Below are 1,133,589 nucleotides of genomic sequence, written 5' to 3'. Positions count from 1 at the left end.
GACTCTTGCTTCTTTTCTATTTAGAGAAGACCCTTCAATATTTCTTTTGGGGTAGGTTAAGTATTGCTGAATTCTTTTAGTTTTTGCTTCTCTGAGAAATTATTTCTTTCTCCTTCTATTCTAAATGATAATCTTGCTGGGTAGAGTACCGTAGGTTGCAGGTTTTTCTCTTTCAGGACTTTAAATATATAATGCCACTCCCTCCTGGCCTATAAAGTTCCTGCAGAGGAATCAGCTGATAGCCTTATGGGGATTCCCTTTTAACTGACTCTTTGTTTTTCTCTTGCTGCCTTTATAATCCTCTCTATCTTTAACTTTTGACATTTTAATCATGATATGTCTTAGTGTGAGTCTGTTTAGGTACATCTGTTTTGGGGCCCTCTGTGCTTCCTATACCTAGATATCTGTTTCCTTCTTCTTTAAGTTTGGGAAGTTTTCAGCTATAATTTCTTCAAATACATTTTCAATCCCCTTCTCTCTCTCTTTTCCTTCTGAAACCCCTATTATGCGTAGGTTGGAATGCTTTATATTATCCCATAGATCTTGTATGTTACTTTCTTCTTTTTTTTTTTTTTAATTTGTCTTTCTGTGTACTGTTTGGATTGGGTGATTTCCATTATTCTGTCTTCCAGATCACTTGTTAGTTCTCCAGTGTCATTTAGTCTGCTACTTATTGCTTCTCTATTGGTTTTTATCATGACAATTGAATTGTCTGTTTTTGATTGGTTCATTTTTTTGGTTTCTAATTCCTTGTTAAAGTGATCTGCATTTCCATTGAAAATCTTTTAAATTCATTTAGAATTTTTATTACCTCATTTTTGAACTCAGGGTCTAGTAGACTGGTGAGGTCTGTTTCATTCATTGTTTTTTCAGGAGATTTCTCTTATTCTTTTAATTGGGAGTAGTTCCTCTGCCTTTTCATTTTACTTAACTTTTTCTGTCTCTGAATTTAAGAGAACCAGTTATCTACTCTGGTCTTGAAGGGGTGTTTTTATGTGGGGCCATCCCTATGTAGACTGTGTGTGTCCAGTATTTTTTGTGTGAGGGCTGGTTTTGTTATGGATGCCGTGCAGAATGGGTGTGGTTGGTGTTAGGGGATTTAAACCTTGTGCAGGAATGAGGCAGGGCTTCCTCTGTGCTCTGTTGCTATCACAGCCCTGTCAGGGGCAAGTTCTGCTCCCCAGTTTTTGGAATAGAAGCCCTGAGGCTCAGGTTCTATCAGGCTCCATTGCCCTTGAGTGCAAGGCCTGCCACAAAGGATGTGATTGCTGAAGGAAGTGAAGCCCATATGATCACAGAGGACCTATGTGCCACCTGTGTAGCATCTGTGGTTCCACTCAGAAGCAGCCGAATGTTGCATCTCTTTTTCTCTTGTGTTCATCCCAGATCTAGTGCAAGGCTGTGGTTTGGAGTAGCATTGTGACTACACAGGGCACAGAGGTTCAGGGCATTGTGACTGCAGGAATTAAGGTGGCTCTGCTGCCCCGAGATCTGGGCTGCCTCTGCGGCAGACTTCTCCCAGGACTTGTCTGCTCCAGATCTATTGTAAGCTGTGGTATGGAGTGGGCAGGGCCTAAGTGCCCTCACTGGAAAACAAACCATTGAGTACTCCTGCCCATGGCTTGTCTGCCCAAGATGCAGAGCTTAGCCACTGTGCCCTCTTGTGGTACTGCCCTGTGCATACACTGAAGATGTTCAGGGCAGCCCCTCCCCACCTTGTGCACATGCTGACAATGGGCTCCAAGGTTCACCTGGATCACACCTCAGGTGCCCTAATATGTCTCCACATAGCTAGACAAAATCTTTGCCCAGATCTTTTGCCAGGCTGTGGTGTGGAGTGAGCAGGGCCAGAGTGTTGTGCCTTGGAATTGATAAGTGCAGCGAAGCAGCAGCTGCCAATGCAATGCTCTTTCTGCCCTGATTGTTAACAAGCCAGCATGTGTGCACTCCTCACAAATAAAAACCAGGCTTCTCCAGCCCTTCTGTCTGTCTCAGCAGATTTCCCAGCAGGCAAGAGGCCTTGCAGGCAAGACCCTAGGACTGGGATGCTCAGATTGTGGGTTGACCTGCTCACTTCCCAGAATGAGGGTCCCCCTGTGTGGACCTTCTCTTCCTTACAGATCCCTCCCAGGGGCTTAGGTCCAACCTGATGCCTTTTTTTCATCCTATCCAATTATGTGGCAATCTTTCCTGCAGCTTTTGTTGTATAGGAGTTCTGTCAGTTTTTCCAGTTAGTTTTCCATGAGAATTGTTACACATGTAGATGTATTTTTGCTGTGTTTGTAGGGGGGAGGTGAGCTCCATGACCTCCTACTATGCCATCTTGATCCCCCTAATTCCTGAAGTCATTTTTATGAAAAGTAAATGGGAACTTTCCAAGTGTAATCTGTATTTAAGTTCATCTCAAAGCCCATATTTTAAAAGCCTTATTTGAATACAATGGAATATTATTCAGCCATAAAAAGAAATACTGCCATTTGCAACAACATGAATGAAATTCAAGGGCATTATGATAACTGAAGTAAGTCAGACAGAGAAAGACAAACTTTGCATGGTCTTAAAATAATTCCACTATGTGGAATCTAAAAAAGTTGAACTAACTCATAGAAACAGAGTAGAATGGTTGTTACCAGGTGCTGGGGGAAATGGGGAGATGTTGGTCAAAGAGTACAAACTTTCAGTTATAAGATGAATAAGTTCTGGGGATATAATGTACAGCAAGGTGACAAGTTACCAATACTTTATTGTAAACTTAAAATCTGCTAAGAGAGTAGATCTTAAATGTTCTCACCACCCACAAAAAATGGTAACTATGTGAGGTGATGGATGTGTTAACTAACCTTAATGTGGCAGTCGTTTCACAATATATACATATATCAAATCATCGCATTGTATGCTTTACTCATACAAACTTCTTTGTTAATTATATCTCTGTAAAGCTGGGAGAAAACCCTTATTTTAAAAGATCTTGGGACTTCACTGGTGGTCCAGTGGTTAAAATTCCATGCTTCCAATGCAGGGGGCCCAGGTTCGATCCCTGGTCAGGGAACTAAGATCCCACAGGCCGCACAGCAAGGCCAAAATATTAAAAAAAAAATTTTTAAGTAAAAGATCTTGTTTGTAGGGTCTACTAAATATATACTATTGCCACTACTATTGTCTGAATCTTTTTTCCTGAGATAGTCCAACCTCTGAAATAATTAGTTAAGCATCGGTGAAAAGGAAACAGACGTGGGGTTGAACCAAAAAAAATTTTTTTTAAATAAGGGAACCAAAAAATCATCTGAAGAAATTTAAAGTATGTAATTAACCATAACTATACCTTATTGTTTAGTTACATGGTTTTAAATACCATCCATAGGCTGACAACTCCCAAATTTTTAACTCCAATACTGGTGTCCCCAGAGCTCCAGATTCATATATCTAACTGCTTACTTGACATTTCCATGAGGAAATCTTAAAGGCATCTCAAAAGTGGCCCAAACAAAACTCTTTGTTTCCCCATTTCCTACTCTTTTCCCATTCACTCCCATCCCAGTATAGAGAACCTCAATCAGTTCTCAAGCTAAGAATCCTCCTTTTCTCTTATCCTCCCCATTCAATCCAATAGCCAGTCTTTTTCCATTTCCAAAATATATCTTAAATTCACTAAATTTTCTCTATGTCCACCACTGAAGGCCAAACCACTAAAATCTCTAGTCTAGACCACTGCAGTAGACTCCCGTATCTTCTTACATATTCTATTCTTGCTTCTGTACAGTTAATGCCAAAATGCCTATGAAATAAGGCCACTCTCCTGCTTACAAGCCTCCAATGCTGCCTGTTATATTTAGAATAAAGTTTAGCCTCCTCACTCTGGTTTACAATACTCCTGCCTGTCTCTTCAACTTGCACATGGTACTCTTCTTTCTATTTCTCAAATTCCAAGCCTGTCTTATTTCCTCTGCCTGGAAAAATCTGCCTCCAGATTATTGGAGCATAATCTCAGCATAGTCTCAGGTCCAATGTCACATATTCAGACAAGACTTCCCTGACATAAATTAATCCATTGTCTCCCAGTCTCTCTCTATCAAATTGATTGATTATATTTTTACCATAGAAATTTTTTATGGGCTGAATTGTGTTCCCTCCAAATTTATATGTTAAAGTCAAACAGGACCAAGAAGGCAGGGCCATCACCCTGGTAAACCAGGAAGGCAGGGCCACCCTGGCTGGCCTAAAGAACAAAGCATCAAGCCAAAGAGGATTATTCTCAAGCCTTAAAGTATAATGAAATTTTCCCCTGCTAGTTTTTGATTTGCTGGGACTTACTTGTGATGCCTTTTTTCTCTCCAGTTTATTCCTTTTGGAATGGAGAATGTCTGTCCTATGCCTGCCCACCACTTGTTCAGTTTGGTTTTTTTTTTTAACATCTTTATTGGAGTATAATTGCTTTGCAATGGTGTGTTAGCTTCTGCTGTAAAACAAAGTGAATCAGCTATACATATACATACATCCCCATATCTCCTCCCTCTTGCGTCTCCCTCCCACCCTCTCTACACTTGTTCAGTTTTACAGGTTCACAACTAGAGAGGAATTTTGCCTCAGGATGAGTCATACCCCAAATCTCACCCATACATTATTAAGATAATATCTAGATGAGATTTTTGGACTTAGAGTTGATGCTGGAATGGGTTAAGACTTTTGAAGCTGGTGGGATAGGGCAAATATATTTTGCATGTGAGGACATGAATTTGGGGGTGGGCAGAGTGGAGAGTGTTTGGGGCTGAATTGTGTCCCACCAAAATACATATGGTGGAAGTCCTAATGCTTAGTACCTCAGAATGTGACTATATTTGGAGATAAGATCTTTCAAAGATAATAAAACAAAGTAATTAGGGTAGGCCCTAATCCAATATGACTGGTGACCTTTTAAGAAGGAAGAAAAGGTGAGGATACAGGGAGAAGATGACCATCTGCAAGCCAAGGAGAAGGCTTCAGAAGAAACCAACCCTGCTGACACCTTGAATTTGTACTTCCAGCCTCCAGAACTGTGAAAAAATAAATTTCTGTTATTTAAGCCACCTAGTGTGGTACCTTGTTATGGCAAACCAAGCAAACTAATTCAGAAATTAGCTAAAATTGTCTTGTTTATTTAACTTAGTGTTCCCCTGCCCACAAAGCGAGTCTTGCCCTTCTAGTAGGAACAGCCCCATAAGTGCCTTGATAATCATGTTAGAGCTCAACAAAGAGGTTAAACCATAGAGCATTCAGGTACCCCCCTCCAGAAAGTTTTTTAAATCTCTTCATACATATCTTCTACAAATTTTAATGTATTAATCTCAATTCCCCTCTCACAACCTTTTTCTTTCTTCACTCTCCTGCACTGATTCTCAGCACCCATTCCTTTAGCCATACCAGGTTACTTGAAGTTCATGAAACATGCCATGCCGTTTTGCATGGCTATGCCTTTGCACATGCTTTCCCTTTGTCTAGAATAACCCTCGATATCTGCTTAGGCTAGCTAGTGCCTTCTTATACTTCAAAACTCAGCTCAGGGGTTCCTTCCTCAGGGAAATGTTTTTAAAGCCTCCCTGTTTTATATTTATTTTCTATTTCATTAACTTTTGTTCCAATCTATATTGTTTTTTCCTTCTACATTTTTTGGGTTTATTCTTCTATATCCCTGACTTCTTAAGTTGTATGCTAAGCCCATTAATTTTGAGCTGAATCTCACAAGTTGATGATATTTTTGCTATCGTTCAATTCTAAGTGTTTTCCAGCTTCCATTATGATTTCTTCTATTTCTTCTATGAGTTAAAACATTCCTTGATTTCCAAGCATAATAAGCTATTTTTAAGTTATTTTTCTGTAATTGAGTCTTAATTTAATTGCTTAATTAATGATTATGTAGCCTATAGGTTACCAAAACTTTGAAATTTGCCAAGACTAGCTTTAAGACCTACTACATAGTCAGTTTTCATAAATATTTCACGTGTGTTTAAAATAATGTGTATTCTCTAATATTCTAATGTCTATTAGACCAAACATTAATGGTGCTCTTCAAATATTGCATCTCCTACTGATTTTTTGTCTGTTTGATCTATCAATTATTGAAACATTTGTTAAACCAGTGACTTTCAAAATGTGGTTCCTAAACCAGAAACATCAGTAGCACTTGATAACTTTTTAGAAGTGGAAATTCTCAAACTTTACCCTCAGCCTACTGAATCAGGAGCTCTAGAGGTGGGCCCAGCAATCTGTGTTCTAACAAGGCTTCCATGGTTTCTGATGTATGTATACTAAAATTTGAACCAGTGCGTTAAACAATCCCTCTATAATGGGAGCTTTATCAGTTTCTCCTTGTAGATTTGCCAATCTTTACTTTGGATGTTTTTAATTTTTGTTACCAGGTACGTAGTAATTTTAAATTGTTATATATCTCTAGTGAGTTAAATATTTTATCATTATGACATGGTACTCTTTATCTATAGTAATAACTTTTTATATTAAAGTCAGTTTTTCCTGATACTAATATAGTCTCTCCAGCTTCCTTTTGGTTAGTATTGGCCTGGCATTTTTTTTCCATTTTTTGCTTTTCAATATGTCTGCATAATAATGACGTTTATACATCTCTTGAAATAACATATAGCTGGATTTTGTTTTGTCTTTCAATCTGACAATCTTTGTCATTTCATTGGAATTTAGTCTATTTACATATAGAGTGATTACCAGAATATTTGGATTTATTCAGACCAAATTATTATGTGGTTTCAACTTGTCTCAAAGTGTCATGAGACACTTTTTTTTCCTCTTTCTTGCCTTCTTTTGGATTGGCTATGTTTTTTCTCCTTTACTTATTTGGAAGTTATATACTCTACACTTATTCTTTTATGGTTGTCCTAGCTATTCTAACATGCAAAGTTAACAAAGTTTAAAATTAATCAGTTTTTATCCTCTTCCCAAACAATACAAGAAAATTAGAGTACTCTAATAACTCCTCCAATTTTTATGATATTGTCTAGTAATTTAATTCTAGCTTGCTTTTTCTCCCTCACAAGTAGATAAATTTATTATTGTTTCACAGACTTATTGATTAGCATCATATTTATGGGTCTGTGACATGTGCAGTCACATAGGGCCCACTGCTCAGAAGGGCCCCATGCTTGATTTCATGTTCTGCTGTTACCATCTTGAAATCCTTAATTTTTTAACAAGGAGCTCTGCATTTTCAGAATCCTTCACTGAGACACCAAAATTATGTGGCCAGATCTTCCATCAAGAATTTATTTTCTTGGGCTTCCCTGGTGGCACAGTGGTTGAGAGTCCGCCTGCCGATGCGGGGGATGCAGGCTCGTGCCCTGGTCTGGGAGGATTCCACATGCCGCGGAGCGGCTGGGCCCATGGGCCATGGCCGCTGAGCCTGCGCGTCCGGAGCCTGTGCTCCGCAGCGGGAGAGGCCACAACAGTGAGAGGCCCGCGTACCGCAGAAAAAAAAAAAAAAAAAAAGAATTTATTTTCTTTCTACTTGAGTTATATCTTTAGAACTTCCTTTAGAGGGTGGCTTTGATGGTAAAATCTCTCTATTATTGCTTGTCTGAAAATAACTTTATTTTACCCTCTTTGTTTTGAAGATAGTTTTGATGGGTATGGAAGTTTAATTGACTAATATTTTCTCTCACCACTTTGAATATATTTTCCTGTCTTCACTGTTGCAATTGAGAGCCAGCCAACCATCTAATTTACCTTTTCTTTGTAGGTGATCTGATTTTTTTCTTGTTACTTTTTACTACCTTTTCTTTTTCCCTGGGGTTGTGCATTTCATTATGATGTATCTAGATGTAGATTATTTTGCTTGGGATTTGTTTGGCTTTGTTGGGCTTCCTGGACCTGAAAATACTTTTTAATAATTAATTTTTTTCTGCATTATCTCTTTGGATATTGCCCTTTCCCTATTTATTATCTTCTTCAGAAACTCCTTCTAAATGTAGATCAGACTTTCTTATTCTCTCCTCCAAATCTCTTCATTTCTTTCATATTTTCCATATCCTTGTCTCTGAAGTTATTCTGGATAATTACTTCAAATCTATCCTCAAGAATGTTAATTCTCTTTTTAATTGCATGTGATTGTGGTTTAAACCAATTTTGAGATTTTCATATCAATTATTTCTAGAGGTTATTATGCAAATCGATTTGTTTCCTCCTCATATATTCAAGCTTCCCTCATTTTTTAAAAACACATTAAATAAAGTTATTTTACATTCTGCCTTAAAATCCCCAAAGCTGGAATTTTATAGGTGAATGCCTGCTGTTCATTGCTTCTATTATTTCTCATTAATGGTGCCTGATTTCTTTTAAACTGTTCTAGTCTTCAGAATATTATCTGTGAATTTTTAAAAATATTTATTTATTTGGTTGCACTGGCTCTTAGTTGCAGCAGGTGGGCTCCTTAGTTGTGACTAGCCGGCTCCTTAGTTGTGACATGTGAACTCTTAGTTGCGGCATGCATGTGAGATCTAGTTCCCTGACCAGATATCAAACCCAGGCTCCCTGCATTGGGAGCACGGAGTCTTATCCACTGCACCACCAGGGAAGTCCCTATCTGTGAATATTTTGATATCTAGATTAGAGCTGAATTCCCTCGAAGATGAGTTACTTCTACCTGGGGGAGCTACCAGACTAGGACCATTTTAAATTAAATTCCACACTGGAGGTTTTTTGAGTCACACACAGGTAGCATGAATTCAAATTGCAAAACTCATATTGGCTAGCTTGTGTTATGAATCTTTGAATGCTATTTTTCATCTCCACCAAGTTTCAAACAGGCAACTCTCTTTGCTGATCTCTTCTGCATAATGAGATTTATTTTTTTATTCACATTTACACTTCAAATATAGATCTCTGAGCCTCCAGCTTTACTCAGAAGGTTTATGACTGGGTCCTGTCAACAAAAATAAGAAGAGTTTAGTGACTTCCCTGGCAGTCCAGTGGTGAAGACTTTGCCTACCAATGCAAGGGGTGTGGGTTTGATCCCTGGTCAGAGAGCTAAGATCCCACATGCCTTGTGGCCAAAAAAACTAAAACATAAACAATATTGTAACAAATTCAATAAAGACTTTAAAAATGGTCCACATCAAAAAAATCTTTAAAAAAAAGAGTTATTTGGGGTCTTAAGAATTGCAATTTGCATGGAAAAGACTCTGACAAGTACAGATTTCTGGTAACTGACTATACTGCTGAACTGAATGAGTAACCATTTTCAGAACTCTAATGGAAAACTGATGAATTCATAAAAGTGCTAACAAAAGATCAAGATGAAAAAAATGAATTACATGGGACTGAGTGAACTGATGAGGATGATTATAATTTTTGTGACTTTCTGTTGAATAAAAAAAAAATCCCCAGAATAAAACCAAACAAACAAAAAAAAGAATTGCAATTTGAAGGACTTCCCAGGTGGTGCAGTAGTTAAGACATTGTGCTCCCAATGCAGGGGTCCCAGGTTCAATCTCTGCGCGGGGAACTAGATCTGCCCAGATGCATGCCACAACTAAGAGTTCACATGTCACAGCTAAGGAGCCCATGTGCCACAACTAAGACCCAGAGCAACCAAATAAATAAATAAATATTTTAAAATAAAGAAGAATTGCAATTTGAGAGACACAAATTCAGGTAACCCTGAATTACTGCTCCAAGGAAGAGAAAGAGAAGCTTAAAAAGATAAAAAGCCATGGGAATTCCCTGGTGGTCCAGTGGTTAGGGCTCTGAGCTTCCACTGCAGGGGGCATGTGATAGAACCCTGGTCGGGAAACGGAAATCCCACAAACCCGCATAGTCAAAAAAAAAAAAAAAAAAAAGATAAAAAGCAACAGCGTTGTTAAAAGTTGCCTGACAAGAACTGTGATTGACTCTGATGCAAGCTAGAAAATATTTGTCCTTAAGAACTCAGGAGCTGTTTTAGAGTAGGGGTCTGATAAATAGGTAAACTATTACAAGTTATATTAGTGTAAGGGTCCAATAAGTATCTTGAGTTTCTGGCAGGTGCTCTGGATGACTTCATCAGGTCAAAATGTCAGATTCCATCCAAACTGAGATGAGCAGTGCATAAGTCCACTTCCTTAATGGCTTCCTGGTTCCATTTTAGAGACACTCTTAGCAATACTGACTCCATTTTGATTTTCCTTTCAGAGACCCTCACCTTAAGCATGCCCTGAACTTTAACTTTTACACTTAAAGAAGTAGCACAAAGAAGTCTTCAAAGCAGAGGCTCACATTCTTTAAGAGTTAGCAGAAACCTTCAGGGCAAAAACTGGCTTTAGCACATTATTAGTTCACAGGATATCTGAGTTCACTTCATTTGGAGTTCTCTGCAGAGTTGCTACTTTCCTACTAGCTCAGCAATGGATTTTTAAAAAATTTAATTGAAATATAGTTGATTTACAGTGTTGTGTCAATCTCTGCTTTACAGCAAAGTGACTCAGTTATACACCTATAGGCATTCTTCTTTTAATATTCTTTTCCATTATGGTTTATCACAGGATATTGAATATAGTTCCCTGTGCTATACAGTAGGACCTTGTTGTTTATCTATCCTATATAAATTTTCATGTGCTAATCCCAAACTCCCAGTATTTCCCTCCCCCACCCCTCTCCCCCTTGGCAACCACAAGTCTGTTCTCTATGTCTGTGAGTCTGTTTTGTAGATAGGTTTATTTGTGCCATAATTTAGATTCTACATATAAGTGATATCATATGGTATTTGTCTTTCTCACTTACTTCCCTTAGTATGATAATCTCTAGGCACATCCATGTTGCTGCAAATGGCATTATTTCACTCTTTTTTATGACTGAGTAGTATTCCACTGTATATATATATATATATATATACATCTTCATTATCCATTCATCTGTCGGTGGACATTTAGGTTGTTTCCACATTTTGGCTATTGTGAATAGTGCTTTAAGTAGCAAGAGTTTTATTAAGCAAAGCAAAAGTACACTCCCAAGAAAGAAATGAGAGTGAGCTGTCTGGAAACCAGAAGCAGCCCCGCAATGGGTGTAGGGTTGGGTTGTTTAGAGTGGTGGTCCCTCACTGTGTCCTGTGTCATTTGACTGAGAAGTCGATTGACAGCTTTAGGTTATATAAGTTTTCTCCTAGTGTGCAGGCACATATCCATAAGCACCCAAGAAAAACCCATGGGGGAGAGGGGGAGGCAAAAAATGCAATGCCAATTTATTCCAAATACAGCATAATGAACCCCGGGTTACTTTGAGTCACGTTTTAGGTCTTGGTGCACCTGTGCCAACCTGTGGGGGTGGTTTTATTTTGCTTGGTCCTGATAAGACTGGAAACTTAGTGGTGGTCCTTGACTAGAAGAGGGAAGATCTCTGGGCATTCTCTAATTACCTGTATAATTAGGTGGGGGAGGGAAAGATGACCCCATCCAGGATGGGGTGGAGACCCATTCATGTCTGACTAGCTACCTAACAAATCAGTTAGCAATGGATTTTAAATGACTTCGTATTCTTCATGTTTTATTTGTTTAGTTTGGAGGGTCATTCACAGTCTAACTGACAACATGCCTGAAATGTAATTCTGCATTTATTTAATCTATAATATAAAAGTTTTGAATCATTAAAATAATTTAAGAAAAAAAAGTAGCGACAGACTGGGAGAAGATATTTATAATACATATCTGACAAAAGACTCAAATCCACAATACATAAAAAAAATTCCTACAAATCAAGAAGAAAAAGACAAACCAAATAAAAAGTGGGCAAAATATTTTTACAGGCACTTCACAAAATAGGATATCCAAATGGCCAATAACTATAAGATACTCACCATTACTAGTCATCAAGGAAATGCAATGACATTCCAATGACACAGAAAGGAAGGGGGCAGGGCACAACCTTTAAAAGAATGACATAGCCATAGGACAGGACAAAAACTGGTTAGAACCAACTAGGTCCAAGATGGCAAAGATTTGACTTTCAGTGGACCTTGAGCTTAATTATATGCTTCATTGTAATATATTAGCATAAGCTAAGAAGTGTCACACCCACCAGTGCCATGACAGTTCCAAAGCCGACCATCAAAGATCAAAAAGTGGGCTGTGACTCAGTTCCTGGAAATCTCACCCTTTCCCCAAAATACTTGGAATAATCCTCATGCTCATTAGCCTATGAAATTACCTAGCCAATAAAAATTAACCACCCCATATTTCGGAACCTCTTGCCTTCTGAGATGGCCCACATTCTGTCTGTGGAGAGTGTTTCTCTCTAAATAAATCCACTTCTTACTTACCACTCTGTCTCTCACTGAATTCTTCCTGCAATGAGACATCAAGAACCTGAGCTTCATTATGTTCTGAGACCAGGTGTGTGATCTCAATTAAAAGACCGTGGGTGGGGTAAGGCAGGAATAAAGACGCAGACCTCCTAGAGAACGGACTTGAGGTTATGGGGAGGGGGAAGGGTGAGCTGTGACAGGGCGAGAGAGAGTCATGGACATATACACACTAACAAACGTAGTAAGGTAGATAGCTAGTTGGAAGCAGCCGCATGGCACAGAGATGTTGGCTTGGTGCTTTGTGACAGCCTGGAGGGGTGGGATAGGGAGGGTGGGAGGGAGGGAGACGCAAGAGGGAAGAGATATGGGAACATATGTTTATGTATAACTGATTCACTTTGTTATAAAGCAGAAACTAACACACCATTGTAAAGCAATTATACCCCAATAAAGATGTTAAAAAAAAAAAAAAAAAAAAGACCGTGGGTTCATGTACCAATCTGGGTTTTGGCTGGGTTCGAGTCCAAGTGTGTGCATTCAAGTCCCAATCTGAGTTGCACAGTTTCACCACTATACACCCAACAGAACTTCTAAATTCTTAAAATGACAATGCCAAATATTGATGAGGCTATATAACTACTAGAACTCTCATACACTCTTGGTGGTAATATAAATAAGTATGACCACTTTAGAAAACTGTATACCAGCTAAAGCTGAACATATGCATACCACATGACCCTAATATCCCACTGACAAGTGTATACCCATGAGAAAATTAATACATATTTCCATCAATGACATATACAAAAATGTTCATAGCATCTTAATAATACCTCTGTGTTATTGTGATATAATAAGAAATACATATTTGTTCTTCATCCCCAGTTCCTGTCACAGAGTTCCTAAAAGGCTTGGAATTTCCTGAGTGATAGGGGTAAGAGGAACATTTTTGTCATTCATAATAAGCCCCTTTCAACCATATCTGAGTTTATGCTAATGTGATGACTCTCAGAAGATACAGTCTTGTTGCCAGAGAAACCAGCCATGTGGCTAGAAAGTTGGAACTTGAAGCCCCACCCCTGACCTCTGGGGAGGAGAAAGAAGCTGGAAGTTTAGTTAATCATGAATGGCCAGTGAATGAATCAACCATGCCTACATAATGGAACCTTCATAAAAACACTAAACAGTGAGGTTCACAGAGTTTCCAGTTTGGTGAAAACAAGGAGTGCTGGGAGGGTGGTGCACCCAGACAGAGAATGGAAGCTCTGTGCCCACCCACCCACCTCCCACATCTTGCCCTATGCATCTCCTCCACTTGGCTGTTGTTGATAATCCTTTATCCTTTTCTAATAAATTTTATTTATTATATCCTTTATAATACATATAATATATACTTTATAATAAATTGATAATAGTAAATAAACTATTTTCCTGAGTCCTATGAGCCCTTCTGGTAAACTATCACACCTAAGGAGGGGTCATGGGAATCCCCTGACTTTGTAGCTGACTATGCAGAAGTATGCGAGGCCCAGACTTGCAATTGGCCTCTGAAGTGGAAAGTTTCTTGTGGGACTGATCCCTTAACCTGTGAAGTCTGTGCTCACTCCATATAGTTAGTGTCAGTGTTGAATTGAGCTACAGAACACCCAGATGGTGTCTGGAGAGTGGGAGAATTGATTGTTAATGTGGAAAATCCACATATTTGGAGTCAAAAATGTTCTGTGGGTAAAAACAGATTCTAGTAATCCGTGTTGACAAAAATTAATCAATAGTCACTCTAAGAAAGAAATGGGAAATTTTATTCAAGCCAACTAGAGGACTATAATCCAGGAGACAGTCTTTCAGAAAGCTCTGAGGACTGTTCTACCCTTAGAGGTCAAAGCACAGTTACATATGTTTTTGAGACAAACAGTTATATGTCAAATGACATACTGACAGTTTACACAATCCAGATCAGCACATACAAGGTGAATAGTGGGTCATCATGACCCTCTTACAAGATTGAAAATGAAGGTTATATCCTAAGGAGTTATCAAATAGTGGATCATCATGACCTTTTACAAGATTAAGAAGGCATATTATCTCCTAAGGAGGTCTAGTTAATGCAGATGCACAATACACACTAAAGGGGAGGGCAGAGGCCCAAATGGCCAGAGAAAATATGTTTAAATTTTCTTGTCTTGCCATAAAATATGGATTTTATTTCATCAATTTCCCCCTTTTGATCATTAATCTTTTGAAAGAAAGCAGTAAGAGACCAAATATTTGGTCCCTTGATGCCACGATGGTTGATTACCTGCCCTGCGTCCATCATGTTCCTCACTGTCAGGTCTTAATAGCCCAGTGCTTTCTTTTCTTTCAGGGGATTGTACCAATAAGATGTTTGGCAAGGACTAGCAGTCAATTCCAAGTTGTCCAATAGGACTTATGCTAATTTTACCTTGCATGTGCATTGTGCATGTTCACTGATGTATAGAGTACTACAGATGTGATCAATAGTTTCAAGTTGTTTAGATATTGTCTTGGGAGGAGTAGGTGATATACAGTGTGTAAGGCAAGAATCTATGACTTTATAAGTTACATAAACAATAATCAAAATTGCCAATAAGAGTAACAATGTCACTAATAAAGGTTTAAGCCAAGATCCTCCTAAACCAAACCAATTTTCTAGTATTTCACCTAAACTGGGAAGAGGATCATTTAGAGTGGAAATTGATTCTTCATATGTGGCATAAGATGAGTTACATCAGAAGATATATCAGGTATAAAACCCAACATTCAGCATGGATTATAGCACAAGTTTCCCCTTGGGAAATAGAATATCAAAGGCCATGTGATTCTGTAGGATCACTTTTTCATCATGGAAACTTCCAAACTGAGCAAGCTGATAACTTGATTACTATCATTCAAAGCTGGCTGAGTACATTTTGTTAAAGCTTCTATGTGAGTAATAATATCTTCTCTTCCAAGTGAAGGAAAAATATATCATGGCCAAATGATCATAGCATTGGAAAACTGATCAAACCCAGTGCACTTGCATTAAAGTCAGATTGGAGGCCTACCCCTAGGTGACCTTGAGACCAAGGGGAACCAATTGTTCATCTTCCTAACCAACCTGGGGAGAGCCAAGGCCAAAATTTGTTCCATAAGTCCTGGGTCCTGTTAAGAGCCATCCAATATTTAACATCTAGTGAAAAGGAGTATTTATGGCCAGGTTCAGAACATGTGCCATTAACTGGCCAGGTAAGAGGGTCTCACTTAGTGATACTGGTGGCAGCAGTATCTTACAGAGTACTAGAGTTTCTTTCTTCTAAAATAAAATCTGTAAGGGCAATCCAATTAGAGCCTTGAAGAAGAGAAATCCACAAGTAACCAGTAACCCAGGAGTACTGTATGTGGCCCATCTCATCTGATCTTGGAGGCCAAACAGAATCGTGCCTGATTAGTACCTGTATGGGAGACTACCTGGGAACACAGGGTGCTGGATGTAGGCAATTGGCCACAAACCCAGCAACTGGATTGATTTTTGAAACTCACCTATGATTTCTTCCAAGGAAGAAATACATTTGGTTCATAAGCAAAAGTGTGAGCAATTATCAAAGTAATTAGTGTACAGGCCTGATCTGGGATCTTGTGTCAGCTGTCTATTTCAGACGTCCTGGTCTGGTAGTGTTGGTCTTAGTTAGTGGAAGTTGGGTGTCAGAAAAAGGAGCTGCAGTTCAGGAAAGGAGACCTGATATGGCTCCTTCCAATGTCTGTACAGAGTTCTTTATCTGATATGTTTTCCAGTTTGCATAATCTCCTATCTGCAGGTCATGAGGCATCTGATATTCATCCAAAGATAGATTGCTGTGATAAGCTTTAGAAACAAACTTAGACTATCCTTTTAATAATTCAATTAAACTTTACAACAATGTAACGTAGTAACAAGGAGCCAACTGGGAAGTGAGTCTTAGGCAGTAAATACAAGAAACCTCAAAGACAGCAACAGTAGAACTTAATGTCCACTGAAACGTTCACTTTTTTATCTCTAAAATACCCTAATTTCTACCAAATATGGCCAAATTAAGACTAATTTGTGGACTTCCCTGATGGCACAGTGGTTAAGAATCCACCTGCCAATGCAGAGGACATAGGTTCAAGCCCTGGTCTGGGAAGATCCCATGTACCGCAGAGCAACTAAGCCCGTGCACCACAACTACTGAGCCTATGATCTCTAGAGCCCACGAGCCACAACTACTGAGCCCATGCGCCACAACTACTGAAGCCCCCGTGCCTAGAGCCCATGCTCTGCAACAACAGAAGCCACCACTATGAGAAGCCCGTGCACTACAAATAGTAGCCCTCGCTCGCCGCAACTAGGGAAAACACGCGTGCAGCAACGAAGACCCAACACAGCCATAAATAAATAAATAAGTAAATGAAAGTACATTTGTTAAAATCTTTAGGGGTTTCCCTGGTGGCGCAGTGGTTGGGATGCGGGGGACGCGGGTTCGTGCCCCGGTCCGGGAAGATCCCGCGTGCCGTGGAGCGGCTGGGCCCATGGGCTATGGCCGCTGGGCCTGTGCGTCCGGAGCCTGTGCTCCGCAATGGGAGAGGCCGCGGCGGTGGGAGGCCCGCATATCGCAAAAAAAAAAAAAAAAAAAAAGACTAATTTGTTTGAAAAATATTCCTGACTTCAATAAACTTGGTCTGATTATTTACATAAGTTGATCCTACAGGCTCTTTTATATTGGCTGCACTGCATGAAAAGACACTCACCATCACTAATTATTAGAGAAATGTAAATCAAAGCAACAATGAGGTACCACCTCACACCAGTCAGAATGGCCATCATTAAAAAGTCTACAAATAAGAAATGCAGGAGAGAGTGTGGAGAAAAGGGAACCTTCTTACACTGTTGGTGGCAATGTAAATTGGTGCAGCCACTATGGAAATTAGTATAGAGGTTCCTCAAGAAACTAAAAATAAAGTTGCCATACGATCCAGCAATTCCACTCCTGGGCATATACCCAGACAAAACTATAATTCAAAAAGATACATGCGCGGGTGGGGCGGGGCCGAGGGCGGGGCAACTCAGGCGCTGCGTCACTCGGTGCAGTCGATGGTGCATGTGGGGGGTGGGGCGGGGGATTGCCTGGCCGCGTCCCCAGGGTCACGTGGTGTGCAGCACGCAGAGTCCTTCAGTCGGTTGGACCCGGAGCGGAGCAGCCGGAGCGGGGCTGTGAGTAGAATAAAGGCAGCCTCCATTGATGACTGAAAATGACAAAGCATCCACCTAACAGACGAGGAATCAGCTTTGAAGTGGGAGGCCAGTTGGAAGCCTGGGACCAATTAAAAAACTGGTATCCAGCTCACATAGAAGATATTGATTATGAAGAAGGAAAAGTACTCATCCATTTCAAGCGTTGGAACCATCATTCTGATGAATGGTTCTGCTGGGAAAGTCCTTATTTACGCCCTTTAGAGAAAATACAGCTGAGGAAAGCAGGCTTACATGAAGAGGAAAGATCATCTGAATTTCAAATAAATGAGCAGGTCCCTTGCTTGCTGGTCTGATTGTCGTTTTTACCCAGCCAAAATCACTGCTGTTAACAAGGATGGACAATTTTTATTAAAATGGTGACTGATCTCACTTAATATGGGGAAAATCAAGTCAAACTCATAGAAGAAAAAGCTACAAGGATATACTGTAGAGCACAGGTACCTACACTGTGAAATTTTATGATGGAGTAGTTCAGACTGTCAAACATATTCATGTCAAAGCTTTTTCGAAAGATCAGAATATTGTGGATAATGCTAGGCCTAAAGAAACAGAACATAAAAAGTCTTTCATCATCTCCTGATAAAAGACAGAAGTTTAAAGAGCAGAGAAAAGCCACAGCCAATGTGAAGAAAGACAAAGAGGACAAAGCCTTAAAGACAGACAAGAGACCCAAACAACCTGATAAAGAAGGAAAGTTAATCTGTTCTGAAAAGGGGAAGGTGTCAGAGGAGCCTTCTCAAGAACAAGAAGGAAGATAAGGAGAACATTTCAGAAAATGACAGAGAGTATTCTGGAGATGCTCAAGTGGATAAGAAACCTGAAAATGATATTGTGAAGAGTCCACAAGAAAACTTGAGAGAGCCAAAAAGAAAGCGAGGCAGACTCCCTTCCATAGCTCCTACTGCTGTGGATTCAAACTCTCAAACTTTGCAACCAATAACATTGGAATTGAGAAGACGGAAGATATCAAAAAGAAGTGAAGTCCCATTAAAACGTCCTCGGCTTGACAAAAATTCATCCCAGGAAAAGTAAAAAAACTACTCGGAAAACACTGACAAAGACCTATCAAGGAGACGGTCCTCCAGGCTGTCCACTAATGGGACCCACGAGATCCTAGATCCTGACTTGGTTGTATCAGATTTGGTTAATACGGTTACTACTGATCCTTTGCAAAACACATCATCCGGTACCAAGGAGTCTGAAGAAGAAGAAGCCGGGAACATCCTGATCTGCAGCTGTGGTGTCAGCCTTGGAAACAGCATCTGGCGGAGGGGAGATCTCATTCCAAACACATCCATGTCACTGAAGCCAAGAGCAGGGAGGAAGCCCCAAGCTATAGAACTTTGAACGAGGCAGTGGAGAAGCCTCTGCCCCTGCCCTTGCAGAAGCCCCGCACCTACTACCCTGCTGTGGAACAGAAGCTGGTGGTGGAGACCAGGTGCTCTGCCCTTGACGATGCAGTCAACCCCCTCCACGAGAATGGTGACGATTCCCACTCTCTGCGCCTGCGCTGGCCTCTAGAAAAAGACAGGAGCAGAGGGGACAGTGACCCCAAACCCAGCTCCAGAAAGGTCCTACCTGAGGAAGACCCCGCTCGGAAGCTGCTGGACAGAGGCAGAGAGGGGTTGCTGAGCTCCCAGCACCAGTGGCAGTTTAACCTGCTGACGCATGTGGAGTCTCTTCAGGACGAAGTTATGCATAGGATGGACTCCATTGAGAAGGAGCTGGACGTGTTGGAGAGCTGGCTGGACTACACTGGGGAGCTGGAGCCCCCGGAGCCTCTGGCCAGCCTTCCGCAGCTCAAGCATTGCATCAAGCAGCTGCTGATGGACCTGGGCAAGGTGCAACAGATCGCACTCTGTTGCTCAACATGAAACTGGGCACCCCCACACTAATGGGGGAACAATCCTGGGGCACCTGCAGGAGGAGCTTCACGTATTTAAATAAATAAACCTAGCATGCCAAATGCACGTGACACTGACTGACTTCAGGGATCTGGGCAGGGGTGTGATGGACTTGGACAAAGAGGCCGTTTTGGCTGCTGGAAGGGAGGGCACTCTGATCTTGAAGCCTACCAAGAAGGTAGCAAATAGACTCTTGGAATTCCCTTCTTCTGTGCACATTGTTGAATGGAGAGTGAGTCTTTTTGCACAAACTTCACTTGAAATCGTGCCACTGATGGTAAATGGAATGAGAGCCAAAAATGTTTAGTCGGAAACAGTTGTAAATTCAACTTGCAGCTTATTTAATTGACTTTTCTGTCAGGTTGGGGCACATGCCAAGCCTTCTGGTTTTCTGCCTGGCATGGATTTAGGCAGCAGGCATCATTTTCATTTTTCCAGCTTCGTGGGAAAGTCGTGACTTCACCATTCTGTGGAGGTTGGGAAGGAGCAGAGGCCTTGGCCACCCTGCCTTCTTAGAACTCTTCACTTTCTCACTACCTCTGTTGCATGACTTCATGGTACGGGGACAAGTTTTGTATGCTTTCACCCCAGAATTGGCTGGGTTTTGTCTTTTGTAGCAGAACCCATACAGCCCGTGGAAGAAATAGAATCTCACTGTAATAAGAATCTAGGAGGAATTCCAAACTGAAGCAGGCAGGGTCTGGAACCCAAAGGACAGCACTTTCTACCCATTTCTTGACAGCTTACCAGTTCTATTTAATGTCCAACAAATGGTTCCCCCAAATTTGAACTCTCACTGTAAATATTTGTTACAAAGAATGTGGTTTGGGGAATTACCTTACTTTGTATTGTTGTAAACAAACCAGATTCTACATCTGCTGCCGCTTTTCTCCTTCCCCGAAGGGTATATGTTCAGTAGTTGGCATTTTCAGAATTGTTTTAATATACTTTAACACTTTAAATTTCCTGTTCATATTATTTTGTGAGATCAAGGTGATTATGCTGCTTAAGGTCCAGGTACAGTTTGTACCTTTTGCGACAATATTTGTTACTCTTCCAGATTACGGTTCCACATGTAATTGTTTTGTTTTTCCTTACTAGGCAAAGTTAAAGAAAATGTTCCATGCTTTGAGGAGTGACCCGTTTTACCATTTAGTTTTCCTATCACTAAAGGCAAAAATCAAAGCACATCTATCCATTAACACTCACAAGTTAATTATGGGTTTATGAATCTGTAATGTTATATGCTGCAAATATTTACTATGTAAATGTGAAGTAGCCAATATCTCAATAAGCAATGAGAGTATCTCCGGTGACCTTTGGGATGGTTAGGCTTTAAGGTACAGGTCATTGCGGTCACAAAGCCCTCTGTACCAAGATCTGTTTCAGGGTATGCTTTGTCTAGTAATTTAACTCACCATTTGATATAAAATGAATTTAGGACAAGTTAACCTGCTGTAGCTCATCCATCAGAGGGAATACATGTGGCTATGACATCTGTAATAAAGCTGACACAATTCCTCTGTAAGAGGTTGTTTCCCATTGCTGATATTGGTGTTTCTGGTGTGGGAAGAAACGCTCAAGGAGTATGCATGGCATCTATGTTTAGCATAATTTATCAGACGGCCACATTATAAGAACTGTGTGAAGCTTGTCTGAAAGGGGAAGAAACAGGATGATTTTCTGTAGCCACAACTGTGAGGTACGGTGACTTATTAGATTACTGATTTTTCTTTCCTGAAAACACATTTGAGCATAACTTCTGGGGAAGCTGTAACTTTAAGGGAGTCAATCTCATGTCTTTTTCAAGATGAAAGAAGAAACTGAGTTACCCTAATTTTGCCAAGTGGCCATTATTGAGTTTACTGTATGCTTTTTGTAAAGGAAATAATCCCATTTCACTCATTGTGACCTTTGTCCTTAGGGAAGCAGGGGGTGACTCCAAGTTCTGATAACCCCCATGTGCTTCCCTAATTTAAAGCTATGTTGAGGGGCTCCATCCCCAATTCCTGGGTCAAGTTGAATTAACCCCAGGCTGGAGCACTGGAAACTGTTATTTGCAAATATTACTGTTAATTAATGTTACCATTTAGAAATATGTACACTACCTAAGTTTTCTTTTGAGAAAAACTATCCACCTATTTAAAAAATTGCCTTGGGCTTCCCTGGTGGCGCAGTGGTTGAGAGTTCGCCTGCCGATGCAGGGGACACAGGTTCGTGCCCCGGTCCAGGAAGATCCCACATGCCGCAGAGCGGCTGGGCCCATGAGCCATGGCCGCTGAGCCTGCGCATCCGGAGCCTGTGCTCTGCAACGGGAGAGGCCACAACAGTGAGAGGCCCGCGTACCGCAAAAAAAAAAAAATTACCTTGACAAAAGAAAGAAAAAAAAAGATACATGCACCCCTATGTTCATAGCAGCACTATTCACAATAGCCAAGACATGGAAACAACCTAAATGTCCATCTACAGATTAATGGATAAAGAAAATGTGGTATATATATATATATATATATATATACACACATATACATACAATGGAATATTACTCAGCCATAAAAAAGAATGAAATAATGCCATTTGCAGCAACATAGATGGACCTAGAGATTATCATACTAAGCGAAGTAAGTCAGAAAGAGAAAGACAAATAACGCATGATATCATTTATATGTGGAATCTAAAATATGACACAAATGAACATATGTACAAAACAAAACAAACAAAAAGAAGATTCACAGATATAGAGAACAGACCTGTGGTTGCCAAGGGGAAGAGGAGAGAAAGGATTGGGAGTTTGGGATTAGCAGCTGTAAACTATTATATATAGGATGGATAAACAACAAGGTCTTGCTGTATAGCACAGGGAACTATATTCAATATCCTGTGATAAACCAAAAAGGAAAAGAATATGAAAATAAATATATGTGTGTGCGTGCGTGTGTGTGTGTGTGTGTGTGTGTGTAAACTGAGTCACTTTGCTATATGGCAGAAATTAAACATGACACTGTAAATCAACTATACTTCAATATAATAAAAAAAAATTGGCTGTGCTGGACCTTTTTATAAGGAATCTCAAATTGCAATTTTAAAGAAAGAGAGAGACAAATACTGTATGCTAACACATATATGGAATTTAATTTTAAAAAATGTCATGAAGAACCTAGGGATAAAACAGGAATAAAGACACAGACCTACTAGAGAATGGACTTGAAGATATGGGGAGGGGGAAGGGTAAGCTGTGACAAAGCGAGAGAGAGGCATGGACATATATACACTACAAAACGTAAGGTAGATAGCTAATGGGAAGCAGCCGCATAGCACGGGAGATCAGCTCGGTGCTTTGTGACCGCCTGGAGGGGTGGGATAGGGAGGGTGGGAGGGAGAGAGACGCAAGAGGGAAGACATATGGGAACATATGTATATATATAACTGATTCATTTTGTTGTAAAGCAGAAACTAACACACCATTGTAAAACAATTATACTCCAATAAAGGTGTTAAAAAAAAAAAGTCTCTCAAGACCAGGAAAGCCACACCAAGGGCTTGCCATCAGATTCCACCTGTGAAATCTATAGATTTTGGTGGATTCCTCTGCTTGAGGTCCCCAAAATATCTTAAGATTCCTGCAGCTGCTAGGAGGTAGCATTTTTTATTCATCTGATAAGGCTGCTGTTCCCAGAAACCTAAGAGTTTCCAATTTCTGAAGGAATCAGGTAGAAAGAAAAGATAAATGTTTCAGTTCTACTTACAAAGATATAATTTACCAAATTGCTGTAAGTCATAATAGCTTGAGGGGAATGGTTTCCTTATATCTGGAAAACACATATTAAAATGTCATATTTCAGACAAAATGAAAAAATTATAACCATATTTATCAGTTCACTCAGTTTTATGTGACTAGTCCTTGATTTTTATCCTTTGTTAACAGCTTCATGAATCCATCAGATTTTCTACTAGAATTCTTTAATTTCTTACCCAGTTCAGTGGTATGATCTGAAAGTTATCAGAAACCTGTACTTGTCAAAAAGTCCTTTCTATGAATCTTCTTAAAGATGAAACATTTTTTGCAAAAGCATCAAAGTAAAGCAGTAACTGTCTGTGAATGACAAAAGACTTTCTGATTACAATGCAGTTGACAAAGAAACTTGGTAATTGCTGTGGCATACAATATTTTAAGATAATAACTAGAATCAGTAGCATTTTACCAGGACTTATTCAATTTTAGAAATTTTATATAATTTCTAGAACATCTATATTAATGACATTTACCCATATCTTAAGAAGGTTTATCACCACACACTTGACAATGCTTACCATGTAATTTAATGTACCAAATAAGGTTTATCTTTCTTTGATAAGAAGAAAAAACCCAATTCTCTTGAGGTGTTCCAGGAGTCTTTGGAAAAACCTCGAAGTTAGCTAGAGGTCAAATGAACTTCAGTTAGAATTTGATTTTGGGGAAGTTTGTCAAAAATATCAAAAAAGTTTCAGAACACTTGGTTGAATAAGATGATAGATAACTGTGGAACAATATTCACTTAACCAAAGTGACAATAAAAGATTTCAAAACAAATACAGAAAGTTAAAACAGATTACTTAGAAGCTAAAGAAATTTTACAATCTGTTATCAAAAGCAGATTAATACTCTAAGAAAACTTTGTCCTCTTAACAGACAGAAAACCAAATTCAGGCTTTATACCACTTTACCTTTAATATTAAATTTTATTTACTCAATTAAATTTATTCTAATCTTAGTCCTGACCACACATAGGATTCCTTTTTAAAGTTTCTTTTTTTTTTTCTCATAAACCTAGAACTTTGTAGAACAACTTTGTATATCCATATAAATTTGGCCCTTATTTTCTTTCCCATTTAGAAATAACCAGATTTAGGACAAAATTACTTTATTTTCCCTTGAAAAAATGTATTTCTGTTCCTTATACCTTCTTTTTCCTTGCATACAAAGATGTTTTACTTATTAATTTTAATAGTTTTAATTACATATTTTAATTAGAATTCTTAACCTTAAAACTGAGGTTTTGGGCTTCCCTGGTGGCGCAGTGGTTGAGAGTCCGCCTGCCGATGCAGGGGACACGGGTTCGTGCCCCGGTCCGGGAAGATCCCACATGCCACAGAGTGGCTAGGCCCGTGAGCCATGGCTGAGCCTGCACGTCCAGAGCCAGTGCTCCGCAACGGGAGAGGCCACAACAGTGAGAGGCCCACATACAGCAAAAAACAAAAAACAACAACAAAAAAAAACAACTGAGGTTTTAAGTTTAATTTTCTAGTGAAAACTGAGAAGCAAATAATTATAAACTGTCATACCAGCATTTCTTGACTGGCAAACCTATGAACATATTCTGTAACATAATTTCTTTCTTCAGTGGGGTACAAGACGTGTCCAATGAACACAAACATCTTTAGTTTTTCTCTAGTAAGCAAAAGCAGGTAAACTTAGTCTTGCTTAGCAATTAATGTTCCAGTATCCTATTTGGAAATGATCTGGATATCCAATGAATTCTCATCATTTAACTTAATTTAGCAGTTTCAACTTACCAAAAATCTGGAGAAACTATTTTAAGTAGACAGTCCTAAAACATAATTATTCCCAAAGTGTTCACCTAAAATGTCTTATCTCATTTACATTTAATTTACTTAAAAGTTTCATCATATCAAGTTATTTTTCTTAATGACAAATTTTGTGCCAGGAATAATAAGATCTTATTTCACTTCTAGTAAAACTAGGTACAATAAAATATTATAATTTATTATATTATTATATATTATACTGTATAATATTATACAAATATTATACTTTTGATGACTCTAAAGACATGTCTGTATTAATTAAACCAACAAACTTAAAGTTGTTTTCATTCAATAAAACTTAATCCTAGATCATATGATCCTGAAATTCATTTGGGTTAATTTCTTTTGTATTTCTGAGTATTTATATAAATGCTTAATTTCCTTTAAGATCAATTAAATAGAGTTCTTTTACAAATTAATTTTGACAATACTACACACACACACACACACACACACACACACACACACACACACACACTGACACCATAGTTCCCATTGCAAAACTTCAGCCATGAATCAGGTACAATAATACAAAATCCATTAGTTACAAGTAGGTTGAGTTCAAATTGGGTTTCTGGCAGATGGAACAAATCAAAGTCACCTGTTTAGATGGCTAAACCATTTTTTACTAATATTTATGGAGAAGACACTTAAGATTTGTCCTAGTCCAAATTACCTTCCCCCCACCTTTTTTTTTTTTTTTTTTTTTTTTTTGCGTTGGGTCTTCGTTGCTGCGCGCAGGCTTTTCTCTAGTTGTGGCAAGCGGGGGCCACTCTTCGTTGCAGTGCTCGGGCTTCTCATTACGGTGGCTTCTCTTGTTGCAGAGCACAGGCTCTAGGGGTGCGGGCTTCAGTAGTTGCAGCACACAGGCTCAGTAGTTGTGGCCCGCAGGCTCTAGAGCATAGGCTCAGTAGTTGTGGTGCACGGGCTTAGTTGCTCCGCAGAAGGTAGGATCTTCCCAGACCAGGGATCAAACCTGTGTCCCCTGCATTGGCAGGTGGATTCTTAACAACTGCACATGCCAGGAAGTCCCACATTTTCTCCCTTTTATTTTTTCTTTTGATAAGAGTTACTTTCCTGAAATTTGCATTTTAAAAAGATGACCTAGATGAGAGTTCCTGGAGAAGACCAGGTAGAACATTTGCATTTCAAAGGCATAGGGAGAGAAATGCAAGTTCCTCCTAGGAAGAACTTTTGTTCTCTTAAGGCCAGATTTATTTTTCAATACTTATAAGCCTCTTAAGATAAATAGGGGAGGTTTGGGGAGTGGTAAAAGGATTGTTGGGCTTTGGATTGTTTCTGGAGCCACCCCTCTTGTCCTGTAAAGACTAGATTTGTAGAACCAAGGCAACTGTTTTTAATTCCTCAAAGAATCAGGTGGCCACCTCAGTGACATCAAAGGACCAACATACCCATCCACCTACACTGAAATTTTTTTTCCCCACTCATTTAGCCTAGGGGAGGCCAAAAAAAAAAAAAATCCTATCAGGCTCTGAATTTCAGGTGTGGTTAGGAGTTAAGTCAGACCAGTATCTTCCTACCTTGGTAATCCAATTACAAAAATTTTTGAGGATCCTCCCTGGGTTTAAGAAATACTTTAACTATTCTTTACCTATGGCCTTTGATCTGAAGAAGCTAGCTTACAGCTTCAGGTGGTCTCATTTCTAAAGGTAACTGTTTGAAAGTCTCTTCAGAGTGGAAGGGCAACTCAGAGAGGATCACTAGAATGAGTACTCAAGTAAAGGAGGATAGAGTGGAGCAGGAGTTATGTCAGTCTTAAAGCTTTTTGTTTGTTTTAGGTATCTTTTATATTATTAATCCTTCATTAGCCTGCTACAATAAATCCTTCAATGAAGCTATTTTGGAATTTTGAAGCCTTTGGGGGCTTCTGCATACAAATTAAAATAGGTACAATAGTTTAACTTGAGAGCTCTCTAAATTTTAACAATTTAGATGTCTTTCCAAGTCAAAGAGTTCAAGAAGCTAGCCTTACAAATATTTTTTCCTGTTAATCTAATTTTAGAAAAGAGAAAAAGAACTCTTACCACTCTTGTTTCCAGTAGACAATGCAGGCAGAGATCCAGGAGATTGACTGACATGGTAAGAACTTAACCTTCTGCTTTAATTGTGCACATAAAAATCAGTTTGGGAATGCCAAAAAAAGCCCCACCTTGACTATTTCAAGGCAGGATTACCTTTAATTCCCAATTAAGTAGGCACTTGCAAGCATACATAAACAGCTGGTATCCCCATAGGTGTCCGTCCATCAGTGGACTGTTTGGCTTTTTTTATTTTTTTAATTTATTTTTATATTTTTTTTTTTTTTTTTTTTTTTTTTTTTGGCTGTGTTGGGTCTTCGTTTCTGTGCGAGGGCTTTCTCTAGTTGCGGCAAGAAGGGGCCACTCTTCATCGCAGTGAGCGGGCCTCTTCACTATCTCGGCCTCTCTTGTTGCGGAGCACAGGCTCCAGACGCGCAGGCTCAGTAGTTGTGGCTCACGGGCCTAGTTGCTCCGCGGCATGTGGGATCTTCCCAGACCAGGGCTCGAACCTGTGTCCCCTGCACTATCAGGCACATTCTCAACCACTGCGCCACCAGGGAAGCCCAGACTGTTTGGCTTTGAGGCACAATTTCCCATTATTTGTAGTCTAATTCAGATATGAAATATGATCTGAACAACTTTCTGAGATCAGGGTAGTGTGCTGCTTCTGATTCTAGCTCCCCAAGGAGTTAGCCTTAAGTCAGTTTGATTCTTTTATGTGTCTCAGTTTCTCCCTCTCATAGTCTGAAACCGCTGTGGGTGCCCAGAGGACGGGATGATCAGTCCTTATCTCAGGCATCCTCAGAAAAGCAGTATTTGGGACTTCCCTGGCGGTCCAGTGGTTAAGACACCACACTTCCACTGCAGGTGGCACAGGTTTGATCCCTGGTCAGGGAACTAAGATCCCACTTGCCACACAGCACGGCCAAAAAATATGAAAAAAGAAAAAAGAAGAAGAAGAAAAAGAAAATCAGTATTTACTTAATGGTTGTAGTGGGGTTCTTCTGTAGGACAGCTACACATCACAAGGAATAATCATCAGAAAATCCACTAGGTCCTTAGTTGCCTAAGGGCATCCTGTAGCTAGAAGGAGCAAATGTCCCTTGTTCATCAGAGCTGAATATTCAGTCTCTCACTTCACTAGCAAAAGTTCTATTCAAACCACATGTCAACTTAGTTATTTTTTTCAATTTAAACCAAATTTCACAAAAAAATCTGCCACCTATATTTCCCTGGGCCTCCTGCCCAGATCCCCCTAAGTCCCTGCTTAGGAAATGCACCTGTGCCCCTTAAGACTCCAAGTCTTAAGTGAAAACAGCTCTAATAAAAATTTTTTGGATCATCACTTAAAAGTAATGAGATCCAGATATCAGGAGAATTCATCAGAACACCTGATGTGTACCAAGAAACCATTGGGTTTCAATGGGCCTGTGCTGGTACTGAGTGCTAGTTTGGGGAAGACTCCAGGTATCCTCTGGTGGGTATCTCTGATATTCTGCCAGCTACACAATGCTAATGGTGGCAAAAATTAATCAACAGCCAAACTAAGAAACAAATGGAAAATTTTATTCAAGCCAACCTGACAATTATAACCCCAGAGACAGTCTTTCAGAAAGCTCTGAGGACTGTCTGTCCTCAGAGGTCAAAGCACAGTTATATAAGTTTTTGAGAAAAAAGGTTATACAACAAATGATGTATTGACAGTTTACATGATCCAGATCTCAAGTATTGGTCATCATGACCCCTTACAAGATTAAGAAGGAAGGGTATCAATCTTGAGAAAGAACAGAGCTGGAGGAATCACACTCCCTGACTTTAGACTATACAGACTACAAAGATTCAGTAATCAAAACAGTATGGTATTGGCACAAAAGCAGACACATAGATCAATCAAACAGAACAGAAAGCCAGAAATAAACACAAATACTTATAGCCAATTAATCTATGACAAAGGAAGTAAGAATATACAATGGAGAAAAGACTGTCTCTTCAATAAATGGTGCTGGGAAAATTGGACAGCTACATGTAAAAGAATGAAATTAGAACATTCTCTAACACTATATACAAAAATAAACTCAAAATGGATTAAAGACCTAAATGTAAGACCTGATACTATAAAACTACTAGAGGAAAACATAGGCAGGACACTCTTTGACATAAATCGTAGCAATATTTTTTTTGGATCTGTTCCCTAAAACAAAGGAAATAAAAGCAAAAATAAACAAAAGGGACCTAATTAAACTTAAAAGCTTTTTGCACAGCAAAGGAAACTGCTGACAAAACAAAAGGACAACATACTGAATGGGAGAAAACATTTGCAAATGATGTGACCAATAAGGAGTTAATATCCAAAATATATAAACAGCTCATACAACTCAACATCAAAAAAAAAACCCAAACAGCCCAATTTAAAAATGAGCAGAAGACCTGATAGACTTTTTTCCAAAGAAGATGTACAGATGGCCAGCAGGCACATGAAAATATGTTCAACCTCATTAACTGAGAAATGCAAATTAAAACCACCTCAGATATCACCTCACATCTGTTAGAATGGCTATCATTGAAAAGAACACAAATAAGAAATGCTGGTAAGAAAATGGAACCCTAGTACAGTGTTGGTGGGAAAGTAAATTGGTGCAGCCACTAGGGAAAACAATATGGAGGTTTCTCAAAAAACTTAAAATCAAACTATCATATGACCCACCAATTCCACTACAGGGTATCTATCCAAAAAATAAAAACAAATCAAAAAGATATATGCATCCCAATGTTCATTGCAGCATTATTTACAATCGCCAAGGTATGGAAGCAACCTAAGTGTCCATCAACAGATGAATGGATAAAAAAGATGTGGTATATATATACAATGGAATACTACTCAGCCATTAAAAAGAACAAAAATTTGCCATTTGTAACAACATGGATGGACTTGAAGGGTATTATACTAAGTGAAATAAGTCAGATAGAGAAAGACTTATACCACAAATATCACTGCATGATACCACTTATATGTGGAATCTAAAGAATACAATAAACTAGTGAATAGTTTTTAAAAAGGGACTTCCCTGGTGGTCCAGTGATTAAGACTTCCCCTTCCAATGCAGGGGGTGAGTGTTCGATCTCTGGTCAGAGAGCTAAGATCCCACATGCCTCGCGGTCAAAAAAACAAAACATAAAACAGAAGCAATATTGTAACAAATTCAATAAAGACTTTAAAAAAAAAAAGAGGAAGACTCACAGATATAGGGAACAAAACAGTGGTTACCAGCAGGAAGAAGGAAGTGGGGGAGGAGCAAGATAGGGGTAGGGGATTAAGAGGTACAAACTCCTATGTATAAAACAAATAAGGTATAAGGATATATTGTACAGCACAGGGAATATAGCCTATACTTTATAATAACTATAAATGGAGTATAAATTTTAAAAATGTGAATCACTATGTTGTGCATCAAAACTTATATAATATTGTACATCAACTATACCTCCAAAAAGTATTTAAAAAGATTTTTTAAACTACTGAAGAAAAAGAAGGAAGGTTATCTCCTAAGAAAGTCTAGTTAATGCAATGCACAATACACAGCAAAGAGGAGGGAGAAGGCCCCAACAGGCAGAGAAAAAATATTGTTTAACTTTTTTATTCTCTTGTCATAAAATACAAATTTTATTTCATCACCCCAAACTGGAAAACACATAAATGTCCATCAATAATAGAGGAGATAAATTTCTACAATGGAATACTATAGTGCATCAATTAAAAAAACCAAAGTACTGATACATGAAATAACATGGGATGAATCTTACAGATGTATATTAAGTGAAAAAAAGCCAGAATTACTGTATGCTTCCATTTATATTAATTTCAAGAAGTTCAAAAAACTGAAACGAACCTTTTAGGATTGGAATCTTAATAGTGGTTACTTTTGGTGTTATGGGTTGAATTGTGTCCCCTAAAAAGATATGTTGAAGTCTTAACTCCAGCACCTGTGAATGTGACCTTATTTGGAAATGGGGTCTTTAAAGATGTAATCAAGTAGGAAGAGATCATACTGGATTAGGGTGGACCCTAATTCAGTGACTGATGTCCTTATAAGAAGTGGGAAATTTGGACACAGAGACATAGAGACAAAGAGAAAGAATGCCATGTGATGAGGAAGGCAGAGATTGGAGTGATACAGCTGTAGGACAAAGACCTTCAAGGATTGCTGGAAACCAGCAGAAGCTGGGAGAGAGACATAGAACAGATTCTCCTTAAGAGCCTCTAGAACAGAGAAAGAATAAATTTCTATTTTTTAAGCCACCTAATTTGTGGTAATCTGTTATGGCAGCTCTAGAAAACTAATATGCTATGGGGGGATATAAACTAGGAGAGAACTTGAAGGAAACTTCTGGGGTACTAAAAATGTTTTGTATCTTGATCTGGGTAGTGGTTATGATATATATATATGTAAAAATCCATTGGACTACACTTTTATATGCACTTAAATTTATACCTAATTTAAAATTAAATAAATAAGAAATTAACAGAAAAAAATGCATAAAGTAAAATGAGGTTTCTGAAAGATATCTTTTATATGCCTCTAGACCTAAACATTCTTGAAAAGAGCTTTTGTTTTAGTAGAGAACACAAATCATAAAGGGAGCCACAGAATGACATCACTGTGGTGGGGCAAGAGTACTTCAGGTCCAGACCCTCAGCTCTGCTGATCCAGAAGCTTCATCTGGTAATAAATCCTGAGGTGACACAGCACAGAGATATGTCTCATTCTAATTTTTTCAGTCAGGGTCCAGTTGCAGAAAACAGCAACGAGGAACTATTTTAAACATAAAACAATATAAACCAGGGAATTAGGTGCTTACAAAAAACCCTTTGGAATGCCTGGAGAAGCTGACTCTAGTCTACTCTCCAGAGATGATTTCTAGATAGAACAGAATCACAAAACTAGCCCACCCGAGGAGTTTCAGCCTCTGCAACAGGCAGGAAGGTGGAGAATCAGAGGCTGTGTCTAAAACACAATGTAGAAGCTCCAATTCACAGATCAGGAAGTCACTGCTGCCACAAATGGTGATTCTGAGCTCACTCCATGCCTGCCAGGTGTTCCATGCCTTGTCTCTTGCTACCAGCAAAGCTAGAAACTGGACACTGATGTCCTTATAAGAATAAAACATCTTTCTTTCTTTCTTTCTTTCTTTCTTTCTTTCTTTCTTTCTTTCTTCTTTCTTTCTTTCTTTCCTTCCTTCCTTCCTTCCTTCCTTCCTTTCTTTCTTTCTTTCTTTCTTTCTTTCTTTCTTTCTTTCTTTCTTTCTTTCTTTCTTTCTTTCCTTCCTTCCTTCCTTCCTTCCTTCCTTCCTTTAGACAATGAATCATCCCAAATTGAGGAGGTGGTCTCAGAGAGCAACATTTATGATTTTTTCCCCTTTACCTCTTTTTGTGAGGGTGTATGTGTATGTTTCTGTGTAAGATTTTGTCTGTATAGCTTTGCTTCCAACATTTGTCCTAAGGTTCTATCCGTCCCTTTTTATTTTTCTAAAAAATTATTTTTCAATACAATCACTTTATTATACTTTATTTTATTTTACTGTATCTTCTTTCTGTCTTTTTTTTCCTTCCTTCCCTCCTTCCTTCCTTCCTTCCTCCCTCCCTCCCTCCTTTCTTTCCTTCTTGCCTTCTTTCCTTCTTTCTTTCTTTCTTTCTTTCTTTCTTTCTTTCTTTCTTTCTTTCTTTCTTTCTTCATACTTCTACTAATTCTCTCTACTTTTTCTCCCTTTTATTCTGAGCCGTGTGGATCAAAGGCTCTTGGTGCTCCAGCCAGCAGTCAGGACTCTGCCTCTGAGGTAGGAGAGCCAACTTCAGGACACTGGTCAACAAGAGACCTCCCAGCTCCACATAATATCAAAGGGCAAAAATCTCCCAGAGACCTCCATCTTAACACCAGCACCCAGCTTCTCTCAACGACCAGCAAGCTACAGTCCTGGACAACCTATGCCAAACAACTAGCAATACAGGAACACAACCCCACCCATTAGCAGAGAGGCTGCTAAAATCATAATAAGGCCACAGACACCACAAAACACACCACCAGACGTGAACCTGCCCACTAGAGAGACAAGATCCAGCCTCATCCACCACAACACAGGCACTAGTCCCCTCCACCAAGAAGCCTACACAACCCACTGAACCAACCTTAGCCACTGGAGACAGACATCAAAAACAGTGAGAACTACGAACCTGCAGTCTGCAAAAAGGAGACCCCAAACACAGTAAGATAAGCAAAATGAGAAGACAGAAAAACACACAGCAGATAAAGAAGCAAGATAAAAATGCACCAGACCTAACAAATGAAGAGGAAATAGCCAGTCTACCTGAAAAAGAATTCAGAATAATGATAGTAAGGATGATCAAAAATCTTGGAAATAGAATGGACAAAATGCAAGAAACAGTTAACAAGGACCTAGAAGAAATAAAGATGAAACAAGCAATGATGAACAACACAATAAATGAAATTAAAAGTACTCTAGATGGGATCAATAGCAGAATAACTGAGGCAGAAGAACAGATAAGTGACCTGGAAGATAAAATAGTGGAAATAACTACTGCAGAGCAGAATAAAGAAAAAAGAATGAAAAGAACTGAGGACAGTCTCAGAGACCTCTGGGACAACATTAAAAACACCAACATTTGAATTGTAGGGGTTCCAGAAGAAGAAGAGAAAAAGAAAGGGACTGAGAAAATATTTGAAGAGATTATAGTTGAAAACTTCCCTAATATGGGAAAGGTAATAGTTAATCAAGTCCAAGATGCACAGAGAGTCCCATACAGGATAAATCCAAGGAGAAATATGCCAAGACACATATTAATCAAACTGTCAAAAATTAAATACAAAGAAAGCATATTAAAAGCAGCAAGGGAAAAACAACAAATAACACACAAGGGAATCCCCATAAGGATAACAGCTGATCTCTCAGCAGAAACCCTACAAGCCAGAAGGGAGTGGCAGGACATACTGAAAGTGATGAAGGAGAAAAACCTGCAGCCAAGACTACTCTACCCAGCAAGGATCTCATTCAGATTTGATGGAGAAATTAAAACCTTTACAGACAAGCAAAAGCTGAGAGAGTTCAGCACCACCAAACCAGCTTTACAACAACTGCTAAAGGAACTTCTCTAGACAAGAAACACAAGAGAAGGAAAAGACCTATAATAACGAACCCAAAACAATTTAGAAAATGGGAATAGGAACATATATATCGATAATTACCTTAAATGTAAATGGACTAAATGCTCCCACCAAAAGACACAGATTAGCTGAATGGATACCAAAATAAGACCCTTATATATGGTGTCTACAAGAGACCCACTTCAGACCTAGAGACACATACAGACTGAAAGTAAGGGGATGGAAAAAGATATTCCATGCAAATGGAAACCAAAAGAAAGCTGCAGTAGCGATTCTCATATCAGACAAAATAGACTTTAAAATAAGGACTATTAAAAGAGTCAAAGAAGGACACTACATAATGATCAAGGGATCGATCCAAGAAGAAGATATAACAATTGTAAATATTTATGCACCCAACATAGGAGCACATCAATACATAAGGCAAATACTAACAGCCATAAAAGGGGAAATCGACAGTAACACATTCATAGTAGGGGACCTTAACACCCCGCTTTCACCCATGGACAGATCATCCAAAATGAAAATAAATAAGGAAACACAAGCTTTAAATGATACATTAAACAAGATGGACTTAATTGATATTTATAGGACATTCTATCCAAAAACAACAGAATACACATTTTTCTCAAGTGCTCATGCAACATTCTCCAGAATAGATCATAACTTGGGTCAAAAATCAAGCCTTGGTAAATTTAAGAAAATCGAAATTGTATCAAGTATCTTTTCTGACCACAACGCTATGAGACTAGATATCAATTACAGGAAAAGATCTGTAAAAAATACAAACACATGGAGGCTAAACAATACACTACTTAATAATGAAGTGATCACTGAAGAAATCAAAGAGGAAATTAAAAAATACATAGAAACAAATGACAATGGAGACACAATGACCCAAAACCTATGGAATGCAGCAAAAGCCATTCTAAGGGGGAAGTATATAGCAATAGAAGCCCACCTTAAGGAGCAGGAAACATCTCGAATAAACAACCTAACCTTGCACCTCAAGCAATTAGAGAAAGAAGAACAAAAAAACCCCAAAGCTAGCAGAAGGAAAGAAATCATAAAAATCAGATCAGAAATAAATGAAAAAGAAATGAAGGAAACAATAGCAAAGATAAATAAAACTAAAAGCTGGTTCTTTGAGAAGATAAACAAAATAGATAAACCACTAGCCAGACTCATCAAGAAGAAAAGGGAGAAGACTCAAATCAATAGAATTAGAAATGAAAAAGGAGAGGTAACAACTGACACTGCAGAAATAAAAAGGATCATGAGAGATTACTCAGGCAACTCTATGCCAATAAAATGGACAATCTGGAAGAAATGGACAAATTCTTAGAAATGCACAACCTACCAAGACTGAATCAGGAAGAAATAGAAAATATGAACAGACCAATCACAAGCACTGAAATTGAAACTGTGATTAAAAATCTTCCAAAAAACAAAAGCCCAGGACCAGATGGCTTCACAGGCGAATTCTATCAAATATTTAGAGAATAGCTAACACCTATCCTTCTCAAACTCTTCCAAAATATAGCAGAGGGAGGAACACTACCAAATTCCTTCTATGAGGCCACCATCACCTTGATACCAAAACCAGACAAGGATGTCACAAAGAAAGAAAACTACAGGCCAATATCACTGATGAACATAGATGCAAAAATCCTCAACAAAATACTAGCAAACAGAATCCAACAGCACATTAAACGGATCATACACCATGATCAAGTGGGGTTTATTCCAGGAGTGCAAGGATTCTTCAATATACGCAAATCTATCAATGTGATAAACCATATTAACAAATTGAAGGAGAAAAACCATATGATCCTCTCAATAGAGGCAGAGAAAGCTTTTGACAAAATTCAACACCATTTATGATAAAAACCCTGCAGAAAGTAGGCATAGAGGGAACTTTCCTCAACATAATAAAGGCCATATATGACAAGCCCACAGCAAACATCATCCTCAATGGTGAAAAACTGAAAGCATTTCCACTAAGATCAGGAACAAGACAAGGTTGCCCACTCTCACCACTCTTATTCAACATAGTTTTGAAAGTTTTAGCCACAGCAATCAGAGAAGAAAAGGAAGTAAAAGGAATCCAAATCAGAAAAGAAGAAGTAAAGCTGTCACTGTTTGCAGATGACAGGATACTATACATAGAGAATCCTAAAGATGCTACCAGAAAACTACTAGAGCTAATCAATGAATTTGGTAAAGTAGCAGGATACAAAATTAATGCATGGAAATCTCTGGCTTTCCTATATACTAATGATGAAAAATCTGAAAGTGAAATCAAGAAAACACTCCCATTTACCACTGCAACAAATAGAATAAAATATCTAGGAATAAACCTACCTAAGGAGACAAAAGAGCTGTATGCAGAAAATTATAAGACACTGATGAAAGAAATTAAAGATGATACAAATAGATGGAGAGATATACCATGTTCTTGGATTAGAAGAATCAACATTGTGAAAATGACTCTACTACCCAAAGCAATCTATAGATTCAAAGCAATCCCTATCAAACTACCACTGCCATTTTTCACAGAACTAGAATAAAAAAATTTCGCAATTTGTATGGAAACACAAAAGATCCTGAATAGCCAAAGCAATCTTGAGAACGAAAAACAAAGCTGGAGGAATCAGACTCCCTGACTTCAGACTATACTACAAAGCTACAGTAATCAAGACAGTATGGTACTGGCACAATAACAGAAAGATAGATCAATGGAACAGGATAGAAAGCCCAGAGATAAACCCATGCACATATGGACACCTTATCTTTGATAAAGGTGGCAGGAATGTACAGTGGAGAAAGGACAGCCTCTTCAATAAGTGGTGCTGGGAAAACTGGACAGATACATGTAAAAGTATGAGATTAGATCACTCCCTAACACCATACAAAAAAAATAAGCTCAAAATGGATTAAAGACCTAAATGTAAGGCCACAAACTATCAAACTCTTAGAGGAAAACATAGGCAGAACACTCTGTGACATAAATCACAGGAAGATCCTTTCTGATCCACCTCCTAGAGTAATGGAAATAAAAACAAAAATAAACAAATGGGACCTAATGAAACTTCAAAGCTTTTGCACAGCAAAGGAAACCATAAACAAGACCAAAAGACAACCCTCAGAATGGGAGAAAATATTTGCAAAGGAAGCAACTGACAAAGGATTAATCTCCAAAATTTACAAGCAGCTCATGCAGCTCAATAACAGAAAAACAAACAACCCAATCCTAAAATGGGCAGAAGACCTAAACAGACATTTCTCCAAAGAAGATATACAGACTGCCAACAAACACATGAAAGAATGCTCAACATCATTCATCATTAGAGAAATGCAAATCAAAACTGCAATGAGATATCATCTCACACCAGTCAGAATGGCCATCATCAAAAAATCTAGAAACAATGAATGCTGGAGAGGGTATAGAGAAAAGGGAACACTCTTGCACTGCTGGTTGGAATGTGAATTGGTTCAGCCACTATGGAGAACAGTATGGAGGTTCCTTAAAAAACTACAAATAGAACTACCATATGACCCAGCAATCCCACTACTGGGCATATACCCTGAGAAAACCGAAATTCAAAAAGAGTCATGTACCAAAATGTTCATTGCAGCTCTATTTACAATAGCCCGGAGATGGAAACAACCTAAGTGCCCATCATCGGATGAATGGATAAAGAAGATGTGGCACATATATACAATGGAATATTACTCAGCCATAAAAAGAAACGAAATTGAGTTATTTGTAATGAGGTGCATAGACCTAGAGTCTGTCATACAGAGTGAAGTAAGTCAGAAAGAAAAAGACAAATACCGTATGCTAACACATATATATGGAATTTAAGAAAAAAAATGTCTTGAAGAACCTAGGGGTAAGGCAGGAATAAAGACGCAGACCTCCTAGAGAACGGACTTGAGGTTATGGGGAGGGGGAAGGGTGAGCTGTGACAGGGCGAGAGAGAGTCATGGGCATATACACACTAACAAACGTAGTAAGGTAGGTAGCTAGTGGGAAGCAGCCGCATGGCACAGGGATATTGGCTCGGTGCTTTGTGACAGCCTGGAGGGGTGGGATGGGGAGGGTGGGAGGGAGGGAGACGCAAGTGGGAAGACATATGGGAACATATGTTTATGTATGACTGATTCACTTTGTTATAAAGCAGAAACTAACACACCATTGTAAAGCAATTATACTCCAATAAAGATGTTTTAAAAAATAAATAAATAAAACAACATCCCCATGACTATACTTGGTAGAGCAAAATACTAGTGAGGCCTTTGCCTCACTTCCACCTTTAAATCATAATAAATGCATCTAATTTGTGGAACTTATATCACAACAATGATCATAAATACAAGAGAGTCCTAAAGTGCAGTTTATAGATTTTCAGACTCAAAGTATAGGAAGAGAAAGTAGAAGGAGTTGGAAATGGATGCTGAATTATTAATTGTTTCCCATAATTCAGCTCTTTGGCTACTCAATATCCATGCACACTTCTACTTCTGCTTAAACTTCTAAACAATATCAAGAGCAAAACCAGCCTGCTCCTGTCTAACGTAATGCAATTATCCTTACTAATAAAAAGACATGCAAAATCTCTCACAAGAAAAGTACATCCAAATTCTCAAGAATCACTGCATCCATTCCTGGGTGATGTTCATTCCTCTTCTTGTTTAGTCACAATCCTGCCATCATATACTATAACCAGTGGACTAAATTATGAAGTTAACCACCAACAACACACCCTACAAAGAGAACAGAAGAGGGGAAGATGAAGGAAATTGGTTCAAGTACTTAAATATAATACCCAAGACAAGGACTTGAGTGCCCATATTTATTTGGGAGGTGACCCCACAAAGGAGGAATAAAAGAATGGGGTGATTTAGACAGGAAAGAAAGACAACAAAACCTCTATTACTGAGCCGGCACAGTTATCACTGTAGGCAACTGGAGCTGATCTCACTGGGAATCCTGAGGAAGAGATTGAATGCAATTATGAATTGCTCCTCAAGGATGGAGGTTGGCATTGATCCAACAACATCAATCCCTGATGGTAGAGAATTGCTCCTGGGCAGTAACTCCTCTTCGTTTCTAGGCTGCCCTCTGCCTGGGATGAACAGATCCCCACAACTTCAGAGAAAGCCCTGAGCAGGAAAACAGAGAAACCCTTGAAGTCAGACACAGCATGCAAAGGAATCGTCCGTCAGGGGAACTACTCAAAATAACTGCAACTAAAATCAGATTCAGCACCAAAGATGTCTGCTATAATATATAACACAGACAGGAGAAATATCTGAGTTGTTACTGCAGGTCTCATTTCTGCTACTAGTCATAAAACCATATTGATATTTATAATTTCCTTCTTCATTACACATTCTATGTTCCCTTTGCTCTCAGTTAGCACCTTAACTGATTTGGATTTTACCTGATAGGATGATCCGAACTAAGAACTAGTAAAATGCAGTTATTACGAGCATGGCTCTGGAATTATGTTATCTGGGTTTGAAGCCCAGCTCTGCCACTTATTAACTCTGTGAACTTTGGTCAAGTTATTTTAATCTCTCTGTGCCTCAGCACGCTCATCTATAAAACAGAGATAATGAAAGTGTCCACATCATAGGATTATTGTGAGAATTAGATGAGTTGATATACGTGAAATGTGAAATGCTTAGAACAGTATATGACACATAGTTGATACTATGTAAGCACAAGCTGTTGTTTACTTCCCGAGAAGTCCTGCCTGTACTGGGTAGCTGAGTTTTCCATTAACCTTTGTCACTGGCTTGGCACATAAGAGGCAACCCAGAGGATACCTTAGATTCCAGAAAAACTCTTTTTTTTTTTTTTTTTGTCTCCTTGTACAGCAGCAGTGCGATTTCTCCTTGATGATTGAGATCAATCATTCCAGTAATGTAGTGACGTTTTATTTGCCAATAGTGAACAACTGGATACTGGATTGCTGTGAAGATAAACCCAGTCTTCACTGCTCATGCCTAACAGCAGAAGAAACAGACATATGGCCTCTACCTCACCTCTACCTCTCAAATCTTGACCACACACATCTTGCAAGAACCAAGCTGTTTTTGATGTTTTGTTAAATGTACTTATCAGTTAGCAATGACTTCTGAAATGTTTACAGGTACAAATATGTGATATCTTAGTTTTTTTTTTTAATTTCAACAACAAAAAAAAGTGGAAGGGAATAGGTGAAACAAGACTGGCAAAATGCTGGTAATTTTTGAAGCTGAATGATGGATAGGTATGCGTGGTTCACTCTACTTGTCTTTCTATTTTTGTAAATGTTTTAAAATGTCCATACAAAAAGTTTTATTTTAAACACATAGCCACAAAAAAAGCCTGAGAAATCTAATGTTTACCTTTCCAGCCTTTGCAAACCAGGAAGATACACTGGGAGGAAATCAAGTGTTAGGAAGGATGGAGATCAAGTGCTAAGCCATGCATGATGTTACCACATAAGTGAAACAAAAAAGAGTTGATACATAAATTAGAAAGCCCTTGTCCCACAATAGATTCCATCTGTCCAGTAACTGGAGGAATTATATCTGTGAAATAAATACAATGTCTCTCTACCTTGGATAGTGCTTAAGGTTATAACTTTTCCAGCACTAGCACAGTGTTTATTAGTAATAAACACAGGTGGCATCCATTGCAGGAGTTAAATTAAGCATTGATTCTTCTTGGTTTTGCTTTCAAAACCAATAAACTTTGGGAATGCCTTACTGTAGCCCTCTTTATATTAACCTCACTCTCATTGAGGAATAATAAGGAGTCTGTATTGAAAATGTCAAAAGGAAAAAATTAAGGGGAAAATTGCATAAGGAAGCTAGGTTTATTACCTACAATTGTTCCATGTAAAATCTACATTGTAGATTATTGCATTATTGTTCAAATACTGAAGTGCTTTTGAAAATTCTCCAAGCAGAAGTAAAAACAGAAGAGGTTGGACATTTAGGATGTAATGGACATCATTTAAAAGTGCTGTTGCTAAAAAGTAAGTAGATAAGTTCTTGAGAAATTTGAGCATATAGCATTGAGTGAATATAAAGATGATATTCTAAGCTAAAGAATGAATTAAAAGTCTCACTGAACTGCTGGCAGTTTTGAAAAATATTGAAAAACTGTAGTAGCACAAAGACTTAAAAAGACAATTGATACACTATCATCCTGTATCACACTGCATAAGCACTGTACCCTAATGTTTCTTACAACTATCCTCAGAGGCGCAACCCACTCGTCAGCAAAAATTAAATGGCAGAGTTATGGTGATATTATTACTGCTGCCTAGTTTTACAAAACACTCTTCAAGACATTTACTAATGCACTACCATGTGTTTTTATAAATAATTAAAAATCAAATAAATTCAGAACAGCTAAATAATTTAAACACTTGTCAAAATAAATCAGCTAAGAATATTCTGAGGTTTAATATATTTGATTTTCATACTTTGATTTATTTGTGTTCTCACTAAATCAGATAAAATAAAATAAAAAACAGTTAAACTTTCCATTCATATGTGCCAAATAACATTGCCTTTACTGTCCTGCAAAATGTATTTTTTGGAAAACCAATTTAAATGCATCAACAAAAAGGACTTTTAAAATTTGAAATTTGGGTATATTTATAAAAATTTTATATTTTTCCATAAGTCTTGAGTGCCCCAAATTCAAATAGCAGCCCTATCTCTCCATTAGTACTGTCACATTTTCACAGACCATATGTCCTAATTTTGTCCTTGGAATCAAGATGTTAATATATGTATTAATACATATATGTATCCTTGGCATCAAGAAATTTGCAATTTATTGGAAAAACAAAGCATGCACATTAAAAGTTAAGCTCCAGGCTCAATCAGAAAAGACTTCCTGAAGAAAAAAAAAACCTCTTTTTCTGAGCTTTAAATTATGGTTAGGACTTTGGATAGGTGATGAGTAAGAGAGCATTTGGAATCAAGGTAAAAAATGGAGTATTATGTATAATCATGGAAGAATAAGCAGAAGGCCTTGCTGAAAGAGGGGATTTCATGATAAGGAACAGGATAAGAAAAGGAAAAAAAGGTAGGTTGGGACCAAACTGTGAAGGGCCTTGAATTTAAGTCAAGTAGTTTCAGTTTCATTCTATAGACAGTTATTAAGAGGCTTTTTGAGCAGTAGGTTACCAAGAAGACTGCTCATGTAAGAATCCATTAGAAAGAAAGAAAGGATTCTGAATGTAGGAGAGCCATTAGAAGGTAATTATTGTAGCACCACATTCAGTAACAAGCTCCACTTGAGTAGTGGTGGAAAGAATACAAAAGAAGGAACCAAAACAAGGCTCATGTCTAAAGAATCTATAGAACTTGGTGATTGCTTAGCAAGGAAGAGGAAGAGATAAAAGATGACCTGAAGGTTCTGAGAATGACTGAGAATGATGGTACTATTGACAGAGAAAGAGAAATCTGGACAAGTCAGTTTGTGAAGTAGACAATGAGTTTGATTTTCAAGCATGTTGTACTTCAAGGAACAGCTAAGCTTCCAGGAAATCATATCTAGGCTGTTTAAGATACACAGAAAAGACAATACTAGAGAAATATTCTTATGCCTAGAAGTGGTAGCTGAAACAATTAAGCTAAATGAAATTCCCTGAAGATGACAATGTATATAGAGAAAAACAGAACTAACCTAGCAAATGCCCTCACTTAGGGGATGGAAAGAGGGAGAGAGGTCATGTGTGGAGACCATTTGTGACATTTAATGGATGTCAGTGCGCGAAACCAAAATATGTAACATAAATGAGGATAATGATTAGTATTTTGGAAGTTCATCTCAGTATTATTCAAGCAAATATAAGATATTGAAAATGTACTAAAGAATAATAAAAAGGCAAGAATGACACCAAAGCTCATTTTCATAAACATTGCCAATAGAAATTATATCGAGACAAATATTGCAATGTTTTCAAATTAAATGTATATTGCTTTTTTTTTTGATTACTATTCTTTTTAATTTTTATTTTATATTAGAGTACAGTTAATTAACAATGTTGTGTTAGTTTGGTGTACAGCAAAGTGATTCAGTTATACGTACACATGCATCTATTGTTTTTCAAATTCTTTTCCCATTTAGGTTTTTAGGTTATTACAGAATATTGAGCAGAGTTCCCTGTGCTATACAGTAGGTCCTTGTTGGCTATCTATTTTTTTTTTTTAATCTTTATTGGGGTATAATTGCTTGACAATGGTGTGTTAGTTTCTGCTTTATAACAAAGTGAATCAGTCATACATAAACATATGTTCCCATATGTCTTCCCTCTTGCGTCTCCCTCCCTCCCACCCTCCCCATCCCACCCCTCCAGGCTGTCACAAAGCACCGAGCCAATATCCCTGTGCCATGCGGCTGCTTCCCACTAGCTATCTACCTTACTATGTTTGTTAGTGTGTATATGTCCATGACTCTCTCTCGCCCTGTCACAGCTCACCCTTCCCCCTCCCCATAACCTCAAGTCCGTTCTCCAGTAGGTCTGTGTCTTTATTCCTGCCTTACCCCTAGGTTCTTCATGACATTTTTTTTCTTAAATTCCATATATATGTGTTAGCATACAGTATTTGTCTTTTTCTTTCTGACTTACTTCACTCTGTATGACAGACTCTAGGTCTATCCACCTCATTACAAATAGCTCAATTTCGTTTCTTTTTATGGCTGAGTAATATTCCATTGTATATATGTGCCACATCTTCTTTATCCATTCATCCGATGATGGGCACTTAGGTTGCTTCCATCTCCGGGCTATTGTAAATAGAGCTGCAATGAACATTTTGGTACATGACTCTTTTTGAATTTTGGTTTTCTCAGGGTATATGCCCAGTAGTGGGATTGCTGGGTCATATGGTAGTTCTATTTGTAGTTTTTTAAGGAACCTCCATACTGTACTCCATAGTGGCTGAACCAATTCACATTCCAAACAGCAGTGCAACAGTGTTCCCTTTTCTCCACACCCTCTCCAGCATTTCTTGTTTCTAGATTTTTTGATGATGGCCATTCTGACTGGTGTGAGATGATATCTCATTGCAGTTTTGATTTGCATTTCTCTAATGATGAATGATGTTGAGCTTTCTTTCATGTGTTTGTTGGCAGTCTGTATATCTTCTTTGGAGAAATGTCTGTTTAGGTCTTCTGCCCATTTTAGGATTGGGTTGTTTGTTTTTCTGTTATTGAGCTGCATGAGCTGCTTGTAAATTTTGGAGATTAATCCTTTGTCAGTTGCTTCCTTTGCAAATATTTTCTCCCATTCTGAGGGTTGTCTTTTGGTCTTGTTTATGGTTTCCTTTGCTGTGCAAAAGCTTTGAAGTTTCATTAGGTCCCATTTGTTTATTTTTGTTTTTATTTCCATTACTCTAGGAGGTGGTCAGAAAGGATCTTCCTGTGATTTATGTCACAGAGTGTTCTGCCTATGTTTTCCTCTAAGAGTTTGATAGTTTGTGGCCTTACATTTAGGTCTTTAATCCATTTTGAGCCTATTTTTGTGTCTGGTGTTAGGGAGTGATCTAATCTCATACTTTTACATGTATCTGTCCAGTTTTCCCAGCACCACTTATTGAAGAGGCTGTCCTTTCTCCACTGTACATCCCTGCCACCTTTATCAAAGATAAGGTGTCCATATGTGCGTGGGTTTATCTCTGGGCTTTCTATCCTGTTCCATTGATCTATCTTTCTGTTTTTGTGCCAGTACCATACCGTCTTGATAACTGTAGCTTTGTAGTATAGTCTGAAGTCAGGGAGCCTGATTCCTCCAGTTCCTTTTTTCGTTCTCAAGATTGCTTTGGCTATTCAGGGTCTTTTGTGTTTCCATACAAATTGTGAAATTTTTTGTTCTAGTTCTGTGAAAAATGCGAGTGGTAGTTTGATAGGGATTGCATTGAATCTATAGATTGCTTTGGGTAGTAGAGTCATTTTCACAATGTTGATTCTTCTAATCCAAGAACATGGTATATCTCTCCATCTATTTGTATCATCTTTAATTTCTTTCATCAATGTCTTATAATTTTCTGCATACAGCTCTTTTGTCTCCTTAGGTAGGTTTATTCCTAGATATTTTATTCTATTTGTTGCAGTGGTAAATGGGAGTGTTTTCTTGATTTCACTTTCAGATTTTTCATCATTACTGTATTGGAATGCAAGAGATTTCTGTGCATTAATTTTGTACCCTGCCACCTTACCAAATTCATTGATTAGCTCTAGTAGTTTTCTGGTAGCATCTTTAGGATTCTCTATGTATAGTATCCTGTCATCTGCGAACAGTGACAGCTTTACTTCTTCTTTTCTGATTTGGATTCCTTTTATTTCCTTTTCTTCTCTGATTGCTGTGGCTAGAACTTTCAAAACTATGTTGAATAAGAGTGGTGAGAGTGGGCAACCTTGTCTTGTTCCTGATCTTAGTGGAAATGCTTTCAGTTTTTCACCATTGAGGACGATGTTGGCTGTGGGCTTGTCATATATGGCCTTTATTATGTTGAGGAAAGTTCCCTCTATGCCTACTTTCTGCAGGGTTTTTATCATAAATGGGTGTTGAATTTTGTCAAAAGCTTTCTCTGCCTCTATTGAGATGATCATATGGTTTTTCTCCTTCAATTTGTTAATATGGTTTATCACATTGACAGATTTCCGTATATTGAAGAATCCTTGCATTCCTGGAATAAACCCCACTTGATCATGGTGTATGATCCTTTTAATGTGCTGTTGGATTCTGTTTGCTAGTATTTTGTTGAGGATTTTTGCATCTTTGTTCATCAGTGATATTGGCCTGTAGTTTTCTTTCTTTGTGACATCCTTGTCTGGTTTTGGTATCAAGGTGATGGTGTCCTTGTAGAAGGAGTTTGGGAGTGTGCCTCTCTCTGCTATATTTTGGAAGAGTTTGAGAAGGATAGGTGTTAGCTATTCTCTAAATGTTTGATAGAATTCGCCTGTGAAGCCATCTGGTCCTGGGCTTTTGTTTTTTGGAAGATTTTTAATCACAGTTTCAATTTCAGTGCTTGTGATTGGTCTGTTCATATTTTCTATTTCTTCCTGATTCAGTCTTGGTAGGTTGTGCATTTCTAAGAATTTGTCCATTTCTTCCAGATTGTCCATTTTATTGGCATAGAGTTGCCTGAGTAATCTCTCATGATCTTTTTTATTTCTGAAGTGTCAGTTGTTACCTCTCCTTTTTCATTTCTAATTCTATTGATTTGAGTCTTCTCCCTTTTCTTCTTGATGAGTCTGGCTAGTGGTTTATCTATTTTGTTTTATCTTCTCAAAGAACCAGCTTTTAGTTTTATTGATCTTTGCTATTGTTTCCTTCATTTCTTTTTCATTTATTTCTGATCTGATTTTTATGATTTCTTTCCTTCTGCTAGCTTTGGGGTTTTTTTGTTCTTCTTTCTCTAATTGCTTGAGGTGCAAGGTTAGGTTGTTTATTCGAGATGTTTCCTGCTTCTTAAGGTGGGCTTGTGTCGCTATAAACTTCCCTCTTAGAACTGCTTTTGCTGCATCCCACAGGTTTTGGGTCATTGTGTCTCCATTGTCATTTGTTTCTAGGTATTTTTTGATTTCCTCTTTGATTTCTTCAGTGATCACTTCATTATTAAGTAGTGTATTGTTTAGCCTCCATGTGTTTGTATTTTTTACAGATCTTTTCCTGTAATTGATATCTAGTCTCATGGCGTTGTGGTCAGAAAAGATACTTGATACAATTTCGATTTTCTTAAATTTACCAAGGCTTGATTTGTGACCCAAGATATGATCTATCCTGGAGAATGTTGCATGAGCACTTGAGAAAAATGTGTATTCTGTTGTTTTTGGATAGAGTGTCCTATAAATATCAATTAAGTCCATCTTGTTTAATGTATCATTTAAAGTTTGTGTTTCCTTATTTATTTTCATTTTGGATGATCTGTCCATGGGTGAAAGTGGGGTGTTTAACTCCCCTACTATGAATGTGTTACTGTCAATTTCCCCTTTTATGGCTGTTAGTATTTGCCTTATGTATTGATGTGCTCCTATGTTGGGTGCATAAATATTTACAATTGTTATATCTTCTTCTTGGTTCGATCCCTTGATCATTATGCAGTGTCCTTCTTTGACTCTTTTAATAGTCCTTATTTTAAAGTCTATTTTGTCTGATATGAGAATTGCTACTCCAGCTTTCTTTTGGTTTCCATTTGCATGGAATATCTTTTTCCATCCCCTTACTTTCAGTCTGTATGTGTCTCTAGGTCTGAAGTGGGTCTCTTGTAGACACCATATATAAGGGTCTTGTTTTTGTATCCATTCAGCTAATCTGTGTCTTTTGGTGGGAGCATTTAGTCCATTTACATTTAAGGTAATTATCGATATGTATGTTCCTATTCCCATTTTCTAAATTGTTTTGGGTTCGTTATTATAGGTCTTTTCCTTCTCTTGTGTTTCTTGCCTAGAGAAGTTCCTTTAGCATTTGTTGTAAAGCTGGTTTGGTGGTGCTGAACTCTCTCAGCTTTTGCTTGTCTGTAAAGGTTTTAATTTCTCCATCAAATCTGAATGAGATCCTTGCTGGGTAGAGTAGTCTTGGCTGCAGGTTTTTCTCCTTCATCACTTTCAGTATGTCCTGCCACTCCCTTCTGGCTTGTAGGGTTTCTGCTGAGAGATCAGCTGTTATCCTTATGGGGATTCCCTTGTGTGTTATTTGTTGTTTTTCCCTTGCTGCTTTTAATATGCTTTCTTTGTATTTAATTTTTGACAGTTTGATTAATATGTGTCCTGGCGTATTTCTCCTTGGATTTATCCTGTATGGGACTCTCTGTGCTTCCTGGACTTGATTAACTATTTCCTTTCCCATATTAGGGAAGTTTTCAACTATAATCTCTTCAAATATTTTCTCAGTCCCTTCTTTTTCTCTTCTTCTTCTGGAACCCCTACAATTCGAATGTTGGTGTGTTTAATGTTGTCCCAGAGGTCTCTGAGACTGTCCTCAGTTCTTTTCATTCTTTTTTCTTTATTCTGCTCTGCAGTAGTTATTTCCACTATTTTATCTTCCAGGTCACTTATCTGTTCTTCTGCCTCAGTTATTCTGTTATTGATCCCATCTAGAGTACTTTTAATTTCATTTATTATGTTGTTCATCATTGCTTGTTTCATCTTTATTTCTTCTAGGTCCTTGTTGACTGTTTCTTGCATTTTGTCCATTCTGTTTCCAAGATTTTTGATCATCCTTACTATCATTATTCTGAATTCTTTTTCAGGTAGACTGGCTATTTCCTCTTCATTTGTTAGGTCTGGTGCATTTTTATCTTGCTCCTTTATCTGCTGTGTGTTTTTCTGTCTTCTCATTTTGCTTATCTTACTGTGTTTGGGGTCTCCTTTTTGCAGACTGCAGGTTCGTAGTTCCCGCTGTTTTTGATGTCTGTCTCCAGTGGGTAAGGTTGGTTCAGTGGGTTGTGTAGGCTTCCTGGTGGAGAGGACTAGTGCCTGTGTTGTGGTGGATGAGGCTGGATCTTGTCTCTCTAGTGGGCAGGTTCACGTCTGGTGGTGTGTTTTGGGGTGTCTGTGGCCTTATTATAATTTTAGGCAGCCTCTCTGTTAATGGGTGGGGTTGTGTTCCTGTTTTGCTAGTTGTTTGGCATAGGTTGTCCAGCACTGTGGCTTGCTGGTCGTTGAGTGAAGCTGGGTGCTGGTGTTAAGATGGAGGTCTCTGGGAGATTTTTGCCGTTTGATATTATGTGGAGCTGGGAGGTCTCTTGACCAGTGTCCTGAAGTTGGCTCTCCTACCTCAGAGGCAGAGCCCTGACTCCTGGCTGGAGCACCAAGAGCCTTTGATCCACACGGCTCAGAATAAAAGGGAGAAAAAGTAGAGGCAATTAGTAGAAGTAAGAGGAAAGAAAGAAGGAAAGGAGGGAAGGAAGGAAGAAAGAAAGAAGGCAAGAAGGAAAGAAAGAAAGAAAGAAAGAAAGAAGGTAAAGTATAATAACGTTATTAAAATTAAAATTGATTATTAAGAAAAAAATTTTTTAAAGAAACCATGGATGGATAGAACCCTAGGACAAATGGTGGAAGCAAGACTATACAGACAAGATCTCACACAGAAGCATACACATACACATTCACAAAAAGAGGAATAGGGAAAAAAATCATAGATCCTGCTCCTAAAGTCCACTTACTTAATTTGGGATGATTGGTTGTCTATTCAGGTATTCCACAGATGCAAGGTATATCAAGTTGATTGTGGAGCTTTAATCCGTTGCTTCTGAGGCTGCTGGGAGAGATTTCCCTTTCTCTTCTTTTTTCTCACAGCTCACAGGGGCTCAGCTTTGGATTTGGCCCTGCCTCTGCGTGTAGGTCGCTGGAGGGCGTCTGTTTTTTGCTCAGACAGGACGGGGTTAAAGGAGCCGCTGATTCGGGGGCTCTGGCGCACTCAGGCCGGTGGGGAGGGAGGGGCACGGAGTGCGGGGCGGGCCTGCGGCGGCAAAGTCCGCGTGACTTTGCACCAGCCTGAGGCCAGCGGTGCGTTCTCCCGGGGAAGTTGTCCCTGGATCCGGGAACCTGGCAGTGGCGGGCTGCACAGGCTCCGCGGAAGAGGGGTGTGGAGAGTGACCTGTGCTCGCACACAGGCCCCTTGGTGGCGGCAGCAGCAGCCTTAGCGTCTCCCGCCCGTCTCTGGGGTCCGCGCTTTTAGCCGCGGCTTGCACCCGTCTCTGGGGTCCGCGCTTTTAGCCGCGACTCGCGCCCGTCTCTGGAGTTCCTTTAAGCAGCGTTCTTAAACCCCTCTCCTCACGCACCAGGAAACAAAGAGGGAAGAAAAAGTCTCTTGCCTCTTCGGCAGGTGCAGACTTTTCCCCGGACTCCCTCCCGGCTAGCCGTGGTGCACTAACCCCTTCAGGCTATGTTCAAGCCGCCAACCCAAGTCCTCTCCCTGCGCTCCTTCCGAAACCGAAACCCGAGCCTCAGAGCCTCAGCTCGCAGCCCCGCCCGCCCCGGCGGGTGAGCAGACAAGCCTCTCGGGCTGGTGAGTGCCGGTCGGCACCGATCCTCTGTGCGGGAATCTCCCCGCTTTGCCCTCCGCACCCGTTGCCGTGCACTCCTCCGCGGCTTCGAAGCTCCCCCCTCCGCCTCCCGCAGTCTCCGCCCGCGAAGGGGCTTCCTAGTGTGTGGAAACTTTTCCTCCTTCACAGCTCCCTCCCACTGGTGCAGGTGCCGTCCCTATTCTTTTGTCTCTGTTTTTTCTTTTGCCCTACCCAGGTACGTGGGGAGTTTCTTGCCTTTTGGGAGGTCTGAGGTCTTCTGCCAGCCTTCAGTAGGTGTTCTGTAGGAGTTGTTCCACGTGTAAATGTATTTCTGGTGTATCTGTGGGGAGGAAGGTGATCTCCGCGTCTTACTCTTCCGCCATCTTCAAGGTCCCCCTATATTGCTTATTTAAGTGAGGTGAAGGCTAATAACGTATTTGTATACAAATATTGAATAAATAAAATAATGAATACAAAATTTCTAGAAAGGAAAAGATGAAATTACCCATAGTAATGACATATCGATGTTTAGGAAATAAATCACCTGTACTAGCCACTTGAGTCAATTAACTAATTGGGTTTTTTAAAAAATAAATTGACCAAGTTGATTGAATTCATATATTTGGCTAATTGTTCTAGAATCATGTGGTCTGGAGGTGGAGTCAAGGTGGCGGTGTAGGAAGACATGGATTTAACGTCTCCCCACAACTAGGGCGCCTGCTGGGCACTGGTGGGGGACTCTGATGTCCAAGGGGACGGGAGGAACCCCAAAGTGAACCAGTAGGATGTAGGGGGACTGAGGGGGGCGGAGAAGTGGAAGCCAGACAGGATTGGCGCCCCTGAGGCCAGGGAGATCAGGAGCAACAGGCGGGAGGGACTCTTTGGGAAGAGCAGGAGAGGAGCAGAGGACAATCGCCTGGCCCACTTGGGCTGGGAAGCCTGCTGAACTCCCAAGCCAGTTACTCCCCTCCAAAGCCCCATCCAGGCCACATGGGTCCTGGGGGCATAGGAGGGAGGTTGGAGAGATTGGGAGAGGCAGGCAGGAGGAGCCATGCAGGAGGAGCAGGAGAGGAGAGGAGGGATCCCAGGTGAGGTGCCCTGCCCAATGAGACCAGGGGTAGGGGGCACACCTGGGTTGCTTCTGTTCCTTGAGCCTAAGTCCCACCCCCCACAACCCCCAGGACCCTTTCAAGAACTGTGGGTCCTGAGCATTGGCCCCACCCACCACCCAAACCTCACCCTCGCTTAAGCCCCGTCCTCCACAGCCAAGGCCTCCGCCCCCCTTTTTTTACTATTGCTATACTAATGTACATTCCGGTTGTTGGTTCGTCTATATTTTTATTTTTATATTCTTCCTAACATATCTGTTAGTTTCCTAGTCTAATTTTATTTTTTACTGTGTTATTGTTCTTTTTTTTTCTTTCTTTTTTTGCCACCACAGGCAGTTTGTGGGATCTTGATTCATGAGCCAGGGGTCAGGCAGAAGCTCCTGCAGTGGGAGCTCACAGTCCGAACCACTGGACTAACAGAGAACCTCAGACCCCAGGGAATATTCATCAGAGTAGGATCTCACAGAGTTCCTCATCTCAGCACCAAGACCCAACTCTACCCAGTAGCCTACAAACTCCAGTGTTAGAAGCCTCAGACCAAACAACCAGTAAGACAGAAACACAATCCCACTCATAAAAATAAAAAGAGAAATGGGATACACCATATTAACAAACTGAAGGAGAAAAATCATATGATCATCTCAATAGATGCAGAGAAAGCTTTTGACAAAATTCAATACCCATTTACCATAAAAACCCTGCAGAAAGTAGGCGTAGAGGGAACTTTCCACAACGTAATAAAGACCATATATGACAAACCCACAGCCAACATCGTCCTCAATGGTGAAAAACTGAAAGCATTTCCACTAAGATCAGGAACAAGACAAGGCTGCCCACTGTCACCACTCTTATTCAACATAGTTTTGGAAGTTTTAGCCACAGCAATCAGAGAAGAAAAGGAAATAAAAGGAATCCAAATCGGAAAAGAAGAAGTAAAGCTGTCACTGTTTGCAGATGACAGGATACTATACATAGAGAATCCTAAAGATGCTACCAGAAAACTACTAGAGCTAATCAATGAATTTGGTAAGGTGGCAGGGTACAAAATTAATGCACAGAAATCTCTGGCATTCTTATACACTAATGATGAAAAATCTGAAAGTGAAATCAAGAAAACACTCCCATTTACCAATGCAACAAAAAGAATAAAATATCTAGGAATAAACCTACCTAAGGAGACAAAAGAGCTGTATGCAGAAAATTATAAGACACTGATGAAAGAAATTAAAGATGATACAAATAGATGGAGAAATATACCATGTTCTTGGATTGGAAGAATCAACATTGTGAAAATGACTCTACTACCCAAAGCAATCTATAGATTCAATGCAATCCCTATCAAACTACCACTCGCATTTTTCACAGAACTAGAATAAAAAAATTTCACAATTTATATGGAAACACAAAAGACCCTGAATCGCCAAAGCAATCTTGAGAATGAAAAACGGAGCTGGAGGAATCAGGCTCCCTGACTTCAGACTATACTACAAAGCTACAGTAATCAAGACAGTATAGTACTGGCACAATAACAGAAAGATAGATCAATGGAACAGGATAGAAAGCCCAGAGATAAACCCATGCACATATGGCCACCTTATCTTTGATAAAGGAGGCAGGAATGTACAGTGGAGAAAGGACAGCCTCTTCAATAAGTGGTGCTGGGAAAACTGGACAGGTACATGTAAAAGTATGAGATTAGATCACTCCCTAACACCAGACACAAAAATAGGCTCAAAGTGGATTAAAGACCTAAATGTAAGGCCACAAACTATCAAACTCTTAGAGGAAAACATAGGCAGAACACTCTGTGACATAAATCACAGCAAGATCCTTTTTGACCCACCTCCTAGAGAAATGGAAATAAAACCAAAAATAAACAAATGGGACCTAATGAAACTTCAAAGCTTTTGCACAGCAAAGGAAACCATAAACAAGACCAAAAGACAACCCTCAGAATGGGAGAAAATATTTGCAAAGGAAGCAACTGACAAAGGATTAATCTCCAAAATTTATATGCAGCTCAATACCAAAAAATCAAACAACCCAATCCAAAAATGGGCAGAAGACCTAAATAGACATTTCTCCAAAGAAGATATACAGACTGCCAACAAACACAGGAAAAATGCTCAACATCATTAATCATTAGAGAAATGCAAATCTAAACTACAATGAGATATCATCTCACACCAGTCAGAATGGCCATCATCAAAAAATCTAGAAACAATAAATGCTGGAGAGGGTGTGGAGACAACCCTCAGAATGGAACAAAATATTTGCAAATGAAACAACAGACAAAGGATTATACTCCAAAATATACAAACAGCTCATGGAGCTCAATATCAAAAAAACAAGCAATCCAGTTAAAAAATGGGCATAAGGCCTGAATAGACATTTCACCAAGGAAGACATACAGATGGCCAAGAGGCACATGAAAAGATGCTCAATATCACTGATTATTAGAGAAATGCAAATCAAAACTAAAATGAAGTATCACCTCACAGTTGCAGAATGGCCGTTATCAAAAAATCTAGAAACAATAAATGCTGGAAAGGGTGTGGTGAAAAGTGAACCCTCTTGCACTCTTGGTGGGAATGTAAATTGTTACAAGCACTATGGAAAACAGTATGGAGGTTCCTTAAAAAACTAAAAATAGAACTAACCATATGACTCAGCAAACCCACTATTGGGCATATACCCTGAGAAAACCATAATTCAAGAAGAGACATGTACTACAGTGTTCATTGCAGCACTATTTAGATTAGCCAGGACATGGAACCAACCTAAATGTCCATCGACAGATGAATGGATAAAGAAGATGTGGCACATATATACAATGGAATATTACTCAGCCATAAAAAGAAACGAAATTGAGTTATTTGTAGTGAGTTGGATGGACATAGAGTCTGTCATACAGAGTGAAGTAAGTCAGAAAGAGAAAAACAAATACTGTATGCTAATGGATATATATGGAATCTAAAAAACAAAGAAAAAATGGTACTGATGAACCTAGTTGCAGGGCAGGAATAAAGAGGTAAACATAGAAAATGGACTTGAGGACATGGGGTGTGAGGGCAAAGCTAGGGTGAAGTGAGAATAGCATTGACATATATACACTACCAAATGTAAAATAATTGGCTGGTGGGAAGCAGCAGCATAGCACAGGGAGATCAGCTTGGTGCTTTGTGACCACTTAGAGGTGTGGGATAGACAGGATGGAAGGGAGGCTCAAGAAGGAGAGGTTATGGGCACATGTGTATGCATATGGCTGATTCACTTTGTTATGCAACAGAAACTAACCCAGTATTGTGAAGAAATTATACTCCAATAAAAATCTATTTAAAAAAAATGAATCGTGAGGTCCTGTGGACAAAGTCAAATATATTCAAATAAATGTTTAAATCCTAATTATTCACTGACACTTTAGAGATAATCCTCAAACCTACTCAGCTGTGGGTCCCTGAATTCCAACTGGGTTGATCTTATTTATACTTTATGTTAAGCAATAAAGTAATGTTAAGAAATAATTACCTTATAAAAGCATAAGACTATTGTTGATAAATTTTTATGGAAGCACCAAATTATTGGAAGAATTTAGAGAGGTTGATATTAAAACCAGGAAGCAGTTTGGCAAAATTGTATGAATTTAGGAGTCAGGCAAACTTAGACCCAGACAGAGTATTTGGAGGATTATGTGAATAGGTATACTTACATTAAAAGTGCTTAGTGTTACTGAACTCAGGTCCAGCTGCTCACCACTCAAAAATCAATACTTGAGAGGCAAGTGTTCGTAGAAACAGAAAACATTGCTTTTAATCAGAGAGCCAACAACCTGGGGAGAAGGTAGACTTGTCCCCGAAACCAACTCCGAAGATTCTGCTCGGCTATGTAAGTTTTTAAAGGGGAAAGAGGAAGTAATCTCAGTTAATCACTGAGATAGTGAATCAGACTGGTCACTATCTCCCACTGTGTGCAGGCTTGCCAACTCTTTGTGATCTTTCTTAGATGCTGTCTTGTTCACACAGTTTGTTCACAAGATTACTGAAGGGGAAGCTGGGGAAGAGATCTATTCAAATGCTAATTACTTATTCTTCATTTCTATTTCTTTGATCTAAGGAAAGAAACAACAGGTTAGGTAAGGTATTATGTGATCAAAAGATTTGAGAGGTATGCTTAGGCCGGAGATGAATAGTGCGTGGCAGTGCCTGATTTAAGGTTACTTACAATACAGCTTTGTTAAAGTGACAAGACAAAAGGGGCATCCTGCAAAGAGCTCTTTCCTACCAAAAGCTGCTTACATTATTGAATGATCAGTTAAGGAAATTCTGACTTCAGATGCTCATAGGCAACAGAAGATACCAGATATATAAATCACCAATTAAAATAAAGTAAAATAAGTGATTACCATGTGTCAGAAACTGAGACCTAGAGAGGTATATAAATTTCCCAGTATCACACAGTTAACAAGTGATACACTCAAACCCAGATTTGCTGACTCCAGAATTTGAGCTCTTAAGGATAGATGTATACAGTCTCAAGATAGACTTGAATGGTGTTATAGAAGTAGAAAGGAAAAGGTTCTCAATGTAGGAAGGCAAGAGACCACACTACGAGGGTGAAAAGGGATTGGGAATGACATTATTACAAAGAAGGTGATATAGGCAGCTTTTTAAAAAGTAAGAGTAGTCAAACAAGGAAATGGGGAGGACATTACAGGCAAAAAAAGAAGACAAACTGTGAACACACAAGGTGTGCCTAGCTCATAGAAGGCATGTGGAGACCCCAAGTCAAAAATGTCTAACACCTCTCATGAACCATCAACTTGGAGAAGGGTTTGTCTTCCCTAACTTTTAATTAATTTATTTAATAGTTAAAGACTGAGTGCTTACTCTGTGCCAGGCACTTTCTAGTTATTGCATGTAAACAGCATGGAAGATGGAGTGGGGAAGTGAATAAATAAATAAATAAATTAGTTAATTAATAATACATAGGAAGAATATCAGACAGTTATAAGTGCAAGAAGTAGGAGAGAAGAAATGGGAAAGCAGGAATTGGTAATAACCTTAAACCTGAAATCAGAACTAAGTGTTAGCTTGGCTTTGCCACAGACTTGTGTTTTGTTCTTGGCTAAGCTACTCTCTCCTCCGGATCTTAGCTCTCATCAAATGAAAGTCATTTTAAAACATAGTGTATTGAACATATATGTTTTTTCTTGTTCTTCTTCAAAACTTCAGTGAGTGATATAGTAAAGAGGTTAACCACAAAAACAATGAAAAAACTTAAACCCACAAAGACAAAGAAAACAGAAGAAAAGACAACAGCAGACAAGGCTGCCAACCAAATATTTCAAGAAAAAAGTATTTCAACAAGTGGTAACTGACTTAACAGAATTCAGGAAGCTGCAAACTCAGTGTGGAAAGTCAGAGACCAAAATAAGTCACCAGGGAAAATAAAATGAAGGCAAAGGAAACAGACTAAGCAGAGACCAAAAGAAAACTTTAAAAATAATAATGTCATCATAAAGATAATGAAATAATACATTCATAAAACAAGAACAGTATGCTGTAAAAAGGAAATAATCAGAAAGCAACAATAGCAAAAACCTCTTGGAAATTGAAGTATGAAAGCAAAATTTTTTAATTCAATAGAAAGACTGAAATATAAAGTTGAAGAAATCTACAAGATGTAAAACCAAAATACACATCTCTGCAGCTGGCTGCACATTCTCCCTAGGTGCAGTTTCGGGTAATCTTTCCTGGTCATGTTCTCCCTTGTTCTGGGGGCTTCTCCTGAGGGAGATTTCTCTGAGGATTGGCTTGACCAGCACTGGAGTGGGGGTTTGGTTCCTAAGGTGGTAGTCTCGCTGTGGAAGTCTTTGCTGATAGCTGGTCTAGGTACCATCTGATGTGTCTCAAGGGGGCCTGGTGTATTTCACAGGTATAATGCACAGCACTAGCAAGCAGTAGGGTCACCTGGCCTTCCTGTGGTTCGTGGGTTACTTGCCCTTTTGTGACATTTCTCTTCACCCTCACCACTTCCCCCCTAGATAGACAACAAAATACTTTTGCCTGGGTACTTGTAATAGCCTTCTAATAGCTATTCCTATTTCCATTTTGACTCCTGGTTTAGTCTCAACATAGTATGGCTCTAATAGACTTTAGTTTTTAGAGCACTATTAGATTTACAGAAAAATTAAGTAGAGGGAATTCCCAGTGGTTAGGAATCTGTGCTTCCCTTGCAGAGGCACGGGTTTGATCCCAGGTCAGGGAGCTAGGATCCCACAAGGTGCATGGTGTGGCCAAAAAACAAAAAAGCAAATCCACAAAATACAAAGAGATAGAAAATGGGAGATAAAAAATAAGAAATTCAGAAGATATACCCAAAAGATCTTACATCCAACCTATATGCATTTCAGGAAGAGAACAAAGAAATGGCGTAAAGGAAATTCTCAAAGAAAAAACAATTACAAAAAAAAATCCTACCATTGAAAAGTGAGTATTCATAATGAAAGAGCCCACAGTGAAAGAAAAAGTCACATCACTGTAAAGTTTTATGAAATCAGACATAAAGAAAGGATCTGAAAACCTTCAGACAGGAAAAAAGCAAGTAGTTTCAAGACAAACAGTTAGGAATGAAAATGGCTTTAGACTTCTCAACTACAACTCTGGAATCTAGGAGACGATGCAAAAGTGTTTTCAAAATTCTGATGGAAAATTATTTCCAGCCATAAAGCACAATATCCAGGCAAACTATTAAGTAAATGTGAGGGTAAAATAAAAGCGTTTTTAGACTTGAAAGTTCTCAAAAATTTTTCTTGCTTTGCATCCTTTTTTGGGAAGCTGTTGGAGATTGTGATCCACCAAATCAAAAAGTTTATCAAGAAAGAAATAGAGGGACTTCCCTGGTGGCCCAGTCGTTAAGACTCTCCACTCCCAATGCAAGCGGCCCGGGTTCAATCCCTGGCCAGGGAAATAAATCCCGCATCCCACAACTAAGAGCCCCCCTGCCGCAGCCAAAAGAGCCCACACGCTGCAACGAAGATCCCGTCTGCCACAACTAAGACCTGGCACAGCCAAATAAATAAATAAATATAAAACAAACAAATAAGTAAACAATAGCATCACAACCAATAAGAATTTAGAGAAAAATAGCAGCTCTCAGTTGCCTTAAAAAGAAAAAACAAAAGAGAAAGAAAGAGAGATATGGTATGGCTGACACAGTCGATTGGCTCACTAAATAACTTTTACAACCTCTTCCTAGTGTGCCTCTCTGGTTATATAGAAGTTGGAAAGCTAAAAATTACATTTACCCAATTCTCTTATAGCTAAGACTTCGGTTTTGTTCATCAGATGTATGCACAAAAGACTTGAATTTAGATCTGAGGGGAGAATAAGTATATAATATGTATGGCATCTGTTTTCGCTCGTGTGGATGTAGCAAGAGAGACAAGACTCTGAAGCCAACAGTTGTGGTGGCAGCAGCATCCTGATTCCTGGGTCGAAGCTAAGAATGTATGTTCCTGGGGACAACAGTTGTAGCGTGGCTTTCTGATTCCCCAGCATCTTGATTAGGACAGAATTGGCAGCACTCCAGTAGCCATCTTGTTCTGTGAGACATCCCTTGGAAGCCCCACCTAGAGCTTGCTCCTCTAGCCCTCCGGGCAATTATTTTCACCACTGAATTCCTGCATTAAATCATTTTCTGCTTAAAATAGCTGAGTGATTTCCATTACCTACCTGTACCCAAAAATACTGTAGGCAATAGACATTCAAGGATAGGAATCTGGGATCATATGACCTGAATTTATTTGAAAGGTGTTGGGGATGTGTTACAATTTGAAGATAGGATACTGAAAATCCAATCAGTGGCATGTTACTTAAATGATCACCTGTTGAACTGAAAGGAAGTATTTTTTGTAAGCACAGGAATGAGTCGCAAAAGCTATAACACAGTGTGATGTACATAATGAATACAAGAACTGAGAGGTTCAGGTTATTTTTGCTTCCCTGGGTCCCTTTAAATCCACTCTGTGGCACTAATTTTCGCCCCCGCAACTCTAGGTAAAACTCAGGCCAGTGCTTGGACTTTTCAGGCCATTCTTAGGTAATAAGAAGTCATTTTAGTCCCTTCAAGTCATACAACAACACTCAATTCAATAATAAAAATCTCCTGTCCCATGATTCAAAATTGTGACTTCTCCCCTACCCCCACCTCTGGCCTGTTGCCATGAGAAGCCTGCAACTAGGGAAGAGAGAAAGGTAGTTTCTTCTCTCTACCTTACCTAATGTTTCTCCTCTTCTCTCATCTTGCCAAGCCTGGTTTTGGGTCACTCTAGGGTGTGAGGAAGAGGAATGGGAAACAGAAAAATTCATACCATTCTGTCATGGTGATGTGGTGTCACACTCCTTGGTCTCAGAGAAGGTCTTAAACCAACTCTTTTCTTCCTGGCACTTTGGTAGATTTTGGGGGTTCTTCATAAATCCCATATCACTAGAAAACTCACTTACAAGCCTTGTCATGGCTGCATGCACCTGTATTCTGACTGGTTGTTTGCTATTCCTTCTGTAGTCCACAGGCATCCAGTGGTACACATCCAAGGAGTCCTCTTGGATGGAATCTAAGACACTTCCATGCTGACCCTCGCATATGCATGATTTCCTTCTTCTGGTCCATAGATAATTCATCCTTTTCCCCAGTGAAGTAGAGAAATGCAGGTTAGTCCCAACATATGAGCAACCTCTCCTTCACTCCTTCATTGGAACAGATAGCCAGCAAGGCTTTCACTCTTTAGATTTCTCATGTGGAGTTAAACATCTCTCTAAACTGTTAGGGGCACATAATGAACTCTATGAGTGGTCCTGCTCAGGCTCTTTCACTTGAGATGAGAGGCAGGCCTCCTTGGGGAGGGAAGAAGGAACTCACAGAATACTACCAGCTGTCCCCAAAATTCTGCTCTCAACTCCAGCAACCTATGACTTTTTGTGTTCTCTCTATAAGCAGAGGTTTATGAGTTGAACAACCAGTTTTGGGGGGTCTCTCAATTGAAATTTTTGTATTTTGGTCTGATGACTTACTTTGGAATATGTTCTCTGTTATACAGGGAACTCATTTGAAACTTCCATCGTATCTTGTTATACTTTGGCAAAAATAAAAATTTAAATGATGGGCTTTCACTAGACTAGATAATTCTTAAGGTCTCTTTTGGCTCTAAAAACTGTATTTGTGTGGGTGGTGGGAGGAATATTTGAAGAGAAGAAGGAAATGCTAATGGGGATGGCACTGAGAAGAGGGGGAAAGGTGTGGTGCGATGTGGTCAGAGATGGGTGTAGCAACAGTATTTCCTGTTGACTCTCTCTAGAAGCCTTGGAGGACGAGGCTGAAAGGATGACCACATAAGAACAGTAGTTCAAAGAACTACTGGCCAGACACCATCAACTGAAGGGACCTGAAGAAGATGGTTTAGAAAGAGAAAAACCTTTCTTCTCCATTTTGAGATCCGTACAATGTTACGGTAATACCGTTCAATATATTTTACTCTAGAGAGGATTATAATAGTGACTTTTTAATAATATAACAGATTTCTCTATCTTTAATAAAACTAAATGAGCACTCTTTTGCAGTAATTCCATGAGTGTATTATTGAAGAATGCAGGCTACATTCAGGTTGCATATTCCTAATGAAATGTTGCTTGATAGAAAATGTAGTAAAAGCTATATAATGTCTTAAGGAATAATCAAAGCCAAAGCATTTAGCTCTGATGAGGTGAATAGATCCTGAACACTCTTTGGTAGACTTCCAATCAGAAATAACTGACATCTGAAAAGGCTTAGACTTGGAAGAGAGCCAATTATTTCTCCTTCTTCTCCCTCAATAATATTGAGTTCTGAGCATCGTAAAGCAAAATTTTCTAAATGCTTTAGGCTTGGGATTAGAGGAAAACATACTTCTATTTCCACAGTTCAGAAATTCCAATCAAATTGCTTTCTTTAATGATCTTGAAATTCTTTGTGATGATTTATGCCCTGATATTTGGGTCATTTAATTTCCAGTGATGGGAAAAGTGAGGCAAGGAAAAACTAGACTGATCGATCATCAAGTTAGTCACTCTCAGCAAAATTGTCAATTTGAAGTTAAAATTGCATATCATTAATTTATTTTTTAAAATTTTTTATTTATTTATTTTTGGCTGCTTTGGGTCTCTGTTGCTGTGTGCGGGCCGTCTCTAGTTGCTGAGAGCGGGGGGCTAGTCTTTGTTGCAGTGCACGGGCTTCTCATTGCAGCAGCTTCTTTTGACGTGGAGCACGGGCTCTAGGTGCATGGGCTTCGGTAGTTGTGGAACATGGGCTCAGTAGTTGTGGCACACAGGCTTAGTTGTTCTGCAGCGTGTGGGATCTTCCCAGACGAGGGTGTGAACCCGTGTCCCCTGCATTGGCAGGCGAATTCTTAACCACTGCACCACCAGGGAAGTCCGCATATCACTGATTTAATTTGCAACTCTTTGACTGCGAGTGAGGTTGGGTATTTTTTCAGTGCTTAACAACCATTTATATCTCTTCATTTTTGAATTACCCATTCATTGGTAGAACTGGTCTTTTGATAAATCAGATAACAATTTCCAGTAGACAGCTATGTTCCTGTCCCTCTCTTTTTTTAATTTGTACTTTAATGATATACTGCTCTTGGATGAATAGATTATAGGCCCCTAGCCGTAAAACAAAACAAAACAAAAAGCTAACCTTCATCTTAAATGTGAATCACTTTTAACTGTTTCTGATGTAACTGTTCTCTCTATTTTCAGACAAGAAATTCTTCTAAAAAGTCAACTGTTGTAAAAATATATTCTTACCTTTAAAAGACAGATGTCAGTGTTTTACTTGCTTATCAATTATAAACTTATACAAGTTAACTCATTGGATTGCCTCCATGTATATTCACTTTGAAAGGCTGAGAGAGGCGTTTAGTTTCATTTGATTTAAAATTTTTTTCAGGTTAAGTTCCTAAAGTCATGCTCCATTATACTGAACTTTGGGGCCTTGAAGACCCTGTCATCTATGTGCTAGAGTGAATTCCAAACTACTTCCTGAGGAGAATCTAGGCTCTATCCAAGAGTATTCCCCTGGTTTACCTCCATGCCTTCTAAGACTTTTCTGCCTTCAAAAGAGGTTGTCAATCCTATTTCCAGCCCAGTTGACTGTTAATATTTATGGCTCTAACTTTAACTACATCTTAGGTACCTGGTATTGAGAATAACACTGAATTCACAATACTTTTCCAAAGTGAGAACAAATAATATTTATGGAAGATTGACTGAATTGTCTATTCCTCTAGTTTATGCTAAGATCTACCCCTAGGAAAGACCAAACTAGAAGAGAGCTGGATCTCAGCCTCTCATCATCTGTTCTTGCTGAATTAAGCTCAGACATGATGTCATTGGCCTACACCGAGAGTATTTATGTAAAATAATCAAACTCACTGGCCTCTCAGTTCCTTGACCTCCTCATCTCCATTGACATTTTTCATCCACACCATCACCTGAGGTACCACTTTCCAAAGTCACACCCCCGGATGTCATCACAAGAAACTGTACCACTTCCAAATTCACAAATTGAACATCTCAACCTCTTTGCTGTCCACCTAGCTCCTTTACTCAAGTAGCACACCACCACACTTTTCATCTCCTTAAGAGCAGTTATACATTGACACCACCACCACCACCACCATTTTCAATCTATCAAGGTTTTCTTGTCTTCACTTTCTTCCTTATGCACCTTAGGTACCATGGCCTAGGTTTATAATCACTCGTGTAATTTAAAAACACAAGGGTACATCTTTCTTTAGCTATAGCTTGATGCTGGAGATCAAACAATGACAAAAGAACTGTGTGCTTTCTGGGTTTAAGAGTCTCTGCTTCCTCCAGGTTTGTTCTACTCTCAGGCAGACTCTCTACTCATTATGGCAAGGAGGCTGTACTCATTAGCTTCAAAACTCCAAATCTAACTGAAAAAGAGATTCTCTTTATTAATAGCTTTCACTAAAGTCCTGGGATTCACTAAGATTCAGTCAGAGGATGCACATTCCACCCCTCCCTCTTCTGGCTTGCTACAATTTGGATATGATGGCTGGTGCTTAAGCCATTTTGGAGGTTAAAGCCAAATGTAGAGCATGGCAGTATAGCAATATAGACAGAATCTGGGTCCTTACTTTTGTAAAGCTGCTCTAATAGTCCTGGGCAGCCCAACTATATACTTCTTTTACACAAAAGAGAAATAAATTTCCACCATATTTAAGTCATTGTTATTTTGTTATTTTTCTTTCTTATGTCACTCACAGACTAATCTAATCCTCATCCATGCAAAGTGTATGGTGTTGAAATAGACCATGGCATTTTAGGAGCCACATATAGTATAATAATGTAAGAGCAAATACAAAGAAGTAGGAAGTGAAGGACAATCCAATGGTGATCAAAGTATGTATTTTATATCATCCAAATAAATTTTAAGTTTATTCTTTAAACAGTGTGTGTGTGTGTGTGTGTGTGTGTGTGTGTACATACAGAGGGGATATGAAATAGTTTGAGCTAGGCATAATATGATTAGATTATTGTATATGTTAGAAAGATTCTTTAAGTGATATGATGGACATTTTGGACATGGGCAAGATCAGAGGAATAGAACTTGTAGCAACTCTAGTGAGAGATAAGGATCAAACTCGGGGTAACAACATTGAGGATGGCAAAGAGGAGACAGATTTGAAAAATATATACAAGGCAGAATTGACCAAATTTGGTCAACCTGAATGACTTCTGAAGCATTAAAGGCAAATAAGCACTATTATAAGACTACAACCAGCTGATATAAGAGGTTCAAAATGAGCATTCCAGAGACATGGCATGAAAAAAAGCAGCTCTTCATGTAGATTTTTCATTCGCCTCTCATGTATTTACTACTCACAAAAGTCCTGAGATTCACATGCATGTTGTGTCTGAATGAATGTGCCTAGTTTATTGAAGTGCACACATATTTAAATCACTATTACATGTCAGTTATTATTTGGATCAGTTCTTCCTCTTTTAGCAGAAAAGATGCCTTCAGTCTACTGCCTCAGGCATGCAAATGAACGATAACTTTGTCTTTCTACAACTCAACTTAGTCTTTATCTTGAGCTCCCATTCCACCTAATAGCCTAATGTAGTTATTTAGGATTTTTTTCCCCAGCCATTACAGATTTAAACTCTTGTCAATTCAGGATTTTTTTCTCCCTCCCCATTTTAGTTGAGGTCATTTAAACTCCTGGAGGTTTATATGAGCTCTTTGTATTGTAGGTGGGGATTGGAATTGGTCATTGGTCTAACTGAGAGACAACAAAGGTCTTCACTAATGCAATGACTGTAGTCTGATCTTTTAAGTATAAAGTAGTACATAGAGGAAATTCTACCACTCGGATGCCCTTCACTGCAAATATAACAAAATTAAAATAATGCCAAAAGCTAGAAAATTATTATTTTCTAAAAGTTAGAAAATTATGATTACATTTTAAAAGTGTAAATTGACTTCTGATTCACTTTATTTATTATTTATTTATTTATTTATTTTTGGCTGCGTTGAGTCTTCGTTGCTGCGCGGTGGGTTTCTCTAGCTGCGGCCAGCGGAGGCTACTCTTCATTGCGGTGCCTGGGCTTCTCATTGCGGTGGCTTCTCTTGTTGCAGAGCACGGGTTCTAGGCATGAAGGCTTCGGTGGTTGTGGCTTGCGGGCTCTAGGGCGCGGGCTCAGTAGTTGTGGTGCACGGGCTTAGTTGTTCGGCAGCACGTGGGATCTTCCCAGCCCAGGGCTCGAACCCGTGTCACCTGCATTGGCAGGCGGATTCTTAACCACTGCGCCACCAGGGAAGCCCCCTAATTCACTTTAGATGGACTGTCTTATTCAGAAAATAATTGTAAAGACAAAATAATTTTTTTAAAGTGTTGAGAATGGCAGGAACATACTTTCCAAGGTGACTTCTAATTTTATGCAATTATTCCTATCCACTCTATTCATATTCTGGAAAAGCTCTATTTGACTCAAGCAGTCTCTTTAGATAGTTAAAGGAGAGTTAAATGAGACTAGTTAACCAGTTCAAATCAGAACTTTAGTTCCAGTTTAATCAGTCCCTGATTGGGAGGATCAGGATATTGAGGATACTGAAGATCTTAATCACTTCATATGTACTCCTCAGTAGTCTATCTCATGACTTCCTAGTGGAACCACTAGGAAAATATCAAGTTTTGACATCAAATTTAATCATTTATCAAATTAATCCTTGGTAGGAAAAGATTATGAAACATTCAATTCATAAATACAAAATTGTAACTGGTAACACTCTGTCTCTACTCTCCATATCTAGAACTTTTTTCTTTAATTCCCATCCAAAGCCTTCTATCTTCATGTCTGAAATCAAATATCATTATCTATTTAAAGGTCCTTTTCAGTTATCCTGATTTTTTCATTTTGAAACCTTAAATTTATTAACAGGTATTTATCAACTGTCTACTATATTCATGGTACTGTGCCAGGCACTGGGATACTGCTGTGAATAAAACAACCCCCACCCCCAAAATCCCCATACTCATGGAGCTTGCATTCTTTTGTGAGACACAGACAAGATAAATAATTCCATATTATGTTACAAGGTGATAAGTACTATGGAGAAAAATAAAGCAGACAGGTAGTTTTACGTATTGGAGGGAAGGAAAGCTTCATGGAAATATTTCAGTGAAAATTGAATGAAGTAAAGGAGCAAGCCATTCAAGGCAAAGGCGAAGAGCTGTTCCAGAGGGAATAGCAAGTGCAAAGACTCTGAGGTGGCAGCCTGCCTTGCGTGTTTGAGAAATACCAAGGAAGCCAGTATGTTTGTTGTGGAGGTATTAAAAGGATGGTAGAAGATAAGGGCTAAGAGGTAAGGAAAGACCAAGGACTTCGACTTTTGCTGTGAGTTAAGAAGCCATTTAGAGGTTCTTGAGCAAAGAAGTTACATGATCTGACTTAAATTTTTACAAGATCATTCTAGCTGCTAGGTTGAAAATAGGCATGGCAAGGCCTAGTTAGACACTATTATAATAATCCAGACAAGTTATAATGGTAGTTTGGATCATGGTGGCAGAAGTGGAGGTGGTGAGAGATGGTTAGAATCTGAATATATTTTGAATATACAGCCTATCGAATTTGCTAGTGGAATACCTATGGGGGAAATAAGAAAGAGTGGAATCAGACTGAGATTTTTGAACTGAGCAACTAAAAGAATGATGCTTCCATTTACTTAGGTGGTGAAGACTGAGGGAGGAACAAAATTTTTGTTGTTGTTTTCTCACTTGTAAATCATAGCACCCATATATAGGTTTAATGTAGCAAACACAAAGACTGCATGGAGAATTTCTGAGCATTTTAAGAGAATCTTGAAGCCAGAAGATGATTAAAGATCACCTAGCTTTTGAAATTTTTTACTTTGATCCAAAAGAAATAAATTTTACATCTTGACCCAGCGCACACAAGTATGAACACACACACACACACACACACACACACATCACTGAAAGTAAATTTCATGAAACAAACATCCTTAATATGTATGATGTACTCTGGTGTTTTGTTTTGTTTTAAATTCTGGTAGTTTCCCACCAAATTGATTTTACAACCCCTAGTTTGAAAAACACTGATGCAGCTCAACCCTTCTAGTGTCCAGATGAGGAAAGAGAGACCCAGAGAGACTAAGTGATTTATAAAAAGTCCCCCAAAATTAGTGGCAACACTGGGACCAGAACACAGGTCTCTTGACTCCTGGTTAATAAGCAACAGAGTGCCTCCTTTCCAGCACTTCCCATATTCTCTCTTTAAAAAAATATATATATATAAGCAGAATGTCCTGAGTAGCAACTTAAGCAGCTTTCTTAAACTAAATGTGCCCTACCTACCTGTCTTATTTTCTAAGCTTAAACTTCTACAAATATAAACATAACAAAGTATTTTTATTAAAGTATTAAATTATTTGTATTCAGCTTACATAATTCAAATATGCTTGAAATTAAAGTTATTCAGGGATTATTCAAAGGCAAATTTTAGTAATGATAAAATTAATCAATTCTAGTTCATCATGAAGCTCATCAGATTGTGTGCACACTACATATGTATAGAAGTTCAAGTTCATGAGAATTATGGTTAACAATTAATTTTCACTCAATGAGCATTTATAGAGTACTACTATGTGCTAGTTGTGTGGGTGCTGGGGAAATAACAATGAATTAATAAGTCCCTCTGGTCTTAAGGAACTTACAATCTAGCAAGAAATAGTCAAACCAATAGCCATAATTCAATGAGATATTTTATAGAAGATATGAGATATCATACAAGTACAGAGTATGCTTTGTGTACCTGCTTTAGGAACACAGATGAGAAAGAAACTGATTCTCTTGAAGGCATAAAAGGTTTAGAAAGACTACAAAGGTGCCTTGCTCTGGGCCTTGGAAGATAAATAGAAATTTGCTGAACATATTTTCATGTAGTGAAAAAAGATATAAGGAGAGGAGACAATAGCATGAAAAAAAACCAACTAGTATAACATGAATAGCATGTCATGTAGAGATTATGATTGTTCATACATGACATGATTAGGTATTTAGACTTTATCCTAGGATGAATGAGTCATCGAAGGTGTTTAATACAGTAATTTTGGAAGCAATGTAGACACAAAATAGGAGACTGCTGTGGGTTGAATTGTATCCGCCCCCCCAAAAGATAAGTTGTGAAGTCCTAACTTCCAGTACTTTAGAAGTGCCTTATTTGAAAGCAGTCTTTGCAGATGATCAAATTAAGATGAGGCCATTCAGGTGGGCTCTAATTCAATATGACTAGTGTCCTCATAAAAAAGGAGAAATTTGGACACAGGCACAGACATGTACAGAGGGAAGACTATGTGAAGAGACACAGGAAAAATGCCATGTGAAGGTGGAGAACTGGAGTGATACATCTATAGTCCAAGTAACTCCAAGGATTGCCAGTAAACCACCAGAAGCTAAGAAAGAAGCATGGAACACAGTCTTGCTCACAGACCTCAGAAGGAACCAACCCTACTGATACCTTGATTTTGGACTTCTAGCCTCCAGAACTATAAGCCAATAAATTTCTGTTATTTTAGGCCACTCCTTTTGTGGTACATTTTTACAGCAGGCCTAGGAAACTAATACAGAGGCTATTGAGTAGTATAGTCTAAAGTGATAAGAGAATGAATGAAGACAGTGATAGTGGGAAGTTCAGAAATGTCATAAATCTACAAGATATTGTTGAAGTAAAAGCCACAAGATTTAATGATTGGCAGAATACGCCAAAGGGGAAGGAAGAGTCCAAGCTGGATGAAGCTTTTATTGGGTCTTTTTTTTTAAATTTATTTATTTAATTTATTTATTTTTGGTTGCGTTGGGTCTTCGTTGCTGCGCACGGGCTTTCTCTAGTTGCGGCGAGCGGGGGCTACTGTTTGTTGTGGTGCGCAGGCTTCTCATTGCGGTGGCTTCTCTTGTTGCAGCGCATGGGCTCTAGGTGCACAGGCTTCAGTAGTTGCGGCTCACAGGCTCTAGAGCCCAGGCTCAGTGGTTGTGGCACACGGGCTTAGTTGCTCTGCGGCATGTGGGATCTTCCCGGACCAGGGTTCGAACCCATGTCCCCTGCATTGGCAGACAGATTCTCAACCACTGCGCCACCAGGGAAGCCCTTTTACTGGGTCTTAATCAACTGAATGTAGTGTCTAAACTTCCTTAGTGTCCTCATTAGATCTCTCCTGAGGTCAGGGACCTTATAAAAAGTCCCATGCCTTTTCCCTTGGCTAATGATATCTAACCAAGCCTTACTTCTGACCTCTCATTCACATCTTTCTTTGGGATGGATTCCCCAGTTTTCATTCTCTTACCTTATAGCTATATCTGCTCCTCTACTCATTTCTTTTAAGAGGCTTCAGTTGACCTTCCTAAGTTCTTTTCCATTTTAGTTTTGCTCTGGATACTATCTCTTAGATTATCATTAGTTCTCTATTCTGCCACCTTTAGACCAATTCCACCTCTCCCCTTTATACAACACAACCCCCAGCCTCCAGATTCAGCACCACAAGCTTTCACATGTCTAAGGAACTGTGATAGATACTAATGCCATTAACCAAACTATAAAACACAGGGAAAGAAAATGGCAAGAAAGCCACTGAGTTCACCTCTACTCAGTACTCTATAATGCCCTATAAGGGAAAAGAATCCAAAAAAGAGTGGATATGTGTATATGTATAACTGACTCACTTTGCTATACACCTGAAACTAACAGCATTGTAAATCAACTATACTCCAATAAAAAAAATTTTTTTAATTAAAAAAAAAAAGCCACTGAGGGACTTCCCTGGCAGTCCAGTGGTTAAGACTTCACTTTCCAGTGCAGGGGTTGCAGGTTCAATCCCTGGCCAGGGAGCTAAGATCCCACATGCCTCACCGCCAAAAAACCAAAACATAAAACAGAAGCAATATTGTAACAAATTCAATAAAGACTTTAAAAATGGTCCACATCAAAAAAAAAAAGCCACTGAGCTCATTATTGGACATTATAAAGAATATATTTTTGACACAAAGGGAAGCCATTGACCCATCTTTTCTCCAGGACTGCTAATATCCCACATGCCCCATCCAAAACGATTGACCTGCTGCATGTTCCTGTTCCCCTGGCCATATGTCTTTGGTATGAACACCTTTTCTGAACTGGATCAAATAAATTGTTGTCTACAGAAAAATGGAAATTGGTTTCCATATGTGTCTAGATATCTAACTTGGAAACTGAAGCAACTATAGTCTTCCATATGGACTAAGCAGCAGGGAAAGCTGGTTTGCAGAGAGAAAATGACTAAGCAGATGTCAGAAAGAAAGAAATATGAGAGAGACAGAGACACATGCTGCCTGGGTTCCTTAGAGCTTTCCCTTTCCCAGTTCCAGCTGATAACAGCTGCATCCCAGCCTGTGGATTCTGTGAAAATACCTCTGTATCCTTATGATAAGTGCACTCATCTTTTACATCACCCTAACTAAAGCTTTTTTCAAAGAATCCTAACCAACACAGTTGTGTTGAGTCTGAAATGTGTATCTAACACCTAAGAGGAGAGGTAGTTGGAAATATGAGTTTGAATACAGAGCAAACTCAAATTTACCCAAATTTACCCAAATCATATGGATGGAGGACATATGATTTGGGTAAGGGAGTAACTGGAGTAGACAAGGTCATGAGAAACAGCTCACAGTGAAGGAAAAGAAGGCGAGAGTTACGAATCTCTTAAGAACTTTAATATATAAGATATGGATCACAGGAAGAGAAGTCAGTGAAGAAAGTTAAAAAGAACAGGAAAATAGGAGAGAATGCTTTTGTAGAAACTAAGAAATAAAAGTATTTAGGTTATACTTATAGAAAATTCCATCACCAGTGACTTAAGCAGGTACTGATTTACTTGCCTCAAACAACAAGATGTCCAGAGCTGGTACCACAGATCAAGTCCATCAGGGACTCGGGTTGTTCCTCTCTCTCCTATCACCATCTTTAGCATCTAGTCTTCACCTCTATGGTCACAAGATGGTTGTTACACCATCCAGGTAGGAAGGAAAAAGAAAGGAGACAAGGTGATGGGCAATAAGAGAGCCGGTCACTTATCAGAAAAACAGAAGCTTCACTAGAAGCACTACTTCTAGTAATGCTTCTGACCAACTCTAGTAGAGTTGGTGAGAAGTCTGTCATTTGGCCGTTCCTAACTGGAGGAGGACTGGAAGAAAGAGGACTGTGGTTTTAAGAGTTGGGTCAGCTAATCAGCTTTCATCCAAAGAGTTTAATCAACAAAAGCTACTGAGAGGTCAAGAAGAATAACTAAAGATAGATGATGGGGTAGGGAAGGAGCAGATTTGGTAGTTAGAAAGTCCCTGGCAACATTATCAAAAGCAATGTCAGGGGTGTATTAGGCATGGAGAGGGCTGAAGACTAACTGGTGGGTTAGAAATGAGAATAGAGGGTTCTTTTTTAATGTTTGAAAAGGAAAATAATGGAAAAAGCAAAAATCTAAAGGAGAGGCATAATGGAGAGATGTTTTGCTTAGTTTCAGGATTGTGGTTACTCGAGTATGTCCACTGGCTGAGCAGTACAAACTATTAGCAAGGAGGAGATTTGAGGTATGAATGTTATGAAATAAAGATCACTGTTAGAAAAAAGTTTTAAAAAGATGGGTGTCAGGGGATTAAACACATCCTTCAAAACAATACCTCTTCCCCCAAAACAAGAAAGGAAGTAAGGATGAATAACAAAAGTGTAAGTTTGCATGTGGGCATGAAAAAAAGTGGAATTGTTAAAATTCTACTTTGGCAAAAACACACTTTAAAACTGTTTAACTTTTTTTTTTTTTCTTTTTTTTTGCGGTGCGCGAGCCTCTCACTGTTGTGGCCTTTCCCGTTGCAGAGCACAGGCTCCGAACGCGCAAGCTCAGCGGCCATGGCTCACGGGCCCAGCCGCTCCGTGGCATGTAGGATCTTACCGGACCGGGGCACGAACCCATGTCCCCTGCATCGGCAGGCGGAACTCTCAACCACTGCGCCACCAGAGAAGCCCAAAACTGTTTAACTTTTAAAAGACAAATCTTGAACTCACTATTAACCAGTCAGAAGAGAGGCATGAGACAGGAGTCGATCTCGCCAAAATTCAACTGTGCTTTATTCAGATCCCTGACCAGGCATAAGCTAAGGAGAGACCGCTTCAGGATTTTTCCGGCATGTATAACGGAGACGGAAGCTCCCATTCTTCCGAGAAGAAAGGGAGGTTTTATGAACATCTCAACATTTCATTTCCTTTCCTCTCCTTCCCCTCGCTGAAGGGCCCTAGAGACAATGGCGGCGATTGGCATTTTTCTCACTCTTCCGTAGTACTGAAAGCTGTGAGGAAGAAATGGTGGTGGCAGGAGCAATGGCCAAAGCCCTTGCTAGAAGCATCCAGAACTTTCTCTGCAAATTTATTTCTATTCTGCTCTCAACTCCTTCACATTAGAACGCCTTGGAGGTGGCAATCAACAAGGCTAGAGAGCAGAAAGCCGCCAACAGAAATCTGGTTAAAGAACGGTGGTCACAGAACTGGTCAAATCTTTAAAAGAGGAAACCACACAGTGACCCAGGTTACGGCCCCCGCGTTTTCCAAAATTAGAGCCGGAATCGGACAAGCCCGCCCTGACGCCCGTAAGAAAATGATTCTCACTTTTCATTGGCTGACCCTCCAAGAGTTGAGACCTTGCTTCACTTTCATTGGTTGCTGCTGCTGTCACGTCCTTTCACCACACCCACTTTCCCGTCGGCGCCCAGTGAGCTTTGGGGGAAAGTGATTTACAGAGGTCGGGGGCGGGAGTCCGCAAGCAACTAGACTATTTCCCCCCACCCCTCACCACGGCCCCTGCTCCGCCCACTGGCCCGAGGGCCCGCCCCTGGTCCTGCCGGGCCCCGCCTCTCCCTCCAGAGAGGGCGGGGTCCAGGCGGCGGCCGAAGCCGCAGGAATATGCTGGAAGCCGGCAGGCGAGCGCCCGGGAGGTGCTGAAGGGACAGTTCCCGCCGCCTTACTTGCCCCGCAGCGGGTGGGTGGGTGGGGCGGCCCTAGAGCCAGCTGGGCACGTGAGCGATGGAGACCATCTGGATCTACCAGTTCCGCCTCATCGTGATCGGGGACTCCACAGTGGGCAAGTCGTGCCTCCTGCACCGCTTCACTCAGGGCCGCTTTCCCGGGCTGCGCTCCCCAGCCTGCGACCCCACTGTCGGCGTGGACTTCTTCTCCCGCCTGCTGGAGATCGAGCCGGGCAAGAGGATCAAGCTGCAGCTCTGGGACACGGCGGGACAGGAGCGGTTCAGGTAGGGCCGCCGGCGCCGGGACCCCAGGGACCGCGCCGCCCCCTCCATCCGCCTGGGGCACCTTCCCCAAGCGTCGGCCGCACAGGCCAGTGTCGGGAGAAGCTCTGGCCCTTCCCTCTCGAAAGTGCAAACACTCCATTCTCACTTCCCCTTTGCCCCTCCTCTTCCAGGGACGACTTCCTCCTCCGCAGTTTCTCACTTCTTTCTTTGGCTCCCATTTCCTGCGTCCCCTTTCTGTCTTTCCTTTTCCCGCCTGAGCCCAGGTCACCCTCACCAGCCCCCTCTTCCGCAGCCCTCTACCCCTGCTAGTATTTTTATCCCCAACTCTTCGGCTCCCCTGCTGCCTTCTCCCCAAACTCAGTGTCCCTCGCTGTACACACCCTGACCTGACCACCCTCCTCCAAGCTCCCGTTTTCCTCCCCTGACGGAGCAGCTTCCCATCTACGCGGCCCAGGAGAACTGCATAGAAGCGTTCCCAGATTCGTGATTGATCCATTTAGCTTCACAGCAAGCAGTGCTCCAACCCAGATTACTGCATGAGCTCATTGGGCATCGTTCAGAGGGAGATGATGAATGCGGTAATGGTCTGAACACCTCACAGCACCGAATGTGGTCATCAGAAATACTGGGCCAGGACCCGTGGGAATGTGTCATGTACAGCAACTAGATGTAACATCAGGGACACAGGCACAGCAGAGGAGTTTTTTGTTGTTTTTAAGGGTTGAGTTGTCTTTAGAAGTTTGTCATCATTGGTGCTTTGGTGAAGAAAAGAGAGATGTACATACTGAGATTTGTTAGGAACTTTTCCTTTATTTTATTTATAATAGGTACTTAATGTTCCAGAGTGATAATAGATCAGAAAATACTTTTCTGCATAGAGAAGGAGGGATCCAAAACTAAACGTAACTTGTACGCATTTCCTAGATATTTAAGATTTAACCAGATATGAAGCACATTTTAAATTTCTAGGATTCAAGGAATTTAGAGGAAAGTAGGGACCTGATATATTGTAGTGTTTGGGGCTTTTTTAAGGTTGCATTATCAACTGGAACTCATTAAAGCAAGCATTTTGTAGTCTTCAGCAAGTAGTCTGTTTGTGAAATAGAGTACTTACTGACCGGATTTCCCAAACATGGCTTCCCCTCACCCCAGCCAGCATCCATTCTGAATGAGATGAGTCTACTTCTGTGAGAATGTTCCAACACTTTCAAGTTTTGGCTTCCATTCCCAGCTATGACACTGATTCATAGAGATAAGTGAACTGCTTAGCTTGCTTATACCATAGTTTTACAATGTGTAAAGTGGAAAGATAGTAAGGCCAGCCCTTTAGAGAAGTGTTAAAGGTTATTGATTTGAATTGTACAATACCTAGAATTCCATGAAGAAGATTTTTTTTCAAGAAGCCTCCTTTAAAATAATTTTTCAGGGCTTCCCTGGTGGCGCAGTGGTTGAGAGTCCGCCTGCCGATGCAGGGGACACGGGTTCGTGCCCCGGTCGGGGAGGATCCCACATGCCGCGGAGCGGCTGCGCCCATGAGCCATGGCCGCTGAGCCTGCACGTCAGGAGCCTGTGCTCCGCAACGGGAGAGGCCGCAACAGTGAGAGGCCCACGTACCAAAAAAAAAAAAAAAAAAAATTTTTTCAAACTCTGATTCCTCATCTGTAAAACGGAGTCATTATGATCTCTAAGATTCATTGCAGTTTTACCATTATAAGGTAGACTGCAAATTCATTCACTTGTGATCTCAATCAGAGATGAACTTTAAGATATTTCATGGTCAGAAAAAAACATTTACTAATAGCTCTTGCTATACCCTCTAAAGTGAAAATAATAAAAACGTGTTCTTTATACCTTAAACTTCTAGCAACTACTGATAATTGCAGCTACAAGAAACATAGGTAGTAAAATCTTGTGTCTAAAATTCTTTCCTTAAAAACTTATTGACAAGAAAGTAAGGATGATTAATTTGTTAGATTTTAATGGCCTTTTCTGTTAAATACATCATTTTTTTATTGCCTTTAAGAAGAATGTAAATTGATTTTATATACACTATTAAAACCAGACAGTAACTCTCTCATAATAATGCAAGGACATTTAGGGAATGTTTACTGACAATGAGTCATACTTTATTTTGCTTGGCTCTTTACCAAAGATGTATTCCTAAATACATACATATTTCAGTAGCTGCCTCCAAATACTTGCTTTTCTCTCATTTAGCAGAATGTTTCTCCATAAAATTGCATTTAAAACAATTAATGTTAAATCATTCTGTACCTTCCTCTAAGAAAATACAGATACTTATTTTGAGTAAGCACGTTTGTTTCATAGAAAGGTACTATATAGTTCATGAATATATAGTTCTGTCATTAGTTATAATTATACCATTAGGAATTTGAGGAAAACATTCCATTTGGAGGTTTATTGGTGATTAGATATAAACTAACAAAAAGAAACCTACTTTAGACAGTTCAGGATATAGCTTAAAAGCATAAACAAATATGTTACAGAACAACAAAATAGTGAGCTGATGATTATGGCCATAAGTAGCCTTAGTTATCTTTTTTTTACCCAGCTTTATTGAGGTATAATTGACAAATAAAGCCTTAGCTTTCGAAGTTCAGATAATACATGCTAGTAGTCAATAACTACTTACAAAAAATAAAAAGGAACAAAATCAAAGTGAAGAAGGTTTAGAAAAATGATGAATATGTGAGCATCTGTAAATTGTAACTTAACACTCAATTGTTAGGTTTTTATTATTAACACTATGTTTTAGTCAGGATAAATGTTAAATTGCTGTATTAAGGATACTTAAAATTACAGTGCCTTCATTAACAATAGTTTATTTCTCTCTTGTGTAACAGTCTCAAGGTAAGTAGTACAAGTTGTTGGAGTGGCCTGCTCCAGGCCATCATTCAAGTACCTTCTCTCTTAGTTTTCTGCCATCCCTAGGACATTATCTTCTTCTGTGTGAACAAAGCTGGGTTGCAGGCACACTGTGTGCCACTTCCAGGGGAGGGGAAAGTAAAGATCTAAATCAAGTAATGTTTCTTCTAAGCAAATGAGGCCAATGTGGTGCAGATCACTTCAGCTCTCAATTCAGTGAAGAGAAATTAGTTACAAGGCCACACTTACACGGGGCTACCATGTGCCTAGGAAAAAGGGAAGATGGATTTGGCACTGGGGGGAAACTAGCTGTCACCACTTTTATTTTTTAATCATCATAGTGGAAGAAGTTTAGCAGGAAAGGAAACAAGAATATTGCTTAACAGCATTAATAAGATAAATAAGTGCAAATAAGGCTAGAAGTATAGAGAGCAAATGTAAGAATGTAAGAATATAAAATTTGAATTTTTCCCATGAAAAGCACTTAAAGCAATATGAAGATAAAATGAGATAAAGAAAAAGCAACATTAGCTATAGGGATAGAAAACCTGAAGCTTCAAGCCAGATTGGGCCTTTTATTTCGTGTTGTCTGGCCTTGGGGGTATTACAGTTACAGCCACTGGTTGTAAAGTTCAGAGAATAATGTCCTCCTAGTGTAGTTCTTCTCAAAGCGTGTTCTGCAGAGCACTCATACCTTCTGATTCTTTTTAAAGGATGGGTTCTGTAATCAAATAAGCTTGGAAATCCCTATATTCCATTTCTCTCTTAGAAATTCATATCAAAGACTCCAAGAAGTATTGAGCAAAGAAACCTGTTTAACTTTGATTAAACTAGCATTTCCACCATTTATTTGAGGGGCTATTCTTAAAACATGAAAATCTATGATAACTAGTGTTCTTAGTAGTATAATTTGGGGAAAGCTCCCTTGATGAGTTGCTTTAGTCACATTCTTTGAGCAGAACCAACTAAACTTTTGAAGTTTGGAGCAATGGAAAACGTGCAGACATTAGTTAACCAGCTAATGGGCTGGTTACAGCTAAAGGGCTGTAAGCAGTAATTGCTATAAAAGGGACAGCCTCCCCTGCCCCCCTAAAAATCTGAAGGTGACCTGTAACTAATACCACTTAACATCCTGGGCCTCTCCCTAACTCTCTGCCTGCCTCTTCATCTCTTTTCCTCTAGCTCCTCTTCTACTGTGTATCTTTCTCTTCCTTATGTGTCTTACCCTTCCTTAAACTTCTTTATATTTTTCCTTTATCCCTTTCATCTATCAGTCCCTACTCATAGTTTCCTCCCACCTTCTGTCTTTTCCTCTACTTCCTTTTTTTTTTTTTTTTTTTTTTTTTTTTGCGGTACATGGGCCTCTCACTGTTGTGGCCTCTCTCGTTGCGGAGCACGGGCTCCGGACTCGCAGACTCAGCGGCCATGGCTCACGGGCCCAGCCGCTCCGCGGCATGTGGGATCTTCCCGGACCAGGGCACGAACCCGTGTCCCCTAACATCGGCAGGCGGACTCTCAACGACTGCGCCACCAGAGAAGCCCCTCTCCTTCCTTTTTATTTTAATGTGTCTTGTATGCTCTCATTTCTTTTTAACTTATTCTCCTTATTTACCCTCTGCCTCCCTTTTGTCTCTGTTTTCTTCTCTTCCCCTTCAAAACATTCATATGAAGTAAATGTTTAAAACTGGTTTAATTTATGTTCTCCGTTCATAATTTTAGAAGTAAGCAACATGAACATTTTATATTTCTCCTTAAGGTATCTTTTAAGATTCCTAAACTAAATAGGTTTTGTTTTTTGTTTTTTTTAAAAGGACCCTTACTTGATCCCCACTCTCCTTACTGTGGTTCATGATCTTCAATAGAAAAAGATTTTCTGATAGTGGATTGGTGGGTTCATATTGCATAGGTAACAGAGCAGAGATTGTCCACAACTAAGTCCCATAATCATTGCAGTCTACTGTAGTTCCAAGTTATTAGAAACAATAGAAAGCTAGACTATATTTGTATTGAGTAATCTGATAATATACTGTCTTGGTTAAAATTATTTGTGTTTTAAGTAACAGAAATATAACCAAATTAGTTTGGATATAAGGCATAAATTATAAATGATACAGGTCTCATGAGAGACAAAAATCTCACTGAACATACAAGTGTCTGAAAATATGGAAGCTCTAATAACAAGAGTTTGTGGATTTTCTCTCTAGTCTATTTCCATTATCCAATGCTGTCAGCTCCCAACTGTCTCAGTCTCTGAGCCTCTTATTCAAATTCTTGAAAGAAAAATTCTCATTGGCTATTTGATTGGCCAGTGAATCAGCTCCCCCAGGGTCCAGTTATTAAGATAATGTATACGTAAAACACAAAGGGATTATAATACAAATATCCCAGGTATGCATTATGGGTCATCCAATGCAAATGAATCTGTAAGGGTCTACTTTTTGGGAAAGAGAAATTCACAGAAGAAGGAAGTGAGCAGTCACCCCAAAAAGTGTCTACTTTATGGAGTTTCAGAGTAAAACTGTATGTAAGAAGGAGCCAGCATCATTTCTAACAAGTGTAGCAGAATGTGGAAAAATGACCTGTGTAGCCAAATGTATTTTTATATGATAAAAGTTATTTTCACTGTCCACTCAGAGCATTCAGACCATTTTGAGTGATTGTATAGTCAGTACAGTTAAGAAGCTAGCCAGTAATTTCAAAAACCTGTGACTATTTTTCTTAATTTCTTTTTTCTTCAATGAATCAATTGATTTCGCATGTATAGCCACAGCCTCAATGACATATTGCTATATGAAGGTGATTATACATTCTGACAATTTAGTAACTAAATATTGTAAATATAGTAGACTAAATATTGTACTCCAATGTTTGAAGGCCCTAGGCCAGCAGCAGGCAAAATTGTAAAGTAGGTAAAACTCATTCTTGGGGACTTTGGGGCTTTCCTACTTTTCTTTCCTTCTGTTTTTGGATAGTAGGACCTTGACCTATCCTTCACTTCTATTTTCCCTCACATCTCAGTCGAAAAGCCATCCCTTACTACTCCATCTTAGCTTCAGAGAGAGAAGTAGCTAGATGACCAAGAGACACAAAATTATTAAAACTTAATAAGGGTTCTGACAGGAGTATTTCTATTCTAAAAGAGGATGACCACCTAGGAGGTAACACCTCATCTTGAAGTAACATTTCCCTGTTGGCAGAGTTATGGATCTATGGCTGATGGGTGTCGGAGTTTCCTCTCATCATGCTGCATTGATGACCACCTATTCTGACACATTGGCTCCACATTTAGCTTTCAAAGAAAGGGCTAGAAAAAAAAATTAGAGATAATGTTGCTAGTACATGAATCACTCAGTAAAGTTTTCACATGAAGAAAAGTGCTTCGCTCAGTCTGAGAGAAAGAGAGAGAAGAAATTTCTAGCCATTGTCAGTCAGTTTGGTTAGCATACAAAGATTTCTTAACAACTTAGCCTCCATAGCCATGTTAAAGTTTAAAGAGCAACTTCTTGGAATGATCTGAGAATGTTTATCTTGGTGTTTTAAGAGCCAGTTATTCTTATCCTAGCTGAGTTAGAAGGGAATCTGCATTCTATCAGTCTGCTCTGTCAAGCAGTGAAAAAGAAAGGTGGGGCTTCCCTGGTGGCGCAGTGGTTGAGAGTCCGCCTGCCGATGCAGAACCCCGGTCCGGGAAGATCCCACATGCCGCGTACCGCAAAAAAAAAAAAAAAAAAAAAGAAAGGTGAACCACTCAACTAATACTGAGGTATACACACACACACACACACCAGAGAACATCAGATTTTACTTTTTAAGATATTTTCATTCTTTCTAAAGTGAAATACCTACAAAGCCTGTACTTTATGATACTAATATATCTGCCTCCAAATGTCAGTAACTTTTAATCAATTCTGACAATATATAATTCAGGGAAGTTCATTTAAAAATTATTACCCCACACAATCTACCTAGCTTATCAAGAAACAAATATTATTAAAACCCATTGTTTTCTGGAAAGAATCACTTTGTGTAATGAAGTACTGTTCTGACCTGTAGGAGTTCCAGAACAGAGGTCCAATATGTTTTAAATTTAAAAGTATATGTTTAGTTTAAGCTGTGAAAGAGTTTCAAAATACAGATAGTAGTTCTGTGTACAAGCATGACTGAGTAAATGTCGATGGCTAGCTGGCATATGATTTTATTTTGGTTTAGAATCTTAGTGTTCTTTTAAACATTCTTAAAACGTACTGAAGTTTTTTTCTATTTCCTTCCTATGGTGATAATTCATTTTTCATTTAGGAACAATATGCTAAATAAAATTATTTTATTACTGGCAGTAAGTCCTTAAGACCATCCACTGATATCAATAGCTAGGATATAAAGAAACCATCAAAAATATCTCAGTGCCAAAAAAATGTTGAGGTAAGGGAACAGAGACTTCTCTCGTAGGTTTATTTCTACTTCACTGGTATAGTGAGTGCATCAGAGTCACCTGAGAAAGGTCTTTATCAAGCCACGCCCCAAAATTCATCAGTGACTTTTCTTGGGAAAATGTTATCCTTCTCTATGCCTATTCTTTCCTCTGCTTTTTGTATAATTGGTCAAAATCTCTGCTTAAATTATCTTCCTGTACTAGGAATGTTAAAAGTGGTTTTTCTTCTGATTCTTTAGGCTTTCCAAATGTATTTCCATCTCGTAGGACTTAGTGGGATATGGCTTCAAATGGATAAGGCTGAAGAACAGCCTTAATCACAGACTCCTGCCTCAGAAATACAAAAGAATAGTGTGTGGCCCAAACTGAACCCTCTTCTCTAAGAAGAGATCAAGAGAGAATACTGCAAATGGGAGTTAGATATTAAGAACTTCCTGGCTATAACAGAAGTCATTATAAAGAAAGATTATAGATTCTCAAATTCTAGGCATTGCCCATCATTTTTCTTCAAAGTAGCATTTTTCAAAGTAATAGGTGTAATTTGAGTAAAAGTTTCCTTGATCAAATAGTTTTGGAAGTGCTGGGTTGTCGCCATATTTCTCAGAGCTCTTAATATACTAATATCCTAATATACTTTGTAAACACCCAAGACAGATATGGTATTTCCCAACCCAGAGTCCTTTAACATAGAGTGTTTTAGGAACCAACAGATGGAAAGATTAGAGCACTTTAGGAGCCAATACTTCAAAGAAAAATTGTAGGCAATTCCTTAAATTTTAGGAGTATATTTGAGAACCTCTCATGGTTTCTTCTCTCATATGATTCTCTGTCTCTTTTGCTGGTGCTTCTGAATGACTCCGTCAGGTCTCCCTTTTAAAACACTTGGTTACTATATTTTAGAGCAAGATCTAATCAGATCAATAGACTCTAGAGAATCCCTTGGTTTTTGTCCCCTCATTCAAAATTAAAAGGTTTCTCCTCTTGCCTAACTTCTAGGCACTTGTCACAGTTTTACACAGATCATGCAATATCATTAGTACTTGTTTTAAGGGCTACAGAAAGGCTATGGGATGAGGAAATCAAAAGTTAATGAAGCAAATATGAGGTGAAGTTTAAGACATATATGATAGGACAGATGGACAGACTCTAAAAAGAGAATTAAAAGTGGAAGAGAAGGTATAACTAATTGTATAGGAGAGGACTATTGGAGGCGAGGAAAATTAGTGAGAGATGAATTGAAAACAGAATCCAAGAAAGCGAGGGGGGAGAAGACACATGAAAGAAGCTACAGAGATCAACATTCTGGCCATTTTGGTACAACCATAGGACTGGGAAGAAACAGATGGATGGATCTGGTACAACAGTCCCCCTTTTTTTAAAAAAAAAATGTATTTATTTATTTATTTACTTTGGCTGCACTGGGTCTTAGTTGCGGCACACAGGATCTTCGTTGGGGCATGTGGGCTTCTTAGTTTCGGCATGCGGACTCCTATTTGCAGGATGCGGACTTCTTAGTTGTAGTGTGCGGGCTTCATAGTTGTGGCATGTGGACTTCTTAGTTGCAGCATGCGGACTTCTTAGTTGCAGCATGTGGATCTTAGTTGTCACATGCAGACTTCTTAGTTGCAGCAATGCAAACTCTTAGTTGCAGCATGCGAATTCTTAGTTGCGGCATGCATGCAGGATCTAGTTCCCTGACCAGAGATTGAACCCCAGCCCCCTGCATTGGGAGCATGGAGTCTTTTTTTTTTTAATAAATTTATTTATTTGTTTTATACTTGGCTGTGCTGGGTCTTCATTGCTGCATGTGGGCGTTCTCTAGTTGCGGTGATGGGGGCTATTCTTTGTTGTGGTGTGTGGGCTTCTTATTGCAGTGGCTTCTCTTGTTGCAGAGCACAGGCTCTAGGCACGAGGGCTTCAGTAGTTGTGGCACGCAGGCTCAGTAGTTGCGGCTCACGCGCTCTAGAGTGCAGGCTCTATAGTTGTGACGCACAGGCTTAGTTACTCGGCAGCATGTGGGATCTTCCCGGACCAGGGCTTGAACTTGTATCCCCTACATTGGCAGGCAGATTCTTAACCACTGTGCCTCCAGGGAAGTCCGGGAGCTTGCAGTCTTACCCACTGGACCACCAGGGAAGTCCCAACAGTCTCATTTGTAAAATGATAGAATTAATGTCCAGAGAGTCTTTGACTTGCCCCAGGCCTTATCATTTGTTAGTGGTTTGCATAAGAGCCTAATTCTCTTAACTCCTCTGTTCAGTGCTCTTTCTGCTGCATCAGGCCTCCTGGCATGGTTGAAAAGAGTTTTACTGGCACATTGTGTAGTTTCTATCCTGAAAAATATTCTGTTTGCATACAACCCCACCCCCACTCCCATCTCTGTAGATCCAAATTAATTACTGTGTCTGCTCAAACCATTATTTTTCGGCTATATTCAGAAACAAAAGGAGAAATAGCTTTACACAATAGAAGCAGTACTGATAACTGACAGCAAACACTTGTGGCTGCAATGACAATCAATTCTCCCCTCCATGCAGTACTCAGTGACTACACTGCTACACTTAGTAACAGGAATGAACCCAGCCCGCTGCAGTGGAGAAATTTATATGAAGTCTTTTGCCTTGTTAGACAAGGAGAGATGTTGGGTATTAGGCAAAGCTACAAGCAAATACTGCCTATGGTGTCGTAAAGTTACAAAAGAACTGTGAAGTAGTTTTCCTTTTTTTCCTAGAGAAACTGAAATCAATCAGGATTATGATTTATGTGTGGAAATCTATGCATTTGTTTAGATTAACTGTATACCAGGCACTAGATGCAAAAATAGATATAAAAATAAATATGATATAGTCTCACATTCAAGGTCCATGCTGTCTCTATACTGGGTAGAGTACAGACTATATTGCTATAACAGAGACTGACCAAATATATTACCTTAAATAATACAGAACTTTGTTTCTCTCTCCCCATGTTAATAGTCCAGAGTGAGCAGTTCTGGACTATCCAGGTGGCTGTGCCTCAACATCAGTTTCCAGGGTTTTCTAGTCATTGCCATTTCCTAACAAGCAAGAAGGAGAAAGAGGAAGCCTAGGGCAAATGGCGTCTTCAAGCAGATGAACGTCAGACTGCACACATAACTTATCATGTCCCATCGATCCAAACTTAGTGATATGCCAAAACTAACTGTAAGAAAGCTGGGGAATATAGTTTCTATATGAGTTGCTATGTACAAGCTAAAACTCATGGAGTTCTATTACTAAAGGAAGACAGGGAGAATAGACACTGGGGGACAATTAGAGATCTTTCTCACAGACTCACAGCAAAGAAAGATAATAAATAATTGGAATAAAGGCTAGTAAGTACTAAAATAAGTTCTGGTGGCAGAACAAAGGGAGGAATTGTCATCTGTGTGTAGGGTTAGGGCTAGTTTCAGAGGATGTATCAGAAAGAACGTGGTCCTTGATGCTGGGACATGAAGGATATGTCAGTAGTAAGAGAAATAACAATAGGAAATAATAACAATTAAAAAAGAAGTAACTTCCAGTAATGATAGCAGATTGAACACCTTTGCCTATTTTAGCTTTTTTTCCTGAAACCTCACTAAAGTGACAATAGTTTTGTTTTTTAACCATAAATCCTAGCAAGGAGAATAGGTAAGGAGACAATAGCAAAAGAATTTTGGAAGTAAGAAAGCAGATGGAGGAATGGTAAATGAATTAGCAGATTAAAGAAAATGGGCTTCTAAGCTAGGGGTGGAAAAAGCTAAAGACCAAACCAGTATATATCATTGAATCCCCTAAAGATTCAGGAAATGGTGACACCAGATACTTCTGAAGTGGGAATGCTAAAATAAGGATCATTGATTGTCAGTCTGTTTAAGAAAGACTGGATCCTCACATCCCCTCCACCATTCCACACACCAGGTGACTTCCTCTCCCCCCACATTAGCAAAAAACTAGAAATTTATTCTTTGAAAAGAGTTAAACATAGAGTCTCTTACTGGAAGCATCAGGCATAATTGAGGTTGGGGTCCCTTATTAAAAGTAAGGGCTTTAAGTGAATGTATGCATGTTGTATGCTAAGACTGTCTAGCCCTCTTCCCCATCTTAGCTCCCAGAATGCTAGTAATCAGACCTTCACCCTTCAAACAGGACATTGGTGAAATCATTTCTGACAAATCTGACCAGGCCAAGAAGAAAGACTTAAGAGGCCAACATTAGAGTTTCCTCAACTAAATGATCCAGCCTGATCATCTTATGAGTGAGGCTTTTAGTCTCAATGAAAGATTACAAGAAATACTAGGAAATCTGTAACATGAAACCTAGAGACCAAAATAAACAGAAACCAAAAGCAACCAGAAAAACAAAGTTAATAAGGGAGAAGGGAATGTTTAAAAAAACAACCCCCCCCAAAAAACCCTGTCCTTAATCTTCTCAGAGGGATAGTGGGCAAGTATTTAAATCATAAAAGAAGAACAAGATACTATTTTTTCAAAAGAATATTCTGAGAACAAAAGAGCTTTTGGAAACACAATAGAAAAAAATAAAACAATATAAAGTTGGGGAAATCTCTCAAAAAGTAGGACAAAAAGACAAAGACTTAGAAAATAGGAAATATATATATATTTTTTAAATTAGAGGACTAGTCCAAAAGGTTCAGTAAAAAAGTAACAGGCATTCTAGAAAAATGGAGCAGAAAAAACAGAGGGGAGAAATCATCAGTGAAGCAATTCAAAAAAATTTCCTAGATGTAGGGAGGGACCTGAGTTTTCAGATTGGAAGGGTCCAGCACAATAGATGAAAGTAGACACATTCTAAGGGACATCGTCGTGGAATTCTAAACACTGGGGCCACAGAGAAGTTCCTACAAACTTCTGGGGTGGGGTGGGGGAGGGACATGTATAAAAGGTCACATAAAAAAGATCTGGAATCAGATTGACTTCAGCCTTCCCGAAAACAACAGTTGAAGCTAGAAGGCAATGGAGAGACTTCAAAATTCTGAAAGGATTTTATATCTGACCAAACTGTCATTCAACTGTGAAAGCAGAATAAAAACATGCAAGACTTCAAAATATTACCTCATGCATCTTTTGTTTTCCCTCATGAATCTTTTTTAGGAAGCTACTTGAGGATGTGCTCTATATACACACACACAGACACAGACAAACACATAATGTGCATAAAAGAATAAACCAAGAATGAAGACATGGGCTCTGAGGAACAGGAGATTTACCCCTGAAGAAAAGCAAAGGAAATGCCCAAGAAAATGGTGAAGGGAGATCATAGGATGCTCTCTCTGCCACAGATACCAAGGACAACCAGGCCCGATTGGAGCAGGGCAGAAGATTGTAAGAGAGACCTCCTCAGGAAGATGAAATTGACAGAAAAGCTAACAGGAATGAACTTTTTAAAAAATGGCAACTGGCAGAGTTTGGGGTTAGGTTATTAAGGACTACTTGGAAAATTCAGCAAAAAGAAAAAGAAAGGAATAAAAAGATGTGGTAGAGAGTGCTAACTCATATCTGATGCTTCTTTTCTTCTGGACACACGGGAGGAATATATTTCCCTTCCCTCTTGACTAAGAATCATTTGACTAATTCTAACTAGTGAATTTGAGCAGAACCCACATGTGGTAGTTTTAAAATACAGCCCAGGTTTTTTAACGTTCTTCCTATCAAGAGGTGGGTTGTTTCTTACTATAGCATGGCCTGGCCTATCTTGATTAATATGCAAGATAATTATTAACTCTAAGGAAAAGAAATCAGTTTATTCCAGGGCTCAGCATTGAAAAGTATACATGGTCAGAATAACACAAATGCCAAGAAATGATCTTCCTAAAATTATGATATAACAGTACAGTTTTGGCAAGTTTGGGGAATAGGAAAAATAAGAATGTGTGGTAAGTGCACAGGTAACTTTGATGAAAACACAAACTTAGAAAAAGAATGAAAAAGAAGGACAGTCTATTCAAATGACTTGAAAATAAAAGCTGCATAATTTCAGACATAGAATGAAATGAGAAAAGGATAAACACCAATATAAATTATAAATGTGGAGAGATATACAAATCACATGAAATGAAGCAATATTGAGAAAGTTGTATGGAAACATAAGTCACAAAAATGGTAGGAGGATTATAACCCAAGAAAAAATGTTCTTTAATTATGTTAAATCACATAATATATTATGTTGTATGGAAAATAAAATAATCATGAGAAGCTGGTCATCATCTCATTTTTGTTCTGCAAAAGGATGCCAGAAAGTGTCAGAATAAGTGCTAAAATCTTTTATACATTTTCTGGTACCATACCAAATAGCAAATAAGCATCCTTCATTATCATCTTACAGACAAATAGTGAAGCTAGAAACATTTCTCATTAATTTCTAAATTATTTGGATTTTCACATTAACTTGTTCTGCCTTCCAGAATCCACTACAAAATACAATTTGAATTACTACCAATTTAAATACAGTAGTTCTTTAGAAAAAGTGGATGGTTTCACCTTTATATTTACAGTGTGCACTGTTATTCAGCCCACTTCTCTTTTTGTTATTTAGCCCATTTCATGAATCCCTACTATAAATATCCAAAGGAGATAAGCTTTTTTGTATTTCCCTCTGTTATTCTCCCATTTGCTTAGCATTTGCATGCTGCCTGGGTACAGTCTTACAGAGTCTGAACTTATTAATTCAGTTGTTTATTTATTTACAACTCTCAGTAGGCCTCATGCATGCCCAATTCTGTTTTAGACACTAGGGATACAGCGTTCCGAAAAAAGTGACAAAAATTCTTGCTCTCATGGAGCTTATCTTCTAATGGGGGGAGATGGGCTATAACCAAATAAGTTGGAAAAATTATATAGGACGTTAGAATGTGTTAACTATAGAGGAAAATAGAAGATAAAAGGTGAATAGAGCATGCTGGGGGTGATAACAAGGCCTCACTATCATATAATGATGACCTGTGGTAAAAGAAAAATAAAAGATGGTCACAGGGGAATTGATTCACGTATTCAAAGACAGAATACGGCCATTAGGTCCTGTCAGTATTACATATAGCCTCCACAACCACAGACTTGATTTTTGATGGAAAGACCCTGGAATTACACATAGAGAATTTTAATGTTTGTATGTATGAAAAAAGATATTCTAAGTTATAAGCCCCAAGTTTTAGAAGGCAAAGGCAGGGACTGTTAGAGTCAGTAATAATACAAGGAGCGGGGAGACTTGTGTTTTAGTTTCTCGAAAGCAGTTCTAAGGGCCCGGATTACAAGGCAAGTGAAGCAGGTAAATAAAGCATCAACACAGTGACTATTCCCAGAAGGGCAGTAGGAATGTAATGTCATGGTGAAAAAAGGCACTCATAAGGCTAATGCATTCATAGGCTGCTTGCTACCAGCAGCCTTTGTCATCAAAGTACTTCCATCTTCTAAATACCTATTTGGCAATTGGCAAAGCCACAAGAAGGGCATTTCCAGTGGACCATCTGGCTCATTTTACCCAGGTAAGTCAGCAAGTTCTCTATGTTTTGTTGCTTTTTTAAGAGAGCAGTGCACATCCTATAAAGTTCATAATAATAACATCTAAGATCTCATTCACATTTTTTGGTTGCATTGCCCATATATTAAGTAATTCTTTATAAAATGTAAGCCAATTCAGTGCTCTCAATTTCACTTGTCTATATATTATTTCAGGAAAAAAAATTAGAAAAATTAAACAGTTTAAAATGTTTACATAAACAAGGCAACCATTTTTCTTTTCTATTCTAAAGCGAATATACATGTAAGAATAAACTTTGAGATGAATGGATAAAGAAAATGTGTTATATACATACAGTTGAAAATTATTCAGCCATAAAAAAAGAAGGAAATCCTGTCATATGCTACAACATGGATGAATCTTGGGGATGTTATGCTAAGTGAAATTGAGACAGGAGGGAAGTGGGCACACACTTTAAAGATCACAACCTTTAAAAGAATGACATTGACTATACAACATAAACTGGCTAGATCCAACCTAGGCCCAAGATGGCAGAAGATTTGACTTCCAGTAGACCTTGAGCCTCATTATATGCTCATTGTAATGCCTTAGCATGCTAAACAACACACCCACAGGTGCCATGACAGTTCCGAGGCTGACCATAAAAGGCCAAAAAGTGGGCAGTGGTCCAATTCTTGGAAATCCCTGCCGCTTCCCCAAAAGAGTTGGAATAATCCTACCACTCGTTAGGCTATGCAATTACCCAACCCATAAAAACTAACCACTCCATATTTCAGGGCCTTGTGCCTTTTGAGATGGCCCATACTCTGCCTATATAGTGTGTATCTCCCAGAATAAACTTGCTTTCACTTTACTATGGCTCGCTCTTGAATTCTTTCCTGCACAAAGCCAAGGACCCTTACGTGGTGGCCTGTCCCAGGGACTCACCTGAGACCTGGGACAGGACTGTCCTCTCGCTCCCCATTTTCCTGCAACAAAATAAGCCGATCACAGAGGGGCAAATACTGCATGATTTCACTTATATGAGGTAACTACAGTAGTCAGACTCAGAAGCAGAAAGTAGAATGGTGGCTGCTTGGGGCTGGGGGGAGGGTAGGAAATGAGTTGCTGATCAATGGGAATGGGAGTATCAGTCATGCAGAATGAAAAAGTTCTAGAGATCTGTGGTACAACATTGTGCTTATAGTTAATAATACTGTATACTTAAAAATTGTTCAGAGGGTAAATTTCATCTGTTTTTTACCACAATTTTTTTAAATGAAGGAATTTTGGCTTCATAAAGCTATGTTGAAATTTATAAAATGTTTGCGACTTTGTTTTGTATCATTCTTTTCCTACAAAATATCTGTAGCCTCTATCAATCAGGTCTTTGGTTGCCAGCAACAAAACCAACTTGAGGACATTAATCAAAAACGAAAGTTACTGGAAGCATGTCTGCGTGCCAGAGACTTGACAGGATAGCTGGAGGGACCAGGCATGAAATGAACCAAAAGATCCCAGAAGTTCTGGGCAGCAAGGACTGCAGGAGGCCAGTGTGGTCCCCATTGATACTGTTGCCCCTTTTTTGCCTGTTCACCCACTGCCATAAGAAGCCCCAAATGGACAATTGGCAGTCTCAGCTACTAATTCAATAGAAGCATCACGAGGTTCTCTAGTGAAAGCATTTCTCCCTTGGATACTAAAACCTTTATATCAGCAGAGTCACAGGAATTAGAAGCAACAAAAAATTTTAGTGACTCATTAAGTGTAATTGCAAGAGGTACCATCACCCCACTTTTACCCTTTGTTTCCCATACCAGAGCATCTATTCATGGGGAAAAAAACACCACCTACTGTATTACTCACTAGCTTAGAACGTATACATCCTGAAGAATCATGCTAAAATCTTACAGGGTGTCAACTCCTGGACATGAGCATAACTAAATCTTTTTTTTTTAATTGAAGTATAGTTGATTTACAATGTTGTGTTAGTTTCAGGAGTACAGCAAGGTGTTTCAGTTTTATATATATGTATATATTCTTTTTCAGATTCTTTTCCATTAGAGGTTATTGTAATACATATTGAATATAGTTCCCTGTGCTATACAGTAGGTCCTTGTTGTTTATATATTATATATATGTGTGTGTGTGTGTATCTGTTAACATGACTGAATCTTAATAACCCTTTCCACAGTTTTATAGGTATATGCCTCTAGGTGATAGTGACATAAGATCAACAAATCCTATGGCATCAGCCCATTTCTTCCTCTGTTAACTGAAACCTTTGGTCTATAGCAAAGTGTGGGATACCATGACTTTGTATAAGGTATTCCATAAGTTCATGGATGGTGGTGCTAGCATGGCTTGAGTCCACGTTAAATGTCTATTACAGTGAGGACATATCAGTGTCTCCTCTGTGATGGTTTTCCCAGAGTAAGGTACCATATCCAAGGTGTCAGTAACTGCTGGAAAATTGGGTATTAAGCAGTGACGGTTGAGGCAAGAGAAAGTCTCTGCTCAGCCCAGTCCCAGCCTCCTACCATGATTACTGTGAGTCCAAACTGGGATAAAAATACTGACTGATGACTATAGAACAGAACATTTTGTTTCACCAATTATTAGGAACTCTTTCAAACAGGGGGCTTTTGGTGAGTATTCACATAGGATACAGTATTTGCATACTCAAGACCCACCTACACATGCCAAACCTCCTTAGTATCAGTCTTCTGATTTTGTTTTTTCCAACATTCCAAACCCTTAGCCTCTGCTCGTGTATTGGTGTAGATCCTTAACCTTCATCTCGCCATCTCTTCCTCTGGAAAAAGTACCACTAAAAGTTCCACAAATGGAAGGATTTCTCTTTTCCACTATTGAGTGGAGTAGACTGATGCCAGCATATTATTTAGAGCCATCTGTAAGGCAGACTTGAATTTTTTTTCCCCTTTAACTATAGGGAAATCCACATAAGGCCATAGGTTGTGAGGGTGCTGCAGAAGTAGATATGCTGGGTGTGTGAGCCTTGTTACTCTGGGTCCCCTCAGGTCCCACCCCTATTCCTGCCTATATATATGACTTCTGCTTGATGACAAAGTTCCCGCCTGGTGAATCAGAGAACATATTTCTTGATGAGCACTCAGATGATGTTCAGGTGTCTAGTCTCAAAGCCAGGTTTTAAGCCAAGAACCATTTCTCAACAGTGTAGTAGCTCATGACAAAGAGGACATGTCTGTATTCTAAAATGTCACACCTGTAATTGTCCAGTGGAACTTTTCCCAGGCTTTCTTTAAATCATTTATTCATTCAGTGAGACTTTCAAAGCCCAGAAGGAAATAGATATAAAATAACATGCAAAAGATGTTGTTGCTTATAAAGAATTGTTACTCATCATTCTTTGCAACTCTTGGATTCTTTACAGGGAGGCCTATCTACCTTGTTCTTTTAGGGTCTGTTCCCTGCCTCCTTAAAATACCTTCAAGACCTTCTGAAGACCTAAGTGTCTCGACCCAAGAGAGGAAGTTCCAGAGAAAGATAGATGTTCCCTCATCATCTCTGTAAGACCTGCCTTTCAAGTTCCATTTTTCAGTCTTGAAGGCCTGTCTCTTCCCCTAAATAACTGACAGCAGGGATGCCCAGTTGTTTTAGGGGAAACCCTGCCTTTTAGGACAACTAATTATGAATCTGAAGGCTAACCATTATCAGAATTCTAAATCTAATATCCAGACACAAACTGGAGATCAAATTATTATATAGAAAAAGGCAGATGTCCTATTAAGACCTTTTATTCCGATTAATTATTAATAAGGGCTGTTTTATAGAATATGTTACATATACTTTGCTATAATTTTATTCTATAGAATGATTTGGCAACTGTGTTCCAAATATGTTTTCAAAATTAAATACAAAGTGCTAGAAAATATGGTATTTCCTACATGCCTCTGCCTAATAGACAAACATTTCAATGTTGAATTTTTAAACACAAAAGCATGTTGTTTTAAATTATACTAATGGTAAATTAATTGCAGGGGGTGGGTGGTAATGCAGACTTGGTGCTGAGTAAATGAAAGCTTTCAGTCTAATAACAGCCTTAATTAGGTTTCTCTTAAGACACTGCACATCTGTCTAAATTCACACATATATAGATGAGTAGCAAAACAATAACAAATCAATTATCCCTCAAAATTAAAAAAACAGCAACAACTTAAATGAACTGCATTATTTGTAGCCTGCCAGTGATAGTGGGAGATTTTTTCTTACTGTCAACAACTGTACGGTACAGTAGTCCTTGAGAGAGGTTGTTTTTTTAAGTAGTCGCTTGAGAACCTCTCTACCATGAATTCTGAGGAGAAGGGGAAGCAGGAGATATGGAAACTTTCTTCAACAAGTAGTACTTGTGGTATCAGGTCACTAAACTGAGCTGTGATTTCAGCAATAAGGATAAAGAAGGTATGTAAAAGTTGGAGAGTACCAAATAACACACTGGCCCTACACAAAGATCTTTGGTGCCTCAGGCAAGTAACAGATGAACTTGCTTAAGGATGATCTCAATGCTTAAGATCACTGACAACTTGGGATAATTCCCTGGCGGTCCACTGGTTAGGACTCTGCAATTCCACTGCAGGGGGCCCCGGGTTTGATCCCTGGTCAGGAAACTAAGACCCCGCAAGCCACGCGGCGTGACCAAAAAAAACAAGATCACTGACAACTTGGAAGCTGAGACACATATGTGATTTCTGGCTAATACAACATTTAACACTTTCCCTCTCTGATAAGATTAATTAATCCAATATAGCAAATATTAAATTACATCCATCATTTGCCAGGAAGTTCTTAGATACATAGAATATGTTTAACCCTAAAGGAGCTTTGAATTGAGTAGGAGACATACCAACAAACCCAATCAGCACATTATGAAAATTGATATAATGGCGGTATGCCAAAGGTTCAATGGAATTATAAGAGAGAGAAGTGCCTAAGAGAGGTAGAGGGGGAGAAGACAGTGACAGGGAAGGCTTCTTATATGACAGGATTTTTGAACTGACTCAAAGAAGAAATAGGAGTTTGCTGGCAAAAAAAAAGGGTAGAAGACATTCTAGGTAGAGAAGACAACATATGTAAAGGCAAAAATATAAAACAGTATAGCCTTGGCCCCTTGCCTCATGATTCAGTCAGGAAACAAATGGCACACTTGAAAGGTTAACTGAAAAGAGTTTAATGTAGTGACTTTCCAGAAATGCGGGCAAGGTCAAGGGCACCAATAAAGGATGGTGATGCATTCAGTAATAGCAACAGTGGGAAGCCATTAACGACCTGGCCAGATGGGGCAAGGAAAGGAAATGAGATTGCCAGAACCTGGTGAAAGCCATAGCCATGGGAGAGGGGCTACCCAACAGGAACCTTGATCAGAAGAGCCTAGATCGGTAGAGGCAAACAATCATAAGTACGCACATCTCAGATTCATATCCCACGTCTGAACAATTTCCTGTTTCTTGAATAGGTATAGCCCAGGACGAAACCTGTAACTGATATAACAAGTTTGCCCTTGTTTCTTCTTCCTTAACTGACATAAAGAGGAGCCTGTTGATTTAAATGATAGAGAGAGATTCTTAAGATCTGGTCTGCTGTGTAACCTCTGCCCCACACCAAATCTTTTTGTGTGCCTACTTTTAACCACAGTAATGTAATAATTATTCTATCAGATATTTTAAAATAAAAACAAGTAATTCTGAGTGTGAGATGACATGTAAGTGCTTATTTGTCTATTTTTAAATATCTAATGTCAGTGGATGAAACTGGCTTGCATATTAGTTTCATAGAATTTTTTTGTTCACTTTGACACTTCATATTTGACTTATAAACTCTAGTTAAATCACATTAATTACAACCTTTTTTTCTATTTATTTTTCAGATCAATAACTCGATCTTATTACCGCAACTCGGTTGGTGGATTTTTAGTATTTGACATTACTAACCGACGATCTTTTGAACATGTGAAAGATTGGCTAGAAGAAGCAAAAATGCGTGTACATCCATTTCAGATTGTATTTCTGCTAGTGGGACATAAATGTGATTTAGCTTCACAACGTCAAGTTACAAGGGAAGAAGCTGAAAGACTGTCAGCAGACTGTGGTATGAAGTATATAGAAACCTCAGCAAAAGATGCTACAAATGTTGAGGAATCCTTCACTATCTTGACAAGAGACATATATGAGCTTATTAAAAGGGGAGAAATTTGTATTCAGGATGGCTGGGAAGGGGTTAGAAGTGGTTTCGTTCCAAATACTGTGCATTCTTCTGAGGAAGCAGTAAAACCCAGGAAAGAGTGCTTCTGCTGACTTCATACATGCCAAAGAACTAAGAACAGATTGGGTGTCATTTCAGGATAAATACCGACATTAACAACAGAATGATGTGATGAAAGCATTTTAAAAAGTTATAAACCCATGCTAACACTATTTTGTAAGGTATTTGATTCAGAGCAATATGGTTACTTGTTAAACTACCAGATTGGTATTTTGCTAAATTATCAAGCAAAGCAGACGACTTTTTCTGGAAACTGGAGTATCTACATAATTGCCTCCATTCTCACTTTGTTAGCATATAACTGACCATAATATCCAAATATGTCAATATTACTCATTTTTCTTGACAGTTTGAAATGGATGTTTTGTGCATATATAATCTGATTGAAAAGATTTTACCAGGAATTACATTCTCTAGTGTTAATTAATTAATATTAAATAGTAAAGTGGATTTAAAAGTGTACTGTTTACTTACAAAGTAAACAATCACAGAGTTAGTAACTAGGCCTAAAATAACAATTCCTTGTTTAAGGTACCAGGTTTTTAACCATTCTCTGAAATATTTATTCTCCCTTAATTTTGCCTGAACATGAGAAGATAAGTTTTATATTAATTTTTGTTCTCTGATTTATTGCTCCTGAAAATTTTATGTTTTATAATGATATCTAAGGATCCAAGCAAAAGGTTTTATTGCAAATATTTGTGAAAATAAAAACGAAGGATCACTATCAGCAAATGTTTTGTTGTTATAGTATACTGTCCTTATTTAGACAAGAAAAACTTAGCCATTTTGTCCAGATTTTCAAATGTGTTGGTATAAAGCTAGCATAGTATTCTTTTGTAATTAAAAAAAAAATTCTCTCTGTTTTATAGCTAGTCCCATCTCTATCATATTTGCCAAATACTGCTTATTTTACTGGTCTTTCTAAAAGAACGTTTTGGTTTTATTTGTCAAGTTTACTGCTTTTCTCCTCTATTTTTGACTTTTCTCTTGATTAATTTTGTCCTTCCACTCTTTTGGATTTACCTTGTTCTTTTTCTATGTCTACTGTCCATTTCCTGTAGCTTCAAGAGCCATTTTCAACAATTCAACGAGCTCTGCTGGTTGTGTCATGGTCACTTCATCATATGCCGTTAAAACTTAATCTCATACACTGGGTGAAGACTCAGCAGTCTTATTTTGCTTTCAAAATTGTTCTATGGCCTTAGATCCTTCTTCTTCTCTAAATTACCACTATCATCAGGGAAAATTCTACTGGGCCTCATGCTGCTTATAAGGCTTGCCTTTCCTGCAGTTTCATAATAAAAGAAAAAACATTTCCACCGTTTTTTTTGATGTTGATCGAAAATTTAGCAACACTTCTTTGCACTGTATTCAAATCCCGAAATATAAGCAAGCCTTCATGCATACGGGCCCACTGAAATGTCATAATTTTAAACTATGTATGACCTTGAACAATGTCCTTTCCAAATACTCTATGCTCCCCCTTTCTTCCTAGGTGTTCAGACTTTTTCATTCCTACAACATCTTTTACACATGGTCAATTTGTGTCATAAGCTCTTCCTCCCTTCCACTTCTGAGTATATATCCAAAGGAAACATCATCATTATTTGAAGAGATATCTGTACTCCCATGTTCATTGTAGCATTATTCACAAGAGCCAAGGTATGGAAACAATCTAAGTGTCCATAGTAGATTATTGGATAAGGAAAATATGGTATATATATGCAATGGAATATTCTTCAACCTTAAAAAAGAAGAAAATCCTATCATTTAAGACAACATGGATAAAACTGGAGGACAGTATGCTAAGTGAAATAAGACAAAGACAAATAGTGCATGATGTCACTTATATGTGGACTCTAAAAAAATAACTAAATAAATCAACTCTTCTTCCCTGGACATTTTCCTCAGCAGAAGCTAGCAGCCTCTACTATGAGTCTCATCTTTTTTTTATTGTTTGTACAAGATCACAACCCCAGGGAACCTATGTATTTACGGATGTATATCTAGATTATAGTGTACTGTTGTTCGTTTTCTTTGCAATTCATTCCTTCCACTTCTGGCATCAGAACCTCATTTTTCCTTTGGAGAAGTCCTTGTGATTCAGGTAGGCGGTGTGTCTCCTCCCAAGGCTGTGTGACTTGGGCCTGGCTAGACACAGTGTTTTACATATACTCCATATGTCTTATGTACTTATTTCTCTATTTTCCATGCTTTTCCCTCAAAATTTTAGTGTATTTTTTAATTGACATTTGTAATACTTTATTTTGTTTGACTAAGGTACTGTTAAACTTATCTTCTGAGTGCTTAATTTCAGCTTTTTTAATTCTAGAATTTTCCTTTGGTTGCATTTCACAGATAATTTTTGCTTAAATTGCATATGTTGTCCTTTTTGAATACATTAATCATAATTTTAAATAATAGTTTCATTGAGATATAATTTACTTTCCATATTATTTAAAGTGTACAATTTAATGTGTTATGCATCTACCACCACAATCAATTGTAAAACTTTCATCCACCCCCCCCAAAGAAAAAGAATCTATTATAAGTCACTCACTCCCCCACTTCTCCAAACCCTAGGCAGCCACTAATATACTTTGTCTCTACAGATTTGCCTAATCTGGACATTGCATACAAATGGAATCATACAATTACTTAGCATGTTTTCAAGGTTCATCCATGTTGTAGCATGTATCAGTACTTGATTTCTTTTTATGGCTGAATAATATTCCATGGTGTGGATATTACTGTGTTTCATTTATCCATTCACAGTAAATGGCCATTTGGGTTAGTTCCACTTTGGGGCTCTTAAGAATAATGCTGCTGTGGTTGGATTTACGTGCAAGTTTTGTATGCAGGTCTAGATTTGTTTTTTAAATTTACAGACTATTTTGGAGCAGTTTCTGGTTTACAGAAAAATTAAGAAGAAAGGAGAGAGTTCTCATACCTCCTTACCTCTCTACCCAGTTTCCCCTATTACTAACATCTTAAATTAGCTTAATATATTTGTTATAGTTAATGAACCAATATTGATACATTATTACTAACTAATGTCCATGCTTTACTTTAGACTTCACTCTTTGTTTCGTACATTATGTGATTTTTGACAAATGTTCAATAACCTGTATCTACCATTACAGAACCACACACAGGAATTTCTCTGCCATTAAAATTCTGGGCTTCCCCATCCTTTTCTCCCTCCCCACAACCTCTGGCAACCACTGATCTTTTGATTGTCTCCACACTTTGCCTTTTCCTAAATTTCAAATAGCTGCAGTCATATAATATGCACGTAGCCTTTGCAGATTGGCTTTTTTTCACTTAGCAATATGCATTTAAGCTTCTTCCATGTCTTTTCATGGCTTCATAGCCTTTTCTTTTTATTGCTGAATGCTCTTCCTTTGTACAGATATACCATAGTTTGTTTATCCATTCACCTACTGAAAAACATCTTGGTTGATTTCAAGTTTTGGCAATTATGCAAGAAACTGTTATAAACATCCATGTGCAGGTTTTTATGCGGACATAACTTTTCAGTTCCTATGGGTAAATACCAAAGAGCATGATTACTAGATCACTGTATGGTAAAAGTACGTTTAGTTTTGTAAGAAAGTGCCAAGTATCCCGCTAGCTACAAATGAGAATTCCAATTGTTCTGCATCATCACCAACTTCGATATTTCAGTTTTTGGAGTTTAGCCATTTGAATAGGTGTGTAGTGGTATCTCATTATTGTTCTAATTTAAAATTCACTGATGACATGGAATGTGTAGCATCTTTTCATACGCTTGTTTGCCATGTGTATATTTTCTTTGTTTAATCATAGTTGTTTTGTTGTTTTTTAGTTTTGTTTTGTTTTTTGTTTTTTTGCGATACTCGGGCCTCTCACTTGTGGCCTCTCCCATTGCGGAGCACAGGCTCCAGACGCGCAGGCTCAGCGGCCATGGCTCACGGGCCTAGCCGCTCCGCGGCATGTGGGATATCTTCCTGGATCGGGGCACGAACTCGTGTCCCCTGCATCGGCAGGCAGACTCTCAACCACTGTGCCACCAGGGAAGCCCTTGTTGTTTTTTTAACCAAGGCCTGCTAACTCTTGTCCTCCTGTGTCTATTTATATTGTCTTTTTTCTTTCTTTTTTTTTTTTTTGAGCTTTTGATCATTTCGTCTTTTTTCTGGTATGTCAAATTATTTTTTATATTAAAATTGGGTTCAACTTATTTTAGGAAACTATAAAGATACCTCCACATTCTGGATGTTGTTATCTTTCTCTTTAAAAGATTTACTTTTGCCCATGGCAGACAGTTACTATAGGGACTGGTAACCTTAGTCCATTCTCAGTTTGAGCTCTTTCAAAGCTGTTTTTCAGTCTGTGTGAAGGTTGGTCTATTTCTGTCTTGTCCTTCCTCTACGGGTGTTGCCCTTTGGGATTACCATGTGAACGTTTGGATTCTCCCTATTCCCAGCTACCCTTGTATTTGTTAGGCTTTAAATGTAATGGTTCCTGCAGCCCTTTGAGACTAAAGATACACTTAGCTTGTCATTTCATTAGTTGTTGCCTTTAGCTTGAGCTCTTGCCGTTTGGCTTCTGTGGTTAGTCTTTTGATCTCCTTGGCTTTTCAGCTCCTAGGCTGTAAGACTTGAATCAGCAAATGCCCCAAGGAGAAAAGCTGCACCAAATGTCTAGCTTGCGTTTGTGTTTCCCTTCTGTCCAGAACTTGGCCCACATGTCTTGGTGTCTCTCTAACATTCTGATGCCAGTGAACAGGTGTTTTCTTACTTTATCCAGGTTTTCTAAAATTTCTTTAGACTTCAACTGATCTTATGTTATTACTGAACTATCATCTCAATTACCCCTAGGAAGAAAATTTACAATTTTATGTTTTATTCTTTTATTTTCTATATTACCTCAGTTTCTGTAGAGACCTTTTACCTGATTGTTCAGTCTAGTTCTTGTGTTACCAGTAAGATGGAGATAAGGTGGAGGCTAAGAATATTGGCAACAAATCACTGATAAATGGTATGTCTCATCCTTTTTGTTTTTCCTCTCCTTATTTACTTTGGCAGCCTACATTTGCCTTTCTTCATTTGACCCAGTTGCCCAAATAAGGAACCCACTCTGGCAAAGACCTGACTTTACTCTCATAAATGTCTGCATATGAGGATTAGCTAGATGATGAACACCATGCCAAAGTTCTTTGTGTGAGACTTTTGCAAACTTTTGTTAGCCCTTTAGTTTGCCTCTTGCCAACACTGCTCAGATTATTAAGGTTTTCTAAGTTTCTGTAGGTCAAACCTCTCTTCCTGCATACCAGATGAGCCCTTCTCTCTTTCCTGAGCTCATTTGTGGAAGGTTAGCCCTCGGTTTTTCTTTTTCCCCATCCAATCATAATTGTTCATGAATTCCAAAAAGCCCTCAAAGTACCTGTCGTCCCTTTCTCTCTTCTCTTTTTTATCAACACTGTTAAGTATTAACCATATATTTGCATACCTCTTTCTTACTTACAATGGAATATTGGAAGGCTCGATCATTAAGTGTGAGCCCCACCGAACTAGGACTCATACAACACTCTCCTCCAGGCCTAAACTTATGATATCCACTGTTTTTTTTAATAATATCTTATATGTATCTAAATTTGTAATGATTTAGTTAATTCCTGAGTTATGTGACAATAAGGAATCAGTCAAATTAGCATGACAGAAGTGCAGCTTAGCTCTAGGGACCAGAATCAAGGACCACAAAAACCTGTTAACCAATAAGTTTCACTTATACTTTATGTTTAACAAGTGCTGAGGGTGAATGGGAAGTGAGGGAAAAGGAGTTTAACTCCATATCACAGAAACTTGCACTAAAATGAAGAGGAAAATGACTGAGTTCCTGGTTAAAGTCACTATAATGAGCTTAAATAAACAGTAACAGCACATAAGAAAAACAAACACTATATGATAGGAACAATGGATAATTAATTACCAGATCAGGGAGGACAGATTACACTTGCTATGGGATTTCATTAAAGAAGGATTCCAAAAAGCACTGGCTTCTTCTGAGAAGACTTCTTAGAACATGTAGCATTTAAATTGAGTCTTGAACAAGTATATAGGAAGGAGAGCAGAGGGTAGGGAACAGGCCTTCCGGGCAGGGAACAGGCACAGTGTCAGGAATGGCGCAGAGGGCTTATGGAATAGGGAACAAAACTGGCTGAACACAAGAGTGCTACGTGTTGGGGAATATGGGGGAAAGGCTGGCTGAGGTGGGTTAAATGAAACATAATTTGACAGAAGAGAAAGTAGGTGGAAAGACACATGGAAGAATGTGGAAAGCCCCTGAAGATGGAGGTCAGCATAATAATATTAAGAAATCAGTGGTTCTTTGACACTATATGAATGTCTAGGTTTAAAAAATCAGGATAAACTACTGATATAATGATAGAATAAAAGAATAAACTACTGATATAATGATATGTGCCCAAATGCCAGATACCAAAGAATACACACTGTGTGTTTCCATGTATGTCATATATGGTGATAGAGGTCAGTTTCGGTGTTGCCCTGGGGGAGTATGGAACAGAAAGAAGTAACAGAGAACATTGTAGGGTGTTAGAAATATTTTATAATATCTTGACCTGGTGTTGGATACATAGGTGCATAGAGATGTAAAAATTCAGTTATTAGCAATGCAATTGGTGTTTATTGTTTGTATGCATACATTAAAAAAACCCTCCAGTACTTTAATTAGGCTGTCAGTTTTATGAAGTAAATTTTGGTCAAGGAATAGCCAAGGTAGTAATGCAGTAATAAGTTATAAATGTGCTCACTGTGCTCTAGAATGTCACGATTGGAATACAAGAAATATGTGTAGGAAAAAAGACAAATATTCAATATTGTTGGTTGAATGAGCTGAATAAATTAGATGACTCGCCTTTCAGTTTAAGAAGTTTGCCAGTGTTTGGATACCTTTGAACAAAGAAAAAATGGAAATAAAAATTTTATTAAGCATATGCTATGTATCAATTCCTGACTTATATTTTGACACATATAAACATGGGAAATATTGCACCTTGTAACTGAGACAATGAAGATGAGCGAGGTACCTGGTTTTGACAATAGAGGCTGAGAAAACAATCAGCTCATAATCGTAAGAAGTTTGAAGTCAGAGGAAAAGAATCAAGAGGAAATAGTGGTAAGTGCCAGGAGCTCCTGGAAACTACATAAGAGATGAAGACCCCAGAATTGTTGAGCTTTCTAAGAGGCCCAATGACTCAAGTAAAAACAGAAGGCTTAAAACTGAAACCTGGGGATATATGTATACATATAGCTGATTCACTTTGTTATACAGCAAAAACTAACACAACACTATAAAGCAATTATACTCCAGTAAAGATGTAAAAAAGAAAAACAAAAACTGAATCCTGCGAAGTAACAATTGTTAGGACAAATGGTAAAGAATTATAAGAAAAATAATCACATGCCTGTCCCAACACAGAAATATCCTAAGCTCCATCTCAGCATTTCTCCGATTGGCCTTTCACAAAATACAGTCCCATCAGCTGAATATAGGTTTGTCAAGTAAGTGTGACTAAGACTGAATTAAAAAAATTAAATCAATTCCTTCCTCCAAAACTTTTCAGAGTATATAATGTAACAAAGTGAAACTTCAATTTCATGTCGGGATATAGAGTACAGCTCTTCCCAAATGCTTTTGTCTTGTAACTACATTAACATCATCTAAAACCAGTGTTCCTCAGGACAGAGATTGTGAAACACTGCTCTCATCATGTAAGATAACAAGTCTTTCTCAAAATCCATTCTTCCTTCTGCCCTTTCTCATGTTGTCCCTGCTACCTGGAAGGTCCTCCTAAGCTCCACCTGCCAAAACCCTACCCATCTTTTAGGATCCAAGAGATAATAAAAGGCTTACATTACTAAAAGGCAGAGAAAGAAATCCCTTCCTAGCGATCTACATTTCCTTCCTAGGGAAAAGAAAAATTGTAAAGTATACCACAGTGACCTTAAATCTATGAATGTAACTGTGCTGTGTTACTTTGAGTTCTGTAAAAGTCAATGTGCTACAATATATATGTATATGAATGTTTGATCTCTTACAAGTAGAACTTGCTGATTACTTTCATCATGAGGGAGGTTAATGATTAAGGGAGCCATCATGTGTGGCTCAGCCCTTATACACAGGGAATATTAAAATTGGAAAGGTCCCTAGATATTAGCAAATCTATCCATCTCATATTCTAAGTAAGGAAACTGAGACCTTCATAGATTGGATATTTATATTAACAAAGAATAAGGAAATAAGATATTGGCAGATCTATCTTTTAGATTAAGAATTTTGAGATTTTTGTAGAATACTAGGACATTATGTCCACTGATATTGAGACAATGTGTTTCTTAGTCATCATTTTCTATTGCAGTGACCAAGCGAGGTGGTAGTAAGTAGTTGTACAAGGGCAAAAAGAAAACTTTAGAAACTCCCAATTTATATACACAAGGAAACCCATCATTCATGTTATTTAAGCTAACTGGATGCAGTTTATCAGCTACATTGAGGAATGGTGAAGTGAAGTGTCTATACAATTAACATGTTAGTTTGTGTCATGAGCTCCCTGTTGTTCAAGTGAGTTAATGGTTAGCACTCAACTAGGCACTTAGAGTCCATTATAAAACTGGACTAAATGTTTATCTGTGGCATCTTTATTCTTCTCTGGTGCCCTTAGGCAGAATTAGCTCTCTTATGTTTTGATAAATTCAAGTATTAAACAGGGCTAAGGTTTCACAAGTTCTTTTGCCTAGACATGGGGGGAAGGAGGACCAATGAGCTGGAGTACTTCTAGATTTAAGAATGGTCAAATTGAGGAAGAAGAGTCTTATGCCAGAGGTGAAAGAAGACTAATTATAATTACCTATTTTTAAAAATTCCAACCCTTTTCAATGTTCTAAAATGATCATGAAGTACATGGGTATGCTAGGAAGTAAGGGAGTCAACCAAGAATATTCTGTAAGAGTTTGTGGATGGCAATAAAGTGGCAAGGAAGATAGAGAACATACTAGAAAAGGTTTCGGTTGGCCATAATAATGAAGTCAGAAGAAGAAGAATGACAGATGCAATGGGAAAGAGAAAGCAAGAATAGAGAAGCAAAAGAGAAAGTAGAAAAATGAGACAAATTTGGAGAAGGAAATGAGGGAGAAAACTGGGTGAAAGAAAGAGGGAAGCACTGATGGTAGACCAGATGACACTCAAAAATTAACATGATGCACATTTAAGATGTGCCAACAATGGCCACGGTCATTACCCTCAAATAATTGACAGTATGTGTTTCAAAGACATTTATAAATAGAAAATGTTATTAAACTAAGTGCCAGTGTAAAAGTATTCATGGAATTGTATGGGAGAATAAAACATCCCCCGTCAAAGAACCAAGGGCAAATCTTGAAGCACCCAGTAAAAGCCAATTCAAACAAAAAAGCTTTTCCACTTAAACTTGAAAAAGTTAAGTTCCCAAGAGACCCCCTACATCAAACACCGAAGCTTATTTGGCAGTAAAAACAATAACATTCACCGAACAACAAGAAATCTAGGGCTTCCCTGGTGGCACAGTGGTTGAGAGTCCACCTGCCGATGCAGGGGACATGGGTTCGTGCCCCGGTCCGGGAAGATCCCACATGCCGCGGAGCAACTAGGCCCATGAGCCATGACCACTGAGCCTGCGCGTCCGGCGCCTGTGCTGCACAACGGGAGAGGCCACAACAGTGAGAGGCCTGTGTACCACCAAAAAAAAAAAAAAAAAAAAAAAAAAGAAATCTAAAACAACAGTTGTTTTACCAAAAAAAAAAAAAAAGCAGCTAATTAGTGTCTTTTCTGTTTGAAAGAAGCGGGTGGGAAGTGGGCAGAAGACGTGATAGGACAGATAAAAAGAAAAGGAAAAGGAAAATAAAGGTTTCCAGCTTGACAATCAAGCTGTCTTCTGCATCCATTTCATCTCAAGACCACCAAGCCAATGTGGAGGCTTTTTCCTCCTTTCCTTTTCTTTTCATGAGACTGATCACAACCAGCATTGCAGTGTCCATAGAATTAAGGAATGCTGTTGCCTACATGTGTGAATGAGCTGTGAGTAAAGTACTGAAGTAGAGGAGACCTAAATGGAAATGTCCTCATGAATGTCCATGTGGCTGAGCAGGAAGGTAACCTGTCATAGATGTGCTAAAGAATAGTTGGGTTTTATTTTATTTACTTTTCTCTGGACTGTGTTGAATGACTATCATCTACAAGTTCAGGCTACTTTCTGCTGAGGATTAATGCACTGGGAGAGCTGTGAGAAAAATGAATAATAGAGCTGTCTTTTTCTTGCCTAGTTCACCTTACTTTCCCAAACTCAAAGTTTTTCCCTAACTCTTTCTCCTTTTTATTGTAGTAAAATGAACATAACACAAAATTCACAATTTTGATCATTTTACAACTCACTGTACCATTCAGTAAAATTTAGTACTGTCACAATGTTGTGCAACTATCACCACTGCCTGGTTGCAAAACATTTTCATCACCCCAAAAGGAAACCTACACCCATTTTAAGCAGTCATTCCCTATTTCCCTCTCTTCCAAACCCCTGGCAACCACTAATATATAATATTTTCTGTTTCTATGGATTTGCCACTGCTGGAGATTTCATACAAATGGAACCATACAATATGAGGCCTTTCGTGTCTGACTTCTTTCACTTACTTGCATCCACGATGTAGCATGTATCAGTAATCCATTCACTTTTATGGCTGAATTCCCTGATCCTGTTTTCTTCATACTGTTTGAATACAAACTTAAAAATATGTTGAGAATGAAGCTCTGTTTTAACGGCACATCTATTAGGCCAATTCTTTACAGAAAGTGAAAATGGAGATATTGTTGTGAAATGATAGTCGTTGAGAAGCCTCAGCCAATTTGATAATGGAAAGTTTGGGAAATGTTGCAAAAAATTATCTGCTTTATATTAAAAGCCTTTTAAACCAGGATTCAGGAGGTCGTCTTTTTCTTGCAGGTAATGTAAATGAGTCAGAAGAAAATAACTGCCCTTTAAAACAGATTTTGAAAGGATTCTATTTATTCTTAATAGACAAATGGGAGTACAGGTTGTTCATATCCAATATGGACTCCCTGTCCAAACACTGCTTCTCATTCTAGCCACCACTATCGAATTATATTTCTTGAGAGTAATGCAGCTTAATTCCTGCATATTACTTTTTAAAATTCATCTATTAAATCCATTAATACAGTATAAACAAGAGAAGTTCATGTTTCAGTGCAGTTCAAATATCAGGTATCAGGAACCCCCCAGTAAGAAAAAGAATCCTATATTTCTTGCCAGAATGTGGTCAGCTCTGGGGTGCTTTGCTAGCTGAAAAACACTTTTATTGTTAAAAGGATAGAGCTTGTTTAAGAGGGATGAGAGCCAAAACATTTTAAGTACTTGTATGTGTGTAGAACAGTGCTAGGCTATCTCACACACTGTATCAGTCAAGGCTCACTATTTTACATATCTGAAAAGCGAAGTTAAAAGTGTTGTAGTAACTTACTAAAAGGCACAGAACCAGTAAATTCGAGCAAGAATTCAATCCCCAAACTGTCACACTGAACTTTGAGCTAATACTTGAGATTAATAAAAATAGCACTAAATTAAAAGTTCAGAGATATTTTTTATTTCATACTCTTTCACTAACGCTCTTTGGAGATCAATCATTTCACAATGATTGATTTCACAATCATTTCACAATTAGTTTTCACAACTATAATAGTTGGAAGCTTGACTAGATGATCTCTACGTAGTCTTCCAGTTCTAAAATGTTCCACTAACTTGGATTCCTAAAATAATTGCCCTTGCAATATATGCATGCTGCCACCAAGTAACGGAAGAGAGTACTAGTTTCCCTTTTATCCCTAATGGGGAGTGCATTTTGACATCAGACATCCGTCAATCGTACAGCCTGTTATTATAACTATAAAATAACAAAATAATCTGGTATTATTTCCTGTAAAGCAGAAGCTTTACATTGTGTCTGTGAATCGTATCAGAATCACCTGTAGGTTTTTAAACATAGAGGAAATGCAGAACCCATTGAAAGACAATCTTCAGAGACGGGACTTGGGCTTCTGGATTTTTGGGCTCTCATCATTTGTGTATTTTATTTTTTGCCTATGTACAATATTTGTCACATCCTCTTGAATCTTTAACAATTTCTTTTTGTCTTAAAATTTTAGAATATTCCATAATCTTCATGGACGTTTCATAAGGCATTATCTGTTATGTTTATTCAGTCTTGTGCTTCTCCTGGTTAAGACTTCTTATTTTCTTTCTTTCTTTCTTTCTTTCTTTTTGGGCCCTGCCTCATGGCTTGCAGCTTCTTAGTTCCTGACCGGGGATTGAACCCCAGGCCCCAAGCAGTGAAAGCGCCGAGTCCTAACCACTGAACCACCAGGGAATTCCCAAGACTTCTTTTTTAAATGACTTTTTTTCCCATTCTAATTCATTCCTGGGATCACTTTCATGTTTGAGCATTAAGCCAACCTTGCATTACTAGAATACAGCCACTTTGATTGTGATATATTACTCTTTTGCATACCATGGATACAGTTTGTGCTTTTGTTTACACATTTTGCATGCATGTTCAAAGGAGAAACTGGCCTGTGATTCTATTCTTGTAATATTCTTTTTAGTTTTCATCTGAAGCTTATGTTGGGCTTATAAAAATTTGGAGCAATATATTCTTTTCTGTTTCCCGGAAGATTTTTATGTAAGATTACCGCTATTTCTTCCCTAAATATTTGGAAGAACTTAATTGGAGAGCCATTTATCCCTGGAAATCATTTTATGTAAAAGTACTTAAGTATACAAACAATTTTCTGAGTAGATATAGATTTTTTAGATATTTTTTCTTCTTGGGTTAGTCTTGTTAGGTTGCATGTTTTAAGAATGTGTAATTTTGGATAAATTTTCAAATTTATAAATATAAAATTATCATAATTTTAACAGCTTTATTGGGATGTAATTTACATACCATAATTTCAACACTTTAATGTATACAATTCAGTGGTTCTTAGTGTAACCACTAAAAGACGTGTGTAACCATCACAACAATCCAATTGTAGATTTTTGTCCCCCCACAAAAAAATCCACTAAACATTAACAAGGTTTTTTCATTCTCCTCAACCCTCTCAGCCCTAGGCAACCACTCATCTCCTTTCTGTCTCTACAGATTTGCTATTCTGGGCATTTCATATAAATGGGACCATATAATATGTGATCTTTTGTGAGTGGCTGCTTTTACTTTACATAATGCTTTCATGGTTCATCCATGTTGTAACATGGATCAATATTTCATTCCTTTTTATAGCTGAATGCTATTCTATTGTACGGTATTCCACATTTCGTTTATTCATTTGTCAGATTGACATTTGAATTTTTTCCACCTTTTGTTTTTAGAAATATGCTTCTGTAAGCATTCACGTACAAGCCTTTGTGCAGACAGAAGTTTTTATTTCTCTTAGGTATATATTTAGTAGTGAAACTGCTGGGTCATAGGGTAACTATGTGTAACACTTGGAGGGACTGTCAAGCTGTTTTGTAAAATGGCCACACCATTTGATATTCCCACCAGCAATGTATGTGGGTTTCAATCTCTTGTCTTATAGCCTAGCATGTCATCTATGCTGGAAAACGTTTCACATGTAGTTGAGAAGGATGAGTATTTTACTGTTCGGTTGAGTGCTCTGTAGACATTTATTAGGTCTTGATAATTCATAGCGTTGTCCAATTCTTCTAAATCCTTATTGATCTTCTGCCTAATTGTTCTATCCATAATTGACCGTGGAGCACTGAAGCCTCTACCTAATGTGGAATTATCTATTTCTTCCTTCAATTCTTCATGTATTTGGTATTTTCTTCTTCATGTATTTTGGTTTTATCTTATTCAGGGCACATATAATTTTTGTGTCTTCCCTTTTTTATCATAAAATGTCCCTTTTCATATCTAGTAATTTTTTGTTTGTTTTAAAGTCTATTTTTTCTGGTATTTGTAGAGCCACTTCAGCATTCTTATGGTTGCTATTTGCATGATGTATGTTTTTTCATCCTTTTACTTTGTTCACATTAGACCTTTGAATCCAAGGAGTGTCTCCTGTAGAAAACATTTTTTTAAACCCAGTTTGACAATATATGCCTTTTGATTGTATTGTTTATTACATTTAGTTTTTATTATTGATATGGTAGAATTTATTTATGTCTAACATTTTACCTTTGGTTTTCTACATGTCTCATTTTTTTTTGTTACTCTTGTTGTTCCTCCATTTTCCTTTTATATTAAGTGGATATTTTCTACTGTAACATTTAATTCCTTTAATGATTTTTAACCACATTTTCTGAGTAATGGCTGCTCTAGGGATTATGTAATACATCTTCTCACAATCTCTTCAGCTTTATACTAGCTTTATTCCAGTGAGAAACAGAAACTGTACTTTTATAGAGCTGTATTACTTTCCCTCTTTTTTGTTTTTATTACATTTATATATGTTACATACTTAACAAAATATTATTATAATTATTACTTCACACAAGCTTATCTTTTAAAGGAGCTTAGAGAAGAAAGTAGAGCAAATAACTATTCATAGAGTTTGTTGGGTTAATCTATTTATTTACCATTTATGGCTCTCTTTCTGTCTTTCTGCGGATTCAGGTTATCATGCAGTGTCATTTTTATTCTAATACAGCTTTGTTCTCACTGCCTTCTTTGTGCCATATCATCAAATATATGATATTTCTTTATGTTATATACAGGGCAATCCAAATATAGTCATATTGTTTATGCACTTACTTTTTAAATTAGTTAAGAGGAGAAAGGAGAAGAAATTTGAAATTACATTATCTTTTATAATTCCCTACACAACTGCTCTAGTCAGCATTGTTTTGTTTTTATGGCTTGAGTTACTGCTTGCTATCGTTTGAAGAACTTCCACTAGTATTTCTTGTGATGCCCATCTGCTAACAATGAATTCATTCAGTTTCTGTTTCTGTTTCTGTGTTATGGTACAGTATTGATAATAAGTTGTGGACTGGTAGGAAAAACTAAAATGTGATGTACTGTATGATGTATGTTTTACTGAGGTGGCTTTGTCAAATTCTAATGATTTATGATAGAAATCACCTAAAGCTAGCATCACAATTCTCCAGGAATGTTCTGTAGAATGCTGATGCTAATGATGAATATGTGAATCCTAAATCTTTCATTTGTATTGACCTTATCATCATTAACTCTTCTCCCAACAATGCCATAACTACAGTTGACTTCTAAAGTGTACCTTCCTCTTTTCCCATAGAAATTGTCCCACAATTTCAAAAAGTGCTCAAAGGTGAAAAAGTGCACACAACGTTTATCACGTTTGCAAATGCCAATGAAAATGCTAAGGTAACACTGTCCAAAATGCAATATTCTTCTGTGAGAGCACCCAACTTTAAACAAATACACATATTCTAAATACAACTTAGATCTGTGACATGTTTTGACCAATGAAGTCTGAGCAGACATGATGGCCTTAAATGAGCAGCAAAGGGCTTAAATGGGCTTGTGCGGTTGGGCTCACCTCTTATGTTTCACTGAATTTTGTGAGAAGACAGGGCCTGGGAGTTGTGGCCTCACAGTTGGGCTCCAGAGGAAGATGTGTGGGACAGACCTCAAACTGACCCAAAACACAGAGCAAAAGCAGCCATCTAGAGGTCTAAAAGAGAGCCACTGCAGCTAGCCCATAGGTCTAAGAAAAACAAATTCTTGTTTATGTAACTGAGTTTTGGGGCAATTTGTTCCAAAGCATTATCACAGCAAGAGCTGACTAATACAACATCCTCCAAAGCTTTGTTATGTACATGGCTGCCACCATGCCTACATGTAAGGCAACTGTGTACTCAAATTTTGAGAATTATTGAACTGTTGGTGCCTCTCCAACACAATGTACATGGCTAAAGTTTCCCCAAATAACGTCACTAATATACCACAAAGATCTCTCTAAACTTTTATTAAATGTAATGCAAAGTTCTTTCTATTCATTTTCTGCTTCTACGTAGTTAAAATGCTTTTTATGAATCTAAAGGGTGGAAAATTCGAACGAAACATCTTTGTGGATAGCTGTTATTCACAAAGGAAAATTAAAAACAAAATAGGCATTTCACTGAGTATAGAGCACTGATGCCCCTAGTTCCTCTAAATGTCAAGTGGACAAAGGCACTTAATAAATATTGAATCCTGCTCTCTCCACTTGAGAGGGAGAGCAAGCTATTCTAAAGTGGTGGAAGGATGCTCTTAGCAGCTATTTGCAACACTCTTTGAGCTTGGACACTGTGTAGCTACGAAGAAACCTTTTGTCTAAGGAAACTAACTAAAGAAACTTGAAAGTGGAAAGAGAAAGAATGAGAGAATAAATACCCTTCTCATGGTGACTCATTCACTTATTCATTCATTTACCAAACATTTACTATGTGTATAACACTGTGCTAAGAACTGCACAGAACACAGAGATGTACCCCTGTTCTCAGGGAGGTTAGATACCACAGAGGGAGATAAGATGTAGATGCCTTATGGCAGTTCCACATACGTCTTGTTAAACTGTTTACAAGTTAAGGGGAGAGAAGGGATCCATATCTTGCTTGGATTCTCAGTGAAGTTTTCCCAGAGAAAACTGGGAAGATAGATTGACTAGGGAAAAAAAACTAACGTCATAGGTAGATATGAAAGGGAGCAAAGATGCAGAGACAATTAGACCCAGTTATTTCCTAAAAAGTCTAGAAAGTGAAAATAAAGCCAAATTATGGAGGGACTTGAAGGTCAATCTTAAGAGTCTGGCTGTATTGTGATGACAATGGGTGTCATGGACGGTTTGGAAGAGGGCAATGGCATAATCCAAGAACCTTGGGAGGTGTAATAGAGGTTGTAGGGAGGAACATAGGAAGACATGCTATTCTCCGAAGCAATCATCGTAACCCAGGTGTAAAATAATAAATGGTAGAATCGGAGTAATGGCAACACAGATTGAAGGGAGGAGTAAAGAGACACTATAAAGAAAAACTGTCAGGACTTGGTCATTGACTGGATACATTCATTTCTCCATTTAACAAAGGTTATCAGTAACTTTGCTAGCCGCTGGGGATGCAAGAGTAAGCAAAACAGACATGATCTCTTTCTTACGGACCATATGGTAAACACCTATCTAAAACTGAATGGGAAATGTAATGAAGGCTATAAGCGAGAGGTACCTGGTGTTATGTGAGCTATGGTAGGGGGATGTGATGAGTTGAGTAGGTAAGGGGATACTTTTTTGACAAAGTGACACAGGAGAAGAGATGAGAAGGATGAGGAGGCATTAATCAGTTGCAAACTAAACAGAAGGACATTTCACGCAGAGAGCCAGCATGGGCAATGTGCCGTTGTAAGTATGCAGGCCTGAAAGGAGGCCACTGTGGGCTGGATGATTGAGGAAGGACGTGTAAGACAAGGCTGCAGAGATCATGCTCCATCATGCCGAGGGGATGCCCTGCCCTGCAGACTAGCGCACCCAGAGTGCCAGTGCACAACAAGATAAGAAGCTTGCTCTAGAATGCAAGTCAACACCCTGCTTCGTTCATCAAGAAAGTCTTGCCTGTTAAACCAAACAGTATATCTAGTGGACATATGATTTACATTGTGAAGCAACCACCTTATCTTACAGAATGGCAACAGTTCTCCACCGGCAGCCAGGCTGTGACTCCACATTTTAGACCACTGTAAAGAGGTGTGTCTTTATCCTAAGAGCAATGGACAGTCACAGAAGGATTTGAAGAGGAGGTGGTGGTGCCTGCGTCATGGAACATGGATTGGAAGGCAGCCAGAGTCAGCAGAAAGATGACGAAGAAGTGTGTGTCTGAACCCTTACTTTCCTGGTGAAAGAAGAGGTATCCTCTTCAGGTGAGAGAGCAAGGACACAGAACAGAGTCTAGTGGGACATGAAAAGAGTGGAGAAAGAGTCATTCTTAACAGCCATAAGTAAGGGAGTAGAAAAAAGAAATGGTCACCACATGTCAGTTAAAATAAGACAGGCTATGTTGTTGACATAGCTCTGTGACTGCATCTAACAAAACGCATTGCTCTGAAAGCACGTCCAGAGAAGACGAATGTTAGAGGTGAGCAAAAAACATCTCCACTGAGGTTCCATGGGAAGGTAAAATGGCTTGGCAGTCTAGGTATAATGTTGTCATGATGGACCAGCAGTCAAGTACAGGGAATCAGAGGTAAAATGATAAACTGTATTCTAGTCAAACTTACACTCACCAGAGCCTGGAAGGAGGAGAGCCCGTGTCTTGTACTGCCCAATAGCCATGTCCCTCCCAGGCCAGGTACCTGCAGCAAAGCCCAGGCATCTTGTCTTGGGCTGGGCATGCACCTGGCTTGTCAGAGGGTCCCAGAGGTGCTGTGGGGAGGCAGCTTTTGCTCACCATGTTCAGGGAAGCTAGAACACACCAGATAATGAAAGGAGAACCAAAGCCACTATTAAGACATAATTCAATGTAAGGAGGGAAGAGATGATCAGGCAAGCCTTGAGTGCCAGACAGAAAATAGGGAAGCTCGAGGAAAGCACATTTTAAGTTAATCTGTTACATGATTAATTAATATGATAAAGCTTCCCTGAGCTTCATCTGTGGGCAGTAGCCACAAGGTGCTAGTAATGACTTATATGGAGAATAGACGAGAAAGTTCCAGGAGTCATTAATCAGCACTTCCTCTGTACCAACACTGTGCTAGGCATAGGGAATATAAGGATGATTGAGACACGGTGCCTGCCTTCAAAAGGCTTAGAGTCTATGGAAGGAAAACTATCTAAAAGGATGCTTATCATTGGGGACACTAAGTATTATGATACAGGGATGTCAGGGAGCAGAGTAGTGAGGCACTAAAGAAGCAGCAGAGGGGCTTCCCTGGTGGCGCAGTGGTTGAGAGTCCGCCTGCCAATGCAGGGGACACGGGTTCGTGCCCCGGTCCGGGAAGATCCCACATGCCGCGGAGCGGCTGGGCCCGTGAGCCATGGCCGCTGAGCCTGCGCATCCGGAGCCTGTGCTCCGCAACAGGAGAGGCCACAACAGTGAGAGGCCCGCGTACCGCAAAAAAAAAAAAAAGAAGCAGGGGAGGAGAGATGAGGGTTAGGGAAAGAAGGGCTCCTAGGGAAGCTGGCCCCCAACCTGAGACTGGGAAAGAAGCAGATGTCAGCTTACTGAAGAGCAAGCAGAAGAGGAGGGTCTTAAGTAAAGAAGCAGCATCTGTAAAGGCCCAGGCAGGAATGATGGAACATCAAAAACTACAAGCTGGTCCACATGTCTAGAGAAGACATTCAGGAAGGAATGCAGCCAGAAGGCAGACAAAAGAGGTAGTCCAATCGTGAAGGAGCTCATATGCCAAGCTGAGGAACACAGATCTGACGCTGAGGACAATGAGAAATATGCAGCTTTCCAGGAGGCAGTTTGATGTATGGAGACAGCTATCTTTTTTAGAAGACATCACCCTGGAGGCGGGAAGTTAAGCCTGAACAGGAAATAAGATCACCCAGAGAAACTGTGAAATGTCCGAAGGGGTGGACGCTGAGGATGGGAAACTAAAGAACACCTACATTGAAACTGGGTAAGCAAGAGACACCCAAGAGTGAGACTGAGAAGAAGGAAGTAGAGAGGGATAAAAACAGTAACTTACTTGATGGAAAACACAGAAGAGGGAGCTTTAAGAAGACAGGAGACAACTACATTAAGTGATGCTGGAGACTAAAACAAATGGATATAGCAACACAGAAATCATACTCAGAAGGATTACCACTCTCACCACTTACATTCAACATAGTTTTGGAGGTCCTAGCTGCAGCAATCAGAGAAGAAAAAGAAATAAAAGGAATCCAAATTGGAAAGGAAGAAGTAAAACTGTCCCTATTTGCAGATGACATGATACTACACAAAGAAAATCCCAAAGAGCCACCAGAAAACTACTAGAGCTCATCAATGAATTTGGTAAAGTTGCAGAATACAAAATTAATACTTAGAAATCTGTTGAATTTCTATACACTAACAATGAACTATCAGAAAGAGAAATTAAGGAAACAATCCCACTTACCATTGCATCAAAAACAATAAAACACCTAGGAATAAACCTACCTAAGGAGGCAAAAGACCTGAACTCCAAAAACTATAAGACACTAATAAAAGAAATTGAAGGTAACACAAACAGATGGAAAGATATTCCATGTTCTTGGATTGGAAGAATCAATATTGTTAACATGACCGTACTTCCCAAGGCAATCTATAGATTCAATGCAATCCTTATCAAAATGCCAATGGCGGGGCTTCCCTCGTGGCGCAGTGGTTGAGAGTCCGCCTGCCGATTCAGGGGACACGGGTTTGTGTCCCGGTCCAGGAAGATCCCACATGCCGCGGAGCGGCTGGGCCCATGAGCCATGGCTGCTGGGCCTGCGCGTCCGGAGCCTGTGCTCTGCAATGGGAGAGGCCACAGCGGTGAGAGGCCCGCGTACCGCAAAAAAAAAAAAAAAAAAAAATGCCAATGGCATTTTTCACAGAACTAGAACAAAAAATTTTTTGAATTTGTATGGAAGCACCAAAGACCCCGAATAGCCAAAACAATCTTGAGAAAGAAGAACAGAGCTGGAGGAACCATGCTCTGATTTCAGACTATACTACAAAGTTACAGTTATCAAAACAGTATGGTCCTGGCACAAAAACAGACATATAGATCAATGGAACAGGATAGAAAACCCAGAAATAAACCCACACACTTATGCCAATATACGACAAAGAGGGCAAAGTTATGCAATGAAGAAAAGACAGTTTCTTCAATAAGTGGTGCTGGGAAAACTGGACAGCTACACGTACAAGAATGAAATTAGAACATTCTCTAACACCATATACAAAAATAAACTCAAAATGGATTAAAGAGCTAAACGTAGGACTGGGTACGATAAAACTCCTAGAAGATAACATAGGCAGAACACTCTTTGATATAAATCACAGCAATATTTTTTTGGATCCATCTCCTCAAGTAAAGGAAATGAAAGCAAAAATAAACAAATGGGACCTAATTAAAGTTAAAAGCTTTTGCAAGCAAAGGAAATTATAAACAAAATGAAAAGACAACCTACTGAATGGGAGAAAATATTTGCAATGGATAGGATCAATAAGGGATTAATATCCAACATATATAAACAGCTCATAAAACTCAACATCAAAAAAACTAACAACCCGATTAAAAAATGGGCAGAAGAACTGAATCGACATTTTTCCAAAGAGGAAATGCAGATGGCCAATGGGCACATGAAAAGATGCTCAACACTGCTAATCATCAGGGAAATGTAAATCAAAACTACACTGAGGTATCACCTCACTCCTGTCAGAATGGCTATCATCAAGAAGAGCACAAACAACAAATGTGGGCAAGGATGTAGAGAAAAGGGAACCCTGGTACAGTGTTGGTAGGAATGTAAGTTGGTGTAGCCACTGTGGAAAACAGTATGGAGGGTTCTCAAAAAACTAAAAATAGAACTACCACATGACCCCGCAAGTCCACTCCTGGGTATATATCCGAAAAAAACAAAAACACTCATTTGAAAAGATACGTGCACCCCAATGTTCGCAGCAGCAGTATTTACAATTGTCAAGATATGGAAGCAACCTAAGTTTCATCAAGAGATGAACAGATAAAGAAAATGTGGTACATATAACCAATGGCATACTACGCAGCCATAAAAAAGAATGAAATTTTGCCACTTGCAGCGACATAGACGGACTTGGAAGGCATTATGCTAAGTGAAATAAGTCAAAGAAAAACAAATACTGTAGGATATCACCTATATATGGAATCTAAAAAATACAACAAACTACTGAATATAATAAAAAAGGAGACTCACAGATATAGACAACAAACTAATGGTTGCCAGTGTGGAGGGGGAGGAGGGGGCAATACAGGGGTGGGGAAGTGAGAGATGTAAACTACTGGGTATATGATAGGCTCAAGGATGTATTGTAGAACACAGGGAATATAGCCAAAATTTTGCAATAAATGTAAAGTAACCTTTAAAAATTATATAAAATTTTTTTCAAACAGAAATCATACTGATAATTGGAAACAATTTAAATGTCCATCAACAGGAAAATACACATATAAATTATTGTATTTCCCTACATGGGAATCCTACATAGCAAGGAAAGTACATGAACTACACAGATCTTTACGTGTCAGCATGGATGAACCGAGCAAAGATAACACTAAATAAAGCAAGTAACAAGAGAAAACGTAGTACAATACTATATGCTGTTTAAGAATACTTAAAAATGTTGCCTAAATATAAAGACATCCATGGCAGTGATGGAGACCAAGTTCAGAAGAGTGGTTACCCAGGGTCAGCTGGGGAGTAGCTGTGTTTGGGAAAGTTGTCACACCAGGCTCTTCAACAGGAATGGTAATGGTTCACTTCACACGCTGACTGGAGGACGGAGGAGTGTCTGCGATATTATAATGTGACCACGCTGCATGTAAAAGCCATTGCTGACCACATCTAGGGGATCTGATGCGGGGGAGCTGGTAGTGGGTGGAGGCATCCAGAAGGTGGCGGTAGAAGAGGAACGTTGTACACGTAACGCCTAAGGCCTGACCAGAGGACGACCACTGTTCTAGAAACTGGATACAAGTCCAACTTCTACGGCCAATGTTAAAAGACAAACTGAGGCATATTTAAAATTTTAAGTGTTTATTTGAGCAAAAATAGATTCAATTCAGGCACCACCAAAGCGGAAGTGGTGAGGAGCACTCCAGCCACAGGAGCTGCAGAGATTTTTATTTTAAAAGGGCAGAAGCAAAGCAAGGAAATTACTGACTTGCTATAGCTTTAAAGCCTAGTTGGTGGTTTGTGACTGGTTGTCCTCAGCGGTGTTCCTCACCCTGAGGCGTTGACAGGCTTAGATTTTGGTTGGTTTACGTAGGTGGCTGCATCACTGGAGCTACCACAGGCTAACGGCCTCCTTGCAGGGTTAATTTACTAACACCAGTCGTCTGAGTCCTTCCTCTTACTCAGTCACTTCACTTCCTATGCCTCAGTTTCTCTTCTGTAAAGTGGATATTCAGTAGTAAATTCTCTGTGGAGGTGTCAGTACAAAACAAAGTGATTATTAGTAACCACGATCATGTCCTGAATGCATGGAACATGTCACCGTTTGCCAACCACCGTGTCAAGTCAGTAGAAACTACAGAAATTAAGAGCTCTCCGCAGAAATTCACACAGCCGTGCACCAGGTAACGGACCACAGGCAGACGTTCATTCAACTTTTCACGTGTCCCTCACAGAGTGCACGCTCTCTCCTGGGCGGGGGCGAGCACAGACACTTATCGGGAGTTTAACTACTTTTAAAATGCGCTGATACAACCATGTCTCACTTTTGTTTGGATGAGTCAGCAAACGCTTTTTGGAAACCCCAAATTCTCCACACCTCCTACCTGTCGCACCGCCCTAGTCTCGGAGCTCCCGCCCCTGCTCCTCAGGCCGCGTCCCCTTGGGAGGCGGGGCTGCGTGGTGACGCACGGCGAGTTCGCTGACGTCCTCGAGCCCCGCCCCCACGGGGCCGCACGCCGGCTTCAATTTCAGCCCGGCGGCGTGGAGGCAGTTGAGGGCTGGAGGCGGAGCTGGAGCGCGGCATCAAGGGGCGGGCCTAGCTGGAGCCGGTGGAACTGCGTCTTCTGGCTGCGACGCCGTTCCTGCGCATGCTGCTGGGCCGCAGCCGCCGGGCGGTGGGCGCCCAAGGGGCTGGGAGGCGAGCCGTGGCCCCCAGGCAGATGTGGGCATCGTATCCGCAGCCAGGCCGCGTTCGGGCCATGATCACTCGGTGAAGCTGCGCCGCGACAGAGCGGCCAACTTCTTCTGGCGTTGTGAGGACCTGTGCGCGTTGCAGGATTCGGTGCCTCTGCCCGCCGTGCGCGCCTCCCTGCGGGAGAGCCTGCTGGACTTTAACGCAGACAGCCTCCGCGGGGTTGACTGGGCGCCGCTCCTGAGCACCGTCTGCCCCTGATCTGTATCCACAGCTTCTTCCAGCCACGGCTTGGCGAGACAGGTTTGTAGTTCCCGCTTCCGTGGTCTCTCGTGTGGGCGCTGTGAAGCGGGGTTTTAGATGGTGCAAGGTGGAGGGTGGGCACTAGAACCGGCAACCAGTGCCCGGGTTTGCGTGCACTAGACGGGGCGTGCGGCCTAGGACTCCTACCAGCTCCGTGACCCCGGCCGAGTGCCCTAAAGCTTCTAGGTCTCAGTGTTGTCATCTGTATCATGGGCTTAACAGGACCCGCTCTCTGTGGCGGTTGCATGGACTCACTGTTAATGCTTGTAGACTCTACAATGTAGAACACTTAGCACAGTTTGGAGCATCGTTAATTGTTCCACAGATGTTACCTGGTCTGTTGAATGACTTTGTCTGGTACAGACCAAAGCGATTAGGAAATTGATATATCCCAGCTTCATTTCCTTTCCGTTAAAACAGGGCTCGGGAAAAAAAATCTTTTTTTCAATAGTCGTTTCATATAGTGGAAAGAGCACCGGTGTGAAGGCAGCTTAGGGTTTAAATTCCAGGGTTTATGCTCTCTGTGGCCTGGGCAGGTTACTTTTGCACTACAATCCCCACACTTGTAAAATGACATTAAAAACCACTCTTTCTGTGGGTTCTTAGAATTAATTAAGCAGGTTATGTGTGTAAAGTATCCTGGCACTTGAATGAGTTGTCAGAACCAAGGGCTGCTGGAGACGATGCTTCTGCCCTAGGTAATCTCCCCTTCTACTGGGCGGCAAGTAAACACAAGCACAGTAGTCAGTACTCTGGAAGAAGTGGGTTCTGGTGCTACAGAACACAGAATCTTTTTTTTTTTAATTTAATTTTTATTTTATTTTGGAGTATAGTTGATTTACAATATTGTGTTAGTTTCAGGTGTACAGAAAAGTGATTCACTTATACATATATCCATTCTTTTTTTTTTTTTTTTTGCTGTACACGGGCCTCTCACTGTTGTGGCCTCTCCCGTTGCGGAGCACAGGCTCCGGACGCACAGGCCCAGCGGCCATGGCTCACGGGCCCAGCTGCTCCGCAGCATGTGGGATCCTCCCGGACCGGGGCACAAACCCGCGTCCCTTGCATCGGCAGGCAGACTCTCAACCACTGCGCCACCAGGGAAGCCCCTATATCCATTCTTTTTCAGATTCTTTTCCCATACAGGTTGTTACAGGATACGCAGTAGAGTTCCCTGTGTTATGCAGTAGGTCCTTGTTGATTATCTATTTTATATATAGTCGTGTGTATATGTTAATCCCAAACTCCTAATTTATCCCTCCCCCCCCCCACCTTTCCCCTTTGCAGAGCACAGAATCTTGGAAGGGAAAGTTCAGGGTAGGCTTCCTGGAGGAGGTGCCATCCTTTCTAAGGATATGTAGAAGCTCCTGGGGTGGCAGGAGGGAGCAGTGTGTGTCAGAGTTTGAGAACTTGTAAGAAAATATGGCAAAACTGAGGTACAGAACTGGAACTCAGGTTTTTGGGAAAGAAATGAGAGTTGATACTGGAAACCTAGTGGGGACAAACAGAAAGGGGCCTTCTTTGTCATGTCAGAACTTTGGATGTTTATCCTGAAGGCTGTGGGAAACACCAAAGAACAGTGAAATGGGATTCTGGTTTAGAGGCTCACTCGGACCTCCATGTGCAAGGCAGTTGATTGGGTGCAGGGTGAATTGTAATCTAAGTGTCACACTTAAGTTATAAAAGGTGGGACTGGATTTTGCACATCTGAGAGAGAATGGGTGAGGCCTGGTGACCAGTTAGAAAAGGGAGGGCAGCAAGCGTGGGTGACAGTTTACAGCTGCATCTTTTTGTGAGATACAGAGCACAGTAGAAAGGGAATGGAGGTGGCGAGAGGATCTTACTTAATCTTCAGTGCTTTAGAGGGGCCTGATAGACAGGTCTGGACCCAAGGTACAGACCTGGGCTTTTGGTGGGGACAGGTGTTTGAAGGCATGGTAGAGACTTAGGTTATCCACAAGAAGGTCCAAAGAATCATAGGTCTGAGAGTTTTTTAAGTGGGTATATTTGAGGATGTTTATAAGGTGAGAGAAAGTAGCCAGCAGAGGAAGGTTGTGAAGATCTAGGAGAGGAAACGATTGTTCATTTGTTTTCAAAAAGCTGAATACTTATCGTGTGCCTGGCCCTTTTCTAGGATCTGGGGTTCACATCATCTGTTATCTCTTCTGCAAGGACAGTTCAACTCATCCCCTGGTGAAGAGAAGTCAGATTATTCTTTGCATCCCATTCAGGTGTAAGAACTGTTCTGTATCTCTGAAGGGACTTTACTTAACCAGAGTAATAAGTTAGAAATCAAAAGAAATTAGAGCTGGAAGGGACCTTAAAGGCCACTGTACTTAATTTTGCCTAATGTTTTACATTGAATGTAAGAAAAATTTATTGCAGAGCCCATTCTCTTCAGAGTTCCTTCACTGAACCTTCTTTATGTCTTGCATCCAGTGGGTCTAGCTTGTGATTTTGACCTCCTCCTAAATTTGCTTCTTCATCCATATTACATTTTGCCTGGCAGAAACTATGGCAGAAGCTCCTGGGTGGTTTCACAGCTCCTGGGCTCAGTTCCTCTAAGTTCATCTGCCTACTCGGGTTGAGTGATCTGCTAACATGAAAAGATACGCCTAAAATAATGCTGCTAATGGCTTGTCCACACAGAGTTAGTGTATACTAGCCGCCCAGCGTGTGCTCTGCACGGAGGCATGAGTCTGAACTGTGCTTGGCCCAGCCTCATGGGGCTCTTTGGCCCTGAGGAAGGGGAGCTTTTTGTGATCACTCCCTTTATCTAATTGGTCCTTCAGCAGCGGGGCACCTTTTTCTAATCAGCGGAGGCACCCTTACTCAGCCAGTGGTAGCCCCAGGCCTCATCACCTGTGGGATACAAGCCATGCTCTCTCCCAGGCTTGCTTCGGCCAACACCTCTATTTTCATTTATGTCTCTTCTCACACTGGGACCCCTGGCCTTTAGTCATCCCCACCTGCAGTATTTACAGTGTGCAGCAGTTGTTAGGCTTGAGTGTCTTTGCACAGGTGCTCCCTCTGCAGTTAAGGCACTTCCTCCTCCAACTCTGCGTAGTCTCATCTTTCTAGATTGTACTTCAGGGTTATCATGAAGCCGTCACTTAATATAACTTTTTACCTCCATAGGAACCTCTGTGCATAAAGGTTATGGTTCTTTATCTCATGTGATTGAAATTTTTAGTTTATACATGTCCCTCCTTAATGAAGGCGTTAAGGGCAGGAGTCGTTTCTAATCCTTAGCAGAGCAGATGCTTTTTTTTTTTTAGATGCTTTTTAATGATGATAAAATGTATGGTTTAAATCACTCATTTTACAATAATTTTGCTTTAGGTTCTGGCAGAAATAAAGTTTACAGAAGTCGTGTTCCTGCGATAAGAAATAAAGATGTGACCTTCCAGTTGTGTAAAGCTCTTAAATGTTGTGTAAGTGTGTCGGGTGCGCTAAGGAACCTGGAGCTAAGTGGGCTAGTTCTGAGAGAGAGAGAGACTTAACTATGTTAACAAAGGTAAGCCTTCACTGTGTCCTGCCAACATTTGATAGTTGCTTTTGGGGCAAACTAAACCAGTAAAATTTTAAACTCTTCCTCCACATTAAAGGGATTGAATAGATTGGCCACTTTGGTGCACCTGTGTCCTGCGAATTGTCCAATTGGAGTTGGAGGTTTAGAAAGTGAGGTTCAATCTTGTTTAAGTCTCTTCCCATCAGGCTGGTTTCATGATTTCCTACACACCATGTTACTTCCTGTCTACCTTTTCTTGGTGTTGTTCATTCCTACACACCATGTTACTTCCTGTCTACCTTTTCTTGGTGTTGTTCATGCCTGGATTGTCTCCTATACCTGCTCAAACCTTGGTCCATTCTCACTTGTACCATGAAAGTTTGTCATGCTGGATACTGTCACAACTAATTTTACTTAAGTTTGTGTTAAGCCACAAACCGCACATTTTGTATATTTTCTGTTTTTTTGTGTTCGTCTATATTTTTATGGTTTCTCTTCAAGAAGTATTATGGGAAGGGAAATAGCAAGATGTAAAGAGCAAAAAAGTCATCATTCTCTTTAAATTGTTAGAACATCTATCTGCAATCATAATTATGATGCACTGTGGTATGTGTTAAAATAGGAAATATATGTAACGTCCCATAGGAGCAGCATACTCAGTGGTGTTAGTAGGGGTGTGTCATGGAAGTAATCACAAAGCAGGTGACTGTTGGTTGGGGTCCTGAAACATTAGTGTGTGTTCCCTGTGTCCAGTAGCAGTCTGGAGGGGTCAGGAAGCCTGCCTTTCAATTTGAGGGAACAGAGGGTTTGAGGTCCTCTCTCTTATATTGCTCTAGTATACTGCATAGCACCTAATAAAATACTGGGTTTATAGTTGACGTTTAAATCGCTGATTGATAATCAAGATTGGGGTGTATCTTTAGAAATGAAAATAGGAAGAATCTTATGCTTTTTCTTTTTTTCTTTTTTTTCCTATATCTGAAAAGGTATGTAGTACTTTGCTGAGTGGTTGGGAATAAAGTTTGCAGTATTCAGTGTATTCAGTTTTAGTATCTAAATAGAATTAATCTGTTGCTGTAAACTGGAATAACACTTTGTTACTGACAAGTTTTAGAATGCATCTGTTCGTCAATTACCTGTTTGGGAAGATTGTAATTAATGATTTTAAGAATGTGGCTATAAACCTCCAATTGAAGAAAAGCAAATAAGTTAAGATTGACAGATGTATAGGCTCTTCATCTTATTGTGTGTGTGGTTTTTTTTTTTTCCCTTTAGTTATTTGTCAAGGTATAAAGAATTCTATCACACTTAAGTTAAGTAAACTTCACTGGGTGTAATCTGACATGGCAAGGAGCAGATCACATGGCCTAGATCTTAAAGGTGATTTTATGTTTAAACTTTCATGAAAACATGTGATTGAAGCACATTAATATATTGATATAGATGGCAGTTAATTTTTGTCTTTTGATACATGTGAGTGCAGCTTTCATTTTGCTAAAAGAATATGACCAGTTTTCAGTTTTGGATTCTACCATTTAGTAAAGACAGTCCACTTAATTTTAGAAATAAGAGATTTAATATATAATACATAATAATACTTTTATGTATTTTTAGTTACTGAAAACATTTATTGTAATACTGTGAAGAAACTATGCCATTATAGTCTTCAAGACTTAAATGAATCAAGTGTTTATTAGCTGCTGTAGTTTTTAAACTAATAAAAATCAGTACATCAGCAACTTGTAAATATAGTTTTTAAAATAATGCCTTAACAACTTTACAGTGGTTATAATTACTATATTTCAGCCTAACGTTATTTAATAATTTGACATGAAGCCTTTTTAATAGTTCGCTGGTGCAGATCAGAGATAGGTAAACTATGGCTGGTGGGCCAGATCTAGCCCGTCACCTGGTTTTGTAAAGAAAGTTTTTTTGGAACATAGTCACACCCATTGTTTACATGGTAGTTATGGCTACTTTCACCCTACGCCGGTGGGGTAGAGTAGTTGCAACAGAAACTGTAAAGCCCACAAATCTGGAAATGTTTAAATTTAGATTTTAAAAATTGAAAAATTCTTTGAACCTATACAGGGCAAGTCTATTGACCCCTGAGGTAGAAAACAGTCAAGAACTTGGGTGCCGAAGCCAAATGGCCTAGGTTCAAATTCCCTTTCTCCCATTTCATAGCTAGTGACCATGGGCAAATCACTTAACCTCTATGCCTCATTATGAGGTTTAAATGAACTCATTTGTATAAATAGTGCTTGGCACATACTAAGCACTGTGTAAGTGATTGCTGTTGATTCTGCTTGGAGCTTTTATAAGTTATTGTTAATAGAAAAATGACACTAATGATTTTCCTTTTAGAGTGTCAAAGGCACTTTGAGTCTTTTATTTTTTCAAGAATGTAATAAGACTTTTTTCATTTACAGTCAGTGTTCCCTGTTACCAAAATTTACTTTATGAATATAAAGAATTGAATGTCTTTAAGACAGTACTTGTGCTTAGATGTCAAACCATTATCTTCCCAAGGCACATCAAACTGGCTCTGCATAGTCCAGGCCTCTAAAGCTTGTGTGCATACCCTAGGTATCATGTGTATCCATTTTGTAAATATAGTTTTTAAAATAATGCTTGGGACTTCCCTGGCGGTCCAGCAGTTAAGACTATGCACTCCCAATGCAGGGGGCTTGGGTTCGATCCCTGCTCAAGGAACTAGATGCCACATGCATGCCGTAACTAAGAGCCCACATGCCACAACTAAAAGGTCTGGCATGCAGCAACTAAAGACCCGGCACAGCCAAACAAACAAACAAACAAATAAATAAATAAATAATTTTTTTAAAAAATAAGTAAAATAAAATAATGCCTTAGGAGTTAGGAAAAGAAAATATTAGAACGTTTTTACCTTTGTATTATTTTTTAAAAATCTGTGTAGTTTATAATGTACATAAATTATATGTATGGAACTTTGTGTATATGATTTGTTAATAAATAAGATGCATATTAAAAAGTTTTCTTATGGTTTGCGCAGTCAGGTGTTTGGAGGCCATTGGAGGACAGAATGGTGAAATCAGCAAAGATAGAATTTAGAACCAATTCCCTGACTTAGAACATAATGAAAATAATTCATAGACTGTAATTGAGTTGTCCAACTTTACATAAGTGTTCAAAAACAGGACATCCAGTGGCTAGAATCTAATCACTGACCGACTAGAATCTGGGTCACTGGACTCGAAAAACCAGAACTGACTGTTTAATTTCTCAGGTTGATGCTCCTGGCATATATGCTTGATATGTGTGTGTGTAAATCTCTGACATAATAAGCCATACTCAGTAGGCACACCCTGTTTCCTTATTCAAGCATCTTAATTTCATCCCATTAAATCTTTGAAATATCAGACTATCAGAAGGCACGAAGAAACCTGGGCTGAGAGTCTTCTTTCCAGGAGACCTTGACTCTATGGCTGGTTTGAGGCGCATCACTCTGAACTGCAACACACTCATTGGTGACCTGGGTGCCAGTGCTTTGGCAGAATCTCTTAGTGAGGATTTATGGCTTAGAGGTAAATTCTAAAATTGAAAATATTGAATTTTTAATATGATATATGCTTAGCTTTTGGCATGATACTGTTGTGATAGGAATTTTTTTAAGCCTCATTTTTCTGATAGCTTTTATGTTGCTTTTAAACTTTCTCTAAGAGTTGCATATATTCTTTACAGAAAATACAGAGTAACAAGAGAACAATTACCTATAATCTTAATACCCAGACATAATCACTGTTCATTTTGGTGTATATACTTTCAGTCTTTTTTTTTCTATAAATATATTTGTACACTTAGGGATTACAAAAATAGAATTGTAGTATACTTGCTATTTCATATTCCTGCTTTTTTCACTTAATGATGTATCATGTAGTATTCCATCGTATTGATGTCCCATAGTTTAATCAATTCTTTGCAATTAGATTTAGACAGTTTATTTTTCCCTGTCAGAAACAATGTGAATACATTGTATATACATCTCTGTGTCCATCGGGATTACTTCTGTAGAATAAGGTACTAGAAGTGGAATGACTAAGTGTGACATATTTTTAAGACTTTTCATACACATTGCCAAATTACCACCCAGAAATGCTATGCCAATTTGTAGTCCACCCCAACAGTGGATGTGAAGCCTGCCTCTCACAAACACTGGCTTGTAGCACTTTTAAAAACTGTAAAACTACAAAAATGAGTACCTCTCCCTTTTTTATGCAAGTAGGATTACTCCAAATTTTGTAACTTTTTTCAGTTAATTTAGTATGAGCATCTTAGCAAGTCAGTAAATTTGCATCTACTGCATCATTTTTTGTGACTGTTCAGTGTTCCATTATATGAATATGCCACCGTACACATAGCTTATCCATTCTTGTATATAAGCTATGTCCAGTTTTTCAGTTACAAATAGTACTCTGATATATATCCTTACCTATATCTCTATTTCTTTTGGTTAAATTCTTAGAAAGAGAGTTGTTGGATCAAAAGGGTATAGACTTTTTTTTTTTTTTGGTATGTGGGCCTCTCACCGCTGTGGCCTCTCCCGTTGCGAAGCACAGGCTCCGGACGCGCAGGCTCAGCGGCCATGGCCCACGGGCCCAGCCGCTCCACGGTATGTGGGATCTTCCCGGATCGGGGCACGAACCCGCGTCCCCTGCATCGGCAGGCGGATTCTCAACCACTGCGCCACCAGGGAAGCCCGGGTATAGACTTTTTAAAGGCTTTTATTACAGAGTCTTGGCTTAATCTGATAGGAGAATAACCACATGTTGTTTTATTTTGTATTCCTTTGATTTACTGGTGAGGTTTACTGGCTGTTTGTATTAATTTGGCTAGTTGGTTAATTATACCCTGTGTCCATTCTTCTGTAGTGAGAGTTTGTAAGGGTTGTATCATATCCTGTCAGATCCATATGTCTGACTTTCTATTTCCGTGTGTCGTGGGGTGTTGAAAGACTCCAGTTATTTTAATGTGATGGTCCACACAACACTTAAAAAAAAAAACTCATGGTAGTTTCCTTTCATGTAATATTTTTTAACATTTTTTAACATTTGTGATGATCCCTTTTGTTTAAATGAGTGTTGCTCAGCCCCAGAACGACTAGAATTCATGATCATTTGTTCTGATTTTTGTCTGACCTTTTACGGAGAGAGTTCTTGACCATCATACTTTCATGATAGGTTTTTAGTATGTATTCTCTATTCACACATTCTTCGAATTTATTATTATTTGTATCCTCTTAGACTTGTCTTTTTTGTTCTAAAACTAACAGTTATTACATTTCTTCTATTTTTGTTTTCCCCTTTTAACTAGTTTCATGTGTGATTTGGAGCTCAAGATCACGATCAAAAGAATGCAGTGCATTTCTGAGCTCCACCAGTTTTTGCTTGTAAGGTTTACACTGCCACTGCCGCCGTTGCTAATTATGAACTGAGATTCATTTTGTGATGTTTTTTGCTCATAGGTTATATACAGTAATTCTTCAGTTCTGTAATTGTAAAATATGTTGGATGATTTATTGGTACTAAAGGCAGGGTTATCATTGCACATCCAAGAAGAGGTTTTTAAATTGGATTATGCATTATGTGTGTGCATATATGTTTCTGTTTTTTTCCATACCCAAAATTACAAACCTGCCATGACTTGTCTTGTGCAGGACTCTTCCACACGTGAGAAAATGAGAGTTGTCTCTATGTTAAATCTGTATAGAGTTAGCAAGTGACCTTTTGTCTTTTATCAACAGCACTTGATCTGCAGCAGTGTGGCCTCACCAATGAAGGAGCGAAGGCTTTACTAAAGACCCTTGAAACCAAATAGAGCTCTGCTCATTCTGGATATAAGAAAAAATCCACTTGTTGGTATGCGGTCACTTTTTTTAATTGATAAACACATAGCAAAACAAAAAGAATTTGTTCACATATTGACAATTTTTAAAACTTAATGTGTTTAACTTTCCTCATCGTATACAATTGTCCCAATTGTCCCTTGAACAACTTGGGGGTTAGGGGTGCAGACCCCTACGCAGTTGAAAATCTGGGTATAAGTTTATCGTCAGTGGTTCCACATCTGTGGATTCAACCAACGGTGGATCGTGTAGGACTATAGTACATATTTACTAAAAAATATCCATGTGTCAGTGGACCCGCGAGGGTCAAACCCATGTTGTCAAGCATCAACTGTACTTTTCTAATGTTGCACTCCCTTATGTTTTTAGCAGATAATGTACTAATTAAAGTGAGTTATACTTGTAAATTGTTCTTATCTCTACTCTGAATAGAGGTGAACCTAGATACTAAGCCTGCTTCCACCAAGAGCATTATTTCCTTCTTGTGCAACCTCTGAATTTTTGCAAGGAATACTTTATTCATTTGTCAGTTTCACAAGTAATTTTTTTTTTTTTTTTTTTTTTTTTTTTTTTTTTTTTTGCGGTACGCGGGCCTTTCACTGTTGTGGCCTCTCCAGTTGCAGAGCACAGTCATCCAGACGCACAGGCTCAGCGGCCATGGCTCACGGGCCCAGCCGCTCCGCGGCATGTGGGATCTTCCCGGACCGGGGCACGAACCCACGTCCCCTGCATCGGCAGGCGGACTCCCAACCACTGCACCACCAGGGAAGCCCACAAGTAATTTTTTTAATACCTTCTGTGTGCCAGATACGGGTTTAGGCACTAGGGATAAAGCAGTGAACCAGACAGACAAAAGTCTTGCCCTCATGGAGCTTACATTCTAATGAAGTAGTTCAGATAGAAATGAGTAAAGAGATAAGTAATATAATTTTAGACAGTAGGAAGTGGAAAAATACCTTAATGTAAGGAGAGTGGGGGGTGGCAGGTAGGACTCCATTGGATAAGTTTGTTAGGGCACAGCTTCACTGGAGAAGTGGCATTTGAATGGAGACCTGAATGAAGAGAGGAGCAAGCCATGGAAGAACTGGAGTAAGCACATTCCAGGACAAGGCGGCAATGCATATGCAGTCATGTAGGTGGGTGGAGTATTTAAGGGAAAGCAAGGAGGCCAACATGGCCAGAGTACTGAGTGAAGAAGAGTGTGGTATGACATGAGGTCAAGGAGCTAGCCAGGGGTCTGCTTTTGTAAAGTCTTGAAGGCTGGAGTAAAGATGTGGATTATTCTAAACGAGTAGAAGGTTTTGAAGTGGAAAAAGGCATGATCCAAATAGTATCTCAATAAGGTGACCTGGTATAGAGAATAGACTTGGGGGGATAAAGAAGAGAAGCAGGGAGACCAGTTAGGAGACTCTCACAGTGGTCCAAATAAAGAGATGTTTATGGACTAGCTTAGGTTGGAAGTTTGGACCAAGTGAAAAGCAGTTTAATTCAGGTTGTGTTTTGAGGGTGTAGCTAACAAGACTTGCAGATAGATTAGATGTGGGGTATGAAGGAAATAGTAACAAGGAGACAAATCGTTGATGATTATGTGTGCAACTGGGTGGTATCACTTAGAAGAAGGGGGCTGATGGGGAGCAGCTTTTGAGGGAATATCAGGACTTTGGTTTGTTATCTTGGATGCCCTTTAGGTATCTAAGTGTCTGGACAGTGCTCAGACTATACTTTCTATCCAAAGGTGTCCAAAGCCTCTTTAGATGCAAAATGTTTAAAGTTGACCTTTGCTGCTGCCAAAATAGTAGCCACTGGGGCAGTCTGCAAGGTGGCATCTTAGGTTTCTGAGGAAGAAATTAGAATACACAAAGGGGGAAATAAGTGTATAATTACATAATATAGATTTCATATTTAATTTTATGGGAAAAGCAGTAATTAGTTGGCTTTTGGTTTTAAATGGAAATAGCCACTCATTGGGAAATAATTACTCTAACTTCAATTTATTTTATCTAGATCATTCTGTGATAAAAGCAGTTATCAAAAAAGTCCTCCAGATGGAAGGAGTGCCAAGTCAGAGGTATATAACATGTTTTAGTTCTTTCGGAAGAATTTCTCTTTAATGGCTTGTTTTTTTTCTTTCTTAAAAGAATATTATCAAGGTACTTTCTGCCATCTTAAAACTAAGTTTTTAGTCACATGAAATGGCTTTTCTGTTTTTGAAAATGTTGTGTGATGCTTTAATTTAGGTTCCCAGAAATGCAGATTGAAAACCTTTATTAACTTAAAGTATCTTAATTTCCAATGAAGATCAAACCCTCATAGATTACCTGTGACTTAAATGGCATATTTATTATTTCTCTCTCAGTACCGGTGGATAACTTCTCCATCGGTGAAGGAACCATCTAAAGCTGCTAGACAGAAAAAGAGAACTATAATTTTGGGAAGTGGTCGAAAAAAAGCTACTATTAGAATTGATAACTTTTTCTTTTTTTTAATGCTACTAGAACTTATACCCCTTATGTTTTCCGATGTGCTAAAATTAAAATAGCCTTAACAGTTAATTATTTCCTTAATGGTAGCTGTTAATATTATTTGTGGTTCTTATGGAACACATCTAGGATGTTCCTGACACATAGTGTTTAATATGCATTAGATATTAATGATATTAATTTTAATATGATAAAGCTGTTGAAGTGATCAAATCCATATCTGAGGTCACCTTTTCTCACTTTCATGGGGATCCAGGCCTTAGGAAAGAGAGGGAAGTATGTGATGTGTCTAGTGACAACCCCAAAATAAAATAAAATATGCAGAGCCCTTGGCGCTTTACAGATATTAATACATTTTATTATCTTCACAACCCTGTGAACAGACAGTGTTTTACAGCAGCGCAGACAGGTTAGGGTCATGTGCAGCAGGGAAGTGGGATCAGGCAGGATAAGAACATGGGGAGAGTCGGGGGACTGGTTCCAGAGCCTTTAGTAAGGAGACAATAAAAATCACAGATGATAATGACTGTTTTTTCAAAATGCAGGAATCAGTGGAAAAACTAGAAATGATCATGTTCAGAATTGTGATCGGTTATGTCTAAATATGTAAAAGTCAGTTACTTTCCCATTCTCCAGAAATAACAATAAAAAAGAAGGAAAGATCCCATACGCAGTAGTCACAAAAATTAGTAAATATCTAGAAGTCAGTTCAGTGTTCGCCTGAAAAAGTTAGTGCAGAAGGATAGATGAAACATTTTAAACATATATGTTAACATTAATAAAATGTAATGTTAACATATGAACTATCAACATATAAAGCCACTGGCAGGGGGAAAGACAGATTGGTGGAAAAGTCCAGCAACTGGTCCATGTTTACTTGAGAATTGCATTTTAAATTAGACAATTTTAAAGTCTGACCTGACTTTTTGTCTAATTGACTGATTGAAGCATTGATAATTCATTTAAACAGAAATTAGATATTTGCATCACAGCATACACAGACCCTCCGCAGTCTGCAGTCCTGCCCCCAGCCAGGCACCCAGCACCCCAGATACTGCAGAGAACTTGCTGGGGTCCCCCATGCCTTGGCAGAGACAGTTCTCTGCCAGATGCCCTTCCTTCGTCTCCCCTGTCCTGACCCCTCCCACCTCCCTTCCTCTGAAACCTTCAACCTTCTCTCCGTCAGAGTTACTTGCTCAGTTCTGTGCTTCCACAGCGCTTGTCCTGTGGAATTTGAATTCCCTCCACAGCCGTCTTGCTAGGTTGGGAGCAGCCAATTCCCCTTCATCTTTTTCTTCCTTCCCTCAGCCCCACACCAGGGACACTCTCGGGCACCATGCAAATTTAATCTTCAGTTTCTACTTGTTACGACATTGTTGCTGTCATGGTACCACCTAAGTTCACAGTAGTATGGATAAATGTGGGGGGGACGACTGTAAATACAGATTCTTTGTAAATCCAGGTTTCTAATTCTTCCCCTTTTTAATATTTTTCCCCTTAAATCACGTGTCCGTTTTGCTGCTCCAGCTCTATAATTGGACTGCCGCCTGGGGAACCTGAGGCAGCAGAATATCAAAGAGGGTAGACACTAAATTTTTAATGTAAATGTCAACCAGGATACCTACTACCTGTGCAAAGGGGGTCCCAGAATTCAGGCTCAAAGCCTATTACCAGATACTTGGTTTCCCTGCTTGTGTCTCGTCTGTCTGTCAATGTGCACTTGACTCCTATCAACTTTACCAGGAATTATGTGTGTGCCCTGAGGGACGAGCATAGCTTTTAATGGGGACTTCCTCACACTGCTTTTCTTTGTTGTTTACTTTTAATGAATCCCACCCTGTAGAAGTGGAAGAATAAAACAAGATGTGCTTGAGAAAATGGAGAGAGTTATTACATATTTTCCTTGTAATCCAGAATAGCATGTCAGCTCTTCTTCTGTTTGTCTCCTTTGGTTGTCAGTGGAAGATAATTTTGGCTTACTTTCCAAATCAGAAACTGAAGTCCAATACTAACGTATCCTAGATGAAACTTGACCCATTCATTTTTGAGAGTCTGTATGAGCCCTGTGCAAGGTGCTGAGAATAAAAAGACAAATTTATTGACTTCAGTAGATATTTACATAGCATTGAATGTGTTCCAGATGCTGTTCTGAATTTTATCAGTTATCTACTTTTGCATCATAGAACACTTCAAGACAGTGACTTAAAACCACAGCCATTTCTTTTGCTCAGGATTCTTTTCAGTCAGCAGGTCAGGCTGGGCTCAGTGGGGTGGTTTTTTCTGCTGGTCTCATCTGAGATCACTTATTCAACCAAAGTCATCTGGTGATCCACCTAGAGTCTAAATGGCCCCCCTCATCTGTCTGGCAGCTGGTGCTGGCTGTGGGCTGGGCCTGTTATTTCCAGCAGGCTAGCTCGGGCTTGCTTACATGGCAGTGATGTTTTAAGAGGGCAGGTATAGAAGCTGCATACCCCTTGAGGCCTCAGCTTGGAAGTTGCACAGCGTCACTCTTGTTGCAGTCTCTTGGTCAAAGCAAGTCCACAAGGCCAGCCCAGATTCAAAAGGTGTGGAGCACTACAACCCACCTCTTGCTGGGAGGGCTGCAGAGAATTTGTGGCCATTTAGTCCTCATATCAGAGAGGCACAACAGAGAGATTTAGTAACCTGTTCAAGGTCACACAGCTTGGGACAGTACAGTGTTTTAAGTGCTTTGAAAGCTGCTGCTCATTATTTTTAAATCTTACAGCCACTATTTGGACCAACTTATTTTTTTTCTCTGCAGCCTTGTAGAGAAAAGGCCTCATTCACATTGCTGTGTGGCTGCCATGGGTTGGAAGTTTCATATATGTTGTACCACTGAACTGTCATGACTAGTATGAAATGGAGATATTATTATTATTCCCAATATTCAGATGAGGAAACTGAGACTTTTGGAAATTAAGTATGAGTCATATAAGAGGATGTTAACTCACTGTTCTATATGCAAGAGTAGTCTCCCTAAGTAAATTATAAATGTCCTGGCACAGATCTTTTTTTTAATCTCTTGTTTGCGTCTAGAAAATGGTTTTTAAAACTTTTGTGTTGCTTTGTTAATGGCAGTTGCACATTGCAGAAAAATAGCTGGAACAAAAGACATGTTTTTCAGATGTCCAGTGGAGCCCCCAATAGAAGCAGGATGAATATTCCATTCCGCATTGGCAACACCAAAGGAGATAATGCTTTAGAAAAAAGATTTCTCGACAAAGCTCTTGAACTCAATATCATCTCCCAGAAAGGGCATAGGTGGTGAGTACTTGTCCCATCCAGAAGCTTGTCAGAGAATTGGTTTAGTTTTCAGACACTGAAGGAAACACATCTAGGAGCCTGCCCATCCTGGAGTAGCAGTTATTGTAACTAGTTGGGAAAGACCATTTGTTATGGGAGTTCTCCTGCTGCTGCTTACAGACCCCTTAGCACGATTCCACGGCTGAGAGCATGGTGGGGCCACACCTTCTAGGAGCTTTGGTCAAAATTTCCTTTGAAAATCTGCTCTGACAGCACAAAGGGTGCCATCCCAGCTCTGGTGCAGCTGGCACAGCCTGTTCAGTGTAAGAACAGACACTGTTGCTCCCCCGAACGTCAGAGAGAGTAGTTAATTCTGTCAGCTCCATGAAAGATGTACGTTCTCACGCATGAGAATAGCTGCCTGCTCCCTGCCCCCTGCACAGCAGGCTCATCGAAGGGTTGAGCTAACCTAGGTTCCATGTGAGCGTGACGGTCCTTCACTGCGTTGGAAAGGAATTTTCTAATGACTGAGATGTGTGATGCTCCTGGCCACCTGCGGGGGCTTTCAGGTGGGAGGGTGGACACGATGGCCTCAGGTGCCGTGACTCTCGCAGGAACTGGTGACGGGAAGGAGGGTCACCTTGATGCTCAACCAGATGCTTCTGTTCTTAACGGCTGCATTGGTGGTTCTTCTGGGTCCGTGGGAGTCATTTGGGCCTCTCTGTATAATGCTGTCACCATCGAAGATGTCCAGAAGCTGGCAGCCTTCATGAAGCATTTTTTGGAGATGCACCAGCTATGAGCACATCCTAACCAATATACACTCTGCCCTTGAACAATGTACAAAATTGAAAGTCACTTGGGCATGGCTAAAAAAACTAAAGAAACACAGTATTTTTCTCGAATGAACATGCTTATGATAGATTTTCTTCTTTTTTCAGAGAACAGCAAAACATCCACAGCTATCCCAAGCTGTTGAAACTTAACCTTAATTCTGACTTGAACTGGAAGCTTTTAAAAAGTCTTCTCTTGCTTTTCTACCAAATTCCAGCTACTGTAGTCTTTGCTGCTACTTTTTCTGCCTAGATCTCATATTCAAAGCTGCCTATGGGTTTAATTATATGCAAATTGCAGGTTATTATTTTTAGAGACACACAGACACACAGCATGGAGGGTGGGTGGGGTCCTCTAGGTGCTGAATTTTGATCCTTTGCAAGATGACAGCAGTGGGGTCTTCTGAATTCTTTCTTTATACGGTTATTCTCATAAAGCGATAAAAGTGACATATTATATGTTTATCTAGCAAGGTCTGTTTTTAACACCAAATACTTTATATCTGTATGCATTTATATCTCTGTGCCTTTATATTTCTAATAATACGGTTCTTGTTGGTATATGTTGAGACTTTGAGAATTTGTTAGGATCCCTGACCTTGTGCATTAGAGTGTTACGTTCTCAACTATTGTGTGCCTCCCCTTCCCCCTCCCTTTTCCCTTTTTAAGCTGCTTCACAAGATTTGGAAGCTCCCTGATTCACCACTACTTTCCTTTCAGTGGGTAGAAGAACGGTTGATTGATTGGTTGGTTGGTTTTGTTTTTCAGTTATGCTGTTAAACTAAAAATCTGTGTTAACTTCCCTTACCGTTTGTTCACGTGACTGTTCTCTTTATGGTGTTTGACCAGTGATGCTGTGAGTTCGGGAAGATCTTTGCTGAAGAGTCTTTTCCTCTATTGCTCATCCACTGTCAGTGTTTTATGTTGACCGTGTGAAGGACATTAAAGTCCTAAAACATCTAAACCTTTGTCAGTGAATTTCTTTTCATGCTTTTTAGACAGATTGTTCTTTTAAAAACTTTATTTTGGGAAAACTTGAGTCTAAAAATAGCATCTGTGAAGGGTATTTTGTTCAAAAAGGTGTAAGACTTGAGTCCTGTACATCCATGTTTTTAATGATTCAGCATACTGGTAGCTTTCTGTTGGCTTTTGGAATGGCCGTTATCAACAAACCACCTTACAACACAGCTCACGATATAAAGTTGTATGAACTTTGTCCCACTTAGGCTGGAAACATGCCGCTAGGACAGTTTTGAGCTATCTTCGTGTTTCGTTGGATTGTGCAATGAGGACTATACTGATCTTTCGTCCCAGCTCTGCACCAATTAGTTGAGTTAGTTGGGTTTCCTGCTTAGGGCTAAGCCTTGCCAGTCTTGGTTCTCTCATCTGTAAAAAGGAGGATTGAAATAACTCCCCCACTTATCTCAGGGATGTTTGAAGAGCTTAAAACGAGGGCTCAATGCAGGATGTGACTGTTTAAACACAGTAAATTTTTTTTTGTTTTTTGGGTTTTTTTTTTTTTGCGGTACGCGGGCCTCTCACTGTTGTGGCCTCTCCCGTTGCGGAGCACAGGCTCCGGACGCGCAGGCTTAGCGGCCATGGCTCACGGGCCCAGCCGCTCTGCAGCATGTGGGATCTTCCCGGACCGGGGCACGAACCCGTGTCCCCTGCATCGGCAGGCGGACTCTCAACCACTGCGCCACCAGGGAAGCCCTCACGGTAAATGTTTAAACAGCAAAAGCCGGCCAGTCCATAGACGCCATCCAAGTGTTCACATATAATAGTGCTCAGAGTCTATTTTGCCTCCTTCCTCATCCATTCATAGGATGGTTACAAGTCCCTGTGGTTTGTACCGGCCCCAAATCTCTTGAATCTCCACTTATTTCCATTCCCGTTGCCACAGCCAGCTCTGTCAGCCCTCAGTGGATCATTTCAGCAGCCTCATCTGCCCCCACCTTCCCCTACCAGCACAGCCAGCTGGACGATCACTTCCCCTTCATGCTCCTCCTTGGTTCATAAAAAAGCCCAGGCTTCTTAGCCCAATGGTCACAGCTTTGTGGTGTCTGGTCTGGCTTCTTCTTTCTTGTGTTTCTGGTTCTTGGAATGTGGCATGCATATATTCCCATGCTATGTCTGGTAAGCCTGGAGTTCCTGCCCCCGCTCAGCAAGACTGACGTTTCTTCAAGACACCTGCCAACCTCCTGACCTTGTTTGTGTCTCCTTCATTGGAAGGATGCGCTTTTCCTTTGTTCTTACAAGCGTGACCCGTTTATCCCATCACAGCACCTCCATTCTGTGTTTTCCTGTGCTGAGGGTGTCTGCTTACGTGCCTTCCCCATCAGAGCAAGGAACAAGCCCTGTTTCTCCACCTCCATCACCTTGCATCCTGCCTTGCCCTTAGGAGGAGCTCAACGACTATCTGTTTAATGAATGGAAAGGCAGGGCTTCCTGAATTTCACAAACAGCCTGCAGTAAAGGCAGAGGTACAATCTCACATATGTGGATGTTTTAACTTTTCAAAAGCTTACTATGTAATTTCATTTTTTACTAAACTTTAAAATCTTGGAGGGCTCCCAGACTCTTCTTTGCTTATGTGTGAAAGTGTTTGGAAAACAGTGAGCAACTGTGTTCATACCAGGACAAAGGGTAGTCACTGTTGTCTGGAGCACAGATTGCTGGAAGATACTCATTGAGCGAAAACCTTGACCTTTGAACGTCTCAAGTGAGTGAACGGACGCCAGTCTGCTGACCACGTGGAGAGAGGGGAAGGGGAGATAAGGATGCAGGCCCCGGGTCAACAGGCTGCGGCAGCCACGACTGGCCAGTCTTTAAGGTTAAAAGCAAGGTGGACAGACAGTTGTCTTTCAGCCCTTGGGAAATCTGTGTAAAGCTTGGTGACCTCATGTTCCTTTATATCCTCCAGAGTGTCCTTCTCTCAAGCTGATTTTGACTATTTTTCTCTTTCAAAATTTGACAACACATAATCATGTTAATAACACCTAAGTGAGAAAAAAGAGATTTGTTCCCACGTTGCTTATGTTTACCTCCACACACTGCTTCATCCCCAACACTGCAGCTCTGTTCTTTGCCTGCACAAGAAACAAAATTGTTCTGTTCCGCGGTAGTCTTTGTTTATCTAAATATCTAATGCTGTCTTGTCACAACTTAGCAGATGCTGGAAGGTTTGGCAAGCCCTTAGGTGAACTATGTGATGTAACAAATAATTAGTCCCTTTTTTCCCTTTAGAGCTTAAGGAGCCACTAAGACCCCATAAAATGGACAAGACCCACTGATAGATGTCCAGCCCTGCCGAAGGCCCTTGCAGGTCTGGCCTTGTATCACTCTGGGATTAACGTTTGTTGTATCGTGTTCTTTGGAAGGAAAATAAAATGAGGAAGAATTTTCTCACATTTGATCAGACTGAACATAATTAAAAAGTGAAATGCTACTGAGTCTGCAAAGAAGTCAGTCGCTTTAATTACAAAGAAGATTCCCTGCCTCTGTTAGTAATTGGGCTCTTGGTAATTTAGAATCAGAATCCATGATAGGTTGTGATAAATTGGCTCCTTTTGGGCTAAAGAAGGTAAGTTCTAATTACCCCTGGATTATTCCAGAGTGGGTGGAAAAGCTTGATCAAGGAGATATTGGGAGAGAGCTGGGAAAGCTAGCAGTGAGCAAAGATTTCTTGAATTTCTTTTTAAGAAGCTTAAGAATAAAATAGTTCATTTGTTGTGACAAAAACAAGAAACTGTGGTATTTGAAATCCCAGAGCAAATTGGATTTTCTAAGAAAATAGGGAACTGGGCATATTAGAAAAAAGTCCTATAGTTACATTACAGAAATTGGCCTTGCTTACTTGTTAGCATACGAGAATATTGACCGCCTTGGGCCTCACTTGGGGAAAAGTATGGAATTCATACTTTGAGTGTTTAAATGTATAAGTAATTGGCACTAAGTTTAAGGCAGTCCAAAATGTTTATTCAAATGAAAGCATAATTTAAGTTAGTAGAAATGTACTCAGGGTCCTAATGAATGAATATACTGACCCAATCCCTGTTGGTATCCTAGCCTTTGTCTCTCTTCAGATTGCCTAACAATACCTGAAGAATAGGCTGGATTTTAGGCTAATGCACTTATTTTGAATGGTGTGTGTTGATTTTATATATCTATATAGATGTAGATATATAGTTATAGATATAATTTCAAACTTAAAAGCTGTAAGATTAGTACAAAGAACTCTTGTATATGCTTTACCTAGATTCACCAATTATTAATATTTAGCTTTATTTGCTTTGGCATTCACTGTCTCTCCATATACACATGTTTTTTTCTCCTGAACCCCTTAAGGGTAAGGAGACCTTGTGCCCTTTTCCCTGTAAATAGTGATTACTTCCTAAGTGAAACAACATTTTCTTACCAAACCACAGCACAGTGGTCTAAGACAAATTTAACAATGATACTGTTGACTGATCTACTGTCCATATTCAAATTTTGCCACTTATTCCAGTAACATCCTTAATGGCTAATTTTTTCAGCCCAGGAACCTGTCTACAATCATGCGTTGCACTTAGTTCTCGTGTCACTTTGGTCTAAATATGAAATAACTCTTCAGCCTCTTTGTTCTTCATATTATTGAGAGTTTGTGAAGAGTATAGGCTGGTTGTTGTGTAGAATGATCCTCGGTCTGGGTTTGTCCTCTGTTTCCTCATGGTTGTTTCATGTTATGTGCTTTTGATGGGGTTCCACAGAGGTGACGGTGTGTCTTTCTGTGCATCCTTACAGGAGCCACCTAATGGTCATCTGTCTCATTAGTATCTTGGTTAAGGTGGTGCCCACGAAGTTTCTCCACTGTCAAGTTATTTGTCCCTTTGTAGTTAATAAGTAATTTATGGAGAGATATTTTGAGACTCAAAGTATTCTGTTCTTCATCAAACATTTGAATTACATATCTGGTTCATAGAAACGGTAATTCAGGTGGATTTATTTGATGGAGAAGGTGAAGTGATTCTTAATGCTTATTTTCCACTAGTATTTTTACAAGCCATTCTTCTCTCTCCCAAAGGAAAAAAAAAATCCTAAAATATAAGCAGCAGAGGTGTGCAGAACAGTTCATTAAGAAGTTAAAAGGCAACCGTTAGAGGATATATATTCCAGGAGCCCTGAGAGTAACAAACATATTTTGAGAATGTGAACAGTATGGGCAAGCATGCTTTATGGTGAACCAGGGAAGGAGGATAAGAATCCCCTGATCCGTATATAGCGACCAACTTGTAGACTTTTCCTTCCCTGTCTAGTCAACTTTGTTTATTTCTCAATAGTTTTAGAAGTACAGCCCTTTGGCCACACAGACCTTTAATCTAATAACCAGATCATGAACTACAGAGCCTGATTATGCTTTGAAAGATGTGATATATATATAACAACCTAAAGTTAAAGTTGCTTCTAATGATTCTAGCCTAGCAGAATAGCCCCCAAGAGAAAAGTAAAATCTTGGCTTCCATCTAGCCAGGTGAAAAGCCATAGGCATCCCGAGAAATGAAACTTGAAGTTGAAACGTAAGAAATGTAGGAAGTTACAGGTCATTCTGGGGGAAAAAAATAATGATCTTATCCAGCACAGTAAAAAGCAGCCAGAGGCTGAATCATTCTTTCCTGTTCCCTTCCCCCAGTTTAAAACCATAGTTTCTTTAGGTTGAAAGTCCAGGGGTTGAAGCAGAAATCTTTAGGAGTTCTTAGGAAATGACAGGTGAGCAGGTGAATAACCTCAGGTAGCACCTATTCTGCTGTAAAACACACCAGGGAAAATGCTCCTGAATTTCTGATGCATTTAAATCTAGGTCAGTCTAACATTTTTTAAAGAACTATATTCAAATTAAGGCTCCAGCTGATGTTACCCAGTCGCCTCCCCCATTAAGCCATCCCCAGTTCTCCCAATGGCATATTGTTCAAGATATGGTGTCTTCCATGAGCATGTTTCTTGTGGATACAGGGGCAAGACATATCAGTTAGGATTTTGTTGGTCACAATAGATAGAAAACTTGGTCCAAACTGGCTAAAGCAAATATATATATATATATATATATATATATTGGTTGATGTAACTGAAAAGTGCAAAGACAAGGGCCAGCCCAGGTCTGGTTTACTCCAGAGGCCCATGGTGTGTATTCTTTGGAGCCACCTTCCTAGGACTCTGTGCCTTTGTCCTCCTTCATGTCATGCTTCATGATAACCACATTGGTGACATTGCGTCTTCAGAACAGGTCCGTAGCTCTGCTTTCCCCACCAGAGTGTCCAGCCTCACTCTGCTTGGGCTGCCTTAGGTCAGGTTCTCATTCCTGTGCCAATGAGTAGGACCCAGAGGAAGGGACCTGCTACCTGGCTGGAATGCAGCTCAAACCTGCTACCTGCTACCTGTATTGCTGGAATACAATACATGCTTGGAGCTGGGTAGGTGGCCAATCCCACCTAAACCCTATGGAAGCCTGTGCAGTTTGCCAGATAAGTTCTGCTTTCTGTTGCCCTTATGGAGCTTACAGCTTAATCAGGGAGGCAGACAAACAAATAAGCAAATGGATACAAGATATGAAGTAAAGAACAGAGCTGTGAGACTGTCAAGGGGACACAGTCCAGACAGAGAAGTGGGAAGTGACATTTGAGTTGAGATCCGAATGGTCGAGCAGGAGTTAATCAAGAAAAGAGGTTAGGGAAAGACAAAAGGCAAGTGAGCATTTGGGGGGACATTTATCCCTTTACTTTCTCTTAGGAGAGTTGGTGTGTGATGCTCAAAATATTGAACAACTAGTATGGTACCCTAGAGAGGGCAAAATTACAAGTGGCCAAAGGAGGATGACTACAGGAAAGCACCAGCTCACCGTAGGTGGCCACAGATGAGTGGCCCACTGCTGGGGTCTGAGGCCCACAGGGCTAGGGCTGGGGCAAAGACTGTTAACCAACTAGGATGGAAGTAGTAGATAAGTATATAAATAACTGGTATGGCTTGTACCTGCTGGTGCTGGATTTCAAGCCTGAGTGTACCCCGTTCTTCTGGGCCTTCTTTCCACTATTTACTGACCACCAAACCTTCCCTATGCGATATTCAATAAACGTTGACTAAACATATAGATGACTATATTGATAGCATGGGAAAATTATCTACATTCATGCCTGATTGATAATTGATAGAAGATTTCGCCGCAGAGCAAATTAGCAAATACTTCCCTAGATTCCGCAGAGCATCTCAGACATTGATTTTCAACTAGAGGCTTCTGGGATTTGAATCAGCATCTGCCTAAGGTTTGCAAGTTGAGGGGAATCTCAGCCTGGAGACACATGTTGATTCCACAGTGGAGTGTTGGAAGCCCGCACAGAGTAATAAACTTACAGTTGTGTTTTGTTTGAACCACTTAATACTTATTAACTTAATGGGCACGTTAAAAAAAAATCATGAGATGAAGCACTAACATCTTGATTCCTGTCTTTCCTTGAAGGGGGAGAAAATTTGGGCCTGCATATCAGCATGGAGGTTTGTCTGCAGCCAGTAGAGGCTGCCTCTTTAGATGGTATGCTCTAATTTGCCTTTCTTCCACCTTTCTCACTTTTTTCATATTTGTTACATACTTGCCCTTGGGTACTGGGTCTGAAAATAGCAAGATTTAAGCTTTCTGTTAGGAAACCATCGCAAGGTAAAAAGAGTACGATGATCCTTGGCATCACCCTTCTGGCCTTTTCCACTGTTTTAACCCCAGCAGCAGGAGCATAAACTTTCCAGCTGTGTGAAGGACTCAGAACTGAGTCAGAGCAGTCCCCAAACCAACTGAAGTTAGTCTGTTAGCTTTGTGCAGGCTCAAAGCTTTAAATAATCATTTCCAGTTGTACCTTCTTGTCATTTCCCTTTAGTGTACAGTTCCCACTTCCAAATTCTTCTCTTACACCCTGAGAGCCTGGCCCAGACCTAACCTAGGAGGCTCCACTTGGGTGAGTAATTGTCATTAGCCTCCTTTTAGCTTCTTAAGCATCTCTCCTGTTTAGGGCTGAAGTCTAGTTCTATATGATTTCAAGTAAAAACTCCCATCCGCAAGTCACTGATCCATTCATCCAACCTTACCTATTTATTTAGCAAAATGGGGAATCATATTGACAAAATCATTATCCTTAAGCAATTTGGAGCCTAGTAGGGAAATTAAAATGTCAACATGCAATTGTCATACTCTGGGACAAGGGCCTATCAGGTAGAGTTGCAGATAAAATACAGGACACCTGGTTAAACTTGGCATGGTTTATTTGTTAAATCTGATAACCCTACCACCGGGGAAAGTGGTGGGTGCAAGGGAACACACGTGAGGAGGACCAGGGAAGTCTTCCTAGAAGCACTGCCTTTGAGGCCAACACGAGAGGGGTTAAGTCAGAAGAGGTGGAGGATAGGGGAGGGCTCTGTGAAGACAGAGAATAGCATGTGTGAAGGCCTTGACTTGAGAGCCGCCCCAGGAAATTCAGAGGCCTGAGGCTCAGGATGTGGGAATGTGGAGGGTGGAGGAGTATGTCAGGGGAGCGGAGACTGGAGACGCGATGAAGTCCTGCCATGGAATGTGGACTGGATCCTAAGTACAACAGGCCAGCCATTGTAGGACTTGAAGCGGCAGAGTGACGTAAGATACGCATTTGAGAAAAACCTTCTGGCTGGAGTGTAGTGACTGATTAGAAGAGGGAGTCTGGAGACAGGAGAAGGCAGAGCGGTGCTTGCTGCAGTAACGATAGTGGGTGATGGCGGTGGCTGTGAGGAAGAGAGAGGAATGGATGAGCTACTTAGAGGATGGATGGGTAGATGTGGGAGATGAGGGAAGAGAAAGGTCGTGTATGAAGATGGTTCCACTCAGTGGGACAGGAGAGGTAGGGAGAAGTGGGTACTGCAGTGCCATTTGCCTGTTTGCCTCAGACTGGCTCCCTGCCTTTCCACTGCTCTGCTCCGTGTCACAGGGCTGATCCTGCAAACCCCATCGCCCAGACTTCCTCGCCAACTCTTTTCCAGGTAGGTTCAGCCAGTGGAAAGCATTGGCCGGAGGTTGGAGGGCAGGGGGATGGGAGAAGCCAACGTATTTTTCCCTCGCCCTCTGCTCTCTGTTCGGGCAGCTGCAGCAGGACTGGTGGCCGCTTTGCTCTGAGTCTCTGCCCCACCAGGAAGCCACTCCCTCTGTGCTTCCAGCTCCTGCCTGGCAGCTGTGGCAACACCACTTCCTTCTTTGCCCCCCAGCCCAGCAGTGGGGTGGGTGTGGTTTCCTCTGCTGTGACTCTCTGGGATGTCTCACCATCCCATTTGGCCTTTTAGCTTTTTCATCACCATATGAAATTTGTCGTATTGAACTGCCTGTCACGGGCTGTTTTTCTGAGTGGACATTCAGTAATACGGACGTGTTGGATTTGAGGTGCCTTATGAGACATTTAAATAGAGACGTTTAACAGGAAGTCGTATATAGATTGAAAGGTGCAGAGAGTGGTCTTAGATGGAGACAGACTTAGCTGGTAATGGAAACTAGGGGAGAGGATGAGGTCCTTCAGGGAGATGGCCTAGAGGATGAAGAGCAGAGAGCCTAATACAGAGCCCTGAGAAATACCCCAAGGAAGATCAGCTCAGCAAGAGACTGGGAGGGTGCTGAGAGACAGAAAACTGTCAGGAGGGTTGGGTGGCGCAGAAACCAAGGGAGGAGATTTTCAAGACAGAGACATTTGTTTATAAGATGTAACTTACAAGATATAAGATATAACATATCTTATATAAGTTATATCTTATAACAAGTTATAAGATATAACTCGGCTTGGCAGTCACATAGATAAGGATTGAGAAGTAGTCCCCTGGACTTGTCAATGGAGAAATCATCGGGGGCTTCAAGGAGATCAGTTTCATGAGAGTAGTGGGGCAGAAACCAGATCGCAGTGTAGATGGGAGGGGAGCAATGGGGGGGCAAGTCAAGAAATTGATGGCAAAGGGAAAGAAGGGAGGGGTGGATAGAAGGACAGGAGAATAGAATGGAGGAGGGCATTTCCTTGTGGCTCTTTAACTCTGGCTGGGAGGAGCCAACAGAGAAGGAGAGTGTGAAGATGTAGGAAGAGAGGATGGCATCCCGAGCCCAAGGAGGACTGGCCGCTGTCTTCAGCTCCCACCAGCTGGACGTTCCCTTTCTCTAGCTTTACACGTAGGCTGTGGAAGTTGCCCCTTGCCTCCTTGGATCAGCTGCCCTTGATTCGTTCATCATTTTCTTATTTCTCAGCACATCTGGGTCATACATTATGTGAAGACAAACAAATCACTACTGATGGTTAAATTTCTTGAAAAATCCCCCAGGCAGGTACCATTTTGGAGAACTACATATTGTTTCTCAAAAAGCCGAAGTAGGGGCTTCCCTGGTGGCGCAGTGGTTGAGAGTCCGCCTGCCGATGCAGGGGACACGGGTTCGTGCCCCGGTCCGGGAAGATCCCACATGCCGCGGAGCGGCTGGGCCTGTGAGCCATGGCTGCCAAGCCTGCGCGTCCGGAGCCTGTGCTCCGTAGTAGGAGGGGCCACAACAGTGAGAGGCCCGCGTACCACAAAAAAAAAAAAAAAGCCGAATTAGCCCATTTTTCCTCTCTCATTGGGAGAGATTGCTGTTTCTTGGAGAATCCGATGAAGAGGGTGACTCGCACTTAGGAATAATGTTGCTTGAAAAGTGCAAAAGGTGAGGTGGTTTGGCTGTGAGGGGCCTCTGAGGCCTGAGAGATGACAGACTCACAGCTCCCATTTCCCTCTAACCCTGGGCTATGAGCTCATCAAATGAGATGGTAAATAAAGTCACTGACATGGTTTAAATGATAATTTTGTTCTCTTTTTCATTCAGAGCAAATTTAATGGAATTTGTATACAACATATGGATGAAATATCCATACGATGGGGCTTGACTATATCCTCATAATTCCCCTTTCCTTTTCTATATCTGGCCCCTTTAGCTCTGCAGACTTAACCCCACACCATCAATCCACCCAGTCGGTCCGCTGAGCATCTCTTCCTCCTTCGCATCTGGTCGTTGTCGTCACCTTGCTCTCCACTACCGCCTCCTGCAGTAGCTGTTAGGTCCAGGGAGGTTGGTTCACGGTGAGCAAGTAACTGTCGACTCCATGGACAGGTGGAAGTGACTTGGCAGCCGGAATGAGCCCACCCTGAGTTAATTATACCAGTGAGGATCAAGGAGAATGGGGATGCAGCTGGTCTGCAGAGCCCCGGCAGTTCTGAGACACATGCTCCTGGATCCACACGTTGCTCCATATCCAGCCTTGCCTTTCTTTGTTCTCTCTTGATTCCATCCAGGTTTCTGCTCTCCTTGTCCCTTTGGGGAGGGAGGTCAGTACCAGCCCAGGTGTAGTCCCCAAATGCTTCCTGCTTCCAGTCCCTGCGTAGGCTTGTATATCCACTTGCTTGGGTTGCTCTGGCATTCATGATAACAAGTTGAGTGGTTTCTGCCCTAGGCTATCTTTTCTGGCATCCTTCCTTGCTGAAATGTCAGAGGAGGCCATTGAGAGGGCGTGACCACCAGTTGACCTGAGAGCTGGATCCGGGCAATCAGACTCCTCACCCCCTCCCCTGACCTTGGAATGTGCATTCTGCCCACCATTCCCACAGTGGAAACCATTTTCAAGAACGCAGCCTTGAGAGAGTAATGTGTTATTGAGACCATGTGGACAGTATATGTGACTGAACCCTGTTAAGGTCTCTGTGTAAACTCAAGATTCTGGGGGGTGGGTGCTGAGATCTATTCGTCTTTCAGCTGACCAAGGCAAACCTTGTAAGCAGGTTCCCTTGCTTGTTAAAACTGCCACTAACTAGTCTAGAGTGGGCTGCCTCTTTCTTCAGTCTCTCGTTGCCCTCTGTGTATAGGGGCCAGTTTTCACACCAGCAGATAATCTTAATCATTTGTTTTCTTCCAAGTATGTACAAATCAAATAATGCTTTTGTGATGAAAATTATACAACATTATACAGAAAACCAAACATATACTTTCTATTACATCTTTGATGTACTAGTTAGTGTTAAATTGACATGTTTTTTCACCCGTGTTCTTTGGACTGTTTTTTTTCGTTCATGTCTGTTTTTCTTCAGATGACTTTCTAGTAATTTATACAAATATGTGAATCTGGATAAACTAATATATTTTACTCTCAATTTCAGGTTGCATCCTTTGCTCTCCAACAATCACTGGAGTGCTGTTTTCAATATGTCCACCCAGGGATTCAAAATAACAAAAATGCTTTTGAAAAATAATGTCATAGGTTGACAGAGTGGTTTATAAATTATAGCATACGCTTATGCTCTTAATTCTTCCTCAAAACCCTGCTTATCATGGCTGGAATTGCTGCTACACCTGTGGGGTCAGCTGGGGGCTGGCTGTAGCCGGGCCAGGGGCCTGACTGGGCCACTTGCCTCTTATGCCCCAGCTAGTAACTGGGGCTTGTGCTCATGGAGGTAGCAGGGCTCCAAGAGGGAGAGTAGAAGCATCGTGGGACCTAGCTCTGAACTGGCACACCATCGTTTCTGCTGCCATCTATTGGCCATGGCAAGTCACCTAACTTCAAGGGTGGGGAAATCAACTCTCCCTCTTGATAGGATAAGTTGGAATGTCACATTGCAAAGAGTGAGGACACAAGGAGTCAACCTGGAGCCAATTTTTGCAATTTGGGATGACGCTTGGTGCCTTCCTCAAGGAGGTCGTCCAAAACCATTTTTCAAACATCCCAGGTTCCTATAAATCTCCACCTCTGGTTTGGCGGCCCCTAAAAATTCCCTGTCAGTTTTGGTGAGGGGACACTTGGTGACAGTGTTGTCTTTTGAAATGAGTAGTTCTGTTATCGACATTACATTGCTCCCCATACATTATTTGTAAGGTTTCCCTGTTTGTATGTGCAAAATATTTCTGTGTATATTTTGAAAAATAAATTGTACAGGCCTCTTTTATTCTTTCACACACCCTAGAGATGTTATAGAGGCAGTAAAAGTGTCCAAATTTTTGAGAAATTAGAACAATCAAGAGTTACCTGTATGGAATGCTGTTAGCGATGGCAATTCCCGCTACAGTACCTTTCATCTGAGACACTTAGGGTGTGTTAACAGATTAAAAGAGTAAAAGACGCTGATGGAGTGAATTTTCATTATCTTGTGCTCTGAAAACGTGGATCTTCATTGGTTTGAATGGGCCTGAAAATGCATTTTTATTACTAGGGGCATAGAAGCCTCTAGCAGTATTCTTAATAAAGCAAGGTGAGTAAACAATCATCTGATGAGGGTAAATGTACCACACTCCATTTTAAGAAAAATACAATATAAAAGTCTTATCATGGAAGAAAATCTTTATATGATCTCTTTTTTGTTACATCTTTATTAGAGTATAATTGCTTTACAATGGTGTGTTAGTTTCTGCTTTATAACAAAGTGAATCAGTTATACATATACATATGTTCCCATATCTTTTCCCTCTTGCGTCTCCCTCCCTCCCACCCTCCCTATCACACCCCTCTAGGTGGTCACAAAGCACGGAGCTGATCTCCCTGTGCTATGCAGCTGCTTCCTACTAGCTATCTACCTTACATTTAGTAGTGTATATATGTCCATGCCTCTCTCTCGCTTTGTCACAGCTTACCCTTCCCCTTCCCCATATCCTCAAGTCCATTCTCTATTAGGTCTGTGTCTTTATTCCTGTCTTGCCCATAGGTTCTTCATGACACTTTTTTTTCTTAAATTCCATATATACATGTTAGCATACGGTATTTGTCTTTCTCTTTCTGACTTACTTCACTCTGTATGACAGATTCTAGGTGCATTCACCTCACTACAAATATCTCAATTTCGTTTCTTTTTATGGCTGAGTAATATTCCATTGTATATATGTGCCACATCTTTTTTATCCATTCATCCGATGATGGACACTTAGGTTGCTTCCATGTCCTGGCTATTGTAAATAGAGCTGCAATGAACATTTTGGTACATGATTCTTTTTGAATTATGGTTTTCTCAGGATATATGCCAAGTAGTGGGATTGCTGGGTCTGGGAAAACTGGACAGTTACATGTAAAAGTATGAAATTAGAACACTCCCTAACACCATACACAAAAATAAACTCAAAATGGATTAAAGACCTAAATGTAAGGCCAGACACTATCAAACTCTTAGAGGAAAACATAGGCAGAACACTCTATGATATAAATCACAGCAAGATCCTTTTTGACCCACCTCCTAGAGAAATGGAAATAAGAATAAACAAATGGGACCTAATGAAACTTCAAAGCTTTTGCACAGCAAAGGAAACCATAAACAAGGCCAAAAGACAATCCTCAGAATGGGAGAAAATATTTGCAAATGAAGCATCTGTGGCCTTTTTAGAACCTAAGCTTCTAGGGCACAGAGAACTTCATCTTGATGTAGGACTGAGCAAATGCATGGAGAGGTTCTCAAAAATAGGCATTAAATTCTAAGTCCAGAAGGGGCCTTGAGGTGCCCTCTCTCTACTCCTTGGTAGAACTGTTTTAGCCAGCCCAAGAAAAGATTTTTTTCTTTAAATCTCAAAACTCAGAGATTCCACACTAAGAACTTACTTCTCATATTGCCTTGTGGCTGCCGTGGGCATCTGTCAAATGGTGTAAACTCTGCGTGGGAACCCTCCAGGCCCACGGTTTGGGCTGCTGTGGTGCCATGCTGTGCTCAGGGGCCTTCTTCTTTGGAGGTCTGGGCTTCAGTGAGCCTTGGTCATGTTCTTTTATGGAACCTTGGGTGCTTGACCACTCTGACCCTCAGTCCCATTTGCAGGTTCTGGGGAGGATTAAATGAGCTCATGTGATGTCCAAGTGACTGAGACAGAGTAGGCTCGGGATGAATCTTTGCTTCATTTTAATTAGCTACGGAGAAGAGGATGACCCTAGGGATGAGCTACTTGGACTCCAGCTTGGTGCCTCTCCAACTTTAATATGGGTATGCCTCTCCTGTGGATCTTGTTAAATGCAGGCTGGTATTCAGTAGTTCTGGGTGGGGCCTGGATTCTGTGCTTGTAACAAGCTCCTAGGTGACGGTGACGCTGAGAGCAAGGGTCCAGCTCCTGCCTTTCCCCCTTCTTTCTGGAAGAGCAGGACGTTGGCTCTCCAGTGGGAGAAAACATCCGCAACATGACTACTAGTAACCAGCTTCCCTCACAGGCAAGGGACCTGTACCACTGCTCCCAACCATTTTGTCTGAGGCGCAGCAAGCCAAAACCTCCAAAGAGGAGGTTTATTCACAAGGCAGCCAAGCGAGGAAGTGACGTGAGAATAGGTCTCAAATCCGCCTCCCCAAAGGGGGTTGGGGTACCTATGGGATAAAGAATAAAGAAGCAGCGCAGTATGAGGCATGGGGAGCATGAGGAAAGGTGATTGGAAAAAGGTGTGCTCATCATTATTCTGAGCTGGCGTAACTAGGCTACAGGGCTCAGCACATTCTCAGGCTGGAGTTTTCGGCCCTCTGATGGCAGAAGGTGGTTCTCTCCAGTCTTAACCAGCTCAGCCTAACTAGACACAGCTGATTCCAAGTTCCTGGACAATACCGGGGCAAACATCTTATTGCTTATGCTACATATTACTTGGAGGACGTGCAAGTGTTCAAGCTACCTTGATGAGTGAAGACAGGATTTGACTAATCATTACACATGGTTTCACCTCCAGACCAACAGAAGAGACCTGTAGGCTGAGTCTGGCTCCTGGCACCTGGAATTGGAGGCAGATGGTTTAAAAACGGGCTCTTCCACCCTCTGTGTGATCTTGGGTAGATAGACTATTGAATCTTCCTGTGTCTATTTCTCCACCAGCAGCATGGGGACACTCAGAGTCCCTCTCTTTGGGGCTGTTATGGGGGTTCAGTGAGATATAGATGCATGCACAGGCACATGGGAGACACCCAGTGTATGTTACCTTCGTGCTTATCTTTATTAGGAGACCAGTATTGTTAGAAGATTTCTGGTTTGGACAACAAATTAGATAGGTGGTCATTACCCCTGTGTGTCACTGAAAGGGGGACATCTGTAGTGTTAAGTTTAAGTGGATTTTTCTCTTGCTCACCATTGGTAGGTTAAAAATCAACCATAGTTTAGTTTGCTTCATGTTTATGTCAGTATAGCCTTTTGTCCTCTGGAGTTCAATTTCCTTCTCTTCCTCTCCCTCCTCCCTTCCAACAGTGCCTAATACATAGTAAGTACAATATGCCTCAAGGTGTTTTTAAGCTCTCAATCACACAGTCAATAGAAGCCTCTCCAATATAGACTAGCTGCTCTCTGCACTGAATCCCCTATTACCTTCCTTCTTGGTTTATTGCCTCATTTTGCTCGATTATTTCTATAAATAGCTTAAGATGTAGCACAGGAGGTAAATTTTTCAAATTTCTTTCTGTACAAAATATCTTATTCAGCCTCCGCTTATGACTGATAGTTTCGCTGGATACAAAACCCTAGGGTGAAAATTATGTGCTGGAAAAACGTTGGAGGTATCTTTCTAATGCCTTCCAGCATCCATGGTGCTGATGACAACTATGATAAAGTCAGATTTTAACTTTTTTTTTTTTTAGGTGAACAGTATTTTTCTCTCTGGAATAGATGTATCCTCTCAGTATTTTATTCTATTTTATTTTATTTTTTCAGTATTTTAAAACTTCACAATGAAGGGTGCCTAGGTATGAGTCTGTTTTTGTTCATCTTGCTCAAAACTTGAGTAACTATTTTAAATCTGAGGCCTGATGTCTACTTTCAGCTGTGGGGAATTTTCTTGCCCTTTGACAGCTTCCCTCCATTTTTTGTCTGCGTCTGGAGTTTCTAATAGTAACATGTTGGATCTCCCAGATGCAGCCTCTCTAACATATTTCTATCACATTTTCCATTGTGTCTTTCTTTTTTATATACTGAGAAATTTTTAAATTCCTACTGAATTTATTTCAGCAACCATATTTTCATTTCCAGGAGACCTCTCTTGCTTTCTGACCATTCTCTTTTTAATTAACACCCTAGTCTTATTTTATAGTTGCTAGCTCTTTTTAAACCTCTCTCAGGATACTAATTAGGGTTTTTTTCTTAAATTATTTTGTACCCTAAATTGTCTCTAGTCCTACTAGGATATGTTTTCACTCTTTTTCCCCCTCTCTCATGTTGTAAGCTTTTACTCAAGTATCAGGCAAATGACAGTTATTTTCTATTTAAGAATGAGCGCAGAAAGCTCCCTGAAGTCAACAATTGATTGGTTTCTTATGCAGGAAGAAGCGGGGAGTAACTGTAATAGGATCCCCCCGCCAACACTCTTTTCTAGGGTGTAAAAACTCACATTAACTGCCCTAGTTCTCCCCAGTTTCATTGTTTTCAAAATGAAATCATCTCATTTCAGGAGCGTGAGGGCGCGGCTGGGAGTCCACTCCTCTAAACACAACCCTTCAATGAGCTCCCCTATTTCAGTCACACTTTTAACTAACTCCACCCTCTCTCCTACATGCACATCTGAGCATGGGAATATTTCTGCAGGTGGAGTCAGAATCCTCCTCAGTTGCAGGTGGTCCCTGTGCATATTCTAGGTGATGCTTTTCCTCTGTTCTACTGCTTCAGTTTCACTCTCTTCCACTTGTCTCCGTCTTTCAAAACTATGTTGAAATCTCTTGATTGTTGTGGGCTTATATACTTAAACACTTTGATACCATCATTGTAGTGTATTGTCAAAACAGAGAAGAGCTGCAAGGGTTCTCAGTGCATTCTGAATCTGCTATTCTGTGGTCCCAGTGTTTAAACTTCTTGGTCTTCCCCAGTGTCTATCACTGGTTTTAGAAATACAATCTCCTGGTCTCCTTGTGAAGGAAATGAATACAACACATCTAAAGTGACAAGGAATGGGGGTTAGATGCTCTGGGGTCTTGTCGTACTCTGCTACTTACCAATAAACCACTTACGTACTACAAATTGGAGATGCTCATTTACAAAACGAAAGGGGGTAACTCGAACTATAGATTTCTCCTACTCTAACATTTCATAATTTTCTAAGTTCTTTTCTTAAAATTTCTCTATATTATCATTAATTTTAATTAAAAAAATAAAAATTTCTCTTTTGAAAATCAAATAGTAATTTCCATAATCCTACAATAATGGGGTAATTAGTTCTGAAACCTGTCACGTTTCATGCTTCATACGAAAAGAAAATCATATTGAATAATTTTAAAATATTAAACATGGACTTTGTAGCACAAAGACAAGGTCCCCCCAAATGGTGTTCCCTTATTTACTAGAAATGTTCAGCTCTGCTTTAAAGTTGAAATAAAATAAATATATTATTTTTGAGGTGCAAAAATTTCTTATGAAAATCAATTTTTCTTTTCTGTCCATACAAACAAAAGTATGGAATGACATTAGAGGTCAGGTTTATTTGGTAATGTAATGTAGCTTCTTGATATTTTTTATTTTCGGAAAGGAGAATATCAATATCAAAACTTTTTTCAACTTTTATTTAAAATGAGGCCCTATTTTCCTCTTATAAAAAGAGAGTTCAACTAGAACTGTCAATTTTCTCATCTGTAAAACAAGAGCACTGAATCAGCTGACTATATTCATTCAGAACTCAATTTCTTTACCTTATGATCACTAAGGTTCTCCCTAAATCTAATATACTAAGGTTCTAAGGAAAGGAAAATATATTATTACCGACATGTTTTGATTTTTATTTCTTAGAGTTCAAATGTCCACCATTCACCTTGGTCTAAGCTTAAGGAACCATTCGACGGGATACAATGCAGATGGAAGGAGAAAACAGAACCCTCACACAAGCTGTGCAGGTTTTCAATCAGGCTTCCATTTGAAAAATAATCTTCTCTATAGCTTTAAAGTGATACCTTTGTGCCGGCAATGCTTCTTGTTTCAAACTGATTTTCTCTGGCTCTTCCTGAACACTTTCTGAGGAATCATCGACCTCTTTGATTTCTGAGGAGGAAGCACTCTCTACTGTCACAGTCACAGGAAATTCAGGTGGACCTGAGTGTCTCAAGAAGAAGATAGGAAACCACAGAGTTGTTACACTAAAGTGCAAAGAAAGAAGACAAGATTGTACAAAAGATAACACAAGCCAGATACCAAATATCCAAATATTAGAGGACGTTTAACAAAAGTGATCTGAGGTATCATTATTTATAAATGTCTCTCACTGCTCCTTAGTCTAAAACAGGCAATGACTAAGTAAAATTACAGCAACTTATTTATGCTATGGTCTACTGTACAGACCTCTGTTGTACATGGTTAGGATTAGTAATGGGAATTGCCCATATTATTTTATGAAGTTTCTTTCACAGAAGCCAAGTGAAGATCCAAGGTAAACATTTTTTCTCAGATCAACTTTATACTGCAAATGAAAAATTTACTTTTCACCATCAGACAAAAACAGTCTGGAAGAAAATGTAGTTTTTCGGAGGAAAATACATCAGTAAAGGGACTGATGAATAAGCAGAAAGTCAACATATCTAAGCTGTGAATAATAGACGTTAGAATTTTTAAAAATAAATAACATACACATACACAACTAAAACTGACCCATCAAAAATTTCATCTTCTCATCACCCTTAAGCCAAAACTAGGGTAACAGTAATACAATTCTCCCGTCAAGCTTCACTGCCACTGCAATGTTGTTCCATAGGACATTTCCAGACATTTAAAACCTGGCCTGGCCACAAACCCATAAAAGTCTACAGATCATAAAGAAGTGCGCTGGGATTATATAACCACGCAGAAGACAAGTCACTAGGACATCATTTTGACAACAAACAGCAAACCCTGCAGCAAGGGAAATTCTAGCAGGAGAACGAGGCGCACACCCCTCCCTCTGGGCATGCAAGGGCAGGACTGACACCCAAGATGCTCTTCTCTGAATCTCAGCAGTGGTGCCTTTCACAGAGCAACTATGCAGTCTCCCAAAACCATTGCGGGGCTTCCCTGGTGGCGCAGTGGTTGGGAATCCGCCTGCTAGTGCAGGGGACACGGATTCGTGCCCTGGTCCGGGGGGGATCCCACATGCCGCGGAGTTGCTGGGCCCGTGCGCCACAGCTGCTGAGCCTGAGCTCTAGGGCTTTCGGGCCACAGCTACTGAAGCCCGCGTGCCTGGAGCCCGTGTTCCGCGGCAGGAGGCCACGGCAGTGAGAAGCCTGCACACAGCAACGAAGACCCAACGCAGCCATAAATAAATTAATTAATTTTTTAAAAAGTCAAATTAATATGGGATTTGTTACTCTTCTAAATAATAAAGAACACTGACAAGAAATATCACAGTGCTGATTGCTATTATCATCTTTTCACTTTCCATTATAGTTGTTTATATTATTTTCATGGGATTTCACTGAAGTTATCAAGGTTTTTTAATAGTCAAATTAAAAAACAAAATCCCGGGCTTCCCTGGTGGCGCAGTGATTGAGAGTCCACCTGCCGATGCAGGGGACACGGGTTCGTGCCCTGGTCCAGGAAGATCCCACATGCCGCAGAGCGGCTAGGCCCATAAGCCATGGCCGCTGAGCCAGCATGTCCGGAGCCTGTGCTCCGCAACGAGAGAGGCCACGACAGTGAGAGGCCCACATAACGCAAAAAAAAAAAAAAAAAAAAAAAAAAAAATCCCTTGAAATGCCAATACAAAGAAAAATGAGTCAGAACATGAAAAATGTTTTAGACAAGTTGACAACATACATTCTTTGCTCATTTCTCTTTTTGAGACAAGTTCCATCTTATTCACAGCCACATGTACAAACACTGAATAAAATACAACTCCATCACTCTATGGTGATCAAAAAGAAAAGACAAGCTGGTTCCAGAAAATTCCTCTATTTATTCCTAGTATCTTGTTGCATCTGGCAAAAAAAGCATTTTGAAATATTCTCTAAATTTTGTATTTTATTTTATAATAATTTGCTTGTTTATCTCAATCTAAATATTAAAAATGCATGAGTAACATTTGGCTTTTGACTATCCCTATCTATTTCCTTTGCCTCCTATGCTGATCTTTTAGGATATACTGCACATACCACTCTCATACTCCCCAGAATCTACAGCCTCATACACATGCAAAATAGCTTGTGGGGATGTGTTAACATACACTTGGTTGAGGCAGGAAGGCTGTAGAATACATAGTTTTTACACCTCAACATTTTAAGTGTTTTTGGAAAGTAACCCTAGTTTGAGTGCAAGTTCCATCGATTTATCAAATGCATTTCAGGTATACCTAGGTATGTCCAGTAAAATGGTAAGGCTATATTACTGGGACTACTTACAAGAGCAAGTGAAAAGAAATCAGTGAAAGAATGTATTAAAACCAAGAGTCACATATAATAGGTCAATCAAATAGAATGGGGATCCCAGAAACATATCGACACATACAAGGACAACTGACTTTTCAACAGAGGTGCAAAGCCAATTTAGAGGAGAAAGGATAGTCTTCTTGACAAATGGTGCTGGAAGCATGTAGTACACGGATATTGTGCCTAGATAGCCATATGCAAAAGTATGAACTTTGATCCCTACTTCACACCATATAAAGAATTAACTAAATATAGATCAAAACATAAATCTCTAAAACTTGGACAAAATTTTTTGACCTTGGCTTAAGCAAAGATTTCCTAGAGATGACATCAAAAACAAGATCCATAAAAGAAAAAAAGTGATAAATTGGGTTTCATCATTGGAAGCCATTATTAATAAAAGAAAAGCCACAGGTTGGAAGAAAATATTTACAAGTTATATACCTGAAAAGACTTGTGTCTATAACACATATAGAACTCTCAAAACTCAGTAATTAGAAAATTTTAAAAAATTAACAACATGGGTAAAAATATTTTAAAAGAGATCCTGCCAAGGAGGTGTATGGATGCAAATAAGCACATGAAGTTCCTCAAGGTAATCCATTATTAGGTAAATGATAATTAAAGCCGCAGGAGATACCACTACACAACTATTGAATGGCTAAAATTAGAAAAGTCCAACCACACCAAGTATTGGTGAGGCAGTGTAGGAACTGGAAGTCTTTTACACTGCTAGTGGGAAGGAAAATGGTACAGTCACTTCAGAAAACAGTTTGGCTGTTTCTTTATAAGTTGAACATACACCGACCGTATGATCCAGCCTTTCTGCACCTAGATATTTATGCAAGAAGAATGAAAGCATATGTTCATACAAAGACTTGTACATGGATCATCATAGCATGTTTATTTTTAATAGACAGAATTGTAACAACCTCGAGCACCCATCAACAGGCGAATGAATAAACATACTGTGGTATACTCATACAGTGAAACACTACTAAGCAAAACGAAGTAATAAACTATTGATACCCACAGAAATATGAATTACTCTCAAAATAATTACGTTGAGTGAAAGAAGCCAGACAAAAGAGTCCTCACTGTGTGAATCCATTTATATAAATTTCTAGAAAGATGCAAACACATCTATAACTATAGAAAGCATATCAGTGGTCACCTGGGTATGTGGAGGGGTTGAATGTGAGGGGAAAAGAAGGGGCTTTATGAATGAGGCATAAAAACACTTGCAAGTAATGGATATGTTCCTTTTCTTGATTGTGTTGGCAGTTCTATGGGTATATGCATATTTCAGAACTTAAGTTGTGTTCTTTAAGTATGTGCAGTTTACTGTGTGTCAGTTATATTTTAAGAGAGACGTTATTAAAAGGCTAAGAACAGACGTTTGTCTCAACAAATAAATGTAGCAAAGAACAGAAAAGTCAAGTACAGTATGATATCTGTCCGTTGAATTTTATTTCCCTCAAAAAATATATCCCAGTTCTTAAAAGAGATGGGATTCAATAAAAGGTAAAAAAACCCAGCAAAGCCATCAGCAGGGTGAGCTCCAGCCAATTTTCAGTTGTGAGACACTAGGTAGACGGTGCAGACATGCTAGGATGTTTGTTCTTCCTGCCCAATATTTTAGAGAGGATATTAAACACCCCCATTAAATGCCTGCAAGTGATGGCCAGAGAGGAGTTTGGAGAATGATGGCTGTGATCTTTAATATGGTTGTGCCTTTGTAAAGAGTCTCACTCAGAATTTCCAGGGTAATTTTGGAGTCAACTTTTTTTTGTTTTTTGGATGATATATATGTCTAACTCACCTCAAGAATATATCCACGTACACTTAAAGTTAGGCACCAACTGGTGCAAATTTCTGTGGTAATTTCCTGACCTAACCTTTTAGTTTCTTTTTGTTCCTTGATTGTAGTTAAGCTTCATCTTGCCTCAGGGCCGTTGTATTTGCTGTTCCCATGTTTTGGAAATATTATTTCCAGAAAATTTTTCCATAAGTGATTCCTTTCTATTCTTTGGCATTCATCTCTTAAAGATATTTTTTCCTTGATTGTCCTGCTAGCCTAACTTAGTCCCAATTTATCAGATTACCTTACTTCTTTCACAGAAAAATAATAAAAACAAATATTATCTTTGGTGTCTCTTTGTATTTAGATGAACTTCTTCCAGAAGAACTGAAGCCCCACAGTGACAGAGGTTGTTACCTTTCTTATCCCTTATTCTGTGTCTTAGAACTGTGTCTGGCATGTAGTAATCACTCAAGGTCTGTTGATTGTGTAAAGAATATATGAGTAGATGAACAGATTTGGAGTTATTTGAGGTCGCTCTTAATGATGGCTGGTGTTGGTGATTAAATTAAAATTGTAGGTTTTAGAGTTGGAAGTGATGTTGCTGAGCCTCACAGCTACGGCAAAACTCTGCTTACTGTAGCATCCCTGACAGAAGATCAAGTCTGAGCTTGAATAACTGTATATGAAAGACCCTAACCAGGGCACCCTCCTAGCTTTCTTCCAGCAGATCACAACCTTCCATGGGAGTTTGCTCCCTATTATTCAGCTGTAATTAGGAGAAAATGGTTTGATTTACCCAGAATCATCTTCTCTCAGTCTCCTTGTTTTAGTTCCTAGAGAATAGACAGGACAAAGTTTCCTCTAAATTACATCCTTTGGGTTTGCATTCCTTCTTGTAACAAAATAAGCACCATGCTATGGCAAAATTCCCCTTGACTGTCTGCCACTTGTTGCTACATTCCTTGTTAGTGTTTAGAAATAATTTGTCTTAATGTTCCACATTATAATTGATGGAATACAGAAATAAAAGAGATCTCGGGGTTATGTCAGAAGCAATCAGACAGATATTTTAACTTACCCTTTTAATGTATTTCATGCTAACACTGTGAGGAATTGAGCAGTATAGTCACCACGTTATTGCCATTGCTGAAAAAATGTATTCATGGTGAAATTTATGTTAACTTTGAAAGCTTTAGCTCATGGAGGAATTGTAAGCTACATCTTAGAGCTCTGAGCATTTCTCAAAAAGTTGTGATACCAAACACCTCTGCCTTTTCTTGTATTTCTGTTATGTTTAACTACTTCACAAAAAGCATTCGTCATATTCCTGAAATAATGATGGGCTTAGTTGAGATTCTTTTGGGTCTTAAGTGACCAACATGTGTGCATAATAGTGTCGAGTTACACAGAGCCTGGATGTTTGGCTACAGACTGAAAGCCTCATGGAGTCGTTTTTTCACATCTGTTCACAAGTGTGTATGAATGGGAGAAAACCAAAGTTCTCGTTTGCTCGAACAAGGGGAGCCACACTCCTTTTACTTTTGCTGTGACAAACAAGTAAAGACGTGTAAAATATCTGAAAAGAGCCTCTTAGGGTTTGGTAGAACAAGCCTCTTAGGGGTTGGTAGAACGCTTAAGTGGGATGTAGAGAATATACAAGAAAAAGAAAAGCAAGTGAGTACTGCTGGCAAACATTTTCAAGGACAGCTAACAAAATAATAATAGTAGTAACAACAAGAGTAAGATTGATTTTAAAAGACTGAAGAGTGGCATGGATTCCTAACCACTCTACATGTATTAACTCCAGGCCACAGCTCTGTAAAATGGGTGAGGTTATTAACCCCTTGTTTTTCAAAGAGGAAGTGAAACACAAAGAAGTAACACTCCTGAAGTCCCACCACTAATAAGTGGTGGAGCTGGGGAAAAAAGATACAGGCAAATTAATTTTAGAGTTAGTGCTCTTAACCAGTAGGTTATGTACCACAGGTAATATTTGCACATTTTGAAATCACTTTACAAATACTATTTTTACCCCTAAAGTACACAGGGAATACCCAGGGAAATTGGCATTATAATTATTTTTATATCTTTGCAATAATCTGTTAACTTTTGGCAGTTCAGTATCCTTCCCCAACTTCTTAAAAATTCAGCCGACAATCCAAAAAATAAGGGCTAGTGAAAATAAATGTCTTGTAAATCCAGTTCAAGAGAGCCACTAAAAACTAAGGCCCCCAAGGATGTAAAAGAGAAAGCAAGGGCTTCCCTGGTGTCGCGGTCATTGGGGGTCCACCTGCCAATGCAGGGGACGCGGGTTTGTGCCCCGGTCCGGGAGGATCCCACGTGCCGCGGAGCGGCTGGGCCGTGAGCCATGGCCGCTGGGCCTGCACGTCTGGAGCCTGTGCTCCGCAATGGGAGAGGCCGCAGCGGTGGGAGGCCCGCGTACCGCAAAAAAAAAAAAAAAGAGAGAGAAAGCAAAAGAAGAGACAAGAAGCCCAAACCCTATGATTAAGCTCCACGTTGTTAGGTAAAGGGACATTTAATTAATGCTTCTTTAATACCTTGTGCACAGAGGCATGGCTCTACAGAAGCCAAGGAGTCTCCCTTTCATCACTGATTCATGGTATGCTTCTGGCAGGGTCACTTCCTTCTTTGAGGCTCAAAGCTTTTCATCAGTACAGTGAGGGAATTGGAACAAGGTTAGCTCTCACTACCCAGCTCTCATGTTCTTTGTGAGTCTAGGTTAATGCCGAATGTCTTTAACATGACAGATTATTTTTTTCTTAACCATTTCTCTTCTCCTGATTTTTACGAAATTTCTAATTCATAGTAGAGTAGTAGAAAAGAAAAAATACCACACTGAAAAGTAACTGATACACTAACTTTCCATTCTCATTTCACTGCCAATTCAGCCAAAAGCCTTCTGTAGAATTCTGATGCAGACCATGAACACACACTGTAAATGTTCCAAAGTCTTTTCCATATTTCGTAGTCCTGTGATTTCCATTGGCAGAACTATCTTGGACTGTCATCTGAAAAATCTATCAAAAAGAAATTAGTAATAGGAACTCATATCAAAGGTATTGGAGAAAGAAATCCTTGAACTTATCTTACTGTGTGAACCTTCACCCATGTACAAAATCAACAAAGGTTAAACTTTAAAGGCAACATATTCCCATGAATAGAAGGGAGAACATAACACAAATAATATACAATGCTAATATTATGTACATACACATATATACAAGTGGTCTTGAAATATATTCCCAGATATTAATTGGATTAAAGTTTGGGGCAATAAAGCATTTTTTCTCATAGAGAACATTATTCTTTAAGGCACATATAGAGACACATATCTGCCCTGCTGGCCTCTCACAGTTTTAGTTGATTCCAGTCATGTCCCCAGTTCATTTCCCCATATATTTATTCTTGGATTAATGATTTTTTTTTTTTTTTTTTTTGCGGTACGCGGGCCTCTCACTGTTGCGGCCTCTCCCGTTGCGGAGCACAGGCTCCGGACGCACAGGCCCAGCGGCCGTGGCTCACGGGCCCACCCACTCCGCGGCATGTGGGATCTTCCCGGACCGGGGCACGAACCCGTGTCCCCTGCATCGGCAGGCGGACTCTCAACCACTGAGCCACCAGGGAAGCCCGGATTAATGATTTTTGAACAGGTGTTCATCTCTTTAGAAATACCTGTGCCATGACCGCAGAGCACTCAGATTTCATTTTGGCATTTGGTGCCATATCATGGGGAAAGTGACGAGTTGCATGACAGGAGAGGTATAAGGTGAACCTTAGAGTAAGTAAGACTTTATGCATAGTTCTTAATCCCAAAAGGAAAAGTGAAGGATAGCAGCGAAAGTCATTGGAATAAAGGACCTCTCAGATGAATCAGCATTAGGATAATTCATTGGTTACTGACTGTCCAGTCGGTTTAGGTTATAAAGTATTCCTGAGTGACTGCATCACTTTATGAAAGTATCTACCTAACTATGGCTTTCTTTTGCTGAAATTAGTTTATATGGCAATAATATGCATAGAGAATGGCAATTGTGAAATCCTGTCTTCCGCAAATTGAAGACACTCGTTAAGGTACAAGTTTCCCCAAGACTGCAAATGATTTATCCATAATATACTAACTAAGACTGTGTCTTACCGTTCTTGTTTGTTAAAGGAGATAACAAGGCTAACTTTGGGTAGAGTAATAGCAGGATACTTAGAAAATACTTTCAGATTAAGTTTTGTAAACAAAGTTCAGTGTTTACCCACCAAAAGCAAATCAGCTCATTTAGTGTTGCAGGAAATGCCTTCATACTTTTTCATTGCCACTAAAGGAATTTAAAACACCTGTTGGATACATTCCCTCCTAGAATGCCATTTGTACACTTATTCCTAATAGGACCTGTTATTTTAAATGCAAACTCATAAGGCTCAGAATTGATACTCAGTATTTTTAGTGATCACATGGTTTAGGGTTCTCAGATTTGGGCTCAGACTTGCATTTCAAGCATTGCAATCTGGCCTTGTTAAATGATTTCCTTGCAACCAGGAAAAATTGTTTATCTGAATCTAAAGTCCAATTAAAGAAATGTGATAGTGGTGATAGTGGTTGATGAAGCAGACTAGCATAGCAGCTAGGGCAATTATAGACAAGTTACATTTAACCTCTCTGTGCCTCAGTGTCTTCGTCTGAAACTGAGTTTCTTCATCAATGGTGATAAATACTGGTACCAATCTGACAGAGTTATTTTAAGAAATGAAGGAGTTCACAAATTTCCTAAAGGCTAATGTTTGGCTTGTTGTTACTAAATGCTGGTAATTATTAGTAAAACAATATCCCTCTATTATTTATTATATCAAAATAATAATGATAAGGGCCTGTTATTTTAGTTCTATTGTTTGGTCACATAGTTTAGACTAACTCATATTGTTTAAATGTGAAACCAAGAAGAAAAACAGTTTTGTTTTGTTTTTTAACCTGGTCAAGGAACCCAAATCACCTAATTCAGAAATGTTTCTAACTTGGCATCTGTCACAGCCAGAGAAAGTTTATTATCTCAGAAAGTGACAGCCTTGTATTTGTGTAGCATAAAAAGAAGATACATGCTAGATAAGATATATACCCCTTATCATAGTCATGCCACATATAGTGCAAAACTATTCCTGCTGGGTTCAAACATTGTGATCCAGAGCCTGCCATTGCCTATTATCAGGAGCAGGAAAGCATTAAGAATCGTATGTGTTTGCCCTTAAGTTGGTCTGCAACACAGATACTGTCAATCAGCGTCTGATAGTACCCTCCCCGTGGACAACCTTCTGTGCTCTTCTAAGCATGCTCAGATGGAGTCGACCATCAGTGCGGTGGGAGTTCACTTCGCTTCAAGTGTGTCCAAGTTGAAGGGTGAAATTAACAAATACTAACCAAATTTGTGGCTGTCCAAACTAGGAAAATAGTTAAAGAATCAGGACACGAAGAATCAGGCAGGGCTTCCCTGGTGGCACAGTGGTTGAGAGTCTGCCTGCCGATGCAGGGAACACGGGTTCGTGCCCTGGTCCGGGAGGATCCCACGTGCCGCGGAGCGGCTGGGCCCATGAGCCATGGCCCGTGAGCCATGGCCGCTGGGCCTGCGCATCCGGAGCCTGTGCTCCGCAACGGGAGAGGTCACAACAGTGAGAGGCCCGCGTACCACAGAAAAAAAAAAAAAGAATCAGGCAAATACTCATTTGGCGTCAACCCAATAAAAAAGCTTCTTGGTGAGAAAAAAGTTGCCAAAGATGAAAGCCCAGAATAGTGCTACTTCAGCCTAACCACAGTGTCAAAGCAAATAACACACATACACACAAACGCAAAAGGAAGCTCTCTTCACACTAATGTCCCAAAGTCCTTTATGGGTCTTCAAATTGAGCAGAGTAGGTAGGTTGATGGTTGTCATTTATGGACTGGGTCCATCTAACAAGACTCATTACTAACAGAATATCTCTGTTTTGTCATTTAATAGACATCCCAAACTTAACATACCTTGCAATCAAATACACACATAGTCACTCATGCTTTTCCTGTAGACTTTCCAAAACAGAAAAGGGCAGCTCCATTCTTCCTGGTGCTCACTTACAAAATGTGATTCATCTTTGACTTTTTTCTTTCTCTCTCTTTTCACATCCAATACAGAAGCAAAATGTGTCAGCCCTATCTTTGAGATAGAACCAGAATTTGACAGTTTCTCGATTTTTCCACTATTACCACTCAGGATTAAGATTTCGTTGTCTATCATCTTAATTATTATCCCTCTGAACTGTATCCTTAACACAGTGGTCGGAGAACCCTTTGAGAATCTAAGTCAGAAGAATTATGTGACTTCAGTGTCTTCCCCTTCATCATAGTTGAAGCTGAAGTTCTTAAAATGCTGGAAAGTTGCTACATGATTACCCTCTACATTATATATTTGATCTCATCTCTTCCACCTCTACTCCTTGCTCACTCTTTTCCAAACACCTTATACTCTTTAGTCCTTGATGTTCAACAAGTATAGTAGGCAGACATTTTCACTGGCTGTTCCCTTTACCTGAATTGCTGTTCTGTTTACTATCTACAGTACTCATCCACTCACTTTTTTAGGTCTTTTCTCAAATATCACCGTCTCCATTATGATGCCTTGCTTGGATTCCCTGTAATAACCTGCAGCCCCACTAATACACCCTACCTCCTTAGAAGCCTCCCTTCTGCTGTAGAATCTGTTGAATGAATGAATGGAGTGAGCTATGTCTAGTTTCCAAAAAAATAAACATCAACCATAAACACTTGTTGAGAGACGGGTTCAGGGTATAAAGAATAAAAGAAGTGTAAATTCAGGCCTTACCATTCACCATCCATTCCCTCAGGGTTCTGCTATGGTGTATCTTTGAATAAAAAGCACAATTTGATAAGACTAATTAATAGCTTAAATTCTTTAGAATCCCAAACCTTTTATAGTAGAAATGTGATAAAAATTGTGTCAGAGATTCTCCACAAAATGTTAGCAAATTGAAGCCAAAAAAGTATAAAAACAATTATATATCATGACCAAACGGGATTTGTGTCAGGTATGTAAGGCTGGTTCAACATTTGAAAATTAATTAATATAATCCATCCAAGACAAAAAAGGAAAAAAAAACATATAAATTCATGCGGAAGAAGCATTTGACAAAATCCAGCGTGCACTCATGAGAAAAACTCTCAGTAAACTAGGAATAGAGAGACACTTTCTTAACTTGATAAATACAATCTACAAAAAAAACAATAGCTAACATCAAACTTACTGGAGAGAAACTCAATGCTTTCCCATTAAGATTAAGTACAAGGCAAGGATGTCCTCCTTTATTATAACTTTTCAATATTGTGCTGCAAGTCCTTGCTAATGCATTAAGGCAAGAAAAGGAAATAAAAGGTGTACAGATTGAGAAGGAAGACATAAAGCTGTCTTTGTTCACAGGTGACATGATCATCTATGTAGAAAATCTTAAGGAGTTGACCCAAAACTCCTGTAACTAATAAGTGATTATAGCAAGGTTGAAGGATCCAAGGTTAATATACAAAAGGCAATTGCTTTCCTATATACCAATAATGAACAAGTGTAATAGGTTAAAAAAAACCCAGACTATTTACAAAAGCACTGTCAAAAAGGTAATACTTCAGTGTAAATCTAATAAAATAAGTACAACCTCTATAGGAGGAAAACTACAAAACCATGATGAATGAAGTCAAAGAATAACTAAATAAATGGAGAGATATTGCATGTTCATGAATAGGAAGACTCGGTATTATCAAAATGTCAGTTCTTTCTGACTTAATCTGTAGAAATTCAGTGCAATCTCAATCAAAATCCCAGCAAGTTATTTTATGGATATTGGCAAACTGATTCTAAAGTCCATATGAAGAGACAAGAGACCCAGAATAGCTGTCATCTCATTGAAGAAGGACAAAGTTGAAGGAATGACACTACCCAGCTTGAAGACTTATTATGAAGGTGCAGTAATCAAGACAGGGTGGTATTGGTGAAAGAACAAATAGATCAATGGAACAGAATAAAGAGCCCCAAAATAGGCCCACATAAATATAGTCAACTGATCTTTGGCAAAAGAACAAAGGCAATACATGGAGCAAATATAGTCTTTTCATCAAATAGTGCTGAAACAACTGGATGTCCATCATAAAACAAACAAACAAACACAGACTTTATATCCTTCATAAAAATTAACTCAGAATGAACCACAGACCTAAATGTAAAACACAAAACTGTAAAACTCCCAGAAGATAACATAGGAGAAAACCTAGATGACCTTGGGTATGGCAATAACTTTTAAAATATAACACCAAAGACACAATCCATGAAAGAAAGAATTGATAAGCTCGACTTCATTAAAATAGGAAATTTCTGCTCTGTGAAAATCACTGTCAAGATAATGAAAAGACAAGCCACAGAGTGGAAGAAAATATTTGTAAAAGATGCATCTTGTTAGGATAAAGTGGCAACTTTCAAGCTTCTTACATGTGCAACTGGTGTAATTTATTTTGGTATGTAGTGTGAGGTACAGACTTTAGTTTTAAATGGGTGTGCGGTTTTCTAGACATCAATTTTAAAGATGATAACTTAACTTTATCACAAACTTCCCAGACATACTTAGAACTATTTGTGGATATTCTTTTCTGTTTAATTTGTGTATGTGTTCATTCATGTAGTAATGCTACAATGTTTGAATTGTAGTGGCTTTATAGTAAGTTATATAGCTGCCTGATAATTAACAGATACTTAACTTCTAATAAAATTTATTACTTGTACTTGAATGCCTCCAGATTATGATCTTCATTCAGACTCTTTACTATTCACTCAATATAAATTCAGAGCTGATATACATTTAAAACTGAACTAAAGCGGCTAACATTTTTTAGTTTTCATCTATATTCCTAGATTTAAAATATGAGAAAGTAATAGAATGCAACATTTTTTTTTTTTTTGCAGTACGCAGGCCTCTCACTATTGTGGCTTCTCTCGCTGCGGAGCACAGATCCGGACACGCAAACTCAGCGTCCATGGCTCACAGGCCCAGCCGCTCCACGGCACGTGGGATTCTCCCGGACCGGGGCACGAACCCGTGTCCCCTGCATCGGCAGGCGGACTTGCAACCACTGCGCCACCAGGGAAACCCAGAATGTAACATTTTTTAAAACCTCTAATGACTCACATTTTCTATCTGTAATTAAAACAGAATACCCTGTGGAATATCTTTGCATGATTTACCCGGTTTCATTAATTCTGGTTACTGAAGTTAATTTAAATTCACTCTTGTAAAATGAGAGCTCAGTATAAGCCTTTAGCATACTCAGTGAGACTTACAAATAGTCATCTGCTAGGTGGTAAACAGTAAACAGTCTTGTTTATTGCAAATAATCTTAGCCAATAAATGTTATTTATGCTCCATTTAAGAATAAAAATGTTAATCTGAGATCACAGAACGATCTTTTTGTGAAAGCTAAAAGCAATTCTGCTTTGATTAGTTGCAAATGCAAATATTATCCAACTTCTTTCTCCTTTGATAGTTGTATAGAAATAAAACTAAATAGAAGAATGTAAGCCAAACCCACTACAAATGAAACTGCACTACAGGCCCTGTATCTTCAGTGATTTCTACATGATTTCTATGCTCAAACCTTCATTCTATCCTCTCTTCCTAAACAGAATTGTTCTGTTGTTTTTTTTGGGTTTTGAATAACTTTTATTACACAAGGGATTCATATTCTTTATAGACAAATCATGTAATCAAATAAACCAAAAATAGATTTAAAAACAGCCATAATTCCACCTCTCAGATTTATTATCACTGTATCTATTTTATAGTAGAGTTTTCATATATATTTTTTAACATCTTTATTGGAGTATAATTGCTTTACAATGTTGTGTTAGTTTCTTCTGTATAACAAAGTGAATCAGCTCTATGTATATATATATATATATATCCTCATATCCCCTCCCTCTTGCGTCTCCTTCCCACCCTCCCTATCCCACCCCTCTAGGTGGTCACAAATCTCCCTGCACTATGTGGCTGCTTCCCACTAGCTATCTATTTTACATTTGGTAGTGTATATATGTCCATGCCACTCTCTCACTTCGTCCCAGCTTATCCTTCCCCCTCCCCGTGTTCCTAAACAGAATTTTAAGAAGTTAGCCAAGATAAATGAGCAACTGATTTAGACCTAGGTCCCAAATTTACAGTTTCAATGATTTAGGAAAATTCCTTGACAGCTATACCTAGCCTCAGTTTTCACATTTGTAAAAGGGTGAGGATTAAAAAAACTGATACTTCTGGACATGCCTATTATTCTGATTGGATATTTTTTAAATGTTGACTGAAATTTAAATGGATAAATTATAAAAAGAAGATGACAAAAAAGCCTATTATCATTTTATTACCCAGATAAACCCTGGTGGTCCACTGATAGGAGAAGGGACTTCTCTAAGTAGTTTTCTTCATCCTGATTTCTGGACACTCCCTTCTTTAATCTGCTTTTGGAGGCAGGGGGTGACATTTTGGCAAGTTTTATTCAATTTCTTTATGCCTTGATTTTAGGAAAGAAGAATAGTAGCTGTGCTGAGCTCTGCCAGGTCAGATAGAATTTTGGAGTATTCTCTTTCTCTCTCTTGTAGACAGCCACTGTCATTTGGTAAGCCATAAGCCTTCCTTTGCTTTGACTGTGGTTAGTGTGTTTGCTGGATTTCTAAAGTATAATTTTAGTGTTTACTTGTTTAGATTGAAAAGATTGGGCTATATTTTTAAAAGTTTATCCCTGGGCTTCCCTGGTGGCACAGTGGTTGGGAGTCCGCCTGCCGATGCAGGGGACGAGGGTTCGGGCCCCGGTCCGGGAGGATCCCACGTGCCGCGGAGCGGCTGGGCCCGTGGGCCGTGGCCGCTGGGCCTGTGCGTCTGGAGCCTGTGCTCCGCGGCGGGGGAGGCCGCAGCGGTGAGGGGCCCGCATACCGCAAAAAAAAAAAAAAAAAAAGAAAAATGTTTATCCCTTCATTTTGGAAGGCCTTTTAAGTTGTGATATTGCATGCAAGAGAGCTAACGGAATTCTGGACTCCATATTTTCGTTTTTACCTTTTTTTTCTCAGACTTTGAACCAACAATGGCTACAATGAAAGGAACTCAGACCCAAATATTTTTTCCCTTGTCAAGCACAGAGAATATGGGGAAAAAATGAAATTGGGAAATTGTTTTGCTCCTCTTCCTCCTCCTTTTTGGTCAGTTACCTCAGTCATCCAGCTCACTCTGTATTTCTAGCCTGGCTTCAGAAAGACCTGAATTTAATGAACTACACACTGTTGGAGTAGTAGATTGCTAGAAGGAACCAAGATCCAGACAACCTTAAATGGCGGCTTCGTGGAATTATGTTCAATAAGGATGGTCCAGCCAATTTCCTCACTTCCATTATGAAAGGAGCTCCCTATTCCTAAGAAAATGGACCTATGTCCGAAGGACACAGAAGATGGAGATTTATCCCAGTGCATTTATATATGTATATATATTAAAATTATATATATAATGCCTAATGGAAATATCTCAGATGGTCTATTTTGTGTTTTTTCTTTAATTTTACTTATAAAATTGTGACCATTTTTTAACTCAAAAGAGGAGAACCTTAAAAATTAATTAAAAAGACATTCTCAGTAGTCTAAGGTTCAGTGACTTGGCAGAGAAAATTGCTGAATTGTTAGATAACAGTGCTGGTATGCTTGGCTGTTGTAACACTTTACATTTGAGTTTCTCTTCCTTGAAATTACAAGAACTATATGACTCAAGAGAAAGATTGATAATTAGGAATATTCTGCTTGCTTTTTATATAGCCTATTGAAGAACATTTTGATTAATTATTTGGAGGTCATAGGAAGGAACCTTCATGATCTAACTTTTGAACAAGTAGTCTTGCAACACAAAGCTATGACTTAAAATTAAGAAGGAAATTTGAAATGACCTATTTCTTTTGGCATCTCAATCCAGATATCTGTCAGTAAAATGAGTCACTTTTCAGTCAAATGGGTGGTCAGCAATATAATTTTTTATTGGGAATCTGAAAGACACCATTGCCAAACAGAGCATCTGCAGTGTTGACATCTATATTTGAGCATCTTTCGTTTTCCCAAGGGGTGCAGATGAGAAGAAGGAAGGCAGAGAAATGCACTTGAATAAATCTTTTCAGGATGGATAGAACAGAGAGCATTCCCAGAGGCAGGTCAAATTCAACCCAAGAACAACTCTCTCAGTGCTTTCACAACTAGTTAAAATACAAGACCAGTAGTAACTCAGCTCTCAAATCAGTGCTGAAATCAAGCAGAAGGTTGTTAATATTGATATGGTTAACATACATCAAATAGGATTACTGAATTTTCTGAATCCAAAAGTTCTCCACAGTGTTGACATTTCCTTACTGAACTCCCAGGATTGTTTGGTTTCAAAGACTGTTGGGCTCAAGACGCATTTTGTTTTAAATAATCCTTCATAAAAAGTTCAGCTTTCAGTCTAATATGATTAAAACCCAGCTTGAGTGTGTTTTATAATGCACTGAACTGGAAACACTATGGGCATTCAATTATTCAAAACATGGTAGGCGAAGGAGTGATATGAGGGGAGGAGGTGATCAAATAAATCAGTGACACTTGATATGTCTTTTTATCTCATTTTATTTACCTTTTAGAACTCTTCCAAATATTAGAGGAAAGAAATCAATATCAATTGTCACCTGTCACGTTCCACACTTCAATTATTAATGAATGTCAAATCTGACCACAGTTTTCTGTACCACCTGCTCTGCAATAATATTTCTGAGCCTTTATTAAAAATGTAAAATTGTCATTGAATTTACAAATATGATTCTGCAGTGGCTAATTCAGCTTGTTTTATTAATAAGCAAGTTCTGATGAGTAATACTAATTTAATACGCCTGCATGTAAGGTTAAAGTGTATATTATTCTTGCCGAAGGTGATGAGATATGACTGCGAGGTGGTGGTAGGGCACTCACCTTCCTGAACGAACCCTGCAAGCACACAGTTCTCGGGAGAAACCAGTACTTCATATAGTAGCAAATCTGATATTATTTTGCATGTCTCCTGTAGCAGTGGAATGCACACACACACACACACACACACACACACAAACATGATCATGGGTGAAAAAACACACATGTGCACCTTAGATGCTTACATTAATTTCTGAATATAGTTCTCCGGAAAGAAAAAGCTTTACTGATGATTTGTATTTTTATAGTTTATTATTTTATCCATACTAAAACACTTCATGAAATCACTTACTGTTTTGTTGTCCATGAAATCCTTTCAATTTTGAGATGCTAAATATAAATCGAAATAATGATTATAGTCCTTGGCCATGAAAGACTAAGTTACAGAAAACCAGGTGACTGGAGGTCAGAGCTGCCATGGAATTATTCTCTGCTCCAGAGACCATTAGAATATCACTGTGTACCCACTTAAAGATAGAATGCTGCTATTGAGAAACTAGCTCTCTTTTATTTATACTAAAATGAGAGAACAGTAGGGGACCTTGGCTGCCTGAGTGTATGAGACTTTCTCTGTTTTGTACAATAAGCCAAAAACAATACATGAAATAGCCCTGGGCCTTTTGTCTTTTGTACCCAGCTCTTTCCTGTATTGCTCCTGATCAATTACACTTAAATCAACAGAGTTGCTTGAACATTTTGATAGTTATGTTCCCCATACCCTGAAGCATTTTTAAAGGGTTACTGAGATAAAGCTATTTCAAAAAATACTCCCTCCAAATTTTTCAGGGTGGCATCAATGAAAGTAACTTAGAGGAAAATAACTCCACCTTGAGTTCCTGACCTACCACTCTAAGGCCAGGCAAGCATAATCCTTCATAGCAAACCTAAGTTTGCTCCCAGTTGAGAATTTGGTTTCCATGGTCTTATATAAAAAGTATATGGAGACTTTAATTCCCCATAAGCCCTTTCCAAAGAGTAAATACAGTTCATCATTCGTAAGAGATGATGAAATTACAATTTTGTTGAATAGGTGGAATATATATTATATATAATATATATATTTATTTTTATATATATATAAAATATATAAAGTTACTATTCAGAGTCCTAAAACATGGATTTTTCTTACTTACCAAGAATGAACAGTAACTTGATCTCTAAACACAATAAAGCACCTGGTCATAGCAGAATCATAACAAATATTTTATATCAGAATGAATTCACTGTTCAGGTGGAAAGAGGGAATACCTTCAGTTTTCCTCTTTCTTGCACCCAATTATTGCATCCTGGAGAGAGGGGATTTTCTTGATTTTAGTCTAAAGGAGAAATGTTCACGTTTGTTAAGATGGAAATTGACAACCTCAGTAGGCAGAGGCACTGTTTTTATTTGGCTGAATTCATGTTTCTAGTGATAATTCAAGGTTTAATAGGGTTTTCTCTGCCACTCCAAAAATCTGAAAATGATAAGCATCTCACCAGAGTTTCAGGACGGTCCATTACCTATTCTGTGGAAAGGATATTCAAAATACCATGCTTCATCAATGTCTTCTTTGACTTATTAATCAATGAACAACTACTGAGTTAAGACAGTGTCTTATCCTTGCTTCAAAAAAAAAAAAGAAAGAAAAGAAAACCACAAAAAAGCTGTTAACAATGAAAACTTATTATTCCAGGCCTTAGTATGGCCTGACTTGGAAATTTAGTTTCAGGGGCTTTTGTGAATATACCAAGGAAAGAAGACCTAGTTGTATTTTATTCCCACAGGCTGCCAATAAATATTTGCTTAACAGAGAAAAAATTAATATATAGTATAGGAGAGAACCTGACAGATGCTTAACATTATTGAGTGATAGCAATGCCCAAACTCATCTGTGATCAAACACTATGAAGTATCCTCCTAAGGATAAACTTATTACAAATAAGAAGTGAAAATTCAATTAGGGAGATACTTTCAGTTTCAGCTCTGACATGCAAAAAGCTTGGAAGTTGTCACTGTATCTTGTCCTTACAAGATAATGCTGTACAAAATGAAAATCAATGACTTTTCTCAGACGTGATTAATAAAACATGTAACTACGAAAGAATTTTAAAACTGTAATTATGTATGTGTATATATGTGTCTCTGAAAAATCTGTGTCAAAGAAAACTGAGGCTATCAGTATAAACTCATTTAATTTCTATCTCTTATTACCTTTATTTCCTCTCAACTCGAAGGATACATGTGATTTTTATATACTGTGCAAGGTTTTTTTTTCTTATTCATATGTCCATGTTTCCCCAATTCTCTAAATTATTATCTACATCTTCAGGATCTCCTTTATCAGTTCCTTCATTTCAACATATAAAATATAAGTCCTTCTCATTCTAAAAAATTCTTTTTTGCTAATTATTTTCTCTTTTCATCCAAACTCCTTCAGAGCGGCCTGTTGCCACTGTCTTCACTAGCCCCGCCTGGCCCCGACAGGCAGCCCTATGCCCTCAATTTATTGCAATCTGGCTTTCTTGTCCACCACTTCACTGAACTGCTCTAAGGTCACTGGGGACCTAACTGCCCAAATCCAATGGACACTTACATTCTCTGAAGGATGACACTGTCATCTACTTCCTCCTTCTTGAAACTCTATCACCTCTCTCCTTCCCAGAATTCTTTCTCTGCTTATTACTTAAACGTTATCAGTATTCACAATTCTCTGAAATCTCATCCATTTTCATGATTTTAATGACTGCTAATATGTGCTGATGGCATTCAAATTTTTATCTTTCCATGTCTTCACATGCATGTCCAGTTATCTACCAGTCTGTCTCCTGAATTCTACAGGTGCTTTAAAATTCTACATGTGCAGAACTAAAGTCTTTTTTCCCAATTCAGTTCTTTATCCCCTATTTCCAAACTCAATGATACCACCACCCAACCTTAGTCACACAGATGGGGGTTCAGCCTCCGCCTCCTACTTCTTCCTTATTTCCCAAGATCAAGTCTTGCTTGTAATTTCCTAAATAAAATTAGAACTTATTTCCTCCCTTCATCTATACCTTATTTCAGACCCCTTTCTATTACCTGGCCTAGAAGTTACCAAATTGCTGTTTGGTGGAACCAGTTGTTAGACACTTCTACTAAAAAAGGACTCTAGAGTCAAATAGATTTGAGAATGGCTGTGTACCATATGCCTGCTGTGACGATCCAGAATGGACATTAGCCTACAGCAGCCCCGAGAAGCTGTACAGTAAAGAAACCTGATTAACTTTACTTAAGCCAGGTTCTCCCTTCTGCCAGCCTATAAACCTTTCAGTAGGGACAGGAGAGGAGATGGCAGCATGAAAGTCCCACTCGAAAATAGAAAACACTGCTCCTCAGAAGAGTGGGGCATAATTATCTCCAGGCTTCTTCAGCTTCCTCATCCATACTGACGTCAGTGGTCTAAAATGCCACCTGAACTTGTCCTTTCCATTCTTAGCTATTTTCTGGGGAAACCAGCTCCACACACATGGATGGTTAAGGCCCGCTCTCCTCCTCCTCGCTGCCTCCTTTAGGGGCATTTGCCACTGCCTGGGGACACTTCACTGATCCTCCAGAGCCTGTGCCTGTGGCTCCGTAACACACCCCTCGCACACTCACGACTCTGGACTTCTGCTGTCCTCTCTGCCTTGAGTGTCCTTGCCCTTCACCGGCTGACTCACCAGTTTCTCACGAGTCCTGTAAGACTTAGCTTAGGGACTACCTCTTTCGATGACTTTTTTTTCCCTCACAGCTCCCCCTCTTCTTCCACAAACACTGACTAAACGCCCTGAATATGCCCATCACAGCATGTCACGTGCAGGATGAGACATCTGCTGTGTGTCTTCCCCTCTCACTCGACTGCTAAAGGGCCAATGCTACATCTTCCTCATCGTTTCACTCCTCTAACACCCAATCCATGACTAATGAACTAACTAGTACTGTAGTAGTCCTCTTAGTAACAATCAGGCAGGACCTTTTAGAAGAAATCTGACACTCCAGCTTTTCTCTGATCTCACCTTTCAGTCTGATTGAACTAAAGACTTAGCTGTGCATGTTTTACTAGGGAGACATAATTTAATCCAGAGATGTGTCATCACATACTCTGCCGTTTAAAAATTCTGCTTAGATGGGGGAAGGAGACAGATGAGTTTTCTGACAGCCCCACGGTTTTGCACTTCTAGTGCTCACTGCTCACTGGCTTCTCTCTCGGTGCCTTCCTTAAACCCTTCTTCTCTTAACAAGGAAACAGGATAACAAAGTAATTAAGAGCCTGGGTTCTGCCTATCTGTGAAACAGAAACATAACCAAGGACATAGAGAATAGACTGGTGGTTGCCAAGGGGGAGGGGGTGGGAGAGGGTTGGATTGGGAGTTTAGGAGTAGCAGATGCAAACTGGTGTATATACGGGATGGGTAAACAAAAAGGTCCTACGTGGGACTTCCCTGGTGGTGCAGTGGTTAAGAATATGCCTGCCAATGCAGGGGACATGGTTTCGAGCCCTGGTCCAGGAAGATCCCACATGCCGCGGAGCAGCTAAGCCCGTGCGCCACAACTACTGAGCCTGCGCTCTAGACCTTGCAAGTCACAACTACTGAAGCCCGTGTACCACAACTACTGAAGTCCATGCACCTAGAGCCCGTGCTCCGCAACAAGAGAAGCCACCACAATGAGAATCCCGCGCACCACAAAGAAGAGTAGCTCCCGCTCACCGCAGCTAGAGAAAGCCCGCGTGTAGCAACGAAGACCCAACACAGCCAAAAATAAAAAAATAAATAAATACATTTATTTTTTAAAAAGTGGATGTATTTAAAAAAAAACCAAAAAGGTCCTACTGTATAGCACAGGGAAATATATTCAATATCCTGTGATAAACTGTAATGGAAAAGAATATGAAAAAGAATGTATATAAATGTATAACTGAGTCACTTTCCTGTAGAGCAGTAATTAACACAACACTGTAATTCTACTATATGTCAATAAAAAATAAAAATTTTAAAAACTGCCATAAAAATAATCACATAAGGGAGACTTCCCTGGTGGTCCAGTGGTTAAGACTTCACTTTCCAATGGAGGGGGTGAGGGTTCGATCCCTGGTCAGGGAGCTAGGATCCCACATGCTTGTGGCCAAAAAACCAAAACATAAAACAGAAGCAATACTGTAACAAATTCAATAAAACTTTAAAAATAGTTGACATCAAAAAAAATCTTTAAAAAAATCACATAAATCAGAAACAAATGAAACATAATAAAGTCCACACATTAAAAAAAAAAAAAAAAGCATGGGTTCTGGTCACATCCCAGCTTCCCACTTACTTACAGCTGTGTAATTCTGGGCAACTCACATACTGTCTCCTCAGACTCCTCATCTATAAATGGGGATGGTAATAGTTCCCTACCTCATAGTGTTGCTATAATCCATAAACAAAGTTAAGTGCCTTGGTAAATGTTTGATGCTCTCTGGTTATTGTGAATTAAAATATGTCAATGGCTTCTGGCAATATGATTTATAATAGTTTGACATTTAACCAAATGGTAAAACTATTCCATTTATTATTTCCATCTCTTTTTACCCCTTACCCTGTTTTGTTGTTTATGTTTTCTCTCACCACAGAGTGTTAGTTCCAGGAGAGTAAAGGCTTTACATTGTTCACTGCTGAAAGCAATAGCACCCAGAAAAGTACAGTACATATGAAACCCTCAGTAAACACTAGCTGAATGAATGGTGCAAAGTGCCACAAGGAAAAATACACCAAAACTTTCATTATAATAAAAAAGTATAGATAAATCTTTCTCTAATGGCTTCCAGTCAAGTATTTTAAAACACCATATGCTATAATAAAAACATAAGTAATTTATTAAAATTTGAAGGCAAAAGCATAATTTTAAAAGATTTTAAAAGATTTAGACCTATGTTAGGCATGATGGAGTATGGATGCTTTCTTGAAATTCACAGTCAGATCCAAGAGTATCACTTTCAGAATGTTCTAGTAGACTGAGTTTACTTTTAGTTGTCTTTGATGAAACAGTCACTATTCTACTCTCTTTCTTAACAGAAGTGTGTTTTTTCTAAGACTCACTTCTAATTGGTTCATTAAGCAAAGACTTATTTTGCCCAATTCCTTTGCTTTTCTGCTTTACAGGTGAGTCAGAGCAGGAATGCAGGTCCTTCCCAGGTTGTTTCTTAGCAGAGTATGTTTTGGTATATTCACCTGCTTTGGTCATTTTCTCTGAAGAAGACCTGCTATTTCTAGATAATTCCTCTTCTTTTCTTTGACTTCCAGTTCCAGAAATGACGTCTGCTGAAGGAGAACATGTTCTAGCAATGAAATCTTCAAAAGACTCCTGCCGCTGCTCTGTGACTGGGACCCCCAGGTTGTCTTTGGAAGTTTCTAAGGCCTCCTGAGTAGAGACTGGGACATGGAAGGAGTCAAGAAGCAAAGGAATCCCAGCATCACCTGTAATTTTCTGAAACTGGAGGGAAAGACAAAAGACAAGGCAAAAATTCAGTGATGAACAAAGACAACCATTAAAAAGTAGAGTTCAAAACTTCAATGTTACTCTGTGATCTTATTATTAACACAGTCAACTGATTATTCAGAAGACTTCAGAGACATTTTTTTTCTAATTATATCTTGCCAAGTGATTCTCAACTTAACCTAGCTATATCCAAGGCTATGTCAGCTACATTTTCAGACTTTGGTGATTGGGGTAGTTATTACCCATTTCCTTTCCCTCACTAAGAATGAAACCCTACTCTGTAAGAAAAATTAATTTCTTTTCTATCCTCCAGGCACATGTAAACAATATATAGTTTGTGACCAGACTGTGTTCTCAAGCTGTCAGTTCCCAAGACCAGTCTGAGATTGGCTGCGGTGGGCAAAGGGGGCTCCAAGTAAGGTGGAGGAAAAGCTGACAGGTTTCCCCTCCCATTCCCATGACCCGGTGAGTCACTATAATATCTTACATATTAGCTATGTCAAGATTACCTTTTAAAAAAATTATATCAGTATGTGTACCTTCATTAGTGTTCCTTCATTGTATGCTGACTGCATACAAATAGAAACCTAGATAAAATATGAACAGAATAGACATTTATACAATTTAAAATTTGGAATATTTTCTGTAATGTTTTCTTTCTTCATTAAGGAGAGTTTGCTTTAACTCATAAATTTTCTAAAGAACTTCCAGTTTTCTTATGTACAACAATACAGTATCATGAAATGGGCCCACATTTACTGATCTCAGATTTGGAGAGGATTCCAGAGTCTTCTAGCTCCCGAGCATGTGAACTATTAGAGACTGACCATTATTATTTTCTCTCTGACTTGGTCATTTCCTTTTTGCTAATCACTCTTAGAATTATTAAGTGCTGTCCTGTCCACTTACTTGGAGATTTTGCGTTTGTACTGGGGCACTCTGTTTGATTCTGATTTTTCTTCTTCAAGTGCCTTCTTTTCTTCTTTAGGTGGACTACTAACAGTAGAATTCATCTGGGGACGACCTAGTAAATGAAAATCTGACTGATCTATACCAGCCATTGTGGCCAGCTGCCCAAGCCTGCACCAAAGGAGGAAAGGAGAAAAGACAAAGGTTATTATAATCACATAAGAGCAGTTTAGATTTCCCCAGACCTACCATCATGAAATACTTCTAAAATCTTAAAAGCCAACATCCTACTCCAGACTACAAGCCTCTCTCTCCCCCAAATTCTCAGCCCTTTCCAGATTCATCATCTAGGAGACATCCCACTGTCTCACTAGCAGCTTCAACATGTACCATGCACCCCGTCCACTGCCTGTCACACCTCCATTCCCACACTTCTTTACCACCTTTCCTCCAGTTTCCAAGAATGTGTTTGTTCCTTCCTTACCAACACAAATTCATTCACTGACAAAACACCACTCCATCAACTACCAATCTCCACTTCCCTCTTTCAGCAAAAGTGCTCCTGGTTGAGAACCACTGACCTATATCTTCCCTGCAGATTAATAATAATTTTTATGTTTAAGACAAAAATAACTTTAATTCAAACTTATCAAACAAGCAAAATAAATGAAAGATAGGAAAATTCTTATCCATTCCCGAATATTTTCAATGAAAACTGCCTTCAATTTAGTCTTTACAAAAAACTATACCCACTAATTACTCTGTCTACAGGTTACTCTTTTATAATGGGCTCCCCACTCTACCAAAGCAGGCTCCCCTATTTGCATTTCTTAAAAAAATTAATTCCTCATTTTAAAATGTCAACTATATTACCTATAATTACACTAAATTTGGCTAAATATGGCTACATAAGTGATGAAAATTGCTCCAGTTCCTCAGCAAACTACCATTATATCACAAAGAGAAGAATGCCATGAAGAGAAATGAACTAACCCAGCATCTTTAAGGATATCTAAGAAAGCATGCAACTTCTGAAAAGAATTCTCAATGCTGCCCAAAGCACCTTCATCATCCAGGATCATGCTTGTCAATGAGTGGGCATGAAGGGCTTCAGACAAAGAGAAATTTATATTTCTTAACTGGGCATTTTCATGTTCCAGCTATAAAAGAAGACTGAAAATGTCTGACATGATTTTTTCTCATTGTCATCAAAAGTAGTCTTGTCTAGTTTCAAGGAACAAAACTAAAACACTCAAAATGTAATTAATCTGTAATTAACCTAACTCTCCACCAGGAAAGACAGAGACCATATCACATAATAACCAAAACCCCCAGGCACCCAACAAAGTTTCCTATATAACACTTAGGTGGTATATAAATAAAAGTTATCATTTTATTAATGATCTTTCACAAAAGATCACATTTCTAACTGGTTAAATTCATAATGGAGCCTCATTCCACATCAGAAAATTACCTGCTTTAAGTTTCCCTTAAATTAGAAAGTGAATTATAGAATCTGATTTGAACAAAACATATTACAACTCTGCTGAATGTTAAGAATTAACTTTAGTGAGCAAAATATCTAATGCTTACGTTTAAAAGTCCTAAATCATACCCAACCCAATTTATTAAATGTACGATCACCAATATTTTTTTAGGATTCTTGAAAATATTCACTCGCGTGCACTCTTCCCCTTCCACTCATCACCTATGCACTTAAAACCCCCCTATAAGCTCAACTCTAGTATTTCTCAGAAAAGCTGTTATGTTCATGATGCCCCTTTTGCCTTATATAAGCAGGTGCTCAACATTTATTGAATGAGTGTCCGCCAATCCAATGGATGCACTTTGGAAAATTCCTCCCTACGCTCAACCTATGATAAAGTATATTTATATAGAACTTTTTAGATTATGCCCTGCTTTCATGCACATTACCTAATGTAATTCTTATAGTATATAGTTTTATCTTTCATTGCATTTTTACAAGTTTTCCAATATCTTAAATTTATTTAAATGATTCACTTTCCTAATTCACTGCCAGGAGAGTCTCATCATGCCTTTTATGCTACTGTATATACAGTATATGCACAAAAAGTGCTTTCTTTAATCAAAGAATCATGAACAGAAAATAAGCTAATGTCATATGAAAGCACACACACACACACACACACAAAACGAGATTTTCACATTTTTAAAAACATGCTTTCTGGAATATAGATCATATGATCACTAAATACCAGTAAATGCAAAAGTCCATATGACACAACCAATTTGCAACATATTACAGTTTTAAAGTTTACAAACTATGTGTATATGGCTTAAAATCAAATCAAAATAAAACCAAAACACTCTCAAAAGTATAAGAAATTGTTTGCCTCATTGACTCATTTATCAGCCTTAAGTCTTATTACTCTTTCCTCCTTTAACTGCTTTAGGCACTCCTCCAGTTTTTCCTAAACAGAGTAAATATTATAACTAATTCGTAGTATAATATCTAAAAGCCTTTCCAGCTATAGGTCTTATCAGGATTTAGGGGCAGAGCCAGAAGTGAACTCAGATTTTAGTCTGCTACTGGTAATATCATACCATGCTAGTGAAATGAATTATCAAAATCTATCAAATTAGCATAGTAAAGATTTATTTAAATTCCACTTTTTCCAACATAAATTTGTGGCAACCTACCATAAAAGGCATATGCGTATAACATAGCAAGTCAGAAATAAATAGTTAAGGCCAAGAAAGAAAAATTCTATTTTTATTTGTGGGTCTCTTTATAGTAGGAAGTCCTATTAATGAACATGCTTAACATACCTGAATTGCATAATTGCAGATTCAAAAGCATTTTTTTTTAAAGTAATCACTTTTAAAGCAATTTACAGTCGAGCTCTGTTCTTGGAGTTCCCTGGGCATTAAATAGTCTAATCATCAAAACCCTAAGAGGGGGCTTCCCTGGTGTCGCAGTGGTTAAGATCTGCCTGCCAGTGCAGGGAACACGGGTTCGAGCCCTGGTCCGGGAAGATCCCACGTGCCCGGAGCAACTAAGCCCGTGTGCCACGACTACTGAACCTACGCTCTAGAGCCCCTGTGTCACAACCACTGAGCCCACGTGCCACAACTACTGAGCCTACGTGCCACAACTACTGAAGCCTGCGCGCCTAGAGCCTGTGCTCTGCAACAAGAGAAACCACTTCAATAAGAAGCCCGCACACCACTACGAAGAGTAGCCCCTGCTCGACGCAACTAGAGAAAGCCCGTGAGCAGCATCAAACACCCAGCGCAGCCAAAAATAAATAAATAGGGCTTCCCTGGTGGCGCAGTGGTTGAGAGTCCGCCTGCCGATGCAGGGGACACGGGTTCGTGCCCCGGTCCGGGAAGATCCCACATGCTGCGGAGTGGCTGGGCCCGTGAGCCATGGCCGCTAAGCCTGCATGTCCGGAGCCTGTGCTCTGCAACGGGAGAGGCCACAACAGTGAGAGGCCCGTTTACTGAAAATAAATAAATAAATAAATAAATAAAATTAATTTATTTAAAAAACAAAAAACCTTACGAGGAAAGAACAATCACTAACTCCATGTTATTTTACAGATGAGGGAAACAGAGGCAGAGAAGTAGAGTAAGTAGAGCAGCACAGCCAAGGTCACACCACTAAGTAGCAGAGCCACACTGTGGACTCAGGAAGCTGGGTGCCATTCCTGTTCACAGAGGTGGTAGTCTTCCCATTCACCAAGATCAATAAAATAAAATGAACACTGATAAACTCTCTCAGGAGTTTTAGGAACTAAGACACTTCAGTCCTTGAAGTGGGGACACTGCTTGCAATGGGCAGAATTCTAACAGAGCCCCTAAGACTCCTACTTACTGAAGTACACAAACCTTCCACTTATCCAATCAAACCCTAAATCTGGGTGCTGCAGTGAAGGGATTTTGCAGATGGAATTAAGATTCGAAATCAGTTGATTTTTTAAGATAGGGAGATTATTCTAGGTGGATGTGACCTACTCAGGCACCCCATGAAAAGGACCTGAACTCTTCCTGAATTGAAGTACAAAAGGGAGGGAGACTCTCCATTGCTGGCTCTGAAGAAGTCCAATGCTGTGGCAGGGAAGGCAAGCGAGAGGCCTCTAGGACCTGAGACTGCCCCCCGACTGACAGCCAGCAAGGAAATGGGGACCTCTCTCCTGCAACTGCAGAATCTGAATTATGCCAACAAGCCAAAGAAGCTTGGAGGCATTCTTTCCCAGAGCCTCTGGATGCTAACACAGCCAGACTGACATCTTGATTTCAGCTCTGTGACCCACACAAACTATGGTGAACATCCAACATTTGGGGCTCAATGTTTACACTTAAATTTCACGTGCTTTAACACTCTCAGGAGGGAACCACGTGTTTCAGTGTGTATCTGAGCAGGAAACCCAGTCACGCTGTGCCTGGACTTCTGACCTGCAGAACTGTGAGCTAGTCAAGTAGGTATTGTTTTCAGTCAGTAAGAGTGTAGTAAAAGAATTAATATTCTACTCAACCTCCAGGTTCATGAACAAAATAAATGATTGTCATTGTTTTAGGCCGCTGTTTCGGGGTGGTTTCTTATGCAGCAATAAACAATCAGAATACCTATACTTATGAAAACAGTACGGTATATTTATACATTTTAACTGCTTTGAACAATCACTTAAAGAATGAGGAACTCTGTTATATGCCATCATTGGGATAGGAGCTGGTATCACTTTCTGGAGAGTAGCTTTTGGTACCTAACAACAATCCTACATCAGGGGTTTACCCTAAGGAAATCAAAGATGTGGGCAAAGATTTATCTACCAACATGATGTCATAAGATTGTTTATAACCAAACCCTAGAAGAAAGCTAAGAGCCTCCAAATTGGGATTGTTTAAACAAAAATAGCTCACCATATGAAGGAATGCGCTATGAAGCCACTAAGAAAAGAATGACAACAGGTCTCAACCAGAGTTAATGAATGGGCTTCAGGAGTTCTACATTCAAAATATATCTGTGCATTCTTCCTGGGAGATGATGCATAAGCTTAATCAAATTCTTTGATGTAGAAGAGTATTTAGTGACATGGCAAAATATTTTTGATACTTTTTTAAGACAAAAGAGCAGATTAGGTGTGTGTACATGCAGAGGTGGCTTTTATTTCCTTCAAGAAGTTGTTCATTGTTTTCAAACATTTGCTCAATGAACATATATTTTTATATTCAGAACATGTTTAAAAAATTGAGAGTCTAAGAACTTCAAATTCTTTAATGTTTCATTACTAAAGCCAGTCAAGTTTTCAATGGGGAAAAGGGGAAAAAAATTGCAAAATTCCTCTACTTTTAATATAATGATTTAATCAATCTTCTAAAACAGATTTCAAAGAAATTCTAAACAAATAAGCAAACAAACAAAAAGCCCTCACCACAGTCAGAGGAAAGTAGACTAAAATTCCTGACTGGTTCTAAATAGCACATCAAAGTGCAGTTACATGAAATAGTTTCTCCCTCTAATGGAGGGAATTAGAACACAGTGTTAAATTTTTGTGAGAAAGTGTACCCTCTTCCTACAAAGTATTAATAATTCATGTCCCTTACATGGAAATATGGCACCAAAAAAGTTAGAAAGTAAAATTGCTTGATATTCTATTACTTAAGTAAGACTAATGATAAGGCTTTGGAATAATTTTCCTTCCTGTCATCTGCTCTCCTTCCTCCCTCTGTACACTGGCTAGGGTGATTTTTCTGGGACAAAGCTCCCATTATATTGGATATCAAATTTTATGTTCACCTTTTCTCCATTTAACATTGAAATCAATTATTTGTCATAATCAAGGGATTCATAACCTTGATTTTGTGTGTGTGTGTGGGCTACAAAATATTCCACTGAGTGGGTTTACTGGTTAACCATGTTACGCATTTAAATTCTTTCCAACTTTTCAATATTATAAGACAAAATAACCGTTTTTATGCATGAAGGTTTTTTTCCATATTGAGAATAACGTTCTTACAATAAATCTATAAAAATGAGTTTGAGGTCAAAGCAAATGAACATTTTTAAGGCTCTGAGGTACCTATCTCCAAACTTCTTTCCAAAAGATTTCTGAGATTTTATACTGCCATCAGCGATGTATCACTTGATATATAACCTCTACTATAACTGTTGGCTTACTTCCTCATTTAGAGTGCAAGTTATTTGAAGATAGGCGGTGTATTTTATTAAGTGTTTATCCCCAGCACCTGTGCCTAGCACAACGTAGATGGTCAATAAATAATTGCTTAATAAGGAAAATCCCTGCCAATACAAGAAGTACGTGTGTGAAAGACAGACTGTGTGTTTTTCTCTAACTGGATAGATGAAAACATGTCATCTTCTTTAATGTGCAATTTTTTGCTTATAATTAGTAATTACATTTCTCTTTTAGATTATATTGTAAAAATTCAGATTCTCTGAGGTAAATGAGTCTGGCACTACCCATTAGCTATATAACCTTGGACAAGTTCTATAACTCTAGGCCTCAACTTCCTCATCTATAAAATGGAGATAAGCTTCCATATCACAGAGCTCTTGTGAGGATTACGTGAGTTAAAACACATATAAAATTAGAAGAGTGCTTGGTGCACAGCATATGTTCAATTAATGCTGAATGAATGAACATGTGAACGCAAGCAGTAGTGAAGGGCTTAAAATGAAATAGTCCCATCCCACTCCCACATCCAGCACTCAAGAAGCAACCGATTCTTTACTTAGTTTTTTTTTGGTTTTTTTTTTTGCGGTATGCGGGGCCTCTCACTGTTGCGGCCTCTCCCGTTGCGAAGCACAGGCTCCGGACGCAGGCTCAGCGGCCATGGCCCACGGGCCCAGCCGCTCCGCGGCATGTGGGATCCTCCCGGACCGGGGCACGAACCCGTGTCCCCTGCATTGGCAGGTGGACTCTCAACCACTGCACCACCAGGTAAGCCCTACTCAGGTTTTTAATTGTAAAATACAATATGCGTACTGAGAAGTGCATAGAACAAAACTGTCAATGTAACAACTAAAAAGAGAATACTTACTTAACCAATACTCGAATCTGAAAGTATTGATACTTGTCAGCATCTCAAAAACCCCCCATATCCTTTTCTCTTCACAATCTCCTTCCCTCTTCCCGGTTAAACACCATCCTCATTTCTCCACAATCATTTCCTTTAACCTGCATGCATGCCTAACAAAAGAGTTCAGTTTTGTCAACATCTAACTTTATGTAGAGAATCATAGTTTATGAAGTCTTTTCTATCTTATTTCTTTCACTCAACATTCATTTAAAAAATTCATCCACATTGCTGCCTGTTGCTCTAGTTCATTCAATTTTATTGCTTGATAGTTTTCCCACTGTACGAATACACATAATTTATTTAATTTTTGACTCTTGATGGACATCTGGTTTGTTTTCGGTTTGTGCTAATGCAAATCATGGACAGGAATCCTGCTGTACCGGTTATTCTGGTGCATTTACACAGGGCGGGGGTGAGGGCTGCTGGGTCACAGGCTATTTATGTACCTTCAGTTGATGGAGAGTGCTAAATGCTTTCCAAAGTAGTTGTGTCGATTTATACTCCAGTATAAGCAGGGTAGAAGATTCCCATAGTACTCCAGGTCTACAATACCTGATACTACCAGACTTTAGGTATTTGTCAATCTGATTGGCATGTAGTTTCGTTGGTTTGGACTCACTTTTCTCTTATTACATAATGAAGTTGTACACTTTTCTGTGTTTACTGGCTGTTTGGATTTCCTTTTTTATGAGGTTTACGTCAATTATTGGTATTTTTTATTCTTATTTTATTATTCTTATTTATTTTTGGCCGTTTTGGGTCTTCATTGCTGTGTGCAGGCTTTCTCTAGTTGCAGCGAGTGGGGGCTACTCTTCATTGCAGTGGCTTCTCATGTCGTGGAGCACAGGATCTAGGCACACGGGCTTCAGTAGTTGTGGCACGTGGGCTCAGTAGTTGTGGCTCGCAGGCTCTAGAGCACAGGCTCCGTAGTTGTGGCGCATGGGCTTCGTTGCTCCACGGCATGTGGGATCATCCCGGACCAGGGCTCGAACCCGTGTCCCCTGCCTTGGCAGGCAGATTCTTAACCACTGCACCACCAGGGAGGTCCAACTATTGTTAGTTTGAATTCTTCCCCATTTCCAGGTGATACTCTTATAGGACTATTTTCTGACTAAATTTGAGGCATTATCTGTTCACTTTCTAATTTACTAAGTAAGGGTTTAGTTCCTTTACACTCTTTCCTATGTCCACACTACTCAGTAAAGTTATGTCATCATTAGTTATTCCACTGCTCATGATCTCTTTGACTTGTAGTGATATACTTAAAAACTTAAATTGTTGATCAACTATAAACTCTCTCAATGTCATGCTTTGTAAAATGAGGACATTCATACCATTTTGCCTTTTTTCTACCTCTTGTCTACCTTCCAAACCTAGCTTTTACGTTGTCAAAGCTGAAATTTATATTCTGTTCTATGTGCAGTTAAGTCTTCTGTTATTTGAGAGTCAGTAGGGAGTAAGGTTTAAGAGAACAGGCAGAGAGCCTAAACTCAAAGCCTCAATCCAACCCTAAATTACGTACAGCCTGGGCAAGTTCCTTCTCTGTCTTAGCTTCCTTTTCTCAAAAGTGGGAATGATATTAGCACCAACCTCATAAGGCTATTCAGAGGGTTAAATGAGTTAATATATGCAAAAACACTTAGAGCCTAATATATACTTAGTACATACTGGTACACAATGCATTTCAGTACATACCAAGTTAATGCAAATACATACTAAGTATAGTTTATGTTAGTTATTTGCTATTACATGCAAGTTGACAATAAAAGCTGCAAACCAAGACAGTATTGCCATTATTACAATTAAATTAATATTGCCCACTGCAGATGTACTGTGTCTCTGTGTATAAACTACACCTCGTTCCATACTGTGTCAGTGTCACTGCCCTTGTGCAGGGTGACCACATACCCTAAGCCTCCTTGGGCTGTTCCAGTTTATACATGTTGTCCTGATGTTACAGCATTAGAGCGCCTCCTTATACTATTGAAGTGTAAGGAGTTTGGACAAGTTCTGGTTTGGACAACAAATTAGATAGGTGGTCATTACCCCTGTGTGTCACTGAAAAGGGGGACATCTATAGAGTCAAGTTCAAGTGGATTCTCCTCTTCCTCATCAATAGTAGGTTAAAAATCAACCATAGTTTAGTTTGCTTCATGTTTATGTCAGTATAGCCTTTTCTCCTCTGGAGTTCAAGTTCCTTCTCCTCTTCCTCTCCCTCCTCCCTTCCAACTGTGCCTAGTACCTAGTAAGTACAATATGCCTCAAGGTGTTTTTAAGCTCTCAATCACACAGTCAATAGAAGCCTCTCCAATATAGACTAGCTGCTCTCTGCACTGAGTCCCCTATTACCTTCCTTCTTGGTTTATTGCCTCATTTTGCTCGATTATTTCTATAAATAGCTTAAGATGTAGCACAGGAGGTAAATTTTTCAAATTTCTTTCTGTACAAAATATCTTATTCAGCCTCCGCTTATGACTGATAGTTTCGCTGGATACAAAACCCTAGGGTGAAAATTATGTGCTGGAAAAACGTTGGAGGTATCTTTCTAACGCCTTCCAGGATTCATGGTGCTGATGACAACTATGATAAAGTCAGATTTTAACTCTTTTTTTAGGTGACCAGTATTTTTCTCTCTGGAATGGATGTATCCTCTCAGTATTTTATTCGATTTTAATTTATTTTTTCAGTATTTTAAAGTTTCACAATGAAGGGTGCCTAGGTATGTCTATTCTTGTTCACCTTGCTCAAAACTTGAGTAACTATTTTAAATCTGAGGCCTGATGTCCACTTTCAGCTGTGGGGAATTTTCTTGCCCTTTGACAGCTTCCCTCCATTTTTTTTTTCTGGGTCTGGAGTTTCTAATAGTAACATGTTGGATCTCCCAGATGCAGCCTCTCTAACATATTTCTATCATATTTTCCATTGTGTCTTTCTTTTTTATATACTGAGAAATTTTTAATATTCCTACTGAATTTATTTCAGCAACCATATTTTCATTTCCAAGAGACCTCTCTTGTTTCTGACCATTCTCTTTTTAATTAACACCCTAGTCTTATTTTATAGTTGCTAGCTCTTTTAAACCTCTCTCAGGATACTAATTAAGGTATTTTCTTAAATTATTTTGTTCCCAAAATTGTCCCCGGTCCTACCAGGATATGTTTTCACTCTTTTTCCCCTCTCTCATGTTGTAAGCTTTACTCAACTATCAGGCAAATGACAGTTATTTCCTATTTAAGAATGAGCACAGAAAGCTCCCTGAAGTCAACGATTGATTGGCTTCTTATGCAGGAAGAAGCAGGGAGTAACTGTAATAGGATCCCCCCAAACACAATTTTCTAGGGTGTAAAAACTCATACTAGCTGCCCTAGTTCTCGCCAGTTTCACTGTTTTCAAAATGAAATCATCTCGGGCTTCCCTGGTGGGACAGTGGTTGAGAGTCCGCCTGCCGATGCAGGGGACACGGGTTTGTGCCCCGGTCCGGGAAGATCCCACATGCCGCGGAGCGGCTGGGCCCGTGAGCCATGGCCGCTGAGCCTGCGCGTCCGGAGCCTGTGCCCCGCAACAGGAGAGGCCACAACAGTGAGAGGCCCGCGTACCGGGGAAAAAAAAAAAAAAAAAAAGAAATCATCTCATTTCAGGAGAGTGAGGGCGGGGCTGGGAGTCCACTCCTCTAAACACAACCCTTCAATGAGCTCCCCTATTTCAGTCACACTTTTAACTAACTCCACCCTCTCTCCTACATGCACATCTGAGCATGGGGATACTTCTGCAGGTGGGATCAGAATCCTCCTCAGTTGCAGGTGGTCCCTGTGCATAATTCTAGGTGATGCTTTTCCTCTGTTCTACTGCTTCAGTTTCACTCTCTTCCACTTGTCTCCATCTTTCAAAACTATGTTGAAATCTCTTGATTGTTGTGGGCTTATATACTTAAACACTTTGATACCATCATTGTAGTGTATTGTCAAAACAGAGAAGAGCTGCAAGGGTTCTCAGTGCATTCTGAATCTGCTATTCTGTGGTCCCAGTGTTTAAACTTCTTAGTCTTCCCCAGTGTATATCATTGTTTTTAGAAATACAATCTCCTGGTCTACTTGTGAAGGAAATGAATACAACGCATCTAAAATGACAAGGAATGCAGGTTAGATGCTCTAGGGTCTTGTCGTACTCTGCCATTTACTAATAAACCACTTATGTGCTACAAATTGTAGGTGCTCATTTATAAAATGAAAGGGGGTAACTCTACATGAACTATAGATTTCTCCTACTCTAACATTTCATAATTTTCTAAGTTTTTTCTTAAAATTTCTCTATATTATCATTAATTTTAATTAAAAAAATAAAAATCTAACTTTCTCTTTTGAACATCAAAGAGTAATTCCCATAGTCCTACAATAATGGGATAATTAGTTCTGAAACCTGTCACGTTTCATGTTTCATACGAAAATAAAATCATGTTAAATAATTTTTAAAAATTAAACATGGACTTTGTAGCACAAAGACAAGGTCCCTCCCAAATGGTGTTCCTTTATTTACTAGAAATATTCAGCTCTGCTTTAAAGTTGAAATAAAATAAATATATTATTTTTGAGGTGCAAAAATTTCTTATGAAAATCAATTTTTCTTTTCTGTCCATACAAACAAAAGTATGGAATGACATTAGAGGTCAGGTTTATTTGGTAATGTAATGTAGCTTCTTGATATTTTTTATTTTAGGAAAGGAGAATATCAACATCGAAACTTTTTTCAACTTTACTTTTTTTTAAAATGAGGCCCTTTTTTCCTCTTATAAAAAGAGAGTTCAACTAGAACTGTCAATTTTCTCATCTGTAAAACAAGAGCACTGAATCAGCTGACCATTCAGAACTCAATATTCATTCAGAACTCAATTTCTTTACCTTATGATCACTAAGGTTCTCCCTAAATCTAATATACTAAGGTTCTAAGGAAAGGAAAATATATTATTACCGACATGTTTTGATTTTTATTTCTTAGAGTTCAAATGTCCACCATTCACCTTGGTCTAAGCTTTAGGGAACCATTCAAGGGGATACAATGCAGATGGGAGGAGAAAACAGAACCCTCACACAAGCTGTGCTGTGTTGCAATCAGGCTTCCGTTTGAAAAATAATCTTCTCTATAGCTTTAAAGTGATAACTTTGTACCGGCAGTGCTTCTTGTTTCAAACTGATTTTCTCTGGCTCTTCCTGAACACTTTCTGAGGAATCATTGACCGCTTTGATTTCTGAGGAGGAAGGACTCTCTACTGTCACAATCACAGGAAATTCTGACGGACCTGAGTGTCTGAAGAAGAAGATAGGAAATCACAAAGTTGTTACACTAAAGTGCAAAGAAAGAAGACAAGATTGTACAAAAGATAACACAAGCCAGATACCAAATATCCAAATATTAGAGGACGTTTAATAAAAGTGATCTGAGGTATCATTATTCATAAATGTCTCTCACTGCTCCTTAGTCTAAAACAGGCAATGAGTAAGTAAAAGTACAGTAACTTATTTTTGCTATGTTACTGTACAGACCTCTGTTGTACATGGTTAGGATTAGTAATGGGAATTGCCCATATTATTTTATGAAGTTTCTTTCACAGAAGCCAAGTGAAGATCCAAGGTAAACATTTTTTCTCAGTATACTGCAAATGAAAATTTTATTTTTCACTATCAGGCAAAAACTGGAAGAAAATGTAGTTTTTTGGAAGAAAATACATCAGTAAAGGAATAAAGAATAAGATAAAGAATAAGAAGAATAATCAGAAAGTCAATATATCTAAGCTGTGTATAACAGATGTTAGAATTTAAAAAAATAAATCACATAACCATGACAAATAACATACAAGGGAACTCCCATAAGGTTAACAGCTGATTTTTCAGCAGAAATTCTACAAGCCAGAAGGGAGTGGCATGATATACTTAAAGTGATGAAAGGGAAGAACCTACAACCAAGATTACCCTACCTGGCAAGGATCTCATTCAGATTTGATGGAGAAATCAAAAGCTTTACAGACAAGCAAAAGCTAAGAGAATTCAGCACCACCAAAGCAGCTCTGCAACAAATGCTAAAGGAACTTCTCTAAGTGGAAAACACAAGAGAAGAAAAGGACCTACAAAAACAAACCCAAAACAATTAAGAAAATGGTCATAGGAACATACATATCGATAATTACCTTAAACATGAATGGATTAAATGCTCCAACCAAAAGTTGCAGGCTTGCTGAATGGATACAAAAACAAGATCCATATATATGTTGTCTACAAGAGACCCACTTCAGACCTAGGGACACATACAGACTGAAAGTGAGGGGATGGAAAAAGATATTCCATGCAAATCGAAATCATAAGAAAACTGGAGTAGCAATACTCATATCAGATAAAATAGACTTTAAAATAAAGAATGTTGGGCTTCCCTGGTAGTGAAGTGGTTGAGAGTCCACCTGCTGATGCAGGGTACATTGGTTCGTGCCCCGGTCTGGGAAGATCCCACATGCCATGGAGTGGCTAGGCCCGTGAGCCATGGCCGCTGATCCTGTGCGTCCGGAGCCTGTGCTCCGCAATGGGAGAGGCCACAACAGTGAGAGGCCCACCAACTGCAAAAAAAAAAAAAAAAAAAAAAAAATAGAATGTTACAAGAGACAAGGAAGGACACTACATAATGATCAAGGGATCAATCCAAGAAGAAGACATAACAATTATAAATATATATTCACCCAACATAGGAGCACCTCAATACATAAGACAACTGCTAACAGCTATAAAGGAGGAAACCGACAGTAACACAGTAATAGCGGGGGACTTTAACACCTCACTTACACCAATGGACAAATCATCCAAAATGAAAATAAATAAGGAAACAGAAGCTTTAAATGACACAATGGACCAGATAGATTTAATTGATATTTATAGGACATTCCATCCAAAAACAGCAGATTACACTTTCTTCTCAAGTGCACAGGGAACATTATCCAGGATAGATCACATCTTGGGTCACAAATCAAGCCTCAGTAAATTTAAGAAAATTGAAATCATATCAAGCATCTTTTCTAACCACAACGCTACGAGATTAGAAATGAATTGCAGGGAAAAAAACGTAAAAAATACAAACACATGGAGGCTAAACAATACGTTACTAAATAAACAAGAGATCACTGAAGAAATCAAAGAGGAAATCAAAAAATAACTAGAGACAAATGACAATGAAAACACAGCGATCCAAAACCTATGGGATGCAGCAAAAGAAGTTCTAAGAGGGCACTTTATAGCTATACAAGCCTACCTCAAGAAACAAGAAAAATCTCAAATAAACAATTTAACCTTACACCTAAAGGAACTAGAGAAAGAAGAACAAACAAAACCCAAAGTTAGAAGAAGGAAAGAAATCATAAAGATCAGAGCAGAAATAAGTGAAATAGAAACAAAGAAAACAATCCCAAAGATCAATAAAACTAAAAGCTGATACTTTGAGAAGATAAACAAAATTGATAAACCATTAGCCAGACTCATCAAGAAAAAGAGGGAGAGGACTCAAATCGATAAAATTAGAAATGAAAAAGGAGAAGTTACAACTGACACCACAGAAATACAAAGCATCTTAAGAGACTACTACAAGCAACTCTATGCCAAAAAAATGGACAACCTGGAAGAAATGGACAAATTCTTAGAAAGGTATAACCTTCCAAGACTGAACCAAGAAGAAATAGAAAATATGAACAGACCAATCACAAGTAATGAAATTGAAACGGTGATTAAAAATCTTCCAACAAACAAAAGTCCAGGACCAGATGGCTTCAAGGTGAATTCTATCAAACATTTAGAGAACAGTTAACACCCATCCTTCTCAGACTCTTCCAGAAAATTTCAGAGGAAGGAACACTCCTAAACTCATTCTATGAGGCCACCATCACCCTGACACCAAAACCAGACAAAGATACTACAAAAAAAGAAAATTACAACAGATTGCCAACAAACACACAAAAGAATGCTCAACATCATTAATCATTAGAGAAATGCAACTCAAAACTACAATGTGATATCATCTCACACCGGTCAGAATGGCCATCAAAAAAATCTAGAAACAATAAATGCTGGAGAGGGTGTGGAGAAATGGGAACCCTCATACACTGTTGGTGGGAACATAAATTGATAAAACCACTATGGAGAACAGTATGGAGGTTCCTTAAAAAACTAAAAATAGAACTACCATACAACTCAGCAATCCCACTACAGGGCATATACCCTGAGAAAACCATAATTCAAAAAGAGTCACGTACCACAATGTTCATTGCAGCTCTATCTACAATAGCCAGGACAAGAAAGCAACCTAAGTGTCCATCGACAGATGAATGGATAAAAAAGATGCGGCACATATATATACAATGGAATATTACTCAGCCATAAAAAGAAACGAAATTGAGTTATTTTTTGTGAGGTGGATGGACCTAGAGTGTGTCAAACAGAGCGAAGTAAGTCAGAAAGAGAAAAACAAATACCACACCCTAACACATATATATGGAATCTAAAAAAAAAAAAAATGGTCATGAAGAACCTAGGGACAAGATGGGAATAAAGACGCAGACCTACTAGAGAATGAACTTGAGGACACAGGGAGGGAGAAGGGTAAGCTGGGACAAAGTGTGGGAGTGGTACTGTAAATATGGACATATATACACTGCCAAATGTAAAATAGATAGCTAGTGGGAAGCAGCCGCATAACACATGGAGATCAGCTCGGTGCTTTGTGACCAGCTAGAAGGGTGGGATAGGGAGGGTGGGAGGGAGGGAGATGCAAGAAAGAAGAGATACTGGGATATATGTATATGTATAACTGATTCACTTTGTTATAAAGCAGAAACTAACACACCATTGTAAAGCAATTATACTCCAATAAAAAAGTTAAAAAAAAAAAAAGAAAAATACAGACCAATATCACTGATGAATATAGATGCAAAAATCCTCAACAAAATACTAGCAAACAGAATCCAACAACACATTAAAAGGATCATACACCATGATCAAGTGGGATTTATCCCAGGGATGCAAGGATTCTTCAATATACACAAATCAATCAATGTGATATGCCATATTAACATATTGAAGAATAAAAACCATATGATCATCTCAGTAGATGCAGAAAAAGCTTTTGACAAAATTCAACACAAATTTATCATAAAAGCTCTCCAGAAAGTGGACATAGAGGGAACCTAGCTCAACGTAATAAACGCCATATATGACAAACCCACAGCAAACATCATTCTCAATGGTGAAAAACTGAAACCATTTCCTCTAAGATCAGGAACAAGACAAGAACGTCGGGCTTCCCTGGTGGTGCAGTCATTGAGAGTCCGCCTGCTGATGCAGGGGACGTGGGTTCGTGCCCCAGTCCGGGAAGATCTCACATGCTGCAGAGCGGCTGGGCCCGTGAGCCATGGTTGCTGAGCCTGTGCGTCCGGAGCCTGTGCTCCGCAATGGGAGAGGCCACAACAGTAAGAGGCCCGCGCAAAAAAAAAAAAAAAAAAGACAAGGACATCCACTCTCACCACTATTATTCAACATAGTTTTGGAAGTCCTAGCCACGGCATCAGAGAAGAAAAAGAAATAAAAGGAATAAAAATTGGAAAAGAAGAAGTAAAACTGTCACTGTTTGCAGATGACATGATACTATACATAGAGAATCCTAAAGATGCCACCAGAAAACTACTAGAGCTAATCAATGAATTTGGTAAAGTTGCAGGATACAAAATTAATGCACAGAAATCTCTGGCATTCCTATACACTAATGATGAAAAATCTGAAAGAGAAATTAAGGAAACACTCCCATTTACCACTGCAACAACAAGAATAAAATACCTAGGAAGAAACCTACCTAGGGAGACAAAAGACCTGTATGCAGAAAACTATAAGACACTGTTGAAAGAAATTAAAGATGATACCAACAGAAGGAGAGATATACCATGTTCTTGGATTGGAAGAATCAGTATTGTGAAAGTGACTATACTACCCAAAGCCATCTACAGATTCAGTGCAATCCCTATCAAATTACCAATGGCATTTTTTACAGAACTAGAACAAAAAATCTTAAAATTTGTATGGAAACACAAAAGACCCCAAATAGCCAAAGCAGTCTTGAGGGAAAAAAAACAGAACTGGAGGAATCAGACTCCCTGACTTCAGACTATACTACAAAGCTACAGTCATCAAGACAATATGGTATTGGCACAAAAACAGAAACATAGATCAATGGAACAAGATAGAAAGCCCAGAGATAAACCCACGCACCTATGGTCAGCTAATCTATGACAAAGGAGGCAAGGATATACAATGGAGAAAAGACAGTCTCTTCAATAAGTGGTGCTGGGAAAACTGGACAGCTACATGTAAAAGAATGAAATTAGAGCACTCCCTAACACCATACACAAAAATAAACTCAAAATGGATTTGAAACCTAAATGTAAGACGGGACACTATAAAACTCTTAGAGGAAAACATAGGAAGAACACTCTTTGACATAAATCACAGCAAGATCTTTTTGATCCACCTCCTAGAGTAATGGAAATAGAAACAAAAATAAACAAATGGGACCTAATGAAACTTAAGAGCTTTTGCACAGCAAAGGAAACCATAAACAAGAAGAAAAGACAACCCTCAGAATGGGAGAAAATATTTGCAAATGAATCAACGGACAAAAGATTAATCTTCAAACTATATAAACAGCTCATGCAGCTCAGTATTAAAGAAACAAACAACCTAATCCAAAAATGGGCAGAAGACCTAAATAGACATTTCTCCAAAGAAGACATACAGATGGCCAAGAAGCATATGAAAAGCTGCACAACATCACTAATTATTAGAGAAATGCAAATCAAAACTACAGTGAGGTATCACCTCACACCAGTTAGAATGGGCATCATCCAAAAATCTACAAACAGCAAATGCTGGAGAGGGTGTGGAGAAAAGGGAACCATCTTGCACTGTTGGTGGGAATGTAATTTGATACAGCCACTATGGAGAACAGTATGGAGGTTCCTTAAAAAACTAAAAATAGAATTACCATATGGTCCAGCAATCCCACTACTGGGCATATACCCAAAGAAAACCATAATTCAAAAAGACACATGCACCCCATTGTTCATTGCAGCACTATTTACAATGGCCAGGTCATGGAAGCCACTTAAATGCTCATTGACAGATGAATGGATAAAGAAGATGTGGTACATATATACAATGGAATATTACTCAGCCATAAAAAGGAATGAAATTGGGTCATTTGTGGAGACGTGGTTTGATCTAGAGACTGTCATACAGAGTGAAGTAAGTCAGAAAGAGAAAAACAAATATCGTATATTAACTCATGTATGTGGATCCTAGAAAAATGGTCCAGATGAACCAGTTTGCAGGGCAGAAGTTGAGACACAGATGTAGAGGAGAAACATATGGACACCAAGAGGGGAAAGCCATGGGGAGTGGGGATGGTGGTGTGCTGAATTGGGCGATTGGGTTTGACATGTATACACTGATATGTATAAAATTGATGACTAATAAGAACCTGCTGTATAAAAAAATTAATTAAATTAAATTAAAAATTTAAAAAAAAAAGGAATTCTTCAGTCTGGCAATCCTCCAAGTGCTGTAAGATCCACACATCCTGCCTAACTCTTTTCAGGCCTACACACATATATTGTACGTGTGAGTTCAGGATTTACAGCCTGAACATTGTTAAAAAAAAAAAAAAAGATGAAACATGAGGGGAGGGGGCAGGGCACAACATTTAAAAGAATGACATACCCTGAGGACAAGACATAAACTGATTAGAATCAAATAGGTCCAAGATGGTGGACAAGTCGACTTCCACTAGACCTTAAGCCTCAGTATACCTCATCGTAACACATCAGCAAGCTAAATGACATTTCCAAAGCCAACCAAAAAGTGGGCAGTGACCCAATTTCTGGAAATCCCCACCTGTTCCCCACAACAGTTAGCATACTCCTCCCTCTCATTAGCCTATGAAATTACCCACTCCTATAAAAACTGACAACCCCATACCCTGGTGCCTTTCTCACCTTCTGAGATGGTCCACACTCTGTCTGTGGAGTGTTTCTCTCTAAATAAATCCGTTTCTTACCTATCACCTTGTCTCTCACTGACTTTTTTCTGAAATGAGACATCAGCAACCTGGGCTTCATTAAGTCCCAAAACCAGGCGTGTGATCTCAGTTAAAAGACCATGGGCTTTGGACGGGTTTGAGGCCTGGCCGCATGGGTTGCAATCCCAACCTGGTTTAGGCTGGGTTTGAGTTCCGGCACGTGAGTTTGGGTCCCAATCTGAGGTTCATGGCTTCAAGTTACTAACGAAAAGTACAGCAGGACCCATTTATTGTACTGTAATTACTAGGTTGCTTTGGCACAGCAGGAATCCTATGACAATTCTCTTCATATATAATTCAATCAAAGAATTGAGTTTCAGGTAGAAGGTACCTTTTAAATTTGATTACTAAAATATTACTTTCATAGTCCATCCTTATCTTGTAAATTGTCTAAACTGAGAATTTAAAAACAAGGATTTTAGGGCTTCCCTGGTGGTGCAGTGGTTGAGAGTCCGCCTGCCGATGCAGGGGACACAGGTTCGTGCCCTGGTCCGGGAAGATCCCACATGCCGTGGAGCGGCTGGGACCGTGAGCCATGGCCGCTGAGCCTGTGCGTCCGGAGCCTGTGCTCCGCAATGGGAGAGGCCACAACAGTGAGAGGCCCGCGTACTGCAAATAAATAATAATAATAAAAAAATAAAAACAAGGATTTTAAAAGATAGTTCCTTAAATTAAAAGTATTATATAATTTAAAAATAAAATTGTAATTAGACAAGTCAGAGTCAAGATGGCAGAGTAGGAGGACGTGGAGTTTTTGTCTCCTCTCAGCTAGGGCACCAACCAGGTGTTGGTGAGGGACCTCAGGTACCAAAGGAGACGGGAGGAATCCCTGCACAACGAGGTAGGATGTGGGGGGAAAGGGGAGGGAGGAAAAGTGGAGGTGGGATGGGACGAGCACCCCCGAGGGGTTGCTGGGAGAGGGGAGGGATTCTCATGATTGGAGGTGCTAATGCACTGCGAGGGGATCAGCGGGGATGGGGAAAGACCTTTGGTGTATTTGGGGATCAGAGGGGAATGTGGTAAGTGTCTCCCCTGGCCGCTCAAGCCCTGGTGAGGCTGCTGGGGCACTGGGTCTGATCCTCAGCCCTCCAGGACCCCCTCCAGCCATGCGGGTCCTGAACCTAAGCTTCCCTCACCCCCATGCCCCAAGCCCAACTGCCACCCACCCCACCCACACCCTACCTCCCCTGAGCCTAAGCCCCAGCCCCCCAGGGCCTTTTCCATCCTGAACCTAAGCCCTGCCCCTCCCTAGCAGGGCCTTTTTCAGCTCACACAGATCCTGGGCCTAAGCCACTCCCCAGATCCTCTTCCAGCCTCGAGGGTCCCGAGGGTCTCAGGCCTGAGACCCGCCCCCCCACCCCTGCCAAGGCCTTTTCCAGCTTTTTTTTTCTTTCTTTATTTTTTTTTCTGCTGTTGTGGTTCTGCTTTGCTTTGTTGTTGTTCTTACATCTTTATCTTTTCTAATATATTTTTTATTTTTCTAATTTTATTTTATTTTTTATTCTTTGTTATTGTTCTGCTCCTTTTTGTTTGTTGCCTTGTTTTTTTTTTTTTGGCCATGCTGCATGGCTTGATGAGTCTTGGTCCCCAGGCTGGGGTCAGGCCTGAGCTCCTGTTGTGGGAGTGCCAACTCCAAACCAGGGAACCTCAGACCCCAGGGAATATTAATAAGTGTTAGCTCTCCTGGAGGGCTTCATCTCAGCACCAAGACCAGGTTCCACCCAACAGTCCGCAAACTCCAGTGCTGGACACCTCAGGCCAAACAACCAGCAAAACAGGAACACAGCCCCAATGATCAAAAAAAATGAGATGACAAAAAAATATGGTACAGACGAAGGAGCAAAGTAAAAACCTACAAGACCAAATAAATGAAGAGGAAATAAGCAACCTACCTGAAAGAGAATACAGAGTACTGGTAGTAAAGATGATCCAAAATCTTGGAAATAGAATGGAGGCACGGATCAAAAAAATACAAGAAATGGTTAACAAGGACCTAGAAGAATTAAGGAACTAACAGAGATGAACAACACAATAACTGAAATGAAGAATACACTAAAAGGAATCAATAGCAGAATAACTGAAGCAGAAGAACAAATAAGTAAGCTGGAAGATAGAATGGTGGAAATGATAGCTGAGGAGCAGAATAAAGAAAAAAGAATAAAAAGAAATGAGGACAGCCTCAGAGACCTCTGGGACAACATTAAACGCACCAACATTTGAATTGTAGGGGTCTCAGAAAAAGAAGAGAAAGAGAGGACTTCCCTGGCTGTCCAGTGGCTAAGACTATGTGCTCCCAATGCAGGGGTCCTGGGTTTGATTCTTGGTCAGGGAACTAGATTCCACATGCCACAACTAAGAGTTCACATGCCACAACTAAAGAACCTGCGTGCCGCAATGAAGATCCTGCACATGGCAACGAAGATCCCACGTGCTGCAACTAAGACCTGGCAGAGCCAAATAAGTAAATAAATAAATGTTTTTTTAAAAAAACCGACAGGGCTTCCCTGGTGGTGCAGTGGTTGAGAGTCCGCCTGCCGATGCAGGGGACATGGGCTCGTGCCCCGGTCCGGGATGATTCCACATGCCGCGGAGCAGCTGGGCCTGTGAGCCATGGCTGCTGAGCCTGCGTGTCCGGAGCCTGTGCTCGGCAACGGGAGAGGCCACAACAGTGAGATGCCCGAGTACCGCAAAAAAAAAAAAAAAAAAAAAAAAAAAGGAAGACAAAGGTTCTGAGAAAATATTTAAAGAGATTATAGTGGAAAACTTCCCTAAACTGGGAAAGGAAATAGCCACCCAGGTCCAGGAAGTGCAGAGAGTCCATACAGGATAAACCCAAGAAGAAACATGCCGAGACACATATTAATCAAACTAACAAAAATTAAATACAAAGAAAAAAATATTAAAAGCAGCAAGGGAAAAGCAATAACATACAAGGGAATCCCCATAAGGTTATCAGCTGATTTTCAGCAGAAATTCTGCAGGCCAGAAGGGAGTGGCAGGATATATTTAAAGTGATGAAAAGGAAAAACCTACAACCAAGATTACTCTACCCAGCAAGGATCTCATTCGGATTTGATGGAGAAATCAAAAGCTTTACAGACAAGCAAAAGTTAAGAGAATTCAGCACCATAAAACCAGCTTTACAACAAATGCTAAAGGAACTTTTCTAAGCAGGAAATACAAGAAAAGAAAAAGACCCACAAAAACAAACCCAAAACAATCAAGAAAATGGTCATATGAACATACATATCGATAATTACCTTGAATGTAAATGGATTAAATTCTCCAACCAAAAGACACACTGGCTGAATGGATACAAAAACAAGACTCATATATATGCTGTCTACAAGAGACCCACTTTAGACCTAGGGACACATACAGAATGAAAGTGAGGTGATCGAAGAAAGCTGGAGTAGCAATACTCATATCAGATTTAAAAAAGTCTAAAGTCTTAAAAATAAAGACTGTTACAAGAGACAAGGAAGGTCACTACATAATGATCAAGGGATCAATCCAAGAAAAAGATTATAAATAATTATGCACCCAACATAGGAGCACCACCGTACATAAGGCAAATGCTAAAAGGGGAAATCAACAGTAACACCATAATAGTGGGGGACTTTGACGCCCCACTTACACCAATGGACAGATCATCCAGACAGAAAGTAAATAAGGAGGGACTTCCCTGGTGGCACAGTGGTTAAGAATTTGCCTGCCAATGCAGAGGACATGGGTTCAATCCCTGGTTTGGGAAGATCCCACATACCATGGAGCAACTAAGCCCATGTACAACAACTACTGACCCTGCGCCACTCTACAGCGTGTAAGCCACAACTACTGAGGCCGTGTGCTGCAACTACTGAAGCCCACACACCTAGAGCCCATGCTCCACAACAAGAGAAACCACTGCAATGAGAAAGAAGCCCGCACACCGAAACGAAGTGTAGCCCCCACTTGCCTCAACTAGAGAAAGCCTGTGTGAGCAGCAACAAAGACCCAATGCAGCCAAAAAAAAAAAAAGTAAATAAGGAAACACAAGCTTTAAATGACACAATACACCATATAGACTTAACTGATATTTATAGGACATTCCACATGAAAGTGACAGAATACAAGTTCTTCTCAAGTGCACATGGAACATTCTCCAGGATAGATCACATCTTGGGCCAAAAATCAAGTCTCAGGAAATTTAAGAAGATATAAATTTTATCAAGCATCTTTTCCTACCACAATGCTATGAGATTAGAAATCAATCACAGGAAAAAGCTATAAAAAACACAAACATGGGCTTCCCTGGTGGCGTAGTGGTTGAGAATCTGCCTGCTAATGCAGGGGACATGGGTTTGAGCCCTGGTCTGGGAAGATGCCACACGCCATGGAGCAACTAGGCCCGTGAGCCACAACTACTGAGCCTGCGCGTCTGGAGCCCGTGCTCTGCAAGAAGAGAGGCCGCGATAGTGAGAGGCCCGCGCACCGTGATGAAAAGTGGCCCCCGCTTGCCACAGCTAGAGAAAAGCCCTTGCACAGAAACAAAGACCCAACACAGCCAAAAATAAATAAATAAATTAATTAATTAAAATGTGAAAAAAAAAAACCCCACAAACACATGGAGGCTAAACAATACACTACTAAATAACTAAGAGATCACTGAAGAAATCAAAGAGGAAATCAAAAAATACCTAGAAACAAATGACAATGAAAACACAATGACCCAAAACCTATGCGATGCAGCAAAAACAGTTCTAAGAGGGAAGTTTATAGCAATTCAATCTCACCTCAAGAAACAGGAAAAATCTCAAATAAACAATCTAACCCTGCACCTAAAGCAACTAGAGAAAGAAGAACAAAGAAAACCCAAAGTCAGCAGAAGGAAAGAAATCATAAAGATCAGACCAGAAATAAATGAAATAGAAACAAAGAAAACAATAGCAGACATCAATAAAACTAAAAGTTGGTTCTTTGAGAAGATAAACAAAATTGATAAACCTTTAGCCAGACTCATTAAGAAAACAGGGAGAGGATTCAAATCAATAAAATTAGAAATGACAAAGGAGAAATTACAACTGACACTGCAGAAATACAAAGGATCATAAGAGATTATTACAGGCAACTATATGCCAATTACATGGACAACCTGGAAGAAATGGACAAATTCTTAGAAAGGTACAACCTTCCAAGTCTGAACCAGGAAGAAATAGAAAATATGAACAGACCAATCACAGGTAATGAAACTGAAACTGTAATTAAAAATCTTCCAACAAACAAAAGTCCAGGACCAGATGGCTTCATGGGCAAAGTCTATCAAACATTTAGAGAAGAGTTAATACCTATCCTTCTCAAACTCTTCCAAAAAATTGCAGAGGGAGGAACACTCCCAAGTTTGTTCTACAAGGCCACCATCACCCTGATACCAAAACCAGACAAAGATATCCCCAAAAAAGAAAATTACAGACCAGTATCACCTTAACACCACACACAAAAAACCTCAACAAAATATTAGCAAACAGAATAAAACAACACATTAAAAGGACCATACATCATGATTACGTGGGATTTATCCCAGGGATGCAAGGATTCTTCAATATGTGCAAATCAATCAATGTGATACTCCATATTAACAAATTGAAGAATAAAAACCATATGATCATCTCAGTAGATGCAGAAAAGCTTTTGACAAAATTCAACACCCATTTATGATAAAAACTCTCCAGAAAGTGGGCATAGAGGGAACCTACCTCAACATAATAAAGGCCATACACTACAAACCCACAGCAAAAATCATTCTCAATGGTGAAAAACTGAAACCGTTTCCTCTAGGTCAGGTAAAAGACTAGGATGTCCACTCTCACCACTATCATTGAAAATAGTTTTGGAAGTCCTAGCCACAGCAATCAGAGAAGAAAAAGAAATAGAAGGAATACAAATTGGATAAGAAGAAATAAAATTGTCATCATACTATACATAGAAAATCCTAAAGATGCACCAAAAAACTACTAGAGCTAATCAATGAATTTAGTAAAGTTGCAGGATACAAAATTAATACACAGAAATCTCTTGCATTCCTATACACTAACAATGAAAAATCAGAAAGAGAAATTAAGGTAACGCTCCCATTTACCATTGCAACAAAAAGAATAAAATACCTAGAAATAAACCTACCTAAGGAGGCAAAAGATCTGTACTCAGAAAACTATAAAACACTGATGAAAGAAATCAAAGATTACACAAACAGATGGAGAGATACACAATGTTCTCAGATCGGAAGGCTCAATATTGTGAAAATGACTATACTAACCAAAGCAGTCTAGATTCAATACAATCCCTATCAAATTACCAATGGCATTTTTCACAGAACTAGAACAAAAACTTTTACAATTTGTATGGAAACACAAAAGACCCCAAATAGCCAAAGCAATCTTGAGAAAGAAAAACGGAGTTGGGGGAATTAGGCTCCTCAACTTCAGGAGATACTACAAAGCTACACTAATCAAGACAGTATGGTACTGGCACAAAAACAGAAATATAGATCAATGGTATGGGATAGAAAGCCCAGAGATAAACCCACACACCTATGGCAACCTAATCTATGACAAAGAGGGGAAGAATATACAATGGAGAAAAAACAGCCTCTTCAATAAGTGGTGCGGGGAAAACTGGACAGCTACATTTAAAACAATGAAATTAGAACACCCCTTAACACCACACACAAAAATAAACTCAAAATGGATTAAAGACCTACATGTAACACCAGACACTCTAAAAGTCTTAGAGGAAAACATAGGAAAATCACTCTTTGACATAAATCACATCAAGATCTTTTTTGACCCACCTCCTAGAGTAATGAAAATAAAGACAAAAATAAACAAATGGGACCTAATTAAACGTAAAAGCTTCTGCACCGCAAAGGAAACCATAAACAAGACAAAAAAACAACCCTCAGAATGAGAGAAAATATTTGCAAATGAAGCAACTGACAGAGAATTAATCTCCAAAATATATAAGCAGCTCATGCAGCTCAATATCAAAACAACAAACAACCCAATCAAAAAAATGGGCGGGGCTTCCCTTGGTGGCGCAGTGGTTGAGAGTCCGCCTGCCGATGCAGGGGACGTGGGTTTGTGCCCTGGTCTGGGATATCCCACATGCCGTGGAGCGGCTGGGCCTGTGAGCCATGGCCACTGGGCCTGCACATCCGGATCCTGTGGGCCGCAACGGGAGAGGCCACAACAGTGAGAGGCCCACGTACCGCAAAGAAAAAAAAGAAAAAAAAAAAATGGGTGGAAGACTTAAATAGACATTTCTCCAGAGAAGATATACAGATTGCCAACAGACATATGAAAGGATGCTCAACATCACTAATCATTAGAGAAATGCAAATCAAAACTGTAGTGAGGTATCACCTCACACCAGTCAGAATGTCCATCATCAAAAGATCTACAAACAATAAATGCTAGAGATGTTGTTGAGAAAAGGGAACCCTCTTGCACTGCTGTTGGGAATGTAAGTTGATACAGCCACTATGGAGAACAGTATGGAGGTTCCTTAAAAAACTAAAACTAGAACTACCATATGACCCAGCAATCCTGCTACTGGGCATATACCCTGAGAAAACCATAACTCAAAAAGTTACATGTACCCCAATGTTCATTGCAGCACTATTTACAATAGCCAGGTCATGGAAGCAACCTAAATGTCCATCAACAGAGTAATGTATAAATAAGATGTGGTACATATATACAATGGAATATTATTCAGCCATAAAAAAGTAACAAAATTGGGTTATTTGTAGAGATGTGGATGGCCCTAGAGTCTGTCATACAGGGTGAAGTAAGTCAGAAAGAGAAAAACAATATCGTATATTAACACATGTATATGGAATCTAAAAAAATGGTACAGATGGGCCTATTTGTAGGGCAGAAATAGAGACACAGATGTAGAGAACAGACATGCGGACACAGGGTGGGGAAGGGGAGGGTGGGATGAATTGGGAGATTAGCATTGACATATATACACTACCAGGAGTAAAATAGGTAACTAGTGGGAAGCTGCTGTACAGTACAAGGAGCTCAGCTCGGTGCTCTGTAATGACCTAGATGGGTGGGATTGGGGGAGGGAAGTGGGAGGGATGTCCAAGAGGTAGGGGATATATGTGTACATATAGCTGATTCATTTTGGTGTACAGCAGAAACTAACAGAACATTGTAAAGCAATTATACTCCAATAAAAAAATTCTAATTAGATGAAGTCTCCAAGTGATAGCATGAATAAAGTTTTATACCTGGCCAAAAACTAATTTTTGTTCTACTTAGCACTTGATTAGGCAAGGTGAAGTTTTTTCCTGGTATTGGGAAAGTGAATAATTGTGTAATGATAGATAATGAAACAAGTATTAGAAGTGATTACGTGCCTGTACATGTTTCTTTCAGGGTCTTTTACCTCCCCCTTAAGCCAAAAAGTCAATGTGACCTCAGATGGTAGCTCCTGCCACTGTAGCTAACTGACATGCCACATGGGGGGAGCTAGTGAGATGCTGTTTTGAACACTTTCCATCACAGCTGCCGCAAGACCAACGGTGGTCGCTGGAGGGCTCCAGAATGCAAGGTTAAGGATCCTGGAGTTAAAACCTCTGACTTGTCTTCTCTCTTCATGAAGAAGTGTTTCCAACTGCTGGCGAATCTACTTACTGGGAGAGTAAGAGAGAAAGGATGAGCTTGATTTGGGCACTGGAGCAAAGAGGTCCAGAGGATATGCAAATGGGTCTAGCAAAAAAGTCCAAAAATCTGCAGTCATCTCTGGTTTAATCCCTCCTCTCCTATGTGAAGAGAGTTGGGGTACATCATGAGAGTAACGCAGGGGAGATTCACTGCTGTGGACAGGGGGCAAGAGGAACTAGAGTTTGAGTTTTCAGTGAGGCAGCCTCAGAGGAGATAAGAATCAGGTCCAGGAGTGTAAGTTCAGCCTCACAGAACAAGCAAAACGTGCCTTGAGTATTTGTCTGTTTTGTTTTTTTCTGAAACCATCCTTAAGACAAGAAAAACATTAAATCACAAATCTGAAGACTTGAATCTAGTCCCAGTTCTGTCAATCAACAAAACTAGCTGATATTGTGGAATATAATTTGACCCACAGGATAGAAGTTGGTCAACCCCACACGTTGGTTAAAATATCTATTTGTTCCAGAAATCACGTACCTAATCACTGGTTTTTCAAGAATTGATAATCGTGGGGACTTACAGTATTGTTTTGCAATATTTTTTTTTGTTTGTTTGTTTGTTTTGTTTTTTTTTGCGGTACGCTGGGCCTCTCACTGTTTTGGCCTCTCCCGTTGCGGAGCACAGGCTCCGGACGCGCAGGCTCAGCGGCCATGGCTCACGGGCCCAGCCGCTCCGCGGCATGTGGGATCTTCCCGGACCGGGGCACGAACCCGTGTCCCCTGCATCGGCAGGTGGACTCTCAGCCACTGCGCCACCAGGGAAGCCCTGCAATATTTTTAACCTTTGGACACTTCTGCTATTTTTTGGCTTTTGGGGGATTTTCTGTAATACAAATAGAATATCATAAGCCCATATTATTTAATTCATCCTTGTCTAGAAAATATAATTGAGGCATAAGCTTCAGGCATTAGTTAACAATTGTTAATGAAAGATCTTAAAAGGACAGGTGACTATTCACCAGTTGCTTTGAGAAGACTAGCCACAAACTAGTTATTAAAATTTGTTCTCCAGGGAATTCCCTGGCAGTCCAATGGTTAAGACATCGCACTTCCAAAGCAGGGCGGGGCATGGGTTTGATCCCTGGTCAGGGAACTAAGATCCCACAAGCCTTGTGGCATGACCAAAAAAATTTTTTTTTGTTCTCCAGAATTCTCAGTACCTCAGATAAGCCCATGTCTCTCCCCGGTTCCCTGCCCCCTCTAGTAAAGGTCAAGAGAATTCCCAAGAACCCTGTGGATTTGAGTGAAGTAGAAGCGGCCCTTCCCAGCTTCTGCACTTTCAACTGCAGCAGAGAAGGGGACCCTAGAGCTCTGTGTGTTTCTGGCAAGGTCCCTACCCTTCCCTACTGCCTGACACACCCCTATTATCTGCCCTTCCACCATTAAAACCAATCTCATTATGCCTTTAGCTTTGTTATGTCAGTCTCCACAAGGAGCCCCAACATCTAGGGTTACCCCTTATCCAGATACACCTCAGCACTTACCCTTCTGATTCCATCTCCCCTTTGCCCAACCTGCAAGCCTCTGGACAGGCAGTAAAATCCTCCGTAGCCTCAAACTTTTCTCTTAATAGTCTTTTACTTTCTTATTCTAAGTGAAACTTGATTCTCCTCTGAAGTCAGTGCTTCTCCTGCATCTCTCTCAAGTTATGGCTGACCTACCACTGAGTCTGAGCTCGTGTGCTGGTCTTCTTTTCTCCCCATTGCCACTTCCAAATCATCCTCCTCCCCTCCTCCCTAAAAGCACTCAGCTTCGAGTCTGGTGTCAATGGACTATCCATCCATTAACCCTCTTTGTCACAATCATGTGCTGAACCCCGCCCCCAGGTCATACTCCCTCATTCCTTAATTTAGGTCCTGACTCACTATCATTCTCTCCAACATGACTCCTGTCATAATTTTTAGTGATTTCAATATTCACAGAAGATTATGAGTACCCTGATGTTTCAGTAAGTTTTCTCCTGAAAGTACACCCTGAAACAAGGGCTTTGGATACAAGTGGTTTATTTGGGAGGTAACCCAGGAAGCAGGAAGCAGGGAGCAAGGAGAGTAAGATATAGGGAAAGAGGAAAAGCCTCTGTAAAGGTGTGGCATCAAGGTCACCACTATGAAAAATAAGGGGGGGGAAGGTAGTCAAGTCCAGTAAGACCTCCAGGAAGCATCCTGAGTGTCTCACAAAATTGTCTGTCAAAGGACCAGAGGCTGGGGCACTTGTTCACTGACTTCTGACTCTACTGGCTGAGGGTTGTTCCCTGAAGCATATCTTCCTCATACTAGCTGTACTTTGTTCTTGCCTGTAAACCTAGCAGGCTCCTGGGCTTTCAGAGAAGACCTTGAGGTGAAAGCAGAAGAGGTGCCCTTTTCAGGTGGGAAGATGTCAGGGGGAGTCTGAAATGTCTTCTACCATAGCTGTTGCTGAAACCAGAAGTAGGTCAAGGAGATATGACTAGGACATCAAAAGCATCTGGAATGCCTGGCTTCTCAGTTCTCTTACCTCTTGTTTTCTAGTGATCCTGTCCTCTGCCCTACCTCAACTATTCTCCCCCTTGATCATAATTTAGCCATTGTCATTACCAATTTCACCCTCCAGATGCTTCCTTCTATCTCTCAACTTGGTCCCTCTTGTATCTTTTTTTTTTTTTTGGTATTTTTAAAATATTTTATTTTTATTTTTTTAATAAATTTATTTATCTATTTATTTATTTATTTATGTCTGCATTGGGTCTTCGTTGCTGTGCATGGCTTTCTCTAGTTGCAGTGAGTGGGGGCTACTCTTCATTGTGGTGCATGGGCACGGGCTGTGGGCGTGCGGGCTACAGTTGTGGCTCGAGGGCTCTAGAGCACAGTAGTTGTGGCTCAAGGGCTCTAGAGCGCAGGCTTAGTAGTTGTGGCACAAGGGCTTAGTTGCTCCGCGGCATGTGGGATCTTCCCAGACCAGGGCTCAAACCTGTGTCTCCTGAATTGGCAGGCGGATTCTTAACCACTGCGCCACTAGGGAAGTCCCCCCTCTTGTATCTTGACTCCAACAATCCTTAGACTCTTACCCAGACATACAGTACTTTGATCCTATTATCTTACACTGTTCTTCACCCTCCAAATTCAACTTTAATCCTATGGTCAATCATCATACTCACTCTTTTACATCTATGATCACCTCCCTCAGCAAAATGCCAACCTAGGTTACATTCTATTCTATACCTATTCAGTGTTTGTGCCTGAGCAGCTGAATGTGGTTTTAGAACCAAATAGGTTTTGCCACTCATGAGCTGTGAGACCTTAGGCACATTACTTAACTCTGCTGAATCTTAGTTTCCTTAGCTATGCTGAGTAGTCTCAAAAAAAATTCAGGATCACTAGTCTCAAGTGGGTCCTTGGGCTGCCTAGGAATCATAATGCATTTCCTTAGTCCCTTCACTCTCCCTCCATCAAAAATATCTTCTTCTTTTTTCCTTTCTTCTTAAACCTCACAACATCCTAACTATCAGCTAGCTTCCAACTTCAGCCAGAGAAGAGGAGCAATCAGAAGAGAACTTTCACTTCCAACAGCCCATCTGCTGCACTGTAGCCATTCCACTTCTATGTGTGATTGTCCATGCTCCTAGCAAAGGCCAACCCCTCTCCATTTGTGCAGTAGGTGCCATCACCTTTCTTTATCAAGAAAACGATTCTGGAAAATTTCCCCCTTCTATCTTCTGCATCATCATTTTTTTCCTTTTAGTGTATCACTCCTATTGGCCACTTTTGACTCCTCCTTTTCTAAGATGTAAAGTTTAAATGGTACTTAAGGTCTCCACAAGGAGGGATTTAATTCCAGCACTAAATGTGCATAGAACAGTGCATAGAACAGTGCCTGACATACAGTAAGCATTATATAGAACAATGCCTGACATACAGTAAGTGTTATATAGAACAGTGCCTGACATACAGTAAGCGTTATATAAGTATTAGGTCTTATTACATTTATTGAGTGCTTTCATGTGTAATGCATTATACTATATTATATTTTACATGTATTATCATATTTAATCCCTACAATAACTATGATGCAGATGCTACTATTTCTATCCTAATTTTACAGGTAAGGAAACTAAGACCCAGCAGGTTAGTAATGCACCCAAAGTCTCTGACAGCTTGTATATGGCAGGACTTGCTGGGTTCTAAAGCTCATGCTCTTAAGGGTTCTCAATCATTAATACATATAAAAATCACCTGGGATACTTGGAATAGGCAGATTTGGGACCTAATTCCTGACCTGTGAAATCAGAATCTTCACAGGTTGGAGCCTGGAAGTCTGCCTTTTTAATAAACACTCTAGGTTATTTTAATGTAACTAATATATCCACCACATTTGAGAAACTCCTTCATATATCCTTTAATGTATACACAGAAAACAGAGGAGAATAAAGCAAACTGTTAACAGTGGATTTCTAGGAGGTGGCAGAGAGGAGAACATAAAGAACTTTCATTTTCTAATGTATGATTTAACATGATGTTTAGATTTTCTTCAATGAGCAGGTGAGTTTTAAAATATTTTAAATGAATAAAAAGTAAAAATTATCCCTTTTTCTACCCAACGCATTCAAGCACCGATAACATTTTGAAGATTTTCTTCCAGTTTTTTCCCCTACTCAGAGTAGGAGATAAAATTATAATTTTTTTTTCAAAGTTAGAATTTTAGTACATATGTGGAATTTTGCATCTTCTATTTTCATGTATTATATTCTGAGCATTCTCCCGTGTAATTAGCCTTATATGAGTTTTAATAACTTAAAAATTGTCATATATCTGTAAGAATTATTTGACGATTGCTGTGCTGTTATATTTTTATGTTGTTTATACTTTCTGCTCTTATTGATAATGCTAGGATGAAAGTGCTCATACCAAAATTTGAGGATTTATTAAGATAAATGGTTATGAACATTTTTAAGAAACTTGAACCCACAGATTAAAATGCTTTTTATTGACATTAATGTTCCTTTGCTCCTATCCTACCTCTTCATACTTGTGTGGCTTTGAACCTGAGCACTAGATTTTATTTTCTTTCCTTACTAGATATTGTCACATTAGCTCATTATTACAGCCAGGTGAGATATTTTGGATTCTGATTCTTTTCTTCAGACATATTAGATATCTTTACCAGCTTCATATCATCTGGAAGTTAATATATGAACAAAAATTCAAGAAAGAGTGGAGTCCCAACTCCTAAATGAGACCGCAATCAGACTGACATTGATTGGACATCCATTATGTTTAACAGAAAATGTTCGTAGAAAATTCTACTTTTGGGATTTCCCCGGTGGTGCAGTGGTTAACACTCCATGCTCCCAATGCAGGGGGCCTGGGTTCAATCCCTGATCAGGGAACTAGATCCCACATGCATGCTGCAACTAAGAGTTTGCAGGCCGCAACTAAGGAGCCCACCTGCTGCAACAAATACCGAGAGCAACCAAATAAAAATTTTTTTTTTTAAAGAAAATTCTACTTTTTTCCTTAATATTCAGCATGCTGGAAAACACTTTCCATACCTAAAGCAGAGAATAATTATTTTATTATTCCCCTATATACATTTCATAGAATCTTAATATTATAGTAATAAAGTGCTAGTACATTTACTCTTAGTAAATAGGTCATAAAAATTTTCAACAAGGTTGTGGTTCCCGAGATTTGAAGATGGCAGAATAAGAAGTCCCAGCACTCACCTCCACCCATAGGCACAAGAAAATTACAACTATTTACCAAGCAACTAATGATGAGAAAAACTGGAAGGCTATCAGAAAATATCTTCTATAACTAAAGATATAAAGAAGGAACCACAAGATCGGTAGGAAGATGGAGAGGCGTTATAGTCAAAACCTATACCCCTGGGTAGGCAATCCACAAATGGGAAGAAAATTACAACTGCAGAGGTTCTCCCCAAGGAGTGAGGGGTCTAAACCCCACATTGGGCTCCTCAGCCTGGGAGTCCTGCACCAAGAAGATGAGTCCTCAGAACGTTTGGGTTTGAAGGGCAGCAGGATTTACTTTCAGGAGAGCTAGAGGGCTGTGGGCAATGAGACTCTACTCTTAAAGGGTACACACAAAATCTCACATGCTTTGGGAACCAGGGCAGAAGCAGTTATTTGAAAGGAGCCTAGGTCAGACCCACTTGCTGATCTTGGAGAGTCTCCTGAAAGGGCAGGAGGCAACTAGAGCTCAACCTGGGGCCACAGACACTGGTGGCAGCCAATTTTGGGGAGCTCATTCTACCACAAGAACACCGGTGCTGGCAAGGGCGATTTAGGAATCCTCCCTGGAGCTTATTAGCACTGAGACCTGACCCAACCCACCAGTGTGTCAGCACCAGTACTGGGATGCCTCAGGCCAAGCAACTAGCTGGGCAGTAACACAGCTTCACCTACCAACAGGACTACTACCTTAAGACCCCCTGAGACCACAGCCACCTCAGACCAGCCCTGTCCACCAGAAGGCTCAGGACCTGGCCCCACACACCAGGGCACTGGCACTAGCAGTGGGGTCCCTCAGGCCATGCAGCCAGAGACCCTGGGCCCAGATCCAACTGCCAGTGGGCCAGCACTAGCCCCAGGACCAGCCTCATGCACCAGTAGGTAGACACCAGCCACAGGAGTCCCTGGACCCTGGTCCCATCCACCATCTACCAAAACACCAAATCCAGGATGCCAGGGTCCTACAGCCAGAGACCTCAGGTCCCAGCTCCACCCACCAGTAGACCAGCACTAGCCCCAGGACTTGACCTCACTCATCAGTGGGCAGACAACAGTCCCAGAATCACTTGGGGTCCAGCCTTGCCCACCAGCAGGCCACCACCAGGTCCAGGACTCCCAAGGCCCTGCAGGCAGATACCCGGGAACCTGGCTCCACCTACCAGCAGGCCAGTAGCAGCTCTAACATACTTTGGCCCCCTCAGCCAGCTGCCCCAGGATGCAGCCACACTCACCAAAACCTGCCAAGAACCAGCTTTGGGGCACCTTGGACCCTGCAGCCAGTCAGGAACTTGCCACATCTATCAGCAGGCCGACACTAGATTCTGGACCCCTACCCAACTACCGCCCACTCCAGAAACCAGCTCTGCACACCACTGGGCCAGCTGTAGCCCTTGGGCCCCTCAAGTCCCCTTAGCCAGCAGCCTTGTGACTCGGGCCCTCCAACCAGTGACCAGCAGGCTCTGTACAAAGCAGGACCTGGCAACCAACTGGATCAGGGCCAGCCATAATTACCAGACTGCCCACAGTAGCCAGCCCACCACAACAGAAGGACCCATGGAGCCCAAATATGAGGCACCCCTATAGTATATAGCTCTGGTAACCAGAGAGAGTGCATTGCTGGAACCATAGGACATCTCCAAGGACTCAAAGGCCACTTCTCTAAGGTAGGGAAATGTAACCAACCTACTAGAAATAAAAACAACGAATAGGGGGCTTCCCTGGTGGCACAGTGGTTGAGAGTCCGCCTGCCGATGCAGGGGACATGGGTTCGTGCCCCGGTCCGGGAAGATCCCACATGCCGCGGAGTGGCTGGGCCCATGAGCCATGGCCGCTGAGCCTGCACGTCGGAGCCTGTGCTCCACAACGGGAGAGGCCACAACAGTGAGAGGCCCAAGTACTGCAAAAACAAACAAACAAAACCCAACAAATAGGCAAATTGAGGCAACAGAGGAATATCTTCCAAACAAAGAAACAGGAAAAAAGCCCAGAAGAATTGTGAAGTAGAGATAGGCAACCTACCCTATAGAGAGTTCAAGGAAATGATTGTAACTCAGGAGAGGAATGGATGAACAGAATGAGAAGTTAGAAGTTTTGTTTGTTTGTTTGTTTTTTAATCTTCAGTAGTTTTTATTCCTTTACACTATATTTTGAATATTTTCCCAACTTTGAAAGTATTTTAATGTTTTTCATTCAATTTTTATTTTTATTTATAAATTTATTTATTTATTTTTGGCCACATTGGGTCTTCGTTGCTGCACATGGGCTTTCTCTACTTGCGGTGAGCAGGGGCTACTCTTCGTTGCAGTGCGTGGGCTTCTCATTGCAGTGGCTTCTCTTGTTGCAGAGCACAGGCTCTAGGCACATGGGTTTCAGTAGCTGTGGCACTCGGCTCAGTAGTTGTGGCTCGCGGGCTGTAGAGTGCAGGCTCAGTAGTTGCGGTGCACGGGCTTAGTTGCTCCCCAGTATGTGGGATCTTCCCAGACCAGGGATTGTACCCATGTCCCCTGCGTTGGCAGGTGGATTCTTAACCACTGTGCCACCAGGTAAGTCCTCATTCAATTTTTAAAAATCATACAAGTGAAGACATACAGATGGCCAAGATGCACATGAAAAGCTGCTCAACATCACCAATTATTAGAGAAATGCAAATCAAAACTACAATGAGGTATCACCTCACACCGGTTAGAATGGGCATCATCAGAAAATCTACAAACAACAAATGCTGGAGAGGGTGTGGAGAAAAGGGAACCCTCTTGCACTGTTGGTGGGAATGAAAATTGATACAGCCACTATGGAGAACAGTATGGAGGTTCCTTAAAAAATTAAAAATAGAATTACCATATGGTCCAGCAATCCCACTACTGGGCATATACCCTGAGAAAACCATAATTCAAAAAGACACATGCACCCCAATGTTCATTGCAGCACTATTTACAATAGCCAGGTCATGGAAGCAACCTAAATGCCCATTGACAGACAAATGGATAAAGATGTGGTACATATATACAATGGAATATCTCTCAGCCATAAAAAGGAATGAAATTGGGTCATTTGTAGAGACGTGGATGCATCTAGAGACTGTCATACAGAGTGAAGTAAGTCAGAAAGAGAAAAACAAATATCGTATATTAATGCATATGTGTGGGACCTAGAAAAATGGTACAGATGAACCAGTTTGCAGGGCGGAAATAGAGATACAGATGTAGAGAACAAACGTATGACACTAAGGGGGGAAGTGGCAGGGGGGTGGTGGTGGTGGGATGAACTGGGAGATTGGGATTGACATATATACACTAATATGTATAAAAGAGATAACTAATAAGAACCTGCTGTATAAAAAAGTAAATTAAATAAAATTCAAAAAAAAATCATATAGCTGGCTGTAGCAGCCAGTAGATTAAATAACACAGAGGAACGGATCAGTGAGCTGAAGACAGAGGTAGTGGAAATCACTGATGCTGAACAGACAAAAGAATAAAAAAGAAATGAGGACAGTTTAAAAGACCTCTGAGAGAACATCAAGTGTACTTACATTCACATTATAGGGGTCCTAGAAGGAGAAAAGAAAGAGAGAACAGGGACAGAGAGCATATTTGAAGATTTCAGAGCTAAAATCTTCCCTAATCTGGGGAAGGAAACAGATATCCAGGTCCAGGTAGCATAAAGAGTTTCAAACAGGATCAACCAAAAGAGGACCACAAGACACATTGTAATTAAAGTGGCAAAAATTAAAGGTAAAGAGAAAATTAAAAGCAGCAAGGGAAAAGCAACAAGTTACCTTCAAGGGAACTCCCATAAGGCTATCAGCTCTCTTTTCAGCAGAAACTCTGCAGGCCATAACGGAGTGGCACAATATACTTAAAGTGATGAAAGGGAAAAACCTACAACCAAGAATACTCTACCTGGCAATGCTTTCATTCAGATTTGACAGAGAGATCAAAAGTTTTACAGACAAGCAAAAGCTAAAAGTATTCAGCACCATCAAACCAGCTTCAAACGAAATGCTAGAGTTCTCTCAGCAAAAAAGAAAAGGCTACAAATAGAAACATAAAAATTATGAAAAGGGACTTCCCTGGTGTTGCAGTGGTTAAGAATCCACCTACCAATGCAGGGGACACAGGTTTGAGCCCTGGTCCAGGAAGATCTCACATGCAACTAAGCGTGCCACAACTACTGAGCCTGCACTCTAGAGCCCATGAGCCACAGCTACTGAGCCCGCGTGCCACAACTTCTGAAGCCCACATGCCCAGAGCCCTTGCTCTGCAACAAGAGAAGGCATCACAATGAGAAGCCTGCACACCGCAACAAAGAGTAGCCCGTGCTCGCCACAACTAGAGAAAGCCCGTGTGTAGCAATGAAGACACAATGCAGCCAAAAATTACAAAAGGATGGGCTTCCCTGGCAGTCCAATGGTTAGGACTCTGCGTTTCCAATGCAGGAGACTCAGGTTCGATCCCTGGTCAGGGAACTAAGATCCCACATGCGGTGTGATGTGGCCAAAAAAAAAAAAAAAAGTATAAAAATTATAAAAGGAAAAGTCTCATTGGTAAAGGCAAATATATAGTAAAGGTAGTACATCAGCCGTGTATAAAGCTAGTGGGAAGATTAAAAGACCAAAGTAGTAAAATTATCTATACCTACAATAAGTAGTTAAGGGATACACAAAACCAAAAGATGTAAAATATGATGTCAAAAACAATAAATGGTGGGCAGGGTGGAGTGGGGAGTGAAAAATGCAATATTGTTAAAATGCATCTGAACTTAAGAGAGAAGCAACTTAAAATAATCACATATTGCTATGTACAGTGTGGGGGATATAGTAAATAACTATGTAATATCTTCTTATTGGGACATATAAACTTATTGAGGGGATCGTTTAAAAATGTATAGAAATACCAAATTGTGCAATAGGGACTAACATAACTCATATAAAAATATACCAGGGACTTCCCTGGTGATGTGTGCCACAACTACTGAGCCCACGAGCCACAACTACTGAGCCCACATGCCACAACTACTGAAGCCCGCATGCCTAGAGCCCATGTTCCACAACAAGAGAAGCCACTGCAGTGAGAAGCCCGCGTACCACACTGAAGAGCAGCCCCCGTTCACTGCAAGCTATGCAGCAATGAAGACCCAATGCAGCCAAAAATAGATAAATAAATAAGAAAAATATATCAGATTTGTGTTTACCAGAGGCAAGGTGTTAGGGTAGTGGGAATTGGATGAAGGTGGTCGAAAGGCACAAACTTCCAGTTAATAGATGAATAAGTTCTAGGGATGTAAAGTACAACATGATAAATATAATTAACCCTGCTGTATGTTGTATATGAAAGGTGTTGAGAGTAAATCCTGAGTTCTCATCACAAGAAAAACATTTGTTTTCTATTTCTTTAATTTTGTATCTATGTGAGATGATGGATGTTCACTAAACTTACTGTGATAATCATTTCATGGTGTATGTAAGTCAAATCATTATGCTGTACACCTTAAACTTATACAATGCTGTATGTCAATTATATCTCAATAAAACTGGAAGAAAAAAAATTTCAACAATGTTGTGAATTATCCTTTCTCTGAAACTTAAAACTAACTCCTCACTGATCGAAAGGATTGTCCAGTACTTTAGACACCCCAAAAAGATATTTGTGAACTTCTTTTCTCTGCTGAATAAAAATGAGATTCAATAATGATTAAAAAAAAAAAGGAAATTAGCAAAGTGCTAACTGATTCATACGATTTACAAAGGAGGCAGGATAATGGAGATAAACATTTTTCTCACAAGGAATATATAGAATTTTATTTTAAAATAATAAAGTAATTATTGGAAAGAATAATCTTTTAGTACCCCAAATTAAGTATAATTTGGTAGCCTTACAACATATCAGATGGTCACTAATTCTTCCCTCTGCTCCGATCCACATCTACTACATAGAGAATGAATTAGAGAAGCGTATTTAGGGATCTGTTTAAGTTATCCTGGCTTGTAATAAGGTGATGGCAGTGGTTATAGAGTGAAAATGGACAGATTCAAATTATGTTTTGGAAACAGAATCAAGAGGATTTGCTGATGCATTGGTTGTAGGGGATAGGGAAAAGGAGGAATGATGATGCCAAGGTTTTGGGCCTGAACAACTTGGTGGAGGGTGGTTGTTTAAACTGAGATGAGGACGCCTTGGGGAGGTGAGAGAGAAACTCTTTTGGACGAGCAAAAGGCATGGAAATGGCTGTTAAAGGAGAGAGAAGATCGGAAGTTATGTTTTGCATATTGTCGAAGGTAAAAATGTTACTGAGTCCAAGCTTGCTCTGCTTGCAGCACGACAGGCCAATAAATCAGGAGACGAGGTGTTGAGGCAAAGAATAAGATTTTATTCAGAAAGTTGGAAGACCGAGAAGATGGCAGAGTAATGTCTCTAAAAAACCATCTTATTGGGGCTTGGATGCCAGTTTCTTTTATAGAACAGAGAGGGGGAGGAGGTGGGGAACTAAAGTAAAAAGGCCATAACTCTTGCAAATATCTCTTAGAATGGACAGCCTCGGGGAGGGGATGTGTTAATTTCTTCTTTCTTGCAGCCATCCACAGGTGGACAGGGTCAGGATACTTCCCTGAACAAAGGCACTTCGGTTTAACATTCAAGCAGAGGGGCAGGGTTCCCTGAGGCAGGCCATTATGTATGATTATAATAACAAAAGCAACTAAAAGCAAAGGTTAAAGTCAAAGAACAGATCCAACATGGAGTCAAAATTGGCTCTTCCCTGTTACAGGGTGATTTTGTAACTGAACAGAACCCTATGAGGCCTTCCCAGAACAGACCCCTCCCCCATATCCTCTGCTTTAGCTCTTCTCTGAAGTGTCTAGATAATAGTATCTGATGTACATTTCCAGAGTTGTTTTACAGATGCTAAAACCCTCACCAAATGGAAAAAGTTAACTACTTGACGACATGAGCATGTAGCCCCCAGGCCTACTGCCGGCTACCGATCGATAATATTAACCCTTGTGACACCACCCTGTTACCATCAACCAATCAGAGAATTGTGCCTGAGCTGATCACTTACCCTGGGACACCCCTCCCTCACCTTGCCTTTAAAATGCTTTGCTGAAACTCATCCAGGAGTTCGGGCTTTTTGAGCACTAGCTGTCCCTAACTCCTTGCTTGGTGCCCTGAAATAAATGCTGTGATTTCTTCATCACAACCTAGTAGATTGGTTTTACTGCTGCAGGTGAGCAGACCCAAGTTTGGTTCTGTAACAGTTTTACTGTTGGGGTTGTTTTTATAATCAGGGAATCTCTATGTCTAAAGATTAGTTCAGCTAATCATTTATGAGACCAAGAATGTGAATTTGGAGGGTCTGTGTCTGGCCTTATCACAGGTAAATGATAGAGTCACTTGTGAGTGACTCTTCAGGGAGTCATGAGAAAGAATGGACAATCTAAGTCATATGGAGAAGGGTCTTTCTTTGTAGTAAGCTGTTTCTGGAAAACAAAGTTTGGTAAGGGGGATTACCTGTCACTGTTTTCTAGGAGCACAGGGCTCATGTAAAGTCAACACTGTCAGTATGTTATACTTGAGATATTTGTGAGATCCCAAATAGAGATGGCAAGCAGGTAGTTGGATATATGAGTCAGGAATCTGGGAGAGAGGTCCAAGGCTGGAAATATATATTTGAAAGTTCTCAACATTATAGGTGATATTTAACACTATGGGACTTGGTATGATCACTAAAGGAGAAATTGTATATAGAGAAAAGAGGGTCTAAGATAGAGCTCCAAGGAACTATAACCATAAACGTTAAGTAGAGGAGAAGGGCACAATATGAGAGAGATATAACCATGATGTGGGAAACAGGAGAGTTCGGTGTCATGGAGGCCAAGAGAGGAGAGCCTTTCAGGAAAGGGAAAGTGGAGAAGTGCACTGAAAGATGTGGAGAATTAAAATCAGGGCAGTGACCATTAAAACTGATGAGGAAATTAAAGGAAGGATTCTTTTCTTTTAAGATGAAAGATGCTTCTGAACATGTTTTTTATGCTGATGGGAATAAAATAGGAGAGAGGGTAAAAAAACTGATGATACAAAAGAGGTGGGTGATGGCTAGTTCTTGAGATGGGATCCAGAATATAAGTAGAAGTACTGGGCTAGAGGAGGGGCCTGGCCAATAATATAGTAAGAGAAAGGGATTAAAAGATGGAAGGACAGAAGTCTGAAGATTTCATGGGAGAAGAAAGGAAAGATGCCATTTATTTTTGCAATGAAGTATGGATGGAGGTAATCCACTATGGAGGAGGAAGGGGAGTAAGAGGTTATGAAATGAAACAAGTGTACAAGGGAATGCAATGGAAGAGCAAGCCCAACAGAGAAAAATAGGACAGGATTGTTGGGTAGTGTTAAGTTCCCATTTGAGGTCTGAGTTTGAGTTTAAAGAGAAACCACTCAACCTGGTTTTGGGCTTTTGTCCAGCAGTGTTCAGCTACTTGGGTGTAGGCATGAAGAAGACTGAGAGGGTTTATTAAAGGTTGTGATTTTATTACTTAATGTACAACAGAGGAAAAGGGGCTAGGTTGTTGTAGATATTTTCAAGAAAGTGATTACATAACGTGTGTATCCTGACCTTGTCCTATGGGTGGAAAGCTTAGGATGGTTTTCTTCAGTTTCATAAGTTGCTAGTGGGGATTTCACTTCCTTATCTCCCCATCCCCCAGTCACCCATCTTGTCCAGGGTCCCACTTTCTGGAGATGGAAGTGGAGCTTAGGAGTGTTTGGGGCCATGGAAGAGGAAGTCATCCAAATATAGTCCCATGGGCTGAGCAGACTTAAGGTGATTGCTTTTATGCAATATGGAGAAGGCAGCTGCCTCTAAGATATCCTCTCCCAAGAAAGGCAAGTAATACACCCGTCATCACTGGCAAGGTGTGGCATCCTCTGTCACAGCAAAGTAGGATCTTCTGGATTAGGAATAAGGATAGAAATTGATATAGGGATACAGTTCAATTCCAGTTACAGTTAGGCTTAGGGTTGGGTTTAGGGCTGGATTTGTGGGTCTTCCTGGTGCCAGGCAATGGTACAGTCTTTCGAGGTGAACTCTTCTTTTTCTCCATGTAGTACCCAAAGGTCTAGGAAGCCCCACTAGCCATCTTCCTCCCTCTCCCACTCCAAAATCTTGAAAACCCTTGATGCCCCATCTAGTTTTTCACCAGTTCTTTGTTTATTGATTAAACTTTACATACTACCTTTATATGCACAAAGCTTTGTTTTTGCTTCTTACAAATGAAAAGCTTTGACTTTATAGCTATTGTGTCAAAAATGGACTTCAAGAGCCTATTTTGGAAGTAACAATCCCAAACATCCTGGAAGCAACAGGTGCTTTAGGGTCTGCTAGTCTTGTTTGGATTTCTATAATGAAGTGTGAAAAAATAAGCACAAACATATTTTTCAGAGATTTATATCATTACAGCTGAGTGGGGAAAAAAAGATGTTAAAGAGTATGTTTTTTTGTTTGTTTTACCGGTACGCGGGCCTCTCACTGCTATGGTCTCTCCCGTTGCGGAGCACAGGCTCCGGACGCGCAGGCTCAGCAGCCATGGCTCACGGGCCCAGCCGCTCCGCGGCATGTGGGATCTTCCCAGACCGGGGCACGAACCCGTGTCCCCTGCATCGGCAGGCGGACTCTCAACCACTGCGCCACCAGGGAAGCCCTGTTTTTTTTTTAATGTTTTAATTCACAAGAAATTTATTATAATTGTGGTTGTCTCTGAGTAAGGGAGAATGGATGCCTGAGGGACTGTGGAGGAAGGGGGCCTATTAAAATAAATTTCCTACAACACTTCATTATGAAAAATTTCAAACATATAGACAAGCTGAAAGATTTTACATAGAGAACACTAGTAAACCCACCCCCAGATTCTGTCATTAACATTTTTGCTACACTTGCTTTGTCCCCTTTCTATGCAACCATCAATCCATCTTATTAGGACCTCCCAGGTGGTCCAGCCGTTAAGACTCCGCACTCCCAATGCAGGGGGCTCAGGTTCAATCCCTGGTCAGGGAACTAGCCTGCATGCCGCATCTAAAGATCCTGCGTGCCACAACTAAAGCTCTAGCCTGCATGCCACAACTAAAGATCCTGCGTGCTGCAACTAAGACCCGGCTCAGCCAAATAAATAAAATAATTAAATATTTTAAAAAATCCATCTTTTTTGGATACATTTCAAAGCAAATAGTAAACATAAGTTATCCCTAAATTCTTCAGCATGAATATCATTAACTAAACTCAAATTTTGTTTACTCTTTTTTCTTTTGAATGAGATGCAAAAATCTTAAGGGTACACTGGCTGAGTTCTGACAAACGCATACACTTGAGTAACCCAAATACCTACCACAACACAGAACATTAAATTACCCCAGGAAGAGGAAGGAGGCTTACTTTTAACTGTATTCCTTTTAGCACCTTCTGAATTTTATATTATGTGCTTCTGTTCTCTATCTTTAAATAAATTAAATATTTAAGCATTTAAAATATTTAAACATTTTAATAATGATGGTTTATAGAGTCTAAACTGGATGAGGAAGAAAGTGAAGACAGGAGGGGATGATAGGTAACAAGGAAGTGGTGGGGTAAATGGAAAGAAGAACTCATTTGAGATTAGACTTTTGTAGCCGTGGTGTTTCAAGAACAAGCGAATTGGGAGAAAGAAATGTCTTGTTAGACAGTGGGATATTTGAAACTGTTATCAAAAGTAGTCATAAGTTCAGAGCGTGATCATAGGAATAGTACTGTCATAGGATAGTAGCCCCCTCCAAACCATATGCTCTGAACTGCACATTGTATTTTACCCTTGCAGTATTTACCACAACTCCAATTAAGCAACATTTGGTTTGTATAACTATGCTTAATATCTAGCTCCCTTATTAGACTATAAACTCCAAGAGGGCAGAGGTCTTGTCTGTCTCATTTAATCCTATATTTCCAGTGCCTAGTACATAATAGGTACTCAAACAAGTATTAAATACTTAATTGGATTCTTTAAGCAGGGTCATTAATTTATGAATTAATTCAATTGTTATAGCACAGTTTGTCACCTAACTTTTTTTTTATGGTACATAAAGTTGGTTATAATTCAATCAACTTACACTTTAAATTAAGCAGTAGAGTTGGACTAGGGTTGAAGACAACCCAGTTTCACTGGAAAAGGGAACCATAATTATATAAAGTTTATTCCGGACTAGGCCTTTTCTCTGACCCAGCTGTGACCTTGACCAGAGAGAAGCCTCCATTTTCCCATCTGTAGAACAAAGATGACCTCTAAGAGTCATCCCTATGTTGACAATCTGGCAGGACATTACAGGCCTAGTGGCTCTGAATCCTTGTTCTACCACGTAGTCATTGTTTAATCATGCCTAGATTACTCTCTAATATAATCACTGTAAAATGTGGGGTAACTAGGTGGCATGATTGTGCTGATTTAATGAGATAGTACAAAAGTTTTCTAAATTACCCTTCTCCTTCTATTCACTACACAGTAGTCAGAATGATCATGTTGGAATGGGAGTTTGATCATACCACTCCCTCTTCACAAGCCTGCAATGAGAAGCCTGCAATGATTGCCCATCTCACTCAGAATAAAAGCCTGTCTTTACTGTGGTCCACGAGGCCCTATAAGCCCTTATGCTCTTCTTACTCTCTGCTCTGAACATACCAAACTTCTTACTGTTCCTCTGACACTCTGGGCAACTTGCCACCTGTGTTTCCCCCTATTTGGAATGCTCTTCTCCTGCATATGTCCTGGTCTTCTCCCTTATCTCTTTCAAGTCTTTTTGCTCAAATGCCATCTTCTCAGTGAGACCTACTTGGATCCCTCTATTTAAAACTGCAAACTAGGGACTTCCCTAGTGGTGCGGTGGTTAAGAATCCGCCTGCCATTGCAACGGACATGGTTTGATCCCTGGTCCGGGAAGATCCCACATGCCTTGGAGCAACTAAGCCCATGTGCCACAACTACTGAGCCTGTGCTCTAGAGCCCTCGGGCCACAACTACTGAAGCCCACGTGCCTAGAGCGCGTGCTCTGCAACAAGAGGAGCCACTGCAATGAGAAACCCGCGCACCACAATGAAAAGTAGTCCCTGCTCGCCGCAACTAGAGAAAGACCGCGCGCAGCAACGAAGACCCAATGCAGCCAAAAAAAAAAAAAAAAAAAAAAAACACTGCAAACGTCATTACTTTTGCCTGCTTTATTTTACCCTATAGCTCTTATTTATCTCTGTACTTCTCTTACTTATTTCTAATATATTATGTGTCAATGAACACAGTTTGGAAACGTGTATAATACTAGATATATTCTATATCTATATAGGTTCTATATAGAGAGTATATTCTCTTTCTTCTCCTAGTGGTTTGAGGTCTGAAGGGATAAAGCTTAGGGGTTTATGGCTTAGGATATTCTAGGATAATGTGCCTTCAGGTAATCCAAGATTTATATTCATTACCTGAATAACCTCTTATAGATTATTTCACTGCCAGGCACTCTTGAGTAGAAATATTAATAGTTAACACTTTCGTGCATGCATTCATTCATTCATGCAAACAAATATTTAGTGGGTGCCTTCTATGTGCCCTTTCTTCTTGAAGACAGCTAGTACAAGCATTTCATTCGGGAATCCCCCGAGGCGGGGGATGAGGGAATACGTCTAGTCCCGCCAGCAGAGGGCGTGCTTTCGCACTCTCCGCAGCCTCCCGGCCCACGAGGCTTTCAGGCTCCCACGCTCGCTCCCTAGCGCGGCCCCGCCCGCCGCATCACGTGACTCGGCCACCGAACCAGAGCTGCAGGGCCCAAGCCGGGCTAAGTTCGTTGCCGGTGGCCTCTGCGGGTGCAACCACAAAGGGTAATCCGAAGGAGTGGGGGGGCTCGCGAAGTCGATGCTGCCTCTTCCAATTCAGGTCGGCTCCCGTTACCTTCTCACCATTCGCCGTTGCTATCTTCCTGAGCGTTTGCATGAGCTCTTTCGTCTGGGGAGGCTCCGGTGACCATGTAGGGGGGAAAAGTGAGGAAGCTCCAGGTGCCTGGGACTAGGTCACCGCTGTTGGCACGCCGCCCCGGCTCCCCCCACATCTCCATTGCGGGCCGGTGGCCCTGTCAGCCCAGGTGGAAACTCCGGCCTGCAGTTGTGGCCTGGCAAGGAGCGCCACGAAATCTCGCGCCCTCTCGCGAGAGTCTAAGTTGAAGGAACATGGCGACGTCTAATCTGTTAAAGGTAAGACCCTCAGTCCTGCTTGGTTTTTACCCTGGGGGCGCTGGGTTCAGCTCTTAGAGAATGGCTCGGCCCAGGTTCAGCGGCAAAATGTGGGAGTGTTCAGGGGTTGCCTACCGGAAGGGAAGCCAGGGAGGCTGCCGCCGAGGACCGGAACGCGGGTGTCCGGCCTTGGGGTGGAGAGGCTCTGGTTGTCCCTCTTGCCGGTTGACCGGTGTGTGAAAGGCCCTGCCGAGGGCTGGAGGGGAGCAGTGCTTTCAAGGGACCAGCTCTGGCCTGGGGCCGCAGAAGAAGGGTGGTGCCGGGTCCTGAAAGATAGGGCAGTTAGTATTCTTGGCGTCTCAGTTTCTTCTGAAGCGAGAGCCTAAGGCGCAAAGAAGGAAAATCCAAGAAAATGTTCCATAACAGGTTTTAATGACTGGACCCCCACCTCCTCAATTTCTGTTCTCATTCTGCCTGCATGAAACTACAAGTCAGACAGCAGTGCCTGTCACCTCACTCCCTCCCTTATCTGCATGCTACTCCTTCCCTCCTATCCTCCCTTTCTTAAGTTCATATTTTACCCTTTTTTCCTTAGGAAACTGTTCCTCAACCCCATTACAGCACACAACCAGATGATTACTGTGGAAGCACTACCATCGTTTTATGGGTTAGGATAGTTGCCTTATCAAAGAAAACGGTTAAATTTAGTTTTATGTATTTGGGATAGCAAGGGAGATGTAGGCCCAGAGAGGCAGATTCTCTACCATCAGTTAAAAAGTTTGGAGGAGAAGAAGGAAGACATGGCACTAGTTTCTGCTATGCTGTCTTTGTAATAGGAACCTTTTGCCTTAAAAGTATTGACTGAAATGGGGGTAGTGATTAGCTCAGGGAACACAAACACAAAGGATGAACTACTCCTCCCTCAAACCCATCATTAGGCCTTCAGACAGTGTGGATTGATAATAGAAAATAATAGAACAGAAAATATATTAAAATTTACTGTAACCTCACTCATATCTTCTTTAGACTACTACACTGTTAGCTACACTGTTAACTGTTTAATACATGGGACTGTCTCCTAAAATGTAGACCTAATTTTACTAATTTAAGAGGCAATATATCTTTTAAAAGGGGAAGGACCTAGAACTTGACTGAATTTCTGCCACTTAGAAGCTGTATGACTTTGGGCAAGTTTCTAAACCTCTCCGTGCCTGAGCTTCTTCATCAATACAGTGGCATTATCAATAGCACCTATTTCATAGGAGCATTGTGAAGATTGAGTTAATATATGTAAAATCTTAAAACAGTGACTGGAACTTAATTAGCACCCAATAAACATAAATTGCTAGAGTTACTATTTCTGCTGCTTCTCTAAGAAAACAAATTCATGGGAATTGAGTAACCCACTCTCTACTCTTCTTTTATAACAGTATAGCAAAGCTCTAATGTGTTAATTCAGAAAGAAAACTTTAACTTGTTAATTCAGAAAGACTCCTGTTAATGCATCTGTGTATTTACATAAGCAGTAGTGTATGTTATTAATTGAAATGTGTTTAAGAAGTAATTGAATTCCTTATTCTTTGTGAATTTTTGACTTGTTGATTACCTGGATATAAAGCAAGGTCTTTTTTCCTCCCAGATTTCTCTCTCAGAAAAGAGTGAGTCACTTTATTCTACTCCATACAAAGCCTTACAAAGGATTGTTTGGAGGAGATATAAGTCTGAAGCTACTTCAGTCAATACTAGTAAGTGGTTACCTAGTAGAGATTGTGAATCGACATCTATAGCACACACCTACCTATAGAATGAAAAAACTGCCTGAATGTCTAGAAATCGGCACTTAGGACTTAGGTTAAAAAGATCGTAATTCAAGCAGTTCTGTAACTCAAATAACTTTTATAAATGAAAGGAAAGTGATAACGCTTTGACAAACTGGTAAAAGACTCAGTCTCTTTAGTGAACATGAAGAGATGCCAAAGATACACTGGAAAATTTTCAGCAAAATTATTTAATGAAGTGTTAAAAAGGGGGAAAAAGAATTTCTAAATATTTTATATAGTATGTGATTTTAAATATGTACGACTAACATAATAAAATGGATATTATAAGTAGACATTTGATTCTTTTATCTGTATCACCAAAAGTTTATGTATTCAAGGTGGCCAGAAAACCTTTTGTATTTCTTTTTTCTCTCCTCATTGCGGGGGTGGGAGGCTGGAGGGGAATTGCCTTGTGTTTATACATTTAGAAGTAGTTAATTAAAAAGTGGGGAAGTTTGTCTTCTTGGAGAAATGCAGTAAGATCCTAACAGAATTCATAGGATCATTTAAATTCAAGTCTGGAGGAGGGTGTGTGAGAGGAATGGAGTGGGAGTTTGGGGTTAGCAGATGCAAACTAGTATATAGAGAATGGATAAACAGCAAGGTGCTACTATATAGCACAGGAAACTATTCAATATCCTATGATAAACCATAATGGAAAAGAATATGAAAAAGAATGTGTGTGTGTGTATGTGTCTGTGTCTGTGTCTGTGTGTATATATATATATATATATATATATATATATATATATATATATATATAAAAGTGAATCACTGCTGTACAGTAGAAATGAACACATTGTAAATCAACTGTACTTCAATTTAAATAAATAAATAAATTCAAGTCTGGTAGTACCTTGAATAGAGATAGAGCTGGCTGGGGAGTGGCCAACTTAGCCTCATTTCCTTTTTTGACAGGATTAATAGGTTAGTTCATTAGACAAATGCCTTAGACATTGCGCGGTTAGATTTCATCAGAGCATATTTGACAGAATTATCATGTCTTATGGTCAAAATGGAGGGATGTGGGCTAGATGAGAATACAGTTTGAATTTGATTATCAGGTAAACAGCTGTACCTGAAGAATGATGAGTAATAAATCATCAACCCTGAAGGGAGGCCTTTAGTGTCCTGCTGAAAAAATATGTCCTCTTCCTGTGTACCAGTAACCTGGTTGGAGTTAAGTTTATTGAATTTGTGGATGAAGAGTTCGAAGGGATAGCTAATAAGTTTATGAAAGATAACAAGGTTCAGAACTTTGCTGTGAAACTTGAAAGTCAGAACACAATGCGATAAAAACCACCTACTTATTTCATATTGGAATTTGATTGTAATAATAATTATATTTACTAACGTAAGTGGGCTATTGCTGGGTTTTGGAAATCTTTTGGATATACAAATATTTGTGTTGTACAATTTTACATATACAGTTATCAGTTGCTTGGGGGTTTATATCTCCCCAAACCTTTCAATATTACTACTTTAAGTTTGCTGTTTTAACATATAATTCTCCTTGTTCCTTTACTTTTGCCGTTACCACCTAGGCCTTCAGTGCACATTTTCTTCATTTCCAAGTGATTATCCTATTCCAAATAGCTGTTGTTGAAATCTTATTTTGTTAAACCTAACCCTGTTTAATTCTTAGCACATTACTTTATCCAGCTGTTTGAATGCCCTTAACTTTCTTGGTCAATAATACCACAACCTTTTCTAGTTTCCCCTATATTCTCCTCTTTTCCAAGGCACCTGTTACATTGCCTGCTTCCACTTGTTCTTGTTCAGCCTTCTTTTTCCCCCCAGGACTTAGCAGCATGTCTCCTGTTATTTTGTTTCAGTCTCCTTTATTCTCACTTTTATGAGGATAAGAAAGTTCACCTATCCCCCTCATATAAACTTAACCTGTACTCTGCTTTGGCTTCAAACCTCTGCCCTTTTCTCTCTTTCCATTCACTGTCATAGTTCTTAGAAAAGCAGCCCCCAATTGCTTCTTTTATAATTCTTCACCTTTTTCCTTAATTTATTATGACTTGGCTCTCCCCGTACCCCCACCCAATTATATTAAAACTGTCAGTCTCAGGATCACTAGCAACCTCCTGATTGCCAAAGGAGATTCTCCCTGGATACATTCATCCTCTATTCTGATGTTGTTGCTTGCTTGCTACTTAATGCTTCCCTTTTGGTTTTATGCCATTCTCTACTTGGTTTCCTATCTCTCAAATCTCATGTGTTTTTCACCTCTCCTCCCCAGTATAATTATTTCTCAGGATTTAATCTTCATCCTTTTTCTGTCTTTGTACTTTTTTTTTTCTGGGTCAGTCTTAACTCCCATGATTTCACTATTTTTATCTCTTAACTCTGATCTGAGGACTAGACCAAAACACAATGCTGACCATATCACTTTCCAGCTCATTTTTTAAAAAACTACTTATCTATTTGGTTGCGCCGGGTCTAAATTGCAGCAGGCAGGCTTGCTCCTTAGTTGCGGCTCCAGGGCTCCTTAATTGCAGCTTGCCAGCTTTTTAGTTGCAGCACGTGGGCTCCTTAGTTGTGGCATGCATGTGGGATCTAGTTCCCTGACCAGGGATCGAACCTGGGCCCCCTGCATTCGGAGTGGATTCTTATCCACTGCACCACCAGGGAAGTCCTGCTCATATACCTTTGATAGTTCAAGTTCTTTGAGATCTTTCTAGCTGTGTCTTCTCCCTAATACCTCTCTCCTCCCTCTCCCCCACTCCTCTCTCTCTCTTTCTCTCTCTCTCTCTCTCTCTCTCTCTCTCTCTCTCTCTCTCTCTCACACACACACACACACACACACACACACACACACACACACGCTCGCGCACACACACGCACACACGCACACACACACCCTTACCCCTCCCTCTACCTGGCTAGTTACTTCTTGATTTACTGCATACCAGAGTCTTCAAGACTTTTTGTTTGTTGTTTCGTTGTTTTTTTTTTTTTTAATATTTATTTATGGGCACATGGGCTTTCCTCTAGTTGCGGTGTGTCAGTTTTCTCTCTCTAATTGTGGTGCATGGGCTCCAGGGCACGTAGGCTCTGTAGTTGTGGCACGCAAGCTCTCTTGTGTGAGCTCAGTAGTTGTGGTGTGTGGGCTTAGTCGCCCTGTGGCATGTGGGATCTTAGTTCCCCGACCAGGTATCGAACCTGTGTCCCCTGCATTGGAAGGCAGATTCTTTATCACTGGACCACCAGGGAAGTCCCTCTTTGCTGTTTCTCCTGTCAGGAATCCCCCCCCTCAGTATTACCCTGTCAAAATCCTATTTAGTCATCAAGACCCAGCCTAGATACCTCCTTTCTTCGTCTTTTTTTTTTTAATTTTTAAAATATGTATTTATTTATTTGGCTGTGCCGGGTCTTAGTTGTGGCATACAGAATCTCCGTTGCCGTGTGCAAGATCTTTAGTGTCAGCATGCGGGATCTAGTTCCCTGGGCACCTTGCATTGGGAGCGCAGAGTCTTAACTGCTGAACCACCAGGGAAGTCCCCCTCCTTTCTTTTTAGTGTTCTCATTTGGAATTTAATTGTTGCTTACTCTGCACAGGCATAGCACTACATCAATCTATTCTAGCACTTAACATTTTTTAAAATTTAATTAATTAATTTATTTATGGCTGTGTTGGGTCTTCGTTTCTGTACGAGGGCTTTCTCTAGCTGTGGCAAGCGGGGGCCACTCTTCATCGCGATGCGCGGGCCTCTCACTGTTGCGGCCTCTCTCGTTGCAGAGCACAAGCTCCAGACGCGTAGGCTCAGTAGTGTAGCACTTAACATTTTGCCTTCTGTATTAGTTACAGGATATGTTTACATATATATATAACTCCCTTTCTAGATTGTAAGCAGTATTAGTTTAGGGACTTTATAATCTGTTGATGCTTTAACCATTTAGCACAGTGATTACTCGTGGTAGGTGCTCCATAAATGAGTGATAGTTGATTGAAAAGAGAAGTCTAGTGCATGCATTGTAGATGCTCAGTAAATGAGTGTTGATTGGTTAAAGGGAGGAATTTTCTGCCTTTATTCCCTTCTAAGTAGATCTAGAGAGGGGGAGAGAGGGGAGTAGAGGTATAAAACCAACCCACAAGGCAATCCAAACTTAAAACTGAAATATGGAGGACACTACTTTTTTCAGTGGAAACTTTTTTACCCTTTGAGAGGAAAGAAAATGGAAATACAAAGAAGTAGTTCAAAGTGTGTGTAGAATTTATTTTTTATTTAAATAATTTTATAGACACATGTGCAAGGCACCGGGATGCAAAGATAATGCAGAACAATGTCCATGGCCTTTGGGAATTATACTACTACAGATACTAAAGGAGATAAAGTATTAATGATTTGTTTAAAGGCAAGAACTTTAGGAGTGCTATGAGTTGTATTGGTCCCTCATAGACATAGGAGATCACTGCTGGTGGGATGATCAAGGAAAGTTTTATGGAGAAAGCATTAGAGCTGGATTTTGAAGAATGGGTAGACTTTTTGTAGGTGATGATTAGGGGAAAATTTGGTAGAACATGCTTGGCAAAGAATATGGATGTGATACCAAGATTTGAATAGTGTCAGTGAATGTGGTTAAGATACACAACTGGATAATTCTTTTTAATGTCTATTTAAACATAAATGAGAGCCTTATTTAGAACGCAACTTTTCATTGGGTTGATGGAAATTGCCCTTTTGAATGGACATCTAAGAGGAATGTGATCCTTAGGGCCACCTTCCTTCACTCCACTGGCCTGTCCTAGAGACCTGGTTACATTTGACACTCACAGCCGAGGGAGAAAACCAATTCGAGGGTGTGTAGATTGGCCATCACTAGAGGTGGGAGTGGGAATAGAGGACTAAATCATCACTTACTATAAAACTGTGATAAATATAAATGTGAAAATCTTTCATGTTCTGTGAAAATATAAATGAGTGAGCAGTTACCATAATCTGGAGGTGATATATGTAAATTAAAGCTACTAACAGGAAGTGGCAGTTTAAGGTACACTTTAGAGATCAGTCATTTATCAATGGATTAGAAGAGAGGAATTTCAGAGTGCAGGAGGTTTTCAAGAGGGCACTAGGCATCCATCTGGTGGACAGAGAAGAAGGGTGGAAAAGAGAGACAGACAGGTGTTTCTTATTAGGTATTTTGTTAGGGTCCTAGTGAACCTAAGTTGTATCACAGAAAGTCATGACTCTTGCCTTGGTATAGTGATAGAGTAAATTGGTGCCTTATAGGCTCTGTAAACAAGTAAACAAGTTACAGCTCAGGTTAAAACGTTGGTCATTATACATGGAGTACATAGAGGTAAGTAACATCAAGGATATTTGATCTGTATAACTGGGCTTGTTCATTCCACAGATAAATTAGTATCCACTCTGTGCTGAATCCTATTCTAAGTGTCAGTGATACAGCAGTGAATAAGACAGACAAGGTCCCTAGTGTTTGGAGCTTATATGCTAATGCATAAGTACTAACACCAGAGAAATAAGTTAACACATTGGGAAGTTTTTATAGTAATGAGGTCTGTGATGAAAACAGTATAATCAAGAGTGCTCAGAAGATGGTGCCACTATTTTACTTACTTATTTACAGCAGAAAATAATTTTTTCCCCTAAATACAGCTTTCAATTATGTTCTGTTGAATTTTCCTTCCCTGCTATTTGATGACATTTCAGCCAGATCCCATAGTTTTCCGTTTTTTTTTTTTAAGTACTGTTTAGGGAATTTCCTGGAGGTCCAGAGGTTAGGACTCCATACTTCCACTGCGGGGGGGCTCGGGTTCGATCCCTGTCTGGGGAACTAAGATCCTGCAAGCCGAGCGGTGCAGCCAAAAATTTAAAAAAGTACTGTTTAGTCTGAATTAAAATTTCATTCTCATAGCCAATCAAAGTAACTGTCCTACCTGCTCAAGACCTTGGCTCTGGATCTGCAGAAAGGAAAAGGGAATGACATTCTTCTTAAGTTGACTTGGGAAGGCTTCTCTGAGGTGACAGTAACACTGAGACCCAAATGATTTGCTTTCTAGGCAAAGGTCTGAGGTGCAGTGGTGAGCTTGGCATATTTGAGCAACACCTTTAAAAGGGTGGTGTGGCTGGAACATATTGAGAATTGCCAGTATTCGAATATATACTGTAGTTTTGTGGTTCTTTTGTTTAATGGGGATTGCAAATGTGGTTTTTGTTTTTTGTTTTTTGTGGTACACGGGCCTCTCACTGTTGTGGCCTCTCCTGTTGCGGAGCACAGGCTCCGGACGCGCAGGCTCAGCGACCATGGCTCACGGGCCCAGCCGCTCCACGGCATGTGGGATCCTCCTGGACCGGGGCATGAACCCATGTCCCCTGCATCAGCAGGCGGACCCTCAACCACTGCGCCACCAGGGAAGCCCTCTATTACTTTTAAAACATTTTGCAAGCCAGTAGGGTTTTCTGTTTCTCATGTGTTTATTTAAGCACTCCTATTTTTTAACATAGTACCAAATTTTATATTTATACATAAGCAGTTATACCTCTATTCTTTCTTGGGATCAGGTAACATGGAATTGTTGTAGATGAATTCATTGCTTGAAAAAGCAGTTTTGAATTTCAGTGGGAGGTGTGCAGATTTTTGAATCAATGATATATTCTAGAAAGATCTATATAGCATCTTTCATTACTGGCCTATAACACCTCCCTCCACTCCAATATATTACAAAAAATTATTTTTTTTCTGTAATTTACCTTCTTCCTAGTGCACGTTTGTTTATCTTTGAAACAACCACCAGGGCTATAAATAAGAGATTGTGGGACTTTACTGTCAAAATTGTTTTAGAACTGATACTTCTACTAGGGAATATTTTTCAGGTAAAGCTGAATGTAGTTTATTTGGGTCTGGGCAACCAACATGTTATATTAAGAGATCCTGATTTCTTTGTACTGATTAGAGCAGGGAAAGGGAGCTGAACCTTTGTTCACCTGTTTTTCTTTTCATTTTTCTTTACCGTTTTTATCCTCTCCTAATTGTTTGTGAGAAACTTTACACTGATTTTTTTTTTAATATTTATTTATTTATTTTGGCTTCGCTGGGTCTTAATTGTGTCTCGTGGGATCTTCGTCGTGGCATGCAGGATCTTTTTAGTTGTGGCACGTGGACTCTTAGTTGCAGCATGCATGTGGGGTCTAGTTCCCTGACCAGGGATCAAGCCCAGGCCCCCTGCATGGGGAGCTTAGAGTCTTAACCACTGGACCACCAGGGAAGTTCCTACACTTTTTTTTTTCCCCTCAGCCCTCGGGGTTTTACATTAAGTAAAAAGCAATTCAGTAGTAGGTAAGCGTTTATCTTATTTAAAATAAGGAAAGAAGAAGGGAGAACGCAGGGAAAAAGAAATGAACCCCAAGAGTTACAACTTCAACATTTGCTTTTATTGGACAGTACATCCAAAATGCATCACCTCTTATAAACCATCCAACTCAAATGCATTATTCCCCTGGCATTTTTTTTCTATGGTCAGTGATTCCACCAGCCATTCATTCAAGTCAAATCTGAGAGCCATGTTGTATTATCCAACAGGCAGAGCAAGCACGTGTCCATTATCCACAATTTAAGAAATACTGTACTGGAAAGTGAATTACTTGAGGACCTTTCATTTATGTGTCCCAGTGACTAGCATAATTCTTCATGTACAGCAGGTAGTCAGATGTTTGTTGAATGAATAAGTGTAGTAATGAATGATTAAGAATCCCACCCCCAAAATAAGTTCAAACTCTTTCATTAGTAGTTATTTTTTGTCCTTAAAATTAGTTGTTTGGGTTTTTAAAAGTACAAGCATTGTCAGAATTTGTTAAAAAATTTTTTTTACCTCTATAAAAGAATTCTAAAAGCTTTTTTTTTTGACTCATTTATGGGTCAAAAGAAACCTAAAAGTTTTAAAGGGAAGTGGAATGTGAAATTTTTCATTGCAGTGGAAAAATATGTCCTCCCACTCCCCCACTATGTTTAAAGAGAAATATGTCTTTTATGTAGTGATGCTTCCACCTTATGGCTTCTAGATAATTGCCACTAAATTTTTATAATCATAGATTTTTTTTTTCCTTCAGTTTATAAGCCTGATGAGGTGAAGCCAAGGGCTGGATCTGGCCCATAGGTTAGAAGTCCTACCATTCCTCTTCCAGGAAAGGTCCAGGGAGTATTTAAGAATGTGGCTGTAACAGAACTAAACTGCTTGGATTTGACCCCTTGCCCTGCCACTTACTGCTTGTAACCTTAGGGAAGTAACCTAACCTAATTACAGTGTACAGTTTTTTCACCTCTTAAATGATAATAATGTCACCTAACACATAGGGTAGTTGTAAAGATTAAATAAATTAATATTTGTAGGTATATATTTAGAATAGAACCTGACACATAATTGGCAATCAGATGTTATAAGGTAAAACGATAAAAGTGATGGAGTGATCTATACTGAAGTTAAATAATAGAGGGTATAAATAGCTGAACTCATTTTATCACAGATCTCAAATGTTTGAACTACCCTTGGAAATGTAAAGGAAACTATTTAAAGATAAAAGGAAATGCTCTTTTGTACCACATTTATCACATGTACAAAATTTATTGGTTTCTATAACCCCGAATTAGCCAAATGCCATATATTTGTAATGAAAGAAATAGTAGAAAGTCTTGCAGTGGAATAATTAAGCAAAAATGTAATCAGAAATTTTTTATCATTCCAGTTTCAAGCATCCTACTCTGATTACCCTCTCCTGTTTTTCTAACTCATTCTAGTGCTTTTATTCTGATCATCCAGCTCCACTATGGTCTCCAACTCATTGATTCTGCCTCATTGTTTAATGTCTGAAATCTCTGGGTTTATAGTTTTCATCAAATTAGGAAACATTTTAGCCTTTATTTCTTCAAATATTCTCTGAATCCCAAGATTCCGGTTATATGTAGATGAGGTCATTTGAGGTTGTCTCACAGCTCACTGATATTCTTTTTATTTTTAGTTTTATTTATTTATTTATTGACATATAGTTGATTTGTAATGTTGCTTTAGTTTCAGGTGTACAGCACAATGATTCAGTTATATATATTCTTTTCCAGATTCTTTTCCCTTATAGGTTATTACAAAATATGGAGTATAGTTACCTGTACTATAAAGTAGGTCTTTGTTGGTTATCTGTTTTATTTATAGTAGTGTGTATGTGTTAATCCCGAACTCCTAATTTATCCCTCCCTAATACTTGTTTTTAAACAACTTTTGTTTCTGTGATGTTCATGCTTTCTGCTATTTTCTTAAATGTGTGGAGTGTATTCATAATAGCTAGTTTAACATCATTGTCTACTAAAACTATCATCCACGTCATTTCTGGGTCAGTTTCCTTTGTTTGGTTTTTCTCTTGATGGTGAGTTTATATTTTCCTGCTTCTTTGCCTGCTTGATAAGTTTTGATTGGATGCCAGACGTGTGTTTTATGTTTTAGGGGCTGGATTTTTAAAATTTCCTTTAAATATTTTGGCTGTGACACAGTTAAGTTACTTGGAATCAGTTTGATCCTTCTGAAGCTTGCTTTTAAAGTTAGAGTGGGTCCAAACAGCACCGAAGGTACGGCTACTTTGGTGTCATTATAGATGCAATACCTTTCTGAAGACTGCCAGATGCCTAGCATATTAAGGAGTGTTTCCACTCTGGCTGGCAGAACGTGAACTATTACTAGCCCTGTGTGGACTCTGGTGATTGTTTTGTCTACTTCTTTCAAATGATTATTTCCCCAGTCTCTGATAGTTTTCTCACTCACATGTATAGGTCAATATTTAATAGTCAGAGGCTTGAGTGGAGTCCTCTACATATCTCCAGAGCTCCCTGTGTGTGCAGTTCCCTTTTTTCTGATACTCTGTGCCACGCATTTTCATCACCTTGGCCTCCCCAAACTCTGAACTCTTGTCTCCTAAACTTAGTGAAACCACCAGGCTGTTTGGGGTCCTTCTGCTTATGCTCAGTCCTGGAAACTCTAGGCAGTATGCTTGGGCATTTGTAGGGCTCATCTCATTTGTTTATCTTTTCTCAGGAAACACTGTCCTGTACTCCCCTTTGGTTTTCCAGTTGTTCAAGCAGGAGGAGAAATCTGGCACCTGTTATTCTATCCTGGTTGGAAGCAGAGGGCTCTGTCTTTCATCATCCTGTTGTCCTTTCTCTTCCCCTTACCCAGCATAAATTCTCTGTTCAATCATTGTAATCTCTTCCTGGAATACACTTTTGACTCCTTTGCTCCTCTCTTGTTTCACTGGGGAAAACCACAACCCTGGATCCACCTCTTCACCTTTTAGTGCCATCTATGCAGTTGAATGTTGCAGGAGAAAAAGATACACACATGCTATTTTCACTTTAAATTCATGACCACAAACTATAATTGAGCCCATAGTCATTTATTCTTCCACTTTCCTAGATGTCTGTTTCACATCTTTTCTCTCAAAATTTTGGCACCTCCTCCCCCATCTTCCACGGCATTTTCCTTATTTCCATATCACTAAGAAGCTGAAGCAATCAAAAAGGAACTTCTCACAGTGGTGTGGTGCCACATCTACCCTCCTACCCACATCTGCACGTACCATGTACTTTGCCTTCTCTTAGCATATAGTCACTTCCTCCATCTGTGCATTAGATTCCATTCCCTTTTGCCTGTCCAGGGCATTTAAAATTCTCCAACAATTTCCTTCTTTTCTCCTACATCATCAGTATTATATCTTGGAACATACTTATCAGTATACAAACATACTGTATTCCATCTAGATGGGTGGGATGGGGGGAGGGAGGTCCAAGAGGGAGGGGATATATGTATACATATAGCTGATTCACTTCACTGTACAGCAGAAAATAACACAACATTGTAAAGCAATTATACTCCAATAAAAAAAATTTTTTTTTTGATTCCCTCTTACCCTATCAGTTATCATGCTGTTTCTGTGCTCCTTTTTTTTTTTTTTTTTTGCAGTACGGGGGCCTCTCACTGTTGTGGCCTCTTCCGTTGCGGAGCACAGGCTCCAGACGCGCAGGCCCAGCGGCCATGGCTCACGGGCCCAGCCGCTCTGCGGCACGCGGGATCCTCCCGGATCGGGGCACGAACCCGTGTCCCCTGCATCGGCAGGCGGACTCCCAACCACTGCGCCACCAGGGAAGCCCAGGGAGCTACTCTTCATTGCGGTGCGTGGGCTTCTCATTGCGGTGGCTTCTTTTATTGCGGAGCACGGGCTCGAGGCACGCGGGCTCAGTAGTTGTGGCACATGGGCTTAATTGCTCCGTGGCATGTGGGATCTTCCCGGACCAGGGCTCAAACACGTGTCCCCTGCATTGGCAGGCGGATTCTTAACCACTGCGCCGCCAGGGAAGTCCGAGCGAGTTTTATATATAGAATGTTAGAAGAGGCAATACAGAAATAAGGCATGATTGGCTAGGAGGTCAGGGATTTCCTTATAAGGTAAGCAGGTCCTATTTTTTAGGTAACGTTAGCTAGCTAAAACTGAGTTAGAGGATTGTGATTGGTGTTATGTTTCCTTGACAGTGAGGTGTTTCCCATATGTGCAGGCTGATTTAAGTTTAGATTTTTGATGTGGGCTGAGCCAATGGGGTGGCCTCTGTTTTGCTGTTCCAATATACAAATTAACTTTACTAGACAAAAACCTTAGAGTCAGGCTTTATTCCTTTCTCTCATCCCAGATGCCTGCTGTCAGGAAATCTTGTTAGCACTACCTTTAAAACATATAAAATCTAATTACTACTCACTACCACCCTGGTCCATGTCACTATTATTTCTAACCTTGCCTCCTACACTCAGGTTTAACACTTGCCCCTTTAATGTATTCTCAGCATAGCAATCAGGAAGATTTAAAAATATAAGTCAGATCGTGTCACTTCTTGCTCAGAATTTTTTAATGGTTCCCTATCTCACTTATGGTAGAAGCCAAACTTTTTACAATGGCAAGGCCCTACAAGATCCGGCCCTACGTTGCTTCCCTGACCTCATCCACTCTCTCCTCTGTCCTTATTTTGCTCTACTTTGAATACATCAGGCATGCTTCTACTGTAGGGTCTTTGCAATGGCTGCTTCCTCTGCCTGGAATAGTCTTCTCCCAGTTATCCCCCATGGTCAATCTCCCATCAGCTTCCCCACGGCCCATCTGTGTGTTTGAGAAGAAGAGTGCCTCTGAGGGAATTAGTTGTGCTGTAAAAAGTGAAGGATAGAGGGACAAGGATATGGCAAATGTTGAAACCCTATTGGTGAAAGAGAGCCAGTGGGTGAGATAATCTTAGACTTATTAGCTATTCTGAGTGGTAATGAAAGACTTAAGCAGAAGAGACTTGTAGCACATCAGTAAAGATGAGGCAGCCGTTAGTTAGCCATTGGAAAAATTCATAAATCAGGGTTTGTAATTTGAAGGTGTCTTCGCCTATTAATATCTTTTGTAGATAGTAGGTTTGGTGTCCTGCTGCTTAGTTTTGATTTAATTATATGCTTTTCATTTTAACAGAGAATAGGTCAAAGAACTGCTTGAACATCGTTTCTGGAATCTATTATAAAAGCTTAATAGGAAAAATTCAATTATTTAGTTTCTCCTTTAACTGAGTATTAGAGGAAAATGTTTCTGTAGTTAATCTTGTATGTTTCATCAAATAAGAGACAGTGTTTCCTGTCATTTTACCATAGCTGATAGATTTCAGAGCCTAACCAGTATTTATCTCATACCTGTTTAGTCTTCTGTACCTTTTTGATTATTTATTTATTTATTTAGGTCTCTCACTGTTGCGGCCTCTCCCATTGCGGAGCACAGGCTCTGGACGCGTAGGCTCAGCGGCCATGGCTCACGGGCCTAGCCGCTCCGTGGCATTTGGGATCTTCCCAGACCAGGGCATGAACCCGTGTCCCCTGCATCAGCAGGCGGACTCTCAACCACTGCGCCACCAGGGAAGCCCCTATTTTTTATTTTTTTAAAAATAAATTTATTTATTTATTTTTGGCAGTGCTGGGTCTTTGTTGCTGTGCGAGGGCTTTCTCTAGTTGCAGCAAGTGGGGGCTACTCTTCGTTGTGGCACGCGGGCTTCTCATTGTGGTGACCTCTCTTGCTGCGGAGGATGGGGTCTAGGCGTGTGGGCTTGCTTCAGTAGTCGTGGCTCACAGGCTTTAGAACGCAGGCTCAGTAGTTGTGGCGCACGGGCTTAGTTGCTCTGCGGCATGTGGGATCTTCCCGGACCAGGGCTTGAACCTATGTCCCTTGCATTGGCAGGCAGATTCTTAACCACTGTGCCACCAGGGAAGCCCCGTTTTTTATTTTTAATTGCAGGATTTACACTAAGTTTAATTTTGTAAGTTGCCAGAATCACTTATGGAAGTAGACCTATTTGACATTATAAAATATTCTCTTATTAAGAAGGTATTATGTTTCTCCATGTCATAGTCAAGAAAAGATTTGCATGTCCTTTCTGTGGTTCTTCCATATTTGTTTCTTTGCACACCCTTTTCTCAGAGGGAAGAGTAAATGAAGAAATGATGGTTATAGGAAGATATTAACAGAAAAAGTGTAGCCAGCCATGATTAGTACACGAAGTATATACCATGGAATCTCAAATCTGACTGAATTCTCTTTAGCCAGCGCTAAGGAAAGCAAAGTTACCTACATGATTCACTTAAGTTCATAAGGTAAAAACAAACTAGTTTTTCAAGGGAGAAGCACAGTTAATCCCAGTACTAAATTTTGAGTATCTCCCATGGGTCCCTATAATAAGAATACTTTGTGATAAAAGTAGGTACCTGGGGCAAGAAAGTACAGTAACTTTTAGGATCAGCTGTGTTTGTAGATGTAAGAAGTATCATTTGCTTTCACAAGAGTTTAATGTTAGTCAGTGGTTCTTAACCTTTTTGGGGTCATAGACCCTGTAACATTTTTATGTAGTTTTATTGTGAATTTGCTAAACATATAAATTCTGGATTCATCTCAAGAGATTCTGATCCAGCCAGCGTGTGGTAGGTTTTATAAAGGTATGTGTAAGCACCATCCTAGGTGATCCTGACGTAGGTTCTTGTTAGACCATATGTTTAGAAACTGCTTCTGGAATATAATTTCAGGGAGTTCGAACATTACATCAGTACATGGATCTTATCTCATACGAGTGAACAACATTCTCAACAATTGTATGGTGAAAACAATAATGTGATTCATAGGGGTGTTTGGTGCTGCTGTATTAGAAAATTAACGATTTTTGTTGAAATTTATTGATCAAAGCAAGTCACATGGCCATACCTAACTTGAAAAGGAACAGTACTCATGAGTAACACATGTGGGGTGCCCCCCTTCTCTTTTTAGTAATGAATTGATTTTTTCCCCTTAATATCGAATCACTTTCACATCACTGAAATAAACATGCATGATTATGAGGTATTATTTGTTTAATTTACTAATATTTTTTAAAACTTTTGCATCTATATGTTCTAATTAGATTGGTCTACAGTTACCATTTCTTGTTCTCTCCTCACCAGTTTGGTATCAGGGTTTTGTTAGCATTATAAAATGAGATGAGTATCTTTCTGGTTTTTTTTCTTCCTCAACTTTCAGAGTTTATATGGATTTTTGATATACTTTTTGTGAAGAGTTTAGGGCACAGTCTCTACACACAAGATCACCCTCACTTCTGACATCAGCTGCAAATTTGGGAGGTTCCCAAAACCCTGAGGTTCAATAATTTGTTAGAAATATTCATAGATCTTAACTGAAAAACTGCTTTGCTCATGGTTATGGTTTATTAAGGGAAAGGATACAGATTAAGATCAGCTAAAGGAAGAAACAGTGTCCAGGAGGGTCAAACACAGAGCTTCCCTTGTCCTCTCTGGTGTTGTCAGGTCACCATTTCTCTCCTTTCCTCATTAAATGACAGGGCACATAAGTACTGCCAGCCAGGGAAGCTCACACAACCTTTGGTGTCCAGAATTTTTATTAAGGCTTCATCATGTAGGCATTGCTCATGTGGATAATCTCAATCTCCAGGTTGATTGACCCAAACCCCTTACCCTAAGTCATACTGTTGCTATTTCTGGATTGGCCTGCTCCGTAAGACTATATGAGTTTGCCAGTCCCCTCCCTGAATCACATTGTTAGGTTATCCAGTATGACCCAAGGCCCCAGGCTAACAAAGACTCTCTTATCAGATATAACATTCTTAGGGCCCAAGGATATTACCTACTAGAAGCCAAGGGTAAAGGGCAGACCGCTCTTTGGACAAGACCAAATTCTTTGCTACACACTTTCACATAACTGTCTTTTTTCTTTTATGGTTGTCTTCCTGTGATTCTTCGATACCAGATTAAGTTATAGGGATTCCTTGATGGAAAATTGGTTCTTTTGAATTTCTTTAGTTGTCTCTTAGGAGATAAAAATAACAGACGCTTATTTAACTGCACTTAAATTACTTTTTTTTTTTTTTTTTTAAGAATAAAGGTTCTCTTCAGTTTGAAGACAAATGGGACTTCATGCGTCCAATTGTTTTGAAGCTTTTACGCCAGGAATCTGTTACAAAACAGCAGTGGTTTGATCTGTTTTCGTAAGTAATCCATTCATTCTACCTTTTTGATAACATAAAGGAAAATTTGGTGGCTATATTCAAATGGAATATTGGCTCCAGATTGGACTGTTTACCTGTTTGAAATTATTACTGATTGTGTTGGGGGTCCCCAAGACCACCCCTAGGTTCAGTGGTTTGCCCGGAGGACTCGTAGGACTGAACATAAAGTCATACTCACAGCTATGATTTATTACAGCTAAAGGATACAAAGCAAAATTAGCAAAGAGAAAGGTATATGGGGTCAAGTCTGGGGAACAGGCACAAACTTCCAAGAGTATTCTCCCAGTCGAGTCACACAGGATGCATTTAATTTCCCCAGCAACAAGATTGACAACATATGTGATATGCTGTCACCAAGAAGCTCTTTGGAGACTCAGTACCCAGGGTTTTTATTGGGGGCTGCTCACATAGGCAGCCTCTGCCTGGCATGTACCAAAATTCTAGACTCTCAGAAAGAGCGGTGTTCAGTGTAAACCATGTTGTTTGTACAAACAGGTTAGGCACAGTGAGCCATTCTCATCATTTCAGGAAAATTTTCTATCAGTGTAGGAAACTGTCAAACATTCAAGTTCTCAGATCCCAGCCAAACAGGCTTTTCTAAGGAATACAGTCTCAGATCTGTTATGTTAACTCTTAGCCTTTGGCCAGAATGTCTTTACAGCAAAACTATTACCAGTAGGACACCACCCCTGCCCCCATCCCCACCCCCATGTGCAGCAAGGTAAGACCAACTTGTAGTATTGATCTCAGTTATGCCTTTTAGAGGGCCTAAATTTAGTTAGTTAAAATAAATCCCGCCAACCATGAGGTTTATCTTAGAAAAGCAGGTGGCTTTCTCCTTCAGTTTCTGTATGGACCTTTTACATGGCCTGAGGCATCAATTCAGGCACAGCACAACTATGGCCATACAGTTGAATTCGACCTGAAAATTTTCCAGGGTTGAAGCAGTGTCATGATGGGGTACATACAAAAAGAAGTATAATTTCAGAGGACCCACATGGTACCCCTGGAAACAAAGAGTTTGCACTTTTTTAGGGTACTCCAAGCAAGGCATAAATTAGATAGTATGGGTTAACAGGGCCCTCACTGTGTCCTCCCATGGGGCCTTTCACTTTAGAGTTCTCAGTCTAGTTCATTTAATTCAGTTCAGGCCTTGTTTTCAGACGGACTACCTGAAGCCAATTAGTTCCAAACAGTTTGTTTATCCACGACACCATTTCATTTGCTTCATAGTGTGGATGACATTTAGAGGTGTTCTTTGTGGAAGGTGTAGGAATTGGGGCTGCTTGCAGCCGTCTCAGAGTACTGCTAGGTGTGATTGAAGTTCAGCATTCAGTTTGAATTCAAAGCACTAACAACAGCATGGAAAGCCAACACCAGGAGCTGGGAAAGCTTTCAAGAATACTTATGAAATACAAAAATCATTCATGTCCTTCTCCCTGGTGCCTCACCAGGTGCTGAGTTTTATTTTTTCTCCCTTATAAAATCAGTGTGTCCCATTCAGTAATGAAAGCTTTTCATTTTTTTCCCAATCACCCAGACCTGGAGGAGGAACAAAAACATTTTTACAGAAAAACGTTTTTATACAACTTAACTAGAAAGACATATGTTTAGGAATTGGTCTGGATGAAATCCCAAATTTTCAAAAATTTTCATAATAAGTTTACATCACACCCCCACCCACCCCTTTTGTCCTGACCATTTACCTAGTGAGCAGCCTGGAAAAGATCAATTCCTTTCTGGAGATAGCTGTGTTTAATAATGAAGTTGCCTTACTAAGGTGTGTGTGCAAGGAAGGGTGATGCGAAGGTGAGGGAAAAAAAATCAGGTTATTAATTCATTGTTGAAAACTGCAACTAATCCGGAAAGCTGGACACAAGTCCGTAGCAGTGAAATATCACCGAGAGGGGATCATGAATCCAGTCTGTAAGGAGCGAGTATGCTTTCTCCCAACTTGCAGCTTTTAGCAGTAACCACAAGTTAGGAATGCACTTTAGGTCTGTATATCTGATACAGAGGCTATCAGCAGCTTGATTTCAGATGGCCCCGTCAGCGAATGAGTCCTTTTCTGTGGGCATCTGCAAGTGATTTAGATCTTCCAGCCAGAATCCATGACGTTTTCAGTTTATGGCTTCACAGAGGGTGTCTTAAATCTTCAACAGTCCACAAGTCAATGTCCTGTTCGCTGAGCATATGCCTGCTTTAGTTCAGCACAGCTTGTGTTGGGGTTTAAATAGCCCAATGTCAGACAATATCAGGTTTCAGCTTAGAGTTAGATCCAAGCAATTAGGATTTGTGAATTCAGGATTCCAAAAAAGCCAGTGACTTTTCTCGAGCAGTGGCAAAGCCAAGATGCTGCAGACCAGTCGTGTTCTAAGTCCAAGTGACAAGACTTTTCTAATCCACTTTTATTTTGTCAGTCTTAGAGTTTAGATTAATCCACTCAGTAATATGCACATCATGCTGGAAAATCATCAGCCTTTCAGGGTCAGACATCTGATTTCACAAGAGCTCAGTAGCAACTAAAAACTGCTTTTTAAAACTCCAGAAGTGTATATCTATTTGGAAATTTCTTATGTTTTCATGTTGTCTCCCTTTTCTCTGAGATGGTAATAAGTAGAAATAATAGTATCCATTATGGAGATTTATTTATTCTGTTTCCAATACTCAAACAGTTCAAATTCTAATCCTTTCACCAGCAGTAAAAAGCAAGGAAATTGTGTCTCAGTAACTTTTTTAAAAAAATTTATTTATTTACATTTTATTTTTGGCTGCGTTGGGTCTTCATTGAGGCGAGCGGGGGCTACTCTTCATTGTGGTGTGCGGGCTTCTCCTTTTAGTGGCTTCTCTTGTTGCGGAGCTTGGGCTCTAGGCGTGCAGGCTTCAGTAGTTGTGGCTCTCAGGCTCTAGAGCGCAGGCTCAGTAGTTGTGGCGCATGGGCTTAGTTGCTCTGCAGCATGTGGAATCTTCCCGAATCAGGGCTGAAACCCGTGTCCCCTGCATTGGCAGGTGGATTCTTAACCACTGCGCCACCAGGGAAGTCTGTCACTAACTTTCTATTTTGCAACTTTTCCTGATTGATGTGATCCCTCTAGCATTTATGAAAGTACAAGCATATAATATTTTATATCTTTATTTATCATACATCCAGGTACAATAGCCAAAGAATACAAAGCCATCTTTAAAACTTTCCCTGCCTCTTTTTTCTTATTACAGATTTATTCAAACTCCTAGCAATAAATTTAGCATTTGCAATATTAACATTACAGTTGCTGGGAGATCCTGACCGGAATGTGGGAGGCATGGAGAGGTTGCTGAAGCAGCAGTAGTTAGGCTGAAGAAACACCTGGAATAGTTTCTTCTCCCTTGGTTATCTAAAACTTTCTCCAGCCCTGCGACCTAATGTAACTATTAATTCCTCCTGCTTGGAGGAGAGACCAGCAGAAACATTTAACATTTTTGGTCCACCCGAAAGCTTATGTTTGAGAACTTTTGGGCCTTTTCTCCTCTTATTTGGAGGCAAGAACAAAAACCAAAGTCTTCATCCGTACTGGGCTTTTTCTCTCCTCACTTGGGTCAGCATGGCCAAAGCAGCTAGAAGATATAATGAGCCAACTCTCTTGGGGTTAGATCTGTCATTTTCAAATTTCATAGGTAACTTTTACCTTTCTCACAGCAGATAGCAACTCAGCTGCTGATTCATACCACGGTTGATTTCATAGCCATGCAAGTAGCAGAGGTTCATCATACTACCACTTAATCCTTCCTTTTCTCAAACAGTGCTTTCACCATGTTTAATGAATCCCACGTCTGACACCAACCATGTCAGTGGTCTTAAGACCACCCCCAGGTTCAGTGATTGTTAGGAAGACTCATAGGACTCAGCATATAGTTGTATTCATGACTATCATTTATTACAGTGAAGGGTACAAAGCAAAATGCAACAAAGGTGCATGTGGTAAAGTCCAGGGGAAACCAGGTACAAGTTTCCAAGCATCTTCTCCCAGTGGAACATATCCACTTAATTCCTCCAACAACTAATTGGGACAACACATGTGAAATGCTGTCTACCAGGGAAGCTTCTTTTTTTGTTGTTGTTAATATTTATTTATTTGGTTACACCCAGTTTTAGTTGCAGCTTGCAGCCTCCTTAGTTGTGGCAGGCAGGCTCCTTGGTTGTGGCACGCTGGCTCCTTAGTTTTGGCATGCAACTCTTAGTTGCGGCATGCATGTGGGATCTAGCTCCCTGATCAGGGATCGAACCTGGGCCCCCTGCCTTGGGAGCGTGGAGTCTTATTCACTGCACCACCAGGGAAGTCCCCAGGGAAGCTTCTTAAAGACTCAGTACCCAGGGTTTTTACTGAGAGAGCTGGTCACAAAGGCAGCTTCTGCCTGACGTGAACCAAAATTCCACATCCTAGACAAAAAGCAAGTGTTGAACATAAATCAGATTTTTTACATAACAGTTGAGGCACAGTGAGCCATTCTTATCAGGAAATGGTGAGAACTCTCACAAAACCCAAGTTCCTATATGTCAGCCAAGGGCCAACCTTGCAACCATGTCTTCCTAAGGACAGTAGTTTCAGACTTAGTATAATTTCTGTGTGTGTGTGTGCACTAGTAAAATACTATATCAATGAGTTGAAGATGTATGACTGAATAATCTATACACATTAGGCTGCTGTGCTCATTTTTTTTCTTTATCACGGAAGAAAATAGTCTAATCCTAAATAACATAGAACTTGTTGCATAATATTAACTTATATCCATGATTCTGCCTTTTGAGAAATTAGAATTCAATAAGAAGCAGCTGAGACCTTTTAAAAATTTCATAGCATTCATGTATATGTATATATTTCTTAAATTATTTGATTAAATGTATTTTATGAACAACGTATTGAATGTGGTGGTTTTTTTTGTTTTGTTTTTGCCAGTTTGTGTTAATAATATGGTTTATCATGTAGAGTAATGCTTATTCTCTGTGCATTCCTGACTGGAAAAAGGAGCATAGTGTGATGGTGTTTCCTGCTTAAAGTATACTTCTAAGCAGAAATAGTACTTGCTACAGTTAGTGGCCTCAGCACATCGTTTTTCAAAATGCTTGATCTCCTTGGAGTTACCCAAGGCTGCTCAATATGTAATCCTTTTAAGTTAAAGGATTCCTTATGTCTTATCATGCCACACCAAAATTATAAGACCTACATTAATTAAAATCTTTCCAAACTTTAGCCTATTTAGCCATATTAATTAATAACCTTTAGGTTAGTTATATCTTTCTAAATCTAAGGTACTAAAATAATGTTATGGTATTAAACTACATTTACTATTTGTTGCCCTTTTCTCATAACCTGTATCATTATTTTTTAGCAGGGGTACTGTTGGTGTTATGGGTGGTTATGAGATTGTTCTGCATACTGTGGCATGTTTATCACCTCTGGCCTTTACCCTCATAAACTCTAGTAGTGGATACTTTCTGTGTACTCCTCTCCCTACCCCTCATTACTGAAAGAAAAAAAGCTCTCACTTCCAAATGCCTGAGGCAGTACCTCCCTCAGTTGAGAACTGCTGCTTTAGATACGTGTTGTTTGGTTTGACTCTGGTTTGTGAAATTGGCTAAAATTTAAAAATAAATTATTTTCAACTTGTGAGACTTTATTTTTAAGAAAATTCATCTTTACTACAAATAATTTTTTTAATGTTTTTCTTGTTCTTAAGCTGGTTTTTAGGATACCACTTTCTCCTGTTTTTTCTCCTATCTCTTGTCTACCTCATCTCAGTCATCTAAGCTGATCCATCCCTTTTGTGCCCGTTAAGTGTTGGTTTCCTTCAGAGTTCTGTTTTTTTCATATTCTTTTACCTGAGTTCTCATCTATTTAAGCAATCCAGATTATTCTCCAAACTTCCATACCCATGTGACCTATTGTTTCCTGCATACTTAAGTTCCATAAGTACTCCATATTTAGAGTGATGAAAATCTGTTATTTATAGTCTCAAACCAAAAATCTGGAAGCTACCATCAACCTCCTGTTTTTTTACTCCTTCATATCCGCTTGATTACTAGATTTCATAGACTTTTAAGTACCTCTTGAATTTCTTTCCATCCCATCTGTCTTTCCCCCCCACTCTCTTGCCTGAATGATTACAGTAGTCCCGTACTTTCTTTGTTGTATTTCTAGTTATCTATTGCCACACAACAAATTACCCTGAAGATTACCAGCTTAAAACAACAAACATTTATTATCTTACAGTTTCTGAAGGTCTGGAATCTGGTTGCAGCTTAATTGGGTCTTTCTAGCTCAGTATCTCTTAAGAAGTTGCAGTCAAGCTCTAGGCAAAAGAACTAGGCCTATATTCAACTAGGAGTGAATGATCTTCAAAGCTTACTCATGTGATTGTTGGCAGGCCTCAGTTCTTCACTAGCTACTCAGTTCCTCACTGTGTAGAACTCTCCATAAAGCTGTTTACTGTGTGGCAGCTTGCTTTCCCCAGAGCAAGAGAGAGTGTTCCCAAGACAGAAGTCATGGTGTTTTATAACATAATTTTGGAAGTTACAAACCATTATTTCTTTTCTTTTTTTTTTAATTGGAGTATAGTTTATTTACAATGTTGTGTTAGTTTCAGGTGTACAGCAAAGTGAACCAGTTATACATATATCGATTTTTTTTAAAGATTCTTTTCCCATATAGACCATTTTAGAGTATTGAGTAGAGTTCCCTGTACTATACAGCAGGTTCTTATTAGTTATCTATCTTATATATAGACCTTCATTTCTTCTGTATGCTGTTGATCACACAGACAAATGCTTTGTACACTGTAGGAGGGAACTATACATGGGTATGAATGCCATCCAGGAGACGAGGATCATTAGGGGCCATCCTAGAGACTGTACCTTCAGAGGAAATAGATGATGCAAGGTTTAGAAGATAGCTCAAAAAGCATTCCAGTTATATCATTAGAGAGGAATAAAATGAAAGAGACTACTTTGAAAATGAAATAGTCAAAATAAGGACCTTTGAAATAAAAGAGCTAAATAAAAAAAGATTGAATTAGTAATACAAAAAATAAAACCAAAGAGTCCTCCCTGAATGTAGAGCAAAGTATGGAAAATTAAATAAAAATGAAGACATATTTAGGACAGCTTTAGAATTGGGCTAACTTATACTTAAAAGGGGTTCCAGAAGGAGAGGACAGAAAGTAGAGGAGAGAATATAGCCCCAAAGGATAAGAAGAAAATTTCCCAGGGCTGAAATCTTGTATCTCTCCCCCCAACCCTCCAGATCTTCATATTGAAAGTGCTAAAAACCATGCCTACACATGTCCTTAATTTCAGAATTCCAAGGATAAAGAAAATAATCTAATTGTTGGAGGGAAAATTACCTTTCAAGTGAAACAGACTGGCCACACTCTTTTCATTGGCCAAATTGAATGCAGGAGGCTGACGCAGTTTTCTTTAAATATTTAAAGGGAAATTATTTTGAACTTAGTATGCTGTACCTAGTCAAGTTTTCAATCATGTTTAAGGCGAGATGAACATGTTTTCAGACAAGTAAGTATTTAGAAGATTTAAGGATCCTGCAGAAATGAAACAGATACCCTTTCCTCCACTATTACCAACACTGACCATTAAAGAAATTGAACTTTACTGAACTAAACTGAAGGAGGTACTCTTGAACTGGGAATCCTGACCATGAAATGAATATGAATAGAAAAAAGCAGACACCATCTATCCAAAACCATAAAAAAGTACAAATTGAAACATTTTAGCTTATAAAAATTGTCCCACAGAAACCAACTATGAAGTAGAAAACAAATACAGCACTCCGAACTGAGTTCAGTATCCTCACACAACCATGTGGGGTTATAAAACAAACTTGAATGGAAAATTCAAAAGCTAAGGAGAGAAATCAGCAAAAGTGGAGGAAATAATGAAATGAAAATTGAACTCAGAAAACAAATAGAACAAGACAAAATCTTATCTGAAATCGATCATCTCAGTAGATGAAGAAAAAACAGAGATAATCTTTCCAAAATAAAACAGAAAAATGAAAATATTCTTTAAACTGAGAAAGATCACCTGTAAGTAATCTAGCAGCAATATCCCAGTAATAGTATGTTGGAAGCATTCCATTTAAATTGGGAATAAGAGCCCAGTCTCCCAGCCTCTCTTGGGAGAATGAGGCAGCTTGAGGGCTGTGGCTGAGTTGCAGTTGCTGGGTGACAAGTCGGAGCCGGGACAGGCATAATGGCAGAAACTGCTTCTCCACTGAAGCACTTCGTGCTGGCTAAGAAGGCAATTACAGCAGTCTTTGACCAGTTACTGGAGTTTGTTACAGAAGGATCACATTTTGTTGAAGCAACGTACAAGAATTCAGAACTTGACCGAGTAGCTACTGAGGATGATCTGATAGAAATACAGAGGTATAAAAATAAGCTTTCCATCATTGGTGAGGAGACATGAAAGTGGCATTTTTTTTTTTTTTTGCGGTATGCGGGCCTTCTCACTGTTGTGGCCTCTTCCGTTGCGGAGCACAGGCTCTGGATGCGCAAAGTCAGCGGCCATGGCCCACGGGCCCAGCCGCTCCACGGCATGTGGGATCCTCCCGGACCGGGGCACGAACCCGTGTCCCCTGCATCGGCAGGCGGACTCTCAACCACTGTGCCACTAGGGAAGCCCCGAAAGTGGCATTTTTTGGCAGGACAAGCAGTGGGAAGAGCTCTGTTATCATTGCCATGTTGTGGGATAAAGTCCTCCCTAGTGGAATTGGACATACAACCAGTTGCTTCCTGAGTGTTGAAGAGACGGATGGAGATAAAGCCTGTCTCATGACAGAAGGGTCACATGAAAAAAAGAATGTGAAGACAGTTAATCAGCTGGCCCATGCCCTTCATATGAACAAAGACTTGAAAGCTGGCTGTCTTGTACATGTGTTTTGGCCAAAGGCAAAATGTGCCCTCTTGAGAGATGACCTGGTTTTAGTGGATAGTCCAGGTACAGATGTCACTACAGAGCTGGATAGCTGGATTGGTAAGTTTTGCTTAGATGCTGATGTCTTCGTTTTGGTTGTAAACTCCAAATCAACTCTAATGAACACTTAAAAACAGTTTTTTCACAAGGTAAATGAACGACTTTCCAAGCCTAATATTTTTATTCTGAATAATCGTTGGGATGCCTCTGCATCAGAGCCAGAATATATGGAAGATGTATGCAGACAGCTCATGGAAAGATGCCTACATTTCTTGGTGGAGGAGCTCAAAGTTGTGGATCCTTTAGAATCATGGAATCGTAACTTTTTTGTTTCTGCAGAGCAAGTTCTTAGTGCTAGAAAGCACAAAGCCCAGGGGATGCCAGAAGGTGGTGGGGCACTTGCAGAAGGATTTCAGGCAAAATTAGAGGAGTTTCAGAATTTTGAACAAATCTTTGAGGAGTGTATCTTGCAGTCAGCAGTGAAAACAAAGTTTGAACAGCACACTATCAGAGCTAAACAGATACTAGAAACTGTGAAAAACATAATGGATTCAATAAACGTGGCAGCAGCAGAGAAAAGGGTTTATTCAGTAGAAGAGAGGGAAGACCAAATTGGTAGACTGGACTTTCTCCGAAACCAGATGAACCTTTTAACATTGGATGTTAAGAAAATAATCAGGGAGGTTTCAGAGGAGGTTGCAAATAAGGTTTCATGTACAATGACAGATGAAATTTGTTGACTCTGTTTTTGTTGATGAATTTTGTTCTGAGTTTCATCCTACTCCAAGTGTATTGAAAGTATATAAAAATGAGTTAAATAAGCACATAGAAGATGGAATGGGAAGAAATTTGGCTGATCAGTGCACCAATGAAGTCAATGCTTCAATGCTTCAATCCCAGCAAGAAATTATTGGAAATCTGAAGCCATTACTTCCAGCTGGTATGCAGAACAAACTACATACACTGATTCCTTGCAAGAAATTTGATCTCAGTTATGACCTAAATTGCCACAAGTTATGTTCAGATTTTCAAGAGGGTATTGTATTTCATTTTTCCTTGGGCTGGTCTTCCCTTATCCATTGTTTCTTGGGCCCTACAAATGCTCAGCGGGTGCTTCTAGGATTATCAGAGCCTATCTTTCAGCTTCCCAGATCTTTAGCTTCTACTCCCACTGCTCCTACCAATCCAGCGTCACAGGAAGAACTCATGGTTACCTTAATAACAGCATTAGCTTCTCTTACGTCTAGAACTTCTATGGGCATCATTGTTGTTGGAGGAGTGATTTGGAAAACTGTAGGCTGGAAACTCATATCTGTTTCATTAAGTATGTATGGAGCTTTGTATCTTTATGAAAGGCTGACTTGGACCACCCGTGCCAAGGAGAGAGCCTTTAAACAGCAATTTCTGAATTACGAAACTGAAAAACTGCAAATGATTGTTAGCTTCACAAGTGCCAACTGCAGCCATCAAGTACAACAGGAAATGGCGACCACTTTTGCTTGCCTGTGCCAACAAGTTGATACTACACAAAGACATCTAGAAGAGGAAATTGCTAGATTTTCCAAAGAAATAGATCAATTGGAGAAAATATAAAACAATTCGAAGTGCTTAAGAAATAAAGCTGTTCAACTTGAAAACAAGCAGGAGAATTTTACTAAGCAGTTTCTACATTCAGGCAATGAAGAAGAATCTTAACAATAGAGATTGCTTTGGTGATCATGATAGGAGAAAATGGAACTTGGAAGATTGGGACAGTTATTTTTATGAAGTGACTTTAAATATGAATTCTACTAACTATACCTAAATAGCAAATCCTTGAGTAGATCCTGGTATTGATCTATCTCAGGATGTTTGCATTTCTGAAAAGTGTTGTGATGTCTCTTTTAGTTTTAATTTTGGATAAAGAAAAATCCTTTGATACGTGAAAATGATGAATTAGTTTAAAGCAAAAGAACCAACTCTGTGACCCCTGAGGGGTGGGGCCTTTCTCTTAATTAGGGCTCTCTTTGTTTTTGATTCTGAAAAACTCTGCTTCCTGGCATCCAGTAGTTAGAGAATGCTCCTTTCATCTTCTTTCTCAAAACGAATTTTTGATGCCTACTTCAACGGGAATAGTCACATTTTTGTTTTATAAACTGCATTGCTCTAACCACAAAGGAGTGTGGAAATGTTCTTGAGTGTATTATTTATGCAGGGTACAATCACTTTTGCCATCCTGGCAGACGTGTAAACCACTAATAATACTGTTTTTACTCTCTTATTCCCTTTAAAACTGATGTAAAACAGTAAAAGAAATAAAAATAAAATGAATAAGACAAAGTATCTGCACACTTCATTTTAATTTCCTCTAGGTTTAGAAATTTGTTGCCATAGAATTGTAAGTAGTATGCTTATATTTTATATGTGGTCATATCTCATTTTTTAAATCCCTAATCCTACATATTTTCTTTAATATCCATATTAAGGAGTTGATCCACTTTATAGGTCTTTTCACATAATCAAGCTATAAAAATTACTTTGATATGATACATCAAAACGTATTGGATCCAACTGTGCAGTGCTTAAATGCTAAGGAGTTCATAGCCTTTGATGCGTATATTAGACAAAAAAAGCTAAAAGTGCATGGTCTAAGTAAACCTGAAGAAATTAAAAGGAGGAAAGACAAAAGACAAAATTAATGAAATACAAAATAATTGTGAATAGAGAAAAGAAAAAAGGTAAAAATTTGTTATTTGGAAAGAGTAATATTTATTCCATTTTTGTTTATTATTATGTTTATAATTTGCTTCCTTATTAGTGTTTTCTTCCTGGTTTCTTCGATTTATTTTGTCCTTTGATTTCTTAGTTCTTTTATTGAATTCTTAATTTTAAAATTCTTTTTAATATTTTTCTTTACAATGAAAGCTTTCAAGCTACACATTTTTTCCTTAATATTGCTTTTATTGTCACCATAGTTTCTGTGGTATTCAGGGTTTTCCTTTTTATTTCTTTCTTACAGATTCTATTTTTAAAAAATTTTACTTTAGTTTTTGGCTGCGTTGGGTCTTTGTTGCTGTGCATGGGTTATCTCTAGTTGTGGCGAGCATGGGCTACTCTTCGTTGTGGTGCATGGGCTTCTCATTGGCGTGATGTCTCTTGTTACAGTGGCTTCTCTTGTTGTGGAGCATAGCTCTAGGCATGCAGGCTCAGTAGTTGCAGCACGTGGGCCCCAGAGTGTGCAGGCTTCCGTAGTTGTGGCACATGGGCTCTAGGGTGCGCGGGCTTCAGTAGTTGTATCACGCGGGCTCAGTAGTTCTGGCTCTTACGCTTTAGAGCACAGGCTCAGTAGTTGTGGTACACGGGCTTAGTTACTCCATGGCATGTGGGATCTTCCCGGATCAGGGCTTGAACCCGTGTCCCCTGCATTGGCAGGAGGATTCTTAACCACTGCGCCACTAGGGAAGCCCCTTTATTTCTTTCTTGATTGTTAGTGATTTTTCTTTTTGTTTTCCTTTAATCCATGCATTATCTAGGAGCTTAAATTTCTAGATAGTGAAATTTTTAATTATTTATGGATTATAATCAGAGAAATAGCCTATAAAATTATCTTCTTAAAATTTTGTATGTATGCATGTGCTCTTAGGAAAAAATTATATTTTTGTGAGTTGCAAGAATCTCTACCTAATAAATCATAGCCATTAATTGTATTTTTTTTGGCTGTGCCATACGGCTTGTGGGATCTAAGTTTCCCGACCAGGGATTGAACCTGCGTCTCCTGCGCTGGAAGGCAGATTCTTTACCACTGGACCAGCAGAGAAGTCCCCAGAATACCTATTTTTTGCACCAGGGTCACACTATTTCTCTTTTACTCCCTGTTTAACTTGAGGAAGTTGAAATACTTTGGAATATTTCTTACCTCCTCTTCTCTCATCCCTTCTGTCTGTCTTCTTGAAACCTTTAAAAAGTTTTTACTTCATCATTCTCCCACTCCCCAACCACTTGATTTTTCTAATATAGTTAAGTATTTAAAAAGAATTCCCTGGGGGACTTCCCTGCTGGCGCAGTTGTTAAGAATCTGCCTGCCAATGCAGGGTACACGGATTTGAGCCCTGTTCCGGGAAGATCCCACGTGCTGTGGAGCAACTGAGCCTGTGTGCCACAACTACTGAGCATGCACTCTAGAGCCTGTGTGCCACAACTACTGAAGCTGTGCGCCTAGAGCCTGTGCTCCACAACAGGAGAAGCCACTGCAACAAGAAGCCTGTGTGCAGCAACGAAGACCCAACGCAGCCAAAATAAATAAATAAACAAATAAACAAAATATTTTAAAAATAAATAAATAAAATAAAAAGAATTCCCTGGGACTTCCCTGGTGGTCCAGTGGTTAAGATTCCATGCTCCCAATTCAGGGGGCCTGGGTTTGAACCCTGGTCAGGGAACTAGATCCCACATGCCACATCGAAGATCCTGCACATGGCAATGACGATCCAGTGTGCTGCAACTAAGACCTGGTGCAGCCAAATAAATAAATACATAAATAAATATTAAAAATAAATAAAAAGAATTTCCCTTAACAGCATGTCTCTTTTTAAAAACACTTAGTTATGGGCTTCCCTGGTGGCGCAGTGGTTAAGAATCCGCTTGCCAATGCAAGGGACACAGGTTCGAGCCCTGGTCCGGGAAGATCCCACATGCCGCGGAGCAACTGAGACCGTGTGCCATAACTACTGAGCCTGTGCTCTAGAGCCCGTGAACCACAACTACTGAAGCCCACGCACCTAGACCCCGTGCTCAGCAACAAAGAGAAGCCACTGCAATGAGAAACCCGCGCACTGCAACAAAGAGTAGCCCCCACTCACCGCAACTAGAGAAAGCCCGTGCGCAGCAACGAAGAGCCTACACAGCCAAAAATAAATAAATAAATAAATCTTAAAAAAAAAAAGATAAAGTGCATCAACGAGAAGTACATCCAACTATATGAGTAAATAGTAGAAACGTGTTGAGTAAAAAAATTATTTGAAAAAATTATTTGATATAATTTCTATAACGTTCAGAAACCCTCATAGTATGTTGTAAAACTTGAAAATAAAATGACAGTTTCAGGCTTAGTTACTTCTGGGGATGGATGAGAGAGTAGGATTAGGGAGAGGAACATAGAGGTCTTTAAGGGTATTATCATCATACAGTCCTCAAGTATATTACAGTACCTTCCTCAAAATGTGTATGAAAATTGACCAGGAGACTTGACATGTTCTATTGTGTGGTGGTGAGAAGTATTGTGTTTCAAATAAGAATGTATTGAAGATATTCTTCCATGATGTAACAACATATAGGAGCACCTGGAGGTTGAGGAAAGGGAGCTGGAGAAGATGTATTGATCACAAGTTTGACTCTTTCCTGGGTACCCAACTCAACACCATTCCCTCTTGCCTTATGAGACTCAAGTCACGTTTGAGCCCTTCTGACATGTACCTGCAGTGGGTATGAGTAGGCAGGGATACTAAGGTAATCCTATTTTGGGGAGGTATGGAACTCCTTTGATGGGTGACTTTTGCTCTAAAACTCTTAAATAGCTTTACCAAACTTTCTTAGAACTGCTGTGTAGTCTAAGACTCTTGCTACCCAACCTTCATCCTTCCTACTCTTCCCTACAGGGATCAGACCAGCATTGTGAGCTTATGTTTTGCCCAGCTTCTTGTAGCTCACTTCCCATTGTCCCTCACAGGCATTACCCTCAATCAATCTCTCTTGCATGTCTGATCCCATCTCTTTTTTGGGAAACCTAAACCACTGCATGGGTCAATATGTGTGAAGTGCTTGGTACATCGTAAGCAGTCAATACATGCTAGTTTGTGTTATAGTAAATTAGGTAAGAGATGATGGTAATTTTGACTGTGGTAGTGGTGATGGATGGAAATGTCCAAATTGGAGAGACATTTAGCTGATGGATACAATAGGACTGTGATTGAATTATAAAAGGGTTAGTTTGCCCAGTTTCTTGCTTATCACTCCCCACTTCACACTTGACAGCCAAGCCACACTGATTTGTTAATAGTTCACTGCATACACCCTAGTGATCTATAGTTCTTTACTCACATTGTGACTTCATAAAATATCCTTCCCCCACCCTCTTTTGCCTGGCAAAATCCTACTTGTTCATTGAGATAAGCTTAGGAATCAGCTCTTCCAGGGAGTCTTCCCTTTTTCTCTTTACCAGTCACTTCCATCCTTTCCTTCTCCTTGGGTTCCTAAACCGTCTTACGTTTATAGGCTTAGTAGTCGTAAACATTGAAATATAATCAATCTATTTTTGTATCAGTTTCTTCTTTTAGACTCTAGATTTCTTTAGCCATGAGGTGAGATTGCAGAGGTATTACAGGGGTCAATTAACCATTTTGTACTTTATTCAAAGAGCAATGGGAAACCGTTGGAGGACTTGAAATATAGAGGCAGTAAGATGTAATTTGAGTGTTATGATGATCACTTTAGCTACTGTTGGATGGATTAGAGGGGTGCAAGAGTAAATTAAGGGAAATGGTTTGATGTGGGCTCTAGAGCCCAATTGCCCGTGTAATTGCCATATACTAGCTGGGTAATCTTGGGAATGTTACTTAACCTTTCTTTGCTTCAGTTTCCCCATCTGTAAAATGGCAATAAAATAGTACTACTTCAGGGTTGCTGTGAAGGTTAAGTGAGTTAAAACAGCTTAGAATAGTATTTGGCATATAGTAAGCAGTTAGCTGTTACCTATTATCTTGTTGTTTAACAGATATTTGTGTGCTTACTACATCTGCTCTGGTCCAGATACCACTATTAAGCCGAATTTAACAAATGATGAAAGCAAGTTCAAATTAATATGCAGACAGAACTTTAGATTATAATTATGTCCCTAAGAATCTGAATGTAAAACAGACTATTTGGCCATTGTTATAATGTTACAATTCTAGAGATATTTTTTGGTTTTTTTGACATTTTTTATGGTAGGAGCTCTATAAAGTACTGGGGAACATTTTTTGAATAAAAGAATCCCCAGTATAAGACTCTATCCTTTTGTTATATTTCCCTGCTCTACAATATAGTAATTAAAAAATTCTCTCTGTGAACATGTATTAATATTAAATATATTTCTATAATGAATGATCTTTGGGTAAAATATGTCAGATTTATAGTTTAAAGAGCTTTTGTTTCTGTTTATTTTAAATAAAGGAGGCACAGTGGTAATTGATGTGTAAATGTGATGAATGTATGGGGGAAACTAGGAATTTTGCTGTAATGGTATTTAAATTACAAATTTTCTAAAAAAGGATAGTTTATATATATTGTGTTATATATTAAAGGATTTATACTTGTCTTTGCACAAGAAAATATTGATAGTATTTAACTTTGGGAATCTGATTGGGAGATCCTTTTATAATTTAAAAATTTAATCAGTAAGTGGCAAAGATTTAAGGAAAGCAATGACAAAGAAAATAGAAGCAAATGTTTATATATGAGATGGCTTACAAAGAATGCTTGGTTCATGTGAATGGATTCAAGCACCCTTGAATGGTCCATGGAAGGGTGTCCATGGTCCATGGAAACTGTATTGAAACAGAACAGAGTTCTTTGTTCTTTTTCCAGTGTTAATGTTTGTTTACCTGCTTTATTTTTACAGGGATGTACATGCAGTCTGTCTCTGGGATGATAAAGGCCCAGCAAAAATTCATCAGGCTTTAAAAGAAGATATTCTTGAGTTTATTAAGCAAGCACAGGCAGTAAGTTTTGCATCTATATATTATTTAAGACTTTACTCAGAGAATATCATATTTTCTGATTTTGAATGTAGGGCTTCCTGAAGTAATTTTAAAATATCACATTAACTTTTTTTTTTTTCACATTAACTTTTGACACACTTGGCTAAATAAATTTTTTAATGAAATGATTGTCATTTGTTGTTTTTCCCCCCCTCCCTCACTGACATTTCTTTCAAAAGAATATATTATTATCCTCAATTAAAATGTGCTATAAAAAGAATTTCATTTTTAATACATTCTTTAGAAATCCCCACCACCATTACTTTTTGGCCACACATCAGTTCACATAAATTATTTTTTTCCTCACAATTAATACTTACTCTTTTCAAGCTGACAGCAATTTTCTTCAATTCTAAATACTTCTCCGACTGTAATTCTTGGACTGTCCTTTGCATTGCTGCTGCTGAGCTGAAATTCAGCACTCTTGAGTTGATGATATGTATAAGTGTTTAATATTATTGAAATGAACATACAGTTCATTTAGGCATTAGGTCAGTTATGCAAGAGCTAGTTTGTTTTTATTAACACCTTTGTTTTTTGGGAAAAATTAATGCAGAGGTAAAGTATTATTTCAGATCAACTCTGGCATCACTAATGCATCCTTTACCACTTTGGAGAAGGGCCTAAAGACATGAGATTATTTTCCTTTCTATAAAATGAAGTTTGAAAACTAGAGAGCTAGAATTTGTTATTCTTTATTTGAAATTTTACATCATTGTCTTGTACAACATTAGTAAAAGTCTGTTAGAAATCTTGTTAATATTAATAAGTGTTAGCAGTTGGAAATTAAAAATGAATATATAACTTAAAGGAAGATACTGAAATTGAATATATGATTGGTATATATTTAATTGTTAGTAGCCACTACCATGATAAAATAAGAATGATGTCACATTGGATGTTACTTACAAAATGAAATGTTTTATTGATGACACCATTAATCTGTTAATGTCTGTTAATGTCTGTTAATGTCTGTTAATGTCATTAATCTGTTAAAATGTTTTATTGATGACACCATTAGTCTTGATAAATGATTGTTTAAAAATTAGAGTTTTATAAGGAAATTTTTTTTTTAGGAAATTATCTTTTAATGAAAATAAATCATCAGGTTTGCTTAGAAAAATTAAATGTTTCAATATCACAGTTTAATCAAAACATACATTTTTCTAGAACTGATTTAGGAAAACAGTTTCTGCTTGCATTGGAAAGCATATCAGCTTATCTGTTTATGACTTTTAGTGAAGATAAATTATGTTTATTTCAAATTGATAGAGCATTATTCCTTAGTTTCTGGAAATGGGCTCACAAAGAATCATCTTAGAAATATACTTCACACTAGAAAACAAAGTATGTTCAGGGTTTGGAATGATGTTTGGAACGATCCAGAAAAGTTTGGAATGTAGACCTTAGCAAAAACTCGAGGATGGGATTTAGTGCCACTAATTCAGAGCAGTTAAATTCCAGGACTGGCAGTGCCAGACATGGGTGTATAATTTTAAAACATTTAAAAACTTTTAAGAAGATCTAGCTTTGTGAGTTTACTAGTCAATTACTAGACTAATTTTGTTTATCCTGTTAGGAAGGACCAAATCTCCCAAATAGGACAGTGAGCATTAAAATGTTTATTATAGCATTATTGAAAATGACGAAGAGAAATAAAAATAAATATGCAATGCTTGGAAAGTTATTAGGATATTGAATTTTTTCTTGTTTTGTTTGTTTTGTTTTTAAGATTAACGTAACCCTTCTATTTGTATTGGATTGGCCAAAAAGTTCGTTCGGGTTTCCTGTAACGACATATGGAAAAACCTGAACAAACTTTTTGGCCAACCCAATACATAATTCTGTGGCTTAGCAGTTTGGGCTAGGCTCACCTGATTTTGCCTGAGCTTATTAATATGGCAGCAGTAAGGCTCTTCAGGGACTGGATGGTCTAAGAGAGCTTTTCTCATATTCCTGGTGTTTGGTACCATCCTGGCTTCCCTCTGGGGCTTTTTCCCCCTCACATGGTTTCTTGTTCTCAAGGAAACAGTCTTTGAGGTGTGATAGTGTAATCTTGCAAATCTCTTCAGGTCTTGGCTCAGAAGTCTCACAATGTCACATCTACAGCATTTTGTTGGTCACAGTTAGTCACAGGACCAGCTAAAGTCCAGTGGTGGAGAAATAGACTAGGATCTTTAAAAAAAAAAAAATTGAAATATAATTTACATACCAGATTTCACGCTTTTAATAAGTGTATAATTGTGTGTGTTTTAGTATATTCATAAAGTTGTACAACCATCACCCACTAATTTTAGAACATTTTCATCAGCCCATATAGAAACTTTGTACCCATTAGCAGTTACTTCCGCATGACCCCCCCCCCCCCACTTTGGCGAACACTAGTCTACTTTCTGTCCCTATGGATTTGTTTATTCTGGACATTTCCTATAAATGGAATCCTACAATATGTGGCCTTTTATGACTGACTTCTTTCACTTGGGATAATGTTTTCAAGGTTCATCTATATTGTAGCATTTAGCACTATTTCATTCCTTCTTATGGCAGAATAATATTCCGTTGTATGACTGTGCTGTATTTTGTTTACCTGTTTGTCATTGATAGACATTGGGTTCTCACTATTTTTTGTCTGTTTTGAATAATGCTGCTGTGAACATTTGTGCACAAGTTTTGTTTTAGGTATAATGACACATAACATGATACTAGTTTCAGGTGTATGACATAATGATTCAATATTTGTATGTATTGCAAAATGATCACCACAGTAAGTCTACTTTCACATCCGTCACCATATGTAGTTACAAATTTTTTTTCTTGTGATGAGAACTTCTGAGATTTACTCTTCTTAGCAGCTTTCAAATGTGTACTACAATATTTTTTTTTTTTTTTCGGTACGCGGGCCTCTCACCACTGTGGCCTCTCCCGTTGCAGAGCACAGGCTCCAGACACGCAGGCCCAGTGGCCACGGCTCACGGGCCCAGCTGCTCCGCGGCATGTGGGATCCTCCCTGACTGGGGCACGAACCCGCGTCCCCCGCATCGGCAGGTGGACTCTCAACCACTGCGCCACCAGGGAAGCCCATACTACAATAATATTAACTGTAGTCACCATGCTGTACATTACACCTCTGTGACTTTTTAATTTTTTAAATTTATTATTTATTTTTGGCTGCATTGGGTCTTCATTGCTGCACGTGGGCTTTTCTCTAGTTGCGGAGAGCAGGGGCTACTCTTTGTTGTGGTGCATGGGCTTCTCATTGCGGTAGCTTCTCTTGTTGTAGAGTACAGACACTAGGCACGCGTGCTTCAGTAATTGTGGCATGCATGCTCAGTAGTTGTGGCTTGTGGGCTCTAGAGCACAGGCTCAGTAGTTGTGGCTCATGGGCTTAGTTACTCCGGGGCATGTGGGATCTTCCCAGACCAGGGCTCGAACCTGTGTCTCCTGCATTGGCGGGTGGATTCTTAACCACTGTGCCACCAGGGAAGTCCCCCTAATTTATTTTTATAACTGGAAATTTGTACCTTTTGACCCCCTTCACCCATTTTGATCCCTCTCCTCCCCATCCCTCTGCCTGGCAATCACCAATCTGTTCTCTGTATCTGTGAGCTTGGGGGGGGGGTTGTTGGGTTTTTTGGGTTTTGGGGGGTTTGTTTTTTGATTCCACGTGTAAGTGAGATCATAATGTATTTATTTGTCTTTGTCTGACTTATTTCACTAAGCGTAATGCTCTCAAGGTATCCATGTTGTCACAGATGGCAAGATTTCATTCTCTTGTATGGCTAAATGATATTCTATTGTGTCTATATACCACATTTTCTTTATCAGTTCATCCATTGTTGGACATTTAGATTGTTTCCATGTCTTGGCTGTTGTAGATAATGCTGAAGTGAACATGGGGGTACATATATCATTTTGAATTAGTGTTTTTGTTTTCTTTGGATAGATACCAAGAAGTGGAATTGCTGGAAAATATGATAATTCTATTTTTAATTTTTTGAGGAATCCCATGCTGTTTTCCGTAGTGGCTGCACCAATTTACATTCCCACCAACAATGTACAAGGGTTTCCTTTCTCCACATCCTCAACAACACTTATTTGTTGTCTTTTTGATAATAACCATTCTAACAGGGATGGGGTGATGTCTTATTGTGGTTTTGACTTGCATTTTTCTAGTGATTAGTGATGTTGAGCATCTTTTCATGTACCTGTTGGCCATCTCTGTGTCTTTGGGAAAATGTCTATTCAGATCCTCTGCTCATTTTTTAAAAAATTAGTTTATTTATTTATTTATTTTGGCTGCATCTTCGTTTTGGCTGTGTCTTCGTTGCTGAGTGCAGGCTTTCTCTAGATGTGGTGAGCAGGGGCTACTTTTCGCTGTGGTGCTGGGGCTTCTCATTGCAGTGGCTTCTCTTGGTGTGGAGCATCGGCTCAGTTGTGGCTTACGGGCTCTAGAGTGCAGGCTCAGTAGTTGTGGCACAGGGGCTTAGTTGCTCCATGGCATGTAGGTTCTTCCCAGACCAAGGATCAAACCCACGTCCCCTGCATTGGCAGGTGGATTCTTAACCACTGTGCCACTAGGGAAGTCCCTCTGTTCATTTTTAATCAGAATTTTTTTGTTTTTTTTTTTTTTTTGCTATTGAGTTGTGTGAGTTCTTTATATATACTTTGCATATTAACCCCACATCAGATATATGATTTGCAAATATTTTCTCCCATAGGTTGCCTTTTGTTTTGTTAATGGTTTCGTTTGATGTGCAGAAGCTTTTTAGTTTGATGTAGTCCCATTTGTTTAGTTTTGCTTTTGTACCTTTGCTTTTGGTGTCAAATCCAAAAGATCATCACCAAGACTGGTGTCAAGGAATTTGCTACCTATGTTTTCTTTTAGAAGTTTTATGGTTTCAGGTCTTATGTTCAAGTCTTTAACTCATTTTGAGTTAATTTTTGTAAGATAGTTGTCTAATTTCATTCTTTTGCATGTGGCTGTCCAGTTTTCCTAACACCATTTATTGAAGAGACTGTTCTTTCCCCACATATATTTTGACTCCTCTGTCATAAACTAATTGACCAACTATGCGTGGGTTTATTTCTGAGCTTTCTGTTTTGTTCCGTTGATCTGTGTGGTCTGTTTTTATGCCAATACCATACTGTTTGGATTACTAGCTTTGTAATGTAATTTGAAATCAGAAAGCATGATGCCTCCAGCTTTGTTCTTATTTCTCAAGACTGCTTTGGCTATGTGGGGTCTTTTATGGTTCCATACAAATTTTAGGATTCTTGGCTCTATTTCTGTGAAAAATGTCATTGGAATTTTGATAGGGATTGCACTGAATCTGTACTACTTTGAGTAGTGTGGACATTTTATTTATTTATTTATTTTTATTTATTTTGGCTGCCCTGCATCTTAGTTTTGGCATGCAGGATCTTCATTGTGACGTGTGGACTTCTTAGTTGTGGCATGCAAACTCTTAATTGTGGCATACATGTGGGATCTAGTTCCCCGACCAGGGATCGAACCTGGGCCCCCTGCATTGGGAGTGTGGAGTCTTACCCACTGGACCACCAGGGAAGTCTCAGTGTGGACATTTTAACAATAGCATTGTAACAGTCTGTGAGCACAGAATATCTTTTCATTTATTTGTGTCTTATTCAGTTTCTTTCATCAGTGTTTCAGTGTAGGTCTTTCACCTCTATAGTTAAATTTATTCTTAGGTATTTTATTCTTTTTGATGTGATTTTAAACAGGATTCTTTCCCCCTAATTTCTCTTTTTTGGTAGTTTGTTATTAGTGTATAGAAACTCAACAGATTTTTGTATGTTGATTTTTCTATCCTGCAACTTCACTTAATTCATTTGTTATTTTTTGGTGGAGTCTTTAGTGTTTTTCTGTATATAATATCATGTCATCTGCAAATAGTGAGAGTTTTATTCCTTTCTTTCCAATTTGGGTGCATTTTATTTCTTTTTCTTGCCTAATTGCTCTGGACAAGATTTCAAGTACTGCTTTGAATAGGAGTGGTGAGCGTAGGCATCCATGTCTTATTTCCAGATCTTAGAAGAAAAGATTTCAGCTTTTCACCATTGAATATGATGTTAGCTGTGAGCTTGTCATATATGGCCATTATTACATTGGGGTGCATTCCCTCTATACGTTTTTGAGAGTTCTTAATCATAAATAGATATTGCATTTTGTCAAATCCTTTTTCTGCATCTATTGAGATGATTGTATGAGTTTTAGTCATTCTGTTAATGTGGTGTATCACACTGATTAATTAGTGAATGTTGACCCATCCTTGCATCCCTGGAGTAAATCCCACTTGATCGTGGTGTATGATCCTTTTAATGTGCTGTAGAATTTGGCTTGCTAGTATTTTTTTTTTCAGAATTTTTACATCTGCATTTATTAGGGATTCTGGCTTGTAATTTTCTTTTTTTGTGGCATCTTTGTCTGATTTTGGTATCAGGGTAATACTAACCTTATAAAATGAGTTTGGAAGTGTTCCCTGGTTTTTGGAAGAGTTTAAGAAGGATTGGTATTAGTTCTGGTTTAAATGTTTGGTAAGATTCACCAGTAAAGCCATCTGATCCTGGACTTTCATTTGTTGGGAATTTTTTGATTATGAATTCAGTCTTGATAACTTACCAGTAATCTACCAGATTTTTTTTCCCTCACCATTGAGCTTTTTTGATTATATGTTTCCAGGAATTTATCCATTTCTTATAGGTTGTCAGATTTGTTGGTGTTTAATTGTTTGTAATAGTCTCTCATGATCCTTTGTATATCTGTGGTATCAGTTGTAACGTCTCCTCTTTCATCTTTGATTTTAGTTATTTGTGTCCCCTTCTTGGTGAGTGTGCACAAGTTTTTTGTGGTTTTTTTTTTTTTTTGGTACACAGATGTTTATAGCAGCATTATTCATTATAGCCAAAGGTGGAAATGACCCAAATGTTCATCAGTGGACAAACAGATAAAAAAAGTGTGGTATGTCCATAAAATGGAATAGTATTCAGCAGTAAAACAGAATAAAGTACTGACATATACTACAACTTGGACAAGCCCTGAAAAACTATGCCATATAAAAGGAGTCAGTCATCAAAGTCTACATATTATATAATCTCATTCATATGAAAGTCCAGAATAGGCAAATACATAGACACAGAAAACAGATTAGTGGTTGCTTAGGGCTGGGCGGGGAGCGGGGGAACTAGGAAGGGAGGAAGGTAGGAAGGTAATAGCTAAAGGATATAGGGGGTTTTTAATTGAAGTATAATCGACATATAACATTTTATTGGTTTCAGGTGTACAACATGATTCGATATATGTATATATTGTGAAATGTTCATTACAGTAAGGCTATGTGAACAAGTTTTAATTTCTCTTTGATATATATATATATATATATGTTTTAATTTCTTTTGGGTATAATATAGGTTATACAGTAAATAAAATATTTTAAATTTATGGCATGAATGTGTTCCATTATTCTTTAAAGCTCCTGTATTTATTTAAAATTGGTATGATTCTTTGTTTTCAGCGAGTACTGAGCCATCAAGATGATACAGCTTTGCTAAAAGCTTATATTGTTGAATGGCGAAAATTCTTCACACAGTGTGATATTTTACCGAAGCCTTTCTGTCAACTAGAGATTACTTTAATGGGTAAACAGGGCAGCAATAAAAAATCAAATGTAGAAGACAGTATTGTTCGAAAGGTAAGTTAGTTTTCCCATTTTTCCCTAATGTTCTTCAGAAATAGGGTGAGTTGAAGACTTTTGAAAGAAATTTACACTGAAATGAGTTTTTCTACTTCCCATATAAGTTCCTTTTCAGCTTTTGCCAGGTTTTATTGAATAATATTAGTTTTCTTTCGTCTTTTTTTAGCTTCAGTTCTCTTTCATCTTTTATGTGGTCTTAAGCTGTAAATCTGTGTCTTCAAACATTACCTCATTTGCTTTTCCTTTTCTCCTTTTCCTAGTTTTATCTTCATAATTTTATTTCATTATTCTTTCTCTGTACTTTTACCTTTCTATAAATTCAATTTTTTTCTGTTCAAAAAGTCTTTCCTTATTAGGTTACCTTCTGGTATCTTTGTGTTTAATTGTGGCTAAACTGCTGTCATCTTTATCATTTTTTTACTTAATTCTAGTTATTATAAACTCAGAACGTACCATGTTTATTTTCATATTTTGCCTAGTTTCTAGTTAAAAGCTCTGTGCCCAGTAACAACTCATGAATTAATGGAAAGAACTCAGCTCTGAAATTGAAGAGTCCCAGGTTTCCCTTTCAATTCTTCGGTCAATAATGTCCTAAGCTTGCTGTCCTCATTTTTCATATTTATAAGTACACACACACACACACACACACACACACACAGACACACACACACATTTCTACTTGTGAGAATCAAATGGAACCACAGATTTGAATAGTAAAAAATGCCATTTGAACTTTGAACAACTCACTGCTTGCTGTGATGGTTCTAGCAATCAGCTCAGGCATTTCAATAGTGTCTTGGACCTTGTTGCCCCTTCCCAGCCTTAAAATTTGTACTAATGCTGACAGCATACTCATGAATACGTATATGCCATTTTCATCATTTAAACAGAACATCCATAGGGTGGATTTGTATATTCTTTTCTTTTTGAGATTCATTATCAAACATATTTTCATTTGGTACTTTTCACATTTATCATGTATTTGTACAAACATTCATATGACCATCCCAAACACATATCAGTATCTCTGAAATACAGCCTTGGAACTATAGGGAAGGTGACATTTTCCATGTATTACCATATTAATTTTTACAACAACCACTTGAAATTTGTACTGTTATTTTCACTATTTTACAGAAGAGAAAGCAGGCAAATAAGTAACAGCTGGAATTCAAATCCAGTTGTGTTTGATTCTGAAACACTTGTTCTTTTGTCAGTATTTACCACATGATAGTTACCAAATTTAAATATACTGCTTTCCTGTGACTTCCTTGGTGGCGCAGTACTTACAAATCCACCTGCCAGTGCAGGGGACATTGGTTGATCCCTGGTCCGGGAAAATCCCACCTGCCGCAGAGCAGCTAAGCCCTTGCACCACGACTACTGAGACTGCACTCTAGAGCCCACAAGCCATAGCTACTGAGTCTGTGTCCCACAACTACTGAAGCCCGTGCACCCTAGAACTCACGTGCCGCAACTGCTGAGCCCATGCACCGCAACTACTGAAGCCCTTGTGCTCTAGGGCCTGAGTGCCGCAACTACTGAGCCCACATACTGCAACTACTGAAGCCCAGTGCGCCCAGCCTGTGCTCCGCAACAAGAGAAGCCACCACGATGAGAAGCCCACACACCGCAATGAAGAGTAACATCCGCTCACCACAACTAGAGAAAGCCTGCGCGTGGCAACGAAGACCCAAAGCAGCCAAAAATAAAAATAAATAAATAAATATGTTGCTTTCCTGTAGTATTCAAGTGAATGTAGGTCTAAGAATTTTATTTCCTTTTTTAGCATTTGTACTTAAAATTTTTTGTGTGTATTTATGGTACTTGGTATATTAATAATTGAAATGATGGCATATTTTCTTCTTTTTTTCCTAGCTCATGCTTGATACATGGAATGAGTCAATCTTTTCAAATATAAAAAACAGACTTCAAGATAGTGCAATGAAGCTGGTACATGCTGAAAGATTAGGAGAAGCTTTTGATTCTCAGCTTGTCATTGGAGTAAGAGAATCCTATGGTATGTTCTGAACCTTTATGATCAAATTTCTTTTTCATGGAAATTAAGACAATTATAGAATAGTAGTCTCAAAGTTATGTTTATTAGAATATAGTCACATCTACTTTTAGTGCCACATGAAATTAAGAGTATATAAAAGATATTCTGTTTTAATGAAAGCTACAAAAGTTTATATTCGTGTGGTTAATATTTATTTTCTCCATTTCACTCATTTCTTGGCTAGTGAATCTTTAGCAACCTATATTAGAGAAATGTAGATTCGAGTCTCTAGCTTATGAAAGGTAACTGGTTTTGCACTTATATTTTTAGGACATCAGTTTATTCCATGTATACGTTCTGGAATTTCTAAACTTTTTAGTGTCTGATAGTGATACTCTCATTTTTCGTTCAATCAAATGTACTGTTTCCTCTGACCAGAATACTTTTCTTCCTCTTTTATTTGCTAACTCATCCTCATTCTCTGTTTCCTCGTGGAGGCCTTTCCTAATTCCCAGAGTAGGTTAGGTGCTTCATAGTACCTGTGCTTCTCTGTCGTAATACTTCAGTGTATTTAACTGTGTTCTTGACACTATATCTTTACTGAACATAGAATGCCTGATGCAAAATAGTTGTCGACAAGAAAGTTTTATATAAATGAACCTTTATTTATCTTTGACTTGCTTTCTCCATTGCCATTGTGTTTCTTTAGGTATCAAGTCTAGATTTCCATTAGCCATGTCCCTGAAATTTATTTCTTTTTATTTCAACTGCCACCAGTTAAGACTTCTTTGAATTCTACTTCTAGACTTTTCAAACAGTCTTCTTATGGTGATGTTATTGCTATCATTTAGCCCTTATACTTTACAAGATTAATTTTTAAGTATAATTTTATTGGTGTTTTTATTACCCATTTAGTGGTAGGCCATGCTAAATTCAGGTTACTTAGCCAGAGATTTGAGGTTCTCCATAACCATTCCTAACTTACTATTCTACCTTACCTTCTATTAACCTTACAATCCACGCAGACAACCTCGTTGTTATACCTCGATTTGATCTTGTGTTGTTCTACTTCTGAATATTTACTTCCTTTACTAATCAGTGTAAATCCTACTTTGTTCCTAAAGGCTCAAACTCAAATCCCATCTTTTCTGTGAATGGTTTCTTGATCATCCAGTTTGAAGTCAGTCTCTTTCTTATTCAAAAATAAAATAGTTCATGTTATCTATACTATTTGTCACTTTACTACTCTATACTGTTATCTTTTTAAGTTTCTCATAAAGAAGGATTTTGTCTTTCATGGCTTTATGTTCTCTTGAGCATTGTCACAGTTCCTTGAACATGACTCCTCAATATTTGTTATTTCATTTATTGTACTCAAAATACTGATTTGAATCATAATTAGAGTAAAATTTTATTTTCTGTTTTTCAGTTAACCTTTGTTCTAATCCAGAGGATAAGCTTCAAATTTATAGGGACAATTTTGAGAAGGCATACTTGGATTCAACAGAGAGATTTTATAGAACACAGGCACCTTCGTATTTACAACAAAATGGTGTACAGAATTATATGAAATATGTAAGTGAGAACTTAGTATGTGTGGTAATTTGAGCTATTTTCTTGATTTTCTTAAAATGATTGCTATTTTGCTTCTGGACAGGCAGATGCTAAATTAAAAGAAGAAGAAAAACGAGCCCTACGTTATTTAGAAACAAGGCGAGAATGTAACTCTGTTGAAGCAGTAAGTAATTTTGTAATTGTTTATTCTTTGAGATTACTTGAAGTACAGTAGCCCAGGGGTGGTATATACATGAAACAAGTAACATTATTTATCCTTTCTCACTTCTGTGACCAATATTACTAATTGATTTTGGTACTCGTTCCCAGTACAACTTGAGAAGGCACGTTACTCAGAACTCATTGTTCTTCAGAGCTAATGTGCAAGATAAAATCTGTTTGCCATCCCTGCTCTAGACTTTTCTAACTTTAATGTACTTAATTTTTAATCAATCTCCTTCTATTATGTTTTGTGCCTACCTAAAGTTAACCATATTAGGGATTTTCAGGTATCAAGTAAAGTATGCTCCTGAGAGATACAGTTGATTCTCAGTATTGATGGTAATTACATTCTGTAAAATAGTGGCTGCGAATACTGAATGAATGAGCACCAAACCGTTACTACTAGGGGATATTTCTTCTTTTTATGTGAGGGTGTTTTCAAACTTTTCTTGTCATGAGATAAAATATTAATTACTTGATAAGAGAACATCAGTCTTTTAAATAGTTTTTATTTATTTTATGTTGTAAGTTCCTCATTAAAAGAAAGAAATGATCAGAGGTAGTAGCCATGCTACAGTGTCTATTCTGGTGTTTTCTTTTACATGGATGATGACCTTAGTGTGCTTTGTTAAGGAATTTAAGAATCAAGTTTGGATAGAGTCTTAGAAATTGCTCAAATATAGCAATAATATTTCTTCCAGTTCCTTTCAGTCTTTGGAGCCTACAAACTAGATTTAGATTCACAGTCAAAGAAGTAACATTCCAGTTTGCTTACAACCAGACATTTTTCAACTATGGATGGGATTTCTTTTTTCCTTACTTTTGATTTTTCTTTGGCTTCTTCCATCTTGAGTGATAGTCATGTTTATTTGTTCAGATATTGGACTGAGTTGGATCGTTTTTCCCTTTTTTGTTTGTTTTGCTTTTTATTATGTACAGTATATATCCTCTTTCATATAACTCTGATATTGGCCAGGGAAGGGGGCAGATTTAGTGGTTGCTTATAGAAGTTCTCTATAGAGATTTAAAGCCAGGCTTGAACTTCATTCAGAAGGTAGGGAGGCCATTGAATATTTTTTAAACAAATAATGCTATGCTCAAACTTAATCCGTCAGAAAAATTAATCTAGTGTCAGTATGAAAGATTAATTGGAGTGGGGGGGACTTCCCTGGTGGTCCAGTGGCTAAGACTCTGTGCTCGCAGTGCATGGGGCCTGGGTTCGATCCCTGGTCAGGGAACTAGGTCACGCATGCCACAACTGAAGATCCTGTGTGCTGCAACTAAGACCAGCACAGCCAAATAAATAAATTTTTAAAAATTGGAGTGGAGAATAGCTTGGAATAGGAAGTGGGAGGCTTTTGCAATAATTCAAGCAAGGTATTAGGAGTGCCAGGTAGGGTTATAGCAATGGGAATGGAAAGAAAGAGGGTAGAGACAGACTTCCCAGAGGTGGAACATTGTAATATGAATGGGGCTGATATTGGAGAGAACTGAGTTAACAGTGTTTCTAAGGTTTTGGCTTGGGAGAATTGTGCTGCTGCGGGAAGATCAGGTATAAGAATAAATCTTCGTTGTGAGGGAAAAAAGATGAGTTTAATTAGAGGGATTTGAATATTTTGAATTGATTGGTGGGCCTATACCTCCTGGATGGGGATGTTGTAAGTTTGTAAGATAGAGTTGTTCTTCTATTCTTGTACTCTATTTTATACATCTTAGTTGTATCATATTTATAGTAAACTTAAAGAAGTTCAACTATAGAGGTCCAACTAATACAGTGAATAAGAGAGAGCAAGAAAAAGAGAATGAGAAAGGTAGAGATAAATAAATACACATGAAAACTTGTATAGAACAGTTAAGTCTCCCTTTCTACTTTAAAATACACACACACATTTTGGGAAAAACTTGAAATAGAAGATGTGAATTTGTGCTTCCATGGATACCAAGTGTGAACATCTTACCAAGCTGAATGATTCTAGAGTTTAAAGATAAGTTTTTGTTTTGTTTCAACAAAGACCCTAAGTGCAATATAATGTGCTTGCAAAGAAATTGTGCCTTATTGGGGAAGTAAGAGGTCTGTTTGTATGGTTTGTTTTGATTTTCTGCTTATTTTTCTTAAATCAACTATTTTGATTGATACAGAAAAGTTACAAAAGTTACAAAAATCTCAAGTGTAAGTGAGTTATCACAAAGTGAACATACCTGTGAAATTACCAGAAAAAGAATTATCAGCAAGTAAGAAACATTCCATCATGCTCCCTCCACAGTATTATTACCATCTTTTTTTCCCAAAGGTTATCACTTTCCTATCTCTTAAGAACATAGATTAATATTAATCAGTGACCACTATATAGTCTGTACAGGAAAATTTGGTGCAGAGAAGACATTAAGCACGAAAAATATAGAATTAATTGTAACATTGGGAATTTAAGGTTTAATGCAGATACACTACTGTATTATATACCTTACTGAGCTAAGGCCATTATACTATATACATAATATTTGTTATATATTTGTTAATTTACAGTTTCTGTTTCCAAAGAGAAATGGTGTGTTAAAGTGAAGTATGTTGTAATGGAAGGAACAGTAAACCAAAAAATCACCAAGTCCGGGGTTCTAATTTAATATGCATAAAGTATGAACAGTATTATTTGAATAGTTACTAAGAAAAGTGACTTCCATAATTGAAAATTATTCGGAGCAGACTTACTGCCCTAAATTCTGTCTTACAGGAATTATCAGCCATTAGAACATGCTATGCTATATCTTAATGCTTTATTGATAATAGTTTTCATCTCTCCTTACCTATTAGGCTATTACTAGTGGAAGACAATTACCTATCAGCTCATATGGGGCTACACAGTGTTGCACACCAGAATTTAATATTAAAGTATGTACATTTTCGACATTTGTGTTTTCTCTGAAAATTAGGAAATTATTATGATTTATCACTTACCTTTTTTGAATGTTGTAAGTCTTGATCTTAATCTTCTAAACCTGATTACTTTTCAATATCCTAGGAAAACAAATTCCTGGACCAGTGTTCTGTATAATAGAGCAAGTCTCACCTAAGTAGTACCCAGTTGTGAGGCCAGGCCTAATACAGGCCAAATATACATTTCAAGTAACGTTCATATAGTGCTTAGCAGCTTACTGAATTCCCTTCCTTGTTTATAAGAGTTTTATTTTGTTCTTTTGGGTATTCTAAACATCTGATTATATCTTTGTAACATTAATATCTCTTATTTCCTTCAGTTGATTAAATCTGTTAATGATTTATTTTAGGAAAATGTTAATAATATTGGGGATCCTTGTCTTCTTTCAATGTTTGATAGGAGTGCTTCTAAATGGTGCTTCTAAAGCACCATTAAGCATGATGCTTCTTTCTAGCATGATGTATGCATTTTATGATGCTAAGAAAGTACTTATTTTTCTTTTATTAAGAATATTATCAGGAATTATCTACCTTAGCCCTAAAGCCATCTTATTTTATGGAGAATCATTAGAGGCATTTCCATGAAGATAATAAACAAGGCAAGGACACCCACTATTTCTACTTCTATTGAACAGCGCATTAGAAGTATTAGCCCATGCAGTTAAACTACAGAAATCAATTAGAGGCATAGAATGGGTAAGCCAAAAGGAAAACTGTCTCATTTTAGAGATGATATGATAGTACTTTGTCTGGAAAACTCCACAGTTGATGATAAAACTCAAACAGTAAAGTAATTCAGGGAAGTGGCAGGATATAAAATTAACATACAAATATCAGTCTTCATATACACAAATAATAAACAGAAGATATAAGGTTAGGGCAAACCTTACTTATAGTAGCAACAAAGAAAATTAAATACTTGGGAAAAGTCTAGTAAGAAATGTGTGAAACCTGTAAGAGGAAACGTTTTAGACACTCCAAAGACACGGATGTAGACTTGAAAAAATGGAGAGATATCTCTTATTCTTAAATTCTATGACTTGAAATGGTACAGATATCAGTTCTTCTCTAAATTAATTTATATATTTCCTGTAATTCCAATAAAAATACCAACAACTATTTATTGAAATTAGACAAGTTGAAAAAAAGTTCATGTGGAAAAATAAACATGTAAGAATGGCCAGGAAAACACTGGAAAATAAAAACTTAGAAGAGAACTAGCCCTACCAGACATAAAACATACTATATAAAGTCTCTGTAATTAAGTGGTGTGGTATAACAATAGAAGAAACAAAAAGAAGATGAAATGAACAGAGAAGAACTACAAAAACAACTGGAAAACAGGTAATAAAAGGGCCTAAGTAAACACATACCAATAATTACTCTATATGTCAGTGGACTAAATGCACTGATCAAAAGACATAGGGAGGGATGGGATTTCCCTGGTGGCGTAGTGGTTAATAATCAGCCTGCTGGTGCAAGGGACATGGGTTTGAGCTCTGGTCCAGTAGGATCCCACATGCTATGGAGCAACTAAGCCCATGTGCCACAACTACTGAGGCTGTGAGCCACAACAATTGAGCCCACCTGCCACAACTACTGAAACCTGTATGCCTAGAGCCCATGCTCTGCAACAAGAGAAGCCACTGCAATGAGAAGCCTGCACACTGCAACAAAGAGTAGCCCCTGCTCACTGCAACTAGAGAAAGCCCGTGTGCAGCAACTAAGACCCAACACAGCCATAAATAAATTTAAAAAAAAATAGGCTAATTGTATTACAAAACAAGACCCTTCAGTATGCTGGCTACAAGAGACTCCCTTTAGGATGAAGGGCACACAAACTGAAAGTAGGTATGGGATAAGTTATTTCATGCAAACAGAAACGATAAGAAAGCAGGGGTAGCAATACTCATTTCAGAAAAAATTAAAACAAAGATCGTGATGAATCACAAAGAAGGGCAGTATATGATGATAAAGGAATTGATACAAGAAGAGGATATTATACTTGTTAACATATGTGCACCCAATCCAGGAACATCTAAGTATAAAGTAAATACTAACAGATATAAAGGGATAGATTGACAGTTAATACAGTAATAGTAGGACCCCACTGACATCAGTGGACACGTCATCCAGACAAACAATACGGCAGCAAAGATCCTGAATGACAGAATAGATGAGTTGGATTTAATTGTTGTCAACAGGACATTCCATCAAAAAAAAAAGGGCAGAATAAACATTCTTTTCAAGTGCACATGGAACACTTTCTAGGATAGGTCACATACTAGGTCACAAAACAAGACTTAACAAATTTAAGAGGATAGAAATTATATCAAGAGTTTTTTCTAATCACAACAGTGTGAAACTAGAAATCAACCATAGAAAGAAAAGTGGGAAAATAACAAACATGTGGAGACTAAACAACCTGCTGCTAAAAATCCAGTGAGTCAATGATGAAACTCAAAGAGGAAATCAGAAAATACATCTGGACAAATGAAAATGGAAACACTGCTTTCCAAAATCTATCTGATGCAGCAAAGCAGTTCTAAGAGGGACATTCATAGCAACTTCAGGCCTTCCTCAAGAAACAAGAAAAATCTCAAAGAACGTAACCTAATACCTAAAAGAAATAGAAAAAGAAGAGCAAACAAAGCCTAAAGTCAGGAGAAGGAAAGAAATAATAAAGATCATAGAGAAAAAAAATAAAGATTAAAAAAACCAAAAGAAAAGATTATTAAAACCAAGAGCTGTTTTTTTGAAAAGATAAACAAAATTGATAAATCTTCATCTAGGCTCACAAAGAAGAAACCGATAGGATCCGAATAAACAAAATAAGAAGTGAAAGAGAAAGAACAACTGATACCACAGAGATAAAAAAATAAATCAATTGAAGAGGAGGGAACACTCTCAGATTGATTCTATGAGGCCTAATACCAATAGCAAACAAAGACACTACAAGAATAGAAAATTAGAGGCCAATATCTTTCATGAATACAAATGCAAAAATCCTCAACAAAATATTAGCAAATCGAATACAACAATGTGTAAAAAGGATCATACACCATGATCAAATTGGATTCATTTCCGTGTCACAAGGATGGTTCGGCATATGCAAATCAGTGTGATACACCACATTAAAGAAAGGAAAGATAAAAATCACAGTATCATCTCAGTAGATGCAGAAAAAACATTTGAAAAAATTCAACATCTGTTCATAGTAAAAACTCTTATCAAAGTGGGTGTAGAGGGAACATAACAAAGGCCATTTACAGCTAACCCTCAGTCAGCATAGTACTCCATGGTGAAAAGCTGCAAGGTTACCAACTAAATTCAGGAACAAGATAAGGATGCCCATTCTAGCTGCTTCTATTTAACCTAGTTGGAAGTCCTAGCCACAGCAGTAAGACAAGAAAAAGAAAAGGTATCCAAATTTAAAGGGAAGAGGTAAAGTTGTCACTGTTTGCAGATGACATGATACTCTGTATAGAGAACCATAATGTCTCCGCCCCAGAACTGTTAGAACTAAGAAATGAATTCAGCAAGGTTGCAGAATACAAGATTAATGTATTTCTATTTCTGTTGAATTTCTATACACTAATAATGAAATATCAGAGAATTTAAAAACCAATCTCATTTAAAATTACATCAAAAAATGTAAATACCTAGGAATAAACTTAACCAAGGAGATTAAAGGCATATACTCTGAGAACTATAAACCATTGATGAAGGAAATTGAAGATGATTCGAAGAAGTGGAATGATATCCCATGCTTGCTTGGATTGGAAGAATTAATATTTTGAAAATGGCCATACTACCCAAAGCAATCTACAGATTTACTGCAATCCTTATTCAAAATACCTGTGACATTTTTCACAGAACTAGTACAAATAATCCTAAAATTTACATGGGACCACAAAAGACCCCGAATTGCCAAAGCAATCCGACACTGTCTTCAACAAGTGGTGTCTGGGGAAACTATATAGCTATGTGTAAAACAATGAGATTAGAACATTCCCTCACACGTATACAAAAATAAGTTCAAAGTAATTTAAAAACATAAATGTAAGACCTGAAACCATAAAACTCCTAGAAGAGAATATATTCAGGACACTTTGTCATAAATCGTAACAATATTTTCTTGGATGAGTCTCCCAAGGCAGAAGAAATGAAAGCAAAAATAAACAAATGGGGCCTAATTAAACTTAAAAGCTTTTGCACAGCAAAGGAAACTATCAAGAAAACAAAAACAATCTGGGAGAAAATATTTACAAATGATGCAGCCGACAGGGATTAACAAGGATTTGTTAATATCCAAAATGTAGGAACAGTTCATAAAACTCAATATCAGAAAAAGAAACAACCCAATCAAAAAATGGGCAGAAGACCTGAATAGATATTTCTCCAAAGAAGGCATAGAGATGGCTAAAAGGCATATGAAAAGATGTTCAACATTGCTAATTATTAGAGAAATGCAAATCAAAATTACACTGATGTACCACCTCACACCTGTCAGAATGGCTATCATCAAAAAGTTCACAAATAACAACTGTTGGGGAGGATGTGGAGAAAAGGGTACTCATGTACACTGTTGTTGGGAATGCAAGTTGGTGCAGCCACTATGGAGAACAGTATGGAGGTTCCTTAAAAAACTGAAAATAGAGTTACTATACTATCCAGCAATCCCACTCCTGGTTATGTATCCGGAAAAGATGAAAACTATTAATTCGAAAGGTTACATGCACCCCAATGTTCATAGCAGTGCTATTTGTAATAGCCAAGACATGGAAGCCACCCAGGTACCCGTCAACAGATGATTGGATTAAGATGTGGGGTGTATGTGTACACACACACACAAACACACACACAATGGAATATTAGCCATAAAAAAGAATGAAATATTGCCATTTGCAGCAACATGGATGGACCTAGAGATCATTATGCTTAATGAAATAAATCAGACAGAGAAAGACATGCACAGTATGGCATCACATGTGGAATCTAAACGATACAAATATGCAAAACAGAAACAGAGTCACAGATATAGAAAGCAAACTTGTGGTTACCAAAGGGGCAAGGGAAGAGGGGAGAGATAAATTAGGGGTATGGGATTAACAGATACAAACTACTGTATATAAAATAGATAAGCGGGCTTCCCTGGTGGCGCAGTGGTTGAGAGTCCGCCTGCCGATGCAGGGGATGTGGGTTCGTGCCCCAGTCCGGGAAGATCCCACATGCCGTGGAGTGGCTGGACCTGTGAGCCATGGCCGCTGAGCCTGTGCTCCACAACGGGAGAGGCCACAACTGTGAGAGGCCCGTGTACCGCAAAAAAAAAAAAAAAAAAAAAAAAAAAAAAGCAGCAAGGATATACTGTATAGTGCAGGAAATTTTATCTATTACCTTATAATAACTATAATGGAGTATAGTCTGCAAAAATACTGAATCACTATGCTGTATACCTAACTAACTGTACACCTATCTGAAAGTAGTACAATATTTTAAATCAACTATGAATTGGTTTCAATAAAAATACATAAATTAAAAAAAATAGTGTGATATTGACCCATGAATAGATAGTAGACTAGTGGAATGGTATAGAAAGTGCAGAATTATATATGACAAAGGTTGCATGTCAAATCAGTGGCGGTAAAGATGGACTTTTTAAAAAATGGTGATGGGATGACTCAGCAGATACTTGGAAAAAGATCTTTAGATCTGTATTTTACACCATTCAGAAAAATAAACCCCAAATAGATCAGGGATCTACATGTTAAAAATGGAATCATACAAGTACTAGAAGAATTCCTCTTTAACTTTGGCGTAGAGAGAGGGTTTTTTTTATGACTCAGAGTTCAGAGTCAGTAAAAGACAAGACTGACAAATGTGACTATACAGTAAAAAATTTGCAATCTTAAAAGTTCTCATAAGAAAATAAAATTTTTAACTACGTAGTTATGTATGTATGTTAACTGGACTTAATTGTGGTGACTTAATTCACAGTGTATACAATTATCTATTATGTTGCACACCTTAAACTAATGTTATATGGCAATTATACCTCAATAAAAATAAATTAAAATAATTTTAAAAATTAAAAAGTATGTAATTGCAAAAAGCACAATCAGCAAAGTTAAAAATCAGCTCACAACCTGGGAAAAAGTATTTGAAATATATGTCACAGACAAAAGCCCAATATCCCTACTATATAAAGTTCTACTATACAAAGAACTTTTAAAAATTGGGGAACAAAAAATGATAAATATCTGGTAGAAAAACGTTGGAAAAAAGATGCAGATATATACTTAATACTGGCCATCATACATGAAAAATGTTCAGAGTTTTAGAGAAGAATTCTCTAAAAATGTGGAGGGAAATTGACGATCACTATTAGGTACGATCACACTAATAGTTGTTGCAGACAAGCTCCACTAATGGACACTAAAATCAGTGGCCAAAGGTTTGAGGTAGAATTGACAGTTTCAGAGTATCTTCCTCAAGATACTTGGTAAGGGAAAAATAGTTACTACGATGGAGAAACCCAAAAAACACTTATCTTAATCAAGTGATCAAGGTTAACATAACCAGTAATGGGACATATTGATATTATGTACCCCTTCATATGATACACTAAGAAGAGTACAAAATCATTTCTGTTGTATTCTTGTCAAAAATCAGTACTCTTATTCTAATGAGAAAATTTTAGAGAATCCCTATTTTTGGGGCAGTGTACAAAATAACTGGCTACTATTCTTTAAAAGTGTCAAGATCCTACGTAAGGAGGCAAAAGACCTGTATGCAGAAAACTGTAGGATACTGATGAAAGAAACCAAAATGACACAAACAGATGGCGAGATACACCAAGTTCTTGGATTGGAAGAATTAATATTGTGAAAATGACTATACTGCCCAAAGCAATCTACAGATTCAGTGCAATCCCTATCAAATTACCAATGGCATTTTTCACAGAACTAGAACAAAAAATTTTACAATTTGTGTGGAAACACAAAAGACCCTGAATAGCCAAAGCAGTCTTGAGAAAGAAAAACGGAGCTGGAGGAATCAGGCTCCCTGACCTCAGACTATACTACAAAGCTACAGTGATCAAGACAGTATGTTACTGGCCCAAAAACAGAAATATAGATCCACGGAGCAGGATATAAAGCCCAGATATAAACCCACGCACCTATGGTCACCTAATCTATGACAAAGGAGGCAAAAATATATAATACAATGGAGAAAAGACAGCCTCTTCAATAAGTGGTGCTGGGAAAACTGGACATGTAAAGGAATGAAATTAGAACATTCCCTAACACCACACACAAAAATAAACTCAAAATTGATTAAAGACCTAAATGTAAAGCCAGACACTATAAAACTCTTAAAGGAAAACATAGGCAGAACACTCTGACATAAATTGAAGTGAGATCTTTTTTGACCCACCTCCTAGAGTAATGGAAATAAAAACAAAAAATAAACAAATGGAACCTAATTAAAAGCTTTTGCACAACAAAGGAAACCATAAACAAGACAAAGAGACAACCCTCAGAATGGGAGAAAATATTTGCAAACAAAGCAGCTTACAAAGGATTAATCTCCAAAATATACAGGCAGCTCATGAAGCTCAATATCAAAAAAACGACCTAATCAAAAAATGGGTGGAAGACCTAAATAGAAATTTCTCCAAAAAACATACAGATGGCATGTGGAAAGATGCTCAACATCATGAATTAGTAGAGAAATGCAAATCAAAGCTATAATGAGGTATCACCTCATACGGGTCAGAATGGCCATCATCAAAAAATCTACAAACAAATGCTGGAGAGCATGTGGAGAGAAGGGACCCCTCATGCACTGTTGGTAGGAATGTAAATTGATACAGCCATGTAAATGGAAAACAGTATGGAGTTTCCTTAAAAAACTAAAAATAAAACTAGCATATGACCCAGCAATCCCGCTACTGGGCATATACCCAGGGAAAACCATAATTCAAAAAGACACATGCACCCCTATGTTCTCAGCAGCACTATTTACAATAGCCAGGACATGGAAGCAAACCTAAATGTCCATCAACAGAGGAACGGGTAAAGAAGATATGGTACGTGTATACAATGGAATATTACTCAGCCGTAAAAAGGAATGAAATTGGGTCATTTGTAGAGATGTGAATGGACCTAGAGACTGTCATACAGAGTGAAGTCAGAAAAACAAATATCGTATATTAACGTACGTATGTGGAATCTAGAAAAATGGTGTAGATGAAATCTGTTTGCAAAGCAGAAATAGAGACACAGAGGTAGAGAACTAATGTATGGATACCAAGAGGGAAAGAGGAGGATGGGAGGAACTGGGAGATTGGGTTTGACATATACCCTATTGATACTGTGTATAAAATAAATAACTAATGAGAACATATTGTACAGCACAGGGAACTCTACTTAATGCACTGTGGTGACCTAAATGGGAAGGAAATCCAAAAAAAGAGGGAATATATGTATATGTATAGCTGGTTCATTTTGCTGTATAGTAGAAACTAACAGAACATTGTAAAGCAACTATATGCCAATAAAAATTAAATGTGTCCGGATCATAGCACACACACACGGACCAAGAAATTGTCACAGATTGGAGGAGACTAGGAAAACTAACGACAAAATGTAATCTGGGTTTGTAGATAGCATCCTGGAATAGGAAAGACTGGTGAATTTCTAATAAGGTCTGTAGTTAAATAATATTGTACTAATATTATTTTCCTGGTTTTGATAGTTGTGCTGTAGTTATGTAAAAAGTTACCATTATGGGAAATAGGGTGATGGATGTATAGGTACTCTCTGCTATTTTTACAACTTTTATGTAAGGCTAAAATCAAAATAAAATGTAAAAAAATAAAGAATATTGTGAAGAATGCCTTTATTATTTGGGAAGCATCAGTGGAGATGATCATGTGGCATTTTCCTCCGTTGAACTAATTCAGGAAATCACATTAACAGAGTTCCTAACATAATAGCATTCTTTCATTTTAGGATAGAACAGAAAGTCCCCCTGTCTTTTTTTTTTGGCCACACTGTGCAGCATGTGGGATCCTAGTTCCCTAACCAGGGATTGAACCCGTGCCCCCTGCAATGGAAGTGTGGAGTCTTAACAACTGGACCTCCAGGGAAGTCCCAAAGTCCCATTTTTAATGGATAAAAATTTATACCCCAAAGGGATTTTGACATATACTATATATAGCCAATAAAAGTTACTCTCAAGATATTTCTGTTTTTTATATATAAAATGTTTAAATGTTTGGTTTAGCATGTAATAACAATATTTTTAGGATCCTTTTATAGATTTATCCTAATTCAACTTTCATTTGGATTTGCTTGTTGTCAATACAGCAGATTCTAATAGAGATGAATTGAAGAAAAGTGAGTTATGCTGTTTGGATAGGGTAATATATTGATATTTTGAACTGAAATCTCTAGGCCAGAGATTTTCAATGAAGATAGTATCTACCTCCAGAGAGTGTTATTGAAATTTGTGGAGGCTTTTTTTTTTTGGTTGTCACAATGATTGATTTTTAGTGAATGGAGTCCAGGAATGCTACATGTCTCACAGTGCTCAGACTGTCCCACATAAATAAGAATTAGCCCATATCCCAAAAATAATATTCAGTGCTCCCGTAGCCACTCATGTAAATGAAAATCTTGTTTACACTTAGATATCTGAGTCTAGAATTTAATTTCATTTTACTTTTAAACCAGAACATTTTTGCATGATATTAGTAATACACTTCATTTTCTAGGTATGTTGTTGTGTAAATTGAGCAATGAAAATATATTTTTTGTTTGGAATCTTAAATTTTTTTCACTGTTGGAAATTTATATCATCTATAGTGATACTGCTCATGGTATCTGTGTCACCAATGAACCTGTGTTAAATTGAGGTCAGGACCATGAATGCTGCCAGTTTGTCCCTCCAGTTTGTGACCTGAGAGGAGTCTTGTTCCACCGGTTTTAATTAGCCTAGCTCTAATTGGCCTAGCTTGGGTTGAGTGCCCAAACTTGGATCAAATGCTTTGTGTGTGTGTCTTTGTACACATGTGCAAGCATGCTTGAGTTGTCAATGTGTTTGTAGTAGGTATGATATAGTAATACTTGACTCATCCAGAAGATAACCCTTTTAGCAACTTTAGCTACTTGCAGTTCAGTGGAGAACTTAAACAGTAAGTTAGGCCAAGAGTTCTGAGCAGCTGCATTGCATTAGGTGTCTGACAGGCCCAGTCTTCAACTTTTGCTTATAGGAGAACAACTTAGCCCCACCCAGATCCAGCTTAGCCCCAACACAATTCTAATGAGCTTGATTATCACTGGATGGGCCTCTAGCAAATGAGCACCGTATATTAGTAAAACCAGGTAAGAGGCTTCAGAGCTGTGCTGCTTGAAGAGGCATTATTGACAGAAAAGTGACACGTAACAGTAAGAAAAGAATGAGAAAAAATATTTTTAAAAATTACTTAAAATTTTTTTTCTGTGGCTATTAGTATTTTAGGTGATAGTCCTGTATAGCTTGGTTTTACCTGAAGGCAGTCATTTATTGTGCACCTAAACTATGTCAGGCCTTGTGCTAGTGGGGATAAGAACGTAGAACGGGTTCCTATCTTCAAAGTAACACTAGAATAAAATGGATTGTTTATACAGTGGAATAATGGAATAGAGAGTGAAATGGTGATGGCAGGTCTTCATTTCTTCTCATTGACCAGAGCTCTGATAGGGAAGCAGTGTATTACACTGGTTAGGGACATACATGTTGGAAGAAGATGAGGATTTGAATTCCATTGTCATTTTACCAGCTGTGTGCCCTTTGTCAATTTCTTCAACCTTTGTAATCCTTGTTTTCCTAACTGTAAAGTGGGGTGATACCCACTTGTGTTTAATGAACTACTATATCAAAACATTAAGTGCTGTGCCTGGCATGGTAGTTTTTACTGTTAGGGCTGTGGTTTACAGACGTTGCTTACTGATTCTCAGAGAGATAGACACTATTTTGCTACCTGTGCAAAATATTGATAAAAAATGGAATTAGCAACAAGGTCACAAGTCATAAGTTGTTAACATTAAAGTAAGTAAAGTACTTGTTAACCTTCAGTATTTAAGTATATTAAGGGTGGTATTTAAAAAGTCAGGGTGAGTCTAACTGACTGCATTGGTCTATGTAGAGAGTTACTTGTATAACTAGTTGAGAAGTGAAGCAAGAAACACTGGTTATAAAGGTTTAAAAAAACCTTTTTAAAAAAAAAGAAGTTAATTTTGAGAATAGCCTACCACACATGGAATAAATGAATTCTTGAATACATAACCATATCCATGTATGGTTAGAGACCTGATAATGATAAAGTAGAATCTTAAGGTGGAGTAATCTAGGATGATTTTTAATTCAACTCCTCTATTTTATAGCTAAGGCAAAAGCAAATTATAACTTACAGGGAATTACATAACTAACAAAAATCAGAACTGTTCCTATTGTTTTTATTAAACTTCAGTGAAGTAGCATTGTGCAAATTGAATATCACTAAAAAAAGACTCTAGTACATCAGTTAGCCTACCTATCCCACCTTTCTCATCTTCACAGAGCTATGCATTCATTCATTCAACAAATACTGAGTGCCTGCTGTGTTTTATGGCAGGCATCATCTTTGAAGAGTTTTGCTATAAAGGAAGGTAAAACATCAAGCACATTGATAGTTAAAGTGTTTCACCTTGCAGACCTCTGGGGAGATTGCTATGGATTTAGAAGTTGTGCTCATCTCAGGCAAAATACAGGAGTTGATGACATATGGCAAAAAGTTTTTTTCTTCACGGAAGCTAGCAAAAGGAGACAGAAAGGGAATACAAGGTGAGAGAGATGGTTTATCACTATCCTTTCCATTCAAGACGTATTTTTCAAATAACAAGTATATACTCAGGGTTGACTCTGTATGTAGAACTTTGGTAAATGATGGGGAGAAAAATACAAAAGAGGAATAACATGGTCCCTGCCCTCAAGAAACTGACCCTCTTGTTAAGACAAGACTCTTTGGAGATAAGGAGACAACTCTATCAAGCAACCTCCCTTTCTTCTTTTTGCCTACATAAAATAGTTTTCTAAAGGATTTTCAATACACAGGGATCTATACCATGATTCTTCTCTTTATTTTTATTTATTTATTTATTTATTTTTTGCGGTACGCGGGCCTCTCACTGTTGTGGCCTCTCCGTTGCGGAGCACAGGCTCCGGACGCGCAGGCTCAGCGGCCATGGCTCACGGGCCCAGCCGCTCCGCGGCATATGGGATCTTCCCAGACCGGGGCACGAACCCGTGTCCCCTGCATCGGCAGGCAGACTCTCAACCACTGTGCCACCAGGGAAGCCCTTCTCTTTATTTTTTAAAAAAATATTTGTTATGAAACTTTTCAAATATTTTCAGAAGTAGAGAAAATAGTATAATGAACCCCACCCTCCAAACCTAGCCAGCAACAATGATCATCATTTTGTCATACTTGCTTGGTTGATCCTTTTTTTCTTTTCTTTCCTTTTTCCCCTTTCCTCCTTTCCTATCCTTTCTTTTCCTTCCCTTCCCTTTCCTTCTTTTCTTTATTTTTTTTAAATTAAAAAAAAAAAATTTTTTTTTTGGCCAGGCTGTGCAACTTGCAGGATCTTAGTTCCCTGATTAGGGATTGAACCTGGGCCCTGGCAGTGAAAATGTCAAGTCCTAACCACTGGACTTTCAGGGAATTCCATCTTTTCTTTCTTTTCTCTCTTTCTTCCTTTCCTCTAGCATTTAAAGAAGTTATGATGTACATTTTTACTCTAAACACTTCTATATTATAACATTACTTTTATTGCCTGTATATATTTTATCATATATATGTACTATAATATACCTAACTACTTCTCTAATGATGGGAATTTTCATTATTATTTGTTATTATTATGGTTTTTTTTTAATAAATAGTACTTCCTGGAATGTATTTACATGTTTATATCTTATATCCTGATATATTTTTAAAATCTTTATGTATACATCTTTCTTACATGTGGCATTCTATTAGAATGGAATTTCCTGGAAATGAGATTGCTGAAGCAAAGGGTATGCACCTTTTACAGATTGCTATATAAGACCAAACTGATTTTCAGAAATGTTGTTGTAATTCTGATTCCCATTAACAATATACGTGTTTATCTTTGCTGATCTGGGTTTTTTCAGTCTATTAATTTTGCCAATTTCCCAGTGTCATAGATTTTAAAATATTTTTTAACGTGCATTTAAAAATTACTAGGGGACTTCCTGGCAGTCCAGTGGTTAAGACTCTGCGCTTCCAATGCATGGGGCGCGGGTTCGATCGCTGGTTGGGGAACTAAGATCCCACATGCTGCATGGTGCAGCCCCCCCCCAAAAATGCTAATGAGGCTGGGTATCTTTATTTTTTTAGGATTGACATTAATTGTTTAATTCAAGGGAATATCCATCTGCTAGTTCCTATCATTAAGAACATTGGATTTTCCACTACTTTATTCTTATTATGGACCATTTGTATTTCTTCTTTTGTGAGTTGAGGCTACTCTTTCATTATTTTACTTCTTTATTCAAAAAACCATAGTATCTTGATTTCCTATCTCTGATTTTCAAGGCCCTTCATAATTTGGCCATAACTTATTTTTCTAACTTAATACTGTCCAGTAGGAGTCATTCTACCCAATAAGGAATATTTTCTTATTCATATACCTCATTCTATTCGTTTTTTTCTTGGATTCATTCTTTTTAAGTAATGTTTTACATTTCTTTTCTGCCTATTCAAATCCTTCAGAATTCTTAAAGCCCATCTTGCGAGTCTCCCCAAATACTCTAGCCTTCATCCATTTCCTGTTATTTGAATTCCCACTGTACCAATTGTTTCTACAACTTGATTTAGTAGCAAATTATAGGCTACTTTGTTGTGTTATTTATCAAGCACCAAATGTGTTGAGTCCATGAATATATAGCTGGATGGAACACAGTCTCTGTCCTTGTGAAGTTTATTTATAGTGTAGTAATAATGTGTTTATTTCCATCTCTTTGCTTTATTGGTGAAATTGAACTTTTCATATACCTCTGTTATGTATGAAGTATGCACACATTTTAGATACACTATAGTTACATATCCCAAACTGGATTGTAAGAGCATTGAGTGTATAAACCATGTTTTATCTTCTCTATTCCTTACAACACTTAACTCATTTCTGAGCACATAGCCATTACTAAGTATATACTTGCTCTCTTAATGTAGTATCAAAAGTTGTAGGCTTGGAGTCACATACCTGGCCTCATATTACAGCTCAAGACCTTATGAACTAATTGTGTAACGTTTGTAAGTTACTTAGCCTCTGTAAGCTTGTTTCCTCATATGTTAAATATCTGCTTCATAAGGTTTTCATGAGTTAAATGACATATGGGTTAATCAGATAATGTATGTAAAGCATTTACAGAGTAGGTACTCATTAAAAGATATTTGTTATTATAATAACTTGTTTAACCTTTCAAGCTAGAAAGTGTTTCAGTAACCTTTATATCCCTAACTCCTTTCATCTAAGCAGTTACCAAATTCTGCTCAGTTTACTTCAACTATCTTGTCAATTTAGCCTCTCGTTTATGTTATGTTATGTTATGTTATGTAATGTTATGTTATGTTATGTTATTTTTTTGGTCGCACCACGTGGCTTGCAGGATCTTGGTTCTCTGACCAGGGATTGAACCGAGACCCATGGCAGTGAGAGCCCGAGTCCTAACCACTGGACACCTAGCCTCCTTGGTCTCTCCTTTAAATCCTCATTGTAACCCACAATAAGAAATACATTTTTTATTGTGACTTAGTATATGCTTTGTTTATTTGCTCATATCTGAAACAATGTTATGAAATAATATTGTTTTTGTATGTGATGCACTCTGATTTTTTTTTTGTTCTGTTCTATATTAAAAAAAAAAAACAAGCTGTTTCACAACAGTTTGAAACACATGACACATGATTTTTGGAGTCTGCAAAATTTGGACTACTCCTGAACTAGATTATGTTCAAGTGTAAATTTTCAGTGAAACAGAAAACAGAGATTATTTTAGAAAACAGAAAATAGAGCTTATTTTAGAAAACAGAGCTTAATCTGATTACACTTTGTTTCTTCTTCATTAGTTGTATATAGTTAGATTTACCTATTCTCTGTCGAAGGTGGGAGTGTTCCATTGTGCATATTCCAGGGCTGGTATAGAATGAGATTACTCAGTAATTGGGGCAGAGCTTCCCACCCTGGCAGAAATTTCTCAACCATTTCATATGTATGTTGTTCTTAGGACAGAAATTGACATACATGGACTTTAAAGTCATTAGTGTAATTCTCATAGAGGGAGGGATCTGAAAAAATTCCTTTTATTGTGGAAATTTTTTTAACATTTTAAAAAGTGGAAACAGTGATATAATGAATCTCCATTACATAAATTTAACTTCAGTAATATAACAACATTATGTCAATTCCAAGAGGAATTTTTAGCAAAGAACTTTTAAGGCACACACAATTCCCTTCCTTAATACAGACAAATGATCTGTTTTTCAGAAGAGAGGTATCAGCCTTAATGTACCTTGTGTTAGTAATCACAACCTGTTCATTTTGATACCTGCAAGAAGAATAAATATATGACACGAAGGAGCAGTGGTGGAGTGGAGCCAGCCAGAACATTAGACCCTGACCATCTTAACTTGCAATCTTTCAACAGCCATGTTTGCCAGTCTCCCCACCACCACTCAGTACCACCTACCTTGCTGACATTAGACTGACCTTTTAAAAATGACTTGGTGGGGGAATAGAAGCTCATTACATTTATCTTCTGTTTAAAACCTTCCCTACCTATAGAGTAAAATCCCAAACCATAGGTTTTCATTCATAATCTGGCTCCAGTCTACCTTTCTCTCCCACTCTCTTCATATTCAGCTTTTTTTTCTTAGAATACCCAATCCATTTTAAGATTTGTACTTTTCAATATCCAATTTAGATTTCTTCTTGTGGATGAGACCTTTTTAACTACCCAGAAAAAAATAGTAGTTCCTTTGTTTGTTTCTGTTTGTGTGTGTGTGTGTTTTGCCACTTAACTGAGTTGTATTTATTAAAGTTTGCTTCCCTCCCCACCCTCAATAAGACAGTGATCTTCTCCAAAGCAGAGGGTATAGCTTATTCTTTGTATCCTAACACTTCTTTGGTGCTCACAGCAATGAAACCTACTATGTGTTGAATGGATGTTCATACTTCTAGCATTTTAGAATCTAATTCCAACACAGGTTCTCTCCAGATGAGAGTTCATTAAAGTTTAGTTTTTCAGTTTGTTTTGTAGATTAAAAAGTTTTTTCTCCTCCCCTTGTTGGGGACTTTCATTAAAATTTCTAAAGAGAACCTAAGTGCTATAGCCTTTTCCTTAGGGGGAAGTATGCTTTGGTAAACTAAAATAGAGTATCCATCTTCAGTAATCCTCTAGTAAAGGTAAGTAAAATCTACTTTCAGTATTCTTAGTTTTTTGCTGTTGTTGAACATTGTGGTTTTGTGGGACTATGAAGCAAAATGGAGTGGAATAGATCTGTGCCTTATTGTTGCTTATAATAGCCTTGACCAATTTTTGATGTATTTCAGCTCATGGAATGCTGTGTAAATGCCCTGGTGACATCCTTTAAAGAGACTATCTTAGCAGAGTGCCAAGGCATGATCAAGAGAAATGAAACTGAAAGTAGGTAAAACATCACATAAAGTTCTCATACTCTTTTAAGAGGATATCTTTGAAGCACATCACTTTTAATAAATTGCTGTTAGATCATTCTTTTATACATAGGTATTTTTGTTATGGCAAACTGCATAAAGAAAATGATAAAAATATTTAGCATAGTTAGAAACACTGTAAAGAAAATCTTCTTTATAAACTTATATTTTAAGCATTTCTCCCCGTTATGTATCAGTATGTTTGTGTGCGTTCACATGCGAATTTCAATTTGTTCCCAAAAGTAGGACGCTACTTTTAAAGGCTAATTTAAATGGTAAACGTATGGTATAGGATAGAACTAGGTATTTTGACTTTTGTGTGGAACCTTGTGGCAAATATTTTTAAAAAGTAATAAAACACTCTATGTTGGTAATCTTCATCCCTCTCCCCCAAAATATCTTATAATTTAAGATTTCTGAAGTGTATTTTTTATTACTTAAATGTTATTTTTTTATTACTTAAATATGATAAAATTCTGTTTTGGGAGGTAACAAGTACATTAATACCAAAAAGCATACAGTAAAAATTACCCATATACTTACTACTCAGAGACAACCACTTTTAACATTTTGATGTATTACTCTCTAGATTTCATTGCATAAAATTGCAAGGTCCTATTTAATCTCTAGTTGTCTTTCAAGTACGTTTTTCAGTTCACTTAAGTCTTACGCTCTTCAGAAGTATTTTGGAGTAAAAGCAAGTTTCTCATTTGGCATAAATGAAATATTTGAATTTCTGTATGCCAAACTAAGTAGAGTTATGTCTGATCCAAGGTGGACTCACTTCAGAAGGATTTATTTAGTGGTAACCATTCTGTGAGGTAAGATTATTGTGAAGGTCAATTAAATGGGTTAATAGGAGAAAGTGCTTTTTGCAAACTGAAAAATTCTTTATGAATACAGTTGTATATTACCTTGTTACTCTGAACAATCTGAGGACATTATTTTACCCCTTAGTGATGTGACTGTGTATTGTGTGTTTAACATTGCATCTACTTTATGAAATGTAACTAATTTTCTGTGTAGACTTTTGTATTTCTTAGAATAAATATATTCCATTGCATTGAAGGTCAAATGACTCACCTTTTAAGAGGAGTTGGGTTTTGCAGTGTGTGATCACTTTAATTAGAGTTTCTTTTAAAAATAATTTTTGTCAGACTGATATGGTAGATCAGGAAGTTATAGTACTTAACGATAACAAGTCCTAAACTAGTCTGCACCCACAGAATACTATTAAAGCTATCAACTTCCAGCTAATATTTCCCCACACTCTTATTATCATAGGCATTCTAGATCCATGATACAAATCAAAGAGAAAGTCTGTTCTGATGGATGAAATGATTACATGGGTGTGTTCTATCGTTTCAGAATTACATTTGATGTTTTCATTAATGGACAAAGTTCCTAATGGGATAGAGCCAATGTTGAAAGACTTGGAGGAACATATCATCAGTGCAGGCCTGGCAGATATGGTAGCAGCTGCTGAAACTATTACTACTGTAAGTTCTCCTCAATGACAATGATAGATATATATCAAAGTTATTTTGTAAATGCAGGATAAGGTATTTAAAATCGGGTATTTTAAATTGATGGTAAAACAGTAATGCTGGAACACCTTTCTTAATAAGAAAAAAATATTTCAGAAAAGTTACCAAATTTTAAAGCTATAGTGTGTTATGAGAATTATGTTTATATTTTCTCATTTTTTGTATTTTATTTTTAAACTCAACTTAATATACAACACTTTATTTTTAGGACTCTGAGAAATATGTTGAGCAGTTACTTACACTGTTTAATAGATTTAGTAGACTTGTCAAAGAAGCTTTTCAAGATGATCCACGATTTCTTACTGCAAGAGACAAGGTATATATTCCTGTATGTTAACACTTGTCATAATTTAATTTTAATAAGAAACTTGCATCATGATGCTATTAAATTACAAACTAAAAAACCTAGCAACTCTGATTTTTCATCAGTGGAGGGCAACCATATTATATTTGGTTTCTTATATGCTTTTGTAAGCATTGGGTATGCTTGTGAACCAGAATTTAGCTAGAAAGTTGCTTTCTTAATTTTTCAAGAATGTCTTCCTGTTTTTGAATATTATTGATTATTGAATTCTTATTCATCCTTCCTTTAAGACTCAGCTCAAAGTATACTTCTCCTGGAATTTCCTTGATACTCTGCCTCCCCCCACATCCTATCCCAAGCAGAATTGATTTCTCTGTCCTGTTTCCTTTCATAGGGCTCTTGTGAGAGTTGTATCACATTTATTCTTGCTTTCCATACCTTCTTTCCCATCATTATAGTCTAGGATAATGATAATGAAACAGTATTATCCTTAGCGTCATTATCTTTTTATTATTTTAAAATAAATTTATTTATTTTATTATATTATTTATTTATTTAATTTTGGCTGCGTTGGGTCTTCATTGCTTCACGTGGGCTTTCTCTAGTTGCGGTGAGCGGGGGCTACTCTTCGTTGTGGTGCACTGGCTTCTCCTTGAGGTGGCTTCTCTTGTTGCGGAGCATGGGCTCTAGGTGTGCGGGCTTCAGTAGTTGTGGCGCGAGGGCTCAGTAGTTGTGGCTCACGGGCTATAGAGCACAGGCTCAGTAGTTGTGGTGCCCAGGCTTAGTTGCTCCGCGGCATGTGAGATCTTCCCAGAGCAGGGCTCGAACCCATGTTCCCTGCATTGGCAGGTGGATTCTTGACCACTGCACCACCAGGGAAGCCCCGTATCTTTTTAAATATCATAAACCTATCACTAGAATTACCATTAGTTTTTCCCCCTCTTCAACTACCTTTCCTTACTTCCCAAGTGAAATTATTTTCTAGACTCTAAAAACACAATCAACTTCCTCCAGTAGCATTTTTTAAAAATTACTGTCTACCTTTAGATAAATATTTGGGTAGAAAGAAAGGTAGATAGGTAGGTACCTAGGTAGATAAAGTAGGAAAAGGGTTAAGGGAGTATGGAGGTAATGAGATCATTTGAAATATTAAATTGAGTGGCCTGCAAAGGGCTTTATATGAGGTGACATTCAAATCAAGATTGAAGTTGATTAAGGAATATGTCATGTGGCTCTCTGAGGGAATAATACTCTAGTCTGAGGGGAGAGCAAATGCAGAGGCTCTAAGGCAGGATTATACCTGTCATGTTCCAGAACCAGAGAAGAAAGAGATCATTGTGGCCAGAGTGGATTGAGTGAGGGGGAGAATAGTAGGAAATCAGAGATAAGTAGTCAGAGATAACAGGAGGCCAGATCATGTAAGACTGAGCCATGGTAAGGAGTTTCATTTGTACTCTGAGTAGGATAGAAAGTCATAGAAATATCTTGAACCAAATGACAGGATCTGACTTACATTTTTATCAGGATCACCTGCCTGCTGCAAAAAGAATAGACTGAAGGGGGCAAGAGAGGAAGCAAGGAAATGGGTTAAGAATCGATTTAAGTAATTCAGTTAAGTAATGATGGAAGCTCTGCTCAGAACGATAGTAGGTGAAGGTAGTCAAAAGTGGTTGGATTTTGATTATATTGTAAAAATAGGCTATACAGGACTTGCTAATGGAATCAGATGTGGAATGTGATAGAAAGATATCAGTCAAGGATGACACTCAGATTTTTGTTCTGATCCATTAGAAGTATATGCTTGCTGAGATGAGGGAAGATGAAGACTTTGTGAGAAGCAGGTTTTGGGGAGATGGTTGAAGAGAGATTAGGAACTCAGTTCTGGACAAGTTAACTTTGAAATGCTTGTTAAACATCCATATGGCAACATCAAATCTGGAGCTTAAGGGAGGGGACGGGCCTGCAAAAATAAATCTGGGAGCTTCAGCATATAGATGGTTTTTAAAGCACTGACAGTGGCTATGATCTCCAGAGTAAGAGTGAAGATAGCAAAGAGAAGAGATCCAAGGACTGGTCTGGGGCATTTTAAAATTAGTTATCATAACGATAAGGAACCAGCCATCTTTCCTGAGGAGAGAGGCGAATGAGTGGAATGACCAGGAGAGTGCTGTGCTAGAAAACAAGTGGAAAAAGCACTTTCCAGGAGGAGGGCAGGATCTGCTGTTTTAAAATGCTGCTGATAGGTCAGATAAGATGGGGATTAACCATTGTCTTCAGCAACATGGAGGTTGACAAGAATGATTAGTTGGAGTAGTAGTGTGAAAGCCTGTTTAGAACAGTTTCAGATAAGAATGGTAGTAGAGAAATTAGCGACAGTGAGTTAGATAATTCTTCTAGGAGTTTAGCTTAGAGAGAGAGAAATATGGGGAAGTAGCTGAAGGTGGACAAAGCCAAGAGAGAGTTTTTAAGATTTAAAGAATAATATGTATGCATATTGAGGCTGTAGAAATAATGGAGGGGGGAAAAATTGATGATACAGGAGAAAAAGGAGGGAATTCTGATTACTTTGGTTTTCTCAGTGAATTAGGAAGCCACATCATCAGCTGAGAGTATGCATGGGAGAGGAAATACTGGAGGTTTGAAGAGAAAGGAAGTGGTATGAAAATGTTTTCTAGGAGAATGTGTGGACAAGAGAAAATGTTATGGTTGTCAGGCAGCATTAATACCTCACTTGAGAATAATGATAATCATGACATGAGAAAGAGCATGTTGAAATCATTGACTTGGCCAGATACATCATTAAAAATAAAAACTAATTTGTATTTTATGTATTTTTAGAATTATAATTATCTATTTTAAGTATTAAAAATAATGTTCGTATCTTATTTTATATTATTTGTAGGCATATAAAGCAGTTGTTAATGATGCTACCATATTTAAACTTGAATTACCTTTGAAGCAGAAAGGGTAAGTCTTTTAAATCATATGTTTAAAATTTTACCATTAAAATTCTTAAATTTTTTGGAGTGTATTATATGTTATTGGATATGCAAAGTGCCCTGTTTCCCTAATCCTGTCAGGTTTGTTTTTCATTTTTTTAACTTTTATGATTTTTGCCGCCTTTGATTATTAAAAATTCTGTCTTGATTTTAAATTTTATATTATCTCCTCTATGACCAAAGAATGTTGACCTTATTTTTTTGAGTAAAAAACGTTTTGTTCTTAATCTTTTTGAATCTCTTCTTGATTTTTCCCTCCTCGTTATTCACCAAAGTTATTTTATAACCTACAAAAGCATAGAATATGACTCTATTCACCATACTGATTTTAAGGGAAATCAATTTTAACGTAAATTTTTATATATTTTTTTTAGTTGATCTCTCATTGGTGAGATCTCAATCTCAAGTAAGATAGATTTATTTGTGCTACTATTACAGAAAATCTGAAAATGAAAAGTTAATGAAATATTAATTAATCTGAGCTAGTTATAGTATCTTCAGAGTTGTACTAAGTAGTGCTAAAGGTTAATTGGAAAAACTTCTTTCTTAATCTTAAATAAATTTTATACACAATGCTAAAATATTCAAAAATAGCATTTCTCAAGAAGGAAAAGTAATTGTTCAGGGCTTTGTTGTTTTTTTTTAAAAATCATTTTCATTTTGTATTTTTTTGAACCGTGTAAGTTATTTGAGTGCCATCACAGTGGAAGACACCTACCTGGGTCATACAGTTTTATTGGCATTGTTTAGAAGGGCATTTATTGTGTTCTCTTTATAAATATGAAACATATAACACCACATCTTGGAGATCTCTTCATGTGAATACATAAAGGTCTTACTTATTCTCCACTACTCCCAGCATTTTTTAATGAAAATATTCAAACTGAAGAGTAAAGTCACTCTGTTGCTTTATTTATATGTATATGTATCTTTATATGTATATTTATATATATATGTATATTTATTTATATGTATCTCCCTATACATCCATCAGTCAACTTTTAAATGCATTTCAAAAGAAGTTGCAAGCATCAGTAAACTTTGCTCCCTAAACACTTTAGCATGCAGTCATTAATTGAATTTTGTGTTTGTTTTGAGGTAAAATTTACCTACAGTCATATCCATAAATCATATCTTAGGTGTATAATTTTGTCAGATTTGACAAATGCCTACATCCCTATTAAGATACACAATATCTTCATCATCCTTGAGAATTACCTTATGTCCATTCCCAATCAGTTCCACCTCCTTCCAGAAGGCAACTATTGTTCTGATTATTTCAACATAGGTTAGTTTTGCCTGATCTAGGACTACATATAAATGGAATTCATACAATATGTACTTTTTGTGTACAGCTTTTTTCAACTCAGCATAGTGTTTTTAAGATTTATCCATGTTTTTTTGTATCACAGTGGTTTGCTTTCCAAAGTGGTTGTACTGTTTTACACTCCCACCAGCAAAGTATAAGAATACCACTTAATCCGTGTTCTCGCCAGTGTTTAGTGTTGTCATTTTAATTTTAGTCATTCTGGATGTATGTAGTATTATCTCAGTATAGTTTTGATTCCCATTTCCCTCATGTCTATTGATATTGAACACTTTTTTGGTATTTTTGGTACTCTTATTTTCTTTAAAAAGTGTTCAGATTTTTTGCCTGTTTTTTTTCTATTGGGTTGTTCCTTTTTAGTAGTGAGCTGTGAGTCCTTATATATTCTGTATGTAGGTCCTTTATAAGATATATGCTTTTCTTTTGTGGATTTTGCTTTCTATGTTTTGTCTAGGAAACCTTTGTCTACCTCTGACACTAGGACAAGATAACCTTCTGTTTTCTTCTAGAAGCTTTATAATTTTTAGCTTTCATATTTACATTTAAGAGCCACCTTAAATTGATATTTGCATATAGTGTAAGTTAGGGATTAACTTTCATTTTTTTCTTTTCTGTATGGATAGCAAGTGGTTTCATCACCATTTGTTGGAAATACTTCCCATTCCCTACTGGGTTGCTTTAGTGTCTTATGTGAAAAATCAAGTGACTTAAAAATATGTATGTTTTTCTGGACTTTCTATTCTATTCCACTGAATTAAATGGGTATCCTTTGGCCATTACAAACAGCCATGATTAATATAGTTCTGCAGTAAGTCTTTAAGTCAGCTGGTATAACTTTGTTCTTTTTTTTCCTTGAGTGCTTTTGGTATTCTGGTATTTTGCTAGTATATAAAAATATGGTTGATTTTTGTATATTGATCTTACCTCCTGTTACCTTATTAAAGTTATTAGTTCTAGTAGTTCTTTTTTAGATTTCTTGAGATTTTCTATGTAAAAAATCATGTAATCTTTGAATAAGGCAGCTTTATTTCTTCCTTTCTCATCTTTATACCAGTTATTTCTTTTTCTGGATTGATGCACTGGCTAGGATCATAAGTACAGTATTGAACAGAAGTAGTGAGAGTGGACATCCTTGCCTTTTTTGGCAAGCTTAGGGGAAAAGCCTTAATATTTTGTCATTAAGTACAAAGTTAGGTGAGGGTTTTTCATAGATGCCTTTAATTGGGTTTTTTTTAATTCCTAATTTGCTGAAAGTTTGATAATGAATGGGTGTTGACTTATTAAATGCTTTTTCTGTCTTAAAATGACCAGAAGGTTTTTCTTCCTTATTCTTTTGATGTGGTGAAATACATTGATTTGGGGGAGGGGTGTGGGGAGATAGAAGAGAGATTTATTTAAAGGAATTGGCTTATGTAATTGTGGGGGCTGGCAAATCCAAAGTTTGTAGGGCAGGCTAGCAGCCTGGAAATTCTTGGGCAGGAATTATTATACATCTTTGGGCAGAATTTCTTCTCAGAAAGAAACCTGAGGGAAACATCAGTTCTGCTTTTTAATTTTTATTTTATATTGGAGTATAGTTGATTTACAATGTTGTGTTAGTTTCAGGTGTACAGCAAAGTGATTAAGTTATACATATACATATATCCATTCTTTTTCAGACTTTTTTCCCATTTAGGTTATTACAGAATATTGAGTAGAGTTCCCTGTGCTATAGAGTGGGTCCTGTTGATTATTTATATATATGTATGTGTGTGTGTATATATATATATATATATATATATACACACCATATATATATGGTAGTGTGTATATGTTAATCCTAGACACCTGATTTATTCCCCCCCCCACACACATTTCCCCTTTCATAACCGTAAGTGTTTTTGAAGTCTGTGAGTCTCTTTGTTTTATAAATAAGTTTGATTAATTTTTTTTAGATTTCACATGTAAGTGATATCATATAATATTTGTCTGACTTACTTCACTTAATATGATAATTTCTAGGTCCATCCATGTTGCTGCAAATGGCATTATTTCATTCTTTGTTATGGCTGAGTAATATTCCATTGTATATATATACCACATCTTCTTTATCCATTCCTCTTTTGATGGACATTTAGGTTTCTTCCATGTCCTGGCTATTGTAAATAGTGCTGCAGTGAACATTGGGGTCCATGTATCTTTTCAAATTATGGTTTTCTCTGGACATATGCCCAAGAGTGGGATTGCTGGGTCATGTGGTAGCTCTATTTTTAGTTTTTCAAGGAGCCTCCATACTGTTCTCCATAGTGGTTGTATCAATTTACATTCCCACCAACAGTGCAAGAGGGTTCCCTTTTCTCCACACCCTCTCCAGTATTTATTGTTTGTAGACTTTTTGATGATGGCCATTCTGACTGGTGACATTGTATTTTTGATTTGCATTTCTCTAATAATTAGCAATGTTGAGCATTTTTTCATGTGTTTTTTGGCCATCTGTATGTCTTTTTTGGAGAAATGTCTGTTTAGATCTTCTGCCCATTTTTTGATTGGGTTGTTTGTTTTTTTTGATATTGAGCTTCATGAGCTGTTTGTATATTTTAGAGATTAATCCCTTGTCAAGTCACTTCATTTGCAAATATTTTCTCCCATTCTGTGGATTGTCTTTTCGTTTTGTTTATGGTTTCCTTTGCTATGTAAAAGTTTTTAAGTTTAATTAGGTCCCATTTGTTTATTTTTGTTTTTATTTTCATTACTCTAGAAGGTAGATCCAAAAAAGATATTGCTGCAATTTATGTCAAACAGTGTTCTGCCTGTGTTTTCCTCTAAGAGTTTTATAGTGTCCAGTCTTACATTTAGGTCTTTAATCCATTTGGAGTTTATTTTTGTGTATGGTGTTAGAGAGTGTTCTAATTTCATTTTTTTACATGTAGCTGTCCAGTTTTCCCAGCACCATTTATTGAAGAGACTGTCTTTCCTCCATTGTATATTCTTGCCTCCTTTGTCATAGATTAATTGACCATAGGTGCATGGGTTTATTTCTGGGCTTTCTATCCTGCTCCATGGATCTATATTTCTGTTTTCGTGCCAGTACCAGACTGTTTTGATGACTGTAGCTTTGTAATATAGTCTGAAGTCAGGGAGCCTGATTCCTTCAGTTCCGTTTTTCTTCTTCAGGATACATTGATTTTTTTTAAGAAAACATTTAACCAAGGTTGAATTCTTGGGATAAATTCTACTTGGTCGTGCTGTATTATTCTCTTTATATATTTCTGGATTTAATTTGCCAGTGTTTTGTTAAATATTTTTTGTCTATATTTGTGGATTTACCATTTTCTTTCTGGCCTTTGTGCCTTGTACAATTTTCATTTTTTTGATATTTGTCCTTTTCTGGTTTCAGGATTATGCTGGCTTCAAAAAGTATTGAGAGTTATTCCCTCCTTTTGTATGTTTTAAAAGAATTAGTTTAATTGACATTACTTCTTCCTTAAATGTTTGGTAGAATTCATTAGTAAAACCATTTGGGTCGGGAGTTTTCTCTGTGGGCAGGTACTGATCACAAGTTCGATTTCTTTAATAGATACAGGCTTTTCAAAATTTTAAATTTAATCTAGTTGTAGTTTTAGTGAAGTGGTGCTTTACAAGGAATCTTTTCTTCTCAGTTGTCGAAATAACGTACATATAGTTGTAAGTTTATTATCCTTTTCTCTTTGGAAATACATTAAAACTTTTTTTTCTGGAACCATTTGAGAGTAAGTTGCTCATTATTCCAAGTACACTAGTGTATATTTTCTACAAATATAATCACAATACAACTATCAAAGTCAGAAAATTGTCTTTGATGCATAATAACCATCTACTCCTCAGATCCCTTTAAATTTATTGATAATGTTGTATTTTTTATAGCAGAAGGATCCATCGCAGAATCATGTGTTGCATTTAGTTCTTATATTCCTATTTCTTTGGTGTGGAACTGTCTCTCTTCTGACTCTCATTATCTTGACATTTTGAAGATTACAGTCCAATTATTTTGTAGGATGTCCCTTAGTGTGAGTTAATCTGATGTTTTTTATGATTAGATTCAGGTTTGCATCTTTGGCAGAAGTGAAAGTTTATTATTCTCATTGAATCTTTTTTTTGGCCACGCCACATGGCTTGCTGGATCCTAGTTCTCTGACCAGGGATTGAACCTGGGCCCTCAGCAGTGATAGCATGGAGTCATAACCCCTGGACCACCAGGGACTTCCGTCATTGCATCTTATGTGAGGGAGGGTGCATGATTTTGATTTATCCCAGTACTGATTTAGTTTAGTTTGATTACCTAATTAAGTTGGTATATGCCAGACTTATCCACTCATTCTTTTTCTTTTTGTAATTAAGTATTTTTTGACAGGTACTTTAAAACTGTAAAGATCCCATCATTGCTCATTAAATTTTCAATTTGTACATTGATTTATCATCTCAGTATGAACTCATAGTTTACTATTTTTATTCAATGGGTTATAATTTACTTTTTTTTTTGGTGGGGGTGGTGGGTTGCTGTGCTGCATGGATTACAGGATCTCAGTTCCCTGACCAGGGATTGAACCCAGGCCACAGCAGTGAAACCACCAAATCCTAACCACTAGACCACCAGGGAACTCCCATAATTTACTTTTATTCTTTGTTTTGAGTTTTAGATTATCCTAGATTTCACTAATGGGAGCTGGTTTCTGGGTCCTTTTAAAGTAAATTCTTCTTTCTTTTTGGGATGTGAAGATTTCCAGATTCATTTTGTACTTTCCCTTGCCTTAGCCTCAGGGTTAGCCATTTTTTCACAGAGCTCTAGTTGCTTTTAGTGGACGTTGGTATTTAGTGGACAAAATCTGTTGCTAGGTGTATTAATTGCTATTGTGGTGTCACTGCTCCTAGAGCCTCTCAGTGGACAAGCTAAAGGTACACATATGCATTTGCAACTACAGTACCTGGCCTTGTTTCTTTGTGGATGCATTCCTCACCCTGCTGAGGCTCTGACTCCCCAGACTGGGCCACCCCCTACATGAATGCCTTCCTCATCCAACTGGAGCCTTAATGCCTCCCGTTGTACCTTCTCCTTGCATGGACACCCTCCTTACCTATTTGGTCTCTTCTCTCATACTCCATACATGGCCACTCCTTCATGTCAACACACCCCTTAACTGTTTGGTCTTTGATGCCTGGATGCTAGGCCTTTCTAGTGGCTCTGACACCTCATGCAAAGTTGCAGACCTGCAAGGATGGCTCTTTTACTCTGCTTGGGCTTTCATGTCCTTGGTTAAGTTTATTTCTAGGTATGTTTTTCTTTTGGATGTTATTATAAATGAAATTGTTTATATAATTTCCTTTTGGATTGTTCATTGCTGGCGTATGAAAACGCAACTGATTCTTGTGTGTTGATCTTGTACCCTGCAACTTTGCTAATAAATTCAGTCATTGGCTCTAGTAGCTTTTCTGTGGATTCTTTAATACTTTATATATAGAAGCTCATGACATCTGTGAATAGAGATACTTTTACTTCTTTCTTTCCAATTTGGATGTCTTTATTTTTCTTGCCTAATTGCTCTAACTAGAACTTCTAGCTCTAGATAGAACTTCTAGCACAGTGATGAACAGCAGTGGTGAATGTTGACATCCTTGTCTTATTCCTGATTAGTATGTTAGCTGTAGTTTTTTTCATAACTTCGTTATTCTTAATAGCAGCATGGTGTTATGTCTGGTACATATAGCATAGTTTATTTAATTGATCCTTTATTTCTACACTAAGTATTTTCTGATACTTTGCTATTACTAATAATAGTGCTCCAGTGAATAATATTGTACAGTTGCCATTTTATATGTTTCTACAGTCTAAATTCCCAGAAGTGGGGATTACTTTCTCTTTATTTTTTTTATTCTAAGGTGACCAGATCCTGTCTTTAGCTCCAGATTAAGTAGAAAATTTCTGTGGAATAAAATGAGTATTATTAGATGATTCAGGCAGCAGAACATGAGTGTTGTAGCTATTGGAGGTGGTAGAGGTAATGTTCTAGAAGAATAAAGCTGCTAGTATCATCCAGGTTATTTGGGAGAGTCACTTCTGAGGAGGAATATAGTAGTTCATGGTGAGCCAGTGCTTCCACTGAGAACAATCAGGGAAATCAGGTAAATTTAGGAAATAGTCATTTTAATATTATCAAAGAGCTACAGAAGCAACTAGAACAAAATAATGAAAGTTATAGAAATGAGAGAGAACCTTCAGAAGTTAGCTGATGCTTTGTAGCTGTGTTTCCCTGAAAAAAAGTAACTGAGAATCTAGGTTTCACTCAGGCTGAGCAGTACTGCTGGGGGACAGTAGAGCTTTTGGTGGTCACACAGGACTGGAATGACAAAACTCAACTAGGATCTCAAGTGAAAGCCCAGGAGGGACATTCCTTAGATTCAGTGGGTAACCAGAGGTAGACTGATTCTTACCAAAACTACAACCCATCCTTGAACCAAAATAGTTTGATTGGATTAAAGTGATCAGCCTCTGCCATAGCAGAACAAAGGGTGAACACACATTCTTAATGGAAGATAAACTAGTCTGGTGCCTCTGTGATTCTTTTTTTTTTTTTTTAATTGAAGTACAGTTAATTTACAATGTTCTGTTAATTTCAGGTATACAGCAAAGTGATTAAGTTATACATTTATATTTTTTTCAGATTCTTTTTTCCTGTAGGTTATTACAAAATATTGAGTATAGTTCCCTGTGCTATGTAGTAGATCCTTGTTGGTTATCTGTTTTATATATAATAATGTGTATGTGTTAATCCTAAACTCCTAATTTATCCCTCTCCCCCTTCATGATTCTTTTATATGCAGTGCGTAGTATTCAGTACATTACTAGTCCTGTGATGGCAGAGAAATTTATGGTCAACTAAGAGAAAAATAATTTCAGAAGCAGACTCTCAGGTGATCCCACTATTGGAGTTAGTAGATAAGGACTTTAAAATAATTAAGATTAATAATTTAACCACAGTGATATATCACTCACGCCCACTAGGATGGCTAAAATTAAAAAGACATTAACAAGTGTTGGTGAAGATGCGGAGAGAGATTGGGATCATTATAGTTGGTACACAGCTACTGTGGTAACACTTTTGTAGTTTCTCAAGAAGTTTAACATAAAGTTAACATGTGACCCATCAGCTCCACTCCTGGGTATATACCCAAAAGAAGTGAAAACATATATCTACTCAAAAACTTGTACATAAATGTTCATAGCAGCATTATTCTTAATAGCCAAAAAATGGAAACAACCCAAATGTCCATTATCTGATGATGGATAAGCAAAATGCGGTATATCTATGCGATGGAATTTTATTTAGTCATAAAAGGAAAGAAATTCTGATACATGCTACAACTTGAGTGAAACCTTGAGACGTGAAATAAGCCAGACACAAAAGGACAAATTTTTTATGATTACATTTATATGAAGTATCTAGGATAGGCAAATTTATTGATACAGAAAAGTAGAATAGACGTTACCAGGAACTGGGGATAGGAGGGAATGGAAGGTTATTGTTTAATGAGTACAGGGTTTCTGTTTAGGATAATGAATAAGTTCTGGACATAGATAGTGATGATATTTGCAGAACATTGTGAATGTACTTAAGGCCACTGAATTGTACACTTAAAATGGCTAATATGCTAAATCTTTTGACCATGATAAAAGGATAATTTTTTGAAGGAATGAATGGATATGTGCTATGATCTGGATGAATCATAAAAACATTATGCTAAGTAAGAGATACCAGTCACAAAAGGTCACATATTGTATGCTTCCATTTATATGAGATGTCCAGAATAAGGAAATCCATAGAGACAGAAAGTCGATTAGTTATAACTAGGGACTGGGAGGGAGGGATAGCTGGAAAATGAGATTTGACTACTAATGAGTATGGGGTTTGTTTTTGGGGTAATGAAAATGTTTAAAATTTTATTTTGATGATAGTTGTACAACCTTGTGAATATACTTTAAAGAAACATTGAATTACACACTTCAGATGGATAAATTGTATGGTATGTGAATTATATCTCAGTAATCTTAAATAGGTCATGAATAATAATGAGTAAGTAATACATATTAATAGACAAATAGGTGGAAATTGTTACCTGAGAAAAGGTAAAATATCTATAGCGATATGTAATTGGAATCATAGAGAAAGGAAAAGGAGGCATGAGCTATTGACCAAAATTTTTCCAAATTGCCAAAAGATGCCAACTTGTATTCAAGCAACTCTTTGAATCTCAAGCATGATAACTACAAATTAAACCATTCCTAGGTACATCATAGTAAAACAGCTAAAAACTGGAAAAAAACAAAACACAAAAAGCCAGAGATCGGGGGAATGACACAATACCAAAGAAACAACAATAAAAGACTGAAAACTGTCTTCTCAACCTGTTGAATTGGAGGAAGGGAGATAGACTACTGCAGTTATTACAGCAGTTCATATAGAAGCTAGCTAGGTATTGGCAATGTGAATAGATTGGAGGAGATGGATAGATTCTTATGAAGTAAGTTAGTGGTCTTTAGACTTGCTATATCTACCTCGAGGGATACAGAAAGAATTCCCAAGAGTATGCCAGTGTAGCTACTTTTAAGGAAATCACTTTCTAAATCCTCAATTTCCACATCTACTTTTTTCTGAAATTGAACTCTCTGGTGGAAGTATTGCAGTTTCTCCTTTCACTTCTCCTTTCCAGAATTACTCTTCCCTATTTTGTAAAGAAAGGCATATCTCTCTTCATTCTTACTATGGTATGTGCCTTGAATTGTAAAATGCCTCCAAGTCGTTTAAGAAAGGAATATTTTGAAATATTGGTATTGTTGTACAGAAAATGAATTTCTAATGACTAGATGTTATATCCTTTTGTAAAATGGTTTCTAATTATTTGCTTTCAACACAATTGATGGCTAATTTGATCCATTATTAAAAAATAACTTTTTTTGTTAGATCAGTATATGTTTTTTTAGCAAATAACTCAGGAGGTGCTCAATGAATTGAGTAACATTATAAGAAAAACTTCTTCTAGTCCTATCTATAAATATGAATAAGATTTTTTAGGTAAAAGACATAAATTTATAAATACAAAAAGTAGAAGTAAAATTGATGATTTCCTGCATTCATAATTGGGAGGGGAAAAAAGTTTCATCCACTTCATAGACAAAATTTTGCATATGCATATGGTTTATACACACACAATATAATTATGTTGTTTTGTTAAGTCGTGTACTTATAATTTGGACAACTCATTTCTGATAACAGTTGAATTTTATATATAAGGAGTTTTAAAATGTTGAATTTAAATTTATTTACATATATAGTTTAGAGAAGTGTGATAAAGAATAAATGAAAGACTTTCAAACATAAAATATGATACACTCGTTTTAAAGTTTTGTTAAGAAAGTGAAATAGAGATGTAAGTTCATTGTTTAAGGAAAGTTTGTTTACAGTTGTTTTTAATGAAGGATGATATATATCATATCACTGTGAAATTTAGGTTACATTGGATATGTCTCAAAGAGTGAAGTAACAGTTTTAACATAAATTGATTGATGTTCTGAATCAGATCGTGAAAAACAGGGGAGAATGCTACCTGTGTGACATCTTGCAAATAAATCGAACACTGAGTGCTTTAAAAAAAAAGTTTTAAATGTTAACTTATAAATATGCAAGGATTTACACAGTTTTTCAAAACTATTTTAGAAGCATCTTAATAAAATCTTTTAAAGATCATTGACAAAGCTGCCACTAGAGTGAGGCAAGGTGGCACATAGGTTACAAAATACAAGGAGGTCTCACTCTCAGTGTTCTCCAAGTGCACTTATGGGAACCTAAGAGTGAGTGCCTCCTTAAACTATGCACCCTAGATGTAGACTTGCTTACCCTAGTCCCATTGGATCTATACAACATAAGAAATCTGTGAAAAATTGGCTTTAGAAAAAATATTTGCAGATTCAGTCATTTTCATCAACTGCTTTTAATTTCTTTTTTAGGGTGGGATTAAAAACTCAGCCTGAATCAAAATGCCCTGAGCTGCTTGCCAATTACTGTGACATGTTGCTAAGAAAAACGCCATTAAGCAAAAAACTAACCTCTGAAGAGATTGAAGCAAAGCTTAAAGAAGTGGTACATAAAATTTTTTTAACTTGAAATTTTTGAATTATCTTTGAATTTGTGTTTTGCTTATAAGGCTTTCTGTGATAGCCTCAGTTTTTTTTTTTAACGTATATCTCTAAGCAACTAATATTATGAAATTTTACCAGTGCAAGATCTCTATAGAGCAGTTATTTTTCTTACTGAAAATTTTTATTCTGTAGCTGCCAGAAAGGGAAATAGTTTTTAATTCTTCCCCTTTCTTGATTATTTTTAAAAGTCAGTTAAATTCTAGCTTGTATTAAAGGACAAAAAAAGGGAAAATGGAGCTAGCTGGTAGTATTTGGAATGATATTTGAGAGACCAGGAGTTTTTCACTTCTTTTTTTTTGTGAGAGCCCAAAATAGATAGCCAGGGATAAATGAATGTAGATAAAAAGTTAGTTGCTTTCATATTTATTTGTCTCTGCTTGTTATTGTAATATGATATAAGCCAAGGACATCATATCAAAGAGGAAAAAATTAGTAAGTAAAGATATAGAGAAAGTATAGACAAAGAGGGTTAGGGGGGGAGTTCCATGGCAGTCCAGTGGTTAAGACTGCTTTCACTGCTGGGCCCAGGTTCAATCCCTGGTCAGGGAACTAAGATCCCATAAGCTGCATGGTGCAGCCAGCAAAGCGGGGGGGGTGGAGTGGGGGGTGGTTAGAGAGAAGATTAGCATTAGAATAAAGTGAAGAAGAAATGTAGAAGAAAAAAATGGGGAAGAACCATTGATTTTCATGTAAAGTTTTATCACACTTTATATTAAATCTCAAAACTTAATGTTTCTAAGAACTAAAAGGTTATTTGGTTACAGTCTCAAATTTGCTAACTTTTGAAGTATTAAAGTATTGTAGTATTTCAGGACTGGTTATTTTTCAGAGATGGGCAATTTACTAAACCTCTCTCTGTATTTGATTATATAAATTTCTGAATTTTGACAATTGGGGATGTAGAAAGGTCTAAATGAGAGGGATGGATAAGAATGTATGTAAATTGAAAGTAACTTTTTTTTCTGTACAGCTCTTGGTACTTAAATATGTACAAAACAAAGACGTTTTTATGAGATATCACAAAGCTCATTTGACACGACGTCTTATATTAGACATCTCTGCTGATAGTGAAATTGAAGAGAATATGGTAGAGTGGCTAAGAGTAAGTAAAATTTTAAAAAATATTTGGTTTTCTTAAAATAGCACGTTTCATATGTGTGCTTAAGTAATGCATTTTGTTGATATTGTTAATATTGAAGAAATACGGAACATTTTAGAAGAATATAGCATCAATTATATAAAATAAAGTATATTTTCTTAATGAAGACTTCTGGTGAAGCACCTTTGCTCTTGCTTTGCTTCTGTTGTTTCACTCTTTTGTATCTCTGCTCTCATTTGAACTGACCTTAACTAACGGACAAATCGTTTCATTTTTAAGCTGTTTTTAGTACTAAATATTTAACCATAGAGATGTTTGTAAATAAATACATCTATTAAGGAAAAAGAACAAATAGGTAAAAGTTGATGGCTTATTTAGGTTAATTAACGCTAATTATGGCTAAATTCCCATGTTAAAATATTTTACGTCTGTTCCTTTCAGTCCATTTTAATGGAATTTGAGTTATATCAGTATAGCATAAATGAATGTCTTTCATTTATACATATGGTGTTATATATAATATTACATTAATATATGATAATAAAACATCTATTATAATGTGTATAATTATATGTATTTTATATATATTTTTTTCATTTATATGTGTATTTCAAATTAAAGATTTGCAGATAGCCCTGTTTTGCCTGGTAGTGTGGGATAGTAAAAATTACTGTTCAGGTGATCTTAATATTAACAATCACTGGGAAAAATTACTGCTTTGTGACTTCGAAATTTTTGTCAAAATATTAAAAATCTCATATTATCTAAGTATATAGGAGAAAGAAAAAATTAGTAAAATTAATATGTATTTAGTACACTGTAATTTAAAACAAACTTTCAGATTTAAAGTGTATTTCTTTGAAAAAAGTGCTATTGCAATTCACATGTCTGATATTGTATCTAGAATATATAAAGAACTCTTACAACTCAACAGTAAAGACAACTCAGTTAAAAATGGGCAAAGAGGGGCTTCCCTGGTGGCGTAGTGGTTGAGAGTCCGCCTGCCGATGCAGGGGACACGGGTTCATGCCCCGGTCCGGGAAGATCCCACATGCCGCAGAGCGGCTGGGCCCGTGAGCCATGGCCGCTGAGCCTGTGCGTCCGGAGCATGTGCTCCACAACGGGAGAGGCCACAGCAGTGAGATGCCCGTGTACCCAAAAAAAAAAAAAAAAAAAAAAGGGCAAAGAATTCGAATAGACATTTCTTCACAAAAGATATATAAATGTCCAATAAGTGTATGCAAAGATGCTCAACATCATTAGTTATTAGGAAAATGCAAATTAAAACCACTGGGATAGCTGAAAATTCAGACAATAACAGATGTTGGTGAGGAAGAGGAGAAATTGGAACCCTCATGCATTGCTGGTAGGAATATAAAATGGTGCAGCCACTTTGGAAAACTGACGGTTCCTCAAAAAGTTAAACATAAAGTTGACCCAGCAGTTCTACTCCTAGGTAATTCCACTCAAGAGAAGTGAAAACATAATGAGCACACAAAAAATTGTACATGAATGTTCACAGCAGCATTATTCATAATAGCCTAATAGTGAAAATAACCCAGAAGATCAGTCAGCTGATAGATAAAATATGGTTTATTCTTATAATGGAGTGTTTTTGGTAATAAAAATAAATGAAGTGCTGATATATGCAACCATATAGATGTACTTTGAAAATATTATGCTAATAAGCAAAGAAGCCAGTTAGACCACATACTATATGATTCCCTAATACAAAGTGTCCACAGTAGCCAAATCTGTAGAGACAAAAAATAAATGAATGGTTTTCAGGTATGGAGGAGTGGGGGAACATGGGGAGTGACTGCTAGTAAGTATGGAGTTTCTTTTGGGGATGATGAAAATGTTCTAAAGTTAGATAGTGGTGATGGTTGCATAACTCTGTAAATATACTGAAACCTGATTAATTGTACACTTTAAAAGGGCAAATTTTGAGGTACGTGATTTATATCTCAACATTGTTACTAAAATGAAGAGTAGTTTGACTAGTACTTGCCTTCTTGTCATGTAACTTACAAGTTACTTAGTGAGCACCTTTTGTATACTTTGAAGAGTTCTCATGCTCTGTAAGTTTGGATCAGCTTCCAAACTTTTGTCTTTTGGTCTTTCAAAGTCGTCAAAGTTTTTGCTGGCATCACTTCCTCTTCTTAATTTTTTTGTCACTACCACTTTTCTCATTTATGTTGATAATTTGCCTTCATTAAGTTCCTTGTACCTGCATGTTTAGACTCTTCAGCATTGGCATTATCAACAAACATTACAACCACAGTTAGCTCTTTCTTCAGAAACTCCATTTATGTTCTATTTTATTTTCATTTCCAACATTATTCCCTTCCTTCCTTCCTTCCTGCCTCCCTCCCTCCCTTCCTTTTCTTTCCTTTCCTTTTCTTCTTCTTCTTCTTTTTTTTTTTGGTGTACTTTTATCATCTTTCTTGACCAATACCCTTTCAGTCATCCGTTTTTGTAAAATGTCATGTGGATTTATCAGTGAAAGACATGAATGCAACAAAGCTACATGCTTTGCTGTCTGTGGGTGAACTGAATAAACAGATGACTAACAGATTTTGAAAGAAATATTGTGATTGGTCAGTGATATGATGTGCTTTGTTAGTGATTTGTAGATTGAGGAGCTAGAAGTGAAATTTGTGCTTTATGCATAACTCACGTTTAATATATAATGGTAATTGAAAGTTGAACAGTGTTGTTGGGGTACTGGTGTTCTTTTAACTGTACTGTGGTAACTGAAATTCATGCATATTGGAATCATGCACAGAAAGCCAGGATTGCCTGTATATTCTGTTTAGGTTCTAAGAATCAAATTTAATAGGTATTAGATTATAAACATTCTATAAATATAAGAGAGAAGAAGAATTTTGTATTAAAGCATCTAAAACTTAGTTTTCCATTAAAATTTTTCCTAATAGTATATCAGATTATTTATTATTTATTACTTCTTCTGTCTTTGGTTTTCATAGGAAGTTGGTATGCCAGCAGATTATGTAAACAAGCTTGCTAGAATGTTTCAGGACATTAAAGTATCTGAAGATTTGAACCAAGCTTTTAAGGAAATGCACAAAAATAATAAATTGGCTTTACCAGGTATTATTTTATAATTACATACATTTTTTTAAACATTTTACAAAAGAATATCTTTGTTTTCTAGTAAATTAAAAATAAAACTAAGCAGTAATAGAGACAAAGATGTTAAAAAGTCCACATTCCTTGAAAATATCCTACAAAGCAGAATTTAGATTTACTAACTCTTATTTTGAAACAGAAAGACACTTTTAACAAAATCTTTAGAGTCTTATTTTTCACCAAAGCTTATCCTCTGTGTATGTATTTTACCCATTGTCAAGATTATTTGCTTTATATTTTCTGATATACTTTCCTATAGCTGATTCAGTTAATATAAAAATTCTGAATGCTGGTGCTTGGTCAAGAAGCTCTGAAAAAGTCTTTGTCTCACTTCCTACTGAACTGGAGGATTTGATACCCGAAGTAGAAGAATTCTACAAAAAAAACCATAGTGGTAGAAAATTACATTGGCATCATCTCATGTCAAATGGAATTGTAAGTAGATGGTGTGTTAGTTCAGATATTGGTTTGGCTGAAAGTAGCAGGACTCCAAATAAGACTTGTTTAAACAAGATAGATCTTTCCTTCTCTCACAAGTGAAAGTTTGAGCGGGTATAGTAGATCTGTTCCATGAAGTTGTTAGGGACATAGACTTCTGGTTACAGCACCATCCTTAAGGTATTCCCTTGCCTGCAGAATCCAGTATGATCCTCTCACTATGTCTGTCTTCCAGCCCAACAGGAAGGGAAAGATGTGAGGGTATAGCTTCCTTGAACGGCAACTTCTAGAAGTTTTCCCCATTATTTCCACTCAAATCTCATTGGCCAGAACTTAGTTACATGGCCACATTTTTGCTCAGGAAAGCTGGGAGGTGAGCCTTTATTCTGGACAGTCATTAAAGTCTGCTAAAATTTTTATTACCATGTAAGAAAGGAAGAATGGATATTGAAAGACAACTCGCAGTCTTTTTGTATATAATCTCATATAAGAGATATTATAGTAGATAGATGGTAATCATCATGAAGAGATTCTTATTTTTTTAACTATTTTATCTATTATAGATAACGTTTAAGAATGAAGTAGGTCAATATGATTTGGAGGTAACAACATTTCAGCTGGCTGTATTGTTTGCATGGAACCAAAGACCCAGAGAGAAAATCAGCTTTGAAAATCTAAAACTTGCAACTGAACTCCCTGATGCTGAGCTTAGAAGAACTTTATGGGTTGGTTTGTTTTTATGTTTTTTGTTTTTAACATTGCATCCTCTCACATAGCAGGAAACATGTGTTGGCTTGTGTTATAATAAATTTATGAATTCATAACACTCAAATGACTTTTAGGCAAGAAAAATACACTAGTGAGGTATTTATGGAAAAAAAAATTGAAAATAAGCAAGTTACTAAGACAGAGAATGGCAAGAGAGAGAGAAAGAAAGAGATTGAGTTGGTGTTTAAATTTTGCCTGTGAAGAGCATGACCAAAGATTTCATATTGAAAATGTGTTCAAAGTTTTTTATGATAACCAAAATTCTAAGAATAAGAAGACTTTGGTCCTTTTGAGGCCCTGTAAAATGTACTTATTAGCCTTCTCTTCAAAACTACATTTTACCCCCTACTCCATATGCCTGTTAAAAGTTCCAAAATAAACTATTACCTAGAGAGAAACAGCTGGTTTATAACCGGCAATGATGTTTGCTGTGGTCATATATGACCAATCCCTCTAGTTTGTCGTTGTTGTGTTTTTTTTCATTGTCTTATTGTAAAGAGAGCATTTATTGCTTCCTCATAACCAACTCTTTTCTCCTCATTATCTTTCCTCATTATGCATTTACATTGTTATATTCATGGAAGTACCAAATAAAATTTTGAATTATGAATTTGTGCTCATAATTTTTTCTCATCTTTATTGGTCATGTTGTAAAATTGATCTTGGTATTCTATAGTGTTTATAGAAGCTAATTGTTTTCTCTTTATTCTTCATAGTCTTTAGTAGCTTTCCCAAAGCTCAAACGGCAAGTTTTATTGTATGAACCTCAAGTCAACTCACCCAAAGACTTTACAGAAGGTACCCTCTTCTCAGTGAACCAGGAGTTCAGTTTAATGTAAGGTTTATGTTGATTGATCTAAAATAAAAATACCTTGTTTGAATTTTAATATTTTATTTTTAGCAAAATAATTTTCCTTACATGATATTTAAAACATCTGTATGCTGTCATCACTTTAGATTTATGCCATTTAGTTGTTTATTAAACATATTAATGAACTAGAGATGTTTATTATTTCTTTACATATTTTTCATGGATACGTTTTGGTGTCTGACATACTATATTGCTTTTCATCTTTAAAGTAAACATCCTTTTGCACTCTAAAGCAGCTTTATCCACACGGAGTACTGTTTCCTTTAGATCCAATTAGAAGATAATGTTGAATTACAACCCACATATCTTCAATTATCTGATCACTTTCATGGCAATATAAATTATATTAACTTTGTTATTACAGGGAGCATAGTCACACTTATTAACAGAGCTTTTATCATGTTTGAGGGAAATCATAGGGTTCATTTTAATAAAGCTACATGTTGGTTATTTGTTATTTTTCCCTTAAACAGTGTTGGATATTAATTTTTAGACTATTTCTAAATATTTTCTTTTAGACATTGCTGCTATAATATGATATTTAAAAAGCCTTTCACTGTAAAATATTTGATTTAATGTTTTTTATAGAAAAAATGCAAAAGTTCAGAAAAGGGGTAAAATCAACTTGATTGGACGCTTGCAGCTCACTACAGAAAGGATGAGAGAAGAAGAGAATGAAGGAATAGTTCAACTAAGAATACTGAGAACCCAGGTTTGTAATATTAAGACACAATGTCTAAATTTTGAAAAATGTTGTTTTTTTAATCTTCAAATCTTTTTTTAAAATTAAAGGAATGTAGGTACTCACACTTTTCGTGCAGAAGAGCTAATTTTCAATTTACTGAAATATAAAAATTGTATTAGTAACATTCTCTTAGTTGTGCAAAGAGATGTCTATATGAGTTGGTGGTCTCTGGTAGGTTCTGTTGGTTGGGCAGAAATCTTGGTTTTAGGTTATGCTTCTCTGACTGCATGTCAAAGAGAATAAATGTATATCAGCAACAAGTACGATTCTAGGATTGAGTATTTAAAATTTAATTTTAACACTTCTAATTCCATTGTAATGGGAAATTAGGGACACTTTAAAAAACGTATTTTAAAACTAGGCTTATACCTTCTGAACATGATAAGGAATACCTATTGCAAACTAATGTATGACTGTTTTAACTTTAGAAATAGTCTTATTAAAACCAAGTAGTCCTACTTTTACTGTTTTCATTTAATATTGTTTGAAACTATTGGCCAATGCAGTCAAGCATGAAACAAAAAAGAAGAAAAGATTAAAATTTTTCATGTCTTGTAGATCATATAATATGATAAAGGAACAGAGAAAAGATAAATAAAAATCAAATACTTTTCTATTTATCAATAAACAAATAAATAAATAAATTTAAGAAAATAAAAGAAGAAACCATAGAATTCACAGGCATTTCTTTAAAAAGCAGTGTGTTGGACCTGTATGAAGAGAGGGGCCTTCGCCTGAGAGATTCAAAAGGAGATTTGAATAAATAGAAAGATCATGTTCCTTTTTTTCTTACTAAATTTTTTAATTGAGGTATAACTTACATATAATAGAATACATATTTCATAGTTTTCAGTGTGTTTTGCTAAATGTGTATACCTGTGTGACCATCACCTCAATTAAGATACAGAACATTTCTATCACTCCAGTAATTTCTCCATGTTTCCATTCAGCCAGTCTCCCCCTTCAACCCACCTGATTCCTATCACCATTGCTTTGTTTTGCCTGTTCTTGGTCTTCATATACATGGAATCAGACAGTGTACTCTTTGTATCTGGCTTCTTTTTAACATGAAATACCATTTGTTGTTGTTGTTTTTTTTTTTGGCTGCTTTGGGTCTTCGTTGCTGCGTGCGGTCTTTCTCTAGTTGCGGAGAGCAGGGGCTACTCTTTGTTGCAGGGCGCAGGCTTCTCATTGTGGTGGCTTCTCTTGTTGTGGAGCACAGGCTTTAGGCACACAGGCTTCAGTAGCTGCAGCACACGGGCTCAGTAGTTGCGGCACATGGGTCCTAGAGCGCACGAGCTTCAGTAGTTGTGGCACATGGGCTCAGTAGTTGTGGCTCACAGGCTCTAGAGCGCAGGCTCAGTAGTTGTGGTGCACAGTCTTTGTTGCTCTGTGGCATGTGGGATCTTCCCAGACCAGGGATCGAACCTGTGTCCCCTGCATTGGCAGATGGATTCTTAGCCACTGTGCCACAAGGGAAGTCCGAAATACCATATTTTTTAATGATAAGGCTGAATAACTTCCCATACTAGTAACAAGTCTACTGAATTTCATATAAAAATTCAACTAGGAATATTTTTGGAATTTTAAAAATTGATTCTCAGTTTTATCAGAAAGAACAAATAGATGAGAGTAATTGAGAACCTTAAAAAAATAAGGTGTTAATGGTAGTGGAACTTGCCTTGCCAAATATTAAAACTTATTAAAATATCTACAAAAATAAAATAGCATAACATACAGATTAATAGAAGAAAATAGCTCAGAATTAAACCTCCTATATAAGTGTAGATGAACTTTGCAGTAAAGGAAATCATTTCCATGGCCCATGAAAAGAGAATGTATTATTCAGTAAGAGATTTTGGAAAATTTTACTTCTGGGAGGAAAAAGCATGATATAGTCTTAGTTTATGGCTACACCAGGATAAATACAGATGGATTAGAGTTGAGATATGAAGTGGAATGGGCAGGTATAGTCATACTATAAGATGTGCAAAGAAAATGAAGTTTTTTTGTTTTATCTAAAACTGATTCATAATAATGCTCAATGTGCTAATCCAAGCTATCCCTTTAGGTAATGCTCAGACTTATTTCTCCCTGATTCTACTCCACCCATCCTTGTTCTTTGCTGTTTTCACAGATGGCATCTGCATGTATTGAGGTTGAGAGAAATTCACTTGACTTCATAGTGACAGTGAAGGGATTGTCCTATCTGTACAGTTGTAACAGTGTTCTAGGTTTTTGGTCTTGTCAGCTCTAGAGTGCTTTATCTGTCAGCTCTAGAGTGCTTTATCTGTCACCTATGGGAATTTGACTTTCTATTGCTATCTATTGCTGATGTCTGTAGCAGATGAACTATGGTTTATTCTTTTTCCAGTTGGTAAGGACCACGTGGCCTCTTTCCTGTTCTGGCTGCCTGTCCTCTGCTCTTACTGAGCTCTTGAGCCCTCTGAGCCTCTGCTACATCTTCTTTGTGGCCGTTGGCCTACATGGCACACTGTTATCATCTGCTGTTACAGGATCACCCTCTCCTGACACTGAAGGCCCTGTGGCAGGTCCATTGGCTCTAAACTCTAATCATATGGGAACTGAGAGAAATTCAGGAGTGCAAATTACTTCCATCATATTATGCCACTTTTCAAGTGACCTCCAACCTATTAAATGGGACCAGGGCCAGAACCCCTCTGTTTTTCTCTTAACATCTCTAACACAGCCATCTTCACCTCTACCGAAGCTAGAATAGGAGAAATTGGAATATTTACAGTTGTTCATCTCCTACTTACTGGTTTCTGTAATGTACAAGTGCCTGTAGGGGGACAGACTTTTTCCATCTTCTTTCTTTCTCTCTGGACCCTTGACATAAACCCCTGTGATCAAGAGCCTGGATCTGGACATACTGACATTGGGAGTAATTCACCTGACCTCCTAGTGGCAGTGTAGGAATCCTCATATCTGTACAGGGGAAGTTGAAGGTATACTTTTCTCACACTGAGTAGTGCCTGACTCCCAAGCCTATTGCCTTGTAGCCAAACTCCATTTTCAATGTTAAAAAGCAAATATTGATTCCTTTTTTTGTTTTCACATTTCTTTTATAATGAATTCTAACCTCCACTAAGGCAGATGAATGCCTTTTGTTGACTAAGCAGACACCTTGTACTGGAAAAGGCAAAAGAGAAAATATGTTGTAATTTTCTAATTTTCCTTATTAAAAATAATAATAATTAAAGAAATTATTAAGGAAGCTATTGATAAAATTGATTTAGATGAAAAGTGCTTACTCCTACAGAAAGTTAAACCGTTTAATTGAGTCAGTACAAACTGAAGATACTTATAACAAGTACAGTTTATTATCTGATAAATTTATAAAGAATAGGAATTATCAATTTTTGAAACAGACAGCAACTGGCCTCTACTGCTATACAAAGAAGTAACTGTGAATACAAGGGAAAAAGTATGTGTAAGGGGTTTGTTGTATCTTAGTTGATAGTTGATTCTTAACACAATATCAGGTTATATACATATTGTGTTCACAGGTAAAATAAACTTTTTAAATGTACATAGTGTGGATACGAAGGAATGAAAGGAAATACACCAAAACCTTAGGTGTGATTTTCTTTTCATCAGAGAAGTTATGGGTAATTTTGTTTTTCCTCATTTTTTAAAATCTCCATAATATGCAGATTTTATTTTTCAGAGTGAAAAAAAGATAACTGGTCTCAAGATTGATCTAGTGATTGCTAATCATTTGGATAGGTATTGGATAGAGGATAAAATACATTAAAAGTCATTTTTTGTTTTGTTTTACTTAAAATAATTTAATATTTTATTTTTTCTTTTAGGAAGCTATCATACAAATAATGAAGATGAGAAAGAAAATTAGTAATGCTCAGCTGCAGACTGAATTAGTAGAAATTTTGAAAAACATGTTCTTGCCACAAAAGAAAATGATAAAAGAGCAAATAGAATGGCTAATAGAGCACAAATACATCAGAAGAGATGAATCTGATATCAACACTTTCATATATATGGCATAATTTTGAATATCATGGACAGTATTAAGAACCAAAATTTTGGAGTGCTTGGGCAGAAAGTTCTTGCAGTTTGTGCTAGAGGAAGGTTTATTTGGACTTTGATTACATAAATATTAAAATCTCTGCCTTACCTAACAAAACAACTATATTTTGCCAATCACATTAGTTAGCATGGTGGCATTCCCTTCATGTTGCACACTCTGTTTTAACAGCATGCCGTTTTGTGGAGAAACTTGCATTCATGAAGAGCCCATAATGAACTTTTAAAAATCTGATTTATACCCACCGGAAGAAATACAGTTGGGAAGGGTGAAAGTGGGGTTCTTGTTGCTTTTTTTTTTTCTTTTTTTTTTCTTTTTTTCCTCTCTTACAAAAATGTACTTGCACAAGGAAGGATCTTCAGATGTTTGTGTGCTGAAAAATGCTGTTACGTTTTGTTTTGAACAATGCAATTAAAACTAGAAATAGCACTCTTGGTTTCTTTTGATCAAAAGAGTGAGCTGGTCTACACAACATTGGGACAGGGCAGATATAGGTGAAAAGATAAGTTTATAATAGTATCAAATTATATGTTCAAACACTGCTTCAGTATAGCAGCTGGATTTTAGTGGTGACTTAAAAATGGTATTAAATTTTTCCAACTAAAAAATGTTGGCTTTCTTTAAGCAGGAGACTACTGTCTTAGTTGTTTATTGTTAAATGATGAAGAGTTTTTTAAATCTTACATGGCTAAGAGCTTGTTTTGAAAAAGTGAAGCTCATATTAATTATTATTTTAATTGTTTAAAAAAATGTATGGAGATAGGTTGGTCGACTGCAGAGTCAAAACAGCAAAATAAGCATTTTAAGTGTTTACTAAGACACTTAATATTTATATACTTAATATTTATTATGCCATATTCAAATTTATTAAAAACAAGACAGAAATCTCCTGCTTTAATATAATACAGTTATGTAACTGACCTCTTAATCTGTAGCATAGAAATATTTTGAAATTTTAAAGTCTCATGATTAGGGATTTATAACCTCAGGTTTCTGGAAAGGAAGACATTCTGTTTTAAAAAGTAATAATTAGGTATCAGTCACCTAGGAGGAAGAGAAAAACCACAACATAGACCTGAAAAGCATAAGCAAAATTGTTGCAATCTTAATATGAGCAGTAAACTTGCCAAATATATGTATATATATATTTATATATTTTAAAAATAAGCATTTAAAAAATGTTCAGAAGGCAACACTTACCTTGTTCCTTTTAGTCAATCCAAAGTAGCAACTTACTAGTTGCTGGCAACTGAATACCCAGAGTAATGGAGATTTTAGGACTTGAGGACATGAACAACTTAAAAGAGAAAAACTTACTCCCCTTTGGGAAAGAATGGCTCAACATGGATTTTATTCATTGTGGTGCACATTTCAAATTTTCTTGCAAATTATTTTATATTTTATTTGATATTAAGTAATATTTTAAATTATTTTGATGATAGTAGGAAATGGAGTGCCAGAGTGTTGAAAGGCGTACAGTATTATTACAGAGTGCTTTCAAGAGCATTTCATGGAATCTGTCCCCAATCCCAAGAGACTTTGTGAGCTGCCTGCTGAAAGGAAGGACAGCAAATTTAAAACATTTTAAAGGTTTTGCTGGCTATAGTCAAAGGCCTATTCTGAAACTCATAAGAAATTGGAATTTTGTTTCTAATTTAAAATCTTACATTTGAGCTCTAAGGTAGCATATGTCAGTTATTAGACCAAGCATATTGTGAAGATTAAACTAAATTAGCACTCACTGTTTTCTCTAATTAGATGACTGTTAACAATGGATAAATTCAAAATTTTTAAAAACTGATAATTTGGTAATAATTGTGGCCCTTATGTTTAATAAATAGTTTGGTATTGGCATATTTGCTTATCTGATAAAGGAGCGCCAAAGGAGGAAGCAATGGAAAGAAAAATTACAGGCCATTTCTTAAAGTTTAAGATTTGTTGTTGTTTTAAACCAGAATAGTTCTCAGAACTTTTTTTGGAATTTCTAATCTTTTTTTAGTCATTTAAGAATGAGAGCCATGATGTTTTGATTTACAAAGGCAAATTTAATGCAAAAGTGGGTAACTCTAAATCCATAGCAAAGTTTTCTAATAATTTTATAAATTTTTAAATTGCTAATTATGTCCTAATTGTATTTTGGGGAATAGAACAGCAACAAATACTGTAGACTTACAGTTTTCATCATTTTGTTCATTATGTATACAAAAGTATATCTGACTACTTTTTGGTGTTTATGAAAACCGTTTAGTTGACAAGGTGCCTATACCATTGTTGAATTTTCTTTAAATATATTTTGACAACAGATTTGCTAATTAAAAAAAAAAAAGGATCTGGAAAAAAAACTACCAGCAATTTGCTAAAGATACAGAATCACAGTTAGTATCCTTTATTACTAAGTCCCTTTTCTCTAATGTGCACTTAAAATTAGTGATATCTGAGCAGGGATGAACTCTGATATAGTTAAGGGGAAAAATATATACATATATGTGCATATATTTTTTTCATGAGCAGTATGGCAATAGGACACTTCAGAGGTTAAGATTTGAACATTGATCTTCTAATATAAAGGTGGAGCCATCTTGAAAATGTTAACCTTTATTGCCATCTCATTGCCAGAGTAAGTAGATATGAAACAAAACTTACAAAGTGAAAATACAGAACAATTTTAATGCTTACAATGAGTTAAATATTTAGAGTATTACTGTTCTAATGATTTAATGAGTATCCTGAAATAAATTCTGAAGTCTTCCAATTTTTACATTTATTGGAGGGGTCCCTGCATTCTGGCAAACTTTATTTAAGTCTCTTTCTCTTATTTTGTGCATAAATGTTAAAATTTCCAAAAATGAAATGTTAGCTTTCTTATTTTTACCTTTTATTAAATTTAATACAAACTATGACCGGAGTAGTTTAAAAGTATTTTGTATTATTTGCAGTAGGATGTCATTGGCCCTGCTCAAAGGGCAAATTTTAAAAATTCAATTTGGGTGAAAGTTTTGCTAGTTTTCCAGAAAGATTTGCTATCTTAAACTCAAGCTTGTTTTTTCTATTTTCATGTAAATGACTGGGATGCTATCTTATAAACTCTTCCAATGTCATGTTTGTGAAATAAACATTACAATGAGAGCTTTCCTGTCATCTACACTATATATGTTGTCTGGAGTGTTGAACAAATTTGAGTTCCTAAGTTGTAATCTATCCTCGTATATACAATTTTGAATGTGTGCCACTACATACTGAGATGATAATGCTGTACAATTTTAAATGGTAGCAGTTTCTGTATGCAGTAGGCTGAAATATTTTGATGAACTGCTTAATTTTTGGATTTTATTTTTTAAGTTGTATAATTTATTTTCTTGCAAAATAAAAATGTAATATAAAAGCTTTCACCTATCAAGAAAATGTTGATGTTCTACTGTAAAATAGTTTCTAAGAGTTTAGTTAAAATTTTTATAATAGGTATATTTATATATTTAATTGTGAAATAGTAAATCTTAGCCAGCCTTAGGAATCAGAAATATGAAAAGTAACCCACTTATTTCTTTTAAATTTCAAAATCTAGTTCAAAATGAAAGCTAACAGGAATGTAGCTTTTCCATTGATGATGGCATAGGGCTATCATGCCTGGAAGAGGTCAAAATTTCAAACCTGAAAGTGATTAATGCATTCATTCATCCGTTTAGATAGGTCATGTCATAACCAAAATTTAAATTTTATATCAGACAAAAGTAAAAAATATATCACAAATTATTTCATGTTTTGTATATTTTTGGAAGTTTGTGAATATTTAAATTTCAAAGCTAGAGATAGTTGTAATAAGGTTACGAAGATGGACTGTGTCTTAGTCTTGGTGGTTGTAACAAAGTACCATAGACTGCATGACTTATAAACCAACAGAAATTTATTTCTCATAGTTCTGCAGGCTCAAAGTCTGAGATCAGAGTGCCAGCATGGTTGGTTCTGGTGAGGAACCTCTTTCAGGTTGCTGCTGACTTCTGTGTCCTCACATGGCAGAAAGAGGGTTTAGAGAGCTCTGGGTCTCCTTTATAAAGGCACTAATCCCATTCACAAGGGCTCCACTCTCATGACCTAATTACCTCCCAAAGTAAATGCCCCACCTACCAATAACGTCACATTGGGGATTAGGTTTCAACATAGGATTTTTGGAGAGAGACAGACATTCAGTCTTTAGCACTTCATAATGACCCTAAAATCAACCTTGGACTTTCTGGGATTTGGAGGTGGGGGGAAATTGACTTGGAAATGAAGGTAGAGAAAAGTGTGGCCTCAGTTTAAGATTCCCCAGAACGTAGAAACAGGTTAGGCATAGAAATAGGCAGAAGCTTCTGGGCCCCTTACTTGCCCATGTCTCCCAAGGCACTAGGAGGGACCCTAAGAGTTTTGTATTTGTGATTTATATTATTTTTCTCAAAGAGAATCCCCTAAATATCCAAGGTTGAATCCAGTCCTGCTAAAACTGAATGCAAAAAGAAACGTGTCTGGCACACAGAAGGCATTCAAGTGCGGATTGAATGAATGAGGTGTGTGTGCCTGAGAACAGAGTAGAGTTTAATACTTTGTTTTAAATGGGAAGAGTTTATTTTCTAATTGCCTATTCTAGACTGTAAAATCAAATACGGACTTTGCATGTCACTAAACTTCTATTTTAACCAATGGACAGTATGGAACAGGGGTCTTAGACTGTTGAGGAGTTACAGACTTTTATGAGCGTCTGATTAAAGAAAAAGACATGCATATAAAGATACGGACAATTCTGTTTATAAATTTTAAGTATTCCAACACTCAAGATTAAAAATCTTTGATAATGAGATCCCACAGTGAGTAAAGAGAGTAAGTAGCAGCCTGCTCTCTGAATTGGTAACAGCTTAATGTCACAAGTGCTGATTCAAACTTAGATCTATACTAGTTGTTGTCTGTTTTTATCTAAAGAATGACAGGAGACTTCCCTGGGTGTTATTGGGGTTTGCTATTTTCATTAATGATAAATGCAGTATTTTATTATTGTGGTTGCTGAAGCAGACTGATACTACTTACATGTTTCTTTGACACTGGTTGATGGTTGAAGGGTAGCAGTGGGAACCAGGAAGGCAGAGAGGAAAGCCAACTTTGCAACAAGCCAGGTTTGAAAATTAACACTCCTGTTAAGAGACCACAATTATCATACCTCTAAGAAGGGGTGGGGCTTGGGACTACCTTTACAAGGCCCTTTTCCTAGGGCTGCTAAGTGTGTAATTTTCTTGCCCCCTACTCTACCTTACCTCCTCCATTCTCAGCAGATGACCTTACTTTGGGAATATAAGCAGAGAAAATAAAATAAGGCTTTCAGGCATGCACTTTCATAACTTGCTTTCTCTACCTCTAAACTTTACCTCTAACAGTGCCCATTTTCATCTGCCTACCTATCTCAGAGGAAGGGCTGCCTCACTTCTTACTCGAGGCCAACTGTTTTTTTTATCTTTTCCTGAATTCCTTCTGCTTCTGTGTTTTGCTCCAGAATACCTACATTTCCTGTATCTTCCAAACATCTTTTTATTAGTTATTTCCTCTTTAGCCTCCTACAGGGGTTCTCAAAGTTTTGGTCCACAGACCAGCAGCATTATCATCACTCAAGAACTTGTTGGAAATGCAAGTTTTTGAGCTCCACCCCAGACCTACTGATTCAGAAAGTCTTTGTGGGGGGGCGGTGTCTGAGCGATCTGAATTTTAATAAGCCTTCCAGGTGATGCTGATGCACTAAAGTTTGAGAACCACTGTCTTACAAACATTCAAGTATCCGCCATCCTTAAAAAAAATGCCTTCCCCTACCTTGGTCAAGTTATGACCCTTGTTTTCCTCCTTCCTCCATTTTCTGCTAAACATCTTGAAAGAATAGTCCACAATCTGTCTCTATTTCTTCTACTTAGTACTCATTGGCTTATGTCCTCACTGGTCCTCTTGCCAAGGTCATCAGTGACCTCCTATTGCTTAATCAGAAGCTCATTTTCAATCTTTCTCTAACTTGACCTCCTTACAGCATTTGCACCTTGTACACTCCTGGTTATTGAATTTTGTTCATCTCTTGACTTCAAAGATACCATTCTTTCCTGGTCCCACATTTATCTCTCAGTTTTCTCAGTCTCATTCTCTGGCTCTTCCTCTGCCTGCACATCCCAGAATTTCATCTCCATTTCTACTCTTGCTGAGCTACATACTCTTCCTGGGTAATTTTATCTACCTCTGTGGCTTCAACCACCGTCTGCATGTTGATGCTTCAGACTGTCTGCAACTGCTTGCAAGATCGACATGTATTTCCAGGTATTTCTTGAATATCTCATCATCCATCACAGACTTGCTCCACTTAATAACTATCTCCATCTTCCAGGTTAGCAACCTTCATTTGACTGTCTATTGACCCCCTCCCCACACCACATTATTGATTCTAGTTATGTATTATCTCTAGAATCTGACCTTTGTTCGCCTTTACTTCTGTGTTCACTGAATGAATAAGAACATTTCATAGTATGCTTATACTAGGTGAACAGCTTATACTAGCTGTTGGGTTGCTTCTTAGCCTACGTTTGGAAGTAGACTAAGTGTACTGAGTGATAAGTAGTGGTCAGTAAGATTATGTTTGCTTTAAATCTGTGGCATTTCTGGACCACTGGCCTAGCTCTAATTTTTCTCTTAATTGAGCTCATACCTCAATGTCTGAGGCCTAAGACAGCAGCAGATGTAAATTGGGTCATTCCTTTTAGCCTGTGGCTGAGGAGCCACTCCAAATCTAAAACATAAAAGCAGGAAAAGGACTTTCATCATTTAAAAAATTTCCCACATTTTTTAGTGCAGTTCCTTGCTCAATTAGGGGCCCACTACTTGTAAAATTGAATTGAAAGGCTTGGGAGCCACTGTTGAGCAGACCTCCTAAAGGTAGAGGAACATGTAACAAGCCCAAAAGTCATTCTTGGGACAAGTAGGACTTCTGTCTTACACTTACTAAGAACTTCCTAAAATATCTTCTTTTGTATCTTTTTGTTCTAAACCCCAAGATAAATCATATGAAAGTTATTTTTAGGAACTCTCTTCTGTTGCGCCATCTTCCTATTGTAATCATTTTCTTGTTGAATACCTGTTGTCAAATGACAAAAATAGGACAATTTAATAACGAGTTTGATATCTGTTATTCAAGGGAAAACTTGTACTCCCCATGGATTTGGGGGAGTACAGTGCCTCACAAGCAGCGGAGTACTCTTCCTGAGGGATTTGGGGCAAGAGCGAGTTTTATAGACCTTTAGAAGTGGCAAAGTGGAAACAGCATGATTGGCTTGGAGGTCAAGGATTTCCTTATAAGGCTAGCAGGTCAATCAGGGAATAAGGAAAGAGTATTTGGCTTAGTTAATTGTCTGAGTTTGCATATCTGACCTTACTTAGAACAAAGAAGTTATTACAAATTCTTGGCAGTTGGGGGTTGGCTGGTTTGATATACTCTATTTCTGCTCAAGTGAAGCATTTACAGGGACATGAAAATTATCTAAGTTTCAGTTTGCTGACATGGCACCCTAGGCAGGAGGAGCTTCACCCTGGGCTTGGAAAATTATTTCAACAATGGGGTACAAACATTTCTAGATATCTGCTAAAGAAGCTCTTGACACTGTCCTTCCCAGGATTTCAAGAAAGGAGATGTTTTGTGGGGTATATAATTAGGAAACATAAGGAAGTGACATGTAATTTGACTCAGGATGAGTATATTAGTTTCCTATGGCTGCCATAACAAAATACCACAAACAAATTTATTTTCTCACAGTTCTGGAGGCTAGAAGTTTGAAATCCAGGTGTTGGCAGGGTTGGTACCTTCTGTAGGGTCTAAGGGAGAATCTATTCCATGCTTCTCTCCTAGCTTCTGGTGGTTGCTGGTATTCCTTGGTGGTTCATTTTTTGTAGGTGCATCACTCCAGTCTCTGCCTCCTCCACATGGCCCTCTCACTGTGTGTGTCCTTTCTTGTTATAAGGACACCAGTCATTGTATTTAGTTTAGGGCCCACCCTAATTCAGTATGACCTCATCTTAACTTGATTACATCTGCAAAAACCCTATTTCCAAATAAAGTCATTCACAGGCAGTATTTGTGGGGGACACTAGTCAAGCTAGTACAACGAGTTATTCCAACAGACTAACTATGATAGAAGTTACTTGCTATAGAAGAATTTAATTCGAAGTGAATAACAAATATCCTTGTATTGTGAATTGAATACATGCATTTTTTCTAAACTCTTAAGAAAATTGTTTATTTTCCACTTTGTTCTCTGCTATGAAAATATTATTCTAATGTTCCTAAAACTAACTTATACTTTTAGAAAAGCACTCTGGGGCTTATGACTATAGTTACGGACATTTATAAAGAGGAAGAGGCCAAAAAGTTTATTTTATCAATACTGATAGTATACTTTCCAGGACATAAGACTCCACTTACACTTATTGGCTAGATCTCTAACAAATGTAGTTAACTTAGAATCCAAGATGAGGTACATTTCGAAAGATGTAGTCTTTATTAACGACTCTATGTCCAGACACTGTGTTATCTAATGTGATAGGAATGATAACTTGAAGCTACAAATTCAGATATGCAAAAAAAAAAAAAGCTTTAAATTCTCTCTAAACTGGACTTAATTTTTTTTTTTATTCAAACACTTCATTTCTATCTCATGGAAGAAATTTTAATCTAGTCATTTTCACCTAAACTCAGTCAAATTCAGTTATCTTTTCATAAATTTTAAGTTAAAGGTTTGTCACTTTCAGGATTGTTCCCTTCACCCCTTCTATCTTGGGTATGATATCGTCCTGGTCTGCCTCATATCCAGCCTGGTAACGCCTGTATGACTTGTATGGTGAGGCCCTGTTTCCCAACAGTGGAGCCTCTTGAGGATCACCAGCTCCAGTTCAGCTAACTTCTGTACTCTTCACAGCTATAACAGGAAAATCACCCATTTAGCTGTATGGGGGGGCTCTTTGGGTCATGGGGACTTTCTGTGAGGCTACCTTAGGCTCCTCATATCCAAGCACCCTAAGCAATCTTCCATTTAACCTCAAGTGCTCATGTGGGCTACCTTTTCAGACAAGCTGGTTTGAATCAGGGAACTGAGATCTACTCTCCGTCATACCACTGAATTTATTCTGTGTGTGTGTGTGTGTATAGAGGGGATGATTCTAATGTCACATTCCCCTGTGGCTGGGCTGCAGGAGGAGACAGAGATCAGGGACACTCCTCAGAGGCTGATCCTCTGGCTTCCTCTCCAGCTCTAGCCTTTCTCCCCTGAGTTCTACTTAACTAGTATTGGATAGGGGTAGGAAAAATGGATTTCAAATACTTGTTGTCTTCTACCTGAACTGTGACTTTAGAATTCTGGAATAAAAAGTTTAGTGTCCTGTTGTCTGTTTGCTTTGGTTCTGCTTCCCCTCAGGGTGGTTGTGGCTTCACATCCGGGGTGTGAATGGGGATTATCACAGATGTATAAAGAAGTGGAGGTGGAGGGTGCAGCGTGACACAGCTCACAGCATAATCTGATTCTCTGCTACCTTTCTTTTTATAATTCTTGCTCCATCTACTTTGGTGAGTCCTCTTCCTCCACCTAAATGCAGGTGTTCCCCAAGTTTCTTTCTCTGTAGACTCTTTGGGTAATTTCATCTATTTAATACCGTCAACAATTACCTCTTTGCCCTAACTCCCAATTCTATGCTTTGAATGGATTCCTAATTAAATTTTTTTGATAAACGTAAATAAAGATCAGAATTAGATTTTATTTATTTAGGAGTCTAAGTGTAAGCCACTCAAGTGCTACAATTATTCTTGTTGCAGTGAATTTCCCTATTTTCTTTAAAAAAAAATTTGACTTTCCAAATTCCTAGATTCTTAAATGAAATTATTAACTACATTTTGGCTGCCTTATTTTTCTGAATTTTAGTTTGAAGGGAAGCTATCTGCTGTAGCTCAGGAGTAAATTTGCTCTCCTTCTCTCCCAACTGCCCCTAAGTCTCTTTGAACTTCTCTAGAAGTCATCCTGTCCAACATAGTGGCAATATTTCCTGATAGTGCTTTTGACAGCAGAATTGTCCAAAGCTGACCCCTGTGCTTCTAAGGCAAGTCTCTCGTAAGGCAAAACTAGTGTAGAGGTTAAGAGCCTAGTTCTGGCAACCAGACAGCCTGGGTTCAAATTGTAGCTCTGTCACTAATTACTTGCTCTGTGACCTTGGACAATTTATGGAATCTAAGTTTCCTCACCTATAAAATGAGTAACAAAGCTCCTTAATTCATTGGGTTTTTGTGAGGATTAAAGAATTAAACAGTGAAAGAAGTGCCCCATACTAAGAACTATGTAAGGAGCTATTATTATAACCAGTCATCTTTTGCTGTTTGTTCACCTAGTGTAATTATTAGCCTTGGCCTCTGTTTATTAGGCCAGACTAGCTGTTTAATTTTCTCAGTTATTTCTTTAAAATTCAACTTTTTCAGATAAAGATGTGATATATCTTGTACATTTCACACACATGCACAAACACACACACACACAAACACAATTTCAGCACTGGTACACATTGTAATGATTTCCTTTCATAGCCATTAAAGCCGTAGGTACGAAAAAGTTTGTGCTTGGCCTACAGTAGGGTCAGCAAGAGAGAAGGCTTGAGCGTGACATTCAAAGGAAGTAGGCAGGACTTGGTGACTTATTGATTATAGAGGATCTGGTAGGTGAAGGTATTACACACCACTCTAAGGGACCAACCTAGGGTGATTGGGAAAGTAAAGATAGGGGTGCTGTATTTATCTATTGCTATGTAAAAATGACCCCAAAACATAGTGGCTTAAAACAACAATAGCTATTTATTTTCTCTCGTTTCTGTGGATCATGAATTCAGACAGGGCACAGGAAGGGATGGCTAGTCTCCGCTCCATGATGTCTGGGGTCTCAGCTGGAAGGTTGAAGGCTGGGACTGGAAGTCATCAGAGAGCTTTTTTAATCCATATTTCTGGCTAGACCTAGCCTGGGAGGTCACATACCTCACTTCTGTGATACTCCGTGGTCAGGGCAGTCAGTATTCCCTCCCCAGATTCAAGGGGAGGGAACACCGACCCCACCTCTGGTTGGAGGAGTGAGCATGAGTCATATTGAAAGAAGAGCTTGTAGGGTAGGCTAATTGTATGATTAGGCCACCCAAGATGGCTGTTCTCTTGCTCTCTGTACATCCCTCAACCAGACCCTGCTTCACCTATACCCTACTCACCTGACTGACCTTCCCTCTTAATCATAGAGCCTGATCAGTAAATGCCTACCTACTTGCCCTGACCCCAGCTAGTGAGTGTTGTAATCTTTAAATCAGAACAGCTCCACAAAGATGGTTTATCAAAGGGGCAGTGAGGGTTGTCTCCTCTGCTGGTTTCCCTGGTAACTGATGAGGCAACCTGATATCAATTCCCCCGTAACAATTCCCTCTTCTTCCGGTAGGGAAGACTGTTGCCACTGCCAGCCTGCCATCTGCTGCCAACAATGGTGTGTCTCTCCAGGACCCTCTTGCTTTGGGTGTAAGTAAGATCCCCTATCCAATAAACCATTGATGTCTCTGTCGCTAACTCTGGATTCTTTCCATCTTGAGGCTGGGCAATTACAAGCTTTGAAGTCCTGCTGGGGTGCAGCCCAACACTAACTTTTGGTGTGGCCAACTTTGAAAAATACAATCTCCCACTTGTTACAAAACATAATTAAGGGTGGGGATTTTACTTTAGGAAAAACCTGGGTTTGGCTTGGAGTAAGTAGGGTTAAAGTGCTCACTTTGTATGTTGTCACTCCTATCTTCTGTATAAAGTAAGTACAGGGAATTCCCTGGTGGTCCAATGGTTAGGACTCTGCACTTTCACTGCTGTGGGCCTGGGTTCAATATCTGTTGGGGAACAAAATCCCACAAGCCACTTGGGCAAAAAAAAGCCAAAACAACAACAAGCAAAATTAAAGAAATAGAAAAAAATTAAATAAATAAATAAAATAAATATAAACGAAAACAATGTTACAAAGTCACAAAAATTTGCTGTCTCCAGCTGAAGATCCAAAATTAAGCAGTGGGTTCCCAAAACGTGAGAACATCATACCTAACACATCATTCTCTGGAAATAGGTACAGGAAAGCAATGCCATGTAATGCTATCAGTTCAGACCCCAGCTGTACCACTTTCCAGGCCATCATGGAAAAATAAGTTAATTTCTTTGTAGCTCAGTTATCTCATTAGTTAAGGGTGGATAATAATAGCATCTAATTCATGGAGTTTTTGTGAAGGTTAATATAATTTTATTAATTGTTCAAAGTTAGGCATTAATGTTTCCTATTCCTCTTCTTCCTCCTACTAAGAAACAATTGCAAAATTATCTCAGAAATGAAAAGCTAACTGGATTGCTTGAAAATATTTTCATGAATTTCCTTTGTGCTTTGTGGGTATTAAGTGAGAGAAGCAGGCCCAGTGAACAGAAAAGGCCCAGGTTACACATAAACCACTGGTCTCAGAAGGTCAGAAGTAGTGGAAAGGGGACCTGGCACCTTATCAGCAGACTTCTAAGCCAGCGCTTCCTGCCACGCGCCGCTCGGGCGTCCCAGCGCCAGGCTCCGTCCCTCCCCTCCTATGCTGCCGGCCAATGGCCGCCGGCCGTCGCGGCCCGAGGCTGCTATTGGAGGAGGCGGCCGGGTCGGCGGTTGAAGCGGGGTCGGGGACCCGCCGCTTGCGATCACATCTCTCCGCTGGTATCTGTCCGCTCGGCGCTCGGCCACCATGGCTGTGCTGGCGGCGCTTCTGCGTGGTGGCGCCCGTGGGCGCAGCCCCCTGCTTCGGAGGCAGATGCAGGTGAGAGGGACTGGGACTCGGGTCTCGCCTCGGAAGTCTTCTGCGTGCGGCCTCGCGGCCGGAAGGAGCCGTAAGTGCAGGCCTGAGGAAGCCCCCGGAGGGACCCACGCCCCGAAAGCCACGCGCTCAGACTTGCCGGCTCGCACAGGGCGTTTCCATTCTCAGGGGGGCTCTCCCGGATCGTGATAATTGCTTTCTGGTGTGTCAGGTGGGGCAGGTATTTTGACAGGCAGAAAGGCGCGGGCTTGGTTCTGACCTTGCCCGACGGGTAGGGAAGGCCCGTAAAGCTGTTTTCGAGCTTTTCTTTAAAACATGTTTGTGAGCGTTATTGTCAAGAGATTTTGATTTCCTGCAATAGGTAATCATTATGGGCTTACAGGGTGATAATAAAAAGATGTACCGACTCGGAGCAACTTCAAACCTATAAGGGAAAATAAATGGCTACTCACTTTCTTGATGAGTAATGCTTACGTATTAAGGGCGTCCAGAGCCGTGTTTGTCCTCTGGCTGTTGTGTTTAGGGAACACAGGAGCGACAGCCTTGAAAGAATCTACTGTTTTCTGTACATCAAAGCAAGCTAGCTTGCACCACATGTTTAGGGTCTGGCAAAAGCTAAAGAGTAGGTAGAGAAGTTCAGGGTGTGGTTGGTGAAGCTTGACTTTTCCAGTTTGGTTGGAGCAATAAAGTTTGAAATCCAGTCATATTGTAAGAGTTTGGATTTGACTTAAAGTCAGTGAGGACCGTTGATATTTTTGCTCTTGTCATAATTAGAGGTATAGGAGCATTGAAGTGGGGAAAAAACTATTGTCTGTTAGGTGTGATGTAACTTGAACGGGTGTGTTGGCAGTAGGAGCTGAAAGGGAGGAGCACTATGCAAGAGATTGTGAAAGAATAAGTGTAGAACTTGACAAATGCAGAGTGAGGGTGGGAGCCAAGGGAAAAGGAAGAGTCTAAAATTAATCCTGGGTGACTGAGGTAATAGAAAAGTCAGGAGGAGTGGGTTTCCAGGAAACATGAGTTCTTAGCATATTTGTTAGTATGTTGGAAATCACAAAAATGTACTTGGGTCATCCTGAGTTTCAACCAACATTTATTGGTGAATTAGGTGAAATAAGTACTCTAATTTTGTAAAAAACAAAACAAAACATAAACCAAATGGAGAACCCTCTTAATTTATAGTTTAACTGGGAGCTTAAAATCAAACACAATTGTTGCTGATGAGAAAAATGAAGTTGTAGGTTATGTAGCATATGATTTGTGGTGTTCATTTAATTGAACTCTAGGAATTAGTTGTATTGGTTGTTACTTGAATTAAGTGGTCATTTAATGAACCATGGAAATCCATTTGTCTTAACAGGTTTTCAATATTCAGTGCCATTTTGTGGAATGGAACTTGATCTCTAACCCATTAAACTGGCTTTTTCTCTTTTGCCTTCAGATACACACAGCTCTCCCTTACGGTCAAGAAACCTTTATGGACTTTATCAGAGCTTGTTGGTTTCCAGCTGGAATTGCTTTTTTCTTATGGTCAAAAGAGTAGTCCTCCTCGTCACCTTCGTTTACATCCATTTCTCCTTAAACCTCTGCAGTTAGATTTCTGTACTGCTCAACAGAAGAATACCAGTGATTTTCTTTTCCTGTAATTTTTCTTCTTCTTCTTGACTTTTCTTTGTACTATATTTGACACTTTTGACCATTCCCTCCTTTAAAGTCCTGTCTTGCTATTTTGAACCAAGATAATTTTCCTTTAATACTCAGACTTAAAAAAAAAAACAAATCCTGCATTGTGCCAGTCCTGAGCCTATTTGTTCCCAGATTCATCTTCTCTTCTCTTTCTGTATTGCTGTGAGGCCGACCCTTGCAGGTGCCAGCATCATCTGGCTTCTGTCTGGGTTCAGAAACTGGTGGAAGATTGGGAGATAAGGGAGAAGTCAGGATAATTATTTTTTTCCTCTCTCTGCCTTAGATTGTGTTTCTGACAATGTCTGCCAGTCCTTTGGTTCTTGTTTCTGCCAGGTGACCCTGACCCCTTGGCTTTGGTAACCCTGCTTCTTCCCTTTGTCTTAACAGCCTGAGCATGCTAGTGCCTTCCTGTTGCTAATCTCTGTGCTGCTGTCTCCTGTTCTCAGCTCTTCTGTCACCTGTACATTTATTTATTTTAAAATTTATTTATTTATTTATGGCTGTGTTGGGTCCTTGTTGCTGCGTGTGGGCTTTCTCTAGTTGTGTAGAGAGGAGGCTACTCTTCGTTGCAGTGTGTGGGCTTCTCATTGCAGTGGCTTCTCTTGTTGAGGAGAACGGGCTCCAGGCGTGCGGGCTTCAGTAGTTGTGGGTCGCGGGCTTAGTTGCTCCGCGGCATGTAGGATCTTCCCAGACCAGGGATCCAGCCTGTGTCCCCTGCATTGGTAGGTGGATTCTTAACCACTGTGCCACCAGGGAAGTCCCTCACCTGTGCATTTAATTCTCTGCATTAAATTCTGTTTCACATAGAATGGTTTTTATTTTCCTGGTTGAAGCCTGATGGATACTCATGGTTTTTGCATTCCCTTCCCATTCCCTTTCACCATGTGGAGTTTTGAACCTCAGTTCTCAGCCTTATACAGAAAAAAAGAACAGAATGTTTTGGTAAGCAAGTAAGTGGTGATAGTGATCTGATTGGCAGTAAACACCGAGAGAAATGGATAGATTCAAGAGATAGCATGGAGATAGAATCTGTTGAACTTAATGACTGATTGGCTGTGAATGGCTGAGAGAGGAGTTCCACAGGCCTTGATGAGCCCAGCTACAGCAAGTGTGTAGACAGAGGAGAGAAGAGGGCTTTGTACAGGGCCTTTGGGAGACACTATTTCAGGACAGGCAGAACAAGTGGGAACCCGTGAAGGTGAATGAAAAGAGAGGATGGTGTTGTGGAAGAAAACCAGAGGAATGTAGTGTCACCTGAAAGCCAAGGGAGGGGAGATTTCCAAGAAGGAGGGTGTATTAGTTTCCTTAGGCCATTGTAAGAAAATACCACATATCGGGCAGCTTAAAACAACAGATATGTTGCACAGTTCTGGAGGCTAGAAAGTCTGAAATCAAGTGCCTCTTCTGAGCTTCTTGTGGTTTGCTGGCAATCTGAGTTCCTTGGTTTGTAGATGCATCACTCCAGTCCTCTATCTGCACATGGCAATCTCCCTGTGTCTTCACTTCCCTTCCCTGCAAATGTCTCTGTGTTCAAATTTCCCCTTCTTATAAGGACATCAGTCATATTGGATTAAGGCCCACCCTAATGAACTTATTTTGACTTGATTATTTCTGTAAGGACCACATTTACAAATAAAGTTACATTCTAAGGTCCTGGGGATTAGGACTTCTTTTGGGTGGGGCACACAATTCAACCCATAACAGAGGGAGCATTCAACAATGTAAAAATTTAATATAAGTGTTTATATAAGATTTTAACAAAGGAATTATATAAATGAAATACATAAAATGAACATATACATAAAATGGAAAGCGTTGATTGAAATTAGCATAACTGTTTAATACTTGGAGAACTTTATAAAGGCCTGAAGAAATACAGATTTGGGATATCAGTTTTATGTAAGGGAACTTTGCTTCCCCATACAGACAGTAATATGCATAAACACAAGGTATTTTGAGTACTAACTGCTAAATCCTCTAAGAAGTTGAAAAATTTTTTAAATGATTAATCTGTTTTCTCAAAATGTTTCCTTGATAATGGCTCAATTTCTAATTCATTTTACTGATTTTTTACAGTTATTTTGGCATATGGATAGTTCTCATGAATTTGTCTCCTGTGAACAGAAATAATGAAAAATTAGTATCACTGATGACACGCTTGATTAGTGAAGAATATCATAAGCAAATCATTAATTACTCAAAAATAGTGCAGTACTTTGGAAAGAGCAGTTGCCTCAGCTTCCTAAATTTTATTACTATTTTAAATAAAATATATAATATGTATAACAAATATATAATATGCATAATACAATATGTATATATGTATAATATGTAAACTATATGTATAATAGAGTGAGAGTGTTTGGATTTGAAATCCCAGGTCTGCCCCATATTGGCTCTGTGACTCTGGGCAGGTTACTTGACCTGCCTGTGCTTTAGTTTCCTTACTTGTAAAATAAGAATACTAATACCCACCCATTGGCTGGTTCTATATCTAAAACATATTCCATATACATCTGTTTGTATCCACCCCTCTTGTGACCTCCTTAGCACTAGCCACATGAGCTCTTGCCTGGTCTCCTTCCCTTTTTCTACTCCTGCTCCTACAATCAGCTCTCTATACTTCAGCCAGAGTGTTGTTTTTATAGTAGAAAAGCCTTCAGTGGCTTCTCATTGCACAGACTAGAATCCAGAGTCCTTCTCATGGCCTCTTTGGTCCCTGCTTGTTTCTTTAGTCTCAGCTCAGACTGTGTTCTCCTGAGTATGTGGCTCCCACTATACTGTTCCACTTTCTATACTTAGCATGCGCCAAGTTTGTTTCTAATTCAAGGCCTTTGTCCTAGTTCTTCCCAATGCATCAAATGCTGTTTTCCCTAGATCTTCCCCAGGCTGACTCTTTTTTTTAATTTATTTATTTTGGTTGTGTTGGGTCTTCGTGGCTGCGCCTGGGCTTTCTCTAGTTGCAGCAAGCGGGGGCCACTCTTCATTGCGGTGTGTGGGCTTCTTATTGCTGTAGTTTCTCTTGTTGTGGAGCATGGGCTCTAGGCACGTGGGCTTCAGTAGTTGCAGCGTGTGTGTTCAGTTAGTTGTGGCTCGTGGGCTCTAGAGCGCAGGCTCAGTAGTTGTGGCACATGGGCTTAGTAGCTCCGCGGCATGTGGAATCTTCTTGGACCAGGAATTGAACCCATGTCCCCTGCATTGGCAGGCGGATTCTTAACCACTGCGCCACCAGGGAAGTCCCCCCAGGCTGACTCTTTAATATTCAGTTTCTCAGCTCCAGTGACATCTCCAGAGAGCCCTCTGTGGAACATCCCATGTAAAGTAGGCCCTCACTCTGTAGCTCATTATCCCATTTTGTTTGCTTCAAAATATATTTACCCTACTTGAAATGTTTTTTTGTTGTTGTTGTTTTTTGTTTTTTGTTTTTTTGCGGTACGCGGGCCTCTCACTGTTGTGGCCTCTCCCGTTGCGGAGCACAGGCTCCGGACGCACAGGCTCAGCGGCCATGGCTCACGGGCCCAGCCGCTCCGCGGCATGTGGGATCCTCCCGGACTGGGGCACGAAGCCGTGTCCCCCGCATCGGCAGGCGGACTCTCAACCACTGCGCCACCAGAGAAGCCCCTCAAATGTTTTTCAGAGCTGCTAGTAAGCACCAGACTTTGTTCATTTGTTTAGCGTTTCTTGCCATCATTGGGATAAAAAATAAAATCAGTCTCTTCTTGAAACTTACAGTCTAGTGGGGAGACAGGCCAGTGAGGGTTACAGAATTATGTGTTTGGGACAAATAGAGTGTGCACAGGGTGTGCAGAAGCTAAGACTGGAGTGTCTACGTCTGCCTGCATTGTCAAGGGTGGTCTCTAGAGTTCTTGGGGCAGCTGAGCTGTCCTTGAAAGATGATTGTGATATGCAAATAAAACTTAACTAGTTGTGTTCATTTATCACATATTTATCACACATTATGTTCAGTGTCTTGATCCTACTATAATTTTGTCATTCCTGGGATATTTAATGAGCTCTAGGCACTATGCCAAGTGACAAGGATGTAGCAGTGAACGAGAAAGGAGGAGGAAGGGAAGGGGGAAAGACAGGACTGCTCTCAGAAGCTTGCATTAATTATACGGGGAGAGAGAGATTAAATATGTGAACCCTGTATTTACACAGTGTGAGAGGTGCTTTGAAGGAAATAATCATGTTGAAATAGAAGCCAACTTTAAATAGTCAGGGAGAAGCACTCTGGGGTTGTATCATTTGAGCTGAGACTTGAAGAACAAAAATGAATCAGCCAAGGCAAGCTGGGGAAAGACTGTTACTGGCAGAGGCACACTGCAAAGAGCTTGAGGTGGGAATGGGTTCAGAACAAAGAGGAGGCTGGTGTGGCTGGCACAGAGCAAGAGTGGCATGAGTTTGGAAAGAACATTAGAAAAGAAGACCAAAAGAAAAAGGAAAGAACATTAGGAGCCAGATCATACCATACCATCCAGATCATCAGGAGCTCCAGTTCCAGGAGCCAGGAACTTGTAGGATAAGGGTGAGACTGTGGATATCATTCCAAGAACAATGGAAAGCCATCAAAGGATTTTTTTTTTTTTTGCTGTACGCGGGCCTCTCACTGTTGTGGCCTCTCCCGCTGCGGAGCACAGGCTCCGGACGCGCAGGCACAGCGACCATGGCTCACGGGCTCAGCTGCTCCACGGCATGTGGGATCTTCTCGGACCGGGGCACGAACCTGTGTCCCCTGCATCGGCAGGTGGACTCTCAACCACTGCGCCACCAGGGAAGCCCCATCAAAGGATTTTAATCAGGGGAGCGATGTGATCTGATTTACATTTGTGTGTGTATGTGGGGAGGGGGGGTTGTTTTTGTTTTTTTGTGTTTTTTTTGGCCACGCCACACAGCTTGTGGGATCTCAGTCCCCCGGGATCTCAGTTCCCCACCAAGGATTAAACCTGGGCCACTGCAGTGAAAGCACCAAATCCTAACCATCGGACCACCAGGGAACTCCCTGATTTACGTTTTAAAAACCGGATGGACTGAAGAAGGGAAGCTGGGGATGCAGGAAATGAAGTAAAAGGCTGTTACAGTAGCAAGAGATCGTGGCTGGGACTAGGTGGCAGTAGTGCAGATGAAGCGAAGTGGAAGAATTTAGGTATATTTTAGACAGTATTGACAGTACCTGTGATAGAGTATCTCTAGGTATTAGGCACAGATGGAGGGTGAGTCCTAAGATTTTGGCTTAGCACCTGGACAGATTGTGATGTGATATCTTGAGGAGGGAAATGCTGGAAAGAAACTAGTGTTCTACTTTTCCGGTTATCACGGCGTGAGGCACCATGAGCAGTAAAGTCTCCCGTGACACCCTCTATGAGGCGGTACGGGAAGTCCTGCATGGGAGCCAGCGCAAGTCCCAGAAGTTTTTGGAGATGGTGGAGCTTCAGATCAGCCTGAACAACTGTGACCCTCAGAAGGACAAATGCTTCTTGGGCACTGCCAGGTTGGCACCATTCTCATCCCACCCAGCCCTCAGTGTCCCTGTGCCCGTCTCCTCCCTTCAGGCTCTGGTTGAGGCTGAGATGGCCTGGCACATGTGGCACTGAAGTGCCTGGGTAGTTCAGACCCCCTGCTCCAGGCAGGTGTGGCTGGACAGACCCCCACACTGGGTCTTAAAACAAGAGGGGAGGGACTTCCCTGGTGGCACAGTGGTTAAGAATCCGCCTGCCAACGCAGGGGACACTGGTTTGAGCCCTGGTCCTGGAAGATCCCACATGCTGCAGAGCAACTAAGCCCGTGTGCCACAACTACTGAAGCCTGTGTGCCTAGAGCTTGTGCTCCACAACAAGAGAAGCCACCGCAATGAGAAGCACGTGCAACGCAACGCAAGAGTAGCCCCTGCTCGCTGCAACTAGAGAAAGCCCGCGCACAGCAATGAAGACCCAACGCAGCCAAGAAATAATAAATTAAAAAACAAACAAACAACAACAACAAAAAAAACAAGAGGGGAGGTGTGGGGAGGCCTTGGCTGAGCCTGCCGGCTAGTTTGGGAAGCCAGACTAGCTGTTGGTGAATGTGGATGCTCTGGGCTTAAGTCCACTCCCTGCCCCAAGTTCTCCATATGTGTTCTGGGGGACCAGCAGCATTGTGATGAGGCCAAGGCTGTGGATATACCCCACATGGGCATCAAGGTGCTAAGGAAACTCAACAAGAATAAGAAACTGGTCAAGAAGCTGGCCAAGAAGTATGATGCCTTTTTGGCTTCAGAGTCTCTGATCAAGAAGATCCCACGAATCCTGGACCCATGCCTGAATAAGGCTGGCAAGTTCCTTCCGTGATGACCCACAATGAGAACATCGTGGCCAAAGTTGATGACGTGAAGTCCACGATCAAGTTCCAGATGAAGAAGGTGCTGTGTCTGGCAGTGGCTGTTGGCCACATGCAGATGACAGATGATGAGCTGTGTACAACATCCACTTAGCTGTCAACTTCCCGGTGTCATTGCTCAAGAAAATTGGCAGGGGATTTCCCTGGTGGCCTAGTGGTTAATAATACACCTGCCAGTGAAGGGGACACGGGTTTGATCTCTGGTCTGGGAAGATCCCACATGCCACAGAGCAACTAAGCCTATGCGCCACAACTACTGAGCCGGCGCTCTAGAGCCCGCGAGCCACAGCTACTGAGCCCACGTGCCACAACTACTGAGGCTTATGCGCCTAGAGCCCGTACTCCACAACAAGAGAAGCCACCACAAGGAGAAGCCCACATCCTGCAACGAAGGGTAGCCCCCGCTCGACACAACTAGAGAAAACCCGTGTGCAGCAACCAAGACCCAATGCAGCCAAAAATAAATAAATAAATTTATTTAAAAAAAAAAAGAAAAAAATTGGCAGAACATTTTGTACATTAAAAGCACCATGGGCAAACCTCAGAGCCTGTACTAAGGCACAGCTTAATAAACCACACTCCCACCATTTAAAAAAAAAAAAAAAGCAACTAGTGTTCTAGGGTGGAAATTGAGAGACATGAGTTGGACATTAAATTCAGGCTATCAAGTTGGCACTTGGATATATGAGTCTGGAGGTCAAGGCTGGAGATAGAAATTTTGAAATCACCAGGACATAATTGCTGTTTAAAGCTATAGGGCTAGATATGATTAAGGAGACAGTGAAGATGGAAAATTAAAAGGGGCCTGGAACAAAGCCCTGGGACATTCCAGCACTTAGAGGTTGGGAAGGGGAGGATGAAACAGCAAAGAAGACTGAGAAAAATAACTAGAGAGATAGGAGGGAGACTATAAGATTGTGTTAAAATGGAAGCCAAGAAATTGGAGGGTTTGTGTAGTGGTTTACACATATTACCTCATTTGATTCTCACAACAACATGTGGGGAGTATTTTAGAAAACTTAATGCTCAAGAATACTCAGCTAGTAAGCCTAGGCTCTTAACCACTGTGCATGTTTCCCCAGGGAGAAAAGTGAGTCCCAGGTTGCTGAATGGATGAGATGAGTATAGTGAAGTCTTTATTGGATTTTGCTATCCAGACATTGTTGATCTTGGTCAGAGCCAACAAAAGGATAGATAAAAGCCAGATTGGGTGGGGTTGAACAGTAAATAGGAGGTGAGGACAAGGAAGCAAATTGTAGGTAACTTGTTGGAGAACTTCTCATGTACAGAGGAACTAAGAAATGAGGTGAAAGCTCAATGGGAGTCTGGGTTAAGAGGTTTGTTTTTAATTCTTTCAGGTGGGAGGAAGCCTATTACTATGCTTACAGAATAATCCAGGAGTAAAGGGGATGAATGATACTGGGGAGAGGGAAGGGATAACGGAAGATGTGGCATCTTTGAAAAGGCAACTGGAATGGGATCCAGGGCAAAGTGGAGAAACCAGGGAACCTTCAACTAAACAGAACCAGAGACTTTAAAGTGGTTTAGAAAAGGCCCTTTGATTGCAAGGAACAATATCCCATTTCACACTAGCTAAGTAGAAAGGGACTTTTTTGAAGATATACAATAGGCAAGCTCTTTGGACATCCAAGGTTAGGAAATAAAGTAAAGCTGGCCTTGCTGGAACCCTAACTAGAAAATCACTAACTATGTTATCTTCTTTTGTCTCTTGTAGTGTGGCATGGTCTTTTCTTCCTTTTCTGAGTGTATATGTTCCATTCCTTTGCTTCTCTGCTTACTTGTGGCTTTTCTCTTTGCTGTAACCTCTGCTTTTACATGGTGTTGCTGACTAACTCCAGCCCCTTGGGCCTTTCACTTCAAGTGCCCATCATCATTCAGTTGATTGGGTCTCTGAGAGTGCTAGCTTGGTTCAAAGTCCATTCCATTTTTGGTCCTGTCAGCTCTGGCCAGTGGGAGGACGATGGGAATCACCTTGTACTTAGGACTGTCCCTTCCAGACCCTTTGGAGAAAGGGGTGTAGCTGGAGAGGCAATGACTGGCATGTTTACTACAAGTAGGAAATTTAAATTCAGAGTTGGGTCACAGATAATATGCTAGAATCCTTCAGTGTAAGTAGGTTATATAAGCAGCAGCCCAATTTGGGCTTACTTAATTTAGAACTTAGATTTAACTTAAAATTACATTTTATAAAGTTTATACTTAAAAAGGCTTAGAAATTTTAAGATGATAAATTCATCATAAGTTAAAACATACATTTCCAATGAACAGTTAATCAGACGAGAATATTACAAAAGTAATTTTAAAAATTGTAACAGTGATATATGTGAACAGGAAAATTTGGAAATTAAAGTATAATGCAGCAAAAAGAAATAACCATAATCCCATTACTGAGAAGTACAAAGTGATGTAGGTTAATATTTTTTACATCATAACAAATATTTATATTACAGGAAATAAGATACGTGGAACGAAGTTATGTATCAAAACCCACTTTGAATGTAAGTATAAATTTAAATTGTGCTTTAAAATTTCAAGAATTTAAAGGAAATGTAGTCTATTAAAAATGCATATTCTAAAGCATGTATAGATGAGGGTCAGCTTGGGATGATTCAGTGGTTAGGAATAGCTAATTATTGAAATATTAAGTCAGACTCCCAAATTACCCTAAAAAATTTCAGTCTAGCACCCTGCATAATTTCTGCTTCTTCCCCAGTCATTGTCTATGGTAAACAACCTTCTCTAAAACTAGGCAGTGTTCTTCCTTTACTTTTGGGAACCCCCATTATATTGTGTTGGTTGGTACATTGCAGAGGCCACATGGAAGATACTAGAAGAAAGGGGCTGAAGGAGATTGGGGATTAGACAGGAAGGACCATCACCTGGTCACCTAGTGCTTCCTGAGGGGTCCTCCTTTTGTTTCATAACGGTTTCTAAAAAGACTTAGTAATAGCCTTCGACCAGAATCTAGGGTATGGTTCTCTTATTATCTATGAGAATTTATGCATGTATGTATGTATGTATTTATCTAAGAGCATGTAGAAGGCAAGCGTAAGGAGAGAATTGTTAAAATAGTGTTTTGCAATATTTAAGAGAGCTTTTATCTTTTTCTTAAATTTTATATTGTCTTATTAATAGTTTAAGAAGTATGGCTCTGGCTGTGTCCTAGTTAAGTGGTATGCCCCCACTAACATACAGGTCTTGACCCTAGACCAGAGTTTGCCTTCAGTAAGGAAGCCCTTTAATTAGGGCTTTTTATGCAGTTAACAAGGGTAAACTGATCATTTCTTAAATTTTGACTAAGGAATAGAATTGAACCTTAAGCTTCTGGTCTATGCCTATTTTAGAAATGGTTTTTCTTAGGTTTTCTATTAGGTCTTAAATCATAAAGTACCAGAATTGAACTGATTTTAGGGCTGTTCTAATATTATTTTCATCTTTGATGGGTAATTAGTCATTCATAAAAAGTCTGTTTTTTGGCTAATATATCTATGAATTGTTTATTTATGAAAGATGATGTGGGTAAAATATTTAAATATAATAATTTTTACCATCTTCTGTCTTGCCAGGAAGTGGTCATAGTAAGTGCTGCAAGAACACCCATTGGATCCTTTCTAGGCAGCCTTTCCTCTCTGCCAGCCACTAAACTTGGTTCCATTGCAATTCAGGGAGCCATTGAAAAGGCAGGTTAGTAGTGCTTTACTTTTTGTGTTGAGGGGTAGTGATTCAATGGAACAAATGTTTATTTTGCACTTAACTATATACGTAACACTTAGAAACGAATTAATGTCTACACTTCTGAATTCCCTTGAAAAGAAATCCTTGTACTAGAGTGTTATGAATGAAGCTCAAAACTGACAAGAAAAAGAAACCATTCCTGCTATATAATGTCACATACTTTACTAGGTAATTACTAAATTGAATAAAATATGGAAATGTCTTTTTGATTTTTTTAAAAAAGGGATTCCAAAAGAAGAAGTGAAAGAAGCATACATGGGTAATGTTCTACAAGGAGGTGAAGGACAAGCCCCTACAAGGCAAGCAGTACTGGGTGCAGGTATTAGGACTACATTTTTGCTTTTATACTTAAATGTTTGACATGGCAAAATGGAGGTCATTTCAGCTTAAATAAAATGTTAAATGCATAATAGACTTATATCGGCAGAAGAAATGTTGCAGATTATAGTTTAACATGCTCTATTTTATTACAGTTTATTTGAAGAATATCTTTGTTCTTCAAAAGTATGATTTATATTGGTTTTAGGCTTACCTATTTCTACTCCATGTACCACTGTAAACAAAGTTTGTGCCTCAGGAATGAAAGCCATCATGATGGCCTCTCAGAATCTTATGTGTGGACATCAGGTAAGAAGTACCTTCTTTTCCATTTTATAACTAAAATAATATGCAGTGCTAAAAAACACTAAAAATCTAAGCATATTCATACTCTAGAAGTGAGATTCTTTCTCATAAGTGCAGTTGCTCTGTTGTTTCAGACACTCAGGAGTGTCTGGATTTGCCAATTCCATTTGAAGTAGAGGTCAAAATGATAGCTCAAGTGTCTGGTATTAAAAAGTAGTTTTCAGCCAGGACATTTTTGTCTTTGGGTGCCCCTTTACTTAGGATTCTGGTTGATTTAAGACACCGTAAATTTTATCTGTGCTAGAATGAGAAGGGTTTTTATCATAAATGAGAATAAGGTGCTGACCCTGGGAATCAAATCGTTGATTGAGCCCAAAATTGATGACTAATTTATAGCTCCTTATGTTCAGGTTCAGCTGTAAAATTGTGCAGGCTTTCTATTGGCCTTGATGATTTTGATCTTGTCTTTACCAGAGCAAGAGATAGGCTGCTCAGCAAACATATGCTGGATGTTAGGAGGCTAGACCTGGACTCGTAGACCTAAGAGTTTATCAGATCCAAGCCTTTTTTTCAGTTGAGGAAAGAGGTTGAGAGGACTACAAACACAGTTACAGGGGTAAAATTAGAAAACAGGTGTCCCTATCCCTGTCTAGTGCATTCCAGCCTATCAGGGTATAACACACCAAGGTAAAAATCAGTTGTGAGGTGTTTGCAGATTATTTCTTACATGTACAAGAATCATAATTATGCATACCCTTGCTGTTACTCCTCCCTTGCTTTGTTTCCAGTTGTAAGGCAAGCCAAAGAGAAAAAAAAGAGTGATACCTGATACACATGCTAAAAACTGAGATGGTATAGAAAAGTATAAAATGAAAAATCTTCTTTCTTCTTGCCCCACTTTGAATCTCTGACTTATTCATCACTTTTTTGTGTATTCTGCCACCGAAAAGCAGAGAAACTTTGGGGAAGTTTCTTAAACTCAGTGCCCCATGTAATGTCTTGGAGGTCATTCTGTATCAGCACATAAGATAGTACTCTATTGACCTGAACAACTATAATATACTTATGGGTCCTTATTGAATGGACATCTAGGTTGTCTCCAGTTCTTCACTATTTTAAATAATGCTGCAGAGAGTACCCCTATATATATCTTTGTGTAATTATAAATACTTAAATCAGTTCTTGTTAATTCACTGTACTAAGCAGTATAGTGTAGTGGTTAAGAACAAAAAGTCTGGAGCCAGACTAATTTCAAATCCTGGTTTTGCTCATCATTAGCTGAGGATCTACTATGTGGACATTCACTGGAGATTGGTGAACAAAACGTTAAAAAACCTCATCATGTGCAAGTCTGTCTTTTGGAAAAATTCCTAAGAGGAGAATTTCGGAGTCAGAGATTTAAAAATTTTGATATTTTCAAATGCTTTCCATGAAAGTTAAACCAGTTACATATTTTCCATAGCTTATGAGAGCTTGTTTGCCTATACACAAGGTAACACTGACATCAGGTATTACCAAACCCTTGTCAAACGGTCATGAAATTGTTTAGATGTTTCAGAATGGTTTGAATGACAAGGAAAATTTTGTCTCAGTTGATTTTTTTGTGGTTCTCTAGCAAATGCTTTCAGTTAGTGTTCTTTGATTCATTTGTGCATGTATAAAATTATCTGACTTAGAGGAATACTAGGAATTGCCTTATTTTGAATGGTCACTTATATTATATTCTGTAGAATAATTGATAACTTAATTTCTGTCACTTATTATTGCCATCATCCCCAGAAAATACTCAGTATTTCAGGTTAGCAGAATAAAACTTATATGAGAACTATTTGAGACTCTCCATATTTGAAAACAGGCAAAATATTTAGGTTTCTTTGGTACAGAACTTCTGTTTGTCTTTATTCTTTTTTTTTTTTTTTTTTGTGGTACGCGGGCCTCTCACTGTTGTGGCCTCTCCCATTGCGGAGCACAGGCTCCGGATGCGCAGGCTCAGCGGCCATGGCTCACGGGCCCAGCCACTCTGCGGCATGTGGGATCTTAGTACCCCGACCAGGGATTGAACCTGTGCCCCCTGCAGTGGAAGTGCAGGGTCTTAACCACTGGACCACCAGGGAAATCTCTGAAGATATTTAAACAGTTCTGTATGACCTCAGGTGTAGGTCCAGGCATGAGACTGGAAAGGGAATGAGAAGTCAGATTGTAAAGGGCCTTATGTGCTATGCTGGTGAGTCCTGTAAGGAGTGGAATGACCAGACTTACAGTCTAGCCAGAATGACTCAGATGAGTGTAGATGACACTTGGGTGGAAGGACAGGCTGCATATCAGATGATCAAGTAGAAAATTACTATAGCTGTCTGGGAAGAGCTGATTGGGAGGATCACAATCAAGGAAGTCGGATTATTTCCGAGAACTGAGATTACGTTTTTGGCAGTGTCAGTGAAATGAAGGGTTAGAAGAATTTCAGAAGATGGTTCTACATTGAAGATTCCTGGCATTCTTATTAATGTCTGATTCTGATCTTAATTATCATTACACGTTTCAGACCATTTCCTTTTACCAGTGTCAAGAGGGTACTTCCTATAGTGACTGTATAGCAAATGTTTAATAAAGTCCATGTAGAATACTTGTTTGTTGTAGCTGTGTAAAGGGTATAATGGGTTTGCAACTACAGTTGACCCTTAAACATGGATTTGAACTGCCTGGGTCCACTTAATGTGCAAATTTTTTTCAATAAACATGTACTACAGTTGAATCTGTGGATGTAGAACCATGGATAGGGAGGGCCGACCGTGAAGTTATACACAGATTTTCAAGTGTGTGGAGCGTTGACGTTCCTAATCCTGGTGTTGTTCAGAAGTCAACAGTACTACTTGAATTGACATTGGGTTTTTGTGTGTTGCTGAGCAGGATGTGATGGTGGCAGGTGGGATGGAGAGCATGTCCAATGTTCCCTATGTAATGAACAGAGGAGCAACACCATATGGTGGCATAAAGCTTGAAGATTTGATTGTAAAAGATGGGCTAACTGATGTCTACAATAAAATTCATATGGTAATTATTGCTTTTTAATGGAGAAATGCCATGTATATAAAATACTGCTTGATTTAAAAAATATATATATATACTTTAATTTTTATTTATTTATTTTTGGCTGCATTGGGTCTTTGTTGCTGCATGTTGGCTTTCTCTAGTTGTGGTGAGCGGGGGCTACTCTTCATTGCAGTGTGCGTGCTTCTCATTGCGGTGGCTTCTCTTGTTGTGGAGCACAGGCTCTAGGTCCACGGGCTTCAGTAGTTGTGGCTCGCGGGCTCTAGGGCACAGGCTCAGTAGTTGTGGTGCACGGGCTTAGTTGCTCCACAGCATGTGGGATCTTCCTGGGCCAGGGATCAAACCCATGTCCCCTGCATTGGCAGGTAGATTCGTAACCACTAAAGTCCAATATATATATCTCAGAAACTGAACTGAAGGATATAAATGTTGATTGAGCCATTCATTTTAGGAAAATGTTTTTCTAAGCTCATTGCATCAACTTGGCTCAACTGTTGAATAAATTGCCCCACACTGAAATAGGACATTTTCTGACATTTAATAATGGATTCCATAGGTGTTTATTTGTCTTCAAAATAGCAACTTCTGGGCTAATTCAAGTATTTGAGGATGAGACATGAGTAAAAAAATTACCTAGTACAGAAAGAAGTATATTTTAAGAAACTAAATTTAACTACTAACCACTATTTTATGTTATGCAAAGTTAATTAGTTTTTTAAAACTTCCAACTTCTATCAGGGCAACTGTGCTGAAAATACTTCAAAGAAGCTGAATATTGCACGAGATGAACAGGATACTTATGCTATTAACTCCTATACCAGAAGTAAAGCAGCATGGGAAGCTGGAAAATTTGGAAATGAAGTTGTTCCTGTCACAATTACAGTAAAAGGTTGAAGAATAAATAGATTTTAATTTTTAGTAGACTTTGTGTGTTGCTAAATATTTTATGTTTGAGTTTTAGTACATTTTTATCTTTGTTAATTTCAACTGAGGACGCTGACACTGCTGCTTATGGTTATTAAAGGGAAATGTTGCTAATTCAGAGGTAAATTTAATTTCTAATATAATTTAATTTAATTTCTAATATAATTGTTCCTAATATAAGCAACAGACAACACACTAAGTTAAGTGAAAAGGGGGGGATTTATTAGAAGGCCACTTGGGGATTCGTCCCAGAACTGAAAGATGTATGGCAGCAACCAGTCAGCTCTGGGAACTTCAGGAATTGGAAGTGGGTAGTCAGTACCATTAGGACATGCTGTCTTGGCTTTTCCGTGCTGCTTTTGTTCTTTATTGTCTCAGCTTTTCTGTGGTGCTGCCTCCATCTCCAGGGTCACATCTGTAGGGCTCTCAGTCACAAAGGAAAGAGACCTCCTCACCAATTGCAGCAGAATAAATCCACAGTAAAGACTCAATTAACTTGGTTTAGGTTACATTTCGATTCTAGAAATAATTACTGTGATGAGAATGATGGAGTACCAAAACTTATCCAGCCTAGGTTGGACATCTACCCCTGGGGTTAGAAGAATGAGGTCTGTGATCATAGAAGGAGGCTGAGAGAAGAGAATGGGATGTGGCTAAATAGAAGATTTAAATTGCATCAGGCTACTTAATAAACTCTTCTTTGAGACACTAACAGAAATTATTGATGGTAGATTCTTGAGTGGAATTTACTTGGGATGGTTTAAGGTATGTGGGCATACAGGGAAGCACAGACTACCAGGCACCTTGTGTACCATTTCTTACTGAGCAACTAATTATTATCTTCACTGCTAAGATTACTTAATTTAAAAGATTTTTGTTTTAGGTAAACCAGATGTAGTGGTGAAAGAAGATGAAGAATATAAACGTGTTGATTTTAGTAGAGTTCCAAAGCTGAAGACGGTTTTCCAAAAAGAAAATGGTTAGTATTAAGAAATGAAGCATAAGAAAAAAGAGTCAGTGTACCATATCTCGTCTTAGAACTGCCTGAGGATTTAAAAAAATTCTAGAAAACAACTAGATGGTATTTAACATTTTCAATGTATCAGGCTCAAGTGAAGGTAACAAAACGTATGATATTTATCCAAAGTATATTTAAAATTGCTTAACAGTTAATATTTTCTTTGCGTGTCTGTGTGTGTTTGAACTTGTTTTTTATTATTAATTTTTATTGGAGTGTAGTTGATTTACAATGTTGTTAGTTTCTGCAGTACAGCAAAGTGAATCAGTTATGCATATACATATATCCACTGGTTTTTAGATTCTATTCCCATATAGGTCATTACAGAGTATTGAGGTAGAGTTCCCTGTACTATACAGTATGTTTTTTATTAGTTATTTATTTTATATAAACAGTTAATACTTTCAATATATAAAGCCTCTGGAACAGGTTGTAGAATGATGTAGAACAGTTTTTCATATGCACTTCATCTTGAAAGTTTTTCATGATATGAAAGTCAAGTTTACATATTATGTTAAATATCTGTAAGCCTCTGGAGGACTAAGCTGATAGATGTTTTTCATTTTTGTATCTCTAGTGCCTGGTTCTCAACAAATAAATGTTGAATGTTTGTTAGTGTAAGTGGGATCCCAGGTTACTAAATCCTTTTAGGAGAAAAGGTCAGTTCTGCTTTTAAAATTGGCTGTATACAGCTGCGATAATAATCTGAAATAACTTTTTTCCCTTTTTTGATTGAATTTCTCAATACTAACTATAGGAGTGGATTAATCTTTTTTATTAAAGCATCATATAAAAATTTATATTGCAGGGAATTCACCGATGGTCCAGTGGTTAGGACTCTGTGCTTCCGCAGCAGGGGCACGGGTTTGATCCCTAGTCGGGGAACTAAGATCCCACAAGCCTCACAGCTTGGCCAAAAAAAGAAAAAAAAAATTATATTGCAAAAGTATATTTTTATAATTTTAGCAGCAGTCTATTTTAGGGTCTTCATTGGTATTTAAAAGAAAACAACAGCTTAATTGACATATAATTTGCATACCATAAAATTCTCCTGTTTAAAATGTACAGTTTAGTGACTTTTATTATTCATTTAACTTCAAGTGATTGTAGAGAAGAAGAAATACCTGATTTTGACACTGATTTGAAAAATATATAATGAGTGCCCGCTCTACTGTGAATAAGCAAAGACTTAGTGTTTGTTAGGAAAAATATGAAGTGGTCCTTATCTTTGAGGAATTATGAACCAGCATTTACCCAGTGCCATCACACATGCCTTTTGAGGTAGCTTTGAATAAACTGTTACAAAAAACTAACGTAAGGGGACTTCCCTGGTGGTCCAGTGTTAAGACTCCACGCTCCCAATGCAGGGGGCCCGGGTTCGATCCCTGGTCTGGGAACTAGATCCCACATGCCACAACGAAGATCCCACACAGGGCAGCAACTAAGACCCGGTGAAGCCAAATAAATAAATAAATAAATATATATTTAAAAAAATCTAACGTAAAAAGGCATACTGACATTAATTGTGTTATATACATACACATTTAATTATGTGTATTTTCCTGAGGGCAGGAATTATCTCCATCCATATCTTCATGCATCTAGCAACCCAGGCAGTATTCTGCAGAAATTTGTTAAATTGATCCAAACGAATTCAATGTGAAAGGATGTTCTGATGTCATGCTCATTGATACTTTCAGGTACAGTAACAGCTGCCAATGCCAGCACACTGAATGATGGAGCAGCTGCTATGGTTCTGATGACTGCAGATGCAGCCAAGAGGCTCAGTGTTAAACCACTGGCAAGAATAGCAGGTAGAAAATGTTCTGAACTTGTTTATTCCTAAACCGCTATATTCTTCCTGAAATTGAGGTTCTTTGCCAGTAATATTATACGTAATATTGAAGTTGGCTGTTTCTGTCTGTAGGTTGTACTTTGTGACAGAATTTAACTAGTACATGTTTTAATTGAGATAGAACCTCCTTCAATATTTTCGTTAGTATTTGATTTGTATAAGAGAAAGCTTTTAAAAATCTTTCCCTATCCTGGATGATGTGTGGGAGACTACAGGGTACATGTTTTCCCCTGGCACTGTGGGGAAAGGTAGCCAGGTAGAGTAAAAAGAATATGGGCTTAGGAGTATAGAGATACAAAAAATTTAATTGTACTGGCATTAATTATTAACTGTGTGGTCTTGGCATGTCCTCAGTCTCCTTAAGACTTTTTAGCTGTAAAATCTGCCTTGCCTTCTTCATAAGGAGTTAAACAGATACCATTTTGTTTAGATCATGGTTTCTTAACCTCAGCACCATTGACATTTCACAAGAAATAATTGTGTTGTAGGAGCTATTCTATGCATTCTAAGATGTTTAGCAGCTTGGCTTCTACCCATTAGATACTACAATAAGTGGCATTCCACCTGTGCAACAACCAAAAATATCTCTAGATAATGTCAGTGTCCCTGGAGGCAGTTTCCCCTAACTCCCTATCTGTGAAAGTCAATGGCTTAGATGACTGGTATAATCTTGTAAAGTGTAGAATCTTAGAAAAGGCACAAATACATTTAAATACACTATAATGTTTAGGAAACTTGCATTTTTGCATATTATATGAGTTGTTAGATATAGCTTTGGGTGCTTATAAAAAGATTTTAACGACGTATTTTTTTTTAATGAAGCATTTGCTGATGCTGCTGTAGAACCTATTGATTTTCCAGTTGCACCTGCATATGCTGTACCTAAGGTGAGAACAAAATAACAGACCATAACTTATTGTGCCAATTTCTGTTTTTGCTTATACCAAGGTTGCATGTTTTAGATTTTACATGTTACTCATCCACCAAAGCATAGAGGTAGCTTAGTTTCAAATCTTCTCACTTCTCCTGAAAACAATTAAAGAGCAACAAGGATAACAACAACAAAAGTAAAGGGGCAGCCCACAAACTATATTTTCAGTGGAGCAGATAAAAACTACATGATTGAATTCCTTGTGTGGAACTCACATACCTGGAATGGCAACCGCAAAGTGGGAGGTTGGTGCAGCAGAGAAAAGAAGGGAATGCTGAGGGTCCAGGGTTCTAGAATTCAAAGCAAATATTCATTACTAGAAGGAGCAGTCTTCATCCTGAAAGGGAACCTCATGGGAGCTGGTCTCAGAGTAAAACTGGAGATGGAGAGGACCTATCTGCTCCAATTGTCAGTCTGAGTCTTTGTGGGAAGTTACTAAGGGGTCCCAGGAAAGGAGACAGTGTTGTGTTGGTTTAGGGGTTAAGGGATCTCAGAAGACTCCAGCAAATGTTCCCTTTCAGAAGTAGAGGGCCTCACCCTGAAAGAAAATGTCTGAGGGTGGCACCCAGATTAGAAAAAAAAAAAAAAAAATCAGTGGGGAATAAGGATAGAGAAGGATCAGAAACAACAGGGAGTGCTGATCTGTCCAGAGGTGGCAGATCTCAGAAAGCAACACAGTTATACAGCTTCTGAAAGTGAATGTGCATCACATTGGAAAGGAAGGGTGATAAACACTTCTCAGCTAGATTCTGAGAGCTAGAAAAGTGGCTACACTTAGGTAGGTACCATGTTTTGTCTCATGGTGTTGGAACTAGAGGAAGCTGTTTGAGCTGTACAGCTTAGAAAGCTACCTGAGCCTGCTGGAGGAAGAGAGCAAGGAGGAACAGAAGTTTCACGTTAATATTATTGTTGCTCAGAACAAAAAAATTTCTAAAGATAAACACCCTCCTGCAATAGCTGAGGAACTATCAAAACAAGAGATCATATAATAAGACTTTAAATAAATCATTTACAGTGAAAATACGATAGCTCTGAATAACTGTGCCCCAGATAACCCCACAGCAACTTTTATAAAGCAGAAACTCTAGGGGATGCAATGAAAAATTAGTAGAGAGTAGTATACCTCTTTCATTTGACAGATAAAAAATCTAGAACTAAGCAACATATAATCAGTAAAGTAGATCTTAAGAATATGTATCAACTGTGTACCCCTAAATAAAGAGTATTCAGTTATCCATGGAATGATCAAGAAAATGAAGTTTTCTCTCTCCAAAATAATAGAAATACGATAATGCAAACAAGTCTTTGATTACAATGCAATAAGATGAGAAATTAGGGCATTCCCTGGCAGTCCAGTGGTTAGGATTCCACACTTCCACTGCAGGGGGCATGGGTTCAATCCTTGGTCAGGGAACTAAGATCCTGCATGCTGTGCAGCACCCCACCCCCCGCAAAAAAAAACAAAAACAAAAACAAAAGATGAGAAATTAAAATCAGAAAATAAAAGGGCCCTTCCTCCTGGAAACTAAGAAACTCCATATTTATGTATTACATCAAAGGGAAATATAAACGAAAATTGCAGAATTTCAAGAAGATAATGAAAATAAGTTTTGACTTAATTATCTGAACATAATCTATATTTTTAAAAAATTTAGGTTCTTAAAGATACAGGATTGAAAAAAGAAGATATTACAATGTGGGAAATAAACGAAGCCTTTAGTGTGGTCGTACTAGCAAACATTAAAATGCTAGAGATTGATCCCCAAAAAGTGAATATCAATGGAGGAGCTGTTTCTCTTGGACATCCAATTGGGTAGGTAAAATTATAAAGAAAAATATACCTAGGTTAATGGCTGCCTTTGTATATTCCTATCAAAACTTAAACTGCTTCATGATAATTCTTGTTACTCTTGGTTTAACAGTTTTTCTTCCCACACATCCTTCATAGGGCAAATACCATTTCTGATAGGATCCCCATTGAACACAGATCTATCACATCTGTTCCTTGAAAACTAATATTGTTTTATGTTGAAGAAGATAATTTAAGAGTAAAATCTATGCTTGGGCTTTTCAAAAAGCTGTAACCATTCTTGGGGCTTCCCTGGTGGTCCAGTGCTTAGGACTCCACGCTTCCACTGCAGGGGGCATGGGTTCGATCCCTGGTTGGGAAACTAAGGTCCTGCGTGCTGCTCAGTGCAGCCAAAAAAAAAAAAGCTGTAACCCTTCTTGAAACAAGTCTCCCAAGTTAAAATAAAGTAGTTAAATTCAGCTATAAGTAATGGCTAATTTGGTTATTCATACAGTCTATAAACCATTAAAGTACCAAAATGCTTTCTTAATCCTAGGATGTCTGGAGCCAGGATTGTCGTCCATTTGGCTCATGCCTTGAAGCAAGGAGAATATGGTCTTGCCAGTATTTGCAACGGAGGAGGAGGTGCTTCTGCCATGCTGATCCAAAAGCTGTAGACAACTTCTGTTGTCTAAGGCAACAACCCTATGTAGCCAGAAAGGCCTGCTGTAATCAGGGTGACTGATTACCCTGGGTCAGCTTGTATGAAAATAATCTGTTTCACTTTTTATTATTTTCAACTCTTTTTAAAAAAATAAGATAAAAAATCAAATCCCCAAACCTTTTGAGATTACACAGTAATTTTTTCTTCTAATTTACATTGTTTCTAATCTTGAGCACATTTTTGTTATAAGGCTGTACTGTTTAAAATACCACTGTGCAATATTAGTGACTTATAAGTAGCTAGAAGCTTCCATTTTAGAGAATAAATCTTAATTTACATTTTTGAAGACTGTTAAAGATTAAGTGAATGTTATCTATCACTAATTTAGATTTAATAGACCCTTCAAAGTAAGAGCAGTTATTCTGTGCAAACTAGGAATGCCTCATATCATTAGTCAAGAAGCCAAAGACTGTAGTGTTGCTAGAAACAGGAGGAACCCGTGTGCTCAGGTCTGAAGTGGGTGCAATTTTTCATAACCTCATCATTCAGAATTTGTTTGGGCGTGGGGGTTAGGGTTTTTGCTCTGAATTACTACAGTAGCACAAAGAGTGGGAAAGAAGGTGGAAACTAAACTGCTCAACTGAATGGATTTCTGAAGGGAAGAGATCGTCACTTTCATTATGCCACAATGCCTGTTCTTAAGCAGAAGAAAATGCAGCACAAGTATCTTGAGTTGCATCTCATCTAGAAAAAAAACACACTGTAGGCAGGGGCTATGCACACCAACCTCAGCTGCAGTTCTGAGAAGGGAAACCTGTTTAAGTTGATGTTGACAATAGTTGGGGAGTAGAGAGGACAGAAAAGTGGTATTACATCTATCTCATGGCAAATAATTCAGTGAATTATTCAGTGAATACTTATCGTTGAAGGAAAAAAAAAAGATAGATAACATGGAAAAAAATTGTTCTTAAGATTCAAAGACTACTTTCAAAAATATCTGTATAGTAAATACAGCTCCCTTTTGCAGCTCATTATGTGCTAAGTAGTGTCCTAGAGTCTTTATTTGTATTAACTCCTTTAATCCTCACAAAAACTCGATAGGGTAGGTACCATTATTATCCCTCCTATAAAAATAAGGAAATTGAGGCGTGGAGTGGTAAAATAAATTCTCAAGGTCAAATACCTCGTGAGTAGCTGAGATGGATTCAGTTCCAGGCAGTCTTACTCCAGAGCCCAAGTTCTTAACTCAGTATGTTTGGCTTCTCAGTCTCAGATAAGTAGCTGCCCTACTGTAAGAGGAACTGGGTAAAATACATGGGAAAAAAAAAATCCAACCCAAAATATTTAGAATACTTCATTGAAGATAAGCAGAATTAACAACGAATCCAAAAGTCAGTCATCTGGAAAACTTAAATCTGGGAGTAAATGAAGAGAGAAAAAGAAAAGACATAGAACCAGCAAGTAAATGGTATTTATTAAAAAGGAAAAAGAAAGGTACTCTGAAGCAATAATTACAATGTAAGAGAAAAACTCAGATTTTTACTAAGTGTGCAGATTTAGAAGGCCTTATTTCATTAACAGAATTAACAGAATCACACTAATGTTCTATGGAAAAGACAGTAAGAAAAAAATTCTTCAAACAGCTAGGTAGAAAAATTGGTAACCTTAGTCCTTATTTCTATAACTGTCAGAAGACAAGTGACCAACATCTACATATTTTTAATGGAGTAAGAGTGATAAAGATACTAGAAGGAGTGTCTAGGCATGCAAAAGCTTAGAAAATGTAGCACTGTGATGTTTCCTCCAAAAATGACAAAGGTTTATCAGCACATGGAAAGAATAATCAAGAATTTGGGAGTGTGAAAGTTAAATTTTTAAAAAATGATTAAGGATTGACTAGGGAGCAAGGGAAGATAGGGGTGAAACAAGGGTTAAAATATATATATATATATATATATATATATGCTAAATAAAGGGAAATGCCATTGGAATGTAAAAAGGAGTTCCACATTTTAAATTACTATAGAAGATAAAAGCTGAAAAACCCAATTACAAAGTAAAAGATGGCTGGTGTATATCACAAATTATTAGACATCAAGGCAGAAAGTGTTAAAATAGGACAAGAACTATTCCATGTAAAGAAGATTACTCAAAATGAAGTTATGGAGAATCCAAAGAGGGTCATAGAAGAAGTGGCTTTTATGAAGGATGACATGAGAATTTAGCATGCATTTAGGAGCTGATTGGCATCCTCCCTGGAGACTGGGGAAGCCAGCAGATACCACCTCTATGTTCTCACTTGAGCCTAGTACACATCTGGTGCAGTACACATTGCTTTTGCAGCTGCCACTGAAGGGAGAGGCCCCTGGATCACCTGGCTCTGATAGCCAGCAGGTTTTATACTTATGGGTGCCACAGAACTGTAGCAAAGAATCAGTCATTAATGGGTATAGCAGCCCTGCCCACACCTCCCAAGGGTATACACCTGGGCCCAGTGCAGAGGCAACATGCAAAAAAGCCCATCTCCCAGTTTTCTCCATGAGAGGGCCCTAACTACATACTTTCCCAGTTGCTGCCTACAAGTACAGCTTTCAATCAACTTGCATCTAGGTACAGACTGTAGTCTTCCCCTTTGGGAGCCACTAAGAACAAAGAAGGCAGCATGGAAAATCAAAAATGTTTAAGAGATAAAGAGCTCTGGTCAGGCTGATGTATAAGGTTCTCTTACCTAAGATCACTTTGTCAAGACTGAGAGAGGTGGCTCTTTTATCTAAGGTACAGAAACCAACACAGTCAAGGAAGATGAAGAAATGGGAATATGTTTCAAACAAAAGAATGAGATAAAACTTTAGAAACAGATCTCAATGAAACAGAGATAAGTGATTTACCTAATAAAGAATTAAAAATAATGGTCATAAAGATGCTCACAGATCAGGAGAACAATGTTTAAACAAAGTGAGAATTTCAAAGAAGGTAGAAAATATAAGAAAGTACCAAACAGAAATCAGAGAGCTGAAGAATACACTAACCGAATTGAAAATTCAATAGAGGAGTTAAGCAGCAGACAAGTAGAAGAAAGGATCAGTGAACTCAAAGACAGGGCAGTGAAATTTATCCAATCAGAGGAGCAAAGAAAAAAAGTAAAGACAGCTTAAAGGACTTATGAGACAACATCAAGTGAGCAAAAAAGTATATGCATTATAGGGGGTCCCAGAAGTAGAAGAGAAAGGGGCAGAAATCTTATAAAAAATATCAGCTGAAAACTTTCCTAACCTGGAGAAAGAAACAGACCAGATTCAGGAAGCACAGAGAAATCCAAAAAAGATAAATCCAAAGAGCCCTCACATGGAGACACATTATAATTAAATTGTGAAAAGTTAAAGACAGAGAATCTTAAAAGCAGCAAGAGAAAAACTTGTCATGAACAAAGGAACCCCCATAAGACTATCAGCAGATTTTTCAGCAGAAACATTATAGGCCAGAGGGGAGTGGTATGATATATTCAAAAGGGCTGAAAGAAAAAACAAACTGCCAATCAAGAATACTTTATCCAGGAAAGCTGTCCTTCAGAATTGAGAGTTTCCCAGACAAGCAAGAGCTGGAGGAGTTCATTACCACTAGACCAGCCTTATTAAAATGTTAAAGGGACTTCAACCTGAATCAAAGGATGCTAATTAGTGACAAACCTTTGAAAGTATGTCTCACTGGTAAAGATAAATATATAGTTAAATTCAAAATACTTTATTGTAATGGTGGTGGGTAAATCCTTATAACTCTGGTGTGAAGGTTAAGACAAGATGATTAAAAATAAGCATAGGGCTTCCCTGGTGGCGCAGTGGTTGGGGTTCCGCCTGCTGATGCAGGGGGCGTGAGTTTGTGCCCCTGTCTGGGAGGATCCCACATGCCGCGGAGTGGCTGGGCCCGTGAGCCGTGGCCGCTGGGCCTGTGCGTCCGGAGCCTGTGCTCCGCAACGGGAGAGGCCACAGCAGTGAGAGGCCCGCGTACAGAAAAAAAAAAAAAAAAAAAAAGCATAACTTCAAAAATTTTTAATGGATACATAAGGTAAAAATATGTAAACTGTAACATCAAAAACATAAAATGGAGGGGGGAGTAGAGTGTAGAACTTAAGTATTTGAAATTAAGTTGTTATAGCTTAAAATATACTGTTATAAATACGAGATGTTTTATATAAGCCTCATGGTAACCACAAAGCAAAGACCTATAGTAGATGCACAAAAGATAAAGGAGTCTATGCACACCCCTACAAAAAAAAATCATCAAACCACAAAAGAAGAAAGCAAGACATGAAGGAACAAAGGAATTACAGCCAGAGAACAATGAACGAAATGGCAATAGTAAGTCCATATCTATCAATAGTAACCTTAAATGACTGAAAGGAAAAAAAAAAAAAAGACCCAATTATATGCTGCATACATGAGAATCACTTCAGGTTTAAGGACACATAGAGACTGAAAGTGAAGGAATGGAAAAATATCTCATGAATGGAAACCAAAAGAAAGCAGGGTAGCTATATTTATATTGGACAAAATAGACTTTAAGACACAGACGTAGGAAGATAAAAGGTCATTATATTATGATAAAGGGGTCAATCCAACAAGAGAATAAAAAATTGTAAATATTTATCCACCCAACATTGCAGCACCTAAATATATAAAGCATTTATTAACAGACCTGAGGGTACTCCCTGGCAGTCCAGTGGTTAAGACTTGGTGCTTTCACGGCTGGGGTCTGGGTTCAATCCCTGGTTGAGGAACTAAGATCCTGCAAGCTGCACAGCGTGGCCAGTGGTGGTGGGGGGATGGGAAACGAGACCTAAGGGAGGAAGAGACAGTAATCCAATAATAGGGGACTTCAATACCACACTTTCAACAATAGATATTTCATCCAGATTGAAAATCAATGAGGAAACACTGGACTTAAATGATACGTTAGACCAGATGGACTTAGATACATTATGACGTTCTATCCAAGGGCAGCAGAATACATATTCTCAAGTACACATGTATCATTCTCCAAAATAGAGCATATGTTAGGCCACAAAAGAGGTCTTAAGATTAAGGAGACTGAAATTGCATCAAGCATCTTTTCTGGTCACAATGCTATGAAACTAGAAATCAATTATAAGAAGAAAAGTGGAAAATTCACAAATATGTGGAGATTAAAAACCATGCTACTGAACAACCAATGGGTCAAAAAAGAAAACCAAACAGAAATAAAAAAATATTCTGACACAAATGAAAATAGAAATGCAACACACCAAGACATGTGATGGAGCAAAAGCAGTTCTAATAGGGAACTTTATACTGCACTAAGAATCAAGAAAGATCTCAAACAACCTAACTTTACACCTCAAGGAACTAGGAAAAGAACAAACTAAGCCCAAAGTTAGCTGAAGGCAGGGAAATAAAGATCAGAGCAGAAAGAAATGAAATACAGGCTAAAAAGATAATAGAAAACATTAAAAAAAATGAAGAGCTGATTTTTTAAAAAAGAAACAAATGACAAATCATTTGCTAAACTTAAAAAAAGAGAAGCCTCAAATAAATAAAATTATAAATGAAACAGGAGATATTACAACTAGTACCACACAATGAATCATAAGCGAGTATGCTGAACAATTATACACCAATGAACTGCACAAACTAGAAGAGATGGAAAAAGTCCTAGAACCATATAACCTACAAGACTGAAGCATGAAAAAATAGAAAATCTGAACATACTAATTACTAGTGAGGAGACTGAATCAGTAATGAAAAACCTCCAAAATAAGAAAAGTCCAGGACCAGACAGCTTCATCGGTGAATTCCACCAAGCATTTAAAGAATTAATACTAATCCTTCTCAAGCTCTTCCAACAAATAGAAGTGGGAATCCTTCCAAACAAATTTTATGAGGACATCATTACCCTGATACCAAAACCAAAAAAGGACACTACAAGAACAGAAAACTACAGGCCAATATCTCTGATGAAAGTAGATACAAATCTACAGCACATTAAAAGCACATTAAAAGAATCATGCACCATAATTAAGTGGAATTTATTCCAGGGATGTAAGCATAGTTTAGTATCCATAAGTCAATGTTATAAACCAAGTAACAAAATGAAGGATAAAAATCATATGATCATCTCAAGATGCAGAAAAAGCATTTGATAAAATTCAACATCCATTCTTGTTAAAAACTCCCAATATAGGGGGTGTAGAAAGAATGTACTTCAACATAATAAAGGCTATATATGACAAGCCCACAGCTAACATCATACTCGATGAAAAGCTGAAAGGTTTTCCTCTAAGATCAGGAACAAGACAAGGATGCCTACTCTTACCAATTTTATTCAACATATTACTAGACATCCTAAGCAGAACAATTAAAATAGCAAGCAAGGAAAAGACATAAAAAGCTTCCACAAAAGGAAGAAGTAGATGAAATGCAGATGATATATTATATATAGACTACCCTAAAAACTCTACCAAAGAACTGTTATAATAAATGAATATAATAAAGTTGTAGGATACAAAGTCAATATACAGGCATACCTCATTTTATTGCACTTTGTAGATACTGTGGTTTTTTTTGTTTTGCTTTATTTTTTTAAACAAATTGAAGGTTTGTGGCAATCCTGTGTTGTCAGATGATGGTTAGCATATTTTAGCAATAAAATTAAGGTATACATAATGTTTTTTAAGACATAATACTAATGCACACTGAATAGACTATAGTGTAAACATAACTTATATGCACTGGGAAACAAATTTGCGTGACTTGTGATTTGCTTTATTGCAGTGGTCTAGAACTGAACCTGCAATATCTCCGAGATATGCCTGTATTTTTTTGTTTTTCAACAAATTGAAGCTTTATGGCAACCTTGCATTGTGTATCAAGCAAGTCTATCAGCACCATTTTTCCAATAGCATTTGTTCACTTTGTGTCTCTATGTCACATTTTGGTAATTCTCACAATATTTCAAACTTTTCATTATTATTATATTTGTTATGGTGATCTGTGACCAGTGATCTCTGATGTTACTATTGTAATTGTTTTGGGGCACAATGAACTGCACTCATATCAAGATGGTGAACTTGATAAATATTGTGTCTTCTGACTGCTCCACCAACTGTCAACTTCCCCATCTCTCTCCTTCTCCCTGAGGGGAGGGAACAGGCCTCCTTACTCCCTGAGACACAACAATATTGAATGTAGGCCAATTAATAACCCTACGTGACCTCTAAGTGTTAAAGTGAAAGGAAGAGTCACATGTCTTTCACTTTAAATCAAAAGCTAGCAACGATTAAGCTTAGTGAGGAAGGCATGTACAAAGCCGAGATAGTCTGAAAGCTAGGCCTTTTGTGCCAGTTACCAAGTGCTACTCCAGTGAACCCAGGGATGTTAAGAAAGTGAAACAGCCTCATTGCTAATACAGTAAGTCTCATACATATGAACAAGTTCTGTTGTGAGAGCGAGTTCATAAGTCCAATTTGTTCGTAAGTCCAATGCCTAGGTACCCAACTAACACAATCGGCTATATAGTACTGTACTGTAATCGGTTTATAATAGTTTTCACACAAATACATAAAAAACAAACACAAAAAATAAAGAAAACATTTTAGGTGTTACAGTACAGCACCTTGAAAAGTATAGTAGTACAGTACAACAGGTGGCATACAGGGGCTGGCATCAAGTGAACAGGTGACTGACTGGAGGATGGAGAAGAGGTGGGAGATGGTAGAGCTGAAGGATTGTCAGCAATAGGAGATGGAGGGTCTGGACAAAAGCACAACCACTTGTAGAGGATGCACGCAATGTGACAATATACACCAGACATGTGAACTAACATGTGACTGGACATGCAAACGCATGTTCGCATCTTTGAAAGTTCACAACTTGAAGGTTTGTATGTGGGGGACTCACTGTAAGCAGAAAGTTTTATTAGTCTGGCTAGAAGATCAAACCAGCCATAACATTCCCTTAAGCCAAATCTCAATCCAGAGCAAGCCTCTGGCTCTCTCAAATTCTGTGAAGGCTGAGACAGGTCAGGAAGCTGCAGAAGAAAAGTTTGAAGCTACCAGAGATTGGTCCTTGAGGTTTAAGGTAAGAAGCCAGCTCCATAACATCAAAGTGCAAGATTCAGCAAGTGCTGATGTAGAAGGTGCAGCAAGTTATCCAAAGATCTAGCTAAGATAATTCATGAAGGTGGCTCCACTAAACAACAAATATTCAACATAGATGAAACAGCTATTGAAACATCTATTGAAAGAAGATGCCATCCAGGACTTTCATAGCTAGAGTGGAGAAGTCAATGCCTGGATTCAAAGCTTCAAAGGACAGGCTAACTAACTCTCTTGTTAGGGGCCAGTGCAGCTGGTGAGTTTAACTTGAAGTCATTGCTCATCTACCACTCTGAAAATCCTAAGGCCCTTAAGAATTATGCTAAATCTATTCTGCCTGTGCTTTATAAATGGAAAAACAAAGTCTGGATGACAGCACATCTGCTCACAACATGGTTAACCAAATATTTTAAGCCCAGTATTGAGAACTGTTCCTCAGGAAAACAAAATTTCTTTCAAAATATTACTGCTCATTGACAATACACTTGGTCACCCAAAAGCTCTGATCGAGATGTACAGTGAGCTTAACATGGTTTTAAATTCTGCTAAAATGGCATCCATTCTGCAGTCCATGGATCAAGGAGTAATTTCAACTTTTAAGTCTTCTTATTTAAGAAATATATTTTGTAAAGCTATAGCTGCCATAGTGATTCCTCTGACGAATCTGGGCAAAGTCAATTGAAAACCTGAAAAGCATTCACCATTCTAGATGCCATTAACAGCATTCATGGAAACCATAAAAAGAATGAAAAGACAACCCTCAAAATGGGAGAAAATATTTGCAAACGAAGCAACTGACAAAATGTTAACCTCCAAAATATACAGGCAGCTCATGCAGCTCAATATCGAAAAAACAAACAACCCAATCCAAAAATGGACAGAAGACCTAAATAGACATTTCTCCAAAGAAGATATACAGATTGCCAACAAACACCTGAAAGTATGCTCAACACCACTAATCATTAGAGAAATGCAAATCAAAGCTACAATGAGGTATCACCTCACACCAGTCAGAATGGCCATCATCAAAAAATCTACAAACAATAAATACTGAAGAGGGTGTGGAGAAAAGGGAACCCTCTTGCACTGTTGGTGGGAATGTAAACTGATACAGCCACTGTGGAGAACAGTATGCAGGTTCCTTAAAAAACTAAAAATAGAACTACCCAGCAATCCCACTACTGGGCATATACCCTGAGAAAACCATAATTCAAAGAGTCATGTACCATAATGTTCATTGCAGCTCTATTTACAATAGCCAGGACATGGAAGCAACCTAAGTGTCCATTGACAGATGAATGGATAGAGAAGATGTGGCACATATATACAATGGAATATTAGCCATAAAATGAAAGGAAATTGACTTATTTATAGTGAGGTGGATGGACCTAGAGTCTGTCATACAGAGTGAAGTAAGAAAGAGAAAAACAAATACCATATGCTAACACATATATATGGAATCTAAAAAAAGAAAAATGGACTGAGGACATGGGGAGGAGGAAGGGTAAGCTGAGATGAAGTGAGAGAGTGGCGTGGACATATATACACTACCAAATGTGAAATAGATAGCTAGAGGGAAGCAGCTGCATAGCACAGGGAGATCAGCTCAATGCTTTGTGACCACCTAGATGTGTGGGATAGGGAGGGTGGGAAGGAGACCCAAGAGGGAGGAGATATGGGGATGTGTGTATATGTATAGCTGATTCACTTTGTTATACAGCAGAAACTTAACACACCATTGTAAAGCAATTATACTGCAATAAAGATGTTAAAAAAAAAAGAGTATTCATGATTCATGCCTTTAGGTCAAAACATCAACATTAACAGGAGTTTTGGAAGAAGTTGTTTCCAACCTCATGGATAACTTGAGTGGTTCAAGATGTCAGGGGAGGAAGTAATTGCAGATGTGGTGGAAACAGCAAGAAAACTAGAATTATAATTGGGGCTTAAGATGTGACTGAATTGCTGCAATCTCGTCATAAAACTTGAATGAATGAGGATTTGCTTCTTAGGGATGAGCAAAGAAAGTGGTTTCTTGAGATGGAATCTAATCCTGGTAAAGATGCTGTAAAGACTTGAAATACAACTAAAGATTTAGAATATAACATAAACTTAGTTGATAAAGGAGTGGCAGGGTTTTGAGAGGACTGACTCCAATTTTGAAAGAAGTTCTACTGTGGGTAAAATGCTATAAAACAGCTACAGAGAAATTGTTCATGAAAGGAAGAGTCAATTGATGCAGGAAACTTCATTGTTGCCTTAGAAACTGCCAAAGCCACCCCAACCTTGAGCAACCATCATTCTGATCAGCCAGCAGCAGTCAACATTGAGGTAAGACCCTCCACCAGCAAAGGCTGAAGGCTCAGATGATGCTTAGCATTTTTTTTTTAGCAATAAAGTGTTTAAATTTTTTAAAAAATTTATTCTTATTATTTATTTAATTTTAGTTTATTGGAGCTACCTTTTTCTTTTCTTTTGTTTTTTTTTTTTGGCCACATTGCACAGCTTCCAGGATCTCAGTTCTCTGACTAGGGATTGAACCTGGGCCATGGCAGTGAAAGACTGGAATCCTAACCACTAGGTCACGAGGGAACTCCCAGCAATAGAGGATTTTTAAATTAAGGTATGTATATTTTTTTTAGACATGGTGCTATCTCACACTTTAAATAGACTACAGTATATTCTGAACATAACTTTCATATGCACTGGGAAACCAAAAAATTTGTGCAACTTGTGATATTTGCTTAATTGTGGTCATCTGTAACTGAATCTGCAATATCTCCAAGGTATGCCTGGTACAAAAATCTTTTGCATTTATATACACTAACAATGAACTATCAGAGAAATTAAGAAAATAATCCCATTTACAGCTGCATCAAAAATAATAAAGATACCCTAGGAATAAATTTAACCAGGGAGTAACAGATCTGGACACTGAAAAGTATAAGACACTGATGAAAGAAATTGAAAACATAAATAAATGGAAAGATATTTCATGCTCATGGACTGGAAGAGTATTATTAAAATGTTCATACTACCCAAAGTCATCTACAGATTCATTGCAATCTGTACCAAAATTCCAATGGCAAATTTTCAAAGAAACAGAAGAGCAATTCTAAAACTTGTAGGAAACCACTAAAGACCCCAAATAGCTAAAGCAAACTTGAGAAAGAACAAAGCTGGAGAAATCATATTCGTGATTTCAAACTATATTATAAAGCTATAGTAATTAAAACAGTATGGTATAGGCATAAAAATAAACACATAAATCAGTGGAATAGAGAGCCCAGAAATAAATCTATGCATATATGGTCAATTAATTTACAACAAAGGAGCCAAGAATATACAGTGGGGAAAGAACAGTCTCTTCAGTAAGTGGTGCTGGAAAAACTGGACAGCCATTTGCAAAAGAATGAAATTGGACCACTATCTTACACCATATACAAAAATCAATTCAAAATGGATTAAAGCCTGAAATTCAAGACCTGAAACTGTGAAACTCCCAGAAGAATACACAGGAGATAAGCTCCTTGACATGGGTCTTGAGAATTTTTTTTTTCTTTCTGTATTTCACACCAAAAGCAAAAATAAACAGGTGGGACTAGATCAAACTTAAAAGCTTCTACACAGCCAAGGAAATCATAAACAAAATGAAAAGGCAACCTATGGAGTGGGAAAAAATATTTGCAAACCATCTATTTGACAAGAGGTTAATGTCCAAAGTATATACAGAACTGACACAATTCAATAGCAAAAAAGCAAATCAATTAGAAATGGGCAGAGGATGTGAATAGACATTTTTCCAAGGAAGACATACAAATGACCAGCAGGTACACGAAAAGATGTTCAACATCAGTAGTCACCAAAACCACAATGAGATTTCACCTCACATGTATTAGAATGGCTATCATCAAAATGACAAAAGATAAGTGTTGTTGAGGATGTGAAGAAAAGAGAATCCTTGTGCACTGTTGGTGGGAATGTAAATTGGTGCAAGTATGGAAAACAGTATGGAGATATCTCAAAAATTTAAAAATGAAAAAAATATGATCCAGCAATCCCAGTTCTGGGTATATATCCAAGGGAAATGAACACAGGATACACACACACACACACACACACACACGTGTGTGTGTATTGTGTACGTGTGTGTGTGTGTGTGTGTGTGTGTGTGTGTATATATATATATATATATATATATATATATATATATAAATCTACATTCCCATGTTCATTGCAGCATTATTTGCAATAGCCAAGGTAAGGAAACACCTAAGTGGCAGTTAACAGATGAATGAGTAAAAGATGTGGTAAATACAATGGCATATTATTCCACCATGAGAAGGAAATCTTGCCACTTGTGACAACATGGATGGATCTTGAGGGAATTATGCTAAGTGAAATAAGCCAGAGAGAAAGACAAATACTGCATGGTATGATTTACATGTGGAATCTGGAAGAAAAAAAAAAGAAAAAAGAAACAAAAAACTGGAACAGTAGGAAAGCAGTTGCTAGAGGTTGGGGGTATAGAGGAAAATAGGGAGAGGTCAAAGAGTACAAAATTTCAGGTATAACATGAATAAAGTCTGAGGGTCTAATGTATAACCTGGTGACTAGAGATGACAATGCTGTATTATATAATTGAAATTGAAATTTGCTGAGAGAACTCAACTATTATCACACACACACACACAAAACTGGATAAATATGTGAGGTGATGGACATGATAATTAACTAGAGGGGACTTTCACAATGTATATGTAGATCAAATCATGATGTACAGTACATTTTAAATATCTTACAATTTTGCCTATTATATCTCAATAAAGGTAAAAAAAAAGTTATGTAAGTTACAGACTATCACTGAGTAATAATACCAAACAATCGAAGTAAAAACTACGTCCAAGATAGTTATAATGGGAAATTAAATGTTTATGCCAAGTATTAAAAACAAAGTTAGATGGGATTTGATAAGATTAAATAAATATCAAACCTTATACCTTTATAAACATAACACCTGTCTTTAAGCACCCATGCAACACTTACAGAAAATTTAACCTATCTTTTGACCACAATAATAAAAATACTGTAAATTTTTAAATTAAAAAGCATGCTAGGGGACTTCCTTGGTGGCGCAGTGGTTAAGAATACGCTTGCCAATGCAGGGGACGTGGGTTTAAGCCCTGGTCTGGGAAGCTCCCACATGCCGTGGAGTAACTAAGCCCATGCACCACAACTACTGAGACTGTGCTCTAGAGCCTGCGAGCCACAACTACTGAGGCCTGCGTGCCTAGGGCCTGTGCTCCGCACCAAGAGAAGCCACCGCAATGAGAAGCCTGTGCACCGCAACAAAGAGTAGCCCCCGCTCACTGCAACTAGAGAAAGTGTGTGTGCAGCAACCAAGACCCAACGCAGACAAAAAAATAAGCAAATAAATAAATTAATATACATATAAAAAACATGCTACCTTATTCTAAGTAAAGATATTAAAAAAAAACCAAGAAAATGAAAGTCTTACCCCATCTTTCAAAGTCTGATGTCTAAAATTGAAATCAGAACTAAGTTCTTTTTTTTTTTTTTTTTTTTTTTGCGGTACACGGTCCTCTCACTGTTGTGGCATCTCCCGTTGCGGAGCACAGGCTCCGGACGCGCAGGCTCAGCGGCCATGGCTCACGGGCATCGCTGCTCCGCGGCATGTGGGATCTTCCCAGACCGGGGCACGAACCCGTGTCTCCTGCATCGGCAGGCGGACTCTCAACCACTGCGCCACCAGGGAAGCCCAGAACTAAGTTCTTAGTGTTAATTAAATGCTTAGGAAAAAAATCAAAACTCTTCAATTTAAGAAGTTGAATATGAAAAAAGAACTCTGAGAACAGGAGACAAAGAATAAGAAATCAGTGAATCAGAAAAGTATACAGTTGTTAAATGTAAGAGGTGATTTTGTCAGAAAAAAATCAGTCACATCTAATTTAAAGAGAACACAAGCAAAAATTACAGAGAAAAATATAATTTAATTCAGTAAAAAGACTCGTAAGTCTGACAAGATTGGAAGAAAATCAGGGAGAAAAACCTGAACTTCTTCTGCAAAAGCCTTCAGGCTTAGATGATTTATTGGTGATTTTAGTTTGAAGGAACACATATCCCACTCTACTGAATAAATAAACTTGCCCCAAGACATGGGAGCAACCTAAATGTCCATCTACAGATGAATGGATAAAGAAGGCATGATATATAATGGAATATTACTCAGTAATAAAAAAGAATGAAATAATGCCATTTGCAGCAACATGGATGGACTTAGAAATTATCATACTAAGTGAAGTAAGCCAGAGAAAGACAAATATCATATGATATTGCTTATATGTGAAATTAAAAAAAATATGCTAATGAACTTATATACAAAATAGAAGTAGATCCACAGACATAGAAAACAAACTTATGGTTACCACAGGGGAAAGGGGGAGAGAGATAAATTAGGAGTTTAGGATTAATGTATACACACAACTATATATAAAACAGATAACCAACAAGGACCTATATACCTACTATATAGCACTGTGAACTATACTCAGTATTTATATATATAAGACTGAATCACTTTGCTGTACATCTGAAACTAACACAACATTGTAAACAAGCTATACGTCAATTAAAAAAAAAACTGTTGCAGAAAATAAGAATAAAAATCAGCATCAGCTAGAGTAGCAGCTAGATGTTAAAGCGCTTATTATGTTCCAGTGACCTAAATGCTTTACATATATTACCTTATTTAAATATCACATTAATTTAAAAGTAGGCACCCTTTATTATTCCAATATTCAGATACACTAGAAAGAGACAAAGTTTCAAGTTCATTTAAAAAATTGGAATAAGCTTGAAACCAATCTCACTAGAAGTAAACATTTAAATAAAAAGTGGACAAATCAAATTTAATTATATTTAAAGAATCATTAAGATTGCAAAGTACACAATATTAGGGTTATTAATATAAAAAGAAATTCATGGATTTAATGAAAACAGTTTAATTGATGTTAAAAGAGCATCCAATTAGGTTGAACAAATACTCCTGATATAAATTTTCTTTTTACTTTTTTTTTTTTGGCTGTGCTGCACGGCTTGCAGAATCTCAGTTCTCTGACCAGGGATTGAACCCGGGCCATGGCAGTGAAAGTCCAAAATCCTAACCAGTAGGACACTAGGGAACGCCCCCCTGATATAAATACTTAAAACACTACAAACAAAAGCCAAAATTATACTTAACATCTCTATTAAAATAAAGAATAAGATGAGAAAGCCTATCTTGATCATTATTAGTTTTACTGGAAATACTATGAGTATAGTAAGAAGAAACTGGAAAATAATTATTTCAAGATGATATATCTTTAGTAAATAAAAAATAAGCATCAGGAAAGTCATTAGCTCTAATAAAGTCCATTCAGTAAGGGGCCTAATTAGAAAATAAAACATAAAATATATTTCCTATAGTACTTAAGATGTTGTGTTACTGGCACATCTTTAGAAAAATAGATCAATGGAACAGATCGGGAGTCCAGAAGCAAACCCACACATATTCAGTTTACCAGCTTATGACAGCGGTAACAGTGGAACGTATTTGGGAACGGATAGTCTTTCTCAATAAATGGTGCTGAGTTAATTGGACATTCAGATAGAAAATCCAATACAGATGGATAATTGATCAAAATACAGAAGGCTGAACAAAAAAACTTCTAGAAGAAAAAATGGTAAAATATTCAGATATTAGATATCCATCCGAGAAAGAACTTAAATCTAGAATACAGAAAGACCAGCAACATATCAGTAAGAAAAAGGCAGACAACCCAATACAAAAATGGGCAAAGAGATAAACAGATACTACACCAAAGGAGACAACCTGAATGGCCAAAAAGCATTTGAAATGGTTTTCAACTTTATCAGGAAAAAGCAAATCAAAACCACAATGTGATACCAAAATGGCTATAACAAAAATACCAAGTACTAACAATGATGTAGAACAATTGGAACTCTCCTTACACTGTTGATAGTCATATGATTTGGTACAGCCACTCTGGAAAACTGAAAAATCTGAATAAGGTTGGGTATATGAAACCCGATGACCCAGCCACTCCATTCCTAAATATATATCCAAGTGAAAAGTGTAATACATTCACCAAAAAACATGTACAAGAATATTCAACTGTAAAATAGATTAACTGTGGTACAATAAATTGTGGATAAATACAATGAAAAAACACAACACTGAGAATGACAACTGAATTACATACAACATGAATGGTTTTCATAATTTTGTGCAAAAGAAGTTAAAAAAAGACTATATACTGCATAAATCTATTTATGCAAAGTTACAAAAGGCTGAAACTATGGCTCTAGAGGTCAGAATAATTATCCTTGGGATTAGCAGTTAGTTACTAGAAGGAAGCATGAGGGGATTCTAGGGTACCAATTGTAGTCTTGATCTGGGTGATTAAGTGGATTTGTGTACCTTTAGAAAATTCATTGAACTGTATAATAAGTTTCTGCACTTCTTCTGCTTTATCCTTCCATAAAAATTTTACATTAACAAAAAAGCAATAATCAGTTAAAACAAAGGAATGCAGACTTCCCTAATAATAGCAACAAACAACAAAATACCCAGTTTAATAAGACATTTGTGAGGATAGGGATAACTACAAAATTATGGATATATACCATGTTACCATTAGCTTTTCAGTACCAGTTAACTCATAGGGTTAATGTACTTCAAAATGGATATTCCAATAAAATTTTAACTTGGAAAAAATACAAGTGATTCTAAAGTAAATCCAGAAGCTTAAAAGAGACAAATACCTGAAAAAAATCAGAAAAGTTATAATGGACATAAAGCTACAACACTTTCATCAATGGCACAAAATAATCTATACACTGTACTATGTAGTGCATGTATATGTGTATAAATTTAATATAGGTCCAAAACCTTTGATTTCATACCTCTCTGGTTAGCTGGGTTTCATAGTTCAGAATATTTAGGATTTTTAAAAAGTAACAGAATGTATATATCATATACCCCAGTTGAATCTGAAACGGTACACTAATTAAGCACATTGCTATTTTTCCAGCAAAATATGAATATTCATACCAAATGAGATAAAGACTAATGTAGCCTCATGTCAAATCAGGCCACGTTTTGCCTTGAAATGAGTTTTGATGCTCAACTTAAGGGAAAAAATTGCTTGTGAACATTTTGGATTTTAGAATTGTAAATAAAAAAGATTACGAATCAGTAGAGGATAAGAGAGACATTATACATAAATGTGTGTGAGGAGAGAAACCTTATTTTAAGCAGTTTTATGAGTCAAGTGGTTAAATATTTAGGGAAAAAATGTACTGATTCTTTCTTCACATCAGGTATCAAACTAAATTATATATGGATTAGGAGCTTATCCTAATTTCAACAAATCAAGAAATAAAAAACCAATAGAAACCAGTAATGATACAGTTGAATATATCTCTGGTAAGGTATAAGCATATACTATGGAAGAAACGACAATTTCCTGGCAGGAATATTAATTAAAGTAATTTCCCGGAAGAAATTTGGCAAAATGTATTGAGGTCCTTAAAAAAATGTACACTAAATTTTGACTTGGTAATTCTACTCTCTAAAGCATCTCCTATGGAAATAACTGACAACATAAATAAGTATTTATTTACAAACATGTTCACTGCTAGTTTTTTAAAAATAATAGCTAAAAACTGGATAGTGCCTGATATTATCTGAAGTAAAAAAAGCATTAGGAAGTTATATTTACAGTTTAAGTTCAATTATATAGAAAAAATAATTTAGGGAAAAAAGACTAGTAAAGTATGCAAAAATGTTAACCAATATTTATAAAAATAGGAAAGTCTATTAAAAGAGAATGCATACTACTAGGGTCAAAATTTGATATATAATTTCAATAAGTTAAGCCCGAGGCTGAAAGATGGTGGCTTGAAAAATGATGAATGTAGAATATATAGCACCATGCTTTTGAAATTACTCCTTATCAAAGCTTAATCTTGGTATTCCTAATAGTCATGACATCTAGCCTTTGGCTGAATGCTGATGGATGCTTTACTCATGTAAAATTTCAACATACTTACTAAAGGGTTCCAACAATATCCAGGGCTAAACTAATCAAATATTTTAATTACAAGACTTCTCAAATTTGGCATACAACTGAGTACACTAAGTCAGGGGTCCCCAACCCCCGGGCCCTGGACTAGTACCAATCCATGGCCTGTTAGGAACCGGGCCGCCCAGCAGGAGGTGAGCAGTGGGCGAGTGAACGAAGCTTCATGGGCCGCTCCCCATCGCTCACATTACCGCCTGAACCCTGAACCATCCTCGCCCCTTCTGTGGAAAAATTGCCTTCAGTGAAACTGGTCCCTAGTGCCAAAATGGTTGGGGACTGCTGCACTAAGTAATGTCCAAAAATAAACAGTGCATGGATCCTTACATGTAGTTACAGAAGTAGCCACAACTTGTCTGTGGTATACTTTAACCCTGAAATGTAGTCAACTGGGCATCTGACTGTTAAAATAGATTACCGGGTACAATAATTAAGTCTAGCACATTGGGACTTTTAGGATAAAATGGGGACTATGGTTTTATTCTTGAACATAAATGAAAGCTCCAAATACAAGTTGTCTTTGGACTCTATCTAGTGGCTCCTGGCTAGTGAACTAAGAATTCTGAAGAAAGTGAACTTATTTTATTTGTATATGAATTCTTAGCACATACAAATTAACTGAATGAGAAGAAAATCTATAATTTTCAGCATTATGTAAACTTCTGAAAACAAGAATTGACTTGCAAAGGAATTTCTTCAAAGTATCTAAAAGAGAATGATTGCCAATATGAAGGAATTCAAACTTTTGAAGTTAATGAAAATATTTATTCAAACCTAACTGTAGTACAGTATCAAGCTGAGTTAAATAAACATTAACTGTACTAATTCCTGGTTCCTTAGGAACAGACCACTGCCACATCATAAAAATTTATTACAACACAAATTTCTGCAGTAAGGTTCAGCTAGTAAGACGTGATTTCCAAATTGAGAAATGTAGTGATGGATTTAGTTTTTTAAAGGCCCAGTATTAAAAAAAAAAATGGTTGAGGAAAATGACTCATAAATATATACACCTGCAGAAAAAACCCTTAGTATACTGATATTTAACAAAACAGAAAGCACTTAAGAGAACATACTTTAATATCTAGGCACAATTGGTACGAATTATAATTTCTGTACTCATTTAAAGGTTTAAACCAGTTCTTCAACTTGACTGATGTGTGTGAGTCTAATACAGAGAAGGCACCTCTTTCATTCTCCTTAAGGACTTTCTGAGAGAAACTCTATAATACTTTAAGGGGTACAGAGACAACGTACTATATCCAAGTGTAACACAGCCCATTTTAGGAGAAACTAAATTAAAATAGAAAACTATGATTTCTCTTTTTACATCTTATGATGGACATGGCTTTCTAAAAGGACAAAAGATAATCCTGCATACAAGCTTTAACATACAACACAAGATTTAAATTAAATGTGCATTGGTCTCTACTATGTAAAAAGTTCTATGAATTAGTGCAGTTCTTTAAATCCCCAGTATTTAGGGGAAAAGTATATACATACCAAGAAATCTCAACTACTACATAACCAAACTTTTTATGGCTCAACAGTCTAAACGCTTAAAGTTATGTAAAAGATCTTAAAAGTTATAAACAAAAGATCAGAACACTCAAATGGTTTACAAAATTCTCTCTTTAAAACAAAGAGACCAGAACAACCAGAAGAAATAAAGTGTACAATTTTAGGAACATTATCTTTACTGCAATTATAAGAAGGGGCGGCAAAGTATTCACTCTAGAAAAAACCCCAAATTGTTAATTTCTGGTTACTTTATTACCATTTGAATTCATTATCACTCTTGTACTAATTAGTGGCTATGTCTTCAGATATCTTGTGGGACAATTACTGAAGGCAATTTATAAGGAAAAGTATACTTTTCCCACTCAAAGTGAGAAACTATTCCAGATGAATAAGCCTCAGAATTAGAGATCATAAGAAGCCAAAAAATACAATGTAAGAACATTAGGTTGATTTAAGCTCTATTTCAACAAGATTTACACAGTATTTACAATATACAATTGTCAAAGATATACAGTTTTGCAGATTGGCTTTACTCACATTTCTGCAAATGTTTTTTCCACAATAAAAATATACCAAGGTAAAGCTATTTACAAACTAGGAAGCTGCTTTAGAAACAGCATGATTTAGAAATAAAGTGAAATTTCAGTACAATGAAAGTGCAGGTCATGCTTTCAGATTCTGTCAGTATCTCATTCCCTACACTCATAGTTTAAGGAATAGTAGTTTTAAATAGCTACTGTTCTTATATGTTCAGAATATTTACTCATCATAATGCAATGATAACAAAAATTTGTCCACATCCATTCCAGCTGGAAATGAACTGGGTAGCTTCTTTTTCTGTCAAAAAAAAAAAAAAGAAAGAAAAGAAAGAAAGAAAGAAAAAATAAACCTAAGTTAACATATTGAACTCAAACAAGGCCAAAAAGCTAGCTTTCTTATTAAGTCACATAGACCCTCATATCAGGTACTTTCATATACTACCAAAATTTTTGCCAAAACAGTTTAGTTCATTAGCATTTTAGTTATACAGAGAAGTAGAGACAATTTTTATAAATCCAAGGTTAATAAAATATACTTCAATGATATTTCATTATTTTAGAGCACAAGACATTATACAAATTCAGAGTGTATGAATGTTGAATGAGACAAGAGAGAACATGCTTTTTATAAGGTGGTCATTATTGCTAAACTGTAAACTTTAGAAAGCTTTACTAAGATTTTAAGAGTTAACAGGTACTTTTCTAGTTCCAAACATTTAACATACTCTAGGCACTTTACAAACACTGCATTTAGTCCTCACAGCCATTGGGTAAGATGTGTGGTAACCTCATGTCAAATGATGCAGCTCAGACTCATGTTATTGGGTTAACAATAGTCAAGAACCAATAAGCAGGAGATGCAGGATTCAACCTAGGCTTGCAAGGCAGCAGAGCCAAGATTCTTTCCCTGACAATACTTCCTCTATGACATTTTAAACCTTTCTATTCAATCCACTTACTAAATGGCTAAACAGATTTAGGAAAAATGGCTTTAACTTATCAGTGATAATCCTACATTACTTTCCTACAGATAACCGTGGTTAAAGAAGAAACAGGTAAATTTAATTTTTATACTGCTCCAACACATTAACTTACATTAGAATCTATGGAAGAGCTGGTAGGACATGTGGAACAAACCTAAGATGGAGGAGTTGCAAAGCAGTTTTCACTTGGTAATTCCATACACAATAATGGCTTCCCAATTTTTCATGTGTTATGTCATTCTCCCCACCAAACCTTGGGTCCTACCATGACAGAAACAAAAACCTCCTTTTCCCAAGGAAGATGTTTATAAATACATGCCTTAGCAACTGTTTTGAAAATGCTACGTTTCATCTAGATAACTTCTGAGTACCACACTGGCTGAGAGATACTGCTAGAGAATTTTTTTTTTTTTTGCGGTACGTGGGCCTCTCACTGTTGTGGCCTCTCCCATTGCGGAGCACAGGCTCACGGGCCCAGCAGCTCTGTGGCATGTGGGATCTTCCCGGACCGGGGCATGAACCCGTGTCCCCTGCATCGGAAGGCGGACTCTCAACCACTGCGCCACCAGGGAAGCCCTAGAGAATGTATTTTGTCAATCAAAATTCAAAGCTATCTTGACCAAAATGTTCAGTTAGGTAGCTATGGCAAAAAATGATGAGATCTTTAATCTGAGCACTGAAGGAAGGGAAAGGTGTGGTTTTGAAATTAAGACTTTCAAACTTGCCTTAATTTTCTTCTTTTTCATTGGTATTGATGAATTTGCAAGACTTTTATTAGAAGTACGGGAGTGTCGTTCACGCTCATCTAATTCCTCGATCTTCCGCTTTTTTGTGGTGCTCCTTGAAGATGCTCTAAATTGTTGTGTATTGTCTTTTAGAGGAGTAGCTGAAGTAGTCCTAGAGATGGCTGCTCTGGAGAGAATCATTAATGTATGGGCAGCCATGTTTACACTGTTTTCACTCCCTGTTTCACTGGCAGGGCTGCAGGCGGGCAAGTCTGGGGTGACAGGAGGGACCATTACTTTGGGTGTGCTACTCTCTTCACCATAACGCCTACTAGAAGGGACCTTGATAACATCTGTAGGTTCTTCTTTATGTTTTTCCCCTGCTCCTGAGCCAGATGTCCGGGGTACAGATAAGTCAGTACTATCAGCGAGTCTATTTACTGGGCTATGCCACTGAATATCTTGTAACATTTCTGTGGTATGCTTGGTGAGTGGGTTAATCAAAGAACTGGCAGACTTGGTTTGTTCTTGTTTTAAATCCTTCACAGGTGCACCTACTGAAATGACATTTTTACTGTTTGAGGATGTGCCTTGTTTTCTGGTTAGCTCTTGCAGTGAAGCTATAGTTTTCTCATTCCGTACACCCCCAGTTTGCTGCCCATTAGACAGTTTTGAAGTTTCTGGATTTTTCTGCCTTTCCACATCACTGCATAGTTCATTCTCCTTATTAGCTGTTGCTTTATGGAAAGATTCAAGTATAGTTTCTGTGGGTGAAACTTTCTTTTCTGACTGAGTTTCTTTTATGGTATGTCGGCTAATGGCAGTTTCTGATTTAGATAAAATCTTAGGCACAGGAGGTTTCTCTCTCTCTCTTTTGAGAGCGTTATTAGAAGGGGGTTTTAAGGTGGAGGAAACAATGGGTGAGTCAAGATTAGAAAATGAAATGTCATTCCTTTCTTTGTTTTGGGACACCGTCTTATGATTTGTCCCCTGTGTATTCGCCACAGGAGAAGCAGTGCTATCAAAACAGAGCACACGCCTGTGGCTTTCAAAGGTTTTGCTAGTTGGAACTATACTTTCTACTGAGAAGGGAACTGTTATTTCTTCCAATTTTTTCCCAAGATCTGTGGCCATATTCTTGTCAGGAACTTCAGTTCTACAAGAAAAAAAAATTTTTCTTAGCAACATAAAGAAATTCTTTATGCTTTTAACTTGAGCATTCAAATACGCTATGATAGAAACTACTTTTATGCTCACCGTTGTACATGACATCCAACTAAGTGACTTGATGAATCCACCAAATTATTTACCTGTTTTCCTGGAATTATAAGTTAAGTTAATTAGAAAAGAAAAACATTCCTGAAAGTATATTTCTCTGAAAGAAAACAGAACAGACCACAGTATCAGACACCATGAGAAAAATTTAAGCTATAGCTAATGTACAAATGAAATACTTTCACATACTGGGTCTAAAAAAGCAGCTTTGTAATATACACGAGACGATCACTCATTCATGTTACTGAGGAAATATAAATATGGAGCAAATGACTTGCTTTAACTTCAGGGAAATATGAATCCAGTCTTTTGATTTACAAATTAGTATGCTCAGTATAGCATTTAAGGGTACTACTTAGATCCAAAAAGTTACTTAAAGAAAACACTATATTATACCTATTTAAAAATTCTGCCCATTTAAATGTCATGTTTGTAAGCCTATGTCACTCAGAGCACATGCTCTGGAGTTTTAATAGACATATTTTATTTTATTATTATTATTATTATTATTATTTAATAGCCATATTTTAATTTCCATGGACTTATATGAGTTTATGTGGAAGGGCAGCAAGATATGAAGCCAGAAATGAAAGCAAAGATGATATCGTGTAGGACCTTGGGTATTATGCAAAAGGTTTTATAGAGAATCCTTAAGAGTTTTAAATAGGGACGATGCATGAATAGATTTGTTTTAGGAAGTCATTCTGGCAGCAGTGTAGAAGATGAACTAGAGAAGAAAGAAAACTGGAAACAGAAATTCTAGTTAGATTGCTATAAATATTCAAGGTAGGAGATGATGAAGGTCTTAGAGACAGTAATGGGCATTCGCATGGACATGAACAGTAAATGAGGAATAAATGGTGACATTAACCAAGAGGGAAAGGTAGGCAGAAGCGGTTTTTGAGGAAGAAGAGGTGAGACTTAGATATGTAGAGTATGTGGATCTTAAGTTACATAAAATTAGAATGGGAGGAGCACAGTAGTTCTAGAAGCCACCAATAGTATTAACTGTTAGAGGGAAGTAAAGTAAGGTAAGACTGGAAAACGTCCAATGCATATGGCAGCATTAGGAGGCCACTGGTGACTTTAAACAGTTTTAGTGGAAACATGAGAAAGGACAATAATATGGATGAAGAAGTAATGGGAAATAAGAGGGGTCGGGGATAAAGGGCTGGCAGATGTGAAAAACCTAAAGGAATGATGGGAATGATCCTTGTATCCATAGTTGGACAGCCACAGAGTGAAGAAGCCAAAAAAGAAAAGCTGAAGATACAGAGAAGAGAGAAGGTACCCTGCATTAACCTTAGAAAGAATGACATAATCATTCCTCTAAGAAGGGAAAAGGGAAGAATGATTTTAGATGAACATGTACATATTAAATGGGAGTAATGTGAGAAAATGGAGTTTACTACCCATAAAAATCAAAATCATTGGCCTAGAGTGAGGAAAGTGCTGACTGATAGATCTGAGAAGACCTGTGGAAGTCTGAAATAGTATTAAGGAGGAATGGGAGAGAAAGAAGATAGGCAGACATTTAAAATAATTGCTAAGTGGCAGTGAGGGTGAGAAAGTTTTAAGTGTTATTGAATGGAATCACTCCTAAAGCAATGCTAAGAAGCCCAGGTGTAAAGGCAGAGAAATGGTTGGCTGGATAGATCCAGGGCTAGAGGGTATTAAGTGGATATGGTAGAAGAATGTGAATATGAAGGTGTATAAGAGTACTGGGAAAAGTGGCTGATGTGGTGGGTTGTGGGGTTTAGCCTGGATAGGGAAGGAAATGAATGCAGAAAGGAAGTGAAAATTCAGGTAAAGGTAAGGATTCAAGTAATAGGAGCTCTCATTGGTTGAAGAGAGATTCAATGGATATACAGAAATGCAAGTATTTTGAGAGAGTTTATTGACCATTATAAATTATATAGGTCTAATAACAAGTAGTGAAAAAATTAAAGGTAAAGCTATGGGACAGGTTGGCTGAAGTGAAGATTAAAGACTCAGAAATGAAAGGGGTCAACAATTCTGAGGGTTAGGGTGTTGTTAGGTTAACAACATGGGCATTTTGTCACCCATGAAGATGGAGAAGTCTGGTAGAGAAGTTTGAGAACTCACCACAACATTCATCAATATTTTCATTCATGAGTGAAAATCTCGTGTTACTTTGTATATGTTGTCTTTTACTGAACTAAATCTTTAATTTTGGAGTAGTCAGCATTATCAAATTTTTTCATTTTTCAAAAGCAATCTTTTATCTCAGCATCATCTTGATATTCTCCTACATTTTCTTTCATTATTTGTTTTGCTTTTCACTTTCAGGTGTTAATCATCTTGGAGTTCATACCTTTATATATGTTGTGAGGAAGAAATCTATTTTTTCCCTGTAATATATATAATAGCCAATAGATTTCATTTACTAAACAAACCATCCTATCCCTTCTGACTTCTGACATTACCTCTACTATGTACAAGTTGCTATAAATACACGGTCTTTTTCTAAACTCTATTTTGTTCCATTTGTCTTTTTCTTTTTTTTTTTTAATCACTGCAAAAAACTTTAAGCAAAGGTTGGACAACCACCTGTTAGGAAAGTTATTAGTATTCCAAAAAATAAAAAAAAAATACCGTCATATTGCTGCAAACAAAGGAGTACACACACATAAAGCTGACATGAATGAACTTAAAAATGTACCTGTACAAGGCTTGTTTCTTAGTCCCTGAGTCTTCAGAGATTTTGGAGGGATAGGGAATTGAGGGATACTTCTATTGCAAACAGGTGCTGCCAAAGGCATATGAAGGACCTGGAGGAGAAGCCATTAATTATACTTTGTTTGAAAAGCAGCACCGAGCCATTTTCAGTTCATAAATCTCACCTGCCGAGGAGGAGCAGAAAAGGTATTTCCATTCTGTCCAACCACAGATACAGGGATCATTCCCACCATTCCCTGAAGTACAGGTTGGACTGGAGAAGCAATTATAATGGCAGATCCTAAAAAAAAAAACAACCAACAATTCTCAATAAAATGGAATAAACACAAGACACCAAAGTAATTATTATTATTTTTAAAGGTTTTGTGTTTTTTTAAAATAAATAAATTTATTTATTTGTTGATTTATTTATTTATGTCTGCTTGGGTCTTTGTTGCTGCGTGCAGGCTTTTCTCTAGTTGCAGCAAGCGGGGGCTATTCTTCGTTGCAGTGCATGGGCTTCTCATTGCAGTGGCTTCTCTTGTTGTGGAGCACGGGCCCTAGAGCATGCAGGCTTCAGTAGTTGTGGCATGTGGGCTCAGGAGTTGTGGCGCATGGGCTTAGTTGCTCCGCAGCATGTGGGATCTTCCTGGACCAGGGCTCGGACCCATGTCTCATGTATTGGCAGGCGGATTCTTAACCACTGCGCCACCAGGGAAGCCCCAGTAATTATTAATTTGAAATAAATCCTATATAATTATAATCAGTTTTTCATATAACCTACTCTCCTTTAAAAAAATTAATTTAGGGACAACAACAAGGCTAACAAATTAAGAAAAAGTCAATCTGAATATTATTCTTATGGCAATTAGTCAAAGTAAACATCATGAATGAGCATAAGACTCTATAGCCCGGAGATCATATTTTAGTTGTACCTTGATTCCTCTAGAAAGAATAGTGAAATTGATCAAAAAATTGGTAGTGCAGGTTTCAAGTCTGAATCTTTTACCAGAAAATAACGGTCCAAACTGAATACTGACAGTCTAAGACTTACTCACAACCCCAAACTATAATACAATCTCAATGGTATTTGTCAGAAAGGGTCCAGATAAGTGAGCAACCAGTAAAAACTGTGGGAGAAAATACAATGTTTACATGGTCAACAATATAGTCTATGGCTATCATAATTTAACCCTGCCCTGTAAATGAATCTTTTCCTAATAAATTCATTAACCTCTCCTGTAAGGCTGATTTCCTCACTTTCCTGAACACCTACCTCAGTCTCTCAAATACCTACCTATCCTTGTACTGCTTAAGATTCCCTTCCTTTTACTCCAAATACTACCTTATTTATCTAAGCTTCAGCTCAAGTTCCACCTTTTCTACCAATTCTGATCCCTCCTTTATCTTATTTTAAACAGCACTTGAAATAGATCCATCAGGCTTAATACTTAATTGCTGATATTTAATCTGATTTAATTGTATGCCTAAATGTAAAAAAAGAAAGAGGGGAAAGGAGCTTGGGAATCAATATCTAAGGAAGTGTAGATGAATGTGCCATAAACTCCACCTTCAAGGAACATACAGTCAAGAATGACCACTATGACAGGCATGTCAGTCACTAACTACACATAAAATGGCATGTAATAAATGCCACAAGTGCTCCTATAAACAAAGAATTCTAAAGACAGGGATCAATTTTCAAATGTGGAAGATAGTGAGAAGATAGTGTGGCATGTAATAAATGCCACAAGTGCTCCTATAAACAAAGAATTCTAAAGACAGGGATCAATTTTCAAATGTGGAAGATAGTGAGAAATTACAAAGGGTATTATTCAGGGAGAAATTCAAGTTGTGTCTTGAAAGTCTTTCCAAATAGGTAATAAATTCCTTGAAAACTAAGACTATAATAACTATTTAAGAAAAATCTCCCACAACACTGGGTTTTAGTAGGTATATGGCTATTTGATGAATTAGTCTTCCCCCCCTGTCTTTTTCTTGTATTGATAGCTTAGCCATGGATTGAGAACTATGGAAAGAAAAAGAAACAAAAAATGAAACCACTGAATTCCATAGCTTAGCAGATTAAAAAAAATTTTGATTGAATTAATTCTGTAAAGAGAAGCCATAATCACAAATTTCTGAATCTTTTCTTATACTCTCATCCATGATTTATTACCTTCTAGTCAATAACAGCACACACAAGAGAAATTAGATCCCATTCCAGAGAAATGAACTTCAATATGTTCTAAAGTTACCTTGTGAAAAGCTGGGTGACATAGCTTGGTTGACAGCAAATACACTGTTTGACCTTGGGGGTGTCTGTAACTGAGGTGGTGGTTGAGCAGTCACAGGTGCAGAATTTCCCGGCAACACCACCACATTTGACTGACTGACAGTTGTTCCTAAGGCTGTTGGATCAGTTACACAAGTAGCTATCAGAATGTTATTTGAATTGCCAAAAGTTGTGCTTGTAGCTGGCATTAACTGTATGTATCCTCCATCCTTGGAAACACATGGTGTAACATTGGCTGAAAAAGCAATGCTCTCTTCATTCTGAGCGTTGTTTACTGTAGAGTCTTCAGGTTTGAGTGCTAAAAGGCTCTGTTCCATTGAGGCTGAATCCCCAATTCCTTCAGCAGATGAAATAGCATCTGTGGTTTCTTCTGAAGACAGGCATTTAACTAATTCTGCATTTCTGGCAGGTGATTTAGAAGGAGAAGACAAAATTATAGTTGGCAAGTTTTCTCCACTGATACTAGAAACAGCACTGTTAAGTTCAGAATCTGAGGAAACAAATGGATCATCACTGATGATAATTTTGAGAGAGACTATATTTGATGCATCTATCTCTGCTGACTTGTTGCCAGCAGGTTTATCACTAGTATTCTGGGACTCAGGGTGAGAATCCCTCATTGAAGAACACACAGATTCTGAAGGAAGAGAACGTATATCTTCTATAGGATTAGCTTCTGGGGATATCAATGTAACTTCCTCACAGTTATTTTCACCTAAAGATAGAAAAATACTATCTCCATCTTCTTTTACAGAAGATGAAGGCTCTTGTGAACCCAAAGCAACTTTCTCAGACGTGGAGGGCTGAGGTTCATGATCTGTATGATTTAACTTAACAGATGATGAATCATTAGATGGTTGTTTAATTGAAGATACTGAATCTCCAAGGTGAATTTCTACTTTTTGTTCAGATATAGTTAAACCCGAACCTTCAACAGACACAGGTAATATTTTACTTTGAAGCGAAGAATTATCTTGGCAATCTGAAAGTTGCTGTGATGCAACTGGTAACACATTATTAATTTCAATTTTACTCTGGTGAATTTCTCTAGAATCTGGTGACTTGGAACCATGGAAATTAGTTGTAAGTCTTCTTGTATCGTCAGAACTTTCACAAAATTGACCTTTTTTAGATGGCTTTCCAGTTAATGGAATATTTTGGGATAAAAGCTGAGAAGTTTTTCCAGAGAGAATTAAGTTCGCATTGTTAGTTTCACCACCAAGGGAAACAAATGAAGTTATTGGTATATCAGACTGATCAGGCTGTAATCGAGATTCATTCTGCACACTTGGAGACAAAGAATTCTTTTCAACTTCCATAGCCAATTCAGTTTCAGTAGACATCTGACTGGTGTATAATTCAGCACAATGCTGATTACATTCAGCATCAGAGTTTACTCTTTGGTTAAAGTCATTCAAATTAGGCACAGACTCAAAGGTGATATCAAGGTTATACTTCTGTTCAGTAGATACTACTGTTTTAAAGGCCTTTTTCTGGATGCTAGAGTCTATCTGGGAAAAATGTTCCTGGGCTTCCTGTCTAAGCTCATCATGGTTGCTGCCATTCTTCAAAACATTTGATGTGTCTTCATTTTGATAGGATGTACAATATGGGGGTTGACCAGATTGATCATCTGCAAAATATTAGGATGGCAGAAAGATATGGTGAGTATGTAACAGCTTTTAAGGTAGTCAGTCATCTTTACTATAAAACCTGTTTTGCCAAGGAAGTAACTAATCTTTGACATACCAGCAAGTGGAAGTCTGATAAACTCACTCTCTCATTTTTTGAGTATCAAAACACTTACAGGTACTTTTCTTATTACTGATGCCTTTTTTAACAAGTGCCAAATTGTTTTTCAAGCTTTTTAGAAAACAGATGACACAATGAAGGAAAAAGTATATATGTTTAAGAACATTTAATATGTACTAATATATAAAAAAAACTGGCTACAAACATAGTTTTTTCAAAACAACTGACTTTTCAACTTCTACCATTTCTACTGACCATACTTCATCTGATATATTCTTGAAGGTGAAATGGGGCCAATTACATTTTGCATGATCAACATTTGATGTTATTGTATACACTTTAACATTTATTACACATTTACTGAAGATCAACCACATGACCAGTACTGGGATACAAAGATGAATGACCCAGTCTCCACCCTTGGTGATATCAGTCTAAGGGAGGCAGACATAGGACAGAAAGTCATAATGAAACATGCCAAAAACCATAGCAGTATAGGAACAAAAGGCACCTCTTCTGGCCTATGGGATGTGAGAAAGTGTTATTGTACGAGGAGATCTTGACAAATAAAAGTGTTAATAGTTGGAAAAAGAAGAAAGGGCATTTGAGAAAATACTGATATACTGTGTCATACATCATTCACAGTTTAGGACAGAAAATAATAACAATTAACAATATGAAAAATATTGGGAAAAATCCAGAAAAATGTATATCAACTATCATAAAATTCTGTTAATGTGACACTGGTAAAATAATAGTGGGTATGGAGCACATGTGAATCCTTATTGTGGGGAAACCAGTGGAAATTATATACAGGCCACATAAATTCAGGGGTAGTCAGTTTCAACGAAGTGGGAAGAGACTTTCTGAGAAAATAGGATTTCAAATTTCATTTTGTGCAGGGTAGAGCTTATCTGAAGCACAATCTTCCACACATAATATATATGAGAAAGACACGCCCTCCTACAATTCAGCCTAAGAAGAAATGGAGGATTGGGTTTGGGTACAGGCAAAGGACTCAAAATAGGAATATAGTCTGAGATATTCCAAAACTGGTTTTTGGAAGGCGTGATGTGAAACTTGGAAGCCATGAAGTCTTTTGAGGGAGCTGGAAGGGGTCATGGAATTTAAGAATAGATGAACAGAAAAGATTATTGTGGCATAGCTTGGCATAGACAGAAATGGATAGAGGTGGTACCAAAGAGGCATAAAGTTTAGCAAGTGTGAGATGCCAGGATAATGTGAGAGAAGCCAGGATAATGGTTATCTTCGAGGAACAGGGATGAAAGGAGTAGTGACTGCGAAGAGATACGAAGAGATGTTTTTGTGGTGCTGGCGGTATTCTATTTTTTGACTTTAGAGATGGTTATGTGGGTATTTGCTTGATTATAATTCAATGAGCTAAAGTACACTTTTATTGTGCACTTCTGCATGTTATGTTTCACAAAAATGAAATTTTAAAAAACTTGGCCAATATTTAAAACCTCTAGGATAGACATATTCACTGCCCTCCCTCATTCATAAGTAGTTATTGTGGGACAATTATGTGCCATACTGGTACTCTGTGGGAGGCAGAAACATAAAGAACTGACTAGTAGACACATAGGAATATAACCTAAAACCTCATAAAACCCATAATTCAGGACTATCAGCAAGTATACAATTTCCTCTAAATAAGTGAGATATTGATACTGAGCACTCAGCTAAGCTTGCTTACGAGGCTGGATGATTAATACCACAAACCAACCTTACACATTAGGGATTTGAATATGTGTCTCAAAAAAATTATGTTAAATGTTACAGACAGGTTGAACTGGTCAACACTATTAACACCAATTTGTGCGTGTCTACTGCATCATGAAGGAATGAGTACTAAAAATCCACCTTTTAATCAAAGTACTAAAGGCGTGGGAATAATTTTTTCTTTTTAAATGAAGAGAAAACTTAGAAACACAAAAATGATCTATGTGGTAATTTGAACAACTTTCAAATTAAACAACATTTTCTGCCTTTGAGATTTTGAGACTGATATTAGGATTTAGATTGATATTAACAAAATCAAATTCTTACCAGATTCTCCTGTTTCAAAAGAACCTTTAACTGCTAGATTAGTTTCACCTGCTAAGACTACATTGAGATTGGTTTCCATATGCTGACTGGAAATGCCTTGTGATATATTTTTATTATTCTTTGTTTTACCTGTTAAAAAGGGAATAGGGAAACAATTGGTTAAATGACCAAAATAAAAATAAGCATCAATTAATACAGCTTGACAGTGGTCAAGCAAATGTTAAAGTTTGGTCTTAATTATAGTCCTTTAATTATAGTTTTTTTTTTTTTTTTTAATTTTTTTTTTTTTTTAATTATAGTTTTTAACATGTTGCCTTATATATCATTGACAAGTATGATTTTTCCACTAGACCAGTGCATTTTTAACATGTTCTCAGACAATGCTGGTCTGCTGGTTTGGAGACTACACTTTGAGAACTACTGCACTAGGCCATAAGATGGAGGGCAATAGACAAATCTTTTTATTCCTCTTGTATTATCCAACTGTGTTTAGTATAATATATGTATAGGAGTAGACCTCAACACATTTTTGATGACTGGCAAAACTGCCCACAACTAACCCCCCCTCACCCCCAAAACTGTTCTTTATTTTTACAGCTAAAGTATCTTTAAGAAAAAACTAAAACAAAAAAGCAACAAAAAAACTCTTTCATATCCATATGTTTGCTTTAATGAAAATAGGAACTTTCTTCCAGATGCTCTGGGAAATGTTGTTTTACTCTGTTTAAGCTGTTTCTCCAGAGAAATTGGAGAAACTTTTTTCTCCTAACTGCTTTGATAGAAATGTTCTACTTACCATAGTCAAATAGATCAAAGAGTGCCTGAAATGCTGGATCGGATTCTGTCTGTTCCAATATATCCTGTATAGCTTCTTCAGACATGTGGATTTCACTCTGCAAAAACAAAAAACAAACAAAAAGTGATCCTAATTGAATTAGTATGGTTTAATACCAGCAAAGTAATTAGAGGATATCTGATATTTTGTACCTTTTATGTAGTATTCCCTTCCAAGAAAATTTCTTCTGATTGTAACACTATTCACTTAAAACAAATTAAAACAGGAAGACTAGAAAATAGAAAGTGAATGCTCCCTAATACCACTAATTAATCACTTTGGTGACTATATCCCCAAACATTAAAATAAAATATAGAATAAAACCATGCTATAATGTTCTTTATTACTTGACACACACCACTGTGTAAGTTTAAGGTGTACAGCATAATGACCTGACCTACATACATTGTGAAATAATACCAAAATAAGCTTAGTTAATATCCATCATCTCATATACATATTTTAAAAAGAGAGAAAAAGAAAAAAATATTTTTTTCCTTGTGAGAACTCTTAGGATATGCTATTTTTATTGTTTTTAAAAATTTATTTATTTTTGGCTGTGTTGGGTCTTCGTTGCTGTGCGTGGGCCTTCTCTAGTTGCGGTGTGGGCTTCTCATTGTGCTGGCTTCTCTTGTTGCGGAGCACAGGCTCTAGAGGACAGGCTCAGTAGTTGTGGTGCCCAGGCCTAGTTGCTCTGCGGCATGGGGGATCCTCCCGGACCAGGGCTTGAACCGTGTCCCCTACATGAGCAGGTGGACTCCCAACCACTTCGCCACCAGGGAAGCCCCAGGATATGCTGCTCTCTTAATTTTCAAATACTGTTGACACTTGAACAACATAGGTTTGAACTGTGCAGGTCCGTCCACTCATATGCAGAACTTTTTCAATAAATATGTATTACAGCACTACAAGATCCAAGGTTGGTTGAATCTGCACTTGCAGAACAGGATACATGGAGGGCTGACTGTAAACCTTTAAGTGGGTTTTCTAAAAAAATTTATTTTTACTGGAGTATAGTTGCTTTACTATATTGTTAGTTTATACTGTACAGCAAAGTGAATCAGCTATATGTATACATATATCCCCTCTTTTTTGGATTTCCTTCCCATTTAGGTCACCACAGAGCACTGAGTAGAGTTCCCTGTGCTACACAGTAGGTCCTCATTAGTTATCTATTTTATACATAGTATCAATAGTGTATATATGTCAATCCCAATCTCCCAGTTTATCCCACCCCCCCTTCCCCCTTGGTTTAAGTGGGTTTTTGACTGCATGTGGAGTCAGCACCCCTAACCCCAAGTTGTTCAAGGGTTAACTGTATACCATACAGCAGTGTTAACTATAGTCATTATGTTGTACACTGCATCCCCTGTACTTATTTACTTTATAACTGGAAGTTTGTGCCTTTTGACCACCTTTATCCAATTCCTCCACCTCTGACCTCTTTTTCTATGAGATTGGTTTAATAATGTTGTTTAACCTGCTTTCTTCACATAAGTTTGTGGTACACTGCTTTCTAGGGCCTTCAATATAGATCTACCTCACTCTTTTTATCTGTTTTGGTTTCTTCATTTTATTATTTTTAAAATTTTAAAGTTTTGGCTGTGCCGCACGGCATGGGGGATCTTAGTTCCCCAACCAGGGATAGAAGCCGCACCCCCTGCAATGGAAGCACAGAGTCTTAACCACTGGACCACCAGGGAAGTCCCTGTCTCTTCATTTTAAATACTTCTTTCAAATGTTGGACAATCCTTGTTTATGTGCTCACACTTAAAAGGAGCATGCCAAAAGCTGTCTTTAAACCCTGTGCCAATAAGGAGGCAGGGACCTTGTCAACTATAGTCTAAGCTATAGAATAATTACAGAACCATCTGTATTTTTAGTTTTTCTTATTTGAGTGAGTTAGATTTCTTGCTGGGACAGTTTATGGCTGAAGTAGTGTTTCTGAGGAACAGTGTGAATGGGGAAAAGATATCGAGTTTAACTATATACTTCCTAAACTTTACAACTTATCATCCTGTTTGTAGCCCTATCTTTACGTTTACTTTCAGAGGTACTAGAGTCAAGTCTTTTGTAAAGTGGCTTTTACCTGAACTTTGCCTTTACTGGCTTAGAATCCTGGGTCTGCTAAGTCAGGTACCACCTGTCCATTTCAAATTCTAAAAAATTCTTTCTCTGTCCTTTCCTCTTCTCTGTCCTTGTGGGTTTATGCTTTTTTCTTTTTTTAAATTTATTTTTGGCTGTGTTGGGTCTTCGTTGCTGTGCTCGGGCTTTCTCTAGTTGCGGCGAGCAGGGGTTACTCTTCACTGTGGTGTGCAGGCTTCTCATTGCAGTGGCTTCTCTTGTTGCAGAGCACGGGCTCTAGGCATGCAGGCTTCAGTAGTTGTGGCACGTGAGCTCAGCAATTGTGGCTCACGGGCTCTAGAGTGTAGGCTCAGTAGTTGTGGCGCACGGGCTTAGCTGCTCCACGGCATGTGGGATCTTCCCAGACCAGGGCTTGAATCCGTGTTCCCTGCACTGGCAGGTGGATTCTTAACCACTGCACCACCAGGGAAGCCCCTGTGGGTTTATGCTTTTTAAAAATTCCCTATACTGTCTTTTTCGTAGGGTACAAAACTAAACGTTTAACCCACTATCCTTCTAAAGGGAAAGAACTCTTTTGTTTACATAACTCTGCCACATTTAGCCAATTCTCACTTTTGTACATTTGCATTTTTTCTAATTTTCAGTTATGGTAAATAATACGTGAAAATCTTTATCCAAGCATTTGTTCATTCTTTGGGATTAATTTTATCAGTGAAATTACTAGGTCAAACAATATATACATTTAAAATTTTGAGAAATCCTGTCAAGAAGTCTTGCAGAAAAGTTGTATAAGAATGCTTGTTCTAACGTATGGACACCAAGGGGGGAAAGCGGGGAGGGGGGTGGGGGTAGGAGGTGGGGGGGTGGTGGTGGGATGAATTGGGAGATTGGGATTGACATATATACAGTAATACGTATAAAATAGGTAACTAATAAGAACCTGCTGTATAAAAATAAATTAAATTAAAAAAAATAATTTATGTATATATAAACTGAAAGGATAGGTAATACTAATTATCAGTTTTATTGGTAAATAGCAATGAATAAAATGGTATCACCATCAAAAATAAAAAGGAATGCTTGTTCTGTTCTATGTAACAATGTACATGCTCTTACCTATAATGGGCAATATCAATTTTTAAGCATTATCAGTCTAAGACATAAAAGTAATCTGTTGTCTTAATTTGTATTTCTTTACTATTGAATTCATTTCCATGTTTATGAACATTTGAACTTTTTTGGAGATCAATATGATTTAAATGGAATGACAAACTTATCTGTAAATCCTTCTGCAATGCTATATTTTCTTCAATTTTGGTGAAGCATACATTTGGATCCCAAGGGATAGAAAATTCATGTGGAGCAAGAAGTAAGGTGGAACTCTCATGAAGTGATTAAAAACTTGGATTTTTAAAGTAAAAATGGCCATAAAATGAAAAGAGAAACTTGAAGTTAAAGAACCAGTTAACCTTGACAACGAAGATATACAGAGAACATCAATAATTCTTCATGAAATGTGATTTAGGAGAAAGCCAGGAGCTTGAACAAATTATTTCTGTATCGATGGACTTAAAAATTTACAGTAATATAAATAATGTCAAGAGTCAACAATCCAATGTTAATCAAACTATGAACTGGTGCATACCCTCTTACAAAAGTTACTGCTGAAGAAACACATTTTTCTAGTAAATTTCTTATTAGAGTCTAAACTTTAAAAATCAGAATTGAAGGAATCTTGGAATACATGTTGGTGGTTTGCCTTTTAATTTTAATGATGCTTTTAACAAGCGGATATTTTGAATTTTACAGAAGTCTTAAAAAAAAAACACAGCGATTTGTGTAGCCAAAGAGATCTTGCCTACCCCAAGGACACAAAGATGCGTAAAAACATTTTAAAAATTCACCTATTTGTACAACTGGCTCTGTTCTCTTAGTGAAGCTTATGTATATACTACTCCATTGGGCATTATGTATTGCTGTACTTTCAAAGTTATTGAAATCTGAATTTTTAACTTTTCCCCAATATACAATATTATGAACACCATGAACACAGTGTTGTGTCTTCACTTTCTTATAATCTCTCACAGTATCTAATAGAGTGTCTTGATTATGGTAAGTACCTAATTATTTTGTGGAGAAAATATAAGGAATTGAAGGTTATAAAATTTAGAACAGGGGATATGTTGAACATTAAGACAGGAGAAGTTTTTTAAAGAAGACTGCTAAATAATTTAAAGGTTGCTTTCAAAAGCTTGTCATGTTTTCTTAAATTTACTGAATTTCACTTTGGGAAAATGTATCCAAAAAAAATTTTTTTATAGTATTCTGAAGGAACTGACAAAAAGAAAAAAAACCTCAGTGGTTTCACCCAGAATTCATCATCTGAAAGAAAACTACTACCATAAATTCATTATAATGAATTCATTTTGTGGCACAGCAACAAAACTGAATGTATTATCTGAGAGTCCAAGCAAAAGGCTATGCAATAGCCAAAATCTCAGCTGTTCTTCAAAAAGGTATTTGCACCTGGACAAATCTTAAAACTCATATTGTTAAATTCTTCTTTTACCAGCTCACCCTCTTTCATCTTCACTCTCACTGAATAGCAAGTGACTATAGCCCCTATCTTCTTTCTCTTAGCAATAAATCTCACAGACAATTATTCATTTAGTTAGTATCCTTTCTTTTTTTAAAGTATCTTGTTCATTTTATTTTGTTCAATATTACTTGGATTCATCACATATCTTTAACATATTATTTCATTGTTTCTTTATATTTTTATACAGTTTGTAGCAGGTGCAGAAGAAATGTAATTTATTTTGTATACACTGTACAGTACTGCTTACTGCACAAAAATATAGCCACTAATGAATTTTTAATTATTAAATACTAAGAAATACATGACATTGTTGTATGGATACAGGAAAAGTGTTTTATTGATATACGGAAGAGTTGGTTAGTTATTAGATGGTTAGGAATGTCTTATTACATTTACCATCTAAATAACACAATTTGAATATATGTAAATCAAATCATCATATTGTATGCCTTAAACTTATACAGTGAGAGATATCAATTATTTTTCAATAAAATTGGAATAAAACCGCAATTTTTTTTTAACATCTTTATTGGGGTATAATTGCTTTACAATGGTGTGTTAGTTTCTGCTTTATAACAAAGTGAATCAGTTATACATATACATATGTTCCCATATCTCTTCCCTCTTGCGTCTCCCTCCCTCCCACCCTGTCTATCCCACCCCTCCAGGTGGTCACAAAGCACTGAGCTGATATCCCTGTGCTATGCGACTACTTCCCACTAGCTATCTACCTTACGTAAAACCGCAATTTTGACCTTGAAAATTCACTAACACATTTTCAGGAACAGATTACATTTGGATAATGAAGGAAATTTATATTTTAATTATTATTTTAAATCATTTTATATATCTGTTAGTAATGGTTTTGAAATGAAACAAGAATATCATCAGTTTTAACTATGAATATATGTACTACACACACACAAACACACACACACCCTTACCCATACCTGAAGTCCCAGGAGTTCATCAATTGAAGTCTCTGGTTCACTAGGGTTGCTATCTGTTTGCTTAGGTACTTGAGCAATATTGTTGTCACTGTTAATACAGAAAGGAAAATTTTTAGCATAGTTCTCAATTAGGCAAAAACAATCAGATATTTTCAACACAAACAGCTTACCTAGTCAAAAATTTATTAATGTTTTCTGCAAGTTTTTCTTGAAGAGATTTGTTGCTTAATATTTTTTCTCGAGCATTTTCAATAACCATTTGCTGGAAAACAAAGTCAATATTAGCAAAAGCATAGGATAGAGTATTATGTTATTTATTTAAAAAGAATCAATGGAAGCTGGATAGTTTTAATAAATCTAGGTGGAAACTCAAAAAGTTATGGTGGCTCCTTCGATATTAACACCTGACTAGTATACATTAACCACTTACAAGGGTTTTCACAGATCCTTCACCAACTCTTTCTTCACTGACTACAAAATACAGTTCCAAACTCTTTAGCTTTTCACACAAGATTTTTAATAACCTGTCTCTATTCTAGGAAAAATGCCCTATTATATTGCATAATCCAGCAACAATGATGTATTTACAGTTTCGTAAACACACTTCTGTTTCTTACCTGGTGTATTTGCACACGTTATCTATTCTGACTGGACTATCTGCTACTGTTAAATTTCACTACAGTCTATCCCAAGGCAATTCTATCGCAGTATTTTTTCTGGCCATGCTGCATGGCTTGCAAGATCTTAGTTCCCCAACTAGTGATTGAACCCCTACAGTGGAAGCACGGAGTCCTAACCACTGGACCGCCAGGGAACTCCCTCTACTGAAGTCTTACAGAAATACTGTATTTTACACACACACACAAACACACACATAATCTAAATATACATACATACATACATATATATATATATATATATATATATATTTGTGTATGTATCAATAGTTATAAACTCAGGAATATCTTAAGTTGCAAAGTTTGGGAAGGTCACTTACTTTTTCTACTGCAAATGTATTTGGATCCTGGAAATTCCGTATTGTTGAATGAGGTCCAGACAAAGTGATACTTTTCCTTTGAGATTCACTGAAACACATTTTAAAAGCCTGTCTTTTAACTAGTATGAATAACCAACTCAATGATAATTACATGTAAAGACTAATCTTAAGATCATGGTGGAAAAGATATTTTCTCTATTTGTGGTAGGAACAAAGGGCAGTTGAGTTGAAAAGCATTAATAGACTTGAATTAAGAAATGAATTTGAGGCTTAGCTTTATTACTTATTAGCTATATGGTCTGTAGCAAGGTACCCTCTGACCCACTCTATAATGGGATAAAACCAACTGCATTATTGGGTTTATGAAAGAATTCAATAAAGTATATGTAAAGACTTTATAAAAAGGTCAAGGTTCTTATAAATGTTAGATACTATTATAGTAGTTCTATTGTTTTAGGTGGTTAAGTGAGAAACCTTGCCATAAAGGAGGATGAGGTCAGACTTGAATAAGAGACAATCAACAGTAAAAATTCCAACAAAAATACCCATGGCATGGCAGTTGAGAAAACAGAAAAAACATTTTAAACTATTATCTCTCTTTTATGAAATATCCTTCAAACAAAGACACATGGGCTAAATAGGACAGAAAGAAACTTTTCTCAGAGAATGTCCCTGAGAAGAGTTTTTAACCATCGATTTAGAACTTTAAATGTGTGTTTGTAGACCTTAAAACATGCAGATATTATTTATATTTGTTTAAAAGAATGCTTATTTCAAAAAATTTGAGTTAACATCAATTTTAAGATATACCTTTCTATATACCACTATAGAAAAAAAATATTTCTAATGAAACAGTGAATAGGTCAGTGATTATAAAACACAACCTGTTTTCAGGGAGGATAGACTGTGGGAAAAAAAAAGTGTTTTGAAATGGATATAATAGTAAATAGTCTCAAGTACTTAATGCAATCTTGTTACCTTATTCACAATGTAAATATCCTGGTGTAATTTTTTTTTTTGGAAGGTTATTGGAAACTTGTCCTTCTAAAAGGCATTTACCTTTTGCGTCTACCAGGAGACATTAAACTGGCATGAGTTTTCCTTTCCTGAGGACCAGGAATGATATTTAAAGCCTCTCCAGCTGTATTTCAAGAGAATAAAGCAGTAAGTCAAGGAAACTGAATAGTTTTCTATACTTGCATTAATGAAATAAATAGCACTACAAAGTGATTATTATTTTATATTAAATTCAGTTAGTATACACTGAGTGCCTACTCTGTGCAAGGCACGGTAGAAGATATTAAGATATATAAAACATAGTCTCTGTGACTTAAGGTTTTATGATAAAATACAAAGTACAGTATACAGAATAGTCTCAACAAAAAATATCATGGCAGAACAGAATAATTATAAGAAGTATAAACTAAGTGTACTGGGTAAGTGTTTTTACCCAGAGGTGTTAAAGAGGATGGAGAAAAGATGGAAATAAGGGAGAACATAGTGGATGTCAATACATTTTACCTGTGCAGAAGAGAAAAGAGATTGGTCTAAGAACTGAGAGGTGGCACCTCAGTTCTAACCCCAACTCTGTTATTAACTAGACTTTTGCCCCTTAATATCATGTGTTTATAATAATTTCAAGTTTATAAGAAGCAAGAAGTATCAGATGATCCTAAGTTTATCCCTAGCTCTAAGATTCAGCCAGGAATATACAGGATTTTCAACAGGTAGAGCTGGAAAAACATTCCTCATTCCAGCAGGACAGACTACCATGAACAAAGATAAGAAGGTGGTGAAATATAATGCACATTCCTTTTAAAATCAAATAACAGGGTCTTTTCTATTAATGAAGAGAATTGAGAACTAGAACAGAGTTCAAGGTTGGACTTCAGTTAGAACAGACATAAGAAGAATCCTAGATTAAAATGTTTCATAGATTTAATAATACGCATATTTAATGGCAGATTTACCTAATGTCTATTCTACTTCTAGCCTCTTATCTACTTTTTGCTATAATTTTATACCATGAATATAAAGACATTAGCACATCATCTCATTTATACAGTTTGATTAAAAACAAAATTTAAGAGTGCAGAATGTAAACTTACGGGTCATAGTGTCTTGTGACTGTGAATGGCTGACCACTACAAAATTTGACCTCAAAGGAGTTGAAATCTGGCCAGTTGGCCGAACAACTTGTGTAGCTGTCAAAGGAGAATTAGTAAATTGCCCTGAAAGATACGGTAAAGTCAGCAACTCTGAACTGACAGGAGCTGCTTGAGATGCAAGCCTTCTCTGCCGTTTGATTTCCGCAATTCCACTTCTTGTTCGGGCTGAAACACATGAGCATTTAAAAAAATTAACTCAATGTCAGAGTATTTTGGGAATTTTAAGAAGTTTACATGATATGTGTTCTGCTACATGTTTAACATGGTGGATCTACGGACTGAAAAACAGCCCTTAAAAATATCAACTAAGTTTACATGATAATTTCAAAAGAAACAAACTAAAATTGAGTACATTCAAACTTTAAAAATCCAAGAATACATTTCTTCTGTAATAATTCACACTGATAACATCTCCACAAATTAGGAAACAGACTTATGGAATGAGAATTAAAAGATGTGAATACATGAGAGTCAATGAGAAAAATAAGGAATATTTAAAATGCATATTTTTACAATAAATGAAAATATTATTTCCTAATATGGTAACAGTACTTAGAAAAGCAGTAGTTTAAACAAAATATAAACTTAGCATACATGTATTGTTAACTAAAATGTTCATCTGACAGTAAGTTTGAGTTTAAAGTAATTCTGAACATTATTTATAGTTTAAAGTTGAATACCAACCTCTCTGACTGGCAGCAAAGCCTGGGGAACTTTGCATGCTCCTAATAAACAAAAGTAGTTTGACATTAAAAAACTTCTGTTGCCGAATACATTCTGATTTAGTTACAGTCAGACTTTAAGTAAATTATGAGTCAAAAGGCAAGAAATCTCTCTCAGACAAAAAAGATAAGCACTTTTTCTAGGTAACCAAATCTTATTTGCTTTAGGAGAAAAACAATGGCATATAAACATACACACATACATAATTTTAATAACCAAGTTTCTATCCAGTGTAATAAGCATTAGAGAGCCTTGACATCCCACTATGAGTACAATTTGACTTGAATTTAGGAACTCAATATATTTAAGAAAGCTATATATAATATTTTACAATTATCAATTATCTTTTATAACTATAGAGATGCCTTCCCAGAGAAATTCTGATTTTACATATAACTCCATACATAAATACTTCAGAATCCAAGTTGATTTCAAAGGAGATCCTGCTTTCATCAAATTTATGACTATGACATTACTTCATGGAAGCTCTAAAGAAGGAACAAAGCAAACAGATAAGAAAATTCACAATACAAGCTGATTCTCCTTTTACTATGAACTGAAGTTACCCATGTATTGATATTTTGTAAACAGTAAGACACTGTGCCATTGTCCTCAAAAATCTGTCAAATAAATCTCTACCAACAAGAGCCACGAAACTTACCAAATCGAATAAGCACTTTTTTTTTTTTTTTTTTGCCACACCCCATGGCATGAGGGACCTTAGTTCCCCGACCAGGGATGGAACCGACGTCCCCTGCATTGGAAGGCAAAGTCTTAACTACTGGACCACCGGGGAAGTCCTGAATAAGCAGTTGTTTTTTTTTTGTTTTTTTTTTTTTTGCGGTACGCGGGCCTCTCACTGCTGTGGCCTCTCCCGTTGCGGAGCACAGGCTCCGGACGTGCAGGCTCAGCGGCTATGGCTCACCGGCCGAGCCGCTCCACGGCATGTGGTATCTTCCCGGACCGGGGCACGAACCCGTGTCCCCTGCATGAACCAATCTTGGAGAACACCTGGCTAAGAACCTTCTTCTTTTATGTAATACCTTGTCAATAAAATATTGCAGTAACTTATAAATAATCATAGGTGTTAATTAAACTATGAATGTCTTTGAGGATGTTTGCAAGGCGAGGAAAGATGAGGGTCAGGAAAGGGGAATAAGAGTAAAGACTACTGGGCCTTCCCTGGAGGCACAGTGGTTAGGAATCTGCCTGCCAATGCAGGGGACACAGGTTAGACCCTTGGTCCGGGAAGATCCCACATGCCATGGAGCAACTAAGCCCGTGCGCCACAATGAAGCCCACAAGCCCTAGAGCCCACACACTGCAACTACTGAGCTGGCGTGCTGCAACTACAGAAGCCCATGCTCCTAGAGCTGGTGCTCCACAACAAGAGAAGCCACCTCTGGATGGACCTAGAGTCTGTCATACAGAGTGAAGTAAGTCAGAAAGAGAAAAACAAATACCGTATGCTAACACATATATATGGGATCTAAAAAAAAAAACCAAAAAGAAGGTTCTGAAGAACCTAGAGGCAGGACAGGAATAAAGACGCAGACGTAGAGAATGGACTTGAGGACACAGGGAGGGGGAGGGTAAAGCTAGGACGAAGTGAGAGAGTGGCATGGACATGTATACACTACCAAATGTAAAACAGATAGCTAGTGGGAAGCAGCCGCATAGCACAGGGAGATCAGGTCGGTGATTTGTGACCACCTAGAGGGGTGGGATAGGGAGGGTGGGAGGGAGACGCAAGAGGGAGGAGATATGGGGATATATGTATAGCTGATTCACTTGTTATAAAGCAGAAACTAACACCCCATTGTAAAGCAATTATACTCCAATAAAGATGTTAAAAGAAAAAAAAGAGAAGCCACCTCAGTGAGAAGCCCATGCACCGCAACAAAGAGTAGCCCCTGCTCGCCGCAACTAGAGAAAGCCTGCGCGCAGCAACAAAGACCCAACGCAGCCAAAAAAAAAAAAAAAAAAAAAGTAAGACTACCAAATAAGATGTGGTACAGAGTTACACAGACAGCATTTGGAGCCATTCTAGCAGTTTAAACTGAGGAAAGAAACAAGGCCCCTCCTTAAGTGGGGTATTCACTTGTAGCTGTTGGAGAAGGGTAAGAAACTATGGTTTTCATACTAGACTCTAGTTAAATAAGATACATTCTAAAATTGATACCTATTCTAAGGCTGGTGAAACTGGCATTCCAAGGCCCTGACATATGTAGAAGGCAGATTAGTCCCATGTGATAATTCTAAAAGCAGAAGATTCAGAAGTATTACTATTCAAGTTTGTTTCTTTATAAGGGAAGAACAAAGGAGGCATGGATTCCACATATCAATTTTCTGCATGTGTAATGAAGATACAACTGTATAAGGGAAGTCACATGGGGCCCACGTTAGGAGATTTGCATTCACCAAGACTGGGACTAGATTTGTATTCAGCCAGAGATCTGCCTCTAAATTGTTATGGGAACCCGGGAGTGCCATTAATTTCCTCATTTTTAAACATTTTATTAAAATACACAACTTAATTTCAAATTATTTCAATCAAAGACAAAGAAATATCAATAACCTATAATTTCAAAATTAGATCAGTGTTATATAAATGCACAATGTAGGTCATAAGATTTATATGTGAAGTGATTCTTACACGCGCTTGCATTCCAAAATCATTACGCACATTCTGATAAGCTTATTGTATAAGCTTTTTATTACCTGATCTGAGAAAGTGTATGGTCTAACTTCTTCCACAGAGATGACAAAATTGCTGGGACATCATTTGATGTTTCTAAATCATAAGAGGAAACATTTCATAATAAATACATTTGGAGAAAATTCATCATTTAATTTGAACAGACACAGAAAATCAATAAGGAAAACTTATCTCTCAGCTGTTGACGTTTTGTTGGGAACTGAGAAATAAGCCTATCTTGTAAAAGACCTGCAAAGCTACAACGAGGCTGCTTTCTTTGCTCAAGCCATTGAGAATCAGATACAATACGATGGAAGAGGAAACTTGTGAAAACTATGCAGGTTTTTTAGATCAATAATTTTATATTTTCTTTGAAATAAAAAAGACAAACTATTTTAAATCTTTCTTCTATTTATCATATGACATTTGAAAGTAAATTAAAATAATTTGATTTATAAATTAAATTTATAAAATTATACAAACCCCCGTGGAGTGTGGAAATTAGTTTTCTACATCCAATGTTTTCATGTACAAATCACCATGACTGCTCAGCAACTACTCTACTTAGAATTACAGGTAAAATTCCTCAGGACTAATTAGTCTTTTTCAGGATGTGTTCTAAAGCCACAATGATAGGAAATTCATAAGGTATTTAAATTCTTTACTATATACTTATAAAAGCTCAAACCAGAGAAAGCTACCCAACATAAAAGTGGGATATAAACCTTTGTATTGCAATAACATATTGTTTCTGAGGTCATTTACACATTAAACATTCCTGTAAGATAGTGAAAATAGTTTGGGAAAAGAAAATCTTCAGGCCCTGAACTTGAAGGCTTATCACTCTCTACAGTTTCTAGTTTTGTGATCTTGGAAGTTATCTGGCTTCTCTAATCCTCAATTTTCTGATACTTAAGAACAGGTCTAAACAATCGACAACTCTCACTGGATTATTTTAAGGACTGAGATAAAACCTATGAAAGCACATAGCACAATGCTGCAATAGACAGTACTCAATAAATGTTAAGCTTTTTAAAAAAAATGTTATCATTTACACTAATTCTTTACTGCTGAGTCTTTTCTTAACATGTTGTAAACTACAGAAATAACCAATATGAGAGAATAAATCTAACTTTCTCCTTAAGACACGAATTTAGGAAAGTTTTATTTTATACTTATCACTCAATAAAAATGAACTATTTAATTAGATATTTCACAGTAAATTTTATCTCATCATAGTTGACACAAGTTTTCTTATGGCTTTTAAGAAGTATTAATATCCTTTAAAAATTATTTCTAATTAAAAATATTAGCTAAATGCTGTATAAAACTAACAAAAAAATCCCTGAACCTGAATTCTTACCTTTTGCTTTCATAGCTACATATTCATTCAAAATTGTTGTCAAATTTTTTCCAAATAAAGACTGAAAAGAAAAAGATCAAGCATTACCAAAACCAAATAATACTACCAATAATTTCCCACTACAAAATATTTCACCATAAAAATTAATAAAAGATCTGGATTACAGAGTAGATGATAAAGAAATGGTGAAGAGCAGGTCATCAAAATGGAAACAGTCGCTTGTCAGGGGGTGAATCAAATCTTTTAAGGGTAAAGAACCTTGTCTGAATAAGATACTGTGACTGTTTCTTTAGCTAAGATAGTACAATGGCAGGAATGCAGTTTTCAGTTGGGAGGTAGGGATCCAGTCACACAAATGAGGACCCACTCCTAGTCTGCCCTTTCTATCCTGAATGCCATGTGGAACCTGCCAAAGAACAAAGTAAAAAAAATTGAGTGTAAGAGATATCGTTCCCAAGAATCAGTACCTTGCTATTTTCACTTCTACCATCTCATAAAGTCATTCCCCACTGCCCCCATTCCTATCAGTAATTAAAGGGCAGGCTTTTATTACCTCAAGTTTGAGGTCATATAATAGAACAGGGAAAAGCCAAGGATTTTTAGAGCAGACAGTTCTGGTTTTAAGTTCAACATTTACTGAATGTGTGAAAAATCACCCAGATTTTCTAAGGCTTACTTTCATATATAAAAATGACTTCCTAATGACTTAAGACATATGACTTCTTAATTAATACAATCTTTTGTGGTGAAGATTGATGATAAATGTAACATATCTAAGACAATGTCTAACACATAGGTGATTACTTCCCTTTCCCCTCCTGAACTTTCATAGCAGATCCCTATTTTATTCTTCTGTGTCATTAAAAATTTTTTTTTTAAATTTTATAATAGAGTATAGTTGATTAACAATGTTGTGTTAGTTTCCCTCCTCCCCCCCTCTCCACCCTGGTAACCGTAAGTTTGTTCTCTAAGTCTGTTTCTGTATTGTAAAAAAGTTCATTTATATCATTTTTTAAAAGATTCCTCATATAAGTGATATATTTGTCTTTCTCCGTCTGACTTCACTTAGTATGATAATCTCCAGGTCCATCCACGCTGCTGCAAATGGCATTATTTCATTTGCTTTAATGGCTAATATTCCATAGTATACATGTACCACATCTTCTTTATCCATTCATCTGCTGATGGACATTTAGGTTGCTTCCATGCCTTGCCTATTGTAAAAAGCGCTGAAATGAACATTGGGGTGCATGTATCCTTCCACGTTTTTCTCCATATACATATCCAGGAGTGGGATTGCTGGATCATATGGTAGCTCTGTTTTTAGTTTTTTAAGGAACCTCCATACTGTTCTCCATAGTGGCTGTACAAATTTACCTTCCCACCAACAGCGTAGGAGGGTTCCTTTTTCACACTCTCTCCAGCATTTGTTTGTAGACTTTCTGACGATGGCCATTCTGACTGGTGTGAAGTGATATCTCATTGTAGTTTTGATTTGCATTTCTCTAATAATCAGCGATGTTGAGCATCTTTTCATGTGCCTCTTATCAATCTGTATGTCTTCTTTGGAGAAATGTCTATTTAGGGCTTCTGCCCATTTTTTGATTGCATTGTTTGTTCTTTTGATATTGAGCTGCATGAGCTGTTTGTAAATTTTGGAGATTAATCCCTTGTTGGTTGCATCATTTGCAAATATTTTCTCCCATTCTGTGGATTGTCTTTTCATTTTCTTTATGGTTTTCTTTGCTGTGAAAAAGCTTTTGGGTTTAATTAGGTCCCATTTGTCTATTACTATTTTTACTTCCATAACTCTAGGAGATGGATACAAAATAACATTGTTGCAATTTATATCAAAGAGTGTTCTGCCTATGTTTTCCTCTAGGAGTTTTATAGTATCCCGCCTTACATTTAGGTCTTTAATCCATTTTGAGTTTATTTTTTGGTATGGTATTAGAGAGTGTTCTAATTTCACTCTTTTACATGTAGCTGTCCAGTTTTCCCAGCACCACTTATTGAAGAGACTGTCTTTCCTCCATTGTATAATCTTGCCTCCTCTGTCATAAATTAATAGACCATAAGTGTGTGGGTTTATTTCTGGGCTTTCTATCCTGTTCCACATTTCTGTATTTGTGCCAGTACCATACTGTTTTGATGACTCTAGCTTTGTAATATAGTTTAAAGCCAGGGAGCCTGATTCCTCCAGCTCCGTTTTTCTTTTTCAAGATTGCTTTGGCTATTTGGGGTCTTTTGTGTCTCCATACAAATTAAAACATTTTTTTTTTCCAGTTCTGTGAAAAATGCCATTGGTAATTTGATAGGGATTAAATTGAACTTGTAGATGGCCTTGGGTAGTATAGTCATTTTGACAATACTCATTCTTCCAATCCAAGAACATGGTATATCTTTCCATCTGTTCATGTCATCTTTGATTTACTTTCATCAGCATCTTATAGATTTTGGAGTACAGGTCTTTTGCCTCCTTAGGTAGGTTTATTCTTAGGTATTTTATTCTTTTTGATGCAATGGTAAATGGGATTGTTTCTTTAATTTCTCTTTCTGATCTTTTGTTGTTAGTGTACAGGAATGCAAGAGATTTCTATGTACTAATTTTGTATCCTGCAACTTTACTGAATTCATTGATGAGTTTAGTTTTCTGGTAGCATCTTTAGGATTTTCTACGTATAGTGTCATCATCTGCAAACAGTGAGTTTTATTTCTTCTTTTCCAATTTGGATTCCTTTTATTTCTTTTTCTTCTCTGACTGCTGTGGGTAGGGCTTCCAAAACTATGTTGAATAAAAGTGGCAAGAGTGGACATCCTTGTTTTTGTTCCTGATCTGAGAGGAAATGCTTTCAGCTTTTCATCTCTGAGTATGATGTTAGCTGTAGTTTTGTCAGATACTGCCTTTATTATGTTGAAGTAGGTTGCCTCTATTCCCACTTTCTGGAGAGTTTTTATCATAAATTGGTGTTGAATTTTGTTAAAAGCTGTTTCTGCATCTATTGAGATGATCACATGGTTTTTATTCTTTAATTTTTTGATGTGGTATATCACACTAATTGATTTGTGTATACTGAAAAATCCTTGCATCCCTGGGATAAATCTCACTTGATCATGGTGTGTGATCCCTTTTACTGTATTGTTGGATTTGGTTTGCTAGTATTTTGTTGAGAATTTTTGCGTTTATGTTCATCAGTGACACTGGCCTGTAATTTTCTTTTTCTTGTGGTATCTTTGTCTGGTTTTGGTATCGGGGTGATAGTGGCCTCACAGAATGAGTTTGGGAATGTTCCCTCCTCTGCAATTTTTTGGAATAGTTTCAGGATAGGTAACTCTTCTCTAAATGTTTGACAGAATTCACCCGTGAAGCCATCTTGTCCTGGACTTTTGTTTGCTGGGAGTTTTTTAGTCAGTTTCAATTTCACTACTTGTGATTGGTCTGCTCATATTTTCTATTTCCTCCTAGTTTAGTCTTGGGAGATTGTACCTTTCTAAGAATTCATCCCTTTCTTCTAGGTTGTCCATTTTAGTGACATAGAGTTGCTTGTGGTACAGTGGCTTCTGTGTTATTTAAAGTCTGAGAAGTTAAGGGATACACCTAATACTAACTGGATCATTATACCTTGCTTTATTTTTAGTAGCTAAAAAAACAATTGCTGAATGAATGCTATATAATGAATTATGTCCACATAAATTCATGTGAGGTCACATCAAGAAGGTGGTTGTTTATAAGCCAGGAAGACAGCCTTCACCAGGATCGGAAACAGGGGCACTTGATCTTAGTCTTTCCAACCTCCAGAACCATGAGAAGTAAGAATCTGGGTGGTAGATTTGCTTGTAGTTACTAGGGTATTACTGCAGCTAGGCCCCCACAGCACACAGAGCTACACACACAGATATGCTAATCCACATATACAAAAAATCTGGGGCTTCCCTGGTGGCACAGTGGTTGAGAGTCTGCCTGCCGATGCAGGGGACACGGGTTCATGCCCCGGTCCGGGAAGATCCCTCATGCCATGGAGCGGCTAGGCCCGTGGGCCATGGCTGCTGAGCCTGCGCGTCCGGAGCCTGTGCTCTGCAATGGGAGAGGCCACAACAGTGAGAGGCCTGTGTACCGCAAAAAAAAAAAAAAAAAAAAAAAATCTGTATTTCTGTATATAACTATACATATATTAAAATAAACTTCATAACTGATATCTCTGACTATATAATTTAATGCTACAGGTCTTATTTTTATGCTTATTTGTACTTTCTCTCTCACAGAGTGAGAAACCTGGCTCCCATTATCTATATTAATTTACTTGTTAAAGTTGCTAATTTAGAAGAATTCAGAAGAATTTAAGATCCATTCATGTTATTATATGAATCAATAGTGCTGATTTTTACTGCTTACTAGTAGGAATGTACCAGTTTGTTTATTCATTCACTTGCTGAAAGACATCTTGGTTATTTTCAGTTTTTGACCACCACAGATAAACATCAGCATGTAAGTTTTTGTGTGAATATAAGTTTTTCAATTTACTTGGGTAAATATCTGGTTGTATGAATGCTGGGTCACGTGCGGCCCAGTTGTTTAACTTCATAAACAACTGCCAATCTGTTTTGCAAAGCGGCTGTATGATTTTGCATTGTCATCAGCAATGAATAAGAGTTTTTGTTGCTCTGCATCTTTGCCACCAAGAATCTGACAAACTTTAAAAATTGTTTTTTATAGTAGTCATTCTAATATGTATGTATCAGTATCTGACTGGGGTATTAATTTTCATTTTCCTAATGACTAATAATGTGGAGTATTTTTTTCACATGCTTATTGCCATTCCTGTATTTTCTTTGGGGAAGGGTCTTCAGATCTCTTGCCCACTAAAGAAAAAATTCAGTTAAAAAAAAAAGTTTCCTATATATTCTGGGCACAATCCTTTTTTCAGAGCTGCAAATACTTTCTCCTAGCTTATGGCCTGTCATTCTTTTAATACTGCCTCTTATAGAGCAAAAATTTAAAATTTTTATAACGTTGAATTTATCAAGTTTCCATTTTTCAGTCAGCGCTTTTGGCTTCATGTCTAAAAATTCATTACCAAAACCAAGATTGCACAGTTTCTCCTATGTTTTCTTCTGAAACTCCTATAGTTCTATGTTCTACATTTTGATCTATTATCCACTGTTGGTTAATTTTTTGTATGAGGTATGTGTAAAGGTTTTTCTTTTTCTTTTTTTTAAAAAAAATCTGGATGTCTAATTGTTCTATCACCACTTGTGGTTAAGATTATCCTTTCTCTAGCGAATTGCCTTTGTGCATTTGTCAAAAAAATCACATTTGGACTCTCTATTTTGTTCCACTGATCTTATACCTATTTCCTAATGCCACTCAATCCTGATTACTATTGCTGGTTAGTAAGTCTTAAGGTCGAGTAGTGTGAGTCCTTGAACATATCCTTTTTAAGAACTGTTTGGGTTATTCTGCCACAACACTACTTAAGTGGTACTTGTGCTCCTACTCCAAGAGGCCAGCACTGTGCATCAGCAAGCTGGCAGCAGTAGTGGCTAGATCTCAGACCCCCAGTTTGAAGGACAGCCCTGCCCACCAGCACACCCACAGCAGCTGTGGCCCAACCACAACAGGAAGCTGCACACAGCCCACACAGTGGATACCCCTGGAGCACCTGGCTCTGGTGACAGGGGGATTCTACCACTGAGCCCACCGGACACCTTCTACATAAAGCCACTCTTTCAAGACCAGGATAATACATAGAAACAAATACAGAGAGCTAGGCAAAATGGAGAGACAAAAGAATACCTTACAAACAAAATAAGATAAAACCCCAGAAAAAGAACTAAACAAAACAGAGATTAGCAATTTACCAGCTAAAGAGTTTAAAGTAATAGTCATAAAGATGCTCACTGAACTTGGGAGAAGAATTGATGAACTCAGGTGAGAACTTCAACAAAGAGAAAATACAAAAAAGAACCAATGAGAACTGAAGAATACAATAACCGAAGTGAAAATAACTACAGACAATCAACAGGTTAGAGAATGCAAAAGAATGGATCAGCAATCTGGAAGACAAGGTAGCAGAAATCACCCAATTAAAACAGAAAAGATTGAAAAAAAATGAGGATAGTTTAAGGGATCTCTGGGACAACGTCATGCACACTAACTTTCCCATAATAGGGATTCCAGAAGGAGAAGAGTGAGAGAGAAAAGAATAGAAAACCTATCTGAAGAAATAATGGCTGAAAACTTCCCTAACTTGTCAAAGGAAAAGACATCCAAATACAGAAAGCATAGAGTCCCATACAAAATGAACCGAAAGAGACCCACACCAAGACACATTATAATTTAAATGTCAAAAGTTAAAGAGAAACAGAGAATCTTAAAAGCAGCAAGTGAAAAACAACTAGTCACATACAAGAGAACCCCTATAAGATGATCAGAGGATTTTTCAGCAGAAACTTCAAATGCCAGAAGCGACTGGCACAACATGTTGAAAGTGCTGGAAAAAATAACTGAACAACCAAGAATACTCTACCTGGCAAGATTATAATTCAGAAGTGAAGGATACAGTTTCCCAGATGAACAAAGCCAAAGGAGTTCATCACCACTAAACTGACCCTATAAATAATGTTTAAAGGGACTTTAAATGGAAAAGAAAAGGCCAAAACTAGAAATAAGAAAATTATGAAAGAAAAATATCTCACTGGTAGAGTCAAATACATAGTAAAGGTAGTGGATCACCCACTATAAAGCTAGTATGAAGGTTATATACGGTCTACAAGAGACTCGGTTGTTCAAATCTAAAGACACACAAAGAGTAAAAATGAAGAGATGGAAAAATATTCCATGCAAATGGAAATGAAAAGAAAGCTGGGGTAGCAATACTTGTATCAGATAAAACAGACTTTAAAACAAAAACAAAGAAAGGCATTTCATAATGATAAAGTGATCAATGATATTTTAAGTGGGTGCTACTTTAACAAAAATCAGCTATTGTCAATAAACCAATTCAACACAAGCAAATCTGATACTGGACTGCAAGTTAATGTTAAGAATGTGATTCCAGGTTTCCCTGGTGGTGCAGTGGTTGAGAGTCCGCCTGCCGATGCGGGGGACGTGGGTTCGTGCCCCGGTCCGGGGGGATCCCACGTGCTGCGGAGCGGCTGGGCCCGTGGGCCATGGCCGCTGGGCCTGCGCGTCCGGAGCCTGTGCTCCGCAACGGGAGAGGCCACAGTGGAGGGAGGCCCGCGTACCGCAAAAAAAAAAAAGTCTAATAAAAAGTTTATTGAGTACTTTTCTCTGAATACCCTCATTCTTTAAAATTATTGTCATTAAATAAATGAAGAGCCCAACAGTATCAAATCATTTGCAGTGAAGATCCAAAATCCTTGAAACTGTTGGGATCATATGGGTTATTTAATTTTTAAAAGCAGTTTAATGTTCACAAGAAAATTGAGAGGAAGGTACAGAGATTCTCCATAAACTCCTGCTCCAACAAATGCAATGCCCCACCTATTATCAGCCTCACTCCCAAATGTGTATTAAATTTTAGTTTTTTTCAGATTTTGAGATAATGCCTATTATACCTGGACATAAACTGTGTATTATGTAATAACGCCTGTGGGGTTGGGGCAGCATCCCACAATCTAAAATTAACATTTCTACAACTAAGTGGATAAATAGTTAGAGAGTGGGATTTTTAAAACTATAAATATCAGTTCAGATTAGGTCCTGCTGCCAAAAGAGTTGTGGATCTGGATCACTCTTGTAAAATGTTATCATCAATTTGCTGATGCTGAGTGTGCACCTGGTAGATATTCAGTAAATTAGGAAAATCACTTCCTAATTCGTATCATAGTGAAAGCTGATTACAGTAAGTCCCTTATATATGAATGAGTCCCATTCCAAGAGCGCATTCGTTAAGTCCAACAAAGTTAGCCTAGGTACCCAACTAACACAATCAGCTATATAGTACTGTATTGTAATAGGTCTATAATACTTTTCACACAAATAATACATAAAAAACAAACACAAAAAATAAAGAAAACATTTTTAATCTTACAGTACAGTACCTTGAAAAGTACAGTAGTACAGTACAATAGCTGGCACACAGGGCTGGCTTGAGTCAAAAGGCAAGAAGAGTTACTGACTGGAGGAGGGAGAGGAGATGGGAGATGGTTGAGCTGAAGGATCATCAGCAATAGGAGACAGAGGGCAAACTACAATTTCACTCACGCCTGACGTTGATGGCACAGGTTCTGGTTCCTTGCTGGATTCAATTCCATCTATCCTCTTGAAAAAACGATCCAGTGATGTCTGGGTAGTAGCATTTCGCATCTTGGAAAGTTTGCAATTTGAAGGTTCCTATGTAGGGGACTTACTCTATTTCCCCTAGGCAGACACAGGGCTTTCTGTGTCACATCGTTAGCCATCCCCCTTAAATGAATGGATTAGATGTAGTTTCTGTTTATTCTTGAAAAAACTATGTGAACAACAATAGGATGTAAATAGTACCTTGCAGATCAGACATAGTCAGTAAATGGCCATTTCAAAACAAAAACAAACAAAAAACTTGTTGGGATTTTGACTGTAATGAATGTATAGATCAAAATTTGGAGAATGGACATTTAACAATATTGAGTTGCTCATTCCATGAACACAGTGTATCTTTCTTTCTATTCAAGTCTTTTGATTTCTTTCATGTAGATTTTAGCATACAGATTTTACGCATATTTTGTTAGATATATTAACTAAGTATTTTATTTTTGTTTGTTTATTGGGTGCTACTATAAATGGTATTTTTTTTTAAATTCCACTTCCAATGGCTCATTGTAGGTATAAAGAAATATGATGGACTTTCGTACACTTTGTATCCTGTGACCTTGCTAAACTCCAGCAGTTTTGAATGTTTTTTTAGGTTTCCTCCGTAGATAATCATGTTGTCTGTGACAGCTGAAATGAATCTAAAGACCCATGTTTAAAATAAAATGACAGGGCTTCCCTGGCGGCGCAGTGGTTGAGAGTCCGCCTGCCGACGCATGGGACACGGGTTTGTGCCCTGGTCCGGGAAGATCCCACATGCCGTGGAGCGGCTGGGCCCGTGAGCCATGGCCGCTAAGCCTGCGCGTCCAGAGCCTGTGCTCCGCAACGGGAGAGGCCACAACAGTGAGAGGCCCGTGTACCGCAAAATAAAATAAAATAAAATAAAATGACAAAATACCATTTCAAATAATGTAGTTCTAGCATATACCCATTAAATACCAAACAATGCTCTACTGGTCTAGTGATATTTAAAAAAGAGGTGACAACAAGATATCAAAATATGTTTCATATTTGTCTGAAGTAAGCAACTATAGGAAAAGCAAATATAGGAAAGATTGGACTGCTATATAATGCCATAGACCAGGTGGCTTGTTTCTCATTGTTCTGCAAGCTGGGAAATCCAAGATCAAGTTGGCAGATGATTTGGTTCCTGGTGAGGACCTATTTCCTGGCTTGTAGACATCCCCCTTCTTGATGTGTGTGCACGTGGAAATTTCTCTGTCTTTCACTTTTTAAATCCCATCATGAGGGTCCCAACTTCATATTCTAATCTAAACCTATTTACTTTCCAAAGGCCTTACCTCTAAATACCATCACACTGAGGGGTGGGGTTTCAATATACGAATTTTGGAGGGATATAAATATTTAGTCCATAACAGGCAGTAAACAAGTAAGCCCCAAAACAAGCAGTAGTGAAACTAATTAGAAATGAGGGTGTCATTTTGAAACTGACTCTCAAAGTTGGAATTCACTTCCCAGCTTAGACATAAATGTATGAAAAAAAGAGCTGGCCTTCTTTAGGTCTTTCCACCGATGCATGAATACAAACTATCAAAATTTCTGCCCATTTTGATTTTGCTAATGGGCTGATTTTTAAGACCATGTTTATAGTGTCTTATGTGGGTCAATGATGAAATATTTCCTTAAAGAACAAATCACTCACCAGTAAGCAGGCTGGGATAAAACCTTCATCTGTACAGTGTTCTGCATATTCTTTTAAATTTGAACTTTCCAAAATAAAAGCCTGGCAGGTAGAAGTAAGGTTCTCTTGTTGTAAGTAACCTAAAGGAAAAATAAAATGTAACTCAGTAATTTCAGTAAATGCTGAACTTTCAATTAAAACTGCTGTTGAAAATACTACAGCAGTTTCACATCATAAATGTAACTTCAGGTGAACATGACGGGATTCTACAGCCTTGCCTGAAACACCAGTTTGTGCTGCAGTACAAAGCAGAATTCATAAAACAACTGTTCGAAAAGAAAAACTCTAGCTAATATGCTATAAAGCCATAGTAAACAAAACAGTATGGTACTGGCATAAAAACAGACAAATAGATCAGGAGAACAGAATTGAGAGCCTAGAAAAAATCCACAGCATAAACGGTCAACTAAATTTGACAAGGAAGCCAAGAATACTCAATGGAGAAAAAAACCATCTGTTCAACAAATGGTGCTAGAAAAATTGGATATTCACATGTAAAAGAGTGAAACTAGACCCTTATCTTACACCACTCACAAAAATTAACTTGAAATGGATTAAAGACTTAAACATAAGACCTGAAAGCAAGAAACTCCTAGAAGAAAACAGGAAAAAAGCCCTTTGACATGGGTCTTGGCAGTGATTTTCTGGATTTGACACCTAATGCACAAGTTACAAAATAAAAAATAAACAAGTTGGAATATATCAAATTAAAAAGCTTCTGCACAGCAAAAGAAACCCATCAACAAAATGAAAAAACAACCTATGGAATGGGAAAAATATTTCCACATATCTATCTGATAAGGGGTTAATAACCCACATAAATAAAGAACTCATAAAATTCAAGAACAAGAAACCAAGTTATCCAATTCAACCTTGTGTACTGTTGGTGAGATTGAAAACTGATACAGCCACTACGGAAAACAGTATGGAGGATTCTCAAAAAATTAAAAATAGAACTACCATGTGATCCAGCAATTCCACTTCTGGGAATATATCCAAAGGAAAGAAAAAACACTATCTTGAAAAGATATCTGTGCCCCCTGTGTTCATAGCAGCATTATTTACAATAGCCAAGGCATGGAAACAACCTAAGTGTCCACTGATGAATGTATGGATAAATAAGTTGTGGTGTATATATACACACAATGGAGTATTATTCAGCCATTAATAAAAAAAAATGAAATCTTGGCATTTGGGACAACATGGATGGAACTTGAGAGTATTATGGTAAGTGAAATAACTTAGGCCAAGACAGACAAATGCTATATGATCTCACTCATATGTGGAATCTTAAAAACAAAAACAAAAAAACCCAACTGAACTCACAGAAAAAGAGACCAGATTTGTGGTTACCAGAGGCAGGGGATGGAAGGAGGGGCAATCAGAAAACGGTGGTCAGAAGGTACAAATTTCCAGTTACAAGATAAATACAGTTGACCCTTGAACAATGCTGGGGCTAAGGGCATCGACCCGCCACACAGTCGAAAAATCCATGTATAACTATAGTTGGCCCTCCAAATCCGAGGTCCACATACGCAGATTCAACCAACTATGGATTGTGTAGTACTGTAGTGTGTGTTTGTTGAAAAAAAAATCCACATGTAAGTGGACCCGCACAGTTCAAATCTGTGTTGTTTAAGGGTCAACTGTAAATACTAGGTACTGTAAGTACACTGCAATATATTAAGTGATTATACTTAACACTGCTGTATGATATATATGAAAATTGTTAGGAGATTTAATCGATCCTAAGAGTTCTCATCACAAGGAAAAAAAAATTTGTTTTTTTGCTTTCTCTTTTTATTGTAATTATGTGAGATGATAGAGGCGAACTGAACTTACTGCAGCAATCATTTCACAATATATATGTCAAGCCATTATGCTGTACACCTTAAACTTATACAGTGATGCACATCAATTACATCTCAATAAAACTGGAAAAAACCAAAACTCCCAGAAACTCTAGCTAACCCAGAAAAATAAGGTGTTTGATAAAGCGCAATTACTGCACAGTAATGCTTACAGGAGAAACAATAAAGTAACAATAAATAACAAGAGAACCAATAAGTGATAAATGTTCTACTCCATAGCCTCCACATTAACTAGGTGAGTAGATGCTATAAATTAACTTATTGGATTATGAAAAAAATTACATTCTCTCAACATTGCAATTTACCTGTATATTTCACTTATTTGCCTAATGGTTTAAAAAAAAAATTGAAGAGAAGACCTACTTCGTATGAAATGTAAGAAAGGCACTCCTTTGCTTTTTAATTTCTGCCCTTTGGGAATCAAAGCATTAACTATTTCAACCAGAACTTTAATATTCACACCTAACTGACATTTATGAAACAATATCATGTACCAGTGCTTTGTACTTTCATATATATGAACACTGTCTTGACTAGCATCCTATCCTTGTTTACTTATTTCTTAGCATCACTGGGGTTCAACTAACCAACTCTATAAGCAGTAGTACAGCAGAAAAAGAACACTAGATAGGATATCAGGAGACCAGGTTCTTATTCTATCGTGTTAAAATAAGCATTGTGGCTTTGGGGAAAAAAAGCACTTAAATTATTCCAGAGTAAGATACTTCATCTATAAGGCATCACACCCGCCTTGACTTGTGAATCAAATCTGCTTAAGTTATTTCCTTGTGTAAAGCTGAAGGGCTCACATCATTTCCCACAGCTCTCAGGTTAAACTTCTAAATCCTGAGCAGTTTCAGCAGGAATGGAAGAGTAAGGACCTCCAAAAGTCCTCTCTTCTATAAAAGCAATGAGAACACTGGCACAAATTATTAAACTTTTACAGAACTCTGAAAATAATCATTGTCTTGCAAAAAAATCTGTGAGCATTTATTAAGAAAAATGGCTGAATGTCAGTAAGGACAATGAACACTGTGGCATTTTAACTTCCTCTATTCTCATGCTCATCTCTCCAACTGAGTGGTATACTTGAAAATCAACAGCCTGCAAATGCAGTGAAAACCAGCAGCCCAGTAGAAAACGGACAGATCAGATGAAGCTGGAATCTTTCCCAAGTCCCATTCCCAGAAACTGTCATTATTTGATTTGTGTGACAACTTCATGTAAAACCTCACTTGCATGGCTTGTCTTTGAATTGAATCAAAGTTCACCCTCTGTAAACCTTCTCCTTGGAGGTGTTTTTGTTAAATCAATCAGCAGAAACTGGTTAACACTACAGCTGCCTATGACAGAGATAATGGTTGGGACAAACAACAAGCTAAACAAACAAACAAACTCAAAAAGAAAAGCTGGGGAATGAGAAGTCTGTAGGGGGATTTTAAAGGCTCTGACATACTCCTGGGACACTAGAAGGCCATGTGCAAACGTAGGGTAGCATGTGTATTCAGAAAAGATCTGACAACCCTAAGCACTCACCTCTGGCTGACCATAAGCCTCTGACAAGCAGGAAGTGAAGGCTAAGGCAAAGCTGTCAAATGCTTAGCTGAATGTTGAAGCATACCCCAATGTACACACAGCCCCCTAGCAAACAGTGGGAGATTTACTGACTCCAAGCATTTAAGAAAATCATTGTCCAATCATAGAATATAAACTCAAAGAATATAGACTTTACATAATTAGTTCAGGAGACTAATCGTTAAAAAAAAAACTGCTAAACAACAACAAGGAGCAATAACAAACATGAAGGAGGGAGGTGAATCAGATTACAAGAGTTGTCACATTCTACCACTATACCAATTGAAAACTTTTAAAGTTCTCAATTTTCAGTAAAGAAATTATGAGACATGCAGAAAAACAAGAAAGTATGGCTAATAAACAAGGGGGAAAATGTACGGTCAGTAGAAACTGTCACTAAGGAAGCCAAGGCACTAGACTTAAAACTTCCAGCTTTTTAAAATAAGGTCAGAGAACTAAAGAAAACTATACCTAAATAGCTAAACAAAATTATGAGAACATCTATGAAAAAGAAATAAAAGAGAAAGAAATTAAAAGAAAAAAACCATGTAGAAATTCTAGAGTTGAAAACAAAAAACATAATAACTGAAGTACAAAATTTGCCAATAAATAGCAGATTTGAGGAGAAAGATCAAAGAATCAGTGCACTTGAACATAGATCAAATGAGATTATCTAGTATGAGGAACACAAACAAAAAAAGAATGACGAAAGTGAACAGTCTCAGAGACCTGTGAAACTTTTTCAAATGTACCAACATAAGCATATGTTCTGGGGGTCCCAGAAGGAACTGAGAGACAGAAAAGGGTAGAAAGAATATTTGAAGAAATATTGGGCTGAGAACACCCCAAATTTTAGGAAACTATAATCAATCTACTTATTCAGGAAACCCAAAAAACTACAAGTAAGATAAACTCAAAGAGATCCATAGCTAGATATATCGTAAATTGCCAAAAGAGAGAATCTTGAAAGTGGAAAGAGAAATGGCTTATAACATACAAGGGATCCTCTATAAGATTAACAGCTGAGTTCTCATTAGAAATCATGAAGGCCAGAGGCAGTGAGATGACATATTAAAAGTGCTGACAGGAAAAAGTCAACCAAGAATTCTATTATCTAGCATGACTTCTTCAAAATTAAGAAACTAAGATAGTCCCAGATTAAAAACACTGAAATAATCTGCTGCTAACAGACTTGCCCTATATGAAATATTAAAGGGAGTCCTTCAGACTAAAATGAAAGTCAAATCCACACTAAAATATTAACGAGAAATGGTAAAGGTAACTACACAGGCAAGAATAAAATAGTATAAATGATATTTGTTTGTAATCCTTTTTCTCCTCTCTGCTTTAAAAGACAACTGCAGGAACTTCCCTGGCGCTCCAGTGGTTAAGACTCTGTGCTTCCAATGCAGGGGGCGTGGGTTCCATCCCTGGTTGGGGAACTAAGATCCCACACGCTATGTGGCCAAATAAAAAATAAATTAATTAATTAAAAAGGGGGAAAATGTTCAAAAAAAAAACCAAACAACTGCATACAGCAACAATTATAAATCTGTCTTGATGGGCCTACAATATATGAAGATGTAATTTATATTACTTTAACAGCAAAAAGAAGGGGAAAGGGAATGGAATTATAAAGGTGCAAAATTTTTAATATACTATTGAAACTAAGTTGATATTAATCCAAATAGAATTGTTTTAAGTTAACTGTAATCTCTAAGCAATCATGAAGAAAATAACTTAAACATAAAAAATAAAAAGGAAACAATGAAATTAGAATGTTAAACTGGATCTACTCAATACAAAAAAGGCAGTACTAGAGGAATAGCAGAACAAAAAAAAGTAAGATGTATAGACTACAAATAATTAAATGGCAGACAAAATCCACATCTAATCAGTAATTACATTTAATGGCAATGGATTAAGCACCTAATTAAAAGGCAGAGACTCACAGAATGAATAAAAATATGATCCAACTATATGTTCTTGACAATAGACATACTTTAGATTAAAGACACAAATTAGTTGAAAATAAAAGGATGGAAAAAGATACACCATCCAGACAGTAACCTAATGACAGCTGGAGAGGCTACACCAGTATTAGACAAAGTGGACATTAAGACAAGTGAACGTCATATTCAATGATGAAAGACTCAAAGCTTTCCCCACAAGATCAAGGACAAGACAAAGATGCCTGCTCTTGCCACTTCTATGCAACACTGTACTGAAAGTTCTAGCCTGGTCAAGACATCATCTAATCTGAAAACAGAGATATTTGACTCCTGCCTTTCCAATCTGGATGCTTGTTATTTCAATTTCTCTCCTAATTGCCCAGTCTTTAATAAATGAAAAAAGACTGAAATCATACTGAGTATGGAATTAAATGAGAAATCAGAAACAATGGGAAATTCACAAATATGTGGAAATCAAACACTCTCCTAAATAATCAAAGGGTCAGAGAATATATAAATAAGTAGAAAATATTTTAAGATAAATGCAAACAAAAATACAATATACCAAAACTTATCAGCTAAAGCATTGCTTATTTGTATACTTATAGCTATAAATACCTGTATTAAAAAGATGAAAGACCTCAAATCCATAACCTATCCTTGCACTTTAAGAAACTAGAAATAGAGCAAACTAAACCCAAAGGAAGCAGAGGGAAGGAAATAATGGATATTAGAGGAAAAAAAAAAAAAAAGGAATAGAGAGTTAAAAAATAGAGAAAAATCAATGAAACCAAAAGTCAGTTCTGTTTCCAGAAGAGATGATGTCACATATAGAAAATTTTAAATGACTTCAGCAAGGCTGTGGGATACAAGATGCCTATACAGAAATCAACTGTATATCTATACACTTGCAATGAACAATCCAAAAATGAAATTAAGAAAACAATTCTATTTAAAATAACATTAAAAAGAATACTTAGAAATAAGTTTAACAAAATAAGAGTACACTAAAACTAGAAAACATTAAAAGACGTTAAATAAGACTAAATAAATGGGAAGATATCTTGGGTTCATGGACCCGAAGAATATCAATACTCCCAAAGTTGACCTACACACACAACACAATCCCTACCAAAACCCCACCTGCCTTTTTTGCAGAAATTAATAAACTGATCCTAAAATTTGTAAGGAAATACAAGGGACACAGAGTAGCAAAACAATCTCGAAAACAAAACAACTGGAGGACTCACATTTACCTATTTCAAAACATATTACAAAGCTATAGTAATCAAGATAACTGTGTACTGGCATAAGGATAGATATGTAGGTCAGTTGAACAGAATTAACAGTCTAAGCTTTTATGGTCAATTGAGTTTTTAGAAAAGTACCACATCACTTCAATGGGGGAAAGAATAGTCTTTTCACAGCTGGTGCTGGGACAACTGGATAGCCACCAGTTGTCAAACTGAAGTTGGACCCTTTCTTCATGCTAAATACAAAAAGTAACTCAAAATGAATCAAAGACCTAAATATAAGAGCTAAAACTATAACTTTTAGAAAAAAGTCACAGGTGTAAATTTTTTTGACCTTAGATTAGATAATGGTTTCTTACATATGGCATCTAAAGAATAAGCAACCAAAGAAAAAAATAAACTGAACTTTATCAAAATTAAAAACTTTTGTACTTCCAAAGATACTATCAAGAAAGTGAAAAGACAACCAACAAAACGGAAGAAAATATTTGCAAATCATATATCTGATAAGGGACCAGAATACAGAATATATTAAAAAAACTCTTGCAAGACAATAATAACAAGACAAATAACCCAATTAAAAAATGCACAAAAGATCTGAACAGACCTTTCTCCAAAGAAGATACACAAACTGCTAATAAGCACACGAAAAGAGGCTCAACTTCGTTGGTCATTAGGAAAATGTAAAAGCAAAAGCACAATGAGATATACTAATTCATACCCATTAGGATACCTAGAATTAAAAGACAGACAGTAGTTAGTATTGGCAAAAATGTGGAGAAATTGGAAACCTCATATATTGCTGGTAGGAACATAAAATGGTACAGACACTTTTGAAAACCATATGTTAAGTTCTCAAAAATAGTAAACATAGAATTACCATACAATCAAGCTAATCCACTCCTAGGAATATATCTAAGAGAACTGAAATCATATGCCCAAACAAAACTTGTACACAAATGTTCACAGCAGCATTTTTAATAATAGCCCCAAAGTGGAAACAAGCTACTGTTCATCAATGGACAAACAAAATGTGGTATATCCATACAACAGAATATTATTCATCCATAAGAAGGAATTATCTATACTTGTTGAAACATTGATGAATCTTGAAAACACTGGTAAATTCAAGAAGTCAGACATAAAAGGCCACATACTGTATAATCATATTTACATGAAATGTCCAGAACAGGCAAATCTATAGACAGAAAGTAAATTACTAGTTGCCAGAAGATGTGAAAAGGGAGAAATTGGGAGTGACTGTTAACGAGTATGGGGTTTCTTTCCGGGGTGATAAAATGTTCTGGAATTAAGATAATGGTGATGGTAGCACAACACGTACTAAAAACTACTGAAATTTACACCCTGTGGTATGTGAATTATATCTCAATGAGAAAAAATCCTATATTCTTAATATGTCATATGAGGCTCTACTTGTTTTATATCCTAATTTCCTCTTTAGCCTTATGTCTTGTCATTCCGTCTTTCCTAGCCAAACCGGTCTTTCAATTTCATGAATACATGAATGCTTTTTTTAAAAACTGAAATATAGTTGATTTACAATATTGTGTTAATTTCTGCTGTACAGCAAAGTGATTCAGTTATACATAAATAAATACACACACACACACACACACACACATTTAAAACATTCTTTTCCATTATGGTTATCACAGGATATTGAATATAGTTCCCTATGCTGTATGGTAGCACCTTGTTGTTTATACAACAATCTCTCAATCCATCCTCTCCTCCCCCCTGCAACCACAAGTCTGTTCTCTATGTCTGAGAGTATTTCTGTTCTGTAAATAGGTTCATTTGTGTCATACTTTAGATTCCACATATAAGTGATATCATATGGTATTTGTCTTTCTCTTTTTTACTTACTTTACTTAGTATGATAATCTCCAAGTCCATCCATGTTGCTGCAAACGGCATTATTTCATTCTTTCTTATGGCTGAGTAGTATTCCATTGTATACACGTACCACATCTTTATCCAGTCATCTGTTGATGGACATTTAGGTTGTTTCCATGTCTTGGCTATTGTGAATAGTGCTGCTATGAACATACAGGTATATGTATCTTTTTGAATTATCGTTTTGTCTGTTTATATGCCCTGGAGTGGGAGACTGCTGGATCATATGGCAACTTTAATTTTAGTTGAGGAACCTCCATACTGTTTTCCATAGTGGCTGCACCAACTTATTATATTCTCACCAACAGTGTAGGAGGGTTCCCTTTTTTCCACACCCTCTCCAACATTTGTTATTTGTAGACTTTTTAATATGACTATCCTGACTGCTGTGAAGTGGTACTTCATTGTAGTTTTGATTTCTATTTAATAATTACTGATGTTGAGCATGTTTTCAATACATAAATGCTCTTATTTCAAGGCTACTGTATACTTTATTGCCTTTGCTTGGGCAGCTTATCTTTTCTTAGCCTAGCTACTTCCAACTCATTCTTTTTTTTTTTTTTCCTTTTCTTTTTTTTCCAACTCATTCTTCAGGTCTACTGTAATTATCACTTCCTCAGAGAATCTTTTTTTGAATTCCCTATGTACCGAAATCCTATTACTGGATACTAGATTCCCTTTGTAGTATATTTACCTTGGTGTTGGTATAATAGTTAATAACTACTAAGGCAATTATTACTAAGGTCTTTCCCAACTTTAAAATTATAAAGGTCTACCCTCTTCACCTGGAATGATATCTTCAACCAGGCCCTTCAAGTCAAAAAATTGAGAGGGCCTACAAAGTTATTATATACGAGCATTATAAAAAGAAAAGGGCAAGGAAATTGTCATCCTATTTTAGGGAATGCCCTACCTGGGATTTGGGAACCAATTCACCAGTTTGTACTCATAGTTGATGAATCAGTTTTCCAACCTCTTGCTAATCAATGCTACAGGGAGAAACAAACATACAAAAAAAACAACCAAAGACATTGTCGTTTGGAGTGTGAGAAAGCATTTAGAAATCAGAAGAAACCTTTCACTTCAGATACTACCACTTCAATATCCCCTTCACTGAAAATATAAAATCACTTTCAATGTGGATCAAAGATAGACTGCTATTTTCCTTGGTTTTTCATTTTTCACAAATAAACAACCCAATATAAACCCCAATAAAACTATAGCCAGCTGAAAAGAAATCATTTTTTATGACTGGCTTTCTAACAGTTACATTATTTGGAATAAGTAAGTCAGCTGCCACTAGGATTTCATGAAGTTAGAATTTTAAATGTCTATAAATCACTAGAATCATTCATGGAATCAGGGCAGTTGGAGCTTTTTCTTTACATGCTTCAAGACTTAAATTGAAGACCCCAAACAGTTTCTTTTCATGGTAGAAAGTTTCAAAAGTACTAATCACCCCAGACATTGACAATCACTTGGGACTTCTAACAGCTGGTGCTATGAAATCTAATTCCTTAAAGTAGATTTGCTTTTTTCTAGACCAAGTATTCTCAAAACGCATGACATAGTCCCAAGGGGGTGAAAATTGGTACTGGGGAGGAAGGGGAATGAATAAAATATAACTCTTTTTATGCATAAATCACAGATATACATACAATATATAAACAGTGTATTTGTAACATTAAAATCTCATGCAAGGGGCAATTAGGGGAAAAAAAAGTCTAAAAATACTTCCTAAGGGTATGATAACGAAATAGAGGTTGAGAAATGCTGCCCAAGACAGAATATAGTGATATACAGTTAACCTTTCTAGAAAAATATGGTGGTAATTCCCTGGTGGTCCAGTGGCTAGGACTCCGTGCTTTCACTGCCGAGGGTCAGGGAATTAGCGGCGCAGCCAAAAAAAAAAAAGGAATCAATGAAGACCAGATAGTTTTTGGCTTCTTGTAAGATATTATACTTTTGTATAGTATACATTTGAGAAAAGCCTTTGTTAAAAGGCTAGATTGCTTCTACAACAGTGTTTAAAAGTTATGATACATTTTTAAATAGCAATATCTGATATAACTCTTCTGCTCTTCAAAAAACTTCCCACCTTTGGGCTATCCAGAATTCCCATTTTGGATTAGACTTGATGTATTCTGCTTTACTTTAGTCTGGGAAGTTCCAAAATAATGTGGTAAAGCAACAGTTGATTGCTTTCATGCTCATTTATTATTACACTTACAGTTAACCAGTTATTTGCCTACGAAAAGCTTATTTATCATCATTAAGTACCTGATTGTAACCAATTCTCAATCAGAATAATGGGGGAAATTTTAGGTACAAATTATTCTAAATCTAAAATGTTACAATGAAAATACACAATAGGGGCCAATTATCTTTTATTACAATAATACAAATAGTTACTCTTCAATCAAAATTAGTTTAATTTGTTTCTCCTTTTTATTCCTTAAAAAAATCTTTAGGGCTTCCCTGGCGGTGCAGTGGTTGAGAGTCCGCCTGACGATGCAGGGGACGCGGGTTCGTGCCCCGGTCTGGGGGGATCCCACGTGCCGCGGAGCGGCTGGGCCCGTGAGCCGTGGCCGCTGAGCGTGCGCGTCCGGAGCCTGTGCTCCACAACGGGAGAGGCCACAGCAGTGAGAGGCCCGCGTACCACAAAAAAAAAAAAAAAAAAAAAAAAAAAACTTTAAAATAACTACATCTTTTGTGTAAACTTACTGAACAATGTTCAAATAGGTAATTTGAATGTCTTTTTTTCTTAATATTGTCTTCTGCCTGCTTTTCAGTGGCGGTAGTAATGAGTAACAAATAGACTGAAGGGAAAACATAATTGAAAAAGAGAAGGAAAGACAAAATCCTAGCTATATCTAGGGTTTTTGAATTTTAGGACCTAGGATGCCAACAGTCTGCCCTCTCTTCTTCCTATTTATAGAGAGGGAAAGATAAAGAGAGATACACCTGATGAAGAAAGCAAGAGACAGCAAACCTCCCTACCTGAAAATATTTCCTTCACATATTCTAATAATTTCCCCCAAATATCAGTAGTTTAAGATCTTTAAAAAATGTAAATAATTCTTGGGAAGACTTAACTTGCAGTGCTTTATACTTAACTTACAGTGCTTTATATTACTAGATCCACAAATAACAAAGAAAATCTCTCTATAAAGAAGCTATAATCTACAAGGACCCAAAAGATATACATGCAAATAACTGTAATATAAGGAAAGGTGGTAAGACAATTGGAGTTACTTCATAGGGGCTAGAGAAAGTATTAACAGACTGGGGAATACTATGCATGTTTCAAGGAAGAGACAAATAGTGAAGGACAGTAGGGGAATCCCAACGAAGCTGATGGAAAGCACATATGGAGCATGTTTGAAGAACATGCCTGTTTTGGATGAAGAACTAGGTATATGATGGAGAACAGCTGGAAATACAGCTGAAAAGACAGAATGGGTAAGGACCATAAAATGTTGTAAATGTCAGCAATGACATATTATTATGAATAAATAACAGAATCTGAATAAACAGAATCTGAAAAAAATGACAGATATTATTCAGTACAAAGGGGAAGGTCATGATCACAGCTACACTTTTGTAAATATTTATTAAATATCTACGTCTTAGTGATATAAAGGTGAATAGAACCAGTGGCTCTTCAACTTTCAGAGGTATGGCAGTCCTGGTTGTTTGCCTTCAAATCTACTCTTCCTGTTTCCCCTGCTCTGCCCTGTAGGACAGGAAACCTGAGCCCCTGCAGGCAATTTCCTGGGCTCCATGTCAGCTAGCTTCTGGTTGGGTTCAATCAATGGGAAGCACCAGTTGGAGATTGGAGGGCAGTTGGAAGCAGCCATGTTTTTTTCCTCCATTTCCTCTTTGCCATGGTAGAATCTCCTCTACTACTGCTCCCACACCAGACAAGTCTACCTTCCAGCTTCCACAGTGAAACCAGCCTCTGGGTTTCATCTCTCCTTGTCTTACTGATTATCAGAGTGGTTTCCTGCTGTTGCTACTCTCTGAGCTGGCTCATGTAAGCAGCTTGTCTTAGCTTTTCTATCACCAGTGTAACCAATTCCCTCATTAAATCCCTCCATGTTAAATACTCAGATTACTTTCAGTTTTCCTGAATGGATGCTGACTCACACAGGAAGGAACAAACATATTTGGGAATCTAAATAAGGTTCTGGATACTTTACCCATAAAAAAAATGCCCCACCTATACATTAAGTTTTATAGATAGTCTGGGGGCTCACAGAACTCTTGAAGCCTGTCCATTAATCCCAGATTAAGAATACTACATAGGACAAAAAAGTAAGTTTCATTTTGGTAAGGTGAGGTTCTATAGGTGAATGATGGTGATGGTTACAGAACAATGTGATTGTACTTAATGTCCCAGAACTGTAAAAATGGCTAAAATGGTTAAATTTTGTTATGTTTTATTTTACCAAAAAAAAAAAAAGTAAGTAAACACAAAGCTACAATAAAACATGGTAAGAGTATGACAGAAGTAATCCACAATGCCATGAGAGCATGTAAGGAGAAAGTACTAACTGTACCTGCTGGAAAAAGTTTGAGAGATTACAATTGACCTGAACCTTGAATACAAGTGTACTAGGGGAGAAAAACATTGCAGGCAGAGAGAACAAAATACATAAGAAGAGTATCTGCAGAAACTGCAAGTCGTTTGGTATGCCTGGAGCATAGGGCCTATGTCGAAAAGTTGAGATCAAGCAAGAGAGATGGGTAGGATCAGTTCCACAGAGCACCTTGTATGACATACTAATAAAACCAAAACTGGTGGCCCAGAGGCAACAAACAACACTTTGATGTAGTTTGGCCTGTACAATATTTAAAGAAATTCCAGCAAGGAAATAGCTGGATGTAGCAGAGTAGCAAGGGCTATTTAAGTGGAGTAGTGAGGTACGAAAGCACAGTATGTTGAAGAATGAAAGCTAAGTGAGGAAATAGAGCAACTAAGTAGAGCTTATTCTTTGAATAAATCTGACTTGTGAAAGGATGACATAGATAGAGCATTAGATAGAATGTGAGGTGGGGTCTAGGAAAATGTTTTGGTGTGTGTGGGTAAGGGTAAAAAACCCAATTATGTAAACTCTAAGGGAAGAACTCTATTTTTAGCATTTGGCACAGTGCCTGGAACATACTACCACCCAAAGATTTGCTGAAAGGACATAATGAAGAAAAGGGGCCAACAATGAGAGGGGCTGAAGGAGTACTGAGAGGGAGGGAGTACTGACAGGAGGAGAAACATGAGCAAATAATAAAACTGTTAATATTTTAAGCCACTAAGTTGTGTGATCACAGATCTCCATGTTGATATGATAATGCTAAATGAAAAAAGCAAGAGTGGTGAGTGTGGGGAGATTTGCTTTTTTTGGTATTATTCTTTTGCACAACTTGAAATTTTTTAAGTGCACAACTCTTTCAACTTTCAGAATTGGAGGTGTAGTGTGAATGCTTTAGGCAGATTTTTGTAACAGTAAATAAGATGAATTGCAGGACCATATGAGAAGCCATGACAACAGTCCAAAAGAGAAGTAATGGGATGCATACTGCTAGGATTGGTGGCAATGAAAATGGAATGTGAATGACAAATAAGAATTTTAGGGTAAGAAACAATCTCTGTAGTTTTTATCCATTTAAAAAAAAGGAGGAAGTCTAGGAGAGTAGCTGGTTTGTGGAGAATAAATACAAGTTTGGTGTAAATTATTCCAGTTAGAAAATCGTACTGCTTTCTTAAGACCAGTGGTTCGTGCCCTCCAGGAAACATACTGGCAATATCTGGACACTTTTTTTATTCTCACGACTGGGTGGGGGTGGGGACTGGGTCCTGCTGGCATCTAATGGATAGAAGCCAGGGATGCTGATAAACATCCCACAATGCACAAGACAGCTACCCATAATAAAGTATGTCAATGTTATTGTGAACTTTGTGAAAGTCTACTTTGGATCTGTTTACATATAAGCCTAATTAATATAACAATTACAAGATAGCTAGCTTTTTCCTTAGATGATGTAGGTTAACTGTTGATATTCAGTTCTGATAAAGTGCACAAAAGATTAACCAAACATTAACAAAATATTAGTTTAAACTTAAGTCATTATTTTCTCCAAAAACATATGGTAGAACCATTACCTTCTAATGTTTTCTGCAAAATGTGCTCATCGAGAACCTGTGCACAAAAGCCGTTTTTTTTGGACAGGGCTGAGTACTTAAAATGGAATACGAAATGGATTTTTTTGGCAATAAAATAATGGTAGTAATGGCCGTGGATGCCAGGGGAAGTTTTATCACAGATGTTTACCATTTACCATTCATATATGATGTCTGTAAATCACTGGCTCTGGTTTTGAGATTTATGTGGCTCTCATTCCCAGCAGTACAATCCTCTTTATTCTTTCAGGGGAAAAACAACAAAACCCGTTTCCCACACAGACAATACAGTCTGACAACAGGCAGTGTTACTAATTCTTTTCAAATTGAGGAAAAACTAACTAGGACTAGAAATGTTTAAATGTTTAAATGTTAAAATGTTTAAATGGAAGGCATTTCCCCTGTGAAAATTCTTGCTAATCAAAAGAACAGGAATTGCTGCTGTCTTAAAGTATGCAACTGGCATTTCAAACCTCTACACTCTACGACTTCTTGCGGGAGGGTGGGGGATAGAGAAGGAAGATCACCCCATTTGTCCCAAATTCGTAGTTCTAAGGGCTAGTTATGAGAAGGTCGTCAAGAAGGTTCTTCTACAAAGCTGGGTGGCTGGGGAAGTTCTTATTTTTCCTAATTCGGTCCCAGCTCTGACACGGGAAAGTGAGCCCAAGGCTGAAAAACGCAGTCCATCCATCACATAGGCAACTCCCCTTGCAGGGATCCTAATTAAGTGTGCAGGCCTGATTTTCCCACCGGATCCGGGCCTCAGGTGTTTCACCCCGAGCTTCTCTTCAGCCTCCCCTCGCCACGGAGCCTCGGAAGAGAGGAGCATCCACACACAAAGAAGCTTAAACCATCCGAGCCTCCGACTGAAGAAGATTCACCTCCAGTTTGAATTTGCAGGCGGGGAGGCAAAGCCCCAAAGCTTCCCCACCCAAGGAAAACCTTTGGCCCCAAAGGTCCTTCCGTCCTGCTTAGCCTGGTTCAATACCCCTCCCTCCAGCGTCGGCGCTTACCCAATACCAGTCGGGCTACGTCCGAAGGTAACAGCATGATCGAAGCCGCAGAAGGAACCACAATAAGAGACGAGACCCAGGTAAAAGCCAACACAGCGACAGCTTCTGCGCCGCATCTCCCGGTTCCAGTGGCGGCACTAAACCCGCGGCGATTTGTCCCGCCTCTTTAGCTCCTCGCCAGCCAATCGCTTCCGCCGGAGAAAGAAAGGCGCCGAAATGAAACCCGCCTGGTTCTCCTTCGAACTGTCGTCATATCCGTCCTCATATTTGGAGGGGTGAGGCTGAAGGGGGCGAGGAGGCGGGACGAGTGAGCCGGAGCCCGAGCTAGCGGGCGAGCGGCGAAGGCAGGGTCGCACGCCATTGGCGGGCAGTGCGAGCGGCGAACGCAGCGGTCGTTTTGGGGGTGCGAGTGCTGGGAGCTGAAGCTTGTAGCGTTTGGCGCGCATGGGCAGACAGTGTCCGGGCGCCCGTCTGCCTTACTGCTTCCGACGGAGACGCACGCTGCGTGGTCACGCCAGGTTTGATCCGGAAGCCGAAATAGTGCGTGGACAGAAGGCTGGGCTCGTGAGGGAGGCGAGTTGAGCGGGATTCTAGGCTTCGGCCATCGCCGCTTCCAGAGATTCCGCCTTGGATATCCGAGTCCAGCGGTAGGGGCGCGGAAGCAGCGCAGTGGCTTCTGCGTTGGGGAGTTCAGTCGTATCTGAGCCGTTCAGCCCTGGCCTTCAGACTCACTCCTTCTCTTCACCTCATCTTGCCCAGCCCACTGCCCTTATCGCTCTCGTCCGCCCACCCTTCCTGCTCCAGCCGACATAGCCTTGAAGCTGCTTCTTAATGCCCAGAATTGAACCTTCGTGCGCGTACCCTTCCCGTGTCCAGATGTAACTAGATGGCTTGAGTAATCATCTTTTTCTCTCCTCTCATAATTAGTAGTTTTAATCAGCGAGCAATTTGTTTGGGCTTAAACTACAGTCTCGTGATTAAGAGCGTGGGCTTTGGTATCACACTCCCGGAGTTCGAGTCAGCTAGCTGTGTGACCTCGCTGTACTGTCTTCCTTGTGATAATCCTGTCCTGTGGTGAGCACTCAAGAGCGTTGGTGGCTGCTTTTATCAGGTACGGATAAGTAACAAGACTATTAGTATTAAGAATGAAAATGTGATAGAAGAGGATTGTGGTGGTAGAGGAGTGGATGAGGTTCTGTAGAAACGTAGCCTGGGAGAATCAATTCTGTTTGCGGTGAGACCTTGCAGTGTTAAATTGTCCTGGAGGGTGATAGGAACCTTCTAGACAGAAGGGAAAACGCATATAAAGGCACAACGTGTAAAAGGTTCCTGAAGCTCAAGAGTGAGGTCCTGCACTGAATGAAATAGATGTGGGCATTTTTCACGTGTTGAAGTCATAGGAATGGATGAGATCCTACTGTGAGAACATACAGTGAGAAGTAAGGAGACAAGGATGTTCTTTCAGGTGTGGGTGGAAAAAGAACCATCAAAAGAGACTTGTGAAACAGAAAGGGAATAATGATAACTGCTAACATTTATTGAGCAACTTCTGTGTCCCAGGCAGTGTTAAACATGGACACGAATCCTTACAATAAGTAACTCTTTGAAGATCTAGTTCAGTTCTAGTATTGTTTTTCATTTTATCATTGAGAAGACGGAGGTTTAGAGAGATTAGCTAACATGCCCAAGGTTATACAGCTTGTAAGTGGCAGGACCAGGTTATGAACTAGTACAATCTGACCACAGACTCCACACTCTTACCGTTAGAAAAGAATGGCATGCTACAGGTAGAATTAGATCTAGGAAGCTGGTATATAAGCATCATTGTCAAATTCTGCAAAGGGACCAACTTGGTTGAGATCCGAAAAGGAACAACGGATTTTCCAGTTCAGAAGCTGTTACCTAGGAAACATGTACCATGCCAGTTGCATGGTTGGGAGTAGAACCTTAATTGTTGTGGATTAATGTATTAATTGAATTCAGCTTTATCTGGTGACACTCTTACTCTGCCTGTCTACTCTCTAGTTCCTTTGGCCATCTTTCAGTTCCTCCAACATACTTTGCATTTTTTCATCTTGGGACCCTTTGGCTGTGCTAGTTTCCTTCTCTAAGATGTTGGTCCTTTAACTCTTTCTGTGATTGGCACCAGTTCATTCAGATCTTGGCTTTATTGTAACTTCCTCTGATACATTTTCCTTGATAGTTTATAAAAAATGATCCATTCCATTGCTAATGTATATTTGCTCCCTTTGAGTCATATATCACAATTTGGAATTATGCATTGATTTATCAGTGTACTTGTTTATTGTCATTCTTCCCCACTAGTCATGACTCCATGAGGGTAGGATTTGTGTCTATTTAGTTCATTATGTGTCTTAACTACCCCTAACATAGCACCTCACACATAGTAGTTGCCCAGTAAATATTGTTGCTTGTCGCAGTGAATGAACATTTCCTGTTTATGTAGATAATACTGAACTGTTTTGTTTTCTTGAAAGTAATCAATCTCTGAGAATTGGATAAGGGGAAAAGCAAGTTCAGAAAAGCCACAGCTTAAAAAAAAAGTTTAGGGCTGTCACTTCTTGGAAGTGTCACATGTTCAGTAAACATGCATTTTTTTTCACACTACAAATAACATTAAGAATATAGGTGCCTGGGCTTCACTGGTGGTGCAGTGGTTGAGAGTCCGCCTGCCGATGCAGGGGACATGGGTTCGTGCCCCGGTCCGGGAAGATCCCACGTGCTGCGAAGCGGCTGGTCTCGTGAGCCATGGCCGCTGAGCTTGTGCGTCTGGAGCCTGTGCTCCGCAACGGGAGAGGCCACAACAGTGAGAGGCCTGCATACCGCTTAAAAAAAAAAAAAAAAAAGAATATAGGTGCCTGCCTTTACGGTTCTTTGGATATTGCTAAGGTGTTTTCATTGGTTAGAATCCCAATTTTATTTTCCTTATTGACTCAGGAAGCCTTTAAACTAAGATTGAGCAAGAAGGGAGAGGAGTTCTAGATACAACTATAAGGAATGGAAAAGTAAAAACGACAGTCCTTGTCTTCAAGAGGTATACAATCAAATGAAAAAGGCAATCAAATAAATAATGACCTGTATTCTACAGCATAGAAAAGGAGGTTGTTATAGGGGTAAAAGAATCAGAACGACTTATGGATATAAATGGAGAAGAGAATTAGAGCTATCTGCCAATAAAATAGGTAGTGTTACTAGGAAGTTTGTTCTAAGTGAGAGTGTTTAAAGAGAGGTCAATAATTTTGTTGGAGAGATTTCTTCCTTTGTAGGAAGATTGGACATGGTCTCTCAGTTCGTTCCAATTTTAAGATTCTGTGAGATTAAGCAGGGGCAGAGTAATATACTTGATCTTGAAAGATTGAGTAGAATTTATGTGGATGGATGGGGAAAGGACTTTGCCCACCTTTTTTTCCTCTTGAGATATATATGTAGTGTAGATATAATAGACAGACGTACATTTTTTCCTTGTTTATAAACATAGTAACAAAAGTGAAGCTTCTTTGTAAAAAGGCTCAGAAATACTAAAACAATGCTTTTCTTGAAAGATTTTTAAGTTTATCAAAGGAAGGTTTGATTATATCAGAAAATCTAAAAGGAGGAGGTCTACTGCAATGGCATTAAGATATATAAAATATAGTTGACCTTTGACATTTGCAAGGTATATCACTATAGCATATAATTTCCTTCGTTTCCTTTTATAACAATAATATCATTTTTCTTCTACTTTTATGTATTAAATGAGAACCATAAAGCCAGTTGAGATGTAAGTGCTAGGCAAGGCTTACTAGCTCTGATAACCTCTTACATATCCATTCCAAAGCATAAGCAATTTAAGCTTTTGGCTCAGGAAAGTGGCAAGTCACTACGTATAAGAAAGGGTCCTTTTGGGCTTCCCTGGTGGCGCAGTGGTTGAGAGTCTGCCTGCCAATGCAGGGGACACGGGTTCGAGCCCTGGTCTGGGAAGATCCCACATGCCGCGGAGCGACTAGGCCCGTGAGCCACAACTACTGAGCCTGCGCATCTGGAGCTTGTGCTCCGCAACAAGCGAGGCCGCGACAGTGAGAGGCCCGCGCACAGCAATGAAGAGTGGCCCCCGCTCGCCACAACTAGAGAAAGCCCACGCACAGAAAAGACCCAGCACAGCCAAAAATAAATAAATAAATGAAATTTTAAAAAAGAAAAAAAAAGAAAGCGTCCTTTTAAATCGTTCAGACAGTGTTAAATCCTTAAGTGCTATTTTCCTTACTCTTTGCCTGGCTGCCTTTTTTTCATCTTTTATATTTCAATTTAAATGTCATGTTTCTTAGAAGAAGAAAAGGTCTCTCCTCTAAGAGATCCTCTTCTTAGAAGAGGTCTCAGAAAAATAAAGTAAATTATACCTTACTTATTTTTATCCTGCTACACATTCAACGCACATTTGCATGTTAAGGCTTTGTTTTGATATATTCTAAGAAAATCTCATTTAAATATGGAAGTATTAAGAAAAATCATTGTGCATTATAGTATGCCTCTAGCTATACAGTTAGATCTAACTATATATTAATACCACAGTCTGAAATAATTTTACATATGTATTTTTTTTTTTTACAGATGATGTGTTTTCTGAAATTCTGAATCATGAGTCTAGCACTTAATGATCTGCTTATTTGCTGCCGTCAACTAGAACATGATAGACCTACAGAACGAAGGGTAGTAAATTACTTAAATTTAATCTTTCCTTGAAACAGATGTGTGATTGGTAACTCATTTTGTTCTTTTTTCATTTTCAGAAAGAGGTTGAGAAATTTAAGCGCCTGATTCAGGATCCTGAAACCGTTCAACATTTAGATCAGCATTCAGATTCCAAACAAGGGAAATATTTGAATTGGGATGCTGTTTTTAGGTATTCCATTATTTTTTTACTGTCTTTATTTTTCTTTTTCATTTTTATTTCTCTTGTGATTCTTTTTGTTTATGTAGGTCTAATTTATCTTTGCTCCCTTTGTACCCTTGTGCCTTGCATAGGAAATTGGTGCTCAATATTTATCTGAAATATAATTTTTAAAGGATGTTCATATAGAAAAAGTTAAAATTTTTGAATCATTTGTTCAATAAAATGTCTTAGACATATTTCACTCAAGATTAGAGAGAATTTCATTCATACCAGTTCATTCATAAGACTTTATTTCAAATTAGAGCATAAAATTAAGTTATATCAAGTCCTTTATTGTTACTTTGACATATTTAAATATTTCTCTAAGTAACTGCCATATGTTAAACTATAATAAAAAAGTAAAAAGGAATTTTAGAAAAACTCTATATGAATGCAGTTAACAAACACAAAACTCTGGCATTGGAAAGACACAATTCATTGCTGAACTGGAGTGGCAAACAGAATTGATGCTTTTTACATTAAGACATAATTTTCAATTACGAAGTCCATTTATAACTAGAAATAGATTGTAAGACTTAGGAAAGATGAATAAAATATTTTAAATTAATATAGAATACTGATAAACTTGAAAGAACATTTTTAGTCAAGGCGAAATATGAGTATTGTTCTTGAACGTTTAGAACAGATAATCTATTTTATTTTTTAGCTCTTATTTGGTACTAGATAGACTATTGCAAATATCATTGTAGATAACATGAAAAATATATACTTCTTTTCCTCTGGTTACTTACTTTATTTCAAATACCACAAATATAGTTATCTAAAGATGAATACTGTTTTGCATAAGCTGATCATGTAGGCCAAATATGCACCTGACGTACCCAGCTGATCATGAATATCTTATAGGCAGGCTTCATTTAAAGGCTAGAGACATTACCAACTGCCTAGGAAAGAGATAGGTCATGTACAGAGTAACAGAGTTGAGAAAGAATTGAGAGCCCCTAATAGCATTGCAAGCTTTTAGTGATAAAATGAGAAAGCAGGCAAGAAAGCAATAGAAAATCCTGGAGGTTACAGATTAAGAGCTTTGCAGGCCAGACTTTAAATTGGTGTTGAGGGCTTAGGCCTTAAAAAAGAAATGTAATTGTTTTGTTTAGCTGGTACATTGATTGAAGCAATGTGGTTTAAACAATGCTCTTTATGATGGCATGAAGGACTTTTTGAAACTATTATAATAATTTAAGTATTTAATGAGTTTCTGAAATTACATTGCACTTTCTTGAAGAGTTTTACAGAAATATATTCAGAAAGAAACGGAATGTCTGAGAACAGCAAAACCAAATGTATCAACCTCAACACAAGCCACCAGGCAGAAAAAGATGCAAGAAATCAGTAGCTTAGTCAAATACTTCATCAAATGTGCAAATAAAAGTAAGTGCTGTTACTTGGCTTAATAGATTATTGTTACATGAGTTTGGTCTGAATATGGTGAGATAAAAGTTCAGTGCTAACTCTTAATTTCTAGTACATATACTGATTTTTAATACTATAGGTTCAAATATTTGGAGGAATTTATACAAGCATGGAATGATAGAATCTCAGGGTTTAGAAGGATTAAAAAATATTATTTCATCTACCCATTTTTCTTGGATCCCATCTATATGTCCCTGGCACTTAGGTAGCCTTAATGATAAAACATGCCTTTTGAGGCTTTCTTTTCTGTTTTAGTAGTTTTCATAGTAGTGAAAACCTGTCTCCTTTTGTTACTGCTTCTGTTTGCTGAGATAATACAGAAAAATACTAACTCAGTTTTTTCAATATCCTTTTTTCAAATATCCTTTGAGATATTTGAAGTTACCCATGATATTTCCCCTGAGTCCTCTTCTCTAAGCTAAACAGACCTACTTCCTGTTGCTCATACGAGCTAGTTTTTGTGTCACTTCTGAATATTCTTCAGTTTAATTCCCTGTCTCTTAAAGTGTGGGACTCAATCTTATAGGCATATTCTTATTTGTATGGAGTGGAGCAGGACTTCCATATCTTTTATTCTATACTTCTACTGATTCATTCCAAGATCACATTAGCTTTCTTGGCAGTCAGAACCACACTCTTTAACTAATAGCATGCTTACTGTTGATTAAAAAAAACCCCAAGTTCTTTTTTGCTCCTGATGAGCCACATATCTCCCATTTTGAACTTATACAGTTTTGAAAAGCCAAATTTTTGAACCAAAATGCAGAATCCTAGTAGGCTTATGTAAGGAAATGGTTTTCATACAATGCTGAAAAGCTAGTGGCGGAAATGTTTGTTTAGGGACTTGGACTCAAACTTCGTTTGTTTTTCACAGATAAGAAAGTGGCTTTGTGATGCCAGGTTTAGTTTAAGAATCAGAAAAGCCCAATGTTGGTAAACATTATTAAGTAGAAGGATATAGATTGTTAGTGAATGATGTTTCAGAATGGTGGTATGAGACTTGAGTCTAAAAGACAGTGGCTTTAGCAAAAATTTAGTTTTTTGGCTCCTCTGAGATGCCATTTTGTGTGGGTAGCTGCAAGTCCTGAGCAGGGACTCCAGCATAGACAGAAGAAAGCTACACCGAAATATTTTTGCACCTGCTTTTGCTCTGCATCCATTAAAATTTGTATTCCTAGCTACTAATGCTGGGCTCTTAATAGATCTTAATATGGTCTGACAGAATTTGTGAGTGAGTGAGAGAAAGATATTTGTAGCCTATTTGTAGCCCATCAGAAAAGTTTGCAGCTTAGAATTTTGCTTTAAAGTGAAAAAAACCTTCTATTGCAAAATTAACAATGGAGATCACATTTTCATTTTATTTATTTCTGGCTGCGTTGGGTCTTTGTTGCTGAGCATGGGCTTTCTCCAGTTGCGGCGAGCTGGGGCTACTCTTCGTTGTGGTGTGCGGGCTTCTCGTTGCGGTGGCTTTTCTTGTTGCGGAGCATGGGCTCTAGGCACGTGGGCTTCCGTAGTTGTGGCTCACGGGCTCTAGAGTGCAGGCTCAGTTGTTGTGGCGCACGGGCTTAGTTGCTTCACGGCATGTGGGATCTTCCCAGACCAGGGGTCGAACCTGGAATCCACCAGGAATACACCCTGCGTTGGCAGGTGGATTCTCAACCACTGCACCCCCAGGGAAGCCCGTGATCACATTTAAAAATGTATGAAAGTATCAATATGTTGGTTTATAGGAATAAATGGATGAAATTTTCAGTGTAAGATTATTCAAATGGTTGAAAAATGATATTTTTATTCAAGGCTTTTTTTTCTTTCAAGTTTTACCTTGTAACTTAAACATCTTTAATCTCGGAGCAAAACCAGGAGCTACTATCGTGTCATCTCACTTATTCAGTTTTTTTTTTAAAGGGTTGGAGGGTTGATGAGAATTTAAACACATGTCCAGACTTTGCCAGACTTGCTTAACATTGGTACCCAAGGTATGATGAAAGAAACAGAGATCAGAAAAAAAGAGGTAGATGGGAAGGAACCAGTAAGCAAATATTGTTCAACTATAACAGATGTTATAGTTAAGAAAATGTTAGGAAGACTATAAGAGAGAAATGCACAGGGTGTTACAGCAGAGGATATTATGATTGTGCATTTCATCATTAGCCAGATGCCTAAAATTATAAGCCATAAGTAAAAATGATTTTTTAAACTAATAAGAACAGAAACTACACTTGATCTTAGCCAAAAGGCCAAGAAGCGATGATTTTTTGTTATACCCGTGTATATTTATTTATCATACTTCTAAATAACTAGTCTCATCATAAAAAATCCTAAACTAGAATATATTCAAATATACATAATGACTTGCACCCTGCTCGTAACTTACAACAAAAAATTTATATGCAATTTTAAGATTGTTAATATTGAAATACGAAAAATTTCAGCTGTGACAGCAATACGATTTACTGAAAGTAACAAATAACTTTTAAATGTACTTTTGTTACCTTTCAGAATATATCCAGGGCTTCCTTGGTGGTGCAGTGGTTAAGAATCTGTCTGCCAATGCAGGGGACGTGGGTTTGAGCCCTGGTCAGGGAAGATCCCATATGCCGTGGAGCAGCTAAACCCACGTGCCACAACTACTGAGCCTGTGCTCTAGGGCCCGCGAGCCACAACTACTGAGTCCACGCACCACAACTACTGAAACCCGAGTACCTAGAGCCCATGCTCTGCAACAAGAGAAGCCACCGCAGTAAGCCCGCACACTGCAACGAAGAGTAGCCCCCACTCACCGCAACTAGAGAAAGCCTGCGTACAGTAACAAAGACCCAACACAGTCAAAAATAAATAAATAAATTAAATAAATTAAAAAATATATATATATCCAGGGACTTCCCTAGTAGCACAATGGTTAAGAATCCGCCTGCCAATGCAGGGGACACGGGTTTGAGCCCTGGTCTGGGAAGATCCCACATGCCGCGGAGCAACTACACCCGTGTGCCACAAATACTGAGCCTGTGCTCTAGAGCCCGCAAGCCACAGCTACTGAGTCTGCGTGCCACAACTAATGAAGTGCGCGAGCATAGAGCCCGTTGCTCTGCAACAGGAGAAGCCACCGCAGTGAGAAGCCCGTGTACCGCAACGAAGAGTAGCCCCTGCTTGCCTCAACTAGAGAAAGCCTGTGCACAGCAAAGACCCAATGCAGCCAGAAATAAATAAATTAAAAGAAAAAGAGTTCCATTAAAAAATATATATATCCATTAATTCTGAATTTTCAGGACCTCTAATAATTAAATAAAACTAAAAATTATAGCCTTACATATGTATATATAATAAATGCTATTATAGGACTTGGAAGTAATTTTGCTTTTCAAAGGAAATAGTATTCTCTTTATAATCTTATTCTAATCAGGTTTTTATAAAAAATACCAGGAAACTTTGGGTCACTCAAGGTCTAATGTCAGAAATTGTGAATTATTAAGGTAGAATGAATGATTGTTTTTGCTATATAATCCTATAGGATTGGCAAATTTTTTTTGTAAAGTAACCAGATCGTAAATGTTTTTGACTTTGCAGGCTATGTAGTCTCTGTCTCAACAACTCAACTTTGCCATTTTAGCATGAAAGTAGCCATATACAATATGTAAATGAATAGACATGTTTATGGTCCAAAAAACTTTATTTCCAAAAACAGGTGGTTGGCTGAATTTTGCCCCTGGGCCATAGTTTGCTAATCCGTGTTTTATGAGAAGGAGGTTAGTTAATAGTAAGTTCCCAAATGGAATTATTTATACAATTGCCATTCCAAGCATCCTTAACTTACTTTTCTTAAGATTTATATGTTTTTGTTTGTTTGTTTTATTTTTAAATAGGAGCACCCAGGCTAAAATGTCAAGAACTCTTGAATTATATCATGGAGACAGTGAAAGATTCATCTAATGGTGCCATTTATGGAGCTGATTGTAGCAACATATTGCTGAAGGACATTCTTTCAGTGAGAAAGTACTGGTGTGAAATATCTCAGCAACAGTGGACAGGTATGTTTTGAAGTTTGTTATTTGTGAATTTTTCCTTGTGAAATGAAATTTCACCAAAAGAGCATTCAGAGTCTATTTATATCCCCCAAATGACCTCACAGTTTAACAGTACCTTAGTGAAATTAAATGATTATAGAATCTGACACTTTTCATGTATTATGTACTTCTTAAATTGTCACTAATAATGTATTTGGTGCCTGCTATCAGAACTAAAATTACAGAATTGAAAGATGCCATACCTGTCCTCAAAGACTTGACAGTCCAATGACAGAAAAAACCAAGTAAACCAAAAGTTATAATGCAGTGAGTTCACAGATCAGTGACACCTAAATGCAACAATGATTAAAGTAGAAAGAAGAAAACCAAGAGAGATGTCATAAAGGGAAAGCAAGAGAATTTCAAGTTGGAAGGGGTGTGACATTTAAAGTGTTGTAGAAATAATAAGATGTGGAAGTATCCATTAGGACTAGGCAGTTTGCAGGTCACTGGTAAGGTAATTGAAATGAAATATTAGAATAGAATATGTAGGACCCAGTGACTTACAAGATAAGTAGAGTGGGGTACCATGGAGGTATTGTTGACAGTTTGTAGGTGAGAGGTACTAAGAGACCACAAAGGAAGTTTGGTCAGAGGCTGAAATTTTTGAGTTTATTGATTTCAAAAGTGGAGTATTTCTGGCTCTGGGTGGCTTAATGGGTGAAAATGGTATTTGGCTTTAATGAGGTGACTTTAAGCCAGATGTCAAAGTCTTCTAATACAGCCACCTCTGAAAATTTAGAAACTCAGTATTTTTCATTGAGAAGTATTCAAGATAAATTGTGCTAACTTAAAAGACATTTATCTATATTTTTTACCATCAGTTTATCATTTCAAAATAAGATGTTTGTGGACCATAAACCCATGACCTAATCAGTGGTCTACATTGTATTCCACCGTTCCCACATGAATAAAGGCCTTCTTAGCTATTGCTTAATTTCTTATCTGGGGCCTTTGCTGTTGCTCTGAACACAAAGGAGGCTTTGTTCCAAACAGAGCCCTCAGTAAGCCTAGTGGCAGCCTTTAGAGAATAGGCCAGTGATATCTAGGGTACACCGACACGTCTGTCACCAAAATGGTTCAGCCTAAATATTTAGAATATTTGTACATTTTAGATTATTACTTGTAACTATGGGTCTCTGAAACAAAGGCAGTCGTTCCTGTAGTCTCTTTACTCTGATTCCATCATCTGGCATGTTCTCTGAAATTCTCTATTTTTAAGCAAACTACTTTCACTTCTGATAGTCAGTCTTTTTGTTGAATTTTTTTTTTAGTTAGTTACCGTCTCTGAAATTTACTTCTCTAATGAAGCCTGCTCAAGAAGTGAAGTTTACATTCAAAATATATTTGGTAGAGGTGGTGATTGAAGCCATGGTTATGGATTAGATTGTCTAGGGAGAGAGTTTAGAGTGAGATGAGAAGATGGCCTTAGTCTTCTAAACCAACATTTCCATATAAATTTTGGAATCAGCTTGTTGATTTCTACAAAAAATCCTGCTGGGATTTTATTGGTATCACGTTGGACCTATTGAACTAAGGAGCAATAGACATCTTAACATAGACTCTTCCAGTCCATGAACATGGTATATCTCTCCATTTATTTACGTCTTTTTTGATTTATCAGCATATAGAATTTGTATATTTTTGTTAGATTTATACTGCAGTAGTTTGTAAATTTTACTGTCTCTTTAAAACATTTTCTCTTCCATGTTGTTCAGAAGTACTGTTGACTTTTGTATACCATATTGATCTGGGACCTTGCTAAAATTGCTTATTAGATCTAGGAGCTCTTTTGTTCATTCTGGGGAATTTTCTATTTAGACAGTTGTGTCATCTGCAAGTAGAGAGTTTTTTGTTCCTTCATTTCTGAGCCATGTGGCCTTATTTCTTTGTTCTACCTTATATTGACTAGGACCTCAGTATGATTTTTTTTTTAATGGTAAGATGGACATAACATAAAATTTACCATTTTAACCATTTTTGCATATACAATTCAGTGGCATTAAGTATATTCACATTGTTATGCAACCATCACAACTCATTTCCAGAACTTTTTTCATCTTCCAAGCTGAAACTCTGTACCCATTAAACGGGAACTTCCCCTGCTCCCCACCTCCAGCTCTTGGCAGCCATTCTACTTTCTGTCTCTGAATTTGACTACCCTAGTACCTTCTGTAAGTGAAATTGTACAGTGTTTGTCCTTTTCTGAATGGCTTATTTCACTTAGCATAATGTATAAGGTTCATCCATGTTGTAGTATATGTCAGAGTTTTCTTCCTTTTTAAGTCTGAATAATATTCCATTGTATGTGTATACTACATTTTGTTTATCCATTCATCTGTCATTGGACCCTTGGATTGTTTCTACATTTGGATATTGTGAATAACTCTACTATGAACATGGTATACACATAGCTCTTTGAGTCCTTGCTTTCAATTGGGTATATATTCAGAAGTGGAATTACTGCATCGTACGGTAACTCTGTGTTTAATTTTTTGAGTACCCACCATACTGTTTTCCACAAGGGCTACACCATTTTACATTTTCATCAGCAATGCACAAGTGTTCCAAGTTCTCCACACCTTCACCAATGCTTTTTTTTTTTTTTAAAGCCACTGGTATTACTTTATCACAAAGAATTCAGATCTTTCCCTGAATTTTCACAAGCACACCATAATCTAGTAATAAAGCACCTCCCCATCCCCAGTTTTGCTTATTTCCCAAACTGATTTTGGCTGATAGCTTCCTCTCTAATACGGTTATCACTTAAAAAACACAAACATTCAAAACTAAAGATACAGTGGATTACTAACTGTAACCTTAGCAAGCCTACATGGATTGTTTGCTACCAAATATTACAGTAATTTTACAGTGATCACAAAAAGTCATTAGGTTCTCCTTATTACAATGACGACGAAAAGTAAAAACTCTTGCTGTTTCTAATACTTATCACAAAGAAGAGATGTGCTTTTAAGGCAGGAAGTAACACAAAATTCCTTTAGAAGTCATTGCATTTTCACTTTGCTCAAGTTTTCAACTGCAAAACCTCAGTGAAAACCCAGAAGAGTACATCTCACCATCTTAAGTGCACTCCAAAATCTCAAGCTTACTTTAAAAGCCCACAATATGGGTATTTAAAGTCTTTTCGAAGACCTCTCCCAAATACCACACATCTTCAGATAAACCACGTAAGGAGCTTGAAAGCAGTGAAGGATGTTAACCTGCTGATGCAAATTTCTGACACCAATCTTTCAAGCCACCAATAACCAGGTCTTAGTTACCTTTTCAGTCCTCCCCATCTTGCAGCAAAGCAATTTTGCTTTTTCCCCTGCACTTAGCAGAGTTCTAAGCATTTTAGAAAGTTTCCAAGTGACTTTTTTTTTGCTTCCAAGCGATAATTTAACTAGCATTAACAATTTACTATTAACCAGTATTTTCTTGGCCCATGAGCTCTATATAATTCCCCAGAGCTCTGCCTACTGATCTTTTCAGAGAATTCCCTTCAACCCACATTCCCTACCACTCCCACCCTCTACAACCCACACCTAACCACAACCCTCCCCCCTTCTCCCTTTCTTCACGCCCACCCCTCCCAGCACCTGTGGTAGGCTTTTCCCTCCCCACCACCCCTCACCTCAGGGTCCTCCCATTTGAACACTAAAATTACTCTGAAATCTGATCAAGTAAAATCGAAGTTAAAAAACACATAGAGCAAGATGAATCAAAGATCACTATCGGTACCCTGACCACTCCCTTCTTAGTAGGAATGCCCAAACTAGACCTGCCATTTCTATCATAATTGGGGCATGACCAACTCGTATCTCCAGCACAGTACAATGACCCCCCTCAATTTGCCAGTTGGCTCATTTAAGTATTTGCCTAAGGCATTTCCATCTTGAACACTTTCCCAACACACAGATTATATCATCACACTAAGAATTCCTCCGACCAATGCACAGGAAGGCGGGCAGGTAGATGAGAGGGTCACTGGGATGCATCTGCAAGCTCCATCTACAAGGCAGCACTCTGTGTTGTGGCATCGTGTTAAAATGTTCTACAGCTTACGAGTCCTCTGGGAGCAAGGTTCGTAGCACAAAACTAGTACAACAGAAGGCTGAATTTAGAAGATGCAGCATCTGAAAACCTCCACCCCAGAACAGGACAGGTGCCTGGTGGCATTCACGTGCCCAGAGATCGCTGCTCCCGGATTACACACTCAAAGCAACGCATCTGCTGAAGGCCCCGGATGCATCTGCTTTGGACTTTTAAAGATTGCCCCCTCATAAGCTCATCTGAAAACGTTAAAGGATGGTCTCCTGAATGAATACAGGGCTTCCTGAGCAAGGCCTGGAAACAGGACAATGGGGAACTCCTCCTCCTAAGCCTCTGGAAATTCAATCTGTAGACATCAATTTAGGCGGGCTCTCTCCTCCTCCAGGGTCTCCCCTCCTGCACTGCTACGACTCACACTGGACAGGGGCTCCATTTCTCCTGCTGCCATCAGCTTGCCATGATGAACACAGATTACCAGAAGCAATGTTTTAAGTGAAGGGGTAACCTCGAGAGAGTTAAGAGGGAGGAGGAGGGGCAGAGTGAGGTCACAGAAGAGGTAAGCATGGAACCTAGAGGAAAAGTCTAAAGGGGTGCACTGCCACCGCCCTGGGCCAGAACTGTCAGCCCCGCGAAGCTAATTTCAGTTTCCACAACACCAGGCCTCATCCCCAGGCGGGTTCACAATGCTCTGTACAGGAGCGGCGCCCTCCTAGAGGTCAGGCTCCCCTTCTCCAGCAAGCAGCTGCGACAGCCAGGCCTGGGTGTTGTCCTCCCCCCGGGTTACTGTGGGCACTTCTGACGCAGCTCTTCCCAGCACAGTTCCCCCAACATCTAGTCTCCCCTTCAACCTTCCTTCTCCTGGCACCCTCACCCCCCCAGTCCCATCTAACTCTGCCATCTCCCCCACCTGTCCCCTGAGACCCTAAACTGGCCACCTCCTCCCCCAGAACAAAGCACAGGCCCCCTGCCCTCCCTGTCGCTAACTCCTCAACACTTCTTTTTCTTTCTCTCTTTTTTTGATAATAGCCATCCTAATGTAAATGTGTATGAAGTGGTGTCTCATTGTGATTTTGATTTGCATTTCCTTAATGACTGGTGATGTTGAACTTTTCATGTGCTTATTGTCCATTTGTATATCATCTTTGGACAAAAGTCTATTCAAATCTTTTGCCCAGTTTTTAATCGGGTTGTTTGTTTTTTGTTGGATTGTAGGAGTTCTTTATGTATTCTATATTAATTCCTTATCAGATACATGGTTTGGAAATATTTTCTCCCATTCCACGGGATGCCTTTACCTCTGATGATAGTGTCCTTTGATGCACAAAAGGTTTTGCTTTGATGAATACAGTCTATCTATTTTTTTGTTGTTGTTGCCTGTGCTTTTGGGGTCATTTCCAACAAATCATTGCCAATCCAATGTTATGAAACTTTCCCCCTGTGTTTTCTTCTAAGAGATTTATAGTTTTTCCTCCAATATGATTTTGATTAGGAGTAGTGAGAAGAGACATCCTTCCTTGTCCTGTTCCTGGTTTTAGGGGGAAATATTCAGTGTTTGATCATTAGCATATTAGCTATTTTTAAATAATTAATTAATTAATTTTGGGCTGCGTTGGGTCTTCATTGCTGCACATGGGCTTTCTCTAGTTGCAGCGAGCGGGGGTTACTCTTTGCTCCAGTGTGCGGGTTTCTCATTGTGGTGGCTTCTCTTGTTGTGGAGCACGGGCTGCAGGCGAATGGGCTTCAGTAATTGTGGCTTGTGGGCTCAGTAGTTGTGGCTCACGGGCTCTAGAGCACAGGCTCAGTAGTTACGGCACATGGGCTTAGTTGCTGCATGGCATGTGGGATCTTCCCGGACCAGGGCTCGAACCCATGACCCCTGCATTGGCAGGTGGATTCTTATATGCTGTGCCACCAGGGAAGTTCAGCATATTAGCTGTTAATACAGGTTGAGGACATTCCCTTCTATTCTGGTTGCTCATGGTTTTTTATCATGAATGGATATTGAATGGATATGAATTGAATTTTTTTCTGTATATATTGAGATAATCATGTTTTTTTTTGGTTTTTTTTGTTTTTTTTTTTTTTTTTTGCGGTACACGGGCCTCTCACTGCTGTGGCCTCTCCCGTTGCGGAGCACAGGCTCCGGACGCGCAGGCTCAGCGGCCATGGCTCACGGGCCTAGCCGCTCCGCAGCATGTGGGATCTTCCCGGACCGGGACACGAACCCGTGTCGCCTGCATCGGCAGGCGGACTCTCAACCACTGCGCCACCAGGGAAGCCCAATCATGGGTTTTTTTGTCTTTAGTTTATTGGTATGGTGAATTATGTTGATCAGTTTTTCACAGGTTGAGTCAACCTTGTGTTTCTGGGATATACCCTATTAGGGCATGATGTATTATCCATTTTGTATGTTACTGGATTGAATTTGGAGGTGGTGGTGGTTGTAAGGTTTTTAATTATGAATTCAATTTCTTTAATAGATGCAGGATTATTTAGGTTACATATTTTCAGTGACCTTTGGAATTTGTTTCTTTAAGAATTTGTTCATTTCATATAAGTTGTTGAACGTATGAGTGTAAAGTTGTTCTTGAACATTATTGTCTCATTATCCTTTTAATGTGCTTAGGCTCTGTAGTGGTATTGCCTCTTTCATTACTGAGTCTGATCTTATAATTATTAGTTCCTTACTTCTGATTGTTTTGGATTTCATTTCTTTGGTTTCTTAAGCTTAGATCATTGATTTGAGAGCTTCTTTCCAAATATGTGCATTTAATGTAATAAGTTTTTCTCTAAACACTACTTTAGTCACATCTCACAAATGTTGACAATGTTGTTTTTTCTTTTTCTTCAGTTCAAAATATGTTCTAGGTTTTTTTGAGGGTTTCCCTTTGACCCTGGATTATTTGGAAGTATGTTGTTTAATTCCCATTCATTTGGGGTAATTCTCCTGTTTTGTTTTCCTTTTGTGGTTTAATGTTATGGTCAGAGACCATGCTTTTTATAACCAAAATTATTTATAACTGTTATGATTTCTTTTATGATCAAGGATAAGGTCTAACTTGGTGAGTGTTCCATATGCATTTGAAAAGAATGTGTATCTGCTATTGTTGGATGAATTATTCTATACATGGCAGTTAGAGTCAGTTGGTTGATGGTGTTCAGTTGTATAACAAACTGGTGTGAAAGCATGAGTGACAAGTGAGAAAATGGATTAACAAATACAACATTTTCAAAAGTTTTGGTTACAAGGGGAAGGGAAAGGGGGGTCCTATTAAAGAAGAGAGTGATTGAAGTATATATACATGTAATCAGAAGGATTCAGTGAAGAGAGAGTAGTTGAATACACAGGAAAATTGCTCATGTATGTTTTCTGAGAAGAAGGGATTCCAAAGCAAGAGCCCTAAGATTGTCCTAAGGAAGAAAATAGTTTTTCTAATTAGGTAGAAAGGAAGAAAAGTTAAAAACCTTCAGTTGCTTTCTTGTATAACTAATATAAGATATGGACTTCCCTTCAGGTCTTGGAAGTGCTACGTAGTTTTGCTTCTGCCTATCTCTCTGACCTTAAAGCCCACCCCATCCTTCTAATTTCTATGCTCTTGCTACAGTGGCCTTTATTCAGATTCTCTAACCCAGTGATTTTCAAACTTTTTTTTAATAGACTTTATTTTTTTAGAGCAGTTTTAGATTCACAGCAGAATTGGGCAGAAAGTACAGAGTTCCCATATATCCCCTGACCTCACACGTACACAGCAACATCCAGCACCAAAGCGGTACATTTGTTTCCGTCAGTGAACCTACGCTGACACCTCATATCACTCAAAGTCCATAGTTTACACTGTCACTCTTGGTGTTGTACATTCTGTAGCTTTTGAGAAATGTATAATGATATGTGTCCACCATTATTGTATCATAGAGAATAGTTTCACTGCCCTGAAAATCCTCTGTGCTCTGCCTATTTATTCCTCTCTCCACCTTGATCCCTAGCAACCACTGATCTTTTTAACTGTCTCTATAGTTTTGCCTTTTCCAAAATGTCATATAGTATGACATCATACAGTATATAGTATTTTCAGAGGGGCTTCTTTCATTTAGTAATTTGCATTTAAAGTTCTTCCATGTCTTTTCATGGCTCGATAGCTCATTTCTTTTTAGCACTGAATAATATTTCACTGTCTGGATTTACCACAGTTTAATTATCCATTCACTTACTGAAAGACATGTTGATTGCTTGCAAGTTTTGGAGATTATGAATGAAAATGCTATAAACATCTGTGTACAGATAAGTTTTCAACTCATTTGGGTAAATGCTGAGGAGCGTGATTGCTGGATCATATGGTAAAAGTATGTTTAGTTTTTTAAGAAACTGCCAAACTGTCTTCCAGAGTGGCCATTGTCGATTTCTATATTAAAAATCAGTAAAGCATAATTTTTGTAATTAGTTTTAATTAAAAAATAGGAGCGCTAATATTTTCTTCTGACATAGCTATGGATCATCTCACACACTCCTGTTTAGAAGGTATAAGCTCTTTCTTACCTGTGGCATTTGTTCTTTTTTCAGAGGCTACCCTTTGTATGGCCTGTTTTTTCTTGTCCTTCAAGTCTCAGTTTACATGTCACGGCCATTTTCTGATTGTTTTTCCTAATTTCTTCCTCTCTTTTTATTTTCTACTGTGGTACTCTTTCCTTCATAGTACTTTTGTGAAAATAAATGACACGCTTCTAAATAATTCATGGGTGGAAAGAAAATTCTCAAGGCATGTTTAAAACTGAATGAAAATGAAAATTACAACATATCAAAATTTGTGGAATGTAGCTAAAGTTATGTCGAGAGGGTAATTTATAGCATTAAATGCCTACATTAGAAAAGAGGAAAGATATCAAATTAATAATCTTAGCCTCCATCTCAAGAAACTAGAAAAACAAACAAATCCAAAGACTTCAAGCAGAAGATAAGAACAGAAATCGATGAAAACAAAACAGTAAAGGAAAATTATTGAAACAAAAAGCTGATTCTTTGAAAACATCAAAATCTAGACCCTCTAGCAAGAGTGAGTAAGGTAAAGAAAGACACAAATTATTGATATTAGGAATTAAATGGGATATAATTGCAGATTCCACAGATACTGAAAGAATAGTAAGGGAATGCTATAAACAAGTCTACACACATAAATTTGATGACTGAAAATAAATGGAACAATTCCTTAAAACCACACACTATCAAAACTCACCCAGTATGAAATAGGTAATCTGTATACTTCTGTAACGAGTAAAGAAATCAAATCTGTAATTTAAAACTTTTCATTAAAAAATTGGGAACAAGACAAGGGTATTCACTGTCACCACTCCTATTCAACATTGTACTGGAGGTCCTAGCTAGGGCAGTTAGGCAAGAAAAGGATAATTGGCATACAGATTGGAAAGGAAGAAATAAAACTTCACATTTGTAGATGATATGGCTGTCTATGTGTAAAATTCCAAGGAATCTACATTTAATGATGTCTTTTGGGGTTTTATTTTATTTTAACTCCAGAAACTCCTTTTAAAAGAAAATTTATTGAAGAATAGTTGATTTACAATGTTGTGTTAATTTCTGCTATACAGCAAAGTGACTTGGTCGTACATATATACATTCTTTTTCATATTCTTTGCGTTATGGTTTATCACAGGATATTGAACATAGTTCCCTGTGCTATACAGTAGGACCTTGTTGTTTATCCATCCTATATATAAAAGTTTGCATCTGCTAATCTCAAACTCCCAATACTTCCCTCCCCTACACCTCCCTCCACTTTGACAACCACAGGTGTGTTCTTTATGTCTGTGAGTCTGCAGAAACTGCTTTTTAATATCATGCTGTTTTGCTATCTGCTCTTTGAGCTTTTTTTGTTGTTGAATTCATGGAGAAAGGGAATTCATTTGGAGGCATGCACTGCCGCCGTTTTTGGAGAAGTAGGACTCTTTTGTTGAATGTCTTATACTAGCTTTTTTTTTTACCCACTTACTAGAGGAATATGTTGGATTCTGTGAGAACTGGGATAATTTCCCCAAGTAAAATAAAAGCCCTGAAAGTTGAGATTTAATCAGAGACAGAGAGTTGCATTGTTGGCTTTTCCTGTTTCAGCACTTTGCTCTTGCCAAGTAATAAGAAGGAAATGCTAAAGATAACGCCTCCTGTTTTTCTGTCTCCAAATTTGTGTGTGTTAATTCATGTTTTTACCATTATTTAGGTATTGCATGTAGTGAAAAAACTTTGGGAAGCACTTGTGTAGAGTTCTATAAAGTCAGATATGATAGGAATCATTTTTCTTACTACTTGATGTTTGAGGTTTTTATATTGTCCTTATTCTTTTGAATTTAACATTTCTGACTTTAAGCTATTTCTGCAGAATTATTTGACATATACAGTTGAAATTATTCTTAAGTCACTTTGCTAACTGAGGACTTCCTAATTATCTCTTTATGGGAAGAAAATCCTGCCTTAGCAACTTTGCTTTTCATTGTGTTGGGAGATAATTCTCAATGCATTTCACGTTTCTGCATGTCATGTCAAAGACATGACACTGACTATTCTTTTCCAGACTGTTTTTTAAAGTATGTACAGTGAGCCTTGGAAGATAGAGATGACAGAGATGATGGCCTCCTCCAGAACAAAGGAAGGTTTGCTTGCAGCTCATTGCTTGGGATATCTCTCCTGTATGGTAGCTCATCATTTGAACTGTGTCACTTGTCCCTCTTCACATTGCTTTTGAGATTGAGGAATTTATGCAAAAATGAAGGTACTCTGGCTACTCTCATTGCTGTGAGAAATAAATTGTCCTCTTTCTCTGATCAGGAATTTCATGTCTTCTGCCAACATCCGTGAAACTGGCATTCTAATTTGTTGGGTTACAAATAGCGTAAAGTCTCAGATTTTTCACAGTTCTTGACACACTTTACACACATTATTAATCAAATAGCACTAAGACAAAACAAAACAAAACTGTGGAGAGTACACTGTCAAGTGCTTTGTTAGGCCTAGCTGAAGGAATTTAGGAATAGAGAAGTTAAGTAGCTTATCTGAGATCTGGCTCTTAAACTGGTGTTCACATACTCTGCTGCCTGTAGTTCCTGTCTTGAAGGCAGTTTAATTTATAAAAATAAATATTGATGGAATGCTCTTACTGTAGTAAGTATAAATTAATATAATTTTTAATCTTTTGTCTGTGGGATTATTGAAATTTAAATTGAATTTTGACATCTAAGTTAAATGTTTCGATAGTTTTCTTTTTAAAAACATAACTAACATTTTTTTTTTTTTTTTTTTTAAGAATTGTTCTCTGTGTACTTCCAGCTGTATCTTAAACCTTCACAAGACATTAATAGAGTTTTGGTGGCTAGAATAATTGAAGCTGTGACCAAAGGATGCTGTTCGCAGACTGATGGATTAAATTCCAAATTTTTGGATTTTTTTTCTAAGGCTATTCAGCATGCAAGGTAATCTAATCTGTTTTTGTTTTGTATTGGAAATCCATTTGATCTTTTTACAAGACTGTGTTTTAGATTGAGTAACTAAATTTTACCAACTTGAAAACATCATTGGCCGATTATAGTAGAACTAGTGGATTCCCAAGGAAAGTGTTAGGTCCAGCACTTCCTGAATATCCAATATGCAGAACATGTAATGATGTTCTAGATCTGTCTTGCTTTTTTAATAACAGGAAAAGCTATATGGCCTCTAAATATTTTTATTTTCCTGAATTTTGAAGATAGTTGTAATGTGCTAAGAATAAAATGAAATAGGAATATATTTTGGAAATATCAGTATCTTATATTTGTGTGGCATTACCCAATTTATAATGTGAAATATTTTATAAATGGTAGGTATTACAAATTAGTTTTATATAATTTTAGACAGTGTTTCAGCAGCAGGGAGAGCTAACAGAGTGATCTCCCAATGCCGAATAGGAACTATTTTTTGTTGTTGCTAAGTAGTGCTGCTGTGATTTTTCTGAATAATTCTGAAAGTAAGGCTACTATTATTTGAAAATCAGAACTTTTTTTCTTTCAGCACGCAACTTCATTACTGTCTTCAGTTTCTGCATTTTCCCCTGTTATATTAAGTCTGTTTATTTTCTGTTACAGACAAGAAAAGAGCTCTGCAGGTCTAAATCATATCTTAGCAGCATTTATTATCTTCCTCAAAACTTTGGCTGTTAACTTTCGAATTCGAGTATGTGAATTAGGAGATGAAATTCTTCCTACCTTACTTTATATCTGGACTCAACATAGACTTAATGATTCCTTAAAAGAAGTAATTATTGAGTTATTTCAACTACAAATTTATATCCATCATCCAAAGGGAGCCAAAACTCAAGAAAAAGGTATAAAGAAAGTTTTTGCTATTTTGAATTTGCTTCTTCATTGAAATATAGAGGGTTAAGTATGAAATCTGTATGTTATAGGAGGTTATGACCTTCCTCTGGATTGCTTTGCTTGGTAATAGTGTCAGTCATGAGGATATTTTTCACACTTTTTTTTTTTAATTTGAAGCTATGGTAGGTAGCAAATCATATCATGCCTTACCATTTGTTTAGTACAATGCTACGTTTTGTGAGGAATACAAACAAATATGAGACACTATTCCCTCTAGGAGCTGATTATGCAGCAATAATTAGGTGCTAAGAGGTGTGACGCAGACTGTAGGAGTAAAAGAATTTAGAGAAGACAGGATCTTGTTTATCTACATATTGCTTTTATTAGAAAATAAAATAGATAAATGTGGATTGAACCAGCCAGATTAGTCAGTTCCCAAGGAAGATAAATACATATTTGCTAGGGAAACCAGAAATGAATGACTTATCCTCCCTTCATTCATTTATGTTTGTCTTTCACCAAAAGGGTATTGCATGGATGATGTAGCTCCATTCAGTAGACAGGAACTTTACTGGGTGGAACTAGAATTGAATGAGTTCTCTCATGCTTAGGCTATGTTTTGAATCTGGCTTGTACTAGCCTTTGGACCAATTCATCATGGCTAGTGTAATGACCTTATTAAGGACATTAATTGAATAGTAGCTAAAATAGAGGAAAACTGTTTGTAGCCACTTTTTATCAAAAGCAGCTGTGTATGTTTCATGGGCTCTTCTAGTATGTATAGTTAGATGTATTTGTAGCCCATGAAACCACTGGAGGTGAAAGAATGGTGGCTTTCCTTAGTTTTTCATCTTTCACATAGCTCTCACCAGAATGAAAATCAGGCTTATTAAGAGATGGTGAGACATGTTTAGGGTTTTAGTTAAGTGCATGTTTAGGATCAATTGAAAATTGGCAGATGATGAGGCTGTCAGAAACACGCATATAGTTTTAGTATACATTAATAGACTTTATTAGGTTCTTTAATAGATTAATTAAATTCATTAATAGATTTTAAATAGGTTCTTCGTTTTGTGGGAGGAAACAGCCCCATTGTTCCCCATACTTGTTAGATCGTGGTTGGGAATATTATGCTTACCAGAGTTTGTAGAGTCATCATTTTAAGAGGGACATAAGTTGACTGGAGTGTGTCTAGGGAAAGATGACTGGGATGATGATAAGTCTGGATAACATGTTATTTGTACACTCGTTGAAGGAACTGGTAGTGTTTTTCTCTTAAAGACATACAGAGAAGTTGGTCCTTATGTATAAGAGGGACAGTATTAATTTGCTTTGGGGGAGAGAAGAAATTAAAGAAAGTTTGATTGAGATTTTGATTGAATTGGTTAGAGATAGATGAGAATATGGAAGAATTTTATAAGAAATACAGTTAACTGAGTGTGAAATGTGTGAAATGGACATCATTATGAAGTAGAGCTTGTAAGGATATTGTCAGAAGAGCCATTAGTACTAAATAGGCTGGACCAGATGTCTTCTAATGTTTCCACCTTAACAGCTGAATAGTTTTGTGGGAGTTGGCGGTGCAAATGGATTGTATGTATAAATTATATTTTAATTTAATTAATTATTTTTTAAAATTACAGGTGCCTATGCATCAAGAAAGTGGAAGAGTATCTTATACAATGTATATGATCTGCTAGTTAATGAAATAAGTCATATAGGAAGCAGAGGGAAATATTCTTCAGGATCTCGTAATATTGCTGTCAAGGAAAACTTGATTGAATTGATGGCAGATATTTGTCACCAGGTATAGTAGATCTTGTCACATTTTGAAATTTCTCATTCTCCTTTTATTGGCCTGTAAAAAGCGTGTAAAATTACTCGGTACATGTAACTATTCCTTTCTAAACACCATAAATATTTAGCATTGCCCTTCTAACTTAAGAGGTAACTATCTTGCAAATATAAACTTAGGGAAAACTGATGATGAACTTTTCCATTCTTAAGAAAACTGTCTACAAGCAATAAGATTATCCTAACCCTATGTGTTTTCTTTCTTTGTTTTTTTTCCTGATTTAGAAATCACATGACATAAAATTCATTATTTTAAAGGGTGTAATTCAGTGGTTTTTAGCATTTTCACTCTGTTGTGCAACCATCACCACTAATTCCAGAGCATTTCCATCACTGCCAAAACAAACTTTGTACCTATTAGCAGTCAGCCTCAATTCCCTGCTTCCAGTTCCTAGCAACCAGCCACTAATCTACTTTCTGCCTCTGTGGATTTGCCTGTTTTGGACATTTCATATAAATTGAATCATACGATGTGTGGTCTTTTGTGTCTGGCTTCTTTCACTAAGCATAATGTTTTCAAGGTTCTTCCATGTCGTACCATGAATAAGTATTTCATTCTTTTTTATCGCTGAGTAATATTCAGTTGTAGGGATATATTACATTTTGTTTACCCATTCATCAGTTGATGGCTTAATGTTTCTTTTTTTTTCTCCATAGAAGAAATTTTAAAATTTATGCAATTTTTAAAGGTTATACTCCATTTACAGTTATTGCAAAATATTGTCTATATTCCCCGTGTTGTACAATACATCCTTACAATAAACTCCCACTCATAGTTTGTTACCCCCCATCCCCCACTGGTAACCACTGGTTTGTTCTCTGTATCTGTGAGTCTGCATCTTTTTTGTTATATTCACTAATTTGTTGTGTTTTTTAGATTCCACATGTAAGTGATATCATACAGTATTTGTCTTTCTCTGTCTGACTTATTTCACTTAGCATAACGCCCTCCAAGTCTATCCGTGTTGCTGCAAATGGCAGAACTTCTTTCTTTTTTTATGGCTGAGTAGTAGTCTTTTGTGTGTGTGTGTATGTGTATATATATACATATGTATATACACTCACCAATCTTTATCCATTCATCTCTTGATGGACACTGAAGTTGCTTCCATATCTTGGCAATTGATGCTGCTGTGAACATTGGGTGCATGTACCTTTTTGAATTAGTGGTTTTGGTTTTTTTGGATATATACGCAGGAGAATTTTACTGGGTCATATGGTAATTTTAATTTTTGAGAAACCTCCATAGTGTTTTCCACATTAGCTGCACCAATTTACAGTCCCCCCAACAGTGTATGAGGGATCCCTTTTCTCCGCATCCTTGCCACTGTTTTTTATTTGTGTTCTTTTTGATGATAATCATGATAACCATTCTGACAGGTGTGAAGTGATATTATGGTTTTGATTTGCATTTTCCTGATGATTAGCATGTTGAGCATTCTTTCATGTGCCTGTTGGTCATCTTCGTTTCCTCTTTGGAAAAAATGTATGTTCGGGTCTTCTGCCCATTTTTTAATAATGTTGTTTGTTTGTTTGTTTGTTTTGATGTTGAGCTGTATGAGCTGTTTATATGTGTGACTATTAACCCCTTATAAGTCATATTATTTGCCAACATTTTCTCCCATTCAGTAGGTTGTCTTTTCATTCACTGGATAGTTTCTTTTGCTGTGCAAAAGCTTGTGAGTTTAATTGGGTCCCATTTGCTTATTTTTGCTTTTATTTCCTTTTCTTTAGGATATGAATCCAAAAAAGTATTGCTATGACTTACGTCAGAGGGTGTTCTGCCTGTGTTTTCATCTAGGAGTTTTACAGTATTCAGTCTTACATTTATGTCTTTAATTCATTTTATTTTTGTATATGGTATAAGAGGACATTCTAATTTCATTCTTTTACATGTAGCTGTCCAGTTTTCCCAGCAACACTTATTGAAGAGACTGTCTTCTCTCCATTGTATATTCTTGCCTCCTTTGTCATAAATTAATTGACCATAAGTGCATGCGTTTATTTCTGGACTCTCTATCCTGTTCCATTGATCTATGTGTCTGTTTTTGTGCCAGTACCACACTGTTTTGATTACTGTAGCTTTGTAGTCTTTATAGTCTGAAGTCAGGGAGTGTGATTCTTCCAGCTCTGTTCTTCTTTCTCAAGACTGTTTTGGCTATTTGGGGTCTTTTGTGTTTCCATACAAATTTTAAAGTTATTTGTTCTGGTTCTGTGAAAAATGCCATTCGTATTTTGATAGGGATTGCATTGAATCTGTAGATTGCCTTAAGTAATATGGTCATTTTAACAATGTTGATTCTTCCAATCCAAGAACACAGTATATCTTTCCATCTGTTTGTGTCGTCTTCAGTTTCTTTCATCACAGTCTTACGGTTTTCCAAGGACAGGTCTTTTGTCTCCTGTAGGCAAAAGGTTTATTCTAGGTATTTTATTCTTTTTAATGCAAGGTAAATGGGATTGTTTCCTTAATTTCTCTTTCTGGTAGCTCATTAGTGTGTAGAATTGCAACAGATTTCTGTATATTAATTTTGTATCCTGCGACTTTACTTAGTTCATTGATGAGCTCTAGTAGTTTTCTGGTAGCATCTTTAGGGTTTTCTATGTATAGTATCATGTCATCTGCAAACAGTGACAGTTTTATTTCTTCTTTTCCAATTTGGATTCCTTTTATTTCTTTTTCTTCTCTGATTGCTGTGGCTAGGACTTCCAAAACTGTTGAAGAAAAGTGGCAAGAGTGGACATCCTTGTCTTGTTCCTGATCTTAGAGGAAATACGTTCAGCTTTTCACCATTAAGTATGATGTTAGCTGTGGGTTTGTTATATATGGACTTTATTATGCTGAGGTATATTCCCTCTGTGCTTGCTTTCTGGAAAGTTTTTATTATAAATGGATGTTGAATTTTATCAAAAACTTTTTTGTATCTATTGAGATGATCATTTGGTTTTTATTTTTCAGTTTGTTAATGTGCTATATCATATTGATTGATTTGCGAATATTGAGAAATCCTTGCATCCCTGGGATAAATCCCACATGATCCTACTTTTTTAATATAAATTTATTTTTATTTATTTATTTGTTTATGGCTGTGTTGGGTCTTCGTTGCTGCGTGCAGGCTTTCTCTAGTTACGGAGAACGGGGGCTACTCTGCGTTGCAGTGCGTGGGCTTCTCATTGTGGTCGCTTCTCTTGTTGCGGAGCACAGGTTCTAGGCGCACGGGCTTCAGTAGTTTTCACTCACAAGCTCTAGAGCACAGGCTCGGTAGTTGTGGCACATGGGCTTAGTTGCTCCGCAGCACGTGGGATCTTCCCGGACCAGGGCTTGAACCTGTGTCCCCTGCATTGGCAGGTGGATTCTTAACCACTGCGCAACCAGGGAAGTCCCAGGTATGATCCTTTTACTGTATTGTTGGATTCGTTTTGCTAATATTTTGTTGAGGATGTTTTCATCTATGTTCATCAGTGATATTGGCCTATAATTTTCTTTTTTTGTGATATCTTTGTCTGGTTTTGATATCAGGGTGATGCTGGCCTCATAGTTCAGAATTGTTCCTTCCTCTGCAGTTTTGTGGAATAGTTTGAGGATAGGTGTTAAGTCTCTAAATGTTTGTAAAGTTTACCTGTGAAGCCATCTGTTGCTGGACTTTTGTTTGTTGGGAGTTTTAAAATTACTGATTCAATTTCATTACTGGTTATTGGTCTGTTCACATTTTCTATTTCTTCCTGGTTCAGTCTTGGGAGATTGTACCTTTCTAAGAATTTGTCTGTTTCTTCTAGGTTGTCCACTTTATTGGCATATAGCTGTTTGTTGTAGTCTCTTATGATCCTTTGTAGTTCTGTGGTGTCAGTTTTAACTTCTTTTTCGTTTCTGATTATATTGATTTGGACCCTCTCCCTTTTTTTTCTTGATGAGTCTGCCTAAAGGCTTATCAATTTTGTTTATCTTTTCGAAGAACCAGCTTTTAGTTTCATTGATCTTTTCTATTATTTTTTCAGTCTCTATTTCATTTGTCTAAAACCTATGCGACACATCAAAAGCAGTTCTAAGAGGGAAGTTTGACTTCAGAAAACAAGAAAAATCTCAAATAAACAACCTAACCTTACATCTAAAGGAGGTAGAGAAAGAACAAATGAAACCCAAAGTTAGTAGAAGGAAAGAAATCATAAAGATCAGAGCAGAAGTAAATGAAATAGAGACAATGTTTCTTAAGTAAAACTTTTCCCCAGAGATTTGGTTACCATCCATTTCACATGTGAAATATTTTCTTAACACTAAGGTTATGATTTAATATCTTTGAAAATAGAGGTTTTTGCTTTACTTTTAGATGTTTTGGTGCTTTTAGTAAAGTTTCTCAGGAACTAAAACTAATAACTTACTTGGTAATATCTGCTTTCTAGAGAGCCATTATTGTCTGCAAAATGTTTGTCACCATATTTTCATATTCATATATTTCTGTAGTTTATTACTCTTGCTTTATGACTAACCTGTATCTTCATCTAAGAAGGAACATTTTTTCCTAATGAACTATTAGAAACAATAGCAGTATTAAAAAAATAGATTTTCCTTTTGTTGTTTTACAGGTTTTTAATGAAGATACTAGATCTTTGGAGATTTCTCAGTCTTACACAACCACACAAAGAGAATTTAGTGATTACAATGCACCTTGCAAAAAGAAGAAAATAGAATTAGGCTGGGAAGTAATAAAAGATCATCTTCAGAAGTCACAGAATGATTTTAACATTGTGCCTTGGTAAAATATTGTTTTTTTCTCTTTCAATATCATTTTAGTCTCATTAATTTTTCTCACAAGACCCCGGTATATTCCTTTACCTCATTGGCCTGGCCAGAACTAGGTCACTCCCAAAGCAATGACTGACAAAGGGGAAGGTGATTACTAGGACATGTGAGATCAACCACTGTGGTTTATCTGCTGGAAGCCAGGAATAGGGCACCTTTCCTAAGCATATTGCCATAGCAAGGAAGAAGGAGAATGGCTGCTTGGTAGGCGATCGGTACTGTGTGCCTCGTGGAATTCACTGAGTTGTATACCTCAACACAAAGAAATTTTACCATGCTTGGCACCTTCTAATAGAATTAGATTAGGAAGAAATTAAAGATAGTATTCAGAAATCACAGAATAATTTGGACCTTATGCCATGATAAAGGTTATTTTTTACTATTTGCTCTGTTCTTTTTTTAAAATTTATTTGTTTTTGGTTGTGTTGGGTCTTTGTTGCTGCGCACAGGGTTTTCTCTAGTTGCAGCGAGCGGGGGCTACCCTTCTTTGTGGTGCGTGGGATTCTCATTGCAGTGGCTTCTCTTGTTGTGGAACATGGGCTCTAGGTGCATGGGCTTCAGTAGTTGTGGCACGTGGGCTCAGTAATTGTCGCTCACGGGCTATAGAGCGCAGGCTCAGTAGTTGAGGCACACGGGCTTAGTTGCTCCGTGGCATGTGGGAATCTTCCCAGACTAGGGCTCGAGCCCGTGTCATCTGCGTTGGCAGGCGGATTCTTAACCACTACGCCACCCGGGAAGTTCCATTTGCTCTGTTCTTTAGTCTCATATAGCATTTGCAGTTATTTAAGTAATTAAATAAATTGTGGAATTCTTTGGAATCACAAAATATTAGGTCTGTTAGGAATCTGTAGAATTCATGCAGCTCAGCCTTTTTGCTTTATCAAAAAGACAACTGCAACTGAGAAAGGTTAAGCAGCTTGCGTAAGGACAGTTAGAAATTTGTAGATTACAGTCATACTTTTGTTAACAGTGCTCTTTGATTTTTCCTCTGTTGATGTAATGTTTAAATATAATTGAGTTGTGGAAGGAAATCGTATTGATTTAGATACCTATTGCTAAATTTTCTATAGTTGATGTTGCCAATTTCATATTCTTTAATTTGTCCACTTAGTGAAGTCATTTATTGAACACCTACTATGTGCCAAGCATAAGGGATAGAGGGTGAACAAGATATAGTTCCTATTCTTGAGTAGCACTCATTTTAGAGAACTCGCAGCAAATACTTACTGAATTAACTGAATTAACGTCAAGGGAAAACAGTTTTTGGGGTTTTTTGTTTGTTTTACTGTTCTAGAGGAATATTATTGGTGGCCGAAGAGCAGGGATGTGTGTGATAAGTAAGAAGTAGAATGTTGGTAATTTAGTTATTTAAAGTTACTGTGTAAGCAAAATATGATAGCTTACCCAGCTAGCCTAAATGTTTTCAATCTTCTTGCCACTTTAGGAAGTAGGGCCTAATAAATATTAAGAGCCAGTTTATTATGAGAGTAGTCTGGAAAATGATGATGATAATATTCTAATTAGGATATTATAAGAGTACTATGTCTATATATTTTCTTTTAGCCTCTTAATGGATTTGAATAATTTTCAAATTATTTATACTTTTTTTAGGTTACAGATTGCAACTCAATTAATATCAAAATATCCTTCAAGTTTACCTAACTGTGAGTTGTCACCATTACTAATGATACTACACCAGCTTCTACCTCAACAACGACATGGGGAACGCACACCATATGTGTTACGATGCCTTATGGAAGTTGCATTGTGTCAAGGCAAGAAATCAAACCTAGAAAGCTCTCAAAAGTCAGATTTATTGAAACTCTGGATTAAAATTTGGTCTATTACTTTTCGTGGTATAAGTTCTGAACAAATACAAGCTGAAAACTTTGGCTTACTTGGAGCCATAATTCAAGGCAGTTTAGTTGAAGTTGACAGAGAATTCTGGAAGTTATTTACTGGGTCAGCCTGCAGACCTTCATGGTAAGTTGACTATGGATTGTATTCTATTTTGCAACATATATATATATATATATATTTTTTTTTTTTTTTTCCCCCCTGAGTTTTGTAATTTCTAACTTCAGTTAAAGATACGTTAAATTCTGTTTCAGATGCTTTTGTTGCTTGTCCGGGAAGTCTTAATAAATAAATAAGTGTAATTTAGTTTCAAATGTGAAGAGATTACTAAGGCCAGTTTTAAAGAATTAAGTGTTTATATTTCTTTTATTTGTAATTGACAATTATTTTTTGCTCAATCTTCATAAACTTTATTTTTTTTTAGTACTACATACTGTTACAATAAGAGATAGTTCTTAATCAAGAATTTTCTCAAATGTAGTCAGACTTTTTAGAATTTTTTTGTGTTCATTTAGTCCATAGAAGTTTACTAAATGTCTACAGCATGCCAGGCACTGCCCTAAGCATTGGAGGCACAGTGATAAATAAGATAGACAAGGTCGCTGTCCCTGAAAGAGCTTACTTTTTTTTAAATTGAAGTATAGTTGATTTACAATGTTGTGTTAGTTTCTGGTGTACAGCAAAGTGATTCAGTTTTATATATATGTGTGTGTGTGTCTGTGTATATATACACACACTCACACACATATATATATTCTTTTTCATATTCTTTTGCATTATTGTTTATTACAGGATATTGATTACAGTTCCCTGTGCTATACAATAGGACCTTGTTGTTTATCTATTTTACATATAATAGGTTTTTTTTAACATCTTTATTGGAGTATAATTGCTTTACAATGGTGTGTTAGTCTCTGCTTTATAGCGAAGTGAATCAGCTGTACATATACATATATCCCCATATCTCCTCCCTGTTGCGTCTCCCTCCCACCCTCCCTATCCACCCCTCCAGGTGGTCACAAAGCACGGAGCTGATCTCTGTGTGCTATGTGGCTGTTTCCCACTAGCTATCTATTTTACATTGGGTAGTATATATAAGTCCATGCCTCTTTCTCACTTCGTCGCAGCTTACCCTTCCCACTCCCTGTGTCCTCAAGTCCATTCTCTATGTCTGTGTCTTTATTCCTGTCCTGCTCCTAGGTTCTTCATAACCTTTTTTTTTTAGATTCCATATGTATATGTTAGCATATGGTATTTGTTTTTCTCTTTCTGACTTACTTCACTCTGTATGACAGACTCTAGGTCCATCCACCTCACTACAAATAACTCAGTTTGTTTCTTTTTATGGCTGAGTAATATTCCATTGTATATAAGTGCCACATCTTCTTTTATCTATTCATCTGTCAGTGGACACTTAGGTTGCTTCCATGTCCTGGCTATTGAAAATAGAGCTGCAGTGAACATTGTGGTACATGACTGTTTTTGAGTTACATATAATAGTTTGTATCTGCTAATCCCAAACTCCTAATTTATCCCTCCCCCACCTCCTTTCCCCTTTGATAACCATAAGTTTGTTTTCTATGCAAAGAGCTTACTTTTAATATTAATTGTCCTTTGTTTTGCTGTAGTCCTGCAGTATGCTGTTTGACTTTGGCACTGACCATCTGTGTAGTTCCAGAAACAGTAAAAACAGGAATGGAGAAGAATATATATGATGTAAACAGAAATTTTTCTTTAAAGGAATTGATAATGAAATGGCTCTTATTCCATCAGTTAGAGGATGACTTTGAAGACAGTGCAGAGCTGCCTCCAATTCTTCACAGGTAATTTGAGTTCAGTTAGCATGCTGCTGGCTTTTGTTTTGTTTTATAAGGTGCCCTCCATTTCTTGTTTGATATTAGATGGCTTTATTTTACAGTGATCATACAGGATTTCCCAGAATTAGTCCTAGAGATTAAACAGTCCCTTTGTTTTTATAGTGTTCTGTATCTTTGTGCCTGGATCTTTGTCCAAGTTCTTTTACTTTGTTTTCTCTCTGCCTAGACAGTGAGAATAAGGGGGATGTGCATGAAAAATATGTATATATTTCTTTGAGCACTTATATGTTCCTTTGTGATCGTCTGTAAATAGGTCCATCTGAACATATATCCAACTCATGTATATCCTGGAATCATAATGAGAGTATCTTCTAGGTGAAATATTTTAATGAGGGGAAGAAATGAGAAAAAGTCAAAATGGGACTTAAGCACTAGGATGGGAGCAGTTTGCCCACTTAACCTATCCACAGTCAGTAAATGGAACTGAGTGATTGGAGGACAGACCTCTGGATCCTAGTGATTTTACTTTAATGCCTTTTTTAAAAAAAATTTTTATTTTTAAAATTTTTTTATTTTTTGGCTGTGTTGGGTCTTTGTTGCTGCGTGTGGGCTTTCTCTAGTTACAGCGAGCAGGGGCTGCTCTTTGTTGTGGTGCATGGGCTTCTCATTGCAGTGGCTTCTCTTTGTGGAGCACAGGCTCTAGGCATGTGGGCTTCAGTAGTTGTAGTATGCGGGCTGTAGAGTGTGCAGGCTTCAGTAGTTGCAGCGCATGGGCTCTAGGGCACATGGGCTTCAGGAGTTGTGGCATGTGGGCTCAGTAGTTGTGGCTCGTGGGCTCTAGAGCGCAGGCTCAGTAGTTGTGGCACACGAGCTTAGTTGCTCTGCAGCACATGGGATCTTCCTGGACCAGGGTTTGAACCCATGTCCCCTGCATTGGCAGGCGGATTCTTAACCACTGCACCACCAGGGAAGTCCTACTTTTATTTCATAATTGTTTATGCTCTTTAAAAATTCAGTATGAGCCTGCTTCTAGGAAGTGTTGAAAATGATAGTAACGTGAAATGTATGCTCTTTAAGACCTGTTTTCAGATGTTAAATTCAGTAGAGATGAAAGTAGTTTTAATTTTGGATCCAAATTTTAGAGGTCAATATTTATAGCTAAACCTGGGTGTTTAAGTTTAAGAATGCTTTAAATGGCTTTTGGTCTTCTAAGTAAAGATTTTTATTTTACTTTATAGTAATTTTCCTCATCTTGCCCTGGAGAAAATTCTTGTGAGTCTCACTATGAAAAACTGTAAAGCTGCAATGAATTTTTTCCAAAGTGTGCCAGAATGGTATGTTATCTAATAGAGTTCTGTGTTATTTTAAGATACGGCTTTAATTAACAAAGATAATATTTTAGCAGAGTAGTAGCTACATCTTAAAAATTATGAACTGAATTGGTCAATTAAAAAAATCATAACTGTTAGCAAGGGAAAAGTTTCTTTTAATTCAATAATTATACTTTATATCCTATAGTTTATATTTATGCTGGGATATTAAGAACATAAACATCATGTGGAAATGAGTTCTTTAAAGATGTGACCCATTTTTATATGTCAAATAAAATCTGACTCTTCGCTAAAAACTAATGATAATTGAGGATAAGGGAAACAAGAATAAATCTGAAAACCTCATTTTAGTTGATTGACTCAAGAGGCTTATGTTTATCACTGTGACTGAAAATGATTCACTGCCATGAAGATTCCTATTCTTCCTCCAGAGGGCATAAGATGAAAAAAGATCTATATTTTGGAGAAATCGAAGGTGAAAAAAGGGAACTGCTTTCAGATAATGTTATTCTTAGTGTTTATATCTGTTGTTAATTTTTTTTAATACTTTCTGAATTTGCCTTTGAAACTGTAACTTTTATTTTTTTGTTTATTAGTAAAATTTGCTACTGAATAATGAAATTCTATACAAGTAATTATTAAAATCCAAAGAAGAGAAGCATTTAAAAGAATAATTCACTAATTGTATAAGCAGTCTTTGAATAATATAGATGCTATTAATGTTTTTATTTGTAATAGATTGCTGCTATATGAAGGTGAAATAATAGATAATTTGATTTTACAAATTAAGAATCTTATTTCTTTGAAGTGAGCAACACCAAAAAGATACAGAAGAACCTTCATTCTCAGAAGTTGAAGAACTATTTCTTCAGACAACTTTTGACAAGATGGATTTTTTAACCATTGTGAAAGAACATACTGCAGAAAAGCACCAATCCAGTGTAGGCTTTTCTGTCCACCAAAATCTCAAGCAATCACTGGATCGCTATCTTCTGGGATTGTCAGAACAGCTTCTAAATAATTACTCATCTGAGGTGAGATTTTCAAAACAAACTAAAGCCTATATTTGATTCTACTTTGGTAGACTGTTAGGAAGCTTAATTTTAAAAGCAAAGTAGTAGCACATGGCTATATATAGGGAAAATTCAGCATGAAAAAAAGGAAAACTGAAGAAAAACAATTTGACTATTTTCTTTTACCAGGAATTCTCATAGACATTAAAGAAGTAGAATTCTTTGTGTGAGTTGATGAGTAGTAATAAAGGTTTTGAGCATAGTGATTGTTTGATGAAAAAGAACCTCAATACAGAGGAGGGAAATATTACAATAACAGAAAATGACATAATATAAACTGATCTAATAGATTTTGGTTGCACTTGAAGAGGGAGAAGTCATTAATAAATGAACTAGCAGTCACCCATATTTTAGAGGTCCTTTAGTAATGTCTCACATATCATTTCCTTTGTCCTCTTAAAATCACAAATTCTCTTCGTGTGTGCTGTTCTCTTGCCAAAACTCCTGTGTCTTTCTACCCATTTCTATGTGTTCAGATAATCCATATGTCAAAATCCTTGCTAAAGCCTTTCTTAGATAATCTCAGCCATACATCTTTTAATTTTAATAGTACTTAATATTTCTTTTTCTTTTCTTTTTTTTTTTTTTTGTGGTATGCGGGCCTCTCACTGTTGTGGCCTCTCCCATTGCGGAGCACAGGCTCCGGACGCGCAGGCTCAGCGGCCATGGCTCATGGGCCCAGCCACTCTGCGGCATGTGGGATCTTCCCAGACCGGGGCACGAACCCATGTCCCCTGCATCGGCAGGCGGACTCTCAACCACTGCGCCACCAGGGAAGCCCAATATTTCTATTTTTAAATGACACTTAGCATCTTCTTTGTACCATATACACAAATATCTCTTAAACTATGCTAGAAGCTCATTAAAAGGCATATATAATTTTTATTAATCTTTGTATCTTCTGCAGTGCTTAGTTATATGATAAATGATAAAATATTTGTTGACTAAAATAAAACCTACAAGCTACTCAAAGGGGTTGATTCAGTAGCCATAATTAATGATACAAACAGCCAGAGAAGAGACAGTGTGCCTATTTGCTCTATCTTGCCCCTATTACTGACTGACTTCTGGATTATAGTTGTAACCATTTTCATTACAAAGTAATGAGATCTTCCGTGTTTTCCCCTAAAATGATATTTCATACAATATAGGAACAGAAAAATCTGAAAATTTTATTTTTCTGTGTAACCTTTGCACATTCTTACATAATTCTATAAAATTGGTTAAGCAGTATCTACTGGCAAAAATGCCTTGTGCTAGTCTGTGGAGTGTAAAAAGCTGAATAAATCAAGGTTCTTATCTCTTAGAAGCTCAAAACGTCATTTTAATGTCTCTTATTATGAATCTAACTTCTACTCATGTTCTAAGAGTTACAGACATTTATTTGCCTATCAGTTTTTTTTCTTTCTTTTCTCCTTACCTCAGATATTTAAGGGCTTGTGTGTGTAGTACATTAAGCCACTTTAAGAAGAGATATATTACTTGGCCATTAGGACATACTACTTCTGTTTTTCCTGAGAACCCTGGTTATCACAACTCTGCAGGGATCCCTCAGATGGTTTTAGAGATGATCAGAATTATGCCACTATTAATTCAATTAACTGAACTTTTGTTTTTTAATATGTACATAAAATTTGCTCTTACAAAAGATAATAGTACTCGAAATGATTTACAAAATATAAAAATTTTTTATTTGGGTTTTACTTTAAGACTTCAAATTCAGAAACGCTTGTCCGGTGTTCAAGTCTTTTGGTGGGTGTTCTCGGCTGCTATTGTTATGTGGGTGTAATAGCTGAAGAGGAAGCATACAAATCAGAATTATTCCAGAAAGCCAAGGTAGGAAGATTTATGTCAATAATGTTTTGGATTAATTTGAATGAAATATATTCCTGGGAAAACTGGTATATTTGTTTGGAAAACAAATTTTTATGTAGGTTAGCTCTTTCTTTTTCATTTATGCAGTCTGAGAAGAAATGATAGTTGTATCTCCTTCCTTAAATTTGAAATTATTTTAAGCCAGCTATAAATACAGTAATTGAAATTATATCACATTAAAATTTAATCTCATTAACAAAAGTACTGGTGTTTATCTGTACTTTAAAATTTTTTTCCCGGATCAGTTATCCTAAAGAATTTTTAACCAGGAGTGTTAATCTAGTAGGCCCTAACCATGAAACTGACTTTTATCTCTGGGTGCTGTTCTGTCAGTTGTGTGATTTGTAAGGATAACAGATATAAGATTTGTTGTTTTTAAAAATTTGTTCATTTTTAATTATATTTTATAACCAAGTATAACTTCTTAAAATGATTACTTTTACTTCTTAAGTAAAACAAAAAAGCAATCAATCAGCTATGATTTTAACTGAAATTTGGATTTTTCCTCCTTTTTTTTAATAGTCTCTAATGCAATATGCAGGAGAAAGTATCACTTTGTTTAAAAATAAGACAAATGAAGAATCTAGAATTGTTTCACTGAGAAATATGATGCATCTATGTACATGTTGCTTACATAACTGTACCAAGGTAAGATGTTCCTACTTGACAGCATAGCCTACCTAGGAGGATGATAACTGGTTGGTGCTGTTACTATTTTTTGGGTCCATTCATAAGTTGATACACTGATTTTAAATTAAATTGGTAAATTAAGATAGTATCCAGAGGAAAAAAGCAACAGGTAATATGAGTTTCTCATGAAACTAACTGCACGAAACTAACCTTCTCAGGAAGGTTTCTGAGATTATTTTACCCCTTTAATATACAACTGATTGGTGACTCTTTTATTGCCAGTGTATTTTCATTTATTTAGTAAAATCTTGTTGACTACTAAGTATGTGATGTGCATACCAGTACACGAGGGCTAGTGGGCACTGCAAAGATAAACAGTTCTAGCACATACATTACTCTCTTTTGCCCAGGTAGTCTTACATAGCATTTGGTAGAAAGGGTGCTACTGTGTGTAATCTTTGTTTTGATTTGGAGCAGGCCTGAGGGGTAGCTGAGCCAAACCAGAGTATTGATAATAACTAGAAACACTTTTTAAAGCTAATGTTAAGTACATGGCCATATATCAATATTATCAGCATGTATTTTTGGATTTTTAATGTGTTTTTTTGTGTTTTGGTATAAATGGGGAAGGAGAGAGTGGATGAATAAACTCTAAGCTATGATTATTGCTTGCTTATGTTTAGGGGCAGTAGCTGGTATTTTACTTCAATGTTATTTATGCTCAATGAAAGATATTTGCTATAGTTATTATTACTTTAAGAAAAGAGGTTTGTATGTTTGAAGCAAGTCATATCTTGCTCCTAATAGTAAACTCTTTATCCATGCTTATTCTGATAATTTCCAGTGTAAAATAAAATCTGCATTTCATTCAAGATAGAGAAAATATTATCTGCAAAGAATAATTGTTTGTTTTTATTTCTTTGTTTGCTTGGTGTTTTGTTTGTCTTAATTACAGCACTGTCCAAATAAGATTGCATCTGGCTTCTTCCTGCGATTATTAACATCAAAGCTAATGAATGATATTGCAGATATTTGTACAAGTTTAGTAAGTATGCTTCCTATTTTACTACCATATTTCATTGATTCTAAGATGCTTTTTATAACTTTGAAATCTCTCTTGAAAAGGGATGCACCTCACAGAATATGGTATGTTATATTTTTAAAATGTGGAAATTAAATAAAGTTATTTGGTTTGCAGGGGGGAATGTATTTGATTGCTTCTTAATATCAATACCTAGCATAGTGCTTGGCTGTTAATTTCTCAATAAATAATAATAGACCAAGTGATTGGGAACTAATCATCCGGACTCAGTACCTTTTTCTATATGACATTGTACCAAAATTCAAAATAATTCTCTATTCTTAAAAATAAAAACAAAAACCTTGCCAGACAAGCAACATATTCTTATCGTAATATTTATATTTCTTTTTCCATATAAATGGGCTTACATACTTTTTTGTCTGGAACAGTGCCTGGCACATAGTAGATATTCAAATATTTAATGAGTGAAAGAATGTTCTGTAACTTGAGTGTTTTCATTTAATAATAAATCTTGGTCATTTTTCCATGTTGCTACTACATAGGGGTATACCTATGTAGACTTTTTTTTGGGGGGCAGTACCATGGTATTTCATTATATATGGGAATAGTATATATGTATTTTAACCCAACTAATCTTAATTAAAATTTTAAATTTTTTTTTTTTAACAAAGAATTCTGCAGTAAATTTCTTATACTTTCATCTCCTTCTATTTGTGCCTATGAAGGATGTAGGATAAATTCTAGAAGTGAAATTGCTTGTTCAAAAGGAATGTAAATTTTACTTTTCGATGGATAATGTTATTGTCCTCCAAAATAGTCTTACCAATTTATAATTTTACCTACACCCTCATCAATTTGGGGTAGTATGAAACTTCTTAATATAAGAAATCATTTGTAAAGATTGTGTATTATTCTGCTGTGTAGACAATACAGTTTATATATCTGTTTTCCTGTTGCAGGACATTTAATAGAAATAATACTGCAGGGTTTCATACACTTGAATCTTGAATTGTTTGATTAGGTCAGTTTTAACAACAGCATGCTTCTGAAAGAAGCCAACTTGGAACGTCTTTCTTTCTCTGATTTGAAGGTATCCATTATCAAAAAGCCATTTGACTTTGGAGAAGTAGAATCAGTGGAAGATGGTACTGATGAAAATCTAATGGAGATGGAGGATCAGTCATCCATGAATCTATTTAATGATTACCCGGCTAGTAGTGTTATTGATGCAAATGAATCTGGAGAGAGCCAAATTACTATTGGTAAATATATTTTTACTGCATGGGATTTTTTTTTACCTCTTTACATTGATTTGGTATTATGAAAGGCCTCATAGATACTAATTTTATGCGCATTTTATTTCCTTTTTGTATAGTCTATTGAGATTGTTCACCTCTATACATTTTAGAATTCCCTGATTTTTAATTGAATTTATTAGTTTCCTATTTTATTCTTCATGGGGGAATTTAAAATAATTATTAAATAAATAAAAACATATAATAGGTTATTTGGAAAATAGAAAGCAGGATAGTGCAAGAGCACCCATAATGCCATCATTGTTTACCTTTTTCTGTTATTCTACATAGACCCTTTCAAAATTATAATCAGCATTAACATTCAAATGCCTTTTTATACCTTGTCTATTTTCTTTCAACATTAACTGTAAGCATTTTTTTCATTTAGGTACTTGTGATATTGATAATCATACTTTTTAATGGCTCTATAATATCCCAATTAACATACATACCATAATTTACTAGAGCACTTTTTTTTTTAACTTATTTATTTTTTATTTTTTGGCTGGGTTTGGTCATAGTTGCAGCACGCGGGATCTTTGTTGCGGCATATGGGATCTTTCATTGTGGTGTGGGCTCTTCTTTTTTTTTTTTTTTTTTTTTGCCGTACGCGGGACACAGGCTCTGGACGCACAGGCTCAGTGGCCATGGCTCACGGGCCCAGCCGCTCTGCGGCATATGGGATCCTCCCGGACCGGGGCACGAACCCGTGTCCCCTGCATCAGCAGGCGGACTCTCAACCACTGTGCCACCAGGGAAGCCCCATGGTGCGGGCTCTTTGTTGCGGCGCGCGGGCTTCTCTCTAGTTATGCAAGAGCTCCAGAGCGTGTGGGCTCTGTAGTTTTGACGTGTGGGCTCCAGAGCATGTGGGCTCTGTAGTTTGCGGCACGTGGGCTCTCTAGTTGAGATGTGTGGGCTTAGTTGCCCCATGGCATGTGGGATCTTAGTTCCCCGACCAGGGATCGAACTGGCTTCCCCTGAATTGGAAGGTGGATTCTTAACCACTGGACCACTTTTTTATTGTCAGAAATTTAGATTCCTTTCTAACAGTATTGCAGTGAATATTTGTCTATATAGATTTTTCCATAGATTATTTATTGATGACAGAATCCTAGGGTAACCTTTTATGAAGAATTTTGAAGCTTTTAGTGTGTAATCAATTTCATCATAATTTTGCTTTCCATATATTTTTATCTCTTTTTGTTGTTCAAGGGGAAGATATTTATGTTAATAGTCAATGTATGTATTTGTTGCACACCTCTGTTAGTCTTAATAAGTGCTTTTTATTTTTAGGTGCCATGAATCCTTTAGCTGAAGAACATCTGTCAAAGCAAGATCTACTTTTTTTAGACATGCTCAAGTTCTTGTGTATGTGTGTAACCACTGCTCAGACCAATACTGTATCATTTAGAGCAGCTGACATTCGAAGGAAATTGTTAATGTTAATTGATTCTAGCATGCTAGACCTTACCAAATCTCTCCATCTACACATGGTGAGTTCAGTGAAATGAAGAAGTGCTTCATTTGTGTCTGATGTTGCTAGCTAAATGTAATGGACTGACATATTAGAATCTTATAGTACCTTTGAAGACTTGAAATTGCTTCCTTGAGAAATGAATCTGAGACTAGTTATAAAATACACTTTTCTTCTAATTGTGAAAAAAATTTAAGTGGATACTGAAACATTAAAACTTGGATGGACTTGGATAGATTTATTCTCTTTGGGTGTAATTATTATTATTTTAAACTAGGCCAAGAGCCACAGACTCTGAATGTAAAAATAATACTCATATAACATTGTTGTTGAAGTCTGAATCTTGCCTTGACCTTGGTTTATATGCTTTAAAATTTTTAAATGTAATTTCAAAGTGACTGTAAAGTTAAAATACTACAAAACTCCCATATTTCCTTCATAAGCCTCTGTAGTTAACATTTTACCACATTTGACTTATCATTCTCTCTCTTTGCACACTACACACACACAAACACACACAAGCACACACTTTTTTTCTGAACTATTTCAAGATTAAATATTCAGACGTGATGCCCCTTTACTTCAGTGTGTATTTCCTAAAAACAGTGATACTCTCCTGTATAACCATAGTATAATCATCAGGAAATCAACATTGTATCATTGAATTTACTTGTCAGGTCTGTTCAGTTTTTTTCAGTGTGGAACAGTTCCTTTGTCTTTCCTTATCTTTCACGACCTTCATATTTTTGAATAGTACAGCCACTTGCTGTATGGAATCCGTCGCTTTGAGTTTATCTCATGTTTCCTCGTGATTAGATTTAGACTTAACAAAAGTAATCTCTCTCCTTCCCTTCTCTCATCACTTTACTCATCTACTGATAGATATCTCCAATTCCAATCTAACATCATAGGATTTATTTTCTGTGTCCATATTTGTAGCTCCCTTTTCCAACAGTAAGAAACCAGGCTTCCTACTTAACCTCAGTGCATTTACTTGTTTACTCAATATTATTACATGTAACTTATCTCCCAACCATGTGGGCCATACCCTTAGCCCCAGTGCTGGTGAACATGTGGGGAGAGCTCCTGTCTCAGCAGATATCCTGGATGAGTCCATGGTCATATCTTAGTCCCAGCAAATTGGCAAACATGGCAAGTGATTTCCCCAGCCCTGGGAAACATGCCAAGTTATTCCCTAATTAGAACCTCTTGGAAACATTCAGGTTGAGTCCCTGGTAGAATTCCTTGTCATGTTCTAGCTGTGGTGAACGTTCTGGTTGATCCCCTAGCCCCGGCAAATATGCTTATTTGAGCCCTGTTTGATTCCCTGGTTTCAACCCTGGCAAATACTCTAGTCAAGTCTCTAGCCCCAACCAGTGGGGAGGGCTGTATGCTTTTCTTGGGACTTTGATGTTCAAAGTCACTTCAAGACACTTAGTAACATCACACATGGCAAATATTTAAAATGGTCCAATTTAATATTCTTTTATAGTATCAGAAGGAGTAAGAAACAATTTTCTACATACAGATGATAGGAAAAAAATGCCTTCTGATTCTTAATACAGCTAGAAAATTATTTGTCAGCTGTCAGAAACTGGCTGCCTCGTTATAACTACCAACTATAACAACCGGTAGTTGCTGAGTAGCCCTTTATATCCATCGTTCCATAGAGAGCCTTACAAGGTTGCCTTATAGGAAGATAAGTCAGGGTATTTGGATTCTTCACTGCCCATAATTATCTCTGCTTTCCAGAATTCATTAATAGAATAGTGTTTAACCATTGAAGTTATCCCCAAGCATTGTTTTCGGAGGGTGGTGACATAATATAGTTTCAGACTCTTGCTCAGGCACTTAACTCCAACAGTGATAACACTGTCACTTACTGAATTCCTACAATAAATGCTAGACCTTTACATTCATTTCCTTTAATCTTCACAGTAATCTGGCCAGGTAAGTGCTATATCCTCATTTTAAAGCTGGGAGTACAAAGACTCAGATGACAAGGCAAGTTTTTAAAGCACTCAAGTAGTAACAGGTTATGGTACGGGGATTTGAATCCAGCTCTGTTTGACTTCAAAACACCCCTGCCTCCCCCTTTTTTAAAATTATATTGCTTCATAAAAATTCACTGCTCGTGTGTGTGTGTGTATGCACATGTGTTTATATATGAATTTATGGTTACATATATGTACTTATTTAAATAAATGATATATGAAAAAACAAGAACAACAACTAATTTCCCCCACCCAACTATCTTAGTATCTAGTGCTTTTAAAGGACCTTCCTGGAGAAGAATATCCCTTGCCAATGGAAGATGTTGTTGAACTTCTAAAACCGCTATCGTAAGACATTAAAACCATATAAAATATTCACTCTAAATTTGTAGATTAAACTGGTGTGTTCTGTTATGCTGATAAAGTTAAATTTTTTTCCATCACAGCAATGTGTGTTCTTTGTATCGCCGTGACCAAGATGTTTGTAAAACCATTTTAAACCATGTCCTTCACATAGTGACGAACCTATGTCAAGGAAATATGGATGCTGAGAACACAAGGGATGCTCAAGGACAGTTTCTAACAGTGATTGAAGCATTTTGGTGGGTATAGACATTTTGTGGAGTTACTTTTCTTTTGCCACTTCTGCATACAAATGCAAACTTTGCATTTCTTCTAATCCTCGAATGTAACTATATACATCTTTTAACAATAGTGACATGTAATTTGTGTTTCCCTCCTTAATTGCTTGAAGAACTGAATTGTTTTCTGCTTAAGACTTGGCTTCCTAAAGTGGTTTTAGTGTATTTCCCTGCGAATTTTGAATCTCTTAATAGTTTGACATATATGATGAATAAAGCAAAGTGCAACAAGTCTAAATCAATTGAGTAGTTTATATTCCTAAAGTGGACAAATTGGCCTTGTCATTCTCTGGTTATTTCATGCATATAGTCATAGTGTGAGTTAATACCAAGACACCTATAGAGGAGCACATATATGTAATTTAGAGCCCTCCTACCATTTGGTGGGCAAGGACTTCTGAGTCAGTATAGAATGTCGTTTTTAAGTCTTTGATATAACAACACAGCAACTTTAAAAATGTTTTCCTTTTAAAGCAAGTTTTCTATAACATGGTTAGCTGAAGTGGAATAGCCCCAAAATGAGGCATAATCATGTGACACAAATAACATACATTAAAATGAACTTTTCAAACCAATTTATTTTAGCTGGAATTTTTGGAAGGTGAGAATATTGGCATATGCCACATAGTGAGAATTAAATTTAGCATGGAAAGAAATTTTGGAAGCAGCCTAGAATAACCTTAATGTCCAGTGATTTTTTTTTTTTACTGTGCTTTTATTGGAATAATTACTTGATATTAAGACACATACTTTATTTCAGGCACTTAACAAAGGAGGGAAAATGCGCATTCTCTGTAAGAGTGGCACTAGTAAAATGCCTTAAAACTTTGCTTGAGGTGAGTTATTCTACTTCAGTTATTAGTATGGTCTCCATTGGCATTTTTAAAGCAGTCTTTGTTTCTGTTTGTTAATGGGTGATTTTTCTCTTAGTATTTCACATTTAACCTCAGTTGTTCTTTTCCCATAGGCTGATCCTTATTCAAAATGGGCTATTCTGAATGTAATGGGAAAAGACTTTCCTGTAAATGAAGTATTTCCACAGTTTCTTGCTGATAATCATCACCAAGTTCGCATGTTGGCTGCACAGTCAATCAATAGGTAATGGGTCAAGTATTCATGAAGTGTCTGGAGTGCTGCAGATAGCAATTCAATGTGCAGGACAGTCATAGTTCACTAGTTGTGATATTAAAAATAGTTAACGTTTACTGAGCATATATTGTATGCCTGGCATTTATGTTTTCTCTTAATTCTGACAACTGTATCACTTTGATACTATTATTTTCTCCAATTTATTAATGAAAACTGTGGCTTAGACAGATAAAGTAATTTGCTCAGTGCCATACAGCTAGTAAGTGGTTGAGTTGAATTAGGTGTGTCTACTCCCACTTACAAGAGATATAGGATGTTTGGATATTACTGAGATTTTATATGAGTTTGTAAAATGAAAATTAGCACATTTTACATTGTGCTAATTACAATCATATTTATTCAAGTGAACATAGAGTTAGACATTGGAGTGTTTCTCTCACAGGGATGTGTTTTATGTTTGAGTACCTGAAGAAGCAAATATTAATTTTTCAACAACTGCATGTTTATCAGGTTATCAACTTGATTTTAAAACTCGAAATTATAACCTACCTCTGCCTCTCCTACCTCACACTCCTGTAAATAAAGCACCTCTCTGCTTTATTTTTCTCTGTAGCATTTATCACCAGTTGAAATAATTGTATTTTAGCACATTTACCTAGGATATAAGCTCCTAGAGGGCATTGATTTTTCTCTTTTCTTGTATATTTAGTACCTAGAATAATACTTGGAATGTGCCAGTTGTTTAATAATTTGTAAAATCAATGAACATTTGAAAAAAAATTACATTATGCTTTAAAAACATCAAAGCTGAAAATCATTTAAGTAATTTTACTGTTCAAATGTAAGTGACCAATAATTAAAGAATGCTATAAAGAACTTGCCCAGCAGTCACATAAATACATGTGTTAGATGTGTCCAAAATTTGGATATGCTGACAATATTTTTTTTTAACATCTTCATTGGAGTATAATTGCTTTACAATGTTGTGTTAGTTTCTGACAACAATGTTTTCATAAGTTAGTCGTGTCTGGTAAAGTAAGCTCAGGCTTAGGACTGTTTTTAATAAAAACCATAGAGCATTGTAAGGTTTGCTAATGAATGTGTGCTTACTTCAAGTGCTTAAAAAAGATAGAAAATATATACTAAAGTTAAAGATCTGGGGTTACAGAGGATCATAAGTTGAATATAATAAAGCAAGGTAGTGGTGGCATTAAAAAAATCTCTTAAGATTCAAAAATGTATAAATTCATGAGTGACATGAGCATAGCATTTATTTATTGGTTGTTTACTTGTTAGATATCTAATATTAGACTATTTAAGAGAGATTAGAGAAACTGAAGGAGTCAGAGGAACACCAAAAAAGTTGATACTTCCATAAATTTTGATTAGTAAAAAAGGGTAAAGGACAAAATTGGTTAAAGAGTTGTCCTTAAATATGATTGTACATTGTGCAAAAAGCTGATCAGCTTTTCCCTATCACATAAAATTTTTGTAATGGAATATCAAGATAGTAAAGCTATCCACTTTTAAGTTGTGATTAAATATTAGAGCAGGTTGATGTAAGAGTCTGTGGCTGCTTCTAATTGATATTTGACCAGAGGACAATTTTTCTTTTCTGGTTAGTTAGAGTTAAGGGATATTCAGGTTTGGGCAATAATCTAAAAGGTCTGTTGAGACCCTTTTCAGTTCTAGGAGAAAATGGAGTATATGGTAAAGACCCTAATATTAAGCAGTAGATTTGAACCTCTTTAAATAGACTCACATTTCCTTGGTCTTTTGAAAGAAAATCTAATATGTTAGTATGTCTCACAGAGTGATTTATTTTTGCCCTGTAAATATGCTTTGGAAAGTATGGTTTATATTTCACTTTTTGCTTTTTTTTTTTTTTTAAGATTATTTCAGCATATGAAAAAAGGAGGTCCTTCCACATTATTGAAAGCACTTCCTTTGAAGCTTCAGCAAGCAGCATTTGAAAATTCATACTTGAAAGCTCAGGAAGGAATGAGAGAAGTGGTAATTTTAGTAATGCTTATTTGCTGTTATCATATGCTTTCTATAAATATGCCACATATTACTTTACCAAGTTTGGCCTAAGACAGTATATATCCAGTAGTTCACAATATAAATTTAGACTAGAACAGCTATATGAATTTATTGAAATTACTTTATTTATAGGTCAGAATTGGTTGAATAATGACAGTTTCTTTTGGTTCAACTTATATGCAGCATTTTTGTAGGAAAAACAGAATTTACTGAGTTTTTATAGGAGTATAAATGGCTTATTTTTTAATTAAAAACTATATTTTGGTAAGATCTGATTAAAAGCTAATTCACAGAACAGGTGACAAGAGGAAGAAATGGATTGAGGAAAAAATGTTCTAATTGGGAAGATCAAATTATCTTTGTGCTCCTTAATGAACCTTATGATTTTCATATTTTTCTGTAGATAATATTTTTCTTAAAATGGCAAAAATTGTCTTAGTGGTAGAATTTATTCATTTATCTATGCCTTGATTTGTTTATTAAAAGTGTGTGAAGCAGTTAGTCAAATGACTATATATTCTGTGACAGCACCAAACTGAAAAGGAAAGTTGCATGAAAGAATGTGAATTTAGAAAAAGGTTTCAATAGATTGGAAAAATGAGTGTAAATAATACTCATTTAAAATTTACTAGAAATAACATATTATATATTTTAAAATCAGCCTGTCATGTGCAAAAAGGGAGAATACTGACCTGACAGCAGTTAATTTGGAGAAAGATGTAAGAAGTTTTACATCTTGAGAGCATAATATGAATCAACATTGTTATCAAAAAAAAGCAAATTCTGTCTTAGATGTCATTAATAGAAGCAGACTGTAATGAACAAGTTTATAGAAAGAACTTGAATCTTGTATTCATTTTTTTTTAACATCTTTATTGGAGTATAATTGCTTTACAATGGTGTGTTAGTTTCTGCTGCATAACAAAGTGAATCAGCTTTACATATACATATATCCCCATATCTCCTCCCTCTTGATAGCATGTTGGGTTTAGTTCCCAGTAAAACTGAATTTTTAACTATTGCTAGAATGTTAGAGAGTCTGAATATTAGAGAGTCTGTAGATCTGTCTTTTATAAGGAATAGGTAAAGGAGTTGACTTAGTGGGAACCTCATAGCTATTTTCAAACATGTCAGTGATTGCCATTTAGTAAAGGAATTAGGTCCTTCCTTTTTTTTGTACCAAAAATAGCAATAGGATCAGTGACTGGCAGTTTTTTCCAAATGTGAAGAGAAACTTCTACCAAGTATAGCAAGTCAAAAAATGTACATGTCTATTGGAAAAATGATTGGTTGTTAAACTAGAAGCATATATCATTCTATCTAGTTGCATGAATTTATTGGTCTTTTTAGTAATATATATGATAATTTTAAAGAATAAAGAGCTATAATTAAGTTATAATGGTAAACATCTTAGGAGGTAATACTTGGTAGTTGAAGAGCTTTTAGTCTCTCACTTTCCTGCAATTTCTTTCTTTCTCTTTTTTTTTCTTTAAAGTGCTTTATACCCATTGAAATGTTTGGCAATTCTTTCTATAAGATCTTATCAAAAGCAGTCTTTCTCTCTGTAGAAACTGTGGTCCTTTCTGATAATATCTCTTCTTAGCTCCATCACTATAGGATTTAAAACTGTTCACGGGCTGCTTAGATGTTGTCGTGGTGTACTCTGGTTTTAGTCTGGTTGGTTTATTTGGAATATTTAAATATTAACATTGCATATTGTTTTTAAAATTATTCCCAAGTCCCACAGAGCTGAAAACTCTGAAATTTTGGATGAGCTTTGTAATAGAAAGGCCATTTTACTGATGATGATAGCTGTGGTGTTATACTATAGCCCTGTATGTGAAAAACAGGCTTTATTCGCCCTATGCAAGTCTGTGAAAGAGAATGGATTAGAGCCTCACCTCATTAAAAAGGTAACTGTGGATTAATATTTTTTATTATAATCTTCCTTGGGTAACTTTTAAACAATTAAGGTTAAAGCTAGATTTTTAATGTGGCATTTATTAAAGACTTAGAGGCAGTTTTATTTTTTAGATTTGGAATATTAGAAAGCAGTAACTTTTAAAATAGTGTATTTATTTGTATACAGTGTCATTTTTTACATTAAGTTTAAGAGCATTTTACAAGGCAGTTATTGAACTAACGAGAGTAAGTGACCTATCATATGCAGACCAGGCCCTCTGGAATAGTATTTATTGGGGGAAGCGGAGAAAAAAGGAGTAGTACGTGTTTTGCCTAGTGGATTCTGGAGCAGGACATTGGGATCTAGCGGGGCCAGGAGTCAAATTTTAGAGCTATAAAGCTTTTAAGTTGCATGATTAGGAAGACCAGGGTCCAACACAGTGTTGTAGAATGCTTACTCCTGCCCCTGTTCCAACACCTCAGCATTAATGGTTTGGGAGGTTCCAAGCCTTTACATCCTAGATTTTTACATGATGAACCAGTGATAGATCATGGCTTGATATAACTAGCATGGTTTCCAGTGGCGCTTTACAATAGGCCAACCTATAAGTAATCAGTCTAGATAGTTAAACTTTTACCTTTCAGTATTAAAGTAAGAGGTTACTTTAAAAAAAAATTATACAGTTACACTACCTAATTATTATTGTACGTGGAATATAGTGTTTGGATTTTTCTCATTTGGGTTTAGGACTGAGAAGAATTGTTTTACTTTATAATGAAATATAATCAAATCTTGAAAATTGAAACATTTTTCTGTTTTTATTCATTTAACATTTATTGAGGGTTTGCTGTGTACCAGGCACCGAGTAATTACATTAAATACATTTTTCTTGTTGAATTTTGCTGAAGTGGGTTCTTTATTATCTCCATTTCATAGATGAGTGAATCAAGGAATAGAAAAGTTAAATGAATACTTAAAGTCATACTGTAAATAAATATTAAGGATTTAAATGATTTATTATTTCATTATTTTCTTAAAACATTGACTTCTTTTTTGATTTGTATAGGTTTTACAGAAAGTTTCTGAAACTTTTGGATATAGACATTTAGAAGACTTCATGGCTTCTCATTTGGATTATCTGGTACTGCAATGGCTAAATCTTCAAGATACTGAATACAGCTTATCTTCTTTTCCTTTTACTTTATTAAACTACACAAACATTGAAGATTTCTACAGGTAGGTTTACATCTGTCACATGTGAAATATATTTAATTTAAAATTAGGTATTAATCATAATGTGAGTGTTGCAGCGTTTTTTAATGGAAATGTATTGAAGTGGACTTAGGATCTGGTCCTAGCTGTGTCAGTAGCCAGCTACATGACTTCAGGCAAGCCACATGAACACCCTCTGGGACTTGATTTCTTAATCTTTTTCTTTTTTTTTTTTTTTTGCGGTACACGGGCCTCTCACTGTTGTGGCCTCTCCCGTTGCGGAGCACAGGCTCCGGACGCGCAGGCTCAGCGGCCATGGCTCACGGGCCCAGCCGCTCCGTGGCTTGTGGGATCTGCCCGGACCGGGGCACGAACCTGTGTCCCCTGCATCGGCAGGCGGACTCTCAACCACTGCACCACCAGGGAAGCCCGGTTTCTTAATCTTTAAAGTAAGGGAGTTACATATAGAGATCATTAAGGTCTCTTTCAGCTTTAATATTTAATAATCTTCCCTATGAAAAATCAAAGGTAAATTATTAGTGGCTGATTATTTCAGCCTTATTTTTCTTATTTGTTGTTTAACTGTGGGCCATTTAGTCATTATTTCTGTTTGATTTAAAGTTTAATGTACAAGTATTTATTTTGCTAACTCCAAGTCTGGAGAAGAAAATTTTGAAAATGGAGAGATTTGAAACAACTAAATAATAATGTTTAGGTATCAGGATGATGGGAAGGCAATTCGTAATTGTTTAGTGGTCCTTACTGTTTGTTCATTTTGGCAATAATAATATTTACATTTATTCTTCGAATTTATTAATTGCTTTCACTTTACAATAATTTTGCATAAATTGATTATGTGGAATAAATAAATTCAATTTTCACTTGTTTTTGATCACACTATTAGGGTGATCTCTTTTTTTTAGTGTGACTATTTAGAATTCACTTCACTTCTCCATTTATAAAATTAGAGTAAGGGTGCTTAATGATCTAGATACAGTGATGCTCTAATGCTTATTAAACCATTTTATTTTTTTATTTTTATTTTTATTTTTTTTTGGCTGTGCCACACAGCTTGAGGGATCTTAATTCCCTGACCAGGGATCAAATCCATGGTGGAAACATGGAGTCCTAACCACTGGACTGCCAGGGAATTCCCAAAACCAGTTTATTATTTTAAGGACTATATTATAAAATTTTACTTTGAAACATTATATTTTAATGTATATTAAAAATGTATATACTTTAATATACATTGTTATTTTTATATTTTTAGGTCTTGTTATAAAGTTTTGATTCCACATCTGGTGATTAGAAGTCATTTTGATGAGGTAAAGTCCATTGCTAATCAGATTCAAAAGGATTGGAAAAGTCTTTTGACAGACTGCTTTCCAAAGATTATTGTAAATATTCTTCCATACTTCGCTTATGAGGATACAGGAGACAGTGGGATGGCACAGCAAAGAAAGATTGCTACCAAAGTCTATGATATGCTTAAAGATGAAAACTTATTAGGAAAACAGGTATGACTTCAACATCTGCTGTACTTTTTATCCCCTAATTGATCTGAGGTGTAACTTTAAAACTTTAAGGCTATTTATTCATCATTTATGCAATTAAATTTAATACTATGTGATAATCACTATCTAACATAGGCAGTCCATTAATTTTTTGTTATTGTTGTACAATGTTCTCTCCTTTTGATTAGCTTTGAAATGAAATGTTTTTAATCAGAAATTTTTTTAAAAGTTTGGAATAATTTTATCACTTTTTCTTTTAAAATTTTGTTTTAATTGGCAGTAATACATTAATGCAAGCTGGTTGTTAAATTCAAACAATACTGAACAAGGTATAGAAAATCTTTTTCACTTCCTCTTTAATCTCATTAAGCCCTTCACTTTTCATGGAAAAGTACAATCCCAAGTTACCATATCCTGTTTTTTTCCATGACATTTACTACCTTCTAACATATGATGTAACTTACTTATGAATTATGTTCATTGGTTTTTATCAATCTTCTCCACTATAAGTACTGTGAAGGTAGGATTTTTTTCTTTCTTCTTTTTTGCAGTTGTATCCCAACTATCTAGTATATATTGAGTTCTCATTATTTGATGAAAGATGGAGTAAAGTTAAAAAGGAACTAACAATTTCTGTTTATTTTTATTTTTGGTTGTGTTGGCTCTTCTTATCTGTGCATGGGCTTTCTCTAGTTGCGGCAAGCGGGGGCCACTCTTCATTGTGGTGCGCGGGCCTCTCACTGTTACAGCCTCTCATTGCGGAGCCCAAGCTCCAGACGCGCAGGCTCAGTAGTTGTGGCTCACGGGCCTAGTTGCTCCGCGGCATGTGGGATCCTCCCAGACCAGGGCTCGAACCCGTGTCCCCAGCATTGGCAGGCGGATTCTCAACCGCTGCACTACTAGGGAAGCCCTTCTGTTTGTTTTGTAGTAATTTATATATATATAAAATTATTTGAGGCAACTTATATTAAAATACATATGGAAACTTTTTAAGGTAAAAGAGGATTGGTCACTCCAATTTTTTTTTTAATGTGAGTAAGGGATGACTAACCAAGCTTGGTCAACATTAGTATTACAATTGGATAAACTTCAAGAGACTCTTTTTTTGTTGCCCAGTTATCTGTGTTGAACCAAGAAGTGGAACAGCAAGACTCTCAGTTGCTTAGGTGGGCCATTCCCAGTCAGAACTGGTTTTAAGTCTGTAATCTGGAGGCAGATGGTGAGTAGAGGTACTCCTTGCCCAAAAGGCAGTTGGAACAGAATGTTGGCATGCCAGGGGGTATGGACGTTACGAAAGACACTCTGCCTCTAGGCCCTTTTACTCAATCTCCCAGCTTAGACTTCTGAGCAAGCCTACTCTTACTATTCTTCTTTATGTGTTCAAACCAAAAGAGCAGTTTTGAGTCAGAATAAGTCTAGAAGGGAAGCGTGATTACATTAAACCCTGATTAAAACACCAGTCTCAAGCATGAAGAGAGGTAAAAATTAAAAATAATTTCTTAGCTTCTTGGTTAAAGACATAAATCTAATTTTTATTAGTCTCAATTTCATTTAGCGTCGTCATTATAAGTTAATTTTTTCTTTCTCTAATATGCAGTTTCTCTGAAACAATCAAGATTCTTTTTCTGTGGATAAGTGTTGGTACCACTATTATCAGTCTTTGAGTCTTCTAAAACTGTCCGTTGTTGAATGCTTAGAATATTTACAGTTATAAGATTGTTTAGCTATACCTAGATATCTGAATAATTTATATGTACCTTAGGTAAACATTACAGATCTGGCTTAGAGAATCATGAAATTAATGAAGTCAGCTGTCATCTGTGTGCGTGGAAACTCACTAATTTTTCCTCTGATATTAATCAGATTTGGCCAGTTTGTCCTTACTTATTCCAGATATACTGAAAATGGGGGTAGATTTTTTTTTAAGTATTTAATTAATTAATTTATTTTTGACTGCATTGGGTCTTCATTGCTGCACGCAGGCTTTCTCTTGCTGTGGTGAGTGGGGGCTACTCTTCGTTGTGGTGCATGGGCTTCTCATTGTGGTGGCTTCTCTTGTTGCGGAGCATGGGCTCTAGATGCGCAGGCTTCAATAGTTGTGTCGGGTGGGTTCAGTAGTTGTGGCTTGCGGGCTCTAGAGCGCAGCCTCAGTAGTTGTGGCACATGGGCTTAGTTGCTCTGCGGCATGTGGGATCTTCCCAGACCAGTGCTCGAACCCATGTCCCCTGCATTGGCAGGTGGATTCTGAACCACGGAGCCACCAGGGAAGCCTCGGGGCTGGATTTTTAAAAGGGCTTAAACCTTGGAAATGATGACATGACAACTAATGTGTAAGCCCAGGGAAAGGCTAGTATCGTTAGATTTCTTTAGTGTCACATTCCAGAATATTTTTGTTATATTAGGAAGTGTTTCCAAACCTCTGTGTGGAAGAGGTAAAGATAGTAGAGATAATAAATCAGCCATTTGCCTTTTGGTTTAAAGCACTGTAATTCCTTATTTGGAGAGCTAACAAATCCACCTTTAAGACTTCACAGTTCTCATTCATTCGGCTGAGGTGTAATGTAGTACACCCATTCTTTATATTTAGAGAACTTAATGCCTTTTGTGAGGCTACCTGTGGCAGGAAGTGGATGATGAAGGGTCTGTTCCTGTCCAGGAGTATTTAGCCTACTATTGATGACAGGGCATGTGGGTAGCAGAATTTGGGATATCAACCAAGTAGAAATCTGGGGAAAAGTTATGCAGGGAACAAAGGGATGATTATTGCCAGTCACCGAGAATTCTTACTAGTAAAGTTCTTTAAGTGAGGTAGTGTTCTCAAATAAGAGTAAAATGTAGATTGATGAGCAGTATAGATCAGTGGGGAATTTGGTTGGCAGGAAAATGATTAGGTTGAAGAATTTTAGGCTAGACCTGAAGCCTTACTCATTAAAATGGTTCATTTTATTTTATTTTTTAAACATCTTTATTGGAGTATAATTGCTTTACAATGGTGTGTTAGTTTCTGCTTTATAACAAAGTGAATCAGCTCTACATATACATATATCCCCATATCTTAAAATGATTCTTTAAAATTAAACGAAAGAGTTGGATTAAGAGAATCTTGTTTGGTATGATTTCCCTATTTTCCTTTCAGTCTGTAGGTTGGCTGCATAACAGAAAAAAGTGGAGTTAGCTGTATGTCTTGCAGATCTTAGATCTTTGGTCACTTTGAATAATTTTGGAAATGAGGCAGTAACATGAGCCCCTTAAGCTGTCTTAAAGATCACAGACACGAAAACTTAAATATATTTTAATTTTGTATCCTTGCAGATTGATCATTTATTCATTAGTAATTTACCAGAGATTGTGGTGGAGTTATTAATGACGTTACATGAACCAGCAACTTCTGGTGCCAGCCAAAGCACTGACCCCTGTGACTTTTCAGGGTATGGGTATTTTTAACTTAGAGAATTAGCTGCAATTTCAGAACCTTGAGAAGTTTATTGGTTAACACATTCAAATGTCCATTTCAGTTGTTAGGCATGTACTCTGCTTTTAAATTCTGTTTCTTTAAAAATAATTACCTTTGAACTGAAGTATCTGCTCTACTGTAGCCTCTCCACAGTAATTGATCTTTTAATTGACCACCTTATTCTCAAATTCAGTGACCTTTTTCTCCTCAATCTTTTTGTAATATTTGAGCATTCTGCCATCTCCTGTCTCATGAAATTTTCTTCTTCATGACATTATTCTTTGTTCGCTTCTTATCTATGACTCGGCTTTCTGTATCACCTTTGCTTTATCATGCTCCTTTGCTAGGGGAATCTTACTGTACTATAATTTCATTTGGATGTGAAACCCACTTGGTTGTATATGAATGTTAAAATTATTTTCTCAGCTTGATTGTAAGCTACTTGAAAATGCCCTTAACTTCTTTTATATGCTCTACAATGCTAAGCGTATACAATAGTAATAATATCTACTAAAATACTTTTACATATGTAATTTCATTTGATGTAGTATTTGATTGCTGTGTCTTAAGATATTATTGTGTTTATAGTACTACCATAGAGCTTTAATTCATAACTGAAGTGAATTGGTATTAAGTCTCATTTGTGGAATTCCATTAACTTTATAAAAGATTTTTTAAGCAAATTATTTAAAATTGACTAAGTCCTAGAAAGTTAAAGTATTTAGGTGTTCTGATTGATGTATATAGTCTGTGATATGTCATTTGTGATTTCATTAAAAGTCTAGTTTTCAGTAGAAAATAATTTCAAAATTTGGGGTTACTGTAATCTAAATTTTCTTTTTGGATTTTCACTTGTCTATTAAGAAAATGTTTTTTCTTGATAATTTTTTTCTGAAAATGACTGTATTTTTTTCTGTAACTCTTAGGGATTTGGATCCTGCTCCTAATCCACCTCATTTTCCATCACATGTGATTAAAGCGACATTTGCCTATATCAGCAATTGCCACAAAACCAAGCTTAAAAGCATTTTAGAAATTCTTTCCAAAAGCCCTGTAAGTATACATTACTAGTATAATAACTGAAGGGAGAATTCCTTCTTTTTCAGTTAGAAAATCTGTATATCTTAAAGAGAAAAAAAAGTAAACAAATGGAAAATTTATCTGAATAAATTAAGAAAAACACTCATTTACAAGTTTATATCTTGGTATTTTACTTGTCAGTATTAATTGAAAGATGTCACATACGAGGGCTGAATTTCATGACATTTTAGTCATGTTGGCTCAGGGAATATATACATATATATAATGTATATTTTAAGGATATACTATTATTGTTTACTCTCTGAAAACTAAGTAAATTGACAGTAGTTTTTTAGGTTTAAGATAGTAATTTTCTTAATTAATATTTTGCATTTGATATCAAAACCCAAAACAAAATTCTATAATTTAGAATTCTGTATTTTGAATAAAAAATGTATGTATTATGGGCTGAGTATATGTGATTAGGCAAGTTTTTACTAAATGTATCTTTATTTTCTAGGATTCCTATCAGAAAATTCTTCTGGCCATATGTGAGCAAGCAGTTGAGACAAATAATGTTTATAAAAAACATAGAATTCTTAAAATATATCACCTGTTTGTTAGTTTATTAATGGACGATATAAAGAGTGGCTTAGGAGGAGCTTGGGCCTTTGTTCTTCGAGACGTTATTTATACTTTGATTCACTATATCAACCAAAGGTAAATAATATATTTAGACCAATATGTAAGTAGTTTTTCTACCCTTTTATCTTAATTGAAAATTTATATACTTCTACAAGGTAGAAGCCAGAGTATTGTTTTCTGAATTTTGCCTTTTTAATATATATTATATCTACCTATTATATTTTACAAAGTGCATCACTACTTCTCCAACTCTAGAAATCTTTAAGTATTAAGGGTCTTCAACATTTTAAATATTCTAATTTTAGATGGCCATAAATGCATATATTACCATAGCAGTTCTGGTCACCACTTACAGTGTGTGTGGTAGGGGGCAGAGAGGGGTTCCCTGTACACATCCAGGGAATTATCCAGACATCAGCGGATACCTAGCTGTAGATAGTGTTAGATCCCACAGGTTAAGAGCTCAAGTTCTGCAAGATTGTCCTTTCCAACCTCATCAGACACCATTTGAAAGCCCAGGTTATCAGTGGCTACAGATTTCAGTGACCCCTTTCTTAGGTTTGATTAATTTGCTAGAGTGGCTCACAGAACTCAAGAAACCTGTTTACTCACTAGATTGCCGGTTTATTACAAAAAGAAATAACTCAGGAATAGCCAGATGGAAGAGATGCATAGGGCAAGGTATGGGGAAGGGGCATGGAGCTCCCATGCCCTCTCCAGGCATTTCACTCTCTCCATACCGGCAAGTGTTCACCAACCCAGAAGCTCCCTAAACCCCATCATTTTGGGTGTTAATGGAAGCCTCATTAAATAGGCATGACTGATGAAATCATCACAGTCATTGGTGATTGAATCAGCTTCCATCTCCCTATGCCCTTCTTGGAGGTCAGAGAGGTGGGACCGAAAGTTCCAACCCTCTAATCACAGGGTTGGTACTCCTGGCAACCAGCCCCCATTCTTAGGTGCTTCCCCAAATTTACTCATTAACATAAAAAAAGACTCCTTTATTGTTCTTGTCACAGGAAATTCCAAGAGTTTTAGGAACTCTGTGCCAGAAATGGGGACCAAATATATATTTCTTATTATAAATCACAACATCACAGTTACTATAGATTTGGGGATGTATGTTCTTTTTAGCATCTCTATTCCTTTCCATTGACTTTAATGATGTTTCTATTATTTGTTTTCTTATTAGTAGATAACATAGCCATCAAATAAATTTAAGTCCTTCAAAGCACATGAAGGTACCTATTTCCATTTTGTTTTCTCATATTTTTCTTTTTTGGCTTTTAAAAAATATTTTATAATTTTTATTTTAATTTAAGTCACATGTTTGTATAGTCATTCAGTCTTTTTCCAGCACTAATTTTTTTTTTAGGTTTTATTATTTTGGTAAAATATATAACATAAAATTTGTCAGTTTTAACCATTTTTTTAAGTGTCCAATTCAGTGATATTAATTATGTTCACAGTTTCGTGTTTCCATCGCCACTGTTTCCAAAACTTTTTCATTACCTCAGATAGAACCTCTGTACCCATTAAGCAATAATTCCACATTACCACTTCCCTGTAAGCCCCTGATAACCTCTAATATACTTCCTGTCTCTATGAATTTGCCTGTTACAGATATTTCATATAAATAGAATCATAACTTATTTTTCCTTTTCTGTCTGGCTTGTTTCACTTAGCATGTCTTCAGGGTTCATCCAGCATCATACTTTTTTATCACTAAGTAATATTCCATTGGATATATGTACCACATTTTGTTTATCCATTCATCTGCTGATGAACACTTGGGTTGTTTCATGGGTATGAAGTGGCATCTCACTGGGGTTTTGATTTTACATTTTCCTACGGACTAATGATATTGAACGTCTTTTCATGAGCTTAGTGACCATTTGTATATCTGTTTTGGAGAAATGTCTGTTTAAGTCCTTTGCCCATTTTTTAAAATTAGATTGTCTTTTTGTTGAGCCGTAGGAGTTCTTTATATATTCTTGGTGTTGAACTCTTAATATATGATTTGCAAATATATTCTGGATATTGAATTCATATATGATTTGAAAGTAGTTTCTCCCATCCTATAAAATTTTCATTTTCCTGATAATGTCTTTTGATGCGCAGATCTTTTTAATTTTGATAAAGTCTGATTTATCTTGTTTGGTTTTTTTTTTGTTTCACGTGGTTTTGGTATTATATGTAAGAATTCATTGTCAAATCTAAGGTCACAAAGATTTATCCTTAGAGTTTATTCTAAGAGTTTTATGCTTTTAGCTCTTATATTTAGGTTGTTTATTCATTTTAATTTTTATATGTGGTGTGAGTTAGGGGTTCAATGTCATTCTTTTGCATGTAGAAATCTAATTGTTCCAGCGTGTTGTTAAAGAGAATGTTCTTTCCCCTTTGAAGGGACTTGGCATCCTTGCCAAAAATCAGTTACCCATTGGTGTATGGGTTTATTTCTGAATTCTCAATTCTATTCCATTGGTCTTTACTTGTGCCATACCATGCTGTGTTGATTACTACAGCTTTATAGTAACTTTTGAAATCAGGAAGTGTGAGTCGTCTAGTGTTGTTCTTCTTTTTCAAGATTGTTTTGGTTGTTTGCAGTCCCTTGCAATTCCATGTGAGTTTATGCAAAAAAGTCTGTTGGAATTTAGAGGGAGATTGCATTGAATATGTGACTATTTAGATAGTATTAACATCTCAACAATTTGCCTTCCAATCCATGAACACAGGATGTCTTTCCATTTAGTTGAACTTATTTAATCTCTTTCATCCATGCTATATAGTTTTCAGTGCACAGGCCTTTCACATCCTTGGTTAGATTTATTCCCAGGTATTTAATTCTTTTAGATGCTCTTGTAAATGGAGTTTTTTTTGTTTGGTTGGTTGGTTTTTTGCGGTATATGGGCCTCTCACTGTCATGGCCTCTCCCATTGCAGAGCACAGGCTCTGGACGCGCAGGCTCAGCGGCCATGGCTCACGGGCCCAGCCGCTCCGCAGCATGTGGGATCTTCCCGGACCGGGGCACAAACCCATGTCCCCTGCATCGGCAGGCGGACTCTCAACCACTGTGCCACCAGGGAAGCCCTGTAAATGGAGTTTTTTAATCAATTTCCATTTTAGATTGTCAACTGCTATTGTATAGAAACAAATAATTTTGTACGTTGATTTTGTGACTTGTAACTTTGCTAAATTTGTTTGTTACTTCTAGTAGATTTATTGTGGATTCTTTTGGGAGTTTCTATATATATAGAATCATGTCATCTGGATTTAGTTTTACTTCTTCCTTTCTGATTTGGATGCCCTTTATTTCTTTTTCTTTTTTAATTGCTCTGGCTGGAAGTTCAGTACAATGTTGTATATCAGTGGTGAAAGTGGGCATCCTTGTCTTATTCCTGATCTTAGTGGGAAAGCTTTCAGTTTTTCAACATTATGTTGTTAGCTTTGGGTTTTCATAGGTTACCATTATTTTGTTGAGAAAGTTTCTCTCTATTCTGATGTTTTTCTGAGTGTTTTTCTCATGAAAGGATGTTAGATTTTGTCAAATGCCTTTTCTATTTGTTGAGATGGTCATGTGTTGTATTCTTTCATTCTATCAATGTGGTATATTACATGGATTGACTTTCCTATACTGATCCACTCTTACATTCCTGGGATAAATCCCACTTGCTCATGATATATATCCTTTTTTTTTTTAATAGGTCTTTATTGGAGTATAATTGCTTCACAATACCGTGTTAGTTTCTTTTTTTATATAAATTACTTTAAACAAATTACTTTGTTACTGCATGTGGGCTTTTCTCTAGTTGTGGCGAGCAGGGGCTACTCTTTGTTGCGGTGCGCAGGCTTCTCATTGTGGTGGCTTCTATTGTTGCGGAGCCTGTGGCTCTAGGCACGCAGGCTTCAGTAGTTGTGGCTTGCGGGCTCCAGAGTGCAGGCCCAGTAGTTCCGGCACATGAACTTAGTTGCTCCATGGCATGTGAGATCTTCCTGGACCAGGGCTCCAACCCATGTCCCTTGCATTAGCAAGCGGATTCTCAACCACTGCGTCACCAGGGAAGCCCCCATGTTAGTTTCTGTTGCACAACAAAGCGAATCAGCCATATGCATACACATGTCCCCCCATATCCCATCCCTCTTGAGCCTCCTTCCCATCCTCTCTATCCCACCCTTCTAGGTCATCGCAAAGCACTGAGCTGATCTCCCTGTACTATGCTGCTGCTTCCCACCAGCCAACTATTTTACATTTGGTAGTGTATATATGTCAATGCTACTCTCACTTCGCCCCAGCTTCGTCCTCCCACCCCATGTCCTCAAGTCGATTTTCTATGTCTACCTCTTTATTCCTGCTCTGCAACTAGGTCATGAGTACCATTTTTTTGTTGTTTTTTAGATTCCATATATATGCGTTAGTATATAGTATTTGTTTTTCTCTTTCTGACTTACTTCACTCTGTATGACAGACTCTAGGTCCATCCACCTCACTGCAAATAACTCAATTTCGTTTCTTTTTATGGCTGAGTTTGTATACATTGTATATATGTGCCACATCTTCTTTTCCATTCATCTGTCGATGGACATTTAGGTTCCATGTCCTGGCTATTGGTGGCTACTAAATAGTGCTGCAGTGAACATTGTGGTGCATGTCTCATTTTGAATTATGGTTTTCTCAGGGTATATGCCCAGTAGTGGGATTGCTGGGTCATATGGTAGTTCTATTTTTAGTTTTTTAAGGAACCTCCATACTGTTTTCCATAGTGGTTGTATCAATTTACATTCCCACCAACTGTGCAGGAGGGTTCCCTTTTCACCACACCCTTTCCAGCATTTATTGTTTCTAGCTTTTTTGATAATGCCCATTCTGACCAGCGTGAGGTGATACCTCATTGTGGTTTTGATTTGCATTTCTCTAATAATTAGTGATGTTGAGCATCTTTTCATGTGCCTCTTGGCCCTCTGTATGTGTTCCTTGGTGAAATGTCTATTTAGGTCTTCTGTCCATTTTTTAACTGGATTGTTTTTTTTTTTTGATATTGAGCTCCATGAGCTGTTTGTATATTTTGGAGTATAATCCTTTGTCTGTTGTTTCATTTCAAGTTTAATTCAGTCCCATTTGTTTATTTTTGTTTTTATTTCTGTTACTCTAGGAGGTGGGTCAAAAAAGATGTTGCTGTGGTTTATGTCAAAAAGTGTTTTTCCTATGTTTTCCTCTAAGAGTTTTATAGTGTCTGGTCTTACATTTAAGTCTTTAATCCATTTGGAGTTTATTTTTGTGTATGGTGTTAGGCAGTGTTCTAATTTCATTCTTTTACATGTAGCTGTCCAGTTTTCCCAGCACCACTTATTGAAGAGGCTGTCTTTTCTCCATTGTATGTTCTTGCCTCCTTTGTCATAAATTAGGTGCCCATATGTGCGTGGCTTTATCTCTGGGCATTCTATCATGTACCATTGATCTATATTTCTGGTTTTGTGCCAATACCATACTGTCTTAATTACTGTAGTTTTGTGGTATAGTTTGAAGTCGGGGAGCCTGATTCCTCCAATTCCGTTTTTCTTTCTCAAGATTGCTTTGGCTATTCGGGGTCCTTTCTGTTTCCATACGAATTGTAAGATTTTTTGTTCTAATTCTGTGAAAAATGCTGTTGATAGTTTGATAGGGATTGTGTTGAATCTGTAGATTGCTTTGGGTAGTGTAGTCATTTTCACAATGTTGATTCTTCCAGTCCAAGAACATGGTATATTTCTCCATCTGTTTATGTCGTCTTTGATTTCTTTCATCAGTGTTTTATAGTTTTCTGAGTACAAGTCTTTCGCCTCTTTAGGCAGGTTTATTCCTAGGTATTTTATTCTTTTTGTTGCAGTGGTAAATGGGAGCGTTCCCTTAATTTCTCTTTCTGATTTTTCGTTGTTAGTGTATAGGAATGCCAGAGATTTCTGTGCATTAATTTTGTATCGTGCAACCTTACCAAATTCATTGATTAGTCCTAGTAGTTTTCTGGTGGCATCTTTAAGATTTTCTATGTATAGTATCGTGTCATCGGCAAATAGTGACAGTTTTACTTCTTCTTTTCCAATTTGTATTCCTTTTATTTCTTTTTCTTCTCTGATTGCTGTGGCTAGGACTTCCAAAACTATGTTGAATAAGAGTGGCGAGAGTGGACATCCTTGTCTTCTTCTTGATCCTAGTGGAAATGCTTTCAGTTTTTCAACATTGAGTATGATGCTTGCTGTAGGTTTGCCATATTTAGCCTTTATTATGTTGAGGTTGGTTCCCTCTATGCCCATTTTGTGGAGAGTTTTTATCATAAATGGGCGTTGAATTTTGTCAAAAGCTTTTTCTGCATCTATTGAGATAATCGTGTGGCTTTTATTCCTTAATTTGTTAATGTAGTGTATCACATTGATTGATATAGAAGAATCCTTGTATCCCTGGGATAAATCCCGCTTGATCATAGTGTATGATCCTTTTAATGTGCTGTTGGATTGTGTTTGCTAGTATTTTGTTCAGGATTTTTGCATCTACGTTCATCAATGGTATTGGTCTATAATTTTCTTTTTTTGTGATATCTTTGTCTGGTTTTGGTATCAGGGTGATGGTGGCTTCGTAGAATGAGTTTGGGAGTGTTTCTCCCTGTGCAATTTTTTGGAAGAGTTTGAGAAGTATTGGTGTTAGCTCTTCTCTAAATGTTTGATAGAATTTGCCTCTGAAGCCATATGGTCCTGGACTTTTGTTTGTTGGAAGATTTTAAAGTATGGTTTCAATTTCATTACTCATGACAGGTCTGTTTATATTTTCTAATTCTTTCTCGTTCAGTCTTGGCAAATTGTACCTTTCCAAGATTTTGTCCATTTCTTCATGGTTGTCCATTTTATTGGCATACAGTTGTTGGTAGTAGTCTCTTATAATCCTTTGTATTTCTGCAGTGTCAGTTGTGATTTCTCCTTTTCACTTCTAATTTTATTGATTTGTGTCCTCTCCCTTTTTCTCCTGATGAGTCTGGCTAAGGGTTTATCAATTTTGTTTATCTTCTCAAAGAACCAGCTTTTAGTTTTATTGATCTTTGCTGTTGTTTCTTTCGTTTCCATTTCATTTGTTTCTGCTCTGATCTTTATGATTTCTTTCCTTCTACTGACTTTGGGTTTTCTTTGTTCTTCTTTCTCTAGTTGTTTTAAGTGTAGGGTTAGATAGTTTATTTGAGATTTTTCTTGTTTCTTGAGGTGAGATTGAATTGCTATAAACTTCCCTCTTAGAACTGCTCTTGCTGCGTCCCATAGGTTTTGGGTCGTCGTGTTTTCATTGTCGTTTGTTTCTGTGTATTTATTTCTTTGATTTCTTCAGTGATCTCTTGGTTATTTAGTAGTGCACTTTTTAACCTTCATGTATTTTGTTTTTTACATCTTTTTTCCTGTAATTGATTTCCAGTTTCATAGTGTTGTGGTTAGAAAAGATGCCTGTTACGATTTCAGTTTTCTTAAATTTTCCGAGGCTTGACTTGTGACCCAAGATGTGATGTATCCTGGAGGATGTTCCATGTGCACTTGAGAAGAAAGTGTATTCTGCCACTTTTGGATAGAATATTCTGTAAATATAAAGTAGATCTGTCTGGTATGTTGTGTCATTTAAAGCTTGTGTTTCCTTATTTATTTTCTGTTTGGATGATCTGTCCATTGGCGTAAGTGGGGTGTTAAAGTCCCCTACTATTATTGTGTTACTGTCAATTTTTCCTTTCATGGTTGTTAGCATTTGCCTTATGTATAGAGGTGTTCCTATGTTGAGTGCATAAATGTTTATAATTGTTATATCTTCTTCTTGGATTTATCTTTTAATAATTATGTAGTGTCCCTCCTTATCTCTTGTAACAGTCTTTATTTTAAAGTCTTATTTTATGTGATCCGAGTATTGCTACTCCAGCTTTCTTTTGATTTCCATTTGCATGGAATATCTTTTTCCATCCCTTCACTCTTAGTCTGTATGGTCCCTAGGTCTGAAGTGGGTCTCTTGTAGACAGCATATATATGGGTCTGGTTTTTATATCCATTCAGCCAGTCTGTGTCTTTTGGTTGGGGCCTTTAATCCATTTACATTCAAGGTTATTATCGATATGTATGTTCCTATTACCATTTTCTTAATTGTTTTGGGTTTGTTTTTGTGGGTCTTTTTCTTCTCTTGTGTTTCCTGCTTAGAGAAGTTTCTTTAGCATTTGTTGTAAAGCTGGTTTGGTGATGCTGAATTCTCTTAGCTTTTGCTTGTCTGAAAAGCTTTTGTCTTCTCCATTGAGTCTGAATGAGGTCCTTGCTGGGTAGAGTAATCTTGGTTGTAGGTTTTTCTCTTTCATCACTTTAATTACATCCTGCCACTCCCTTCTGGCCTGCAGAGTTTCTGCTGAAAAATCAGCTGATAATCTTATGGTATGTTATTTTTTGTTTTTCCCTCGCTGCTTTTAATATTTTTTCTTTGAATTTAATTTTTGTTAGTTTGATTAATATATGTGTTGGTGTGTTTTTCCTAAGGGTTATCCTGCATGGGACTCTCTGTGCTTCCTGGACTTGCGTGACTTTACTTTCCCATGTTATGGAAGTTTTCAACTATGATCTCTTCAAATATTTTCTCAGACCCTTTTTTTTTCTTTTCTTTTCTGGGACCCTTATAATTCTAATGTTGGTGTGTTTATTGTTATCCCAGAGGTCTTTGAGATTGTCTTCAATTCTTTTCATTCCTTTTTCTTTATTCTGCTCCTTGGCAGTTATTTCCACCATTTTGTCTTCCAGCTCACTTATTCGTTCTTCTGCCTCTGTTATTCTGCTACTGATTCCTTCTAGTATATTTTTCATTTTAGTTATTGTGTTGTTCATCTCTGTTTGTTTGTTCTTTAGTTCTTCTAGATCTTTGTTAAACATTTCTTGTATTTTCTCATTCTGTGCTTCCATTCTGTTTCCGAGATTCTGGATCATCTTTGCTATCATTACTCTGAATTCTTTTTCAGGTAGATTGCCTATTTCCTCTTCATTTATTTGGTCTTGTAGGTTTTTACTTTGTTCCTTCATCTGTGACGTATTTTTTTGCCATCTAATTTTTTTTTTTTTATGAGTAGGACTGTGTTCCTGGTTTACTGGTTGTTTGGCCTGAGGCTTGTAACACTTGAGTTTGTAGGCTATTGGGTAGAGCTGGGTCTTGGTGCTGAGATGAGGAGCTCTGTGAGACCTCACTCCAATGAATATTCCCTGGGGTCTGAGGTTCTCTGTTAGTCCAGTGTTTCAGACTTGGAACCCCACCACAGGAGCTTCCACCCAACCCCGGGCTCACCAGTCAAGATCCCACAAGCCCCGTGGGGTGGCAGGAAGAAAAAAGAAAGAGCAATAACAAAGTAAAAAATAAAATTATACTAGGAAACTAACAGATATGTTAGAAAGAATGTAAAAATAAAAATATAGATGAATCAACCACAAGAAGGTACATCAGTACCACCATAGTAAAAAAGAGGAGGAGGGAAAAGGAGAAAAAAAAAAAAGGTGGGGCTTCCCTGGTGGTGCAGTGGTTGAGAGTCCGCCTGCCAATGCAGGGGACACAGGTTCATGCCCCGGTCCGGGAAGATCCCACATGCCGCTGAGCGGCTCTGCCCGTGAGCCATGGCCGCTGAGCCTGCGCGTCTGGAGCCTGTTGCTCCGCAACGGGAGAGGCCACAACAGTGAGAGGCCCGCGTATGGCAGAAAAAAAAAAAAAAAGGTGGAGGGCGGGAGGGGGAAGGCATTGGCTGTGGAGAGTGGGCCCTAAGCAAGGGGGAGGTTTGGGTGGTGGGCAGGGCCAATGCTCAGGACCCACAGCACTGGAAAAAGCCTTGGGGGCTGTGGGGGGTGGGGCTTAGGCTCAAGGAACTGAAGGGCCCCAGGTGTGCCCCCCACCCCTTGTCTCAGACGGCAGGGGATTATCTGGGAGCCCAGCAGGCTTCCTGGGCTTGAGTGGGCGGGTCAAACACCCTCCTCTCCTCTCCTGCTCCTCTGGTCTGGGGTCTGGGAGGGCCCCTACCGCCTCTGTCTCCTGATCTCCCCGGCGTCCCTCCTATGCCCGCAGGACCAATGCAGCCGGGCAGGGGTGTGAAGGGGTGCCTTGTAGGGCAGGGGACTGGCCTGGGAGCTCAGGAGCCTCCCAGTGCCCGAGTGAGGCCATTGCCCACCACTCCTCTCCCTCTCCTCCCCAAGGGCCCCTCCCACCTGCCACTCCTGATCTCCCTGGCCTCCCTCCTGTGCCCCCAGGATGCACGTGGCCTGGTTGGGCTTTGGAGGGGGGAAACCAGCTTGGGAGCTCAGCAGGCCCCCCGGCCCGAGTGGGCCAGGCAGTTGCCCTATGCTCCTCGCTTGCTCTTCCCAGAGAGTCCCTCCCACCTGCCTCTCCTGATCTCCCCAGCCTCAGGGGCGCCGATCTTGTCTCGCCTCCGCTTCTCCCCACCTCGGTCCCCCTATGTTCTGCCGGTTCACTCTGGGGTTCCTCTTGTCTCCTTGGGGTTCAGAGTCCCCCAGCAGCAGCCAGCAGGCACCCTAGTTGTTGGGAGACACTAACTCCGCGTCTTCCCACACCGCCATCTTGACTCCTGCCCTGATGTGTATCCTTTTAATGCACTGTTAGATTCAGTTTGCTGGTATTTTGTTGAGGAGTTTTGCATATATATATATGTGTGTATATATATATTCATCAGAGTATTAGAGACTATAATTTTCCTGTGGTGTCTTTATCATACTTTTGTATCAGAGAAATGCTGGCCTCATAAAATGTGTTAGGAAGTATTCCCTCCTGTTCCCTTTTCTGGAAGAGTTTGAGGTGTTAATTCTTAAGTGTTTGTAGTGTTCTTCAAGTCTTTCTTCTTTTTTAATGTAGCTGTTTACTGTAACATAGTTTCCTCTCAGCACTGCCCTTGCTGAATCCCATTAGTTTTGGTATGCTGTATCTTCATTTTCATTTGTCTTTAAGCTCTTTTAGCATGTTTAAGACAGTTGTTTGACAATGTCTTTGTCTAATAATTCCAGTCTGACCTTCCTTGGGAACTGTTTTAGTCAATGTATTTTATTCCTTTGAAGGGTCCATACTTTCCTATTTCTTTGAATGCCTTGTGATTTTTTTGTTGAAACTGGACATTTTACTATTATGATATATTACCTGTGGAAATCAGATTTTCCCCTTCCCCAAGGTTTGACTTTTTTTTTTTTTGAATTGTTGAAGGCTGTAGTGGTACATTTGTTTCATGAATTTACTCAACTGTTTTTCTAGAGAGCGTATTCCTTGCCATTGTAGTCACTGAAGACTGTTGCTTAACTTGCGTTCAGGTAGCGTTTTGACAGAGATTTCCTTGAATACCAAGAGCCAAAGAGAGAGAAAGAGAGAGAGAAAGCTTTCCTAGTCTTTGCAGATTGGCTCTGTGTTAAGACTCTCCTTCAGCATTTAGCTCGGCTTGCACTGAGCCTAAGGTTAAGCCCAAAGTGAAAGATTATGGTCTTAGGTAGTTTTTGAGCAAGCTCCTTACCCTGGGCAGGTGTGTGACTTTATAAATTCTCTGAAAATGTGAGTAAATTTTTTTTTTAATTTATTTTTGGCTGTGTTGGGTCTTCGTTGCTGCATGTGGGCTTTCTCTAGTTGTGGCGAGCAGGGGCTACTCTTCGTTGCGGTGCATGGGCTTCTCATTGGGGTGCCTTCTCTTGTGGAGCACAGGCTCTAGGTACGTGGGCTTCGGTAGTTGTGGCACGTGGGCTCAGTAATTGTGGCTCGTGGGCTCTAGAGTGCAGGCTCGGTAGTTGTGGCACACAGGCTTAGTTGCTCCGTGGCATATGGGATCTTCCCAGACCAGGGCTCGAACCCATGTCCCCTGCATTGGCAGGCGGATTCTTAACCACTGCTCCACCAGGGAAGCTCAATGTGAGTGAATGTGAGTGTTCTAACTTTACAAGGAAACTCTCTCTCTAGCTTTTCATCCTAGGCATTAGGCAGTCTGTTATCCCAGGCAGCTGTGGGTTGTTGGTTAGCCTTAACAAGCAGTGTTTTCAAGCAGTGCCCTCAGCTTTTCCAGCCTGTAGAAGACCCAAGTTAGGAAAAACAAGAGCCAAGCACCTTACATTAGTCCTTCAGGTAGCTCCCAGACAGGTTAAGAACAGATATACACTATCATTTGTGAATCAAATATGCTCTGCTCCCTTCAGAACTAAGGACCAGGATCCCACATTGGAAATGGGGACTGCAATTTTCATGACTATTGCCAGGCTGGGGGCGTCATGGGGCAAGGGCAAGTAAAATCACCACAAAGCTTTCCTAGTTTTTAAGTTTCCTTTTTCTTGATATCAACGATTGCTTGATTGCTGTAAACTTTTGACTGTTTTACAGAATTCTAACAAAGCTCTTACAGTTTGCTTGTTTTTCAGTGTTTCTGTCAGGGGAGCTTGGAGCTTCCTACTGTGTCATTTTGCTGATGTCACTTCTCTTTTTGGGTTTTAAACTACTAAGGACTTAGATGTGAAAGTGACTTTTATGTCAAGCCACATCAGAATTAGAGCTGTTGAATAAAAGTGACTTTTGAATGAGTTTATGTCAAAGTAGTGTCCTAGAACTTACTGTTTTTTTTTCCCTGTGTTAGGCCTTCTCATTTCATGGATGTGTCATTACGTAGCTTCTCCCTTTGTTGTGACCTGTTAAGCCGGGTTTGCCACACAGCAGTAACTTACTGTAAGGATGCTTTAGAAAGTCATCTCCATGTTATTGTTGGTACACTTATACCCCTTGTGGATGATCAGATGGAGGTTCAGGAACAGGTAATTTCCCAAATCATATTCAAAATGATATTTGAAATACATTGATAAAGTATTGTTGGAAGGAGCTGAGTGTTTTATGTTTACTTGGTGTAATCAGTAATTTTAGTGGAAATATTCTTTGAAAAATGGTGGGGAAAACATTCTCAGTGAATTAATCCTTGTAATCATTTAATTACAGAGCACCTAGTAATTTTGATCTAATAAATAACCTGATTTCTATCTCTTACTTATGCTGAAGTGTAGAGGTAGTCAAAACTAAGGATGTAGTTCACTCCACTATGATGGTGTGTGAGGTATTACTTATATAAAATGTTTCAGTAGTATTGACAACTGTATACCTCAGTGTCCATCCTGTAATAAAGGCCTTACATATTTGTTGAATTATTTGAAAGCACAGAAACGGTAGTAGCTGGGTGCCTTAGAAGTGATTTTATCTGAACAAGTAGAGTTTTTATCATTTATTACAATGGCTTTGCTTGTTTTACTTTAAAATATAATTAATCCATTTCTCCTCATGATTTTTTCTTTTTTAATTATGTTTAGGTATTGGACTTGTTGAAATACTTAGTGATTGATAACAAGGATAATGAAAATCTCTATATCACGATTAAACTTTTAGATCCTTTTCCTGACCATGTTGTCTTTAGAGATTTGCGTATTACTCAGCAGAAAATCAAATACAGTAGAGGACCCTTTTCACTTTTGGAGGTAATAATTATTCCATAATATTGCTATTTTGTATTAGAGAGGTTGTACCTCTAATGCTCTGAAAGTAAACCAGTCTTTTTTAAAAATTGTGATTAAAGAAAACATAACATGAAATCTGTCCTCTTAGCAGATAAAAAACTGAATCTTAATACATACTCTTGCATTGCAGTAAAAGTGTAAATTCAAAATTTCTTGAAAAAGATCTGAATTTAAGTATTGAAGAAATATGATATAAAATATGCTTGATTTTCATACACATAAGATTCATTAATATCTCAAAATTACCATCTGACCCTCTGTCGGACAATATAATGTTTGAATTAGAAAAGATATGTAACTTTCTGAAGAGTTTTTCAAGTTTTAATCTTGTTTTAACCTTTATAAACTTCAAAACTATGTTCAGATAGATTTTTCTTTATAAATCTTATTATAATTTTAAAATTATACTCTACATTTGACTATAATCAGTATGAAAATGTGGTTAAATATATTAAGATAAAACTAGAGTTGCAATACTAAATAAATAGAAATTTAAGCTTTTCCCTCTGAGTATGCTATAACAATCTTAAACTCTGAATACTGTATCATGAGAGAGTCTATTGCAATTTAAATGTTTAAAACATTGTAGGAAAAAAAAAAAAACATTGTAGGATTTGAAGTGAAATAAGTAATTTATTTCTACCTTGTTTTGTAGTAACAGTATTATGAATCAGTATCTGTAGAAGGCACTAATTTAAAAAAATTTTTGAGTTTTATTTTACAGACTCAACCAATACATGTCAAAAGCAAGTTACATTTTTAGCTGATTTTCTCTTTTAGGAAATTAACCATTTTCTCTCAGTAAATGTTTATGATGCACTTCCATTGACAAGGCTTGAAGGATTGAAGGATCTTCGAAGACAACTAGAGCAACATAAAGATCAGATGATGGATCTTATGAGAGCATCTCAGGGTACTAATTTTAATGACTTGGGTTATTTGTACCCATTTCTTTTTGAAAGAATCTTTTATAAATTCTTGCTCTTGGTTTAGTTGCCACAGATTTAGTTCATTTCAGACCCCCATCAGTTCTCATTTAGTTATGAAAGACTTCCTAAGTGGTCTCCTCACCTTGAACTACTCCCATTTTATCCGTTCTCTGCACCTCTGCCAGAATGATTTCTCTAAGTCCAAATCATATTATTTTACTGCTTAAAAAATGTTAACAATTTGCCACTGCCTAAAAGAAAAATTTGAATTCCTTAGAGCAGGCATGCAAGGTAATTTGTCTCTGCCTACTACCCCAATTTATTTAAATAAAAGAAATGTTATTTTTCATTTTATTTTAAACATCTTAGCCATGTATGTGTTTTGTGTGTATGTATATATGTGTGCGTTTTGTATATATACACATATTTATATGTGTTTCTAGGTTTTTGGTTTTTTTACTTAAAAATCCATTTTATTTTGATTTGATTTGAGTTTAGATTATTATAGTACTGCACTTGGTGGAAACTCTTTCTGCTTATGTTTTGATTTTCATCTTCCTGAGCTCATTGACTTCATGTTTCTATTGTGATATTTTTATCCTCAGTACTTTTAAAAATTAATTTTGTTTCGACCATCCGAAATCTGAGTTTCTAGTATATTTGTTCTTGAGATAGGTGTATATATATATATATATACATATATATATATATATATATATAAAAACATGAACCCCTCTTTCTATCTCCTGTTCTTGTGTGTTTGGGTATTTTATTGATCCAGACCAATATAGCCAATAGATGTTTATAGCTATTTAAATTTAAATGAATTAAAATTCAATAAAATATAAAGTTAAATTTCTTTGTTGTATTAGCACATGTCAAATTCTCTGTAGTAACATGTGGCTCGTGGCTGTCTTTGGACAGCACAGATTATAGACCATTTTCATCATTGCAGAAAGTTCTGTTGGACAGTGCTGGTCTATTCTATATGCAAGAGGCTAAAAAACCAGGCATGCTCCCAAGGTTCCTTCTAGTTTAATGTTGAATGATTATGTGTTTCTAACTGTGATTTGGCTAAGGTATTGATTTCTCTGCACAACGTAAGATATTTTTCTCTCTCTGTCTGCCAAATATTGCTGATAATTTTTACATGATTCTCTTTAAGAAGAAAGTTCAGATACATTCATTCACCTCATATTTTTGAAATGCTCACAATTGAAAATCTTTTTTAAAAACTTTGTAAAAGTTTTCTAGTCACACAATTTAATATATGAGCATAGTATAAAGAAAAGTGTTGTCTTCACTGTGGCTTAAACTAATATTTTCAAAACTGCTTCTAGATAACCCTCCAGATGGCGTAATGGTGAAGCTAGTTGTCAGCTTGTTGCAGTTATCCAAGATGGCAGTAAACCACACTGGTGAAAGAGAAGTTTTAGGTAAACTGTTTGGCTGAGTGAATATGAGTTTTTTTGTTTGGATGGTCATCTTCATAGCATTTTAAAAATCAGTAAAAGTTTGTTACTTGGAATATTGGGGAAATGTGAGAGGCTTTTTATATTTCTGTTTAGTTCAAGTCTCCCTAAGCAGCCCTCCTTTCATATTTTCCTCCCTTAGACATTCATATAAAGTAAAAAGTTAGTGATTAACACATGTGCATAACTATTAATTTGAAAATGCCTTGTGAATATTTAGGAAAGTCAGAAAAACCTATTTGTAGCATTAAGTTGCAAATAAATTGACTTCTGATACATTTTATAGATTGACTGGTACTTAATATCTTTTTTATATAACAGAAAGAATGAGGACTTGGAGGGCTATATTAAGCTCAGATATTAAAACCATATTCAAGTCCTTTTCTGCCACCATTTGGGGGTAACCTAATGTAAGATAAATAGCCAGCATCATACCCGGTATAGGTGTTTTATATTTGGTGATCACAGGATGGAAAACATCACATGATTAAAGTCAGCTTGAAGTTGTCATGAAATAATTGCTTCAAATAAGAAAAGTGGGGGGCTTCCCTGGTGGCGTAGTGGTTGGGAGTCCACCTGCCGATGCAGGGGACATGGGTTCGTGCCCCGGTCCGGGAAGATCCCACATGCCGCGGAACGGCTGGGCCCGTGAGCCATGCTAAGCCTGCATGTCCGGAGCCTGTGCTCCGCAACGGGAGAGGCCACAGCAGTGAGAGGCCCGCGTACTGCAAAAAAAAAAAAAAAAAAAAAAAAGAAAGAAAAGTGGGAGAAGTAAGAGATGCTTCACAGATTCTACTGTCTTTCAACAGAGTCTTTCTTAACTTCTCAGTGGAGGTCTAGTGTCTAGGGTACTTCTTTTCTTGTAAATTTTTTATAGAAATATATCTTACATATAGAAAAGTCGCAAGTGTATAACTTGAAGAATTTTTTGCAAAGAGAACACACCTGTGCATCTAGCACCCAGACCAAGAAACAGAACCTTATCAGTACTCTAGAACTTTCCTTTGACCAAGGAATTTACCCTTTGTCCATAGTAGCACTGCTTCTGGGGACAAATGTCACTTGCTACAGGAGGCCTAAGTGGCTTTCCTACATAGCATAAAATCTTAGTGATTAGTACCCACAGCTAATGTCATATTTAATGGTGAAAGACTGAATATCTTCCTCAGATCAGTAATGAGCCAAAGTTGCCCACTGCTATTCACCATTGTACTGGAAGTTATAGCCAGAGCAATTGAACAAAAACTGGAAAGCAAAGAAGTAAAAACTATCTCTATTCACAGATGACATTACTGTATATATATATAGAAAGTCCCAGAAAATCTATAGGAAAGTTACTATAAGAGAGGTAATAAATGAATTCAGCCAAGTTGCAGGATACAAGATCAACACACAAAATTCATTTGTGTTTCTGTACACCAGCAATGAACAATCTAAGAAGAAAATTCCATTCCATTTACAATTCCATTTATAATAGCATCTAAGAGAATTAAATACCTGGGATAATTTTAGTTAAGGAGGTGAAAGACTTGTGCACATTCTGTTTTTTAGAAGTAAGACACTAAGTACAGCCCACACTCAAGGGAAGAATTAGGCTCCACCTTTTGAAAGGAGGACTATCAAATAATTTTTTAACATGTTTTATTAAATTCCATCATGACTGGGAAAGAACATGAGGGGGCCCTCTGGCATCTTGAAAACATCTATCTTCATCTGGGTAGTGATAATACAGGTGGGAAAGAAATTGTGTTTTCCTGCATGTATGTGTATGTGTGTGTGTGTGAATTTTCACTGATCTGAGTATTTAAGATTTGTGGTCTTTATGTAATACCCCCCAGAAAATTGATACTCGCATACAGCTGCTATATTTAGACTTTCCTTAAAAACTACATTCTACTAGTTAATCTATCTCTTGGATATGATTTTATAGGGGAAAATATTGCCGACATGGATGATATGTAAAGGAAATGATACAGTATTTTGTAGCTTCTTTAATCTATTCAACATCTTTGAGAAAACACTTAAATCTTAACGGATGACAAAACATATTTTTGAAATTAGAAAATTTCTGTTTTATGTATGATCTCTTAGCTATAACTTTACTGAAATGGAATTTCTATATATAGAGGCTGTTGGAAGCTGCTTGGGAGAAGTGGGTCCTATAGATTTCTCTACAATAGCTATACAATATAGTAAAGATACATCTTATACCAAGGCCCTTGAGTTATTTGAAGATAAAGAACTTCAGTGGACCTTCATAATGCTGACCTACCTGAATAATACACTGGTAGAAGATTGGTGAGTATTTAATGATACCTTGTACCTGATAGCACTTAATCTGACATTCAAGATTGATACCTCATATGAATTAGCATTTCCAATAACTAAAGCATTCTCCTTTTAGTTGCCATACTTTCAGTCTTAAATATTTAATGAATATCATTGTATTTTTATTAATTCACATAATTACTAAAACCCTACTGCTATATGCCAGGTAACTTGGTATAGTGATAGATATACCAGACAAGATCCATGTTAAATTTTAGTGAGAGTAGACTAGACAAACAATATGAAAACTACCAAGTGGTTCCACACAAAACATTAAGATAGGGGAATGTAAATGGGGTTATTTTGTGCACTTGTCAGAATCAAAGGTGCCACTCTCCTCCTGGTTAGACATTTTGATCCTTTTAAAATAAGTCATAGAGCAGAAATTTTTTAACTCCAAAAGTCTTAAGCTAATCAGACAGGGCTTTCTTTTGCCCATTAATACATAAAATGCAAAACAAAATTGCAACAGATAGTATAATTTCAGCTTGCTGATTATGAGATTACTTTTTCTCCGTCTTCCACTCCCCATTTATCTGTTTATTTGCAGTTATCTATTTATTATTTACAGATCCTTGAACAATGTGGGGGTTGGGATGCTTGACCCTTTGCTCAGTGGAAAATTCATGTATAATTATAGTTGGCCCTCCCTATCCGTGTTTCTTCATCCGAGGAGTCAACCAACTGCAGATTGTGTAGTACTGTAGTATTTACTGTTGAAAAAAATCCATGTATAAGTGGACCTGTACAGTTCAAATCCTCGTTGTTCAAGGTCCAGATGTATTTATTTTGATATATTTGAGCACCTTATCACCACCATTTTTGGAGATTGGGTTCAAAGGATTTTTGCCCACAATTGGGCATCATTTTAAGTAAATAGGTATTTTGCATCCGTTTCCCTATAACACCCCCCGCTTCTCTTGGGGAATAAATGATTGGCAATAATGTCTACCTGCTCTGTTTTAATTGTTGATTTAATTTACATGTATCTTTCACTCTTTTGTTGTTGTTGTTACAGTAAAAAGGCTGGTATGATTTCCTTCCCAACTTTTTATTACAAAAATTTTCAAGCCTACAGCAAAATTGAAAGAATTTTACAGTAAATACCCATATACTCACCACCTAGAGTCTTCCTAGATTCTACTATTATTATCCTTGCTTTATCACATTTAGCCATCGTCCTATCCATTTATTAATCTATCTCATTTTTAAAAATGTATTTCAAATTATATCTAGCACAGCTTTTGAAGAGATTTTCCACAGAAAATTTGCAAGCAGTGTTTCATTTGTTACACAGTAATTTGCAATTGGTTTTTCTGAAGAAGGTGCACAGAAATATTAGTGTGACTTAAACTTGAGAACCACAGGGATAGGTACAATTTGTTTTTCATGTCTTTTTTGTAAGAGGAAGAAAATCATTACATGTTTGAGGGGCCTCAGGTATACAAAGGGAATGTTGACAAAGGAATTCCCAGAATCATGGAAGACTTCTCTGAGGAAGTGTCATCTAGCTGATCTGAGTGACCAGGAATCAGCTAGAAGTTGGTTAGGGATAAAATATTGCATACAGGGAATAGCTAGAATGGAAATAAGCTTCATGTGTTTGAGGATCAGAAAAAGCCTGGTATGGAAGAAGATGGTATGAAATGAAATTAGAAAGGTAGGACTAATTCTGATTAAAAAATTTGGATTTTATTTGAAATATATAGTGAAGCCATGGAGTTTTAAGCAGAATAGTGCCATGATGCAACTTACATTTTGACTCTGACATATATGGCAAATGGCTTGTGATAGGGCAAAAATGGAAACAGAAAGCTGATTATGAAACTATTGCAGTAGTCCAGAGGAGAAATCATGGTGACTTGGATAAGGGTGGCGGTAATGGAGATGAGATGGGACACGGATGGAACTAGGGTATGTTTTTAACATAGAGGCAGCAGGACGTGCTGATGAATTGGATGTGGAGGAGGGAAGGAAAGAAAGAGGAATGAGAGATGAATCCAAGTTTAGGGTTTATGCTTCTATGTCTTAAATTGAGACATAGAATTAAGCCTTTACTTGACAGCTCATCATCATTTATAGTATCAGGCTTTATAACATTTTTTGTCAGTTGTCATATTTTCAGTACTCTTGTATTGCAGCCCTCCTTTACTTAATTTTTTGCAAAAGAGAAGGACGTTCAATTTTTTATTAGAGGTTTTAGATGCCTTACCTAATGATTTCAACTAGCTCCTGGTCAGAATAAGTACATACTTACTGTTTGTTTAAAATTGTCCTAGACAATAATTTTATCATTTGTAGAGAAATTCCATTCTGTGTTACCCCAAATTATTTGTACCTCTTAGAGAAAATGGTATCAAAATATTTTTTTCTTGGGTGAATTAGTATTCCGTCATTCTTATTACTCATTCTTATTAGTCAATGTTATTCTGAAGTATTTCTTTTTATGAGTTTTTAATTTATAGTAGTCATAATATAAACTTTATTATATTGAATGAAGGGAATTGCTGTTACAGTGAGTAGTAACTCATGTTTACTCTAGGAATATTAAAAATCCTTTGATAATTTTTGCTTTGACGTTATAGAATTTTATAGATGTAAAATTTCCTAATAAACGTAAACATTTCCTAATATAAATTTAAAATTTTAGATTTTAATTTTTTCATTGGGAGTTGCTTAACATTCATCAAGATTAATAGTTGATATACTTTGTGGCATTTGAATTATATGTGTTTTTCAGTGTCAAAGTGCGATCAGCAGCTGTTACCTGTTTGAAAAGCATTTTAGCCACAAAAACTGGACATAGTTTCTGGGAGATTTATAAGATGACAAGTGATCCCATGCTGATCTATCTACAGCCTTTTCGAACATCAAGGAAAAAGGTCTCTCAAATAATGAATGTTTATTGAATATCCACTATATCTAGAACAGTTCTATTTGCTGTGGGATATGAATATCATATTGCTTACTTACACTAACATTTAACCTTTCTTGGAAATAATTCTAGCTGTGCTTTTTGAATCGAAGGGATTTGTATTTTTAGTTATGGCAGTGTGGAAAAGCTGAGATAGGTAGCCTAAAGAAATAATGGTTGATTTGGGGGGATAGGAGGAGTTCTTTTTTATTTATCTATTTTTAATAGATCTTTATTGGAGTATAATTGCTTCACAATACTGTGTTAGTTTCTGTTGCACAACAAAGCGAATCAGCCATATGCATACACATGTTCCCATATTCCCTGGTAGGAGTTCTTAATGACAGGCTTTTTTTCTTTAGGAGTGGAAAACCCTTACTTTGATCCCATGAAAGCCGTTTATAGATATTGTGATCAACAAGCAAGTGTTTATTTCCATAGCAAGTTAAAGTATCACAACCCTCTAGTGAAATTTAAGATGGCCTATAGATTTCTCCCTTTTCCATTGTTGATATCATAACAAGGTTCCACTAAAGGTACTCTATGAAAGATACTTAAGAACTCTTACTTCTCCTTTATTTTGTTTAATATTTTCTTTTCATAAAGCAACTGAGAAATATGCTGTTAAGTTTTCACCAATTTAACTTCAGGGCTTACACCCATCGTTGAAATGATACTTTTAATGTATCGTAATATAATTTTGGTCTCAGTGAAATTATTGACAATATAAGCTATTAATAAAACTAATAGTATAACCTGTAAAACACTGTAGTTTTAACATTTTAAAATTTCATTTCATTCCAAAATCAACTCTGTATGGTAGATTTAGACTGGATTCATACATGAGACGGATGAGGCAGAGAATCTGTGATTTATTTAACATACCGCTAGTGAGCTAAGAGTAGAAGTTAAGTTTCCTGGTGTTTAGATCAGTAATTTTTCACCAGATGACTCTGCCTCTCATAAACATAAATGTATTTTAATTTTAAAAGGTAACTGATGCCTCAAGATTTAGTTTTAAGCATATTTAGTTTTATTTGGAAACAGATTTGTTTATTCCTAGATATTTGTTTGGCATAGGAAAGGTAAAATGTATTTCTGGTTACCTTATTTACGTTTTCTCATCACTTTTTTCTAGTTTTTAGAAGTACCTAGACTTGACAAAGAAAGTCCTTTAGAAGGCTTGGATGATACAAGCCTGTGGATTCCTCAAAGTGAAAATCATGACATTTGGTTAAAGACACTGACTTGTGCTTTTTTGAATAGTGGAGGCACAAAAAGTGAAGTTCTTCAGTTATTAAAGCCAATGTGTGAGGTAAGAAGATTAATTAGTCTGACTTATTCCCTTTCTAACTTTGTTTTTTTCATTTGTGCTTTCTCATAATAATTTTCTTTGATGGTCTCATTCCATTTCTCTTTTGTGTGAATGTTCATGGCCTATATATAAAAAGAGTGCTTTGTACTGCACATCATCTTCATGCAGCGTCACCTATACTCAGCTGTTGTGAATCCATCCAACAGGGTGTCTTTATTTAGCCAGAACTTTATGCAGTAGGTTTCAGCTGCGGGGTAGCTACATATTGGATGCTGTGTTAGTTTCTGCTGTAGAGCAAAGTGAATCAGTTATACATATACATATATCCGCTCTTTTTCCCTGTGCTATACAGTAGGTCCTTACTAGTTATCTATTTTATATATAGTAGTGTGTGTATGTTAATCCCAGTCTCCCAGTTTATGCCCCCCTCACTGTCTACCCTGGTAACCATAAGTTTGTTTTCTACATCTGTGACTGTATTTCTGTTTTGTAAATAAGACCATTTGTACCATATTATTAGGTTCCACATATAAGTGATATATGTTATTTGTCTTTCTCTGACTGACTTCACTCAATATGACAATCTCTAGGTCCATCCATGTTGCTACTACAAATGGCATTATTTCGTTCTTTTTTATGGCTGAGAGTAATATTCCATTGTATATATGTACGACATCTTTTTTTATCCATTCCTCTGTTGATGGAAATTTAGGTTGCTTCCATGTCCTGGCTATTGTAAATAATGCTGCAGTGAACATTGGGGTGCATGAATTGTTTCAGATTATGGTTTTCTCTGGATATATGCCCAGGAGTGGGATTGCAGAATCATATGGTAGCTCTATTTTTAGTTTTTTAAGGAATCTCCATACTGTTCTCCATAGTGGTTGTACCAATTTACATTCCCACCAGTAGTGTAAGAGGGTTCCCTTTTCTCCACACCCTCTCCAGCACTTATTGTTTGTACATTTTTTGATGATGGCCGTTCTGACTGTTGTGAAGTGATACCTCATTGTAGTTTTAATTTGCATTTCTCTGATACTTAGTGATGTTAAGCATCTTTTCATATGCTTTTTGGCCATCTGTATGTCTTCTTTGGAGAAATGTCTATTTTGATATTTTGCTCATTTGTTTTGATTGAGTTGTTTGTTTTTTTGATATTGAGCTGTATGGCCTATTTGTATATTTTGGAGCATAATCCCTTGTCTGTTGCTTCATTTGCAAATATTTTCTCCCATTCTGTGGGTTGTCTTTTCATTTGTTTATGGTTTCTTTTGCTGTGCAAAAGCTAAAAGTTTAATTAGGTCCCATTTGTTTATTTTTGTTTTTATTTTCATTGCTCTAAGAAGTGGATCAAAAAAGATCTTGCTGTGATTTATGTCAGAGAGTGTTCTGCCTGTGTTTTCCTCTAAGAGTTTTATAGTATCTGGCCTTAACATTTAGGTCTTTAATCCATTTTGAGCTTATTTTTGTCTATGGTGTTAGAGAGTGTTTTAATTTCATTCTTTTACATGTAGCTGTCCAGTTTTCCCAGCACCACTTATTGAAGAGACTGTCTTCTCCATTGTATATTCTTGCCTCCCTTGTCATAGATTAGGTTACCATAGGTGTGTGGGTTTATCTCTGGACTTTCTATCCTGTTCCAGTGATCTCTATTCCTGTTTTTGTGCCAGTACCATGCTATTTTGATTACTGTAGCTTTGTAGTTTCATCTGAACTCAGGGAGCCTGATTTCTCCAGCTCTGTTTTTCATTCTCAAGATTGCTTTGGCTATTTGTGGTCTTTTGTGTTTCCATACAAATCGTAAAATTCTTTGTTCTAAATCTGTGAAAAATGCCGTTGGTAATTTGATAGAGATTGCACTGAATCTGTAGATTGCTTTTGGTAGTATAGTCATTTTGACAATATTGATTCTTCCAATCCAAGAGCATGGTATATCTCTCCATCTGTTTGTGTCATCTTTGATTTCTTTCATCAGTGTCTTATAGTTTTCTGAGTACAGGCCTTTTGCCTCCTTAGGTAGATTTATTCCTAGGTGTTTTGTTCTTTTTGATGCGATGGTAAATGGGATTGTTTCCTTGATTTTTCTTTCTGATCTTTTTGTTGTTAGTGTATAGGAATGCAAGGGATTTCTGTGTATTAATTTTGTACCCTGCAACTTTAACAAATTCATTGATTAGCTCTAGTAATTTTCTGATAGCATCTTTAGAGTTTTCTGTGTATAGTAGTGTCATGTCATCTGCAAACAGTGACAGTTTACTTTTTCTTTTCCAATTTGGATTCCTTTTATTTCTTTTTCCTCTCTGATTGCCGTGGCTAGAACTTCCAGTACTGTGTTGAATAAGAGTGGTGAGAGTGGATATCCTTGTCTTGTTCCTGATCTTAAAGGAAATGCTTTCAGTTTTTCACCATTGAGAAAGATGTTTGCTGTGGGTTTGTCATATATGCCCTTTATTATGTTGAGGTAGGTTCCCTCTCCCTCTGGAGAGTTTTTATCCTAAATGGGTGTTGCATTTTGTCGAAAGCTTTTTCTGCTTGAATTCTGTGACATGCTTTCTTGAGTGAGAAAAGAGGTGTGGTTGCAGTTAGCATTGCTTTTTTATTTTGGGGGGTACACTACCATTTATTTCATTAGAGAGTAATGGTACCTGCCAAGGTCAAACAAAAAGTTTATACGCTTTTATCAAATGTATCATCTAAAACAACACAATGTGATGATGCTCTAAGACTTTAAAAGCTAACCTAATTTATAATACTGTCAAGCATGATTCAACAGAAGTATGAAAACAAAATATCTGACTAGTTAAACATCTACCAATTAAAAATAACTGATAAAGAAGTGAATATTTTGGTAAAGTACCCTATTGAAAGCAGTTTGTAAAGCAGTCTTTGTTTCGACAGAGAAAATGTTAACAGTGAATAAATCATCACACTCTGCAGTACTACACTGCGTTCGTAGCAGTTCAGAGGACTTATTCCCTCAGCTGCTGCAAGTGCTACCAGCTAGAACACCCTTCAGAATTGCCTTGATAATAGAGAGTTGCTTCACCCCAAATCATACCCTATTCCCAGGGCAACCTGCATTCAATGACTGGTTGACCTTAGAGTATAAAAGCTCTGTACCATTACCACAACTCAAGACGGCTCTGAAGGTCCATCTCAGCTTCTGAGCTCCCCACAGGGTTGGTGGAGGCCTTTGTTGCTGCCGCACCATACCCCAGCTTTTCCCTCACTCCAGTCCTGCTTCTTCCTTCCCTTCCTTCTACAGACATTGATCCCAAGAGCACTCCCTAGTAAACCTTCTGCACTGCATGCTGATCCTGCCTCTGTCTGGCATACTGGCATAGAGTTAAGCACCCTAACATGTGTTTGATATAATAAATAACATCTTCTGAAAAAAAAAGTGAGTGATACCCTGGATACACACACAACTCATTTCTCATTAATGAATAAACCTAAGATTTTTTAAACACTTTTTTAAAAAATAAATTTATTTTATTTTATTATTTTTTTAATTTTTGGCTGTGTTGGGTCTTTGTTGCTGTGCACGGACCCTCTCCAGCTGTGGCGAGCAGAGGCCACTCGTGGTCGCAGTGCGTGGGCTTCTCATTGTGGTGGCCTCTCCCTTTGCGGAGCATGGGCTCCAGGCATGTGGGCTTCAGCAGCTGCGGCACACAGGCTCAGCAGCTGTGGCTCATGGACTCCAGAGCGAAGCTGCATAGTTGTGGCACACAGGCTTAGTTGCTCAGTGGCATGTGGGATCCTCCCGGACCAAGGCTCGAACCGTGTCCCCTGCATTGGCAGGTGGAGTCTTAACCGCTGCGCCACTGGGGAAGCCCGTAAGATTTTTAGAACATTCTGACTTTGGGCCAAAAGATAAAATGTTCCGAATATACATTCACACACACACACACACACACACACACAATTCTTAGTTACTTAACTTCTGTATTTCCAAAACTGGCTTTTTTTTTTTTTTTTTTTTTTTGTGGTACCGCGGGCCTCTCACTGTTGTGGCCTTTCCCGTTGTGGAGCACAGGCTCCGGACGCGCAGGCTCAGCTGCCATGGCTCACGGGCCTAGCCGCTCTGTGGCATGCGGGATCTTCCTGGACTGGGGCACGAACCCGTGTCCCCTGCATTGGCAGGCAGACTCTCAACCACTGCACCCCCAGGGAAGCCCCAAAACTGGCTTTTTGGTTTGTCTTTAGTTTGAAAGGGAAAAAGTGTACAATTGGTAATCCATAATCTGTTTCATGATGATGTCTTGGCAAAAATAAAGTTGAGTACTGTTTTAATGTATCACATATATTAAAGTAGTTTTCTATACTTTGGAGTATACCACAAATAAGTACCCTAATTTTATGCCCAGAAATTGGGGTTTATTAAAAAGTAAACATTTTAACATGACTGTTGTAGCTCTTCACTGAATGTAGAAAATGTTCAAAAATCAAATTTTCAGCTTTTCTCTTAAATTTTGATCCCCATTTTCCCTTTTATCAAATTAGAAAACTGCTTCTGTTATTAGTAACACTTTTCAACTGTGAAATTTTTTTTACAGTAGTGACATAATTTCATTTGTCAACAATGTCCTATTTTATTATATGCAAGTGGCCTAGACTGAAAATGAACACTTGCAGTGTAATGTATAGGTTTGATTTAGATATTCTAGGTTAGTTTGATTTTTTTTTAACACTACCTAGTACACATGTTTTTTGTATGTTTTTTAGTAGTACATAGAGTTCATGACAGATTCATCTGTCATTTTTTAAAAAAGCTTAATATGTCAGTAACAGGGAATGAAAATTTTAAGTAAAATATTTTTACTGAAAACTATTGACTGGATGTATTTGTATATTCTAGGTGAAAACTGACTTTTGTCAGACTGTGCTTCCATACTTGATCCATGACATTTTAATCCAAGATACAAATGAATCATGGAGAAATCTGCTTTCTACACACATTCAGGGATTTTTCACTAACTGTTTCAGACACTGCTCAGAAACAAGCCGATCCACAACTCCTGCAAATTTGGATTCAGGTATTCTGTTAAATTTCTCAAATTTATACTGTTAACATCTCAGTTCTAGGGAAAAATAGTTTGAATCCCATCAAGGCCCTTGTAGGCTTAATTCCATAACCTCTAATCATCTGTTCTCTTATCTGTATAATGGAGATAAAAGTTGTAGCAAGTTTTTGATGAGGTAATGTATGTAAAACAACTAGTATACTTGATGCATAGTATCCCTTCAGGAAATATTGACTACTATTAATGGAGCAACTAATTGAGCATTCAGTGTATGTCAAGCACCATGCTTGGCACTGGCAGTGAGGATGTGAGCAAGACATAGCCCTACATTCTTGTAACTGAAACAGCAGACAAATGAATGCAACCACATATTATAGGTACTGTGCTGGAGATGTGATGGAATTTTATATTAGAGCTATGGCCAACTCATTTTTTAAAAGCAACTTTTTTTTTAATAAAATCATATTTATTGTGGGAAATACAGAAAAATTGGCATAAATTAAACAAATTAAATTACCCATAATTCTGTCATCTAGGATAACTACAATTAACATTTGGTATATATACATCAGTTTTTGTTGTTGTTGTTGTTGTTGTTTTTGCGGTACACGGGCCTCTCACTGCTGTGGCCTCTCCCGTTGCAGAGTACAGGTTCCGGACGCACAGGCCCAGTGGCCATGGCTCACGGGCCCAGCCGCTCCGCGGCATGTGGGATCCTCCCGGACCGGGGCACGAACCTGTGTCCCCTGCATCAGCAGGCGGACTCTCAACCACTGCGCCACCAGGGAAGCCCTATACATCAGTTTTTTAAAACAAAAATTGGATTATGCTTTACTTACTTTTATAACCTACTTTCCTTCCATGCTATATAAGAAGTATTTCCCATGCTAAGAGCTTATTGCAGGAAAAATTCAATGAGGAATTGGGTACACATAATACATATATACATAGTTGAGGGCTCATCATGGGTCAGATTTTCAAACCTAAATTTGAAAAAAGGAAAATGTTTACAGATTTGTAATGTTAACTTACTGTCTTTAATATTGATGCATATTACTAATGTATTTTATGTACAAACATAAAACTAGGTACAAATTCACTTACTGTACTTCAAGACCAACATAATTATAAGAATAGTATTGAGTTAATGTGATATTTTGCTGCAGCTAAATTATTCTTCCCAACTTTGACTATGGTTCCAGTCGCTTTGACATAGGTTGTGATTACTCGATTCTCCCGATTACTTCCTTTTACTTTCACTACCACAGCCTTTATATGACATGACCGTGTTGCCATTTAAACTTTACTTTGCTCTGTTTTATTATTTATGTATGTTCCTTTTTATTGGCTAACAGCATCCGGAGCCTGTGCTCCGCAACGGGAGAGGCCGCAACAGTGAGGGGCCCGTGTACCGCAAAAAAAAAAAAAAAGTTTCTTAGGCTAGTTGGTGAGTTCTGTGTGGTCACAAATAGTCTTTGTTATATGGTTGTATATTGAGCCCCTAGTACACTGAAAAATCCTAGGTAAATAGTTTTTGAATCAATGAATTAGTCCTCTTCAGAAATAAAATATAAATTACTATTAAATTCTCAGTTTTTTTAAGCTCAATAGTTTCTTTTAAAAGAAAAAGAAATGCCATTAAATTCCATTTATTGAAAACCAATTTTGTGCTAGAACCTTATAGTGTAGAGGAAGACAGATACACAAACAAAAGGGAGAAAGTGCTTAAGCAAGTCTGCCTGGGACTGAGAGGACATAATCTTTGTTTTTCAGAGTCAGAGCACTTTTTCCGATGCCATTTGGATAAAAAATCACAAAGAACAATGCTTGCTGTTGTGGACTACATGAGGAGACAAAAGAGGTAATGTAACTATTGGTTCTTGAGTTGGGGATTTAGAAGTGTAACTTGTTATTGCTGGCTGAATTTTAACATGATTCTTTGAGGTAATGCTACTGCAAGTTGCTGTATTTAATATGTGTGATGCTTATATCTCCTTGTAATAATCCATATTTAGGGTGGCACTTTGGTGAAATCAATGTCAGGAACCCTGAATTCTTTTTCTTTTTCATGGAAGTATAGTTGATTTACAATATTGTGTTAGTTTCAGGTGTTCAGCAAAGTGATTCAGTTATATATATGTGGTTTTTTTCAGATTATTTTCCATTATGGGTTATTATGAAATAAATTACAAGATATTGAATACTATAGGAACTCTGACCCCCAACTGTAATAGTAACAATGTTATCTTTGCTAAATCATTCACTCTTTGGGGGCTTTAGTTTATTTCATTTACAGTGAAGGAAAGGAGTAAGTGATTTTCCAGGTTACTTTTAGTTGCATTACTCCTCTTTTAACGTTTCTCTTTACATTTTGTCTCAGAAGTAGCTAGAGTTATGTAAAACCTCCTGCATGTATCTTTATTATGAAACATAAGTTTCTTTACTGTGTACCATGGTCTTCAAAATCTGTGGTTCTGTATAGTGATGCTGTGCTATAGCAGTGTTTATTTTCTCGATTGCTTTATAATATAGTATTTTTGTTCCTATTATTTCTCTTGAGATTTTTAACAGTGAGTGCAGGAATTTCTAGAGAGGATGGTCTGACTGATCTGTACTGCTCCAGAGTTGACCAGAACTTTGAAGAAATAATGTAGTAGGTCTAAATAATGTAATAGGTAGTCATTGATGTCTCATTAGTTTGTTTGGTGGTAGTGGCAGTGGTTGATAAAAATGGGAGGGAATGGTAGGGGAAAACTGAAAAATTGTTTAACCTAAATGCATTTACATCTTAAAAATTAATTCCTCTATATCCCCCTCATTCCTTTCCATCCCATTCTTAGAAAAAGAAGTGTTAGACCTTTCAGGGTTTGTGTTTCTGGTTAGAAAGTTACTGATTCACCATATTGTTTTGTATTGAATCCTCTTGTGAGAAAGCCCATAAGAAGCTTTGACTATAGCTGGAAACATGTCTTTTCTCAGTGTTGGGAGGCAGTTTCTGAATCATTCATTTTTTATTTATCATTGAGTTAGAGTGGTATTGACATTAGTTGGCCTTGGAGAAGATAACGTTTCTCAACATTAATTATTCCAAATACAACCTTGAGGAAGATTCCTTGAGAGAATATGACTGGGACATAGAATAAAGGGTAAGGACCTGAGTTCAGGTTCACATTTCTCAGAACAGCTACAATTAAGCCTTGGCTATGTGATAGGCACTTTATTCACCAGCTTTGTAAGCATTATTTACTCATTACAACTATTCTCTGAGGTATATATTGTTTCTGCGTTTTACAAATGAAGAAATTGAGCCTTAAGAAGTTAAGTTGCCAAAATTCATACCGCTTGTAGTAGGTGAACCAGCTGGATTTGAACCTAGCTAGAGTATCCTACGCTAATACCAGTGCTCTTAACCACTACCATGTCACATCTCTATAATGTTTGTTTTGAAAAAGATAATATCACGGTCCCTTCCAGTTATGGCCTATTGTTATCACAGTGGAAGATTTTTTTAAAATAACCTCAACCTAGGCAACTAAGAAGAAAATTAACAGCAATAGGAAAGACATGTAAATGTGTCTTAAAAGAAACAATATTTTCATTGAATTGGCCATTTAAAAACACTCGTGTATGTGTTATTAGTTATTCTGTATAGCCTATTCTTAGCCTATGATCGATGGATCCCTCAGTGGAGTCCGTATATGAACCCCAAATTTGTATGGGATGATGGTTCATAGCTTTCATCAGACTTTCTAAGAGGTGTGTGATCCAAAAAGAGTGACAGAGCTCTTCAGCTATGTTATGTTAGATGTTCATAGTTATATATTGGGGGTATGTTGTTTTTGGTTATTTAAATGTCATTTTCTTTCTAACTAGCATTTGCTACCATTGGATTCTATATCAACATACTTTTCTTTTGGCATTTAAGTTAAAGAAATGGACATGACTAGATATTTAAATTTTTTTCTTTAGACCTTCTTCAGGAACAGTTTTTGATGATGCTTTCTGGCTGGAATTGAATTATCTAGAGGTTGCCAAGGTAGCTCAGTCTTGTGCTGCTCATTTTACAGCATTGCTCTATGCAGAAATCTATGCAGATAAGAAGAATATGGATGATCAAGAGAAAAGGTAATGGAATTTGGAAGTTTTTGTTTGTAAAATTGGTGTTGACATTGTTTCATTAAAGGTATATATTAAACATTTGTTTACTGCCACTCCCATTTAAAAGATATTTTAGATAGACGGTGTCTACCTTTTAAAGAGAAATGATAATAAAAATTTTTTAAAGAAATAAGCAATTCTCCTCTGAAATAGAGATGTTTATTACTTAAGAATTACAAAAATTATACACATAGCAAGCTCCTGGTGGACAGAGATCATCCTTATTTTCCTCTGTATTCCCCATAGTAACTAGCATTGGGAACTTAATATGTGATCAATAATTATTTTTCAAATGGTTGAGTGATTCTCTAACTTAAGTTAAATTGTTTACCACTATTCCCTCAGTTTATTGAAGATCCATTTTACTTATTGACTAGAAGTAATGTAACTGATTGCTTTCTGTGACTAAATCACTTTCATTATTTTATCTACCCGTATCTCTACTACTTTAATTTGCTTTTCCTCTGAGTTAGAACTTTCATAAAAGTCTAACAAGTATCTTAGATAATAGGGAAAAGCAAAAAATAGCCAGGAAAGTCGAAGAGTAAAAAATATACAGTTTATTGTCCCAACTGCCCTTCTCAAGTCTTTATTTCAAATAGCTTAGTGTTTATTTTTATAGTTATCCTCACTTTTCCACCACAAAATCACTCATATTACAAAATTAGCAAAGAGGTGTTATATTGATGCATTTCTTATGCTTGCTACTTATAATTTCTACTTTGGATTGTCATTAAGCTAGAAGCAGTATGGTTTTTGGACTGTGAAAAACCGGGAACCGGAATTCAGAGCCTAGTTCAAATATAATTAACTTAGTAGGCTTGGACTGATTTCTTAACTCTCTGGTTTGTTTTAATTTCTACTTTTCAATTGAAAACAATTAAAAATCTACAATATGTAGATCATTTGTATAATGTAAGTGATATGTTTGTGATCACTTAGACTTTGTACAAAGACAAGTATTGATATGTTGTCCTTTAAGTATGAAATGAGTAAGAAATTGATTTTTGCCTACTCTTGATCTTAAAAATTTGGCAAAAATCCTGCATACTTAGTAGTAGTAGTTTTAATCTGAATGTGCCTCGGTATCTTGGTTCCATAGAATAATATTTTTTTTACTAATCAGGAGTGAATAACTGAGCTCTTATTTGAGTATAAATAAAAGCTCTTTTAATTTGAGGATAGGTGATCATATAGAATGTGGGACATTTTTGCAAAATTGCTTGTTTAACAAGCAGGAGTGCCTGGATTTTATTTTTGTTAACTTTAGGGGAAAAGTGCTTGACAAATGGGGCTTGCTGTTTGCTTTGACAGTCTGATTTTGATTTTTTTTGTTTTCAGATGCCTGATGGGAAGGGGAGGGCAAACAGACATAAGGTGTATAGAGAGGGCAGGGAATGCTAATTTTCTTCAGTGACTCAGGTGAACTGAGACTTTTATAAATCTAAAGTGATCAGGAAAAGTATAAAAGCAAAATACAGATCAACAGTTTACAAACACTGTTAGGTCAGAAAACTGAATTGCTCTCTTAGGTTTTCTATTCGAGTTAGTTAATAGCAAAGTGCCTTATACTAGGTATTCAGGAATACATACAGAGTTTTATTTGTTAACTTGCTCCTGAGAAAGTATGAGCCTTCAAAGTTAGTATCCATAATTTTTTTTAGAAAGAAATCAAAACTCCTTCAAACAGGATTTAGACAACCGGTCGTAGTTCACACCTCAGTCATTTTAGTATTCCTAATACCTAAGGCAATGCCTGACAGAAGTCCTGGCAACTCTGTTTTTTGCCTAGATGAATTATAGCTCTAGACTCAAAATCATAGACTCTAATACTGTTGTTCCTACTTTCCAAGTTTCTCCTCTAAAAACTTTTTTCTGCATAACTTACCAATAAGGAAAATATATGTAATATTTACATATAAAGGTTATAAAGCAAAATAGAATGTTGTCAGTGCCATTTTGTCAGTGGGTCTCCTCTATCCCACCTCTCTGTGCTCCTCCAAGAAGTAAATGTTATCTCATGTTTTGTGTTGCTCATTTGTTTGGATGATACTGTTTTCATGTGAGTAGAAACCCATAAATATAGTTTAGTTTCCTTATTTTTGAGCTTCCTAAGAAGTTATATGTGTGCTTTCCTACAACTTGTTTTTTTCCCTCAGTTTTTTGGTAAGATTTGTCTATGTTGTGTGTTGCTGTGGTTCATTAATTTGTCACTGCCACATAATATACCAGTGGGAGAATATGCCACAATTCATTTAACCATTCCCCTGTTAATGATAGGTGTAGAATTATTGGGTTGCAGGGTATACAAATTTTCAGTCTTATAAGATAGTGCCAAATTGGTTTTTAAAGTGGTTATACCAACTCAGAAATGTAGTTCACGAAGAAGTGGCTCAGTAGGAAGCTTCACATTTAAAGAAGGGATTCAAACTACCACTATTTCTAGTTTGAGTAAAAAAAGTAAAGAAGAAACTGAAATAAGTATAGGTAAATAATAGAGATAACATCACTTATGATAGTATTTATTTTATACATTGGATTATTATTGTCATAAACATTGTATAGCTGGCATGGTTTTAGAATTGAAATTATTTATAGGATTGAGTATCATATGCATATGTAAAGCTGAGGCCTTGGAGTAGAGAAATTGAATTCTAATTCTGACTATCACTTACTAGTGTTATTACCTTGGTTGTTACTGATCCACTTCCTTTTTAACACTTAATATTATCAGACTTCTTAATTTTTGCCAAATTATCAAGTGTTAAGTGGTGTCTCAAGTACGGTCTTAATTTTGTGTGCCTGTGTTTATTAATGAGGTTAAACTTCAGGTAAAACCACTGACAGAACATTTAGGAATTGAACTCAGGGACTTCTCTATTTTTAAGCTCTGTAAATAAGCATATTTTGGCATATAGCCTTCCCATAAACGAGACTGTCATTCAAATGTAATTCTCATTCAAAGAATTAATACTAACAAATTCCTTTTCTATTCTAGGTCTAACTGGTATTGTTTTTAAATATAAATGGTTCATTATATTTTATTTGTAATCTTTGTTAGTTTTTTCTGTCAAAGTGTATGGTATATGTATTAGCAAGCTTAAAAATAGTATATTCCCATTAAAAGAGGTGCTCTTGTGACAAACAGAAGTCTTACGTTTGAAGAAGGAAGCCAGAGTACAACTATTTCCAGTTTGAGTGAAAAAAGTAAGGAAGAAACTGGAATAAGTTTACAGGTAAATATTATTGACCTTATTATAAGTGATAATATTTGTTTTATACTTTGGACTATTATTTTGTTATAGAGACTGTATAGATTTGATTTGTCATTTGATTTTCAAACTGAAGTTACCTTTTTGGACTGTCATATACATAAATTCATGGTTTGAGGCTTAGGCCTTGGAGTAGACAAACTGGAGTTATAACCCTGACTCAACCACTTAGTTGTGTAATCTTGCACAAATGACTTAACCTTTCCAACCTTGAGTTCCTTTATCTGAAAGATGGAAGTAAAACCACCTATCTCATAGGGTGAATTTATACCATGTATTTTCTCCTACAGTACTCTGTTCATTTTCTTTGTAGCACTTAACATTTATAATTATATTTTTATTTGTTTACTTGTTTATTGTATGTCACATCTCAGGGCAGATTGCTTCTTCTGTAAATTTTTTAATGTTTACTCTTAAATTGACCCATTCTTACTGAATTTCTTTGGTCACCTAATTCCTCTAAAATGAGTTTCATCTTCTTCAGTTTGCTTAAACCTCTGATGTTCTCTTCTCTGTCTTTTGTTTGTCTCTCCTCCTACTTCTTGGAAAAAATAGGGGACATTATAGGAAGTCCCACCACATCCCACTGTCAAACATAGAAATCTCCCTGCATCTGCTGCCATTGTAATCTTTCCTCTTGTTAAAGCAGAGAAAGTTTCTCCTTCTGTCCTTCTTTCTGTGCTTTGTTTTTCATCAACTCTTTCTCAGGAACATTTTTTTTATTGTGCCGTGCTCCTCAACATATTCAAATTTTCAAACTTATTAAAAACATTCTCCTTCAAACGGACACAAAATCATTTCCCTTTTCCCTATGTTCTCTTAAAGGTGACATCGTTTTTTTCTCCCTTTCCATCACAGCCAAACCTTGTGAAAAAGTTGTCTGTATTTCCTGTCTCCATTTCCTTCCTTTTACTCTCTCCACTGAATAGCACTTGCTAATGTCAGTCATAAACTTCATGTTACTAAGTCTAGCGGTCACCTTTCATTCAACTTCTTCCTTAATGTTTCATCAACACTTAACACCATCAACCATGCCTTACTTGAAATATGTTCTATCTACCTTTTTGATACCATTCTCCTGATTTTTCTCTTTCCTTTTTTTGCTTCTTTATAGTCTTAGCCTCTTTTCTGAGTTTCTGGAGTATCTCCTGTGCTTCAGGCACTGTGCTAGGCTTTTGAACTGAATGTTCCAATACTGAGGGCTTGATTTCACGTTTATGAATAGAAACAGTTTGATTTACTAGAATTATGCCAATATCAATTTGTGTTTAGAAAGTATTTCCTGGAGCAAGTACCATTAAGATAATTAAATTGCTTGATCAATTTTCTCTGCAATGCAGTTTCTAATTTTCTGTTTTCTTTTTTGATTTCTTTTTCCTTTTTTTCTTTCTGTTTTGTTTGCTATTTTAATTTTTATTTTACTGAGATTATTTTAAGCAGAATCAATTCTTTCCTGAGTGAATTTTATAACAGAGTTTTGAGTCATCAAACCAATTCTTTATCCATATCACATTTTACCAATTATAACATAGTGCAACTTTGAATTTTCTCTCATAGAAAACCTTTACAGCTTGTATTTTTACCAAACTCAGTTTTCAAGAGTCAGACTTTGCAGGACTTCGTTTTCCCATGTCAGTTTTAGCTGTTGATGGGATTGTTTGCTTTTTTTTTTTTTTTTGCTTTTGTTTTTATGATTATTTTTGCATGTGTTAGAAGCCTGTTAGGTTGGGATTTATTTCTTATCTAATTCACTAAATCGTGAGCAATTCTTGTCAGGTAGTCCACAGTCATTCTGTTGTGTGGGATCAGTTTGTTGTGTTGCTGATCAGTATCTTTAGTATATATTTAAATATCATTATATTTTACTTTTATAACATAACATGTAGAGTTGGGAGTTACATGATGGTAATGATATAATTTCAAATTTGCTGAATTCATAAACTGATAGTTTTCCCCTCCAATTTTTGTTGTTTCCACGTTTTTAGGATCTGCTCTTAGAAATCTACAGAAGTATAGGAGAGCCAGATAGTCTTTATGGTTGTGGTGGAGGGAAAATATTACAACCCCTTACTAGGTAAATTGCTTTTTTATAGATAATGCTATAGTCATTCTGTTATGAAAGAAGTTACATGTATGTAAAACTCAAAAGCATTTAAAAACTCTTTTCTTACAGACTGCGAACATATGAACATGAAGCAATGTGGGGGAAAGCCCTAGTAACATATGACCTTGAGACAGCAATCTCCTCCTCAACTCGCCAGGCAGGAATAATCCAGGTACTTTTTTTTCTGCTTTGGTAAAGCACTACTAGTGTAGTGCTCAGATTATTTCAGTATGTCAGTGGAATATTTACACAACCAGATAAACTGTAGAGGTAAGACTGAAGGTTCTTTTTTAGGCACTGGGATTAAAACTCAGAGGGATACACAGGTAAATTGGAAAAGTCACTGACCTGAAAGATAGTGTAGATTTGTTGGTCATAATCTTCTTAGCTAACAGTAGAAGACATTTCTTGACTGTGTACAATGTGCCCGGTAGTGAATTAAGTCCTTTGTATGGAAAACCTCATGTAAACTATTTCTCATAGCTTGCACTAGAGTTTGTCCCAGGAGTTGTCATTTCTGTTACTGGCTAATATTCCTTAGCCACTCTTTTATCCAATATCAGAACCCTTTGAGCTCTATCTTTGTGTTTTAGGTTGGCATTTTAAGTGATGTTGTGAACTACTAAAATTGTGAAAGTTACCTTTTTTTTTTTTTAAAGAAGATGTTGGGGGTAGGAGTTTATTTTTTATTTTTTTGCTGTGTTGGGTCTTCGTTTCTGTGCGAGGGCTTTCTCCAGTTGTGGCAAGCAGGGGCCACTCTTCATCGCGGTGTGCGGGCCTCTCACTATCGCGGCCTCTCTTGTTGCGGAGCACAGGCTCCAGACACTCAGGCTCAGTAGTTGTGGCTCACGGGCCCAGTTGCTCCGCGGCATGTGGGATCCTCCCAGACCAGGGCTCAAACCCATGTCCCCTGCACTAGCAGGCAGACTCTCAACCGCTGTGCCACCAGGGAAGCCCGAAAGTTACTTTTTATGTTTGCTGTTTTTTGTATCTCTAGTATTCTTGTTATTTTTTATTCCTTTTTTTTTTTTAACTCCTGCATAGGCCTTGCAGAATTTGGGACTCTGCCATATCCTTTCCGTCTATTTAAGGGGATTAGATCATGAAAATAAAGAGTGGTGTGCTGAACTACAGGAACTTCATTACCAAGTAGCATGGAGGAATATGCAGTGGGACCACTGCATTTCTGTCAAGTAAGAAGAATTCAGACATTTTTAATTGCCATTTCTCTAGCTATGAATAATGAACTGTTTTTATCTTGCTCTATGAATGTAGCAGGTGTTATGTTTTCATGTTTTGTAGATGCTGTAAGCTAAATGCTTAAATAATACAGCAGTATGCAGTAAGTGTACGTAAGGCTGAATTTCACTCTCTTCTTATATTAGGGCACCTCCACCCTCAAGATATTTTTGAAAATAGAAATATAAAAATTATTTTCTCATGAGAATCTTATTCACTTATTGTTTATAAATCCAAAGAGAAATATAGGCGTTTCCCTTCTCACTTCCTGCTGCAAACATTTTATTTAGTTAGATGGCACTTTTATTGGCTGGATGGTACACGAAAGACTGTTTATCTTTATTTGTGAAATATTTTCTTTTATTAAAAAAAACACTGCTAAATCACTAGCACGGGAAGAAAACGTTTATAACCTACATATACCATCACCATGTGTTCTGAATGAAAAGCCAAACACCTAATCTAATAAAAGATTGTGTATTTATGTAAAAAGTCTTTTGATGATATAAGCAAAAAAATTAAATCATATTCATTGTATGTTTAATCACTTTCATAGAAAAAAATTTCATTAATTAGAATGTCTTTCAGATTTCAAACTGTTAGATTGCTGTAAAATTAGAGATATGCACTCATATTTTAAAAACATTTTACTCTGTGAGCTGATTCCTACTTGTCTCTGTGAATCTCCATATTCTGTTTTTCCCCTTGCATACTATATTTCAGCCACATAGCACTTCTCCCATGTTTTTTTCCATCAAGCCAGGCTGTTTTTATATCTTCTTTTTCCCCTGTTACTGTGAAGGTGGCTACTTGTCATTCAGACTGTAGTTTAATAATGTGACATATTCAGATACATCTTTTCTGACTGTCCATTCTAAAATAGCCACCCAGTCATTCTGTTTTGTTACCCTATTTTACTTTCCTATATGTCCTTTGTCACTGTCTGGTATTTTTCTTATTTATTGTCCATCTGCAAACCAGAACATAAACTCCATGAGAATGGGGACCTGATCTGACTTGTCCACTAATGGATTCCCTGCATCTAGAACCTGGTGACTAGTGCCTGGCACGTAATAGGTGTTCATCAAATAAATAAATGAGAATATAACATGTTTAGAGCCAGGAAAAATATCTGAGAAATTCACTTTTTTCTGCTTGAAGAATTTAAATGATCCACAAAATTCTTTGTAATTCTTACCAAGTTTTCTAGAAATGCATTTTTTAAAATGGAGATATCTTAATTTTAGTTTAAAATTTTGCCTTTTGGTGAAGCTGTTTATGCATACATATCTTAGGAGTCTCTATTTTTAAATGTCTTTTTCTTTTATTTTTAAAATTATTTCACAGCAAAGGAATAGAAGGAACCAGTTACCATGAATCATTGTATAATGCTCTGCAGTCTCTAAGAGATGGGGAATTCTCCACTTTTTATGAAAGTCTCAAATATGCCAGGTATTATAAAAAGAAAGAGTTACTGTATTTTAATATTTAATGTCATGGCTTCTTTTCTGAAAACTTGAAGAATAATTTCAACACAAGGATTTGCACTGGTGAAGGAGTAAGACCTGGTGGCTGTGGTCAAGTTGTTTCCTTGTCATTCCCTTTTCCTCCTTTAAAAAAATTCCCTGTGTAATTAATAATTCATACTAGTCAGTGTTGAAACTCAAAGTAGTGCAAAAGTGGGAGGAAATATTCAACAATTAAGAATTTCATAGCTTTTACATATCTGAGAAATGAGTGCTCAGATGAATTTTATCTGTTGCAAGCATGTTTTCATAAGAATTATGAGTATTCTTGTCTTAATAATTGTATTCTGTACTTCATATTTTAAATTTTGTACAAAAGAATTCTTTAATACACACTTGATATGTATATGTACACATATATATACACACAAATGTTTATATATATATAACCAATGTTACGTTTTAAGTTTTTGTTTTAGATGTAAGAGCATGCTCATATGTTAGGTACTTACATAAAGTGTAAGTTATTTTTTTCTTATGTAATAACTTTTTCTTTGCTTATGTGGTTCAGATATATTCTACCTTTAAAAATAAAATTCCCTTTGGGAGCCCTGATCAATTATTTACGCAGAACACTGAAGAAGGTCTTCTTGTTTCCCATTCCTTTGTTTTCTTCCGGGACCAGTGTACTGAGAATTTTAATCTTTTCTCCTCTAGTAGTTATGTGTCATTTACCTCTTTTAACGTTTAGTGTCCTTTTTATAAAATGGTGACTAATGGTCAATTCTTAAAGGCTTGTTATGAGGTACAAATGAGATAATACACAACAAAGAACTTAACTCTAACAGGCTAAACAAATGTAACACATTTTTTGTTTAACAGTATTTGTGATCTAATAAATCCTGTACTTTATTACAGAAGTAATACTTGCTACCATTTAAGTGCTTATCATGTGGTGGCCACTTTGTTAGGCTTTTTCTGTATGTATTCTTTAATTTTCAACTGGAAGTGAAAAAACTGGGTTCAGAGGAATCCAGTAATGTGCCCAAAGCTATTCAGCTATTACTGGCAAAACTGGGATTTAGATTAGGTCTGTACAATTCCAAGGCTTACTTTGTTTCCACTACCTTATGCTTGTGCTTGTGAGTGTTAGTATTATTAGATCGACACCAAGGCCTATAATGGGAAGTCAACTTTTATCTTCCTGCAAACCTCTTCTTAGTTTTTAAGTGTCTTGTCTTTTCTGCCACTAGAGTTAAAGAAGTGGAAGAGTTGTGTAAGGGCAGTCTTGAGTCTGTGTATTCCCTCTACCCTACACTTAGCAGATTGCAGGCCATCGGAGAGCTCGAAAACATTGGGGAGCTTTTCTCAAGGTATGTGATTGAAATGACTGTGTATTCCAAAGTATAACCTTTCTGTTACCAATAGGGACTTTAAAAAATAAAAACTATATAGAGATCAGCTATAGGTTTATTTCAATATCTTTTATCAAGATATAAGTAAATTAACCTAATGAACTGTGATCTTGTTAAAATAAACATTTTCAAAAATATTCATTGTAAAAATTCAGGTTATTAAAATTTAACTTATTGTGTTTTTCTCTTTACAACTTTTTCCCTGTTCAACCCTAGATGAAATTGTTTCCTCATGTTTTTTACCATAGCACATTATACTCCATTCTGTTTTAGTATCACATTGCATTGGTGTCATTTTATGTATACTCTGCCATGCTGTACTAGAAGCTCCCTAAAAATAGGGCTTATTTATTCTTGAATCCTTTGTATCCCTAGTGCTTTTTCCTGGTGACCAATTCTTAGTAAACAGTCAATGTTAATGAATATGGAGTGTTTAGGGGAGATTGCCTCTTATAATGGTGAAAAGGAAGTGATCTCACTTTCCAGTGTTCCTGGATCTTTCTCTGCTAGGGAGTTATAAGGAAGAAAGGGAAAGTTTGATGAGCTGGTACCAAATACCTATGCTCTAGGACAGCAGTTCGCAAAGTGTGGTGTAGAGATCCTGGTTTTCCCAAGATCCATTCAGGAGTTCATGAAATCAAAACTGTTCTTACAAAATGTTATCTGGTATTTTTGCTCTCATTCTCTCATGAGGTATAGTGAAGTTTTGGTGAGGTATCAGAGAATAGCCACAATTATCTGAAGACTATGAAAATACTCCTCCCTTTTCCAACTATGTATCTGTATGAAGCTAGATTTTCTTCATATACTTCAGCCAAACATCATAGCACAGCAAACCAAATGCAGAAGCAAAGATGAGAATTTAACTGTCTCCATTAAGCCAGACATCAAAGAGGTTTGCATAAATGTGAAACAGTGCTCTTCTCACTAAATTTGTTTTGTTTTGGGAAGGATAGTTATTTTTTTATAAAAAATGTTATTTATGATATATGATATATAGTCGATTTACTATTGTTATTTTAAAATAAATTAATACATGTTAGATTTTTCTCAGTTTTAGTTTCTAATAAGGTAAATATTAATAGGTATAATCCAATAAACAAAAGCTCTTTGGGGGTCTTCAATAATTTGTAAGAGTGTAAAGCATTCCTGAGATTAGAAAATTTGAGACCTGCTGCTCTAGGATCATTTTGGGAGGAATTAAAGTTTTGGTTCCTGTGAATTTATGTTACTGTTTCCTTCTTTATCAAGCAACTAAAAGAGCTTTCATTTCCTAGTCATCACCTTATCATCTTAGTCTCCTTGCTTCATCTTAATTTCTCTTCATATAGTAGGCCTAAAGGATTGGACAGTATTGCTTAGTTGAACATCTGGGAAGCACTCTGTTCATATAAACTAATTGTACAATATGCATTTTCTCTTCCTTTAATAAATAGTATCGGTATATGAAACCTTTACCAGGTGCCAGCATTTCCTTCATTGGATTGTTCTTTCTTTAACAGCTGCTATTTTGCATAGAGTCATGCCCTGTGCGTGGCAGGCACAGTAGATAATGAGTTTATTACATTTCCTTGCTGACTGTCCTTTTTACCACAGGGAACATTGGAGCTGGACAAGAGGTATAGATGTTCTGAATGACAGGCCTGATGAATGTGTTCTCATTTCAGAAGAATGTTAGTTTAGAAGTGTTGCTTTTTGTGAGGTTGAAGAGTATTTTTAAGAAAATCTTGAAAGTATCATCTATAAAAATATTAAATCACTATGCTGTATACCTGAAACTAACATAAACAATACTCCAATTTAAACAAAGAAAGGAAAAAATCTTTAAGTGTTCATCATGTGTTGGGTTCTCTGCTGACTGACCCTCAGAGGTCTGACCATATTGTAGGTTTCTAAACTATGGTCCTTATTTTGGATTATTTTAGAAGTTCCAGTCATGTTACTGCAAAAATTCCTTTGTGTCCTGCCCCCCAGGGGTGCTTTGTGACCACCTAGAGGGGTGGGATAGGGAGGATGGGAGGGAGATGTAAGAGGGAGGAGGTATGGGGATATATGTATATGTGTAGCTGATTCACTTTGTTATAAAGCAGAAACTAACACAACATTGTAAAGCAATTATACTCCAATAAAGATGTTAAAAAAAAAAGAGAAAATGTTGGACCAGGTCAAGGGTAGGTAAACTATAGCCCACGGGCCAAATCCGGCCCACTGCCTGTATTTGTCAATTAAAAAAAAAAAAAATTCCTTTGTGTTTATTAAATCTTAAGTTTCAGAACCTGCATATTAGCAGGGTTTTTTGTGGTTTTTTTTCATTTCTCTTATGTGAATTCTGTGATTTGGCTTTTCAGATCAATAACAGATAGGCAGCCCTCTGAAGTATACATTAAGTGGTGGAAACATTCCCAGCTTCTCAAAGACAGTGATTTTAGTTTTCAGGAGCCTATAATGGCTCTACGCACAGTCATTTTGGAGATCTTGATGGAAAAGGAAATGGAAGACTCGCAAAGAGAGTGTCTTAAGGATATTCTCACCAAGCATCTTGTAGAACTATCTGTATTAGCCCGAACTTTCAAGAACACTCAGGTAATCAGATTTAAGACTATGTCATCTCACCTCTTGACCTTGCCTTTTATTACCCAGAAAATAGAAAGCATAAGTAAAAAAGAAATGTCATTGAGAGACAGAGATTGCTATTAAAACATTGTATAGCATAATTGTTTAAGATTTCCCATTTTGGAATTAGACCTGAGTTTGAGCCTTGAACAAGGTACTCACCGTCTCTAAACCTCAATTGCCTGGTTAAAAAAATGAGAAGCTACCTAACTTACTCATTGTATTTATAACAAGTCAGCAATTTTATATACTGTGTATAAACACACATAATTAGATAGATGTCTTTATATAAAGAGAAAAACAGATAGGCCGACATCGGGCCTGGGGAAGGCAATCAGAGATGCACTTAAGACAGTCCTGACAAATAGTCAAGTCCTCAGTGAATGGTAATAACTGCTTTTATTAGTAATAGTAGTGGTAGTATTAGTAATAGTAAAAGTATTTATTCTTATTTGTCATTTTCATTTCAGCTTCCTGAAAGGGCAATATTTCAAATTAAACAGTATAATTCAGCTAGTTGTGGAGTCTCTGAGTGGCAGCTGGAGGAAGCACAAGTATTCTGGGCAAAAAAGGAACAGAGTCTTGCCCTGAGTATTCTCAAGCAAATGATCAAGAAGCTGGGTGCCAGCTGTACAGAGGTTCACTTTTTTTCTATTGGCTAAATTCGTATTTTACTGTTATAAGAAAAATGACTGTGCATTAAAATATTTAAAATAAAATTTAAAGTAATTACCAATTTTATTAAAACTTTTATTAAAGCTTTGACCCATGAACAAGAAATTGTTAAAAGGAGTCTTGAAAATTAATATTTGTAAAAGAAGTTTAGAAAGTATTCATTTTTCCTATTTATAGCATTTCTATCAGTCCATCTTGTTGTCGGTTAATCTATCCCAGTGATAAGCCTCAGTTTTTTAAACTTTCTACAGTATGTGGGAAACAGAGATGAAATAGATACTATAAATTTGAAATGACAAAAAAAATGGAAGAGGAAATGCATAAGAGAACAAAACTTTTAGAAAAAAGCAAGTTGGAATAATTGGGTTGCTAATCCAAATACCTTGAAAACATCATGTCTAATATTTTATCTAACATTACCTATATTAGTTATTGTAAACTTGGTTGCTTCTTCAACTCTATCTCCAGCATATGATGGGCAAAGTAGCAGCATTTGTAGGAATCATGAAGTGTTTTAAAGGTTTGGACACAATGATGTCCCTCTGACATAAACCTACTTGGTGAATATCAACTTTTTGTACTTTTGGATAATGGAAACTTATATTACATCCTCCATCACTAGAGAATTCATCATTATACCAAAGCCCTGGGAACTCATATGATATGTTGTTTAAATATTGCTTAACAATGTGGACTCCAGGGAGTTACCTACTCTCTTTGACCTCAGTTGTAGTTTTCTAATTAAGGATAACAATAGTACTTATTTCATAGGGTTCTTTTAAGGATTAAATGAGTTACTATACATAAAGCTGGTAGAAATGCCTAGCATATGAAAGTACTCAATAAATGTGAGTTGCTCTGATAATAGTAATAATAATAAACAGTAGAGAATGATTATTTTATAAACCTACATATTTGGAATTATTAAAATAGTTGTAAGGTAAAAGCAAATGAGGAAAGACATTTTTAACCTGCTTTTTTCCCCCTACGTGGATGATTCTTTTATATAGTCATGATAATGAATTACATTTTAAGATTTTGCTTTCATATACAGAATGATCCCAACCTAAAACTAATATACACAGAATGTCTGAGGGTTTGTGGCACCTGGTTAGCAGAAACTTGCTTAGAAAATCCTGCAGTCATCATGCAGACCTATCTAGAAAAGGTAAGATTTTTGAGCAGCCCTTAAGAGAGTTGTTTAGCTTGAACACATTTGATGTTTTTATTGGGATCAGATGTATTTCAAAGGCAAATAAAAGCATGACTTCACTTTTCTAAATATTATTACTGTTGTAGCTCTGTATACTCTTCAGGGCAGAATGAAACAATGTTACAAAAGAAGGAGCATGTTTGGAAAGTAAGCCCAAATGTGTCTTCTCTTTACCCCCATCACCAGCTACTCTTTAAACTACTCTGGTTCTAAGCTAAGTTTCTGATAATTTCTCCACTTAACTTATTTGTAAAAATAGGTGATTAAGTAATATGCAAGTCAACCTTTATTATTCATTTGTAGCCCAACACTACAAGTAGGACTGGGACTCCAGTGCTACTACTGCTTTTGACCTTCCTGTTTCTCCCTCTTATTTAGTTTAGCTAATTTTAGAAATAGCTACTTCACTAAATAAATGAACATGAAAAGCATAATATGATTTTTTTTTTTTTTTTTTTTTTTTTTTTTTTGCGGTACACGGGCCTCTCACTGTTGTGGCCTCTCCCGTTGCAGAGCACAGGCTCCAATGCGCAGGCTCAACGACCATGGCTCACGGGCCCAGCCGCTCCGTAGCATGTGGGATCTCCCAGACCGGGGCACGAACCCGTGTCCCCCTGTATCGGCAGGCGGACTCTCAACCACTGCGCCACCAGGGAAGCCCCCCATAATATGATTTTTAAAAACTTTTATAGAGCTTTTTGTTTTTGCACTGTTCTTTGCAAATATTAGCTATTTTGGTTATTTCTGCCATGTCAAAGTTGTTTTGCAAAGTCAAGAAAATACTGTACTTCATATAATTTAGCTTATATACATATATATAAATTAAACTTTAGTGTGGATATTTCTTTGATCTGAGTAATTCTTTAGATGTATTTAGTATCTGTAAATATATAAATGTATTGTTTTTTCTTGAAGGCAGTGGAAGTTGCTGGAAATTATGATGGAGAAAGCAATGATGGGCTCAGAAATGGAAAAATGAAGGCATTTCTCTCATTAGCACGGTTCTCAGATACTCAGTACCAAAGAATTGAAAACTACATGAAATCGTCAGAATTTGAAAACAAGCAAGCTCTCCTGAAAAGAGCTAAAGAGGAAGTTGGCCTTCTTAGGGAACATAAAATTCAGACCAACAGGTAACTAGGGGTCTACAAGTGACACGATATACAGATATACAGTATATATACAGGTATAGAGAACCAGATAAGAATTCATGCTCTGGTTCTAAGCTAATTGTAAAGTATATTGATGTTAGCTTCTTGTTTTGCTTTTTTTAGTTTGTTTGTTGGTATCACAGTTGAAGAAGAGATAGGTGTTGAAATTAAATAGGAGTTACCTATTTTGATGTCATTAAATCCTTTATTCAAACCTGCTTTTGGTCTATATATTTTAGTGTAAGTAGAGAATAACATTCACGAAATACCTTGGATAGAGTCCACTTTGTCTTTGGTTGCCTAAGATAGCTTTTGAGTTGCACAAACTTACTTTAAGACAAAACTAAGTTTGTTCCCCTTTATAATTCTTAGAATTTTGCTTTTTCTCCTAAGGTGGACACCAGATTTTTTATTTACTTTGTATATCTTATATGATGTTGTAGTTCTATAAAATTTGATGGCTTTTGTGTTTTGCTTTAATTATCCAATGTAAGGTACACAGTAAAGGTTCAGCGAGAGCTGGAGTTGGATGAATGTGCACTCCATGCATTGAAAGAAGATCGTAAACGTTTCTTATGTAAGGCAGTTGAAAATTACATCAATTGCTTATTAAGTGGAGAAGGGCATGATACGTGGATATTCCGTCTTTGTTCCCTCTGGCTTGAAAATTCTGGAGTTTCTGAAGTCAATGGCATGATGAAGGCAAGTGTTCTTTTTCAACCCAATATTCTAGCCTGTGCTTTAAAAGTTTAGACATAAGCCCCTCAATGTCATGGATTTTGTATACTTTGTATCCTTGGCACTTGGTTCAGGGCTCTACACGTAGGTACTTAATTAGCTCTAATGATGTAGGTTTATGTGGCTATGAGAGAATTTAGGTCAGTCTTTTCCTATATCTTTGCAATCACCATAGGAAAGTACTCAGAATGCTAGACTGGGAGATTTAGAAAGCAATTAAAAATGATGTGATCACAGGTTGGGTATTTTTCCCCTGCTTTAATTCTTTTCTGGGATTTTTTATGGTAAATTATTTTTGTAAATGGAAAAAAAGATTTTAAGAAAACATTAAAATGGCAGTATTTTGTAAATTTTTATTTAAAAAATCTTAGGTTTTATTGATGACACCTAATATTAAAGTTATGTTGGCAAGGTATATATTGGCAATCAGTTTGAAGCTTAGAAGTAAAATGGTTCTTCTGGCTGAAGAGAATGATACAACCAACCTCTGCTACTAATGTACATTAAATCCTGTTACTTTTAGCATGTAGGGAAAAATAGTTATTCCCTGTTATTCACACTGACTTCTCAGGAGTCAAGATTACAATAGTCCTTAGATCCACATTTGTTCTCCTTGGATTCACTGGAATATGAGCAGTGCCAAGTATTCCAGTTCTGAATACAGTTTGATTTAGGTTCAAATATTATGACTGACCAGTGAATCAATCTAGACTTTAAGATAAATGATAAGTAAAAATATGTGATTAGTGAAATTTTATTTAATATCTGCTAGATGATTATACTAGTAGAGGAGCATTTTCTTAGAATAATTTATTTGCTTAGTTGTGAGACTATTTGACATGCATTGTTTTTTTAATTTTGTGTTCTTTTTAATGGTAGAGAGATGGAATGAAGATTCCATCATATAAATTTTTGCCTCTTATGTACCAATTGGCTGCTAGAATGGGGACTAAGATGATGGGAGGCCTAGGATTTCATGAAGTCCTCAATAATGTAAGTAAACCTGAAAATCAAACCACAGTTGCTTTTCTTTTATATTATTATATACTACTGTTCCACTCCAGGAAGTGGCAATACAAAAAAAGTTTAGTCACTCATATTTATTATGCTATATATATATATATATATGAGGGCAAGAATAAAGATTCCCTTTTGTCTCCTCTCATGCTCCACATAAGTTACTCAATTTCTTTCTCTTTCTTATTCCTCATGTACTTCTGTCTCTCTCTCTCTCATACATACCCATACTCACACAGTCCACCCACGGCAGCATCTAGTACAGTAACACATATCTTAATGTTAAGCAAAATTTAAAAGGATTTTCTTTTTTTTTGGTTTCCATAAAACTAACAGTTCTTAATTTTATGACAGCTCATCTCTAGAATTTCAATGGATCACCCTCATCATACTTTGTTTATTATACTGGCTTTAGCAAATGCAAACAAAGATGAATTTTTGACCAAACCAGAGGCAGCAAGAAGGAGTAGAATAACTAAAAATGCACCTAAACAAAGCTCTCAGCTTGATGAGGTATCTGGATTGAACATGCATACCTTTTTGAATTGTAATATTCATTTTTTCCCAAAATATTCCTTTCTTAAGTCTCAGGAATTCTAGGAGTGTGTGTTCTTGACAGTATTCAGATTGTAAATCCTTTGTTATTGTGATGCTACCTAAAATTGGTTGAAAACTCCTGAATATTTCTCAAAGCATAAGAAATACCAAAAGTATTTTTACCTTTTTTCCTCAGAGCAATGAGCAAAGAAAAAATAAATTTTACAAGGCACCCAAGTCATTTACTCTTGAGATTATTATATCTTTGATGTATTTCATTCATAATAAGATGACTTGGTCTCTGAGGGATTATAGTCCTTCCATTGTCTAGCTTTGTGCATAAATTACTTTTCCTTTTGTTATTATAACTCTGAAAAGTTTAAGTCTTGGGTATTTGCTTATGTAATATTTTTTGTTTGTTTTTTATTAATAGGATCGAACCGAGGCTGCAAACAAAATAATACGTACTATGAGAAGCAGGAGACCTCAGATGGTCAGAAGTGTTGAGGCACTTTGTGATGCTTACATTATACTAGCAAATTTAGATGCCACTCAGTGGAAGGCTCAGAGAAGTATGCAGTTTGAAAGAATGAGTGTTGCCTTCTTGCTGTGTTATTCTCTGTAGGGATGTATTAATTATAGAGCTTAATAATGTAAATCTGTTCAACTCACACACATTAATTATAGATGTGAATGTCCTGATGATTACAACTTACACATGATTCAAAACTTAATTTTTGTATAATAGCTTCAACACCCCTCCAGTCACTTTTTTACTTAATATCTTTTTGTGGAACTGATAATAGGTGACTGCACTCTAGGACTTAAAAATGGGAAGACCTTATCATTTTCTCCATCATTCTTCTTGCTGTGTCTATTTAAATAATTATAAGCTGCTATAATATTTGGTTATTTGTATCTCTCTCCCCATACTTTAATAATTGTATTCTTTTTTCTGTTCAGAATCATATCTTCACATTTAAATTTGTATTATTTTAAAATAAGAATGAGGCTTCTCATAGTGTTCCTCTCTAAGCAAACAAAGACTATTGTCATGTCCTTTAGTCAGATTTAATAGTAATATGACAGGAGTACATTATCTATGTGCTATTTACACTGTATATAATTATCTTAAGTTGCTCGATTTGACCCCTCAGGTAAATCTGGTCTAGTTACCAGCGCCAGGTAACCTGCAAATTCATTTGTAAGCCATGTTAACCATTGTTATGCCCTGACCCTGAGTGGCATTGTGTCCTGAGCCCTTGGTCTTCATTTCTAAATCAGGGCCTGAACCACAGATTAGCCACAGTTTGGGTTTATGGTACATGCTGAATTCTCCTGCTTTACCTTCAGTACTATTCCTCAATTTGCAGTTGTCACTGAAACCTCTTTATTTTAAATACAGAAGGCATAAGTATTCCGGCAGACCAGCCCATTATCAAACTTAAAAATTTAGAAGATGTTGTTGTTCCTACTATGGAAATTAAGGTAATCTACCATTAACTGTTTTGATTATTTTTTAATTAAATAATTTATTTATTTTTTGACTGTGTTGGGTCTTCGTTTCTGTGCGAGGGCTTTCTCTAGTTGCGGCAAGTGGGGGCCACTCTTCATCGCGGTGCGCGGGCCTCTCACTATCGCGGCCTCTCTTGTTGCGGAGCACAGGCTCCAGATGCGCAGGCTCAGTAATTGTGGCTCACGGGCCTAGTTGCTCCGCGGCACGTGGAATCCTCCCAGACCAGGGCTCGAACCCGTGTCCCCTGCATTGGCAGGCAGACCCTCAACCACTGTGCCACCAGGGAAGCCCCTGATTTTTTAATCAAGCTAAATTACTCTTTAGTAGGTTAAACCATTTGAAATAGCCTTTTTTTGTAGGTCAAAATTGGTTAAATATTGGCAGTTTCACTTGTTTCAACCTATAGTTTGTTCTATTTTTAATATTTATTTATTTGGTTGCATCAGGTCTTAGTTGTGGCATGCGGGATCTTTCTTTGTGGCACGCAGGCTCTTAATTGCGGAGTGTGGGCTTCTCTCTAGTCCCGGTGCACAGGCTCTCTAGTTGTGGCACGCAGACTCTAGAGTGTGCGGGCTTAGTTGCCCCATGGCATGTGGGATCTTAGTTCCTCAATCAAGGATCGAACCCACATCCCCTGCATTGGAAGGTGGATTCTCAGCCACTGGACCACAGGGGAGTCCTCAGCCTATAGTTTTTTTTCTTTATTGGATTCCCTTTGCCCAAGAATTAAAATATATAAAGTCCTCTCCTGCTTTCTTTTCTTTTGCCTTCATTTTTACAGCTTTCATCTTTCTTATGAAGAAGTCTATAGACTTATTTTTATTGGCCAGAAGAAGGAAAGATTTCATGTGTTTATGCCAAAATTAAGTTTTAACTGAGCAAGAAAGTCCCTAATTGTTTTATACTGGTTTTTAAAATTGTGTATGCATTAGAATGTATTGACTGTGATGTATTACGGTATTAAATAATACAATATGTATTACAATATTAAATTGACTATAATATACATGACACTTTCAGCTATGTCCTGATGGTCTTTTATTGTTAGAAGTACGGTGTTGCCAGGGATATATGTAATGATAAAGGTTACAGTTTAGAAAATGATCATTTTAACTACATTGTAAAATCTCTCCTTTGAGTTTGTAGTTTAGTGTTTAATATCTGTAGTTGTTTGATTTGCAATGTAGCTTCATCATGTGGATTAACCTATCAGCAAATTATTTAGCTGAATATTTCCTGAAAATGCCAGATTTAGCAATTACAACCAAGAAAACTCCTCTCCATATTTTTCTAAAATGTACCTTGTTTTTGTGAGGAGATGACTTAATTTATACAGATGACTTAACATATACAGGTCAGTGGCAAGACCTGAACCAGGGTTTTTCAGTAGTTTTTCAGTAACACTATTCTAACTTTGTATGCCCTACTTTTATTAAGAGATGTTTAGGGAGGTAAATTTTATCTATGTCAGTTTTTAAAGCCTTTCCAATGTCAGATCTTCTTTCTTTCATTTATAAAGTTACCACTTCAGTTCTTAACCAACAGCACATTGTCATTCATTCCTCTGTTTAATATTAAAATTGTCATTTATAATTCATTTTTCTTTAAATGCAAATTGTGTATCTGAGCTATTGTCATATTTATACATTTTATTAGGTGGACCCCACGGGGGAATATGGAAATCTGGTGACTATACAGTCATTTAAAGCAGAATTTCGTTTAGCAGGAGGTTTAAATTTACCAAAAATAATAGATTGTTTGGGTTCTGATGGCAAGGAAAGGAGACAGCTTGTCAAGGTGAGATTTTCCTTTTGTTGTTAATGAAAAAAGTCAAATAGAAAACTTTAGTTGATATTTTCTTCCTACTTTGGGTCTTTATTTTTTTATTGTTTTTTGCGGTACGCGGGCCTCTCACCGCTGCAGCCCCTCCCATTGTGGAGCACAGGCTCCGGGCGCGCAGGCCCAGTGGCCATGGCCCACGGGTCCAGCCACTCCGAGGCACGTGGGATCCTCCCGGACCGGGGCACGAACCCATGTCCCCTGCATCGGCAGGCGGACTCTCAACCACTGCACCACCAGGGAAGCCCTGGGTCTTTATTTTTATTCTGAATAAGGAAAACATAAACTAGAAATATATTGTTTTCTAGAAGCAGAATGCTTTTCCTCATTTTTTTGTCTCTCTGAAAGACCAGCCTTATTATAATAGTTGGTTGAAGTAAAAGAATACTTTTAACATGTACAGACATGATGAGATTAACAATCAACCTGCTTGTTATGGGAAAAAAGATTTCTGGTGAGTGTAGCTTATTTTTTTGAATAGTTCAAGCTGAAGGCCCTTGCCTCAATATCCTGAGTCTGGCACTGTGCTAAGTGCTATTAAATGTATCAGAAAGCAACAGCATTCCTCCCTTACTCTGCTCTTAAGCTCTTTGGGCCTTGCTGGGAAGTAGTAGAGGAACAACAGTGCTCTTCTACACTTGTATTTTACAGTGTGCCCTCAAGTGGAGGGATTCCAATTATTTTAATTACAAAAGCAGCAAGTGGGGGGAAACTTCTTATTTCTAAATTGGTCTGCCTACCCAGTGGTATAGCTTATTCTAAATGAAAGAATAGTATTAGGTCTTAATTATTTAAGAGACTATTATGAGGAGCACAATCCTCGGATTGATTTCTAAGTTCCCTTTGGCTGTCCTCAGATGACTCTTCGTGTGATTTTATAATAAAGAAAATGAACTACACTTAGTTATTTGTGTTTTGATTATTCTGAAGGGCCGCGATGACCTGAGACAAGATGCTGTCATGCAGCAGGTTTTCCAGATGTGTAATACATTGCTGCAGAGAAATACTGAAACCAGGAAGAGGAAGTTGACTATCTGTACATATAAGGTAACTAGTTTATACTTCTGCTTCATTAAGGACATGTAAAAGACACCATTATTCGGGCAGGGGTCAGCAAGTGTTTTCTGTAAATTTTGGAGATTAATCCTTTGTCAGTTGCTTCATTTGCAAATATTTTCTCCCATTCTGAGGGTTGTCTTTTGGTCTTGTTTATGGTTTCCTTTGCTGTGCAAAAGCTTCTAAGTTTCATTAGGTCCCATTGTTTATTTTTGTTTTTATTTCCATTTCTCTAGGAGGTGAGTCAAAAAGGATATTGCTGTGATTTATGTCATAGTGTTCTGCCTATGTTTTCCTCTAAGAGTCTGATAGTTTCTGGCCTTACATTTAGGTCTTTAATCCATTTTGAGCTTATTTTTGTCTATGGTGTTAGGGAGTGTTCTAATCTCATACTTTTACATGTACCTGTCCAGTTTTCCCAGCACCACTTATTGAAGAGGCTGTCCTTTCTCCACTGTACATTCCTGCCTCCTTTATCAAAGATAAGGTGACCATATGTGCGTGGGTTTATCTCTGGGCTTTCTATCCTGATCCATTGATCTATCTTTCTGTTTTTGTGCCAGTACCATACTGTCTTGATTACTGTAGCTTTGTAGTATAGTCTGAGGTCAGGGAGCCTGATTCCTCCAGCTCCATTTTTCGTTCTCAAGATTGCTTTAGCTATTCGGAGTCCTTTGTGTTTCCATACAAATTGTGAAATTTTTTGTTCTAGTTCTGTGAAAAATGCCAGTGATAGTTTGATAGGGATTGCATTGAATCTGTAGATTGCTTTGGGTAGTAGAGTCATTTTCACAATGTTGATTCTTCCAATCCAAGAACATGGTATGTCTCTCCATCTAGTTATATCATCTTTAATTTCTTTCATCAGTGTCTTATAATTTTCTGCATACAGGTCTTTTGTCTCCTTAGGTAGATTTATTCCTAGATATTGTATTCTTTTTGTTGCAAATGGGAGTGTTTTCTTGATTTCACTTTCAGATTTTTCATCATTAGTGTATAGGAATGCCAGAGATTTCTGTGCATTAATTTTGTATCCTGCTACTTTACCAAATTCATTGATTAGCTCTAGTAGTTTTCTGGTAGCATCTTTAGGATTCTCTATGTATAGTATCATGTCATCTGCAAACAGTGACAGCTTTACTTCTTCTTTTCCGATTTGGATTCCTTTTCTTCTCTGATTGCTGTGGCTAAAACTTCCAAAACTATGTTGAATAAGAGTGGTGAGAGTGGGCAACCTTGTCTTCTTCCTGATCTTAGTGGGAATGCTTTCAGTTATTCACCATTGAGGATGATGTTGGCTGTGGGTTTGTCATATATGGCCTTTATTATGTTGAGGAAAGTTCCCTCTATGCCTACTTTCTGCAGGATTTTTATCATAAATGGGTGTTGAATTTTCTTGAAAGCTTTCTCTGCATCTATTCAGATGATCATATGGTTTTTCTCCTTCAGTTTCTTAATATTGTTTATCACATTGATTGATTTGCGTATATTGAAGAATCCTTGCATTCCTGGAATAAACCCCACTTAATCATGGTGTAGGATCCTTTTAATGTGCTGTTGGATTCTGTTTGCTAGTATTTTGTGGAGGATTTTTGCATCTATGTTCATCAGTATATTGGCCTGTAGTTTTCTTTCTTTGTGACATCTTTGTCTGGTTTTGGTGTCAGGGTGATGGTGGTCTCGTAGAATGAGTTTGGGAGTGTTCCTCCCTCTGCTATACTTTGGAAGAGTTTGAGAAGGATAGGTGTTAGCTCTTCTCTAAATGTTTGATAGAATTCGCCTGTGAAGCCATCTGGTCCTGGGCTTTTGTTTGTTGGAAAATTTTTAATCACAGTTTCAATTTCAGTGCTTGTGATTGGTCTGTTTATATTTTCTATTTCTTCCTGATTCAGTCTCGGCAGGTTGTGCATTTCTAAGAATTTGTCCCTTTCTTCCAGGTTGTCCATTTTATTGGCATAGAGTTGCTTGTATTAATCTCTCATGATCCTTTGTATTTTTGCAGTGTCAATTGTTACTTCTCCTTTTTCATTTCTAATTCTATTGATTTGAGTCTTCTCCCTTTTTTTTTGTTGAGTCTGGCTAATGGTTTATCAATTTTGTTTACCTTCTCAAGGAACCATCTTTTAGTTTTATTGATCTTTGCTCTCGTTTCCTTCATTTCCTTTTCATTTATTTCTGATCTGACCTTTATGATTTCTTTCCTTCTGCTAACTTTGGGATGTTTTTGTTCTTCTTTATCTAATTGCTTTAGGTGCAAGGTTAGGTGTTTATTCGAGATGTTTCCTGTTTCTTAAGGTAGGATTGTATTGCTATAAACTTCCCTCTTAGAACTGCTTTTGCTGCATCCCATAGGTTTTGGGTCGTCATGTCTCCATTGTCATTTGTTTCTAGGTATTTTTTGATTTCCTCTTTGATTTCTGCAGTGATCACTTCATAATTAAGTATGTATTGTTTAGCGTCCATGTGTTCGTGTTTTTTACAGATCTTTTCCTGTAATTGATATCTAGTCTCATAGCGTTCTGGTCAGAAAAGATACTTGATACAATTTCAATTTTCTTAAATTTACCAAGGCTTGATTTGTGACTCAAGATATGATCTATCCTGGAGAATGTTCCATGAGCACTTGAGAAAAATGTGTATTCTGTTTTTCTGGGATGGAATGTCCTATAAATACCAAACATCAAACAAGTCCATCTTGTTTAATGTATCATTTAAAGCTTGTGTTTCCTTATTTATTTTCATTTTGGATGATCTGTCTATTGGTGAAAGTGGGGTGTTAAAGTCCCCTACTATGAATGTGTTACTGTCAATTTCCCCTTTACTGGCTGTTAGTATTTGCCTTATGTATTGAGGTGCTCCTATGTTGGGTGCATAAATATTTACAATTGTTATATCTTCTTCTTGGATCGATCCCTTGATCATTATGTAGTGTCCTTCTTTGTCTCTTCTAATAGTCTTTATTTTAAAGTCTATTTTGTCTGATATGAGAATTGCTATGCCAGCTTTCTTTTGGTTTCCATTTGCATGGAATATCTTTTTCCATCCCCTTACTTTCAGTCTGTATGTGTCTCTAGGTCTGAAGTGGGTCTCTTGTAGACAGCATATATACGGGTCTTGTTTTCGTATCCATTCAGCCAGTCTGTGTCTTTTGGTGGGAGCATTTAATCCATTTACATTTAAGGTAATTATCGATATGTATGTTCCTATTCCCATTTCTTAATTGTTTTGGGTTTGTTATTGTAGGTCTTTTCCTTCTCTTGTGTTTCTTGCCTAGAGAAGTTCCTTTAGCATTTGTTGTAAAGCTGGTTTGGTGGTGCTGAACTCTCTCAGCTTTTGCTTGTCTCTAAAGATTGTAATTTCTCCATCAAATCTGAATGAGATCCTTGCTGGGTAGAGTAATCTTGGTTGTAGGTTTTTCTCCTTCATCACTTTCAATATGTCCTGCCAGTTCCTTCTGGCTTGCAGAGTTTCTGCTGAAAGATCAGCTGTTAACCTTATGGGGATTCCCTTGTGTGTTATTTGTTGTTTTTCCCTTGCTGCTTTTAATATGTTTTCTTTGTATTTAATTTTTGACAGTTTGATTAATATGTGTCTTGGCGTGTTTCTCCTTGGATTTATCCTGTTTGGGACTCTCTGTGCTTTTTGGACTTAATTAACTATTTCCTTTCCCATATTAGGGAAGTTTTCAACTATAATATCTTCAAATATTTTCTCAGTCCCTTTCTTTTTCCCTTCTTCTTCTGGGACCCCTAAATTTGAATGTTGGTGCGTTTAATGTTGTCCCAGAGGTCTCTGAGACTGTCTTAGTTCTTTTGATTCTTTTTCTTTATTACGCTATGCAGTAGTTATTTCCACTATTTTATCTTCCAGGTCATTTATCCGTTCTTCTACCTCAGTTATTCTGCTATTGATCCCTTCTAGAGTATTTTTAATTTCACTTATTGTGTAGTTCATCATTACTTGTTTACTCTTTAGTTCTTCTAGGTCCTTGTTAAATGTTTCTTGCATTTTCTCTATTCTGTTTCCAAGATTTTGGATCACCTTTACTATCATTTTTCTGAATTCTTTTTCAGGTAGACTGCCTATTTCCTCTTCATTTGTTAGGTCTGGTGGGTTTTTATCTTGCTCCTTCATCTGCCGTGTGTTTTTCTGTCTTCTCATTTTGCTTACCTTACTGTGTTTGGGGTCTCCTTTTCGCAGGCTGCAGGTTTGTCGTTCCTGTTGTTTTTGGTGTCTGTCCCCAGTGGCTAAAGTTGGTTCAGTGGGTTGTGTAGACTTCCTGGTAGAGGTGACTAGTGCCTGTGTTCTGGTGGATGAGGCTGGATCTTGTCTTTCTAGTGGGCAGGTGCATGTCTGGTGGTGTGTTTTGGGGTGTGTGTGGCCTTATTATGATTTTAGGCAGCCTTTCTGCTAATGGGTGGGGTTGTGTTCCTGTCTTGCTATTTATTTGGCACAGGGTGTCCAGCAATGTAGGTTGCTGTTCGTTGAGTGAAGCTGGGTGTTGGTGTTGAGATGGAGATCTCTGGGAGATTTTCGCCATTTGATATTATGTGTAGCTGGGAGGTCTTCTGTGGACTAGTGACCTGAACTTGGCTCTTCCACCTCAGGCACAGCACTGACTCCTGGCTGCAGCTCCAAGAGCCTTTCACCTACATGGCTCAGAATAAAAGGGAGTAAAAGTAGAAAGGAGGGAAGGAGGGAGGAAGGAAGGAAGAAAGAAGGAAAGAAAATAAGAAAGAAAGAAAATAAGAAAGAAAGAGGATAAAATAAAATAAAGTAAGATAAAATAAAGTTATTAAAATAAAAAATAATTATTAAGAAAAAAAATTTTTTTAAGTCAAAAAAAAATGGATAGACAGAACCCTAGGACAAATGGTGAAACAAAGCTGTACAGACAAAATCTCACACAGAAGCATACACATACACACTCACAAAAAGAGGAAAAGGGCAAAAAATAATAAATCTTGCTCTCAAAGTCCACCTCCTCAATTTGGGATGATTCATTGTCTATTCAGGTATTCCACCGATGCAGGGTACATCAAGTTGATTGCAGAGATTTAATCGGCTGCTTCTGAGGCTGCTGGGAGAGATTTCCCTTTCTCTTCTTTGTTGGCACAGCTCCTGGGGCTCAGTTTTGGATTAGGCCCTGCCTCTGTGTGTAGGTCCCCGGAGGGCATCTGTTCTTCGCTCAGAAAGGACGGGGTTAAAGGAGCTGCTGAGTCGGGGGCTCTGGCTCACTCAGGCCGGGGGGAGGGAGGGGCATGGAGTGCGGGGCGAGCCTGCGGCTGCAGAGGCCAGCAGGACGTTGCACCAGCCTGAGGCGCGTCGTGCGTTCTCCCGGGGAAGTTGTCCCTGGATCCCGGGACCCTGGCAGTGGCGGGCTGCACAGGCTCCTCAGAAGGGAGGTGTGGATAGTGACCTGTGCTTGAACACAGGCTTCTTGGTGGCGGCGGCAGCAGCAGCCTTAGTGTCTCATGCTCATCTCTGGGGTCCGCGCTGATAGCCGCGGCTCCTGCGGGTCTCTGGTGCTCCTTTAAGCAGTGCTCTTAATCCCCTCTCCCTGCGCACCAGGAAACAAAGAGGGAAGAAAAAGTCTCTTGCCTCTTTGGCAGGTCCAGACTTTTCCCCGGACTCCCTCCCGGATAGCCGTGGTGCACTAACCCCTTCAGGCTGTGTTCTCGCCGCCAGTCGTCTCCCTGCGATCCAACTGAAGCCTGAGCCTCAGCTCCCAGCCCCCACCCGCCCTGGCGGGTGAGCATACAAGCCTCTCGGGCTGGTGAGTGCTGGTCGGCCCCGATCCTCTTACAGGAATCTCTCCACTTTACCCTCCGCACCCCTGTTGCTGCGCTCTCCTTCGTGGCTCTGAAGCTTCCCCCCTCTGCCACCCGCAGTCTCCGCCCGCAAAGGGGCTTCCGTGTGGACACCTTTCCTCCTTCACAGCTCCCTCCCACTGGTGCAGGTCTCATCCCTATTCTTTTGTCTCAGTTTTTTCTTTTGCCCTACCCAGGTACGTGGAGAGTTTCTTGCCTTTTGGGAGGTCTGAGGTCTTCTGCCAGCGTTCAGTAGGTGTTCTGTAGGAGTTGTTCCACGTGTAAAAGTATTTCTGATGTATCTGTGGGGAGGAAAGTGATCTCCGCATCTTACTCTTCCGCCATCTTCCCCCTTTCCCCCAAAGGGCCTGTTTTTTGTAGGTGTTCCTTTCTGGTTTCATTCCTGTATCTCCTATTTGCTTTTTATTCTTATGTTACTGCTGTAACAAGGCTTATTTATTTATTCGTTGTTTCTATTTCTGTGAAGATATAAATAAAGATAATTACTATATAGCAGAGAAGCAACCTTTCAGAGACACTTTTATGATAGTCCCATATCTGTTTCTTAAACCTGCAAAATGGTATATACCACAAGTGTTTATTTTCTCTAGTGAGTTAACCCTACTTAACCTCGAGGTATCCCAACCATCAACTAAGACTAGTTTAAAAATATAATAGAAAAAAGTCCCTTTCACAATAATATAATGTATATAATGTGAATAAACTGCCTAGGATTAATGTTAATAAGAAACATGCAAGACTGTATAAAATAAAATTACAAAACTAATGCAAGAAAGAATAAAGGAAAACTAGGATAAGGGAGAAGTCCCATGTCTTAAATGGGAAGGCAGTGAAAAATGTCAGCTCATTTCTAATTAATGCATAGACAATGAAATTCCAGTAAAAATTTTTATATCATGGAAACATGATTTAAAAGTTTATCTTGAAAAATATATCGGTGAGAATGACTGAAATGTCTTTGATAAAGGCAACAGGTGAAAGTGGACTCTGTCTAATCATATGAAAGCGAATGGTAAAGCTTTAGTAATGAAGATGATATAGTTCATGACATAAAAATAGATTAATAGCCTTGAAATGGATGTTTATATATACATTTATAAGAAATCAGTATATAGCTTTGACTTTTAGGAAGTTCCTGAATAAGCCTAAAAATGCTATTAACTCTGGGTATGATGAGATTATGGGTAATACCTGCTTTTTAGTATATTTTGAATTGCCCTAAATGAACATTTTTTTAAATTATAAAAATAATTGTTAAACTAAAAACACCAAATAGTTAGGGGAGTAGGGAAAAAGAAATTAGATCTACCCTCCAAAATTCTGATTGAGTCAGGCTATTGTAATTGAAAACTGAACTTTTTTAGAGCTTCTTAATTGCCTACAGAAATAGAAATATAAAACTCACTTGTTAGTTGGGTGAGGTTGAGGGGTGGGAAAGCATGAAGAAAAGCACACTTTTTCATAATACCTTCAAGTTTGTGAGAAATTTGTCATGTGAAACTTTGTAGGATATTAACTAATATAATTGATGCTTTCTATTAGCAGTTAACAAAAAAACAAGTTCTTATGGAATGCTAAGAGCAAAAGTTTAAAAAAGATCTGTGAGATCTATTCTGCAGAAGGACTTCTTTGGTGTGGTTTAGATCAGTGCTGTTCAAATTTAGCAGGCATCGTAATCCCTGGAAGGGTTTGTTAGAACACAGATGCTGGGCTTCCCTGGTGGCGCAGTGGTTGAGAGTCCGCCTGCCAATGTAGGGGACACGGGTTCGTGCCCCGGTCCGGGAAGATCCCACATGCCGCGGAGCGGCTGGGCCCGTGAGCCATGGCCGCTGAGCCTGCGCGTCCGGAGCCTGTGCTCCGCAACAGGAGAGGCCACAACAGTGAGAGGCCCACGTACCGGGAAAAGAAAAAAAAACAACACAGATGCTGAGCCCCTAGAATTTCTAATTCTAGGATGGAGCCTGAAAATATGCATTTCTAGCCAGGTATCAAGTGATGCTGATGCAGCAGTGTTTCAGGAACCGTACTTTTAGACTCACCAGTCTAATTACTTTGCTGTCATTTGATCTAGCTCAATTATAGGACAAAGTTGATGAGCTGTTAACTGTCCAGGTACTTTAATGTGGCAGGTACTTTAACGATTGCTGAGAAGTTTTTAGAGGGCAGATATTCAGTAACATGAATGAAAGAAAATTTTTATGCTCTAAATGCCAGACTTTTAGATAGCATAGATGATGACTGAAGAACTGGGATACAGTGTGTTGCAAAAAGTTTGGGCTCTAAGATCCCCTGTTTTTTTCAGAAAGCCACTCAGGTTTCCAAGCAAGTAACACAGTTTAGCTTCCAAAGTTCATTGCTATAAAGCATGAGAGAGAGAACGCCCTAATCTAAAATATTTTGAAGGCAGAAACGACTAAACTCTATTTCTACTTTATGACTTTTTCAATATCTGAGTTTTACAGAGAACTATTTTACCGATTAAATAGTGGAGTTATTTAATGTTACACATCTGAATATTAAAAAATAATCACTTAATATGAGAGTTTAGGTTTGACTTTATTGTTTAGAATTATAATACTGGGCCAATAGATATATGTTATTTTGAGATTACTCCAAGAATGTGAAAGTTATGTTATAACTATATTGCTAGTTGTTCTTGATTTCAGTTAATGTTCCTGGAAGTTCTATAGTGTATGTAGGGAAGCAGTCTGCCTAGTCCAGGTCTTCTGTGGAGTCATTCCCAATCTGGCATTCAGGTGTCCTGTGATCATTGTGTCAACAAGAAGGGTCATTGACTTCCTGAAATTAGCTCTTGGTACCCAAATGTCAGTATACAACCTCAAAAGGAGAGACCTGTATATTGAGGCACACCAGATACCTTTCATCAGAGAGAATCACATGGAGATGAAGGAAGACAAAGTTCTTATTGTATATGCTGACGCTGAGACATAGCCCTCTGATAACTAGAATTCATGTGACTGGACTAATTTATCTCTACCAAAACTACATTTTTAGAAAGTATATTGAACAACTATTCTAAAGTCTTAGATATGAGAGGATTCACTTTTTAAAATCAAAGTCTTATATAAACAATATTTACGTGCAGAAAGAAGCTTCGTACTTAATTCTTCATTATGCCTTATGCCAATAAATAATTTTTCTTCTTTGTGATATATCTTCCTTCTCAGTCAGGATTCTGGGAGAGAAGTTGTAATTCCCTAAGGCATTCACTGTATTTAATGAATTAACTTCATTTCTATGTACCTAGGATGGTACTAGCTATGTACCTTGAGGTAATTTGAGAAAATAGTCATTAATCATTTTTTGTGATGCCCAGGCAAAATACTCAGATACTCAGATGAAATAGGCTATTCCAGGGAATCTTAGTACCTGAGGAAACACTGCCATTTGCCTTTTGAAACTTGAATTCAACTGTTTTTACATTAACCAACATCACAGTTGAATTCTGAAATGAGATAGAAAAAAACCAACCGGGTCCTTTCTAGATCAGTCTCTTAACAAAAGGCAAGGGTTTGATTTTTTTCCCCATAACTAGATATTAATAGAGAGTAATTTTGGAAAAGGTATCTTTGATGGAATATACTAGGAGGCAAGAATGTTAATGTGATCAAGCATTAGGGGTCACAGCTAGCTCAAAGATAGGGCTGGGTTTTCTGGAAGGAAGGCATTTAGAGCTACTTCAGCAGGAAGGAAAATCGGTTAGAAAGGCTATGAGATCTGTTCATTCATTTGTTCAATAATTGTTTATTTACACACCTAGTGTTGTGTTAGGTACTCTAGTAGGTGCTGGGGATATAAAAGTAATAAAACATAGTCCTAGTTCTTAAGGAGCTCACCAGGGGAAACAGACACACAATTATAATGCAAAGTGTTAAGTACATTTTTAGAGAATGAAAAAAGCTAAAGATAGAGGAATAATGCTTATCTTTAACACCACTGGGGAAGGCCCAGGCTGAGGGCAGGAAGAAGCTCCAGTGCCACCAGGGCACAGAACAGGGAGAGGCTTGGGCACCAACTCCCAGTGGCCCCTCAACACAAGGCCGTCACCCACAGGGTCACTGTGACTTATTGGAGCAAGCAGAGTCTTCTGGGCCAGGGTTCTTCTAGCTTGTTTTTCACTGTACCCAATTAGGAGGCCTCACTGCATTAACAGGCAGCCAGAACCTGTTTAGTGGTTGCTTACTAAAATGCCTGTAATCCAGCACTGCTCCTCAGATTATGGCCCTGCTTCTAAAGAAAGGGCTCCATTTTGGGAGCCTCTTGGCCCTGAGAGTGAGCAGAGGCTCAGGAAGGATACACAGCGTGAGATTCACAGCCACTGTCCTTCTTCCGCTGCTGGAGACAATTTAACATCCGAGGGAGTTTGAGAGGAAAGGAGGGACCAGCCCTCTCTGCCCTGCCTCATCTGCCTCTGACTGTGCTCCTATAAGAAAATTGATAAGTAGCCTGAAACCCATGGTACCAGGGCCTACCCTGTGTCCATGATCCTTGGCAAGCCCTTCCACTCACCCCCTTAATCAGAGTGGGTGGACACAGAGCAGAAGGAAGCCTGAAAAAGGCTTTAAAGCACAAGCCTTTTGCAGGGGCCCCTCTCAGTAACTTCAGGGCATGGCTTCTGTTCTACAGCCTCCAGGACCTGGGCCTGTGAACATCCAGGAATTAGCCTTAGGATCTGAGCAGCAGTATGTTCCTAAGGCTGAGCCCCACCAGCTAGCTCATCCAGAACTAGCCTCATTTTGGCATCTTGGAGACAGGGTGCTGGCCCTGAGCCTACTCATCTAGAGAGGACAGTCGTAAAGGGTTCAAGACCCAGACACTGTAAAAGCTGGGGTAGAGCCCCCATGAGAGAAACATGAGCCCTGCTCTGGAATCACAGCTGTAGAGGACCATTTCAGGGGAAGGGCAGAGTGGGCAGAAGAGAGTAGGGGTATGTGTGCAGGCAAGGAGGTGGGGGGAGTGGTGACTTAAGACAGAAGCATCTTATTCCCTATATCCTAATTTTGTTTCACTTCAGGGCTTTTCACTTCCCTCTGCCTGGAATACTGTTCCCTCAGATCTTTGCATGAATTATTATTCTTTTAGGTTTTTCTCTTAACGTTACCTCTTCAGAGGCGCCTTCTCTGACCATGTCTCTATTACTCACTTTTTTAAATGTATGTTTTGTTCTATTATAATACTTGTTACCTGGCATCATTAAATGTCTATTAGTGTATACGTCTGACACCAGAATGAAGCTTTATGAGGGCATGGTCTTCATCTGCCTCGTTGCCACTCTATTCTCAGTGCCCTAGCACCATGTGTAACACATAATAGACTCTCAACAAATACAGTTAATAAATTAATGAAAGACCTCCTTCATGTTAAGACACAGAATATAAAACAGTAAAACATATTTGAGTACATTAAAATTAAAAATATAGAATTAAAGATACTGTAAAGACAGGTGGCTGAGAAAATGAATTTTAAAAAATTTATTAAACATAAAAAGGATTGTTATAATACTACTAACAACAAGAAATTTATATATAGAATATGTAAATAGCTCTTACAGACTAGTAATAAAAAGACAAGCAGGTAAGAAAAAAGGTAAAGAATACAAACAGCCAGTTCACAAGAAGAAAACATTTGAATAGCCAATAAGTCTTATCAGATTATACTCTACTGGGAATCTGGAAAATACAAATGAAAACCACAGTGAGATACTATTACACACCTCTTAGATTGACAAAGTATAGAAGTCTGACAATACATTGGGAGGTTATAGAATAAACTCTGCTAATGGGTATATAAATTGGTACAACTACTTTGTATAGTTACTTGGCAATATATGGTTAACTAAGTTGAAGATGCGTATCCCGAATGACCGACCCAGCTCTTCAATTTCCAGGTATGTGTATACCCTAGAGAAACTGAAATATATTCATTAGTAGATTAATTAATTGCAGCAGTGTTTCAGGGAAATCTGGAAATAATGTAAATGTTAATCAATATTCCGATTGTATAAATTGGATAATTGTGGCATATTTATACAAAGTACAGTTGTTAAAACGAATGACTTAGGATTAAATGTACTAACACAGTTAAGGTAAAACAGTGTTGAGTGAGAAAAAAACAAATTGCAGAAACATACATATAGTGTAAATACTCTTTATTTAAAGCTTACAATTACTTATGTATGTATAGCTTTGAAATAAAAATACTGTATACCCAAAAATACAGGAACATGATAAGCAAGTTAGCAGTCATCTTGTTGGTAGGGAGGGGCATAAGGTCAGTGAAGGGTACAAAGAGAGCTTTGTCTCTTTCCCAGCAAATATGAATAATCTTAGATTTGATAAAGCTGTTTAGTAGGTAAAAGGGTGTTTGTTTATATTATTTTCTACATTTTATGTATATTTATAAAATGTCATAATTTTTAATCTTCCCAGTAAAATTGCTTTTATGTTTAGGAATACATTTCCTCTTGGTGAAGCTAACGAGACTCCGAAGCAAGAATGCATACACTTTCAATTATTAAAGTATACTAAAATTGACACTACATTTGATATTTTCCAAAGTGAAATTCTTTGAATTTGACATTAAAAGTATAGGAAAGCAAAGTTAATTCCTCTGCTAAATGGAACAAACTAAGTATGGCTCAGTCACAGGTGATGAGTATAATTAACAGGATTGACCTCTCAGGGATCATGGAGATTGAGAGAAGAGCAGGTTCTCAGAAGTCTATGCAGCAGACTAGAAAATCTTATTCTTTGAGCTTGTTTATTTTCAGTTGCTTTCTTCCTATGGACAGAAAAATAATAGTATAACTTGAAAAAATGCTTCACACTGACTCTGATAGTTGAATAATCATCACATGCTCTTTAATGCCTTTCCATAATCAAAACATACTTAATCTGTAACTTCAGGTGGTTCCCCTTTCTCAGCGAAGTGGTGTTCTTGAATGGTGCACAGGAACTGTCCCTATTGGTGAATTTCTTGTTAACAATGAGAGTGGTGCTCATAAAAGATACAGGCCAAAGGATTTCAGTGCCTATCAGTGTCAAAAGAAAATGATGGTGAGTAACACTCAAAAATATAAGTTATTGCAAGATTATCTAATAGCTTATTAAAACTGATACCAAATGTTATGGAATGTAAAAAGTTTTAATTTCATCAGGTAATTGTTAATGACAGTAAGTATAAGAAAGTAAGCTCACCAGAATGAAAGTGTGTGTGAGTGAAAAAGGAAGGTTTTTAAACTATGATAAGTGTCAACCCTTGTCCTATGAGAACTTAACATTATTCAGTGTATGCAAATTTGCTTCCAGTTTGGGGTAAGCTAATTCTTAACAAAACAAACAAAACACTAACTAAAACCAAAAAAAAAAAAATTATGAAATAGAGACATTCAAAGACATTTGCCACATCACACTGGCCATCTGGTCTGACATTCATTCACCCAATCAGTGACATTTATTGAATGTGTCCTCTCTACCAGATACTATGCTGAGACTTCACAAATATGACTAATCACCATCATACTTATCCCATTTTAAGATGAGAAGAAGTTCTGAAAATTTTGCTTACTCCAGGTCAATGAGCTAATAAATAGTGGAGCAAGGATTTAAACCTTGTCTGTCCAACTCTAAAATCCATTTACTTTTTCTTTTGTTGTGCTTTCTGTTATATGTTTTTTAAAACGTATGGTAAAGTACTATAGGGATTGTGATGGAAAGGTACTGTGTAGGCACAGAGGAGGACGTGATCAGTTCTACCTGGGACAGGGAGGAGTGGAGAGAATCAGATTCAAGAAAGACTTCATAGAGGAGATGGTATTTGAGCTGAGTTTTATAAATGAATTGGTTTTCCAAGCAGAGGAACATACAAACAAAAAGGAAGGAGGCATGAACAGGCAGGTATAGATAGCATAGGCTTAGGTTTTGAGGAGGAATAGATGAGATTGAAGCAGTAGTCGTTAGTCAAAAAATGGAATGTTATGAAATGTTAAGAAATTTTCACTCTATCCTGTAGGCAATAGAGAACCCTTGAGAAGGATAGTAATATCAGATTGGCATTTTAGAAAACTCTGACAACACTTATATTTTTGAGGGTTATATTTTTGAGAAAGCTGACTAGAGGCATGAGGCGGAGTCTGAACTAAGAGTAATAGCAGTAGGAATGGAGAACAGGCAGTTCATATAAGAAATATTAAAGAGGCAAAACTTAGATGATTTGGTTGCTGTTTAGAAGTGGGGTTGATGAAAAAAGAGTATCAGTGGCACCCAGTTTCCTGGTTGGTATGATGGAGTAGGTGGAGAAGCTATTTACCGTGTTGGTGAATAGAGGAAGTGGCTGGGTTTTGCCAAAGATGAGAAGGTGAATTAGTTTGGATTTGGAAATGATCCAAGTGAAGATGTTGAGTGGGAATTTGGAGAGGCACATCAGGCTGGAGCTTATTAAAGATACCTGAGCCAAAGATACAGATTTGGAAGTATCAGTCCATAGATGAAGATTGAGCCTTTTGAAGTAGATGTGCTTTGCTTCAGGAAATTATTATATAGTAAGGAAATGTTGAAGGACAGATCTGAGATGTGTCAGCTGCTTTGCCATCCATCCGGGATTGATTTTTCCATTCTTTCTCTTTTTCCTGTTTCCTATCACACCCCTAGTGCTGGGATATACCTAAGACTATCTGGAGCTACCTTTGGCATTTTTGTGTTTACTTCCACATAGCTTACAGAATCATTCAAATTAGAATTGAATTAAAACAGATAACAGTCACTGTTGGTATGCCACCTTCCCCTAAAATTAACATGAAAACCCTAAAGGGATTATAGCTTGTTATTAATTGCTTCCCTGACCAGACTTTTAGCTTCTTGTGGGTAGAGATAATATCTTGTTCATCTTTTTATTGCCTTTATTTCTATCATACTATTTTCCTATTGAAACTCCTAGTAGACTTCAGTTAAATTAGTTGAACAGAATATTCAGAAAATAATTTTATATTTTATCTATTAAAGGATGTACAAAAAAAGTCTTTTGAAGAGAAATATGAAACCTTCATGGAGATTTGCCAAAATTTTCAACCAGTTTTCCGCTACTTCTGCATGGAAAAATTCTTGGATCCAGCTGTTTGGTTTGAGAAACGATTGGCTTATACTCGGAGTGTTGCTACTTCTTCTATTGGTAACCTTCTTATACATTTTAGTAGATTCAGCACTTCCTACATTCTGAGTTACAGGGGGATGGTGGTGGTGTTGGTGTTTGTTAATCAGACCATCTTCATCATTAGATCATTGTGTTTCTTTTTCATCCTGATTCTTAGCTTCTAAATGTAGCTCTTAGCTTTGGCAGGAGAGAATTTCTTTTTTCCAGGTAGGGAAATAAAGACTGGTTATTTTTCTTCATTGCTTAATAGTGAATATGGCTTATTTTCTTTCCCCTCAATGTATTATTTTCTGGGATTTTCTTTGGAAAATAATAAAACTCGTGATAATTCCATTTAAGTTATTTTCTTTAATTATTATTGTTCTTGCATACAGCCTCTATAATACCATGATATTAACACCCAAAGATTGATTCTGTTTAATAGAATTTTGGTTTTGGAATAGGAATAATGATATATATTTAAATATTCTGTGTACAATATATATTTTGGCTTTTTTTATTTCTGAGAGATTGGAATAGTTAGATAGGGCAGTTAACAAAATCTTAGAGTATGAGAACTAACAGGAATACCAGTGATCTATTGTTTTTTAATTAAAGACCACTCTTTTCATCACTTAGGTACAATACACCAGGCAGGACATGTATATTTTGAAAATTTTCTAGGTAATAATGAAACCCTCTTTTTTTCTACAATGAGAATCATTAATCTGATTCAACTAATTTAGTTTACAAACGAGAAAGTAGGCCCAGTTAATGACAGAGCTAGCCATGCACCCCAGGCATCCTGACACCCTTTCCACTATTTTTTTGTAACACCTTATAGTGTGTTTCATTAGGTTAAAAGCAGTTTTAAAACATGTTATCATCTGTGTTAAAAACAGAAATGTAGTTTTTCCTGGATATATACCTGATGAATTATTGACTAATTTGTGTTAAATATAATTCATCAAGCAGAAGAAAGTTTCACTGAAGAATGAAGAATTTACCCATAGGCGCCTCAGTTTAAAAGTATACTCAATAAATATTTGAGTGTATATAGTGCACTGCTTTGGCCCTGGTAAATAATGGGTCTCAATTTTAACCACACTCAATTTTGAAGTATTAATATTTTAATATATGTGCTTATTAGTAAATGGAAAACTTTTTTAGCAAATCATCTAGGATTTGTAAAATGCAGTATAAATGAAAATGGCTGGCAAGATTTGACTTAAACTGAAAATGGCCAGTTATGTACATAATTTCCTTCAAGTAGGCAAAAAAGCCTAAGCTACTTAAAAATTATATAGAGTCAGTGGTATTAGTTGAAATTATGGCTAATTGTGTTATAGAAATAGATGATATCAGTAATTTCAGATTGTTTTTTTTCTAGTTGGTTACATACTTGGACTTGGTGATAGACATGTACAGAATATCTTGATAAATGAGCAGTCAGCAGAACTTGTACATATAGATTTAGGTAAGTAACAAAAGATATGTTTCTTTGTTCAGTAAATATTTGGTCATCAAGAAATGTTGTTTGCCTGCCAGGATATTGCAAGTATGAGAGAGAGATCAAAACAATAAATATTGTTTAAAAAAAAGCATAAACACAATGATGCTGGAGGGAGTAGCTAATTCTGCCTTGGATAATGAGTGACATTTAAGCCAGATCTCAAAGAAAGAAAGGATAATCTAGAGAGAGGATAGAGCAGATATGAAGGGAGGAATAATGAAGTTGTAGCATGTTTTAGGAATGGTGAGACATTAAATGTGGCTGAGTGAAGTTTGCATGTAGTTGAGTAGCTTGAGGTATAGATTGGTACTAGATTATAAAAAGCCAGGCCAAGAAGTTTCAACTTTAATCTGTTAAACAATGGGAAGTAAATGAAGATACATTTAATCAGGACATAATCTTATTTGATTATTGGAAAGATAATTTGGGGAACAGTATCTGTGCAGTAGGAAAACAAATTAGGATATGTTATAATAGTTTAGACGAGATAATGAAAGAAATGATTTGGACTAAAGTTGTATGAAACAGGAGTTGGATTTGGGGGACATTTTTGTAGTAATTTTGCACCAGTGATATTAGATGTGGAAATAGTGGGAGAGGGAACTCCAAGATAACTGAAGTTTCTAGCTAAGGAAAACAGCAGGTTTTGTAGAGAATAAGAAACTGATGAGTTTAGTTTTGTATGTTGTTTTGAGGTATTATTGGGATTTCCAGGGGAAGTAGACAGTTTAATATATAGGAAAGCAAAGATGTTGAACATAGTAAGAGATGTAGAACTTTTCAGCAAATAGATTTTAGTTGAAGTCATTGGACTAGAGGAGGTTCTAATCTTGTACATCATCCTTGATGACGAGAACTAAGGATGGAATTGTAAGGAATCTCAGCATTAAAAAGGCTGAGTCTTGGGAATTGCCTGGTGGTCCAGTGGTTAGGACTCGGCACTTTCATTGCTGAGGGCCCAGGTTCAATCCCTGGTTGGGGAACTAAGTTCCCACAAGCTGCACAGCGAGGCCAAAAAAAAGGCTGAGTCAGAAAAGAAAAAAAAAAATGAGGAATAACCAACAAGTCATAGAAAGTAGAGGTAGGGATATCTTGGAAGACAAGAGAGGATAAATTTTCATGGAGGAAGAAGTGCTGTGCTCAGTAGTATCTGATACAGAAAGGTCAAATAAGATGAATGCTGAAAATAGACCTTTGAATTTAACAATTAATCTTAGTAAACTTTGGATAGAATGGAGGAAGTAAGATTGTGAAAAGGCAAGGATTAAATGGAAGTTAAGGATGTGTAGGCTAAGAATCTGGAACTGTTCTTCAAGAAATTTAGAAGTAAGGGAAGAATGAAGAGAAATTTGCTGCAGAGATGGGAGACACACATTTGGTCCCCTCCCCCCACTTCTTTTGGTTTTGAGGGTTTTTTGTTCTTGTTCATTTGCTTTCTTAAGATGGGAGATACTTATAGGAGAGAGACAAAGATAATTGAAATAGCAAGGGAAATCATGAAGTATGTGAAGGTGTAGCGTTGGCTTTACACTGGAAGCGTGTTAGCTTTTCCTCCAAGAGAAGAAAGGATGAGTGCTAATAGGAAAGTCTTCAGCTAGAGGGGAAAGAATTTGAGGGAAATTATATTTGCTATTCTGTTTTCTCTGAGAACTGGAAAGCATGTTTATTTGCTAATAATTGGAGGGATGGTAATTGGCCTTAAAAGAACAATAAAATTTTAAAAGTGGGTACCATGGAAATGAGACCAACGGCTGGCTAGAAAGGCATAAATAAAAAAGACATGCCAAGAATTTTAAGGGGCATTTTAGGGTGATAATCCCAAATTTGTAGTGTCATCATATGGTTTCTTCCAAGCACCCTCAGCATCCCTGGAATTTAAGTTCTAGTTTGAAGTGGTAAGTGTGGAGGAACAAGGGGCCAAGAAGATTTGAGTTACTAGTGAGAGTAATCAACTTTGCAGGCTATACCCTGAGCTGAGTAGGGAAGGAAGAGAGACTAAAAGACTAGAAATCTCAGTGAGTTTGAAGATTATTTAACACGAATAAAGGGGTAGAAGGAGAAGAGGTTTTAAGTAAAATGTAGAATTTAAGATTTCTTAGAAAGTACAGTTTTAGGAGATTATAAGTTCTATAGTATAAGTTTTTGCTAAGTGGTTTGCTAACAGAGAGTAAATTGAATTTCATTAGAACAGAGAAGATCAAGAATATTATATGGTTTTCCCCAGAATGAATTCCAGAGTTAGGACAGAGAGGAAGATTGTGAGCTAGGTCCACACCAACATTCAATGAATTTGATAGGAAATCTTAGATGTTGGGTTATAATAAATATGAGGATGAGTGGAGTTGTTAGAGCCAGAATGTGGGAACTCAGTAGAGGAGTGAAATTTTGCATGAGAACAAAAGGGCAGTGCAATGGAAGCTGCAAAGTAGAGATAAGAGTATGCCAACCGATGTCCAGGCCATGCTAAACACATCTATAAATGAGAAAGGTAAATTGGTATAACCAGTTTGGAATACTGTTTGGCATTATCTGCTAAAGCTGGGAATTGTGACCCAGCAATTCCACTGCAGTAAAAATGCACGCATGTGTATAAGAATGTTCATAGTAGTACTATTCATAATAGCCCCAAATTAGAAAGAGCCCCAACCCCCATCACAAATAGAATGGATGAACAGTCTACAGCCATACCACCCTGAACGCACCTGATCTTGTTAGATCTTGGAAGCTAAGCAGTGTCAGGCCTGGTGAGTACTTGGATGGGAGAATGGATGAATGAATTTTATTGTATTCATAAAATGAAGTACTATATAACAATGAGATTGAATGAACTATAGCCACACTCAACATGGAAGACTCACAAATACAATCTTAAGTGAAAGAATCTAGATACAATAGAATATATACTGTATAATTCCATTTATGTAAAATATAAAACTGATAAAATTAATCTATAGTGTTGGAAGTCAGGATAGTGGTAAGCCTTTGAAGAGGTGTTTCGTGATTCATAGAGAGATGAGGCGGGGCTTCTGGAATGCTGGTTACATGGGTTTGTTCATTTTAAAAATCTCAATTAGCCACACACTTGAATGACTTTGATGATTTGTACACTTTTCTGTGTATCTCTTTGATTATCTGTTGCTGCATAAGAAACCACCCCAAATTTAGTAGCTTAAAACCACTATTACTATATCTTATAGTCTATGCGTTGACTGGTCTCAGCTGGAAAATTCTCACTTATGATCTTTCACACAGCTGTAGTCAGCACCTGGGGCTGAATTTACCTTAGGATTCAACTGGGCCAGTGTCCAAGATGGCTTCTTACACATTTGATGCTTCATTGCTCCTCCATGTGGCCTCTCTGTCTAGCAGAGTAACCTGAACTTCTTACAAAGCATCTCAGAGCTCCGAGAGGAAGGAAGTAGAAGTTAAGGGTTAGCTTGCAACTGGCACAGTGTCACTTCTGCTATATTCTCTTAGAGTAGTGTCATACGACCAATCCAGATTCTTCCCTCTCTTTCTGGGACTCCAATAACAACATTAGACTATCTCACTGTATCACTTATGCCAAACCTTGTTTTTCCTTCAGCTCACCCATGGTGTCAGTGGAAACCATGTGGGGAGCCTGGACTTCCCGTGTCACCAATCTGTAGCAAGGAGCCCCCTTTCCTCTTGGATGTCAGAGGAGGCCAAGTGGGGAACCTGGTCTTCTACCACGACTTAGCAGTAAATAAGGTGGTTACTCCCAAAGCCAGCAAAAATAGAAGTGTAGATAAGATCCAGAGTCTCATAATGTAATATTTAAAAAGGTCAAAATTTCAATTGAAAATCATTTGTCAGGAAAATTGCAGTTTGAATGAAAAACAATAGACGTCAGCACTGAGGTGACAAAGATGTTAGAATTATCTGACAAAGATTTTAAAGCAGCCATCATAAAAATACTTCAAGAAGCAATTACAAACATGTTTGAAACAAGTGAAAAGGTGCTAAGTCTCAGCACAGAAATAGTTTCAACATAGAAATAGGAGATATAAAAGAGAACCAGGTGAAAATTTTATTTTCCATTTTTTGGATGATTCTCTAGAGAACTATGTTGAGTGAAAAAAGCTAATCCTCAAAGGTTACATACTGTTTGACTCCATTGATATACTTGAAATTACAAAATTATAAAAATGGAAAACAGATTAGTTATTACTGGAAGAGCAGGGGGTAGGGGTAGGCCTTGGGAGTAAGTAGGTGTGGCTAATATAGCATGAGGGATCCTTGTGTTGATGGAAATATTCTATATCTTGATTGTATCAGTGTCAACATCCTGGTTATGATATTGTACTGTAGTTTTGCAAGATGTTGCCATTGGGGAAAAGTGGATAAAAGATATAGATATAGATATAGATATAGATATAGATATAGATACACACACACACACACACACACATATATATATATATATATATATCTTCTGCATTTTAAATTCTACCCTTCACTACCTCATATTTAAAAGTCACCCTTTAACATAGAATTCTCTAATTACATCAATAAATAATTTTTTTAACTTGATTTTTTAAAATTGGAGGTGGATCTCCTCGAGAATGCTGGAGATGAAGAAGGCAGGCAGAGCAGAAACAGAATAAATGACTGTGTGTTTTAGTACTGATTGAATATTGGTGACAAATTATTTAGTGCCTCTGCAAAGTTCACATACCAGTTGAGGAAAGTAAATTAGCTATGGGACCTCCTAACCTCACTGTATTTTTTACTTCAGGAGTTGCTTTTGAACAGGGTAAAATCCTTCCTACTCCTGAAACAGTTCCCTTTAGACTCACCAGAGATATTGTGGATGGGATGGGCATTACTGGTGTAGAAGGTGTCTTCAGAAGGTAAGTCAAATAGGGTAAGGTAAGGCAGATGATTTTTGGTGTTGAAATTATTTGGATTATTGATTTCTATAGGTTATAGAGTTCACCCTTACTAGAATTATTATACATTCCAGTGCTTTACCAGTACTAAGGAAAAGACCTTGGGTAAAAGCAGTAATTATTTCCCCTTCCTTCAGACCACCTGGGACCTCACCCAATATGACACACATACTGTCCTCCCTTACTGCCTCTGGAAGCAGCCCGCCTTTAATTTTCACACCTTTGTCCTCGCTAACTCTTTGTTTACTGATCAGAACTTCTCTTGTGTGCTCATTCTTGGGTATATAAATTATCTTAAAGGAGCTTATGATCTGGTACCAATTTCTGCTAAAAGAACTTTGCAGTTCCCTGTAGTTTTCCCAGCATAGGCCTACATACTCAACTTTCTTTCTTTTTTAAGTCTACATACTCATCTTTTAACAGGGCAGATTCTAGTCAAAGTAAACTGTAATTACCATAATAATCAACTGAAAGACATGTTTCATAGTAGTATTGTGTTATTCTTATAAATGCTAAGTTCATATTCACAAATATATTTGTATTCATTTTAGAAACATCTACTGAAAACCCACTCTGCCAAGTACTATGCTCTTTGAGATATTAATTTGGGAATTATTAACAAGAATAGTCTCAGCATACTAAACATGAGTATATAGGAGGTAAAGATATGTTGAAAATGTTGGTGTATAATAAGATTCATATTTATAATGTGTTTGTAGATGCTGTGAGAAAACCATGGAGGTTATGAGAAACTCTCAGGAAACCCTGTTAACCATTGTAGAGGTAAAGTATATTATAAGGAAATCTTTATTTCTCTGCCCGATAGACTGTGTATCTTGTTAGGAAGGCACTGATTGGAAGATCAGTGCTTTGTTTTAATGAGGTGGGATGATGCTGGGCAGCAGGAGAGTAAATAGTGGCTTAGAAACTTGAGGCCTTCAGCCCCCTCAAGTTTCTTGGAATGTTACAGCACTATAAGTAACTATAACTATAACTATAACTATAACTATAACTGTATAACTATAACTATATAACTATAACTATATAACTATAACTATATATAACTATAACTATAACTATAAGTCTTTAATACATACATCAGCATTTTGACATCTTAGGTACCTTGTATGGTATTATTTTCAGAATGGTTTCCTTTGGAATTTGAAGAAAAATCAATAAGTTGTATCTCCTTTTCCCATGCCCAGGTTCAGAACCATGTAGTGAGACAGATGGAGATCAAAGTGTCAGCATTGTTACTGTAGGAACATGACTGAGCAGTGAGGGCCAAACTGGCTTGCTGCTGGTGCCACCTCAGTGCCTCTTTGCTGTCTTAACCTGGGAACAGCCCACTGAGTGGGGTTTGGGCCTACAGGGCATAAACACTCCATCAAGATCACTGCCTCATGTTGATCAGGGCAGAAAGGGAAGGAAGTCCAGCAAATTTCCAGTGCTTATGACGTTAATTCTACCCAAGTGAGAACTGGGTACCCAAGGCAGTCATTCTCTATCCTAGTAAAGGGTATGTGGGGCAAGAGATCAGGAGAGTGTCCTCCACAGGGAAGCTTGGAAGTAGAGTTGAAGCATGCCTCCCTTACATTCTTTCAGCTTTTTGTTCCTTTAACTGGTGGTGCTGGACCTGGCTGCACTTTACTATCACCTGTATTTTTTTTTTTTTTTTTTTGCGGTACGCAGGCCTCTCACTGCCATGGCCCCTCCCATTGCGGAGCACAGGCTCCGGACACGCAGGCTTAGCAGCCATGGCTCACGGGCCCAGCCGCTCCGCGGCATGTGGGATCCTCCCGGACCAGGGCATGAACCCGTGTCCCCTGCATCAGCAGGCGAACTCTCAGCCACTGCGCCACCAGGGAAGCCCGACCTGTATTGCTTTTAAACAACATTGATGTTGACCAAATTTGAACTAAACTTCTAGGGATGAGGCAAGAACATTTGTATTTTTTAAAAGCTTCATTGGCATTAACCATTAAGCCTGTGATCAACAAGGTGGAACTATATCCCAAGGAGGGTGAAATTTATAGTTTATTAGGGTGGTCCTGTGTCTACTACATTTATGAACCAAAGTCCTCTTTATGGCCCCTTTGGACTGCTGGTGGCGATATGGATTTTTGGTACAAAGAGAGTTAAAATGGGTCCCAATAGTGTGTTGATAAAGTTAACTCTTTATCAACTTGCTGTTCCCAAGGCTGGAAAAGCTTTCCCTTTTCCCCATATACATATTGTCATTTGTTTGCCATTGGTGCTGCAGCAAGAATAAATGATAACATGGATGCCTCAGTAATGCAGAAATCAAGGTCTAAAATCAAATTATCTTGCTTTTTTTGCATTTAAGACCAAAAAATCCAGACTTTTCAAATTAATTTAAGATCCCAAGAAGTTTAATGTATTCCCCAGTATTTTACTCTGTTCAGTCTCAGTCAAAAGGATTTTTGTGTCTGGGTAGATGTGGGGGTTCCTTCAGTACCGATGTCCTGAGTTAACACTTGCTAGAAGAGGGTAGTTCGTTCAAGGCTTCAGAAGTTTTATTAGTTGAATGCCAAATTGCTCGTGAGCCTCATTCTTTAAAGAGTGGTAGGAGATAAAGTTAGAGAGGTCATAGTGGGCAGATTATTTAGGGGTTTCTAACTTAGTGTGAGGATTTTAGACTTTACTGAGTAAGATGGAAACTGTTGGGGAGTTTCAGGCCACTGCATCTCCACCTGCAATAATGGTGTCACTTATAAGCTTTTATAAGCTTTGTGTGTTTTACACTGATTTGCTTAATCTTCCCTCTGTAAATCTGTCTGAATTTCCTGAAATAATTTAGTGTGGTTGTCCCAACCTTCCCAGCTGACCTCACTGTGGACTTTGTGCCTTCAGCTTTAGCAGGGTACTTCTCAGGAGTTTTGTTGGATCCCAATCCTCTGGAATGTCATTTCAGTCTCCTTTTTTGTAGTCATTACGTTTGCTCTGTTAGATTTCATTGAGCCACAGTCACTGTTTCTGATATAATAACAATTAAAACTTCTCGCTTCCTAACCCTCTTTAAGAACACTGTGACTTGGCTGCATTTCCCTTTCCTTCTCAGTACATTTGTCTCTACTGGCCTTCAAGATCTCATTTTCTTTTTCATAGTAGACCATCCTGTCTTCTAAGATTTTATCCATTCTACTAAGGTAATCTCTCCTTTTAACTCAACGGTTCTTAGCCAAGTGCAGTTTTGCTCTCTAAAGGACAGTTGGCAATGTCTGGAGACATTTTTGATTGTCATAATTGGGGCTGGGGGAGATGTGAAGGTACTATTCACATCTAGTGGGTAGAGGCAAGAGATGCCACAAAACATCCTATACACACAGCCCTCACACCAAAGAAATATCCAGCTAAAAAATGTCAGTAGTGCCAAGATTGAGAAACCCTGCTTTAACTTAATCTATATTCCTTTCTTGTTTTTTGTTCAACCAGTCCTGTTCTGATAATAAACCTAAAGTATATTTTTTTAATTACTCCAGTTCCTCCTTGATTCCAGAATTTGCAAATATGATTCCTAACACAAGCCCTTGGGTTTGAAATAATTCAATTGTGTTGTTTCTCTGTTTCAACCAAAGAAGACCATATAGTCTGTTTATAATAGAGGCCCCTATTTCTTTTCATTAGTTGGTTAATAAAATATATGTCCCTTTGGGGAGTGAAACTGGTTTGGATCCCTGAAGTCTAAACCCATGTCAGTGCCCAATTTGAAGTCCCATAGAAACCCTTAAATTTATGGACAAACCACATATATTCAGAGTCAGTCCCTCTGTACTTTTTAATAGTCCTGGAGGATGCTCAGAACAGCATAAACAGATGACCAGTTTTTGGTACTGCTGATCTAGTATTTGTCCTGGAATTAAACGTGTAATGCTAAGGGCATTTTATAGTATCAGACTGCAGACCTACCTAGAAACACAAAAAAGGCAGCAGCAAGAAAGTATTCCAACTTTGTAATGCTGGAATATCCTGCAAAATCAGGCATTCCTGGAGTTGAGTCTTCATTTATTATTAAGACTTGTATGGTAAGCATTTGCTGAGGCCTATTTAAAAAAAATTATGTGCTTATAAACACCAGGGGCAGTTAGCTGTTCTGTATTGCCGAGGTCAAAAATCCCTGTGACCGGGCTTCCCTGGTGGCGCAGTGGTTGGAAGTCCGCCTGCCGATGCAGGGGACACGGGTTTGTGCCCCGGTCCGGGAGGGTCCCGCGTGCCGTGGAGCGGCTGGGCCCGTGGGTCAGGGCCGCTGAGCCTGCACGTCCGGAGCCTGTGCTCCGTAGCGGGAGGGGCCACGGCAGTGAGAGGCCCGCGTACCGCAAAAAAAAAAAAAAAAGATCCCTGTGACCTCACTTACTAAAATTAAGACTTAGAATCACTTGCTCTGGCCATGCCAGTTATTTTAGTATTCAGATTCTACTCCATATGTAGATTTCAAGATGCCAACCATAGCACTAGACCTTGGGTTTTGAGGAGTTTTCAATAAATTATACCTTTTTTTCTCCACCCAAATTTGGAACTAATTGAGTGGAAAAGAAAGAGCCTTAAGAAGCCATAGAGATCAAAATGTCAGGTTTATTACTGATACAACTGTTGGAGAATATGGCTTAGGAGTAAGGTCCAAATAGGCTTGCTACTGCTGTCCAGCTCCCACAATCTAATATATCCCTTGGTACAGCTCACCTGAGGGAGAGTTGGGGCCTGCAGAGAGTTGGGGCCTGCAGAGAGTTGGGGCTTTGGCAAATGTTCTTACCGAAGAACTGATCAAGAGGAGAGGGAGAAGGAAAGAGTAACTAGTGCTTGTCTGCTTTTAATTGATTAGTTTCACCCAATCAGGAAACATGGGTCAAAGGATGTCACAGCCCCCAAAATGGAGAAAGAATGAATGCAGATGGGAGAAAAATCCGAGAACATCATGTTAGTATAGTTTCCTCCACAAGGAAACATGAAGCACGTGTGATAAGTTTGCCCCTCCATCCCAGTCAACTACCATGTGACTGGCCTGTATTATTTTTATAATACTGGTTCTACTGTTTCTAAATACATCATCAAAATACACATTGTTCTTCTAATACATATGTCCTCTCTATCTAGGTCCTCCTGTATGATCCTCTCTTTGACTGGACAATGAATCCTTTGAAAGCTCTGTATTTACAGCAGAGGCCAGAGGATGAAAGTGAGCTCCACTCCACTCCAAATGCAGATGACCAGGAATGCAAACGAAATCTCAGGTGAGCAGTTTTTGGGGAAGGATCTGTTGTCAATTGTTCAGATTCTCCTATTCCCAAGGCCCTTTAAACTGTTCCACCTCATTAACCTTTGTGTTTTTTTCATTAGTGATATTGACCACAGTTTCAACAAAGTAGCTGAACGTGTCTTGATGAGACTGCAAGAGAAACTAAAAGGAGTGGAGGAAGGAACCGTGCTCAGTGTTGGTGGACAGGTGAATTTGCTCATACAACAGGCCATGGACCCCAAAAATCTCAGCCGACTTTTCCCAGGCTGGAAAGCTTGGGTGTGATATTAAACATGTGATTGCCTTTGAATTCAGCCTTTAGAAATTGTATTTTGGCCTTCATTTTTAACCCACCCACATACTTCAAATAGGTATTAATATTGAACTAAGTAAACTAATGTGTTTTTTAAAAAACGTTTAATGCTTGCTTCATTTACCTAAAGATGCTTTGATAGTCTCAAGGAACAGTTTTCTCACACTTTAGAAATAGTCAGTCAGTCATGCTCTACTTCTAAGGTAAATGTTTATTTTTTCTTCTCAAGTGCATACTTGTATCATTTTCAGTAGAATCACTGACTTTTGCTTTAGCTGAAAATGCAAGCAGCATGAGTATAGCAGCAGCGCTGGCAGATTTTTCTTTAGTAGGAGTTAGAACAAATAAATATACTGCTAGTTTTGATATAGCTTTAATTAAAACTTGTTTCCCGGATATTATATATGAATGATAAAATATTAATATATAAAAGGAAGAAAATAACTTTAAAATTGTAACCATCTGTATACCATGGTAAATATGTTTGGATTTTCAGTAGTAAGATCACTCAATGTTACTCAGTAATGAAGGTGTTATGATATGGAGAACAAATTTCACAGACACAGTATGGTTACTATTTTTTAGAAATGTATATTAGACCTTCTCATTCTGTTCTCTTTATCTTTTAAGCCCTCTGTGTTTCCAGTACTTTATCTTTCTATGATGCCTTCATATCTGTCTTCTAGTTCATGAATTCTCTTGTCTCTATGTAATCTCCTTTTTAAACTATTCATTGGGTTTCTCCTTTCAAAAATTGTTTTCCATTTCTAGGTATGTATCATTCTTAAGATTTGCCTATTATTTGTTTCATGATGTCTAGTTGGGTTTTTTTTTTTTAACTTTAAGTTTCTGTTGTTTGTATATGTTGGTTTTTGTAATTGGTGGGCTGTTTATCCATGTATTTTGTGACTTTAGAAGGTGAGCTTATTTTCAGTAGGACCTTCTCATGGGAATCTTGAGTGACCTGGGCTAAGAATAATTCCTTCCAGAAAAGTTTTATGTCTGGTTATGTCATAGTTCCAGGGCTATCACTGACAGAGGACCACTCTTTCTTTAATTTCTTGGCTTCAGGGTTTCCTGACCTGAAGAGTACTATAAATTTACTGAGAGAAGACTCCCAGGCCAAGACAGACATTCTTCCACATTATCTCCCTGTGCTAGTCAGCAGAATGTTTTACCGATGACCCCCCTTTCACTGAGAGTGTAAGCCTGAATGTGTCCCAACCTTATGGACATGAGGGGAGGTGCATTTAATTACTACCCACTGCCTTTTTAAAGTCCTCTTACAAATGTTATAGCTGAAATTCATAGGTTAATGAGATTGGCAAGTTTGCCAGGATAGCTAGAATATCAGCTCACACATCTACCTCTCTGGTTTTTAGTTTCCTTCTGAAACTGAAAATTTTTGGCCATAAGGATTTCCCCTTTCTTACAACTTCTGCTATGTGTTTAAAAAATATTTCTTATACCTTACCTAGCATTTCTGTGTGTATTGTTGGAAGGAAAGGGTTTAGGTATCAAGTTTGATATATAGCTAGAAATGGAACTCTTCTGTCCCCATAGTGTCATTAGATAAACAAATAAAACTATTGACTTGTCTATTGGTGAATATAATCCTTCCTCCATCCTTAGGAAACTGTTCATCTCAGCTGCAGAGATTAAGAAATGGGTGATTGAACCTTGATGAATGAATAGGATGAATGAATAGGAAACCTATTTTTATTACCAAAGTGAATCAAGGGAATGTAGCAAACTTAGAATGTCTTTATTTAAGAAAGCCTTGAAATCTTCATGGGTGGAATAAGAAATTATCAGCTAGATGATAGTATAGGTAAGTGAATTTGTAGCTAATTCTTGCTAGTTGATGTATGTTATTCAAAGAGCTTTGAATAACATCATTAATCTACTCTTCAGCATTGAATGGTGTGCTGTAAAGCTCCTGTCCTATTCAGATTCTAAAGATTATGACAAGATGGAACAATGTCTGGAAATGAATAAGATAGAAATCTGGGAACAAATGAGGAATGTTTAGGTTTTTAAAATATTTATGATAAAATATTTGTTGTATGCTGAGTACCTGACATACATTATATGCAGTGTCTTTTGCAAGATTAGTGATGTTATTCCAGTTTACAGGTGGGGAAAGTGAAATTTGGAAAAATAAAATAACTTGTCCAAGGGCAAAATATAATATGTTGAAGGTACAAGTTTAATATGGACAATCTCTAACTTGGAAATCTTTCAAGTGAAAAGAATCTAGGCTTTACCAGTCAGTTGCTCATAAGGTCAGTGGAAACCAAGGAGAGAAGCTACTAGAAAAGCAGATAAATTACAGACTGTTTGAACAGTTGTGTTCAGATTAAGGGAGATACTATTCGTTCCACTATTCTCTGTGCTGATCATACCACCTAATTAGTAGGTAAATAAATCCATGGCCATGATAGTATATACTTAAAATATATGCACTTAGAAATGCTAAAAATTTAAATATGGCCTAAAGCAAATAAAAGCAAAGAGGAAAACCTTTGATCTTCTTAAAGATTAAAGTAGGCTAGTGTTTAAATACATAGAAAGCTAGTGTACTGGCTTGAAATATGGAGATATGTGCCACTTCAAATATTTTGGTTGTACCTTAATGAAATTATATATTTCATGTAGATTTTTTTTAGTACTATTGAATGTATTTCTTTATTACACTGTTACCTGTTTTAAAATAAATCTTAAAGAAAATGTATGCTAAGACTCATTCATTTTATTTAAATATTTGAGTGTTCTGTGCGCCAAGCATGGTGCTGGGTATACAGCAATTTACAATGCAGTGTGAACTGAGAAGCCTGCTACACAGGACCAGACCAGTATGGTTCATCTCACTCTAAATAATCTAGTAGTTTTTCTTGATTACCCTGTGACAAAAAGCCAAATGAATGTTCTTTTTTGGGGGTGCCTAGAGAGTGATCTGGTCGACATTTCTAGAGTCTAAAAAATATATACTGGAAATGACAAAGATCCTAATATTCTAAATTTGAAGTTTGCATTCCACATATTTTTGTTTTTTAAAAAATCAGTAACTTCAGTCTTTAGAGTTTCAGGCTTTTTTGTCCAGTTTCTGAAAAAGTGAATTTTGCATAAATACAGTACAAAGTTTTCACAGAGATTAGGTTCAGAATTTGGTGTGTAAGGTGAAAATCTAATGAAAATTATTCCCTGAAAAATCCCTTACTTTGCCCATAATGTACAACATGCATAATTTTTTTAATGTACAACAATATGTAAAAATATATACTTTTACACTAATATACAATGTATGATTCTAAAGCAGTGGTTCTCAGGGTGTAATTTTGCTTCCCCACTCATTTGGCAATGTCTGAAGACATTGTGAGAGCATGAAACATGGACATATAGTGTTGAAGTTTAAGATCAGTACACATTTCCAAACCAGGAGAGAAATGGTCATGATTTGACTTGTAGATCTTGCCTTGCTATAAGTGTGTGTTCATAGCTGGTCTACTGTTAACATGATTTGCTATTTTTTTTAATTTTGGTAAAATACACATAACATAAAATTTACCATCTTGACCATTTTTAAGTGTACAGTTCAGTAGTGATATAAGTACATTCACACTGTAGTACAGCCAATCTCCAGCACTGTTTTCACCTTGCAAAGCTGAAGTTCTGTACCCATTCCACAACTCTCCATTCTCCCCTCCACCCAGCCCTTGGCAACCACTATTCTATTTTCTCTCTCTCTGAATTTGACTGCTGTAGCTTCCTACTATAAGCATTTGTCTTTTTGTGACTGGCTTATTTCACTAACGTAATGTCCTTAATAAGGTTCATCCCAGTTGCTGTATATCAGAATTTCCTTCTTTTTAAAGATGGAATAATATTCCATGGTATGTATAGACCACATTTTTGTTTATCCATTTATCTGTTTGTAAACACTTGGGTTGCTTTCCCCTTTTAGCTATTATGAATAATGCTGCTATTGAGCATGGGTGAACAGATATGTCTTCAGGAATCTGTTTTTAATTCTTTTGGGTATGTACCCAGAAGTGGAATCACTGGATCATACGGTAATTCTATTTTGATTTTTTTTTTTTTTTTTTTTTTTTTTTTTTTTTTTTTTTGCAGTATGCGGGCCTCTCACTGTTGTGGCCTCTCCCATTGTGGAGCACAGGCTCCGGACGCGCAGGCTCAGCGGCCATGGCTCACAGGCCTAGCCGCTCCACGGCATGTGGGATCTTCCCAGACCGGGGCACGAACCCATGTCCCCTGCATCGGCAGGTGGACTCTCAACCACTGCGCCACCAGGGAAGCCCCTATTTTGAATTTTTTGACGGAAACACCATGCTGTTTTCCATAGTGGCTACAGTGTTTTACATTCCCACAAACAGTGCACAAGGGTTCTGATTTTTCCACATCCTCACTGACACCTGTTATTTTCTGTTTTGTTTTTTAATAGTAGCCATCTTAATGCATGTGGAAGGGTCATCCCTGCAAGAAAAAACATTGTATACTTTATACAAATCCAATGAGTGGTATTGCAAGAAATAACGAGTTTTACGGGGGAAATATGTCCTTCAGTTAACAATTTTGAAAACCTTGTTCCGCCTTACTTAATGTTAGGTTATTTGAAAACCACCCCCAAATGTTCCCTAGTATTTAAATATTCACTATAGACTTATAATTCTTTGTAAATACTTAGTATTTCTTATTGCTTAAGCAATTTTTAAAAAATATCCCTGACTGTAAAGAGTTGGAAGAATTTTAAGAGAGAAAATGGTAATCACTCAGCTGGTTGCAGATTTGGTGGGGTTTTTTTTACTTTATTTTTTTGCGGTACGTGGGCCTCTCACTGTTGTGGCCTCTCCCGTTGCAGAGCACAGGCTCCGGATGTCCAGGCTCACGGGCCCAGCCACTCCGCAGCATGTGGGATCTTCCCAGACCGGGGCATGAACCCATGTCCCCTGTATCGGCAGGCGGACTCTCAACCACTGAGCCACCAGGGAAGCCCTACTTTATTTTTTTAATTGAAATATAGTTGATGTATAATATTATGTTGGTTTCAGGTATACTCCATGGTGATTTGACATTTGCATACATTATGAAATCACCTTGATAAGTCTAGTAGCTATCTGTCCTTGTACAAAGTTATTACACTATTATTGACCATATTCCTTGTGCTGTATATTATATTCCCCAGGCTTATTTATTTTATAACTGGAGGTTTGTACCACTTGCTCCCCTTCACCCATTTTGCCCCCTGCACCTTCTCCCCTCTGACAACAACCTCTGTTTGTTCTCTGCATCTGTGTCTGCTTTCATTTTGTTTTGCTTGTCTTGTTTTTTAGAATCCACATGTAAGTGAGATCATACGATATTTGTCTTTCTCTATCTGAATTATTTCACTTAACTATACTTACTTTGCCCTCTAGGTTCATCTATGTCACTGCAAGTGGTAATATTTCATCCTTTTTTTTTAAAGGCTGAGTAATATTCGATTGTATATATATACCACATCGTTTTTATCCATTCATCTATTGACACTTAGGTTGCTTTCATATCTTGGCTATTGTAAATAATGCTGCTATGAACATTGGGGTGCATATATCTTTTTAAAGTAGTGTTTTTGTTTTTGTTTTTTTTGAGGAGGTAAATACCCAGAAGTGAAATTGCTGGGTCATCTGTCAGTTCTATTTTTAATTTTTTGAGAACCCTCCCTATTTTTCATAGTGGCTGCACCAATTTAAAACAGTGCACCAGGGTTCCCTTTTCCTCACGTCCTCATCAACACTTGTTATTTGTTGTCTTTTTAACAATGGCCATTCTGACAGGTGTAAGGTGATATCTTGTTGTGTTTTTGATATGCATTTCCTTGATGATTGGTGATGTTGAGTATCTTTTCATGTGTCTGTTGGCCATCTGTATGTCTTCTTTGGAAAAAATATCTATTCAGGACCTCTACATTTTAATTGGGTTGTTTGGGTTTTTTGACGTTTAGTTGCATATATTTTGGATCTATCCTTTGCAAATGTCTTCTATTCAGTAGACTGCCTTTTCATTTTGTTGATACCTTTCTTCACTGTGCAAAAGCTAGTTTAATGTAATCCCATTAGTTTATTGTTGCTTTGGTTTCCCTTGCCTGAGGAGACAGATCCAAAAAAATAATGCTAACATCAGTGTCAAAGACCATACTGCCTTTGTTTCCTTCTTGGAGTTTTATGACTTCAGTTCTTAATCCAGTTTGAATTTACTTTTGTATATGGTATAGAAAAGTAGTCCAGTTTGATTATTTTGCATGTAGCTGTCCAGTTTTCTCAACACCATTTATTGAAGAGGCTGCCTTTTCCCATTGTGTATTTTTGCATCCTTTGTTGTAGATTAATTGACCATAAGTGTGTGGGTTTATTTCTGATCTCTCTATTCTCTTCCATTGATCAGCCTATTTTTATGCCAGTACCGTACTGTTTTGATTACTATAGCTTTGCAGTATTGTTTGCAGTCAGCAAGCATGATACCTCCAGCTTTGTTCTTCTTTCCCAAAATTGCTTTGGCTATTCTGGATCATCTGTGTTTCCATACAATTTATAGAATTATTTGTTTGGGTTCTGTGAAAAATGCCATTGGTATTTTGATAGGGATTGCATTGAATCTGTAGATTGCCTGTGGTAGTATGGTTATTTTAATAATATCAATTCTCCCAATCTACGAGCACAGTATATCTTTCTATTTGTTTGTGTCATCTCAGTTTCTTTCGTTAATGTCGTATAGTTTTCTGAGTACAGGTCTTTTACCTCCTTGTTTAGATTTTTTTCCTAGATATTTTATTCTTGTTGATGCAATTGTAAATGGAATTGTTTCCTTAATTTTTCTTTCTGAGAGTTTGTTGTTAGTGTATAGCAATGAAACAGATTTTTGCATATTAACCTTGTGTCCTGCAACTTAACTGAATTCCTTTATTAATTCTCATAGGTTTTTGGTGGCATCTTTAGGAATTTTTATGTCTAGTATCATGTCATCTGCAAAAAGTGACAGTTTTACTTTTCCTTTCCAATTTGGATTCCTTTTATTCCTTTTTCTCATGTGATTGCTATGGCTAGGACTTCCAATACTATGTTGAATAAAAATGGTGAGATTGAGCATCCTTGTCTTGTTCCTGATCTTAGAGGGAACACTTTCAGCTTTTCACCATTGAATATTATGTTGGCTGTAGGTTTGTTGTATATGGCCTTTATTATGTTGAAGTATGTTCCCTCTATTCCACTATGTTGAGGGTTTTTATCATAAATGGATGTTGAGCTTTGTCAAAAGTTCTTTTCTGCATCTATTGAGATGATCATGTGATTTTTATCCTTCAATTTTTTAATGTGGTGTATTTCATTGATTTGTGGGTGTTGAATTATCCTTGCATCCCTTGAATAAATCCCACTTCATGGTATATGATCCTTTTAGTGTATGGTTGAATTCCACTTAGTAATATTGTGTTGAGGATTTTTGCATCTGTTTTCGTCCGTAATGCCTGTAATTTTCTTTTTTTGTGTTGTCTGTCTGGTTTTGATATCTGGGTGATGCTGGTCTTACAGAATAAGTTTAGAAGCGTTCCTTCCTCTTCAATTTTTTGGAATAGTTTGAGAAGAACAGGTGTTAACTTTTATTTAAATGTTTGGCAGAATTTACCTGTGAAGTCATCTGGTCCTGGACTTTTGTTTGTTGGGAGGTTTTTTAAAAGTATTGATTCAATTTCATTATTGGTGTTTGGTTTGTTCATATTTTCTATTTCTTCCTGATTCAGTCATGGGAAATTTTACATTTCTAGGAATTTGCCCATTTCTTCTTGGTTGTCCATATTATTGGCATATAATTGTTCATAGTAATCTCTTATGATCCTTTGTATTCCTGTGGTTTTGATTGTAACTTATGATGATTCTGACTAAAGGTTTTATCAATTTTGTTTATCTTTCAAAGAACCACCTCTTAGTTTCATTAATCTTTTCTATTTTTTGTTTTTAGTCTCTATTTCATTTATTTCTGCTCTGATTTTTATGATTTCTCTCCTACTAACTCTGGGTTTTGTTTGTTCTTCTTTTTCTAGTTCTTTTAGGTCTAACTTTAGGTTGTTTATTTGAGATAATTCTTGTTTCCTGAAGTAGGATTGTATTGCTGTAAACTTCCCTCTTAGATCTGCTTTTGCTGTGTCCCATAGATTTTGGATCATTGTGTTTCTATTTTCATTCGTCTTCGGGTAGTTTTTAATTTCCTCTTTGATTTATTTAATGACACATTGGTTGTCCCTACTAAATACTATGTTACTGTTAGTTTCTCCCTTTATGTCTATTATTATTTGCTTTATATATTTAAGTGTTCCTATGTTGGGTGCATCTATATTTACAATTGTTTTATCTTCTTTTTGGATGGATCCCTATATCATTAAGTAATGTCCTTCTTTGTCTCTTGTTACAGTACTTGTTTTAAAATTTTCTGTGATACAAGTATTGCTGTCCTGGTTTTCTTTTAATTTCCATTTGCATGGAATACTTCTTTCCATCCCATCACTTAGTCTGTGTGTGTCTTTAGATCTGAAGTGAATCTCCTGTAGGCAGCATATATGTGGGTCTTGTTTTTCTATCCATTCAGCTACTCTGTGTCTTTTGATTGGAGCATTTAGTACATTTAAAGTAATTAGTGATAGACATGTATTTATTGTCACTTTGTTAATTGTTTTCTGGTTGTTTTCGTGGTTCTTTTTTTGTTTTTTCTTTTGCCCTCTTTCCTTGTGATTTGATGGCTATCTTTAGTTTTATGTTTAGATTCCTTTCTCTTTCTTGTGTGTCTGTTATTGGTTTCTGGTTTGTGGTTACCACGAAGCTCACATATAACATGGTATAAGTTACATAATCATTTTAGTTGATCTCTTAAATTCAAATGCATTCTAACCAGTCTACATTTTTACTCCCCTATCCCAATGTTTAATGTCTTTGACATCGTATTTTACATCTTTTTGTGTTGTGTATTTCTTTATTTATTGTGTGTATAGATGGTTTACTACTTTTGTCTTTTAACCTTTATACTAGTTTTATAAGTGGTTGAACTACTACCTTTACTGTGTGTTTCCCTTTACCAGTGAGATTTTTCTTTTCATAATTTTCCTTTTTATAGCTGTGGACTTTCCTTTTCTGCTTAGAGAAGTCCCTATAACATTTCTTTTTTTGTTTTTTCTGGCCATGCCACGTGGCACACAGTATCTTAGTTTGCCAACCAGAGATCAAACTCATGCCCCCTGCAGTGGAGGCACAGAGCCCTAACCACTGGACTGGCAGGGAATTCCCTATAACATTTCTTATAAAGCCAGTTTAGTGGTGCTGAACCATTTTAGCTTTTGCTTGTCTTTGAAACTCTTTATCTCCCCTTTAAGTCTGAACGATAGCCATGCCAGCTAGAGTATTCTTGGTTGTAAGCTTTTTCCTTTCATCACTTTGAATATATCATGACACTCCCTTCTGGACTACAAAATTGTTGCTGAAAATTCACCTGATAGCCTTATGGAGATTTCTTTGTATGTTACTAATTGCTTTTCTCTTGCTACTTCTAAGATTCTCTTTAATTTTTACGATTTTACTTTTTTTTTTAAAATTTTTTTCTTTTGGCCATGCCGTGCAGCTTGTTGGTTCTCAGTTTCCCAACCAGGGATGGAACCCAGGCCACAGCAGTGAAAGCCCGGGATCCTAACTCTATGCCACCAGGAAACTCCCTTTGCAATTTTAATTATAATGTGTCTTTGTGCGGACATCTTTGGATCATCTCATTTGGAACTCTCTGTGCTTCCTGGACTTGAATGTCTGTTTCTTTCCCCTCGTTAGGAAATTTCTCAGTAATTATTTCTCAAATAAGTTCTCTGCCCCTTTCTCTCTTCTTCTAGGACCACTGTAATGCAAACGTTAGTATGTTGTCTTAGAGGTCTTGTAAACTATCCTCATTTTTTTAAATTCTTTTTTCATTTCTCTGTTCAGCTTGGGAATTTCCACTACCATGTCTTCCAGATTGGTGATCCATTCCTCTGTATTATCTAATCTACTATTGATTCCTTCTAGTATATTTTTTATTTCAGTTATCTTATTCATCAACTCTTTTTGGTTCTTCTTTATATTTTCAAACTGTTCGTTTAAATGGTCATGGTGTTCTCCATTCTTCTCCAGAGTTCATTGAGCACCTTTATGATCTATACCTTGAACTCTTTATCTGGTAGATTCCTTATCTCTACTTTGTTTAGTTCTTTTTCTGATATTTTGTCTTATTCCATTGTTTGGAACATAAATTTCTGTCTTCTCATTTTGCCCAATTCTCTGTGTTTATTTCTATGTACTAGGTAGGTTGGTTACATTTCCCAATCTTCCCAAGCCTTATTTAGGAAACATCCTGTGGGGCTCAGCAGCACACTCCTCTCTGGTTAAGAGGTATATGTTCTAGTGTACCCCCTACGTGGGCTGCCTGTGCGCTTCTGTTGTGACGTGGCTGGCCCCAACCCCACTGGCTGCAAGACCATGTCTTGTACGGCGGCTGTGGGCCCACTGGAAGGTGGGGTAGGCTTCCTATGTGGTTGTGTGACTCAGGGGCATTCGGGATTGGTGCTGTCCCACTGGTGAGAGAGGCCAGGTCTCCACATGGCTGTCTGTATAGTCGAGGCCTCAGGGTTAGTGCCAGCCTGCTGGTGGACAGGGCCAGGTCCCCAGCACTAATAGGCTAGAGGGAGGATTCCAAAATGGCACTGGTGTTACCAGTACTAGATTAAGCTCCCCAAAATGGCTGATGCCTCCATCCCCAGGGGGAGTCCTGATTGCTTCTTGCCTCTCTGGGAGGTTCTCTAAGATCAGTAAGTGGGTCTGACCCAGGCTCCTTTCAAACTACTGCCTCTGCACTGGGACTCAGAGCATGTGAGATGTTGCGTGCACCCTTTAAGAATGGAGTCTGTTTCCTGTAGCCTTCTGGCTCTCCCTAATTTAAGTCCTGTAATTTTCAAAGCCAGACACTCTGGGGGCTCATCTTCTCAGTGCAGAATCCCCAGGCTGGGGAGCCTGATGTGGGGCTTGGACCCCTCACTCCTTGGGGAGTACCTCTGTGATACTGATATTCCTTCCATTCGTGGGTCGCTGACCCTGGGTTGTGGTTCCTGACTATACCATGTCCACCGTTCCTACCTGTCTTACAGCTCCTTCTTTAATGGAAAATCTTTTCTGCTAGTCTTCAGGTCATTCTCACAGATAGTTGCTCTGTAAGTAGTTATCATTTTGGTGTTTTCATGGGAGAAGGTGAGTTCAGAGTCTTCGTACTCCACCATCTTGGCCCTCACATTGTGTTAAATTATTGCAGTGTAAAGCAACATGGACAAGTGGATTTCATAGACATCTCAAACATATTCATGGCATAAAAAGGCCAAGAAACAATGAAAATAATCCTGATGAGTCAATGCCTTCTACTTCTAAGGAAGGCATACCATTGCTGCACAAACTCTTCCTGATATTAGAAGAGCCCGTTTTATGAAGCCAGTATTACCCTGAAGTCAAAAATACAAGAATTACAAGAAGAACAAAACAAAACTGAAGACCAATATCGTTCATGAATAGATGCAAAAGGCCTTACCAATATTAACAAGTCAATTCCACCAATATAAAAGAGATAATACAACATGACCAAATGTATGAAGTGTTGTACAAAGTGAGGGGGTTTCATAGACCAAAGTGAGCAGGAACAAGGAAGTTATACTGGGCATTGTCAGTTGGTTAGAACAGTTACTTCCCTTATATGGAGCAAAGGGAAGTCTTGGAGCCAGGTTAGGTAATTTTTGCTGAGCAGGAAAGTGCTGATTGGTTGACCTAGGCCTACCTCTTCTGGGAGAGCCGAGCACAGAAATTTAAGTTTTGGTTTACTAACATGGGGCTTAGCATAAGCAACTCCATCTTGGGCATAGTCTGGACACTTTAACCTGGGTATCAAGAAATATTGTTGATGTTTTATACAGATGGCCAATAGGTACATGAAAAGGTGCTCAACATCGCTAATTATTAGAGACATGCAAATCAAAACCACAATGAGGTGCCACCTCACATTGGTCAGAATGTCTATTGTTAAAAAATCTACAAATAACAAATGCTGGAGAGGGTGTGGAGAAAAGGGAACCCTCCTACAGTGTTGGTGAGAATGTAAGTTGGTGCAGCCACTGTGGAAAACAGTATGGAGGTTCCTCAGAAAACTAAAAATAGAATTACCACGTGAAATAAAATAGAATTACCAATAGAAATCCCACTCCTGGGCATATATCCAGACAAAACTATAATTCAAAAAGATACATGTACCCCTATGTTCATAGCAGCACTATTCACAAGAGCCAAGACATGGAAACAACCTAAATGTCCATCGACAGATGAATGGACAAAGAAGATGTGGTACATATATACAATGGAATGCTACTCAGCCATAAAAAAAGAACAAAATAATGCCATTTGCAGCAACATGGGTGCAACTAGAGGTTATCATACTAAGTGAACAAAGTCAGAAAGAGAAAGACAAATACCATATGATATCACTTATATGTGGAATCTAAAATATGACACAAATGAACCTATCTATGAAACAAGCAGACTCACAGACATTGAAAACAGACTTTTGGTTACCAAAGGGGAAAGAAAGGTGGGAAGGAGGGATAAATTAGGAATTTGGGATTAACATATACACACTACTATATATAAAATAGACAATCAACAAGGCCCTACTGTATAGTACAGGTAAGTCTACTCAATATTCTGTAATAACCTATATGGGAAAAGAAGCTGAAAAATAATGGATATATGTATAACTGAACCACTTTGATGTAAACCTGAAACTAACACAACATTGTAAATCAACTATATCCCAACATAAAATAAAAATTAAATTAAAAAAGAAAAAATAGTAACTTGGACTCTATTAAAATTAAATACTTTTTCTCCTCAAAAGACATCATAAAAAAATGAAAACACCCACAGATTGGCAAAACAGTATCTGGTAAATGGTTTGTTTTTAGACTATATTAAAAAATCTTTTAACACAATATGAAATAAACAATTTAGAATTGGCAAAAGATTTGAACAGATACTTCACCAAAGAAGATACCAAGTGGCAGATAAGCATGTTAAAGATCTTCAATATCATAAGTCATTTAGGAAATGCAAACTAAAATCACAATGAGATGCTATTCACTATACATCCCCTAGAATTAAAACATTTGACAACACAAAGTGACATAAACCAAGTGGAGCTACTTAAGTTCATTGCTGGTGGAAATGCAAAATGGTACAACCACTTTAGAAAAACAGATTCTTATAAACATTTGCTAAAATGACCATATTATCCAAGGCAATCTACAGATTCAGTGCAATCCCTACTGAATGACCAATGGCATTTTTCACAGTACTGGACCAAAAATTCTTTAAAGTTGTATGAAAACACAAATAGCCAAAATAATCTTGAGAACAGAGCTGGAGGAATCAGACTCCCTGACTTCAGACTATACTACAAATCTACAGTAATCAAAGCAGTATGGTACTGGCACAAAAAAAGAAATGTAGATCAATGGAACATGATAGAAAGCCTGGAAATAAACCCAGGCACATATGGTCAATTCATCTACAACAAAGGAGGCAAGAATATACAGTGGAGAAAAGGCAGTCTCTTCGATAACTGGTGCTGGGAAAACTGGACAGCTACATGTGAAGGAATGAAATTAGAACAGTCTCTAACACCAAATATAAAAATAAACTCAAACTGGATTAAAGACCTAAATGTAAGACCGGATAATATAAAACACCTAGAAGAAAACATAAGCAGAACACTCTTTGCTATAAATTGCAGCAATATTTTTTGGATCCGTCTCCTAGAGTAATGGAAACAAAGCAAAAATAAACAAATGAGACCCAATTAAATTTAAAAGCTTTTGCACAGCAAAGGAAATCCTAACCGAAATGAAAAGACAACCTACAGAGTGGGAGAAGATATTTGCAAACACTGTAACTGACAATTTCCAAACTATATAAACAACTTATACAGCTCAATATAAAAAAAAACCCAATCAAAAAAAATGGGCAGAAGACCTACATAGACATTTCTCCAAAGAAGACATAAGGATGGCCAACAGGCACATGAAAATATGCTCAACATTGCTACTTATTAGAGAAATGCAAATCAAAGTCAAATAGGTATCACTTCACACCAGTCAGAATGGCCGTCATCAAAAAGTCTACAAATAACGAATGCTGAAGAGGGTGTGGAGAAAAGGAAGCCCTCCTACACCATTGGTGGGAATGTAAACTGGTACAGCCACTATGGAGAACAGTATGGAGGTTCCTTAAAAAACTTATTATAGAACTACCATATGACCCAGCAATCCCACTGCTGGGCATATATCTAAAGAAAACCATGGTTTGAAAGGATACTGCACCCCATTGTTCATTGCAGCACTGTTTTCAATAGCCAAGACATGGAAGCAACCTAAATGTCCATCAACAGAGGAATGGATAAAGAAGATGTGATACATATATACAGTGGAATACTAGCCATAAAAAAGACAAAATAATGCCATTTGTGGCAACATGGATGGACCTATCATATTAAGTGAAATAAGTCAGACAGAAATAAATATTATGATATCACTTATATGTGAATTTTAAAATGACACAAATGAAATTATTTCCAAAACAGAAAGAGACTCAGACTTAGAAAACAAATTTATTTATTTACCAAAGGGGAAGGGGGAGGGATAAATTAGGAATTTGGGATTAACAGATACACACTACTACATATAAAATACACAACAGGGATCTACTGTATAGTACAGGGAACTATATTCAACATCTTGTAATAAACTATGGAAAAAGATCTGAAAATATATATATATATATATATATATATATATATATATATATCTGAATCACTTTGATGTACACCTGAAACGTAAAGCAAGTATAGTTCAATAAATAAATAAATAGATATTTAAACATATAGTTATTGTTTACCTCAGCAATTCCACTCTGAGTTATTTCCCAAGAGAAATGAAAATACGTATCCCCATAAAGACTTGTACATGAATGTTCATAGCAGCTTTATCCACAATGATCCCAAGCTGGAAAAAAACAATTGTCCATCAACCTGCTGAATGTTTAAAGAAATTGTGGTATAGCCATGTAATGGAACATTAGCCATTCTAAAAGCAATGAACTACTGAAATATGCAACAAGAATGAATTTCAAAAGCATAATTCTAAAGAAGTAAGACCAAGAAAGACTACATATAGTATCATTCCATTTATGTGACATTTTAGAAAAGGCAGAATTGTAGTGATTGAAAGGAGATCAGTCCCAGGGGAATGGCATGGGATGGGTGGATTGACTGCAAAGATGTACAGTTTGGGGGTGATGGAAATGCATGATACCTTGATTGTGGTGAAAACTGCATAACTATATATATATATATATATTATAAATATATATATAAATATATATATATTTATATAAATTTATATAAATTTATTTATATAAATTTATATATATATATTTATATAAATATATATATATATATTTGTCAAACTGAGTACTTACAATAGGTGAATGTATATGTAAATTATATGAATAAATCTGATTTTTTTTCTTAAATATACATTAGGTCTCTGACTGCTGAATTTTTTATGCTTGGGAGTATAAGCCTCTGGTCTGTTAGGATTGTAGACAGTTACAGTGTGATAAGTGTGATGATGGTTAGTAGTAGAGGGTTTTTATGGGAAGGTACAGTAATTCAGACTTGGAGAGTATGGTAGCCTTTGTTCCTTGACCTAACAGTCATCTCCAGTTTTCTGTTCTTCCCACTGTGGAAGCTAAGAGATAGATTTTTGCTTTTCTGGCTCCTTTAGCTAATGGTGCCCCTGTAACCCAGTTTTGTTCAAAGATGCCTAAGCTGAATGGCACCAGGGATTCTAGTAAGGCTTTTGCATTCTAATAAAAGGAGAACTTGCTACACTGCCCTTTTTCTTTTTTTAATGGAGAAAGGGCTCTGCCTGATAGAAATGCACAAATAAAGAATGCTTCAAATAAAGAAGAAAAACAATCAGACTGAGGGTTTTTTTTGCACCTAAGTATAATATTTTTATTTAAGTATGATTGTTAGAATACTACAGTTTCGCAGAATACCAGGAATAATTTCTACATTTTCCATGGCTACTGTATTCAGTCTGATGTTCTATTTCTGTTTAATCCTCCTTACTTTTAATTGGCCTAGATTCTGTGCCAAGAATATACAAGTCATTCCAGCCAGAATAAACTATCTCTGATGGAATCAGGGCTTGAAGGGTTAAAGCTCAGAAAAGAAATTATAGTTTATAATTATATATTTTTATACTTTTTATATAGTTATAATTATATTCCATAAGTGGAATCAGGCCTTAGTCTAGTAAAAGTTGGTCCTTCATAAATATTGTCAAATGAAGTAACTTCTTGTGTTCCCATTTCCTCTTCCAATATATCTTTATAGTCATATTTTTTTTTCCTGTGCTTGCTCAAACCTGAAACCTAGAGAGGAATGACAAATATTTAGAAAGATGCAAGATATGACAGGATATAGACTTATTCAATATGCTACTGCATTCCAGGTAAGGTCTATTCCACATTCCTTCTCACCACTCTTAGAGCAGATATCTTTATATCCTATTTAACCGAAACCGAAATAAATGTCCCAAATTCTGAGGTCATCCTACTTTTCACTACCATATTTTATTGTCCATCTTTACAAAAGGTTCTGTAGGATCTGGGTTTGGGGTTTGACCTACTACTAGCTAGCTCTGTAATTTTTTTTTTTTTTTTTGCTAGCTCTGTAATTTGAAGCAAGTTATTTAACCTTTGTCTCAATGTCCTCATCTATAAAGGGGGTAGATGGGGATAATAATAGCACATGCCTCAGCATATTTTTGTGAGAACTAAGTGTGATGGTGCATGTAAAGAACTTGGCATTTAGTTAGTACTCCACAATTAACTATTAGCTAACAGTTCTTTATTCACAAATGAAGAGAAGCCATTTCTGTCCCTAGAGCTAAAGTTTCCAAATTCTGGATTTGATTTCCTCATGCTTCTTGAAGAAGTGGCACACATTCCCTCCTCTTTTCAATGCCAGCATCTTCAATATATCACCTTGTACTGCCTTCAGTTATGATGCAGATCTCCATTACTTAAAATAATTTTCACTTGCTCTTATGCTCCTTCCAATTACCATGCTGTATCTTTCCTTCTTTTCACAATAATCTTTTAGCTCAGTAATTTATATTATCTGCTTCCATTTTTGTACTTGTCATTCCTTTCAAGTACAAAATTCCTGCCATTGAGACTCTACTATATTCTACACATTGGGAACTCAGTAGCAAACAAAACAAATAACTTCCTGCCCTCAAGTGACAACAGTTGCCTAAACCTGTTCTCCAGAAGGCCATCAACTGCATTAAACCCCTGAAGTGGAAACCACAGTGTGTTTGAGGACCAGGCTAGATGCCAGTGATGCCAGGTTGTGAGCCAGGGGGAGAGAGTGGGACATGATAAGGGTGGAAAGCTAGACCAGCCTCCAATAAAGATGTTAAAAAAAAAAAAAAAAAGAGCATGGGTTCTAGAGCTACCTAGTCTCAATTCAAATCCTGGCCCTCACAGTAACTGACCTTGAGCAAGTAACTTGGCATCTCTTTGCTTGTCTGTAAAACGTAGGTAATAGAACCTGTCTCGTTGGGTTGTTCTGAAGATCAAATGAATCAATTTTATAAAACACTCTAAGACAGCACTTCCACATGGTAATTGCTAAAGAAGAGTTTGTTAAATAAGTGTTTTGTTTTAATTATGCTGATTTAAATTTGTAGATCACTGTCTGTTGTGTGGGGAATGGACTGGAGGAGTATAAGTTTAGAGACCATTGCAGAAGCCTGCAGAGGGATGATGGCAACTTGGACTGTGGTGGTGGCAATGAGTTGGAAATAAGTGGATAGGTTCAAGCTAATAATAGTTAACATTTATAGAGTATATACTATGTGCCAAGCACTATTCTATGCTCTTTACATATATTATCTCTTATTACCTCACAACAATATATGAGCTAGGTACTATTGTTATTTTCATTTTATAGATGAGGAAACTGACCAAGTAACTGGCCCAAGATCATACAGACAGTAAACAGTAGAGCCCAAAATCAAAACCAGGCAGTTATGAATTAGCACTCCATAATTATAACCTCTTTGTTTTACTGCCAATCACAGATGACAGTGGGACAGAACTCATACACTCAGATTATATGAAAACTATAATTAGGCTTTGGCTATGTTAGAATTATTGGTACTTCTGGAATAGCATTTATTTTGCCAAGTGAAGTTTGCTCATTAAAAATTATTACCGAGGGCTTCCCTGGTGGCGCAGTGGTTGAGAGTCCACCTGCCGATGCAGGGGACAAGGGTTCGTGCCCCGGTCCGGGAGGATCCCGCATGCCGCGGAGCGGCTGGGCCCATGAGCCATGGCCGCTGAGCCTGCGCGTCCGGAGCCCGTGCTCCGCAACGGGAGAGGCCACAGCAGTGAGAGGCCCGCATACCGGAAAAAAAAAAAAAATTACTGAAACATGATATGTAACATTTTAAAAGGAGAATTCATTTTTTAAAAAAAAAACATGTTATCCAACTCTAAATAAAATAGAAAATTTCCTTCTATTCCCAAATAACAATTTTATGTATAAAGGCAAAAATGACTTGGCAAATTTATTTATGTCTATATACTGTGCAGAGTGCTGAAGTGTTTGTTAGGTGCTTAGAAATGTGTACATGTCTGGAAAGTATTGTTTTTGTTTATAAGAATTTCCCATTATTGCTAAAAAAAACACCTACTTTTGAAGTTAGCTGAAGAGTTGCTTGTAGCAATTTCCTTCCAGTTGGCAATGTACCTAAGCACATTACATAGACATTCATTAAATTAAATTGATTTATTAGTAAGTAATAAATTGATTCATTAGTACATACTTAGACTACTTCTAAAATTCTACTTTATCTATGAAATCTTAGATTAATGGTGACAAATTCACTAGTCCAAATGTTTAATTTCATTTTTTTTTTTTTTTTTTTTCAGTATGAGGGCCTCTCACTGTTGTGGCCTTTCCCATTGCGAAGCACAGGCTCTGGACGCGCAGGCTCAGCGGCCATGGCTCACGGGCCCAGCCGCTCCGCGGCACGTGGGTGGGATCTTCCTGGACCGGGGCACAAACCCATGTCCCCTGCATCGCCAAGCCCAAATGTTTAATTTCTTGACTTTCCCACCTCCAAGTAGCTCTCATGCACCTAAGGCAACCCATAGGACAAGGAGTTGGAGGAGTTATGAAAATGGTGCCTACCATCTACCATGTTGGTGCCCTTTGGCCTCCCACCAGCACATGTCTCCTCATTTTATCCCGTTCCATTCCTGCTAGATCATATCCTCAACTGAGTGACAACTAAGATGTTAGTTAACTTCTAAATTAAAAGTACGAATGGAAAACTCTGAGAGGAAAAAAGTCATGGGAAAACTACAGCAACAAAACCTTCTCCTTGGTTCTGGATTGCCAGACCTACTGTCTCTGACGTATACATTTAAATCATTTGGTTTATGATCTTATTAGAGAAATGGTGCTGTCTTTGCTGTGTCCAGTAAACATGAGATCATATTCAAGCAGGGTACATGCAGTTGCCATTTCAGTTCCCTAAACAGAGACTGAAATAGGGAGACAGATGTAGCCCGAGAAGAGGTAGATAGGGAAGGACAAGTATGATGAACTAAGAAGATGAGAGAAAGCTCCGAGGCCCAGGTTTCCTGTGACTTATTGCATCATATTTTGGTCTCTGTATCCCCCTTTCCCAAGCCTCCTTTCTTACAACTGTACCCAAGAAATCAGGTAAGGAGTTGATCACAGCAGGTGCTAAAATGAAGCTGGCTGAGAAAGGAAGAGGAGGATTAAAATTGTCATGTAATTCAGAAAACACTGATTTTCATTTGAATTATTTTACTTTTGTTAACTTTATATTCCTGAATTTTTTTGTTATGAGAAGGTATATATTATGCAATGGTGTTTAATTGTAATAAAATACTGTGTCTAAGTCAGCTCGTTCTTGTTACTGCTACCTCTTGTTACTCCAAGAACTTTATTCTGTGGCCTTAAATGAGATAGTGCTGGGTCACTGTTAAGTGAAAAGATGCAAGATAATAGCAGGTGGTTTAAACCCTTTCCAGGACCTCTTAGTTGACAGTTCAATCTGGCTTAACCTTAAATTTAGGCAGACTTTGTGCTTTCAGTGGTTGCTCAGGAGCACTATGAATAGTGGGTGTCAATAATTCTGCTTCCTTAGATTCATATACTGAAAGATTTTCATTCCACCTTCAAGTTACCAAGATAAAGGACCTTTGATCAATTGTATGCTAAACCCTGACAGTCTGGGGCAAAAACTTATGCCATATTTAAGGTTGATCACTGACCCTGCTTTACCTGAGATCAGGATATGAATTTATTCAATTGTTAAAAAAGAACTTCTCATCAGGAACATGACAGCAGTAGCCAGTGAGAAATCAAAGCTTTACAAATAGAAGCAACAATCTGATTATAGCCTTATCATGCTGTTTATATAATAGAGCTGATCTAAGAAATTTTTGAAATTTTTTTTTAGATACTAGCAAAGTAAAGTATATGTGGACTCTACCGTGGATCCCTCAGGAGTGTAAATTTAATACCTTAATGGCCTGGGGAAAGTCCCTAGCCAGAGTGGCAACATAACTACCTGTCTTAGAAATCAAAGGGGCAGCTTCAGACATAGAAACTAACCACTGAGAGCTCTCACCAACAGGGTTAATAGAACGTCAGGAAATTATTTAAGATACCCCAGCTGCTGATGACTTAATGGGTTATGTTAAATTTCACATGCAGTTTGAAAAATGTGAAGATCCTAGAAGAGGAACATCCATCTCGCTAGAGAATACACCCCTGAAAATGCATCAGGCTGAATGCCAGCAGTAGGCAGAGTAGCCACTATGTGGCATTGTAGGTGACTCAGTAACAGCAATGCAGGCATTGCTTTATGTTCTAAGCACCTACAGCAATGTATCTCTGGATACTACAGAATTTGCAACAGTACTCATCAGTGTCCTTGAGTCCAAGAGTGAAGTTGGCTCTATCCAATCCATTCTTCAAAATTATAATAATATTGTACTCAATTGATATTGTTGCCCTGTGCATCTGAAGTTGTACATGGTTTCTTCCCAGGAGAGCATCCATCTGTCATAACAAGGGGCTAGCACAAAAGCCTTTGGGAAGAAACTGGTTTGTATCATTCAATATCAGTGTTCAACACATGTATGTCATTCTAATGGTCCAACTATCAAAAACTGTTTATAGATTTTGAAGGATACTCTCCAAGGAATTAGTGGCTACCAATTCTTCTGAAGGGAAAAATGACTTTGAAATTCTCATCAAATAAGGTATTATAAAGCCAGTTACAAATATCTAGACAACTACAAAGATCTAAGAGGGAAGTAGACTGTGGAGACCATAAATACACTGGGAAGAAGGTGCTGTCCTAATGTCTGCTCTCAGCTAGGGGAAGGTCTTTGCAAATTCTTGTCTTGCCTGAGATAATCAGTAGGCTGTGGTCAGGAATACTACTGAAATATTCCCAAATAATCATTCCCAATAATCATATCCCCTCCCTCTTGCACCTCCCTCCCACTCTCCCTATCCCCCCCTCAGGTGGTCACAAAGCACCGAGCTGATCTCCCTGTGCTACGCAGCTGCTTCCCACTAGCTATCTATTTTACATTTGGTAGTGTATATATGTCCATGCCACTCTCTCACTTCATCCCAGCTTACCCTTCCCCCTCCCCGTATCCTCAAGTCCATTCTCTACGTCTGCGTCTTTATTTCTGTCCTGCCCCTAGGTTCATCAGAACCATTTTTTTAGATTCCATATATATGTGTTAGCATGCAGTATTTGTTTTTCTCTTTCTGACTTACTTCACTCTGTATGACAGACTCTAGGTCCATCCACCTCACTGCAAATAACTCGATTTTGTATCTTTTTATGTCTAATATTCCATTGTATATATGTGCCACATCTTCTTTATCCATTCATCTGTCAATGGACACTTAGGTTGGTTCCAGGTCCTGGCTATTGTAAATAGTGCTGCAATAAACATTGGGGTACATGTCTCTTTTTTGAATTACGGTTTTCTCAGTAGTGGGATTGATGGGTCATATGGTTGTTCTATTTTCAGTTTTTTAAGGAACCTCCATACTGTTCTCCATAGTGGCTGTATCAATTTACATTCCCACCAACAGTGCAAGAGGGTTCCCTTTTCTCCACACCCTCTCCAGCATTTATTGTTTGTAGATTTTTTGGTGATGGCCATTCTGACCAGTGTGAGATGTTACCTCATTGTGGTTTTGATTTGCATTTCTCTAATAATTAGTGATGTTGAGCATCCTTTCATATGTTTGTTGGCAATCTGTATATCTTCGTTGGAGAAATGTCTATTTAGGTCTCACCATATCAAAGCTAGATGTATTTATCCCATTACATATAGAGTATATGATACCAAAAAACCACTTCAAGTTTTCCTGGTTTATTCTGTTTTTATCCTTTTCTCCATGAAGGGAAGCCATTAGGAATCTTCTTCACCTACCAGAGAAGGGTGTTAGGGGATGATAGTGGGGAAAGTCTTGTGTAGACTGAGATGCTCATTTATTTCTTCCCTTTGAACTGAATTGTTTTATTCTTTTGTATTCCAGTAGTGATAGAATATAGGTTACTGGGTGTGGATTATTTTGTAATCTTTCACTGAAGCTAGCTGGCCCTTTGCTGAATTAGCCAACTGTATAAGGCAAAGGCAGAGCAGGATTTCAAAAGCTTTCCTGAGAGAATTCTCTATCCTGCCCTCATAAGCTCATTCAAAATGGACCTCCCCTACCTCTCTCTCCTTTCTTTACCATCTTAGGAAAGGAAAAAGTACAGCATTATGACTCCTTTCTTTGGATGTCATTTCTTGCATCATTATTACCATCTGTATGTATTCAGTGCCTCAGAAACCACAAATGTACTGTCTATAAGGAATCCCAGTACTATGCTCTGGACAAGATATTGGGGTTATTGAGTCATAAAATCTTTTCACTATTTATTAAAAAAATATTTTAGCACATCTACTATGGGTGATTAGCTCTTTATTCCTTCTTATCTTTTTTATTTTTATTTTAATTTATTCTTCCCATAATTATCTTTTTTTCTATTATTCTTGTTTTCTCATTTTCCTTTTTTCTTAGTCATTCTTTCCCTTTTTTCTTTGTTTCTCTTATCTTTCCTTTTCTCATTGTTCTCTACTTCCTCTGGCCTCTTTTTTCTGGCCTATTTTTCAATGGTGGTCAACCTAATTTTTCCTATTTCATGTTCTTATCTCCCTCTTCCAAATGTCTTCCTTTTTCTTATGTTTCTTTACTTACACCATCTTTGTTTTATTTTTCCTTCCTCTTCATCCATGCAGTATTCACATTCTTTATTGTAGCTGAGTAAATAGTGAATATTTTTAAAGCTTTATTGAGATATAATTCACATCCCATAAAATTTGCCCATTTAAAGTGTACAATTCAATGGCTTTTTAGTGTATTCACAGAGTTGTGCATCCATCACCACAATCAATTTTAGGACATTTCATTACTCCAAAAAGAAACTTCATACCCCTTAGCCATCACTTCCCAATCCCCACAAATCTCTAAGCCCTAGGCAACCACTAATCTACTTTCTGTCTCCATATAATTTGCCTATTCTGGACATTTCATATAAATGGAGCCATACAATATGTGGTCCTTTGTTATTGGCTTCTTTTACTAAGAAGGTTCATCAGTGTTGTAGCACGATCAGCATTTCTTTTTATTGCCAAATAATATTCCATTGTATGGATATATCACATTTTAATCATCAGCTGATGAATAGATTGTTTCTAATTCTTTGTTATTATGAATAATGATATTATGAATATTCATGTACAAGTTTTTATGGACATGTGTTTTCATTTCTCTTGTGTATATACTGAGGAGTAGAAATGCTGGCTTGTATGGCAACTCTATGTTTAACCATTTGAGGAACTGCTGGATTGTTTTCCAAAATGGCTATACCATTGTACATTCCCACTAGCAGTATATAAAGGCTCCAATTTCACCACATCCTTGCCAACACTGGTACTATATGTCTTTTTAATTATAGCTATCTTTGTGGGTATGAAATAGGATCTTATTGTGGTTTTGATTTGCATTGCCCTGATGACTATAGGAAGTATTTTTAAATTTCCATCACACAAAATAGCCTAAAAATGTTTTTCAAGGGCCGAAGTATGTCACTGAAAAATTATAATTTTTTAATGTCCCACACAGGAAGATTGGTGAATACAGGCTGAGGAAATTCTTTATATTATTAATATCATGTTCTTAGCCTTGTTTCTATATCCCAAAGTAAGAAGTAAAGCAGACTTAGACTAAGGCATAAGAATAAAGTCTGTTAATAAAGAACACCCAAATATATTTTTCTTTTTTCTACTTTTAGATCATCCTTTTTTTATCTTTCTCCCTCATTTCCTCTTATTTTCTTTCTAGACAGATAATAAATATTCAAGTTGTTTTTTTGAAGATTCAACATGGGAGTAGGAAATATTAGAAAGAAAAATATCTGATGTCTGCCCTCGCTCCCCAAGAATAGCAACATGTACTTACTCATCAAAGTTGAGTGTGTTTGTCCAGTTCAGCACTTCATCCACTTCCCATTCCATCACAGAATCTATTCCACCATCTTCGATAGCTCTTATTAGCCCTTTTGTTGCTGTGTGAATTAAACCTAGAGTTTCATGATTTGTTGACTTACCCTCCAGGTTTCCTGTGTAGTACCTACATAGAGGAAAGGAAGGGAGATATAAATCCTTTGAAATATGTGACTGCTAGTGGATGCAGTTAATCTGTATTATTGCTGTGAAACTATTTACAAAGTAAACCAAGTTTTCATCCAATTTAATTCAAATACTGCTAAGCCAAGTTTTATGTGATGGCATCGTCTGGAAAAAACAAAAGAACTTAATCAGCCACACTAACCAGAGAAGCCTCATTTCAAAATCACCTCTCAGTAAGTTGTACTGTTGTGATACAAAGAAAAGCTAAGTATTAAATCACTGAATCATAGAATTATAGAGTCAAAGGATCTTGGAGATAACTACCCCAATTGTTTCATAGGTGATGCAATAAATCCTGGAAGAGTAACCTTTACAAAGTCATGTGGCTAATGGCAGATAGGATGCAAGAAGGGAAGGGGAAAAAGGAACGAGAGTAAGAGGTAAAAGGAAGAGTGATATTAACATCTTCTTTTGTGTCAGGTACTTTTTATGCATAATTTTTAATTCTCTTTAAAAAGATAGCTTTTTAGTTTTTTTGTCACAGTTATTTTTATTCCCATTTTATGAATGAGAAAATTGAGACTTGGAAAAGTTAAGAAATTGTTCAAGATCATGTAAGTAGTAAACATGTATACATCAGAACCAGTATTCAAATCTGACTCCAAGTCCAGACTCCTTTGGCACACTGTTCTATCTTATATTAATCTGAGCACATAAATGAATGCACCCACCAAACATGAGCTAAGTAGAGAGAAGTTAGTACCAGGAATATTAAAATATACTGGGGTTTTTGGTTTGTTTGTTTGTTTTCCATTTTAAGGTCTACATTGGTATTCCTTTCTAAAGGTTAACCTATTCTGAAATTTTGTATTAATTTATTAATTTGACACTCATTTATTGGAAGTGGCTTAGAGGTGGTGTAGAACAAGGACTGGTATCAAACTACCTGGCTTTGAATCTTGCTTCTGTAATTTACTAGCTATATAATCTTTGCCAAATAAGCTAGCCTTTCTGGGCATGTGTCCTCTTCCTTCAAATGGTGATCATAATACTACCACCTCTGCCTATGTTATCTTCTAGGAGTTTTATGGTTTTAGATCTTACATTTAGGTCTTCAATCCATTTTGAGTTCATTTTTGTGTATGGCATAAGGAAATGTTCTAATCTCATTCTTTTACTTGGAGCTGTCCAGTTTTCCCAGCACCACTTATTGAAAAGACTGTCTTTTCTCCATTGTACATTCTTGTCTCCTTTGTTGTGGGTTAATTGACTGTAAGTGTGTGGGTTTATTTCTGGGCACTCTATTCTGTTCCATCCATCTATGTGTCTGTTTTTGTGCTAGTACCATACTGTTTTGATTACTGTAGATTTGTAGTATAGTTTGAAGTCTGGGAGAGTGATACCTACAGCTCTGTTCTTCTTTCTCAAGATTGCTTTGGCAGTTAGGGGTCTTTTGTGGTTCCATATAAATTTAGGATTATTTGTCCTAGTTCTGGGGAAAATGTCTTGGGTATTTTGATAGAGATTGCATTAAATCTGTAGATTGCTTTGGGTAGTATGGTCATTTTAACAATACTGATTCTTCCAATCCAAGAACATGGTATATATTTCCATTTTTTTTGTATCATTTTCAAATTCCTTCATCAGTGTTTTACAGTTTTTAGAGTATAGGTCTTCACCTCCTTGGTTAAGTTTATCTCTAGGTATTTTATTCTTTTTGATGCAGTTTTATATAAGTTATAGCAGGTGTTTTGGATATGTCTCCTAAGGTAAAAGAAATAAAGTCAAAAATAAACAAATGGGGGCTTCCCTGGTGGTGCACTGGTTGAGAGTCCACCTGCCGATACAGGGGGCACGAGTTCGCGCCCTGGACTGGGAGGATCCCACATGCCGTGGAGTGGCTGGGTCCATGAGCCATGGCCACTGAGCCTGCGTGTCCAGAGCCTGTGCTCTGCAACGGGAGAGGCCACAGCAGTGAGAGGCCCACATAACGCAAAAAATAAAAAAATAAAAAATAAATAAACAAATGGGACTTAATTAAACTTAAAATCTTTCCACAGCAAAGAAAACTATCAACAAAATGAAAAGGCAACCTACTGAATGGGAGAAAATATTTGCAAATAATATGACTGATAAGGGATTAATATCCAAAATATATAAACAGCTCATACAACTCAATATCAAAAAAACCAACAATGCAATTTAAAAAAAGAACAGAAGATCTGAATAGACATTCTTCCAAAGAAGACATACAGGTGGCTAACAGGCACATGAAAAGATGCTCAACATCGCTAATCATTCAAGAAATACAAATCAAAACCATGATGAGATATCACCTCACACCTGTCAGAATGTTGATCAAAAAGTCTACAAATAACAAATTTTGGTGAGGATGTGGAGAAAAGGGAACACTTGTACAAATGTAAACTGATGCAGCCACTATGGAAAACAATATAGAGGTTCCTCAGAAAACTAAAAATAGAACTACGATATGATCCAGCAATTCCACTGCTGGGTATATATAATCCAAGTAAAATGAAAACTCTAATTTGAAAAGATACATGCATCCCAATGTTCATAGCAGGGTTATTTACAATAGCCAAGATATGGAAGCAACTTAAGTGTCCAAAGTGAGAGAGTGGCATGGACATATATACATTACCAAACATAAAATAGATAGCTAGTGGGAAGCAGCCGCATAGCACAGGGAGATCAGCTCGGTGGTTTGTGACCACCTAGAGGGGTGGGATAGGGTGGGTGGGAGTGAGGGAGATGCAAGAGGGAAGAGATATGGGAACATATGTATATGTATAACTGATTCACTTTATTATAAAGTAGAAACTAACACACCATTGTAAAGCAATTATACTCCAATAAAGATGTTAAAAAAACCAAACAGACAAATGAATGGATAAAGAAGATGTGGTATATATATATATATATATATATATATATATATATATATATATATATATATATATACAATGCAATATTAGCCATAAAAAAGAATGAAATTCAACTGTTTGCAAAAAGATGAATGGACCTAGAGAGTATTATGCTAAGTGAAATAAGTCAGACAGAGAAAGACAAATACTCTATGTTATCACTTATATGTGGAATCTAAAAACTAAAACAAGTGAATGTATATAACAAAAGAGAAACAGACCCACAGATATAGAGAACAAACTAGTAGGTTACCAGTGAGGAGAGGGAAGGGGGAGGGGCAACGTAGGGGTAGGGGATTAAGAGAGACAAACTACTATGTATAAAATAGATAAGCAACAAGGATATATCGTACAGCACAGGAAAATATAGCCATTGTTTTATAATAACATTAAATGGAGTATAATCTTTAAAAATATTGAATCACTATGTTGTACACTTGAAACTAATATAATATTGTAAATCAATTATACTTCAAAAAAATCCACTACTTCCTCCTAGCTTTCTTGAGAGGTTTAGAAGTGTAAATCCCTGTAAAGCATTTAGGACAAAGACTAGCACATAGTAAACATTCAATAAAAGAAGGCTTATATAATCCTGTGGCAAGAAATAGGACAGTGACAAGATATGTCCCTGCACTCATGAAGTTTCTGCTTTGTCAGACTTTAAATGGATATAATCCATGAGATTAAAAAAAAAGGAACAGCATCCAGGTTTCCAGCTCTAATCTTAGGTGTTTGTATATTTGGGAAGGTAAAACACGGAGGAATTCATAAAAAATGCATTCATCCCCAGCCTTCCAGCATTTTTGATTTCTAAATGCATTTTTGATTTCTAAATGCATGAGAATTAATTAATAAATCTGGGCCACTGGGTACCATCATTCGTTCATTCATTCATTTAAAACATGGGTGTCTATTATGTTCAGGGAATAGAGAATATCTATTTTTGCTCTCATACTTTGCTGAAAGAGAATTATAAAACTTATTTCAATAATGTAATTCTGTTTTGAACTCTTTAAAAATTAGTCACTATTGAGTGGTCTATAATAGTCATAAAACAAGTTAGCAAGTACGAACAGAATTTCAAATACAATAGTGATCAGAAATAAAGATCGCTTTATAATACTCATAACTTGTTTTATAAATAGAGTGGTATTTTAAAAAGAAAACAAATACAATACAAAATTTGACTATAAATAATATTGCAATATATTCACTTTAAAATGTTCTCATATTTTTTCTAAACTAAAAAATTTAATGTTTAAATTTTTAAATTAAACTTTTTCTAAATATCATGACAGGGAGAGAAGTTTAAATGCAAAGACCTAGTAAGAACCAAGGTTGAAATTGGAAATGAGGTCAAGGAGAGCTAAGATCTGTAGGTACACAGGAAAGGAACAGATGTGAAAATCAGAATTCTTTTAGTAAGACAGAGGTTAAAAAAAATCAAGGTTTTGTTGATTTTGTTAACTGTTGATTCTCAGCAACAGTCAAATGGAAGGGTTTAAATGCCATCAATTACCAAAGCACACAAAGTAAAATTTCTCATTCATCCCCTGCAACCTTACAAAAAGGAAATGACACTCAGCCATAAGGATTAATGCATTCATTCATTCAGCAAGCAAGCAACATATATTCATTAAGCATCTACTGTGTCTGAGGCCCAGTGCTAATTAAGAAATAGAACAGAATCTCTGTTCTTTAGGCACTAAAAGTCCTAGTGGAGATGGCAGACAAATATACAGATAATTGCAAAAACATGACAATTGAGTATATAGAAGATCTATGGGGCACATCAAAAGGAAGTGCTTAACTATGTCTAGGTATGTCAGGGAAGGCTTCAGAAGGAGATATTTGAGCCAAGTATCAAAAGATGAAGATCTTGTTGCCATGTAGCTGGAGCCAGAAAAGAGCAACCTAAGGATAAAGAATATCATGTGGGATGTAGGTGATGGGGATTCCCTAACATGTTTCAGGTAAGGAAATGATTTATGTTTTAAAAAATCACCCCTGTCTTTATAGAGAGATGGAGAAGATATTAGAGACAAAGAGACCAATTAGGGCTTCCCTGCTGGCGCAGTGGTTGGGAGTCCGCCTGCCGATGTGGGGGACACGGGTTCGTGCCCCGGTCTGGGAGGGTCCCATGTGCCGCGGAACGGCTGGGCCCGTGGGCCATGGCTGCTGGGCCTGCGCGTCCGGAGCCTGTGCTCCGTGATGGGAGAGGCCACAGCAGTGAGAGGCCCGCGTATCGCAAAAAAAAAAAAGAGACCAATTAGAAGGACTTGGCAGGTGAAGTAGAGTTGAGAATGATGAGATGCTACAGTGGGGAGTGAGAGAAATGTCAGACTTGGGAGATACTTTGGAAGCACAGTTAATAGAACCTAATGACAGATTACACGTAAGAGCTTATGAAAGGTAAGAAGGCTAGGACAACATCTACATTTCTGGCTTGGATGACTAGATAAGCTGAGGCCAGGAGGAATACTGAAAGGAAACCACTTTTATGATGCGAAAGATAAGAAATTCAGTTTTGGACCTGTTGAGTTTGAGATGGAAATGGCCATATAATTAGAAATACAGAGCTCAGTTATGGATGAGGATTGTTTTGAGAATAAATAAACATAGGAAAGAGAGAAGAAATAAAAAAGATTATTATTCATGTGCATTGGCTTATTACTAGATGGCTCCCAGCTGGTGCTATACCTGAGCTTCAGCAAGTCTTACCACCATTCTGTCAAAGCCAGCTGTTTCTAGGTAACGATGAGTGTATTTTGTTGTTCTGAGCCCATTACCACAATTCCTTTGCTGTACATGGGTCTCCTGGTTGTAGATAATGTTGTATGTAATAAAATGATGATGGATAAGGCATTCTATAATGAATGGTATTGCCATCCCTGTAACCCTGGCCACTTTGGGCAATCACTGAGTAGTGGCGGAAAATGCTGACATCCACGGGATGGATCATCTTATCCATCTGACTACTGACAGCTTTTTGCCTTATCTAAGCCCTTTGGAGGACATTCACAAGGACGCCAATATATTTAGTGCCCATTCTGAGTATATCTCTCCCCAGACCTAATCACGTTTTCCAACTTATTTCCAAGTCCCCAATCAGCTGAGAAACTTTTAGCTACTGCCCACAGTCAATAAGATCCCAACCCCCCTTGTATATGAAGTGGAGCTTCCTCCAGTTGTGCTCACTGGGAGAATATCCTTTCACCATTTTCTGGGCCAATTGAGGGATTGTAATCTAGTGACTATCTGGTTTTGGATGTTGCCAGCATCCTGTGCAGATCCACAGTGAATTAGACCTAATATACTCTCCCTCTGTTAACATGTCACAAGTGACTCCTCATGAAGCCAGAAGTATGGAGATGAACAGGAGTCAATGTAGCATAAGTAGGTGTTGAAGAAGTCTGGGCCACCTGCCCATACAGCTTACCTTTGGGCTTCTGGACCTTCTCAGACCCATTCTCATATATATACATCTACTTTATACTGAAATGATGCTGTATACTCTGTTTTACGGTTCAATGGATTAGATAAAATCCGGGTCAGTTCATAATCACATAGCACTTGGTATCCTACTGACAAGCTTCCAGTCTCTACCAGGACCCAGTAGCAAGCCTGGAACAAATTTTCAAATAATTTTTGACAGAGACGGGCACTACCTTCCTCCTAAACCCTAGAGGTGTGTGCTATGATCTTCCTATTAGGGCTCTTTAGAAGCTCCATACAGTTTTTCACTGTCTGCCAGAGACATTTCCAATACTGTTGGGACTGCTGGGCTATAAAGCCCAAGTGGTAGGGCAGCTTGACCACATTGTGAACCTGCTATCATGTTTTTTCTTACACCATGTCCCACTGGCACCTGCTAGCCTTATTAATTACCTAGTAAATGGGTTGGAGCAGCATGCTCAAATGTGGTATATTTTACCTCCCAAATCCAGAGAGTGTTGTGTGTCTTCAAGGTGCAAGGTACAGAATCTTGTCTCTCACTTTAGAAAGGATATCCCAAAATGTTTATAAGGTTCATCTATGTGACAGACCCTTAACTTTTTGCCGAGTTTATCTCCCTCCTTCTAGTGTGTATTTGTCCTGTTAAGTCATCTAGGGAGTTGTCATTTTCTACTCACCATGGTCAATCAGTATAAGGTCACCAGCGTAAAGGACAGGCATGATGTCTTATGGGAACTGAGATACCATGCCCCTGGGGACAAGAGCAAGAAAGCTGACATAGCTCTGAGAGAAAGATGTAAAGATACACTCTGTTATTTCCATGTAAATGCAAACTCTTCTCTTTTTGTTTACTGATCAGGATGGGAAAGAACACATTTGCCAGGTCAAAAGCAGTCTAACAGATGCTAGGGACAGTGTTGATTTGCTCCATTAAAGAAACCACATCTGGAGGAATCTTAGTTGCAATTTGTGTCACCACCTGACTTCTACCACTTCAAAGTTCCATTATTCCCAGTGAACTAAAGGAACCAATTCCATCACAATTTCCCCCACTGTCATCTTCAGTCTATAACCACCACAAATTCATCAAGAATTCTGCTGCTCCCCTAATTTCTTAATAACCTGATGAAGAGGATATCCTCTGGGTCGAACTGCGGTTATAGCCAGTGGGTGGCTAAACATATTGCACATAATAGGAACAAACATATGCATTCCCCAAGCCTTCAGAAATCCTTTTCTACAGTATACTAGAGAAGTTCAGGCATTTTGTAACTGTAGAGCTTTGGTTGAATTCAGGCTTTGATGAGCCAAACTAACAGACCAAGCACCATTTCTGTTGTTGTTTTGGTTTGGTTTGGTTTTTTTTTGGCTGCACTGTGCTGCTTGCAGGATCTTAGTTCCCTGACCAGGGATAGAACCCGTGCCCCCTGTGGTGGAAGCTCAGAGTCCTAACCACTGGATCTCCAGGGAAGTCCTTAAGCACCATTTATTTCTGGATACTCAAGCTAGCACATTAAATCCCTAATCTCAGGTGAGTGTGGCCATATCAATAAATTCAGCTCAATCAACTTCTGAACACCTTAGAATCCACATTCACACATGCTTCTGAGCTCCTGGCAATACGGATTGGTAAATTCTCGAAACTCTTTTGGTTTATAAATGTCATCTCCTCCTGGAGTAGATCTTGTTCCTCTCTGTCTGGACTGTCCTGAGATACGTCTCAGTGTGGACTGGAGGCATTGAGGAAATGGTTGTGGGGAAATCCTAAGGAGAATCAGCATAAGTGTGTGGGGCAACTGAGCCAGGTGCCGTCATTGAAAGGCCTTTATGCAGAGAAGGGCTGGTTTCCTCAAAACAGGGAGGAGGGTTTCCTCCATCAGCAGGAGAGTTTGAAGGCTCAAGGTTCTCAGCTTTGTCTATGTCTGCCCAAATATCCCCATCCCAGTTCTCAGCGTTCCACTTCTTCCCCACTAATGTCCTTAGCTAGCTTAGTGCACAAGACCTGTCTAGGTCTTTTGATTGCACTGCAAGCACTATGACTTTGTGACCCTTTCAACTTGCCCTTGGATTGCCTCCAACTCACCCTGCAACCACAGGAGATGAAGGATTACTCCATGGAGATCTTCTGATTGTCTGATCATGTTCTTAAATTTTTTTTTAAACTTAGTGAGGTATAAGTGATATACAGTAGACTGTATTTAAGCTGTACAATTTGAACAGTTTTGACATAAGTATACACCTGTGAACCAATCACTATAATAAAAAAAACAAACATATCCATCACCCCCCAAAGTTCCTTGTGCTACTTTGTTATCCTTCCCTCCCTCCTTTCCCCCACCCTCATCTCCAGACAATTACTCATCTGCTTTGTGTCATTCTAGATTTCTTTGTATTTTCTAGAATTTTATGTAAATGAAATCATATAATATGTACTCTTTCTTGACTGGTTGCTTTCATTCAGCATCATTATTTTGAGATTCATCCATGTTGTTATGTATGAACAATTCCTTCCTTTGTACTGCTGAGTAGTATTCCTTTGTATAGATATATCACAATTTGTTTATCCATCGACATTTGGGTTGATGGGTTGATGGGTTGTTTCTGGTTTTGGGCTATTAGAAATAAAGCAGCTATCAACTTGCATTACAACCTTTCTGTAGACATGTTTTTATTTCTCTTGGGTAAATATCTGAGTAGAATGGCTGGATTTAATAGTAGATGTGTGTAACTTGTAAAATTAAAAAAAACCTGTCAAACTGTTTTCCAAAGTGTGTGTACCAGTTTGCATTTGCTCCATATCCATGCCAATAATTGCTATGACAGACTGTTTTAGCCATTCTAATGGTTGTGCAGTGGTATCTCATTACAGTTTTGTTTTGCACTTTCCTAATGACTAATGATGATAGTCATTAGTTCACTTGTGCTTTTTTGCTATCTGTATATTCATTGGTAGAGTGTTCAGATCTTTTGCCCATTTTAAAATTAGGTTGTATTCTTATCATTGAATTTTGAGGGTTTTTTTTACATATTCTAAATACAAGACTTTTACCATGTACATATTTTGCAAATGTTCTCTTCCTGTCTGTGACTTGCATTTTTATTTTTGCAAAAGTGTTTTCAGGAGAGCAAAAGCTTTTAACTTTGATGAAGTGCAATTTAACAATTTTTTCTTTTATACTTCATGCGTTCTGTGTCCTATTTAAGAAATCTTTGCCAGAAACAAAGTCACTAAGATTTTCTTGTTTGCTTACTTTTGGATATTTTATGGTGTTAACTCTGATTTTTTTAAGGTCTCATAAAGTGTTTTTATTTTATGATATTTTTCAGATATATACATACTTTTCACATTATTTTCCATTATAGGTTATTATAAGATATTGAATATAGTTCCCTATATTATACAGTAAATCCTTGTTGCTTATCTATTTAATGTATACGAGTTTGTATCTGTTAATCCCATTTCCTAAATTATCCCTCTCCACACTTTCCCCTTTGGTAATCATAAGTTTGTTTTCTATGTCTGTAATTCTGATTCTGTTTTGTATATAGTTTCATTTGTATTATTTTTAGATGCCACATATAAGGGATATCATGTAATATTTGTCTTTTCTCTGTCTGACTTATTTCACTTAGTATGATATTCTCTAGGTCTATCCATGTTACTGCAAATGGCATTATTTTATTCTTTCTTATGGCTAATATTCCATTATATATGTGTATATATATATATATATATATATATATATATATATATATACACATCTTCTTAAACCAATCATCTGTTGATGGGCTTGGGTTGTTTCCATACCCTGGCTATTGTAAATAGTGGTGCTATGAACATTGGGGTACATGTATCTTTTCAAATTAATGTTTCTGTCTTTGCTGGATATATGCTCAGGAATGGGATTGCTGGATCATATGGTAGCTCCTTTTTAGTTTAAGGAACCTCCATACTGTTTTCCATAGTGGCTGTACCAATTTACATTCCCACCAACAGTGTAGAGGGTTTCCTTTTCTCCACACCCTCTCCAGCATCTATTATTTGTAGACTTTTTGGTGATTGCCATCCTGAAAGGTGTGAGGTGATACCTCATTGTGGTTTTGATTTGCATTTCTCTAATAATTAGTGATGTTGAGCATCTTTTCATGTGTCTGTTGGTCATCTGTATGTCTTCTTTGGAGAAATGTCTATTTAAGTCTTCTGCCCACTTTTTGACTGGGTTGTTTGTTTTTTTGATATTGAGTTGTATGCACTATGGTGTTAATTCTTATATTTAGATCTATGATCTTTTCCAGATGAATTTTATATATGATGCGAGATAAGGATCAAGATTCATTTCTCTGCATTTGAGTATCCAATTTGTTGAAAAGAATATTCTTTTCTGGGCTTCCCTGGTGGCGCAGTGGTTGGGAGTCCGCCTGCCGATGCAGGGGACACGGGTTCGTGCCCCGGTCCGGGAAGATCCCACATGGTGCAGAGCGGCTAGGCCTGTGAGCCATGGCCGCTGAGCCTGCGCGTCCGGAGCCTGTGCTCCACAGCGGGAGAGGCCACAACAGTGAGAGGCCCGCGTACTGCAAAATAAAATAAAATAAAATAAAGAATATCCTTTTCCAATTAAATTGCTGTGGCACCTGTGTTGAAACTCAATTAACAATATGTGTGTGGGTCTATTTCTCAACTGTCTATTCTGTTCCATTGATCTGTATGTCTATCTTAATGCCAATACCACAATGTCTTTTTTAAAAATAAATTATTTATTTTATTTATTTTTAGTTTTGGCTGTGTTGGGTCTTCGTTGCTGCACACGGGCTTTCTTTAGTTGCGGCGAACGGGGGCTACTCTTGTGGTGCACGGGCTTCTCATTGTGGTGGCTTCTCTTGTTACAGAGCACGGGCTCTAGGCGTGCAGTCTCAGTAGTTTTGGCACACAGGCTTAGTTTCTCCATGGCATAGGGGATCTTCCTGGGCCAGGGGTCGAACCCATGTCCCATGCATTGACAGGCAAATTCGTAAACACTTCTCCACCAGGGACCCCCCACAGGGTCTTGATTACAGTGGCTTTATAATAAGTCTTAAAATGAGGTAATGTAAGTTCTCCAAATTTTTTTCCAAAATTATTTTGATTATTCTAGTTCCCTTGTATTTACATACAAATTTTCAAATCAACTTGTCAAATTCCACATAAAACCCTGCTGGAAATTTTGATTGTGATTACATTGACTGTATACATCAATTTGGAGAGAACTGACATCTTAACAATATTGAGTCTTCTGCTCCATTAATATCTTATGGCTATTTGTTTATTAAGTCTTCTCTAAGTTTTATCAGCAATATTTATTACTTTTCAGTGTACAGGTCATGTAGATTTTCCCCTCAATTTAGGCCTAGGTATTTCATATTTTCTGATGCTACTGTAAATGTTTTTGTTGTTTGTTGCAATGCAACTGGTTTCTGTACCTCACAGCCTTGATAAACTCACCTATTAGTTCCAGTAGCTTTTTAGTAGATTCCTTCGAATTCTGTACTTAGATGATCATGTCAACTGTGAACAAGGACTGTTTTAGTTCTTCCTTTCCAACCTCAGTGTCTCCCCCACCACTCTACCCTGCCACCCTTATTGCACTGACTAGGACTTCAATGCAATGTTGTAAAGAAGTGGTGAGTGCAGACATCCTTGCCTTGTTCCTGATCTTAGAGAGAAAGCATTCAGCCATTCACCATTAAGTATCATGTTGGATGCAGGCTTTTTATAGATGCCCTTCATCAAGTTGAGGAGGCTCTTATCTATTTCTAGTTTGCCAAGAGTTTTCATTACAAATGGTAATTTTGTAAGTAATTTCTCTGCATCTTTTGAGATGATCATATCCAGTTTTGTTTTTTAAGTCTGTTAATATGGTGGATTGCATTGATTGATTTCCAAATGTTAAACCAATATTGTATTCCTGGGATAAACTCCATTTGTTTATAATGTTATTTATTATCATGTATCTATGTTCATGAGAGATATTGGTTGTTATTTTCTTGTAATATCTTTTTTTCTCATAAGCCTTGAGTGGTTTTATATCCAATAACACTTGCCTCATAGAAAATGCTATAAATATTCCTGTAAGTACTTCTTTAGCTGCATCCCCCAATTTTAATATGTTGTATTTTCATTTTTTATTAAATCAAAAAAAAAAAAAAGTAAGTGTAGGGACTTCCCTGGTGGCGTAGTGGATAAGACGCTGTGCTCCCAATGCAGGGAGACTGCGTTCTATCCCTGGTTGGGGAACTAGATCCCACATTCATGCCACAACTAAGGAGCCCATGTGCCACAACTAAGACCCGGTGCAGCCAAATAAATAAATATTTTAAAAAAAGAGATTAAAGTAGTAGGAAGAAAAGTTCTTTATACTGCTGGTCCGTTCATGGTGATAGAACTCAGCTTTTGTCTGTCTGAAATGTTTTCTTCCATTTTTTTTTCATCTTTATTGGAGTACAATTACTTTACAATGGTGTGTTAGTTTCTGCTTTATAACAAAGTGAATCAGTTATACATATATATATGTTCCCATATCTCTTCCCTCTTGCATCTCCCTCCCTCCCACCCTCCCTATCCCACCCCTCCAGGTGGTCACAAAGCACTGAGCTGATCTCCCTCTGCTATGCGGCTGCTTCCCACTAGCAATCTAATCTACGTTTGGTAGTGTATATATGTCCATGCCACTCTCTCACTTTGTCACAGCTTACCCTTCCCCCTCCCCATATCCTCAAGTCCATTCTCTAGTAGGTCTGTGTCTTTATTCTGGTCTTACCCCTAGGTACTTTATGACATTTTTTTTTCCTTAGATTCCATATATATGTGTTAGCATATGGTATTTATCTTTCTCTTTTTGACTTACTTCACTCTGTATGACAGAGTCTAGGTCCATACACCTCACTACAAATAACTCAATTTCGTTTCTTTTTATGGCTGAGTTGTATATATGTGCCATTGTATATATGTGCCATGTCTTCTTTATCCATTCATTGGGTGATGGACACTTAGGTTGTTTCCATGTCCTGGCTATTGTAAATAGAGCTGCAATGAACATTTTGGTACATGACTCTTTTTGAATTATGGTTTTCTCAGGGTATATGCTCACTAGTGGGATTGCTGGGTCGTATGGTAGTTCTATTTGTAGTTTTTTAAGGAACCTCCATACTGTCCTCCATAGTGGCTGTACCAATTCATATTCCCATCAGCAGTGCAAGAGTGTACCCTTTTCTCCACATCCTCTCCAGCATTTATTGTTTCTAGATTTTTTACTGATGGCCATTCTGACTGGTATGAGATGATATTTCATTGTAGTTTTGATTTGCATTTCTCTAATGATTAATGATGTTGAGCATTCTTTCATGTGCTTGTTATCTGTATATCTTCTTTGGAGAAATGTCTATTTAGGTCTTCTGCCCACTTTTGGATTGGGTTGTTTGTTTTTTTGTTATTGAGCTGCATGAGCTGCTTGTAAATTTTGGAGATTAATCTTTGGCAATTTTTTCATTTGCAAATATTTTCTCCCATTCTGAGGGTTGTCTTTTGGTCTTGTTTATGGTTTCCTTTGCTGTGCAAAAGCTTTGAAGTTTCATTAGGTCCAATTTGTTTATTTTTGCTTTTATTTCCATTTCTCTAGGAGATGGGTCAAAAAGTATCTTGCTGTGATTTATGTCATGGAGTGTTTTGCTTATGTTTTCCTCTAAGAGTTTGATAGTTTCTGGCCTTACATTTAGGTCTAATCCATTTTGAACTTATTTTTGTGTATGGTGTTAGGGAATGTTCTAATCTCATACTTTTACATGTACCTGTCCAGTTTTCCCAGCACCACTTATTGAAGAGGCTGTCCTTTCTCCACTATACATTCCTGCCTCCTTTATCAAAGATAAAGTGACCATACGTGTGTGGGTTTATCTCTGGGCTTTCTATCCTGTTCCATTGATCTATCTTTCTGTTTTTGTGCCAGTACCATACTGTCTTGATTACTGTAGCTTTGTAGTATAGTCTGAAGTCAGGGAGCCTGAGTCCTCCAGCTCCGTTTTTCATTCTCAAGACTGCTTTGGCTATTCAGGGTCTTTTGTGTTTCCATACAAATTGTGAAATTTTTTGTTCTAGTTCTGTGAAAAATGCCAGTGGTAGTTTGATAGGGATTGCATTGAATCTGTAGATTGCTTTGGGTAGTAGAGTCATTTTCACAATGTTGATTCTTCCAATCCAAGAACATGGTATATCTCTCCATCTATTTGTATCATCTTTAATTTCTTTCATCAGTGTCTTATAATTTTCTGCATACAGGTCTTTTGTCTCCTTAGGTAGGTTTATTCCTAGATATTTTATTCTTTTTGTTACAATGGTAAATGGGAGTGTTTTCTTGATTTCACTTTCAGATTTTTCATCATTAGTGTATAGGAATACCAGAGATTTCTGTGCATTAATTTTGTATCCTGCTACTTTACCAAATTCATTGATTAGCTCTAGTAGTTTTCTGGTAGCATCTTTAGGATTCTCTAGGTATGGTATCATGTCATCTGCAAACAGTGACAGCTTTACTTCTTCTTTTCCGATTTGGATCCCTTTTATTTCCTTTTCTTCTCTGATTATTGTGGCTAAAACTTCCAAAACTATGTTGAATAAGAGTGGTGAGGGACTTCCCTGGTGGTGCAGTTGTTGAGAGTCACCCTGCTGATGCAGGGGACATGGGTTCTTGCCCCAGTCCAGAAAGATCCCACATGCCGCGGAGCGGCTGAGCCCGTGCGCCATGGCCACTGAGCCTGAGCATCCAGAGCCTGTGCTCCGCAGCGGGAGAGGCCACGACAGTGAGAGGCCCGCGTATCGCAAAAAATATATATATAGAGAGAGAGACAGTGGTGAGAGTGGGCAACCTTCTCTTGTTCCTGATCTTAGTGGAAATGCTTTCAGTTTTTCACCGTTGAGGACAATGTTGGCTGTGGGTTTGTCATATATGGCCTTTATTATGTTGAAGAAAGTTCCCTCTGCCTGCTTTCTGCAGGATTTTTATCATAAATGGGTGTTGAATTTTGTTGAAAGCTTGCTCTGCATCTATTGAGACAATCATATGGTTTTTTCCTTCAATTTGTTAATATTGTTTATCACATTGATTGATTTGCATATATTGAAGAATCCTTGCATTCCTGGAATAAACCCCACTTGATCATGGTGTATGATCCTTTTAATGTGCTGTTGGATTCTGTTTGCTAATATTTTGTTGAGGATTTTTGCAACTATGTTCATCAGTGATATTGGCCTGTAGTTTTCTTTCTTTGTGACATCCTTGTCTGGTTTTGGTATCAAGGTGATGGTGGCCTCATAGAATGAGTTTGGGAGTGTTCCTCCCTCTGCTATATTTTGGAAGAGTTTGAGAAAGATAGGTGTTAGCTCTTCTCTAAATGCTTGATAGAATTCGCCTGTGAAGCCATCTGGTCCTGGGCTTTTGTGTGTTGGAAGATTTTTAATCACAGTTTCAATTTCAGTGCTTGTGATTGGTCTGTTCATATTTTCTATTTCTTCCTGGTTCAGTCTCGGCCGTTGTGCATTTCTAAGAATCTGTCCATTTCTTCCAGTTTGTCCATTTTATTGGCATAGAGTAGCTTGTAGTAATCTCTCATGATCCTTTATATTTCTGCAGTGTCAGTTGTTAGTTCTCCTTTTTCATTTCTAATTCTGTTGATTTGAGTCTTCTCCCTTTTTTTCTTGATGAGTCTGGCTAATGGTTTTTCAATTTTGTTTATCTTCTCAAAGAACCAGGGTTTAGTTTTATTGATTTTTGCTATCGTTTCCTTCATTTCTTTTTCAATTATTTCTGATCTGATCTTTCCTTCTGCTAACTTTGGGGTGTTTTTGTTCTTCTTTATCTAATTGCTTTAGATGCAAGGTTAGGTTGTTTATTCGAGATATTTCCTGTTTCTTAAGGTAGGATTGTATTGCTATAAACGTCCCTCTTAGAACTGCTTTTGCTGCATCCCATAGGTATTGGGTCATCGTGTCTCCATTGTCATTTGTTTCTAGGTATTTTTTGATTTCCCCTTTGATTTCTGCAGTGATCACTTCCTTATTAAGTAGTGCATTGTTTAGCCTCCATGTGTTTGTATTTTGTTACAAATCTTTTCCTGTAATTGATATCTATTCTCATAGTGTTGTGGTTGGAAAAGATACTTGATACAATTTCAGTTTTCTTAAATTTACCAAGGCTTGATTTTTGACCCAAGATATGATCTATCCTGGAGAATGTTCCATGTGCACTTGAGAAAAATGTGTATTCTGTTGTTTTGGGATGGTATGTCCTATAAATATCAAATATCAAACAAGTCCATCTTGTTTAATGTATCATTTAAAGCTTGTGTTTCCTTATTTATTTTCATTTTGGATGATCTGTCTATTGGTGAAAGTGGGGTGTTAAAGTCCCCTACTATGAATGTGTAACTGTCGATTTCCCTTTTATGGCTGTTACTATTTGCCTTATGTATTGAGGTGCTCCTATGTTGGGTGCATAAATATTTACAATTGTTATATCTTCTTCATGGATCGATCCCTTGATCAATTTGTAGTGTCCTTCTTTGTCTCTTCTAATAGTCTTTATTTTAAAGTCTATTTTGTCTGATATGAGAATTGCTATGCCAGCTTTCTTTTGGTTTCCACTTGCATGGAATATCTTTTTCCCTCCCCTCACTTTCAGTCTGTATGTGTCCCTAGGTCTAGAGTGGGTCTCTTGTAGGCAGCATATATATGGGTCTTGTTTTTTTATCCATTCAGCCAGTCTGTATCTTTCGGTGGGAGCATTTAATCCATTTACATTTAAGGTAATTATCGATATGTATGTTCCTATTCCCATTTTCTTAATTGTTTTGGGTTTGTTATTGTAGGTCTTTTCCTTCTCTTGTGTTTCTTGCCTAGAGATGTTCCTTTAGCATTTGTTGTAAAGCTGGTTTGGTGGCGCTGAACTCTCTCACCTTTTGCTTGTCTGTAAAGGTTTTAATTTCTCCATCAAATCTGAATGAGATCCTTGCTGGGTAGACTAATCTTGGTTGTAGGTTTTTCTCCTTCATCACGTTAAGTATGTCCTGCCAGTCCCTTCTGGCTTGCAGAGTTTCTGCTGAAAGATCAGCTGTTAACCTTATGGGGATTCCCTTGTCTGTTATATGTTGTTTTTCTCTTGCTGCTTTTAATATGTTTTCTTTGTATTTAATTTTTGACAGTTTGATTAATATGTGTCTTGGTGTGTTTCTCCTTGGATTTATCCTGTATGGGACTCTCTGTGCTCCCTGGACTTGATTAACTATTTCCTTTCCCATATTAGGGAAGTTTTCAACTATAATCTCTTCAAATATTTTCTCAGTCCCTTTCTTTTTCTCTTCTTCTTCTGGGACCCCTATAATTCGAATGTTCATTCGTTTAATGTTTTCCCAGAGGTCTCTGAGACTGTCCTCAGTTCTTTTCATTCTTTTTTCTTTATTCTGCTCTGCAGTAGTTATTTCCAGTATTTTATCTTCCAGGTCACTTATCCGTTCTTCTGCCTCAGTTATTCTGCTATTGATCCCTTCTAGAGTATTTTTAATTTCACTTATTGTGTTGTTCATCGTTGCTTGTTTCCTCTTTAGTTCTTCTAGGTCCTTGTTAAATGTTTCTTGCATTTTCTCTATTCTGTTTCCAAGATTTTGGATCACCTTTACTATCATTTTTCTGAATTCTTTTTCAGGTAGACTGCCTATTTCCTCTTCATTTGTTAGGTCTGGTGGGTTTTATCTTGCTACTTCACCTGCTGTGTGTTTTTCTGTCTTGTCATTTTGCTTATCTTACTGTGTTTGGGGTCTCCTTTTTGCAGGCTGCAGGTTCGTAGTTCCCGTTGTTTTTGGTGTCTGTTTCCAGTGGCTAAAGTTGGTTCAGTGAGTTGTGTAGGCTTCCTGGTGGAGGAGACTAGTGCCTGTGTTCTGGTGGATGATGCTTTATCTTGTCTTTCTGGTGGGCAGGTCCATGTCTGATGGTGTGTTTTGGGGTGTCTGTGGCCTTATTATGATTTTAGGCAGCCTCTCTGCTAATGGGTGGGGTTGTGTTCCTGTCTTGCTAGTTGTTTGGCATAGCGTGTCCAAGCACTGTAGCTTGCTGGTCGTTGACTGAAGCTGGGTGTTGGTGTTGAGATGGAGCTCTCTGGGAGATTTTTGCCATTTGATATTACGTGGAGCTGGGAGGTCTCTTGTGGACCAGTGTCCTGAAGTTGGCTCTCCCACCTCAGAGGCACAGCACTGACTCCTGGCTTCAGCACCAAGAGCCTTTCATCCACATGGCTCAGAATAAAAGGGAGAAAAAGCAGAAAGAAAGAAAGAAGGAGGATAAAATAAAGTAAGAGAAAATAAAATAGTTATTAAAATAAAAAGTAAGAAATAATTATTAAGAAAAATTTTTTTTAAAAAGTAAAAACAAAACGAAACAAAATGGATGGACAGAACCCTAGGACAAATGGTGAAAGCAAAGCTATACAGACAAAATCTCACACAGAAGCATACACATACACAGTCAGAAAAAGAGGAAAAGGGGAAAAAACAATATATCTTGCTCTCAAAGTCCACCTCCTCAATTTGGGATGATTCGCTGTCTATTTAGGTACTCCACCTATCCAGGGTACATCAAGTTGGTTGTGGAGCTTTAATCCACTGCTCCTGAGGCTGCTTGGAAAAATTTCCCTTCTATTCTTCACATAGCATCCGGGCCTCAGCTCTGGATTTGGCCCCGCCTCTGCGTGTAGGTCACCAGAGGGCGTCTGTTCTTCGCTCAGAAAGAATGAGGTTAAAGGAGCCACTGATTCGGGGGCTGTGGCTCACTCAGGCCACGGGGAGGAAGGCCCATGGAGTGCGCGGCGAGCTTGCGGCGGCAGAGGCCAGCAAGACATTGCACCAGCCTGAGGCACACCGTGTGTTCTCCAGGGGAACTTGTGCCTGGATCCCCGGACACTGGCAGTGGCAGGCTGCACAGGCTTCCCAGAAGGGGGGTGTGGATAGTGACTTGTGCTCGTACAGAGGCTTCTTGGTGGTGGCAGCAGCAGCCTTAGCGTCTCATGTCCGTCTCTGGGGTCTGCACTGTTAGCCGCAGCTCGCATCCACCTCTGGAACTCCTTTAAGCAGCGCTCTTAATCCCCTCTCCCCACGCACCAGGAAACAAAGAGGGAAGAAAAAGTCTCTTGCCTCTTTGGCAGGTCCAGACTTTCCCCCAGACTCCGTCCCGGCTAGCCGTGGTGCACTAACCCCTTCAGGCTGTGTTCACGCAGCCAGTCCTCTCCCTGCACTCCGACCAAAGCCCGAGCCTCAGCTCCCAGCCCCCAGCCACCCCGGCGGTTGAGCATACAAGCCTCTCGGGCTGGTGAGTGCTGGTCGGCAGCGATCCTCTGTACAGGAATCTCTCTGCTTTGCCCTCCGCACCCTGTTGCTGCGCTCTCCTCCGAGGCTTTGAAGCTTCCCCCCTCCACCAACCGCAGTCTCCGCCTGTGAAGGGGCTTCCTAGTGTGTGGAAACCTTTCCTCCTTCACAGCTCCCTCCCGCTGGTGCGGGTCCAGTCCCTATTCTTTTGTCTCTGTTTATTCTTTTTTCATTTGCCCTACCCAGGTACGTGGGGAGTTTCTTGCCTTTTGGGAGGTCTGAGGTCTTCTGCCAGCGTTCAGTGGGTGTTCTGTAGGAGTTGTTCCACGTGTAGATGTATTTCTGATGTATCTTTGGGGAGGAAGGTGATCTCTGCATTTTACTCTTCCACAGTCTTCCCCCTCGTGTCTCTCCATTTTTATTTTTAAAAGATATTTTTGGTGAGTTAGCTGATATTATTTTTTCTTCTCAGGGATATATTTTCCTGCTTCTTTGAGTGCCTGGTAATCGATTACTATATGGTAGACATTGTAAATTTTATAGATTTTGACCACTTGAGTATATTGTGTTCCTTTAAATATTTGGGGGCTTTGTTCTTATACATTGTCAAGTAAACTTGGAAACAATTTGATTCTTTTGAGACTTGCTTCTAAGATTTGTTAGATGGGTCCAGAATGACTTTTAGTGTAATCTGTACAAGTCAGTTTCTTTAGGGGAGAAAGAAAGGTTGAGAATGGTATAGAGTGGGTCTAGTGGGTCATATTAAATTTATCTCATATATAAGAGTAAATGCTGATTTTCATATCTCATGTTCCAAAAGATTATGATTTCCTTGTGGTCAAAGAGAACCTGTCTTTTCCCGTTTATATCCCAGAAATTAACAGTGTCTAGCAGGCATTTATTATGTATTTGCTTTCTATGTATTTAAAAAAATATACTGTAATATTTCATCTTATTTTTAAAGTAACATGTAGTTACTTTAGTAGTGATAGCAGTCTAAAAAATGACTGTATACTTCTTTAGTAAGTCTAAGTATTTCATCAACTTACATTTGCTGCATCCATTCTATTTTTCTAATTTTTCTTTTCTTTTCTATATCTTGCCTTCTCTTTAATTTAGAGAAATGGAATTCACTTTCCTTTTTGTCTCCCACCATTACATTTTCAGTAGACTTCCAAAACTATTGAGAAATGAAAAATGAATACACAAAATATTGGATTACTGATTATGAAGTTATCTGACTATAGAAAAGAACTTCTATGTGTTCAGTAGGAATATGCCAAGATAGAAATAGAGGAGAGGATAGACCCTTTTAAGATATTTCTAATTAAGTGAATGGCACATTGAACCTTAAGAGGCATATGCCATAGGAAAATTAGTGTACTGAGGTAGTATTTAATAAGTATTTGTTGAATGAATAAATGAATAGACATATTCTAAGAGTGTTTTAGTTTCTCATAAGGACAGATCTGACCAGTAGGTGCTATTGACTTTTGAAGACTCTAATCCTCAAGGAATATGGGCACACTCAAAGAATACAGAAATCTCACCATTGTGTCCCAAGACTTTGTGGTTTCTCCTGTTTGACACTTTATACTGATTGCCTGTTTTCCTATTTCCAATTCATTCTTCCTCCCTCACCACATACACATTAAATAACAAAGAGGAAAGTTTGTTACCCCCCACAGCACTCTGAACTTGCCTCTATTAAATCACATATTCACTGCACTGTACTGAAATATCCTGTTTACTTGACTTTCTCCTTAATTAAAAGCAAACTACTTGAGAGGAAGGACTATTCTTATGTACTATTGCTTCCCAAGCATCTAGTACAATGCCTGACATCTGGTTGGTATGCAATAAAGTTTGTTGAATGAATGAATGAATTCACACTTTGATCATTTTCACTTTTCATACTTAGTATATTCAGTATACTACATTCTACAATCTGTATACCAGAGACTGAGGATTTGAATGAAGATACTTGCAGCTATATAAACAAATATCCAGAGCTATAGAACCAGATAATGTTAACTTTAAAAATATAAGCTTACAAATATCCTTAGATAGAAATTATTTCCACAAAAAGATTAAACATGGGTGTCTATAGAAAAGTCCTAGAATCACATATATGCATTAGGAACTATATATATTTAAAATCATTCTGTTCATATGAGCACATGTTAAATTTTCCAACATCATGAAACCCAAATGATCTCCCACTAGTGTCGGCTGTTACAAGCTCTATAGAGAAAATGGCATATTATTCTCAAGAACCCTCACCACTTGTTCAAGGATTAATATAGAATCAACAACATCTTCAGATTTGCTTTGTTATAAAGATGGGTAATAGCTGAATGCCACAGAGTATCTAAAGATAGCCTAGATTCAAAGATGACTATTAAAAGTAGAAGTAAATGTAAAAAAAAAAAAGATATATTGCTGTATCTTGAAGTATATCAGTAACCACAGAATAGTTAAGTAAATTTTATCAGTTAAATTAGTAGGATTCATTATTTTTAAAAATAATCTAAAAATTAATTTTCAGAAAGACAGATAGGTTTGTAAGCACATAATATTCAAAATTATTAATGTTTATCTTTTCTTACTTTATCAGAAACAGGCCTCCAGCCATTGTTCTCTGTACGACGATACCAGCCACTATAATCTTCTTCCTGAAGATTATCACTTTTAATATGAGATGTATGTTTTGCTGGAAGTTTTGTGTAATCTCTAGGGCTATTAGCACACAGATCTTCAATATGTCTGTGAGTGAAAATTTTATAGTATATTTCAGGTGGAAATTTAACCTATAGTTGGAAAAGTTCAAAGGACCGTTTCAATTTAATTAGAAAAATGGTTTATGTTTTTTAAAATTACATCTTTTAAATTTCATGTAAATGTGCTTTAAAAGTACTAAATAAGAATTTATCCATACTTACACCACCTAATCTGAATCGTACATTAATGCCAGCAGCAGCATCTAGAAGTTCTGCCTATAAAAAAAAAATTAGTCTTCAACATTCTGTATATATCAGTTCACAACTTCTCACTCTATAATGTTAAACAGTTGTTGAATATTGATTATTTATGAAATAGATGAAGCGAATAAACTTCAAATAGTTAATTTTAAATCAGAAAGTATCTTAGGATTTATTTTCTTATAGACACTCAATAAGTAAAACAGCTTACATTATAACTGGGAAAATGATACCAAACTATGTTTCCTTTCTATGTAATGTAAAAGTGTAAAAGTCAGGTGATTTGTTAGTCATAAAACAGAAGTTTTTAAAAAATTCCTCAAATATATGATTTTCATATTAAATATCTTCCAGGTAAATTCAGAGAAAAAAATGTGACTGGTGAATCTGAGTTAAACAACAGATGACCTTTCCTAGCTAACTTTTATTAAATCAAAAATCCATGTTTAAATTTTGTAAGAATTGTATATAATTGGTCTTCTAAATTTTAGTGCCCCACACCAAATGGAAAGTAGAGAAAAAATTATTGGTCCCCAACCTGTCTCCTGATTATACTGAGTTAGATGAGAAAACAGATGTTACCCTAAATTGTTCAGCCTGAAAGACAACATTGGTTTTGCATAATTTTCTCCTGGCTAAAAATTACACACACATACAAACACACGGTCCCTGACTTATGATGGTTTGACTTACAATTTTTCATTTTTATGATGGTGCAAAAGTGGTACATATTCAGTAGAAACCATACTACTAATTTTGAATTTTGATCTTTCCCCAGGCTACTGATACACTGTATGATACTCACTCTGTCCTGTGATGCTGGGTAGCAGCAATGAGAGAGACAGAGAACACAAAATACTAATATCAGAAATGAAAGACGGGTCATCACTACTGATTCCGTGGACACTAAAATGATAATGAACAAATATTATGAATAATGCTATGCTCACAAATTTGATAACCTAAATAAAATGGATTGATTCCTTGAAAGATAAAACCTACCAAACCTCACATAAGGAGAAATAGACAATATGAATAGATCGATAGCTATTAAAGAAATTTAATGAATAATTCACCTTTCAAAGTAGAAAACACCAGACCCAGATTTGTCCACTGGTTAATTCTATCAAACATTTAAGGAAGACAGCATAGTGGAAATCACCCAAGCTGAACAGAGAAAAGAAACAAGAATTTTAAAAATGAGGATAGCTTAGGAGACTTCTAGGACAACATGAAGCATACTAACATTTGCATTATAGGGGGTCCCAGAAGGAGAAAAAAGAGAGAAACCAGCAGAGAATTTATTTAAGGAAGTAATATTTGAAAACTTCCCTAACCTGGAGGAGGAAACAGTCATCCAGGTCCAGGAAGCATAGAGAGTCCAAAACAAGATAAACCCCAAGAGGTCCACAACAAGACACATTATAACTAAAATAGAAAAAATTAAGGATAAAAGAGAATCTTAAAAACAGCAAGGGAAAACCCACTAGTTACATGCAAGGGAACTCCCATAAGACTATCAGCTGACTTTTCAGCAGAAACTTTGCAGGCCAGAAGGGTGTGGCAGAATATATTCAAAGTAATAAATGGAAAAAAACCTACAACCAAAATTACTCCACCTGGCAAGGCTATCATTCAGATTTGAAGTAGGTATAGAGGTTACAGGTAAGCAAAGGTAAAAGAGCTCAGCACCACTAAACCAACTTTACAAGAAATGTTAGAGGGACTTCTCTAAGTGGAAAAGAAAAGACCACAACCAAAAATATAAAAATTATGAAAGGAAAAATCCAAACACACAGTAAAGCTAGTAGATCAACCATGTATAAATGCACAATAAAGGTAGTAGATCAACCATGTATATAAGACAAAAGTAGTAAAATATCTAAATTCACAATAAGGAGTTAAGGGATTCAAAAAACAAAAAGATGTAAAATATATCAAAACCATGAAACATGGTAGCAGAAGTACAAATGCAGGTTTGTTAGAATGCTTTCCAACTTAAGGGATCTTCAAATTAAAAAAACATACATGTAGACACACACACCTCATGGTAATCACAAACCAAAAACCTATAATACATACACACACAAAAAAGGAGAAAGAAAGCCAAAAAAACATAAAGATAGCCATCAAATCACAAAGGAGGAGGGCAAAAGAAGAAAGGGAAAAAAAAAGAACTTCAAAAACTACCAGAAAACAGTGAACAAATGGTAATAAATACATATTTATCAATAATTACTTTAGGGACTTCCCTGGTGGTCCAGTGGTAAACAATCTGCCTTACAATGCAGGGGACTCTGGTTCGATCCCTGGTCAGGGAACTAAGATCCCACATGCCATGGGGCAACTGAGCATGCATGCCAAAACTACTGAGCTCATGCACTTCAACTAGAGAGCCTGCGTGCCACAAACTACAAAGCCCATGCACTCTGGAGCCCATGCATCACAGCTAGAAAGAAAACTCTCACGCTACAACTAGAGAGAAACCCACATGCCTCAACGAAGATCCCACATGCTGCAACTAAGACCTGACTCAGCCAAAAAATAAAATTTTTAAAAATTTTAAAAATAATTACTTTAAATGTAAATGGAATATTACTCAGCCATAAAAAGAATGAAATTGGGTCATTTATAGAGATGTGGATGGCCCTAGAGTCTGTCATACAGAGTGAAGTAAGTCAGAAAGAGAAAAACAAATATTGTATATTAACACATATATGTGGAATCTAAAAAAATGGTACAGATTAACCTCTTTGTAGGGCAGCAATAGAGATGCAGACGTAGAGAATGGGCAGGTGGACATGATGGGGAAGGGGAGGGTGGGATGAATTGGGAGATTAGGATTGACATATATACACTACTATGTGTAAAATAGCTAGCTAGTGGGAACCTGTTATCTTTCCCTGTTATAGCATGAGGAGGTCAGCTCAGTGCTCTGTGATGACCTAGATGGGTTGGATGGGGGGTGGGTGGGAAGGAGGTCCAAGAGGGAGGGCTATACATATAGCTGATTCACCTCGGTGTACAGCAGAAAATAACACAACATTGTAAAGCAGTTATACTTCAATTTTAAAAAATCTGTATAGGAGAGGAAATTTCCACCTCAAATGTGGGGTAGTCCACAAACATAGGAAGATGCACAGAAGTTGGGCAGTAAAAAGTGGGAAAATAAAATGCCCACCTGTGAGAAAAAAATATACATATATGGACACAGATATACACAACTCATGGTAATCACAAACCAAAAATAATATATACACACACAAAAAAAGGAGAAAGGAACCCAAAATAACATAACGATAGCCATCAAGTCACAAGGGAAGAGAGCAAAAGAAGAAAGGAGCGAAAAAGAACTACAAAAGCAAACAGCAAACGATGAACAAATGGTAATAAATACATATTTATTAATAATTACTTTAAATGTAAATAGACTAAATGCTCCAATTGAAAGATATATGGTGGCTGAATGGATACAAAAACAAGACTCTACAAGAGACCCACTTCAGATCTAGGGACACATACAGACTGAAAGTGAGGAGATGGAAAAGGTATTCCATTCAAATGGAAATCAAAAGAAAGCCAGGTAGCAATACTTAGACTAAATAGACTTTAAAACAAGGACTGTAACAAGAGACAAGGAAGGACAGTGCATAATGATGAAGAGATCCATCCAAAAAGAAGATAAAACAATTGTAGGAACACTTAAATATATAAAGCAAATAATAACAGACATAAAGGGAGAAATTGACAGTAACACAATAACAGTAGGGGACTTTAACACCCCATTTACATCAAAGATAGATCATCCAGACAGAAGATCAATATGAAAACACTGACCTTAAATGACACATTAAACCAGATGGAGTTAATAGATACATAGAGTACATTCCATCCAAAAGTAGCTGAATACACATTCTTTTCAAGTGCATGTGGAACGTTCTCCAGGATAGATCACATGCTAGGCCACAAAACAATTGTCAATAAATTTAATAAGATTGAAATCATATCAAACATCTTTCCAATCACAACATTATGAGAAAAAACTGCAAAAAACACAAACATGGGAAGGCTAAAGAATATGCTACTAAACAACTAATGGATCAGTGAAGAAATCAAAGAGGAAATCAAAAAAATACCTAGAGGCAAATGAGAATGAAAACACAATGACCCAAAACCTATGGGACACAGCAAAAGCAGCTCTAAGAGGGAAATTTATAGAGGTACAATCATTCCCTAGAACATGAGAAAAATCTCAAACAATCTAACCTTACATCTAAAAGAACTAGAAAAAGAAGAACAAAACCTGAAGTTAATAGAAGGAAAGAAATCATAAAGATCAGAGAAGAAATTAATGAAATAAAGACCAAAAAATAAAAACATGAAAGATTAATGAAACTAAGAGGTGGTTCTTTGAAAAGATAAACAAAATTGATAAAACTTTATCCAGATTCATCAAGAAAAAAAGAGAAAGGGCTCAAATATATAAAATCAGAAATGAAAGAAGTTACAACTGATACCACTGAAACACAAAGGCTCATAAGAGATTACTACAAACAACTATGCACCAATAATATGGACAACTTAGAAGAAATAAATTCCCAGAAACATACAGTATCCCAAGAATGAATCAGGAAGAAATAGAAAATATGTACAGACCAATTACCAGTGATGAAATTGAATCAGTAATTTAAAAACCCCCAACAAACAAAAGTTCAGGGCTAGACAGCTTCACAGGTGAATTCTGCCAAACAGTTAGAGAAAGGTTATCTTTGATCATTCTCAAACTACTCCAAAATGAAAGAGAAGAGGATAGAATGCTTCCAAACTCATTCTATGAAGCCAATATCATTCTGATACTTAAACCAAACAAAGACACCACATAAAAAGAAAATTACAGGCCAATATCATTGATGAATACAGATGCAAAAATCCTCAACAAAATATTAGCAAACTGAATTCAACAATACATTAAAAGTATCATATATAATAGCTGTGTGACTTTGGGAAAATCATATAACCTCTTTATGTCTTGGTTTTATCAGCTGGAAAATAGTAATATCTAGCCCATAGATGTTGCTTGGTGATAAATAAATGAGATAATGTCTGTGTGAAGCAATGGCACATAGTAGATACTCAGTAAAAAAACCAAAAAAGTATCATATACAATGATCAAGTGGAATTTATCCCAGGGATTCAAGAATAATTCAATACCTATGAATCAATCAATGTGATACACCACAGTGATATATTGGAGAATAAAATTCACACGATTATCTCAATAGATGCAGAAAAACTTTTGAAAAATTCAAATCAATTTATGATAGAAAAAAATCTCAACAGAGTGGGTATAGAGGGAACATACCTCTACATAATAAAGGCCATATATGAAAAACTTACAGCCAATATCATACTCAACGGTGAAAAGCTGAAAGCATTTCCTCTAAGATCAGGAACAGGATAAGGATGCCCACTCTCACCACTTTCATTCAACATAGTATTGGAAGTCCTAGACACAGCAATCAGATGAGAAAAAGAAATAATCCAAATTGGAAAGGATGACATGTGGATGACATGATACTATACATAAAAAGTCCTAAAGACACCACCAAAAAACTATGAAAGCTAATTAAGGAATTAAGTAAATTTTCAGGATATGAAAATAATGTACAGAAATCTTTTGGGCTTCTATACACTAACAATGAACTATCAGAAAGAAAAATTAAGGAAACAATCCTACTTACAATTATACCAAAAAGCACAAAATATGTAGGATAAAATCTAACCAAGGAAGTAAAAGACCTGTACTTGGAAAACTATAAGACACTGATTTAAGAAACTGAATATGACACACATAAAAAATAGAAAGATATATTCTGCTCATGGAATTAATATTTCTAAAATGGGGAATTCCCTGGTGGTCCAGTGGTTAGGACTCAGTGCTTTCACTGCCAAAGGAACAGGTTCAATCCCTGGTCAGGGAACAAAGATCCCACAAGCCACGCACCCCCCCCCCCCAAAAAATGGCCATATTATCCAAAGCAATCTACAGACTCAGTGCAATCTCTATCAAAATACCAATGGCATTTTTCACAGAACAAGCACAAATAATTTAAAAATGTGTATGGAAACACAAATGACCCTGAACAGTCAAAGCAATCTTGAGAAAAAAGAACAAAGCTGGGGAAATCATCCTCCCTGACTTCGGACTATATTACAAAGCTACAGTAATCAAAATAGTATGGTAGAGGCACAAAAACAGAGACATAGATCAATGGAACAGAATAGAGATCCCAGAAATAAATCCATGCACCTTTGGTCAATTAATCTATGACAAAGGAGTCAAGAACAAACAATGGAGAAAAGACAGTCCCTTCAATAAACGGTGCTGGGAAAACTGGACAGCCACATGTAAAATAATGAAATAAGAACATTCTCTAACACCATATACAAAAATAAAATGGATTAAAGACCTAAGTGTAAGACCAAATACTATAAAACTCCTAGAGGAAAACATAGGCAGAACACTCTTTGACATAAATTGTAGCAGTATTTTTTTTTTTGATCTGTCTCCTACAGCAAAGGAAACAAAAGCAAAAATAAATGGGACCTAATTAAACTTAAAAGCTTTTGCACAGCAAAAGAAACCATCAACAAAACAAAAAGACAATCTATGGAAGAAAATATTTGCAAATGATATGACTGAAAAAAGATATATCCAAAATATATACAGAGCTCATAAAACTCAAACAAGCAACCTAATTAAAAAGTGGGTATTTCCCCCACTTTTGGAAAATGAATAGACATTTTTCCAAAGACATACAGGTGGCTAACAGTCACATGAAAAGATGCTCAACACCGCTAGTCATTAGAGAAATGCAAATCAAATCCACAATGAGATATCATCTCACACCTGTCAGAATTGTTATCATCAAAAAGAACACAAATAACAAATGTTGGCAAGGCTGTGGAGAGAAGCAAACCCTTGCTCACTGTTGGTGGAATGTAAATTGGTACAGCTAATGTGGAAAACAGGATGGAAGTTTCTCAAAAAATTAAAAATAGAACTGCCATATGACCCAGCAATTCCACTCCTGAGTACATATCCAAAAAAACGAAAAACACTAGATTGAAAATATACATGCACCCCAATGTTCACAGCAGGATTATTTACAATAGCCAAGATATGGAAGCAACATGTATCCATCAACAGATGAATGAACAAAGAATATGTTTATATGTATATATACACAATAGAATCCTCAGCAGCCATTAAAAAATGCAATTTTTCCATTTGTAAAAACATGAATGGACCTAGAGAGTATTATGTTAAGTGAAATAAGTCAGACATAGAAAGACAAATACTCTATATTATCACTTATATGTGGAATCTAAAAAATAAAACAAATAAATGTATATAATAAAACAGAAACAGGTCCACAGATATAGGGAACAAACTAGTGATTACCAGTGAGGAGAGGTAAGGGGGAGGGGAAATATGGAGGAGGGGACTAAGTGGTACAAACTATTATGTACAAAATAAGCTTCAAAGATATATAGTACAACACAAGGAATATAGCCAACATTTAATAGTACCTATAAAAGGAGTATAACCTTTAAAAATTGTGAATCACTCTGTTGTATACCTGTAACTTGTATAACATTGTACATCACCTATACTTCAATTAAGGGAAAAAAAAACCCCATAATGTACCACCTCATACCTGTCAAAATGGCTTTTGTCGAAAAGATAACAAATAACAAGTGTTGGAGAGAATGTGGAGAAAAAAGGAACCCTTATGCACTATTGTTGGGAATGTAAATTGGTGCAGCCACTGTAGAAAACAGAATGGAGATTTCAAAAAATTAAAAATGGAATTAACATACGATCCAGTAATTCCACTACTAGGTATTAATCTGAAAAAATTAAAATACTAATTAGAAAAGATACATGCACCCCTGTGTTCATTACAGCATTATTTATAATAGCCAAGATATGGAAGCAACCTAAGTGCCCATGATTAGGTGAATGGATAAAGAAGATGTGGTACATATATACAATGGAATATTACTCAGCCATAAAAAGAAGGAAATCTTGCAATTTGCAACAACATGGATGAATGTAGAGGATATTATGCTAAGTGAAACAAGTCAGACAGAAAGACAAATACTGTATCATTTCATTTATATGTGGAATCTAAAAAAAACACAAATGAACAAATAGAACAGAACAGAAAGAGAGTTGCAGATACAGAGAACAAATGAGTTGCTGCCAGAAGGGAGGGAGGTGGGAGAAGAGAGAATAGGTGAGGGAGATAAAGAGGTACAAAATTCCAGCTGCAAAATAAATGAGTCACACGTGTGAAATGTACAGTGTGGGCAAAATAATCAATAATTATGTAATATCTTTGTATAGTGATATCAAATCTACACTTAGGCTTCCCTGGTGGCACAGTGGTTAAGAATCCGCCTGCCAATGCAGGGGACATGGGTTTGAGCCTTGGTCCGGGAAGACCCCACATGCCATGGAGCAACTAAGCCCGTGCGCCACAACTACTGAGCCTGCACTCTAGAGCCCACGAGCCACGAATACTGAAGCCCACACACCTAGAGCCCATGCTCCATAACAAGAGAAACCACCACAATGAGAAGCCCGCACAACACAACCAAGACCCAACACAGCCATAAATAAATAAATCTATCTACACTTATAGTGGTGATCATTTTGAAATGTGTAGACATATTGAATCACTATATTGTGTAACAGGAAGTAACACAGTGTTGTAGGTCAATTATAATAAAATACAAACTCACAGAAAAAGAGATCAGATTTGCGGTTACCAGAGGCTGGGGGAGGGGGAGGGGGAGCTGGATGAAGGCAGAGAAAAGGTACAAACTTCCAGTTATAAGGTAAATAAATACTAGAGATGTAATGTAAAACATGATAAATATAATTAACACTGCTGTATATTATATATGATAGTTAAGAGAGCAAATCCTAAGAGTTCTCATTACAAGGAAAAAATACTTTTTTTCTATTTCTTTAGCTCTGTATCTGTATGAGAGGATGGATGTTCTTTAAACTTATTGTGGTAATCATTTCATCATGTATGTAAGGCAAAATCATTATACTGTACACATCATACAGTGCTGTATGAGAATTATATCTCAATAAAATTAGAAGAAAAAAAAGAACTACCATAAAATCCAGCAATACCCAAAGAAAATAAAAACACTAATTCAAAAAGATATTTGCCAACCCTATGTTCATTACAGAATTATTTACAATAGCCAAGATATGGAAACAACCTAAGTGTCCATGCATAGATGAATGGATAAAGAAGATGTGGTAATGGAATATTAGCCATAAAAAGAATGAATTCTTGCCGTTTTTAACAATATGGGTGGGTCTAGAGGGTATTATGCTAAGTTAAATAAGATAGAGAAAGACAAATAATGTATGATTTTACATCTGGAATCTGAAAAACAAAACAAACGAACAAACCTAATAAAATAGAAACAGACTCATAGATACAGAGAACAAACTGGTGGTTGCCAGAGAGGATGAGGGGGTGGAGGGATGAGCAAAATAGGTGAGGGAAATTAAGAAGTACAAACTTCCAGTTATTAAATAAATAAGTCAGGGGATATAATGTACAACATAGGGAATATAGTCAATAATATTTTAATAATTTTGTATGGTGACAAATGGTAACTAGACTTATCATGGTGATCATTTTGTAGTGTATAAAATATGGAATCACTGTGTTGCACTATGTTGCACACCCAAAACTAATAAACTAATATAAGTCAATTATACTTCAATTTAAAAAAATTGATGAGGAATAACTCCAAGTTAAGGCAAGTAGAAAAGGAACAGAAGGAGGGGACTTCATGGTGTTTCTTCTGTTTCTGTACAATTTTATTTTTGAAAAGAAGTCCCCAAGAAAAACCTTCAGCAAACTAGAATAGACAGGAACTTCCTCAACTTGATAAAGAACATCTACAAGAAACTTACAGATATCATACTTAATGGTGAGAAACTAGTCCCCTGACTATTCCTACTCAACATCATACTGGAATCCTAGATAATTCAGTAAGATAAGAAAAGAAATGTGCAAAAATTGAGAACAGAAATAAGAAACTATCTTTGTTCACAGATAACATGAGTGTTTATATAAAATATCTCAGTGAACCAACAAAGAAACTCCTGGAACTAATAAGCAATTATAATAATGTTGGAGGATACAATGTTAACATAACAAAAGTCAACTGTGTACACCGGCAATGGACAATTGGAATTTGAAATTAAAAGCACAATGCTATTTACATTAGTGCCACAAAAGTAAAATACTTAGGTATAGATCTAAGAAAATATGTAAAAGTCTATATGAGGAAAACTACAACACTGTGATGAAAGAAATAAAAGAAGATCTAAATGAAAGAAGAGTTAGTCCATATACCTGGATAGGAAGACTCAATATTGTCAAGATGTCCATTCTTCCCAACTTGATTTACAGATTCAATGAAATCCCAATCAAATTCCCAGAAAGTTATTTTGTAGGAATGGACAAACCGATTTTAAATTTTACATGTAAAGGTAAAAGACCTAAAATAGTCAACATAATATTGAAGGAGAAGAACAAAGTTGGTGTTGTGACACTACCCAACTCGAGACTTTTTATTAAGCTGTAATAATCAAGACAGTGTAGGGGCTTCCCTGGTGGTGCACTGGTTAAGAATCCACCTGCCAATGCAGGGGACACGGGTTCGAGCCCTGGTCCAGGATGATCCCACATGCCGCAGAGCAGCTAAGCCTGTGAGCCACAACTACTGAGCCCGTGTGACACAACTACTGAAGCCCAAGTGCCTAAAGCCCATGCTCTACAACAAGATAAGCCACCATGAGGAAAAGCCTGTGCACCACACAAAGAGTAGCCCCACTCACTGCAATTACAGAAATCCCATGTGCAGCAACGAAGATCCAACACAGCCAAAAATAAATAAATAAATAGATAAATAAATAAATCAATTAATTAAAAAGACAGCGTGGTATGGGTGAAAGAATAAATAAAAAGGCCATTGTAACAGAAGAAAGAGCCAGGAAATAGGCTCCCACATAAATATAGTTAACATATCATTGACAAAAGGGCAAAGGCAATTCAATGGAGAAAGGATGGTCTTTAATAAATGGTGATGGAACAAATGAACATCCCATGCAAAATTTAAGAAAAATGAATCTAGACACAAATTTTACACTTTCACAAAAATAAACTGAAATTGGTTCATAGATCTAAATGTAAAATTCAAAAATACAGACCTCCTGGAAGATAACATAGGAGTAAATCTAGGTGACCTTGGGTTTGTTGATGATTTTTAGATACAAAATCAAAAGCATAACTCATGAAGAAAAAATAATGGAAAGGATGGACTTCATTAAAATTAATGTTCTGTGATGAACACTGCTAAGAGAATGAAAAGAGAAGTCTCAGAAGGAAAAAAAATCTTTGCTGAATACACATCTGTTAAAGGACTGCTATCCAGAATATAGAAAGAACCCTTAAAACTAAACAATAAGAAGATGGACAGCTTAATTTAAAAAATGGGCAAAGATATGAAAAGCTACCTCACCAAAGAAGATAGAGAGATAGCCAATTAACAAATGAAAATATGTTCAACATATATGTCAAAAGGAAGGTGTAGATTAAAACATGAGATACCTCTAAATAATATGAGAATGGCTAACATCTAAACACTGACAACATCAAATGTTAGTTAGACTATGGAGCAATAGGAACTCTCATTCATTGCTGGTTGGAATGCAAAATGGTATAATTACTTTGGAAGATAGCTTGGCAGTTTCTTACAAAACTAAACATAGTCTTACCATATAATCCAGCAAAAGAGAATTTAAAAGTACAACAGCAAGAATATATGTCAGAAAGGGTAAAGGGATATAAGTACATTGTCTGGGAAGAGATAAAAATGCCACTCTTTATATGATTTTCATAATTCAAATATGCATGTTGCAATATCTTGTATAAGCATAAAAGAATGATAATAGAGAGGGGAAGTTTTAAGAATAAAAATAATAAGCCCAAAACAAGGCAGACTATATATAAGTCCCAAAATATCAGTAAGTACATTAAATGTGAATACATTAAGTGCTCCAACAAAAGACACAGAGCATCATACTGGATAAAACTATTAACTAGCAATATACTGCCTAAGAAAGACACAGATAAAATATGGAGATTCACAATGTTGAAAGTAAAATAATGGGAAAGATACAACATACAAGCAATAATGAAAAATAATGGTGTGGCTACATTAGTTTCAGAGATTTTGGACCATAAGACAAAGAGTATTACTAGAGATAAAGTGAGACACTTCAAAGTAATATAACGTTCAATTGACAAGAAAGATATAATGATCCAAAATTGGTTTTCAGTTAACACACAGCCTCAAATTATACAAACTACCAGAAAAATACACAAATCTTTGATGATAGAGGGGGATTTTATTTTATATAAATTGGAGTATTGTTGATTTACAATGTTGTGTTAGTTTAAGGTGTACAGTAAAGTGAATCAATTATCATATACATATATACACTATTTTTATATTCTTTTCCCATATAGATCATTAGAATACTGAATAGAATTCCCTATGCTATGCCATATGTCCTTATTAGTTATCTATTTTATATATAGTAGTGTGTATTTGTCAATCCCAATTTCCCAGTTTATCTGTCCCCCTGCCCCTTTCCTCCCTACTAACCATAAGTTTGTTTTCTGCATATGTGACTCTATTTCTGTTTTAGAAATGAGTTCTTTTGTGCCATACTTTTTAGATTCCACATATAAATGATAACATATGATATTTGTCTTTGTCTGACTTACTACACTCAGAATGACAATCTCTAGGTCCATCGATGTTGCTGCAAATGGCATTATTTCATTCTTTTTTATGGCTGAGTAATATTCCATTATATATATGAACCACATCTTCTTTATCCATCCCTCTGTCAATGGACATTTAGGTTGCTTCCATATCTTGGCTATTGTAAATAGTGCTGCAATGAAAACTGGGGTGCATGTATCTTTTAAAATTATGTTTTTCTCCAGACATATGTCTAGGAGTCCAATTGCTGGATCATTTTACCATAGTTCTATATTTAGTTTTTTAAGGAACCTCCATACTCTTCTCCACAACGGTTGTACCACTTTACATTCCACCAACAGTGTAGGATTGTTCCCTTCTCTCCACACCCTCTCCAGCATTTACTCTTTATAGATTTTTTGATGATGGCCATTCTGACTGGTGTGTGAGGTGATACCTCATTGTAGTATTGATTTGCATTTCTCTAATAATTGGTGATGCTGAGCATTTTTCATGTGGTTTTTGGCCATCTGTATGTCTTCTTTGGAGAAATGTCTGTTTTGACCTTCTGCCCATTTTTCAGTTGGGTTGTTAGTTTTTTTTGATATAGAGCTACATGAGCTGTTTGTATACTTTGGAGATTAACCCCATGTCAGTCACATCGTCTGCAAATATTTTCTCCCATTCTCTGTGTTGTCTTTCTGCTTTGTTTATGGTTTCCTTTGTTGTGCAAAAGCATTTAAGTTTAATTAGGTCCCATTTGTATATTTTTGTTTTTATTTTTCTTACTCAAGGTGGTGGATTAAAAAAGATATTGCTGCAATTTATCTCAGAGAGTGTTCTGCCTGTGTGTTACTCTAGGAGTTTTATAGTGTCCAGCCTTACATTTAGGTCTTTGATCCATTTTGAGTTTATTTTATTGTATGGTGTTAGAGAGTGTTCTAGTTTCATTCTTTTACATGTAGCTGTCCAGTTTTCCCAGCACCACTTGTTGAAGAGACTGTCTTTTCTCTATTGTGTATTCTTGCCTCCTTTGTCATGGATTAATTGACCATAGGTGCATGGGTTTATCTCTGGACTTTCTCTATCCTGTTCCATTGATCTACATTTCTGTTTTTGTGCCAGTACCATACTGTTTTGATTACTGTAGCTTTGTAGGATAGTATGAAGTCAGGGAGCCTGATGCTTCCAGCTCTGTTTTTCTTTCTCAAGATTGCTTTGGCTATTCGGGGTCTTTTGTGTTTCCATACAAATTGTAAAATTTTTTGTCCTAACTCTGTGAAAAATGCCATCAGTAATTTGATAGGGATTGTATTGAATCTGTAGATTGCTTTGGGTAGTATAGTCACTTGCACAATACTGATTCTTCTAATCCAAAAACATGATATATCTCTGCATCTGTTTGTGTCATCTTTGATTTCTTTCATCAGCACCTTATAGTTTTTGAGTAGAGATCTTTTGCCTCCTTGGGTAGGTTTATTCCATAGGTATTTCATTATTTTTGATGTGATGGTAAGTGGGATTATTTCCTTAATTTCTCTTTCTGATCTTTTGTTGTTAGTGTATAGGAATGCAAGTATTCTGTGTATTAATTTTGTACCCTGCAACTTTACCAAGTTCATTGATGAGCTCTAGTAGTTTTCTGGTAGCATCTCTAGGATTTTCTATGTATAGTATCATATCATCTGCAAACAGTGATAGTTTTACTTCTTCTTTTCCAATTTGGATTCCTTTTATTTCTTTTTCTTTTCTGATTGCCATGGCTAGACCTTCCAAAACTATGTTGAATAAAAGTGGCAACAGTGGACATCCTTGTCTTGTTCCTGATCTTAAAGGAAATGCTTTCCATTTTACACCATTGAGAATGATGTTTGCTGTGGGTTTGTCGTATATGGCCTTTGTTATGTTGAGGTAGGTTCCCTCTATGCCCACTTTCTGGACAGTTTTTACCATAAATGGGTGTTGAATTTTGTCAAAAGCTCTTCCTGCATCTATTGAGATGATCATATGATTTTTATTCTTTAGTTTGTTGATGTGGTGTATCACACTGATTGATTTGTGGATATTGAAAAATCCTTGCATCTCTGGGATAAATCTCACTTGATCATGGTGTATGATCCTTTTACTGTATTGTTGGATTTGGTTTGCTACTATTTTGTTGAGGATTTTTACACCTATGTTCATCAGTGATGGTGGCCTGTAATTTTCTTTTTTGTGTTGTACCTTTGTCTGGTTTTGGTATCAGGGTGAGTGATGGTGGCCTCATAGAATGAGCTTGGGAGTGTTCCTTTTCAGCAATTTCCTGGAAGAGTTTCAGAAAGATAGGCATTAACTCTTCTCTAAATGTTTGATAGAATATGCCTGTGAATCCATCTGGCCCTGGACTTTTGCTTGTTGGAAGTTTTAAAATCACAGTTTCGATATCAGTACTTGTGATTGGCCTGTTCATATTTCCTGGATCAGTCTTGGAAGGTTGAGACTTCTGGCCTGGCCCAACCACCAGGTGTAGGTGGCCACAAAGTCCACAGCAGCTAAAGCTAGACCTGCCTTGGCTGCAGGAGCACTCATCTGTTCTGATGTTCTGGAGATGCTGAGTTTACAAAGCCAGTCATGGGGGTGTAAATCCATGGTTTGCACAGCCGTGATGAGAGATTTCAGCACTTCTACCTTAGTTGCATGGCCCCTGGCACTCAGCTGTAATTTGAGTCCCACCACTGCATGTGAGCCACCTACAGGCATCTGCTTCCACAGCTGCCCTGGAGCACAGGAGCCCCCCACCCCCAGTGGGGAGGAGGTACAGAGGAGGAGGTAGACAGGGGGCATGAGAGCCCACTCTGGTGGACACAGGATGGGAGCCCTTCCTAGTGCCCCAGGAGGCAGGAGCTGGTGCATGGGGAGATAGGCTGTAATTACTGTCCCACACTTTGTGCATCACTCAACAATGGAGCTTCTCTTCTATGGTGGCTGGGTTTATAATGGGAGATTTTAATGCACTTCTCTCAGTAACTGATAGTACAAGTAAGCAAAAATAATCAGTAAGCATATAAAAGGTCTGATCAATATAATTCACAAATTTGGTCTAATTGACATCTATGAACTGTGTTTAACAACTGCAGAATACATCTACTTTTCAAATACAGATACAATATTGCAAAAATAGATTACTAACAGAGGATTGAAAATCACAGTGTGATTAAGATAAAGATTGATTTCACAAAAGATAATAATTTCCAGATGTTTACAACTTTAAAAATGCAATTCTAAATTACCAGAAGAAATAAAAGTAGAAATTAAAAAATATTTTGTATTGAATTTGATGATGAAAATATGATATATCAAAATGTATATGCTAAAAACATACTGAAAATCAATAAATTTGGCTTTCTACTCAAAAAGTTGGAAAACAACAGCAAATACAATTCAAAGAAAATAAAAAGAAGGAAATAATTAACAGCTGAAAATGAAGAAGGAAATTCAATGAACAATAGAATGGAATGACAAAGCTCAAAGCTGGTTTCTTGGAAAGACTAATAAAAGTGGGAAACCCTGGGCTTCCCTGGTGGCGCAGTGGTTGAGAGTCCGCCTGCCAATGCAGGGGATGCTGGTTCGTGCCCCGGTCCAGGAAGATCCCACATGCCGCGAAGCAGCTGGGCCCGTGAGCCATGGCCGCTGAGCCTGCGCGTTCGGAGCCTGTGCTCCACAGCAAGAGAGGCCACAAGCGTGAGAGGCCCACGTACAGCAAAAAAAAAAAAAAAAAAAAAAGTGGGAAACCCTAGTAAGACTGGTCAAGAAAGAGAATATACAAATAATCAATATCAGGAATTAAATAGAAACTACTATTGATTCTAAGATCATAAGATTAGAAAGATCATAAGAGAATATTAAGAACAACTTAATGCAAATACATTTGAAAGTTTAGATGAAATGGAACGCTTCCTAGAAAAATGCAGCTTATCAAAACTAGCACAACAATAAATACAAAATATGAGTAGACCTATAACTATAAACTGAATTTGTAATTTAAGATTTTCTCACAAAGAAAAATTCTGGCACAGATGGCTTGACTGGTAAATCCTTCCCAACATTTAAGGAAGAAATAACACTTAGTGTTAAAAAAAAAAAAGAAACCATTTCCTCCAAGATAAGGAACAAGACAAGGTTGCCCAATCTCACAACTATTATTCAGCATAGTTTTGGAAGTTTTAGCCACAGCAATCAGAGAAGAAAAAGAAATAAAAGGAATCCAAATCGTAAAAGAGGAAGTAAGTCTGTCACTGTTTGCAGATGACATGATACTATACATAGAGAATCCTAAAGATGTTAACAGAAAACTACTAGAGCTAATCAATGAAACTGGTAAAGTAGCAGGATACAAAATTAATGCACAGAAAGCTCCTGCATGCCTATACATCAATGATGAAAAATCTAAAAGAGAAATTAAGGAAACACCCCCATTTACCACTGCAACAAAAAGAATAAAATACCTAGCAATAAACCTACCTAAGGAAACAAAAGACCTGTATGCAGAAAACTATAAAACACTGATGAAAGAAATTAAAGATGATACAAGCAGATGGAAAGATATACCATGTTCTTGGATTGGAAGAATCAACATTGTGAAAATGACTATATGACCCAAAGCAATCTACAGATTCAATACAATACCTATCAAACTACCAATGGCATTTTTCATAGAACTAGAGCAAAAAATTTCACATTTTGTATGGAAACACAAAAGACCCTGAACAGCCAAAGCAATCTTGAGAAAGAAAAACACAGCTGGAGGAATTAGGCTCCCAGACTTCAGACTATACTACAAACCTAGAGTAATCAAGACAGCATGGCACTAGCACAAAAACAGAAATAGATATCAGTGGAACAGGATAGAAAGCCCAAAGATAAACCCACACACATATGGTCACCTTATCTTTGATAAAGGAGGCAAGAATATACAGTGGAGACAAGACAGCCTCTTCAATAAGTGGTGCTGGGAAAACTAAACAGCTACATGTAAAAGGATGAAACTAGAACACTCCCTAACACCATAAACAAAAATAAACTCAAAATGGATTAGACACCTAAATGTAAGACCAGACACTATAAAACTCTTAGAGGAAAACATAGGAAAAATACTCTTTGGCATAAATCACAGCAAGATCCTTTTTGACCCACCTCCTAGAGAGTTGGAAATAAAACCAAAAATAAACAAATGGGACCTAATGAAACTTAAAAGCTTTTGCACAGCAAAGGAAAACATGAACAAGATGAAAAAACTCTCAGAATGGGAGAAAATATTTGGAAATGAAGCAACTGACAAAGGATTAATCTCCAAAATTTACAAGCAGCTCATGAAGCACAATATCAAAAAACAAACAACCCAATCCAAAAATGGGCAGAAGACTTAACTAGACATTTCTCCAAAGAAGATATACAGATTGCCAACAAACACATGAAAGGATGCTCAACATCACTAATTATTAGAGAAATGCAAATCAAAATTACAATGAGGTATCACTTCACACCAGTCAGAATGGCCATCATCAAAAAATCTACAAACAATAAATGCTGGAGAGGGTGTGGAGAAAAGGGAACCCTCTTGCACTGTTGGTGGGAATGTAAATTGATACAGCCACTATGGAGAACCATATGGATGCTCCTTAAAAAACTAAAAATAGAACTATCATATGACCCAGCAATCCCACTACTGGGCATATACACTGAGAAAACCATAATTCAAAAAGAGTCATGTACCAAAATGCTCATTGCAGCTCTATTACAATAGCCAGGAAATGGAAGCAACCTAAGTGTCCGTTGACAGATGAATGCATAAAGATGTGGCACATATATACAATGGAATATTACTCAGCCATAAAAAGAAATGAAATTGTGTTATTTGTAGTGAGGTGGATGGACCTAGAATCTGTCATACAGAGTGAAGTAAGTCAGAAAGAGAAAAACAAATGCCATATGCTAACATATATATATGGAATCTAAAAAAAAAAAAGGTTCTGAAGAACCTAGGGGCAGGACAGGAATAAAGACACAGATGTAGAGAATGGACTTGAGGATAGGGGGAGGGAGAACAATAAGCTGGGATGAAGTGAGAGAGTGGCATGGACATATATACACTACCAAATGTAAAATAGATAGCTAGTGCAAAGCAGCCGCATAGCACAGGTACATCAGCTCGGTGCTTTGTGACCAGCTAGAGGGGTGGGTTAGGGAGGGTTGGAGGAAGGCGCAAGAGGGAGGAGGTATGGGGTTATATGTATATGTATATACATATGTATATGTATATGTATATGTATAGCTGATTCACTTTGTTATAAAGCAGAAACTAACACACCATTGTAAAGCAATTATACTCCAATAAAGGTGTTTAAAAAAAAAGAAAGAAAAGTAATGAAGTAACATTTCCCCACTTTTGCAGGATTCCAACCAAATTTGATACCAAAATCTCACAGAGAAAATACAAGAATGTAAATCACATGGTCTGCATGAATATAGGTGCAAAAATTTAAGCAAAATAAAAGCAAAGTAAATTCAGTGATATTTACAAAGGACTTATCCTCTTGTTCTTAATATTATGATCAAAATGTGTGTATTTAGGAATGCTAAGTGGGTTTAACACTCAAATAAAAGAAATATGATATCTCAATTAAAGCAGAAAAATGTCTCAAAATTTAACATCCATTCTTGGAATGAAAGTAAAAGAAACAAAACTCTTTTAGTCCAATAAGAATAAAAGGAAACTTTCTTAATCGGATAAAAGCTGTTTTTAAAATAAAAAGCCTATAGCATGTGTTATATTTAATGATGAAATATTGAGCCCTTTCCCTTTGAAGTCAGGAATGAGATAGTGGTTGCCATTTCTACTCACCAATTAACTTAAGGTGCTATTAGTGCAGAAGGGCAAGAAAATGAAATAAAATTTATAACTTTTGGAAAAGGAAAAATAAAACTAATTATGTGAGGATGATATGCTTGTTTATGGAGAAAATCCAAAAGAATATATGTACAAATTATTAGAATTAATAAATAAGCATAACAATGTGTTTGGGGAGAAAGTCAATAAACAAAATTTATCATCTTCCTATATACCAGCAGCACAAATTGGAAAATAAATGTCTTCAAATTACCATTTATAGGAGCATGAAAAAGCAAGATATAAATCAAAGAAAAGATGTACAAGTCCTCTGTGCAGAAATTACAGAAGAGCTAACTAATGTTGCAGGTTGGGTTTTCTGAAAGGAGATGCTGATATGAAGTTTGGGCACTATGTGTTTATTAGGGATCACCACCTGTGAAAGGAAGGGGAAGGAAGAACTTGAACTGCAATACAGGCCCCACAAAGCCTTGGTCAATCTTGCAGGGAACTCTAGAATGAATATTGCCCAATCTCAGCCTGGTTTTATATCCACTTCCCCACCCCCACTCCCACACATTACTCACTCACTAGGTACAGACTGTCCTGGAAGCAGCTGACTGATTTAGGGTGATGCAGTTCTCTGCAGGAGACACTGGAGGTTGTCTGCTGATCACACTCCCTCCAACTGTGTAATAAGTCTTCTTATGAAGAGGAATCTGGGTGGCATATCTCCATATTTTCACACATATTCATGTATTGGAGTCTCAATATTGTTAAGATGTCAGTTTTCCTAAAATTGTTCTAAATATTCAATGCAATCCCAATAAAAATTCCAATAGATTTTTAAACATTTTTTAAAAATTGTGGTGAAACATACACAACTTAAATGTATCATTAGTGACATTTAGTACATTCACAATATTGTACTGACACTATTTCTAGAACATTTTCATCACTCCAAAAGGAAAACCTATACCAATTAAGCAGTCATTACCCATTCCCTCTCCCCACTAGCCCTTGGCAATCACTAATCTGCTTTTTATCTTTTTTAAACAAAATATATTTTCTATTTGTTTAGACATCCCCATGTATCTTCCTCCTCAGCCTCACCTTTTCCAGGATATGACTTTAAAGGTTAGAAGCTGGCCCAGCCCTGGGACTGCATGGAAGCAGATGAAACAAAGGCAAGCCTCTGCACAGGTTCCTCAAGGAACTGGCAGACAGGTCAAAATACACAAAAACTATTTTTGAGAAAAATGTCTGTATTTCACACCATGGCCCCAGCAAGCCACACCAGGAATGTGAACCTTTGTGGAATATTACTCAGCCATAAAAAATGAAATAATGCCATTTGCAGCAACATGGATGCACCTAGAGATTATCATATAAGTGTAGTCAGTCAGATAGATAGAGCCAAATATCATATGATATCACTTATTTGTGGAATCTAATAAAAAATCATACAAATGAACTTAGTTACAAAAAAGAAACATATTCACAGATCTCGAAATCAAACTTATGCATACCAAATGAGAAACATGCAGGGAAGTGATAAATTGGGAGATTGATATTAACATATACACACTACTGTATATGAGGTAACTAATAAGGACCTACTGTATAGCACAGGGAGCTCTACTCAATATTCTGTGGTGACCTACTTGGGGAAGGAATCCAAAAAAGAATAGATAAGTATATATATATATATGTGTGTGTATATACATATATATACACACACACACATATATATGTAACTGAATTACTTTGCTGTACACCTGAAACTAACACAACACTGTAAATCAACTATACTTCAATAAAAATTAAAAAAAAATACAAAGGTAGAAATTAGACCAATGGAACAGAAACAGACAGATTCAGAAACAGACCCATATGTAAATTGTTACTTCATTTATGATAAAATGGCACTGCAGAATGGTGTATAATGGAGTGGATGTCTATATGGAAGAATATGAAAGTTGACTTCTCCCTCACACCATACACAAAAATTAATCCCAGTTGGATTGTAGATCTAAGTATGAAAGGCAAGTCAGTAAAGTTTATATAATATAAGAGTATTTTCATGACCTTGGGGTTGAGGTAGTTTATAAAAAAGCACCAATAATACAGAAAAAGATTGATAAATTGGACTACATTAAAATTAAGAACTTTGTTCATCAAACAATAGTCATGCTTCAAAATATTAACCTAGGAGCTGGGGAAAGTGGATAAAGTTGTAGATGAAAAAAATTGGCCATGAAATGCTAATTCTTGAAGCTGGGTGTGGAGTATATGGTGGCTTATTACTTTATTCTTTCCAGTTTTGTATATGTTTAAAATTTTAAATTAAAAAAATCATTGGAGGGACTTCCCTGGTGGTCCAGTGGCTAAGACTCTGCACTCCCAATGCAGGGGACCTGGGTTCAATCCCTGGTCAAGGAACTAGATCCCACATGCATGCCACAACCAAGAGTTCACATGCTGCAAGTAAAGATCCTGCATGCTGCAACTAAATAGCCCCCATCCTGCAACTAAAGAGCCTGCATGCAGCAACGGAGATCCTGCACACGGCAACTAAGACCCAATGCAGCCTAAAGAAATACATAAATATTTTTAAAAATCATTGGAAAGACTTTATTCAGATAGTACAAGTCAAATCATTGAGTGAAAAATATCTGTAACACAGATAACTGAAAAAGGGCTTGTATAAAGAGTACATAAAGAACAGATAAAAATCAGTAAGAATAAGAGAGACAATACAGGTATAAAAGGCATGAAAAAAAAAAAAGCTGTCAGAAGTTCATCGAATTTGGTAGAGGGAGAGCTGAGCTGTTCAGTGTGGTAGTAGCTATTTAAAGCAACAAGCAGAAAAGGAAAGAATGCCTTGACTTTGAAGGTAACAAACAGGAGTCTAAAGAGCCTAAAACCAGAGGAAGCAAAAACTCCCCTTTCAGGAGGATGTTGTCTCACTGTTGAGGGAATCCTTTACAAAGGCTCTGGCAGTTTTATGTGTATGTATGTGTTTGTGGGGGTGGCGGGGGGAGGGGAGAAATTGAGAGGGGAGGGTCAGAGTAAGCTGACTCGGAGTAAGGAAAGTGTCTTCAAGGTTTCCTGCATAAGGAGGTCTCATCAGAGATGCCTGAAGACTTCTGGCCATGGCCGCAGATGAAGAGACCTTGGAGGGGGACCTTCAAGATGGTGGAGGAGTAAGACGTGGAGATCACCTTCCTCCCCACAAATACATCAAAGATACATCTACATGTGGAACAGCTCTTACAGAACACCTACTGAATGCTGGCAGAAGACCTCAGACTTCCCAAAAGGCAAGAAACTCCCCACGTACCTGGGTAGGGCAAAAGAAAAAAGAAAAAACAGAGACAAAACAGTAGGGATGGGACCTGCACTTCTGGGAGGGAGCTGTGAAGGAGGAAAGGTTTCCACACACTAGGAAGCCCCTTCACTGGCAGAGACGGGGTGTGTGTGTGTGGGGGGGGGGGTAGCTTCAGAGCCATGGAGGAGCAACAGGGTTTGCAGAGGGAAGAGCAGAGAGATTCGCACAGAGGATCGGTGCCGACCAGCACTCACCAGCCTGAGAGGCTTGTCTGCTCACCCGCCGGGGCGGGCGGGGGCTGGGAGCTGAGGCTTGGGCTTCAGAGGTCAGATTCCAGGGAGAGGACCGGGGTTGGCTGTGTGAACACAGCCTGAAGGGGGCTCGTGCGCCACAGCTAGCTGGGAGGGAGTCTGGGAAAATGTCTGGACCTGCCGAAGAGGCAAGAAACCATGGTTTCGGGGTGCACGAGGAGAGAGGATTCAGATCACTACCTAAATGAGCTTCAGAGAGAGGCGCAAGCGTGGCTATCAGTGTGGATGACAGAGACGGGCATGAAATGCTAAGGCTGCTGCTGTAGCCACAAAGAAGCCTGTGTGCAAGCACAGATCACTATCCACATCTTCCCCTCCTGGGAGCCTGTGCAGCCTGCCACTGCCAGGGTCCTGTGATCCAGGGACAACTTCCCCAGAAGAACACAGAGCATACCTCATGCTGTTGCAAAGTCATGCCAGCCTTTGCCACCGCAGGCTTGTCCTGCATTCCATACCCCTCCCTCCCCCAGGCCTGAGTGAGCCAGGGCCCCCTAATCAGACCTTCCTTTAACCCCATCCTGTCTGGGTGGGAAACAGACACCCTCAGGCGACCTACATGCAGACGCAGGACCAAATCCAAAGCTGAACCCCAGGATCTGTGTGAACAAAGAAGAGAAATGGAAATTTCTCACAGCAGCCTCAGGACCTGCAGATTAAATCTCCACAATCAGCTTGATGTACCCTGCATCTGTAGAATGCCTGAAGAGATAACAAATCATCCCAAAATTGAGGTGGTGGACTTTGGGAGCAACTGTAAACTCAGGGTTTACTTTCTGCACCTAATTTGTTTCTGGTTTTATGTTTATCTTAGTTTAGTATTTAGAGCTTATTATTATTGGTAGATTTGTTTATTGATTTGATTGCTCTCTTCTTTATATATATATATATGTATATATATTTTTCCTTTTCTCTTTTTTGTGAGTGTCTATGTGTGTGCTTCTTTGTTATATTGTCTGTATAGCTTTGCTTTTACCATTTGTCCTAGGCTTCTGTCAGGTTTTTTTTTTTTGGTAGTTTTAGCACTTGTTATCATTGGTGGATTTGTTTTTTGGTTTGGTTGCTCTCTTCTTTCTTTCTTTCCTTCTTTTATTTTTATTACTTATTTTTTATTTTTAATAATTTTTTATTTTATAAAAATAAAATTAATAAAAATAAATAAATTTATTTTTATTCATCTTTTTCTTTCTTTGTTTCTTTCTTTCTTTCTTCCTTTCTTGTTTGCTTGCTTCTTGCTTTCTTGCTTTTTCCTCCCTTTACTTCTGAGCCGTGTGGCTGACAGAGTCTTGGTGCTCCAGCTGGGTGTCAGGCATGAGTCTCTGAGGTGGGAGAGGCGAGTTCAGGACATTGGTCCACCAGAGACCTCCCAGCCCCATGTAATATCAAACGGCCAACCACCCCTACCCCTCGCCGAGATCTCCATCCCAACGCTAAGACCCAGCTCCACTCAATGACCAGCAAGCTACAGTGCTGGACAACGTATGCCAAAAAACTAGCAAGACAAGAACAGAGTCCCACCCATTAGCAGAGAGGCTGCCTAAAATCATAAGTTTATAGACACTCCAAAACACACCACCATATGTGGTCCTGCCCACCAAAAAGACAAGATACAGCCTCATCCACCAGAACACAGCCACTACTCCCCTCCACCAGGAAGCCTACACAACCCACTGAAACAAACTTAGCCACTGGGGGCAGACACCAAAAACAACAGGAACTATGAACCTGCAGCCTGCAAAAAGGAGACCCCAAACACAGTAAGATAATCAAAATAAGAAGACATAGAAAAACACAGCAGATGAAGGAACAAAATAAAAACCCACCAGACCAAACAAATGAAGAGGAAATAGGCAGTCTACCTGAAAAATAATTCAGAGTAATGATAGTAAAGATGACCCAAAATCTTGCAAATAGAATGGAGAAAATAAAAGAAACATTTAACAAGGACCTAGAAGAACTAAAGGGCAAACAAACAATGATGAACAACAAAATAAATGAAATTAAAAATTCTCAAGAAGGAATCAATAGCAGAATAACTGAGGCAGAAGAACAGATAAGTGACATGGAAGAAAAAAGAGTGGAAATAACTACCATAGAGCAGAATAAAGAAAAAAGAATGAAAAGAACTGAGGACAGTCTCAGAGACCTCTCAGACAACATTAAATGCACCAACATTTGAATTATAGGGGTCCCAGAAGAAGAAGAGGAAAAGAAAGGGAATGAGAAAATATTTGAAGAGATTATAGTTGAAAACTTCCCTAATATAGGAAAAGAAATAGTTAATCAAGTCCAGGAAGCACAGAGAGTCTTCTACAGGATAAATCCAAGGAGAAACATGCCAAGACACATATTAATCAACCTATCAAAAATTAAATGCAAAGAAAAATTATTAACAGCAGCAAGGGAAAAGCAACAAATATCATACAAGGGAATCCCCATAAGGTTAACAGCTGATCTTTCAGCAGAAACTCTGCTGAAATCCAGAAGGGAAAGGCAGCACATATTTAAAGTGATGAAAGAGGAAGAACTACAACCAAGATTACTCTGCCCAGCAAGGACCTCATTCAGATTCGAAGGAGAAAATAAAACCTTCACAGACAAGCAAAAACTAAGAGGATTCAGCACCACAAAACCAGCTTTAGAACAAATGCTAAAGGAACCTCTCTCAGCAGGAAACACAAGATAAGGAAAAGACCTACAATAACAAACCCAAAACAATTAAGAAAATGGTAATAGATAATCAATAATTGGTAATAGATATCAATAGATATCTATTAGATATAATAAATAATCAAAATGGTAATAGATAATCAATGGTAATACATATCAATAATTACCTTAAATGTAAATGGATTAAATGCTCCAACCAAAAGACATAGACTAGCTGAATGGATACAAAAACAAGACCCATATATATGCTGTCTAGAAGAGACCCGCTTCAGACCTAGGGACACATACAGAATGAAAGTAAGGGGATGGAAAAAGATTTCCATGCAAATGGAAATCAGAAGAAAGATGGAGTAGCAATTTTCATATCAGACAAAATAGACTTTAAAATAAAGACTATTACAAGAGACAAAGAAGGACACTACATAATGATTAAGGGATCAATCCAAGAAGAAGATATAACAATGGTAAATATTTATGCACCCATCATAGGAGCACTTCAATACATAAGGCAAATGCTAACAGCCATAAAAGGGGAAATCAACAGTAATACAATCATAGTAGGGGACTTTAACACTCCACTTTCACCAATGGACAGATCATCTAAAATGAAAATAAATAGGAAACACATGCTTTAAATGATACTTTAAACACAATGGACTTAATTAATATTTATAGGACATTCCATCCAAAAACAACAGATTACACTTTCTTCTCAAGTGTTCATGGAACATTCTCCAGGATAGATCATATCTTGGGTCACAGATCAAGCCTTGGTGAATTTAAGAAAATTGAAATCGTATCTTTCCTGATCACAATACTATAAAACTGGATATCAATTACAGGAAAAAAATCTGTTAAAAAATACAAACACATGGAGGCTAAACAATACACTACTAAATAGCCAGGAGATCACTGAAGAAAAAGAGGAAATCAAAAAATACCTAGAAACAAATGACAATGAAAACATGATGACCCAAAACCTGTGGGATGTAGCAAAAGCAGTTTTAAGAGGGAAGTTTATAGCAATACAATCCTACATCAAGAAATAAGAAACATCTCAAACAACCTAACCTTACACTCAAAGCAATTAGAGAAAGAAGAACAAAAAACCCCCAAAGTTAGCAGAAGGAAAGAAATCATAAAGGTCAGATCAGTAATAAATGAAAAAGAAATGAAGAAAACAATAGCAAAGATCAATAAAACTAAAAGCTTGTTCTTTGAGAAGATCAACAAAATTGATAAATGATTAGCCAGACTTATCAAGAAAAAAAGGGAGAAGACTGAAATCAATAGAATTAGAAATGAAAAAGGAGAAGTAACAACTGACACTGCAGAAATACAAAGGATCATGAGAGATTACTACAAGCAACTGTATGCCAATAAATTGGACAACATGGAAGAAATGGACAAATTCTTAGAAAAGCACAACCTTCTGAGACTGAAGCAGGAAGAAATAGAAAATATAAACAGACCAATCACAAGCACTGAAATTGAAACTGTGACTAAAAATCTTCCAACACACAAAAGCCGAGGACCAGATGGCTTCACAGGGGAATTCTATGAAACATTTATTGAACAGCTAACACCTATTATTCTCAAACTCTTCCAAGATATACCAAAGGGAGGAACACTCCCAAACTCATTCTATGAGGCCATCATCACCCTGATACCAAAGGCATACAAAGATGTTACAAAAAAAAAGAAAACTACAGGCCAATATCACTGGTGAACAAAATGCAAATGTCCTCAACAAAATACTAGCAAACAGAATCCAGAAGCACATTAAAAGGATCATACACTGTGATCAAGTTGGGTTTATCCCAGGAGTGCAAGAATTCTTCAATTACACAAATCAATCAGTGTGATACTCAATATTAACAAATTGAATGATAAAAAACCATATGATCATCTCAATAGATGCAGAAAAAGCTTTTGACAAAATTCAACACCCATTTATGATAAAAACCCTCCATAAAGTTGGCATAGAGGGAACTTTCCTCAACATAATAAAGGCCATATATGACAAGCCCACAGCAAACATCGTCCTCAATGGTGAAAAACTGAAAGCATTTCCACTAAGATCAGGAACAAGACAAGGTGGCCCACTCTCACCACTCTTATTCAACATAGTTTTGGAATTTTTAGCCTCAGCAATCAGAGAAGAAAAAGAAATAAAAGGAAACCAAATCAGAAAAGAAGAAGTAAAACTGTCACTGTTTGCAGATGACATGATACTATACATAGAGAATCCTAAAAATGCTCCCAGAAAACTACTAGAGCTAATCAATGAATTTGGAAAGGTAGTAGGATACAAAATTAATGCACAGAAATCTCTTGCATTGCTAAACACTAATGATGAAAAATCTGAAAGAGAAATTAAGGAAACACTCACATTTACCATTGCAACAAAAAGAATAAAATACCTAGCAATAAACCTACCAAAGGAGACAAAAGATCTGTATGCAGAAAAATATAAGACACTGATGAGGAAATTAAAGATGATACAAACAGATGGAGGGATATACCATGTTCTTTGATTGGAAGAATCAACACTGTGAAAATGACTCTACTACACAAAGCAATCTACAGATTCATTACAATCCCTATGAAACTACCAATGGCACATTTTACAGAACCAGAACAAAAATTTCACAATTTGTATGGAAACACAAAAGACCCAGAACAGCCAAAGCAATCTTGAGAAAGAAAAACACAGCTGGAAGAATCAGGCTCCTGGACTTCAGACTATACTTCAAAGCTACAGTCATGCAGAAAATATGGTACTGGCACAAAAACAGGAACATAGATCAATGGAGCAGGATAGAAAGCCCAAGGATAAACACACACACATATGGTCACCTTATTTTTGATAAAGGAGGCAAGAATATACAATGGAGAAAAGACAGCCTCTTCAATAAGTGGTGCTGGGAAAACTGGACAGCTACGTGTAAAAGAATGAAATTAGAACACTCCCTAACACCATACACAAAAATAAACTCAAAATGGATTAAAGACCTAAATGTAAGGCCAGACACTATAAAACTCTTAGAGGAAAACATAGGCAGAACACTCTATGACATAAATCACTGCAAGATCGTTTTAACCCACCTCCTAGAGAAATGGAAATAAAAACAAAAATAAACAAATGGGACCTAATGAAACTTAAAAGCTTTTGCATGGCAAAGGAAACCATAAACAAGATGAAAAGACAACCCTCAGAATGGGAGAAAATATTTGCAAATGAAGCAATTGACAAAAGATTAATCTCCAAAATTTACAAGCAGCTCATGCAGCTCAATATCAAAAAAACAAACAACCGAATCCAGATGGGCAGAAGACCTAAACAGACATTTCTCCAAAGAAGATATAGATTGCCAACAAACACATGAAAGGATGCTCAGCATCACTAATCATTAGAGAAATGCAAATCAAAACTACAATGAGGTATCACTTCACACAAGTCAGTATGGCCATGATCAAAAAATCTACAAACAATAAATGCTGGAGAGGGTGTGGAGAAAAGGGTACCCTCTTGCACTGTTGGTGGGAATGTAAATTGATACAGCCACTATGGAAAACAGTATGGAGGTTCCTTATAAAACTAAAAATAGAACTACCATATGACCCAGCAATCGCAGTATTGGGCATATACCCTGAGAAAACTATAATTCAAAAAGAGTCATGTACCACAATGTTCATTGCAGATCTATTTACAGTAGCCAGGACATGGAAGCAACCTAAGTGTCCATCGACAGATGAATGGTTAAAGAGGATGTGACGCTTATATACAATGGAATATTACTCAGCTATAAAAAGAAACGAAATTGCATTATTTGTAGTGAGGTGGATGGACCTAGAGACTGTGATACAGAGTGAAGTAAGGCAGAAAGAGAAAAACAAATACAGTATGCTAACACATATATATGGAATATAAAAAAAGGTTCTGAAGAACTAGGGGCAGGACAGGAATAAAGACGCAGACGTAGAGAATAGACTTGAGGACATGGGGAGATGTAAGTGTATGTTGGGACGAAGTGAGAGAGTGGCATGGTCATATATACACTATCTAATGTAAAATAGATAGCTAGTGGGAAGCAGCCGCATAGCACAGGGAGATCAGTTTGGTGCTTTGTGTCCACCTAGAGCGGTGGCATAGGGAGGGTGGGAGGGAGACGCAAGAGGGAGGAGGTATGGGAATATATTTATATCTATAGCTGATTCACTGTTATACAGCAGAAACTAACACACCATTGTAAAGCAATTATACTCCAATAAAAATACGTTAAAAAAAAAGAGAGAGAGATCTAGGAGTGAAGGCTTTTGGGGCTAGGAAAATATGCCTAAATTCGTGGACAGAGAGGGTCCTGAGTCCTTGTCTGCAACTCCCTTCATTGACTGTAATGCACTGACTCTGTACCAAGTCTAGTGTGAGGTGAGGATAGCTTTCCCTTGTGAGTCCTGTCAGGTAAAGGCTTTGTAATTGCCTATGGTCAGGCCTGAAAAATCACATATAGAATTTTAATCAGAAGCACAACTCCTCAAAAAGATGCTCAACTTCATTAGTAATAAGAGAAGTGCAAATTAAAAACTGACAATATTAAGTGTTGCTGAGGATGTAGAGCACCAAGAATTCCCAAAGGTTGCTGACAGTGAATATAAATTAATACAATAACTTTGGAAAATAGTTTGGCATATCCTTCCATCCAGCAATTCTGATTCTAGGTTGAATAGAAACCAAAAGAAATTTGTGGACCTGTTAACCAGGAGGCATGAGTAAGAATAGTTCCAAAAGCAGCCTTTATAATAGCCACAAACTAGAAAATGTCCAAATGTCAATCTATTGTAGAATGAATAAATAGCAGTATATTCATAAAATGGAATACTACCAACATTTTTATGAAATGAATGAAGTTTAGGTTCACAAACAATGTTGAATGAACAAAGCTAGATACAAAAGTATACTATAGGATTCTATTTATATATAGCTTTATAACAGAAAACTAAAGTATAGTGGTAGGATTCAAAATAGGGTTTACCTTTTGGAAGAAGAGAGTCGGCAGTGATTTGCAGGGCACCCAAAGGTAATGGTTTGAAGTAGGAAAACGTTGATCTGGGTGAATGTTACACAGGGGTTTGCTTGTGATGATTCAGTTGTTATAAATTTATGTTTTATGAACTTTCTATATGTGTGTAATAGTTTAATTTAAAAAGTTAAAAAAAAGAAATACAAGCACATTGAATTTATAAAGTAGCCACACATTTTTAAGGGGGGAAAATATATTGTATCAATAAATAATGTCCTTACCTCTTTAGGATTAATGTATTTCAGTATCTGACGTGGCTCCCCTTGTCTTCTTATATTAATCAAACGTTTAAAGTGTTGGAATACAGTGACATTCTAAAGGTTCAAACACATAAGATTTTATGGTCAAAACTGGGTTTTCTACCTCTAATTAGCTTTCTGCCTAATTAGGGCAAAATGAGTAAAAATCATAAAATAGATTTTACATATGTAAACTATATTTTAGAAATATTATCCAATCAAGGTTTGCTTTGATAAGTCAGGCAATATTGGTATTATTCTCACAAAGAGTTTTACCCTTAAATTTGTAATGGTATCACTAGCAACTATAAATAAAATATCCAAAATTTTGGTTGGGTCAATTTCGTATACTCCAGTGTAATCTAGGAGAAAGACAAAATACAGCCTAGTGGTTAAGAACACTGAGCGTGGCATAATATTGTCTGGGCTTAAGTGTTAGTAATTACTAGCTGTGTGATCCTGAACAAGTTGCTTAACCTCTATGATCAGTTTCTTATCTAAAATATGGGAATGACAGTACTATTTCATACAGCTATGGTTAGGAATAAATGAGCTAAAATTTGTAAAGCACTTAGAACAACTTCTGGCATAAAAAAGCACTCAATAAGTATTATCTATTATTGTCATTACAGAATCCTCCTCATTCCTGTGGTAATTCCACTGATTTACAAACCCTATCTACTTTTATTGTTAGTGCAAATTTAGTCAAACAACTGCAAGCAATTCTTCTATCTTGGAAAGCTATCTTTGGTAACCCTCTCCTACCTTATCCCTCCCAAAACCCTTAATAACTCTTGGTAAACATTCCCTGACCCCTCAGTTTGCTTATATTAAATCAAATCAAATAAATACAAGTCGAAGTAATCCATAATACTAATATGACAATTTGAAGTCCCATTGCAATTGCCTGTGGAAGATGGTGCAGCTCACCTCAACACGAATAATATTCTTTCTGAAAGGAAGATGTAATTTCTTAAGTAAAACCCCAAATTGAGTATCAAGAAAAATTTATGATGGTTTAAAATCTGAATAGTATCTTCTAAACTTGTAGATTATTGTATCAAACCACCCTCAAATTTAGTGACTTAAAGAAACAACTGCTTTCTGCGGGTTGACGGGGAACTTCTATTCTTGCTTGGACTCATGTATTTGGCTGTAGTCAGTTGCCAGATCAGCTGGAGATGGGTGATTTAATATGGTCTCACACACATATACTGGGTCTTCAGCTTGGATTGTTGGAACCTCTGTGATGGCTGGGCTTCTCTCTCCATACAGACTTTCAGTTTAGAGTTTCTTCACAGCATGTACATTTCAAAGTACGAGAGAGAGAGAGAGAGAGAGAGAGAGAGAGAGAGAGAGGGAGAGAGAGAGAGAGAGAGAGAGAGAAAGAGATGGAGAGAGGGAGGGAGAAAGAGACAGAGAGAGACAGTAGAAATTGCAAGGCTTCTCAAGGCCTTGTCTTGGAAGTCACACAGCATCACTTAGTTTGAATTCTATTGGTCAAACTCAGGACCTAGCAGGCCTCAGGAGGTCAAGTGCAAAGTGTAACCCATAGGAAGTTCCGTATATAATATACAGCCTCACTCAGGGGGAGCTCTGAAGAGAAATACTTACAGGGGACAGAACTTCAAGCAGCATACCTGTTGTATATTATGCCTGGAAGAAAAGATGGCCAGAGGTACAGATCTACAGATGGGCAATAACTGGTGGCTTTGCTGGATGGTCAGGGATTTGGAAATAACCTGGTTAGAAAGCTTTTGCGGAAGAGGTCAGACCCCTCCAAATGGGCACCAAGTGTGAAGACATTTGTGTCCCATGTCAATTCTCATCAAAGAGCAATCTCAGTAGAGAAGAATATTAATAATCAAGTAAGCAAGATGACCCATTCTTTGGAGTCAGTCAGTCTATTTCCCTAGCCACTGCTCTCCTTGCCCAATAGGCTCATGAACAAAGTGGCCATGGCAACAGGAATGGAGGAGTGGAGGTTATTCGGGCTCAGCAAAATGGATTTTTATGCACTATATCTGGCTACAACTACTGCTGAGTGCCCACTGTGCCAAAGCAGAGACCAACACTGAGCCCCTGATATGGCATCACTCCTTGAGGGAATTAGCCAGCTTCTTGTGGCACATTGATTAGTTGGAACACTTCCATTATGGAAGGGGTAACACTTGATTCTCATTGGAATTGATAATTTACACTCCTGGGTACAAAATATTTCTACAAAAACCACTATCTGTGTACCTTCAAAATGTTTTATTCACTTGTCATTATATTCTGCATAGAATTGCTTCTGATCAGAGAACTTGCTTCAGAGCAAACGCAGCACATCAATGGGCCTATGCTCATGAAATTCACTGACATTACCTTGTTCCCCATCACCCTAAAGCACTTGGCCTGGTGGAATGGCATTTTGGAGACTCAGTTACAGTTAGAGTTCCACTGACAACACTTTTCAGGCTACAGTGATGTCCTTCATGTTATAGAATATGATCTGAATCTATGCCAGCCAGCATTTATGAGTTTGAAAATTAAAGGGTGGAAATGAAAGTGGCTCCCTCTCAATATTATCTCTAATAATCCACTAGTGAAAATTTTGCTTCCTTTCCTTGTACCTTTGGGTTCTGTGGATATAAAGGCCTTAGAACCCACAGGAGAAAGGCTTCCACCAAGGTACACACCAACAGTTACATTAAAACGGAAGCTGATACTGTCACCTGGCCATTTTGAGTTCCTTATGCCAGTGAACCACCACACCAAAAAAAATGAGGGGACCTTATAATTGGGAAAATAAAGAGTCTGTATAAGTCAAAGAGGGGACAGAAGAGTCAGCACCAGAGTGATGTGATGTGAGACATACTTGGTAGGTCATTGCTGGCTTTGAAAATGGAAGGAGACCATGAGCCAAGGAATGTGGGCAGCCACTAAAGGCTGGAAAAGACATGAAAACAAATTCTTCCCTAGAGCTTCCAGAAAGAATGCAGCATTGCTGACATCTTGATTTTAGCCCAGTGAGATCCATTTCAGATTTTGGCCTCCAGAATTGTATGATAATAATTTTTTGTTGTTTAAAGCTACTAAGGTTTTGGCAGTTGTTATAGCAGCAGTAGGAAATAAATATAAGTGCTTAACCTTGTATCTAGTATTTATATGACAAGATATCATAGGTGGAGTATGACTCAGCAGGAAGAGAAATAAAAATGATTGAAAGATAAATAAAATTACTTTGGGGAAGAGGATTAGTTTGTTTTAATCTATATGAGGGATAGTTGTATCATGTTAGGTGGAAGCATAATTTTAATATTGACATTATTTGGAAGTTAAATATGGTTAGAAGAAGTAAGTATGCTAGGGTAACAAGGCATGGACTCTGCTGGATTATTCTATTGTCAACTTATTCAAGCAGGACAAAAAATGAAAATGACACATAGGCACATCGAATTTAAACTGCTAAAAACAAAACATAGAGGCAATTTAAAAGCATCCAGACAATAAAAGACACATTACTTTCAGGGTTGAAAGAGTAAAACTGGTCCTTGATTTTTTTTTTAACAGAAACCATGGAATCCAGAATAGAATGGAATGTCATATTTAAGGTGCTAAGGGGGAAAAAAAACACAGAACGTGACAACTTAGATTTCTATCATGTTGATAATATTCTTCAAAAACAAAAGTGAAATAAAGATGTTTTCAGACAAACAAAAGCTGAAAGAATTTTTCACAGGAGATCTGCCCTACGACAACTACTGTAGGGAATACCTTATGTTGCAGGAAAGTAATACCATAGGGAAACACAGAACTGTAGGGAGGAATGAAGGTCCCTGGAAGGTGTAAATATCTGGAGAAATAAAAATGAATACTGAACGTATGGACACCAAGGGGAGAATGTGGGGGGTGAGGTGGGATGAATTGGGAGATTGGGACTGACATATATACACTAATATGTATAAAACAGATAACTAATAAGAACCTGCTGTATAGCACAGGGAACTCTATTTCATTTCACTGTACAGTAGAAACTAACACAACATTGTAAAACAACTATACCCCTATTAAAAATAAATAAATAAATAAAAAATGAATACTGAAATTAAAGGAGACATAAATAAATGGAAAGACATACTGTGTTCATGGATTGGAAGACTTAATATTGGTAAGATGAAAATATTACCCAAAGTAATCTACAGATTCAGTGCAATCCCTATCAAAATTCCAATGTCACTTTTAAAAGACATATAAAAGTACATTCTAAAATTCATGTGGAATCTCAAGGGCCCCCAAATAGCCAGACACATCCTGATGTCAATACTTGCTACAAAACAGTTTGGCATTGGCATTAGGACAGACATAAGACCAATGGAATGAATAGAGAACCCCAAAATATACTCCTACATGTATAATTGACTTTGACAAGGGTGCCAAGATTATTAATGGGGAAAGGACAGTCTTTTCAACAAATGATGCTGGGAAAACTGGATATCCACATACAAAATAATGAAATTGGACATTAATGCAAAGTGGATCAAAGGCCTAAAAATGAGAGCTGCAACCTAAAACTCTTAGAAGAAAATAAAAGAGAAAAGCTTCATGACATTGAATTTGGCAATGATTTATTGGACATTACCCTGCAAGCACAGCAATTAAAGAAAAACAAGGGTAGAGTGGACTATATCAAAATTTAAAACTTTTGCGTGGCAGAGGACACAGTCAAGAGGCTGAAAGGGCAATCCACAGAATGGAAGAAAATATTTGCAAAGCAGATATTCGATAAGGGGTTAATATCCAAAATATGTAAAGAACTCCCACATCACAACAATAAAAACAACAAATAACTCAATTCAAAAATGGGCAAAAGTCTCAAATACTCATTTCTCCAGAGAAATTTACGAATGGTCAATAAATACATAAAAAGATGCTCAACATCAATAGTCATAAAGGAAATCAAAATCAAAATCACAATGAGATACAACTTCACATCCATTAGGATAGCTATCATAAAAAAATAGAAAATAGGTTTTGGCAAGAGTGTAGAGAAATTGGAAACTGTGTGCATTGCTAGTGAAAATGTAAAATGGTGCTGCCACAATGGAAAACATTTTGATCATTCCTCAAAAATTTAAACATAGAATTGCAATATGATTCAGTACTTCCACTTCTAGATATGAACCCGAAAGAATTGAAAGAGGTACTCAAACAGATACTTATACAACAATTTTCATAGTAGCATTATTCACAATAGCCAAAATGTGTAAACAACCCAAGATCTGTTAAAAGGGAGTGGATAAACAAAATGTAGTATATAAATGCAATGGAATATTATTCAGCCTTTAAAAGGAATGAAATTCTGATGCATGCTATAAATTAGATGAAACTTGAAAACATTATACTAAATGAAATAGCAGAGACAAAAGGACAAATGTACTTATACAAACTACCTAGAATAGACAAATTCATGGATACAGAAAGTAAAATAGAGGTTACCATGGCCTAGGGGGCAGTGGAGGATGGAGAGTTATTGTTTAGTGGATACAGGAAGTTCTGTTTGAGATTATGAAAAAGTTCTAGAAGTGGATAGTGGAAATGGCTACACAATGTTGTAAATGTAATTAATGTCACTAAACTGTACACCTAAAAGTGGTTATTATGGTAAATTTTATGTTATGTATATTTACCACAACAAAAAGTAAATACTAATTGTTTAAGGCAATAAAAATAATGTCTTCTTATATTTAAAACAAAAATGTAAGTGAAAACTGACAACAAATAGCACAAAAGGGAAAGACGATAAAGGGAGTTAACCCATTTTAAGATTCTTGCATTGTTCTGGAAAGGGTAAAAGTACTAACTTAATGTAGGCATTAATTAGTCAAGGACGCATATTGTAAACTCTAAGTTACCCCATTAAGATAATATGTAACTGTTATGGTAATCTACTGCTGTGTAGCAAACTACCCCCAAAACTTAGTGATGTAAAACAACCACCATTTTATTATGCTCACAATTATGGGTTGCAAATTATGGTAGGGCAGAGTAGGGATGTCTGGTCTCACTTCCACAGTGATTGAGACTTCATCTGAGATGGATTACAAAGCTGGGAATGGCTGGGATGACTCAAGTGGGGCCCTATGTCAGGGGCCTCAATTCTAGCTATCAGGCTTGTTTCTTGGTTCTTTTTCTGTTTTATCTGCTGGGGAAGGAATATTGAAAATGGCTTTTTCAGTTATGTATCTTGTAAGCGGGATGGAATAGCTGATAAATCTGGGGATGGCCAATCACCAATCTCTGTAGACAGCCTTTCCATTAGGCTAGCTTGGCATGGCAGTTTCAGGGTTGTTGTACCTTGTGGCTGGCTTCATCTAGAATGAGCATTCCATGACACAGACATGGACACTGCAATGTTTCTTTTTTATGGCCACACCACATGGCTTGCAGGATCTTAGTTCCCTGACCAGGGATTGAAACTGGGCCGCCTGCAATGCTTTTTTTTTTTTTTTTTTTCTTTTTAAGCTGGGCACTGTCTTTATTTTTATTTTTTTAACATCTTTATTGGGGTATAATTGCTTTACAATGGTGTGTTAGTTTCTGCTTTATAACAAACTGAATCAGTTATACATATACATATATCCCCATATCTTCTCCCTCTTTCATCTCCCTCCCACCCTCCCTATCCCACCCCCAAGTTGTCACAAAGCACCGAGCTGATCTCTCTGTGCTATGTGGCTGCTTCTTACTAGCTATCTATTTTACATTTGGTAGTACATATAAGTCCATGCCAATCTCTCACTTGGTCCCAGCTTACCCTTCCCCCTCCTCATGTCCTCAAGTCCATTCTCTACATCTGCATCTTTACTCCTGTCCTGCCCCTAGGTTCTTCAGAACCACATATATATACATACATATATATGTGTATATATATATATATATGCATATATATATATTTTTTAGATTCCATATATATGTGTAAGCACACAGTATTTGTTTTCTGCTTTCTGATTTAGTTCACTCTGTATGACAGACTCTAGGTCCAGCCACATCACTACAAATAACTCAATTTTGTTTCTTTTTATGGCTAATATTCCATTGTATATATGTGCCACATCTTCATTATCCATTCATCTGTCGATGGACACTTAGGTTGCTTCCATGTCCTGGCTATTGTAAATAGAGCTGCAGAGAACATTGTGGTACATGACTCTTTTTGAATTATGGTTTTCTCAGGGTATATGCCCAGTAGTGGGATTGCTGGGTCATACGGTAGTTCTATTTTTAGTTTTTTAAGGAACCTCCATACTGTTCTCCATATTTATTACCTAAGCTTAGAGGTCCCAGTATGTCATGTTCTATTTTATTGGTTTTAGTGGTAAAGCAAGCCTATAATAGCTTAAATAAAAGGAAGAAGATTGCCCCTAACCTCTCAACAGAAAGAGTAGCAAATAATTTATGAACATCTTAAATCAATCAAAATAACCAAAAATTAATGCAGAAGAAAATAGTGATATATTAAAATCATTTAAATAATACAAAGAAATGGGAAACAGGAAAAATATATGAAAAACAGATGATAAATAGAAAAGCAACAGCAATATGGTAGACTTAAATTAAACAAATACCATAATTATAATAAATATAAATGATCTAACCATGCTAATTAAAAGACAATGATTATTTAAGACTAACCAAAATTAGATCCAGCTCTGTATTATTTACAAAGGATGCAAAAAGTTAGAAAGTAACAGAATAAGAAAATATACCATGCAAACACTAACCAAAATTAAACTAGGGTAACTTTATCAATACAAAATAAAATAGACTTTAAGGCAAAAATTTTGGAAAATATAAGAAACAATATTTCATATTGATTAGGTTCGACTCAACAATAAGGTGTAACCATCTTGAGCTGATATGTACCTAACAACATTACTTCAAACTATGTAAAGCTAACATTAACACAATTACCAGGAGTATAAATGAATCCCCAATCATAATGGAAAACTTTAACCTACTTTTCTCAAGCACTGATAGAACAAATAGGCAAAAAATTAGTAAGTCTCCTGCTATAGACTAAATATTTCTGTCTCTCCAAAATTCATATTGAAATTCTAACCCCCAAGGTGATGGTAGGAGGAGGCTGGACCTTTGGGAGATGATTAGGTCATGAGGGTAAAGCCCTCATGAATGGGATTAGTGCCCTTATAAAAAAGGGCTCAGTCAGATGAATGGATAAAGAAGATGTGGTAAATACATACAATGGAATATTACTCAGTCATAAAAAGGAATGAAACTGGGTCATTTGTAGAGATGTGGATGGACCTAGAGACTGTCATATAGAGTGAAGTAAGTCAGAAAGAGAAAAACAAATATCATATATTAACGCATATATGTGGAATCTAGAAAAAATGGTACAGATGAACTGGTTTGCAAGCCAGAAATAGAGACACAGATGCAGAGAACAAATGTATGGACACAAAGCAGGGACAACGGGGGGGCGGGAGCTGGTGGTGATGGGATAAATTGGGAGATTGGGATTGACATATATACACTAATTTGTATAAAGTAGGTAACTAATAAAACTAATTTAAAAGAAAAAAAAAGGGCTCAGAGAGATCACTCATCCCTTCCAACATGTGAGGACATAACAAGAACCAGGAAGCAGGTTCTCAACAGGTACCAAGTCTGCTAGTGCCTTGATTTTGGACTTCCTAGCCTCCAGAACTATAATAAATAAATTTCTGTTGTTTATAATCCACCCAGCCTATAATAGTTTGTTATGGCAGCCCGAACAGACTAAGACAGCTACAAAAGATTTGAAAAACATAATTAACTAACTTGACCTAACCGATAGAAGAATACATTTTTTTCTCAAGATCACATGGAACATTTATCAAAATAGAATTTTTCTGTACCAAGCAAGTTTTGAGTTATTAAAACCATTTAAAGTATGTTGTCTGGCTGCAGTGGAATTAAACCAGAAATCAATAATAAAAAGATAACTAGAAAATTCCTAAATATTTGGTCATTAATCAATGTGGCTCTAAATAACCCATGAGTCAAAAAATTACATTGGGGCTTCCCTGGTGGCGCAGTGGTTGAGAGTCTGCCTGCCAATGCAGGGGACACAGGTTCGTGCCCCGGTCCGGGAAGATCCCACATGCCGCGGAGCAGCTAGGCCTGAGCCTGCACGTCCAGAGCCTGTGCTCCACAACGGGAGAGGCCACAATAGTAAGAGGCCCGCATACCACAGAAAAAAAAAAAAATTACATTGAAAATTATGAAATATTCCAAGCTGAGGTAATAATTATATGACGTATCAAAACCTGTGTGGATAAATCTAAAGAAATGCTGAAGGGAGAACTTTAATAGGTCAAAATACATATACTATAAAAAGAATAAAAGTTGAAAATCTAAGATCTAATTTTCCATCCCAAGAACTTTGAAAAAGAACAGCAAATAAAAGCCCCAAAATGAAAGAAAAAACAACAAAGATAAGTTTGGAAATCAATGAAATAGAAAATAGAGTTAAAATAGAGAAAACCAACAAAGCCAAAGAACAGTTTTTTTTAAAAGATTAATAAAATTGATAAACTCCTAGAAATGCAGATGTAGAGAAATGAAGAGAAAACACTTATTAACAATACCACTACAAGTCTTACAGACATTAAAAGGATAATGAAAGGAGATTGTAAACAAATTTTGGCTAAAATAGATTTGACAATTTAAACAAAATGGACAAATTCCTTAATTTAAATCAAATCCACAACAAGATGTCACTTCAAGCCTGTTAGAATGATTATTATCAAAAAACCAAGAAATAACAAGTGCTGGCAAAGAAGTGGAGAAAAGGGAACGCTTCTGCATTGTTTGTATGAATGGAAATTGGTTCAGCCAGTATGAAAAATGGTATGGAGATTCCTCAAAAAATAAAAAGTAGAACTACCATGTGATCTAGCAACTCCACTTCTGGGTATTTGTTCGAAGAAAACAAAAACACTAATTCAAAAAGATATATGCACCCCCATGTTCATTGCAGCATTATTTTCAATAGTCAAGTATGGAAACAACCTAAGTGCTCATTGATGGATAAATGGATAAAGAAGATGTGGCATATATATACACGTACATATATGTGTGTATATATATATATATATATATATATATAACAGAATACTATTCAGCCATAAAAAATAACAAAATCTTTCCATTTGCAACTACATGGATGGAATTTGAGAACATTATGCTGAGTGAAATAAGTCAGAGAAAGACAAACACCATATGATCTTACTTATGCATGGAATTTAAACAACAACAACAATAAGCTCGTAGACAAAAAGAACAAAATGATTATTGCCAGAGGTGGGGGATGGGGGGTGGGAGAAATAAATGAAGGGGGTCAAAAGGTACAAACTTCCAGTTATAGCATAATTAAGTCATGGGGTGTAATGTAAAGCATGGTGAATTATAGTTAATTGTATTGTATTGAATATTTGAGAGTTGCTAAGAGAGTAAATCTTAAAAGTCTTCAACACAAGAAAAAAATTTTTTGTAACTATCTATGGTGACAGATGTTACCTGGACTTATTGTGGTGATTATTTCACAATATATACAAATTTTGAATGATTATGTTGCCCACTTGCAATTAATATAATGTTATATGTCAATTATACCTAAATAAAAACAAACAAAATGGACAAATTCCTTGAAAAAGTAATTTATCAAAATGGATACAAGAAGAAGCACACATCTGAATAGTCCTGTATTATTAGAGAAATGGAACTCATAGTTAAAAACCTTTCTATATGGAAAACTCCTAGCACACATGGCTTTGCTAATGCGTTATTCCAAACATTTATAGAAAAAATAATACCAATCACACAAACTCTTAGAGATAATGAAAAAGAAGAAAAACTTCCCAATTCCTTTTAGGAGACCAGCATAATACTGATACAAAACCTGGCAAGGACATTACAACAAAGAAAAATTGAATTTAAAAATAAATATGCAGAAAATCCTAAGCCAATGCTTAGCAAATCAAATCCAGGATATACCAAAAGGGTAACAATCAGGATGAAGTGGAGTTTATTCCAGGAATACAAGGTTGGTTTGACATTTGAATGTCAATGAATGTAATTTACCATGTAAAGAGAATGAAGGAGACCATATGACCATTTAGGAGCAGCAAAAACATTTGATCAAATTCAATACCCAGAGTTTTCATAAAAACAAGAATAAAAATCTTAGCAAATGAGGAATTAAGTTAACTTCCTTAAACAGATAATGAGTTTCTACAAAAAAATACAGATAACAGCTTACAGTGGAATATTATATGCCTTCTCTCTGTGTTCAGGAAAAAGAAAAGAATGTCCATAATTCTTTTGAGTATTGTGCTGGAGGGTCTAGTCAGTGCAAAAAAGCAAGAACAAGAAATAACAAGTATAAAGTTTGCAAAGGAAAAATGAAAGTCATCATGCAAAGATGACATGATTATGTGGAAAATCTGAAAGATACTCAGCTATCAAAAACAATGAATTCATGCCATTTGCAGCAACATGGATGGATCTAGAGATTATCAAACTAAGCAAAATAAGTCAGAAAGAGAAAGACCAATACCATATGATATCACTTATATGTGGAATCTAAAATTCAATATAAATCAACATATCTACAAAACAGAAACAGACTCACCTATATAGAGAACAGATTTGTGGTTGCCAAGGGGGAGGTGGGGTAGGGGAGGAAAGGAATGGGAATTTGGGTTTAGCAGAGGCAAACTATCATATATAGGATGGATAAACAACAAGGTGCCACTGTATAGCACAGGGAACTATATTCAACATCCTGTGACAAACTATAATGGAAAAGAATATGAAAAAGAATATATATATGTATAACTGAGTCACTTTGCTGTATAGCAGAAATTAACACAACACTGTAAATCAATTATACTTCAATAAAATCTAAAAAAAATCTGAAAGGACGTATTAAAAAGCAATTAGAAATAATAAATGTATATTTAGTCAGTATATAAAAATAAATATTTATATAAACTAGAAATGAACAGTTAGAAAATAAGATTTAATAAATAACACCACTTACTTTAGCATAAAAAGCCAAATAACCTAGAAATCAAATGAAAGATGTATAAGACTTCTGCACTATAAACTACAAAACATTATGGAGAGGAATTAAAGAAGATATAAATAAATGAAGAGATACACCATGTTAAAAAAACCCGTGAGCATAGTAAGATATTAGTTCTCCCCAAACTGATCAATTGATTTAATGCAATCCCAATTATAATGCCAACAAAATTTTTTTAGAAATTAAAACAAGTTGATTCCAATGTTTATACGGAAATGCAAAAGTCCTAAAATAGGTAAAATAATCTTGAAGAACAAAGTTAGAGGACTCTATTAACATATATCCACTCTTATTATAAAGCTACAGATTAAGACAATGTGGTGTTAACCCAAATATAGACAAAATAATCCAATGCAACAGAGTAGAAACTATAGAAACAGTTCACATATATGATTTCATGACTTTACAAAGGCACCACTGCAATTTATTGTGGAAAGATGGTATTTTTCAATAAAAGATACCTGGTCATTTGATAATCCATAAGGAAAAAAATGACCTTTGTCCCTGTTATCATACACAAACATTAGTTGGAGATGGATACCAGATCTCAATGTGAAACTAAACAACTAAGCCTCTAGAAGAAACATAAGGAAAATATCTTCTGACTTTGGGTTAAACGAATATTTCTAACTCCCCCGCATCTTTATTGAGACATAACTGACATATAACATTGTGCAAATTTAAGGTATACAACATGATGATTTGATCTACATATATAGTGAAATGATTACCACAAAAATTTAGTTAACACATCCTTCACCTCACATAATTACCATTTACTGTGTGAGTGGTAAGAATTTTAAGATCTACTCTCTTAGCAACTTTCAATTATTCAACACAATACTGTTAACTAGAGTCACCATGCTGTACATTACATTCCTAGAACATATTAATCTTATAACTGGAAGTTTGTACCCTTTGATGATCTCCGCTCATCCCTCCCCTACACCCCCACCACCCCTTCTAGCAACAATGTACCCCCTATATCTAAGAGTCCAGGGTTTTTTTGGTTCCACATATAAATGAGAGCATACATTATACAGAATTCATCATTCTCTGCCTGACTTATTTCACTTAGCATAGTGCCCTCCAGATCCATTCATGTTGTTACAAATGGCAGGATTTCCTTCCTTCTCATGGTTGAATAATATTCCGTTATAAATAATATTAATATGCTATACTAATATTAAATGTTTATATATAATATCTTCACATAATATAATATATAATATATAAAACATTATCACATTTTCTTTATCCATTCATCTGTCAACAGATACTTAGGTTGTTTCTATGTCTTGGCTAGTGTAGATATGCTGCAATGAACATGGGAGTGCAGCTGTCTCTTTGAGGTAGTGATTTCATCTCCTTCAGAAAAATATCCACAAGTGAAATTGCTGGATCATATGGTAGTTCTATTTTTTATTTTATTTTTTGAGTAATGTCCATGCTGCTTTCCATAGTGGTGGTACCAGTTTACATTCCCACCAAGAGTGTACAAGATTCCCTTTTATCCACATCCTCGCCGGCACTTATCTCTTGTCTTTTTGATGGAGTCTGCTGTTGGAATTCTTTAGCTCAGTTTTTTTATTATTCAGATCTAGGATGTCTTTTTGGCTTTTTGGAGGATAGCTTTTATTTCTTTGTTGAGCTTCTCACTTTGTTCATGTACTGTTTTCCCAATTTCATGTAGTTGTCTGTCTACATGTTCTTGTAGTTCCATGAACTTCCTCAAGAGGATTATTCTGAATTCTTTGTTAGACAGTTCACAGACCCATACTTTGAGTAAATTATTGGAGCTTTATTAGTTTCTTTTGGTGGTGTCATGTTTACTTTGGTATCTGTGCATCTGAGTAAGTGGTCTTTTCTTCCAGACTCCAGAGGTTCCCTTCAGCAGAGAAAGACCTTCATCAGTTAGCTCAGCTTGGGGTACTGGATGGGTCATCTGGTAGCATCCATGGGCAGGTGGAGGCTTGCTATTGGGGTGTCTATTTGGGTGAGGTCACTGCCCATGTTCTGAGGTGGGCATGATGGCTTACTTACTTTCAGGCAGGACTACTAGCTGGGCTCTGCAATCACCTCTGGTTAGGTGAAGTCATAGGCTGTGTTCCCTGGCAGGGAGGTGCCACTGGCTGGACTCTGCAACAAAGCAGGGCTGCAGGCTGGGCTCTGCAATCACTCCTGGTTGGGTGAGGCCTCAGGATGTGCTCCCTTACCAGATGGTGCTGCTGGCCAGACTTCATGTTCGGGCAAAGCTACAAGCAAGGCTTTGTGGTTGGATGCAGCCACAGGCTGTGTTCTGTGATCAGGTAGGGCCATAGGCTTTGCCCCAAAGTTGGGCAAGGCTGTAGGCTGGGTTTTGTGATGGAGTAAGCTGCTGGGTGTGCTCCTCTGTTGGAGGTGGTCACTGGCCAGGCTCTCTAGTTGGGCAGGGCCTCCAGTTATATCATGCAGTTGTGGGGGTCTAGAGACTGTGCTCCTTGGTTGGATGGGGTCACTGTCCAGGGACCCTAGCTGGGTGGGACCATAGGCTATGCTCTGCAATTGGGTGGAGTCACTGGCTAGGCTCCCTTTAGCTACAGTTTTTTAAAAGGTCTTTTTAAAAATAAATTTATTTATTTATTTTTGGCTGCGTTGGGTTTTCGTTGCTGCGTGCGGGCTTTCTCTAGTTGCGGCGAGCAGGGGCTGCTCTTCCTTGCGGTGCGTGGGCTTCTTCTTGCAGAGGCTTCTCTTGTTGTGGAGCACCGGCTCTAGGCGTGCAGGCTCAGTAGTTGTGGCTCACGGGCTCTAGAGCGCAGGCTAGTAGTTGTGGCACATGGGCTTAGGTGTTCTGCGGCATGTGGGGTCTTCCCGGACCAGGGCTCAAACCTGTGTCCCCTGCATTGGAAGGTGGATTCTTAACCACTGCACAACCAGGGAAGTCCCTGGCTACAGTTTGTACTCAGTAATTAGGCAAAGCCATAGGCTTGGATCTGTTTCTGGGCTTCGTGACTGGCTAGGCTTCCTGGTTGGGCAGGACTGAAGACTATGCTCATAAATCGGGTGGGGCTGCGAATTTGCTTCCTTGCCTAAGTGGGGCCATAAAACAGTTTCTGTAGTCAGTAAAACCTGTTGGTTTGGGACCCATATCAGGTAGAACTGCCAACTGAGCTCCCTGGCCAGATGGGGCCACTGGCTCAGCTCTGCAGATGGGCAGAGCCTGGCTGAGATCTCTGCTCAGGTATTGCTGTAAGCGGTAATGCAAACTGCCAAGATCTGAGCACAGGTTGCTGTCAGCCATGCCCCTCTTTTCTCTGTCTCTATCAAATCCCCAGTGGTCGAGCCCTGCAGATTCCCCCAGTGATCCCCATGAGGCAAGACCTGAGTGCACCTCCCAGGAAACGTCCTGGAACACTGGGGGACCTGGACTTTTGACACCATCTTGATGACAGTACCTTCTACATAAACACTTCTTAAATGGACACAGACAGCACTAACCGTAAAGAACAAATGATAAACTGGATCTTATTAAAATTAAAGACTTATCAAAAACACCTTTAAGAGGGAAGTGAGGTACCCTGGAAGATGATATTTTATATTGCAATAAAGGATTTGTATTCAGGATATTTGAAAAACTCCTCCAAGTGAATATTGACAAGGGAGAGGTGATGGAACTTGGGGATTTGAATACTGCAAGATATGTGAAGAAAAGGATAGGGATATTTATATCCTCATCATATATAATAAGGAGTCAAGTGATCCTTTGTTAGCATGATGGAACAAGAAACAAAAGTCTTTAAAGCAGCAAGGTAAGAAACAGAGGAATTAAAACAATGACATGATACTGAGGGGGGAGATAAGCAGGGTTTTGGAGGATAAGTAAGGTAAATTCTTAATCATCTTTGCAGAAAGTCAACAGATCACTTCTAAAGTTGATAAGTAAAATATAATAAGCATATTATTTAGAAGCATGGAACTAGTGACTAGAAGATCTAAAACAAAAAGTTAGATAAAAGTGGTTGCCTTTAGAGTATGAAGGTGGAAGGTAGTGAGATGGGGTAAAGACTTGCTTTTTAGTGTAAGTTCTTTTACATTATTTTAAAGAAGTACACAAAGTACTTTGATAAAAATATCTTAAATTACAGAAAAAACTGCATTCACATTACTACGACTATGCAAATTATTCAATTACAGGGCCACATAATATGCTAAAACTATGCATCTTTATTTAGAAGTCACCCTCTGGGCCACTTGAAGTAGAATGTATCTAGAATCAAGATCAAATGTACTGAGTGAAGTAAGTCAGAAAGAGAAAAACAAATACTGTATGCTAACACATATATATGGAATCTAAAAAAAAAAAGGTTCCGATGAACTTAGGGGCAGGACAGGAATAAAGACGCAGACTTAGAGAATGGACTTGAGGACATGGGGAGGGGGAAGGGTAAGCTGGGACGAAGTGAGAGTGGCATTGACATATATACAGTACCAAATGTAAAATAGCTAGCTAGTGGGAAGTAACCACATAGCACAGGGAGATCAGCTCCATGCTTTGTGACCACCTAGAGGGGTGGGATGGGGGGGGTGGGATAGGGAGGGTGGGAAGGATATGCAAGAGGGAGGGGATATGGGGATATATGTATACGTATAGCTGAATCACTTTGCTATACAGCAGAAACTAACAACATTGTAAAGCAATTATACTCCAATAAAGATATTAAAAAAAAATCAAATTATTCTCTTTACATAGAGGTTAGAAATATATTAATTTGCCTTATATTTGAACCATGACTTTCATGGTTAGTTGTTTTTCGGAGTTTCTAACTTCTTTTTATTTTTTATTTTATCTATTTTTTTGTGGAATCTAAAAAAAAAAAAGATACAAATGAATGTAGTTATCAAACAAAAACAGACTCAAAGAAATAGAAAACAAACTTATGATTACCAAAGGGGAAGTGGGGGGAGGGATAAATTAAGAGCTTGGGATTAACTGATACACACACTACTCTAGATAAAATAGATAACCAACAAGGACCTACTGTATAGCATAGGGAACTATGCTCAATATCTTGTAATAAACTATAATGGAAAAGGATATATTTATATAACTGAAAAACTTTGCTGTACACCCAAAACCAACACAACATCGTAAATCAACTACACTTCAACAAAAAATTTCAAAAAACATCTACCACTTCTGTGCAAAGTTTGAGGGTCCTTAGAGTTTGGTGTGCTGCCTGACAATTTACAAGGGTCTTGAAAATCTGCTAGTTTTTCTTTCTTTTTTTTTTTTTTTTGAGGTACGCGGGCCTCTCACTGTTGTGTCCTCTCCTGTTGCGGAGCACAGGCTCCGGACGCGCAGGCTCAGCGGCCATGGCTCACGGGCCCAGCCGCTCCGCGGCATGTGGGATCTTCCCGGACCAGGGCACGAACCCGTGTGCCCTGCATCGGCAGCCAGACTCTCAACCACTGCGCCACCAGGGAAGCCCGAAAATCTGTTAGTTTTGAGTGAAACCTAAGAAAGAGAAGTCTCTCTGGATGGTCCAGGGCTTCAGTGCAAGTGATAACATTAGTTGGCCCTTTAGGGCTGAGTAAAAACAATGACAAATGGAATTGTGATGGTGGTTCATGATGATCTGTGAAACCTATACTACTGTATGAATCACAGAAGAAACATTCAGGGTTTGGGAGCAATGCTCTATCATCATTGGGTAAGTATTCTGTATGACACACTTTTTATCTTACATCTGGACTCTGCTGGATTCTAGTTATTTAACATGATCTTCCATAAAGTAAGTTTTGTGTTATTCTACCTGGCAAAGTACTCTGGCCAATTGAGATGCTGGCTGAACATCAGTGAACATAGTGAGCAGTAGGTGGGATCAGCTGCAGCAACAAGGAATGTAGTCTCTACACAAACTTTTCTCTTGATTTTTTAATTGTAATAGTTATTTTAATTAATTTATCTCCTCTTTCCCTTATGTTTCTACCAATTTTATATTGGTAGTGTTTGTGGTGATAAAGGTAGCATTATTTCAAAGTTTTACAATATTTAAATGGAATACCAACAAAGAACAAAAGGGAATATCAACCCATAAAGTTCAGACATTTTGCCAGATTAAAAAAAAATTTTTAAAGATCTTTATTGGTGTATAATTGTTTCACAATACTGTGTTAGTTTCTGTTGCACAACAAAGCGAATCAGCCACATGCATACACATGTCCCCATATCCACTCCCTCTTGAGCTTCCCTCCCATCCTCCCTATCCCACCCCTCTAGGTCATCGCAAAGCACCAAGCCGATCTCCCTGTGCTATGCTGCTGCTTCCCATGAGCCAACTATTTTACATTTGGTAGTGTGTATATGTGGATGCTACCCTCACTTCGCCCCAGCTTTGCCCTCCCACCCCATGTCCTCAAACCCATTTTCTATGTCTACCTCTTTATTCCTGCCCTGCAACTAGGTTCATGAGTACCATTTTTTTTTTTTTTTTTAGATTCCATACATATGTGTTAGCATATGGTATTTGTTTTTCTCTTTCTGACTAACTTCACTCTGTATAACAGACACTAGGTCCATCCACCTCACTACAAATAACTCAATTTCATTTCTTTTTATGGCTGAATAATATTCCATTGTATATATGGGTCACATCTTCTTTATCCATTCATCTGTTGATGGACATTTAGGTTGGTTCCATGTCCTGGCTATTGTAAATAGTGCTGCAATGAACATTGTGGTACATGTCTCTTTTTTTTTCCTGCGGTACGCGGGCCTCTCACTGTTGTGGCCTCTCCTGTTGCGGAGCACAGGCTCCGGACGCACAGGACCAGCGGCCATGGCTCACGGGCCCAGCCGCTCCACGACATAAAGGATCTTCCAGGACCGGGGCATGAACCAGTGTCTCCTGCATCGGCAGGTGGACTCTCAACCACTGTGCCACCAGGGAAGTCCACATGTCTCTTTTTGAATTATGGTTTTCTCTGGGTATATGCCCAGTAGTGGGATTGCTGGGTCATATGGTAATTCTATTTTTAGTTTTTTAAGGAACCTCCATACTGTTTTCCATAGTGGTTGTATCAATTTACATTCCCACCAACAGTGCAGGAGGGTTCCCTTTTCACCACACCCTTTCCAGCACTTATTGTTTCTAGATTTTTTGATAATGGCCATTCTGACTGGTGTGAGGTGATACCTCATTGTAGTTTTGGTTTGCATTTCTCTAATAATTAGTGATGTGGAGCATCTTTTCATGTGACTCTTGGCCATCTGTATGTCTTCCTTGGTGAAATGTCTATTTAGGTCTTCTGCCCATTTTTACCCTGGATTGTTTGTTTTTTAGATATTGAGTTCCATGAGCTGTTTGTATATTTTGGAGATTAATCCTTTGTCTGTTGTTTCATTTGCAAATACTTTCTCCCATTCTGAGGGCTGTATTTTCATTTGTTTATGGTTTCCTTTGCTGTGCAAAAGCTTTTAAGTTTCATAGGTCCCATTTGTTTATTTTTGTTTTTATTTCCATTACTCTAGGAGGTGGGTCAAAAAAGATCTTGCTGTAGTTTATGTCAAAGAGTGTTTTTCCTATGTTTTCCTCTAAGAGTTTTATAGTGTCTGGTCTTACATTTAAGCCTTTAATCCATTTGGAGTTTATTTTTGTGTATGGTGTTAGGCAGTGTTCTAATTTCATTCTTTTACATGTAGCTCTCCAGTTTTCCTGGCACCACTTATTGAAGAAGCTGTCTTTTCTCCATTGTATGTTCTTGCCTCCTTTGTCATAGATTAGGTGCCCATATGTGCATGGATTTATCTTTGGGCATTCTATTCTGTACTGTTGATCTATATTTCTGTTTTTGTGCCATTACCATACTGTTTTGATTACTGTAGCTCTGTGGTATAGTTTGAAGTCAGGGAGCCTGATTCCTCCAGCTCCGTTTTGCTTTCTCAAGATTGTTTGGTTTTGCGGGGTCTTTTGTGTTTCCATACGAATTTTAAAATTTTTTGTTCTAATTTTGTGAAGAATGCTGTTGGTAGTTTGATAGGGATTGCATTGAATCTGTAGATTGCTTTGGGTAGCATAGTCATTTTCACAATATTGATTCTTCCTATCCAAGTACATGGTATATTTCTCCATCTGTTTATGTCATCTTTGATTTCTTTCATCAGTGTTTTATAGTTTTCTGAGTATAAGTCTTTTGCCTCCTTAGGCAGGTTTATTCCTAAGTATTTTATTCTTTTTGTTGCAATGGTAAATGGGAGTGTTTCCTTAATTTCTCTTTCTGATTTTTCGTTGTTGGTGTATAGGAATGCCAGAGATTTCTGTGCATTAATTTTGTATCCTGCAAGCTTACCAAATTCAGTGATTAGTTCTAGTAGTTTTCTGGTGACAACTTTAGGATTTTCTACTGTCGATTTCTCCTTTCATGGTTGTTAGCATTTGCCTTATGTATTGAGGTGCTCCTATGTTGGGTGCATAAACATTTATAATTGTTATAGCTTCTACTTGGATTGATCCTTTGATCATTATGTACTGTCTCTCCTTATCTCTTGTAACAGTCTTTATTTTAAAGTCTATTTTATCTGATATGAGTGTTGCTACTCCAGCTTTCTTTGGATTTCCATTTGCATGGAATATCTTTTTCCATCCCTTCACTTTCAGGCTGTATGTGTCCCTAGGTCTGAAGTGGGTCTCTTGTAGACAGCATATATATGGATCTTGCTCTTGTATCCATTCAGCCAGTCTGTGTCTTTTGGTTGGAGCATTTAATCCATTTACATTCAAGGTTATTATCGATACGTGTGTTCCTATTCCCATTTTCTTAATTGTTTTGGGTTTGTTTTTGTGGGTCTTTTTCTTCTCTTGCATTTCCCACTTAGAGAAGTTCCTTTAGCATTTGTTGTAAAGTTATTTGGTGGTGCTGAATTCTCTTAGCTTTTGCTTGTCTGAAAAGCTTTTGACTTCTCCATTGAATCTGAATGAGATCCTGCTGGGTAGAGTAATCCTGGTTGTAGGTTTTTCTCTTTCATCACTTTAAGTATATCCTGCCACTCTCTCTGGCCTGCAGAGTTTCCACTGAAAAATCAGCTGATAACCTTATGGGGATTCTTTTGTATTTTATTTTTTGTTTTTCCCTTGCTGATTTTAATATATTTTCTTTGAATTTATTTTTTCTTAGTTTGATTAACATGTGCCTTGGTGTGTTTTTCCTAGGGTTTATCTTGTATGGGACTGTCTGTGCTTCCTGGACTTGGGTGACTATTTCCTTCCCATGTTAGGGTAGTTTTCAACTATAATCACTTCAAATATTTTCTCAGACCCTTTCTTTTTCTCTTCTTCTTCTGGGACCCCTATAATTCGAATGTTGGTGTGTTTATTGTTGTCCCAGAGGTCTCTGAGACTGTCTTCAATTCTTTTCATTCTTTTTTCTTTATTCTGTTCCTTGGCAGTTATTTCCACTATTTTGTCTTCCAGCTCACTTATTCATTCTTCTGCCTCCATTATTCTGTTATTGATCTTTCTAGTGTATTTTTCAGTTCAGTTATTGTGTTGTTCATCTCTGTTTGTTTGTTCTTTAGTTCTTGTACATCTTTGTTAAACATTTCTTGTATTTTCTCAATCTGTGCCTCCATTCTATTTCTGAGATTCTGGATCATCTTTACTGTCATTACACTGAATTCTTTTTCAGGTAGATTGCCTATTTCCTCTTCATTTATTTGGTCTTGTAGGTTTTTACCTTGCTCCTTCATCTGTGACATATTTTTTTGCCATCTCTCTCTCTCTTTTTTTTTTTAAATGAGTGGGATTGCATTCCTGTCTTACTAGTTGTTTGGCTGAGGTTTCCAACACTGGAGTTTGTAGGCTATTGTGTAGAGCTGGGTCTTGGTGCTGAGATGATGAGCTCTGTGAGACCTCACTCCAGTGAATATTCTCTGGAGTCTGAGGTTCTCTGTTAGTCCAGTGGTTCAGACTTGGAACTCCCACCATAGGAGATTTGGCCCAGCTCCAGGCTCATGAACCAAGATCGTGCAAGCCACCTGGGGTGGCAAAAAAAAAAAAAAAAAAAAGCAACAACAAGGTAAAAAATAAAATTAGACTAGGAAACTAACAGATATGTTAGGAAGAATATAAAAATAAAAATATAGATGAATCAGAAACCAGAAGGTACATTAGTACCACAATAATAAAAAAGAGGAGGGAAAAGGGAGGGGAGGCAAAGGCCTTGGCTGTGGAGCGGGGGGCTTAAGCAAGTGCAAGTTTTGGGTGGTGGGTGGGGCCAATGCTCAGGACCTACAGGACTGGAAAAGGCCCTGGGGGCTGTGGGGAGTGGGGCTTAGGTTCAAGGAACAGAAGGGGTCCAGGCACGGCAGGGGACCTCACCTGGGAGCCCAGCAGGCTTCCTGGGCTTGAGTGGGCCAGGCAATCGCTCTCTGGTCCTCTCCTGCTCTTCTCAGAGAGTCCCTCCTGCCTGCCTCTCCTGATCTCCCCAGCTTCTGGGGTGCTGATCCCGTCTGGACTCCACTTCTCCTCACCCCTTCAGTCCCCCTATGTCCTACTGGTTCACTTTGGGGTTCCTCCCATCTCCTTGGGTGTCAGAGTCTCCCACCAGTAGCTGGCAGTCACCCCAGGTGTGGGGAGATGTTAACTCCACATCTTCCCACACCACCATCTTGACTCTACCTCCCTCTAATGTCTTTTTAAATCCAGCTTCTCAGTCATACCTTCTATTGCGTGGTGTACTATTTAGTCTCCAGATACAACCTTCCTAGAGCCATTCAACATAATGATCTAAGCTAAATTGATTACCATTTTTATTTCCTTCAGATTCTGTTATTTCTTTTTCTTTTCTTTCTGTTTCTACATCATTGGTTTTCCTTAAATGTCAGGTGATTGTCCATTAGTAGTGACAAATGAAGGTCTGTGTCAATTTTTCTAGGGAGCTAGTGTAAGTATCCTGTGCTTTTGTGTAAGTCTCTGGTTTTCCACTGTTCACACTCATGAATGGGAAGATTGCCTTGGGCCTTTGTGAAGTGGGTTAATGAACAGACTTTCTTAGAGGAAGTATGGTCAGGTAGCCAGCAATAACACAAGGCATCTCTCAAATACTAAAATTAAGAGGGTTTTACTGTGGAGTACCAAATCCATGCTAGAACTAGCTTTCCCAGATGGTTCACGTAAATTTTTTAAAGAGATAATCCTTCAGGGTTTGTTTCTTTTTGGTGGGGGGGATGCTGTGCTACTGCACAGCATATGAGATCTTATTTCTCTGACCAGGGATTGAACCTGCACCCCCTGCATTGGAAGCGCAGAGTCTTAACCACTGGGCTGCCAGGGAAGTCCCTTGTTTTTTTTTTTAATTTTTACTTATGTTGTGTTATAGTTGATTTACAATGTTGTGTTAGTTTCAGGTGTACAGCAAAGTGGATCAGTTATACATATATCCATTCTTTTTCAGCTTCTGATTTGGGTTTTAAGAAGAGGACTGATCATCAGGGAAACCAGAAAATTCCATCTTGAAGCCCAGCAGAAATAAATGGTGGGCATTTCCCTGAGTCATAAATGGCACAGGGGCTCAGCAATCTACCACCATGTTCTTAACAGGAAACACTCCATTTGGCTGGGGAAAGGGTCCATCTGTCTCACAGATCCAAGAGTAGGTTAAAATTCTGAGCTAGAGAAAAGAACTAAGCCAATTGCAGGCAAGGATAAGGAAGTTACCAGATACACCTAGGGACAGCCACGTCTGAGAGCTTGCCAAGCTGTCACTGAAGTTAGAACATGGACTCACAGCAGAGAGCATTATTTTTGTGTGCTTCTTTCCAATTGTATTTCAAGTTCTTTCCAAAACAAGGCCCTGGGCTCGGTTCACTGCTGTCCTGTATTCATGCTTGGGTATTCATTCACCAACATTAAACCCCAGGATAGAAGATGTGATAAAACAGGACTCCTTTCTCCATGGAGTGAATCTTTGCTGGTTTCAGTGGTGGATGGTGGTCATCACAGAAGACACACAGGAAATTTTCCTTGGAACTGAGGTGGGATGAAAACTGCCTGCTGTGAACATCATCATCTTTTTCCTGACCTTTTACCTCCAGTTTCTGAAGATAAAGCAGAAAATAATCTTCCTTGAAGATAATGGGTAACAATTCCATAAAACAAAAATACATGCTTCCAATGCACTGTGCTTTCAGATATTCTGGGTTTAGTTCAGCTGCCAGATGAGTTGATTGATGCATTCACCTTGATAACCAGGTGAGCCCACTTCCTTGAGGAAGCCCCCTCTATTCTTGGTAGCACAATAGGCTACTTAGAGTTGCAAAGGGCACAAGAACCCTGAGATCACCTGAAAATCCTTCCCTGGGAAGGCAACTCCATGAATGAGGTCTTCCAAGCAAACGACACCAAACTTCCCCAGGTGCTCCCCAATCACTGTGTTGTCTGTCAGTGTGACGATTTTATTCTTGACCTTGGCTTGTCCACATTTAAAGATGAGTTCCTGAACAGACTTCAGATTTGCAAATCCCCAGGTCACATAAGTTTCCACTATATGAAGTGCTTTTATGGTTTAAGGGGTTACTTTCATAAAGACATCACTGAAAATCTTATTCAGGCCAAGTCTTGCAATGGTCCTCTGCACCAGTAAACTCACCCCATTAATCATTTGGATGTGTACAACAAAGACTAAGGAGTGTTTATCTGGCACTTCCAAGCCACGAGGTTTCACTTCTCGTCTGAGTCGCACCTTGTCACGTAGTTGCCACCAGGACTCATGTAGGAACCATTCTAGTTGCTTAAACTTGAGTTTTTCTCCTTTCCTCTGCTCCTTCCTTTGCAAAAGCACCTGCTTTGCCTGGGTGGCTTTGAGGGTCTGATAAGCCTTCCTCTTTTTCAGGAGATTTTCTGGAACCAAAGGGATCTTTTTTATTGGCTCTACCTCTGCCATCTTTCCAAAGCTGTGGGCTACTCTGGGTTTGTTTCTCTTATATGCACAATGGTAAATATCCATCTACCAGTAGATTTTTGACTAATGATAAATAACCACCTGCCTATAGCTTTGGGTCTTGAAGTGACAGTGCAGACAACTGGCACAGCTGTTCCATGTACAGACCTTCAATTAACCCTATTGTCTATAGTCATTCTCCTTTTAGCCTTTTTAAATTGCTAAATCCTAATTGACGTCCTTTCTAGGGTTCCAATGACAAACGAGCTATCTCATTAGTGCCCCTTTAAGGTATGTATAGGCAAGTCTTCTACATAGATATGTCCAACAGGATACTACCATTTATTTTTGGTATGAGATAAAATTTCCTATTTGCTCATGAACTCCCTTCTCTCTGTTATGGGTTAACTTTCTATACATTGTCACTTCAGTTGGGTTCTAGAAGGATAGAAAGTGAAAATGTGTGTTCAGTCTACCATCTTGTTAAAATACACACACACACGTTTGTTTATGTACATGGCTTCTCTACTGAAGCTCCTTAAACACAAGAATGTATTGTAAAATGCCTAGCACAGTGTCAGGAACATAACAGGTGTTCAAAGGTATGTGGCTGATTGGATTTGAATGTGGGAGAGAAGAATTACAAATGACAGAAAAGCTTAAGCCTAGATGACAAGTATGCTGTTAGAGACCAACAAAGGAATAGTAGATTTTAAAGGAAATTCTTTTTTTTTTAGTGTTGGAAATCAATAGTTGTGCCCCAGCATAGGCAAATAATGGAAATTATTTTTCAAGACATCATTAACTGATATAAAGGTACTTTTGTGTGCTAGAAAGAGAGCCATACCACTTCACACACAGAGTGTTGATGCTATCCTAGAGAAAAGAGAGAAGTTATTTCACCTCTTGGCTCTCACCTAACCCAGTAAATCAAATTGGAATATTTCTTATTGGATAAGGAGACTAATTCTACTCAGACTAGAGCATGGTGAAAAACTACTACATTAATCCAGATATACTTTACGTCCTCAAGAGTAGGTACTGAATAAATATTAAATGAGTGAATGTATCCCTAACACTTGCTCACAAACCTGATTCCAGAGTCAAGATATAAAATGTTTAGAGGTGAAAGCCAAATAAGCCAATTAGTGATACTTTTGCTCATAGTAGCCATTATCAAAGTGCCTGGCCCAGATCAGAAACTCAATAAATATTAGTGAGGTTAATAAGATAATTAATTAATGCTAATTTTTTGAAACTTAAAAAAAGTCTACTTATAAAGCAAAGGGTGGTATACAACTCTTTAATATACTAAAAGCTGTTGAATTGTATACTTTATTATTTTTTAAAGTCTTTATTGAATTTGTTACAATATTGCTTCTGTTCCATGTTTTGGTTTTTTGGCCACAAGGCACGTGGGATCTTAGTTCCCCAACCAGGGATCAAACCCACACCCCCTGCATTGGAAGGCAAAGTCTTAACCACTGGACCGCCAAGGAAGTCCCTGAATTGTATACTTTAAACAGGTGAACTATATCAATTACATCTCAATAAAGCTGCAAAAAACCGAAATAAACTCACAAGGAAACTTTTCCAGGCCTTCTGAATGACTCTGGCAGCTCTATCTCTCTTTGTAAATTCTGATTCCTGTTTCCAAGCCATGCAAAAGTCCTAAAAGAGAATAAGCAAAGGAGTATATTTTAAATTAATTTACATACTCCATTATGAAACTGTCACTAGAACTCAATGAAAATCAAATAGAAATTATAAAGGAAATAATGAAAATGATATTTGATATCAAAATAACTATAATAAAAATTAAAATTGACACCTATAATTGATAGCTTAATATGTTCCAATTTGTCTCTTTTTTATTGAAGTATAGTTGATTTACAATATTATATTATTTTCATTATTTTTAAAGATTATACTCCATTTAATGTTATTACAAAACAATGACTATATTTCCCTGTGCTGTACAATATCCTTGTTGCTTATCTATTTTATTCATAGTAGTTTGTATCTCTTAATCCCTTATTCCTATCTTGTCCCTCCCCTTTTCCCACTCTCCACTGGTAACCACTAGCTTGTTCTCTATATCTGTAGGACTGTTTCTGTTTTATTATATACATTCATTTGTTTTAGCTTTTAGATACTCTATGATAACATAGAGTATTTGTCTTTGTCTGACTTTTTCACTAAGCATAATACTCTCTAGGTCCATTCACATTGTTGCAAATGGCAGAATTTCATTCTTTTTTACAGCTGAGTAATATTCCATTGTATATATACATACCGCATCTTCTTTATCCATTCATCTGTTGATGGATACTTAGATTGCTTCAATATCTTGGCAATTGTACATAATGCTGCTATAAACATTGGGGTTAATATATCTTTTTGATTTGTGTTTTCATTTTCTTTGGATATATACCCAGCAGTGGAATTGCTGGATCACATAATAGTTCTATTTTTAGTTTTTTGAGGAAGCTCCATACTGTTTTCCACATTTGCTGCACGAATTTACACTCCCACCAACAGTGTATGAGGGTTCCCTTTTCTCCACATCCTTGTCAATGTTTGTTACTTGTAGACTTTTTGATGATATTCTGACAGATGTGAGGTAATATCTCATAATTTTGATTTGTATTTCTCTAATGACTAGCAATGCTGAACATCTTTCCATGTGCCAGTTAGCCACCTGTATGTCTTCTTTGGAAAAATGTCTATTCGGGTCTTCTGCCCATTTTTAAATTGGATTTTTTTTTTGATATTGAGCTGTATGTGCTGATTACATATTTTGATTATTACCCCTATTCTTCATACCATTTGCAAATATTTTCTCCCATTCTGTAGCTTGTCTTTCTGTTTTGTTGATGGTTTCTTTTGTTGTGTGAAAGCTTTTAAGTTTAAGTAGGTCCCAGTTGGGGTGTTTTTTGCTTTTATTTCTTTTGCCTTAGGAGAATGATCCAAGAAAATATTGTTATGATTTTATCTAAGTGTGTTCTGCAAATCTTCTCTTCTAGGAGTTTTATGGTTTCAGGTTTTACATTTAGGTCTTTAAACCACTTTGAGTTTTTGTATATGGTGTGAAGGAATGTTCTAATGTCATTGTTTTATATGTGGCTGTCCATTTTTCCCAAAACCACCTGCTGAAGAGACTGTCTTTTCTTCATGTATATTCTTGCCTCCTTTGTTGTAAATTAATTGACTGTAGGTGTGTGGGTTTATTTCTGGACTCTCTATTCTCTTCCATTGGTCCATATGTCTGTTTTTGTGCCAATACCATGCTGTTTTGATTACTGTATAGGATTATCTGAAGTCTGGAAGTGTTATGCCTCCAGCTTTCTTCTTTTTTCTCAGGATTGCTTTGGGAATTCAGGGAGTTTTGTGGTTCCATATAAATTTTATTTTATTTTAACTTTTTATTTTATATTGGAGTATAGTTTATTAACAATGTTGTGTTAGTTCCAGGTGTACAGCAAAGTGATTCAGTTATACGTATACATGTATCTATTCTTTCTAAAAAATTCTTTTCCCATTTAGGTAGTTACATAATATTGAGCAGAGTTCCCTGTGCTGTACAGTAGGTCCCGGTTGGTTATCCATTTATTTTTTAAAAATTTATTTGGCTGAGTTGAGTCTTTGTTACTGTGCACAGGCTTTCTCTAGTTGTGGAAAGCGGGGGCTACTCTTCTTTGCGGTGCACGGGCTTCACGTTGCAGTGGCTTCTCTTGTTGCGGAGCATGGGCTCTAGGCGTGAGGGCTTCAGTAGTTGTGGCTTGCGGGCTCTAGAACATAGGCTCAGTAGTTGTGGTGCATGGGCTTAGTTGCTTCGCTGCATGTGGGACCTTCCTGGACCAGGGCTCAAACCCGTGTCCCCAATCTGCATTGGCAGGCAGATTCTTAACTACTGCACCACCAGGGAAGCCCGGTTATCCATTTTAACAATCAATCAATCCCAAACTCCCTAACTATCCCTCCCACCACCCCCCTCTGGTAACCATAAGTTCCTTCTCTAACTCTGAGAGTCTGTTTCTGTTTTGTAAATAAGTTCATTTGTATCATTTTTTTTAGATTCCACATATAAGCGATATCATACGATATTTGTCTTTGTCTGACCTACTTCACTCATTATGACAATCTCTAGGTTCATCCATGTTGCTGCAAATGGCATTATTTCATTCTTTTTAACGGCTGAGTAATATTCCATTGTATACATGTGCCACATCTTCTTTATTCATTCATCTGTTGATGGACATTTAGGTTGCTTCCATGTCTTGGCTATTATAAACAGTGCTGCAATGAACACTGGGGTGCATGTATCCTTTTGGACCATGTTCTTCTCCAAATATATGCCCAGGAGTGGGATTGCAGGATCATATGATAACTCCATTTTTAGTTTTTTATGGAACCTCCATACTGTTCTCCACAGTGGCTATACCAATTTACATTCCCACCAGCAGGGCTCCCTCTCTCCAGCGCTCTCCAGAATTTATTGTTTCTGGGTTTTTTGACGCTAGCAATTCTGACTGGTGTGGGGTGATTTCTCATTGCAGTTTTGATTTGCATTTGTTTAAATTATCAATGCTGAACATCTTTTCATGTGCCTCTTGGCCATCTGTATGTCTTCTTTGGAGAAATGTCTATTTAGGTTTTCTGCTCATTTTTTGATTGGGTTGTTTGTTTTTATATTAAGCTGCATGAGCTGTTTGTAAATTTTGGAGACTAACCTGTTGTAGGTCACGTTGTTTGCAAATATTTTCTCCCATACTGCAGGTTGTCTTTTCATCTTGTTTATGGTTTCCTTTGCTGTGAAAAAGCTTTTGAGTTTAATTAGGTCCCATTTGTTTATTATTGTTTTTATTTCCATTACTCTGGAAGATGGATGGAAAAAGATATTGCTGCAATTTATTCAGAGAGTGTTCTGCCTATGTTTTCCTCTAAGAGTTTTATATTGTCCTGTCTTACACTTAGGTCTTTAATCCATTTGGAGTTTATTTTTGTGTATGGTGTTAGAGAGTGTTCTAATTTCATTTTTTTACTTGTAGCTGTCCAGTTTTGCCAGCACCATTTACTGAGACTGTCTTTCCTCCATTGCTTCATCTTACCTCCTTTGCTGTAGATTAATTGACCATAGGTGTGTGGGTTTCTTTCTGGGCTTTCTATCCTCTTCCATTGATCTATATTTCTATTTTTGTGCCAGTACCATACTGTTTTGATGACTATAACTTTGTAGTATGGTCTGAAGTCAGGGAGCCTGATTCCTCCAGCTCCATTTTTCTTTCTCAAGATTACTTTGGCTATTCAGGGTCTTTTGTGTCTCCATACAAATTTTAAGTTTTTTGCTCTAGTTCTGTGAAAAATGCCATTGGTAACTTGATTGGGATTTCATTGAATCTGTAGATTGCTTTGGGTAGTACAGTTATTTTGACAGTATTGATTCTTCCAATCCAAGAACATGATATATCTTTCCATCTGCTTGTGTAGTCTTCGTTTTCTTTCATCAGCACCTTATAGTTTTCAGAGTACAGGGTTTTGTCTCCTTAGAGACATCTAGAGACTGTCATACAGAGTGAAGTAAGTCAGAAAGAGAAAAACATATATCATATATTAATGCATATATGTGGAACCTAGAAAATGGTACAGATGAACCGGTTTGCAGAGCAGAAATTGAGAGACAGAAGTAGAGAACAAACGTATGGACACCAAGGGGGGAAGCAGTGGGAGGTGGGGGTTGTGGTGTGATGAATTGGGAGATTGGGATTGACATGTATACACTGATGTGTATAAAATGGATGACTAATAAGAAAATAAATAAATAAATAAATAAACATTTTTAAAAAATAAAAAAATAAAAGCTCCTGTTGACAGCTAAAAAAAAAAATCACAGTTTCAATTTCAGTACTTGTGATTGGTCTGTTCATATTTTCTATTTCTTCTTGATTCAGTCTTGGGAGATTGTACCTTTATAAGAATTTGCCCATTTCTTTCAGGTTGTCCATTTTATTGAAATATAGTTGCTTGAAGTATTTTCTTATTATCCCTTGTATTTCTGTGGTGTCAGTTGTAACTTCTCCTTTTTCATTTCTAATTTATTGATTTAAGTCATTTCCCTTTTTTTCTTGATGAATTTGGCTTAAGGTTTATCAATTTTGTCTATCTTTTCAAAGAACCAGCTTTTAGTTTCACTGATCTTTGCTATCTTTTCTTCATCTCTATTTCATTTATTTCTTCTCTGATCTTCATGATTTCTTTCCTTCTACTGACTTTAGATTTTGTTTGTTCTTCTTTCTCTAGTTGCTTTAGGTGTAAGGTTAGGTTGTTTACTTGAGATTTTTATTGTTTCCTGAGGTAAGATTGTATTGTTATAAACCTGCCTCTTAGAACTGCTTTTGCTGCGTCCCATAGGTTTTTGCTCACTGTGCTTTTGTTTTCATTTGTCTCTAGGTATTTTTTGATTTCCTCTTTGATTTCCTCAGTGATCCATTGGCTGTTTAGTAGCATATTGTTTAGTCTCCATGTGTTTGTGTTTTTTACTTGTAGTTGATTTCTAATGTCATAGTGTTGTGGTCAGAAAAGATGCTTGATATGATTTCAATTTTCTTAAACTTACTGAGGCTCACTTTGTGGCCCAGCATGTAGTCAATCCTCGAGAATGTTCCATGTGCACATGAGAAGAATGTGTATTCTGCTACTTTTGATGGAATGCTCTATAAATATCAATTAAATCCATCAGGTCTAATGTGTCATTTAAGGCCTGTGTTTCCTTATTGATTTTCTATCTGGAAGATCTGTCCATTGATGAAAGAGGGGTGTTAAAGTCACCCACAATTATTGTGTTACTGTCTACTTCTCCCTTTATGGCCATTAGTATTTGCCCTATATATTGAGGTGCTCCTATGTTGGTTGCATATATATTCACAATTGTTATGTCTTCTTCTTGGATTGATCCCTTGATCATTATGTAGTGTCCTTCTTTGTCTCATTTATTACAGTCTTTATTTCAAAGTCTATTTTGTCTGATATGAATATTGATACTTCAGGTTTCTATTGATTTCCATTTACATGGAATACCTTTTTCCATCCCCTCACTTTTAGCCTGTATGTGTCCCTAGGTCTGAAGTGGGTCTCTTTAGACAGCATATATACACATCTTATTTTTGTAACCATTCAGCCAGTCTATGTCTTTTGGGTGGAGCATTTAATCCATTTACGTTTAAGGTAATTATTGATATGTATGTTCCTATTGTCATTTTCTTCATTGTTTTGGGTTTGTTTTTGTAGGTCTTTTTCTTCCCCTCCTCTTTTGTTCTCTTCTCTTGTGGTTTGATGACCAGCTTTAGTGCTGTGGTTTGGGTTGCTTTTTCTTTTTGTGTGTGTCTATCTATTGTAGTCTTTTGTTTTGTAGTTCCCATTAGGTTTTGATGTAGCAGTCTATATATGTACAAGGTTGTTTTAAGTTGCTGGTCTCTTTCACCTAGAGAAGTTCCTTTAACATTTGTTGCAAAGCTGGTCTAGTGGTGCTGAACTCTCTTAGCCTTTGCTTGTCTGTGAAGCTTTTGATTTCTCCATCACATCTGAATGAGAACTTTGCTGGGTAGAGTATTTTTTGTTGTGGGTTCTATCCTTTCATCACTTTAAATATATCATGCCACTGCCTTCTGGCCTGGAGAGGTTTTGCTGAGTAATCAGCTGATAACCTTACCAGTGTTCCTCTGTATGTTATTTTTCGTTTTTCCCTTGTTGCTTTTAATATTTTTTCTTTGTCTTTAATTTTTGTTAGTTTGATTACTATGTGTCTCAGCATGTTCCTCCTTGGGTTTATCCTGTCTGGGACTCTCTTCACTTCCTGGACTAGGGTGACTGTTCCCTTTCCCATGTTAGGGTAGTTTTCAACTATTATCTGTACAAATATTTTTTCAGGTTCTTTCTCTCTCTCTTCTCCTTTTGGGACCCCTATAAAGTGAATGTTAGTGCATTTAATATTGTCCCAGAGGTCTCTTATACTGTCTTCATTTTTTTCAGTCTTTTTTCTTTATTCTGATCTGTGGCAGTGATTTCCACCATTCTGTCTTCCAGGTCGCTTATCTATTCTTCTGCCTCATGTATTCTGCTATTGATCCCTTCTAGTGTATTCATTTCAGTTATTGTATTGTTCATCTCTGTCTGTTTGTTCTTTAGTTCTTTAGGTCTTTGTTAAACATTCCTTGCATTTCCTGATCCTTGCCTCCATTCTTTTTCTGAGATCTTGGATCATCTTAACTATTATTATTCTGAATTCTTTTTCTGGTAGATTGGCTATCTCGACTTCAACTAGTTGTTTTCTGGAGGTCAGTTGTTTTCTGGGGTTTCATCTTGTTCCTTCATCTGGGACAAATTCCTCTGCCATCTCATTTTTTAAAAAATTATTTATTTAATTAATTTATTTTTGGCTGTGTTGGGTCTTTGTTGCTGTGCGTGGGCTTTCTTTAGTTGTGGCAAGTGGGGGTTATTCTTTGTTGTAGTGTGCAGGCTTCTCATTGTGGTGGCTTCTCTTGTTGTGGAGCACAGGCTCTAGGCACGCAGGCTTCAGTAGTTGCGGCATGCGGGCTCAGTAGCTGTGATTCACAGGCTCTAGAGTGCAGACTCAGTAGTTGTGGTGGGAAGTCCACAACTCCCACCATGTGGGAAGTCCCTGCCATTTCATTTTGACTAACTTTCTGTGATTGCATTTTCTGTTCCACAGGTTGCAGGATTGTAGTTCTTTTTTCTGCTCTCTGCCCTCTGGTAGATAAGGCTGTCTAAGAGGATTGTGCAGGTTTCCTGACGGGAGGGGCTGGTTCCTGGTCAGTGGTGGGTGGATCTGGGTCTTGTCCCTCTGGTGGGCAGGGCCATGCTCAGGGAGAGTTTAAGCCACTTGTCTGCTGATGGGTGGGGCTGTGTTCCTGCCCTGTTTGTTATTTGACCTTAGGTGACCCAGCACTGGAGACTAGGCTGTTTGGTAGGGCTAATGGTGGCCTCCAGGAGGGTTCATGCCAGTGGGGACTTCCCAGAACTGCTGCTGCCAGTGTTCTTTTTCCCTGCAGTGAGCCCCAGCTGCCCCCCACCTTTGCAGGAGACCCTCCAATACTTGCAGGTAGGTTTGGTCCAGTCTCTTATGGGTTCACTGCTTTTTTTCCCTGGATCCTGGTACACACAAGACTTTGTGTGCATCCTCCACGAATGGAGATTCTTTTTCCCCCAGTCTGTGGAAGTCCTGCAATCAAACCCCGCTGGCCTTCATAGCCAGATTCTCTGGGGACTCCTCCTCCTGTTGCCGGACCCCCAGGCTGGGAAGCCTGATGTGGGGCTCAAAACTTTCACTCCTGTGGGATAACTTCTGTGGTATAATTGTTTTCCAGTTTCTGGGTCATTCACCAGTGGGTATGGGATATGATTTTATCACAATTGTGCCCATCCTACCATCTCACTGTGGCTTCTTTTTTGTCTTAGGGTATCTTTTTTGGTGTGTTCCATCATTTTTTGGCAATGGTTGTTCAGCAGTTAGTTGTGATTTTGGTGTTTTCCTAAGAAGGGGGTGAGCTTACATCCTTCTACTCCACCATCTTGAGCTCTCAACATCTCCATATAAATTTTAGGATTATCCTAGTTCTATGAAAAATGTCATGGGTATTTTGACAGGAATTGCATTAAATCTGTATATTGCCTTGGGTAGTATGGCCATTTTAACAATATTAATTCCTCTAATCCAAAGCCATGGTATATGTTTCCATTTCTTTGACTAATCTTCAGTTTCCTTCATCAGTGTTTTATAGTTTTTGGATATAGGTTTTTCACCTCCTTGGTTTATGTTTATTCTTCAGTTTTTTTGGTTTTTTTTTGGATGCAGTTTTATTTTTTTATTTTTGGCAGCATTGGGTCTTTGGTGCTGTGCATGGGCTTTGTCTGGTTGCTTTGAGCAGGGGCTGCTCTTCATTGCAGTACATGGGTTTCTCATTGTGTTGGCTTCTCTTGTTGCAGAGCATGGGCTTGCAGGCATCAGCAGTTGTGGCATGTGGGCTCAGTAATGGTGGCTCGTGGGCTCTAGAGTGCAGGTTCAGTAGTTGTGGTACACAGGCTTATTTGCTCCGTGGCATGTGGGACCTTCCTGGACCAGGGATCGAACCTGTGTCCCCTGCATTGGCAGGTGGATTCTTAACCACTGTGCCACCAGGGAAGTCCCTGGATGCAATTTTAAATGGATTTTTTTCCTTTCTTTTTCTGATATTTCATTACTAGTATATAGAAACACAACAGATTTCTGTATGCTAATCTTGTATTCTGCAACCTTGCTGAATTCATTTATTATTCTAATATTTTTTGCGTGGAGATTTTAGGGTTTTCTATGTCATCGGCAAACAGTGACAGTTTTGGGGAGACCTTCAAGATGGCAGAAGAGTAAGACGTGGAGATCACCTTCCTCCCCACAAATAAATCAGATATACATCGACACATGGAACAACTCCTACAAAACACCTACTGAACGCTGGCAGAAGACCTCAGACTTCCCAAAAGGCAAGATACTCCCCACGTACATGGGTGGGGCAAAAGAAAAAAGAAAAAACTGAGACAAAAGAATAGGGACGGGATCTGCACCACCGGGAGGGAGCTGTGAAGGCGGAAACGTTTCCACACACTAGGAAGCCCCTTCACTGGCGGAGACGGGGGTGGGGGTGGGGGTGGGGGTGGGGTGGGTGGCGGGGGCGGAGGAAGCTTCGGAGCCACAGAGGAGAGCGCAGCACCAGGCGTGCAGAGGACAAAGCGGAGAGATTCCCACACCGAGGATTGGCGCCAACCAGCACTCAACAGCCTGAGAGGCTTGTCTGCTTACCTGCCGGCCGGGACGGTTGGGGGCTGGGAGCTGAAGCTCGGGTTTCGGAGGTCAGACCCCAGGGAAGCGACTGGGGTTGTCAGCGTGAACACAGCCTGAAGGGGGCTCGTGTGCCACAGCTAGCTGGGAGGGAGTCTGGGAAAAAGTCTGGACCTGCCTAAGAGGCAAGAGACCATTGTTTCAGGGTGCGCGAGGAGAGGGGATTCAGAGCACCGCCTAAACGAGCTTCAGAGACGGGCGTGAACCGCGGCTATCAGCGCGGACACCAGAGATGGGCATGAGATGTTAAGACTGCTGCTGCAGCCACCAAAAAGCCTATGTGCAAGCACAGGTAACTATCCACACCTCCCCTCCTGGGAGCCTGTGCAGCCTGCCACTACCAGGGTCCCGTGAACCAGGGACGAATTTCCCGGGAGAACACAGGGCATGCCTCAGGCTGTTGCAATATAATGCTGGCCTCTGCCACAGCAGGCTCTCCCTGCATTCCATACCCCTCCCTCTCCCCGACCTGAGTGAGCCAGAGCCCCTTAATCAGCTGCACTTTAACCCCGTCCTGTCTGAGCGAGGAACAGATGCCCTCAGGCGACCTACATGCAGTGACGGGGCCACATCCAAAGCTGAACCCCAGGAGATGTGTGAACAAAGAAGAGAAACGAAAATCTCTCCCAGCAGCCTCAGGAGCTGCAGATTAAATCTCCACAATCAACTTGTACCCTGCATCTGTGGAATACCTGAATAGAAAATGAATTATCCCAAAATTGAGGTGGTGGACTTTGGGAGCAACGTTATATATTTTTTCCTTTTTCTCTTTTTGTGAGTATGTATGTATATGCTTCTTTGTGTGATTTTGTCTGTATAGCTTTGCTTTTAGCATTTGTCCTAGGGTTCTGTCTGCTTTTTTTTTTTTTAAGTATAATTTTTGGTGCTTGTTATCATTGCTGGATTCGTTTTTTGGTTGGTTGCTGTCTTCTTTCTGTTTTTGCTACTTTTTAATATGTTTTATTTTTAATAATGATGTTTTATTTTAATAACTTTATTTTATTTACTTTACATTTTTCCTTCTTTCTTTCTTTCTCTTTCTTTCTTTCGTTCTTCTCCCTTTTCATCTGAGGCGTGTGGCTCTGACAGGGTCTTGGTGCTCCTTCCAGGTGTCAGGCCTCTGCCTCTGAGGTGTGAGAGCTGAGTTCAGGACATTAGTCCACCAGAGACTTCACAGATCCACATAATATCAAATGGCAAAAGCTCTCCCAGAGATCTCCATCACAATGCTAAGACCCAGCTCCACTCAATGACCAGCAAGCTACAGTGCTGCACACCCTATGCCAAACAACTAGCAAGACAGGAACACAACACAACCCATTAGCAGAGAGGCTGCTTAAAATCATAATAAGTTTACAGACAACACAAAGCACACCACCGGATGCTGTCCTGCCCACAAGAAAGACAAGATCCAGCCTCATCCACCAGAACACAGCCACTACTCCCCTCCACCAGGAAGCCTACACAACCCACTGAAACAACCTTAGCAATTGGGGGCAGACACCAAAAACAATGGGAACTACGAACCAGCAGCCTGCAAAAAGGAGACCCCAAACACAGTAAGTTAAGCAAAATGAGAAGCCAGAGAAAAACAAGGCAGATGAAGGAACAAAGTAAAAACGCACCAGACCAAACAAATGAAGAGGAAATAGGCAGTCTACCTGAAAAACAATTCGGAGTAATGGTAACAAGGATGATCCAAAATCTTGCAAATAGAACGGAGAAAATACAAGAAATGTTTAACAAGGAATTAGAAGAACTAAAGGGCAAACAAACAATGAAGAACAACACAATAAATGAAATTAAAAATTCTCGAGAAGGAATCAATAGCAGAATAACTGAGGCAGAAGAATGGATAAGTGACGTGGAAGGAAAAGGAGTGGAAATAACGACCACAGAGCAGAATAAAGTAAAAAGAATGAAAATAACTGAGGACAGTCTCAGAAACCTCTGGGACAATATTAAATGCACCAACATTCGAATTATAGGGGTCCAGAGAAGAAGACAAAAAGAAAAGGAATGAGAAAATATTTGACGAGATTATAGTTGAAAACGTCCTGAATATGGGAAAGGAAATAGTTAATCAAATCCAGGAAGCATAGAGAGTCCTATACAGGATAAATCCAAGGAGAAACAAACCAACACACATATTAATTGAACTATCAAAAATTAAATACAAAGAAAAAATATTAACAGTAGCGAGGCAAAAGCAACAAATATCATACAAGGGAATCCCCATAAGGTTAACAGCTGATCTTTCAGCAGAAACTCTGCAATCCAGAAGGGAATGGCAGGACATATTTAACGTGATGAAAGGGAAAAACCTACAACCAAGATTACTCTGCCCAGCAAGGATCTCATTCAGATTTGATGGAGAAATTAAAACCTTTACAGACAAGCAAAAGCTAAGAGAATTCAGCACCACCAAACCAGCTTTAGAACAAATGCTAAAGGAACTTCTCTCAGCAGGAAACACAAGATAAGGAAAAGACCTACAATAACAAACCCAAAACAATTAAGAAAATGGTAATAGGAACATACATATCAATAATTACCTTAAATGAAAATGGATTAAATCCTCCAACCAAAAGATATAGACTAGCTGAATGGATACAAAAACAAGACCCATATATATGCTGTCTAGAAGAGACCCATTTCAGACCTAGGGACACATACTGAATGAAAGTGAGGGGATGGAAAAAGATTTCCATACAAATGGAAATCAGAAGAAAGCTGGAGTAGCAACACTCATATCAGACAAAACAGACTTTAAAATAAAGACTATTACAAGAGATAAAGAAGGACACTACATAATGATCAAGGGATCAATCCAAGAAGATATAACAATTGTAAATATTTATGCACCCAACATAGGAGCACCTCAATACATAAGGCAAATGCTAACAGCCATAAAAGGGGAAATTAACATTAACACAATCATAGTAGGGGATTTTAACACTCCACTTTCACCAATGGACAGATCATCTAAAATGAAAATAAATAAGGAAACACAAGCTTTAAATGATACATAAACACGATGGACTTAATTAAAATTTATAGGACATTCCATCCAAATACAACAGAATACACTTTCTTCTCAAGTGCTCATGGAACATTCTCCAGGATAGATCATATCTTGGGTCACAGATCAAGCCTTGGTAAATTTAAGAAAATTGAAATCGTATCAAGTATCTTTTCCGATCACAAGGCTATGAGACTAGATATCAATTACAGGAAAATATCTGTAAAAAATACAAACACATGGAGACTAAACAATACACTACTAAATAGCCAGGAGATCACTGAAGAAATCAAAGAGGAAATCAAAAAATACCTAGAAACAAATGACAATGAAAACACGACGACCCAAAACCTATGGGATGCAGCAAAATCAGTTTTAAGAGGGAAGTTTATAGCAATACAATCCTACATCAAGAAACAAGAAATATCTCAAATAAACAACCTAACCTTACACCCAAAGCAGAGAAAGAATAAAAACCCCTCAAAGTTAGCAGAAGGAAAGAAATCATAAGGATCAGATCAGAAATAAATGAAAAAGAAATGAAGGAAACAATAGCAAAGATCAATAAAACTAAAAGCTTATTCTTTGAGAAGATCAAGAAAATTGATAAATGATTAGCCAGACTTATCAAGAAAAAAAGGGAGAAGACTCAAATCAATAGAATTAGAAATGAAAAAGGAGAGGTAACAACTGACACTGAAGAAATATGAAGGATCATGAGACATTACTACAAGCAACTATATGTCAATAAATTGGACAACCTGGAAGAAATGGACAAATTCTTAGAAAAGCACAGCCTTCTCAGACTGAAGCAGGAAGAACTAGAAAATATAAACAGACCAATCACAAGCACTGAAATTGAGACTGTGATTAAAATTCTTCTAACACACAAAAGCCCAGGACCAGATGGCTTCACAGGGGAATTCTATCAAACATTTAGAGAAAAGCTAACACATATTCTTCTCAAACTCTTCCAAAATATAGCAGAGGGAGGAACACTCCCAAACTCATTCTACAAGGCCACCATCACCCTGATACCAAAACCATACAAAGATGTCACAAAGAAAAACTACAGACCCATATCACTGATGAACATAGATTCAAAAATCCTCAACAAAATACTAGCAAGCAGAATCCAACAGCAAATTAAAAGGATCCTACACCATGATCAAGTGGGGTTTATCCCAGGAATGCAAGGATTCTTCAATTTACACAAATCAATCAATGTGATACACCATGTTAACAAATTGAAGGAGAACAACCATATGATCATCTCAATACATGCAGAGAAAGCTTTTGACAAAATTCAACACCGATTTATGATAAAAAAAAAAAACCCTCCAGAAAGTAGGCATGGAGGGAACTTACCTCAACATAATAAGGGCCATATATGACAAATCCACAGCCAACATTGTTCTCAATGATTAAAAACTGAAAGCATTTCCACTAAGATCAGGAACAAGACAAGGTTGCCCCTCTCACCACTATTATTTAACAAGTTTTGGAAGTCCTAGCCACGGCAATCAGAGTAGAAAAAGAAATAAAAGGAATCCAAGTTGGAAAAGAAGAAGTAAAGCTGTCACTGTTTGCAGATGACATGATACTATACAAAGAGAATCCAAAAGATGCTACCAGAAAACTACTAGCGAATCAATGAATTTGGTAAAGTAGCAGGATACTAAATTAATGCACAGCAATCTCTTGCATTTCTATACACTAATGATGAAAAATCTGAAAGAGAAATTAAGAAAACACTCCGATTTACCATTGCAACAAAAAGAATAAAATACCCAGCAATAAACCTACCTAAGGAGACAAAAGACCTGTATGCAGAAAAGTAGAAGACACTGGTGAAAGAAAATAAAGGTGATACAAACAGATGGAGAGATATATCATGTTCTTGGATTGGAAGAATCAATATTGTGAAAATGACTATACTACCCAAAGCAATCTACAGATTCAGTGCAATCCCTATCAAACTACCAATGACATTTTTCACAGAAGTAGAACAAAACGTTTCACAATTTGTATGAAAACACAAAGACCCCGGATAACCAAAGAAATATTGAGAAAGAAAAATGGAGCTGGAGGAATCAGGCTCCTGGACTTCAGAGTATACTACAATGCTACAGTAATCAAAACAGTATGGTACTGGCACAAAAACAGAAATACAGATCAATGGAACAGGATAGAAAGCCCAGAGATAAACCCACACACATATGGTCACCTTATTTTTGATAAAGGAGGCAAGAATATTCAATAGAGAAAAGACAGCCTCTTCAATAAGTGGTGATAGGAAAACTGGACAGCTACCTGTAAAAGAATGAATTTAGAACACTCCCTAACACCATACACAAAAATAAACTGAAAATGGATTAAGGACCTAAATGTAAGGCCAGACACTATAAAACTCTTAGAGGAAAACAGAGACAGAATATTCTATGACATAAATCATAGCAAGATCGTTTTTGACCCACCTCCTGTAGAAATGGAAATAAAACCAAGAATAAACAAATGGGACCTAATGAAACTTAAAAGCTTTCGCACAGCAAAGGAATCCATAATCAAAACAAAAAGACAACCCTCAGAATGGAGAAAATATGTGCAATTGAAGTAACTGACAAAAGATTAATCTCCAAAATTTACAAGCAGCTCATGCAGCTCAATATCAAAACACAAACAACTGAATCCAAAAATGGGCCAAAGAACTAAATAGACATTTCTCTAAAGAAGATATACAGATTGCCAACAAACATATGAAAGAATGCTTAACATCACTAATCATTAGAGAAATGCAAATGAAAACTACAATGAGGTATCACCTCACAACAGTCAGAATGGCCATCATCAAAAAATCTCAACAATAAATACTAGAGAGGGTGTGGAGAAAACAGAACCCTCTTGCACTGTTGGTGGCAATGTTAACTGATACTGCTACTATGAAGAACAGCATGGAGGTTTCTTATAAAACTAAAAATAGAACCACAATATGACCCAGCAACCCCAGTACTGGGCATATACCCTGAGAAAACCATAATTCAAAAAGAGTCATGTACCACAGTGTTCACTGCATCTCTATTTACAATAGCCAGAACATGGAATCAACCTAAGTGTCCATTGACAGGTGAATGGATGAAGAAGATGTGGCACATATATACAATGGAATATTACTCAGCCATAAAAAGAAATGAAACTGAGTTATTTGTAGTGAGGTGGATGGACCAAGAGCCTGTCATTCAGAGTGAAGTAAGTCAGAAAGAGAAAAACAAATACTGTATGCTAACACATATACATGGAATCTAAAAAAAAAAGAAATAGGTTCTGAAGAACATAGGAGCAGGAGAGGAATAAAGACGGAGATGTAGAGAATGGACTTGAGGACATGGGGAAGGGGAAGGGTAAGCTGGGACGAAGTGAGAGAGTGTCATGGGCTTTTATATACTACCAAATGTAAAATAGGTAGCTAGTGGGAAGCAGCTGCATACCACAGGGAGACCAACTCGGTGCTTTGTGACCACTTATAGGGGTGGGATAGCGAGGCTGGGAGGGTGACACAGAGGGAGGAGATATGGAGATATATGTATATGTATAGCTGATTCACTTTGTTATAAAGCAGAAACTAACACATCATTGTAAGGCAATTATACTCCAATAAAGATGTTAAAACAAAAAGAAACAGTGACAGTTTTACCTCTTCCCTACTTTTAATTTCTTTTTCTTGTCTGATTGTTGTGGCTAGGACTTCAGTACTATGTTAGATAGTAGTGGTAAGAGTGTGCACCCTTGTCTGATTCTTGAATTTAGTGGGAAGGCTTTCAGCTTTTCACCATTGAGTATGGTGCCTGCTGTGGGTTTGATGCAACTGACCTTTATTATGTTGATATATCTTCTCTCTATACCCACTTTGATGAGAGTTTTTATCATGAGTGGATGTTGAATTTTGTCAAATGCTTTTTTTGCATCTAGTAAAAAGACTGAATCAGTAATAAAAGATCTCCTGACAAATAAAATCTCATCACCTAATGGCTTCACTAGTGAATTTTAGCAAACTTTGAAAGAAGAAGAAATACCAATCCTTCTCAAGCTTTTCTTCTTCAAAAAATTGAAGAGGAGGGTACACTTCCTAACTCATTCTATGAGGTCAGCTTTATCCTGATACCAAAGCCAGACAAAGACACTACAGGAAGAGAAAACTACAGACCAATATCCCTATGAACATTGATGCAAAAATCCTCCAAAATACTAGCAAACAGAATACAGCAGCATATTAAAATTATTATCACATTGAACAAGCTGGATCTTTTCTTGGAATGCAAGGATGGTTCAAGATACAAAAATCAATCAATGCTCTCAACAAATCCAGTACAGAGGGGAACATATCTCAACATTATAAAGGTCATCCAAGCCCACAGCTAACATCACACTCAATAGTTAAATGCTGATAGCATTTCATTAAAGATCAGGAACAAAACGAGCGTGCCCACAGTCACCAGTTTTACTCAACATAGTATTGAACGTCCTAGCCAGAGCATTTAAGAAAGAAAAAGAAATGAAAGGTATCCAATTGGAGAGGAAGAAGTAACACTGTCCCTTCACATAGATGACATGATATTATATATAGAAAACCCTAAAGACTCCACCAAAAAACTGTTAGAGCTAATAAACGAATTCAGTAAAGCTGTAGGATGCAAAGCAAACATACAAAATCTGTTGCATTTCTATACACTAATAATGAACTATCAGAGAAATTAAGAAAACAGTTCCATTTACAATTGCATCAAAAAGAATAGAATATCTAAGAATAAATTTAACCAATGTGGAGACTTCCCTGGTGGTCCATGGGCTAAGACACTGCACTCCCAATGTAGGGGGTCCAGGTTCAATTCCTGGTCAGGGACCTAGATCTCATATACCTCAACTAAGGGTTCACATGTCACAGCTAAAGATGCCGCATGCCTCAACTAAGACCTGGCACAGCCAAATAAATAAATAAATATTTTAAAAGTTTAACCAAGGATGTGAATGACCTGTGTATTGAAAATTACAAGACATTAATGAAAGACATTAAAGACAGAAATAAATGGAAAACCATTCCATGCTCATGTATTAAAAGAATTAATATTATTAAAATGTCAATACTTCCTAAAGCAATCTACAGATTCAATGTAATCCCTATCAAAATTCCAATGGCATTTTTCACAGAAATAGAACAAACAATCCTAAAATTTGTATGGAACTATGAAAGACTCCTATTAGCCAAAGCAATCTTGAGAAAGAAGAACAAAGCTGGAGGCATCATGTTCCCTGATTTTGAATTATATTTAAAAGCTATAATAATTAAAACAGCATGGTACTGGCATAAAAAACCAGAAACACAGATCAATGGAATAGAATAGACAGTATAGAAAAAAACCCACACATATATAATCAATTAATTTATGACAAAGGAGACAAGAATATACAATGGGGGAAGAAGAGTCTTTTCAATAAGTGGTGCAGGGAAAATTGGACAGCAACATGCAAAAGAATCAAACTGGACCACTATGTTACACCATACAGAAAAATTAACTCAAAATGGATTAAAAATTTGAACATAGGACCTGAATCATAAAACTCCTGGAAGAAAACAAAGGTGATAAGCTCCTTGACATAGGTTTTGGCAATGACTTTTTAATATGACACCAAAAGCAAAAGCAACAATGCAAAAATAAATAAGTGGGACTATATTAAACTAAAATCTTCTGCACAGCAAAGGAAACCATCAACAAAATGAAAAGGCAAACTACTGAATGGGAGAAAATATTTGCAAATCATATATCTGATAAGGGGCTAAAATCCAAAATATGTTAAAAAACTCATACAATGCAATAGAAAACAAACAATCCAATTTAAAAATGGGCAGAAGATCTGAATAGACATTCTCCCAAAGAAGACATACAGATGGCCAACATGAAAGAGATGTTCTACATCCTTAATCATCAGGGAAATGTAAATCAAAACCACAATGAGATATCACCTTACACCAGTTAGAATGGCTATTATAAAAAAGACTAGAAATAACAAGTGTTGGTGAGGATGTGGAGAAAAGGGAACCCTTATGCACTGCTGATAGGGATGTAAATTTGTGCAGCCACTATGGAAAACAGTGTGAAGTTTCCTGAAAAAATTAAAAATATAACTACCATATGATCCAGCAATGTTACTTCTAGATATTTACCTGAAGAAAATGAAAACACTAACTCGAAAAGATATATATACCCCATGTTCATTGCAGCATTATTTACAATAGCCAAACAGTTCAGTGGTATATGGAAACAAGCTGAGTGTCCCATAGATTGATGAATGGATAAAGAAGATGTGGAATATATACAAAATGGAATATAAATCAGCCATAAAGTAATAAGAAAATTTTGCTATTTGTGACAACATGTACAGACCTCAGGGCATTATGCTAAGTGAAATAAGTCAGACAGAGAAGGATAAATACCTTATGATCTCTCTTATATATGAAATATATATATTAAAAAAAAAGAAAAACAGATAAATAAGTAAATAGAAAACCAAGCTTATAGATACAGAGAACAGACTGGTAATCTCCAGAGGTGGAGAGACAGTGGAGGGTGGGTGAAATAGGTTAATCATTTTTGGGTTTTTCTTTTTTTTAGCTTAGATAAATTGAATTTTTTTAAAAAAAGAAATGTATGAATTTTCACTTAGAGCTTTGGATTATCCTATCTGATAGTTGTCATATGACAAGATGTAATCTCTGAGTCTTCAATTAGTAGAAAAATATACAAATCAGAAAGTAATGTAATGGAAGTCTTAAGATGAAGTCCTATAATGTCTGCCTCAAGCAGGATCTGAATTAACATGTGATGCAGGGACTGTGTCTACTACTAGGCATACTCTTAGGATCTCAACTAGTATTGACCTGACCACACCTCAGATATTAAGTATTATATTTCCTGTAGGCTACTGAAGCTTTATTAATTTCATTTATTTATCTATTTTCCTATTACATTGTGTTAAAAAATCAATCAATATAATATAAAACATTAACAGAAGTAAGGAAAAAACCTACATGATTATCTCAATTGATGCAGGAAATGCATTTGATAAAATTTAGCACTCTTTTATGATAATAACACTCAATAAACTTGGAATAGAAGGAAACTAGCTCAACATAAAAGTCATAAATGAAAATTCCACAGTGTACATTATACTCAATGGTGAAAGACTGAAAGCTTTTACTCTGAAATCAGAAATAAGGCAAGGATATCCACTTTTGCACTTCTATTCAACATAATACTCAAAATTCTAGTCAGAGTAATTTGTCAAGAGAGAGAAATACAAGGCACCAAACTGGAAAGGAAGAAGTAAAATTATCTCTGTTCACAGATAACGTCATCTTATATGTACAAAACCTTAACGATTCCACCATAAAAACCCCAAAACCCAAAAAACAAAAAGCCCTTTTAGAACTAGTAAATGATTCAGCAAAGTAGCAGGATACAAAGTCAGCACATAAAAATCAGTTGCATTTCTAGACACTAACAATGAACAATCTAGAAAGGAAATTACAATAGCAGTTCTATTTACAATAGCATCAAATAGAATAAAATACTTAGGAATTAACTTTACCAAGGAAGTGAAAGATCTGTCCATTGAAAACTACAAAACATTGCTGAATGAAATTAAAGAAGACAAATAAATGGAAATACATCCCATGTTCATAGATTGGAAAACTTAACTTTGTTAAGATGTCAAAACTACCCAAAACAATCTACAGATTCAGTGCAACCTCTATCAAAATCCTAATGACATTTTTTTGCAGAAATGGAAAAACCCATCCTAAAATTTATATGGAACCTCAAGTGACCAAGAATAGTCAAAACAATCTGGAAAAAGAAAAAGCTGGAGAACTCACACTTTCTGATTTCAAAACTTACAGCAAAGCTACAGTATTCAAAACAATGTGGCACTGGCATAAGGACAAACATTAGATGAATGGAATAGGATAGAGAACCCAAAAATATACTCTCCTATATATGGTGAAATGATTTTTATTGAGGATGCCAAGATAATTCAATGGAGAAAAAGACAGTCTTTTCAATAAATGGTGCTGAGAAAATGGAATATTTACATGCAAAAGAATGAAATTTGACCCTTATCAATCATCATACACAAAATTTAACTCAAAATGGATCAAAAACAAATGTAAGACCTAAAACCATAAACCTTTTCAAAGAAGACATAGGGCAAAATCTTCATGACATTGCATTTGGCAATGCACCAAAGGCACAAGACAACGGATGAAAAAAAAAACAGACAAAGTGAACTTCATGAAAGTTAAGCATTCTGTGCATCAAAAGACAGCATTAACAGAGTAAAAAAGCAAATCAGAGAATGGGAGAAAATATTTTCAAATCATATATCTGACAAAGGATTAATATCCATAATACTTGGAGAACTCCTAAAACTCAACAACAACCACAACAAAAACAAAAAACAATCAAGCTGATTTTAAAATGTGAAAGGACTTGAATAGACATTGCTCCAAAGAAGACATATAAATGGCCAATAATCATATGAAAGGATGCTTAACATCATTAATCATTAGGGAAATGCAAATCAAAACCGCAGTGAGATAACATCTCATGCCCATTATGATATTACTACAAAAAAGTGTTGGTAAGGATGTGGAGAACCTGGAACCCTTGTGCACTGCTAGCGGCAATAAGAAATGGTACAACCACTATGGAAAAAAATATGGTGATTCCTCAAAAAACTAAAAATAGAATTACCATATGATCTAGTAATTCACATCTGGATATTTCCCTGGAAGAATTGAAAGTAGGGTCTCTAAGAGAGATCTCTATACACCCATGTTCATAGTAGCATTTTTAACAATAGCTAAATGTGGGAAACCATGTATCCATTAAAAATGAATGGATAAACAAAATGTAATATATACATACAATGGAATATTATTCTTCCATTAAAAGGAGGGAAATCGGACATATGATATAACATAGATGAACCTTGAGGACATTATGCTAATTGAAAGAAAAAGTTGCAAAAAAAAAAAACCAGATAGTGTATGATTCCCTTTATATGAAGTACTTATAGTAGTCAAAATCATAGAGACAGAAAGAATGGTGGTGCTGGGAGTTTGGAACGGGTATGGAGGGTTATTGTTTAATGGGTATAGAATTTCAAGATGAAAAGAGTTCTGGAGATGGATGGTGGCAATAGTTGCACAACATTATGAATGTATTTAATACCACTGAACTGTACACTTAATAATGGTTAAGATGATAAATTTCATCTTACGTGTATTTTACTACACAAATAAACTGGAGTAAGCTAAATTCTTATTTATGCTGCTTAAACATTTATTATCCTAAAAAGGATCTCATCCAAAATTGAATGATTGAGTAGGTCAAATAATTAAACTTTTCCAATATTGTCCCAGTTCTATCAGAAAAGTGTAATGCAAGAATTTTGTTTATTTAGGTTATATAAATTAATACAGGAATTATATTCATTTTCCAGTATACATAATGAGAGGAAATACAAGGTATACATAAGATTTGCAAGTAACCTGTTGTTTTGGTAGTTTTCTTACACATAATCAGGGAAGGAATCCTACTGAACTGAAAGACTGAAGATGTATTTTAGTTTTAGTTCACAGCGCTACTTAACATAACCAAGGACAAATAGCTTAACATCTTTTGGCTTCCATTTCATTGTTTGTAAAATAAAAGCACTGTAATAAATTAACTCCAAAGAGACTTTCAATTTCACAAGTCTCTGAGTTTACCTTATAAAGGACACAAGGCTCCAATGGTCAAAAAAAAGAAAAGGGGAAAAAAGGCCCTATACTGAACACAGAGAGAAACATGGATTTTACTTAATCTCAGAGTTATTAATAATTCATTGTATAAATGTCACTCATTACATTTGCAGTAGTAGCATGGTTCTGAGATGCTTTATCATAGTCCAAACTAAGTGAATATAATTCTACTTAAAATTAAAAAATTCTGAACCGTTACTTGTAAAATGCTAAATTTAAAAGGACTTACAAATCCCAAAGTCCTGAAGTATTTAGGACTGTATATATAACACACATCTACTAATATGTGCATTATATTTAGAGAGACAGAGACCAAACAGAAAAACTGTCTAAAAGATATGTCATTTATAAGGAAAAATGAAAGAAAAACCTATTTACATATTTTATTTAAACTGTTTTTCTCTTTTGATGTTTAAACTTACATGGAGGCTTAAAACTAAAGAAGTTTTCTTCCTAACTGTGTATATTGCTGAGTTTTAAAAATTGGAACTTTTAAGAGTAAGGAGAAAATGCTCTATGAGAAAAATGCTCTGTGACTTTTTTATTTCTCTTCAAATAGGTTTAATAATATAGGAGGCATGCGGATATAGGTTAAATCTTTGGGTCTGAAGTAAGACAGACCAGTGTTTAAATCATATTCTACCTCATACCTAATTGTGTGATCTTATAAAAGTTATTTAACTTATTCCAACTTCAGTTTCCTCATCTGTAAAATATGGGGAGGCATAGTACCCACTTCATAGAATTGTGGGGATTAAATCAGATGATACAGGTAAAGCATTTAGTACAATTTCTGGTCCATCATAACCATTCAATATATTGTATCTATTATTATAATATAAACTATTTTCAAATATAAGAATTATTCACATGCATTATTCTGGATAAAAAAACATGACTGAACATTATAAGCATTCTCATAACTTATAAATAACTATTAGCATAAATAATAGTAGGAATGATATTTGGTACTTAAAAGATTTGTTAATTTCTTTGTAAATAGTGTGATAATCAGTTTTAATAATTTTTAAGGACACTGTCATACTTCTATCATTAAAAGGGATAAACACAGAAGAAAACCTTGCTATCTGAGATTTATCATAAATAAAAATCGTATCAAAATTTTAATTTTCAAATGTGAGGAAAAAATAGGAAAATAATTATACTGAATTTTGAAACATGGTGGTCACTTCAATTCATTACTTTTTCTGTAATTCATGTTCTTTTGCATTGTTCAACATACAGAACACTGTTACCTGGTTATTCACAAATAACCATAGAAACAGGGCAATATTTAAACAGCATTAGAAAAATAGATAAATATCATTCCCTATTTAACATTTCATTTCTGCTTAAAATCCAAAATTATTCATAGCATTGCCTAGATTTATCTACTCTAAAAGTTATTATGTAAATAATACACATATACATTCTTGTAGTAAAAATTTCAAACAATATAGTACTATAGAGTAAAAAGCGAAAATACCCCATTCCCCATTTCTTCTAGTCCAGTCCTCTGTTCAAAGGTTATCTTTATCTCTATTAATAGGTATGTGATTCTTCCAGCTCTTTTCTTATATATTTAAATTTGGACTATATATATGTACATATACATATACACACACATACCATAGATTGTTTATTTGCATTAATGTGATGAAATGATACATATTTTCTGCTTTCTTTACTTAACAATATATGTTGGAGATTTTCCATGTTAATACATATAGATCTTCCTCATTCTTTTTATAGTTGCACAGTATTTCTAAGTATAGATATGTCATAATTTATTTACTCTTTATTATTGGACATTCAAATTGTTTCTATTTTTTTTGCTATTACAATTACAAAATGAATATCCTTATACATATATTTTTGTACATGTGCAATTATTTCTGTTGGATGGACTTTTATAAGTGGAAATGTTATGAGAAAAGGTATGCATATATATATTTGCATTGACTCTCTCTGAAAGGGGATATAAGAAAACTGCTGATTGTCTCTGGGGAGGGACCAGGGGGACTAAGGGACTGGATTTAGGAATGAAAAGGAGATTTTATTTTGGTATATTCTTTTATACTGTGTGATTTGGTTTCTATGATGTGTATGTAGCTCAGATATACATAACTTCACAAAAAAAGAGTGAGCTGTGACAAAGCAAGAGAGAGGCATGGACATACATATACTACTAAACGTAAGGTAGATAGCTAGCGGGAAGCAGCCGCATAGCACAGGGAAATCAGCTCGGTGCTTTGTGACCGCCTGGAATTGTGGGATAGGGAGGATGGGGGGGAGGGAGACGCAAGAGGGAAGAGATATGGGAACATATGTATATGTATAACTGATTCACTTTGTTATAAAGCAGAAACGAACACACCATTGTAAAGCAATTATACCCCAATAAAGATGTTAAAAAAAAAAAGAGTATGCACACTAAAATTTTGACACAGCCAATTGTCCTCAAAAATGTTAATCAGTTTACACCTATAAGCATTCTATGAGAGTGCATAACTTCTAGATTTTACAAAAGTGAGAAACTAAACATAAATGGGACATTTTTGTCCCATTGGAACAAAATGGGACATATTTATTGTGGGTCTTTAATATGCTTTCTAATAATCAACTTTATGTGAGTTTTACCCCTGTTATCAATGCTTAGTGATTGAAGGTATAAAGCAACGTATGTGAGAGTGTGTGTGTGTGTGTGTGTGTGTGTGTGTATGTGTGTGTGTATGATAGCACAAGATACCATTAGTGTTGATTCATGCAAATTACATAATTTTCCCCAAAACATTCTCAATTGTAGGCCAAGAGTAAGTGATCAATAAATAATATTTGCTGCTGACTGAATAGAAAATTGGTTAAATAAATTATGATGCTTTCATAAAATAGAATCCTGTGAGAATATTAAAAGTGATGCTGTAAATGTACACATTGACATGGAAAATGTTTCATATTACAATGTTCAATTTTCAAAGAGCAGTTTATTAAACAGTTATCTGTAATAAGCTATTTGTCTTAGCTTCTCCCTCCCCTATTCAAATAGATAAGTCTTGTGTATATATAACTATGTACATACAAATATGAATGTTAACCGTGCTGATAGAATTGAGGAATTTAAAATATGTTTTTTTCGCTTATGTCTATAATGAACATGTACTACCTGAATAATAATAACAGTTTTAAAAAATTAATTTGTTACCAGCAGGAGAACAATTCACTGCAGGCTTAACTTGAAAAGTGAGCAGAAATAGGGTGTGGGAGGGATAGGGCATAAGGGGTTGGAGCGAATCTCCTGTAGGTGGATATCTAAAAGCTATACTACTTTGAGTGTGGTCCACAGACCTATGCCAGTCTCTGAACTACATGTTACCAGAAGAGATAAGTAAAGAAACTGATAGTAGTTTGAAGCTTTTATAGCAATTTTATACTGTTGTGGTGCACACACACACACACACACACACGATCAGTGGGTTTGTAGATCTGTTATTTCTTTTCTTTCTCTAGTAATTCATTTTTATTTTACAAAAGCAATGGTCTGCAACACATTGGAAATAACATTTTAAAAAGTTTCTTCACCACTGAAGATTGATCTAAAGTTTAGTCTTGGAATCAGGGCCAGGAGTTACATTTAGTTACATACAGTTCATGTAGGGTCAATAGCATTTGCTTAACATTCTAGAAACTGGAATCTACCAATAACTGATGCCTCTGTACATATATCAGACACCACTCATAAGGATCTTAATCTTGGTTAATGATCTTGTTATTAGTATTGCTTTAGTCCTCTTGTTTAGACTGAGTTTAGTATGATGAATGTTGGGGATTAGAGGCAGATTTTAACCTTTCATTAATATAATGCACCAATTAAAAGAGTTTTAAATAAATATTTATTGGAGGGAATAATACAATAAGTGACAAAGGAGGCTAAAAATTCTACATATTATATTAATTCTTTGTTGTTTAAGCAGAAACTTGAATGAAGTGGAATGAGCCATTTACATACACAAAGAGCTTTTTAGGCAGACAGAACAGCAAGTGTGAAGGCAATGAAACAGGAAACTGGAACAGGAAGAAGGCCAGTGTGACTGTAGCCAACTATAGAGAAAAAGAGTGATAGGAGATAAAAGCAGAGAGGTAGTGGCAACACAGATTACATAGTGCTTTCCATGGTAAAAAGTTAGAATTTTATTGTAACTGTGATCGGAAGCTGCTGGAGGGTTATACCAGAGGAGTAACATAATCTGACTTGTGTATTTTAAGTGTCACCCTGAAAGGGGGCAAAAAAAAGAAAAAAAAACCCAAAACTAAACTATTGCTATGGCTCAGTATGAATAAGTATACAACCATAACCATGTTAATATTAATATTAATCCTCCCAAAATGTATGATACAACAACAGTAATACCCCATAATTATATACCCTATGATAATGCCACCCCCAATAATATGAATTTGGATACAACATGATTGGTGACTGGTTCTTGACTCCAAAGCAGGCTTACCCTGGATATTTAATTAGAGTTGACCCTTGAACATGGGTTTGTACTGCATGGGTACATTTACATGCAAAGTTTTCAATAAATATATTGGAAAAAATTTTGGGAGATTTGTAACAGTTTGAAAAAACTTATAAGGTGAACTGCATAGCCAAGGAATATCAAAAAATAAAGAGGTATGTCATGACGGCATAAAATATATGTAGATACTAGTCTATTTTATCATTTGCTAGTGTAAAATATACACGAATCTATTATAAAATGTTAAAATTTATCAAAACTTAATGCACACACAGACTGAACATGGTGCCATTTGCAGTTGAGAGAATAGTAAACAAATGTAAAGATGCAGTATTAAACATACCTGCATAAAATTAATTGTAGAACATACCATACCAGTGTAGTAATTTCATAGCCACCTCTTGTTGCTATTGCAGTGAGCTCAAGTGTTGAATCTGCTTAAAATGCTGTGTGACACTAATCATCTCCATGTGAGCAGTTCACCTCTCCAGTGAATTGCATATCACAGTGAAAAGTGATCTCCTGCAGTTCTCACCTATTTTTCACCATGTTTAATGTAAACCCTGAATAACACCATGGGACCCATACAAAGTGCTGCTAGTGATGCTGGAAGTGTTCCAAGAAACAGAGTTCATGACATTACAAGATAAAGTTGAATTGCTTAATATGTACTGTAGATTGAGGTCTGCAGCTGCAGTTGCCTGCCATTTTGAGATAAATGAATCCAGTGTAAGGACCACTGTAAAAAAAAAAAAAAAGGAAAGGAAAGGAAATTCATGAAGCTGTCACTGCAGCTATGCCATCAGATATGAAAACCTTGCACTTTTTGCTGAAATACCTTTTTGTCTTATATTGAAAATGTAGCTTTTATGTGGGTGAAGGATTGCTATAAGAAAGCCATACCTATAGACTCTAATATGATTCAAGAAAAAGTGAAGTCATTATATGACAACTTAAAGCAAAAGGAAGGTGAAGGATCTAAAGCTGAAGAATTTAATGCCAGCAAAGAGTGGTTTGATAATTTTAGAAAACGGTTTGGCTTTAAAAAATGTAAAGATAATAGAAGAAGCAGCTTCTGCCAACTAAGAGGCAGCAGACAAGTTCAGATGCCCACTGAAGAGAAAGGAAAGGCTATCTCCCTGAACAGGTTCTAAATGCATATGAAAGTGACCTATTCTGGAAAAAAAAGTGCCACAAAGGACATTTATTAGTAAGGAAGAGAAGTGAGTACTGGGATTCAAGGCAAGAAGGGATAGGCTAACTCTACTGTTTTGTACAAATGCAGTTGGGTTTATGATCAGGACTGCCCTTATTTATAAACTTGCTAACCCTTAATAATTGAAGGGAAAAGATAAATGCCAGCTGCCAGTCTGTACAAGAAGACCCAGACAACCAGTACACTTTTACTGAATTGATTCCATCAATGCTTTGTCTCTGAAGTCAGGAAGTACCTTGCCAATAAGGGACTGCCTTTTAAAGTTCTTTTGATATTGGACAATGCCCCTGGTCACTCAGAACTCCATGAGTTTATCACTGAATGCATCGATGTGGTCTACTTGACCTGAAAACACAACGTCTTTAATTCAGCCTCCAGACCAGGGTGTCAATAAGGACCTTGAAGGCTCATTACACATGGTACTCTATGGAAAGGATTGTCAACCTCTATCAGAGAACCTCAATAGAGAGACCAACGTGGAAGTCTAGAAGGATTACACCATAAAAGATACCATCGTTGTTATACAAAAAGCAACGAAAGCCATCAAGCATGAAACAATAAATTCCTGCTGGAGAAAACTGTGTCCAGATGTTGTGCATGACCTCACAGGATTTATTACAGAGCTATTCAAGAAAATCATGAAAGGGATTGTGGATATGGCAAAAAAGGTAGGGGGTAAAGGGTTGCACGATATGGATCTTGGCGACATTCAAGGGCTAATAGACACCACATCAGAGGAATTAGAAGGCGACTTGATGGAGATGAGTGCTTCTGCACCAGTTCCAGGTGATAAGGAAGAAAATGTAAAAGAAGCAGTGCCAGAAAACAAATTGACATTTAGGCAATCTGGCAGAAGAGTTCTTATTATTCAAGACTGCTTTTGACTTCTTTTACAACATGGACTCTTCTATGCTCGGCACTGAAACTAAACAGTGGAAGAAGGATTAGAACCATGTAGAAACATTTTTAGAGAAATGAAAAAGCAAAAAGTCAGACAGAAATTATGACCTATTTCTGTAAAGTTACACTGAGTATGCTGGCCTCTCCTACCTCCCTTTTCACCTCCTATATTTCTTCTGCTTCTGCCACCCTGGGACAGCAAAGACCAATCCCTCCTCTTACTCAGCCTACTCAACGTGAAGATGATGAGGATGAAGATCTTTATGATTATACCTTTCCACTTAATAAATAGTAAATAATAATCATGCTGTATAGTTAATAAACTTATCTGTTATGTATGTGTGTGAGTGTCTTCACGTGAAAATCTAGTAACCATTACAGTGTGCCTCATTCTCCCTGTAATTGGAGAAACTGAATATGTCTATCATCACAGGTAAGTGGTTTAAAAATGTTAACAATGTTTCCAGTGCTGTACTATGAATATGACTAGCACTGTACAACATAAAAATTTTATAATTCTTTCATTAGTATATAGGCCAGGCTACTGTGAAGCAATCGTATCAATTGCACTAGGCTACCATAAAGCAATCATATTTCTGCCCCTTCATTATCAATGTATGAATCATTATACCTGTAGATTAATATGATTTTTTTCACATTATCTTCATTTTTGATGTCTAGTGTTAGTAATACATAAAATGTCTATGGGGCTTTGTACCATATAAGACAATAATGTTGAAGGTATGACAGAAGGACAATTCATCATGTAAACAGATGATGTAAACTCATGGCACCAACAAATAAAGTATAGTACTGTAAATGTATTTTCTCTTCCTTATGATTTTCTTAATAACATTCTTTTCTCTAGCTTACTTTATTATAAGAATACAGTATATAATACATATAACATACAAAATATGTGTTAATCATCTGTTTATGTTATCAGTAAGGTTACTGTAGTTAAGTTTTGGGAGAGTTAAAAGTTGTATTCGAATTTTCAACTGCAGGGGGTGGTCAGCAACCCTAATCCCACGTTGTTCAGGGTCAACTGGGCTTTGTAATAACTCATCCTTATATTGAATGCAATTAAATTTTTGGAACCTACTTAGCGTTATGACATGATTTTTTTTTTTAAATTAGGAAGATGAGGGTAGAGGATCAGTGTGTATATGTACATATGGTTGGTGTAAGAGAGCTAAATTCTCATTTTATATTTTAAGAGTCTACCAGAAAACAGCCAAATCTAAAAGAAATCAAGACACACTACTATATATAAAATAGATAACTAGCAAGAACCTATTGTATAGCAAAGGGAACTCTACTCAGTACTCTGTAATGATGTATATGGGAAAAGAATCTAAAAGAGTGGATATATGTATATGTATAACTGATTCACTTTGATTCACTTTATTAGCAGAAACTAACACAACATTGTAAATCAACTATACTTCAAAAAAAATTAATTTAAAAAATAAGAAAAAAAAGAAATCAAGAATAAGTAGAATAACATGTTATTTAAAATATGGCTGTAGAAACCAAAAGAAGTGCATGTGCAATGAAGATAAAAGAGTAGGGATAAAGAATGACCAAGGGGTATTTTAGTACAAACAGCCAAGGAAGGCCTCTCTAATTAGGAGACACTACTTTTCATGATGCAAAGAGAGAACCATGGGAAAATGGTAGAAGAGGGTTGCAGGCACAGGGAACAAAAGATAAAAATGTCTTGAGATAAGGAGCTTGGTGTGTTGAAGTGGTAGAAAGGAAGAAAACTGTGCCATTGGAGCGCAGAGAAGAGACAGAAGAGTGGGAGGTAAGGTAAAAGAAATAGGCAGGAGCGACTATAATTATATGGGAAATTGACTGGCATGGTTTGGCAATGTACTAAGCTGACTTTAGTTCAGTAGAGCCAAATTTTAAATTTTTGAGAATTTTGTGAGTTAGTTTTTAAACAGTCATTATTTTAAAATTAAATTATTTAAGCTTACAATTAAATAAAATAAAGGTAATACACACTCAAAACTCATCACTTACTAATTACTTTACTATTGAAGGGGATCAGAATATACCACCCCAAAATATGCTACTTCGGCATAAGGATTATTTTGAGCTTAAGGCAATTGAGAAATAGCATATGTAGGAAAAGCTCTCTATCCTCCTTTTACCTGCCTAAAAGCAGGACATACATTTCCCTGTGTGAAGGTGTTCCTCCTCTTCTCTCCCATACCGGAGGAGAAAAATAACCATTATCACTGGAGACAAAATAACCATTATCACTGGCACTGAGATGGGTCTGCACAAACCAGCCTTACTTAAATAACCCTTACCCTCCATGAGCTTTCCCCAAATATTTACCCTCTCACAATTTACCACCTCTAAAAACCCAAATCTCTTTCCCTTTGTCTTGTCACTTCACAAATTTATCAACTTTGTTAAAATAATATACAAGCTCCAAGGGCTAAGCACCCCTTTGGGTTTTCACTTCCTTTCCTGTATATATGTAAAATTAAAATATTAACATCAAATAAAATTTGTATGTCTTTTCTCCTGTTAATCTGTATTTTGTCGGTTTAATTTGCAGGCTCCAAGCACCAAACCTGAGAGTACAGAAAAAAATTTTTCCTCTCTTACACTATTTTTTACTACTATTTATTTTCTTGCGGTTATTTATTTTTATTGCAGGGTTCCTCAACAGTGACCCATTGACGTTCTGGGCTGGGTTCTTTGTTGTGAGGGTTGTTCTGTGCACAATAGGATGTTTAGCAGAATCCCTGCCTTATACTCACCAGATGCAGTAGCACAGTTGTGACAATCGAAAATATCTCCAGACATTGCCAAATGTCCCCTGGGGAACAAAGTCACCCAAGGTTGAGAATTACTGGTCTCTGCATATTATCTACTGGTATCTGTATGGTGGAAACTATATCATGGTGCATGACCACACATACCTTTCCAGTTCCTGAGGCATGTTGGTAGCTTGAAATTGGCCAGTGTGGGAGTATTTATATTATAGAAATTGACAAATGTTACAAATCAGGGCTTGTTGTTTTGCTGGTTGTCCAGATTTAAGATAGTAGCATTTGAAAATGTTAACTTGCAGACTAATTCCACATGTCACCATTACACTATGAATAGCACAAAATAGTGACGAAATATTTTTCAGTATTCAAAATTATTACCTGACTCAGAAATGAATCACATTACTTAGGAATGATAAAGTTCCACACATTTCAAGAAAGAGAAGTGCTCAATTGTGGAGAGTCAAGTAAATGGAGGATAAAGAATTAGATTTGGCCAACTAAAGTTGCTTATTGGAGCAGCAAGGAAGAAAGCCTGTGTCGAGGAAGTGGGAACGCTGAGACAGTGAATATGTAAATGATTCTTTGGAGTGCTGTCAGGGAGCAGAGATAAGGGGTATTTGCTGGAAGGTGGGAATGGATTCAAGAAATTTTTTAAAATATGGGAGACATTAAGGCACATTAAGATGTTGTTAGCTATGAAGGGTAAAGTCTTTCGAGTAGTTTAAAAGGACAAGGTCCAGAGAAGAAAAGGGGGTAAGGACAGTTGCTGGCCTTAAATAAAAAACAATACTGATGTCATATGGTTATTATGAGGCTCCAAATAAATTAATGTGAAAACACTTCAGAAATTCTAAGATACTAAAAAGTACTATCAAGCCACTGTTCAGGTCATGAGGATTTTACATCTGGGTTCCACTTGCAGATTCAGAGATTAGATTTTTATCTATCCCAATTCAAAAACTTATTATAATAGATCATGGCTCCGCTGATCTATTCAGGCTTCATGAGAAAAAGATTACAAGGTTAAGTCTTTGAAATCTAAGTTCCATTTACTTCTTTAAAAGTTTGAAAATAGAATTAAAATTAATTTGCTGGGATTAGAACCTATGCTTCCCATTTTGTTTCCCCTACTGTTTTATTGAATAAACAAATGTTTCGCGATCTTTATCAATTTTGTAATTTCGCTTTTCCTTTTCTTCTGTGGTCCTTTATACCAAGAGCGGAAGAGGTTAAAAAAAAAAAAAAAAACTGCTTAGCCTCCTCCTTAAAAACGATTTTGCCCTTTCCATCTCTAAATAATGAAATGAAAAGACAGAAAACCATTTCATGAATCGAACAGAAAAAAAGTCCAGAAAAACACGTGAGGTAGGTTAAGTATTTCCCGTATTTCCCGCTCGGCCTGAAGGTGGACTAGACAGTATCTGCGCGGTGAGTGGGGCACTGAGAGCGCGAAGGATGGGCCGGGAGCTCCTTTCAACCAGAGGAACGCGAGTTCACCGAGGGCAAGGAGAGGAAACACGGAAACACGGGGGAAGGGGTTAATCCTGGCCAAGATTTTAAACGAGAGGCTAGATGCCCAATGGGGGTTTCAGAGAAACGAAACTTAATTAAGAGGGCTGGATAGGGCGGGGACCTCAAGGACCTGGGGCCGTCAACACACTGAACCAGAGGAGGTTCAGACCCAGCGGCCCCAGAGGCAAGCCGAGTGGGAGCAGTACCGGCTAAGGGGGAGGAGACACCATTCCCTTCACCTGCCAATCGCCGCCTTCCTGAGCTCCACTTGTGCCCCAGGTAACGCCGCAGACAGAAATGACGTAAATCTAGTTCCGCTTTGTTAGGCAGGGCTTGGCCCCGTTCGTCCCGCCTCTGGGCCCCGCCCCTTGGCTCCGGGCCTTGGTGCGTCCCCGACCTTTGCGAGTCGCGGAGATCAAAAATCCGGGAATGTGAACGTGCTTGGACTTCTTAGAAGCTCTCACAGCGGCTGTCAGTGGCTTTGAAGCAAAGGGTTTGGGACGGGAGAGAAACCGAAGGGACTTTCTGCGAAGCTGGGCTCAATATTTTATAACGCCCGGTTGCTTCAACCAAGGACTTTGAAGATATTGGAGAAGTGTGGTGAAATCCTTTCTACTGAATTAATTTATTCGTTTGTAAATAAAAGAACTGACCCTTCTAGCTTTTTGAGACATCCTGCGTAGGATCAAAAAATAAGTGACACGTGACTGCAGTCCAATGCTACTTCTAAATTTAAGCTATTTAGCTGGTAAAGCCTAAACCAATTTTTAAGTGAAAACAGATGACCTCGTAAATGAATTCCTAGATAACTTTAAATTATACAAATATGCAGGTCTAAAGCAAGTTTGATTTGCTTGAATTCCAGATGTCTCACACTTGGCCCTGTTTTAGTTTGTCACTTATTGCAATGTCAAATAATCTTGCTCAGAAACTGCCCGGTTCTGCTATTTTCCTCCTATGCTCGTGCAAGTAATACAATTAGTTTGTAAGGAAGATTAACGTCTAGGGGAAAAAAAACAGCTGAAGAAAATGTTCCCTACATAATACAGAATTGTACAGAAGAAATTCCCTGTAGGCTAATTCATTGACTCACTGAGTTTCCAGAGTTCTTTAAAATTATTTTCACAAATCAGAATAAGCAGATGTGAGCTTTAGTTCCCTTTCATGTAGTTACTTGATACATTAATACACAGTAGCTATGAATAATAAACTGTAAAAATATAGTCATGGAAACATTATGTATATTTGTACTTTTTGTTTATATGTTACTTTAAAAATAAGCCCTACATATTTTTAATGGAGTGCCAGTCTGAATCACTTAAAAAAAGAAAAAAAGATTATAATGTTTACTATTTGAGCATGTATTAATATTATTTTACCTTTAACCTGATCCAGAACAATTCAGTAATTCCTTAATAATAGGCTCAGACCTTTTTCTATTGCTCTAATACATGTAAAAATATTTCAATTTTTTAAAAGAAAAAGTATGTTTAAAGTAGTCACAAAGGATCATTAAGACTTAAAACCATCAGTTTTTCTATTTATTTATTAATATGCACCTGCTTCAATCTAGGACAATTTACTAGGAAACAGAACTCAGAGGAACTTCTGGGTGGTTTTATAAAAACCTTTCTTTCCTTCCTTCCCTCTGTTCGCCATATCCTTCCTTATTCTCCTCATCTTTTTTTTTTCCTCTCTCCTTTTTCTTATTATTATACAGTATGTACTATTATATTAACGAAATTAATATTCTTGCTTTCCAGTTAGGAGGCAAAGATTTATAAGCGATGTAAAGACAAGAGATAAGGAAAAAAATTGAATTGGTATAAGAGAAGGGGATATATATATTTTTATTAGTCATCCATTTTATGCATATCAGTGTATACATGTCAATCCCAATCTCCCAATTTATCACACCACCACCACCACCCCCCTGCCACTTTCCTCCTTGGTGTCCATACGTTTCTTCCCTACATCTGTGTCTCACTTTCTGCCCTGCAAACTGGTTCATCTGTACCATTTTTCTACGTTCCACATATATGCGTTAGTATACGATATTTGTTTTACTCTTTCTAACTTACTTCACTCTGTATGACAGTCTCTAGATCCATCCACGTCTCTACAGATGACCCAATTTCATTCCTTTTTATGGCTAAGTAATATTCCATTGTATGTATGTACCACATCTTCTTTACCCATTCATCTGTTGATGAGCATTTAGGTTGCTTACATGACCTGGCTATTGTAAATAGTGCTGCAATGAACATTGGGGTGCATGTGTCTTTCTGAATTATGGTTTTCTCTGGGTATATGCCCAGTAGTGGGATTGCTGGGTCATACAGTAATTCTATTTTTAGTTTTTTAAGGACCCTCCATACTGTTCTCCATAGTGGCTGTTTCAATTTACATTCCCACCAACAGTGCAAGAGGGTTCCCATTTCTCCCCACCCTTTCCAGCATTTGTTGTTTGTAGATTTTCTGATGATGCCCATTCTAACTGGTGTGAGGTGATACCTCATTGTAGTTTTGATTTGCATTTCTCTAATAATTAGTGACGTTGAGCAGCTTTTCATATGCTTCTTGGCCATCTGTATGTCTTCTTTGGAGAAATGTCTATTTAGGTCTTCTGCCCATTTTTGGATTGGGTTGGTTTTTTTTTTAATATTGAGCTGCATGAGCTGTTTATATATTTTGGAGATTAATCCTTTGTCTGTTGATTTGTTTTGAAAACCTTTTCTTTTCTTTTCTCCCATTCTTTTCATCTTGTTTATGATTTCCTTTGCTGTGCAAAAGCTTTGAAGTTTCATTAGGTCCCATTTGTTTATTTTTGTTTTTATTTCTATTACTCTAGGAGGTGGATCAAAAAAGATCTTGCTGTGATTTATGTCAAAGAGTGTTCTTCCTATGTTTTCCTCTAAGAGTTTCATAGTGCCCAGTCTTACATTTAGGCCTCTAATCCATTTTGAGTTTATTTTTGTGTATGGTGTTAGGGAGTGTTCTAATTTCATTCTTTTACATGTAGCTGTCCAGTTTTCCCAGTACCACTTATTGAAGAGACTGTCATTTCTCCATTGTATATCCTTGCCTCCTTTGTCATAGATTAGTTGACCATAGGTGCGTGGGTTTATCTCTGGGCTTTCTATGTTGTTCCATTGATCTATATTTCTGTTTTTGTGCCAGTACCATATTGTCTTGATGACTGTAGCTTTGTAGTATAGTCTGAAGTCAGGGAGTCTGATTCCTCCAGCTCTGCTGTTTTCCCTCAAGAGTGCTTTGGCTATTCAGGGTCTTTTGTCTCTCCATACAAATTTTAAGGATTTTTGTTCTAGTTCTGTTAAAAAATGCCATTGATAATTTGATAGGGATTGCATTGAATCTGTAGATTGCATTGGGTAGTATAGTCATTTTCAAAATATTGATTCTTCCAATCCAGGAACATGGTATATATCTCCATCTGTTGGTATCATCTTTAATTTCTTTCATTAGTGTCTTATAGTTTTCTGCATACAGGTCATTTGTCTCCTTAGGTAGGTTTATTCCTAGGTATTTTATTCTTTTTGTTGCAGTGGTAAATGGGAGTGTTTCCTTAATTTCTCTTTCAGATTTTTCATCATTAGTATATAGGAATGCAAGAGATTTCTATGCATTAATTTTGTATCTTGCAACCTTACCAAATTCATTGATTAGCTCTAGTAGTGTTTTGGTACCATCTTTAGGATTCTCTATATATAGTATCATGTCATCTGCAAACAGTGACGCTTTTACTTCTTCTTTTCCAATTTGTATTCCTTTTATTCCTTTTTCTTCTCTGATTGCCATGACTAGGACTTCCAAAACTATGTTAAATAATAGTGGTGAGAGTTGACATCCTTGTCTTGTTCCTGATCTTAGAGGAAATGCTTTCAGTTTTTCACCATTGAGAATGATGTTTGCTGTGGGTTTGTCATATATGGCCTTTATTATATTGAGGTAGGTTCCCTCTATGCCCACTTTCTGGAGAGTTTTTTAATCATAAATTGGGTGTTGAATTTTGTAAAAAGATTTTTCTGCATCTATTGAGATGATCATATGGTTTTCCTTCTTCAGTTTGTTAATATGGTGTATCACATTGATTGATTTGCGTATATTGAAGAATCCTTGAATCCTTGGGATAAATCCCACTTGATAATGGTGTATGATCCTTTTAATGTGTTGTTGGATTCTGTTTGCTAGTATTTTGTTCAGAATTTTTGCATCTATATTCATCAGTGATATTGGTCTGTAATATTCTTTTTTTTGTAGTATCTTTGTCTGGTTTTGGTGTCAGGGCGATGGTGGCCTCGTAGAATGAGTTTGGGAGTGTTCCTTTCTCTGCAGTTTTTTAGAAGAGTTTGAGAAGGATGGGTGTTAGCTCTTCTTTAAATGTTTGATAGAATTCACCTGTGAAGCCACCTGATCCTGGACTTTTGTTTGTTGGAAGATTTTTAATCACAGTTTCAATTTCATTACTTGTGATTGGTCTGTTCATATTTTCTATTTCTTCCTGGTTCAGTCTTGGAAGGTTATACCTTTCTAAGAATTTGTCCATTTCTTCCAGGTTGTCCATTTTATTGGCAAAGAGTTACTTGTAGTGGCCTCTTAGGATGCTTGGTATTTCTGCGGTGTCTGTTGTAACTTCTCCTCTTTCGTTTCTACTTTTATTGATTTGAGTCCTCTCCGTTTCTTGATGAGTCTGGCTAATGGTTTCTCAATTTTGTTTATCTTCTGAAATAACCAGCTTTTAGTTTTATTGATCTTTGCTATTCTTTTCTTTGTTTCTATTTTTTTTATTTCTGCTCTGATCTTTATGATTTCTTTCCTTCTGTTAACTTTGGGTTTTGTTTGTTCTTCTTTCTCTAGTTCCTTTAGGTGTAATGTTAGATTGTTTATTTGAGATATTTCTTGTTACTTGAGGTAGGCTTGTATAGTTATAAACTTCCCTCTTAGAACTACTTTTGCTGCATCCCATAGGTTTTGGATCATCGTGTTTTCATTGTCATTTGTCTCTAGGTATTTTTTGATTTCCTCTTTGATTTCTTCAGTGATCTCTTGGTTATTTAGTAATGTATTGTTTAGCCTCCATGTGTTTGTGTTTTTTATGTTTTTTTCCCTGTAATTTATTTCTAATCTCATAGCGTTGTGGTCAGAAAAGATGCTTGATATGATTTCTTCAGTGATCTCTTGGTTATTTAGTAATGTATTGTTTAGCCTCCATGTGTTTGTGTTTTTTATGTTTTTTTCCCTGTAATTTATTTCTAATCTCATAGCGTTGTGGTCAGAAAAGATGCTTGATATGATTTCAATTTTCTTAAATTTACTGAGGCTTGATTTGTGACCCACGATGTGGTCTATCCTGGAGAATGTTCTGTGTGCACTTGAGAGGAAAGTGTAATCTGCTGTTTTTGGATGGAATGTCCTATAAATATCTATTAAATCTATGTGGTCTATTGTGTCATTTAAAGCTAGTGTTTCCTTACTAATTTTCTGTTTGGATGATCTGTCCATTGGCGTAAGTGAGGTGTTAAAGTCCCCCACTATTATTGTGTTACTGTCGATTTCCTCTTTTATAGCTGTTAGCAGTTGCCTTATGTATTGAGGTGCTCCTATGTTGGGTGCATATATATTTATAACTGTTATATCTTCCTCTTGGATTGATCCCTTGATCATTATGTAGTGTCCATCCTTGTCTCTTGTAACATTCTTTATTTTAAAGTCTATTTTATCTGATATGAGTATTGCTACTCCAGCTTTCTTTTGATTTCATTTGCATGGAATATCTTTTTCCATCCCCTCACTTTCAGTCTGTATGTGTCCCTAGTTCTGAAGTGGGTCTCTTGTAGACAGCATATATGTAGGTCTTGTTTTTGTATGCATTCAGCAAGCCTGTTTCTGTTGGTTGGAGCATTTAATCCATTCACATTTAAGGTAATTATCGATATGTATGTTCCTGTTACCATTTGCTTAATTGTTTTGGGTTTGGTTTTGTAGGTCCTTTTCTTCTTTTGTGTTTCCCACTTAGAGAAGTTCCTGTAGCATTTGTTGTAGAGTTGGTTTGGTGGTGCTGAATTCTCTTAGCTTTTGCTTGTCTGTAAAGCTTTTGATTTCCCATCGAATCTGAATGAGATCCTTGTCGGGTAGAGTAATCTTGGTTTTAGGTTTTTCCCTTTCATCACTTTAAGTATATCCTGCCACTTCCTTCTGGCTTGTAGAGTTTCTGCTGAGAAATCAGCTGTTCACCTTATGGGAGTTCCCTTGTATGTTATTTGTCTATTTTCCCTTGCTGCTTTCAATAATTTTTCTTTGTCTTTAATTTTTGCCAATTTGGTTACTATGTGTCTCCGTGTGTTTCTCCTTGGGTTTATCCTGTATGGGACTCTGTGCACTTCCTGCACTTGCGTGGCTATTTCCTTTCCTATGTTAGGGAAATTTTCGACTATAATATCTTCAAATATTTTCTCGAGTCCTTTCTCTCTCTCTTCTTCTGGGACCCCTATAATGCGAATGTTGTTGCCTTTTAATGTTGTCCCAGAGGTCTCTTAGGCTGTCTTCATATCTTTTCATTCTTTTTTCTTTTTTCTGTTCTACAGCAGTGAATTCCACCATTCTGTCGTCCAGGTTACTTATCCATTCTTCTGCCTCAGTTATTCTGCTATTGATTCCTTCTAGTGTTTTTTTCATTTCAGTTATTGTATTGTTTATCTCTGTTTGTTTGTTCTTTAATTCTTCTAGGTCTTTGTTAAATATTTCTTGCATCTTCTCAATCTTTGCCTCCATTCTTTTTCCAAGGTCCTGGATCATCTTCACTGTCATTATTCTGAATTCTTTTTCTGGAAGGTTGCCTGTCTCTACTGCATTTAGTTGTTTTTCTGGGGTTTTATCTTGTTCTTTCATCTGGTACATAGCTCTCTGCCTTTTCATCTTGTCTATCCTTCTGTGAATGTGGTATTTGTTCCACAGGCTGCAGGATTATAGTTCTTCTTGCTTCTGCTGTCTGCTCTCTGGTGGATGAGGCTATCTAAAAGGCTTGTGCAAGTGTCCTGATGGGAGGGATTGGTGGTGGGTAGAGGTGGGTGTTGCTCTGGTGGGCAGAGCTCAGTAAAACTTTAATATGCTTGTCTGCTGACGGGTGGGGCTGGGTTCCCTCCCTGTTGGTTGTTTGGCCTGAATCAACCCAACACTGGAGCCTACCTGGGCTCTTTGGTGGGGCTAATGGCAGACTCTGGGAGGGCTCATGCCAAGGAGTACTTCCTAGAACTTCCACTGCCAGTGTTCCTGTCCTCACGGTGAGACAGAGCCACACGCCGCCTCTGCAGGAGACCCTCCAACACCAGCAGGTAGGTCTGGTTCAGTCACATATGGGGTCACTGCTCCTCCTGGGTCCCGATGCACACACTACTTTGTGTGTGCCCTCCAAGAGTGGAGTCTCTGTTTTCTCCCAGTTCTGTCGAAGTCCTGCAATCAAATCCTGCTAGCCTTCAAAGTCTGATTCTTTAGGAATTCCTCCATGGGCAGAAGACAAGTCATTTTTCTTGGAGGACTTATTCAGCCCATGTAGGTGACAAGTGCTTGTTCCATAGCTGCAGTGCTAGTGGTACCAGTGACATAGGTGGTGGCAGAAGGTTCTTGTTACTCTTTGGTAAGGAGAAAGAATGGGGGTGGGGTGGGGTATGAAGGGGAAACAGCTCTTATATTCCTTTAGCTGGTTCACTGTCATCTGAAGCATGTTACTTCTTGCTGTCCACTAGCTCACATTAAAGATATGGATAAAAACCCTTAGAAATCAGAGAGAGACTACACTGTGCCTGTTTAAAATATCCCCTTATCATATACTATGAACTAAAGTATATGGGATTTGGTTAACACATACTGTAATACTCAGTTATTTGTCCCAAACCTTCTGGAGTGAGGTTGATCTTGCTACTTCATTCCCTCGATTCAAGTCTGGTGACTTAGGTAGTCCTCAGTTCCAAGGCTCTCAGAGGTGTTGTGATATTATTAAAAATATACCTGATCTTTGTCTCTGGTTCCTGGTAGAGAGTTTCGAAAACCTTAGAATTTCCTGAGTGATAGAAAGAAGTCTCTAATGAGGTATTAATGGTGGGACTCTTAGGTAGCTTCAGAATGGGACTGGTCACCAAAAAGACCAAGCACATGATTAGAGGATTGGGACTTTAGCTGTCCAAACTCCTGGGAGGGGAAGGAGGCTGGATATTGAGTTCAATCACATGGTCAGTGGTTTAGTCCACTGACCATGCCTACATAATGAGACTCCCCCCCAAACTCTGGACACCAAAGCTCAGTGTAGCTTCCTGATTAGTAGCACAATGATGAGGGTGACATGCCCTGGCCTCCCAGAGAGAGGGCATGAAAGCTTTGTGCTCCTTTCTAGACCATGCCCTATGGGTATCCTTTAAAATGAAACTGTAGTAGTTAAGTATAGCATTTTCCTGGGTTCTCTGAGTTGTTTTAGAGAATTATTGAACCTGAGAGGGGTCATGGGAACCCCTGAATTTGCAGCCAGTTGGTCAGAAGTGTGGGTAGCCTGGGGACCTCACTTTTGCCTGATGTCTGTAAAGGCAGTCTTGTGGAACAGTGAGCCCTACACCTGTGGGATCTGATGCTGAATCTGGGTGGTTAGCATCAAATTGTATTGAAGTACACCTAGTTTGGGGTGAAACAAAACAGGTAGCTCATGAAAATATTTCTTCTTTTCTAACTTTCTTTCCTCACTTCTGGCTGCATATAACTCCCTCTACATAAGCCACCCCCTACCCTCCCCGTGCACACTTCCAGGATTTGCTATTTCTTCCCATAGAATAAACAAACTCCAGTCTTCTTCTTTTCTTGTGTCTAAGAAATGTTAAGGTGTTGGTTATCACAGTAAAGTTTAGTGTGACTTCTTCCACACAGCTCTACAGAGAGAACTTGGCTTAAAAGAGACAACTTTGATCTCAGCAAGTGGAATGGCTCCACAAGAGGCTGGTGTGGGGTAGGCACAGCAGTGGTTGGGATAGGGTAAACTGTGGTTCTATGGATAAAAGAGGGATTTTTACAGTCTGGTTAATTTTGTCCTCAACTATTTGAATTCAAACATGCCTTACCACCACAAGGATGATTTCTTATCCCTCCAAATAAGAAATTTATATTTCTTCTAACTTTGGCCTTATTATGTCGGGGAGAATTTTTCCTCTCCCTGCCTGCTATGGACTGAAAGTTTGTCCCCACCCCACCCCCCCCAAATTAATATGTTGAAACCCTCATCCCTAATGTGATGGTATTTGGAGACGGAGCCTTTGAGAGCTAATTAGATCATAAGGGTGGAGTCCTCATGATGGGATTAGTGTGCTTATAAGAAGAGAGAGGGGATAGCTTGCTTCCTCTCTCTTTGCTTTCTGCCATGTGAGGATACAATGAGAATGCATCAGTCCACAAACCAGAAAGTGGGCTCTCATCAGACATCAGATCTGCTGGCACTTTGATCTTGGACTTCCAGCCTCCAGAACTGTGAGAAATAAATATTTGTTGTCAAAGCCACCCAGTCTATGGTATATTTGTTATAATGGTAGCGTGAACTGACAAAGACACTGCACTTAACAGTATTTGCACCTGAAATAACAGAAAATAATGGTGTCAAGCCCAAATATCTTTTCCTTTAATATCAATTTCTACTCACTAGGGATTTAGTGTTTGTGGTAGAAGTTTTGATCCATTTATTCATGAAGACATAATAGAATTAAAATTAGGCCAACCCAGTTACAGAAATACCAAAGCTATAGGTGATTCAATCCTCTTTCTTAAAAAACAAGTTTATCTGTTTCAAAATTTTATTTAGAAAATTTACTTTATTTAAAATGTGTAAATAATATGTCACATGATATAAAATTCTAGACATAGTAGATTTAAAAATAGCATAATGGAAAATATAAATATCCATTTTATTTTCCTATGTATATCTTTTGTGGATTTATTTTCTTTTCCTAGGTTTGTATTTTTCTTTATTTTCCAATCTGATCCATACTTACAGTAAAAACATTTTAAATATCATAGACAGGTATAAGACAAAAAGTAAAAATTCCCTTCTCTCCATTTTCCTCAGATATTGGTGAATATCCTTCTAAACTTTCAATCACATGGATATATTTTTTTACATAAATGTTTTCACATTATATGTGTTGTTCTGTAACTTGCTTTTTACACTGAACACTGTCATGGAAATCTTTCATGATTGATAGTGCATTTAGAGCTAGTTCATTACTTTTAATGGTTGTACTGTATTCCTTGATGTATAGCTATATATTTAGCTAGCTCCCTCATGATGGCTACTTAAGGTGTTTCCAACATTTTATTAATAAAAACAAAATATTGATAGCTTATTTTGACAAATGTAGTTATTATATTAACTTACATATCGTCACACCCCTCTTCTCCTTAGGATCTGGTCACTGTACAGCTTGCCCTTTATTTTATACTTGTGCACTTGTGCTTTTGAACAACTGGTGGGTATTAGTGTTTTCCATGGATACTTGGCTTTGATTACACTGTTACTAAATGTGCTTTTGCTTTTGTCTAGTTAAAAAAATTCTGTGTCCCTAGTAATGTTCAGTAAAGAATAGATATGACTATTTTAAAGTGGTTACATTGTCTTCCAGGTTAAGTAAATATTTCAATTAGGAGAGTAAATATTTTTAAATTGGAGTGTGGATATTTCTTGCTTTGGGAGTGTGTTCTTAATGAATTGAATCTCATATTGGTGGTATTACAAGGAACGTGTAATGAATTTCTGGGTCTTAAGACTTCACCCTGTCCTAAAAGGCAAAGGAAATTTCCGAAGTTTTTATCTTAGCAATACAGCACAGTGAAATAGAGGAGGGGTGCAGTAAAGAATGGATGCTTGCTTTTGTCATTAGTTTATTAGTGAATCCCAAGATACCAGGCTTCCTGCAGCTTGTTTCAGAGGTTTTTCAAGTATCCCTTTTAAAGATTAAAAAGAATTAAAGATCCCTATCTGACTACAGTTATCATTTATCTATTCAATATATAGATAATGAAGATACCGATAGGATGCTGTCATCTACTTTAATAACTGTGTTGTCCTTGATGGGTGTCCAACTCAGATAGACTGGGAATTAACTAGCTTAAGGCACTACCTCTCCTTAATTTTGTCTCAGCCCTTGGTAAAACTTAGTTAAAAAGATATGAATGAGCTTTAAAATAACTTCCCTTCATAGTCTCCAAGCTACCTTTAATAACAGAGTCATTCTCATCTTCCTTCATTATTCATATCAGACCTTCCAAGAGGAAACCTGCTATTACTGAATGCCAAAAGCAGCTTGTAGGAGGAGAAGTTATGCAGTGAGGGGGTAAAAAAAGCCCTGCAAAAATATTTTTTCTTCATCATTGGAAAGGGAAGAGGGAAAGTGAACAAGGGATAGAAACAAACCAATAAATACAATGTAAACAGTTTCATACAGAGTTATTTATATTTTGGCAATCCTCTCTATCTACTATGATCCCCAAGTTTTCTTTTCAGAGAAACTATGATGCTGATAATAGCAGTGTTTACTCAAAAGATATTAATATCCTAAGATATTTGGTAATACTTGCTCTAATATTGCTCTATCCATCCACATTATATGAAGCCACCAAGAGAAGCAGTCCCCTGCATACAGCCTTCCAGGCTGTCTTCACAGTCTTCACAGCTTAGATTCCATCTGAATGCTGCCATGAAAGATGTTGCCGGCATATACAGGAGTGTGAATATGGGCTGACTTAAAGCTCTTCTCTTAAAGGCCTTTTCCTGTGGCACTGGCAGATAGATGCACTGTCATCCGGCTGAGGAACAAGTTCCATTCCATCACGTATTTCGGGTTTGCTGGTCTGGCGCTCAGCGTATTTCTGGAATGTGTTTGAAGGCAATGGAAAGATTAGTCCAAACTTCATTCCACTGAATCCTCCCCGTTCCCCTCATGCTATTGTTTCTAGTGGCTATGTATCTTCAGACTAAAACCAAAGGTCTGGTTTATCTCAGTCCTAAAGTTACCTTTTAACTTTAGTTATTACAGGCACTAGTGCCTGTAAGGAGCCCCATCCACTATTTTAGCAAGGAGCCCCATCCACTATTTTATGTATAGGAAAGAAGCCTCTTGTAACGGGATGTCCCTACTTGAAATACAGCACCTCTCGAATTCATCCTCCATGTGTTAATGAATAATTAACTTTGCTGAATATTCAAATCAGTGAACAAAGATGATAAGCATCTCACAATAAAGTTGGTGGTTTCACACATCCTTCCCTTTAGGCCTGTAGTCACACACACTTTGTAAATGGCGACAGGCCTGTGAAATGTCTCTCCTTTTTGGCCACTGACTGAAATATTCCTATACATTGGATTTTTCAGTTCAGTGGTTCCATGTACATTTAGCTGTACATTCCTGGTCCTGGGTCAAATCCAACAAAATACTGACATGTGTACATGAACCTAATTAATATTTCAGAGGGAGAAACTCCTATCATTAAAGTTACAGCCAGACTAGCAGAGGGAAAAGAACTCATTTAAGGAAAAGGCTGCTTCTAATAAATGGAGTAATTAATCATTTTAATTTTTCTGTGAGAGGGTAGTAGCCTCAGGCATCTGAGGAAATTTATTTTTTTTCTGCCTCACAGAAAAATAAGTTTAGGTTAACAACAAAAACATAATTTCTTATTTTTCTCTTCTGGCTAAATTTTACTGAGTAAAACACAAGTTAATTATACAAAGAACCAATCCTTGAATTGTTGGAAGTACAGTAAATATCTGTACTTCAGAATTCAGCCCTAAGGTTTTAGATTATAAATAAAGCTGACCCTTAAACAATGTCGGGGTTAGGAGTACTGACCCTTGGCACAGCTGAAAATCTGTGTATAACTTATAGCTGGCCCTCCATATATGTGATTCCTCAGTATGCGTGGTTCCATATCCGTGGGTTCAACCAACCTTGGATTGTGTAGTACTGTAGTATTTACTACTAAAAAAAAATCCACATGTAAGTGGACCTGCACAGTTCAAAACCATGTTGTTCAAGGGTCAACTGTATTTTTCATTTGTTTGTTTTATACAACAAATTAAATATTTGTTTTCCATCCTGTACTGATAGCAAAAGCGTGGCTCTTAAGCAGTAAGGAGAACAAAGAGGTAGATATTTTGAGCAGAAAGAGATGTTAATGATCTCTAGTCCAACCCTCCTATTTTCCATATGAGGAAAGATTTTCTCTGAGGTTCAGAGATTTTAATCTATATTTGTAATGGCGCTAAGCATTGTTTTTCATAATACTGAATGGAGATAAAAATATGGAGGCCACAAAGGGACTTAGCACTATCTTTCTATAGGCTGGCGCCTCAGCATAGCCAGAGTTCCACAGGCTGACTGACTCTTGAACACCTCCAGGAAGCAAGCATTCAGGCCATGCATTTGGTCTGAGGACACTCAACCAAGCAGATGGATCCTCTGAACTGACCTGTAGTACTCTGTAATAGTAGCAGTAAAGCCTGTGGGGCTGTAGCAGATCTCTAGCAGTCAACTGCCCTTCTTTTGCAATCTTCTTGGCTTCTTCATCATTTTCCTGAAAAGTTTAAAAAGAAACAATGAATGAAGATTACTCCTGTGACTCACAAAGAAAGCTAATTGTGAATATGAGGTAGGAAGATGTAGGGTTGAATGTGAACAGCATGGGAGAGATGAAACATAAAAATATAACTTAAGGGTTTCCCTGGTGGCGCCATGGTTGAGAGTCCGCCTGCCGATGCAGGGGACACGGGTTCGTGCCCCGGTCCGGGAAGATCCCACATGCCGCGGAGCGGCTGGGCCCGTGAGCCATGGCCGCTGAGCCTGCGCGTTTGGAGCCTGTGCTACGCAACGGGAGAGGCCACAACAATGAGAGGCCCGCGTACGGCAAAAAAAAAAAAAAAAAAAAAAGTTTATATATATATATATATATAAAACTTAAGAATTAGGTTATGGAAATTGACAAAGTACTTTCCTAGAAATCTCTGCTATATAGAAATAATCATACCTGTTTGGATCCCCCCTCACCCAGTGCAACAACCCACATACAGCCCCTATCGTGACTATCTTGGTACTTTCCTAGCTACCCAGGAAGTCTAGGGCTCATCATCTGTTCCCCTAATCTAACCCTCTCTGCCTGATATTAAAATACAACTAAAATAGAATGAATTAGTTTTTATAACATCTCTTAAAAGCTCCATTTAAATATGTAGTCTGAGCCAAAAAGTTGTTGTAAAATGGTACCTATGAAAGACTGTATTATTGTTGTAATAAAAAATTCAGTTATTAGTACCCATAGGTTGTTCCTTCAGTACCAGGAATAGTCAGCATTCCTAATTATACTTTTAGAAAATAGCTAATATTCTATCATGGTGCCCACAGGAAAAGCCATTTGCAAGCAATTCTGACTCTTTATAAAGGGTCACAAAAATATTCTGCCTCAGGGGCACCCAGTTATTTCCATAGCCACATTGCTTCTCAGAAACAAAATAAAGTCTTACCGTGGAAGGGTAAATTTTATAATTTCACAATAAAACACAAGAACTTTTAAAATACTTTTCCTTTTTTAAAAAAAGAGTTCTTATTTTATGGGAAACTTGTGATTCATTAAGAACTTGTTATCCAGAGAAAACCATAATTCGAAAAGATACATTCACCACAATGTTCATTGCAGCACTATTTACAATAGCCAGGACATGGAAGCAACCTAAATGTCCATTGAGAGAGGAATGGATAAAGAAGATGTGGTACATATATGCAATGGAATATCACTCAGCCATAAAAAAGAACAAAATAATGCCATTAGCAGTGACATGGATGGACCTAGAGATTGTCATACTGAGTGAAGTAAGTCAGAGAAAGACAAATATATGATATCACTTACATGTGGAATCTAAAAAAAATGGTACAAATGAACCTATTTACCAAAGAGAAATAGAGTCACAGATATAGAAAACAAACTTATAGTTACCAAGGGGGAAAGAGTCAGGGGAGGGATAAATTGGGAGATTGGGATTGACATAAAATAGATAACTAATAAGAACATACTGTATAGCATAGGGAACTCTACTCAATACTCTGTAATGACATATATGGGAATAGAATCTAAAAAAAGAGTGTATATATGTATATATGTAACTGGTTTACTTTGCTGTACAGCAGAAACTAACATAACATTGTAAATCAACTATACTCCAATAAAAATTAATTAAAAAAAGAACTTGTGCCTTTTTTTCTAACTGGGGAAAACAAAAGTGTACCATAATTGCTTTAAATGTTTTCTTGTGCATAAAGCACTTTAACCCTGGTCTTTTTAATCTTTAATTTGCATTTGGTGTGTGTAATTTGCATTTGGTATGTGTGCATGAATAAGGATAGTTTAGAAAAATCTATATTGTATATAACACTGGACTTCAAGTCTTCTAAAAATCCTCAAACATACTGATAGAGGGTATTCAAAATTGTCCTGATGTTGATTCTTCAGATATTTCAAGGGAACAAAAATTTCACAAAATAACATTTCTTTTGACTAAATTATGTCAAATTAAATTGTGTTATGATGGAACTCATGTAACTAATACTGGTGAATTTGTGATTGCCTAAAGAAACTAAAATGGCAGAAAGCATACCTTGGCCCATTCAACTTTCTCTAGTAGATCACTAAGATTTCTTTTAATTGGAACATAATGTTTCCAAGGCTTTAGTGCCATATAAAAATGTTCATAATATGGTGAGTCCTGCTTCAGAACCAAACTGTCACCAAGCATGAGGTATGGATATCTATAAGCAGCCACAGTCCCGTCCACATTCACTTGATACTTGTACTAAAAGATTAAAACAAACATAAACAAAAATTTTAACAGTCATTTGTTTCACTTCTGCTTCTTGTCAACACTGTAACATTAAATATAAAGAAGTTATTTCCCAACTTTAGTATTTACAAGTTTTATATTTTATTTTGTAACACACATCTTCTCTTTGTATTAAAATCATAAGTATCATTTAACAGGTCAATTTTAAGAAATACAACACATTTAAAGATAATAAATAATTTTAGGAAATAGGAATACCTATTTCAACTATGTCTATGTAATGGGAAATTCAGATTTCTGTAACCAGGTAAGAAAACTATTTCCAAAGCTCTATATTTAGCAAAGCTTAATATTGGTAACAATTTACACTTTCATTTATTTCATTTGTTCCTTATACCCATGTTAGTATAAAAAAGGAAGGCATTATTGTCTCAAAGTTCGGTTTTAGAGTTCAGGAGACAGAAGTCTGGAGAAGACTAAGGACTAGTGTGATGCTGGTGACACAGTACGGACATATTTGTTGGATTAATAAACTTTGATTTACATTTAAAGTCACTTTTCATTCAATTATAATAATGTGAAGCAGATGTTATCATCTCCCTCTCTTTTTTTTTATTAATGATAAAATTTGTTTCAGAGATATTTATAAACCTCTATTCTATGAGCCCAAATCCCATGCTCTCTTCATTATATCACACAGAGGAACAGGATATACTAACAGATTCGGTAATTACTTTTTTCTTAAATAATTGGTACCAAGGACTTTACCAGCCAGTCAGATTTTGTCACATTGTCACACCTCTACCTCCTTTGAGCCTTATACAGTGCTCTGAAGGAGCTAGGCAGGCTCACACATGTTAGAGGCGAGAAGTGCTAAGAGATGAAAGCCCCACAGTTCGTGGCAGAGGCAGGACCGGAGGCAGGACTTGAACCCTATTTTACTAGCATAGAATTCATACTCTTTTTATTTACAAGATCATTTTATGTAAAAGACATTTATATTCCCAGTTTATTAAAGAAGACAAAAACAGGGAAATATACCAAAACTCTAGGTTAATCCTTGTACTGTATTTTGAGTATTAAATACAGTTCTGAGCTATTTGTTAGACAAAGTTAACAACTACAACAAACAAAAAAGAAACTGCATGAGTTTCATAATTCCCTATGCCTGATAAGAAAGTGTGTGTTGGGTCACAAGATGGGAGAAATCTGCCCAACCCCAGCTATTTGGTTGACTTTTAATACAAGTTTATCACTTCATATGTATCCAGGAAGACTTAATTGCATACCTTAAAGAAGTCAAAGAAACCTATCAATTTAGCTTTTCCAAGCTCCTTTTCTTTTTCTTGGAAGAAGAAATATCCTGTAATTCCTGCATCTAGTAGCTGTGGATTATCTTTGGACAGCTGCACCAACTGGAGCCTCTCCTCTCGGCTATCTCTACCTCTAAAGAAAGCTTTCTCTGTTTTATTGATCCAGGAAGGTCCTAGAGGTTTGAGACCATAAAAAAATACAATTATGAATTTGACATTTTTATATTATGGTAAGTATAATCATCTTTAATCTACCTTTGTCATTTAAGATGCTAAAGCTCTTTTATCATCAACACATCTAAAGTAAATGTTACTTTCGAAAAATATGCTCTAATTTTATCCTTTAGTGTACTAGTGAGAGGTCACTCAAAAAGTGGAGTTTCTATTGCATGACATTAGGAATTATCCAAAATAATGCTGGATCAAGTTCAAAGCAAAAAGAGATTCCGTGACTTGGCTCACTCATCAAGGCATTAGTTTCTTCCAACTTTTGTGCTTCACAAAAAAAAAAAAAAAAAAAAAAAAAGCGCTAGGCTTTTATTCTTAGAGTGACTAGAACAAAGTAGAGAATTAAGTAACATCCACACATCTTTAATTCTTAGGTTGCTCAGAATTTTGAGCATATCACTTTTGAATACAGTGCAGAATTTTTCTAATATGTTGTTAAATGCAAATAAGTTTTGCATAACTTAACTATGTATATATATTTATATCCTCTCTTTCCTGGGAGGGAAATAATCTGGAAGACTTAATTTAGCTCTCTTTCTATTATTCTAAAAAGAAGTCATTAGTTAACACCTGTCAGTGTTCTAAGGGATAAATCATAAAACATAGAAACTGTAGGGGGTCAACCTCTTTACTATTTTAGCATACTTTTCAGGAATTTACTGTTATCAAATAAAAAGTAGGTCAGTTTTCATTTCCCATTACCTTTAGAGAGTTTACAAGGAGTCTCTAGACTTGTCTACTAAATAAGTCCACTAAACTGCTCTAAACAGAAATAGAGACTTATTAAGACAAGGCAGGGATTTTTTCTACTCAGGGAGTTCGGTTTAATAAAAAGGTGTGTAGTACCATAAACCTAAGGTCATCAAATAGGAGGAAAGGAATTCAGATTGTAAAGGATCAAGAGAGGCAGAAAGAGGGAAGAGGAGAATTTCTTATGGTGCTGGAGGTTGTAATATCCAAATTATACTGTTATCACAATTCTCTTACATATGAATATAATTTTATATTTTTCAGAATTCTCTCTCATTTCATCCAGCAATATAAAGGCACTGGAGTCAGAATTAAGTTAAGTGATAGTTTTACCAAATATGTATTTTCAAATGGTATTTACAAGTGACCAACTCAAAGGAGACTCAGTTACACTAGGTTCTGGACATTACTAGCCTAATCCACATATCTTTAATTTCTGGATTAGAAGAATCCTAAACAAAAACCACTTTAGAGTTTAGAGTGCTGTTTTTCTTTTTTCCTGGCTAGAAAATAAGAACAATGGTTATTTAAATATATTCACATACTCTCTCTGATTGAACATTCCTTTCACCTTTCTTACTTCTAAGCTTTTTCTTAGAGAATGACTTTTACCTGTATTTCCTTGAATAGAGAGAAGATCATTTGTAACACCCCTCATAGCTTCAAGTGTAGAGTGGGTGATGTCATATGTTGGAAGGATAACATCTCGTGAATCCAGAGAGCCACACCATGAAATGATAGGTAAAGGGCCAGGGGTTTCATTGACTTTTCGATGCTCCAAAGGCCAATCTCCAAGATTAACATAAAATTCTAAATCTGGGAGAAGGACCTAAATAAACAAAAGAATGCTTATCAGTGCTGGGAAGACCTCAGTCTTTGGTACTAAATGCTTCAGTTCTTTGGCTTTTAAAATATTTCTGATAAAACTGAAATTTGAAAATAGTAGAAGAGAGAAGGATGCCTCTCAGTCATCAGTAGTATCAGAAAATCAAGGGTGAGGATTGTACATGACAATTCACTTGAGCAGGAGTTAGCTACCTCTGTTCAGAGGTGACATTTAAAACTGTTGTGTATTATAGATATGGAAACTGTGTAGAAAGGTGTGAATGAGTGGCTTCAAGCACCTTTTCTGCCAGCTGCTTAAGTGAGAATCTACAAAGTTAGACCCAAGCCCTTGTTTTCCTTCACTATCAAGCCTTTTTATAACATCTATGTTTGTTTCTGGAATCTGCTATCCATTTCTATCTCCATGGTCAATGCCTTAGTTTAGGCCTTTATCATCTCTTACCTAGATTGTTGCAATAGTTGTCCCTTACTAGATGTTCTGATTCTAGCCTCTCCCCACTCTAATCTGCTCTCCACATTACTGTCCAAATTTCTAAAACACAAATTAATGTTACTATCAAGCTTAACAGAAATTTAAGCCTATAGGACAAGGTCTAAACTCTCTGGCTGGAATTCAGGCCCCACTCTCTTACTCCAGCTTAGCTCTGAATCCATCTTCCATCTGCCCGTATACCAGAAAACTTTAGTTACTCTCTGAAAATGCCACCCACTTTAATACGTAATTCTCTTCACCTAGAATGCCCTTCTCCTACTTATCCACTTGGCAGTCTCCTGTCTCATCCTTCACACTCAGAGCTAATGTTACCTCTTCTATGACTCGCCTTCCTCAGACATTTTAACCCTGGATACCTACTTTTCTTATGGGCCTATCGTGTTGTGGTACAATTATTTGTTTGTATTTATATCCCATCCTCACTTCTGAATAACAAAAACAAGTTCCACTAGAGTGAGCTGTTCAAAGACCAGAGGTGAGTCTCACTTATCGTAAGTCTCCTTTCAGTCACTGGGCAAAGAACCTGGAACAAAAGGGAAGGGCAAAGGGATATGACTATTCACCTTAGTGCTTCCCTGTTATCATTTAGTAGCTCATTAGTAAGCTCCACATCAGAAGTTCTCACTGTAGAGCAGGATTTCTCAATCTTGGCACTACTGATATTTTGGTGTGGATAATTCTTTCCTGTGGGGGCTGTCCTGTGCATTGTAGAATGATTAGCAGAATCCCTGGCCTCTACCCACCAGATGCTAGTAGCAACTCCCCAGTTGCGATAACCAAAAATGTCCCTAGGCATTGCCAAATTCCTCTAAGGGGCAAAATCATTCCTAGTTAAAAACCACATGAGTACAAGATACAGAAATACAGGGCAGAGTGGATTGATGGTAGCCCAGGAAGAAAGAACCGCCTTTAGGATCAGATGCCCATAATATGCTCATACGGTGGGCTGATGGGGAGATAGGAGGCAACTGCTATTTAAAATAAGAATTGATTGCAGCCCTACATTCCATGTGCTTGGGAAATTGTATAACTCACATCAGGAAAGCTGGCTTTTGATTTAGAAAACTACCTTGATGGTCTTTCTGGGTGAAAAAGGTAAAAAATGCCCATCCTCATCTTTTACTCTGCATAATCAGGAACAAGAAAGAACAAAAGGCGGTTTGAATTGCTCTGCTTAAGAGGAATTTATAGGAATTTGGCAAATGTGGAAAGAGGGGCTGAATAGAGGGATTGGGGGAGGAGTTGCTGGGGATGTGGAGAAGTCTTTTGAAAGACAGAAGCCCCAGTCATATTTAGTAAGAAGCCAAGACTTGAAAATCAAGGACAGCCAGTGAGAAATTCCCAGAGGCAAGGATGACTGAGAGTCTGATTAACACAGGGATGTCTATTTTTAAATGTTAGGATTTTTGTTTTGTTTTGTTTACTCTGCATTGGCACAAAATAACCTCTCTCAGTTACCCCAACATTCAATGAAGTGTGCAATGCACTTAGGATAAAACAAGGAAAATGTATGCACTTAGGATAAAACAAGGAAAATGTGTCCTCAGTTCAACTTATTCTGAGGTGACAAGAAGAAAGTGAAATCTGAATGGAAGGAGTATTCAGCAGGATTGGGGAACTTGAAGAAGTCACCTTGCAGCTGTAAATGTCTGGGAGTTCACAGAAACCTTGGGAGAGCACTATATGGCCTACTTACCTGGGATGGGGGCTCAAGCCATTTAACTTAAATATTAAAGGAAAGAGATATCCATAAAGGTGAAGAACTTATGAGTACTCAGGTGGCAGACAGATGCACATTTTCAAGCCTGGAATCCATTTCCATTCTTTACCATTATTATTCTAAGAATTAAAGGTTACAAATAAATAATTAAACTATTTTTAGAATCAATGAATTCATTCTCATACCTTTCTTGCCAGTGACAGCAAAATCTCATCTGAGAACATTTTGAAGTCTGTGTATTTCCCTAAAGATCTCCGGTAGATTAGGTTACTGAGAATCGTGTAATGAACAATAGCACCCCTCTCATCCCCAAACCTTTTTGGAACTTCGTTTAGCATCTGCTGGAGATTGATGCTGGGAAAAGAAGAAAAATCTTTTGCAATCTGTGGCTCCTTGGCTGGACAAGACAGAGTTTTCTGCCAGGCCTGAGGATCCTCTTCTGGACACTCACAGTACTCATGGTACACTGGTCCTAAGGAAAGCAAAACACATACAATGCCAAGTTTCATTAACATGCACTGCAACACAGGAAGTTGTTTCTGCCCCTGCTGTGAGCATGGGATGACTTCTTGGTAAATTCTAAGATTATCCAGACAGGGATAATCTGCCCTAAACAAATCAGTGGTAAAAGTAGTAATGTCAGAGTCTTGTGCTCTCACCTTCTATCCCCCTTTCATCCCACCCTAGATAAACTAGTATAGCATATGCTCTCTCCCAATATAACCTACTCTCAGTCAATTTATTGAAAAATTTATTTCTAATGAGTTATAAATGGCTGATGAGCATAAAACAACTTACCTTTTAACAAGGAAAAAGAGAATGTATTACTTTTCAGGCATGATAATGTAGTAGGGGTGGTGATTTTTTAAGACAAGATGAGGTCTCTTCCTCTGAGTCCCTAAAACTACCTCCATCAGCACATCTCAAAGAGGAAATATGAAACCTAAGGGCATCTTGCAGTGTAATTTTAAAGTGGCCAGACATAAGTATAAAACTATTCTGAAGACTCATTTAAAAAAGAATTTATATATTATTTCAAAACATATCCATATTTATTTTAATATAAAAATAATTTTTTAAAGTTATTCAATTTTCATGAGAATTTCTACTTCAGACAAGTAATAGGGACCAATTTACCCTCCTACCTGAAACTACCAAAAAACAGATAAAATATATGAAATAACTTTTTTTTTAAGACATTGGACATCAGGCAATGGACAATGAGTTTGAGAGATGAGAAACAAATGAGGTAAACCCTACAGTTCCTAAAGCTTACTGCCTAAGGGAGTTTCTAGGTTGTGGAACATGGAGGAGGAATCCAGGTAGACCCCAGCAGTCTCACTGAGCTGAGGAGACAAGAGCTGAAAGTCCAGTGAGATCAAGGCAGCTAAAAGTTGTAGGACATACTCACTGCACAGAGAGGACTCCAGAGATCTGTACAGGTTCTCTTCAAATATTTAAGGCATACTGACCAATATATATGTTTGAGGAAACTATCCAAGGCAGAGAAAGGACCATCCATAAGGATTAGAGGCAACAATACCCATTGTTCATACAGGGCTGGGAATAGTGCCTATTCATACAAGCCAGACGGGAAAGCATTCTAATTCACAGAGGTTGGATAGAGTATGCAGAGATGTATTGCCTGAGTAGTAAGGAATAATTAGCCCTAGACTAAACATGGCTCTAGGCATGCCTAATAAATTGTAAAAGAAAATTTGAAGCATCAAACTAATTCCAAATAACTTAACTGCATCCTAGAGAAAAGCTCAAGAAGATGAGAAAGCATCAAGCAATGAAGAATACACTGGATGGAATTAATGACAAATTGGGCGTTATAGAAGAAAAGATTAGTGAACTTAAAGATATAGCAATAGAAACTATACAAAACGAAATGGAGAAAAAACATATTTTTAAATGAAAAGAGCATAATTGAATCATCGGATAATTTCAAGTTTAATGTATGGGTAATTAGAATTCTTGGAGGGGAGCTGGGGTAGAACAGAAAAAATATTTGAAGAAATAATGGCCAAATTTTTTCTGGATTTAATGAAAGCTATAAACCCAAAGATCCACAAACCCTAAGCACAAGAAACATGAAGAAACCTACACCAAAGCACATAATAATCAAATTGCTCAAAAAAAACTGATAAAGAGAAAACCTTTAGCAGAGGATCAAAGATATAGATGATGGAAGATTTATCATGGGAAATAATGCAATTGAGAAGACAGTGGAACAGTATATTTCAAGTACTAAAAGAAAAAAAAAACTGTCAACCTATAATTTTTGAAAGACATCTGTCTTTCAAAAATAAAGGCAAAATAAAGACTTTTTCAGATATCCAAAAGCTAGAAGAACTAATCATCAGCGTTCTCACATTAAAAGAAAAGCTAATGGGAATCCTTCAGGTAGAAGGCAAATGGTACTAGATGAAAATATGTATGTATGCAAAAGAATGAAGAGTACTAAAAATGGTAACTACCCCGGTAAACACACAAGATTTTTTTGCTTGTCATTTAAATTGCTTTAAATTACTTAGTTTTTCTCTCCCTTAAAATATCTAGTTAAATTGAGCTCCAGAAGATACATATATAATGTTTACCCTGTTGCACATACTTTAAGGTCATCATAACGCATTCTGAAAGCCATGGAGTCTACTCATAAGGCTGGCTCTGGTTTATGTAATAATTACTTACCTTTCAAAATATAAGGAGACTGAGCGACATGTTCATCACCATAAAGGACCTCTATCTTCAGCCCTTCACTGACAGTTTCATACATCCTATATCGCATCAAAAATGTCCCATCATTCCTGTCCAAAGGTTTAGGGATGTGAATCCGAACTAACTCTTTAGGTGAGAGAGATTTGATTACTACTTTGAATAGTGTTTGGCCTGAAAGAAAAAAAATATATAAGTAATTCTACTATTTCATGATTATTTTGTTTTACTAATTATTGGGTAAGTGTCTTTATGCAGAAGTTATTTTTTCAGTACTATCAATGGTAAACAAAATTATTTTAGTTTGGAAGATCCTTGAGGCCAGGAACTACGTTTGATTTATGTCTCAAAACCAAGGATCTGATTCAACATTTGATTCCTTAGTCATTCAATAAGATTGATTGAGTGAACAAAATCATTGAATAAAATAATTCTTAAAAAAACAAGGAAGAGATTAATTTTTTGCCTATTTGATCTTTTCTCCTTTGTGTAGGTTTAAAAGCCCAGGTAGTTAAAAATCCATAAACTTTTAGGATGACATAGCTCTAAGGCAATCTAACTTACTCCTTATAAAGTATGCACAAGCTTTCTTTGTAAACCATTTTAATACCTAATAAACCTCAATTCTGAAGAAATTTCCTTTTTATTAACCCAAATTTCAAGCTATACTTCCAAGCCCATTTCCTTAAGTAGAGAGAGATTATAGCTAGTTACTAGACTCTGCACAAATGCAACACACTCATACGTACACACAAACTCACATACCTTTGTAAATACTAGAGTTTACTTCTCTAAATTTGTTTCCTCAAGTTGAAATGAAACAGTTATACTAGGATGATCTACTAGGATGATCTAACAACCTTTTCAAACCCAGAATTCTGTGGGTTTTCTTTTCCAGGATAGACAATACCTACTTAGCAAACTTTCCCTTCTCTTTTTGCAGTATATTAGCTGACTTTTCAGGCTTTGAAACAATATTGTTGCAGGAATAAATGTTGGGACTTCTTTCTTCAGAGAGTACAGTGGACATACCTGCACTCAGTACAGATCTGATCCTCAGGAGCTTTAAGAATAAAGATCAGTTAATGTCTTAACCACAGTTAATCACCTATCAAAGGAATTGTTAAAAAAAAAGTGGTGAATCCTCTGAAATACACAGTCCTAGTACACAATAATTTGTGATCAAACAGTCTTTCATCTCACACTATCATATTTCATAATATTCAAATATTAAGCATATTTTTTGTTTTTTAAAATTAATTTTTATCGGAATATAGTTGCTTTATTTTTTAATTTTATTGTATTAAGCATATTTAACATATATTTTTGAAATTACTAAAGAAAAAAGTTTGTTCCTCCTATTCTTAGTTTCTAAATCTAGTGAGTGATGTTTCTACTTTTTTTGATCTTCAAGGGTATCATTTTTTCTTGTGGGTCAGAAAAAAATGTTTCTCAGTCTCTTCAATTTAGTAATAGTAATGTAGTATCTGACATATTGCTACTACATAATTAAGTACCAAACACATGCATTTTAGGATTCTTGAAAGAAGTGTGATAAAATTATGAAAGACATCTGCTAAAAAAAATGAACTATAACAGATAAATGTAAGGGATTTATTAAAAAAAGAGTAATAACTTAATGTGAAATTATTATAAATGTTGGCCAATTACCTGAAATGCTTAATGAAACATGTAAGTTATTGCTTTACGTTATTTCCCGCTTAAGTTTCAGAAAGGCAATGTGGTATGGTAGACTGAAAATCAGGAAGGCAGAGCCTGGAGACTAAAAAGCCACCATTCTCTCCCCAGACTGGAAACAGGACAGAAAAGTCTTCTTATCTCCTATCAAATAGTGCTATTCTCCATAAGTTTATGATTTTTAAATAAACAAAACAGATATAAGACAAGCATATTAATGACTATGTGATATTTTGGAAGGAGCTGGATTTACAAAAGAAAACTATCTCCAAAACACTTCATTATTTTTAAATTGATCACACTAAAATAGAAATAAGCAATTCCAACATCATAAAAGAGAAAATGAGAAGAATGCCATTTCAAATTGCTTCAGATAGAAGGTACGTGAATTCTCATTTGCCCTGGGGGCTAATATAATGGAACAGAATCAAGCTCAGCTTGAGCTTTTCTATTCCACAGATCCACACTTGTTTAGGAAAGATAGCTAATTGAATGAGAATGCAGTGACTAAAGGAGACAAAAGGAGGTTGGCAGTATCAAAGCCTTACATCATTAGAATCAGAAATTTTGCAGACTTTTGATATGGAAAGAACACATTTTTAAAAAATTCACTTACTTAGCCAGGGGGACTGGGCCAGTCCCTGAGCTTGAAATTTTCATATGCATTTTCTTATTTATTTCCTCCAAGAACTTGTGAGGAAGGTATTTGCCACCCCATTTTACAGATCAGGAAGCCAAGGCTCCCTTGAAGAATTTAAGTATATACCTTGCCCAAGGTCTCATACCTATGAGTAGCAGAGCCAAAATTTGCACACAGCTTGAATCTTTCTTCTTTCAAAGCCCATTCTGAATCCAACTTGTCACATTGTGTAATGTTAACATACAGGTTCCCAAAATTCATAGTTGGAGAAATAACCTCTGACATTCCTGGTACAATGGAGTCAGCACCTCCCTTGTTGTTTAGGAATTTTATTAAGGCTCTCTACAGCTGCAACAAAAGTGTTGACTCCATCTGGCCAAGGGAACAGAGTCCCTGAAGGCCAACTTGTTACACCTTGAGGCTAAATGGAAATCCTCCCAAATGTCTGGCTGCCTGCTTACCATGCATACTCTATAGGATCTTAGTGAAAACTGGTTCACAGTGATCATATTACCAGTGATTTGATAAAAGGGAAAGACCATTGAACTAGATATTGAAAGGGTTGGGTATCTGGTTTTGACTCTGATCCTTATCCACTGTAGGACCACAGGAAAGACATTTATTTTCACTAACCTGGTTTCTTATAGAAAAAGTGAAGAGAATAGTATCTACCCTTCCTACCTCACAGGATGCTTAAGGAGAGCAAATTAAACACGGCACAGTTCAAAACACTGAAGTGCTACACAACTAGGAGGTAAGATAAGTTTATGAAGATATCATTACTGATGAAGGTAGAGGATGACTGAGGAGAAAATGAGTACTTGTATCCTGCCATCCTGACATACTCCAACCACCCTCTCTCCACCCCTTCTTTCTTTTCTTCTACAATAGTTACTGAGCAACTTTGCCGGGTATTATGTTAGATGCTGGGAATATAACAGTGGCAACAGGTTCTGCCTACATTCATAATAGAAGGAAATAATCTAAGTCAGACATTAGTGAAAATAAAGATATAAATTGGTTTTTTTCCTCATTCAAGGTCACAAGGGATTGAGTAGGATAGTCAAATAGTTAGCATAGAAACCCCATTAGGGAATTGTAGATAGAGAGGGAAATTTAGGGGGCTTTGGGAGACCACAGTAAGATTAATGATCACTCAAGAAAGTAATGGGAAAATCCTGAAACAATGTGGGCTTGCTTGACTCATAAAGCAGAACAAGTTGCTTAGCATCAAAGCCAGATTGGCTTGCTTAACAACAAAATCAAGCTAACTTGATTAGCTACAAAATCATGCAACAGAAGCACGAGACATGCCCCAAAACAATAAAACAATAGTAGCATGAGACCTACATCCTGTCCAGTGAGCTCAGTAAGTTAATGACCCCCAAAACATGCTTTTTGCCTGATGCCCTAAAAACAATAAAACAATAGTGGAGAATAAGGCCTACAACCTGCCTAGTGGTGTCATCAAGTTAATGACCCCCAGCACATGCTCTGTGCACACACAAAAAAACAATCATTTATGGAAATGTGACATCTACCCAAGAGAGACAAAGAAGGTCTTCTCCCCGTCCCCTGTCTTCCTGTGATTATAAAACTGTAACCCATTAAGCACTCAGGGGAGAGCAACTTGCCTGCCCACTTGTAAGCCTCACAAGTGTTCTATTCTAATTAATCACTTCTTATCTATCACTTTGCCTTTGCTGAATTCTTTCTGTGTTGAGACATAAAGGACCAGCCTCCTTGGAGCCCCCTGAAACGACACCTATCAGTTTCAAAAGGGCATGGACATTTTTCATAAATGATATATTTTTTAAAAATTACATTTTCTAACTGTTGAAACTCATTTTTGCACATTAGATTTGTAAATGTTTAAGACTCTTCATATGTTGGGAAAATTACTTTCCAGAACCATTTGACCAATTGTGCTCCCACCAGCGGAGGATGTAGGTCATTGTCTGAGAGTATCTCATTAGCAGCTTTGAGTATTACCACTTAAAATTTTTTTGCCATTATTTTTAGATTAAAAAAATGGAATTTTATTTGAATTTATAGTTCTTTCATTAAAAGTAAGGTTAACAGTATTTCCTTTTGGATCATGTAACTTTCCTTTTTCATGTATAAATTAATTTTTTCCTTAGTTTTCCATCTTCTTTCTAAAGTCCTCCCCCATTTATGACATTATAAAATTAATTTTAGAAAACAAAGAAAACTATAAAGAAGAAAATACACCTCATGGTGAAAGACTGAATCTGGGTTTAAGAATCTTTTTTTCTGATCCTTAGGGCCAAGGAGAGTCTTTCTAAAACTGAAAAAAAAAAGTACTCAGTTTTCCACCGGCAGCGGAAGGGGCACTGGGTATTCTGATTGTCTCTTTGTTGATAAAACAGGGTGCCAGTTAGCAAGACATAATTTAGACATAAATTATCAAATCCTGACTGGCAACAACTTGAAACTAGCGGGACAAGTTGTAAGACGTTGCAAAGGTAAGATATTAAAGAGAACGTGGGAGGATGATTGGGCAGAAGGGATTCAGGACGATATCCACCCTCGGTAGAGGTAAAACCTAATGCGTTCTGAGTTTCGCTAATTCCTGCAATCTGCTTTCAAGAACTCAAAACTCTAAGAAAATAACCTAGTCTGCAAAACTGCCTCCTTTCTGCCTACTGCTCTGATATTTCCTTTGTGTAGGAGGGAGCTGTTTCAAACCCATTAGGCCTAAGCAGTGTAACCCCATCCGATTCTTGGGCTTGATGACTCAACGCGTGAAGGCACTCCCTGCAAGCTGTGACAGATCAGACAACTAGTCAGGGGTGGAAAGACCATCTCCAACTTGAGACTCACACTGCATTCATTAACACCCTGGGCGCCATCCATTCGGAATGTCAGTCCTTGCACGTTAACTAAGGAAGGGCCCTCGGAGTTCATTTATTCATTCAGCAGACTCTTGTTGCAACTGCCTCCCGCCTTCGGGTCCAGGGAACGGGGAGAGAAGAGGAAGTGACCGGACTCGGGGGAAGGACGCCACGCAGGTGGCGGGCGGATTCCCGAGAGGCGCGGTCGCGGCGGGGACGCGCGGCGGGGACGGAGGGGAGCGGGCAGCTGAGCGAGGGAGGCCCGCGGCCGAACGCTACCTGGGGGCGAGCGAGTGAGGTTTTGGCCCTCCGAGTTGACGGCCTGCAGGTAGAAATAGCGGACGGGCAAAACGACGCCCGCCCGCAGCCCGGGCCCCCACACCAGGCTCTGCAGCGCGCTGACCGGAGCCTCGGGGGCCCCCGCGGCCACGAGCAGGGCGAGCTGCAGCGGTAGCAGCGGAACCAGCGGGAGGCGGCGCATGGTCTCCAGGCCGCTGCGGTCCAGCTCGGCTGCGGCGGGGAGGGGACGGGAGCGCGGCGGCCAGAGCTGGGCCCACCCCGGGGCGGGCTGTGCGCCGCCGCCCGCCGTCCCGCCTCCGGCCCCCTTCCGGCCGGAACGCGAGGGCGCGCCACAGGCGACTGCGTCAGGCGCTGCCGGGGGTCCGCGATGGACTCGTCACTTCCCCCACCCCCCCACCCCCAGCCGCGCAGGGTTGAGGACCAGGGTCGAGAGGCGGACACTGAGACCAGGGTGCTTGAGGCTGCACCCGGCCCCCACCTCTGGTTGCTGGAGTTTGGCACCTGTTTAGTGGAAACCGTCTTTTGAAGAACGCAAACACAATGGTGATTGCTAGGGGACCAGAGAAAAGGCCCAGCGGCGAACAGCTTTGAAGAGTTTAGGGAAATGCCTTCAAACAAGGAATTTCACTGGGTTTACGAGACGCTGAGCAAATATCACTCCCCTGATCCCCTACAAGACCAAATCTCCCAGCCCTTTTGTTCACATTAGCACCAAATTTTATTACCTATCTCCTGTTTGTTTTCTGCTCAGCAGTCTCCCTCACTGGACTGTGACTCTCTCCATTCTCCCTAATCCCCTAACCCTAACTTCCCTTCTTTCAACAAGTGTTTGCTGAGCATCCACTGAGTTTGGGCCAAGCCTCAAGCCAGGAGCCAGGAGCTGGGCACTGGAGTAGCAGAAGTCACGGTTGAGGCTGGTGGGTGAGCGTCACCTCAAAGTCAGAAGCTGCTGTCCCCTGTAATTGATGAGGAATGATTGGTCTTGATTACTCCTCAGATGCTGAAAGTTGGATCTGGGAAGAGACTGGCAAGGGCCCTATTAGCGGGAAGCCACTGTCTGCCTCTCTTTTCGGACCATCTTATCTATATTAGTTAATTATTTTTCCTTCTTTTATCTGTTTATGGTTTTAATCTATTCAAAGGAAATAAAAGTTCTTCGCAGGCTGGGTGAGCCAGGGAAAATTCACGTACCAGTATGGACACAGGATTTCTTTCTTTTTTAAAAATTTATTTATGGCTGCGTTGGGTCTTCATTGCTGCACGCAGGCTTTCTCTAGTTGTGGCGAGCGGGGGCTACTCTTCGTTGCAGTGTGCGGGCTTCTCATTGTAGTGACTTCTCTTGTTGTGGAGCATGGATTCCAGGCACGCAGGCTTCAGTAGTTGCAGCACACAGGCTCAGTAGTTGTTGCTGCCGGGCTCTAGAGCCCAGGCTCAGTAGTTGTGGTGCACAGGCTTAGCTGCTCCATGGCATGTGGGATCTTCCCAGACCAGGGATCGAACCCTTGTCCCCTACATTGGCAGTGGATTCGTTTTTTTTTTTTTTTTCTGGTACGCGGGCCTCTCACTGTTGTGGCCTCTCCCGTTGCGGAGCACAGGCTCTGGACGTGCAGGCTCAGCGGCCATGGCTCACGGGCCCAGCCGCTCTGCGGCATGTGGGATCTTCCCGGACTGGGGCACGAACCCGTGTCCCCTGCATCGGCAGGCGGACTCCCAACCACTGCGCCACCAGGGAAGCCCGGCAGTGGGTTCTTAACCACTGCGCCACCAGGGAAGTCTCTGGAACAGAGACTGCATCCTCCTGATAGTTTCTTAATCCAGAGTCACCAAAATCAGGCCCTTGGGCTGCTCAGCATTCCCGCTATGACCAAGGTTTACCAGGGCAAAATCTTTACCATATTTTCCCCACTTCTCTTGACCTATTTTAATAATGCTGAGCAGAGTTTGTAGATAGTGTTCTTTGTACTTTGGAAAAATTTTCAGAAACCAATAGTAAAGCACTGATAAATTGCAGGGCTAAAGTGTAGCATTACTTGGCATTACTTTCACTGCTAAATTTTATTTTCTGGGAGTGTCTGCATACTTTAAATTGAAAAATTTGCTCTGCTCTAGCTATCGCTTAAAAGGTTGTTTGGAACACATTGTGTTTGCGTTCTTTCAAAATAAATATTAAATTTTTTATTCAGAGAAATAATCTGAGGTTTAGCTGGTACTGGATGATAGTAGAATATGGCCTAATAACATTCCATCCAAAAACAACAGAATACAGTTTCTTCTCAAGTGCTCATGGAACATTCTCCAGGATAGATCATATCTTGGGTCACAAATCAAGCCTTGGTAAATTAGAGAAAATTGAAATCGTATCAAGTATCTTTTCTGACCACAACGCTATGAGACTAGATATCAATTACAGGAAAAAATCTGTAAAAAATACAAACACATGGAGGCTAAACAATACAGTACTAAATAGTCAAGAGATCACTGAAGAAATCAAAGAGGAAATCAGAAAATACCTAGAAACAAATGACAATGAAAACACGATGACCAAAACCTATGGGTTGCAGCAAAAGCAGTTCTAAGAAGGAAGTTTATAGCAATACAATCCTACCTTAAGAAACAAGAGACATCTCAAATAAACAACCTAACCTTACACCCAAAGCAATTAGAGAAAGAAGAACAAAAAACCCCAAAGTTAGCAGAAGGAAAGAAATCATAAAGATCAGAGCAGAAATGAATGAAAAAGAAATGAAGGAAACAATAGCAAATTTCAATAAAACTAAAAGCTGTTTCTTTGAGAGGATAAAAAAAAAATTGATAAACCATTAGCCAGACTCATCAAGAAAAAAAGGGAGGAGACTCAAATCAATAGAATTAGAAATGAAAAAGGAGAAGTAACAGCTGACACTGTAGAAATACAAAGTATCATGAGAGATTACTACAAGCAACTATATGCCAATAAAATAGACAACCTGGAAGAAATGGACAAATTCTTAGACAAGCACAACATTCTGAGACTGAAGCAGGAAGAATTAGAAAATATAAACAGACCAATCACAAGCACTGAAATTGAGACTGTGATTAAAAATCTTCCAACAAAAACCCAGGACCAGATGGCTTCACAGGGGAATTCTGTCAAATATTTAGAGAAGAGCTAACACCTATCCTTCTCACACTCTTCCAAAATACAGCAGAGGGAGGAACACTCCCAAACTCATTCTACAAGACCACCATCACCCTGATACCAAAAACAGACAAAAATGTCACAAGTAAAGAAAACTACAGGCCAATATCACTGATGAACATAGATGCAAAAATCCTCAACAAAATATTAGCAAACAGAATCCAACAGTACATTAAAAGGATCATACAACACGATCGAGTGGGATTTATCCCAGGAATGCAAGGATTCTTCAATATATGCAAATCAATCAATGTGATACGCCATATTAACAAATTGAAGGAGAAAAACCATATGATCATCTCAATAGATGCAGAAAAAGCTTTTGACTAAATGCAGCACCGATTTATGATAAAAATCCTCCAGAAAGTAGGCATAGAGGGAACCTACCTCAACATAATAAAGGCCATATATGACAAACCTACAGCCAACATTGTTCTCAATGGTGAAAAACTGAAACCGTTTCCTCTAAGATCAGGAAAAAGACAAGGTTGTCCACTCTCACCACTATTATTCAACATAGTTTTGGAAGTTTTAGCCACAGCAATCAGAGAAGAAGAAGAAATATAAGGAATCCAAATCAGAAAAGAGGTAAAGATGTCACTGTTTGCAGATGACGTGATACTATACAAAGAGAATCCTAAAGATGCTCCCAGAAAACTACTGCGGCTAATCAATGAATTTGGTAAAGTTGCAGGATACAAAATTAATGCACAGAAATCTCTTACATTCCTATATACTAATGATGAAAAATCTGAAAGAGAAATTAAGGAAACACTCCCATTTACCATTGCAACAAAAAGAATAAAATACCCAGCAATAAACCTACCTAAGGAGACAAAAGACCTGTATGCAGAAAACTATAAGACACTGATGAAAGAAATTAAAGATGATACAGATGGAGAGATATACCATGTTCTTGGATTGGAAGAATCAACATTATGAAAATGACTATACTACCCAAAGCAATCTACAGATTCAATGCAATCCCTATCAAACTACCAATGGCATTTTTCACAGAACTAGAACAAAACATTTCACAATTTGTGTGGAAACACAAAAGACCCTGAGTAGCCAAAGCAATATTGAGAAAGAAAAATGGAGCTGGAGGAATCAGGCTCCTGACTTCAGCCTATACTACAAAGCTACAGTAATCAAGACAGTATGCTACTGGCACAAAAACAGAAATATAGATCAATGGAACAGGATAGAAAACTCAGAGATAAACCCATGCACATATGTCACCTTATTTTTGGTAAAGGAGGGAAGAATATACAATGGAGAAAAGACAGCCTCTTCAATAAGTGGTGCTGGGAAAACTAGACAGCCACATGTAAAATGATGAAATTAGAACACTCCCTAACACTATACACAAAAATAAACTCAAAATGGATTAGACACCTAAATGTAAGACCGGACACTATAAAACGCTTAGAGGAAAACATAGGAAGAACACTCTTTGACATAAATCACAGCAAGATCCTTTTTGACCCACCTCCTAGAGTAATGGAAATAAAACCAAAAATAAACAAATGGGACCTAATGAAACTTAAAAGCTTTTGCACACCAAAGGAAACCATAAACAAATGAAAAGACAACCCTCAGAATGGGAGAAAATATGTGCAAATGAAGCAACTGACAAAGGATTAATCTCCAAAATTTACAAGCAGCTCATGCAGCTCGATATCAAAAAAACAAGCAACCCAATCCAAAAATGGGAAGAAGACCTAAATAGATATTTCTCCAAAGAAGATATACAGATTGGCAACAAACACATGAAAGGATGCTCAATATCACAAATCATTAGAGAAATGCAAATCAAAACCACAATGAGGTATCACCTCACACCAGTCAGAATGGCCATCATCAAAAAATCTACAAAAAATAAATGCTAGAGAGGGTGTGGAGAAAAGGGAACCCTCTTGCACTGTTGGTGGGAATGTAAGTTGAAACAACCACTACGGAGAACAGTATAGAGGTTCCTTAAAAAACGAAAAATAGAAGTACCATATGACCCAGCAATCCCACCGCTGGGCATATACCCTGAAAAAATAATAATTCAAAAAGAGCCATGTACCACAATATTCATTGCAGTTCTATTTACAATAGCCAGGTATGGAAGCCACCTAAGTGTCCATCAACAGATGAATGGATAAAGAAGATGTGGCACATATATACAATGGAATATTACTCAGCCATAAATAGAAACAAAATTGAGTTATTTGTAGTGAGGTGGATGGACCTAGAGTCTGTCATACAGAGTGAAGTAAGTCAGAAAGAGAAAAACAAATACCGTATGCTAACACATATATATGGAATCTAAAAAAAAAAAATGGTTCTGAAGAACTGGCGGCAGGACAGGAATAAAGACACAGACGTAGAGAATGGACTTGAGGACATGGAGAGGGGGAAGGGTAAGCTGGGACGAAGTGAGAGAGTGGAATGGGCATATATACGTTACCAAATGTAAAATAGATAGCTAGTGGGAAGCAGCCGCATAGCACAGGTAGATCATCTTGGTGCTTTGTGACCACCTACAGAGCTGGGATAAGGAGGGTGGGAGGGAGGTGCAAGAGGGAGGAGATATGGGGATATATGTATATGTATACCTGATTCACTTTTTTATAAAGCAGAAACACCATTGTAAAGCAATTATCCTCCAATAAAGATGTTAAAAAAATATGGCCTAATAAATTAGATAACACGTGGTAACACTATTTTTGAGAACAGATCAAGGAAGCCATATAATTGTATCTGAACACTTGTTTAGCTGTACTGAGTCTATAGCAACCTGTTTTCTTTCTCATCCTAATCCATATCTTAAAAGGTATATCTCTTCAAATCAACCAATGCCTTGACTAGATTCTTTATAATAAATCAAATATAATTCACTCAACAAACATTTATTCCATGCCTACTATGTTTTACACATTATACTTTGACTTCACAGCTCCTGTGGTTTAGTGGAGAAGAAAGACAAAGAGGAAATGTAAATAGTGTTATAGGTGCTAAAACGTGGGTGTCAAGAACTGTATAGTGTCTGAGATTTTACCCTATTTACAAGCTAATAAGTTAGTCTGTTACTGTTTCATGGATGCTGTCAAAAGACACAAGACTCCTGGGTCAGAGACAAAGAACAATATTATTCATTGTAAAAGCAGTAACCAGAGCTTGTTTTGGTTTGTGTTGGATCCCCATGTCTCTTGTTATATGCTGAAATGAGTTCCTCAATAATTCATATGTAGAGGTGTTAACACTAGTACCTCAGAACATCACTGTATTTGGAGACAGTACCTTTAAAGAGATGATTAAGTCAAAAGCAAGTCATTAGGGTGGGCCCTAATCCAATCTAACTGGTGTCCTCGTAAGAAGAGGAAATTTGGGCACACAGAGAGACACCAGGAGTTCTTGGTTACAGGAGACAGACCATGTGAGGATGCAGTGAGAAGGTAGCCATCTGCAATCCAAGGAGAGAGGAGTCAGGAGAAATCAAATTTGATCTTGGACTTCTAACCTCCAGAACTGTGAGAAAATAAATCTTGCCATTTAAGCCAATCAGTCTGTGGAATTTTGTTATGGTGGCCCTAGCAAACGAATACACTCTCTCCACCCACCTCCCCCCCAACAAAAGTCCTGTGGGGACAATGCAAAAGACCTGTCCTGGATGCCTGAAGTGAGTTGCATTACAAGAGATACACTCTAAATTCAGGGGCTTACCATTTTTAGAGTAAGGGGAATTAAGTCTGTTCTTTGTCAGTGGGGAGATGTTTTCTCATCCCTCTAGGATGCTTGCTGCAAACACACCCTGTACCTTTACACTATGGGTAAAGAATAGTCAAGAACTTACATTCTTGGCATTCCCAGCAAAAATGTTCAGATATGTCCAGGGCCCATGGCAGATTGCCTCTACCAACATAAGTACATCAGATGAGGCCCAGTTAACCCAAACTTGGGAGAACTGAGATGCTTTCTGAAAGAGATGACATCTATGCTGACTCATGAAGGTCAAATAAAAATTTGCTGCAGGAAGAGGGGGAGAAGGGCATTCCAGGCAGGAGAAAAGTCATGCACAAAAGTTGAAATAAATGACACACTTCAAGAAGTTTTCTGTTCCCTTTCACATTCATCTATATATTGAGTTCCAATCTCAGACACCTAGAATTACAGTCTGTGTGTGACTCTGGAAGGTCAACATTCAATATGTATGCTTTTATGAATTGCACTGGCCCCTGGAGTCTTCACATTAAAGCTATGTAAAATTCACAGCTATTGATTATTCACTCAGTTCATCATTTTCTACCTTTTCTAGAAACTGTTCCTCTTTTTTTTTTTTTTTTTTTTAATATACTACACAATCCAGAGTTAACAGTGAGGCTTTGCGAAACATGACCTTAACCCATGGCCATAGTTGATTGGTCCATAGTTTAGGACCTGCCTCATACTGAACCAGTCGGAATCTTTTCCTTGGGAGTTTAAAATCAGGGTTAAGAGATTTCAATTTGTAACTATTCTCTTAAACAGAGGCAACGTAAACGTCATGTTTTTTGCCTTTTAAACTGAAAATGGAGGAGAAATATAGAAAACTCTCTGGGTTTTCTATACAGTGCACTATAGAGGCTTGGTACAGTTCATAAGCAGCATCTTTGCCCTTGGTTTCTGGGATATCCCTGTGTCATTATAATAAATTCATCTTTTAACATTAGAGAATTGTCTAATTTTCAATGTTATTAATAAAAACCTTACTTGGGCTTAGACAAGCTTAGATCTCATAAAAATTCATAAAAATTTATTTTTGATTATTTCAGTAATATTTATTCAGCACCCACTTTTTGTCATGCATTCTGCAAGGTGCTGGGGATATAAACGCAGTGGCTGCCTTTCCATACATTACAGTTCCAAGGGTGGATTTTAGATTATGAGACAACTGGTTTAAATATTAACTTGCATTTAGAATCAGAATACAGGTGTATTTCCTCCTAAAACACACTACTTATTGGTCCAGTCTGAATCAGGCACTCATTCCTGAACCAATCAATTGTGCTCAGACTCTTAGGGTCTTGTAAGAACATTGATTCTTCCACAGTGAAGATGTGGTGGTGGTGGTGGTGGTGGTGGTGATGGGGTGTCAGTTGGAGAATGGAATTGCCAAAGAAAAGAAAGAAGTGTCTACTGAGAAGACAATCATATCAACCACCACTGCATACCTCCAAAGCATTTCTAGAAGTACTTCTGAGTTTACTCTAGACTGCAATGACAGCATAATCTGGAAAGGATGGATGGGATAGAAAGCATGGGCTCAGAGGGAAAATTAGTGCTAGCATTTATTTTATTAAAACACAATGTTTCCTAAAAGTTCTCAACACAAGGAAAAACACAATTTTCTTCTTCTTCTACCCCCGTTCTTTTTGTATCTGTATGAGATGATGAATGTTAATTAAACTTATTGTGACAATCATTTGGCAATATAGGTAAGTCATGTCATTATGCTGTACACTTTAAACTTATACAGTGCTGTATCTCAATTATATCTCAATACAACTGAAAAAAAAACCCCACAATTTTTCACAGACTGTAGTACAAATATTAATTTTCTAAAAGAAAATAACTTATTAAATATTCTCCTGGATAGTAAATCTTTTTAAAAAATTGTCTCTCATTTTTTATCTGTATACCCACTGATAAAATATTCTAAGTGCATAAATACAATCATAATTACACACACACATAGATACCTATGTATACCCATGTGTGTATATATTTATAGTTTCTTTTTTGGAGGGGTCTTGGCTACCTCTTCTCTCTCTTTTCTGCTGTTCTTGAACATACATCCCCACCTCACCCCCCCAGTCTGGCCACAAAACAACCAACATTAATAGCCTAGTATGTAGCCCTCCATAACATACACATGCATATGCAGGTTTCTTGGTTAATGCTTTACAAAAATGAGATTTTGTATTTCTCAGTCAATAGTACCTCACGCAAATTCTTCTGAGTCAACTTGTATAGTTATACCTTATTTTTTTAATGGTTTCATCATATTACATATGTGGGTGTTCATAATATATTGTCACCTCTTATTAGGTATTCACTTTGTTTCTGGTTTTTGCCACAAAATACATTGTAGCAATACAAATGATTATGTGTAACTCTATGCATATTAGTGCTTTTTATTTCTATTGGAGTGGTTTCTGGGGCAAATAAATATGATTCAGCCAGCATCCTGATTCTGCATCTTCCTGGTCATAACAAGGACAGAAGCTCCCATGGCAGTCCAATAATCTATGGCATGGTTTTAGGAATTGGACCTAGAATTTCAGCGTAATGTTTATCCCCTGAGCCCTACCAATGTGTTTCTGAGCAAAGAATATATGCTTTAATAAATCCTTTTCTATTTGAACCACCTAGAGAGGATTATATTGTCTACAACTAAAAATCCTAGCTGATCTAATGTATTTTAAATTTTAATAAAGGACAGTAAAAATATTTTGAATAAAATACTGCTCATATTCAAGATGATGACACTCTCCTGTCCTTGGTAGAGAGATGGCTTTGGGTTCCTCTTCTAGAAAAGATAAAAGATTAGTACAAATCTACTAATTTGTTTAGCAGGAATTAACATTGCATGTCTTACATTTCAACTGGAAAGGTCTGCTTATCTTTCATAAGTGCTACTGGGCAGTAGATGGCCCAACTCCACGGGGCTTCCTCTTCCTTTATAAGTGTGAGAACTCTCAGAGAGAAATGCCAGACCCTCCTCATTCCTCCTCTCTTTTGCAGCCAAGTACATTGATCTCCACTTATGGTTGGTTGCTTTTTGGTACAAATGGAAGGAGAAGAGAGAAGGAGTCATTGTTTTCTAAAACCACTCATATGGCTGATCTTATTCAATAGCCACCAGTAAGATTTATTTGAATACTTTCGTCCACCACACTCCACCCCCCATTTTCTTTTTTGTATTCTTCCTGAAACTTTCACACTTAAAAATAATCATTTGAGGATGGGAATAAAAACCAAGTCAAATAATGCATCTATTTAAATCATTTATTTCAACACAGGCATTGTTTCAAATTTGTACCTTGTCTTGTAACACATTTCATATCTAGGGAACAGGTTTGAGAACAAGTACATAAAAGGATTATTTGACAACATTTTAAACAAAAGTGCTTAAGGCTTATTACATGTTTCAGAAACACAGAAGTGCCAGTCACAAAGAGACTCAAAGTAAAATATTTACATATCTACACTGTACATTTAAATGGGTTATTCTGAAGCATTATTACTATTATTAACAATAAACTCTTAGCAAAAAGGCCTCTTTAACCCTCTGGTATTCAATGGAGTATATTACTTTTATGGACATGTGGATATTCCAGTTTGACACGTAGCTTTACCATAACGTAAGTGGACTTTCTTTCACCACCTCAAGTACAGGCACACATGTACCTCCTACACAAAGCAGATTTTATTAGCCTATCGTCAGCCAAAACCTTGTTAGCAGCAGTTGGAGTTTTATTAACAGCGATGTATTTACAATATAAGGGAGTAAATTATTTAGAGGGAAGTCTCTAAAAATTAAAATAATCTCATTAAGCCCTATTTTATTTTATTATTTTATTTTTAATTTTATTTATTTATTTATTTTTGCGTTACGCGGGCCTCTCACCGTTGTGGCCTCTCCCGTTGCGGAGCACAGGCTCCGGACGCGCAGACTCAGCGGCCATGGCTCACGGGCCCAGCCGCTCCCCGGCATGTGGGATCCTCCCAGACCGGGGCACGAACCCACTTCCCCTGCATCGGCAGGCGGACTCTTAACCACTGCGCCACCAGGGAAGCCCCTAAGCCCTATTTTAAATGGACTTTACATGTAAAATTTATGGCTATAGAAGTCTATCATTTAAACAAGTTAATAATTTACCAGGTACTTATTAATATTGATTTCTTCATTATTTACTCCATTTATGTGACTATTTACTTTAATGATGATTATATATTTTAGAAAACGAGTTATGAGTATAAAAATGACTACTATAAATTATTATAGCTATACCAAAAATGAATATTAAAAAGCAGCAGTTTGTATGTTAAAATACATAGACATTTGCTATACTTCTTTAATGAAGTGTTTTATAAAGGTATAAAATTATAGAAGGTGCTATTTTCATGAATTTTCTGTTTGCTTGACTTTTGAGCCAGACCAACAAGCAAATATTACAAATAGTGCAATGAGCATTGGCCATCAATGACCTTTGAATTCAGATGGTAGATTCTAGTACAGAGAAGCAGGGTCCCAAAGTAGTTGTTTAGCCTGACTTTAATTTACCTAATTGTTGATATAGGCTAAATTCAGTGAAAAATAAGCTAACTTCATCTCACCTTTTGTAACATACATGTAGACTCAGAATATTTACTGAAATAGATTGGTAAATGATCATTTAAAAAACCAAGAATCTTAATATTAAAATATTAACTTCGAATATTTTAAAATTAAATAGAAAACATAGGTCATGGTTTATGAATTTTATTTAAATTATAAGATAAATAGAAAAAGGAAGGTAGAATTTACAAACATACATGAAACAAAGAATAAACTGTTATTTATTCTTCACCATACAAATTTAAATGGAAACGTTTAGAACAGTTGATTTAGAATTCTACTGTCAGTCTCTTTGAGGTCAGGATTGGCCAGAGCTTGAAGTTTAAGACAATGTATAGATTGAAGAAATAGCTTTCATGTAATTACCTCATTTTCCTTAGTTTTGAGTTTCATGGGAACAATGCAAACTAGCTCTGGCATTTTGCTTCTAGGCAAGGCAATGGTTAGGAGGATAATAATAATATAGTCCTTTCTTGCATTTCTATCAGTTCCAAATTTCTGCATACTTCCCCAACACCTATCATTATCCTTAATTTATATGGATGAAACAAACTAGGTGAGAAAAATGGAAACTAAAATGAGGCCAGGAAGCAAATATAAACCAAACAAGATGAAATCCATTCATGCTGACCCTCACAGTACTAAGATCCAGGATAGCATGATTTCTGTAGTTCTAGCAGATTAGCTTCACTGCCACCTGTTTATTGGTCTTTATGCTGATTAGGAGGAGAGAAAACCCCAAAAATTCCGCATGGCAAATAAAGAGTTAGGAAAGCCAAGTTATCAGTGGGTGTGACAAGTTATTTAGTCTAGATAAATTATTGAAGGAATCATAGTGACGAGCCCTTAGAAGTTCTGCCTTCTAATTTCCCAGGGTCTGGTAAATGATCTGGCAAAGAAGCCTGTGAACCCCAAGGTGTCAGATCTGACTTGGTAGTACTTTAGGGACTTGACCAAGGCTACCATTTGCAACTAAAATGTCTCACATGGAAAAAAGTGTTCTATCCTGCAAATAAAGAAAAAATTTAAATGGATGGTTCTGGAGAAATGGAAGAAAAAAGGAACAGTTGCAGAGAGAGCTGCAGTAAGGATGTCAGTCTCATGAAGGGATGTCTGCTTATCTCTACCCCTCAGTTATGTTCCCTTCCTAAGCAGAAATTCTGTGGCAAAGCCACCTTCTGTACCATCCTAGAAACTATTTCAAAGGAATTCCTAGAAGTACTAATGTTCTTTGGCTTACTAGGGATTTACCTCTTCACCTACTATCTCAAGCACTTCAAATATGTGTTTCCCTGGCTCCGCTATGGATAAAACAGGATGTCCTTATAGATATGGCCTTATCTTTGCTCAAAAGAAAAAACCCCAAAAAACCCAAACTCTAAACCTCCTAAATGTTGATGAGTCAGACAGGATAATAATACTTACTCCATTGTTATCACCCTATATTTTATTAAATGCCATGAATATAAGGTATGGAAGAGGCAAGACAGAGTTTTGCTGTTGTGCTGGGATATTAAAGTTGTAAATCACCATGAAAGGTATAAGAAAGTTAGGGGGAAAATAGAGCAGAAAACCAAAACTGGACAGTGAATTAGAGATTAAGTTTGGGCTGAGTGGCAGAAGGCCAAGGATATATACAGGGGAAGAAAACAGCAGAGAATCCCTCTAAACAAGAATTCATTGCTCTAGAATTCAGGAAGTCTATATATAGGGTGTGGAGGGGGAAAAAAAGAGAATTTGGATTGTTTCAGAGCAGGAACTGCCCAGACTAGATATTTTTTTTTTCTAATGTCTGTCCTTTCCGTAGACATACATATTTGCACTTTATTTACATTACAAACTTTTTTTTTTTTTTTTTTTTTTTTTTTTTGCAGTTCGCGGGCCTCTCACTGTTGTGGCCTCTCCCGTTGCGGAGCACAGGCTCTGGACGCGCAGGCTCAGCGGCCATGGCTCACAGGCCCAGCCACTCCGCGGCATGTGGGATCTTCCCGGACTGGGGCACGAACCCGTGTCCCCTGCATCGGCAGGCGGACTCTCAACCACTGCGCCACCAGGGAAGCCCTACATTACAAACTTTTGGTGAAAAGGTTATACATTTTATAGAAAAAGCTTCACAGTTCTGACTCTTTGTCATTTTCATCCAGGTAGTATTCGTCATCCGTGGTTGTGTCTGTGTCACAATCTGAGTCTACTGGATCATCTTCATAGATATTAAGTGGTGCACTTAGAGATAAGCCATCTTTTGGCATCTGATTACTAGGAGAATTAGAACTTGATGACTCTGTTGGGTTAGGAGGGTTAACTACGTCATCTTTCAGGAAGCCAGGGTTCTTAAGAAAACTTGGTTTCCATAATCTTCCTTGTGTGAGTGACCTCTTTACATTCTCCAAGAAAGCCAGTTGTTGTTCTTTCCCAAATATCCCATAGTCAATAGGTCTGGATATAGATGTTGCAGACCTAGGACCCATTTTTGGCCCGCTGTTGTACAAAGCCCAACTTCCATTTTCATCACAGGAGGGTAGTTCAGAAAAAGATTTGAATCTTCGACTGTACCCACTGTTGTTAGAGAATTCATTCCCAAGGGTCAGTTGACTCAGGGCATTGTCAATAGAAGTACTTTCAGAAAAATGACGCTCTCTGAATTTTGGAGGATGACTTTTTCGTAGTAGAGCACCGTGCACATTGATGCTTTTTAAACTCTTTGAATGATAGGGGTGTGGCTCAGGTTCCCACTCCAGAGATGAAGCACTCCTTTGTTGTTGCTGAAAACTGGCCAGTGGCATGCTTACTGTAGATTTCTCTGCAGGCTCCAATTGAAAAGGAGGGTTCAGCCCCCTCTGATGGTCAGGGAAATCTGCTTCCCTGAGGCTGATCAATGAGGGTTGGGCCAGGGCTTCTGACTCTCCTTCCAAAATCTGAGCTACTGTTACATCCTTAGAATTCTCATACTTTAGTTGTGATTCTGAGATTTTTTTAAACTCATTTTGATGTGGCTGTGAAATATTGTTAGACTTCTGATTGCTTAAGTGTGTAGAAGTTTCTCTGTTGGTTATTGCAGTAACCTGGAGAGGGTCCTCGGATTTCTCCACATTTACTCCATCATTACTTAACCTGCTTTCATCTGTGGATTCTGTGGACTTTAACGTAGGCACAGGGGAGTGTGGGTTGCACTCTGGTGTGCCAGGGGATAAGGTGCTAAAGCCAGAATTGTTCCCACTTTGAGGAAAGATAGTAGTTACATGTCTTCTGGGGTATAAATCTTCAGCTGGAAATTTTCTGCTTGCTTTGGACATAACTGCCAATCTGGGTTTAACTGAAGATCTGTTTTCCCCTTTTTCTAGGTCATCCAAGCTTTTTTTACTTTTATTACTTCCTTCAAGAAGTGAAGGTTGATTCCATGCCAACTCCTGCATTTCATCTTTAGCCTTGCTCTCTGTCATATTTACCTCCTGACTTCTTTGAGGTAGTTCTCTGGGTTCAGACTGTAAACTGTCTAAATCTTGTTCACTTGAACAAGTCTTCTCATCAAGCTGTAGTTTATGCAAGGCTGGAGTAAGAGCAAAGACTTGGCTTTCTGAGTCAGAAAGTGGTTTATCAGGGTTTTTTGGGAAATCTTTTCTAATTCCCCCTCTTACTTCCCCAGGCTGCAATCCATTGGAGCTATCATCTATAGCTATACCTGTTATATCTTTCTGAAGACTTCCAGTAGCTGTAATGGTTATAGCACTACTTGTACACTCCCCAGAACTTCTAATAATTTGTGAATTTTCAACATTCTCTTCTGAATGGGCTGGGAGGTTAGAAAAATCACTGTTACCTGATTTAATGGATTGCTGACAATTTTCAGATTTCTCTCTTGTAACTTTTTTTCCCTGAAGCATTAGTGAAGTATACAGGGTTTCACTTCGCAATTTTCCCCCTTTCTCTTTCTTGCTTTGTGAATCACATAAAGGTGTTTTAGCTAAGTTGTGTGGGGAAACCTCTCTAGATTTAGGTTCTCCTTTATGAAGAGAAACATCTGCTTCAATAGAAGCAATTTCCTGTAATGTAGGCTCTGAGGACCTAAAACTTGGTAATTGTAAACCAGTCATATTTTCAGTGGTGTGAGAAAGATGGCTGTTCTCCTGAGCAGAGCTGACCTGCATCTTTAGATCTTTAGAGGAAGGTGTTCCTGACTGCTCGTGTGTAGAACAATTTAGTTTGTCTTTTTCTAAAGCATTAGGAGATATTTCAGTCCCCACTTTAGTTGATTCTGTAAGTGAATCGATATTTTGTGTATACTTTTGAAGAAGGTTACAGAACTTTCTTCTGTGTTTCCTTGGTAGAGTATAGTATATTGAAATCACCTCAAGACATTTCACATTATCTTCATCACCAGAAACAGAAAACATGCTAGTAGTCTTAAATTTATGTAATGTTTTCCCACTTTCTTTGCCTGACAAATCTGCAGAAAAAGGTAAAGGGTGTTCATTTGGATGGGAAAATATACCTGTCCTGGAGGCAGAAATTCTACCATTCTTTTCAGTGCATTCCTGAAAGTATTCCTTCTGGTGGTGTCTTTTGCTTAAAGAACACTCCCGAACAGATGAGTCACTTCCCAGAGGGTTAATGAGTCTCTCCCAAGGCTTTAGTGTTATAATAGAAGCATCTGTATCTGAGACTAAACCTTCTTTTCTTTCATCTCTTCCAGTTGAGGCATATGGCACCCCTGAGGGACATGACACAGCCCTCTTGATGAGGACTTGAAGTGGTCCTTTTCTAACAGAAGCAGATCCAATGTTTGTCATATTTGTCATCTCCTCTGTGGCTTCAGGTGGTATTGAGACTGAGTCTGAAACTACTCCGGAATATTTGCTCTCTGACTCACAAGAACTGGGACTGAATTTGTTTGATGTGTACTTCCCTACTGGATCTTCCACATCATTTTTGATTTGGAATGCAAGTTGCTCATTCCTAAACGAAGAAGGCATTTTCTTACTTTCAGACTTCCTGTTATTGATGAGAAAACTGGCTGATTTTCTTGGTAAGGTACAATAAATTGTGTGAAGCTCAGGAGGCTTGGAATTGCTTTCAGTTCCCTCAATGAGGTTACTGCTGTCACTTGTGGGTATTGATCTACTTTCCGTTTTGCTTAATTTTTCGGTATAGGATATACGTCGTCTTATTTTTCCTTTTCCCTTTCCATCCCTGAAAGGAGGATGTGAATGGCATTTGACAACATCAACCACTTCATTATGTACAGGCATACAATTAACATTACTCTTTTGGTTTTCTGAGAAGCTTAGGGAAAATTGACTATTTTGGTTCTTGCAATCATTGTCTTTTTCTTCTCTTTCTCCCAGAGACAGATCTTTGCTTGAAGGACATTTCCAGGAGAACCCTGCAGTAGAAGGAATCACCAGAGCATCAAGGCAAGAATCATTTGATGGTAAGGAATCTGGTAGTGTACCTGATGACAGATCTAAAGAATCACATGGCACATTGTGGTCGGCAGGTGACTTGCTACAGTTGGTAGAATAAGTTGTGGTACATTGTTCTTCCTTGGTATCTAAAACAGCAGGCTTTTCTGAAGACTGTGCATTTTGATTATCAGTACGTTCAGGACTCCCGTGGTTATTTTTAATAATGTTTGAAATATCTTTATTTCTTACTGTTAATTCCTGGTGAAAACCTTGATTTGGGCTGAGAGAAGGTGATGTTGTTTTGCTTTCCTGAATGAAAGGAAGGGAAGTTGCTGAGCCAAGTTTTCTGTTCCCAGTATAACTCTTATCTTTTTTTAGTTCATTGGCTTTATGAATTTTGGAGATATCTCTCCTGGAAATCTCTCCAGGCAAACTTTTTGAACTTATCGTCGTAGATGCATTAAAAACAAATCTGTTGCTCTTGGCTGAGTCCTGAGAGAGGAAATTTTGAAAATCAGGTAAAGGGTTAGAAATTACTGTCTGTGAAACAAGTTGGGGTATTTCACCTGTCATGGTTGTCTGGTCTATCTTGTTTAGTTGTTTGTCTTTTTCCAAAACAGATCCATTCAAGTCTTTCTCATTATTCACTTCCGTGACCAAGATATTGGGTTGGCTTTCAGTCAGAGGTGGAGAATCAACTGAGTCACTGTTGGTCCCAGTGACTTCTGTATAGTTTCTGATTGGAAGAGAAGCAGGCTTAATTTTCTGCAAAGTGACTGTGGGATTCTGAAAGTTGGGACTCTGAGGATTCCCTCTGTCATCAGGAATCTGTGGGAAGGTAGTTTTGAATGAGGATGCTAGAGTTTGAGCAATTTCAAATGAGTAAGGTTCTTTGTTTATATGTAGTTCCATAGGAGAACTGTCCTGTTGACATTCTAACCCATCAGATTTGATGTGATAGCTTGAACCAGGCATGGGGCAAACATTTGGTGCACTAAAATAAGTAGACTGGTTCCTTTTAACTTGTGACACCTCCATGCTCTCCAGTGTGGATGCCTGAGAATCAAACTGTGAGGGATGTGGCTTCTCTTGGTTTCTGGAAATATTTGTCCTGTACCTAGGAGGAAATGACCCCCAGTGTTGAGAAGGAACACTATGACAATGACCAGCTAAAAATGCACTATTTGCTTCAATGGAGATCATTTCAAAGTCTCTGTCAGAAGAAGTGAATGGTTTCCTGCTTTGATGAAAGTCAGACCAGGAAGAATGTTTTTCCTGTTGGCCCCCAAAAGGACTTGGTCTAAATCTCTGTTCCCTGCTCCATCCAAAGGTATTGCTAAGGAAAGACCCAGTAAATGGGTTATCTTCATGGTAGAACAGCATATTCTCTGAGTTCTCAAATGGGTCAGCACTCATTGCATTATTCATGGGGGCATTTAAACCAACACTTCGGTGAACACTCTGTGGATGGTAAAATTCATATCTCCTATCCTCCTGAAAACACCTGGGATACATATACTGGTCAGCAAGGTCAATTTCCATTGGTGATGGTGCCCTCAGGAACTCTTCCTGGTTCTGCCTATCACTAGAGGAATCTGATCTATTCCATATGATAGATGATAAAGGAGTTCTCTTTGGGCTCTGTTGGTGGCTTGGTGGTATAAACCCAGTCTTGATCTGAGTTGTGGCTGAAAAAGGTAAGCTTCTTGCTGTGAAATACGCTGTAGCTGGTGAGGCTGATTGTTGTCTGCTGTCAAAATACAGAGAAATACTACCAAAAATATTCTTTTGCACATAATCTTCTTTTAAGACTCTGGGTTCCCTTGTTTTGTACATATCACAGATTGTCCTTGTTCTAGGAGAAAAGGTTTTAAAACCTTCCTTAGGGGTTCCTGGTCTTAGGATGTCATAGATAGACATATTAGAAGTTTCATTACAGCAATTTTTGTGCCTTGCTGTGATATTACGGTGTTTATTCCCACTGGAGTAAAAACGACTGAACTGTGTTCTTGATCCATAGTTGAGAGGTGTTCTGGCATCCAATGAGCTTGGAGACTGTTCCTGAGCCAGTTTTCCATCCAAATCATCTAAAACTAAAAGGAGAATATACGTCATTTTTTTGCATAAGATTTTACAGTCTAATAATATTTTGAGTTGTTGAAGGCTCCGCTTGAAGAAACATAATCCCTTATAATTTTTAGATCATATCACCATAAATGTTATGACATTAACTTTGATTATGTCTTTAAGATAGTTTGACTTTTACAAGCCTGTAATGGAAGTTTCTTTTTCATTTTCACACTTTTTCAAATCACACATTTTCAAAGTTGACCTTCCAAAATGTCTTAAGAACATAAAAGCACATTTTCCCCCCCTAACAGTAAATTTTAATCATGGTTTCTAGTGAATCTTTTGTGTCACTAGGTAGCTATAATGTTTCCAATTATGTTTACCTCAGGGGATTGTAAAAGATATGAAAGTCTGTAAATAACATGTGAGTTCTTAGTTGTACTTAGTTGCACACTACTGCCAAAAGTTTAGCATCCAATTTATTAACATACCTATTTGGATGGTAACAGATATATTTTATCATATTCATGTTACAATAAATATGAGTAGATTGTGTATTTTTTTAAGAAATGTTCATTAAAAAAATAAAATCTGACATGAGAAATAAGTTATGGGATTATTTAAATTGCTGAAGAACTTTTTGGTTTACAGAAATCTATCCTTCTGAGTTACATAAAATGGTGCACTTTCTTTGGTTAATTAAAATTATTTGTCATTAAAAATTGTAATTTTAGGGGTTTCCCTGGTGGCACAGTGGTTGAGAGTCCGCCTGCCGATGCAGGGGACACGGGTTCGTGCCCCGGTCCGGGAAGATCCCACATGCCGCGGAGCGGCTAGACCCGTGAGCCATGGCCGCTGAGCCTGTGCGTCCGGAGCCTGTGCTCCGCAACGGGAGAGGCCACATACAGCAAAAAAAAAAAAAAAAAAAAAAAAAAATTGTAATTTTAACTCTTCAATGACAGGGAAAGTGAGGTATATCGGTATCTGAGTGAATGTAAGTGAGACGTACTTATAATATACCAATTATGTTAGGACAGGTGCTGAAGGGGTTTTTGATATCTGCTCTGAATTTTCTCTACTCTCTTTTATTTGTAAGTTGGTGCTATTAAGTTCACATAGCCAGCAAAAGAACTAGTCTTGAGCATGAAAGATCTGTAACTAAGGAATTCTTCAGGGAAAACATTCGTCAATGTTTTAGTGAAAAAAATTATTTTTCTCCTGTCCCTGAAATAATTTATTTCCTACATCCACAAATAAAATAATCAAGCAATGCCAAAATATAAGGCAGGGCAAAAAGAAAAGAAAACTACATAAATCTGTCTTTAAAGCAAATTATAATGAAATCTCTTTGATTTCTGTTTTCCCTTTCAAGCTGTTCATAGTTTTTTCTTCCTCCTTAAATAAAGTCTTTTGCTGACTACAAAAGCAATATATGGTAAATACAGGAAAATATAACAAAAGAGGTAAAATCACCTGGAGTCCTTCTTCCCAGAGATAACCACTCTTAACATCAGTATCACGGGACTTTAAATTATTCAAAGTTACTTTGATTCCGAAATTAATACTGCTATTTGACTCACTACTCTTGAGGTCAAAAAAATTCCTGTTCTGCTTCTCCTTTTTATTTTCAGAGAGGTCAAGTCATTTTTTTTTTTTCATTTCATAAAAAGTAGCTCTCCTCTACTAGCAAAACCTTTGTTTCGGAACAGAAGTTTTCCTCTGGGTCTCTTTTCTCTGAAGCAAGTTCTCTGCCAGTAACCATCTTACTGAAAGGAGTTAACCAACCAGCTGGATGTCTCTCAATGATCACACCACCTGTCCTAACTATAGGGCTGAGGTGACATCATTGCCCTTGGAAATTGAATTTAGTTCCTCAAGGTGAAGCTAGTGAATGATTTCAGACTTCACTTTTCAAATGGCTAGGCTTATTTTATATAGAATAAACTATGTCAAGGTGAGCTATGCTTGTATAATAAGGTCCATGTGTATATAGTACTTTTGGAACCTGTTTTAGTCTTTATTGTTATCTATTGTACAAGGTTAATTGTTTAACAACGATCAGATTTCATCACAGTGCATTTAGGTCCTAATCAGGAACAATAAAAGTCTATTAAGGACAGTAAACTTTATAGATATATTTCCTAAAGACATATCTTTTCCTTTTTACCTGGGTTTAAATATTAAACATTATTACCATTCCATAGATTTATCAGGCCTTGATCCAAGAATATTTGCTTAGATTATATTTAAATATAAGATTCTTTAGGGACTTCCCTGGTGGCGCAGTGGTTACGAATCCACCCGCCAATGCAGGGGACATGGGTTCGAGCTGTGGTCTGAGAAGATCCCACATGCCGCGGAGCAACTAAGTCTGTGCGCTACAACTACTGAGCCTGTGTTCTAGAGCCCGCGAATCACAACTACTGAGCCCATGTGCTACAACTACTGAAGCCCGCACGCCTAAGAGCCCATTCTCCGCAACAAGAGAAGCCACCGCGATGAGAAGCCCGCGCACCGCAACGAAGAGTAGCCTCCTATCACCACAACTAGAGAAAGCCTGCACAGAGCAACAAAGACCCAACACAGCAAAAAATAAATAAATTAATTTAAGAAAATGATTCTTTAATATTTGTGTTAATAGCATGTAACCACATCTTCTTCAGGTAAGGTAAACAAGAGGGACTTCAGAAATGAGGTACAGGGTTTGATACATTTTGAGCACTTTAATACAGACTGTAATTATTATTTGCTTTCCTTTAGTACTGGGAATTCCAAAGCAATTCAATGCATAGACTTACCTTGGAAAAACTCATCCTCTAGCAGTGAAGCATCCCACGGAGGCATGCTACTTCCCTCCCTCATGCCTGCTGGCTTGGGGACAAATGCACTGCCAATGGGTTGATTTTCCAGAGGTGAATTGTATATTTTTGCCTGCTAATTTTAAAATAGAAAATGTAATATTATTTCTGGACTTCCCCAGCCAACATGTTCCCACGAAAATGTCCCAAGCTTAAAAGTCCTAGTCTAGGGCTTCCCTGGTGGCGCAGTGGTTAAGAGTCCACCTGCCGATGCAGGGGACACGGGTTCGTGCCCCGGCCCGGGAGGATCCCACGTGCCGCGGAGCGGCTGGGCCCGTGAGCCGTGGCCGCTGAGCCTGCGCGTCCGGAGCCTGTGCTCCGCAGCAGGAGATGCCACAGCAGTGAGAGGCCCGCGTGCCGCAAAAAAAAAAAAAAAAAAAAAAAAAAAAAGTCCTAGTCTAAGGACAGCAAATAAATTTTCCTAACATTTATTTCTCTAGTTGTAATGTTTTGTTGCTTTTGCAATTTGCAACTGATCACAAACTTCTCCATACCTACATTAATTCCTTTCAGTATGAGCCTCTCCCTGCAAAAGATTCCTACAAATTTACATAGCACTACAAAAATCTTAAGGAGGTTCCTGGAAAATAGGAAAAAAATTGACCTCTCTTGAGTGAGGAATGTTGTCTCTCTGGCCCCAGTGGCTGTAATTTTAGATTTCTTAACACTGTACCTATTTTCTCTCAAGAGGCGGTTAGCTGAAACTTGCGGTAGATCTTAAGATTTGTAAACTTGATGGATTTAGGAAAAAAAAGTATTTCTATCCATGGAAATCATGTAGCATGGTAGAACCTCCCAGATACACATAAGGAACTGATTAATCATTCTGAAAAAAAGGCGCTGAAAAGCATGACCTTATAATTTTTTTTTAAACCTTTGCTAGTTTTATAGGATTTAGGAGAATGATGTAGAGTTCTTTACTAGCAAATTATATCTTGATTTCATTAAATCCATCACTGCTCTACTTTTAAGTTTTAATTTGTCTTTATAACCTTGGGGAATTATCCACTCCCACACCTCCACTTCCTTTTGCCAAAACTCCATTTGCATTTCCTCTGGCAAACTGGGTCTGCCACTCATGACTCCACTTTAACTCATCCTGCCTGCATCCCTGCACAAGGCCACTTCCCATTCCAATTGCTTTATTTTCAGTTCACTTTCTACCCAGTCCTTGCCGCTTGAATCCTTCTCTTCCCCAATTTTTCTCTTTTATTTGATGTTCACTATCACATTTAATCTCATCTTGAATGCTTAAGGCCAAATCTCTAATATTTCTAAAGCTCCAGCTTTTTAATTTCCTCAACACAGGTGTGTCCAATTCTAAAGCCTAGGTTTTCTTAATCCTTGCATTCGTCATAATCTAGTATTTTTATACCTGTTTGTTTTCTTTCTCAAGATCTAGGTCAGTTATTTCTTACAGAAGCCCTGCCCAAATTTCATTGACTTGTCATTTTCAGTTCTATGGGTAAGCTGTAATTGAATACATACAGAGGAGATTTAGTAATAAGAAAAATAATCCAATGATAATTTATTGGTTATTGGATATAATTTAACACACTTATGTTAAATTCAGAAGTAAACAAATATTAGAAGCACGATATAACTATAGGGATATACCAATTGGAGGTAATAAAACTAGAAACTAATCATTTGAAAAATCAGATCAGTTACAGTTACACTTTTCTCTCTACAGTGCATCGAGGTGTTCTCTTTTGTGTCCTACCTACTGTCTCTCCAAGTCTTTATTTGTGCTAATAACAATTAGCCATGAACCTTATAAGCCCATTCTTCCCAAACCTTCAGTTTTGGTAGTTGGTGCAGAGTAGATACATTTAAGAGAATAGTAAGCATCATTGTCTCCCAACCATTTTAACATTCAAATAAACTTCAGATTTCCTCTATGTAGACCAGAGTACATTCTTTTTGGCCTCCTGGATCACATTCCTTTATAATGAATTTATAATAAAATGCAAAGTACATGAACTGAACACTCAGGTGAAGAGAAGAACCTCTCTAGGCGGGAAGGGTTTCTACCAAGAGACTGTGAATATAACATCCTTTGGTTATATTTCTGCACAGATCTTCTGCTTCAAGGCCACCCCTATTCACCTAACATATTAAGGATGTTTCCAACACATGGAGATATTATATGGCTAAGAGAGGTAAATCCTTCTGCGGCTCAGAGCACACACAGATCCTCAGTCAGGGGTCAGTCTTGGACTCCGAATCTTCCTCCAAAGAATATTCTGTGCCATAACGTCATCATAAAAGATGAAGCCTATTTCCCATACCTGGCCTAGAGGATGAGGCCCAAACACCTCCATGCAGCAAAATAGTGTCAAAATCCTTTTCCAATTTTTGATTTAAGCCTTTCTTCCCCAACTAGCTTTAATCCCCATGCTCCAAGCTCCCTACACACAGTCCTTTAAAATGCTGTGCACTTCTGAGGACTCTGTGTCTCTGCTCCTGATCTTTGCCCTTTCTCCTCTTCTTCTGGAAAATGTCAGCTCATCCTTCGGAGTCCAGCTCCTATATCAACCTCTCTGTTAGTCCTTCTCCAATTCTTGCAGGAATAATTAATTACCACAGTATTTTTTATGCACCTCTGGTATTATACATTTTATTTCATATCAAAGTTGTTTACATTCTCTCCACTTTTACTTTATCACTCGACTTCTACCCTTCCTCCCCTACCCTCTCACACATTCTAATCCCCACTCTGATCTAGGAAACCAGGGATTCACAGACACATGAATAAAACCCTGGAAGTGGACCAAATTCTAAAATAACTAAGAAAGCAAAGTATTCTACTTTGTATCCTGAGCACCTTGCATAGCATCAGCATATAAGAGATTGACTCATATTTACTGAACTGAATTCAAAGACGATGCTTCCCACAATAATATTTCCCACTTCTGAACTTCTCCAATACATTTTTGTACACTCTTTTGATACTATTTTATATTTGAACAAAATTACTCATTTATTCAGTTTTCAATATACTTTAAAAATATCTTCTCTCATTTGATCCTTAGAACAAACTTGTGAAATAGGTAGGGATTTTCATTCCCACTTTGCAGATGAAAAAACTGAGTCTCAGTTAAGTACCTTACTCAAGTCACAGGAATAATAAAAGGTGACACTGGCTACTGACACTCATATGGTCTGATCTTTAATCCTATTTTCTCCACTACATTGCTTTGTATTTTTATTTTACTAATGTACATTTCTTCAATTAGGTGGTAAACTCTCTGAGGACAGGAACCTTGCTTTAAACATTCCATACCCTCCATGCACACAGTTATGGATTGATTTTCAATATACCAAGGTAGAAAATTACATATATAGGATTTTTAGTGAAGATTATTACAGAAATTGAGACACTGAATATTTACAATATTGACTCAATATAGCATGTCTGAGGTAGCAAAGCATAATGGTTAAGCACATGAATACTAAACAAGTCCAAATTCTGGTTCTCTCTCTTAAAAGCTGTACAACTTTGGGCAAGTTGCTTAACGTTTCTGTTCTGTACCTTAGTTTCTTTCTTGGAATAATGAAAAAAAAGACAAAAACGCAACAACAACACTCCTCATCTGATAGTGGTGCTGCGAGGATTAAATGAATTAATAGTTGTAAAACACTTTAGAATGGTGTTTAGCACTTAGTAATTCCTCATCGTTAGCCATTACTAGTCTTCTGTGGTTACAGAGAATTTCCTGGAGGACTCCTGCAGGTACTCGTAGTGTAATGAGTTAGAAAAGTGTCCTACAGGATTAGAGGCCAGAGTCTCAAAATGCTGGCTTTAGGGTCTCAGTTACATTCTTAAACATGGTACACAGAATATGCTGAGCAAAATAAGGCCATTTTTCCAACCCCAATTCACTCTACTGATAACATCTGCAATTCTGACATGATGAGTCAAACAAACCTCTGTCATAGAGTAACCTCAGACCATCTGAGAACTTCTAGGGCAGCCAAACCTGTAGAACAGCTGTTGGAACTGAAGCCGGAGCTCGTGGATGTTATCAAATGCCTTGATAAAGTCAACAAGTTAATTTTTCAAGGTGTTCTTGAATTTATTCTGCGTCTGTTTTCCTGCAAAGGTCAAATCCAGCATTGCATCTTGTGGCTTAAAACCACACATTCATTTCTTCTTTCAGTTTCTGAGTACTCACGTTGTGCCAGGAAGTGGGGATACACAGGTAAGCAGGTATGGTCCCAGTCTCAGGGAGCTCACACCAGCCTAGTCTGGTTATGCCACATTGGAGGTATGTTTCTAGGGGTACAGAGCTGGCATATCAGCTAAGAACAGACCCAGCCTGAATTTGTTCAGAAATAAGGAGTGACCAAGTGGCCAAGGCCATACAGTTTGTCTATTCTCGGAGATGGCGGCTACTTTGATTTTTGATTCCTCGCCTTTAAGGAGATGGTTCTCAGCTGAGGTCAATTTGCTCCTCATGGAACATTTGGCAATTTCTGGAGATAGTTTTGATTGTCACAGTTTAGTGGAGGAGAAATACTGGCATCTAGTAGGATGCCACTAAACATCCTACAGTTCACAGGAGAGGCCCCACAGCAAAGAATTATTCAGCCCAAGATGTCAGAAGTGCTGAAGTAGAGAGGAACTCTGAGCTAGAAGATCTCTAAGTTTCTCTTGTCAACCTAAATAAAAGGGTAAACTGAGGCAAGATCGAGAGATGAGTTTATTTAGCAATAGCAGAGGACTTGCAATTTGGGACACACAAGCTGTAGCGAGCTGCAGGCAAGTCTGCTGAGGGTTTGAGATAGGCTGTATTTGGGCAGGGAATGTAAAGAGGGGAAAGTTCAATTCGAGTCTGTTAAAACAGACTTATATACACTACCAAATGGAAAATAGATAGCTAGTGGGAAGCAGCCGCATAGCACAGGGAGATCAGCTCGGAGCTTTGCGACCACCTGAGGGGGGGATAGGGAGGGTGGGAGGGAGACGCAACAGGGAGGAGATATGGGGAAATATATATATGTATAGCTGATTCACTTTGTTATAAAGCAGAAACTAACACACCATTGTAAAGCAATTATACTCCAATAAAGATGTTTAAAAAAACCACACAAATGGAGACCAGCTTTGAAAATTTCCTGAGCAGACAAAACCAGTCCAGTCATACAAACAAAGCTCAGTTAGCTTATTTTGTGAGGCCAACCTGACCCGGATCATTTTTGTTCATGCCTCTGGAAACCATAAGCAAAACTTTGCAAGGTTGATAGGAGGCAATCCCTGACCAATTCCCTGTCATTTAAGAAAATTCCAATATTATTATCAGTTTTCTGTAAATCAGGCATTTATGGGAAATCAGTTTCTCGGTCCTTAAGTTTTGTCTTCCTCAGGGAACATGTGTCAGATTTTCCATTTTATGCAATGTATCCTCTGGTTCCATTTTATTTATTATTTTTATTTTTATTTTTTTTGCGGTACACGGGCCTCTCACTGTTGTGGCCTCTCCCGTTGCGGAGCACAGGTTCCGGACGCGCAGGCTCAGCGGCCATGGCTCACGGGCCTAGCCGCTCCGCGGCATGTGGGATCTTCCCGGACCGCGGCACAAACCCGTGCCGCCTGCATTGGCAGGCGGACTCTCAACCACTGTGCCACCAGGGAAGCCCTGCTTCCATTTTAGACTGAAATTCTTTCACACATTCTAGCTCTAAAAATTCTGTTTTCTGAAACCCTTTGCTTCTTTTAAGCTGATGTAAATGTTTATTTATTTATTTATTTTTGGCTGCATTGAGTCTTCGTTGCTGTGCGCGGGCTTCCTCTAGTTGCGGCGAGTGGGGGCTACTCTTCGTTGTGGTGCTCGGGTTTCTCATTGTGGTGGCTTCTCTTTGTTGCAGAGCACGGTGCTCTAGGCGCGCGGGCTTCGGTAGTTGTGGCATGCGGGCTCTAGAGCACAGGCTCAATAGTTATGGCGCACGGGCTTAGTTGCTCCGCAGCATGTGGGATCTTCGTGGACCAGGGATCAAATCCATGTCTCCTGCAATGGCAGGCAGATTCCTAACCACTGCGCCACCAGGGAAGTCCCTGATGTATATGTATAAATAGCAGCTTCCTTCTCTCTCTTTTTAAAAAAATATTTATTTATTTATTTGGCTGAGCTGGGTCTTAGTGGCGGTATGTAGGATCTTTTAGTTGTGGCATGCAGGCTCTTAGTTGTGGCATGCAAACTCTTAGTTGCACATGCATATGGGATCTAGTTCCCTGACCAGGGATCAAACCCGGGCCCCCTGCATTGGGAGCACAGGGTCTTAACCACTGGACCCCAGGGAAGTCCCAGCTTCCTTCTCTTTGAATGGAAGGTCATCCAAGAATGTAGTACAACCTCCTACAAAATGTTGGAATCCCCCTTGTACAATTCCTGCTAGGCTACCAACCAAGTGAGAGGAAGTTCATTATCTTAAATCTTGGCAAGAATCCCTGTGGCATCAAAGGCCAAATTCCAGCTCTCTGCAGGTTAAGGGGATAGGACTTTCATGGATAAATAATGGAGATCTACATGTTATACAAAACTCTTGTCTTCAACAATCGTTTCATTATTTTCTCTCTCCTACTTTTTATAATAGTTATTAACTGGGAGCTGCAATCATCAGCTTGAGTTTCATTTATATTCCCAGTTCTTACTTTTTTAGATTGACATGCTCTGAGCAGAAAAATGGTTTAAGGCAAGCAGCAATTAAGAGTGCCAAAGAAGGATATCTACTAATCCTCAGACTGGACTTTCAAATCCCAAGAACTCCAGATTAGCTCTCCTGTTTTATAACTTCTAGGTGCTCGCATTTCTTTTTATGTTCCTCATTTGTTTCAGACCCCATGGCTCTTAAATGGGAAAGGAAGGTTAGCTCTGAGCACTTCTCCGAGGAAAAGCAAGAGTACAGAAGCATCCTGAAGTAGGGCTCTGTCCTTTTAGAGAACAAAGCTGCATGTGTGCCAGTTCAGTCTACTGCTCAGTTAAAGGAGAGTCTGCATGTAGCGAGCAACTGGGGCTCATAAACAAACAGGGCTTTGGGGCTGTTGAAGCTGTAGGCATTTTTGACTTCTGGCTACCGAGTTAACAGAGACCCGGGTGTTTCAATCCTGATTATACCATTTTCCAGTGTGACCTTGAGCATGATCTTTAAATTCTCTGAACCTTAGTTTCTTCATCTTTAAATGGGAATAATAATAGTACCTACTTCATAGATTACCTCTGGGGATCAAATGAAGTGACCCATGTCAAGTACCTGAATGATAGCAAGTTCTCCATCAGAATGTAGCTGTTGTTGCTGCTGGCGTCATGGTTGGGGCTCAAGCATATAAAGGAGAGAAAGTAGCATTACTCTGAAGAAGAAAGGAGGCTCACTTTTGTTTGTGAAGTAAAGAACCTCTGTTTATATGCACTCCTCACCAGAATTCTATCTCATGCTTTTTGAAAAAAGAAGAGAAAGGTAGATATTAGTACTAAGGGCCATCAATTGAGAAATGCCTCTACCTTCCTCCTGCACTCTTAGGTACCTTCCAAAACTCCGTCTTTCTTTCATCTCCAAACCATATGAGTTACACACGAAGACACAAGTGTGTGTAGATCAAAAGTCATGATAGCAAAAAAGTAAGAAACAGAAAACTTAAAGCTTCTCAATCTTATAAGCATGTGAACACAGAGATAAATTTAAATTTAAGCCCTTTAAGTGGAGGTCCTGTTGGGTCAGCCCCCTCATGTGAACCTGTTCTGTCCAAATGCATCTCACCTATCAGTGGTTTCCTCTTTGAATACAAATGATGATCTTGCCCAGAATAGGTCTAGCACAGACCCACACTGGTTTGAAGTTTATTTGGAAATTTTCAAAGCTGGTCTCCATTGATTTTGACAGACTCAAACTGAACTCTCCCCTCTTTACATTCCCTGCCCAAATACAGCCTACCCCAAATCCTCAGCAGACTTGCCTGCAGCTTGCTACAGTTTGCATGCCTCAAATTGCGATTCCTCTGCTATCCCCAAATAAATTCTTCCTCTGTCCAACATTCTAGGGCTGTACAGGACTGACACGTGGTAAAATATCAGAGATACTAACGCTAGTCTCTGTGGACACACAATGGCTTCACTCCTCCTGGCAGAGCCTGCTGTTTGAGTATTTTAGTACCACAGCCAACTGGAAACAGATCACAGCTGGGAAACTTTGAACTCTGTAGGAGAAATCTAAGCTTCTCAAGGAAATTTCAAACTGTGCCAATGAGAATTCTATTTAAGTAGGTAGCCAATCAGGAATTACATTAATTCTGAGTTCTTCAGCATAACCTTTAGTTCTTCGGTTACTTACCAAAGCAGTTCCCCTCACAGACACAGGAGGTATGTGGTCGTCACATCTGTGAAAAGAATTTGAAATAACTTCTTTGAAGAAGTGCCTAACTTTTGGAAAATCAATAGCATGTTTGCTATTATATCTTGATATCTTGAGAAGATATATTTCTGATGCTTAGTAGGGAGACATTTCTTAGTGCACTGTTGAAAAATCTTTCAGAAACATTTTCCTATTCTTGCTTAGGATCAATGTTTTACATCTTTGTCACTCAGGTAGCCAAGAAAAATTACATATTAGTGGATTTGTACTTGACATAGCATGAAGACAATTACAAAAACAGTTATATTTGTTGAGTGTTTACTGTGTATCAGGCAGTATTCTCATGCTCTATAGGCATGTTATCTCATTTAAATACATCACTCTTGTCAGGTGGATACTATGACAACTCTCATTTTACAGATTAGAGAAGTTAGAAGACACTGTACAAGGTACATAGTGGCTGAGTTCAGAGCCGGCCACAGGCTGACTGAATCTAGAGCTCTCATTCTTGATCAGTATGGCACACAGAATTTTCTTGTAAATGGGAAACAGATTTTCTGCTTCTGTACATTTTTATTTTAAAGAGAGAGTAAGTCAGAACCAGACTCAACAATTCTTAAGGGAATTTTTAAAAAAGCAAACCTTATAAAGATGACTTCAGGATGCTTATTTTTATACATATGTCTTATTTATTATGAAATCATCTTGAAGGAGAACAATTATGCTTTTACTATTTATGTTGCTCCTCTAAAATTCAGTAGAAGGTGAAAAATTTTAAAGACATAGGTCCAAAATTGAGATAAATTTTGATTTTTTTAAATCTATAATCCTATGCCAGGGTATGCTGCCTGAATTGCAGCTTAAGAGTTAATAGACCATAGTGACTCAGAGCTCTTGTATGAAATCAAGTCCTCTCCTTCGCTAAGAGAACAGCAAAATGGAATCAAGAATTAAACAAACTGAGACTCTAGGTCAGATCAATTGAAAGTGGCAAGATGCAGTTTTCCTTCATTCAAACTCCTAGTTGCTTCATGGTTCTTGAAAGTTGAGCATAAAACCTGGGAGGCCAAGCAAGTTTATATTTAAAAGATACCAACATGTATTTTATAGTTTAGCTCAAAATTTAAACAGAAATTAAAATTAATATGGATTTTTTTCATATTATTTTGAAATACCAGCTCTACACTAATAATATTTAGAAGTTAAAATACTGTTTTTATTCATATGCTTCCTTTTCATACAGCTTTATTGAGCCTGCAAGCCTTCTACATGCTACGCACTATTTTGAGTGCTTTGGAGGAAATAAATATGCCTGAGATAGAGACCCTGTTCTCTGAGACGCTTTATGATAGGAAAGATTAGATACATAAAGAGCCAAAGTGCAAGCCACAATGTGAAAAGGACAATACAGACAATACAGAGGCTTAAGTATAATATGCTGAAAATGCAGAGGGGCCGGTGAGCACTTGCCGAGATAAATGGGAAGGCAACAGGGAGAGAAGGTGGTGGTTGAACAGGTATGAGAGGAAAAGAACAGCAGGAGCACAAGCCTGAGGTGTAAGAGAGTAAGGGAGGCCGGGAACTGGCAAGTAATTCAATTTGCCTGGAGCCAAACTGTCCAGATTGTGAAGATTCTTTCCGGAGCCCTGTGGAGCTGCCGGCTTCATGGTGTCGCTGCGCAGCTCAACACTCTCATCAGCTCAGTCAGGCCCCTGGTCTGATTTGGAGTGAAGGGAGCAGGGGCAACAATCAGTTTCTGAGGGTAGCAGGTGGCACAATTGGGACAGAGTGTCACCGAGTGGGAGGGTGTGCTGTGAGTGGGAGGATGCATGTTCCCTGACAGTGTGCAAGGCCGTGTGGATTTAGGTTGCAGGCAGGGTATAGGACTCAGGAGGCTTGGAGGCCCAGAGTCTCCATGGTCACTTCCAGGCCCACCTTCAAGTTAATTTATGTTTCTTCCACTGAAGAAACATAAGTATGCTTCCGCTTGTAGAGTGAATAAAAACAACAGTGTAATCACAAAAGCTATGCTGGTTAAAGTCCTCTGGACTGGGTGATTTCAAGAGATTGAAAGCTATCTCACCTGCATTTGCTTACAAGTCCTACTGAGCCATACCTTAAAGATCTCTCACATATATTTCCACTTCACCAGCTATAGGTAGAGCAGTTTCTCAGCCTTGGTACTACTGGCGTTTCTTCTGTGTAGTGGTTTGTCACATGCGTTATATGATGTTTAGCAACATCTCTGACCCCTACCCACTAGATGCCAATAGCACCCACCCTTCAGTTATGAAAACCAGAAATGTCTTTAGACATTGTCAAGTGGCTTTCGGGGTGCAAAATTTCCCCTGCTTGAGAACCACTGTGCTAAAGTGATTTTTCTAAAATGAAAATCTCATTATGTCACTTCTCTATTTAATGAAAAAATATATATACAATATGCACACACGCATGAAATACACCAAAATAATTAGTGTTTGTCCAGGTCAGTGGGTGGGGGGTGATTTCATCTGTTTTTTATATATATATATATATATATATATATATATATAAAAATATATATATATAAATATAAATAAAGGAATGCATATACATATATAATAAAGAGAAAAAGTGATTAAGGGCTCCCTGCTGTCTACAGGATCAAGTCCAAGCTCCTTAGCATTGCATGTATAAGGTTCCTATGTTCTGGCCTTTGCCAGCTGATCCCACCCCACCTCTTATCAGTCTCACCTTATACTTGGTCACTGAACCTCAATGACCTAGATGAGTTCTTACTTTTTTCCAGTCTCTGCATCTTTGCTGTACCATTCTTTCTGCCCAGCGCAACCTCCTAACTCTTAATTGCCTAGCTCAGTCCTATGTGTCCTTCAGAAATTGGCTCTCTTTTTCCAGGAATGCTTCTGTATCCTCCAGTCTGAATTAACTGCTTCTCCTATAATGTTCTCATGGCAGGAATACCTTGCATCCACCACAGCACTCACCATATGATACCATAATCATCAGTGTACTCGGCTGTCATCCAGGCTGTCACTCAGAGGTCACCCCTGTGTGTTTTCTAAAGAGCATCCCTTCCTCAAGATCCTTACTGTCATTTGCCAGGAAACTGCCATAATGAATATACTGCCATAATGAATAAATCCATGATGATTGTGATGTGATCAGCACTTCCTAGAGTTCTGCCCAACCATACGCAGTCATCTGGTGTTCCCTACTAGATTCTAAAGTCCTTCAGGTGGGGACTTTGCCTTATTTTCACGATTTTACCTCCAGCACTAAACACAGTATCCGATCCAGAGTAGGACTTTGATAAACAAATGAAAGAGAAGCTATCACCTCAGCTATTAGTACCATGCCAGGAATTCTGATGGCCCTTGCCATAATGAGGGTAGAAAGCTCTGTAACCATGGCTCCTAAACCTGGATGAGCATTCAAATATCCTAGGGAATTAAAAATAAATAAAGTGTTCCACTTCAGACCTGAATCAGAATCTCAAGGCTAGGGCCTGGTTATCTGTCATTATTTTAAAATGCTGATGAAATTCTAATAATGATCAACCAGATCATCTGGGAACCACTCCCTTTGTCATGCTTCTCCCTCCTGTCACCACAATCCTACTGTTTATCTGTGGACACCACACCTGGGATCACTGAAGGAGAATTTCCAGAGAAGGATTTTGCTTACTCTGATCTCTCCTTTGATCTAGGTGTCTTACATGCCTGTGTCCTCCAACTGAAGCCTAGTCACTTAGCAGGAAAAAGGAAGGCAGCATAGTAGGACATTTGGAAAGAGAGAAAAAGGAAGAGTGAGAGAGACAGATAGACAGAGAGAAAACAGAATCCAGGGAAAACAATAATCTGCCTTTTAAACTTTCCAAAATAGCATTTGATCTTTTGCTTATGTAAACTGGAGTGCCTAGGCTGTGTACATCCTATGATAGATCAGGTAAATTTGAGCACCCACCAAAAACTCTGCATCCTCAGGTAAAAAATCATCTGAAAGGAACAGGGTAGTGGGCAGGCATACCCTCACTCCAGGAGAGCAGTTGTCACGCTATAATCACAGCTGTGTGGTGAGTGCTTACTGTATGCTATACACTGTGATGGTCCTCAAAGGAAAGAAGCCAACTTAAATTTAACTGTACATGTTACTCATGAGTCTTATGAACTAGTTCTCTTGTACTTCCACTTTGCCCTAGTCCTTGGGACTACAACAAAGGAAAGTATAGAGGAGAAAACAATCAACATCTCTAAAATCACCATCATGAACTGGTGGCACATGGCTTCATACCTTTAAGAATGTGTGTAGACATGAAGGGGCCCCTTTGCAGGGACGACTTCATTGTGGAGTGTGTTGGTGCATGGAACAGAGGGTGGCACATCACCTATTCACAGTGAGGCGTACATCAATGGAATAACTCGGGGTCTGGAATAAGAAAAAGTAACTGCAGATATTGCTGGGCAGCCAGGAAGGCTGCATTTACAAGCTCATGATATACACTATTAGGTACTTGCTGAACTATGTGGAGGTGATGGAGTTACTGAAATTCTGTGGCAGGGACTGAGCTCCATATCTCAGGCAATAAATACCCCAAAACAAGACACAAGGAAACATAACTTACAGGGAAATATTAGGAGAAAGATACACAATCCAGTCAGCCCTCAGTGTCCACAGGTTCTGCGGATTCAACTAACCACAGATGGAACCCTGGTTGGCTGAATTTGTGGCTATGGAGGGCTAACTGTACATTTTGTATAAGATACTTGAGCACCTGTGGGTTTTGGTATCCGCAGGAGGTTCCCAGAACCAATCCCCCGCAGATACCAAGGTACAATTGTATATGTATGTTTTCTTGAATTTTTGGCTAGTAATAAATGAATTAAAACATTAATGGAAAATTTTCTTTGTTCCTGGGTTGTGGTAGAGTCATAGAGAGTACAGTTCAATCATTTACAAATAGGATTAAAATAATAAGGGGATAATTTGGGAAGTACATAAATTTGGGAGGAGAAACTTCAGTAGTCATATTTGAATCAGAAATAGCAAAACTTTTTGCCTTTTCATTAATTAATAAAGTCACTATGTTCCCATGGCTTTCTAGGGGTTGGCTTTCTCTCTGTGATTTGCAGAAGATCCTCTTAAACTGCTTTGCTGACTTGTTCTCCAGAAGACAGTGTGTGACAAAGTCGAGTCTTGATGCTTCAGCAAGTAGAAACCTGCCTCGCACAGGATGACTGTGCTCCCCTCTGGGGCCCTCTGGGGCTCTTTGTCAGTTCCTCCCACTGCGCTTATAGGCAAGGAGGAGCTCCTGAACCAGAGTCTGTATGCTGAAGCTTGATTCTGTATTTTGAAAAAAATCAGAACTGCCTAAGGAAAAAAGCTCTACGTAAGAATAAAGGGCCCCTCGGAATGTATGACACACAATTTATAGTCCTACCATAGTACTATGCTCCCTTAAAAACACCCTTCCCCCAGCACACACATACACATTCAGGATTTAGATCCAGATATTTAGGTCACATTCATATTTAAAAATAAAAAGGGCATATTTTCATGTTTTATCTTCTGAAACCTATTAGGAGCATAAAACAGTGCCTTCATTACATTCTGCACCAGCACAATTATTCCCACTTACGGTTTGAACATAAAATGTATTTAAAGATGGCAAATTCTGAAAACTGTAACACACACACATGCTTAAAGGATAAAATTTGTTTCATTTTTGTATCCTGTGTTTGGCTAAAAGACAGCTACAAGTCATTGTGATATTTAAGAAGAACAATCGCTAAACAGAATTTTGCAAGAGTTTCATTTTTTTCAATTTGGTCTATAACTAAAATACATGATACCCAAAATGAAGATTGTAGAACTTTCATCTTCTTTGATCCACTTTGGCAGCAACTTACAATATGAGCTTGGAAATAACTTGTCAATAGAGTTAACAGTTTCCTCAACTTTTCCTAGTTTACTAATGTTAGATTGTTCAGCTACAATAAAACTCTGCCTTGAAGAAAATTACCTAAAACACAAATTACATCATAAGTCTCAGCCACACTACACATTAGGAATATTTCTTTTCTCCTTAAAAATAATATTTCCTATAAAGGAAATACTCCTCAATTTTTAATTCCCAAATGAGAGAATTACTAGAGTTTAAAACATTTTTTACAAAGAAAAGCAACTCACTATTTGAAGAGTACTTCCTCGTAAGTGACTCTGGTGGAAACGATCACATAAATCTACATTTTGTTCAGCTCTTCACTATTTCATCAAAGACAAAAACAGCCTCAAGTGAAAGCTGGAAGCAAAACCCTTCCATTCCCCCAAGAGCTCCTCTACGAGTCAGGAGCCTCATTGCATGCTTCACCAAGCTGCTTGCTGCCTGTTGTTTTTCAGCAAGAGTGACCTCCAACACCTTTTATTTAGAGCTGCAATGCACTCTTAAAGGCATACATGGAACACATCATGTGCCAAGCCAACACCTTAAGAGGGTGGGAAGCTTTTCAACCAGGAAGACATGCTGAAAATATTTAGCAGTCAGCAAATTGCATGTAAGCAAAGCCTTGCTTGTTTTTCACAAAACAATCCAACAACGTAATGAGTCAAGATGAACTGATTTACACAGTTCTCAACTGGGAACCATCTGGAACAATACCTCCACTGCTCTCAGAGCTTCCCCTCCTTCACCTTAAGTTTAAATTCCAAGCAACTACAGAGGAATGGCTGTCCTCAATATTTTTAATGATGGTAATATATTTTTTCTCCATTTCATAATTCAGTTTTTCTCTACTCTTTGCTCATCTCATTTATGCTCATTTACTCTTTAAACTGCAATTCTCCTGACACACATACTCCCCAAGTAAGGAGTAGTTTCAATTTAAATGTAACTACTTGACCAGGGCAAAGACCAGGCTCTTGGAGCAGTGGAGAAACTGCCAATAATTATTTCTCAACATTTAATCCATCATTCACTATGTCCACCTCCTGAGACCTGTGCAGTTGGTTAGAAGTTAGATTTCAGATGAGCCCAAAGTTTCATAAGAACTTTGTCCCTTTGAGGGCTCAGCCCTGTTTCCTTTGTTACTATCTGAAATTAAATTCTAAGAACATTAAACATTCTGAACACAAAACAGGCTGGTGGGCTCTGGTATCAGATAACTAATGAGCTGTCACAGGAGCTGAGTTTAACTCACCCTTTCTCTCCCAGTGGTTGAAGCTTTAAAGTCTCCTTTCTGGATTTTCTGAATGAGAATAGAGAAGCAAATGATGATCTGAAGCTCAGCTGAGAAGGAACGGATGTTGGGTTTCTTTGATTAGGTATATTTTTAGATCTTGATGTTTGTAATTCCATAGGATCTAAAAGAAAATTGTAAAAATTTTGCATGATTAATATTTCCAGGTAAATACTCTTGGAGAACTAACACCCCCACCCATGCAGTCTAGGAACGCAGGCATCCCCACATGAAGACCTCGGGACTAGGTGGGGCCCTGTGCCTCTTGGTTCTGCTGAGCGGAGGAGCCTCACTAAGAGTGGGGCATCTTTCAGTAGGTGCTGGGGCCTGCAGCTCCGCAGGACATCCTTCCTCTCATACCAGCTGGGACACTTTCTCAATGCGCTTTCCCCATGGCAATCCAAGGCCAAAGGTAGTGTGTTAGGGACCTCATCCGGTTCTTGTGCTGGTCTTAACTACCCCATCCTTCAGAAATTTTTATTTTGGTGCTTTAAAAACATAGTGATAGGGCCTCCCTGGTGGCACAGTGGTTGAGAGTCTGCCTGCCGATGCCGGCGACACGGGTTCGTGCCCCGGTCTGGGAGTATCCCACATGCCGCGGAGCGGCTGGGCCCGTGAGCCATGGCCGCTGAGCCTGCGCGTCCGGAGCCTGTGCTCCGCAACGGGAGAGGCCACAACAGTGAGAGGCCCGCGAACCGCAAAAAAATAAATAAATAAATAAAAATTAAAAAAAAAAAACACAGTGATAGACTACGTGACTTTTCATATCAAAGAAAGTAAAGGAAAAGGAAATTAAGCCCTTTAGAGTGCTCCTTATTCCCATTAAAATCTCTGTGCATATGTATTTGCTACATATACGGTTTATATGTGGGTATGCATGTAATATAAATATGTATAATATATATGTATAGATAATATGATATTATATATGAGTATTAAAAATTCTAAGCCATGCTCAACATATACCAGTTCCATCATACTGTAATACTTTTGGACATGCTGAGTTTTTAAATGAGAAATTCAAGGTAAGGGGAAATTCATCATGGTATATATGGGGTTAATCTAAAAATCTGAATTGTGAACTTTTTAGATAAATTTCTTTTTTCTGGGAGTTGCAAAATATTTCCAATATATAAGTTTAGATATATTGTTACATATTTCTCAATGTTACTAATGTTAGTAACATATAACAAAAGCAGTCAATGTGACTCTATACTTTACACTGTTTTACTACTTAAAATTTCTAAATGCACTTTGTTATTCTCAAACAGTCCTGAGAAAGCAGTTTTTATTATCCTCATTTACAGACTAAAAAATAAGTGATTGGTGAAGGTGAGAGACATGCTGGTAGTCACAAAGTTAGAATGTCCAAGGAAGGCATTTGTTTGAGCTCATTTTTGGGGTTTAAGTTACCAAAGTACCAGAAGGGTGGCAGTTTCTCTACCACCTTCCCCCTCCTAACCCCCCTCCTGTCCTGTTCTCCTTTCCCTCCCTTCCTCTGTCTCCCCCTCCTTGTGCATCATCATCCCATTTATTTACATGCTTACTGTGTTAGAGTTCAGTACTTTATATGTATTATTTTATTTAATTCTCACAACCACCCTGTGAAGTAGGTATTATCATACCCATTTAAAGATGAGAGAATTGAGGCTTATAGAGAATAAGAATAAGTAATTTGAACAGAGTCACATGAATTCTGATAGAATAGAGAATACAGAGACAGACAGAGTGGAGATTTGAATCCAGGCCCTTTTTGATACTGATGCCTGTGTTCTTAACCATTGTGCTATCTTGCCTGACTCTAAACATACCCTCAAGACAGTACAGTCCATTTTCAGTTCACTCTTTTTATTGTGAATTTTGCCCCTTATGATTTAAAAATAATCCTGAACATGATTGGTTAAATTGGAGATCCCACTGAGCCTTTATCTACAATGAGGTGTCCTAAGATCTCACCATTTTCTACCATCCCCTTTCTCAGTCTGTATGTAACTGGTTGTTTTAACATTTGGCTAACATCTGTTTCATTGCAAAACTTTTTCCTTTGAACTTCTTCAAACCATTCACCAGTTACTCCTTGAAGCCATCTGATATCCCTCTTTGTCTTCTGGAGTTTGCTGAAATAAAACAAAAATATCAATGCATGCTTTAAATTTCTTTGCATGAAGTGCAAACTCGTGGTGGGTCAAACTTTACCTAGTGGAGGCGTTGCATAAACTATAAGTCCAGGGGAAAAATTGGCTCTAGTCGGAGTTTCCTCTTCACCACCATGGATGTATTTTGGCTGTAATCATATAAATTCGATGACAATCTAAAAGTGTCTGCTAGTAGTTGAAATAATCAAGTTGCTGAGGACAATGTGGGTTGAGCATTGTGCAAACCTGACCTAATAATGCAACTGAATGATAGATATTTTAATGACATGGGGAAACTAGAATATTCCAGTTCTGATTACGCATTCATTCATTCGGTAATGATTAGATGTTTATTGAGCAATGTAGGCAATGGGGATTCAATGGTGAATATAACAGATAGTGTCCTTACTTGCCCATTCAGTGGTCAAAGAGAAAAGCTTACATGCAGAAAAGAAATTGTTGAATGTAATGGTCTTAGATAATGGAATTCTTTAAACACACAGACACAAAAGCCCATGAATGAGGACATGGCTAATGCTCAGTAGTAAGGGCAGTGCGATTTGAGATGGATAGGAAAGGTCATCCAAAGCACAGATGTGTCTGATGCACACTTCCAGAGTGCCAGAACTGAAATTCTGCCATTATTTATTTTTCCTTCTCCCCTGCCCTTACCTGCTTAGTCTTCTTTCAAATGAAAATGCTGCTCTAAGTCCTTAGTTAAATCATGAGTTGTGATTTTTTTTTTTTTTTAAAGCAGATCATTTGCTTCATTTCAGGAGGACCCTAGAACTGTTTGGAAATGAGAGAATATTCAATCCAGAGGGAGACTGCCCTGGACTGAGGCAAATAAAGCAGAAAGGGGAGTCTGAAGAACATAATGACAAATTTCATCAAGTGGTCAGTTTGACAAAGCTCTGATGAAAAAGCCAGGCTTGTTGTTGGGCCCCAAGCTCGAGAAGTTCTGCTGTTATTTATTTATTTATTTTGCGGTACGCGGGCCTCTCACTGTTGTGGTCTCTCCCGTTGCGGAGCACAGGCTCCGGACATGCAGGCTCAGCGGCCATGGCTCACGGGCCCAGCCGCTCCGCGGCATGTGGGATCTTCCCGGACCGGGGCACGAACCCGTGTCCCCTGCATCGGCAGGGGAACTCTCAGCCATTGCGCCACCAGGGAAGCCCCAGTTCTGCTGTTTTGGAAAGAAGTTCATGTGACTCCGCAGTTGCCTTTTATCCAGGGTCCTCTGTGAAGCACAAGTGTTAGAGAGTTTGTATTCCTAAGAAAGTGGTGAGCAAGACAGCTGCAGAATGGCTAATTTGGGGTTAAAGGCAATGAACTGTGATGGTTGCAAGTCAGGCTCCTGCTTGGGGCTATGATACTGTCATTTTATAAAATAATCAAGAGGGAAGCCAGAGGCCATCCTGCCCAGACTTGCATTTTGAAAAGCATTACGCAACAGTCATCATGTCTAATCCGCATAATTTGCATTGGTGCCTCCCATTTTGCCATTGCCATCCCTCTGACACCTGGTCACTCCTGTCTCTATTGCTACTATTCTTACTAACAGACTAAGAGACCACAAGTACCAGTTTCTAACCAGTACTGGCTGCCTCCAACTTGTTACTACCTCATTTATTAATGTCATATATATATATATATATATATATATATATATACACACACACACACATATACATACATACATACATACATATATATATATATATATATATATTTTTTTTTTTTTGGCCACACCTCACAGTTTGCAGGATCTTAGTTTCCCAACCAGGGATCGAACCCGGGCCCCAGGCAGTGAAAGTGCTGAGCCCTAACCACTGGATGTCCAGGAAATTCCCTAATGTCCCACATTTGTACATGACCTCTAGTTCCTCAAAAACCCTTCCAAATTATCAGACCCCAACATTCAGCAGCATCCCTGCCCCCTTCTCAACACATCCTTCTCATTTCAGAGGACAGTCAAGCTACCCGACTTAGGAACTCTCTAATAAACGTAACTTTATTATTTTTTTCTAAAGCCTCCATATAACATTGAGTCTCTTTTAAAATAATCACACTTCATTTAATTTCATCTCAAGCACTCATTCCACACTTGCACTCAAATCCATCACTGACTGTTTCTTGTTAACATTTGGCCAATGAAGTCAGAAATCTGTACCTCTATGTGAATACTCAGACAGTGTGAATTCTACTCCAGGACATGTATCTTAAAGAAATACCCTCCCACTCCCCACCCCCCGCAAAGTACATTAATTTAACTGAACATTATGCAGTTGCTAAAAATAATTACTCAGGCAATGTAGCATGTGACATAACATGAAGCAGAAAAAACAAAGTACAACATTTTATCTGTGCTTATATCTATGTGAAAATGATGCACTCATTTAGACACACTAGGGAAAAAAATCAAACACCCGGTCTCTTAGAATACAGTAATTACAGGTATCAATTCCACTTTTAATTTTTGTAAAATTATGTTTATTCTATAAGTACAATATATGTTTCTTTTTAATGTGAGTTTTTATTTATATTATCATTTTACATTATAATGTTTCTTGTAGATAGAGAAAAATATCAGTCATATTTTCACAATCCTAATGCAATCGGTATTGCCCTTTTTTTTTTTTTCTTCGCGGTACGCGGGCCTCTCACTGTTGCAGCCTCTCCCGTTGCGGAGCACAGGCTCCGGAGGCGCAGGCTCAGCAGCCATGGCTCACGGGCCCAGCCGCTCTGCGGCATGTGGGATCTTCCCGAACCGGGGCACGAACCCGTGTCCCCTGCATCGGCAGGCGGACTCTCAACCACTGCGCCACCAGGGAAGCCCCGGTATTGCCCTTTTGATGTGATCTTTTCCTCTGCACGTTTCACATGGTTGTAATAAAATGTATTAAATATATATTTGTGGAAAGCCTCCTGCAGAGAAGATGCAGGGATACAATGGCAAGCAGAGCTGATATAGCTACTATCCTAGAGAGCTTACCGCCTAATGAGAGAGACAGATATGAGTCCAATAATTATACAAATATAAGATAACAAAGAGTGGTAAGTATGATTTCTTCATTCAACACATGTTTGAACTCTGGGCAAAGAGCGGTGAACAAGTCAAGTCCTTGCCCTCATGGAATTTACATTCTGTTGGGGTAGGAGTGGGGACAAACAATAAAAAATTAAACAGGTGTTATAAGAGCATATAACAAGGGGCCCTGCTTATATGAGGCAGAAGCAAATATTTCCCTAAGAAGATGACATACGGCCTGAAGGATGTATCTCAAATTTATTGAGGTATAATTGACATTATTATTTAATTTTAAAAACTTTATTTTACAACATTAGTTTCAGGGGTACAACATAATGATTCAATATTTGTATATACTGTGAAATGATCACCACAACAGATGTCTAGTTAACATCTGTCACCACATATAGTTACAAACTTTTTTCTTGTGATGAGGACTTTTAAGATCTCTACTCTCTTAGCAACTTTGAAATATTCAATACAGTGTTATTAACTACTGTCACTATATATAAAACCATATAGTGGTTATATGTAGATACATGAAAGAGCAAGATTTTGAAGAAATCCAGTGGCTTTTAAAGCAGAAGTATTCCAAGGTTGTCAGGGAAGTGGGTGAACATGTACAGCCAAGAGTGAGAAGATTCAAGGGTAAGGTAGTAAAAACTGGCATTGTGTTTACGTGTTACTAAATAAGTAAACATAAATAGTTCTGGCCCTTGAAGTAAGGATAACCCAGGAAGGGAAACTATGAATGACATAAAAGTCTACTCTAGGTATTACTCTAGGCATCAGTAATTTACCGCCTTAAGCTTTATATTCCCATAAGCCCTGTGCACTATAAAATACAGTCTGTACACTTGCAATGGTTGACTGAGCTTCTTGTACTAAAAGGAGCACACCAACTGTAAAACCAGTGGTTTAGACTCATTTATTTACTTAAAAAATAAAACATCAAATTAGCTCAACATTAGCAAAAAAGAAAAAAAAAACCTGAACACAAAGCAGGGGTATCTTGATGTATGAAACTTAAAAAGACAATATTTTAAGTTTCAGCTAGCCTTAGTCTGAGAGAGGTAACAGTTGCTTGCAAATGGAGTTGAACCAAGTTCATGGCCAGCCTGTACAGGGCTCTTCCTCATCTATTTTGGTTTGTTATATATTCAGCCAGTCATTTAGAGCACACGGTCCACTTTATACCCAAGAGAATAACCTCAAGGTTACAAAGGACATACAACATACATATAGATAAATCACCAGTACACAGATTATTTGCTTCATTAGTGCAGCTTGACTCAACATATCACAAGGGACTGCTGTCTATACATGTAATTTGTTCTACCCTGATTAACTTGACTAAACTAAATCAGGTCTTTTCTTGCTGGGCCGTAGTCCCAGCCCTCTGCTCCAAGTCAAAATGCTCTTTCTTCATTCACAGGAATCTTAGTTTGCTGTGTGCTGTCTTTTTCCATTCTAGCACCTGCTGAATGAGTCTGTCCTCTGAGGTTCCTCCTTCTATGTTAAATTTCTTTTCCTTTGTTTTCCATCCTTGAGTAATGAACCCATCTCCCCATCTTCCTTGTACTCCCCCACTGTGCCCTTGCCGACCTTTGCTACTCACTTTTCTTTGTCCACCTTTTTCTGAGCAGGTCTCTGTCCTCATCTCTATTTTGATGACTAATTATGTACTAACCATTGAGAATGTGCTCAGTAAATGATACACAGTTGTCTCTTTATCTTCCAGTCTTTTGCCCCACTTGTCTGCTCCCTGAGAACCAAACTCTGGCCTGTTCTTGAGCTGCCATCAAATAGTAGAAAGAGCACTGAATGAGGGTCAGGTTCTAGCTGGTGATCTTGGCCAAATATTTAACTCTCTTGCCTTTGTCACCTGTGAAAGAGAGTTAAAGGCACGGTAGGTTGTTTACAAAGCAGGCGTCCATGGTTCCTTTCATGGCAGAAGGTATACTCCTTCGTGGAGTGACTTTGTCCCTCCTCTGCCCCCTTGAATCTGGGCTGGCCTTGTGCTTGCTTAGACCAATTGAAAATGATAAAGTGAAATTGTGAGGCTTCTGAGCCTAGGCCTCAAGAAGCCTTGCAGCTTCTGCCCTCTCCCTCTTGGAATCTTGATTCTCTGGTCTGAAGAAGCGGGGGCTAGCCTCCTGGAGGATGTGTTCATGTGCAGAGGAGGACCCAGCAGAGTGCTATCACCAATTGCCAGAGATGTGAGTGAAGCTTTCTTAGACCATCCAGATGCCATCCAGCTGCCAGACGACTGGAGCCAAGGGAGTGATCCCAGGCAAGACTAGGAGAACCACCCAGCTGAGCCCAGAACAAATGGCTGTCCCTTAGAATTGTGAGCTAATAAACTGAAGTCATTTTAAGCCTTTAGGCTTTGGGATGGTTTGTTATGCACAATTTTTAAAAATGGACACAGATGAGATTATCTGGAAGATATCTTCTCAGTAAATCTTCTCAGGAAATGATGAGAAGTCCTGACCAAAATGTATGGTCAGGACTTCCCTGGTGGTGCAGTGATTAAAGAATCCACCTGCCAATGCAGGGGACATGGGTTTGATCCCTGGTCTGGGAAGATCCCACATGCCGTGGAGCAACTAAGCCTGTGTGCCACAACTACTGAGCCTGCACTCTAGAGCCTGCGATCCAGAGCTACTGAGCCTGCATGCCACAACTACTGAAGCCCGTGCGCCTAGAGCCCGTGCTCCGCAACAAGAGAAGCCACTGCAATGAGAAGCCTGTGCACCACAACGAAGAGTAGCCCCTGCTCGCTGCAACTAGAGAGAAAGCCCACATGCAGCAACGAAGACCCAACACAGCCAAAAATAAATAAATAAACAAAATGTATGGTCAAAAGACTCATCATTCTCACATCAGAATTAAATCATTGAGAAATCTTATAAAACTGAAAAGGGGTTTAAAGCATAATCAGGTCAATCTCCCTGTCTTCAGATGAAATAATAGCAATAACAGATAATAAGGGAAGATGCTATATATTGAGCACCCACCCTCTCCCAGGATTCTGCAGTCATAATCCTCACAATGCTGCACAGGTATTGCTGTCCTCATTTACAGAGGCCAGCAGGCTGGAGCTGGAGAACTGGGATGGGTACTCATGCCTCATTTGCAAGTCCATGGCCTCATGACCTATCTCACTGTCTCTGGGTACTATTAACCCCATTAATAAACAATGCAATTGATATCAGCTCAAAGTGATTTTTCCCAATTAAAAAGGTGACAATGAGTATTCAAATGTGATTGAGAACAGTCAGACAAATGTTGAAAGCAAACAAATTCCCCAGACCAGAAAATAGGAATTACAGCTTCTATTTTCTTGTCAGAAAAATCTCAAATTTCTCAAAATTGTTCCCTTATCATCTCCTCTTGCCAAGGGCATCAATTCCACTTTTGGCTGTTCTCACCTTCCTTTCATCTCCTCAATTCACATTTTTTTCTCCACTTTTCTTATTTCCTTGGTTTCTATACACGTATCAGTTTGCTTCGCTGACCTTCCGGGTACATGACCCATCTTATTACACCTTATTCTGCCTTCCAGGCAGCTAAGCATCCTTATCTCTATCAACCATCTGCTCTTGCCTTCGAGGACCGCTTCCCAAATATTCCCCATATCCCTCACCCTATCCTAGTCTCACAGGTTCAGTCATCAGTAAATCCTAGAACGAATTGTTCAATTACACCGAATCCTGTAAAAGTGGATTTGTCATTTGAATTGTAGGAGATCAAAGCAGCATTAAAGTTTGCTTCCCACACAGGAATTCAAACACATTTTTGTTTTATATTGCCCAGCAACCACAACACACAGAAAAGCACAAATGAGTGCACGGGGTGGGAACTGTGTCCAAGTCGCAGCGTAAACACTGAGTTAGTGTCATAGCAGACACAGGATCAGTCTGTCCAAGCAAGGACCTTTCAAACCCTGAAACCCCAAGGAAACTCACCATCTTGGGAAAGTGTTGCCCTTTTGTTTTCCTGCTCCAGAAAGGTGATACTTCCAGGTCCAGATTTCTTATCACTCATGATCTAGGGAAAGCTTTAGGACAACTACTATGAGTTCTCAGCCAGGAAGAGGAAAAGTAAAGAATGCAAAAGCCCTTGTTCAGTGGTTGTAACAGCAGCTTTACAATCCAGGTCCTGGCCTCTCCTCTCCCTGTTTGCTGAAAAGAATTGTTTTTTGACAGCCATGGCCCCTGATATCAGAGGCTATTTTTTGGCTCAGCCCATAGCCAAGACTCAGAAAGGGCAGAGATTAGAAAAAAGCAAGCAGGTGTATTGAAAAAATGTGTTCTTTTGATCATAGAAAAGTTAAAACATAGAAGGAAGTCTAGAGGAAGGGAAGCTCAGATAAGGAAAAGTGATGCAAGCAGGAGACAACAAAAACAAAGAGTGGCAGGAAATAATGGCACCAGCATTCAAGCCAAGCTAGATAATAAAGCCCATTTAATCTCCCTGAATGGCTGTCATTGAACCAACCTAAAATAAAAGACAACCTTTTCTATATTTAAAAAATTGACCTGGGCTTCCCTGGTGGTGCAGTGGTTGAGAATCTGCCTGCCAATGCAGGGAACACGGGTTCGAGCCCTGGTCCGGGAAGATCCCACATGCCGCGGAGCAACTAAGCCTGTGGGCCGCAACTATTGAGTCTGCGCGTCTAGAGCCTGTGCTCCGCAACAAGAGGCCGCGATAGTGAGAGGCCTGCGCACCGGCGATGAAGAGTGGCCCCCGCTTGCCACAACTAGAGAAAGCCCTTGCACAGAAACGAAGACCCAACACAGCCAAAAATAAATATATATATAAAAAAAATTGACCTGTGCAATCTTCTTGAATGCTTATTCTCATGTGACACAAAGTCACAACAAAAGGAAAAAATAATCTAAGTAACATGAAGGATGTATACTTCCTGTACTGGTTCAGATCACAGAGAGTCATTTCTTACTGATTAATCACTCTAAGGAAGGTGCCACAGAAAAGACGAGCTGTACACACCAAGGCCAAACTAAGAGTTTAAGTGCCAGCCCCTCATCTGGCCTCAGGGCTTTCTGTCTTCTTAGGTTTGTCTTATTTCTTTCTTAATCTATTTATACCTTTTACCCAAACCACCTGGGAAAACATCCATTGTCACCTCTATATTTGCCAAACTGTATTGAATTGCTTGTCATGCTCCTGTTGGTTTCACTCTCTGTCAGCTCCTTGAGGACAGGTATTGTGTCTCATTTCTCTTCGTGCCCCAGGGCCTAGCACGGTCTCTGACCCAGGATCAATCAATACATATTTGCTCAACTTCTGGGGTAATGAATGAGTTCTACATTCATTGCTGTGAAGCAACTCAGTCAGTATTTGACATAAGTGAGAGAGGTGACCCTGCACATACAAAAAATCATGTATGTGAAACGTAATTTCTCCATAGGAATAATACTGGAAAGCTAGTCATAACTAAGATTTATATGATGCTAATTCTAGACCAGGCATGATTACTTATATTAATTAATTTAATCTTTACAAGAACTCTGTGAGGTAGATACTTTTATTTCATTCTACCAATGAGGAAATTAAAATACCGAGAGGGTAAATTAATGTCAGACTGACTGGTTTGAATGCTGTCCCTGATCTTTATTAACTGTGTGATTTAAACCTCTCTGTGTCTCTGTTTTCTCATCTGTAAAGTAGGGATAAGGGTAATAACAATACCTCATGGGGTTTTTGTGAGGATTAAGTGAGTTAATACATGTAAGGCCCATATACCTGTTCTGGCACAAATGAAATACTAAGTGAGTGCGATCTGCAAAATGACAGAACAGGCAGTAAAGGGGTGGATGGATGGAGAGTGGGGAATGGAATTTGTGTATCACCTTCCTCAACAGAGGTAGATAGCAGGCAGTAAAGAGAATTACCCTTAGGCTTTTCCTTTTCCTGTAGAGAAACTCAAAAGCATTAATTATTTATCATGGGCCACCTACCCCTCTTGGATCTCCAAGTTGCACTTAAATTAATAGCAGGAGTGTGAGAAAACCAAACCTTGCATTGCAGATTCCACAAACACAGTCTAAATGCCATGCTCAAGACAGCGGTGGGGGGCTGGGGGTTAGGGGGGCGCTGGGTAAGACTTATTGACGTCACTGGACTGGACCTCACACTTCACTGAATGCATTGGCTGATGCCAGGGTTTGGGCCATGATTTGCTAAGAACATTGCACTGATTTTAGTCGAAGGTCTAAAGAACATTTACTGTTTTAAACTCTATTAAGGCAAACATACATGAACTGAGAAGAACTTACACTTTTACTTATCTTAAACCTGATTCAAGTCTAACTTCAGAAAGTAACTATTCACTCATTTATTCAACTAATATTTTTTGAGTAGGTATTACGTTCCAGGCACTGTTCTGGAAGCTTGGAATATAAAAGTGCACAAAAGAGACAGCTCCAAGCCTTCCTGGAATTTGTAGTCTAGCTAGTAGCAGTATTTCCATGGCCACCTCCATGGCCCAAGCCACCACCATCTCTCACCTGGACAAACACCAGAACTCCCTACTTCTCTGCCTACTTCCACTCTGACCTCCCTTCCATCCAGGCTCCACACAGCAGCCAGAGTGACATTTTTAAAAAGTTAGTTACATTATGCATTCCACTCCCCTGCTTAAATCTCTCCAGGAGCTTCCAATCATGCTTAGAAGTCCAAACTCCATTGGTCTTCAAGTCTGTACAGAATCTGGCTCTCTACCTTATCTGTCACTTTTCTCATACTCCTCTCCCCACCACTCAGCACTTGGCCTTCTTTCTGTTCCTCCAGCAAGCCAAGCTGGTTCCACTGGGCTTTGCACTTGCTGTTTTCTCCACCTGGAATGCTCTTCCCTATTTGTCTCACGGCCATTCCTTTGTATCATTTATGCCTTAGCTAAAACGTCACATCCTTAGAAAGGTCTTCCATGACCCTCCAAAACTACAGTCACTTTCTATCAAATTAATTGGTTTACTTGTCTTTATCTCATTTATTATCACATCATCTTCTTCATTTATTTACTTTTTTATTGATTAAAATATAATCCATAAGAGCAAAGACCTTGCCTACCCTGTCTTCTGGAATGATGTCTGATATAGAGTAGGGGATCAGTAAGCCCTTGATGAACAAATGAGTAAGAATTTGGGAAACTCTTCTCTATGGACCAGAATTTCTTCATCTATAATATGAAGGATTTGAACTAGATGTTCTCAAGGGTGGTTTCCTGCATTTTATCATGCTAAGATTGCTTTTGCTAATATTTCAAGGGGTATACCCTAATATTTCAAGACATGGTGAACAAATCCATATTTAGCTCTGTCTGAGAGTTCATAAGATTCCAACTCTGTCTCCCTTGGGCCTCTGTATTTCAGCCTGAAGAGTCCCAATTATTCATATTGTACTCATATGTCAATTGCCCTTTCACTCCCTTCACTCTTTCTTTCTGCTTCTTCACTCTGGATCCATCACATGATTAAAATAAAACAACTAGAAGAGAATTTATTGTCAATCTGACAATAACTTTATGGAAGATGAAGACAATATTTCATGTTATATCTAGTACCTTCATGATGCTGCTGAATGTTATGGGAACCTTGCACCCTGTCACAGCACATCATTCCCTGCAGAGGGATGTGCACCTGGAATTAAATGTTAAGCATGTGTTGTGTGACAGCCACTCTGTTAGGTGCTTCCACATGCACTATCTCATTTAATCACTATGGGTGCCCAGCGAGGTAGGTATTATTATATTCATTTTACAGTAAAAGGAGTTGAAACCATGAAGTGTGAAAAATCTTGCCTGTGGTTATACAGTGGTAAGTGAAAGAGTTAGGCTTCTACCTAGCCTCAGATCCCACTACCCAGCATGATAACATGTGTTGAGTGAGTACAGTTATTTCCAGATTGTTTTCCAGAGCCTGAATTATTCAATGCTCACTTGTCTCTGAACTTTTTTCACACTGGGTGTCTCATCACTGGATTGCCATCTCCTTAAGCAGAGTGCCAGACATTCTGAACATACAGCAAACAGTGACTAAATATTTGTTGAATAACCCAACAAAGGAATACAAGAAAATTAAAAACTAGAGTTTTTAGCCTTTGCTTCTCACTTATTCTCTTTACACAGATGCTTAGACATCTTCCACTGAAACTTGTAAGGCAAGGGTTAGTTAATTCAAGTTGAATGTTAGGGAAGCTGCTCAGAGCTACAGAATTGGATATGAATGCCTCTTGTAAGGCTGTTATATTACTAGGACAACTGCAAGGCAGGTTAGAGCCAATAAGTTTTGATCAATAGATAAAGTATATTACCTCAACATCTTGGCTTTGTTTATTATATTATTCATGGCTTCTTCTCAAAGACAACTACATCCAAAATTTTGACCACACTCTCTACACTGTTAGTTATATAGAGTTAGGTAGCAAGACAACTGTTCTCGTGCAAATCTGGTGCATCCTTTCATTTTCATGAATAAGAATGCAGAGCATGTTTTTTTTTTTTTTCACATATTCAGGCAATTTAATGTTAATTCTTATAATGTGTCCTGACAGGAAAAAAATACAGAAAGAGAAACGTTCTCAGAGGAGCCTAGGCAATTCTACAAGGTTGAAAGAAAGTGATGCCCCCATAGTTTCATTCCAGGTCCAGGCAGTGAAGGCAGAAAGTGCCTTCACTGTCTCAATACCCACAATTATCGTACTTAACTAATTCATTCTCTGTATCATGAAAACTTAAAGATGTTAGAAAATCAACTCAAATCCAACATTTTGGAAGTAGCTTTAACTTTAAGGAACTTAATGTTGTAATATGAGACTCCCTCCGCCACACCCCTACCTACACACTGACCAAATATGTAAGCCGAGGGGGAAAGAAAGATAGTTCTCAAATGGCTATTTAGTCTTTGCTTTGGGACACAGAACTCTGAGAAAATGCTTGAGGTTTCCTAAATGCCACCACCATGGGAACCTCTGGGTTCCCATCAGGGATAATGGAGGTTCAGAAAGTCCATGGCTTGCAAACCATTACCCACTTCACGATTCAAAGAAAGTTTGACGTGGACATCAATTAAAGCTCACTGGTTTGGATTACAATTTGCAATACATTTTCAAAAGGAGTTAACCCTTGAAGTAATCCTTATCCAAAGGGCTGCTGCTTTTCCAAGTGCTCTCTAGCAAACTTGCCTCACAATGATCAGCTTGGGTTTTTTTTAAAGGGCTTCTTGCTGACCTGACAAGCCAACATTCCACCTCATCAGAAATTACTGCAGAATCATATCCCAAAGGGCTTGCTTTGAACATTTCCCCTTGAATCCCTCTGCTAAATGGTATTAATGATAATTATTACTCTTCTGATCAGTTATTCCAAACTGCTTATCTCATCTATGGTATTATCTCATCCAGAAGAGCTTATTAAGTTTTGTCTCTAGATGTAGTTACATTTATTTACCCAAACATACTCTTAAGCACTCCTAGAATAATTCTATAACAAAATCAGTACCTGGGGTGAAATGAAGTAATGCCAGCAGTACAAATGCTTGTCTCTACTCCAAATTATGTAACTTACTTATGGAAACTTAACACATATAAAAGATATTTTACTGGCAATACTGTTGTTATGCATTATTACTATCATTTTAACTTTCAGATTCTAGTATCTAAATTTTTCTTTCTCAATAACAAAAAAAAATTGTGATCATTCTTTATAATGTATTAAATATTTTATCATAAAATCTCAATGGCTCTTTGGAAAAAAGTCCTAAATGAAGCTTTGTTACACAATAAAAATGATAATGTAACATCAGAAGCTATTATGTACTTTACATGAATATGTCTCAGTGCATCAAGAAGAGGTACGGAATTGTACTTAATCTGTAAACAGTCAACAATTTCTCAAAAATGAGAAGAAATGTCAGTTGTAATGAAGTAGTAATGCCCGGTGTATTTTACAGAAGAAAAGTGGAAATGAAAAGAACTGTTTACTTGGTATTGTAGATGGGTGTGGTCTATTCTTTATTAACAATGACATTAAATTTTAAAAGTCATTATTTGGTTTTGAATCACTTTGGATTTGTTTGCAAAAATTTGTTTTCTTTCAGGTAGGATGTGATGAAGTAATGTATAGCATAGAAAAATAAATCTGGATATCTGATTCTCTCCATCTTGTTTTGTTTTGTAAATTCTGGCCCCTTTACTGATATCCAAAAATAGGACTCAATTAAACCATAGAGGTAATGAATTAAATATGGTGGTAGGTCTGTCTGAAAGACATGGACCGCTTTTCTAGCATACGGGCAGTCCATGATACGTTGGGAGCCTATTTCACTAGCAAAATTGTCATGGGTAGTTGCTATGCTTTGGGTTATGTGATCCAAAATTTTTCACATTCCTGACCCTAATCAACTGAACCAGGGATTCACGATTGACCCAAAAGCTAAACATGAGCAAGAATGCTGCCTACTCAACATCACTAATTATTAGAGAAATGTAAACCAAAACTACAATGAGGTATCACCTCACACCAGTTAGAATGGACACCATCAGAAAATCTACAAACAACAAATGTTGGAGAGGGTATGGAGAAAAGGGAACCCCCTTGCACTGTTGGTGGGAATGTAAATTGATACAGCCACCATGGAGAACAGTATGGAGGTTCCTTAAAAAACTAAAAGTAGGATTACCATATGACCCAGCAATCCCACTACTGGGTACATACCCAGAGAAAACCATAATTCAAAAAGACACATACACCCCAATGTTCATTGCAGCACTATTTACAATAGTCAGGTCATGGAAGCAACCTAAATGCCATTGACAGATGAATGGGTAAAGAAGATGTGGCACATATATACAATGGAATATTACTCAGCCATAAAAAGGAACGAAATTGGGTCATTTGTGGAGATGTGGATGGACCTAGAGACTGTCATACAGAGTGAAGTAAGTCAGAAAGAGAAAAACAAATATCGTATATTAACGCATATATGTGGAATCTAGAAAAATGGTACAGATGAACTGGTTTGCAAGGCAGAAATAGAGACACAGATGTAGAGAACAAACGTATGGACACCAAGGGGTGGGTGGGGACAGTGGTGGTGGGATGAATTGGGAGATTGGGATTGACATATATACACTAATATGTATAAAATAGATAACTAATAAGAAACTGCTGTATAAAAAAAATAAAATAAAACAAAAAATAAAATAATATTCAAAAAAAAAAAGAATGCTGCCTAACTGATGTGCTCTGTTTTGGAGAGTAATTAACAACTTATTCATATCCTTCCTCTTGAGATGTCTTGAAATCATTATGACAAGTAAGACACACTAAAGTGACACAGTGGCTGAGAGAGACATTGAGAAGGCATTAAGCAGTACCAGAAGTAGAAGCCATGAGGCAACAGAGTCTGGAATAGGCAGAAGCCCTGAAGCAGAAAGGAAAGTTGCAAGAAGAAAATCAACCATGGCCATGGAAGTGAACAGGGAAAAGCAGAGCAAAGTAGTTGAGCCACAAGTCTGGTAGATTACCAGCCTGGTTGATTGGCACCAGAATGTTGCTATGTTGTGATCACTGTTCTTGTTCCCAAGGACTGGTTGTGCAAGCTGAGGCCGTTGTTTCCTTAATTCCCCACTGCAGACTTACAATAGAGTGCCACCCATCACTTGAGGTAAACTAGAGCGTGTTCCTTGTCATCTGAAAGGGCATAATGAAAACAGCCAGCCATAGCTACATGTAGAAATCTTTTTACAAGGGAATTCTTCAGGGTTGGGACAGGAAATTTCTAATGTCAACAAAACTGACTTTGATTGCTGTTGTACAATTTTTAAGTTCATTGTTTTTCTAATTACTAAAGTGAAGTTACACTCAGTACAGAAGACTTGAAAATTGCAGAAAAGCTTGAAAAAAAAAGTCACTCATAATCCCCACAACCAGAGATACTGCTGTGTGTGCCTATGTCCACAGAGCATTTTAAAGCAGGGGTAACAGGATGTTATACTGAGACCCAGCCTGTCTCAGTTTTAGCTGAGGCATGAAAGCAAGTGATTCCACATACTCAATTGAATTGTGAGAAGACCAGTAGGAGAATTTGTTTGGTAGGATTTATAAAAACAAACCAAAAAAAAAAAGAAAGAAAGTCAAAGACTTTATCCTATGTTTTCTTCTTCTTTTACAGTTTCCAGTCTTATGTGTAAGCCTTTTGAGTTGATATTTGTGTATGCGGTAAGGCAAGGGTCCAATATCATTCTTTTGTATGTGGATATCCAGTTTTCCCAACATCATTTGTTGAACAGGTTATCCTTTGTACTTCGTGTATTCTTGGCACCCTTGTCAAAGATCAGTTGACATTAGGACTTCCCTGGTGGTCCAGTGCGTAAGACTCCACGCTCCCAGTGCAGGTGGCCCAGGTTCGATCCCTGGTTGGGGAACTAAATGCCGCATGCATGCTGCAACTAAGGAGTCCGCGTGCCACAACTAAGGAGTCTGCATGCTGCAACTAAGAAGCCCGCATGCTGCAACTTGGAGCCTGGTGCAGCCAAAATAAATACATAAATAAATATTAAAAAAAAAAAGATCAGTTGACATATATGTATGGATTTATTTCTGGGCTCTCTGTTCTGTTCCATTGGTCTATATATCTATCTTTACACCAGTATCATACTGTTTTAGTTACTGTAGCTTTGTAATATATTTTGACATCAGGACGTGTGATGTGATTTCATGGATATGACATCAAAAGCATAGGCAACAAAAGCAAAAGTAGACAAGAGGGACTATATCAAACTAAAAAGCTTCTGCACAGCAAAGGAAACAACCAGTAGGGTGTAACAGCTAACTATGGAATAGGAGAAAATATGTGCAAACTATATTTCTGATAAAAGGTTAATTTCTAAGATATACGAGGAACTCCTACAACTCAATAGGAAAAACCCTAATAACCTAATTTAAAGATGGGCTAAGCACTTGAATAGACATTTCTCCAAAGAAGGCATACAAATGACCTATAGATATATAAAAAGATGCTCAATGTCAGCAATCATCAGGCAAATGCAAATTAAAACCACAATGAGATATCACCTCACACCTGTTGGGATGGCCATTGTAGTAGTAATAATAATAATAATAATAATAATAATAATAATAATAGACAACAAGTGTTGGCAAGGATGTAGAGAAATTGGAACCCTTGTGCACTGTTGATGGGAATCCAAAATGGTGCAGTTATTATGGAAAACAGCATGGAGGTTCCTCAAAAAATTAAAAATAGAATTACCATATGATATAGCAATCCCATTTCTGGGTATTTATCCTAAGTAATTGAAATCAGCGTCTAGAAAAGATATTAGCACTCCCTTGTTCACTGCACCATTATGAATAATGGCCAAGATGTAGAAACAATCTAAATGCCCATCAGTAGATGAACTGGTAAAAGAAAATGTGGTATATACATATAATAGAATATTATTCAGCTGTAAAAAAGAAGGCAATCCTGCAATATGCAACATGGATGAACCTTGAGGACATTATGACAAATGAAAGAAGCCAATCACAGAAGGACAAATAATACATGATTCCACTTATATGAGGTTTCTAAAATAGTCAAACTCATAAAAGCAAAGAATATATTGATGGTTGCCAGAGGTTGGGGGAGGGGGAAATGAGGAGTTGCTAATTAACAGGTATAAAATTTCATTTATTCATGAATGAATAAATTCTAGAGATCTGCTGTACAACACTGTGCCTGTAGATAACAATACTGTCCTGTGCACTGAAAAATCTGTTAAGAGGGTGGATCTCATGGTAGGGTAACAAGTCCCCTTACCCACATTGGTTCAGAAGAGCAGAGACACAGAGTCTTTTTTTACAGAGGGGCTTCAACAGTACCACTGAAAGAGCTTAATATATGTCCTTTAGAGTTTTGGGGAAAGGACAACTGGTGTCTAACTCCTGCCTAAGAAGCATAAGTTTGAGAAACTGGGGCCAGCCAGCCTAGAGTGAGGGAAGTAAGGGGAGACTGAAGGGAGATTGTTCAGCTGGCAGTCAGTCCTCACTTCCAGAGTTTCTCATGCATGAACAGTTCTACGCATTTCTCATGGACAAGACATGGGCCACAGAAGAGGCTGAGGGGGGGCTGAGGTTCTCTTAGTTCATGTCCACGATAGCTGGCTCAAGAGGCGAACAAACCTTAATAGAAAGGCTGTGAGCGAATCACAAGATTCCTAGGGACATGGAGGGGTTGGCAGAGAGCAGGGGAGGGCACATCATGGTATCAAGAGAGCTGCAAAACAGAGCCTGAAAACCCCACCTGAGCACACAAGAGGCATATTTAAACATCTGCCTGGCCTAAGAGACCGTGAAGCCACCCCAGTCAAGAAAGAGCTTCCTAACATATACCCCCACCCCCACCCAAACATGTACCTCTCCTCCCCTCCATCCTCCACTTCAACTCTGGAATGGTCAAGAACTACCTTCGAGGGGATGGAGAGTAGAGGCTGACAGGGAAAAGGTAGGATCAAACCCCTCCTTACTGTTACAGGCTTCTCACTGCCGCAAGCTGTGGCTGTGTGAGGGGAAATGGCTGCTGCTCTGAATAACACTGGAATTAATCAGGGACTGGACAATCTAATTATTGTATTGAATTGAGACAGTGGTTTTGTGTCTTCAAGTGCCCAAAGGATGTTTACTACCTGAGAGTGAGCAGAAAAGTCATGGGACAGCCCATGTTTTTATCCAGTGGCATTTAAAGGCAAAACTAAAGGTGCTTTCTGATTATATCCCATGAGTCCTGATTTCTCAACATGCCAGTTATACATGTATACATTTTTCAAAATGTTTTTAAACTATAAATACTGTTTTGCAGCCAACATTTCCCACTTAGCATTATATTAAGAATGCTGCACTACATCAATATCCTTTTACCATTGTGTCTTTGTGCCATAGGATATGTACCTACTCCCCTAACATTAGATACATGAGTCATTTCTAATTTTTCACAGCCATAATGTTGAAATGAACATAGTTCCAGCCTAGCATTGCACATCTCTCTAATTAGCTTCTTCGGACTTGAAGTAGAATTGCCAGAAAGAATGACCATGTTTTAATGACTGATGAAATACATTGACAAATTGCTCTGTGGAAAGCTTACATCAAATTTTTCTCCAACCAGCAGATTCTACATGTGTGCCAATTTTCCCATATCCTTGCCAACAGTAGTTATTATTGTTATTATTAATCTTGATAATCTGATATCTAATAAGAGAAAAATAATTTTTTCATAAAAAATTTTCTTTTATTACTGGAGAGGTTGAACATTATTTCATATGTTTATAGGCTATGTGTCATTTTTTTTAATGACTTACCTGCTCAACACCTTTGCTTATTATTGTAACTCAGGTATCACTGAAAATATTAGTTCTTTGAATCTCAAGGCAAAGGTCAAAAGAATGGCAGAGCTGGCAATTCTTGGTATTTGCTTCGAAGTGTAGCTCACAGACCAGTCTGTGGGTTACTAAGTGGGGGCTCAGGTTGGCCACTACGACTTGCCACAGAGCAGTGCTAGATGTTGTCTTCAGAGCACCTAGTTTTCTTGGTTGTTTGCCTCCTATTGCTCTTGCCTCTATGGAAGTACAAAGAGAGGCATCGTGTGGCCCGACCACACAGACACGATTGTCACAGATGCTCTCTGCATTATCTTCATCTTTTCCCACCCAGTTGCCTCAGACTGGCATGGTTGCATAACATCACTGTCTGAGCTTATGGAAAGTTGCTGGGCCTGGATGGTGGGAACAATCAGATGGGTTCTAATCCCTTTGTTACTGTGGCTGATCAAATAACATCTATGTGTCTCATTTTCCTCATATGTAAAACTTCATGACCAGACCCCACACTTACCTGTCTGGACTTGTTTCCCATTACCCTCTCATTTAAACCCTATGTACCAACCATTCCAAACTCTTTGCATGCTCTCTGGGCCTTTTTCCAAGTTTCTCTTTGGTTTGCAATGCCCTTCCTTAAACAGTTTTTGGTCCCATGATTAACTCAGGGCTGACACAACTAAAGGTTTGAAAAATGTTCTTTGAGTGAAAAAAAAAAAAAAGATTCAATTAAACTATAATGAGAATTTAAATTTGTAAGAATGACTTGAAAGCACTAGGAAATTTAAGATCTAACAGTAGGAAAAGATACGTACAAAATAGCTGTGATATAACACAGGACATGATAGACCTTTAAAAGAAAAACAGATTCTCTATTCACAACACTTCTGAGTTAGTGCAGACCCCGCAGGTTAAGGGCTCAGTCCCACAAAACTAACTCCACTTCAGACACCAACCTCAAGTCCAGACTTCTAGGACTTCGACTGACGGGCTGTAAATTGGGGGTTTCCATGACCCCCTCTTCAGGGTTGACAACTTATTAGAACCGTTCACAGAACCCAGGTAAATAGTTTACTTACTATTACCAATTTATTACAAAGGATATTTTAAAGGATACAAATAAATAGCTAGATGAAGAGATATGTATGACAAGATCCAGAAGGGTCCTGAGCACAGGAGCTTCTGTCCCCATGGAGTTTAGGATATGCCACCCTCTTGGCACGTAGAGGCATTCTTGTTCACCAACTCAAAAGCTCTCTGAACTTTGTTGTTTATTGTTTTTATGGAGGCTTCATTATGTAGGCATAACTAATTAAATAACCAGCCATTGGTGATTAAGGCGGGGGTGAAGTTAGGGGGTGGCTAAAATTTCCAGCCCTCTAATCACATGATTGGTTCCTCTGGCAACCAGCCCCCATCCTCCAAGAGTCACCGCATTAATGTAAACTCAGGTGGTTGAAAGGGGCTTATAATGAATAACAAAAGATACTCCTCTTACCCCTCCCACTCAGGATATATTAAGGGCTTTAGACGTTCTGTGCCAGGAACCTCGGATGAATACCTAAACTATATATATTTCTTACTATATCAATCACATAATAGAAAAACGAGACTCTTACCAAGCCCAGCCAAGGCCCCACTGACTGTTCCCGGCCTGAGCCCCAGCGCCCACAAAACTGCCCCTACATCCAGCAGAGACGGCAGCAGCCCCCTGGACCCAGGCAGCCCACAGCCCCGGAGACCTCAGCCCCCATCAACAGTGGGGACCCTCCAACCACCATACTGGAGTGATTCCAACTCAAAGGACACCCAGAGCCACCATCTGGTATCTGCCAGTTTTTCCAACTGACCTGTATCCTACCCAGCACCTCCCTTCCCCCTTTCCCACAATTCATGACATCAAAACACCGGCTTTTCCCCTTTTTCCTTGAGACTCAGGAGGGCCAAAGCAACAGCCTTTTGCTTTTTTTCTCTCCCTTACCAAGGATTAAAGGAAGGGATCCATTCTTATTGTTCAGAGGCACTAACTCCCTCCGCTAAATCAGGCTGAGAAGGAAACAGCCAGCTCTTATCTCCTCCTGGTTGTTTTTCTTTCCCATCCCAGTTTAATTTTTGTTTCCCCACTACCCCCTACCTCTGAAGCCATTTTATGAACTGTCATGTGCCACCTGAGCCTCCAGTAAAAATAAAAACAGGCTTTCCTGTTGAAAAAAAAAAAAAGAAAAAAAGAAAAGAAAACCGAGACTCCTGCTTTAAGATTAATTCTGGCTACGGGCTGGGAAAACATTCCTGAAGATGGGTCTTAAAGACAGGGAGATAAGCCTTGTTAGCTCAGAGTCTGAATCCACCATTGTTACTCACTAGTGATGCTTATCCCCAGTGAATGGTGGAATGGTTTGGAAAGTAGGTACAGGGTGTGTGTGTGTGTGTGTGTGTGTGTGTGTGTGCGCGCGCATGCGTGCACAGAGGGGGGATGCATGCAGGCCATCATTGGCAGAGAGTAATCTGAGCAAAGGAAGCGAAGTAGGAGAGTGAAGAACTTCATTTTGTTCTTGTTTTATTTTAAATGGTCATAGGAAGTTTGTATTTGCTGGCCTTGCATCAAGGGAAATCGTCCAAATTTACTCGTGGAGGTCAACCATTATCCATTAATATTTTCAACACTGTCCTGGTCATTGGGTTATAAATAAGAATCCCAGAAACTCTGAAATTCTCTCAATTCTTTGGTACACAGAAATATACACAGAAATTTCAACACTAAGATCATGCAAGTCTTCTGGAGGCTCCTATGCTCTTATGTAAAGAACAGGGCTTGGAGGGGAAGCCAAAGATTTCTTTTTGTGGCCTCATGCCTATCACTCACACAGCTGGTGACTGCTCCCTGACTCAGCAGATTCAACTGAAAGCCTGAGATATGGAGAAAAGTGCCACATAACACTTTAAGACACAGTGAATTTCTATTTATCAAAATGATTTTGTGCTGCTCTGCTATTTATCATTTGCAGAAAAAAATATAAACAGCTAGCCTAAATCTCATTCTCTATGTGAAAGATTGCTAAAAATTAGTGAACATTTAGCAGAAGTTACCGAGGGTGAATAGATCTCTGGGGAGGATGAGGGAAACAATTCAGTTGATGGAATGCTCCAGCAAGCCAGCAGTTTTCCTACAATAAATAAACACTAGCTCTTTTCCTTAGGACTTTAGTTCCCAGTATTGACATGAATAGTCTTCCTGAATTGAAGATTTACATATTCTAACTAGAAATTAAAATTCAATAAGTGTGTTATATAAACTTGATTCGATGGAAGTGTTAACAAGCCATACTTGGAAGTCATTCTCCCCTTATCCACCTTCCACTTATCTACAACCAACCACCCTTCAAGGCCAGTTTCTGTATGAAGTCTTTCCTAATAATTTCAGCTACCATCCATCTTACTCTCATTCCAATATCCTACTGTCTGTACTACCCATTAGGTACTTAGTCATGTGTAACCTTATAATATTATTTAAATTTTCAATTGTCCACCCAAATAGATTATAAATTTCTTGGGTTCTGCACTTTGTATTTACCATAGAAGTTTGCATATACCAAAGAAGTTTGCATAGCACATAAAAAAATAGTAGGTCCTCAAAATATTTGTCAATGATTTCTTATTTTAATAAAGATGAAAATATCACTAATCTTGATCTCCAAACATGTTGGGATTTAAGTACTCTACCATCATGTTAAACTTGGAAAGGTGTACCTTTTTCCTTTATCATCGTTCCTACTGAAGATACCATTCTCAGCCTTGCTGCTTTGAACCTAGAGGTATGCGTTCAACATATTCAGGCAAATTCTGAAATACCAGGGCCAGTGGTTTGCCGGGGGCTTCATCCTGGTGCACAGCATCTTACCTGATGGGTGCTGAGTAGCACAAGGTAGAATGATGGCTTTGCCTCTCTCTTCAGTGACTCTGGACAAGCTTCTGGACAAGATCCCCAATGCCCTAGGCTGGTGGGCAGGGCACACAGAAGAGGGGATTCCCCCACTTGCTGAAGGTGAAATACACTTCTGCTGAGCCCGGAATGAAGAGAAGGGTACTGCTGCACTGCCACTTCAGAGGGAAACAGCCACTTGAAATGAAATGTCTTGCTTTTTCTTTGGAAGGGGGGAAAAGGTGTTTTAATGATCAGTTGGTCTTAATTATTTTTGCTTATAATAGGAGAGAGATAAAGCTACTGATAGAAGTCCAGAGCTGAAAGGGAGGAAATGAAACCCGCTGCAGTTTCCTCTGGCAGGCGGTTCCTGTGGGCCAATCAGTGCCCTCCTCTCCTGTCAGGTGGCTGCTTTCCGCTTCTCCCCAGATGTCCTTTACCAGGCCGCCTGGAGCTGGGGAACAAGCTTCAATCTCCCTAGTCAGAATTCTGCTTTGAAATCTGCTTACTCCTCCCTTCACCCCCAATCCCAGTGTCAGGCCTAAAACGAACTTAACTGCTAAGAGATAACATTCATCAAGAGATAACGTAATTTTTAAATGTTTAGAAGTTGATGGATGGAGGAATTGATGTCCTTTAATATTCATATATATTACCTCACCCGGGACTCACAAAGTGTAGAGTCCACTTGCATCTACCAGTTTCAGTGTAAACAGTAGGTCAAATACCAAAAACTCATCAAAGCCAGAAACCTAAGTTCATATGAACACTCCTTCCCCCTCCTCCTCCAGCCAATCAGCCACTAAGTCCTGCTAATTTAACTGTGCAAATATTTCTTGAACCTTTCCCCTTCTCTTTATCCCTAGTCAAGGCCCCTAAACATATCTGTCTTCTAATCTGGGCTTCACCCTTCATACAGAGCCATCTACCTAAGAGGCACATGTGACACTGTCACTCTGTTGCTAAGCATTTCAATGGCACCTCCTCACCCCCAGTTTGTACCAAGCCGTCTCTTGCAGGTCATTGGCTCTCACTCTGTATTCCAGTGCTAGCCACTGCTAATGGTGCTGCAACTCCATCAGGGTCTTTCACATCTTTGTGACTTATCTCCTCCTGCAAGTCTTCCCTGAGACCACACATGGGGTTAAATGATCTCTGTGTCCCTGTGTGCAACTACCTTATCACCTGCCACATTATAGTGAATATACTGTTTTCAAATCCATCTCCTTCACTACACTGAGAGATTGTGGAGAGCATTTTAGTATCTCTGGTACTAAGATCATGGTAGGATCTCATCTGTGAATAAATGAGTGTTTGATACCTAACAGAAGTGTTGTTGAGTCAATATACTGGGAAAAAAATCTACCCTATGGGGCTTTCATGCTCAAGAGGAACACAGAGGTACCCGACTCTGACCCCTGATGCTGTGAGGTGATGTGAGGAGGGTCCTGAGGCAGTGACAGGTTCCCAAGACAGTTGCCTTAATGCTGCAAATGGAGAAGCTTGTCATATCTGGCAGGTCCAAGAGAAAGAGGTGAAATTGCAATGCTACCCCCAACACGTAACTTTGACGGTTGATTGACCTACAATAAAAAAAAACTCCTGATGATGACCTACCTCCCAGGAAGGAAGCCAAAGGAGTAGTGAGGACCTGGCTTACCTCCCGAAGAGACCCAGGCCCCTGGAGGTGTAGAATCTTCCATCTTTAGGAGTTGCCACCTAGGAGTGCCTATAGTACCTCAGAGATGAAGCTCAGATGAGCTAAGAAGAGAAAAACATTTTAATCACTTTGATGATAAAACTGTAATTATTTTGCAGCACTGTTTGGAAACTGTGACACTTACAACACTTAGTTGGCTTTTAGACACATGAAGATTGTTTATAATAAAAAAATTCACATTTACATATCATTTTGTTCCCCTTAAACTCTGCTTAAGGATCTGGGAGGCCCGGAACAAGTGGTTAAATGCTGACACATGAAGGAAGTGAAAAAAGCTGGGGAAGCAGCTGGAGCCAGAGCTCAGGGGAACTGGGCGTACGAGGTGTGAGGCAGAGCTAGGTGAGGGGTGGTGCATGTGACTTTGAAGGTGGAGACAACTACCCTGGAGGGAATATGTTACTCATAAACCTTTTAAAGTTTTGCCTGGATGACAGCGACAAAGTAATTAAACAGCTGTGGACAGACATGACCTACTTTACTGGCCTTTCCTGTTGTCTTTGGTGGAGGCGGTGCTATAGCCTAACCTACAACTAAGAATGTTTGGTGGGGTGTGAGGTTGGGGGTTGCTGAGAATAGGGAAGAAACTGATGTCCTTGAGGAAGAAGAGGCACTAGCAAGCAGGCCAAGTGGAGGGATGGCCAGACCCTCCTGACATACTCCCCTAGAGGGAAGGCCATTGTTAGCAGTCCCCTCAGCAAGCCCCAGTGATTTTTCTACTCTGAGGAGTGAAGTACCCAACACCAGCTACTTCGGGGACAACTTTCAGCAGACAGAGTTCTCCTTTGGCCTTCGGTGATCCTGAAGGGGACTGCAAAGTGTAGGCTCAAGTACAAACACAGAGATTCAGCAACTCAGACCTGCCCTCAAGTGTGCATGATCCAAAAGTCATGCTTATCTACTTTATGGCATCTGGAAGAAAGGAAGAGGACCACACATAAAATACATGATAGATATTTTAAAAATAGGCCACAAAAATGTTCTGCAGTTTAAACACTTAATAATGAAACGAGGGGGACGAGGGGAAGATGGCGGAAGAGTAAGACGTGGAGATCACCTTCCTCCCCACAGATACACCAGAAATACATCTACACGTGGAACAACTCCTACAGAACAGCTACTGAACGCTGGCAGAAGACCTCAGACCTCCCAAAAGGCAAGAAAGTGCCCACGTACCTGGGTAGGGCAAATGAAAAAAGAATAAACAGAGACAAAAGAATAGGGACGGGACCCGCACCAGTGGGAGGGAGCTGTGAAGGAGGAAAGGTTTCCACACACTAGGAAGCCCCTTCGCGGGCAGAGACTGTGGGTGGCGGAGGGGGAAGCTTCGAAGCCGCGGAGGAGACCACAGCAACAGGGGTGCGGAGGGCAAAGCGGAGAGGTTCCCGCACAGAGGATCGCTGCCGACCGGCACTCACCAGCCCGAGAGACTTGACTGCTCACCCGCCGGGGCGGGCGGGGCTGGGAGGTGAGGCTTGTGCTTCGGTTGGAGCGCAGGGAGAGGACTGGGGTTGGCGTTGTGAACACAGCCTGCAGGGGGTTAGTGAAGCTCGGCTAGCCGGGAGGGAGTCCGGGGAAAAGTCTGGAGCTGCCGAAGAGGCAAGAGACTTTTTCTTCCCTCTTTGTTTCCTGCTGCGCGAGGAGGGGGGATTAAGAGCGCTGCTTAAAGGAGCTCCAGAGGCGTGCGCGAGCCACGGCTAAAAGCGCGGACCCCAGAGACGGGCATGAGACGCTAAGGCTGCTGCTGCCGCCACCAAGAAGCCTATGTGCGAGCACAGGTCACTCTCCACACCTCCCTTCCGGGGAGCCTGTGCAGCCCGCCACTGCCAGGGTCCCGGGATCCAAGGACAGCTTCCCCGGAAGAACGCACGGCGCGCCTCAGGCTGGTGCAATGTCACGGCGGCCTCTGCTGCACCCCTCCCTCCCCCCGGCCTGAGTGAGCCAGAGTCCCTGAAGCAGCTGCTCCTTTAACCCTGTCCTGTCTGAGCAAAGAACAGACCCCCTCCAGCGACCTACACGCAGAGGCGGGGCCAAATCCAAAGCTGAGCCCCTGGGAGCTGTGAGAACAAAGAAGAGAAAGGGAAATCTCTCCCAGCAGCCTCAGAAGCAGCGGATTAAAGCTCCACAATCAACTTGATGTACCCTGCATCTGTGGAATACATGAATAGACAACGAATCATCCCAAATTGAGGAGGTGGACTTTGGGAGTATGATGGATTATTTCTTTCCCTTTTCCTCTTTTTGTGAGTATGTATGTGTATGATTCTGTGTGAGATTTTGTCTGTATAGCTTTGCTTTCACCGTTTGTCCTAGGGTTCTATCTGTCCGTTTTTTTTTTTAATTTTTTTCTTAATAATTATTTATTTTAATACTTTATTTTATTTTACTTTATCTTCTTTCTTTCCTTCCTTCCTTCCCTCCTTTAGACAACGAATCATCCCAAATTGAGGAGGTGGACTTTGCGAGCAAGATTTATGATTTTTTCCCCATTTCCTCTTTTTGTGAGTGTGTATGTGTATGCTTCTGTGTGAGACTTTGTCTGTATAGCTTTGCTTCCACCATTTGTCCTAGGGTTCCAGCCGTCCGCTTTTTTTTTTGTTGTTGTTAATTTTTTTCTTAATAACTATTTTTTAGTTTAATAACTTTATTATATTTTATATTACTTTATTTTATTTTACTTTATCTTCTTTCTTTTTTTCCTTCCTTCCCTCCTTCCTTCCTCCCTCCCTCCCTTCTTTCTTCCTTTTTCTTTCTTTCTTTCTTTCTTTCTTTCTTTCTTTCTTTCTTTCTTTCTTTCTTTCTTTCTACTTCTACTAATTCTATCTTTCTACTTTTTCTCCCTTTTATTCTGAACCGTGTGGATGAAAGGCTCTTGGTGCTGCAGCCAGGACTCAGTGCTGTGCCTCTGAGGTGGGAGAGCCAACTTCAGGACACTGGTCCAAAAGAGACCTCCCAGCTCCACATAATATCAAATGGCGAAAATCTCCCAGAGATCTCCATCTCAACACCAGTACCCAGCTTCACTCAACGACCAGCAAGCTACAGTGCTGGACACACTATGCCAAACAACTAGCAAGACAGGAACACAACCCCACCCATTAGCAGAGAGGCTGCCTAAAATCATATTAAGTCCACAGACACCCCAAAACACACCACCAGACGTGGACCTGCCCAGCAGAAAGACAAGATCAAGCATCATCCACCAGAACACAGGCACTAGTCCCCTTCACCAGGAAGCCTACACAACCCACTGAACCAAACTTAGCCACTGGGGACAGACACCAAAAACAACGGGAACTACGAACCTGCAGCCTGCAAAAAGGAGACCCCAAAAACAGTAAGATAAGCAAAATGAGAAGACAGAAAAACACACAGCAGATGAAGGAGCAAGATAAAAACCCACCAGACCTAACAAATGAAGAGGAAATAGGCAGTCTACCCGAAAAAGAATTCAGAATACTGATAGTAAAGATATCCAAAATCTTGGAAATAGAATAGAGAAAATGCAAGAAATATTTAACAAGGACCTAGAAGAACTAAAGATGAAACAAACAACAATGAACAACACAATAAATGAAATTAAAAATACTCTAGATGGGAACAATAGCAGAATAACTGAGGCAGAAGAACGGATAAGTGACCTGGAAGATAAAATAGTGGAAATAACTACTGTAGAGCAGAACGAAGAAAAAAGAATGGAAAGAACTGAGGACAGTCTCAGAGACCTGTGAGACAACATTAAATGCACCAACATTCGAATTATAGGGGTTCCAGAAGAAGAAGAGAAAAAGAAAGGGACTGTGAAAATATTTGAAAAGATTATAGTTGAAAACATCCCTAATATGGGAAAGGAAATAGTTAATCAAGTCCAGGGAGCACAGAGAGCCCCATACAGGAAATACGCCAAGACACATATTAATCAAGCTGTCAAAAATTAAATAAAACATATTAAAAGCAGGAAGGGAAAAACAACAAATAACACACAAGGGAATCCCCATAAGGTTAACAGCTGATCTTTCAGCAGAAAATCTGCAAGCCAGAAGGAAACGGCAGGACATATTTAAAGTGATGAAGGAGAAAAACCTGCAACCAAGATTACTCTACCCAGCAAGGATCTCATTCAGATTTGATGGAGAAATTAAAAGCTTTACAGACAAGCAAAAGCTGAGAGACGTCAGCACCACCAAACCAGCTTTACAACAAATGCTAAAGGATCTTCTCTAGGCAAGAAACACAAGCGAAGGAAAAGACCTATAGTAACAAACCCAAAACAATTAAGAAAATGGGAATAGGAACGTACATATCGATAACTACCTTAAATGTAAATGAATTAAATGCTCCAACCAAAAGACACAGACTGGCTGAATGGATACAAAAACAAGATCCATATATATGCTGTCTACAAGAGACCCACTTCAGACCTAGAGACACATACAGACTGAAAGTGAGGGGATGGAAAAAGATATTCCATGCAAATGGAAACCAAAAGAAAGCTGGAGTAGCAATTCTCATATCAGACAAAATAGACTTTAAAATAAAGACTATTAGAAGAGACAAAGAATGACACTACATAATGATCAAGGGATCGATCCAAGAAGAAGATATAACAATTGTAAATATTTATGCACCCAACATAGGAGCACCTCAATACATAAGGCAAATACTAACAGCCAGTAAAGGGGAAATCGACAGTAACACATTCATAGTAGGGGACTTTAGCACCCCACTTTCAACAATGGACAGATCATCCAAAATAAAAATAAATAAGGATACACAAACTTTAAATGATACATTAAACAAAATGGACTTAATTGATATTTAGAGGACATTCCATCTAAAAACAACAGAATACACATTTTTCTCAAGTGCTCGTGGAACATTCCCCAGGATAGATCATAACTTGGGTCACAAGTCAAGCCTTGGTAAATTTAAGAAATGAAATTGTATCAAGTATCTTTTCTGACCACAATGCTATGAGACTAGATATCAATTACAGGAAAAGATCTGTGAAAAACACAAACACATGGAGGCTAAACAAGACCCTACTTAATAACGAAGTGATCACTGAAGAAATCAAAGAGGAAATTAAAACATACCTAGAAACAAATGACAATGGAGACACGACGGCCCAAAACCTATGGGATGCGGCAAAAACAGTTCTAAGCGGGAAGTTTATAGCAATACAATCCTACCTTAAGAAACAGGAAACATCTCGAATAAACAACCTAACCTTGCACCTAAACCAATTAGAGAAAGAAGAACAAAAACCCCCAAATTTAGCAGAAGGAAAGAAATCATAAAAATCAGATCAGAAATAAATGAAAAAGAAATGAAGGAAATGATAGCAAAGATCCATAAAACTAAAAGCTGGTTCTTTGAGAAGATAAACAAAATTGATAAACCATTAGCCAGACTCATCAAGAAAAAAAGGGAGGAGACTCAAATCAATAGAATTAGATATGAAAAAGGAGAAGTAACAACTGACACTGCAGAAATACAAAAGATCATGAGAGATTACTACAAGCAACTCTATGCCAATAAAATGGACAACCTGGAATAAATGGAAAAATTCTTAGAAATGCACAACGTGCCAAGACTGAATCAGGAAGAAATAGAAAAAAATCAACATACCAATCACAAGCACTGAAATTGAAACTGTGACGAAGAATCTTCCAACAAACAAAAGCCCAGGACCAGATGGTTTCACAGGCGAATTCTATCAAACGTTTAGAGAAGAGCTAACACCTCTCCGTCTCAAACTCTTCCAAAATATAGCAGAGGGAGGAACACTCCCAAACTCATTCTACGAGGCCACCATCACCTTGATACCAAAACCAGACAAGGATGTCACAAAGAAATAAAACTACAGGCCAATATCACTGATGAACATAGATGCAAAAATCCTCAACAAAATACTAGCAAACAGAATCCAACAGCACATGAAAAGGATCATACACCATGATCAAGTGGGGTTTATTCCAGGAATGCAAGGATTCTTCAATATACGCAAATCAATCAATGATAAACCATATCAACAAATTGAAGGAGAAAAACCATATGATCATCTGAATAGGTGCAGAGAAAGCTTTCAACAAAATTCAACACCCATTTATGATAAAAATCCTGCAGAAAGTAGGCATAGAAGGAACTTTCCTCAACATAATAAAGGTCATATATGACAAACCCACAGCCAACATCATCCTCAATGGTGAAAAACTGAAACCATTCCCACTAAGATCGGGAAGAAGACAAGGTTGCCCACTCTCACCACTCTTATTCAACATAGTTTTGGAAGTTTTAGCCACAGCAATCAGAGAAGAAAAGGAAATAAAAGGAATACAAATTGGAAAAGAAGAAGTAAAGCTGTCACTGTTTGCAGATGACATGATACTATACATAGAGAATCCTAAAGATGCTACCAGAAAACTACTAGAGTTAATCAATGAATTTGGTAAAGTAGCAGGATACAAAATTAATGCATAGAAATCTCTGGCATTCCTATACACTAATGATGAAAATTATGAAAGTGAAATCAAGAAAACACTCCTATTTACCACTGCAACAAAAAGAATAAAATATCTAGGAATAAACCTACCTTAGCAGATAAAAGACCTGTATGCAGAAAATTATAAGACACTGATGAAAGAAATTAAAAATGATACAAATAGATGGAGAGATATACCATATTCTTGGATTGGAAGAATCAACATTGTGAAAATGACTCTACTACCCAAAGAAATCTGCAGATTCAATGTGATCCCTATCAAACTACCACTGGCATTTTTCACAGAACTAGAACAAAAAATTTCACAATTTGCATGGAAACACAAAAGACCCCGAATAGCCAAAGCAATCTTGAGAATGAAAAACGGAGCTGGAGGAATCAGGCTCCCTGACTTCAGACTATACTACAAAGCTACAGTAATCAAGACAGTATGGTACTGGCACAATAACAGAAAAATAGATCAATAGAACAGGATAGAAAACCCAGAGATAAACCCACGCACATATGGTCACCTTATCTTTGATAAGGGAAGCAGGAATGTACAGTGGAGAAAGGACAGCCTCTTCAATAAGTGGTGCTGGGAAAACTGGACAGGTACATGTAAAAGTATGAGATTAGATCACTCCCTAACACCATACACAAAAATAAGCTCAAAATGGATTAAAGACCTAAATGTAAGGCCAGAAACTATCAAACTCTTAGAGGAAAACACAGGCAGAACACTCTATGACATACATAAATCACAGAAAGCTCCTTTTTGACCCACCTCCTAGAGAAATGGAAATAAAAACAAAAATAAACAAATGGGACCTAATGAAACTTCAAAGCTTTTGCACAGCAAAGGAAACCATAAACAAGACCCAAAGAGAACCTCAGAATGGGAGAAAATATTTGCAAATGAAGCAACTGACAAAGGATTAATCTCCAAAATTTAGAAGCAGCTCATGCAGCTCAATAACAAGAAAACAAACAACCCAATCTAAAAAGGGGCAGAGGACCTAAATAGACATTTCTCCAAAGAAGATACACAGACTGCCAACAAACACATGTAAGAATGCTCAACATCATTAATCATTAGAGAAATGCAAATCAAAACTACAATGAGATATCATCTCACACCAGTCAGAATGGCCATCATCAAAAAATCTAGAAACAATAAATGCTGGAGAAGGTGTGGAGAAAAGGGAACACTCTTGCACTGCTGGTGGGAATGTGAATTGGTACAGCCACTATGGAGAACAGTATGGAGGTTCCTTACAAAACTACAAATAGAACTACCATATGACCCAGCAATCCCACTACTGGGCATATACCCTGAGAAAACCATAATTCAAAAAGAGTCATGTACCAAAATGTTCATTGCAGCTCTATTTACAATAGCCCGGAGATGGAAACAACCTAAGTGTCCGTCATCGGATGAATGGATAAAGAAGATGTGGCACATATATATATAATGGAATATTAGTCAGCCATAAAAAGAAACGAAACTGAGCTATTTGTAGTGAGGTGGATAGACCTAGAGTCTGTCATACAGAGTGAAGTAAGTCAGAAAGAGAAAGATAAATACTGTATGCTAGCACATATATATGGAAGTTAAGAAAAAAAAATGTCATGAAGAACTTAGGGGTAAGACAGGAATAAGGACACAGACCTACTAGAGAATGGACTTGAGGACATGGGGAGGGGGAAGGGTAAGCTGTGACAAAGCGAGAGAGAGGCATGGACATATATACACTACCAAATGTAAGGTAGATAGCTAGTGGGAAGCAGCTGCACAGCACAGGGAGATCAGCTCGGTGCTTTGTGACCGCCTGGAGGGGTGGGATAGGGAAGGTGGGAGCGAGGGAGATGCAAGAGGGAAGAGATATAGGAACATATGTATATGTATAACTGATTCAATTTGTTATACAGCAGAAACTAACACACCATTGTAAAGCAATTATACTCCAATAAAGATGTAAAAAAAAAAGAAAAGAAAAGAAAAACCTTTGTTGCCATCTGGGCTCTGATGCATTTTAAATCAGAATGCTGCCTTTTTAGGGGATTTATTTAAGACCCCTAGGACTTTCCTCAGGCTCCCTGGGAGCCTTTGAGGATTCTATCTGCACCACTCCTTGGCCCCATGGTCACTCCTGCCTGTATCACAGCAGCACCTCCGGGAAGCTCATGAGGGGCTGCAGAACAGCAAGTGGTCGGCCTCAGAAAAAGGGGATCTTGTTGTGAAGCTGTGTCACATGGACAGCACTTGAGTCTCACCTAGACTGTGAGTTTATCTGGTGTGGCTGTAGGGGTGAGGCTGACGGAGATCACAGGGGTCCCAAGCTGACCCACACACATCATAGCAATCTATGATCACAATTCACACATTCTCTCAACTGTTATTTAACTCTCTTAAAGCTCAGGTATTAACTTCCCTTTGAATCCACACATTTCCACACACCTCCATCGCTTAGTGTCTGGATCGGTTCACCCGTACAGCAACAGGACATGCTGCACAAGTGCCACAGGGCCCAGAGTCCTGTGTTCTAGTCTCACATCCACCCTTGGTCGTTACTATGGTCTTGAGGTATTTTGAGAAAAGAGAAAAATAAGGATAATAATATCTCATCTGGGAAAATAAGAAAATAATATCTGCTGTTTCTACTTTAAAGGATATTTGAGAGGATCCAGTGAACATGGTAAGCTTTAAAGTACTGCATATATTTAAAAAGTCACCAATCACATATTCCTGAATAATCACAGAATCATCAAAGAAAGACATCTAATTCCTTTCTCTTTCTTTTGACCAACTTGTAGTGAAACCAGGCTGCTTTACCCTTTCAGAAACTCTTTGGGCTTCCATGTTGTCCTTCTTTAGCTATGTCCTGTTTCCTCACGTTGAACATAACCACTCAACAGCCAATGTGAAGAACCTATGACTAGAATTTGGTTCAAGGAAGCGAGTTCACAGCCAGGATGTAATAAGCTCCTGGATATTACAGCATTTGTGTTTATGTGTAACCACACTAAGAGGGCAGTAAAACAAAATAAAAGCAACAAAAAGTGAAAAGCAATTTTTACAGTTGTCAGACTACACAGCTCCAGGGGCAGAAGGTCTTTTTGATCCTGCCAAGAAATTCTGAAGTGGGAAAGTACTAGAAACAAGGCTTTCTACATTTGTGTCAGGCATATTCCTCTCAGACTGTCCTTCACTAGCACTCTAGGCTTTCCCTTCCCAAACCATAGGGTTTCCTGAGAAATCAACAGTCCCTCAACTCATGTAAAGGAGTGGCCTATAGGAAAGATGTGACAAGCGAAGTCACAATCCAATGTCCAGGCAACCAAGATGGGATCCCTTACTGCATATTAGGTCATCTGGGAGCTTTAAAAAAACACCCATGCCCAACCTGATCACAGACCAATTTGGCTGGAGTGTCAGGGTGGGGCATGGAATCGGGCATTTTGAGAGTTCCTCAGGTAGTTGTCATTTCAACCAGGGTTGAGAATCTCTGTCTTTGCAGAGCCTGCAGTCCAAGACTTGTCATCACAGAAGCCAAGGAGACAGATCAAATGTATCTTAGTGCACAGGTAGGCATACAGAAAGGAGAGACAGTGTGAGTACAAAGAACCCAAGTGCAACCCCCTCCTGGACAGGTGAATCTCAGTGCCTGCCAAGTCAATATTATATCATCTTGAGCTGAACTGGATGGTCTACGGCCCCCACTTAGAATATCCAGCAATAAGTTTTCCCTAGGAGGTGCTACAGATTGGATGCCTTATCCTAGGGCAGCCCATTCACAGGCTGGCTAGAGAGGCATCAGGTGACCTGGCATAATGGCCATGAGCACCAGAATCAGACCAGAGAATGTATAAAGAGTCAGCCAGTTGAAATATGCCGCAGCATGAAGTGAGGGAATCAAAGGCATCCTAGGAGAAGAACAGTGTGGGCTGTGCCAGGCAAGCAGAGTAGCTGGTCCCTAGAGTTGTCTTGGTTTCCCAAGTCCTTCAAATTCCAGATTCAGTCCACAGGTAACCTTTCTGCAAAGCCCTCTCCATCTAAAGTGTCCTGAGTGAGACTCTTCCTCTCCACCCAAAGACCCTGACTAACCTGAGCATGTTGGAGGCTGACCATGGCATAGGAAGAATACCCAGAAAGGTGGGGAGAAGCAGCAGCACAGAGAAGCAAGAGCAGAATAGGGCCACTCCCAAAAGGTGCTGAAGCAAGAGACAGAAACTGTGAAAGAGCAGAGTGAGCAGGAACAATAAGTATAGGATAACTGGAAAGAAAACTCAAGACAATTTTCTGGCAGGGAAGCAAAGCCTTAGCAATGTAAGACTGGGCAGTGAGAAAAAGTAGAATCTAAAGGACGACAGAAGAAAACAACAGGGATGGAAGGGAAAAGAGGACAAGAAACTGTCCCTTCCCCGCTCTGCTCTGTGCTGCTGGGAGATGACCCCTGTAAGCTGCATTTCCCAGGCTCTCACTACCAGTTAGATGCTTCCAGCTGGCTTCAGCCAGACACTGGCAAAAGACTGGAGGGCTGGAAGGGAAAAGTCAGGGTATTTCTCCTCTTCCCTCTCTCTGCCTCATGCAGAACTTCTGGCAGTGACTGTCTCTCCCACGTCTCCAAATCCCCAGACAGGCCTGCCATGGTCCCAGTTTCTCGTGGGGGACCCTAGCCTGTAGGGCTTGGCTAACACCACCTGCTCCCTTTTCCTCTCTAACCAGTGGTGTGCTACAGCTGGCTTGTACTGGTTTACAAGAGCAGATTGTAAATATTCAGGAATTTTACAAGCTGTTTGTTAAACTGTTTCTAGCTTGAAATTAGCCAATGCTACAAATCAAGGCTTTTTCTCTAGGAGTACCAGTTATCAGTGCACCACTGCCTCCAGGCTCCCTGCAGCTGCCAATCTCTGGTCAGCCTCACTGTCCCCTGATTGTTTTCTCTCCCTTTTTTTAATCACCATGTAACTAACCAATTCACGGCACTACACTCTGTTTTAAATACCCAGTAGTTTCTGTTTTCCTGGTGTGACCCTGAGTGATAAGCAATGATCTCCTGAAGAGTTTTACCTGTTCCCCTGTGAATGGTAAACATTAAACTCAAAACATATGTGATTTTAATTTTGTTTGCTTGTTTGTCTAGTAATCCTGTTAATCAGTTATCCTTTTAAAGCAAATTAATTTTGTTGTAAGTTAAAAACTTATACCCCCCTAATAAGGTATTTGTTTGACTAGGAAAAGAACCAGATCTAAATGACAACCAGGTCACTTGATGGATATCTCAGGATGAGATAATTGAGGTCTACTCTCAATTAGGTTTGCTACCTGTCATAGAAAATGGAAAGAGGAAGGAAACTGAAACACGATCCATTAACTATGTGCACTGATAAACGTATAACAAACAATCACACTTCTCAGTACTAAAGCCTTTTCCTTGCAATTTCCTTCTTAAGTTTCATGAAAGCTGATGTTGCAGCATTTGCCTCATCAATTCTTTGCTGTTGTTGATATTGTTTTTTTGTCCCATAGTCCTTTCTCTAAAAGGAATAACCATGGGCCCTAGAAGTAGATGGAAATAAGTGGTACCAGGACAATTTGCTAGTTATTTGGGAAAAAAATCAATTTATATAATTAACCTACCTTATAGGTAAAATACATATCTGATCAATTAAAAAGTTAAATTTTCAAAAAGATTTTAAAAACTAGAGGTAAATGTCGATCTAATTTCTAAATGGAAGAACTTTTTAATCTAAAAAACAAACAAAAAAATTTAAACTTAGTACATTATATAAATAGGAAAAAAAAAGCCTTTTCTCAGATAAATAGCAGTTAAGTGCAAACTGAAATCTGGGAAATATATTTGTAATAAGTAGGATAAAAGTCAATTTCCTTAATGTATAGAGAAATATATAAAGCAATAAAAAACCCAAAACACACTGAGACTCTGTGTCAGATAGTGCTCTTTGCCTTCTAGAATCCGTTCCCCCTAGTTCCCCTCCTTTTTGGTTTTGCTGTGGGCAGCAAAGTGTGCAGCCCCAGGGGATGGATCACGAATGATTTAAGCCTAACATTTAAATCCTATTACTTGATTTCTCAATTCCCTTGCAGCAAAGGGTGGCTTTATGACCTGGTTCTGGTCAATGAGACATAAGGGGAAGTGTGCTGGGATAGCATTTGGCAAAGCTTTTACTTTCATAATAAAGGGGACAGATGCAGTTGGCTCCACCCTATCCCCTCTCTCCCTGCCTTGAACATGGATGTAATGTTTGGGGCAGTTGCAGCCATTTTTCATTGCAAAGACACCAACCTGACATCCTAAACCACTAAACCAGCTAGCAGTCGCCTACTTCTAGATATCTTGTTTATGTCAGAAAACTTTATTCCCAAGTCATTAAAGCCATGATTAGATCTGTTATTTGTGACAACAAGCATTCTGAATATAAATTCTGAAATATAAATGGGCAAAGGTATAGAGAATTCATAAATCATGAAATGTAAATAAATAGTAAACATATGAAAAAAGTTCAAATTTATTATAACCACAGTGTCAGAAATTATTGATAAATCTATTATAAGAATATTTTAGCCTACAAAATTAGCAAAGATTAAACATAATAATAATAATAATACGATCCAGGGCTGGGAAGGGTATGGTAAAATAGGAGGCTTTCCGCTGCAAGTCAAGTCAGTGTTCGGTAGAACATTTTTGAAGAGCAAGTTGGTAACAGGTATCATGAATTTAGCAAGTATTTATATTATAAAATAATGATTCTACATTTTGAAATTTACCTTAGGGACACAGTTTAAATTGAATTAAGGATGTAAGCACAAATGTTTGTCCTGGTGTTATTTAACATAGTGTAACAGAGAAGAACAAACCTGACTCCATATTGAATCTATTCCTTTAGCTCTAACCTGTGTGCTCTGTTGCCAGTGCTTAGTCATGCTGGTTCTGAACCTTTTGTACAAGAATGTTGCCTAGAGCCTGAAATATACAGGATAGCCCATTCTCAAGAACATCGTGACCAGACCTAAATGGACAGTTGCAAGAACAAAGAATTCTGGCACCAAGAAGTTTGCAACAACCAGCCACATCCCCTCCCCTTTTAGTATAAAAGAAGGCTGAATTCTAACTTGGGTGAGATGGTTCTTTGGGACACTAGTCCACCTCTTCCTGGTCTGCTGGCTTTCCAAATAAAGTCACTATTCCTTGCCCCAACAACTTGTCTCTCAATTTATTGGCCTGTAGTGCAGCAAGCAGTATGAGCTTGGACTCGTTAACAATAGCAATGAGAAACAAAAAGAATAAGAGAAAACTGAAGAACCTAAAATACTGGAATGATTAATTAAATTATAAAATGCATATAGCAGAATAGTATGCAGCCACAAAAAATAATGTTGACTAAGAGTCTTTAATTTGAAGGGGTTATTTTTATGTCAGATATTACACAAACAAAAATATACACAGTACAGTCACAATTATATGAAAGTGAGTGTGGATGAAAACAGTTTTGATGATTCCTAGAAAGTTAAACCCAGAATTACCAAATGTCACAGTAATTCCACTCTTGGGTATATACCCCAAAGAACTGGGAACAGGTACTCAAAACCCTTGTAGATAAATATTCATAGCAACACTATTCACAATAGCCAAAAGGTGGAAACAACCCAAATGTTTATGAAGAATGGATAAACAAATTGTGGTATGTACATACAATGCAATATCATTCAATCATAAAAAAGAATGAAGTACAGACACATGCTACAAAGTAGATAAACCTCAAAACATTATGCTAAGTAAAGCAGACACAAAAGGTTATGTATTATATGAAAGGTTCCATTTATATGAAATATTCAGAATAGGTAGATACATATAGACAGAAAGCTGATTGGTGGTTGCCAGCATTGGAGGGAGGCAGGAATGAAGAGTAACTTTTAAAAAAATTTATTTTATTGAAGTAGAGTAGATTTACAGTGTTGGGTTAATTTCTGCTGTACAGGAAAGTGATTCAGTTATATATATATATATATATATATATATATATATATACATACACACACATATATATTCTTTTTCATATTTTTTCATTATGGTTTATCACAGGATATTGAATATAGTTGCCTGTGCTATACAGTAGGACCTTGTTTATCCATTCTATATATAATAGTTTGCATCTGCTAATATCAAACTCCCAATCCATCCCTCCCCCACCCCCTCCCTCTTGGCAACCAACCACAAGTCTGTTCTCTATGTCTGTGAGTCTGTTTCTGTTTCGTAGATAAGTTCATTTGTGTCAAATTTTACATTCCACATATAAGTGATATAATATGGTATCTGTCTTTCGAAGAGTAACTATTTAATGTTTAATTTTGGGGTGATGAAAATGTTTCTAGCCTTGTGCCCAAATATCCCAACACGTTTTGTTGAAAAGACTATCCTTCATTGAACTGCTTTCATACCTTTGTAAAAAAATCAATTGGCTATATTTTGGGGGTCTATTTCTGGACTACATTCTGTTCCATCAAACTATATGTTTTTCCCTTCACAACTACTATGATAGCTTGATTACTGTGATGTTATAGTAAGTCTTAAAATCAAGTAGTGTGATTCTTTCAATTTTCTTCTTTTTTTCAAAATTGTTTTGTCTACTCAGTTCCTTTGTTTTTTCATAAAATTTTTTAAAAATTAGATTTTTAACTGTTCATTGTTATTATATGGAAACACAGTAGATTTTTGTGTATTAATCTTGTATTCTACCACCTTGCTAAATTCACTTATTAGTTCTAGGATTTTTTTGATAGGTTTTTGGGGAGATTTTCTTTGTAGACAATCATGTCATCTGCAAATAGTGATAGTTTTATTTCTTCCTTTCTGATATGTATACCTTTCATTTCTTTGCCTTGCTAGGACCTCAAGTATGATGTTAAATAGGAACGGAAGGATTGATTGTACATCCTTGTCTTGTTCTCAATCTTAAAGGAAAAGCAGTCTTTCACCATTAGATATGATGTTAGCTGTAAGTTTTTTGTAGATACCTTTTATTAGGTTCTATTTCTTCCTTGCCAAGAGGTTTTATCTTGGCTTTTTCTGCATCAACTGATATGATCATGTGTTTTTCTTCTTTAGACTGTTGATATAGTGGTTTACAGTAATTTATTTAAAAACATTGAACCAGCCTTACTGTTATGTATTAAATTGTGTCCTCCAAAAAAGATATGTTGGAGTCCTAACCCCTCGTACCTCAGAACATGACCTTTTTTGGGGATAGGGTCTTTACAAAGGTAATCAAGATAAAATGAGGCCATTAGGGTGGGCTCTAGTTCAGTATGATTGGTGTCCTTATGGAAAAGGCAAAATTTGGACAGCAGAGGCAGACATGCACACAGGGAGAATGCCATGTGAAGACTGGAGTTACACTGCCACCACCCCAGGAACTACCAGAAGTTAGGAGAGGCCTGGAACAGATTCTTCCCAAGTGCCTTCAGAGGGAGCATGGCCCTTCTTGATACCTGGAGGACAGATCTTTTCAGCAGATCTGAAGAACAGAGCAGTGGTTGCCAGGTTACTCTCTCCCCACACCAGATCAGACCCTTCCCTCCTTCAACTACCATTAAATGCATTGTTTTAAAATTGAAACCAAGGCAAACTTGATATAAATATAAAACACCACAACTTTTCTTTGGGAAGTGGGGAGTTTGGTGGTCACTGTAGCCCCTGATTTCCTCTTTCATCATTAGAAAGTCTAACACACAGAGGAATGAGGAAGCTGGCTCCTGTGGTATGCCAAGTTGATATTTTGAGTACAGCCTTTAATTAGGGCTATTGGCAACGCCAATAAGGAAATATTCCTGAGCAGGAGAGTGAAGTGAACCTAGACCCTCAATATTATGGCCTGTGCAGTAACTAACTGCAGAAAAACGGACCTGAATTGCTTTAGCAAGGCTCTTAGCCAACTCGTTCTCAGTTTTAAAACCCAAATGTGCTAACAGGAAGAAGAATATTTTCTGATTAACCTTAATCTGACCTTCTTTGTCCTTCATATGGTTTCCCCAGATCTATCCTTCCCTCATTTTGTACTCCCTCACAGAAGTAAGTTAAAGTCCACTTAATTAGGAACTGCGTACCTACTAGGTGTGTGAGGCTCTCCATCCCTAAGATAATCCTTGACCACAAAGAACTTGAGATTGATGCAGAGAAACCAACTTACCCATAAATACATTAACATTACAAAATGTATAAAACATTATAAAGAAAAGGGCAGAAAAATATTCAGATATTTTTAAGACAAATATTTTAAAAGTTATATTTATGAAGGAAAAAGAGTTATTTTGCATTTCTTTATTATCAAAAGAAATAATCATTAAAAAATAATCCGTGATAATTTTAAGGAATAAAATAATAGTAAAATGGTTAGAGTTCCTTTAAATATCACATCCAAGAGATAACCATCTTAATAGTTTACAGTATATCCTTACAAAATACATATATGCTTTTTTAAAAAAAAAACAGCAATAAAAGAAAATTTCACATATTGAGGTACAGGGAAGTCATTCTGGCTTATACATGAGTAAACTTGAATTTTGTGCTAACTAAAACAGCCTGTGTGTACATACATTGTACATCTGCTTTAATTATTAAAGAAAAGGGCACAGTGACCAGAAGTAAAGAATGTCCATGTTAAAAGTAAAGATTAAATGCCTCCCTTCCTGGGACACCAATGCTGGTTCTCCTTTGATGATGATTCCCTTCCCAGGTGCCAAGGCTGTACTGACTCACTGTGTATGTGCTGATCTGTTTTTGGTCTCCTTGGAGACCAATCCAAGGAGTAACTAGCCGGGAGAATTTGTCTGAGAGAAAGCTCTCCCCTCAGTTTAAAGGAATTAACTAAATTGGATGTTACTGAAAAGTGCAGACGCCTCAGAGATCCATGATATTGATCCCATTCCTTGTTATATTATCAGAACACTCCAGCCTATAGGGCACTCTTGTGACCTCCAGGCAGTTCTCACAGTCCCTTCCCCAGCCACGCAGGGCTCCATGAGGGCAAGCTACATTTGTACGAAGTCTTCATCTTAGAGGACTTAACCACCAACCAAAAACTTTCATAGACTAAAGCCATTTGGGGCAGAATTTCTTTGCTGTATCCTCAGGGCCAACACAGTGTCTGGCACAGAGTAGATGCCCAATAAATAAGCATCCAAAGTTTCTTGAAAGTCTATCCTAGCCAGAGGCAAATTTCACCAGCTGGAAGAGGAGAGGGCAGGCAGAAAGCCTATGAGAGACAGGAGACTTGTGTATCTTGTTTTTAATCTCCGCAGGATGTTGCAGTTTCCAGCAGCTACGGATCACTTCACTACTTTGATATGCATAGTCCCCCTCAGGACTGAGGCACAGCTCAAGTACACTAGTGTAAATCAATCGAAACAGCTAAGTTCTAGAAAACTCTCCTGGGCTGCAATCTTGCCACTGAGCAAAGATAGTCTAAATCTAGACATGCCATTTTTCAACTTAAGTACACCTGGTGCTGTAACATCTTATACTTTATAAGTTTTCTGCAATAGGAAAAATAAACATTTTTGATTTATTGATATCTCTTCTGTGAGCTTGACTAGTTGATATAATCTCTTGGTACTTTCTATTTCAGTCACACTTATGAGATGGGGGTGGTGGGGGTTATAGGTAGGTAGTTGTGTTTTTCAAAGACTTGTAAAAAGTAAGATGCTTTTCAGATTTTATTCCATCTATCTATCTATCCATCTATCTATAGTATTTGTGTATATATATGTATACACACACACATATATATTTCCTCCAAGATGTGATAGAAGTAGTAAGGGGAAATTTTTCACCCGCCAATCGTGATTCAAACTCTCAGCCATTTTTCTTCACTGTAGCTAAAACCACAGACTGTACATGGCTTAAAAAGTCACGACCAAGTGAATACTTCCAGGCAAAATCCTTTCCACAATCCAAAAAGAAGCGTAACTGACAGATTATAATTTAAGTATTTCCATTTCTTTAACTGGCTCTCAGAGAATTTCTGTAGCTCAGATCCCAGACTGACAGGACAGAAGAGGATAAATGTAACAGAGTGATTATAGTCCATTACAGGGTTCAAAGGAGGGAGAAATCCCATGTAACTGGGCAGAGGGTATTGAGGGATGAGAAGAAGGTGAAACAAACAGAGACTGAGAAATGGGAAGAGAAGTTGGGACAGCAGAAGCCTCTGACTGCAGCCAGTGCAGACCATTAATTCCTTCATCAAGTATTTATAGGGGGCCTATACAGACAGAAACCTTTGTGACCCAGGTCTCCCTCTCCTCTTAGCCATGAAATCCTACATCTTTCCCCTCATCTGCCTTCCCAGAGCCTTAGGAGGAAGCATGTGTCCGGCATTCCTGCCCAGACTACCAAGCATCCTTACCCCCAGGTCTGATATCCCATCTTGGCAGTGTTGGGTTTGAGGGCAGGAGAGCCCAGCCCCCAGCTGTCAGGGCAAGCCCATGCCTTTCAGCAAACATTTACTGACTGTTCACCATGGGCCAAGAGCTGCAGCAGGCCCTAGAGATTCACGGAAAGGAGAAGCACAGATTTTTGCTATTTTCTTCTAGTTGCTATGCACATGCCCAGATGTCCAGAAGAAACTGAAATAATAACATAAGCACTATTTTGTGTTCTGCTTTTTCACAGAACAGTGCCTCGTACACATTTTTCCACAGCTGCATCCATGACAAGCTTGAGGTGTCTACAAAACCAAGGTAGTCAGAAATATAGAACTAAAATATCATATTGGATGGGACATAATGATGTCTTCATAATTGTCCTTTGTAATGACTGGACTTTTACTTAGATTTGAAATTTTCCACTATTTTGCTATTATAGGTAACACTGCAATATCTGAGAGTATATGTCTTGTTTTTCCTCTACTAAATTGTTTCCTCAGGGAAAAATATGGTATAGTGGAAAGAATACAGGTTTTTAGAGCCAGATAGATTTGGGTTCAAATTCTAGTTCTGCCACTTACGAGCTGTGTGACCTTGGGCAAGTTCCTTAACCTTGCTAAATTTCAGTTTCTCTTCTGTACAAAGTCATTAATAATACTCACCCCAAGGGATGGTTGTGAGGATTAGTCAATGCTGATGGGTAAAATAATTTTGAGATGGATCTGGATTTGAATTCTAGCTCTGCTGCTTAACTTGAACAAGATACTCAACATTTTTAAGCTGTTTCCTTCTCTGTGGAATGGAAATTAAAGTGTGTACCTAACGAGGTTATTGAGAGGATTAATTAAAAATATACAACATGTTTAATACAGTGCCTAGTATACAGTAAGGGACCAATAAATGTTAGCAATTATTATTATCACAGTAATTACTATTATTACTTAAAAAGGCAGCACTTAATAAATGTTGGTGTGGTCATTTTCTCCACCTCAATCTCCGACTAATGAGTAACATTCAAGAATTGGATAACTGGGTCAAGGGCAAGTCATATCTTCACAGGTGTTGCAGTATTGTTCACCAAAAGGATGATATTCAACTTACAATACCACTAACAATATACAGAATCTATCCATTTCACTTCAACCCTCACCAAGTCTTTTTAGTTATTTTTAAAGGTGCAGTATGATATCTTGAGGTTACTTTGATTTTTTCTTTTTTCTTTTTTTTTTACTGTTAGGGTGAACATTTTCCCATATGTTTTGTTTACTGTTTTGATATCTTCTAGTGTGAATGATTTCTTTCTATCTTTGCTTATTCATCAGTATGAATCTTGGTGTTTTTCTTAAAAATCTGAATAAACTCTTCATATATTGGAAACATTATAATATTTAATGTGAATACTTTCCCAGTAAGCTGGGGCCAAAGAGTTCTGGTACTGATGAAGGAAGATCGGGGGAAGCTCATTTCTACAGGTGGGGCTATGGTCTCCTGCATGGTGAACTCAACTAGTTCTGTGCCATTAACATCCACCTCTGGACACCTCTGGCCTTGCATGATACTGTAGTTCTATATTTCTAACTGTAGGATACTTCTTCTTAGTTGTCTTGTAGACAGCTCAAGCCTATCACAGATAGGCCCTAACCGGCAAACCTTCCAAGCTTCTGCATTTAGTCCCTTCCCTTTTTTTTTTTTTTTTTTTTTGTACACGGGCCTCTCACTGTTGTGGCCTCTCCCGCTGCGGAGCACAGGCTCCAGAGGCTCAGGCTCAGCGGCCTAGCCGCTCCGCGGCATGTGGGATCTTCCCGGACCGGGGCACGAACCCGTGTCCCCTGCATCAGCAGGTGGACTCTCAACCACTGCGCCACCAGGGAGGCCAGTGCCTTCCCTTTTTGTCCTAATTAAGAGATCTGAAGACTGTTTCTCAGTATAGTAAAAAGACCTCTGAGAGTCTCTTAGCACTGTTGTATTTTTTCTCAAATAATACTCTTGATTTATAAGTCACGTGTCTTGACTTGATTAGGAAAATACGATGATCAAAAATGAACAGAAGAGCTAAGTTGGCATGTCATCTCAGGACTTTTCTGCATGCCAGTATCTGCTTCTAAAACCAACGCATGTGAGCTGGTGAGCAGAGCAATCCCATGGAGACTGCTATCCAGGGACAGGTATTTGATAGTGAGACACAGGAATCAACCAGGGGAAAATAAAGTACTAGAAATAATTGCCTTGAGCATTTGGCTCAAGTGTCTGCTTTCCTTAAATTATTTGTATACTTTAGTGGTGACATTTAAAAAATTGCTGGGGTAATTATTTTTCAAAGTTTGTTTAATAGTTAACAGTATTGATTTTTTTTCTCTGCTTCAGACCTTTATTAAACAGATTTTTTAAAAAACAAAGCAGAAAAAAATGTTGTGCCTGAGTAAATAATCTTAATTATTTTAAATTTCCTCTCTGATAATGCCAATATTCCTATCATAACAGTATTGATCTTTGTCTTAGCATTATGGCTTTTTTTGCTGATGCTCCAGTTAGGATATGAGTGCCATGAAATCAGAAAATGTGTTTTAGCCTTCCTTCTAAGGCCTAGCCCAATGGCCTTTGCCATCTAAGTGTAGTTCCCCCTAAAGTCAGCTGCCACAGGCACCATGAGCTGCTATAGAGAAAACACAACAAGGCAAGCATGCAGTTCTAAAGCTCTGCTTCCCAACATTGGGTGTGCCTGTGTACACTGCACGTGCATACGTGTGGGCACATGCTCCTGGGTGTATGTGGGTGTGGACATACTGTGCTCACGAGGGCATATTTCTTCATAGTTTGAAGAAATTATGGAGCCTATTTTTCTAAAGGCAGAGTATGATGGCGTGAAATACACATCCTCAAACTTCAAATATTCACTTCTCCCCACAAGAGTCATATCTGGGGGGTAGGGGGTGGGGAGAGAAGACAGGGTTTTGGGCCCAGTGTGTTTTAATCGCTTCTACAAAACCAGCTAGGGTTTCCCTATGTGAAGAGTATCTTTGGAGGTTTTTTCCCTGGGGGTTTGGGGGGTGAGGGGTAAGTAGGATGCCTGGAAGGAAGTGGAAACATAGAACCTAGATCACCAAGAAGTTGTTCACAAACAAAATGGCTTTCTAAATTCCATCAGTGCCACACTTTCTGGTCTGAGAGTGATGCCCTAAATTTTCTTCCACAGTCCACTGGAGGCCTTGGGTGGGTTTATTCCAGGATTGGTGAGAAAGTCTTTAATTCATTCCAAGACTTATCCCACACTTCCCCAGCAGAAAAACTGGTTACTTTACATCTCAGGCAATGATCTCTGGATTTCATTTCCTGGTAACTAATCCCTCACCTCCAACACTGTACAGTAAGGTCAAGGGGGAAATTCCGCAGCAACTTCTTCCCCAAGCGCCACACACAAGGGGATCGAACCATTCTAGACACCCCACGCGGCCCAGTCCCAGCTGGGTTCACTCCACACAATTTGGCAAGTTCCTCGAACTCCAGCCCTTGGGGTGGGAAACACTTGGCCTCCAGTGAGGTGCCAGCTCTCCCGGGCCTCGCTGACGGCCCGCGTCGGATGGAGAGGGAGGTTTCTCTGGGGCAGAGGAAGAGTGTGTTGGGCGAGAGTGGACGACCCGGAGGCCTCTGTAAGCACGTGGATGCGCGCGGGCAAGACTGCGCTCCCCACCCCGTTTCATGGGCCCACCTGGCCCGCGCCACGTGGCAGCCTAGGAGACACCTGAGAGATCCGCCACCCAGCCTGGACCCCCTGCGGCGATTGCCGCCCACGTGTCCCGGTCTGGGGCCGGAGCCGCAGCGCAGGATCCACTCTGAGAAGAAACGCGCCAAGGCACGCTCCCGCGCGGCGAGGGCAGGGGCGCGCCCTACGCTGCGGGACCTGAGCTCGCAGTCCAGCCTGCCCGGAAGGCCGTGTCTGCACCAGCAGCGCCTCCCAACGTTCTCAAGAGAGACTCACTGCAGATTTCCCCCTGCCGGGCCGCGCGCTCCGGACGAACGCTGAGCGTCCCCGAGCCTCGGACAGGTGCCCCACAAAAGCTCGACCCCTTCCTCCACTCACGCCGGGCTCGGGGGACGCCGCGGACGCCCCCCACTGTGGCCCAGACCCAGGGGAAAAAGGAATTAGCTCGGTACCTGATCCTGTCCTTCTCTGCCCTCTGTAGCTCCTCATTTCTTTCCAGCACCTGAAGGATCTTCCTGGCTTCTTCTTCATTTAGGAAACTGAAATCAAACCCCTGAGGAACTTTCGTCATATCCTCTACTGTGTGTGAATTAACACTTAAGCTCTTGGCGCTTCCTGTTACAATGACATTTTTCAAGCTATAGAAGACCAGTTTCAGGAACTTGATCCTATAGCCAATGATAAGTCCTCCCGTTTGAAAATCTAAAACCACAAACCTAGGGAACAGCCCACACCTACAGGGCTCTCAATGACATATTTCTCTCAGCCTATCCAACCGAGATGCAAAATGAACGGCTGAAGGGAGAGAGGGAACCAATCCCATTCCAAAGGGGCGGCCCCTTCCACGCTCCTCCCTTCCCTCCCCCACCCCCTATCAGACTTGTTGACGATCCTACGTAATTTTGCTCGTGAGGCAGAGGCTTCAGTATTGGCTCTAGCGTATTTATTTTGGCTGTTGTTTGCCCACAAAACTTGAACTTGACTAGCAGGAGTGAAAGGGAGACAGTTTCACGACTAATCCTCCTTTCCAAAGAAGAGCTTATAGGAAATAGAATTGCGCTTAGGAGCTTTGGAACTGGCAAAAGGGTTAGCCTATTAGAAAGACCCGGAAGGATTGAATTTACTATACAGCTGGCTGTAGGCGGACCAGGCCCCAAGGCTGAATTTAGTGTATTCTTGGAAATAAATTATTTGTCGAGTCTCCCATCCCTCAGATACCCCCAATTCATTGTCCACAGAAGGCATTCTCGGACTTTAGAAAAATCAAACAAACACAAAGCCGTTTATGGTATTTTAACAGAAGACATGACCAAAGGATGGTAAAAAGCACCTGTTTGTAGTTTTCTATAAGATTTGATAATCTTCTTAATAAATTGTTTCAGGGAAGTAATAAAAGTGCCACTTTAGGGGCTTCCTTGGTGGTGCAGTGGTTGGGAGTCCGCCTGCCAATGCAGGGGACACGAGTTCGAGCCGTGGTCCGGGAAGATCCCACATGCCGCGGAGCAACTAAGCCCGTGCGCCACAACTACTGAGCCTGAGCTCTAGATCCCGCGAGCCACAGCTACTTAGCCCACGTGCCACAACTACGGAAGCCCGCGTGCCTAGAGCCCGTGCTCCACAACAAGAGAAGCCACCACAATGAGAAGCCCGTGCACCACAATGGAGAGTAGACCCCGCTCGCTGCAACCAGAGAAAGCCCGTGCCCAGCAACGAAGACCCAACACAGCCAAAAATAAATAAATAAAATAAATAAATTAAAAAAAAAAAGTGCCACTTTAAAACACCTAATCCTCTAAGGTAGAATGCAATCTTATGAAACCACAGAAATAGCTTTCCCTAGAAAGTACTATTCCAAGATATGATGGAAATTTCTAAATATATTTATAAATATACATTTAAAAAATTATCCATACTTTAAAATGTATAACTCAGAAATAACTAAATTTTCTTGTCAATTGCATTATTATGAACTTTCATCAAATCTTTAACCATGGTCATTTTAAAGTCTTTTGTCATTTACAGACAGTTCTGGGTATACTCTGATGCTTTTGCAAAAATGTTCCTATAAAAGGGTTTCTATCCTCAAGGAATTCATGGAAAAGACAGGTTTCTGGTAACTGACCATACTGCTGAACTGAATGAATAAGCATTTTCAGAACTCTAATAGAAAACTGATGAATTCATAAAGTGCTAACCAAAGATCAAGATAAAAAAAATTAATTACATGGGACTGAGTGAACTGATGAAGATGATTATAATTTTTGTGACTTTCTGTTTGAATTAAAAAAAAATCCCACAAGGACTCAGAGGCAAAAAATATACAAATCAATTTTCACTGCAAAGTAAAGGAGCTGTTACAGTGGAGGATTACTGGATTGAATGTCAATATTATGACATAGTATGAGTGTGTTTCGTGTTTGGTAATTGCAATCATTGTTGCTTTTGTTGTGGTCATCCAAAAAAAAAATTGAGTAAAACTGTTATAACAGAACTCTGTCCATTTCCACTGAATGATTCCTCAGCACTTAAATGCATTAAAGATTGATAGGATTGAAAAAAAAATTATCCAGCCTTTTTCAGAAAACATTTTGCTTCTTTTGGCTTCACTTTGCACACAAAAATAGCTTCATCAGATCAACTTTATTGTCCCATAGCCTTAATGTGGTCACATAGTATGTAGTGGTGATGGTTACTAAGAGTTAAAATGTGCTTCCACATGTATCATCTCTTTTCATAGTGAATAAGCACAATAAAGATTTTCTATCTGCAACAAAAACATTTGTCAAAAATGGCTATTATGTTTTGGCCTTTGGATCCTCTACTCACCTTGATCATACTTATTTAAGACATGTCTAGGCAGGTAGGCTTTAACTAACTTCTGTGGGCATCTGTTATTTCTATGAAACAGGAATTAATTCAGTTCACCAATGTTGTACAACACACAGAACTTCTTTATAAATAATCTCTGTGTTAATGATGGTTTAGGAATGTGTCTTGTTTATGATGTCCATTTTTTCTACTCTTTAGTGTGTTCATTTATTCAGCATACATATGGAACTTTTTAAATGTGTGCACAGGTAGGCTCTTATTTTGTTCCTGGTGTAGCAGTGAATTGATTTCAAATAACATGTAATGGTGCCTACTATATGAAAGCACTATACACTGTGAAGAAGATAGTCCTTGTCTTTAGGAAGTTTATAATACAGTGAAGGAGATAACACAAATAGAAAAATGACTACATAACAAAGAAGAACATAATGGATGTATAAAGTAAGTTCTATTAGAGCACAGAAGGAAGAAGTTAGTTCCAGCTGAGTGCTTCAGGGGAGGAAATGGTACTTGGGTTGCAACATGAAGAGTCATATTTCAATAGGAAGAAATGGAGGGTAGTGCGAGGAGATGTGTGAGTCTATTCTAGGCAAGGGAAACAGTGCACTGAGTAGCAGAAGTACACTCTAGGAATCTCCTCATAATTCCTCTACTCCTCTGGCTAATGGCCAAAGTGAGTTAAAACTTGGAAGCTAGGAAATAGAGGGGCATATTCAGGGATTGGTAAAAGATGTGTTTTGGCTAGAGTATGAATTCTAAATAGGGGCAATATTGCCCCTGGTGGAGCAAAAATTGGTTCTTGGAGGGTAAAATCATCTTACTTTTTAAATGGAAAGTACAGATATACACCCAGTGTATAAACAGACAGTATACCTATGGCATTAAAATTTCATGAGAGGGATGATTAAGAAAAAAATAAAAACCTTAAAAGACACCTTGGGGGACAATAATTAAAAAGGTTGAAAAACCACTGAGGTAGGGCATAGGACATGGAAAGAGTAAATAAGGCTGAGCCCTGACTATGAATGCCATGCTGAAGAATGTGGACTCCACTGTGTAAGAATGTGGACTCCACTGTGTAAGGAGTCAACACAGGCTTTAAGGATGACAATGATAAAGTTGAAGCTGAATATTGGGATGACGATTCTGGCAGCAGTAGGTAAGAAAGAGTAGAGTGAGGGTGGTAGCAAGGGGCACTGTTGGGTTGGAAAGCTGATGCAGGAGAAAGGGGAAGGAGGACCAGAACTAAAGCAGTGGAATTGGGAATAGAAACGAGGCTTGGAGTCCAAAGATATTGGCTGGACTTGGTAACTCATTAGATATGAGAGTTAAGAAAGAAAGAGGCACAAAGATTATGCAAGGTTTCAAGAGAAGTGTCTGAAAGGAGTGTAGTCTTTTTGATTATAGGAGAAGCATAGGGCTTGTAAAAAGATTAGGAGTTCAGTTTTAGACATAAAGAGTTTGAGGTACCTGCAATTTATCCACATGGAGGTACTGAGCAAAAGTGAAAAATGTGGGACCAGAAATTCTTGACACATGGATGGAGAAGTAGATTAGGAAGTCATCTGCTTAAAGATGATTGCCAAAATCCTGAGACTAGATAAGATGGCCAGAGCAAAGGGGAGATAGAAGTAGAGGCTGTGTTCAGAACCTTGAATGACCACCCGGGACATCAGCACCCAGGCATGTTTCAGCCCTGGGTTATGGCACAAAGGGGAATATGATTGAGAAATTTTTATATTGAAGTTTTATACTGAGAAATTTATAAGGCATTGGGGTTGCCCTGGAAACCACAGAGGCACTTCCTGTGGGGCTATAAACTTAGTGTTTTTAAAGTAAAAATAATTCTCAACGGGTTGTTTTACAGGCTCCTTCAGCCAGCTCCAAGCAGCCATTTTCATCCTTAGTATTTGGTAAACCTGACAACCTCCTGCCCAGCCTCCCAGCTAGAGAGATACTCATCAGTTTGGTTTTTAATGGTAGCAGTTGGATAGAGAGCAATGATCTTTTTTATTAACATCTTTATTAGAGTGTAATTGCTTTACATTGTTGTGTTAGTTGCTGCTGTATAACAAAGTGAATCAGCTATACGTATACATATATCCCCATATACCCTCCCTCTTGCGTCTCCCTCCCACCCTCCCTATCCCACTCCTCTAGGATCAGGAATATGTGAGAAAGGACATCACCTTCTACGTCAATCCCCAAACTGCCTACTTCTAAAGCCCCATCTTGATCTGATCGTGTTACCCCTCCAAACCTGCCCCAGTCAGTTGGTTTCATTATGGTCTCTGTCTGCTTAGACTCTTTCCCTGCCTTGTGCTCACCCATCTACTCCACTGTACTTATCTATATCCTGCTCATTTTAAGGCTTGGCTCAACTTTACTTCCTTTATACCTTCCCTATGCACCTACTCCAACTTACCTACACTACTTCTCCAAAAGCTTTTAGATCTATTAATCAGTTCCACACAACTTAATGCCAAATTATTCACTATTTTTTCATGTATTTTAAATTTGGACTCTCTAATGAGATTGTAAACTTGTTGATATTAAACCTTTTAAAGACAAGAGTTTCATTCTAAAGGTTCAGCTCACTTTGCATATGAACACTTTCCTTACCCTCTCCATGTGATTCATCCCTGCCTGATGACACACTCTCTCAAGCCTCACTCTACCCATGCAGACCTTTACCATAGCACCTGGAACTAATTCTTTTTTTGGGGAATTTTATTTATTTTTTTATACAGCAGGCTCTTATTAGTTATCCACTTTATACGTATTAGTGTATATATGTCATTCCCAATCTCCCAATTCATCACCCCACCCCACCCCCACCCCCGCCGCTTTCCCCCCTTGGTGTCCATACATTTGTTCTCTACATCTGTATCTCAATTTCTGCCCTGCAAACTGGTTCGTCTCTACCATTTTACTAGGTTCCACAGATATGCGTTAATATACGATATTTGTTTTTCTCTTTCTGACTTACTTCACTCTGTATGACAGTCTGTAGAGCCATCCACATCTCTAAAATGGGCCAGTTCCATTCCTTTTTATGGCTGAGTAATATTCCATTCTATAAGTGTACCACATTTTCTTTATCCATTTGTCTGTCGATGGGCATTAACTTGCTTCCATAACCTGGCTATAGTAAACAGTGCTGCAATGAGCATTGGGGTGTATGTGTCTTTTTGAATTATGGTTCTCTCTGGGTACATGCCCAGCTGTGGGATTGCTGGGTCATATGGTAATTCCATTTTTAGTTTTTTAGAGAACCTCCATACTCTTTCCATAGTAGCTGTATCAATTTACATTCCCACCAACAGTGCAGGAAGGTTCCCTTTTCTCCACACCCTCTCCAGCATTTGTTGTTTGTAGATTTTCTGATGATGCCCATTCAGACTGGGCTGAGGTGATACCTCATTGTAGTTTTGATTTGCATTTCTCTAATAATTAGTGATGTTGAGCAGCTTTTCATGTGCTTCTTGGCCATCTGTATGTCTTCTTTGGAGAAATGTCTATTTAGGTCCTCGGCCCATTTTTGGATTGGGTAGTTTGTTTTTATAATATTGAGCTGCCTGAGCTGTTTATATATTTTTCAGATTAATTCTTTGTCCGTTGATTTGTTTGTAAATATTTTCTCCCATTCTGAGGGTTGTCTTTTCATCTTATTTGTAGTTTCCTTTGCTTTGCAAAAGCTTTTAAGTTTCATTAAGTCCCATTTGCTTATTTTTGTTTTTATTTCCATTACTCTAGGAAGTGGATCAAAAAAGATCTTGCTGTGATTTATGTCAAAGAGTGTTCTTCCTAGGTTTTCTTCTAAGAGTTTTATAGTGTCTGGTCTTACATTTAGGTGTCTAAAACATTTTGAGTTTATTTTTGTGTATGCTGTTAGGGAGTGTTCTAATTTCATTCTTTTACATGTAGCTGTCCAGTTTTTCCAGCACCTTATTGAAGAGACTGTCTTTTCTCCATTGTATATCCTTGCCTCCTTTGTCATAGATTAGTTGACCATAGATGTGTGGGTTTATCTCTGGGCTTTCTGTCCTGTTCCATTGATCTATATTTCTGTTTTTGTGCCAGTACCATTTGTCTTGATTACTGTGGCTTTGCAGTATAGTCTGAAGTCAGGGAGTCTGATACCTCCAGCTCCGTTTTTTCCCCACAAGACTGCTTTGGCTATTTGGGGTCTTTTCTGTCTCCATACAAATTTTAAGATTTTTTGTTCTAGTTCTGTAAAAAAATGACATTGGTAATTTGATAGGGGTTGCATTGAATCTGTAGATTACTTTGGGTAGTATAGTCATTTTCACATTATTGAGTCTTCCAATCCAAGAACATGGTATATCTCTAAATCTGTTTGCATCATCTTTAATTTCTTTCATCAGTGTCTTACAGTTTTCTGCATACAAGTCTTTTGTCTCCCTAGGTAGGTTTCTTCCTAGGTAAATTATTCTTTTTGTTGCAATGGTAAATGGGAGTGTTTCCTTAATTTCTCTTACAGATTTTTCATCATTAGTATACAGGAATGCAAGAGACTTCTGTGTATTAATTTTGTATCCTGCAACTTTACCAAATTCACTGATTAGCTCTAGTAGTTTTCTGGTGGCATCTTTAGGATTCTCTATGTATAGTATCATGTCATCTGCCAACAGTGACAGTTTTACTTCGTCTTTTCCAATTTGTATTCCTTTTATTTCTTTTTCTTCTCTGATTGCCATGACTAGGACTTCCCAAACTATGTTGAATAATAGTGGTGAGAGTGGACATCCTTTCTTCTCCTGATCTTTGAGGAAATGCTTTCAGTTTTTCACCATTGAGAATGATTTTTGCTGTGGGTTTATCATATATGGCCTTTGTTATGTTGAGGTAGGTTCCCTCTATGTCCACTTTCTGGAGAGTTTTTAAGCATAAATCGGTGTTGAAATTTGTCAAAAGTTTTTACTGCATCTATTGAGATGATCATATGGTTCTTCTTCAATTTGTTAATAGGGTGTACCAGAGTGATTGATTTGCGTATATTGCAGAATCCTTGCATCACTGGGATAAATCCCAATTGGTGATGGTGTATGATTCTTTTAATGTGCTGTTGGATTCCTTTTGCTAGTATTTTGTTGAGGATTTTTGCAACTATATTCGTCAGTGATATTGGCCTGTAATTTTCATTTTTTGTAGCATCTTTGTCTGGTTTTGGTATCAGGGTGATGGTGGCCTCATAGAATGAGTTTGCAAGGGTCTCCTGCAGAGGCAGGGTTGGGGAGCTGTGGCTCACTGTGAGGACAAGGACACTGTCAGCAGAAGTTCTGAGAAGTATTCCTTGGCGTGAGCCCTCCGAGAGTCCACTGTTATCCCCACCAAAGAGCCGGGTAGACTCCAGTGTTGGGTCGCTTCAGGCCAAACAACCAACAGGGAAGGAACCCAGCCCCACCCCTCAGCAGACAAGCATATTAAAGTTTTACTGAGATCTGCCCACCAGAGCAATACCCACCTCTACCCACCACCTGTCCCTCCCATCAGGAAACTCGAACAAGCCTCTTAGATAGCCTCATCCACCAGAGGGCAGGAAGCAGAAGCAAGAAGAAATACAATCCTACAGGCTGTGGACCAAAAAACACATTCACAGAAAGATAGACAAGATGAAAAGGCAGAGGGATATGTACCAGATGAAGGAACAAAATAAAACCCAAGAGAAACAACTAAATGAAGTGGAGATAGGAATCCTTCCAGAAAAAGAATTCAGAATAATGATACTGAAGATGATCCAGGACCTTAGAAAAAGAATGGAGGCAAAGATTGAGAAGATGCAAGAAATGTTTAACAAAGACCTAGAAGAATTAAAGAACAAACACCTAGAAGGATTAAAGAACAAACAGAGATGAACAATACAATAACTGAAATGAAAAATACACTAGAATGAATCAATAGCAAAATAACTGAGGCAGAGAACAGATAAGTGACCTGGAAGACAGAATGGTGAAATTCACTGCTATGGAACAGAAAAAAGAAAAAAGAATGAAAAGAAATGAAGACAGCCTAAGAGACCTTGGGAAAACATTAAATGCAACAACATTCACATTATAGGGGTCCCAGAAGGAGAAGAGAGAGAGAAAAGACCCGAGGAAATATTTGAAGAGGTTATAGTTGAAAACGTTCCTAACATGGGAAAGGAAATAGCCACCCGAGTCCAGGAAGTGCAGAGAGTCCCAGGCAGGATAAACCCAAGGAGAAACACGCTGAGACACATAGTAATCAAACTAACAAAAATTAAAGACAAAAAAAAATTATTGAAAGCAACAAGGGAAAAATGACAAATAACATACAAGGGATCTCTCATAAGGTGAACAGCTGATTTCTCAGCAGAAACTCTACAAGCCAGAAGGGAGTGGCATGCTATATTTAAAGTGATGAAAAGGAAGAACCTACAACCAAGATTACTCTACCCAACAAGGACTTCATTCAGATTCCATGGAGAAATCGAAAGCTTTACAGACAAGCAAAAGCTAAGAGAATTCAGCACCACCAAGCCAGCTTTACAACAAATGCTAAAGGAACTTCTCTAAGTGAAAAACACAAGAGAAGAAAAGGACCTACAAAAACAAACCCATAACAATTAAGAAAATAGTCATAGGAACATATATATATCGATAATTACCTTAAATGTAAGTGGATAAAATGCTCCAACCAAAAGACACAGGCTCACTGAATGGATACAAAAACAAGACCCATATATATGCTGTCTACAAGAGACCACTTCAGACCTAGGGACACATACAGACTGAAAGTGAGGGGACGGAAAAAGATATCCCATGCAGATGAAATCAAAAGAAAGCTTGAGCAGCAATACTCATACCAGATAAAATAGAGTTTAAAATAAAGAATGTTACAAGACACAAGGAAGGACACTACATAATGATCAAGGGATTGATCCAAGAAGAAGATATAACAATTGTAGATATATATGCACCCAACACAGGAGAATCACAAAACATAAGGCAACTGCTAACAGCTATAAAAGAGGAAATCGACAGTAACACAATAATAGTGGGGGACTTTAACACCTCACTTACACCAATGGACAGATCATCCAAACAGAAAATTAATAAGGAAACACAAGCTTTAAATGACACAATAGACCAGATAGATTTAATTGATATTTATAGGACATTCCATCCAAAAACAGCAGATTACACTTTCTTCTCAAGTGCACAGGGAATATTTTCCAGGATAGATCACATCTTGGGTCACAAATCAAGCCTGAGTAAATTTAGAGAAAATTGAAATCATATCAAGCATCTTTTCTGACCACAACACTATGAGATTAGAAATGAATTACAGGGGAAAAAACTGTAAAAATCACAAACACATGGAGGCTAAACAATACGTTACTAAATAACCAAGAGATCACTGAGGAAATCAAAGAGGAAATCAAAAAATAACCAGAGACAAATTACAACAAAAACACGATGATCCAAAACCTATGGGATGCAGCAAAAGCAGTCCTAAGAGGGAAGTTTATAGCAGTACAAGCCTACCTCATGAAACAAGAAAATTCTCAAATAAACAATTTAACCTTACACTTAAAGAATCTAGAGAAAGAAGAACAAACAAAACCCAAAGTTAGTAGAAGGAAAGAATTTATCAAGGTCAGAGCGAAATAAATGAAATAGAAACAAAGAAAACAATAGCAAAGATCAATTTAAAAAGTGGTTCTTTGAGAAGATAAACAAAATTGATAAACCATTAGCCAGACTCATCTAGAAAAAGAGGGAGAAGACTCAAATTAATTAAATTAGAAATGAAAACGGAGAAGTTACAACAGAAACCACAGAAATACAAAGCATCCTAAGAGACTACAAGCAACTCTATGCCAATAAAATGGACAACCTGGAAATAAATGGACAAATTCTTTGAAAAGTATAACCTTCCAAGACTGAACCAGGAAGAAATAGAACATATGAACAGACCAATAACAAGTAATGAAGTTGAAACTGTGATTAAAAATCTTCCAACAAACAAAAGTCCAGGACCATATGGCTTCACAGGTGAATTCTAACAAGCATTTAGAGAAGAGCTAACACCCATCCTTCTGAAACTCTTCCAAAAAATTGCAGAGGAAGGAACACTCCCAAACTCATTGTATGAGGCCACCATCACCCTGATACCAAAACCAGACAAATATGCTACAAAAAATGAAAATTACAGACCAATATCACTGATGAATATAGATGCAAAAATCCTCAACAAAATACTAGCAAACAGAATCCGACAACACATTAAAAGAATCATACACCATGATCAAGTGCGATTTATCCCAGGAACGCAAGGATTCTTCAATATATGCAAATCAATCAATGTGATACACCATATTAACAAATTGAAGAAGCATAATCATATGATCATCTCAATAGATGCAGAAAAAGCTTTTGACAAAATTCAACACCCATTTATGATAAAAACTCTCCAGAAAGTGGACATAGAGGGAAACTACCTCAACATAATAAAAGCCATATATGACAAACCCACTGCAAACATCATTCTCAATGGTGAAAAACTTATAGCATTTCCTCAAAGATCAGGAGAAGACAAGGATGTCCACTCTCACCACTATTATTCAAAATAGTTTTGAAAGTCCTAGCCATGGCAATCAGAGAAGAAAAAGAAATAAAAGGAATACAAATTGGAAAAGACGAAGTAAAACTGTCACTGTTGGCAGATGACATGATACTATACATAGAGAATCCTAAAGATGCCACCAGAAAACTACTAGAGCTAATCAGTGAATTTGGTAAAGTTGCAGGATACAAAATTAATACACAGAAGTCTCTTGCATTCCTGTATACTAATGATGAAAAATATGAAAGAGAAATTAAGGAAACACTCCCATTTACCATTGCAACAAAAAGAATAATTTACCTAGGAAGAAACCTACCTAGGGAGACAAAAGACTTGTATGCAGAAAACTGTAAGACACTGATGAAAGAAATTAAAGATGATACAAACAGATTTAGAGATATACCATGTTCTTGGATTGGAAGACTCAATAATGTGAAAATGACTATACTACCCAAAGCAATCTACAGATTCAATGCAACCCTTATCAAATTACCAGTGTCATTTTTTTACAGAACTAGAACAAAAAATCTTAAAATTTGTATGGAGACAGAAAAGACCCCGAATAGCCAAAGCAGTCTTGTGGGCAAAAAATGGAGTTGGAGGTATCAGACTCCCTGACTTCAGACTATACTGCAAAGCCACAGTAATCAAGACAAATGGTACTGGCACAAAAACAGAAATATAGATCAATGGAACAGGACAGAAAGCCCAGAGATAAACCCACATATCTATGGTCAACTAATCTATGACAAAGGAGGCAAGGATATACAATGGAGAAAAGACAGTCTCTTCAATAAGTGGTGCTGGGAAAACTGGACAGCTACATGTAAAAGAATGAAATTAGAACACTCCCTAACAGCATACACAAAAATAAACTCAAAATCGATTAGAGACCTAAATGTAAAACCGACACTATAAAACTCTTGGAAGAACACTCTTTGACATAAATCACAGCAAGATCTTTTTTGATCCACCTCCTAGAGTAATGGAAATAAAAACAAAAATAAGCAAATGGGACCTAATGAAACTTAAAAGCTTTTGCAAGGGAAAGGAAACTACAGACAAGACGAAAAGACAACCCTCAGAATAGGAGAAAACATTTGCAAACGAATCAATGGACAAGGGATTAATCTGCAAAATATATAACCAGTTCATGCAGCTCAATATTAAAAAAACAAACAACCCAATCCAAAAATGGGCAGAAGACCTAAATAGACATTTCTCCAAAGACATACAGATGGCCAAGAAGCACGTGAAAAGCTGCTCAACATCACTAATCATTAGAGAAATGCAAATCAAAACTACAATGAGGTATCACCTCAGCCCAGTCAGAATGGGCATCATCAGAAAATCTACAGACAACAAATGCTGGAGAGGGTGTGGAGAAAAGGGAACCCTCTTGCACTGTTGGTGGGAATGTAAATTGATACAACCACTATGGAGAACAGTATGGATGTTCCTTAAAAAAACTAAAAGTAGAATTACCATATGACCCAGCAATCCCACTACTGGGCATATACCCAGAGGAAACCATAATTCAAAAAGAGTCATGTACTCCAAAGTTCATTGCAGCACTATTTACAAGAGCCAGGTCATGGAAGCAACCTAAATGCCCATCGACAGACGAATGGATAAAGTAGATGTGGTACACATATACAATGGAATATTACTTCGCCATAAAAAGGAACGAAATTGGGTCATTTGTAGAAATGTGGATAGCTGTAGAGACTGTCATACAGAGTGAAGTAAGTCAGAAAGAGAAAAACAAATATCATGTATTAACGCATATATGTGGAACCTAGAAAAATGGTCCAGATGAACCGGTTTGCAGGACAGAAATTGAGACACAGATCTAGAGAACAAACATATGGACACCAAGGGGGAAAGGGGCCAGGGGGGTGGTGGTGGTGTAAGAATTGGGAGATTGGGATTGACATATATACACTAATATGTATAAAATGGATAACTAATAAAACCTGCTGTGTGAAAAAATTAATAAAATAAAATTCAAGGAAAATAAAGAAACTTTTCTTTGCATATTTACCACTACACATAATGGTCATGAGCTCTTGAAAGCGTCTGTGTACAAAGATGGAATCTGTATAACACAGTGCTCTTTTATGACGACATGCCCTTTATAGCATTTGCTGTGTGATGACTCAGTTCAATTATTCCACCACTTGTCTTTATTTGTACCACTTGTAAAACTTTCCCTAATTTATACATGAAGGCTCCACTTGGACTGAACACATCATTCATGTATTATATATGCTTCTTGTGTTTTTTTTTCTCTCATTGGCCTATAACAATCAAAGTAGTTCATAACTCCCTTGCATCACATTGCTTTCTACAAACAAATGAAAGTCTCGATGGATTGACTTTTCTATGAAATGTCTTTTAATTTTGAACTATCTCTCCAAAAAAAGAAGTTTGACTTTGGTAAAAGAGTTAAACATGAGTGCTACTTTGAACACATAGCTCACCATATAGTGGCCCTGGTGAGCAGAGGTAATTTTCACACATAGAAATTAATGCTATTATTTAGGGACATGGATTTTAAACCTATGCAGGGACACTGAAAGGGATGTATCTCTGTGAAAGAAGGATAAGAAAAACTCTCCCCACTGTCTCAGGGAGATTCAAAGGGAATTTGTCAATGCTTAGGTCTTTAGGTATGAAAAACAAAACAAAACAACAAATCAAAAATCCCAAGTTTTCTCCATGTATAGGTTTGGAACTTCCAGCATGGTCCAGGAAAAACTGCCCTGCCCCCACTCCTGAAATGAAAAAGTTAATGTAAAAACTTGTCCCCATTGGTGGTACCACTCAGCAGCCTGGAAAAAACGAAAATCAAATAAACAAATAAGCTACTTTGGAGAGTACTTCCAAATCCAAGTCTTCACTGAAAAAAATTCCCACTGAAGATAAACTCACATTTTTAAAATTACAAAACAAAGGAGGAAACAATTCACCATGTGTGAAAGTTATCAGATTCAATAAACAGCAGATTGATACATTCTCAAAACGTCCCTCCCCCAAACTTCAGCTTACAGCACTACAAAATACAAATGTTTAAAATAGTTTAAGAGATAAGAAAAAATAGAAAGCATAGGAAAATGATATACTATAAAAGGCAAGCTTTAAAAAACAAAACTTTTAAAAATAAAAATTGAAAAATATAGTTGTAACTTGAAACCTTTATTCCCTAAATAGAGAATTCATGACCTAAGTTATAGATCTCAGGAAACGTATACAGTATGTGAATCTCAAAGGGTTTATTTAAGAAATGGAAAACATGAAAGAGAGTTTAAGAGACATGGAAGAAAAAGGGAGATGTCCAATGTCTATCTAATAGGAATTTCCAAGGAGAGACTGGACAGTGAAAGGGAGGCAGTGTTTCAAAAGATAATGACTGAGAATTTTCTTGAATTAATGAAAGACATGAATGCTCAGGACAAAGAATTACAGAACACTTAAATAAAAGAAAATATTAAAACAACCAGGGATTTAAAAAAAAATTACACTAAAAGTGAACATTAGTTAAAATGACAGTAGACTCCAACAGAACTGAACAAGTTCGGAGTTAATCGAATAGAAGTTTCAAATCTGTCAACTTAGAATTCTATCCCCAGCTAAATTATCATTCAGTTGGAAGGCTAAAATAAGGTAAAATAAATATATTTTAAGACAAAAGTGAGAAAACTTACCACTCACAGATCCTTGCTAAAAGAGCTCCTAAAGGATTTACTCCAGGAAGAAGCAATTTGAATGGAGAAGAAAGGAACAAGGAGGAGTGAGGTTTGGGAGATAAATGAGGACACAATAGTTTCTGACCTCTTGCCCCATTTCTTCCATCTCCTTCCCTTTTCAGAGGGCTTCTGCTTCCCTTCCTAATTTTGAAGTAGGATTACTTTGCCTTTTATCATATCCTCCCCATTTATGGAATTTTCTTCTAGTTTGTACCTTCTTCCCTGGGGCTTCCATCTGGCTTAGCATGCATGATAGATAGTAGGGTACTGGGGAACATGATTAATTAGGAAAAGAAAAATATAACCTGCTTAATATTTTAAAAATCTTAGCCTTATAGTGCTTATATTAATTTTTTTAGACTATCATTGAAATGAAAATACGAAATTTTAAAGACCTGTGTTCAAGGTTCCCAAGGGTTCAAGACCACCAGCTTGAAAGATCTGCTTGATAACATTTGCCTTCTTAACTCATGGGTGTTCTAACTTTTTCCTAGTAGCAGGCTCATTTTCATTGTGTTTATAGGCTTGTCCCAAGCAAACAAGCCAATGTATGTTCATTGTCTCATCAGAAAGTTTTTCATTTGAGGTGGGTCTTGGGTATTATAGATAATTTTCATGGTGTAATTGAGATTATTGTGAAAGACACACCTCAAGAATCGACACACTGCATCTAGCATGCTTTCTGGGTGCAGGGTTTACATTGTCATATAAATCCATGGAGAGCTCAGTTTCCATGTCCTTCCTGTTCAGTAACATTATAAGTACAAATGTTCAAACAGCAGTGAAGTTGTTCTATGGCTAAATAGCAACTTTTACCCTTTAAGAATTGAGCAGCTCTCATTTGACTGGTTCTTTTAGATTCATTTGAAATGTTTGAGAAAAAGAACCTCACCTTCTGAATCTCCGCTTCCATTAAGCAGGAGAGGATAAAGATCGAAACTTAAATGACATTTAAGATTCTGCAGTTTCAAAATCTATGCTCTGTCCCTTGCCTTCTCCTTTTAAGTTGCTTTTGTTTTGACACAGTGGGTGGGGAACCGTCAATTCAACTTAATCCACAATGAGCGAGTGGTGAAACACTTATGTCAGTATAAAGAACTGGAAATGCTGTCGTCTAGGTAAGACTTAAGGTAAGCTACCCAGTTGACAATACTTTAGTGTTTCTATAGAAACCTCTTTCTAAAAAGGCCACTTTTCACAATGTAGCATAGATTTCCTGGCCTGATCTGATAAAACATATTCAATGAGATAAATGTCATGCATGGTTCCTATCTTACAAAAAAGAAGACAGGCACAGAGAAATTAGGGGCAGCAATAGCATTGGTAAAGTGAATTCTCATCTATCTCATGGGTAACCTGAAAGATCCTGGCCCATGGTTTCTCCTCCAGTGGTCCTGCTGAGGTAATAGGTGAGGGTGTGTAGAGAGAGGACCAGTTCAGAAGGGGTCTCCCATGACATGCTGAGAAACTTGACCTTAAATCTGAGAGGATTACAGGAAGATGTAAAGGAATATTTTTTCTTTTCAACTAAATAACTTTTTCTTCATAAAACATATTGTCTTCATAAAAATGATACAGGTCATTATATTTAAAATATTCAGCAATATAGTTTTATTAGAGAGTGGATTGAATACACTCCTTTACCTTTACTATCTCCTAAAATACTATTTAACATAGCCAAAAATCCACAAGGACAAAAAAAGTCCAGAAACAAAAACTGGGCAAAAAATTTTGGAGGCTGGAAAGCAAACAGACCAGTGTTAACTGGCTTAGCAGAAGCAAGAAAGGTAAAAACCTATGAAGTCAAGGAAGCCATAGTTATTTTAAATTCCTTTTCTAATACTTCCAATATCTGCTTCATATCTAAGTTTGGTTCTGATGCTTGCTTTGCCTCTTTAGACTTTTTTCTTGTATATTGGTGTATCTTTTCAATTTTTTGTCAGAAGCCTGGTACATTGTATTAGGTAATAGGAATTGAGGTGTGTGAGAGTTTATGGTAATCTGTCTAGGAGTTGAACTTTGTTTAATGTTTGCTGTAGCTATAGGTGCCAGAGGCTTCAGATTCCTCTAGTGTTCTTGGTTTTATATTTTCTTTTTTTTTTTTTTTTTTTTTTTAACATCTTTATTGGAGTATAATTGCTTTACAATGGTATGTTAGTTTCAGCTTCACAACAAAATGAATCAGTTATATATATACATATATTCCCATATCTCTTCCCGCTTGCGTCTCCCTCCCTCCCACCCTCCCTATCCCACCCCTCCAGGCGGTCACAAAGCACCGAGCTGATCTCCCTGTGCTATGCGGCTGCTTCCCACTAGCTATCTACCTTACGTTTGGTAGTGTATATATGTCCATGCCTCTTTATCGCTTTGTCACCATTTACACTTCCCCCTCCCCATAGCCTCAAGTCCATTCTCTAGTAAGTCTGTGTCTTTATTCCTGTTTCACCCCTAGGTTTTTCATGACATTTTTTTTTTTTTAAATTCCATATATATGTGTTAGCATACGGTATTTGTCTCTCTCTTTCTGACTTACTTCACTCTGTATGACAGACTCTAGGTCTATCCACCTCATTACAAATAGCTCAATTTCGTCTCTTTTTATGGCTGAGTAATATTCCATTGTATATATGTGCCACATCTTCTTTATCCATTCATCCGATGATGGACACTTAGGTTGTTTCCACCTCTGGGCTATTGTAAATAGAGCTGCAATGAACATTTTGGTACATGACTCTTTTTGAATTATGGTTTTCTCAGGGTATATGCCCAGTAGTGGGATTGCTGGGTCATATGGTAGTTCTATTTGTAGCTTTTTAAGGAACCTCCATACTGTTCTCCACAGTGGCTGTATCAATTTACATTCCCACCAACAGTGTAAGAGGGTTCCCTTTTCTCCGGTTTTATATTTTCTATTGACCTTGGGCTTCCCTAAGTTCTTCTCCTTAGAGAGAGCCTGTGTATTGCAGTTTTTTTCAGTTATAACCCACTACTATTACATTGGAGCCTTGCTGGAGTGGTGGTAAGGTGTAGGGGAGGGGGAGGGTCTATAATTTTCCAATTCAGTGTCAATCTTTTATTGGGTCTATGTCTCTTGCCTGTGATTTTCACAAGTATTTATTCTTAGATAGTCCTTCCCTCACTTTAGGTAAGACAGGAAGACTGGAAGGGCTGGAGTGAGAGGAATGTCCTTCCCTCATGAATCTGGGACAAAGTTCTGGTAAAGTTGTTTCTCCTGGAGGGTAGTCCTTTATCATGGAGAAGGCTTTGGGAATATTTCATAATAATTACTCTTCCCCTCACCGTGGCCACAAGGGCATTTTTCTCAGATCTTTACTTTTTTTTTTTGCGGTACGCGGGCTTCTCACTGTTGTGGCCTCTCCCGTTGCGGAGCACAGGCTCCGGACGTACAGGCTCAGCGACCATGGTTCATGGGCTCAGCCGCTCCGCGGCATGTGGGATCCTCCCGGACCGGGGCACAAACCTGTGTCCCCTGCATGGGCAGGCGGACTCTCAACCACTGCGCCGCCAGGAAAGCCTGGCAGTTGCTTTTAATTGAAAGTAATGTGATGGAAGAAAGAATTCATAAGTATTCCAGAGAATTTAAGGAGTACTAATTGTAGGTCATGTTCTAAAAGCTGATTGTTACAAGGCAGATAAACTGAAAGGAAAACCAACTGCTTGGTGGCTATAAAAACTCAGATTGAATTTGGTCTAATCCCAAGGGAAAGAGAGTACGTGATCCTGAGCTGCCATCTGCTGGCCATGACCAACTAAAAAGAACTAACTGTAAGTTCTATTCCTTACTAAGTGAGAAAAGTGGCAGAGGTTTAGTTTATCTCAGACAAATGATTAGGGCATGAGTTTTCAAATATTTTTACTAGTAGACCTCTTTATCAGAATCTTTATGGTGAGAGCTACAGTAATTTTTACTGATAACTTCCATGAGTGGAGATGGTTTTGTTAGGCTTGTTAGTATTATCTATGGTTCAAATGTGATTCAAGGGCATATGGAGAATTTATTCATTTCTATTTCCTTTTCATATGTTAATCTTTCATAGTTTTATTATTGTGTAATTTTAGTGGCATTAAACTGAACTGATTCAAATTATATAATTAATTATAATCAGCTTCAAGTATTATGATTAATTATAATCTATTAGACCAGAGGTTCCCAAAAAACAATGTGCAGACCAGTTGATCTGGCTGATCACATCAGGCTGCCTAGTTTCCATTTCATACTTGCAGAATCAGAATATTTTTGGGTAAAACTGAGGAAGCACTATTTTCTAAAAAAACTCCCTTTGTGATTCTCAGCAAGCTAATTTCAGAGATTATCATACTAGGTTATAAACTCCTTGAGGCAAGGACAATTTCTTATTCATTTTGTATTCTTGAGGCTTAACAATGTCCATCCAGTACACTGTAGGCACCCACAAAAATTAGATAAATGAATGAACAAATGTGTGCAGAGACAAAGTAATTGATTCATGACTTCTGGCAGAGGTTAGAAACACGACAGCTGTGGCCAGAACCTCTTGGCCTTCCAGTTTATGTGTTCTAGCCAATTAGGCAAATATATTTTTGCTGTTGAAAATTTCAGAGATGTTACATACACTCTGTTTCTCTGGGATTAAAGTGGCTGCATGTTGGCCCTGCCAGGTTTCAGAGGATGTGAGTTAAAGAAGATGGAACCAACCTAAGCTGCAACCTCTAAAATTCCATAGAGGTATTGTGTCCTAAGAATGACTTCAGACTGATGATATTTATAAGGCATAAAGAGACAAAGAGGGATTTATTTATTTGAATAAGCATATACTTTGTTGTAGGGTTATTAATTTCCTTTTCAATAAATAAGTTGACATACAATTGAATTGATTTACCATAAATTATTTGCCTTTTTACATGACAAGAGGACTTAGATGAATCATATTTTAGCTTCTTAGGCCAAGTTATTCAGCAGCTATGGGACTCTCTTGAACTTAAATATATTTAATTTCAGTAGCAATGTAAGAGGCAGTTACATTATAGAAAGCAGAAAAACTTAAACAAAGAACTAATATTGAAGAGATCCTTTCTGTGCCTGGGAAAAAATTGACCGGTAGCAGTTAACTCTAAAACATAACATAGTAAAACTATCAGGGTTTTTCAATTGAAGTATAGTTCATGTACAATGTTATATAAATTATAGGTATACAATATAATGAGTCACAATTTTTAACGGTTATACTCCATTTACAGTTATTATATAATGTTGGCTATATTCCCTATGTTGTACTTATAGTTTATTTTATACCTAATATTGATAGTTCGTACCTCTTAATCGCCTGTCCCTCCCTTATTACCCCTCCCTCCTTCCTTCTCCCCACTGGTAACCACTAGTTTGTTCTCTGTATCTGTGAGTCTGCTTCTTTTTTGTTACATTCACTGGTTTGTGGTGCTTTTTAGATACCACATATAAGTTATATCATACAGTATTTGTCTTTCTCTGTCTGACTTATTTCACTTAGCATAATGTCCTCCAAGTCCATCCATCTTGCTGCAAATGGCAAAATTTCATTCTTTTTATGGCTGAGTAGTATTCCATTGTGTGTGTGTGTGTGTGTGTGTGTGTGTGTGTGTGTGTGTACATATATGCCACATCTTCTTTATCCATTCATCTGTTGATGTACACTTAGGTTGCTGCCATATCTTGGCAATTGTAAATAATGCTGCTATGAACATTGGGGTGCATGTATCTTTTTGAATTAGTATTTTTTTTTTCAGATGTATACCCAGAAGTGGAATTGCTGGGTCATATGGTAGTTCTATTTTTAGTTTTTTGAGAAACCTCCATAATGTTTTCCAGCTGCACCAATTTACATTCTCACCAACGCTGTACAAGGGCTCCCTTTTCCCCACATCCTTGCCAACCTTTGTTATTTGTTAAAACTATCAGATTTGTTTAAGAAAATGGGGTGATCCTCTTATTCTGCAGTCAAAATAAGTAAGATCCCAAAAGTACATGTTATATAACAATAATTTAGTAATTCCTAGGTAAGCATTAGGTGATTATACAAGGGTACATGCTTCCTTGTTCTTTTTTTTGTGTGTGTGGTACGCGGGCCTCTCACTGTTGTGGCTTCTCCCGTTGCGGAGCACAGGCTCCGGACGCACAGGCTTAGTGGCCATGGCTCATGGGCCCAGCCGCTCGGCGGCATGTGGGATCTTCCCGGACCAGGGCACGAACCCGTGTCTCCTGCATGGGCAGGCAGACTCTCAACCACTGCGCCACCAGGGAAGCCCCGCTTCCTTGTTCTTATAAAATGTCATTAGGCAAAAATAATCAGTGTTGAAATTTAGCAGCTTTTTTGGGTATATATTGTTTTAAATTTTTACAAATTTTGAGATAAAATACAAAACTCATATAATTTCTTACTAGATATCAGAAACATAATTTTAAATATTAATAGAACCAGAAAACAAAAAGAGGAAGCTATTATAGAGGAAAGTGAAATAATATTATTTGGTTAATTGAGAAAATATAGGGGGGATACAGTACTGGAAAAAATAGTATTTTCATAGACTGTGGAACTGAGAGAAGGGTGGGAATTTACTTACCTCCATGTCAATCAAGACACATGAATTGAAATAAAAACTGGAAGAGAAAAAATTAAATATACATTTGTACCCATGTATTTTCTTCCAATTCAGGTACATGGCCATATAATTTGAATATTAAATAGGTCATTCTTCTTGGAAATGATCTGTGACAAGCAAGAAATCTAAAATTAAAAAATAAAAAACAGCACACGTGGAAGTTTTGGAAACTTTGTAAAAAATACAAACTCTTTCAAAGAGTGAAAACTTACTAGATTCTGTTTATTTTACCTTGAAGGAATGTTTTTATCAAAAGTTATCAAAGAATGAAAAAAAATGCAAATGGATGCAAAGACTCACATTTATCACATGTTCCTAGAAATGATAAAGAGAATGAAAAAGCACATCAGCAAAATGTTAAATATTCAAAATTGAAATTGGATTTGAAAAGTATATATGCAACTGTTGGTGCTGTGGAATAGAGACTATACTTAGAGGGTAAAATACAAAACCAAATAATTAATACAATAGCAGACGCATTACATGAGATTATTTGAATAAGGCAAGATATGCTAAATATTGCTCAATTGTTTTAGTTATAACCTTCATAGAACCCATGTAAAAGAGATAACAATTACTGTTAGATTTGTGGATTTCTAAAATCCACTCTTTCTGTATATGAACATAGATTTTGCTCAGCAAATGACACAACTGGAGAATTATCAGATCTACATATCTAGTGGGCTACTTGTAAACACAGAACAGAAACCAAAATCATGTCAAGGGAAGAGATCTTTGTGATTTGTGATGATTCTCTCCATGATGAGAGCATGTTGGCCAAAGTAAAGCTTCCCTGAAGGCTGAATTCAAAGTAAATGCCAAAAAAGCTTCTGACAGCAGTGTAGAAATTGTGACCGTGAAAAAAAATACTGTTACCTGACTAAAGTTTGAAATGCTACATTTTTCTTTTTTGCGGTATGCGGGCCTCTTACTGCTGTGGTTTCTCCCGTTGTGGAGCACAGGCTCCGGACGCACAGGCTCAGCAGCCATGGCTCAGCCACTCCGCAGCATGTGGGACCTTCCCGGACAGGGGCACGAGCTCGTGAACCCGTGAACCCGTGTCCCCTGCATCGGTATGCGTTCTCTCAACCACTGCGCCACCAGGGAAGCCCTGAAATGCTACAGTTTTGAGGTGAAGATGTTACGGCAAATTGAAAATGATCTATCCTTAAGAAAAAAAACATAACTTCTGGTTCATAGGTCGATATTGGAAAAAAATTTGGTTCAAATAATAATTTCAGCAGTAATAATGATATTATTATTAATATACTACTACTACTATTATTCATAGCTTGGAAGTCACAGATATGATAGTGTCACAATTTTGTAAATGAAAAGCCAAATGGATTTTGACAGGAAGTTTCTCAAAAAGTAATTCTAGAGAATTCCATATCCCTGTTGTACGTTCTTCAAACATAATGGTGAAAAACACAGCAAAAATCTTTTTTTATACATTTGAAATTTTCATATCATCTAAGAACTATACATCTACCTTTTAGTTCATTGAAGCATGGAAAGGTATTAAAATATTAATTTTGAAATCATAATAAAAATAAATGATGTGAAAGTCCAGTTGAGGTCATCCTGTCACTAAAACTCAATTAGAGGCAATAAACAATGCTCTTTTATAAATTATTGATATTTTTAAAGCTAAATTTTCTGGATAAAGGTTAGAATGCTAGCCAAAGATATACTTTTGAAAATACCTATGTTTAAATGTATTTTCTCAGCACTATTTTTGTATGCCTCTTTTGGTGTGGACATTTTATATTTTAAAACATTTTTTATTGAAAATATAACATACCTATAGAAAACAATATAAAACAAGTATAGAACTTATGAAGTATTACGAGGCCAACATTCTTACGACTAGCACCTAGGTCAATAAATAGAACTGTGCCCTCTATTCCCATCATTCTTTGAACTCTTTTTAAAAATTTGTTGGCACCTCAAGACATTCTAGGCTCGTCCTGTACTTTTCCTGCCCCGTCCCCGGAATTAGTTATTTCTCCAAAGAGCTGTGGTTCATTTGATTGGAAAAAAGGGTATTTACAGACCAAGATGTGGGCAGCAGTTGGGCTCATCACTACTGGGTATCATTGCTTCTATGCTTTTGCAGATAAGATAATCTTTAAAAAACAGTTTTAAAGTACAGAAAGCATATAATGGTCTTTTCAAATTTTAGAGACATATGTAATTTGAAGAATTTTGATGATGAAGAACCATAACTATGTAAAAATTAAAATAGAGACCAATGATGAATAATATTAAGTGGGTTATAATATATGAGGAACTGATATTACATCCTTCTCCCCCTAAATTTTAATAAAGCCCCTGCCCCCACTGAAGTTTTGCCTGTATTTGTAGTAGTAGTTACCAGGCATATTTCCATATACTTTTTAGCCCTTTGGGGCCTTTTTTTTTAAAAAGTATTTATTTATTTATTGGCTGCGCCGGGTCTTCGTTGTGGCACGCAGGAACTTCGTTGCTGCGTGCGAGATCTTCTTTGCGGCATGTGGGATCTTTAGTTGCAGTATGCGGGATCTAGTCCCCTGACCAGGGATTGAACTTGGGCCCCCTGCATTGGGAGCGCAGGGTCTTAACCAGTGGACCACCAGGGAATTCCCAGGAGCTTTTTGAATATTGGCTGGTAGCGGAGGATGTAGTCTGAAAATTAAAATGTGTTAACAACTATTTAATGTCCTCAATGTCACTGAACATCTGTCTCAGGGTCATTTCTACAGAAAACAGGTTATTGGAGTAAATAAGCATTGAAACCATCATAAAAATGTTATTTTATCCAATCAGGATGTGAATTATTATTATTACAAATCATTAAATCCATTAGTGACTTTGGAATGTGATATTGAGTTTTTTATTGTGATTAAGCTTTGAATTTTCTTATTTTATGTCAAAAATTTGACATATATAATGAACAAAATAATTTCCATTGAGTTCTATTTAATTTTCTGAATAGTTTCTGTTCTTACACGTGGATACCATATCTTACCTTTCTAAAAATATTAATTTTTGAAGATTTATTTTGCTCTTTGCATTCATTTGTTAGTTTTAGCTTCCAACTTTTTAGTTAAAGGATTTCCTCAAATGTTTGGTGGTCTTTGCTTATTATTTCATATTTGAGTAAGGCTGATCAGAAACAAGTGTTTGGAAGGCCTTATTAATTGGTAGGTTTCACTGAAGAGCCGGGGGAGGTCAGTGACTTGCCATTTATTTGGTCGCTGCCTAAATGCCATCATATCCAGGTCTTTCTCTTATGCCAGTTGGCTTCCCGAGAGACAAACGGTCCAGTTTTTTGCCTGAGGCATGTACATGCTTGGCTGCTTCAGATTTAGGAGAAAAGTGAGAATTAGCGTTGAGAACCTCATTGTTCTGTATATACCCTTAAAAATTAAAATAATTTTAAAAATTGTGGTAAAGTACACATAAAATTTGCCATTTAAACCAGTTTAAAGTGTATAGTTCAGTGGCATTAAGTATATTCACATCCTTGTGCAACCAACCTCCAGAACTCTTTTCATCTTACAAAACTGAAACTCTCTACCCCCTAAACAGCAATTCCCCATTTCCCCTCCCCTCAGCCCCTGGCAACCACCGTTTTACTTTCCATCTCTATAAATCTGACTACTTTAGGTACCTTATATAAGTGGAATCAGATGGTATTTGTCTTTTTGTGACTGTCTTATCTCATTTAGCCTCATGTCTTCAAGGTTCATCTACATTGTAGCATTGTCAGAATTTCCTTCCTTCTTAAGGATGAATAATATTCCATCGTATGCATATACTGCATTTTGTTTATCTACCATTTGTGGATGGACACTTGGTTTGCTTCCACCTTTTGGCTATTGTGAATAATGCTGCTATGAACATGGGAATGCAGGTCTCTTCCAGACCGTGCTTTCAATTCTTTAGTGTGTATATCCAGAAGTAGAATTGCTAGGTCTTGTGGTAGTTCTATTTTTAACTTTTAGTGGATGTATACATACTTTTATATAACCTCTCCATATTGAGCTTTACTCTCTACCACATCTAGTGATTCTTGAGTGTGGAGATTTTCCAGTTCACCCGCTCCCCCACTCCCTCACCCTCCATCCTCTGTTTAGGGAATGGGCTTGTGGTTTGGGCATTCATCTGGCTTTGTGGGGTTGGAAGGGGAATTTGAGGGTCCAAATACTCTGCATGGGAACTTTGAACTTAATTTCCCTGTTTTCCTTGCCACAACTCTGCCCTCACTCCTCTCTAGTGTATATTTGTGCTCTAGGTAAATGTACCAGAAAAACCAATTCACTGAAAGCCAATTCACTTAAATGGCCAACTTGCAAATAACTTTTCTTTTAATTCTTTATTTTTACTTATTTTGTCTTCATGATAGCCTTTTAAGGCAATTCAATTTGACCCTGCTCCAGTTCCCTACTGCTGCAGCTACAGTCTGACGGGCTAGAAAAAGGGGAAAACACAGAAGGACATAAGAAGAATACAGAATATTCATTTTTATTCCTACGGAGTTACCCTGCAGCGGACAGAAATCAGAAGTTGTTAACTAGCTGTTTGATTTTGGGGCAAACCATTCGGCTCCCTGGGCTGAAACATGCAAAACGAGGATCACAATTATAATTCACAGATGGGTGTGTGTATATGTGTGTGTGGCGGGGGGGTGGGGCGGTGTGTGTCTGTGTGTGTGTGTGTGTGTGGCGGGGGGTGGAGGGGCGCGCAGTGGTGGTAGCGCCCGGTTCGCGAAGGAAAACCCAGAGCAAAGTTACGGCCTTTAAGTATTAAGTTGTACGACCTCACCATAGTAACAGCAATCAGCACGCATGCGTGTATTTAAAGCGCCGGCGTGCTTTAGGAACCACTCAGCCCCGCCCTCTTCCTCAGATTGCCCGGTTTCCGTTTCCCCCGAGCCTGCTCCGCTCCGCTCTGTGGATTCCGAGTCGCCAATCACCGCCCACTTTTTTCTAGCTGTGAACACCGCGCATGCCCACGTTTCGAAAGCCCGGGGGCGGGCTTGTGGTTTCGCGTATGCGTAGTCGTCCTCTTTCCCCACGCTGGTTCCTCGTCGTCTTAGTGCCGTACGTCCTCCTGGCCTGATCTCGTGTTTGGGCACCGTGTGCGCTGTCGCCACCGCCGCGATGGGTAAAACTTCCGCCTCTCAGGGTCCAGGAGCTCGGCCTGACCCGGTGCGGAGCTTCAATCGTTGGAAGAAGAAACACAGCCACAAGCAGAGCCAAAAAAAACAGTTGAGGAAGCAGCTGAAGAAGCCCGAGTGGCAGGTCGAGCGCGAGGTTATCAGCCGCCTCATGCAGAACTTTGAGAAGGTGAGGCCGGCGCCGGGGAGGGGGCGCGGGCCGGCTACGGGGCTACATGTCCCTGCCGCGCTGGGCTGCACAGACGAGGGGGCCGACCTGTCACTGGTACCCTGCCTGGGGAGCAAGCCGTTAGTTCCGGAGAAGGGAGTGGGGTGAGAGGTGCCACCCGGGGCCCTGTTGAGGCCACAGGTGGGCTGCTGGGTGCCACAACCCAGGCCTCCTGACCGTCCAGGCCGCTCTTCTGCTCACCACACTTGTCTTGATAAAATGATGGAAATGCAGTGGTACTTAAGCATAGGGAGATTAATTGCTATAATAGGTATTAGAAATATTCATAAAAATAATACTAACAACAGTAATGGTAAATAATGACACATTTTAAGCCACTCACCATGTGCTTCCCATTAATTATTTGACTTGATCTGAGGCATTGGGTCTTATTTCCATTTTACAGATGAGAACATTGAGGCTCCAAGAGGGTAAGAAACTTGTCTGGAACCTAGACTCATGTCTTTCTGATTCCAAAGCCTTTGCTTTTAATCGTTATGCTAGTCTTGCATCTCTCATCACCATCCTTCCTATGCTTATTTTTTCTACTTGTTTCATGTCCCCATCCAATAATTGCTATAGAAAAGCTGGACTCATGGTCTGTTTCTGGTACCTGCCATCCCACAATGTAGCTGATGTTCCCAGATGAATGTAGTAGTTATCCTGTAGTTATCATTTTCTTTTTTCTTTTTTTTCAATTTTTTGCGTTATGCGGGCCTCTCACTGTTGAGGCCTCTCCCATTGCGGAGCACAGGCCCCGGCCGCGCAGGCTCAGCGGCCATGGCTCACGGGCCTAGCCGCTCCGCGGCATGTGGGATCTTCCCGGACCGGGGCACGAACCCGTGTCCCCTGCATCGGCAGGCGGACTCTCAACCACTGCGCCACCAGGGAAGCCCCTGTAGTTATCATTTTGACTTCTAGATCTCTTCCCAGCTCACGCTTCTTGGGGCTGCCACTACCCCTTCTTTTCCTTCCTCCTAAATTCCACGTCTGTTGGCCTTCACCCACCTCACGTAGCCTTTCAGTGATTGCCCCCTTCTAGTGCAGTGTAATCGGGGATTTAACATATGGAATATATCTGGAATTAAAGTCATCATGTGTCATGCTGGTATAGCTTTTCTTTAAACAACTATTAGATCAAAAGTAAGGTTAGATGGAGCTTAGAGTTTGTTTTGGGCTTTTAAGTTTAGATGATGATTTGATTCTGGCTTTTGGTTGCCCGATGAGTGACTTTGGGCAAGTTACTTTGCTTCTCTTGTCTTTAAAAGGCATAATAATATCTACCTTATAAGTTATGGGCAGTTAGTAAGAATGCATGTAAAGTATTCTGCACAATGCCTGACGCATAAATATTCCATATATAACCTGTTACATTATTACTGCTGCTGTATACACAGCACCTCAAGAAGCCACTGTAAGGTAAATTACTGTCAGATTGCATTTTGGGCCCTTCTTCATCTGACTGGAATTACTTCAGGAGGAGAGCCTCATCCCTTGCTTCTTCTCACTCTGTTCTCTTATCTTGTGTAATCCCAAGGTTTATTCTTGTGACTCTTCCTTCTTGCATTCTACCCAGAGCTCTTCTGAGTTCATATCCTTTTTTTTTTTTTTTCTGACTGTGCTGGATGTCTTTATTTGTGTCATAGGATACCTTAAATGCTGCAGATCTAAAACTGAGTTCATTATCTTTGTCTTCTAAATTCACAATCCTGTGTATTATTTCCGTATTGCCACCATGGCAAATTACCACAAATTTGTTGTCTAAAAACAACAGGAATTTGTTCTCTTACAGTTCTGGAAGCCAGAAGTCTGAAATCAATTTCACTGGGCTGAAATCAAGGTGTCAGTGGGGACACACTCCGTCTAGAGGCTCTAGGGGAAATTCTGTTTCTTGCTGCTTCTAGCTTCTGGTGGACGTATTCATTGGCCTGTGGCTGCATTACTCCAGTCTCTGCCTCCATGGACACACTGCCTTCTCCTGTTCTATGTCAAATCTACCTGTATCCTTTTTTTGTAAGGGTACTTTTGATCACATTAAGGGTTTACTCAAATAATTGAGGATAATCTCCCCATCTCAAGATCGTTAGTTACTGTGCAAAGTCTCTTTCGTCATGTAAGATAATATCCACAGTTCCGGAGATTAGGATATGGGCATATTTGGGGACCATTATTTAAGCTACCCCATCCTAGCCCCCACCACTTAAGCAGACTGATGAGCTAGAAACCTAGGAGTAATCCTAGAGGCCTCCGTCTTACCACTCTTACATTCAGTTAGTCACAGTGGTGATTAACTCTGCTTCTTAAATTTCTCAAATGCTTCTCCATCGCCAGTGCTATGCCTTAGTTCAGGCTCCATCATCTCTTGCCTGGGTTACTACAGTAGCTATTGCTTGTAACATGGGTCAGCAGACTTTTCCTGTAAAGGACAGGACAGTAAATGGTTTTAGCTTTGCAGGTTGTAAGGGTGGAACTACTCAACTCTGCCATTGTAACACAAAAGCTTGCCATGGAAATACTTAAATGGGCATAGCAAAACTTCAGTTACTAAAACAGGTGGTGGGATTTGTCCCTTAGGCCTTACTGCCTTCTAATCTGTCCTCCATATTTGCTAGAATGTTTATTTCCAAGATGAGATCCAATTGTTTTACTCCTGATTAAAACCCTTCCTTGGCTCACAGTTATTTTCAGAAAAGTGGTCAAACACTTCAATGTGTCAGCGTGTTCTAGTCCAGTGAAAGAGTAAGTTATTTGTGGTCAGGCAGACCTGGTTTAAATCTCACTCAGTTCAGGTGTTGACTCGCCAAATTTCTTTATGATATACCTGCTTTGCTCTCCCCAAAGATGGGTCCCACAGTGCTTGTCCTTGAGAAGACCTTTAGTGTTTAGATGTTTGGTGCACACTGACCTTTTCCAGGTGGCTTTATTCTGCTCGGTAACGTGGGTCCGTTCTTTTTGGTCTCTTGTTTTAATAATAATTATTAACATTTATCAAGCTTTTATACATGTTGATTTGCCATATTCTCACAACAAACAACCCTATGAGATAGTCCCCATTATATAAGTGAGGAAACTTTAAGACACAGCAAGGCTAAATAATTTGCACTACATTGAACAGGAAGTGAAAATGCTATTGATAGTAAGGGGAAAAGTTCTAATCCAGCGGGTATAGGTCTGATGCCAGGGCTCCAGACCACCATGCTTTACTGTGTTGCACAAATGTTTAAATCCCAATCTTTTCACTAAGTTGAAGGAACATTTTTTTTCCTGCTAAGTATTGTTCTGTTTTTTTTTTTTAAGTTTTAGAAATATTTTCTTAAGAAATAAATGCAGTATGGAATCAGTTGCCATGGCTAGCAATACTAGAATACAACCAGAGAAGATTGTATGTAAAAAGGGGCAGACCCTACCATATGGCTCTCAGATGGTAGAATTTGTGCATAGAAGTTTTATTACAGTGGACAGTGCACAGGTGGTTCTCAGTAGCCTCACTGGTGAAATACTGAACAATTTGATTCAGAGACATTTTGGAACATTTTGACAGGTTGTTGTTGAGGCTTAGGTAAAAATCGGTGGAAAAAAAATACCTGTCTGTATCTCAAGGGAGGTGGGATGGGGTTGATACATTTTGACAGATGTAATGCTAGTAAATATGTGCAGTGCTCTGGAGTTAGAGGATGGTGTAATTGGGGAAAAAGGTTGAGTTATTCTGTGCAGAGCCCTTTCTGGCCAGATGACTTAGAGAAAGGTTTTTCCACTGGGCACGCTACCCTTCTTCCTGGTGGTTGCAGCCTCAGGCCTGGCTGGTGGCGCTGAAAGTGGGCTGGATTTCAGCTCCCACACCTCAGCCTTACCAGATGCCTTTGGGTAGGACATGAACTGTACAGCAGTTTGTGGTAGCCATGAGTGGAGCCAGTTCTTGAATGATGTGTTCTCCAGGTGGAAAAGATTGGCAAGGACATTGTAGGTGGAGGGAGCAACAAGAGGAGATACAAAAAGATGTGAAAATACATGGTGTTCTTTGAGGGGGACATACTCCTTGGAGTGTGTGTGATATGTGTTCCAAAATTGGCTTCAGATGAGGTTGAAGAAGAGGATTGAAAGTAGACTGAATGGCTTTGGAGGCTGTAGTAGGTAGAATAATGACCTCCTAAAGACGTCAGCATCCTAATCCTCAGACCTGTGAATAAGTTACATGGCAAGGGGTAATTCAGGTTGCTAATCAGCTGACTTTAAAATATGTTGGTTGATCTGGATTATCCAAGTGGACCCAGTGTAATCATCCAAGGGCCCTTAAGTGTGGAGGAGGGAGGCAGAAGAGTCAGTGTCAGAGCACTGTGAAGTGAGAGACTTGACTGTCCATGCTGGCTGGCTTTGAAGATGGGAGGGGGCCATAAGCCAAGGAATGTGGGCAGCCTCTAGAAGCTGGAAAAAGCAAGGAAATGGATTCTCTCCTAAAGTTACCCAAAAGAATGCAGCCCTGCCAACTCCTTGATTTTAGTTGAGTAAGACTGGTTTTGGACTTCTGACTTCCAGAATTGTAAGTAATAAATTTATATTGGTTTAAGCCACTGTTCTTGGTAATTTGTTACAGCAACAGTAGGAAACTTATATAGAGGCTGTCTTTAAAAGCTTTATCTAGAGGCAATGGTGAGTTTCAGGGGACAATTAGAGAATATATCCAAACTGTAAAGGGTCTGGAGGCTAGACTGTTGGTATAGTCTAGATCTTGGGTCCTCTGAGAGGCAGATGCCAAGATGGGGTTAAGTGAATTGGAATTTATTGGGGGAAAGTGTCTGTAAAGGTAAAGGAGAGGGAACAGGAATAGGGAGGGAAAGGAAAGAGGACAGGAGGAGGGGGTAGGAGGCGCGTAGGCTGCAACACTGTTTTCAGAAAGCTGACAGGATGTCCTCAAACCAAAGTTGCGCATAGAGGAATCCTCTGTCCTGCGGGAATGGGTACTGCTGCTGTGCTTGGTCATTGACTGGGTGCAGGCCAGGCAGGCATGGCTTTTTCAGTGGTGGCTCTAGAGCGGTGACAGCTGGCATTTATCAGTCAGCTCTCTTCCCGAAGTGGGAACTCTGGGTGGCTTATTTCTAAGGCCACTGTGTAGGGTGTGTGTTCTAGAGGGGCTGATGGAGAGCTGGGGATTGAAGCTTATGGAGAAATGTTGAACTAGTTGTTTAGTAATGGTTTTCACTTGCTGAATGACTCAAGCTCTCCTCACCTAGGATTCATTTAGATTTTTTATTGTAATCAGCTATGCTATATAGGAACTCTGCTTTCTAATCTGATTTTGGTTTTTCCTTAATCAGAATTTGGTCTGGTGTAATTTGAAGTAGATTGCTTTTCTTCTCTTGATTGCAATAGGTGGAGCATTTTAGGAAGTTTTAAATACTTTTTCCTCCCTGCTTCGGGATGTAAAAGCATCATTCACATTTGTGAAAAAAAGACAGTTGGAAGAAGTATAAGAGAGTGGTTAAGTAATATCCACCCTGTTCTCCTTTCCTCTGCCCCCTCTAACTTTTCCACCAATGCTGGGACGTTCTTAATAAGTACCGTCACTGAAAGATCTGTTCTTTGATTTCAGAAGAATGATGATACAGATTTTTAGAGGTTTTGATTGATAGAGATGTTATGATTTTTCTAAGAGTGATTTTTTTTCTAAGAAAAGAAAAGGATGAAGGGAAGGGGAAAGAGAGTTTTATTTTTTTTGTAGGAACCATAGCCATCTTCTGCTGTGGCTTCCTAGTGTTCCTTGGACTATAATTGACAGTCTTCTAGAACATGGTTGGCAGAATTTTTCTGTGAATATTAAGATAGTGAATATTAAGTTTTGTGGACCAGATGGTCTCTGGCACAACTACATAGACAGTATGTAAATGAATGGTTGTAGTTGTGAATATTAAGACAGTGAATATAAGTTTTGTGGGCCATATGGTCTCTGGCACAACTACATAGACAGTATGTAAATAAATGGTTGTAGTTGTGCTCCAGTAAAACTGTATTTACAAAAACAGGGAAGAAAAGATTGGGCTTGTGGGCCATAGTCTGCTGACCCTTGTTCTAGAAATCAGTGGAGTAAAAAATGTCCTTTTTGTTTCTTTGGTGACCTCTTTCTAAGCGTATAGTGTGCAGTTTTATGTTGTAATGGTTGGTAGAGTACTGGAATAGTTTGTTTCTTCCAGACTTTCCCTTTAGGAGGTTGATAGACTTTAGAAAGATATGCAGTCCTTTGTCTGAGTAGCCCACTTTGCCTGTGGGCTGTATCTATGATGGGGATTAAAGAGTGTGTTGCCCGTCTAGCTCCTGTAAGCATTCTACTTGCTGTGAAAACAGATTTTTAGCTGATAATACCACAAGTGCAGGGTGGACCGCATCTGATTTTATTGTCTGGTTTGGGAGATTACTTACCTCCTAATTTAGGTTCCTTGATAGGACAGGATATTATTTGAATAAAATTTTCTCCTTCTACTGTTCGTACACTGATTCTGCCTCCTCTCCAGTGTTATCTGGAATGAGTTGTAGGGATTAAGGCAATGTTTTAATAATTATGTTTTCATCATTTGAGGCCAGAGAATAACCCTGTCTGGACTACATTAAGAATCTATAGACTGAAATGAAATCCAAGCTGTCATCCCTTTACTGCCTGGAGTGTAATTTTAATAAATGAACCTTACAAATGCAGCTTTCCCCTTTTGTGAATCATGAATAATTTGGCAGCACATTCCCAGATCTGAGTAGTTCCTACTTTCAGCATCTATGATAAAATAATTCTCCTGAGCATCCGAAATGAAATTCAGAAAATTGGGTTTATGCTAATGAAGAACATCAGTGATGAACATTTAGGTAATGTAAAGTTAAAGGGCAAAATGTTACTTTTTGTGACTTCAGCTCATGACAGAGACACTTTCCCTGGTTATTGTTAAATAATACCCCTCCTCCAGTATACCCCCAAACGAGTAGTTGTCAGGTTGCGTTTGAAAGGTTTGTGCTAGCAAGATATATTTCTGCACCTAACTTCAAGTTAGTCTCCAAAGTGTGTAAAGAGAAGTTTTCTCATCGTGGTCTGTGGTTTATAGTCATTTTGCCCTTGACTTCCTAGACTGATATTCTTTGAAGGATGGGATGAAGGGAAATTTTCTTCGTAAAATTGATGTGATGATGACTTATTGTATTGTTAACATTTTAGAGGTGTTCGAAGATATTGAAGGTAGGTGTGTGTGTGTGTGTGTGTGTGTGTGTGTGTGTGTGTGTTGAGTGAATGAAGTTTTTTTTTTTAACCAGTTGAAATGGTTACAGAGTTATATTTTTGATGATAGCTTCTTCAAGGCATATTTCTTTTCAGAAGGAATGATAGTTTTTATTTAGAAGTGATGATTGAATTCAATACCGCAGTACCAAGGATGCGCTAGGCAGCACAATGTAGACAAAAATTAGTTTTGTTGTAAAATAAATGAATTATGCAGTATGTTATTTTGCCTTATCTCACATAGTCCCCTTTTACTTTTCAGATAAATGTAAATGAAATTACAAGATTTTCAGATTTCCCCTTGTCCAAAAAAACACTGAAAGGTAGGTTCATGGTGATCTTGGGACATATTGTTGGATTTCTTGATGCTTTTTTTAAATGGAAAAATGTTTAGAGAAAGTTTAACCTGAAAAAAGTCTTATTTTGTTGGACTTAATGAAATTTAAAAGCTTTTGCACAGCAAAGGAAACTATAAACAAGACGAAAAGACAACCCTCAGAATGGGAGAAAATATCTGAAAATGAATCAACGGACAAAGGATTAATCTCCAAAATATATAAACAGCTCAGGCAGCTCAATATTAAAAAAACAAACAACCCAGTCAAAATATGGGCAGAAAACCTAAATAGACATTTCTCCAAAGAAGACATACAGATGGCCAAGGGGCACATGAAAAGCTGCTCAACATCACTAATTATTAGAGAAGTGCAAATCAAAACTACAGTGAGGTATCACTTCACACCGGTTAGAATGGGCATCATCAGAAAATCTACAAACAACAATTGTGAGAGGGTGTGGAGAAAAGGGAACCCTCTTTCACTGTTGGTGGAATGTAAATTGATACAGCCACTATAGAGAACAGTATGGAGGTTCTCTAAAAAACTAAAAATGGAATTACCATATGACCTAGCAGTACCACTACTGGGCACATACCCAGAGAAAACCATAATTCAAAAAGACACATGCAGGGGCTTCCCTGGTGGCGCAGTGGTTGAGAGTCTGCCTGCCGATGCAGGGGACACGGGTTCGTGCCCCGGTCCAGGAAGATCCCACATGCCGTGGAGCGGCTAGGCCCGTGAGCCATGGCCGCTGAGCCTGCGTGTCCGGAGCCTGTGCTCTGCAACGGGAGAGGCCACAACAGTGAGAGGCCCACTTACCGCAACAACAACAACAAAAAAGGGACACATGCACCCCAGTATTCATTGCAGCACTATTTACAATAGCCAGGTCATGGAAACAACCTGAATGCCCATTGACAGACGAACGGATAAAGGTATGGTTCATATATACAATGGTATATTACTCAGCCATAAAAAGGAAAGAAAGTGGGTCATTGATAGAGACGTGGATGGACCTAGAGACTGTCATACAGAGTGAAGTAAGTCAGAAAGAGAAAAACAAATATCATATATTAACACATATATGTGGAACCTAGAAAAATGGTACAGACGAACCAGTTTGCAAGGCAGAAATAGAGACACAGATGTAGAGAACAAACGTATGGACACCAAGTGGGGGAAAGCGGGGGGTGGTGGTGGTGGGATGAATTGGGAGATTGGGATTGACATATATACACTAATATGTATCACATAGATAACTAATAAGAACATGCGGGCTTCTCTGGTGGTGCAGTGGTTGAGGGTCCGCCTGCGGATGCAGGGGACACAGGTTCGTGCCCTGGTCCAGGAGGATCCCACGTGCCGTGGAGTGGCTGGGCCCGTGAACCATGACCGCTGAGCCTGCGTGTCCGGAGCCTGTGCTCCACAACGGGAGAGGGCACAACAGTGAGAGGCCTGTGTACTGCAAAACAAAAACTAAAACAAAAAAAATCATGCTATATAAAAAAATAAAATTAAAAAAACTCTTATTTTGATATCATGAAAACCTATAACAAGAAACAATATTAATTTATTTAAGCTTTACCAATTTGTCATTCTCATTCTTTCTGGACTGGTTAAAAAACAGTAGTAAAAAACCAAGGTGCCAGGGCCTCTGAATAATTAAAATGTTTAAAATAAGCAAGAGAATAAACAAAAATGTGTCACCTTTTGTATTGATTTGCTAGTGCCACCAGAACAAAATAACACAGACTAGGTGGCTTAAACAACAGAAATTTATTTTCTCATTGTTCTGGAGGTCAGAAGTCTAAGATCAAGGTGCTGGCAGGGGTGGTTTCCTCTGAGGGCCATGATGGAAGGATATGCTCCAGGCCTCGCTCCTTGGCTTACAGATGGTTGCCCTCTGCTGCCTCTCAAAGTAGTTGTCCCTCTGTGTACTCACACCCTAGTGGTTTTTGTGTCCGAATTTTCCCTTATAAAGACATCAGTCAGATTGGATTTGGGCCCACCCTAATGGACTCATTTTAACTTAATCACCTCTTTAATCACCTGTGTCTGAATACAGTCACATTCTAAGTACTGGGGGTTAGGGGTTCAACATATGAATTCTGCGATTGAGGGGGTGCCCAATTCAGCCCATAGTACTGTTCTACAGGGATGCTCTAAAGTGTCATTTTCTTCCTGTCCATACTGGCAGGTTTGCAAGAAGCGCAGTACCGTTTGGTAACTGAGATACAGAAGCAGACCATTGGGTTGGCATTGCGAGGTAAAGATGTCCTTGGAGCTGCCAAAACTGGATCTGGCAAGACTTTGGCTTTCCTTGTTCCAGTAAGTAGTTTTTTCATGTTGGGTCAGATCCTTTGTTATATGATTTTAAAACATTCTGTGCCTAGATAGAAATAACTATGTGAAGAGTTGTTTCATGTTGGGTTTCCCTGGCTAGAATGCAAGCTTTATCAGACTGGTGCCACATCTGTCTTGTTCTCTACTGTATCCCCCATGTCCTAGCACAGCACCTTGCACATGATGGGCACTCAATAACTTACTGAATGAATGAATTATCGTGTGCCGACAAGCCTGAATTCCTGAAGGATGTGGGGGTGGCAGGTTCCAGGGTGGCGGGCTCTCTGCAATGAGCCCGGTGGCATGGCAGGGAAGGCTGTTTCTGTACTCACCCTTGCAAACCTGCCAATCGCATTTATACTTGCCACCTGTTTAGGATAAAGCTAAAAATTGCTCACTTTAAGGAAATTGGGTCATTCATTGAGAATTTTCCAGGACATTGATATCTATCTTTTATAGCAGTAGAACAATAGAGCCTCTTAGGAATTCACTTATATCTGTTATGCAGTTGGTCTCGTAATTTTTAATTCCTGCTAAATAATCAGCTCAGAAAAATCACATTTGATTTTTTGTTCCAAGTGTTAAAAAAACATTTTTCTCTTAAATTCTATTTTTTATAACAACATCTTTCTACAACTAGAAAATTCAGTCACTGTATAACTACGGCAGTTACACAGAGTTTATTTTAATGTGGTTTCTGTTCAGAAAATGGTGACAAATATTTTTCTGAAATCTGTTTTAATGGACTGTGGGCTATACAGACCTTTCACTGATTGTCATCTCATGGCATGTCTCTGGTAGCATCTGCACTGCCATGGGGCTTCTTTTCCTCTATGATTGGGGGAGGATGCTTCTGGTGCATAGAAGAAAAAGAAAAAACAAAGCAAACAGTTTCTTCTTTCTGATTAAGACTCATGACAGGTATACTTTCTGCTTGGAAGGTGCCTTTGATTTGGGGGGGCAAGATTGACTCAGGAGTCAAAAAGTTGCCTCTCTAAAGGACTTATTGAACGTGAATTTGTTCTTTTTTGAGGTGCTGGAAGGCTTGTATCGTCTGCAGTGGACCTCAGCAGATGGGCTGGGGGCTCTGATTATATCACCTACAAGAGAACTGGCCTATCAGACCTTTGAGGTTCTCCGAAAAGTAGGGAAGAATCATGACTTTTCAGCTGGCCTCATCATTGGCGGAAAGGTTTGTCTTTTTGTCCTTGTCCTTCTTTCTTTCCTTCTATAACTTATTTATGTTGGAGCACTGTGGCAGTTGACTGGGAAGAGGTAGAGATATCATCTAAACAGAGGCTGGCCCCTTAGACAGGAGGTGGCAGCATCCTGGTGTGGTCACTATCATCCAGAATATGTTTGTCAGTTTTGCAGGTCCAGAAAATCTGTTTTGTCAGGGTATCTGGATTGATCAGATTCTCTGAGACTAATTAATTCTAATTAGCCTGTAAATCTATTTGTTAATATTCATTGGAAAAGGTACATTTCAGTATGTAGACTAGTTCCTTTCAATAAAGTATCTAGGAGGTTGAATAATTCAGAACATTGCTGGGTCAGCAGCAGAAGAAAGGAAGGTAGAAGGTAGTTTTGAGGAGTGTTTATTTTAGGTTATAGTAAAGCCTGCTGCTCCACTTCTCTTTCTTCTGGTTTACCTGGACTACTTGTCTTGGCTAGAGTCTCTTCTAGATTGTGAGGAATTCTTGAATTTATATGCAAATATGCACAAAAAAGGAAGAGTATCACAAGCCCTCACATACTCATGTACCTATCACCCAGCTCTAACAACTAACATTCTGTGGCTCTTCTTTCGAGGAGAGATATTCTAGAATGTGGAGAAGTCAGCTCTTGTTTTCAGTCCATGAAGTGCAGTGAGTGGTGTCAGAGAGCCTGTTCAGTGCCCCTGGGTTCTGACTTAAAAGAATGGGTATAATTCTAGTTTTTAAGTGGGTTCTGGCAGACACAGGAGGAAATAAAGACTTGGAGCAGTCATATATTTTTCTTGGCTTCAAAATCCCAGATAGGATTAAGAATCTAGAGGAGCTCTGAACTCCTTAGGTCTTCACTAAGGACTTTTTTTTAGCCCAGAAATTTGGATGTGCTATAAAAATAGAAGGGAGAAATTACATTTACTTCTAGAGTATTTACATTGCTATGATGAAATGCCACATGCAGATGGCTTGTATAGTTTTGCTACACAGGCTGCTCAGTGATGGGTCTGTGTAATCAAAAGAAACAACTGTTTTCAGGATCTGAAACACGAAGCTGAGAGGATCAATAACATAAATATACTTGTTTGCACACCGGGTCGACTTCTTCAACACATGGATGAAACGATATGTTTTCATGCTACCAATCTCCAGATGTTAGGTGAGTCTAATATATCTCTAATGAAAAAAATCTCAGGCTTAGGAGTGAGTGCTCATAAATTTTAATGATAGAAATATTTTATTGAATAAATATTGTGACTAAAAATCTGAGAATAACTTGAAGCAATTTTTTGGCATATGGTTCTAAATCCAGAGAGTACAACTCAGACTTTTTTTTTTTTAATATCTTTATTGGAGTATAATTGCTTTATAATGTTGTGTTAGTTTCTGCTCTATAACAAAGTGAATCAGCTACATGTATACATATATCCCCATATCCCCTGTCTCTTGAGCCTCCCTCCCACCCTCCCTATCCCACCCCTCGAGGTCGTCACAAAGCATCAAGCTGATCTCCCTGTGCTATGCAGCAGTTTCCCACTAGGCATCCATTTTACATTTGGTAGTGTATATATTTTCAATGCTACTCTCTCACTTTGTCCCAGTTTCCCCTTCCCCTGCCCTGTGTCCTCAAGTTCGTTCTCTACATTTCCACCCTTATTCTTGCCCTGCCACTAGGTTCATCAGTACTGTTTTTTAAGATTCCGTATGTGTGCGTTAGCATACGGTATTTGTTTTTCTTTTTCTGACTTACTTCACTCTGTATGACAGACTCTAGGTCCATCTACCGCATTACAAATAACTCAATTTCATTCCTTTTTATGGATGAGTAATATTCCATTGTATATATGTGCCACATCTTTATCCATTCATTTGTTGATGGGCATTTAGGTTGCTTCCATGTCCTGGCTATTGTCAGTAGTGCTGCAGTGAACATTGTGGTACGTGTAACTTTTTTTTTTTTAACATCTTTATTGGAGTATAATTGCTTTACAATGGTGTGTTAGTTTCTGCTTCATGTAACTTTTTGAATTACTGTTTTCACTGAGACCATTTTTAAATCAAAATAGAAAGAGATAAGCCCTCTTTTCTGTATGAAATTAGACACCTCAGTATTTGACACTGCTAAGAGTTATCTTTTAAGGTACATCTACTTATGATGTTACCTAATGTGTATTTTTTAAAATCAACTTCGGAATAATTCTAGATTTATAGAAAAGTTGCAGTGATAGTTCAGAACGTTCCTCTATATCCTTCCGTCCCTCATTTTCCCCCAGTGTAACATCTTATATAACTTTGGTACCTTTGCCAAAACTAAGTGATTAACATTGGCATATTTATTTAATATACAGACTTTTTTTCGATTTTACCAGTTTTTCCACGAATGTCCTTTTTCTATTCTAGAATCCAGTGCAGAATACCATATTACATTTAGCCTAACGTGTATCTTAAATATTGTTGTTCAACTTGCATCTCTCTTTTTAGTTCTTGATGAAGCAGATAGAATCTTGGATATGGGCTTTGCTGATACCATGAATGCTATTATTGAAAACCTTCCCAAGAAACGTCAGACTTTGCTTTTCTCAGCTACACAAACCAAATCTGTAAAGGACCTTGCACGCTTGAGTTTGAAAAACCCTGAGTATGTTTGGGTTCATGAAAAAGCAAAATACAGGTATGTACTATTTGAAACCATATTTGATTCAATCACAATCAGTGTTCTCTCTTTTTAGATTAAGAATTTGACATTTCAAATTAATACTACTTTTCTAGGAAAGAAAACATTATTTTATATTGTTGATTAAATATGCAAAGCATAGAAAGTATATTGGTAAAAATTATTTAAATTCTCTATGCACCTTTAAATGTGTGACTACTCTAATGCAATATTTTCCAAAATGTGGTGTGGGGAACAAATTCCCCCATAAAATAGGGGTGAGGTGGGGAAATGCATACCTAGATAGATAAATAGCAAATGTTGAGTTAAGGTAAAGCAGTGTTCTTCAAGACTTCTCAGAACCTTTAATATTTTCTTGGACATTGTGATTCTTCAAAGCAGTGGGAGATGAATAAAGCTTTCTGCATTTACTGAAATTATTTTGGTACAGAATCATTCTTTTTAGCTGTATTATGCGGGACTAATGTATTATGCAGGACTAATGTGCTATGGAACACATTTTATCAACTGTATTAATATTTAGCAAAATACCTTTCTGTTTAAAACATTGCAGCAATGTTTTGTGTTGGTCTCACTAAAACTGGAAAGTAAGGTGTGTGTGTCTATGTGACAGTAAAAGGTGTGTGCGTGTGTGTGTGTGTGAGAGAGAGAGAGAGAGAGAGAGAGGTATAAATGGGTTGGGGGAAATATGTTTTAAAGTGTATTTTGATATTATGACTGCTGGAAGTGTATATATGTTTAGTATGAATCATACGCACATACATGCAGACTGTGGACATACTTGACTTCCAGAAATGTTTTCCAGTGAATTTAAATTGAATCTGTATTGAAGATCTCAATATGGACTCACCTCTACCATCATCTCTATCTTAACTTTCATTTCTTGCTGTGAAATGTTAGTCTAAAAAGAAATATATTGGGAAAACAAATTGGGTTTCTTGGAAAGTCTTTAAATACAGGGGATATGGGCATTGAGGCCCACCTTGACCTTGTTCAACCAATGGATGTCTAGGATTAAAAAAAGCCTGAGAAGAGGCTAGATTCTATGCTTCCAGGTGATCCTAGTGGATAAACTTTGGAGAATCTGAGTTCTGGTAGCTTTGGTTATCAAGAACTCCTTAGGAATGGGATAGCAAGAGATATTTGAGGTACAGTTTCCTCCTTGGCTTACCATTGAGTAGACACTAGTTTTTGTTTGTAAGTTAGTGTCGAGACAGCTCTTGAAATTCTTGGTACAATTAATTTGATAATCTAAAGACTGTCTAGGTCTTTTGATTTTATTCATTGTTCTCTTTGCTCTTTCCTTTCTGCCTGTTTTTGTCTTTACCTGACACTAATTTTTCAATCATTAGGTGGTCTCTAAAGTGTAAATTAATTGTACATATTATCCCTGTTCCCAGTTTCTGTAGATAATAGTTGGTCATTATCTGTAGATCATGGAGTTAGAAAAAAATGAATGCAAAAACTGTTTATTTCATAAATGATTCTAGAAAGTAGTTCCATCATTTGTAAAAAAATGTGACTATCAGAAAACATATTGAAAGACAGGTATTTAGCAACATAATTTACAAAACTGGAGGTTATATGATAATGACTGCAGTACTCTGTAATTTCACATTCACCAGAAGCACTATAAAAAGCAGATGCTATTGTGAATTTTATTTAATATCATTATTGAATTTTCCCCTTTAGCAACTTAACGGTTTGGTTAATATATCCTGAGAGATTATGGTCAAGAATATTTTAAGGCATAAAAGAATATTTACTCTCAAATTACAAAGGACCAGAAAAATCAGGATTGAATCTTTCTGAGTTGTATATCAGAGTATACGTAGAAGAAGTACACCAGTGTGTTTCCTTTATATTTCTATATGTTGCTCTTTTTTTTCCTCTTTATACAAACAGATACACCCACAGGGTTGCCTGTGTGTGCATGAATGTATATATACCTTCACTCTGATAAATGATACCAAATTTTATGTACTATTCTTCTTTGCTTCTTTCACTTAACAGTATGCCCTAGAGATCATACCATAGCACTATATATATATTCCTCATTCCTTTTTTTGCAGTTGCGTGATACATTATTGTGTACAGTAGTTCATTACACAAGTTTTCTACTACATATGGGTTGATTTCCATCTTTTTTTTTTTTTTCTTTGTAAATAATACTGTATCTTTTTGTGTTTTTACCAGATTATTTTTTGGAACAGAATCCTTAAAGTAGTTTTATTAGTTCAAAGAGTAGATGCATGTATGTTTCTCTCCAACATTTTTATTATGAGAAATTTCAAACATGCAGCACAATTGAAAGAATTTTGCAGTGAAAACCCTATACGCATCCCTCTGTACATCAACCCATCTTATTTTTGATGCATTTCAAAGTAATTTTCAGATATCTGTACACTTCCCCTAAATATTTCAGTACACATATCACTAACTAGAGTTCAGTATTTGTATAGAGATTTTCTTTTTTGATGTAAGATTTACATACAGTGCGAACAAACGAACAAATTAAGAGTACATTTACTGAGTTTTGATAAATGTGTATGTCTCTGTAACCCAAGGCCCTGCTAAGAAGTAGAACAGTACCATCTGCCCAGCAAGTTCCATCATGCCCTTAAGTTGATCCTTGACCCTACTCTTGCAGAGGTGACCCCTGTTTGCATGTATATTTTTGATACATTATAAGGGATTTTGTATGTATTTTGGTCATGTGTTGTATTCATTTCCTAAGGGACAGTAGAGAGGTTGTTTTTGGGGGTATGTATGTATGTGTGTGTCTGAAAAATTTGCTTGAGAGGCATGCCACTGTTAACATTTGTTTTTTGGTCTGGGTTTCAAAATTACCAACACGGCATATTTTTAACATTTTCCCTCTCATTTCCATAAGCACCCCTGCCACTTTGGAACAGAACTACATAGTCTGTGAGCTGCAGCAAAAAATAAGTGTGCTGTATTCCTTTTTGAGAAGCCACCTGAAGAAGAAAAGTATTGTATTTTTCTCCAGTTGTAAAGAGGTACCTAGTGTTTATTTTTCTTAAGTTATTCGTGTTGAATTGTCCCTTTTAAAATATCAAATTTCTGTTTGAAAATGCTGTTTATCTATTTTAATAAATACAGTGCTAAATGTGGAGGGATTTGTAGATAATGAAAATCTTGGCATCTTCATTTTTAAAGGAACCCATGGATGAGACTGTAAGCTCAATAAGGAAGGGCAGAAACTGTCCGTTTTTACTTCAGTATTGTTAGCACCTAGCACAATACTTAGAACATAGTAGTCCTCAATAAATATTGGTAGAACCAACAATTGAATGGCTAGACTAACTAGAGGTCTTTATAACCTCATGTCTACCTTACCCTCCGTGAATACCGAACTGAATATGCCATTTATTTCCATGCCTCCGTATCTTTGTTCATGCTGATCTCCCTGCATCCCTCCATCCTAATTCTGGAGGAATATTTAATATCCTTTAAGATTAAGGTCAAATGTTGTATCTGAAAGTCCTTTTCTGACACTCCCCAACCCCCTTGTGACAATGAACTGCACCTTCCTCTATCATTCTGTAGTGTTTTGTTTATATCTTTATTTAGTTTATCAGCATTTCTTAAACACTAGTCATATGCTTATAAGTAACGGATTTAGTGATGTATAAGAAAACGTGGTCTTTTCCCTTAAAGAGAAGAAACTGTGGTTGATTTTGTGTGTCACTTTTCTTCTACTGTATTTCAGATTTCCTGATGACATGTAGTTGTTGGTATATAGTAGGTTGATTCTAGATTTATAGCTTTTGCAATAGCTTAGCATGGCAAATATGCAGTGAGTTTTCCTCCAGCTTATGGGGAAGATAAGTAGTGGTCTGTTTTTGGGGGAAAGCACAGAACCTCATTATTTATCCATGTAAAGAATGACTTCAGATTTTTTAGGACTTCTTTTAGATTTTTAGAATTTTATATCTTCTAAAGAAAGGATGTTTTTCGTATCTGTGTACAAGGAAATAATTTTAAGAGTTAATGTTTATAAAGTTTTTATTCTGTAATACTCTGCTTTTCCTCTTCACAGTGGGCAGAGTATACTCTGCCCTTTCTCAAGCTATACTCTTTCTATACCTCTTTAATTCCATGGCTTTAAATGCCATCTGTATTCTAACAACTGCCAAATCTACATCCTAAGCCCTGACTTCTTTTCTGAGCCCCAAACTTGTTTATCCACTTGACTACTAGATATTTCCAGTTGGGTGTCTAAAGGGCATCTTAAATTTAACATAGGAAAAGCAGTTTTAAGATTTCCTATCCCTAAGTTCTGCTCCCTCTAACTCTTCCGCATCTCATTAAATGACGGAATCCTTAATTCTTGCTTGTCTTCAACTCATATTCAATCTGTTGACAGTTCTCATTAGTTTTACCACTTCTCACCACCCATCATGTTACAGTGCAGTTTAAACCGTGCTTAACTTTCTCTTAGCCTCTTGGTTGATCTTCCATTTTAATAGTTCTTCAATTTCCATATATGCTCTTCTGAGATTGGGTTGCCTGAGAGTACATCTGTGGTCTGGTCTGTGGGCTCTCCTTTCTCATCTCCGCTTTCATGTTAGCCCTTTTAAAAACTTTACAAAGGAAAGGCAGGAGTGCCTCTATCCCTAGTCTTACTGGGGCATTGTCTCAGGATCAGAGAACCTTCCTAGCACTAGAATATTGTTTGAGAAAGTGAATAACTTTAATTTTGGAGTAACAAGTCATTTTGCAATTTAGGTGGTTTCCCATTCTTTACTTTCAACAAAATACGAAGGAAGACTTAATGGAGTTATTAGCTGATAAAATTATTCGTAATTTATCATCATGTTTCTGACATATTTTATAGGAGTTCAAAAAGTTAAGGTCCCTTCCAGTCCATTTTCTATATGTTCATGAAGAGATTTTCTTAACACCTGTGTTAGAGAAATAGGAATAAAATGATGCTGTACTCTGCCTCAGTATAGCAACCAGTGGTATTCATTTATAAGTACGTAAACTAAAGAAAAATAAAACTAAAGCAACAGCTCTATCTTGTCTCATGTATTAAGAGAGATATTTATAATAGAATTTTATTTTTTATGTTTAACAGTTTTTTAAATCAAATTTTAACATTTTTTTGTTTCGGCCAGTTCTGTACTAATAATTATAATAGTACCTGAGTCTGAGAACTTTTAATGCAGCTTTACGGCTACAGGAAATTAAAGTTAAAACTTACATATACATAGTTTTGTTGTAGAAAATCACAAATTGTGATAAAGTGATCAATAAGAGACTTTCGAGCATAAAACAAGATAAAATTCTGTGAGGTCAGGAAATAGAAATATGAATTCAAGGAAGAAAAGAAATGATGTAAAATTTTTCTGTTAAGGAAGAGGTTCCTCACATTTTGTTAGTAATCTTCCTTTTTTAAAGACTTTGTTTTAGAGCAGTCTTAGGTTCGCAGCAAAATTGACGGGTCCTGCCCCACACATGTGTAGCCTTCCCCATTATTTTTAAATAACTGGTGGTGGATATCATGTTGCTGTGCTATTTAGAATCAATTGGATACATTTATAAGAGGTAAGTCTTTATTTTAAAATATATTTAAATATACCAGAAATTATATTCTTTGCAACCACTTAAATTTGGAAAAATGTCAGATACTAACTTAAAAGTGTAAGGAGGGCACATTTTTTTCAAAATTCTTTTAGGAAATAATGTGAGCAAAAATGTTCAAAGACCACAGCTTTGTTTGAAGACCACAGCTCTAGACTACATTTCCCTTTCTGTGCTCTGTACTTTAATTGATGAACCTGTGCTCTGTAATCCATTTTTCTGTTCATCTTGCAAGCTTACTTCCTGCTGCTACCCAGAAGTCCTACCAAAATCATTTTTCTGTAAATGCCTAGGTTCAGTATCTGTACCGAGTATTCTGCCGGCTACGTCCTGGCATTTCTATCCTTGCCCTGCATGGTCGACAGCAGCAGATGAGAAGAATGGAAGTCTATGATGAATTTGTTGGCAAGAGAGCTGCAGTACTCTTTGCTACTGATCTTGCAGCCAGGGGGCTGGGTAAGAAAACTTCTTTTGAGAAAATGTTCTGTGATCATGGGCTTATAAATGGGTGTATTCCAGTAATTCAAATAGTTTGACTCAAATAATTGGGCTTTCTTATTTTATAAAAGAAAATTAAGTAAATTGATAACTGGGATGACTAACACTAAGGATATGTCAGTGAAACTTTTTGTAATGTCTTCATCTTTTGTGCTCTTATTGTTTCATGATAATAATTACATCATAGAATCCGAGGAGTCTACAGGATCAAAGGAGAATTAAAAATTTAAAGATGTGAAAAAAAATTGTTTCTTTGAAAATTGGAAACTTTGACAAATACTATAATTTACTTAACAAGAAAAATCAATGAAGTACATCTTTTCTCCAACCATTCTAATTTTTATTTTAAAATCGTTACATTTAATGTGTTTAAACTTTCAAAAAGCCATTATAATATCATACAACTGATGGCTTTGTGGGGATGGGATGGGGTATGGAAGTAATTACAGAGGATATAGAGGCAAGAACAAAAGATAAGGATAAATAAGTGGTAATTTGAATTCTTCAAACACCTAATTTTATTACATTAATTATTATGGTAAATTTTAAACATACACAGAGATTGAGTCTAAAGTACCCTCATATACATATTACCCAGTTCGAGCAGTTATCTTTCTCATGACCACCCACTTAGCTCCCCGTCTTCCATCCCTCTGGGAGTATTTTAAAGCATATCTCAGTCATCATAAAGTTCATTCCCATGTGACTAGCAGCAGTAGTTAAGTATGAATATTTTTAAAGCTCTCTAGGTTATTTTCTCAGCTCCACAGTAACTCATTCCAACTACCCTCCCCCACCCCCTGCTCCTCATCACTGTTTTGAATGTACTGTTTTGAAACATTTTAGTTATGTTTTTATCTACTTATATTACACTCTGATACCACCCTTCCCCTCCCGATTTTTGAACCTAAAATAGTTTAGGTCAAAATAAGCAATTAATTATATTGCATATATAACATGTATTCTGTATATTGATATATCACAATGAACAGATATTACTGTTTTGTCATATTTTCCTTGCAGTTTGTTAAAGAAACCAAATATTTAGTAGATGTAGTTGAAATCCTTTTTGTACCCTTTCCCAGTCTCACTATTTTCCCTCTCCTCCTTTCCATAGACATGTTTACTGTCATATAGTTGGTAGGTAACCTTTTAATTGAAGGCTCTTCACTTCTTGTCTGTGATAGAATTCAGGGTGTCTGTGAACTTAGATGGGGAAAAAATTACACATATTCACTAACCTTTAACTGAGATTTAGCATTTCCTTCAATTATAAATGTAAGCAGCGAACTGTTGTGGTAGTACTTATAACTTTGTCATCAATTGAAAATCATAGATATTTTCATTTTACATTACAGTTTCTGTAGATATCTTGGAATATTATTTACACTTAGTACTATTTTGATATTATGGTAGTTATTAGATATACAGCTAGGTTGTGTTATTTAATATGTTAGTAAATAAGCATATACATTGCTATATAAAAAAGTCAATAAAAATGTTTATTTCATTATAATTGCTTTCTCTTATAATCCTATATGTTTTACTTTATGCATTTAAAAAATATTCTGAAAAGGGGTTCATAGGTTTTAACTGTGGCACAAAAAATGTCAAGAATCTCTTTTCTAGTTTATTTTAAAAAGATTATATGAATGTATTCATGAGCAATATATAGTATTATCTTATGTGTTTATGAAGTGTATAAAATAATATTATACATACCAGTCTGTGACTTGCTTTCCAAGGCTTTCCATGTCAGTGTATAAAGTTCCAGTGTATTTATGTAGTGTATCTCATAGTATGTCCAGGAATTTCTTTAGAGTACACCAGTATCTTTTTTAAACTTTAGTCTTAATTTTTCTCAGTTTTATTTCTTAATGAATAATATGCGATATGGGTAAAAACGAGTTATGAGACATAGCAAGCCGTACTCTACCCCTCCTCACTCTCCAGAAGCCATTATTTCTCTTGGTATTTAGCTTCATATTTCTAAGTACATTTCTTATATCAAGTTAATGATTGAGTTAAAATTAGTTTTGTGTTTCCTGTTCTAACTTTCCTCAGATGTTCCAGCAGATGTCACATCCCTAGTTTCCTAATAGTTCAAACACAGTCTGTTTCTTTTTCCCTTGGGATCTCCTTGTTGCAGCCTTTTAAAAGTCTTCAGCTCTTATCTGGACTGGTTGCTCCATAAGCCTGATGCATGTTTGTCATCGTGAGACTTTTCATTTGGGTCTTCATTGCTGTACATGGTCTTTCTGTAGTTGTGGCAAATGGGGGCTACTTTTCGTTGCAGTGCACGAACTTCTCACTGTGGTGGCATCTGCAGAGCACAGGCTCTAGGCGCACAGGCTTCAGTAGTTGTGGCTCGCGGGCTTAGTTGCTCCGCAGCATGTGGGATCTTCTCAGACCAGGGATTGAACCCTTGTCCCCTGCATTGGCAGGCGGATTCTTAACCACTGCGCCACCAGGGAAGTCCCCTTCCTCTTTCTTGATTTATTATTATTATTGTTTTTTAAACTAAAGCTCATTCTTTAATAGCTTCCGAAGTAAGAGTGCATGGGAGGTACATTTTTTGAATTGTTGCATATCTGATAATGTCCTATTCTTGAATGATAGTTGTATTGAGAATAGAAATCTAGGTTGAAATAATTTTCTCTTAGAATTTTGCAGATAGTGCTCCATTGTCTTACGGTAGTCAGTATTATGTTGAAAAGACCTTTGCCTTTCTGATTCTGTTTTTTGTAGCCCCCTTTTCTTTTTCTGGCTGTTCTTAGTGTTTTCTGTTTATCTATGGAGTCCTGAAATTTTATGATAATGTGCCTTAGTGTGAGGTCCCATTTGTTGTATAGGCGCATTCAGTATATTTTTTCAATCTAGACCAGCAGTGTTCAATAGAATTTTCTTTGATCACTGAAATGTTCTGTGTCTGCACTGTCTAATACTATAGCTGCTAGCTACACGTGACAGTTGACCACTTAAAATGTGTCCAGTGCAATGAGGAAAGATTGAGTTATTAATTCTATTAAATTTTAAACTTGAATACCTTCTGTATTGAGCAGCACACAATAGGGACTCATGTCTTTCAGTTGCAGGAAATATACTTCTGAGTTGCTTCTTTGGTGATTTGATTAAATAAATATTCAATATTTGTTTTGAGTATGTAATTACTGCTTACTAATGGGAAATTTGTGTACTTAGCTTGTTTCCTTTCTCATACCTTTTTTTATAACATTTTCCCATTCCCCCCTTATTTTCTCTTTCTGGAAGAGTATTTGACCTCTTTGATCAATCCTCTAGTTTTCCTGTTTCTTCTGTTGCCATTTCATTGTCTTTTTCTTGTTATTTCTGGGGGATTTCTTGATTTTATATTTCAACTTTTCTGATTAAAATTTTAATGAAGTACCAAGAGTTCCTTTTTTATAGCCTCTTACTCTTATTTGATGGATGCCGTGTTTTAGCTCTCTGACGATATTAGGTTAAAGTTCTCTTCACATTGTTTCTGTTTCTGTTGAGTTTCATTTTTACTCTTTTATCTGTCTTTTCATTTTTGAGACTTTTCTCGATTGTCTGCAATTGACAGTCTTTTATTATATGTAACAGTGAGGCATCAAGAAGCTTATTTGAAGTGATTTGTATGTGGATGAGGCTTGTTGACTAACGGCCTTCATTGCGAGGGGATTTAGACGGAGTTGGTCATCTTGTGGAGGACCAGGATGTCAAAGTGTATTCTTTTTGAACATTCAGTCTCTCCAGATAAGAATACTTCAACCTCTTGAGCAGAAGGATTAAGCTTGCTGCTGGCTCTCTAGAAGCCTAGCAAGGAAGTAGACATAGAGGGCTCCCAGTCAGCATTCAGACTTACACTCAGTACCCCTGTTTTCACTCTGCCTCTGGTGCCTCTTTTTTCCACTCTCTCTGGTGTCTTGGCTTGAAGCCTTTCTCGAGAATAAGACTTTCGCTTTTCTTCAGGAGACCCAGTGTATAGGATCCTGGAGGGAACCTGAGGATCTGAGTGCTACTTTCAACCTATCTTCCTTTTTACAACCCTGAAATATATCCTTGCCTTCTGAGGTACCTGGTTACTTCAAGTCCCAAGGGAGAGAATTGTTCTAAATATCTTTTTTCTGTTTTTCTTGGGTTATGCCCATTTAAATAGATTCAACCCTTTTGAATAGCTTGTATAACTTGGTTGTAGTTTTTATGCTCATAGGTATCCATAGGTATCATTATCTTCCCAAATATTTCTTTTTCTTTCTCTTTTTCTTTTTCCTTCCTTCCCTCCCTCCCTTAGCTTTTTTCTCTGTGATAGACATTGATCTGAAATCCTTATGGCAAAATCTGTAAATGACTAAAGGTAATTCTCTTAAGTTGTTGAGACCAGGATCTCTGAGAATGAATGGAAACTTTTGCAGCCAGAAATAAATATGAAGTAATTATTGCTAGGAAATGGGGAGAGGGATTTAAAAAGACATCATTAATTTGAATGGAGATGGAAATAGGAAAAGTAAATTTTCATTAAAATTTATCAACCAGTTTCATAGTTCACTGGGAGCTCATGAGAAGTGGTTCTTTTAGGTTATTAACTATCAGGATATTTTGTTATTTGTGTGACACAAAGCAGTCTGTCTCCTCTGTCAGATACAAAATAATCTTCACATTCAAACACTGTCATTAATTTTAGTTCAGTTTGTCAAAGAAGAGAAGTGTTTATTATCTCTCGGTTCATGCAGTTAATTTTAATAGTGTCCACAGATGATATCTATCAGTTTGATGTGATGGAAAGCCCTGGCAAGCAATATTATAAAATAAAAATAGTGCAGCAGGAAGATCTTGGAACTGTGTTTTCAACTTGATATTCCTTCTGTACAGATTTCCCAGCTGTGAATTGGGTTCTTCAGTTTGATTGTCCAGAGGATGCCAACACATATATTCACAGAGCAGGTAGAACTGCCAGGTAGGTGTGCCAGCCTATATCTTTGCTTTTGGTTTTATCTAAGCAAAAAAGCGTGCTTTCTGAACTGTGTACAAACAAAGAATGGAGGAATTCAGGTAAGTGACTGCTGGTTTGACATTTTTGTGACATTGGTTGCTAGCAAGTGGACAGCTCTTGCTAAGTCATTGTGGCCGAGACTTGATGATGAGGGCTGAGAAAAATCCATGAAAATCTTCTTTTAGTGTTTTTGTTCTAACTTTCTTCCCTTACTAAGCTTTTCATTAGAACTGCTCACTGAACATCATCTCTTTGATGAGGTATAAGACTGTTTATTCAATCTCTGTTTTCAGATGACAAAACTTGAGTGTTCTGAGCAGTTAAACATTTTGTGTGAAAATCCATAGAGCCAGGATTTGAACCAAGGCAGTCTGACTCCTGTAGTCTAGATCTGTGCTCTTACCTTCTCTGGTATAGGTTCTAATAAGAGACAAGGTGGTTTTGAGTCATAGATTTCTCTTTTCCTTTTTTCTAGTGTGGGAATTAGAGGCATTGCTGGAGGCTACTCCCAAATACTCCCTTTTCACCTCCCCCACCCCCAGTAAAAGTATCCTGTGTTTGCTCAGGAATGTGGGGGAGCTATTTGGAAAAGAATATAGCAAAGTCAGTCATTTGGGAGGAAAGGGCATAGAAAGGTATATGAATGAATGAAAAGGGTAACGTGCTATATCATTGCCATTGAGGTTGCAGTCAAGTTGGGAGATGTGTGCTGCAGGTAGAATTATAAATGTTAGCATCTTTATGGGTAATATTTGGTAGTACTTATCAAAAGCCTTAGAGTTCTTCCTTTTGCTTCAGTAATTCCACGTCCAGAAATTGGTCTTAATAAAGTTTCTATAAAGGTGTTCATCTTACTGACATTTGTAATGGTAAGAATTGGAAATAACCAATTAAGTGTTAGACCCCAAATCACTAAGTATATGGCAGAAACAGAACTAGAATTCAGATCTTTTGACCCCGGATTTCAATCTTTTTCACTAAGTAACCATTCATGAAAGACCAACCACGTGTGAGGTACTGGATTAGGCCTGGTGTGAGCTTGTGCATGAAAATAAGATATAGTGTCCATTCCATTAAGGATGTTTTAGTACCTCGAAAACAGTCTATAGTAGAGGCATATACAGTATTAGAGGTATTGACAGAAGTTTTATGGAGCTCCTGTGGAAGTACAGAAGAAAACTTCACAGAGGAGAAACAGTTGGGTTCAGTTTTGATTGGCAGATACAAGTTCTTGGGAGGCAACTTGATACAAGATATTTCTTCCTCTGTTAACTATGTGCTATATAATATATCTTTCTGTATTTTAACTCAGACTCAAATCCCAACTACTCTTGATAATTTTTTTTGAGGGAGGGACTACTAGAAAATACAAGAGTTCTATGTGTCCATATCGTAAAATGTGATCCTTTTCATAAGCATCTCCAAACACTGAGCCCCTAGTCAGTTGTAAAACATTGTTCCCTAAAGTTAAGGAATGGTCTGTGTGCCATGCAGTATTGCAGCCACTTGCAACATGTGGCTATTTAAATTTCAATTAAGTAAAATTAAATTAAAATAAAAATACAGTTTCTCAGTCACACTAGTCACATTTAAACTGCTAATACCACATCTTGAACAGAGCAGGTATAGAACATTTCCATCATTGTGAAAAGTTCTTTTGAATACTACTGGTATATGTTTAAAATACATTTTACTTAAAATTGTTGAACCAAAGAACCATAGATTCATATAATAAAACCATAAAATAGAAAATCATAAAGACATTAGAGCTGAAAGTAATCTGGATTCACTCATTCATTTTTTCTATATGGATTTAACAAATACATATTAAGTGCCAGGCATTGTACATAGTAGGAGGTAAAACGAGCAAAACAGACATGATTCCTGACCTCGTTCATCTTGAAACCTGGAGGGAATACAGACAATAAAATGCATAATTTCAGTAGAATGTGATTGATTATTTACTCCTATCTCTAATTTTGTTGCAGTCATGAGAACACATGGCAACTCTCAGGTTTACACATGCAAAGAGAAATAGACATTTTTGTCTCCTGAGAGGTTATAATCTTTCTGAGTCACATAACCCCACCTACTAACTAAAGGAAAGTTTTCTTTCAGAGATTTCTGTAGGTTTTTGAGGTGTGAGCTTATTAACAGGCATTTTTACCTCACATGGATTCAAATATGAGGTTCTTCAAATGTGGGTATATTTTGTTTAAAAAAGAAAACTGGAAGCAACCTAAATAATAATCACAATAAGGTTGTGATTGGTTATGATGTACTATCTCTTTGGTTTTACATTTTCTTTCTCATCAAAACTGCATGAGTATTTATAATATGGATGTCAGTCAGACATTAATGCTTAATGATGGAAGAGACACCAACTGTTGGTTTAAATGGACCAAGTTACTTCTGATTATTAAGCCACCAGCTTCTATTTAATGAGTTCCCAGGGATGGCAGGATCTTTAAGACCCAAGATTTAAATCCTCATCTAGGGGCTTCCTTGGTGGTCCAGTGGTAAAGAATTCGCCTTGCAATGCAGGGTGCACGGGTTTGATCCCTGGTCAGGGAAGTAAGATCCCACATGCCGTGGGGCAACTAAGCCCGTGTGCCACAACTGCTGAGCTTGCGTGCTCCTCGACTAGAGAGCCCGCGTGCTGCACACTACAGAGCCCACGCACCCTGGAGCCAGTGCGCCACAACTAGAGAAGAGAAAAAACCCACACTCTGCAACTAGAGAGAAGCCCACGCACCGCGACAAAGAGTCTGTGCACTGCAACGAAGAGCCCGTGCGCCACATGCCTCAACGAAGATTCCTCATGCCGCAACTAAAAGACCTGATGCAGACAAAAATAAGTAAATAATAAATAAATCTTAAAAAAAAAAGAAGAAATTCTCATCTAAGCAAAGTCTGTCATTCGCCAGCAGGCTTGCTTTTCTACCTGCCCTGCACCCATTTCAGCCAGTGGCCTCAAGTTTGAATGTGTCCTCTATCCTTTGCTTATCTAGGAAGTCCCTTTGGAGTTGAGTCTCATAAATTTCTTTGTATCTACTGTTCTTGGATGGCTTTAAAGGGAAAAAGTTTTTTTGTTTGTATTTGGTCAATTTTGTCGTTGTTTCAGTTGAAGTGGAGGTTTTTCCTGTTCTACAGCCTAACAAGATATAGAGCTCCTTCTTCCTATAATTTTCTAATTTTCATAAACTGTTTTAATGTTTAAACATTTTTCGATTGATTCAGATTTACCCTTTGGGCTGTTAAACATGGGCTATGATCAAAATGTACTCATTTAAATTAAAAGCATTTCTTTTGACCTGCATGAAGAAGGAAAGGAGAGAATAGTACAATAGTGAAAGATAAAACTATTTAACAGTAGGATTGTACTAGAGGATTCAAAAGTAAGTCTTTTTTATTGTAATTATGTAATTTGAGCAAGTAATAGAGTTAGAACTAGGCTCTGTGTATGATTTCATTGTACATTCAGACAGACTTGTCTTTAGACTGGTAACCTTTTGGTTTCTAGTGGGATCTAAGTAAATGGGACATAGGTAGAACAGCAGCTTTGTTTTCCATTTTGTAAGAAGGTACATGGTGCATCAGTGGTCTTTGTGTTGGATACATGTTTGGATTATCTTTCATAGTGAGATATTTAGAGAAGTCATTAGTAGTGGTTGGTGGAATTAATACACTGCTTTATTCTCCTCAGTAAATGTGTAGCATGTATGAATTTGTACATTTATCTATGCACACATTTGCATTTCATGGCTCTGTGGGCCTCTGGATAGGTGAGGTTGGTGGATATCATCTCTCATTAGTGTATTGGACCAGGCCAGACAGGCTTTTTTAGATGTGCCAATGGTGTGGGCATGGACAGGTTAAACTGATTCCTTTATAGAATACATTTAGCAGTATTTTAAAATTATTCATCCTATAGGAAGATTATTTGACATCTCAGTATATCAGGAAAAGTTTCAAGAAGGGGAAATATTTCAGGGTGCTTGGTTCCTGGAGAAGTTGTTAAAAATCTTATGTAGTTGAACATGCCATGGTAAGCATTAAATTGGTTTTAATGACTCGAGGTGAAGAGGAGGTACAACATCACAATGATTGTGTTTGAAGAGAGAATACCAATTTGAAAAACTATTATAATGTAGTTTCTAATATGGTCATTGATTTTTAAAGTACAAGCTTGTTTGACCCTTTGTAACCAATTAAAAATGTTTTGAACTGACTATTTTAGATGTATAGTTAGTGGAAAGGTTTAGGATATGTAATGCTTATTTTTTCTTTGTCAGTCTAATAAAAAAAAGAACCAAACTGCAAAAAGTTACCATTAATGGGCTTAGAGATAAATTAGAACTTTTGTGGGCCATCAGACTGGATAATTGAATTGAATAAAAGCTAAATTAAAGCTTGAAACTAATTAAAATCCTGTATATATGCTGTAATTAAAACTAGGTTGCCAGATAGTGTTTGCTTTTGGAAGTGAACTATACTGTATTAATATTGAGAAATGAATTCACTGCTTTGTGGCAAAATAGCTAAGGTTTGGGGAATCTGTTTTTTTCCTTTCTGTGTTTTAGCTAAAAGTAAAGGGTGGTTTAGGTACTTGTTGCCTTAAGTGCTTTATTCTGTTTTAATTTATTCACCTGTTTAAAATTCTTTTGATCTTTAGTAATTGAGAGAAATTTGTTTTCTTAACTATCCACACCCCTTTTAACAAAATGATCTCGTTTAGGAAACAAGTGAGGCAAGGAATATGAATATAGTTTTTTAAAGCCATGTTCTGTGATACATTCTACCACTTAAAAGCGAATGTCTTTAGGGCTTGTAGTTTTTAGTACTCATAAAACTAAGCTCTTCTATTTCTTATAAAAATGCCCAGTTGAAAATAAAAAGGATTTGGGAATGGAAAGTCCTTACATATCAGATACTCCTAATTTTTAAAATGCTTTTATTTGGGCAGTAGGGGTCTGTGGGTGGAAGACGGGAGCTTATATATAACTGTGTATATTTAAACAGTTGGGAGTTTATATATAAGAGTTAGGACTTTATATATATAACTGCTTGGTTTTCCAGAGTAGTGGTAAAATTCCAGCAGTATTTCAACCGAGCCTTATTTGCCTGGCTGCATTTTGTGGATCTCAGATTTTGTTTGTGGGAGATTTAGGTAGCAAGATGTGATTCCAGTAGGGGGCAGCAGAGGCCAGTTCTTTGCATTGCACACTGGCTTGCATCAGTTTAGATTAAAAACAGCAAATATGAAGATGGGAAGTAGTTAAAATTTCTAATGTGATAACCTGTGCAGAGTTCATGGTTTGTTTGTGGTAAATACTAGTACTTTATGGAATAGATAATGAGAATTTTTTAAATAGTGTCTTTAATTGATTTGTAAATTGAAATAATAAAAGTGAAAAGACAATTTCCATGAGCATTAATTTACTGAAACATACTGTGTATATCTTAGGTATAAGATAGGAACAGTCTTTGCTAGCGAGAATTCTTATTACTTTGATTCCTTTATTGACTGAAGATGCTAACTTTACTCAGCTCCTCCTAGATAGAGGCTGGTGCTTCCTCACATGGCCTTCTGCCTTTGTTGTTATCTAGGATTTAAAGCAAAACCAATGCTTTATTTTGCATCAAAAAACATTGAGCTGGGGTAGAGTATGACCACTATAGCTAGAGAGGTAGATAAGGGGGCTGATATTTCTTAGGAGTTTCTTATTTCCTAGCACTTCCCCCTTGCTCTCCTGCTGTCTATTCTCAATACAGCAGACAGAATGATCCTTTAAAAACACAACTCAGATCATGGGACTCCTCTGATGACTCCCCATTTCACTCAGAATAAAAGCCAGTGTGACCTACTGGGCCTGTGCTATTCAACCCCCCTCCAATCTTATTTCCTGTTATTCTCCGCTTGTTATTATTCTCCGCTTGTTCCCTTGCTCCACACTGGTCTTGCTATTTCTCCTGCATGCCAGGCATATTTTTGCCTCAAAGCCTTTATATTATGTTTCTTCCACTGGAATGCTTTTCCCTCAAGTATCCACATGGCTGTCTTTCTTTACACTGCCCCAACCACTCCTCCTTACCTTGCTCTATATTATCTTTTTTCCATAGCACTTATCACCTTCAAATATACTAGAGTATTTACTTATTTATTGTTGTTTTCTTTTTCTCTTCATTAGAGTGTAAGCTACATAAAGGCAAAGGAATTTGTCTACTTAATTGATGGTTCCAGAGCACTTAGAACAGGGTCTGGAACAGAGAGGCACTTGAGATAACACAATTAGTTTCTCAAATCAGACTCATGAATCAGAGATAACATATAAATTATCTATTGTGGTGTAATGAATTACCCCACAGCTTAGTGGCTTGAAGCAAGAACCATATATTATCTCATGGTATCTGTGGGTTAGGAATTCAGGTGTGGCTCATCTGGGTCCTCTGGCTCAGTCTGTCACAAGATTGCAAATCAAGGTGTCACAGGTACTTTAAGCCTCAACGGGGGTGGGGTGGGTGTGGGGGTGGGTCTCTTTCCAAGCTCACGCATATGCTTGTTGACAAGATTCATTCTCTTGCTGGCTGTTGGTCAGAGGTGTCTTTCAGTTCCTTTCCATGTGGTCCTCCTCTTCAGAGGGCTTCTCACAATGTGGCATCTGGCCTCATCAGAGAGAGGAAATGAGAGGGGAAGAAGGAGTACGGTGGAAGCAGCAATGTTTTTTATGACCTAGACTCAGAAGTCAAACTCCATTTTTTTTTTTTAATAATTGACATACAACATTATATTAGTTTCAGGTGTACAACATAACAATTCAGTATTTGTATATTTTGCAAAATGATCATCAAAATAAGTCTAATCTGTTACCATACACAGTTACAGAATTTTTTTTTCTTGTGATGAGAACTTTTAAGGTCTATTCTCTTAGCAACTTTCAAATATACAGTACAGTAGTATTAACTGTAGTCACCGCGCTGTACATTACATCTGCATGACTTTTTTTTTTTTGCGGTACGCGGGCCTCTCACTGTTGTGGCCTCTCCTGTTGCGGAGCACAGGCTCCGGACGCGCAGGCTCAGCGGCCATGGCTCACGGGCCCAGCCGCTCCGCGGCATATGAGATCTTCCCGGACTGTGTCCCCTGCATCGGCAGGCGGACTCTCAACCACTGCACCACCAGGGAAGCCCGCATGACTTATTTTATAACTGAAATTTTGTTCCCCTTCTCCCATATTGTCTACTCCTTGCCCCCAGCCCCGGCAACCACCAGTCTGTTCTCTGTATCTATGAGCTTGGTTTTTTGTTTGTTTGTTTTTAGATTCCATATATAAGTGAGATCATACAGTATTTGTCTTCCTCTGACTTATTTCACTTATATTTTTAAATCTATTTTTGCCCCACCTGCTCCTGACATATTTTCTATAGTGTAATGCCCTTAAGGTCCTTTCATGTTGTTGCAAATGGCAAAATTTCATTCTTTTTAACACAAAATAATATTCCATTGTATATATATACTACATCTTCTTTATCCATTCACCATTGGTGGACACTTAGGTTGCTTCCGTATCTTGGCAATTGTAAATAATGCTGCAGTGAACATGAGGATGCGTATATCTTTTTGAGTTATTGTTATTCTTTTCTTTGGATAAATACACAGAAGTGGAATTGCTGGATCACATGGTAGTTCTATTTTTAATTTTTAATTTTTTTGCATCTTTATTGGAGTATAATTGCTTTACAAAGGTGTGTTAGTTTCTGCTTTATAACAAAGTGAATCAGTTATACATATACATATGTTCCCATATCTCTTACCTCTTGCGTCTCCCTCCCTCTCACCCTCCCTATCCCACCCTCTAGGTGGTCACAAAGCACCGAGCTGATCTCCCTGTGCTATGCGGCTGCTTCTCACTAGCTATCTATTTTACGTTTGGTAGTGTATATATGTCCATGCCACTCTCTCGCTATGTCACAGCTTACCCTTCGCCCTCCCTGTATCCTCAAGTCCATTCTCTAGTAGGTCTGTGTCCTTATTCCTGTCTTACCCCTAGGTTCTTCATGACATTTTTCTTTTTTTCTTAAATTCCATATATATGTGTTAGCATACGGTATTTGTCTTTCTCTTTCTGATTTACTTCACTCTGTACGACAGACTCTTGGTCCATCCGCCTCATTACAAATAGCTCAATTTCATTTCTTTTTATGGCTGAGTAATATTCCATTGTATATATGTGACACATCTTCTTTATCCATTCATCTGGTGATGGACACTTAGGTTGTTTCCATCTCCGGGCTATTGTAAATAGAGCTGCAATGAACATTTTGGTACATGACTCTTTTTGAATTATGGTTTTCTCAGGGTATATGCCCAGTAGTGGGATTGCTGGGTCATATGGTAGTTCTGTTTATAGTTTTTTAAGGAGCCTCCATACTGTTCTCCATAGTGGCTGAACCAATTCACATTCCTACCAGCAGTGCAAGAGTGTTCCCTTTTCTCCACACCATCTCCAGCATTTATTGTTTCTAGATTTTTTGATGATGGCCATTCTGACTGGTGTGAGATGATATCTCATTGTAGTTTTGATTTGCATTTCTCTAATGATTAATGATGTTGAGCATTCTTTCATGTGTTTGTTGGCAGTCTGTATATCTTCTTTGGAGAAATGTCTATTGAGGTCTTCTGCCCATTTTTGGATTGGGTTGTTTGTTTTTTTGTTATTGAGCTGCATGAGCTGCTTCTAAATTTTGGAGATTAATCCTTTGTCAGTTGCTTCATTTGCAAATATTTTCTCCCATTCTGAGGGTTGTCTTTGGGTCTTGATTATGATTTCCTTTGCTGTGCAAAAGCTTTGAAGTTTCATTAGGTCCCATTTGTTTATTTTTGTTTTTATTTCCATTTCTCTAGGAGGTGGGTCAAAAAGGGGCTTGCTGTGATTTCTGTCATAGAGTGTTCTGCCTATGTTTTCCTCTAAGAGTTTGATAGTTTCTGGCCTTACATTTAGGTCCTTAATCCATTTTGAGCTTATTTTTGTGTATGGTGTTAGGGAGTGATCTAATCTCATACTTTTACATGTACCTGTCCTGTATTCCCAGCACCACTTATTGAAGAGGCTGTTCTTTCTCCACTGTACATTCCTGCCTCCTTTACCAAAGATAAGGTGACCATATGTGCATGGATTTATCTCTGGGCTTTTGATCCTGTTCCATTGATCTATCTTTCTGTTTTTGTGCCAGTACCATACTGTCTTGATTACTGTAGCTTTGTAGTATAGTCTGAAGTCAGGGAGCCTGATTCCTCCAGCTCCGTTTTTCATTCTCAAGATTGCTTTGGCTATTCGGGGTCTTTTGTGTTTCCATACAAATTGTGAAATTTTTTGTTCCAGTTCTGTGAAAAATGCCAGTGGTAGTTTGATAGGGATTGCATTGAATCTGTAGATTGCTTTGGGTAGTAGAGTCATTTTCACAATGTTGATTCTTCCAATCCAAGAACATGGTATATCTCTCCATCTATTTGTATCATCTTTAATTTCTTTCATCAGTGTCTTATAATTTTCTGCATACAGGTCTTTTGTCTCCTTAGGTAGGTTTATTCCTACATATCTGTTGCAGTGGTAAATGGGAGTGTTTTCTTGATTTCACTTTCAGATTTTTCATCATTAGTGTATAGGAATGCCAGAGATTTCTATGCATTAATTTTGTATCCTGCTACTTTACCAAATTCACTGATTAGCTCTAGTAGTTTTCTGGTAGCATCTTTAGGATTCTCTATGTATAGTATCATGTCATCTGCAAACAGTGACAGCTTTACTTCTTGTTTTCCGATTTGGATTCCTTTTATTTCCTTTTCTTCTCTGATTGCTGTGGCTAAAACTTCTAAAACTATTTTGAATAAGAGTGGTGAGAGTGGGCAACCTTGTCTTGTTCCTGATCTTAGTGGAAATGCTTTCAGTTTTTCACCATTGAGGACAGTGTTGGCTGTGGGTTTGTCATATGTGGCCTTTATTATGTTGAGGAAAGTTCCCTCTATGCCTGCTTTCTGCAGGGTTTTTATCATAAATGGGTGTTGAATTTTGTTGAAAGTTTTCTCTGCAACTATTGAGATGATCATATGGTTTTTCAGTTTGTTAATATGGTGTATCACGTTGATAGATTTGCGTATATTGAAGAATCCTTGCATTCCTGGAATAAACCCCACTTGATCATGATGGATGATCCTTTTAATGTGCTGTTGGATTCTGTTTGCTAGTATTTTGTTGACAATTTTTGCATCTGTGTTCATCAGTGATATTGGCCTGTAGTTTTCTTTGTGACATCCTTGTCTGGTTTTGGTATCAAGGTGATGGTGGCCTCGTAGAATGAGTTTGGGAGTGTTCCTCCCTCAGCTATATTTTGGAAGAGTTTGAGAAGGATAGGTGTTAGCTCTTCTCTAAATGTTTGATAGAATTCACCTGTGAAGCCATCTGGTCCTGGGCTTTTCTTTGTTGGAAGATTTTTAATCACAGTTTCAATTTCAGTGCTTGTGATTGGTCTGTTCATATTTTCTATTTCTTCCTGATTCAGTCTTGGCAGGTTGTGCATTTCTAAGAATTTGTCCATTTCTTCCAGGTTGTCCATTTTATTGGCATAGAGTTGCTTGTAGTAATCTCTCATGATCTTTTGTATTTCTGCAGCGTCAGTTGTTACTTCTCCTTTTTCATTTCTAATTCTATTGATTTGAGTCTTCTCCCTTTTTTTCTTGATGAGTCTGGCTAATAGTTTATCAATTTTATTTATCTTCTCAAAGAACCAGCTTTTAGTTTTATTGATCTTTGCTATCGTTTCCTTCATTTCTTTTTCATTTATTTCTGATCTGATCTTTATGATTTCTTTCCTTCTGGTAACTTTGGGTTTGTTTTTGTTCTTCTTTCTCTAACTGCTTTACGTGCAAGGTTAGCTTGTTTATTTGAGATGTTTCCTGTTTCTTAAGGTAGGATTGTAGTGCTATAAACTTCCCTCTTAAAACTGTTTTTGCTGCATCCCATAGGTTTTGGGTCGTCGTGTGTCCATTGTCATTTGTTTCTAGGTATGTTTTAATTTCCTCTTTGATTTCTTCAGTGATCACTTCGTTATTAAGTAGTGTATTGTTTAGCATCCATGTGTTTGTGTTTTTTACAGATCTTTCCCTGTAATTGATATCTAGCCTCATAGTGTTGTGGTCGGAAAAGATACTTGATACTATTTCAGTTTTCTTAAATTGACCAAGGCTTGATTTGTGACCCAAGATATGATCTATCCTGGAGAATGTTCCATGTGCACTTGAGAAAAATGTGTATTCTGTTGTTTTTGGATGGAATGTCCTATAAATATCAATTAAGTCCATCTTGTTTAATGTATCATTTAAAGTTTGTGTTTCCTTATTTATTTTCATTTTGGATGATCTGTGCATTGATGAAAGTGGGGTGGTGAAGTCCCCTACTATGAATGTGTTACTGTTGATTTCCCCTTTTATGGCTGTTAGTATTTGCCTTATGTATTGAGGTGCTCCTATGTTGGGTGCATAAATATTTACAATTGTTATATCTTCTTCTTGGATGGATCCCTTGATCATTATGTAGTGTCCTTCTTTATCTCTTATAATAGTCTTTATTTTAAAGTCTATTTTGTCTGATATGAGAATTGCTACTCCAGTTTTCTTTTGGTTTCCATTTGCATGGAATATCTTTTTCTATCCCCTCACTTTCAGTCTGTATGTGTCTCTAGGTCTGAAGTGGGTCTCTTGTAGACAGCATATATATGGGTCTTGTTTTTGTATCCATTCACCCAATCTGTGTCTTTTGGTTGGAGCATTTAGTCCATTTACATGTAAGGTAGTTATCGATATGTATGTTCCTATTCCAATTTTCTTAATAGTTTTGGGTTCGTTATTGTAGGTCTTTTCCTTCCCTTGTGTTTCTTGCCTAAAGAAGATCCTTTAGCATTTGTTGTAAAGCTAGTTTGGTGGTGCTGAACTCTCTAAGCTTTTGCTTGTCTGTAAAGGTTTTAATTTCTCCATCAAATCTGAATGAGATCCTTGCTGGGTAGAGTAATCTTAGTTGCAGGTTTTTCTCCTTCATCACTTTAAATATGTTCTGCCAGTCCCTTCTGGCTTGTAGAGTTTCTGCTGAAAGTTCAGCTGTTAACCTTATGGGGATTCCCTTGTGTAATATATGTTGTTTTTCCCTTGCTGCTTTTAATATGTTTTCTTTGTATTTAGTTTTTGACAGTTTGATTAATATGTGTCTTGGCGTATTTCTCCTTGGATTTATCCTGTATGGGACTCTCTGTGCTTCCTGGATTTGATTAACTATTTCCTTTCCCATATTAGGGAAGTTTTCAACTATTATCTCTTCAAATATTCTCTCAGTCCCTTGCTTTTTCTCTTCTTCTTCTGGAACCCCTATAATTCAAATGTTGGTGCATTTAATGTTGTCCCAGAGGTCTCTGAGACTGTCCTCAGTTCTTTTCATTCTTTTTTCTTTATTCTGCTCTGCAGTAGTTATTTCCACTATTTTATCTTCCAGGTCACTTATCCGTTCTTCTGCCTCAGTTATTCTGCTATTGATCCCTTCTAGAGTATTTTTAATTTCATTTATTGTGTTGTTCATCGTTGCTTGTTTCATCTTTAGTTCCTCTAGGTCCTTGTTAAATGTTTCTTGCATTTTGTCTATTCTATTTCCAAGATTTTGGATTTTCTTTACTATGAGTATTCTGAATTCTTTTTCAGGTAGACTGCCTATTTCCTGTTCATTTGTTAGGTCTGGTGGGTTTTTATCTTGCTCCTTCATCTGCTGTGTGTTTTTCTGTCTTCTCATTTTGCTTATCTTACTGTTTTTGGGGTCTCCATTTTGCAGGCTGCAGGTTCGTAGTTCCCGTTGTTTTTGGTGTCTGTCCCCAGTGGCTAAAGTTGGTTCAGTGGGTTGTGTAGGCTTCCTGGTGGAGGGGACTAGTGCCTTTGTTCTGGTGGATGAGGTGGATCTCGTCTTTCTGGTGGGCAGGTCTGCGTCTGGTGGTGTGTTTTGGGGTGTCTGTGGACTTATTATGATTTTAGGCAGCCTCTCTGCTAATGGGTGGGGTTGTGTTCCTGTCTTGCTAGTTGTTTGGCATAGGGAGTCCAGCACTGTAGCTTGCTAGTCGTTTAGTGAAGCTGGGTGCTGGTGTTGAGATGGAGATCTCTGGTAGATTTCTGCCATTTGATATTATGTGGAGCTGGGAGGTCTCTTGTGGACCAGTGTCCTGAAGTTGGCTCACCCACCTCAGAGGCACAGCACTGACTCCTGGCTGCAGCACCAAGAGCCTTTCTTCCACATGGCTCAGAATAAAAGGGAGAAAAAGTAGAAAGAAAGAAAGGAAGGAAGGAAGAAAGGAAAGAAAGAAAGAAAGAAAGGAGGGAGGGAGGGAAGGAAGGAAAGAAAGAAAGAAGGTAAAGTAAAATAAAATAAAGGAAGATAAAATAAAGTTATTAAAGTAAAAAATAATTATTAATAAAAAAATTCATTTTTAAAGAAAAAAACAAAAAATAAGGGACGGATAGAACCCTAGGACAAATGGTGGAAGCAAAGCTATACAGACAAAATCTCACACAGAAGCATAGACATACACACAAAAATAGGAAAAGGGGAAAAAGTCATAAATCTTGCTCTCAAAGTCCACCTCCTCAATTTGGGATGATTCGTTGTCTACTCTTGTATTCCACAGATGCAGGGTACATCAAGTTGATTGTGGAGCTTTAATCCGCTGCTTCTGAGGCTGCTGGGAGAGATTTCCCTTTCTCTTCTTTGTTCTCACAGCTCCCGGGGCTCAGTTTTGGGTCTGGCCCCGCCTCTGCGTGCAGGTCTCTAGAGGGCGTCTGTTCTTCGCTCTGACAGGACGAGGTTAAAGGAGCAGCTGCTTCGGGGACTCAGGCTCACTCAGGCGGTGGGGTTGGAGGGGTATGGAGCGCGGGGCGAGCCTGCGCCGGCAGAGGCCGGGGTGATGTTGCACCAGCCTGAGGCGCGCCGTGCGTTTTCTCCGGGAAGTTGTCCGTGGGTCCCGGGACCCTGGCAGTGGCAGGCTGCACAGGCTCCCTCGAAGGGGGGTGTGGACAGTGACCTGTGGTCGCACACAGGCTTCTTGGTGGCAGCAGCAGAAGCCTTAGCGTCTCATGCCTGTCTCTGGGGTCCGCGCTTTTAGCCGCGGGTTGCGCCCGTCTCTGGAGCTCCTTTAAGCAGCGCTCTTAATCCCCTTCCTCGCGCAGCAGGAAACTAAGAGGGAAGAAAAAGTCTCTTGCCTCTTCGGCAGGTCCAGACTTTTCCCCGGACTCCCTCCCGGCTAGCCGTGCTTCACTAACCCTCTGCAGGCTGTGTTCACGTCTCCAACCCCAGTCCTCTCCCTGTGCTCCGACCAAAGCCCGAGCCTCACCTCCCAGCCCCGTCCGCCCCGGCGGTTGAGCAGACAAGCCTCTCGGGATGGTGAGTGCCCGTCGGCACCGATCATCTGTGCGGGAATCTCTCCGCTTTGCCGTCCTCACCCCTGTTGCTGTGCTCTCTTCCGCAGCCCCGAAGCTTCCCCCTCCGCCACCCACAGTCTCCGCCCGCGAAGGGGCTTCCTAGTGTGTGGAAACCTTTCCTCCCTCTCAGCTCCGTCCCACTGGTGCAGGTCCCGTCCCTATTCTTTTGTCTCTGTTTATTCTTTTTTCTTTAGCCCTACCCAGGTATGTGGGCACTTTCTTGCCTTTTGGGAGGTCTGAGGTCTTCTGCCAGCGTTCAGTAGGTGTTCTGTAGGAGTTGTTCCACATGTAGATGTATTTCTGATGTATCTGTGGGGAGGAAGGTGATCTCCACGTCTTACTCTTCCGCCCTGTTCCCCAGCTCCACCTATTTTTAAGTTTTTTGAGGAACCTCCATAGTGTTTTCTGTACTGACTGCACCAATTTACATTCCCACCAACAGTGCACAAGGATTCCCTTTTGTCCACAGCCTTGCCAACACTTGTCATTTCCAACCTTCTGTATAATAGCCATTCTGACAGTTGTGAGGTGATTATCTTATAGTGGTTTTGATTTGCATTTCTCTGATGGTTAGTGATGTTAAGAACCTTTTCATGTACCTGTTGACCATTTGTATGTCTTCTTTGAAAAAAATGTCTCCTCAAGCCCATTTTTTGAATGAGATTCTTTGGTTTTTGCTATTGTGTGAATTCCTTGAATATTTTATTTTATTTTGGTTTTTTAAATTTATTTATTTATTTATGCCTGCGTTGGGTGTTCGTTGCTGCGTGCGGGCTTTTCTCTAGTTGTGGTGAGCGGGGGCTACTCTTCATTGCGGTGCGCAGGCTTCTCATTGCGGTGGCTTCTCTTGTTGCAGAGCACGGGCTCTAGGCACGTGGGCTTCAGTTGTTGTGGCACGCAGGCTCAGTAGCTGTGGCTTTCGGGCTCTAGAGTGCAGGCTCAGTAGTTGTGGTGCATGGGCTTAGTTGCTCCACAGTATGTGGGATCTTCCCCGACCAGCGCTTCAACCCGTGTCCCCTGCATTGGCAGGTGGATTCTTAACCACTGCGCCACCAGGGAAGCCCCCTTGAATATTTTAGAACTTACCAGATATATGGTTTGCAAATATTTTCTCCCATTCAGTAGGTTGTCTTTTTATTTTGTCGATGGTTTCCTTTTCTGTGCAGGAACTTTTTAGTTTGATGTAGTCCCACTTGTTTGTTTTTGCTTTTGTTGCCTTTGCTTTTGGTGTCACACACAAAAAATCATTGCCAAGAGCAGTGTCAACACTTCATCTTGGCCAGGAGGCCCAGATTACAGTTAAGTCCCCTGCATACAAACGAGTTCCGTTCCGAGAGCGCGTTCATAAGTCCAATTTGTAAGTCCAACAAAGTTAACCTAGGTACCCAACCAACACAATCGGCTATATAGTACTGTACTGTGATAGGTTTATAATACTTTTCACACAAATAATACATAAAAAACAAACACAAAAAATAAAGAAAACATTTTAAATCTTACAGTACAGTACCTTGAAGAGTACAGTAGTATAGTACAAGAAGAGTATAGTACAAGAAGTACAAGAAGAGTTACTGACTGGAGGAGGGAGAGGAGGTGGGAGATGGTAGAGCTGAAGGATTGTCAGCAGTGGGAGACGTAGGGCAAGCTGCAGTTTCACTCATGCCTGACGTTGATGGCACAGGTTCTGGTTCCTTGTTGGATTCAACTCTCTCTACCCTCTTGAAAAAACAATCCAGTGATGTCTGTGTAGTAGCTCTTTTTTTCTCATCATAGATGGCGTGGTAGCACTGGATTGCATTTTGAAGAGCTGCTGCAACCTTTGTGTACCGTTCTACGTTAGGGTCCTATGCCTGAAAAACTTACCAGTGCCTCCTTAAATAAAGAAAATCCCCTTGCCATTTCCTGCGTCGTGAATCTCTTTGGTTCTTCAGTTACTTCTTCCTCTTGTCTCTCTTGGTCCCTTCTCTGGGCCTCCAATTCCATCAGATCTTCATTAGTAAACTCCTCGTGTTATACAGCAAAGGGTTCAATGAAGTCCTCTTGCAGATCTAGCTTGAAATAACGATACTTTATAGTATTACTGTACTCTATACAGTACTGTACAGTAAAGTACACAAGAGCATAACCACTTGTAGAGGATGCATGCACACCAGACAATGTACACCAGACAATGTACACCAGACACATGAACTAACTTACGTGATTGGACACGCGAATGCACGTTTGCACCTTTGAAAGCTCGCAACTTGAAGATTTGTGTGTAGGGAACTTACTGTATTGGGAGCCAGTAATTTAGAAGCTGCCTACCACACCTAATGTCAAACTTCACTAGTATGTAATTTCAAGTACAAAGGTAATCACGCGGTATAGGTGAAGGCAGGAAGAGGTCTGGGACCTCCATTACAGCTCCACAGGTGCATTCTTGCCACATCAGGGTGTGCTGTGGCCCAGATTAACCTCAGAGTCTCTAAGTGATATATGAGGTTTATCATTTACACCGATGGGCCACTGGTATAGTTACAAAGCTGATCCCAGAGACCTACTCCTTAAATGCATAGACTGTAAACAAACCTGGTACATCGTCTTGGTATCTCATAGATGAGGACTCTCATGCTAGCAGATCTACTATGTTTGTTTCCCAGGAGGCTTGTCATTGGTATGTTTACGAGGAGGTTTGACTATATCACTTGTTTTTTTGGCCAGGGTAGCTTCTTCCCTGCCCTCTTCTGCACCTCCACAGTGAATGATGGGTTGTGGCTTAGCCATTCACTTCCTAACACATAGCTGGGTGAATATGAATGAACTCATTTAGCCTTTATAATAACCTTATGAGAGAGGTCTTCGTATTAAAAAACTGTTTCTCAGAGATTGTGAGGTAAAATGTGTCTAAGATCACTCAGGAAGTACCATGGCTGGGGTTTATACTTGGGTCTTTCTGACTCTACAGCTCATGTTCTTGTCATTGTGCCCCAAACTAGTTGTTTTCATTTAATGAAGTCTAGTGGCCGTTGCTTCCATGCAGGGCTTCTAGAATGTATGAAAGGCAGGTACTTGGAGAAGGAAAGTAGATATTTCTATTTAAGTTTGCTGCCATTCATGGTCATGAGGGTAAACTAAAAATATATGCATTTTCCTTCTTTATTTGGACTGTGAGAGACAGATATCCCATAGTTGATCAAACACTGTCCTTAAAGTCAAGAAGTTTAGGTTTGGACATGGCTCTGTCACCTGATGGCTGTGTACCCTTTGAACTTGTGTTCTTAACCTCTTTAAGCCTCAGTTTCTTCTCTTGTAAAATGGGATTGATCATATCTCTCAGGTTCCTAAAAGTATAATTTTAGGTAGTATCAGTACCACTTTTGTATAGATTTTCTTTTTCTTTTTAATCTATTAAAACTTTAGTGTTTTTCAAAAAAAAAATTCTTTTCTGGGGACAGAGTTGACAGAGTTTAATGTTTTCTACCCTTACCCTGTGAACTTCATAAATCCTTATACTTACTCAGTTTGCTAGAAGCTTTCCATGCAATGCATGTTAGCCAGCTTGGCTTCTTTCCAGTTATTTTATGGTGAACCTCATTTGTCAAACTGTTGAGCCTATGTGGTATACCTGTTTGTATTTCTAAGATCTTAGGCTGCAGATGACTTCATCTTTCCTGGAATATTTCCCAGTCTGTCTTTTTATTTTTTAAATCTAGTGTAGTATCTTTAGATCCTGGAATAAGCTCTGCTTTGTACCACGTTGTGCAGGAGGAGCAGAACAATTGGACTCTGATTCTTATGGCTGTCTGTCTGCCTCTGTATGGCTGACTGCACTGTCCTCCCACAGTGATAGGAACTCTTGGGGCTGGTTGCCACAGGTAAGGCTAAGGCATAGGGAGAATAGAAGCAGACACAGGGCGGGGACAAAAGAGAGAAGGGCTGTGGAATAGCAGAGTGTGACCAACAGTTGTCTCCATTTCTCCACCTCTTGATCATACTTGTATTGTGAACAATGACTAGTATATTAATACAGTCACAGGTGTTAGAATTAAGGTCCTAAAGGGACCTAGATCATCTCACTCAAACTGTATAATTTATAAATAAGAAAATACAATATATAGTGATAAAATGACTCATTATCCAAGTTTATAAAGCTAATGAATAGTAGAACTGGAACTTGAAATCAGTTCTGTTGATTCCAAATCCAGTATTTCATCTGCTAGTGCAACATCTAGTGGTTTGTTTGCATTTTTTCACCCACCAAATATTTAGTCACCAGCTTTTAGGTACATACGATATATGTTAGGTCTGAAAGTCAAATTCATACATGTTAATTTAATGGTCAAGATAAGAGAATACACTAATATTGGTAGTACTAGGATGTGTTAAACAAGGTAAGAGTTAGATGTAGATTTTTAAAGCTTATAAAGTTTTTACTAACTTGTGTTTTATTACAAAAGACATGCTTATTTATTATACAAATTTGAGACAATGGGCAAAACAGTTAAACCACCCAAATTCTACCACCTAGAAAAATTTCTTTTTCGTGTATGTTTGTATATATATTTTTTTAAATTACAAAAGTCGAATCCTTCTAAACATTCTTTTATAACCTGATTGATAACCTGGAGAACCAGGCTGGGAGAACTCAGAGTGGCAGTTGTGAACACTGTCAGATCCTGCTGCAGCAGTTGTTGAAGGTAGGAGTGAGCAAGGTTTAAGGGCCATTTAAAGACTCAACTAGAATGGAGTTTGTGTTGAGGAATCTGAATTGGTGGATTAATGGTTCTTGGGTAGAAGGCAAACTATTGCCAGAATGGCAAGGCCTTTTCCCCTTCCTCTGGCCATATTGTTTCAAGGTTATTTCATTGGAAGAATTACCATTGGGATCCAAGAGTCAGTGGTTTGGATCTCCTAATTTAGCTAGAGATACAAGTGAGCTGTAGGGTGTAGAAGTAAGTTTCCTGATATCAGACAGTTACGGTCAACCTATTGAGGATCCTTCTTTCCGGACAGAATCCTGCTATAGTTGAAAAGGAGTATGGAAGTGAAAGTGTAGTCATCAGCTCATTATGTAGTCATCAGCTGATTATTTATTTATTTAGGCCAATTTCTTGGCCTTTCAGGAACTTTTTTATTTGCTTCCTCAATTGGTTGCTTGCTTTTAAGATTGGCAAATTAATGTAAAATGAAGCTTATCATAAATTCTGAAGAGTTACATAAATGTAACTGATGGTATTAACACTGATGGTAAAAATGAGACTTTTTGTTTTGTTTCAGATGCAGGGCTTTTTTTTTTTTTTTTTTGATGCCTACAGTGTTTCTTAAAATAATCTGTCTAAATATATAGAACTTTAAAATGTAGGTCTTATGAAGAACATTTATTTCTCTATGCATATATTTAGCCTTGGGTCTTGGATATTGCTTTGGAAATATAAAAGCTAGCTCATGGGTAAATAGATTATTCTTGTAAGCATTTTTTAAAAAGGGGGGCAAATGTGCTTATGCTTTTTTAAAAGTGCTTTTCTTTTTGTGATAAAAGCTTACTGGAAAATTTTGGGTGTTGGTATGTGGGAGATAATTTGTGCTTTACATTGTTTCTGGGAAAAGATGTGTGTGATGTAAAATAGGTAAAATAACCAGTGATGATCTTTATTAAAAGATGCTTGCTTTGTGGGATTCGACTTTGGACATGTTTTTCCATTTTCCTTTGGGAATCTTTTTCTTCTAAATTTCAGTGTTGCAGTCTGTCTTAACCTTAGCCTTTTATGTGTATATTCTGTTAGGTATATTCTGTTAAAGGTTTGAATATGACCCCTTGGTGACATTACTCGTGACTTATCCTCCTAGATTGTCCCTGGATGCATGAATGGGTAGATAAGATAGATGTAGATGGTTAGCCTTATTTTTGCTTATGAGTCAGTCTGAAGATTGAGATCTTCATTGGATTCCCTTTTGATATCCTAGAGATTTCTCTTTACCCCTTTGCTACAGCTCTGGCCTAAGTAGACTTTGGAAGCCTTTTTATTTTCTTACTCCATCTCTGAATTTGGATGTGGAATGTTAGAAGCGTGTGTTATCCTTCAACCCACTCATCTCCCTTATTCCTAATTATTTTTCTTTGTACCACATGAAATAAGCTTTTTTACTTATGAAGGTAACTGATTTTACTTCAAGAGTCGGTCTGCTTTGAGGGTATTTGGTAAGTGCATACATAGTGAGTCAGTATTGACTGATCTGTGTCCTCTTTGACCTTCACCCTGTCCTTGGTAAAATTTTAGAATTTCAGTAGTTGTGATGTCTCTCAGATATCTTGTTTGTTCAGGTACCTCACTACTTCATAGACTAATAATTTCTGCTCACAGATAGTTTAGTCCAACATTGCTTAGGGGAAATGCTTTAAATTCATATTTCTTCATAGTAAATTAAGATGAAACATTTGAGTCATACTAGTCTGTATTAAAATACAGTGAAGAAGTTTTTCAGTTGTGAAACAGATTCTTTGTAAAAGGAGTAAATGTATGCTTAATTACTTTCATCTCCCTGTTTAATACACAAGCATTTAGAAAACATGGAATAAACAAACAAGCACAAAGTAGACAAAACTACCCATTGGACTCTCTCAAATGCTGTTTTCTCCCTGGAAAACTTGACTCTCCCCTAACAGTTGACTAATTCCTAATTGTTCTTTAAATCTCAGCTCTTAGATGTCATTTTCTCAGGGCAGTTTTTTCTTTCTTTTTTTTTTTTAAACTCCTAGAGCACATTGTGTAGAGCTCTGTGTTATGTGTTTTTGTAGCTTCCCATATGTCTACTGTAGCAGTCATATCACTTTGTTGTTATTACGGGTTTTATGTCTATCCCTAATAGTCTGTAAGCTCCGTGACAGCCAGAACTGTATCTGTTTTATCACTCTATTTCAGTGCCTGGTATATAGTAGCCCCTTAATTTTTTTAAATTTATGAATTAACTTTAACCTTTTAATACTTTTGATGTTTTATTTCATACTTTTCTATATGTCTGGGTACACATAAAAATATATAAACACATACTTTTGTAATGCTATTACACTGGAGTTTTTTTACCCTTTTGTGTAGGAATAGAATTTTGAAATCAACATGTGAGGTAAAAATTGCTCTTCAGTCTTTGGATTGACAGTAAGTCAACAAAGTCATATTCCCTCCAGTGTACAGTGATAAAGGTCTGCTTATATACAGTGGTAGTTGGTCTCTCTAGAGACTTATCCAAGGTCCTCTAAAACCAGACTCTCATGTACCTTCCGGCAGTCTTTCCTGCTGTGTACTTACATACACTGGCTTCAGTTGAATTTCTCCTATCTTTAGTTTACTCTGTGTTTGTCTTGTATTTTCTGGTTCCCGCTCCTTTGTTCATGCCATTTTTCCTCTTTGGAATACCTTAGCTTTTCCCTTTCTATCCATTTTTAAGGCCCACGTCAAATTCCATCTGCTGTGACATGTTTCTCTTTTTCTCTGGCTAACCCTTAGTGTCCTCCTTTCACTTCTGAGTTCATGGCGCTTTATTGCCAGTGGTTATCCTTTGACACTTGGTGATTTACCATTTTGGGACTGTTTTTTGAGGCTCTTGCTTTTGTGTGAGTTTGTCTTTTCTGGTAACCATATTGTTGGATCACTGAAGGCAGGGATATTCATCTTCTATTTATTTGTGTTCTTCATAATTTATACCTGGCACAAAGTTTTTCAGTAAATAGTTTATTTGGTTAACTATAAAAATTTATTTGCCCCTCATATTTATAGCATGAACCCTGAAGAGAATTCTTTGTCTTTAAGAAATTTCTACAAATACCTGATTCTATTCTGTCTTACTGCTTTCATGTAATATCTAAGGTATCCAGGAAATCTGTATATAAGTAGCACAAGAAGCTTAAGTAACTATGGGGTGCCTTATGGCCCACTTACATAGAAATTTTTGATGGTGCACCTATATACTAGGTGAAGGAAGAGAAATCATGGATTAGAGGTAGTAAGTTTTTCAGCGGAGCAGAGATCCATTCCTTATAACTGATGCCTCTGAACTCTGAACCATGTTATTCCCAAGGTAGAAGAAAAATTTCCAGGAAGATGATTAGATTTCCTTAATGTATTGGGAGCCATGTTTATTAAATGATTAATTTTATTACATCAGTCTTGTGACTTGAATGAGAAATTGTCTCCTTGCTATAGGTAGACCGTTATTTAAGAAATTCTTAATTGATTTGTTTCTTCTACTGTGGTATAGCCTAAAAATCAATGGGAATTGTAACTAGTGATGAATTTTGAAAAAGGTGTTCAAGAGCCCTAGTTTTCTGTTGTCACAGAAGTTAAAAAAAATGGTATTCCTCATATTTACTAATTTGGTGAACTTGCTTTCTTGTTACCTGTTCATCAAACTGTTAAAATGTAAAGTGCAGATGGCATTAATGTGGAAGGGATTTTGTTTGTTTTTTGTTTAGGTACAAAGAGGATGGTGAAGCTTTATTAATTTTGCTTCCCTCAGAAGAAAAAGGGATGGTGCAGCAGCTTCTTCAGAAGAAAGTGCCTGTGAAGGAAATCAAGTAAGAACTATTTGCTGTCTTGATATTATTGTTAGAAAAATGAAGGCATGAAATTATTATGCCTAATTATGTATACCTAATTCTCTGCTCCCTCTAAGCTTTTCTGCTCTATGATTTTGGACTTTTTGTTTGCTTTGTTTTTAACAACTTTTTTAGAAGACTGTCATCGGAGAAAACAAGATGAAAAAGAGACCTTGTTAGCATCAGGAGGCATTGATGGTTGAAAGAATTAAACCTCTTGGCTGAACTTATTTTTGGGGTTGTCTGTCTATTTCAGAGGATTGTCCTCTCCTGTCATTGAAGATGTTTAGATTGAGTGTCAGCAGAATTGATTGTAGTCTCACTTATATTGGGGCCCTTGAAACACCCTGCTTTCATCTGGAGGAAAGTAACTTGGGAGGGTGGTTAGATGTGGTGGAGGAGTGGATAAGAGTTTAGATGAAACAAGATTGGGTGTGAGTTGATAATTGTTGAGGCTGAGTGAAAGTTTTCTACCTTTGTATATTTTGATATTTCCTGTAATTAAAAAAAGTAAAAAACACCTCATCTGCCACCACCTATTACCACTCCAGCTTTTCAGGAACAAAATTGTTCAGTCTAAAATCAGGGAAACAAGTGGAATTTCCTTTGTGAAACCTAGAATAGATGCTTGTAAGAATTACATTCTTTCCTGTAATTTTCATTCTAAACCCCGGGCAGATTTAAGTAACCATTCTATTATGTTATGCCTGATTTCTAGATAAGGAAAACAATATTTATATCCTTGGCTACTTGTTTATTATTTGACTTTTGTTTTATGGTATTTGACTGAAAACGGAAATTGTATAAAAGTGACGTTTGCTTTCATTTATTCCATTTCATTGATGATCCACCTCCCACAAGAGGCTACTTTCTATCCTTAAAGACTTAAGAAGGGAACATTGCTAATTGTGGTGTTAACCTAATCTTTCAGTCACTCAGCATGGGTTGTTTAGAGAAAATGTGAATTTTACATTTTTTTCCTGCATTATTCAAAATATGCAGAGTCAAATTTCTGTCTAGTGTAATTTCAGTCTAATCTGGGTCATAGATGAGAAATAATGTTATAGATTTTAAAAATACTGAGGAAAATAGAAAATACTGTATACTGTTTTCAGTTTCTAAAATTGAGATGTCTTAGTTTAATCTTTATCTTTTTGTTACAAAAGAATCAATCCAGAAAAACTTACAGACATTCAGAAAAAATTGGAATCGCTTTTAGCTCAAGATCAAGATTTAAAAGAAAGAGCTCAAAGGGTAAGTCATTTTTGAATTTGATACCTTCAGTGGAATAGAGCATATAATAAAGTTACGTTGTATCATTTTCTACTACTTCTAGGTTGCATAGTTATGCTTCAGATATTCAGGTAGTATAAAGTTCAGGTAAGTTTAACTTATTCTTTAACTTTGAAAAAATTATGTATTTCTTTCTTTTTTTTAAAAAAATCTTTGGCTGCACCACGTGGCATGTGGGATCTTGGTTCCCAAACCAGGGGATTGAACCCGTGTCCCTTGCAGTGGAAGCGTGGAGTCTTAACCACTGGACCGCCAGGGAAGTCCTAAAAGTATATATTTCTTATAGTAACTTGGAAAAATGTCTATTATTTGTCCATAGTCTTGTCAGACATATAGAAAATACTCTGATTTTTAAGTGTACAATGGCTGGATTTCTAATATACTTGATAAGGTTATCAACTTTTGATTTCTTCAGTAAAGTTTTTATTAACTTCTGACTGCACTTTCTTGACTGTAAAATTAATATCTTATATTAGGTTAAATTTCTAGAAAGCATAGCACTCTTGCTAAATTCTCTTTAGGAATGAGATTTTAATCTATAAGTATGACAGTGTTCCCAAACTGCTTTTTTTGGACTTAGAAATCCTCTTGATTAGCAAATACTCAAAGAATTGTCACTTTTAGTTATACTTATTTTTTAGTTCTTAGAGCACCCAGCAGTAGATTCTTTAGAAAAGGAAGATGTGAAATTATTTTGCGTTGTGCTTATAGCTGTCCAATCTTTGAATTGACAAATATTTGAGTCCCTGTTATGAAGTTCTTCATTTTCAGCACTTGTTTACTTATATTTTAGTTACGAGATCTACATACGATATCTACATCTGCATCTCCCATAACTCAACAATGATTTAAAGAGTAGGGATTCAGAGATTGGAGGAAGAAAATAAAGAGGAGGCATGGAAAGGGCATCCTCAGTAGACAGAGGAGCTTGAGCAGAAAGTCAGTAGTCAGTCTTTTGTGTGATGGTTTTGAAAGTGGATATTCTAAGCAAAGAAGTTTTATTTAAAGACAAGATCTTATGTTTAAAAAATTAACTTATGTTATATTTTATCAAATTATTGTCACTGTGCTTAAAATACCAACATTAATGATGAAAGCTAAAATTCAGATGCTTAGTATGTGCTAGGCACTTAGCTGCAGCATGACCCTATTACATGACAGTTTGGTTTTTTTTTTTTTTTTACATGACAGTTTGATATGCATTGTGTTATTTAATCTTGCCAACAACCTATGAGGTAGGTGATATTGATTTGATTTTATAGATGGGAAAATAGGAGCTGAGGAAGTTAAAAATTGTCCAGGGTGACGTAGCTATTAAGTGGCAGACCTAAGATTTAAATCCAGGTCTTTCTTCAGAACTTCCATGATACATCAGGAGAAGTTCCAGAGTATAAGAGAATCAAATGATGAACTGTGCGTAGTTAAACTTCTGTAAGCTCACTTCACCTGAAATCTAATGAAAAGGGTCTTTAAACAGATTTTTTTTTTCTTAGTTTTTGGGCATATATTTAGGCATGGAAACATTTGTGTGCATGTTTTGCCTAGCAGACATACTTTAAGCTAGGAGTTAAATCTTTTAGAAGCTTTGGAAATAGTATGCACATTTGAAAATAATATACATGAATTCTGATGTCATGACTTTGTGCATACTTAGGTCATTCTATTATGAATCAGGAAATATGAAACACTGGAAGGATGTCGTTTCACTGGTTTCTGCATATAACAAATGAGCCTTCCAGAATAAGATTATAGAAAAGCACATTGAAATAAATGATGTGATTTACTGGGTGTCACGCATGGTTTAGCAGAACGGCTAACTGTTGTCAGCTGCAGCAAGCTATCGAATTTCATAGAAGCAATTTTCTAGCTTTTATTATAATCTGGATAGAACAAAAACAATAAGAAACTGGGATGATTTCTTGTGGACGATTGTAGGGGAAAAAATTATCCTTGAATTATTCATTTTAATGCCTATGGAGACAGGGAAAATGGTTTGAAGATTAGTGTAAATGGTTTGAAGAAAGGATTAGTGTAAAGTTAGAGAAAATGTGAAGTTTAGGAAATATAGAAATGGGAATTAAATATACTGTATAAAAATTAATTTTAAAATCAAAAAATAAAACTCCTGCTTACATATGTTTCACCATCTTTGCTGCCTGTTTATTTTACAGACTGACAGAGGATCCAGGACCATGTTTACTTTTTAGTTTGCAATAGCTCTTGGTATAAAGATAGTTTACTTTCTTTTTTTTTTAACGCAAACAAGAAAAATATTACAAGTTAATGACAGATTACTTGAAATTATAATGACAACTAATTACTTGAAATTATAATAAAAAAGAAAAAGCTTTAGGAATAAACTTTTCCTGTTATGATTTTATTAAGCTTAATTTAAGTACAGTAAAATTTTGTTGTAGTAGTCAAAGGATGTTTTCAAGTAATAATTATTACTTATAACTGGTATTCATTGGTACTTAATGTATTCCAGAAGAAATGCCGAGTACTCTACATGCATTTTTCTCATTTAATTCTCATAACACTCTGAGTAGAAGGTACTGTTATATTATGTTTGATAGATGAGGAAACTGACAGAGAAATGAGAAACTTGCTCAGCTAGTAAGATGTGGAGCTCAGATTTCAACTGTATTATTCCAAAGCCTGTGTTTTTCCATATTAATGCACCTGAATGATATTAACTTCTAGAATAGCTTTTTGAGAAGGTTATGTTTTATGTTGAGTTGGCTTGATGAAACCAAATTTAAAGTCTTTTCTAATATTACAATTCGAAAAAGGTAGGTTTTTTTGTTTTTGTGAGATGACATATACTCAGCTATTTTTGAGGTTTTTCACTACTGTTGAATTTATCCTTTTGATTAATTTTTTTATCTCAGTTAAAATTCATTTTCCATTTCTGACTAGTATATATCTTATACTTCAGCCTTTTATGTTTACAGTGTTTTGTCTCCTACATACGTTCAGTGTATCTGATGAAGGATAAAGAAATATTTGATGTGAGCAAGTTACCTATACCTGAATATGCCCTGTAAGTATTCATATTATAGTTTTGTTTGTGAATCCTTAAAGTTAGAGGGAATTTGTTTGAAACCTGGTTTTGAGAGTCTTAGTTTAAACCACTGTGCCTTACCTTAAAAGAATCTGTTGAAGATTTGCAGAGAAAAAGATTATATAAACTGTAGAAAACTTGTTGAGCTTTCAGTTGTCAGGAATTTCAGTCAGGAAGAAGTTTCTTACTTGTAAGTATGAATTCCTGATAGTTACACTGGCAGTTTCCTGTAGTTTGGGCTTAAAGGAGATGGAGAGCAATTGACAAGCATTCTTTGAAATCTTTAAATGTCTGTAGCCCTCTTGTTTTCTAAAAAGCTGGCTTGGTTTACTGTAGTTCTTTTTATGCTTTGGATGCAAGTCTCTTTGTCAGTTCTTCCCTTCTTTTAGATTGGTTTCCCATGCTGCTTATTGCCTGGATATTCTTTGTGTCTTGATGTTTCTTACACGTGCTCACAGTTACCATGGCAAAATGTCTCTCTTTAGTAATTGTGGTTACTATTATATGAAAACGGAACTCTTGGTCTTGTTTTGGCTTAGTAGTTGAAGGATTTTTTTCCCTAATCTTTTCAGGTATAAAGGAGGAGCATCTGTTTTTTCAATGGGGTCCCACTTGTGGGAAAAGCATTGACAAAATCCTATAGAAGCACCCTTAAGGTTACTCATACTTTGAATGTCAGATTGAAATCTCCTAGTCTGTGATGAAATATGTACTTTCAAAGCAAGGTCTGTGTATTTGGCCTGCTTTCCAGGAATTCGAGTACCTTTACCTTTGAGTCTAATAAAAACTTGTATCCGAGTGAGCTGCTGTTTTCCATTCTTCATGTTACATTGCAAGTTCATTATAACAGGTAATTTGTCAGTTGTAACATTTTAGAGCCATTTAATTTGCTAGATAACAAAGTAAGGTCACTGACTTTTTGTTTAGGTAATGGATGGAAAATCACATGCCAGGGATAACATGTTTTTGTTTGCTTATCTCTTTACGAATTTTAAAATTTCTGAATATGATTCATGGTTTAGGTTATTAGCTGATTTTTGTGCTTCATGAAATTCTATCCTGGTTTCCTGGTTTTCTCATTGACATAGCTGAGATATTAGCAAACAGGAGAGGCACAGGTCTTTTAATGCTGCAGGGCCATATTTAGAGGACATTTTGTTGCCACAGATGCCAGTAAATCTCATCTGTTTACAGTTGAAGACCTTTGCTTTTTGTTGGTGATGCTTAGGGAAGCAGAAAGTTAAATTCTGAGCCTAAATTACTGGTACAGTTTAACTTGGTGTTTTAATTTAATTTTTGTGGATTTTAGATGTATAATTTCCTTGATCTATAATTTCCTTTAGAAGCCTTTGATACCTAAAACAGTGCTATGTATGTGGGATAAAATAAAGGTTTAAAAAACTATTTTACTGAAGAAATATATTTTATTTATTTATATTAGTAAAATACTTTTTTGAATATTAAAGAAATATGTTTTAAATACCTAATATATCTAGTTCATTGAGCTAGGCATTAAAATTATAGATGTGGGGCTTCCCTGGTGGCGCAGTGGTTGAGAGTCCGCCTGCCGATGCAGGGGACACGGGTTCGTGCCCCAGTCTGGGAAGATCCCACATGCCACGGAGCGGCTAGGCCCGTGAGCCATGGCCGATGAGCCTGCGCGTCTGGAGCCTGTGCTCCGCAAGGGGAGAGGCCACAACAGTGAGAGGCTCGCGTACTGCAAAAAAAAAAAAAAAAAATTATAGATGTATGGTTATGTACTTCTACCTTAAAGGAGGTCCAAGTTTAGTAGCAGAGAAAGACATGTAAATGTAACTGTAATACATTGAGAGAAATGCTCTGATGCGTATTGAGTTTGTGATCCTAACTGTATCCCCTATAACAGTAATAATGACAAGTGCTCAGTAGTGGCTGCCTGTGTGTTAGGCACTATAATAGATGCATTGCCTCTGTGAACTCATTTTATTTTTATAATGATCCTATAATGTAGGTACTCTTGTCATGCCATTTTGCAAATGAGAGGACTGAGGTATAGAGAGGTTTAATAATGTCCTTTGATCATATAGCTTATAGGTGACAGAGGCAGGATTTTAACCTCAACAGTTCTATTTATGAATCCAGGTTTTACAACCACACCTCTCAGTTTCTGTGAATTGTGTCTTATAGGAAAAAGGCAGTTGGTCCATTTTCTAATGTTAGCTTTTTATTATAGCAGGCCTTGCTTTAAGAGTTTCTTTTCAATCCATCTGTGGGAACTTAGAAGCTAGGAAAGACCTGACCATAAAGTAAATCTTGATCTTAGAAGGAGAAAATAAGATTTTTTTTTCTTTTTTGGTCTAAAGTTTAAAAATCCATTTTTATAGAAGTGATTGTGCCACATTATGTGTGTTAGAAGGGAGGATGATAATACTTGAGTTTATTCATTGCAGAGAACTGTGTTTTGTTCTTTCATGGTCATGCCTTTTCCAGCTTTAGTATTTATATTTTACAAAGTATTTTCATATAGTTAGTACATCAGATATTTATAATAGCTGTGAGATAGGCCTGGTAGGTATTGTTATCTCACATTTGAGAAAACTGAGGCTGAGAGAGTTATACTGGAAATAGGCAGATTTAGTAGTTGAACTGTTCCCTTGCTTCTGATCTCATGCTCTTTATTTTGTTAACTGTGTTACCATCTTAATGGAAAATGGGGTATCTCCAATATTTTCTGACAGGTATTCATTATCTTTTAGATCACCTAATGTGTCAAGGTGGAGTTGTATCTCAGAGGAACATTTTCTTAAAAAAAAATTTCCAAAAATCTCAACTCCTGAGAAACTGTTTCATAATAAACTCATAAACACACCATCAGTGTGCTGAGATAACTGTTTTCATATGCTCATATTTAAGGTCTCTTGGTCTTGCTGTGGCACCACGGGTAAGATTTCTTCAGAGAATGCAAAAACAACCCAACAAAGAACTGGTAGTGAGTCAAGATAATAAAGTAATTGAACCAAGGACTCTCTCCCTCACCAGTGATGAAGTGGAAGAATTTAGAGCCTACTTCAATGAGAAAATGTCTATTCTCCAGAAAGGTGGGAAAATACCAGAAGGGACAGAGTACAGACTGGCTAGTGGTATTAGTGATGGAGAGGAAGAAGAGAAAGAATGTGAACAAGAAATGGAAGAGAAACTGGGAAAAACAAAAGGGTCTCAACCTCAGTCTGTCTCTAGCAACAAAGAGCCACAGAAGAACAAAGAAGTTCCTGTGCAGTTCTTGGACAGAGATGATGATGATGATGAGGAGGACGATGGCCTCAATGCTGACTTCATTAAGGTGAAGAGGCGCAATGTGTTTGGGTTGGATCTTAAAGAGAATAAAACATTACAGGTAAGTTTACCCCTAGTGGAGGATCTTCTATTATTTCCTACCACTTCTTACCACGTGCTGCCTGTTGCCTTTGGGGAACTGTGGGAAAATAACCAGGAGAAATTTGTAGAGTGACTTTCTTTGCTGTGAACTCTCCCTCCTTCTCCATCTTTAATGATGGAATAGATGCTAAAGAATTCTCATTTTTCATAACTTTGGGAATTCTAAGAGGTTGACAGCTTTAATCTTTTCATTTATTGGTTTTCTGGTGCATGTTTTAAAAAGTAGCCAGTTTCATGATTATAACATTAAGTAATAAGGTGATGGGGTTTCGTGGTTTATGATGTGAGGATCCTTCACTGTGATTCTTAGTATACTACTTTCTGATTTAAATAATTATAAATATTCCTTACAACAATTCAATCTCTCTAAACTTTTAATGAGACATTTGGTTTTGGGCACCAATCCAGAATCTTAAAAAGAAAGCCAGCACTTCTATTTAAAGGCCGCTTATGAAGGTTTATTAAGTTTCACATAGGTCCTTTGTTTCTCACTAGGCACCTGCTAGGAGGAATAAAAGAGATAATCAAGGTAAAGCACCTGTTTCCTGGGGTACTTGTAGGTGCACAGTAAATATGTTTCTCCACCCTTCCCTTATTTTCGTTTTAATTTTGATGTCCAGTTGAACCAGTACTGTTTTCTGAAATTACTGTCCTTTTTCCATTCTAGTTACCTTGACTCTTTGTTGACCATGTACGTTTAGGTCTCTGTGTTGACTCTCTTGGTTTTATACAGTTACCCTTTCATAAATAACACCGGTGTCAATTAGTATAGCTTTATGGTAAATCTCAAGTCAGATAGTGTTAGTCTTCCAACTTGATATTTTAAAAAATTTTGAGCATTTTTAGACCATTGCATTTCCATGTAAGTTTTTGAATCAGCTAGTTAATATTTATAGAAAGTCTTTTCATATTTTCATTGAGATTGCATTGAATGTATAAATCTATTTGGGGAGAATTAACAATATTGACTCTTCTGATTCAGTATATGACATATCTTTCCATTTATCTAGGTCTTCTTTAATATCTTTTAGTATTTTTTAATAATTTTAAGCATGTACGTCTTACCACATATTTTGTTAGATCCATCACTATTTTATAGTTTTCAATGCTATTATAAATACTTCAAAAAATTCAGTTTCTCATTTTTTGTTGCTAGAATATAGAAGTACAGTTTTTGCATACCAGTCATTCTAAACTGTCCTGTTAAGTTCTTGTGGCTGTTTTTTGAGATTCTTTGGAGTTTTCTTTGGATCTTCTCTGTAGCTGGTCATGGTATTTGTGAATAAAGATAGTTTCATTTCTTCCTTTCCAATCTGTGTGTCTTTTATTTCATTTTCTTACTTGATTACACTGTATGTTGAGCAGCAGTAGTGAGAATGGACATCATTGTCTTGTTCCTGTCTTAGGGAGGGGAAAAATTCAGTCCTTTACCATTACATCCGATGTTAGCTGTAGGTTTTTTGTAAATGCTTTTAACGGGTTGAGGAAGTTCATTCTATTTCTGGCTGGTTTAGTGTTTTTATCAGAAATGGATGGTGAATTTTGTCAGATGCTTTTTCTGCACCTATTAGGGTGAACATAGAGTTGTTGTTATTTATTCTGTCAGCACATTGATTTTTCTAATGTTGAACCAACCTTAAATTCCTATGATAAACCTCACTCATTCGTGATGTGCTTTCCTGTATCTATTACAGGACTCTATTTGCTAATATTTTGTTAAGGGTCTTTGCTTCTGTGTTCATAAGGAATATTGGTTTGTAGTTTTCCTGTAATGACTTTGAGGACATGACACGTTTTAAAAGCTTTAGATACATTTTGCCAAACTGTCCTGCAGAGAGGTCATATTGATCATTGTCCCACGGGCTTTATGTCCGTGCCCATTTACTAACACCAACACCGAATATCCACATGTTTTTACTGTTTTGAAACAGTTAGTGAGAAATTCAAACTTACTATTTCAATTTATTTTTCCTTGATTCTGTTATTGAACATTATTCATTTATTTATCCATTGTATAATTTCTGTGTGTGTATTGCTTGTTTTCCTCTCTCTTTTTTTCTCTTACGATATTGGTCTCTTTCCTGTTGATTAGCAAGATGTCCTTAAACTTTAATTACTATTACTGGCTTTTAATTATTTTATACCTCCCACCACATTTTTTGCCTGCCTTCCTTACTGGATTTTGAATTTCCTGAAATTATTGTCTTACTGACCAGTGTGTGTTCACGGCTTGATACAGTGTCTAGGACCTAGTGCAGATTTCACAAATGTTTCATGAATGAATAAGTGAATCACTCATATCTTCTTTCACTTTGATAGTTTTATTTGCTGTGAATTATGTAGAATTCATATATGTAGAGTATATTCTTTGAAATGTATATTTTGAAACTGAGTATGATTTGTCTGATTGACTTACAATAATTCAAAAGGTATTGTTGAATTTTCTATAAACATGAGCAGAAATGACTTATTTATTTGACTTGAATGATATAGCTGTGCAGGCCAAGCTTTGTAATTTAGATAGTAAATAAAAATATCTAATAGTAATGATAACTACTGTTATCATTGTTAACATATCACTGTTATTCTGTTAACTAAGAATATGTTTGCATAGCATAGTATAAAAAGTTCTATCTTGAAAATACCTGCTTTTTTTTTTTTTAGCCATAACAAATGGGAAATATTATAGTGTTTGTGTCAAATGTGAGGGAACTTCTGGGGCAGTTACAGGATTTTTAAGAAACCAATAAAGGAATGTTTTTCTGTATCTTCCTGCACATTTCCTAGTACTATACACAAAAAGTAGAGTTAAAATTATTGGCTCTTTAGCTGAAATAGAAATAGAAAGGCTTGTCAACTTTACCTGTTATTTGCCTTTGAATTTTCAAAATCAATACTTATTTGTACTCAGATTATCATTTTTTTTTTTGTTGTTGTTGTTCTTTATCATGTTTTCAAGGCATTTGGTTTTGAGTGTGATTTTGTATCCACAATCTCAACTTGACTTTCCTATTTAGCCTTTGTTTTGGCGCTTTATATTTTCATATTGCATTACAGCCATCACTCACTGGAAGCTGCTTTTTTCTTTTATTACCTGTTTTTAAGGATAGACCTGATAAAGTAAAGAAAACCAAACAAACCTTACACAAAATGGGAAATAATACTATCATTTACATATATAAATGAATCTATTCTTCTTAAGGTTAAATATTGGGTTCGCCGAAAAGTTCGTTTGGGTTTTTCTGCAACATCTTATGGAAAAACCCGGACGAACTTTTTTGGCCAACCCAAAACTTTTTCAGACACTGCTGCCTTTGTTCAAATATTTTTGTTGCTGCTGTTTTAGAATTTTCTTTAGGGAGAGCATACCAGGCATGCAAGGGAACTGGTTTCATTACCTCTATCACAGGCTGTTCTCTTTGTCTTGTTATCTTTTTCCTCATTTCTTGCTCCCTTGGAGCAGTTGTAGAACTCAATTGAGACTTGGAGTCAGTGGGAACACATTGGATTACAGATTACATGGAATTTGTTTATCATATCATTATCATTAATAAAATAATATATTTTTTGGTATTTTACCATATACCAGTGCTTTCCTTGCAAGTATTCATTTTATCCTCATGACAGGAAAGGCAGATGCTATTATTTAAAATTTCAGAGACTTTTAAGTGACTTTTCCAAGGTTACAGTGGTGGAGTTAGTACTACAATCTATCCCTGATGTCAGATCACATTCTCTTTCTCGTTTATTCTGTGGCCTACTGTCATTTGTGTGTGGTTTACTTTCTGTAAATGGGTAGTGCCAGTGTAATTGACAGCACTGTAGATAATTTTGGGCAACCCATTGTGTGCAGACACTTTGAATACAGAATTGATAAGTTTACCTCTTTAGACTTGGGCATAAATGGAGAAGAGAGGTACTGAGTGCCAGGGGCAAGTGATATCTTCTGGAAGACTGCCCTGTCACAGTTCTTTTCCATTTGACAGGTTGAAGGCATTGACAGAGAAACAGATCTCCTTAGCATTGGAGAGGGAGTCATGAGTGATGGAGCCATGAAAGAAATGGGCGGGAGAGAGCACACTTGGGCTGATTAGGCACTACAGTAGTAAGAGAAGTTTGGTTGACCTCCCACATAGGGAAGGGACTTTTATTTTTTTTTATTTATTTAATTTTTTGGGGGGACTTTTATTTTGCCTTGCTTTCTTGGCTGTTGGGTGTCTAGAAAGTTAGCTTCCAGAGAGACAGTGTTAGAGAAGAGCGTGAATATATAATTAAAATGTTGAAATTGAGAATGATTTTAAAACATGTTCTTGGGCTTCCTTGGTGGCGCAGTGGTTGAGAGTCCGCCTGCAGATGCAGGGGACATGGGTTCGTGCCCCGGTCCGGGAGGATCCCATGTGCTGTGGAGCGGCTGGGCCCGTGGGCCATGGCCGCTGAGCCTGTGTGTCCGGAGCCTGTGCTCTGCAACGGGAGAGGCCACAACAGTGAGAGGCCCGCGTACCGCAAAAAAAACAAAAACAAACAAAAAAAATGTTCTTAAATATGAGAATGAAATCTCTAAGCAAACACTTTTCTCTCTCATATTTTACAGTTGTTTAGAAATGAGACTGATAGGTGGATTCCATTTTAGCTCAGCAAGTGTCCTTTTAAAGCTTTCTCAACAGTAAACATACATCAGTCTTGGTTAAGATTTGAATGATACTCATAAATTATTCTTTGTCCTTAGAGCTGAATCTATATTCTGTTTACATTTTAATCTTATATTTTGGCACAAAATTCTTAGTAAGTATTTTAGGAACTCACTGTTGGTGGTAAAACATAGGTTAGCTAATTTTATTATTAAATTATTGCTTATGAGTATTCTCTTATAAATATATTAGAAGTTCTTCATCAAGAATCAGATATTTGGGAGCTGGGATTTTTCTGCCTCTTGTCTCCTCTCCTTTTCCCTTTCACTCCCTTCTTGCTTTCATTTTTTTCTCCTCACAGCAGTGATTACTGAGTGCCTACAAGGTGCCAGGGGCTGTGCTAGGTTCTTAGTAAGTTTCAGAGCCTTATACTTTAGTTAACATAGCAGACTATTAAACCAAAATTTCAGTACATAATCTTAGATTTCTGTTCATTTATTGATTCTTGAAACCAAATGTTTTAAAGTGTTAACATTGGCACCACAGTAGAGAAGACATCCTGAGAGAAGTTGAGCCTTAAAGCATGAATATGAGTTAATAGGAAGGGGAATAAGCATTCTAAGCAGAGAGTACAGAATGAGCAAAACCATGGCCACAAGAAAGTGTGTGTTTAGTGTGGGAGCTATTTCTGGTATGATGTTTAGTTTCAGTAGTTAGCCTTTCTGAGGCTTAGTGTCCGTCTCTGTAAAGTTACTACCTGGCAGAGTTATTGTGATGCTTAGAGATAGAAAGCAACCAGCACAGTTTGTGTATGTAGAAGGAGCATGGTTAAAATTAGCTATTATTTCTACTTGATGAAGTATAATAGGAACATACAGGTAAAGGGTTTATAGAACTTTGCCAGTGCAATGTCTAGGCAGTGTCTGAGGTAGTGCTGAAAAATAAAGGCTTTTTCTGAATCAGGTCGCATTGTAGAGAGAAAAAGTGATGTATTTTTTTTATTCCAGATGTAGTATCAGGAAACAAGACTACTTTTTGATTTTAGCGTAGTTGATAGAGCAGTTTTCACATTTTCAGTGTCCTGCATTGATCTGGAGAGTGCTAAGGCCTACATTGATACCACAGGTCAGGTGATGTCATAGCCAGGTATTTAAGGAGAACTTATAATTTGGTATAATCAGACCATAACTAGGCAAGCATAGTGCCCTGTGGAAATAAATCAGTTGGTTATAAATAAAACTAAAAATGATGTTAGTAGTTGATATTTAATGTGGAGTCATTAAATGAATATTTTTCTGGGTGGAGTTCTCTGTCCAATTAACTGGCAGTATTCTTGTGAATATTAATACTATGCAGTATACCTCTAGAAGATATTATATAGAAGATACTAGGTTATAGATATTGTTTATATGTTTAAGACTTGATTTAAAAATGGACATTAGACCATTGACAAAGGAATGGATAAAGAAGATGTGGTACATATATACAATGGAATATTACTTAGCCATGAAAAAGAATGAAATAATGCCATTTGCAGCAACATGGATGGACCTAGAGATTGTCATACTGAGTGAAGTAAGTCAGACAGAGAAAGACAAATATCATACAGTATTGCTTATATGTGGAATATAAAAAAAATGGTACAAATGAACTTATTTACAAAACAGAAATAGAGTCACAGATGTAGTAATCTTATGGTTCCCAGCAGGGGAAGGGAAGGAGGGATAAACTGGGAGATTGGGATTGACATATACACACTACTGTATATAAAATAGATAACTAATAAGGACCTACTGTATAGCACAGAGAACTCTACTCAAAACTCTGTAATGACCTATATGGGAAAAGAATCTACAAAGAGCGGGTATATGTATATATATAGCTGATTCACTGTGCTGTACAGCAAAAACTAATATAACATTGTAAATCAGCTATACTTCAATAAAAATTTTAAAAAATGGCATTAGAGAAAGTAATGCCCTTGTTTGGGGAGTGATTGGGCATGCTGATGAGCTGCTTTAGGAGAGTGCTGATTTAACTGTTTTTTTAGCCTCATAATTATTTAATTTAAAAATGGGAATGAACCATGTTAACTTATTTCCAGAAATTTCTTGCAGACAACTATGTTTTTGTAGAAGAAGATCAGGAAATGATGAACATCTTTTGGTTTCCTATAATCTGCCATGCCTTTGAGTATTGCATCTCATTGCTTAAACTCTCCACAACCTTGCACAGTATTATCCCCATTTTGTGGGTTAAGAAACAGAGGCTTTGAAAAGTTCTGTTGCTTGCCTAATGTCCCACAGTTGGTGAAGTGGCAGAACTGGAATTTGTTGTGCCCAGGCTCATCGATTCTTCTGACTGTGCTTCTTTCGATTCCTGTCATTTCTACATTTTAGCAGTTCTTCTTTACTTTAGTGCTCTTTACTTTTAGTGTTCCTCTTTACTTCCCACTAGCACTACCACTGTTCTGTCCCACACCGTTTTCACCTCAGACTTGCCTTGTGGGATAAGCCTCGTAATTGGTCCCAAATGTTGTTCTTCTGAGTCATCTTCCTGTGAACCTCTCTCAGATCTATTTTTTTCATGTGGTTGACCTTCCATGCCTCCCTTCATTTCATCCTTTTCAGTTGGGCTTTGTAAGCTAGCCCCTTCCCTGTTAAACTACCAGTCCAGTGCATTCTTCCCAGTGTGAGTTTCCACTTACACTGAAGGGATTCCTTCCCAGGATATTCTCACCACTCCAGCCTTTCACATCTTATCTTTCAAGATTCAGGGCTGAGCTTGCCTCTTCCTTGAAGTCTTTCTTTACTTACTTATTCCACTGACCTCCAGATTCCAATTGTCTGTTTTGCTAGTACTTTTCTTTTTGGCTCTTCATAATAGACCTACTTGAATGTCTTAATTTCCATTTCTCCTGGTGATTCCTGAGATTGTCATAACCTTTGTATGCAAGGGTCTTATATATTGCTGTTGAATTAAACAGAAGGGAAAACTCTTTAAAATAAAACCTAGGAGTCAAGAAACTTTATTCTCAATTTTTTGGTACCATGAAGTGGAACACAATCTTAAATGTTGAGTAGCTCAAATAGAGTTGGTATATATGTTCTTTTGTCTTCTTACAGGTGCTTTTATTTTATTTTATTTTATTTTTGCATCCTGTGCTTAATTCTTGTAGGCTTCATTCTAATTCAAAAGGAATAGTTACTGTGTGACTTGAAGCTTAAATGTATATACTGAGTTGCTATATATATGTATATATATATTTTTCTCCCCTATTTGAGTTTTGTATGCAAATGATTTCCTAAGGATGTAAATTGTCAGTGGAAGGCTAAAAGTTTTTGGCTTGATGTTTATTCTTTCACATGCTGCATCATTATTGTATCAAAAATATTTCAACTTGTTTCTCTTCATTTCCTAGTTTTATACATATTCAATGTTTAAAGGAACTGCTGACTAGTACTGGATTTTCTCATGACCTACTTTTATAGCCTAAATTTCAGGAACTACATTTATCAGGGCATGCTTATCTTCATTTTAAGCTAAAGTGGAGGTAATGACAGAAATTTGAAATAGGACAGGCTATTCTTGAAGAGGGTCATATAAGTTGCCCTTGAACTTGACTGTTAGGATAATCAGAAATAAGGAGCTTTTCAAAGTCATCAACAGGTGCTTCTGTACGTGTGTGTGTGTGTGTGTGTGTGTGTATGTGTGTGTGTGTGTGTGTGTGTGTGTGTGTGTGTGTGTGTATATATATATATATATATAACAAATATAACTATAGAGAATTTAGACTAATATGCCAGGTTTTCTGCTTATGAACAGATTAGTTCCAGTATGCTCTTTGTGAGATCCTTTGTTCTTGAGTCTAAGCCATCAGTATATGTATATTTACCTAAAGCTTTTTAATGGAAGGACTGTCTTTGTGGTGACACTGGATTTAACTGTTCAAGTTTCTTTCCAACTCTTAAATTTTTCCAAATGTATTTCACTTTTGACTTTGTTCTTTTCAGTGTATGTTTTTGAAACACAGCTTCAAAAATCCATGCTGTGTCTTGAGTCCAAGGCAGCAGTTGAAGCTAGTGCCATCTGGTGGTGACAGGCAGAGTTAAATCACATTTGCTTTGATGTGAAGCTTTGTTTCTATCATGAAAGTTTCTATTTTAGGTGAAATGAAGGCTTGTTAAATGAAGCATTAATGAGATAAAAAAAAAAATTCACTCCTTCAACAAATATTTACTGCATACCTGCCATGTGCCAGGCATTGAAACATCACCATTCCCTCTCCTCATGGAGTGTTATGTTCTAGTGAAGGGAGATGGACAAAAACTATAAACATGTGCTGTGGGAAAAATGAAGCATGGTAAGGGGGTGGGGTGTAGCATTCCAAATAGTAGGATGGTGAGAGGCACCTCCCTGAGAGTGTGTAAGGCACTCTTCTGCTATTGCTAGATTAAGACCTTTAGATGTTTTAAGCATTTAAGATTATGGTGCTTCCTCTGCCCATATGTAATTTGAAACAAAAAGAGTACTACATTTTAAAACAGAGTCCTCAAGTTATTATTTTTTCCATGATGACTACTTCATTGCTTTTGTTGAAATATGTTATTTCAGAAACATTTTTTCTTAAAATACTCCAGTTTTGCTGGTGCCCTGAGCATGTGTTGTGAATAGCCAGTTGGTTATTTGCACTTGAAAGCTAGGCCTGTTAGGGGAATGGAAAGAGAATTCAGACCCTCTTGGGAGCAGGCGCTAGCAAGTAAATTGGTCAGAGCAATGGCACTTCAATGAAGTTCAGTGGGAACAGGGATGCCTGTATATTAAGAAAGGCCTATTTTTCAGTAAAAGTAAAGTCTAAGCATAAATTACATACTTACAAAATAAGTATAAGATTAGCATAGTGATTTCATGATGGTTTAAAATTTTAAAGTCTTTAGGGCAGTGCTTCTCAAGCTATGTTTGCTGAAGGGCTAGCTTTTTAATTTCCAATTCATCACACAACAGTAATGTTATAAAATAGATTAAAGAAAAATTACTAAAAAAGTGAAATGAATGTTTTCTTGGCTCTTTTCTTTCTCTACCTTTTTTGCTGCCTTCTCTTTCTCTCTCTGGGTTAGATGATTATTTTCTCTTTTACTATTTGATCAAAAGCCTCTTTCTGTATTCTTTTTTTTTTTGTTTCTCTCCATTTCTTCTGTTTGTGTGGCCATAATAGTATACAGTGTTGTGGGATGTTTGTGTCTGTGTAATGAATGATGTTTAATGAATGGAACATACTGTTTGTCGTTTAGAAAACTGTGTAGTTTTAACCTTTCCATGCCTTTTGGGTTATTTTTGATGAATGGGATTTGGCCCTGTAAGGGATACCACCACAGTTGGGATATGAGTGTTCCTTGGCCCTTTTTGGTATTAGTTCCTTGTTTAAGTTGTGTACTTTAAACAAGGAAAGATTAAGAGGGAGAAATGATTGGTAAATGGGCTTTTGGTAGGCACATTGACTATACAGAGAAATGTGTAGTAAGATGTATCTCCTTGAGAGCAGGTAATAAAATTTATTTATGTTTTGGCTGTGTCAGGTCGTATTTATGGTGCGTGGGCTCTTCGTTGCTGTGCACTGGCTTCTCTCTAGTTGTAGTGCATGGGCTGCAGAGCGCGTGGGCTCTGTATTTGCAGCATTCGGGCTCTATAGTTGTGGTGAGCGGGCTTAGTTGCCTCTTGGCACGTGAGATCTTAGTTTCCTGACCAGGAATCCAACTGGCGTCCACTGCATTGCAAGACGGATTCTCAACCACTGGACCACCAGGGAAATCCCAGCACTTCTTGCTTATAGCTGCATTCTCTGCAGCATCTTTTACATGGTAGACACTGAATGCTTGTTTCTAGTGTGGGGTCATTTTCTTTCAATGAGCCTCTCCTGTGGCATTCATTGACAGCACTTTCATCCTTAGTATAAAAATAAAAGAAAACAATAGTGTAGCTCTTCCTAAACAAATCATAATTAGAAACATCTACGATGAAGTTTTAATAAGCTGAATTAAAAAAATTTTGTTTATTTTTCAAGCTGGGAGTGTTTTGCCATAGAATAAAAAATTTATCTCTATTAAGCAAGAGGCAGACCATCAATCTCTGGACATTTTCTCCTCAAGAACGCTGTTGCTGTTTTTGGTTTTTTTTCCTTTCTTTTCTTCTTTTAGCTTGCTTGCTGGCTGTTAGAATAGAGGTGACAGACAGACCTGATATACTGTTGGGCAGAGAATCTGCTGGTTTTTATTTGGCATAATAAATGATTGAAAACAGAGTGATATTATGTTACAGTTCTAATAAAGCCAATACAGTGGTGATTCTTACAGTGCATTAATTTTAAGCTCCAGAAACAAGTGCCTTACTGTACTGGGCACTGTAAATGTCCCTGGAATATATGAAGAAAATCCTAAGCATTTGGCAAATGTGATAGAAGTCACATATTGCAACTTTTCTGATAGCACATAAAGGATGCATCTCATATTTTCAGGGGTAATTGCTCTTGATAAAATTTTCTTACTGTTGGTCTGTTCCCTTCCCACCCCTCACATTGGTGGAATAAGCGAATCAATTAATTTCTCAGTGGCAGTCAATATAGAGCCTACCTCCAAATAATAATTCCTACCTAAGTTTGTTTTCTAAATTAAAATGGCATATTTCCCATTATTTCTTTTGTGTGATCACAATTAGAATAATTCTTCCATCTGCACGCATTTTCATGTCTGCTGGTTTATGTCATAGGAAGCAACAGAGCAGAGGAATGCTTTCTTCCTTGCTGTGATACCTAATTTTGGAGATATACTAATTTCAGAATGTTTGTTGTAGGAAATGGTTGCATATTCCAGAAACAGTAAGAACTTGCTGAATAATGTTCTCTCCTGTGGTTTGGTTCAGCACTGTTTTTTTTTGCATTTTTTGATCTATCTGTACTGTTTTTCCTATCTGCTGACATTCCATAAAGTAGAACTTTACAAATCAAAGAGTAGGTAAATTTCTATTAGGTTCTCTATCTCTACTCCCCACCCAAATCTTCTGAGACTGAACTTTTTTTTTTTTTTTTAAGAAATCTGAAAAGCTGGCTTTTAGTGAATCTTATTTTCTCCTTACTATTTTCCATTAAGTGTTTTTAGGTTGACTCAATTTCAAGCATACTTAGTAGTACGTTTTAATAGCTATTGGACAATTTTATTTAATAACTTGAACAAAGTGGTGGTGTTCAGTGGGTGTTTTTAGAAATAATAGTCTATTTCTAACTCTCCCCCTTCACATATTGCCCAAGAATATGGCATCAGTGTCCTGGAGGCTACCTACATATCTAATTTCCAGCCTGTCTGCTAACACCAGCTTAGCTAACCAGGTTTATAATGGATTTATAGTTACAGGATTAGATGTGGTATACTGGGTTACTCTTCCTCTCTTCCTTTCCCCATCTCCCATTAACTAGCTCTGTTCTCTGGTAGAAATTGCAGGTTAATTTGGCTTTTCTTATTCTTTTACTGAAAAGAGAAAAATTATTTCTAGGTTTCAAGAACCATGAAGAGTCTGAGATCCTACTCTACTTGCCATGAGTTAGCCTGCCATATTTTGATATATGTTGCTAGACAACTCATGGGACAGCAGGCCACATGAGCTTCAAGTTTGCATTGGTTCCCCTGCCTCTGAAGTTCCACAGGGGCCATGCGGAGGTATCCCCATGTGGGAGCTGTCCACAGGGTAGGTTTGTGTCAGAGCTAGGAAGAAGACTGCTAGCAAACCTGCCCAGCCTTCACCCAGAGGGAGAAGTTGTCTCTATTAACCTGGTCAGGAGGAAGTCTGTTAATTGCCCCCAGGGGAGATACTATCTCTGTCTTCTAAGGCTGTATGCTATGTTGACATCCTTGAAAGATAATCTGGAAGAGTAACTGATTAAAATGTGCAGAAACACGAGAGACCCACATAGATGATTATCTCTCAGTGCTTGGTAGCAACAGAGTCAGAACTGTTTCCTTCTGGTTCTGTTTTGGTCTGTTTCTCCCAAATCATAATGTAGAAAAACTAGTTTAAATGATCAGCATGAATTCCAGAGACACAGATTCCTCCATGTGAGAACTGTTGTTTTTATTTGATAAGGCCTAAAATAGTGGGTAGTTAGGTTTGCTGGGACCAAGTCAGGTGCTCCAAAGTGTGCGTCCGGAGCAACCTGTCCTCATGTTCTCATAGCACTGAGCACGCTGCACTGTCATATTGTTTGTTTTCCCCACCGTATGATGTACCTTTACGGAGGCAGAGAATATATATTAATTCATTTTTGTGTCTTTATATCTGTCAGGGTTGCCTATCTTTGTAATAGGTTTTTAGTAGCTGTTTGTTGAATGAAAAGAATGAATAAATAGATAAACAAGTAGAGTCTTTTAAATTCAAATCTGGTTAATCTTTTGTCTGTTTAATCAGATTTCTTACCCCAATTTGAGACTGTACCATTTGATAGAAAAATGTACTGGGAACACAGGGGGGTCAGAAAATATTTGTTGCCTGAATGGGTTAATCTTAGGTAGGACCCTTGTGTTGGATTAGAAAAGCTGGGTTAGGTACAGAATAAATACCTTGTGTGAAATCTTTCTTAAGCCTGACTTTAATTCATCCATATCCTTTTCTTTGCATATTGGTTATTTTGATCTCTAGGACCTGTTTTCTTGCTGTGTTCCTCTGTTGTTTTAGAGAAAGTAAAAATTTAAGTGATATTTTGGCTATTTCCCTTTTTCTAAAGATGGTTGAGAAAATAATTTAGAAAAACTAACTTCTTATGTTGAACAGCCAGTAATTTTATTTTATAGTGAGTTTACTTGTAGAGATTAGTTTGATCCTAATGCTGTCCATCAGTGGGTTGTTTTAGGTCTACATGGGTATATACTTTTGAGCAGAGTGTGTATTTAAATCACTATTTCCAGGAGAGTTTGCAAGACTCTTTCCCGCCATTGTGTACTTCTTCAGCCTAGACTTAACCTTAGCAGAGGCAGGTGGAGGCAGGCTTCCTGTTTCTCAGTGCTGGCACAGACGCTCCTCCATTTGCAGCACCACTTGAGTCCTGGTGTCCCCACACTTAAGAAGCCTGGAGAAGCAATTTAAGAACTACTAGGCAGTACTGGTGCTGTCTCTTTTGAGACATGAGTAAGCACAATAATCAAAATTACCTAGTTATTTTAAACCAGAAATGACAGAATTGTTTTGGCAGGTCTGTGTGTTCACATCTGTGTTGGGTTTATATGTTCCTGCAAAAAGTGTATTTAGCAGTATAAAGGAGAATAATGATTCATAAGCTTTTTCAAATTCAGATCTACAATTCATTTATACTTAATTATATCCTCATTAATATCATTTTGAATGGCTTTATATAGTTTTCTAGGAATTCCTCAGATTAGAAGTTGAGGGAAAGAGTGGTTTCATTGCAGCTGGGGAAGCATTTTTCCAGTAGTGTCCATGTGTATTGAGTTGCACATATTGTGTGAAATGTAGAGCCTTAGCATGTGCCAAGAAACAATCATTTAATGAGGCTCTATTTATGTGTCTGGTTTTCTCAGGTTGAAAGACCCTTAGAACACCAGCTTCTGTCTTATTCTGTTGAGGTCTCTGTAAAAACACCCATAGCCACTTCAGGGACTTATTTATTCCTACTTTCACTGAAATAATTCATAGTTCCCAAACCCAAGAGTTTATTGAAAGAATAAAAGTACTGAACCTTTAGGGATAGTGGGTTAGTCTGAGCATTTGGGATTGTGTCAGTTGGCCTTAAATATCTTCTGCCACAGTTTACCCCTGTAGTTAATCAAGTGTGTGTTTGTTTTACTCACTTAATGTGGACATGTTATTGTACCAAATATGAAACAATTAGACTTGTCAGCTCTCGGGAAAGTTAGAGTTGAGGATATAGGACATTTATGTGGAAATGTTATATGAAAAAACAATATAAGATAGCTATGTAAAAAGGACAATGTAAAATATTTACCTAAATAAAATGTTTTGAATTTGGGCTAGAGTCTTAGAGATCTTTCTGAGTAGGTGGGACTTGATTAGCACTAAAGGCTGTGTTGGATCTGATAGGTGGAGAAAGAGGGAAAGGGTATGAGCAGAGTTGGGGGCAGTAGTTTGGGTCATTAGTTTTGGAAGAGTAGAAGAGCTTTGCAGGAACCATGAGGCAAGTAAAGAGTGATTCTATTTATATATGTTCTTGTATTATCCAAGTTCACTACTATGACCACTACTGCAGTTTCAATATAAATCTGATCATAGTATCAAGTAAAGGAAAGTTGATGCAGATTCATCTTAAAACATGACTTCTGAAAGTTAGTCTTCCTTTTTACAATTCTCTGAGTAGTCTTAATTATTAAGTATTACAATTAGCATTTATAATTGTGATTTTTATCAGTGAGAAGAAAATAACTAAATCAGATACTGAACTCTTCTAGACCTTGAAGACCTGATATATGGTTAGATATGTTGGAAATTAGTGCATCATGTTATTCCCTTCTCAGTGGAAGATTTTCAGCATGTCTCTCATATCCTCTCTCTTTTATTTTTTTTTTTGCGGTACACGGGCCTCTCACCGTTGTGGCCTCTCCCATTGTGGAGCACAGGCTCCGGACGCGCAGGCTTAGCGGCCACGGCTCATGGGCCCAGCTGCTCCCTGGCATGTGGGATCCTCCTGGACCGGGGCACGAACCCGTGTCCCCTGCATCGGCAGGCGGACTCTCAACCACTGCGCCACCAGGGAAGACCTCATATCCCCTCTTTTTTGATAACAGCTTTATTGAGATATAATTCATGTATTATAAAATTCATCTATTTAAATTGTACAACTCAGTAGCTTTTGGTATGTTTCCAGAGTTGTCCAACCATCATCACAATCATAGAATATTTCATTACCTCTGAGGAAATCCCACACCCTTTAGCTGTTACTCCTCAAGCCCCCATTTTTCCTCAGCCATAAGCAACCACTAATATATTTTCTATCTCTACAGGTTTGCTTATTTTGAATAGTCTGTGTAAATGGAATCATGTATGTGGTCTTTTGTGACTGTCTTCTTTCACTTGAGATAATGTTTTTAAGCTTCGTTCATATTGTTGCATATATCAGTACTTCATTCCTTTTTATGGCTGAATAATATTCCACTGTATGGATAAACCACATTTTGTTTGTCCCTTCATCAGTGTCCATCTTTTGGCAATTATGAATGATGCTGCTATGAACATTCGTGTACAAATTTTTTTGTGAACCTAAGTATTCATTTCTGTTGGGTATATACCTAGGATTGCAGTTGCTGGGTCATATAGCAAGAACTTTTAACCTTTTGCAAGTCTGTTTTCCAGAGTGATTGTACCACTAACAGTGTACGAGAGCTCCAGTCCTCCCATATTTTCAATAGCACTTGTTATCATCTATCTTTTTGATTATAGCCATCCTACTGGATGTGAAATGGTATTTCACTGTATTCACTGGTATTCACTGACTTGCATTTCCCTGATGACCAATGAGTTGCTTATACTCATGTTGTTTTAGTTTGGTTGAGTATACAGACCATAAGCATTAAAAGATGATTAACAATACCTGTTAGCTTAGGTATGTTATAGAAATATTTTGGAGGGAAATAGTGCAAGGACCTGTGAGGGTGGGACTTGAATTGAGTCTTGAAGAAAAGAATTTAACTACAATTGTGATTATAAGGATTTTTTTAGCAAGGTGATAGCATAAACAAAGCCTTGCAGATAGAAATGTACATTTCATGTTGTGAAAGGGGACTGGTGGAGTTGCGAAGGTACATGTAAAGGAATCATAGCTAAATTTGGATAGGTAGGTTGTGCTAGATTAGGAGGCTCAGTATATGAACTTGATCTTGATAGTGTAAATAGGGATCATTTAACATATTTTTGTTTACTCTGATTATATATAAATCATTTTTGGTAGATCAGTCTGATCAAAATATAAATCAAGGATAGTAGATAGGTGTCCTGTTATATGCTAGCTGATTAGTTGGTGTTGGCAACCTGGATCTCTATATTGAAAAGAATGATAAATTCAGTTTTGGCTCAATGGGCTAGAGTGTGGTGATTGAATAGTGAGGCCCACTTTTAATATGGTATGGAAGAGTTTTGACAGGATCAATACTTACTTTCCATTTCTAGGTAGACTGAGGTGATAGCAGTGAATGTAAGAAACATGGAGAGAAGTGTTAATGGCATAATACTGTGGGGGAAAAATGTTTGTGACTTCTACCCTGACATTCCTTTTGATTTCTGGGTAACTTACTTACCTGTATACTTTCTAATTTCTTTGACTCAGTCCCCATCCTCTTCATGCTTACCACTATCCTCTCCCTATTCTTTCCTTTGGACTGTTAAATTAGTCCCCTAACCGATCTCCTTTCTCAAATCCATCCTCTAACATAGCCATCAGAATTGTCTTAATTAAAAGCACATCTAATAAGTACTATTAATGATCTTTCTCTTGCTATATATATTATGACTCCAGAGTTATTGAGTCATGGAATTCATCCTATCAAACTTTTTATGGATTTTGTCCTTCCTGAAACCTTGGGGTACACTGAGTCCATTATTAGGTTTCAGACAGAAACACGTGCGCGCGCGCGCACACACACACACACACACACACACACACGAGCCTGCGTGCACGCGCACACACGCACACACACAAAGTAACATTGAAAAACAGTTTAAGTCTGCATAGGGGCTTCTATGGTGTAGGTATAGTAAGCGTCTAATAGACTGATCCTCCTGCAGTTAAGAATCATAAGTTTTGGACAAAACAAAAACTTAAAGACTCGAGAGAGAGCAAAAGTAAGCAGATTTTAGAGGGGAGTCAAAACTTGCAAGAAAGGACTGGCTGACACAGGGTGGATTTTCTGTTGTGGCCCTTCTGTCCTAAGGATGGGCCACAGTAACAAAGTGGGAAAAACTCTCATAGGAAGTATGCAGTCTTACTGGCCTGAGGAAAAGAGTGGGGCTAGGGCAGTTATGGCCCTCAGAGTGAGAGGAGACCTCTGGAAGAGAGAGCCAGAGAAGGAGAGCTCCAAATCATTTTAAGGCCATTTAACTCTCCTTTGTCAGCAAATGATAGAGCAACTAGATTTAAAAAAATCAATAGACATATGAAAACATTGAGAATGTATCTGGGTAATACTGTCAACTACCTAGGCCTAACTGATATTTTAGAACAATACATCCAACAACTGCAGAGTATTTATTTGTTTCCAGTTCACATGGTGTTTTCATAATACATTATATACTAAGTCATAAAATAAGCATCAATATATTTAAAAGGTTTGAATTCCTACTGAGTATGTACTTTGATTACAACTGAATTAAAATAGGAATCAGTAAAACATCTAGGAAGACCCCAAATACTGGGAAACCCAATCCATTCAAAGCCTGAAGATAGTGAGTATCCTTGCTAATTACCTGTTTTTGTCTTCTCATTGCTAATATTGACATGAATATGCATTTTAAATAGTGGGGTAGAAGTACAGAGGAACACAGAATGGGTTACATATGAATATTGAAATCTGTATCTGGATTTTTTCCTTAGCTTTATTGAGATATAATCATGTAGATATTTTTAAAGGCCACAATGGTAAAGGAAATAGAATTCCATCCATTATTATATACAATTTATGAAATAGTGATTTGTTACAGTGTACTATAATTCTTGTAATTATCGTACTAACAGTGTTTACACTGTTAATGATGAGAATCTTTGTTCCAGGAATGGGGGATTACTGCCGTATTTATTTCACTCTTCAATAGTTTGTTAGCTTACTGAAAGGTTGCATGTTTTATCAGGCCAAATTTAAAAGTTTTCTTGATGCTTAAAGGTCAAAGAACTGATCCTCTTTTGTTGTTCTTGAAATAGAGAAACCATGTAATTTTATTAAACGCTTCCTTTAAATGCTTGGTTTTCTTCCTCATGCTTCTTGGAGTTGTCACTGCTATAATTTTTTTCTGTAAATGTCAGTATATATAGGGTGTGTACTACAGTGTGAAGTAAATTGTGGTTGAATCACATTTAATGTGTAAAATTTTATTAATAAAATTGAGTTATCATGAAAGAAATCACGCTGAAGCTAAGTGTTTAATGATCATTTAGAAGTCTAGAATTTCAACCAGATGTTTATTTTGACTTAAGTTTTGTTTGAGCCAAACCGAGGACAGTAGCCTGGGAGACATCCTCTCAGATAACTCTGAGGAACTGCTCTGGAGAAGCATGGTTTTCAGCACAAAGAACATCAAACAAGTCAGGGATACCTTCCTTCAAGGTTTTTTAAAAAAAAAAGATCAGCGTGTACACGGCAAGTCGGTAGGGTAGGGCCTTGGCAGCTGGGAAGGGAGTCTTATCATCAAAGGAGAACCAGTGTTGGCCTCCCAAGAAGGGAGGCATTTAATCTTTATTTTTAACATGGACATTCTTTACTTTTGGTCAGTGCACCCATTTATTTAATAATTAAAGCAGATGTATGTTTGATAGGCTACAGACAGGTTGTTTTAGTTAGCATAAAATTCAAGTTAAATCATGAGTAAGCCAGAATGACCTCCCCATACTTCAGTATGTCAAACTTTCTTTCATCAATAGTGTGATGATTTGATACACATACATATTGTGAAAGGATTCCTCTCACAGAGTAAATTAACACATCTATCACCTCACGTGTGTGTGTGTGTGTGTGTGTGTGTGTGTGTGTGTGTACATTTAAATTCTGCTCTCTTAGGAAATTTCAGTTACATAACATAGTGTTATTAACTGTGATCACCATGTTATACATTAGGTTCTTAGACCTTCATCTTATAACTGAATGTTTGTATCCTTTTACCAGCCTTTCCCTCTTTCCCTCATCTCCCAACCTCAGGCAACAACTTTTCTACTCGCTTGCAGTGACTAGTTTTTATGTGGAGGTGTTAGAAGTACATTTGTGCAGGGTCTTCAAATTTAATCTAAGATTAAACCTGCTGATTTGCTTCTTGCTCTTGATGTGTACTCAACACAAGACAGAAAAAACAAGTAGAGGTGTCCTAATGCTGCCTTCAGCATGACAGTGCTTTGGGTTTCTGCCACCTATTTCTGCTGCTCTCTTTACTTTCTCTCTTGTGGCATGAATTGGGTAGAGGTGGCTCACCAAATAATTTATGTAGAGCTTTGGTTAAATTCACTGTTGTCACCACTGATAGCATGAACATCCAGTAGTGTTTTATCTAGTAACCAGTGATGCATGTGATGCATGTTTTGCATCACTAGCATGGATCCATCTTGGTGTGTTTATGAATGAGTAGGTAGCTGGTGAATATCATGACTCAGTTGGAACAGTTTTTGTTGTTCTGGTCTAACAGCCAGATTGGATTATCATATGCCATGCAATAGTCATTCACTGTGGAATGATCACAGTGGTGAAAACTTGTGAAATGGTTTTGTATTTGTCATATTCATATTATATACACTTCTAAAATAGAATTGGTAGAAAATTACAAGACAGTATTTTTCCCAGCACTAAACTATAAACATAGCCTAACATTTTGCCATTTTGAGCAGTAGCACCTTAATTTTTATATTTCCTAGGCAATTCAGTGTTGTTTTTTGATGCCAGATTTTGAGTCACTACTAGACAGTGAATGTCACAAAAGTTCCATTTTTGTCCCTTGAGGCCTGGCACAGTAGGTACTAAATAAATATTTGCTGTATTGAATTCTGGTAGCCAAACTATAATGTTAGAAAACATATAGCTCTTTATCATCAACTAGAAATGTGTTTCATATCGATTACCAGTGACTATTAGCAGTCTTTATTTCAGAAAGGAGACTTCATAATGCATAATAATTTGTACAAACCAAATTTGTTTAATTTTTTTTTTATAGATGGACTAACAGCACAACTGGAATGCTCATTAAAAATTTATGTCTTAATCATAAGGCACAAACCTTGCATAACTACTTCCGCACTTATCCTTGGTTGGAAAAAGTCTATCTAAATAGAGCCACTGTTTTTTAATTTTCAATTTTAAAAGTCTACTGTCCTTCACGGGGAGGGGGAAGGGTAAGCTGGGACGAAGTGAGAGAGTGGCACTGACATGTATACACTACCAAATGTAAAACAGATAGCTAGTGGGAAGCAGCCACATAGCACAGGGAGATCAGCTCAGTGCTTTGTGACCACCTAGAGGGGTGGGATAGGGAGGGTGGGAGGGAGGGAGATGCAAGAGGGAGGAGATATGGGGATATATGTATACATATAGCTGATTCACCTTGTTATACAGCAGAAACTAACACAACATTGTAAAGCAATTATACTCCAGTAGAGATGTTAAAAAAAAAAAAGAACAGTGGTATGCTAAAATTTAGATTGTTCACAAACAAACAAACCAACCTACAAAATGGAGTCATCCACTCCAACATGGATAAACATTCCAAAAGGAAGCAACTATTACTACATATTGCCCTTACAAGTGTTAAAGCTACTTTGAAATGCCCAACCATTTCCCACCTGTCACGTTTTTAGTGGTTACACTTTTTTATATATCATGAGTGCAAAGGATTCTCTGTGCATTGATTCCTGTAAATAACTGGTTCAGAACACAGTTGGAAGCTAGAGTAAGCATGTAAGATGTGTAGTTCCTATGGTGTGTTCTCATTTGGAAAGTGAAGAGCATCATGAAAAATTGGAAATACTGAATGCAGGACAATTAAGCAAAAGTATTCTGCTGGAATTAATTTGGAATATTTAGTAAAGTTTTATATTAGTGAGTTATCAAATAATTGAGCTTAATTTTAGATTTAGTATTATTCTGAGCCAGATAGTACTTGCTTTTATAGGAGTATTAAGACGTTTAGTGACTTGAAATTTCTTAGACTTTTCTTGAGCTGCCTTATGAATGTAAAATGCTGAATGCAGAGTGTGGGGTGTGTGTGTGTGTGTATGTGTATGTATAAAGTAACATATTTATATATTACATTTATTTTTGGCTGCCTTTTCCCTAGAAGTCAATCCAAGACATCAGTCTCTCAATTTACCTTTTTAATTCAGTGTTGACAACTGTTCTCATTCATTAAAAATTTTGTTTCTAACAAAGTTAGTTTTGATGCTGATTTATGTTGTAGTGAAGTAATGGACTCTATACAGGCTTGTTTTTTTGTTCACATTTTATGCTGCTGTTCTTGCTGGGATGTATCATATCACTGAACTATTTACTGTTCCTAGTACACAGTATGACTTTAAAGGCCCAGTCTTAGTATGACCTTCACTGTATGCTTTCCCTGGTGGGTTGTCCAAGCTGAATGAACCATACCTTCATCACTGTTCTCATAGTGTTTTATACATTAATATGTTTGAGTATATCATTCACTTTACAAGAATTATTTTGGTAGTGCCAAGTTTGGAACCTATGGCCATAATCTAGTTTCCATGTAGAATGTGCTTGGTGAAGCATTGGGATATAGGAAGAAAATATTAGAACCTGTATTTGCTTATCTAATCCTTTATACTTTTCTTGTATAATTTGATTTTATATATACCTACATACATTTATACACAAATTTTATAAGTTAAAATGTGTATTGGGTACATATTTAACATGTTTTTACTAAAAGGTGTAAGTGATGAAAAACATTTGTAAACTAAATAAATAATAGGTGGGTAAAAGTTAAATTAGAGAGGTAATGTTAGGAATTGGAGAGGAAGGGGAGTAATTTAAGATATAGTGCAAGCTTTAGCTGTAGGTGAGAGGTAAGATAAGAATAAGGTGGGTGACAGAAGGATCAAAGAAATTCCATTTTCTTGTTCATAACTTCAGTTAGCCTGGGGGATCTATGAGAACAGAGGGCAAACCTTGTTCATGGTTCTATTCCCTGTACCTAACTGGGTGAGTAGCCAGGAAGATAGTGGTTAAAAACTAGAAAGTCAGCATCAGAAAAGGTTGAATTTTCAGTGTGATGCATTTATATCTGTTTAATTTGCTTACTCTACTGAAATGCAGTCTCATGCTTCCTGCCTTTACTGTTCAGGAAATCAGATTTTGTTGGCTGAATGTTATAACCCCAACCCTAACAGTACAGATGCTATTGATGGGGAGTAAATGTGGGCCAGGAGCAAATGTAGGCTGTGCAGCAGCCCTGGTGCAAGTGGCTGTGGCTTTATAAAACCTGTTCTTGGCAGGAGGTGCTGCCTGCCCTGGGGATTTAGAAAAACCTAGAGGTGTCCGTGAGAGACTGCAAAGAGAAAAGCTGCACTAAACACTAAAACAATGCATTTTAACAATGTAATTAAAAATACAAATCTTTCTGCAAATAAAACTATTTGCCCTTGAGAAGGTCCTTGATATTACTTCTTATAGCTTCTGTGCAGATTTTTTTCTGTAATTGATTTATATAGGAGTCATAAGTCTACTGAAAAAAAAAAATGTCTACTGAAACTTTTAAAATCTCCTGCTTATGAACTAGCCTGGGTAGGCAAACTACCGCCCCTGAGATAAATCTGGCCTATTACCTGTGTTTGTAAATAAAATTTAACTTTTTAAATAAATTTTATTGGAACACAGCAGAGCTCATTTGTTTATGGTTACTTACTGGCTGCAGTAGCAGAGACGAGTAGTTGTGTAGTTATGACAGAGGCCATGTGGGCCATAAAACCTGAAATATTTATTATCTGACCCTTCACAGAGAAAGTTTGCTTACCCCTGAGTGAGTTGATCTTGCAGATATTTTATGAATAGTTGTTTCTCTTTACTCAGATTTTATTTTATTTTTTTTTAATGTTTCCATGGAGAAGCTTACCTTTTATGAGACAGTATAGTGGAATGATTAACAACATTGACTCTGGAGTAAAACTTTGTGAGTTCAGGTCTTGCTTCAGCCACTTGTCAATTTTGTGACTTGGGGAATATTACTTCTCTTCCCTTTAGTTTCCTTTCTGGAAAGTAGGGCTAATAATAGTACTAGCTCAAAGGCTTGTTGTAAGAATTCAGTAAGTAAAGTGTCTAGTGTACGGCAGGTGCTCAGTAAATAAATATTAGCTGTTTTCACTACAGGTTTTTTTTTTTCTTTGAAATCTGAAATATAATGGTAAAAGGAACAATTCCAAGATCATACATCATGTCAGAAGTTTGCACCTTCCCTCATACTTAGCCTCTGGCTACAATGATTTCATTAGTGCTGCTACAGTTTTCTTCTTTAAAGATATTTGTCCAAACCACAGGAAGGTTAGTTTGTGGTAAATTTTATTGAATGTGATTTCTTTTGGTTAATCCTTGTTTATTTTTCATACATTGACTTCATAAAATTCAACCCAATTGTTCATTGGACTGGGTGATTCTTACATAGAGAATTTATCAGTGCTGTGGACCTCATGCATCTGGATGTCAAACTCACTGAGATCAAATTGCATTCTTCATCTGCTTTAATCTTATTGCAAGCATAATGAAGTTCAAATTTATAGTTGTCTTGAGAATAGGCTGCAGAATTGATGAGAGGTAAATTGAAATTGACCCTGTATTTTCACTCAAGTTAATTTACTCACTTCACTGTGTATAGTTGGATTTGTCTGTTGATTTAGGATATTATGGACTTTACCTGATCTTTGGTTTACATAGTCCTGAACTAGTAACCTTGTTCCTATAATATCTTTTTAGTTTTGCTCTTTGAGCTACAGATAAGTTAGAGCTGTGAATAATTTTCTTCAGGTTGCTTACTTTTGGAAGTTCCTTTCAGAGCAGCTTGTCTAAAACCAGTAAGGTAGTATTCTCATGATGTTTTCAGAGTATCTATTTGTGCTTTCTTGATGGCTTGTGATGACCATTAGGCTTTTTTTGGCTATTCCTACAGTGAGAAAAACGCAGTTCTTATGTTTTGGAAATTACAATCAACATCCATCTACTCGTATCTTGCTTTCAGATTCTTTTGGTCTTAATTGAAGGAAAGTGTTGTAAAGTCATTTATTAAGTAGAATTATCTCTCTTGTAATTCCTAAAGCATACCAACACACATTATCTCTCTTGACCTAGGAACTATCTGAAAAATATAGCAGATAACAGAGCATTTGATTTTAGTCTGGATCTATATTTTGATAGAGGGTAAGACTGCTGAGGAAGGTGCTGTCTTGGAAGCTGGATGACTTTTTGGAGCCCGTGGTCTATGGTTTCACTAGTTCATTTCAGGTGTAATTTCACCAACCCAATCACAGAACTCTCCCATCTCTCCCCACAGAGAATTCTTTAAACCAAAACATCAGCCTGTCTGAATTCACCTTTATTTCCATCTCTTCCTCTTTTCCTGTCTCTATAGAAGAAATGTTTGTTCTCCTTTCCATGATTTATTTTGCATATCAAAATCATTTGATTTCTAGAAACTCAGTTTCTGCCTTTTGTGTTCTTGTCTGTGTAACGTAAGCTACACCTGTTAATTATAGTTTTATGTAATTATCCAGATAAAAATATTTACTGGTAACTGTATTTTTATAATTTTGAATACTGTTTATGGGATTTGGGAGCAGATGTGTGCACATGACAGTCTTTTTATTTATTATGATAATTTCCATACTCATCAAAATGCCTGGATCCAAATAACCAAGAGTTCTGTGGCCAAGAATGCCCGACCCACCCAGGGGTTTCCTGAAAAAGCATGGTTATCTTCCTTGGTGTCAACCTTAGTAATCAAGCTTCTCTTTATAGGCTTGTGATTTTATTATGCCTAGATTTGACCAAGATCTTTGACTTTTTAGTTCCTTCTGGAACCATCTGTCCATTGCCCTGTTGGAAACTGTCATACTCTCTGACCCTAATTTCTTAACCTTCCAGCCCTTATAATCTGTTATTTGTCCTCTTCTTGTTTTCTGGTTTTTCCCTGATCTCTATCCCCCAAGTCAGTACATTTTCTTGCCATTTGTCAGCCTTAGCTTCCTGTATTTCCTTCCTGTCTGCTTTCTAATTTGTGATCGATTGAACCTTTTTCTTTTTTGCTTTGTTTCTTTCAGTACCTTTAATGCCATTGCATTCTTGTCTTTCTAACTCATCTGCCCAACAGACTTCATACCGGAATTCACGGGACTGTCCACCTTCCCCACGCCCGGACCTGGGTTGCCACAACAACCTCAGCTGGGCTTTGCTCTTTCCGCCTCCTCTTACGCATAGTGACAACATCAAATTTTTACTCTTCCTAAGCCTCCTAACCAGTCATCTCCCTGCTCAGTTTCATCAAATGGCTCCAAAGAGAAAATAGCTACCATCTGGCAGAAAATCTGGTTCATGGTAAGTAAGTGAGGGGTGAATCTATAATACATTTTTTGTATCCTCAGCACCTACTGCAAGTTCATGTTCTGTGGGTATTCTGGACGTTTGACAATGTTGTATCATTTATTTTAAAAATTTATACCATCTCAGCCTATAAAGGATTTGAAATAGCTCACAGGAAATACATATTAAACAGTGAAATAAACTTAAAAAATGAAACTTTTGGATTTTGTAAAATGTCAGGACAAGAGATATATATAGCATAGGGAAAATGGAATAATAGAGGGATTGTACTATTTTCCTGTAGCAGCTTTAACAAGTTATTACAAACTTAGTGGCTTTAAAGCAACACAAATATGTTTTCTTACAGTTCTGTAGTTCAGAAGTCTTACATGGGCCTCATTGGGCTAAAAACAAGGTGTCAGCAGGGCTGTGTTCCTTTCTGGAGGCTCTAGGAGTGAGTTCGTTTCCTTGCCCTTTCAATTATAGAGAGGCTGCCCATGTTCCTTGGCTTCCTGCCTTCTTTCTCTGTCTTCAAAGTCGGTAACAGTGGGTTGAGTTCTTCTCACATCACATTGCTCTGAGCTCTTTGCCTCCTCCCGCTTTTAAGGATCCTTGTGATTATATTGGACTCACCTGGATCATCCAGGATAATCTCATTTTAAGATCAGCTGATTAGCAACCTTAATTCCAATTACAACCTTAATTTTCCTTTGCCATATGATGTAATAGATTCATAGGATGGAGGGATTAGCACATGGACATATATTTTTGGTGGGGAGGATGGTGTTTTTTTACCTACCACAGGGACTGACTATAAAATCCCACTCAGTTGTTCTAGTTAAGTCATAATTGTGTCTCTAAGATGCCTTTAAGGTAGCCGAAAGGAAAATAGGAAATATTGCTTGTTTTATATTTATTTTGTATATGTATTTGTGTGTGTGTATATACATATATATGTGTGTATGTATATATGTGTGTGTGTGTGTATATATATATATATATATATGTATATATATATTGCTTTTACTAACAAACATACCACTTTTGGTAATGCTGTTAAAGTATAATCCACATGATTTTTTTAGTTCTTCCCTCAACCATGTTGACTTGCATTATTGAAGGTTGGTATTAGATGGTTAATAAAAGTAATTATAAATTAATAACGCAATAAAAATTAACTTGTTTATCTTTTAGATGCTATATAATTATTTCCTTAAATTATTTGATTACGATACAACTTAACAAAAAACTGTGTCTAAGTTCCTTGTACTTAGAGCTCTCATATACCTGTAAAACCAAAACAAAATAAAAGACAAAGCTAAAAACCAGTGCACTTCAAATAAACAGCATTCATTTTATGAGCTGGGTGATACTGTTTTGAGTTAGTCATGAGCGCAGGGGTGGTGTGATGAGTCAGTGCTCCTACTCTGCTCCAACTTCTCTCCCTTTGCTCCTGCAGTTCCAGCATTTCTGCTTTGTGCCAGTACGGTTGTCAGGACTCCACTGAACTCAGATGTTAGATTTGGTTGTAGGATCATCATCCAGTTGATCCAGAATGTAAACTAAGCATTTTAGATTGTCATTGAACTAAAAATGCAACATTTTAAGTTCTTACAGTGAATTTATAGTTAATTGAGACCTCTTTTTCTACTACATCAGTCCCAGGGCTGCTTCGATGACTCCAAAACTAAAGTCGGCAGAACTTGATTTATTACCATCATCCTGCATCTTTTTTCTTCATCGGTTAATAGCTCATGACTGAGATTTTCCATACATTTCTTTATTCCAATAGCTCAGATTAGGATGTGGCAGTAAAACTTTTGATTTAAGATACTTATTCCAGATGTCATATTTTATCAGGAATTAGTGTTATTACAAAACTACAAGGTAATGAAGGAATTTTCCAGGCATTCGTGCTGTGCCAAAAAAGCAGGTATTTTTGTGTGGAGGATGCTTGGCCTAGCCTCCTTCCATTTCACTGCATAGCTGATTTTGTCTGCAAAAGAAAGAGTTTTGATGTATTTAGAGAAATTGCCTGCCCTGATTCACTGCAAATAAAAATATGATTATCCGACTGTGAAAGAGATAACTTGAATGTGTGAGTAGCGGGTGCGTCTTTAGAGTGTTATGTTTCTTTTCTTTCTTTTTTTTGCGGTATGCGGGCCTCTCGCTGTTGTGGCCTCTCCCGTTGCGGAGCACAGGCTCCCGACGCGCAGGCTCAGCGGCCATAGCTCACGGGCCCAGCCGCTCAGCGGCATGTGGAATCTTCCCGGACTGGGGCACGAACCCGCGTCCCTTGAATCGGCAGGCGGACTCTCAACCACTGTGCCACCAGGGAAGCCCAGAGTCTTATGTTTCTTATTGGTTGTTCTTTACTTTGCTTGAATCTGGAACTTTCACTTTTACGTTTTCCTTTTCGTTAACGTTTTCTGTGTGGTATGTGTGAAGGTTGGTTTTTCTTATCATTAAGTAAGGGTTTGTTTAAGCTTTAAGAATTGTTTTGTGTACCGGGCTGCGTTTTAATTGGGCTATATTCTGTTGTTCATGAAGTAGATCTCTGCAGGAAACTGGCACAGCTCATTAGATGACTTGGTGAGTTTGATGGGTGAGCTGGCGGGGATGGTTGTGGGTGGACATGTGAAAACTAGGGGAGAGACAGAAGGACATAGATTCTAAAATGTTTCTACTTGTTATATTTTTATACATTTTTAAATGATTACTACGTTGGATGTATTAAAAAAAAACCAAACTTGTTAAAGTTCCTATATGCTTTCATGTTAATTCATGTGAGAATGTTCTTAAATTGATCTTTTAGGATTACAGGTAATAAATTTATTTGTACAACTATGAAATCATATTCAGATTTGATTTAGGATATGTTTTTATTAAAGTGCAACATAGTATTGTTTTTTTTTAAAAAAGGGTTTGGGGCCTGTAACAGGAAAGGTGGTTACCTTATCCTGACTGTATCCCATTAACTTACAGATGAATGACTTGTTGAAGTAGAAGTCTAGAGTTTAGGAATAGGAAAAATCTCCTTTTATGCTGGTCTCAAAAAGGAGTTCTAAGTATGATTTTAGTTTTTGCCATGTAATTCTTTCTCATGGATCGTTTTGATGGTTATTTTCTATGATTGGCAGGGCTATTCACCTAAATCTTCTTTGAAATGATGTGAAAAATCTTTGGGAATAGGAGATTGAATAAACAAAGTAATTCAGTCACCTAAGCATATGCTGTTGGAATTCTAGCTGTGTGACAAAACCTAACTCACACATAGTACTTTATCAGCGCCTGTAGAAAAAATGAAACAAATGCAAGGTGTAAAATGAAAACAATTTTCAAACTCTCATCGCTTCAGAAAGCTTTTATTTTGGAGGGTGATAAGACCTCTAAGGACCTGGTTGGTTTTCTGTTTCCTCTTTCCCTATTGTGGCAACAGTATGAGCATCCTTCAAGAAGGAATGAACCAGCAGATCTCTTCCACTCTGTTGAATACTCAAAGCAGGGAAGATGTATAGAAAGCCTGATTCTATTTTGATTCTGTTAGGAAAATTGTTATTTTATGTGCTTGTGTTTTTCTTTTCCTCTCCTTTTGGAGAATAGTAGTTTAGAGGCAGCTTCTCTCCAGTTTTTTGGTGGCCTTTTTGCATGGCAATAACTGAAGTGGGATTAAAGTCCTCTTTGATTCTGGACTTTTCTTTCTAAATGGCTGTACATGTTAACTTTTAAAGAGCTTTTGGACTTCCGATCCCCTCTAATATAAAATTTCTTTGATTTAGAATGCTGGTACTTCTGGGTGGTGAGATTGCTATTTATATTTCCCTGTTACTCTGTCCTCAGTGATCAAGAGATTACCATGTATTGGGACTTCTCTGGTGGTCCAGTGGTTGACTCCACGCTTCCACTGTAGGGGGCATGGGTTCAATCCCTAGTTGGGGAACTAAAATCCCACATGCTCTGTGAAGCGGCCAAAAAAAAAGAGAGATTACCATGTATTGCTTCTGTGTTCATTGGGAAACTCAGAAAACATGTATGGACCACTATATCAGGGAGGTTAGTGTTTTAGAGAAAGAGTCAAGTATAAATCCAGATCTATTCTTCTTGTAAGACATTTCAGTAGCCGTAGTGTTGTTGTTTTTGCTTCAAGTTGTGTATCTTTTGGCCTCTTCCATTTGGCTTAGAACAAGGAAGGACCATCAGAGAGAGGAAGTATCTTGTAATTAGAAGTGAAACTTACTGTTAGTGTGGAGAGGTGTGTGTATTGCAGGAAATTTGAATATCCATTTTGTGGAAGCATAATATGTTAGTACCTTGGCAGATTTACTAAGAATGGAAAATAAGATAATTTGTAATAAATCATTATGTAAATGTATGTAATATTTTATGTAGTAATGGAAATGTGAAAAATCAAAGTTTGACATTTCTCTCATTAAGAATGTGTATGATTGATGTTTATTGTTCACTGGGGTTTCTCAGTTGGATTAGAACAATAATCTTTCTTTTGGATTGAACCTGCTGTTCCTAGTTTTCGTAAATTATTAAAAGAAGGCCTGCATATATTTAAATGAAGAATTATGGGCAAGTCATAGCCAGCTGTTCATTTAGTAAATCTGATTGATCTACCAAATCTCTGTGTTGAGAACGTGAATATTACAACCTACCAGGTGTGAATCAGAGGTAACCTTTCCTTAACTCCCTGTCCCCAGTCCCTCCTGATTTGTCATGATTACTTTATAGAGGGTGTAATAAAGTTTCTACTAGAGAGCAAACAACTTGACCTTATTTTAAGTATTAGACTGACCTTATTTTAAGTAATAGACATACTCAGCTGAAGTTGCAGAAAGGGACATTTTGTGCATTTAAAAACATTTCCCTGTTGATTCTATTGTAACTTAAGTGCTATGGTAATAACAAAAAGTTTGTATCTAGTACATAATAAAAATCAATCTTGTTAAATATTCAATTCAAGGGACATTTTGCCGTTTACTGTTAAAGTCTTCAGGCCTTTAATTCTACAGTAACACTTGCAAAAAGATTTTCAAATGGACAGTGAATCTTTATGACCTTACTATTAAAAAGGCTCAAGTATGTCCCAATGACAGTTAATTTCTATTAATCCTTAGTGACTTCTGTGCTTGTTCTGCTATACAAGTTAATTCTGTACTTCAGCCAGCTGTTGCTTTGTGAGTTGCAGTCAACTATGTCTGAGAACAAGAAACTAAGTCTTACTCAGTTGATAGACCACTATAAATTAGATGATACATTACTACACTGTAACAGAAATGAAGAAGAATTTATAGGTATTTAATTCATAATTTTTTCTCCAGATTATCTTTTTGAATGACAACTTAATTAAAAGATACTTACTCATTTTAAAGGGAAGTTATAAGCCATTAGGGCTTAGAGAAAGGCATCCTGGTGAACCTGGATCAATTTTGGGGCACTCTGGTGTATAAGTACAAACTAAGTTCTAAAATGAAAATTTAGTATTTTGGATAAACTTAACCAATGAAAACTTGACAGTTAAAGAAATGTGAAAAAAATTTAAATCATGTTAAAAAATAATTTGGACAATTCTGGAAGTCAGTTTTAATACTCTGTCTTATTGTGATAAAAAGTTTTATTTAAAGTTAAAAAATAGTCCAATTTGGTGAGTTTAAACCTAAACTGGTCTAAAAATGCCCGCCTTTCTCCTAAGTTTATGACCCTTGTTTCCATTCATTTACCACATATTTCCATTTCAACTGATTTCAACTGAACTAAACTTAAATACTTAAGCATTTGGATTAATGTATTATTCCAGGAACTTGCCATTTTCTGTGTGTGAGCCGTACATGGATTTCTTTTCATACACACACCCCCCCCCCCCCACCCTCTGCCCCAATACCATTCACCTCTCCCTAAAACAATGAAGGCATTGTTGTTTTTGGCATCACTGAATTATATGCTTGGCTTTTAAAGAGAATTGTTGGTATATTCATAGTCACTGAATAATACTTGAGAATTTATTTTTTAAAAAGTGCTAGAAGGGCTTCCCTGGTGGTGCAGTGGTTGAGAGTCCACCTGCCGATGCAGGGGACACGGGTTTGTGCCCCGGTCCGGGAAGATCCCACATGCCGCGGAGCGGCTGTGCCCGTAAGCCATGGCCGCTGAGCCTGCGCGTCCGGAGCCTGTTGCTCCGCAACGGGAGAGGCCACAACAGTGAGAAGCCCGCGTACCGCAAAAAAAAAAAAAAAAAAAAAGTGCTAGAAGTTAGAAGAATGGCACAGAGTGAATAAATTTTTTTTAAAAATTGAGGTGGATTCTGGCAGTGAAAAAACTGGCAAGCTAGCCTTCATCTTTAGTGAAAATTCTAGATCTTATTAAATAGATGTGAGCAACATAGGGTAAAAAAAGGAATGAATGTTAGAAGTCAGTGTGGATTACTTTAACTAGTTCATTTCATTTTCTGAATAGGATTGCTAGATTGACAAATACAGGGACTTATTTAGAAGTGTAGTGTGTTCTGCTTTTAGACAGATATTCTCAGAGCATCTTTGGTAGCAAGATAAAGAAACTAGGAATCCCCAAAGTATTGTCTCTTTTGTTCTAAAGCAATGCTCCTCAAAGTATGATTTGCATACCAGTTTCAGTTCATAAACTTTGTTGCTGACCTTGATCAAATTGGTATTTAAGGTTTTAAACTTGACTTTTAATTTCTGTTTTCAGTCTTAGAAGACAAAAGAGGGTTGGACTAGATAGATAATCTCTTAGCTTCCTTCCTTGCTCTAAATTTCCAATGCTTGGGGATATTTTTATTTGGCTTACTTGTTGTGGAATGAGATGCTCAAATATATAAGACAGATGTGTACCAGTGAGGAAATATATCAGCAGTCCCAATTTAGGTAACAAAACTCAACAGAATGGGTAGTTATTCCTCCTTGAGTTACTTTCCCTTTTTCATTGTTGTGCTGCCACGCAAACAGTGTGGTTCATTTATACTGTTTTTGTGAAAACAAGCAAGCACACAAACAAACTAGGGATTCAGGATAAAAAATATATCCTTTTCCATTTGTGGTATCACAGTTATGATGGGAATTGGGTATTATCAGTCTAGATCAGGAACCCAGGCTTAAAAACTGGAGAACAAAGATTGAAAACCTAGGCAGGAGTTTCTGAAAGCAGGACATAACCTACTGGTCAACTAGAGGTCTTCTAGACGAATGGAACTTGATTACTAAATTAAAGGCCCTGTGAGACAGATTCTCAAAATACCTTTAAATTGGTCTCGTGTGGATAAGGCAGATCTTACCTTGTTGGAGGTAAGTAAATGATCCTGATTAAAGTCAGAAGAAAGTAAAGTAATGTCTATATCAGTGGTCTCATTTTTGGGGGACATGTATACAAAAATTATGTGCATTTCTACCCTCATTTTATACATTATTTTATTCCACCTTCCCATGGAGAACACTGTCTATTTGGCTGCCAGTGAGCATTCCTTTCCTTTTCCCTTTCTTAGAACAGTGTGATTCCTTAAAATGTTGAAAATAGGTTCTGCCAGTTTTCTTTCCTTGCGTATAGAATAATTTGATTCCCATTAAAATATCTTTGAGTTTCAGTACCATGCCTCAAAGAAATAAATTCTAGTCACAAAACAACTGTGGTGGGCTTCCCTGGTGGCACAGTGGTTGAGAGTCCGCCTGCCGACGCAGGTGACATGGGTTCGTGCCCCGGTCCGGGCAGATCCCACATGCTGCGGAGTGGCTGGGCCTGTGGGTCGTGGCCGCTGAGCCTGTGCATCCGGAGCCTGTGCTCCTCAACGGGAGAGGCCACAACAGTGAGAGGCCCGCGTACCGCAAAAAAAAAAAAAAAAACTGTGGTACATATGGATCCTGTTCTCTCTTATCTTTTGCTGCCTCTGTGTTCTTGAACACACTGATTCCTTCACCATAGTGCATGCCTCTTTGTAGAGCAGGAGCTGGGTGTCCTTGAAAAAAATCGCCATGACAGGCAGAGCAGGTGCTCGGTTAACAGATTCAAAGAGGGCGCTAGTGCTGTTCTTCCTCTGGTTTCAGTTCCACTGCTGCCAGACTGGACTGCACTGTAGCAGTTATATTGAGAAGAAGTTGATAGTTCCTCTGATGAAGGGGGATGGCACTGATGTCTAATTTCACAGGCCGTTATGAAGGTCATCTGCACTTGGGTTTATCTTTACCTAGTCTCTCACCACTTGGTTTCACAAGAATCCATAGTAAGTTAAACATTGAAAAAAAGTATCCATAAGGCATTCTATTACTAGAAACAATGTGTTAATAAACAAGACTGATTAGAGATATAGGGGATGCTGAACACTTGGCAGTGCACACATATTAAGGATTTTCTGTATTGGTGAGCACCATGCTTTATCCAGTGTTGAATTTATTTGGCTTCTTTTTTTTTTTTTTTTTTTTTTTTGCGGTACGCGGGCCTCTCACTGTTGTGGCCTCTCCCGTTGCGGAGCACAGGCTCCGGACGCGCAGGCTCAGTGGCCATGGCTCACGGGCCTAGCCATTCCGTGGCATGTGGGATCTTCCCGGACCGGGGCACAAACCCGTGTCCCCTGCATTGGCAGGTAGACTCTCAACCACTGCGTATTTGGCTTCATTTTTAAATGGGCTAGAAAGCTTTGTATTTTTGAAATGTTTTATTGTTGTGCTTTGATATAACCAAAGTCATTTGGTATAAGGACAGTAGACTTTATTTTTTTTTAACATCTTTATTGGAGTATAATTGCTTTACAATGTTGTGTTAATTTCTGCTGTATAGCAAAGTGAATCAGCTGTACGTATACATATATCCCCATATCCCCTCCCTCTTGCGTCTCCCTCCTACCTTCCCTATCCCACCCCTCTAGGTGGTCACAAAACACTGAGCTGATCTCCCTGTGCTATGTGGCTGCTTCCCACTAGCTATCTGTTTTACATTTGGTAGTGTATACATGTCAGGGCCACTCTCTCACTTCGTCCCAGTTTACCCTTCCCCCTCCCCGTGAAGGACAGTAGACTTTTAAAATTGAATTTTTAAATTGAGTTGTTAATCATTGGATGGTAGGTTCTATTTTAATTGTGGATATAAAGGAGTAAATGGGAGAGAAAATATTTGACTCTGCTCAAAATGTATGTATAGTAAAAAGCAAAGCGTTTCCATTCTCAACAAACATTCTCTACTTAGTAATACTGCATTGAACAGTTCAGGTTTAAAATTTTATATAAGAATAGCTGATATTCAAAGAGAATATGCTGCGTTTCCTCATATTCTAATTTGCAGAAAATAGAAATTGATAAATATTAACCATTGAAAATATGGTGCTTTTATTACTTTATTGACTAAGTAAAAAGAGAAGAGTGAAAATTATGAGAATTGTGGAAATAAACCTTTTTTGTTTTGAAGGCAAAACGTCTAAAGCCTGTGGTAGGTTTTGAATAAAAAACTTTGTATTTTAGTGCATCTTTATAACTCCACACTAATGTTTGAGAACTGCTTTTGCAGGGCAGTATATATTGTGTTAGATGAGCAGCAAAATGAAGTTTGCCTTTTTCAATTTTATGGAAGAGTCAAACACAACATCAAAGAAATATCATCCCTTCCAGGGAATTTTTTGTTTAGCCAAGTAGAACACAAGATGAAGAGTGAGAGAGACGTTTACAAAGGTTATTAATTCATTTTGGTGTGGGAGAGAAGAGAGAAATAGCATACTGAAGTTAGTTTTTAAAAATTTCACTACAACACAGATCAATTTCACTAATGTTTGCAAGGAGACATTGTAAATTAAGAGGACATTCAACAAGCAAAACAACAAAAACAAAGCTTGGGAAAAGAACAAAAAAAATACTACCTTGATACTATGAATATAAAAAATAAAAAGTTTAATTTGAAGCGGACTGAGATAGGGCATGGGATGCATTTTTTAGTATGCTTTCCTTGACTTTGTCTCTTAAAAATCCATAATGATTTGAAAATTGATTATAAACAATGAATAAGTACTTAGATAAAATGACGTTTGAACTATCATATTTATGGTGATTCTAGTATAAATAACAGCATAAAGTTAAACCTAAAATTCATTCTATTAGCTTTGGGATAAAAAGCATGTTCTTTAATAATATATTCTATCAGATAGGACATGCAAATAAAAAAAACTACTTGGATTGCAATTTAAACTTTTATTTTCGTTTCCTTGTTTTTAGTAAGATATTAACTTTCATGCAAGATTGTAATTGACCTTCAGAGTAATTTAAAATATTTTGAAGAAAGCAAAATTTCTTAGTAGACCTGAAAGATGGAGAAATCTACAGTTATAATACTTTGCCAGTTCCACAAAGTAGATTTGTACCTTGACTCTGAGACTCTGAGGCAATGAATATAACAATCTATTACTTACTTAAAGTCAGTGGAAGTGTCAAAAGAGCTACAGTGCTATTGAATTTAAAAAGTAGACTGCTTTAGTTTTATGCTACATCCTCATATTGTCCCTTCATTGAATAACATATATACAATTAGTCATAGTCTTCGAATAAGGATAAGAAAAACACTAGCATTCAAGTTTTGTATACTGTAGCTTTAGAAAATTACCGCTCTTTTAGAAATGTTGACAAGGTGCTATTAGTTTTTAAGTAAATTCAGTGCTCTGTCTTTAAGCCTAGAAAAATATTTGTAAGCTATAGTTTCACTTCAGCTGTCTAAAGGAAATAAAATATTTTGACTGCAGTTTGAGAAATTTGACAACCTCATATTAAATCCAGGAGTCATTCTGTATTTTATAGATGCCAGTTTACTTCTGCATTGTAAAATATATTACTAACCATGATCTTTGACATTTGTTCATGTACTTTATTTTTCATGTGAGCATCACAAAATGATGATCTGTGCCTAAATAGGTGAGATTTTCTATTAAGTCAACTCTGCAATTCAACAATCATTTAATTGTGTGCTTTTGCCTTTACGTACACTGAGAGGGTTTTGAATGGAGTGGAAGATTGGGCCATGTGATGCTGTAAAGAACGTTAAATTGTTGATGAATTTGACCATGTTTTAAGGAAATTTAAATAGTTTCTTATTAATTAGTTGGAGTATTGAATCATAGATGCCTACAAAATTTAGTGATCAGTGAGAGCCACAGTTGTATGCTTTACTTCAGCACAGCCTTACTTAAATTTAATTGATGTTACTTACTTAAAGCTTTACTTAAAAAATGATTTTGAATTGGGTATTTTCCTCAATATAATAATACATGGGCCTCTACATTTATAGTTCGATTGTATTTTCCTTTGTTTCTGTTATCTTTGTATCTTTTTTTCCTCCACTAGATTATAAGCTTATGAGGGCAGAACTATCAATATGTCTTGTTTGCCTTTATATCCCTCACAGAACCCAGCAGTATTTGTCAAAAAGAAGTAAATTAATACATTTTGTACCGTGTATTTAATATAACATATTCCTGATTATTCCTTCATAATGACAAATCTGTAATTTCTTTTCATGATGACAGTTAAAATAGAAACAAAGGTAGTATAGGATTTTTAAAAATTTCTTACCTCATTCAAGTACATAATCTAGATAAAAGTAGCACTTTATACACACGTGACTTTGGACACTTGCTTGAAAACCATTGCAAGCTAATTACTATGTATTTTAGATCTTTTTTATGATCATAATTGATATTAACAGACATTTATTGAACACCTACTGTGTAAGTGTGTGTTTTCTTATCCCAATTGTTTAGATTTGGAGCAAACTTACATTATAGGTACTTGGGTGTGTGTCTTATTTGTATTACTCAGAATTTTAAACAAAACAATATGAAGAGAATTTTAGTTAATGAAAGTCATGGTTCTTGAGATTAAATAGTAGCAAGCTGGGGAAGTGTTATGTCGTATTGGGAAGGAACATCTGTTTTCATCACGAGATGGCAGCACCAATGCCTAGTGTTTTTTTTTGGCCGAGCTGCATGCCATGTGGGATCTTAGTTCCCGACCAGGGATGATGGAACCTGCATTCCCTGCATTGGCAGTGCAGAGTCTTAACCACTGGACTGCCAGGGAAATCCTCCCCCCTCCCACCCCAGTACATAGTTAACACTCATTGACTAATTGAATGACTGACTGAGTGAACAAATACGTGAATAAACAACTGAATACAATTTAAGAAGGTTGGTACAGAGTAATTAATTGGCTAAGCTGGAGTGCAACCATTAGGATCTGAGTTGTTTGTTGATTAAAAGCTTCAGTTTGACTTCAAGAGTATGGAAAACTTAATTACTTTGTGAACTCTTTATTAAGTAACGGGTGCTAATTGCCTGATGTCTATTAAGCAATTGTTGGGGCAAGAGAATCTTACTTCTACTTTTGGGGTGCCAGCTGTTTTAGCTTTCATTTTGGAGAGTAAAAGGGAAAGCAGTATTAGGCACTAAGCAATATGGGCCTCATCTTATGTATCACCAATAGTGTATATATATGCTTTCAGCAGTCTATGGAATTGTATTACTACTTATTGAAAGTCACTATCTTGATTACTTGTATTATACTGAGATACATTCTGAGAAAAGGCGTTGTAAAAGTGCGTCTGTGCAATGGTAATTCTTTTTTTTTTTTTTTTTTTTTTTTTTTTGCGGTACGCGGGCCTCTCACTGTTGTGCCCTCTCCCGTTGCGGAGCACAGGCTCCGGACGCGCAGGCTCAGCGGCCATGGCTTACGGGCCCAGCCGCTCCGCGGCATGTGGGATCTTCCCGGACCGGGGCACAAACCCGTGTCCCTTGCATCGGCAGGCGGACTCTCAACCACTGCACCACCAGGGAAGCCCTGGAAATTCATTTTGTGCAATAAAATGGAACTCAGATTTCATGTTCCTTTGGGGCCAAACAGTAAAACCCTGTCTACTTTCCAATTTAGGCATCTTCACATATGGTGAGTACCGGACACTGATTACTGTGAGGAGAGGAAGGTGGAAAAGAGACTGGGATCCACTGGCAGCTTTATCTCCTGCATTAGAGATAAGGATGTCTCCTGTTGGTTTTTACAAGTGAATGCCTGGGAGATGAGCTTTGTGCCCTAACAGTTCAGAACTGCAAATTTCAAACTGCTTTTAGTTTTCCTACACAAACCATGCTGTTTTATCCCTTTGGCTTTTACTCATGCTCTTACATCTCTTTGGAACACACTTCACTTAACCCGTTCTTTGCTTAGTTAATTCACGGTTTATTATGTGAATATCTTGGGGAAGCTGTCCCTACTGTAGAATCCTGGGCATATATCTCTACCTTGGCAAAGTAAAGAGCAGGATAATTCATTGGGGTACAAGAAGAAAATATTAATCTAAGCTTTTTGCAATATTATATGGATCGAAAATGGCACTCTCATTGTCTCATGTGTCAAGTGGGCACTTGTTATATACAATGTGCGAAATACTCTGCGGAAGAGTGGGAGTTTGTGAAACACAGAGGGGTTTATATTAGTATCCACACATATTTGTTGGCTTTCAGCATACTGTCATATATTTTAGTTTGTTACGTGTACCTGGTTATCTTAAACATTCAAACTTTTGGTTTCCCTTGATATGATAAACACGTACTTAATTTAACTAAGTCTAAAGTTAACCATTTTGGGGCTTCCCTGGTGGTGCAGTGGTTAAGAATCCGCCTGCCAATGCAGAGGACATGGGTTCAATCCCTGGTCTGGGAAGATCCCACATGCCACGGAGCAGCTAAGCCCATGCACCACAACTACTGAGCCTGCGCTCTAGAGCCTGCGAGCCACAACTACTGAGCCTGCGTGCCACAACTGCTGAAGCCCATGCGCCTAGAGCCCGTGCTCCACAACAAGAGAAGCCACTGCAATGAGAAGCCTGCACACCACAATGAAGAGTAGCCCCCACTCGCAGCAACTAAAGAAAGCCTGTGCGTAGCAACAAAGACCCAACACTGCCAAAAATAAAAATAAAAATAAAAAGAATTAGGCTGATCTGATGCAAATTTAAAAAAATATAAAGCTAACCATTTTCTCTACCCTCCTCTTGTACAATGTGAGACCTTTGGAACACTTTAACTCTTCACTTTTCCAACTCCAATGTTATTATGTTCAGTATTTTAGTTTTGCATATTTTAAGCCTCCAGCATTAGTTGTTACTCTCCCTCTTGGGTAGCAATACTTATTATTTATACCTGCACATTTATTTATTTGCTGATGTCTTTCTTGTGCCCCATTTTCTTCTTTTTGATTTAATTTTCTCTCAAAATACCACTGAGTACTTATTTCAGTGAGGACGTGATAGTAGTAAATATTTCTTCTGTAAATATTAGTTTGGTTGGGTATGACTGTTACCCTTGTTAGCCTCAGGATATTATCCTACTGTCTTCCAGCTTGTGCTGTTGCTGATGTTAGTCTAATTGTCATCCTTCTGTAGTAGTTTGACTCTGATTTTTTCTGGGGGTTCACTGATTGGGATTCATACTTCCTATATCCTAGGATTTGCCTCTTTTGTCAGTTCTGGAAAATTTTCAATATTATTTTCTTGTTTGAAACTCCAAGTTAACATATGTTGTCTTTTTATTTTGTTCTCCATGTCTTGTAATCTCATTTTCATATTTTTCATTCCTATATCTCTGTGCTGCCTTCTGTTTAATTGCTCAGATTTATCTTCGAATCCATCTCTACTATCTATATCTGTATCTAATTTACTGTTTAGCCCAACCACTGAAGCTTAAATTTCAGTGCCCATTTTTTATTCCAGTAAGTTATATTTGATTCTTTTCTAATCTACCCTTAAAAATATACTTTTTTCTTATGTTAATTTCTTCTCATATGTTTAATAAATTTTAAACTTATTTCAGTCTCTATCACATGATTCTATTATCCAGATTTCCTGGGAATATAAACCACTGTGTTCTTTTTTATTTATTTATTTTTATTTATTGTTTAAAAAATTTTTATTTTATATTGGAGCATAGTTGGTTAACAATGTTGTATTAGTTTCAGGTGTACAGCAAAGTGATACAGTTATACATATACATGTATCTATTCTTTTTCAAATACTTTTCGCATTTAGATTATTACAGAATATTGAGCTGTGTTCCTTATGCTATACAGTAGGTCCTTGTTGGTTATCTATTTTAAACATAGCAGTGTGTACGCGTCAATCCCAAACTCCCAATCTAACCCTCCCCCCCATCCTTCCTCCCTGGTAACCGTAAGTTAGTTCTCTAAGTCTGTGAGTGTTTCTGTTTTGTAAATAAGTTCCTTTGTATTAATTTTTTTTTAAGATTCTGCATATAAGTAAAACCATATGATATTTGTCTTTGTCTGACTTACTTCACTTAGTATGATAATCTCTAGGTCCATCATGTTGCTACAAATGGCATTATTTCATTCCTTTTAATGGCTGAGTAATAAGTATTCCATTGTATATATGTACTGCATCTTCTTTTTCCATTCATCTGTCGATGGACATTTAGGTTGCTTCCATGTCCTGGTTATTGTAAACAGTGCTGCAATGAACATTGAGCTGCATGTATCCTTTTGAACTATGTTTTCCTCTGCATATATGCCCAGGATTGGGATTCCTGGGTCATATGGTAGCCCTATTTTTAGTTTCTTAAACAATCTCCATACTGTTCTCCATAGAGGCTGTACCAATTTACATTCCCACCAACAGTGTAGGAGGGTTTCCTTTTCTCCACCCTCTCCAGCATTTATTGTTTGTAGATTTCTTGATGATGGCCATTCTGACTGGTGTGAGGTGATAGCTCATTGTAGTTTTCATTTGCACTTCTCTAATAATTAGCAAAGATGTTTAGCATCTTTGCATGTGCCTCTTGGCCATCTGTATGTCTTCTTTGCAGAAATGTCTATTTTCGGTCTTCTGCCCTTTTTTTTCCTTGATGAGTTAACATTTTATTTTATTTTTTTTTGGCTGCACCGCGTGGCTTGTGGGATCTTAGTTCCCCGACCAGGGATTGAACCTGGGCCCCAGGTGGAAGTGCGCAGACCTAACCACTGGACCGACAGGGAATTCCATGCCCATTTTTTGATTGGGTTGTTTGTTTTTTGGATATTGAGCCATGTGAACTGTTTATAAATTTTGGAGACTAATCCCTTGTTGGTTGCATCATTTGCAAATATTTTCTCCCATTCTCTGGGTTGTCTTTTCACCTCATTTATGGTTTCCTTTGCTGTGCAAAGGCTTTTGATTTTAATTAGGTTCTATTTGTTTATTTTTGTTTTTATTTCCATTACTCTGGGAGACAGCTCGGAAAAGATATTGCTGTGATTTATGTCGAAGAGTGTACTGCCTATGTTTTCCTCTAAGAATTTTATAGTATCCGGTCTTACATTTAGGTCACCATTTTGAATTTATTTTTATGTATGGTGTTAAAGAATGTTCTAATTTCATTTTTTTACATGTAGCTGCCCAGTTTTCCCAGCACCATTTATTGAAGAGACTGCTTTCCTTCATTGTATGGTCTTGTCTCCTTTGCTGTAGATTAATTGACTGTCGGTGTCTGCATTTATTTCTCAGCTTTCTATCCTGTTCCATAGATCTACATTTCTGTTTTTGTGCTAGTACCATACTGTTTTGATGACTGTAGCTTTGTAGTATAGTCTGAAGTCAGGGAGTCTGATTCCTCCAGCTTCATTTTTCTTTCTCAGGATTGCTTTGGCTATTCAGGGTTTTTGTGTCTCCATACAAATTTTAAGATTTTTTTGTTCTAGTTCTGTGAAAAATGCCATTGGTAATTTGATAGAGATTGCATTGAATCTTAGATTGCCTTGGGTAGTATAATCATTTTCATTTTGACAATATTGATTCTTCCAATCCAAGAACATGGTATATCTTTCCATCTGTTTGTGTCATCTTTGATTTCTTTCATCAGCACATTATAGTTTTCGGAGTACAGGTCTTTTGTCTCCTTAGGTAGGTTTATTCTTAGGTATTTTATTCTTTTTGATGCAGTGGTAAATGGAATTGTTTCTTTAATTTTTCTTTCTGATCTTTTGTTGTTAGTGTATTGAAGTGCAACAGGTATCTATGTATTAATTTTGTATCCTGCAACTTTACTGAATTCATTGATGAGCTCTAGTAGTTTTCTGGTAGCATCTTTAGGATTTTCTATGTATAATATCATGTCATCTGCAGTGACATTTTTACTTCTTCTTCTCTAATTTGGATTACTTTTATTTCTTTTTTTTCTCTAATTGCTCTGGCTAAGGACTTCCAAAACTCTGTTGAATAAAAGTGGTGAGAGTGGACATCCTTGTCTTGTTCCTAACCTTACAAGAAATGCTTTCAGCTTTTCACCGTTGAGTATGATGGTAGCTGTAGTTTTGTCATGTATTGCCTTTATTATGTTGATGTATATTCCCTCTACTCCCGCTTTCTAGAGAGTTTTTATCATAAATGGTTGTTGAATTCTGTCAGTAGCTTTTCTGCATCTATTGAGATGATCATATGGTTCTTATTCTTCAGTTTGTTGATGTGGTATATCACACTGATTTGTGGTTATTGAAAAATCCTTGCATTCCTGGGAAAAATCCTACTTGATCATGGTGTATGATCCTTTTAATATATTGTTGTATTCGGATTGCTAGTATTTTGTTGAGGATTTTTGCTCTATGTTCATCAGTGATATTGGTCTATAATTTTCTTTTTCTGTGGTATCTTTATCTGGTTTTGTTATCAGGGTGATGGTAGCCTCATAGAATGAGTTTGGGAGTGTTCCTTCCTCTGCAATTTTTTGGAATAGTTTCAAAAGGATAGGTATTAACTCTTCTCTAAATGTTTCATAGAATTCGCCTGTGAAGCCATCTGGTCCTGGACTTTTGTTTGTTGGAAAATTTTAAATCATGGTTTCAATTTTAGTACTTGTGATTGATCTGTTCATATTTTCTATTTCTTCTTGGTTCAGTCTTGGGAGATTGTACCTTTCTACGAATTTGTCCATTTCTTCTTGGTTGTCCATTTTATTGGCATATAGTTGCTTGTAGTAGTCTCTTATTATCCTTTGTATTTCTTGGTGTCCATTATAACGTCTCCTTTTTTATTTCTAATCTTATTGATTTGAGTGTCTCCCTTTTTTTCTTGGAGTCTGGCTAAAGGTTTATCAATTTTGTTTATCTTTTCAAAGAACCAACTTTTAGTTTCATTGATCTTTTCTATTGTTTTCTTCATCTCTATTTCATTTACTTCTGTTCTGATCTTCATGATTTCTTTCCCTCTATGAGCTTTGGGTTTTGTTTGTTCTTTCTCTAGTTGCTTTAGGTACAAGATTAGGTTGTTTATTTGTGATTTTTCTTGTTTCCTGAGGTAAGATTGTGTCACTGTAAACTTCCCTCTTAGAACTGCTTTTGCCACGTCCCATAGGTTTTGGATCATTGTGCTTTCATTTTCATTTGTCTTAGGTATTTTTTGATTTCTTCTTTGATTTCAGCAGTGGTCTATTGGTTGTTTAGTAGCATAGTGTTTAGCCTCCATGTGTTTGTGTTTTTTACAGTTATTTTCTTGTAGTTGATTTCTAATCTCATAGTGTTTGTGCTCAGAAAAGATGCTTGATAAGATTTCAATTTTCTTAAATTTACTGTGGCTCACTTTGAGGCCTAGCATGTGATCAGTCATGGAGTATGTTCCATGTCCACTTGAGAAGAATGTGTATTCTGCTTTTATGGATGGAATGCTCTATAAATATCAATTAAAGCTGTCTGGTCTAATGTATCATTTAAGACCTGTGTTTCCTTATTGATCTTCTGTCTGTATGGTCTGTCCATTGATGAAAGTAGGGTATTAAAGTCCCCCACTATTATTGTGTTACTGTTGATTTCTCCTTTTATTGCTGTTAGTATTTGCCTTATATATTGGGTGCACATATATTTACAGTTGTTTTATTTTCTTCTTGGATTGGTTCCTTGGTCATTATTTAGTGTCCTTCTTTGTCTCTTGTAACAGTCTTTATTTTAAAGTCTATTTTGTCTAACATGAGTATTGCTACTCCAGCTTTCTTTTGATTTCCATTTGCATGGAATACCTTTTTCCATCCCCATACTTTCAGTCTGTATGTATCTGAATTGGGTCTCTTGTAGGCAGCATATATATGGGTCTCGTTTTTGTATCCGTTAAGCCAGTCTGTGTCTTTTGGTTGAAGCATTACATCCATTTACATTTAAGGTACTTATCAATATGTATGTTTGTACTACTATTTTCTTTTTTTTTTTTTTTTTTTGCGGTACGCGGGCCTCTCACTGTTGTGGCCTCTCCCGTTGCGGAGCACAGGCTCCGGACACGCAGGCCCAGCGGCCATGGCCCATGGGCCCAGCCGCCCCGCGGCATGCGGGATCCTCCCAGACCGGGGCACGAACCTGCGTCCCCCGCATCGGCAGGCGGACTCTCAACCACTGCGCCACCAGGGAAGCCCCTGCTATTAATTGTTATGGATTTGTTTTTGTAGGTCTTTTTCTTCCCTTTTTTGTTCTCTTGTGATTTGATGACTAACTTCAGTGTTCTTTTGGATTCCTTTTTCTTTTTTGTGTGTGTATCTATTGTAGATTTTCAGTTTGTGGTTACCGTGAGGTTTTGATATAGCAGTCTGTATATAACCTAGATTGTTTCAAATTGCTCATCTTTTAATTTCAAATGCATTTCCAGTATCCTGCATTTGTACTCTCCTCTTCTCACAATTGCTGGTTTTGATAACATATTTGTGTACAGATGATTTCCTACCTTTACTTTATGTTTGCCTTTACCAGTGAGTTTTTCTGTCTGTAATTTTCTTATTTCTAGTAGTGACCTTTTCTTTTCCACTTAGAGAAGTTCCTGTAGCATTTGTTGCAAAGCTGGTCTGGTGGTTCTGAGTTCTCTTAGCTTTTGATTTCTCCATCGAATCTGAATGAGGGCCTTACTGGATAGAGTATTCTTGGTTGTAGGTTCTTCCCTTTCATCACTTTAAATATATCATTCCACTCCCTTCTTGCCTTCAGAGTTTCTGCTGAGAAGTCAGCTGATAACCTTATGAGAGTTACCTTGTATGTTATTTGTTGCTTTTCCCTTGTTCCCTTTTTTTTTTTTTTTTGTGGTGCGCGGGCCTCTCACTGTTGTGGCCTCTCCTGTTGCGGAGCACAGGCTCCGGACACGCAGGCTCAGTGGCCATGGCTCATGGGCCTAGCCGCTCCGCGGCATGTGGGATCTTCCCAGACTGGGGCACAAACCCGTGTCCCCTGCATCGGCAGGTGGACTCAACCACTGCGCCACCAGGGAAGCCCTCCCATGTTGCTTTTAATATTTTTTCTTTGTCTTTAATTTGATTACTACGTGTCTTGGCATGTTTCTCCTTGGGTTTCTCCTTCCTGGGACTGTCTGTGCTTCCTGGACTTGGGTGACTGTTTCCTTTCCCATGTTAGGGAAGTTTTCAGCTGTTATCTCTTTAAATATCTTCTCAGGTCATTCCTCTCTCTCTTCTCCTTCTGCGACCCCTATAATGCAAATCTTGGTGAGTTTAATGTTGTCTCTTAGACTGTCTTCATTCCTTTTCATTCTTTTTCTTTATTCTGTTCCATGGCAGTGATTTCCACCATTCAGTCTTCCTGGTCACTTATCCGTTCTCCTGCTTCACTTACTCTGCTGTTTCCTTTTAGTGTATTTTTCATTTCAGTTATTGTATTGTTCATTTCTGCTTGTTTGTTCTTTAGTACTTCTAGGTCTTTGTTAAACATTTCTTGCCTTTTCTCGATCTGTGCCTCCATTCTTTTTCTGAGATCTTGGGATCATCTTCACTATCATTACTCTGAATTCTTTTTCTGGTATATTGCCTATCTCCACTTCCAATAGTTGGTCTTCTGGGGTTTTATCTTGTTCCTTCATCTGGAATATTTTCCTGTGCTGTCTCATTTTAACTTTCTGTGATTGCGGTTTCCATTCTGCAGGCTGTAGGATTGTAGTTCTCCTTGTTTCTGCTATCTATCCTCTGGTGGATGTCTAAGTCTCATGCAGGCTTCCCAGTGGGAGGGTCTGGTTTCTGCCCACTAGTGGCTGGAGCTGGGTCTTGTCCCTCTGGTGGGCAGGGCTGTGCTTAGGAAGACTTTAAGTAGCCTGTCTGCTGATGTATGGAGCTTTGTTCCCTCCCTTTTTGTTGTTTGGCCTTAGGTGGCCCAGCACTGGGAGCTTTAAGACTGCTGGGTGGGGCTAGGTCTTGGGGAGGAAATGGTGGCCTGCAGGAGGGATCATGTCAATGAGTACTTGCTGGAACTGCTGCTACCAGTGTATTTGTCCCCACAGGGAGCCACAGCCACCCCCTCCCTCCACAGGAGATGCTCCAATACTAGCAGGTGTGTCTGACCAAGTCTCTTATGAGGTCATTGTATTTTCCCCTGGGTCCTGGTGTGCATGGGACCTTGTGTGTACCCTCCAAGAGTGGAGTTTCTGTTTCCCCTGGTCCTGTGGAATTCCTGCGATCAAACCCCACTGACTTTCAAAGCCAGATTCCCTGGGGGCTCCTCCTTCTGTTGCCAGACACCCAGGCTGGGAAGCCTCACGTGGAGCTTAGGACTTTTACTCCTGTGAGAGAACTTCTGTGGTATAATTACTTTCCAGTGTGTGGGTCACCCACCTGGCGGGCATGGAGTTTGATTTTATTGCGATTGCTTCCCTCCTACTGTCTTGTTGTGGCTTTTCGTTTTCTTTGGATGTAAGGTGTCTTTTTTAGTAGATTTCAGCATTTCTTTTGTTGATGTTTTTTCAGCGGTTAGTTGTGATTTTCGTGTTTTTGCAAGAAGGGGTGGGCTCACATGTCCTTCTACTCCACCACCTAGCTGGCCAATTGGCCTTGCTCTGGTTGTTCTTTTTTATGATGATGGATTGTTTCCATGTGTGTTTTATAATTTTGTATTCTGAAGCTGTCTTCAGACTACTTTCCGCTGTGGTAATTCTGTGTGCTCTAGTTTGCATATATGTTCCCCTGGAACTGTTTTGTATTTGTTCTGGCACCTGAAGTATCCCAGGCTTCACTCAGGTTATTTTCTTGATGGGTAGGGAGTTCTCAGACCAACCATGTAAATAAACATTGACCTGTTATTCTTCATTTACTTTGTTCTGAATTGGGATGTTTGTATATACACCCGTAGTGTCATATTATTGAGATCTGGGAACTTTCATTTAAGTGTTGGGAATTAAATTGTAGTTCAAGTTGTGTTGTACCTGCCTTATTGTGTGAGATAAGATTTGAACAATCTGAATGATTCTTTGTCATAGAAAGTTATTGAAACTGGTGGGTAGAAGGAGTGAGGTTGTTTTGAAAAGTAGGAACAGTTCAAGCTAGTGATACTAAAACTTTGCGATTGCCCAAACTTTTGACACCCATAGTCATTATTGAGGGCCCCAAAGAGCTTTTATTTCTGGGGGTTATATATATTGATACTTATTGTATTGGAAATAAACACTGAGAGAATTTTTCTTCTTTTTATTTTTTATACAGCAGGTTCTTAATAGTCATCCATTTTATACATATTAGTGTATACATGTCAATCCCAATCTCCCAATTCATCACAGCACCACCCCCACCACCCACCGCTTTCCCCCCTTGGTGTCCATACATTTGTTCTCTACATCTGTGTCTCAATTTCTGTCCTGCAGACCGGTTCATCTGTACAATTTTTCTAGGTTACATATATATGCGTTAATATATGATACTTGTTTTTCTCTTTCTGACTTACTTCACTCTGTATGACAGTTTCTAGATCCATCCACGTCTCTACAAATGACCCAATTTCGTTCCTTTTTGTGGCTGAGTAATGTTCCATTGTATATATCAACCAACTTCTTTATCCATTCGTCGGTCAATGGGCATTTAGGTTGTTTCCATGACCTGGCTATTGTAAATAGTGCTGCAGTGAACACTGGAGTGCATGTGTCTTTTTGAATTATGGTTTTCTCTGGGTATTGGGATCCCAGTAGTGGGATTGCTGGGTCATATGGTAATTCTATTTTTAGTTTTTTAAGCAACCTCCATACTGTTCTCCATAGTGGCTGTATCAATTTACAATTCTACCAACATTACAAGAGGGTTCCCTTTTCTCCACACCCTCTCCAGCATTTGTTGTTTGTAGATTTTCTGATGATGCCCATTCTGACTGGTGTGAGGTGATACTTCATGGTAGTTTTGATTTGCAGTTCTCTAATAATTAGTGATATTGAGCAGTTTTTCATGTGCTTTTTGGCCATCTGTATGTCTTCTTTGGAGGAAAGTCTATTTAGGTCTTCTGCCCATTTTTGGATTGGGCTGTTTGTTTTTTTAATATTGAGCTGCATGAGCTGTTTATATATTTTGGAGATAAATGCTTTGACCATTGATTCGTTTGCAAATATTTTCTCCCATCTGAGGGTTGTCTTTTTGTCTTGTTTATGGTTTCCTTTGCTGTGCAAAAGCTTTTAAGTTTCTTTAGGTCCCATTTGTTTATTTTTGTTTTTATTTCCATTAGTCTAGGAGGTGGATCAAAAAAGATCTTGCTGTGATTTATGTCAAACAGTGTTCTTCCTATGTTTTCCTCTAAGAGTTTTATAGTGTCTGGTCTTACATTTAGGTCTCTAATCCATTTGGAGTTTATTTTTGTGTATGGTGTTAGGGAGTGTTCTAATTTCATTCTTTTACAAGTAGCTGTCCAGTTTTCCCAGCACCACTTATTGAAGAGACTGACTTTTCTCCATTGTATATCCTTGCCTCCTTTGTCATTGATTAGTTGACCATAGGTGCGTGGGTTTATCTCTGGGCTTTCTGTCTTGTTCCATTGATCTATGTTTCTGTTTTTGTGCCAGTACCATATTGTCTTGATGACTGTAGCTTTGTAGTATAGTCTGAAGTCAGGGAGTCTGATTCCTCCAGCTCCGCTTTTTTCCCTCAAGACTGCTTTGGCTATTTGGGGTCTTTTGTTTCTCGATACAAATTTTAAGATGATTTGTTCTAGCTCTGTAAAAAATGCAATTGGTAATTTGATAGGGATTACATTGAATCTGTAGATTGCTTTGGGTAGTATAGTCATTTTCACAATATTCTTCCAATCTAAGAGCATGGTATATCTCTCCATCTGTTGGTATCATCTTTAATTTCTTTCATTAGTGTCTTATAGTTTTCTGCATACAGGTCATTTGTCTCCTTAGTAGGTTTATTCCTAGGTATTTTATTCTTTTTGTTGCAATGGTAAATGGGAATGTTTCCTTAATTTCTCTTTCAGATATTTCATCATTACTATATAGGAATGCAAGAGATTTCTATGCATTAATTTTGTATCCTGCAACTGTACCAAAGTCATTGATTAGCTCTAGTAGTTTTCTGGTGGCATCTTTAGGATTCTCTGTGTATAGTATCATGTCATCTGCAAACAGTGACAAGTTTTACTTCTTCTTTTCCAATTTGTATTCCTTTTATTTCTTTTTCTTCTCTGATTGCCGTGGCTAGGACTTCCAAAACTATGTTGAATAATAGCGGTGAGCGTGGGCATCCTTGTCTTGTTCCTGATCTTAGAGGAAGTGCTTTCAGGTTTTCACCATTGAGAATGATGTTTGCTGTGGGTTTGTCGTATATGGCCTTTATTATGTTGAGCTAGGTTCCCTCTATGTCCACTTTTGGAGAGCTTTTGTCATAAATGGGTGTTGAATTTTGTCAAAAGCTTTTTCTGCATCTGTTGAGATGATCATATGGTTGTTATTCTTCAATATGTTAATATGGTGATTCACATTGATTGATTTGCATACATTGAAGAATCCTTGCCTCCCTGTGATAAATCCCACTTGGTCATGGTGTATGATCCTTTTAATGTGTTGTTGGATTCCTTTTGCTAGTATTTTGTTTTGTATATTTGCATCTATATTCATCAGTGATATTGGTCTATAATTTTCTTTTTTTGTAGTATCTTTGTCTGGTTTTGGTAGCAGGGTGATGGTGGCCTCATAGAATGAGTTTGGGAGTTGTTTGGAAGAGTTTGAGAAGGATGGGTGTTAGCACTTCTCTAAATGTTTGATAGAATTCCCCTATGAGGCCATCTGGTCCTGGACTTTTGTTTGTTGGAAGATTTTTAATCACACTTTCAATTTCATTACTTGCGATTGGTCTGTTCTTATTTTCTGTTTCTTCCTGGTTCAGTCTTGGAAGGTTATACCTCTCTAAGAATTTGTCTGTTTCTTCCACGTTGTCCATTTTATTGGCATAGAGTTGCTTGTGCTAGTCTTTTATTATCCTTTGTATTTCTGCAGTGTCTGTTGTAACTTCTCCTTTTTCATTTCTAATTTTATTGATTTGAGTTCTTTCCCTCTTTTTCTTGATGAGTCTGGCTAATGGTTTATCAATTTTGTTTATCATCTCAAAGAACCAGCTTTTAGTTTTATTGATCTTTGCTATTGTTTTCTTTGTTTCTATTTAATTTATTTCTGCGCTGATCTTTATGATTTTTCTCCTTGTGCTAAATTTGTGTTCTGTTTGTTCTTCTTTCTCTAGTTACTTTAGGTGTAAGGTTAGATTGTTTATTTGAGATTTTTCTTGTTTCTTGAGGTAGGCTTGTATAGCTACAAACTTCCCTCTTAGAACTGCTTTTGCTCCGTCCCGTAGGTTTTGTATCATCGTGTTTTCATTGTCAGTTGTCTGTAGGTAGTTTTTTGATTTCCTCTTTGATTTCTTCAATGATCTCTTTGTTATTTAGTAATGTATTGTTTAGCCTCCATGTGTTTCTTTTTTTACGTTTTTTTCCCTGTAATTGATTTCAATTTTCCTTGTAATTGATTTCAACAATTTCAGTTTTCTTAAATTTACTGAGGCTTGATTTGTAACCCAAGATGTGATCTATCCTGGAGAATGTTCCATGTGCACTTGAGAAGAAAGTGTAATCTGCTGTCTTTGGATGGAATGTTGTATAAATATCAATTAAATCTATCTGGTCTTGTGTTATTTAAAGCTTGTGTTTCCTTCTTAATTTTCTGTTTGGATGATCTGTCCATTGGTGTATGTGAGGTGTTACTGTCGATTTCCTCTTTTATAGCTGTTAGCAGTTACCTTATGTATTGAGGTGCTCCTATGTTGGGTGCATATATATATATATAATTGTTATATCTTCTTCTTGGATTGATCCCTTGACCATTATATAGCCTCCTTCCTTGTCTCTTGTAACATTCTTTATTTTAAGGTCTATTTTGTCTGATATGAGTATTGCTAGTTCAGCTTTCTTTTGATTTCCATTTGCATGGAATATCTTTTTCCATCCCCTCACTTTCAGTCTGTATGTGTCCCTAGGTCTGAAGTGGGTCTCTTGTATACAGCATATATATGGGTCTTGTTTTTGTATGCATTCAGCAAGCCTGTGTCTTTTGGTTGGAGCATTTAATTTGTTCACATTTAAGGTAATTATTGATATGTATGTTCCTATGACCATTTTCTTAATTGTTTTGCGTTTGATTTTGTAGGTCCTTTTCTTCTCTTGTGTTTCCCACCTAGAGAATTTCCTTTAGCACTTGTTGTAGAGCTGGTCTGGTGGTGCTGAATTCTCTTAGCTTTTGCTTGTCTGTAAAGCTTTTGATTTCTCCATGGAATCTGAATGAGATCCTTTCTGGGTAGAGTAATCTAAAGGTTCTTCCCTTTCATCACTTTATGTATATCATGCCACTCCCTTCTGGCTTATAGAGTGTCTGCTGAGAAATCAGCTGTTAACCTTATGGGAGTTCCCGTGTACGTTATTTGTCGTTTTTCCCTTGCTGCTTTCAATAATTTTTCTTTGTCTTTAATTTTTGCCAGTTTGATTACTGTGTGTCTCGGTGTGTTTCTGCCTGGGTTTATCCTGTATGGAACGCACTGCGCTTCCTGGACTTGGGTGGCTATTTCCTTTCCCATGTTAGGGAAGTTTTCAACTATAATCTCTTAAAATATTTTCTCTGGTCCTTTCTCTCTCTCTTCTCCTTTTGGGACCCCTATAGTGCGAATATTGTTGCATTTAATGTTGTCCCAGAGGTCTCTTAGGCTGTCTTCATTTCTTTTCATTCTTTTTTCTTTATTCTGTTCCGCAGCAGTGAATTCCACCATTCTGTCTTTCAGTTCACTTATCCGTTCTTCTGCCTTTGTTATTCTGCTATTGATTCCTTCTAGTGTATTTTTCATTTCAGTTATTGTAATGTTCATCTCTGTTTATTTGTCCTTTAGTTTTTCTAGATATTTCTTAAACATTTCTTGCATCTTCTCTATATGTGCCTCCATTCTTTTTCTGAGGTCCTGGATCATTTCAGTATCATTGTTCTGAATTCTTTTTCTGGAAGGATGCCTATCTCCACTTCATTTAGTTGTTTTTCTGGGGTTTTATCTTGTTCCTTCATCTGGTACATAGCCCTCTGCCTTTCATCTTGTCTATCTTTCTGTGAATGTGGTTCTTGTTCCACAGGCTGCAGAGTTGTAGTTCTTTTTGCTTCTGCTGTCTGCACTCTGGTGGATGAGGCTATCTAAGAGGTTTGTGCAAGTTTTCTGATGGGAGCAACTGGTGGTGGTTAGAGCCAGCTGTTGCTCTGGTGGGCAGAGCTCAGTAAAACTTTAATCCGCTTGTCTGCTCATGGGTGGTGCTGCGTTTCCTCCCTGTTGGTTGTGTGGCCTGAGGCAACCCAACACTGGAGCCTTACCTGAGCTGTTTGGTGGGGCTAAGGCAGACTCTCGGAGAGCTCAAGCCAAGGAGTACTTCCCAGCGCTTCTGCTGCAAGCGTCCTTGTCCTCACAGTTAGATAGAGCCACCCCCTGCCTCTGCAGGAGACTCTCCAACACTAACAGGTACGTCTGGTTCAGTCTTCTATTGGATCATTGCTCCTTCCCCTGTGTCCCGATGTGCACACTACTTTGTTTTCCCTGCAAGAGTGGAGTCTCTGTTTTCCCCAGTCCTGTCGAAGTCCTGCAATCAAACCCCGCTAGGCTTCAAAGTCTGATTCTCTACCAATTCCTCCTCCCGTTGCCGGATCCCCAGGTTGGGAAACCTGACGTGGGGCTCAGAACCTTCACTCCATTGGGTGGACTTCTGTGGTATAAGTGTTCTCCAGTTTGTGAGTCACCCACCCAGCAGTTACAGCATTTGATTTTACTGTGATAGCGCCCCACCTACTGTCTCATTGTGGCTTCTCCATTGTCTTTGGATGTGGGGTATGCTTTTTGGTGAGTTCCAGTGTCTTCCTGTCGATGATTGTTCAGCAGTTAGTTGTGAATCTGGTATTCTCGCAAGAGGGAGTGAGAGCATGTCCTTGTGCTCCACCATCTTGAACGAATCTCCGAGAGATTTTTATAATGATTTAAAAAGCACACTCTTTACATGTTACTGTGTTTTTTAATGTAAAATAAAGTATGTTTTAAAAAAAATTAGTGAGAATAAGGCACTATTGTATTTTTTTTTTTTTTTTGCAAATGTCTTTAACGTCTGGCTGAATAGAATTGAAGGCAACTGGATCCTCACAACAACTTTTGAGATCAGTGTGTTTGCAACATATTTTGTTGAAGTATATGAAGAAAATCTGAGCTCTCATTATATTTGTACTTGGAATGTGTTGGAATAGCTCTACCTAATAATTGTGGCTCTTCTTCTTTGATACTACACTAGAACTCAACCACTGATAGTTTCTTGAAGTTTAGTTGCAACGTAGAATATAAAACCGCATCAGTAACATTTTGTTCTTTGTTATAGTAAAATCCTTTGGTCTGGGTTGCGCTCTGCAAAGACCTTTTGCTTATGTATTATTCTTTTAACCTCATGCTTTTTTTTTTTCATTTGGATACTTGTTTTCTGAGTTATCCACGTCTTCCAAATGGTGACCCATTTCATTTTATAATACCACTCCCCACATTTGTTAATATCACCACCATTTGCATTAAGGGAAGTCTTTAAGTATTGGGATGCTATCCAGTGCACAGTGAATAGAAGTTTTTAAAACTCGAATTTTCTCTAGAAAGCTTGATTTTTATCAGTGGCAGTAAATACTGTCAGTTGTTTCCTTGAAATAATAGGCTAACTTCTGTTTATTTTTGAAGAAATGTTGTAAATGCCCAGGGTTCAAGAACCATTGTCAATGCCCTCTATCCAGATATTATCAGGAACTTTTAGTTCACCTGTGGTTGAAGAAGTTGGATTTATTACTTGTGGCAGTGAGAGTGAGTGCTTCCTGGAGAACCATGGAGTGTCTTAGTAAGAATTGTCAGAAAGGATTTATTATAGGACTTGAGCTTGTGTTAGATGATTCATGAGACAGTTAAAAGAAGGTGGTTTTTCTCTGGGTTAGATGCTGTGGGGATATGGGGATGATTCTGTAATTGGATATCTTAAATCTCATATTTAAGGAGGCAGGAATAAATGCAAGCTAAAGGTTTAATTGGTAAAGAAGCAGCAGTCACTTATTAGCCAGGAAAGGGGGATGTTTAGTCATTTTGTGGTTTGGATGATGTTCATGTTTTTGTTTTGATCCATCATGGTCAGAGTGGCCTTATCTGTTGCTGGTGTTCAGTTTATGTTTAGCTGTAGAACGTCAAGACTTAGCTGTGAGGGTCAGAGCTTAATCACATCAAGTCTCCACTGATAGTACCAGACACGTTTCTATCTTTTAGGGCTGCTTTTGTAGTTTGTTAGTTGTTCTTTCAAGTAATAATTATTTGCATACAGAAAGTGTCTAGTTCGGTTTGCAGCTTATACAGTCTCACAAGTGCTTTTCCTCGAGATAACCATTGTATTTCACTATGCAGTAGAAGTGCTTTATGCACACTTTCCATTTGGTCATGCAGAGTATTAAAACGACTTGTTGTTAAGGGGCTGAATAAAGGCCCCTCAAAAGATATGTCCATATTCTAACTCCCAGAATCTGTGAATGTTACTTGAATCAGAAAAAGGGTCTTAGCAGATATAATTAAGTTAAAAATCTTGAGATCATTTTGGGTTATGCAAGTGGGACCTAAATCCAATGATAAGTGTCCATTTGGAAGAGAGACACTGACAGAAGAGAAGACACATTTGGAGAAGAGAAGGAGGCAATGTGTGATCATAGAGACAGAGATTAATGTGGCTACAAGCCAGGGAACACCTGGAGCTAGAAGAAATTGGAAGAGGCAAGGAATTAATTCTCCCCAAGAATCACTGGAGGGAGTGTGGCTTTGCTGACATTTGATTTTGGACTTCTGGCCTCTAGAACGCCAGGAGAATAAATGTCTATTTTAAGCCACCAAATAGCGATTTGTGGTTATTTGTTATGGCAGCCTCAGGAAACCGGTGCACTTGTACTTAAGGGTTGAGATGTAATGAAATCAGTTATTTTTACTAGTTTGAAAGGGCATTTGCAAGTGAAACTGACATCTATTACAGGGAGTATGTGGGGGTGGAAAATACAATGATGCTAGTTACGTTTGTTGCCAAACCCTTGATTGGTGCTAATGCACTGGCATTTTTTTTATCCACTGTTGGTCTTGTATCACAACTGAAAATGTCAATATGGTGAAACATAGGATTATTTTGAAGACAGATTTGACCTTGCAGACTTCCTGAAAGGGTATCGGTGAGGGTGTGTGTCTGTGGACCACACTTGGAGAACTACAGGCTAAGGAAACCTGACCCAATTTCAGAACCCAGATTGAAAATGAAGAACTTTCTTTTTTGAGACTTTCTTTGTTAGGGCACAGGATATTGCAGCCACTGTATTCTTTTTCACTGACAACGCTGATGTAAACTGTAGCATAGTGTCTTGACTCATAATAGTTCTGTTGAATCATAACGTGTTGAGTATTATGAACCTTATAGTACTAATGTAAATGTGCAGGCAGGAATGATTTATCTCCCTAGAAAGTAGATCTTTTACTTGTGACAGAAACCCAACTCAACCTCAACTTTCTCTTCTGCCCACTAACTGGCTGTTCCTTGCAGAGAAATACCTATCAAGGCAGCAACACTTTTTGTTGGGCGTCTTGTCTTTTGATGAGGTCTCCTTTTCTACCTGCATTCTTTACATACATAGTTCTTTTGGAACAATTAAAATTTTTGAAAAAAACTTATGATTTATTCTTCTACCAAATTATACTAGGAGTTCTTTGAGCCTTTCCTGTCTCCTCTCCATGGTTCCTAACTTGTGAGCACATGTGTGCTCACAGACACACACTCAGATGTACCTTTCACTTCATTGTCTAGCTGTTTCTCAGCCTTTTCCCAGAATCTGGTTTCATCATTGCAGAATTACAAATATTGATTTCCATAGATATTAAAGGTTTGGCGTTAGCTTGTTTATAGCCAAACTGAGGAGGACAAAGTACAGTAAGGGTAATTCATTTATATTTTAGAGTTGCCTATAAAAAGGAATTTTAAGCTTACTAATGTTTAAAAATCATATTATATTCTCATTTAATTGTTTTGAAACAATTAAATGAAGGTATAGCTGAGAAGGTGCCCCTTCTCAGCTATAGCGCTGAGAAGGGAGACTCAGCCCTGAAACTGTTAGTTGGGAGTGTGAGCATTGGGCCTGGAGAAACATAAAGGAAGCTATTTTGCTTGAATTAGACAAGGAAGAAAGTACTTGTCCCCAGACACAAAGAGAATGCTGGGTTGGGGAAAGTACCAAAGCTACAAGGTAGCACAGATGCAATCTCTTAGTTGGTGAATGGATTAAAGGTGTTCTCATGAAAAACTACCATAGCAAAAACAGACTATGCCTCTGTAAGCAATAAGGAGAGCCTGTGTAAGTACTTAGTAATACTAGTTTTTTTCATTGGCTTGGGACTAGCTGACAACCAGAAGGAGAATCCAGGGTGTTGTCTTACTTATGTCTAGTAGGAAATGTGTTTGGTAGGAACTGATGCTGTAATTCAGTTTATAGTGTGGGAGTAGATTTGCCTTAGTTTATTGCATGTGGTGAGGTGAGAGTCATTTGTTAGCAGTGTGACTAGTCTAGCATGTTGTGGGCATTGCCCTGTGCAGGCACTTAGTTCACATCTTTCTTCACACTGCTGAGTTATTTACCATCCTTCATCCACTTAACATAATATAAAATTTTGTTAATATCTGCTGTCTGCTATTATCTTCTCTCTCTTTCTGTTGGTTGGTGGGGGTTTATACTTATTTCTTGTATGCTTTTTAATTAATTCTTTTCTGGAGGGAAGAGAAAGGGTCCACTCATTCCATTGCCTGTACTGGAAATCTCAGCCTTGATTTACTACCAAATCTTGCATTATACCTAGGACATTAATTTTTTCTTTAATTCCTGGAACCTGTGCCTGGTTACGCTAGAAAATATCATTTCACATTCTTCTCCACTGCCCCCAAACCCACGCCCCTTTACACTGTTCTGTTCCCCCAGCCAAGAAGACTCGTGATCTTTCGTGTTTGTAGTTTGTATTACAGAAAAATATAGGCATATTAAATAAGCTGTTTCATACTGTTCCTGGTATGCTTTGAGAAAGGATTTTGGTTTGGACCTTCTCCTCTCCAGTGAAAACCACACGTTGCTCACTGTTTAGAGATTTCTGCCTGCTCTGAGCCGAATCTCACTTGCTAGGGTAGAAGGCACATCCGTTTATATGACTACATGTCTGGCACTATTAACCCTTGGTAATTTGTTACAACTTTTCTCACTTGTTTGCTTGTAGTGAAAGAACTCAGTACTGTGTAGTTTTATAAGTGAAATAGATCACAGTGAAATGTTTTCAGAACCTATTCAGAATTGGATGTTGGCTCATTTAAATGGTTGGTATTGCCAAATGTGTCCAGTTCAGAAAGAAGTGAAATAAATATGAAAGCTGTCTTTAGCTCATTAGTGAAATGAAGGAAACATTGTGAATATGAGGGTGAGTTGTCATGGGAAATTAAATGGGAATGAAAAATATTAATCTTAAATTGGTTTTGCTATGCATACCAATTTTTAAATGTGTCAGGTTACACTGGCAGATGGATGATATGAAGACTTTGACCTTCACGGGGAAACATACAATTCATTTGCCAATTGAATGAATGTATGAACCAAAAAAATGAGTGAGGTACTGTGTAATTTAGGAATTGATGACTAGCTAATTGAAAAGAGTAAAAAGGGGAAATGAGTGCTAAGCCTTGGTATCTGGGTCGAATTGTGGAAACTCAAGCATTCTCCAGTTAAATTCAACATCTCAAAACAATGTTTAATGATCTTGGTTTGCTTATGTAGCAGGCTGGTCCCAAGCAATGAATTGGCTTTTTAAAATTTCCCTGCCCAAATAATGTTTAAAATATAAGTGTATAACTGTGAGATCAAAAAAATTGACATGATTTTAAATGTATTTATATTTTCTTTTTGTCATTTTGTCAACATAAATCTGCATACTTATAGTTTTAGTGCAGTATCATACATTTTTTAATTTTACATTTTTAGAGGTATAATTTATATGCAATACAGGCACAGATTTTAAGCAAGTTCCCTTATGCCCTTTCCAGCCCCCTGCCCTCCTCTAATACAACTACTACTATTCATTCAACTAGCTTATTATCTTTGTCCATTGTAGGACTTAACAATAAACATAATCATACAGTGTATACTCTTTTATGTTTGGTTTCTTTTGTTTAACATACGTTTTGAAAATTCTTTCATTGTTGTATGGGTGAGTAGTTATTTCATTTTCAATGCTGAGTTGTATTCCACTGTATGAATGTAGTACAATTTGTTTATCTGTTCACTTGCTGATGGACATTTGGGTTATTTCTGCTTCTTGGCTAGTATGAATAAAATTGTTGTGATCAATCATGTACAAGTCTTTTAAGTACATTTCGTGTTCATATCTGTTGGGTAAATGCCCAGGAATGAAATTGCTGAGTAGTTGTATGTTTAATAAAGGAGTGATTCTCAACTATGGATGATTTTTCCACCTTGGGGGACATTTGGCAGTGTCTAGAAACATTTTTGATAATCACGACTGAGTGAGGGTTGGATAGAGGTTAAAGATACTGCTAAACAACATACAAGGTACAAGATAGCTCTGCATGCAAAGAATTATTTGGTACACAATATCTATAATGCTGAGGTTGAGAATTCCTGCTTTAAGCAAAATTGCCGAACAATATTCCAAAGTAGTTGTGTTATTGTAGATCAGCATAGATGACAGTTTACATTTGTTACATGTACTCTGAAAAATTTGTTATTATTAGTCTTAATTTTAGTTATTCTAGTGGTATCCTATTTGTGGTTTTAATTTGCATTTCCTTTATCAGATAGTGATGTTAAGCATTTTTTCTTGTGCTTTTGACCATTCCTATATCTTTCTTTTTCCAGTTTTGAGATAATTGACATAACATTTAAGTTTAAGTATATAAACATAAGTTTAAGGTATATAATGTGATGCTTTGGTATATGTATAGACTGTGAAATGATTACCACAATAAGGTTAGTGAACACGTTCATCATCTCACATGGTTACCTTTTTTTTTTGACAAGAACATTTAAGACCTATCCTTTTAGCAACTTTGAAGTATATAATACAGCACTTAACTATAGTCACCATGCTTTATGTTAGATCCCCAGAACTTATTTCTCTTAGAATTTGAAGTTTAATTACCATCACCCATATTCCATTCCCCAACCCTGGCAACCACCAATCTACTGCTTCTATGAGTTTGACTCTTTTAGATGCCACATATAAATAAGATCATACAGTTTTTTGTTTTGTATTTCTCTGCCTGACTTATTTCACTCTCACATAATACCCTCAAAGTTCATCCATGTTGTCACAAATGGCAGGATTTCCTTTTTTATGGCTGAATAATATTCCATTGTACACATATTTCCTGGTTTAAACTATATCACAAAGCTATAATAAAACAGTATGGTGCTGTCATAAAACAGGTACATGGATCAGTGGAAAAGAATTGAGAGCCCAGAAATAAACCTGTGCATAGTTGGTTAACTAATATTTGACAAGGGAGCCAAAAATACTCTGGGGGAAGTGTAGTCTCTTCAATAAATGGTGCTAGGAAAACTGGATATCCACATGCAAAAGAATGAAACTGGGGCCCTAACTTACACCACTTGCAAAAATTAACTTGAAATGGATTAAAGATTTAAATTTAAGACTTGAAACCATAAAACTCCTAGAAGAAAACATAGGTTATGGCATGACAACACAGGCAAAAAAAATAAAAAATACACAGGTGTGATTACATTAAACAGAAAAGCTTCTGCACAGCAAAACAAACAAACAAGCAACAACAAAACCAACAACAAATGTAAAGGTAGCTTATGGAATGGGAGAAAATATTTGCAAACCATATATCTGATAAGGAATTATAACATCTAAGATATTGAAGGAACTCATACAGTTAAATAGCAAAAAGTCAAACAATTTGATTCAAAAAGTGGGCAGAGACTTGAATAGACATTTTTTTTCAAAGAAGACATACAAATGGGCAGAAGACTTGAATAGACTTTCCCAAAGAAGGCATACAAATGGCCAATAGGTACATGAAAATGTGCTCAATATCACTAATCATTAGGAACATGCAAACCAGAAGCGCTGTAAGATGTCATCTCAAATCTGTTAGAATGGCTGTTATTAAAAAGATAAGAGATAACATGCTGGTGAGGATATGGAGAAAAGAAAACCCTTGTGCACTATTGGTGGGAATGTATTATAAATTGGTATAACCACCATGGAGTACAATGTGGAGGTTCCTCAAAAAATTAAAATTAGAACTACCATGTGATCCAGCAATTCCACTTCTTGGTATGTATCTGAAGGAAATGAAATACTACCTTGAAGAGATATCTGTACTGTGATGTTTACTGCAGCATTATTTACAATAGCCAAAGACATGGAAATCAACCTAAGTGTTCTATACCTTTTGCAAAAGTTTCTCTTCAGTTCGTGTCCAATGGAAAAACTGGATTGTTTACATAATCTTGTTCAAAATCCTTTTCCAGACATACCTCTTGCATATGTTTTCTCTTGGTCTGTAGCTTTCCTTTTACTTTCTTAATGGTATCTTTCGAAGTACAGAAAATTTAAACTTGAGTCTAGTTTATTACTTTTATTTCTTTTTTTGGCTAGTGCTTTCTGTGCCCTATGAAGGCTTTGCTTATACGAAGATATCACAAAGATACTCTTCTTGGTTATCATCTAGAGCAGCAGTTCCCAACCTTTTTGGCACCAGGGACCGGTTTCGTTTGAAGACAATTTTTCTACGGACTGGTGGAGCTGTGGTGGTGGTGGTTCAGGCAGTAATGCGAGTGATGTGGAATGGCAGATGAAGCTTTGCTTGCTGGCTGCTCATCTCCTGCTGTGCAGCCCGGTTCCTGACAGGCTGTGGACTGGTAGCAGTCCGCGGCCTGGGGGTTGGGGACCCCTGGTCTAGAAGCTTATAGTTTTAGGTTTTATATTCTATTGGAATGGATTTTTAAAATATATGGTATGAGGTGGGGATCAATATATATTTATTTCCTTATGGATTTTCAGATCTTACAGACCATTTCTTCAAAAGACTATTCTTTCCCCAATAAATTACTTTGTCTTCTGCCTAAACTCAGTTGATCTATTTTGTGGGTCCGTTGTTGAACTTTCTGTTCTTCTCTGTTTAATCTGTATCTATGCTTATTGCCAATATCACACTGCCTTAATTACTGTAGTTTTATAGTAAGTCATGGAAACAGGTATGATGTAAGCTCTTCAATTTTATTTTTCTTCAATATTATTTTGCCTATTCTAAGTCTTTTGAATTTCCATATAAAGTTTAGAATATGCCTATTAGTTTCTATTATAAACATGTTAGAATTTTAATGATGATGGCATTGATCAGTTTGAGGAGAATTGATATATTAATATTAATAATACTGAATCTTCCAATTCACAAACATGAATTCTCTCTCCATTTGTTTCTTTAGAGCTTTAATTGCTGACATCGTTGTTTTAGAATTTTCTGTTACAGTTCTCAAAGAGTTTTGTGTTTCTTTTAAAGTTTTTTATGATTTGTTTTTAAGACTTTATTTTTTTAGAGTAGTTTTAGGTTCACGACAAAATTGAGAGGAAGGTACAAAGATTTCCTATATATCCCCTTATCCCCCACATGGGTAGACTACCCCAGGTGGATATATTTGTTAAAATTGATGCCTAAATTGACACATAGTAATTGCCCGAAGGACACACTTTACATTAGGGTATACTTTGGGTGTTGTACGTTCTATGGGTCTGGACCAATGTGTAATAACATTCATCCACCTTTATAGTATCATACAGAATATTTTCACCACCCTGAAAATCCTTCCTTACAATGCTTCCCCTATTGTAAATTTCTTTTTAAGTATTTTGTGATTTTTTTGATAACATGTAACTGTTATTTGAAAAAAAATTTATATTGTTGCTAGTACAGCAAACTAGAATACAGTTGGTGCTTTGATTTTGTATCCTGTAAAATTGGTAAATTTACTGTTATTTCTATTAAGGTTTCTTTTTTGGTACATTCTTTAGGATTTTCTGCATAAACAATTCTGTCTTCTAAGAATAGAAGTTTTAATTTTTACTTTTCAATTACTGTGCTTTTATTCATTTTTCCTGCCTACTGCAATGGCTAGGACTTCCAATATAATATTAAACAGAAGTGGTGAGAGCAGACATTCTTGCCTTTTCCCTGATTTTGGGCAAATGCATTTAATATTTCACCATTAAATAGATGTAGAGTGTAGATTGTTTATTCCATTTTGCCTCTCCAAAGTTTGTCTTGGGTTCATCTAAATATCGGAAAGGGAAGTAAAACTGTGATTGCCATACTGGGCTTCAGGTGTCTGTTAATCTTGGAACTCAGTCCCCTCCACTGCTCCCCATCCTAGGTGAGATTTCAGGTGCAAGAAAACAAGATCCCCATTAAGTGGTTGGGGGAGCCATACTAGGTTAGGAGTTTCATGCCCCTCGGGAGCTGCTGTCTTTTTGTAACGCCATAGGTATCTTTTACATGGTCCTTGCAAAGGACATATCCATTACAAAGAAGCTTGAATTTATACTTCCTGTCAGATTATTAGTAGTTCTCTTAGTCCAGATGCAGACTACCAACAGGGATCATTTTTACTGTAAGCATAAAGATCGTGGACATACTAATTTATCAGGTAGGAGATACCTCATAAAGGAGATAGAGCTAGGAAGTTAACCAAATGTCTGGTTACCTACATCATAGCTGTCTTTCATCAAATTGATAAAGTTCTCTTCTCTTCCTAGTTTTCTGAGTGCTTTTCTTTTTAAAATTATGAATGGGCATAATTTAGTCATGCGTATTTTTTATTTCTATTAAGATAATATACAGTTTTTGTTCCTGATTCAGTTAATGTGGTGAATTACATTAATGGATTTTGCATTTCTGGGCTAGATCCAAATTGGTCATTGTGTACTCTCCTTTTTATATATTGCTTGGTTAAGTTTGCTAATATTTTTAAAGAATTTTTACGTCAATGTTCATGAGTAATATTGGTCTTTAATTTTGTTTTATAATGTCTTTAGCAGGTGTTGGTGTCAGGGTTATGCTAGCCTCATGAGAGAAGTTTGATGATTTTAAGGTTGTTATTATTTTATCCTTAAATGATTGATAGAATTCACCAGTGAAGCCAGCAGTGCTTGGAAAATTTTTGTGGGAAAATTTTAAATTCTGAATTTAGTTTCTTTAGTAGATATAGGGATATTCAGATGTTTTTGTTCTTGTATTAGTTTTAATTGGTTTTGTTTTCTGGTTACTTGTCAATTTAATCTAAGTTGTTTTTGGATAATTTCAGTCTACCTGTCTTAAGAGTCATTGATTCTTTTTGCTATTGTGTCCAATGCTCTGTCAGTTCTATCTGATAAAGTTTTTATTTTATACATTTGGTTTTCAAAATCTGGGATTTCTGCTTTTCCATTTGATTTTTTTTGATTATTTCATTCTCTATTGAAATATCCATTTTTTACCCATTAAGTCTACCTTTTTATGCAGACTCTTTTATATATTTGTTATAGAAAATTCTTATTTATTAATTCCAGTATCTGGATCATTTGTGGATTTGTCTCTATTGATTGTTTTTTCTCTTGACTGTGAGCCACATTTTTCTATTTTTTTCATGTCTAATTTTTTAAAAAATTGTATATTATTGTACATTCCAGATGCTGTGTTGTAGAAGCTCTGAATTTTGTTATCTTCTTCTGAAGGGTGTTTTGTTCTACTAGGTGGTTAAGTTTTTGACAGACCCCCTTGAACTTGTGGAGGCTTCATGTTTGGCCTTTTTAAGGAAGTTCTGTTTTGGTTTCATCCTTAGTTTTGGGGCACATTCCTTAGTCCTGGATCCTTTCTGGAGTTTCAGTGGAAAGATCAAGGTATATACCAAACTTATCTAATTTGGTGGGACTAAGACTCCAAATTTTGTCTTTTTCAGTGAACAGCAGCTGGATCTCTACTCAGCTCTTTCTGTCTTCCAGCTATTGTTTCTCCTTAAGTTTCTAGGAGTTTTATCACTTACATGTGCATTTCAGCTGTCAACCAAGGTTCTTAGAAGAATTATACATAGATGTATGAGCTATCTCTGTGACTCCCTCTGCTTTGGGATTTCTCTTCTTAATTTCTAGATTCTCTGGGCCTGAGGTATATGTTCTGACTCTTCAGAGTAATAGATAGTGGCTTTCTGCTTTAGTGTTAGCAGTCCATACTGAGAGGACTGGGAGTCCCCTCAGAGAAAAAGCCATATAAGTGCGTATGGTAGGGAGAATGCTAAAAATGGCCCCTCAAGATTCCACACACTAATCCCTGGTGCCTGTGAATATGTTGAGACATCATCTCTGTGATGATATGTTATACAGCACAGTTGACCTTAAGATCGGGAGGTTATCTTGTGGGGGTGTGCTCACTACTCACACGAGATCCTTTAAAATTAGAGTTTTTTCTGCATGGTGGCAGAAGAGGAACTCAGAAATTCAAAGCACAGGGAGGATTTGACACACTATTGCTGGCTTAAAGATGATGGGGGCCACATGAGAAGGCAGTCTTAAGGAATTGAGAGAAATTCCTAGCTGACAGCCATCAAGGAAACAGGGACCTCAGTCCTATAACCACAAGGAACTATATTCTGCCAGAGGACTGTGTGACCCTGGAAGCAGATTTTTCTCCAGAGGTTCCACATGAGAACTTGGCTGAGCCAACATCTTGATTTCAGTCTTGTGACTAAACAGAGACCTTAGTCATGCTGGCTAGATTTCTGACTTGCTGAATTGTGAACTATATAATGGATGCTACTTTTTAATTTAATTTTATTTGTTTTTTTATACAGCAGGTTCTTATTAGTCATCAGTTTTATACATATCAGTGCATACATGTCAATACCAATCGCCCAGTTCATCACACCCCCACCCCCACCCCACCACGGCTTTCCCCCCTTGGTGTCCATATGTTTGTTTTCTACATCTGTGCCTCAATCCCTGCCCCGCAAACCAGTCCATCTGCACCATATTTCTAGGTTCCACTTATATGCGTTAATATATGATATTTGTTTTTCTCTAACTTACTTCACTCTGTATGACAGTCTCTAGATTCATCCACGTCTCAACAAATGACTCAATTTCGTTCCTTTTTATGGCTGAGTAATATTCCATTGTATATATGTACCACATCTTCTTTATCCATTCATCTGTCAACGGGCATTTAGGTTGTTTCCATGACCTGGCTATTGTAAATAGTGCTGCAGTGAACATTGGGGTGCATGTGTCTTTTTGAATTATGGTTTTCTCTGGGTATATGCCCAGTAGTGGGATTGCTGGATCATATGGTAATTCTATTTTTAGTTTTTTAAGGAACCTCCATACTGTTCTCCATAGTAGCTGTATCAATTTACATTCCCACCAACAATGCAAGAGGGTTCCCTTTTCTCCACACCCTCTCCAGCATTTGTTGTTTGTAGATTTTCTGATGATGCCCATTCTAACTGGTGTGAGGTGATACCTCATTGTAGTTTTGATTTGCATTTCTCTAATAATTAGTGATGTTGAGCAGCTTTTCATGTGCTTCTTGGCCATCTGTATGTCTTCTTTGGCGAAATGTCTATTTAGGTCTTCTGCCCATTTTTGGATTGGGTTGTTTGTTTTTTTAATATTGAGCTGCATGAGCTGTTTATATATTTTGGCGATTTACCTTTGTCTGTTGATTCGTTTGCAAATATTTTATCCCATTCTGAGGGTTGTCTTTTCGTCTTGTTTATGGTTTCCTTTGCTGTACAAAAACTTTTAAGTTTCTTTAGGTCCCATTTGTTTATTTTTGTTTTTATTTCCATTACTCTAGGAGGTGGATCAAAAAAGACCTTGCTGTGTTTTATGCCAAAGAGTGTCCTTCCTATATTTTCCTCTAAGAGTTTTATAGTGTCCGGTCTTACATTTAGGTCTCTAATCCATTTGGAGTTTATTTTTGTGTATGGTGTTAGGGAGTGTTCTAATTTCATTCTTTTACAAGTAGCTGTCCAGTTTTCCCAGCACCACTTATTGAAGAGACTGACTTTTCTCCATTGTATATCCTTGCCTCCTTTGTCATAGATTAGTTGACCATAGGTGCATGGGTTTATCTCTGGGCTTTCTATGTTGTTCTATTGATCTATGATTCTGTTTTGTGCCAGTACCATATTGTCTTGATGACTGTAGCTTTGTAGTATAGTCTGAAGTCAGGGAGTCTGATTCCTCCATCTCCATTTCTTTCCCTCAAGACTGCTTTGGCTATTTGGGGTCTTTTGTGTCTCCATACACATTTTAAGATGATTTGTTCTAGTTCTGTAAAAAATGCCATTGGTAATTTGATAGGGAGTGCATTGAATCTATAGATTGCTTTGGGTAGTACAGTAATTTTCACAATATTGATTCTTCCGATCCAGGAACATGGTATATCTCTCCAACTGTTGGTATTATCTTTAACTTCTTTCATCAGTTTCTTATGGTTTTCTGCATACAGGTCTTTTGTCTCCCTAGGTAGGTTTATTCCTAGGTATTTTATTCTTTTGGTTGCAATGGTAAATGGGAGTGTTCCCTTAATTTCTCTTTCATATTTTTTCATCATTAGTGTAGAGGAATGCAAGAGATTTCTATATATTAATTTTGTATCCTGTAACTTTACCAAATTCATTGATTAGCTCTAGTAGTTTTCTGGTGGCATCTTTAGGATTCTCTATGTATAGTATCATGTCATCTGCAAACAGTGACAGTTACTTTTTCTTTTCCAATTTGTATTCCTTTTGTCTCTTTTTCTTCTCTGATTGCCATGGCTAGGACTTCCAAAACTATGTTGAATAATATTGGTTAGCATGCACATCCTTGTCTTGTCCTGATCTTAGAGGAAATGCTTTCAGTTTTTCCCATTGAGAATGTTGTGTGCTGTGGGTTTGTCATATATGGCCTTTATTATGTTGAGGTAGGTTCCCTCTATGCCCACTTTCTGGAGAGTTTTTATCATAAATAGGTGTTGAATTTTGTCAAAAGCTTTTTCTGTATCTATTGAGATGATAATATGGTTTTTCTTCTTCAGTTTGTTAATATGGTGTATCACATTGATTGATTTGCGTATATTGAAGAATCCTTGCATCCTTGGGATAAATCCCACTTGATCATGGTGTATGATCCTTTTAATGAGTTGTTGGATTCTGTTTGCTTGTATTTTGTTCAGGATTTTTGCATCTATATTCATGAGTGGTATTGGTCTGTAATTTTCTTTTTTTGTAGTATCTTTGTCTGGTTTTGGTGTCAGGGTGATGGTGGGCTCATAGAATGAGTTTGGGAGTGTTCCTTCCTCTGCAGTTTTGTGGAAGAGTTTGAGAAGGATTGGTGTTAGCTCTTCTCTAAATGTTTGATAGAATTCACATGTGAAGCCATCTGGTCCTGGGCTTTTGTTTGTTGGAAGATTCTTAATCACAGTTTCAATTTCATTACTTGTGATTGGTCTGTTCATATTTTCTCTTTCTTCCTGGTTTAGTCTTGGAAAGTTATACTTTTCTAAGAATTTGTCCATTTCTTCCAGGTTGTCCATTTTATTGGCATAGGGTTGCTTGTAGTAGTCTGTTAGGTTGCTTTCTATTTCTGTGGTGTCTGTTGTAACTTTTCCTTTTTCATTTATAATTTTATTGATTTGAGTCCTCTCCATCTTTTTCTTGATGAGTCTGCCTACTGGTTTATCAATTTTGTTTATCTTCTCATAGAACCAGCTTTTAGTTTTATTGATCTTTGCTATTGTTCTCTTTGTTTCTATTTCATTTATTTCTGCTCTGATCTTTATGATTTCTTTCCTTCCACTAACTTTGTGTTTTGTTTCTTCTTCTTTCTCTAGTTCCTTTAGGTGTAAGGTTAGAGTATTTATTTGAGATTTTTCTTCTTTCTTGAGGTAGGCTTGTATAGCTATAAACTTCCCTCTTAGAACTGCTTTTCCTCCATCCCGTAGGTTTTGAGTCATCGTGTTTTCATTGTCATTTGTCTCTAGGTATTTTATGATTTCCTCAGTGATCTCTTGGTTATTTAGTAACGTATTGTTTAGCCTCCATGTGTTTGTGTTTTTTACGTTTTTTCCCCTGTAATTCATTTCTAATCTCATAGCATTGTGGTCAGAAAAGATGCTTGATAGGATTTCAATGTTTTTAAATTTACTGAGGCTTGATTTGGGACCCATGATGTGATCTATCCTGGAGAATGGTCCGAGCGCACTTGAGAAGAAAGTGTAATCTGCTGTTTTTGGATGGAATGTCCAATAAATATCAATTAAATCTATCTGGTCTAATGTGTCAGTTAAAGCTTCTGTTTCCTTATTTATTTTCATTTTGGATGATCTGTCCATTGGTGTAAGTGAGGTGTTAAAGTCCCCCACTATTATTGTGTTACTGTTGATTTCCTCTTATATAGTTGTTAGCAGTTGCGTTATGTATTGAGGTGCTCCTATGTTGGGTGCATATATATGTATAATTGTTATATCTTCTTCTTGGATTGATCCCTTGATCATTATGTTGTGTCCTTCCTTGTCTCTTGTAACATTCTTTTTTTTAAGGTCTCTTTTGTCTGATATGAGTATTGCTAGTTCAGCTTTCTGTTGATTTCCATTTGCATGGAATATCTTTTTCCATCCCCTCACTTTCAGTCTGTATGTATCCCTAGTTCTGAAGTGGGTCTTTTGTAGACAGCATATATATGGGTCTTGTTTTTGTATGCATTCAGCAAGCCTGTGTCTTTTGGTTGGAGCATATAATCCATTCACGTTTAAGGTAATTATCAATATGTATGTTCCTATGACCATTTTCTTAATTGTTTTGGATTTGTAGGTCCTTTTCTTCTCTTGTGTTTCTCACTTAGAGAAGTTCCTTTAGCATTTGTTGTATAGTTGGTTTGGTGGTGCTGAATTCTCTTAGCTTTTGCTTGTCTGTAAAGCTTTTGATTTCTCCATCGAATCTGAATGAGATCCTTGCTGGTAGAGTAATCTTGGTTGTAGGTTCTTCCCCTCATCACTTTAAGTATGTCTTGCCACCCCCTTGTGCCTTGTAGAGTTTCTGCTGAGAAATCAGCTGTTAACCTTATGGGAGTTCCCGTGTACGTTATTTGTCGTTTTTCCCTTGATGCTTTCAGTAATTTTTCTTTGTCTTTAATTTTTGCCAGTTTGATTACTGTGTGTCTCGGCATGTTTCTCCTTGGGTTTATCCTGTATGGGACACACTGTGCTTCCTGGAGTTGGGTGGCTATTTCCTTTCCCATGTTAGGGAATTTTTCAACTATAATCTCTTAAAATATTTTCTCTGGTCCTTTCTCTCTCTCTTCTCCTTCTGGGACCCTTATAATGCGAATATTGTTGCATTTAATGTTGTCCCAGAGGTCTCTTAGGCTGTCTTCATTTCTTTTCATTCTTTTTTCTTTATTCTGTTCCGCAGCAGTGAATTCCACCATTCTGTCTTTCAGTTCACTTATCCGTTCTTCTGCCTTTGTTATTCTGCTATTGATTCCTTCTAGTGTATTTTTCTTTTCAGTTATTCTATTGTTCATCTCCGTTTGTTAGTTCTTTAATTCTTCTAGGTGTTTTTAAACATTTCTTGCATGTTCTTGATCTTTGCCTCCAATATCTTTCCGAGGTCCTGGATCATCTTCACTGTTATTATTCTGAATTCTTTTTCTGCAAGATTGCCTATCTCCACTTCATTTAGTTGTTTTTCTGGGGTTTTATCTTGTTCCTTCATCTGGTACATAGCCCTCTGCCTTTTCATCTTGTCTGTCCTTCTGTGAATGTGGTTTTTGTTCCAGAGGCTGTAGGATTGTAGTTCTTTTTGCTTCTGCTGTCTGCTTTCTGGTGGATGAGGCTATCTGAGAGGCTTGTGCAAGTGTCCTGATGGGAGGGACTGATGGTGCGTAGAGCTGGCTGTTGCTCTGATTGGCAAAGCTTAGTAAAACTTTAATCCGCTTGTCTGCTGATGGGTGGGGCTGTGTTCTCTCCCTGTTGGTTGTGTGGCCTGAGGCAACCCAACACTGGAGCCTACCTGGGCTGTTTGTTGGGGCTAATCGCAGACTCTGGGAGGGCTCATGCCAAGGAGTACTTCCCAGAACTTCTGCTGCCAGTGTCCTTATACCCCCGGTGAGCCATAGCCACCCCCTGCCTTTGCAGAAGACCCTCCAACACTAGCAGGTAGGTCTGGTTCAGTCTCCCCTTTTGTCACTGCTCCTTCCCCTGTGTCCCAATGCACACACTACTTTGTGTGTGCCCTCCAAGGGTGGAGTCTCTGTTTCCCCCAGTCCTGTTGAAGTCCTGCAATCAAACCCCGCTAGCCTTCAAAGTCTGATTCTCTATGAATTCCTCCTCCCATTGCAGGACCCCCAGGTTGGGAGGCCTGACGTGGGGCTCTGGATCTTCACTCCAGTGGGTCGACTTCTGTGGTATAAGTGTTCTGCAGTCTGTGAGTTACCCACCCAGCCGTTATGGGATTTGATTTTACTGTGATTGCACCCCTGCTACCTTCTCATTGCGGCTTCTCCTTTGTCTTTGGATGTGGGGTATCTTTTTAGTGAGTTCCAGTGTCTTCCAGTTGATGATTGTCCAGCAGCTAGTTGTGATTCTTGTGTTCTCACAAGAGGGAGTGAGAGCACGTCCTTCTACTCCGCCATCTTGGTCACAGGCTCCATGCATGCTATTTTAAATGGCTAAGTTTGTGGTAATTTGTTTTGTAGCAATTGAAAACTAATACAACAGGGATTTCACCCAGCAAGATTTCCTTCTTTCTTGGTAATCCTGTTCAGTTCCTACTTGATTTTGGTTGCCCTCCAGTGCCTTCAAAGAGTTGTTTTACATATTTTGAGTGGAGGTTATAATTGCCATCTGTGGGAGTGCTAGTAGGTTACAAACTATTTTACCATTGCCGGAGCTAAAACTCTCCATATTAATTTCAGGGTTTCCTTTTCTTTAAACATTATTTATATGGGCTTCATGTTAGTTATACAATATTTCATTCTGTTGAATTAGCATTCTCCTAATGTTAGCTATTTGGTTGTTTCTGATTTTTGCTCTAAAGAGCAAAAATATCTTTTATGAGTCTGTGTTTTGGTTTTGTTTATTTATTTACTTAGGATAAATTTGGGGTAGAGTTCCTAGGTTAAAGAGATTAGAGGAAATAAAGCCTTTGGAGGGATATGTGAGTTCACATTCTGCTATGCTACTTACTAGCTGTGAGACTGTGGCAATTTAACCTGTTGCAGCCTTATTTTCATCTTATGTGAAAAGTTAAGAAAGTCTGTCCTTTGTGGTTGTTTGAGCATTAAATTATATAGCTTATAGAAAGCACTGGGAAAAGAGAGGATACTTAATGGTAGATGAAGAGATGAGGATTATGATGATAGCTATTGATGTGTTTTGCCATCTTGCTTTCTGATAGTAAAATGTCAATTTACAGTTGGATTGCTTTCTTTAATAGGTCTTCTGTGTAACTAATGACACAAGGAGGGACAACTACAAAATGCAGAGCAAAGGACAGCATAGCTGAAGTTAAAGATGAAAGAACAGACTTTATAATACTACCGCATACATATTTGGTACTGAATCAGGTCTCCAAAAGATATCATTGTCCTATTCTCCTTAGTTTGTGCATCAAAAGGAAATCTTTTGAGATGACTTAGAGGGGTGGTTTCTGGGCATTTTTCTTTCCCTCTGTGCTTCGGTTTAGGTCTAGTATGTTTGTTCAGGCCGGCAGACTATATTATCTGGTTTGTTTCCAGTATAGCTGTCATTTGAATAATCTGAAAAGCTTTTTATTGGAGGTCTTTATCAAGTGCTGGTTGGATTTGTAATTTTCTTAGTTTACCACATCCTCCATAAATATACTTGTCTTGTCTCTGTGTCCCAATGGATGCTATTGTATTACAACTCATTGAAATAACATAGTCTTAGCATTCCATTCAAGCATTTTATTAATGTAGATGCCTGGGTTATATTGTTGCAGAATGTTTGTTATTGACAACTTGCTCTCTGTTTATTTGGATGGGGCAATAAATGTAGGTACTTAATTTACATAAGCCTATTAAATGAAATTCTCAAGAGGAAAGAAAATAATTTTAAATGCAGTTTACAATGTGGTAACAGCTGATCCACTTACAAATAAGCTCATTTAGTGGAATTGGATTGAATGAAGGAAAAAAAACTTTGCATAACATTATTGTTTGTGATATATACCAAACGGTATTTATGATACTGAGCTGCATGAAGAGATTAACTGTATTCCTACTGACCCTTCTCTTCTCTTCTTACCCCTAGAGGGCACTATTCCTATTGACCCCTTCTCTTCTCTCTTCTTACCCGTAGAGGGTAAAAGAAAGAGGGTTTTTGCTTTGTTTTCCAAAATGGTTCTATCAATGTGTAATTAAAATGGCTTTCTTTTAAAAGGGAAGCGAAGAGTCTGAGCTGCAGTTATTAGATGTTCTAAAAGTGTAGTTCAAGTTGCAAACCAAAGAATCCTCTCTCCCGAATGTTTGTTTCCTTTCTTGAATGAATAATTTTCAGACTTTTTTTTTCGGGGTAGAAATAAAATTAGCAAGAGAGTATGAATAGGACAACTGGATTGTTCTATTTTTAATATCTCTTCAGAAGTTTTTAAAAGTTGCTTCTGTAACGTCATAAGGATTTTGTTTCCATTGGCCATTGGGAGTTAAGAGCACAGTCATCAGAAGAGATTATTCTCACATTTTCCTCTTTGACCTTCACAAAGGTGCATTTCCTTTTTGAAAATGCACAAAGGTGCATTTTCTTTGACCTTCACAAAGGTGCATTTTCTTTCTTCAGCTAATGCGGAACATGGAGTCCATTTGTTTAAAGGGTTGCAGCCTTAGGGCACAAATATAACACATCAGCTCTTCCAGTTAATTTCTGGCAAGCTCAGGTGATGACTTTGATACGTTGGATCATGTATGGTATGGATATGGGACTTGGTTACCTTAGGAACCATCTTTTTTCTTAGGTTTCTGCTTAGGAATTGTGATTCTTAACAGGCAATTCTGCAGAAGATTTTCAGATTTGAATTTGGATGTAGAGGACTCACCCACATTCTTCAGAGAAAGAACAAGCCTAGAATTCTTCTCCCATTAATTCATTCTGCAATTGTTTTTAAAAACCTGGATATGGTTAAAATTTGTATCATCAGTTTTTCTCATCTGCAATTAAATTCTAGTTAGATTATTTCTCAACCACAAATTCTGCAGTTTCATTGTCCCAGGATCACTTTCTGCTTGCTTCTGTTCTATACATTTTATTAATCTATGGTAGTGTACTTGAGGCCACTATTCATGCACTATATTATCCTCATAACTGCTATTTTTTGTACATGTTTGTTTGGACATTACTTTTATGAAAGCAATTAATTTGACTAATCCTGTGGAGAGAACTGAATATTCTTTTTCTCATCAGTACATCATTAAAGTTGCAAATGAAAACTTTTTATAGTGACCCAGTTTGCAGTGTCTACCACCCAGTACGAGGCTGGGATCAAATCTTCTTGAGACCATTTAGAGTGTGAGGAAGATGGAGACAGACACTTGGGAATAGAAAAAGAATCCCACAGAAGAGTGGGATGGGAGGAAAGCCAGAGAGAGTATCAAGAAAGGAAGAATAATCAGTGATATCAAATTTTGCCTGACAGGTTAATTAATTTCTCCTAGATCTATCCCTTCCTTCCTGCTCACTGATGCGGCCTGAGTTAAGGTCATTTCTCTATTTTTCACACATATGTACTCTGTCTGAAATATCCTTTTTCAGTGTCTACAACATTATGAATTCCTGTTAAACCTGTAAAACTTCAATTGTTCATTGCTTCTTTGAAACTGTTACTAGCTCCTGTTCCTTGTGATTTCTGTCTATCATGTATAGGCTTCTGTCATTGAAATTATTTACCAGGTATTAAAATCATCTCTGTGACTATTTCTCCCATTAGACTGAGCATTTTAAGATAGGGACTGTTTTAATCAGTCTTGGACATCTAGTGCCTAACACAGTTTGGCTTTAATGGAAGCTTAAAAATAATCAAGAAAGAACTGCAAAGACTCAAAAGGGGTCATTAATTTTAGCAATGAGGCAATAATTGGTGACCTTTCCCAGAGCAATTTTAATCAAGTAGTGGAGGTGGAAGCCATATTGAAGTGGGTTGATAAATGAAGAGGTAAGTGGCCACAGTTGAGGTTGACTGTAAAAGGCATGGGTGGGAGTGGAGGCCGTAGCTGGCAGGGCAAGGAATATAAGGTGCAGAGTCTTATACTGTGTGTAAGCAGTGGGAGGTGTGAAAATAATTCAAGGCCTAAGTCAAGGAGCCCTGCACCTTATGGAAGACAGTGGGGACAGTGAAGAGCAGCAGGTTCAGGAGGGGTGGGAGGGATCCAATCCAGGGTATGGGGGAGAGGTGAGCTTTGGGAGTGACAAGCTGTCCACATTCCCTTGAGAACGAAATGAAGAAAAGTTTAAATAATTGACTCAGAAGTGAATTTAGGGAGAGAATCCTTTATTTTTTTAAACAGGTTTAATTCACTTTACTTTTCTGGTATAAAAGCTATGTGGTAACCACAGTTGGAGCCTGGGTCCTCTGCAGGGAGATTCTAGTTTGGGTCTTTTTGAGATGGTCAGTGAATTCCTGATAGGGAGACTTGGTGAAAGTGGTCTCTGTAGAGGCTTAGGGATACAGCTGTAGGTTTGGAGATGACATCAAAAGCAACTTTGGTGGAGTTGCCAGGGAGCATTCTAGCCATCCTCAGTACCGTCTGCAGCAGCTTCTTGGGTATAGGGGCCTAGATGATGCCAGTGCCCCTGGGGGTGAGGATGAGAAGCACCTGCGTAGAGCCACAGCAGATAGTCACCTTGCAAGGGACGGTTAGGGCTTGCTGATCTTGTGTCCCCAGTTGCCTCGTCACACGGGGTGATGAAGAGCCTGGCCTGGATGATAGCCCTGAGGATGGCAGTGGCTACCTCCATGGAGTGCTTAACACCCAGACCAGCAGGTCTGTAGTAAACCTTGGTGGTGACAAATGCCTTAAACCTGGTCCACTGGCCAGCACAGGTCTGCTTTTGCATGGGCATAATCTTCAAAACCTTGAGGGACATACCTGAAAAAAGTCAGTGATCTCAGATTCTGTAAAGGGCAAGGAGAAGAAAGAGATCTCCTCCAGGGACTTTACTTCATATCCTTGACCAGGCAGCTCAGTTTGGTGACAGGGACCCACTTCTTGTCCTTTGCCATGCCTCCACGGAGCCCTTTCCGTAGCACCTGCCCATGATCCACTGTTATGTGTTCTCTCGGAGAAGAAGTGCAGAATTCTTCAAATCAGGTGCTTTCTCCTCTTGTACCTTAAATTGGAGCCAAAGTTGAGTATACACCAGCAGCATAGGCTTGGTAGCAGTTCCTTTTTACTGTGTTTAGGTAGTTTGAACTGATGAGCAGAACAAAGAAGGAAATGTCATCTGTGTATTGTTTCATTCTGGTTTTTGTGAATGTCCTTATTCATTTCAGACTAATATTATAGGTATATCTGGGAGATAGCGCTTAAAATACTCGTGAAAAATATATGTGCAAGTTGATATTTTATACTACTGTATCATTCAGTTTCAAAGAAGAAGCTCTAGTCATTTGAAGATGCAATTGAGCAGGCACAATCTGTTCAAATATTCAAAATTAGATGTATTTTATAAGCTTTGAAAAGATCTTTTCAGTAAAATGACGTCATTTTTTGCTGGCTCCTGTAAAATTGGCTTGTCCTTTGTCAGCAGAATGACTGGAGTTCTGCTTCCTGTTTATAAAGCTAAACTTTTTTATCCTGAAAATTGTATTGCCAGGCATAGCCTGTAGGATACTTTTCATTGCAAGAAACAGGAAACACAACCAGAAATGGCTTAAAAAATGAGAAGAATTGTTAATTACATAATGAGAAACCTGGATGAAAGACAGTTTTATTGTCAGTTAATTCAACAAAGTTTTCAAAATCAAGGTTCTTTTCATCTTTCTGCTCTTAGTTAATATTGGGTTGACTTTTGTCCTCAGACTTGTCCCCTAATGATTAAAAAGACACTGTTACTCCAGACCAGTTAAATGAGAATCACTGTGGGGAAGTGAGGAAGTCCAGTCATTAGTCCATTTAAAAGTTCCCAGATGATTCTATCCTGCAGCTTGCTAGGACCCAGAACAGAGTTACACCAAATAAGGTTAACCCTGGGGATTATAATCCCAGCTACTGTGAAGTATATGGCCATTTGATAGCTGAAGAAAACAGGAGTTCTTTTACCAAGGAATAATGGAGAAGAATTAGGCCAATATTATCTGCCATGCTACAGATGATTTATTTAAAGTGTAAAAAACAAATAATATATTTTGAATTCATGTTTGATCATTATTATCACTTAAAAAAGCTATGTAAATTGTTCCTACCCCTTGCCTTAGAGACAAATCTTCAGATAGACATTTTATTAACCCAGTGAACTACAAAGAAAATGTTTCAGCTAGGAAGGAAGCAGGAGTATTAAAGCATACTTTCTGGCATTTGGTGTTTAGATAAATATCCATCTTTTTAGTAAATATAAAGTAATGATCTATGTTGCCTTGTCTAAGGATTGTAGTCGACTCTTGATCAATCAGAATTGAGTCTCTTCTTCATGGGTTATATAATGTGTGCTCTTTGTTGTGGCTCTCTTGTTTTTTAATTTTCAGATGCATTCTACCTCTGCCAACATGTGCCAGACAGAATTTGTTATTATCCCTTCTAAACTTTGTGTTGCTTAATGACGTTACCATTTTCCAGCCAAGACATTTCACTTGTATTCGTATAGCATCTCTGGCAAGCATGTTTTCTCTTCTTTCTTGCTCACAGACATTCTGCCACTTGAGAGTCTCCTTTGCTTTTGACTCCGAAATACCATCTTAAAAGGTCCTCACTCTCCTTCCCTTTGCTCCCCATGTTTTTCAGTCTCTCTGTTTTAGTCTATCCATAATAGTGCTTCTGGAGTTATCATCCTAAAATTTAGATTGGATCATGTTTTTACATTGCCCTATCTACCACTTATCTACAGAATAAAAATTCAGTGTGTTAGATTGTCTTTTCCAAGATAGTCATAAAAATATTTCCCGTTTCACACACTCTGCTTTATACTGTGACGTTGATAGTCCTCCCATGAAGAGGTGGGGTCTGTGTCCCTTCACTAGAATCTGGGCAGGCTTCTGACTGTGGTGGAAGAGACACTAATGTGACCACCTAGACTAGGTCATAAAGAGTGATAGGGCTTCTGCCTGTACCTTTGGGATACTTAGTATTGGAACCGAAGTCACCATGATGTGAGTGAGAGCCCAGCCAAAACCTTCCCTGCAGCCCTTGCTAAGCTTCCAGCTCCCACCATCTTCCTGCCCTGTGAGTGATCTTAGAAGTGGATCCTTCCCCCAGTTAAGCCACCCAAGCTGACCTTTGTGGAGCAGGACTGAGCCATCTCTGCCAAGTTCGCCTATATTGGAAAATCATGGGGGAAAAAAAAAAGGTTACTTGCATTTAAAGTGACTAGATTTTTCTTTTTAAAATCAGCTTTGATGAAGTATAAGGTACATAAATTTCAATAATGTTCAGTATACAATTCAATGAATTTTGACAAATTTTTGCAGTCTTTTCACAGTAACACAATCAAAATAGAACAGTTACATCACTTTACAAAGTTCTCTTGTATACCTTTGCATTCAGTCTTCTGTCACTATCCTTAGTCCCTGGTAACCGCTGATCTGCTTTCTATTATTAGAGTTTTGCCTTTTGCAGAATGGAAAATTTGTTTCTGTGCTAGTTTTTGGCTGTTATAAATATACCTGTTATGAATAGTCAAGTATAAGTCTTTTTGTAGACCTCAGTTTTCACTAGTAAAGAGTGGAATTGCTGGGTTATATGGTAGTACATGCTTAATTTTTTTAACTGCCTGTTTTCCAAAGTAGTTTTTCCAGCAATGTATGAGAGTTTTAGTTGCCCTGTGTTTTTGCTGGTTCTTGCTGTCTTTTTTTTTTTTTTTTTAAGTTCAGCCATTCTCATGGGTGTAAAGGCATCTTATTGCTGTTTCAATTTGCATAGACCTAATGACTAGTCGTGTTGACATCCTTTGTGTGTTTGCTATTTCTATATCTTATTTGATAAAGTATCTATTCAAGTCATTCTGCCATGTAAAAAAAGATTGGATTGTTTATCTCTTTAATACTTAGTTTTAAGATTTTTTATATATTTGGGATATGTTTCCTATCAGATATATAGTTTGTAAATATTTCCTCCTGTTCTGTGGGTTGTCTTTTCACTTTCTTGATGGTGTCCTTTGAAGCACAAAGTTTATAATTTTCGTCAAAGTACATTTTATCAGTTTTTTATTTTGTGGTTCATGTCTTTTGTGTTTTATCTAAAAAAACAAACAAACAAACAAAAACTTTGCCTAAACAAGGTCACAAAGATTTTTCTTCTGTGTTTTCTTCTAGAAGCTTTATATTTTTAGCTCTTGCATCTAGGGGTATGACCCATTTTGAGTTAATTTTTGCATATGGTGTGGGGGAAGTTTCAAAGTTCATTTGTATATTTTCAACAACATTTGTTAAAAAGAAGACCATCTTTTTCTCATTGAAATATCTTGGCACCTTTCTTGAAAATCAGTTGACCATATTCATATGGGTTTGTTTCTAGAGTATGTGTTCTGTTCCCTTGATTATCTGTCTATCCTTGTGCCAATATTATACCCTCTTGATTACTGTAGCTTTATAGTCAACCTTGAAATCAATTAGTGTTAAGTTTTCCAACATTTGTTCTTTTTTCAAAGATGTTCTAACTGTTCCAGGTTCTTTGCATTTCCATATAGATTTTATAATAAGCTTTTAATTACTATGAAAAGGTTTGCTAGAATGGGGATTGGATTGAATATTGATTAATTTACTGACAGTAACATCTTTAAAATAGTATTTTTTCTCATTTTGCATATCCATTTACTTAGTTCTTTTAGCAGTGTTTAGTAGTTTTCAGTGTATAAGTTTTGCACACGTTTTGTTAAATTTATTCTTTGCACTAATGGTGGCATTCCAGATAGGGTTCAGTTACTAAAGAACACTCAAAGGGTCCAGAATTAGAAATTTATTGCAGGGAAAGGATTCAGTATAGCAACAGGATTAGAACATTAAGGATATGTGTTGCAGCCAGAGGTTCCCTCACTGCAAGAGCTTTAGAAGGGCTAGGCATGACCCCTGACTGTCCTCTTTGTTGATCATATGGACACACTTTTTCTCTCAGATCAGGTGCCACTGATGTGTGCACAGAACCATGTAGCCCCTAATGGAGTCTAGGCTGGTACTCCTTATACTCTGCTGGTCATGTAGGCATAGTCTTTCTCATAACCAGCCCCAAAGGTAGAGCCCTCTGTGGTGTTTCACTAAGACCAGATGCAAATCATCAAATCTCACTTATCAATAAACATTGTTGACAGTCTGATACAAACTACCCTGAAACTTACCTTAAACCCATCAGTACAAAGCAACACTATCAAGCCATACATTTCATGTCTTGACAGGGATCAGCACCATACAGGTACATTTTTACTTTAGCAGAACAACTCGGGCTAATTCCAGGTGTGCTGCAGTTGACTCACATCCCTAAATTTCTCTTTGGTCCTGTTATAATTGGTATTTAAAAAAATTTCTATTTCCAATGTGTATTGCTTTTATATGTAAATAAAACATGCTTTTTGTATATTGACCTTATATCCTGTGACCTTGCTAACTCACTTATTACTTTTAGTAGCTTTTTGTAGATTTCCTAGGAATTTTTACATTGAAAGTCTTGCAGTCTTTGAATAAGGGTAGTGTTTCTTCATTCTTACCAATCTGCTTTTATTTCTTTTTCTTGCCTTGTTGCATTGGCTAAGAACTCTAGTACAACGTTGACTAAAAGTGATGACAGCATTCTTTCTGATTTTAGAGATAAAACATTCAGTATCTCAGCATTAAGTAGGATGTCGTCTCTAGGATTTTTATAGATATTATTTATCAAGTTGAAGGATTTCCTTTTCCTTTTATTCCCAGTTTTTATCATGAATGGATATTGAATTTTGTCAAATACCTTTTTTGCTTTCATTAAGACAATCATTTGGTTCCTTTGGTGGTGGCAGGGGTATGTTAGTCTGTTAATATGGTGAACTTGTATTGATTTTTGAATGTTAAACCAGCTTTGCATTCCTGGAATAGATCTCTCATGACCATGATTCTTTTTATATATTGCTTCGTTCAATTTGCAAATATCCTGTTAAGGATTTTTAGTTCTGGGTTTATGAGAAACATTGGTCTTTAGTTTTCTTTTTTTGTAATACCTTGGTCTAATTTGGGTATTAGGGTAATGCTTGACTCACAGAATGATTTGGAGCCTGTTTCTTCTTCCGTATTTTGCACAAGTTTATGCAGCATTGTTATCTATTTCTTACATGTTTGGTATAACTCACCAGTGAAGCCATCTGGACTTACGAATTTTCTTTGTGGGTAGGTTTTTAAACTACGAATTCTTTTTCTCTAATAAATATAGGGCTATTCAGTTTATCTGTTTTTTTCTTGGATGACCTTCAGTAGTTTGTATCTTTCAAGAAATTTGCCCATTCCATTTAAGTTACTGAATTTGTTGATATAGAATTCTTAGTAATATTGTCTTAGTCTTTTAATGTCTGTATGATTTGTAGTGATGTTCTCTCTTTCATTCTTGATATTGTGAATTGTGTTTACTCTCTTTTCTCCTTGTCAATTTTACTGACCTTTCAAAGAGCTCGTTTTGGGTTTATTGATTTTCAATAAAGACATTGTTTTTACGTTTTTTGTTTTATGATGGCAGAACTATCCTTATTCCTCATAACCTTTATAGTACAGATCCCTTCTGTTCTAATTGAATGTGTACTTGTGTTTCACCCCTTCATCTCCCAGGTGAATATGCTTTTTGGGACAACTGTTGTTATTCATCTTTGTCATTTTGACAGAATCTTAATTTAAATTGGACTCAGTAATAGAGAATAAAGATCTTGGAAGTTAGCATAAGTTGATTTAGTGTTCTGGTAACTGCCTCATACAGAATTCAATAGTAAGTTAAAACAAAAAGGCATAGAGAGAATTCTCATTATTTGGATGGAAAATTTAGCCTTTTTTAAATAAAAAATTGTCTCTATAATGTGTTTTAAATATTTACATCTTTATTATGATTCACATGCTTTAGGTAATTCCGGTCTCATTTTCTTTTGGTATATAAAAGGGGAAGGGCTCTTTTAGTACATTTATCTGATTTAGAGCTTTCTTTTAACCTCACTTCAAGTCTTTCTCGCATGCTGCAGTGGAGATGAATGCAAAGGAATCGATACTAGGATTTAACAGAATAAATAAATGATTTCTATTATGAAAAGAGCCACTCTAGGAAATAAAGCTCTATCTAGTAAATATGGGCTTACTTAGTACATTTAGCATGTGACTGGAGTTACCACAATTTTGTTTATAAAATCTTTCAGAATTTCATCTATCATGTAATTTGTAAAGAGAGCTGTATCATTATCACAGCAGCTCAAATTCTGGAATACTTCCATTGTGCTTGGCCAACAGCGAGTAACAGAACAGTGGTTATTTGCTGACCTTTTCAGATATTTTTAGATGAAGAAAGGTGTAAATAAATAAAGCAATTCTTTGATTCCTGATAAATGGCCTGGAGGCTGATCTTGTGCAGTTTACTGTACCTTTATCTGCTTGCTCAGCCACTCCTTAATAAAGATCCCAAGGGAGCAGACTGAGGCTACATCCTTCCTCTTACCCATGCTAGAAATCTTAGCAACTTCATCTTTGAACTGATCCCTAAAATTGTCATTTCTTTCAATTTTTCTAAACAGTTTTTCTTGACTCCCTCCTTCCAGCTCTCATTTCCATCTGATATATTTTAATATATTGATGTCATTTTAATCTTGGTAAAAACATTGCAATTATATCATTCTTTTGCCCCCAAACTTTCACAGAATAAAATACTCTAAACTCTTCATCCCCAGTAAATGATTTACTTGGTTTCACTGCCTTGGGACATGGACTCATCCTCAGTTATTCACCATTTCATTCTCAATTTTTAAAAATATTTTAGTAATATTTTAAAACACACATGAAATTTCCCATGTTAACTGCTTTCAAGTATACAGTTCAGTATTGTTAAGTATATTCACACTGTAGTGCAACCAGTCTCCAAAACTTTTTCATATTGCAAAACTGAAACTATTTATTAAATAGTAACACCACTTTTTCTCATCCCTCCAGCCCTTGGCAACCATCATTATACTTTGTTTCTATGAATTTGACTAATCTAGATTTCTCATATAAGTAGAATTATACAGTATTTGTCTTTTTGAGACTGGCTTATTTCACTTAGCATAATGTCTTTAAATTCATCCATGTTGAAGCATGTGTCAAAGTTTCCTTCCTTTTTAAGGCTGAATATCAGATCCCTTTTTAAGAGCAGGATTTTTTATGGGAAGGGGATTGAAGATGTTAGAATATTAAATATGTGAGAAGAATTATTATAGTTAGAAGGTAGGCTGGTGGGGGGAACATTGTGGGGCTTCTGAAAGTTTCAACTTTGCTTACCCTACTTGTGTAGGGTAGCAGAATATGCCACCCCCAAATATTCCACTGGGGCATAAGGATTATTCTGAGTCAAAGGCACATAAACAGCAGATGCAAGAAGGCCATTCTGACCTTTCTTTTTCTTCTTGAAAGCAAGAGGTAAACTCTCATGTAAAAGGTGCCTTCTGGGTATCAGGTGAAAGGAAAACATTCTTACTACTAGAGATGGGGAATAGAAGCTGGGAACAATCTGTACAAACAAACCTTGTTACTAATCCTTATCTTCCTAGTCACTTTTCCACAATTAACTGCTCTAGCCCAAACCCTTTGTCTTGTTACATCTTCACAATTTACACCTCTTTATCCAACCACACATATAAGCTTTTGGCCCTAACTGCTTCTTTGGGTCTTTATTTTCCTTGTGAAGGCTTTCAGATACACAAAAAAATTACTAAATAAAATTTGTGTGCTTCTCTCCTGTTAATGTGTCTTGTGTCAATCTAATTCTTAGGCCCATCTGGGAGAGGGTAGAGGAGAAATTTTATCACCCCCTCTCCCCCCAGTCTTGTTTCCCATTTACTGAGTTTCCTGTAGGTATTAGTAGTGCCTGGGTTTTTGTAATTTTTTTAATTTAAGTAAAATCCCATCTCAGACCAAGTTTATTTCTAATTAATAGACATACTGATTCAATAATGTATCTGCTGTCTTAGGAATCACCTTTTCTTTGCAGTCTTTGCGATACATGTTTTTTGTTTTTGTTCTTTCACTGAAGATCTGTTAAAATTAATGTTAATGTCTTTTTGGACTCATGATAACCCAGATGACCTGAAAAATAAGTTGTTTCTTTGGAGTTCTCTTAGTCATTGGTAAGCGTGTGCATGACAAAGTTTACTTTTCTTGTTATATAATAAAACAGTCTTCAATGTAAAAAAGTTCAGTCTTCAATTTGGACAGAATTTTTTTTTCTACTTACTGTGTAGCAAATATGATAGTCTTCTGAAAGGATTAGTTCTTGGCCTCCTTGAACCAGAACCACCTAAGAAGTTTTTTGGGACAAATCTGATCACTTTATACCTCCAGAGTATGCCCCTGCCTTTTTCTATATGTGAATTCCAAAATCTTTAGCTACTAAGTGTTTTATAGTCTGGTGCAAAACTAAGTCCATGTCCTATTTCTTGTCAGACTCCAATTCTCTCCTTTCTCACTTTCATCCCTGCCTTCATCTCAATGAAATGACTTAGAATTCTCCAAATGTGGCATACCTTTTCCTTGGCTTAGCAAATAAGATTCTCCCTGCTTGGGATACCCAATTCTTGTTTCTCTGTATCTGGTGAAATCTCCCTATTTGATGGAAGCCTTTGTCTGCCAGGGTTTCCTTTTTTTTTTTTTTTTTTAATGAATGAATGAATTAATTAAGCTGCATTGACCCTTCGTTTCTGCACACGGGCTTTCTCTGGTTGCGGCGAGCGGGGGCTACTCTTCGTTGCAGTGCACGGGCTTCTCATTGCGGTGGCTTCTGTTACGGAGCACGGGCTCTAGGCGCATGGGCTTCAGTAGTTGTGGTGCACAGGGTCAGTAGTTGTGACGCATGGGCTTAGTTGCTCCGCGGCATGTGGGATCTTCCCTCACCAGGGCTTGAACCCGTGTCCCTTGCATGTGCCACCAGGGAAGTCTCTCTGCCTGGGTTTCTTATCTGAACCTCAGAACTCAGTGATTTGAATGACTGTTTCTCAGTTTTTTTAAAGATGGTGTATGAAAAAAAATAAAGATGATGTATGAATATTATCATTCTAGACGTATAAGAACAAAGTTAATTTATTACCTTCAATGGATACTTTAGGGCATTAGGAATTAATTTTCTTTTGAGATCCCTACTAAAAAAGATGTAGTCTGAGTTTGTTTCCTTCTATTGCCCTTGCACAAATTTTATACTCCTTTGGAACATTTGTCATATTAGAATTATTTGTTTGTATATTATATATTATTTTTTGTCAGTTTTTCCATTTAGGCTGGACATCTAGAGAACAGTCTGTCTTATTTATTCTCACACCCCAGTACGCGGCACCATGCCTGATATAGTGTTGATGTTCAATAAATTTTAGTGAATATAGATAGATACAGATGCTGAGGATTATATTGACTTCCTTAAAGTAGTTTAGCTTCATTTTTTTCAGCATGACTATACTCCACGTTCTTCATTCCCTTTTCAAACTTATTTTTGTATTTGCTTTCTTTCTTAAATGAGCACCTTAATATTTGCTACCCTATTCTCTACTTGTCTATATATCACACTTAAGCAATTTTCTTGTTCCTTGTGGATGCTCTACCTGCTTAAATAGAGCGAAGTGCTCCTATTGGTATGGATTTTTGGAATCTCTAGTGTCAGATTTATAAGAAATTAAACTCATTGATTAATTGACAGCTACATGGAAAATTGTATGAGATGATGCTTTTGCCTAATTTTATTTGAATAATAATGTTGCTTTTGTAGTATTTATAATTTGTGTTATCTATTTCCATTTTCTCAGTTGATAATTTTCACTATACATTATTATACTTACCCTTTGAGTGTTTGCTCTATGAATTGATTTCTCATCCAGATGGTAATTTCCCTCCATTCTTTTTGCACCCCTATCTGTCCAGTATGTAGAGATGGAAGTAGATATTGGTCGTTATTTGATGTCATTTTGTCAAGTATATGCTACGTTCATCAAGAACAAAAGAGTTAATCCTTCGAATTGGCAGAACCACAGACAATGCTGAGGTATCAATTCTCTCTCAGACTCTGGAGGATAATGACAGTACAGCTTCTCTTCATGGAAAAGACTCTGTAGTTGTTAGATTATGGACTTTGGAATGTCAGAATGGGTTCTTTGCCAGAGTGTGATTGTTTCAGTTTTTGTCAAGCAAATATTAAACTAGACCATAGTTTTCTAACAATATTAGAATAAAACAAAAAATTTGTCTTCATGTCTCCTTACCTGCCTAGCCTATGAAGATTGATAGGACACATTCAATATTTTGTTAACTGCTGTAGAATCAGCAGTAGGTTTCTGTTGTGTTGTGTTGTCTTTCTCCTCTCCTTAAAGCTTGAGATAAGTGTGCTTTTTTGAGGTTGATTAGAAATATGTTTTCAAAGTGTCTGAATTGGTGAAATGTTAAACCATTCCAAGATTGGAAGTAGCTTGGCATGTGTGGAGAAAACCACATTGCTAGTGGATTAAGATATCAGAAGACCTGTGAATCCTGACTATATTCTGTTCTGTTTCCTGAATTTGTTCTTAACTTCTTATAGCCTCAGTTTTCTCTTGTTGTGAAAATCAAATGAAAACATACACAGTAATATTTATATAGACTGTATGGAACAAATGTGAAGTGACATTACTTTCTGTGTTTGGTTGATAGGGTATTATTAAGCCAGCTCCCATTTTCTCCTGCTTGAATACATTCTTCATATTCTTCTTGCCCCGTTATAATGCATCCAACCTTGAAAACCCTCTTCCTCATGAAAAATTTGAGTATTTTTTAAAATGTGCTAGACACTGATAAATAAAAACATAACTAGTAAATAGCAAAGTTAGAATTCAAATCCAGGTCCTTTTTACCCCTGAGCTTGTGCCGTTAACCAATATATGCTATCAACTATCAACATTCTTTTATCATCATTAATGTTAGAATGGTGATCTTGAGAACCTTATTATTCAAAGATAACTGTTAATTAAAAGGGAGCTATAGGAAGCTTGACAAAGAAAATTATAGAAATTCTCAACATGACACTGTTCTAGTAGGTGTATTTGTAGTCAAAACAAACAAACAAAAAAATAGAATCAGTGTGAACTGAGGACTGTGTGGCCTGTTGTGGCTCATGAAGTGGAACCCATCACTTCTCTGTTCAGAAAACGCAGAAATGTGTGTGGGTAAGTCTGGAACATCCAAATAATCGTGCATTAATGTGATTTAAAATTTACTAAATGCAATAATACTGTTACTCGAAAGATGCCAGGTTTTTTTTTTTTTAATTCTTTAAAGCAATCTTTCAAAATTTTTTTGAATTTTATTTATTTTTTTATACAGTAGGTTCTTATTATCCATTTTATACATATTAGTGTATATATGCCAATCCCAACCTCCCAATTCATCATATTTCATCATTTGAATTTCTTTCAAATTTTTATTAATCCATTTTTATTTATGTACCAGAAGAAGTATCTGATTTCTTGTACAAAGTTTATGTTTACAAGACAGCAGAATTTTATTTCTCTTCAGGGAGATGTCATTCTCTCAAGTCTGGTTCTGTATTGCTTAGAATAAGTTGTTTTTCTTTTGTAATTTTCTGAAACCTTATGAGATTTTTAAAAAGATAATTAAAAGATCCCTAGAGTTAGTTGCTTACATTGCATGGAAAGAGACAGGTATGTGCTTTTAATTTTTATATGTGCACTTTAGTGAAAATTACCCCTCCCCCCTCATTAACAAGGTGAATTTTTGAATGAGAAAGTGCTAACTTAGGATACTTGTTTCATGAATTTATCTTTCCAGGCTTGAAATTTAATTATATCACTCCCTCAGATTTAGATATAAATACAGCTCCTAAGTACTGTCAGCAGAAGCTACCTATAAAACTGATGTCCGTATAATTTTTATAAATCCAACATTTAAGAAAAAGTAGAAAATATAGTTCTTAGAAAAGCCAATCAGATTTAAATGTATTCTGTAGAACTGATACTCTGCTATTACAGACACATGCGGTCTCCACCAACCTTTTCTTTTTCTTTTGGCTGTTTATTTCAGTTTCCTCTGCTTTTTCTTTCTTTCTTTTCAAACAAATGAGTCTTTGCCAGCAGCATTCTTTCAATCTATCCAATTTGCTTCAATATTGAAAGTTTTTCTGCTACCTTTGTTACTCAGGGTGATTTCCATCCAGATGAATAATATTATCCAGGAGCAGTATTTTAGAACCTTTAAGGATCTGTTTTTCTTTATCATTGCCGTTCACATTATATCTGTGAGGCATATATTATGTAAATAAAAGTTATATTTTGAAATCATATAAAATATACTTAATATATATTTTTATATGCTCATTCTTTTATATTTTTAGGTAAGTAAATTTCAGATATTAATTTCAGCAGAAAGTTTTTGATTTCAAATGATCTTTTGCTTATAAAGTAATCTCTAGGTAATAGAAACTGAGAGATAAAGCAAATGCTTATGTGTTGGAAATAAATATCTTTGGTTGTTGCCCCTGGACTGTGTTTTCCTTTTGCTAACCTGTGAGGATCACATGAAATAATTGCATTTTGGGGATATTTTCTCACTTTTGAGTTCTGTAGCTTCTCATCTCTTTTTAGAGTAAGGCATTGCTAATGGGTCTCTTTTCAAGGCAATTTCTATCTTTTCTCACTTGTGAGCCTTTTTTTTTTGCTTTACCACAGAATTGAAATATAAGTTGGCTTTACCACAGAATTGAAATATAAGTTGGCCAAAAAGATCAAACTCTCACAGTTAATTCAGTAGGCATTTATTGAGGGCATTGTATGTTGTGTTAAGTCCAAGTACATCAAAGAAATAAAAATGAAATCAAATTAGCGAGCTGTTCTAAGGCAATGCATTAGTTTTCTATTGCTGCATAACAAATTTCCACAAATTTAGCAGCTTAAAACAATATACATTTATTATCTCGTGTGTTTTTGTGGCTCTGGAGTCTGGGCACAGTTTAGCTGGTTCTCTGCTCAGGGTCTCACAAGGGTGCAGTCAAGGTATTGGCCAGTCTACATTCTCATCTAGGGACCTGAATGGAGAAGAATCCTATTCTGGGCTCATTCAAGTTGTTGGCAGAATTTCTTTGGCAGCTGTATGATGTAGGCCCCAGATTTTGGTTGGCCAACTAAGGGTGATCACCCTTAGTTCCTAGAGGCTGCCCACAGCTCCTTCCATGTGGGCTTCTCCAGTGTGGCTGCTTACCTCATTAAGCCTGCAAGGGGAGTTGTAGCTCCAGTCTGCTGGTAAGATGGAGGCTTATATAATGTAACACAATCATGGGAGTGATATCTCATTACCTTTGCCATATTCTGTTGACTAGAAGAAAGTCATAGGTCCTGCTTACGCTGAAGGAGACGGGATTACACAAAGGCACGAACACCAGAATGTGGGATCATGGAGAGTCACTTTCGGATCATTCTGCCGCAGGCAAGATGGAAATAAATGGGTGATAAGTAAACCTTGAGTAATTAAAAATGGTACATTTTATTGCTTATATATATTATGTTCATGCTGGGATTAGATTAGACAGTGTTGAAGCTGGGCCATTACTGTGATTGGCACTTTGTTGAAGCATGGTTTCTACTTTGACGAGACTGTGTGCAAGCTAAGGATGAGGTCTATCTCACGAAGCCCTGTAGTCTGTGTGCCCTAGCATTCCAAAGACATACCTACATATATTTGAGCCTCCATAGTAGAGGCCAGCATTTCTTTCTCTCCACATTTTATTCATTAAGATTTCAGAATTGTCATCAAACTTTTAATATAGTTAGTTGCTTTTGTTTAAAGTAGCAAACAATGCAGACATAAATGATAAGTTTCTTATTAGGCTGAATAAAAATCTCATTAAAATAATCATTTAGACATGTATAGTGGATAATTTTTTTTAGATTTATGTGTTCTTGGAAAGCAGCAATATGTTATATTTTTAGATTTCATAATAACCTTAGGGTTTCGTTTTTTGCTTCAACTTATTCAGCTGTTTAAACAGGTAATGAGATTAGTTCCATTGAATTTTTTCACCTTTTCTTATTTTTCCTCCTACTTAATACTAGGCTTTATTTTACATTGCTCAGTTGATATCATGAATTTAATGACTTAGAACAGTGACCTTTAATTTTGGCTATAGATTAAAATAAAAGATATCAAATTTCTCAGTGTCCTGCCTCTGCAACCTCAGTTTATTTATGCCAATATGAGCTGCTTTAATTTTAAAGATTTCTGGATTAAATTCACATTTTAAAAATATTTTTATTCTTGGAAAATATACCAATTTAATAGTGAAAGTTAATATTTGTAGATATTATTGAAAGTTAAATATGTAGAATAAATCATAGTCTTTTAAAAATGTTTATACATTTTTCTTTTTTTTTTAATTGAAGTATACTTGATAAGAATTCTGTTTATACATAAAAAAAAACTTTTTTATTAAGAAGAACTGCAGGGCTTCCCCGGTGGCGCAGTGGTTGAGAGTCTGCCTGCCGATGCAGGGGACACGGGTTCGTGCCCCAGTCCGGGAAGATCCCACATGCCGCAGAGCGGCTAGGCCCGTGAGCCATGGCCACTGAGCCTGCGTGTCCGGAGCCTGTGCTCCGCAATGGGAGAGGTCACAACAGTGAGAGGCCCGTGCACCGCAAAAAAAAAAAAAAAAAAAAAAAAGAAGAAGAACTGCAACAACAAGAAAAAGTGGGTGGAAGGGACTTGAATAGATATATCTTTTCCCCTGGCTGTATTCTTTTGATCTTGTTTTATAACATGAGTTATGAGAGCAGTGATGACAACCTATGTGGAGAAGAGTAGGATGTACTGTACCCAGTTGCATTTATAGATGATTTATAAGTTTGGCTTGGAGGGCTGGCGCGTGTGTGTGTGTGTGTGTGTGTGTGTGTGTGTGTGTGTGTGTGTGTTTTGGGGGGCGATAAGGGAGGAGAGGTTGATTGAGAAGGGGAGATGGTGTTCTGAGTTGTGCTAACTTTCATTGTTTAGAATTGACTGATGTGGACCACATCTCTAAAATGGGGACACTAAGCTCCAATTAAAGTATAAACTTTTCAAGTATAAACTTTCACTTTTCCATGGCATTTGTGCTTTGTCTTATTTTGCATTTTTTCCACACTTGAGTGATCGTGCACGTGTGTGCGTGTGCGCGCGCGCGCGCACACACACACACACACACACACACACACACAAATGCATGGCTAGATGCTCTGGGAATTTTAACAACCACCAACCCCTGATCCCCACCTCCCTCAAAGACACATGCCACACACTTGCCATTCCTCCTTTACCCTGCTGTGTATTTTTTCCCATAGCACTTATACCTTCCAGTCATTATTCTTTGTCTGTGTCCAATGGACTGTAATATCCAAGGGAGATGTTTTTGTCCCTTTTGTTCACTTTCTACAAAAAAGGTGAACAAAATATATTTTACAAGATATTTTTGTCTGTTCACCTTCTACAAGAGATCACTAGATTTTGTTGTCTAAGTCAGTAGTTGGTCACTTGATATACTATGTAAGTTATGTTGCCATCTTTTTCGTACTCAGTGTTGTGCCAGTGTGGTGTATGTCTATGTTGGGATGGTGGCGGTGGCTGTGGTTATATATACTTTCAACCTGTCACACCTCACATGATTATATTGTGGAGATAGGTAGTATGTGTAAAAATTAGCAAATGATACAAGACCTTATAAAATTAAGCGCTAAATTATATGGTAGTAGGAATTGATCAAAGATCATCCTGTTGGATTGAGCAAGAGACAGCTTCATGGCATAGGTGGACCTTGCACTGGACTTTTAAAATTATAGAGGGTGGGCTTCCCTGGTGGCGCAGTGGTTGAGAGTCCGCCTGCCGATGCAGGGGACACGGGTTCGTGCCCCAGTCCAGGAAGATCCCACATGCCGCGGAGCGGCTGGGCCCGTGAGCCATGGCCGCTGAGCCTGCGTGTCCGGAGCCTGTGCTCTGCAATGGGAGAGGCCACAACAGTGAGAGGCCCGCGTACCACAAAAAACAAAAACAAAAATAAAATTATAGAGGGTAAGGAAGGATATTCTAGGAAAGGAGCCCTTATGCTGCCTCCTTGCTGAACTTTCTCTGAATTTACCCCCATCCTTTAGGATTTATTTTTAAAAAGGAAACACACTCAAACGTTATTCACCATCTTCTACCATGATCTGGCATATAGCGCATAATTAAATTTAAATATTATAATGTCATTATTTGTATACTGTTTTTTACTCAAAACAAAACAAAAAAATGTCTTAGACATATTATTGATGTTACCTTAGAGATATTTGTTAAAAAGCAAGCAGAGAGAATGTGTTTTCTCTTTCAGTGAGGGGGAAAGAATCCTCAGAAGACAGTATGGATCTATTTAGCACCCAGTTATACTTTCTCATTAACTGTCTACCAGTTTCCCATTGCCTTTATGCCCTAGAAATGACAAGTGATCCTACTGAATTTTAGTTAGCTAGGACTAATAGAGCAAAGGCTACTTCTGGAAGGGAAATTGACTATAAATGTGATAAAGAGAGAGCCAGTAATTAATAAGACGGGCAATTTTTGATACACATTTGCTGTACTTTTTCTATATATTTTAATTGTATATATGTAGCAGATCCTCATGTTTTTTGATAATGTTCACTTATCCTAAAATTTTTATACTGGTACTAGTTAAAGGTAAGCATGTTACTATGTTCCTGTTTTTCTTCTAGTAAAATCATTGATCATTTTGCAGTAATGGCTGCAACCAATCTGCTCATTAATTTCCTTGTTGCAAGAGGCTTTGCCTAACACACTAGATACAATTTGAGGAATGGACAACAAAATCAATAAATAAGATATTTTCCAAAATCCAGTTATCTTTCAGGGTTTATTAAGCAAATCACTAATACACAGATATTATGCCTTTGAAATGAGGTTTGCCACATAGCATCATCAAATCTTGCTGTGTTTGATATCCTATGTAGCCAATTAATTAGCCGCCTTTGCTTTCGATTGATTTTTGCTTTTCAAAAGTAAATTCCCTAGATATTCTTTTTATAGTGTTATATCTCTCAAAAAACTGCACATGAATGAGAATTTTAGTATACTTCATTTTTGATGAAATAGACATGTAAGCTCATTACTTACATTGATTTATAAGTACATGATAATAGTCAACACTGAGTTACATTTTTGTAGTTCTTAGGTATTACTTGTATATGTTTTTCAGTAGCTGTTGACTAAATGGATTATAGCATGTGTGAAAAGATGTAAAATGAATATTTCTAAAATTATAATAATGAAAAGTTATAAAAATGCCATGAGCAAACATTTACTCTGTTTATGAACAGATTTCCCAAGTTCTTAAGTTGTTATAAAATTCATAATATATGTTTTTGAAAACAGACAACCAGCCAAAACCATATGTATTTTCTTCCTTACTGATATAGAATATATTTGAGTGTGTATTTCTCTTCATTTAAAAATAAACTATAGAATAAATTCCCAGAAGTGAAATTACTAAGTCAAAGGGTCCATAAGTTTAAATTTTTGATAGATATTGTAAATTGGGCTATTTCACATTTCTGTTTGTAATACATGATACCACTTTTTCTCGTAACACAGCATCTTTTGAAATATTTGATCTTTCCCAATTACACAGGAGATAAATGGTATCTCTGTGAAGTTTTCATTTACATTTCTCATATCATGAGTGAGCCATTTGTATTGCATTTTCTGGGAACTGTCCATATCTTTTGCCTTACTGGGAGGTTGATCTTTTTTCTTACTCTTTGTATTAGCTCTTTATATTGGGAAAATTTGACCATTGCTTGGATCTAATGAATTAATTGCAAGTAGTTTGCTTTTTCTGTTGTTCTTGGTTTGTTTTTGTTTTCCAGATTAGACTATCTTTTGTTTTTCTGACTTTGGATCATGTTTTAAAAATTTTTTATGTAGTTGAATTTGCCAATTTTGTCTTTTGTGACTTCTAAGTTTCATGTCAAAGTTGAAAAGAACCTTGACTGCTCTAAGGTTATAAAAGATTTCTCCAAGCACTTATTCCAGTACTTTTATGGTTTAATTTTGTGCATATAAGTTTTTGATCCACTTGGAATATATTCTTTTGTAAGGTGTGAAGTGTGGAAAAAATAAACTGTATTTTTTCTAGATAGCTATTTTGTTCTAACACCATTTGTTGAAGTCTGTCTTTTGCACTGATTTAATGTGCCACCTTTATTCTATGTGAAAACCTTTATATATTTTGGTTCTATTTTTGGACTTTCTGTTCCATTCCATTGATATGTATATTTTCCTTTATCATAAGCTTAAATATTTCATAGAGCTACTCATCACTTACTCTTTTACAGATTTCCCAAAATTCTTAACTTAAATGTAAACTATTTTTTGTTTATTTCTTAACCTGGGGGTTTCTGGTGGTGTAAATTTGGGCAATCCACCTTGGGTTTTTTATTTTATTCTAGGATTTTATACTCATCTCCCTCCCCTTAGTCTCTTTCTTGTACCCAGAGCTCAGAGCCTGAATTGATCTAAACTTCCTTGTTGTCTTTTTGGACCCCCAGCCGAATTTTTTTTCTGGTCCTTCTTTCACAGAGCATACAGCCATTTGAGAGTTTCATAGCAGATTGATTGTTCTCATTTCTTGCATCTCTTCTACCAAGTGTGAGTGTAATACTCAGTCTCATAGCATTTGTGGTTTGTTTTGGGTTGATAGTGTACCTGAGGACTACCCAATTTCCTTTTCCTTTTCTGACTTGGGGGATTTTTTCTTGCTAAATTAGCAATATATTTAATTATTGAAAAGCTATTTAGTTATATTTTATCAGTGTTGCTAGGTATTTATGGTGTGAGAGCTTCTACCATGTTGCCAGAACTGGAAGTCTAAATATTACACATTTAAAACCACCTCTCCTATCTTGGCAGTGAATGAATAGTGATTTATAATTTTCTCTTATACCTAGATTAGATAATGTGTATAAAGGTTAAACTTTAGCTGGTCTTTTTTTTTTTAGTGGTACGCGGCCCTCTCACTGTTGTGGCCTCTCCCGTTGCAGAGCACAGGACGCACAGGCCCAGTGGCCATGGCTCACGGGCCCAGTCGCTCTGCGGCATGTGGGATCTTCTCGGACTGGGGCATGAACCCGTGTCCCCTGCATCGGCAGACGGACTCTCAACCACTGCGCCACCAGGGAAGCCCTTTAGCTGGTCTTTTGATATTAGTATTCATCTTTTTGCTACATGTAAGCCAGGGTTTAGAAAAAACAAAAATGACATGTTTGTCAATGTTTCTAAGTTAACATTGGACACAAATTATTTTCTTTATTTTCTTGAATACTGGTAATAAGTGTTAGTAGAGGTTCATTTTTCAAGCTTGTGACTGGTTTATTTTTGGCCAGATTTATGGTAGGTGGCTTTCTACTTAAGGGAGCTAAAACTGAAAATAGGGGCCAGATCTGCAGTAGCATATGTTAGAGAGTATAAGGTGGCAAGATACCATTGTGAAGTTGAAAGAGTAACAGCTCAGTGGTCAGACAGTCAAAGCTAGATGCCATTCTCAGTAGGATGATGAGTGGAGGTAGACCAGAGTAGGAGGACACATCTGTGATTAGAGCTGGTTGATGAATGTTGAGGTTAGTAGACTAGATGAGTGAAGACATATTTACTAATTAATCCTGAAGGTAGCCCTATCGAAAATATATTATCGTTCCTATTTTAAAGATGAGGAAGTTGAAGATTGGGAGGTTAAAAAATCTTGAGCTAGTAAATGATAGAGCTAGGATTTGGACATAGTAATAAGTAGTTCCAAAATTTATGTGCTTAATCTTTATACTGACTTAATAATGAAGCAGGTTTTTTGGGTCAGTTTTCATCTTTTTGTTAATTTGTTAGACTTACCTGTAGAAAATGTTCACCCCTTTAACATGCTTGTGTGAATGCTGGCTGGCTGGGTCTAGGCTGGGTCACACAATAAGTGTATATAATTAAGTCTTTGCGTAGCTCTTGTAGAGTTACTCTCTTATCCCTGCACATAAAAAATTAACAAATTTCTTTGTTGGTGATTTTTAAAATACAACACCGTTATTAAAATAAACAAGTTAGCTGTTAACTTCATGAATAACAGTACATGTTACCTTTCCATACTCTGTCCACCCTACTAGATTTGGGAGGCAAAATCTAATTTGACATTAGGAAGCTCTCAGTTAATCATTAGATAAATTTATATGAGTTTCCCTTAGCATGATTCTGGGAGGTAGTTTATAATAAAATAATGGACAAGGTAAGTAAGATGGAAGCTTACCATTGTTTTTGGATGAACTAGATTTAAAAAAAAAAAAGAGTACTATTAATGATCCAAAAGCTCCCTGGGAGACAGACATAAAATGTTTTTAGGATGTTCAGAAGACCTGGATGTCCTTCTGTAAAATGGGCTTATTAATTGCTTTAATGGTTGTAAAATTGGGACCATCAATCAAACACTCTTTAATAATGAGATTTCTTTGGGCTCAGTTAGCTTTATTCCTTTTCCTTATTAATTTGAATCTGAATGGTAGTGAACTGATTTGTCATTCCCTCCATTATAGCATGAAGATGAGATCAAAAGGAGTAAGCTTATTACTTTCCACTTTAAAATGACAAAAATTTAATTTTATTTATTTGCTTAGTTTATTCGGTTTTCTTTGCTGGTTCCCCCATCTTTAAATGAGGGAGTGCCCCAAGACTCTGCCTTAAACTAGTCTCCACCTAAATATATTCCCTAGGCAAACCTAGACGTTGGATTTGTCGATGAATCCAAATACATGTCCTGAACCTCTTCTGCTTCACTTAAACTCCTTTTAACTAGGTGTTTAATATCTTTTGGATATTTAACGCCAGTCACTCAGTCACTCAGTCTAAGAACCTAGGAGTTATCCCTGAATCCTCTTTCACCTCCCACATCTACTCTCTGGCAAGTGTTGTTACTCTTCCTTCAAAATATATCCAGACTCTACCATGTTCTTCACTTGCTACTCTGATTCAAACCATCTATGATCTTGCACGTAGACTGATAGATTAATTTTCTAATTGGTTTTCTTGTTTTTTCTTTGTCCCCCTCTTGCTTCTATACAATTTGGTATCTTCACAGCGGGGTGGGGGTAGATAAAAAAAGAGTAAACTAGATCATGTCCTCTTTCTTGCTCAAAACTTGTATTCATTCTGTTGTATTCAGGGTAAAATCAGACTCCTTATAGTGTCCTGCAAGGCCTTACCTAATCAGAAATCTTCCTTTGTCTCTGATTGCCTCTCTTACCACCCTCCATCTTGCTCACTCTTTTTTTTTTTTTTTTTTTTTTTTTTTTTTTGCGATACACGGGCCTCTCACCGTTGTGGCCTCTCCGGCTGCGGAGCACAGGCTCTGGATGCGCAGGCCCAGCGGCCGTGGCTCACAGGCCCAGCCGCTCCATGGCATGTGGGATCCTCCTGGACCAGGGCACGAACCCGCGTCCCCTGCATCGGCAGGCGGACTCTAAACCACTGCGCCACCAGGGAAGCCCCATCTTGCTCACTCTTATCTGGTCACTCGGAATTTTTTTTTCTTGAAAATAATAAACTCATTTCCCTTGTGGGCCTTCAGAACTTATTGTTTCCTCTACCTGCAAAGCTTACATAGATTACTGATGACTTCCTCTTTCACATCCTTATGATATTTGCTCAGGTGTCCACTCTTCAGAGAGGCCTTCTCTGTCTGAAATTTCTTCATTCTACTCAGTCACTTCTAGCCCCTTACTCTGCCTTTGTTTCTAGCTCCTAAAGCTCCTTGACATATTAGTGTGTGTGTGTGTGTGTGTGTGTGTGTGTGTCTGTGTGTGTTTGTGTGTATGTGTGTGTGTCTGTGTTTTCCGACTAGAATTCAAGCTTCACTATAGCCTAAGTGCCTAGGATAGGACTTGGGATATAATAGGTACTTAGTCAGTGTTTGATGTATAAATAACTGAGCTTCCTTTATTCCTTTTAATTATATTTTATCCCTCCTAATCCCACAAGGAATTTGAAGTGGCTTAAAAAATACTTCTAAGTGTAATAAAGTAGAAAACATCAGGCATGTAAAATATAGATAGAATAGAAATGACTGGTGGGAAATTAAATATGCAGGTCATGCAAGGTTTTACCTGGTTCTTAATATGGATCAGGAATTTGGCTCTGAGGTCTTAAGTGCCAAAATGAAAGAAGAACACTTTTTCCATATTGAGAAAACATTCTTCTACTTTAGAGAAACACAGCTTTTCCTTGCAATTCAACAACTGTCCTACAGTACATAAAGTAATAAATTTTTTATGGCAATTTTCAGTACCTATCTTAAGTAACTGGAGAGATGATGCCAGGGTAAGTTCAGGGAAAGCAGCTCTCTAGAAACTGATAAGATACTCATACACATTCATATTTGCTCCCTCCCTCTGTGCCTTCCTCCGCCAAAAAAAATGCATGCATGCTTCTCTGAGTAAGGTGGTGGAGCTTACTTTAACATGATTGTCAAGGTATAGCAGCTGATTTCTGGCAAAGCAGTGAATTACAACTTACTGTTCTTAAAATGGTTAGTCCATTCCAAACCAAGTTAAAAATTATCCAGATGCTATGCCTTCAGTTAAATAGCTGATAATAGTACTATTTTGATCAAGTTACTCTGTGATAGTTTGTGGTCTTTATTAGGAAGTTTTGACATCTAGCATCTTAGATTCAGAACTAATGAAGCAAATTATTAGTGTGCTTCATAATATGCTGACTCCAGAATTCTTAATACATGAGTGGAGAATTAATTGCATTTTAATAGAGAAAATTCCCATCACTTCAGCCTGTTTACTTGATTAGATTGAAATTGAATGTATTTGAAATTAGTTTTAGGTAAATCTTTTATTAGGATCATCACTGAGTTATTAATGATTGAACCAAATCCTTCAAATTATTGTATGATTTAAATAATTCAAGTTTTTGGAGAAGAACCGGTTTAGGATATATTATAAATAGTATTGGTCAGTGGTAGCATACTAACTTGGAAATAACCACACTGAGTTCTAAAGATTAATTTCATGTTTTAATATACTCTTTTCTTTTGAACTTACCACTTCTATTCTTATATCTCAGGCTTTCTTTTGGTGTAAGGAAGAGAATATTTGGGAGATGGAAGACAGTTATGCATCCTGTCAGTATGTTTTCCCTATTTAGAGTTGATAGTTTGGTTAGGTGTCTGTTAAGGGAAAAAAGTGAATTGGCTGTATGGTGCAGTGTTTTTGCAACACATCACTAATCGTGAGAGGAATTTGTTTTCTTAGAGCTTTTCCTTTCCCTTGTTTCTTCCTTTCTTGTGATTTTGTTTTCAGATTGTCTCCTTTTATTACTGTAACTGTCCTGACTCTGCACAGCTGTCCTTTTTCTTGTCTATATTGTTTCATACATGTTGTCTCTTTTGTCCCCAATCTTCCCTGACTCTTGTCACAGAACTCTTATTAGCTCTCTACCACCCCCCAACTTTATTTCACCTCTATCTGTAATTACTATTTTCTTTTTCCTAGATGGACATAAGAAAATTCAATTTGTCTTCGTTTTCATTACCAGAAGAGACCTCTAAAGGGTAACAGTGGAACTTTGAAAAAAGCATTTAGATTGGGATTTTGACCAATATTAATTGCTTATGTGGTTTGGAAACTACATTAATTTTTTAGTAAAAAGAGTAATTTTCCTTGCTGTTTTCTATTAATATAATTTATTCTTTTAAAAATACATAGGAAAGATAGCAATAGGTGCCCGGTGCAACACATGTTTTCTTTATTTAATGAATTCGCTATCAAAGGATTTGTTCAAGTGGAAGTAGTATTTCAATCTCTGAGAGAGGTTATGGGCTCCAGCATTTGAAAAGTAGACTAAAGTTTCCTACAAACAATGTTTCTAAAGTTTTTTTAATCAGTGACATTGTAGAGTCCTGAGAAGAGCATGAGCTTCAGTGTTTGAGATTATAAAATTTGAGTTTGATGGGTCTGTGTTTAGAACCTCCCTCTTTCTCTTTAGCAGGATAATTGTTAAACTTATTTTATTGTCAGTTTCATTGCCTGTAAGATGCAGGAAATACCTCAAAAGGGATGTTGTGAGGAGTAAATGAAATGGAAAACATCTAGCATGGTACCTGGCAGATGGCATCTCTAATTAGCTACTGTTCTATAAACTTCTCAAAGAAAAGTTTAGTGACCTTCTGATCTGCCGGTAAGTCCATCTGGATTGGCACTTGTCATGCATCAGAGCTTAGGACAAATTTCACAATATCATGGCATGGATTAAGGAATAGGCTTTATTGGGAACAGGTGACATTTTATGGGGACAAGCCAGGATCAGCAAGAAGAAGGTAAGGCATGGGTTTCCCATCCTTTCATTATTCCACACAGAGGGATGCCAGAGGTTTGACAGTCTGCTCAATATAAAGCATAGGTATTTATTCTAGTGAAGGTATCCTGTCCTATATATTATTCTCTCTTACGTATTAGAATACGTGGTAGATCAACCTCATATGTGAATTGTCACACAGACTACTTGGGAATCAGACAGAATAGTGTGGATGCCTGCAGTCATCTAAGAAATTCATCTGTCCAGCATGTGGAGACCTGGGGCCCATGGGAAGTTGGGTTTGCCCTGCTAAGGGAAGAAGCTCTGGCTTTGTCTAAAGCTGAGTGAGGTCACACAGCCTCTCCTGCTGGGAGAAGGGGATAAAAGAGTGATTCCAGCTCACTGACTAGGCACCCGGAGTGACTCCTGACTGCATTTACAGACAGTTCTACTTCTTGCATCATACTTTATTGTCCAGAGTTAGTGAATCCATTTTCTCAACTAATAAGTATCAAATGTGAAATATTATATATTTGTTTATTTTTATGCTATTTAAGTAAGTTGATGTCAGAATAGGTAACAGAAGAATGCATTTCAGAGTCTTTGAATGAATGTTGCTCCCCCAAAAAATTGGTCTTGATTTGACCAGTCTCAGCTCAGCTTCACAAATAATTATTAGTTTGTCCAGGCACAGTGTTAGGCACTTACTCTAGGAATTGAACAATGAGTAAAACAAAGTCCATATCCTCAGGGAGTTTGGTGTGGTGTCTAAGAGGAGTAAAATAGAAGTAGCAGAATTTCTTAAAAATAGAAGTAGAGTGTAAGAAAAACCATGAAAGATAATCACCAGAAGACCGAGGGAAGAAAGTGAGAAAAGGTCTCAAAAGACAGCCAGTGTTGAATCTTAAATTAAACTTTCCTTTTGCAGGAGAATTTCAAGCATTTTTTAAAAAATTGAATTATAGTTAATTTACGATGTGTTAGTTTCTGGTGTACAGCAAAGTGATTCAGTTATACATATGTGTGTGTATATAAATATTCTTTTTCATATTCTTTTCTGTTATGGTTTATTATGAGATATTGAATATAGTTCTTTGTGCTATACAGTAGGACCTTATTGTTTATATATTTTATATATAGTAGTTTATATCTGCTAATCCCAAACTCCTAATTTATCCCCCCCCTTCCGCTTTGGTAACCGTAAGATTGTTTTCTATGTCTGTGAGTCTATTTCTGTTTTATAAACAAGTTCATTTGTATCTTTTTTTTTTTAGATTCCACATATAAGTGATACTTGTCTTTCTCTGACTTACTTCACTTAGTATGATAATCTTTAGGTTCATCTGTGTTGCTGCAAATGGCATTATTTCATTCTTTTCTATGGCTGAGTCATATTCCATTGTGTGTATATATATTTGTATGTGTGTGTATGTATGTATATATATACATACATACACACACACAGTGTCTTCTTTATCTGTTCATCTGTTGATGGACATTTAGGTTGCTTCCATGTCTTGGCTATTGTAAGTAGTGCTGCAATGAACATTGCAGTGCATGTATCTTTTCAATTTATGTTATTCTCCAGATATATGCCCAGGAGTGAGATTGCTGGATCATATGGTAACTCTGTTTTAGTTTTTTAAGGAGCCTTCATACCATGCTCCATAGTGGCTGCACCAATTTACATTCCCACCAACAGTGTAGGAGGGTTCCCACTTTTCCACACCGTCTGCATCATTTATTATTTGTAGACTTTTTGATGATGCCCATTCTGACCAGTGTAAGGTTGAATGTCTCATTGTAGTTTTGATTTGCATTTCTCTAATAATTAGCAGTGTTGAGCATCTCTTCATGTACCTTTTGGCCATCTGTATGTTTTCTTTGGAGAAATGTCTATTTAGGTCTTAATGTCCATTTTTCTGATTGGGTTTTTTGTGTTTTTGTTATTGAGTTGTATGAACTGTTTGTATATTTTGGAAATTAAGCCCTTGTCAGTTGCATCGTTTGCACATACTTTCTGCCAGTCTGTAGGTTGTCTTTTCATTCTGTTTATGGTTTCCTTTGCTGTGCATCAAGCATATTGATAGCTCCTACATTTTCTAGTTTGTGGATGGGACAGTAGGAAAAAGAGTGATTTTAAAAAAAAGTGTTGCTTGGCTGTGTAGCATAAGGAGTTTGGAGCTTAGCAAAAATTTCATTTTACTTCTTTGGGAAGTATGGTTTACAGTAGTTTTTAGTAAGTGGTAGTCCAGAATATTACATTTTAGTGTTACAGATTTACTAATGAAATAACAGGGACTCATTCTAAGGTAGGAGAAAAATAAACAAATGAGCAAGAATCTGTCAACACCTTGCAGTCGCTGTCTAACTTTTAAAAATGTTTAAGTGCTAAAGAGGGCAGATGGAAATTATATTAATCACTGCATGCTCAGCATGCAACTTACCGGAAAAAAAAAAGCACGTTGAGAGGCAGAATACTTTTTTCTAAATGTTACGCTTTTGAGAGATTTTTAAAAAAAATAGAGGTCAGATTTAGTCATATATCTGGTCCTGCCATTAGAAAAAAAAGGGCTTCCTTGGTGGTGCAGTGGTTGGGAGTCTGCCTGTTGATGCAGGGGACACGGGTTCGTGCCCTGGCCCGGGAGGATCCCACGTGCCGTGGAGCCTCTGGGCCCGTGAGCCATGGCCGCTGAGCCTGCGCGTCCGGAGCCTGTGCTCCGAGGCGGGAGAGGCCACAGCAGTGAGAGGCCCGCGTACTGGAAAGAAAAAAAAAAGAAAAGGAAAACGCTTTTAAAATGCATTCCTTGAGAAATTCTTTGCGTTTTAAAGAAAATTGTTTGTTGTTGACCAGCTTTTGATTTCTGTTTTATGGAGTTTCTGAGTATTGTTTAGGAAAACTATGATTCTCAGAGGAAAGTGTGGTCTCTGCGATGTTTCTAAGATATTTTATTAGTTATATGTGGTATTAAGGTAAGATCACAAACTAGGTTTTGGGGTTTTTTTTTTTGGTGATCAATATAGGTTTTATTTTTTGTTGTTTTTAAGTATAATTGATTTACAATATTATATTAGTGTCAGGTGTACAACATAGTGATTCAGTATTTTTATATATCACAAAGTGGTCACCACACTAAGTCTGGTTACCATCTGTCAAAATTAAAAAAAAAAAGTTATTACAGTATTATTGGCTATATTCCCTATGCTGTACATTACATCCTGCGACTTACGTATTTTATAGCTGGAAGTTCTTACCTCTTAATCCCCTTTATTTTGCCCACCCCTCTACCCCAGGATTTAGAGTTCCAGCCCTAACCTTGCTGGTATTGTTATGTGATCTTGAAAACCTCTTAACTTCTACATATACAGGTGCATGCAGTGTTATTTTTCTAGGTGATTTTGGCCTTTTCATCCTTCCAGGTTCTGTATTTAATAATGTCAATATTTTAAAATCACCATTATATGGCTTTGCATAACACTATTTTATAAATGGTGTATTTTTAAGAATATCCAATTTTAAATGACTGGACATAATCCAAGCACATTTTGTTGACGTGTACATGTAGGCTGGCCTTTGACCTTTCATTTGGTACTTTTTGCTTAGCTAACTTTTGTGTACAACAGAAGGCAGAGCTTGGAAACTTGATGTATGTGTAGTTGTGAACATGGCTTGGACTGGACGTGGTAGTGATGTTTATTATTTCTCTCTCAGTTAAGATATATCCCATTCATGTCTTGTGATTTACTAGTGTTAACCAATTTAGAAAAATGGCAGACACTGGAACCGTGGAAGGTGGTAGAGAAGTAGACAGCTTAGTTGCTTTCCCCAAGAGAGTATACCTTAGTGTCATATTGTTTCTAGTAGTTTTATAAATGCTGCCCCAAGTCATTTAACTTAGTTTATTACCACCAGTAGCAGTGATTACCTTGTCTTGGGAGTTTGGGAGGTTGGCATCAGCATCTCTTAAATGTCTTAAAATGGCCTGTCAAAATTGGCTTAACTAACTAGGTACCAAGGCCAGTTTGAGTTTAGTATATATATATTTTAAAAAAGGAATCACAAATATTTCATAATAAATATTTTGTCATTGCTGCTTAATATATTGTAGTGCTCAGTAACCATTCTCATTACTTTATACATTGAAATTGCAGTTCACAGACTACAGTGAAATTAGTAGTGCATGGCCTTATTGACCATACAGAATAGAGAAAGAGAAAGATTAACATTTACTTATGGTTTGCTTCTTAATATAAGATGGACTTAATTGTATATTAAGCTCCTTAATATACAAGGACTGATCTAACCTTAAAATAAGTGAGGAACTTTGTTGGGCTATGTAGGCTTTCATCTATATGATTTTGTGTTTAGAATAAACACACATTATTCATAAAATTTAAAAATTTGGAAGGATTTGTAGAATGGATCATTTAGGCAATCTTTTAGATATAATTTATGAAGTGTCAATATCAAGTAATGAGACAAGTATCTCATACAAATAAATTCTATAACAGCTATGATTCTCATCAGAAAGGAGGTAGGGTTGGGGTCTTGTAATTTGAATAGAATATTCTTAGCAATGATCTTTTGGTTAAGATACCAAAAGCATAGGCAACAAAAGCTGAAATAAGCAAAGGGACTGCATCAAACTAAAAAGCTCTACACAGCAAAGGAAACAAGTTAAAAAGGCAATCTATAGAATGGGAGAAAATATTTACAGATGATGTATCTGATAAAGGGTTAATATCTTAGATATATAAGGAACTCATACAACTTAAAAACAAAAAACCAAATAATCATATTTTTAAATGGGCAAACAACCTGAATAGACTTTTTTCCAAAGAAGATATACAGATAGGCAATAAGTGCATGAAAATGTGCTCAACATCACTCATCATCAGAGAAGTTTAGATAGCTTTAAAATAGATTGTCAAATAGTACATCCTTATTTTATACTGTAAAATTAGTGAATCATTGTAGTTCAGCAAATATAGAATGATTAAGGATTAAGTTTACATGGCAGGCAGTTTTGCTTTTTTTAGAAAAAAGTAATAAACAAGTTCTAGTAGGGTTTGGTTATTTAGGCAGCAGAAATATCTGAAGTTAAGTACATTTGGACTTTGGGGAAACAGTGTTTATAAATGTTACAAAAGGCCCTTATCTTTAGCATGAGGGCATAATAGGTATCCTCTAAGGTTCCTACCAGGATTGATAGTTCTTTATTTTGTTGGTTTTCTTCACTTTTAGATACAGTTTCTATTATAAACTATTAATTATTCAGTGACACACATGGAGCTACTTTAGGGAAAGATAAAAATCTGATTTCTTTGGAGTATCTTTCCCTTTAATTTTAACTTTCATCTCCGTATGGTTTTGTTTTTCATCATTTTGCAATAATACTTTTATCCTCTATGATATCTAGTAATGTTTATACTAAGGTAGGTTTTTTTCGTTGATTGTATTTTGAATCTTCTTGTAGCCAATATTAACTAATGTGGCCCTTTTGATAGGAACTGTTATTGTGTTTGTAACTGTTTTCATTGTTCTTTTATCTTCCAAGTTATTCATGGCAACCTGCTACAGCTATCACTATCGAGAATGACTTGATGCTTTATCAGCTTTGTATTTTATGACATTTTTCCTCTTGGCATTTTATTTTATTTTATTTTATTTATTTATTTATTTTGCGGTACGCAGACCTCTCACTGTTGTGGCCACTCCCGTTGCGGAGCACAGGCTCCCGACGCGCAGGCTCAGCGGCCATGGCTCACGGGCCCAGCCGGTCCGCGGTATGTGGGATCCTCTTGGACCGGGGCATGAACCCGTGTCCCCTGCATCGGCAGGCGGACTGTCAACCACTGCGCCACCAGGGAAGCCCTTGGCATTTTATTTTAAAGTATAGCATACATGTTGTGGAAGAAGTGCAAATAGAAATGAAAATTGCATTTTGATGTTTTATGTCTTGTCAGGAGATCTTTCATTATACCTTCTAACTGCTGCAAATTTCATTCTTATACCAATAATATAAAGGCTTATAGTCAAAATATAACTCTTGCCTAGCAATAGGTATAATTTATTTTTTTTTGTGACAATGTATGGAAATGTAAAATATTAATGAGTACTTTCCCCCTTGTTCAAGAGCCAGTGTTGACACTTTTAAGAAAGTAAAACCTGCGTTTTAAGGAGTTAAACTCATTTTTAAAAAGTCTTTTAGTTGGAAAAATATTAAGTATGGCACAAACCTAGAAAACCCAGAAAATTTTATTATTTAAAAAAATTAATTTTATAGAAATTAAAAATATATGCTTGGCAAAAACAAAGCAAAACGAAAGAATATTACCCTATATGGCAGAAGTATAAACATAAATGATGAAGTGGGAGAAAATATTGAAGCATCTTTAACCAATGAAGAAATTTCACAAATTAATAAATGAAATTCCAGGAATTCATTAAAAATGCTGGCAAAGAATATATACAGTGCACTGAAAAATAAATGCCTTTGCAGAGATGTTCTGCTATGTTTAAAATACAAATGCAAATTAAAACTTCCCTGAGATACTATTTTTTCCCCTAGTTGACTGGTAAACATAAAGCCTAATATTATATTGGGTTGGCCAAAAAGTTTGTTTGGGTTTTTCCCTAAGATCTTACAGAACTTTTTGGCCAAACCAATACTTTGTTTGAATAGATAAGGAGAAGCAGTTACTCTCAGATTTTTGATTGGGTTATAAATTTGTATAACTTCTCCGGAAATATGTTTCAAAATTTAAATACACATACTCTTTGACCAAGTGCTTTAAGTTTTAGAAATGTATCCTAGATAGATAAATACACGTGTATATGAAGGTGTAAATACAAGACTGTTCATTGCAGGGAGGGCTCTTTTAGTAACTTGTTGCTCTTCATATGTACCTGAATGTGGGTAGAATGTCTCTGGAAGGGTACAGAAAAAGTAGCAGTGCTTGCTTCTTGGGGCATAAACTGAGATAGCCGAAGAGGACATAAATGCAGCTTTTTTTTTAGAATAATTCTTTATTTTTATTTATTTATTTTTGGCTGTGTTGGGTCTTCGTTTCTGTGCGAGGGCTTTCTCTAGTTGAGGCAAGCGGGGGCCACTCTTCATCGCAGTGCACGGGCCTCTCACTATTGCAGCTTCTCTTGTTGTGGAGCACAGGCTCCAGATGCGCAGGCTCAGTAGTTGTGGCTCACGGGCCTAGCTGCTCCGCGGCATGTGGGATCTTCCCAGACCAGGGCTCAAACCTGTGTCCCCTCCATTGGTAGGCAGATTCTCAACCACTGCGCCACCAGGGAAGCCCATAAATGCAGCTTTTGCACTGAATATCCTTTACAGAATAAATAAGCATGTGTTACCTGCTAAAATTAATATTCAAAAGAATGACATTGAACTAAAACTTTTTTATAAGCCATATGTGAAATACGCCATCAGTGGACACACAGAAGCTATTTGTTCATCACCAGTGTGTCAGTAATGCAGCAGTGTTTGGGCGTTTGCTACTCCATTCAAACATCTGTCCCTCAAAAGGAAGTTTTCTTTGACTTCCTCTCCTCACCCTAGACTAGCTAGGGCAGGCACCCTATTAAAGATTTATTCATCCTCTGTATTTTGTCTGAGCACTTACTACATCTGTGATTAAATAGTTAATGTTTAATGTTTTTTTCCCCCCATTGTTAGAGTTAGGTTCATTGAGGGTCTTTCACTGCTGGGGCAGTATGTACTATGATATCTTGTGTTTTGGTAACAGTGCATATTTGAATGAGTGAGGATTAATTCTAGAGTATCAGAGCAAAGCCACAGCCTATTAGGAAATTACAATAAACATGTCTTCTCACCCATGTTGACATTTCTGTTCCTTCTTTCAGTGGCTTCCCTAAAACAAACAAACAATTTAACCTTTTTTTTGTGAGGAGGAGGGGGAGATCACAAAGCCCTTTTAGAAACCATGATAATCATAAAACTGTGGTGATGCAAATACCCCCAAATTTTGTTACATAATTTCTGTAGTATCATGGATTTCCCTAAAGCTCTTGATGTAGACCCACATCACTCCAAGGTTTCACTCTGCAGGATTGATTCTTCTGACTGACTATTATTTTATTCTGACAGTTTTTGGTCTCTTTGCTATTTTGACTGTTTCTCTTGTTCCTAGGACTGGGCTTTTGTATTTTATAACAGTAAATTTCAAACGTACAGAAAAGTTGAAAAACTGTACTTTGGATACCAAAATATCCATCACTCATTCTATAATTAACTTTTTGTCATATTTCCTTTCTCATGTAATTTCCCATCAATCCATTCATTATCCTTTTTTTATTTAATGCATTTCTGAGTAAGTTGTTAACATCATTACACTTTCTTCCATATACTTCAGCTTGCCTGGCATTAACTTAAAGTTCAGTATTGTTTACAGGATTCTTCTTTGAGGTAGAAATTTATATACGATGAAATGCACCAATTTTAAGTGTAACATTTCATGAATTTTGACAAGTGTATACACCTGTGTAACTCAAACTCCTATCGAGATGCAGACCATTATCATCACCCCCAGAAAGTTTGCTCCTGTTGCTCCTCAGTATTTTTTGTGCTTTATTTAAGTGATAACTTACTCCTGTTTAATTGTTATTTTTACATCATGATGATTCTCTCAGATTTGCACTGTTTGATCAGCATTTTCTCTATCATAAGCTGAGGGTTGGTGACAGAGTATCAGCTAACCCAGGATCCTTAAGAATCAGCCTAGCCATAAAACCAAGAAGATCCAGTAGGAGTCAGTAACACAGTCTCCAGCCTGGTGGTTGTGTTGGTGGTGTTTGCAGGGTAAAAGAGGTATAGGGGGAATCACTGGGTGGAAGGAAGTCTTATTAGTGCCCTGTGTTCACAAGGTATACTACAGGGAGAAACTTATTTTGGTTGACAAACTTCCTGTTCAAGAACTCTTACTCCATCTCAGCTTTGAACACAGCTTAGTTATCATAGGATGTTTTCCAGTATTCATGTAGTGAATTACTGTAATGGGAGGAAGATTGTTGAGTCACAAACAGTGTATTGGAGTCATTTTGCTTTCCAGGGAAACATTTTCCTAGTCTAAAATTTTAAGTGTGTACTTGGAAGTTAGAGCTATTTTTTAAATGTGCTGTTTTTAGCTGGACGATAGCTTGCTTTATCTTACATGTCCATTTATCACATTATTATGTAGTTTCTGATGCTTTAACATTATCGGGATAGCACAGTTTTAGTAACAGAAGAAATTTAAGGTTATTTATGTCTCACATTCACATTCATATTTAAACCCCTTTAGCATTGGGGGGGTCATTAGTTAATAAGTCTAATAATTTTATTTCTGGACAGCAGTTTTGGTGCTTCTCATTAGCCAAGGAGCAATAAACACACTCAGTTTTGGAAAGTGTATTGCCAGTGTTAAATTGTTAATATAAAACAGCCATTTACCTAATCATCTGTGTTTTTTTGTATATTCTCACACAGAAGAAAGAACCTTCTAAATCCAGTGTGGAGAAAAAAGTGACCAAGGTTGCAGAAGCAAAAAAAGTAATGAAGAGAAATTTTAAAGTAAATAAGAAAATAACATTTACTGATGAAGGAGAGGTAAGATTCTGTAAATGTTTCATTTCTGAGGTACATTCCAAGTATTAGAAAGAGTTTGACTCTCCTGCTGACTTGCCATTCTTTAATAAGAAAAATAATGTTTCTCTAAAGCACTCAGGCAATTCCTTTCATTGTTACTGTAGGTAATTGGTCAGCTCTGCATCTGTAGGCAAGAATGACTTTCTGACAGTAAGCTGGGATACTTTCTGGTAATAACAACAGAGTTGGTTTTGGACTTTCCAAATCCTGTTTTTATAGATAAGACTTTCATGTCATGGGGTCCATCTGTTAACATGCTCTATGGGAACATGCTCAAGGATAGTAATACAAGTACTGGCCACAGCTTCTTTTGCTTGACTCTGGAAAGCCTCTGCTCTGTGGTTCCTCAATTTTAGATGCCATATTGGCATGTTTTTTTACTTACTGGCCTGCTGTGGGAAGGAATTCCCTGCTTTAAAATAACCTCGGACATATAGGTGCCTGGTTTTCATTTCACCATTATCTGGTCTTAGTGTAAATACATCCCAATAGAGTAGGAAAGGGGTTACCACTCACAGATTGCTCATGAAAGATCACTCTATTAGATAATAATATCTTCATTTTTTAAAGAGGAAATATATCTAGAATGTCAAGTGACTCACCTAAGGAGTGATGGCTAGAGTCAGTGGTTATGGCAGGATCTTCTGAATATTGTCTCTGTTTCACTCTCACCAACCTACGGGTTTCCCTGTTCATTCTGATATAGCACTCAACACCCCATGCCCACCATGATCTCATTTCCCTTGCCCTATGTTTAGTTTTTCTTCATAGCACTTATTATGAGACTTTACATTCTGTATTTATTCGGTGGTTGTCCATTTCTTCCATTCCAGTGGGATGAGGGAAGGTATTTCTATTTCACTGGGTTGAGAAAAGCTACATGAGGGAAGGTATTTGTTGGCTATGTTTACTACTCTGTCCTCTGCACTTAGAATAGTGCCTAACAAATAGTAAACCCTCAGAAAAAGTCTGTTCTAATACCCCAGTAAAATAACAGAGCTTTTTATACTGACTGTAATGTATCACATCAGATATTTTATCATTATTAATAAAAATGCTTCCTGCACAGTCTATATTCAGTGGAGTGTGTTTCCTTTTAATTCTGAAGTTAACAAAGATTTGCATTTTACTTCAGGGAAGAGGGCTTTGTTTTAGTAGCCCAAATTTGCACTAGTAATAACGGAGTAAAATAGTGTATAAACCATACGAAAACTAACAAAATAGAATGTAATTCAGCGTGTTGAAGTTGCAGAGGAAGCCTATATAGTTGGAAAATATGAATCTTTGTGAAATTACTGAGAAGAGGTCAGTCAGCACCTGAGAAACAGGCTAGACCAGAAAATAGTTAGTTGTAGTATTACATCGATGCTCACTGTAAAAGATTAGTGCTGTTAGCATAATGAGGTTCCTTACTGTGCTACTAAATTTAACTGTACATATTATACCCATTAGCTTCAAGTTGAGTGTAAATCCTTAACTGTAAAATGTTTCAGTGTAAACTTATTGCTGATAGGAGCTCTGTGTGGCTGGGAGCCGCTGCACTGAAACTTCTGATCTAAAACTCTGAAAGAAGTGCTACCATTTGTTCAACCTACAGAGGGATGAATGTTTTTCACTCTGCTAGAAAAAGGAGTGAAGAGTCAGAGCAGTGGATGGTGTTCTTACTGTCACAGCTCATCCCTTTCACTGCTTCCTCAGTGCCAGTGACTGCTAGCATGGCTACTCATGCATATGTGACCCTTGTTCATTGCTTCAAGCTGCAACTCTGTCGGAATCTCATCTTGAAGAATGTGGTGGTGACAGGAGTGAGAGGAGGCACTAATACCTGTGATGTGTGTGCCTGCAACTTCCATTTGCCTGCCGTTTAATGAGCAGTCTTTCAGAAACTGTGGCAGCTGCTTAAGTCCTCCTGGCAACCAGTTATTAGGCAAAATAAGAAAATTGTTTTTGTCGAAACTGTCTAGAATTTTACTGTGTTAGGCCGGGAAGATTATTAAGTCAAACAACCCTTATTTTTCAGATAATGACACAGATGTCCAGAGATTAAGTAATTCATTCAGGATTATGCACTGGGCTAGTGAAAAAACCAGGACATTCAGACAGGTCTCCTGACTCCCGGATCAGTGCTCTGACTTCTTTGTCACGTTGTTCCTAACATAAAAAATTTGTGTAAAATTATGTAGATCTGAGCAGGCTTGTGAAACCCAAACTAACTTTCTCCTTTACACTTAAGTTATTTCAGTTTGTATGTGCGGTATCAGCTGATATGTGATTCCTCAATCAATTTTGAGCATCTCATGTGTGCCAGATAATGTGTTGGGTTCTGAGGACACATGAATAAGGCATATGGCTGCCCTCAAGGAGATTAGTGATTAATTTACAGGAAAGTAAAACAACCCAGTGTGGTGAGAGAGGTGTTCCAGGAGGTACACCAAGGTGCCATGGCAGTGGCGGGGATGCACTGTGGCCAGCCTGGCCACCGCCCTGTGCGGGTCATTTGGAGCTGAGTTGGTGGAATATAGCATACTAAGAACACTGAAATGATGTTGAAGCAACTACCTTCTCCTCCAAATTATTTAATGAAAATTTCCTTTAATCCTGCTCTCATGAGTTATGGAAGCATTACTTTATCCTGACTGGGAAAGTCTTTTCCGTGATTTGCTCACTTTTATTATAAAGCTTGTTAGAAAGTTTAAGAAATGTAGGTTGTAAGGCAGAAAGTATGTATCATTATACAAAGGAAAGTGGTGTTCTGTTACTATTCCTTGTCTCCTACCCCATACTCACCTTTTTTCCTCTCTGCAGTTGGTTCAGCAGTGGCCACAAGTGCAGAAGTCTGTCTCCAAGGATACTGAGGGAGAGGACGATGCTGGTGGTATCAACTTAGATAAAGCAAAGGAAAGGCTTCAAGAAGAGGACAAATTTGACAAAGAAGAATATAGGAAGAAAATTAAGGCAAAGCATCGGGTAAGCTTTCCATCTTGAATTAATACTGAGTGAAATTTAATATGTCCTAAATATATGTACATGTTCATTAGATATTCTTTAGTAACTAAGTTACTTTATTGTTTTCTTTAACCTTATTTTTCTGTAGCTATTTTGTTGTTTTCTCTAGTCCTTCTTTTCCCTTCTGCTCGTGGAGTCTTTGTATATTAACTAGTTTCTGAGAATGTCACCTAAATCTCCTTTTGGTTGAGGTGACCCAAATTATAGTGATTTTTTTTCAAATAAAGTTTTAATTTGGAGATAATTGTAGTTGCACATGTAGTAGTTAGAAGTAATAGAGACAGATCCTGTGTGCTCCATTTCTATAACTTTGTCATTTCAGGAATGTTATATAAATGAAACTGTGTAGTATGTAGCCTTTTAAGATTGGTTTTTTTCACTCAACACCCCATTCTTTCTGTTACTGAGTAGTGTTCCGTGGTGTGGATGAAGCACAGTTTGTTTCACGTTTCACCCATTTAAGCAACATTAGTGTTGTTTCCAGTTTCAACTTAATAGTTAAATTTCTTTCCATAAGCAATTACTTGGTAATAGATATTAGATTAAATTTACTACATTAAGAAAAAAAATAAGGAAACCTTGTGAGGGGGAGTGCTTCTACTTAGGCATATGCCCTTTAAAGCATTGGCCTTAAACATGGCAGTTTTCAGTTATCATTGAAACAGAAAGGGTTACTCCATTCTGGTCACTCATTATATTACTGTCCTTTCACACTACATAAAAGTGGACGTTTCACTAGATAAATGAATCAGTTAATGAACTAAAACAGATTTACATTTTTTAAGAAGTTTCTGCAGCATGCCCTTGAGACAATGAATGATCTCAGGGTAACACAGTATCATATGCAAGAATCACTGCTATAATGTTGGGCTGGCCAAAAAGTTCATTCCAGTTTTTCCATAAGATGTTACAGAAGAACCAGAACAAACTTTTTGGCCATCCCAATATTAGGTTCTGTACCAAAAAAATTTTAAGCCTTTGGATGTGAACATTATTAACCGTATCCTGAGGAGGGTTCTCATGGTTTTTGACTCCTGTTTGACCTTGTTACTATTTAATAACCCAGTAAACTTTTTTTTTTAATAGAGCAGCAGTTCTCATTTCCTTAAGATATGATACAGCTTCCCAGTAGCATTTAATAAATAAGAAAACGTAGATATTGAAGATAACTTTCAAGGATGGAAACGAATGGTGGGAAAAACGTTCCAGAAATATGGAGAACAAATGAACCTGAAATATACTGGTTACAGTTTTGGGATACTTATGTTATTGAGAGAACTAAACATTTCCTGTATTGCTGCTTTTAGTACAGTACTTTAAATGGAAATTTGGTGTTAATAATTTGTTACTAAAATTATTTTTAAGTGTCAGCAGCTTGCCATGTTTCTGCTTATAGTCTTCTTAGAGTATGTATCCAACATAAGAACATTTTACCTTTAAATTGTAGCCAGCAGTAAAAGAAATATGGAAAATTTACATAAAATAAAGCCCCCCCCATCCCCCCCCAACCTGCTTCCCCTTCCTTATCTTCCCTTTCACCCCTTTTCCCAATGTGTGGAAGTTACTACTGTATCCAGGTTGTAGAATATTGTTTCTGAAAAATTTAGGAACTTAATTTCAAATTGACTGTTGTATATTTGTTACACAGTGTTTGTGTGCTAGGCTCTGACTTAGGCAGTGAAGATGGAATGTTTAAAATACATGGGTTCCTCTATCCTCAGGAAGATTATTATAGTTAAATCATAGTTAACTATGGACATTCTCTCACTGCACAGAAGCTTTTTGTGCCCCAATTTTTTTACATTAAAATTTTTGAAATGAATAATATCTTTACATTTTTCCAAAATCAAGAGGGATAAAAAAGTTAACATTCAGAAGTCTTGCTTCTGCCCATACCTGTCATTTTTATTCATCCCTCCACCCCAGAGGTAACTTTTTATTAATTATTAATGTATCCTTATAGTTTCTTTATGCAAAGACTAGTAAGTAGAAATACATATTCTTGCTTTCTCCTTTTGTCACATGAAAGGTAGTATACTGTAGATTGTTCTATACTATTTCATTTTCACTTATTTTTGAGATTTTATGTAAATCATTTTCTTTGTACCATTGTTAAAACATAGCATATGATTTTAAAACTATCACTGTGATTGTCTCACAGCAAGGTTGAACAGAGCAGTTTGGGGCTGACACAATTGTGAGAGAAATCGCAAGAACTTTCCATGCTACTGGTTTTGAACCAGTTCTCTATAACTAAAATAGGTATAAGGTCTTTCTAAAACAAGTCAAAGCTTGTTGTTTTATATAAAATAAGTATATACTGCACAAGGTGGCCCATGGCATACTTTCTATATTGGAGGTTGAAAATATTATGTAGCCTAAAAAGAGCACAAAGAAGTAACCAAAATAGTCTTCTCTCTATTCACCTTTAATGTAAATGCTACCTGGCACAAATATGATTCGTTTCTTGGTATTTTCATCAGTAAAGTTATTATTTAAACACATATAAGTATTTGTGTATTAAATTAGTGAATATTTCATGTTTGTGAGCACTTAGTATGTTTATTACAATAGCATACATAAGATACAATACAGGTGCTCAAATCAGTTATTTACCAAGCTGCAATGGACCGGATTTCTACCCAGAAGGCATATGGAATATCTTTTTTAAATGGCAAGTTTTAACATTTGGCATAATGTTTGGTGGAAAGAGTGTTGTGCTATAACAAGTTGGTATACTTGCATTTGAGTCCTGAGTCTAGCATTACCTAGTCCATTTGGGGATCACCAGTCACCAGTTTGGATTCCACTTCCCTATACTGAAAAATGAGGGAGTGAGAATGGGGGTTAATACCAAGTAATCAGAGAGATCCTCTGGCTCTGTGTGTATAAGTAAGATGTGAGAATAAAATGATCCTTTCCTGTCTGAAAAATGGAATTTTAATTTGTTGTTTTTCCCTGCTGACCCGTCGGGTTCCGTGCTTGATGATAAGGCTTCCTTCTTGTTCACTTATTTTTCCAATGGTTACTAAAATTTTACCTTAAAAAGTAAATATATTCTTAATCCTGCACAGTTTATTTTATTTTAATTGCATTACCTGAACACATTATTGGTTTTGAAATCATATTTTTTTCTTAACACAAAATTATGAATGAGGAATGTGCCTGAAAGACTTTTACGTATGAAAAGAAAACTCCATAAAATCTATAACATAATTCTGTATTTGATACATATTATGACACATATTATATTTTTTAAAATATGTATCACTTTTAGAAGCTTTTATGAGCTTAGAAATCTTTTGGCATGTTTAAAATAATTGTATTTCATGATTATATTTTTGGTTTAAGAGGATAAGATAGTTAATATATAAGTTATATATAAGTGAATATATATAATCATTAGTCTTAATGATTCTGTTTGAAAGTAGTTGTTTGTTCTTGGTGTTTAAAATTAACAGCCTCACACCATAGCTTCTAATATGCACTCAGTCTTTGTATTGTAGGTCTCAGCTATTCATTTATTCCCACCTGTTTTTCCTCCGTGCTATAACACCTGTCCTTGACTCATTTTTCATCTACCAAATTCTGAAATCTGTGTAATTTCTACTGTGACTCAAGTAAATATCTTTGTTCTAAAGATTTAGAAACTGAACTATAGAATTTTAACTAGTTTATAGCCAAAAAAAAAAAGCAAAAGAAAAAATAAAGGCAGTACAGTTTATGGCATCACTGGGAGTGGAACTCAGCTGCCCGCTTGCTGGAACTTAGCCACTTGCTCTGGGGACTTCAGGAGCCCTTGCATAACTGCTTTGGATCACCCAGTCCATAGCTTTGTTTCTCTTCATGAGTCTTCATTGTAGTCATTAAGTATCATTTTCTTCTGAGACCATTCTGGTCTTTCTCTTTCCCTGGCAATTTATAAGTAACTATACTTAATTAGACCTTGTTACTGTTTTCTTTGCTAAACCTCTTGAAACTATCAGAAGTAAAATTGTAGCAAAAGCTATATTTTTACATATAAAACCATTAGTAAATTACTAAGTTGTAAAGGCGAAAGCACTGCTTTTGCACAGAAACTGTGTTTTCTTTTTTTTCTTTCTTTTTTTTTTTTTTTTTAAGAAACTGTGTTTTCTGATAATTCAGTCAGAACTGTGAAAGATGGGCCATGGATCATATCATTGAAAGGTTTTTACTTAAATGGAATGAAAATCTGCTTTGTGGTGTATGTCATCATCTTAGCTCTGAAAGATAGCTTGTGTTTAGTGTGATAATATCTGCTTTAACAGCTGAGAGTGGAGAGAAGCAATTCATTATGAGATTCTCTTTCATTTCTTTGAAATTTGCTTTGAGTGCTTTATCCATTTTGGGTTGTATATTTAGGTGTCATGTCATAATGTGTCTCTGGACTGTTTGCAAAGTTGCTCTGGGTTCTACTTAACTACTAGCATGAATATTATTAGAACGTTAAGAAAGAATTAAAGGGACTTTTTAGAAAATCTGTTTTGTTGTTGTTTACACAGAATTGAGTTGGCATGGAATCCAGGTATCTTAAACATAAATTTATTATGATAATCAAGAAGGAGGGAAGCTGTAATCAGGCATGCTAGGAATAATAATAACAAGAACATTAAGAAGGACAATAACAAGTAGCAGTTAGTTAACTGGGCCCTGCACTAAGCATTTTTTATGTGTCGTATTATATGCTAACAATTAACTTCTGATATAAGTGGGTTAACCTCATTTTACTGATGATAAAACTAAGACTTAAAAGGGTCAAGTAATTTATCCATGGCCCCACAGCTTATAAAAGCTTACAAATAGTAGCCCTGGGACTCTTACCATGGTCTTTGTTTCTCTACACACTGTTTTTAACTATGTAGCTGCTACCTATCTCATACCAATAGCCATTCTCTTACAACAGGATAACTCTGAAGCAATGAATCAAAAGGTAGAGAGGATGACATCTGGGGATGAGGATTTTGAAGAAGGAATGACACATAATAGAAATTGTTCATGTTTCCAGAGCAAGGTCATTGGTCTCAAATAAATTTAGAATAAAATAAGCACTGTGGTTAGTAGTTTAGTTTAGGACCACATACTAACATTACCTTTCCCTGAATGTTCGTTGCATAGCTATATAGTTACTAGTACCATAATCCATTTTTAAGTAGGTATGGCCATTTAATCGTCTAAGGCATTGTCAGAGACTGGTCTAGCTCATACGAGCTTATGAAATTTTACTAATGTCAGAAATGTCATCATGGGGGGACATGTATTCCATACTTAATTCTAAAATTCACTTTATGAATAAAGCTTATTTATAAGGGAGGAAAGGAGATTCTCACCTTGTACAACCGTCCTACTACCTGTCCCCTTCCTACTACCATCACAACCGGATTTATTATAAAAAAGGAACCAGCCTATTACTATAGAACCTTTGCCTATAATTCAGAGATGTCTACCTGGGAGGTTTCTCTTCTTATTCTCATGAGCTTATATCATCTTGTGATAGTCAGTCCAACATCTGAGTATTTGGGCCTTTTTTCATATCCAGCATCCAAATGAGATAAATACTCAAGATTATATAGGTCTTATCCACTTTGTGGCGAGTCTTTGACATGTTTATTATTTCTATTTTTATTGTTAAGTTCTTTGTGGATTTTTTTTAAAAAAAAACACCATATGTTGTTTGAGATGTGGGGTGGTGGTTAGATTGATGGTCAGTAGCTGGAGAGGTTGAGGAGCAGGGGCAGAGTTTGGTGCTAATGGAATTCAGGGATCTGACCAGATTAGGTCATAGACTACAAAGGTGTGGGGAAGCTAGGCTGTGTCTGTTTTGCCCATCCCTATATACCCAGACCCCACCACGGGACCTGGAACATAGTAGCTCAGCAAATGTTTGAAGGAATTGATTAGTGAATCGGTGTTTCTGTGTAAATTTGTTTTTCTCCCTGTCTTCATATCCTTACTGTAGTTGTTATAGATTTATATATGGAAGCCCAGTTTTTTATGTTGTTCAGATGAAACTCTGTAGAACAGGTAACAGATCAGAGAACCTTGTTGTGTTCTTCGTTCCCAGGAGGGATTTAGGCTTACTGGGATTTTGTTCTTGGAGGGCAGGGGGTATCTTCAGGGCCAAAAATCCTTGTAATCATTCTTTTACTCACTTTTGTTGAGCCAGTTTTCTTCCCTGAAAAAGAGATTCCTGTAATACTGAAATGAGGATTGATGTCCCCTACTTCTTTATGTGACAGCTGGGAACTCCATTCCTTACCAAACTGACACAGTTGCCTGAGACTCATTCAGATAGGTTATATGCTTCCACCAGCTCCTGAAAAATATTGATTTCTAAATCTACAGATTTCCAAGCACCATGGAATGAAAATGGTTTAAATACGTAGACCTGACTGATGTTGAAATTCATATTTCATGGTACTTTCTTTTCTGGAAGCTAAGGACCTGTAGTGTGTGAGAAGCCAAAAGACATATAGTAACATCTATAAAGGAGTATTTTGTACTTTGAAATGTAATTTTTCTGTTTTCTTTTGAATTTGATTTTTATTATTGAATTTCATGATCTTCTTATACTTAATCATTTGTAGCATGGCAGAACTAAACATAAAATTGTGCCATCTTTTTGTTGGCATAAAATACCTTTTGGTACCAATCCTAAAAAATGAAATAGGAAAAGAAAGGATTTAAAGCATTTAAACCACCTAAAATTAAGTGTGTGGGGGGGTGAGGAACCTCGGTTACTGAATCTAATAAAATTCAATTATATTTTTCCCCTAGTCATTGTAATTCAATCTTTTATTTTTATATCTTGTCATTTATAGCATTTATGATTCACATACTCTTCTTTTAAGAAAAGAACCCTTTTCCTGCCTTAGCAAAAGAAGAAATTGTACTTTCTTCCCTATATCCGTTTCCCAAATTTTGGATTACCATAATTCTATTTCCTATTCTCCTCTGTTTAAAGACTAATGTTCACTCTTTCCTCTTTTCAGATAGAGTGCTAATATAGCTTTTTCAGATAAGAAAGAGAAGTTTTCTAATTTTCTTTTTGTTTCACCCAATATTGAAAGTTTGGTCTTTTTATTATACTTCATTTTCATGTCCTGGTCATGTTCATTTCACATTTTACAGGTTTTGAATATCCCTCATCCACCTAAGACTTGTGGCAGAAATCTTAAAAGGAAAAATTATTCTACTTGCATGCACATGTGAACTCTGATAGCCAATTTAAATTTTGAAGTTTAAAATATTCTTCATTGACTATAATGAGTCAATACTGGTGTTCAATAGTAGTAGAAATTTGTTAATATTTTTTTTCTGCTCTGATTAAAGTGGCTAGATGAAAAGCCCCAAAAGAGAGATTGCGTTTACTTGTTTAGAGAGAGTTTGTCTGATGTGAACATATTGAGGTTATTCTTTGGAACTTTGAAGTACCATTTTCAGATGCTCTGTTGTGTTGGGAGAAGGCCAGTTACTGAATAAATACAACAACAATTTGTGTGACTGTTAAATGTGGTTCATTATCTGTTTGTTCTGGACAGGAAACAGGCAAAAATTAATTAAATAGTGTACATAAAATGCTATCAGGAAAAAAATGCTCTCAGGATGAAAGACCCATACGATAACCGACCATTATTAATAATAAAAGGAAATGCAACATTTGGCTGAAACATGTTGTTAAGATAAAAACTGTTCATCTGGGCTTCCCTGGTGGCGCAGTGGTTGAGAGTCCGCCTGCTAGTGCAGGGGACACAGGTTCGTGCCCCGGTCTGGGAAGATCCCACATGCCGCGGAGCGGCTAGGCCCGTGAGCCATGGCAGCTGAGCCTGCGCATCCGGAGCCTGTGCTCTGCAACGGGAGAGGCCACAACAGTGAGAGGCCCGCGTACAAACAAAAAAAAACTGTTCATCTAACAAAGCTGCGTAAACTTTCTCATGGAGGAGAGAAGAGGTATAGACGTGTGCTGGAGTTGAGGGAGTTGACTCCATGTGGTGTTAACGCCATAGACCCAATTTTAGTCTCAGCTCTATCACACTGGCTGTGTGACATCAGGAAAGTTACTTCATCACTTTGATCTTCAACTTTTTCATCTATAAGATGGGAATGATAATACCTCAAAAGTTTTGTTACATAGAATTAAAAATATATGTAAAATGCTTAGCACACTGCTGATCCTTAATAATTCAGTGCTTCTACTGTTAGTAAGAAAATAACAATAGCAATAATGTGCTAATGAACAGATACATATGTATAAAAGTAAAGTGTAAAAGTAAAGAGTGACAACACTCTCTAGTTATTTGACATTTTATGTAGCTGTAGTTTTAAAATTAGTTTAAGCAGTGCAACACTCAAAAGTTACTGTGGGGCTTCCGTGGTGGCGCAGTGGTTGAGAGTCCGCCTGCCGATGCAGGGGACATGAGTTCGTGCCCCGGTCCGGGAGGATCCCACATGCTGCGGAGCGGCTGGGCCCGTGAGCCATGGCCGCTGGGCCTGCGCGTCCGGAGCCTGTGCTCCGCAACGGGAGAGACCACAGCAGTGAGAGGAATGTGTACCGAAAAAAAAAAAAAAAAGTTACTGTGATCTTTGTAGACTAACATAAAATACTGTTCTGCTTAATTTTACTTTCCATACATGAAAACTTTGTGTGGAAAATGAAACTAAATTGTGTATGTGTGAAAGAGAGAAGAGAGAGAAAATTACAAATACATCCATCCACAAACTAAAGCCACCTCTCAAGCTAAGCATAATTATGGTCAGTGGTTTAAAATTTTTTTCTTTAATATTATTTTGCTACTTTCATTTATTTTGTAGTCTGCTAATACTCATAGAGAATCAGTAATTGGTGCCAACTTTTGTGAAAAATTTGGGTGCAGATGTTTACAAACTGCCATCCATTAACTTTTTCCCCCTCCCACAAATGAGGACACACTGAAATTATTTCACTTTAGTGGCAGAACAACTCTCATAAGCTCATTAGAGAACCAATTCATGTATAGTATCTTAATAACTATTGCATTCATTGGCTGCTTGGTAAAATAATAGTAAGTTTATTTTTTTCTGTTATTAAAGTCACACCTGTTAAATTCTCCAAATCCTGACTTTTAATTTTTTTTAGAATGTATCCAAAAAAGGCACTAGACTTGGCATACGGAGACCCATGTTTGAGATCAGTCTCTCACTTACTAAGCTCTTTGACAATGAAAAGAATGTGTTTGACAACAGGTTCTTAGTTTTGATTTCTTCATCTTTCCTTTTCTCCTGACCTTGATCCTGGAACTTCCAAATAATCTTTAGAATGTTTCTCTGTATAATTGCACATTGTTTAAGTTTTACGTGCTCTTTTAGTTGTATGTTTTATTTGGAAGTCAAAGTAATCCATTTTCTCCAAAACTAGTGTAGAAAAAGAATAATAATCACAGAAAAGAATAATTTAACATTATGCATTATTCAGGGGTATGACACATGAACAGTTGCCATTTGAATTTGAATTATTGTTAGTTTCACTTAGAATTTAGCTTTCCTGCTGTGCAATCTGAAGCTATAAAAACTGAATCTATAAGTTCTCTGGACTCCCTTCCTCTTTGCATTAATTAGTACTTAACCCCCTTTGAAACTTTTAACATTTATGTTCTCACTTTATTAAAAAGAAGTCTGTAAACCTAGATAGGGTGTATAGTGTGGATTGTAGCAGTTTCTTGCCCTTCTCAGAGCTGTGAGCAACAGAGCAGCCTCAGGTCTGTCTCTAGAGTATGTATTAGAATTGGTTCTTCAATCTGGAGAAAGCTATGCATGAAGCATAGTGATAATGATAGATTGTCCAGACTGAAAAAATTGTTAATTCTCATGTTAGTGGATATTTAATGTAAGAGTGAATCATGGTCACAGTTTCATGAAAGAACTATTTGCTGTTTATTCACTTTTTACATTGACCTAGTAGTTCATTAAATTTAAAATAGTTAGCTATGAATTCTGGATTGAGACTAGCCTCTATATTGTTTTACCACTTTATTTTTTGAAGAGGAAAAGAGGTGTTTTATTTAAAACAAAAGTTTTTTCAACTTTAGCTTCATTTTGTTGTTTTGAATTTTATTAATATACATATTTAATTTTCTTATTTTGAAAACATTAGTGCTGTATTTTCTGCCTGTTTTATGATCATTGGAAAACTAATGGGGAAATTATAAAACAATTCAGTAAAATAAGGTGCTTATAAGAATAATCTTCCATTGTTTTTGTTTTGAGAAAAATATTGCCACTTTTCTAAGAACCCCAAGGATGAGGATTTCATATCCTTTATAAATTCTGCTTTTAGAGGAAAAGGGAAATAATCATTACTGCATTTCTTCCTTTTTATTTTAATAGCCAACACTGTGAACCAGTCATATGTCAGACATTGTGCTAACGAGCATTTATGTTGTTTTATATAGTTCTTATACCAACTTTATGAAATGTGTGGTCCTGTTATCTCCATGTTTAGATGAGAAAATGAGAGGTAGCAAATAAGTTGCCCAAAACTGCACAGCTAGTAAATGGTCTAACTGTAATTTGATTCCAGATCTGTTTGACACATACTTAATGATTATGAAAACTTATTAATTTTCCCCCTCTTCCTGTAGGAGAAAAGACTGAAAGAAAGGGAAGCCAGAAGAGAAGCCAGTAAGAAACAAGCAAAGGTAAGGGTTTATATTTTAATGAGAAGAATGTTTGTAACATTGAATGGAATTTAAATACTCTTCTTTTCCAGATGCAATTTATATTTATTTATACATCATGTCATTTGAATTGGATTTAAGTCCGTGTATGTGTATCATTTGCTTTCTCATATTCATTTGTTTCCTCTGTGGTGCAGGATGAAAAATACATAAGATAATTTGTTTGTTGGGCTTTGCCCTCCTACCCTCAACATCTTTTTCCATTATGTTTTGTATTAAGTGTAGGAGATGGTTGACTCTGTGGGCCAGGCCTGATAGGATTTTATTCTATGTCATCTTCAGACTAGAGAGACAGCCTGTGTGAACCCAACTTGCTAATAGATAACCCTGAAAGTATTGGTTGCTTCAACTCCTAGAACCTAGGGGAAAGCACTCTGTATCTCCCACCTTCACTGTATTCTGTAAACAAAAATTTTTCAGCAAGTGTATATGTACAGTTTCTTTCAAATATATGTACAATTGTAAACACCATCATCCATGTGCAGCTATAATTTTTATCTGGTGTGTTTAACACCAAGGAAGGTTCAGCTTCTGCATTCTGAGGACATTTAGTAGAAATGATTTCCTAAAACCAGGGCACAGAAATGTATGTCATTTCTCATGCTGTATCTCATTGTGCTATGCCTGACTAGCCATCATTTCTTCTTAGCAGTTAGCAAAGATCCGACTCCCTTGAGTAAAGCCGTAATGTTCTTTGTCATTTTTTTCCATGCTGACCATAGCACTCAGAGAGCAAGTCAGAGATGATAACTTATGCTATAGTTGTGAAGTGGGAAGCAATTACTCTTCAGTGTAAGATGAAAAGACTGCTTATATTTAGTATTAAATATCACTTTGTCTTCAAAGGTGCCCTAAAACGAGAGCTACAGTGTGTGCAGCCTAACTGCTAAATCAGGTGGTGGATTCCGCATTTGCTTTTAAAATGCAGATGTGAACTGTCATGGCATGGAAATGAGATCTCAGGGACTATAGTAGGAAAAATTTAAATTTAAGAAGGAAATCTTAACTTTAATGAAAGCAGTTGATATTTATGAATATTGTATGTTCAGCATAAAAATAAATAATTTTATTTTACTAAGAAGCTCTCATTTCTTTCTGCACATGAAATTATAAAATGAAAGATATCAATACAGTCTGGAGCCAAAAGAAAACCCTGTATTTCCTTTGTGTGATTTGTGCATATTTGTATATATTACTAAATCTGGTTTATTTTTTATACTTGTTGACACTGTATGCTTCATCTTTTGTAGTGGTTTAAGCTGTAAGAAGGAAATTACTCTCACCCTTGAGCCTGCCTCTTGTGCCTCTTCTTTTATTTCCCTATAAGTTGCTGTATGTATTTGGTCCTGATACTGTGCCAGCTGGGAAATGAAAAGCCGTAAAGGCTGTCAGTTAGGTTTTGCCACTGGGGTAGACCTCTAAAGTGAACTTCTCAAGCCAAGCCCATCCCTCCACTCCACACCCCTTCCCCTGTTTGTCATGTGTGTTTTGTTTCCTGATGTCTAAGAAAGGAGGAGGACTTCCTTGTCAAGAGGTTGTCTCATTTCTGTATAAGTGCTAAGGACTGTACTGGGAACAAAGAAAAGAACAGCTGACATGGCTTTGCTGCTCAGCCAGGAGCTTTCAATAGACAGAGGCGGTGTTTTAGTATTGCTCTGAATAGTCGAGCTGCCTCCATTTCACAGCCCTGTGTGTGCTCAGAGACAGCAGCCCTCTTTTTTTTTTTAATTAATTTTTTTTGGAGTATAGTTGCTTTACAATGTTGTGTTAGTTTCTACCATACAGCAAAATGAATCAGCTATAGATATATACATATTCCCTCTTTTTTGGATTTCCTCTTATAAGAGTGTTATTAGCAGAGAGATGAGAGGATGAGTTGTATACAGGACTCAAATATTCCTCAGCACACCAAGGACTGACAGCAGTGACAGATTCAAGCTGACTCATGGAGGCCAAGGAATTAGCTTGGGCTGACCTTTTTGCACCCAGCTTCTTTTCAAATGAAAGTGACAGAGGATAGAGGCTCTTACAGCTTTTCAGGTGCCCCTTTGGAAACAGACCCAGAAGATGTTGGAGGGACTCTGTAAAGAGGTGATGGCCCAGAGTTCTGTGATAGCTAAAAAGAAATAGATGAATTATCAGGTTTTCCAATTGTGTGTGTATGTGCACACATGCTTTAAATTATGGATATGTCTTAGTTTTAGAGTAAACTTTGTCTTTTCTTTAATATGTCTAAACATAGTCATTGTGTGACTTGAGGCTGTTGTCTTCTGAGGCCTTCTGGTCAGCTTCAATCCAGAGCATCCTTCAGTCTTTGAACCTATACCTAAAAGATACCTTAGTGGTGAAAGAAAGTGGTGTTTGCAGACTTACTATAGCACCGGAGGTGTTTTCTTACCCATTTATACCTATTTCAAGAAATCAATGCATAGAAACTAGAAGTGTGAGAAAGGGAGACTCACAGAACAGTTTTCTACCTTGTTTTGTGCTTCATTTAGCAAACATCATGTTATAGGAGGAGGAACATAGAAGACACAGAGTATTGCTTTAAAAATTGGAAAAATGTGTTAGAATAAAAGTTGATAGTATTATCTTTATTTCCCAGAAAAGAGAAAGTTTAAAGATATTGTGAGTTCTCAATTTTATAAATGATGCTTGGTGGTTATCTCTTCCCAATACACAGTAAGTATTCCTAAGAAAAATTGCTTTGAAGTTGGAGTGCAGTAAAATAAAGTTGGAATGGACCTCTCAGAAAGCTGATGCAACTTTTTGTTGAAACATAGATCTAAGATCTGCCTAGAATACATTATGTGCAGTGTCAGGAGTTGGAGAGAAATAAGAAGTTGAAACTCCTAAGAAAGTTTTCAGGGTACCCAATGTCTAGTGATTCGAGAGACAGAGGTCTTTGGGTATCAAAAATTTCCTTAGCCTTGAAATATTTGAACTGCTAAAGAATATTTGACTTTTACCTTAGCTAATGGGATGTTGTGTGTTCTTATAAGTTAGAAATTTTAAACTGAGATCTGAAAAGTAGTTGTAGCAATGATGAATAGACCACATTGCTTTTTGGATTCAGGGAGGTTACATAATCCTAGAAATACAGCTTTACCTCATTATCCAGCTAGATTTCCTCATGTTACTTTGATGGTCTCACGTGCTTATACCAACCTCTGGTGGCTGGAAGGATTTTACAGAAATGTAAAGAAATAAAGTATGTGGTTGATAAAACTGAGCACTGAGTGTGAAGGAGCAAAGAGTGGGAAACAGCTCAGAGGCACTTAAACACTGGAAAGTTAAGCATTGCTTGGACTTTATATTACAGATGATGCTTATAGTTTTTATTTTTTAGGTGTTGGGGAAATTATATGAAAATAATTAAAATGATGTATGTTTTGACATTGATGTTATGTAGCCATTGTAAATTTTAACTTGATTTTCTCTTTCTGTTTTCTTGTATTGCTTTTAAAAATTTTAGTGACTCTGGGGTGCTTTATTAATGTACTTAATGAATAGTAGTCTTAGGAGATAGTTTTAGGTAAGGTGGTTTTGGTTAGTTCTTTCACAATAGGAGTAGAAGAAGTTATATAATTTTAGAACTTGAATATACCTGAGAGATGGTCTGGAGGTGTTTCCTAAAACTGGTTTATAATATCTTTTTCTCTGGCTAGCAATAGTTTCATAAAGCAAAGCTAAATTTATTTTTTGATATTATGTTCTTTTGAAATCTTTTTGAACTTTTCCTGGTCCATGAAATGTAAGAATGGAAACATCCACTCATCTATTCCAGCAGTTTTAAATAGTGCATTGAGTAGCCTAGGGGTTCTGCAGAGGTATACCACCCCCCCTCCCCATCCCCCCAGGATACAGGAGGGTTATTTGGGCAGGACTCCAGGCTCCCATTTTGTCTTCAATAAGAGTAGCCCCCTTTTTTTCTCTATGTATACTGAAGCTTCCAGGGAAACTTTTGTTTGAAATAATGGTTCTACTTAAATACATACATCCATTCATACTTGTTATTTTTAAAGTACCCAAATAAATTAAGCTAAAAGCAAGTAAATGACTTAACATCGTCACTGGCTTCTCTGATGGCAGAACCACTGTGTGTACTCAGGCTCCCTGAATCCTCATTTCCTGTTATTCTTATTGCACCATGCAGTTTCTGTATGTTACTTTTTACCTCTTTTATTTCTTTTTTTTTTTCTTTAAAAAACAACCCTGATCTATGGTACATAGGCTAACAACTATTCATAGAAAATTACTAATAGCAAATACCTTGAGTAAGGAGAGAACGCCACACTAAGACTGGAAAGCAGTCTGTGTCTCGATTGCTGTGTGACCCCTTGATCTGAGCCAAAATATGTAACAAAAAGTATGTCTAACTACAGGCTTACCTGCTAAAGGATTATCTCTCCGTGTAGAGCTACAAATAGAGCTTGATAAATGTTGGTAATGGTCATTCACAACTTTTCTAGGTCTTCAGCCTTTGCATTTATTCCCTTTTGGCAGTGCTTTATTGACTGACACCAAACTAGTATTTTTTTAACTTGTGGGGAAATACCTCCTTATTCCATATATTTCATATAAACCTTCTACCCGCCCCCCCCCACCACCTTTTTTCTTTTTTGGCATTTTATAACACTGAAATATTTAACTAGTCTCTTCCTTTGTTCTTAATATGTTTAGGATTTCAAGGGCTCTAGAGGATTGTTTATTTCAAACCAAACAGCTTTTGATAAAATTAAAAACAAGATAATGGAAACGTAAGTTTGTTTATAGTCCCAATTCCCAGTGAAAGCAAAGGTGCTCCCTGGAAGTAAATTGCTCTCCCATTTGAAGGGTCCGAACTCTTCCAGGGCACCGTTTGCTGCACTGATACAATCACTTATTCAGTGGTGTCCTAAATGAATTCATTCAGTTTCTCTAAGCAAACTATTCAAATAATACGTTATTTTAGTGCTGTAATAAGACCCATTAAACTGTCCTTCTACTTCTTAAATAAACAACATTGAGTCTTTTAGAAGGCCTGCTTTTTCCCTTTAATATCTATTTGAGTTAGCAATGAAAACCCAAGTAGCTTTCATTGTAATTCTAGTGTTGGTTTGGTTGCTTGGAGATTAATGTAGTGGTTTTTGAATTTTTTTTCCCTCTCTTTATTTCTTTGGTGATAATGAAGAAGGGGATTACTAGGTTCGAACTTTTAACCCTCTTGGGTTATTTAAGAGTTACTTCCAGTGTTCACTGTAAGAGAATTGTCCTTTTCTAGCCATGAAGATTTAAAAGTTAAAAGGGCTTCCCTGGTGGCTCAGTGGTTGAGAGTCCACCTGCCGATGCAGGGGACACGGGTTCGTGCCCCAGTCTGGGAAGATCCCACATGCGTGGAGCGGCTGGGCATGTGAGCCATGGCCGCTGAGCCTGCGCGTCCGGAGCCTGTGCTCGGCAACGGGAGAGGCCACAACAGTGAGAGGCCCGCGTACCGCAAAAAGAAAAAAATAAAAAATAAAAAAATAAAAGTTAACTATGGGAGAAGGAACAGTTGTGGTCATGCATATCATCCAGTTGGTGAATACATGCTGTTCTTTTAAGACTCAGTTTATGGGTCTTTTATGAAGATTTTTCCAACCCTCTCAGATATAATGGACTCCTGCTTTTGCAACTCCTACTCCAGCCTCCTTTATGAAGCATTTGGTAGTTTATAGCACTTATTTGGACACGTGTCTATTTTTCCTACTCAGCTCTAAGTCTTGTTGTTTGTATTCCCTATCACAGTGCTTGGTTCATAATAAGCACTTAGTAAATATTTGAATGAATGAGGGCGTGAATGAGTGACTTAAAGGGATACAGAGCACAGACTGTAAAATTCTTTATAGTGGTAAAATATATCATAAAATTTACTATTTTTTAACAATTTTTATGTGTACCGTTTGGCAGCATTAATTATATTCACATTGCTGTGAACAACTGCCACTATCCATTTCCAGAACACTCTCATAGTCCTGGACTGAAATTCTGTGCCCCTTAAACAGCAACTCTCCATTCCCACCTCTCCCAAGAGTATAAACTTTTAAAGAGGAAAGTAATATTCTTAATCATTCTTTAACAGGTGAGAAAGTGGAGGCCTTTAATGAATAGGTGATTCTTCCAGTGTCTTACAGTTAATTAATAGCAAAATAGGGCTAGACCCCAGGTCTCTGAGTCTTTTGTGTGTGCTTTTCATTCTGCTTTAAACCCTCTCTATAACAATACAGGAAATACCAAAGAGCACTGAAAGTAGTTTAGAGTTTTGTTAGATTTATTTTATTTAAGGTGTCGCATTTAAAAATATAATAAAATGATGTTATTAATACTACTTCAGTCACAATCTCAACACTTACTAAGGACTGTAACCCAAGTAACATTGAAAGTTTCCATAGCATCAATGTTAAACTTACCAAAAGATTTAAAAAACAGTACCCATTTTTTTTTCCTCCAGAATAAATAGGAATTGTAATAATGACATTAGTTTGGAGTATAACTTTCATGGTCAATGTAAAGCATAATAGTAACTAGTAGCTGCTATCATTCATTGACTGCCTACTCTGTTACAAATACTGTAATTAAAGGCTTCACATACATTATTTCTTTAATCCTCATAAACAGTGCTATGAGGTAACTGGTATTGTCGCCATTTCCAAGATGAGGAAAGATTATGCAACTTCCGCAAGATCACAGAGCTAAGGATATGGCAAGCCCAGACTCAAATCTACTTTACTGAACTTTTTTTTTAATATTTATTTATTTATTTTGGCTGCACCGTGTCTTAGTTGTGACACGTGGGATCTTCGTTGCGGCATGTGAACTCTTAGTTGTGGCATGTATGCGGGATCTAGTTCCCTGACCAGGGATCGAGTCTGGGCCCCCTGCATTGGGTGCGCAAAGTCTTACCCACTGGACCACAGGGGAAGTCCCTACTTTACTGGACTCTAAAAGAGCCTTGACCCTTAAGCATAAGGCCACACTGTCCCCTCATTTCCAAGGCGATCAAGAGTATTCACATTTGAGAGCCCTAAAAGCTAAAATAGAAGTTGCAAGTAAATACTTTCTCCTAAAATTGCCCTTCTTATCCAGTTAGTTCCCTGTTATAGTGGTTACTTAAAGAAACAGAACAGATAGTTGCATAACCATTGGCAGATATAGAGTATTGTTAATTTTCTGCTAGTTTCTATAAAACCTCACTGTAATCCCAGTAGTCAAGTTTTTTTCTTATGAATAAAATATTATGAAACAATTTGCCATTATTTCCAGCCCATGGAGATCAGTTAAAATTGTCACATTCTCCTATATTTACTTTTACACAAACTTTCCTTCTGCCTAGAATGTCCTATCTTCATTACTTCTTAGCACCATTTCCTATTTGAAGCCTTTCCTGCCTTCTTCAAGAGATTTAGGCATTTTTCCTTTCTGCTCTACTCTACTTTTTGGACATTATTTTGTCATGATACTTAGTGATTGTCTCTCTTATCTCTAAACTGTAAACTCCTTTTGAGCAGCAACTGAGATTTTTCATAGCTGGCACATAGTAAATGCTCGTAAATATTTATTGAACACATCAATGAAATGCAGGCATATTTATTCTTAAAGTTAACATTTACATGTTAATGCTTTGTCAGTTACAGGCTCCTTGAAATCCAGCAACTGGGCCCATGGAATACAGTGGAGTTGCATCATATGCATTTAAGTTTCAGCCAAACTGTGAATGCACCCAGCATACCGAGCCTTACCAAGTTGATGCTCCTCTCATCCCCCATCTTGTTTATTCAACACAATTTCAAACAAACCCATTAACTTACATTAAGGTTATAGATGCTTAATATTAAAACAGAATGTAGTAAACTCTTAGACAGTCAGGATCGCTTTATTTTTTTATTACTTTATTTTTTATTTATTATTTTAACATCTATATTGGAGTATAATTGCTTTACAATGGTGTGTTAGTTTCTGCTTTATAACAAATTGAATCAGTTATACATATACATATGTTACCATATCTCTTCCCTCTTGCATCTCCCTCCCTCCCACCCTCCCTATCCCACCCTTCTATGTGGTAACAATCCACCAAGCTGATCTCCCTGTGCTATACGGCTGCTTCCCACTAGCTAGCTACTTTACATTCGGTAGTGTATATATGTCCATGCCACTCTCTCGCTTTGTCACAGCTTACCCTTCCCCCTCCGCATATCCTCAAGTCCATTCTCTAGTAGGTCTGTGTCTTTATTCCTGTCTTACCCCTAGGTTCTTCATGACTTTTTTTTTCTCTTAAATTCCATATATATGTGTCAGCATATGGTATTTGTCTTTCTCTTTCTGACTTACTTGACTCTGTCTGACAGACTCTAGGTCTATCCACCTCATTACAAATAGCTCAGTTTCGTTTCCTTTTATGGCTGAGTAATATTCCATTGTATATATGTACCACATCTTCTTTATCCATTCATCCGGTGATGGACACATAGGATGTTTCCATCTCCAAGCTATTGTAAATACAGCTTCAATGAACATTTTGGTACATGACTCTTTTTGAATTATGGTTTTCTCAGGGTATATGCCCAGTAGTGGGATTGCTGGGTCATATGGTAGTTCTATTTGTAGTTTTGTAAGGAACCTCCATACTGTTCTCCATAGTGGCTGTACCAATTCACATTCCCACCAGCAGTGCAAGAGTGTTCCCTTTTCTCCACACCCTCTCCGGCATTTATTGTTTCTAGATTTCTTGATGATGGCCATTCTGACTGGTGTGAAATGATATCTCATTGTAGTTTTGATTTGCATTTCTCTAATGATGAATGATGTTGAGCATTCTTTCATGTGTTTGTTGGCAGTCTGTATATCTTCTTTGGAGAAATGTCTATTTAGGTCTTCTACCCCTTTTTGGATTGGGTTGTTTGTTTTTTTGTTATTGAGCTGCATGAGCTGCTTCTAAATTTTGGAGATTAATCCTTTGTCAGTTGCTTCATTTGCAAATATTTTCTCCCATTCTGAGTGTTGTCTTTTCATCTTGTTTATGATTTCCTTTGCTGTGCAAAACGTTTGAAGTTTCATTAGGTCCCATTTGTTTATTTTTGTTTTTATTTCCATTTCCCTAGGAGGTGGGTCAAAAAGCATCTTGCTGTGATTTATGTCATAGAGTGTTCTGCCTATGTTTTCCTCTAAGAGTTTGATAGTTTCTGGCCTTACATTTAGCTCTTTAATCCATTTTCAGCTTATTTTTGTGTATGGTGTTAGGGAGTGATCTAATCTCATACTTTTACATGTCCTGTCCAGTTTTCCCAGCACTACTTATTGAAGAGGCTGTCCTTTCTCCACTGTACATTCCTGCCTCCTTTATCAAAGATAAGGTGACCATATGTGCGTGGGTTTATCTCTGGGCTTTCTATCCTGTTCCATTGATCTATCTTTCTGTTTTTGTGCCAGTACCATACTGTCTTGATTACTGTAGGTTTGTAGTATAGTCTGAAGTCAGGGAGCCTGATTCCTCCAGCTCCATTATTCATTCTCAAGATTGCTTTGGCTATTCGAGGTCTTTTGTGTTTCTGTACAATTTGTGAAATTTTGTTCTAGTTCTGTGAAAAATGCCAGTGGTAGTTTGATAGGGATTGCATTGAACCTGTAGACTGCTTTGGGTAGTAGAGTCATCTTCACAATGTTGATTCTTCCAATCCAAGAACATGGTATATCTCTCCATCTATTTGTATCATCTTTAATTTCTTTCATCAGTGTATTATAATTTTTGCATACAGGCCTTTTGTCTCCTTAGGTAGGTTTATTCCTAGATATTTTATTCTTTTTCTTGCAATGGTAAATGGGAGTGTTTTCTTGATTTCATTTTCAGATTTCTCATCATTAGTGTATAGGAATGAGAGAGATTTCTGTGCATTAATTTTGTATCCTGCTACTTTACCAAATTCATTGATAAGCTCTAGTAGTGTTCTTGTAGCATCTTTAGGATTCTCTATGTATAGTATCATGTCATCTGCAAACAGTGACAGCTTTACTTCTTCTTTTCTGATTTGGATACCTTTTATTTCCTTTTCTTCTCTGATTGCTGTGGCTAAAACTTCCAAAACTATGTTGAATAAGAGTGGTGAGAGTGGGCCACCTTGTCTTGTTCCTGATCTTAGTGGAAATGCTTTCAGTTTTTCACCATTGAGGACGATGTTGGCTGTGGGTTTGTCATATGTGGCCTTTATTATGTTGAGGAAAGTTCCCTCTATGCCTACTTTCTGCAGGGATTTTATCATAAATGGGTGTTGAAGTTTGTCGAAAGCTTTCTCTGCATCTATTGACATTACCATATTGTTTTTCTCCTTCAATTTGTTAATATGGTGTATCACATTCATTGATTTTTGTATATTGAACAATCCTTGCATTTCTGGAATAAACCCCAGTTGATCATTGTGTATGATCCTTTTAATGTGCTTTTAGATTCTGTTTGCTAGTATTTTGTTGAGGATTTTTGCATCTATATTCATCAGTGATATTGGCCTGTAGTTTTCTTTCTTTGTGACATCCTTGTCTGGTTTTGGTATCAGGGTGATGGTGGCCTTGTAGAATGAGTTTGGGAGTGTTCCTCTCTATGCTATATTTTGGAAGAGTTTGAGAAGGATAGGTGTTAACTCTTCTCTAAATGTTTGATAGAATTCGCCTGTGAAGCCATCTGGTCCTGGGCTTTTGTTTTTTGGATGATTTGTAATCAAAGTTTCAATTTCAGTGCTTGTGATTGGTCTGTTCATATTTTCTATTTCTTCCTGATTCAGCCTTGGCAGGTTGTGCCTTTCTAAGCATTTGTCCATTTCTTCCAGGTTGTCCATTTTATTGGCATAGAGTTGCTTGTTGTAACCTCTCATGATCTTTTGTATTTCTGCAGTGTCAGTTGTTACTTCTCCTTTTTCATTTCTAATTCTATTGATTGGAGTCTTCGCCCTTTTTTTCTTGATGAGTCTGGCTAATGGTTTATCTATTTTGTTTATCTTCTCAAAGAACCAGCTTTTAGTTTTATTGATCTTTGCATCGTTTCCTTCATTTCTTTTTCATTTATTTCTGATCTGATCTTTATGATTTCTTTCCTTCTGCCTACTTTGCGGTTTTTTTATTCTTCTTTCTCTAATTGCTTTAGGTGCAAGTTTAGGTTGTTTATTTGAGATGTTTCCTGTTTCTTAAGGTAGGACTGTATTGCTATAAACTTCCCTCTTAGAGCTGCTTTTTCTGCATCCCATAAGTTTTGGGTCGCTGTGTCTCCATTGTCATTTGTTTCTAGGTATTTTTTAATTTCCTCTTTGATTTCTTCAGTGATCACTTCATTATTAAGTAGTGTATTGTTTAGCCTCCATGTGTTTGTATTTTTTACAGATGTTTTCCTGTAATTGATATCTAGTCTCATAGCGTGGTCAGAAAAGCTACTTGATACAATTTCAATTTTCTTAAATTTACGAAGGCTTGATTTGTGACCCAAGATATGATCTATTCTGTAGAGTATTCCATGATCACTTGAGAAAAATGTGTGTTCTGTTGTTTTTGGATGGAATGTCCTCTAAATATCAATTAAGTCCATCTTGTTTAATGTATCATTTAAAGCTTATGCTTCCTTATTTATTTTCATGTTGGATAATCTGTCCATTGGTGAAAGTGGGGTGTTAAAGTCTGCTACTATGATTGTGTTGCTGTCGATTTCCCCTTTTATGGCTGTTAGTATTTGCCTTTTGTATTGTGGTGCTCCAATATTTGGTGCATAAATATTTACAATTGTTATATCTTCTTCTTGGGTGCATCCCTTGATCATTATGTAGTGTCCTTCTTTGTCTCCTGTAATAGTCTTTGTTTTAAAGTCTATTTTGTCTGATATGAGAATTGCTACTCCAGCTTTCTTTTGATTTCTATTTGCATAGAATATCTTTCTCCATCCCCTCACTTTCAGTCTGTATGTGTCCCTAGTTCTGAAGTGAGTCTCTTGTAGAGAGCGTATATACAGGTCTTGTGTTGGTATCTGTTCACCCAGTCTGTGTCTTTTGGTTGGAGTATTTAATCCATTTACATTTAGATAATTATCTATACTGCTGTTCCGATTACCATTTTCTTAATTATTTTGGGTTTGTTATTGTAGGTCTTTTCCTTCTCTTGTGTTTCTTGCCTAAAGAAGATCCTTTAGCATCTGTTGTAAAGCTGGTTTGGTGGTGCTGAACTCTCTCAGCTTTTGCTTGTCTGTAAAGGTTTTAATTTCTCCATCAAATCTGAATGAGATCCTTGCTGGTTAGATTAATCATGGTTGTAGGTTTTTCTCCTTCATCACTTTAAATATGTCCTGCCAGTCCCTTCTGGCTTGCAGAGTTTCTGCTGAAAGATCAGCTCTTCACCTTATGGGGATTCCCTTGTGTGTTATGTTGTTTTCCCTTGCTGCTTTTAATATGTTATCTTTGTATTTAATTTTTGACAGTTTGATTAATATGTGTCTTGGCGTGTTTCTCCTTGGATTTATCCTGTATGGGACTCTCTGTGCTTCCTGGACTTGATTAACTATTTCCTTTCCCATATTAGGGAAGTTTTCAACTATAATCTCTTCAAATATTTTCTCAGTCCCTTTGTTTTTCTCTTCTTCTTCCAGAACCCCTATAATTCGAATGTTGGTGCGTTTCATGTTGTCCCTGAGGTCTCTGAGACTGTCCTCAGTTCTTTTCATTCTTTCTTCTTTATTCTGCTCTGCAGTAGTTATTTCCACTATTTTATCTTCCAGGTCACTTATCCGTTCTTCTGCCTCAGTTATTCTGCTATTGATCCCTTCTAGAGTATTTTTAATTTCATTTATTGTGTTGTTCATCGTTACATGTTTCATCTTTAGTTCTTCTAGGTCCTTGTTAAATGTTTCTTGCACTTTCTCTATTCTATTTCCAAGAGTTTGGATCGTCTTTACTATCATTATTCTGAATTCTTTTTTTAGGTAGACTGCCTATTTCCTCTTCATTTGTTAGGTCTGGTGGGTTTTTATGTTGCTCCTTCATTTGCTTTGTGTTTTTCTGTCTTCTCATTTTGCTTATCTTACTGTGTTTGGGGTCTCCTTTTTGCAGGCTGCAGGTTTGTAGTTCCCATTGTTTTTGGTGTCTGTCCCCAGTGGCTAAGGTTGGTTCAGTGGGTTGTGTAGGCTTCCTGGTGGAGGGTAGTAGTGCCAGTGTTCTGGTGGATGATGTTGGATCTTGTCTTTCTGGTGGACAGGTCCACGTCCATTGGTGTGTTTTGGGGTGTCTGTGGCCTTATGATTTTAGGCAGCCTATCTGCTAATGGGTGGGGTTTTGTTCCTGCCTTGTTAGTTGTTTGGCATAGGGTGTCCAGCACTGTAGCTTGCTGGTCGTTGAGTGAAGCTGGGTGCTGGTGTTGAGATGGAGATCTCTGGGAGATTTTCACCATTTGATATTATGTGGAGCTGGGAGGTCTCTTGTGGACCAGTGTCCTGAAGTTGGCTCTCCCACCTCTGAGGCACAGCACTGACTCCTGGCTGCAGCACCAAGAGCCTTTCATCCACATGGCTCAGAATAAAAGGGAGAAAAAGTAGAAAGAAAGAAAGAAAGAAAGAAAGAGAAAGAGAGAGAGAGAGAAAGAAAAAGAGAGAGAGAGAGAGAGAGAGACAGAGGGGGGGGGGAGAGGGAGAGAGAGAGAGAGAGAGAGAGAGGGAGAGAGAGAGAGAGAAAGGAAGAAAGAGGATAATAGAAAATAAAATAAAGTAAGGTAAAATAAAACAAAGTTATTAAAATAAAAAAATAATTATTAAGAAAGAAAAAATTTTTAAATTAAAAAGAAACCCAAAATGCGCACGGATGGAACCCTAGGACAAACGGTGAAAGCAAAGCTATACAGACAAAATCTCACACAGAAGTATACACATACACACTCACAAAAAGAGGAAAAGGGGAAAAAATAATAAATCTTGCTCTCAAAGTCCACCTCCTTAATTTGGGATGATTCGTTGTCTATTCAGGTATTCCACAGATGCAGGGGATATCAAGTTGATTGTGGAGCTTTAATCCGCTGCTTCTGAGGCTGCTGGGAGAGATTTCCCTTTCTCTTCTTTGTTCTCACAGCTCCCGGGGCTCAGCTTTGGATTTGGCCCTGCCTCTGCATGTAGGTTGCCAGAGGGCGTTTGTTCTTCGCTCAGACAGGACGGGGTTAAAGGAGCCGCTGATTCGGGGGTTCTGGCTCACACTGGCCGGGGGGAGGGAGGGGTACGGAGTGTGGGGCGAGCCTGCGGTGGCAGAGGCCGGCGTGACGTTGCACCAGCCTGAGGTGCGCCGTGCGTTCTTTCGGGGAAGTTGTCCCTGGATTCCGGGACCCTATTAGTGACGGGCTGCACAGGCTCCCGGGAAGGGAGGTGTGGATAGTGACCTGTGCTCGCACACAGGCTTCTTGGTGGCGGCAGCAGCAGCCTTAGCATCTCACGCCCGTCTCTGGGGTCCGAGTTGTTAGCCGCGGCTCGCGCCCGTCTCTTGAGCTCCTTTAAGCAGTGCTGTTAATCCCCTCTCCTCGCGCACCAGGAAACAAAGAGGGAAGAAAAAAGTCTCTTGCCTCTTCAGCAGGTCCAGACTTTTCCCAGACTCCCTCCCGGCTAGCCGTGGTGCACTAACCCCTTCAGGCTGTGTTCACGCCGCCAGTTGTCTCCCTGAGCTCCGACCGAAGCCCGAGCCTCAGCTCCCAGCCCCTCCTGCCCTGGGGGGTGAGCAGACAAGCCTCTCGGGCCGGGTAGTGCTGGTCGGCACCGATCCTCTGTGTGGGAATCTCTTCGCTTTGCCCTCTGCACTCCTGTTGCTGAGCTCTCCTCCGTGGCTCCGAAGCTTTCCCCCTCTGCCACCCGCAGTCTCCGCCCGCGAAGGGGCTTCCTAGTGTGTGGAAACCTTTCCTCCTCAGCTCCCTCCCACTGGTGCAGGTCCCGTCCCTATCCTTTTGTCTCTGTTTATTCTTTTTTCTTTTGCCCTACCCAGGTACGTGGGGAGTTTCTTGCCTTTTGGGAGGTGTGAGGTCTTCTGCCAGCATTCAGTAGGTGTTCTGTAGGAGTTGTTCCACGTGTAGATGTATTTCTGATATATCTGTGGGGAGGAAGGTGATCTCTGCGTCTTACTCTTCTGCCATCTTCCCCTAGATCCTCACCCATGTGCTTTTTAAGCTGCTGCCTCTGTGCTGGGACTTGGAGTGAGTGAGTTTGTACATAAGCCCTTCAAGAGGAGTCTCTGTTTCCCACAGTCTTCCTCCAGCTCTCCCAGACGTAAGCTCCATGACTTTTCAGAGCCAGATGTAATGGTAGCTGATCTTCCTGGTCCAAGTTTCCCAGGCTGGGGAACCTGATGTGGGGCTTGGAGTCATGGCTCCTCAGGGGAGACCTCCATAGTTGTGACATCCCTCCCGCTTGTGTGTCACTGTATCATGGGTGTAGGTTTTGACTAGACTATGTCTCTGCCCTTACTACCAGTCTCAGTATGGCTTTTTCTTATATCCTTTAATTATAAAAAATCTGTTCTGCTAGTCTTCAGTTTGTTCTCAGAGATAGTTATTCTGTGTGTAGTTGTAGTTTTGATGTGTCTGTAGGAGGAGGTGAGCTCAGGATCTTCCCACTCCACCATCCTGATCCACACTCCTTGAACAGTCAATGGATAGAAGTTTTGTATTAATTCCTAAAGGCCATTCCTGATCTTGGAGTTTGATGGGAGGATAAAGCTGATTCCTAATTTTCAAGTGTTTATGGTTACTACTCCTGTGTGAAATACTTTTCAGTGAATAAGGAAACCTCTTTGCGGTGGGGGGGTGAACTTTTACTCACTACTCTGTTGTTTGTCGAGTATAAAGTGGCTAAGCTTTATTGCCCCTTCTTTTGTAAATTAAAAAAAAATTTTTTTATGTGTTTATTCAAGTATAATTGCTTCACAATGTGATGTTAGTTTCTGCTGTAAAACAAAGTGAATCAGCTATATGTATCCCCATATCCCCTCCCTCTCCAACCTCGCTCCCACCCTCCCTATCCTGCCCCTTTAGATTGTCACAGAGCATCGAGTTGATCTCCCTGTGCTATGCAGCTGCTTCCCACTAGCCATCCATTTTACATTTGGTAGTGTATATATGTCAGTGCTACTCTCTCACTTCATCCCAGCTTCCCCTTCCCCCACTGTGTCCTCAAGTCCATTCTCTAGGTCTGCATCTTTACTCCTGCCCTGCCACTAGGTTCATCAGTACCATTTTTTTAGATTCCATATATATATGTGTTGGCATACGGTATTTGTTTTTCTCTTTCTGACTTACTTCACTTTGTATGACAGACTCTAGGTCCATCCACCTCATTACAAATAACTCAATTTCATTCCTTTTTATGGCTGAGTCATATTCCATTGTATATATGTGCCACATCTTCTTTATCCATTCATCTGCCGATGGACATTTAGGTTGGTTCCATGTCCTGGCTATTGTAAGTAGTGCTGCAATGAACACTGAGGTACATGCCTCTTTTTGAATTGGTTTTCTCAGGGTATATGCCCAGTAGGGGGATTGCTGGGTCAAACGGTAGTTCTATTTTTAGTTTTTTAAGAAACCCCCATACTGTTCTCCATAGTGGCTGTATCAATTTACATTCCCACCAACACTGCAGGAGGGTTCCCTTTTCTCCACACCCTTTCCAGCATTTACTGTTTCTAGATTTTTTGATTATGGCCATCCTTACCGGTGTGAGGTGATACATCCTTGTGGTTTAGATTTGCATTTCTCTAACAGTTAATGATGTTGAGCAGCTTTTCATGTGTTTGTTGGCAATCTGTATGTCTTCTGGGGAGAAATGTCTCTTTAGGTCTTCGGCCCATTTTTGGTTAGAGTTGTTTGTTTTTTGATACTGAGCTGCAGGAGCTGCTTGTATATTTTGGAGATTAATCTTTTTTCAGTAGCCTCGTTTGCAAATATTTTCTTCCATTCCAAGGGTTGTCTTTTCATCTTGTTTATGGTTTCCTTTGCTGTGCAAAATCTATTCAGTTTCATGAGGTGCCATTTGTTTATTTTTGTTTTTATTTCCATTACTCTAGGAGGTGGACCAAAAAAGATCTTGCTGTGGTTTATGTCATAGAGTGTTCTGCCTATGTTTTCCTCTAAGAGTTTTATAGTGTCTGTCCTTACATTTAGATCTTTAATCCATTTTGAGTTTATTTTTGTGTATGGTGTTAGGAAGTGCTCTATTTTCATTCTTTTACATGTAGCTCTCCAGTTTTCCCAGCCCCATTTACTGAAGAGGCCGTCTTTTCCCCATTGTATATTCTTGCCTCCTTTGTCAAAGATAAGGTGACCATATGTGCATGGGTTTATCTCTGGGCTTTCTCTCCTGTTCTGTTGATCTATATTTCTGTTTTTATGCCAGTACCATACTGTTTTGATTACTGTAGCTTTATAGTATAGTCTGAAGTCCGGTAGCCTGATCCCTCCAGCTCCGTTTTTCTTTTACAGGATTGCTTTGGGTATTCGGGGTCTTTTTTGTTTACATTCAAATTGTAAAATTTCTTGTTTTAGTACTGTGGAAAATGCCATTGGTAATTTGATAGGGAGTGCACTGAATCTGTAGATTGCTTTGGGTAGTATAGTCATTTTCACAATGTTGATTCTCCCAATCCAAGAACATAATAAATCTCTCCATCTGTTTGTATCGTCTTTGATTTCTTTCATCACTGTCTTATAGTTTCCTGCATGTAGGTTTTTGCCTCCTTATGTAGGTTTATTCCCAGGTATTTTATTCTTTTTGTTGCTGTGGTAAATTGGAGCATTTCCTTAATTTCTCTTTCTGATTTATTGTTAGTGTATAGGAATGCAAGAGATTTCTGTGCATTAATTTTGTATCCTGCTGCTTTGCCAAATTCATTGATTAGCTCTAGTAGTTTTCTGGTGGCATCTTTATGATTTTGTATGTATAGTATCATTTCATCTACAAACAGTGACAGTTTTACTTCTTCTTTTCCAATTTGTATTCCTTTTATTTCTTTTTCTTCTCTGATTGCCATGGCTATACCTTCCAAAACTATGTTGAATAATAGTGGTGAGAGTGGGCACCCTTGTCTTTTTCCTGATCTTAGAGTAAATGCTTTCAGTTTTTTACCATTGAGAATGATGTTTGCTGTGGGTTTGTCATATACAGCTTTTATTAAGTTGAGGTAGGTTCGCTCTATGTCCACTTTCTGGAGAGTTTTTATCATAAATGGGTGTTGAATTTTGCCAAAAGCTTTTTCGCCATCTATCGAGATTATCATGGTTTTTGTCCTTCGGTTTGTTAATATGGTGTATCACATTGATTGATTTGAAGAATCCTTGCATCCTTGGGATAAACCCCAGTTGATCATGGTGTATGATCCTTTTAATGTCCTGTTGGATTCTGTTTGCTAGTATGTTGTTGAGGATTTTTGCATCTATGTTCATTAGTGATATTGGCCTGTAATTTTCTCTTTTTGTGATATCTTTGCCTAGTTTGGGTATCAGGGTGATGGTGGCTTGTAGAATAAGTTTCAGTGTTCCTCCTCTGCTATATTTTGGGAGAGTTTGAGAAGGGTAGGTGTTAGCTCTTCTCTAAATGTTTGGTAGAATTTGCATGTGAAGCCATCTGGCCCTGGGCTTTTGTTTGCTGGAAGATTTTATTTATTTTTTTATTTATTTACTTATTATTTAGTTTGGCTCTGCTTGGTTTATTTGCGGCATGTGGGCTTCTTAGTTGTGGCCTGCATGTGGGATCTAGTTCTGTGAACAGGGGTTGAATCTGGGCCCCCCTGCATTGGGAACACAGAGTCTTACCCATTGCACCCTGTTGGAAGATTTTTAATCACAGTTTCAATTTCAGTGCTTGTGATTGGTCTGTTCATATTTTCTATTTCTTCCTGTTTCAGTCTTGGAAGGTTGTACTTTTCTAAGAATTTGTCCATTTCTTCCAGGTTGTGCATTTTATTGGCTTGTAGTAGTCTCTCCTGATCCTTTGTATTTCTCCAGTGTCAGTTGTTACTTCTTGTTTTTCATTTCTAGTTCTGTTGATTTGAGTCTTCTCCCTTTTGTTCCTGATGAGTCTGGCTAATGGTTTATCAATTTTGTTTATCTTCTCAAAGAACCAACTTTTAGTTTGGTTGATCTTTGTTATTATTTCATTTCTTTTTCATTTATTTCTGATCTGATCTTTATGATTTCTTTCCTTCTGCTGACTTGGGTTTTTTGGTGTTGTTTTTTTGTTCTTCTTTCTCTGATTGCTTTAGATGTAAGGTTAGGTTTGAGATTTTTCTTGTTTCTTGAGGTAGGATTGTATTGCTGTAAACTTCCCTCTTAGAACTGCTTTTGCCGCATCCCATAGGTTTTGAGTTGTCATGTTTTCATTGTCATTTGTCTCTAGGTATTTTATGTCCTCTTGATTTCTTCAGTGATCGCTTGGTTTTTTAGTAGCCTATTGTTTAGCCTCTGTGTGTTTGTATTTTTTACGGTTTTTTTCATGTAATTGATATCTAGTCTCATAGTGCTGTGGTTGGAAAAGATGCTTGATAGGATTTCAGTTTTCTTAAATTTACCGAGGCTTGATTTGTGACCCAAGATGTGATCTGTCCTGGAGAATGTTCCATGAGCACTTGAGAAGAAAGTGTATTCTCTTGTTTGTGGATGGAATATCCTATAAACATCAATTAAGTCCATCTGGTATAATGTGTATTTAAAGCTTGTGTTTCCTCATTTATTGTCTGCTTGTATGATCTCTCCATTGATGTAAGTGGGGTGTTAAAGTTCCCTAATATTATTGTGTTACTGTTGATTTCCCCTTTTATGGCTGTTACCATTTGCCTTATGTGTTGAGGTTCTCCTGTGTTGGGTGAATAGATATTTACAATTGTTATGTCTTCTTCTTGGATTGATCCCTTCATTGTTATGTAGTGTCCTTCCTTGTCTCTTGTAATGGTCTTTATTTTAAAGTCTATTTTGTCTGATATGAGTATTGCTACTCCAGTTTTCTTTTGATTTCCATTTGCACAGAATATCTTTTTCCATCCTCTCACTTTCAATCTGTATGTGTCCCTGGGGTCTCTTGTAGACAGCATGTATACTGGTCTTGGTTTTGTATCTTTTCAGTCAGTCTCTGTCTTTTGGTTGGAGCATTTAATTGATTTACATTTAAGGGAATTATCGATATGTATGTTCCTATTACCATTTTCTTGTTTTGGGTTTGTTTTTGTAGGTCTTTTCCTTGTCTTGTGTTTCCTGCCTAGAGAAGTTCCTTTAGCACTTATTGTAAAGCTGGTTTGGTGGTGGTGAATTCTCTTAACTTTTGGTTGTCTGTAAAGCTTTTGATTTCTCCATCAAATCTGAATGAGATCCTTGCTGGGTTGAGTAATCTTGGTTGTAGGTTTTTCCCTTTCATCACTTTAAACATACTTTGCCACTCCCTTTTGGCTTGTAGAGTTTCTGCTGAAAGATCAGCTGTTAACCTTGTGGGGATTCCCTTGTATGTTATTTGTTGCTTTTAATATTTTTTCTTTGTGTGTAATTTTTGTTCATTTGATTAATGTGTGTCTCAATGTGTTTCTCCTTGGGTTTCTCCTGTATGGGGCTCCCTGCACTTCTTGGACTTCATTGACTATTTGCTTTTCCATGATGGAGAAGTTTCCAGCTATAATCTCTTCAAATATTTTCTCAGACCCTTGTTTTTTTTTTTTCTTATTCTTCCGGGACCCCTATAATTCGAATGTTGTTGTGCTTAATGTTGTCCCAGAGGTCCCTGAGACTGTCCTCCATATTTTCATTCTTTTTTCTTTATTGTGCTCTACAGCAGTTATTTCCACCATTCTATCTTCCAGCTCACTTATCCGTTCTTCCGCCTCAGTTATTCTGCTGTTGCTTCCTTCTAGAGTATTTTTAATTCCAATTATTGCGTTGTTCATTACTGATTGTTTGCTCTTTAGTTCTTTTAGGTCCTTATTAAACGTTTCTTGTATTTTCTCTATTCTATTTCTGAGATTTTGGATCATCTTAACTGTCATTACTCTAATTCTAACTGTCATTACTCTGAATTCAAACTACCTATTTTAGGTAGTTTGCCTATTTCCTCTTCATTTATTGGGTTTTGTTTGTTTTTATCTTGCTCCTTTGCCTGCAGGATATTTCTCTGTGTTCTCATTTTGTCTCATTTACAGTATTTAAGGTCTCCTTTCTCTAGGCTGCAGGGTGGTAGTTCCTCTTGCTTCTATTCTCTGCCCCTGATGGTGAGGTTGGTCCAGTGGCTTGTGTAGGCTTCCTGATGGGAGGGACTTGTGCCTGCATTATGGTGGGTAGAGTTGAGTGTTTTCCCTCTGATGAGCAGGGCCGTGTCAGGTGGTGTGTTTTGGGGTGTCTGTGAACTTAGTATGACTTTAGGAAGTCTGTGTACTGGTGGGTTGGTTTGTGTTTCTGTCTTGTTTGTTGTTTGATATGAGGCGTCCAGTGCTGGTTTTTGCTGGCAGTTGGGTGGAGCCCCGTCTTGGATTCAGATAGAGGCCTCCATGAGAGCTCTCCGTGATTAATCTTCCCTGGGGCCGGGAATTCTTTAGTGTTCTGGCATCCTGGACTTGGTGATCCCACCCCAGGGCATCAGGCCTGAGTTCTGGTTGAGGAACCAAGACCCCTCAAGTTCCTTGTCCGGGCAGTAAAGGGGATTGGAAAAAAAAAAAAAAGATTAACTAAACCTCAGACAAATGGTAAAAAGTTAAATCAAACAAACAGAAACAGAAAGAAGGAAACACGCACACTCACAAAAGAAATAAAAACAGAACCAAATAAAACAAAAAGCAAGAGAACAACTAGACAAACAAAAGAACCTAAGAATGAAATCAAACAATTAAAAAGAAAACTGAGAAAACAAAACCAAAGCAGAGTACCAAATGAAGAATGAAGCAAAGAAAGAAAACAAACCGACAAAAATGATGATTTAAAAAAAAGAGAGAAAGGGGAAAGAAGACAAAACAATAGAAAAAGAACATAGAAATACAAAACAATAAAATAGAAAATATATGTACAAAAAAAAGACAAACAAAACCCCAGAGAAATCTTGAAAACAAAATCAAACAAGCAAAAGCAGAAGCAAGGAAACACATGGAAAAGAAACAAAAACAGAATCAAATAAAACAAAATGCAAGAGAACAACCAGAAAAATCGAACTCAAAAATCAAATCAAACAATTAGAATCAAAACTAACAAAAACACAAAACCTAAAAACAAAACCAAAGCAGTGTGCCAGCTCAAGAATCAGGCAAGGAAATAGAACAAACTGATAAACATGATTGAAAAATAATAATAACAAAATAAAATAAAAAGAGAGAAATAACAGAAAAGCAAAGAAGAAATGGAAATATTAAAAAAATAAAAATATATTAAAGAAAAAGAAGAAGAAAAAAGGTAAAAGAACACAGAATAACAGAAAACAAAATAAAAATATATGAGAAAGTAAAAGTAAAAAATGCTGTGAAACATGAAGATTCCAAAAGACAAAAAAAAAAAAAACCTAAAACAACAACAAACAAATAAGGTAAAGAAAAGAAAACCAAAAAAACAGCCAGAACCAACAACAGAATGAATCAAAACATAATAAAATTAATAGTAGTAATTGTTTCCCTGGGGTAAGTGTCTTTGCACACACCGTGAGCCACAGCCCACCTCTGCCTCCCCAAGAGGCCCTCGTTTTGCCTCTGGGCCAGTCTCTGGACCTACTGTGGGCCCTGTGGGAACCACTCAGACTCTGATCTGGCCCAGTTCCTACGTGTGCTTGGCCCCAAAGTCCACAGCTGCCAGAGCTAGACCGTTTTCATTTGTGGGAACACTCATTGTCTACTCATATATACCATAGATGCAGGGTCTACCTAGCTGATCGTGGGATTTAATCTGCAGCTTGTACAGCTGACGGAAAGATTTTTGATCTTCTTCCTTAGTCACCTCATCCCTGGGGTTCAGCTTTGGTTTTATCCCAACCTCTGCATGTGGTTCACCCACAGAGTCTGGTTCTGAGGCTGCCCTGGAGCTGTTGGGTGTGCCCCAGTGAGGACAGGGGTGGTATGACTGCTTGGATCACGGGATGGCTCCAAATGTGCAGGGAAGCCGGTGGCCACAGGCGCAAGAGATATGGCCCTTGTGAGGGCCTTTTCTGGCACCCGGCATAAGGCGCGTTGAGTATTGCCCCTTCTTTAAGTTATAATAACTTCTGTTGGAGAGCACCATAAGCCAGTGTTCTAAAGAGAAAAGTTAGTGGCTAGAAGAATTTGTTCCTGTAGGTAATCAAATATACCAGAAATTTTATTGAGAAGACTTATTTTTCTCACTGATCTTTTTTTTCAATCCTCTAAAGAATTATATATGAAATGTGTTATAACTATAGAGCTCTGTTTAGCTAATTTTATTACTCTTATTATTGCAGTTATTATCAGCAACATTAAATGATTTCCTGTTTGCTGTATTTTCTCGCTTTAGGTAAAGATGTAGCCAGATGTCTGCAATATTTTATACAGGAATATTTTTTCCGTTGCCTATTAACTATTATTGATATATATTGTAGGGTTCAAAGATTCTTTACTTGATGAGAACTCCAGAATTTGTTGTTTATAGACTGTGTTGGTGTAAATTTTCTGTAATGTCACATAGCATTTATCCTTTTCAAAGTACTTTTATCAAGATTATCACACTTGATTAATCAATTTATGTAATAAGTAGAAGCCATTAAAGTTATCTGACAGTTGAAAAGCTTTACTGTGGAGAAGCTAGGTAGGTGACTTGGTTAAGGTCATGTACCTAATTAGTAGGTTAAAAAAAAAACCCTCAGGTTTCTGTATCAGGACCTGATATGCAGAGGTCTTTTGGTATTATTTAGGAGTTCATTCTTTTTCTTTCCTTCAGATTTTACATTAATATATCTTCTCAGCCTGATTGCCTTGAGCATTATCTGCAATGTTCAGAAGGGAGGAATATTACATTATGATACCTTGAATTTATCTCTGTTTTCTTTTCCTAACTCACTGTATATTTTGGTACAAAATCACTATAATTCTGTAAGCTTTACTTTTCCTTTTTAGCAGTTTAACTACTTGGGAAAAATGTTTGCTGATGTCTACTAAGCTGAATGTATACCTACCCTGTGTCCCCCACTTCCTCTCCTAGGTATATACCCAAGAGAAATGCCTACATGTTTACCAAAAGATGTTCATAAAGCAGCACTATTTATAATCATCAGATTTGGAAATAACTCAAAGTGTAGAATGGATAAGTTTTGTGTTTAATACAATTAAATATTACAGTTGACCCTTGAACGTCATGGGAGTTAGGGGTGCCAACTCCCATGCAGTGGAAAATGCAAGTATAATTTCACAGTTGACCCTCTGTGTTTGTAGTACCTCGTCTGCAGATTCAACTAACCACGATCATGTAGTACTGTAGTATGTATTCATTGAAAAAACTTCACATATAAGTGGACCCACATAGTTCAAACCTGTGTTGTTCAAGGGTCAACTGTATATAGTTGTGAAAGAATTATTGCTACATGCAATAATAAGGACAGATTTCAAATATTGAGTGAAGGAAGCCAGACACAAAAGAGTAAATACTATAATATTCTATTTACATAAAGTTGTTTTTTTTGTTTTTTTTTTTAAGTAAAACTAACGTTTGGGATAAGAGGGTGGTGGGATTACCCTTGGGGGAAAATAGGGGTTGTTGCTGGAAATGAGCATGGCGGCAGGTTTCTAGAGAACTTGGGAGTGTTCTGATTTCTTATTTTGTGTGGTGGATTCTTGGGGGTGTTCTCTGTGAAAATTCATCAAGCTGTATGCTTATGATTTCTGCACGTTCCTGAATTTATGTCATACTTCAATTAAAAAAAGGTTCTTTTAAAAAGTGAAGTGGTAGACTGGATCTCTATATGTATTTTTAACGTAGATGTTTTAATTTTTGGATTTAGGAATATACAGGGTATTATAGATAACTCTTGTAACTCTAGAAGTATTAAGAACCTTAGTCCCTAGGGTCATCCATGTTTTATGAAAGCTATGAAAGAAAATAATTTATATTCCTCAAATGCACATTTATTTTAAAAATCCCCTTGTTCTGAGAAGTATGATATTTTACCCCCTAAAACTTAATATACACTTTCTCCCAAATGAGAAAATCAATGTTCTTTTAATTCTCATGCAAATTAAAAAATAAAATGCATATTTTCTAAAAGGGGCACAGTAATCATTGTGCTGCTCAGAGATTTGAAACCTTTCTACGCCAGTGAATTTTCTGGTTTCTACACTAAATTTATGAGGTGGTTTTAGAATGTTGTATAGGTTTCTACTGTTCATACCCTCTGAGATGGTAGTGAGAACTATTGAATTGGACTTTATTTAGAATAGGGAACACAGGGGTAATGAAACAGACATTAGTATGAATGGTCCCTATGTGTAATTACTGTAACTTCACAAATTGAAATAATAACTGACACAGAAATTGAGAAATATTCAAAACTTGAAGGATCCTAATCAAACAAGTGATTATCTTCCCATGAGTAGGCTTTTTTCATTTAGTTTACCTCGTTCTTGCCCTAGACTCTGATTATCCATGCATGTCTTATGTGAATTAAGTATTTACTTCTTTCCTTTTGCTACCTGCAGATAAACATCAACTTGACAGGTACTTGCTGAACATCTGTCATGTACCTGCTCCAGTAGTAAGAGTTTACAGTGTTAATGAGGAGGAAGTAGACTCTTTTTGTTAATATAGCCTCATTTTATCTTTACTTGAGGGAGTAAATTTCATCTCAATTGTTAAGCTTGGAAAATGCTGCAGAAATAGTGCATGCATGATCCAAAAGTTCCAGTATCAAGAAACATGTTGCTTTTCTGTCTTTGAACTGTAAGATAATCACTGCTAGAATTAAGAACAATTGTTTTACTTTACTTATCTTGATTTTCAGCTGTGTACATCAGGTTTTCCCTTTACTACAGACACTTTCGATTTTGTAAAGTCATCTCATTTCGTTCCGTTGGGAATGATATATACTCTCAATCTTAACCATTTATTTATATTAGTGCAGCTTTTTTTGAAAAGTAGAAAGTATATTGTCGGAGAGCTTCAGCCATCATTGAATTGCTTTTAACATGAGTCTTATCTAAATTGTAAACACAACTGCTGTTGATTGCTGCCTCCTGGCATACATCCAACCCTAAGATTTTTGCCCTACTCCATACAGCTGTTACATGGTATTTTTGTGGTGTTCCTTTGAGGATAACAGAAAGTGAAAGAAGGAAGAAAAATACTGAGTCATCTCTAAGTAAAAGAAAAAGTTAAGATTGACTGATCCTGTAGTCTGCACTGTAAATTCATCAGTAATGTTAGATTATAGATTTGGGGTTTAAGGTCAGCTTTTATCATTAACTGCCAGGTGGTTAGAGCTCTCCCAAAAGAGCATGAGATTTGGAAATAGAAGAGCCAGGTTCAGTTCTTGCTAGTAAGCTTTGGAATCCATGGCAATCATCTTTCCCCTGAGCCTCAGTTCCTCTTCTGTAGAAGAACAGCAGTGATGTTGTCTGTATTGTCAACCTCTTGTGAAGATAATAAATGTGTAAGGGTTTGGTGAGCTATGAATCACTCTAATGTTACTATATGTTGCCTTTTTAGACACACTTCTGCCTAAATTCTGAACTACCCAAGGATCTAAACTGGTGGTTAAATCAGGACTGGAGTGTGTTGAATCCAGATTACTGAAAGATGTCTCAGAATGCACATACCTAGCTTCTTTCCTCCTCACCTTCCTCCCATCAGAATCTCTGGGGAAGAGGGTTTATTTGCATGTATTCATGCAGTATATGTGTATATAATTAAGATACTACCACCACCCTATTAAGAGCCAGTGGTCTAAATCCAGATATGCACCTTTACTTGCTTACAACCCTCAGGTGCTAATAATAAGCCTTTTCCACTTTTTGGTTTGGCTTATGTCACTATGGTAGAATGTCGTTCTACTAGAAATACTTGGATAAATGCAAGCTCAGTCTCTTGAGTCAATTTGTAACCTGGCATGAGCAGTGTAATTCTCCCTTGGCATGTTTGATTGTATGCAGGTTGGCATCAGAGAAAGATCTCCTTTTATTCTTGCCCTGAAACCTTATGAATAACCTTTGAACCAATGCTGGGTGTAAGGGAATGAGAGTATGAGAGGAATATCGCCTAGAGCCTTGTAAAAGACAAGGACCCACCAGTATTTGGCCTCTGCATGGCATGTAAACATGTAAGTCCTGCTTTTTTCAGCTTAGTGTTGGGGGAAGGAGAGAGTCCTACGAGTGACCACACTGGGATAAAGTGGACCTGGTTTGTTAGGTGGAACTCATGCTGACCTAGAGGATCTAGTGGCCTGGGAGCCTGATTTCTATGCTGCCAATGGATCACTGTGTGGCCTTGAGCAAATTTCTCAACTGGCTCAAAGTGTCTTGGACTAGATGTTCTGTATGGCCCCTTTCAGCTACTACTTCTGATTTCCTTTTTTATTCAAGAGCTGATAAAATATTTTCTATCATTTTTAGATCCTTTCTAACCTTCCCAAGTATTACTTGCAGGTGTGTTGTCTATTCTGTGTAGTATGGTCACCAGTGTTAGAAATACAGCAAGAGACCATAACCATTCCAGTTTAAAAGATTTGGCATTTGGGGGGCTTTGGGGAAGCATCTGATTTTGGAGGGTCTATCAGTTTTTACTGGTATGCAAGAGGAGTAACAGGAGCTAGAGCTGGAGAAATTTGGTAGATCATAGATGATCCCAAATGCTTAAAGATCTGGGCTGATTCAGGAATGTGGGGTATGCACTGAAGATTCACGGAGGGGTCCAACATAAGCAGTAGGATGATCCTAGAAAGATTTATGCACTTATTCTACGCACATTTCTTGAGTGCCTACTATGTATTACCCTTCATAACTCCAAGATAGAGTTAACCTGCTCTTGAGGAACTATAAATCTAATGGAAGAAATTTGTAGTTAGCACAATATAATGAATGCTATGATAGAGAAGTTTTGTGAATTGTCTACATATATAATGGTTGAAGACAATGGGGGAAAAAACGTTTATATGGTGCTTTCCATGTGTCAGATACTATTGTAAGTATTTTCCATGGATTTTTAAAATTTTATTTTAGCGTACAAATTTCAGCCCTTGAAGTTATAGGTAACAATATTATTATGCCCATTTAACAGATGAAGAAATTTTAGCATAGAGGGTTGTACACCTCTTTGTCTACAGCGATTCAAGATTCCAAGCTATAGATGGTCTGACTCCAGAGAGTGGATGACAGAGCAAGAGCCAGGTCACAAATCCTGGGGAACAGCAACATTTAAGGGGCAGACAGATGAAAAGCAGTTAGGACAATTGAGAAGATATTATCAGAAAGATATATTGGTTTAGGAAGTATGGAGAGAGAATTTAAAGTAGGACCTAGTCAAGAGTGCTAAATGCTACAGAGAGATAAACTAGGATGAGAACTGAAAACACACACCATTTGGTAATTAGAATGTCACTGTGATCTTACCAAGATTAGTTTTGTTTGCATTGTGTGGTTGGATTGGAGGGCTAGGAAGGCTGGTGAGGAAAGGACATTTTATTCAAGGTATTCAAGAAATATAGGTATCAAAGAACGATAACTGATTGGGCCTGAGGAGGCTGGTAGAGATGAGTCAAAGATTACCCTAAGGTTACCAAAACTTGGTACCCAAGGTGGTATCAGGTACTTACTGCTTTAGGAAGTACAAAGATCTGTAACAGAGAGCCATTTTTAATAGCTACCAGTATTAAACTCTTATGTACTGTACACTATGCTAAGGCATTTTATTTAGTACTACTCACATGTAGGTATTCTCAACACAATTTGATAGGAGGGACCGGAGGCTTAGAGAAATAGAATAAATTTGTCCAAGGACTCACATTCAGTAAATGACTATCTGAGTCTAAATTCTTACATTTAACTTCTGTTCTAGAAGGCAGATCTAGTAAAAGAGATAAAATAATGGACATAATTGTAGTAGCAGCACCACCCATAAGTGATACAAGGTACAAACAATTCAGAAGTTGGAGAGATTATTTTTTACTTGTAGAATTCAAAAAAGAGAGGATTGCAGGAAAGGGGGCCATTTGAGTCAAGCCTTGAAGCATAAATCAAATAAGTCTTCCTGAAAGTTCTTTAATTGTAATGGACCATAGAACTATCATATTGACAATAAGTGGGGTTGAATGTTCCCAGTTGGCATAAAAAAGAAGCAAGGGAGAATTAAGTTACAAGTTATTAGCAGCAGAATTTTTTCTGAGGGGTAGAGGTTCTCAAAGTGGAGCAGTACAAGTTGGGGTTGGAAATAGAGGGCCTTGAATGTTATAATAAGTAGAGTGCACTTTATTAGTGGGTGGTAGAGAGCCATGAAGAGTTGTGAGCAGATGTAGGGATGTGTGTTTATGTGTCAGCTCATGTTTTAGTAGTTTTGTATATACATATACTGAGTAGTGTGAGTAGAAATTTGGAACTTTGATTCTTCTTAGGAGGTGAAGTATAAATTTAAGCACATAATTAATTTTAAAAAATTGAAATCTAATTCATCCTTGATACAGTACCTTACTTATTTGAGAACTGATGACTAGAGTCAAGAACCAGGAAGTGAACAAAAGTCTCTGACCAGTCAACATAGAAGTCACAACATCTGGGCACTGAGCACATGCAGTCTGCCTCCAGAGAAGGTCTGCAGCCATTACACATTGATTTGCATTTTAGTCACAGTCCTGATAAATATGATTTGGTGGGTTATGAGGCTACAGAGGATAAACAGCAAATTAGAACAGGTAGTTTGTTTAAGGCCAGTCCTCTATCATCAGTCAAATGAGATAAGGAAAATGTATAGCAAAATTATTAATAAAACAGACCTCATTATTGAAAGCACAGTAGTATTGGGACAGAGTCCTCAGGAATCTTAGTAGACCCAGAAGGCACCACTCTGGTACAGTACTGATGGTTGTAATTTTTGCCCTCAGACATCAAGGAAATATTGTTATATTCTGTCTTCAGGCAGCCCTTCATATATGGTTTGACTTAAAGGCCTCTTTCATGTGAATAGTAGCTTGGGACCCAAGGTAATAGGAAACTCCTCATTTTATAGATATTACAACTTGGTATTCACTGGGTTCATTTTTCTTTTGCCTCCAGTGTTTAAGCCTACTGACATTACTTATTTACCTTGTCATTGGGCTTTACAGTCAGGAAAGAAGAAAGGGCAGAGAAAAGCTCTTGGTACCTCATCTCAATACCTTTTAACAAGGGACTTTGATCTGTTGCTCGTAGTAGCACTGTGAGATGGCTGTTTGTGTTACCTCCATTTTTCAGATAAGGAAAAAAGACCCAGAAAGTTTAGGTAGAAGGGCAGTCTGGGTGCAAGACTAGATGATTGAAGATCATGAAGTTATGGTTGTGGAAGAGTGAGTAGCTCACTATAGGGTTTTCCACACTTTTTTTGTCTAGACCCTAGAGTAAGAAACACGTTTTACATTCTTCCTAATAACGTGTATAAACAACATTGAAAGATAAATTTCACAAAACAATACTTTCTATTTGTCATACACAGAATTTTCTATTCTGTTTCCTTTTAAAATATTATAGTCACAGTCCACTCAGTGACTTCCTGGTTCACTAATGAGTTAAGATGTACCATCTGATAAACACTGGTGTAATGTGACTTGAAAGTAGATTATTTTATGAGGAGGTAAAGCCAGAGGGATATATTGTGGTTAGATTGCAGATGTTGTTTAGTGCCAGGCCAAGGAACTTATCTCTCATGGGCAACAACATAAAGTCCTTGAAGAATTTGTGTCAAGGTGATAATATGATTATGTCTTTGCGTCAGGAATATGAAGATCATACCCTAACAGAGCTCCTTACAGTTTATAAGTAACTTTCACATCCATTATTTAACTTGTTCCCATTAATAACCTTGAGAAGTAGATAAGAAGAGATATTTATCACCTTTATGCAGATGAAGAAACTGAGGTTTAAAGAGGTAAGGCCCTTTCTCAAGTTTAAAGCCACAGTTAGGAATTAACCTCAGTTTTTCTGACTGCTAGATCAGTGAGTAGGAGAAAAAGCTTATAGCTAACAGGCCTTTTCAAATATCTGGGCAAGAGGAAATGACAGGGATGGAAATGAAGGGGAGGGGTCAGATGCAGAACTAAAGGAAAACCCAAATAATTGCTAGAAGAATTTATTTTTATGTAGAAAGTCATATGCATACATTCTTAACTCTGATTTTGTCTTTTGTAAGATAGTTTTTTGGTTATATTGTAAAATTCCAGCCCATTTACCCAGCAAGGGCAGGGTATAAAATTGCCATTATGCTCTGTCATGGCCTATGATAGTTTTCATTGTTCATTTTCTCTTTGGAGGGAACTGCATTGAGAAGGCATTTTTCACTGTTTAATGTTCAAATCTAGAAATACTGATATTTAAACTTCAGAAACATATCATTTGGAATAAGACATGTCAGCAGGTCTTTTGCTAATTGTGAATTGTTACAGATATTCCTGAATTCTTCCTTTTTGTTATAGATTAATCTGTATTTTTATTGATAAACTTTCATTAACATCTTATTTATTTGGATTCCTTACCCCTCTGAAAGTCATTAAAAAAGTAAGTCTTGGGCTTCCCTGGTGGCGCAGTGGTTGAGAGTCCGCCTGCCGATGCAGGGGACACGGGTTCGTGCCCCAGTCCGCGAAGATCCCACATGCTGTGGAGCAGCTGGGCCCGTGAGCCATGGCCGCTGAGCCTGTGCGTCCGGAGCCTGTGCTCCGCAACAGGAGAGGCCACAACAGTGAGAGGCCCGCGTACCACAATAAAAAAAAAAAAAAAAAAAGTAAGTCTTGCTCCAAATTTCACTCTGAACAGACTGCAGATTATCAATATTAGTCTGAAATGAAAGAATGAAGAAATGAATGCTTAAATATATTTGTATACAGGTAAACTTCAAAATTTCACTTTTGTCCTTTTTTGATCTATAATTTGCCAAAAGAATTTTTCTTTTACCAAGAGAAGTATGATATACTGATTTTTAAAAATAATACTTTATGTAAAATGGTTGAAAGGTTATTACTGACATTTTGACAGTTCAGAGTTTTTAGCTTCATTATAGAGAATTATGGTAAAATGTGGATATTAATTAAGAGAAGGCTAAAATTGAAAAACTTCTCTATCATCATTTACCTGTTTTTTTCTTGCCTAGAAACCTGGGAAGCATTTTTAGCTTTTTCTACGCATTATATGCAATTAAGCATCAAGTTCCTGCAATTCTATTTTTAAAATCTCTCTCAAACTAATATGTTACTCTTCCTTGAAACCTCTGTTCATATAATCAACTGCGTATTGGAAATCTTCACTTGGATTTTTAGTGGGGGTCTCAAACTGAACATAGACAAATTCAAACTTCAGATTTTTTTCTCCCAAATTTGTTCTTCCCACGGTCTTCCTCATCCCAGGAAATGACAACTCCATCCTTCCAGTTGCTCAGGTGAAACCTTAGAGACATCCTCGACTTCTCATTTTTATACTCCATCACAATTCGTCAGTAAATCTTGTTGACTTTACCTGAAAAATAGATCCAGGAAAATTGGTACAGTCTAATAAGTTTAGTTAATAGTAATTATGTCTAGAGTTTAGTTAATAGTAATATGCTGGTGTTGGTTTCTTAGTTCTGACAAATATACCACAAGATGTTAACAATTGGGGAAACCTGGATGAGGATTATATGGGAACTCTGTACTGTGTTAGAAAGTTTTCTGTAAATCTAAAATAGTTTAAAAATGGAAACTTTCTTAGTAAATCCAGACCCCAACCACTTTTTAATACCCTCACTACTATCACTTTGATCCAAGTCACCATCATCTCTAGCATGGATTGTTAATTGTGATAGCATTCTAAGTAGTCTACTTGTCTCCCTTCTTTTACCCTCCCTGCCTCTCTCCCCCACCTCAGTTTATTCTTAATATAGTAGCCAGAATGAGCCTTTAAAAGTAAGTCACAGGGACTTCCCTGGTAGTCCACTGGTTAAGACTCGGTGCTCCCAATGCAGGGGGCACGGGTTCAATCCCTGGTCAGGGAACTAAGATCCCGCATGCGTGGCTAAATAAATAGATAGATAGATAGATAAATAAATTCTTCTCAGTTAAAAAATAAAAAGTAAGTCACATTATATCACTCCCTGTTCAGAACCCAACCCGCAGAGGGCTTCCCTATCTTATTCATAATCAGAACTACAAAGTCCTACATATATGATCTAGCTCTCAGCTCCCTCTCTGATCTTATCTTCCACTCTTTTGCCGCTAACTCCTTTAACATCAGGCCCTCCTTATTTTTCCTCAAATCAGCTGATTATGTCCTTTGCCCTTCGTACCTCAGATAGCTATGTGATTTGCTTCCTTACTCCTTTCATCTCCTCCCACCCTGCTCTCTCTTACTCTGATTTAATTTTCTCCAGAGTACTTACCTCTACCAGACAGTACGTAAAAATATACTCATTGGGACTTCCCATGCCGTCCAGTGGTTAAGACTCTGCGCCTCCACTGCAGGGGGCGCAGGTTCGATCCCTGGTTGGGGAAATAAGATCCTGCATGCCACGTGGCATGGCCAAAAAAAAAGATACTGTTGTTTCTTGTCTTATTCCAGCTAGAATGCAAACTCCATGACCAGTGTATCACCAGTGCCTAGACTAGTGTACCCAGCAAATAGTAGGCACTCAATATTTAATGAGTGAATGAAATAGTAACTCTTTAATGAAGTTACTTATTTTCACTGTTACACTTATAAAACATGATGTAGCATAATTATAGCATGCGATTTATTGGAAGGCACAGTAACTTTGGGGATATTTCAAGGTCATTTAGAGGAAAAACAGTAAAACAAAACAAAATAAGGTTGGGGGGGCACCTAGAAAGCAGTGTTATTGAGCCAAATAGGAATTATTAAATCTCTGATGGTACACTTTACGTCTCCAAGTTCAGTTGTAAGCTGGAGCATGTTTTTTCCATAGAAAAGATGTCATACACTGGGGTTGATGATGGTGACCATATAAAGTACCATACAAACAGGATACTTTAGAGAGTGAAAATAAGTGGAACGAATAACTGCACCTGGACAGCTGGCCCTGGGCAAACCTGAGGCTGTCTTTGGCAAACCCAGGTCTCCTTCATTATAACTCAAAGATGCCTTTACCCTAACCTACGTGAAAGGGCATCCTGAGCTCTAAGGGGGTTTGGGACTCTGGAAACAATCTCCTGCTGGTAGAAAATATGAGTTGTAAAGTCATGCCACATTTTGTTTCATCTCTCCCCTTTCCTTTCCAGGATACTCTACTCGTCACTTTAGCACTGAGGGGGGGAAATCTTTCCCCTCCACTATTCTAGAATTTAAAATAAATTTCAGTTTTCCTTGCACTATCCATCCACTTGCCTACATCCCCGCTTCATCCTCCTCCTTACTAGTCCCAGTAATTAAAGAAAAAAAGTTGAGCTTTGATGATAGGTCTCCCCCTGTTTATATAAAACGGAGTTTCAGTGAAGTACTAAGAAATTTTATGAGTTAACAAATGATTGGAGTAATAGTAGTGGTTTACTAAAGTACATCTATTGCAACATTCTGAATTTGTGCTATGAGGAACTATTTTGCAGTTATCTTGATTCTTACTTTTGCACAGTGTGTTCTTGAAAACTCATCTTGTCAAATGTGCCTCTGAATACCCACAAGATAAATCACAAATATATAAAAGATTGATGATTAATTGTAATCAAAATCAACTTAATTTTATATAATTGATTTTCCATTAAGTGGTTATTTGCATTGAATATCCTTTAAGATCATTGTGTTCTATTTTAGTGTCTATAAAATAAGAAGTTTCTTCACTGTGTTCAGCTCTTTCAGAAAAAAGCAAATTGGTATAAGCATAAGACACTTAAGAAAACATACCTTAAGTTTTAATTTCCTTAAAATTAGTACTTACATAAGTTAGCGTAGGGGGTAGAGGGATGGGGGTGTAGCCTCTAAAAAGTATTTGAGTTGCACAAAACCAGGGATACTTTGAGATAATATTCTCCCCAGGTTTAGACAGCTTCGGTTTGTAAAGCAAACTTGTTTAGATGGCAAAAATATGAGTCCATTTTGGTTCAGTGTGCTAGTTTCTCAACTGACTTCTGTTATTTTTGGCACTATTACCATTCTGTTTCTTTTAGAAGAACTTCTAAGTTAATTGTACTCAGTGGTGTCTAGTAGGATGTGTGTGTTTGAATTTGTGGAAATACTTGACAGTATTTCCCTTCAGCAGTGTCTTCTGGTGCAAATACCGGTGTGTTGTTTATCTAAAGTATATGGATGCTAATTTCTCCTATCAACTCTCTTACCCATTTCTCTTTCTCTCTCATTCTGCTTCCCATTCAGTCTCTCACTCTCCCGTCCCTTCTATCCCCATACTGTAAAGGCTCTGAAAACTAGGAATTGCCCTCATTAAATATGACCTATATTGTGATTTAAGACCAGGAGCCACTGCTCAGAAGGAGGCCTAGAATGAATTCTGTGAGTACATGTTTGTAGGGTAAACATCATGGGCGTAATTCATAGTGAAATCATCCTGAGGATTTATGCAATTCTCTAACTGTTTCATGTATCACTGGAAGGTTACCGTGAGATTTTGCCTCATCATCTTGTGTTAGCATTGTGTTGGTATTTAAGTTTGGACTAAGTGGCCATTTTTTTGATTGGAAAATTGAGCCATGGTGTATTGTTCTTCTAAATAGGTAGACAAGGGTGTTTGAACTGTCAGAAGGTTAAATTTGAGGAAAACTTGACACGCTGTTCCTGAATAGCATGGTATTTGTCAGGGATTAGTGTGTGTTGTTTCAATCCCTATGGAAAAAAACTTACAGTCTCTTTTCCCTTCTTCCTTTTCACTTCAGCTTTAGATTTCTAGACTTGAAGTACCTGATAGTTCAGAGAGATATGTTTTTATCTTCCTGACTGACTGAATATCCCCTTTATATAGGAGTGAACCATTATAGAACTATTTTTTTCCCTCCAAGTCTATGGTTTTCTTTGTCTTATACCATTGTCCTGGGTGTTCCAACCATGAAAACTTTTATTTACCAGAGAACACCTCCTTTTTGGGACAAATTCTTTTGTGGTTTGGATATGCTTCTCTTTTTCCTTTATAAAGAATTTCAAATTCCTTTCATAAAACCTGTTTCCAAAGAGGTTAAATGATTGATGGGCCAGGAAGGGCAATTCAGACTTAATACCCTCTGATGTCTACACTGCCTGTGCATTTTGTTTGACGCACAACATTCACTTAAATATTTTGTCCATGATACAAAGCTGACTCATAAGAAAGGTTAGTTGTCAGTATAGTTTTATCAAAACAGATTATACAGCACCAATCCCAAATAAGTTACTTTATTAATCTTTTATTTTTCTGGGTATTGAACTAAATTGGATCAAACAGTACCTGAGCTGTATTTCATTCAAATAACTCCAAAGGGTCTATTTCTGTTAAATGTTTTAGCTGTCCACAGTTAGTAGGTGTGCTTGCCTGACTTCCTGAAGAAGGGTACATTCTATTTAATCTGCAAAATTGCTAAGAGTCAGAAGGGGTATTGATTTAGGTGATATACTGTGTTTTCACAGCAGTAGAAAAAGTCCTCATGTTTTACAGCCACAGGAAGTGCAGCAAATTGTTGATTAATTGAAGATGACATGGCTTTTGAAAAAGAAATTTTAAAAAATACTGTATGTGTTGAAGGTTGCCTGTGGAAGAACTTCATGACAATTAGAACTGTTGAGAAATGAAATGAGTTCTCTCATAAGGGCAAAGTGTTGTATCCTTCACTTTCAGACACCATTCTCAATGAAGCTAGGAACTCCTACCCAGCACAGGAGTTTGAATGAGAGAACTTCTGAGGCCTATCAAGACACTCAAAAGCTCATAATTGTGTTGATTCTACTTGGAGAGGGATCAGAGGAGGCACACAACATGTTCTGTAGCAGAGAGCTGTCTATAAGACTGACAGTGGATTTAAGAATAGGTACTCTGAGATATTTGAAGGTGCTTGAAGATGGTTTCCTTTGTTTAGTAGCTCTAACTTTTTTAACATCCTAAGAAATCCAGCCTTACTTAATAGCTAAACAGCTAATTTCAGTTGGACTTTTAAAAAAAGCTATCAGTGTGAAAGCAATGGGCCTAAATTAATAAAGTATTGTACAGTACTTAAGTTCAGTTCCTTTATTGAAGGCAGTAGAGCAGAGTGGTAAACAGGGCTGGGCCTGGAATCAGAATGCCCGGGTTTGAATTCTTTGGCAACTTAATGAACTTATTCCCCATTTCTAAAATGAAGTCAATAATAGTACCTATTTCATAGGACTGTTTGAGGGTTAAGTGAGGTAATGCATGTAAAATTAGCACAACTAAAGTTAATCAATAAAAGGTTGTTACTGGGCCAGAGGTTTAGGGCAAATAGTTTTGCTTATTTCAAGGAATAACTCTAAATCAAGAAAGGACATAAGGTTTCTAGAAGATTCATTACTATGTACATCATTTTAATTCTGATTAAAAGGAAAAGAGACTGGCTGATTTTGGTCAATCTATGCTAGTTGTCCGTTGCCACACAGATATTTTCTAAAGTTTTAATGCATGTATTTAAAAAATTTGACTTCTTGTACCTTAGGCCTTTGTCTCCACTGAGAGCTTAATGAGTCATGGTTTGAAAGTGCAGATCCTGGTGGAAACCAGAGGGCCTGAATGGGTCAGAGCTTTAAAAAAATTGCAGGTACTTCTTCTTCTTCTTTTTTTTAATGTTTTATTTATTTTATTTTATTTATTTTTGGCTGCATTGGGTCTTCATTGCTGTGCATGGGCTTTCTTCTAGTTGTGGCGAGTGGGGGCTGCTCTTCGTTGAGGTGCGCAGGCTTCTCATTGCTGTGGCTTCTCTTGTTGTGGAGCATGGGCTCTAGATGTGCGGGCTTAAGTGGTTGTGGCACACGGGTTCAGTAGTTGTGGCTCTTGGGCTCTAGAGTGCAGGCTTAGTAGTTGTGGCGCACAGGCTTAGTTGCTCCACGGCATGTGGGATCTTCCCGGACCAGGGCTCGAACCCATTTCCCCTGCATTGGCAGGTGGATTCTCTTCCCACCGCGCCACCAGGGAAGCCCCTGAAGGTACTTCCAATCCCAATTTTAGAACTCCCTGTGGCCCTCTTATCTGTCATTATAGAACAGTTTCAGGGATTCTAAACTCAGAAGAGTCTCTCAGCAAGAGATTTGTTGTTCCAGATTTTAAGTTCACATCAGAATGCCTTTTGAAACTGCTGATGTATTAAGTGCACAGATGCAGAATAGTGCCTGTAACATTCTAGTATGCATGACCAGTTGGCTGAAAGAGTCTTTATTTCCAGGATAAATGACCAGGTGGCCAGAAGAGCAATTAGAGAGTATTTCCACAAGGAATGTCCAGAGTTAGCATTCTGCCAGATGTTACCTGTAACAACAGTGGCTAAGGTCCGCATTGGTTTTCCAGTTCCTGGAATGCTTTCACATGGCATACCTCTGTTGGTTAGCTTCTCACTACTAGCCTTCCCAATAAGGTGGTGGATAGGAATTACTGTTGTATTCGTAGGAACTGGAGGTGGTTGGTGAGGTTGGAGATGACAAATGGTGGTCTATGAGTTTTCCTGTTTATTTTCATATAGCCTATTAGATTCAGGGAGCCCCACTCAGTGACTCAAGTCTTTATCTGCACTAGATCATATAATGTAATGTTCTCAACAAATCAATGATGTGTAAGTAATGTTGTTCTCCCAGTTCTGCACATGAGGAAAATTGAGCGCTGGAGAGGTTAAATATCGGTTGAATCTTTGAAAATTACTGATATCTGATAATCTTTCATTGACAAAAACAGAACTTTCACATGGTCAATCTAATAATTTTCAATGATACTAAATAGGCATGTTTGTATAGCTCTGTTCTGATTTATTTTATGTTGATTTTTGTCATTTGACTCTTAGAACACTATCTTATTTTAATTCATTTTTAGTTTCTTTTGAGGGTACCTTCCTATTGGCACCGTGTTTTACCTGATAGTTTTTATTTTCTTTCATCAGATGAGGAGCCTGAGCATCAGAGAGGTTAAGTGATTTGTCTAAAATGCACAAGTTATATAACAGGTAAATCTCTATCCTCCAAACCTCTTTTCCCTGTATGCCACATCAGTGGACAAAATGGTTAGAGGACTTTGGAGCCATGAGGTATTAAGAATGGTTGCAGAGGAACTGTAGATATTTAACTTGGCTGAGAAAATACTTAGGAAAGGAAAATGGCATTGACTTTTGAGTCATACAGACCTGGATTAAAACCCATCTCATTATTTATTAGGTATGTGATCTTGAACAAGTTTCTTAAACTCTCTAAGTTTTTTCATCTGCCAAATGGGGCTATCGATACCTAAATCCTAAAATTATTGAAAGAAATAAGTAAGATTACATTTATGAAGTACCTGTTATTGCTTGACATGTAAGAGTTTCTCCACAAATTATTTCCCTTTCATACCACACTTCTTCAGAAGAGAGAAAATGCATCTTATTTATTTATTTATTTATATTATTGTGGAAAGTCACGTCAGCTATTGTATGGATATTAAAATATGGCGGATTTCGTCACAATCTTTTAGAGAGATTCCGGTTAAAAGTTATACTACCACTACCACTACTTGTGTCCAAATTAAAGTCCCCTTTGTTATAAAGGGGATTTTTGGTTCAATAATGGTTAGTCCAGTTGACCTCCAAAAACTTTCCTAGTTTTTTGAAGAGGTAGCCATGAGCTAAAAGAGCAAAAGGCCAACACTTGTCATGTTGTCATCATAAACATCAAAATATTCTGGAACATTCAAAATTTTAATATATTTCTAAGATTGCTTTTTTCCCATAAATCTCAAGACTATCTAGCTCCCATTGTGAAAAGCATAAGTGGATGAAATCTTGTTCCCTGTGACTGTTTTTACATACTACTGTATTTAATTTTTCAAAAGAATGTTTAGGTTAAAGCATGTGCAAACTTGAATGTAAGTAACTTGTATGGTTGTTTTATTTTCATGATCCTTTGAAAATCCTCAGCGCCATTTGTCTTCTGTGTTTTTTTGACCTAGACATTGTTCTAGGAAGTCTAGTAAGTTATGTGTAACTGTAGTTCTTTAAATTTATGTAATGCTTTTGGGTATAGACAGCACAGGTAGAATTTCATTTTAGTGACCAGATGAGATTTCATGTTATATCTAAATCTCAGTCACAGTCTGTTGTTACAGCATAGTTACCATAGAGAACTTCACTGGGTTTCTAAAATATTTGTATAAAGCAAACTTGTGTTAGGTATTTATTGTTACTAACGATGAAGAGGGAGTTGGCTGTTGGCTATGCATGGTTGATTTGGAGGAGGGGCGAAGTGCCTTCTGAAGGTAAATATACATTGTCCACATTTGATTTGTAAAAGGCATACAGTTGATGATCTGGACTCAGGGTCTTGGGTAGACATAAACATTACCATAGGAATCCTGTGGAAGATACCTGTATAACTCCCTGCCTTGGAGAGTTTTGTCTTGATAGCTGGAAAATAGAAAAATGCAGTTCCCATTTGATTTGCCATTTGTTGTAGCTTTCCAAATTTGGCAGAGTTCATTTGATCATTTGAAGTGAAACAGTCTAGCCCAAGGAAAATAAATTTCACATCCAGGAAGTTTATTAAGGCACTGCCAGATGATGCTAGCTAATGTTTCTTTTTCTTTATCTTGCTTCTATTTGTACCTTGGTGATTCCTTTTTCACTTCTTCCCTCCCTCTTCTTCTCCTCCCTTCCTGTCCTCCTTTATTTCAGAAAAAGGAAGATATTTAATGGAAAGCTTTTTTTTTCTCGTTCTCTCTACTTATTATTTGAAAATAATTTCTAAGGTAAAATACCAGTTTTGGCTGTTTTTGAACCTCCATGTTATTCAGAATTAGGCATATTGGATTCATATATAGGACAAGAAATTGTTTTATGAGACAGTGTAATTTTCCAACTTCAGATATGGAAAAGTTTAAAAGCAAAAAAATGAAGAGGTGGATTGGGCAGAAATTCGCGTTTGTTTGTTTGTTACTCCCTCGAAGACAGATGCACTGATACATTCTCTTATAAAGAGTGAGTTGTCTCAGTACTTCATATTGCATGTCAAACTTTTCTATAAATTGCTATGTGGATATAGATGTATATCACACGACTGCTACAGAAAGATTTTTTTATGCTTTTTTACTACTTTCTCTTGGTCAGCTCCTATTTCACTGGAGAATGAGCTCTACACTGATTCTCTTTTCTTGCTTTCTTCCTCTAATGTGATATTTCAGTTTTCCTTTTGGAATGAAATTATTGATTACTTGAAAATCATTCTCCCTTTTTTCCAGAGTAGCTCCTCAAGTCTTATGACAAAGCTTCCTCTAATGTCTCACTTCATTTTTTTTTCTGATGAAGGTCTTCATTTGGCACACTGTTACAAAGGGATTCTCTATCTTGAGGACTGGGTAAATACTTGCCTTTCTTTGTCAGTTGGTTGCCAGAGCTATGTTTTAGTGCAAAAATCTTGGGGGTTGTTGACAAACACTTGTTTTTTCATCCTAATTCAAAAACTTCATAGGTCTGTGAACTTGGGCAAATCACTTAACTGCTCTAACTTCAGTTTACTGACTTATAAAGCGAGGAGAGCCTCTAAATAGAACTGAAATACTTTTGCTTTTATTATAGCTTTCATAGAGTTCCATGTTCAGCATTAACTGGAATTAAGGATAGAAAAAATTTTTCCCATTAGAATTTTCTAAGTCTTCTAAACACTGAGTTTAATTAATTTGCTGTATTCTTCCAAAGATAAACAGCTTCCTATTTATATGAACAACATTTAGCTTATACTCTAGCTTGGATTCCTCTTCAAATACCTGTGAAGGAACCATATTCATAAATAATATAATCTTCCTAAAATAATAACTTCTGCTTCGCTCCTACTGATGAAAGATCATGTAATAAGAATTGCAGTAGGCTTTAGAAGCACATGGTTATGTAACATTTGGCTGGCTGTTTGATACAGAGACATGGTGAATTACAAAAAAGATAAACAAAATCCGTTACTTTCCCCTGTTTTTATTATTGAGTTATGACAGTAAAATAGGTAACCGTGACCACCTCCTAATGTTACCACTCTTGCCAGTCTCTGGATAGGTGACAGGCAGGAACAGATAAAGAATCATCACTATCTCTGCACATAATACTTGTTAATAAAAAAAATTGATTTTGCCTTGTATTGGGGTCATTCTGACCTGGCTTCATCAAATTAGCCTTGTCAGAATGTTCCTTATTTCAAGGTTACCATATCAAAATGTTTTGTTGTGGCTTACACATGTCAAGACCAAGATTTTACGGGTATAATTGCATACTTTTCCAACTTTGACATGTTGTCCAAAAAATATGTGCTAGTAGTTGAAGGGAATTTACTAATTTGTGGATTTTTTAAGACTAGCTTTTAAAAACACTCTTCGTGACCAAAATACTTTCTTGGTATTAGTCAGCTCAGGCTGCCATAACAAAATATCACAGACTGGGTAGCTTAAACAACAAATTTATTTTCTCATGGTTCTGGAAGCTAGAAGTTCAAGATCAAGGTGCTGTCAGGATTGGTTTCTTTTAAGGCCTCTCTTCCAGGCTTGTTGATAGCTGCCTTCTCACTGTGTCTTCTCATGGCCTTTCCTCTGTGCTTGCATGCTGGGAAAGAAATTTCTGGTGTGTCTTCCTCCTCATGTAAGGACGCCTGTCCTATTAGATTAGAGCCCCATGACCTCATTTAACCTTAATTTTGACCTCATTTAACCTTAATTACCTCATTTAAGGCCCTATCTCCAAATATAGTCACATTGAGGGTTAGGGCTTCAAATATATGAATTTGGGGAGGAGGCACAAGTTAGTCCATAACAGCATTGCGTTGGATATATGAACATTAATTAGACTTCATCTTAATCTTCAAGGGGTTCTCTCTGTGTGCAAGCTCAATGTATAAACAGATTATTAGTGTATTATCTAGTAAGTGTGATAGCAGATGTATTCAAATGACAGTATCATTTTAGTTGGATAATAATAAAAAAAAAACTGTAGGCTTTGCTGTGAAGAAAGAAAATACAGGCATTCTGGGAAAAGGAAGTAACATCAAACTTCAGGGTTGAGCTGTAGTTAACAGTGAACCTGGTAGAGTTTTAAACAGGAAAACTCTGACATAACCTGATTTATATTTTAGAACGATAGCATTGGTCATCTGGTCCAGACTGCAGATAGATGTAGAACTCCCTAATTCTTTAAGCACTTAATCAAAGCTATGCCCAGGTGGTACTTCTAACTATATTTCTGGGAAGAACTTTCTTCTACCATGGTATTATGGAGTCTTTTTTTATATTGACATTCAAATTTCCTTATGCAGCTTAGAGCATTTTTACATTTTTTTTTGACCTGAGGGAAAAAAGTTTATTTTTATCACTACCACTATATTTATAGATGGACTCTTATGTACCTTTTCGCTTTTTCTGAACTAAGCCATGTGTATTAAGTGTTTAAAACTTCCCGTTAATCATTTTTGAAGTGCTCTTTAAACTCTCACTTTCTTGATGTACCACATGCATTGTGAGCACAAAATTTTACAGCATCAGAAAGGAGTCAGTATTTTATCCTGTAGAAAGCTCTGTGAATAGTTAGTCTAACTGGTAGCTTAATGGTAGTTTCCCCTCTCCTACAAGATGGGGTAGCTGTTAGGCTTCATGGCTGCTTTCTGTGGGAAGGTTGGCTTCGTGGAAATTTCTTTTTCATAGATCAGTTTGGCATAGAAACCTTAGATGTGAATTAAAGATGAGAAGCTTAGTGTGATTATAATGGCAAGCCTGATATTTGAGATAAAACAATCTGGGAAAATATACCTTATTTTTATAAAGATATAAAAGAAGGTCAAAGGAATTAAGAGGGTCTAACCTAGAGGAGAAAAGACTTTGAGAAGATTTAAAAACAGTCAGAAATATATACAAGTATAGTTTTCAGATGATTGTGATAGACTCCATTTTCTTTTAGTACAGGAAGAGAGTTTGTGGGCCTAAGCTCTTGTCAGAAGGTATTAGGTTAGACGCCTTGAAATGCCTTACCACAAGAGCTGCGGAGTCTCTGAAAATTTCCAGGGAAGGGGGTTAGGCACCATCTTTTCTCAGAAAGGATTGAATTGGATGCCTTCTTAAGAGCATTTTAAGTTCTATGCATGTGTGATATTTTAATATATTATACTGTGGGTATTACAGAATCAGAGTTTATATTCTGAGTAAATCCTTCTATGCTAGATAGAGAGGAGAAAAGGTTGTTTTTGCTGGTTAGAGAGCAGAACTATAAATAATTAGCTCTTTGCTGCAACTTTTTGTTTCTGCTTGTTAGGCAAGATCATTTTTCGATGAGTTGTTTAAATATTGTCTATCTTCATTAATTACAAACAGGTTAGAATCACCAACAAACAAGTTTTTTAAACACCTGCTTGTTAGAAATAAGGATTCTATGAGTTGTTTTCAGGTGTGGAGAATATTCATTAATTTTATTCTCAAAGGATTTACCAAAACTACCCAGTGCTTGCTTCCTTAAGTCTCATGGATGTTTCTTTTCTAGTCTTTCCCATTGCCATCCACTCCAATTTGAGATTTCTGTTGTATCAAACTATACTGCTATAAAAACTTTCTAAATGGCTCCAAACTCTTAGAATTATTTTCTAGGAGGTATGATTCACATACAATATAGTGCTAATGATGCCTTTTGGAGTCGTGCAGCTCATAGCAGCCCTGTGATACCCCCTTCACCAACCAGCCTCGCATAGTTCTGTAAAATTCATCCTACCAAAATGCTGCTCTCACTGTATTAGTCTGTTGTTTAAGAATCTTCTTTTTTTTTTTTTTTCTTTTGCTTATTAGCTAAAGGTCCTACTTAGAAATCCGGCTATCCCTCATGAATTATTTTCATTTTGTTTTGTGGTTTTCCCCCTCCCCCGACTTCCTAACCTGAGGGCTACTCACTTTTCTCAACATTTCAGGCCTTAACTTCATTTCCAAAGACTTGCCTGATCCATAAAGACCTTACTTTACAGACATCTTTGCCTGTTTTAAATATGGTGAGGAAGGGGGAGAGAAAGGAAAATAAAATATGTGTACTGTGTGGGCCAGGGGCTCCCTATGCACTATCTCTCATTTAGTTCTTTCTCCAAACGTAAGACATCCTAGAAACCATACCAATTTGACAGAAGAGGAAATAGCTTCAGAGAGATTAATCATTTAAATGAAGTTATACAACCCAGAGAGTTGGGATTTGAACTTGGGTTTGTCTAATTTCAGAACTCTTTCTCTAGCTGATTGTCATTCAGCCCCTACTATATTAGCTATACCAGGTTTTATTTTCTTAAGTTTTATTTAGGTTATAACAAAATGTCATCTAGGGCAGCCTCCCAACAAAAGGCTTCCTGCTTTCTCATAAAGCTGTTGGGAACATTTCTCTCCTTTCTCTGTCTCTGTCTCACAACAGGGTTATTATTTGAACAGTGTTAATCCTTTCAATTCAGTAATATAAAGTAGTCCTTTTATGATAATAAGGGACACATCTTAGATAAGTAAAGTCTATGTAGATTTCCCAAATGTTGTTTTATCCTGTGGTAGCATATCCTTCAAGAGTAAACCATTAGGAGATTCACTAACAAGTGCTCAAATTGTCAGGTCTAAAACTAATTTATTTTTATTAACTCCGTTTACTTCCCGGTAGAGAATTGAGCATCATGAGGGTTGCTTAACCATGGAATAATTATGAATTATGGGGGAGAAAGAAAACTAAAAGCATCCATCCTCTCTAAACTAGATGAAATAATCACTCCAAATTATTCAAGAATTCTCTGAAGTCATTTTCTTGCTTTTCTGTATTATCCTCCATAGTAGTATTTGCTTAAAATCTGCCCCCTCCCATCCCATTTTTTTTAACATCTTTATTGGAGTATAATTGCTTTACAGTGGTGTGTTAGTTTCTGCTTTATAACTGAGTGAATCAGTTATACATATACATATGTCCCCATATCTCTTCCCTCTTGCATCTCCCCCCCTCCCACCCTCCCTATCCCACCCCTCTAGGTGGTCACAAAGCACCGAGCTGATCTCCCTGTGCCGAGCTGATCTCCCTGTGCCTGTGGCTGCTTCCCACTAGCTATCTATTTTACATTTGGTCGTGTATATATGTCCATGCCACACTCTCACTTTGTCCCAGCTTACCCTTCCCCTTCCCCGTATCCTCAAGTCCATTCTCTAGTAGGTCTGCATCTTTATTCCCATCTTGCCCCTAGGTTCTTCATGACCATTTTTGTTTTTTTGTTTTTTTAGATTCCATATATATGTGTTAACATAAGGTATTTGTTTATCTCTTTTGGACTTACTTCACTCTGTATGACAGTCTCTAGGTCCATCCACCTCACTACAAATAAGTCAGTTTCGTTCCTTTTTATGGCTGAGTAATATTCCATTGTATATATGTGCCATATCTTCTTTATCAATTCATCTGTTGATGGACACTTAGGTTGCTTCCATGTCCTGGCTGTTGTAAATAGAGCTGCAATGAACATTTTGGTACATGACTCTTTTTGAATTGTGGTTTTCTCAGGGTATATGCCCAGTAGTGGGATTGCTGGGTTGCCTTCCATCCCATTTTTTAAAATCTGGGAGCAGGTAGAAATGGACCCAATTTTTGTGCTAATATTTGAAGATTATTCTCAACCATTATGATCTCAGGGTGCTCCATTCATGTTCTAATTCTGCATTTCACCCAGAACTGGAGGCAGTGGTTAGGTAAGAGCAAGCACGTAGTCCATGAGGATTGGGGTGAAACAAGGAGTTTAGCAGTCTGTTTGACTACATTTAAAAACCTCATTATAATTTCATGGTGACATCCATAATATAAGCAGTTAATCCTCAATTGTATAGATCATAAGGTATCATGAAACATGCTCTTAAGCCATTTTGTAGAATGTAAAAATTTGTTGCTTTTCATTGATAGATAGGAGGTCAGATTTTTAAGTTTCTTGTATGTCTGTTAACTTTGATTTTATTTCTTTTAGTACTTTAGGAAATTACAGAAAATGCGTTTTAGCTAATATTGTACAAAAGTATTATAATGAAAAAGGATTCGGAACAGTAGTCTGGAATTAGGACACCATGCTTCTTGCTTGTTCTGGGACAGTGACATGACCTTGAACAAATCATTTAAAATCTCTGGGTCTGGGCTTCCCTGGTGGCGCAGTGGTTGAGAGTCTGCCTGCCGATGCAGGGGACACGGGTTTGTGCCCCGGTCTGGGAAGATCCCACATGCAGCAGAGCGGCTGGGCCCGTGAGCCATGGCCACTGAGGCTGCGCGTCCGGAGCCTGTGCTCCGCAACGGGAGAGGCCACAACAGTGAGAGGCCCGCATACCGCAAAAAAAAAAAAAAAAAAAATCTCTGGGTCTTTAACATTTCCTCATTTATTTTTATTTATTTTTTAAAAACATTTATTTATTTTATTTTTTTGGCTGTGTTGGGTCTTTGTTGCTGTGCACGGTCTTTCTCTAGTTGTGAGAAGCGGGGGCTACTCTTCGTTGTGGTGCACAGGCTTCTCATTGTGGTGGCTTCTCTTGTTGCAGAGCATGGGCTCTAGGTGCACAGGCTTCAGTAGTTGTGATACACGGGCTCAGTGGTTGTGGCGCATGGGCTCTAGAGCGCAGGCTCAGTAGTTATGGCACATGGGCTTAGTTGCTCCACGTCATGTGGGATCTTCCTGGATCAGGGATCGAACCCGTGTCCCCTGCATTGACAGGCAGATTCTTAACCATGGTGCCACCAGGGAAGCCCTCCTTCATTTATTTTTAAAATGTTGCTTTCACATCTAAAATTCTGTGACTGAATACTGTAATGACTTTCTCTGCATTCATTCCTCTTTGTTGCTCCTACCATTTAAAATAATGATTACATTAAAATCCTAAACACTGGTTTTAAAAAAGCACAGGTGGATATACTGTGGGGTTTTTCTTTTTTTTTTCTGATATGCTCTCTGTTTAAGGACACTTTGTGCTAGTTTGCATTAAAACTTGAATTGTAGCTCAGCAGGTTGCTAATTATATTTGGTTGGAATACCAAAGGGAATTGAAAATAACTTTTTTTTTTTTGCGGTACGCGGGCCTCACTGTTGCGGCCTCTCCCGTTGAGGAGCACAGGCTCCGGATGCACAGGCTCAGCGGCCATGGCTCACAGGCCCAGCCGCTCTGCGGCATGTGGGATCTTCCCGGACCAGGGCAGGAACCCGTGTCCCCTGCATCAGCAGGCGGACTCTCAAGCACTGAGCCACCAGGGAAGCCCAAAAATAACTTTTTACCTATATGACTCATAAGAGCAATTATTATACTTCAAGACTTTACTTTCTCTGTAATACTAGGAATTATGAGATTCACAGGAAAATCAATAATTTTTGCCTTTCAGATCAGTCTATAATGGAATGAAATTCTGGGTATGATATATGCTGTTTTCTTCTTTGCTTTCAGAGAAACATAGGCTTGGAAGGTAGCATGATACAAATAATTTTGGAGTTTTTTTACCTCTGTGGTAATATATGCATATCACACCTTCTTGAGGTTTGCTTTATTGTAAGTGGTGTTGTCTAGAAGAGTGAGAACTGAAGAAATAAATGTTCCAGTTCTGTAGTACTGGGCTGCATGACTGTGACCTTAGTGAAGATTCCCATCCCCCAATTCTGTGACCTCCTTTATTCTAGAAGGAGGTTGAACTAAATTATTTTTGGTAACAATCAGTTGCTAACATTTCTTGAATACTTACACAAATGTGCAATGAGGCAGGTCCTGCTATCACCCTACCTCATTTCAAGAAGAAACTGAGATCTAGTAGAGATTAAGTAATTTGCCCTTAGTAGTGGAAGAGCTGGTATTCAACCAACACCTACCCACACACCACCTGCTTCTAAAACTCATAATTTGACCACTTCATTATACTGCCTTCCAACTTAAACAGTCTGTGATTATGGGAATTTCTAATACAGAAGTATCTATCTTAAACAACATTCAGAATCTCAAGATACTGCCCACATCAGTTGCTAAGTATTCCTATGTAAATTTTCTACAGCCCATGCCAGATCACTGTGTACATTTGTAACACTTACTGCTGTTTCTAAATAACTTTAAAATAGTTTGTACTCGCATTCACAACACTCCATAAGGTAAGTTGGGCAACTGAGGTATTATAATACAGATGAGAAGGAAGATTTGGTGGGTGTTATTTAGGTCGTGAATTGGTAGAACCAGATCTTGAACCCACTTCTTGGCTACTCCGGTTTTCTATAGAACATATACCTATGATGATTGCTTTTAAAGATTCACACAAAAAAAGATCAATCACTGAAAGACTCTCTCAGATTACTACTGAGAAAATAGTAATAATCCAAGAGGTTATTTTATATTATATAATATTCCTTCCTGCATCTGTGACTTTCCATCTGTTACCATGAATAAATTGTCTCATCTCTGATCCAAGGCCAGCCTCTACTTGGGCTTTGGATCTCATCCCTTCCTTTTTACTCAAGAACTTTGTTCTTGAATTTTTCCATGTCTCTTCTGTAACATCGATTTCTTTCTCTTTACCAGATCATTCTTATTAGCATACAAACATGTTATATCTTTCATCATAAGGGGGAAAACATCCTTTCCTAGATTTTGCATTCTACCTTAGTTTTGTCACATATTGGATGCACTTAGTTGTGTCACATTTTTGTCAATTTCCCTTGATAGTAAAACTCCACAGAATTTTTTTTTTTTTTTTTTTTTTTTTTTTGCGGTACACAGGCCTCTCACTGTTGTGGCCTCTCCCGTTGCAGAGCGCAGGCTCAGCGGCCATGGCTCGCGAGCCCAGCCACTCCGCGGCATGTGGGATCTTCCCAGACCGGGGCACGAACCCGTGTCCCCTGCATCAGCAGGCGGACTCTCAACCACTGCGCCACCAGGGAAGCCCTCCACAGAATTTTTTATGCTTCTGTTACCATTTCCTTATTCTTCATCTCTCCAGTCTCCTTGCTCAGGATATACTACTTCCACTTCACTGCAATTTTTCTTCTCATAATTATCATCAACTTCCATCTTAACAAGCAAGTGGTTGGTTCCCAGTCTTCATTTTACTGGACCTCTCAGTACTTAACCCACTTGCTCATTTTCTCCTTCTTAAAACCTTTCTTTACTAAGCTTTAAGACTGTCAAGTTCTGAAAATCTCCCTTGAAGCCTCTTTTACTAACTTCTCTTTTACTCCTGCACTTCTAGTTGTTGGAATGCCTCTGAACACAGTCCATGAACCTCTTTTCTTTGTCTTCGCTCATCCTCAGATGGTCTCATTCATTCTCAGCACTTTAAATATCATTCCACAAACAATTTTTTGCATGAACCAATTTAAAAGTCTCTCATACTGTTTGTGCTACTTTGCACTGACTCAACCTGTTGCAATTTAATCTAACCCCCATCCCCTGAAAAATAAATAAAACAGTTTCAGCCAAAAAAACCTAAATCGTTCCAATGTGATGAATCCTAAATTTGTATCTTTAGCCTTCACCTCTCTCCTGAGGTCCTGATTTGTATATTTAACTGCCTACTTAATATTTGGGTGGCTGTTAGGCATTTCAAATTTATGATGATTAAACATACTATTTTACTTTAATGCTGAACAAGGAAATCGATAAACTTTTAAGATCAACAAACCAAAGCCCATGCCAGATCACTATGTACATTTGTAACACTTACTGGCATGAAAAGAATTTAAATGGTCTCCAATCTTGGGAAAGCACAAGAGCATGTTATGTAATGGGTAGAATGTCAAGTCATCTTCATTTATGGGCAATTCCAAAGGTATTCTGTTCTGTCCCCCATGAAAGAAAGAGTAGTAGTAAATCATTTTTTTTGAAACAGACCCAATGACATAGAGAATCCATTCTTCCAACAATTTTGAAACCTATTGTACCTTGAAAAAATTTAACTAATGCCACCCAATGCAATTAGATGAAAAGCTGGAAAGGCAAGATATTTTGAGTTGAAAATGCAAGCTAAACTGTTGACTTACAAATCTCTTTTTGTTTCTGCTAAATTTGTACCTTTCAAGTCTTCCCCACCATAGTTTATGGCAGTCAATTTGGGTAAAACGATAGGTAGGAGTTCCTTGAACTCACCAAGCTCATTGCTACATCTGAGCCTTTACACTTGATGGTCCCTTTTCCGATAATTCTTTCCCCAAATCCACATATGGGTTTCCTTTCTATCTCTTTCCCCTCTTCTTTTCTCCTCTCTTTCCTTCTCTCCCCCTTCTTACCTCTCTCCTCTCCTCCCCTTCCTTCCCTCTTTCTGTCTGTCTGACTCTCCCTCTCCTTCTCCCTTTTTCTGTCTCTCTGTCTTCATGTTCTGGTGAACAGGAAGTGAAACGCCTCTGCCTCCTTAAAATCTGGGCTCTTTTGAGAGGACTACTGAATTTTGCCATGGAAAATCCATCATCATTTGAATGCTATTTAAGCATTGCTTTGCTTCTTTTGACATTTAAAAATATCAGTGACATCAGAGTGTCAGACACCAGTAACAAAGTAGCTTTTATTTATTTGGAATGAAACAAATCAAAACCACAAGATGGTAGCTAAGAGAGATTTTTCTCAAGACAGATCAAACGAACGTTTTTCAGTTTTTTAACCACTGAGTTATTAAGTTAATCTTTCTTTCAATCTGTGTTCTTATTTTCTGTTGTTTTTATTGTTTACTAGCAAACATCATTCCATTAGCCACATAAAACTAATTCAGTACATGAAGATGCACATGCTGTACTGGACATTTGAAGGTTATCCAGTTCTTACCACTGTTTCAGCTTAACGAAATGTTTCCATATTTTATCTTCTGGGCTACTCTTAATCACCATTCTCCTTTCTTTTTTTATTAAACATATAATTCTTGGGAAATGATATATTGCTTGGAAATATTAGAAATGCAATACTAGTTACTAACGTGTTATAGTTTTGGAAATACCTACAAATTAGCAAATATTAATTTTCATAGAGAAATTGAAGGTTAGTTTCTTGTTTGTAATTTTAAGCTTCTGAGTTTACTGCTATATTGTACATGGGTATTATGTAATATATTGCTTTACCCAATGCAAAAGTCAAGGCTATTAATCACCAAAGAACTAATTAATCTTTAGAATTAAGTACTTATTTCCAAAATAGAAAAATGTTGAAGTATTTCTTAAAATTTTAGAGATATATATTTCTCTCACTTATATTTTTCTCTGTATAGCAAATCAGTGGCTTGGAAAAGCATTCTTGTTTTTGTTTTGTTCTGGTTTTGTCATTGATTTTTTAAAAATTTTTCTTAAGAAAAACTGATTGTGGTACAGCAAGTTTGTTAGACTCTGAGCAGATCACTCTTGAATTCTCTTGATGCAAAGGATAAAATCACATCTGAAATAACCTGAAAATCATAGTCAGCTAAAAACACTGGTTAAAAATATATTAATGTTCTACCACCCACCCCCCTAACTTTCTAGATACTAAATTACTCTTGGTTTTTATAACTTTTTCTCTCAGAGAAAATAGATATTGCTTTGTGTGAGATAGTGTTTTTTATGCTTATATGTCTTATTTTTAAGATTATGACTCATGGATTTTAATAGCCCTGTCAGTCACTTTATGGACAAATCTTCTTAGCAGAGGGATAATGATTAGAAAATAAAGATACCAAGCCCTTTGTATTATAGGCCCTGAACTGTAAAAATCACCTGTTTTTATGGAATGTCAAATTAAATTCAAATAAGGGGTAACAATAATACTATCAAATTCTAACATGAATTTACTAATAACATATCTGCAGAACCATGCATGGTTTCAATTATCTGGAAGTACTTACACATATTTAATTTATATGCCTCCACCCTCTTAGCCTTGAGTTATGTTGACCAAAGAAGCCACTCGACTCTTTTATTTATTATGCAAAAACCCAAGTGATGGTATAAGTAAAATATACTGTTTTCTGGTTGCAAAGTTTATATGCCATTTCACTTCCTGTAATCAAATATAGCTGTTAATATTATGTCTTGACTATCTCTGTGTATGCTCTGCATAACTGCAGTATGCACTCACAGATTCGTGAAAGACTATACAGCTGTTTTAGATTAGGGTTTATGCTGCAAAATCTCTGTGTACTTTCCTAGTTTGGTTAAGTTCACTTAAACAAAAGCATTTTACTGGGGAAGTTGGACATGCTATATATACTGGTAATAGACTAGAAATGAGATATAGATGTTGATATATTTGACAAGATTTATCAACCACTCTCCCTCTCCCCTTAAAAAATAGTTTTGATGCCTAACCAGTAGATTTTCTTGGTGTTCATCTCTATGGTTTAAGTCTAATTTTCTGCACCATAAGATGTTATGATATAGTGATAAGAATATAGAATATGTAGTTAGACCCAATTCTAGTCCAGATTCTGCTGTTCACCAGCATTATGGCCTTAGGCCAAGATGTTTAAGGTCTCTAAGTCTTACTTACCTTGTCTACAAAATAGAAATAAAAGTCCATCAAATAGATTTGTTTGAGAATTGAGAATTGAGTTAACATAAAAAATGTGCTTTGTAAACTGTATATTGATCATATAGATGTCAGAATTCTTATAGGTATTACCTTTCCTTAATAATTCAGTATTTTACAATATATCCAGGTTATCTTCCTCACTTTTTATTATGATTACATAACCTGTCAGCGTCAAAATGACAAGAGATGGAGTTGAACCTGTAGTGACCCATAACACATACTGCTTCTTTCACCTAAAAGTCCATTGTCCCCAATTTCTACTTAATTGAAAGTTCCAGTTGTGTTTGAATAATGGAGGTTTTAGTTTTTTTATGACTTCAAAGTACTTTCAGCTGATAAAATTTGAGCCACAACACAGTTGACCATAGAAAAGACACTAGGGACTTCCCTCGTGGTGCAGTGGTTAAGAATCCACCTGCCAATGCAGGGGACACGGGTTCGAGCCCTGGTTCGGGAAGATCCCACATGCTGCGGAGCAACTAAGCCTGTGCGCCACAACTACTGAGCCTGCGCTGTAGAGCCTGTGAGCCACAACTACTGAAGCCCATGCTCTTAGAGCCAGTGCTCCACACCAAGACAAGCCACCGCAGTGAGACGCCCGTTCACCTCAAGGAAGAGTGGCCCCCGCTCCCCGCAACCAGAGAAAGCCCGTGTGCAGCAACAAAGACCCAATGCAGCCAAAAATGAATTTAAAAAAAAAAGACACTAAATTCTGAAGCCTGTATTAGAATAACTTTAATTGTACCAATATATAAAGAAACCTTGAAAAGGTTATTTAGTTATAACTAGTAATTTATTGTGTGTGTTTATGGTTGCTATGAGACAAGTAAACGAGAATTAAAGAGCAAACTCACAGTTTCAGCACAGCCAAAAATGAAAATGAGAAGCTTGAGAAAGAGGAAATGTTTTTTCTTGTTTGGTTTGTATAGGCACATTGTAAATATAAGTGATCGTTTTGACATTTTTAGGCATTATAAAGAAAATTCTATGTATAACATACCAAATCTTAAGTAAATAGAAGTTTTCAATAACTAAATAGGTTAAGGAATGGCAGTGTTATTTTTTTGTAGCAGAGATTTTCAAAAAGGTGTATTGAATCTCCTTAAAAAGATAAAAATATATGAAACTTGACATAGGATCAAACGGTATAGAACAGACCAATAGATCTTAAATATTTGCTAAAGTGTAGATGCATGGATGCCTTAGAGAAAGTCCTTCCTTGAGAATTTCACTATTCTGAGTATTTGGTAAATTTACTGTGTCCTCTACAAGGTTAAATATAATTTGATAGAAATAGGACATCAGTTCAGGAGCTATCAATCCATATCACTTTGATAAACCGCAGCTGAGAGAGACACTGTCCATTCTGCCTACGAGTTGGCTTGTTGGGAATGACAAGTGCAGCCTGTGTAGGACCTGAGGACAATATGTTGCAAATGCCCTCAGCTCTTCTGGAGCTGCCACTTTGTTCTCAGTGTCTTCTGATTGTTGCCTGGTACCTGTAGCCTGCAACACCCTTTCCTACTCCTGCCCTTTTTTAAAAAAAGAATTAAAAAAATTTTTTTAATTGCTTCAGCATGATGCTTATTGCTAGAATGAATTTTTCAAATACCACATTTTTTTAAAAATGCCACTTCTCTGTTTAAGAACCCATGTAGATGTCCTCATTCATTAAACTACTCTTTCAACATTCCAGATTCTCCGTAGTCTGACCTTACCCTACAATTCCATCCCAAATTTGTTTATTATACCAAGTTCCATTCCACAGAGGATTGGGGGAGCCCATGAGAATACTTATGATAAAATAATGGATAAATATATTTAGAAATGAGGAACCTTGGAAATACAGAAATAAAGAGCCCAGAAGGTGACACTGGGGACGAAAACTTAGATGCACAGCTTATACCTGCTGTAACTAAGGTTAAGGTTTAGCTCTGAACTGCTAGATATCACTTGTTCTGCCGTCCCCTCCAACCTGCATCTTCTCTACTTCAGCCTTCTCCCAACTGTGCCCCTGTTTAGTGACATTTCCGTGTATGTGTGTGTGTTGACTTATCTTTCTGATATCCTCCCATTATTCAAAGTTCAGTCTCATATCCATTTCCCATCTTCCATGAAGCCTTCCCTGTGTGTTCCAGCCCTCTTAGAATTCCTTCTTTGACTTCCGTAGCAGTTATACTCACTGTAAAATAGTGTCAATTCTTTATCACCCATCTTTTGTGGTGATCAGGAATTATGTTTTCGGCCAGCTTTCTTGAGATAGATTTTTAAGTATTCTGAGAAATTTTTATATTTCTAAGCTTGTCTGTTGGTGACTCCCTTTATTCACATCAACATCCTATACTGGTGCCTGTGCCACCCGCATTCTTCAGGCATCGTGTTTCGCTCTCCTTCTGCATCCTTCACAGGAGCCTGCACAAGGCCGAGATTATAATGTAGGCAGTAAAGTAAGTAAGTCTGTGTATCTAGTCAGTGCTTGTATTTGCAAAAAGCATGGCTTTAATATTTGGAGCTTTCCATTGTGGACCTTTTCAGATATATGGCTGTGTGGATAGTTTAACCACTCTCCAGAGGAAAAGTAGACTTTGAAGAAAAGTGTTACAATTCTGAACTTTCTTACCTCAAAGCACAATTGGGAATCAGTTCCCTTCATAATGTCATTACTCCTGACCTTATACTTCATACTGTGGCTCTGGAATGAAACTCAGGTTGGCCCCAAAACCTGTGTACTAAAGCATTCTACAACTATACAGTTCTAATCACCCAGTGTTGCAGTAATTTATGCCCAAGATTATGTTACTAATTACTTGAATTTGGTGAACAGCAGGTATGGAGCCAGAAATTTCCGGAACATTTTAAGGGAGGGTATGGGGCAGAGAGGTGAAGAGTTACCAGGATGATATAAAAACCCCTGAAGGGCTTCCCTGGTGGTGCAGTGGTTGAGGGTCCACCTGCCGATGCAGGGGACACGGGTTCATGCCCCGGTCTGGGAGGATCCCGCATGCCGCGGAGCGGTTGGGCCCGTGAGCCGTGGCCGCTGAGCCTGCGCCGCCACTGAGCCTGCGCGTCTGGGGCCTGTGCTCCGCGGCGGGAGAAGCCACAACAGTGAGAGGCCCGCGTAACGCAAAAAAAAAAAAAAAAAAAAAAAACCTGTAAAATTAGCAAAGATGAGGTTCTCATACCTGGCAGTATCTGCAATCTGTTCAGATGTTACCAGTATCTTCTGCATGTCTCCAGACAGACCTTTGGAGGCCTGGGAAGCCTGCATCTGTATCTGGGAGTGTGCTGCCTCATCTGGTGCTTTCTGTAGTAGTCAGGACAGATGTGGTTACATATCCTTTGCCTTTAAAGAAATTTTATATTTTTAACCTCATCTGTTGATGTCACCTTCATTTGCATCATCCTGTAGTAATGCCTGTGCAGCCAGCATTTTTTAAAAAAATACCTCAGTTAAAAACCCTGAACTGAATAATTCTCATACATATGAACTACTAATTTGAACATGCATATAGTTGCTATTAGCATTAGTAAAAATATACATTTTAAAAGGGTCTCAATTTATAGTAATTTTGGTCATTGCATATATTCTCAAAAATAACAATTACTATCATTATGGGGGAAATGAGAATGGAGGAATCTAGGCATTTTTTTTAATGGTTTAAAAAAAAATCCTATTTTTAAAAATGTTAATAGTGTTGGGCCCATAGAATTAAGTCCAGATTTCCTTGGCATACATTCAAGGCCCCTCCCAAGCTGGCCCTTGTCTACTTTTCTAGCTTTGGCACCCACTGTTGTCCCATCCTTCATGGTCCTGAAACCCCCCTGTTGTTTCGTGCCCCTCTCTCTTTCCCTTTGTCCTATAAATTCTGACTCATTCTCAAGACTATTTTGAATCTATTCTGTGAAATCTTCTCTGTTCTTTTAGATTCCCTTTGTATATGTGTGTGCACACAAATAAAGTAACTCTATGAGCAGATGCTTTACAATTTAGAAGTCTTTCTTTCACTAAACTGGCTTATGTAAATAATCTATAAATACTTGCTGAAGAAAGGAAGGAAAAGACAAAGCGCACATGAGAGTTCATAAATTTGTATAATGCTTCTTGTATAGTGATTGTTTAGGATTTATGCTGATTTGAAGATTATTATTAACATCACTGACTTGGTAGTTCAGATTATGGATGAAGGTGGGAGATACTTGTTTAAATTATCTTTTTTGGAAAGATTTTAGGTTAATTTTGTATTGTAACCCAAAGGTTTGAGTTCTAGCTCTACCACTGACTATATTTAAATTATCTAATCCTATTTCCTTATCTGTAAACTGTGAAATTTTAATACAATTTTCATTCATTGATTCATTTGTTCATTCATCAAACATTTGTCTTCTAGACATTATTTTTATCTTTAAAATTTAACCTTTAAATATGGACTTTCCAGTTATACTGCTTAAACCTTTAGAAAATGCACCAAAATGTTTGTGTTTTGTTTTTTTTTTTCTTAGCAGCTTATTTGCCTACCTTATTCTTTTGGAAAGCTGCACAAAACAAACTGTCTTTCAGATATGTGGTCACTAGAGATTGTAGTTTCAGCTCTATCTATAAATAATTATATATGGATAGGTGATTTAATATTAGCCCAGCATCTGAAATGATATACAAAAATTGCTTTTTGTTAGTTTCTTACCAGGGAAGCATTGATTGCTAAATAGAATATTAAAGAGATTGATATGCAAGATTGGCTATTTTTTTGCAAAGAGGGAAAGTAATAGAAGGTAAGAAATTTCATGCAGATTTATGTAATGGATAAGTTAGATGTGATTTCCTCAAAGAATGTTTTTCTCCTTTGTAAACAAAACATTTTCTTTGCTTTTGCCTTGCTGAATGGAAAATTGATTATCTTAATTGTGCCTCTATTCAAACTCACTTATAAATGACTGTGTGGCAAACTATAAGGAAATAGAATAGAGAATTTCAGCATTTGAAAGTTTTCACTGCACAAGTGAACTTTAATTTTGGATTTTAATTTGGCTATTAAAATCATGAGCTAGTTGATTTCTTAGTTAAAGAAAATTTGTGAGAGCATGAGGATAATAATACACTGTGACTGCACATGTCATATTTTAGCAGAGGAGGTACTAGGTTGGTGTTGAGAAGTTTTATAGATAGGAAGAGTAAGAATTAGGAAATAGTAAGTGAACTTGAAATTTCGTAGTATATTTTTATTGCCTTTAAGGTGAAGGTGGCAAAGATGTAAGAAATTGATGGTAGTTCAGTCTTTCTATAATATAAGGCACTTAAGATATTCTTTTGTAAACTTTTAAAAATGTATTTAAACAACTTAAATGAGAGTTAATCTTTTCATGATTGTAAGCCATTGTTTATTATGTGCTGCAGATCATGATTTTTCTAGTTTTAATGTGTAATTCATTTCAACTAAATTTGAAAATAGAAGCCTGAAATGGAGTAAAAACTTAAGACTACTGGAGTAGATTTATCTCCGACAGATCTACTTATCTTAGCGGTGGTTTATTAGTTTTTTTAAATGAAAACTCAATTCTTTGGTTGCCAAAGTGTCATGGGGGAAATAACAAAAGTTAATAGGATTCAAAATGTAGAACATTTTGGAAAATGGTGTTTTGCTCATTTAGGCATACTCTTTTGTAAAATACTTTGTATTAAAAGAAATAAAACTTCCAATAAAGGACAACTATGTGACTTTTCAATTAAGTAGTGATTGTGGAATTTTAAGGGAACTTGGGAGCAATTTATAACTCATTTCCATTTTTGAAGAAGAAAAGACTTTTGTTTACTGCTGTAAAGAATATTGAATGATTGCTGTCTTCCTTTTTTTTTTTTTAGTGGAAATTTCTTATCCTATATAGAAACTTTGTAGAATTTTGGGTTTGTAGTTGGCATTTATGCTCTGGCCTACAATTCAGATCATGACTATTTTGGTCAATTTCAAAATAAGAAAAAGATGGAATTTTAAGTAATTTGTAGTTTGTGTTTAGCGAGGTTTGGAATATATCCTCTGATTGACAGAGGCAAGCTTTGACCTGGGTAATTAAAAAGAGTGCATACTGGGACCAATTTACTAATGCTTGAACAGTTAATTGGCTCTGTTTTAAGAGGTGTAAGAGTGCTTGTAATACACTCTCCAGAGTGTTAGATGCCATCATTGAGTTGTTTTTCTATGCATTGTTTTATTAGTCCTGTTGTATCATATCACTAAATCAGTATTCAGCTAAACCCAAACGTCACCATTATGGAATAAATTTCTAGGAGACAGAAATAAACTGAAAATATTCAAAAATATTTTAATTAGTATGATAACATTATTATTAAAAAGTGAAGGGGAAATCAGGCTGTTACAATTTAGCATTATGGTGGAGGAACAGTAATTTCTCAGCTCTGTCAGCTGCTCTTGGGTTTACTGTTCTGCACATTTACCTTAGTAGGTAGATGCTCATTTTCAGCAGGCACATTTAATAATAACATTAATCTTTTTGTGCTCATAACTCATAAAAAACATTTTCCATAATTTCTTCTGTAAGTTTGTACCTGGGATTTATAGCTTGGGTAAATCTCAGAAATCAGTCTCTCTTTAACTATCGAAAATGGTTGGCTGTATATAGCAATCAGAATTTTTTTATCTTCCCAATGCTTTCTTAGAAAGTTGTTTTGAAGCTTTATTAGTGAGAACAGAATGTATTTTGAATACCTCATTTTTCTGTAAAATTTTCTTTTCTTCACAGTCTTTATATTCTTTGTCAGGATCAGAAATAGTTTATCATGAATTTTGGAATTTTCCCTCCTTGTGAAATTTTGAGATGTCAAAGTTGACATTCTGCTTTTAATTCATACAATATGGGGAGGTTCCTTTTTAAAAATCCTAAGTGGGGGCTTCCCTGGTGGCGCAGTGGTTAAGAATCCGCCTGCCAATGCAGGGGACACGGGTTCGAGCCCTGGTCCGGGAAGTTCCCACATGCCGCAGAGCAACGAAGCCCGTGCGCCACAACTACTGAGCCTGCGCTCTAGAGCCTGCGAGCCACAATTACGGAAGCCCATGTGCCTAGAGCCCGTGCTCCGCAACAAGAGAAGCCACCACAGTGAGAAGCCCGCGCACCGCAATGAGGAGTAGCCCCCGCTCGCCACAACTAGAGAAAGCCTGCGCGCAGCAACGAAGACCCACCACAGCCAAAAATAAATAAAATTAAAAAATAAATTTTTTAAAAATCCTAAGTGGAATTAAATAACTAAAATTTAAATACAATTCTTAAAGCTTATTTCTATGAATGCTATATGGTAAGCAGAAAGGCAATAAAGATAATTCTCTATATTTAGACTGAATTGATTTCCTCACTAACAAACACTGACTGACCAGCAAGAATGCCCATTCACTCCTTAATCCATTACATGCAATGTGGCTTCCACCTCTACTCCTTAGTAGAGTGGTTGAAATTGTCTCATTCCCTTTTACTTTATAAACATTTAAGGTCTTTGGCCTAACAAAATTTACTGTGGCACTAAGGGATGATCCTTTACTTTCTGTATAGTAAAAGGAAATAATCTATTCTCCTTCACTTCACATCAGCCCTCCTCTCCATTTCTCAGAGTTGTTCTGGAGTTATATAGCTTTGTTTTTAATTTTAATACAGCTTCAAGAGTGTTACCCTTTTTTTTTTTTCTTTTTAAGAATCATTTATTGTTTAGTTAATGTTGTAATTTATAGCAGCGGTCCCCAACCTTTTTGGCACCAGGGACCGGTTTCGCGGAAGACAGTTTTTCCACGGGGTAGGGGAGGGAATGGTTCGGGGGTAATGCGAGCAATGGGAAGCGGCCAATGAAGCTTTCCTTGCTCTCCCACCGCTCACCTCCTGCTGTGCAGCCTAGTTCCTAACAGGCCACGGACCACCACCAGTCCACCAACCAGGGGTGGGGACCCCTGATTTATAGAGTTTGCTTAATCGGTCTTTTTTTTTTTTTATGTGGACCATTTTAAAAGTCTTTATTGAATTTGTTACAGTATTGCTTCTGTTTTATGTTTTCGGTTTTTTGGCTGCAAGCCATGTGGGATCTTAGCTCCCCAACCAGGGATCAAACCTGCATGCCCTTCATTGGAAGGCGAAGCCTAAACCACTGGACTGCCAGAGAAGTCCCAGTTACACTTCTTATTGAGACATTTTGTGCTCATTCAATTTTAACATTAGAATTTCATTTTTGTTTTTGCTTTTGCTGTAGTTGTGAATGCTCTCAGAAATAAAAAGAGGTAAGGGAAATAAAACGTGTAGAAGCATATTTAAGCATACGTTTATACCTCTTTTAGAGAAAAAAATGAGATATACAAGATATATTCTGTTGCCTGTCTACCAGAGGAATTTTATACAATATTCTAAAGTTTTAAACTTCTCAGAAGTAAGACCCTAACTCATTCATTTTTGCATACCCATTATGGGCTAAATGTACTAAGCACTCAGCAAATGATTATTAATTCAACTTGAAGGGAGTGCTTGAGTTTTCTATATTTTTTGAATGAAATTCAAATTCATGTAATGGTCATGAATTTGATCATACATAAGTCCATATGTATAGAAATAACTAGATTCTTTGTGTATGTATAAACCCTCAGTGTGTATACAGACTCTTACATGAAGTTTTCTTGCATGATTCTCTAGAGGGAATTTTAAACATAACTTATTTGTTATTTTATAGGCATATTGCACATTTCATTTTTCTTTACTGACTAATTTGTTTTCCCATTAAGGTGCTGATTGCATATTTTCAAAGCATCTGCAATTAATTAAAATCTTTACAAGCTTCCTTAAACCTAAATACTGTAAATTTTATACTTGAGAAATCTGAGATGGAAATTAAGTGGTTGACAGTTATTAATAAAAGTCTTATGATCAGATCTAAATTTCATATGATCGGATTTCTAGTGTTAAACCCTTATCAATAATAAGTACTTATTTTTTATACTCAGTATTTAATAAATAATAAATATTTCATAGTATTGTATTCCACTTTAATATTTTCACATTAAATATCTATTTATCAAGTATTTGAGAACCTGCTCTGTGCTTTATGACTACAGTAGTGAGCAGTGTTAAAAAATGTTTAAAGAAGATAGTTCAGGTGATACAAACTTTAACATTTCATGAAGTGGACAGTTTCCTTTTGTAGAACTGCAAAATGGGGCAGAAGGCAGGAGGCTTTTATAGGATAAAGAATAAAGAACAAAGAAGAGAAAAATTGAAGATATCTGATTGATTGGGGCCACATTAATCAACCTTGTTTAGAGTGAGAAGACCCAGAGTTGGCTTGGCGTTTGGGGATTGGCTGACAGGACATACAGCATTTGGACATTTATAGGGACACGGAAGTTGTCTAAGTTTTGGTTTGCTGATGTGGCACCCCAGGCAGGAGCAGCTCCATCTTAGCCCTAGAAATCTATTTCAGTAATGATAACAGGACCTGGCCTCTACTTTCATGAAACTTACTGCCTAGAAAAGGATGCAGACATTAAACAAAAATGAATTCACTCTAGGTATAGCACTGAAGAGAAATCTACAGGATGTTTTACTAAGGGAGTGCTGTTTAGAAATGTTTAATCTGAGACCTGATTACTTGAAGTTAACCAGGTTTGGTATAATAAGAATATATATTTCGTCTTTGTCCCTGGTTCCTGACAATGAAGTCAGAGGTTTTAACCCATGGAATTTCCTGAGTGATGGAAGTGTTTCGTTGTTCATAAGAAGCCCCTGTTCAACACAGTTGAATTTATGCTAATGAGGTGACTCAGGGTGGGATGTCTAGATAGCTTCAGGGTGGGGACTGGTCACCAGAAAGACTAAGCGTGTGATTAGCCCCATCCCTCTTCCTGGGAGGAGGTTGGGCCTGGAAATTGAGTTGTAAGAACTCTTGAACAACAAGATTCTGAGACCTTCCAGATTGGTGAATGTGTTGATGTGCTGGGAAGGTGACCCTCCTGTAGAAGACATGGAAGCTCTGCACCCCATCCCCACTGCATACCTCATCCTGTGCATCTCTTCCATCTGGCTGTTCCTAAGTTATACCCTTTAAATAAATAAACTGGTAATCATAAGTAAAGCATTTTCCTGAGTTCTAGAGAATTATCAAACCTGAGGAGGGGGTCGTGAGAATCCCTGAATTTGTAGTCGGCCAGGTAGAATGGCAAGTAGCTTGGTGACTGCATTTTGCAGCTGGCATCTGAAGTATGGAGTCTTGTGGGACTGAGCCCTTTACCCCTGGGGTCTATGCTAACTCTGCATAGTGTCAGAATTAAATTGAATTGATAGACACTCATTTGACTTTGAAGACTTAGTGTTGAAGAGAAACCACATGTTTGGTGTCAGAAAACACTACAAACCAGGCAAAAGGAAGTAGAAGAAGATTCCAGTAGAGAAGTAGCAGTAATGCAGACTCTGAGGTGGGAAGGGGCTTGACTTGTTCCAGAATCTTGAAAGTGTGGCTTCAAAGCTTGTAAGCAGGTGATAGACATGATCAGATTTGAAACTTATTAAAAAAAATTCTAATGACAACACAGAGAATTGGAGTGATCAGAAGAAGAATGGTTGCAGGGAGACTCATTAGGAAGGTGGTACAGTATTCCACACAACAGAGAAGAGAGGCTTGGGAGCAAAGGTCATGAAAGTGGGAATGGTCACATACAAGGTGACACAGAAAGCACCCCCATATGTTTTATGAAGTTTATAAAATATTATTGATTCTGAAGAAATAATTGTACAAGTAGCAAATTCAAAGCTTTAATGGTGAAAGTTGAGATTCAGGATGATGTAGAAGACCTAGCATATGTACATATTTGTGTGACCTTGTTAAGCTATTTAGTCATCTGACTCACATTTTCTCAATTTTGAAAATGGGAACAATAATTCTTTTTCTTCCTACTTCATAGAGTTTGAAGATGAAGTAAGATAATGTATGTCAGAGCACTTCATAAATTTGTTGTAGAAGAATGGTACTTCTCATCTGTATTTCTTCTCATCATCAAAACTGAAAGCAAAATAAAAGCTAGTTGGGTTACATTTCTTTTTTGGATATTTTCATCTGCCCTACTTAATAACTGAGTCTTCCAAGTGTGTATTTTAGGAAAAGTATTCCTATTTTAGGTGAAATATTTTTCTCAGAGGTTCTGAAACTGTATTTCAGGAACAGCCAGTTCATAGAGGTGACCCTGATCTCTTAGTGTGTATGAACTACTTTTTTTTTTTAATTTCTCAGAGCCTTAAGACAGGAGTGTGGGTGTGACCATAGGGCTGGGAGGGTAGAGAAAAATGAGAGAATGATTAGTCAGTGAGGGAGGAGTGTTTGCATCTTCCAATCTGGAAGTACCTAAAGAGAAAGAGGCATGTTGACAGCCAGGATCCATAAATTGAAGGCTGCATTCTGCCAGATGTTAAGCATTTAGCAGGGCTAGTGGAGTCGATTCATTCGTTAGTGGCTGCTCTGCAGAAATAGAAGAACATGGCTTTCATTTTAGTGCTTATGTGGATAACTATCCTAGAACAGTTCATTTTATCATCAGGGCAGGGACTCTGTCTTATTCACTGCTATATCCCCAGTACCTCGTAGTATGTTTGTCACATGTCTCCTTAATAAAAACTTATTGAAGGAAGGCATTTTTCTAAAGCGTCTTCATAATACTTATTAAACTTTCTTAGACCATGTTTATCATGTACAACTATGCTTATGAACATAATGATTCTCTGAAATGTACCATATACCCATGTAGTCCACAGAGTCTAGTTGGTTCTCCCTCCTTGACATCTCTCATACCTGTTCCCCACTTCCATCTCCACTGCCACTTCCTTCATTGAATCCCTTTCCTCATCTGGATTATTGTAGTTTTTAAACTGATATCCTACCTTCAAATCTTATACCCTCCAACGACCCTTCCCATTGCTGCCAGGGTGCAGCATCTGTAAGATACAAGTTTAGTCTTCTGCTAAAATACTTAAATGGTTCCCTTTTACTTAGAGCAGTGAGTTGCCAGCCATGATGTTCTAACACACTGATATGTCACAGTCATTTGGAAGGTGATAGGTAGCATTTGGAAGGTGATAGGTACCTCATAGTATTTGTGCTGTCCCTCATGAAAATGAGTCCAGAGAGAGATAAAAGTGAGGATGGTGCCATATTTATAATTAGCTTTTAAATGGTTCATGAAATCACAAGGATAGAGAGAGACAGAGCAGCTAAAATGTCCAATGTCCATTTTCTTTACCACCTTACCTAACTAGAAAGAGCATACTTCTAAACTAGACCTTGACAGAACGATAAACTCAGTACTTTTCTCCAGAATGTTTTCATTATGGCAATACCCTCTTTACTTAGTGATTTTTATTTATGCTTTGTGTTTGTTGTAGATGATAGTGCTTTTAAAATTTAATAGATTAAAGGCATTAATAGAGGCACATTGTACTTTTTAATACAGATATTGTACATTTTTATAGTTATATGTTTCTAACCCTTCAAAGAATGAACTAAAAGACAAAAAGCTCAATATGAAAATGTCTTTCTCCATCATCTCTACAGTTTTAGTAGGTTGAAATTGTGTTTCTGAAAGGAGTGATTGCCAACTTAAATTTGTTTGTCATTGTCATGAATTGAGGAGTATAATGCAGCACAGACAATATGGTATGGCATCAACAGTGGGATCATCTTACAGATCAGGAAATAGCAAGACCTTAATGTTGTCAATTACAAGAAAGTCATAGTAATACAAATCCAGATAATGTTTTATCCATTTAAAAGTAAGTTTTCATCATTTTGAATTTGTATTTTCCTTCAAATAGATAAACATGTATAGTGGAATATTGAGTTAAGGTGTTTATACTAACTCACTTTCTAATTTATTTTGTATTGTACTTATTTTGTGAAGGCCACTTGCTTTATAGTAAATGTTAAAGGAGCATATTAAATGATTCTAGGTGTTAAAATACAATTAATTCAAGTATTCTGCTTGACATATCACAGTACAGATCTCAGAGCCAACAGAGCAACTGGAGATTAGGGGAAAACGCAAGAAGCAAGGAAATCACAGAGAGGGGAGCCCAACTCTGCCTAAATCCTTGGCTGAGTGTCACATTTCACAGGCTGAGGGAAGACTCATAGGAAACCAGGCTAAAAAAACAGCAGTTGGAAGCCATAAGAACAAAACAGAGATGAGATATAAGTAGCTGAGTACCATGGGTTAGAGAGAATTTGCAGGTTGAATCCAGGCAAGGTAATTGTCTATTAGAATAGAAATCTAATAATCCTCAGAAAAACCTAACAGAATTAAGTTTTTCTATAATATATTATCTAAAGTATCTAGTTTTCTACAAAAATATGAAACGTAGTGAAGCAGGAAATTGTGATCCGTGGCCAAGAAAAAGTACTCAATAGAAACTCTTGTTAGCCCAGATTTGAATTTATCATAGATTTCAATGTAGCTATTTTAAGTATGTTAAAAGAATTAAAGGAAAATATAGGTATGTAAATAAACACATAGGTAGCCTCCCCAGAGCAATGGAAACTATATTTAAACAAAACAAAAACAAATGTGGTATTAGACCTGCCTGAAAGCACAATTACTATAAAATTTTTGCCAGGCAGGCTGAAAAACAGTTTGGAATTGTCAGAAGAAAGCAACAGCAAACCCAAGGACCCAGTAGAAATAACCCTGTGCAAAGAACAGAAAGAAAAAAGATTGCAGAAAAATGAACAAAACTAAGAGAACTGTGAAGTAGTCCATTATACATGTTCTTGCAATCATGGAAGGAATGGTAAGAAAGAGGCATAAAAATATTTGAAGAAATCATAGCCAAAGACTTCCCAAATTTACCGAAAAGCATTGATAGATCCAAGAAGCTTGCAGAGAGCCCCAAGAAAGACAAATACAAAGAAAACCATTCTTAGACACATCATAGTCTAACTGCTGTATGATAAAGAGAAAATTTTGAAATCAGCCAGAGGAAAACAACACATATTGCTACACTTCAAAGAAAAAACTGAAATTATTTCTCGCTGATGAAAAAATTCAAGCTTCTAAGAAAAAATTAGAATTTTAGAAAACTTATATCCACCAGTAGCTTCCCAATACTTTGAAAGACATTTAAAATGATATTGACCATGATATTAAGAAATATGATTTTTAAAAATATTGTATAATGAAATGTGTTAATATTTGAAGATCCATATAAAGAAGATATGCATAATTTAATGAACCAGTATTTTCCACATGACTGGTGCACAGTGTTATGAAATCATTCACTGGTAAAAGATCCATTCAAAGTGCAAAGTAGACCAATGGATTTTAATGTAACAGAGTACAGGAAGCTTATTGATAATGGCTTCAGATTCCACATTGTAACTACTTTTTAAGAAACTTCCACTCATCAGTGTTTATTGTAGTATCAAAGGAGAGTAACTGCACTTCTCTAAAAAGGCTGTTAAATTACTTTTCCCTTTCCCAACTACCTATCTCTGAGAGACTGGATTTTCTTCGTATGTTTCAACCAGAACAATGTATTGAATGCAGAAGCAGATATGAGCATCAAGATATCTTCTTCTGAGCCAGACATTAAAGAAATTTGTAAAAATGTAAAACAGAGCCCTTTTGTTTTGGAAAGAGTAGCTATTTTCATAAAAACACTATTTATGTTACCATATATGTTAATATATAATGTAGTGTTTATTATTACTTTTAAATTAATGAATTTTTAAAAATTCTAAGTTTCAACTTCTAATACATTAAATGGCAATAGATATAATCCACCTTAACAGGAGCTCTTTGGAGTCCTTTATATATTTAAATGTATAGGTGCCGTGGGACCAAAAAAGCTTGAGAATTACTTTGGTAATTCTCTGGCTCCACCTTTAGATAACAGATTCCTTTGAGAGCACCAGACTGGAAAATTGGAAATACCTTGTAGCTTGGGAGATTAGTGTTCTTCAGTATACAATGACATTCAATTTTTGTTGACATCCTTGATTATTTTCAAATGGACTGTATAGTAGTATGCTGTTGAGTTGTACTGCTTACTGCCTCTGATGGCAGCCTTTTCTTCTTCCCTTCTGATATTTGTTTCCAGACCTTTTATTTTTAGAAGGGAATTTTACCAAGAAAGCAATAAAGGACTTTTGCAGTAATGACTAATCCTCATTTTCTTTACTTCTTCCTTCTTTGGCTATGTTTAGAGGTTATCAAGGAAGAGCTGTACAAAGAATGTAAGCAGACTTCAGTAGAGGGCTGCACAGTCAATTGCTATGCTATACTGAGTTGTTATTCAGTTTCTGGGAAACAGCATTAATCATTTGAAATCAAAGAATCATTGAAGTTTGTCTCATATGGTGTGAAAAAGAATTATAAAGTGGGTAACTAAGAGAAATTCGTCCAGAATTGTTTTTTAGTCCTGCTTACTGCTTATAAGCTGTTAAATGCGTGTGACAATGTTTGTTTGTATTTCTTATCTACCAGGTGACAAAACCAATCTGCCAGAAATAAACTTATTATAAGGGATGTTCATTACATAAATGTGTAGTAAATTTATTTTAACATTGCATTACTTTGTTCTCACAAAACAAAAGTAAAAAAGCCTAAATACCTACCTACTTGGATGAAACTGTATAGTTCCCAACTTTCTGTATCTTGGTATTCTATCTTATTTTTTAATTGTTCTTAGTTACTTCGTACTTAATTCGAATTTAGAAGGCCCTTCACTATCAATGAGCTAATACAGATCTGATTGTTGTTTTAAGATTTATTGCGATCAAAAAATTATCAGATATTTCTGTACTCTCTCGTCTGGCCTTTTACATTTTTACCTAATATTTTTGGTAGTTTTGAAACTTGCGTAGTGGACAAGAGCACTAAAACAAATTTATTTTACACTTTATTTCTTTGATAGTTGAGTTACATGGAAGTAATTAAACTGTCAAATTTGTCCCATATTGTGTTTAAGGGACTTAATAGTGATTTACTTTTTGAACCATATTTTGTTTTACTTTTGAAATGACATGGGTTTTCTTTCTCAGTGCAAATGATTATGGTTCTGAAAGTCACATAGAGGCTTTTGCCAGAATAAAAGGCTTCTAATTTGAGGATCTCAGTTAGGGATATTTATTTGGGGCTAGAAATAAGACCTGATTATTTATGAGCTGTTTTCTTAAACGACAATTTCCCTTGCCTTTTCTTAGGCTAAAGATGAAGAAGAAGCCTTTCTGGATTGGAGTGATGATGATAATGATGGATTTGATCCAAGCACACTTCCAGATCCAGATAAGTACAGAAGCTCCGAAGAATCAGATAATGAAGATATGGAAAACAAAATTAGGTATGTTTCTACCGTTGGTGGCATTAAGAATATGGGTCTTCTCCTTTTAATAACTCCAAAAGATGTGTGGAGACAAACATCTCATGCTCTTCTCGTCATTTTAGGGGCCCTTCTACTGTTTCTGTTAATTCCTGTTAACAGATATATTGGGTGATATGAGAGTTGTATCTTTTTCTTTGTCTATTCTCTTCTTGTCTCTCTCTTTCTGAATCTTTTATGCTTAAGTATTTGATGCACTAGGGTATATTTAGTGCAAACAGAGGTAAGATTTTATTTTGATTCACTGTTGAGATTGGTGTTAAAAATTATTTCTGAATTTTTTAAAAGGGCAGTTTTACTTTCACATTCTTTGATGTAAAATTAAGTAAGAAACACATAAAATAATGGAAAACTCGTACATAAACAGCCTTTGACAAATTCTCTCAAATTAGAATCTGTTCATTTTAATGTGGACTTACTTGCTGCCATGCCAGAAATAGATGAAATGTAATGAATTGAATGGCTTGCTCAGCACTTGTTTTCAGAGTACTATGTATTAGATTAAATTGAGATTCTGTTGATTTAAAAGTTGAGAATATTGAACTGCATGGTTCATGACTGAACTAAATCAATGAGCCTATTTAGGCACAAGGGGGAGGTACTAATGATGGATGAAGTTAATATGGTTGAAAGGGAGAGGAAGCTTGTTGGAACCCCTAAAGTTGCTAGTCTGAAAAGTTTGGAGTTGAAAAAATAGGCCACAGAGAGCTATAATCCAGTTTTAACTAAGAGCATTATGAAAAGGTCTCAAAAAGATTATCCCCTTAAGAGAAAAATGCTATAGAGAGATCATTTCAGAGTTACTCTTTATTTTAATATTGTGCTCATTTAAACATAGTATTATTTTATAATAGTGAAAATGACTTATCCAAAATGCAGTCTTCCCATGTGATGCCAGAAACTTGAGACATTTGCTATTGGACAACTAGGTAATGGACATAATAGCTTTACTACCACAAGAAGCACCACAGGTGAAAATAATTTATTAGGATTTAGAAAAATATTTAAATGATAAGGGTTAAATAATTTAGGTCCAGGGCATAATTCTAATCTTTAGAAATTGACCTCTAAGAGTAAATATGCATATTCTACTTCAGAAAATACACATGTCCAGACCTTGATGAACTGTCAGTATGGTTGTTTGTTGCCCTTTTTATTCTTATATAAATGTCCCTGTTTCAGAGTAGTTTATGGGATCTCCATTTTGATAGATGTGATCTAACTTAACACGTATAACTTTGTATCATTAACTTCTAAATGCTCTGTGTAATTTTACTTTCTGAAGGGAACTTTAATTGGTTCTTACAGTTTGTTATTTGGCCATATTTTCCACATCTGTCTAACATACCTTTAAAACATAGAGCCAACCTTTGAAATCACTGGTAAGATGTCAGCAATCCTTCTGTATCTGATTCATAAGGATTTTTGTCTAACATTTTTCATGATAGTTTCTGGGTCGTCCTTAATCTACGTACAGCAGACATTTCATTTCATTCTTTTGGCATCTCTTACCCTCATAGTGACATTTCCCTACTACCACGTAGTTAATATGACTTGTTCTCAAATAGTTTCACATTTCATCTTCTTAATGAGCTTGTAAATGCTTTGTAGCTAGAAAATCTGTCTTTTTATACCAATACTTTCAGCTCCAGCCTTTACTCATCTCCCCAGCATTAATGTCATAGGCACAGAAAAAGGCCCTAAAATACTTGTATTGATTAATAGATTTATGAAGGAGATTTATAGAGTAAAAGAGAGAAACATAATGATAAGCAACTATATAATTGGTCCTAATAGCTTAAATGATACCAGAGATGACAGAATAGATGGTTGCAGAACTGGAAGAAGCCAAGTTCCAATAGTGTAATGGTGATGCACAAGATGGTAGTAATACCTTGAGAGATGCCAAAGCATCTTAACTCAGTGACAAGTGTTCAGATGGGAAATATTTAAGCATTACATGAAAATTAAAATAGTTTTAAGTTAAGGCATAACTGATAACTATATTAGCAGAGATTGAAAGGAATTGATAAACTTGTCTTAGGCTGAAGAAAAATTATCTTGTTGTTGAAAAGAATATCAACAAGGACTTTATTCCTTTAGTACATTTAGGGGCTTCCTAGCAGTTTTGTCTTTGTATGAGCACAGTGATTATCTAGTCCACCCTCCTCCTCTTATAGATGAAAAAGCCACGGCTTCGAGGGATAAAATCATTTGTCTGTGATCACAATACAAGTTAGGCACAGGTCAGTGTGATCTGCCTGAATCAAATTGAACCTCTGGTTCTAATACTCCAGACAAGTTATATAGAATTACTATGGCATTAGAAGAGGTAGCTCAGGAAAACTACCTCAAGACAAATTTAATGTTATTTGGCTGAAGACCTGATCCATGGACTAACCATAGGATAGATTTGACTGGACCATGGTTTCCCTACCTCAGCATTATTGGCATTCTGGCCCAGATGATTTTTTGTTTTGGAGAGTTTGAGGTGGTTGTAGACTGTTTAGCATCATCCTCTACCACTAGCACCTCCCCAGTTGGGATAACCAGAAGTATCTTCAGACATTGCCAGGTATCCTTTGGGGAGCAAAATCTCTCACAGTTGAGAACCAATGGACTAGACCCGGGATGGTAGAATGTATTACTAGTGCTTAATTGCCCCATCCCTCATCCAGGATAGGCTTTGTCTGTATTCCTTTCCATTTAGTCCTAGCAGTCCTTCTCAAACAGGGTCCATCAATCAATCGGGATTGGTACACAAGATAAAACCTGTTTTCCATTCCTGGACTAGAAGGTAGGATTTAGGGTAAGTTACAAGTAATAGTCTACATGTGAAATTTCTATTTATACTCTAATTTTCCCTTCTCTCTTGAAATTACCTCAGTGGCAATGAATAAAGATATATGTAAACTAAAACCACACTGTTTTGGATAAGAAGAGGCATTCACAAGTAAATTCACGTACACTAGAATTTTGACAGTAGTAATTGCTTCTGCTGTGTATAATAATAGCGCCAATTCTATCTTCCTATATTGTTCCAGTTCTGCTACATCTTTTTTTCTTTGCCTCTCATGGACATGACCGAATGCTAAGATTTTGTGATGTTAGCTTTAGAGGATCCTCCTGGCTTGTTCACAGGTTTTATTTGGTGCACTGTTTCTGGCTTCTGCTCAATAATTGTAGGACAGCTAGTGTTCCAGCCTCTTGGTCATCCTCACTCTGCCAGTAGGTTATTCTCTGGATATTAATTTAGCATTTTCAGATATGAGTTTGTATAGGACTGGTTATACCAATTAGAAAGTGGCTATTAGTCCCAAACTAACTAGTATGAGCTAATTTCTTTGAATGTTTCCTTTTTATGTCTCTTTTTCCTTCACTTTGGTGACACCCGTAGATATTCAGCACAGGTAACACATTTGTCTCTCTACATGGAAAGACACTTAGTCAGTAGGAAATAGGCAAAGGAGAGCCAGATTTAGTGGAGAACGACTGAACTTGGGGTCAGTAATTCCTCCTCAGGGAGGTCTGATAGGATTTTAAAGAGTTTGTACCTCTGTCCTCCTCCTCAGCTCAGTATATAGCCACAGTAGAATTTAAACCCTCCTTAACCCTCTGTAGAATTATCAGAATTGTCATCTCTAACACTGAGATTCAAAAGAGATTCTCATATATAAGATCCAACTTCTTTAAGTTAGCATGACAAAAAGAGGTACCTTGCTTATAATATAGTCCCAGGGACAATGAAAATGATATGACCCTGAGTTCCTTTTAAGGAACTTTAAGAATGCTGCCATTAATAGCTCCATTTATCCTTAGAAACAGAGCTATGAAATAGGGAGAGTGGGTAATCTACCCATCGTACAGAAGGAATGTTAGCTGGTTACTCAGTAGCAGATGCCTGAATTCCATTGGAAGCTCTAAGCTTTTGTGCGCTATTTTTGAAAGTAGGTATAGAAGGGAGAGCTTGCTTTGATGCTCTCTGCTTTCTTTTCTCATCTTCCATCTTACAAATGGGTCCATGCTATCTATGTTTTACTCTGTGGTTTTCATTTCTGATTCCTTCTACGGAACTAGCATAGGTAGAGTTAATACAAGATATTGGGATTTGTTGTTATTATTATTGTTATTAAAATAGACAGAAAATTTAGTAGGAAACCTAGCTCTTTGTTGCAGCGGACTTTGTGACATCAGAGAATTCACTGGTCTGCAGGGAACTACACAGAATCATGTGTTCTTGTCTCCAGTGAGTTTTGATATAGACTTTCATACCTTTTGAGGACATAAGACCTCGAATATTGCATGTAATTATCTTTGTGCTCATAAGTGATTTTTCATTTCTTAATCTCCCAAATAGTCCATATAGTAGAGTTATACTGCTTTCACAATAAACATATTTGACTAGCTTCTATATGTGGTGCCAAGAGCTGGAGAAGCAACTTTCTGCATTATTTAAATCACATTCTGATTATTTAAGAGTTAAAAAATTTCTACTTGATCTGTAGTCTCTGGCTTCTTGTCACATTTCCTCCATCCATTCTTTCAACTAAGAATTTTTTTAGTACCTATCCTGTGCCAGGCATAGTGCAGGTACAGAGGATAAAACATTAAGCAAGAAAAATACCTTTCCTGCTTTCACAGAACTTTTAGTTCAGTGGAGGTTACAGATGGATAAACAAGCAATTACAAAACAACATGGTGGTTAAGTACTGTGATTTGTGCACTCGGGGAGGTGATGGGGAGAGGGATGGATGAGCACGAAAGTGATGGGCCTAACACTTGGGCTTGGCAAACCAGAAACAGCTTCCTGAAGGGAGTGATGGCTAAGCTAAACCTGAAGTAAGTTTAAGTTGTAAGAGAGCAGGGAGAAGGTTAAATTGCCCTTCTAAAGAATATGGCAATTTAAGAATATGGCAATTTAATTTAAGAATTTGAAGTGAGACAAGTGTATAACCATATTCCAGTTAAACTCTTCTTTCAATAAAAGTGTTCCTTTTAGCTGTGCCTCACAAGCTGAGAGAGATTTGGTCTTGAACATGTAATCTAAGATTAATTTTTGTATATCTAGTAGTATTCATTATATTTGGATTATGGCCATCTTCTTGTGAATTGCTAATGATGTGAAAATTTCGAAGTATTGAATATGATGAAAAAGAAGCAGCTGGATGTTCCAGATATTCATTATCCAGCCAAATTAAGTTTTTAATATTTATCATCTTAACCTTTTTCAAGCAAAAAAGGGAAAGAAAAAGGTTGTGGTTAGACTGTTACTGCGTTATATCAATCTTTTCTTCACAGAACACGGTCTCTGACTAAGATTGCTTTATAAAGAATTGTTATATGGTGGGGTATTTGGTAGATTATTCTAGGTGGTATAAGACCGCTCACGTGTAATTTGTACTGAGACTGTTGGCATAATTTAGACATGAAAAGCTCTATATGGATTGGTACCTTTTCCTGTACAGGGTAAATTTTCACATCTAATATAATTAGCTGTTCTTTTTGCCTAGCCTGACACAGCTCTGAATCAAAAGGCTGATCAAGGATTTTTGTCTGGTTTTCCATTTGTTTGGGGGTTTTGTTTTGTTTTAAAAATCTGTTTTATACTAGTTTTCTGTTTTTGAGTGAACTTGCCCATGTATCATGTATCTCTTACATGAAGGAGATGAACCACTTTAATCTGTATGGTTTCTCCTAGTGTTCTGTGACAACTCTTCAGTAAATTTTGCCCAGCAACTACTCTTCTATGACTTTACAGTCAGCTTTGTAATACATGGAAGGCTTTTCACCTGGAAAAGAAATATGTATGCATTAAAGATAACTTTGGGGGGAAGGAAAATTCCCAGAAAGCATTTTCCTTTCTTAACTGGTTTTGGTTGGGGCTGAGTATGACACATTATGTATTTTATATTAATTGGTGGCATAGTTGGCACTAAATATAGGGGATGATTTTTTAAGGGGATTTTTTTTACTCAGAGTCTAGGTGATTGTTAAATAGGATTGGGTATAGTTTTCACTTACTGAACCAGTGTTCATTGGTGAATCTAGCTGTGGGTGGTAGATATGGAAAGAAGTTGGCTCAGCTCAGTGATATATTGACTTTATTGTGTGCCTGCCATTCTTTCCTTTTATTTTTTTTAACTTCAGGAGATTATCTCTGATTCCAGTATGCCTAGCAGCTTTCAAGAGTAAATCTCAATCACCTCTTCTTCTTTGTGAAATACAAAGTTCATGACCTATCAAAGTTCATAGAGCTTTTATCAGCACTTAACATGAATTGTGAATAACAAGAAGAGTTAATTTACTTGACTTTCTTTAAATTGTGTTCCTTTTGTCTTTTTCCCTTTTGCCATTGCCCTAAAACAAAACAAAAGCATATCCTGTGTGATGTGAAGCATGAATGGACAAACTTCCAAGGCAGATTGTTGGGGTAGCAGGGAGGGTGGAGTGGGGAAGGTGGGAGAGGAGTGGGAAGGCAGTATTATTTGTCTTGGGACTCTTAGGGGAAAGGTTGCTACCTATTGAGGAAGGAAGGCATTATTTTCTGGGGTGAGGGTTGGGATGGGGAAAACACATTTTGAGAAATTTGAGGTTTAGGAAGCTCTCAGCTTGACCTTACTTGCAGTCTCAGGTTTTGCCCTGTGCTTTCTACCCCTCTGTCATTTAGCCACCCATTGAATAACTGTCACTCAGTGACAGTGGTGGGTTTGTCATGTTTCAGAAATACTAGGATCTCTAAGAAGATGGATGAATGGCTCAGGATGCTATGAGGCCAAGGTGAACCACCTAGTAGGTTCACCTAGTAGATGAAACATCTAGTAGGGTTCTCTTGGCTGCTGCCCTGATTATGGTGCATGTTGACTGCTTTCACCGAAAAGACTGTTGAAAATGATACTTTTCAGGACCATCCTTGAGAATGACACCGCCCTTTTTTTTTTTTTTACTTCACATTGCTTCATGTAGAATGCATTAATACCTACTGACTATATTATGTTATTTAGTTATGTCATAATTTCTTTATCCATTCCTCTTTTAGAATTTTAGGTCATACTCATGCTTAGTTGTTTGGTTTTGTTTTCTTTTGTTTTTGCTATTATAAGTAATTCTTTAATGGATAACTTTGTTGAACATTGGGTTTTCTCTCTCTTGAAATCATTTGAAGGACTAATGAAGAGTTAGTCTAAACTGTAAAACTTAATTTTGCCAGATAGCTAGAACATTGGGGACATGATTGGGTAGGTGATGATCTTGAATATTAAAAGCTAATCAGTGAAAGTAGTTTGAGGAGAAAAGCTGTTGTGCTTTTGGGGAGCAGATATATTTTACATACAGATTAGTAGCAAGAAAAATCCATAACATAAACCCAACTTGTATGAGTGTTTAAATATTTTTTTTAATCTGGGAGAAGAGAAATCATGTGTCTTCTAAATTGCTGCAGAGGAGAAGTTCTTAACCTGAACTCTATGGATGAACTTTAGGGGAATCTCAAACATCTTGAAATTGTGTGCAAAATGATGGTTTGGGTGTGCATGTAGCAGACACTCCCGTGCCTTTATCTGGAAAAAGTGTCACGAATTTTCATCAGATTCTTAAGTGGGCTTATAAACCAAAAAAATAGAGATTGGGGGAGCCAGAACTTTTTCCCCATCCCAAATGATGTTTGTGTTTTTTAGAAGGAAACATGTACATGGATCAGTAGTGTGATTGCAGTCCCTTGTGTACTGTTGCCTTCTCACAGTCCCCAACCTTTTCGGATTATTAGAATTCTGATCTAAGAGGATATCATCTGCTCTTGCAGTTATGTTTGTAATGAATGCTGAGCCAGTCAATCTTTTCTTTGACTAAATTGTTTTTACAGATCCGTTTCTAGTACCGAGCAGCTAGAAAAGAGACATTAAGGACATGATACATTTTCAGTTCCATTTCTATATGCGATAGCCTTCACCATCAGAAGGAAACTGGGCAGATTTTATGGAATGTACTGCAGTAATTAATCTTCATTAGGACTGTTGCCATGGCCCTGTAAATGAAAATTTATGATGAGGGGAAAGTCTTTGGCACAACGTATTTGAATACCAGAGTGCCAGTACTTAAGGGTAGGTATAGAGATCTCTGAGAATTTTTTTAATGATCCCAAGGTCATTTATTATTAGCTTAAAATTCTTTAAGAAACAGTCCAAGCTATATTTACTGATATGAATGCAAGAAGGAGAGTTTTATACAATAGGGGCACAAACTGGACATGCAGATGCTGAACTCTTGGTAGCTTTCCACACACAGTTTGGCAGCATGTTGTAAAAGGACACCCAAGGGTTTCTGTGTGAGTGAATACTCCGCTCTCCACCTCAGTCCTCAGCTTCCTTGCAGCTAGCTCAGCCTGCAATTTCACCTGATTTCTTTCCTTTGCATTCCAAAAAAGAATGAGAAAACAGCATGAGGTTGAAAGCTGCACAGACACTGTAGTAAAGGAAGTGTGCTTTCTTCCAGCAGCCCCTTGTCCTGGCATTTGTTAGGTTTCTGAACAGGCTTGTACGGTGATGTTGGTCCTCCATCTTATGATGTAGCACACACCAACTTGCACAGCCTTAATTGTACATGAACAAAGGCAGCCAGTACAGAAGTAAGGAGCTCTAACATATGGCATCATGATGCTTTCTGGCTGCACAGTCTTCCAGGCTTACAGAATCCCTGGTGATTCTGGTTGCCATTTTGTAACTTAATTATTGGAACTGCTTGCCCCAGTGTCCTTGGAAGTTTAGTGCTCACTCCATTACACTGTGTTTCTCTAAAGCCCTGCATACACCAGGGAAGAAGTCGAAAAGTTTTCCCGGCAAATCTTTTCTTCTATAGTGCCTTGGCCACAATCATATCAGACAGCACTTGGAACATTCTTGAGACTTGGAGTAGCAGTTCCAAATTCAGCACCCTTGTAGCCCAGGGAATGTGGTTTCCAGGTTACAGAGGACATTCTGATGTCTTGTATTGGAGTTTATTCACAAATCATTTATTTAAAGTATGCTGTTTAACAATCAGTAGTCTTCCTATTCATGGCAGATACTAATGGTTACATTCTTCTTGTTGGAATGTCCCATCCCTTTCTACATCTGTTAAGACTGTTGACTAAAGCTTCCTAAGGGCCAGAGAGAGAATTTGTAAAAATCAAGCCAAAGCCAAATAAGACTTGGTAGTTTCCTCTACATGGAAAAATATTATATCAAGGAATCAGGCTGTCTCCTTTTGTCTTTCTGTATCAATACATAGGAATTTAAAGTATGTCTGTTCCTGGAAGAATGGTCTCAGATGCATCTGTACTATGGTTCTATGAACCCAGAGACTGAATGACTTGCCCACATGTACCACCACATATAGTTTGGGAATATGGATCTACATTCCGTATCCTAAACTTAGCAACATGTGGAGAAGTAGGAGTTTTGTGAAATTAAGTCTGTTAGAACAAAGGCAGGCTACTTCGCCCTGCGGGATATTTGTGACTTTTGGAGTCAGATAGACAGACCTAAATTTGAATGTTACTTTCTTTTACAAGTTGTCGACCATGGACAAGTTAAGTTACTTAACCTCTCTGACCCTCAGTTTTCTTCATCAGTCTTTATCAGATGATAATTCTTACCTTGCAAGGTTACCATGAAGATCTAACTAGGGTAAAAAGAAAGCAGAGTATGATATGTAATACAGTCATTAATATATGATAATCATTTTAATTACTAAAAACAAAACTGTAGCAGGAGTTTTTAAATGCGTATATACATTTACAAGAATAGAACTGAATGTCTTCTGGGATGTGAACTTTCCTTCTTCTTCATCAAAATCATTCATTAAGCCTCAGATACACAACATGGCAGGCCCTATATTCAAAACAGTCTGCAAAACTATCCTACAGACTAGATTGAAGTGATGTATGATATAATGAAAATAATGTCATTAACATATCCTATTCAATGTGTGGATAAAGGGTCCATATTACCAAATTGGAATGTGGGAAATGTCTTCACTTGTCTATTCTCCTTCCTCAGCGTTTCCATTATTCAGGAATTAAACACACTGAAAGTTAACTGTGTGCTTGGCATAGAGCAATAGAGATACTAGATCCCAGCCCTCATAAAGCTTATATTCCAGTGAGGGAATGTAAAGAGAAGAGATGGTGATAAGGGCCATGAAAGTGGTAAATGTAGGCTACCTAGAGAGGAATTGGGAGAGTTTGCTTTATATAAAGTGGTTAGGAAAAACTTCTCTGAAGTGAGACCTGAAGAATTATTGAAAGCCTTCTCTTTAGGAAAGAAGGAATCATTCATCCTAACATTCTAACCATGAATTGCTTGGACAATTATTAAACTTTAAATATTTAAATAAATATTTAATATTAATATTAAATAAATAATTATTTAATATTTAATTTAAATAGTTACCCTAATAGCGACTCTATATAATTATGTATATTCCTGCCAGAGGAGATTCCTCAGCTTTTTTTCATTCCATCATCCTTCAACCATGTGTCTATACTGACTATGATTCTGATTGGTTTCATGGAAGGTGATGAGGATAAGAAGCAGCTGCTATTCTAGTCCATAAAGTGGAAACTCATTAGAAAGGTGTATGCCAACATGAAGTTTATGAGAACAGGAGAGTGAAGTTAAGATGGACTGATTACTCCAATTGAAGACTGGAAAGGTAATTCAGGTTATGAGTTAAAGCACCATGTCATTCATTGGGGATAAGAGGAGAAAACTTGAATGTATTTTTATGCTTAATTATTTAGGTTATAATGTGTTGATGGTGTATCAACTCTTTTTGAATATATATACAGTGGAATATTACTCAGCCATAAAAAAGGAACGAAATAATGGCATTTACAACAACATGGATAGACCTAGAGAGTATTATGCTTAGTGAAATAAGTCAGACAGAGAAAGAAGAAAACTGTATGTTATCACGTATATGTGGAATCTAAAAAAGAAAACAAATGAATGTATAGAAGAAAACAGAAACGGACCCAGATAAAGAAAACAAACTAATGGTTACCACTATTGGTTACCAGTGGGGAGAGGGCGGGGGGAGGGTCAAGATAGGGGTTTGAGATTAAGAGATACAAACTACCAGGTATAATATAAATAAGAAACAAAGATATATTGTCCAATACAGGGAAATATAGCTGTTATTTTATAGTAACTTTACATGGAGTACTATTTATAAAAATATTGAATTACTATGTTGTACACCTGAAACTAACATAATATTGTAAATCGACTATAATAAAAAAGAGAGAAGTTAGTTCCCGTCAAGGGAATTTGGAGATACTATAATTAATATTTATAATGCATTTACTATTCATATATCACTTATCTTGCATGAGGTAGATATTAATCACATTTTACAAATTAGGAAATTCACACTCCATGAAGTTAAGCAGTTTTCCCAAGTTTTAGGCATTTGCTAACATTTGAGTCAGTCAGGTCTGACTCAGAAGCCACTTTCTTCCATACCAGAATTTTTGTAAAACTACCTGTTAAGTAACTGATTTTAAAAAGCAGACATTTCAACATTAAACATGCTGAGGGGAAAAGATGTTCTTTACATTATGAGATGTATAATCCAGAGAAGTTACATGTATTGTTTCAAAGAAAATCAAAATTACTCTTTTTTTGTTGAATCAAAATGGCAAGTTATACTCCTTCTGTAGTATTGAAGTATTGTTTCATTTCTTATTCTGAGTCTGAGGTTATTGGGTGCTTCTTTCTAGTATTATTTTCCTTATGCCATTAATGTTTTAATTTTCACTGTAGCTTTGATCTTCTGGATTTCTTTGGGATTAATGATATGCGATTTGAAAAAAAAATGCAGTACAGATTTTAATGTCCACTTATATACTCACTCACAAAGAAAGTAGGAATGTGGTTTTAGTTAGAGATGACTCTGCCTAACTTTATATGATAATAGAGTGGGCAAGTCAGATATTTAGCAGTATAGAAGCTTAGCCTAGTGGGTTTATTCATTTATTTAAGAAATATTTACTGAGCCTATGGAAACTACAGTGGGCAATGTGACTGCAAAGAATAAGACAGGGCTTCCCTGGTGGCACAGTGGTTGAGAGTCCGCCTGCCGATGCAGGGGACACGGGTTCGTGCCCTGGTCCGGGAAGATCCCACATGCCGCGGAGCGGCTGGGCCCGTGAGCCATGGCCGCTGAGCCTGTGTGTCCGGAGCCTGTGCTCCGCAACGGGAGAGGCCACAACAGTGAGAGGCCTGCGTACTGCAAAAAAAAGAATAAGACAGTTTTTGTCCTCAAGGAACTTGGAATCTAATCGGTGAAGCAGATAAGTAAAATAGACAGTCTTAGTACAGCATTTCGTAGGGTGTGATGGAGGAGTGCATAGTGCTAGGGGGCACCTAAGAGGGCACTTAACCTAGACTAGGATGGTCTGGAGAGGCTTCCCGGAGCTGAGTCAGGAGGGGAATGAATAACAAATAGTTACAGAGGCACTAGAAAGACTTAGATGGGTTTGAGAGAGATTAGTGAAGAAATGATCAATTAAATTAAGGATGTGAAGAAGAAGTGGTTAAAGGATGACTTCCAGGCTTTTAGTAGGGGTATTACTGTTCACTCAGAAGGAAAATATAGGAGGAAGAATAGATTTGGGGAAAACATGTAGTAGTTAGGGGCATGTTGAGTTTGCGGTGCCTTTGCAAATGTAGATAGAGATTTCCAGAATCCAGCTGAATATGCTGATCTGGTAGTCAGGAAAGAACTCTAGGCTATAAAGATGAATATTTTATAAGTCATTAGCACTATGGAAGATAGTTGGAATACTGAACTGCATGAGAATACTCAGAATGAATATGTAAAATGAGAATAGTAAAGGGCCAAGGATGGAACCTAGAAATACAGATATAAGTAATGGTGACAAAGGAAGAGGAAACTAAGATACCATTAGGGAGGTAGTAGTTAATCTGTAAGTATTTAAAAGTTAGATGATTGCCCATTACACCTCATGGAAGCTGTAGTAATGGTAAAATTTTAACTGTCCGCTGACTGGGTGTTAACTCAACAGAAGTCGTGTGTTTGGAAAAATGAATTACTAAATTTAGCCTTAACATGACCATTTATATAATTTTGAAAAACATATGCAAAGCCAAAATTTAGAACACTGGGAACTTGTGCTATTAAAAACAGGGGATTGGTCAGCAGCCTGGCGCCTGTGTACCCACAGACTGGACTGAGTGCTGTGGGAGTTTTCCCATGCGTAAAGCTCTCCTCTGTGACTCCGTTGGAACTTGAATTAGAAGCAAGTTCTGATGAAACATTGCCTTCTTCATTGCAGTAATGGTACCTCTCAGGACTCCTAAGAACCTTCAACAAGGTCATGATTTCTGCCTTTCAGATGAGTAGGCATTTATTGAATGCCTTTTTTTTTTAACATCTTTATTAGAGTATAACTGCTTTACAATGGTGTGTTAGTTTCTGCTTTATAACAAAGTGAATCAGTTATACATATACATATATCCCCATATCTCTTCCCTCTTGCATCTCCCTCCCTCCCACCCTCCCTATCCCACCCCTCCACGTGGTCACAAAGCACAGAGCTATCTCCCTGTGCTATGTGGCTGCTTCCCACTAGCTATCTATTTTACATTTGGTAGTGTATATATGTACATGCTACTCTCTCACTTTGTCCCATCTTACCCTTCCTCCTCCCCGTATCCTCAAGTCCATTCTCTAGTAGGTCTGCGTCTTTATTCCCATCTTGTCCCTAGGTTCTTCATGACTTTTTTTTTTTTTTTTTAGATTCCATATATATGTGTGTTAGCAAACGATATTTGTTTTTCTCTTTCTGACTTACTTCACTCTGTATGACAGACTCTAGGTCCATCCACCTCACTACAAATAGCTCAATTTCGTTTCTTTTTATGGCTGAGTAATGTTCCATTGTATATATGTGCCACATCTTCTTTATCCATTCATCTGTCTCATCTGTCAGTGGACACTTAGGTTGCTTCCATGTCTGGCTATTGTAAATAGAGCTGCAGTGAACATTGTGGTACATGACTCCTTTTGAATTATGGTTTTCTCAGGGTATATGCCCAGTAGTGGCATTGCTGGGTCATATGGCAGTTCTACTTTTAGTTTTTTAAGGAAGCTACAGACTGTTCTCCATAATGGCTGTATCAATTTACACTCCCACCAACAGTGCAAGAGGGTTCCCTTTTCTCCACAGCCTCTCCAGCATTTATTGTTTGTAGATTTTTTGATGATGGCCATTCTTGACTGGTGTGAAGTGATACCGCATTGTAGTTTTGGTTTGCATTTCTCTAATAATTAGTGATGTTGAGCATCTTTTCATGTGCTCTTTAACCATCTGTATGTCTTCTTTGGAGAAATGTCTATTTAGATCTTCTGCCCATTTTTTGATTGGATTGTTTGTTTTGATATTGAGCTGCATGAGCTGTTGTATATTTTGGAGATTAATCCCTAGATGCTTGCTTCGTTTGCAAATATTTTCTCCCATTTTGAGGGTTGTCTTTTCATTTTGTTTATGGTTTCCTTTGCTGTGCAAAAGCTTTTAAGTTTCATTAGGTCCCATTTGTTTGTTTTTATTTCCATTACTCTAGGAGGTGGATCGAAAAAGATCTTGCTGCAATTAATGTCAAAGAGTGTTCTGCCTTTGTTTTCCTCTAAGAGTTTCATAGTATCCGGCCTTATTTAGGTCTTTAATCCATTTTTAGTTTATTTTTGTGTATGGTGTTAGGGAGTGTTCTAATTTCATTCTTTTCCATGTAACTTCCAGTTTTCCCAGCACCACTTATTGAAGAGACTGTCTTTCCTCCATTATATATTCTTTCAAGTCTTTATTGAATTTGTTACAATACTGCTTCCGTTTTATGTTTTGGCTTCTTGGCTGCGAGGCATGTGGGATCTCAGCTCCACGACCAGGGATCGAATCCACAACCACTTCATTGGAAGGTGACGTCTTAAGCACTGGATCACCAGGGAAGTCCCCTTCATTGTATATTCTTGCCTTCTTTGTCATAGATTAGGTGACCATAGGTGCGTGGGTTTATCTCTGGACTTTCTATCCTGTTTCCATTGATCTGTTTTTGTGTTAGTACCATATTGTTTTGATTACTGTAGCTTTATAGCACAGTCTGAAATCAGGGAGCCTGATTCCTCCAGCTTTGTTTTTCTCTCTCAAGATTGCTTTGGCGATTCATGGTCTTTTGTGTTTCCATACAAATTCTAAATTTTTTTTGTTCTAGTTCTGTGAAAGATGCCATTGGTAATTTGATAGGGATTGCACTGAATCTGTAGACTGCTTTGGGCAGTATAGTCATTTTCACAATATTGATTCTTCCAATCCAAAAACATGGTATATCTCTCCATCTGTTTGTGTCATTTTTGATTTCTTTCACCGGTATCTTATAGTTTTCTAAGTACAGGTCTTTTGCCTCCTTAGGTAGGTTTATACCTAGGTAATTTATTCTTTTTGTTGCAATAGTAAATGGGATTGTTTCCTTAATTTCTCTTTCAGATTTTTCATCATTAATGTATAGGAACGCAAGAGATTTCTGTGCATTAATTTCGTATCCTGCAACTTTACCGAATACATTGATTAGCTCTAGTAGTTTTCTAGTAGCATCTTTAGGGTTTTCTTTGTATAGTATCATGTCATCTGCAAACACTGGCAATTTTACTTCTTTTTTCCAATTTGGATTCCTTTTATTTCTTTTTTCTTCTCTGATTGCCATGGCTAGGACTTCCAAAACTATTTTGAATAGTGGCAATTGTGGAAATACTTGTCTTGTTCCTGATCTTAAAGGAAATGCTTTCAGTTTTTCACCATTGAGAATGATGTTTGCTTTGGGTTTGTCATATATGGCCTTTATTATGTTGAGTTAGGTTCCCTCTGTGTCCACTTTCTGGAGAGTTTTTATCATAAAATGGTGTTGAATTTTGTCACAAGTTTTTCCTGCATCTATTCAAATGATCATATGGTTTTTATTCTTCAGTTTGTTGATGTGGTGTATCACACTGATTGATTTGTGGACATTAAAAAAATCCTTGCATCCCTGGGGTGAATTCCACTTGATCATGATGATCCTTTTTTGTTTGAATTTTAGAATTTTATTTATTTTTTTATATATCAGGTTCTTATTAGTTATCCATTTTATACATATTAGTGTATATATGTCAATCCCAATCTCCCAGTTCATCACACCACCATCACACCCGCAGCCACTTTCCCCCTTTGGTGTCCATACATTTGTTCTCTACGTCTGTGTCTCTGTTTCTGCCCTGCAAACCGGTTCATCTGTACCATTTCTCTGGGTTCCACATATATGCATTAATATACGATATTTGTTTTTCTCTTTCTGACTTACTTCACTGTGTATGACAGTCTCTAGATCCACCCACATCTCTACAAATGACCCAATTTCGTTCCTTTTTATGGCTATATGTAGCACATCTTCTTTATCCATTCGTCTGTCAGTGGGCATTTAGGTTGCTTCCACGACCTGGCTATTGTAAATAGTGCTGCAATGAACATTGGGGTGCATGTGTCTTTGAATTATGGTTTTCTCAGGGTATACCCAGTAGTGGGATTGCTGGGTCATATGGTAATTCTACTTTTTAGTTTTTTAAGGTACCTCCATACTGTTCTCCATAGTGGCTGTATCAATTTACATTCTGACCAACAGTTCAAGAGGGTTCCCTTTTCTCCACACCCTCTCCAGCATTTGTTGTTTGTAGATTTTCTGATGACCCATTCTGACGGGTGTGAGGTGATACCTCGTCATTTTGATTTGCATTTCTCTAATATTTAGTGATGTTGAGCAGCTTTTCATGTGCCTCATGGCCATCTGTATGTCTTCTTTGGAGAAATGTCTATTTAGGTCTCTGCCCATTTTTTGATTGGGTTGTTTGTTTTTTTAATATTGAGCTGCATGAGCTGTTTATATATTTTTGAGACTAATCCTTTATCAGTTGATTCGTTTTCAAATATTTTCTCCCATTCTGAGGTTGACTTTTTGTCTTGTTTGTATTTTCCCTTGCTTTGCAAAAGCTTTTAAGTTTCATTGGGTCCCATTTGTTTATTTTTGTTTTTATTTCCATTACTCTAGGAGGTGGACCAAAAAAGATCTTCCTGTGATTTATGTCAAAGAGTGTTCTTCCTATATTTTCCTCTAAGAGTTTTTTAGTGTCTGGTCTTACATTTAGGTCTCTAATCCATTTTGAGTTTATTTTTGTGTATAGTGTTAGGGAGTGTTCTAATTTCATTCTTTTCCATGTAGCTGCCCAGTTTTCCCAGCACCACTTATTGAAGAGACTGTCTTTTCTCCATTGTATATCCTTGCCTCCTTTGTCATAGATTAGTTAACCATAGGTGGGTAAGTTTATCTCTGGGCTCTCTGTCCTGTTCCATTGATCTATATTTCTGTTTTTGTGCCAGTACCATATTATCTTGATTACTGTAGCTTTGTAGTATAGTCTGAGGTCAGGGAGTCTGATTCCTCCAGCTCCGTTTTTTTTCCCTCAAGACTGCATTGGCTATTTGAGGTCTTTTGTGTCTCAATACAAATCTTAAGATTTTTTTGTTCTAATTCTGTGAAAGATGCCATTGGTAATTTGATAGGGATTGCATTGAATGTGTAGATTGCTTTGGGTAGTATAATCATTTTCACAATATTGAGGCTTCCAATCCAAGAACATGGTATATCTCTCTATCGGTTTTTATCATCTTTAATTTCTTTCATCAGTGTCTTACAGTTTTCTGCATACAGGTTTTTGTCTCCCTATGTAAGTTTATTCCTAGATATTTTATTCCTTTTGTTGCAGTTGTAAATGGGAGTGTTTCCTTAATTTCTCTTTCAGATTTTTCATCATTAATGTATAGGAATGCAAGAGATTTCTGTGCATTAATTCTGTATACTGCAACTTTACCAAATTCATTGATTAGCACTACTAGTTTTCTGGTGACATCTTTAGGATTCTCTGTGTATGGTGTCATGTCATCTGCAAACAGTGACAGTTTTACTTCTTTTCCAATTTGTATTCCTTTTATTTCTTTTTATTCTCTGATTGCTGTGGCTAGCACTTTCAAAATTATGTTGAATGATAGTGGTGAGAGTGGACATCCTTGTCTTTTTCCGATCCTGGAAGAAAATGCTTTCAGTTTTTCACCATTGAGAATGATGTTTGCTGTGGGTTTGTCATATATAGCCTTTATTATGTTGAGGTAAGTTTCCTCTATGCCCACTTTCTGGAGAGTTTTTATCATAAATGGGTGTTGAATTTTGTCAAAGCTTTTTCTGCATCTATTGAGGTGATCATGGGGTTTTTATTCTTCAATTTGTTAATATGGTCTATCATATTGATTGATTTCCATATATTCAATAATCCTGGCATCCCTGGGATAAATCCCACTTGATTATGGTATATGATACTTTTAATGTGTTGTTGGATTCTGTTTGCTAGTATTTTGTTGAGGATTTTGCATCTATATTCATCAGTGATATTTGTTTGTAATTTTCTTTTTTTGTAGTATCTTTGTCTGGTTTTGGTATCAGGATGATGGTGGCCTCATAGAATGAGTTTGGGAGTGTTCCTTCCCCTGCAATTTTTTGAAAGAGTTTGAGAAGATTGGGTGTTAGCTCTTCTCTAAATGTTTGATAGAGCTCACCTGTGAAGCCATCTGGTCCTGGACTTTTGTTTGTCACAATATTTTTAACCACACTCTCAATTTCAGTACTTGTGATTAGTCTGTTCATATTTTCTATTTCTTACTAGTTCAGTCTTGGAAGGTTATACCTTTCTAAGAATTTGTCCATTTCTTCCAGGTATCCCTTTTATTGGCAAAGGGTAGCTTGTAGTAGTCTCTTAGGATACATTGTATTTCTGCGGTGTCTGTTGTAACTTCTCCTTTTTCATTTCTAATTTTATTGATTTGAGTCCTCTCCCTCTTTTTCTTGATGAGTCTGGCTATCAATTTTGTTTATCTTCTCAAAGAACCATCTTTTAGTTTTCTTGATCTTTCCTATTGTTTTTTTTTGTTTCTATTTCAGTTATTTCTGTTCTGATCTTTATGATTTCTTTCCTTCTACTAAGTTTGGGTTTTGTTTGTTCTTCTTTCTCTAGTTCCTTTAGGTGTAAGGTTAGATTGTTTATTTGAGATTTTTCTTGTTTCTTGAGGTAGGCTTCTATTGCTATAAACTTCCCTGTTAGAACTGCTTTTGCTGCATCCCGTAGGTTTTGGATCGTTGTGTTTTCATTGTAATTTGTCCCTAGGTATTTTTTGATTTCCTCTTTGATTTCTTCAGTGATCTCTTGGTTATTTAGTAACGTATTCTTTAGCCTCCATGTGTCTGTGTTGTTTACGTTTTTTTCCCTGTAATTCATTTCTCGTCTCATAGTGTTGTGGTCAGAAAAGATGCTTGATAAGATTTCAATTTTCTTAAATTTACTGAGGCTTTATTTGTGACCCAAGATGTGATCTATCCTTGAGAATGTTCCATGCGCACTTGAGAAGAAAGTGTAATCTGCTGTTTTTGGATGGAATGTCCTATAAATATCAATTAAATCTATCTGGTCTATTGTATCAGTTAAAGCTTCTGTTTCCTTATTAATTTTCTGTTTGGATGATCTGTCCACTGGTGTAAGTGAGGTGTTAAAGTCCCCCACTATTATTGCGTTACTGTTGATATCCTCTTTTATAGCTGTTAGCAGTTGCCTTATGTATTGTGGTGCTTCTATGTTGGGTGCATATATATTTATAATTGTTATATCTGCTTCTTGGATTGATCCCTTGATCATTATGTAGTGTCCTTCCTTGTCTCTTGTAACATTCTTTACTTTCAAGTCTATTTTATCTGATATGAGAATTGCTACTCCAGCTTTCTTTTGATTTCCATTTACATGGAATATCTTTTTCCATCGCCTCACTTTCAGTCTGTATGTGTCCCTAGTTCTGAAGTGGGTCTCTTGAAGACAAATATGTATATATGGGTCTTGTTTCTGTGTCCATTTCACAAGCCTGTGTCTTTTGGTTGGAGCATTTAATCCATTCTTGTTTAAGGTAATTATCGATATGTATGTTCCTATTACTATTTTCTTAATTGTTATGGGTTTGTTTTTGTAGTTCCTTTTCTTTTCTGTGTTTCCCACTACTTTGTGTGTGCGCACCAAGAGTGGAGTCTCTGTTTCCCCCAGTCCTGTCGAAGTCCTGCAATCAAATCCCACTAGCCTTCAAAGTCTGATTGTCTATGAATTCCTCCTCCCGTTGCCATACCTCCAGATTGGGAAGCCTGACATGGGGCTCAGAACCTTCACTCCAGTGGGTGGACTTCTGTGGTATAAGTGTTCTCCAGTTTGTGAGTCACCCACCCAGCAGTTATGGGATTTGATTTTATTGTGATTGCGCCCCTCCTACCCTCTCATTGTGGCTTCTCCTTTGTCTTTGGATGTAGGGTATCTTTTTTGGTGAGTTCCAGTGTCTTCCTGTCAATGACTGTTCAGCAGTTAGTTGTGATTCTGGTGCTCTTGCAAGAGGGAGTGAGCATACATCATTCTACTCCGCCATCTTGAACCAATCTTTCATGATGTTCCTTTTAATGTGTTGTTGGATTCGGTTTCCTAGTATTTTGTTGAGGAATTTTGCGTCTATGTTCATCAGTGATGTTTGCCTGTAATTGTCTTTTTTTGTGATATCTTTGTCTGGTTTTGGTATCTGGGTGATGGTGGACTCGTAGAATGAGTTTGGGAGTGTTCCTTCCTCTGCAATTTTTTGGAAGAGTTTGAGAAGGGTAGGTGTTAACTCCTCTCTAAATGTTTGATAGAATTCGCCTGTGAAGCCATCTGTTCCTGAACTTCTGTTTGTTGGAAGATTTTTAATCACAGTTTCAATTTCAATACTTGTAATTGGTCTGTTTATATTTTCTATTTCTTCGTGGTTCAGTCTTGGAATGTTGTACCTCTAAGAACTCGTCCATTTCTTCAAGGTTGTCTGTTGGTGTATAGTTGCTTGTAATAGTCTTTTACGATGCTTTGTATTTCTGTGGTGTCCATTGTAACTTCTCTTTTTTATTCTAATTTTATTAAGTCATCTCTCTTTTTTCTTTTTTTGCGGTACGCGGGACTCTCACTGTTGTGGCCTCTCCCATTGCTGAGCACAGGCTCCGGATGCGCAGGCTCAGTGGCCATGGCTAACGGGCCCAGCTGCTCCATGGCATGTGGGATCTTCCCAGACTGGGGCAGGAACCCGTGTCCCCTGCATCGGCAGGCAGACTCTGAACTACTGCGCCACCAGGGAAGCCCTCCCTTTTTTTCTTGATGAGCCTGGCTAAAGGTTTATCAATTTTTTTTTTCTTCAAAAAGGACCAGCTTTTAGTTTCATTGGTCTTTGCTCTTGTTTTCTTCATCTCTCATTTATTTCTGCTCTTATCTTTATGATTTCTTTCCTTCTAATTTTGGGTTTTGTTTGTTATTCTTTCTCTAATTGCCTTAGGGGTAAGGTTATGTTGTTTATTTGAGACTTTTCTTCTTTCTTGTGGGAAGATTGTATTGCTATAAATTTCCCAGTAAGAACTGCTGTTGCTGCATCCCATAGGTTCAGTCATCATGTTTTCATTGTCCTTTGTATCTAGGTATTTTTTGATTTTCTCTTTGATTTCTTCAGTGATCCAGTGATTGTTTAGTAATATATTGTTTAGCCTCCTTGTGTTGTGTATTTTACATTTTTTTTCCTGTAACTGATTTCTAATCTCATAGCTTTGTGGTTGGAAAAGATGCATGATTTCAGTTTTCTTAAATTTACTGAGGCTTGATTTGTGACCCAAGATGTGATCTATCCTGGAGAGTGTTCCGTGTGCAGTTGAGAAGAAAGTGTATTCTGCTGCTTTCTGAGATTTTTTTTTTTTTTTTTTTTTTTTTGCGGTATGTGGGCCTTTCACTGCTGTGGCCTCTCCCGTTGTGGAGCACAGGCTCCAGACATGCAGGCTCAGCAGCCATGGCTCATGGGCCCAGCCGCTCTGCGACATGTGGGATCCTCCTGGACCGGGGCACGAACCCACGTCCCCTGCATCAGCAGGCGGACTCCCAACCGCTGCGCCACCAGGGAAGCCCTGAGATGTTTTTTGATTTCTCTTTTTATTTCTTCTTCAACGCGTTGGTTGTTCAGGACTGTGTTTTTAAATTTCCACATATTGTGAATTTTTCAGTTTTCTTATAATTAATTTCTAGTTTCATACCATTGTGGTTGATAAAAATACTTGGTATGATTTCAGTCTACTGAAATTGCTAAGATTTGTTTTGTGACTTATCATATAGTGTTTCCGAAGAATGTTCTGAGTGTGCTTGACAAGAATGTGTATTCCTTTGCTGTTGGGCAGAATGTCCTGTATATTTTTGTTCAGTCTCTTTGCTCTAAAGTGTAGTTCCAATCCAGCATTTCCTTACTGATTTTTTTTGTCTGGATGATCTAGCCATTGATGAAAGTGGTATACTAAAGTCCCCTTCTCTTATTGTATTGTTGTCTATTTCTGTCTTCAGATCTGTTAATATTTAATATATTGTGGTGCTCCAGTGTTTGGTCTATGTGTATTTATTATTGTTATATCCTCTCGATGAATTGACCTCTTTGTCTTTATATAATGATATTGTTTGTCTCTTGTTACCATTTTTAGCTTAAAGTATATTTTGTCTGATGTAAGTAGCTACCTTTGCTCTCTTTTGGTTTCTACTTGCATGGAATATCTTTTTTCCAGCCCTTCATTTTGAGACTATGTGTTCTTAAAGGTGAACTGAATTTCTGGTAGGTAGCGTATAGTTGGGTCTTATCTATGCCACCAATCTATGCCTTTTGATTGGAGAATTTAATCCATTTACATTTAGAATAATTATTGATTGGTAAGGAATTACTAATGCCATTGTATTGTTTTCTGGCTGTTTGTTGTTCCCTTGTTCCTTTTTTTCCTTCTCTTGCTACCTTCCATTGTGAATTGATGATTTCTTAGAGTGGTATGCTTTGATTCCTTTCTTTTTATCTTTTGTGAATCTGCTGTAGGTTTTTGCTTTGTGGTTCCCATGAAGCTTACAGAAGACATCTTATAGATAGATAATAGTCTATTTTACACTGATAACAGCTTATTTTAATCACATACAAAACCTCTACCCTTTTACTCCCCTCTTTTTACGTTTTTGATATCACAGTTTACCTCCTTTTATATTGTGTATTTATTAACCAGTATTGTAGCTATAGTTATTTTTAATACTGTTGCCCTTTAACCTTTATACTAGAGTTAAATGTTGAACACACCACCGTATTACAGTAGTAGCATATTTTGAATTTAACTGTATACTTACCTTTACCCAGTGTCTTGGATATTTTCATGTACTAAATAGTGTCCTTTGATTTAACTTGAACTCCTTTCGGCATTTTTATTTGTTGTTGTTAAGGCAGGTCTAGTGATGATGGATTCCTTCAGCTTTTTTTTGTCTGCGATACACTTTCTCTCTCCTTCATTTCTGAAGGACAACATTGCCAGATAGAGTACAGTCAGCCCTTTGTATCAGTGGGTTCCACATCCACATTCAACCAACTGTGAATCGAAAATACTCAAGGAAAAAAAATTCCAGAAAGTTCTAAAAACCAAAATCTTAATTTGCCATGCACCAGCAACTGTTTACATAGCATTTACATTTTATTAGGTATTAAAAGTAGTCTAGGAATGATTTAAAGCATATGGAAGGGTGTGAGTAGGTTACATGCAAATACTACACCATTTTATATAGGTACTTGAGCATCTGCAGATTTTGGTATCACTGGGAGGGGGAAGAAGGGGGGTCCCAAAACCAACTCCCCATGAATTCTGAGGGATGACTGCATTCTTGGTTGGCAGGTTTTTTTCCTTTCAACACTTTTGCTTATATCATCACATTCTTTCTTGGTGTGTAAAGTTTCTGCTGAGAAATATGCTAATAGTCTTATGGGAACTCCCTTGTAAGCTGCAAGTTTCTTTTCTCTTGTTGCTTTTAAGATTCAGTCTTTTTCTCTGATTTTTGACAATTTTATTATAATATGTCTTGGAGGAGATCTCTTTAAGTTGAGTTTGTTTGGATACCCATGAGCTTCGTGAACTTGGGTATCCAGATCTTTACACAGATTAGGGAATTTCTCAGCTGTGATTTCTTTCAGTAAGTTTTCTTACCCCTTCTTCCTCCTCTTCCTCTGGGATTCCAGTAATTCACAAGTTGTTTCCTTTGAGAATTTACCATAGATCACACAGGCTTTCCTCACTCTTTTTATTATTTTTTTTTTTGTTCTCCCCTGAGTAGATAATGTCAAAATTCCTGTCTTCTAACTCACAGATTCTTTCTTCTCTTTGATCCATTTGCTGTTGATTCTCTCTTTTGAGATTTTCATTTCATTCATTGTATTATTCAATTCCAGAGTTTCTGTTTGGTACTTTTTAATGATTTCTGTCTCTTTGTTGAATTTCTTACTCTGTTTGTGTACTGTTTTCCTGATTTTGTTGAATTTTCTTTCTGTGTTTTCTTGTACCTCGTTGAGCTTCCTTAAAACAGCTATTTTGAATTCCTTATCCAGTAAATTGTAGATCTTCATGTCTTTGTGATAGGTTTTTGGAAGATTATTGTGATCCTTTGGTGGTGTCATGTTTCCTTGATTTTTCATGTTTCAGGTTTTGTGTTGCTGTCGTCACATTTGCAGTAGCAGTCAACTTCTCCGGTCTTTATTAACTGCCTTCAGGAGAGAATACCTTTTGTCAGCCCTCCTAGGGATTCTGAGGCTTTCTCAGACTTTCTATAGATATGCCTGCTCTGTGCTTCTTGCTCCCTTTTGTGGGAGAATTCTTAAACTTGTGTACCTTCTCTTCATTCTGCAATGCACCAGGATGCATACTGATAGCTTCCCTTTCGTTTTCCCATGGGTGATACTAAAGCTGAAGCTTGTGGCCTCTCCCTGACCTGCAGGTTTGGGTCATGCTCACTAGGTATCTGCCAAAGCTCACTCTCACCACCAACATCAGGAGCACTTACAGGGATCTGGATACAGGGTGGACAGGGGTGTGGGTGAGGCCCATGGAGCCCTAGGGGTGCCCATGGGCCAGTTGGAGGGATCTACATGCAGGGCGTCTCCAGCAGTTCGTAGGTAGGCTTCTTGAAGGAATTCATGGTATAGTTAGTAGGATTCATGTCCTTTTAATTACCTCTGAGAGTCCTATCTGCCACTCTTCTAGCCTCTTCCCCACTCAGTCCCCACCCCATGCAGCTCATTATTTAGTACTCTGGATAGGGTGAGAGAGAAATGGGGAGGAAGTTTTGTATAGTAGGGGAAGCCAGGCACTCACTCACTCATATGTTCTCACTTTCCCCAATAGGAAAAATCACAGGCCAAGAAGATCTTTCTTGGCCCTGAACTGTGCCACTTTGGAGGAGGGTTGATATGAATAAAGTCAAACTGTTCCATTTACTGTCTCCAGTGTGTCCAAACTCGTGTTTTTTTGCTGCATTGGTATGCTGGAACTTCTCCACAGGAGACCTGGACTTCCATAAAGGCTCACTTATGTGTGGCTGATTATATAAATATTGTTATTCCACTGCCAAGAGGGACTGCAGCGGTGGTTTGTGGGCCACTGCAGGGTTCACACCTGGGACAGGTCTCTATACCTCTTACCCGACACATGATTGGGACAGACTCTTCCCGGGCCTCTTAGTGTAATGGTGCTAGATCCCACAGCTCCCACAAAGGCACTTTTGTCCATGGACAGATGCCGGATTGTGGTTGGGAGGGAACATGAGCGAGGATATCTCATTTAGCCATGTTGCTGACATCACCCTCTGGTGCCAAACCATTTAGAAGAGCCCTTTTCTTTTTATTATTATTTTTTAATTTATTATTTTTTATTTTATTTTTTAAGTTGAAGTAGCTGTCATGTTTTATTTAGTATTTTTTTCTTCTCAGGTCTTTCTTGGAGTATAGTTGCTATACAGTGTTGTTAGTTTCTTCTGTATAACAAAGTGAATCAGCTGTACATATACATATATCCCCATATCCCCTCCCTCTTGCATCTCCCTCCCACCCTCCTTATCCCACCCCTCTAGGTGGTCACAAAGCACTGACCTGATCTCCCTGTGCTATGCAGCTGCTTCCCACTAACTATTTTACATTTGGTAGTGTATATATGTCAATGCCGCTCTCTAACTTTGTCCCAGCTTACCCTTCCCCCTCCCCGTGTCCTCAAGTCCATTCTCTAGGTCAGCGTCCTTATTCCTTTCCTCCCTCTAGGTTCATCAGAACCTTTTTTTTTTTTTTAGATTTCATATATGTGTTAGCATATGGTATTTGTTTTTCTCTTTCTGACTTCCTTCACTGTGTGACAGACTCCAGGTCCATCCATCTCACTACAGATAACGCAGTTTCGTTTCTTTTTATGGCTGAGTAATATTCCATTGTATATATGTGCCACATCTTTATCCATTCATCTATCGATGGGCACTTATGTTGCTTCCATGTCCTGGCTATTGTAAATACTGCTGTAACGAAAATTGTGGTATATGACTTTCTGGATTATGGTTTTCTCAGGGTATATGCCCAGTAGTGGGGTTGCTGGGTCGTATGGTAGCTCTATGTTTAGTTTTTTTAAGAACCTCCATAGTGTTCTCCATAGTGGCTGTATCAATTTACATTCCCACCAGCAGTGCAAGAGAGTTCCCTTTTCACTACACACTCTCCAGCATTTATTGTTTGTAGATTTTTTGATGATGGCCATTCTGACCAGTGTGAGGTGATATCACCTTGTAGTTTTGATTTGCATTTCTCTAATAATTAGTGGTGTTGAGCATCCTTTCATGTGTTTGTTGGCAATCGGTATATCTTCTTTGGAGAAATGTCTATTTAGGTCTTCTGCCCATTTTTGGATTGGGCTGTTTGCTGTTTTCATATTCAGCTGCATGAGCTGCTTTTATATTTTGGAGATTAATCCTTTGTCAGTTGGTTCGTTTGCAAATATTTTCTCCCATTCTGAAAATTGTCTTTTCGTCTTGTTTGTAGTTTCCTTTGCTGTGCAAAAGCTTTTAAGTTTCATTAGGTCCCATTTGTTTATTTTTGTTTTTATTTCCAATACTCTAGGAAGTGAGTTAAAAGGGATCTTGCTGTGATTTATGTCACCGAGAGTTCTGCCTGTGTTTTCCTCTAAGAGTTTTATAGTGTCTGGCCTTACATTTAGGTCTTTAATCCATTTGGAGCTTATTTTTGTGTATGGTGTTAGGAAGTGTTTTAATTCATTCTTTCACATGTAGTTGTCCAGTTTTCCCAGCACCATTTATTGAAGAGTCTCTGTTTTCTCCATTGTATATTCTTTCCTCCTTTATCAAAGGTAAGGTGACCGTATGTGCGTGGGTTTATCTCTGGGCTTTCTATCCTGTTTCATTGACCTATATTTCTGTTTTTGTGCCAGTACCATACTGTCTTGATTACTGTAGCTTTGTAGTATAGTCTGAAGTCAGGGAGCCTGATTCATCCAACTCCATTTTTCTTTCTCAAGATTGCTTTGGCTATTCAGGATCTTCTGTGTTTCCACACAAATTGTGAAATTTTTTGTTATAGTTCTGTGAAAAATGCCATTGGTAGTTTGATAGGGATTGTGTTGAATCTGTAGATTGCTTTGGGCAGTATAGTCATTTTCACAATGTTGATTCTTCCAATCCAAGAACATGGTATATCTCTCCATCTGTTTGTATCATCTTTAATTTCTTGCATCAGTGTCTTATAGATTTTCTGCATACATGTCTTTTGTCTCCTTAGGTAGGTTTATCCCTACATATTTTATTCTTTTTGTTGCATTGTTAAATGGGATTGTTTCCTTAATTTCTCTTTAAGATTTTTCGTCATTAGTGTATAGGAATGCAAGAGATTTCTGTGCATTAATGTTGTATCCTGCTACTTTACCAAATTCATTGATTAGCTCTAGTAGTTTTCTGGTAGCATCTTTAGGATTCTCTATGTATAGTGTCATGTCATCTGCAAACAGTGACAGTTTTACTTCTTCTTTTCTGATTTGGATTCCTTTTATTTCTTTTTCTTCTCTGCTTGCTGTGGCTAAAACTTCCAAAACTATGTTGAATAATAGTGGTGAGGGTGGACAACCTTGTCTTGTTCCTGATCTTAGAGGAAATGGTTTCAGTTTTTCACCATTGAGAACAATGTTGGCTGTGGATTTGTCATATATGGCCTTTATTATGTTGAGGTAGGTTCCCTCTATGTCCACTTTTCTGGAGAGTTTTTATCATAAATGAGCGTTGAATTTTGTCAAAAGCTTTTTCTGCATCTATTGAGATGATGATATGGTTTTTATCCTTCAGTTTTTTAATATGGTGTATCACATTGATTGATTTGCATATGTTGAAAAATCCTCGCATTCCTGGGGTAAATCCCACTTGATTCTGGTGTGTGATCCTTTTAACACATTATTGGATTCTGTTTGCTAGTATTTTGTTGCAGATTTTTGCATCTATGTTCATCAGTGACATTGGCCTGTAGTTTTTTTTTTGTGACATCTTTGTCTGGTTTTGGTATCGGGGTGATGGTGGCCTCGTAGAATGAGTTTGGGAGTGTCCCTCCCTCTGCTATTTTTTGGAAGAGTTTGAGAAGGATAGGTGTTAGCTCTTCTCCAAATGTTTGATAGAATTCGCCTGTGAAGCCATCTGGTCCTGGGCTTTTGTTTGTTGGAAGATTTTTAATCACAGTTTCAATTTCAGTGCTTGTGATTGGTCTGTTTATATTTTCTATTTCTAACTGTTTCAGTCTTGGAAGGTTGTACTTTTCTAAGAATTTGTCCATTTCTTCCAGGTTGTCCAGTTTATTGGCATATAGTTGGCTTGTATTAATCTCATGATCCTTTGTATTTCTGCAGTGTCAGTTGTTACTTCTCCTTTTTCATTTCTAAATCTGTTGATTTGAGTCTTCTCCCTTTTGTTCTTGATGAGTCTGGCTAATTGTTTATCAATTTTGTTTAACTTCTCAAAGACCAGCTTTTATTTTTATTGATCTTTACTATTATTTTCTTCATTTCTTTTTCATTTACTTCTGATCTGATCTTTATGATTTCTTTCCTCCTGCTAACTTTGAGGTTTTTTTTTTTCTTATTTCTCTTATTGCTTTAGGTGTAAGGTTAGGTTGTTTAGTTGAGATGTTTCTTGTTTCTTGTGGTAGGATTGTATTGCTATAAACTTCCCTCTTCGAACTGCTGTTTCTTCATCCCATAGGTTTTGGGTCGTCATGTTTTTATTGTCATTTGTTTCTAGGTATTTTTTATTCCCTCTTTGATTTCTTCAGTGATCTCTTGGTTATTTAGTAGCGTATTGTTTAGCCTACATGTGTTTGCATTTTTTACAGTTTTTTCCTGTAATTGATATCCTGTCTCATAGTGTTGTAGTCGGAAAGGATACTTGGTACGATTTCATTTTTCTTAAATTTACCAAGGCTTAATTTGTTACACAAGATATGATCTATCCTGGAGAATGCTCCATGAGCACTTGAGAAAGTGTATTCTGTTGTTTTTGGATGGAATGTCCTATTAATATCAATTAAGTCCATCTTGTCTAATGTGTCATTTAAAGCTTGTGTTTCCTTTTTTATTTTCATTTTGGATGATCTGTCCATTGGTGAAAGTGGGGTGTTAAATCCCCTCCCATTATTGTGTTACTTTTGATTTCCCCTTTACGGCTGTTAGCATTTGCCTTATGTATTGAGGTGCTCCTATGTTGGGTGCATAAATATTTACAGTTGTTATGTCTTCTTCTTGGATTGATCCCTTGATCACCTGTGTAGTGTTCTTCTTTGTCTCTTGTAATAGTCCTTATTTTAAAGTCTCTTTTGTCTGATATAAGAATTGCTACTCCAGGTTTCTTTTGATTTGCATGCATGGAATATCTTTTTCCATTCTCTTACTTTCAGTCTGAATGTGTCCCTAGATCTGAAGTGTGACTCTCGTAGACAGCACATATACGGGTATTGTTTTTGTATCCATTCTGCCGGTCTATGTCTTTTGATTGGAGCTTTTAATCCATTTACATTTAAGGTCATTATCAATATGTATGTTCCTATTACCATTTTCTTAATTGATTTGGGTTTGTTTTTGTAGGTCTTTTCCTTTTCTTGTGTTTCCTGCCTAGAGAAGTTCCTTTAGCATTTGTTGTAAAGCTGGTTTGGTGGTGGTGAATTCTCTTAACTTTTTCTTGTCTCTAAATATTTTAATTTCTCCTTCAAATCTGAATGAGATTCTTGCCAGGTAGAGTAATCTTGGTTGGAGGTTTTTCCCTTTCATCACTTTAAATATGTCCTGCCACTCCCTTCTGGTTTGCAGAGTTTCTGCTGAAAGATCAGCTGCTAACCTTATGGGGATTCCCTTGTATGTTATTTGTTTCTTTTCCCTTGCTGCTTTTAATATTTTTTCTTTGTATTTAATTTTTGATAGTTTGATTAATTTGTGTCTTGGTGTGTTTTTCCTTGGATTTATCCTGTATGGGGCTCTCTGCACTTCCTGGACTTGACTATTTCCTTGTTAGGGAAGTTTTCAACTATAATCTCTTCAAATATTTTCTCACACCCTTTCTTTTTCTCTTCTTCTGGGACGCCTATAATTCGAATGTTGGTGTGTTTAATTTTCTCCCAGATGTCTCTGAGACTGTCCTCATTTCTTTTCATTCTTTTTTCTTTATTCTGCTCTGTGCTAGTTATTTCCACTATTTTATCTTCTGGGTCACTCCGTTCTTCTGCCTCAGTTATTCTGCTATTGATTCCTTCTAGAGAATTTTTAGTTTTGTTTATTGTGTTGTTCATCATTTTTTCTTTTTAGTTCTTCTAGGTCCTTGTTAAATGTTTCTTGTATTTTCTCCATTCTATTTCCAAGATTTTGGATTATCTCTACTATCATTACTCTGAATTCTTTTTCTGGTAGGCTGCCTATTTACTCTTCATTTGTTTAGTCTGGTGGGTTTTTACTTTACTCCTTCATCTGCTGCATATTTCTCTGTCTTCTCAATTTGTTTAACTTACTGTGTTTGTGTTCTCCTTTTCACAGGTTGCAGTTTTGTAGTTCATGTTGTTTTTTGGTGTCTGCCCCCAATGGGTGAGGTTGGTTCAGTGGATTGTGTAGGCTTCCTGGTGTAGGGGACTGGTGCCTGTGTTCTGGTGGATGAGTCTTGATCTTGTCTCTCTGGTGGGCAGGGCCACATCCAGTGGTGTGTTTTAGGGTGTCTGTCAATTTAGTATGATTGTAGGCAGCCTCTCTGCTAATCAATGGGGTTGTGTTCCTTTCTTATTAGTTGTTTGGCATGGGGCATCCAACTGCTGGCTGTTGGGTGAAGCTGGTCTTAGCACTGAAGCGGATATCTCTGGGAGAGCTCTTGCCAATTGATATTACTCAGGCCCAGAGGTCTCTGGTGGTCCAGTGTCCTGAACTTGGCTATCCCATCTCAGAGGATCAGGCCTGACGCCAGGCTGGAGCACCAAGACCCTGTCGGCCACATGGCTCAAAACAAAAGGGAGAAGAAAAGAAAGAAAAAAAATTTTTAAAAATAAGAAAAAATTTAAAAATTATTAACATAAAGAAAATAATAATTCAGAAAATAAAGAAGAGAGCAGCCAAACCAATAAACAAATCCACCAATGATAACAAGCTCTAAAAACTAAACTAAGATAAACATAAATATCAGAAACAGATCAGTCTCACACAGCAAACCCCAAGTCTACAGTTGCTCCTAAAGTCTACCACCTCAATTTTGGGACATTTCATTGTCTATTCAGGTATTCAGCCGATGCACGGTACATCAAGTGGATTGTGGGGACTTAATCCACTGCTCCTGAGGCTGCATGGAGAAATTTCCCTTTCTCTTCTTTGTTCGCACAGTCCTGGGGTTCAACTTTGTTTTGGCCCCACCTCTGCATGTAGGTCACCCTCAGGTATCTCTTCCCTGCCCAGCCAGGAGGCGGTTAAAGGAGCCGCTGATTAGGGGCTGTGGCTCACTCAGGCCACAGGGAGGGACGGGTACGGTGGTCATAATTGGAATGCGGGGCGAGCCTGCGGCAACAGAGGCCAGCATGACATTGCAACAGCCTGAGGCGTGCCATGTGTTCTCCTGGGGAAGTTGTCCCTAGATCATGGGACCCTGGCAGTGGCGGGCTGCACAGGCTCCCGGTGGAGGGGTGTGGATAGTGACCTGTGCTTGGACACAGGATTGTTGGTGGCAGCAGCAGCAGCCTTAGTGCTTCATGGCTGTCTCTGGGGTCCAAGCTGATAACCACGGCTTGTGCCCATCTCTGGAGCTCATTGAGGCAGTGCTCTGAATCCCCTCTCTACACGTACCCCAAAACAATGGTCTCTTTCCTCTTAGGCAGTTCCAGACTTTTTCTCAGACTCCCTCCCAGCTAGCTGTGGCACACTAGCCTCCTTCAGGCTGTGTTCACGCAGCCAACCCCAGTCCTCTCCCTGGGGCCTGACCTCGGAAACTCAAGCCTCAGCTCCCGGCCCCACCCCCCCACCCTGGCTGGTGAGCAAACAAGCCTCTCAGGTTGGTAAGTGCTGGTTGGCACTGATCCTGTGTGCGGGAATCTCTCCGCTTTTCCCTCTCCACCCCTGTTGCTGAGCTCTCTTCCGTGGCTCCGAAGCTTCCCCCACCCCCCATTCTCCCTCCACCATCTCCACGAGTGAAGAGGCTTCTTAGCGTGTGGAAACTTTTCCTCCTTCACAGCTCCATCCCAGAAGTGCTGGTCCTGTCCCTATTCTTTTGTCTCTGTTTTTTCTTTTTCCTTTTGCCGTACCCAGGTACATGGCGAGTTTCTTGCCTTTCTGGAAGTCTGAGGTCTTCTGTCAGTGTTCAGTAGGTGTTCTGTAGGAGTTGTTCCACATGTAGATGTATTTCTGATGTATTTGTGGGGAGGAAGGTGATCTCCATGTCTTACTCCTCCACCATCTTGAAGGTCCCCCCCGAGTCCTTTTCTGAAGATACCAAATTATGACCATATTCTGACTAAATGTTTACCAGATTTATTACATTATTCCCTTTTTGGGAAATGAATGTTGTCTAGATTCATAACATTTTCCCCCATTTTAGTAAGTTACCTGTAGAATATCTAAATCATTATTTAATAATTAATTTGTTCTACCAGTGACCACTTTTTTGCTATGGAAAGTAGTATAAAATATCTTTTTAAAATTTGAACTGGTCCACAAAGCAGCAGTGCTGCTAATTCTGAAAATATTTTCCATCTACATAAATTTTCCATCTTTTTTTTTTAGTATCTGAACCAGCTATTTCCTGCACAGAATATAGTGTGCAGAGCACATTAAGAAAGGAGGCGTTAGTAAAGCCCACTAATTAGGCTGCTTCTGATGAGCTGCTCTTAGATGCACTTGAAATACAGGCAGGGCAAAAATCAGTATTAACTTGTTCCAAATAAATCATGGTACTCTAGCCCGGTGGAATTGGCACCATACTGGCCATAATCAAGCAGATTTTAGGACTCAGTACTTTTTTTTAGAGTCCTCTTTCCACTAAGAGTAACTTTGTTTACTGACTGAATTCCCATTATAGGGAACTCTTTCATGTTCATCTCTGTAGGTACATACCCACCCTTTTAAAATATGATTATTTGTAGCTTTAAATAACCTCATAGTTTGTCTTTCCTCCAGTGGTGAGAGAGAATGGCTGCTGAGTCAGAGTACTGGGCATTTCTGGGAGGTGAATGGGGAAATAGTTTACAGTTTTGCTTCAGGCTGGTCAGAACTGGATATGCTGATTAGGCACATTCACTTTGATATCCCCACTATCTTCTTAAGGCATAATAGAGTCCATTGTAACTTGAGCAATTTATTCTCTTTTGGAAGACATCGTATGCTTGGAATACATTTTGCTTTCGATTGTCTGACTTTGGGGCTGAATTTAGAGTAATTCAGCTCTGGGTTTGAATTCCATGTGCATAATCTAGGTTCAGTCATTAACCTCTTTTAACCTCATTGTAGAATGAGGCTGGTGCTCACCACACCAAGGATTGTCATGAAGATAAATGTTGTAATCTATGTAAAGCATGTAGCACAGTGCCAGACCCTTGGTAAGCCCTTAATAAATAGTTGCTACTGCCATTGCTACTAGATGGATTTTTTATTTTGTTTTAAACTTGTATCCAATAATTTGGTCATTTTTGAACATGATGATGGTATGTTAAAATGCCTTGAGGATGTTTTGCTTTCTCTTCTGATTTTAATGTATCAAGTGCTTTTCTCTACCTTCAGAAATTAGTTTTATTTTTATGGTCTGTGCCTCAAGTGTGTGCCGAATACTGCAGTAGTGTTTATGTTTTCTTCAGACCATTTGTGAGTCTTAGATACAGATTTAAATGGGGCAGATTTACTTGATGTCTTAAGTAATTTGTAACTTAACATTTCAGATTCTATTTTATTCATGATCTATATATCACAACAGATATTACTGCTACCTAAATGATAACCTAACTGTATAGAGACTGTTTGATGTGACAGGACAAGCGCAGATTGGAGCCAGTCTGGAGCCAGAATGTGGGCCAACTGGTGTCCTCATATTGTGAATGATATATCCAGGGCTTCCTAGAATTACTGTGAGGGTTGGATGACACAGTGTATACAATGTACCCTGCACAGTGCCTGGTATATGATAGGCCCCCTCCCCACATCTGTTAATGGGAAGGTAGTTACTATGACACAGATAGCCTGATGTTGTTATAGCTTCTTTCCCTCTTGAATAATATCACTTTACTAAGTATCTGTTATTGGTAATTTTGTTCTATTTTAAGTGTTTGACTTCATAATAATGGATTTATTTATTTATAAAGTAAATCATTGGATTTGTTCCCACCAGTGATACCAAGAAGAAGAAGGCAATGAGGAAAAAGAACGACAGTGAAGTGGAAGACGTGGGACCCACAAGTCATGACAGAAAGAAGACCAAGTGGGAAACCTCAGAGCCTTTGGATACAGGCCTGTCTTTAGCCGAGGATGAAGAGCTGGTGTTACATCTGCTCAAAAGTCAAAGCTAAATAGTACTTGCTCTTGTCTTCTCCTTGAAACCTCTAGTCATGATTATGTGGGCAAGAAGTTGAAAAAACAGTTGGCTTTGGGGCACGTAGGTAACATGAGTCCCATGCCCAAAGGACCCATTCTTCAGACAGGAACTATCATACCTCTAAGCCCCTTTCACAGGCCATGCTTGCACCATCCCAGAGCAAACTCACAGTGATGGTGGATTATAAAATTTCCTGATCCCATTTTCCAGCCTGTGCTCTGTTAGATTTTATCCATGGGTTCCTACATCTTATCACTGGAAATGCTTCCTTTGTTTTACTGGCAAGTTCTAGAGACCTTGTTTCATTGTTGGAAATTCCTGTTTTGCTTACCATACAGAAGTTTCTCTGTAATATTAAACAAAATTGCTCAGAGAAAGAGTATGATGAGTATGATGGACCAACCCTGAGAAAAAATTAATATTTTTTAATTGCCATGATCAATAATAAACATATTTCCTATAAAATAAAATATTAATGTTTTCATTGTATCCAGAAATATGAGAGCATTCTCAAGGGAAGTTTGTTAAGATTAAAATGTTTGGCCAATTCCTGAAATAGTGAATCTTTCATATTCTTAAATTAGCCTTCCTAAAGATATCATTTAACTTACACTTGCAGACTTGGTAGCCATTTATAAATAGAAATCCTGACTCTGAAGACTTAGTGATCTAAAACCAGATCTGTTAGTGAGCACCTAGTATGCTGTAGGTCTTCTACAAGTGCCTTTTGCAGCAGGTACCACAGATCCCTGCCCAGAGCCAGCTCCTGATAATGAGTAGAATAACACAGAGCCTCTTTTGGTTATAAGTAACTGGCAAATTCTTCACAGGGAAAGAAATCTGTGCCTTGGCATGACACCACTGATTTGATCATGATTTGTCATCTTCTCCTTATTCTCTCCCTTTCCTACTTTCCACTCCATGCACAAACAAAAATAATTTTTGCTTACTGGTACAAATGATTCATGAATCCAAGGAAGGGAATATCCATAATTGCTTCCATCTCAGCCTAAGTCCATATTTGTCTCTGAAAAGTTTCTCCTACTTTCTTGCTTGGTATCCTCATGAGCAACACCAACATCTTTTAGTCCTCAAAATGAGAAACTTGACAACTCCTCAGCTTCTCCCTTTCCCCACCCTTCACTTTGATGGTTTTATTGATTCTTCTTCATAATGACTCTCTTATCTCCATTGTTTCTTCTCTGTCTTTACAGCTTCTGCTTTCAGGCAGAGTTACATTCTCATCATGACCTGCTCAGATTTCTGCAGTGATCTCCTAACTGGTCATTGTGCTTCCTGCCTCACATTTTTCTAGGCCAATCTTCCGTGTTGTCAGAATTCTCTTCATAGCATTGATCTGGCATGTTTCTTACTTCTGTTGCAGTGCTTATTATGTAATGTTGAAGACATTTGTTTATAAGCCTGTTGCCCCTGTTGTAAGACAAGTTTCTTGAGAGCATAAGGAATGTGTTTATCCCTCCTGTGTATCCCCAGAGCCAGACACAGCACCTGCCCTATAATAGGTTCAATAAAGGCTTTTTGAGTTAATGAATGGACAGTAAAACACCAAGACAGTTTTTGAAAGTGTGTGGTAGTGCATTGCTCTATTACCTCTGGTGGGAAGGATATAAAATGGTGGAAATGAGAACTGGATGAAATGGCTACAATGGGCAAGAATGACTATAATGGAGAAAACAGATGAGAAAGGAATTTGGGGTATAACAACCTGGGATGATTTTGAAATTAAGGTTGCTGGTACAGGATCTCTTGAATATTTTCAAAGGGCAAAAAGATGCAAGAGTATATAAACTAAAGGTTTGGCCTTCCCTGGTGGTGCAGTGGTTAAGAATCTGCCTGCCAATGCAGGTGACATGGGTTTGAGCCTTGGTCCAGGAAGATGCCCCATGCCGTGGAGCAACTAAGCCCAGGCGCCACAACTGCTGAAGCCCATGCACCTAGAGCCCATGCTCCGCGACAAGAGAGAGGCCACCGCGACAAGAAGCCTGTGCACTGCAACGAAGAGTAGCCCCTGCACACAGCAATGAAGACCCAACACAGCCAAAAATAATTAATTAATTTTAAAAAAACAAAACTAAAGGTTTACCACTGAATTCACTCTGTGCAGTTTTAGATTTTGTTTTTTCTAATCCAAATAAGGAATTTTTACTTATTTTTTACTCTATATATGTAAGCATTGAATAAATATACTGCAAGGCCTTTGGTTCATGAACTAGTTTGAGCTGTATTCTGTCCCTAGACCTGAATGGATCCTGACTAATACATACATTGTAAGGAACTTTAGTTTGCTGAAATTTGAAAACTGGTTAAAACATCAGAATAGTGCTGTTTGAAAACTCAGGTAACAAATATATATTTCGGTAGACTAAATTGTTACTGTTTTAGCTGTGGTGTAGTTGGGGGCGCATGACCTAAATCTGACTGGCCAAGCTATTTCCTAGACTCAGAGATTGGCCCAGACGTGGGTATAATACTCAGGTAAGGACGGAAAGACTCCTTCCTTGAGAGTAAAGTACAGAATATGAAAGAAAGATTCCCTACCCATGGGGAATTCCTAAAAAGGGAGGATGTCGATCTGGGGCCTTTGGCAGCAATTTTTTCTGGTCAAATGGAGGCTGCTTCTGAGAGGTTGGAGAGAATAAGACCAACACC

The 1,133,589-nt window shown here is 37.7% G+C and overlaps 8 protein-coding genes and 5 pseudogenes across 48 annotated transcripts; 7 read left to right on the top strand and 6 right to left on the bottom strand.

The window, feature by feature from the left end:
* Positions 1-17,533: 17,533 nt before the first annotated feature.
* LOC101339502 (PHD finger protein 20 pseudogene) lies at positions 17,534-19,440 on the top strand (annotated as a pseudogene).
* A 53,453-nt stretch (positions 19,441-72,893) lies between these two features.
* On the top strand, positions 72,894-95,634 carry RAB39A (RAB39A, member RAS oncogene family). Its single transcript, XM_019920277.3, has 2 exons — positions 72,894-73,292; positions 93,985-95,634. Exons 1-2 carry the CDS (start codon positions 73,066-73,068, stop codon positions 94,409-94,411), a joined length of 654 nt encoding a protein of 217 aa, XP_019775836.1. The 5' UTR covers positions 72,894-73,065; the 3' UTR covers positions 94,412-95,634.
* Positions 95,635-117,644: 22,010 nt separating this feature from the next.
* LOC109547532 (centrosomal protein of 78 kDa-like) lies at positions 117,645-135,481 on the top strand (annotated as a pseudogene).
* Positions 135,482-224,562: 89,081 nt separating this feature from the next.
* On the top strand, positions 224,563-353,734 carry CUL5 (cullin 5). 6 transcript variants are annotated; one of them, XM_073808254.1, is made up of 31 exons: positions 224,588-224,994; positions 242,248-242,357; positions 258,977-259,076; positions 266,648-266,824; positions 268,706-268,847; positions 270,256-270,401; positions 270,484-270,564; positions 285,276-285,405; positions 286,601-286,638; positions 290,196-290,289; positions 291,687-291,817; positions 292,074-292,181; positions 295,072-295,136; positions 306,511-306,643; positions 307,673-307,804; positions 310,792-310,915; positions 311,214-311,389; positions 311,956-312,117; positions 312,877-312,995; positions 313,620-313,743; positions 341,251-341,298; positions 342,367-342,484; positions 342,759-342,854; positions 343,062-343,162; positions 346,067-346,210; positions 346,946-347,096; positions 348,015-348,110; positions 349,850-349,963; positions 350,827-350,891; positions 352,591-352,748; positions 353,281-353,734. In XM_073808254.1, exons 1-31 carry the CDS (start codon positions 224,971-224,973, stop codon positions 353,399-353,401), a joined length of 3,528 nt encoding a protein of 1,175 aa, XP_073664355.1. In that variant the 5' UTR covers positions 224,588-224,970; the 3' UTR covers positions 353,402-353,734. The 6 variants fall into 6 exon arrangements, with proteins under 6 accessions (XP_004317153.2, XP_073664355.1, XP_073664356.1 ...); XM_073808255.1 differs by lacking the exons at positions 285,276-285,405; positions 286,601-286,638 and adding an exon at positions 273,412-273,489 and having other exon boundaries at positions 224,589-224,994; XM_073808256.1 differs by lacking the exons at positions 285,276-285,405; positions 286,601-286,638 and having other exon boundaries at positions 224,590-224,994.
* LOC101333665 (mitofusin-1-like) lies at positions 248,019-254,141 on the top strand. The gene is given in 3 exon segments (XM_019941965.3): positions 248,019-250,838; positions 251,045-252,079; positions 252,081-254,141. Coding segments are annotated over 3 exon segments (2,211 nt in total). The 5' UTR covers positions 248,019-250,620; the 3' UTR covers positions 253,039-254,141.
* A 15,684-nt stretch (positions 353,735-369,418) lies between the features above and the next one.
* NPAT (nuclear protein, coactivator of histone transcription) lies at positions 369,419-426,003 on the bottom strand. Of its 5 annotated transcripts, XM_073808252.1 has the most exons (19): positions 425,710-426,003; positions 418,489-418,607; positions 409,912-410,030; positions 399,935-399,995; positions 398,595-398,667; positions 395,835-395,875; positions 395,091-395,315; positions 394,042-394,123; positions 392,983-393,070; positions 392,156-392,247; positions 391,980-392,073; positions 386,313-386,409; positions 385,517-385,645; positions 381,657-383,327; positions 379,584-379,699; positions 379,403-379,511; positions 376,702-376,762; positions 375,445-376,600; positions 369,419-374,034 (listed from the first exon to the last, which is right to left on the bottom strand). In XM_073808252.1, the coding sequence occupies exons 4-19, from the start codon at positions 399,945-399,947 to the stop codon at positions 373,957-373,959; spliced, it is 4,125 nt and encodes a 1,374-aa protein (XP_073664353.1). In that variant the 5' UTR covers positions 399,948-399,995; positions 409,912-410,030; positions 418,489-418,607; positions 425,710-426,003; the 3' UTR covers positions 369,419-373,956. The 5 variants fall into 5 exon arrangements, with proteins under 5 accessions (XP_073664353.1, XP_019797511.1, XP_019797512.1 ...); XM_019941952.3 differs by lacking the exon at positions 418,489-418,607; XM_019941953.3 differs by lacking the exon at positions 418,489-418,607 and having other exon boundaries at positions 391,986-392,073.
* A 203-nt stretch (positions 426,004-426,206) lies between these two features.
* On the top strand, positions 426,207-566,341 carry ATM (ATM serine/threonine kinase). Of its 6 annotated transcripts, XM_019941951.3 has the most exons (64): positions 426,207-426,356; positions 426,637-426,820; positions 430,318-430,416; positions 430,497-430,609; positions 431,886-432,031; positions 435,934-436,098; positions 447,495-447,660; positions 448,309-448,547; positions 450,183-450,346; positions 454,975-455,144; positions 456,803-457,174; positions 458,677-458,871; positions 460,104-460,199; positions 461,005-461,230; positions 462,980-463,105; positions 463,667-463,792; positions 464,730-464,819; positions 465,907-466,078; positions 467,405-467,604; positions 469,845-469,927; positions 470,026-470,181; positions 470,981-471,056; positions 471,188-471,318; positions 473,202-473,322; positions 475,092-475,265; positions 476,322-476,491; positions 477,741-477,987; positions 481,297-481,412; positions 482,365-482,491; positions 482,979-483,178; positions 495,724-495,898; positions 496,442-496,606; positions 497,426-497,558; positions 498,915-499,010; positions 501,173-501,344; positions 504,115-504,256; positions 505,427-505,603; positions 510,462-510,639; positions 512,401-512,488; positions 514,597-514,752; positions 517,913-518,021; positions 520,043-520,131; positions 520,231-520,333; positions 521,206-521,354; positions 522,748-522,852; positions 524,120-524,239; positions 526,630-526,864; positions 527,365-527,532; positions 528,624-528,737; positions 529,698-529,915; positions 530,428-530,635; positions 531,551-531,664; positions 532,043-532,201; positions 532,659-532,797; positions 533,631-533,713; positions 535,398-535,538; positions 536,511-536,627; positions 549,394-549,543; positions 551,488-551,653; positions 553,005-553,091; positions 557,887-558,001; positions 558,760-558,823; positions 563,153-563,289; positions 563,396-566,341. In XM_019941951.3, the coding sequence occupies exons 3-64, from the start codon at positions 430,345-430,347 to the stop codon at positions 563,577-563,579; spliced, it is 9,195 nt and encodes a 3,064-aa protein (XP_019797510.1). In that variant the 5' UTR covers positions 426,207-426,356; positions 426,637-426,820; positions 430,318-430,344; the 3' UTR covers positions 563,580-566,341. The 6 variants fall into 6 exon arrangements, 3 of the variants coding, with proteins under 3 accessions (XP_019797510.1, XP_033717974.1, XP_033717973.1); XM_033862083.2 differs by having other exon boundaries at positions 426,207-426,820; positions 517,934-518,021; XM_033862082.2 differs by having other exon boundaries at positions 426,207-426,820.
* On the bottom strand, positions 434,201-434,322 carry LOC117313466 (U2 spliceosomal RNA; annotated as a pseudogene).
* A 12,877-nt stretch (positions 566,342-579,218) lies between the features above and the next one.
* Positions 579,219-702,779, bottom strand: C8H11orf65 (chromosome 8 C11orf65 homolog). Its single transcript, XM_019941950.3, is given in 10 exon segments — positions 579,219-580,169; positions 580,171-580,193; positions 582,527-582,582; positions 588,412-588,582; positions 609,412-609,542; positions 610,972-611,172; positions 611,305-611,358; positions 642,702-642,794; positions 669,352-669,441; positions 702,725-702,779. Coding segments are annotated over 9 exon segments (939 nt in total). The 5' UTR covers positions 669,433-669,441; positions 702,725-702,779; the 3' UTR covers positions 579,219-580,040.
* On the bottom strand, positions 666,946-667,814 carry LOC101334417 (large ribosomal subunit protein uL30-like; annotated as a pseudogene).
* Positions 702,780-713,398: 10,619 nt separating the features above from the next.
* On the bottom strand, positions 713,399-818,928 carry POGLUT3 (protein O-glucosyltransferase 3). 24 transcript variants are annotated; one of them, XM_073808245.1, is made up of 12 exons: positions 818,666-818,928; positions 771,337-771,497; positions 769,342-769,504; positions 762,128-762,173; positions 727,460-727,490; positions 726,404-726,601; positions 723,892-724,178; positions 721,260-721,476; positions 719,646-719,842; positions 718,174-718,368; positions 715,998-716,102; positions 713,399-714,398 (listed from the first exon to the last, which is right to left on the bottom strand). In XM_073808245.1, the coding sequence occupies exons 1-12, from the start codon at positions 818,782-818,784 to the stop codon at positions 714,273-714,275; spliced, it is 1,845 nt and encodes a 614-aa protein (XP_073664346.1). In that variant the 5' UTR covers positions 818,785-818,928; the 3' UTR covers positions 713,399-714,272. The 24 variants fall into 24 exon arrangements, with proteins under 24 accessions (XP_073664346.1, XP_073664349.1, XP_019797507.1 ...); XM_073808248.1 differs by lacking the exons at positions 727,460-727,490; positions 769,342-769,504; positions 771,337-771,497; positions 818,666-818,928 and adding exons at positions 766,439-766,573; positions 768,335-768,755; XM_019941948.3 differs by lacking the exons at positions 727,460-727,490; positions 769,342-769,504; positions 771,337-771,497; positions 818,666-818,928 and adding an exon at positions 768,335-768,755.
* A 26,166-nt stretch (positions 818,929-845,094) lies between these two features.
* On the top strand, positions 845,095-1,133,145 carry DDX10 (DEAD-box helicase 10). Of its 4 annotated transcripts, XM_073808237.1 has the most exons (19): positions 845,100-845,376; positions 852,927-852,987; positions 855,200-855,330; positions 856,379-856,537; positions 857,592-857,712; positions 859,035-859,224; positions 862,121-862,247; positions 865,131-865,293; positions 870,208-870,292; positions 893,281-893,382; positions 894,570-894,657; positions 894,894-894,965; positions 897,651-897,739; positions 900,653-901,133; positions 1,011,737-1,011,856; positions 1,014,701-1,014,862; positions 1,025,536-1,025,592; positions 1,095,626-1,095,762; positions 1,130,716-1,133,145. In XM_073808237.1, the coding sequence occupies exons 1-19, from the start codon at positions 845,191-845,193 to the stop codon at positions 1,130,891-1,130,893; spliced, it is 2,709 nt and encodes a 902-aa protein (XP_073664338.1). In that variant the 5' UTR covers positions 845,100-845,190; the 3' UTR covers positions 1,130,894-1,133,145. The 4 variants fall into 4 exon arrangements, 3 of the variants coding, with proteins under 3 accessions (XP_073664339.1, XP_073664338.1, XP_033717969.1); XM_033862078.2 differs by lacking the exon at positions 894,894-894,965; XR_012333339.1 differs by lacking the exons at positions 1,025,536-1,025,592; positions 1,095,626-1,095,762; positions 1,130,716-1,133,145 and adding an exon at positions 991,210-991,316 and having other exon boundaries at positions 845,095-845,376; positions 1,014,701-1,014,863.
* On the bottom strand, positions 977,021-991,195 carry LOC101339645 (small ribosomal subunit protein uS5 pseudogene; annotated as a pseudogene).
* Positions 1,133,146-1,133,589: the final 444 nt, after the last annotated feature.

The sequence above is a fragment of the Tursiops truncatus genome, chromosome 8, assembly GCF_011762595.2.
Source record: "Tursiops truncatus isolate mTurTru1 chromosome 8, mTurTru1.mat.Y, whole genome shotgun sequence".
Classification (NCBI taxonomy): Eukaryota; Metazoa; Chordata; class Mammalia; order Artiodactyla; family Delphinidae; genus Tursiops; species Tursiops truncatus.
Note: the sequence above shows the minus strand (reverse complement) of the source record. Positions and strands in the feature narration are given on the sequence as shown.

What these genes read in the sequence shown, in the direction of transcription:
- RAB39A (XM_019920277.3), top strand. Translation starts at nt 73,066, where the DNA reads ATGGAGACCATCTGGATCTACCAGTTCCGCCTCATCGTGATCGGGGAC. An exon ending in GCGGGACAGGAGCGGTTCAG is followed by an intron (nt 73,293 to 93,984) that starts GTAGGGCCGCCG and finishes TTTATTTTTCAG; the next exon opens with ATCAATAACTCGATCTTATT.
- CUL5 (XM_073808254.1), top strand. Translation starts at nt 224,971, where the DNA reads ATGGCGACGTCTAATCTGTTAAAG. An exon ending in TGAGATTGCTGAAGCAAAGG is followed by an intron (nt 286,639 to 290,195) that starts GTATGCACCTTT and finishes GATGTATTTCAG; the next exon opens with CTCATGGAATGCTGTGTAAA. An exon ending in GGTTTTCCAAAAAGAAAATG is followed by an intron (nt 348,111 to 349,849) that starts GTTAGTATTAAG and finishes TGATACTTTCAG; the next exon opens with GTACAGTAACAGCTGCCAAT.
- NPAT (XM_019941952.3), bottom strand. Translation starts at nt 425,746, where the DNA reads ATGCTGTTACCTTCGGACGTAGCCCGACTGGTATTGG. An exon ending in TTATCCCAGCCTGCTTACTG is followed by an intron (nt 399,996 to 409,911) that starts GTGAGTGATTTG and finishes TTTTCTTTTCAG; the next exon opens with TCTTTATTTGGAAAAAATTT. An exon ending in CTTTGATCTATTTGACTATG is followed by an intron (nt 385,646 to 386,312) that starts GTAAGTAGAACA and finishes CCTTTTTAACAG; the next exon opens with GTAAAACAAAGAATAATAAA.
- ATM (XM_019941951.3), top strand. Translation starts at nt 430,345, where the DNA reads ATGAGTCTAGCACTTAATGATCTGCTTATTTGCTGCCGTCAACTAGAA. An exon ending in AGAGAGCCAAATTACTATTG is followed by an intron (nt 466,079 to 467,404) that starts GTAAATATATTT and finishes TTTTATTTTTAG; the next exon opens with GTGCCATGAATCCTTTAGCT. An exon ending in AGCCTCACCTCATTAAAAAG is followed by an intron (nt 475,266 to 476,321) that starts GTAACTGTGGAT and finishes TGATTTGTATAG; the next exon opens with GTTTTACAGAAAGTTTCTGA.
- POGLUT3 (XM_019941933.3), bottom strand. Translation starts at nt 818,784, where the DNA reads ATGACGAAAGTTCCTCAGGGGTTTGATTTCAGTTTCCTAAATGAAGAA. An exon ending in GCAGAGAAGGACAGGATCAG is followed by an intron (nt 771,498 to 818,665) that starts GTACCGAGCTAA and finishes GTTTTATTTCAG; the next exon opens with CAAACTCCAGAAGACAAAGA. An exon ending in AGAGGATGAGTTTTTCCAAG is followed by an intron (nt 750,965 to 753,739) that starts GTAAGTCTATGC and finishes TTCTCCTTTTAG; the next exon opens with TTTTAGATGATTTGGATGGA.
- DDX10 (XM_073808237.1), top strand. Translation starts at nt 845,191, where the DNA reads ATGGGTAAAACTTCCGCCTCTCAGGGTCCAGGAGCTCGGCCTGACCCG. An exon ending in CCTATACCTGAATATGCCCT is followed by an intron (nt 897,740 to 900,652) that starts GTAAGTATTCAT and finishes CTCATATTTAAG; the next exon opens with GTCTCTTGGTCTTGCTGTGG. An exon ending in CATTTACTGATGAAGGAGAG is followed by an intron (nt 1,011,857 to 1,014,700) that starts GTAAGATTCTGT and finishes TCCTCTCTGCAG; the next exon opens with TTGGTTCAGCAGTGGCCACA.